At 42.0% G+C, this 929,070-nt stretch overlaps 65 protein-coding genes, 4 long non-coding RNA genes, 1 other non-coding gene and 3 pseudogenes across 119 annotated transcripts; 26 read left to right on the plus strand and 47 right to left on the minus strand.

Moving 5' to 3' along the window:
* The first annotated feature begins 2,006 nt into the window (after positions 1 to 2,006).
* Positions 2,007 to 174,893, plus strand: Dac (dachshund family transcription factor). 3 transcript variants are annotated; one of them, XM_070667189.1, is made up of 12 exons: positions 2,007 to 3,749; positions 70,729 to 70,874; positions 82,797 to 83,025; positions 85,550 to 85,612; positions 109,573 to 109,649; positions 111,083 to 111,253; positions 114,032 to 114,259; positions 132,093 to 132,176; positions 162,714 to 162,860; positions 164,186 to 164,443; positions 170,733 to 170,819; positions 172,166 to 174,893. In XM_070667189.1, exons 1-12 carry the CDS (start codon positions 2,971 to 2,973, stop codon positions 172,216 to 172,218), a joined length of 2,322 nt encoding a protein of 773 aa, XP_070523290.1. In that variant the 5' UTR covers positions 2,007 to 2,970; the 3' UTR covers positions 172,219 to 174,893. The 3 variants fall into 3 exon arrangements, with proteins under 3 accessions (XP_070523290.1, XP_070523292.1, XP_070523291.1); XM_070667190.1 differs by having other exon boundaries at positions 2,008 to 3,749; positions 70,735 to 70,874; XM_070667191.1 differs by lacking the exon at positions 164,186 to 164,443.
* Positions 174,894 to 241,900: 67,007 nt separating this feature from the next.
* Positions 241,901 to 244,122, plus strand: Jhamt (juvenile hormone acid methyltransferase). The gene is made up of 6 exons (XM_070667100.1): positions 241,901 to 242,226; positions 242,420 to 242,612; positions 242,680 to 242,851; positions 243,203 to 243,335; positions 243,393 to 243,543; positions 243,749 to 244,122. The coding sequence occupies exons 1-6, from the start codon at positions 242,083 to 242,085 to the stop codon at positions 243,940 to 243,942; spliced, it is 987 nt and encodes a 328-aa protein (XP_070523201.1). The 5' UTR covers positions 241,901 to 242,082; the 3' UTR covers positions 243,943 to 244,122.
* Positions 244,123 to 244,270: 148 nt separating this feature from the next.
* Positions 244,271 to 260,202, minus strand: Plc21c (Phospholipase C at 21C). 2 transcript variants are annotated; one of them, XM_070667094.1, is made up of 18 exons: positions 259,344 to 260,202; positions 258,909 to 259,055; positions 257,955 to 258,226; positions 257,778 to 257,862; positions 257,266 to 257,683; positions 257,055 to 257,175; positions 256,782 to 256,977; positions 256,378 to 256,696; positions 255,929 to 256,108; positions 255,625 to 255,834; positions 255,231 to 255,550; positions 254,824 to 255,138; positions 254,678 to 254,722; positions 254,383 to 254,587; positions 254,069 to 254,291; positions 253,691 to 254,009; positions 253,348 to 253,539; positions 244,271 to 253,272 (listed from the first exon to the last, which is right to left on the minus strand). In XM_070667094.1, the coding sequence occupies exons 1-18, from the start codon at positions 259,440 to 259,442 to the stop codon at positions 253,150 to 253,152; spliced, it is 3,789 nt and encodes a 1,262-aa protein (XP_070523195.1). In that variant the 5' UTR covers positions 259,443 to 260,202; the 3' UTR covers positions 244,271 to 253,149. The 2 variants fall into 2 exon arrangements, with proteins under 2 accessions (XP_070523195.1, XP_070523196.1); XM_070667095.1 differs by lacking the exon at positions 254,678 to 254,722.
* A 1,705-nt stretch (positions 260,203 to 261,907) lies between these two features.
* Positions 261,908 to 263,868, minus strand: Cnir (cornichon-like protein). Its single transcript, XM_070667102.1, has 4 exons — positions 263,526 to 263,868; positions 263,013 to 263,081; positions 262,568 to 262,821; positions 261,908 to 262,488 (listed from the first exon to the last, which is right to left on the minus strand). Exons 1-4 carry the CDS (start codon positions 263,604 to 263,606, stop codon positions 262,422 to 262,424), a joined length of 471 nt encoding a protein of 156 aa, XP_070523203.1. The 5' UTR covers positions 263,607 to 263,868; the 3' UTR covers positions 261,908 to 262,421.
* A 436-nt stretch (positions 263,869 to 264,304) lies between these two features.
* LOC139108638 (sorting nexin-14) lies at positions 264,305 to 268,189 on the minus strand. 2 transcript variants are annotated; one of them, XM_070667096.1, is made up of 10 exons: positions 268,110 to 268,189; positions 267,561 to 267,650; positions 267,249 to 267,492; positions 266,760 to 267,140; positions 266,310 to 266,625; positions 266,083 to 266,238; positions 265,891 to 266,015; positions 265,743 to 265,801; positions 264,831 to 265,684; positions 264,305 to 264,748 (listed from the first exon to the last, which is right to left on the minus strand). In XM_070667096.1, the coding sequence occupies exons 2-10, from the start codon at positions 267,641 to 267,643 to the stop codon at positions 264,342 to 264,344; spliced, it is 2,625 nt and encodes an 874-aa protein (XP_070523197.1). In that variant the 5' UTR covers positions 267,644 to 267,650; positions 268,110 to 268,189; the 3' UTR covers positions 264,305 to 264,341. The 2 variants fall into 2 exon arrangements, with proteins under 2 accessions (XP_070523197.1, XP_070523198.1); XM_070667097.1 differs by lacking the exon at positions 268,110 to 268,189 and having other exon boundaries at positions 264,831 to 265,672; positions 267,561 to 267,784.
* Positions 267,923 to 269,328, plus strand: LOC139108643 (guanine nucleotide-binding protein subunit beta-like protein 1). Its single transcript, XM_070667101.1, has 4 exons — positions 267,923 to 268,257; positions 268,373 to 268,551; positions 268,621 to 268,954; positions 269,023 to 269,328. The coding sequence occupies exons 1-4, from the start codon at positions 268,114 to 268,116 to the stop codon at positions 269,326 to 269,328; spliced, it is 963 nt and encodes a 320-aa protein (XP_070523202.1). The 5' UTR covers positions 267,923 to 268,113.
* A 32-nt stretch (positions 269,329 to 269,360) lies between these two features.
* Tyrrs-m (Tyrosine--tRNA ligase, mitochondrial) lies at positions 269,361 to 271,298 on the minus strand. Its single transcript, XM_070667099.1, has 3 exons — positions 270,833 to 271,298; positions 269,854 to 270,752; positions 269,361 to 269,782 (listed from the first exon to the last, which is right to left on the minus strand). The coding sequence occupies exons 1-3, from the start codon at positions 270,970 to 270,972 to the stop codon at positions 269,433 to 269,435; spliced, it is 1,389 nt and encodes a 462-aa protein (XP_070523200.1). The 5' UTR covers positions 270,973 to 271,298; the 3' UTR covers positions 269,361 to 269,432.
* A 21-nt stretch (positions 271,299 to 271,319) lies between these two features.
* Tum (Rac GTPase activating protein tumbleweed) lies at positions 271,320 to 274,267 on the minus strand. Its single transcript, XM_070667098.1, has 10 exons — positions 273,939 to 274,267; positions 273,665 to 273,867; positions 273,438 to 273,580; positions 272,967 to 273,375; positions 272,708 to 272,877; positions 272,512 to 272,638; positions 272,183 to 272,421; positions 271,822 to 272,113; positions 271,579 to 271,754; positions 271,320 to 271,506 (listed from the first exon to the last, which is right to left on the minus strand). Exons 1-10 carry the CDS (start codon positions 274,018 to 274,020, stop codon positions 271,443 to 271,445), a joined length of 1,905 nt encoding a protein of 634 aa, XP_070523199.1. The 5' UTR covers positions 274,021 to 274,267; the 3' UTR covers positions 271,320 to 271,442.
* Positions 274,268 to 274,529: 262 nt separating this feature from the next.
* Positions 274,530 to 277,563, plus strand: Ns2 (nucleostemin 2). Its single transcript, XM_070666919.1, has 2 exons — positions 274,530 to 274,742; positions 274,871 to 277,563. Exon 2 carries the CDS (start codon positions 274,876 to 274,878, stop codon positions 277,102 to 277,104), a length of 2,229 nt encoding a protein of 742 aa, XP_070523020.1. The 5' UTR covers positions 274,530 to 274,742; positions 274,871 to 274,875; the 3' UTR covers positions 277,105 to 277,563.
* LOC139108531 (uncharacterized) lies at positions 277,109 to 279,728 on the minus strand. The gene is made up of 2 exons (XM_070666925.1): positions 278,629 to 279,728; positions 277,109 to 278,136 (listed from the first exon to the last, which is right to left on the minus strand). The coding sequence occupies exons 1-2, from the start codon at positions 279,110 to 279,112 to the stop codon at positions 277,391 to 277,393; spliced, it is 1,230 nt and encodes a 409-aa protein (XP_070523026.1). The 5' UTR covers positions 279,113 to 279,728; the 3' UTR covers positions 277,109 to 277,390.
* A 99-nt stretch (positions 279,729 to 279,827) lies between these two features.
* On the minus strand, positions 279,828 to 287,858 carry Oscillin (glucosamine-6-phosphate isomerase Oscillin). Of its 7 annotated transcripts, XM_070666930.1 has the most exons (16): positions 287,657 to 287,858; positions 287,407 to 287,564; positions 286,661 to 287,155; positions 286,314 to 286,554; positions 285,351 to 285,522; positions 285,016 to 285,174; positions 283,932 to 283,989; positions 283,449 to 283,850; positions 282,961 to 283,376; positions 282,249 to 282,537; positions 282,077 to 282,155; positions 281,418 to 281,562; positions 280,983 to 281,267; positions 280,563 to 280,921; positions 280,364 to 280,445; positions 279,828 to 280,148 (listed from the first exon to the last, which is right to left on the minus strand). In XM_070666930.1, exons 12-15 carry the CDS (start codon positions 281,539 to 281,541, stop codon positions 280,368 to 280,370), a joined length of 846 nt encoding a protein of 281 aa, XP_070523031.1. In that variant the 5' UTR covers positions 281,542 to 281,562; positions 282,077 to 282,155; positions 282,249 to 282,537; positions 282,961 to 283,376; positions 283,449 to 283,850; positions 283,932 to 283,989; positions 285,016 to 285,174; positions 285,351 to 285,522; positions 286,314 to 286,554; positions 286,661 to 287,155; positions 287,407 to 287,564; positions 287,657 to 287,858; the 3' UTR covers positions 279,828 to 280,148; positions 280,364 to 280,367. The 7 variants fall into 7 exon arrangements, with proteins under 7 accessions (XP_070523031.1, XP_070523029.1, XP_070523028.1 ...); XM_070666928.1 differs by lacking the exons at positions 287,407 to 287,564; positions 287,657 to 287,858 and having other exon boundaries at positions 286,661 to 286,892; positions 287,033 to 287,155; XM_070666927.1 differs by lacking the exons at positions 287,407 to 287,564; positions 287,657 to 287,858 and having other exon boundaries at positions 283,485 to 283,850.
* Positions 287,836 to 295,753, plus strand: LOC139108523 (guanylate cyclase 32E). Of its 2 annotated transcripts, XM_070666910.1 has the most exons (22): positions 287,836 to 288,027; positions 288,575 to 288,772; positions 288,959 to 289,081; positions 289,175 to 289,373; positions 289,889 to 289,966; positions 290,080 to 290,324; positions 290,534 to 290,679; positions 291,269 to 291,407; positions 291,549 to 291,639; positions 291,809 to 292,017; positions 292,115 to 292,327; positions 292,442 to 292,546; positions 292,679 to 292,750; positions 292,939 to 293,104; positions 293,180 to 293,387; positions 293,471 to 293,605; positions 293,688 to 293,800; positions 293,871 to 294,022; positions 294,123 to 294,221; positions 294,344 to 294,488; positions 294,555 to 294,653; positions 294,769 to 295,753. In XM_070666910.1, the coding sequence occupies exons 1-22, from the start codon at positions 287,836 to 287,838 to the stop codon at positions 295,560 to 295,562; spliced, it is 3,921 nt and encodes a 1,306-aa protein (XP_070523011.1). In that variant the 3' UTR covers positions 295,563 to 295,753. The 2 variants fall into 2 exon arrangements, with proteins under 2 accessions (XP_070523011.1, XP_070523010.1); XM_070666909.1 differs by having other exon boundaries at positions 292,939 to 293,387.
* Positions 295,754 to 296,220: 467 nt separating this feature from the next.
* LOC139108533 (uncharacterized) lies at positions 296,221 to 297,521 on the minus strand. Its single transcript, XR_011546679.1, has 3 exons — positions 296,951 to 297,521; positions 296,576 to 296,834; positions 296,221 to 296,457 (listed from the first exon to the last, which is right to left on the minus strand). It is a non-coding gene; the product is annotated as an uncharacterized lncRNA (long non-coding RNA).
* Positions 297,522 to 297,608: 87 nt separating this feature from the next.
* Positions 297,609 to 302,249, plus strand: Rtel1 (Regulator of telomere elongation helicase 1). Its single transcript, XM_070666918.1, has 12 exons — positions 297,609 to 298,053; positions 298,229 to 298,652; positions 298,744 to 298,999; positions 299,063 to 299,320; positions 299,393 to 299,703; positions 299,772 to 299,978; positions 300,053 to 300,215; positions 300,293 to 300,550; positions 300,634 to 300,873; positions 300,939 to 301,397; positions 301,473 to 301,617; positions 301,718 to 302,249. The coding sequence occupies exons 1-12, from the start codon at positions 297,921 to 297,923 to the stop codon at positions 301,789 to 301,791; spliced, it is 2,928 nt and encodes a 975-aa protein (XP_070523019.1). The 5' UTR covers positions 297,609 to 297,920; the 3' UTR covers positions 301,792 to 302,249.
* A 109-nt stretch (positions 302,250 to 302,358) lies between these two features.
* Positions 302,359 to 305,947, minus strand: LOC139108530 (T-complex protein 11-like protein 1). 3 transcript variants are annotated; one of them, XM_070666922.1, is made up of 9 exons: positions 305,675 to 305,947; positions 305,466 to 305,608; positions 305,131 to 305,247; positions 304,619 to 304,732; positions 304,193 to 304,487; positions 303,592 to 304,110; positions 303,332 to 303,516; positions 303,027 to 303,193; positions 302,359 to 302,962 (listed from the first exon to the last, which is right to left on the minus strand). In XM_070666922.1, the coding sequence occupies exons 2-9, from the start codon at positions 305,474 to 305,476 to the stop codon at positions 302,715 to 302,717; spliced, it is 1,656 nt and encodes a 551-aa protein (XP_070523023.1). In that variant the 5' UTR covers positions 305,477 to 305,608; positions 305,675 to 305,947; the 3' UTR covers positions 302,359 to 302,714. The 3 variants fall into 3 exon arrangements, with proteins under 3 accessions (XP_070523023.1, XP_070523024.1, XP_070523025.1); XM_070666923.1 differs by lacking the exon at positions 305,131 to 305,247 and having other exon boundaries at positions 305,675 to 305,945; XM_070666924.1 differs by lacking the exons at positions 305,466 to 305,608; positions 305,675 to 305,947 and having other exon boundaries at positions 305,213 to 305,232.
* Positions 305,948 to 306,568: 621 nt separating this feature from the next.
* Positions 306,569 to 312,208, minus strand: Cat (catalase). Of its 2 annotated transcripts, none has more exons than XM_070666920.1 (8): positions 312,006 to 312,208; positions 309,453 to 309,627; positions 309,230 to 309,371; positions 308,513 to 308,663; positions 308,228 to 308,407; positions 307,956 to 308,147; positions 307,644 to 307,880; positions 306,569 to 307,494 (listed from the first exon to the last, which is right to left on the minus strand). In XM_070666920.1, the coding sequence occupies exons 1-8, from the start codon at positions 312,066 to 312,068 to the stop codon at positions 307,093 to 307,095; spliced, it is 1,542 nt and encodes a 513-aa protein (XP_070523021.1). In that variant the 5' UTR covers positions 312,069 to 312,208; the 3' UTR covers positions 306,569 to 307,092. The 2 variants fall into 2 exon arrangements, with proteins under 2 accessions (XP_070523021.1, XP_070523022.1); XM_070666921.1 differs by lacking the exon at positions 312,006 to 312,208 and adding an exon at positions 310,397 to 310,660.
* A 663-nt stretch (positions 312,209 to 312,871) lies between these two features.
* Positions 312,872 to 323,775, minus strand: Syd (JNK-interacting protein syd). Of its 4 annotated transcripts, XM_070666915.1 has the most exons (19): positions 322,975 to 323,775; positions 322,428 to 322,762; positions 322,160 to 322,334; positions 321,313 to 321,723; positions 321,036 to 321,236; positions 320,681 to 320,716; positions 320,487 to 320,504; positions 319,898 to 319,955; positions 319,764 to 319,820; positions 319,354 to 319,689; positions 319,083 to 319,262; positions 317,459 to 317,663; positions 316,403 to 317,304; positions 316,048 to 316,267; positions 315,662 to 315,947; positions 315,397 to 315,594; positions 315,215 to 315,304; positions 314,953 to 315,013; positions 314,360 to 314,497 (listed from the first exon to the last, which is right to left on the minus strand). In XM_070666915.1, the coding sequence occupies exons 2-19, from the start codon at positions 322,719 to 322,721 to the stop codon at positions 314,494 to 314,496; spliced, it is 3,732 nt and encodes a 1,243-aa protein (XP_070523016.1). In that variant the 5' UTR covers positions 322,722 to 322,762; positions 322,975 to 323,775; the 3' UTR covers positions 314,360 to 314,493. The 4 variants fall into 4 exon arrangements, with proteins under 4 accessions (XP_070523015.1, XP_070523012.1, XP_070523013.1 ...); XM_070666914.1 differs by lacking the exon at positions 314,953 to 315,013 and having other exon boundaries at positions 312,872 to 314,497; positions 322,214 to 322,334; XM_070666911.1 differs by lacking the exon at positions 314,953 to 315,013 and having other exon boundaries at positions 312,872 to 314,497.
* A 240-nt stretch (positions 323,776 to 324,015) lies between these two features.
* On the minus strand, positions 324,016 to 329,609 carry Mle (dosage compensation regulator mle). Of its 2 annotated transcripts, XM_070666916.1 has the most exons (9): positions 329,266 to 329,609; positions 328,704 to 329,199; positions 328,048 to 328,094; positions 327,740 to 327,975; positions 325,987 to 327,655; positions 325,511 to 325,878; positions 325,130 to 325,399; positions 324,818 to 325,063; positions 324,016 to 324,719 (listed from the first exon to the last, which is right to left on the minus strand). In XM_070666916.1, the coding sequence occupies exons 1-9, from the start codon at positions 329,342 to 329,344 to the stop codon at positions 324,372 to 324,374; spliced, it is 3,759 nt and encodes a 1,252-aa protein (XP_070523017.1). In that variant the 5' UTR covers positions 329,345 to 329,609; the 3' UTR covers positions 324,016 to 324,371. The 2 variants fall into 2 exon arrangements, with proteins under 2 accessions (XP_070523017.1, XP_070523018.1); XM_070666917.1 differs by lacking the exon at positions 329,266 to 329,609 and having other exon boundaries at positions 328,375 to 328,837.
* A 3,912-nt stretch (positions 329,610 to 333,521) lies between these two features.
* On the plus strand, positions 333,522 to 448,001 carry Mthl1 (methuselah-like 1). Its single transcript, XM_070667176.1, has 7 exons — positions 333,522 to 335,015; positions 335,323 to 335,595; positions 338,912 to 339,147; positions 378,162 to 378,240; positions 423,983 to 424,167; positions 434,289 to 434,427; positions 441,020 to 448,001. Exons 1-7 carry the CDS (start codon positions 334,495 to 334,497, stop codon positions 441,351 to 441,353), a joined length of 1,767 nt encoding a protein of 588 aa, XP_070523277.1. The 5' UTR covers positions 333,522 to 334,494; the 3' UTR covers positions 441,354 to 448,001.
* Positions 448,002 to 448,655: 654 nt separating this feature from the next.
* On the plus strand, positions 448,656 to 460,875 carry LOC139108469 (uro-adherence factor A). Of its 6 annotated transcripts, none has more exons than XM_070666808.1 (12): positions 448,656 to 449,246; positions 449,391 to 449,590; positions 449,662 to 451,383; positions 451,461 to 451,695; positions 451,773 to 452,224; positions 452,314 to 452,531; positions 452,593 to 454,002; positions 454,277 to 454,446; positions 454,668 to 454,834; positions 454,933 to 458,662; positions 459,874 to 459,956; positions 460,031 to 460,875. In XM_070666808.1, the coding sequence occupies exons 2-12, from the start codon at positions 449,489 to 449,491 to the stop codon at positions 460,745 to 460,747; spliced, it is 9,006 nt and encodes a 3,001-aa protein (XP_070522909.1). In that variant the 5' UTR covers positions 448,656 to 449,246; positions 449,391 to 449,488; the 3' UTR covers positions 460,748 to 460,875. The 6 variants fall into 6 exon arrangements, with proteins under 6 accessions (XP_070522909.1, XP_070522910.1, XP_070522907.1 ...); XM_070666809.1 differs by having other exon boundaries at positions 451,494 to 451,695; positions 454,647 to 454,834; XM_070666806.1 differs by having other exon boundaries at positions 448,657 to 449,246; positions 454,647 to 454,834.
* Positions 460,876 to 460,964: 89 nt separating this feature from the next.
* Positions 460,965 to 466,676, minus strand: LOC139108478 (uncharacterized). Its single transcript, XM_070666828.1, has 7 exons — positions 466,149 to 466,676; positions 465,398 to 465,637; positions 465,061 to 465,253; positions 464,887 to 464,987; positions 464,673 to 464,809; positions 464,253 to 464,594; positions 460,965 to 464,096 (listed from the first exon to the last, which is right to left on the minus strand). Exons 2-7 carry the CDS (start codon positions 465,443 to 465,445, stop codon positions 463,781 to 463,783), a joined length of 1,137 nt encoding a protein of 378 aa, XP_070522929.1. The 5' UTR covers positions 465,446 to 465,637; positions 466,149 to 466,676; the 3' UTR covers positions 460,965 to 463,780.
* Positions 466,677 to 466,946: 270 nt separating this feature from the next.
* Positions 466,947 to 470,959, plus strand: LOC139108473 (uncharacterized). 5 transcript variants are annotated; one of them, XM_070666819.1, is made up of 10 exons: positions 466,947 to 467,412; positions 467,828 to 468,109; positions 468,183 to 468,959; positions 469,035 to 469,251; positions 469,352 to 469,551; positions 469,621 to 469,863; positions 469,978 to 470,150; positions 470,247 to 470,397; positions 470,483 to 470,652; positions 470,726 to 470,959. In XM_070666819.1, the coding sequence occupies exons 1-10, from the start codon at positions 467,308 to 467,310 to the stop codon at positions 470,829 to 470,831; spliced, it is 2,424 nt and encodes an 807-aa protein (XP_070522920.1). In that variant the 5' UTR covers positions 466,947 to 467,307; the 3' UTR covers positions 470,832 to 470,959. The 5 variants fall into 5 exon arrangements, 4 of the variants coding, with proteins under 4 accessions (XP_070522920.1, XP_070522921.1, XP_070522923.1 ...); XM_070666820.1 differs by having other exon boundaries at positions 466,948 to 467,412; positions 470,047 to 470,150; XM_070666822.1 differs by having other exon boundaries at positions 466,950 to 467,412; positions 467,977 to 468,109; positions 468,197 to 468,959.
* A 243-nt stretch (positions 470,960 to 471,202) lies between these two features.
* Positions 471,203 to 471,941, plus strand: LOC139108483 (mitochondrial ribosome and complex I assembly factor AltMIEF1-like). 2 transcript variants are annotated; one of them, XM_070666835.1, is made up of 2 exons: positions 471,203 to 471,520; positions 471,803 to 471,941. In XM_070666835.1, the coding sequence occupies exons 1-2, from the start codon at positions 471,362 to 471,364 to the stop codon at positions 471,836 to 471,838; spliced, it is 195 nt and encodes a 64-aa protein (XP_070522936.1). In that variant the 5' UTR covers positions 471,203 to 471,361; the 3' UTR covers positions 471,839 to 471,941. The 2 variants fall into 2 exon arrangements, with proteins under 2 accessions (XP_070522936.1, XP_070522935.1); XM_070666834.1 differs by having other exon boundaries at positions 471,800 to 471,938.
* LOC139108481 (mitochondrial translation release factor in rescue) lies at positions 471,862 to 472,710 on the plus strand. Its single transcript, XM_070666831.1, has one exon. The coding sequence runs from the start codon at positions 471,862 to 471,864 to the stop codon at positions 472,315 to 472,317; it is 456 nt and encodes a 151-aa protein (XP_070522932.1). The 3' UTR covers positions 472,318 to 472,710.
* Positions 472,696 to 482,969, minus strand: LOC139108471 (uncharacterized). 3 transcript variants are annotated; one of them, XM_070666812.1, is made up of 7 exons: positions 482,841 to 482,969; positions 481,999 to 482,111; positions 478,259 to 478,498; positions 477,839 to 478,083; positions 477,567 to 477,738; positions 477,213 to 477,454; positions 472,696 to 477,056 (listed from the first exon to the last, which is right to left on the minus strand). In XM_070666812.1, the coding sequence occupies exons 1-7, from the start codon at positions 482,947 to 482,949 to the stop codon at positions 473,435 to 473,437; spliced, it is 4,743 nt and encodes a 1,580-aa protein (XP_070522913.1). In that variant the 5' UTR covers positions 482,950 to 482,969; the 3' UTR covers positions 472,696 to 473,434. The 3 variants fall into 3 exon arrangements, with proteins under 3 accessions (XP_070522913.1, XP_070522916.1, XP_070522914.1); XM_070666815.1 differs by lacking the exon at positions 481,999 to 482,111 and having other exon boundaries at positions 482,841 to 482,930; XM_070666813.1 differs by lacking the exons at positions 481,999 to 482,111; positions 482,841 to 482,969 and adding an exon at positions 478,644 to 479,008.
* A 591-nt stretch (positions 482,970 to 483,560) lies between these two features.
* Park (E3 ubiquitin-protein ligase parkin) lies at positions 483,561 to 486,511 on the plus strand. The gene is made up of 9 exons (XM_070666825.1): positions 483,561 to 483,988; positions 484,060 to 484,346; positions 484,421 to 484,628; positions 484,712 to 485,072; positions 485,165 to 485,366; positions 485,465 to 485,614; positions 485,744 to 485,866; positions 486,002 to 486,086; positions 486,172 to 486,511. Exons 2-9 carry the CDS (start codon positions 484,089 to 484,091, stop codon positions 486,279 to 486,281), a joined length of 1,497 nt encoding a protein of 498 aa, XP_070522926.1. The 5' UTR covers positions 483,561 to 483,988; positions 484,060 to 484,088; the 3' UTR covers positions 486,282 to 486,511.
* Positions 486,512 to 486,580: 69 nt separating this feature from the next.
* On the plus strand, positions 486,581 to 488,293 carry LOC139108480 (uncharacterized protein C1orf131 homolog). 2 transcript variants are annotated; one of them, XR_011546667.1, is made up of 3 exons: positions 486,582 to 487,014; positions 487,264 to 487,855; positions 487,947 to 488,293. XR_011546667.1 is itself a non-coding variant. In XM_070666830.1 (2 exons), exon 2 carries the CDS (start codon positions 487,276 to 487,278, stop codon positions 487,771 to 487,773), a length of 498 nt encoding a protein of 165 aa, XP_070522931.1. In that variant the 5' UTR covers positions 486,581 to 487,014; positions 487,264 to 487,275; the 3' UTR covers positions 487,774 to 488,293. The 2 variants fall into 2 exon arrangements, 1 of the variants encoding a protein (XP_070522931.1); XM_070666830.1 differs by having other exon boundaries at positions 486,581 to 487,014; positions 487,264 to 488,293.
* On the minus strand, positions 488,030 to 503,153 carry LOC139108474 (b(0,+)-type amino acid transporter 1). Of its 2 annotated transcripts, none has more exons than XM_070666824.1 (5): positions 502,666 to 503,153; positions 489,716 to 490,833; positions 489,413 to 489,626; positions 488,725 to 489,030; positions 488,030 to 488,446 (listed from the first exon to the last, which is right to left on the minus strand). In XM_070666824.1, the coding sequence occupies exons 1-5, from the start codon at positions 502,688 to 502,690 to the stop codon at positions 488,382 to 488,384; spliced, it is 1,728 nt and encodes a 575-aa protein (XP_070522925.1). In that variant the 5' UTR covers positions 502,691 to 503,153; the 3' UTR covers positions 488,030 to 488,381. The 2 variants fall into 2 exon arrangements, with proteins under 2 accessions (XP_070522925.1, XP_070522924.1); XM_070666823.1 differs by lacking the exon at positions 502,666 to 503,153 and adding an exon at positions 491,381 to 491,509.
* Positions 503,154 to 503,923: 770 nt separating this feature from the next.
* On the minus strand, positions 503,924 to 505,845 carry Cyt-b5 (Cytochrome b5). 2 transcript variants are annotated; one of them, XM_070666832.1, is made up of 4 exons: positions 505,699 to 505,845; positions 505,399 to 505,527; positions 505,187 to 505,257; positions 503,924 to 504,369 (listed from the first exon to the last, which is right to left on the minus strand). In XM_070666832.1, the coding sequence occupies exons 1-4, from the start codon at positions 505,843 to 505,845 to the stop codon at positions 504,288 to 504,290; spliced, it is 429 nt and encodes a 142-aa protein (XP_070522933.1). In that variant the 3' UTR covers positions 503,924 to 504,287. The 2 variants fall into 2 exon arrangements, with proteins under 2 accessions (XP_070522933.1, XP_070522934.1); XM_070666833.1 differs by having other exon boundaries at positions 503,924 to 504,407.
* Positions 505,846 to 506,009: 164 nt separating this feature from the next.
* On the plus strand, positions 506,010 to 507,954 carry LOC139108479 (torsin-1A). Its single transcript, XM_070666829.1, has 4 exons — positions 506,010 to 506,141; positions 506,576 to 506,881; positions 506,951 to 507,216; positions 507,302 to 507,954. Exons 2-4 carry the CDS (start codon positions 506,695 to 506,697, stop codon positions 507,893 to 507,895), a joined length of 1,047 nt encoding a protein of 348 aa, XP_070522930.1. The 5' UTR covers positions 506,010 to 506,141; positions 506,576 to 506,694; the 3' UTR covers positions 507,896 to 507,954.
* A 6-nt stretch (positions 507,955 to 507,960) lies between these two features.
* Positions 507,961 to 571,693, minus strand: Vav (Vav guanine nucleotide exchange factor). 3 transcript variants are annotated; one of them, XM_070666818.1, is made up of 12 exons: positions 571,523 to 571,693; positions 571,227 to 571,269; positions 515,764 to 516,027; positions 514,496 to 515,636; positions 513,726 to 514,240; positions 513,540 to 513,608; positions 513,103 to 513,229; positions 511,510 to 511,872; positions 511,119 to 511,439; positions 510,601 to 511,005; positions 510,250 to 510,521; positions 507,961 to 510,111 (listed from the first exon to the last, which is right to left on the minus strand). In XM_070666818.1, exons 5-12 carry the CDS (start codon positions 514,196 to 514,198, stop codon positions 509,754 to 509,756), a joined length of 2,388 nt encoding a protein of 795 aa, XP_070522919.1. In that variant the 5' UTR covers positions 514,199 to 514,240; positions 514,496 to 515,636; positions 515,764 to 516,027; positions 571,227 to 571,269; positions 571,523 to 571,693; the 3' UTR covers positions 507,961 to 509,753. The 3 variants fall into 3 exon arrangements, with proteins under 3 accessions (XP_070522919.1, XP_070522918.1, XP_070522917.1); XM_070666817.1 differs by lacking the exon at positions 513,103 to 513,229 and adding an exon at positions 512,205 to 512,394 and having other exon boundaries at positions 514,645 to 515,636; positions 571,523 to 571,690; XM_070666816.1 differs by lacking the exon at positions 513,103 to 513,229 and adding an exon at positions 512,205 to 512,394 and having other exon boundaries at positions 571,523 to 571,690.
* On the plus strand, positions 515,947 to 519,195 carry Dnaseii (deoxyribonuclease II). Its single transcript, XM_070666826.1, has 8 exons — positions 515,947 to 516,082; positions 516,578 to 516,954; positions 517,022 to 517,199; positions 517,440 to 517,619; positions 517,825 to 518,149; positions 518,321 to 518,423; positions 518,507 to 518,645; positions 518,871 to 519,195. Exons 2-8 carry the CDS (start codon positions 516,863 to 516,865, stop codon positions 519,009 to 519,011), a joined length of 1,158 nt encoding a protein of 385 aa, XP_070522927.1. The 5' UTR covers positions 515,947 to 516,082; positions 516,578 to 516,862; the 3' UTR covers positions 519,012 to 519,195.
* A 13,362-nt stretch (positions 571,694 to 585,055) lies between the features above and the next one.
* Positions 585,056 to 664,421, minus strand: LOC139108686 (uncharacterized). Its single transcript, XM_070667175.1, has 3 exons — positions 664,122 to 664,421; positions 658,602 to 659,030; positions 585,056 to 594,172 (listed from the first exon to the last, which is right to left on the minus strand). The coding sequence occupies exons 2-3, from the start codon at positions 658,851 to 658,853 to the stop codon at positions 594,092 to 594,094; spliced, it is 333 nt and encodes a 110-aa protein (XP_070523276.1). The 5' UTR covers positions 658,854 to 659,030; positions 664,122 to 664,421; the 3' UTR covers positions 585,056 to 594,091.
* Positions 633,593 to 633,665, plus strand: Trnav-aac (transfer RNA valine (anticodon AAC)). The gene has a single exon. It is a non-coding gene; the product is annotated as a tRNA-Val (tRNA).
* Positions 664,422 to 679,711: 15,290 nt separating the features above from the next.
* Positions 679,712 to 681,281, plus strand: LOC139108412 (nucleoside diphosphate kinase 6). The gene is made up of 4 exons (XM_070666661.1): positions 679,712 to 679,876; positions 679,973 to 680,566; positions 680,676 to 680,979; positions 681,071 to 681,281. The coding sequence occupies exons 2-4, from the start codon at positions 680,489 to 680,491 to the stop codon at positions 681,244 to 681,246; spliced, it is 558 nt and encodes a 185-aa protein (XP_070522762.1). The 5' UTR covers positions 679,712 to 679,876; positions 679,973 to 680,488; the 3' UTR covers positions 681,247 to 681,281.
* Positions 681,282 to 681,395: 114 nt separating this feature from the next.
* LOC139108406 (uncharacterized) lies at positions 681,396 to 683,530 on the minus strand. Its single transcript, XM_070666650.1, has 5 exons — positions 683,281 to 683,530; positions 682,586 to 683,126; positions 682,141 to 682,428; positions 681,905 to 682,041; positions 681,396 to 681,801 (listed from the first exon to the last, which is right to left on the minus strand). The coding sequence occupies exons 1-5, from the start codon at positions 683,318 to 683,320 to the stop codon at positions 681,641 to 681,643; spliced, it is 1,167 nt and encodes a 388-aa protein (XP_070522751.1). The 5' UTR covers positions 683,321 to 683,530; the 3' UTR covers positions 681,396 to 681,640.
* A 1,118-nt stretch (positions 683,531 to 684,648) lies between these two features.
* On the minus strand, positions 684,649 to 687,196 carry LOC139108542 (uncharacterized). The gene is made up of 9 exons (XM_070666945.1): positions 686,583 to 687,196; positions 686,402 to 686,515; positions 686,097 to 686,258; positions 685,767 to 686,047; positions 685,549 to 685,677; positions 685,358 to 685,448; positions 685,097 to 685,222; positions 684,798 to 684,995; positions 684,649 to 684,699 (listed from the first exon to the last, which is right to left on the minus strand). The coding sequence occupies exons 1-9, from the start codon at positions 686,742 to 686,744 to the stop codon at positions 684,649 to 684,651; spliced, it is 1,314 nt and encodes a 437-aa protein (XP_070523046.1). The 5' UTR covers positions 686,745 to 687,196.
* Positions 687,197 to 687,689: 493 nt separating this feature from the next.
* LOC139108543 (odorant receptor 43a-like) lies at positions 687,690 to 688,605 on the minus strand. Its single transcript, XM_070666946.1, has 5 exons — positions 688,508 to 688,605; positions 688,350 to 688,440; positions 688,127 to 688,260; positions 687,815 to 687,947; positions 687,690 to 687,746 (listed from the first exon to the last, which is right to left on the minus strand). Exons 1-5 carry the CDS (start codon positions 688,603 to 688,605, stop codon positions 687,690 to 687,692), a joined length of 513 nt encoding a protein of 170 aa, XP_070523047.1.
* A 1,693-nt stretch (positions 688,606 to 690,298) lies between these two features.
* Positions 690,299 to 695,004, minus strand: LOC139108410 (uncharacterized). Its single transcript, XM_070666659.1, has 4 exons — positions 694,346 to 695,004; positions 691,602 to 691,721; positions 691,364 to 691,481; positions 690,299 to 691,291 (listed from the first exon to the last, which is right to left on the minus strand). The coding sequence occupies exons 1-4, from the start codon at positions 694,565 to 694,567 to the stop codon at positions 691,017 to 691,019; spliced, it is 735 nt and encodes a 244-aa protein (XP_070522760.1). The 5' UTR covers positions 694,568 to 695,004; the 3' UTR covers positions 690,299 to 691,016.
* Positions 695,005 to 695,026: 22 nt separating this feature from the next.
* On the minus strand, positions 695,027 to 697,315 carry LOC139108544 (odorant receptor Or2-like). Its single transcript, XM_070666947.1, has 9 exons — positions 697,047 to 697,315; positions 696,796 to 696,915; positions 696,600 to 696,717; positions 696,239 to 696,503; positions 696,018 to 696,134; positions 695,840 to 695,930; positions 695,513 to 695,649; positions 695,207 to 695,339; positions 695,027 to 695,083 (listed from the first exon to the last, which is right to left on the minus strand). Exons 1-9 carry the CDS (start codon positions 697,185 to 697,187, stop codon positions 695,027 to 695,029), a joined length of 1,179 nt encoding a protein of 392 aa, XP_070523048.1. The 5' UTR covers positions 697,188 to 697,315.
* On the minus strand, positions 697,307 to 699,937 carry LOC139108415 (uncharacterized; annotated as a pseudogene).
* Positions 699,938 to 700,508: 571 nt separating this feature from the next.
* On the minus strand, positions 700,509 to 702,524 carry LOC139108416 (uncharacterized). The gene is made up of 8 exons (XM_070666665.1): positions 702,314 to 702,524; positions 702,060 to 702,179; positions 701,834 to 701,951; positions 701,475 to 701,751; positions 701,267 to 701,383; positions 701,095 to 701,185; positions 700,895 to 701,040; positions 700,509 to 700,818 (listed from the first exon to the last, which is right to left on the minus strand). The coding sequence occupies exons 1-8, from the start codon at positions 702,452 to 702,454 to the stop codon at positions 700,536 to 700,538; spliced, it is 1,293 nt and encodes a 430-aa protein (XP_070522766.1). The 5' UTR covers positions 702,455 to 702,524; the 3' UTR covers positions 700,509 to 700,535.
* LOC139108545 (uncharacterized) lies at positions 702,522 to 705,094 on the minus strand. Its single transcript, XM_070666948.1, has 7 exons — positions 704,900 to 705,094; positions 704,655 to 704,774; positions 704,408 to 704,544; positions 704,071 to 704,376; positions 703,881 to 703,997; positions 703,414 to 703,820; positions 702,522 to 703,259 (listed from the first exon to the last, which is right to left on the minus strand). Exons 1-6 carry the CDS (start codon positions 705,041 to 705,043, stop codon positions 703,700 to 703,702), a joined length of 945 nt encoding a protein of 314 aa, XP_070523049.1. The 5' UTR covers positions 705,044 to 705,094; the 3' UTR covers positions 702,522 to 703,259; positions 703,414 to 703,699.
* A 709-nt stretch (positions 705,095 to 705,803) lies between these two features.
* On the minus strand, positions 705,804 to 707,728 carry LOC139108546 (uncharacterized). The gene is made up of 7 exons (XM_070666949.1): positions 707,487 to 707,728; positions 707,391 to 707,396; positions 707,120 to 707,348; positions 706,818 to 707,089; positions 706,591 to 706,717; positions 706,182 to 706,345; positions 705,804 to 705,963 (listed from the first exon to the last, which is right to left on the minus strand). Exons 1-7 carry the CDS (start codon positions 707,726 to 707,728, stop codon positions 705,804 to 705,806), a joined length of 1,200 nt encoding a protein of 399 aa, XP_070523050.1.
* A 747-nt stretch (positions 707,729 to 708,475) lies between these two features.
* LOC139108547 (odorant receptor 9a-like) lies at positions 708,476 to 710,317 on the minus strand (the record flags this gene model as incomplete). The annotated part of the gene is made up of 7 exons (XM_070666950.1): positions 708,476 to 708,757; positions 708,831 to 708,963; positions 709,111 to 709,253; positions 709,411 to 709,540; positions 709,606 to 709,722; positions 709,839 to 710,100; positions 710,194 to 710,317. Coding segments are annotated over 7 exons (957 nt in total), but the record flags the coding sequence as incomplete, so codon positions are not given.
* A 1,158-nt stretch (positions 710,318 to 711,475) lies between these two features.
* On the minus strand, positions 711,476 to 713,527 carry LOC139108548 (uncharacterized). Its single transcript, XM_070666951.1, has 9 exons — positions 713,387 to 713,527; positions 713,174 to 713,293; positions 712,937 to 713,060; positions 712,529 to 712,790; positions 712,218 to 712,361; positions 712,094 to 712,131; positions 711,862 to 712,012; positions 711,612 to 711,744; positions 711,476 to 711,526 (listed from the first exon to the last, which is right to left on the minus strand). Exons 1-9 carry the CDS (start codon positions 713,525 to 713,527, stop codon positions 711,476 to 711,478), a joined length of 1,164 nt encoding a protein of 387 aa, XP_070523052.1.
* A 581-nt stretch (positions 713,528 to 714,108) lies between these two features.
* On the minus strand, positions 714,109 to 716,533 carry LOC139108549 (uncharacterized). The gene is made up of 8 exons (XM_070666952.1): positions 716,390 to 716,533; positions 716,095 to 716,214; positions 715,854 to 715,971; positions 715,451 to 715,772; positions 715,184 to 715,300; positions 715,031 to 715,121; positions 714,549 to 714,685; positions 714,109 to 714,395 (listed from the first exon to the last, which is right to left on the minus strand). The coding sequence occupies exons 1-8, from the start codon at positions 716,531 to 716,533 to the stop codon at positions 714,245 to 714,247; spliced, it is 1,200 nt and encodes a 399-aa protein (XP_070523053.1). The 3' UTR covers positions 714,109 to 714,244.
* A 732-nt stretch (positions 716,534 to 717,265) lies between these two features.
* On the minus strand, positions 717,266 to 719,214 carry LOC139108550 (uncharacterized; annotated as a pseudogene).
* Positions 719,215 to 719,649: 435 nt separating this feature from the next.
* LOC139108551 (uncharacterized) lies at positions 719,650 to 721,962 on the minus strand. Its single transcript, XM_070666953.1, has 8 exons — positions 721,905 to 721,962; positions 721,561 to 721,712; positions 721,343 to 721,460; positions 720,995 to 721,259; positions 720,802 to 720,918; positions 720,640 to 720,730; positions 720,321 to 720,466; positions 719,650 to 720,181 (listed from the first exon to the last, which is right to left on the minus strand). Exons 1-8 carry the CDS (start codon positions 721,960 to 721,962, stop codon positions 720,013 to 720,015), a joined length of 1,116 nt encoding a protein of 371 aa, XP_070523054.1. The 3' UTR covers positions 719,650 to 720,012.
* A 597-nt stretch (positions 721,963 to 722,559) lies between these two features.
* LOC139108414 (odorant receptor 13a-like) lies at positions 722,560 to 724,826 on the minus strand. Its single transcript, XM_070666663.1, has 9 exons — positions 724,589 to 724,826; positions 724,333 to 724,452; positions 724,075 to 724,192; positions 723,743 to 724,001; positions 723,410 to 723,526; positions 723,246 to 723,336; positions 723,019 to 723,152; positions 722,729 to 722,861; positions 722,560 to 722,650 (listed from the first exon to the last, which is right to left on the minus strand). Exons 1-9 carry the CDS (start codon positions 724,730 to 724,732, stop codon positions 722,597 to 722,599), a joined length of 1,170 nt encoding a protein of 389 aa, XP_070522764.1. The 5' UTR covers positions 724,733 to 724,826; the 3' UTR covers positions 722,560 to 722,596.
* A 501-nt stretch (positions 724,827 to 725,327) lies between these two features.
* LOC139108552 (uncharacterized) lies at positions 725,328 to 727,240 on the minus strand. The gene is made up of 7 exons (XM_070666954.1): positions 727,214 to 727,240; positions 726,853 to 726,970; positions 726,461 to 726,760; positions 726,215 to 726,221; positions 726,026 to 726,136; positions 725,765 to 725,825; positions 725,328 to 725,704 (listed from the first exon to the last, which is right to left on the minus strand). Exons 1-7 carry the CDS (start codon positions 727,238 to 727,240, stop codon positions 725,510 to 725,512), a joined length of 819 nt encoding a protein of 272 aa, XP_070523055.1. The 3' UTR covers positions 725,328 to 725,509.
* Positions 727,241 to 727,566: 326 nt separating this feature from the next.
* Positions 727,567 to 730,129, minus strand: LOC139108554 (uncharacterized; annotated as a pseudogene).
* A 704-nt stretch (positions 730,130 to 730,833) lies between these two features.
* On the minus strand, positions 730,834 to 733,459 carry LOC139108555 (odorant receptor 94a-like). Its single transcript, XM_070666955.1, has 7 exons — positions 732,667 to 733,459; positions 732,170 to 732,325; positions 731,784 to 732,124; positions 731,531 to 731,665; positions 731,380 to 731,470; positions 731,162 to 731,307; positions 730,834 to 730,984 (listed from the first exon to the last, which is right to left on the minus strand). Exons 1-7 carry the CDS (start codon positions 732,808 to 732,810, stop codon positions 730,834 to 730,836), a joined length of 1,164 nt encoding a protein of 387 aa, XP_070523056.1. The 5' UTR covers positions 732,811 to 733,459.
* A 1,010-nt stretch (positions 733,460 to 734,469) lies between these two features.
* Positions 734,470 to 738,368, minus strand: Caf1-55 (chromatin assembly factor 1 p55 subunit). 2 transcript variants are annotated; one of them, XM_070666645.1, is made up of 5 exons: positions 738,209 to 738,368; positions 736,306 to 736,804; positions 735,963 to 736,220; positions 735,309 to 735,636; positions 734,470 to 735,206 (listed from the first exon to the last, which is right to left on the minus strand). In XM_070666645.1, exons 1-5 carry the CDS (start codon positions 738,228 to 738,230, stop codon positions 735,027 to 735,029), a joined length of 1,287 nt encoding a protein of 428 aa, XP_070522746.1. In that variant the 5' UTR covers positions 738,231 to 738,368; the 3' UTR covers positions 734,470 to 735,026. The 2 variants fall into 2 exon arrangements, with proteins under 2 accessions (XP_070522746.1, XP_070522745.1); XM_070666644.1 differs by lacking the exon at positions 738,209 to 738,368 and adding an exon at positions 737,147 to 737,596.
* Positions 738,369 to 738,618: 250 nt separating this feature from the next.
* On the minus strand, positions 738,619 to 740,255 carry LOC139108408 (iron-sulfur cluster transfer protein NUBPL-like). 2 transcript variants are annotated; one of them, XM_070666652.1, is made up of 4 exons: positions 739,869 to 740,255; positions 739,363 to 739,694; positions 738,917 to 739,290; positions 738,619 to 738,795 (listed from the first exon to the last, which is right to left on the minus strand). In XM_070666652.1, exons 1-4 carry the CDS (start codon positions 739,938 to 739,940, stop codon positions 738,626 to 738,628), a joined length of 948 nt encoding a protein of 315 aa, XP_070522753.1. In that variant the 5' UTR covers positions 739,941 to 740,255; the 3' UTR covers positions 738,619 to 738,625. The 2 variants fall into 2 exon arrangements, with proteins under 2 accessions (XP_070522753.1, XP_070522754.1); XM_070666653.1 differs by having other exon boundaries at positions 739,954 to 740,197.
* A 221-nt stretch (positions 740,256 to 740,476) lies between these two features.
* Agps (alkyldihydroxyacetonephosphate synthase) lies at positions 740,477 to 747,347 on the plus strand. Of its 2 annotated transcripts, none has more exons than XM_070666640.1 (6): positions 740,477 to 740,676; positions 741,673 to 741,762; positions 743,049 to 743,329; positions 744,503 to 744,791; positions 745,670 to 745,979; positions 746,168 to 747,347. In XM_070666640.1, the coding sequence occupies exons 1-6, from the start codon at positions 740,594 to 740,596 to the stop codon at positions 746,939 to 746,941; spliced, it is 1,827 nt and encodes a 608-aa protein (XP_070522741.1). In that variant the 5' UTR covers positions 740,477 to 740,593; the 3' UTR covers positions 746,942 to 747,347. The 2 variants fall into 2 exon arrangements, with proteins under 2 accessions (XP_070522741.1, XP_070522742.1); XM_070666641.1 differs by lacking the exon at positions 740,477 to 740,676 and adding an exon at positions 741,377 to 741,592.
* Positions 745,111 to 756,500, minus strand: Hel89b (histone acetyltransferase 1). 2 transcript variants are annotated; one of them, XM_070666630.1, is made up of 15 exons: positions 756,304 to 756,500; positions 755,730 to 755,780; positions 755,290 to 755,537; positions 754,826 to 755,175; positions 753,930 to 754,278; positions 753,223 to 753,845; positions 752,369 to 753,141; positions 751,721 to 752,282; positions 751,276 to 751,570; positions 750,708 to 751,003; positions 750,325 to 750,638; positions 749,146 to 749,896; positions 748,809 to 749,075; positions 748,002 to 748,640; positions 745,111 to 747,924 (listed from the first exon to the last, which is right to left on the minus strand). In XM_070666630.1, exons 2-15 carry the CDS (start codon positions 755,738 to 755,740, stop codon positions 747,721 to 747,723), a joined length of 5,682 nt encoding a protein of 1,893 aa, XP_070522731.1. In that variant the 5' UTR covers positions 755,741 to 755,780; positions 756,304 to 756,500; the 3' UTR covers positions 745,111 to 747,720. The 2 variants fall into 2 exon arrangements, with proteins under 2 accessions (XP_070522731.1, XP_070522732.1); XM_070666631.1 differs by lacking the exon at positions 756,304 to 756,500 and adding an exon at positions 755,988 to 756,273.
* Positions 756,501 to 757,770: 1,270 nt separating this feature from the next.
* Atpsynf (ATP synthase, subunit F) lies at positions 757,771 to 758,643 on the minus strand. Its single transcript, XM_070666662.1, has 4 exons — positions 758,459 to 758,643; positions 758,270 to 758,368; positions 758,027 to 758,143; positions 757,771 to 757,941 (listed from the first exon to the last, which is right to left on the minus strand). The coding sequence occupies exons 1-4, from the start codon at positions 758,547 to 758,549 to the stop codon at positions 757,913 to 757,915; spliced, it is 336 nt and encodes a 111-aa protein (XP_070522763.1). The 5' UTR covers positions 758,550 to 758,643; the 3' UTR covers positions 757,771 to 757,912.
* A 543-nt stretch (positions 758,644 to 759,186) lies between these two features.
* Aln (divergent protein kinase domain 1C) lies at positions 759,187 to 763,693 on the minus strand. Its single transcript, XM_070666646.1, has 4 exons — positions 763,544 to 763,693; positions 761,094 to 761,254; positions 760,072 to 760,759; positions 759,187 to 759,939 (listed from the first exon to the last, which is right to left on the minus strand). Exons 1-4 carry the CDS (start codon positions 763,691 to 763,693, stop codon positions 759,712 to 759,714), a joined length of 1,227 nt encoding a protein of 408 aa, XP_070522747.1. The 3' UTR covers positions 759,187 to 759,711.
* On the plus strand, positions 760,649 to 763,310 carry LOC139108420 (uncharacterized). 2 transcript variants are annotated; one of them, XR_011546654.1, is made up of 4 exons: positions 760,649 to 760,770; positions 762,724 to 762,859; positions 762,947 to 763,005; positions 763,098 to 763,310. It is a non-coding gene; the product is annotated as an uncharacterized lncRNA (long non-coding RNA). The 2 variants fall into 2 exon arrangements; XR_011546653.1 differs by having other exon boundaries at positions 762,947 to 763,310.
* Positions 763,618 to 790,633, plus strand: Gbs-76a (Glycogen binding subunit 76A). 3 transcript variants are annotated; one of them, XM_070666636.1, is made up of 2 exons: positions 763,618 to 763,733; positions 782,629 to 790,633. In XM_070666636.1, exons 1-2 carry the CDS (start codon positions 763,665 to 763,667, stop codon positions 785,059 to 785,061), a joined length of 2,502 nt encoding a protein of 833 aa, XP_070522737.1. In that variant the 5' UTR covers positions 763,618 to 763,664; the 3' UTR covers positions 785,062 to 790,633. The 3 variants fall into 3 exon arrangements, with proteins under 3 accessions (XP_070522737.1, XP_070522739.1, XP_070522738.1); XM_070666638.1 differs by lacking the exon at positions 763,618 to 763,733 and adding an exon at positions 765,006 to 765,127; XM_070666637.1 differs by lacking the exon at positions 763,618 to 763,733 and adding an exon at positions 770,051 to 771,345.
* A 463-nt stretch (positions 790,634 to 791,096) lies between these two features.
* Pip (heparan sulfate 2-O-sulfotransferase pipe) lies at positions 791,097 to 830,995 on the minus strand. Of its 2 annotated transcripts, XM_070666649.1 has the most exons (9): positions 830,534 to 830,995; positions 830,134 to 830,407; positions 808,747 to 808,895; positions 795,338 to 795,411; positions 793,541 to 793,747; positions 792,813 to 792,892; positions 792,452 to 792,733; positions 792,163 to 792,317; positions 791,097 to 792,026 (listed from the first exon to the last, which is right to left on the minus strand). In XM_070666649.1, coding segments are annotated over exons 2-9 (1,125 nt in total). In that variant the 5' UTR covers positions 830,136 to 830,407; positions 830,534 to 830,995; the 3' UTR covers positions 791,097 to 791,850. The 2 variants fall into 2 exon arrangements, with proteins under 2 accessions (XP_070522750.1, XP_070522748.1); XM_070666647.1 differs by lacking the exons at positions 830,134 to 830,407; positions 830,534 to 830,995 and adding an exon at positions 816,331 to 816,585.
* On the plus strand, positions 821,153 to 824,537 carry LOC139108430 (protein artichoke). Its single transcript, XM_070666695.1, has 2 exons — positions 821,153 to 821,476; positions 822,462 to 824,537. Exon 2 carries the CDS (start codon positions 822,465 to 822,467, stop codon positions 824,367 to 824,369), a length of 1,905 nt encoding a protein of 634 aa, XP_070522796.1. The 5' UTR covers positions 821,153 to 821,476; positions 822,462 to 822,464; the 3' UTR covers positions 824,370 to 824,537.
* A 143-nt stretch (positions 830,996 to 831,138) lies between the features above and the next one.
* Positions 831,139 to 849,563, minus strand: LOC139108399 (uncharacterized). Its single transcript, XM_070666639.1, has 9 exons — positions 849,308 to 849,563; positions 843,371 to 843,619; positions 834,409 to 834,636; positions 834,076 to 834,254; positions 833,693 to 833,990; positions 833,157 to 833,594; positions 832,675 to 832,902; positions 832,269 to 832,530; positions 831,139 to 832,099 (listed from the first exon to the last, which is right to left on the minus strand). Exons 1-9 carry the CDS (start codon positions 849,422 to 849,424, stop codon positions 832,005 to 832,007), a joined length of 2,094 nt encoding a protein of 697 aa, XP_070522740.1. The 5' UTR covers positions 849,425 to 849,563; the 3' UTR covers positions 831,139 to 832,004.
* A 754-nt stretch (positions 849,564 to 850,317) lies between these two features.
* On the minus strand, positions 850,318 to 853,416 carry LOC139108418 (uncharacterized). The gene is made up of 4 exons (XR_011546652.1): positions 853,235 to 853,416; positions 852,866 to 853,097; positions 852,178 to 852,410; positions 850,318 to 852,091 (listed from the first exon to the last, which is right to left on the minus strand). It is a non-coding gene; the product is annotated as an uncharacterized lncRNA (long non-coding RNA).
* Positions 853,417 to 853,680: 264 nt separating this feature from the next.
* Positions 853,681 to 857,306, plus strand: Ero1l (endoplasmic reticulum oxidoreductin-1-like protein). 2 transcript variants are annotated; one of them, XM_070666642.1, is made up of 8 exons: positions 853,681 to 854,213; positions 854,451 to 854,654; positions 854,729 to 854,886; positions 854,951 to 855,136; positions 855,218 to 855,318; positions 855,528 to 855,876; positions 855,949 to 856,242; positions 856,321 to 857,306. In XM_070666642.1, the coding sequence occupies exons 1-8, from the start codon at positions 854,088 to 854,090 to the stop codon at positions 856,370 to 856,372; spliced, it is 1,470 nt and encodes a 489-aa protein (XP_070522743.1). In that variant the 5' UTR covers positions 853,681 to 854,087; the 3' UTR covers positions 856,373 to 857,306. The 2 variants fall into 2 exon arrangements, with proteins under 2 accessions (XP_070522743.1, XP_070522744.1); XM_070666643.1 differs by having other exon boundaries at positions 853,686 to 854,213; positions 855,218 to 855,264.
* A 713-nt stretch (positions 857,307 to 858,019) lies between these two features.
* Positions 858,020 to 860,311, plus strand: Ric (Ras-related protein interacting with calmodulin). Its single transcript, XM_070666660.1, has 5 exons — positions 858,020 to 858,428; positions 858,531 to 858,587; positions 858,731 to 858,804; positions 858,913 to 859,104; positions 859,230 to 860,311. Exons 1-5 carry the CDS (start codon positions 858,302 to 858,304, stop codon positions 859,461 to 859,463), a joined length of 684 nt encoding a protein of 227 aa, XP_070522761.1. The 5' UTR covers positions 858,020 to 858,301; the 3' UTR covers positions 859,464 to 860,311.
* Positions 860,312 to 861,816: 1,505 nt separating this feature from the next.
* LOC139108409 (hyaluronan mediated motility receptor) lies at positions 861,817 to 868,842 on the minus strand. 5 transcript variants are annotated; one of them, XM_070666655.1, is made up of 8 exons: positions 867,823 to 868,842; positions 867,675 to 867,732; positions 866,129 to 866,362; positions 865,403 to 865,703; positions 865,242 to 865,320; positions 864,662 to 864,835; positions 863,446 to 863,547; positions 861,817 to 863,237 (listed from the first exon to the last, which is right to left on the minus strand). In XM_070666655.1, exons 3-8 carry the CDS (start codon positions 866,293 to 866,295, stop codon positions 863,122 to 863,124), a joined length of 939 nt encoding a protein of 312 aa, XP_070522756.1. In that variant the 5' UTR covers positions 866,296 to 866,362; positions 867,675 to 867,732; positions 867,823 to 868,842; the 3' UTR covers positions 861,817 to 863,121. The 5 variants fall into 5 exon arrangements, with proteins under 5 accessions (XP_070522756.1, XP_070522757.1, XP_070522758.1 ...); XM_070666656.1 differs by having other exon boundaries at positions 866,129 to 866,325; positions 867,811 to 868,842; XM_070666657.1 differs by having other exon boundaries at positions 864,755 to 864,835; positions 867,811 to 868,842.
* On the plus strand, positions 867,662 to 869,490 carry LOC139108417 (uncharacterized). The gene is made up of 3 exons (XR_011546651.1): positions 867,662 to 867,789; positions 868,919 to 869,111; positions 869,227 to 869,490. It is a non-coding gene; the product is annotated as an uncharacterized lncRNA (long non-coding RNA).
* A 3,645-nt stretch (positions 869,491 to 873,135) lies between these two features.
* Positions 873,136 to 880,595, minus strand: Hcf (Host cell factor). 2 transcript variants are annotated; one of them, XM_070666632.1, is made up of 9 exons: positions 880,073 to 880,595; positions 878,333 to 879,040; positions 878,013 to 878,158; positions 876,441 to 877,928; positions 876,135 to 876,312; positions 874,758 to 876,052; positions 874,391 to 874,618; positions 873,625 to 874,003; positions 873,136 to 873,541 (listed from the first exon to the last, which is right to left on the minus strand). In XM_070666632.1, the coding sequence occupies exons 1-9, from the start codon at positions 880,230 to 880,232 to the stop codon at positions 873,414 to 873,416; spliced, it is 4,710 nt and encodes a 1,569-aa protein (XP_070522733.1). In that variant the 5' UTR covers positions 880,233 to 880,595; the 3' UTR covers positions 873,136 to 873,413. The 2 variants fall into 2 exon arrangements, with proteins under 2 accessions (XP_070522733.1, XP_070522734.1); XM_070666633.1 differs by having other exon boundaries at positions 873,136 to 873,538; positions 880,073 to 880,591.
* A 1,087-nt stretch (positions 880,596 to 881,682) lies between these two features.
* Positions 881,683 to 889,161, minus strand: Alphacop (coatomer subunit alpha). The gene is made up of 6 exons (XM_070666634.1): positions 888,953 to 889,161; positions 885,672 to 886,087; positions 884,723 to 885,531; positions 883,656 to 884,603; positions 882,393 to 883,559; positions 881,683 to 882,305 (listed from the first exon to the last, which is right to left on the minus strand). Exons 1-6 carry the CDS (start codon positions 889,030 to 889,032, stop codon positions 882,102 to 882,104), a joined length of 3,624 nt encoding a protein of 1,207 aa, XP_070522735.1. The 5' UTR covers positions 889,033 to 889,161; the 3' UTR covers positions 881,683 to 882,101.
* On the plus strand, positions 887,067 to 888,404 carry LOC139108407 (uncharacterized). Its single transcript, XM_070666651.1, has 2 exons — positions 887,067 to 887,192; positions 887,381 to 888,404. Exons 1-2 carry the CDS (start codon positions 887,160 to 887,162, stop codon positions 888,347 to 888,349), a joined length of 1,002 nt encoding a protein of 333 aa, XP_070522752.1. The 5' UTR covers positions 887,067 to 887,159; the 3' UTR covers positions 888,350 to 888,404.
* Positions 889,162 to 889,401: 240 nt separating the features above from the next.
* On the plus strand, positions 889,402 to 892,974 carry Creld (Cysteine rich with EGF like domains). The gene is made up of 4 exons (XM_070666629.1): positions 889,402 to 889,773; positions 889,952 to 890,609; positions 890,693 to 890,788; positions 890,872 to 892,974. The coding sequence occupies exons 1-4, from the start codon at positions 889,612 to 889,614 to the stop codon at positions 891,090 to 891,092; spliced, it is 1,137 nt and encodes a 378-aa protein (XP_070522730.1). The 5' UTR covers positions 889,402 to 889,611; the 3' UTR covers positions 891,093 to 892,974.
* The last annotated feature ends 36,096 nt before the right edge of the window (positions 892,975 to 929,070 follow it).

The raw sequence follows: 929,070 nt of genomic DNA on the forward strand, positions 1-929,070 counted from the left end.
ACAAACGGTCGGGTTCGCGCGCGGTCAGTGAGGAACCAGAGGACGGTGGCGAGGTTCCCGCTTTGTTTAGGGCTCGGTAAGGCGGCGAGAGATCAGCTGTTTCGAGTAAACGCATTGCGGACCGTGGAATCTGTACGAAGACGGCTGTGTGTGCGAGTGCGTACGGTCGGCATGAACACATACGACGGTGCCTCGTATCGCGAAGGGTCTCCCTAGCAAATCTGGGTCACCGGGCCGATGAGGGGTTGGCCGGCCGAAAGCGAGAAGAGTACGCCAGACTCTTTTCCCTTCCGATCGCTGCCAGCCACGGAGCGTCTATGACGAGATAATCGGAGATCGCCCTCGAGTCCCCGCGGTACTTTTTGCCCCCTACTTGAGCGCGGCTAGAAAACGCAACCAACAAGACGCATTACATTTCTTTGTAAAGAGCAAAATAGCTTCTCTCCGGTAACATTTAAGACGAAAAACGTGTAACATTGAGTTCGATTAGCGTATGAATATACATATGATTATTTTCTCTTTTCGGCAGAGCACCTATCGACAATGCATTTCCTCTCTCGATGTGCCTCTCTTGTTACATTCGCTCGCGTAATTATTCGTATCCGCGTACACGGCCACGGTTTTCGTCTCTGCCTCGCGCGACTCGAGGCACTCGATCGCGGCAAAGTTCACCTCCAGGAACTGTCGGCGGATACGGGCGCCTTGGGTATGGCACAAAGATATTAAGCACCCATACCCTAACCGTGTCGAGCTACGGAGAGCGTAGACTATCCCGCCGGACTGGTGGGGGGGACGGAGAGGCGGAGGAAGCGCGGCAAGGAAAGGGGCAGGTGGACCAAGGGTGGGCTGAAGGCGCGAGGGGGGAAGGTGCGGGAGAGCGACGGGGCGGCGGAGGAGAGATCGCAAGGAAAGCGGAGTTACCTGCAGAAGAAATAAGTGCGCGCGTGTAATGCTGATGGCGAATATGGTAGAGGAGATCTGAGGGAAGAGCAGAGAGAGAAAGAGGGTGGCGGAGGTTGAGGAGGAAGAGGAGGTGGCGAGGGAAAAGCGGGGCGCGGGGGCAGACAAGAGGAGTGGGCTCACGGACGGCGGAAGGGTGAAGAAGGGAGGCAGAGCGCGCGCGAAAGCGAGCGATCGATTCGAACGTTGGCGACATTCTTCGTCGTAGGGACAGGGAACGGCGGGAGAGGAAGAGAGACGGAGGCGCGGGCAGTGCATGTGTGCGCACGTGACGCAGAAGGGGATGACGAAAGAAGGAGATAAAGCGAGAACACAGCCGGAGAGGGCTGGTCACACGAGAGAGCGTGAACTCGGAGTACGCGCGGCAGAGGGGACGACGGAGGAGGGGCGGAAAATGAGAATAGCATCGGAAAGACAGGGAAGAGCGAGAAAAAAGTGAGAACGGAGAGATCGAGAGCGAAAAGACGGCGGCGATATGAAATTCATGAAAAATATAAAAAGATAAAGAAACGCTGGACGAAAAGGAAACGTGGATAAGGTACCGAGGGGGTTGCGAAGTTAGTTCAACGATTGGAAGAATATGAACAGTCGAAGAAAAAGAGAGAAAGAAAGAGAGGCGGGACTCGAGAGGATCGTCGAAACGCTCGAGAAAGGAACAGTACGCGAAGAGAGAGAGAGAGAGATAGACGAGAGCGAAAGAATCAAAAGTTGGAAGGCGGGGAGGCGCGGCGGGAAAGAGAACGTAAGAGCCGCAACGAAAGAAGATAAACCCGACGAGGTAAAAGAAGAAACCCCCCCCTCCCTCCCTCCGTCCGCCGGTACGTTCCAGTCGTACTGTCCTCAGGCTCTCTGTGCGTCTGCGTCTGGTTGTCCCTCTGTGTTGGTAGCCCCCGGAACCGTCCTCACATCGGCGTTAGTCGTCGTTGCCACGTCGGTGCTAGCGGTTAGCAAATAGTGGGGGAGGTGAAGGGCGGGTGGCCGAATTGGAGGAAGGTTCGAAAGGCGTAGACAACGTGAACCTGGCGTCCAATCGCGAGAACAGCCGCCCCGGTTGCTCCGCCAACCGGATAGTCGGTTGTGCGCACAGAACGCCCATCCTCCCCGGTTGTCGGGCTCCCACTGATGTTTTTATTTATTACATCTGTGACTGGGTAGGGAAATACTCCCGACTCGACCGAGAGAGCGTTTGCTACTTTGAGAACGAGCGACGCGCGTCCCTGCGAGTTACCGCGGCAGCCGCCTCCGTTGTCATCGTCGCCCTCGCCGCCGCCAACCGCTGTCGTCGCCGTCGCCGTCGCCGTCCTCGCTGTCATCTCGCCGCTCTGACATCGTCGCAGTCGTATACACGTTGCGGTTCTCTCGTGCCCACGCGTTTCTCGTTCAAAGTATAGTCACGGTTACAGTATCGCGATCTCGTTTTCTTTGACACGAAGAATGGTCGCCGGCAAGTGAGCGAGTTGCCGACCAGCTCGGCGCGAAAGCCTCCGTCAGCGTGTGCGTCAGTCACTTTAGAGATATCTTGTGCCGCGCCGTCAAGTTGAATCGTCCCCGCGATGGATCGGTGAAAATGAAATGCGCGACGAGAGTGGACTAAAAGTGTGACCACAAGTGGGACCGAAAGTGGGACTGAAAGTTATGGACACTGAAATCCACGTGCGTGTTAAAACTGAGCAAGTCGTGCGGTCTGATCTGTGCCGAGACGCACGATACGTAGTGACAAACTACACATTTGAAGAGTGTTAATTTGAGAAATCAAACATTGTGCGCCGCCCGGATCGTCAAAGGAAGCTCGCGAGGAGGATCGAGCAGCCGGCTTGAACATGCATTGAAAAAGATCCGCGTTCGATAATCCGTGCCGTACCGAAACTCGCCAGCGCGAGCGAACGCAGGGAGGTGAGCGACCGTCCCAGAGGATTACGGGCGCATAGCTGATAACAGAAGCGCGCCGGAGCGCCCGGTGTCGTCTCAACGAATTGCCCGGATAAGAGGGACGCGCGTTTTCGACCTCCCATGGACCACGGAGCGATGGACAGCTCTTCCGACCACAGCAGCCGTGCCAGTCCCGTAACCGGCAGTCCGAAGCATCCCCACAGCCCGTCGACGCAACAGAGCCAGCAGCAGCAGCTCCACGGCAGCCAGCACCAGCCGCCGCCGTCTCATCAGCAATCGCACGGGCGCGATCAAATTCGCGAGCATCAGCAGGGCCAACACCGCGGCGTGCCGACTCCAGGCTCGCCCACGAGAGGCTCGCCACCTCAGGGCCTTCCTCTGAGTCCGCCACCGTTATCGGCCGGGGGCGGCCCCGGGGCACCGCCGGGTATGGTGCCTCGCATGCCGGGACTACCGCCGCCGGGGCTGGGGCTGCTGGGCCAGCTCGGCGGTATGCTCAGCGGCCACCACGGCTCGCCGCTCGAGCTTATGGCGGCACATCACGCGGTTTTGCCGCCGCGATCGTACAACAGTCCGCCGCCGATCAGTACCAGCGATCCCACCGCCAACGAGTGCAAACTGGTCGACTACCGCGGTCAAAAAGTCGCCGCGTTCATCATCGCCGGCGACACGATGCTCTGTTTGCCCCAGGCCTTCGAGCTGTTTCTCAAGCACCTCGTGGGCGGCCTTCACACAGTCTACACGAAGCTCAAGCGGTTGGATATCGTGCCGTTGGTGTGTAACGTCGAGCAGGTGAGAATTCTACGTGGTCTCGGAGCCATCCAGCCAGGCGTCAATCGGTGCAAGCTGCTCAGCTGCAAGGACTTCGACATTCTTTACAGGGACTGCACCACGGCCAGGTAAGTTTACTCCAGCGGGCCTCACCGTAGGTCATTGCGATTTGCGAGTAAACGCCAATAAATCGAGAAAATCTTTATTTGAACGCGCGATTTAATCTTCTCTCTCGTGTCAGCTGACGATTAATATGCGGAATCTACGGAACGGTAGGCTTTCTAAGACCGTGACTTTGTAATTTTGGCGAAGCCAATTTCGCTGGACATTGCCTCGTGGCGATCGTGCCATTATTATCCTTTAAATGTTGTTCGAAAAAAATTTTGCGTAATAGCGACGAGTGGCAGATGTCTGTCGGCCACTGTTCATAATTAACATTGGTTGTTTCAAAGGGGGAAAAAAAATAAAAAATAAAAAAAAATAAAATAAAAACGAAACTGAGGAGGATTCCGGAAATAGCGCTCGCGCATTCGGCAGCCGGGCGCGCTTTCTTGGCCACCGTTAGTGCGAACGGAAGCTACGATCTTCGCATACATTAATAACGCGTGGTGTCGCCGGCGGGCAGCACTTTATCTTCGCCCCGTACCTCGGCTACCAGCCCGCCAAAAAGTACTTTAATTGTGCACCACCTACCGCTCCTTAAGACTTGATCATCGTCGGGAACGGCTCCCGGTGACCCTCGGGCCCTTTTCGCATAGGCAGTTTACGGGTGATCTTCGTTCGTCGTGAAATTACTCGGCGAAATTGCGTTTCGCGAGTCTAGAAGGGAATGCCATTTCGTGCACGGGCTCATTTACATTTCGAATCTTTTTGTTGAGGAGAGGAAGGCCCGACTTGTTAAACAGCGCGATAAAAAGAACGCGTGCGCGCGACAACGAAACGTTGAAATAGCCCCGGGTGTAGTGCGGTAGCGCGGCACGTGCTCCTCGTTTCTAGGATTGTCACAGAGCTCCCGCGCCAACAGGTGTCCCTTTCACGGTAGTTTCTCTGAATGAATCGTCCCCGAGCGGGGAGAGAAAGAGAGGCTGCCGGGCGGGAGGAAGCGAGCCCGGTTGTACAAGCTCTCCCACCCACGAGGTAGACGACAGACGAAACGGAATGGTATACGGAACGAGGGGATTTAAGGTCGTCGGGGAAAGTGTTGTCCTCACGAGGCCCTCAGTTTTAGCCCTCCCGTGTCGTACGAGATCATTTCGCCGATCGGCGTTTCGCGCCGGTCGCTCGGCTTAGCTAATCTCCCTCGATTCGCTTTCAGTCACACAATCTGTTTGTCATTCGATTGTCGCGACGCGGCCGAAATCTCTTGGTGCTCGTGGCGGTTCGGTAAATAGGCAATACTTGTTCGGCGCGCGATGCGCAGCGGCAGTCGCAACGGAAACGGATTCAGCGCGACACGGAGAGAGGGACCGAGCGAGAGGCAGTCGAGGGATATCCCGAGGGACGGTGCGAAAGAGACCGGAGAGATCGTTCAGAAAGAGAGAGAGAGCGAGAAGGAGGAAGCTCGTAGGGATTGCGGGGATCTAAATAATCCGGAGTCGCAGTCGCAGAACAGAGTTTCGCGAGCCGTCGGCTCGCGCGGGTCTTGCTTTACCCGAGCGCGTTTCGTTTCCGGGCTATTTAACGCTAGACGTAAAAAAAAATCGCCAGTTACCACGATATTCTGTCACCCATAATTTCCATTAGACAATTTAGATCTCTGCCTCGTTAGAAAATAAGATTTCGCGATATTAAAAGACAAGAGATCACCGTTGTTCTTCAATTCTCTGTCCGACGGTTTAGCAATTTACTTCCATAGTTATCGCATTTCCCATCTAATATCAAAAACACCTCGTGACTCATTATCATATTAATGATTACACGCTTAGAAATATTCGTTACGCTTATCGCGATGATCTCGGCGATAACGAGACAAGCAGAGCGCGGCTTCTGGTTCTTCGGGATTCCGTCCTCTCGCGCGGGAGGTTTCCACGATTTTGTTCGCGGAGGCGAAAAACGGGATGATCGAAAGGCTGCGACGCGGCCGTTCTGTGCGGTCTTGGTCGCGTGTACCGTTGACGGTCGTTACATTCTGATAATACACGGCGGCCGCATATCCACGCCGGTGCAACACGCGCGCGCATTGCACTTGCACACCTACGCGGCGGCGGTGGCGGCGGCTGCACGTCGGCCCGGCCGTTCTCCTATCGGGCCGATGCAACAGCATGCGCCCGGAACCGCACCAATAATTCAGGGGGGATTTTTCTTGCGGTTTGCTGCAGCGCGGCGCCGGGTGCGCCGTTCCGTTCGAGCGGCCCGCAGATACAGGGCCGATTGCGCCGGACGGCGCCGTATTTCGTGCTCGCGGCCGGTAATAGCGTTAAAAAGCGACGTATGCGAGCGACAACAGCCTAGCGAGCGCGGAATTACAATGCGGAGGGAGAACGGTCGCGGGGGACACGCGTGTCGGAGCGTCCCGCGTAACGAGCGCACGATGCGTGAATCGTTCCTAGCGCGCGGTGTATTTTTAAACGCCGCGTTTATTCCTTATCGCGGGACTTCCTCCCGCAGGTAGGCGAAAGGCAAGCCCCGAAGACGCGAGCCGAGGTCTCCTCGCTATCTGATCGCGGGCAATGTTAGGTACACTCATTACGAGCGAGTCAAAAAAAAAAAAAGTAATCGGTCGCGATAATTGTGTACCGTATGCGCAAAGTCGTTGCGGGTCCTATGATAATCGGTGGGGAAACAATAACGCGCGGCTAACGAGACGGGTCAATTATATTAATTAATTTGCCTAACTCGGTTGACGAGCGATCCGGCTTCTCGCAAACTAGCCCCGGCCTTTTCAGAATCGAGCGTTTAATTGGGAATTGACGAAAAGAGGTCGGAGCGCGGAGGAGATAAAGCAGTAAAAGAAGGGAAAAAAAAAAGAATGCGGAGGAGAGTACACGACGAACGGAGAGGAAAGGACGCGTGCTTTTTCCTCGCTCTTCCTTCTTCCTATCGAGCGCGCGCGGCGCTTAGCTTACCTGGTTATAACAACAGCCAGTTGGAGGTACGTGGGAGTGCGCGCGGCCCTGGACTATAATTCTATGCGCTATTAGCCGTTTAATTATAAAATTGTGCATAGATTAATTGGCTCCCGTAATGGCCCTAACAATGCACAGACATATTGTGAGAGAGCGAGAGACACGGGGGAGAGAGAAAGGAGGGGGGTTACGCGGAGAGAATAGAACCGGCGAGGAGCGAGGAGAGGCAGCGCGAGAGCTCGACAGACGAAGAGAGAGCGAACAGAGAGAGCCCGAGAGAGAAAGGGAGAGAGAGAAAGAGAGAGAGAGAGAGATGCAGCAGAAAGCCGTTATTAATATTTATTTCCTCTGCTCGCTCCTCCCAGCTCCTGGTTGTTGCCGTGCGCCGATGCGTGGTTATAGGCTACGTAAGCTTTTAATATCTATGCGCTCGTGTTAACTGCACGAATACACAAATAGGGCTCGGTAAAGTCCTCGTGTGAGCGCGCGTTGTGCTTTCTCCGCGGCTATGCGCGCTCTCGGGAGGCAGCGTCGCGATATTATTCGACGGATGGACGTCTCGAAAAAGGGACCGCTCGATTCTTTTGCCGGGCCGAGTGGAGAGCGATCGTCTACCTCCCCTTTTCCTCTCGCTCGTCTCTCTTTCTCTTTTTCACCGTACCTTTTCCACTTCTCTCCGCGTACAAACACGTATCTATCTGGTAATTGTATCGTTTACAGCAGCTGGCAGGCCTCTCCGGCCTTTTTTTTTTTTTTCCCCTGTTACGTATCCTGCGCGGGGAATTGGGCCGCCAGCGTGATATTATAAAGGCTCGCATGACCCCATTGTTAGCATTACTTTTCATCGAGATATACGCGCACGCTGCCGCCGTCGTTCTCTGCGTACGCGCGTTCATAGATGCACCCACGGCGCGAGCGAGTGAATGCGTGCGTGCGTGCGTGTCTCTCCATTAAATCCGCGCTGGCCGATTAATCCCGTAACCGAAAACGAAGTCCGCCGCCGCGCGCGCGCGTATCTCGGTATCGTGAGAATAATTCAGGCAACTCGAATCGATGAGAAACCGCGGGGGCGGATAAGCCTTGAACTTTATAATGTGCACGGTAACGAAAACGCGGTCCCGCGCTCCAGACTTTTATTGATAAATGTTTCGCCTCGATTGGAAAACCGTGCGGGGTCATCGCAGCGCATCCATTACTGACCGTTTCAAAGCTCGCGGACGATCCGTGTAACGACACCGGTGTTAACATTTATTCACGCGTTTAATTGTTGACGATGCGGGGCGCGAGCGGTTTATCGAGTTGTTTAATTACTCGGCGATCCACTCCGGGGAAATCGGAGCGCGGCCTTCTCTGTTTATAGAATTCCCGGCCAGCGGTCACTAATCTTTCCTTACAATCGTTCTTAATTTACGGAAATTAATTGAAAACACAAATCTGAGAGGGGTGCCTTTCTTCCCAGCATCCACCCGCCGGCTTCCCCGCCGCCCGCTTCTGCTCCGCCATCCAGCCTACTCCCGCGCCTCGCCCGTAATTCTCGGTAATTAATAATCTGCAACAAGTAATAATAAAGCCAGTAATCCGGGCGCGCGCGCGGTGCCGCGGCCAAGCGGCGTTCTTAATTCTGGATAATTAATGCAAAGACAAACAAGAAGGATTAAAGCCCGCCTCCGCTTTTTCTCCTGTTCTTTCTCCGCACTTTTCCCCTTTTTAACGCTCTTATTCGCTTGCAAAGATGGCCGACCCCGTCGCGGCGACCGAAATATCCGGCGTTTTCTACTTCCTCTTCTTTAGAAAAAAAAAATTATTAAGCTCGCAGTACGCATAATTACGTCTCCTCCGCTCTTGCGAGAACCTTCGATCTTACTCTGTTAATTTAATACCTCCCCGAGGTTGAACAATCGGAACGTCGCGTATTCTAATTGCACGGGCAGAAAACAATTAAGGAGAGCCTTAATTTGCATCCGACGAAGAAGGGGGAAGGGAGTACGTGTTGGCTGCGCCGTGCAACGATAAAGTCACAATATTATTATCGCGATCTCTGGCATCGTCTGCCGACCGTCTGCGTGCGGCAAGACGAGATCGTTTCTCGAGGACGATGGGAACCCGCGCGCGATACGTCCAGAGAGGCGAGGAGGGCCGGGAAGAAGGGGCAGGATGCGAGAAGCCGGGGCCCCATGGCTATAATCACGAAGCCTCTTGATGGCGAGATACAAATGCAAGTCATCAGGACCCCGCATTGTATCGCAATGGCGCCAGGCTCCCGTTCCGCGTTTCCCTTTCGGCGTTCCCCGAACGCGCTCGCTCCAACATCGTACCGTGTGCTCCGGACAGAACCCGAGAAAGGCTCCCAATTTGGAGCGTTAAATACGCGGCCGTTGCGCCGATACGCCGCGGTATTTTGTGCTTCCTGCCGCGTCGTTAACGCGCGTTTTCGCCAATCACGATGGGCTCGATCAAGCCGCCAGGTAATTTCTCTCGTCGTTTCTCCTACCATCCGTGAGACAAATCGATCCTCTCGGGATCCACAATTTCGGCAGTATTTATTTCACGTCACATTTATTAAATCGGAAGGACATATCAGTTTTATTTGATCAAGCAGATTTAATTACTTTCTTTTATTTTATTCTGGGATCAAATGTCAACTTTGCATTCAATTATTACGAGCTTCGAAAGTCCGTGATTTTAATGGCAAATCGAGATCGATTAAGTATAGCGAGATCGTTGAGGTCAGCCGACGCGTCGGCCGCGCTGCGTTACTTTTGACATCGGCTCCCTTTCCGCGCGTCGCATCCCAGAATCGATTGTTTCGACGCGAGCCAGTGACCTACATGAAAACAGCTGATTGCGGCTGTGGTACCCACGAGTCCCATTTTGTCTCTCTCCCCTCGCTGCGACGCCGCCACCCTCGTAAAGAACTATCCCCAAGAGCGCGTCTTCCTCGCACGCCCGGCTGGTGAAACCCGGCAACGGCTCGTCGGGCGAAACAAGGGTCCTTAATCCTTCTCCGTTTTTATCGCTACCCCAGATTGGAGTCGTCCCCGGCGCGCCGGCACGAATATTCATTACACGTAGCAATAATACGGCACACATAAATTTGCAAATGTAATAAAAATTCATGCGACAGATTGATTAATCGACCGATCGACAAATCGCCTGAGAATCTCCTCTCTCCGTATCGGCCGAGCGATCGTGTCTCGTTACGAGCGACAGGACGGGAGACTTCAAGGGGCTCGCGCAAAGTAATAAATATCCAGATCGCGATAAAGCATCTCCTTCCTGCGGTCGATATTGTCTTATGGATTCCTCGCGGCGTCGTGCTCTGTATTACGGAAAACACTCGGCCGCCGCCTCCCTCGGGAGACACGCTTAAGAATCCCGCGTTTGTGCATGCAATCGCGTGTTCACGTCGAGTAAGCCGCGCCTCGATAGCTCTCGTCGTGGACGTGTCGTGCGGGCCCGCAAATCCTTTGCGGCAACAATTTTATGCGGCCGCGGATTCAGCGGAATCGATCCGAGAGCCAAGACGAATTCCGGCTTTCTTATTACCGTGATCGCTTATATTCGATAGAGCGGGGATCCGCATTAGGCGATTAGTTTCTTTTTTTTTTTTTTTTTTTTTTTTTGCTTTCCGTCGTACCTACACCCCCGTGTCCCTTTGCCTACTCGGACCGAGTTATTACCTTCACGACATCTTCGCTCGCGACGTCACTCGCGAAAAGGTGAACCGCTTGTCCGTCTTTCTTTCCCAGATCGCCTCAGCCGCATTCGTGTGTCGTAAGTCCGATCGCGTTTACTTCAGTCCGCCTCGCGCGATATAAAATATCCGGCGCACACATGTAATTTACCAATGATCGATCGGCCGGAAGTGATAGGAGAAGCATTCCGACGGGATACGCTTGATCGTCGAATTATTGCCGGCCGCGGTGATTGGTTTCAGCCGAGTAAGTTGCTATGTATTTGCCGATATACGAAGTTTCTGGCGAGTGCGGAGTTGCGGAGAGACACGGCCGTAGGAACGCTTCTTAATCTGTGAAAAATGTCGCCGCGTTGATCGTTGCGTAATTGCCACAATTACGCGTTACCCGGCAATATCGCGGTGGCATTATAATCGTCGTCGACTCGTGTCGGAATGCCGGAGCGAGTTTCAAGTTTTCGTCGGGCGAGCGAGTGGCACGAAAGCCAGCCCTCGCCGTCTTACCGCGGGGCGGCCTGTCACAACGATACTCGGTAATTTCGAGTGATTCGTGGACGACGTCAGCGAGCATATCGCACCCCTTTCGCTGGCAAAGAAGGGTTGAGGGGGCGGCGGCGTTCGTGCACACGCTAGCCACTCCAACTCGTTACGTACGGTAATTAAACGACGCACGAGACCACCCGAGAAGCCAGGTGGCAGTTAGAACTTGGACGTTTAAGAGAAATCAAGTCGTTGTTAGAACCCAAGCGCACTCGTCCGGCGTGCTTATTCCGGATCGATTGCGCAAACGTCGCGATTGCATCGCCGGCGGCCTGTAATTAGCGAGATTTACTTTCTTCGTTTGCCACCCGATCGCGGATAAGGGCGGAGGGGGATATTCGCGAGCGATATTCAGAGACGGCTTCGAAATACGTCGCGGCGAAATCGGCGCCGATCGCGGATCGGCGAAAGGGGGTTCGAACTGAGCCGTCTGTTCGGCTCGCGTGCCGTCGAGTTTGGCGCAACGTCGCGCGTCAATCAAAATCGGCCTCTCGGGTAGCTGCTCCTATAGTAATGATCCCCGCACTCGATGTCGAGTCGATCTTACGTACATGGACGCCTGATAGCCCCTGTGATATACCCTTGAAGGGTGCCCAGGCCGCGAGTCTCTCTCTCGTCAGCTCCCAGTCAGCCCAGTCAGCCAACTCGACCGGCGTTCGCCGGGCGAGGAGGCCATCTTTACACGCGTGCGGTCCGCTTGCGTGATGCACGCATGCCGCCTCTCCGCCTTGGTATTCCGCTCTTTCTTCCTCCGCGGGGCCCGTCATTTCTTGTTCTCTTTTCCTCACCTCCCTCTTTCTCTCTCTCTCTCTCTCTTTTCGTGTCTATACACATGTATATCTCTCTCTCTTTCGTTTTCATGCACGTCTTCCGGCGATAGCGGATACCTCGGCTTTACGCGCGACCGTTTACGCGCTTTTCCCTTTCGCACACGAATGTAGGCTTACGGGATAAATGCCGCGTGACTGGGAGATATCGATCGAACAAGTTTACGCGAGAATCCGCCGAGTTAATGCCTCTAGGTTCTTCTCGACGGTCTTCGTCAGCCGCCGACGATCCGCGCGGAGAGAGCGAGACGCGGGTGGCAGGTGTGATAACCGCCGATAACTACTATCGATCGCTACGCACGGACTCGAACTGCTCGGTGATCTATTTACCTAAACCGCGCGAGATTCGCTCACGGGTCCGCTCACGCTTTCGCTTCGTCGAAAAATCAGCTTTCGGGGAGAGGAAAAACTGGTGCTCGCGTGTCGTTCGAAAATTTCTAGCGGTAATATACGCGATCGTAATCTCGCGTTACTGAATTGCGGCGCGCCTCGCGTTCGCTCGGCATCGCGCGGGCAAGAATATTTGTTCTAAATTAACGAGTTCGCCGGGCAGTTAAGCTCGCCCTCGGAAGAGAGGTATGCATTCGACAGCCGCGACTCGGGTCCAAATCATTTTTCGGGATCAGTCGGAAATTGCCCTTTCATTAACACGGCATCGCGATCCCGGGGCGCCCGCCGAGGGAAACCGGCTTCAGATCGGCACGCCATTTCTACCGTAATCTCGCGGAGTGAATCATTCGATTCCATCTTCCTTCCTCCCTGCGCAATCTAGGCGATCTCGACGAGATCGACGAAAGGGGAGGGGCGCCCTCCCGTGCATATCACTCCCGAACCCGGGCGTAACAGCATGCAAATAACACGAGCGGATTCGGTCTACGACCTCTCCGACGACCACCAAAAATGAAAGGAGGAAAAAAACCGTCCACTCCAATCTCGGGGTCTTATTTTTTCGTCATTCAAGCGCAATCGAATCTCTTTCGTCAAAGTACCGGTTAACGGATCGTCTCTCTCCTTTCACGTTGACTTTAATTTTCGATCAGAGTTCACGAAAACGTTAGATTTCTCGCGAGGTTTCATTTGATACGTTCGATGAAAAAGTTTTAGCTTCAATTTGCATTTTTCCAACTTTTGTGAATTTTTTCCTTGGTCGATCGCCGCCCGATTCTTTAATTCGTTGCGCACGTCGCGCGCACTTCGGACGAGTAATATGTAATTATATCATTGTTGGGAATTGGCTGCCAGTCGTTGCACACAGTTCGGGGGCCCGCGAACGAGCGGCCGAGGTGTTATTAGCGCTTGACATTGATACATCCGACCACGTCGTGTTCGCAGTGGCGTGGATAACGCGTTATCCGCTCCGGCGTATCCGATCGGCGAGCCGATCGCATCGGCGACGATTCCGCAGGCAGATGTTCGTCGTGTTTGTCGTTTCGACAAGGGGCCAGGGCGATAACGAATCGTGCGAGTTAATTAGGCCGACCTGATCGCACCGGCGAGTGACGCAAAATTAAGAAAAATTTTTAATAACTCCGCTTGACAGTGAGAAGACATTATTGCATCATCATCCCGAGAGAAAATGTAGTTATTTTTAGATCCAATCATGATTTTATGAGCATTTCTCACGATAAACATGGTTGAATTAATTATAAATATTTAGGGTGTTATAAAAATTCAATAAAATGTGGATTCATTGGCGAAAGGTATCGGCAAGTTTATCAAGCAAATGCATCGGTGTTCTGCAGTCTTTTTAGAGCCGCGCGTTCGTTTTCTTTGTTACATGTTCTTTCTTCGACGGCTTTTTAGTTAAGACCAAACGACTTTTCGCGAAAGCGGTTATTCGCCGAGTCCCGTCATTCTCACGATCGTTATTATATACCGCGTCGATCGCACAGGTTGCAAAATAAACAAAAACAAAATATAATTGAACCAGTCATTTATTCATATCATTATTCGTACATCAATTAATTGAATAAGTTATACTTGACTCAATCATCGAAAAGAAACTGCATTCTTCCCTCGGTATTCGTTCATTTCCAATGTAGATGAACTTTAGTCTCTGTTATCTCGCTTCTATCTTTTCCCAAGAATGAGATTTTTAGAATTATTCAAGTATTACGTAAATCCGTGCGCTGGCAAAAAAAAAAAGAAATTGATTAATTTCAAATCGTCGTTAATTCATAGAGGTTAGCGTATTAAGAATTGATGTTAATATCTCAGGGAATGATCGGGGATAATTCGCGATCGAGATGGAATCGAACAAAACGATGCGCTCGGCGCTGAGAGTCCCGACCGTTGCGAGTATCCACGAGCGGGCATAGGCATGTAATTACGCGGGATTCTGGCTCTCGAAAGCGTTCGCTATTTATCAACGTCGCTCGTTATGGCGTCTTCCCGGGGCCGAGTTATCCAGGCAAAAGCAGGAAAAAAAAAAAAAAAAAATAGTCGCGTTCGGTCGATTTAATTGTTAAAATCCCTTGAACGAGAGGTATCGAAACGCGAAATATCGGAACGCTACTTGCGCCTTCGTCGATCGGCGAAAAACTCGAATCCATTAAACGATTTAATATCCAGCGTTACGGTAGTAGGTATACAATACATGTACGTACCACGACGCGTCGGTCTTGGGGATAGATCGGGCTGCATCGCGCGCCGCGAATAAATTATAGGATGATTGTGCACGATCGTGACGTTTCGCGAGAAAAGTTATGGGGCCGCGGCTCGGTTGAAATTGCTTCAATTACCAACTTTACGTTTTCCGACGTGCCTCGCGATCGCGGCGCTTGATAACCGTTGCGCCGCCAATTTCTTTTTAATTCCGCTGACGATTCGAAAACGTTCGAGCGCTTCTTCGCGCGCTCGCACGTACACACGGACGCGATAACGCATACAAAACCGCGAGAAGACGGCGGGGGCGGCGGATCCTCGCGCGGTGTTTCGGACGATTATTATCGCCTGACACCGGCCATAAAGTACATTTTAATTCGCGCACACTGCGCGAGATAAGGCCTAGACCAGCCAACCGCCGTGCGTGCCTCGAATGTGTATCCAAGGCGGGAGAGGGTGCGCGATCCGCCTGGCGACCGTGGGACAATCAGACTTGCAAAAACGGGACTTAATTGGGCCTTTAATCGCGGCGAAAATGATGATTAATCGCGGAAGAGTCTCGGGCGTAATCTGGAGTGCTCGAGAAAGCGGGGCCGCAAGATAAATCGCGGGCGTCTCCGTGGCCCGGCTACATGCACGGCCAGAAAACGGTCGTAACTTACAACACCTGCGAAAGGAGGGGGGGAGGGAGACCCCCGCGTGTAATATATCTCGCTGAATTATTTATCTATCGACAGACGATGGATACCCAAACTCCCGCGAGAAGAACCGTACGGCGATCAAGTCGACTCGCGCGCGAGCGCGATCTTAAACGCATCCGAGGATGTTGCCGTTAACTTAATACGCGGTTTCATCCGCAGCCACATGTACAATATATGAACGCCGACTCCTCGTTGACTCGATCGTATATCTCACGCCGCCGGCGGAGTTTAGACAACCGTTGCCCGCGGAAATATCAGCATTGTATAAACTCGATCCCGCGGAGGGAAAAGGGGGGAGGGCATTCTATGCACGCGATGTATCACGGGAATCTTCCGCACGGCCAATTTCGGATATGAGAGCGAGCTAAAGAAAACGGACTCAGAAATAGGAGAGCGGCAGGAATTCCGTTCCGTCGCCGCTCTAGAGAGAGAGAGAGAGAACGGGGAACAGTTTCGTCGGCGCGGTTATTTCGCCGTTTACTCTCATTCTTCGCTCCTCTCCCTCTTGACCGCGGCGGGCCCAGCCATCTGCCCCTTTTTCCCGCGTTCGTTGCCCTTTTTTCCCCGTTTCCATTTCCCGTCGCGCGGATATCTTCTTTCGCGCATCGCGCGGCTTTTTTTTTAATTTTTTTTTTCTTATTAATTCAGCACCTGACGATTTGCTAATCGGCGAAAGTTTCTGTTTCAAGAGGAGATTCAGAGATTGTCCGATGGTTACCGCTTTTCCAGCGATGCCGATTGATCCGCGTTTAACTCACTTGTTAGTTCCGCGATTTAATTTCACGAGATCTTGTAATCTTGATTCGAAACGAGAAACCGGCGTTTTGCGCGTCCCGAGAGGCTTTCAAAGTGGCTCTCGGTTGCCGTTGATTTTTCAAGCGAGGCCGGTTGATCTCGCGATCGACTTCTCGCCCGGTGGACCCGCGGTGACGCGTATTCCGGCTCTCAAGGAGACCTCGAAAACGAACCGTCGTTAATGAGGCGATATTTCAGTTTTTGAATAACTGACCTAGCCCGGGAGAAAGAGAGAGTCCGGAATACACGTCGAACCGGTTCCGAGGGCAGTCTCGGCCGCGTCTACCCGTGGAAACATATGTCTCGACGACGCGGCCCCCTTTCCTCTTCTCCCCCCCTCGTTCATCGGGCCTTTGTCCGACGCATTGTACGCGCGACCGCTCGCGCGCTCGTTCCCGATTTTATCGGCCCCGGCGCTCATAATTCGCGCGTTGCATGCGTATCTGCTCATCTGGGAGTCTTCCGCGCACCTATGCGCCGGCCTCTCCCCCCCCGTTTTTCGCCTTTATCGGCCGCGCGGACGTACACGCGCATACATCATCCGGTCGATTCGGTACCTAATGGCCGTTTCAGTCTCGGACGTGTACCCTGCGCCTCGATCGTCTCCTCCCTGGAGCCCCGCGTGGCTTTTCACGTCAAATTCTCGTTTTCCCCGGCGGTGTAACGAGAGCGCGCGCACGAGTGCTTGCGGTTTACCGTTCCCGTCACGTTTCGGACGCGAAGCGATTCTTTCTTTTTTTTTATTCCGTGCTCGCCGCGTCTTCGCGATCGCGAGATCGATCTCGAGATCGACGAGAGCGAAGGCGAGGACACGCATCTCCTCGTTCCGAATCGTTCCCTCGTGTTGATAGACGTTTCATCGCCCGGACGAGGCCGAGAGGCTGTTTCTCGCGACGAAAGAAATGGAGGGCGGCGGGAAGGAGGGACGGAGGTGCCAGGTCGATCGAACGAGACTGCTTCGGGCGAACAAGAAGCCGTTGTGGCTGCCGTTTGGTGTATACGCAACATAGTAGCGTGGAGAATGAAAAAAATCGCGCCGGGCATCGAACGAGAGAGACAGGAAAGAGAAAGAGAGAGAGAGAGGGACACGGGTGAGAGAGATTCGCTGCCGATCAGATATCGACGAATCGAAATGAAAACCAAACAAGCCCACCTCCCGCCAATCCGATCCCACCCGTCCTCACGCGCCGCGCTCCATCGATAATTGATAGAATAAATTAAATCATTTGTCTTGGCAGGAAATTAAAAAGGTAATTTATATACGGATAGCCGGGGCGTACCTGCGGCCGGGCTGCGATCCGGAGAAAAAGAGAAAGAGCGAGAGGGAGACGAGCTACACCTACACACGTGGACCCGTTGTTTCCTCGTAGCGCGCTAGACGCAGGAAACCGTCTCGAGACGCGTCGTTTCGGAATTACCGTGCGGACTACGCGCGAAGCTGGACGCGGAGAGCAGGTATGCGCGAAGTCGGTGCGGGACGGTCGGGATGAGAAAAAAGCGGGAACTGCACATCGTTTTGTTTTTTGGCTCCCTCGTCTTTCGATTTATTCCCCGCTGATGAATCAGGTGCGTGGCTTTTTCTCTTTCTCTCCCGACCGAAGGGCGAGATTACTTTTGTGGGCGGGTCGCTTTCTGTCAGTGCCTCCGAGGTTACATCCAGGTATACCTGGCGCGCGAGGGCGAGGAGGGAAAGAGAGAATCCCGCGCGCCCATCTCGCCGCGCAATCCTCGCGCTCTCGAGTTCTTTTCTCTCTCTCTCTCCTCCGGCTTGTCTTCCTGATTTGATGTAAATTGGAACACGGGAGTAGTGATGGTGCCGCGTGATACCTTCTTCGCGCGAGCGATCAGATCCTCCGCTCGCTCGCATCAATCTCTAACATTGTACTCTCGCGTCGCGAATGTAATCTCGGGCGAAGGTATCGGCTGCTCGTAACGTCGATTTGTCGCAAGACGAGGGATATCGCGTTACCATTCCCCCGACTAGTCGCGCGGCGTTATCGCCGCGAAGAAGAGTCCCTTATCACTCGGAGTGGCGGGACTCGACGCGGTGGTGCGGGGACGGTCGGAGGGGTTAACGAGAGGTCGAGCTAACTTCTCCAGGGTTCGCGATGCGGATCGCCCATTGAGAAGGAATAAATCTACGGTTCAACGAGGTCGTAAAACGCCCGGCTGCTACGGGAAAGAGAGACGGCGCGCTCACAGAGGAGGCGGTCCCGGCGCGAGTTCACGTGTTTGGAATTACAATAAATATCGGGCGCCAATTAGCGCGGATGTTTTCACAGATGATACGCGCGCCTAATATACGCCGGCCGCGTGTATCTACGCGCCGCGGTATCCCGTCAGAAGGGGCCGGGGGGAAAAGAGGGAAGAAATCGTACCGCGATCGTCGTCATTTTCGGTGGACCGTGCAGCATCGGGCGCGGCGCCTCTGATGATATTGGTTTAGGCGCATCACTCCTCGTGATTGCTAATAAATAACGAGAGGAACTCGCTAAGACGGCCGGCGAGGGACGAGGAAGGGAGAGAGCGAAGCGATCTCTCGGCTCCGAGGAAGGGAAGGAAGGGCTCCGCGGCGGGTCCGGGATACGTGCAGGGAAGAGAACGAGGAGGGCCCTACTTTGACGGGCCGACGGTCGGCCATGGTCCGGCCGTCTGTTTTCTCAGGCAACAACAGAAAACGAAATATATGCGCGCGAAACGCAACACGCTCTCCTCCTCGCTCTCTCCCCTCGCGTCTCGCGTCTCTTCCTGCTTTGCTTCGTTCTGCGCTCGCCCTGTCTATCCGCCACGTCGCCGTCTCGTCTTCTCGTCTTGCCCTGCCCGCCGCTCTATTGGGATGCAAAGCGCGAACAGTGCCCGGTCGTTAAATTTGTTTTCGCCCGGGAAACGGGCTCGCGGCCGCCGCTCGTCGTGGAATTGCACTTCGCGTGACGCTTAATAGCGACATTATTGAATAGCAAACACGTCTCAATAACGCGAGAATGCGGGACTAATCCGATAGCGACGAATTAATATAGTTAACACGTGCGATAATTAACAGGCGCGACCCGCGATTCTCGGTTGGAAGACTCGTAGCGCCTGATATATGCGGACGATGACACGTGGACAGGTGAGAAGTGCTGGTGAAAGGTTCACGATGACTCGGCGCGAGCGAGAGAGAGAAAGAGAGAGAGAGAAAGAGCGATATATATCGCACGGAAAGCCGAAGGGCCCCGGCAGTAGGAAAAACAAAGCCCAGACTCGAGAAGCAGCAGCGAAGGGACGATTTGTTCGCGCCGCGGGAGTTCGGCTTAACGAAAATAAGCTAACTTCTCACATAATTCACTGGAGACTCGGTCCCGGGGCCTTCTCCTCCTCTTCTTCCTCACGAAACGAGCGAAACGGACGAATACAAATAGAAATCATTAATGGTTTTGTTTCGGGTCCGAACCGGGAACGATAATGACTCGTTAATGATTGCTTTTGCCCACAACGTCGCCACGAGACTCGATTCCCTTCTCCGCAAGGCGAAGACGACTTAGCTCCGTCTGCCGCGATACGTCCCGGTCGACGGAACGATCGGGATTTCACGCGAATCGAGTTCGGTGCTCGTCGCACAACAGGCGTGAAAATAAAGAAGCAGGCAGGTACCGGGGCGTCGTACATCATCCCAGCTTTTCAGCACGAATGTTCGAAAGTGTTTCGAGCCGCGCGTGTTGAGCGAGCCACCTCCGGCCTTCGCGATAATTTCCCCGCAAACAGATCCGTCCTCGTTTATCGCGGCCTCAATTTATCGCGTCCTCGAGGTCCCTCGGCCGTGCGGCAGTTGAAGTTCGAACTTGGGCGAACGCCGCGACTCGTAAGAAGGCTCTCCCGGAGTTTCGTCCGACGTTTGACGGTTTTCCGTCCTCGGCGTCTCTCGAATCCAAAAATAATCGCCGTGGATATTCGACATACGGCTCCGTTCGTTGGGGTACGCGGTTAGGACGCGCGTGAAAAGCGTCTCTTCCCAGCAGCCAGTCGGAAGGCGAAGCGCTCCGCTCGTCATATCGATCAATGACAAAAATGTTTCGAACAATACGACCCCGTTTCTTTATTACAGTCATCAGTCATTCGGTATAAATATTAAATTCGCTAAAAAACTCGCCTCGACGGCTGCGGGGAGGTGGGGTCGAAATTGCACCGTCAGCCTGCGGCACAAAGAATACACGGGAGAGCAGCTGACCGGTATCGTCGATCGGGGTGGGGCGCGCTGATCACCGTGGATTCTGCGCGATCCGAAATCGACTTCGTCGATCGCTGTCCGATAAAAAGGGGATTGCGTAGTCACGACGATGGAAACTCCGTAAACTCGACTCTTCCGACGACTTCTTCGACATACTTGCTGAGTAATTCGGGATTAAATTACAAAGATCGCGTTTAGCCACCGTTCGTCGAGAGCGCGCATTTTTTATTGTTTCTCTTTTTTTTTTTTTTTTTTTACGTTATTAGACGAAGCGTGCTCGCTGAATGTTCCGAAGGGTACGTTCGTGCCCTTCGGTTAATGCCTCATTGTCGCCTGTAATTGCACTCGCGTGTAACCAGCTCGCGCGAGTACGCCAATTACCGGCCACGGGCGAATCCCGGTGGCGAAGGAGGCCCCCGTAAATATCCAGAAGCAACAGTCGCGTTTCCTTCGCGTCGAGTCCTCTCGAGGCCGGGGGAATCATTGTGGCCCGGCAGGAACAAAAGGAATTTCGAAAGAAGTAGCCGGGGCGGTGGCCCATTGTCGTGGGAAGCGGCCGTTTAGCGCTCGATAATGAAGAACATCTGAGGCGGAGAAACCGGAGGCGCGGAGAGTGGCCACGGGAGGAAACAACGAGCGCGTTCCGGGGCCGCAACCAAACGCTCGAGCACCGACGAGAAGAGCACTTCGGCGCCCGGGAAGGATACCGGCTGTTCTCGACTAGACAATGCGTCCGATCCTCGTGATAGTTTTATAATTATGAGTGCGACAGAATGGACCGCGCGCGTCGGGGCGGGAGAGCTTCCCTCCTCACAATCGGCTTTGTTGGACGCGTCCTCGCCGCGAAACCCCTTCAACTGATTTCTACCGTTTGCTCTTTAACGCGGAGAGGCAATCTCGACGAGCGAGGCGAACTCGCTACGGCCTATCTCGTAAGAAACGTACCCGTGCGAATTAAGACTTCTGCGGTCCGCTCGGATCGCGAAGAAATCTCTCGCGACGCGCGATCTCTGGTGTCCGCGATAACCGGGATTTCACGGTGGCCGATGACGGCGGGAACACATTGAACCGACCTCGCACGAGAAACGGCGCGGCGTAATCGTAGAAAACAGGAAGCGCGCGAGCGTGTTGATCGACGAGCGAGCGAGCTGGTATCTAGCGCTAGGCAGCGCGCTAAATAATCACTTCTGTAGGCATAAGCGAGCACAATGGTACTCGGCATTAATTAACGTACAAATTAGCATCGCCGGGGTTAGCGAACAGTGATTACGTTTTAATGATACCAACCGACGGCGGTGGCGGCGATGGCTGCGATTCCTCGGGTTGTTAGCAGCATGTTCAGCCGGATTACTCGAGCGCTTCATTCTTTTCTACGTATCCAACGTAACTGCGATTGTCTCTCTTTCTTTCTCTCTCTTTGCTTCTAACGTGCACATTTTTCCTCATTTCGCGGCGCGAGAAACGGCGACGGCAAACTGAGGCTGTCGAATCGATACCTTAAAAACGGCTGGATACATTAAATTTTTTTTTAAAAACGTCGAGCGTACTGTGAGCGGTTTCCCTACAGCTGTTTTCTCGCACTCTTTATTATTCTCCCGCAGATATTTTATACAGTTGTCGCGTCTACCTATTTATGTGTACTTTTTATATGAGATTGCGTCATTTTTTTTTAAAGGAAGAAAAAAAAGCTAATTTTCTTCTTTTTTATTTTCTATGGAAACGAGTTTGTATTTCTGTGTCAGTCAACGAATTTTTTTTTTCCTCTCTTTCTTATGGTTGAGAAATATCGCGGAAACATACCTGTTTCGGTTTCACTGTGGACGCCGTCGACGTGAACGCTAATTGCGCTAATTCGCATGTAGCGCAATCGTAACGTCGGTGAACGCACTCGTCGCGACTTATTTTCGTTCTTTTTCCTTTTGCACCAATGTCGTTGCGCAATTTCTAAACTTTTCCGCGAGACCATGCGGAAGCGCTGCGCCCGGCCTTCGCTACGGATCCCGTTCATGCGCGAACGTTACATTGCAGTCCAACAATAACGCCCGCGTCCCGGGTCGTTCCTTCAGTCACGCTCTCGCGCGCGTATAAACATACCGACGCACTCGCGTCACGTAGTGCACGCAAGACGTCGCGACTCACCAGAGGTACGACCGAGCGCACGCGATCGACGCGAGACAAAAGGTCGACCTGCTGCAAATGACTTAAAGCGTTTAATTTAATGAGGAAAAAAAAAGGAAAAAAAAAAGGGATAAAAGAAAAATATTGCGAAGTCGAATATACATATATGCTGGCAAGACGTAACTGTGCATTCTGATCCGTCAATGAGAGAGGAAGCGATTTACGAAGCGAATGACTTTTAGTCGTCAAATTTTCTTCGGGAATTTTTTTTGCCGCTTGTCGACTTTTATGACGACACTGAATCGATCTTAGAAGCGTTATCTCCCAGACGTTTCGCCGCCGCGCGATGATTTTCATGACGCGTTATGCCAATTCATTTGCAGGCCGTTGTAGATTTGTAATAAAGCCATCGCGCGCATAATGACTTCACGCTAGCGCCGTTGATAATCGCGCTGGCGTGTGAGTAACGTTAAATTTTCTTGCATTTAATACTCGTTTAACTGATAACGTGCGCCGCTACCGTGCGAGCAGGCTCTCTTCTTTCCGGAATCACCGCGTTTCTAATTAGTTTCCTCGCCCTCGACATTGTAATGCGCCTGGCGAGGTCGTTAATACGCGAATCGTTAATACGGCCAGTCCGGAGCGCATTAGCGTTACGCGTGCACTCTTTAAGCTTTCGTGCGTTCAGGCATTAGCATACGTTCACGTACAACGGACGATGCATCCTGCAAATGAATGACGGCACGGGCGACGTGAGGCGAGATGAGGGGAAAAAAGAAAAATGAAATTAAGCCTTATCAGATATTGTTCTTCCGCGCTGTTATTCATTCCTCGGCGTTTCCTGGCGTTTCATTTGCGGGACACGGGGCGCATTGTCGCGATTGTCGAATGCGCGGTAATGGCACGAAATGCCGCGTCGGAACTTTACCTTTACCGAAATATCGATCCGAGAGCCCTTCGGCGAACGCCGCGCGGAGAACTTCCGTTTTTACTGACCGAACGTCCAACGGCGGGCGGTCTGCGCCGCGTACGAGGCACCTTAATTATTAAAGAACTCGATCCTAGATGCTGGGAATCGCAAGGCGTTACGCGACGTGCCTCCCCCTCACCTCTTTCTCCTCTTGGCCCTTGCCTCTCGCGCACCGAACTCGTTTCCTCCTCTCGTTCTTGACGCGGACAGCTCCGTACGGCCTCGCGTTCGTCTACCGCGATCTCTCCGCCTTTTACGTCCGAGAGAATCCCCCGCGCACGATAATTAACGGTCACATTATTTCTCGTCCCAGGCTCCTTCTCGGCTCTACGGCTTTCAGCGACGCGATTCCTTCGCGAGAGCGGAGAATCTGATCGTCGGCGGGACAGCGGAAACGCGGGATAGCGGAATAGACTGTGTCAACGGTATCGTATTACGTGTACGCTACGCGTATTAAGATAATGGACGAAGACGCGTCGTCGACATCTAATATACGCGCGATTTATTCCGTTATTTTTTTTTTTTTGTCTTTTTTTTCCGTTTTATTTTTATCATTACGTTGATTAAACGCACCATTTTTTTATAATTATTTTAATATAATATTTGAATAGCGTATTTTGGAAACGAGAACTTTTTACTTTAAGGTCTTTAAAATCCCTACCCTTGTAACGTATTATTGATTTTCGCGAACAGATGACATCGGTGTTAGCCGCTCAGCTGATTTTGGCTTTCACCTTATACTTTACACTCATTAGGAGAATAATAGAAATTATATGACTTTAAATATATCGAAAACAATGGATTCATTATTATTAAATTTGATTAACTTGACTTGTTGGAAATCATACGCAATTGCACAGTTTATAAATATTTAAACGTTATGTAACAATTAATTAATGCATATGAATATTTCCTTGGTCAAAATAACGTAAAGTTTTCACTTCGTATAAATTTTATTTAATTTTAGATGGTAATAATCAATTTATTTTACAGTTTCTAATATAGAATATAAAATTTGATATTTATGTCAGATGTGTGTTATTTCGTGGCGATAACGAATTGAAACTGACAGTATATATGTAGTTTATAACGCGATACCGTCGATCATACTTCACCGTGTAGTCAATTCTCTTTCTCATTTCTATTGCTTCTCTAATTAATTAAGATACATTAAAAGTGTCTCTTTTCTTACGTAAATTGTTACTACCAAAATTGTCAATTATTAATCAACCAAAAATACGCTATTTTAAATTATATTATATTGCATTATAAGTAAAAAAAAAAAAAAAATTAAAATTCTCAAAAAATACAATGTTAACAAGCCTAATAAAGTACCTAAGAAATTAGCGGTGGAAAAATTTGCGTTACTAACGATTAGCCATGTAATTTCATTAACCCGACGGAGAGGAAAGCGGCCGAGTTCGCGGATAAATCCCGTACCGCGTGCAGCTTTTTCCGCTTGCGTCTGGCCGCGCGCGTACGTGCCTCTCGGAATCCTGAGCGCGACGTGGCCTGGGAGTTATGGTAACCGTAAATAATCCCACGGGCACGGTAATGGCAATACCTGAGCGCACCGAACACCGTGATTGCGCGCGACGCGCGGTTATTTGCCCGCCGCGCCGGGAGACGGCCCGGGGATTTCAGACGTACGCTATGTTATTACAGAACGGTCCTTATCGGCGACGCATTTTTCCTCGGGGAATACGTCGTCGCGGTTACCGCGTTAATAATCGCACGGCCCCTTCGATTCCGCGCGCCTCTCGATCGCAACGCTCGCCCCGTAGAAATTGGAGTCGTCTTTTCTTGTTAAACGCTACACTCGGGCTAAACGTGAGTCCGTCGAACTTGTCGTAAATTCGAGAACGAAATTGCCGCGCGAGTTTCCTCTTTTTTATCCTCGGGGCCGTTTAATGTTCTTCCCGGTTTTCCGCCAGGTCGACCGCGACGTGCGACCTACATTAAGCTAATGGGGCCTCCACGTCTGATATTAGAATGTACGTACGTCGCTTGTCCCAATGGGACGAGGGCGCGACGTTTTGTTCCGGTTAACGCGCCGCGTAAGGCTACTCTCGGTTGCAGCCCGGGGTTTCGGATTCGGATCGAGGTGCTCGCCCCGTCGCAATATCTCACACGCCGCAGTCCCGGTACGCTTGACCGTGTCTGAAAGGGCGCCGCGCTCTATTTTCAGCTCCTGCCGTCGCATAATCGCCCCGCGGGTGTCACCTCGCGTTTAAAGAGGTGCCCGATTTCACGCCCCCGTCGATCGCCACGGGTGGCCGACATTCGGTTGCGCGACCGTCCCCGGGCCCGGCTAAATGCACTCCGCCGAACGCGCTCTAAAGCCTCTTCGGGCCGCTTTTGGAAATGGAAAGAGCGTCCGAGAAAGGGAGAGAGACGAAGGGGAGGCTGACACAGGCAAAGATCCACATCTCGTTGTCTCTATCGTTGCTCCATCTGCCCTCCCTCCCGTCTCCCCTTTGCCGATCTCTCTTTCTCTTGCAAATATCGCTTACGCTCTGTTTATCGTGGTAAATAGCAGGATTTACGCATCCCCAGAATTATCTCGGGAAAAGAAGACGTCGGTAGGAGGGGAGGGAGGAGGGTGGCTACCGGGTGCGAGAACGTCGCCTCGGCTACCGCTACTTATTGGCGTGTTGACACTGATTTTCCTTTCACTCGCACGACGCACAAAGACGGAAATCATAAAACCACGGAAAACGTAAACGTACTCTCTCGTACAATATTTTATGCTGAATATTAAAAATATTATAATATTATGCTTGGCTCCGTATTAACTGGTCTCAGAGTGCCTGCGAAATCGCGCCGCGGTGTACCTCTCGCCGACAAATTGCCCTTAGCGTTATCTCGTCGCGGCTTCCGGTAACGGCGAGACTTCCAGTGCTCCCCGCGCGCGTCTATCGCGTGCCGCGGGCGGGGGCGCGACGGAAAAAGAAGGCGCGGGAGAAAGAATCGTCGGTGCACGCGTGTTTGTCCGAGATTAGCTCAATAAATAATAGGCGACGTGATGCGGCGGCCTGCGTTCCGCCTCCTCACTTTATTATCTTGAGACGCGAGGGCGTACCATCGATCGCGCGGTTTCTTCGCTCTCGCGACGCAGAAGATCGATACGAATGTCAAGAGTCGGGATTCAAAGTCCCACGCTCCTCTGCCTCGTGAATACCGTCCCGTCATCTCGATTAGATTGTCATCTGCTGCGTCTACATTCGGTTTGCAGCGAGTCCTCGGGTCCGCGGGAGATGATCCCTAAAATCTTCGCGCCGGTCGAAATTATTTTCGTGGCGTGACGCGCGTCGCCGACGTACGCTGCGACGGCAGCTAACGAACGTGACTTCAGCGTCGTGTGCGTCGAGTTTTACATGTACCACATGTAATACCGCGCCGGCCGGATTGCCGATGACTGATTTCTCCTCGTTCTCTCATCTCCTGCCTCTGCCGCCTAGAATTACGTACGCTAGCCGCTGTCGCCGCAGAAAACGCCAGATCTGTCCTTCGGTTTACATCACGTTCGTTTTTTTTTTTTTTTTTTTTTTTTTTCTCCCTGAGGGTCTGTCCGAGAACTTGGCGCAATAATCGCGTTTAAAACGCATTCGTTTCAATCTCGGCTCGGCGCCCAGTCGCTCGCGCGAGTTTCCACTCCTCGCTCGGCTGGGCGAGAGATGAAATAGAAATGCAATAAAAAGTTGTAATCGAGAGTCGGCGCCGGGTATACTCGGGGGATCAGGCCGAGCCGGATGAAAGCTGGCGCTCGCAGATAGGCTGCCTCTCCCTTTTTCCCTGTCTCTCCCCGCGGGAGAAAGTGAAAACGCATTCGACACGGAATAACGCCGGAGCTTTATTATTTCGACGCGAGCCGTGCCGCGTTTAAAGAGGTCCAATTTCGCGGAGTTAATCCTTGCAAATGGATCCCGACTCGCCAGCGAACCCCTGCTCTCTTCATTCCCGAACTTTTATTGTCATTAAAAAAAAATAAAAAAATAAAGAAATAAAAAATGGGGGATCGCTCCTGCCTTCGAATCTCACTTTTCAACTTTCTGGACGGCGAGTATCCTCACGGGAATATTTTTTTCTTAGAAAATCGAAGCGTTTTGGAAGAGTAATCGAACCAGGTATACATATACGGGAGCCAAGTAGCTTCGGGCATTGATTTCGTTTGCTCGCTTCTTCAATTTGTCTCCGTCGGGGCAAATCGTCTCATTCGCGTGGCGGAAAGAGAAGCGGACCTTCCGGATGACCTCGGCGTTCCGTTCGATTCAATTTGCCGAGCTGAGGGGGATCGGTTCGGTCGCGGTGGGCGCGGAATTGAAACATCCGACGACGAAACATCTCGCGCGGATATTGGGAAATAAAATACCTCGCATATTCCGTACACGGACGCAGCGCGGGCCACACGTACATGCGCGGGCCGAGAGGTCGTGGACGTTTCCTCGGCCGAGAATGCAAAAGGTCCCCCTTGCGCTTCCTTCGACCGTCGCTTTTCCCGAACGCGGCCGCGGACGCGGGGGGGGAACGGCGCTGCGGAATTACGGCGCGGCCGGCGCGCAAACGAGTTGGCGTTTTCGGTTGTAATTTATTCGAGGCCAGCCCGTAATTAGCGGGACGACCCAGCGGGCATACTATTCCCACTCCCGTCGCGTTCCCCGGATTCCATTTATCACAAATCAGCAGCTGCTTCGGATACCCGTGGCCCCGCTTGCGGTACGCGCTGTCACGGTGTCGGACATGACATTCTGATAAAGCTCATATGCGAAATTAGAGAGTACGTTTTGTTTCTCGCGTTTTCGACATTTTCGCTCGCTAATTGGAGGCGGCCGTCTCCACGCCCCGGCTTCTCGGGTATCTGTTGTCTCGACGCGTTTTCGAGCGCGCGCAAAAATCACGGACGAGAGCGAGATGATGCTATCTTCGACTGCGTGCGCGCGAAATAATCACGCAAAATCGTACGGGGAAAGGGAGGAGGGATGGGGGGGAGGAGAGGAAAACAATACGGGAGGGGCCTTGCAACTAAAATGCAGCTTTATATATAACGCCCGCGCGTTTTAATTTAATTACACGTACGAAATTATGAAACAGCAGCACATAATTAAACGAAGAGCGCACGCTCTGCCTCGCGCCAACCTGTAGAATCGTATTCTCACCGGCGCGATAAAACCTAAGCGGAGTGATATACGATACGGAGTCGCGCCGGAATGAGTTTTCGCGGAGAATCCGCGAACGGCGGACGACGCCTGTTGTTTACGGCGTCACGCTCACCAGCGTTCGTGTCGAGCTTGTCGAGGGCTTAGGTTGAGGGTGCACCAGCGACGAGGAATCGGAACGGGAGTGCTTCCAATTTTCTCCCCTACCCTCCTCCCCCATTCTCTGGCGTCTCGCTCGCGAGATCTCCCGTTTCCGCGTTTCTCTCTTTGTCGTTGACGCGCGGAGAGCAACAGCAACAGGTGTCCGCGGGGACATTCGCAGAAACTGCGAGGGATGCGAGAGGGTGGAAACGTCGAGGGCGACCAGCCGCTTCGAGAGAGCAAGGGCGAATTCCTCCTCTTTATTTATGAGCTTTTTATTCGACTTGTTGAGCTCTCGCTTTCTGCCCATTTCTCTCTCTTTCTCACTTTGTGATCCCGGTCCTCGTCCTCCCGACGTACGCGAGAGTACAAATCCAGAGAGGAAAAAAAGACGGAGAGAATTGGGGAAAAAGGGCGGAAAGTACCGCACTCCTTCTCGCCCGAGAGGGTGCCGGAAATCTCTCGTTTGCCGAGGGCGGGATAAAGAAAAAAAAACTGCGACATTTTTCCGCGCAGCCGGCGGCAGGGTCGCGTTTTCCCCGATTTTATTCCCGCGTAGGAGGACAGCGTGACGAAGTCGCTGACTTAAAGCCGAATGTAAATCTATTCGTCGAGCGCGGTGCATTAATTTTTATCGAGAACCGTGCGTCAGTTGTCTCGAAGTAACGGTTCTAATTGTCTTTTCATTTGTCTCATTACTTATTCATTAGAAAAATCTGCTATCAAACGAATATATAAATCACGGAATAAAAAATTGAACACTTTCGAAAATCAAGCGAAGCCTTCGCGGTCGCGCCGCGCGATTGGCCCAATTTTCCAAATTCCACTGTGCGTCTCTAAAGCGTCTTTATGGCTCTCCAGCGGGACGGAGATAATGAAATAGTCGATCTTTGCACAATATTCGCCAACAATCCGCGCATAATAAACGTCGGCGAAGGGAGCCTTCACAGGCGGGAGAGATTAAATCCGCCTGTAAACGAAGCGCGGATCTTTTAACGATCTCCCTCTCTCTCTCTTCTTTCCTCGATCTCGCTATCGCGCGCAGGTGTAATAAAATTTTCAGCTCCGTTATCCGGAATCGCCGCGTGCATCTTGGAAGGAATCGAGCGATTCGCGCGTCGATTCGTGTTCGCGGCAGCCACGATGCTGCGTCCGGGAGTCGGGAACCCGGCAGATCGTGACAACGATACCGATCCAAACGCCACCAACAAAAGCCACTCCGCCGGGAGAAGGGCGAGGGGAGTTGGTGAACGCCTTGGAATCTCGTCGGTTACCTCGAAGAATACTTTCCCGCACGGTAGTAAGCGAGGCTCTCCTCTCCCCCTCGCTCTGGTGGGTTTTTCTGCTTCTCCTGCGCCCGGTAAGTCCGCCGGGGTTTCAGGTATTATAACACTTAGCCCCGGGTCCCTCCGCAGCGAGATCCTCAGGTATACGCGGCGATTTCTCTCGGCGGGGACGCGAGAGAAGATAGATACGATTTAGGCGTAATCCGTCAAAGAGTTCTTTCAACGTCCGCCAGAACGTTTTATCTACGATCTCCATTAAAGTTCAGTTAACGCCCTCTTGGCCCTCTTTCGCTTTCCGTTCGGACCCCCTTCTCCTTCATTCGTGTCTTCCCTCGCAAGCACCGCTCCTCGCGAGAACGAATTTCGAGTGGAAGAGCATCGCTCTCCTCTAGACGATTCTTTACAGAAACGCGTGTTTAACATTTACGCCGCAGTTGTATTATCGTCCTGTTTCGGAAACCGGCGGCTTCGCAATGCGTGACCGTTCTATTTCTCTTTGTATCCTCGCTTCTTTCTCGCACCGATTCAGAACTGCGCGATAAGCGCAGAATTTATAAAAAGTATTTTTTTTTCTTTTTTTTTTTCCCCGCCGCACGTAGCGAGATATTAAATTTATTACGACGGACGGAAGTTCGTGGAGAGATACAATCCAAGCGGCCGGACAATTAGCTAACTGCGGCTGTGCGTTTTGACGTCGGCAGGCTCGCGCTTTAGGTATACCGATTTTTATCCTACACTTTTGTACGCACTGTTGCTGCGAGTCCTCGCTTTGCTCTACTCGCGAGAGGCGTTAACGACGAGCATCAGATAGACGCGCGCTTCTCGCCGGGATTGCTGTTCGGCTTCTCCAAGTGTTTCGAAGCAGAGCGTGGAGCGATATTCGGCCGCCGATGCCGAGGCATTGTAATTAAAACCTTCTGAATAAAGCAAACGCAATCTCGCGCGAGCGCGGAGGCGCGTCGTTTAATTTCACGTTCATTACGTCGCGAATGCGTGGCGTGAGCGTGTGTGGGTTTCTCGGGGCTGGAGCCCGCATCTCTCCGCGCAACCCTTTCCTTCTTAGACGCGTAGCCCCCCTCAAAAGTCCCGACTCGCTTTGCCATACCGTACCTCGCAGCTCCACTCGCGATCCCCTTCCCGCCACTCGAAAACGTATCGGGTTACATCCGATATAATTCCGTTAATTATGATTTCGTGGCGCGGTCTTCTGCCGACTCGAACGGGAGGCGCAGCCATCCTTGGGAGAATTATTATTCAACGCTCCTTGTAACTCGTCGCTGTGTAATACAAGTAGAACGAAACGCGCGTCGGTACGTCATTCTCGTCTTCCCCACAGTTGTTTCGTATCTCATCTCCCGCATTATTTCCGGAAATTGTTTTAAACAAGCGCGAAGAAAAATTAAAATTATTAATAATAACACAGTGAATTTATTTAAGTGTATATATTTTTGCTTCTTTACATTTTTTTGTGCAAAATATTTGTACAATTAATATTTGTACAATTATTTAATCATTGTATTTTTTTTTTTTTTTTCTTTTAATTATAATTTGTGTTGTCTTCGACATCTTAAATTACTCGTCTTAGTGACGAAGGCGATATGAAAAGCTCAAAAGCTGCTCGGGACAGGCGACGGTAGGTGGTACCAATTTAAACCTCATAAATGCAAAATCGCGTGATGATTGCGTTCATAAAGGTCTTCGCTAGTCCGCGCGGCATCTTGACGACCTCCTTCCGCGAGTCGCCTCTTGCCGGGACAATTTACATTGATATTTATGCCGTGTCATAACCGAACCCACGCCGGCGGGGGTTGCGGAACGGATTCGTACGGCTAATCCCCGCCTTGCCGGGGGGTTGTTTTAATTGAAATCTTACTCGGTTCCTCGAATTCGCGAGCTAGGGTGGAAGACGATGCACTCCAGCGAAAGGGGTTAACGAGGGAGCGTTACGCGTGCCGAGGTCGCTGGTTTACTTTACTCTCGGATACGAGCCTGGCAAATCTAATTTCGCATTAACCGAGGACATATTTGGCTGCAAATATTGAGGATGTTTAAAAATAACGTTAGGTATATAACTCTGATTTAAAATCCGTCCCAATTTCGTACTTAAACGTCTTCTCTAATGCCCCATTGTCTTTTGAATGCCGTAAATGTCGTTCAATAATTACATTAACAGAACGCCAGAGCCGCCCTTTGATAATTCGACGAGGCGGCGTGCGGTACATGAGTAATTCAGGATGCTCTCGGCGAATATCCGCGGGTCGGCGCGTTCACTTTTTCTCGGAACGACGAAAGTTGAGCAATTCCGCGAGATCATGCCGCACACCGAAATGTCAACCGCGAGACCACTAAAGCGAGAGAAACTTTTAATTCGTTCATTTCGTCGGGCTCAAAGGGTCGGCGAATGAGACTTATTAAAATTTATACGATACCTTTCTTCTCCCCCCCGCGTACAAGCAGCCTATTCCCTTCTCTCTCAATCGGTACCATCTACCGCTTCGCACAAATCTCCGGAAAACTCTCTTATTTCAGAGTGCCGAGAGTCAGAGACGAGGTGACCGAAAGTTTATTCGTAAAAAAAAAAGATTTGGGGATAAAGTTTGTCGGGAAAATTGTCGCCTCTTTTAAATTGAAATTTCATGTTTATTACGTCTGTTTTTTAATGTAAAGTGCGTATAAAATTGCGTCAGATATCCCTAAAAATATTTCTTTATACGTAAGCCAGCGATTTGTAGAACGGAAACGACCGAATACGGGGGATTAAGCCGCGCTTCTTTTTTCTTTGATGCGGTGGAGTATAATGTCGGGCATAAAGGAGAAAGAGGTTGGAAAGTAAGACATAAAAGCGGTTTTCGTCCTCGAGAAATTACACTTTTACTTTAATCCGCGAGACAATACTACGGGCGGCTGTGGCCGGGAGCAAAGGGTTGCGCTCGCACCGATCTCTCGCCCTTTCGCCTCCTCCCCCCCGTTCGCCTGGACTTTCTCTTTCTTTCGCTGACGATCTCTCTTCCCGACCGCGCTAATACTTTTCAAGGGGTTAAAATCTAATTCCTGCAACACAGCCCTTAACGGCGGCCCCTCTCTGCGATATTTCGCGGCGCGTTTCTCCGCCTTCCTTCTCTCTTCTTTTTCTTTTCTTCTTTTTTTTTTTTCTCTCGTGTATCGTCGATGGCGAGAAGGCGTTTCGCTCCCAATAGACATAATAAAAACGCCATCTGAAATATGCATCCCTTAATAAAACTGTCCAATTAGCCGGGAATGGAATTAAGTATTTAAGGGGTGTCGGGGAAGACTCTCGCTCGGTTCTCAGGTGCTTTCGCGAAAACCCTTTCGCGAAAAGATTAGGTTTCCCTTCTGACCGCCGCGCGAGCGGAGGTGAGCGGGGGAAAAGAAACGAAGGGAACGCGAGGGAAACTACATTTCGTCCCGGGTCATAAATAATTCTTTTCCTGGACAGGGACTGAATTATTTACGACATTGGGATTCCTTTTTCTTTTGCGTCGACGGCTCGTGTTATCGAGACTCTCAATCGGATTGATAATTTTCTCGTGTTTCCACGTGCCGATTAATTGCAATTAATTTTCCGTGACGAAGCTGAAGAGCTGAACGACGACGGAGAGATTGTTTTTTTTTTTTTTTTTTATTTCTCCACGTGTGTCGCCCAGCCGTTCTTTCACGTCCCTTCGCGAAACGCAGAAGGCAGGGCGCACGGCGAAGCCGGAGTGATCGATCGAGCAAGGATCGTCAGTGAGGCAGGGACAGGATGGTCATTTATAAAATTAAATCCCTGGAATATTTCAGTCGTACAAATCCCACCCCCGCGGCGGCGCGGGGCGGTCGGTCAGGCAATCGTAAAAATTCCACGGGGTCTGGATGCATTGGAAATCCACGTAATTAACCGAAGGAATTTCAGAGTGTACGCCGGGGAGTCGATTAAAAACGCGAGCAACGCCTACAGTTAAACGGCAGGGAGATTTTTCGCGCACTCTCCCTCGCTCTTTTCCTCCCTCCCTCCCCCGGCCCGTCCTTTTGCAGTTTCACCCTCGGTCCGTCCGCGTTTCTCGCTCTTTTTTTTTTCCCTCCCCCGACCTCTCGCGTAGTCTCTGCTTCTGCACTACACCGCCGTGTACATTTTTTCGGCTCCGATTAAAAATACTTCGGACCAATTATTCCGCAACACCCATCCGCCGGCCTTTCGCGCCACCGCTTGTTCGCGCTTTTCTCTGCTTTTATTGCAACTTACACTTTTTTCTCCCTCCCCCCTTCGCGCCCCCTTCATGTTTCCCGCGCCGCGTCGTTTTGCCGTCCCCGTGAAATCGCGCCGCTTTTAACGTACGCTGCGTTTTTCGGCTGATTTTCTTCCGGCGAAATTGACGAATGGCGATCGGCTGACGCGCGAGAGAAGGTCAATTATGTAAAAATCGGTCGGCTTATTTGTACACGCCCGCGCGGTGTACCGACGTCATTAATCGTCGAGTATTTCGCGCGGTGACTGTAATTAATACAAATCGTCGCTGTACAGCGTGCTCGAGAGACGCGGGAGTGGCGGTGGAAGAAATGAAAGCAGCGAGCGAGAGAGACCGACGGGGGCGGTTCGAGAAACGTGTACCGGAGACCGAGAATCCGACGTCATTCGAAGTAAATTTATACGACTAATACACCGCCGGCGGAGGTCTTAATATCCAGCGGGGCGCGCGATGAAAGCAGGCTGAGTTTAAAAAGTGCAATATCACGGAATACATAAATACGAGATGAGGCGATTTGAATGAGGAACAAATAAATTCCGCCGAGCCGGGCTCCCGGCGCCCCCGCCGCATCGTGTATCCAATTTCGTTTTCACGCCGGTTTCATTTATTTTCGCGGCCGCGCGTTTCCGTCGTCCGCTTCGGATTTATCACGTAATTACGTCGGCGCGCCGTGCAATTATAATCCGCGGACACCGCCGCGACTGCGCGACTCGATCGTTTCTTCCGCGATCGTTACGAGATGCAAGGCAAAGCGTGTGCGTTTTTGCGGTGTCCCCGGCACTACCGTCTGGCCGACCGGAAGTAGCTAGTCGATCAGCCGATCAAATGTCGCGCGACGTTTTCTAACGCGCGCGTGCGAATCGCGGGTTGCCGTTATTACAACGGAGAACCCCACGAAGAGAGCGTGCTACTTTCGATGGATGCTCACTCGATACGCCGCGATACAGGGTATTCCGGGGATCGAGATAAAAGAATCGAGTGGGCAGGACGTGACGAGACAATGGATCGCCGATCCACTAGCCGTAATACAATCGCATCAGCATCTCGCCGTATTGTTTGCCTCGCTTTGATATCAGCCCCTGGAGCTCTCGATTCTTTTCCTCGCTGGGCCCGCGGTTCTTTCTTTCCCAAAGATCATCTCCGGCTTCCCCTCCCTCTCTTTTCTCTCTCTTTCTCTTCGCGTCTGTCTCCCTCCTCGCTCTCCGTAGAACGCCGCGGGCGGAATCCTCCTCGTAATTAACCTCGCAAAAGTAACGTTAATTACGGCCGAGTTCTACTTATCTCGCCTCGCGTCAACCGCGTCGTGCTCGCGCGAGTTTTTCTCCTTCTCCCTCATCTTTCGTGGCTTTATTAGCCGGAGAGGAAAAACCCTGGAAACCGAGGAGGAACGATAATGATACATTTGGTGTATCTTTTATATCGCGTGTAGTACATTCGTCGATGCGCGCACGCAAAACGAGCGGTGCGAGGCCGGAATTTTTTTCACGAACAGATAACACGCGTATCATTGACGTGGATAGATAAAGACGGCGCTTTTAAGTGAGGAAAGAGTAAAGCGGACGAGCCCGGGGTGATCGATGATCCGTGAGAGAGACAGAGACGGGAAGGAAGGGCGCAAGCGAGCATGAGCTCCAGTGAGTTCGTATAGATAATAAGGCGCGATAAATTCGCGGCATTACCACATGAATATCTCCGACGTAGGCGGAGTAGGCCTCGCCACTGGCACAGAAACGGCGGAACGCGGCAATTAAAAAACTCGGGTGCGATCGCGAGCTTCTCTACGAGTCTAATTCGCGCACTCTCACGCATTCTTCCAACGTTTCGAAGAGACACGCCGATCGAAGAGCTCCGAATGATCCAAATAAAAATTTTACGTCGCGGCCTCTTTTCCCCCCTCGATGTCAATTAAAACGCCCGCGAGAAGTCGGTCGCCTCGCAGAATTAATTGCGCGATTTATTTTTTTCCCCGGTTCGGCGTCGGGTTTAACGCGAGACGAAGTTGCCCTCGACTGGAAAGTCGGTAGTTCTCCGAGGAGAAGATCGGAGATCGATGATCTCGAGGATGAAAACCAGCAAACCCATTTCATTCACGGTAGACTGAATCAAGCATTCCGCCGTGAGCCCGAAGGTGAGGAGAGACGCGTCTTAGGATATCGTACGTACCCGACCGTCTCTCGCGCTCTCCGTGGAGGAGGGAAGACCGGAAAGAGAGCGATCTTGGAGATTAAACGATCGGATTCCGTTTTCTCCCTCGACGCCGGCGGATCCGCGAAGCACCCTCCACCGGGGCCAACAAATTAGTACAATTAGAATCCCTTCAAAGAAAATTGATAAATTCCACCGGAACAATTTCGCGACTCATTTCATCGGGGCGCCCTTTGTTGCGCGACTATCGGGGAAGGCGACGTAGAGCGGAAGCATCCAACGCCGGCGGAGACCCATTGCGACAAATGGCCGCGAAATTAGCGGCAAATTGAGAGCTCATTTTTATCTCGGGGCCCCGGCGTTGTTTTCCTTCGGATCCGTTTTCTCACCCGGAAGATATATAACTCGAATAGTTGCCCGAAATCGCGTCGGTGGCGAGCGAACAAAGCGCCGCGTCGTTCCGAGCGGCTTACGTTCGCTCGGAAGACGCTAATGCCCCCGAGAAGCGGAAATATACGTGTCTCTGTTGAACTATTTATCTTGCCGAGGTGTCCGAGACGGCGCGTTCTCGCGCATTCTTTACGGAGTGATCGCAACACTGTTTCCATGAGCGTGCGAAATAACGAGTTTGCCTTACCGTGCGAATGCGCGGCGATGCACGGGTGCTCTCTTATCTGAGCGAGATCGTCGGCGCGGCCACGCAGGAAAAGAAATTAAAAGACTCGGCCGACAATCGGACGGACGGACGGGCCCCGCGTGCACACGGGCGTTCTTTTAATTGTATGCACGTAGGAGGCCGCTAATTCCAGCCTGCTCGCCTAACGTCCGCGATAGTCATTAATTCGAGGAAACGAACTACATCGATCGCCGGCTATGTGTTCATTCCCGACGACGGCCGCCTAATTTTTTACGCCACGAGAGCGAGATGGGTATCCCGGGACGTTGTCGGAATCCGGAGTGCTTCGCGACCGAAGAAACGGGCGGGGGCTTCAACCCTTCGTGTTCCACCCTTCGCGTCCTTCCGCCTTGGCCTCTTCTTCGCCCCCTCCCCTGAATTTCTCCTTCGCCACGCTTCACCGCCGCTTCCGCGCGCACAGCAAACATTAAGAGCCTCTAGATTTATTTATAACTACATTTACGCGCATACCAGCCACCCCCGGCAACTCCTTCTCTCCACGACCCCTTTGCTAGCCGCCGCTTCGAATTATTGCGTTTATGCGAACGCGAGGGCGCGTTTCTCCGCCTGCGAACGCGGCGCACTTTATCGCGAGGGTGCCGTCTCTCAGAGAAATTTGCAAAGTTCCAATAAGATTCGCGGCTTTTACCGAGTTGAACGATGTCGCCCCGACGTCGACATTCGCATTAATCCCTTAATTACGGAAAGTTTCGCGAGGGACAAAAAGTAACGCGCGAAGAAGAAAACCGCGCGGCCGGGCGATAGGTCTTTTAAAGAAGAGGCGACCACGCGTGATACCGGCCTGATTTATCTCACCGCCGGTGTCATGTAAGCGCGATGTAACGGCCGAAAGGCGATTCGCTTTATTTCTACGCTCTTTATTAACTCGACGGAGTAATCAAGATCAATGTGAGGGAGATAACTACATATACGGTAACACGACAAGAACCGACTCTCAACGTTTCTATCCTCGCGAGAACTTTTCTCGGTGACGGCTCGCCGCTGATGTTGATATATATCGCCGGTTATATGAGCTCTTTCTGCCTAACGCCCCCTTTTCCCTCGGTGGACTCGGGGATTCCCCTGACGGCTTGTACTTACATCGCGCCACCTCACCTCGCGGAGAATTATTTGGGCTTTATATCAAGCCTTACGACGCCGCTCAACCGAAGGAATCTAATTTGAATAATACACGACTCCGCGGAGAATACTAACTCGCGCAATGCGCGTGTACGCTCCACGGAAGCGGATACACAACTGCTGCTTTTTCATCCGGATCGTTATGTAATGATTATGGCACCCGACATTTCTTGAACCTCGGAGGAGTCGAGTTAACAATTCCGTTATTTCATTTATTTATTAATTTACGGCTTACTTAAGCAACATGATGTTACTTATTAATTATTTTAGAGGGAAGGAAAGGTAATCTTCTGTAATCTCGCGACTGTCTAAGAATCACGAAGAAAGATTAATTGTATTGGTAAAAATAATTACATCAGTGCCAGCGAGATTTTTTTTTAACAGGTAATATCTGCCAAGCATTTGAGATCCGTTGCTTGATCTTTCTTTCCGTCGAAAGCCGAACGCGTACTTTGATCGGCGGGTCACTTCTATAGAATGGAACTACGTGTTCACGCGGTTATCTCGCATTTTAGGGTCTAAGATATCGTCAGACGTCGCTCATCGATTACCCCGCGCGTATCGCGGAGCTTCACGGTCGAGAGGCGCATCTCGCGCAGCCCCGCTCTCTTCGCGCAGTCTAGAAGACACAGCCGAATCGAATTTGCAAACTTGCAGATTGGATTCCAACTTGCCTATTACAGGGTGCGTCTGTTCCGGTTAAAAGCTGGGGGCAAGGGAATTAATGTCGATACACCGTGGAAGGCTGGAGGATTACTCCAAAGGCCCGTATCTCATTGTCTTAGATGTTCGACCTCTCTCGCCGCCCTTTCGGCCCTCGCCTGCCTCCCTCGTGCGCGCAAGTAGAACCCGATAAACGCACGTCGCCGTTAAATATTAACCGTCCACGCGGACCGATTATTAATCTTACTTCGGATTCCAAGAAAACTTTTCACCTGTGCGACTACCCTTTTACTCCACTCGCATCTCTCCTCGCTACCTCGTCTCTCTCTATCTCTCGCGGAAACTTTGTAATGCATTTTACTTATTCACAAAGGCAAATACTCATTTACCGCGGAGACACGACCGCGTCCGGCGAAGTCGCCGCACGAGAGTACACACTCGCAGTCACTTTATCCCCGGCGAGGAACGCGGGGGCGCGAAGGGCAGGGAAAGGGCCCTTGGCGGGCCGAAAGCAATGCCACAATTCCTTTGACGGAGTTTCTGTAAATGGAGCCGAGTGTCCGTGCGCTCTGCCACTTTCTTCTCGCTCGCCTTACACGGGAATTTTTAATTTCCGAGGATTACGTCCGCCGGCCGGAGCGAGAAGGCTGGGAAAGGGCGACGTGAATCTCTCTCGCGAATAGCGCCGCTTTTTCATACGAAGATACGCCCGCGCTTTTTTCCCTCCCCGAAGTCTGTTTGCCGGCTGGCTAATACCTCCAACAAAAGCGCCCGTCTTCTCCGTGCGTTTATCTCGAGCGGGCTTTGCTCTCGATGAAAAATTAATTAATCAGTTAATAATTGATCTCGCAGTTTCTTCCGTCGCGCCTCGCGCCTTTCACGGTCAACTACGCGTGATCGATTCGCTCGCGCTCGTTGCCTCTCTCTCGCCCTCTCGGAGAACCACTGGCTCCGTCCCAGCGGTAGCCTTTCATCAAGTCTTCATTAGGTCGCGGTAAATGTATTATGACTTCTGATTGAGTGCTGTCGAGCGTTATATCTACGTGTCTATATATAGCGGACCACTACGCTCCGGCATTATACCGAGTGGCACTCTCCGCCGTCCGATGTCTCGTTTCCCCTTCTGGTCGTCGCGCTCGCAACGATCCGTCCGAATTTCCTCGCTATTTCCTGCACCCGTTGACTCGCGTTGCTCTAACCTATTAGAATAAAAAAAAGAAAAAAAAAAAAAAGGAAATTGATAAAAGCGAGATTTATCGTTTGGCTAATATGATCCAGAACTTGAATCGCTGGTTGAAAAAGTAGGAAACGGAATGATAAAATTCGTAGCTTCGACAGTTTTGTAAATCGCGATTGAGCTCGGCCGACGGTTTCTTGGAGACGCACCGCGGTTCCGGCGGAGATCCGCCGCGTCACTTCCGCCGCCGACTGTGACGGCGTATCGTTGACACACGTCGCTGTACGCACGTACAATAATTAATGGTACCCGCGTAGGTGTGGTCCGCACACACGTATCGAGTCGGAGCGGCGGCGGCGGCGTATATCTGCGCGGCGGCGGCGCGCGGGCAAAGATGTGTAATTGCGTTACCTATCGAATTCAGTTATACGGGCATGGCGAGTCTGATGCATAAAATGACGGGGCCAAATTCAGTTATAGTTCGCTTCACAAAGCGAACACGGCCGCGCGTCGTTAATATCGCGCGCCGTTGCGAAACGCCGGTGTCACATTGTTACGACGGAATTTTCCGGGGCTGGAAAGTAGTCATCCGCCGGCGAGGAGGAGCGAGCGGGGGAGAGAAAGGGCCGAGGGGGAGAGCGAGGGCAAGGGGGAGACGACCAGATTGGCGCTGCGATGACCTTCTTGACACGCAAAACCGGACGAACAGTCGATCTCACTTCTGTCGGTCGTCGTGTCAATCTCGCGAAGACGAGCACTTTCATTGGCACTTTAATTAGTTAATTTAGCGTAAAATAAAAATAAGTACTAAAATCGTAATTTATTAATTATTTTTTTATTTATTTATCTTGAAAATTATCCGTTTAAAAAAGCGGACGAACGAGTTAAAGATCGGAGGATCGGGTTACACCCGCGCGTTGAATGATGAGTTCGAGAACGACTGATAGAGTCCGTCTTTGAAAAACATCTCCAGTTCATATTTCTTTCTCTTCTTTACGCGCGATCTCTCCGTTTTTCTTTATCAGCAGGGCAGAACAGAGGAGGATGAGCGCGGTGTAAAAAGGAAAAAAAAAATCGAAGAAAGGGAGGGAGAAAGAGCGAGTCCTATCCGCGCTCTGCTTCTTATTTTTCCTCGAAGCTCGCGACTTAATTAATCGCATAACACAGGGCCTAATGAAATCAGAACTCCCGTTCCACCTCCGTTTCTATATTCGCCCCTATCGTGCCGGCCGTGCTGCGTAAAAACGGAAATATTCCCGGGGAATACTTTTCCACCACCGCCGTCCTTTCCTCCCCCTGCCCCTTGCTTCTCCGGCGAAAGCCGAGGGTCGGCGGATAGCTAGCGAGAAATTAATTCGGAAATCGATAAATTCATTTCGATGAATTTCTCGTCGTATTACACGCCGCCGACGTGAAAAAATGAATTACCGCGGCGCGGCGCGTATTAGCGTAAGATAATCGGCGATTTCTAAATTCCGTGCCGCGTGCGCGAGCGCCGTTAAAATCGAATCGGTCCACGTCGGCACATAATTCACCCAGAGTGTATAAATTTCAGTCGGAATCCGATTTCTCCGATACCGCCGCCGGCAGCGATTTCGTCTCATTGTCTTTCTTCACGTTGCAGCGCGATCTCCCCGTTGATTAATGGCAAGATTGAGATTGAGAGCTGGAACTTTTCACTTTTCACCGCAGATCGGTTCGCGTCGGACTTCTCAGGGCGTGCTTTTTTCTCCCCGATGTTACGAGCGCGGTTTCGATCACGACGGTGTAAAGGCGCGATCGTCTTCTCGAGACGAAGGACGGATTCGCGAGGAACTCGAGGAATGCCGGGTACTCGATGAAGCGTGTACGAAGCAAACGGGATACGTTCCTTCGGGACTCGAGGGTTCGTTTGCCGATTGCTCCTGCGGTGGGATCGAGGGTAAAGTAATTTCTTTGCCGAGAATCGGTCGCGCGCATGAGAGTCGATTCCCTCCCCAGCCTCCCCATTTCTTCTCGCGGGAATTAATTAAAATCTTGAACGTGCCGCCGATTAATCAACAGCTCGATGCGCCTCGCAACCTCGTAATGACGATTAAAAATGCATCGCATGGCTCACTCGTCGAGAACAAAAGTTTGTTCCGCCGTTCGCCGGTTTCTTCAACCTCGTTCGCGTAGTTCGCTCGACCTCGGCTCAGAATCAAGAAGGTGCTCGCCACCGCCGGAAGTGATGGGCGACGTTCTTACCGCGTCCGTAGGAAATCGTTGGAAATCAAGGCCGTTACCACCGAAACCGCCTAATCACGTAATTCATTAGAGACGCGAGAACGAAAGGGACGCGGGCGACTTGGCGCGCAACGGGTGCGTCACTTCGTAACGCGCTCAGCGGACACCTGATCCGTTCACACGGCGCATTTAGCGGCGGGTATTAATTTAACACCTAACCGACAAGCGTCCGGCGCTTCTGAAATAACAAGCGGCGAAATAGCCTGGAAACCCTTTGGGAAACGCCGAATGTCGCCGCTCAGTTTTCGCGCTCGCAATTAAGACTCTCATTCGATTTAATTGCTCATTCTGCGCCGCGCCGTGGTATCTTCCGTTCCCGTGACGACGAGGAATCACCCGTCGGCGACGAAATAAGAAATTGACGCGGCAAGGTTCGGCAATAATTAGCCGGCGCGCGATATATAATTGATCGCCGCGTGTCGTTTATAGAGTGTATCAATTATGACTGGGTTACCGCTATTCAGTCTTGCGGTCCGGAGTGGTAACAATTATATATTGCGCCATGTACACACCGTTAATAATTCATGATTATCACGAGATTAAATACGTAACCGCGGGCGATTGTTATTGCTACCGTTGTGCGCTACGCAAACCAGCCGGTTATATTGAGAGCCTTCATAGCGCGACGTTGTATCTTTGACATTCTTTTCTCTTTTTTTTTTTTTTCTTTCTCCCTCTCGGCCCACTCTGTGTGTACTCGTCCAATTTCGCCGGCAACGCTCGCCTATTTCGCCGTGGTTCATTAACTGTAACATTTCGTTACGGTTAATGAGCATTTAATCTTGCCATTTCGGCTCGCTGGGCTAACACTCGATAACGAGCGCTCGCGAGTGTTTGTTCTGAAACCGTTTGTCGAGGGCGATTGATTCGGATCGGGCGGGCGACCGGCGATAAACCCGGCGGGGAGCCCGCTCGCACCTGGACAGGTTCACACTGGTTTCTTTTACTTGCCGGACAATTTGATATGATATTATGTTTGCTCGCGCTTCGCGCCGTGTTATTAATTCTCGCCCTTTGAGAGCCGCGTCACTCAAGCCGCTCTCTCAACTGCGAATAACAGCGTTACGAGTATTATATTTTTTATCGATCTCTCCCGTGCGCTCGATAGATTTTATTAAAGATTTTTCGAGGGTCGAGGGGATAAATCGCGATCGGCGAAATCGATTCGATCTTCTTGCCAATCCGGCCGGCCGCGAACGGTTGTAACGAGAAGCCGCGATATCGCCGCTACGTGAGGCTCGTTACGGGAACGCGCTTCCATCTCTCGGTACGCACCGCACGCGTACGTGCCCGTCCGAGATATGCAGACGCGTCCGGAGTGCCGCAGCTGCGTCTGGCGTTTGTACGGCGCAGACTACGCCGGCTGACGGCGGCTCGTTCCTTGGCGGGACATAATTTTTATCGGGGGCATATTCTGGGGCCCCAGATGCCGCGGCGTCGCGGCAAATGGAGGCGGCCAATTGACACGCGCGCGTTCAGAAATAATGCATGCCCGCTAAAAGCATTCGGCCGACTTCTGTCCCGCGCCTCGCGCCTTGCTTCTCTCCTCGCTCGATTAAGAAACAGCGTCGGAGTTTTTCAACTTTGCGCTCGTGGCTAATAAAAAGTATCTCCATCGTATTAATACTAAAAAACAAAGGGGGAGAAAAAAAAAAATTAGTAACATTAATTTGGAATTGAAACGAGGCGATTTAAATTAGCGGCTCGCTCGGCGAATAGATATTTACGCACGTGTCCGTGCAAACAGTTGCGCGTGCACGCGTGCGTGGCCGGTCGTTAACGGCGGCTCGCACCGGTACGCAAAGACGGGAGTGACATTTCGGTGCGTTGCACGCGCGCCTTCCGCGGTAATCGCACCTGCCGTTGTGCCTGGGTCGCGATTCCCCACGTGTGCGTGCGTTGCGCGCGTGTATCGGTGGCGGAAAACGATCTTCGGGTCGAAGAGGTAAAGTCAAGAGAGAAGGGCGTGGGGGGGAGGGAACGAATGTTGGAGGATACAGTGAAGGGAGTAAAGATGGAAGAGTCGGCGGGAGGTGGAGGATCGATAGCTTGCACCTCGCATTGCCTCGTGCCTGCAGGCTCGCCCGATAATTTCTGCATCTCGACTGACCGGTAACTCTTCGCGCAGCATCCGCGACTAAGTCCCGAGGACTTGGCAAAAATCGCGAAAAAGACGAGCGCGAAACAGATTTTATTTTTTATGTTTTATTTTTTTTTTTAATTTAGAGAACAGAGCGCGTTCTTTTTGTGCCGTTCGATCCAAGCGGCGAGTGAGCGGTACCGAGAATCTCTCCCGGTTCTGCCACTTAACAACTCCGGGAAATGGACTCGATCGAACGATTTTCATCGCGACCCGGGGGAATTACGGGGGGGTGGGCGCGTTAATCCGGCACGCTGACAGCGGCCCGCGGAACCTTTTCCCGCGCCGACAGAATGATCGTTCGAATTCAATGCGCGGTGGCATTTGGCAGTTGGCAGTTTGGGGCGGGCACGGGGGGAATAAGCTGTCAGAGAGTTGCGGAGCCGATGAAAAGTCTCTGTCAGGGAGAAAACGCTCCGTCGGGCTTTCGCCATTATTTTCTCTCTTTCTCTCTGTTTGCCTCTTTCACTCCGTTCTCTCGCGCCTCGTTTCAAGCGCCGCTCCGGCGATAGGGACATCGAGGAGTTTGCGGGGAATAATCAGCGGAAATTTGACGGGAACGTGCGGATATGCTCGTCGAATCGCGCGATACGTTCCGACGTGTTTGACTATCGCCTTCGGAAGACACGTCTCAAGACGACGGAGCGCATTATCGATAAACCCCGATATGTAATTAACCGAAGGGTTTCCTCTCTTTCTTCGTCCCGTCTATTTCGCCCTTTCGCCGGGACTTTTTACTTGACCGAAGACCATCAACGTTTGTTTGTGTATATCTTAACGGCTACGGGAATCGCATAAAAGACCGATGTTCGCCTAACGCCTCGTCAACTTCGCTCGCGTCCACGACGAGCGGTCGCCGTGAAATCCTTTCGCGCCGCGAACGGACCGTCTCGAAAAACCCGTCGTCGCCTCGGCCGTGAATATCCGTGCCTAGGAGGAGAAGAAAGGGAGGTAAAGAAAAACGCGTAAGTGAACCCGCGATTATCAAGGAGCGAGAGGGACGGGGAATCGCCGGACATCGAAGTCACCGGAGTACTTTAATCACCGCACTTGAGTAAAGTAATTACAATCAGACGCCCTTTTACGGGATCGCGGGATGGACGGGAGTCGCGGGAGCGTCGGCGGGTAGGGAAAGAGGAGTCTCGGGTGCCAAGGGGTCCGGCGTGTCTGTGGTCTATGATTAGCCGGAGGTGACCGGCGGCGGAACCGAGCAGCAACCCCACCGTGGCTCTCGGCCGCTTGCGGAGGCAGGCCCGGTCGGTGTCCAGGAGGACCCTTTCAATTAATTATCCGCCGTCGCGTTAGTTAACTGGAGATTCATCGAGAGAACTGCGCGCGAAGAACCCGATAGTTACCCCGGAGATTCGGTGAAGGGGGTTGTGATTAGCGCGAGGGACCGCCGCGCGCCGGCGACACGATAATCGGAGACGTCCGGCACCGGCAATCTCTCGTTACGCGATCCCGTCGCGCGAATTCTTAGCAAGAGGAGAACCGTTGATTACGATCGATGCGCGCGTAGAACGTGACTCTCGCGTTGTGTCCGTTGTAGACATCTCGTTGATTTTTTTTTCTTATTTTTTTCTAATTCGGCAAGAGGAAACTCGGGAAGAGAGAAAACTGCTCAGCTCCCGTAAAACGTATGAACTTTAACCGCGTGCTGATTGAAAACGAGTTACGACGCGGTCTCGGCTGCGACCGACAAGGTGTTCCTCTTTATGGTCGACTAATTAGATAAAGAGGTTTCCGTTGGAATATGTGCAATTTGTTGTTTACGTCCGCTTCGAGCAGCTCCGCGCAAGTTGCCTCGCGGAGAGCTTCATAGCTGCGAAAATAAAAAAAAATAAAAAAATTTACCGGGAAAACGATGGAAGCGACAGAGCGCGGGCGTTCGAGTGACATATTAAAATTTCCACCGTGCTTTAATTATACCGATTTTATTGTTGACCAGGCAAAATTTTCGCAATTACCGCCGTTTTGTCATCGCTCGCGCGACGTGTAATTGTAAAAAAAAAATAAAAAAATTTCCGAGATTAATGAATGAGCCGCGCCGTGTTGTTTCCTGTCTCTTCCCTCGCTGCCGATGTACCGAGAGGCAATTATTATCCAGCGGAAGAGGCGCGGGAGGTGCATATCAGTGCGGGAGTGCGGATCTGGTGGATGGAAAACCGCTATCACCGCCGGCGCCTTCTCTCGCATTGTTTTTCCGCAATTATTCTCCGATTATCGTGGCGCGACGGCTCGCGTTCGCATCAGGCGACGAGGTCCCGGCGATAAAGTCGTCGCCGTTATATTATTATTACCGTAAAACGGCGCGGGCTCGCAGGTAATTTAAATCCCATCCGGGGAAGCAAAGGCTCGGGCGCGCCACGTCCGTACGTACGTACGTACGATCAGATTACCTGGCGGAGCGAGGCTGTATTTGCATAAGTCAGGTTGTCAGTCAGCCCGCGTGGCAACTGCACGACCCCCCCTTGCCCTCACCCGGCCCCGGAACAACCCCGTGAACCGAGCGCAGGCCGACGTGCCGAGGAAACGGTTCGGCGCCTTGAAACGCTTCGCGCCGCCGAGACCTTCGAATTCATTCCGCTTCTTCCTTCTCTTCTCGCGCCTCTTTCGCCCGGCGAAATTACCTGCGAGATCGTGCCCGGGATAGCCGCGCACGCTCGATCCGAATCCGTTTCGGTGCCCCGCGAGATACAAGATACGTTTTTAGAAGCACGCTCTATTACGCGATGTATCGCGCGAAGATCGCTCGGCAAACGACCGACGTGCTTTCTCCAATCGCATCTGGTTACCGAGAGTGCTTCGTGGGGTCCCGATTAGAGAAGAGGGACCTGCGTTGACGTTTGGTTACTCGAGGCGCGCATACTCGTTTGTCGGCGACGTCGGTCGCATTAATTTTCGGCGTATTGGCCGAGACCGCAAGGACACCCGGTGTGCCGGAGGTTTCGTGGTCGGCCGTCTCGTGCGCGAGCGACCCAGCCGAGGGACGAACTACGAAAGAAAGAACGAACGAAAAGGAAGAGAACGAGAGTCGAGCACGGCCGATTAATCATACTTTCGTAGGAATTACCCTGCTGTACACGTTGGCGTTTGCGAGGTCGAAGGGCAGTCGCTTCCTTCTCCCCGGCGACTCGTACTCCGATCGCCTCTTTCTTTTCTTTCCCTTGGCCCTCTCAGTCCCCTCTCTCTTTCTCTCTCTCTCTCCCTCTCTCTCTTGCACGCGAACGCTCAACAGACACGTGAATTACGTAAGGGTTCCGCGGGCATGTAAAGTCCGGAGATTACGATATTCTCTGATTGGAGTGCCCTGTCACGAGTTCAAGGGGCAGCCGTGAAGCCTCGGCCCGTCCGATAGGGCAGCCGCCGCGTCGGACGCGCAAAACCGAGTTCGGATAGAGCGCGTTTCATTAAGCCTCCCTTTACCCCGGCGAAGCCTCGGACGCGAGTCGCGGAGGATCAACGTAACGGGAAGGCCGCTCGCGGTTACCAAGCGCGAGTCTCTTCGGGCGATCTTACGCACGGCGTCCGTCAATCGCTCGTTGAGAGCGAGAAACGACGCGCGGCCGGTTCGATTCGCCGTCGCCGCCTCGTAAACGTCCCGCGAGGAGACGTCGGTTGTCCGAGAAGGCAAATATTAGACGTCCGCCGCGGGGGAGGTAGCTGCGCCTCGCGGAAGGCTATCGCTGGACGGAAAGGCTGGGAAGAGATCTGACATGCGAGCGCCGTTCACGAAACAACGTTAACACGAGCTCCGAGTGCCGTTGCCTCCTCGCGATTCTCAGGCCACGCTTCGCGGTAGGCGCGGAACGATTGTACGTACAACGTACCGCTTTTATGACCGACGACCGGGATGTGGACACGTCGCGGGTTTCTTTTGGTTCTTTGGCCCCGCGGATAATCTTGCCGGGAAATTGCGAATGCGCGTAAATCAATACTCAGCGCAATCAGCACGAGGCGCGCGGTATTTTATCGGCGAGCACAGTTTCTTCTTTATGAGCTTGACCCAGCAACTGTTTTATCAATATAGTTTTGGGAAGGTATAAATAATGTACTCGCGATGGAATTTCTGCATCCTGACGTTTTCTCATTCTTAATTTTTTATACAAATTTTTTTTTCGCGAGTTAGTACGATGCGATGAAGTTGCACTGTGCAGGGAAACTCTAAGCGAGACGAGTATAATCCCACCGGTTTCCGCGGTGTTTGAACATGAAATGGACAACATATGTAACGGCTATTCATGAACGATTGTAACGTGCACGGACTAGGGAACCTAATCTAAAAGAGACAAGGCAATTTGCCGACGAGAAAGAAATGATTTAGCCTCGCGATGAACAGAGAGAGAAGAATGAGGAGGACGTGACGGAAGAAAAGTACCAGTAAGACAGAGAGGACGAGGTTATTTGCCGAGCCATTCGCGCGATCGCCAACCCGGCAAAGCTTCATCGTGTCCCTTTTCTCTTCTAAATACATTCTCTTCCGCGAGACTCGATTTCGCGCGCGTCTCTTCCAATTTTCTTCTCGTGGAAAAAAAAATTTATATAAAAAAAAAAAAAAAAAACTGACGTAGAAACGTGGCATTGACCTCGGAATACAATTTCGCATTCGCGAACATAAAAAATGATAAAATTCAAACCGATGTACATTTATTCGCAACTTCTTTTTTATTTTATTTTATTTTTTTTTAATAAATTTTTTCATTTTTTAATCTTTCGCGCTACGTTGAGTTTTCAGAAAGCGAAAAAGTATTAAGTCGCGAGATACATCAGCAATTATTGCCATTGACGACTAGGCGGAAAATAGCGGTTCCGAGTGGACCATCTCACGGCTTAAGTAACCGTCCGGCTACGTCGTCTCTTTACGTCCACCTTGCGTGTGGTCAATTTCCGCGAGCCCTAAATTTCAGACTTCATCCGGGTAGACACTTACACGGGAGGCTGCGCGAGGGAGATGAAACCGAGAAGGGGAACGAAGACGAGAGCGCGAGATTCGGCCGCTTCGAGATATGACGCCAATAACAAAAATCATAAACACTCGGATCGTTGATTAAGTCCCTTCGCGAGAATCTCCAAGGCACTTCGGCCCCGCCGTGATGAGGATCGTATCGCGAGACGAGCGGAATCCCGTGTCCCCTTTCCCTGCGCCACGTAATACTCCCGGGACGCGAGTCGGCGCGTGCACGCACACCCGCATACGTCATCGGCAGTGTGTGGCGTGTACGTCCATCTCGAGTTTATGCCGCTTCGATTGCCGTCTGTAATTCCGGCGGTATGAGCGCGATCGTGTTAACGCCGCTTGTTACTCGCTCGCCTTTCCCTCGGCCCATATCGATCGCCCGGAAGAAACCATGACGGACGTGATTTGCTTGTCCAACCATAAATAAGCGCGCACTTAAGTGGATCGTCGGCCGGGTAACGAGTGACTCGAGATCGGCTGAGAGGGGCCACGGAAATAAAATTCTATATTTCTTCAAAGAAACTTTTAAACAGATAAGCCTGCGTCTTCCTCGTTTTCTCCTCGTTTCTATGCGCGTTTCTCCAGAGCGGACTATTATGTAGAATTATTCGCCACCGGAAGGAGGTCCCCGCGCGGCCAGCAGATCCTAGTCTCGCGTAAGTCCCGACAATCTCAATACCCCGGGAGATGTACGGGAGAAAACGTACACGTTCTCGTGCGTGCGGTCGATCGACTTTCCGAGAAGTTACCCTCCGTGGCGGCTCTCGTGTAAGGCGAGCCGGTGCGTGGCGCGCGGCTCGGCAGCTCTTCTGCATGCGTGTACGCACTCGAGGCTCCCTCGAGGAGGGCCACAAGAGCCCCGGAGAGAAAAAGGAAGAGAGAAAGAGAGAAGTGCGTGCACACGACACGCGGAAACAACGCGGCGCATTGTCGCACGACGAGCGTGTATTATGCCCGACACGGACGCGCGCTCGCGCGCGTCGTTTCCCGTATTCGGTTCTCATGTCGCGGCGGTTCTGTCGGCCGTGACGAGATGCGATACTTGTCGAACAAACTCGGAAATATTTGCGACACCCTGCACGCGCAGGTATTCCCGGCGTAACCGCGTAATAAACGCATGTGCATAACGAATGCGAGGCGTACGGTACAGCGTGTACGGGAGGATAATTACATCGGTCGAAAGAATGATACGGAATTACGTGCGAGCCGATGGCAGCGGGAGATTGCGCTGGCGATGCATTTTTTTTCTCTCCTCTACTCCCGCGAGGGAGAAATTATCGTGCGAAACTGCTTACACGGCGGAGGGAAGGTTCTCGGGCGCCGCGAAGCGGCACGGCATCGCTTGTCTTTCTGGATTTTTGCGTTTCTCGCGCGGCCCCCCGCCTCTCCCCGTGCGCCAATTAATTATTACGGTATTAAAATATACGTTCAACACTTCGCTTTAATTCCTCGCCTTGTGTTATTCCCATCAGATATCAGGCTAGGAGCTCGGGCGCGGCCTCTGCTTCTTCCCCTCGCCTTGCCAAGGCGCTCGCGAGATTAGAAAGGTATACAAGATCGAGATGAGGTCTTGAATAAATTCCGTATTTCCGACCGCGGCGGATTCTTTCAAGGGGCCCCTTATCGCCGAGGCTCATGCTGCTTCGAAGCCCCCAGTGACAGTCCTCGCCGTTGTCTCGAGTGGCGCCGACTTGATTCCGAATTGATACGCGCGCCAGAAAGGATCGCGTTCCTCCCCTTTCGACGGGGACGAAAAGCAGACGCGACATCCCGGGGCTCTGTACACGGCACTTCAGAAGGATACATTAATAGAACGTACCGGTTCCACGCGTGCTGCAGTGTAACGTGGCACTCGAGTGCCTTTTTTTTTTTTTTTTTGTCAATCCTTTAACCGCCGGGTTCAGTCACGTGAAGTAGACTACCGAGTTACATTTTAAAGAATTTCGTTCGACGACGCAAGTTCTTTCCCAGTTCCTTTATTCTCTCGGCGAGAAGAAATCTTCGTTCTTTCTCGCCGTTAAAATTCTACGAGGACTTTCGCGCGATCCTTGCTCGCATAGTCGTCGAAATCAGTAACGAGTATCGGGATATGCGTGATGCGAGGAGAGCCAAAGGACTCTCGGAGTGCGTGCGACTTGCGTGCGCGCCACGCGTGTGCGTCTACTTCGCCAGACTACAAAGCGATCCCTCACACAATACTGGGAGGCTCAGTGCCGCGCGATATCCCGAGTTAGTTTCCGTTCAAATAGAGCGCGTTCTCAAGCCGCAGGTGTCAACTCTCGTCGGCGCTTCCGGGCGCGAGATCTGTGTCATTACCGCCGCGAACGAGCCAGGTATCCGACAGGTGCGAGGCATCCCTCGCGATAACGAGTTATCCGGCCCTCCTCCGCTCGATAAGACGATTTATGCGACGCGACCAAACGGTGATGCGGAACTCGATTGCTCGGGCTGCAATTACGGGATAATTCGGTATTTCGCAGATTTATGGGAGCGATGCAATGTCGATGAACGCGGTAAAAGGCGGACGACTTTAATAGCGCAAAGACGTTATGTATCCCGGCAAAAAGTGGCCGTCGTTAAAAATAGCGGCGTAACTTCTTGATAAAAAAAAAAAAAAAATTAACTTGGTGTAATCTTTTTTACGCGCTCGAGTGTCTGTTGTAACGAAAGAAAAGAGAAATAACGAAAAAGGAGATATGTGATGAGGGAGAGCGTAAACTCGACTGTTGCGGAGGGATCTTCTTCCCCACGCGACAAAGAACAAAACCGACAATTAGCCGTCGACGGGAGTTAATAAGCGGCCTCGCGAAGTATCAACGTTCATGTACTCGGGTAATTTGATACGTTCGTGCGAAGACGGATACCGAGAAATCACGGGGAGCAACCAACCGAGCTGTGTCGCGTTAATTAATAACGTTAATTCAATCGTTATTAAGACGAATTCAACCGTCCATTTCCGGCTAATTTCGCGAGGAACGTGACACTTATTTACGTGAATTATTTCTATGATAACGAATCACGTGTTACTGTTCTTGCAAAATTTAAGTCCTCAACAATAATGTATTGTTATACATTTTTATCATTTTTTAATTTTATTTTATATTATTTCATTTACGTCGTATTTATATTAATTATATAATATAATACTTTTCTTTATATACTTTATCTTTCTTTATTCGTTAACTTTTAGCTCCTCGAGTCATTTGATAAACGGACGAGAGATGGCAAATGAAAAGCGCGCGATGATCTCTTCCCCGATATTTATGAGAGGTTGACGAACCTTTTTTTTTTTTGTTTGCCCCTTAGGAACATCGATCGGTCGTCGTAACAGGGACGATCGCTGACGAGACTTACTCGCATAAGTATTTACCGTCGCAGTGTCAATAGTATCGTCGAGTGTTAACACCCGTGCTTTAACCCCTGGCACGGTGAGGACCGACTAGATTGCTGATCTAGCGTTTACGATTCATAACTTACGAATGCGAGGCGGATATGAGACGCGAGGAGCGGGCAGGATCAGTCTCAGGACCCGGCGCGTAAACCGTTTATTTATATGTCCCATTTAACGTTTGTCCGTGCGTCATCCCACGGGACTCATTCATTATATCGTCTTTCGCGCAGAGATATTGAACGATCAAACGTCGGCGCTTTCTTTCTCCCTTTCGCAGAATCACATATCTGGGATTTTACAGCCGCGCACTCGTAAAACATCGAGATCAGAAGAAATAGTCGAGAAAACCTTAAGGGAGAGATGTTAAGAAGCCGATCGTTAAGGACGTCGCGAGGCGCGATAGGAATATCAACGCCCGAAAGGAATAGGCCGACGAAAATCGCCGGGTGTCCTTTTTTTTTTAGTTTCCTCCGGCTTCTCTTCGGCGAGCTCGCTCCCGGCGGCGCGTCGTGCGATTCAATTTCTACGCGATTGATCAATTTTGCGAGCGGAACGGCGCGGGAGAATAATGCCGCGACGTCACGCCACTCTCGTATAACGAAACAAACGAACGCAATTTCATCGGGCGGCCCGCGCTCCGTTCGTCCGTCCGTCCGCAGTATTACGCAATGAAATCTAGTTGTCCGGTCAATGGATCCGCATCCTCCGCGCAGACGGGCGCAGATTCACATACCGTTCGTAGCCAGCGCGGCTGCTGATGATTCGATGTAACCGTTCGCTCGGTCTGCGCCACCGGCGGTCTCCTCCTGGCCTAACGACGTCCACTTAACGTTAATAATTATTTTCATTGGGGGGCTCCGCGCGTACACGGGGGTCCCCCCATTCTACACATAGCCAACTTCCTGCACGAACGGATATAAAAATAGAGCTCTGCACATCGGGATGGTTACGGACCGACCCGACCAGTTGAAATACTTTTCCTCTGTGGATCCGCTGCGATCAGCAATCGCCCGCTGCAGCGGCGACGTGAGTCAGAAGTCGGAAGTGGCGTTTAAATCGAATGATTCGCGCGGACTCTTGACTGTCGATCGTCCGTCCCTCGCGCCCGTGGCCGCTCCGACTTTTCGATTCCGGCGGAATTCAGTCTGCGTGGCGGACAGTTTCGCGCGCTCGGCGTCGCAGCTCACTCGGATTACGCCACGCACATCTCGGAGGGGGTGGACCGGGGCTAGGATCGTAACTCTCCGCGAGAATACCCGGGAAGACGATATAACTCGCCGGGACGATTTCCGCAAATCTACCGGGCGTGGACCGCGACGCGGGGCGAAAGGGGGCGAGACGCGAGGGACGGCGCGCTCGTAAATTATTTAGGACCGTGGTCCGAGGTGTCGGGGCACGGCGTCTCGATTGGCCCTCGCTGCCCAATCCGGGAGAAAATTAAATAACAACAAAACGATAAAAGACAATTGTTTCTAAGTTTTATGGCCGCCGCCCCCGGCCGAGGCTCTGACGAGGCCGAAGGGAGTTTTATTGCCCGCCGGTGCCGCTTTGGCCGCCACCGGCCGCCCCTGATCCACGGGTTACTTTATTTAGGAGGCGGCAAGGGCGGCGATTTCACGACACCGCGCGTCGCTATTCTTCGCCGTCGTTAACCCCGATTCGCCGCTCGTTTTGAATACACGCGTGTGCGTTCCCTCGTAACGCTCTTCATGAAACGAATTCGTGATCGAGTCAATCTCGCGCGGACGCGCCGTCGTTTGCGCGCGATGAGGGCAATTTTGAGGGAAGAGGGCTGCCGTGCAATGCGAAAGAGGTCCGGTCACGTGCGTCGCAAAGCTCGGCGAGATTTATGCTGATTATCGGCCGGTTCGCGGGACGGCCGTGACGAAAGGTGCGCGAGGACGACGCTTTATTTCGCGAAAGTTTGCCGATAAAAAGAGTGAGAAAAAGGTAAGAGAGAGAGAGAATCTCTTGATGAAAAGGACGCGCCGAGACGCACATACGATCGACGTTGCCGTTCCACGGCGTCGGACACCTCCGCCAAGGTTCTCGCTCGATTCCCTCTTTCTCACCCGTCTCCTTACCCCTCGTTCTTCCTCCTTCTCTTCTGCGTCGCGTACCTCGACGCGAAGTTTGCGCGGCCGAGTCTCTCTATCATCACTGCCGTGGCAATAACAGAGGGCTTACGGTTCTCGCCATATATTGCGGCCACATTTTTATTTTGACACTAATAGCCACGTGGTATCGGCCACGAGCATGACTCGAGTCCGTCCGATCGTGCTAATCCCGCCCCGATATTGCCCGTATAAATCCCCGAGTATCGCGAAGGGAAAAAGAGAGGACGAGAGTGCAGTGGCGAGAGAGAACGGAATAGCTAGAGAGAAAAGTGAGAGAGAGAGAGAGCGAGAAAAGGTGTGCGAGATGGCGGGAGGGGGTGCGAGAGAAGATCGTGGATCCAATATGAAGTGGCGCCTAATGCTTTCCTGATTTATCGATCCAACGCGCACAGGCGGCGGCTTCGTTCGCCGCTCGTATCGCGACCGCTAGACACATTGCGGAGGGAAAAGATTGCGGTCTACAAATCAACCTCGCCGCGCGGCCTTTGTCTCCTGACTCCCGAATTATCTTCGTGCTCGCGATCAATTCGATCGAACCACCCGTGGTCCCCCTTACACCCCCGCGACTCCCGGCCGCGAAAAAGGCGCCGCTAATTACTGATTACTCCAATCCATTTCACCGATAGACGCAAAAAATTAATGCATCTTTTTTTTTTGTTTCCAGGTATGTAACGGATTGGATTCATTTCTCTGCTGCATGCGGGACCGACGTGCCGAGAGCGAGGTGAATGAGAAACGTGAGGATTATGATACCGCTATAAATTACGCGGGATTCAACGTTTTTTAATCGCCGCCCCGGGTAAGACGCGCCGCTGCCGACGCATTTTCGCGCGGCAATCTTACACGGACTGTGCTTCTACGCTCGGGGGAAAGCCGGACAATGCGCGCGAGTTGTCGCTACGAAGCGACGGGGATGGCCCTCGTCGTAAAACGCGGTTCGTCCCTTCGCGCAATCATCTAAATTATTCCATAAGACGGGTGTAGCTACCGAACGGCGCGAGTATAAAGGAATCTGGCTTGCGAGCCGGAAGCGAGCGACGCTTACGCGAAAGAGACGGTGGGGCGACGGAATGGGACGCCGGGACAAGAGGGGCATGCGTTTACTGCTTCATAACTTGGCCCGAGCATGGACAATCGGCCGTTATGATTTCGGATGCTATTTTGAATGCTCTACTCGCCGCGCCGTGGGTGGCCCGAGCGGGCGCGGAGCGGCACCAGAAATATGCTACCTCGTAAAAGCGGGGAGGCCCTTTATCCCGACACGCTGCTACTAACCGCCGCGCGCGTTTGTTACATCTCTATCAGATGTTTACGCGTATCATCCTCCCCAGCCCCCTTCCGAGATTCTATCGAGTCGGAATCGCGAGATTGGTCATAGCGTTCGAGCGAAGCGAGCCGCGTTCTTCTTCAAACGACGACGGCACAAAAACACGTCTACTTCGCGCGATTTAAATTTTAGAAAATTAAAAAAAAAAAGAAAGAAAAAGGAAAGAAAGAATTGAAGACAGGAGGATTAAGTCGATCGATTTTTAATCTTCTACAGAGCGTTCGGGCTTATGCGCGCGATGCTACGATCTTTCCATCACATTATCATCTCTTTCCGTTATTTTTTTATTATTATTATTTTTCGATATTTTCCTCTTCCCTTCATGCATAAACATCGCGCTAGGAGACGATAGACGGCGAGGAACACTTTTAATTTCGCCCGTACTCGTCGCGCTAAGGAGCGCGTCGTAATATCGAGGTTTTAACACGACTGTCAATATCGCGGAATAACGCTCCGCAGTAAACGACATTAAAATCGCCTCGCCTCGGGCGACGGTCTTCAGATCCGCGCGCGTACACATGGCGCCGGTAAATCACCGGTTAACGTTTCCTCGTAATGCCGCGACAAGAGCCGGGGACACGCCTCGCCCATAAAAGACGACCCACGGATACTCTGTAGTCCGAGAGGCCACCGGCCACCAAGGGTACCGCGTTCGCGACACTTTGTTCGCGGTTTAATGACGGTCGGCGCGATCAAAATCACCGTACGATCTCAGCCGTCGAATCGCGCGAATTCAGATTCGCTCTAGCCGCGCTGAGAGAATATCATATCTAGTTCTTTTAACCGCGGCTATAATTTTTTATTTCCAACCACAAATACAGGGAGTTGATCCAGTTGATTTTGGCCTCAATTTAATTTTTTTATAATTTTTACCGCAAATATAGTTTTAATCGCAATTGCAGTTAACTCAAAATTTATTTGTGGCTAGAAATGGTATGAAATTTTAGTCGAGACCAAAAGAACCTATATTTTTTTCAACGCGAGTCTATCGGGCCGCGAATAATCCGCCGGTCACTCGTGATTCTTTCGCCTCGCTTTCCGGGAATCGTTAAAATCGTGAATAATTTGAATCGCGAAATTTTCACGAAAATTACTTTTCGTACACAATATATAGAATTAATTTGACGCAGTTTAAACGGCATCATCGCTCGATCCGCCGCGCCCCGGTGCGACTCGTCGCGATCGCTCGCTCGCAAATATCGAAATCACATATATCGGGATTACACGCGCGTAATGTAAATATCGTTACAACCGCGCGTTATTCCGATACGTTCTTGAATTTCGTTCCGCGGCGCGCAAAGTGACGCGTGAAAATATCCGCGTGCATTAATAATAATTTGTGTACTTTGCGAATTGCATTTGAATAACTTATGGCCCGCTTGGATAATTCAATGCCGCAAGAGACACGTCTCGCGCCAAATTCGACGCAAAATATAATTCGCCGAACAAAACGCGCGCCCGCACGCTCGCCCCGCCGTTTCGTATTTAACAACAACCGCGTTTAATCGAACGGTTTATTTTATTACGAGTAATTATCGCCCTTATTTGTTCCGCGTGTTAATATCGCGCGGCATATTGAACCGCGTATAATTCGCACACGCGGATAATTTCGAGACCTCGTAGCGCCGGGGCTCGATTCCCGGCGTTTTTTGTTTTTTTTTTCTCGCGGGACCGCGGTCTCTCCGCCTTGAACGACGTCGTTACGCGAAATCGGCCGCTGGAGACGGCGCGGAGTCGCGACCTGGGTTCTCAAGAAGATAACGGAATGAGGGGCGGGGGGAGGGAGGAGGGAAGGAGTGATATTAACATAAGCTTTATCTAAATGTTAATACGCCGTCGTAATCGATCCGCAGGCAAATATTTCGGGAACAGCGCTCGGCCCTCGCGGCGAAGAGAACACGGCGGATCGTTTCTCTTTATTCATTTTCGCGAATCCCCGCGTACATCTATCTTCCCCGGGCGGAGGGCGGAGGGAGAGACGAGAAAAAGGGCCGTTTGGGGTGGATAAGCTCTCGAGCCCGCGGGCTCGGAAGCGAGCGCTTAAAAATGTAATAGCGAGGAGCCCCGGACGCGTTGGACGCGGAACCGTCGGCGGCGGCCCGGGCCTCTTTATTTTCCCCATTATTCAAATATAAATGTAAATGTTGATACAAACGGATAGGTAAATGGAAAGAGAGAATTCAATTGTTCGCCGCCGTCCGTCCCGGGGAGGCGGGAAATTAGTTTATAAGGAAGCGGCGCGGGTGAAAAGAGAAAAAGACACGGGTGGCAGAGGGGCGAGCAAAGCGGGAGGAAAAACGAGCGACAGAGGCGCTCGGAAACGGGTCGGCGAAGCGGAACGAAGAGTGAATTCCGCGTCAAAAATAGCTCCTCGCTGTCTCATTCGCGGTAAATGACGTTTTCGAATCGTCCCTTCGGTTTCCGCTCGACTCCTCGCGTTTCCGGAAATCAACGACTTTCCCGTGCGTGCGATGCCGGCCGTATTTCACGGCCGCGAAAAGTCTCCGGACTCGAGAAGGGTCGAGCAATATCATCCGATATGTGTATTCTCGTGTTTCCCCACGTTGGCGCATTGTTCTCGCCCTTCTCGGCCGGGTATTGTGACGAAGGGCATGCCTCACGGCGCCGGGTACGCGGCAGAGGCGGAGGGCTGCAGTGGCCGATGCCAGAGTGCATATGCGCTGATAGCCCCGTAATGCCATCTCTAATTCCGTGCGCGCGAGCTGATTCGATTTCGGTATTAAGATAAAGCGACTCTCTCCTAGGCCGTCCCTCTCGCCCGGTCCCCGCTCCTCGAAATGACGCCGGGGAATCGAAACGCTATGGCAATAACTGCAGTAACAGCATTACGGGTCTTGAACCCTTCGGGACCCAGCGTGCGCGATACATATACACTTTGACGAGAAGCCGCGATGAACGAAAACCCTCAGAGAGACAGATATACTTATGCGATATAACGCGTTTATTCCATGCAAACGAAATTAAAGTGGTATTAAACAAAAAAAAAATTATATTTTAAATAAGAAAATAAAAATTAATAAATGATTTATTACTAGAGAAGAACCGCGACTTGATCTTTAAATTAGCTAATTATTCGACGTTACTTCACGCGGCGATCTTTCCGGCGATCTTAATTCTCTTCGAAGTCTGCGTGGGCAACGTTAACGTCCGATTTGAGATCGAATCTGACTAAATCGGCACAGCCGAGCGAATCGACGCGGGGGACTCGCTGAATAGGTGGCAGGAAATTTCGGCCGTTTTATCCGGATGACTCGGCCGCGCGATGGATGACGGCGACGATTATTCATGTAACGAGACTGACGAATCGCCCGGCTAATCTCTCGCGACTGACCGCCTCTCGGCAGGGCGCGAGGCTCATAGCTCTTTATTAAATGATCGGTTCACGCTCGGCTTTTTCGCGAAATTGCGCGTTCTTCGTATAATAACTCACACGTCGCGTTGCAATTAATTCTAAATATATTATTTTTATTGATTACTTTATTTTAATTTTCTGATATTTTTCTTCAATTTATAAATTTCTTTTTTATTAATTATTTTATATACTTTTGCGTCAAAATAACAAATGTTCCCGTCGTTGCGAAATCAACACAACCGCGATTTAACGCGCGTGAACACGCTCGGGCGGAACACGTGGCGATCGCCGTGACATTTCCGCTCGCGCAGACGTCAATTTAATTCCCCGACGGAGTGAAATCGGTCGTAGTCACCGGTAATGCCTCCTCCAAAATCTTACGTCGCGTACGCGCGAGCGAATTTTAATATCGCGATAATTAGCTCGAGTATCGTTTATAATTCTCTTTTTACCGTCGGCCGCGTCGATAAGCGAAGTACCTCGGTGTGGATTCTTTCCGCTCGTTAAGACGCAGGCTCGGCGGTGACAGTTCGAGAAGCATTTACATTTTAACGCGAGTTTATCCGCGGGCGATCTCTGCGCGGCCGACACCTGCACGCTCAACGCCAGATAAGCAAGGCGGACAATGCCCTCGGCCACGCGCGGTTAGCCCGGGGAATCTGCTTACACGTGTTCACGGCGACATTGGGACATCTTCTACGGCGCGAGACCCCACCGTAGGGTTCTTAGACCTCGCGCGGACATTGTTACGGGTCCTGCGGTAGCCCCGGGTGTGTCGGCGCGGTCGCGACCGCAGAGGTATCGACGTGCGGTGCCGCATGGGTCGACCGCAAACCGACAGCCGTCCACGCGCACGTTTATCTCTGTCTCTCTCTCTCTTTATCTCTGTCTCTTTCGGTTCCTCCGGTTGTCGCGTGTAACAAACCGGCCTTCATGAACGCCCACTCTGTCGCTGTAAATCACGAATCCTCTCGCGACGGACGCGCGCTAATAGGAGAGGGGAACGTCTTTCTGATTAATGCGAGATACGTTCTTTATTTGTAATGAAACTGGGTGCTACGTAGTAACATCGTTTTAATTGCATTAATTGGGTCGGGAGTCCCTTTCCCGCGACGTACCACCTTACTGGCAATAATTTCTCTTCCCGTGGAAAGATATCTGGCGACCGATCCCAGATATCGGGCACGAAATTTATCGTCCGGGCGCGCTTCCCTTTGGAAACGGGCGATTACTAATGCGCGGAGTCGGCGGGAAAAGGAAGCGCGTGCAGGTGCGGCGCGGTAATTGCAAACGTTTGATATTTAATTACAATTTGTCGGGCGCGTGCTGCCGGCGAAGCCTCTCGACGCGGTTCCGTCCGATGGGATCTCCCTTTGGAAACAAAATATAATTCCCCAATTACTCCGGCGGCCCGCGAGCGCGACGTCCTTTGAGTTATGGGGGCCCCCCGACTTAATTACGTTATTAATTATCGCGCTCGAACGCGGAAGACCGCGCGAGTCCTCGGGAATTCCGCGCGCGGCCGGTTAAGCGGACTCGCGAGCGGACTCGATTCCGTTTCAAGCCTCTTAGGGGCGGTTTCCCGTCGTAAAACGGATGCTCGCGAGTGCACTTTACCGCGCCGTAAAATCAATTGCGTTACTCGATAACGCGCGGTGTAACTCACTCGACGTCCGCGCGTACGTATCGATGGTTACCGCTATCGAGGGATCTTCTTCCGGAAGAGCAGTTTTGCGCAGTTTTCTCTTTTGCGCGGATATCGACTCGACGAAGGGCTACCGGCTACCGAGACGTGCTTAATAGACGCGCCGTCCGTCGTTAATTGATGGTAATCGCTGGCTATCTCGCGCGACGACTAGCGCTCGCGCGTGGAATGTTACCGGGTGTCGGCGACGATCCCGCGATTTAACGACTTAATAAAGCTGCACGAATAACGGGATGAAAGGAGGAGGAAGACCCGGAGGCGGGGGAGAGGACCGGGCCTCTTCGACGGAGTGGTGCGCGTCTCCCATAAGTCGGCGTGAGTTTATGCGTCACGCATACGCTCACACTTGCGTAGAATATGCCCCTTTTCTTCCTCTTCTCGCTGGCGGCTAGCCCCCGTTCGCTTATTTTTCGATCTGACATTCGGACGTATTCGCGGCGGTCATAAAAGTCAGACTAGAGCGACGAAGGACCCTCGCAGGGCCCAGAAATCGTCGAGGGCGCAAGGTGTATCGACTCGCCGCGTTGGTGTGCGTTCGGGGCCCGTTTTATTATTTATTCCGTCGCGACTCGTAAAAAAAGCCCGGGACGCGGATTTATCGTGGATTTATCGTGGAAATATTGAAATGAGAGATACCCGAGCAGCCAAGTCCCACAGCAAGAGCGAGAGAAAGACCGTGGTCCCTTTCCCTTTTACCCCTCGCTTATACACACATGCACACGAGTCGCTCACCCCTCGATCCAGCGCGCGTCCGCCGCCCGACGAAAAGCTGACCACCGCAGTCGCTTTACGAGCCGATATATTTTATTCGAAGTAAGCACCGTCCTCTCCTGGCACTTACACCTTCCTCCCGTCCCTATTTCTCTCTGTCTCTCTCTTTCTCTCTTTCTTGTTTCGTCCGCACTTGCTTTTTCTTCGTCATTCTAAGCCTTCGCGTTCTTCGAGCGACTTAAAAAATATCGCGCGGTTTCCCACTGGAGCTTTAATTCGCACGTCGGGATTGTCCTCGCGAATTGTCTGAAATCGTCGGGAAGCACGGTCTTCGGATTTCGGTTGTTTATTGCGTCGAAGTCGAGTTGAAGTTTCGCAGCAGCGCAAACGCGGGCGCATTGTTGCCCTCTTTCCCCGGGGGGATAATCCGCGGTCCAAATTGGCAGGATTACTTTCGCAGGAAGACTGGGCCACGTCCTCGAGATTGCCGGGATTACGCGGCCGTAACGCACATCGCGCGGGTAATGTCTGTCGCGCTCGCTACGTGCAAATACAGGTATTATCGGGAATTACGTCGAGTACGTGTCGGGTGCGTGAAGGAATAACATCGTCGTCGTCGTCGTCGTCATCTCGTGAAGCGCGCCGAATGGATTTGCTACCGAAATCGTTCTCGGAGAGGACGATTATAGTCTCCCGCGCTGGTATCAAATGCGAAATGTTACACACTACGACGAACAATTCGGAGCAAAAGTTATTTGCTCAGGATTAGAAACTGCGCTTCGATCAACGTGCTATTTATTTTAATAATGGGAGATATCCGCGGTCTATTCACAAAAATTGAAATAACGCTTTGTTATAATCCGAGCTTCCGAAGACGGAGGCTCAAGTTAAAACAGCTTCTAGGTTCGCTGTTTTTTTTTTTATTTCTTTATCATCGCGTGTTTTCTGAAGGAAAAACATAATAGCGTATCTGTCGGTCAGTAATAGAAATATTTCATCTACGCGAGGGTCCCCGAAATTGAAATTGGCTCGCGAGTCAGGCGTGGTTCTCGCAAACGAATGTATCGTCGTACTCGTCTCAATTAATGTCGACGTCAACACGTCGATGGTGGTCTCACGCCGCATTCGTGGTTTCCCACAATTTTTTAATCTCCACATCACACGTGCGTGTTAATCAAGTCCCACCGAACGAACGCTTGCGCCTCGAGTCTAAACACGAGAGGTCCAGATGGCCAAAAGAGGCCGTAAAAAATAATGAAAAGCGAAAGTTTCAAATAATTCATTAATTTTTATTTATTACTTGGTGCCGTTTTCTTTTTTTTTTTTTTTTTTTTTTTTAACATAACCATTTTTATTCAACGCGGAATACGAAAACGCGGGCATTATCTCCGCGATTCACGCCACGTGGCTGCTTACCAGAAATACAGCCGGCGAAGCATCCGCGAGGTCTTAAAACGCAAATAAGTAGGCCGTGTCGGAATCATAATGTTCCCCATCGCGGCGCGACATAAAAATTAAAATTAGAGCTCGGGCAGATAGAGAGAGAAAGAAAGAAAAAAAAGAGAAGAAGAAAGAGAGAGAAGGCAACTGCGCACCCCAACGAGTATTATGCAAAGCTACTAGCAATAAAAATAACATATTGCGGCCGAGAGAGGCATAAGTTTTAATCCAATATTACTAAGATAAGTCTCGAGGCCCCTCACGGCCGCGAGAAAAAGATTTCTTTTGTGTAACGCACCCCAGCGCTACATTGTGGTTATTAGAAAGCGCTTTTTTTTTCCCCCCTCTTATTTCATCCCGCGCAAGGGGGAGGGAGGGAGGGAGGGTGGGTTTCCTTCGCCGTTTCTTTTCCGCGTAACGGCATGAGGATGTGCAAAATAATTCGCCGTATCATACGCGAACGCCGCCTCATTTCCACTTGTCTTTCCAGCCGCCTGGGAAACTCGGGGATTTGAATGCTCACGCCAGCTCGCATGGTAATTGCCGAGCGTGGAGGATTGATAGCGGTATATTTCATTACACGTTATCTGACCGCGATCGCGAGCGGGGCCAGCTTGCAAACGAGTCTTCGTTAATATTGTTCTGCCGTATCCGCGACCGATCGATCTTCCTCTGATGCCGCGTTCATTATCGGCGTCGCGCGGAAACGCGCGGAAAAGTACATACCCTCCGCTTCTCGGAGTTCTCCGGGGATTTCCTTTTTTTTTCTCTTTTTTTTTTTCTCTTTGGTTCGCTGAGCAGAATTGGACGAATCTAATCTGAGACGGGGGAATAGCGAGAAGGGACAAAACGCGAAGATGCGGAATCGAAGGGCGAGCGTTGCGTGCGGCACTCGTAAAAATTTATAATTTGGAAAATATCGCGCTGCCGATTTTCATTCCGCGCGGCGGGTTTATAAAGCGGCAAATCGAAGGACTAGACCGTGAGAGGTGTCGGCGGGGAGGAAAGGGAGGTGAAGGGAGGCACGACGGCGACGACGATAACGGCGAAAGACTTTTGACGAAAATTGAAGTCGTTGTTATGACGGGAATTGCGCGCGACGAGGCTTTACGAGGGGACGCTCTCTCGCCGGCGCTCCGGCAAGTTCCGAAAAAAAGACAGAGCACGAGAGGAGGGAGAGGAAGGGCGACAGCGAGGGAGGAGATCCGTGGGGGAGCGGAGACGAGGACGGCGACACGCGGAAGAGAGCCGGAGAGCGCTCGCAAAAGACGATAATTCGGAAACAGGACGGTCGCGCCCAGTTATCGCGATATCGACATATCAGGGGTTCTCAAAGTTATGATCACTCCGGAGACTACATCTCTCTTAATCTAGAACTACATGAAAGTATTAAAAATATTAATAATATTAATAAAAATATTCCAAGTTTTTTGTTATCTCGCGCTGTGAATTTTAATACTTTATTTGTTCGACTGCCGGATTATTTATAATTCATATTTCGTAAATCGCTCTTAATATCCGACGACTACGTCGATCCAGATGTAAGGTCGCGCGAAACCTGACTCCGCAATATAGTTCAAATACGGGGAACTGTGTATACGGAAAAAGCGGGGTGGAACTCCATGAGCCATGACCAAATCGGGCGCTTTTGTAAGTCGTGAGGTCACGTGTCGAGGCGTAAAGGAAGTGAGACGGGTGGTCTCATCGATCCTCCGCTCATAGCTTTTTCGTCTCGGTGATCCTACCTCGGTCGCGGTCGCACGTTCGCCGAGATTCGACCAGACTTAGGGCCTAACAAAGATCTCCTCGGAGACACGACGGGGCATTCCGGAGTCCTCGAGAGCAGTTTGCTCGGGTTATTTTCCCATAACCCGGCGCGGATGGCCCCTGTTTTCAGGGTGCTACGGAGTATTTGGACGGCGCAAGACGGTAGCGGTAGGACGCGATAAGGCTACGGCGCCGTAACTCAAAGATAGCGTCGTGTTTGACTTCGGTATAATGGCTCCTTTGTAGCTTTGTAACCGGCCTCGCAAGAGACAAGGCGCGATATTTGCGCTCCGGCTGGAAACCGGAAACCGGCGGCGGAGACGCGTTGGACGGGGCGTAGTTTCGTAAAATCGCGTGCCCTCGCGTGGAAAGCTTAGAAGTTCACGAAGAGAGAAAGAAATACTCTTCTACTTTTAAATATTTTTTTAAAGGACCATAGACGTTACAGGTGTTGTAAAAAAATTATTAAAAAACCGCAAAATTTAAAAGATAATAAATTTTAATGTGATAAAAAAAAGTATACATAGAGCTCGATCGTTCTACAAATTATCCTAGAAAAAAAAGAAAAAAAGAAAAAAAAAAATATAGCGTAGAAGTAATCTCGTTCCCGCGGTTCTCCATGGAGAACCGACATCGCGTCGTCCTCGACACATCCCGTGCGCGCTTTGGATGTGGACGTCAGACGTGTATGAGAAACGGCGGTGCAACCGGCTGCCGTTGCAGCAACATCAGAGAGCATTTAATCCAGAATACCGAATGTGAGAGCATACCGCTGGCCCCCGAGCGATAGATTTGGGCAACGCGCGCGAACGGGGTTGCAACCCTCGCCGGCACGAAGTGCACCCTATCCCTCGGCGGGCCATTAATAATATACCCATATTGGACACAATTCACCTTGAAATTAACCGGCAGCCGATTGGTAAGCCTGGCCAAATTGACTTCGAAATTGACAATTTACGATCTCGCGTCCGAGCGCTATTCGCCCCGCTCGCTCGCTCTCTCCCGTTTTGCTCGTTCCGACTTTTCTCGCGAGCACCAGGCCACCCGTGACCGACGTGGAATCCATCAAAATGCCATCGCGTTCTCGATCAAGGCTCGTCACGCCAAGAAACGCCTTTATTAAATCATAACGCCATTAACTTTCCGCGATAAACGTGCTAAACAAAATTGCACATCTCACGATTTTTCCAAAAATATTTCCCTTATATATTATTTAAAAAAAAAAAGAAAGAAAAGATAAAAATACCATATTTAATCATTTCCAAAACGTTCGCAAAAACGCAAGTCTCTCTTTCGCGTCAGGGGTGCTTTTTTTCTCGGGCTTGTTGGATAATCGCGCGGGCGCCTTGTTACGTTGACAAGACACATTGACAGGAGGACGTCGTGAAGAATTGCGCGATGTGTACTGATTTAATGCGGCGTACACGTAGGCAGGTAGGTTCAGGCACGCACGCGATATCGCTCGCACGACACGCAGCGGCGCCCCGCGTCTTCTCTTCTTTCTTTCTGCTCGGCACGCTTCCGCCGCTCGTCATTTCCATCCGTCGCCACGAACGCGAAACGTGAGTGGTAAATATTTGCGATACAATGTAATCATCGTTCTGCCAATAACGAGAGTTAGCTCGGCAGCGAAAGGAAATGCATGGCGCGGGTGGCAAAAAAGAAAAAGCGCACACAAAAAATAGCGGAACCCGATAACATCGGCGGTAACGCGATTCGAGAAAACTAATTAACGTCGCGTCCGACGGCGTCCAATTTGTCGCGGCGGCGAAATGAATTTACGAGTGAAGGATGCAGGTCGTTTTCTAACGGCGCTGCCTTACTTCCTCCTCCTCGCGGCGCGATATAAATTAATAGCGGGTATGGGAGAAACGATATTCGTATCCGTTCCATTTGTTTCCGCGCGAAGGAAGTTTTGGGCGACGCACAATAGAAACAGGGGGGAGGAGGGGGACCCCGCCGCGTCGATTTTAATGGGGGAATCACGGCCGGTTTATCGCCGGAGTTTATCGTAATGGGGCGCAGGAGCTGTCAAGCGCGGTAGGAATCGCGAGAAAACGCTCACGTTAAATTACATCGAGGTCGATTGCGCGCGGCGGCGAGCGCTTTCCACGGAAGCGGCTGCCGCATAATTAAGACAATTAAGGTACCCGCGCTATAAATCACAGCCGCGCTCATCTACTTAAGGCTAATATCAGATCGGCGATCTAAGCGAGTACCACTTCCACGTACGGTTAAATGCATGCTCGATCTACCCGCTTCCACTGCGGGGCCGCGGCGTTCCTTTTCCGCTCGATTTCGTGGATTCCGCACGGCCGAGTCGCCCCGCGCGGACAAATTCGTGCAATTCCACCTGCGGTCCCTTCACCTCGACGCCCGACGCCTTTTCGGTGCATTCGAATCGTCGGATCCGATCGGGCCGATTCGATTCGATTCGATCGGCTCGCCGCGTTTCGCCGCGTCGGCGTTTTTTGCCGCGCGGCGCGACTGTGCGCGCCGGATACAGCCGGAGCGAGCTAAAGACTCTTCGAACTTGGATAGATCGTTAAACGCCCCATCGCTTACGAAAGCCGTGTAATTCCCCCCGCGAGTCGCGCGATAGATCTCCATCGCCCGGTTTTTTATTCCCCTCGCCCTCATTTATTTCTTCGCGTCGCCCTTTTCCCTTGCTTTCTCGCGCCGTTTCTTGGATCCTTCTTTTTTCCGTTCGTTTCGCCGCCGATCCGTTTGTCCTTTTCTTCGCGAGACGATCCGACTTCTCCACCGGTGGTGCAGCGATCATTAGGGCGGGGAACGATCGGGATATCGGGGGGCTTTGCAGCACCTGGCCCGATCATCGGCAGTTCTTAATGCCCACACGCAATTCCCGAATGAGAAACCCGGCCGAGTATCAATGCAGACGTGTGCGCGGCCGGATCTAATCGATCGATCGCGCCGCGAATAACATACAAAACGATCGCACGGGCGATAATTTCCAGCCGTCTAACCGTTTCGCCCGCTCGGGAGCCGTATTTCACGCGACTGGCTTGCGAATTAAGTGCGGCGAACGTCCGTCTTGCTCCGGCCGCGTGTAAATCACGCGACCGGAGCCGGACGAACGACTCGCGAAACCGTCTTCGAACTCCGATCGCTCGTTACGATTGCGCCGCTCTAATTGCGGCCCGCTCGTGTGTACATAATTCGCGCGAGACACGCTGGTGCTCGTATATACCTCGCCCTTCCCCCCCGTTTTCGCGACATCTCCGGCGGGACGGTCTCGAGGATGGGGCCTCTGCAATTATCCGGCCTTCTGGCGAAGTTAAATTTCAGCCACTTTGTTAATAATCACTTACGGATCAAGGGCAGGCCCGTGCGAACTGGTCGCGCGCGTTTCCCGAAAAGAAACCTCTCATAAATTCCTCCGCGCTGCTCACGTGCCGGTTTCCCCGACGCTACGATTATCTCGTGATAAAAGTGAATTCACGCTGTCGTAACGTACGCGCGTGGCATTAATGCGGCCGATCCCCGTTTGTCTCTCGCGAGGGACGAATCGGCTTCCCCCCGATGCGAGATCGAGCCGTTGCCGCAACGCGCGATTACTCGCGATCTCTTGAACTCTTGGCCAACGGTCTGGTCCACGCCCGCCCCGTTATTGTTTTACCGCATAATGCGGGAGATGTTGCAGAAATATCTCGCCGGAGAACTCGCCGAAGGGAAATGAATATCGCGGTAGATACGCGTTCGAATCGCTTTCAGTTTGCATCAGCGAGCATTGCTGCAGCTCGAGTAAGTTTTTTTTTTTTCTTGTCTTTTTTTTTTCCGCGAGTACGACATCGGGGGATAAATCAGAGGATAAATATATCGTTTCAGTCCGATTTTTGACCGAGGAGGAAGGTTTCTCTGCTCGCGCCGGCCGGCGCCTCGTCTTATTTTGCTGATCGCGCGGCACGCAAACAAATGCGCATTATGCGGGGTCTAAGCGCTCAGAAAGTGCGCTCGTGTTTTCGGTGTAACCTGAAGCTAAGCGGTTTAAGAGATCAACGCCGTATAAACCGGCCGTCTGAGAATCGTCTGGGGATCCCGCGTGCGTGAGAGGCGGCGGTGAAAAAGGGATAGGGCGAGAGACAAGTAGCAAGGCGAAAAAGAACGCCTTCATGCCGGAGTGCGAGAGCGAGCGAAAGAAGGAGAGGAGGAGGGAAAAGAACGGCCGAAAAGGAAGAGCGCAGGAGTGAGACACCGAGGTGGAGATGAGAATTCCGGGCAACGGAGAGACGAGGTGAGAGGGCGAGGCAGAAGGACGGGATGAAAAATTAGATTTACAAATCTGTCTTGACTACTATGAGATTGCTCGCTTACCGGTTAGCGGTGCTCAGTCGCCGCCTCGTTATTTCTTAACGAACGCACGCTGTAAACGACGTACATCGCGAAGAAGATCGTGATTAAGAAGATGTCTCCAGAAACGCGGCTCGATCACTCCCGTTGTTCTCCTCGATCGAAGGCGAGTCAAAATTTAATTCATCCTTTTGCGTAAAATGGTTGAGAACATCCGCGGACAGTTAGGTGTTGCGTGAACGTTACCGAGAATAAAGAAAGGTAACGAGTTCCGGACATTCCCCCGTTGGAACAGAAGGCGAGTAACACCCGTGTATTTCACGCGTAATGCTGTGGTGTTGGTGTGGATGCATGCGTCACATGTGTGTGCGAGAGCGCCTCTCTGGCGCCTATCGCATATGAAAAATGAACCTCCCTCTCTCGCGCCGGTATCATCGCCACTATCGTACAGATTGTTTCAACGGAGATCTTCCTCGTCTGCCTCGGACGCCGACAAAGCTCGAAAGGTGCCAGTGATGCTCATCAAAAGAAAATGCCGGCCACTCAGATCGAAAGTCAATCTACTCCGAGGACTTATAGTTGAGGATCTCGAGATCTTTTACGAGATCTATTTTTAAGTTGCAATATAAATATTTTATAATTTACTTTTTATTTGCTCGATTAATTGTACTTAGTAATTAAATCATATTATGCGCATTTTGACATATGCAATAAAAAAAAAAAAAAATTTCCACATATGCAAAAAAAAGTGTTTGATATTTTATTTACTCTATCATTTTATTTTTTCGATTCAAAAACAACGCGTGAAATGTAACTCTGCGAAACTCTTTGTCAGCCGATGATGTATCCAAAGTGAAAGCCATGTGTTATTTTCACGGGTGATTTTCGTTTTCCCTTAGTCACGTAAGAGTCCGCTCTCGAAGCGTTCGCACGGCCTGCGTAGATTAGCCATCAAGGTTTCAAATTGGGTTTCTCGACTAGTGAGCCGGGTGTGCCTTTAATGGTCCGTGCGGCGCTTTTTCTGGGACGGCCTCTCGAAGGCAATCTCGAAATCACAACTCGAGGATCCGCGCCCGTGGTACTGCAAATAAGACACTTTATTCCGCCGAAGAAAGATCGGCAGGCGGTCGTTAAAGCCGGCTCGTTTCCACGTGTCGTGCCGCGCGGCAGTTTCCAGTCTCGCGGCCTCGAAAGTCGATTCGTAATCACTGATAATTCGCACTTGCGGATATTCCCATTTCTCGCGATACTCAATCGGCCCCGGACGATCTCGATCGCGCTAATGAATCCGGGAGGCCTCGCTTCCTTGCTGCGCGCGCGAGGCCTGACATTTCCTCCTTAATCCTTTCAGCAGATAATCGGTCGCGATGAATATCGCGGCCACGACGATCGGGGTAAGACATTACCTCGATGACAGGTGTCTCTAACCGCAGTAACTCTCTCTCACTGTACAGCTCCAGGCCAGGAAGACCCCCAAAGCGCGCTTCCGTTGGGCTGAGCCTTGCAGCGAGCCACCTAGCAGCGGCCGGCCATCATCCGCAGCATTCTTTAAAGAAGCACAGAATGGACAACGGCGATTATTACGAGAACGGACACCTCGGTAAGTGCCTATCATTACTTTCTTCATTTATTTCTATTAAAAAGAATAGAGATGTAGAACTTTTCCGCGATACCGATTGCTTCTCTCGTGTGATTTAAAAAGAAAAAAAAGAGCTGAAAAAAGAATATATATCTTTCCACCTATTTTTTTAATCAAAGATATTTATAATCTGTGGCGTTATTTTCTCCCTCAGTTTTTTTTTCTTCTTTTTTTTGCCTTTGGTAAACTTTTTACGCGCGATAGAGATATACAAATTCTCGTTCTGATTTTCCATCGAGGTTTCTGGTGGAAAGTATCGCGGACGGCCGAGCGTAATGCCAAATAGAGCACGTACGTGCAAATAGACGCGCATAGCGAGGGCCACGCGTTTGATTACTGCCATCCGTATATACGCTCTGGCATACGGTGACCCTACCGATCAATTAATTAGGGGAATCAAACACACTTGGAGTGAGCAAATTAACTGCGACTGCACCGTTGTGTTGCGGCCTGCGGTAGCGGTCACCGTTGCCCGTGATACGATCCCTTTACGCGCGCAAATGGTACTCGCGCTGTCTTTGCACTCCCCACCGTCGGATTCCGATCCAGGAAGTCTCTCCTCGGGGTTTCGCGAATTACCTTGCCGCGTCGCATTGCGCCCGATTATTTGTCGACCGCCGGATTCCGCCATTCGCCGATATTCGGCGTTATCGATAACGCAAGCTGTCAGATTGATATCGTAATCTCGCGGCGTTCACGTACGATTCTTGCCCGACGTGATCCGCCGCGGACATCCGGAAGATCGATAAGCGCGCATACAATATTCATTGGTTTATTTGCGCGGACTCTCTTTGTCCTCCTCGATAGCGCTTTGAAGGGTGTCCGCCGGGACGCGCTTATTTCGCAGAGATATATTATCACGGGGGACGCACAGAGAGAGGGAGAGGGAAAAACGGGGACGTTATTGCCGTCAATGGCGAGAGAAGGAAATCGTTAAATCACGTCATACGGCGGCGGCGTCGATCGACGTATTCGGAAATTGTTTAAGCAAATAATCGCGAACACGCCGGCCGATCAATTTTACGGGCAAATACGTTTCACGGTGCAACGTTAATGAATTAATGCCGCGGCGCGTTCGCGCGGGTCCGCGCCTGCAGCCGGCCGCGCTCGTTCGCTCGCGCGGCTCGTCGGGGTAAACGTTGAAACGGCCGGCAATTAATTACGGCCGCGCGGTAATTGTATAATTGTTTTACGATTGGATCCCACCGCCCCGCTCGCCGTCGCGACCGTATATCCCGGCTGCACCCGATCTGCCTCGCTTAAAACGTACACGCGATCGGCGTATTACGCATTAATCGTCCGAGAAACGAATTAAGGACGCCGAAAGAGCGCGCGGAAAACGAGACCGGGGAAAGGTGTATTAAAGAAAGTTTTTCTTTTTTAATTTTAATTTTTTTTTTTTTCTTAATTTAATTTTTTTTTACTTTGTTATTTTGCTCCGGCGAGAGACGTGTTTTTTTTCCATAATGCAATTAATAAACTCGACGAGCGAGATCCTGTCGCGACAGCTAGCCGGCGTGAAACACGGAGCGCACATTGAGCTCGAGCACGGATGAGTGCGTGACACGTGCGCGAAGCGTCGCCGGAGCCTCGCTAGTCTCTGCGAGATTAAGAGCGGTCGAGTGAAAAAGGAGGATATCTCGCGAGGATTCGGAATCCGCGATTCCCGGATACCGCTGCTCCGCACATCGATCGCGGATGTGCCCCGCTAATCAGATTGACCCGGCGTAATTTATATTATGCGACCTAATGCATATCGAATTGTTTATTAGCGCGCGGGCTAAGTTAATTACCCGGCTGGCTCGGGCGTTTGAGCGACCGTGACGGGGACCAGTTCGAGTGCGGAGGGAGGTTTTACTGCCGGTGTATTTTTCGCCTTTCTTCGGACATGACGGCGCCGTCAATGTCCGCGCGATCAACTCGATTCATCGGCGACGCTCGGCGCGTTATAACTAATACATTACGTCGGCGGGCGTGATCGCTCGATCGTTCAACGAGCGGAGGTATCTCGTCGGTGGCAGCGGATATTTCGGCCGTTCCAGGAGTATGCGACACACATACTACGCGAAAAAGAGAGAAAGAGAGGAAAAGAGAGGGAGAGGGAGGAAAAGGGAAGCGTGTCGCCCTCGCCGGGTGGCTGGTCGGAGGTCGGGTGGGCTTCGAACGGACCGCGGCTCGAAACGATGGTGTACTGCCAAGCGAATGCTCATAAAAGCATTGATTAACTGTTGGCGGTCGTAGGTCAGCCGGCACACGGCTGGCCCGTGTACCAATAAAACCCGGCTAATAGTGGCTCGACATCGCTCCAATATCATGCGCCGACCATCTCGCGCGCGCGCGTGCTTTTTCTCTCTCTCTCTCTCTTTCTCTCACTCTTTTTGTCACAGGCCTAGCGGTTTTCACGCTCGAAAACGGCGTTCGTAAAAATCGCGACCGTCCGCTGGAGTTACGACTTATAATTTTTTTTTTATCTTTAACATCCGTTTTAAATGCTGTCATTTAAAATTTTTCGGAGTTAATCAATGAGATAGAAACATTTTGTTGATTAGAGAGAGATGGGAGGTAAAGGTTTAACGATATTCAAGAAATACGTGCATCCATCACTTCCGCTGTGTGCTAGGAGAAACGGGTTCGTGAACGTAGAATTGCTTTATGCATTTCCGGGAGTCGCGCATATTCAAGACTTTAATTGCTACCGGCGCGCATGAGTACTTAATGAGCAGTTATGTTTTGTTGATGGCTCGATAGGGAGAATAGATAATTATGAACGGATATCTCTCTTTTGACGACGTTACTTGTGTATTCATAATTAGATGTTATCAATGAACGGAGGACTTAATAACTGGCGTTATTGCTAATTTGCTTAGTAATTACGAGTGATATTTAAAACAGTTGTTACGTAATTAAAATAGGTCTCGTTTTTTTTATATCGTATTATTGTTCAACGGCAATTTTTTAATTAAATTTACCTTCGCAAAAAAAACAGTTGTGTGCAAAAAGATTAAAATTGTTACATGTAAATAAGAGAATATTAATAAAAGATGCTTCTCTGCCGTGTAAAATATATTGCAAAATTTTGTTATTAAAAATACTAAATACATCAAATTATTAAGTTTAACATTGTGGATTTACGATCGTTGACGGAAATATCAAATGTGTAATTTCGTGCTTGTGTATATCCAGTCCTTCTGACCGCGGACCGTCGCAACTCACCAAGTTGTGGTCGATGATTGCAAACCGGACCAGGTAGCTTCGCAAGGTAATTAATGAATCGGGGAAACGACGAGCGCGAGATGCAAATGCGTGCATTTCATTGACGATTTCCGTCGACCGTTCGTATTAAAGGAATAATTGGAGCGTAAGAATCGTCGAAGCATTTCTATTTCGTTTAGAATTAACTTTTATTCTGCCACCCGGAAATTATTTTTGTGTCAAAAGTGAGTCGACTGTAAAATAATCATTAGCCCGAGAGGCATAATTAATTATGTCAATCAGATAGACTACAATTATGCCTGATATTTAAATATTATAAAAATGTAATTGCATGGTTAAACTGATAGAAATGACAGATTATAGCTGTCAATAAATTTTTGTTGTCTTAAACGCTTTTTTTTCTTTTCTTTTTTTTTTTTTTCTCTTTCTCTTCCCGAATATTAAGAAGTTAATTCGAGAGCGAGTTGGCGAGGCAAAATAAAGGTTGACTGAGTTCTGGAATACAATCTCGACCGTGAATCTATCATTTTTTGCCGTTGTCAGAAACGTTTCGGTCGATTTTCTACCCCTCATCAGTTACAATCAAGGTTTACAGTGTGTAGTTTTTTTTTTTTTCAATTTTTTTTTTCTCTGGTAGCCGGCACGGTGTGGCCGCGCTTGATTATTTTTTACGAGAGGAAACAAGCGGGCGAGGTGCCGCGCGTAAGCGCGACGAAAAAGCGGCCGCGTTCCCGCGGAGGCTGCGAGGAGAAACGCAAGGAGGCGCCGGGTTATAATCGGAGTAACAAAAGCAGCGGTCGTATTAAGCCTCCTCAATTTCGTAACGCCTTTATACGCCCGCCGCGTGACCGTGAATCAATCGCGTCGAGAATTTTCGCGTTTCATCGCTTTTTGCGTAACGGGGAAAGAGCCTCGCGCATGGCGCCGTAAATGAAGACGTCAACGAGAGGAGACAAAAAATCGAGGATTGTGCACGCGCGCATGGAAGACAGACAAGAGGGGAGGGAGAGAAGAAAAAAGAGCGTGAGATTATATTAACGAAAAAAATTAACAATTAATTAATACAATATATTATTCATATTCCGGGATACCACGGCTGCATTTCGCGTATTAGAAGAAAGAAAAAAAAAGAAAAAAAAAACGAAGTGAACGCTAAAGAACGTGTTTCATCGACAGTTATTTGCGATTATGAAGTCTTGCTCGCTTTATTGCGCGAGGATTGCGGCATGTGCAGAAACGCGGGAAACGCGTTTGCGGCGACGTTTTCGCAGGACTCGGCCAGGCCCCGCGCGAGGAAAATAAAGGAGCGAGGCGAACACGAGCGGCCGTAAAATCCGCGCCGCTTCTCGCGAGAAGCATGACGGAATTTTAGTACGACTTAATTACGAGACGGTCCTCGCGCTCGGCGTCGTCGTTCTTTTTATTCCGGGGGCACGTTTACGACGCTCCGACGGATCCGCCCATCCACTGCAGGATCTAGGATCCTTGGCCGCTCGAGAACCGTCGCTATTATCTTTATCCCGCAAAATCATGTCTTAAGCTGTTCGCGTTGATTCATCGAGCAGTTTTGTCTTCCCTCTGAAGAATCTTTCTCCTCGCACGAAAAGATTAAAGAAATATTCCGCTGCGTTCGCTCAACGTACAACTCGATGCTTCCGGAAAATGTTGATTGCGTTAGACTTTTAATGCGATTCGTGAACGGGACGGCCGGTTTCGATTTAGGTTCAAACGCCGGTAACCGCGGAGTCCAACAGAGGAGATCAGCGCGAGAGCGAAGCGCTTTTTTGGGCAAAGTGACGGCAATTTCCTGCGATTAAAATCGCGGCTAATTGGCTCAAAAATCTGTACAATTTCCGCCCCTCCGTAGCGGATGGCAACGGCGGCGGCAGCGGCGGCTGGCGGTGGTAGTCAACAATTTACTCGTTAGCAGCCCGACGAGTGTGCCGCGCCGCTCAATTAACTTGCGAATCAACGGGGCCGGGCCGCTGCTTTGTCCACGCGCGAATATTTCTGTGTAATTCGTACGCGCGGCCCTCGTGACCAACAAACGCGCGCTACGCGGAAAATAAAAAAATAAAAAAAAAAAAACTGGCAAGCACCCCCCCGCCGAGGCAATCACGCGGTGTGGCAGGGCTAACAGAAAAATAACGAAACGGGCAAATGGAAATCGACGCCGGCCCGTTGTTGTTTCCCGGCCGTAAAAGGTACGGCCGCGGCGGGGGAGACGAAATGTCTTTCGAGAGCGATCAAAAAATGATGGGCTCGTTTGTGCGCTGCAACTGGTGCTACGCGCGTGAAAACAGCTATCCTCGCAAATTGGTCCCGGTTCCCCTCGCGCTTGGAAACGCCGAACATTCGCGCCGATCCTTGGGAGAAGCGAGCGCCGAGATTCCGGATACCGTTTCCCCGCCCGAGCAGGGTTCCGGGGTTTTAACAGCGCGCGGTTTAATCTTCATTTTAACAATCGCATAAAATGATAAACAGCGTCCGCGGACGCGGCCGCGGAGTTTAAAGTGCCCGACAATTGGACTCACGTGGCGCATGTCAAAGGACGTAAACCCGGCCGCCGTAAAAACCCCGTTCGCGGTTTTACTACGACCGCGTACACGTGATTCCGTAATATTGCCTCGGCTGTAACATACCGCGTCGAATTTTCTCGGCATCCGAAATTGATTTTTTACTTGAGCAACCGTTGATAATCATTGATTAAAAATATTATACCATATATTACATTAAAAAAAAAGAAAAAAAAAGAAGAAAAAAAAAAAAAAAAGAATTAAAGTAAATATACACATAATTAACGATTGTACATAATAAGATTACAAACGGTACAATTCTTCCGTCTGCGAGCCCGATGATATTTCGAGACTAGATCGCGAATAATGAAAATACCCAATGGGTATCGCCGCGATCGGAGGAAACCGGTACTCCGCGCTCTCTGTCTCTCCGGTGCCGCTCTCTCCGTCCAACTACCTCATCTCCGCTTCTCTCCTCGCTCGTCGGTAGACAAAAGTGGCCCCATACCAGCTTGCGAGTCCATCCAGTCAGAAAATATTAATAACAAAATATGATATAATGGGAGCATCCCCTGCGCGAAACACAATACAATGTTTATGCAGAGGATTAAGCGGCGTTGCGAGATCACGTGAAAAAGTATCGACCCCGGCGGGTCCGTGCGAGCGTTCGCCACGTGGACGGCCGGCCCGGACTATTGCTACGCCGGCCAGTGGAGGCAGATGGTACGGGCCCCGGAGTTTGATCCTCGGTCTCGATTAGCCCGCGGGCGAGATTTACTCTCGAGATTAGGCCCAGATACGATTTTTCGTGACGGCTCGAACGATTTTCGAAACGCAATTGTCTCCCGCGTGGTATCTCCGTCGTCGAACGAAATTGTTGCACTTCTCTCGCCGGACGGTTTTGTTCAATCTCGTCTTCCGGTAAGACTCCAATCGTTGATTGCGGCGAATAACGCGTTCTCGAATGTCGAGACAAACGAAATCATGCGATCGACGTGGAAGTTTCAGGGCAGTCTACTCAACCCGGCGAGTCTCGAATAAAAATATGTGCCGATTTATAATCGCCGAATCTCTTTCTTTCGCGAGGCGCGCTTTTAGACGCGAGACCTGAAATTCGGCCCCGCGGGTATGTTCGAAAAGAAAAGAGAAGCTAACAATAAGAGGTCGTCGGGGATAGATAATTTCGCGAGAGACGCGACCGCGATCGTGCCTAATTTTATAAATTCGGAGTACGCTGATCGAAGGGCTCCGGCCCTCCTTCCCGGAGGAGAAGATAAACGAGGCAAAGGAGGATCGCGGAGGAACGGTGGGGGCAGATAGAACAGGAACAAAAGGGAATTCGAGATCCTCAACGGCCTCTCCGGGTTGGCACTGCTATATTATGCGGAGCGCCCGAAGACAAAGCGACAGGATACGTCGAGGAAACCGTTAAAAAGTTTTACCGGACGAAAGCCCGGGAGATCAAGACGAAGGGCGAAGGGCCAGGAGGACGGAGATGACGTTAGCTTCGGCTCGGCCGGCGAAGAGGGGTGGAAGAGGGCGCGGAGGAGGCGATGGAAACGAGAGGAACGAAAGAAGAGAAGGACCTACGAGAAAGACGATCGTCTACGAAGCACGAGGAGTGTAAATAATACTAAGGCTGATTGTGGGCGTGGCTGACAGAACTCTAAAAACCTTCGACTATATATCAAAGGGTTTACTGCCTTCGGATGATTCTCTCTTTCTCGTGGCGAGGAAGAAGAGACGCTGGAAGAACAAATACTGGACTCGCGCGCGCGAGGAGTGGGAAGCGGCCGTGGTAACTTCTCCGCGCGCCCGGAGAAGATCGAGAGGAAAGAGGAAAGATCCCGAGGATGCGGCGCGAGGACTCGGCGTAGTCTCGAAAAGGAAAGTTTTCCCTCGCGCGTTACCGCGCCGTTACCGGCACAGCCGAGGCTCGCCGCCTCTCGCGCCTCACTTTTCGTCCCGCACCGTAACCCTTTCCGCAAACTTCTATTTATCGTCCATAAGGTGCTCCACGTCTCAATACTCTCGCGTCATTTCCCCACGGCGTGAAGGTAGAAATACAAGGAAGTTGTAGAAATAAAATTACAAGAGAATTATGATCGTACGGGGATACGAGGAGGCACCGGCTGCGTCTTCGATCAGCGTCGGCGTTATTAATCTATTGGAAAAATCGCGCGAGCATCGGTCGCGTGGTATTTTAGTCGCCGGCGACTAATAAGACGCGAGGCTTCATCAGTCGCGGGATACCTGCGTCTCAATACATCCCACGTAGTCTGATCGATCGATTAAGTTGAACGGCGGAGGAGGAAAACGGGGGAAAGAGGAACACGGCGAGGCGGAGGAGGAGCAAGGAGGTGTGGATACCCATGGCATCTACTCTCTCCTCTGTTCTTTCCAGACACGACGGACGTTCGAAGCTACCTCGATGGCTGCCCGCCTGCCTACTCGCGGACCCCGAGATGCTCGCCCGGTAAGAAGCTGGCTGGTTGGTTGGCCGCTTCGGCTCTCGATTACTTGAAAAACCGGATTCCTCCTGCGCGAAACTGTGTTTCCCGTCTTGCGTTTATGTACCAACACACGCTTGGCGAGCAATATTGGTTATTTTGCTGCATACGTGCACGCCGGGCGATCGCGCCTCTCCCCGTTATACCTCGTTTTATCCTCAGTCGGCCCAGATTCCTGCGCTTAGATAAACGTCGCGATCGTTTACGTGCCGTACTCCCACTGCGGAGGCAAAGCGAGAACTGCGAGCCCGAGTTTCGTGCGGAAGAGAGCGGTGCTCGACGGATCGCGATGTCATCGGCCGCTGCAGCCGGAGGGGTCGGTGTTCGAGGGTTAAATCCAAGGGTTTTCGAGGGAGTCAAGGGTAAACGTATACGTGCCCGAGCACAAACACGCCCGGTACAAGTATAAACTGGCGCTCATGACGGGGCAGGACGCGCGCCGGACTTGGTCGTTTGGTAAGAACAATGGCGATGAAATTCACGGATATGCCGGCGGGACGGAGTTTAGGCCACAAAGGGCATATCTTCCGAATAATTTCACATGGCCCTTGGTCCGCTTAGTCGACCGAGAGGAGCAGCGCGCGGTCCTTCACTTGAAAGAAACGAAAAAGAACCGCACAGCGACGAGTCGAAATCCTCGCAGCGCGAAGCCTCCGGGGGAAAAAAATATTTTCGAAGATCAAACACGAAACTGGCCGCGCGGTTCCCGCACAGCAATTTCTATTGCCGCGGATGAAATTTATTCCAATTCAGTTCCCGCCCGATGAATTTCTATCGCGCGAATAAATTGCCTGCGGTCCAATATCAATGTTAATTCCGCGGTACATAATTTTCTTTTAAATAAAATACGTCTTCAAAAATTATACCATCGATTCGCGGCGATTATTGAACGAAAAACGGTCGAGTCTCGCGACGCCCAATAAATTCCATTTGCCGCGCACACGTTTGCGGCGCGGCTTTCATTCATCCGGTCGCGGCGGCGAGTCGCGGGGACGAAAAGAAGAGACGTGACGAGCCCGACGAGAGATACCGGCCGCTCATTTACCCCGGCAATTTATTCTCGCGTTTTGTAATTAACACCAGGAAAGAAGTAGCAGAAGTTATTCTTCTCCTACGGGCACGGCACGGGTGGAAGCCGACTACTCTGGTCAGGCCTGTCTCCTCCCTTCGTCATTTCGCCTCGCTCCACCTTCGGACTCTTCCCTACGCGAAGGAAACGTACATATCACTATTAAGCGTCAGGGCGGTTGAGGCCCGGAACCTCCTGGACCAGCTCGAAAATAAGAAACAGAAGACGAAGGGAGAAAACGTCGGAGGAGCCGCGCGGGGCGGGGGGAGGGGAGGGAGGAAGACGCGGGAAAAAGGGACGGAGAAGAATCGGAGAGAAGGAAATGCGGGTGGGAGGTAAGAGATGAGGCGACTGCGGGGCGAGAGCGAGAAAGAACGGTGGAGGATGATGGAGGCCTCTCTTCTGCATGCCACCGCAGTCAGCTCCAGACAGAAAGCGGTCTGTATAATTATGGGTTGTCACCTCATCAGCTCCGAGGGGGGAAGCACCGGTGGGAGGGGTCGGGGGAGAGCGAGGTGGAGGGCGCTCATCGTGCGCGCGGGGGCACGGGACGGGAGGTTATAGGAGTGCAGTCTTTAGCTCAAATTGTGTTTTATCGTCTTTCGCATTTGGGGTCTCGGAGGGTGATTGAGCCGCCCGGGGCGGCTCCCTCCGCCTGGCCCTTTTCCTCGCCTAGTGTCTTCACGAGCGGTGTCCATTTCTGCTAAAATGTAACGCGTTGTCGATTCTCGGGTATAATTGCGTGTCGCATGTCCGCTCGCGAACAGCTGTTCTGTTCGTTTATCGTAAACGGAGATAATGAAGAACTCGAACGTTTGTTTGAAAAGAATGCGCGCAAATTTTTTTTTTTTTTTTTTTTGTCTCTCGTTCCGAAAGAGATGAGCAAAAGTCGCGAGTAGCATCGCGTCAAGGACCTCGGAACGTCTTCATCGATTGCGGGGCGCCGACGCCGCATCGGTAAATACGTATTGTCGAGGTTGTAAAATCGAAACGCGCCCTTTTGCGCACCGGTCCGCGCGAGAGCGCGCATATGAAAAGGGACGCGAGAAGGTACTGAGGCTAAGTGGCGAGTTTAGAGGGATTTCATTAAATCATATGGATTGGAGATAATGTATGTTATTGAGCGGAGCGTTCAAATCGCGCTCTATAAGTTGTAATAAGTCCAATTTTAGGGCCGGTCATGGGCCGGCTTCGCGCAGTGGTTGCCGAGCAGGCTGGTCGCCGCGCCGGGCCCTTTGACCGCTCGAAAAAATTAGCCGGAGGTTCGGCCGCGGAATGACAGCCACTGGGACCGGCGAACCCGCCACTTACTCGTCAAACGGCCAGCCGGTCCGCCGAAATCACTGCCATTTAGATAATTTGTAATGAATAGGCACCACTCATTTCGTTTCCCCGTCCCCCCGTCCCGCTCGTGCGCGATCTCCGAGCTCCAAGAGTGTGCACAGGTCAGCCCGGCAATGACAACCGCGCGCTTTATCCCAATATTTCATAGGTCGGACGCGCGGATGACGGTTCCGAGAAAGGCGTAATAAATCGCGATGGAGAGAGCCGCGAGCCCTTCGAAATCGGCGAGTTTACCCGGGCCACTTAGGATGGAATTCGAGATTTCATCCTCGCCCGAGCGGCACGGCCTCGACGTGCTTTAAATCAGTGTGCATTGACTCGCGCCGTGGGCATGCGCGTACCGCGATTGTTAGATACAAGATTGCGTCGTCGCCGTCAGCGTTGTGATCGCAAGATCGCGTGTGCGTGAGATCGCGTTGGCCGTCGAGACGCACTTTTGACGGAAGTACATCGATATCGAGCCACTGGCCGTGACAAATACCGGGACGCAACGTCGAAGGTACGTCGTATCGATCAAAAAACGTGACTGTGCATACATTATCGCGTCGCATCGTAGATTAACGAGAGAACGAAAAACGGGTAAGGAAGGCGTCGGATATTTGTCTTGAAAAATCGAGGATTTGGAAGGATCGCGAATAATATAAGCGCGTTTTCGTTATCGGGCATGTAGGAAACGATCTGAGGAGGAGCGCGGCGAGAGACGGGGAAGAAACGTCGATGAAACTCCGCCGGTTTAACCTCGAAGGCCCCACGAATCCGCGAGCGTATTTATCACGGAGGGGCCAGCTAAGGCGTCGCGCAAACACGCGGGTCTAAACAGCGGCCGCGCGAATCAACGTGCAGATTATATGCAGAGGCTACGCGCCGCCGCCTGTTGTGATTGATATTTGGTTAAGCGGCACGGCGATCCATCAAGCCCGCAAAAGCGCTCTTTATCCTTGGCTCGCCAGGAGCTACACGTCTCGCCTGATTCCGGTGAAATCCGGATACATGGCTGCCCCCACGTTCTCCCTTCGCTTCTATCCCAGCCAGCTCTCTCTTTCTCTCTCGCGTTTCACGGGGGCCTTCTTCCCGCTTCCTCCGGCCACGAAAGGCGAAGGTTGATCGATAATTGAATTTCACGCAGTTTCCTCGCGGCGGGGCGGGAAGAAGAATCCGCGGCGCGTCACGTTGCTGTTTAAATCGCGGTAAATAACGGGAGTTTAAACGCGTTTCGTATTTCTGCTTGCAGATGTACCGAGGATGGAGAAATCACCGCTCCTGGCGAACGGCTACAATCACCCGCCCACACACCTGAGTCACATGCAGTTCATGCAGCTCAGCGGGCACCCAGGTGCCGGACACACCGCCATCCTGTCACCGGCCAGCCTGCCGCACCACCTGCAGGCACAGGCGCAAGCACGGGCCGAGCAGGGTCTCAAGGTCAACCCGAATATGACCAACATGGAGGCCCTCGCGAGGTAAGTCCTTCCCGGCTTATTTCCGCGCTCCGACGAGAGGACCGCGGGAGCGCCCTCCTCCCGAGCGACAATATTCCGGAAGCGGCGCCTCCGCACAGCGGGAAACATTTTCATTAACTTCCCTCCCCCGGGAGTTTACGAGCCGCGGAGACGAGTCGGCGAGAAGCAGAGCTCCTCGCACGGTGCTTCTCGGAAAAGTCACAGGCCCTTCCCGACTCGAGTTTCGCACCTGCTCGCGCGCTAATCGTCGACTTACTCGGAAATTGGATTTACCTGTTTTGAGCGCCTCACGGCGATCTTTCTGACTGGCGAGGCCAAAAGAATACGACTTTAAGAGGATTGAAAGAGACGGCGAAGCCGTGGAAATCCGAGGGGGTCTTGACACCGCTTGATCTCTTCCTGTCCCTCGCGCTAGCTTTCTCGAGCGCCCCGGACCCACCCGCTTTTGTCTTACTTCGATTTCGCCTCCTCGGACGTTCGTTTAGTCAGCTTGAATTACGTTCCACGACGCGCGCCGATGATTAATCTCATTTCCTAGATGCGCCTAACAGCCGAACGAGAATCTCGCAAATTTATCGTATTTTAATTAATCGCGCGATACAGTTTGATTGCGAGCAGCAAATTATTGTTTTTCAAAAATAACTGAGTGAGATAATTTTAATTCAACGTGCCACGGAAACGTGGGGAGCTTGAGATGTCTGAAGACGCTCTTCGTGCGCTATTATTTATGATTTGGATCGACCTTGAGATACTGCTGGCGTTAGATTTACCCTCCTGCGGCGTAAGGCCATCTTTGAAGACGCGAAGGCCTTCTCGGAGTAAATCCTTCCCGCGTTAGGCGCGGTCCCAAGACGAATATCGCGGCTTATTCGGCTTCACGGAGTGTCGAGAGCCGCAAAGAGCGAGGAGGCACGAGAGAAAGAGAGACAGAGATGGAGAAAGGAGCACCAAAGGAGCGGCGTTCTCGTCCTCGCTCAAGGGGGCAGACGGGAGGCTAATCCCGGCATTTGTTAACGCGTTTCTAATAGATGCTCTCGGTACACTCGCTCCCGTAGCCGGTCGAAGCTTTCGAGGATACGGAGACTCGCCTTAATTTTCGATTACATCCGCCCCGTGTAATTAGCCCCGTCCTACCAGCTCCCGTTCACTCGAGCATTCGCTTTGGGCGGCGCGCGCCCGGAAAATCGGGGTTTAGCGGCGGGTAGGAGGATCGGATCGTTTCCTCCTTTTCATCGGTTTCGCAGTCGAGCCGAACAATTCGTCGTCGCGTATCAGTCGGGTGAAACACCGCGCGATAATCAACTAAGATAAACGAAGACCGAGGTACGAAGAAGAATGTACGAACGCGCTGAAGAGGCATCTCGCGTCGTCGGCTCCGGTCGAGATTCCATCTCGCTTTCACGCGGAAACATGAGTACGGCGCCGGACGTCGGCGCTCCGGATTTTTAACGCGTCTCAATCTTTCTCGACGTCGCAACGTGCGCGAGTAAGCACCGGCGTGTGCGAACGTGCACGCATACGCGCACGCGGGTGTGTATAATGACACGGCGAAGGCGGCGCCGCACGTTTCGCATTATGATTTCAGCGCTTTGCTTTTAATTAAAATGCAAATCTATCGCGGCGGAGGAGCGAGCGAGATCGGGAGGTAAGACGGATTACGTCTGGGGGCGCCACGACAAACACCGGAATATGATTAATTCAACGCAACCCCATCCTGGGGTACACCGACGCCACCGCCGTCACCACGTCCACCCGTCGTCCCCCCTCTCGATCCCACCTTGTCGCCACCCCCTAACTTGCCGCGTATCCTTCTTCCCTTCGTTCAACTTCCTCGTCCCGAATATGCGTGACCTTTCCTGGTTTCCACCGGCGACACGTACGACTCTCTTCTGCGTGTCCTGCTCGCCTTTCTTTCCCCTGTTCTTCCCCGCGCTTTCCCTCCGCTTTTCCCGCCTTCCTGTCGGCCCCAGGATCCGTTTCCTGCCGTGTAAATACAGCGAAATGCAAACGTAAAAACCGTGTCAGGCGTATTGACACTAGGCCCCGGAACTTCTTTTTAAAGCTTGTACTTGAATAGATGACGTTTTCAGAACGCGCGGCGATGCTTGATTTTCATTTAGTTTTTATATTGCCCGAACGAAGGTTCCCCTTGATTAATTTATCCGTTTCTCCTGACTTTTTTTATTTTTTTCTTTTTCGCGTCGCAATCCTAGGTCGCAAATTAACTCTGCTCCCGTACCGAAGTCTCTTTTTTTAATCAGCAACATCAAAGGCCCTTCATTCCCGGTGCGTTTGGCAACGGTCGGGAACTGCGCTGCGAAAGAAACGAGGGCAGCGCGGAACAAGGACTCTTAATCAAACGTGTCCTCTCGCAAGGAAACGTCTCGCGACTTTCGCTTACGACGTCGCGGAAACGGCGCGCGTGTCTCCTTTCGTTTCTTTTTTTGTTCCGATCGCCGCGGCTTAAGCCTTTCTTTTCTAATTTTTCCCGTGTCGTAACCGCCTTTTGTTTTGTGCTCCACAGGTCCGGAACGGTTTGGGAAAACTGCCGAGCTGCCTACGAAGATATTGTCAAACATCTCGAAAGGTAGGACATCCAAATCGTACTAAAAAAAAAAAAATTTTTTTAAATAAAAATTTTTCGTGGTCGTCGCACTTTCAAAAAATTCGAGAGCGCGAGCTCTCCGAATGCTGGGAAGGGGGTGGTTCGCGCAACGCCGTTCATCCGTGAACCCGTAATTCTCGATTAGCCGGAAAAATCGCGGCGCATCACGGGGCAAAAATACAGAGCGCTCGATGACGCCCAGCGGCCTAGGCTGCCGCGGCGCTTCCGATAAATCAGCATTACCGGGGCGGCGGTATCGGAGTTTCCGGTCGCGCGACAAGTTGAGTCCAGGCCTGACGCAGTAATGCCGACATGATTTGTATGGTGCGAGAGCACGTAACCCCTGCCCCGATCTCCCTTCCATCCGCCGCAAAATCCGACCGACCGACGGCCTCCGTTTCATCCGACACCAACACAGCCGCCGCGGCTGCAGCGCGGGCCACCGAGGTTTCCGCGTGATCCTAACCACTTGTCACTTCACGGCACGCAGATCATCGTCGCGACGTGCCCGTCCATCATTCGGGGATTAAATCATTCGAGTGCCTACGAAATACTCGCGCCCGCCGAGGCCACCGTTGCTGCGAAAGGGTTGATTTCGGAAAGGGAGCTTTGCGCGCCCCCCGACCTCGGCGAAAAGGGTGCCGCTCTCTATCTTTCTCCCGCGAATCCGTTGCGAAGACGAAAGGCCGTGGGACGGAAAAAAAGACGAGGAAACGCGTCGGACGTTATCTCAAAAATCCTTCTCTCACCGAGAGAAGTCGGTGGACTGCGAAAGGACGAAGCGGGAGGAGAACAGCTCCTCGCACCTCCGCGCCGCGAGCCGTTAATACGGGAGGGGTGAAAATCGACACTTGGCCGTTCGAAACGTAATTTCCAATTCAAAGGCAATGACCACTGGTCGGAGGCCGACCGCTCTCACTCGGCGTCCCGCACGCGCTCACCCTTTCTCCTTCTCTCTCCCGTTCTATTTGCTTTACCGTCGACCCCACCGTCGACTTCGTCAACCGGACAAACGCGTATTGTGATTTCAGCCTTTGACTGGTGGCCGTTCGATGGATATCGCAGGGGGTGGTAAATGGGCACGAGGCCACGGGGAAGCGGGATGCTGGGCGCGAGAGGGCGGTCGAGGGAGGGAAAGGGAAAAGGGACGAGGGGCCGCGGGAAGCGGACCGGAGCAGCGAGAGCGACGGGGGTGGTTTGCCGCGGAAGGGCGGCGGACCGGCGAGCGCGCCGTGAATATTCATGGCGAGAACCCTAGACGAATTCGGACTTGTTGCGACTGACACTGATGTAAACCTTTGTTTATCCTGCGTGGCCCGCCCGTTCCCCCGAGATACGCGCCGGCAGCCGCGCAGCCGAGGGCGATTCTCGAGTATTTAACTGCGAGTTAAATTCTGATTAATCGACGGCGCCGGCTTTATTAATTGTTTGTCCTTTTGATTTTACAACGGTCGCAGAACGCGGCCGAAAGCTGCGTCGCTCCTTCCGCCGTCTGCTCCGTTCTTCCTCGTTTCTCCAACGCTGCCATTAATCCCGATGATTTGTTCCCGCTAATCCATTTGATCTACTCGCTCGGAGGAAAACTGCGATTTTCTCCCTTAAGTCTACTCCGCCGGCTTAGTCAATTAAATCTCATTAATCCCGCGTCGCGGCGAGTTCGCTCGGGTGGTCCACGCCGCTGCTTCGAATGTGAACTGAGATTCGTCAAAACTTTTTTTTTTTTTTTTAATTTAATTAATTTATTTTTTTCTTATTATCTAATTAAATAACGTGAAGAATTGTTAACTGTACATTGCAATTTTCACGTCAAACATCGTCACCCGCCGGTCGTTTTTCTCTTTCGCCGCGACTTGATATCCACGGAATCGAATTTCGGATAAATATGACTGGCGGATAAGCAGTCGTTACAGGCGGAAGGCGGAGTCGCGGGAGACGCGCAGCTCCATCGCGCCCCCGTCGACCCTCTGCGCGCCGCGGCGGGCCGCGCGTTATGAAGTAAGTAATATTAATGGTTCCCCGCAGTCAGAATGTTCGGTATCAATGCGCTAATGTCGGCTTCCTGGCTTTAAAACCACCCAGTCATTCCGGCATAATTCAGCCGCGTTGTCTGTCGCTGTCCGACCACCATCCGCCGTTTCTCGCTGCCTTCCTACGGGTTCCTTATCGCCAGGCGTCCCCCTTACGCGTCTCTGTGCCCTCGTCCCTTGTTCCCTCCCCCGGTTCGTTGTCTCTCTTCGACCCGAGTCGGGCCGCCCTCCCCGTTGCGCTCGCGATGTCATTAATTACGACGACGACGGCGACGACGTCCTATCGTCCAGGACATCTGCTGGAAAATAATATTCATAAAGTTGAGCCTCATCGTTACGATCGACTCTTTCTGCTTCCTTTCTTCTTCCTTTGCCCGCCCGCTTCCTCCGCTTCTCCCGGTCTTATTCTCCCCATGCCGGCGGAGATGACGTCGCCCATTTACGGTCGTGGTTTCGTGGCTGCCGGGACCGCGTTCGTAAAAGAAGCGCACCGACGCCGGGCGTAAAACGTCGAGAGATATTTCGCTTCTTGCCGGACTTGATAACCGCGCGCGAATCGCTGCCGCGTCTCGGCAACGCACCGAGATTATCCCACTCGTACCGCAGTGTAACACTTATCGTTAGCTTAATACGGGCGATTCGTCGCAGTTCGGTGCGCGCGCTAACGTTTCATCCGATCTGATTAGTAAAAAGACCGAGAATAAATACGTAAATTCCCGCCGGACGTAAAATGTAAATTGATTTTAACAAGCTCTTGTTCGAGCGTAGAAACTTCCTCGTTTTTTCTCTCATTTTTTTTTTTTTTTTTTACGTAGATGAGTGGGGTAATATCGTCCATCACCGTTCATTAATAAATCGCATCTTAGTATTCTGATTTATCATGTCCGGCTGACCATTGTATGAGACCGCCGTCGAGAGCCTGTAACTAGCTCTGCGATAAGAAACTCGATAATGGAATATACTGCACGTTGTTTCGCGCGATTGGTGCAGGGAGAAGGCGGTGATCGCGCAATCATGTGTACCGGCGCAAAATCGGTGACAGCTGTTAAACGATCGAGGCAGAGTCCCGTAGTTTACGCGAAGAGTCCGGCAAAACGGTTAATTCGGCTCGACGATCGGTCTTGCTTGTCGCGAGCGGCTGGTTAATTGCGTTTAAACGAATTGTCAGCGCGCGGATGTTGCCCGACACTTGCACTGATAAAAAAAGTATGATTACTTTCGGACTCAACTGTAATTTTATGATATTTTAAATGAGAAGTGCGATCGACTCAATCATATTTATCATTAGAAATATGAAATTATGGTTGTGCCACAATGTTATTCGCCTCGGCGAGGTTGCTTCGTCTTAAATTCATTTCCGATTGTTCTCGTCACAGTCGTATCCTCTTACCTTTTCGCCGTCGCGACCGATTACCACGATTACTATTAATACAGTCGCGAGGTATCATTACCTTGCATTACCATGATGATCGCCCCGCCAATTATGCCGTCTTTCGTTTATGAATAATCCGCGCGTGCGGATCGCCGGAGCGCCGAGAGGCCCGCGTCTCGTCTGCACGCACGGAGGATTTTATCCGGGCAGGATCGCGCGATGGCAAATTGCGACAAAGTAAAGTAAATTATGCGCGAGAATCGCCGCGTGATTATCCCCGGCGCTGACAAAGCGCGCGTTAGTCACGCTATCACTTTCGTTCCTTGCGTCCTCCTCTCGGGCGCGTTGCTCCGCATCGTTCCTCAATTCCTTCGCTATGCCCGCCCGGCAATTTTCCGACATAATTTCTCGCCATGTAATCGTCGGCGCGCGGGCGCGACCGGCCGATCGCTCGAATATTCAGAGAAATGCGATCTGCACTCCAGCGGAAGGAAAGGAGAAGGGAAAGGGAGAGAAGGACGACCGTTCGACTCCGAGGTCGCCCTAATTCGGAGAGCAGGTACCAAATCCGTCGCTCACGTAGTCCGCCGGTCACCTTCGATCGCTTCTCGTCGATCACGCCCGACGTTCCCGCGATTTAATCCTCGCAGCGACAATTAGCTCGGTAATTTTTTTTTCTTTTTTCTTTTTGCGCGACGCGCCGGTACTCTCGTCGTCAGGACGACTTGCGTGATTCGAGGGAAGATCCCGCACGAAAATCAACGCCTGGCACGGACCGGCCAAGAGACAATCGGTCCGCGACAGCCGCGTTCGGCGAACTTGATCGATCGGCGGGCTCTTCTTCGAAACCGATTATCGGCCGCTTATCGACGAACGGGGCGATCGGGTTACGTCACAAGGCTGTCGTGACCGGGCGGTCGTGAAGTGGGTCTCTACGCATCCTCCAGGCCGATGATAATGAATCGGTTATCCCTCGGCGCCGTCAGGTCCCGATTCATCGCATGAAGGGAATCGTAAAAGTCGCGCGGTGACGTCGATCGAGTACGCCAAAAGAGCGAAACGGCACGGGGCGGATTAATGGGGACGCGCGTAATGAAAAGCGATATAAAAGCGGATCTTCCGGTAGCCGGGATTGAGAACGAAGACTGGTCCGTGCGAGTTGGAACGAAGGAACAGGCTAAACGCGCTTGTTACATCAACGGTAAATCTCCCGACTCGTAAACTTCTCGGCTCGGAAGGCAGTTCGCCTTCTCGAGGAAAGACGACAGGTCGCTACGGAGGGTGAACGGAACGAGGAGGGCGACGGGAAACGCCCGGGTGACATTTATTTTATTAACTCGAGTAAATTATTTATCGACCGGACGTCGCCGAGAGTGCCGTGACGTCGTGTGCCCGAAATGATAATTAATCCCCTGACGCTCGGCGAACGACAGCGGGTCACTTTTGTATGCAAATACTTTGCTAATATTATGCGGCATTTTTGCCGGGAAGTAAAGGAATTCTGATGGATGCAATAAATAATAGAGGCAGATTATTTTTCGCGGAATAATACCACGGGGCGATCTTTCCTCGGCGGCGATCGCTTTTTCGCGGCCGCTCGCGGCTTTGATGCCGGGCGCGTCGCGCGAGGAATGGCAGGATCGAAGGGAATCGTCCGGCGGAAGGGCGGGTGTCACATTGCGCCAGCGTGCATTATTAGAACGCACGTCATCAGCCGGTAACGAGCCGGACCGAACAAACTTTGGGACGCGAGCGTCGGCGACTTCAACGCGCCGCTCTGCGAAATGATGATTAATTAAAAACATAATTATAGCCGCGCCGTCCGCAAACATGTCCCCCGGGATACTCCTACCGGACACTAATGTACCGTGAAATTGTCATCCTCCTTGGTTCTCCTCGGTATTTTTTTTCCCGCTCCTCGCCCTCGTCTCGTTAAGCCGCCGTCTTTCGTCAGATATTTTCTCAGCGAGGCGCTCGCGCGCGTTATTCGTGTCGCGGCATTGGTAACGCCGACTAACGAGCTTGCGATCGTCGCCACGTCACGGGTTTTTTTTTTCTTTAATTTGCCTTAGAACGCACCCGCCTAGATGAGACCACCGGCGACGCGCTCGCAGTCTGTTGTCGCGAAATTTAAGAAACATTTAAGAAAGAGATAATAAATTGACTCACCTGGCTAATTAAAAGTGTAATTTAATTCAAGTCGCTTGCGCCAAGCACAGGTTTCTATTTTATTGCGTTTTTTTTTCTTTAACTTCATCTAACTTTGAGTTGAAATTTAAATAAGATATTCGATTGTTATTTGTCATTTTTTTTTAATTTTAATTAGAAGCTAAAATTAAATAATTCTGGCGTTACGAGATCCAGTTTCTCACCTTCTTTTATTTCGGCGAACGCGTATTTCTCCCGGCTAAGATATATTGTTATTAAATGGTTCCCCTTCGGCGCTATACATGTCAGTATATTACGTGGCGCAGGGCTTCGGACACGGCCGAGTGAGGGGTTACACGTGCGCTGATGTGCTCTTATTTATACTCCCGCGACATGCGATTTCTCGCTGCACTTCCAGCGAGGGTGTTTCCTCCGCGCGCTCTTATACCGCAAGGTTTTTTTTCCTTACTCTTGATTCGACATAACTCCATTTACGTGAAATTTGCTTTTACGTCAAACTTGCTATTACTTTCATAAATCCGCCTGGGAATCAATATTCCGAATATACGTTACCGAAGAACGGCCGACGCAAATAAGAAGAGAATTAAGGAGATCGAGCGCGGAAAAACTAATTCGAAAGAGCAGTCGGTGAGGCTCCTGTAAAGCTGGCACCGTGTTTCCAAAACTTTAATGATTTTTTTACAGCACCATCGCACCGCGATGCTCTCGCGGATGCTCAGAGTGCTGCGAAGAAAATCTTTGAAAATTTGGAAAACGAGGTGCCAACTTTACAGGGGCGTTAGTGGGAGGGGGGATGGGAGGGTACGCGGGAGCGGCGGGCGGTTAATTGAAAAGCGGCCGGAAGGGCGTCGTTAAATAAACCGCGGACGAACGTTCCTGCGGTTCCGCGGTGCTACCCATTCGCAGCCTCGGTTTCACCGGCACTTTTGGTAATGAACTAATATTTGCAGTGTCCGTCCCGCGCGGCCGCGCGTTTCCGTTCGCGCGTGTGCGCGTCCCTTACGTGCGTGCGTAAGGGCGCGCGCGCGTACCGGACACGGAGGTGGAGGTGTGTGGACACAATCGTCGGCGTGTTATCAGCGACCCTTCCGTAAATACGCGCTTGGCCCCGCGGGGTCGAACCCATACCATTCTCGCTTTCTCTCGTCTCCCTCTCTCTCTATCTCTTTTCCTCTCGCTCTTCGACTTTGTCTTTCTCTATCTCGCGAACGGCGGTGCACATGCATGCGTCGATGCATGCGCTCTCCGCCCGGAGAGCGCGAGAGCGAGAGCTGTTACGATATGCATACAGATCAAATAGCTCCGTGTGTGCTTTGCATTCCCGACGATTGCGCCCCCGAAATCAGATTCTTCTGCCTTCGTCGTCCACGTTCTCCCCTTCCTTGGGGGCGACGCTTTGATCACCGCGACGTTTTGCATGCGCAAAACGCGCGACGCGTTCTTTTGAGATCTTTAGGATAGCGCCGGATAATCCCCTCGTGAGGCAAAGGGACTCGTCTGAAATTAAAGTCCGGTCGATATCTGAGATGATCATTTTCGTTGCCGAACGAGCGTGAGTTTCGACTGGTGTTGAGACTCCTGTCAGAAATTAAAACATTTTTTTCTTTCTTTAAAAGATAAAGTTTACGTTTTGTATTGTAGATCGATCAGTTTTATTTTAATCATAAAAGAGCAAATTTTTGGAAAATTTTTAAAAGCAATTTTAAATAAAAGAAAAAGCGACAGAAACTCAGATGAAGAAGAGAATGCGGGACGTGGTGTGTAAATCTCACTTCTGCTCGCCGGTACTTCCTGCGCGTGACAGCGCGCGACGAGAGGAGAAACGGAGTTCTCCGCCTCGATGACAAACGAGCCGAAGTGGCAGCCACGGTCACTCGACAAGAGTAATCGTTTTCCAATTGAAATCCAATAGCAACTTGGCGTGTGACTGCTGCGGCGGCGTCCCTCGCTTACGTTCTCGCGCCCCCTCGTCCACCCCCCCACATTGATCAACGCCTCTAAAATGTTTTTGACATCGATTATGCGGAAGATTACCGCCGTTGGAACACTTTCGCCGCCGGCTCTTCGGAGAGCCGCGATCGCTCTCGGCGGTTCCGGCCGCCACTCGGTGCCAGGAAAAGTTCGCAAAAAGCGGACTTTTCGGGAATTTAAATAATATCCTTTTACATTTTCTGTCGCGCGCGGGCCCACGCAAGTGAGGACGGAGCGAGAGGGCATCGCGCTCCATACGTTTGCTCGTACGTCGGCCGTCATAAATCCACCCGGGCACCATGGGAAGAGAGGAAATCTACAATTCTAAAGCTTTCCATAAAACACTCGACAAAACGCTTCGCCCGCACTTTTCGAGTGGCCACCGAGCCCTCCATCGTCGCCTCCCTTCCGCCCGCTATCCTCCTTGTCCTCCGCCGCCTCTTCCGCCTCGCTCTCCTCCCCGCGTCTCCTCTCGCCCCGCCGCGTATCTGTTGAAATATGTAAAACCGTGTAACCTCTTCAATTTACATAGCCGCGTATGCGGAGTGGCCGCCGCTCGTCGCGCTAATTGATAATTCCGCGCGCTGCGCTCTCCCTCGCGAGATTTCTGTCGCCCTCTACCTCCCTACGCCTCCCCGCGGTCTAGAAAATTGCGCGAGAGCGCTGTTGGCGGCTAAAGCAAACAGTGGCCGGAATCCGCTTGGAATCGCTCGAGCGTCTATCGTTTGCGGTCGACAGGCCCGAGACTTTCTCTCGCGTTTCTCGAGGCTTCCCATTACGTCGGATCCAAAGGCAGATCTATTGATTTCCGATGTTAACTCTCGCGTACGTGCCGATTATATCATGCTAGGGAAAATTACCCGATTGCCCGAAACGCTCGCCGTACAAGGCGCTTCCTTTCGCCGCGAGGCCAAGTCTCCTTTCTTAATTCCCGTCGGAAGCTGCTCTTTGCGGGCTGGCGAGAAAAATTCGTTGTCAGAGAAATCGTTTCGGTAGCAACTGACGGACGCGGCCAGCAAGAAAGCTCAAAAGCGAGCTCGGAAGAAAGCTCAGGGACGAAGAGAAAAAAAAACGCGGGGGAGAGGATGATGAGGCGAGCTCTTCGGACGTTGTCTCACGTGATAGACGTCCATCATCGAGCGCGACGAAAGCCCAACATCGCGCGGCGACATATAAATATATATGTGCGCCTGCCGAGCGCGCCGTGTTGATGCAACTATCATTTTTTCTCCGCTCGTAATCGCGGTTGCTCGCTCCGTTTTCGCTTCCCTCTTCCGCCGCTATCTCCTCCTCTTCCTTCTCGTTTTTTTCTTTTTTTTTTTTTTGTGCTCACGCACAGCACCGCGCGTGATCCACTGCGACGGCACGCCGCTGCCACTGGTATTTCGGAGCTCGCTGAACAAACAAGCACCGATAAAAGTACCGGGGGTATACAGTACATCTGGAAGTAGGGATCATCAGTCACGGCGCATCTGCGAGGCACTCTAGTTCCCTCCTCCCCCGCTTCTCCGTCCCCCCTCGCGTCTCGGAGAGCGCCCGTTCACCCATCGCGAGCTCTAAAAACCATTTGTCATCGCTGGCGTAAATATGCTCCCGAGCGAAACGTGCGTTCGACTTGCCTCGTCTCGCGAGAAATCGGAGGATTATTCTGGTAGTTTGACGCCGCCGGCGTGAAATGTGATTTTACCAGCCTGTGGAATTCACCGCGGGAGAAAAAGGAGCTAATCTCGTTTCACGAAAATTTCTTTTCTTTTTTTTTTTTCTTTATTATCATTGTCTATCGAGGTTGCCGATTGTCGCGATAAAACACGCGGACGAATCGATTCGTTTGTCGGCTCGCACCAGCGAGAAGGCGAAATGAAATTACGGGATACGCGGCGGGAGGGAAACTGCGGGGAAGAACGAGGCGCGGGGAGCTTATCTTTATTTAGTGTAACCGCGCCGTCCGCGCTCGGGGGAGTACCTTAAAAAGTTCGTCTAATAAAACTCCACGGCCATTTGTCAACGGGGGTCGCGCAACGCCTCGGGGGCTGCTCAAATGTATGTAAAACACATCCAGCCGACGTCGCGGCCTCGTGAGGCCGTAACCGCCCGCGTCTGATGGGCCGACATCTAAAATAATAAAAGTTACCTCCGTCATTTGTCAACGCTTCCTTTAAGAAGCGCCCCGCCGCCGCTGCCGCCTCGTAATTTCGCGATGTCGCAGCTGCGGACGCGCCTTCTGCCTCCCCCGCGAAAGACGCGCTACGATTTCTCCCTTAATTTTGCCAAGAGTCGTCTCCCTCCGTTTCCTCTCCCACGGGGAAGGTTTCCCCTGCTGTTCTCGTTACCCCTCGCGGAATAAGAATTCGGAGCGAGCCCGATGTAATGCGATAACGGGCGCGACGCGACGACGTGAGCGTCGTAAAAAGCGCGGCGAGCATTTGTCTTTGCTCGAAATCGTGGCGATATTCCGACTACATTTTTCTTTTTACACGCTCACCTACGGGCACACGTGCGCGTATGCATTGTGCGGCTCGTCTCCCGAGTTTTTCTCCCGACTATAATTATCCGCCGCTTTGAATTATATCGGACAATCGCGCGCGCTCGCGTTAAAGATTATTTACGGTCGAACGCGCGTACAACATACATGCGCGCCGACGGCGTGCACCGATCGAAACTTTGTATACCCGCGTTTTACGATACGTAGACGTTGGGTTGGCTTAATTAAACCGCGCGCATGAACGGTTCCCGAGGAGGCCGGGAGCGGCTCCGTGAGGAGCGCCTCTCTCGCTCTCCCTTTTTCTCTCGTCGAGTATCGGCGTGCCCCGTAGTATCCGCGGGGATTCCAAGGTGATGCAAAACGAGGCGTTTCCGTACTTTATGCTCGTCCGCCTTAATCCCTTGGCGACGCGGGGCGGCAAGGGAGACACGGCCTTAAAGTGAAATAATAAATAAAATAATATATCCCGCGTCCCGGTGCCGACTCCGCGGGCCGGAGCAATAATCTAGGAGAACGAATGTGCCAGACGACTTTTATGAAACGATCCGAAGGGGCCCTCCTCCGCCCTTTTACGCGCGCGTGTAGCTGAAAAATAAAATCCTAACCCTTTGCTCCTTCCCGGGGAACCGAGAGACGTGCGGAAGGGACGAGGCAACAGAGGCGGAATAAAACGTTAAACGCGGCCGCTGAACACCGGGGGCCGGCAATAAAATTGTCGTAATTCGCGGGTGTAATGCACCCGGCCGTCGTTTTGCGCCATTGTTTCGTCCAATATCCACCGACTTGTTACCGATTGCGAGTGTACATGCCTGCGAAACAAGCTATTTCGAACATTTCGCGCATTTAAAAATAATCGTATTTCACGCGCAATTTAAATTTGTACCTGTACGTATTATATTATAGATGTAATTCGCGATACGACACGTCGTCTCTCGTTACGCGTAATTTCCATAAAAATAACTCGCGCGACTCGATCGAAAAAAAAAAAAGATACGCGGATCGCGCTTTTTTCCCTCGCGGAATTAAGAGAGAAAAAGGGCCGCGTTTGTTCGGGAACAGAGATCGGCAGATCGTTCCCCGTTTTCCATCGCGGATAAAGCGCGCCTCGTGGAAAATCTCGGGCTGTCCATAAAGTCGGCCTCACCCCTCGGCGGCATGTCGTTTCCGCATTGAAAGAATGATCGAGTGCCCGAAAGGGCGAGAGCGCGCTAGCATCAACCGGTGGCGGCGTTTGAGTGTAACCGTGCGCGGGCACTCGCTTATTCCAGTTTATTTTCGAGTAACCCTTCACATTGCGCTAATGTATTTCTTTTAAGCCGCCATTCACGCCGCCCGACATTTCAATCCGGTCCATTCAGCGCGCAGCCCGCGCCCGCCTCGTCTTTCCGTGAAACACACGGCTGATCGATCTAACCAACGCCGCGCGTCAATATTCACACGACTTAATCCATTCCGGCGAGTGACTCGTCATCTTTTTTTTTTTCTTCTCTTTTTTTTCCCCCCTCCTCCCCCGCCCAGCCGCCTTTCCCTCGCTCTTCTTTACATATTTCCCATGCGTAGTCATTTTGCGAGCCGCTTTCTTCGTTGATTAACCGCCGACAACGAGAATTAATAGACGGAACAGAAGAGTCGCTCGTTTCGCGAAGTAGGCGGTTAGGTAATTTACGGTAGTCGAACAATAAACTAGGACTTTGTGCATTAGTTACTTGATGAAGATTTTGTTTATGCGACTCCTCGGGCAAGCGGCAATTTTACAAATGCACCACCGCGAAATACTTGGAATAGCGAAGAAGGGGAGGAGGGAAAAAGAGAGCGGTACTTATGTAGGGAGAGAGGGTTTGATCGCGAGATAAAAGTCCATTGCTGCGTTCGACGTTATAATAATCCAAACGTGTACGACACGCGATGGAAAAGGGGTTACAACGCATTCCTGTTCGTTTCGATGTCTATAACGTGCCGACAAAGGGGTCCACCAATCGCGCGGCGGGTGCGTTTCGACCCTGTGGATCGCTAAATATTTCATTTCGCATCCCTCGAAACGTTTAATCTCGATTCAGGTATCGCGCGTATGTAGCTTCCGCGCGGGCCACGCAGGTGACTACTTGTCGATTGCTGCCGGATCTCGATTTGCTTTACGGTTCGTGCCTTGCTCAAGACACGCCGATCAAACTGATCAATCAAAAATTTATTTAACTAGACACGGGAATAAATGTTTATCTATTATTAATCTTAATTGTGAATTCTTTTCTTTCGCTAGTTATCTTTTCTTAAATTAATTAAATTAAATTTTTGGAGTCTTGTATTTTATAAAGTTTTTCTTGCTGTATAAAAACTCAGATATAAATTATCATATCTCGATGACACGTACATTAATGATATTTAATATTTAATGCGAGAATTTTTATTCCGCCGTGAATTCTGAATTAATTAAAATTTCTCACCGTGCGATAAAAGATTTATTTAACGCACGGCCAATAAAATAACGCAGCGGACAAGCGTAGACACAGAAACGCGGTCATATTCCCGACTCCGATCGGACATCGAGGAGTTTCATTATTCGGGGCTGCGGTAGCTCCGTCTCTCTCATTCCATCGCCCTATCTTCGTTTACATTTATGATTTAATATGATCGTCCATTGTTACGTCCCCTTCGGCTATACCGCGCGCGCGCGTCTCCCTTTCTTCCCGTACAAATATCTCGCTTTCTATCCTCGTTACCTATGTAATTTGAACGGGCTTTATTGTTGCTTCTTGCCAGAAGAATGTTCCGTTTCCCCCGTTTTGGTTTCATCTCTACCTTTCGTCTTTGTAACTCGTTATCTAGTATTTCCTTCTACTCTTTTTTTCTTTTTTTTTTTTTTTTCCTTCTTTGCAATCACTCGCTCAATTTCATTGCAGACGCTCTCGGGTTAAATAACACGTTATTCTTAGCGAGAGGAAAAACTCTGGCAATGGCCCGGCGTGGAAATTCGAAATAACCAGTGTCAGCTACAGTCAAAGGAGCGTAAATCGCAGTTAAATCGGTTGGCACGCGGCGGAATGACAGCGGCGTAACAAAGGCGGCAACAAAGGGACGGTCGTGCGCGGCATATTAAATTCACGCAGAATTCGACGAACTTTTCACCGGGGCATTACGGGTCGGCTATCTGGATGATGTAGCACCGAAGTTGGGAAGACTTTTCCGAGCGAAGAGAGCGCTCTTCCCCCTTTCTCTCGCTCTTTCTCTTCTTCCGCCGGTCATATCTTTTCTCTTATCTCTTTCTCTTTCTCTCTCACGCGCGCGAGCACTTTTCCAGCTCCCCCTCTCTGCAGACGCAGCTTCCAGGGTAGCAATCTTTTATTATTAGCGCAGGCTTTACCAGACAATGAAACGAAAGGAACGGAATATGATATTGTAGTACAGAGGCCCGTCGGAAAGGGAAGCTATTGTCGGTCTCTTTGAATTTTAAAGTCAACGATCGATACGGCTCGGGGGATGCGCCTTTAGCCATGTAGCCATATAAACCGCTTCAGTCCTCCCCCGTCTCACCCTCCCTGTACCACCTACCCGTCGTGTGCTCGTCCTTCGAAGTCCCTTCGCCACCGCTGGCGGCTTAGTTCCGGCTCTGTTTACTCGGGATCACCAAGTACGCGACGACGATTCCGAAAAACCGCTTCTCGATTTGCCAGATTTTTCACTACGCGATTCTGAAGCGTGTTGCTTACTTCTCTTCGATCGCCAGTAAGCAAAAAAAAAATCTATAATGACAGCTTGTCCGCTACTTGTGATAATCCGATGAAAGAAGTTTGCGCAACAAGTTGATGCAAATCGATGCAAATTAATAGTGCGATATCAATATCCCGACCTACGCGGAAAGTAAGCGAGTCTGAGAAAGGATACGCGAATGTGTCGGATAGCTCGCGTCCCTTCGCGCCCTACGAGAGACCGCCGTCACCAAATTGTCGGCGGCCTAATGATAAATTGCGCCCCCGGCTCTACGGAAACGTTCTCCCCATTCCTCCGTGCGAGCGCGCGGGGAATCAAATTGCAATTTGTTATTTGTAATTCCGAGTGTCGCTTAATATACTCCCGGCGCGCCCGCCTGCCCTTCGCTCACTCGGCTGGCGAAAGGGTTAGAAATTAACCGTGGCTTGATGAGAAGGCGCGAAGGTGCGAGGCATGGAGGGTGCGAGTGTCATCTTGGTTTGCGCTAATAAACGGTGATTAAACGCGCATCCACCGCACTTTTATCGCGAGTCACGGACGTCGGAAGCTGCGACGCGTAAACAGAAGCTGTTGCTCCCCGATTGTCTCCGACGGCGATTCCAATCTCGTTCTCCGCCGCTATCTCTCCCCGCGCTCTTGAAACGATTTCTATCGAGGAATTGACATAGGGAGAGAATCGCCGGTTGAGTAGGCAAATATTCGATTTTGTCTATTCAATTTTCCAGAAAAATGACGCGGCCGCCATCCCAGAGCGCCGCCTCCCCCTTTCAGGCCAAATATTATCGCTGGGACTCGAATGTGTGGCAGGCGCGGGGGTTACGTAGGAAAAGAATAAGTTCGATCAGTCAGAGGGTGGCAGTTACCGTTTCGGTTATGGCTTTCGGAAGCGCCGTCGAATCCTATTCTTGCGCAAACCCGATAAGAGCCCTTTTACGCGTATATTTTCGCACACGCGTTTGCCCGCGGCCTACGCGCGCATCGAGCGAGATGAAAATGCTGCGGCTCGCGTATCGGTCGCTCGCATCAATCAGTTTCGCTTCGAAAATTTCTTTTGCAAATTACACAGAGATCTTTATAATAAATTTGATTGAATTAAAAATCTAATCGCGGAAAGAAAAATGAAACCGGCGATTATTTCAATGCATATTGTTATAAAAAATCGTCATGTGATTGATATTGAAAAATGATCTCGCAGGAAGATATCGGTTTCAGTGTTTGAAAAAGGGTTTTCGGTATCGGCAAGAACACTCTCTCCCTTTCCACATGCCTATCTCGCGGGGGACGAAAAAAAGTTCGTCGCGCGCGATCATCCCCATGACTCTCCATTTCTTTCTCACGATATATTTTTCTTGAATATACCGCGCGGGGAGCGAGGAGGCAAGCTGGCTGGCGGCGTTGGCGGTTGTTGCGGCGAAGGGGGGGTCGGTATCCGCGGAGTTTATTTGCGTTTTGCCTGCCGGCTGAGCACCGAGGCGTTCAGGGATGCCGGGGAGCGATCGAACGCGGAGACTTATCGCCGCCGAGCGGAGAATCGCGCGCTACGACAATCCCCGCGTCTCGCTCTCCGGGGTTTCGCCCGGGCCTCAGGGCGACGGTACGAAAAGGGGTAAATCGGAATGGAATTATTTATGTGCGTGCACGCGGTGCCCCACCTAATCGATAGCGTGTCGAAAGAGAATCGGCGTCCTCGTTCCCTCGATTTTCATCTTTTGGAATTAATAATTTAGTTTTATTTTATTTTATTTTTATTTTAGTTTAATTTTTTTTTTGTTGCATTTTGCGTAAATGTTGGGCGGATATTGGACTCTTCTCGAAATAAGAAAAATATATATTGTAACTAATACATCAACGCGGCGAATCTTATCAGCTCGAATCTTCTGTATATTGAAATGACGTAAGGCCGATGCCATTTCGTACAACGTAAATCCGAATAGCGGATAAGGCTTGGGGATATACAAGCTTTCGGACGCGCAGTACTTTGCGAAGGGTATCTAACTTTTTTTTTTTTCTTCCTTTTTTTTCCGCGCTGCGAGCAGAGTCCTCCCGTTACTTTCGCGCGAAAGTGGCACGAAAGCGGGTTGGGGCACGTAAAAAAAAACTTCACGAGGGACGGGAATTGGGGTAAAAACGCCCCGGCGATTCGGCGTGAAACCCCCACAGATTGACTCTATCCGAAACCGCGATAAGCCCCATCGCGCTCTATCTCCTTTTCTCTCTGCCTTTTCCCCGACCTGTCGTCTATACGTATCTTTTTTTTTTTTGCGACGAGAAGGAGTCCCGTAACGACCATCGATAGCCCGTAATCGAACGATCCGCCACGGTTCTTCCATTGCTGGAAAGTGATTTTTATTTTCCACTGATTCTAATTTATATCAGCCGTTACAGGCGACGTCGGCGGGACGCGTCGCGACGCGTACGCGGCCAAGATCTGCAGGCTCGCATATTGCACGCGTGTCGTGGTCGGGTTCAGAGGGGTTGGTCCGCGGTTATCTCTCCGTTACGCGTTGGCAGGCATATGCCCTCGATGCCGCCCGCCAACAGAGCGGGGGATGCGGCCGGGCGGGGTGCGTGGGTCATAATTTTCAGATTTATGTACAAATGTTTCTCGCGCGCGCTTTTCTCATGGGGCAGATGCCTATCGTAAAGTCTCGCAGAGAATTGAAAAATGTTCTCGAGGCTTTCTTCACGCGGGCGATGATGGAGCGCGGGGTGGATCAGCCGCCGCGAAAAGAGCCGCCCTTTCATATCCGCAGAACGGCGGAAGGGCAGATGAGGAGAGAAAAAAAAAAGGACGAAGCGATCGGCTCCTCGACGTCGCCGGTGGCTGCGCGTCTTTTTCCCCGAGCGACGCGGGTAGAGAAACGAACGAATCGGGTAACGATCGTAGTTTCGCGATTGGCGTTCTCTCATTTCCACGGCTAGTATTTTACGAGAGATCATAAAAGCGGCGAAGTATAAAAAGCGGTTCGTTAAAATACAAATTGGCCATGTTGCGCGTTGCTTAAGCCACTCGTACGTACACAGACGCGTGCGCGCACACACATACGTCCGGCGGCGAACAACGAGGTACATTCCTCGAGAATCGGGCGGGTCCGTTTCATAATTCAGACCCTTTCTAGGCACCCCTACTTCGCGTACCCCCCCTGAACGTCATTTCTGATGTATGACGCATAGTACCGGTGCACTCAAAGTGCTATCTGTTAACGAGCTCCTCTACTCGGGGCTTGTCTTACGCATTACACTTTATTACGGAAACCTAATATCTTCTCCGCTGACGCTATCGCTCTGTCCAGTCGTTTGTACAGTACATTAAATATTAACAGGAGATAATGTTACGTAAGAATACCATTCCGTTGTTTCGACTGCCTTCGTCGTCGGCCTCTTTCGCAACCAACAAACGCAGCCGAGTCCTCGTGATTCTTTCGCTCTTCTAGAATTTTATGCATTTTGCAAAAAATCACAATTAATCTCCATGCGTGCGGTGCGCCGCATATACGCGCGATATCGCTGATCTTTCCAGCGGCAAGTTTATGAAGCCTGATTATAGATTTTCGAATACACGCCAGTCGTTTTGTTGCTGCCTGACACCGGCCGGGCTCCTTATCTCGCGTGTAGGAGCACGTGTAAACGACCGCTGGGTGCGTACACGCGAGGACGAGTGGCCCCGCGAAGCTTGCGTGGGTCACGTTTAACGAAAGAGATAACATCGTCTCGCGCCCCATCGTCCCCATCCCTCCATTTTCATTTTGACTGCTGGCGTTTCGACACTCGCGAACACCCTTCGAATTCTCCGTGGACCAACGGCAGGAGAGATCGTTTACGAAAATAATCACCCTTTGCATTTTTTTGTGACAGCAAGTATCAGTCAGGTTCCCAACATTCTCGCGCTCAGTTTATACTTGCGTATGTAACGCGAAACGAACGAGCGTACCCACGAGGGAGCGTCGCGGTCGTTAGGTCCTTTCGGCAGAATAGTCTTCCACGGAGCGAATTAACAAGACTCCCGAAATCCGAGGCGAAACGGTCCGAGAGCCGTTTGGCTAAACAGCCGGTTATCTCGTCGCTTAATCAGCATTGTCTCCTTAGCACCCCCCGGAACGCACGGGTCGGACGTTCTCCGGCGTCGGCCGGGAAAGCGCGCCGAAGACGGTGCATGCCCCCGAGGAAACAATTTAGCTCAATCAACATTTCCAAGCGAATCTCAGGCGCCGTCTAATTAAACCGCTGTCCCGCGCGAGGATAAAGTCGGAGGTTATCGCCGCCGTCGTATCTGATCCTCCCCTTCGGCTTAATCCAACTGCGTTTCCCAGCTCGAGGTCGCGCGAAGGGATGGCGGGGGGTTACGCGTATATCGCGGGGGAGGAGGGGGGAAGGGGGGGTGTCGCTCGCGTGAACGTGAACGTATCTTTCTGCGTATATACGCGCACCCGAGACGAATGGAGGAACTCGGGGAGAGTCTCATTTCCTGTCCGCGGGGGTCTCGCAAGGGATACATAATTAGCCCGGAACGAAAGGAGGGAGCCGCCGCCAATCTTCCTCTCCTTCCTTTCACTGCGAGATGCTGCGCTCATCGATTTCTCGAAATAACGCCGACTCTTGGCGGAAACGTACCCCGGGCCTTGTACGTCGTCGGCAATCAATTGTCGCGAGGCTTGAGCTGCTCATTGTTACTTCGTCCCGAGCGACCGCGCCTATTTTGGCGATCGGAAGATCGACCCGTGGACCCCCTCAGCTGTGAGAACGCCGTGATTTCCGGCGTGCAAACCGGCGCGGGATTGCGCGTCAAAGTCAATCGCGAGACGCGCGCCGGTAAATTAATCTCAATCGTCGGCGGGCTCCGTGTCATTTATCATGACTCGTTACGAGCGCGAAGGCGCGAGGGCGAATACACGCGGATTGATATGGAGTTGGCCACGGTAGCCTGTGTACGATTGCGTCGTGGCCGCCGCTCGGGTCTATCAGTCAAAACGACGAGGGTCTCGAGGGCTAATTTAAAAAGAGTGCGGAGGGGCGCACTCGAAATGAGCGACGTGCAAAAATGTGCCGAGTGTCGTGCGTCATTTTTTCCCTCATTTTTTTTTTTTTTTTTTTAATCTCGGGATTAAAAGAGACGTTCTCGTATTTCTACAATCGGCGTACAGTTCCTACACATTCTCGGAAGTGCAACGGGAGTAACTTGATGCAGCCGTATCCGACGCGAAAATGCCGATATGATGTTTATGGATTTTGCAGCCCGCTCTTGTTGCCGAATACCGGCGATTATTTTCCGATAGACAAATTCCGCAGCGGGAAGTGTTTATTAGAGATGCATTCGGCGTTTATTCAATACCGCTGGCGTGCTACATGAATATCGTACGGATGCTACTGTTGAGGTACGGACGGCCTGTTCGCAGGGAGGGGGAGGGAGGAGAAAAAAAAAATTTTTTTTTCCCTGTTTCGGGTCAAGGAATCCGCTGAAACTTTTTGATGAATACGTAAAGCGTTGTTTACGAACGAGATGAATATTGATCGTGTATTTGCGTGAAATTAACGGCCGCGCGATTACGTGCCGCGACGACGACTCCGTATTTGATTCCGAAATAGAGCCAAAGAAAGCTAAAGATCGACGGAGGAGGATCAAACGTTTTATTTCGCCCTATTGACGTTCGAAGAATGTCGAGCATCCGCTGATTGAATCCGAGGAAAAAGGGCTTTCCACGGACTACGCATGGGTTTGATAAATGTTGTCCGTCTCTTGCGATATGCCGGATAATATCTGTAAGGATCCGGCGGGGAACACGGAGGCCGCCCTTTTCGTCCGGCGCACAAGCGTCGTTTGTAATTCGAGTCCGCTCGCCCTTCGCGCGAAGGAAACTTCGGCGCTTGTATCACGTTGACGGGAAATCTCCCGAAATAATTTATGACGCCGCTGCATTCTCGAATTAAGTATTTCATTTTTTATTTTTTTTTTATTTTTTCCCCGTTCCTACGTTCGGTCGAATTAGATCGCGTTCCTCGTCGAACCGACACGCGCTGTGGGCTCAAGGTGTTTTCTCTGACTTCCAGCGGAATATTTAACAGGGTTAAATTTTTACATTCTCAAATAAAGTATTAATTTTTATATATTAAATAAGTATTAATTTGGAATACTAAATTTTTTTTTCTTTTTTAAATTATTTTAATTTTAATTTATTAATTTTCTTACGTTAATTTTATCTGCATTGCGTTTTCATGAAATCAATGAGCGTCTTGACGCTCGAGATACTCTTAACCGCAGGACAACAAAATTCAGATTTCAGCGTCTAATTGTAATTTGCACAATTACTAATGTGGCACTTGAGATAGAACCTGGCGAATGCAGCGAGCGAGAGAAAGTCCTTTCGAGCTCGCGTTGCGTCTGCAACGAGGACACTCGTTACGAGAGTCGCGGCACCCCTTTCGCCTCAAATGTCACGACACTAAGGGCGGAATTTTCGCTCCCAGACTCCGGCAGAAGCAGCGCGTACTCTGGATCGCGTTACGACCCTCCTCGCGGATCCGGGTCGTTTGTTATTTCGACTCGCTCGAGACGTCCGCGAGAAGGCGACCCTTGCAGACGCGCGCGGTTCTCTTCGAAGTATTAATTTCACATGCGGGATTAATGAACAGCGAAGCGTCACGTTTTTTTTTCTTTTTTTTTTTTTTTAATCCGAGCCAACTGTTTAAACTCCGACACTTCGTTACCGAATTACTTCATCGCATCTCCTGAGAATTTATCGCATGTAAAGTAGCCTGGAATTTTTTTGTTCACCGGAGCGATTAAAATTTTCATTTCAATCAGCGGCCCTAAAATATTTTCGTCTCGCTCGTCAGGTAGTTATGAATGTAATAGTGCGCCCCGATCGGGATTACGACGTTCGGGGTTACCCCGTTACTCGATAACGGGATAAACACGCGGATAATTGGGGATTCGCGATTTAGGGTAGAGAATAAAAAAAAAAAAAAAAAAAACACGGGGAGAAAAAAATGTTTACACGCCGCGACATGCGACGCGGCGCGTCGCGATAAAAATTCATCGGCGTATGTGAATGCTGGAACGCCGATGGCACGTGCATCGTTTATTAAAAAAGCTGTTGGACAGCCGCCGCGGATCGAAGAGCGCGGGGACATACCGCCGCCATTTTATAGAGGCCCTTTGTCGTGTCGAAATTACAATTGCTATCGTCATTATCGGATGCGTTATGCGCACGATGCGTTTGGTGGACGCGGAAATCCCACCCCCATTGTTTGTCGCGCGTCCCGTTTTGATCGAAAACGTCAAAGCGCCCGAAAAAACATACGTCTCCCCGGAATGCCGATCGGAAAAATATAACGGAGAGGCTGGGGTTTCCGGGGGGGGGGGAGGAAAAAGGGTGACGAAAGAGGGAAGGGACGCTAACAGAAAACAGAGGATGCATTATCGAACTGCACAGCTTCCGCTGTGAGGATTAGCGAAGATCCGACCTTGCGACACGATCCAGAATTCTTTAATCCGTCTCTCGGCCTTAGAAAACCTCGCCGCCCCCTAATGAACTCCCCGCTGCTGCGGCGGTCGTTTGCGAGCGAGGATCCCCGCGGAGTCCGTCATTACTGACTCAAAATTACAGACGTAGAAGAAAGGCGCTTTCGTTTTCGGCGCGGCCTGACGGCCGCGTCGGCGCGCGATCGTAATTGTTTATCGATGAATTAATAATCGTAACGACACGCGGCCGAATTTAATATGAACGCGCGGTCGAGCTCTTTCCTGGTTATTGAAGCTGTAATTTCGACTAGCGGATACGGCTGGTCGTTATTCGCCGTCGAGAAAACGGCTGTTCGCGAGGCAGAGCCGAGGTAGGGCCGCGATCACTAATTATTCGCGTATCGTGGAGATCCGTGAGAGCACGGGGGCCGTATTACGCGCGCATAATGAAACCCGTATTAACGTATTCGTGAGCGTGCGGGCGTACGGGCGAATACGCACAGTGTCGTAACCGTAGACGTGTAGACGCGAGGAGCGCCGCGACGCTGGGCGTAATATTCGACTAATTACAAATTTAATAACCCCGAGTTCGCGCTGCCGGTTATTGCAGGGCCCGCGACGCCGAGATAAATCGACTCCGCGTTCTCGCGCGTCTCCTTCACCCTTTTTCCAACTCCCCCTCCCTCCCGGTCTTTACTTGCCTTTGCAAATTATCGACAACTCTGTCGAAAGGGACGCGCGGATCGCGAAGGAGCGAGGCCGAGTTATGCCAACGGTCGTCTCCGCGTCTTAATGGACTCGTATTACCAATTAAAATTTAATTATCATCGAAATTAATTCGTTACAATGCTCGAACGTCCGACGGCGATGTCTCGAGCCTACTATTGTGCCCGATGGAAGCCCTTTTTTCTCTCCCCGCCGTTTCAGGTACATCGCGATTTTAATATTCGCGCTAGCCATTTCGATCGCGAGGACCGAAGATAACTCGGGGTCTCCTTCCAGTCGGAGAATCTTTACATTCTGCGGCTTGTGAGGTGCGCATAAAGGCGCTCTCCGTTTCCCTTAACGCCGCCGTAACTTATCGCCCGTAGACACAGTATTTCTCTCCGGCTCTTTGAAAGCATTTTCTCATTAAAAAATTAAGGGTGGAGAGGAGACTCGAGGCGGAGGACGAAAGGAACGGTTGCAAAGGGATGAGCGAGAGCGAGGGGGGCACCGAGTCCGCGGTGTAGAAACGTGGGTTCTGAGACAGGAGGGTTTTGCGGCGACGAGCGGGGGAGGGAGAAAATCGGGTGGACGGAGGGGTCGGTAAGTGCTCTGCGGCTCCCAGATGCGCCCAATATTATGTTTAATGATATTAACTTCTTACTTAATGGTCCGCGGTTCGATTCGAGGTGCGAAAGAGTCGCCCTAGTCTCCCCTCCTCTCCCGCGAACCGCAACTTCGAACCGGAAAAAGTATACCTCGGGGAATAATTTGGCGAGAGGAGTGGAAAAAAAAAATGGAAAAGTTGAGATAAATGTACACTAAGAGAAAAGTACAGTTACTTTTGGACTTGGCTATAATTTTACAATATTTCTAACGATAAATGTAATCGACATTATTACATTTATAATTAACTCAACCGCGTTTATCGTCATAAAATTATGGTTGGAACTACGTAACTGTATTTTTCTCTCGGTATAAAAAAAAAAAGAGAGAGGAGAAGTGGATGTGGCGTGATGAAAGTATCTAATCACTTGAGGAACAAGTTCTCTCGCATTTTTAATATCTTCCGCGTCTTTCTCAAGTCCTCCCGAAATAAATCCACAGCTACGATGACCACCGCCATAAACTCCATGATAAAAGTCACGGCATCGGCGAGCGCGGTCCCCCTTTTTTGCGGCAACGCCGGCGAGGGTCGTTCTCGCCCTCAACTCTTTACGCGCGATTAAAGAATCTGTCCCCCGGCCGAAGTGCTTGTACCGCGAAGCTTTTGCCGCGCGAGTTTATTTTCACTCTTTGTCGGATAATGTTGTAGAAAATGTTCAACTGCAAACTCTTTCATTTCCATGTATTCGTTTTAGACGTAAGAAATTTTACGCGATAAATTTTTATTTCTATTCGCTTTACGCGGCCCGGCGATTAGATGACGGCGGCATCGGGTCCAAAATCTTAACGATTTCGGATAAGCCGTGATGGAACCCGAGGGCACGAGTGCCAAACAATATAAAGCTAAGATTAAAAGTTTCTCTTGGCGCGGGAACGAAAAACTGCGGCGCTGCATTTACGAGCCTCGTAAACTGAGATCCTCGGGTGGGGAAAAAAAAAAAAAAATTAAAATTAAATGTGAAAATGGAGTCTTACATTTCCTAATCTAGGAATTTGATTTTTATTTGCTTTATAATTTTTTTTTTTTTCTCTCTTTACAAGGAAATGTCTAACAAATTTGATTAAATTTTACGAGAAATGGTCTTGCGAGTTTGATTAAATTTATTACTGCCGGCGAGAGGCGCGTGACTCTTCCTCGGCGGTGGGTTAAACAAATGCGAGATGCGTGTCGCGACGGACAAGGCGATTAAGGACGATAATGCGCGGTGTACAGTGATACGACCGTCGCGGTGTGAGACCGGTACTTATCTTCCTACGCGGATCCCTTGCCCAGCGACTAGAATAATTATTTAATTAATACCCTGCGTCCACCTCCGCGAGCCCGGCCGATTTAAATCCCCCAGATTAATACGAAACCTTTCTTTTCTCTCTTCTTCTTTGTTGCAGGCTTCGCGAGGAGAGAGGCGATGCCGAGAGAGCGCTGGCTTTGGACCACAAACCCAGGGACCTCAGCTCGCACAATGGTAAGGCTACACAAATGCGTATGACTCCCTTACCTCCAATGCAATCATACGTTAAAAGATTAAAAAACCCTACGATAAACTATCGATAAAAATAACGCGTTGTTCGTTAATGTAATTTCAATCGTCAACTTAATAAAATAATTGCTTGGTACTTTTACATTAAATATTAACCAATCAATTAATCTACATATAAAATAAATTAGTAAAAAAATTCTTGTTCGATTTTAAAAGAGATTCTTCATTCTCGCGGGAACGCCGTGAGTCTTGGTTATTACTAGTTTCTAATGCCGTTTCTTGTATTCTCGGGCGCTGTAGCGGCCGTCACGTGGATTAAGTATGTAACGCGAGATCCTTAATCGCTAGGGTTCCCTCGGGGGAACACGGCCGATCGGCGCTCGAAGTCAAGCGGCGCAGAAAGATTTTTAACCGCGACACGACGCGGCGGCCCAAGAGTCCCGGGCGTACTCGTTCTTTTCTGTATTTCTACCTTTTCGTTCCCGCCGTCCAGAGGAACGGACGTTTAGGATCCCGGAGATTAAGCCCGATATCGGGTTACGTCCCAACCGCGGCCCTACATCTTCCTCTGATTCCCTATAATATTATAATCCGTCTGATGGGGGCCTTTATCCTCCGCGACGGGCCCACCGTCGCATTTCGACTTCCACCTTTCTACCTTTTTCGCATTTTTCGACCTGTCGAACGTGGATCGATCGCGTACTTAATTCGCGGCCGCAATTACAACCGCGTGACGCCGAGGGAGGCCTGCCGACCGTTGTGGAGCTCGGCCGGCGTTCCCAGCCACGGGCGTGGAGGTCAATTTAAACGTAAAAGACGTGCGATTCATTAGGTCGAGCCGGGGAAGAGCCGAGGAAACCGCGACCCTTTCCCTTCCAAGCGAGCTACACGACGCGTACGTGTGTGAAACGACCGAGACGCGGCTCCCTATCGTCCGCGCGCGAGGAGCTCCGCACCGAACACTCGTGAGATCACGAGTGGCCCGGAGCAATGCGTCAGCGCCGACGACCGTTGCCCAAACAGTATCTATCTATGTCAGGATTAAAATACTGGGATATCAAATACGCGCGCTCGCGCGCCTGGCCGGCCGGGGCGAGGAAAAAGGGAAAGAGGCGTCCAAGGGGGAAGGGAGGGAGAGGGGGGCGAGGGCGGACGGTCCGCTTGTTCTCGTCTAAACGGGGGATGCACGGGCGGTAAATAAAATCCATCAACTTGTCAGCCCGGTCAATGGACGGCGCTTCTCGTTCTTCGTAACCGAACCGTGCCGCGGGAAAGATTGACGCCGTTCGCCGGCGTTATCCGCGCCGAGTGGTACACGACTGCGATATCAATCCGACCCCCGATATACATCACGCGCGCATGGAGATGCGGTTTGCGCCTCCCGGATGGATCGCGTCTTTAATCGATTGCGTTTTCAGGCTCCTCTAACGGCCACAGCCCCGTGCTTAACCTTTCGAAGACGGCGGGAAGCGGAAGCGTCGGCGAACAGTCCGGAAGCGAGGCCGGCGCGTCGCACCGTTCGCAAGACGACGAAGAGGAGGATGACAATCTGTCGGAGGACCTCGAGGACGACAATGAGAAGGACGAAGGTACGTGATGCGCGATGACGGCACGACAGCTCGCGTATCTCCGATCCAGCGATCGTCCCTCGAAAGGGATCGTTCGTGCGTGGCGATCAATTAAAAGCGAGCGATAAAGCGCGTTCCTTTAACATTCGTCGAATATGTCGAAAGGATGATTTTGATTCGGAGACGAGGGAACGGAGAAAAAAAGATTCGTGAAATAATTATATCGATTTTGCCGGACACGCCGCGTTTAAAGACGAGTTCTTCTAGACGACTGGCGGGTCAGGGCCTCTCATCCATCATCTCTACCGAGAGAGCGCGAGGGACGCTTCGGGGATTTGTCTTCCATCGCGCTCTGAGAAGCGAGTCGCAGCGGTTGCCAAGTCGCGATGCACCTTTAAATATATTTAACCATCTCGTGCCAAGAGAAATTAATAAAAAATGTACAATTGTTGCCTTTTAATTTTTTATAATTTAATTAATTTATCGAACGTGTCGCGCGTTCCGAGACGTCGAAGTCTCGCCTTTTGTCGACGAATTTCCGAAACGTGCGTCGTCCAGCGCAAGAAGCGTCACTGTCGGAGCAAAGCGCGATCATTAGACTTGTATCTTCAGTATTTAGTTTCATTTTTCTAATGAAAGATGGATCGAGAGATCGAATCGCCGTCTGATCTTCGCGCCGCCGTCCTGCCCGACCTTGTTCCGGCGTTCCGGACTCATCGGAGCGTCATAATCGTTTCTGATTTCTAATCTTCCCGACCATTGTCACGCCGGCACGTTAATTGGCCCGGCCAATTAATGAGGCTCGCAGGCCCGCTCGTGAAATCGCGTCCACGCAGAGATCGGTTTTGCGTTACGAATGCGTTTCTCACGAAAAAGAGAAAGGACGCTGCGCTCGATCATCGCGCGTTGTCTCAATTAATTTCGTCTCTTTTGGCCTCCGCGATTCAATGCACCAGGGGTCCGAGAGAGCTGCGCGAAGGGAAGCGTCACGGGAAGCCGCACGAGTGATTTACGGGCGATCTCGACCCGGGCGACGACCGAGTCCTAAGAATTCGTGGAAATTGCAAAATTATCGCACCGGCACGGGCTGGTTGGAAAAAACGCCGAGGACCGCAAGTTTCGGAGGCCCCCGCATGTACCCATCAATTAGTATGGCCCGTAAATCTGACGGGGTGCACGAGTTAGACATATAAATTCCGGATACGCGGGGAGAGATTCAAATCCGTGGTCTCGCAGCGTGTCGTATGCAGGTACACTTCGCTCACGATGCACACGGGTGATCGAAGTAGAACCGCCGATTTCGTGGGAGTGTACACGCTCGTGGAATGCAGTTCTGATTTAATGAGACGCGCCGCTATCTTCTCATCTCTTTCTCGGAATCGGATTTGCTGCGATCCGCGGTCAATTTCGCGCCGAACGGTTCCCGCGAAGTTCATTTCGATCGTTCTTAACTATCGCGCTTACTCGCCTCGTCGGAAGATTTTTTTTTTTAAGTCTAAATTACGCCTACTGTAAATGTACGCATTTTTCTGTAGAGACTCGAGAAGTCGCGGAACGAGCTCGCGTGGTCTCTCGCGGGCAAGGAGATTTGAAGTGAACGGCGACTCATTCCGATAATTGTAATGGCCTCACGGTGGAAAGATATAAGCGAACGGCGGAAAGAAAGAAGAGTCGGAATTTTAGGCGAGCGCGAGGTGGCCGGAGAAAACGAAGGGCGATATGTGTTCTCTCTATCAAAAGGTGCCGGTACCGGAGGTGCGCCAGGCACTAAATCGGCCAATGGCAATAAGTAACCGATTGCTCGTAGTGGCCGTTGTAGGTGCGCGCAGATAATTAAAAGACGATACAATAAACCACGTATCGCTGGCCGTAAAGCAGCTCGGGCCCCGCGGTGTGGGCCGGGTACCGCGAGCGATCACTTAAGCCTGGAACCCACGCAGACATCTTGTCTCACCGCCACTCTCCGAGGCCCCGCGGCAATAACCATAAGGCATCCTTTATTCCGGCGATCCGACCGGATTCCTCCCGCCGATCTTCGGGGGGGACCCGGCGACCACGTGGTCGCCGGGTCCCTCCGCAGCACGACGGAATATCACGCGTGTCAATACGTTTCGGGCGGAACGCGCTTCCAAGAAGTGTCAGCTCGGGGTGGTCCACTCGACTCGTCTTCTCGATTATCGAAGAGACGAACGGCGCACCATTGGCGATTTAGCGTTGCGAGCTCAAGAGATTGATTTCGAACACTTTCAGCGAGATTATTTTATTTTATTTTTTTTTCGACAGATACGCAATTCGTTCGTTAAAAATATCAATGTTACGAGCGGCGAGAATTATTATTCCTAGGCCGTCGATGTGTTCGTGTCCAGCCGTGTACTTGACGGCAAGATGACGAACAGCCGGGCGGCCGAGACGCGGCTAATCGTCCAGGAACGCCGTGTAGCGTTTAATTCGTAGAATTTAATTCGCCGGCGTTGACATTAAATTAAAAAGTGGCGAAGGGTAACAAGTAGTCGTCGCAAGATTACGACTGCGAGACACGCACGCACGTTGTATGAATCCCGTTCGCCTCTCGTATACTTCGGACGTTGTTCGACGTTCGTTCCCGCGAATTTATCATTGACATTATGCTTTTGACAACGGCGGCGTGGCCAAAAAAACGTCTCGATGTAAAATCAGCGTATTGCAAAATAAACGGCGCGTTTAATTATCTTCTGACTTTACGTTTCTCTTTGTCTGTCTTTATTCTTTTCGTCGCGAGAGATTTCTCGAGCGAGAAAGTAACGTGAAAACTGCTTTCAGATATGTCGGACGTGCCGGAAAATTTGCCGATGCCGGCGCCGGGCTCGGAGAGTCCTCCGCAGGCCCTCAACTACTCGCAAATAGCCTCGGCGGCGGTCGCTGTGTCTCAGAGCGCCCAGGATCCCTCGGTCTCGAGTACGGAGACCCTGCTGAGGAATATCCAGGGCCTACTCAAGGTCGCGGCCGACAACGCGAGGCAGCAGGAGAGGCAAATCAACTACGAGAAAGGTCAGTGGCGGGGCTTTCTTAAGACACTTGAGGGCGCTCTCCACAATTTCATTATCTCCCAGCTCTCCCGGAGCCACATTAAGAGGCATTAGTCCCTGTCCCGGTCGACGAGACCCCGGCTACTCCTCCCCCGTGCCCTCATCTTTCCTCTCGCTCTCTATCGAGCCTCATCTACTCGCCTCCTCCTCGCCGCCTCAATCTTCGCGCTCGGCTTACCTGCGCCGCGTTAAGACCGCGGATACGCGAAATGAGAATGAGAATAGTCGGGGAGAGCTGGACATCCGCGAGCACGAGACTTGTGGAGTGAAGGGCACGATGGGCGCCGCGTACAAATAGCGCGCATCTCGTTTTTTATCCCGACGTTAATTTCAGAGCGCACCTCGCCGACGTTTTTCCCCACGCTTTCAATTTCCATGCGCTAAGCCGAGGCGCAACAGCGAGTGTTTACAGCGTATTATCATCGGGAGGATTTTCTTATCGATGCCGTGCCGCGCCGAGCGAGCTGGCGTCGCGTAAGACGCGTGAAATATTTCGCGCAAGAAGCAGCGCGATCCTCGCCGGCGTGAAATATCGTTCGCAAAAACGCTGTCCGCCGACGTGTTGGGACAAGATTTAAGTGTCGCCGTGGCCGTAGATAGAGTTTGCACCGTGGATTGGTCCGCGATGAATGTAGCCGTGGCCCATTAAGAACGAGTCGGCGCGCCTCGAGATGACGTGCAGCATACGACTTCTTTCTCATTAACGCGCGTGATAAATCGGCCGGCGTTATTATTAAATATGCTCGTCGCCAGATCTCAGAACGCCGGGGAAAAAGGGGGTGAAAGGGAGGAGGGTCGGTGTATACGAAATCGTTTCTCACGGTGTCGAAGTCGGGATCGGGATGGACTTAATTTACCAGACGACGTGAGTCGTTAGAGATTTTATTAAAAGCTAGACATTGCAACGCTTCACGCGCGTTATTCACTCCTACTTCTTTTACGTTAAAGAAAAACCGTTTTACATTTTAATAATTTTTGGCGAAAAGGATGTGCGTATCTCGCACGATATTTTAAGCGCCTCTTGTTCGTTCGAACGTAATTTAAATGTACGCTGGAATATTATTTGTATTAATTTTTTTATTTTTTAATGATTACGGAAACTGTAAGCAATTTATTAAATCGACGAATACCGTCAAGTATTTACGCGCGAAAAAATAACAGTAATTAAATTTTACAAATTAATAAAAATTAAGCTGTTATTTACTTTCCCAGCACAAAGTAAACCAAACGAAAGAATTAAATCGGCGAAGCGAAAAACAGTAGCGATCGGGCAACAATGAAATGTCTACATCTCCTTTTTAAATGGGGACTAGAAGAAACCATGCGTGCACTATTTTTTAAGGAACCGCAATTACGAACTACGATAAAAAAAATCATGCGACTTACCAATCTGCATGAGCTTCAGCGGAGTTGTAAAGTTCTGCCGGTGACTGTAACATAAAAAGGAAAATATTAATGTAGACATGCCAATTAGTTAATAAAATTAATTTAAAAAAAATTAAAGGTTTTCTTTTAATAAGATTTTATTAAAGAAATTAATGCTTACCTAAAAGTTGCTCCGCCGATGCAGGATGCCCGTCCCGGGCCTGCTCCTCCTCTCAGTTTGTGTGTCGAGTCATCCTTCCGCGCACAAGTCACTCGCGAACACCCCGATCGTGATTTTACAATCGCGAAAATTATTGATTACTTCCGCGCGTTCCTGTCCGGCACTCGCGTTTAGAAGAAAGCCAAAAAAATACGTCCGAACTTTGCGGAACTCCCGGAACGACCGACGAACCGGCTGCGGTTCGTATAATTAATAATATCGGCGGTGACGACACTTTCATTAACAGCAATGAATGTAGCTGCGTTGATCTGTAACAAAAAAAAATATATAATTTAATAAACGGCAACAATAGCTAATCCATGCGTAACACCGATTTTTTTAATAGGGATCTGTCGAGTGTCGTCATGATTTGATTGATATACAGGTTGATTTCAGCCAAACGATCGCAATTCTTCGGTGTAATATTGGAAAATCAAGTAATAAAATAAAAAATAAAAAAAGAAATAAATAAAAAAATACTCTCATACAAAATCCAGTTCTTAAAGCAATCATCCAATTTTGCTCGTAAATTATTGTCGATCGACTGTATCCGCTTCTGTTATAACAACATGCCACCATCGATTATTATCGAGGTCTCACATTCGCGTCGCTCGATACCGATTTACTCCTCGCTCACACACACACTCAGTTGAAATCCTGAATATAAACCGTTTAAAGTATAATATAAATTGAGCATTGCAGGAAATTTATTAAATATTTCTCTTCGAGTATGCATTTTATTTTTTTGAAATTATAATTATACGAATTAAAACGGCAACATTTTACGAGCGAAAAAGTTATGCTAGTAAGATGTTATGATATTTATGCGGGATTATTAGTAGCCGCCGTGTGCAGATCAGTTTTAAGATTCCCAAATCGGGTCGCAAGGGTCTGACGGAGACGCGCCGTGTCCTCGGTGAGACCAAGGGCTCTCTATTCCTCTCTTTCTCGGTGTACGAGCGTCCCTTATCTGCGTTTTCGCGGGTTTTAAGTGGCGGATCCCCATAAACGCGCCGCGATCCGATATCCAGCCGCGTTCGAGTGCCGGCGTCGCGCGTTCTCTCGGGCGGCGCGTTTAATAAATTCCGAACGAAACGTAGCTCCGGGACTTTAATTACCCATTAGGCGATACAAAGTGTCATTTTCAGGGCCGTTAACTAATGCGTTTTGCCGGCCCTAACGTTAGGAATGTCGGGCACCGCGGCGGCGGCAACGACGACGGCGGTGCTTAAGCGACTCTTCGCGATCGCATGCAACTCGCCGGAGATGGTTCGATTCTCGAAGCCGGGAGAGGTCCTGCAAAAAGAAAGCGACGACGCTTCCCATGGTCGATGCCTCTCCCTCGCCGCCACCCTCGCGACACGGCAACTTAACGAATGGTTCCCCACGACCGTGCCTACCTCGCGCACGAGCACGATCCACTTGCATAATTCGTACTTTCCTTTCAGTGCGCTCCTCTCGAGCGCGTCCCCGCTTAACGATATCGTCCGGCGTGAGTTTCCGTTAACGCGAGCGAGCAATATCGAAATATGTCGGACTAACGAAATAAAAGTATATTTTTATTTTTTTTTTATTATTCTAATAATGTTAATAAATTATTATACTAGTGAGTATTAACGTCGCCTCGATAAAGGCTGCTCTGATTCTTTTCATATATTTCACCCGAGTAGTCCGTAGTTCATTCATCGAGCACCGGCAACGATCGGTATCGCAGCCGAGAGGTCGGTTTCCTTTCAGTTTCGCAATTCCTTCATCGGACCGGCGGTCTCGCGGATTTTAATAAGAAGCGACGCGTTCGGTCGAGCGGCCGAGGTGCCGCCAACTCGCAAGCGTCTCGCGCGTGAATGTTAACGAGTTCATTTGGCGCGCGTTGCGACGTTAAGCTCAAAATACGCGGCGTGGCAGTTATTGCCGGGTCGGCTTAGCGGATTCTGGGCGCGCGAAGATCTCCATGCGAGGCGATCGACAGGCCAGGAAAAACGAAAGAAGAAGGTGGAGGATAAAGGGCGCTGCGGTATAGGGAAAGGAAAGGAAAAAAAAGAGAGAAAAAAAAAATAGAGAGTGGCGGCAGTCAACGACAACGACGACGAGCACCACGACTACGGCGACGAGAGGGACGGGAGCGTGAAGGAAGTAGTCGGAAAGAGAGTAAGAGAGGCCCGATTTAATACTCGAGCGAGCCAGCAGCTCGTTTTACACCAGATGGTTTTACATACGGCCGCTATCGTGTTACGAGCCCTTCCAGCTCCGGGTGCATCCGTATCTTCGCCGTCGGCGCGAGATCCGTGCGCCTTGGCGCACACGCACACGCGTGCACCGCGTTCTCGGTTTTAAGCCAATCCGCCCGGGACGCCCTCGACGCGGAATATTATCGATATTATTCGTCTTTGTCAGACGAGACTCTAGCGCGACCGGCACTGAGGGCTGCCTCGAACCTGCAGAACTCGAGGCTCGTCGCCACTGCAGCCCTAAAAAGAGAGCGAGAGCCGGCACAAAGATCAGCCGGCTTTATTTCTTTATTTACTCCTCGGCATCGCGGCTCGAGTTTCATAAACGCGTCAATAGGTCGTAAGATGTATCGTGGATTATTACGGCAAGTGCAAGTCTTTCGAGAGCGCGATTTATCGTTAAGAGAAAGTCTCAGGCGAAAGAAATAATTTTAATAGTCTCACTTTTATTTAACAAAAATATTCTTAATTATCGTCAGCAAACATTTGCTAATTACGCATGTGAATAGGCGTGCACGCATCCTCGAGAAAGCAGCATTTCGGTAAAAAAAAAAAAAAAAAAAAAAAAACACCACCTATCTTTTCCGTCTGTCTTTCTTTACTCTCTCATTATCGCCGGTAAGTAACGTGCCGCACGAAGGACAATATGAACCCGAGAGATCCTGGCCGACGAGGAGCCAGCGAGCGCGCAACGGCGAGGCTGCTATCTCCGATTCTTGGCGAGATAAGGGGAGCGTAGGAGCCGCCACGGCGAGGGACAACGGCGAGGATTATGCGCGGTGCACCGTGGTGTCTGGCGTGCGGGCCTCACGAGGCCCGCCCGGCTAGAGGCTCCTCGGGCGCGGAATATAAAGAGGGGATTGAGTTGTAGCCGCGAGTGGAGGATCTTATGTAGATTCCTTGTAGATCGTGCACCCGATTCGATCGCGATCGGCCCTGTGTGCCCGGTACCGGGTTAATTAAAATTGTAGGAGCCCCAACGTCTCTTTCATTCCTCCGTCCCTCCTCCCTCCTCACCTCTCCGTGAAACTCTCCTGCTCTCCGTCTCTCCCCCTTTCTCTCTTTTTCTCTCTCTTTGTTCGCTCTACTCTCCGCCACTTTCCTTAACGCCGCGAGCAACGTATCTCCGCTTTCTTTGTATCTCGCGGCGTCTTCTTTTTCTCTTCTCTTACCCGCCCTTCTTGCCCCTTATTGCAGTCGCCCGGCAACGCGGCGACCGCATCCCGCTACGTAAACTCCTGCGATTTTCGGAGGCGCTGCTTGGGAGGCTGCTCACGCGAAATCCCATTACCGCGCGCGACGATGCGGCACGACGAGGGAGCGAAGCGTGGTACTCGCGGCTCGTCGAAGTAGGTGTTTCGCGTTGCGAATGAAACGCGAATCATCGCCGCCGCTGTCCGCTGATACATAGAGATACAAACGAGACGAGATCGTTTCCCGCGCTGATCGCCAAGGCGTGGAATCGCGATTGGCACCCATTACAGTCACGCAAGCGGTGTCGTCGATCACGAGTCTCCCGATCATCGGTGTCGCTTCGAAGGTTGCCGGTGGTGCACTCGCGGTAACTTTAAGTTAAAACATCGGGATGCTGCGGGGAAACGCGTCTTGCGCTTTCGAAACCGCGAATACGTGTCGGATAAAACGTCATTTGCGAAGGACCTCTCTTTCTCTCTATCTTCTTCTTTCCGACTGGCGTAAATATTTCGCAGGGCAAACAGAAACCCTGATACAAACGTCGCGAGCGTCGTCCACCTACCGTGGAAGTTCCAATACGCCGATGGTGGTTGCCTGCTCTCCGCTTGCGGTTGAATGCAGACTGATTGATTTATGCTTAACCCTGCCAACCGGCGACCCTCCTCGTCTTCTTCCGCGCGCGCGGTGAGATAGGCTAGCTTGACCGAGGCTATCTCTATATCGCCCGGCGAGCAGCCATTATCGCGCAAACTATGTACGCACACGTGTATCGGCGGCAACGCTTATTTTTTATTTTTTTTCTCCTCCCTTCTTCGTGTACCCTCTTTATTTTCCACCTTCTCGTTCTCCGCCTTATCTCACGCGTAAATCGATAAGCGATCGGGCACTCGTTCGCCCTTGCTTTTGTACTCTGCGAAATTAATTAATTAATTAATTAATTAAATTTGAATCTTTTTCTCATCTATTCCGCGTGACTGTTGCGCGAAATAGCTGTACGATAAACCCAAAAATCTTCATTTCGCGTCTCGGCGGCTTTTTATTGCCCCCGACTGTTTGCTTTAATTAGCGACAGCCGAAAGAGAGAGGGAGGAAGGAGGAGGTATTGTCTTAGATTTAATTAAGAATGGAATCGGTTTATTGACCTCCGGACCGGTCAAACGACGATGCGTCTCCGGGAATCGTTATGTGGTGGCGCTTGGCAATAAATAGCTGGCACTTTTATTGCCTCGCGAAGAGGGCGAAAGGAGCTCGGGCGTTCTTCTCGCAGGTAGAAGGTGGAACAAAAGAGGCGCACGCCGCACGGTAAACAGTTTAGTTTTCAAATTTTAAACGCCACGACGGAGCGCAGGAGATGCTCCCGAAAGAGAGGCCGAGAGGAGCAGGACGGAGGAACGACGGAAGAAGGCAAAAGCCGGGCCTCTCTACGCCATTAAATATTTTCCACACGATGTATGTACAATATTACGTGTAACATAGGTGTATGTTTACACGCATATCCGAGAGGAGCGCACGGTGCCAGACCAGAACAACTTCCTCTGCATACATCAATTACGCCTCTCGCGGTTCCCATTATTAGCCGCCTATAATTTATTACTTTCCACCTTAATAAGCATAATAATTCCCATACTGTTCTTCGTGCCGCCTCGTATAGCCGGCACGATGATGATGGCGGTCGCTCACTCTTTTTCTCCCTCTTTCTCCTCCTCCCCTCACATTGTACGTGTACGTGTGCATCCTATTTGCGAGAGGAGGCTGCGAGTGTGTTCGCGCGGCGCATCTACGCCGGGCCCGACCTCTGACCCAGAAACAATCGTTAAGGTAGCGCATTGGGGCTGGCATGCCCGGACCACAGATATTTAATTACCTTTGGAGCGGAACCGAGCCCGGAGATCCTTACCGGGACGACCGCGGCCGCTGAACGGTCGTCCGACTGGGGAAAACGATAATTGCAAAAAACTGCCTGGCGGAATCGCAACTTTCGGTGCCTCGTATCTGCGTTCTGCATGCGCTTTACTGGCTTACGTGATAACGGAAGGACACGGGCTTCTTGTCACATCCGAGCGACTTATTCGTGTACGTTCTTTAGGTACGCCTTCTTCCTTTTTTTTCTGTCCGAGAACTATCAGCGTAATCACCCTTTCAGAACAAGCGACACAGCCTCTGCATCTGTGCTTATTATATCTTGAAAATTCAGCCTTAGCATTTTTTTTTTTTTTTTTTTAATAAACCGTCGAGAAATGCTTTATTTTTAATTGTAAAATATATTATGAAATTCTTGTTCTTTTTGTTTTGTATTAATATTTTACTTATCGCAATTTTGTTTTACGAAATTATCTATATTTTTACGATTTTTTTTTTGTGATCACGCTTTTACGGAAAGTAATTGTCTTTAACATGAAACTCTTCCTGGTGACTTTCAATGCTTCGACTTTTTCGCGACTTCGAGCGCCGTCCGAGCAGCATCCAGAAAGGAGGGGCATCTCTAATGAGACCTCTCGGGCCGTTGTTCTCGTTTGCGAGGAAACGCGTAGCCGGACGCGCGCTCGCATAATATCCGCAGGATGCGTGAGAAGCGTACGCGAAGGACGTACGGAGGTAAAGAACTTTAAAAATCGCCAAGACAATACGATGTCGTCGCGAACATCTCTCCCACCTGGGCTAGCCGAGGAACACCGGTGGATTGTCAATTAAAGAAAGCACCAACGGGAGGAAGCCTGTATTCCCAGCATAAGGCACCAGGGCAAAAGAGAAAAAAAAAAAAAAAAAAATCGAGGAAGAATGAAAAGGGCGAGAGGGAAAAACAAACGGCCTGCGGTTTGCGAGAGAGATGCGCCGCGAGCGAGCACCAAACGAGCATCGGGAGAGATGCGGAAGGTTTCGGAGAGAGAGATGGTGAAGAAACGAGCGAAAAGAATTTCACGAGAAAGGGGCCCTCGCGGTGTCGAGAAGGCTAATAAATTATGCCTAACACGGGAAACAACTGGTTGATTATTTATTTAACAATAAAAGAAGCCCGCGGCTGCTTCTTCCCGCTGGCGTGCAAATAAGCCTCGCGTCGTCTGCAATCGTTTCGCCACAAATCTGTTTCTTCAAAAGAGAAGTACCGTTTTAAATCGTATTCTTTCCGGAGTGAAGACAGTCCATGATGAAGTAACAATAAATTTTAATATTTTCGCGTGAGTCCAAGCGCTTTTACGAAAAGTCACCGGGCGTTTTCTCGATTCTCTTCGATCTCGGAACGAGATTTTGAGATAAAAATTGCTTTGCGCAATAAAAAAAAATAAAAAATAAATAACTAAAAGAATTTGTGGTACGCAACGATAAACTTCACGACGTTCTCACTCGGCGGGCGGTGTCGCTTAAATCCCGGACTTAACGATCGCGAAGAGACATCGATCTCGGCACTCGTCGGCCACCTCGTACCGCGCGAACGCTTCGGAATTAAGCAACAAAATGATCGTTCGTGCACGGAAAGCGGCTGAGAGAAGATTTTTCGCGGAGAGAGATCTCTGTCCCGGGTGATTTCGCATCGACGACGATTATAAACTGAAAATTTACGGCACTTTGCGATCCGCGAAGAGAACTAACGCGTCAGAGTTCCCTTACTTTGTAGCTTATTCGCGACTCCGTTTCACTGTAACTTTATTGCCCTCGCTCTGTACAAGTGTCATCGGGAGAGCGAAAAAAAGAAAGAGACAAAAAGAGCAGCCCGGTTCGCCCTCACGCGCCTGCTCTTCTCCGAAATCGCCCTGATAGCGCGTGATAATGATCGAAATTAATTACGCTCCCGGCGTAATTTCAGCGTAATTCCGGCGTCGCGCGGACGCACGCACGCACGCATCGCGTATTATCGCAATTTTTGTACGTATTTCCGTACACGATTGAAGGACGCTGATGTCGCCACGGGATTCACCGCGATGATGCAAATTAACCCAACCGCGTTTTCCGCGGAATTAAATTAAAACCACTTCCGGATTGGGCTCGCGCCGATGATAAGATCGCCGTCGACGGGCGGAAGGAAAAGGGATATTAATTACGAAGGAAACGACGTCGCGGTATCGAATCGAAATAAAACGCGAGAAGGAAGCGGGCTCGAGCGGAATAAAAAAAAATGAGGAGCCTGACCTACCGCAGCTTTAACTACCGTTCAATTATACAGTTTGCTTTCGAGTCGTCGCGCGGGCGAATAAAGCGTGTAATTTACCGGCAATAAAAGGGCAGTAGTGACGGCCGCGCGCGAGAGAAACGCGACGGGGTGGGGAAGGTACGCCGCGTGTGTCGTTAACGACGTCGTTTATTGCCGCGGATATTTTGTTGCGACTCGACGAAGCGACAAAGCGTCTCGATTCGCGGCGGAATCGCGCCTAGAGAAAAGCGAGGCGGCTCGGACGCGCGTTTTACTGCTCCGCCGGGTTTCGATAAAGGTACAATATAAGGGAACCGAAGAAGAGGGAAGAAGCGGAGAAGAAGAGGGACGAGGAGAGAACGAGCTCTCGGGCTAAACTTCGTTTTAACGCTATCGCGAGAATGTCGCCGCTTGCTTTTTCTTTTTTTTTTTCCCCTGCGCTCTGTGACGCGATAATTGGATTTCGAAATGACGCCCCGGCGCCCTCTCGTCAGGTAATGCGTATAATCGTGGATAATGCGCGCGATAATCCGCACCTACGACGCTAATTTTCTTGCGTGACATCGGCGGTAGGATTAGACGAAGAGGCGCGGACTTAAGTGCGACGAGCGCGCAACGGGGAGCGATCGCTCGCGTGCACCAGCTCGCGCCGTCTTCCTCTTCTTGCCTAATCTCGCTTTATCGCCGCGTCGATCTACGTGTTTAATTATTAATTTGCTAATTGAGCGGTTGCGCTTCACGTTAGGCGAGCTGTATCGGTATCATCTCTTCAGTGAAGTCGAGCGCCGTTTACTCGAATCGTCACGCGGTGCGCAGCTCACATATGTGTTGATACATCGGGAGAAGAAAGAAAGAAAAGAAAAAAAAAAAAGAGGAAGTGCACACAACTTCCGACAGTGTCGTGTTCATAAAGATGGTATCGGCGCGTAGGTGCCGAGCCACACGGTGATGTCTTATTACATTGGGCGGTTATTTACGATCGCACCGCGGAAAGAGAGGTAAGGCGCGGAACGAGACGAAAAAAGTGCCGGCTGTCGAGAGTCGAATCGCTCTGACGCTCTCGGCACGCGATGTCTTTCTATTTGAAAAGGAGACGTGGTGATTTCATTGTTTTTTGATTGCTACCGCTATTCCGCGATGTCAATTAATTTTTTTTTATTATTTGGACCCCACTTTATGCCGTGAGAGTTAATGTCCAGCTTGACTTTTATTTATTCATTTTTTTTTTGTGAATTTTAATTACTGCTATTTTTCCGCATCGTTATACCTACGAGTAGTTTCCGTAATTATTTTGAAGAAGTTACAATAATATAATATAAAATATTATAAAATAAAATAAAAAGAAAAAGAGAAAGGAAGAGCAAGGAGGCGTGTTTTTATTCGGATACTATTTAAAAACGACTGAACGTACTTCCGGTCAATCTTCGATTTTCCGAGGCTTTCTAAACCGCGATTGCATTTATAACAAAAATAAATGATGAAGAAATACGGGCCGCAGCTAAATGTCACCGATGTAATTGGCGAACGCGATGGAATTAATAACGCGCGCGCGGGGTCGCAATATAATTTCAAATTACACCTGCGCGTACGGGGGCAGACCCGGCGCCACGTGGTGAGTCCACGGCTTTTTATTAACGCGTTTGGAGAACGCAGCGGCCTTTCCGACGTTTGTTTTTCTTCCGAGCAGTCCGTAACGAGCCGCCTCCTCCGGCGCGGCGACAATCTCAATGATAATTTTATACTCGGAATTATTACCCGGTCGTAATAAGCGGACGCTCGATTACAGCCGCGCCTCGCAGCGTGTCACCGGCATCGTCCAACGTCATATTCGCGCACGCTTGTGTGTGTCGCGTAGATAAAGATAGCCCGAGTAAATTCATTAGAACGATTTTTAATTACGGCCCCGAGTGACACGCGAATTGATTGGTCAGAAAACGGAAGGGAGAGCGACAGCTGTTTCTGTCTCTCAGAACGAAGAAGGTGGAAACGGGCTTCGTTTTTTACGACTCGCGCCGTTTTCGGCGCACGCGACACGAACGTTTAGATTAATAAACCAGAAGGATCGAGTGGAAGAAGCGTGTCCTGCCGCGCGCCGATTTGGGGCTTTATTCAAAAATCTTAGCTTATTAAGAGAGAGAGAGAGAGAGATAGAGAGAGAGAGAAAGGTGAAGGGGAGCTTGCCGAATAAATCGACGATCTGATTAAATTGTATATCGCACGGTAATTAAGCAGTGGCTGGGAAGCGAAAGAAGACGGCGCGCGTCCTCGTTAAGAGACGCGTTTCCTTCTTTATCTCGCGCGCTTTCTGCCTTTCTCTTTCTTTCTCACTCTCTGTGGGTCGTTAAAGAATTATATTATTATTCGATAAACTACGGAGAGAAAAAGGGAGAATCCTCGCCGCTGATTTTACGATCGCGAACCATTAATGTCCGTGCGCATACAGTCGTAATGATGATAAAGATCCGTAGTACGTCGACAGTCCCTCGTTACTGAAAAAAGACGAAGGAAACGCAGGCTTCGGTTCCCGTTTGAACGTTTATCTCGACTGCTATTTTCGGTCTTATCAAACTCACAATTTTAAATAAGGTAATATTATTTTTATTATCTTAAAAAATTATTATCTCTCCTATCTGTGTTCTGGTTATTTATTTCCGATTTCTAAGCACAAGTCACAAGGATGTTGTGTTGAAAGACTCAAGAAACTCGATTGTTTCAGTTCCTGATTAAATGCTCTCTCTGTCGATTTAATATTAACTCCCCTGGATCGATAAAGTTTGAAGTTCTCTTCACGTGTAACTCGAATGTGCAATAATTCCATCGGATATCCCGCAGGATCTATGCGCGAAGGTGAGGGCGAGAATGGGATTATCTCGAAACGCGAAAATGCTCTTCGGCATATCTTACCGCGCAAGACTTTGGAACGGAGAGAACTTCAGCGCTGAAATATGCCGCGCGAGATATCATCGTTGTATGTGAATGTTATACGATCGGCTCGCGAAACTCAAAAGACATCGTTCTAACGTTTTTTACTCGTAAGAATCTTGCGTTAATTAAATTATCTTAACATATAAAATTGGTTGACTTGAATCGAATAAATTTTTTTTAAATTTTTTATTTAAATTACTAATATTTAAGAAAAAGAAAGACATGCGACTCACCGAGCGATGCGCAGCAGCGGAGTTGACGGTACAGCAATGATAATCTGTAACAAATAAATATAAAATATTAATACAGAGATAATAAAAGATTTTACTGTTAAAAAAAATTTTTATATACACCTCTAAGTAATTTAGCAATTAAAAAAATTAAAATATTGAGCCTGACCACCGCAACGAGATCGTACCCGTGAAGCGAATTACTTTGCAATTAAAAATGCGTACTCGACCACCAGTCGATTCGTCGTCTGACGTTAATTCGGTATCCGTGCGAAAGTAATCAGCGCGCGGAAGAGACAGCCCTCGACGCGACAAGAACCTTCGATAATCTGCCAATGAAGCTGCGGAGCAAGAAACCTGACGCGCTCGCCTACGTGCGCCAGCAGTTTTAGCGCGTACCGAAGACCTAGCCGCCGCGATCTAATCCTATTTTCGTCAGATCCGTTAATGGTTAATGGGAGGCAAAGTGGTCAGCGACCGGAACAAGGGCTAAGTCCGTCTTAAATCCCGGCGGAGGAGGGAAACCCTTGTAGCCCTTATCCCAAGGACCGTAATCCGCATGGGATAACTATTGGCTGCGCCGCTACCCCGCCAAGTCAAACTGTGCCGAGTGCGCGGGAAAGTTTTAATTATTATCGACAGCCTGGCGTTCTGTAAATTCCACGCGACGGGATGCGCTTATTTCGCGGAAGCGCAGGGATTGAATAACCGCGCGTGGTTTAATGCGAGCGTAATTCGAGCGGTGGCGTTTCGCCGACTAAAAACGCATTTACGCGGGCACGGGAAAATTTTAGCGGCTGATAATTTTTGCGGTTATAACGATCCGAGTCTCGGTTACCGCGGAGCGTCCTACTTGGCGGACCGCACGGAGGCTGCGTCGACGGCCGACAATTGAAATTCAGCGGAGGGTACATCGCCCACGAAGGACCCGTGCCCGGAGGACAAAACTAACTTACCGGGGTATATACTTAATCATTATTCGGCTGTAATATGCAGGGGTAGAAACAACAATATTCCCAGCAGCCCGGTGCCCCCGCAGCGGCCGCCGTCTTGCGGCGGATCTTCTCGCAAGCAAATAGTGCAATCGGGATTAACGAGGATTAGGGTGCGAAATTTATGAAATTCGAGTTCGCTCTTCGGCCGGCGGTCTTTGAGAAACATGAAACGCTATCGCGAAAACCACTGAGATCTCGAGAGCTCGAATGTATGCAATTAATACGTACGCTCGCCGAAAGGAGGATGTAGTTGCTTCTTGACCTGAACCATAATTTTCTGATACTTTTAAGGACACATATAATCGAGTCAATTATAAATATAATGAAGCAATTATTTATTGTTGGAAATACCATAAAATTATAGTCAGGTTTAAGAGCTTTTGCACCCGACTATAATTTTATAATATTTCTAATAATAAATATGATCGAATAAATTAATTACATATAACTCAATCTATCACGTTTATTGTTGGAATTAATTATTATAAAATTACAATCAAGTCTGGGAGCAACTTATACTTTTGTCTCAATGTTGAGAGAGACATCGCAACGCGAGGGAAACTTTCCGAGGGTAGGAAAACTTGCCAAGAATCGCGGGAGATACGCTGAAGATACCGTCGCTGATCTGACGATGCAAATAAGAGAATGCCAGACGCGCGCGATCCCCGGGGCCGTAAATTACCGAAATAATCCGGCGGTTAATTCCCGCCCGCGCTTTATTACCGCTCTTGATCCGTTAAAATTGAATTCATAAATACCCGGCAATCTCGCCCGTGGAAGTCTTCCGTTCGCTTTTCGATAACGTCGCGACGGATCCCCGATGTTCGTACGTCTCCGCACGGGTCGCGGAAAGAAAAGACCGGTTGTTTTGCGGGCGTCGGGTCTCGTGCGTGAGAGGGAGCGAAGTTGTAACACGAAAACCACATTATACTATTCAAACGATTGCGGGCCGCGCGCCGGCAAGTTGACATTGTTGTTTCTGAGGGTTGCCTTAGGGCCCGGCGAATATCTTAGCGTGTCGACTCTGCACGCCCGGAGAGATATATGCACCACTCGTCGGAAGTACGCGTGTACGTGTATATTTATATGTATTATGCACACACATAACGTCCGCGAATATGCGTGTGCTTGTGTGTACACCGCGTCGTGGGTACAAGCCCTCGGGGGTTGTGAACGCCACGCCGCAGCCTCTCTCTCTCTCGCTCCCGTCTTCCTGCGACCGTATATACTAATCAATAACCATGAATCGCTCCGGTAACAGTGCCATGCACGTTCCGTTGCACCGTTATTGTTACTACGCGAGTGCTCGCGCCACCGTGAAAATTATTATCGCCGGCGATCCTAGGCTCCGCTCGAGCCCGCGCGCGATATCGCTCGCCCGTCCGAAGCGAGAAGCTCGTAAATCGCAATGAACGCGCGCCTCTCGAAAATGCTACCGCCACCGACGCTGGCGAGCTTCGTTGCTGAGGATCGCATGCTAATGCGTGCACGTGAGCGGCAAAAAGAGAACTTGGCCGTTTGAGGCGGAAAGCCGTTTGAGGTGACATCAAAATAATTTCGTTAAATATTAATTATTCATATTTTTGATATGATAATTAACATGGACTATTATATTATTATATTTAGCAATATTAATGTGAAGTATACCAAAATGTTAATTAAATGGAATTCATTTATCTCTCCGTCAGACTTGGCAATGAAGCTGACCGATGGGCGACTGCTACTCGTCGTTAATTACCATTTATCTGTCGCGATTAAAGCACGAAGAAAGCACGCGCGGGCCAGAATCCCGTTCCACCGAGCACCGGAACACGACCGGTAAAATTAAAGATATAATTCTCGGTTTATGAGCCGGGTCGCGATTAGGGCTCGTCTAATTGACATAAGAATGATAGAACGGCCCGGGCTTTTATAACGGAACGGGGGGCGGTGGAATCGTTTCCTTACGAAGCGAGCGAGTAAAGCGCTTTTCACCACGGCTAATATTAATCCCTGCAATTTTAATGCTTACGACCCCGCAGCCCAATTTCAATAAGGTCGCTCCTCCCCCGCCGCCGACGAGCGCCAGGTTCGCATAATTGATTTCCAGCTTTTTTTTTCCTTCTCCCATCGCGACAAACTTTCGTCCCTCGACGAGACTCGCGCGCCGCGAATTTTTCTCTTTTTTTTTTCTCGCGCCGTAAAAAGAAATGGAAGCTCTTTCTAAAAAAAAATAGTGTTTTGCATGTAGCATCTGGTTCTAAGCGAGAAGTAATTCGGACGACGCGGTGCAGCGACGTCGAACCGGCCGTAATATCACGCGCATCAATCGCGGGACATTTTCGCGAAAAAGATAATTTCTCGCGCACGAGAGTGGAGCCACTTCGCGGAGTGCAAACACGCGACGAAACGGGAGCCGCGATGCTCACCCGAGATACACCCGTCGCGGCATAGATTCGAGAGGCGTTTTCGCGAGCGAGAGGGGCAGATAAGCGGAGCGGGCGGGAGTAATCGTTAAAGCATCTCGGAATCAAGTCGATCCGGAGTGAGCCTCGGGGTTGGATGCAAGGGCTGGTGTTTCGTCGACGACGATCTCTAATAAAGTTCAATTATCCCCGGAAACGTTCGGGCGAAAGAGAGAGAAAGCGGGAGGCGGAGGGGAAGCAGAATGTAGAAGATGCGGGAAAGGGGGAGGGCGAGATGGAAGGCACCCAGGGCCGCCGAGAGAAAGAGAAACCGGGAGAGATGATAATCTAAACGATCGCAAAGTGGGCTGCAGAAACGCGCCGAAATTGGCAATAACAGGGTGGCGAGGGGATCACGGGGGGACAGAAGGGGGAGAGGGAACAGCGCGCGGCGTATATACCATGGGGCCCCGGCGCGAACTTCCTATTCTGGTTAGCATTCAAATTGAATCTTCGTGGCGGCCGGTCGTGAAGAGTTACCGCCGTTAATGGACCTCGCAAACGCTCTCAAATTGCTGGCAGACTGCTGAGACGACGCGGCCCTACCTAATCTACCGGCTTGATTCTCTGTCAGGCTTCGTCTCTTTCTCTCCCGCCCTCTTTCCCTCCTGCTCCTCCTGCCGTTGCGCGTCGGTCCGCGCGTATGTCGCGAAAACTTTTTGGATTCTCCACGAGAGCCCGGGTCGAGAAATAATTGCTGCTAATGTAACGGTAGCGTATACACGAGCCTGCAAAGGAGTCTTTTTAAAAGCTCGCGAAACGCGGTAAGCGGATTAAACGTTGTTTCAAATTTTATTAAACTTTCGATAAGGCACAAAAACGCCACTTACGGAAAAATACAAATTGAAATAAATAAATTGATAAATAAATTTTCAAAAAATTATCTAATTTTATTTTGTAGAGTACAATTTCTTGTTAATTAAATTTTTTGTTAATTAAAAAAAAATTTGTCTAATTTTAGTCCGTAGAGTACAATTTCTTGTTAACGGTGAAAAATCTGCAAATCGACTGGCGAGCTGAAGTGCGTTGCGAGCTACGTGGCTCATTGCACACCGATGTAATTCGAGAGGCGAGCGAGTCGGAGGAAAGAAGGAGAGAGAGCTTCTTCCGCCGCCTTACTTTTCCGTTAAATCGAATTAGTTCGCCTGAGTTAGAGCCCAGAAACGTTTTATCGCGTTACCGGTGTCTTGAAGCTGATTTCGCGATCCTTCACCTCCAGCGGGGTGAAATTTTTCCGCGTGCGCTCGCTCGCTCGCAATTCGAGGCCGTTGTTTGCGCGCTCTTTAATTTTCTCATTTATATGCTCGCGCTCACCTCGGCACGTCACGTTGCGAGAGTGACTGAAAACTGGTCACCGTGTGGCGGGTTTCTTGGTGCCGTTCAACGAGTTTCTGGACTCGTCCTAACGACCCTCTAGCAGAGATTCGAAATGGCTAATTTAGCGCGGTGGCTCCCACGGGAACGGGGGAGTTCCGCAAGTCGGAGACGGCCGCGGGAAGTCGTATATGAGACGAGGAACACGGGCTGGACGGGATCGGGGAGAACAGACGGGGACTCCATGTCTTAATATAATTCTATTAGAGGTAACTATGCGAGCTCTGGTCTGCCCATCGCCATTGGATTTAATCACGAACTCAGCCAACCGTGCGATATCCTCCCTGCAGCACCTCTCGGACGACGGCAGGTGGATAGACCGGGGAAAAGGGAGGAAAAGAGGGACGGATGGGTGGCAGACACTCTTATTGTCAAATTAACCGCTGACTACGGTCGGCGTTCAAAATCCGCCGCGTTTTCAGAATTTACGGCCGGAGGCTCGGCGCGACCTCCACGACGAGGTCGTCTTCCCGGGTAGATGAGACCATTTCTAGTAATTATTCATGGAGGACGGAGACACCCGGCTGTCTTAAGCGTCTTAGCGCGAGCTAGCTAACCGTGCAATTAAAACTAACGGTAGGGGGAAAATCTTAAGAGCCAAGCGAATGAAGAACCGCCCTTCGGCGGGACGGTTCGCGCTGTCTCTCGGTGAACGTATGTTTAAAATAAATTTCCCGTTTTGCGTGTGTTGCAGCCGAGCTCAAAATGGACGTTCTCCGAGAGCGGGAGGTCAAGGACAGTCTGGAGCGACAGCTACAGGATGAGCAGAAGGTGCGAGGTGAGTAAAAGTTTGCGAAATCTTACTTGATTACGACGGAAAATGCGTTCCTGCGAAATATCGAATCGAGACGATTTATGCAAAGATGGCACTTTCTCAATACCTTCGTTCCGTTGAGAAAATCAGCTCGGCAGCGTATTGACGGAGGCCGAGAACGCGATCTGCGACACACGGCGATCTCGCCCCGAGCGGGCTCTCGAAGCCGAGGCCTTAACTCGCCGATAAATCAAGAAGCCGTAGAGGCATCGCGCTGTAAAATCTCGGCTCGCATCCGTCCATCGATTCTCGCGTATCGTATTATTCCACGCTGGAGGTCTACTCGGCCGAGCCCTCCGTAATATTCCCTTCGCCAACTTCGAAGTCACCCCCTTCGGTATCTTCTAGGTGGGTTATGCGTCTGACGAAAAGCGGCCGGATATCACGATCGTCCGGCCCGTATCAGATGTCCAATGGTAATGGAAGAGTTCTGCGTACGCTCGTTATCCGTTTCTCTTTCACGATCGCGCAGTTTGCCCTCGGAGTCCTTTCGTTGCAATTATCTATCGCGATTTGGTCATTAATTTCGACGCAATCCTGCGTGATTTCGGATGCGCGCGTCAACGAAAACGAAAACCTCGGCGAGTGCCATTTATTACAAAAGCGTGCTGCTGGCCGCGATGAAATATCGAACGGACAGGCGGGAGGGGCACGTGGATAACTCTCAATTTGCGCGATTAATGCGTTACCTGTAACCCGCCGTGTAAATTTAAATCCGCGTAAATCAACGGCTGACATAAGATGAGCGCGCGTATTGTATCGCGAGATTGCTGTCGCTCTGATCGAAAATTTTGATCACTCGTTTTTCATTTTCTCCTCTTGCCCCTGGAATTTTTTTTCCGCGCGTTAGACGCGTATGGATATTCAACGCGACTTCGCGTGATACGCGAGCCGAGGGGAGAAAAGAGAGGCGCCCACCGTGCCGTAGCCAGGATCAGAACTGGATCTTCGGTTCCAGCTTACAGACACAATATCGCGGATTTTCGAGGCTCGACAATGTCGACGTCTCCGGTCTGACGTGACAACAATGCGGGGCTCGATAAATATGTAAAAGTCCGGAGAAACCGCCGTTCGCGGCTTCACGAGGCGCGACGTGCTATTCTATTCAGGAGGCAGCGAGCGAAATAGTCTCCCGCTAACTGCAGGTGGAGGCGCGCAATTAGAATATTGCCCAGTGAAACGCGCGCGGCGTGAAATCTCATTCTAGGAGGCCTCCGCGGCCGGGAATTACCATATTTGACGCGCGATTTCTGCGCGCGAGGTGACTCACGAGGCCGAAGTCTCGATAAACACCGAGACGACGAATGTTGTAGACGCGAATGCGTTTCGGTCGATTCTCGGGAAAAACGACTCGGCGAGGCCGGGCCCTCGCGGTAACACGAGCCTGTGACAACAGCAGTCCATTAGTCAACCAGCTCGGTGTCAATACATGAATATGACAGCCAGTCTCACGGAATATCCCATCCACCCTGTGTCTCTCGCCCCTTCTCGCCCCCGTCGCGTCATCTTCCGTTCCCCGCCTCGTCCTTCCGACCGCGACGTCAGGCGAGACCATTACTCGCCCTGCGATATCGCGAATATAGTAAATAGTCCGCCCGCATTGTGCGGCCTATCGATAACTTTATCCGCGCCGGCGATGTATGCGTTTCGCGCGCGCGCGACATTACGTTATCACGTAAATGGCAACGCGGTCCCCGTATCATTGATTTATATTCGAGCAACAACGTGAGATGGAACTCTCCATCGGTTTCAAAAAATACACATTTCGTTCGTTTTGCTACGATGAGTGCCTTTCCAGAACGCAGCTTCGCGCCGTGGTTGCATCGCGACACCTCGAGAGAGAGAAAGAAAGAGAGAGGAAAAAGAAGAAATAGAACGAGAAAGACGGAGATGTTCCTCCCGTAAAAAATAACAGTTCGTTAAGAGGGGGTCTTGTATAATTTCGTCCCTTCGTTGTCGGGGCGGGTCGCGAAGCGTAAGGCGATATACGTAATTTCGTGCGGCTCGCGAGATTCTAAGATGATTGATGACCGGCCAGTCCCACAGATATTTACGCAGGCACTTCGTAAGACTTCCTCCTCTCATTCGACTAATGACCGCCTTGTAAGAGATACCGTGTCAACCTTTACCGCCGCCGCCGCCGCCGCCGCCGTCGACGACGACGACGACGACGACGACAACGACGACGACCTCGGGGCGCTTTAACGAGGGCGTATCTCGTCGGCAGGTTTTCCGTTCGAGTACTCCGACATTGCACACCCCTTTTTCCCGCAGAACGGGATGCACACGTGCGCAAAGCCTTCTCTTGAACCACCCGGGGTTTAAAATACCAAGATAGCGGCCCACTCGTTCTCTGTTGCCGGGAAAACTTTCTCAGCGGTAAAAACGCGTAACGGAGTTAAAAATACGCGACGAGCTGCCGGCGGTATTTTGGAGTCAATCGGGTCGCCGGTTTTCAGGACCGAGAGTGTCCTTCGCCGATAGTGCCCTTCGACTCTGTAACGAAGGGCCGAGTGTCAACGGGGAAAGCCGCGCGTAATTCTACGGGCAATTTGTGCAACAGAATCGAAATCGTATCGCGACACACGGCTTGTCGAAGGGGGAGAAAGCGACGTTATTAGCCCGTTTAAAGCCCCCGTTTGGCATTTCGGTAAAGGTCGAAATCTTCCACCCCCCGCTGAGTGGGTGGGTCGTATTATCTTAGCGGGGGTTGCAAGAGATCCGGGTTCCTTCGATAGCATCGCGAGGGGTTGCTGGCTCGATGCGCGACTCCGGCGAACAATAAGATGACCTTTCGCAACCGGTGAATGCGCGGAGTCTCGTAATCCGAAGCGGAGTGCACGAAGAGCAACGACCTCCATCGTTCTAATCGCTACTTCTCTTTGAAAAAAATTGTAATTGAAAAATTTATCATCGTTATTTCTATGTTTGAGCACCTAATAAAGTATGATTTATCGAATATTAAACTTTTTATTTGTATTTATTGAAATTTATTAAAGTTTCTCGCGACGTTGATTCACGAAAGCGTTAATACACAAATGCTTCATTTTTTTATTCATTGTACGTAAAAGACGTATAATTATAAAACGCGGTAATAGAGTCATTGTTTAATTTTTTAATTTCTTTTTTTTTTTTTTTTCTTTGACGCAACTGGAACCAGAAACTTTAAATATTTGTCCCACGTTTTTCTATCGCTGACGCAAACGCGGAAGATGACGTTTCTGATTTTGCATTCGGATTCTTACGAAATCAGGTTGTACTTATCCGACTGCGTTAATATTAATATTAGCGTTTGAAACGCGCGAACGGACGGAAGAATAATAAACGCGGCGACAAGAAGCGCGCGGCGCCTGGATCCGATCGGCTGGCGGATATTCTGGCCGCGTATCGCGTCATCAGATTAACGAGCAACGACATTTTCGCGCAAAAGCAAAAAGCTCACGACACGCGTAAACCTTCGAACCGCGGTGGCCTGGGAACCGACAGCTGCCTTTGCCGCCGGTTTACACGGCGCTGCGGCCTCTCTGTAATTAGCCGAGCCGTTTGTCGCGCGACCCGTCGAGAGGAACACCCCTTTCAAGCCCTCCACCCGCATCCCCTCTTCTCGGCGGCAATCTACGAGAAGCGTTGTTAACTACCTTAAGTTGCCGTGAGATTTTCCGCGCAAAGAAAAGCCTCCGCGCGATTGTTGTTCCATCAATCACCGTCGCGTTACCGGGCGCGCTTATCGATTCGCTCGCCTTTTGCGCCTCGCGAGTGAACACGGGGGAAAAGAAAAGTAAGCGCGGTAGAAAATCGCGCCGCGATGTTATTTATTTCCGTAAACGGAAACGTCCTCGCGGTAATTCCGCCGCGAAGTAGTTATCTCTAATGGCAAACATCACGCTCGATCGTATATCCGGTTACAGTCACAGGACACGCTCGATCGAGGCCCAGGCGACGGCCCTCTGATGCGAAATTAATCTCCCCGGTGAAAAAGTAACTGTAACGACCTGCCCGGCGCGTTATCTCCGGCGTCGCCGGGTGGCGGCATCGACAAACGGAATTGAAACTGCACAATCAACCCGCCGAGATTTATATACGACTCTCCCTCGAATTAGCCGGGCTGTAATGCCGGGATCGGGTGTCGGTGTAATTGGGACCCGAGGGACTTTCCCGCGTTTCAACCCCTCGCCGGCATCTCGTCGCGCCGTCCCCAGTACGCCTCCGATACCCGTTTGTTCGCTTGTTCCTCCGGCGTCGTCACGATGGACAGCATCAAGCCGGCCATAAGAGAGAGAAAGAGAGAGAGAGAGAGAGAAGTAAGAATTATTTTACGCCAGCATGGCGTTAACTACGAAATATCGGAGCACGAGAGCTGTAAAAAGTGGGTCGCCGCGCGGTCGATTGGCTTTCATCGCAAATAAAATTACGAAAACGTCAGGTCGACGGCTGACAATTTCTTGCATTTTCATGGAGGTGCTTTAATTATTTTTGACGCCAAAAAATAGCAATAATCTTTTTCTCACCCAGCGAGCCGCGCTCGCTGCTTTCCGCGTCGAAAATTGCCTCTCACGAGAATCGACGGTGTTGACGACGACGTCCTCGTGCGTAACGGCGATCAGTTTGCCGCTTTGAAGAGAATGTTTATAGCGACTGGCGGACACCCTCTATTGTGCTGCACCTACGTAAACTAGGGTGGAGGAGCTGCGGAGGCAACGTTCATCCCCGCCGATTGCGATGCAGGCTCGTGCACGCGGAAACGTGCCGATGACCGGCACCCTCGTTTTCGCGTGCGGAGGAACGGCCGCGCGTCTTTTACGTCAAGTATTCTGATTCACTGAGTTCTGCGAGAACGCGCTCAGGTCCTAGGCTGTGCAATCAGGTCCACCGCAGTGGACAAACATCGGTAAAACTCAGGCGCGTATACCGGAAGCTGGGAGGGACGCGCTGGCTCGCCGAGTGGAACGGGCGCGTTGTGCCATTGTCGGCAAAATGAGCACGAGGAATATGTTAAGCGGCGATCAGGGGGATGCGAAACGGACGAGCTCTGCCGCTCGAAAAAGGTGGAACTTTCGCGCGGCTCGGCCGGGACCAAAAATAACGACGCCGATAGCGGCGAGGAGGAGGTGCTCGTCGCGCTCCCGAATCGCGCGCGCGCGGGCGTTTTTGTCGCATAATTCTCTGTGTACTCCCGTTTCAAATAATGACACGGCAAGAGCGTATCTAATGCACTGTGACAAAGAATTCAAAGAGAGTGCAGAGGAAAGGTACCACCCCGGGCCGGTCGTCGTTGATGACGAAAGAGAGATAGAGACGCGCGAGGGGGAGGAAGGCGGCGAGAGAGAAATCGCGCGCGAGAGGCGCACAGAGGGAAGAGAGAGAGAGGGAGAGAGAAAGACCGGGCAAAGGGTTCGACCGCGCTCATCGGCTTACCCCCTTTGTGGCAGTTTAGCGTTTCATGTCGTATTCCGACTCATTGGAAATTGAGGAATACAGAAGAGGCGCAAAAGGGATACGGCTTTGAGATAAAAAGAACGTTGGGCGGCGACGGTGCGCCCCGGCAGCGAGCGCTGTGTACCGCCACCCCGCGAAAATAAACCCTTCCCTTGCCCGGTGCCCCTGCTCGCCGATCCACCCCCCGTGAGGCGCGGGGGCGACCGGGGCTGCGTCAAAGGTGTCGCCGTACCGAGCCGCCTCCGTGTCCACTGTCGCAGACTCGGCGAAGCGATCATCGGAAAGAATCTAGAAAAGAGGAGAGACTTTTCGCCAGCGTGTCAATTTGTCAATCGAACGAGCTCACTTCGTCGGAACCGTGAGGCTTCGGTCGTGTCGCAGTTGAGCTACCTTCCCCCCTTCCCTCCCCCCGACTACAATATTTCATTCCGGATTCTTAGCTCGCGAAAACTGTATTCCGAGCGGCGATTGGCCCACCGGTCGTAGTGACCATACTCTCGAGGACCGTTCTCACTTCTCGCAAAACTCGCCGAGGTTACCACCGCGTGTCCCAGGACCACCGACCTGCGCCGGAGTCGAGGAGTTGATGGCGGCGGCTGCAGGCGGAGGTGGGTAGGTAGGTGCCGCGGTCACTTTGTGAACTAACCTGGCTTTGCCCGCTGTTTAATTAAGTCTCGCCTAGACTACTCGCCCTCCCCGCGCCCGCCGGCCCTCCGCGCCCACCGTCCACCGCATCGGTAGGAAAGAGGAGAGACACCCCTTGAATTCGCTCTCTCGACTCGCCCCCCTTGGCTCCGGCCGGCCACGACACTCGCTTTGCCCGGCCACGACCTCGTGAATATGACACTGGTCTCTCGGACACGTCCGCCCGGGGAGAAAGAGAGGGAGAAAAAAAAAAAAAAAATTAAATCACACCCACTGTTACGACGCGACCAAAGGGTAACCAAAGCCGCCCTTCCGTCGTCTTCCTTTCGGCCCTTTTCTCGCGACAGCGCGCGGACAAAGCCGGGGATTCGTTAATAACTACGAATGCGAGAGATGAAAGCGACTCGTAAGCGGTAAGTTAATGAAATTCCGCGTGGCGGAAAAGCCGCGGTTCAAGTTGACCGTCGTCCTTCCGAGGACTCTGCGCATCGATCTCTCGAGATTTCGCCGCGATCGAGCCTTCGAAGCCCCGGTGCACCGCGGAGAGAAGTCCGTAACGTAGTCGCCACCCTCCGCTCGCAGCGTGCGTTTTTTTTCCCTGCGCAAGCCGGGGAGAGGAAAGCCCGGAGGCACGCGCGTATGAATTCGCTCGCGCGTAACAGTGAGCTTCCGTAATATAATTGTTAATGCGCTGATGGACCTCGGGCGGCGTTTATGCATTGCGCACGGCCGGCAACACGGACGCGTCCGTCGTCATGGGTGCCAGCCCTTCTTACCGTAAAAATAGACGCACGGCATCAGCATTAGCGGCGGCGGCGGCGGCGGCGGTGGCGACGGCGGCGGCGGCCATTACGACACGCCTCGTTCGCTACCTCGCATTACGGATGATCACTGATCGCGTAGTGGAGAGAACGCCTCTTTAAAGAAGTACATACGGGTGCGCGCTCTCGTCTCATCTCGCGCGACACAAAGGGGCTGCTACCTCGCGAATCGCCGTGTTTGCGTCAGACTTTTTCCTCTTTCATCCCGAGATATCTTCGCGCTGTACTAAAGATAACGCACCGATAGCGGCGCGTACCCGCGCGTCAGAAATACGCCGGCAAAGGGGGTGAGCGCCGCTCTCCCGCGCGCTCTTGCGAGCGGCCCCCTGTTCCCCTCGGGCGCTCGCCTTTCCGCATCCCTCGTCGCGTTTTCACGGGGTTAATCTCGATTGCTGGAAGCGGCACGAAAATCCGCATTCGACGCATCCTCGTTTGTTTTTCCTCGACTCGTCGCCGTCGCTTTTCAATAACGCTGCCGCGTCGCAGGGAGGAAATTCGGTTGGGTTAAATTCTGAGTGCTTCCGAGCGGAAGCCGGCCGATGATACTTAGTCGGCGAAGGGGCGAGGCTGACACGCCGGAGGGGCGAATTTCTCGGTTACCTGGGCAAGTGTGCGCGATGCGTAATATTCTCGGCACGGTGGCTGGGGGAAAATATACCGCGAGCAACGACGAAAGAAAAGAACAAAACGGGAGAGAGCTTATTTACACGAGGGAGGGTGGAGGTGCTTCGCCGGGAAATAGGCGTCGGCTCTGGCGCTTTTCTCGCGGATTTGTGTACGTACGCGTATCTTCTCGCGTATATACGGCCGCCTTTTCACCCCCGAGACGCGGGCACGCGATTTTCTGTTACGAGCGCGGAAACGATTCGCCGCGCGGAGATGAAACCGTGCGATTGCTCAGCTCGCGTGAACGTCACGGCGGCGAAAAGTTGGAAAGCCGCGCGGAGATGGCAGATAACATCGCGTTAATGGCACGCATGAATTTCGCAAATTAATTGTGAACAAAGCGCTACGATTTTTAACACCTCGGCATCGCGACGTTCGTACTCCATTGTTAGTTTTGCGAATCGTCAGAGATAGCTGATTATTTTTTTGCAGACTTTAAAACGACGACGGTATACCTTTCGTCGTGGACGGGAGCCGTGATCCGAAAACGCCGGCTCGTCGGTGATTTAAATGCCCCGGCGCGGTACGACCCGCGGGCTCGAAGTACCGAGAGTTCGACAAGTGCGTGAATTAGTATTCACGGGGAGGGAGGAGGGAGAAAGAGGGTGCTGTACTGTGTCTCGCACATGATAAGCATTCCCGCGGATATTTACGCGGTGGCATTTAGAACGCCGGTCGCTCGCGCACAAAGGCTCGAATGTCTAGGATGCCTGGAATCGCCGTCGCGCGAAAAGTCGCCGAGGGATAGAGGCAAAACGAAAGACAAAGAGAAAGGGAGATAGAAAGGAAAGACACGCAGATAGGGAGAGAGAGAGAGAATGCCGAGATACAGAGACAAATAAAGATAACGACAGAGAGAAAGATAAAGAACCTGCGGCGCGTTTAATCATATTTCTTAATAACGCGCCTACAAGCTACAATGAACGGAGCATAAGAAACGTAGCCGTGTGCCTAGGTGCGCGCCACACACGGTGCGGAAAGCGCGGGTACACCCGGGTGCTCGCATAAATTCGCGCACATGCATACACCCTCGCACACACACGGTTGAAAGCAAACGGCGCATTTGTACGGGGAGGCGCGTTTACATAGGGCCTCTTGCTCGTGCGAGGAGACGGCGGCGCGAGAAATTTCGTCGCTACGGAATTTAGATGAAATTGCGCGAATTACTTGGGAGCCCGGGCGTGCACATATTTATGCTTGCGCACACGCCCGTCGCGGGGAAGATACGCGCCGGTTATCGCGCGCGAGAGACACGGAACACGTGTGCGCGATGCTCCGTGTATATGCCCCGCATCCCGTTGCACGGGAATCCTGAGCGTTCTAAAGCTCCGCGTCTTGTCGTAGTGCTGCTCCGAGGAATGCGCGGACGAAAGGAAAGAAAGGAAGCGGTGTTCCGTGACGACGGCAACGACAACGGCTGTCGTGGCGGCCGCGCGCCTGCTGATTTTTACCAATTCGAAGGAACGTGGCACACCGTCGATCGGAAACGGATTTTTCTCTTCCGCCCGCGACGAGAATTATCGGTTTTCCATCGGTTTTCCTTCGCTGCGCGCGCGAGACCCCGATGAAAAAAACGCGCACGAATATTAGTACGAAAAAATCTATCTTACGGGGCGTGTGTAACGAGTAAGATCATTATGTGCAATATAGCGGCGGCTTTGAATCTCTAATGCGACCCGTAACGAGATGTATGCACAGAGAAAATAATGTAACGCTTGCCCGCTCGCTCTCGCTCTCGCTCTCTCTCTCTCTCTCTCTCTCTCTTTTTTTTTTATCCCGTCGCGTACGTAACCGACTTTGGCTCGCTCGCCGACCGTGCGACCGTTAATGGAGATGTAATATTTAAATGCGCGACCGGCCGGCGTTGCGTAATGAAATTATTAATAATAACGATCGCGCGCGCTGCGGTTCTCGTAGTTTCAACTGGTTATTAGATTTTAATCGTGCTCTCTCGCGCCGCGCTGGCGAGAGAGGAAGTGCCGAAGCCAGGATTCCCCAGCAATTTTTTCCGGGTGCTGGGACGGAGAGCGGCGAACCGGCTATTTAAAAGTGATTTTCCCCCATGAGAACGGAACCTCGAATTATGTGAAATTACCCGCTGGAAGGTGTAAATAAATAAACGTCCGCGCGCGTAACTAGTAACCCGTTATTACGTGTCGCCCGGCGATATCCCAACGCCCTGGACCATCGCTCCCCATACCCCTCGTGTCATCATCGGGAGGCGCTCCCTCTCACGCCGGTGGATGGATATGTCAACGCGGGGAATCGCGCTAAGCTCAATTCCGGGCATTATCATTCTCGCGCCGATACGCGGCCTAGCCCGCCCGATGGGTCCATTAACAACTACATTTATCGCGATGGCGCGCGAATACGAGAGAGTCCCTCGTGGCGTCGCATCGAAAGCGTGGTTGCATGGCTATTTCGTTCGACGAGCGATATCTCCGATACGTCGTAAACTTGGTAAATTTCGGCTCTCGGCACCGCGAAAAATGTATACCCGCGTGACATTCGGAATCTCGGAGGACCAGAAAGCATCCACACCGGCTAAAGACCGACGTGTGCGGCGGGAGGAAAAGGCTGAAAGGGGAAAGGGGGGGAGCTCTCTCGCGTATGAAAGACGGCGAATCCGCAACCCTCGTAATGCGAGTCGTCGTAAAGTAGCATTCTCTTGTAAGTCCTTCTGTCGGTCGGCCGGGCCGCCATCTACGGCTTTCTATTATGCATGCGTCCCTTATTGGCAGTAAACGCGCCCTCACCCTCCTTCGTCCACGCCACCGTCGTCGTTCTGTCCCCTCCCCTCTTCCCCCCCGTTCTCCAGTATTCGGAATTACGGTCGTAAGCATATTTCTAATTATAACATCGCAAGGAGAGAGCACCGCGGACAGACGGAGAATTCTATAAATTATGCAGGAGCCGAGGCTAACGCCTGAGCATTTTGCACGGCTGTAAGAACAACCCTACTTTCTTGCGCGAAGGGACGACGCTGATGAACGAGGGCTGGGCGCTTCGCGACGCGGAAGTACGGCCCTTTTAAAGCGATTTATCGGCAGTCGCCGCGCGTAACGCCGCCGCCAATAGTTAACAGCACTTCCGCAAAAGCCCGGGAGTAGCGGGGGAGGAAAAAAAAAAGAGGGGGGAGGGATTAAACGTTTCGGAGTAAAGATTAAAAAGTAACGCGGTCGGTAACCGACATATCTCACACGGGCTATCTTGTAAAAGCGGATTTAATTAAAAAAGTACAAGCGGATTTAATTAAAAAGAAACGTTGTTGAACAAACGGGAGGAAAAATCGCCGGGCCCGGGTGAAAGCCACGGGGTATGTAAGCAGCGTAATAAACGAAAAAACCGTGAATTGAAAACCGCGCCGGGTGCGTGTATTCATGGCGACGTTAAATGAACATTGTGCCGCGCGATCGGCCGGAAAGTTGATTCGAGTGGCGTTATTAATGCCGCAGCACGCTCCGCGCGCTCGCGCTTAATTCGATAACGTGCGGCGCCTTTAAATTTTGATTTGTCATAACGAGAATTAACGTCCGCGCTAAATGCGTTCGTCATCGCGCCGCTCGCGTCAATTCGCGGCGGTTTGCGCGATCCGCTCCATTCGGCTACCAATTTGGCACCGAGAATGGTCCATAGTCATTAATGGGTCGTGCGCGTTAACGATTATGTTTTCAGCTGTAATCATCGGATCGATTGTACCGATCGTCCGAGTAATAAAGCGTGATAGGAAAAGAGAAAGAGAGAGAGAGAGAGAAAGGGAGGGAACGCTTTGGGATAACCGGGCATGCCGATGACAATGGTGATGGCACGATCATAATTGCTGGAAGCCGTAACTTCTGCGGTCATCGATGATCCCGTTCAATAGTCACGTTTCCGGCGACCATCATTTTCGATGAAACTCGGCTCAATCCCGTCGCTATGCCGCCGCGTTTTACAACAGATACACGAGCACTTTTCTCATATTTACGGCTCACGGCGCGGTTTAGCGGTTTTATTTACGTGACGTATTAATTTATTAACGTGATAAAGATATCGCGGTGGACTTTTATCGCTCGACGGTCTTCCTGACGACACTGTAAACCAGAGACTTGATTTCAGTAATTAATGGCATCCTGGGTGCTCTGATCTCGCGATCTATTTGGAATTTCGGCGATAGGCTTCTTCGAGAGTCCCTCGATTCCGCGATCACGGCATTTGAGCGATTCGCGTGCGGGGTAGAGAGAGGACGAGACGAGGGGAAAATCGGGGGCGGTTAAGACGAAGGGGGATCGAGACGGCGGAGCTAAGACGTTCGCGGTTTCGCGCAAGAGGCCGGCGGAGGTCCTTCGCTGTAATTACGTTAACCACAACCGCCAAACGCCCGGTACTACCGGTACGAGGGGGTCCCGAAGTGCCCTAACCCACGGCCTGAACCCACCACTTCGTTTACCCTCACGGCCGTTCACCGTTCGAATTAGAGACGCATGCACAGGCCGTTAGCCTAGTCGTCGGTCTATTTATCGGTCTCGCGGATTAACTTCAATTCGCTCCGCGGCTTTCTACATTAAAATATCGCGCTTTTCTCGTTGTTATTTCTTTGAAATGCACAAGCTGCGGATGCGGAGGGTTAACATTTGCCCGCAATAACGGGCAGCCGGAAGAACGCAAGCCCGTATCCACGAACGTCGGTCTATTGACTATTCTGGGAGGGTTGAGACCCGTGAACGAAACCTCCCCAGCTCGCCGGAAACACATCTCTACGCGTACATTGAATTAGTAATGGAGGAGGTCTTAGAGCCGAAGGGACTTGTAAGCTGTAATTGCATTAATCGCGGTGATATTTTGGGCTCAGGTGCCTTCGCGCCCGCCACGGCTCGTTAATAGCTGCCATTATCGTTCCTGCTTCTGACGCAGGACGAACTGCCGCGCTTGCACCCGAAACTCCGCCTGTCCCGAACTTTCGCGATGAACGCCCGTGAATCGCTCCGACAGTTAGGCTTCTCTTCGCCGCGGCCTGACCCCTCCGTCGCAAAGTAGTTTTCGTCGATGTACGAGGTTCGGCTCTAACATTCGAGGCGGAAATTATTATAACATTTTAACCGATGGTGAAAACGCAGCAACGTCTCGCGCGGCCGCCGATATCGAGATAATTTATGTCCGCCGAAATTTACACGATCGCCGATTACCCGGGTGTTAGGAGGGAAGGTTCATCGAACCCCTCGACCGATGGAGCGCGGGATCGAATCGGCGGTGTTCCTCGTCCCGGCGAGAGAGCGGAAGAGAAGCGCTTTCGTGCCGCGAATCGCGAAACGACATTATCTCGCCCTCGATCGCCGACGACGTGTCCACTCGCGCTCGGGCGACGAAATCGCTACGAGAAACGAGGGAGGCGAGAGAGAAAGAGAGAGGAAGAGCAGAGGAGAATACGCTTCGCGCGCACGCGAGCGTAGAACAGAGAGGACAGGTTACGTCGAAACATTAATCTCTCGCGGTGGCAATATCGGGCCGATGATATTCGAGGCACGAGTATTATACGAGGCGGTGTCATTAGTTGGCGGGGTGTGCGTGCGGCCGAAAGCGAAAGATCGGAAAGGGCCGGGAGAGAGAGACGGAGGGCGCGCCGGGCTGTGAAGGTGCTGTGCTTGCACATGTGTGCAAGTGCGTACAGGCGGTATCGGACGGTAGTATCGATATGCAGGACCGTGATAATCGATCGCCGCATTCCTCGAGACGGAGCGACGTCGCGCGCTTTGAATACGGCCGGAAGGGCCTTCCGATCGCGCACGACGCATACGAAACGGGCTGCAGATACGCCTCTGTCATATCCCGCGCTTTTGCTATCGCATCCCCTACGGTCTCACTTTCTCTCTTTTCCTTTACCTTTCACACGTGTGAGCGGTCCAGCGCGCCCACGCGGTACACCGTTCGCGAGATGCTCTTCAAGCTGCGCCTCCTCCTCTTTCTCCTCGCCCGAGGCCGATCTCGAAAATTGCTTTTTTATCCCGCCGTTCGCGAATTCGTCACGAGCCCACTCGATATCCCGGCGATATCAGCGGAGATATCAGCGCGATCGGATACAGGCCCTACCGAATTTTTTTTTTTTGCTTTTTTTCTGAGCGCGCGTTCTGGTAGTCGCCAATCTCGCGAGGGTCCGCGTCATTATTGCGCAGTTGTTAAATCGCTTACAATATTGCTTTTCTCGCTCGATCCGCGCGATGACGCGAAAGATGCGACGGCCGTACGATGATGACGCGTCATTGCGTGCATTCAGTCAACAGCTGTCATTTCGCGATCGCCGCGGCAAGGGTCCTGCGCTTCTCTCTTCTCTCTTCTCTCGCTTCTCTCTTCTCTCTCGGTGCTCGCTCGCCGTCCTATAACGCCCTACACCCTTGCGCGTCTCCCTCTCTCTCTCTCACGGCTCGGTTATTGTTCACGTTAATTGATGCGTTATGTTTGATGCCGTTGTGATAGCCATTGTACGCGGGGTGTCCACTGATAACTGAGTTACCGACTGCGGCGGCCGGAGTGCACTCAAACCTAATTATCTCGGCCCAACTGCGACTGCCGCATTGCGTTGCAGCCGCTCGTCCCCGGAGTCATGCGCGAGCGTTTCCCCGAACGTCGATGATTCGCCCGCGCCGAAAGTCTTGCATTAACGCACTTTTGCCGCGTCGCCGAGCTCGGTCGGAAGCCGCGGACCCGATCGAACAATTTATCCCGCATTCAGAGAAGAATATTACTATTATACTTTACGACTTAACCATAATTTTATTTTTTTTTTTTTATCGATAAGTGTGACTGACTCAATTATACATATAATCAAGTGTCGATCATAATTATCGTTAGAAAGATCAGAAAGTTATGGGTGAATCCAAAAGTAACTCAATTTTTCTTTTAACGCGGCGGAAAATTGAAAAAACGAAACCGATGAATGCTGAATATTGTTGAGAGGACTTATCGTCGAGCTTAATTAGGTGTGCGAATATTCTCGGTGATCAATACCGCGGAATTTTGGAAGAACGGACGGGGTGTTTCTTGCACCGGAAGCTGGACTATAAATAGTGCGTGGGACGGACCGAGGCGTTTGCCCGAGACGGCGAACAAAGTCTCTTCCTTTTCACGGCATGATTAGACGGACCTGCCAATTAACTGGTCGTAGGCGCTTTTTGGACGCGACCCCGTCGTAAACTCGGCTTCTTTACGCGCGCGAACGGAAGCTCGCCACGATAAATTCCGAAAATCAATTCCGCAGCGAAGGAGCCTGGCTCTTTCGAGTCCCCTTCCGTGGGAGGGCCGAAAATGGAGGTAAACGCCATTTTTGTAGTCCCCGACGAATTAAAAAAAACAATAAGTTCTCTGGCGCGGTCGTTGCGTCGTCGAGCGGACGTCAGAAGTCAGCGGCGCGTCTTGGCGCGGCGTTTTTTTTTTTTTTTTTGAGCGGCCCCTTTAACGAAGAATATCCCCGTGCGTCTTTTTATTGTATAGGAAAATTTATGATCGACATCGAGAGTCGCGAGGACTCCGCAATAACTCGGTAGTCGTGGACGCACGATGGGCGTCCGGCGAGTCTTAAAAAAAAAAGGAAAAAAAAAAATCAGTGGCGTTAAGCGCCTTGCGGGTTGCTTCGTTTAACTCCCAAATCGCGAAACGATCGGGCTCCAGTGGAAACCGCCGCGAAACGGCGCAAAATATTTATCGAGGAAATAGCCAATCTCTCGTTACAACCCTCCTCCATTCCTGCGACAATACTTTTTCTACACGCGCGTTTCGTGCTCCTTCTTTCTCGTCCTCCGCCAATTCTTGCGCCACTCTTTCCCTCTCTCTCTCCGCCGTTTCTCGGCCCCCGTCGTCGCGTTCGCACACATATCGCAGAAAATTACATTTTGTCGGTTGTAAAAGGAACGTCGTAAAAATCGTAACGCTGGGCGACGCTGACTGCGGTGCACGCCGGGCAAAATTGCACCGGCCCTCCGCCTATCTGTTGGCCATCAACATTGCTCCGTGCTTGATAGACCCTTTGTAAAACGTCATTCTACGGGGCTTTTATACTCCCGCTCCTAGGCGGACGGCGCGGGTCTCGAGCAATTCTCATCTATTCTCATTTCTGGCGCTAGGACTCGCACAACTACCGTTGTTTCTCCCGTGCAAAATGCGAGCAACGTAAAAAAAAAAAAAAAAAAATTATATAAATAGAAATAACTTTACGCGATCTTCTTCTGTGACTAAATAATGCGGTAAGATGTATTCCCACCTATAATCGTACTCGTTAATTTTCTTTTTAGTCCGCGCATTAACAAAACAAACGAGATAAAAAAAAGAACGAAAATTGTCGCTTTAAATTGAAGCTTTAAAAAGATTGCTTATCCGCGTCGTGACGCAGTTTAAAGAGCGATCGCCATCCTAGTTGCGTATTGCTCGGTCCATCCGTGTGTCCGTGTAGCCGGCAAAGCCCCGGTAATTAAACTCGAGCAACGTCTTAGATGCAGAATGTACTTAGCACAGACGAGGGCTCGCTCGCCCTGCCGACCGTTGCGCAAAGGGAATCTGCCTGGTCGGCGGGAAAGGAGCGGGAGAAGAAGAGCAGTTCCAGGCGGAAAGGGATCGAGGCGCTTCCCGCTGTCTTCGTCGTCGCGTTGATGGGCTTTCCGATCCCCGTCCTCCAAACTTGGTTGCTCGAACCTGGCCAGTTTCGACTTGAACCACGGATCTAGTTTCTAACGCCCGGCGCGGAGGGATGAAGGGAGAAGAAGAAAGGGAGAGCGAGAGAAAGAGACGAATGGGAGTAGATAGGGTTGAAAGACCGAGAGAGATGGAGAGGAAGTCGAAACTGGCTTCTATCTACAACGCAGTCTCTTCGGGATTTCCTCAAGTTGGAGGCCTCGCTACTATCAGACAATATCGTTGTTTCCAAAGAAGAGAGATCTCTCTATACTATATTCGATATGTAGAATATGAGAGAATGGATTTGAAAGCGATATTAAAAAAAGAAGCGTTGTAAATCTTTTGTACAAAATATATTTTTTTTATGTGTTTCGATCAAACGCTCAAGACATTCTGCATCTTTTTTTCATCACCAGATAGCTCGTCTACTCCGAACCGCGTTTGCTTTTATCTCACATATTTTATAATGACAATTAGTGATAGCGGTAACGAACTATACACGCGGTCTGTCCGTCTTAACGATATTTCGGAAATCGCTGTAAAATATTTCTACATATAAATTCCTGCATATTTTTAAATTATATTTAGCTTTTAATTAATGTGAGATGCAGTTAAAGATATTATTTAATTTTTTTTTTCTTTTTTACATGACTATCTTTATTAATGCTTAAATTTTGTTCTAAACCAATATAGAACGTTTTTTATTTGACGAAAAGGTTCTTAAATGATATATCATGACAGAGTATAATTGCGTGCGGGCTCCGTTACCGAAAAATTCGGAAAAGGTGGGACGGAAGACGAATGGAACGCTACGGCGCGGCGGTTTCGTGGTCGATTTAACGAGGATTTAGAATATCAGGTGCGAGGGCTATCGCAGGGCTTAGGGCCTAATAGAGACATATTCGACGGAAGGAGTGAGTACCCGGGGATCCGCCCTAAGTTGTTGCCGCGGCGAGCGTTATCGGAGTGTGCTCACGGGATTGATTCGTCGAGCCACCCCGACGAGAAAACCTCTCGAGGAAGAGCGAGAAAAAGAACCGAGCGGCGAAGAGAAAAGAGGGAGAGCGACGAGGAGTAATAAAGTAATGGCCGCGTCTTCTTGCGCCGCGCCGCGGCTCGCCTTCTTTCCGGCGCGGAGGATAGACCGAGGCCCGCAAAATAACGGCCAGGTAGGAGAGACGGTGCTCATTCAGGACTCATGGCGACGCGACGGTTTCACGTTCCAAAGCGAGACACCTTTGCCGCTCACGTTCCAATGGAGATTCACCTCTCGCCTCCTCGTCTCCCGCCTCGGCCTCGCGTGTCAGACTCTCCGACGTTCCTCCGTAAGTGTCTGCGTCCGCTTTTCGAAAGCGCCATGGCGGTGGGCTTTTAGGTGCGAGGCCCTCTCGACGCGGCGGCGGCGACACCTCCGCCGATCGCCGTTTCACAAACGAACTCGGCCTCTCGCTCCTCTTTGAATTCGAGACACCCGTCGCGCGTATACAAAGTTGGCTACCGCTGATTGTAATTACTCAGCCCTCTCGGTTAACGAGACATCGGCTCGCCGCCGCCGCCGTCCGACGCGGTATGATGGATCGCTCGCTATGCGAGCACGGTGACGAAAATCGTCTCTCCGCCGCTTCCGTCGAGAGTCTCTCCCTTGTTTTCGCACCGAAGGGCGCGTCGGGCGAACGGAAAAAGGAGGCAGGAAAATTAATTAAGTCCGAATTCCGCAATTTCACATTTCTGTCTCTTTTATCGACGAAGAAATTAAAACGTTGGTGTTGTTTATCAATTAGACAACCGATCGCGCCGGTTATTTACGGCGAAAAGAGCGCGATTAACGTCCCCGGGACACGACGGCCAATCAATTCTCCAGACGTGTCTTGACGGCGTCGCGACGCTAAAGGGGTAGGCCGTTCAGTAATTGTCGGCAAATATTAACAACTACTGGAAGGGTACGCGCGGATTCAAAGCGAGCGGAGAAGAGCGGCGTCGCGGCGGAGATGCCTTCGGCCTCGCGAGGGTGAACCCGTCGAACAGGTTACACTCGAGAGCAAATACATAATGCCTCGATGATTTTCTCGCCGGAGGAAAAAGCCGACTGTGATTGAATTTTCGAAACTCGCTTCGATACAATTATCCAGAACAAATATCATTCTATTCACGAAAACGCGCTCCTTGCCTCGACGGAGAAGTCGATTCATCTTTCGCGAAGAATCCCGCGGCAAATTCGCGCGTTGTTCGCGATCGCCCGGATCGACACGATGACAGCTGTCGAACGTCCGGCGATCGATACCCGCGTGCAAGGGGTAAATCGACCTCGGTCCCGCACGAAATTCCGTGGAACTCGTTATGAAGGGAAGCCCCGAAAATGCGTATCATAAGAAGCCCTTCTCCTCGCCCTCGAAAGAGCCCGGACTTATTCATCGCCGATCATCGGCGTCGCAAACGAAACAAGGCGACGTTAGTCACATCCGTTGTCTACTCGGGTCTCGCGTTCTCCGCGATCGCTGGTCTGAACCCTGGAATATCTCACTCGGCGAGCGAGACGATAATTACTTCGCTGCTACATCCGGTAAAACAAACGTTCGGGACGATAAATCGAGGTCGATCACGAAGCTAGATCGGCGCGGCTACTTCGCCGTAATTCAATTTAATGATACCAGAAGAAACCATGCGCGCGGTATTTTTTAAGAGACCGCAAATTACGAAGTACGAAAAATAAATCATGCGACTTACCAATCTGCATGAGCTCCAGCGGAGTTGTAAAGTTCTGCCGGTGACTGTAACATAAAAAAAAATATTAATGTAGACATGCCAATTAGTTAATAAAATTAATTAAAAAAAAAGTAAAGGTTTTTTTTTTTAGTGAAAATTTTATTAAAGAAATTAATGCTTACCTAAAAGTTGCTCCGCCGATGCAGGATGCCCGTCCCGGGCCTGCTCCTCCTCTCAGTTTGCGTGTCGAGTCATCCTTCCGCGCACAAGTCACTCGCGAACACCCCGACCGTGATTTTACAATCGCGAAAATTACTGATCACTTTCGCGCGTCCCATATTCGGCACTCGCGTTTGAAAGAAAGTCGTATTTAAAATAAATCCGCCCGAATACTATGCGAAACTCCCGGAACGACCGACGAACCGGCTGCGGTTCGTACAATTATTAATCGGCGGTGACGGCACTTTCGTTGACAGCAGTGGATGCAGCTGCGTAAATCTGTAACAAAAAAAATATATATAATTTAATAAACGGCAACAATAGAATCAATCAGCTAATTCATGCGTAACGCATCAATTTTTTATAAAGAGGATTCCTCCTGTAATGCGACCGCAGACGTTTACGATCGCTGCTATCCGTTAATACCTAAGATACTGTTACGCGGAGATGTTTCAGGCGTACGCGGATCCTTATCAATCCGCGTGTCCGTCGATTTAGCGAGCTGTCCGCGCCCCGCGTCGCCCGTGCACCGCGACGATACGTATCTCGTAAGACGCGAACAATGTACCCGCGGCAATACTATCCGGGCAGATTGTACCGAGGGCCGCGAATGTAAAATGATTCGTTTCCTTCGATCTACGCCACGCATGTAACGCGACACCGTCTGGTGGACGACGGCGTCTCGAGATGCCGATCGCCAGGGAGGTCGCTCGTCTTCCACCTGCCATAATTTCGTAGACGCTCCTCCTCCGGTCTCGTCTCCAATTTGAGTATCGCTCGAATATCGAAAGACGCCATTTTCGGGATAGAGAAAGCAGCCGAGAAGAACGTCGAAGGGAACCAGACGTCAAATTCCGATCGCGCGGTGGCGGAATGGCGAGGAATAATAAACGGTGAATAAAAATGACGGACGTCAATTGCTCTCGGTCGAATCGAGCGGCCGAACGAATTTGGACAAGGCTGGGCGCAAATAGCGAGGGAGATAGAATGGAAATGGACCGTGAGCTTTCCTTTCTCGCGCGAGCGAAGCGGAAAAGCGAGAAAGCAGGAAAGAGCGAGAGAAAGAGAGACGGGGAAAAGAGTGCGAATGGAAATCCTTTCAGTCGTGAATCGCGGTGGCGTCGCGCAAGGGTTGAAATTCCCTTTGCTGGATGTTTAATGCGGCAATCTAGGGGCGTGATAAAGTGCCAAACAAATGCCGAAAGGGAATCGCCAAGTGAGCGCCTAACCTCACGGCACGGTCGGCACCGCTGCTAAACGCTGGCACAATGCTGGCACAAGCTATTACATTGTATAAACACGGCGCCCGCCGGAAGAGTGGCGGGCAAGCCACTTCAGAAATTGAAACGTAGGAAGAGAGAACTGTAGTTGCACTCGACAATTGAAACCGCTTCCACCCACCCTTCCACTTCCGCCCTCCGGCCGCGAATACTTTTTTTTTTTTTTTTATTATTTCTCTCTCTGTCCCTCCGCCTCCCTTCCGTTTTCTTTTTCCTCCTTTTTCCCAACGGGAAGACCACAAAGATTTCGTTCCCTTTGCCGCAGCACTTGAAAGAACTCCTCGTAATCTTTCGGCTTTCTTTTTGGCCCGCTCGTTCGCTAGCGCAATAGACGGGCTCCTCGCCGCGAAAAAGTCACGCAACGAAAGCCCATTCGCTCTTTTTAACAATTAGTTCAAGAAGAAACACGAGGCGCGTGTCTGCGCCCGGCCCACGTTTGAGTTATACCGCGCTCACCGGATTTCTCAGAAAATTGCCGAACTTTGGTCGTCGGAAATTCATGCGAGAGAGCGGCCCGCGAGCCGTTGGAGAAATAATAATGTAAATTTTTCAAGTCCCGCGTCTCGCGGGCGACCCGGGCCGTTCCTCGGGCACCTATTTTCCCGCTTTTTTTGAATCCGCGCCTCGACCGGGGGAAGAATAACGTTCCTTGCATACTGCTGGATTAAAAGGCAAACAGTCCTCCGCCAGCGGTATGAGAATATACGTATACCCGTTGAAAGGAAATTTATGGGAATTAATATTGGCTCCCCAGGGGGCGTAGGGGAGTAGGCGCGGGGGGCGGCATGGCTCTGGATGTCTCGGGGACTCGCGGAATGCGACTTTCCGGCATACGTCGGAGGGAACTTTAAGAATTTAATTCCTACGCGCGTCGTGCCTCTTTCTCATCTCGTTCGCTCGTCCGCCCTCTTTCTCTCCACCGCGCTCCGTTTCTACGCGAGGAAGAGACACACGGGGCTCTCAGCATCTTACATGCTCGCCGAAACGATACTCGAGCGAGCTCCACGGCATAATTTCATTCGCCGCGCGATCTCAACCGCCCTTTGTTCTCCTTCGCCTTATCCCGCGAGACAAAAGAGTTACTTTTATCTTAACTTTCGCCAGCAGATAGAATTCGTATTGTTCCGCGAGTCGCGACGACCAGCCGCTCGGAAAGCATTAAAATGCAAGAATGAGAGAAGGTAAAAATCTTTTTTTTTTCTTCGACAAACGCCGTTTTTATTTTCGTATTCTCAAAACTGAGCGAAATTAGAAGTTTAGCAGAAGGGGATAAAGTTGTCCGAGGAAAACTTCGCGGCTCTGACTGCCGTGACGCGGCGAAAAAATTCGTTGTATCTCCAAAAGAAATGCGTATCGCGTGACGTCGCCCGTATTGGTATCGTCGAAGCAAGAACGAGCGCGCGTGGCGACAAAAAATCACCATTAAGCCGCCGTACGTCTCCCCGGGGATGGACCCTACATCATATAGGTGGCGGAGGAAGAGGTATTAAACGTACAAACGCGATAAGCTAAAACACTTCTCGTCGATGCGCGCCACGGGGTCTTTTTCCCTACGTTTCCCCTCGAAGTCTCTGCGCTTTCCTATTCCTCTCTTACTCCCTTTTTTTTTTAGGCATTTAGGGAAAAGCGAAACATCATCGTGGGTTACGTGTCACGCTCGCGAGGAGGGGTAACAGCGGGGAGTGCATCGCGCGAATCGTGAGAGAAGTTCTCTCCTCGACGCGGGAGAAGAAAAAAAAATAAAAAAACACGCCGCGGCTTTTAGTTGAATAAACATGTCGCAGATATCGCGTAATCTGTGCGCGTATCTGTCCGGGAATCAATATCAATTAAACCGAGGCTGTATCGAGATTCGTATCTCCCGCACCTCTTCATGTTAACAAAAGATTCCCGTCATTTTTTTTTTTTTTGTAATTTTATAACACGGACGTGCAATTGCGAAGGATTAAAATTGCGGGAAATAGAAACACCGTTGGGTGTATAACGCACGAAACCTCCCGCGTATATAAACACGTCCATTTGATGGCCGTTTAAAGAATGCCCGGGGATTAGAAGTCGCCGCGGTGATCTCGCTTTATCGACCCGGGCCGCGATTACGGCGATAACTATCTGACCAGTGTTTTTCGGACTCCGCATCGCCAGGCATCACCGCCGCCACGCCGTGGCAAACGTGATCCGTTTGATTCGACTATCATCCTTGTGTCTGCCCGGCCCTTTCGTCGCCCGCTCTCCCCTCGCTCAGCGTTTCCGTGCCGCTTATTTTCTGCCAGAAAGCAATATCCGTTATGGCCAATAAACGCAACCGTATCGAAGTAACTGGCGATCATTCGTCTGTCCACGAACGTCGAATGTCCAGGGAACTGCGCGCCCTTTAAGGAAGAAGCCTTATCCTATCTTTATCACTTAAAAGAAAACTGAATTGCACTATCGTGACGTATTTTATTTTTTATTTTATTTTATTTTTTTTAATCCACGCAGATTTTAGTATTTAATTAGCAAAATATGATTTTGTCACGACTGTTTTACAAATGTTATAATATATTAAATTATATATTTACGCATAATGCGAAAAATACCGCTGTTGCAAAAATATTATATAATCTAATTTTGCAATTTCTAAAATCTTGTAATTTTTTTTTTAATCCCTGACAACCGATTTTCATTGACTTGATTTTCGGGTCTTAATTATTGCCGTCTCGCGGCCGCGAGGCGAGCGAAAAAGGGAAGCCCGGCGAGATTTGCGGAGGTGTAGATTCGCGCGTAATGTTTTTGCCCTTCGTCGAGGGGTTGGCACCCTCGCGCGCGCTTTACCCCACGTATCGGCCACACTCTCGGCGCTCCTTGCAGTCTTACCCGCGACGGAGCACATAATCCTGATATCTGTCGGTTTTCGGGCAATAAAACACGCGTCCCATACAGACGGAATCCCTGGGAATCACTACTGCTTCCGGCTGATAAAGAAACGCGCGGCGAGATATCTGTAATCGACCCTCTGTCCCCCGCGTGTCATCGGCTTTCGGTATTTTCTGAAAATCGTCAGGCGAAGGGAACAACGTATACGAAGCCCCTCCGACTTCCAGACTCGGGAAATCCCTTAAAAAACTCCGTAGCTGCGAGTGAAATTAAAAGACGAGTATTATTACCGAGGAAGTATAGTGATCGTGGAGGAGTGCGTTGTTTGCGACGTTTTAGATCGTTATCCGCGCGGCTATCATTGAATATTACGCTTATCGCGGTCGGCGAGTGCCCACCTCTCGACCGAGGCTCGGTCGCGCTAACACGTTCGCACGTCGCAAAATAGCCGGGATAAATCCGCAATGGGGCGCGCGTCTTTATTTCACGACATTACGGTATTCAGAATTATCGAGCGGCCTACCTAAGACCTCCCTCCACGGTCCGTCAACACTTATCGGGATCGGATCGGGCCGCTCAAAAGATCCGCTCGGTGGCCGCGAGGCAAAACGCCCGGTCCATTCGGCTATTACGTTTCTGCGTGCGGGAGAAGAGGAGCCCGGTAACCAGATCGGGTGGTCTCGAATGACCCGCGCGCTCGTCCGGCGAGTAAATATTTTCATATTATTTTACCCGTGTAATTCAAGCGTCGCGAACTCAGCGCCGATCGCCGGAGTTTCGGGCCCTCGAGCCTCTCTCCGAGAGATTCTCACGTCGCGGGACCGCGGTTTATTTTCCGTCTCCTATCGCCAGCAAACTCCGGTAATCCTCGGCTCGCGAATGGTATCCGCTATTCGCGCAGCCTCTTTCTCAACGCCCTCGGCTCGGACCGTTATAAACACGCGGCAAACAAAATCGCAGCGCGCCACTAGTCGGACGAGGCTCGCGGATGAAATACACGGCGGATGTTAATAGGATAAATTAGTTTATCTCGTGGAAACATCCCGGCGAGATGAAACAGATCCGCCACGGTCGCCAATAGATTTGGCCCCTCGAGCGAGTCTATTCGAGACAGCGGATATCGCCGGATACCGCTACCCTCATTTCAGATCGGATAAAAGAATAATACGCAAAAGCGAAAAAGCTTTCGACTTTACGACGGTTTATGCGACGCGGTGAACGGTGGGCCCGGGGTCGAAGGGACGCCGGGGGATCGAGAAAGGGAAGAGCCGGATAAGACGGCTGACCCTCTCGGGATGTTTCCACTCGCAAACTGGATTTCGATGACCGATCTCCATTTCCATATGGGTCGCGGCGAGCAGAAGGGTGGCGAGCGCCGCCGAGAAGTTGTCACCGGGAAATTGATATTTGAACGAGGCAGCAGCCTCCCCCCTCGGTCGGTCGGGAAAAGTCCCGGTTCGCGTCGGTTATTCCAACTCGCCGAAATTCCGCATCCTGTAATCGATCGATCGAGGGAGAAGCGTTTTTCTCCGCCGGCAATTTTACGCCGTCAACCTCGGAGATTTCTTTCGCCGCGAGCCGAGCCGCAGCACGCGTCGTAATTCTTCTCCTGACTTAGTCCCGAGAGGGGCACCCTCCGAAATTAGCATTCGCACAGGATGCACGGTCTAACTACTACTATCGACGTTGCCTCCAACTATAATCGTCCGAGCGGGTACGGTCTAAGTGTAATATTATTCAACACACAGCTCGCAGCGTGGATATCGAGAGCCGTAGAGCGCAGATGCCGTCGGTCGGAGGAGAGCGCACGGCTTTTCTAGTAGGTGCCTAAGAACCGTTCTGCCACCCTCCCCGTCGCGGATAACGGGTGTTTCGGTTGGTTTCGGGGCCACGCATCTCGCGGAGATTACGAGCCCGTCCAGACGCCGGTCTGTCCGCCTCCATGAATCGTAATTACGCGTTTACCGTGTACACCGTCTTGCCCTATCCCGCAAATCGGATCTCCTCGAGGGGTAGCGGCCTGTCGTCTTGCCACTTGCGCGATTAATTCGCGGATAATTTACGCGCGACCGCGCCCAGAACGAGCGAGTTTGACGAACAGAAATAAAAATTAATAAAAATCTGTCATTGAGACGGAAAAATCGCTAGGCTTCATTAACGTTGACATCCCGAAGGGCGAGACATTCGGACGGCAGCGCCCGGGAAAGTAATTATAAAACTGCGATTTATTGCGCGTGAGATGGAGTTGTCGCAAAAAAAAAAAGAAATTAATAAATAAATAAAAATAAATAAAAGTCGGTCGCAGTAGCTGGTATTACCGCGGGAACGGAATGGTGATCGATTTTAACGAACCCGAAGGCGAACCATTATTAATTTTTCCGGCGCGGAGCCGGTCATTCTTGGCGCAGCCCGGGGGCCACGAAGGAGAGCGAGTGCTGCAGGTGGCGAGAATGGTCAATATAACCACAAAATGTAAATCATATTGCTATTCCCGGAGGGCCCCTTGCTCTTCCTCCCCGTCCCCGTCCGTCCGCTTCCCGCTCGGCTCCGGGTATTAAGCACAGTCCGGGTATAAGACGCCCCGGCTCTATATTAGTTTCCACGGGTTGCTTGATTGGATTCGGCTATTACGTTTCCTGACCCCGCGCTGATTGTTTGCGCCCGTCAGGCGCGATCACGAAGCATCGCTCGCAATCGAGCGCGACGACGCTTCGCGCCGTTGACGTGGAAAACTCGCGTCGCCCGACGAAGAGGCTTCTACAACTCGATTACTAAATAAAACTTTCTCGATCAATTTCGGATCGAAGTTACATTATTATTTCTACCCAGGCACGCGTCGCATCGGAATTGACGCGGTAGCGTGCTCCGAAAGTGAATCGACCTAGGAATATGTGCGCACACCTCGGTACAAGTCAATCAATGCTGCCTCCACGGTTAAAGTTAAGTAGCCGCCGCATTCTCGTACGGAACTCGGCGATTTCTGACCTATGCCGCGGAACTCGATATCGCCGATCGAGATCTATCGTGTCCTGTCGGTTAGGACTTGGCCGGGCGAGCGTTAAGCGCACGGCGAACCCGGGGAAGAGGGAGAGACGGAGAGTCGCCGGGCAACGAGTCTTCGACGTGGGGAGTCCACGCCGAGAGCGGTCAGAGGATTTCTGAGCGAGCGCACAGTGGTAGCTGATGTATTTTGACGTGCCCGATGAGAGAGGCCGCTCTCTCTGTTGACTGCATTATCTAATGGACCACTCTCCCTGCCTTCGTTCCCCCTCGATCATCCGTCTCTCTCTCTCTCTCTTTCCCCCCGCGCGTCGCGGCCTTTCTCGTTCGGTGCACAACGCCGTTTCAGCTATCTACGATCTACCGCATCGGGAGACGACCGTTCGGCGAGTTGCATGTACCTCGGCTCTGGTTTCATAATCGACCGCGAATTTCTTTCCTTCTCCGTTACGCGCCTTACGCAATCATCGATGTCATCGCGCGCGCACGCACGCAGCAGTCGATCCCGACGCGCGCCAAACTTTGCAGAAGGCGAATAAATTTTGTCCAAGTTTTTCATGATTAACAAGTAAATTTCAGCGACCTAAAAGTATTCAATTACATACGCTCGGGGATAATTAAGATTGCGCGGGATACGCAAGCAGAGAAAAGGACACGGGGCGATAGCGATCGAATAGCGCGACATTTTTCCCTCGGGTAGGAATGCGGGGAAGAAGCGGCAGCCGAGGCCACATTAAAATCCCGGGACGATGTTGCCCCGATACAGAGTTTTACCGAGTTACCAGCCCGGAGATCCGAGCGTGCTCGATTCGGTCGGGAAAGAAGTTACGTTGCAGTTACATCCGAGGCGAGGTAACGCGCAAAAAGCCCGAGTATCTCCGCGAGAGAGAAAGAGAGAGAGAGGAAGGGAGAGAAAAGGATAGAGGAAACGAGGAGAGGCGAGCCCGTAGAGCGGAGTTTTTCGCGGCCGGCAAAAGTATTGTCCGACGTCGTACTCGAGTCCCGAGAGCGAGATCGTGCGACCGTGACTCTGGAATCATCCCTGAGACCTTAGACCCCCGCAACGTCCGCGCCCAGCTAACACCGACCCGTGCAATTTCTCTCTTTCTCCTTGTCTTCGGTATCCGCCAACGTCAAATTACCAGTTCCTCCGCGATCTACGACCTGTTGTCGTCGACGTCGATTGGTACCCTCCGAGCGACGCGTCTTCCCTATCAAGTTTGATCACGGATCGACGCGATCAAACCCGATCATTCCTATCCCCGTTGATGCGAATTTCATCTTTACGACGGTGCCCTTTCGTGCTATGACGGCAAAATAAAAACGAAAAATACGTATTCGTGTAAAAAAAAAAATAAAAAAATATTTCCAGCTGGACTGGACAAGGCTCAAAAAAAAAATCGAGACAATGTAGTTCAACGCGCAAAGGGCTCCCGTCTGAGCTCGCGATCACGGAGATCGGCCTGCACGCGATTGCCTAACAAAGTATCACGGAAGAAGGATGGTTCGTCCTTCGTCGCACGTCAGCGGGCGCGCGGATTTCGGATAGCATTCCTCATCCGCCGCGGACAACGTCGCCGGATCCGCGGCAGCCCCCATTCCGGGGCAATTCTTTGCCGTTTTGCGTGTATCCTTAGTATGCAACGTATGCAGTCGGTTGTTACCGAAGGAGTGGTTTGCCGAGCGGCCAATGGCGAGTGCTCGAGCTAATTCTAGGGTGCCGCCGCCGCGCCATCTTTGCATCATAATGCCGTGTCCCCCCCGTACCCCGGCGCTCGCTCGCTCCCTCTCTACCCCCCCGATTCCTCTCCGCCGCCTACCTCCCGTCACCGCAAGAAGTCTGCCTCCCCTCGCCTTCCTCTCCCTCCGCCGCTGCCGTCCCTCTGCCCTCCGCGTTCTCCCGTCCGCCCCCACCCTCTCCCACTTTCTCTCCACCCTTGTTTCGTTTCGCGCAACGAAGAAAAAGAGAGGGCGAAGAAGACGAAAACGCCGGGCCGGGAGAGAGAAAGAGAGAAGGGCAGCGAGGAGAAACGTCTTGAAGGCGCGTTATGCCAAAGTGGATAAGAAGAAGAGCGCACGAGAAGGAAACGGCGAGGTGTGTGGAAGAAAGAGGAGGGGCACCCGACCATGGCGAGGAGGTAGAAGAGACGAAGGGGTTGTCTGCGCCTTGTCTGCCGGGAATCAATCACGTATCAGTGATGCTCAACCGGTGGCCACCTGCGAGACGCGATCGATGGGATCGCGATACCCGGTCGCGATAGCTCGTCGATGATGTCCGCCGTTGCTTCGAACTAAAGCCCCGTTCTATTTCGACCCGTAGCGGCGATGGGAATGTCGCTGCCACGACGCTGATCGCACACTCTTGGCGAGATTGAAAAGAAAAATCCTTGATAGTTGACGCCCGGGTGTGTGGCCGAATGAGAAATACATTTGCATCTAAAGTGGATGGATGCCTCCGCGTCGACGAATTACTTCCACGCCGGCAATGCGATCCTCTGATTACCGTTTGAGAAACGACGCGAGAGTGGAGAACGATTAAAAGCCGCGTGCCCTAATCTCTGCGGCGCACCGGCGTGAAGGCAAGGCAATGTCGTCGTGCTCGAGTACGCCCAAGGCGACGTGGTACCTACGCCTCGCGCTACCGTCTTACCTGTCAAGCCAGGGTAACGTTAAATCGAGAGAACGAGCGGGAGCTACCGTCTTCCGCTGAGGCTAACGTCCCGGGAATCGCGACAGATCCATTTTGCCAACCGACTCCGAAGCTTCGCGAACGCATATTTTAATATGCGATAATTTCATTAAAAAAAAAAAAAAGATATGCAGAAATCTGAACGCTACTTTTCCGCTTCACGCTTTGCAATCTCTAGTTATAAATTCTTAACGCCGAAAGAGAAGATAATAATTCAATGTACCTTTCTTTTTATTAATTAAAATTTTTATTAAAAAAATAAACGTGCATATTACTGCTATCCTCGATTATTGTGAAGATTGAGAAAATAAAATCAACCCATGCGTCAATCGCCTTTCGCCTCGCGGTATATTTTTTCGCCGGATTCGGGCGCGAGAACCGGTCAGCGTCTCTGGACGCGCCATTATTCGCTGCCCGGGGAGCGGATCGAGGTGGAATCGTCGTCGAACAAAGCCGGAGTTCGCGAGAGAGATCGAGGCAGAAGTGTCGAGGGCTGGAGAAGATACAATGGCCGGACGCGCCGGTTCACAATGACGGAAAATAATTAAAGCGGGAGGGGGAGAGGGGAAGAAGAGGCTCGTTCAAAGACGCCGACGGCGAAGGTCTCAAACCGATGAAGCCGATCGGTCTCCGCGAGTCTACTTGCACATCCCGTCGCGGTGTGACGAATTCGCGCCCTCCTACACGTGTATCTAACGCCGAGGGCATCACGGTGGATTGATTTCACGTACAAGCGACAAGGCACGCAGGAATCCGGAAAAGAAGGAAACCGGAATGAGTCCGACACGAAAGAGCGGGCAGGCCTACCCGCATTGTTGCAATACTTGCGGTCGGCGAGTTGCCTCGGAATGCCGCGTGACACAATTTTAAAACAAGCGCAAAGAGAAACCTCGCGATAGGCCGAACCACCGTTCGCGCCTCGGCCGGATCGCGTTTTAAACTCGGCGCTAATTTTATAACTAAGATTTTTTTATTTAACAGAATAAATATGTTTGTTATGTAACTGATTTTTACCGCATAATTTATCCCGAGTTGTGAATTAAAAAAGTAAGTTGAGAAACGGATAAAGCGGCATGCGGATAAACGCAGTTGTTTTATACGAGTTTGCGTGTGCTCGTGTTAGCTCGACGCTCGTAGGTGTATTACGTAAACGCGGGAGTCTGATGCGGCTCTTGGTATCTTTTTAACGGCCGTGACTCGCTGTGAGAAATCGATAAACGATTCGTCTCGGGCGTTCGACTCGGCCGGCTACCGTCGGATCCGCGCACGGTAGCTGACGAGACGATCGGACCCCCGCTTGGACATGTACTTTGAGTTTTGGGGCCCGCCGCGTCCGACGCGAAACCCCCCGCTGTAGAATGATACGCCAGGATAATTCCATCGGACTCTGGCCGCGCCGGGGTTCCGCCACCCGGGGAACGAGGACGACTAGCGCGCATATGACGCGTCTTCTCATCGCCATTTACTTTAAAACGCGCGCCGACGCTTCACAAAAATTTGCCGGTCACATTATAAATAATCGTCGTTTTGTTCTGTATTTTTTTTACAGTCGTCTACCAGAAGCGATTAAAGAAGGAACGGAGAGCGAGAAAGCGGCTGCAGGAACAGCTAGATCTGGAGGTTAAGAGGCGCACACAACTGGAGGAGGCTCTGAAAGCCACGGGCGCGTCTTCGGAGCAAGTCAGAGCGATTACCGGTACGTACGAGTCTACCTTCTTTAGGAACACGTTTCTGCGCGAACAAATTTGCATCACCGAAAATGAAAAGTATCATTGATCAGAGAAGCTTGTATTCATACGAAAAAAATTTTGTACTAGGAATTACTACGGTGTCACAATAATTAAAATTATCTTAAACCCGTATTAATTAAAACTTAATTTTAAATAATTATTTTTATATTATATTTTATATCATATTATATTATTTTAAATAATTATTTTAAATTAAAGTTTAAATTTTACGCACGACTAGTATAGATAAATTAAATCCTAACATAATAATTTAATTTAATGATTCCAAGATGGTCCACAATTATTGTTACACTATAATAATTAATATTAAAATAGAGAATAAAATGTACGTCGTTCAGATAACTCAACAAGTGCTTTACACATTTCTCGCTCTTTGAAATCTTCGCTAATATCTGCTGCGCGTCACCGTGGCAAAAAAAAAAAAAAAAAAAATTAAGAAATATATAAAAAGGGAACTGTGTCGAATTTCGCGTGGATCAAACGCCGAGAGGCGCAGACTATCGCTGGAAATGGACGGGTTTTCTTAGGATTTCGCGAGCTCGTCGTCAGTCTCTCCGTTAAGAGCCCCGGGGGCCAGCGGTGATCTCGGAATAAATTAATTAATACGCCGAGGCAGAGCAAACAGCCTGACACCAGGCAGAATATGATTCCTTACTTATCCCCCTGCCGGCGGTGCAATCCCTCTCCGTCGTCGGCTGGCTGATGGCAGCCTGTTTCCCCCCTGTTACCTCCCGCCTCCTCCCGGCACCTTGACTAGGCCCGCGCGTCTCGCCCCATGATCCTCCCGGCAAGTAGAAGTAGCAGCAACAAGCGGCACACCACCCTTCCCTTCCTGTCACTACCAAAACTCAAACGCGAAACCCTTTAAGTGAAATCTCTTATTCCGATATAATGTTTCGTCCTAGCCTCCTTCGCCTACTCCCAACCGTATCCTTCATCGTTTTCGCGTTACCTCCCTCCCCCTCGGTTGCCACCGTCGACTCCGTCGTTGCCGCCGTCGCCGCCGCTGCTCCTGCTGCTGCCGTCGCCGGTACCGCTGATTAATTCTGTCAAATCCAGAGAGTCGCGATACTAATTTCAAATCAAAAGGCACGCCACTCCGCCGTCCGGGCGTCGAGTGCGTCGACGGAACGGGTCACGATACGCTCACGAGTCGTTCTACAGTTGCCGTGAGCGCGGAGAAAAGATTTAGAAACGGATTTCCTTCTTCTTTTATTTTTTTTTTTTAACACCGCGATAATCGGGCGATTGCTATCTTTCTATGACACAGAGAACGTAACGGCGGAGGCGCGCACGAGTTCGGAGCCGCCGGAGGCTAGCCCGGTACACTCTCAGTCGCAGCAGCAATCGTCGCAACAGCAGCCGCCGCAGCAACCCCTTCAGCAGCAACAGGCGGCGGCCCAGCAGTACCGGGAGGCGCAGGTGCCGCGTCCTTCCCAGCAGCCGTCGACGCCGGAGAAGCCCGCATGGGGATACGGGTTGGATCTCATCGGTAGCCAGGCCTCGGCCTTCTGGCAAAACTACCAAGGTCAGTTCTCTCGGCGGCACGCCACTTCCACCCTCAAGCCGTGATACCCCGTTACGTTCGGCACCGCCGTCCGAGTCGCGGCCCCCGGGTCGGCGTTCCCACGGAGCCGCGCGGAAAAATAAACAGGGAGCTACTTAAGCCCACTTATCGTCCACGGAGGATCGCGATCGCCGTGTCGTTCCCGCCTCCGCTTCTCCCTCCCTCTCCCGGCTCTTTATCCGATATCTGGAAACATCCCGATCGTCCCCGTCGGTGATGGCCCCTCGCGTTTCGCCTAATTACATCACCCCGGCGAGATATTTCGAAAGGAGTTTCAGCGTTGCCTGACAGGAGCGGATAAAATCGCCTAAGAAAGCTGGCCCGCCGTCTACATTGTAAAGTTTACGGTAATTCGAGAAAGTAGCAGTCGCGTGTTAGGAACTCGAGGTTGAGGGAAGAGAGGGAAGAGGGGAGGCGAGCCGAAGATCCAGGCCCAGCGGCGGGATCCGCTAATTCGGATAATCGCATTCCCGTATTAGGATCCACTCAATTTTTCTGATCTTCCGGCCGAGTGCTTTCGATCCTCGATTACCCTGACAAAAAAAGGGAGGCTGAAAAAGAAGGAACGAGAGAGGAGGAGGGAGAGGCGATTGACCCCGAGGGCGAGAGAGACGGCGGTAGTGTGTCGTGGTGGTATCGTGCAAAGTAAATTATTCGAAAGATCTCGAGCGAGAGCAATCACGCCGCCGGCAATAACAACCCCGTGCACGAAGAGGGTAGGAGGAGGGAGAGCGAGCGAGGGAGAGGAAGAGGGACCGGGTTGGTCCTGACGAGGAAACACGAGGTATTTGAATAGGGTCCCACAGCCACCCGGGCATCATGATGCGGAATCCATTTGCAATAAACAACGGAGATTTCGACGGGGATGACGCGGGAGCGGAGAGACAACGAGACGAGTCGAGCGGTAGCGCCAAAACGGTGGGAAGGAAGGAGGCGAGAGAAAGATAGAGAGAGAGAAGAAGAGAAGGCGACCATATCTAGAGGCGCGGGGAAAGAGGTACTTTCGACGTAACGTCGTCTGAGGTGGGTACTTACGTCGCCGAGGGGACCTCGGAGGCCGTCACCGCGTCTTCGAATCATGCATTCTATACGAGCGATGGCTCTCATTCCCGTTCGCATTGTCGAGGAAATTTCGCCGGTGACCAAGTCTTAATTTTCAATTGAAAAATTTCTCCGCGAAATCGCCGTTTCCAAAAAGTACCTGACGCGCTAATTCCGCGGAACGTTTGCGTCGACTCTTCCCGGATTCCTACGCGAAGATGCACCTGGTGCTAGGCTGAGTCGCGTCCCCGACCTTTCCCCGCGATCGCACGATTATCCGAGCGTGCGTTGTCGCGGGGCTCGCTCACATGAGCGCCACTGGCTGTAATGCAGAGTTTATGCACATCTCTCGCAAGTAAGGAAGGAGCCGTAATTTCCCCGGCGGCCAACGCGGCTCTCGGTGGCGTTACCTGTCCTCCCTTCCTTCTTCCACACGCTCGTTCCCTCCGCGCTTCCCTTAAGTCTCCAGCCCCCTGCGCTACCTCCCCTCGCTACCTCCCTCTCTGTCTCTCGGCCGCGCGTGAGAGGGTGTGCGTGCATGTAGCGTACGTGCGCGAGTATGCACGACGCGCGATTCCTCCACGTCGTCCACCATCCGCAGAGTACGACGAAGCACTCCGCCACGCTTTAATATTCAGACTATATGCAATAATTTCGCAGCAACCATAACCCCCTTCCCCCTACCCTTGTCCTCCCCCCCTTGCCCCACCCTGCCGCCCGATTCGCAGCACTCTTGCTTTCTCCGTCTCCCTCGCCTTTTCCATCTTCCTCCTCGAGCCACCATCTTCAGCTTCGCCGTCTCTATCGTTTATTCCTTCCCCCTTGTCTCCCCCGTCTCTGCCCGTCCCGCCCGGCCGTGTTTCTTCCAGCGCACGAAGAGACGTGGCACGTACGAACACACCCACACCGAAGACTTGCGAGATTGCTCCACGGCCCCGGTACCCCCCAGCCCCTCCACCCTGCGACCGCAATCACTCTAAATCGCCGCGCGGGCATTAATATTTGATGGACGGAGTCCTCGGGAATTATTCGAAATGGAAATAATCGCGATCAAAAAGCACCGCGACGTGCCTGTATCATTTTTCATCGACGTTTCGCGACGATCGGCGCTGAGCGTCGTTAAACGCTGAACCCTTTTAGTCTTTACACACCGCGCTCGGGTGCTTCCACGAATGAATTAACCTTGAATGTCGGGGCGGAAAAAGGGAGAAAAATGAGGGCCGAGCGCGTAGCGGAGAAGTAAAAAGTTTTAAGCCTCAGTCCCGCAAATCAAGCGTGTCGCCTCGGAAGGAAAAATGACGATGACGACGGACCGCCGAGCGGATTATTCTCGGCTCTCCCGCCGCCCACGCGGCCGGGAAAAATGCGAGCGTCGCACCTGCACGCGCGTACACGTGCGTAGACCATTACGCGGAAAGACAATAACCCTGCGGAAGAGTGATAAAGCGTGACGCGCGTGCACGGGCGATATAAAGACCGAAGGAAGCCGACGTGGGAGGGAAACGGCCCTGAATATATCCAGGGGGCACGACGACGTGGTTTTCCGGCGAACAAGCCGGGACAGAAATCGGACGGGACAGAGAAGGGGCGAAGGGCCGCGGGGGCAGAAGGCGAGGGTGGCGGAAAGGTAGAGCTTCGATGGTAGCCCGTGCGGTTACAAGCTGACGGTGAGGTGTTGTCGGGAATATTGGGGTTGTTTCGAGACAGACCTCCCCGTCACGACCTGGCGTTTTCTTACGTATCTTGGAGAACGATGAATAACGAACCGGCAAAGATGATATCGCGGATGTTTTGGACGTGCGTTTTTCTAGATTGCTGCATGCGAGATTTGAATATTCACGTCGAAAAGGCGATTTGACAATAGCCAATTTTCGAAGATTATTAGCTTCGCTGCGAGCGCGCGTGCGAGGGAAAGAGAAGTCTGTCCCCGACTTGTGATTTTGCGTCGCCGCGGGCGCCGATTGGCAAGGCGTGCGGATTGCGAGGGGATTAAATTCGTTACCGGAGAGCCTCGACGCAAGCGGCATACGGAAGAGAGATTTTTCCGCGGCCAGGAGGAACAACAATTACCGAGCGAGATTCATCGATCGTCCTCCCGTCGCCTGCTCCTTTTGTTGTCAAAAAATGTTCATGACGAGCGAGCGGACCTTGTCGGCCGAGTTGCAACTGTGATAGCAAACTAGCGGTGCTTATATCTTTCCGACCTGACTTTCGCAATCGGTACAATTTCGCGATACGTATAAAAAAAAGAAAAAAAAAGTAAAAACTATAATGCAGATGAAAAGAAAAAGTCGAGCGCAGAAAACGGTGGACGGTCGGCGGAAATTTGAAAATGTAAAATTCGCGCGACGCGGAGAACGAGTGGCATCGGAGATTCATCCTCGTTTTTTTCCCTCCCGCATCCCATCTCCCGGTTCTTCCGCTTTTTGTGTCTCCGTCGCTGCTCCACGCGGCTCCTTGATTCATACAATTTCATGGTCGGCTTGGCGCTCAAGCGCCTAACCCCGCCGCCCCCTCCTCATTCGCATCCGCCGTTCGCGCCCTTCACCCCTCGGTATCTCGCTTTCCGTCCCTCAGTTTTCTGTTTCGCCGCTGCTCCTCTCGCCGCCTTTCGAACCTCGTTCGCTTTACATAAAGATCAGAGCATTAAAAACGCGATGCTACACGAAATCAACCCTCCAGATGCTCCCGCCGCGCCCTACATCCTTTTTTTTTTTTCTACTCGCGAGCGCCTCCTAACCCCTCAGCTTCTCGAGATGCTCGAGCGAGCAAGAGCGTTCAGCCAATTACCGTCGTTTCGATGCGATACTTAAATTGCTTTTTTCGCCATTCGCGCAAGAACGAAACGTGTCGAGGGCACTCGTCGCGTTGACGATTATATCCCGATATCCGGCGCCGCCGCGGCAAATCCGGTTAAATCCCGTGGAAGGAGGCCTCTTCGGCCGGGTAATCGCGAAAAAAAGTCCCGTCGACGTAAAGCGCGCGAGCGTCTGGCGAGAGTGCTTATCAATCGCGCGAGTTATTGGCCTCCGTGCTTCGTGGAATCCATCTCGTCGGGCCGGCTTCTTGAGGAGGGAACGCAATAACGAAGCCCGCGTACGAGAGCGAGGCGCACATTCTCGATCCCGGTGGCGAACAATGCGCGCGAGTTTTTCCAGTTCTTGCGAGACTCGCGGCCGCGCCCTCCCTCCCGCCCCGCTTCCCCTCGAGGTATTCTCGCCCGTGGGTTTCGATTCGGTTCGTTTTCTTTTTCTGTCGGTGAGGCAAGGTGGCCTCCTCTCTCTCCGCGGCCGGCATTGTGCCGGAGTTAATTACGTGCGGATAAATGCGGAGTCATAGCGTGAGGGGGCGAACCCCCGGTCCCTCTTCTTTTTCACCGGACATCTTTTTTAGACGGGGGGGCCCCTCTCTCCCCCCCTCCGAAAAGCAGGAGCGATATGGCGATGCGACGGCGTACAATACCAACCGTTTAGGGCCCTCGTACCACGGCCTGAAATTGTTTTCATTGTCCGAACGATTTGTCAGGGTGTGTAAGACGGTAGCGAAACTATTAGCGGTTTATTCTTCCCCGGCTCTCGGCCCGGTGAATTCCACGGGAATCGAGCGGCGAGCTCGTTTTCTTTCTTCATTCGACACGCCGCGCACGCAGCGATACCCGCGAGAAATCGCGAATCTGGATCTTCGAGTCTCGTCGCGCGCATCACTTTTTTTACGCCGGACGGACAATAACGGCGGTAGCGAATGTCCGCCGAGTTATTAGAATGGGAAGAAAAAAAAAAAAAAGAAAAAGGGCGAGAGAGTCCCCATCAAAGAAAGAAGTGCGCGCGCAATCAATCAAATCGCTTTTTCGTGCTCTTTATCTCGACTTGGGGCAACAAAGGGATGTATTGCCGAGCCGAGCGCGGCAAGAAAATTTCCTCGAATCGGCCCTTCGCCCCTAAGGCTCGCCCTGGCTTTCGTGCTCCGGCGAGAACGTGCGGTGGTTGTATCTGGAGCAGTTAAATTGTCATTTGGATATCAAAGGGACGACGACACCCCGCGCGCGGATAAGGGCGCGAGAGGTAATTTGGCTCAGCGAAACGCAAACATTGCTCGCCGCGCGGCCCCAAAGTCGTGGAATATAACGGTCCCGGCGAACGCACGAGTTCACACCCACGCGCCGCGAAACAGCCCTCAGCTATTGTTGCTCAAAGCATAATGGAATCTCGGTCCCGCCGTCGCCAGCCCCGACGACGACGAAGACGAAGGACGCGGGGCAAAGGGTGCGCCGCCGATGCCGACTTCTCTCGCACGTCCGCTGGTTAACCGGGACTTAATGGCTTCGCAATTGGATTTTACCATTGCTCTTTGCTCGAGGAGGTCCTATTTCACGCTTACCGATCAGACTCGCGCGAGCGCTCTCCCCCGATCTCACTATACGTTCTCTACTCGAACGACTTTTATTTCCAGTCAATGCATAAAGACACAATTATAACAATCGAAGCACGGCCGGATATTGTCGCGTTTCAATTTCTTTTCGAGTTTTTTTTTTTCTTTTTCTTCTTAACAATCTTAATCATAAAAATTAAAAGTTCTAATTTGTTTCCGAAGAAAATCACGCAACGGAATATCAGAATCAGTCGGAAGGGCAACAGCTCGACGCGGTTAATTCGGCGCGATATCATTAAAGGGACATTTTCCAGTTTTCGCCCTAATCCTTGCGAAATTCAGTGAGCAAACCCGCGGCCTTTTCACGCCTGCCTTCGCCTGTTGTCCCGCCCGTTCCCCGTTTTCCCCCTTTCGCGCGCCGCTGCCGGTAGCTGCCGGTTTTGCACTAATTACCGCTTCGTTTCATCCTTCGCGCGCGTGGTTCACGCCTCGTCGAATCCGCGCGCCGTTCCCGCCGTCTCCGTGCGCGCCGCAAGCCGGCGCGCGGCGGACCGCTCTCCTCGAGGCGATTCCTTCGACGCCGCCGAGGCAGCGAAGCGCGTTATCCGAACGCCGATATTAATCTTAAGCCAAGAACGCTAGTGAGACTACATTATGCGCGTTGATTACACAGCGGAACAGCATTGTATTATGTAGGCTATATTATAAATACCATATCATAAATGTTTTACCGCGCGCGCGCATATAGACACGCATACATTCATCGCCCCGCGCGCGCACAAGCCCGTCGTTTTGTTACTTGGTTGTCTGTCAATTTTATGCTTTTTTTTTTTTGTCGCAGAATCGCTGGTACAGGAACTCGAGCTGGAGAGAAAATCGCGGCAACATCAGGCGGCCGAGAGGGACCAAGTCAAGTCTCCTCTTCAAGGTGCGTTGATCGAAAACCCGAGATTGTCTCCGTAGTACGTTAAATCGCGCTTCGTCACGTATCACCGTCCTTTATCGTCGCGGTAATCGGCGCCTCGCGAGCTCGAAACGTTTCTCCCTCAAGCTCCCCCGCATTCGGAGAACGGTTCTCGTACGTATAGCAATTTCTTGCTATACGGAATAAAGTTTGGATCTTTAATTAGAAACTCTTCAGGGGCGGTCGCGTCCCGAAGGAGGTTGCACGGGGGTGGTTCTTGCAAAGGCGTCAGCGGCACAGCCCCGGCATATTCCAAACTTGGCCTCGCTCTACCGTCGTGGAAACTTGTCCGACGGAAGTTTCCAACTCGCGCAAAAACTATATCCGCAGCGCGATTTCGATGCTCCAAGGCCCCCGACCGGCGTGACGTTGCACGTAAATAATCGTTTTTCGCCTCCCTCCCCTCCCCCGAAAGGAATTAACAAGTCTGCTCTTAATTGGCAACGTCCTTGCAAAATCAACTCCCACATCTTGATAGCGAGGCTTTTTATTGGCGATAATACCGCTCCGCGAATCTAATGCAAGTTGAACGAAAGCGGCCGATATTTTTGTAAAAGCGCTCCAAGTTTTGTTTCCTTTCTTACGTTAACAAAGTTAATGATTTAATTTGTCGCAAGAAGAGATTCAAATGGATCCTTTTTTGCCGAGCCGAACGAAGTAGCGAGTTTCGAGAGGGGCGGTCGACAAGGGTGTGAGGGACGAAGTAAACCGAATCGCGCCGACTATTAACGTACAGTGATTTTCAATCATAAGCGACAGTTGGATAAAAAGTGGAGTGGCGGCTCGATCACAAAGGCCGGACTCGGGCCGATGACTCGCCGGACTCGTGCTTGCGAGCGTGTGCGATAGGGTCCGACTCTCTCCCTCACCTCGCCCTTTTCTCAGTTCGTCCATCTCTTCATTCGCGTCCCTCCCGCGGGTTCATCTGCGTCTCGAGAGCCAGCGATAATTAGTGAGCGGCGCCTTCTTCCCGGCGAGCGATCACCGAATGACCCGGCTGGTCCACCTTCGCGCCGCAACGAAGGTACCGCCGAATCCTCCGTCTTGCAGCGGAATTACGCCCACGACCATTCATCTCCCCGTGCATCTTCATCCGCGAGACGTTCGCGTCTCTCTCTCTCTCTCGCGTTCCCATTAGGAGACGCGTACACGCCTAACGCTGCAGCGGCATTACGAGGTCCAACGTTAACCGCGCGATATGTCTCGCCCTTCGTTACGTTGTTACGCCCAGAGCGCGTCTCATGCATGCGATAAGGCTCATCGATCGCGAAGGCATCTCTAGAGCGCACCTGCGATCGCTTCTGTTTCAGAGTCGCGGACGGGTTACTACAAGAACTCCGTACTGTTCACGAGCGCGACCTAGAAGAGGCCGGAAGACGGCAGGCGGGGGCAGCAGGCGGATCGCACAGCGAGCAGCCGAAGCGAATGACCGACCCGACGTAGGAAGCGCAGTCCGAATTCACGAGAGCGGACCCACCCTACGGAATGCTGCGAGCCGGGAGCGGACTCGTGATGGTCGCAGGACGAGACGTACAAATACGATGAGCAAGAACGAAGCTACGAACGACGATCTCGCGCGCAAGTGGTCCGCGGGGACTTGTGTACAGTTCGGCGAACAGTGGGCGAGCGCGCGAAAATGCCGAACTCTGCAAGAGTGTCTCGTCAGGTTCGTAAGTCTCGGGACGGTGTCAAGGCGGGCCGGATTTTGTCGACGAGCGAGCAAGAGCGAGCCAGCTGCGCGCAGCCTTTTCGCGCGTTTGTACAGGGCCGCGTTTTCTCGACGACGAAGGAGCTGGCCAGGTAAGCGGGACTTCCGAATCCGAGATCGGTCTGGCCGGAGCTCGTGACCGATACGACACACATATCAACGACGCGATATTCGCCGATCTCCCGATTCGCGTTCACGGGGGTCGCGCGTCGTTCGTTCGACAACGGCGGCACCCCGCGGGGTGATTATTTCTCTAAATGTGCGCACCATCGATTATACCCATGACGGATGATGAGACGGAGCACTGCGTGACGTTTCGCGATACCGAGACGATCGCTGCCACCGACGATAAACGGAAATCGGGAGCGTGAGGACGAAGGGATGAGAGACGTGGGTGACGTAAGAGAGGCATATTTCTAAAGACTGCTGGCGAGTGCGTGCGTGAGTGCATGCGTTCCTAGAGGTACCTATCTCCTAATTATCGAGCGAATTCATTAGATAATCGTTTTTAAGGGATTCCAGGCGATCGGTCACGCCACGCCGTTGTCGCGCGTATCGTCAGGCGCGCCGATTTCGAGTATTATTATCATTATTAATATTATTGCTATACACGTCACCGCGCGGCGGCGCGGGGCATAATCCGATCGCCACTGCGAAACGAACGTTGAGTCGCGGGCCCTCTCGTTGCGGCCGGCCCGTTCGACGTCCCGGAATCGGCGTTTTCGGCGACGCCGACCTCGGCGTCGCGAAAATCTCTCGAAAAGGTAGTCGCGATGCCGAGAAACGCGCTTGACTTTTTGTAAAATGCGCGCGAGAGCATGGACATTGGCGAGTAAATCTCCTCCGAAGTCGACGTGGAACGAGATTAGCCGCGACTCGAGTGTTGTATCATAAAAAAATCGAGAGAGAGGGAGAGAAAGCGAGAGAAAAAGAAAAAGAGAGAGAGAGAGCGAGAAAGAGAGAGAAAGAAAAAGATAAAGAGCGACAATTACACGGTGAAAAAAATTAGCGAGCGAAAGAAAGAACGAACGACAAATACGTACGACAAGAAAAAGAAAGAAAAAAAAAGAGATTGCGGGACAGAAAAAAAAATGTGAGAAAATGAGAGTGGAAGTGACAGAGAGAGAATCTTACGAATATATGCGTATGCGTGCGCGTGCATGTGTGTTAAAAACGGAAACAACGGAGGGTTCCCTCCTAGCGTCTTAAATCGTAACACCTTATTTATATAAATAACTTAGTTACTACCGAAACAAGTAAGTCTAATCCATATTGCGTGTGTCCCGCGTTTGCGTTGACCGCCCGAAGTTCGGAGAAGTATCCCTTGGCGTGCGCTGAAAGAGCTAACAGATCGAAATGTACGCAAGTAGGAAAGCAGGAAAAACGTTGACAATTTCGCGAAATGCGCCATGCACGCCGAGATATAATACAGAGGGACGCCAGGGATACTTCTTCGGGGGCCGGTCCCCGTATTTAAGATCCATGTACAAAGTCTTTTGCCGTAAGGTTCTTGTGTTGTAAAGTTCACATAATCATAGTGTCTAGTATCGTACCAGCTAAAGCCCGTTAAGACGATGCTAAACGTAGAGAAACGAAAATTTAACCACCGATAGCTGATTCGTATTTGCCATCGCCGCTACCGATCGACCCGAGGGGGCAAAGAGAAACGAGGAGGAACTTGAGATATGGACCGACGCGCCGCGTAGCATTCGCGTAACGTTTTTCGCGATCGAGAACCGTAAGGACGAACCTAAAACCGACCACGCCGATCGCAGAAGGACGACTTTGGCCGACGCCAAACAGTACAAATTAAATCTCGAAGGTGGAGATCGACCGATCGAACCGATTTCTTACGCGGGACGAGCAACATTGATGGCTATCGATTACGCACAAATTTTCTCACCGTAGACCCAAGAAAAATAGCAAATATATATATATATATATATATATATATATATATATATATATATATATATATATAATTAATATAATAAATCGTTTAGTTTCCGGTACAGCAAAGTGAATGCTGAAATGATCGCCGAACGTGCACCACATGCGGTTCTCGGTCGAGAAAAACGATACCCCGGACCGGCGGAGAACGGGGGTGACGTCAAGTATGCGAAAATGAAAAGGTGTAAGACGCATGCAGGAAGGAGTTGAAAGAGGGGGGACGGGGGAAAATAATTTTATCGTCGCCACACTGTGAGTCACGGCGACGGTGACTAGTAACGCCGATTTTACGACCGGACTTATACAATCTAGTATCGAGGCAAGAAGTGTATTCATTGTAATTCAGCATTATTACCTATAAATAAATAGTTGTTATTGTACCTGAGACTTGTTTCATTCGACTCATACACGATCCTATCCCGACGTCTTTGATCCATTCACGCCGACTTGGCGCAGCGGTATTACCTAAGACCGGTCTTAGGAAGTGCAAGTCCTTAGATCTGACAGCAGAGTTTCCCGTAGGTAATGAACCGACCGTTTTTCAGCTCGTCGAAGCGCGTAAAGCGTACACGCGTTTTCCATACGAATCACACGCATACGAGATCTGTAGCAGGAAATAGGCAAATTGCCGAAGAGAACGCTGAAAATGGACGACGACGAGAACGGCGCGATAAGACGATCGCCTAGGGTGCGAATAAAAGTGTACTCCGCGTCCGACATCTTCGCCCGAAGAAGCGGGAAGGGGCTAATGAAGGGCCGAAGGGTACGGGCGATGTATTCTTATCAATTTGCAGGTCCCGTAACGACCCGAGACACGCGACGCGAGCCCATTGGTCGAGCCAGGCTCCACCCTTTCGGTGCAAGGAATATATTTTAATAGTAAATATAGCGATAATATACCGCACGCTCCGGCGAGCCCTGCCAGGCGCGCGGGGGGCTTCTTAATTGAATCAGTCATACTGCGAGACCGCCGCGTCGATGTCTTAATTGCCCGTTCCCCGCGCGTTAATTAGACGTTTTCATTTCATTGTCGATGCCGGTGCAGTGCCCATAGAATCGAGGCGAGTCGCGCCGGGGCTAAACCGCCAGGCTAATTGCTGGGAATGTCCAATTAGAGGCGGTAATTAATACTCTGATCGATTAATTAGTCCGAATGCGAGGTGACTCCCAGACTCGCGCCAGCCTCTCGTTACTTTCCGTTCCTAGAGGTAACTGGGACGGAAAATGTAGCGTTGAAAAATTCGTGCGCCTTCTCATCCTTGCGCGCATCTTCTTTCTCTCTTTTTCGCGTAATGTAATAATTAATTTAATTGGGCATACACAGCGACGTGCAAAAACCCGTTAGTACAAGCGCGTACTTGGCCACCGCCGAAATGACAACGCCGATCGCGAACGCGATCGTCGCGGGAGAAGGCGAAGCCGGAGGGCCGTGTTTCGATGCAAATGAAGGGCTTGACTCTTGTCGTCGAGGATTGACGAGCCTTTACCTCTCCCTCTCGGATTTCTGGCCGCGTTTCTCGTCTCCTTCGCCGCCCTACAGACCGACCGCCTCGAAATCATAAAGATAACCGAATTGCTCCGGCCCGGCACTTTTATTCCGAGGACATATTGCCCGACAATCATTCCGGCATTTGCATAATTATCGAATAAAACCGCGCGAGGGCCGAGAGCCCGGGGCGCGTCTAACGCTCGTCTCTGCCGCGAGTACGACTAATTTCGTGCCCTCGAACTTTTTTTTTCCCAAAAGGGTCGCGCGTCCCTCGGTCGCTTCTTCGTGCAGTGTTTCGACGACTTTATCTTCGACCCCTCTACTACGCGAGAAACGCGCTATCTCCCCGTCGCGATTAGGCCTAATTCGTTGGCAGAAACGGCGATCCTCTAATTAGAGTCCCTTCGCGATTCGCGTTGTTCCGCTCGTATACGATTATTTCTTTTTTTTATACTAAAAAGAATGGAATAACGATAATTAAACCGCTCCCTTACTTTATTACCTTTTAAGCAGGAAAATGAGCGAATCGCACAAATTAATAGAATAAAAAATAAAACTAGTAAAGTTAATTAGTAAAAAAGTTTATTGACGGGGAAGGCTAAGGCCTGTCATCGGATTCATTGTCCGCGACTTTGAAATCGGAGGAGTAATACTTTCCAGCAACATGGCTGAATGTTAATTTTAATTAGAGCCCCGCCCGCGCGAAAAATACGAAATTCCCCGCGGAATTCTTTGGCTGTTGTCGTCTTTCTTATTTTCCCCAGCCTTTCGTCAAGATGTCACCGCGTCTAACGAGGCGAGTTAAGCGGAGCAAAACAGGGCATTTTTGTCGGCGGTAAGAGAGTGAGCGGCCTGAGACCCGCTCGCAGCGTCCTCGAATTATGCTAAACGCTCTTACCTCGAAGAGACGTTCGTACCTCACGGACCAATGGAGACGTCGACAAAAAAAAAAAAAAAAAAATAAACCGAAGCTGAAATTTGCGGGAGGCGCCAAAGCCCGTAAAACGAGCGCGGGTTTTTTTCCCGTCGGCGTCAAAAATCGTCCTCGATAAATTTTTCTTCAAAAATAAACCTGCGAGCGAGATCGGTAAAGTGCATCTTTGTGAATAATCGCGAGATCCGCGAGCGTTTCCGGACGTATTCCCGATGAGATTGTCCAAAATCCAAGCACGGGATGGGAATTTTCAAGAATAACACTTTGACGGGCGGATCGGAGATGACGCGCGGCGCACAATAGAGATAAAACGCATACGCGCGCTTCGCAACGTCAGGCGGTGAAGGGCGTCGAAACAGCGTTGTTACCGCGGCATTGCGCAAGGAGCCCTTCTCGCCCTAAGTACCGTATCTAAGTGAGAGGCGAACAAAAAAATCTCAAAGGAGTTAATTTACGCTTCCGCGAAGAGAGTTAATGCAAAAGCGGTGCCGGGGAAACGCGCGTAACGGGGCGCAGCGACGACCGGGGGTTCGATGCTTTCGCACGAGCTTGAAACCAGTAATCAGGGTGTCCGGACGGGACGAGATGAATCGTCCCGTGTGCGCGCGAACCCCGGTACTGAACTTTTACGAGGGAGCGAGGGAAGGGAGGGACAGCGTGACTTCGGGCGTTCGAGTCCGCGACCGGAGATAAATCCTCCGGTAATTCGACCCCTCGGCGCATCGCTCGCGCTTCCGCGCCCCCTCCCTGTTATCTCAAGACGCGTCCGCGCGATGTCCGGATGAAAGCTTAAGGCGAAAAAACGCGAAGGAATAGAGGATCAAAGGTTATTCATCGAGCACCCCGTTGTCGACAAATTTAATTAAAAATAAAAAAATATATATATATATAAAATAAGCGGATTTTTTCGCTTCGCGGTATTTTGGTCGCAATTCAAGAAGAAGCAAGACCCTCGTAAGGGAGAACTCAGTGCCGAAAACGAAGACATCTACCGAAAGATCGAGGGCTCTACGAGCGTCTTCGAAGGGCCTTTCGCGATTGGCTTGGACCCACGAACGCATAATTACACCCTTGTGTGAGAGCGAGCGAGAGATCGAGAGGGAAAAGGATGCCGAGAGGAGCGCAGCATCGCCCGATGTTCAACACTTCCCGACACGGCGCGCGAGCAGACACGAGGAATTTCGTAGTTTGATTTACAGCTGGCCGGATCCCGCCGTCGTCCATCGAGAAGTCCGTTTTGATTGCGCTTCCCTCTAATGGAGGGTAAACGCTAGGACGTTCATGAATTTGTATTAGAGAATTGGTTCCGAGAGCCGATTCTGGCACGGGAACGATCCTCTTATGCCCGGCGTAGTTTCGCCGAAACTTCGTGCGCTAGTAACCGCGGCGGACCTTGACGGCGAAATCGTTGAAGGGCCAAAGGGAGAAGTACTTCCCGACGGCGTCAATTCGGTACCTGACTCTCTCGGATAATTAGTCGTCGCGCTTATCCTTTTTTTTTACGGTCTCGACGTTTTACTTGCGTCCCGATTGCCTCGAAATTGCTGCAGTTTGCGATTCTGCGATTGAAAAGTTACGACGAAAAAGGGGAAAAAGAAAAACAATAGGCTCTTCCCTTATTAAAAAGTATTGCATTAAGTATAAGAAGCGATAATCAATAGTAAGAAATTTAATAAATAATATTTCAACAATAAAAATAATTTTTTTAAATATATAAATATATGTAAACTAAATAAATCAAAGCTTTATAAATAATATTATTAACTTCTAATCTATGCTGTTTGTGAATTTTATTTGCGCTTGTTATACTGAACGTCGCGTAGATCCGGGAAGACATTTGACAAGGATATTTGGACGGCGAGACTCCAAGAAGGATTAATTTTCTGGAACGAGGACTGCATCGGAAACACATAAGATGCTCTCCCGGGACCGTCGTATCGCTAATCTGTTTAAATAACGAAACATCCCTCCTCTAGGGGGGTGTTCACGGGTAGAAGGGACCCGCCGGGACGACGAGGCGGCGACGGGAACGGGAGAGGCGGGTAAACGAAAATCAATGCATCCGACACCGAGCGAGGAACGTCGTTTCGCCTACCTAATGAAACGTACAACGTACTCGAGACTCAAGTTTCTCCGCCTCGGATATATTCCACCCCCGAGGAACTTTCCGCGCGATCTTTACCCACTCCGATTCTTCGTCAAGTCAACGAAGAATTCTGGTATCAAATATTCATTTCTCAAGCAAAGGCACTTTCGCAACGAAGAAAAAAGATTTTAAAAACAGAAAAAAAAGGCCAACCAAAAAAAAAATAGAATTCCCCTCTTTTTTTTTTTTTACGTGATAGACGAACGGTAGGGTCGCGTTACGGGACGCAGAGTCACTCCACGACGATGAAATAAAATCCTACCTACCCTTTCTCGTAGTAAGACCGCGAAGACGTACAGAAACGGCACGTACGCGCGGCGAAAGCGAGTCTTACGCTAGAAGAACGTTCGCTAAACTAACCCGCTTGGAATGCGGCACGAGGGCGGGATGGCAATGCAAATTTATTCAAAACTCGAAAGAGCCCTCGGCTCGATCCGCATCCCTTACCTCTCACCGACTCCCGGCCTTTCTCTACCACAGTCGCCCTTTCTTCCCCGCCGTCGTCGCCCCCCGTTCCGGAGAGAAGACGCCCGCGGTTATCGGGACGCTCGGGTTCACCGCGAAAAACGGCCGATTATGTAGCAGAAAATTCGGGGCTCCGACAATTCGTTCCGTTTCGACCGTTAAGATCCCGTCGCCGCGCGATAGCGAGAGGATCGTGCGAGCGTCAGCAAGGGAAAAAAAAATAACGCGACGACAAATGATCGGCAATCTGACGTAATTCGCTTCCGCGTGCGATCGTTCGATCACGAACTGCCGTTATTTTTATTATTTTTTTTATCGCGAATTTTAAATGCGGGGATCGATATTTAAAAATTCACATTGCGTGAATAAAATGTCAGGTTATACTTATGCATATATATGGTTAGTACATCTAATAATTAAAATACTTTTCTTAAAACCAATTGCTGAACGTATTTTAATTACACGCGATTAATTATACACGCAAAACGTGCGCAAAACTTTTTTTTATTAATAATATTTTATGACTTTACGTTATACGCGCGGTGTGAGACTTTAAAATGAAATTATTAAATAATTAATTATTTTTTATAACCAGGGTAGATTCCACCAAAAGTTAGTATTATAAAAAAATCGTGTGACTCACCAACTGATGCGCAGCAGCGAAGTTACAGCTACGATAATCCTGCAACACACAAATATAAAAATATAATTGTAGAGATGTTGAAATTAATATCTGATGTTAAAGAAAAAAAAATAGTACGCGTCTCTAATTAGTTTTTTAATTCGACAAATAAAAACAAAGTTATTTATCATCCGAATAAGATTTCGAGCAGGCGATTAAACCTCTTCTAAAATCCAAAACGTCTTCCTCTACTAATTATTAAACTTTTATTTTTAATTGACGCCAAAACGACATAACGATCACGATAAGTAACTAAAAACTTTTAACTTTACTTAAATAAAAATAATTCTTACCTCAGGGTTGCTTCGCTGAAGCAGGATGCCTTTCCGAGGCCTCCTCCTCCTCTCAGAACGTCCAGAATCTCGGGCTGAATCTCACAAAGCACTCGCGAAAAACGCGGATCTTAAATAAAATCGCGCGATCTTACTACACGGCACTCGCGAAAAAAAAAACCGACGAACCGGCTGCGGTTCGTTTATTAAATCCCGGCGACGAGAGCACGTTCAGCTTCTCCTTTGGATCTTTATCTGAAACAACAAGAGATTTGGTTGGTTATTAAGAAGCAGAGTATCAATACACATTAAACATATATAAGAATGCAAGTATTTCGGTGCGCATAGAGACTCGCTCGCGGTGATAAGTACGTGGTCGGTCATTATGTGCAACGCGATCGCGTAAATACCGCAAGGTGAACATACATATACACCGCCCGTGTCGCTGACCTCTACACGTGGCTCGCCCGCTACACGGCAGCTCCGCGCTATGTAAAATAATTCCGTGGCCGGCACAAACGCTGTCGGTAGCATTAAGATTAATCGTCAATCAGCTACCTTGGTGCTCGATCGACGTAGAACTGAACCGATCATTCCGCGGTTACGCGAACGACGCAGAAAAGTCAACATGAATCACGTATAGATTTACTTTAGAGAGAGAACAATTGGACTCGAGTGCTTACCGGAAAGAGAGCATTGATAATTTGCGCTAGGATTGCATCATCGTCTGTTAAACTTGCGTAAAACTTCCGGCACGAAGAGACGGCTTCCGCACACGTGTTTCGTGATCAGCGGACGACGGGGGAATGGAAGGGGGACGGTCGTAGCGCTGCGCGACACTCCAACAAGCATGCGCCATTCGCGGCTGCAAGTACTTAAATGCCACGAAATTCAACGCGTTAAAAAAAAGATAAAGTAATTATACGCCAAATATCTACGCGCTTCGTAACATATAACGTTATCATATGTAAATGTTATATGTAAATGATATGTCCGATCACGATTATCTTTCTTTTCCACCCTTCTTTGTACGGTTCGTTGGTCGAAAGAGCGAAAATTGGAGCAGGAAACGTGCTGAGGTGAGACTCGGTGGCGTTACATTCAGTTCGCAACAGAAAAGTAATAGGCGCACGCATACTAAGTCGTATGAAAATCGGGCCGCGAATGTATGTTATTATCCGCGAGTATCCCGTGCGATAAATGGAATTAATTTCTGAAAAAGCGGAAAATAATTAAGCGGGGCGAAACGCAGTGCGCGCGCGAGGTAAGTAAATGTAGCATGGCGATATAATCTAGGCCCGCGAAGCCACCAGCGGATCGTGAGACTTGTCCGACGTCTTAATTGTGGTGTAATACTCGTTGTGCGTTAATGGTGTGAATGAACAGAATATTTCAATTACCAAGGAGACGAAAGGAAGCAGCGATCCGCTCTGCCTCTTTCTCTCTCCTTCCTCCCACCCAGCCGGTTGTCGTGATCCACGTTAATCAGAGGAATGATTAAAGTCCCTCGCCTCGCGAGTGAAAATTCCACGCGGAGCTCGGATTCGTGCGAGCTTTGCATGCGCTCTACGATTCGACGGGTTTTTGGTCCACGCTGGAACTCGCGAACTAAGCGGACGCGGCGCACCGGACTGCGAAAATAATTGGAATACTAATGAAAAGCGGACGTTACAATTTATCCACCCGCGACGCACGCGGGTGCCTTCTCGCGATAATTAGATGCATTACCTTTTCACGCACACGGCTCGTGAGAGAACGCGGATCGACGCTACGCACTGAGAGAAAAGTATAGTTATCTTTTGGACCCAGCTACAATTTTAGATATCTAACGATAATTACGATTGACTCGAGCACATTTATTGTTAGAAATATTATAAAATTGTGGTTGAATCCAAAAGTAAACTGTATTTTATTCTCAAGTGCGGCTTTAGCTGGCAGAAAAAGAGCCGCGGGAATTAACGAGAGGAGCACAGAGCGCGGATAAGTTTCTCTTTATTTTTATTTATTTAATTTTTCTTTTTTTTTTTGTCCTCTCCTTTTTCCGTGTGAGCGATGCGCGTGTAAGAGACGCTAAACGACTGTCGATCGCTTATTACGTGATGTACGTCTCCTGGACGACAACCGGATCGCCACCGCGCCGTTTTTTCCCGTCGGTGGCGCCCGGGAGACCTTGACAAGGCGGGCGCCTCTTCTTGCGCTTCTTCCTCGGCATCTCGGACCGGGTCGTGTTTCAAAGTGCACGCAAGAATGCGGCGCGATCGGGTAAAGTGGCGGCGCGCCTCATAACGATCGCCGGATGTGGTCGGCGCTTAATCGGGGGTAGACGGAAAAATCTCTTCCGTGAGAAAATACACCTCCGCTCTTGTCTTATTCCTCGCAGATATCGCGCAAAGCTTGTACGACAATTTCGTGACCGACACCTTAAAAAGGCCGCATTGCGCGAAGGTTAACACTTTGATAGTCATGCCCTTGATTTCGCGAACTCATCGGAAGCCAGCCGCTGTCTCGTAAACGTCGTTTCGTGAATTTAAAATTCAATAATGAATACTCAATAAAAAAAAATTGTTTAAGCATTCAATAAAATACACTTTAATTATGTGTAAGGTTTGAATTATTACTATTATGTACCAGGATCGAGTGACAGCCAGTGCTCAAAATTAATGACCATCAAAGTGTTAATGATCGTCAAGAAAGAAACCACATAGAAACGCAACGATCGTGGCGACGGTCATCCCTCGCGTATGTCTATATACGTTTGCCCGGTCAGACGTACCCGACGAAGGGGGGCGGGGGAGAAGGGCAGCCCAGGTGATCTACGAGAGAGTTATACGGTAATGGAATAACCACAGGGACGACGAGTAATTGTAAGAATTAACTAATAACACGGCAGCGAAGTAGGGTCGTGCGAACCCGGCATCCCCGGGGCCCCGTAACCTGTCATTCCTCGATCCCTCCTCCGCCATCGAGAGGGATCTATCAATTACTTCGCCTAAGTGGAGATCCTAGATCGGACAATAGAATTGGGGCCCCGTCGACGGGTCCTCCGCGACCGGCGCCCGCGATCGGTTCCACTGGCCCTGCTGGACCCTTTCCCCTCTTCCCTCATCTTGCCCCCAGATTTGCATGTGTAATTAAAGCTACGTTCCGTCGTTCGCGAGGTTACAAGCAAGCCCAAACGCAGGACGTTCCACTTGAATCGCGTGGGAAGCCGGGAACCCTCCTCTTCATCTCAAAATCGTTCTCACGTCCGTGAAACGTAACGACAAACAAACTCCCGATCGTCGGAATAATTCAATTGCCTTCACTACCGGATTCATTATTTTTCCTAATTTCGGTTTGATTTGGTTCTAACGACGTAACGTTGTTTCGTGTTTTTTTTCCAACAAGTTTCCTTCTTTCTTTTTCCTTTTCTCTTCTCTTTCTATTTTTTTTTTTTTTTTTTTTAATTAGCGACATTGGCCGCGCGCGAGAATGTGCCTTTTACTCAAATACTACGTGCGCGCGGTGTCGCATGCGTGGAGCAAAAAGTAGCGGCGGGAATGCTCGCAGTACAAAGCCAAAAAGTGACTTACCGGCGGAACGTGGAAATTCCATTCGCGCGGCTATCGCTGCGGGCTTTTCGCGCTCCAACGTTTTTAAGCCGACAATTCGCCCTCCGCGCGCGCGCGTCGCCATACGACGTGTCATTTAATTTCCGCAATAACGCTTTTGTTACCGATTAAAAAACAGAAAGAGGTACGAGGCACGTCGAGAAAGAGACCGCGGGGGAGGGAGGCGCGAGGCGAATGTGAGAGAAGGAGAAAAAAAATCGAGTTCGACGAAGAGACACGGGAGACGGAGAGGAAAAAGCGAGCGAGCATTGTTTCGCGCGTCCATCCGCCGCAGCCGTCGCGGCTAAATGCCGTGAAATTGTCATCCTACAGTCACAAAGGGAATTCACTCGCGCAACCGGTGAAATATAAACGCGTTTTTCCAGCCGGCCGTTTTTCCACTCCGATTGTTTTTTAGGCCGGATTATTGTTCTCTGTCGCCCGCGGCCGCGCAACCTTGCCAACTATTATTTCCTCTAACAACGACGATCGCTCGTTGTTATTAGCGCGGAGGTATTCGAGGAAAGGGGGAGGAGGAGGGAAGCCTGGACCAATTTCTATTCGAGCCTCTCGGTGGCGAAACGGAGCCTCGCGCGAAGGTACGATTTACGATCGAGCGGGAGATCGATCTCGCCGGGTTTGCAGAATAATTTTTTTATCTCGCACTAAAACCGAAGAACGCAGCGAGGAAGGTGGGGTGCGGAATGAACGAGCGTTGCCAGCACGGCAATTTCGGGTCGCGAGATCGATCGCGACGACGTGCAGATAATTCTTTTCTAGACTGCCTGTGGAAAAATTCGCGGCCACGGAACGTGCCGTTCCCGAAGCGAATTAAAAGATTATCCGTGTGGCTGCGGGCGAGCCGCTTGAAATTGCTCCTTCATTTCTGGAGCAATGCACGCGAACCTTTCAATCTCGATTCGAGAGGGCGGGAAAGGGAGAGAAAGAGAGAGAGAGAGCTCACGATCGATTAGGGAATTTCGAAGCCCGAGACGACGTGTCCCTCGGGTCCGCTTAACCCCTACTCGTCGAGCCCCCTTCCGCCCCGTCGTTCTCCGCGCCCGCGCCGCCGTTTCCCCCGACTCGGAAATTCAACCGTGCGTGATCCGATGGAGTCTCTCTCCTCGTCCTTCGCTCCCCGACGTTGATGTAATATTGGAAAATAATGCACTGCCGTATACGAGCCGGACCAGACGCGGCTGGAACGGAATCGGTACCCTCGGCCGATCCGAGTTCCCCCGCACCTACATCATCTCCAATCGAACGAACGAGAACGAAGAGCGAAAATATTTTCCGCGACTGTCTTTTCCGCGTTTCCACCGAGCTTTCTAGCGAATGAGTAGAGATTGGCATACACGGGATACGCGTTAAGACGATATCTTGGCTTGTATACGCACGGACGATGAAAAGCCAAGGGCAATTAAAGGAGGAGCTTAACAAGCCGGAATCACTATCGTTTCCTCTGCATCTAACCGCCGCACGGAGGATCCAGCGCGTAATAAGGTATGCCAGGTACATACGCTCGGCGTTCGCCACCGCGTACTTAAAGTGCATACTTAGGCGGCGTAATACGTGTGCGATATCGCCGTCAATTAGGTCGTTCCTTTCGGACCGTCCTCGGCGCGCGAACCGTCGACGCCTATTTAAATGCGAGAAACGACGGCCTTCCTACCGCCGAGAATCAATTTAGTATTTTGCAAAAATGCGCACCGGCGCGAGACTCAATTATACATATCGTAAAAAAAAATCTCCGCGAATACGGTAAAATTGCAAATTACCGACGAATCGTTCCTAACTGAAATGCACGTTTCTCCGATCGGTTCTCTTCATGATTGTGCAGCGAGGGGCGAGTGATACAGACGTTACAATCCGTCCTCGATATCGCGAATGCATCGGAGCGTGATATGTAAAGTGGCCGAAGGGAAGAAAAAGAAAAAAGGAGAATCGCGAGAGAACGAAGGAATCGCGGCTGGATCTCGTTTGTCCATCGTTCTCGCACGGTTGTGAGGCTAGTCAACGCGAATCCGACAATCCCAATTTCCTGCCACGGTAATCAAACAGCCGCGGATAAGTGAGCGAGGTTCTCTCTCCCTTTTTCTCTCTCTACGCGTTCGGCTGGCAGCTAGTTACCTTGCCGAGTAGTTATCTCGCATCTTTCCCACTGGCATCGTTAGCGCCTTCTCTTCTCTCGCCGGTACCGGGGACGAGGTGAAGCCGGTCGTAACCCGTGGACACGTAAAAGTCTCGCTAGACAGCGGCGTTCCGTCGTAATATACGTTTGTTTACCGGCCGAAGATCCGAAGATGCGAGACGCATCGCCGTGCCATCGCATAACTGTCCCGGGTCTTTTACTGCCGTCGTATGATTTAAGATGGAATTATCATTAATAACGCCGTTCGGTGATCGAGGCGCGCGAGATTCCCCGGTCGCAAATTAATATTTTCAAATTTCCCGACCAATTATTCCGGACGTCTCTTAATAATGTCTCTTAGCACGAGCGATAAATCGCCAGATTTTATCGCCGCCGCGGACTTTATCGGACAATGGGGTTCGGGGATTTATGAATTGTGAATTAACGCAGAAATCGCGACGAGCCTCGACGTGGTCGTCGACACCTTCCACCGGTCGCAGACGCGAAATTCCGGCGTATACGGCTGCGGGGCAGAAACAGGAGAGGTGCAGGGGAATAAAGGAGGGTAAAGGAGAGCAGAAACGATTGAGTAGGCGCTGGGCAGCTGTCGAAAGATTAAGATAACCCTGAAGTTAAGTGAGCGCGGGGTGTGCCTGGGCTGTGGATTTAAGGTGATTAAAGGCACCTGATATTGAGAATTATTATACCGTATATTTCGTAGTTGGCGAGAGGAGACCATATTCTGACGGCTGCATAAATTCCGCCTCGATAGCCAATAGTTAAGGACGGCCCGGCGCTCTCGGGGCGTCGAAAACGCGTCTCGAGGAAATCGGTTAGGCGCTACGGAGGCATCGCAGATCGACCAGCGGTCGTTCACGTTAGCCGAACAGCTTTTTGAGTTTCGATAACGAGAAAAAAACGAACGGTCTCACCCGGAAGATTTTCCTGAGACCCTGAAAGTCCGATAGTTAATTGGGGTGAGATCGCATAATCGCGCCGCGGGCTTTTGTCACGAGCGGTCGTGTGCAGGCGCACACACGCGGAGGAGGCCCTAGGGAGGAAAGGGGGCAACGGAGTGACTGGCGACCCCGTGGCGAGCGTGGAGCGTGACTCCGCGAGAGGTAGGAATCGGCAAGCCGGTCCCCGCCCGATCAGATGATCCCGGACGACTTCGTGACTCCGTATTTGCTCAGCCATTTCAGCCGGCTAGCGAGAGGCCGACTATCCGCCCCGCCGATCGGCGTATACCTCCTCCAGGATACATAATTATATTATAATAAACTGTAACGATACACGAGCCCGGCCTATCCTCGCTGCCCTTCTGGCTCGCCTTACGGCCTCGTCGTTTCTACGGGCCTACCTCGTTCTCATCGGGGTCGCCTGCGACCGACCGCGGGCAGCCTCCTAGCTTTTTCTCGACGCAAGAGATTCCCGTTGGTGCGAGCTGGCGGATCACCAGCCGAGAAGAGAAAGAGAGAGACGCTAATTCCTCGTAGAGCTATTCTCCCGAGAGAGGGACCTCCGTGTCAGAGGGTCGAGTTTATCACTGTCATCTCTTGACGCCGCGGCTCTGCCGTCTTAATAGGTTTAATGCCCGCCGTTCGCTCGGGGTCTGACTCTCGACGGCTGTAACCACTGACACGTACGCGCACGACGCCGATCCCGCGCGATTTTCCAGTCCCTCAGCTTCCGGGAGTATCGTCATTTAATCGGCACCAAGAGGCTAGATCGCAACTGTGAAGGAAAGTCGCTTCGTCCCGGAATTATCATCCTTTCGTCAATTTTTGTAAAAAAAAAAAAAAAAACTTAATAAATAAAAGAAAACGAGAGAAAAAAAAATCGTCCACGTAAATTACTTCCAAAAAACTCTGTTCTTTCTCCCGGGTGAAAATTTTCTCGTGAAATCGCGAGTACTCCCCCGACACGTTACATTGTTGGTTAAATCAAGGCGCTGCGCCTGGGTGTGCGCCTTATCTCTCACGATGTTTACTCGGAGAGAAGCTACGCTCTACGAGGCACTGCAAATATCGCAGAATGCGGACATTGTCGAGGCACGTATATTGGCACGGAGAGCTCGGCGGCCTCCGGGTCGAGAGACGGATGGATCTTCATCTTCCCTCCTCTCCTCTTCGTTTCTTTCACGACCTCTTATTTTTCTTCGCATTACCGCGCGCTCTGGCTGCGAGAAACAACGGCTATCGATCGATATGTTTCTTTGAGTGGAACAACCCGAGGAAACGCCGCGCTATACTCATCTTTTTTGCTTGCCGACGTCGCGATACTTTCTACGCATATCTTAAGCCAAAAAACAACTGATCAAATAAAAATTAATAAAAATTGACGTCGATCAAGAGTTAAATATTAAATATTATCAAATTGTAAAGAGAATCGCGGATAGATTCGCAGAGTAGTTCGAGGTGTTGAGTGGCGATTGTACGGCGATTGGATGGCGGAGAGGCATTTCGAGCGTGTCGCCCGAAAACGAATAAAAAGAAAGGTAATGAGGCGACGAGGGTCGGGAGTCGTTGACAAAACGGATTACCCTAAGACGCCGAGAGCGGCGCGTAGGCAGAGGCGTCGCGACGCGTCGCGAGGTCGAAGGGCCGAAGAATGAAACGGCCCGGGATCCCGAGACGTTGTCTAAACAACCCTTTTCCTTAATCATTTAAGTGATTTGGTAAGCACTCGTCTTTCCCCCGTCCGCCCACCGAATCGCCGGTAACTCCTGCGTAAACTCGGCCCTTTTCTTACGGAAAAGTCCCCCGCGGCCGTCCGTCCCCTTCGTCCGATAATGATAATACCGCTTCGCTCAACTGGAAAGGGAAATAATGCTTCGATCGTGCCCTCCTTCCCTCCCCCCCTCCCTTCCCACGTCTAACGCGAAGTCGCATGAATAATAACTAAAAATAGAGCCTGCAAAAACAAGGGATTTCTCGGACGAGCTTTGCACATCCGCATATTCTTCGTTCCAAACAACCTCTTAGATAAAAATATAACTCTAATACTATGATAAAGAATAATACGACGAAATATAATTAATTAATCTAATTAAAAAAAAATTTTGATTTAAGAATTAAATTTAATAATTTACTTAATAAAAACGGGAAAAACAGAATTAAATCAAGGTCTTACTTTACGTTTTCACGACGATCGCGACTTCTCATTGCGAAGAATAAGCACAGTTCCCTTAGCTAGATAGATTTTATATTCGAATTGGCACCTCGATAAGCGGAAGTTCACGACGCGGCAGAAGCCGAAGCGACGGGCCGACGTCGAGTTCGATTAATTTTCCGGTCATTATTTTTTACGACTCCTTATCGCCGTCTCAGCTTCCCGTCTCCCGCCCGCGCCGTCGATGAGCCCCGCTGCAACCTGACGCAAGGGTCCGGTCGCCCCCGGGACAGAGGGATTCGATTTATTCGCGTCACGATTATCGAACCGGCGTCGTCAGGACGTCGGATCGCGCTCGGCTCGCTTTACATAAACGTCCTCGCGAGTCGCGGCGGCCCCTAAAGATGTCCTCGAGATAAGCCCGTGATCGCATTGAAATTACGACGTCCGGGGGAACGGAAAAAGAAGCGAGCGACCGTTCGTAACGTGCAGAACGAATGAGAGATCGCCATTCCGTTCACGGGGGGAATACGGCGCATATTAACGTCTCCTTCCAGCGGGGCCGCAGAAATTGGCGGGGGCCCTCGGTGGGGCGGCGATATTAAGTTGGCACGCGGTAATTATCGGGCGATAGAAGCCCGCGATAAGTCGGCGAAAAAAAATTCAATATTTCCGTACGATGTATCGACGTTATTTACGCGATGTCTCTCGCGACGTCGAGCCGTTATTACGATAACGATTAATTACGCGCGCACGAATATTAATTTCGCCTCGATAACCGCGATCGGCGGGTTTTACGACGCCGGGAGTGAACGGCACTCGAAGAGGCATCGCATCTCGATAACGACAAGCTCGGACGGAAGCGCGAGTGGCGCGACTTCAACGAACGATTCCTCGCGGACGTCGTCTCCGTCGGTTCTGCCGATTGACGGTTTCGACCGCGCTCCACTCGGGGTACAAGGAGGGGCCCCGGAGTCGGCCTGGGCGGGGCCTCGGGCTCGCAAAACACCGACTCGAGTTCGCGGCACTCCGGCTACTATTAATTATTTATGCTGCAAGTGCCGGGCCGCCACCAACCCCCGGCCGCCGTGGCCGCACACGTGAAGAGCTACATTGTGAAATGGACGAAGGGGGCCCGGGCCGCGGCGCCGGGCATCGGCATTATAGCCCGGGCACCGCGAACCGGGGACCGGTCGAATCGAGCCAATCCTATCGAGAGCCGCAATCGATTCGCCCGGAATAATAATCATGATTGGATTCTCTCGGGTTTTGGGGGCAGGACTTTTCGGTTCCCTCGAGATCGCCGTGTTAAAAGCGCAAGGCCGCGCCACTTGGACCATCTTTGCGTTCGCCGACCATCGAGTTCGGTGGTACCGACGAAGAGACCCCCGATGATTGATGGTCGAGCCGAAAAGTAATGCGTTTATCAGAAACGATCCGGAGAAATGAGAAGCGCGAATAATCGCGCTCGGTCATCGACTAAATCGTACAAGGCAGTGTTGTCCGACAATTATCTCGACGTCTAGCAAAGATTATTTGAAATAACGATATCCTGATTCAAGAAAGATGGGGTTGATTTTTCCTGTCGCACCTGGAGATTAACGCAATGTGCCCCCGAACGCGATCGAGAATCTTTTCGAGGAGGACAGAGCGAAAGCGGAGGAAACGTGAAAAAAAAAAGATTTAAAAAGCGGAGGAAACGACGGTAGAAAAGACGAGATGGACCGGGCGAAGACGACGATGAAAAGAAAGGACGAGGGACGAGAAGGGAGAGGTGACGCAAAAGGAAATAAAAGATGCGTCCGGCGAAGAGCATTTTTCTTTGGACCGTGGTGGAGCAGCCACCGTGTGATTACCCGGGACGAGGAGGCATATATGAGTAATTTGTATTCAGCCCGATCATCCGTATCGAAATTCGAATCTACTTAGTTCTGAGAAGCGCCGGTGCCTCCTCCTCCTCCGTAGCTTCGATCTTCTCTCTTCTTCGGTTCCCGTCCCCCGCTTCCTTCCTCGGACCCGGTCCACTATTCCACCCTCTCGGGGCTCCGACTACAGCTTAATATAATATTATTCGCCGGTTTAGTTTAATGGTGCCGGGCGATTATTACGTGGAGTCCGACCGACTGGCTTCTTCGGCCTCGGGTACTCGTCCCTGTCCCCTTGCGTCCCCCCTCCGCCCTCTGCGCTCTTCTTTCCGCGACGCTGCTTCTTTCGTTCCTTCGCGCGGGCCCGAATATACGCGATACGTTTTACCAACCCGCACCCATACATGCACCTGCGCGACACAGGCATTCGCGCTTACATACTCACGCCAGCAACTGCCCGCGTCCCTCGGCGACGCAAAAGGGAGGGAGGGAGGGAGTGGGATCATCTCCGAACAAAAAGCCCGAAAACAAAACGCCATTATGATTAGTTCGAAGGATGGGTGGTCCAAATTACCGCATATTCGCGTTCCCGAGAACGGAGCGGTGTAACGCACTCGAAAGTGAGTGCATCCTCGGTTCGCGCCGCTGGACACGCCGCGAAATTAGTTTTACGCGTCGATCGGAAATTGGCGTATACGGAAACAGCTGATGGAACCGATCCACGGGACCGTGGAACAATTCGTAAGGCGCGCACGGGCACGCACCGCACACACGCACGCACACATCTCGCTCTCGCGATATCCCGACACATCGGGCGAATTCACGGAGGATAATCTCGCTTAAGCGAGCGCTCTGCCTAATGAATCGCCGCGGAATTTGCATTGTGAAAAGGGCGCGTTTATAATACATTGCTCGGCGCGTCTCGAACTCGTTACGGCCGCGCGTAAGAGTCATTAAGAGCCGAATAATTACTCGTATCGTTCCGGACTTGATAGATCGTCCGATCCGTGGCCGGCCTGACCCGCGACACGGAATGAAGAACAACGGGGCTCGGAGGCTGCGCGCCCACGAACCGATTATAAGCGGTGCAAACGAGCGCACGTGGATAAGCTCCACGATCGCACCCTGATTCAACTTGAGCAACAATCTTAAATACAAAAATGAATTACGAATACCGACCTTGAACGCGCATACTTGGACACCTACGAGTCTAACTTTCTGAAGAAAATCGAAGGATTTCAAGGCCCCCGAGGAGGGTTCCGCGAAGAGGATTGCGTTTTTCCCCCGTCTACGAATCTCATTTATCCGCGCGGGAACGACAATGTGACGAGTGACAAGCTGGCCCGGCTTACAATCTACGTCCCGGGATCGATTAAATGGTGGCAAGAAGTCGGGTAATGCATGCGGCCTCCACCTCGTGGTGGCGGGTGGTTGTGGCCGGTAGGATATTAATGAAGATATTCAAATGAGACAAAAATGAGGGGGAGAGCTGGCCTTTGTCGGGCGCAAAGGCTCCACCGGTGACTCGGCCTATGTAGATTACTCCTCGCCCTCCTTCTCGAGGCTCTTTTTCTTTCTCTTTCTCTCTCTCTCTCTTTCATTCTCGCCCGTCGTCCCGCTTCCTCCCGCGTTTCTCGTCGCCTCTTCTTAAACTCTTCATCCTCGATCCGCCTTAACCTCTCCACCTACCGATCGTTTACCTCCCAGAGATTCGATCGTGCACCGTCGGAGCGAACGTCCTTTTCACTCGTAACGCAGATTCCCATACCCTCACCGACGTGAGACGAGAATAAACCTCGGCAACTTTCTGTGCACCCGCGAAGTAGTCGATTATATTCGTTTTACTCGTTATCCGCTGGACTTTTTTTTTTAATATTCCGCAATTTTCTTTAAATACTATTTTTTAATTACTCAAGTATAAGACGTGCGTTTCCAATGAAGATCTCAAAGCGAGGAAAATTCATCGCGCGAAGAAAAAAAGGCACGCGACGGGCGAATTCTTTGCCGGCGGATTATTAAAACGGATTAACGTCGCGAGAACGCATAAATTGCCGGAATATCGTTACACACGGAAGGACGGAAAGGGCGGTGGGCGCCTCGCTTCCGTGAACCCGATCTGTCATTAGCGGGCTGCTTAATTCACTTGTTTCTTCAGTTTCCACTGAGATGAAATTAGAGCCGCGTCGCGCCAGCCCAGTGGATGTCATTAAGAGCCTTTTAAATCGCCCTTAAGACCCGCCAGGCCATTAGAGGCCCGGCGCGGGAGAAAAGGGCCAACCCTTGTACATATCTTTTTTCCCTCCCGCCAGCAGCCGCCTTTCGAGTTCGTGGCGTGGTTCCTAACATTAACGGTATTTCCCCGCGACGCTCCTCGCAATACGCTCGGCTTACGTGCCTCGTCAGGACTCGGTCTCCTATGCGCGTACACTTTGCGCTTTATCCAGTTAGTTGCGACTAATGTGATTACGCGTCTTCGAGCGCGTAGCGAGCGTGGAAGAAGCCGCTTCCATCGCCGCTTATTTTCTCGCGCGCAGACCTCGATCTCGTAGCTTAATGGGTCAAATTGGTTTCCCGGCTCTTCTTAAAACGTCGACTAAACCGAGAAGCCGAAGGTGAAAAGAAATAGGAAGTTATTTCGATTCGATCCCGCCACATGCCGCGCGGACGTAAAACGGTAGCCGCCTTCTCTTTCCCATTTCACAATGCGTTTCTCAGCGTTTCCAATGAGAGACACAAAGAGCGGACGCCGCGTCGGCCCAATTTTAATTGATATTTCGCCCGGTGACGGCGGCTTCTATTGTTTCCCCGTCTCCCCCCGTGATCGGTGCACCTTTTTGTGTTTCGCCGGCGCGATGCGAAACGTCATTTTCGCCGGCGTACCTCGGGTCGATGATCCTATTTGTCAAGTCATTTCAGGACGCGTATACCTGCGCCGCCGGAATTTCAACTGTTCGCCGACTGGAACGATCTGCCTCGTGAGGCGTGCAACGCGGCAAAAATGCATATTGTAAAGCGATGCCACGGAGATGGACCGCGATACGGGATAAAGTTACCGGCAAATGAACGCCCGTATCGTCGTTCCTTGTTCCCCTCGCGTCCTGGTAGCGAATAATGAGTTTCGCGACACGCTTGAGATTGCGACGACGCGGCGTTTAAATGTTTTTTCTTTTTTTTTTTCTTGTAAATTTATTTTTATATTATTAATATTAGAGGAACATATCCGTATTATTTCCTCGAGCCGCGCAGTACTTTCTTACGTTATTGCGTTCGAGGTGAACTTTTCATCGCGGCCGCGCGACGGAAAATATTTTCCGCAAAACTCCCGGAACCAGGAAGCGGCCCGTGAAGTAACTCGACCGCTAAATGGCAGATATATGGCGAGTGATTAGCGCACGCGAGCAAATAGGTGGGATTCGCGATAACACGAGCCAGTTTCGCGGGGAGAAGGTTAAGCCGCGATACTCCCGATAACCCTATCTGCCGAGGCTACGGTAAATCATAGCCCTAGCTTATGGTTGGCGGAGTCGGTGTTTACGATACAGGCATAAAAAATAGCGCCGAAGGCAACCGGTGAGCGTCGCACCGTCGGCGACCGGTCTAACGGTTCGCAGAAGGACACGCGGTTTTTTAATTAAACTTCACCGTTAACTAGACAACTCTATTATTCCCACCGTGGACAACGGGAAAGAAAAGAAAAAAAAAAAAAAAAAGAAAGGATGGAAGGAAGGAAGGAAGGAAGAAAGAAAAAAAAAAGAGAGCGGTCTATCGACCGTTGGGCCGGACGATCTCTCGAATAAGGATCACCTCTGGAATCCGGGCGATCTCGCGCGTTTCCGAGGTCGATGTCAACGTCGAGCAGGGATTCCATCGCGGTCTAGGGACGCGTAACTCGAAGAGAGAAAGGAAAAGAAGGAGAAAGAGAACCCTGTCCGTTATCTAGGAGTTGGTTCCTTCGCGTAGAGCGAAGAAGAAGTCGCCATTAGTCACGGGGGAGAAAAGGGAGGTCCAAGCGCCCCGAGCCGCGCAATTACCGCGCGCATTAATCTGCCCGCGATGCCGATTATTACGGCGACGACAATAAGAATAAAGCCGGGGCCCGCGTAGATCGCCCTAGGTAGCTCCGCTTAATTGTTGCACTCTATATGCTAAACGCGATCGCGCGGCGCGTCGACGCCGGTAGCCACCGCGTGTGCGATATCGCGGCGGCCCCGAGTTATGGCGCGGTCGCCGCCTTCGTCATGCGAGCCGTCGAATCGCTTATCTCGTCCGCCGGCGAGAGCGGTCGCTTGGCGAATTAATTAATCTCCCCGCGCCCGTAAAGAATAACAGTGTCACGAAGACTCGCGTTCGCAAATACGGCTAGGCTATCATTACGCTCTGAGAGAGCGACGCGTTTGGTAAACGTTCGGAGCTCGCGATTTACGGTTTGCAACATCGGTTTCTCCCGCAAATCACGTCGATCTCGCAATTGACGTTCGAATCAGTAAAATCCCATCGAGTGAAAGAACAAGATTCCGCTCGGCGTTACTCAATATTCCGGCAGGCCGGTCTTTTGTTTCGCGATGCGGGCGGCACAGGTGGTGCCTGGGGGACAAGCCCCTTGCAACAAAGAGAAGACGGGTCCGGAATATCCGACGACAGCGCGCGATCGGCTGCCATAAGGGTAGTATCGTGTGTCTCATTGTGCGATCGGTAAATCGCCGCGGCCGTTTCGGTAGGTATCTCGTAAAGATCAACGAACGCCAGGAATCGCGAGATTGAATCAATCGTCGAAGCCGCGCGACGACAGTCGCCTTTTGCGTCTCAATTTCGCAGCGATTCGCGACGTATCATTAGCCGATCACGCTTTCGCGGTAATTACAGACGCGAGCGATTGTTCTCATTAATATTTCAATCCACGATTTCCACCATCTGGGAGACTCTGACGGACGACCGGTCGCGCGGCGATAAAATCGAAGATCCCCGTGACGACCGGGGATATCGAGCGAGGACGGGAAGCGGGCCAGCGCTCGCCGGGGTGACGATAATTGCGATCAGAGCCGCCCGATGAAATCCTAATATTACGGGATACGCATCGAATATGAGCATCTAGGTAAGCCGTCGCGCCACTAGTCGCGCTGGACGACGCGAAGCGAGTTGGAAGGAGCGCGATGAAGCGAGGGTGGGCGCCCGAGGGTTGCGGGGGGGGGGGGCAGCGCGAGAGGGAGGCTCGACGCGGCCGAGCAGGTATAACCTATTGTAATCAATATTAATTACTCGAGACAATGGAATCTCATTGGACTCGATCGTTGGAGCGGCCTCACGCGGAGGGGCACCGATGACGGCCGGCGGGAAGAAGGGGGAAGGGCGCACTGTACAAGGGCAGGCGGGGGCGCAGGCGGACACAGGCGGGAAAGGGTTTCAGGGAGAGGAGGTCGTGTTTGGCTCCGACGGACGGACACGTAGTGTAACGCGGCGCGTTTATCCACGCGAGTGCGAACGCCCGCTCACCCGCCCGCTCGCTCGCCCCGCTTGCTGTTCTACGTTAGAGCATTATCTATTGTAGTTGACGTTATGCGTTGTGCACGCGCGCAGGCCGCTACAGCTGATGATCGCTGCGGACGATGTTGTCGCCGGACGTTGTCGGCGGTGGCGCGGCGGGCCCCCGCCGCCGTTCGCCGTCAACCACCGGTCCTTCCCCGCGACACAGACTCCGGGGGGCGGGTGGAGAAACGACAGCAACAACAACAAGCACAGCGGCCGGCGGCGTTGGACAACGGCCGTCCAATGCGATGCCGTCGGACGATCGTCGTCGTGCTGCCGGCCGCATATCGGCCGATATGTTGGGTGGGCACCCACACACGCAACTTACGTTCTCGTTACGCGGAGCCTGCCGCGTTCCACGGCGCGATCGCTCGACCATCCCGTCATCCTGGCGACGCGTTGTTATTAGAAATTAGACGGCGTATCTGCTGGTACCAATCGACCCGCCCGCTCGCCCACGGATTACCGCGGGAGAAAAGCGCCTCACGTCCCCGCCGACGGATTTCGCGACTCGTTCATTACGTCCTCGGGTTATCATTACGGGGACGATCGCTAATTATCGACCATTAATTAATTAGCCGCGCGACAAAGTGCTCTTCCGGCTGCTTGACGGAGGCCGCGCTGGCGATGACGGTCGCTTTTTACGCGACCGGTCGCGCTGCCGTGGAAATTACTTCCCAGAAGGGATCGGTTTCGCGTGTCCACCCCTCATCACGACCCCGATGCGTGCCGCGACGTTATATCTACCGCTGACGGATTTCCTCGCGAGGGAAACTACTCGAAGATCTTACCGCGAAGATAGAGCCAAAAATTTGGCGGATCCAAAATATTTTAGATACGCCTATCAGGGTGAAGCGTACTACGCTGACAATGAAATTCACTCGGCGTATCGCAACGTTAAAGTTAAACACTTATCTCGCGGAAAAACCCAGCGATGGGTATCTCGGCGAGTGTTATTTTCTCGCATTCCTTTCTTAAAAAAAACATGGAGATCTACCTCAGCCCCCGCGGATGCGAAACGAGATATATTCCAAGATAATTTTAAAACAAACGCGCGAGTTGATCGAGATCGCGCTCACGCACCGAGGGCGTCCCCGCTCGCAAGAAGGCCGATGAAAACTCTAACCCTTCTGCTCGCCTTCGAGTGTCGAGTCGTTACAACTTTTTTAAAAGTAGTCGCGGTACGTCTCGAAGGAGATTCTTTTTCCTGGATTTTCCAAGTGATATCGCTTCCGTTTTAAAAGCACGGCGCTGTGTACAAGGGTCGCTCGATAGAATCGCGATATGCGTCCTCGCAATTACGTGCTAATTAACGCGGAATGCTAAATGAAAGGAAAAGAGGATGATAATGCTCGCGATACAGCGGCGAGATAGGAATACACGGGGTACAAATTACAACGGACGTTATAATTGAGAGCGATACGCCAAGTTAAGTATTTTCAGGAAACTATTTTTTTATTATTATTTTTTATTATGGAATATATATATATATATATTTTTTTTTTTTTTTCTTGGAAATCGGGAGCGATCTTCGCGCACGCGTTAGTCCATTAGAAACCGGTAGCAGCCGGTGTAAAATAAACGCGGCATTCTGTCAAAGCGTATAACCGGGGTAGCGCAAGGTGGCAGGTGCCAAAGGCTTTCGATTATTCCGGCTTTGATCGGAAAAAGAGGAGGAGATGGCCTGCGCGGCGTAATGGGGTTTCGCCACCTCCACGGTTACCATATGCCCGATCTAATTTTTATGGCGTCGATGGGCCCCGTGGACGATGGAAGGGTGTACGACGACCTCGGGCAACCTCGCTAGAATTTATGGCTTTTCAACGGATTTTACGGGAGCACCGCCTCGCTAAGTTTCCGCGAGCGAAAGCGGAATTCATTTCTTCAAACGTAAGACGTAAATCATTGAAATCAACGCTTCCACGATAGAATGATTTGTGATACACGTATTATACATAGACATAAACACGTTTGAAGTAAGAAATAGTATTGTGCAAATTAAAATTTGATTACGCGATTTGGCGAATATAAGAGTAATTGACGTAAAAAAATAATTATATATATTATTATTATTAATAGCGCACAAAATTCTAGCTTTGACCACAGAGTTTTTTTTAATTATTAAAACTCGATATAAAGAAAAAAGTAAAAGTTACCATTTAATTATATACATTTGCAAAATGCAACCGGTGTGAAATAATTAAATTTCGAAACATCGGGGGGTCGCTAAACTTCAATTAAACGTGCGTAACCCGCAAGAGTACAATTTCTCGGTCTCGTAGAAACGTGCAAGGCTGGAATATTGAATGCTAATTTAATGGCTATCAGGTTGCTGCGTGCCGTGCGGAGTAATTACGTTCGCGGGAAAACGGAAAAGGCACACGCGACTGTTTCACTGGATACCGTGCCGTCCACTTCCGCCTAATTGACTAACTGCAGGATCTGATTTCGGCCGTAATCGTATTAAGCTCCAACATGCCAGCGAATCGTCTCCACTTTTCGCGCCGCGATTCCCGCGCGGAACGACGCCCGTTTCGCCGCCAATTTTCTCCCGCGTGCGCCGGTTGCCATTTTCATAGATTGCGATCATTGTGTTGAGGTCGCATTATCGCTACGCAAGCCCGTAATTAAACAAAAATTGCGCGCACGCTCGCCTGTCCCGCGACAGTGAATTTTACGCGTGACTTCCGCGGGTGGAAGGATGCCAAGAGGCATCGATAAGGGCTATCAGCCGTTGCGACGCAGCCGATACCGGTTGTCGTCGCCGTCGTAAAGCACCGGCGTACGTCGGGCATAAAACACTAACGCGAAAACGTCGCGGTCTTATCGGTCGATGTTGCGTTCGACGCTGCGGAGTTAGCACGGATGGGGGGGAGTGAAAACGCGATATCGATGTCGCGATAACAGATACAGCCTTCCTTCCATCCACCTGCGGTCTAATCTCGCCAAGTGGGTGAAGCGACCCGCGGTATCTCGGCTACCACGGCGCGGACTTAAATCAGCCCTCGCGGAGGGAGAAGGGGGGAAAGGGCAACGCGCTCTTCCGGGCTTGAAAACTATTAGAGGCAGAACTGCAGAGGGAAGATACGAGTAGTTAATGTACTTACCGCGGGGCGAGATAACGCGACGCGGCCTGAAGTACGGGAGAAATGGATGCAGACAGGCGCGCGCGATGTAGATGCAGGTGGATGCGCCGGCAGCAGATTCGATTCGCGCAGACTCCGGGCAGACGAAGTAATCGAATGCCCGCTTTATCCGGAACTGAGGTGATAGCATAACCGGCTGCCGTAAAAGCCGGCGTCTTTTTCCTTCCCGATATAAACGGGCTGTTCCTCCCCCTTTTCTTTTTCCTTTTTTTTTTTTTTCTTTTTCCTATTCGCGGGGCGAATATTTATAGGTACTTTCATCGCGGCATAATTCCATAATAATCGCGCGCAAAATGTGAATATGCATTCTTATCGCGGAGCTGTTTTATTGGGCGGCGAGCACGGGCGGCCGGGCGTATGCGCGAGATCGAGTCATTGGACCGAGCATACCTACGGATCACGGATTTACGTGTACACGCACACGCGGCTTGCCGGCAACAAGCCCCGAGGGGGCTCCGGAGGACGGGGCAATAATTAGAAAATCGTCCCGCCACCGAATAACCGGACCCTGTCCCTTGTCGAGGCACAGCCTCGACACGTCGCTCCCATCCATATACCGGCGCCTGTGGCGCGAAGAAGCGAATTTCCATAGGGTCGGGTAATCTACGAAAATATTCTCTCGCGTGTAATCGTCGTGTTTCGCAGGAAAAATCCGTCGGGGCGAGGAGAAGAGAAGAACGACAGACGTGTTGCGGTCGACACGTCATAAATTTGGAATTGTTCGGTTGTTTGATACGCATTTTCTATTTAAAAAAAAATTAAAATAATGAAATAAAAAGAAAAGAAAAAGAAGGAACGACTTTATCGTTTAAGAAATGTATTGCCTGAGAAGGATATACATTTTTATTTTTGTTATTTAGAATTTAGTATTATACTTATTTCTTTTTTCTCGAATTCTTTTTATATTTTTTTTTTATAAGTACATTAACCGGGTCTTTGACAGGTGATACAGTTTGGAAGGAAATAACCAGCGCAGGGCACGGCAAAGTTGCCGGCCGATTATGACTCTGAAATATCCATGGCACGTCGGCTACTCGCTTCCTAAACGTCGTAGAAGCTGCGAATATTCCGCTAAAGTGATCCTCGCGCAAACGACTCGCAAGATTATTTCAATACATGGCAAAAAGTTATTCCTCATACGTTTATATGCCTCCGGAAATTCTTTTTCTTTTTTTTTTTCACCGTATAAAAAATATATTTTACAGAATTCTTTTACAAAATTTTTTTAATAACAGGACGTAATTTCTGTCGCGTCGAAGAATCGGATTAAGAGCCAATCTCGAGGGACCCGAATTGTTGTCACACGAGAACGCCTTTCCGCGCGACTTCCTTCGCGTATGAATCGCGAATAGGCAGACGGGATATAAGGTGCAGGCAGGGCGGAGGGCCGGGTCCGGGTTCCTTCATAATGAGGTTCGGTTTTGATTAGCACGGAGACTGTTTAACGGTTTGATACCTCGCCGGTAATCGAATCCGGACCTAATCTCTCAAGTTATAACCAGATTATTGCCTCCTCCATGCACTTGCTCTCTGCAACGCGCTCTCTCCACGCCCCATTCCGTACAGTCAGCTAGTAACATCGCCCTCTCTCCCCCCCCCGTGCACCCTGTTTTCCTCTTCCTTCACCTTTGCTGCCGCTCGCAAAGACCCTGCACCCCGTCAGCTAAAGCTCGACTACTTTGCTCGTCTTCCTCTCGTCGCCACGATTCGCGTCGCAAGGTCACGTCGCGAGAATTCGCCGGACGAAACAGGGTAATTGTCGATTTCGATAATTTTATGGAAGAACATTTCGCTGGCTCGCAGCGGGCAAAAGAAATCGCTAATACCAGCTGATAACCAGGGGCAAATTAAAACCGGAAGTTGACCAGTTCGAACCGGGGGACTTCGGTCTAGCGCTCGCCGCGGCTCGCGGGCCGCACATTCCCAACGTCGTCCAATTTATATACGGTTACCATCTTGGATCGATAGTAGTCGTACAACGCCGCGCGTATATAACGCGCCCGGCATCGCATCGCATCGCATCGTATCGCGGTGCAGGTAGTCGTGTTAGGTTACAGTTTTTAAACGCGGCCAAATTATACGGTTCGCGCGCAAGGCATCGCCCGCGCACGTTTAAAATATTCCGACGTCGAGTGGCGCGAGAAAGGGCAAAATAAATGTTACGGCATTACGATGGACAGCGTGTGCTCGCTTACGTTATAACGCGGGGGGGGAGTCAGGGAGACGGAGGGTGGCGGGTGCCCCCCCGTTTAAGACCGCCGCCCCTCTCCTCCGGGAGTCCCCCCTTTTAGCCTCAACCGGCACGTCTTCCTCCACCGTTTCCCTCGCCTCTTTCCATATCGTCGTATCCTTCTCGTCCTTCTGAAACCTTTACCGACAACAGCCAGTAGCACTGTCGACGTGCGCGTGTCTGCGTGAGTACCGCTCGCGTGCTCGCGGACGACCGTGTGCGTGAATACGTACGTACACCGCCGGGCAACGTTCGCTGGCAACGTGAAAGAAGAAAGAAGGACGAGGAGAAGAAACCGAAGCGGCGCAGGGAGAAGCGGAGAACGAGGGGAAAGGAGGAAAAAAAATATAAGAGAAAAAGTAGCCGACTCGATTGGTGGAAATGAATTCAAAATGGCCGACCGCGGTTTGGTCCCCGGCTGATATGGCGTCACAGCGTTAATAACAGCCGGCTACCGTGCGCGAGCGTGACGTTTCTATTCGCGATACCTCTCGCCAAGTCCTCGACGCGTGATATCCTGCCGACAGCGATAAAAGAAAAAAAAAACCCAAATTTAATTTTCCGATCCTCTCGGCGGTGCGTGCCGAGTAACACGGACGATTTGCAGACGGAATTTTACGCGAGTCCGATGAGTTACGATTGCTGGCCGCTCAGCAATAAAAAAAAAATAATCTGAGAGATCCCGAAAAGTCAGCAAAAATTAGCCGGCACGGTTATCTGCGACGCAGCCGATCGACGAGTCTTGTTTCTCGCGCTGGAACGTAATTCGCGTTTGAAGGGCCCGGTTGTGAGTTTATTCGCGGGCCTAGCTCGATCGTTGATCGACAACGCTCGAAAGGGTGTCCCGAGGTTTTGAAAAACAAAGAGAAAGGGCGAGAGCAACCCTCCTCGCCCTCAAGGCACGTCTCTCGTTCTTCTTTCCTCTCTCTCGTCCATCTCTTTCCGTCTGTTTCGAGCGTCGATTCCCCCGCGTTGCCCTTTCTTTCCTACTCCACCCCGACCCTCCGTTTCACCTCGCCACAGCACGGATTCTTAATCGGGCCCATTATCTCCGCGCGATCATCATGCCCGAAAACTAATTCGTATTTTTTACTACGAAACCGAAAACTCATAAATCAAAGCTCGCGCGCTCGCCGGAACACCGATTTCTGGCTCCCTTAAAAAAGTTGCGCGTCGGGGGCCGGGGGGGGAAGGCGCCCCCATGTGGACGCGCGTGTAGACAATGGACGCGCGATCCATTTAAGGGATTCGAATGGACGCAATTTTCTATGGAACTTTGTAATTATGGGTAGTTTGTTGGCGCGGTTTGGTCGGACCAAAAGCTCTCCTAGCTCCGAGCCTCTCTTTGTGCCCCGGTTTGACCATAAAAATTTTCGAATTAAATTAAAAAACGGCGCGCACATAACGCGCCCGGTCCCGGCCGGCGATAATTTGCCGCGATGACGAGACGCCGTTTAGAAATCCGGCGGAAAAAAAAAAAGTATCGATACGCACCGACCTATTCACAAACGTCGATAAAACTTTAATCGCCGTCAACCGGCGTGAGTTCAATTATTTAGCTCGTTTACGCTTGCACGAACGTCATGTCGTTCTTTTTTTTTTTTTTTTTCTGTGTACACGCGCGACACTGAACGTCGAGAAATTAGCGAGGAATTAATACATTCGCCTGAATCGCTCGTAGGAAATCACCGAATAATGGCATTGGTATTTACAAAAGGGATTGCACATCACGGTGCAACGCGTTTCTTCTTTATATTACTTGATCGATAAAAGCTACGTACGCGACCTCTCCATAATTAATTCCCGTTTGTCGTGTCGGATGAAAAGAGCCGTGCGAAAGCAAATAAAAAAGAAAAAAAAAATTCGATCTCGACTCTCGGGTCCTTCATGTGCCGCGATATTCCGACGCGCGACGGCGCGAATTAACCGAGACGTGAAGATTGTTTTTTAGTATTTCAAAAACGATCAACATCAACTCGCGATTTAATTGTAGTTCGACGACTTCATGCCAGTCACAGCGAAACGCAATTAACGAGATGGGATTTAAAGAGAGCGATAAAGAAAACAGAGACGCTAAAGAAAATTCAAAGATCCACGGGATAAAAAACAGATATCGTTCAGTTTATGAAAATTCGTCAAATATTATTTGTTTCGGCGCATTGCTATGACGTTGCAAAATTACATAAAAATAAAGGGAAAGCCGTCGGCCCATATTTAACCCTCTTTCAGTACTCTGTCAGGGAGTTTTCAACGAGAGCGCCGAATCGATCGCCCGAAAGGCGTCCTCGCGCCGTCAAGATTTATACCTCGTAATGAGAAATCATTAGCCGCGAGGTGTATTAGATAATCTTGGTAATTGCCAAAAATTGGCCGGTCGTTTCCGAGTCGCGAGGCTAGTCGATCGTATACATATACGGCCTTTCGGTACCTGCCGGGATTTAGGAGGGCACCGTAGCCCGAGGCCCGCCGATTTTCGAGCCCTCGTCATGACGGGCCCGAGAAAAGGGCCAGCGATTCCGAATTAAACGAAATTGGAATACGCACCGCAGAAACCTAAATCACGATCGGGTATACGCGAGCGACCGAGATCGGCATCTCGCGCGCATTATATCCGCTTCATTAGAGAGCTCATCCCAAAATTCATTCGAATACGAGCAAAAGGAGTATCTCAATCCCAAGAGCCGACGTTCTTGATTGCAAAAATTAGATATAAAAGTCTAATACGATCCTCCGAAGTTTCGATTTAATCGCGTGGGACGTGCAGACGTTCGTTTGAAATGATTCCGATGCGAGGAGTATCGCCGCGACGGCGAGGGTGTCGGAAATCTATTCGGTTACTCGACACGTCCGGGTGCCGCGGAACGATCAAACAATGGGATCGCGGACAGATATTAAAAGAGAGACGGACGCTCGGCAACACATGTACCCACCGCCGTTTCTCAGGAGCGAGGCACGGCGTCGGAATCAATCACGTTAGATGACAACCCGATGACGACGTAGGAAACCCATAATGTATTCCGTCGACAGAAAAAAAAGAAAAAAAAAAAACAGAAACGCAAAAATATAAAGAAATTCCCAGAAATTCTATCGAACGAATAGCCGTTTTCCTCGAGCTTATTTCTCGCTTATTTTCTCGCAATAATATCTTTAGCGTGTCCCGCGCAAAGCGTACATTGGCAACATTAAATCGCGACTTTGTTATCGCGGCAGAAGCGAAGGCGCGCCGTAATTCATTAGGAGGATCGGAGTGGCGTCCTTTCGCGAAAATCGGGAAGATTAAAAGGATACGCCGGGGGGAGGAAGGAAATGAAGATCCAACTGGGACGGGGAGACAGGGGTCGCCTCACTCAAATCGGGAGAACACGATCGGGAGGCAGTAACAGCGTCCGAAATTAAAGCCGCGTCCGATAATATCGCCGCGGCAGAATCTGCATATCATACTAGGCGTTCCCAATCAAGTAATTAACAAAAAACCGCGGAGAACGTGCCATTAATCATCCACTCGGAGCCGCTACTCGGAAACGGGCGCGTACCGAGGTATCAGATTAGCTAACCCCTTCGAATGCGAAGCGTCGACGAGACGGAGAGCCCTCGCGGTACCACTAATTTCCGAGTGGACCCCTCGGTTTCCTCTGGCGCACGTTCCTTCCACCGCCCGGTCCCTTCGAGATAGCGATTCGCGGTGCTTGCAGATCGTCGTTTTCACCGGCACTCGGAGGATCCCGCGCGAGCAGGTCGCGACGATTCCGGATTCTCGAGGGGGCGGCCGCTGTGACGAGGTTCATATATGCGCATACATGGCGCGGAATAAAAAAAAATGTGTCCATTCCGCTGTCGCGGCGTCGCATGCACCGGAATAAATTCGCAGACTCTCCAAGATGTCTGCCGCATGCCGTTGCATAAGTTTCGCGTGGAATTGCACTCCCCGGCACTCATTGTCTCGCAATCTCGGCGTTTTCCCGTCCTTTCCGCGTTTCGTTCTCTTCTCATGTCGCGCCACCGCCGGGCTTCTTTAATTTCGCCGTCCCTACTTGTCACCGTATCACCCGGTCCTCCTCCCTTCGGTGGTTCGCGTCGCGCCCGAAAGGTCGATACATCTGCCTCCTTTTCCCCAATCCCCCTCCCTCTTCCTTTTCCCTCGTCCACGCGAGCATTCGGAGATCATTGCGCGCTGCAACGTCCAATTATTCCAATGCAAGCCGAGTTCAAAGAGGTTAATTCCGGGGCTAATGTATTCACCCCTTTTTACTTGAACCCACGCAGATTTCGTATGTATTGCCAATTTTGCATTTATACCCCCGCACTAACCCGCGCTTCCCCGCCCGACCCCGCTGCCGCCTATGAATAAATTCATCCCTCGGTTTCGCTTTCGATCGCCTTTCCTCCCGCCCCCCTCTCGCGGCCGTTTCTTTTCCTCTCTTCTACCTTCTGGTATCTTTCTAATTTTATTACTAGCGGATTTATGCGCGACGGTGAACGCCCAGCGTTTTCGCCCAGGTGAAAATCCCTCTTTTTCACGGCCGGCGCTCGGGAGATGCGGAGTAATTACCTCGCGGCGCAACTATCGGATGACGCGATACATTAATTCCCGGCGCTTATGATTGCGCGCTGTTAATTGCATTCGAGATTTCCGGCGCGAGAGAGGGAGAAAGAGAGACAGAGGGAACGAGGAGAGAGATAATGGCGCGCGACCGAGTGCGACGAAGAGAACGGACGCGTATCAATCAGTGCGGTGTCTTGCCCACGCAGCCCTCCAGCCCCTGTACACGCGAAAACCACCCCGCGGCTCTCCGCTAGGACTCTCACGCTGCCTGTCAACCTCGATCCCCGGCCCGCCCTTCCCTCCCCCTCGCGGAGGACAGAGGTGCGTGCCATTTATCACTGGTGGAGAAAAAGCGCGCGTCATCGCCCGAACTCAGATGACTTCGTGAGACGCCTGTCAACAATATCGCCCCCTTTCCGCGACAACAAGAGGAAGCGGCCGCACCGATTTCGCAACGAAACGAGATCAGCGCTCCCTTTCTCGGCGACCCCGGCGACTCCCGTTCAGATTAAACTTGACAGCGCTAGAGGAACGATGTACTGAAGAACTGGCAAAGCAATTTTTTTTTTTTTTTTTTGCGAGACGTCTAGAGATATGTATTACACGACGAACTAAAGTATTTACTGCATATATATATATATACGTGTTTACGATGCACACTAAAGAAAGAAACTTAATTTTTATAACGCAAAGTTAAAAGCTGTCGCAGCGCGAATAAGAGATCGCGGAAAGTTCGCCGCGTTTTCGTGTATGAAGCGATCCACTCGCTTCCGCAGACCCGGACGATCCACTCCCGCGGACAAATAGCTTAAGACCTATTATGGTATAAGAAAGAGGCACGCCTCGATATCGGCTGGCAGATATCAACCTGTCGAAACTCCGCCGCAGAAACTTAGTCAATCTACTGCGCCCGACCCATCCTTATTCCGCCCCAATCGACCCTTAAAGCCTCGGCGACCGAGCGCCCCGCCGGGTGCTAGTCGGTAGGGCGTCCTCGCGAAGGTAGCGGATCGTATTTCGAAAACTCACCCCCCTTTCTGTCGGAAGAACTCGAGAAACAAAGGGGACAGCCAGGTATTCGTGCGAGTTTCCTCGCAAAGTGTCAAAAGCTTCACGAACGACGAACGAGAGGCGAGAGGAAGCGAGATCGATGACTGCACGTCGCCGCGGAACGTTATAAAGAGATGTCCTCGCGCGTGGATTCAGGATCATATAGCGGGAATTTAACGAAAGTTTGGAAACGCAATTCTTTCCTCTTTTTATTTTATAATAAGTACACCGAAAAAAAAAATATTTTAAAAATAAAAAGTTTTATTTATTAATGATTTTTGTGTTTAAAAAAACAAAATGTTCAAATTAATAGATAATAATACATATTTATAGAAAGTAGTATTTGACCATGGAAAATGTATAGATAAAAAATAATTTACTTAATACAATATAAGAAATGAATAATTCTTCTCATTAAATGCAAAAATTTAAAAACATTAAATTTACTTTATTAAAAAAATTTTTTTTTCTCTCGATATAAGACACGATATACTTGAATAATGATTAAAAGCCTAGTACGATGCGATCAGTTATAGATTTAACCCGACTAACAATAAAATTTTCTGCCGTTCTTTTCTCCTCTCGAAATGCACATTTCTCGTTGAGCGAATCTTTCCGTCCTAAGAATCACAATTCCACGTCACGTAGAACGCGTAAGTTGCAGCGGCACGTAGGTGGAACATCGCGACGCCCCGGGCGAGCGAGAAGACGCATACCTGTGTGTAAACCGTCAGGTACCGCAGCATAGTTCTCATCCGAAGCGCATTTTTCGCGCCCCTAACCCTGTGGCACTTGACCCCGTAGGGTCGCCGGGAACGGGAGGGAAAACGGCGAGGAGGCGAGCGCCGCAGATGCGGGTCGGACCGCCGCGAAAGGACCGAGGATGCCTTCCGGAACTCAAAGACATTCTCGTCTTAGGGACCGCGAAGTTTCAGCCATCCCCGATGACGGCAACGGAATCTCTGACCGCACGATATCCCGGGGGCGCGCTCACCTCGCTCGCTCGCCTTAAACATCCCCTGTATCGCTGGGACTTTCGCCGCCACCGCAGATTCGGGAACGTGCCCCGCGGCCGCATCGGCGCCGAAGAGAGATATTTTATTAGCGGCCTAATGGATCGGAAGAAGGAAAAAAAAAAAAAAAAAAAAAAAAAAGCGACTGAGCATCATGGCGCGTTGCGCCGGACCGGCCGAAACGTGAGACGCGAGCGCGGAACTTTCAACCCGCGTGTAATAATTGATTTGCATAATTATGCATGTGCATAATTATGAATTTAAAGCGTCCGCCCGCGCCGTATCTGATACGCTTTGGCGGTAACAGCAATAAGTTCGTGCCGGACTTGCTGCTGAACGTCCATGACGCTCGCGCCGCGCGCCTATCGATCGCGTAACGCATTTACGGCGTATCGAAATATAATACCGCCGCGCTCATCGGCAACTCGAAACATTTAGCGAAGCCCGGAGTTGCTCCAGGAGAGCCTCGGTCCGAGCCGTCGCTCCGCCGGCGACCCGGCGCGTTGTACCTACGTAAGGCTGCGATAAATAGTACACGTTTCCCACCGCGCGAGCCCCATTTGCGAGGGCCTGGCCGGATAACGAAAGGCATCAACTTGGACGCGATATCCGCCTTCGCATATTTGCCGATCGACTTTTCAACGTAATTACGGCCGCGATATTGGGCGCGCGCGCGCGAATACAACCGGATCTTTCAGGTATTGAGAGGTAACGAGACACGAGCACACAATACGCCCTTCATCCTTGAGTCGTAATTCGTTCGACGAAGCCTCGGAAAATATTTGCTCTTCCCGCGCGACATGTAGATCAACCGCTGGGAAATAACGTTGCCATTACGGCATTAAGGGGCCGAAAGCGAAGTTCAAGGAAAGCCTATAGACGTGGCGAAATGGAAACCGGGAGAGTTCAGTTCCCGCGGCGCGTAAGTCGTGCGAGAGGGGGCGGGAGAACAGCCGAGAAGAGAGGCAACGGGGAGAAAGAGCCGTAAAGACCAAGTTATGGCTTTTCGCAAGATTCTCCCGCCGCCGCCCCCGGTAATGGATAAAACGATCATAAATTCGGCCGGGAAGCTCCTCGGCCTCTTTAGGAAATATTAATTAAAATGTAATTGTTCCGTACGGAGCAGTCGAGTGCGGATAGGGTTGGCTGTTCCTCCTCCTCCTCCCCTTGCATCTCGCGAGCCTCTTTGTCCTCGCAGCTCAGCCGCGCGCTGTCCTCCTCACAGTCGATTTAGACATCGATTTTAAACGAGAAACCAAGTCGCGCTGTTTGAAAAGTCCGCTTTGCACGGCGCCGCGAAATCTACTCTCGGTTTTTATTATCGTCTATTAACGGGCGGATCGAGTGGACAACGACGACGAGGGTGATCATAAATGCGTGGCGCATCGGTTGGTACCGGAATAATCGATCGCGACCACCGACGACCACCAAGTACTTCCGTCGATTGACGCCCGTCGGGAGATCGCGGCGCAAATTCGCAAAGAGCGGCCGGGGGCGCAGCCGATCGCGGGTCGAGACGGTCGTGTGTTATCGGCTCGAAAGTAATTCCGTCCGGTGCACGGTGTTTCCCCGAAAACTCGTGTTTTCGGCATATCGTCCGCTGTACCCGGGTGCACGTTTTCTCTCTCTCCTTCTCTCTTCCTCTCTCTCTCTCGATTCAAGCTTACGGGGTGAGACGAGTGGGCGGAGGATAGGGGGCACACGTCGTCTCTCTGTGAAGTCTCGGCTCGGCACATCAAAGAGAGGGCAAACAAACGGACGGGGGGAAGGGTGGGGCTGGGTAAGGGTCCTACCGATGCGATGCAATTCGGACATGGGACACAAAGTGATGACGTCACCAACCGGCCGAAAGCCCTGTTCGTCGTCGGCCATTGTATGCTCAGTCGCTGGTTTACAAGTTCATTGCACACTATCACTTTATACTGACACACCGGCCCGGCCGGCCACCCCCTTCCGCGACACCCCGCGCCCCGGTACGATGCTCCTGTCTGGAGCTGACTATCTACCACTCTACCTTGTTGTTCGCCTACACCCCTCCCACCCCCTCCTTTCTACAAAGTCGATAAGATCGGGTATGAAATCGAGTGTAAAAAAAATCGGGATTCCTAGTCACGACGCCAGGTGTTAATTAGCTTCAGAGCCTCAAAAACAATCAGACGTTGCCGTTCGCGCAGCGACATAATCGCTACGAATTCTTAATAAAACTTTTGATCTTACGAATAAACAGGAAAATGTTTTTCGCGGAGTTAATTTTGTAACGCGGCAACGGGAACAGTCGAAACAATAAATTTTTTAATGTACTGCTGTCGGGATAAAGTTTCCTCGTGGTCGAGGAACCGAGGCGTTTTAATTACGATTGGGGACGAGTGCGAAGTTCGAATCCAAGACGCCGCATGTTTCGTGCCGACAATTCTGGCCAAATTTGCGCCATTTTGAAAGCGGGGTCGTCGGTCGTTCATTCTGTCGGAAGTCTGTCGTGGCGCGCCGCAGCTGCCACGGAACTCTCATATCCGACAATCGATCTCGGCGCGTGCTGAACTCGCCATTTTGAGTAGACAGGGGGGCCCGGAGGGAGAGGGTTTCGTTCCCCGTCGCCATTTTCTCTCTTTACGCACGAATATCGGTCTCGGTCACGAATGTCCGCGGCCCGGTAGTCGGCGATCGGCACGCACCTACCTCGCGGCCCGTCCAGAAATAATCGTCCCCTGTAACGCGACAACTATTTCCGGCGCGCCCGCCGCGTGAATTCGCCGCTCGATAAGCGCTATCGATAACGCCGCGAGCCTCGGGAAAGGCAGCCGCTATCGGAGAATCATTAAAATCCGCGATTACGATCGCCCACCCGGCCAAAATCGCGTGCTCGCGGCACATTTAACAGGAACTGAACACTCCGACTCTAATTACTTTATATAGAAAATTTTATTAATAACAACAATGACGCGAACATAATATAGTATATATATATATATATATATTTTTTTTTTTTTTTTTAACATGACTAATTGGCATTCAAGATTAATCAGCAGACGGAAAGAGTGCGGCGCGAAAACAGGATTCTGTACCACTCGGCGGAAATTCGATCTCGCGGCGATCAGTGAGTATCAGAGACTTTCCACAGCGGCACGAGTAACGACTTAACGCGAGTTCGGTGCCGATATTGCGAAATCCGTCGATTGGCGCGTCGCTGGTTGTACACGGTACCAAGGGGGAGGGAGGAAGGGGAGGGCAGCAGGGGTGAGGAACGACGAGGGACAGAATGAGAAAGAGAGCGAGAGAGAGAGAGGTAACGCAAAGAGGGACGGTGCGGAAGACAGAGAGGGGGAGAGAGTGGACAACGCCGAGCCGAGCGTACCACCCAATTACACTGCAGTTCAAACACATGCAAATCCGGAGAATAAGCTTTATTTGTTGTGCAAATTAGCCGCATATTGGCGCACCGAACGAACGGGTTTTGTTACCACGAGAGCGAGAGACGGAGGAGGCGAGAGAGGGTGGACCTGAAGGGCGCGGAGGCGCGGTACCAGCCGGAGGGTAGCAGGGAGGATGACGGGTGAGAGAGAAAGAGGGAGGGAGAGTATCGTGGGTCAATTGCTTATTTTGAATCGGGCCGGTGGTGCGCCCACCGTCCTGTAAATACCGCATACTGCCGCACGCACACTGCCGGCCGCGAAAAATATGTGTACAGGAGGCGCGATCGAAAAATTGCGATAACGATAGCGGAGACCAATCTCCGCCGCCAAATTGTGCCGCGGACCGAAGGGTGGGTCGCAGCAAGGTAATTCGCGCGACGCAGAGAAACTCAACTAAATCCGGAACCGCATCTGGCGCAATTTCGCGAAGCAGGGCCATTTCGATAGAGGCTGGATTTCGTCGTGCGCGCCCGAACTTCGCAGCCGATCGATCGTCTCGAGAAAAGGAGATAGTCCCACGCGTTTACGTGAGCATCGCAAGGAATTGGCTCGTAATCGGAATCAATAAAAATACAGACTTGTCCCGCGCCCCCGATGGGGAGACGCGCCCGGGGGCTTCTTGCCATGACTGACGAGGGGGTCTCGAGGGCTCGATCTATCCTTGAGGGACGGGAAAACCGGGGCGAGAGAAGATGAGGAACTCCACGATAGCCCCTGACCCACGGCTATCCTTCACGGGCATCGAACTCGCGCGCATCCCCGCGGGATCTCTTAGTCAAGACGCGGGCGTTCTCCTATATCGAGCCCGCCGAGTCGAAACACTCGCGGCGGCGCTCGTCAAGGTATATCTCGCAGATAAGGAAAAGTAAACGCGTTATATAATTCAGAGTTACGACACGTGAATCCCGAAGAGTCGAAAGGATCGGGTGGACTTTTCTGGACCGCGAATTGCGCAAATTGGCTATCGCGAGCTTAGCCCCGTTTATCGCGATTTTTTTTTAATCCTCGCGCAAACGCGTTGACAAAGGACCTTTGTCGAGCCCTTTAAGGATGACTTTGGGATTCTTTCTTTTTGCAAAATTTCCATAAAATCCGCGGACGAAGAGAGGAATGGATTTCGGCCGGATTTCGGTGATACACACAAAAAGAGCCGCGCGTGGACGAATGTCGACAGTCATCGCTCGAATTAAAAACTGCGACCCTCGTCGACTTTTGTCCTTTATCGCTCCTCCCGTCCTTGCGAAGCGACGTATAAAATCAAAATAGAGCTGCGCGTTTTAACGATTCCCGGTCGTTTATCCAGTGACTTGCAACCTATTGTTATCCCCATTTTCCCGTTCTGCTCTGCCATTCTCTGCCGCCGTCTACTTCTCTCTCTCTCTCTCTTTCTCTCTCCCTTTTTTTTAAATCCGCGCCGATTTCGTCCGTGCCGGGTTGAATTTGAATCGACGGCGCAAAACCGTGGAGTCACCAGGGCTTCATATGTTAGCCGCTGGCACGCGGCGGTAGAAGGGTGCGCGCCCTTTCTCAACTCGGCAACGAGAGCCGTCCGGCGCAGGAGTGCGCGAGCCACGCCGTGGAACGCTTTTTCCGACCCACTTCTCGCGGCAAGATGCTCCTGTCATCCGCCAACACGCGTGCGACCCCGAAGAGGCGAATGCCCGAATAACGCGATTAAGGAAAAAATTGTGACACCCGGCAGTTGAATATTTTCGCTCGATATTTAATTTAACATTATATCTAGCATTACATTACGTGGTTCGATCACAGCTTTATGCAAATTGTAGAATTACGATTATTATAATAAGCCTAGAATAAATTTGAATCTCCGTGAATTCGAGTCGCCTTTCTCCTTTCCTTCTTCTCGCAATCTGTCGGCGAGGCATTTTTCCGTTTACAATCCAGAACGTATCTGGAATCTCGGCGCGAGAGCGAAATATACGCGCGTTGATTATAGCTTATAACTTGGAAACGTCAAATGATGCAAATTGCGCCGGCAACGAACGAGAGGGAAAACGATGCTTCGTAAAAACGGGACTGCGCGCGGATTGCAGCAAATCGTGATTTACCGCGCTCGCTCGCGGGGAAAAAAGGAAAAAAAAAAGAAAAAAAAAAAAGAGTAGAAACGCGCGCGTAGCCAACGGGGCCTGGACTCACGAGTTGTAGAAATACCATTGAATTTCCCGTGCATTTCCATAAATCACGTAACCGTGACAACAAGATTGCGATACGCCGTCACCGCGACGGCGCTCGCTCGCGGCATCCCGCGTGCCCGTTAAAGAAAAGGGAGCTATAAACTGGCGGTGACGTAATAATCACCGACAATGAGTCGCGACCAGTGGGAATCACGATCAGTTCGATTCGACTGAGCTCTCAAAGTCGCGATTGGGAACTGACAGTGGCTTGAGATCGGAAAGATCGAAACGACAACGCGTCTCATCGGCGACGGGGAAGACGAAGGTAAGGGTGGCATCGGACGAGCGCAGGCGTCACGGGAAAAGAGGCCAGTGAGTCGAGAGTGTCGTGGCGACACGTTCACTTCAATCAATATGCAAATATGACTGACACTAATTATACGGAAGCTCCGCGCCCTCTTTGATGTCACCCGGCCGGCCGCGTCTACGAGCGGCGAGTAGGTGAGTCCTCTCGGTCGTTCGGCGGTATTACTACCAGGACCGGGGAAAGTGAACTCGTAACGAGTTACTCCAAACTACGAATAAATCAACCCGCCACGAGTTCGCTTTCGTTACATTCACGCAGCCTCCGCGTCGACACGATGACGGCTTAACTACCGGCCTTGTTTTTTAATCGATCTTTATTCCCGCGATTATTTGCCGTATTTGAGCATCGAATTCGCGAAGCTAATTATTTAATAATTATTTTAATTTTTCGTGTGCGAGGAACGATTAAACAAATCCAATGACGAATGGGTATGCTCAATAATCGAACGCGAAATATATTTTTAACTGCGACGTAAAGTCGCACGGATTGCGACATTTAACAAGACAGTATTCGCGACGTTTCCCTCATAACTTGACGCTTTCCGTGCAATAGTCGCGAACAAACGGAGACGAGAAGTGGAAAAGCAAGAAGGAGACGGTCACAGATCCTATTAAGGCCGAAACAATTCAAGTGCAGGGAAAATGCATCTGCGCTATGCACGCAAGAGAACAAGGCGTGGTTGTGGAAAAGGAAAAGGGGCCGGAAAAAACTAGAACGAATAACGTCGATAAAAATGACAGCGGATGTACGAGAGCTGTTCTCTCGTTGCTATTGTCGCGAGGCTAACACAACCCAATAAAAAAAAAAAAAAATGAGCGTAATGGTCAACGAATTAAATGCGAAGCGTTCCACGTAAAATAAATTTGCGAGAAGCTCCAAACGCGAATAAAAAAAAATATATAAAAAAATAAAAAATAATAATAATAACGAGCATAATAACCGACAAATTATTCGTGAATTTACGTCAAATAATCGTTGAGTGGCTTTGACCGACGAATTAAACGGTCTTCCGCATCTTCGTTGGAAAATCGCGAGAAGGCTTGTTTTCCACGGCGGTCTGGCTACGAATAAATATAGCCCCCGCATAATATACACCGAGAGAGGTATAGGTGTGTATATCGGTTAGGTACACTCGGCGGTGCGTCAACGCGCGAAATAATACCGCTTTATATGCATACGCGATTTGACGCGTAAAGCCATGATTTTTCCACGGGGGTTGTCCTCTCCCCCGGGCGCGCATATGCGCGCGAGGAAGAGAAAAGAATAGAGGCAAGAACGAGACGGGGAACGGACGCAGGGAGAGTACGGCTGGCGCGTTACTACTTTACGGTTATTACACCGGGAGGACTAAAGCTCTCTTCGAAAGCCGCCATTCTTCGACTCGCCTCGGGAATCTAATCGCATCGCTGACGAGAAGCGCCGTCCCGAGCGAAACGACGCGTATAGAAATAAGTAATCGCACGCGACGATAGTTACAACTAGGAGATTTATGTCAAGTGCATCTTGGAAAGCCCGCAATATCCCCGGCAAATCGATAAACGTAAAGCAATTCACGGTTATTAAAAAGAGAAATTTTTTTTTTTACCCGTCTATTGATTTTATATGCCGCGCAAAAAGTTTTATAAGTGAGAAAACAAAAAAAATATGCACGTGTCATGCAAATTCTGTACTATACGCTTTGCTCGTTCGCTGTTTAATTAAACTCCGTTAAACAATCCTTCGACGGCGGTATCAAGGATTAAGTATAATGTATTCCCACCCTATCTGTGGCATCTGCAGCCTGTTAGTATTTTGTAAAAAATTATTTGGACTCACCGTTCGATGCGCAGCAGTGGAATTTAACAACGGTGTCCTGTAACAAATAAATTAATTAATTAAATTGTAGACATTTCAATATTTTGCATATTGTTAGAAAAAAAAAAGTTGTTTGCGATTCTAATTAATTTTTAAATTTAATAATTAAAAAATGAAATAAACTGTAATCTAAACAAGCTAGTAATTTGTAAAGAATAAATGATGCTTACCTTAAGGGTTGTTCCACTGAAGCACGATGCCCTTCCTGAGCCTCCTCCTCCTCTCAGAGTGTCCTCAGACTGTCCTGTCCAGAGATGATAAGCTGATTCTCCTTCCACGAAAGTGCACTAGTTCTCTTCCGGATGTAAACCTTAAAAAAATGTATATAGTTAGTACATTTAGAATATTAAGTTTCAAGTAATTGTACTTATGCTGTGCGAAGTATTCGCTTCTCAAATATTCTACGTTAATAAATCACCGATTGCGAAAGCGAGTTTACATCATCTAATATTTTTTTTAATATTTTATTCGACGCGTGCCCGGCTGCCGGCAGGCCGGCACATTTCAGGATGAACGTGTAAATAACGTATACTGTCCGCGCGACCGACCTTTCCTCTCGCCCGCTACACAACAGTAACATTGTACGGCCAACGAATATATCGCAATTCTCGTCAATCACGACCCACTTCCCCCGAGCTCCGACTGTACTTATCGACGAGCACCTTCGTCGCCCGCGTCCCGCGCGTATTGCCTACGTTGCACAGTAGCGATTTCGACGAATAGCAAGGAAAATTATAACTTTGAAATAAATTGAAATTGAAATAAAACTGATGCTTACCATGATTATTTTACCAAGACTCGATTCTGTCCTTCCTGTGCGTCCTTCTTCCGCAAAAAGCACTCCCAAAAATTGCGACCGGATGAATCTATTCACGAGAATTATTATCACTCAATATTTTACGGCAAGAGAGATTGTACGACACTCGCGTATCTAAATTTCGAGAGCAAAATACGACCGATTTACTGTACGACACTCGCGAGAAGCGACCGACGAACTTGCTGCAGTTCGTATATCAATTGCAACGGCGGAGGGGTTATGTCGATTGCTCCAGATTTTGATCTAAGCAGACAGAACAAGAATTACCGAAATGTACAATTGAGAGCTCACCCATCGCGATAATGTTGGAAGTACTTCATTTGTGTGCCAAGTACGTACCCTCCGCGTGACGAATATCGATCGTAGAAGTTAATTCGCGTTGGCCGACAACTTGGTTGATCGCGTAGAATTATTTTCGATCCCGTAACCGCGTTAACTGCGAAGTTGGCTGCGCGGGGCAAACACAAGAAGACTGCGCGCTTCGATCATCCGCGTCTTCTACGCAGCTAGCGGTACCAACCGCATTATATACTAATGAATTCACACCGAACATATCACGAATCTGTAATTATCGAATATATCACGATGCTCCTCAATCGAGCCTCATTCCGATCGAGCCTTACTCCGATCGAGCTCTGACCTTAGGCTGTGACCGAGCCAGCCGACGAATTATTTTTTATAGCACAAACGATACTTTCCGCTGCAGCGTATGGAAATTTTTACGGCCGGCAGAAACACTGTTAGCAGCGTTAAACATTTATCTTCGATCAGCTTTCCCGAAGCTTGATCGAGGAAGGCCTGCTTCGATTGAGTAATTAAGATAATCGCCCCAGAAAAATTAATGGAATTAGCAGGCAAATACCGATGTAACTTACTTCAAAGTGTCGATGACTGTTCAGAAATGCTGTCCGCACACAGAGGATTCGCCGGAGAAGTGAATTTGCACCGGATTACACCTTAGTTCGTCGATTATGCGTATAACTTCCGGTGCGCCACGTGCTGCATGCTCGACTGCTAGAGAGAGACAGCGGGGGAACCTAGCTCGCGCTCGCTCGCTCCCACTTTCATCCCCTCCCTTGCCACTCTCTCGCGTTCTTTAAGCATGATAAAACAATTTATACGTACAAATACGAATATAATATATTCATTTTAATGTACCACGAATTTGTAATCGGCGAATATATATCACGATATTTGACGATTAATAAAACAATTTTTTTTAACTTTATAAAAAAAAAAAACAAGAGTAATTAACACGCGCTCTGTAATATCTAATAAATTTAATCCCTCAAAATGTATTTCTCGGGAGATGTTCTCAATCTATTGCTCGTACGTAATCATAAAAATATGCACGCTATCTCGTATCTATTTTCTGCCACAAACGAGAGTTAAAGAAAGTCTTTAAATATATGATCGTACTTACAAAACCTGCGACATGCATCGATAGCTTTCTCCAGCTCGCGCGACCGACGCGAGATAATGAATGGACGATTGATAAATGCGATCGTCGAATGCATAGCTGGTGCAACGCGCGGAAGTTGCCAGGACGCGCCCCGAACGCTCCCGCCGCGAAGTTCCGCGAACTCTGGCGCGGACCCACGTCAAGGCATCCAAGGCGAAGACGGGGACTTTAATCTCGGTAGCCTTAGACAAGGAAACGCGTATACACGGGCGGGCGGGTGCACGTGCAGGGAGTCGACACTAGCCCCTGGCACGACAATCCGCCGTCCTCCGCCCCCTTCTTATCTCGGGCGAAGAACCGAGTTTCCTCGGACAGTTTGCCGGCGCTAATGAGCTGGCAAGATAATTAGCATTATGTTAATGCGTGACGCGTGGGGGCGGCTGTACCCGGCGGTGGCCCCCGACGAGGTAACCTAACGTTACCCGACCGCTTTCTCTTCCTCTTTCTCTCTTGGGGTAAGAACTTCCGGTCCGACCCGCTTCCTCCCGTTCCCGTCCCTCCCCCTTCGAACTACTCCGACGGTGTTTGTGCCTTATGTTTGGACTATCGCAAGTTCTAAGCAACATCCAAGCAGCCATCCAGCGGCAGCAGCCCTCATCCCTCTCCCCTCTCACTCCTTTCGCCGTGAACACCGGTGGTTACCAAGAGTTACGAATCTGAGGGAGAAACTTGAATTATACAACTTCATAGATGCGAGACGTCTCAATGTGCAATTAAAGGTCCTCCTCGTAGAAATAATCGCGAGGAAATATAATTGCCTCGCGATCTCGCATATTTATTACCGTGGGAAAAATCTTACTTTTATTCTGTCTTTAATTTTTCTTTCTTTTTTTTTTTAGAAATATCTGTTGAAATTTTTGTTAATAAGAGGCTTTTAAAAAATACTAGAACGAACCTTGCGTATAATATTTAGAAATGATACTTACCACAGCGTTGTAAGCTGCGTCCGTCGAAGTAAAATTTGTCTCTCAAATAATAATTATCTCGAGCTGACACATTTCCATCCGCGGTCAAGACTTTCTTTCTTTCCACCATATGCTTACAGATTGAAGTACTGGCCAGAGCCTTTTGAATCGCTTTGTCCTCTGAGCTTTCATGATCCAGATCGCATTCTCTGAAAAAAATTCGAATTAGTAGGTTATATTTAAAGCTGGCTCGAACAGAAGTTTCATAACGATGACGGTCTGAGAACTCGAAAGTGCGACAAATCTTGAAATACACGAATAAAACTCTTCGTACTTTTTCTTTTACAAGAAGACGTCTCGAGCTCGCCGAATGCATAAAAAACAAACCTTAAATAGATTTACTCGGCGTTGAGCTCATTACTTCTGAGAAATTTGGTCGAGCTCGGCGCTTCCGAGAACTGCGCGAGAGAAAGTCGAACTATTGCCGTCTCACTTTTTTTTACGCGGTGTTGTCTTTCTATCTAAGTGCCGAAATCTTCTATGGTCAGTCTAGTTGCGGAGCCACGGGCGCGAGGACGTATTGCCGATCGCTTTGCAATTACGCGTATTTTCGATCGCGGACAGGATTATCTCGCACGCGAATAAGTGTCGACGTCGTCGACTCGGTAACGAACGATCATTCTCTGTGCTTCTTTTATTCCAATCGTCGTTCCACGCTTTGTTTCGCGCTTTGAAAAAGTGCATCGGAAGGAATTGGTTATGTCGCGGACAAAGTGCTCGAAACGTCCGACGAGTTACTCTGCTTCGGACATCTCCGATGCTTCCGGCTGCCATTAAAATTTTTTTCGGCAGGTTCCGGAAACTGTCATCATTCGAGCGGGAGACCTGCACCTCGCCCGTCTTCTTCGTCGCGGCTGTGATTCTCGTCTCGTCTCGAGGAAGTGCATTTGGAAGAACGTGGGACAGATAAAGTGCGCGAGGAACATTTCGCGGCCCGTCTCGTTCGCCGCTTAGCGCTAAATCTCGACGTCGTTCATTTCGCCGAAGAATCGATTGGACAAAAGGTGACTCTCAGACCTCGCTTATACGTGCATCGCAGACAGTTTCTTGTGCCGGGATCGAGGACGATACGAGTGAGGACCTGGCGAAAGTGACGAACGCTACGGATATCGAAACTACAAATTTATACATCATATGATCGTTCGTCGCGCTTCTTAGTTTTAATCGTAGAAATCGCCGCGATAATCCTCACCCCTTCGGTCGTTTGTCTCTCGTGTGATCAGTGATAGTGATTGTTAAAAAAAAGCAGAGCAGTGTAATACAGTGTCGAGTGATGTGAAGTGCTGCAACATGTCAGGATATTTCAGAAACTGCCACAGAAGGAAGGAAGGAAGGAAGGAAGGATGGAAGGATGTAAAATAGCCATCTACTCTAACCTAATCGAAAACAACAAATGTAAGTGAACCGGCGACACGCCGTTGACCGTACATTGCTCAATTCTAATTATTACATGTATAGAAATTATCATAAACAATCAATGTCCCCAATTTTAATGACGCGCGCGAACTGAGATTAAAAAAAAAAAAAAAAACTGTGCGTGCATAGTTTCTTCCGGTTAAAAAAAAAAAAGAAAAAAAAAGGGCTCAGATCTGATCTCGAGAACCGTCCGCGAATCAGTATCAAAGTTTTATTCGCCGGGGACTCAGCCCGCGAGTTGACCCTTCGAGTCCGTCTCGACTTTTTGAGGCAAGAAACGAAGTATACTCCACGAATGCTTGACGAGAGCACTCTTCGCGGGTATCTAGAGTAAACGTCCGGGATCTTGCGGGATCGAGCGGTCCCGGCCGGCGGATACGCGTTTAGGCTGACATTGGGAAAGTTAACGTCCAAAGGGTTGGTCATTCAGAGTTATATTTGCCGAACGATAGGATCGCCGAGATAAGATTGTGCGCCTGGCCATCTCGTCCTGCGCACTTGTATACCGGCGATAACGGCCGGCCGTCAACTCCGTCGCTATGTTTGTCCGGTCTATATTTCATGGGACTACTTGGTGATGGTCCCTCCCCCTCCTTCTCCCCCTCGCGATTCACAGAATAATGCGATACGGCTCGAGGAGCACGAACGTCGCGAACGCGGCGATAACGCCTCAGCCGATTAAAGTTCTTTAACATAAATATGTATTTTCGCGAATCTTTAAAAAAACGAATTATTTTATTATATTTTAATGAAAAAAAAAAATTTTTTTTTTTTTGATAAAAAAAAAATATATAAAAATTACTGTCTTTGCTTTTTTAAGTAATAAGATACCCGAGTGGAAATTGATTCCCACCGTTATCAAGACTGTCCAGCAATGAGCTAGAAATGTAACGCTCGAATCGTCAAAGTATCAGACAATTATTTCTAATTAATGACGAGCTAGAAAAGCTGGATATCTAAACGTTTTTCGCCTCGTACTAGTGTATTGCGCATTCCGATCTATTTTACGTGTGTTTGACTGCCGGATTCACCGGCCAGCCGATTCCAGTTGCCCGCTGCGGTAGTGTGAGTACGTTCGTGTGTTTACATCTGGCCGGCAAGCCTTCGCGTTCCAAGAATCCAAGTTCGCAAGGTGGTGGACGCGCGGGCAGCGGACGGCGAGAACTGGTTTACCCGGCGAATTCGGCAGTCGAGCGAGATCTGCGTTAGGTCAGTTCAAAACAGTAAACAAGTACGCGACAAAAAAACGTTCAGATATCTATTTAGAGACACGGTCCGCGCTGGACAGTGAACATACGACCGAATAGACAGATTTTATTTTATTTCTTTTCAATGACAACTTTATTTTTTTAAGATAGTTAAGAAATATATTTAATCTGCGCGATCTAATCATCAGCTGTAAAATTACATTAACTACATAAATTTCCACTCGGGTTGTTTCCACTTTTCAAGATTCTAATAAAAATTTAATAAAAAATATTAACATACCGCTTAATTTTTGAAACTCGATTCTGTAAATTCGCGCAGCCCGTCGCGATTCTTAAATCGCCGTGCACTTCGTCGTTGTCGAGTTGAGGAAGAAAGCAAAGAGTGATCATCGATCCAGCGGCTTTTCAATAACGGTTGAGCAAAGCATCCGCTTTATACATATACCTACGTATATCGCAAAGCTATGCGTACCACCGTCCTCGCCGTCCTAACTGGCCCGGGCTAATTAATTAATCATGCGCTCCTTCCCTCCCACCTCTCCCCCCCCTCTCTCACCCCCGGGTAACTTATCCGGAGGCCTCGCCGGGCCAAGTTTACCGTCAAGTTGCGTATCTTCGGTATTGTTGGCAGCGGTTCGGAGGTGTCGAATGTCTCGTCCAGGCGGTGCTGCTTCTTCTTCCTCCTTCTTCGTCTTCGTGCCGTCACCCTCAACCCCCCCTTCTCGCTATTCCCACCGTTCACCCTCCCTATCTCTGCCACCCACTTGTCGGTCCCCGTTCCTTACGTACTAGTGCTTCACGGCTTGACTCGGTGGCACTCATTATCTTGATTAATTGACCGATGGCCTCCTCCCCGTCGCCATCGAGTCCACCCCTTATCTCCCCGGCGCCTCCCGCTCGTGCTCTCCTTCTTCTGCTCTATTTTTCTTATGTCATCTATCAACTGTTTTTTGTCTATTTTCCCGTGACGTTTCCGATAATTCTTTGGGAGAGAGAGAGAGAAAGAGATAGAGAACGACGGACAAGGGGCGAGGGAGATATCGCGTTTCTGCTTACGAAAAATTCAACTCCACATGACGCAATGGAATCTAATGGATTAATATGCACGCGCGGGTGAAGTTTCAGTGGACTCTATTAGAATATCGATCTGACCGAAGGACGTAGAGCAAAGGAAGGTCCAAGTACTGCGAGACGTCGTCGCGATTCCCTAACGATAGATTCCGTAGGAATCGATGGCGAGGAGGAACGCGACAACTCGTTACCGCGCGGGGTCGTTATTTTATTATTAACGTTCTCGCGAGACAAAAGCGCGAGAAAACTTCGGTCCCTTCGTCTTCTTCGACGTGCCCTCGGCTTCCCTCCTCTTTCCTCTCTTCTCGTGGATGATCAGCCCCCGCATTGGTTGGTCGCGGCAACAAAGAGGCAACCAGGTATCGGACGAGTCTTAATTTAAAGTTAAAATTAATTTCTCTTTGGATATCTCTCTCTCTCTCTCTCTTTCTCTCACTCTTTCTCTTTCCTTCTCTTTTCGTCTTTCTGTCTTTCTTGCGCTCTATCTTTTTCTCTTTCTTCCAGTTCGCGATAAAGAAAGTGGTCTGCCGGCCTCTCCTCATGCGATTTCCGCTCCTCCGTGGTATATGAAACTAGCTGTCCGATAAGAACGCTGGTGTATGATAAATCTAAGAAATTTCTCGCGAAAGCGTAATTTTGGTATCGGAAGCACGTTATCTCTCGCGATTCTGGTAAAGTACGGCGCATCGCGTGGCACGATAATAAATAGATTGCACGTCATCTAAGATAACTGATTAAAAGAAATCCTTGATTAGCGAGGTAACTCGTCTCGAAAATATTTAGGTCCGTGACCGGAAAAAGGGCGCGTGTGGGCGAAAGAAAAAGAGAGGGATAGATAGAGAAAAAGAGGGAGAAAAGCCTCACCCAAATTAAGAGACTCAAAGGAACTCGACATAATTAAATCGCGATAATGACGCAAAGAATATCACCGAGCTACAGAACTCGTCTCCCTTCTATTCGCGAGCTGACAAACCCTTCGGCCGTTCGTCTCGGCTCTGGCTCGTTGATTATTTCGCCGAGTGCTTTGATATTCAAGAAACCAGGAGACCGTCAAGTTTCTATAATTATCAAGGGCGTCTTTAAGGTGTCTTTTTCCTCTTCGACGCCGCGCCATAAACGACATCCTCCTTTTCCCGTTCCGTCTCACCTAAACGGCTATATACATTCAGCTGTACCTGTCCGCGCGCCCCGCATAAATTAGCTTTATCAGTCTCGACGGCAACGAATAATTAATTCTTTATTTTTGCAAATTTAAAAAAAAAAAGAAAAAAAAAAGAAAAAAGATTTCACGCACAAATATTTACGCCGGAGGCAATTTCTCGGTCGAGATATATTCATTACGCAGTCGGGACTGTTTTATTCCTCGAGTGTCAATTTACGAGGAACGATTGCCGAATGGTTAGCAGCCGCGGGAAGCGCGACGTCGTCGATCAAGCGGATGCCATTCGATTTTACCCCGAGTCAGACGTTAAACGTTCGCCACGCGAAGCGTCTAAGTGAGTTCCGACGAAAGTGAGCGAGACGGGGGGAAAATCGAGAGCGAGAGAAAGTACAAAACTCCATGCATACAAATGGTATGCTAACAAGATACATTTGTCTACGGTGGTGTTGTACCCCGCCGTTAGCAAGTGCGTAAGCACGGGGAGGCGGCGATGGCGGCGCGCCCCCGTTTCCCTTTCCTTCCCCCCCATCACCCCCCTTTTCTGCGCGAGTCGTGACGTTAGCTCCCCGGATTCTTTCCTCCCAGTAAGCAGATTTATAGATCGATTATAGACTTCGCTTATGATTGGAACCATTTGCATGATGTCGGTATATACAGCCGGTAGCTCCTCCGCGATTCTCCTCGCCCCGCGTCTCGTCCCCTTCGCTCGCTCAGTCCCTTCGCCTCCTTTCTCTCTGTCGCCGGTGCTCTTCAGCCACCATGAATCATCTGTGCCAACTGCTCTCTTATGGCCTCGTGCGATAAACGTTTGATGCGCGGTGAGCGATGCGTGTAACGCAGCGCTGTTTGCATATTCTTCGTTTCGCTCGCCGCCTTATCCTTGCACGCAGAACGTCGGCATCGACGGGAGCACCTCCCGTGCCGGCCCCCGTCCGCCACCCCGTCCTCGTCCCGGCGCGGCCTCAACTGTCTTATTGATAGGGATATGTAAATCCCACGCCCCGGAGTAGAGCTCGGCTTCACTCTCACGCTTGTCAGGCGCAAATTAGAATCTTCGAATTTATCCGCGCTCTACTTAATGCAAGAGAGACCGTGTACAGATTATCGTAATCTCAATTTTTTTTAATGGCTGCAAAGAAAAAAAAAAAATATTAGAAAGCAGAAATGTAATTTTGGCACTATATTTTACAGTTAAATAAAAAATGGAAATTAATGTTAAGACAAGATAAAAAAAACCGTCAAATATAATATATTTTCTAACTATCATAGATCTGTAATTTAATTAAAATTTTTTTTTTAATAACAAAGAGAGAATTGCTGTTATCTGCAATTATTTTTCTTACTTACGAATTCAACGAGCGGATTAAGTCGGAAAATTTCTTGCAACCGTTCCTCCGAATAGGGCTTCACGAAAGAGAGAATCGGAATTTGCAAGTGGTGCTCGTCGAGCAAACCTGTAAGAAGGGCTGGCATCGGAAAGGAGCAACCAACGGCGATGGAAAAGACGAAATCCCGTCTTGGAGTCCCTCATTCGTGATTGATTAACTGCCTCCTTTTTTTCCCTTTTCTCAACGACGACGAGAAACGTAATTATAATTTTTATTCATTACCAAGCCGCGGTGGGTGACGTCAACGCCGGCCGGAGATCGCTCCGTTTGATTCCTTTCTATTTAAGGGCACTCGCTTGCGGTTTCGAGATACGATTCTTTCCGGCGCGGCGGACCATCTCACCAGCGGTGATCAATATTCATTTACAGGCCGCGGAGGGTGTCGCTATCGGGGATTATCTGTCTACGAGACGCGCTAATCAGCGCGATATCGCGTGTCCTTTCTTTTAAGTTCCCTCCGCTCGATCGAGGAATAAATTAAAAGAACGTCACGCGTGCCGGGCGAAGAGAAGAAAGATGAGCGTAGATGTCGAACAATAAACGCGAAATAAATTACAGCTTTGACTCGAAGACGTTAATTACCTGCCGGCGCTTTAAAGCGACGAATCAAATCGGCACGAATTAATTTTCAAAGCGACTTCGGTGAATCGATCGACTAACTAACGCCAATGATTAGAAACGCTAAGCGACGATACCGTCCTGTCTATCCAGCCAGCCATTGATCACCATTGAAGGAGCTTCTCGTCCCTTCCGCCTTGCCCAGTTTTTCCACCCGCCCTTTCTTGTCTTGCGTAGACTCTCGACGCGGTCGTCCATTTATCTTGTAATTAGTTTCGATCGTCTTGCTCTCCCTTACGCCGTGCACGCGCGCGTGGTTTCGCGAAGGCGCTGCTCGCGGTGCCCGGCTTCTCGTAAATTTAAATCGTTTTCTTTAGCCACGCGGACCGACGTGCCGTCGGCAACGATTCGCTGACGACGATGATTTCGGTCGACGCGCGGGCAATAACTTTAAACCGAATCGAACCCCCGAGACATCCGGGAGTGGCTTATTTGCATACCGACCTGAAAATCCCGCACCCTCTGCCATTCGAAGTCACTCACTCGACATAAGGTGGCCCCCGATCTCGCACACGCGCACACATACGTACGTGACACGCGTACGACCCGGGCCGCACATTGTTCATCCCCCTCGCCGATCGTTTAGCACTTCGGCGTAATTTTTTTTTCCACCGCCCCCGTCGTTATTTGCATAGCCGCGAGAGCAGCCCCCGGTCGCGGGAAGAAGCCGCCGAGGGCGATAAAAATCGATGTCGCCTAATCGAACCAAAACACTCGGCCCTCATTATTTTTGTATTCCGAGCTCCGTCTGCCCGTGGCGCAGGGAGCTCGCCGAACTTGTCGAATTCGACGGGAGAGCTCGATGTCACTCGAGGAAACACGTAGGCAAAGTAATCGCGAATTACACCGTAAATATCGAGCTGAGTAAAGTCAAATCTTTGTTATTCTTGGCAAATTGAAAAAGAACTTTAGCAAATTTCGCGTTCTTCGCCGGCGTTTCTTACAGAAAAATACATCATTCATATTGTAGAAAATTTTTTTCGAACGGGAATTAAAACCATGTGCGTCTTGAACGAGGACAATAAAAAATAACGAGGAGGAAGGATTAACGAATTCTACGGAATAAACGGCGCAGCCCGGATATTTTTCTCGCGGAGAAGAGGCGCGAAGAGGCGCGAAAAAGTGCACGGCGTGTAAGTCACGGTAATGCAAGGTCTATCCGCCTCTTCCCTCCGGCCGTGAGAGGTACACACGGAGCCTCGGAAGAAGGTGCTCGCCTCCAGTATCGATAGGGTATCCCCGGGGCTCCCGTGGTTTACTGCGGGCATTACTTCGAGGATAACACCCCGGAATAAAAACCTTTATGACCTTACTTCACTTTCCATCCATTTTATTCCCCCCGCGCCGTCCATTCCGTACGTATATAATAACGGCGTTACCGCAACCGCGGGTATCTCCGTACCCCCTGCCTCCCTTGCCCCTTTCCTCGTGTCTTGTCTCTTTTTGCGAAATAATTTACGGCAGGAAGGGCGAATTATGGGACACGATCGCCGCGATTTCCTCGCGCTCGATTTCCATTTACGGCTCGAATGTAACATCGCAGGGCGCCGCAAGATCTTTTTTCTTTTCTTTTAATTAGCAAGGTTGCTCAATCTTTAAATTAAACTTGTGGATACTTGAATAAACGTCGACGTGGAGCTTGTTTCGATGGAAGCGTTTTTTAAATTGCGTAAATGAGAAGTTGTATAAATGAAAATATAAATGGGGGTCGAGTAATTTCTCTTGAATATTTGGGGAAGGATGAGGGACCATTGATATGTAATTGCCCAACCGACCGCAGCTTCGATTTCATTAAAAATAATTGAAAACAATATGTATCGTATAAATGTGTGAAAATCTTCTATCTTGTACGTGGAGGCATCTGGAGAGGAATGACGTAAAGCGACCAAATGAAACTCGGTCGATACGCAATAAAATAATTGTGAAAACTTGACTATGTGAATCTAATATAAAACTTTTACATTATTCTTATTAATAAAAATTTATTATATATAATATTAACTCATAAATTTATCTGCATTAACATTTTTTTAAATTTAATTTATAAATCCCACGTGAACGTATCAAATGAGAATTACTAAATGACAAATTCTACTAAAATCTAAATAAAAATACAACAAAAAAAAATCGAATGCTTCGTATCCACCTGCTATTTGCAATTCCACGCAAACCTTTCGCCGAAATACTTTAAGAAGCATTTATCGCGAAGAAATTGACTTTAACTTGCCAATCTTTTGCGCGCGATATCAAATTTCTTGGAGCGAATAACTGATGTTCCTCATTCACCGGATGACAACCCGGAGGTCGGAGAGGAGGAACGAGTCCGAGTTTCGCCTGAAGCGAGAAGACAGCCTCTCGTATGAACGTAGGGTGTCCCCCAAGTGGAATAGGGCGCGACACGTCGTGGTCTTTTAAAAAAATAAAGACACACGCGGCGTTTATACCCCGAGATACGAGCGCGTCCCGAAACCGGGTGCGACGCGGAAAAAGTCGAGGAAAAAGAAAGTGACGAGACGATTCTCCCTCCCCCTCCGCCCCCCCTGTCCCTTCCTTTTGCAGGTTCCGGAGAGACGGCGAGGAGACCGAAAGGGGTAACGGTTGCCGCTCGATGGTGCAAAGGCAGACGCCTTCCCTGGGTTTCATTAACCCCACGCATTCATAATCTCGAGTGTGTTGGACGTGCGAATATAGATTGAGATGGGAATGAGACCGTTTTTGTCCCAGTGGAATATTTGAGGTGCGCGAGGCGAGAGAGACCTCAAAGGGGAGAAGCTTGAAAAAGGAGAAAGGGGCTATCGTTTGCGTCACGCGCGCTTGTTATTTGGCGGGTAAATAGGCAGTCGATTGAGGAAGATCAGGAGGGAAGGGGGCGAATTCTGTCTCTTGGCGAGCAGCCGCTTTTCGACCCCGTCGAGTGGTCCGGCGGGGCGATAGACTCTCGAGCGCCTATCCGGCGATCTAAGCGAATTCTGCCGGACTGGATGTGCATCTAATCGAGGGGGCACGGACATTCGAGGACCCCTCGATCGCGGAGCTTTCGTTTCGGAGCGAGCGAACCTCGGATATACATTCAGCTTGCATGTAGTTTCTTAGAATACCGTTTCTTGACGAACGAATCTTAGATACACACGGTATAAAACGTATATTACATTATATAAATTTATCCTACTAATAGATATTATCTACCTAACTGAACAATCCGATTGATAGTGTTCCGAATATTAAAGTAAATTAAAATAAATTAAAATATCATGAACTTGAAGCGAAGTCTAGGACGACGTGTAAAGAGGAAAAGGCGCGCGTGACGGTGAATCGAGTCGAAATTCCGACGCGCCGGCAACTGGAGCACAAAGTTCACGACACGTCGGTCGTCGGAAAAGAGCACACATGCACGCGGATGAAAGGTCGGGGGGAAAAAGGAAGGACGGGAAAGTATTGATACTGAAAAAGAAAGAAGAGCGGACACAGGGGGTGAGGACGGAGAGGCGGCTGTGCGTAAAGCGAGAAAGCTCGCGGGAGATGAGAAAATAAAGAAAAAAGGCGACGGGGGGAGAGAGAGGAGAGACGTGAGAAGAACGTACGGTCACTCTCTCCATTTCCGTCCTCTCCTCGACTTGCTGGTTGCATTTGCCATTGGGTGGCTCTCGTTCGCGACACGAGAGGCGGACACGTCGCCGGGCGGCGGGGGGTGGCCACCCCGACGACGAGGGGTCGGTGACGGAGGTGAGGCAGGAAAGCTACGACGAGGTAGGTGGGTGGTTGACAGAGAGAGCGAGCCAGCCAGGCGGGAAGGGATGGCGGTCGAACGACGCCGACGACGACGGTAGGCAACGCCGGTGGTTGTCGCGAGAGGACCGACGCCACTCGGAGTAGCACCGAGAAAGCGAACGGAATGGAAAGCGGCAAGAGAGAATGCGGGAGGAGGACCGGGAGGAGGAGGTGGATAAAGCGAGAACTCCAGCGAGGAAACGAAAGAGCGAGAGCAAGGAGCAACGGTGGAGAGCGACGCGCACACGGAAGAGACGCGGCCAAAGGGAGCGAGAGAGAAAGAAAGAGAGAGAGACCGAAAGCGAGGGAAGGAAAAGAGAGCGCGAGGAGGAAGCAAGAGGGTAAGAGAGGGACCTCGGCTTGGGGTGTGCTCTGTGTGTAGCCCGGTCGATTCAGCCCCGGGCACTCGACTCCAAGCTACCTCTATCTGCCGTATTCCCTCTATTCTCTCTCTCCGCAAGCATCGCCACGGTGTTACCCGCCGACCCGTCCTCCTCCTCCACCCCTCCCGTCACCCCCCCGGCCTCTTCCCGCTTTTCCCGCAGAGAGGTCCATCCCGCTGCTGCCGCTGCTGGTGCTGCTGGTGCTGCTGGTGGTGCTACCACCGTCGCTGCTGCTGCGGTCGTGACACTAGGTCCCCGATACAACTTTCCCAACGACCACATTATTCTACCGTACGTCCGTACGCGCGCTACTATCGGCGTTACCAGGCTTTCGCAACCACGGACGGAGTTAGAGAGGTCGGGGATAACGAGTTAAGAATTCACTTTTGCGTAGCGCGACCGCACTAAAATCAACCCTCCTCGCCGCCCGCGATCTTAAAAAAAAAAATTTAATCAAATTCAACTCTCTTTTGTAACATTCTCGATCGCTCTTAATCAGAACGGTTTAAATTCATAATTGAGTTTAGAAATCGAACATGGTATCGGGCATTTATTCTTAAAACGTAGAAGAGCCTGAATGAAAGGTTCTTTTACGAACCACTTGGAATTGTCTTTAGCTGCCGGGTTATCGTCTGACGATTGGGGTAACTCGCGACAAAAGCCACCACCCCTGCCGCGCGGGTCGCCATCTTGGGAGATTCGACGATTTCTGGCGGAGATTCGCGGGTTCCCGTGAAAGAGAGAGAGAGACCCCGAGGGGGAAGGGGGACGTAAGAACTACCCTAGAAGTTCTAGACTCTCTCGGGGGCAACGAGCAATGGCAGTCGCCTGCAGTCAGGCGGGACCAGAGACCCAGTGTCTCCCCCCGCGAAAGAGAGCGCGAGAAGCGGAGAAGGGCGGGTTCTCCAGACGAGGGCGTACGACGGCGGCGGTGTTATTTGTACGCAGACGTAAAGCAACCACCTGGGCCCGCCACCGTGGCGCGCATTGCCTTTCTACGACTGTGCCGTTTGTCTGTACGTCTGATGACGTCGGCCGGCAGGCTCCACCCAAGGTGGCGGTTGAACCCCCAACCGCGCGGCCACCTATCCTACCTACCTCGATCTCCGCGGCGGACGGGCGCGAGCTCGAAGAGAGGGTGGTCGTCGCAGTCGCGGGGGGCGCTTGCGCGAAATCGCCGGATCGTTTATTTGTATCTGTCATTGCCGGCTGAGGTGGTGGTGGAGGGAGGATACCTCTCTCGGAAGAGAATCTCCCCCGTCCCTCCACGGTCCTTATCGCCGTCGCTTACTTTCTTTTCGCGTCTTTTCTCCGCGGCTTTCCTCTCTCTTTTCACCCCGTCGTTTTCTTTACCGTCGTCGCATCGCGAAGAATTCGCGAGCACCGATCACGCAAGTTGAATTATTAAACGACTGCTGATTTTATGATTATTCGAAGGGAGGGTCCTTTTGTCTTTGTTAAATTTTATTTTTAAGGAACAGAGAGATATGTTGATCGGGCACCATTGATTCCTAGTATTCTGTAATGCTTCTTATGCAGTAATATCAAACAAATTAACTGGGTCGATAATCGGGGGCTCGCGTTTTGCAATGCAAATCGCGCGGCGTCGCGCGAAAATCTTGGAGAACGTGAACCGTCCGCACGAAGCCCCGTTTCGTTAAAACGTTGAAAAACAGTTCGCCGCGACGGGGGTCCGGTCCCACTTGCGGTCCAGACTAAAGGGTTTTAACCCGCATTTTCTTGTCCTCGCTCTTTCTCGGCCTTTTTATATCACAGCTGCCTCGAACGTGTCGTTGCAGTAACGCTTAGAAATTTCAAGAAAACCTGAAATAAAAAAAAAAAGTCAAATAAGACGAACGTTTCCGCGATTTTAAATCCTTTCATACGTCCTCACGATGCACCGTAAACGCGTTATCAATTTTTCTAAATACAGCAGGCTAGCTTTTTGAAGACGAAAGGAAATGTTCGCGGAAGAGGAAAGTTAAGAAGAGCCATCGATCGAAAAAAAAAAAAAATGGAAACCTTCTCTCTAATTTTTGCGCTGCAAAAATATTTCCGTAGAAAATAGCATGAAAGTGGAATCGACTGGCCGTGGTGGTGCCCTGACACCCCTTGCGACCCGACGGCGGGCGCTTTGATGAAACCAATTAGCTCGTTTTTAACGACGCGTCGTACGAGCGTCCCGCGGTTATGGGAGCACGAGTAAAATGTCAACGCCAAACGGGCTCGTCTCGGTAATCTTGCTCTCTCTCTCTCTTTTTCTCTCTTTCTTTTTCTTTCTCTCTATTTTTCTTTCTCTCTCTCTCTCTCTCTCTCTCTCTTGATGTCCCCGCGTTTCTCAGCGGCCGAGAAGCGCCGCTGGTTGTCGTCGAGTAATCGTGCACAGGTGTGTCACGGTAACCTTGACTTATAAAAATAAACGGACCATCGCGTCGATTGACCGTAACGGACGTTTTAATTGCGACCGAGGAGGCAGAGCCCCGTCGGCGCCGCGCCATTAAAGAACGCGCGCCCGCGTCGTCGCCGCCACGTATAACTCCGATAATTTAATAACGATTATCTGTGATGCGGCAGCGCCGCCGTAATTCGATTAAATCGTCGCTCCACCCGAGTGTCAATGCGCAACGTCCTATCGACTGCTCGCGTTGCAAGCGCGTCTCTCGACCATCGGCAGCATCCAACCAGGCTGAAATGAGAGAGAAAGAGAGAGAAGAGAGAGAGACTGGCTTCGGACCAGTTACCAAAATCGAGTTCCACCTGGGAGACGCGAATATGCTTCCGTTTGAAATATAATACTCGTCAAAAGGACGCTATTAATAAGCCAAAAGTAACAAGTTATTAATAAAATTTGAAAAAATATGTCCTTTAAACGAGCGTAAGGAAAAAATTTATAAAGCCTCGACGAATAAAAAAGACAAATCGATACTTAGGAAAATAATAAAAATTATCTTGAATCGTCAGACTGTTGTTACGCCGGGCGCCGGGCAACTGATTAAAGATACGTCTCTCGAGCTCGAGCTGCGAAAAGTTAACTGCACGAGTGCGCCTCCGCGCGCGCATCGTCGTTACCTCTGCCTCGCAAGAAAAACGAAATTTCTTTCCCGACGCTTCGGTCGGAGCACTCTCCGAAAGAGGCGAGGTAAAAAGTGACCGCTCTCCGTGAGGGAAATATCGTGCTTCGTGCCGAGCTTTTTCCCCAACCCACCTCCTCCGACCTTCTATACCGGACCACTCGTCCCTCCGGCTGGCAGTCTACCCCGGCCCTCGGCGATCCTCCTCGGATTCCGTCTTCCTCTCTCTCGCTTTTTCTCCTTCTATCTGCGCGTCGTTCTTCGCCGCGTTTCACGAGGCACAGCATCTGCCGGCAGTAACAAAAAAATCCTCCAACCACCTTCGACGATCCTCGGGCAGCCTTAGCTTCGCGCTTCTACTTCTGGGATGGGTTTCTCTCCGCGAGGGCAGGAAGAGAGACTCGCGGAGAACGGCAGTGCGGAGAGAGAATGGTAGCGGAGGGCGGGAGGGAGAAAGGGAGAAAGAGGAGCAATATATATCGGGGTGCAAGGCGCGCGGGGGTTAGAGTGGGCGAAATAGAGAGACGAAACGACCGAGCGAGGGGTGGGCGGGTAAGGTGGGTCGGATCGGAGATTCGCGATGGCAGGGCGGCGAGGGCCCGGGAGGGAGGGAGGACGCGGAGGGTTTAAGTGCCGCCGAGTGTCTACCTCCTTGTGGGATCGAACCCAGGACTCTCCGAGTCTGTCTGCGTCTCTTTCTCGGATCGAAGCAAGGCGTCCTCTCCCCGAACCTCCCCCGCGCTTTCTCTACCTTCTCCTCTCGCTCGCTCCTCCGCGACCTTCTCTTACTTTCTCTCTTTCTCCTTTCCTCGCTCTGACGCTACATAGCTCGAAGCTGCACGCGCATATATATGTATACGTACGAACGCGCTTCGCCGACATAGAGAGAGGGAGAAATCCCATCCCTCTTTCCCTCACGGATGCGGAGGCACGGTCGTTGCCGGAGGAAAGAGAACGCAGACAGACGCGCGGAGACGCCGAGAGATCCCGCTTGCGAAATTCGCCGTCTCTTTCCGCCGGGATTTATCCGTTCCCTCCCGTCCTCCCTTGTTCCCTCTTCCGCTTTATCTCTCTCCGTCCCTACCACCACGCATCCGTTCGCGTAATATACGTGCACGTCGCGCGGGGCGTAACCAACCCCCCTGGCAGACCACACAGCGACATCGACAGTCGGCATTTCGCCGTGCCATTGGCCCCAGACGACATCCAGAAACCCAATGGAAAGCGCAAATACGACCCGGACTTCCGGTCTGTAGAAACGAATTCGGGAAACTCCTAGGTAGATCGCGCAGGACCGCTCTCGCTTTCCGCCACCCTGGTGCCCGCGCCGCTCGCCCCCGCCCTTCGTCCTTCGCCCCGCAAGCTGCCTCCACCTGCCGCATGCCGCAGTCACATCCGAATCGTGGAAACTCGACGATTGGTCGTGATAACTGCCGAAACGGGATTGGTCGCACTCGGTTTTCCACCTTTCCGCGAAAAACGGACCGAGCCTCGATAGGTCGAGAGCCACCCCCGAGCGAGATCTTAGCGCGGGGTGGAACTCTGATCTGTTTCTGCATTGCAATAAACGGAAAAATCTCTCATAATCTTGTCTATATATCTTTTACTTTACCCCTTTATCTTTTTACTCTAATCATTACGTTTGCGAACTTACGAATAATGGCAGATGTCTCAAGGATAGCAGCTCTCTCGATTCCGCAGGAATTAATAGAATTTCCTCAAATCGGGGATGAAAGCCTCGTTGGAAGTATATGAAGCACTCTTGCGGCCGAATGCGAGGGATCAATGGCAAGGCACTGTGTAGCTTTCGCGAAGACGGAGATCCTGCCAGGAGGTTATCGAGTTCGGGATTAACGTACGGGCGTGATCCTGAAGGACCGCCGCGAGAACGGTGGGCCATTAATCCCAAGTTATATCGGGAGTAAAGCTCGAGGTTGCCGCGCGGCTGCACCGTCTTCCTTCGGAATCTGTTTCGGCTGGTTTCGCGTGTCCTTCCTCAGACGTCGTGAGAATATCGGGAGCGGAGATAACGAGTTTCGAATAATTCAGACACGCGAGACGCGCGTCGATATCGCGACACGGGAATGACGTATCCTCGGCGACGATCGATTCTTCGAACGAGATTACACCGCGGGACGAAAAACGTTGAAAGTGTTGTACGCGATTGCGTTTCCTATCGATCCCGAAAACAGAACCTTCTTAAAGAGATGGAGCATTACCTTCACCCGCGATGTAATCCGCTAAAATATTGCTAAAATAGAAATTTTATTATCATTTAGATATAGATGTTATACTTGAAACATTAATTTTCGTCGAGCAATCATAATTAATAACGCAATTAGGTGGGATTTAAATTCAAAGCGTCGAAGTTTGAGAATCATACTCCGATCGTCCTGAATCAGGTCGGTCGAGTATTTCACATCGCGTAATTGCGCGGGGCGAGTGACGGGGGGACGTTTACGGGTGTCTCGCGCGGGAGTTACGTTAAGGGTTAAATATCGCCCCGGCGGCGTTCTACGCGAGAGAGCATACGGCACGGGAGGGTGGCGGGCGGGCGACTCCTTTTCATCCTCGCGCTGCCTTCTTTCTCGCGAATTCTTGCGGAGAAACGGGCGACGAGCCACGCCATTGGATAATACTGGCGGCCCCGGGTTCTCCGAGGGAACCATCCATTTAAAATGTCTCCCTTAAATCTCCAACACCACCGGCAACCACCGCCACCACCATCTCTACCTCCGCTGCCACCGTCGACTTTCAGTAGTCGTCCCCCCTTCTCTCCCCCGTTCCCCGTTTCACCCTCCCCCGCCTGGACCGAAGTAGGTGCCACCCTAGCGCGCGCCACCGTCGGTTTCTTCTTCTACCCCTCCACTTTTATATCCACCTAAATCCATCTATTTTAAATGACGGATATTTTCTCCACGCGACTGTATGGATTTTCATATTTTGCGCGCGCGGGTCGCTTTCTCTCTTTCCTTTCCTCTTGTCCGCGCTGCCTGTCTTTCTCTTTTTCTCGCCCTCGCCGGCATTTTAATAAAAATGGAAAGAGAGAAAGAAAACGACGGGGATTGGGGGCTCCGCGAGAAGCTACGAGGAGATAAATCCCCTTCGCTCCGTCATCACGTTCACCTCGCGTTTCGCGTTTCCGGCACGTACCTCCCGAATCCCAAAGCGAACCCTCGATCGAACTCTGTTCGCCATCGAGGAAGCATCATTGCGAAAGAAGGAACGTACGACTTTGAGTCCTATCTTTTAATGGTATCTGCAAGAAAAAAAAAAAAAAAAAGAAAAAAAACCCGCGAAAGTATCTAATTTATGTTTCTTTCCATATAAATGAGACTCTTAGTCTCCTCACAGAGCGTACTTCGCCGGCGAGAAGTTCAGCCCGCTCTATCTGCGGCGTCATCGATTCGCTCGGTACGGTAAAATCAGTCGTATTCTTGGAGCTTAAAAGCACGGCGGGAGGAAGGAGGAATCGGTCATCGTAAAAGGAGGAAAGAAAAAGTGGGAGAAAGAGAGAGAAAGAAAAAGAAAGAGGACGAGCCGAGAAAGGTGGAGGAAGAGAGCGAGAGGGTAAGAGAGGTTACTTGCGTCAGAGCCAGTTATAAGCTTCGGAGATCATGGAAGACAACGAAAGGGGGCAAGAGGTGGAGCGAGCAGACGACATGTATTATTGATGTGCCTGTGTCGCCGGCAAGCCTCTGCCTCTTCTCTTCTCTGCCTCTTCTCTTCTCTGCTCTTCTCTTCTCTTCTCTTCTCGCCGCTCGTCACTTCTCTCTTACTCATCTCTGCCACTCCGCTCTTCCGAGTATCTGCGCTTCCGCCCTCTCTTCCCCCCTCCCCTTTTCAGCCCCTTTCCACCCGCCCCCTCCGTTCATCCCCCGCGCCGCGCTCTCCTTCCAAACCTTCGCAGTCCTTCCCTCCGCGCCCCTTTCCTCCCTTGAAAACAGCCGTGCGAGTCTTCTAGTTTCCGATACATTCCGTTAGGAATCCCGGCCGCCGCCGCCGTCTTCGTCACTCGATATCTCTCGCGTACACGCACACGCGCGGGTAACGCTCGGCGAGATCCTACCCGGGTCCTGAAGGACGGGAATTTAATTTTATATTCTCATTACGCAATTAGATCTCCTTCCTATCCTCCCCCGCACTTTACACATGTGAGAACGGTTGAACTAATCGATTACATTTTTTATCTCTTAATGTTACTCGTTATTTTATTTTACTTTATTTTACTTTTAACAAGAATGTTCGAAACGCAACGATTTTATGTTCATTTATTTTTGTTTTAATTTAATTAACGCAAAATTACGTTTAAACTCGCTATTGTTTGATAAGAACGATCTTTTTTTTTATTTTTCTACAAAGGCGGGTTGAACCGCGGGTTAGAATCGCGGTCAGGCCTCGAATAAAGCACGTCCGATTGCGTCCTTCTACTTTCCTCCTTGTCTTTCTCTCTCTCCCTCTCTCTTTCTCTCTCTCGAGGGTACGTGGAGATCGAAACCGACCGGGAACGGATCCGCAATAATTGCAAGTCGAGTGCATTATGCACGGTCGGGCGAATGCGGAAAGAACATCATGCCCGTCCGCTCGTGAGAAAGAGAGTTGGGGAGCGAAGGGAAAGAGTGGAGCGACGACGCCCGCCTTCTTCCATTAATCTCGCCGCAATCGAAATTAGCATAATTGACGGAGCGAAGAATAGCGGGCTGTCCGACTCCGAAACGCCATCTCGCATAATCTTTCCATATATCTCACTCAGTGTTTTCCGATAAAGCACGCGTCCGCGAGAAGGACCGTCTCCCGAAGATGTCCGGAGATGCGGCGCGATGCAAATGGTTTCGAAAAGCAACGCGGCCCGTAATTCGCGATTCGCTAAAAAGCGCGAGCATCCTCGCGGGCTGAAAAAAAAAAAAATATACATGCGCGTCGTTTGTATTCACGGTGCGCGCGGCGACGGGCGAAACTTAAATTGCCGCGATTAAACTCGACACCGCGCGAGCGCGCGCGCACGCGACGGGAGATTAATGAATTTTCGGAAGCGTAAAATCTCTCGATACTCCACGCGGCAATGTTTCCACTCCGCGCGGATCGATCTGCGAATTTCGCGGTGCACCGTTCGACCAGTTTTAATAAACGAGCGCGCGAAGGGAATGCAGATCGCGCGGGAGATATATAGAACGGCTACATCTCGGTGGACCGCGGGAACGAACCGGCGGCTTTTTCTCGCCCTCGTCCGTCCCTTTTCCCCGTCCCCCCCATTCTCTTCCTCTTCCGTCGTCGTCGTCTCTCTTTCCCGCTCTTTCGCTTCCTCTCGCGCGCGCATCTCCTTGAGCAAGACGTATCGACGCGGATTTTTTTCCGCGTCAGTCATTTATCAAAGCCCTTCGCTCTCGCGCACCCTACTTACTCGATACCCGCGGCCCGGAGGATTTCGGTGGAGGCCAGACGGAGGTGGAAAAGGAAAGGGGTGGCAGTGGGCGAAGGGAATGTTGCCCTTCCTCGGACTACATCCGGCAGAGTCGGACCGAGACACCGCGGGATCTCCGGATCCTCTTACGTTGCCGTCTGTTATTAGCTGCTCGGCAAGGATTCACGTGCATTCGCGCTTCATCCGCCCTTTTTCGTAAAAAATACAGACGAACGTATCGAGAAGATGCGACGTGATCGCGAACGCGATAATTAAGGCCGTGGTATTAATCCTGGAAAAAAAGAAAAAAACTTGACGCGCTGCAATTTTTGTCACGTCCTCTCACGCAATCTCTCCCGCGAGAAGAACCTCCACTTCCCGGTCTGTCACCCCTTTCCTATTTTCTCCCTGCACGAAAGCTCGATCGAGTATCGGATGCTTGCGGTTTCGGCCCGAATGCGAGCGGAGAAAATCGATCTTCGGTCGGCGAGATCTTCCTCTAATTCGATGACCTGCGCTCGCGACTCACACTCGCGCCTCATTTCTAGTAGACACGTGCGTCGCGAAATCTTGCGAGATGAAGATTTTGACGGTATTAGAAGCAGCATCGTTTTTGCGAGATTAATATTTCGCGAATTTTAATCTCGAACGCAAGCGGGTTCAATAAAATCAATGGGAGTTACACGGTTGTAAATTAAAAATGCCACGCGGCGACGAACCGCTTTGCCGTCTCCCACTCTATTTCCTCGTATAGGTTTTATGCTTCCGAGCTTCTATAAACTCCGAATAGTAGTGCGTAAATGCGGACGCGAGCGCTACACGACCTTTTGTTATCTCCTTTGAAAGAGACGCGAATGCATATTGCATTACCTCGCGTAGAGCGCAAAGAAAATGGAGATAGACGGGCAGGGAGAAAAGACAGCGGGAGAGGAAGGCGGAAGGGAGACGAGGATGGCTGCAGCGTTGGAGGAGAGCGGGTCAACCTGCCGAGTTTCATAAATATTTTCCGTACAGGCGACACCAAACTGATTTATGGTAGCTAAAATATACGGGACGCAACGTAACGCAGCGTAACGAGACTCGAGATGCGTTACGTCTTATTGCGTCAATCGTTCGGGAAAAATTTATCAAGTGCCCGAGAAAGTCGATACGACGAAACACCGAAAAACCAAGTCGGCGGCTGACTTTCCACGAAAACTTTCAGCTTAACACTTATATGTTACTTATTATTAAATGTATGGCTTATTTTACACTTAAGTTCGCCGTAAATTCTGAAAAATTTCAAAATTACACGCTAGACAATTTTAGCAGGAACAACGACATTACTCGCATCGCGAATTATTTTATTCTTAATTAAATACTTGTTGTTTTAATTACGACAAATAAATTAAAGCGAGCCAGTCGATCTCGAGAATCCGACGAGATAATTTCTTACAACATTATACACAATTTGATGTACAGAATTATATTTATGTAAATTCACAGAAGTTTTTTTTTTAAGAAGCTTTTTAATTGCGTTAATTAAATCGCGCAAGTTTTGAAAAATTTGCTAAACGGTCGACCTTACGGTAAAATTACGCAATTGAAGTGAGATTTAAGGTGAAGATGAAGAATGCCGGTCCCGTGAAATACGAGTGTTTGATTAGGAACAAGCCGTGCAAATTATTCACGGGCGTGTATGGAGTGTGCCCGCGCATATACATATGCAAATACACGAGGCGCTGTCCGAAAGGCAAATACATGCAGCCGTAAGATAAGACGGGTTCAAGGGCTGCGGGATATCCCCGGCTGAGGATACTCCGGAAGGACTCTCGCAGTCCCGATCGAACCGCGGATTATTAGCGATAAGCCCTTTCACGCCTGGGCACGGTAAAACTCGCTCTCTCGTACTTTCCTTCCAACGCTCTCGCCCGCATATACTTTATATTAAATTTCAACTCGCGCCGCACTTCTGACTTCGTTAAAGATCGACTTAATTAAGCGCGGCGGCGCTTAATGAAAAAATATAAATTGAGCGGGAATCAAAAAGTTGTTTGCAAAAGAGATTTCAGCACGCTCCCAACGCGAATGTGCGATTTCGACGTCTGATAATTTTCACAACGCTGAATAGAAATAGTAATAACCATAATGTTGTTTGTGAGATTAGATAGACTTTTATAGAACCGGATGCGGAGAGCAGCTATTTAAAAATAGCCTATGGTTTTCATCTGTTTTAAGAACCTCGGTGCCCTCCGAATACGTTATCTGGTGACGCGTCTAAATATGTTTGTCATACGTTTTCCATACATGTGAATCCTATGCTTTGTATTTTTCATCATTAGATGTTTGTGTAAATTCTTTTCTTTGATTCATTATTGTGTTGTATATGAATTTCAAGCATTACTCGCCTTTACAATTTACTGCTATATATAAATTTAATTTTTACTAAATTATACGAATTCTTTATAAGACAAATTAATTTTTTTTTTTTTATTTATCGAGCTCTTTTGTGTCTAAGCGATCGATGTTCTTAAAAAATTGTTTTTTATGTTTAAATAAAGTATCGTACTTTTTCATTTCAAGGAGTCTAAACAATTAGACAAATAACGTTTAATATTATTGTATTATTGTCGTAACCTTATCTTTCCCTCCTTCACCCTTTTTTTATCTATCTATTTATTCATTTGTCAATATCATTAAATATCAAGCGCGACCTACACATTGCGGTAGGACGCGACGAAACGACCGGATACACATAGATTATTCAATTTCCGTTAAGCGAAATAATAGCAGCGGAGTAGCCCAGGAAAGAATTTGGATGTTGAGGTAGGCACATTCGGCGATGAAGAACGGAATGGTAGGGAGCCGAGCATAAAATGAGAGAACGGAGGAAGAGCAGGTCATATGTACGAGACGCCGAATATAAATACCAAAGACGAAGTTAAAAAGTCAGTCGTAGAGAAGCGGGTCCAGCGTGCTGTCGCAGCAACTTCAATATCCTACCAACATCGAGACTCACCATTAAAGCTGAACGAAACCATCGACAAAGTACGTAAATAGCAAAATTAATTAAATTATTTAATTTGCTTTTCCCCATTCACCAGTCGATATATAAAATTTTTTTGTGTCGATTTATAGACAGCGCGATATCGAAACGTATATAAGAATATATGTACAATAACGCGTGATATCCGGCTTGTATATACTTTTTACATTTACCGAAACACTGTGCGAACCGCAGATCGTCATGGAGGTCGAGAATTACATGGGTGGTGGAAGCGACATGCAGCACCGCGATGCCTTAGACGTTGTACAGGAATTCAGTTACGAGCTGTCGAAGATGAGCGGGAAATGCCTGGACATCGGTTCGGGTCCCGGAGACATTACTAAGGACATGCTGTTACCGATGCTGGGGGAAAATGCGGAGATAGTAGGTAGGCATTTCGTGAAAGACGCGTCGTTGACAAAGAACAAAAAAAGAATCTCGGGTTACCGTTGCAGGTGCAGACGTATCGCAGGCTATGGTGAACTACGCTCGCAAGAATTACTGCGACAGCAAGCGATTGTCTTACATGGTGCTGAACATCGAGACATCGGAATTGCCGGCTGATCAGATCGGAAAATACGACAACGCATTGTCTTTTTATTGCTTGCATTGGTGCAACGACTTACGGTACTTTCAAAGCGATAGTTGAAGAGATACAACCGATCACTAAGCGCACAGTGAATTTTTATTACAATTGGTTTGTGCATTTAGATTAAAAAAAAAATTTGTGATCGATTGTACCTCCTGAATGCACTTAATGACTTTGTTCAGCGGCAGTTTGCAGCTGTTGTAACAAAATTACGAGTCTGACTGGCATGTGGCTTCTAATTTTAATTAAATTTAAAAGCTTGCACTAATAAGAATCAGAAATTTTACAATGGTCGCGAAAGTAATTCTTCCGCTGGACGCAGCCATTGTAAATTAAACAATTAACAATTAAATAAAAAAAACCCTTTTTAATTTAATTGTCGTATTTAGGCGTGCTTTTGAGAATATTTACAAGCTCCTGCGACCGAATGGAAAAGCACTTACGATGTTTATAGGACGTCATGGTGGATTCAATGCGTATACCGAACTCCAGCAGGTTCCAAAGTATCGGTCTTATCTCCAGGTAATAACTAAAATAATTGTATTAATTATATTGGAATAAAACACGGTTTAATTGCAGGATGCGCACCTCTACGTGCCGTATTTTCAACGACGTTTGTGCACCGACATCCGAGGGAGTTTGCGGGAGATGTTAGCAGACATCGGCTTTGAAATTCTCCACTGTAGCACGAGAGAGAAAAGTTACAAGTACAGTCAGCAGAGTCTCAAAGGTGAGATACTTTTTGAGTGTCCAGGCAAATTATATTATATATATATATATATATATATATATATATATATATATATATATATTACATTGTTATCTATTGAATACTAAAACAAAAATGAGCAAAGTACTGTAGTGTAAATTAATCCTCGCGAATAAACTCGACAGCTTTTATTCTCTGAATAACGACATATTTTTACCTTTTGCAGATCACATACTTGCTATTAATCCTTTTCTCAAGCGAATCCCGGAGGACATGAAAAGCGACTTCATAAACCATCTGGTGTACAAAGTAATAAATAAAAATGCTTTAATCCCGTTTAAGAAAAACGTCAACGACCACGTAATACTTAGGTACGATCTCTTAATAGCATACGTACAGAAACCACTTCTGACTGTTTGAAACCACGCATTTTTGCGTATATTCAAATGTAATTTTCTTTTTTAAGTTATTCTAATTTAGATTTTACAAGCGTTTCATCATACGTAAAAAAAAAAATTTAGCAAAATCGAACTTTAATTAATCTTTTAATCAAACAAGTTTACTATAAGACTATCATCCATGTAAAGTTTTTTTATAAATAAAAAAAATAAATTTATAAATATAAGAAATTAAAAAAAAGCCCATTAATATGATTAATTAATTGTTCCATCACTTTGCCGAATAGAATTTCACGGTTTTCTTAACGCTCCTGTAAAAGTAACGAAATGGGGAAAGAACAAACGCGCCGTTACTTTCGACAGCTTGCCTCCTACGACACTAAACTTTATGTATACATATTGTACGCTATATCTTTGATTTTACAATAGTACAGCCATTTATAGAATATCGTTAATATAACTTACGGATCGTGTCACGTACGTACAGATACAAGAGTAGGCGTTACGGTATCGATATTCGCATAGCGGGTAACATTACTTCTAGCTCTGTTCTCTACAAAATACATCCATGCTTACAAGTGATAGTTGGAAAACCCCTGACGCCGATCGTTCCCGACATCCGGTGCGCGTCTCTCTCCCTCCGACGTGAAACGACAGAGGTGCGAATGACTCCGTGTTATTTTAATTAATCGCTCGTAACGGTAATTAATTCGTCGCAAGACCCATTGAAATTGAATCGTTTTAAAAAGCGGACGTAACCGCGCTCGAAGCAACGACGATCCGTCGAGGCTGAAAGCCTGTTCGAGTCGTCATTGTGGCCACGAAATATCTTCCATTCGGAATTCCATCGCATTCCGTCGCCGCAAGCCGTTCTCCAGCCGCGACCCTTGACTCCCGCATAATTCATAAATCGTCGCGTGAAAGAAAATTCGGGCAGAGATAACCGGCGCAAGTGGGTTCTCGGCACGAATTTTATCACGCCAGCGGGGCTTTCGATACTTAAATCAAGTACCGACGTCGCAGCTAATTGCCGCGAATGGTGTATTTTAAACCCGCTGTGTGCAGCGTATTCAGTCTTACGCACCCGTGAACGCAATCGATAACGCGGAGACTTTTTTTTTCACTTTTAGCTGCCGAGAACGCAAATATCTGCCCGCTCGCTGCGTCGCGACGAGGATGTTACTTGCCACGACAGCTTTTCTAGGATCCGCCGGACGCGATGTCGGATTATAGTACGGGGCATGTGACGAATGCACTCTCGCGTTCTAATAGCTAGTGTTCTTTGGAATTGTTTGTTTGGAATACTTAATTGCGAGAACTATAAAGCATCGGATTCGACAAATGTAAATCTCGCCGATTCAACCGTTCGACCTTTAATAAGATGTCACTAATTAAAAAAAAAAATAAAAAGTTTACAAGATCGTTAACACGCGTTTTGGCTTGATTCGCAAAGCGCAAACGGTAATCAGAAAAAAAAAATAGTAAAATTTTAATATTTATAAGCGGTCGGAGTGGTCGCGAGCGAGTTTTGCGAGCGTCTGAAATCCGAATGCTTTGCAATTAGATTAATTTGTTTAATTATTTAGCACTGGATGTCTTGAGAATGTCAAAATTCGTAGGAGTTGTTCGGTATACATTTATCGATTACGGACTGACTCCGTAAATGATAAAACGGAAGCGAGTAAGTAACGCTTGCTTAATGTATCGGTTCGCTCGGTAGTCACTCTTAACTCGTAGAAAGGACATCGAACATCAAATATACGATATTGTTATTTAGAAAAGAGGGATTACACCTGGATATACAGAACAGCGAAGGATGATCGAGGGCAAGGCACAAGTGAGTCAGAAAGAGGAGAAATTATCATTGGATGAAATTAATGCTCTACACCCTAATCGGTTTTTTTTTTTTCTTTTCTTTTTTTTTCTTTTTTTTCTCTATCGTGGACTCGTCGCGATTAAGATCGGTACATCGTGAGATATACACGTACACACACGCACACACGTATATATGTATATGTATCAGATACCATCGACGTTAATTAATCGACAACTATTGCTAGTAGCTAGTGCGACAAATATCTTATTTCTATCGATACTCCCTCGCCCGGGCTTATCTCTCAGAAATCACGATTAATAATGTATTTTTTATTTTTTAGTTTTTTTTTTTTCTACGCTATTCAATTCTCGAAATAAAAACGTCAGATAAAGCGCGTTGTGCACGAACTATCGCTGAAAAGAATAATAATTTGGAAGACACAAAAGTACAACGTAAAAAAGTGTTACAGAAAATACTGTGAGATCTCTGTCTACGTATTTTGTTCGAAAATAGATATATGAAGTATGCAAGAAAGCTACGAATTCTAAACTCTGCGAAACGAGGAAGACTAATATTGCACATTTTACCTAAAACGTTGGAGATTTACAGAAGACAAATTTTTTTTTTTTTTTTAATGAAAGTAAAATTGAGTTATTAAATAAAGAATTAATGAATAAGTATTTGACAAATAAGTTATAAGACTTTAATTAATTTATAGAACAAAAGAATCAAATATGAATAATTTTTTTCACGGAGAGTTTGCAAAAGATTTGTAAAATTCATCAAACAAAAAGGCTCTACAAAGCTTTCGATTTAACGGTCTGTAGAGGAATATTATATATGCAAGTACCCATAGAAATGAGATCTCCGTTTGAAATGTAATTGCTTTTGGGAACTTTACCATACTAACATTTTATTAGGGCTATCACACACACAAAAAAAAAAAAAAAAAAAACATCCGCGCAGTCAAAATGCGAAGAGGAAAATTCATCAAATTAAACTCGCAAACACAAATGAGAAGCACGGGAAAAACAGTTGAAAACAAGTAATTTCGCGTCCGCCAGAAATCATCATTATGCATCATCAGATCACGCTGCCTAATTACGTTTAACGCGGCACTGCTGTATACCCTAAATAATTTCGCACCGGATTAATGCTAACAGTTGCACGGGCGATTCCGTAAGTAATTCATATGTAACTGCAGCTAGTTCATGTGTAATTCACACTGTTATAAATGTACACTCTGGCCAATATCTACCCGAATGAATCGTGAATGGAGAAATGAGACGGTGGAAAAAAATCTGGAAATAAAATGCAAGCTCAAAAAAAATTATGAACACAACAAATCTTTATAATCTAACGTCGCTGCTTACAAAAAAAAAAATCTGAAAGTATGACCGAATAAAATTAATCGTCGGTTAAATACCTAATGGACCACCCGCAGGACTGATGCGAAATCATATTTTACCCATGACGAAGTTCTCACTTATACACAGTGGAGCTGTCCGGCATACGTATTATTTTATTATATATTATAAGTTTTTTTAATAAAAAACAATTTATAATATAATAAAAAAAAATACTATCAATTATTTTCAATAATTGTAATTTGCACAAGTTTATATTATACATACACACGAAACATTTCAGCGGGAAAATAATATTAATAGCACCCACGATGTTTGTGAGAAAGTTAACAAAGTAAATTTTGACATTTTTAAACTTCTAAACTTGAAAGCCTGGCGGTTTACAAAATAATCCTGGGTGCCAGCCAACTCGGCATCCGTCGTGCGAGGGTCAAAGAAACGAGAGGTACGAAACCAAAGAATATGTTTAAAAAAAAATCACGCAGTGGTGAGAGGATCGATCTTGAACAAAAAATGATTGAACGCAAGCACGTCGTCGCTTCTCCGTGCCAGCGCTAAGTATAACGAGATTCGGCGCGGCGTGTCGTCGCCGCGACTAAAGCTAAGAAGGGAAGACGAAATCATTGTTCCTTTTACACGGGACGCGACTACTCTCGCTACGAAGTACTACAAAGTAACGAACGTATACGTTTGTACATGCCGTGTTCCGCTACAGAGCAACACCGTCTCGCGCTGCTATCGATCCACATTACAATCATCGACGAGTTGCTCTGTACCTTTCGCTTTCCTTCGTCTTTTTTTCCATCTCGCTCAGGGTGGAGTTTCGTTAATTCGGACCAGTAAAGCGGACTCTACAGAATATCATCGTTGCACCATATTTACACATACGTCGAATTTATTCTATTTCATTGTCGAAGAATTGGCGATAGCGTCGCTGCTGAAATTGATAGGTGATCCAAAAACGCGACCAAGCAGCAGTATATCTTAATATCATCATAGTATCGGTGCAGCCTAATCGACCGTGAGAATATTTTACCTCTCGCGAGCGCTTGAGATAACAGATTTTGTATATCTAGATATATATATATGTGTGTATATACGCTTTCTTCGTAGACAATCCGTCAAAAGATTTTTCGCTGTCTTCGATACAAGAGGATCGAAGAGGGACGCAACGATCGAGGACAGTAGTACGGTCAGGTACGAAGAATCGTTGTCAAGGAGATTCTTATTACACGGTGAGCACGAGGGACTGGCGCGACGGATGGGACGTGATAAACACAGATTAAAAGTAGGCGAAAGACCTCGCGGATAATCTTATTGCGGATCTAAGAGCGTATCAAAGTCTTTCTAGAAATAATCTGAAGTACTTTTTTTTTCCTCTTTGCTTTTAATGAAAGAAAGAGAAAAGGGAAATTCTTCAATCATTTGTAGAAAGAGTTTGACTGTACCCTATGTTTCGCGACAGCGGCGGACGTTTGAGCGCGCCAGTTTGATTCTCGGGACTGAAGCGGCAAGTGCAATACCTTTCAAAAGAACGCAAGAACGATACAGTGTAATAAGCTGAGCCAAGTCACTACAATCGTTTGTAGGCCGTTTCAACCACGCATATCTTATGTATAATGTACATTTGCGAAACCATCGCGGTTACTCTAGAACGACAGACACGTCCGTTGCGGAAAACCTCAGCCCGACATGTTCTACAAATATTTGGCAAACCTTACAGGCGGTACTTCGAGAAGCATCGCCACTATGTCGACCACTTTGACATCAAGCACTTCGACGTTGAGACAGAGTTTCCAGGGTTGATAATAAAAGCGGTTCCCAAATCGAAAATTTGTCGGATGGAGGCAACGTCCAGAAAATATAACTAATGCCAAAGTGGTAAGACAGATAAGATCGATACAAATTGATAATATCGCGACGCACGCGTTAATTGATGTTGCGATTAATTAACCATTTATCCGCGAACGTGTTCGTCGCAGCGTAGAGAATTATTATTTTGTTGTTTCCTGTAATTTTATATTAACAACGATTACGCTAGCACTACCAGTTTTCTTTTTATATAACTATCCTACGTTTAACAACATCAACAACAACAACACATATAATATATCAACATGAATACACATATATATACATATGTTATATAATATATATATATATATATGTAATTAATATCTATATCTTATAAGATTTAAACTTATTTTATATACACACGCATGGGTATGTAACGCGGTACAATACGCGGGAAAAAACCTTTGACGAAACGCACACAGCATCTTGATTTGATCTAACATAAGGACATAAATGCATAGGTAGATCACACTAAACACGAAGCGATCGCAAATCGAAGAATTATTAGGTATAACGGCGCAATTACACTGCGCCGTGATAAAAGCAAGCCTATAATTTATAGTAATTTAAACTTAATTGGAAAAGAAATAGTAATAAACGAATATTATCTGTAGAATATTTCGATACAACGCAGAAGTGCAACAATAGTTGGATGTAACGTACAATTACATCTAATAACGACGTGAATTCAATTTGTAATTCCTCGATAAATAACAAGGCAAAAAAAATTTTTTTTTAATATCGTCGGAACGCACAGAAAACTTATAAAATTAAAAATATACATTCCGCTTACTCACTCTTATCGCTTATATTCCAATTTCCTCACGTGTATCTCGATATCGCCATCAATCTTATCGCGATGATATAATGTAATTAATGAAAATATATTCCAAAAGATTGTACAATTCAAGACCACGATATAAGAAAAATTAAATTACTTTTATATACATATATATATGTATATATTAATATCGCAAACTCGAGAACAATAATTACGTTCGCAAACTCTTGTGCAAAAATCTGCGTTATAAAAAGACAAAATAGCGGAATAACTTATCAACATAATAAACCAACCCGTTCGGGATAAAAAAAAAATGTCCTGAACTAAATAGTGAAAACGCTGAAAAAATATCAATGTGCGACAAGAATTCGGTGTAACATAAATTGTAAAGTTTACGCGTCGCATTACACACTTAATTAATTCTTTCCCATCGTCACGGGACGCTCGGAACCCTGTATGCTTTATCTGACGTAGTATCCGCTAAACTTTCGCAGATTCGATGTTCACGTATAATGATCTTTTCACGCACAATCCGAGCGTGTCGGACAATAATGTTACATGTCTTAAACGTATATCATCTGCATTATTTTTATTACAATTATCTACCATCACTTGTATCAAGATAAAGTCAGTCGCATACGTTACGATGTAAACTACAACCTTGTGAATTGGTAACTCAAAAAAAAAAAATGCTATCACGATGAATGTCGACTAAGAGATGGTAACTTTGCGTATTTTTAAAGATAAAGATATATATATATATATATATATATATATATATATATATATATATATATATATATATATATATATATCTTTATTTTATATATGTATATATATCATTGCCACTGCCATTTTTTTCATTCTTCCTTCCGCGAAAGATGCCGTAGCGACTGTTCAAAAACTGAACTAAATGCCGTATTTTTTTATATCTATCGCAAACAAAGTATTATTAAATTCGAGAAGCGTATAGAGCACAACTTTAAAGTTCTTAAGTTTATAATGTTTACAGGATACACAATCGCTTGCAATAATAAATGCTGCATGTCTTAATTGTCTTTTTAACTTTTCCTTGCTTGTTACAACTCGTGTTCTTCAATTTTATTTCTCTCGACTTCAACAATGCTTGCGAAAAACAATGCACAAAGAGAGCAGAGTTACATAACACAATGATAACAAATTGCTATTATTATTGCACGCGATGATGTGATTATAATAAACAGAATATATTAAATATAATCTATACAATTGCATAACATAATTATAAAATTTTGATTTAAAAAAATATAATTTTTTGTATTACATTAAAATGTACTTTTGAAACATTGAATATGTTAAATTAAAAATCATAAGCTCGACAAAATTGTTAAATACAAATAACAAAAATTAAAGATGTATATGTTTAATTGATATGAATATATATCCTTTGTGCTTTAAGAAACTTAATGTAAAATATAATTCGTATCGAGATTCATTCAAGTTCGCAAGTAATTATACTTTCATACCTGTGCGTACACAGTCTTAATTGAAAACTATTACAATCAATTAGATCAAAATGTAGTACTTTCGATGTAAGTACGCGCAATGAAAGAATGTATTTGAATTCGTGCAACGCGCAAAAAAAGAACTGAATTTTGAAAGCACTAAACACCATGAGATCGTTTATACAGTATACTCGTATAAATAAATCGTAACAATTTTTTCACATAATTATATTAATTGTTTAACAACAGATAAATTTATAAATATATATGTAAAACATATGACACACGTTCTCCTTTTAAAACGTCATCCCTTTTCCTTTCTCTCTTTAATTCGATCATTATTATCGCCAAGCAGATTACGATACACTCCGCGTACTTCTGCCTTTTCTAAATCAACACGTAAATAACGAATTTACATGACGTAGACTCGTGGCGAGATAAGTTTTAATCTTAAATTCGTTATTACTATGAAGAATCTCCTCTCAAATACCTGTATATCGTAGCGCGTAGCCTAAAATATCGTACAATTAGAAACAACAAGGACAATGTTACGTTGTAACATTTTTGATTGTCTTCCTCAAAGAGATCTGCCCGACCGGAATCGCTTTGCATAATGGGATACATATACTAAGACACTCTCGTACCACCGGTAGAACAGTGTCTCGGTATTTTCGCGGTGCGAGCATCTCCGGAAAAGAAAAGAGTTATTTAATACGGAGTACTTTCAGTCAAAAATATATCAGATCACTTACATTCGCGTCAACCTCTCTCTCTCTCTCTCTTTCTCTCAACATTTCTTCAATACCTCTCTTCTCTAGGCCAAAGAGATTTCGCCCTCGTGACATACTTCATTTCATTATTCTGACTGGAATCCCTTGAGATCTGATCTTTTGGTAATCGAAGACCAATCTAAACGGAGCATTTTGGAACGCGATTAGACTTAGTTTATGGAGTCAATTGAATAACGATACCTTATGCATATAACAACAATATTAAACGTTAGCACTTAGGAAAGTTTGTTGTATTATTTTTCTTTCTCTTATTTAGAATTATATATATATATATATATATATATATAAAATTATATATATAATTTATATAATTCTATATATATATATATGTATATATACTTATCTCGTGCATATTTCTTGCAAACGATTTTAACGCTTCATTAAGATCATGCACATGTATAATAGACTATCACGTCAGCGACTATCGTGGATTCCTCGCAAATTGTTTAATACTGTGTGCATACAACGCAAGACTCGTGTTCTTCGTCGCAATCCGCTGACATTATTCCTTTCTCTCTCTTTCTTACTAAGCATATTTATCATAAAGAGATCAAGACGTAGGCGTTCTCACGCAAGACGATCAATTGAGGTATCGATCGCCGTACACGATCAACGCTTATCAATCGAATAATGATCATTGCGGTAAAAGATACAGTTTTGAAGTAATAGAAAATTACCTCGACTCACATTATTCGACATCTAATTATCTTGAAGTATTAAATGATAAAAGATCAGTATATATATACAATTATATCGTACATAATAGACGTTGACTCGTACCTCGTGCAGCATCGAGCTGCCTGAATCACGCCATCTCTTGCGTAGCGTACACCGGTCACGGTGCCCGCGTTTCCAGCGAGACAGCAAAAACATTTTATAGTCGCCGAGCAGCTGCAGATAAGCGTCATTCCGTTAGTCGTTATTGATTCGTTTCCTCGTACGAGTGTCGGGAAAGTATTGCGTCTGAATATATCTATTTCTTTCTCTCTCATTTCTTCTTGCAGGACTCATGTCCGGAGCACTAAACTGCGTAACTGGATGCTTCAGACGACACGTGTAGTGGTGTGAGACACAAACATCCGTGGGTCGATGTTGTGCCCTTAATTAACGCACAGCTAGATAATTTGATTCACGAATCAATACATATTCTCGCTAAGCGATTCCGGCAAGCTGGCTCCGCCAGATGGTGACAGAGGCAGCTCACCGCTTTCGTACTTGCTGTAGCGACTGCTGTACTCCGCCAACAAGTTAGCTTTCACCTGCCGCATTAAAACACATTTAAAAACTTTATCGCAAATAAAATGGGATATTATTTGTTAGATTAAGACGCGAACCTTCGCTCGCTCCTCGTCCAACCTCTGTCGCACTTCCTCATGCTGTCTCTCCAATTCCGCTCTCTTTTTATCGTAAATCTTTGTTAAGCGCGTGCACTCATTTACAGCTTTCTCCACCGTCGATTTTGCGACTTCTCGTTTTATGCGTTCCAGCTCAGCCTTGTCTTTGTGCACTTTGGCCAACTGTTTGACCTAAAAAAGTAAAATATATCCAACGATCAATTTTATTTTAGACGCATATTGTATTACAATTCCACATATTAATTATTTAGAATATATTACAATAATAAATTTTCTGCTAATTAATTTCCTTGTGTAGAAAAGCTTTGTGATAAGTAAATACCTCGCCTTGTCTCGTAGCCTGCAACTTTCGTTTAACGTCCGCAGTTTCTCTGTCCAGCAGCACTTGGAGTGTTTTTAATTGATTGGACTGCGATGTCCTCATCACTTTTTCGACAGTAACGAAGAGATTCTCGTAATACTTCTCTTGAAGCTCACGTTCCTGTTGAACGTGCGCTTTGCACACGGCTAAGAATCGTTCACTTTGACTTCTAGGCAAGCCCCTGGTTCCCTCATTTCCCTCACGGTTCTCTGCATTCTCCGGACACTCGGAAGTCTCTGGCATGGCCAAGGTGCTCAAGCCTACTTCGCTCGAAAAGCTACTGTAAAATGACACGACTGAATATTGCAGAAATTTTCATCAATGAGTTAATATACTTACATATTTTTGCTGGACAGCCGCTTCACCAGTCTATTGCTCATATAAAACTTCGATCTGTGCTTTTCACCATCAAACGAAGCTTTTTGCGATTGCAGTCTCATTTTTTCCTTTTCATGTTTCTTTCTCAAAGACTCGAGTTTCTTTTCCAGTTCCATTTTTTTTTCCTTGACTAGCTTATTTTCCATAAGCTTTTCAAAACTCTCAGCTACTATTTCGTCACTTACTACAATAGAAAAAAATTGCCGATAGTATAAAGTAAAAAAAAAAAAGTTTTTAATAATTATATATGTATGTATGTATATAAAAGCACTTACTACTGCTAGCATTGAGTGGGCTTTTACTTATAGATGTATCGACTGGTTGAACTGCAGTACAAGAAGTATCTCCGTCATCTACATCAACTGTATCTGAACTGCCTAAGCCGCCAATGGATGGTCTACCGTGTAAGCTGCTAGAAGTTGGCAAAAGACCTGGCAATTCACCCACGGATTGTAATCGTTTAGCTTTCACAACTTCCTCCTACAAAAATAATAATTATTATAATAATATTGTGGCAGTAATGCATTATTCAGTTATGACGATAAATATCAAACAATGCAAAAAACTTACAGCTGGTTTAGCAACACTAGGAGTGTCGCCGACTTTAACTTTATCCTACAAAATGTTAGTAATGTTAGTTAGAATATTAAAAACATTAAATTGTTATTAAGAAAAAGGATTACTAGTCACTTATACAGTAATATTTTTAACCGTACCTCGATCTCTTCCGGTTCTTCTAAGCAATCGGTGAGGACCAACAATTGATTCTCCCTCTTTTCTACTTCGCTTTGATATTTAATAGGGTTTGCTAAAGCTTCGGCGAGCTCGCTTAAACCGTCGGGAACGTAATCTTTCACGATAACGTGTAAAAACAGACTCGCTAATGGTAATGGTTGACCACATTCTGTTCTTAATGCTACGTGTCTGTATCCTGGACATAATCCAACTACGGGAAGTACCCTGTGACCAATTAAACGTCCAGATTCTTCGTATGCTGCTATTCTTATGGAAGCAAGTTCTGGCAAAACTACCTGAAAAATGCGTAAAAAACACATTATACCCACATTTATACTTTATTTTATTAAACTTTAATTAGAAATTTATGCGAATACTATCTTGTTACCTTTTTGAATACAAACGGCTCTTCATCATATATGGGATTAATGCCATTGTTCGGTACAATTTTTGTACGAAATTTCTTTCTTACAGTATCCGCTGGTAACCCGTACATATCGACTTCTACATAGGTTCCAACTCTTTTATCGGTTAAAAATTGTGCGGATATCACGTGAATGTGAACTGTGCCAGCTATAATACCATCAACGGTAGATTCTGCGAAGGGATCTAATCGTCGATCTTTCCGTCTCATAAATTCTGGTTTTAATAGATAACCACACCGTTGATTATATTCAAATATTCCCAGATTCAACTGCATCGCCAGATCTGTTATAAATAACATCGAGTTTATCTCAACAATAAATAATAGATAAGATAATACGTCAGATAGTTTTATTTACCGAGCGTTTGATAATTCAGCGCAACCAGCTGACATCCAGCGTTCCAAAATACTTGCGGCATGAAATTGCTCGAATCAAATCTCGTTCCCGCCGGATAAACCCTGGATAGTTGGTGCTTATTGTAATTCACAAATTCTAATGGCTTCTCTTTCAAAAGAGTCGTAGCTTGCTTCTCATCAAAAGACGACATTTCGTACGTGCGATTCTTTTCTATAAAATGTAAGCGACATAAAGAAAAATTGATCATCTGTACAACATAAAAAAAATACATTAATAGTAATTTCGTTAAGAAAACTTCACGCACTTTCAGCCGATTCGAAACTGCTGAAATGTACGGGCTGTACGTAATTAACTAGAGCTGAAATTTCTGCACCCGCCTCTGTCTCTTTGGCCGCCGATTTATCTCCAGCCTTGTCGCCTATTCTCAGTTTTATATCTTCCACGTTGGACTCATCTTCCTCAGTACTCGATTCATCTTCTTCATCTAAAAGAAAAGGACAACTTATCAAATATGCAGTCCCTTTTATTATTGCGTTAAGTGCCACGGCGATTTTGCCTCACTTTCCGCTCGCGTCACTTGATAGCATCAAGTGGTGAGAGACGTTCAATGCGTGAGCTAAACTAGCATGAATAAACGATAAAGGTGAGTAGGGAAACGCTCAAGGAACGGCGTCAATTAAACGAAAAGTTAAGGCTTGGACAGGCGCGGCACTTAACATGTTAATATATTTATAGCCTTTAATTTCTACTGACCTTCGTCATCTTGACCGCTGTCTTTACTGCCTTGCCTTTGTTGCAACATTGGATGAGAAATGTCACCATTTCCAATCTGCTCATTTTCGCCATCATCAGCCATTTCATTCTGAGGTATAATATCCGGCGGCGGACCGTCTTCTACCGCAGCATTCGCCGTTCCATTAGTTTCGCTCTCCGGAGTGCCTTCAGCAGCTTCTAAAGCTTGCTGTTGCTTTTTCTGATGCTTTTTATGATGATGATGATGCTTCTTTTTATTTTTTATTATTATTTTGCGCTTTAATAGTGACGGCGGTGGGAGCTCTTGACCTGGCTCTAACTAAAAATAGAATGTATCATTTAATTACAATTATAATTTCTGCACGCGGTTAACAGTCTCCTCATTAAGTAACGTCTAAAAATACCTTATGCGATTCAAGTGGTGCATCAAGCAACATTTCCCCGAAAAGGTCTCTGCAATATTGAGCGATTTTGGCTTGTTGCCTTGGATTGCAGTGATTTTCGAAACTAAGAATGACTGGATAGTCTGACGTTTTAAAAGCAGTTTCAGCAATTGCCTCTATCACATCCCGGGCACATATTTCAGGTACGAATGTATATCTTAAAAAAAAATTTTTTTATTAAAAAATACGTTAAATGCTTTTATTACATAAATACCCAATAATTAGTGTTCGTACCCATGAACAATAACGGGCTCGTCAAACTTTCCATTCCAAAAATCTAATTCAACGCATCGACAACCAGATAAAAGACATTGACGATAAATTTCCACAGAACTCTTTCCGGTAAGTTGATGCCCTAAAGAGAGAAAGCATTTTAGAAGTGCTCAAGTCAAATGTGTTATTTTAAAAATTGTTAAAAATTATGACGTTTAGTCGTTATAATAACCTGTTAAATACGTGTTATGACTAGAATTTATAAAATAATGCGGAAGCGGTTGATCCATATCGTCGGATAATTCGAATTTCGTGACGGCAACGATCGGGTTGTCTTCGCTCATAAGATATCTCAAGAATCCGTCAAAACTGAGCTGCCCTTTATTTGCGTTAGATTTGTTGGGTTCGTACTGATTTATAATATCTTTTGCCCTCGCTTCGTTCGCATACGGATACAGAATCTCGTTGAGGCGCGGGTCTCTCTGCGACTTATTCAAGAAGTCCACAAATTGCGAGACGGACATCAACTTGCGTTTGTTATTGCCGATAATTCCTTCAAACACCTTTTCCACATCTGATCTTTGAGTAAGAGACTTGTAAAAGTTGAAGAAGTCTTCGAATTGAAATTTCGACAACGGTACGACGTCGCTCTGAGAAACAATGTGATCGTGATAAATAAATGTGCATTATTATGTATTTTATATTAAAATCTTTCGAAACCGTACAACGTAATATTAAACTCACTTTGCCAGATGGAAAACCGGAAATATCGAGTGCTTTCTCAACGCGCTTGCGATCATCTTTGCTTTGTGCAAACATTTTTATTATACTGCAAAGAAAGATTCGAATGTAGACCTCGTGTTAGAAAACAATCTTATGGACGACATTAAGATTGTATTTGTATTATAAAACAGTACTCACTTTTTCACTGGTATTTTTTCATTTTTGTCAGCGGTAAGTGCAAGCTTGGTGTGTGCTTTCAGCAAGAACATAGTTGTGCTAGTGTTTAATTGAATCAGATTGTACGCCATTTGAAAAAGTTGTTCCGCCCAATGTTGTGCTATTTCTGCACGCGTTGTGCAAAAGTTAATAAAGTTCATATTGACAAAGTCTGAGCCATAACAAATTGTTACGGTTTTATCCTCCAAAGAGTCTTGAGAACCCATTGTCACGAGAGATTTCAACTTTGGATCCTACAGAGGAGAAATTTTAATTCAAAAGCAATAAAATTTTGTTACATTGTCTGGCATAAAGTTCAAGGTATATAAATAAATGAGATTCCTGGTATGCTCCTGTCGCGTCTCGGCGAGTAACAAGCAAAAAGTTTCCTACAATGAGTTAAATGCACACAATGAGCGCATGCAGAAGTATGTCAGTTCATTCAAAGTTTTGCTTATTGATTTATGGGAAAACTGATCTAGCCGGGCGTGTTATTTCAATGAATACGGAACTGGTCTTCATCTGCCATTGGTGCAGGTGATAGTAGGTGTGATAAAAAAAGCAAACTATGTATGGGACGCAAAGTAGGTAATGAATCTATTTATAAATTAGTCAATAATTATTATGTGATGATGCTCTGTGCGTCATTGATGTAATTATGGGAAAATCGGAACTCTCTTTGATTACTCATATTTGTGGAAATTTGTAATGCAACATTTGCTATATGTATATGTATTACCACCAGCAGCACAGTTGTGATTTAATTACTGAATATGTCAGTAAGAAATATATAATTTAACAGAGCCACTTTGCACATTTAATAAAATTAATATTTAGTAAAATGTTTGTTAATAAAATTTGAAATAAAGCTTTCTGAAATGTTTGCTAATACATGAGATAATAAAGCATTATTAAAAAGAGTACTAAACTAAATACCTTTGGTATTTTTGCATATTTCCCTGTGCGAGTGTCTCTTATGACTGCCACATCCAGCATGTCCATCTCATTATTTTGATCCACCCAGTGCAAGTAAAAACCGTATTTATCCACTTTTAAAGTCACCGGCGTTGCCACTCCGGAATCCTATGATCACATAGCATTTGGCATTGTAAATGATTTATTTTTACCGTATGGCTGTTTACTACAATTACTATACAATTCTCTAAATATGCTGCAAGTCTAGGCTTGTGCCTCAGAATAAGAATGCAATATGCAGATTGATCAAATTATATTTCCCCCCTTTTTTTTCTAAATTTGTTAAACCAGGCCGTGTTTTTTTATGCCTAAAATGACCTTTCACATTTATACTTTTACCAGTGCCCGACAGTAAAATCGCCGAACGCCAAGCTGTAACATTAAAAATACACAAACCTCATCCCACTTGATAAATTTCTCGCCGTCTTGCAGATGCAGGGAAACTTCCACGGGCTTTACATGCATGGTGATGCCTGTGCTCTTATTGCTCGCCATCCTGGCTCCCGATCACCACAAAATCCTGGTGTCAAATTCCTTTTCTATGAACGCAGGGACACAGCGGCTAGCGATGTGGTGAACGGCGGTAGCGAGTTCGCGGACGTTGACCACAAGGACGACGACGGTGGGAACGACGGCGGCGGCGACGACGGCGACGATGACGACGACGACGACGGCGGCGACGGTTCCGATTCCAACAACGGCGGTGGCGACAAGAGCAACAACCACGGCGACACCGACGGTTCCGACGGCGACGGCTCCGACGGCGGCGACATAAGTCTCATCGAGATTTCCAGCATTTAAGAGTCAGGTGTGCCCGGGTTCACCGTGCGACTGACTGTCGCCGTCGTCGTCGTCGCGCTGGGCGCACCTCGCGCGTAGAAATGCACACGTATATACTTGAAGACGCGTGTCTCCGAGGAGGCCCGGTCGTTCTCGCGGAGCAAGTTCAGCCGGGTCGCGACTGGACGTTGCTCGGTCGCGGAGACATCTCGCTGAGGAGACAATGATCGTCCGGGGCGCGAATCAGATGTCCTTAACCGAGAGAGAAAGAGAGAGAAAGAGGGAGAGAGAGAAAGAGAAAGAGAGAGCACGCGCGCACGCAGCAAAACCCGCCGCGCAAAGGAAGAGAACGGACAATGATGGAATACTGGTCCTTCCGCCACGCGAATGGAGCGCACACCGTTTCAGCTGGTCGCTCGCTCGTCGGTACTTTGACACGACCGCTCGCTCGGAAGCTGCGGCAGCCGTGCCGTCATCCTCCTTTTCCGCGCCGAAGGTGTCGCGCCCAGTCGCGCCGCGCGCCGAAGACAAGCGCTAACATGACAGGTACGGCGGCCGTCCACACACCGCCGATGCTAGAGGACGCTACTTACGCGCCGCTCGCGCTTTATAATTCGCTGTGAAATCTGTGGTTCTAACTGTGCAATACATTTTTATTAATTAATAATTATTATTTGATGTATTTTTTTAATTGTGGTTTTTACTTGTATATTTCAGACTATCATCGTGCTATGGCATTATCGTTGCCCGACTTCACTGCATCTAACGTGAGTGGTTTTTTTTTTCTTTTTATGAAGACCACGAATCCGCAATAAAATATCATTCTTTAATTCGTATATAAAATCGAAATAAATGTTGTAGCAAAATCGTAATAAATTTATTCTCGCAAGAAAAAAATTAACCCACACAAAAAAGTTATTATTATAACTCACAATTTATATAATAACAACATTTATTCTCGCGATATGAAACGAGAACCGAAAGAACGAATCTGCATCGCGAAAAGGCGATTTTAAATTCTCTTTTTTTTTTCCTTCTTTCTTTTTTTTTCTATTTTTATCTCAAACTATATTAAAAAGATCGAGCTCTTGCGTTTAGAGGGAAGAAAGCCTCGCCCTTTACTTTCGTGCTTCGGAATTGTTGATCTTTCTCTTGCGGAAGAGGCGCGGTTGCGACATAGCTCTCTCGTTTTCTCTTCCGTTTTTCACGCGTGAAAAAGCGACTCATGGAGGAAAGACCGTAAAAGGCTATTATGCACGCGAGAGAGGTGAAAAGATTGCAGCCAAACGAGCGTTAACGAGGGCGCGAACGGGGCGTTGAGTTAACGGAGGTCGCGCGACCCTCTTCGATCATTATCCCCCTTGGATACACACGCACAGGAATCGATTTGCGGTCTGCTGTGTCGGAAATTCCGGGATCTCGCCCGTACGTACACCGCGGCGCATCGATGTTCCATTAGTTCCGAGCAATTTATGCGACAATGCAGCGACGAAAATGAAACGAGCGCCTCGACCTAGCTCGAGAAATTCACAGAAATTTTTGGAGAACGTGATACAAAAAAATCGCAGCGATAACATACATAATTTTTGACTTATACAAGTTATATACAACGCTAATCATAATTGGCGTACATTGAATTCGATCTAAAAATAAGTGTGCCCTCTTCTACGACAAAGGGAGGCTAGACTAATCACCTTCACCGCGCCCATTAAATCGATCCAATCTTATCCCCGACCTGCTATTAAACCTGAATCAACTTGACACGGTAAACACGCGGAATAGAACATTGACGACGCCTCGTGTTCCCCGTGTGTACTCTCCTTCGCGCCTGCGATAACACCTCTTATCAGCGACTCGGGGTTCAAACGGCCGATAAAAAGCGTATGTAACGCAATCGAAAAATCACAAGTCACGACTCACGGTCCTTAAAAATTATTTGTTAGAGAGGGCAGAATGGGATTAACCTGTAGCCCTCTTTACATTAATACTATCAATAAAAAAAATACTCGTTGCAGATCATCTCTGACTTTCTCTCAACTTACATATAAATTTTTCGCCTTTTACTCGTTACAAATTATCGCATTTGAGAACACTCGAATCCAAAATCTTTCGAGCGGGAAGGATACTTTTTGTTTAGGAAATGCATCCGCACATTTCTTGGATTAAGATTCAATAAAATATAATATTAAAATATGACGATTCTATTGCTGCTTTTAAACACGCAATCCCTGCTATGATACAAACTTTCGTTTTTACATAATTTATACGACTAGAACCTTACGATTGCTCGTATGCGTTACGCGCAAGCGGCATGGACACGATGATACATTTGGTATTCGCCTGTCTACACTCTACACGGTTCCTATTTATTTCGTTAAATCTGAACGTGAATATTCAAGGCCTTCATCAAATTAAAGGAGCTGTCTATTAAATTGTTATCTCCTTCGAAATAAATAGAAACCGTAAACGACGTTTAAATCACTTGAGAAAAATGTATTCGGTGAAATACTTAAAACATGAATGTGATAAAACAAAATCCTTTGAAAATACTTACAGTTTAACAAAACGTGATGTGTGATATAGACAGTGAAATTAAAATATCCTTACGTATATTATTCTAATGTAGAGTAACATAAATGTAATTATATAAAACAGGGGTTTTCCGCCATTTTCCAAATTTGTTCTATTTCTTTTTTATAATTCTATAATAGTGTCGTCGTTTCGATTGATAGGATCTCCCTTGAGCAATGCTACAATCATGCTATAAAAAAAAAAGTTTAAATACAATTATTTCCTTTTTCTTTTACCAAAAAAAATAAATATGTGTTAACAATACTTACCAATAAAGATAAATGAAAAAGAACACAAGGCAATACCCGAGATGAATCATCGAGTCGCGTGTGTATCTCTTCAGCTGACTGCGATTGTGAATTTCTGTGGGGTCATAAACTCCCATATTGCCGCTGGGAACGCTAAAATACTCGTAAAACAACCAGATAGTCATCGGTATGTTCGCCAACGTTAATATTAACTGTCCATGGATTAACAGAAGAAGCACAGGAATCGTGTGTAGTATTAACTTTGGCATAACCCCCTGCAAATAAAATATTGTAAAATTAGTAATTCTGATTGATATGTGGTTTTAAATTCAAACGAAATTAAGAGCATGCATTAATTATATCCATGATTTTACAACATTTGTAAATATAGCACTTCTGCTGAACTCAATATGATTGGGAACATTATTTTATTCATGTAACAAGTAATATGCAACTTATATCATACCATATTCAGCTTGGAACAGCACTCCTGTGCGTTGAGATAATCACATTCAAGATCTGACAGTGTTATGATCTTCACATCTCGGTTAAGAAAAATCCAAATTTATTCATAACAAATTAATCAATAATACTTCAATCAGATTGCCCCAGCATGACTTTAGTTTCAATCAAAATATGTACTTATTCATTAAGAAAAAAAAAAAAAAATGAAAACATGACATCATAAAAAACGAAATATAAAATATCTATTTAAGTCTTGCTTAGAGCTAAAATAATATTGCAGCTGGGCTTTAAATGCTGTTTTCCATTTATATAAAAATAATTTAAATTAATGCAATTGTTCACAATTATTTATCTCTCAAAAAAAAGAAATTTGAACGTAACGCCGCTGCATGACTACCAATTCCCAGCTAACCTTCTTGACGAAGAAAGTCCCTCGTCCGCGTCGAGGCACCTCGACGACCCGGTTCGACGCACTGTTGATCGATAGCACGCGGCCGGAAGACACAAAGGATACATAATAGACAAGAAGAAAAAGTACGCAGCCTGTATCTAGCAGCGCGATTGCGTAGAGAAGCGGGTCTGAGATTAGAACCATGATGCTGCTGCTTGATAATCACGTCCGATTACATGAAACTCACGACACGCTGGTGCTTGTCGACCTCCTCCGTAGTTTTTTTTCACGTGCGATCACTCGTGCCGATCACCGATGCAGCCTCTTCCCATAGACGATCAAAACTTCGCCGTGCTCCGCTGATTGTTGATTGAATTCGCTGAAACACATCTCACGATGCTGCCAACTACTCCGGAACAGTCCAGGCCGTCCAGGGTGAGCGCACTCCCACCATTTTACTGGGGACGGAAGTTTCAAGTTCCAATACAGCAGGGATAGCAGCACTATCAACCGCCATACTGATTTTAACTCATGGAGGTAAAAAATCGTGAATACAAATATAAAAATTACATAAATAACAAATAAATTAAATTAATATTCAGCACATATAAATATTCATACATAATCGTTAACATAAAATTCACGGATGAAAGATCTGCTAGGTTTTTACATTATTGCTATCTAGTAAAAATTGATAAGAAAAATTCAAAGTAATATATTAATAAACAAGTTTACAAAAGAAAACGATATTATTATCTACCAATGTATTGAAATATGATATTAATTTTACCTAGCAAGCATCACATAATAAAAAAGCACGCGGCTTACCTATACGAATTATTCATCATAATGGATTTTACTTATGCAAGTTAATTTATAGATTTAACGTCATACATTATATATACAATTATTAATTTTTATAGTCGTCAATGAAAGATATTATACAGTCACTTCTGGGAAAAGATTTACTAGGAGGTAATCTAGCAAAATATATGCTAAATGCTTATTGAATGGACCATTTTGTAAAGGATCTAAAAGAGAATCCATTAGATTGTTCCAAGACTTGGAAAATCCCATCAACCACCACAAGGAATGTAATCCCTCCTTCGCCGTCTCGTAATAATTTCGACACTTTCCTTGTGAGGGAAAATCTTTCATATAATTTTTACCAACTATTTTTGCGTGTAAAAGCTTGACGACGATAGAAGCACGGCCACCACTCAGAAGCTTAACTAAAGTGTTGTAAAACACCGCATTCACGAGAGGATCTAATCTTTTACGCGATAAAAAGCCAAACATCCAGAAAAGTCGTGAAATAATCGGAGGTATACTTAACAGACTGTCAACTGCAACATAAAACATTATTAATAACAATCGTCATTAATAATTACGCAAATGCATATATAAAAAGTATAATTTTAAACTTACAAGCTTCAATGATGCATAAACTTGCACCTTTCATATGATCACGCTGCGGTAGACTGCACGGCAGATTTTGGAAAGTAACTGGTAGATTCAAGTTATCACCGAATACCTCGTCTATCAACTTTCTGCTTTTGTTTTCAGTTTCACCGAGATGTTCGCTTGACGGTTCGACACCCATATCCATGTGTTCGTATTTCATATTTGTAGATGCCAAAAAAGTACTCATAAATTTATCAAGATGTTGTCCCTTCTCTTTTCGTAATTTATAAGTCATACTCTGATAAAGAATGCCAATATCAGGCGTGCTATAGTTCGCAAAATATGGTTTTAAGTTCGGCGTCGTAAGGAACGTGTAAAGAAGCTCGCTACTTCTCAGCATCGGTTTGGCCAACAGTTTCTGTAGAAACTCTTCGTAACGTTGACGATTAGCCGCAAGGGGTAAATGCGGGTTTTTGCGCGACGGTAACGGCGAATCGTTCAATTCCTTGTCACCGTGGAACTCGGCAAGTCGCGTTCGTAGCGTATAGAAATCTTGATCTTGCCGTAAAACCGTCCACGATTTAGCTTCTGCTACGCTATGAACAGCAATCATGTACACGGGTTGCGCACCACCGCCGTCCACGTGTGGAACGGCAACTCGCCACGTTGTTAAATCGCGTTGATTCTTATCGCTGAAGTCTTTGATTTCGTTATACGCTCGAGCTGTACAATCCACTTCTTCGACTGGATAAGCGTCTTGCAGTTGAAATGGAGCACCGTCTATTGTAGGCGTACGTAAAACACCATCGACTTTTCCCAATGGATTGTTGGGTCGTATAGAAGTAGATGTACTTCCACTTGCACTACTGTAAGCGAATCTATACGTTTATACAATTGTTACAATTATGAAAACTTTATATGCGTATTTTTATTTACCTAGCTGTCGCTGTAACTTTCGTTTGTTCGGATAAATGACCACACAAGAGTTTATATAACTGAAATACCGAAATAAAAGTTACTAATAAAATTATGTTAAATATCATAATATAAATAAAATAAATATAAATCATAAAATTTTTTTTACTTGGTAACTATGATGAAATGATGGTAGACAAGTACTTTCAAGGAGTGCATGCGCTTCTTGATGAGCTTGATAAAAAGGCCGAGATGTCCGTAACTCTTGAATTTTTTCTGGCCCGCCTTCTAATACTGAAAACAAATATATATTTATATCCGCATATTTAAAACTAAAATAATTTACTTGCATATTATTTACTTTGTCGTATGCCTTTCGATATATGCAATGGTAAATATAAATATTCCGGACCATCGGGATCAAGATATACCGTGTGCATATTTTGAACATCTACATATAAGCTTTTTTCAGCACTAGCCGACATTTCCGGATTTAACATGCGTTTACTAAGATCATCTAAAACCAATAATATGAATTATAAATATTGCAAAAATTATATTAAATAGTATCACAAGATTTTTATGTACCAATATCTAAACAAAATTGAAGGAGATTCATGGGTCCTGATTCTTTGATGTGCTGCATAAACATGTATAACAGCTCAGGATCATTCAAAATTTCATTTAAAGATGGCTTAAAGCAACTTTGTGTGATATGTGAATGCATAATTGGAGCTGTCACCCATGATTGCAATATTGGTACAGTAACAGTTTCTGTAACATTAGATAGAATGGTGTCATGATGAGTGGACAATGTCACCAGCATATTTATATTTTCCGGATCCGCGAGCGCATCAATCGCTGGCAATAGCACCCAATTTGCTAAAATTTCACGAAGCATCACCTAAAAATACATCTAAATTAATAAAAATTTATGAGATGTTATATAATTGTTTATTTATGTAATAAATATTTTAAATTTAAAATATGCATTATGTATATAAAGTAAAAGTAAATTTTAAAAGAATAAAATATTACTTTATTATTTGTTGACACATGTATGGCAGGTAATAAATGTGGTAATAGTGCAGTGACTAGTCCCCTTAAATAATTTAACTCAGCTTCCCTTGAATAAGCAGCTGGATGAATTTTAGAACTCAAACAACTCCCAATATAATTTTGAGATGTCTCATCTGCCTTGGACATTTTGTGCAGTGCATTCCAATCTTGAGCATGCTGAATGGCCAAAGGAATCAGACCGTCAAAAGTGAGGGTTGACACATCTGCGCGTAATAATCGAATGGCAATATTCTTTGCTGCTGTTGTTATAGCTAAACGTAACTGCTGTATGAAAGCCTCATTTGCTGAGAAATCTGAATACCATGTACAGACGTAAATTTGGAGTACTTCTTCCAGAAGCTAAAAAGTAATACATTTGTATATTTTTTGCTAACAAATAAAAAATGAAATAAATATATAAATGCACAGAATATATGACAATCAAAATATATGTATATAATTAATTACTTGTTCCAAGGCATGGTCAAAGTCCTTTGGCACTTTAACCTTTGTTGAATGTGGGAGTAATTTGTGCCTTTTACAGGTGTTTTTGCTGCAGACACTGCACGAAACCTTGATTTCATGTCTCGTGATAAATCTATTGTTTATTATATTGAATCTGACCAGTAAACTGTCAACACACTGTGCAAGTTGAACAGCGTAAAAACTGGCGATCACGAAAATACTGGCCACAATAAACACCCATACAATGCTGCAAAACGGATAACAGAATAATTTTACACATGGCTCATAAATAATATCGATAAGCATGTTATTTACCTGTTAAACACAACCACAATAAATACAATAAATAAAATTACGATCGCCGATATCGTGGCACTAAAAATATATAGATCCTGCATCTTGTCGCTATCGAATAAGAAACGATGTCAAAAAATAAAAAAAATAGCTTTTGTTTAATCAAACATTTTTGTAATTATCACAGAGTTAGTTTTAATCGAACGAGATGCCCTTTCGGAGCACTGAACACTCAAAGACATGTCATCTTTTTTTTTATTGAATTTGGCAGTTTCAAGTGGCGACTCTACAGCGCTCTGACAAGTATGATAAAAAGTTTTAACTACTTATAGCAAACATTGGCGAAACAAAAAGCAATTTAGAAAAATTAATTTTATTTTATTTCCGTACGATATGATTCAAAAGTGAATTGAGAAACATGACATTACTGAAACCTAATGGCAACATAACCTTTATATGTATATAATCTTATTATCGAGATATACATATAATATATTATATATTTTGCTATTTTATGCATTGTACTTAGTTTCGAATTTTATATTTGAATGGAAAAAAAAACGACAGTACAATAATGTCAAGACCACCAGATCCAAAGTTTCTGCTGCGCGGCGACATGGATGAAAATATTCACAGTTTGTTATTTTCCATTAATTCGGATAATGAACATCTCTATGCTGGCGACGGAAAGGGCACAGTTCATATTTGGGATTTAAAAGTATTAATTTTTTTTTTTTTTAAGTAGATTGTAGTGGTATAATTAAATTAAATAAAAAAAAATATATTTAATGTTAGAAAAAAATATCTAAAATTAAAAAAAAATTATGTTTTAGACAAACAGAATAAAATATCAATTATCAGATGGACATAGTCCTTGTTTCAATTTACATACGACAAATGAGGCTGATTTAATAGTACAAAGAAGACATGGAATTATCGATGTGTACAGGATAAGTGAATCAGACTGGATACTAGATAAGAGCATTAATTATGAATATTGCAGTTTTTGCAGGTATATTAACTAATAAGTATGTTGTAAATATATTAACAAGCTTATTAAAATCAATATTTTGTATCACAGGTCTCAATTGTTAGTTGAAAAAAATGCAATATTAGTTCCACTTGATTGTTCTGCAATAGGAGTCTTGTCACTGAAAACATTTGAAATGGAAATGAAATTAGATCCATCCAAGTTATCTTATAATAATAAATTAGGTACAGTAATGGCATTGAAACCACTGGTAAATACACCAAGCCTGGTTCTAGTTGCTTATGAGGGTGGACAATTATTATTGTGGGATATGAGAAAGAATGCTGTTCTCAATTCTCTCACTGTGGAACAATATCCGATGACTTTCGATTTTGACGCCTCTTTGATGCAAGGCATTCTTGGTAGCGCGTCAGAAAAAATAGAGGTAACTTTACTGTTTAAAAAAAAAAATAAATATTATTTTATTGGTAAGCTGTAATTGTAAATTTTTAGATTTTTGAAATGTCAGCAAATCATACTTTATCTCATAAATCTACTAAACTATTGGAACATGTTTCTGGCGTATCTGTTCTCTCTATAAGACCGGACAAAAAAATTGTCGCGGTCGGCTGCTGGGATGGACGTATGATGTTGTTCTCTTGGAAAAAATTACGACCACTTGCAATATTAAAAGAACATAGAACAAATATATACGATATTGTATATTCGCCGTGTAAAGTCGAAGCTTATGATACTAAGTGTTTAATGGCAGCGACTGGTAAAGATGGTTACATATCTATATGGGATATATATAATTAGAAATCATAAATGTTGACGTACGTTTGAATGTATTAAGTTAAAAAATATATTATATTATTTTTTAGTATTAAAATATTTTATTTTACATTTGTATAAATTATTTATTATTGCCATCGAACTATGTGATACGTTTTTTTACCAACTCTAAGCAGCGATGTATTGTTACTTAATATATGAATACCTGGTACAATTACCTCATTTAAATTAGTAATTTTTTGATGGTTTACATAAAAACCACCCGCTGTTATAATTCGTTCAGCATCGTTATCGGATTTAAAACAATTTACCTTTTTTGCTAATTCATACACAGTAATTCCCGGATGACCTAAAACGTCTACTATTGTCGCTCCTTCAAATACATCTACTAATTCCGATGCATTTAATTTTACAAATGATTCAATTGATTTATCAAACAATGCAGCAGAAGCACGCCTTGCAGATAATAATCCATCCTCTAAAAAATTATGGAAATTAATATGTGGAAAATAATAATAAAAAAATATAAATAAATTTTATAAAACTTACCTCCATGTACTAAGAGTGTAACTTGCTCAGCTAACAGTTTTTGTGCCCTTCTTATTTCTGGACAATTCTTATGACTGGCCATAATTTCATTAATTTTATTGAGTGGTAAAAATGTGAATAATTTCAAAAATTTTTCGACGTCAGAATCTTTAGTTCTAACAAAATATTGATATAGCTGAAAGCTTGAAGATTTCGTTGAAGACAGCCATACTGCATTTAATAAAGATTTTCCAAATTTCTTCCCACCTTCAGCTGTTATAAGTGGCAATGTTAAGCCATAAACGTCTTTTTTTGTACTTTTCGTGATCAAGTCATATCCTGACATAATATTACCCATCTGATCGCTACCGCCAATTTGAAAACGGCATTCGTAATTTTTCATTAAATGAAGCCAATCATATGCTTGAAATACTTGATACGTAAATTCAGTGAAACTCATTCCATCATCAGAATTTAACCGTGACTGAACAGAAGACCTACCCAGCATTGTGCCCATTCGAAAATACTTTCCAATATTTCTGATGAATTCAATAACATTTACATTGGTATACCAGTCTAAATTGTTTAGTATCATTATAGGCTTCAACTTTACTTCTTTATTTTTCCAAAAATATTTCTCATGATTATTAAATATTGTTTCTATATTGGTTGTGATGGATTTGAGGTTCTCTTCAATTAAATATCTTTCCATCTCGACACGTTCAGACTTTCTATGACTAGGATCACCTATTAAGCCTGTAGCACCTCCTACTAGGGCTATAACTTGATGCCCTGCTTTTTGCCAATGCAAGAGATTCATTAAAACGAGTAAATTACCAACGTGTAAACTGTCTGCTGTTGGATCAAAGCCAGCATAGACACATTGAGGTGAACTTTTTAATAAATCTACTATTTTATTTCTGCAATAAAAAAATCGAAGTATTATAACAATTTTCATAAAATTAAATTACCATAATGTGAGATAATTTTATGTACTTACGTATTAGTATCGGGAAAAATATCCTCATACATGCCTCTTTCACGAAGTTTTAATACACTTTTGCTACAGTAAAATCTGCGTTTTTCAAAATTAACATTTCTGATAGTGGAGCATAACCTTAATAAAATACGCACGTTCATATTGCAGTATTTTTAACTTTAAAAATAATCCTAATAATTATTTTTAATTTTTAAAAATTAGATTTAGTTTTAAACTTGCTGTTTAAAAATATGTGAATATAAATACGTATAATCATTAATTCAAATCTAAGAATTATATCATTGGTAGACTTAACCTTAAATGCGGCATTTGCTCCACCACGGCAGAGATTGTGTACGTACATACATACATATACGATCACATACATGCTCAGTATTTAAATATAATACAAACTTTTAACTAAAAATCTTAAATAAATTTTGTCGTAAATAATTTAATAATTAATGATGATTTAAAATAATATTAAAAAAAAAAGTTTGAGTCAAAATGCTTATTATATGTATGTATATTTACAAAAAAAATACATATAAGCATATCAAATATTATACCAAACATTTCTGCATATAATTATAAGTTGTTATTATAAGTACGACAAATATAAATTTGCTTATTAATATCCTATTCTAGAAGGAGGTGTAGCAAAATATTTCTTGTTTTTCCTTGCAAGTGAACGGCTGTAAATAAAAATAAAATAAGAAAAATATGTGTAAAATATAAAAATGTGTTACAATATATGCATTAATCACCTGGAAGTAAGAGGAGTGTTAAAGAAACCACGAGAAATACTGCGTTTGAAAAGTGATTCTGTGGATGGAGTATGTTTTAATTCTCCAGTTTTCGGAGTACTAATGCCGTTCGAGTGTGTAGGGTTTACATAAGTTGCCCAATAATCAGACGGGATTTGCAGTAAGTTTTCTACGATCTGAAACATAAAATATATTACGTTATTTTCTATATTAGCTATAATGTATTAATTAAAGTTTTCTTACCGCAACTTGATCTTTAATTTCCTTCAGCATGACAGATGGTTCTTGAGAACTGTAACTGACTACTGTTGGTCCAAATACTTTGGCGAGATTGCTGATAGGCATCTTACATTCAGCGCTACTCGATACTCTTTGTAAATGTAACATCAAGAAAGCCAGAGTATCTCGATTTGGTTGTGGTAGTTCCGATATCGCTTGATAAAGAGCGGCATGAACATCCTGCTCGTCTCTTAGTTGTGTCGCGCGTACAAAATCTCCCAATTTACCAACGGTGATCAGCGGTTCACGTAATGATCTATAAAATACAAATTTAAATAAAAACATATAATAAATTATTTATATACAATGTATATTTTAGATGTACCTGAAGAAATCTTTCAAAGTAGAGCAGATGGTCGTAATATTTTCGTCAGAAAGATTCGGAGCGCCTTTGCCTTCTAGGAATTTCTTTTTAAGACGACTGACATCTTTAACTGCTCCGCTTTCTCTGTACAATCCTTGCTCATTCATTCCGCGTAATTCAACTTCGTTAATGCAATGCACAACTATAGAAGGCACCATAGGTGGTACTATCGGTGTATAATCAGCTATAGTACCCTGTATCTGTGAAAATAATATTTAATAAAATTGCAGTGGTATGAAAATGTTTTATTAACATAAAAAGTGTAACGATATGATATCAATGATACTCACGACTCTGCCGCGTAACGTAGGCGTATTTCCTGTTGGGACACATGGTAACGGCACTAAATCTTTACATTCGGTATGAGCTGTAGCTCTACAATCTCTGCACTTTTGAATAACTTTTCCAAATCGAATTCTGTTAATAAGTTAAAAAACATTGTAATTACAAATTTTTATATATTTACGTAATAAAAAACAAAATTACTTTTTCCCGCAAGGTGTACATATTTCCGGCTTGATAAGAGTTTTGCCTACAAAATGATGACGCCTAGATAATCTAGTATTCATGGTGTAGCCACCAATATTTGGACTTGGTTTAAAGACATCTTCCGAGTCTGACGTCGATGTAAGAATCTCAGCTTTTGGTGCTGATGGCTAAAAAGAAAAATTGCATTTATAAAATTTTACATATATATTTTAACTGTAAAATAATTTTAAAATAATTGATTTGCATAGTTACATACCGCTATATCAATTGGTATTTCGTTTGTATCTTTATGGGATAATTTTGATTTATTGTATTCTGTACTACTTTTACGTCGTTTGCGTGAATTATGTAAGGAAATTTGAGGGTCTGCGTTTTCATCCCGAGGTATAGCCTCAATTGTGGATGACGCCGTAATTGCCCCATCTTTTGGCATAACTACAGTTGTAGTTGCCACTATTTTATCAGAGGAATTTAATTCTGTAGATTTGTGCAATGTATTACGATTTTTTTTTGAGTATTCAGTACTGGGACGATGCTCTTTCCAATCTCGATTTTTATGACTTTGCAAAATATGACTGGTTTCTATGTCATCTTCTGATCTTGATAAACAGTTTAGGTCACTCAATAATGAACCAGTAGAATTTAATTCTTCTATTGTATTTAGCCTAAAAAATGTAACATAACTCAATAGTTATTAATTTTTTAACATTAAAATGCTGAAACTTACTTCTGAAAAGGCACATCTTGATGTGTATTACTTGGACGAAATGAAGTATTGTTAAGGAATTGCAATTTCTCTTTAGTTTCATCATTTACATTTTTTCCTCTGTCATTAAATAAAAAATCTCTGGCTGTAATAATTTGTTTTTCCTAAAAGAAGATAAATGTAAGCATTTCAAATTAATTAACAAACTTAAAATACATTAAAAAAAAAAAAAAAAATGTAACCAATACCAAATAATCTCTTTGTTCCTCGGCAGCGCGACGCTTGCGATTTTCTTCTTCCAAGTTTCTTCTTGCATGACGTAGCTTCCTATCAAAATCTGCAATCTCGTTATGAGCCTTATCCAAAGCCGAGTGAAGTCGTTGGCATTCTTGTTCTGAGGCTAGCCATTTTTGTCTCATCTCTTCTTGGCTCGAAGCAAATTTAAAGAATTCTGCACAAAAAAATATTGCAGTATGTTAAGTCTTATTTTTTATTTAGTTTTATGTATAAAAATTAACGAACCTTCTTCGCAGGATCCATTTACCAAAACGTTCATACATCTCACCAGATCGTCGTAGGTAGCTAAAAGTGACAACGATGTCATTTTCGTGCTTATTTGATTGTTCTCTCCGTGAAATACTGGACTGGTGATATGTAATTGGACTGCAACACTTCACAAACGACTCGTTAACCGAGAACAGCACTGAACAGCACGCAAAAAACGGTTCAATGAAACGTTATATTCGTACAGGGGTAACCGTACACATCGGCTTTGAAAGTTGCCCCTTTTCTGACCGTTAAAAATTGATGGAGATGACACCTAGTCGAGAAAACGCGAACCACTAAGAATCAGAGAAGGGCGTCAAGCAGTGATGGGAGTTTTAGCTCCGAGCAGAGAGCCCAACTCGGAATCGCGGCTTCCACGCATACAGATGTAGAGGCTCGTCCGTGAGAAGCCAGCGCTTCGGCTGCTGAAGCGCTGGCTTCACACGGACGAGCCTCTGGTCAGTACGCGTAGAAGCCGCGATTCTGAGTTGGGCTCTCTGGCTCCGAGCAACATCGATGTTGCTGGAGTGGGGGACCACGCACACACGCCTCTCTCGGCTTGCAGAAGAGGACAAAAATATATATGTTCTGTCTTCTTTGCACCGAGGCAGCTACGAGTAGTAGCCTACGTCGGCCTCATAAAATGGCACATCGACAGCACGTTGGTGCAATTTTAATTTAACACGTGGACTGTTGTAAATTGATTGGTGTTATATTTGTTGTATATTGTTTTAGTGATAAGTTTTGATTATTCACGCTTGCTGTAATATTACATTTCCGGTGAGTATATTATTAATTATAATCAATCATATTTGTATCGTATAATTTAATTTAATAAAACCGTATAGGTTATGCGGTAGAAAATCTGTAAACATTTTATTATTTTCTGCATAATGTTCTTTTTTTAGATATAATGGCTAAAACACACACAACTAATAAAGCCCCTCGAACGCAGGGCTTTAAGCGTTCAGGGCACAGCATGAATCCCGAACGGCCTACTGAAGGGCTGAAAGGAGTAGCTAAGGTACGCACTAAAGCAACTATTAAAAGATTGCAGATGTATCGAAATCAAAAACCAAAACGTAATCGTGCTGGAAAAATTATCAGTCCCGCGCCGTTTCAAGGATGGAACACATCTGGTACTATGTCGCGTGTAGAACCATCTCAAAGATGGTTTGGTAATTCGAGAGTTATCTCACAAAATGCTCTGCAGAAATTTCAGAATGAATTAGGAACCGCTCTGAAAGATCCCTATAAAGTTGTCATGAAACCCACTCAATTGCCTATTACTTTACTACAGCAGAAAGCTGCAAATTCAAGAGTACACCTGCTAGATACAGAGAGTTTTGAAAGCGTTTTTGGCCCGAAAAAAATTAGGAAAAAACCGAATTTAGCAATAACCTCATATGATGAATTGAAGAAAGTAGCTGAGAATAAGGAAGATGTTTACAACAAGGAAAAAGACTCGAAAGATTACGATCTCGTTCGCGAAGATACCGGCGTAAAGGATGCACAGAGAGACTGGGTTATGGCAGCTGGACAAAGCAGAAGAATATGGAATGAACTGTACAAAGTTATTGACTCTTCTGATGTTATTTTACAAATATTAGATGCAAGAGATCCAATGGGGACTAGATCTCCACCTGTAGAGAGATATTTAAAAACAGAAAAACCTTACAAGCATCTAATATTTATTTTAAATAAAGTAGATTTAGTCCCAACATGGGTGACACAGAGATGGGTAGCAATTCTGAGCAAAGAATATCCAACAGTTGCTTTTCATGCTTCTTTGACACATCCCTTTGGCAAAGGTTCCTTGATAAATCTATTGAGACAATTTGCAAAATTACACGTTGACAAGAAACAGATTAGTGTTGGTTTTATAGGATATCCGAATACAGGAAAAAGTTCCATTATAAATACTTTGCGCTCTAAAAAAGTCTGCAAAGTGGCACCTATAGCTGGAGAAACGAAAGTATGGCAATATATAACTCTTATGCGTCGTATTTATTTAATCGATTGCCCAGGCGTCGTTTATCCGTCGACGGAAACTGACACGGAAAAGGTATTAAAAGGAGTGGTAAGAGTGGAGCTTGTTCAAAATCCAGAAGATTATATTGCTGCGGTCCTAGAAAGAGTAAAACCCGAATATATTCGTAAAACTTATAAAATAAATGTGTGGATAAATCATATCGATTTTTTGGAAAAATTAGCACGGCGAAGTGGCAAGCTTCTAAAAAAAGGAGAACCTGATATTGCGATCGTAGCACGTATGGTACTCAACGATTGGCAACGGGGTAAATTACCTTTTTATGTTCCACCTGCAGGCTTTGAAGAATCATTATCTACTCAAACAGTTAGTGCAAATGAAACAATTATCACGCAAGATAATACTTCAAAAATCACCAATAATAAAGAAATTTTAGAGACTAATAACTTATCTTCTAAAGAGATAGTAAAGAGTCAATTATCAGTAACACAAGATTTTAGAAAAATACGTGTTGGCTTGCCTTATTCCGGTGACGATATTAAGAATTTAGAGCAAAATAAATCTTTCAGCGAAAGTATCGCAGAAAATGATGGTAGTATAGAAACTGAATCGGAATTGGAAGATTTGGAATCGGAAGATTTGGAATCGGAAGATGAAAAAATAAAAAATAAATCGTGTACGGTAAACGATAAATCTAACGATTTACAAAAAGCAGAAAAATTGCATAATCGAAGCATTAAGTATTCCTCAAACAATGATGATAATGTTATCAAAAATGCAGATAAAGTGCAGATAAATTATACAAATAAGAAAGAGTCTGAAACCGAAAAAAATGATGAGTATTCAGATTCAGAAGTACTTTTACCTATTGAACAAGATACGCTGAAACAGAGTGTATTTGATACAATAGATAATGATGAATATGATTCTAGCGATACTGAAATGTTTCCTTCTAAAACAGTCGCAAATAGTGATATACGAAGTGTTTCATCAATATCTCGTAAAAAAACGAACGAAAAGTTGACGAGCAAACAACGAAGAGCTATAGATCGCGCTAATAAAAGGAAAAAGATTGGAAGCAATTTCTACGAAGTTACGAATGTAAAAAATAGGAATAAAAATAGAAAAGTTCCCAAAGTTAAGAGAAACTAATAAATTCTATGGTAAACTATATCGACTTTATTAAAATATTTTTTAATCATACGAAAAAATAAAGTGTTGTAAAATATATATTTTATACTTTTCAAACTTACTAAATTGTATTTTTTTCTGTAACTAGATTCTTTTTTTTACCATTCTGTAATATACAGAAAATAAAATCAGAACATAGTTAAGCTATGTAACATTGCATTAATTGCGTTGCATTACTATGAATATGCAATACTAAATATATTCACGTTGACATTCTAGGTAGATTTTTCTTTTCTCGTAGCATTGTTTAAATCCAATTCCGTTTAATAAAATAGAAAACAATTTTGCGCAATCGTTGTATAAACATTTGATTACCTTGATAGTGTTTTATAAATTCCTGCATATTGTCATGTTTTAAATCAGTTTCCTGTACGTCTACTGTAAGAATTTTAAGCATGAAAAATAAATGTAGAAATTCGAGTTTGGCGTCAGTAAATAGCTTGGCATCGAATTTTTCTCTGGCGAATTGCTCCGTATCACAATCCATTCGCTTTAGTATGGATACAAAAGTTTCATAGTAGAGATTTATCAATTCCTCGACACTATCTTCATCCATTTCCGTGCTAGAGAAAATGAAAAAAACCAACTCGCGCAACGGATTCAAAAATAAATAATTCTGAAAATCCACGAATTTGATATCGTCTACCCGGCCATTTTCATCGCGATGAAACATGAAGTTATTCACCCAGAAGTCCGCGTGAATAATAGTAGACCATGGCTCATCAGGTATTGCAGTCCATAAACCACGATCAATTGATACGGGTATGACTAATTTGCATCGGTCAATGTAAACGGCTAATTGTGGATCGTTCGCTATTCTGTCCAGCATGTCTGTACTAAAATGCTCAAATTCATCCATATTCAACTTCAAGCATTTGCTGCGTTCTTTTAATACTTCGAAGTATTCCGGTCGTTTGTATTTAGACACCATCCCTAGAGCGTGAAATCTTGCCATTGCTCGTATCGCAACTTTCGAGTGCTCAAGATCGCATCCTACAATTTAAACAAAAAAAAGATATTTTACTTTTATATTATATATAAAAAGATATTATAATATCAAAAGATTTACTTTTTATATTATAACGAATGTTGACTTAAAAACGTATTTCACAACTTGTGGCAATCTTAACTTTATAATTTCTGATCTTAAAATCTTAAGTTTTATCTGAAGTATACGAGATATTACCACATAGTATCACTGATTACGTAATCAGTGAAAACGTAAAATAATGCAATTATGTGAAAAATTTTTCAATTGATCTTATAGATATCATTATGACGCAATCAATGACTCAATATATTTTATGAGTGATAAATATAAAAACAAAATTAAAATTATTAAAAAAAGACTGAATATTGTTCTTCATAGCCGTAGAAATAAAAAGGCCTTGATATAAAATATTAAATCAAATACTTAAGCTCACAAAATATAACACTAATGTATTGCAAATAAATAATCGTAATAGATATGATATTTAACATTACCTTTAACCCGATCGCTAGTGTAATATCCGAGTACCTTCAAGTTCTCCATTAGAATAACGGCGTTATTATCAAAATCAATATCTGGATTCAGCGATAATCGAGACTTATAATATTTTGGCAATATATTAAACACTTCATTTTCTTTCAAGCCCATTTCTCTTTCCAGTTCTTGATAATGAGGTATGATGTTTTCATACATGAAAATTTCTTTTTTAAATGTATATGGACTGTCGAAGATTTTCTGTTGAAATTCCGTCGGCGGTGGCATCTTTGCAACGAGATGAAGATCCTCCTCTTCTGCCTTATCGTTACGCTTTATCACAACGTCAACTTTTAAAATGGTACTACCGTAATTCTCGCCAGGTTGCAACAAGTTTTCGGCCGTATAATTAATCACAATCAATTGATCGCCAAATGTGCGAGTCAATATTGGTTGCAACTCTCGTAGCTCAATTATCTTCACTTCTTGCTGATCGTTATTCATGATTATTGCACAGAGACAGTACCAAAGAGACGCTACGTGTCTACGTCAACTAACGTTTTGTGTCAGATTGATATTAAACTAGCCGAGATATTACGTATATGAGAAGTGCACACAGGTCTCTTTGAAGTGTCCCACACTATGCGAATAATCATTTCATTTACAAACCACTGATGCTGCTGAAGTTACCGCTGCCACCACCACCACTCTCTCTTCCTCTTCCATCACCTGAGCATGCACCGCCTCCTTCCTAACTGCTCGAGTGCCAATCTTTTTGTAATCGTTGCGTAGTTTACGATTATTTAATCACTTGAGGCTTGTGTGTGTGCCGGATGAGATTAATTTCCGCAGACATAGTATCGTCACTCGCACACAGAAAGTTTCGTCAAACGTTGATTTTTCATGCGAGGAAAATCAACAATCTCTCCTGCCAACGATTACCAATTGTATTTCTCACACTCAATCCTTCGACGCCTATCAGTTTGTCTCCATTTGTCCTTGAACGACCTGTGATCACTGTGACTCACACATAATCTGTGTTCCACTTGTCACTGCAATGATTGCACTGCGTCGTATATTTTTTTGAAAATGTTATACTTGCGAACGTTTATTTACCTATTCATTGGAGTTAAACATAATTACTACAAAAAAAATTTTTTTATTAGAATGAAAGATTAATTAATCTCTGATGACAATCACTAAAAACGTTTCTGTGATATCATAGTACAAAGAATAAATTTATTTCTGAAATAACAGAGAATGATATAAAAATATATTATTCTGGCACTCGCATGGCAGTCGTGTATAAGATAGTTACGTAATTAAAATTTTTGTACGTAAAATACGATTAAATTAAAAACGTAAAATACATATTGCATTATGTAATATCCGATCACTTTAATGATAATTTTCGTTCATGTATTAAAGTCGTTTGTACCTTTCTTATAAATTTGTTACGTTCTTTTTTTGCAAATTATTGGCAATTTTATTTTGGCCGGATTTCTTGATCGATTAATTTGCTATGAATATCCCATAGATTCTGCAAATAAAATATAATAAATTATAAATATTATTATCTAAAAATATAATTATTTTTGTAGTAAATGAAAATGAGTAAATACAGAATATTTAATTTTTTTTTTTTTTTTTGCGAAAAAATGCATGTTTTTTTACAGAAAGGAAAATGGATATGTATTACTCGAATAATTTAGAGAAGTTTGACTTTTTTTTAATATAAAAATCAAAGATAACTACCGCTTTAATTGTTTTGCATTATGCGACGAGGGATTGCATTTCCATCTTCCTCAATCAATTTGCGATGTACGTCACTGAGTGCCTAAATAGCATACAAATGAAATACGAAATGCAACTTAATTACTGAAACTTAACACATACTTCTACTTTACGATAAAACAAAGTGCCACGCGTGTAATGAAGTATATTAAAGTATTACCTTGAAATATTTAACCGTTTTTACGCGTAATTCCAGAGTGGCGTCTTCATCACAAATTATGAGTGTGCGAGGATGTTGTTGAAACGCGGATACTGTCCACATGTGGTTAACACCTTCTTCTATGGCCTTGTAAAGTGCAAAAGCTTTGTGAGATCCCGTTATAAGGATCATCACTTCCTTAGCGTCCATTACAGTACCGACGCCTACAGTCAATGCTTGTTTCGGCACTTTGTTAATATCATTTTCGAAAAATCTTGCATTGGCCTCCAAAGTGTCTTGGGCAAGAGTTTTCACTCTTGTACGAGAAGCTAACGACGAACCAGGTTCGTTAAAAGCTATATGTCCGTCTGGCCCAATACCTATAATTTTAGGAATTATTTATTACGTCTAAAAATCTTTTGTATATATAATAAAATTTACCTCCGATAAATAATTCTACTCCACCAGCCTCTTTGATCATTTTTTCAAAATTATCGCACTCTTTTTCGAGATCCGTTGCATTTCCATCAAGTATGTGCACATTTTCTGGATCAATATCTATATGTTTGAAGAAATTGTTGTACATATAATAGTGGTAAGATTCAGGATGATCTCTTGGTAAGTCAACATACTCGTCCATATTAAATGTCTTAACGTACTTGAAGGAAATTTTGCCTTGCTGATAATATTGTATAAGCTTTTTATACATTCCTAATGGTGTCCCTCCTAAGTAAAAAAAAAAATTTTTTTCTAATATAAAAAAACATAATTATTAACCATAAATAAATTTAATAATTAATTATTGCCTTTTTAATTAAAATATAAAGTTTGGTATTAAACTACATGGTATATTCTTTTATCTATAATATTATGTACCTGTAGGGAGACCAAGAATGAAATATTTGTTCTCATTGGGATTAAAGTCGTTGATTTTCTTCAGAACATACTTTGCAGACCACTCTGCCACGTCGTCTACGTTCTCGCAAATTATCAGACGCATAATAAATATATTAATTGCACACTGCAACATGAATAAATACACAGTTAGATATATCATGCTAAAATTCCGATTTAATTTTATTCTATAACTATTAAGATAAATAGTTCATAACTTGTATTAATAAACAGAAAAAAATTTTTTACTTAAAAAATACTGTAAGATATTTAATGCACCTTATAAGAACAAGCTCTTATCTACAGCAAGAGTTATTTGTGCATTCATATCTTTAAGATAAACTTACAAGTCAAGGCTTTATTTCATACCTATAAACAAATTAAAATAATTGCATGTGTACTATAGGTTTATAAAATAGTATGCTCATACAAATTAAATATATTAATCTATACATTTAATATAAATTTGTCTTTACATTTACTTTCTACATTTTCTTTCCAAAATTAATCAGAAACCAATCTCCAATAAAAACTGCAAGTAATACTTTTGAATGGTCTAATTAAAATTGCGAAAGAACTATATAGATTCAAAATTCTTATCAATAGATATTTACGTTATTTCGTAAGCATTTGCTTATCACCTTTCGACCTGATTGAGTCCCCTTTTCTCTCTTGTTCTTCGGAATAGGCGATCAGAGGTTGTTGACCGTGTGTGAATTACTGAAGCAAACAAAAAAAAAAAAAAGACAGGTCTATTATTCAACTCGTGTAGTGACAAAGGACGATCGCTCTTCGATACTGGAAAAAACGAACCTGCTGGGTGAATCGTTGGACAAGTGAACCACCCACCGATCGGTCACCGGATCAGATGGTTAACCTGAACCACCGCGTCTTGCTCAATCTTCTTTCGAGAATGTGGCGGCCCGCCTGATCTCCTTCTCGGTCAGCTCATCGCCTCACGCGAGTCCTTATCACAGCTGTTGCAGATAAGAGCACAATTCGGGTCTTTCGTAGCGTCGCGCCGCAAATCCGCAATTTTTTCATTTACGCCTCTGCCTTATCGCTCGTGAAAGTCGTGAGCGCGAGGTGCGAAAGTACTGAACTATTGACACGGAATAATCCGCTGGGTGCAGTAGTGGATCACTTTATCGACTTAATCACGAATTCAAGCAAAATTTAAATGTCTCTGATTATTTCATTTTTAATTTGTAATTTTACAATTTCGTATCATCGGCAATTAGCTATTTCCGTCGAGTCGCTTTTATTTGTCGTCAAATAAAAGGTTTAATTGAAATTTAACTAATTAAGCGTAAGATCGAAGATCATAATTAAGCGTACGCGCAAAACTCACACGCGATATTCGTCAGAAAGAAGCTCGATTTCTCAAAATTAATATGTGACCTAAATATTAATATACAAGAAACTTGTTCCCACGGCGAACACAAACTTATCAAATAATAAAAAAGATAAATAATTTTCTTGTTTTTTTTCTTTTTTTTTTAAGAATAAAAATAGATGATATTACCTGTGGTTATCGAGCATCCGCTTCGTGCTCTTCTTCCTCGGAAAAATGTCAATCTCAAGAGACCCTCAAATTCGTGAAGCGACGTAGCCCTCCGATTTGTCCCTCTCTATATTTGTCGTTCTCCAAAGCAAGTCACGTGCGAATTCCGCGAGTTCTTACGAACTTGCGTAACGCTTAATCGCCCGGCGTTACGGGAAAAAGAGGCTTACACGATCACAACGTTGCACGTCGATTCATCGATGCGAAGAATGTATCGCGATTCGTTCTTTCAGTCTCAATTTTCTTTTAGTCGCTTTGGTACGAAATGTAGCGTGACAAATGGCCTGCACTTTGGCAATTTTGCATGCCTTCTTCACGTTGGTTTTACATTTTCCGCGATACTCGCCGTCGCCTGGAAAAGGTTTCTTATCTGAAAACTATCAATACGATGCTGTGTTTTAAAATTCACACACTTTGTGAAAACTGAAATACATACTAAAATATCATACTTATCGTTCTTTTATTCTCTCTTATATAACTCTTACTTTATCTAAGAGATCCAAGAGATCATTGAGATAAATCACTCCAGCTGTCTCCATGATGCTGTCACCATGGTTCACTATCTTCGTCCTATCATTCCGTTCATGTGTGAACACGCTCTTTCGCAACAAAAGAGGTGCCGCACGTTACAAGCTAAAATGGAGCAAAATAATCCCGCGGGCCATCCTTCCTAGGCCACTATGGAAGGCGCTCATGCGCCTCAACAGCGATTTCGGAAGTGTGTGAATGGGAGACGACGAAACGGCGACGGCGACGATGGTCGATGTGCGAAGCGTGAAGGAAAGAGGACGAACCGAGAGGACTCAGTCTCACCGCGCGCGTCTACGACCGCTGTCGATCGTTCCTGGTGGCTGTAACAAAACGTTAAAACTCGATTAAACTTCTAGGAGAAATTTATCACTTTGTTTTTCTATAGAACTATTATTATCTACCTTCGTTCTGAATTTCAAAATCGATATTAATTACAACCAGCCAGTCTGTTAATCGTACCTGGAATTTAAAAAATATAAAAAATTAAAAAACGAAGTTGGAACGTAAGGAACGTAAATGTTAAATGCAAATGATAAAAAAATTCAGTTGATGTGGATTTTACAATCGTTTCGATTACTTGGGCATTTATAAAGACTTCAAAGATAGTAAAACGAAAGACGTGCATAAACAACGAGGCGCGAATTTCGAAATAAAGCCGATTCCTTTCTGTATACTCATAAAATTTGATCGCAAAAGGATACGACGAAAGACAGGTAAGTAATCTGCAGAAAAAAATTAATTATAGAGTACTGAATAAACCCTTTCATTTGTGCAGTGATAATATTTGTCTTAATTCTTTCGTTTTTTTTATTTTTTTTATTTTCACGTTAGATTATCAATTAAAATTTTTAATTTTTTCGTCGAATGTATCTGATTGTGAGAACAAATCAATCACCCCGATGGTAAACGAAGTGAAACGCGCCCGTTCACGTTTACCTAATCCACTTTCCGGAAAAGCTGGGAATACACTTTACGATCCGCCCAGAAACATTAAAATAGTTCAAAGATCTAGAGGCGTGAGGGCTCGATGTCGCGCGAGAACGAGAGAGAGACAATTGGTCCGGTAAGTGCCAAGATGCCGAAAACGATATCGAGGATCGCGCGAGATTAAACAATACAGAGTTCGAAAGTTTCGTAAATGATTTTTGAAAGGTAGTAATTACGTAAGTTCAACATATTAATTTCTAGTTCAACTATCAACTAAGTAAATTATTTGTTTCATAAAATAAAACACTTGTTTCATGCTCTTGCGACAAATCACGCATTATCGAAGTTATTCCCGCGGCGATCAGCCTCGATATCATTAACAATGGCGTTAATTTATCGTTTAGTCGGTAGATCAGCGACGTGCGATTAGAAAATCTGAATGCCAAGTTAAGATCGAAAGCTCAAACCACGAGGAACGTACGCGACGTTGACGCAACGTACAGAGGCGTGCCTAAAATCCTCTATGTAACATTCTATGTGACACAGATTCGAGATCACCTTTCTCGAAAGCCGATATGAGTCAGCGTACTGTCGTTGTCTGACAACCATCATTCGTTTCCTATAACAATCAGCATTATGCGATCATCTGGTATTGTCTCTGAGAACTTTTCCCTCCGTCTGCCGAAGTTCCATTGATTAACTCGTTTTTCAGTCTAGCTGCAAATATACCACAAGAATTAGACAAGGCGTACAAAAACAATACGTTTGTATTGATATGCAATTCTTATGTTATGGCCTTCGCAAATTTCTCAATATTTGTACGTGAAGGAGTGACTTTATTCTCTTGCGTAAGACGTAATCGAGTGGCCATCGAGTTTGATGGCTGTACTTACGAAAAGTCTTCTACCGCCAAAGGAAAATGTATATCTGCGGATTTCATTTCGGCAAATTCTCTCCCACGATTTAGAGTTCGACAAAATACAACGACGAGGCACCTGAAGGAAAACAAATGTTTCACTTTCCTCAGCAAGATCTGCACGATTCCTTCTAGTAACGCGATAAGATCTGAAACAGACAAGTAGCGTAAGTTTCTCTTTGCGTCCTGCATATCTTCCCACAAGGGCCATAAATTTTTATCGTTTGAAGGCGTACTAAGTGCGTTGCATGCCGAGGCATCCTTCAAATGTAAATCAACGTCGTAACGTAAAGTCTAACATCGCATAATTCACGTTCCCTTTTATACGCTTTTCTTTTCTATGTGCACATGTTTTTCCACTTCGCAAATAATAGCTTGCAATTTATTTTGGTGGCATTACGTGAATTTATATTTATGAATTTATATTAACGTGAAGTTATATTTATCAGAAACGCGATACGTTTACTATGTGATAAGCTCAAGAATAGGAAGAATGTTATTTGCAATTCTATAGTTGTAATCGCGGGAAATTTATTTAGGTCAGGCGGAAATGACCGATTTGAATATCGCACTTGTTACAAGTACTTATTACGAATTTGCGCTTACGTTAACGAACATAATTAGTTCTCTCAAATTTCGATGATTCTAAAATATGTATATGCTATTAATATTATCTGTATACTAATATAATTATACATTTTTACAAAAAAATTTAAAATAAAGATTTTAAGATTAAAGCAAATAATTAATGTTGCAAATAGCATGTTCAAGTTTTTGGCTTTTTATAATAAATTCTTAATTTAATTTAATTTTCAATCACATGTTAGCAAATTTTAATAGTTTGTTGTGAAGATTTGCTTATCGGTTTAAAATTTCATTTCTTACTGGCCAATAAAAAGTTGAAAATCTCAATGTCTTATCCGCCGTCTTCTTTACACACCTTTTGGTCATTTAATCGTCCCTTTCTGCTTTAATGAGCGGTTCATTAGCTGTGTGCAAGGCGGCTTTAAATTGCCGGCATAGCGTGCAGATCACTTGTGGATCCATAAAGATTAATTCCGCTTGATGCGCTGTCAAATCAAAGAGATAAATGACATCGACGATTGTAATGAATGCACCTTTTGCAGCTTTTAATATAAATTTGTTAACGATTTTGACATACTTTTCAGATTTCTCTTCCACTGAAAAAAAAACACAAAAAAAGTAGCGTCATATAAACTAATCACGATCATTTTCATTGTATATTTATTCAGAAATTCGTGTTTTGTTATAATTATTAATACTTACATACTTAAACATTCACAGTTCAATCTTCTTTTTCTTTTTCCCATCTTTCGCTTCTTCTCAGGCCTTTCAGAATATAATGTATGTCATGCGGGATAAAAGAGGGGAAAAAAAAAAAACGCTCGCAGGCCAGATTAGTCAACCGTAATTAGCGTCACGAGTTTTGCTGACGGGCTCGCTGTCAAAATGTTCCCGCAGGGGACGCCCAGACGCAATTGCTAACGGATCATGAGCTCTTGGTTCCGCAATAAAATGTAAAACAGAGCCGAAGTTATTTCACCATTTGATCACCCACCGGGCAATTTTCTCTGTCTCGTCGATGTGGCCTAGAGTGCATTCGTGACTTAATGTGTAAATTTTTTCGAGAACACTTACAAGCCTTCACGACCGGCAATAAACTTTGGATTACTTAATTTATTACAGCTTTTCATCGTCGTTTAAAAAATGCGATTGTACGCTAAAGATTAAACGATAAAACGATGATTGAACAATTAAACGCTGCAAAAATACAAAAGTATATATTAAACTTATAAAAATAATCCTTTGCAATCTTTATCTCTGGAACAAAACAAAAATTATGTTTTTTCTATAATTAATGTTTTTTCTATATAAAAAAAAATTTACCTCTGTTTGATTCAGTTTATATATATAAAAATAATAACTAAAGTTGCTAAGGAAAAAAGTTTGCATTCTCACAATCAGATAAAAGCATAGCGAAAATATCGGCAAAAACGAAGTTAAGTACATACACCATGGGAGATTGATGGGCTTTACTGGATTCCTGTGGAGCTTACTAGTTTCATCCATTACCCATACTATGCACACCCACCTGCAAACTTACATCAGTCTCCCTTTGACGAAATCTCGTCGACAAAAAAAAAACAAACAATGTTTCTATATAGTTATCCTGCAAACAAAATTGAAAGGAGCAATATTACATTCATAATTTTATAAATTAAATAACAAATTAAAACCGAATGTATGTAATTTTAAAATTACCTTACTTTAAGACAACCTACATATCACTGTTCATAACAAATTATTTTACTCTGTAAGATTATCCCAACATAAAAATCAAATTCTTTCGCAATTTAATTATCGCATTAGTTTAAAACAAAGTAGAAATTATATGATATTATTACATATGTTGTCGTACATTATTACCAAAACAGCTGAGTATGCTATTGGCGAATACGGAAAGGTTATGTCTACTCATGACGGTGATCCATGTTCTGGTTGGTGATAAGTACGTTTGCGCAGAAATCTTTACTCTGGGTTATATCACCGGTTCTAAACGACGATCGGGAGATTTTGAATATCAACGGCCTGGCTATCGGATATCTGGCGCTATCACTCTTGCTGTGGAGGAGGCGAGTAATCTTCCCTTTTGTCCTGTCTTAACTCAATTATAATTATCGCAGAAGCAAATAACCAAGTTCAACATTTTTAATAATAGCATAAACATACGATTACTTGTCTTAATTAAACGTCATGTTTTCACATAAAATTGGAACGACTTGACGTTGCGAAATAGCATCGCCAGGTATATTGTTATCAAAGGCTTTCGCCTGACTGACTTTATGACGAAAGTAAAAAAAGGAGGTTTGACAGCGCCCAAACGACAAGTTATCATTATTGAATTCAGTTATCTCGATGCGTGAAGATTAATTAGTCGAAAGGAAAAGTAAACTGCTGACGCAACAAACGCGAAGAGTATTTTGCAAGGTCCAATAGGTTAAATTTGAAAAACCTTTTGAAATTTAGAAGAAAGGATCCTGAAAAATGATTTGTGCAGAATTTCACTACTAGAAGAATTATAAAAAAAAATATTGCAACAGAATTTAATAAGAATTAGATTAAGTTAGATACTTCCTAAAAATTTGTAATTTAATTGTTACAATTTTATTTGGTACACAGGTGAATGCTGGTGAACTTGGTAAAAGAGGGCACAAGCTTGATTTTCTTGTTGCCGAAACTTTTGGTGAGGAGGAAACCAGTATTATCATGACCGCGGATTTATGGAAAAGAAACGTTAGTGCATACATAGGTCCACAAGAGACTTGCATTCATGAAGGCAGAATGGCAGCTGCATTCAACATTCCAATGATATCATATGTTTGTAACATAAATTATCATTAATAAAATATTAACATAATGCATTTGGACATGATTAGTTCGTATTTTATTTGCTAGTTATGTGTAAAAGAAAAAAAGTTAGAGAAAAGTGTAACAATTAATTCAGGTTTTATTTTTCATGCACTTGGCCGAAAAAATTAATGCTTTTACTGTTGTATTTTCTAGTTTTGCACACATAACGAAACTTCGAATAAAAAGGAATTCCCGACGTTTGCGAGAACACGACCACCCGACACGCAAATCTCAAAGTCTGTTGTCTCAGTGTTACTAGCATTTAACTGGACCAAAGTGAGTACTTGTAGTACATTTAAAACAATATATTTTTTATGTGAAACTAGACATCGGACAGATTTGTATATTTTTACAAATGTTTAATTTTAGGTAACATTTATGCATATAAATTCAACAATATTCGAGTTTAACAAAATGTCCACGGTTGCGACAACGATTCTGGCGTCTTTCGAAGCGGCTGGAATTATTGTAAATCACCGTCGTTCGTGGAACGAGCCTTACTATGGTGCAACACATATGAAAAATCCTTTCTATGAACATGTTAGAGAAACGTACCAAGATACGCGAAGTGAGTAAAAAAAGTATTTATTTTTAAAAAATTCCTTGCGTATTATTGCTATTTTTTTAAATAAAATTGTGGCTAGCTTATTTTACAATTTTTGACAATTTATTTTGAAAGACATAGATTTTTAATATAAGTTTCTTTTTATGCTTTTGTTTTTTCTTGGGAAGATTTAATTCCATTGACAATGCGCGTATTTTTTCCCTCAATTTGCATACGTTCGATTCAAAATAAATTACCCGCATTTCGATACCTTTACATCGCAGTGGGAAATGAAACCTGCACAGGAAATAACCCGTATATTACAGGAACAAGTGTCCCGGACTTATGAATAAGAACTACACGTTAGTCGTCTCATTAGTCATGCATCTATTTAAACGTATTAAGAGACCAAGTTCTAAAAATAGACACCTGAACGTGATTGGTTTTAGAAATCACGATTCGACAAAGTGAACACGACTGACAGACGAAAGAAGGGTTTCAACAGGACTTTTAATGCAAATGACGTACATATGTTTCAGTTTATGTGATACTCGGACATTATTACGAGCACATCGGTCTGTTAATGGCTCTGAACGAGATGAATCTCTTGGATAAAGGTATAATTTTTGTTTTGTAAAATTTTATGTAGCTCAATCAAGGAATAATTATTAGTTGTATCGTTTATATTTATTTTGCTCAATTGAGATAATTTATCTATTTTACGTTGCAGGCGAATATTGGGTTGTCGGCGTTGACATTGAGGAGTATGATCAGCAGCATCCCGACAAATATCTTCGCGGATTATTAGAAAAGGAGACAAACGTGTCCATCGTGAACGCGTACCGCAGTTATTTCAGTATCGTTGCGTCTGCCCCGATTAATCTAATGAATTTTACGAGACTGGTTAACGAATATCGCCAAAAACCACCATTTAATTTTACGAATCCATTGGCGAAAGTCGGAGGAATTGTTCGGGTGACTAAATTAACTACTATAGTTAATTTAAAGATCGAAATTTTAATTAAAATAAATTTAATTAATATGATTACTAGAAAATCTTTTAATTTCAATTATATGAGTTAATTATAAGTTAAAATGTAATTAAATTGGAAGACTCGATTGGCTTTTCTATCGCGATTGCTTTTACTTCCAAAGCGTAATCGTTATTTCATGTTACAAGGCAGATTGTCCCGGAGACAGCGTATCTATACGACGCGGTGCACCTTTATGAGAGATTGCTGCTACGTGCCCTCGATGAAAATCGAAATCCTCGTAACGGCCGAGAGATGATGTCGGCATTGCACAATATTTATTATCGGAGCGCAATGGGGTACGTATGTGCGAAAACATGAAATAAAATCGCGAGCATAATCGTTTGTCGTGCACCGTGACGTTTTACGATGCAAATCAAGCGCCTTTTAAGGGGAATGTCATCTGGTAGCTTCTCAAAAAAAGCCGATCAGAAAAGATAGAAAGAGAAACGCATGCATATGTTCGCGTGACATATTTTTGGCGAGATAATTACGGTTTGCATGTTGTAACGGGGTCGTCGAAGTCGGAAGTTAAACGATTCATCATTCGCGATCGCTGCGCTAAGATTTGTGATTCAGTAATTAAGGCGGAACGATTGTACGTACATTCTCTTTGACAAGCAGAAGGAATAAAGATTCATCCGGTTAAAAACAAATGTTCGCCTTGTGAAGATAATCTAAAGACAGTCGTTTCGAGAAACAGTTTAATCGTTTAAGTTTACGAAACTTCGTTTGCATTAGTACTTTGAAGTTACATTTTGAATGCTTTGTGCAATGAATTTAATGCAATACACTGTATAATGATATATTTTATAATTAATGAAATCAAATTGTTACTAAAATAAGAATCGCGGAATTTATATATTATGTGAATAAACAATTCTGTAGGTACATGGTGTACATGGACGAAAATGGCGATGCTGAGGGTAATTACACATTAATTGCGTTGGATTATCAACCTACTAAGGGCTACGGACTCTACCCGATTGGGTATTTCAGTGGAAAAAACCAAAGAACGAATTTACCAGTAAGAACACTATCGTTTTTTCTATATACATTATTATTACTTTCTTTTATTTTTATATTATTTTGACGATCAAATAATTATACTCTAAGTTAACAGCATTTTAAATAATCTTGTTACTAAATTTCCTATAACAATTATTAGAAGCTTCAGTTAATTAAGAAAATATCGTGGATCGGAGATGGACCGCCGATTGCCGAGCCTTATTGCGGATATAGTGGTGAAAAGTGTAATTGTGAGTAATAATCATAAAACTTAGAAATTTATTCGATTATTAATTAAGCTATGCGTCAACCATATAACTATTAATATATGTATATTATTTTTTTTATAAATAAAAATACTATACTTGTATTTTTTAAATAATGTGCTGAATAATAATATTAAGTAATATCTAATTACAGTTCATACTGGTGAAATTGTGGGCGGCATTGCTGGTACATTACTGCTCATTATCGCAGCTGTTGTTTTGATACTTTATAGAAATTGGAAATATGAGCAAGAATTAGACAGTTTGTTGTGGAAAATCAATTACAAAGATATCCAAATCAAAGAACAGAAGAATGAATCGACGAGAGTTAGCAAAACGCCTGCTGAGTGCAATTCTAATAAGGTGTTCTCTATTATATTACTACTGCTGTATAAAATCATATTAATATGAAACAAATGTTTTATTACAAATAATCTTTTAATTAATTTCTTTTTTGTAGTTTTCGTCTTTTATTTTTTCTCTGCCGTCGTCAACAATGGAACCTATAGTACGAACTAGTCAAGTGTCGCTGAGTTCTAATCCGGACTCGGATTTCCGATATTCTACAATTTACACGCAAATCGGAGTGTACAAAGGACGAATTTTTGCCGTTAAAAAAGTCAGAAAAAAATCGATTGAGATTACACGAGAAATGAAAAAAGAATTAAAAATGGTGACGTTAGCAGAATTGATCATTTTTACTTAATTTATTATTGTTGTATAACATGTCATTATTACTCATCTACAGTAAAACCTTGTTTGTTATTAATATGATATATTTTTTCAGATGCGTGATTTAAGGCACGATAACCTAAATTCGTTTATCGGTGCATGTACGGATCCTCCAAACATATGTGTTATCGTCGAATATTGTGCACGTGGTAGTCTGAAGGTTAATAACTTTTAAACTTAAAGCAATTAGCGTTATTCATCATATATAAATATCAATTACTGTAATCTTCGAATACTGATATTATGTTAATTTCTAATTTTCAATAATATATTTGAAATGTTTCTTTTTCAGGATATATTAGAGAATGAAGATATAAAACTTGATAATATGTTCATGGCGTCTCTCGTCGGAGATATCATTAGGGTAAGTGTCAGAAAATTGTATATTTTATATTAATTACAATATTCTCAAAGTTTCTTTCATTAAAGTAAAGCACATTTTATATTTTTTTTTAAATTCTATTGCGCGGTATCATATATATTGTTCGATGAAATGTTAATTGTATAATTACATTTTCGAGAAACCTACTGAATTTTTTACTGCTTTTTTAGGGTATGATTTATCTTCACGAGTCAGTCATGAAATACCATGGATCTCTTAGCACATCAAACTGTCTCGTAGATTCGCGATGGGTCGTAAAACTAGCAGATTTCGGCCTTCATGAATTTAAGAGAGATGCGGAGTGCGATCCTTCAGAGGTTGTCAAAAAATATCACGGTAAGTTAGAAATAATAACGATTTTTACAATTGTTAACTCGTTCTTTTTCTACAATTTTTTAATTTCTGTACAAGGATTACTATACAAAGCGCCTGAATTATTGCGCTCTGTTCGTCTCGGGGAGCCAACTGCTCGTGACTTTCAAAGAGCAGACGTATACTCCTTCGGCATTGTACTATACGAACTTCAAGGACGACATGGACCTTTCGGTATTACAGAATTGTCAGAGGCCGAAATATTAAAAAAAGTGATTGCAAGAGACTCTGGAATATCGCCATTTAGGTAAATTTCTTAACTGTGAGACATGTAGTGCAATTTACATTAAAAAATTTTTAATCCCTTATTTTCTCTTTGCAAAATAATAGACCACCACTCGATCAGTTAGAAAACACGTTTGATTTTATTCGTGACTGTTTGCTGGAGTGCTGGACGGAAAGTCCAGAATTACGGCCGGATTTTAAAATGATAAGAAATAAATTACGACCACTGCAAAAGGGCATGTGAGTTTCTTGCAATATCGTCAAAAATTTTGATTAAATTCTATTTTTCGTTAAATCGTTATTATTTACGTTTTTATTATAGGAAAGCAAATATCTTTGACAATATGATGGCGATGATGGAAAAATATGCGAATAATCTTGAAGCGCTTGTCGATGAGCGAACAAACCAGTTAATCGAAGAGAAAAAGAAAACAGGTCGGTTAATCGGTCAAAATAAAAATTAATGAATTACAATAATTATAATTATTCACTTTCTTTCTTTTAGATGCGTTGCTATATGAAATGCTACCGCGTTATGTAGCCGAGCAATTGAAAAAGGGAAATAAAATAGAGGCCGAAAGTTTCGATTGCGTCACCATTTATTTTAGCGACATAGTTGGCTTCACGTCTATGTCCGCGGAAAGCACGCCGTTGGAAGTGAGAGTTTTTATATAATAAACGCGTTATAAATTGTCTCAACGCGATTTATCGTATCCCGTATAACTATATTCGCGTATATAATGCAGCTTTGTTCCAGGTGGTCAATTTTTTAAACGATCTCTATACGTGCTTTGACTCGACGATAGAAAATTATGATGTTTATAAAGTGGAGACCATTGGAGACGCCTACATGGTTGTATGTATTGTGAAATCAAAATTGTTTGAAAAATTATTTAAATATTTAAATTGCCGTAAAAAAACTATCAAATAATTTTTTTTTCTTTTATTCTTATTTATTACAACCTAATTTTGTCTTAGGTGAGCGGTCTGCCGATCAGAAACGGTATTCAGCATGCCGGTGAAGTAGCAAGTATGTCACTGTGCATTCTAGACGCTATTAAACAATTTACTATTCGTCACAGGCCATTTGACAAGCTACAACTCCGAATAGGAATACATTCAGGTATTTTTTGAAATGGAATAAAATATTTTTATAAAATAAAATAAGCATTGACGACTTTTCTGGTAGGTCCAGTTTGCGCCGGCATTGTTGGTTTGAAAATGCCAAGGTATTGTTTATTTGGCGACACCGTGAATACTGCCTCTCGAATGGAATCAACGGGTTTACGTGAGTATCAATTAAAATTATTTTTGAATGTGTATGTAGATATCAAAGTAATCATTTAATAAAAACACGTTATCACGTCTCTTAACATAAAACTAATTTTCTTGCATTTTTCTAGCGCTAAAAATTCACTGTAGCAGCGAGACGAAGCAATTGTTGGACCATCTAAAAGGATTCAACCTTGTCGAGCGCGGAATGGTTTCTATGAAGGGCAAGGGCGAGCGTCTAACGTACTGGCTAATTGGAGAGGATCCAATTTTACATAGGAAACGAAGTAAAGAAAGAGCGAGCAAGCGAAGCAACGATAACAAGAAAATCAGTATGCCAGATCCTTTGGCTCCTCGAAGTTCTCTAAAGAATAAATCCCTCGTCAGATCGAGCGCGAGTGCATTTATGAGATGTTCTAGCGAGTCTCCGAAACGCCTGCGATTTGCTAGTTCAGATCAGCTTGACCAAAAATGTTCTACAGTGAGTCAATTGGAATCGATAGTTGACAACAATCCATGCAAGACGAAAGTTTCATGCATTCTGCGATCGTCTTGTATGGAGAGTTGGCGGTCTTCCAGTAACTCATGCCCATGTGTCGAAAAGCTTTACGATCAGGAAACTCAGCCAGAACTAATGGAACACGAATCGCCATTAGATACCAAGAAAGTGCCATTACTTCGCACGAATTTACTTTTTGGGAACGACTCTTGTCTTATGCGACCTGGAGCTAAAAGTTTCCGCTTTGGTACACCCGGAATACTTCAGATTACTTGCTGCAAATCAGCGCCCACCAGCCCTAAACATAGCACGGCAATGCTAAACGCCCAGAAAAGATCGGCACAGTCGAGCGAAGAAATCGACGGGTGGAGCACGATGATGCCGTTAATTTATTATCCAAGTGATCGCTTGAACTCGAAAATTTAAATGATATTGAACGCAGTAGTGAAATTTATAAGAATTAATTTATAGATCGTTTATATATAGGTTAATTTATATACGCACGTATTATATTAAATAAATATACATATGTATAGAAATATTTATGTGGTTAACTTGATCAAGATTTTGCAAAATATAAATCTACCGAATTTCGATTCACCATTTACTAATCGTAACTTTATTCCAATTTCTATGTTCTTTTAAAGGAATTTCTTATTTGCAATACACGAAGTACTAAAGCGCACTGTATACTGATTAATTGAGCAATGGTTTTCTTATATTTTACTAGAACAAACCATGCGTACGCTTCGAATGCGCTATTTTTCGAAAAGTCCCAATTCGTGCGCGTTATTATAATTGGGGATATTATATAATTTTTATATTTCTATATGATGATTACAATTGCGAGACTATAATCTATGGTCGATGGAGTGTCGCCAGTTCAAGAGATGCAATTATAAATTATGAAAGAAAAATGATACATCTTACCAATCTGCATACAGCGGAGTTGAAGAATTCTGCCGGTGACTGTAACATAAAGAAAAATATTAATGTAGACATGCTAGTTGGTTTATAAGTTTAACAAAAAAAAAGTAAAAGTATTTTTTTTTAATTTAATTTAAAAAATGTATATTTACCTAAGAGTTGCTCCGCCGATGCAGGATGCCCCCCGGGCCTGCTCCTCCTCTCAGATGGGACGTGACGAGCCATCCTTCCGCGCACAGGAAACTCACGAACGCGCCCGTGACTTTACATTCGCGATAATTATTGATGACTTGCGCGCGATATTTTTCGGCACTGCTGTAAAGAGAAAATCCTGAAAACAAGTTACTGACTTACCCAATCTGCATACAGCGGAGTTGTGGAATTCTGCCGGTGGCTGTAACATAAAGAGGAAAAAATTAATGTAGACGTGCCAGAAAATTAATAAGATAAATAAAAAAAAAGGTAGAAATTTTTTTTTTAATAAAGATTTAATTTTAAAAATTTATGCTTACCTATAAGTTGCTCCGCCGATGCATGATGCCTCCTGGTGGGCCTGCTCATCCTCTCAGATGGGACGTGACGAGCCATCCTTCCGCGGCACTGGAAACTCGCGTACGCACTTCCGTAAAAAAAAATATACGTAAGAAAACGTCCGCATACTTTTCGGCACTCCCGGAACGCCCGACGAACCGGCTGCGGTTCGTGTATTTATTAATATCGGCGAGCGGCACTTTTTTTTTTTCACTGCACTACAGCGGAGGTCCTCTTGATCTGTAACAGAAAATATAAAAAATTATGTTGCAGATATTAAATTAATTAAATAAAAAAAATTTAAAAACGTTTTCAAAAATCTGAAGACTTAATTCGGAACAAAAATTGATAATTACCCTGGGGTTGCTCCGCTGGTGCAGGATACCCTTCCTGGGCCTCCTCCTCCTCTCAGATGGGATGAATCAAGTCGTCCTTTCGCGCACTGGATACTCGCGGGATTGTCTATCTTTTGAGCCTCCGGTTGACTCTCGTCGGCGGAACAAACGACACCGAAAACGTCCTCTAAGCGGCGAATGAGACGAGTCGCGATATAAAGTGTTCCCCGCACACTGTACACTAGCGGGATAGTCCACGACACTCCCGAACCGTCTCAAATCCTTGAATTCGACACGAGAAACGGGCTACGACGCACGGATGCCTCGGCATTTTCGTGTCGAACTCGACCGCGTGCTCGCCGTGACCTCTAGTAATACGCAGTTGTTGTCGAGTTATTCTCTCGCGCACTGGACATTCGTGAGATAGTCCACGACACTCCCGACCGTCTCAAATCCTCGAGTTCGACACGAGAAACGGGCTACGACGCACGGATGCCTCGACATTTTCGTTTCGAACTCGAACCGCGTGCTCGCCGTGTCCTCTAGTAGTACGCAGTAGCACGAGTCACATAATCTGTTACCAACTCGCGATCGATGGAGCGCTCTGATTGGTCGACGCCTAGTTTTTCCTAGCGCGCATCGAACAATCACAGCGTTTCACTAGATACAGGTACACGATGATAAACCGTGAGAGAACACACGCAGATACCTCGACGTCTTCGTCTCGAAACCGATTTTATTTTACTTCAAATTTTTAATTATTCAATTATAGAATGGTCGATTCGATAATCGGCACGTCATACTACTTGTACGACGTGTTGATGGGAATATATTTAGTAGTGTATATTAGTTTTATACCCACAGGTTGACAGGTATTGAACTTAGGTAAAATTTCTCATTCTGGCGGGAACTATTGCGGAAAGTCTAGAAGTAACTTGGAGTGACGCAGAGTTTTGTTCGTGGTCTACGTTTTTCATATGAAATTTTCGAGATGCCTGATATCACGATTAACGATATCATTGTCAGCTTTCCCTTTAAGCCATATCCTGTGCAGGAAGAGTACATGAAAAAAGTGATAGAGTGTCTGCAAAATGGTCAACACGGTGTTTTAGAATCGCCTACAGGTACACTTGTGCACGATTGACAAAGAAAAGAAAAAATAAAAACAGACATTTGAGAAAAATTAAATTATTTTAAAAAATTTAGAAACTTTTAAACTGATACATTTTATTTAGTTGCTATTTAATAAAATTCATGTTATTAATTGTGCGAATATGTAATTAAATAAATATTTTACAGGTACTGGAAAGACTTTGAGCCTTTTATGTTCTTCTTTAAGTTGGCTGTTAATGAAGAAAGCTCAATTACAAGCACAAGTGATAGCAGGTGCAATAGAAAAGAAAGATTTTGGTGGACAATTTTTTAAACATTTGACCAGTGGACTTGAAAAGGCAGCAGGAGCACCAGACAATGTTCAAAGTTTTGGCTGGGCTATGCCCAAAATTATTTATGCATCTCGAACTCATTCTCAATTGTCTCAGGCAATGCATGAACTGAAAAGAACATCATACAAACATGTGTCTACTGCTGTATTAGGATCTCGAGATCAGCTATGCATTCATCCAGAGGTTTCTAAAGAAACTAGTGCTTTTAATAAGATACATATGTGTCATTCTAAAGTAAAATCTAGAACTTGTTTTTATTTTAATAATGTGGAAGCTAGGTAAAAATAATATTTTTTTTTATTTGAAGCAAAAGAAACAAGTAGTGTATGTATATTATATCAATTTTAACGTTTTTTCTTTTTTTTTTAGGAAAGATGATCCTGTCTTTAAACAAGAGGTGCTAGACATAGAGGACTTAGTTAAAGTTGGACAAAAGCACAAATGTTGCCCATACTTTTTGGCAAAGGAATTAAAACAGAATGCAGACATTGTATTCATGCCTTACAATTATTTGTTAGATCCTAAAACACGAAAATCCCAAGGTATAGATTTACAAAATACCATAGTTTTGTTAGATGAAGCTCATAACGTTGAAAAAGTTTGTGAGGAAGCTGCATCATTACAGGTATAAAAATTAGTTCTTTTTAAATTAATCTTTTACATATTATAATTAAATTTTGTTTTGTAGATAAGCAGTACAGATGTTGCAATGTGTATAGATGAAGTAACTGCAGTAATGAAAGATGTGGCTAAGGAATCGGATCAGCAAAATGACTTTTTATCGGAAGTTAATGTTCAGAAAGATTTTACAGCAGAAGATCTGTGTATTTTGAAAGCAATGTTTTTGGAATTGGAAAAAGCAATTGACTCTATTGAAATAAAAAATCGTAATGAGGGAGACACTTACCCTGGTGGTTTTATTTTTGAACTACTTGAGAAAATTGAAGTAGGATATTTTTAAACTCAAATTTATTATAATAATATAGATATTTGTAACTATTGTAATTTTTTGTCACAGCTAACACATGGTAAAGAGCACATTGTGATAGAGAAACTAGATAAGATTATTCTATATCTGACAACTACCAGCACTTCACCATTTGCAAGAAAAGGAAATGCGCTGCAAAAGTTTAGTGATTTACTTAAGACTGCTTTCAACAGCGGTGCTTCTATCGTACGTCACAAGGAAAAAGTGAAACGTTGCTACAAAGTTCACATACAAATGGAAGAGCAAAAAAAAAATTACAAAAATGATGTCTGGGAAAGCAAAAAGACAATTAAAACAGATGGAAAACTTATTAGTTATTGGTGTTTCAGTCCTGGTTTTGGGTATAATTTGCTTAACGAAGAATTATATTGTATTATTTTATGTAAATATTATATTAGACATTTTACAGAATGGAGCAGATGGTAGAACAAGGAATACGTTCGGTAGTGCTAACAAGCGGCACTTTATCTCCATTAAAACCATTTATATCGGAACTTGGTATACCAATCGCGGTTCAGTTGGAAAATCCGCATATAGTAACGAAAGAGCAAGTATGTGTTGGCGTTCTTAGCCAAGGACCAGATAATCATCCGCTTAATTCTTCTTACAATACAAGGTAAATATTACTGAATATTGACGATGAAATAAAATAATACTTGAAATGAGTTTTTCTATTATATATGTTTATAGAAATGATCCGAAGTATATTGCGTCTCTTGGAAGAACAGTGTACAACTTTAGCTGCATTGTTCCCCATGGGTTGTTAATATTTTTTCCTTCGTATCCAATAATGAGAAAATGCAGGGATGAATGGCAAAATATGGGTTTATGGACACAGATTACCGAGCGCAAGGTAAGAAATATTTAATATATTTATCGCGAAGTAATATATTTTATTATGTATATATCAATTTATTTACTGGATAATAGCCAATTTATGTAGAGCCCAATTCTAAAGATGGATTTGTTAACGTAATGAATGAGTATTATCAAAAAATTAAAGACCCATCTTGTAAAGGAGCTGTTTTTATGGCTGTGTGCAGAGGAAAAGTTAGCGAAGGTTTAGATTTTGCTAATGCAAACGGTAGGGCTGTATTAATTATTGGCCTACCATTTCCACCTTTGAAAGATCCGCGAGTTATGCTAAAGCAAAAATATTTAGAGGAGATAAGAACTACAGAAAAACAAGTATGAATTTTTTGTTACTAAAAATAATAACAGTATAATAGTTATACCTAATTAATGAAATAAATAATGAACTTAATATTCAGAGTTTAACTGGACAAGAATGGTATCAACTTGAAGCATCTCGAGCTGTTAATCAAGCTATTGGTAGAATAATAAGACACAAAAACGATTATGGTGCTGTGGTGTTATGTGATTGTAGATTTGAAAACCCAAATTTTAAAAAACAGTTATCTGCTTGGCTTAGACCATATGTAAAAAAGTTTACAAATTTTGGGATGATTACGAAAGAGTTGCGAGAGTTTTTCAAGAACGCGGAAAGTACAGTAAGTTTTTATTTTAATAATTATTAAAATATAATAAATAAATTTTAAATTATAAATAATTTTAGTTGCCACAACCTAGTATTACTTATGCACAATATGGAAACATTAATGATATATCATTACCTGCTGTGGGTGCTACCTTTGGAACAGCAACATCACGTCCTCTTATGCAAAAAATGCAGAATAATTTTACGACAGAAGCATCAACTAAAGATAGTTTTAATATAAATATGTACCTAGATGAAAGCGCGAATGACAATCAAATGAAACAATTAGTAAAACCACAATGCGTCAATTTTAGTGTTTGTAAATTAAAAAATAATCAAAGTACATGTGATTTAGCAAAGCAATCTGAAGAACCAGTTGCTAAAAAAAGAAAAATTAATATCACAGCGCCTGGAATCGATTCATATTTTTCTGCTCCTTCAACCTCTTCTGCAACAGTTGGAAATAATTTCACGCAAAGTGACAAAGATACAAATAAAGATGACAAAAAAGCATTAGGAAAACAATATTTAAAGGATGTAAGTACAGTAAAAGTTATAATTTATATATATTTGTGTAAAAAATTATATTATTAAAACGAAAATAACTTGCAGGTAAAACGAGCGTTATCAGCAAGTGATTATAAAATATTTGCAATTATGATACAAAGCTATACACAAACTGGTGATTATGACGAATTGTTGAAGACTTTGTTGAGTTTATTTCCACCGACTGGGCAGCTACAACATTTATTTGTTGGTAAGTCTTATGTATTTTCCGTTAATTAAAAAAATAAAACAATAAAAGCAGTATGTTTGACTTAAGAGTTAACATATATTTAAAAATATAATTCTTTTAGGATTTCAAAGTTTTCTGAAGAAACAACATCTTGCTATCTTTGAAAATTATGTGAAGAATTTAAAGCAGTCTTAATACTGTATCAATTTAGAATACTAAAAAGTAATAAATATAATTGTACACCGAGGAGCAGATGTGACGTTTTCTGCGGCGACAGCGGCTAGCGTACGTAACCCTAGGCGATAGAGACAAGGGATGAGAGAACGGGGGGAAAATCAGTCATCGGCAACCGGCCGGCGCGGTACATATATGCGGCACATGTGAAACTCGACGCACGCGACTTTAATGTTACGTTCGCTAGCTGCCGTCGCCGCAGCAAACGCCATATCTACTTTTTAGTGTACATATGTATAATATTATTTTGCTTTATTTAAATTTATATATCAAGTTTTTAATACAGTTAAATAAAAAGCTAAATTTAATAGCCTAATAATAGTCCAATAACTAAATAAAGGAAAAAGTATTTTTTAATTTGTAAGATTAGATTTTTATGCTGAATGTAAAATGATGCAGGCATCAATAAAAAAAATATAAAAAATAAAAAAGGATACTCTTTCTGGACCTTCTCTCTCCTCTCCTCCTCTCAGGATTACCTATTTCTTATAAATTACATAGTAAAAAGAAAAAAACCCTCTGTTAATATTGAGTGTTACAGATTATAATTGTCACAATCGTGAATGATAATACAGTGAATAAAAAATACAGACATTTTCTAGCTTGTTAATTGTGTTTTATACAATTCGTGAATCGCCCATTATATAATTAAATGGACAAATATGAAAAATTATATACACTCGCACCTCGATATATCATATATTTCCATTCCGTGGTCGAAAAAATTGTATTGTATTAAAAAAGATTTATAGCAATCAATTTATATTTTATTAAAAACTCAATTGTTTGATGCAATCAAATAATACCGATGTAATGTAACATACTTACGTCTCGAAAATGTGCATAGCGAGATTCGGGTGTATCAACATTATTTATTTCTTTTTTTACAATTCCATACTATGTGTTTCATGTACGTCTTTATTATTGTCAACGTCGCTCTTTGCAAGCGCGTTTGCAACAATATCTTGATAATATTCGCAAAATACGCTGCGATTATGTGACACAAGTATTACAAATCGGGCAGCGATGGCCGTTAATTCCTCTTGTAGCGAGGACAGGCCTGGCGGTACTTGTTGAGGTGCAGTAGATTGCGACTGAATAATTTTTTGTAGAAACTGTCTAATACGTAGACCTAAAACAATATTTTATAGTCAAAATTATTATTCCAAGATAATTAAAATTATTTTTATACTCACTGACGAGATATCTGATCTTATGTTTTGTATCTATAAGATCAGTTATTTGTCCTTCCAATAGCGTTTCTAATTCCGGTGACATTTCAGGAGCGTTGACTTCTCGTAAAGTTGTCTTCACATCTGTTTTTACTTGTAATATAATGTTCGGCATTACCGCTTCCAGATCTCTATAGTAAAAAATATTAAAAACTTGAATATGATATAAATTAATTCCATGTATTGTGTATAAATATAAAAAATTATATCCACGTTATTAATTTAACAAATAATTAATACATTAAAAATTTCAATTATAAATTACTTACTTGTTCGAATGTACGGTATCCAATAACGCATTTAAATGTTCCTTAATATTTTTTTTAAAACTCGAGATCCCATGAATTGGTGCACCAATCGTATTGTTAACCAGTAATATCACAGAACCAACAACACTCAATCTACTGGTTATATCACGCAACTCTAAAAGTCTTCCTTGATCCAACATTAATGTCTAAATAAAAATAATTATATCTATAATAAATTTCGAGTATATAAAAGTCTACATTCTGATAAAATATTATTCTACCTCAGCGTCCGGATTGAAATCCCACTCTAGAAGATCCAAATATGCCTCTGTCAACAAAGAATGAGTGATCTGTCTTACATTATTACCAGCACTTGATGAGCTCGGCACTTTCTTTGGATCGAAATGTCTTAGTAACCATTTTTCTGTGTGTTGCAAACCGTTCGAATTAATCTTTAAAAATTCTGCAAACTTTGCTTTTTCATATTCGATACTCGAAGCAATGATATTTGGCCTCATCATTGTAATAGTGAAATTTGCCAAATCCAATCTCATTAATTGTAACAACTCCATGACGCCCTTGAACGTTTCGACGACATCTACTTGCTGCGACAGCTCTCGGATTTTTTCATCTCTAACTGGCGCACATATTTTACCCATAACAGAGATTATATATTGCGCGTAATGGTGAAAATCTAATACGCCTTTCTCTGCTTGCTGCTTGATCAAATCTAAATCAAGTACTTCTCTAATATTTTCTTTAATCCTCGAATTATGTGGTGGTACGAGTTCATCCAGTGACTAAAAAAAAAGAGAAAAACTGTGTTATTATATATTGTTCGACATTTTTTTCTATTGCCACAGAACAAAAAAAAAATATTACCTCTTTAATTTCTTTCATTAAAACCAGTGCATGCGAATAATCTGGTGGATCTTCGGCCAACTGTTCCGCTAACAGATTCCAAAAAGCTTTATGCATTATTTCTTTTACTCGTCTATGAAAACTACCGTCTTCCGGCTCCAATTTTTGTAACTGAAAATTTTTATCTACCGCAATTTCGTGTGCTAAGGCCATGTTTTTCATTCCATTGGCAGCTTTTACAATTTCGTCAAAGGACACGAACTTGGGAGGTGATGCTCCTGTCAAGCCACCCATCATAAAGTTTGGTGTTGGCTGCCTAAACGTTGACGAAACACATTTGTATATGAAATAAACTATGTATAACATAACAATATTTGCACCACATGAATTATGGTGCTTTAGAATGGTAAAATATTGCTTTTATTGTTGTAAATTTTAACTACATACCTATTTTGAACTTCATTTTGCGTATTTGTATGTATATTAGTATCACAGTTCATTGATGTACCGGCATCACTTGTGTTATGCTTCTGCTCATCCTCATTTTCCATTTTTTGATTACTGCAGCATCATAACGTTTTATATTAATAACAAAATAAAACTTGAACAGAAAGATAACTTAAATTGCATTTACAATCACTGAGAGGATTTTACATTATTAATAACATTTTTCTTAAGATGATATAACAAGTTAATCATTATATTTAGTTATATGTAATTGATTACCATATTTAATCAAATAATAAAACCAATATCAACAAAATTGTAAGTATATTACTTATAAAATAAAAATCAAGAAGATAAAATAATTTGATCCAAGTAAAAAAATGTTAAAAAATTAAAGTACAGTTATTGTGTTTAGTTGAATGCTACAGAGAGTAATATTCAAAATTTCTTTTGTGATTAACAACAACAAGACTGTGGCACACTGAATCGTTATCAGACAGAGATAAACTGACCGATGTAACATAGCAGGGATGAAATTTAACAATGTTGTGGGTCTTAACTTGCGACTAAATAAAAGACAGCAAAGGGTCACACCCCATATTACTCCAGCGCCAACTAGAACCTTGTTCCTGGCAAAAACATGATCAAATCACATGTATTTTCCCTTACTTCCTCCAAATAAAAAAGTATAACAAGACTGAACCAGTCACTAATACTAACACCAATGACCGAGGGTATTATTACATTAGAACTTCTCCTTTAAAAGAAGTACTGGAAACTTGCAAGACTGTTCCTGGGACAAAGGAGAGGAGTTAGATTAGGTAAACAAAGTTCAGAAGCAACGTACCTGTCTGGCATGATGCTAAATATCGACGTCTACGTATGTGTGAGTGTGTATGTGTTAATTAAACAGCTGTAGCATGATCCACACGTAGGTCTGCGGGTTCGACGTTAAGCGCACTTGGAGGCGAGAAGTAGGTCAGCCTGCAACTATAAAAAGAACGTCCGTGATGCGAGGAAGTTCGCGCAAAATCAGTGTTTCGGATGTGTTCCTACCTTAGGAATTGCGGTTACGTAGGTTAATCGAACGCGCGTGACGCCGTTGACAGCCACCGCAGGAGAGGCTCTGTCGCTCGCCCTTTGACAGCCCTCGGGGCTCAGATCCGCCGGCACATCGGATCGGTCTGCGAGCACGCGTGCCCGCCAGTAATCATGTCGTGATTCACAAATGAATTTGGAAACAGCTGCGGAAGACTCCGCGAGCACCTACAACATTTCAGAGTGTCAGATTCGTACCGGAAGTGTCGTGCCGCGAGGCTTCGTCTGCTCTCGCAGGTGCACACTGAGATTTGCGACCTGTTCGCGTCAGATCCGCACTTTTCCTGCAAACGAAATGAATGTATTGTTAAAATCAAGGAAACGTACGAAAGATAAGAGATAAGAGTAACAAAGACGAGATGCAATGCAAACAATTAAAGAGGCCGAGAAGGGAACTGCATTTAAATTGCTGTAATTGCATTAAAAAAATATTAATTACGTAATTAATACGATTAAAAAAAAAATACAAAAAAATTAAAATTTGCATTACCACAAATAAAAAATTAAAGTCATATACAGTTTTTTAATAAGGAGGTTACAAATTGTTAGAAATTTTGCTTTAATAAAATATATCATTATTTTTTCGTCGATCTATATCATATGTTTAAATTTTAAAAGGGCAAAATTCTGTACGACATACCTTTTGTAAATTAAACGAAACGCTCTACTTGGCTCTTGAACAACGGATAAAAGCGAACGCGCTTTGTATGCAGTTTAAATGGAATCGAAGTGTCTTTGTCGTACAAGTTACCCTAATTGGTAGAATGACTCACTGCTGTCTACCTTGAATTCGCACCAAGGTAAGATCAAGTTTATTTTATCTTTTTGTGCGAATAAAATAAATGCCGGAAATGACAAAGAAACTTCTCAGTATATTACACTCGCTTGACAATTTCCAATTTTACTTACACTATATTTATATTTATTATATTTATTAAATCCCAACACACATTCTGTTTTAAAAAACCCATAAAGTTTAAAGACATTCACGCATCGCATTAATATTTACTACAGTAAAATCCATTTTAAAAGATATTATTGCTTGATTTTTCTCAAACAATATATAAAATTGGTATTTAAAAAGGCACTATTCATAACTTTATACCTACACCTTCGTAAAACAGTAATATAAAACTACAGCTCTTTAAAATTAAGTATTAATCATTGAAAGCTGTATGAAAATTTTATCGGTAAAAATTTGATAAACATTTTAATTAATACAAAGTGTTATATATCGAAATTACATATTTAACATTTAGGCTAGCCGTATACCAGCACGATTTATATCGCGAGCAATGCGTATGCGGTTAACCGTAGTATTAATTCGTTGTGATAAGTATACAATACAAAACAACATAGATACAAATACATTTTCTTTAGAGATTAGCCGATTTTCCCAAAGCGTTGATGTGTAATCCATGTTTGCGCAAGCCGTCCGTCAATCTTTGAGCGAGCTCGACATCCACTCGAGCAAAGTTTCGCACAGCTCGTTCGACGATAAATGTCGACGCATTACTCAGACTGCCAACCATGTTTTGTACCAATCTTTCTCTAGCTGGCTCGTCGAGAGTCTTTTTCCAGAAGGTAGTTGCTTGACCAAAATCATCCTCATCTACGGGATCGTAGCGATCTACATCTCCGTTAACCGAAAACGCTGGTGAACGAGCGGCTGGACATTCTTTTGGTCCAGAAAAGCTGTTTGGATAATAATTCGGTGCGCCACCATGATTGTGTATTGGCATGAAACCATCCCGTTGGTAGTGCATAGCAGAAATCGCCTATTTCATAAAGTTTAAATTAGTCTTTGAAAACATAAAAATTTTTATCACAGTTAAAAAAAATATTAAATTAAAATAATTTATTGAAAAATTTTTGGCATTATAAAATGTTTCAAAGTTTTTAAAAATTAAACGTTGCAAAATGTTACCTTATACGGACAATTCACTGGTAATTGGAGATGATTCGGACCCAGGCGATGCCTGTGAGTATCACCATAGGCAAAAAGTCGACCTTGTAACATTTTGTCGGGACTTGGCTCGATACCAGGTACCATATGCGCCGGATCAAAAGCCGCTTGTTCCACGTCCGCAAAGTAATTCTCAGGATTGCGATCTAGTACCAATTTGCCTACCGGTATCAACGGATATTCTTTATGTGGCCATATCTATAACAAAAATTTGTAGTTAAAAAAAAAACACCTGCTGAGTTATTAATATCTAATAAATTAGAGACTAATTACTTTTGTCAGGTCAAAGGGATTCCACTCGAAGGTCTTTGCTTGTTCAGCTGTCATTACTTGAATATAAAGTGTCCATGACGGAAATTGGCCCGTAGCAATAGCATTATAAAGATCTCTAATTGAATAATCAGGATCGGAAGCGCTAAGTTCGGCAGCCTTCTCCGCCGGAATATTTTTAATCCCTTGATTAGTCTAAAATCATAAAATATTTATTGTCAAAAAATTATAAATAGATCGAGCAACATTTTTACCGATTTTGAAATAAGACAAACCTTGTAGTGGAATTTACAATAAACCATTTCATTTTTACTATTCACGAGTTTGAATGTATGCGAACCATAGCCATTCATATGACGATATCCATCGGGAATACCTCGATCGCCAAAGAGAAACATAACTTGATGTGTTGTCTCAGGTCTAAGAGAGATGAAGTCCCAGAACATATCAGCATCCTAAAAAAAATTTATTAATACAAAATTTGCAATATGCAAAATGTTATATTAACAAAACCCACATAAATTGTATTTTACAAATAATAATTATAAATTCGGTCAAACCTTCAGATGAGTTGCTGGATTTCTCTTTTGCGTGTGTATGAAACTCGGGAAGAAAAGAGGGTCTTTAATGAAGAAGATCGGTGTATTGTTACCTACGAGATCCCAAATACCCTCCTCGGTGTAGAATTTTACGGCAAATCCACGGGGATCTCTAAAAAAAAAAAAACAATAAAATATAACAAGCAGATTAATGGCAATCAAATAGAATGTGCAAGAATATTTGCGTTCTTTTTTATTATACATGTTTCATCGCTCAAATTAGTTGCATTAGCTGAATTAAGCGTAATTTTAAAACAAGACAATTTTTATTCATTATATTCTTGACTACATTACAATGAATAATAGAAAATGACTTTGCAATTGCAAAAAGCATTGAAATGCAATAAATATGTTGTAAATAGGCACACGTAACTAGGACACTCATAGATGAGTCATGCATGTAGTCTCTATTAAGAAGGTGCATTTATAGTAAATATTACAAAATTTATTTCACTATATTCACAATTATTAATATAATTGTAAAAATATAATTGGAAATGTTATTTATATTACAACATAGAATGTATTTTATATTTTTTAATTTATGCAGAAAAACTTAATTGACATACATTTGATGTACGAAAGGCAAATGAGAAACGCAGTTACTTTTTCCGACGTCATTGAATTTGCATCAGAGTTAAATAATATTCTACTATAAAATATTGAAACTTTATTTACCTGACAGTGTCGGCAGAGCCGCTTTCACCACCGACGGTGGAGCATCTTATAGCGATGGGAGTCCTCTTTCCAATGCTGGAAAATACTTTGGCTTTAGAATACTTGCTTATATCATGGGTGACTTCGAAATATCCAAACGCACCTAATAAAACATATAAATATGTTATAAATTCTGTTCTATGGTGTGTATCGCTGTTTAAATAATGCAAAATGAAAAACATACCGGCTCCTTTTGCGTGGACAACTCGTTCGGGAATTCTTTCCCTATTAAAATGCGACATTTCATCCAGATAAACGAAGTCCTGTAGCAATAGAGGCCCACGGGGACCAACCGTGAGGCTGGCCTTCTTCTCGGCGATGGGTGCTCCATTAGCAGTTAATAATACGGACGGCTCACCCTACAAAAAATTAATTAAAAATTATAAATGATCCGAGCACGTCTAATATTAATTGTCATAAATTTGTTTGCAATGCAATTTTTATAAATTTTATTAATTCCGACAAATGCAATCTGCGAAGGAGTGTCAAAGTTTTTTGTACGATAAACATCGCGAACAACACAATATGATAAAATCTTAACGATAATTTTACGATAGAACTAATCTCACTTGTCCATCGTACTTTCGAAATCCTATCAATTAACAACCGACGACCCACTTCGTCGCCTCTTCTCAGCAATTATCGTTCGCTAAAGTACCAGCAGTGATACAATCACTGCACTGTAATACTCGCAACGTTATCATTTCTCCTTTTTTTTTTCTTTCTTATTTCTTTAGTTTTAAAACATAAGTCTTGGCAAGCAATCGGCGTAAGCTACTCATTGAAAGTCAATAGATAATTCATTGTGAAACTAGAATATGTTAAGCGAAAGGTGTATCTTAAGCTATGCAGATATTACATTATATAATGCTTCGAGAATGATGTTTTTAGAACGATTTATCTTTACAATATACATATATATAAATCCTCCTTTACGATAAATACTTCTGATAATCATCAAAATATTTATTATACAAAAAGATTTACGTATATCAAATCGTCGCAAAGGGATATCGTTTTTTCACATCGCACAGTTTAACAGTTAGACTTTAACATTTGATTAAGACATTTAACATTGATAATTAATCAACTTAACAGTTAACAAAACGTTGTGAAATATATAACTACCATTGTTCTTTCCACGAATGCCTCGTATGCGATTTCTCGATCTGAAATTGACGGACTACCAGCCAGAGTATCGCAATACCTTGGAATTGCTTTTCAGTGTGACGCTAGCTATTGTTTTTAAATCATTGTTGCCGCCTCGATGCACTAGGCATGACTGTTTATCAGCTTTTTCAGAATATAAGTTATAAGCGCTTTTTTTTTTTTCTCAAACGATGGGAGAACTTCGCTCATGCGTTACAAGGTGTGGTCGCACGCCGACACTGCCAATGTCGAGATAAAATAATTTTACAATCTTTAACTTCTTTCGTCTACCTTATTTGTCTAATCTGATAGTTGTAATAAAAAGAAAAATAAAATGAAAAAGAAAACGTCGTTTGTCTAAGCAATATTTACCTAATCCGTATCTACACTTCACGCCACGGTGACGAAGCTAAAACTATTTTTTTTTTAAGCAATATCAATTATATCTGATTAAAACGTTTAATTAGTTCTAATTTCTTTCGCGAGATAAATCGTTCTAAACGGAAGAGAAAAATTCACCGACGTTTCTTAATAGTATATCTGTGAACATGATAATAACGCTTAGTTTTTTTTAATAATTAAGCGTTTGAAGGTGCACGACGAAGGTCGTTAATTGTAGAAAAAAAAGTTAAAAAAAAAGAAAGAAAGAAAGGAAAGCTTTAAATGCGCCGTATAATGATTAATTACGATTACGTGCGAATATAAAGACTTTAAATGGCTAGAAACGGAATTCTTGCTATTTCCTTCGGATTTCAACAGCGTAGCTTTTATTTCTTTTTTTTCTTGTTATTCTCCCTGCACTCAAATCTTTAAAAAAAAATAATATGTGAAATTTCTGAGTAATTTAAATTGAACTCCAATTCCATATTGATAATAAAAGTTTTCGTGCGACCTCGCGCTGCAAATGCACATCGTAAAATTCATCTGCAAGTATAATTGAACTTGGAACGTTATAAGCAAATATATTCTTGCGTAATCTGGAAAATATCATTAATCACGATCGTACAATTTATAGCTGTACGTACATAAAAGTTTCGAAATTTTAAAATATAATTTTATAAATATATATTTTTAAACAATTGTGTAACAAGTCATGTAAATTTTCTTAGCAGGGAGGAGAGTAATAACTTATTTTTTAATATATTCCATCAAAAACAAATTATCGCTGAGATTTTGATATAATCGATAATGTAAACTTCGGTTTATCGTTCTTATCATAATAAATACAGATTACAGAAATGAACTACAAATTAACGGAAATGTCCGTTGCGTTAGAATCAGATATCCAGTTTGCTAAATAATTTATTGTTCGCAAACGGAACGTATTCGTTTTACCTTAAAAAGAAAAATAAAAGATAATATGCCTGTGTGGGCAGGAAGTGGCAGAGTCATTCTCGGTTGCTTTGATAACCGTCGATTAACTTACAAATGTGTGGTGAATAATTAAAGATAAAAATACTGAAGTAAACGCGCTATGAAACGATCAAGCTTGTTTTCGTAATCTACGAATAGTGACGATTAATCTCTTTGCGGCACGGCGAGAATTGAGCACCACTGCCAGTTATGCTGCGTCAAAAGATTTCCTTACCTTCAGCTTTCTACGGTAATCGTTCAGCTGTTCTGAAGCGGGGTCCCTTTTCGGGTTGGCCATTTCGCCGGTCGATTTTTCGCAGCTACTGTAAAAACGTCCAGTGGAAAGTGTACGGGACACGGATTCGTATATAACACGGCTTACGAACAAGTGCCCAAGTGTTTTGCAACGACTGACCGGCGGCAGTGACGACGAGCTTTTATCACGTCCGTCAGAAAATGCGGCGGTTAAATGCGATAGGTGGGAGTGCAGGCGTCTCGCGGCAACGTCAGGTCGGAAAAGTGGCGGGATCATTCGAAGTAGTCGAACCGGACCCGAATGCCTCCTTAGCATACTTCGGCTCGATCCGCCGTGCAATTTAGGGCGCGATTCACAGCTCTATTTCAAATATCTTTTCAAACGTACCTGGACGAAAAATCCAAATCTGTATAAAATTATTTTAACGTATTACTTTTTATTATAATTTAAATAAAGCAGAGAAATGTAACTAGTTATGAAGGTTAAGTAACGCAGAAATACACATTTGTACACAAGATAAATATTATAACAAAATGATAAAAAAATATACCTTAAAATACGCACATGCCGATCTAATTATCACTGTCCGCCCAGAGTATCATTAAAGATAAGAAAATTATTTATGCGTGCAACGTATGCAAGCAAACAGTTTGACAGTTTGCTGCGCTTACTAGATTGCATTTTGTTTGGTAAAAATACAATATAATTTTATGCTCATCGCAAAACTTCATACCGCTTTTCTTTGTAACTTGAAAACAGTTCAAATGTAACAAATTTTTAGGACAATGTTCGCATGCAATAATTCGCTAATCAAAATTACGGAGAAAGTCGGTGGCAAGTATAAGTTAAGTTCCATAACTTCGTTTATTAATGCCGTTACAACGCCACCTGAGCCAGGTACAATTCCGAGCTCGACATTAAAAGCCGGCTCGCATGATAATGCGCAGCCCTCTTATCGCACGTATCTAAAAATTGCCGTCTAAATTGCGTCGTCTCATTGTGGGAATTTACAAAATTTCTTTTTAGTCCGGATATTATAGTTGGCTCGGCCGAGAGCTAAAAAGAACAAAGAGCAAAATATTCCTCTCCGAAGCATAATCCTCGTTGTAAATTATACAATGTAACATTATCGGATTGCCGTTTCGCTTCTTTGGTTGCGTACCGAGGGTCGGCTAAAGTATTCAAGAATAGAGAACAAGTCTTACGTATTTATAAAATAATTTTGCTCATCCGCAAAAAGAAATTAAATAACAGATCTATATAACGACGCTATTATAAACATCTTATTGTTATTTACATCATTGGCGAGTTGTTCCTCATAATCGTGTAAACTGCTACATTTTGCCACGATCTAACGATGCTTGACCGTGGACAGAGAAAAGAGGAATATATATATATATATATATATATATATATTTTTTTTTTTTTTAAATAATTATATGTATATATTATTATCATTATACTCGACACGACGTACGCGAATAAAATCGATTAGGTCTGGAAAGTAATACTCTCCGACGGAAAATTAACATTACACCTAGGAATCTGCCTGAGTTTGTACGCGTTTTTACATCTTTTGCGTACTGCATGTATAACAGCGACTGTCGTGAAAAATATTCTCACGACAGGTACGCAAAGTATTTTGAATAAACGTTTTTTTTTTTTATTGTAGCAATGTGGCAACGGCAGCTTCGAAACTCATCCCATTACGCGTTATAATGTCATTATCGCATTATCACAATGATTAGTTAAAATAACACTACCTCTCTGCCATTCGTAAAATGTGATATTCTAAAAATGAACACTCGTCGTAAGAAATCTTCCGGCACATGTCACTTAAACAGTTTTATCCTACGTACGCAGGCTTAAGTTAAGGAATGCGCGGCACAACGAGAAAGTGAGATATGATTAAGTTCGGATTAAAAATAATTCTAATGATCTGTATTAATAGTTTGTGAGTTTTGCGAAAATTCTGCTCGTATGCATGCAAGAAACGTCACATGTTAAATATATCTTTGTTATGGAAGAATACTGCGACACATGATCCACGATTCGCAAGAATTTATGACCTGATACCTTCGTCTTCGCTTTGCTAATATGAAAAATCGTGATAATTATTTTGGAAACTAACTTTGCTACGATCATTATATTAGTATACCTCTAAGTGTAGATAGCACACAGTAGTTCACAGCGACTAAGATCGCTCGCTCGAATATCAGTGATTCATAATCCATAATCCATAAATTGATAATTCGTGATCTGGTAATCATTCAACGACATATGTAACGCGTTGTAAATTAAATCATCCAGTAAATCGCGTCCGTCCATTTCGTCCATAGGCTAGCCATTCATTGGCATTAGTAAGGGACATTGCACTTGCCATACAATCAGGTGACTCTGTTCACCATGTTCTTCATTGCTGACCGCAGTATTCGATCGGTCCATGGTTTCCTCCGTATCCTCTCCATCACCTGGTGATTAAAAAAAACAGTAAAAATATAAATGATATATATATATATATATCTCCAATGAGAAAAACAGGTACAAGTCGCGTTTTCTACAAGACAATGCATGATAGATGGGAAAGCCCAACCCCCAGAGAATAAAATATGATCGCTTTTAAGAAGTTAAAATATTAAATACTTTTTATAAATTAATCCTTCCTGAATTGCACATGTGTGATAAACATACAAGCAATCTGTAGAAATTCGAAGTATCCCACAATTATATGTAGTACATATATATTTAATATGCAAAGATTTTAGGAATAATATTGTTAGTCAAACTTTATTCTATCGTGCAGCAGTAGAAAATTTTGTTAGTAAAGGATGCACCAATTGACAGTGATATTCGTCAGGATAGAGAAATATTCATTGAAATTAAAATAGAAATTAATCACGCTTCTTGCTTCTCTCTGGGGGCATACCTGACCATCTGCCACACAATTAGGTGTGTTGCCACATCACTCTCGTCTTCAGCTTCATCTGCTAAAATTGCAATAGTTCATTAAATTGGATTTAAACCGCCACTTATAAATTTTAAATAATTTTTCGTATAATAAAAAATAATAGTAAAAGTTTATTTAAAAATTAATTTTCTTTTAAAATAATGACATTTTTCAAATTTTAGGATTTATAATTAAGACGACATACCTCGTAAATTATTGAAAATTTTTTTAATTTGCTTACCAACTCTGAAATCGATGTAGCCTTCACCACCCGAAAGTACGAGCATCGCAGGTTGCGTTCCATCTGTCACTGCGCTCTGACCACCATGACCTAAAAATAATTTAATTTAAAGTTATTTCTCTAAAAACAATTCTAATGTAAAAAAAATAATTGACATAAATATTAATTCCTTTGAAACTTACCAGGTACAGCGACAAACATCTTTACGGCATCTCTGTGTCCGTGAAAACTAAGTTGCGCATGAGCCATACTGCAATAAGGTATGAAACTTCCTGGTGTGACACCCCGTTCTGACGCAAAGACCCTGACGCCGACTCCTGGCGCATCGCTTTTATTATTACTTGTCTGTACTCTAGATACTGTCATCGAACCACCCGCGCCTGTAACGTAATGACGTAAAAAATTTTCGAACGTTGATGCAGGAAGACGCGCAATTTCTTTACTTACTCTCTGATAAAGGTACCGAAATTATCACTCCATTACCAGTACCAATCCACAACCTGTTTGAAGAAATGAGCAGGGCGGTAATACGCACGAAGGAGAATCCAAGTTTTCCCGTGCCAAGCATCTTGCTAACGTACGGCTCTATGTCGACGTCTTGAAGATGCTGATAGGTGTGAGCATGATAGAGTCTTAACGTCGAATCGAGTCTGATACTAACCCACACACCGTCACCTAGCCACGCCAATTGCCGCACTTGAGATTCTCTGCGAGGATGTGCGTCTACCGTGCACTGTAAAATAGAAATATTAATTTTATCAATTTATTAGTATTATTTTTATTTTTTAGTATATCCTTCTATACATATAATTATAAAATTATAAATTTTATACCTCAAGCGTCATAGAAATAGGATCGATTACGTGAATCTTGTTTCTGTATCCACACCACACCATTTTTCCGCTAACTGCGGTCATGCATCTAATGGAATGTTGAGGGCTGCCGAGTGTAATCACATGATATTGAGACAAATCCCACTGCCCATCTACGCCTCTGCGGAATATGGTTACGGTTCCATCTGCTAAGGCGACCAGTACTCGTCCTTGCACGTGTCTAATTAAAAGAAAAATTTATATCACCATTAAAATCTTTCAAATAGCATCATAGTAATAAAAATTCTTACTTAAATTTTAAGTTAAGTTTTTGATTTGTTTGCTAAAATTTTTACTATTAATAAAAGTTACGTACACGATAGCTAATGCTGCATCTCTCAGCTTCACAGAATGTAGGCATACCGACCATTTAGCAACGGCCGAGTGAACAAAAACTGCACCATTTTGAGCTCCAAGCCACATAGTCGGTTGTATAGACGACATCTTTTCAATGGATGTCTCTTCAACGACTTCTTCTTTTGCTTCTTCGTTCGCGGCATCTTTGTCATTCGATCGTGGAGGATGCACTTCGGCACTACATCGTACAAAGTTTACTTTTCCCAAGTTTGCGGTCTCACTATCTATACTTTCCAGACTTTGTGGTTCATTTGTGGAATTTTGATCCGTTTCGGCGAACTTTTCGGTATTTTCATTAACTTGATCTTCCGACTGATTATCAGATTCACTTTTATTTTTATCGGCAGAAGTTTCGGCGTCTTGATGATTTCTCTGACTGTTTTGTTCTTCGTTCTCATTTGCATTCGTAACATCGTCGCAGACACCATTATTATTCTCGCTATCGTTCGCTGCGCCGTTTGCTGAATTGCGAAATGAATTTTCGTTCGAAGATTGCGTGTAATCACTTTCTTTGGCACCGGGCACGCTTGCAATGCAGAGCAAATGTCCCTGGCAAACGTTGAATACTTCCAGAACGTCTGCCGGATTATTTGCATCTATCACTGTAACTTTAGACATTTTCTGCGTTGAGGTACAGATCCAAACGAGTGAGCTGAGCTGTTGTTCCCATCGTTCTGCTTCAAGTCGTCGATTCTCGTTTTCTTGAAGCTCCTTATCTAAATGTTCAACGGCATCTTCAGCCTCCGCCTTCGCGTTGTTTGTTTCTTGAGCTTCAGCCGCGTAGAACACGCTTCCACCGACCATGCATCCGCCATCACGTGTTTTACCGCTGCTTAAATTTACACCAGCACCGCACCAAATCTGAAAAATTAATGATAAGCTCATTAATCCATTTTTTTTTTTCATAAAAAAATTAAATTCATAATAAATAAAATAATAAATAAAATAATAAATAACAAATAAATAAAAAAAAATTAAATTCATAAAAAAAATAAAATCATGCAAAATCATGTACCTTCATGCCTGGCTCGGTTTCTTGTAAGGGTCGACAGTATACCGGAACTGGGACAGGAGGCTGCCTGACAGGAGCACTTGGCTTCCCTGGTAAACTCCATCCGTATGCTTGCAAACGGCCGTCTTCTTTTTTAACGTGCGCCCGCACTTGACGATATTGTTCTCTTCGCTCGCTTGCGCGTCTCGCTACAAGCTTCTCAGACGATCTGTAAAGATGACACAAATAATTACGTTAATTATTGAACGCTCATTCGAGTTTAGAGCAAGAAGGGAAAAGACCATTGCAATTTTTCCGAATTATAAAATGACAAACTGTGACTGTTTCCGTTCGACCACTTCACCACACACACATCCTCCGATCATTTTGGTTCCATCTCCACCGATTCTTACAGTCGACAATAGTCTCATTCTTGTAAATTTACTGACATATAGGGTATGTTAGATGCGGATATATCTATATGGACTCTCTATCGTACTTTTTAGAATCTGATGTTGAAGCGGAAAGTTAAAAGTAAAGCGGAACAGATTTACCTGCTGATCAATAAGAACCCCACCCGAAGCCAGAAAAACCAGGTATCTCTTGACAACGCCACGAGGGAGAGGCAAGGATGAAACCCGAACAACAAAAAGACCAAAAGCGCAGTAACAAGAGTGAAATAAAGGCCAAGTTTATAACGTAATCAAAACTTCATTTATTTCTTTCGATCAATAATGATCGCATTATTATTTTTCCAGAAATTGTACAAATTCGTATTTACAAAATTATGTATTTCTTTCTTTCTTTCTTTTTTTTTTTTTTTTGTTTAGATATTTTACTGTGAAAAATTTATCTAATAATTTAATTAAGTGCAATTCTTGCACTTTTATGAGCAACGTATACAACATTGTAATATACTAACCATGCTAAAACTTGATGATAAAACTTGACGAACGGGTAATTTGGTAAAAAAATTTAAAAAGTGGAATTAAATATATAATAATTGAAACAAAACATGGGAAGAATAATCTTGATGCGTCACAACGTTATGTTGTTTTATTTCAATGATATGCCCTGGATTGAATAGAATTTTTTGTTTTTAGATACTTGTCAAAGGCCGATAAAGCAAAAATTGGTTAAGACATGTGCGCGCAAACTCGCCAGTAAACAGACTAAGATAATTCAGAAAAGACTCACGTCTTTTAGTGCATTGAGACTAATATCGTGAATCGTGACAAAAGATTATGGATCCCAATTGACCAAAGAGGATTCTAATCTGTAAAGATTGATGAACAATTCAGAGAGTTGTCCTACATTTTTTTCAAATAATTCAATCCCACATTGACTATAAAATATCATTACCTTTTTTTTTATTTTGATAATATATTTTGATGATAAGAAGTACCTGAATTATTGAATTGCAGCCTGTAATTATTACTACATTTTCGCGAGAAACACGTTCCTTGTAAGAGGAAAAGAAAATTAACTCAAGATCGTTAAATAATGATCAGATAATTAGGAAAAAAAAGATATAAAATGATAAAGAAAATGAAGATAAAATCCAACTAACAGATCAAAATTAGGTGGGTTTCGATGTATAAAGTCCACATATCTACGTGCATGTAGTAAAATTTGATTGATTTCTCACATGGTGTCTCCTTGGTCGAGAAAGTCTTGGCGACTTTTCAACGTACGTCTACGCATGGCATCCAGAGGAGGAGCTGGGACGACCTGGTTCGCCGGTGCACTGTACCGTACGTGTGGCAGCGTGTGTGCGGTACGCACTAAAGTCCCTCGATCGGCCGGGCCTGTGAAGAGATTGCTAAAACTAAAACGAAAAAAAATATATATATATTAATTTTATTTTGATTTATTTTCTCTTTCGTCTTTGTTCAATAAACATATCGCTAGAAACATACAATTTCCACACTGAACCCTTTCCACCTGAGATACTGGAAGGATCGGTCTTGCTGGCTCTTATCATTTCCGTCCATCTGACAGCTTCTTGGAGTTCCATAAATCGTTCCTTATATTGATTTCGTTCCATAAGCACTCTTGCCATCTCCACACGTGTAAAACGCTTCCTCTGAGAAAGAGGCACATCTTCTTCATCGTCGCTTTTCGTTGCTTTAGCCGCTGCTTCTGCTTCTTCCTTGACCTTCTTCAGTTCATCCTCGAGAGCGGCAATTCGCTGTCGCAATCGTTCACGCGTCTGCTGTAATCCTCGAACCTCTTCACGTAATATTTCTTGTTCGCTAGAATATTAAAGTTTAATAACATCTAAAAGTTATATTAATTTTTCAATAAATAGAATTCATTAAAGCCTTACCTTGTTAATTCATCCACTTTAACAATTAGATCGTCCTTGACAACATTAAGCGCGTTCCTATAAAAAAATGTTTAATGTTAGACTATTAAAGTATATGATAAAAATATTAATTTATTAATAAAATTCAAACTTACTTTGTTGCTAACAATTCATTATTTTCCATAATCAAATTTTCTACTTCTTTTCCCATACCTGTAATAAAAATAACATATAAGTATATAACAAAGCAGTTTTTCCTATAAATTAATTTCCTATTAATAAAGACGAAATATGCTATATTAAAAATTTTGTTTTTAATTACAATATTACACGCGTGATAGATAATTAAGAAAAATAAGAAGCGATGTATATTTGTTGAAAGTAGAACTTGATTTTTTATTTGTAACTAATTATATAAAAGCATGTTCGATATTGTCTTGTCAATAGATATTTGAGGTTAATTATTTATAAAAATATATATCGTACTTCGTGTATTGTATGTATGTATGTACATTGAGAGGCAGATAATGCATTTGCCGCAGCGACGGCGGTTAGCGTATGATACTATCGTAATGTGCGTCGATCCTCACAATGAATCCATAGTTAATATACCACGAAGCGCCGGCCGCTGAAGACCACCGAGAATTGAGGGAGAGAACAGTCCCGCTACACCCCTCCCCCCGTCTCTCCTCCCCTGTCTCTCAGTGTACATACATACGAAAAAATATTAATAGCATATCTTACCGAAGAAGTTGTCATTGACTGCATGGTAAATTAGTGTCATGCAATCGCGTGTTGGAAGTGCGACACGAGCCAGCATGGAATGCAGTAGCAAATAATGAAACACAATCCAGAAATAATACCAGTTAAGAAAATTGTTAATTAAAAAAATGAGTAAATAAATGTATAGACGTATGTCACAAAAATCGTATGCGTACCTGATGAAGCATATTCTCCAGGATGTACTAAACTTCCTAAAATTAATTAAATAGATCGATTTAGATGTTTTAAAAAGACAGAAAAATTAGCTTTAATTATTTGCGCTGAAAAAAAAAAATGTACCACGTACATACATACGTTAAGATGTTTTTGAGTTTGATTCGTTTTAAAAGATACCTTACAAAATTAGTATTCATATATGATAAAGTTTTTTGTGTAAGACTTTATCGAGCCTTTCCGTTTCAAGTGATACTTTACGGTGAGTTACAACGAAGTTTTACACACGCGTCAATTAATTCGTTACCAGCGCAAGTGGTTAATATTTCCAAGCTATATATAATACAAATATATTACCAGTGATATCTGCGCCTTCGTCCATTTCGCCTAGCGCGTCGGCGTCTTGGAAACTTAATTCTTGATATAATGTGTTGCCGCTTCGTTGCTCTCTTTCGGTTCTGCTTCTACCTCCAGGCGTAGTTGCTAATTTATCTATGCTCGCGGTCGGTGTCGTTGGCGTTATTAAAGTTGGCGGTATTTCCGTTTCCGGACTTTCGTCTGCAAAAAGTACATTATTAATTAGAATCTCGCATTGTAGCGAAAAATTAACAAAATCCCGTCAAACGTAACATACGTCTAGATATAGCTGTAGTCTTATTCTCTTGCACCGGTTGATCAGTGAGCTGGCTTTTGTCAGACGTTTCGATAGCGGCTTCGCTGCTGCTATCTAACATTTCGGTTCTCAAATTAACAACGTTTGTTACGATATCTTCTTGAACATCTTCGGCGTTTATACTAGCTTCCAAGCTCTGAAAACCATAACTGAGCGGTCCGGAACTACGCGACATATGAGCAAGTCCAAGGGAAGGTAACCGTGATGGTGCACGGCTGGCAGGCACGCTGCTCTCCAGTCTTTCTGTGCTACCAACCAACATTTTGGTCCTTTCCATGTAATCGACATGAGTTTTAAATAATTCCGTATATCTATCGTGCAGCCGGGAATATTCGCGTTTTAATTCAGCTTCCTTTTCTTCGAGTCGGCCAACTAAAGAACAGGAATGTTTGTTATTTAATAATGTACTTAATTTTTATACAAAATAATTTTGGACACATAAAACAATGCTCTACATTTGTAAAACAGTACACGTGATTTAACATAAGCAAAAAGAAATTAAATTTAAATATCATTATTTTAATAAAGTAACAAATATTAATCATAAAACAGAAAATAAATAAAAGCAAAAGTAAACCACCATTATAAAACATTAAAAGACAAATGTATAATAGCATTATAAATAGAATACTATATGAAATAATAAATTAACGAATGAGAAAATAACAAGTAAACAAAGACTAATAAGATATGCATAATAAACCTACACCTTATATTCCATGAATAAGCTCTATCACAGAATAATATACAAAAAAAAAAAAATAAATATAAATAACATAAAAAAAAAAAGCAAAATCTTCTACTCTACTGTAAAGGGTAGAACTGTGAATGGGTAGACTGGAAGCGCCAATGGCATTTGTACCGTGATCGTGAGAGTTCTTAGTCTTCAGTTCCAGCATTCTTACAATAGATTCCAAACTATCAATCTTGGAAAGAAGTTCCTTCCTTTCATCCTCGGAAACATCTTCCAGTTCAAGAAGTTTCTGTTATAAACAGATTTACAGCATAATTGTGTCAATGTTCTATGTATTAAAAACTTATAAATTTAAAATAGTATATTTAAAAAAAAAATTTACCTGATCTGATGCCTTTCTCAATTGCTTTTCCCTTTCATACTGTGTGACAAGCTGCTCATTATCTTCTCTTAATAGCTCTAATTCAACTTCACGTTCTTGATTCTCAGTATATGATATATCCAGACATTCTAATACATTGACTAGCAGAGGCATTAAGTCTTTCACTACATCCTCATCGTATCTTGCTATCATTTTTTCAAACTCCTGATAGATGCTGCCTGCCAGAGACTGCACTTTCTCTGACATGACAACATGGCTATCCTCGTGCGTGCCGTAGACCGTTTCTTGATCCATTTTGACCAGTGTTTTGTATATCTATCTATCTATCTATATACCTACAATCATAAAAAAAACCTTGCTAAATATAATCGTTTAATAACATATTCGTGTAAGGTTAAAGAACTAAGTTTATCATTATTGATTCCACATGCCGATAAGATTAATACATTTTGTTTTTATGATAAAAGCGTGACACCTTGTAACATCTGGTCACGAAAAAATACGAAATAAAAAGATATATTAGTGTGTTGATGTCGTGTTACTCAACTCTTTGGACTCGATACAGTTACGTTGCACGTTTCACAGCCAGTTAAACACGGATCCCGGGCCACAGGCCGTCGTCGAGGGCGTTGAAGAGCACAAGGGGTGTACGCGTCTGCGAACGTGGACCATCAGACGCGTCGGCCGACGCGACGTCCATTCGCCGGACCTGCGGGAGGTGACACGGCGGCGGTCCACCGCGATCGACGCTCGTCGGGACGGACGTCAAGGCGCATAACTTCGTTTATAACCTCCTGCGTGCGATGCCGCGGTCCGTGGTGTTGCGCGGTGAACGCAGGTGGACGCGCTCAAGTGGCCTTGTGTCGTTTCAGTGCGCGAAGATCGGCGAACGAGTCACTCGACGCGCGGTGTTTCATCGCATCATCTGCGCGTCGTCGCCGACTTCTCTCCCTCCCGTGACGTTTCTTTCTTCCACCTCGTGCCACTCGCGAGCCGCACGCGCGGACGGACGTACGAACGGACGGGACCGATCGGCAATGACCACGCGTGACGTTTCGCAACCACCGTCGTGCGAAATCACGCTTGTTGTTCGGTCGAGATGAATCTTTCGCGCACTCGCTTGCTCACTCCGTCTGCTCGTCTGGTCCACTTGTCTCTCTGTCTCTCTCTCTCTTTCCGCGGAACTGGAACTCACTCGGAGCGCAACTGTCAAACGACACAGTTTTTTTTTCTTTTTTTTTTTTCACACCGTGCGGACACCTCTGGCCCTTTTACGCCAGCCAACAATCCGCAACGATCCCTCTCGACCCCGATTGCAACGTGTTCGGAAATAGATACGCGACATCCCCATCCAGTCCATCCACGACGACGTTACCTTCGCCTACTCTCGGTTCACTTCCGTTAGGTGGCTGTTGTGTCATCTGACGGCTGATAGTGCGCTTATCATCGACCGACTGCGATCCTACGTGGCGCAATTGGCCACAGCCACGATACGCCGACGCATTGAAATCCCGCATCGATTAAAAATCTCGTCCTTTATGTTTTTTTTTTAATAGGTATAAGGGAGAATAAAAGGAAAAAGAATTAATTTTTGAATTTTTTAAATGAACGAATGTGATGTATAATTTAGTTGCGATCACATTGTGTGCAATAATTTAAACAGCTCTTTGTATAACAAAGAAAAAATAAACAAATGTCTCACAATTATCGCATACAATTGTTCAGAAAACACGAAAATATAATTTACACATCGTATGATTCTATATCTTATTACGTATATGCAATTACGTAGCGTTATTATAATAACATAATATTAATTGATCTATATAACTTATACGTACATGACTGCTTAATTCTTGCAACTTAAAATTCACATTTTAGACTGCTGTCAGTAATTGTAATTAATATAGATTAAATATTAATTAATATTATTATAGATTAATATTAGTAACGTCCACGAAATCTACCACCGCCGTTCCAGTTACCACCTCGACCTCGTGGAGCGTTCATGCCGTAACCCTTGTTACCATAGCCTCCTCTGTATCCGCTACTATGATTACCATTATAACCACCACCACCACTACTACTACTACTACCTCCATCTCCACCATAGGACTCATTATTAGAAATCGGGCCACGGTAACCACCGCCTCCGCGCATTAGTTTTGGAGGTGTGTTGTGACTCATGCGATGTCCCCATGAGCTTCGAGGATGGAAACCACTGCTAGTTATCTGCTCCAGCTCATGACGACAAGCGTTCATACTGCACAATGCCCTAATCACGCTTAACACCTGAGAAAGAACAATTTTTTTATAATTAGCATTTCTCACAAGATATTATATGTAAAAGGTTACTTTATAAAAAAAAAAATTATAAATTTTATTTATACTTTTTCTTCAGTTGGACTTAATTCTAAGATTGCTTCTGGATCCTTGGATGCTCGAACTACTAGACTTTCCAAAGCAGGCCGAAGAGCGACTATAGCCGCTGCATGTTGTGGATTCATGTCCAAATTAATCCAGTTGTCTAGTCTAATCACGCCGTCCACGTATTCCACTTTACGTGATCCAAATAGTAATAGATGTATAGGAGACACCATAGTCATTTGCTTGCAAGATACGGCTCTCGTGCGGATCTAATAAAATTAAAAAAAAAATTAATTATAAAGGGAAAAAAAAAGAAAAAAAAAAAAAAAAATTACCTTTTCACCAAATACGAAGAATGGGAACGGAAAGTTTTGTTCGAAATTGCTGCAATTCACTGATGTTTTATGAATCAATGCAGCTTTCGATTCCGTAGTCAGAACCTTTCGCTTTTCTTTATGATAGCACACATTAGGATACAGACCCATGCATAGCAATGCAGTGATGGTATCGAGACGTGGATCCGCAACTGCCTGATAATTTAATAAAGTCGGGCACAAAGTCTCTTCAGGAAAACCTGCACTTTGCAGAAGTGATTGCAGTTGATTCTATACATAAAATAAAATAGAAATATTATTATATACATAAAAAAAATAAGATAATTTAAAGTAAATTTATCAATGTAATTTCATATAACAGTATATCGCGATTTTACTGACCTTGGCCTCCCAAGTTATTCGTAAAGTTGGCAAACTCAGATTTTTTGATTCGCAAAACATTTGTTCTGCCCATTCACCATTGGCCTTCGCTTCTTCCCACGCTTGAAAAGCGTGAAACATTGCGACGTGATCGCTGTATCTCGCACCAGCGAACCACTTTTGCTGATTAGTAAGCCTTCTCATATCTGGACCCATATTATACACTTCAGGGAAAGTGGTGCTGTTTGCAGCCATCGTTGAGAGCGCGTCGCCAACGCGGAACATGCATCCAAGAATCATCATTTTGCCCAGCCTTGGTTCTATGGGTAAACGCGCAAGAATCTTGCCAAGAGGCGTCAATTCATCGTTTTTATCCAAGCACTTCATTTCTGCGACACATATATAAATGTAAATTCTTATAGAATTTTTATAAATTAATTAACTAAAATAATAAACTAAAATAATTAATTAATTAATTAATTAAAAAAAGCACATACCTCTTAAAACAACTTCCGCTTCGATCACAGCATCGATGGGAGGTGGTTCAATTGCTTTCGATAAAAATTGACCGATATTACCTAGTCTTAGCAATTTAATACTCAAAGCCAGCTCATGTAAAGGCGTTCTAAACATTTCTGGTGTCATGTGCTCGTCCATTTTATTAAACCGAGCTTTTGAGCACAAATGAAAACAAAAGCCCGGTCTAACGCGACCCGCTCGCCCTTTGCGTTGCTCCAGATTTGTTCTACTAGCCCAAACAGTCGCATAATTAGTCATATTATTATGCGAAGTAAATAATTTCATTTTGGCTTTACAAGAATCTATAACGTAGACAACATCATTGATCGTAATGGACGTTTCCGCAATATTCGTAGACAAGATAATCTTTGTTACGTATGGAGGAACAGGATCAAAAACTTTGCGTTGATCTTCTCTTGGTAGTTGCGAGTGTAGCGGGATAATGAGATACGACGATCCACCAAAGACAGAATGTTGCTGAAAATGTTTCATCAACGCGAATATTAAGTTCCAGCCAGGAAGAAAAATAAGCACAGCACCTGGGGCATCCTGTTTTTTAATATACATAAGTAGCGCTTCTATTAATTCAAAACTTATTTCTTTTTCCGTAAGCTGCGCCATAGCGTTCTTCGTTTCGATAGAATAATTATTGCCGATAACTTTATTCAGATTTTCCTCGGGCTCTCCATCCGTTGGCAAATCATCTGTATCTTTAGATTTACGTTTTCCAGAACTTGTAGGAGGGACAAAATTCGTTAGTTCTATACAGTCTTCTAAGAAATATTGCTGAACGGGATAAGATCTGCCGGGAATTTCCACTACAGGACAATTATTGAAGTATTCGCTGAACAGTGTTGTATCAATTGTAGCCGACATGAGAATGATCCTGAGATCGGGATACAGATGAATCATGTCTCTCAGCACCACCATAATAAAGTCCGAATTGACATCACGCTCATGGATCTCGTCGACTATAACATGCGACACGCCGCGAAGGCCACCCTCTAACTTTCTCAATAGTACACCCACGGTGCAAAACATTATACTGGCGTAAGGTCTCGGCAAGTATGATTCAAATCGAACGGAATATCCAATTGACTGTCCCAGAGATTCTGTTCTTTCGATCGCGACTCGGTCGGCCACAGACACAGCCGAAATTCTTCTTGGTTGAGTGACGACTATATTGCAATATGCCCCCTGACCGGATGCAATATAATCGTCTAGAATAAATTGGCAAACTTGCGTGGTTTTGCCACATCCCGTATTTCCGCGTATGATAACGATCGGATTTTCATTAATTGCGTTCATAATCTCATTTTTTTTAGCAAACACAGGCAGAGTTGATCTTTCCTTAATAGTAGCCTGTAAATTCGAATCTTGTTGCAATTTTTCGCGTTGTTCTTTCATCAAATCTTCCGACAACTCATCCAAAGATATAGTTGCTAATGGTCCCTCATCTATATTGCATCCAGTCCATGGGTTCCAATTTGGTTGAGGTGGTGACCAGCTTACAAAACCGGCAGGTTGCGGTACAGAAGATATAAAATCATCCAAAACTTGATTTGTCAATAAAGATACACCCGTAGTTGACGTGCTACTGTCATTCTTTATCGGAGATGCATTAATTTCTTTTTTTGGCACAAGTGGCTATATTTTAAATAAATATTTTACTTTTTATTAGAAATCTAATTAAATAAATCGATACATTAAAATAGTTAACAATAATATTACCTCTTCAATATTAACTGGTTTTATGTCCAAACTTATTAAAACGTCACGGATTTGATTGTCTAGCTCTGGTGATATTTTTACAGGATAAGGTTTCATTTGTTCAGCATCTTTATTCTTTTTTAATGTGCCACTAAATGCTTCAATAACACCAAGATGGTATAATTGGCGAACAATAGACAAAGCACAACTTTTTGAAGCTGTTTGTTTATTCGATCCAGTTTCGCGACCAGTAATACCTAGAACATATTAATATATTAAAACATTATTCTAATTACATATTTAATATATTTAAATAGAAATTAGCATACTTCGTTTAAGTTGTTTGATATAAAGCGTCATCTCTGCCATAAAACTCCTATAAAAATCAATTTTGTTTATAGATATTATAAAAATTTGTGTTTATTATAAATGCAATTCATAATTAAGGGAACAATGTGAAAGAAAAACATATCAAACGATATAAATTAAATAAAAAAGAGAATAAATAATAAAATAAAAATATTTTATTATAATTTATTACAAAATTTATTAATATGTTTAAAATAATTAATTTTTCTTGAGATAAGCTTTTATTTCAAAATTAAATTTCTCCACTTATTCCCTCAATTAGTAATCAATCATTAATAACCACTTACCACTTGAAGATATCACAGACGACCACAATGGAGTACATTGAAGAAATTTTCTTTGTGCAGTTGTACCAAAACCATTATTAAATCATTTTAATAAAAGTTTTGGTTTAATGCTATCGTTGCTTGTGCACAAGAGAGTAGAACAACCACTCTCTTGCACCACTTTTAGACATGAATAAACAATATACTCCAAAATGGTTCTGTTAAATCTCAAATGGCAACAACAATTGGGGAGTAATTGTTCAAAAGGGCAAAATCATTATAAATTAAACTATTCACTGCATTGCAATGCCAATCCAATGTTCTACAAAATCCATTGCAAGACTTCATACCTCGTATGATCCGGACCAACCGGAGTATATTTGTAATCAGCATTAATTTTGTTAGTTTGCATAAACTGGTGAAGCTTGGATTTGGCATTTTCTATTGTCCAATTCCCATGTATCCCAGAATTTACATCAACATCCTCAGCATCTTCCACTTTCTTTTGATCGGCTAGTCTGTCTATGTACGTGTAATTACTTTGGCCGCGTTCATTGTACGGCCTATATGCTTGCCCGATGTCGTTTGGCCCCATGCCTGCTTGAAACACCGATCTTGTCGGTGCCAAGGCTTCGTTCTGGACACTGTCCTGCGGTGCCGCTGGTAGTGTCATACTATCTTTTGGAACGTCGTTTGGATTTACGCGATCTGTACGTACTAAATAGTTGACATAATCCTTCGCAGCGTTTCCTTGCGCGTCCTTTTTGTTAGTCGAGTTTCCCGCTCCGACATAATCAAATCCAGGTACTCGCAATTCACAAAGGAAACGTTGCCTGTGCTTAGGGCCTGTGAAAATCCACGTCATTCACATCGTCAAAATTAAGCGAAACAATTCTGAGAATGAGTATTTACCTGTTGGTCTAACATCAAATTGCGGTTCTTTTCCGTTCTTTGCACACCACTGGTGAAAGAAGGATTTTATATCACCCATTTTCGAATCTTTTCCTTAAACGTCAACGTTTCTACGATACCCCAAGAAATTAGGAACAATGACAAAGCAAGCACTCACGTTTATATCTCCATTATAATTAGGTAGACGAACATTACAAATGATGCAGAAGCTCATCGATCATTGAATAAAAAAGTACAAGGAAGGAGTATCCCGACTAATCCGGAGGCTTCAGCCAGAGTGCTCCGGAGTATCGGACGGTATCGGAAAAGAGCGGGTGCAACAAACGTGACGTAATGTAGAGTGCACCTAAAGCGATTATCGATATCTCACAAGTTGGTAGCAGCGCTACCTGGTAGATGTTACGAGAACGCGATCACAACCGAATTCAAAATGTACGCACCGATGGCGTTACAACAACTAATCGCTAATAACGATAATGAGAATCGAGGTAAGTGCACGTAATATGTAAGGTCTTGTGTTAGGTCTTTGTCAAAACGATTTATAATCTAAAAACAATGTTTCAAGAGTTTTAATTATGCATGATAATTAACGAATCAAGCTGTGAGACACAAAACAGGTACACTGGAAGCAGATGCAGCGTTTGCTTTGGCGACGGTGGCTAGCGTGGTGTGCGTCGAGTCTTACACAAAGTACGTACATACATATGTCGCGGAGCGCCGGCCGCTGAAAACAGCCGAGAATCATCAAAAACCCGTTTTTCGGCTGTTCTCTGACGGCCGGCGCTCCGCGGTACATGTACAGTGCACTTTGGCGAGACTCGACACACACAACGCCATGGTCACATATACTAGCCGCCGTCGTCGAAGCAAATGTTACATCTGACTTCCAGTGTACAGGTGAGTCGAAAATAAAAAAGCAAACAAAAATTTGACCATTTTGTCAAGGCCCTTAGAGTTCAGTAAAAAGGCCTCAAATGAAGCTAATCCGCATTCTCAATCAGGGTACCGAGGGAGAAGGGCGCTATTCATTAAAAGATACCTGTGAATGACGCCATTCACACGTTAATTCTCTCTTTCTTGTGCCATATTTTCCCTCCCCCTCTACTTCTCTTTTCTTTTCTCTCCCCTACCTCGTCTTTGTCTGAATGCAGCTGGAAGCCCTTTCACGCATCCCGATTTTGTCGTTCGGTTGAAAGAAAGGCCCTCGAGCTTCGCTCTTGAACTTCGACGATAAAAGAAAACGGATTTTTAACAATCATCCGGTTCTAATTTCGTCGAATAAAACAAGGTATATAATTATAATAGCTATAAATTTTTGAGAGAAGATATTCTAATATAAAATAATGTAATTAATGTTTCTTGTCGCAACGTTATTTTATCTTCGTGGTTAATGTTGCATATATTTATAGAATTTATTTTTAAGCATATACTGCATAATATAATATATACTGAGCGTACTTGAGATTTTCACTTTAACGAAAAAATAAATAAATAAATAAAACAAAGGCAGGTATTGCCTTGCGTTCTCTGTAACATGATTTGCAACTAGGTTTACATTTCAGGAACATTCTCTGAACGAACTTCGCTTCCCGGATTACAGCACTCAGCATTCTCGGTAACCGTGTAACATTGGCCTGCAGCTGCGGCTTATGAGGCTTTCTCGGTAACGTTATCACCTGCCGTACATCCCGGTAAACATATAATACAACTATTACAATATAGAAGTAATGTAACTGATGTTCTTTCTTTTTGATGTCGAGATTATGTGGTTCTCTTTCAGATACTGGGAATAATGCTGATGCCAATGTCATCAATTTCTTTACTGGGAGGAACGAGCGTCACGAAGTGTCGCTTATCGGCGTCATTTAATCGGAAGAGAGGTGAGTTTCACGCGTGCAATAATACGTTGAATGACGCGGCAGTCTCGCAGGACAATCGTTCACAGGGCTGTGGGGTGTCGAAATGCAATTCATTATGTTGCAGGCAGAAATAGAAAGAGAAGGAGAGCAATGTAGGAAATGTCAGTATCAGCGGTGGACGGGGGCACTGCGGACCCTCCAGAGCTTTTCGGAGCCCTTGCACGCACTCGACGCATCAATCTTCTTCACCAACAATGTTCGTGTAAATTACCCTCATCGATATCAAAGTGACGAAGGTGGCACCCAGCAACGAGGAGCCGATGAAGCTTGCGTAAGAGATCGGCGCTTTTATCTCGCGTTGGAAAATTGAGTTTACAGAGAGACCCTCGCGAGATTCACCCACCGAAAGAAGAAAAGAGTCGAACTCTTTTCTTCTTCTCGTCATTCGCATATGACGAACCAATTGTTATCTACCCTTTATTATTGTTAAGTTTTAATTAGAAAGAAAGAAAAGAGCTGCACGTAGAAAAGATAAAACTAGATTAATAGCATATGCGATATTTTTGCACTGATATGGATTTTGGTACAAAGAAGGCGAGTTGTAAATTCAAATATGTAGCGACACCCCGGCCGTGCCATAAATTATTAGTATAGCAGTACGCCCCGAGCATACCCACGATATGTACACGGCAGAATTTGTAATGCGACCTTAAATCTTCTTCAGGCGTCTTCGGCAATCGGAGAGGGGGTTAGGGGGAGCTACAGAGAGAAGCTGCGGGTAGACGAGGGATTATACCGTAAAAGTTTCGACCGAATCAGCGACGGCGTTAGCGCGCCAACGATAGCGAGCTTAATGTACCGTTATGATCTTTATGGCCACCGTTTATAGGCCATTATGATTGAGTTTTCGCGTGAAAGTAGACTCGGGACGCGCTACGCAGGAAATCTTACAGGATCGCGCAATCCTCGTCATAAATGTCTTCAGAAATGGCTGAAGCGAGAAGTCAGCGTTTCAGAGAAAATTATTTTTTAAGTACCAAGTTTCCGCGTAAAGCTCTTATCTTTATTCGCGACAATCCGGTCCAAGATTTTCTTGGACAACTTAGTTTTCAGAGGGAATAGGTAACTTCCTTTTATACGGATAAAAGTGCGCTATACTAAGCGCTGTTCTTTATCATTCGTTGATGTACCTACGTGTCTTTTCTTAGTTCGTCACATTAATTCGTATAACATATAATAAGGAAATCCGTCTCTCGACAATCTCGACAATAATTTAATATTTAAATAATCGGGCGTCATTTAAAAAACATTACGTCAGGTAGTTTGTTCTTAATTGGATGCTTCCTAACGAAATTGTCTTTGATCCGCGCGCTAATTGCATTAATTTTAAAATCTTTTCCATCTCATATCGCCTATTAATCAGTGAGTTCTGATCAAAAGCTTTCCGCGTTTCCTCGTCCCCTAACATGCAGCCGTCTCAATCAAAATGAAGGGTGGCGAGCGAGCCCGTCGAGATACCATCTTCAATTGCTCGACGGCGTTGTGTATTGGCGTACGGCGGTATCAGTGCGATCTCCCACGATAAACTCGATAGAGCAAATTACGATTAGAAAAACGCGCTTGTCGTAACGTGCCGTAACTCCGTTATGCGTTTAAATGCACGCAACAGAATGCATAATGCGAACGAAGTCACGGCAGGTCGACGAGCTCGTACGCGACTCGCCCGAGACGGTTTACAGGCGAGATTATCCGAAGCGGCGTCGAAGCCCGTTCTTTCGAGAGAAAGGCGTGTTATAATCTGTTGAAACTTGAGACTTCCCTGTTCGTATGATCGACTATGTACCTCCCGCGGGAGGCTGGGAGTTGTAGTCGCGAGGTTTGAGATTAGCTCCGAGATCCGCAATCTCCTTTATGCCTCCCGCACGGGGTGGAGACTGAATCTCACTCCCAGCATCGCGCAAAATCGAAAAGCCTTATCGCTCAACGGGAGCGGTTCTTACGGTTTATCGACATTTTACGATGTTCGCGCGACAACTTTAGCTTGCATTATTTATTATCCGTCCGCTCGTACTCGTCACGAGTTCGGATCGGTATCTTCGTGCATAACATTTTTGTCTCTTTATCTTAATTTTATAAGCGTGCTGATAGAAACGAAGTTAAGCTACATGATGTGTAGAAGTATAATCGAGACTTCTTGATTCGCGTTCATGATGTATTCAGTCGGTATCGTACGACTCGCCGTGCTGCAAACGGGATAGCGTCACGCGCGTTACCGTTGCATTTCCGGCCGCGGTGCAGGCAAGCACGTGGTCGCGAATTCTCGCCCCCTTCGTCGCAACGACGCGAACGAAGGTCGCCGTTGAGGAAAGGAGGAGGTACGTGGTGGTTGAACGAGGTTGGACAAGGAGGACCGGGAGCGTGGCACGCGACTGCGCGCGCATTGCAAAGTCACGCTGCCGGCACACACAGTGATATGAAATAGTTGCATTCAGTAGAAAAAGTTGCTTGAAAATTTATAAATCCAATCGCTGTACGCTAGATTAAATTGAAATTAAAGGCCTACACCAGATTCATGATTCTTGCAACGGCTGCGAAGCAGCTCTTTCCGCTGAACACAGCTAATGAGAAACCGATTCCAAAATTGCTTAGAATTTTAATATTCATTTGATTTTAATTATTTTCTGTTTGAACTGAGGTTTATTTTATTTCAGATAATGCCCGTTTCGAATTAGATCTCGATTTAAGAAAAAGGACTCAGTTTGAGAGCCTTCCACGAATTTGGCTGAAATTGAGTTGGCCTCAATGAAGAACATGAAAATCGGGTAAGATTTAAGGGCTCCCAGGCAAGTTTGAAACTTGTTTTGCCCTTTGGGCGCCGGTGGGTTGGAGTCGGACCGCGTGGTCTCGACCAGGTGCACAACTTTCAGACCACGGTGATCATGAAGTAGGGGAAATTCATGCGCATGCGCCGGTTACGTCCATGTGCGTTGCACTGAGTTGGAAACCGTGCGGCGTGAAATACCGCCAGTAACGCCGAAACCTTCGAACGGACGGATTGTGCTCGACGAGCGCCTAGCGATCGCGACTTGTTTACTCGTGCTTCATTCTTTTCGTGTTCTCGTTCGATTTATTTCCGAATTTCGCCTCACGATTAATTCGGTTCGCGTCGCGAGACGATGAGAATCTAGCTGATCGGACTTAGTGAATTGTGTTTGAAAACCGGGAACGTCTCGTTCACGGCCGTCAAAGACTCGAATCTCGCTGATAGCCGGTGAGCTCTCGAAAAATCGTGACGAGTGCTAACACCGCAAACGTATCTGCGGATTTCGCGGACCGACGCGAACGTAGTCGCGGATCTCGCGGAGGCATTATGGCGCGCGCGAGTCTCTGCGCGTTCGCACTTCTCGTCGCGACGATTGCAACGGTCGTCTTCTCGGAGCCTAACGACCCGGCGAATTCGCAGCTGACGATCCTGAAGTGCTGTCGACACGATGAGGAACTACGCCGGCCGGACGGCGACGCGCTGCCGCGCTGCGAGCCGACGCCGAACAAGTGGAAGCCGTTAATCTTTTCGCCGATGCACGGGACGCTCGACGAGGAGATGCCCGCCAATTGGCACGTCGTCGATGGCCAGCGACCGGAATGCGACGACCGTTCGGAGCTGATCCACGTACCGTTCCGGAAGGCCAACCCGTTCATCTTACTCGACGACGGTAACGCGGTGCTCGAGATCAGCAACGCCGACTCCTTCCCCGCCAGCCGTTACTGCGCTGATTCTAACGCCTTGCTCGTATGCATGCCGAAGAAATCGGCGGGCAATCATGCAGCCGCGACCATGAGACCGCGGGTACGACGTTGCTGCGGCGACAACGCCAGCTTTCACGAACGCGGGTAAGTCTCTCAATTTCTTTAACGCGTTACATTTATTTGGTTATCGGTTTCGTCAGTTCAAAGTGATAGAGGTTAGATTAGATCAGAGGATACAGAGAATTACAGGTAGCTATACGTAAAGGGAAGCTTCTTAAAATTACTCTTATCTTAGACTCTTTATGTAGAGAGAAAATAAGCCTGAACCGACTTTTATCATGTTGTAGTAGCGCTCAATTATTAATATTTTAGTCTGCGAGAAATCTTAAGTAATTATTTCTAAGCGTCTTATTTTTTACTTGATGAGTAATATTTTTTGTCGTGTCAACAGGAATACCTGCGTGTTTATAAATGAAACTGCGGACGCACCGCCTTTGCTACCGAACGCTTCTTCTGCTGTCGAGATTGTCGCTGGGTTTCCGACCTGTCCGAAATCCGACAGTTTCACTATCGTCGGCAACGCGCTGGATGCCGCGCTGCAGCCCGACGGCAGCTTGGAGGTTAACGGAATCGTTTTACCTAGCAGCCAATTTTGCGTCGAAAGGATTAAGGAACTCAATCAAGTCTCTAAGGTGTTCGCCTGCCCGGAGCACGCACCACAAAGGTCGGTGCGATTAGCGATTCATAGATCAACTTATTTTTTTTTTTTAATCGCGCCGTGTTACAAAATCCGATCTGTAAACGTAGATAATAATTGTTTCTGCTGTGTAAGATAATATTTTGATGTTGCCAGTCAACCGGTTATCTAGAATGAAACTTGTAGAGACAAAAGACGTTCGAATAGAAGCCCGATTGATAATTAGAGAATCTCTATTATCCATTATTCCTCGGTTATAATGGACAGATATGGAAATTACTGCTGGCGTTCAATTTCCTGCCATAATCGTTTGTTTTAATATTAATCGTTTATAAATATACCGACGCTATCAGAAAATAATTAGCTTATCGAAGTTCAGTATACCATTTTACTCTTTAATTAATTACAAAATGCATCGCGAATTAAGGAAATAACCGTAAATTTTTGTTTCATATTTCTTTTCCTTATCGAGCATTAGTCTCTGTCCCCGTGATACCTTGGATTAATTCAATGCGTTACTTTATAATATTCTCTCGATTATTATTAATCTAATATATTCCACGAGCGTGCCGCTCGGGACCGATAACTTGATATCAGACGCACGCGTAAATCGCAGGAAGCTGAATATCGATCCCTCAATTATGTAAAGCTAATCCCCCGCTCTTCTTATTCACTCGATCATCGCTCATTCGTCTCGCGTAATGAAGAATGAAGTAGACTCGCGGTCGGTTCCGGCGGTCAAGTCGTCCGACCCACTTTGAGACGCTCCAAGCACGATCCGACTTTTTTTGCCATCATCGAGTATCGCCTACTCCAATCTGAATTTATCACACGGCTTAATAGCGCGCTCGACGTTACGCGGAATGAGGGATAAACGGTGCCGTTTGAACGCGCGTCGTACGTCGAGGCAACGTCCGAGGAGCCGTCTCACTTTCGTTGCTCCTCGGCCAGGTATTTTCTGGGCCGTGCGAGATCCCACGTCATCCGAGATTCCATTAAAGTGTTCTCACAATTCTCGCTGGATACCGTATTTCCGCGCGCGCCAAAGCGATGAGCGGAGCGTAAACGCCTTCGGTTTGTAAGCGTTGCGCAAGAAAAATAGCATTGTCACATTCGCGCGAGGTTTCCTCCTCTCGTCTCGTTATTTCTCAGTTTTAGTATAATTGAAACAATTTTAATCATTTCTTTTGATAAGAGTTACGACATTAGAAGTATGATCTCGTATTGAATGCGGATACAAGAAAAAGCTGTTTGTACATGTAGTTAGAAGCGATGTTACTTCAAAATTGTCACGAGCTCGTGCAAAGGCACGTCGTTTAAACGTAACACCAAAACGGCTGATATTTTTACTTCGTGTGGCAATTCAACATGCTAAACGTCAGGCGAATCACGGTATACTAGTATCTTGTACGTCACGTAACGTAAGATAGGGTTAGAAGATCTCATTTGCCGCGACACATGCGTCTCGCTAAGACGAAGGACGTACGCCGTAATGGATTGACAAGCAGACATGCAGGACATCGCTGATAGTAAGAGCTCTCATTCGGTACAGACGTAGTGTCATGTAGCGTCGCGTGGTATACACGTACAGCGAGAATTCCTGGCCGGGTGTCGCCGTCGGGGATGGCTCACCCCGACGAACCGTGTTTATCTCTCGAATCCGAAGTGTCGCCGACGCGGTGTTTAGCGAAAATTGCCGGGGAAATTTACAGCAAAAGTTTAATCGTCGTTAGGTGCATAAAGTAACATCGAAATTGTAATTAGCGCCCGCGCGTTTGCGCCCGGGGCGGGACCGATTTCGCGGAAAGTTACTCGGTTCGTATTCCATTCGGGGATTGCACGTGCACACGGGTCAGCTGCCACACAGCATTTTGTTTTCCGTGAAAAATTTACTCGCCAACTACTTCAACGAACGGCGGCAATCAGTGGAACAAAACGCGGTCGGACGTGTTGGATTTTTTTTTTTTTTTTTTTTTTTTTTCCTCCCATTGTGAACGTTTCACAGATAGAATCGGTAGGTTATCGCGACTTTTCTCGAAATGGGATAAAATCTATATTTGACGGCACGCATGTTGGAGATGCAATATGTGCAAATAAAGTCACGATTTCAAAGCAGAAATTGTCATTTCGCTTGACAAAATTAGATATTAAGAGACAGGAGGAGTGACGTTAATTGACGTTTATGACATAGATTATTTTTATCATGCAACTGTTTCCAGTAAACGCTAACGATGAGTCAAATCTAAAGAATCTTGGGAGTACTTTCCCCGGAGACTTTCACTCGGCCCGTGTGTGCGAGTGATCGATGCGAGTTAAAGCCAGCTTTTCTATGAAAACGAGATTTTGTTTATCCTGAATCCGCATCGTGATATTATTAATCGCGATGGAAAATTGTTCCAGTCAAATCTTCCAGGAATCTTAATTAAAAACGGACATAACGATTGCCGATAACGCGATATATTTTCCGTTATAATCGATCGGATATCTGGCTCACTGCCCAGCTGGCAGTAAGCCAATTGGTCAAATGCCGATGTGACGCCGATAAAATTGCCCGAATTTAATTAATCCGCCAGCGTGAGAAATAACGAGAAATCGCACCGTAAATCGCCCTTTTCTTTCGCGACTTTTTGCCCATAGGTGGAAAATATCAACAGAATCGATATCAGAATTTGCATGTTAAATGTATGCTAACTTTCCTTTCCGCTATCATATAAAAAAAAAAGTTCAAAGTAGAGGAAAAAGGAATTTATGGTAAAAATACGTTCCTGCACATTATCATCTTTTTTTCTAAAATTACTGTTACCGTATTGCTTAATAAATTAAAAAATAATTTATCGATAATTGTTGCAGTTATAAATCATGTGCTTATTTAGGCCATTAATGTGTGAGCATATCATATGGACCATAATATTATAGTAACTTGAATTAAATGACTGATATTTAATACGTATGCCATCGATCCGCTGATTTACAGTTAGAAATTATACATTCATGTAATGGAGACTGACTCTGCCAATAAATATTTAAAATTTAAAACGCAGAAAGGAAACATGGCAAAATAGAATATATTTCGATCTTTTTTTTAAATATCTTTGCACAGCTTGAGTTTATTAATCTCACACGCTCTGGATTTAATGAGCGGATTTTCTCGTTAATCCTGATATTCGTTTTTGTTCGATTATTTCACGGTATTGGAAGGCTTGAATTCGAATTATTTAATTTATCTATGGTAATTTTGAAATGTAACTTTCAGATATGTGTACTTTTCACCCTGAATAGATTTAGATGAAGACTGATGTCAGAAATGATATCCTAATCCGCTCGAATTTCTTTTTTTTTTCAGACCTGCGGTAAAAGCGACGGACATCAGATTCACCCTGTATCCCATATGCTTCATCATTAGCGCCGTTTTCCTGGCTGCCACCTTGGCGGCCGGTTGGTTACTACCGGCCTCTCATCACGTCCTACACTGGCGTTGTCAGACTTACCATGTCGCCTGCCTAATGATGGGCGATATTCTCATGGCCATCATTCAGCTCGCTGGGGATTCTCTCCATGGTGCAAGTTGCAAGGCGCTCGGTGAGTCTTTATTATTGTCTTATTAATTTTTTCGCCGCCGCTTTTTGCTTCTCGGAAGGGCTCGCAGAAAGTAGTGTACTTATCGTAATTTTACGGTAGGTCTTGATATTGCGAGTACGATGAATAAAGTATTGCGAGTATGATGAACAGGCGAGCTATTCGCAATTTTTTTCTGTTTCGATATTCGAACGTACGAAGGTGTAGGCGTATGATAAAAGAGGAAATCTTGGCCGTGGATAAAAATGTGTTAGGCCGAAATAATTATTTGGGAGGGCGAACTGATAACGCTAATTAGAATCCACGAGGTAGAGTCCCGCTCTTCCGAGAGCGAATCTTTTTATTCGGTCTCTCGCTGTCCCCGCTTTTTTTACTGCAGGCCAATAAGTTTAATCGCTAATTTGTTAGACGATTCCTAACGAACGTGGCTCGTGTGACTCGATCACTCTTCGAGATAAATTCTGTTTATACGTAGGCGTTTAACTCATCGAGAACGCGTAGCGATGTCAAATAATAATACTGTATACAAGGTGTATACATGTTATCTTGGTCTTTCTTTGTCTCGAGTTCGGTCCCAATATAAAAAATTTAGTTTAGTTCCTAATTTTCCGTTGGTTATTTTTGATTGAGAGAGTATATGAAACTAACAGGATTTCTAATGCAGTTCGACAAGCTTGAGTTTTATATTTCTCGTATCGTAAAAAATGTGTATGCTATCCGCGTGTTTAATATAAAAACTTATTAACATTATTGTTGCACACGCAAGTTCCGTTTTTATACGCCGCTTCATCCGGTAGCGATCTTTCAGAAGATAGTGCGGGCGTTCGGGACATTGTTGGAATTCTCCACAATAAACCATATCTAATAGCCGCGTAAACGGAAAAAACGAACAATTCGCCATTTATCGGAGCGTGGCGATCAGCCAATTCGCTTCTTTTATTAACGTCCATTGCTATGAAACGGAAAAGCGACGCGACTCGGATTAAACGAAATTGGAAGTTAACCGGATCTTCGCGTTGAATGAGCGTTGGCATATCAAAAAGTTACGAGAATGATAATTTCGTGAAATTTGAAGTTTTAGTACAAACTGATGTCTATTTTATTTTTTTTATATAACTCAATATTTTACTATTTACTAAAAGAAACCATGCGTGCGTTATGCGCGCGTTATTTTTTAAGACTCCAATTACAAACAACGAAAAAAAAAAATTATGAGACTTACCAACCTGCCCAGCTTCAGCGGAGTTGAAGATCTCTGCCGGTGACTGTAATATAAAAAAGAAAATATTAATTTGTGCTAGTAAATTAATAAGATTAATAAAAAAAACGGTAAACATTTTTTTTAAATAAAGATTTAATTAAAAAAAAATTCATGCTTACTTAAAAGTTGCTCCGCCGATGTATGATGCCCCCCGGGCCTGCTCCTCCTCTCAGATGGGACGTGACGAGCCATCCTTCCGCGCACAGGAAACTCACGAACGCGCCCGTGATTTTACATTCGCGATAATTATTGATAACTTGCGCGCGATATTTTTCGGCACTGCTGTAAAGAGAAAAACCTGAAAACAAGTTACTGACTTACCCAATCTGCATACAGCGGAGTTGTGGAATTCTGCCGGTGGCTGTAACATAAAGAGGAAAAAATTAATGTAGACGTGCCAGAAAATTAATAAGATAAATAAAAAAAAAGGTAGAATTTTTTTTTTTTTAATAAAGATTTAATTAAAAAAAATTGATGCTCACCTAAAAGTTGCTCCGCCGATGCCTGATGCCTCCTAAGCCTGCTCATCCTCTCAGATGGGACGTGACGAGCCATCCTTCCGCGCTGGATATTCGCGAACGCACTCCCGTATAAAAATCTAATCGTAAAAGAAACGCCCGCACAATATTCGGAACTCCCGAGGCGACCGACGAACCGGAGGCGGTTCGTATTTTTTACAATTACGGCGTTCGGCCCCTTTTCCCGCTAAACGCTACGCAGCAGCGGAGGTCCTCTTGTTCTGGAACAATTAAATGACAAAATTATATTGTAGATGTAATTCGGAATGTAACTCATAAGGAAAATTGATGCTGCTTACCCCTGGGTTGCTCCGCTGGTGCAGGATACCCTTCCTGGGCCTCCTCCTCCTCTCAGGTAGCACGTGTCGAGTCCCCCTTTCGCGCACTGGACACTCGCGTACATCCCGACCGTAATTTTCCAATCGCGACGATTGTTCATTACTTCCACGTGTTACTGTCCGGCACTCGCGGTCAGAATGAAGCCGAAAAAGTCTGCCCGAACACCTCGCGAGACTCCCGGAACGACCGAGAACCGGCTGCGACACGTGCTCTTTTTACATCGAGTATCGCGCGTACTCTCCTCACGCGGACAATAGAGAGAAGACGATAAGTTCTCGTGCCGGGCGGTATTCGTTAAACGGAAGCACTGTCCGGCACTCGCGGTCAGAATGAAGCCGAAAAAGTCTGCCCGAACACCTCGCGAGACTCCCGGAACGACCGAGAACCGGCTGCGACACGTGCTCTTTTTACATCGAGTATCGCGCGTACTCTCCTCACGCGGACATTAGAGAGAAGACGATAAGTTCTCGTGCCGGGCGGTATTCGTTAAACGGAAGCACTGTCCGGCACTCGCGGTCAGAATGAAGCCGAAAAAGTCTGCCCGAACACCTCGCGAGACTCCCGGAACGACCGAGAACCGGCTGCGACACGTGCTCTTTTTACATCGAGTATCGCGCGTACTCTCCTCACGCGGAAAATAGAGAGGAGACGATAAGTTCTCGCGCCGGGCGGTTTCGTTAAACGGAAGCACGTATTAATTTCGGCACGAGCACGCGGTTCCTGTACAGTGTGTAGTACGTGTGTGCTTCGCGCGACCGCTGGAGAAGGACAAAGCGAGAGTGGGAGTGGTGGGGGAATATACCTAGCGCGCGGCACGTAGGCTCGCGCTCGCTCTCACCCCGTCCTCCTCCCGCCTCCCCCGCCCCCCGCGCCTATCTATTCGTTACTCTCGTTCGGATTAATTGTAATATTTAATTTGTATGTCCAGACAAAGACGGTACTTCACCCAGATCGTCCTCGATCTTGAAAATCGCGAAGACCGTCTTTGCCTGGACATATTAATTAAATATTAAAATTAAATCGAACCTCAAAATCGTCAATTTGATAGTTGAACTAAATAGGATTTTTTGTGAGCTACATTTAGAAGCGTTTAAATTGAGAGGAACCGTGCGTTAAAAAGTGGCAGTGTCTGTTATGCGACGTGAAAAAAATCGGATCTCAATAATTATTTAGAAAAAGAATAAAAATTTTTTGCGCCTCTAATTTTTTAACTAAATACCACAAAATTGAGTTTTAAAAACGGCAGAGATAAAAAAAAATTGATCCTTATCAGCGGGTTGCTCCGCCGGTGCTTGATGCCTTTCCTAGATTTTTTAAGATAGAATTGTTTCGCTGTATTTCATTTTCTGTTTACTCATTTATCCGACCGATATTAGTTGATGGCGCTTTCAACTTACGCGATGTTAATTGTTCTCACAAACATCAGCCGGCATAACCGGATGCACAGATAGAATACGAATTTAGCCGACGATCGAGGTCGGCTTTATTTGCCGCCCCGTCCCCGAAGCTCAGAGGGTAATTATTCGGATAATCGTAGTAATCCCTCGCAAAGCTCCGCTTCTCTCGTCTCGTTCCGATCGCGGGGATCGATTAGTACGCGTTGTAATGGCGCGCAGCGGCTCTCATTTGCATGAAGAATCGATTACGCAGATTCCACCGGAGCACGGGATGTTTTTTCTATCAGATCTGCGTTTAACCATTCGTTCTTACGAATTAGCACGGCTAACCGTGTAGCTGTAGGCCGGAGATCATTGCCATTCGTGTTTCACTCGTGTCCTTTCATATACATTTAGATAAAAAACTACTTAAGGAATGTTAAATGTATTTATATAAAATTAATTGAAACTCTAAACCCTTTTGGAGAACAAATTATTTAATAAATTTGTGTCCGATGTATAAAATTATTATTATTAATATTAGCCAATATAGAAAGATAATTTTCGAACGAGGGATTTTTTATAGATATTTTATGATGTACCTATCGCGAACGAAAAACAGGGTGGGTATTTTTTTTTAATTGACTGAGAAGTAGAATGATTTTTAAAATCTCTGTTAAAACAATTACCGAAACCGGTTAAGAGGTCGTGGACCTTCCGTCTACGAAAACCGAAGACAGGAGAAAGTGGAACGTGGCGGCGAGTATTGCTGACCTACAATCTCTCTCGTTCGATATTCTCGGGTTTTTTTTTCTTTTCCTCAATTCGAGGAGTGTTACCGTGAGTGCTCTTCTATCGGGATATTATTTGCTGACATATTTAATCGTATCAACTCTTTTATCAACTTCCCTTTACAAGCTCTTATCTTTTGGAATCCAATGCTTCATATGCAACGATTAAATTAAATAATTTTACGCGAAAACCTTTACACTTTAAGAGATTTTTTACGAAATAGAACAACGATTTTAAAGCAAATATTAATTCTACTCTCTAAATTTTTCTTCAAATTTCACTTGAAAAAATTTAGAGAGTACGTACGTTTGTCTACTTAAGCGACTGAAATACATTCCGATCTGAGAAACCTATTTTATTTTCAGTAAAATATTTTTCTCTGTTAAACGCTACACAACTTTTTTTTAATTAAAAAGCTGTACTTGTTTTTTTTCTAAACGACGTATAAGATATTATTTTTAATTACTATGGTGGAGAATGATAAAAATTGAGACATAATGTTGAAATGTAAAACGCATAATACACGTAATACAAGGCTAGCAATTAACGATAATTACTTGAAGAAGAAAAAAAGAATTGAGAAAAAGCTAGATTTTTATCGCGTCGTTGACGTCGACATTCTTCCGATCGATCCCGTCAGTTGAATTATTCATTGCAGAACTAAAACAATTATATCTACGTCGAATCAACAAGGTGGCACTTTTTGCTGTTAGGTTGCGAGATCCCGTGAGGAATCGGCATCCTCTTCCTTAATCCTTGCGTGTTCGCGGCATTTTTAATTCGCAGACGCGCGCATTGCGTATCCCATTACGGTGACGCGGATGTATCGCGATGCGCGAAGTCACGTCGCGTATAATGATAGGAATTCCAGCGGCGATGGTAACGGTAAACTGAATTCTTTTTATTGCGAAGCGGCATTTCCCGGCGCGCCTATTGTCTCGCGGAAAACGCGCGAGAACCGCTCGCCGATGTGTTTCGCGACGCATGTTCATCGCTCGCGGCGGCCTTTAACTTCGAATAAAAATCATTGAAACATAAAACGTGGTGCAATGTCGAGACGAGCCAAATTTTCGCAGCGAGTTTACGACGAACCAGGTCGCTCGCACTTGTAGCGTTCGCTGCGATGCAAATATGCGATAAACGCGGAATGTTTCGCGTGTTCGGTTACATATTTCTTTTGGTTTTTTTTCCTGGATTTTTTTTTTTTTTTTAATTTGTGACATTGAAACAGTTTGATACAATTATGATAATTTAAAATATTGACTTTGCATTATGTGTATAACGTTTTAAAAATTAAATTGGGGCTGCTGGTACGTGAATTATAAAATAGCGATGGGAAATTTTATGATATCGTAAAACCGTCGAAACGTATCAGTTGCTTTTATTAATAATTACATGAAAATGATTATGAAACATTTCACGTTCTACTTGTTGTAACGCGAAATTTATTATTCTGATCAGTGTTAATAGTTCGAATGAAATTACGAACCGTAACTTCTGCATATCTCAGCGTTTGACGATACGGAATTCTTTTTCTATTTTGGGGAAAAAAAAAAGAAGAAAAAAAAACAATATTTGCTTAATACTCGTAATATTCTGTTATCATAACACGTTTGCTCTGGTATCGTAGATTTAACGCCCAAGTCCAAACGATTCAATTGCATTCCACGGTGCTGAATAACATTTCAAATAATACGGTAATCTGCATGTTACATTGTGGATACTACGCAAAGCGCGTTTCTCACGACGATATCGCATGTTATGATCTCACAGAACGCGTTTAGATAGAATTGCATCGCGAACGCGATGTAACACGACCTTCAAATAATAAACTACGAGCACGTTGGCCGCGGCTCCTTTCCAATCCGTCTGCCAGCGTATATCAGTCCGGTTGTTCAACGGGATCACATATTACGCGCATGATCGGTTTTGTTCTCGTTGCTCGAGCGATCCGTGCGGCGAAAGGGACGACGTAAGAGAGCCTCAGTGTATTTATCTCGAACCTTTTTCCTCGACTTTCGGTGCCGCGGTGTCTCTCGCGAAAAACATCAAGGAAACCCCTCGCCGTGACTTTGACTTTGACCGCGAACTCTAATGTCGCCGAGACGTTGGACGCCCATTTAAGGAGAAAACGCGCTGCCGTAACGTCTCGAATGAGGGACGGGAGAGTAAATCAAAGCCTCGTTGCCTTTTCAAGACGCCGTGTACCGCCGTTGTATGCCGATCCGAGAGACGGGAACGTGAAAGAGGATTTTACTTGATTGGCAGGAAATTCCCGCTTTGCGGAAAATCTGCTATTTACGCAGGACCGTTTTAGATGGAGCGATATTACCGCGTAACAGCGGTACAATAAATTCTGTTTCGTATTTTATTAAAAGTTTTAATTATTTGTTTGTTATCGGCACAGCGTAGGTATATGATCGCGCGATTAATTAAAAATTTAGTTAGCGAAGTAAAATGTCTCTTGTCTCGTTTCGCGATTGCGTAGCTTTTAAGACTCTTGATATTGTCGTATTTCACCAAGTGACTCGAGGAACCCGCCCGTCCCGTTTTTACGTTCGTCGCGCGCGAATGCAACATCCATAATCTCCGGCGCGGCGGCGACATTAAAAAAAGAGAAAAAAAAAAAGAAAGCGTCGCTGTGATATCTTCGATATTAATGACGGCAAAAACCAACGCGCGCCTCGACGTCACGAAAAGTCACGAACTTTTGCTCCCGAAATGGGGAGGCATGTCAAGATCGTCCCCCTATTTGGAGAATCTTTCTTTCATCGGAGAAAAGATGTTTGTGTTTGCCAGATGCCTGTTAGACAGATACGGGAACTTTTTTTTTTAAAGATCCATATAGGATCCTGGAATAACATACTCATAAAGAATTTATTCACGTAAGAATTCAGAATTTGCAACATTCAGATAATCTGAAACTGTCTGTTTCTTAAAAGTCGACGCGTTTATTCGTTTTGAGAAATAAACAACAGAATATTGTATTTTCGTTATCACGTTAACTTTAACTAATTAAAAATTTAATTCAAGCTGTGCGAATTACATAATTTACTTACGTCAATTTTTTTTTTTTTTTTTCCACAAATTTAAACTTTGAAGAGAATTTTTTTTTATATTTATGAAAGGCGATTAAACCCGGATGATTGTATTTTTTGACAAGCCCCCTGCTGCAGGCTTTGTGAGGTATATTGTAACGTTCTACACGCCGTCGTCCATTAACAATGAACTCTTTATAACTATTAACCGTTACGAAATGTCCAAACGTGCAGAAGTGGTGCACTTCCTAAATAAGCGAATCATTGTTTCATTTTTTTTTCCTCAAACGTGACCGATTACAGCAGTATACTTACGTTTTAGAAGCGTGGAAAGCTGAATTGATGACTAACAGCGGATAACACGATTGATATTACAGAGATCTTGTAATCTACTGATAAAGTCCGGAAAATTTGAAATTATTTTTTATTGGTAAAACTAATATTTATTCGAAGTCGCTTCATAGAGTTAAATCTTGCGCTATCTTCGAAACTTTTGTCTGATGAAGAGAAAGAACGATAGAGAAACAGAAAAGCATAGTATTAGGTCTAGAAGCGCCGTAATCTTTGCCCTGCTTTTATCTCGTAAAACCGAAAGATAACTTCCGTTCAATTCGGGACACACCGAGGGTAGTCTGAACTAATCAGTTACGGTCTGTTATTGAAATTTACGATAACCGCTTTAAGGTACTCGTCACATCGTCGTGTACGAAGTAAAAAAGTGGAAATTGTTTTTTTTTTTTTTAATTGTTTTCATTAACGTCAAATAAATCCGTAATTATTTTATATTTTACTGGCCGTTAAGTGTTTTATACAAAAAGTTTCACTTATGACTCGGGGGGGAAATTAATGTACTTTTCCGTCGAATATACTTGGCTATGAACAGAAAGGGAGAACTGCCCGTAAAAAGCCACCGAATTTGTTCTATCTCGTTCTTTCTGCGCGAATATGCGCTCCCTTTCTTTTTCCCATCGCCTCTCTTTGTCTTACGTGCGTGTTTACACGTACACACGCATTCCGCACGCTCGCACGTCGCTTCAATATAGCCGTGCTTTGGCTCCCCGATATCCATATGCGGCTAATGGCAACTGGCAGAATCTCTTTTTGCGCGGCAGTCTGTATCGATAGCGCCGGTGCAATTCGCCTCTTTATGCGGGACGTATTTTAACGGGGATTTTTTCATTACGCGTTCTTACGAATCCCGCGGAAATGCGAGGCGGTTTAGGACGGCAGTATTTGCCTGCTGCATATGAAATATCTCATTTCCGCAGTTTGAAGTTTGCGAAAGGTTTTATGAAACATCGGGATGGATTATTTATTTTTTATTTTATTTCTTTTTTTTTTTTTTACCGGAATGCGTAAGTTTTTTTTTTTTCTCAGAGAAGTTTCTTGAGGAATCTCTTCGATAAAAGAAAAACCGAGAGGTGCGACTTGAATTCATATATCGCGATTCTTGAAGATAAAAGTTTCGTTTCACGTGTATCAGTTTCTCGATAATCATTCGCGATGTCGCACGTGCGTTATTTAATATCGTTGAAATGTATTCGGTTTGCTTGCTATATTTTACCGAAACGTTTAATGTACACAAAGGCAGATATGGCATTTTCTGCGACGAGCGGCGACGGCGGCTAGCGTACGTGACTTCCCTTTTTCGCCCACCGGGGAGGTGTAGTAAGCCGCGTTCCCCCTTAGTCCTTTGTTACCGATGCTCCGCAACACATCTACGCGCGCGTTTCGTGTAAAATTTGACGCACACGATGCCAAGATCACGTACGCTAGCCGCCGTCACAGCACAACAAACGCCATTCTTGACGATGAGTGTACAACGTTAAAACAGATTTTTTTTTCGTTCGAAAATTATTTTCTTACGTTTCACAGTTATCAGAGAATATACGTAACCGCTATAAAAAAAAAAAACTTAAGATTTTAATGGCGCGTTTAATGGCAAAATTACATGGAGCCGAGTTTAATACCAGCGATTCTCGTACAAAAGACTACATTATAGTTATTGTTGCGATTTGATGCGCCGTTCTTGCGCGCATCTTTATGAATGCCCTTTTCGGGGGCGCCTCGTAAAGCTTCTCGTTTTTGCGCCGTCGTTCGCAAACTCGCACGACGCCAGGACCGTTTTGTCTCGGCCCGCGCAACAAATCGCGGCGCGCCGTTTTTATTTGCCGAGGACCCGCGCGGTGATTAAAGAGCGGCGCGATAGTGGCAGGAAATAATCCCTTTGTAAAAAGAGGACGTGTCCGCGTGCATTGTACGCCGTACGCTGTACATACGTGGGTACAAAGTAATTACGCGGGAGACGCAATCTGGAACGCGCGTAAGGGAACACGCGGCCTTTTTTTATCGCGTTCCATGCAAGTTTCAGTCGCGAGATGCCGGTCCGATTAAATCAGAGAGAGAGAGAAAGAGAGAAGAGAAAGAGGACATTGATAAAGTACGCGAGCGTTAAAAGAAACGGTGGAAAAACGCAGAGTAAAAGGATTATCTCTTACGTTACGTTCAAATTAATTTAAATTGGTTAGCTCGAGAGCTCACTTAGAACGCGAAGAGTTTATTTAGATTGTCGGGAAATATACACGTGCTTGTCTTTGCGGAAGTATTATCTGTTTGCGAAATACGTGGCAACTAAATTTAAGGAGCCATTCGAATCCCTGGTCCATTCGACCGTAGTCGGTCTCTTTAAATAAACGATACCACACCTATGCGCGTGTATCTCTGTGTGTGCGCGCGTACCTGCACGGTGGATCAACACATTAAGATTGCGATTGTGATTTCGTCCGCTAGCCTCGCGTAATTGGTAGCGGTAAAGCCGCCCATCGCTGCACCGGTTATCTCGAGATGAACGAGCCGTTGAACATCTATCACATTTGCGGAACGACAAAGCTGTAATCAGATTGTCGACGGGGCACCACCATCGTGTCGTGACTTCGTCGAGTGCAAGGAGGGGGGGAAAGACCGGGTTCCCATGGCGCCATGGGACTCTATCAGACAGTTTTCTCCCTCGCTCTTTCTCTCTCATCATTGCGCCTCATTTCTTTCGACGACGACGTGATACGTCCCGGTCACGTAGCCCTAAATTGCTCAATTATTTTCCAATCGTTGTCGCGACCGATCACGTTCGCGGCGGCCCCCGGAAGCATCCGTATCGATTCCGGAAACCTACGTCAGACATTACGTCTGGCATCTTTACAAATCGAGCCGGCCGGAAAATACGCGCGGCTGCTCTCTTCGAGAGGTCTCCACAATAGACAATTTTGCCCGGGAGATATTGCGATACAATCTCTGTAGGTACAATCGTATCTCTTTCGTGTTTGTATATTAGCCTCCGTCGGGGAGTAATAGTGGAAGGGCGTATACCTTTAGGCGAAACGAGCCAGATACATAGCTTCATGCCGCGCTACAATTTTCTGCAATTCCACGCTGCCTCTTCTCCATCTGTTCTAGACCGCCGTGCTTCCGAATGATTGTCGTATACACTTCCGAGATGCACCGTAAACGTACAGTACCCGTCTCTCTGTGTGGCTTACGTTTCTTCGGTGAATTTATCCATGTGCAAGGCAAGTAGCCCCGGATCCGGGGCTGCTCTGAGCGTTGAATTGCGAATACTTGCCGGGGGAATTTTCCGGGATGCTTGATTTAGGCGCGGATCGTCAAGGGAGACATTATGCGGCTGCGGCGTAACTTCGTAGGACCGGTTTTTCACGGTACGTTAGACCGAAATGGAAATAAATAACAAGCGGCGGCAACGGTGGCGACGATTACCGCCGCAAGCACGGGCAATCAGTTTTTCCGGGTTTTCCGGCCGCCCTGGTGGAAAAGCAAAGTGTACTCAGAGCAGGCGGAAGGCACCTTCGCGCCGGAGGGAAGAATTATTTCTCTTCGTTCCATCGCTTCCTAACTTCGTTACAGAGTGGAAAGAAAGCTCTTGGCGCGCTCAAGTTTTGGCCGGTGACCGGAAGCGCGCCGGCGAGGACAAACACGCGATCGTTTTCGTCCCCCTCGTTCTTTCCGAATTTTTTTTTTTGCCCGGCGCGCCATGTCCTTTTTCCAGCGAAACGGGCTCGCTGGATAGAAAAACTCAGTCGCACACCCTATTCCACGCGGTGACATCTCTCTCCTCGTATTTCCGATTCGTCCCGCCGTATGACGGTATCGCCTAACGAAGCGTTTTCTCGCGTCGTCGTGGTGCGCCAACTATATCGAGTAACTCTATCGCGCTGCGATATAGAAAATCGATCCGTCGCGCGGAAGTTCCGCGGGATTCACGTGCCTCCGTAGTTTCACTCGGTAGTTTATCCACTTTTAGATTATTTAAAAAGAAAAAAAAAAAATTAATACAACATTTATTCAATTTGTCAAATCAATAAATTAGGCCGAATTTTTTTATAAAGTAATTTAAAATTAATAGACTCGTATCTCAATTATGAACGCACTTAGCTCGGCCTCGAAATGTTGTCTCGCTTGAAAAGTCCAATATTTGAAAATTCAATATTGTACGATAAAACCCATCGGTAGGTTCCACGGGGTACGTAACGCGTGTACTCCCGGATATTGCTCGATATTAGAAAAAGCAGACTGGGTCGAAGACTGGGGAAACGATCCGCTGAAGGATCCGCGAGGGTAGCGTACGTCGGTTTCGACCTTGCTTATGTCGCAAACGCGAGGGTCGAAAAGTAGACTGGCGGTCCACTTCGTTTTCTCTTCGTCGGACGCACGCGTCTTTTTCGTATCTCCCGTATAAATACGAAGGGTAATACGGAGGGATGATAGAGCACCGGGAAAAAACTCGACTACACCCACTCTCGTTTCTCTCAGCTGACTTTTCGATGCGCGAATATAAGGCGTGCTCTACCCTCTTCACTCTCCCTTGATTTTCTCCGGTGACACCTATCCCTTTCTTTAGCTTACTTTTTCGCGTCGTTTACTCGAGTCATCTACGTATTTTTGCCTGGGCCGCCCTTCTTGCCGGCTGCGAACTGTAATCCTTTTTTGACTGACGTGAAATCGCGATGAGACGTAAAAAGGTGAAGAGGGCGCGTAGCCTACTACTTCTTTCGAGGCGTTCTAATCAATCTCTCGGAATCCTCACGTCTCTCAGGTTCAAAGTTACAACATACTTTTTTTTTTTTTTTTCTTTAACGTTTTAAGCCACTTTTCTCGTTATACGATCCCGAATCGATAACTTTTGGCACCTCAATCCTAATCGCCTTAGCGTGTTCGTTTCTTTGAGTGTTCGCGCGAGATAATAAGCTCTGCACCCTCACGACTTCCTCCGAAGTTTCCAAGAAGATTCTCACCCAGCATTCATTACCATCATCCAAATACACATTTTATATTTTACGGAATTATGCTGGATGAAATTACGTATTTCCTGAAAATTAATAATTCTATTTAATCGATAATATATAAATAGAATTACATTAATTGCATTGTATGGAGATAATTATTGATTAAATTATTACCGGAGTTAATTATTATGCATACTTTATCTGATAAATAGCTATTAATATGATTTTGTCCAGTGACCAAAATTATGATATTATCTAATACTAGCTAGCACATTATTAAATATTTTAGCAGTTTCTGAAATATTCTAATAATAAAAGAACACACGTAATATGGCATCAATTTTTGTAACATAAAAAGAAAAAAAATTGGATTTCTTTTCGAATTTCTTATTTTAATTTCTTGGCTTTTTAAATCGAAGTATTTAGAACAAGTAATAAATGTTTATTCTTGCGATTGAATGCCTCCTATAATTCAAGCCTACTTCCCAGTTCGTAAGTTTTACGACAAAGAGCCTCGCAGAGAGCACTGAAAGAGATGGGACGGGAGGGAAGGACGCGCGCGGAGCAGCTGGGGTTAATTTAAGTCACGTTGTACAGAGTCGAAGGAAGTAGTACTGCGGCAGCGCTTACGTGTACGACCCTATGGCGCCAGCAGGGGCGAGTGTCAAGGGTTGAAACACCAACCAGTTAAGGGCGCCTCGATTTGCATGGAGGGAGGAATTAGATTGCGCGGGTTGACCCGTTTATCTTTTTCTTTCCCAGAGAGTACATCTAATTGCCCTGAGGGATGACATCCCCTTGTTGAGCACGTGCGCGCTAACGCTATTGCTACGCCGTACTGTGTCAACGGTAACGTAATATGAAAGAGTAACCGTGTATTTATTTCAATTTCAAAGCTCGCTTATAATTAAATGCCGATTTAATACGAGGAGCCTGAAAATTTGCTCGTGTTTTATTTCCCAACGAAAATAAATTGGTGACCTGCCTCGGGTTCTGAATAACGGTGGGTTTCGCTTGATCAGGCTCGATAAGATAAATATTATATACGAATGTAATCTGTGCATTTATTTTAAATTTTTATCGCGCGCGGCACTTTTATCAATGGGCAGTTTTTCTCCGTTAAATCTATACCGCGCGAAGAGAAAAATGTTAATGCGTCGGTGTGTCCCGCGACCGTAGCATCGGTCATTTAAGTTGAACGCGATAAAACAACATCGTCGCTCGAAGTAATTGGATCGCAGTGGGTTTATTACGCCGCCTTGATTTTAACTGATATCGGGACTCTACGCGCGTTGACTCTCCCCAGCTTTTCGGTAGGACCCACAGCACTACGTGCTTAATGAATTACGAAAGTTGGTGACAGTCTCGTGGGGCGAGCGATCGGTCAACAAGGAAACTAACTGCGGAAAACCTCGTGCTTTAGCTTTCCCACAAAACATTGGCTGGCGGCTACGAAACAGCGCTACAAAAGCCAAAGAAATTTAACCGAAAAGTGTAACATATTGATATTATTAAAAAAATTATATCGTACAAATTACTTCTTACTTCGAGCCGATTAGAGAAAAGATTCTTACCATTTATCGGAGTCACTGAAAACTAATCGGTCGACATAAAATTTTATTATTACATAATTTTTATACCGCTTGTTTTATTATTCGCAGCAATACTTTTGTTGAAGCTAACGATTCCTTTAATTTACGAGCCAATTGTATCGCCGTTATTTTACGGCGGATTGCCGGGTCAGAAGCCGGCGACGATGGGCGAAAGGCTGATAAATAGTCATCGAAAATTGCGGGAGGGTCTGGGTAGCGAGACGCGGACGCGACGAACGAGAGCGAAAAGGGGGAAATTTAGAATGTATGTATGCGTATGATCTATGATACGCGATATCGGCCCAGTCGATTCGTTACAACATTAATAATTATCGTCATTTCGGCCGCTTGCAACCGCGACCCCGACTATCGCGCACAATACGACATGTATAAAATGCGACCGGCGGAATAACTACCATTTCGAAATATCGCGTGATCGTGGATCGTCGTGCTAAGCACAGCATCCATACGTAAAGCAATTTAATCAAGCACGCAATAAAAACCGACGTATCGCGAACGCGCGTCCCCGGATTCGGAAATGCATAGCTGGCATAAATCCGACAGGGCGAGTACAAAATGCGACTGTTCGCATACGCGTTGGAAAAAAATAGCGCGTTTAATTGCAATTAGACTTTTACGAGCGGGTGACGTGATTACGATGTCTGTAAATGATGCAGAAAAAATAAAAAAGGAAAAAAAAAACATTCGCTAAAACAACAGCGACATGCTGATTTAATTACTTTTGGAAGAAGCATGGAAATAATAATATTGCATATTAAATAATCTAAAAGGCGTTTCTAATCAATGAAACACGCTGATAAAGAGTAGTTTTTCAACGTCGGTGAATTGCGTACCGCGTGTAACGCAACGTTCTTTGTGATCGCAATTTGATCAACCTGTCCTACTTTTTTTTTTTTTTCTTTTTTTTTCCTTTCGCGCCGAGATCGAACGAAAAACAAAGTGACTGCTATCTCCGCCGTCAGCGAAACGCGACGCAGGTTGTTGCGACGTCCCAAGAAATGCGCTTCGAACGTACGGGCAGAATGCACGCGTTCCGTGCGACTGCGGCGAAAACAAACGGCAGTTCTATACACACGTGGTATTTGTACACCTCGACTCGCCCTAATTTACAAGGAGAACAGGCAAGGAGAATTCGCTTTCGCTCGCAAGCAGCTCGCCCGCGTGTTACGACAGCCGCGAAGATAACCGGACAATAAAGGTGGCGATGGGCCGTGCTTTTCCGCTTGAAACGCCCGTCAGCCACGCCGCATTGTTAGTCAATCGTCGCTCGCGAGATGGAGATACGCAAATGTCGGTTAATTTTGGTTCCCGTCGATGCGTGGTGATGTTTAACTTCCACAAGCCTCGGTAGACACGTTCGTGCAATCGCGTCCGACTCGAGCGAAATAACAAATAGATTTATTGTTTCCTTATCTTGAAAACAATTTAATCTCAAGTAATCTCGATATCGATCCTGAATGTCTTTTTTTTTTATAAAAAAAAAATTTTTTTTTTACCTGGGCACGATTCGATTCTAAAATTATAATTTTTCCTCGAGTATTAATTAAAACCTTGACTTAATTATCGCGTGTAAAATTTATTGACCGTATTCTCCATTACGCGGTCCATTTTCCGTGAGTGTCCTCGGGGTCTCGATCCGCGCGGAGTAGACGACGCTCGCGTGTAACGCTAATGAAACCCGACGGTGAATCAGCTCTGGTAGCGCGTTTAAATATATCCCGACTGTCCCCGCGTGTCGCGCTTCCGTGGAACGTGGGACACGCGTGTATAATAAGACCGCCCAGTACGAATTCGCGGCACAACGGCTCTCGACTCGACAAATCGGCCGTCGGCGGTGAAGTAGACATTTTTATTCCCGTCCGCAGGGAGATCGTAACGGTTTAAGCAAATTACTCTGCACAGATTGGCGGATTAAGAGCGTGTCTAAAAATGGAAAGTTCCTTGCGCGCGCTACGTCCCCCGGTTGCGCTTATTAAAATACTTTTCCATCCGCGATTCTTTCATCTCGCTCTAGTTCTGTTCAAAATCAGTCATTCGTTTCTCCGAGTTCCTCGTCGCCGCGTTCGTCGTCATCGCATCGAAACTTTCGTCGTCTTTTTCGCTTCCGCGCGCGAGTACAATCGGAAGACGAATTCAGTAATATTTTGATGTAACGAGCGGAGGCCAATTAGAGAAGCGTGGCGGTGAAGCGAAAGAGAGGTAATGAACGCGAGTACGAATCGACGAAGGGAGACCTCGTGGTCGCCGCTCTTGAGGCGTCTCCACTTATACGGCGTCTCGTCTGAACGTTGCGCGGTGCACGAGGACCCGCAATGTGTCTCGAGTGTTGCCGAAATTGCTGGCGAATGACGTCGCCGGAGTTGGCTGGCGACTGGAGTAGCCCGCGACCGAGCCTCAAATCTCTCGCTAAACAAAGGGCCGCGTGACGAATTACCCGGAAAATAACCACCCGACCGTTTCCTCCTCCTCCCTCGACGGACAGACGTTCCGTTAATTAATTTTCAGAACGCCGAGAATTTTGTTGCTCCTGCTGTTTTTTTTTCCTCTCGCGCGAGATCGCAACGAGGTATGTAGATCGGGCTTCCCGCGAGCCGCTCGAAACTAACAGACGCCACCGGTTTCATTGACGTTGACACGAACCCGTTGTTGCGGAAAGAAAAGGGTGAACAAACGAGACGGTGGCTCCCGTGACGTCAATTAGCGCGAGTCCTAAAAAATTCATTTCGGGAACTTACTGCGTCTGGGGGTCGAAACTTGCGAAGTACCGCGTCGGAATTACGGATTGCGAAAGGAAGATTAAAACACGGGGGAATTGCGGTTGAGTAGGTGCGCGTGATTTTTTAATGCACGCGTTAAACAAATGCTTCTTTTTTTTTTCTTTCTTAATTATCGCAACAGAGAGAAAAGAGATAACAAAGACGCGAAATATAAAAATGTGCAACGAGCGATCGATCGGCGAGTCCGTCGGAGGAAGTAACAGCTGACCGGAGAAAGTGCGTTTAACACGCTCGTATTTAAACTAAGAACTGCGGGGAGTCGTACGACAAAACGATAAGTTTGCTGCGAGGGGCACTGCCAACTCCGGGAACATTCCGCGGATGGAGGAAACGTCGAGCGGAAGGAAAGTGCAAGCGCTTCGCGGAAGCGGAAGGGGGGAACAAAAGGGTCGCAACGAGCGAAACGGCGAAGAATACGTATCGTATTGAAAGACTTGTCGCGCGATTGCACAATGCCGGTAGCGTAACCGCTGGTCCCAGGATCGTCGTTCTGGCGCTACGCCAGGAGGCCGGTCGGCTGAAGTTTGAATTTTCCGGCGGCACCGAGATATAATAACACGTCGGCCGTCTGGCATGCGAATTCCAGCGGCTTTCCGGAGATATGTACAAGTGGCGTCATCAAACCCTTCTCTCCCTCTCTGTACATGCGCGTGCACCGACGATGCGACATATACGCGCGTCGAGTTGGCGGTCGATCGCCCCAAGTCGAGGGTCCTCAAGGGTTAAGCCGCTTTCCAATGTTGCACGCTCGTACACGCGTACGTGTATCCGGGACTATTAACCGGCGAGTTTCGCTCCCGTCTCTGACGGTCTCGTGAAAAAAAAATTCCCGCCGGAATTCCGGGCGTACGTGGAAAACGCGGCGGTGCGCGGCTGGCGTCGGCCGGATTTCGAAGATTATCGTACGCTACGGAACGCGGAGATCGACCCGCTGCATAATAGCTGGTTGTTCGAAGAGGCGTGCTACATCTGTAAATCATACGTCGTTGCAATAAAACCGCTAGGAGATTATCCGAGAGTATCTTGATCGACCAAGAGTGGCGCTTGGCAGTTTTACAGAGCGTGGAATCGTAACATTTGTCAATTTTATGCGGTTCGGCGCGTCGACGCAGCTGTCTCGCATTAATATCGGGATGAAAAGTCCTTTTGATGGATGACGTATCCGCGGGACGGTCGCGCGACCGCGTTTGCGGGCGGCATTGTTATTTGAAAAGTTTGTAAACGCGCGGGCTTAAAATTTAATAACGTCTGCGCGAGAACGCAACGAGTTAAAAAAGAAACGCATACGCTGAGTTATTTATCAAGCTGCGCGATGCCGGGAGGGGAGGGGGAAAACAGCCCCGTATAATTCCTCCGGTCGAGTAATTAACGCAAAAATCTTAAGTTCGGCTCGAGCATCCAACGATAGCACTTTAGCTGGGAAATCTTTTAATTTAGTGACCGAGGCGGGCTACCTACACCAACTAATGCTCCAGCGTTGTTCCGGAAGAATGCCTTGAGCGAGGGATTAAGATCCCTCCGCGGATAAATTAGACACCCACACTGGCAGAAAGTCATCTCGGAGAATAGCCGAACATTGTTTGACGATTCGTAACAATAAAATCTAAAGTTTAGGAACTTTCGAAGGTAAACAGAAATTTAGCGTCGCTGAACTAATTCGGGAACTGCCATAAATTTAACCGTAAATTGACTCTGAAAAGCTTTTATTTTATTTTATTTTTCGAGTCGTGTGGTAGTCGATGACATAAATCAGGAGCGTTATTAAAAAAAAAAAAAAAAGAAAAAGAAAAAGAAAAAAACAATTAAAGTTTATGTGCTCATCAATGCCTCGTTAACATTGCAAATTAGGCTGAATAAATAATTGGATCAATTTATCATCCTTCTCTGGGCAAAATCCCGCGCAACGTTCCGACGATGTACGATACTACGAAAGACGGAAGACCGACTTCTTCGAATCGCTCGTTTCGCATGTTGAAACGTAATCTTCCCGCTTAGAAACTGCGAGGGACTCGCGAGATAGATTGGAAACTCAGCCGGCGGAAAAGTAATAATCGCGGATGCGCGTGTGCATGCGGTCAAAGCACGCATCCATGCGAACGGCAGGAGTCGTTCCGGAACAACGCTTCGGCCGAGAGTGCGTTATTTCGGATAGAATGCGAGACGCGTTCGGTCAGCGGACATGCTACGAATGTAAACCGAAACCCCGTCCCCGGGTTTCATCCGGATGGATAGCCGGACCGGCGGCTGACGTAGGGGGAGAGGTTGGGGACCTCGGGGGAAGGACGAGCAAGGGGCGCGGAGGACTCCCGATGGTGCTTTTCGTTGGCACCCGGTGTTTGCGCGCCCGCAGAAATGTCCCGGTTATAGGCTCTATCTCTCTCTCCTCTCCTCACGCGGGGAGAACTCGCGCGATTACGCAATTTCCGCTTCGGTTTGATTCAATTTTGGAGATCGTTCGATTTCCTACTGGATGCTCCTGCCAGATATACGATTGCATATTATTTTAGCCCCTACGATCGAAATCAAGGAGGATCGATTCGGTTGAATCCGAGCGACGAGAAACTAATAGAAACGGAGAGAATTTCAACGTGATAATTTGCGTAAAGGAGACGTCACGCGATACGTGAAAGTCGCGAGACGTATCGCGGATTCCCGGAACCTGACGAGGTTGAAAGTTTTATTATGTCCTTTTCAGATATTGGTTTATAATTTATTCTATTAAATTGTTTTTTAAAAAAATTTGAAGACAAGCAGACGATATTAAATATTTTTACGAAGTATTAAAATCTAAATGTGTTTGCGTAAATCAGAGAGAAAGAGAGAGAGAGAGAGAAAGCGTAGAAAATGGAAGAATTATGACACCTTAAGTGAATTTCGTAGTTTTATCGCGGTCTGTGATGGTTATTTAACTTTCTAAATAAAATGTTTGCGCATTTTCTATCGGCATTCTGTCAACGTTAATTCCATTACGGTGAAAGAGCCACGTTAGAGGTGCATGTAAAACTCGCATGCCAATAAGAATTGCACTTTTTATTGGCTGAGTTCCATCGCGATAACGAAACGTGCTAAAAGTCTTATTGACGGCTACAATACGAAGATATAGTGACATAATATAATATCCTGTTTACATGTTTTATAGAGAGGTACGTCGTATAAATATTTTGCCGCAAAATATTACTTATTTCGACTTAACAATAATTTCATATCTACTACTATATTACAGTTTTTTTTTTAACATTATTTTTTACAATTTTTAATAATAACTTTTATTTATTTAATACATTTATTTCGATTTGAAAGCGTTATGTTAATTTTTGACTAGCATCGGAGAAGTAGAGGGAAGCTTGTTTCACATATTCTGAATATCGGGTCGCGTGGCTGCTCGGAACAGACGCGACATGCCCGTGTCGGTCCCGCAGTTAATTCGTTCAAGCCTGAAAGTCATTAGCCAAGCCCGTAATCGAAATCATCGACGGCGGAGCTATCGATTATACGTCGCCGCGGGCTGTCGTGTTTCACGATGATGCAGACGCAGCGAGTCCGCTGCATACGGCGCGTTTGCGAATGCACCTTGGCGCTTTCCACGTGAGCGGAAACTCATTTTTGGGGGGAGACGATGCGGAGCCGGAGAACCGGCCGACCGCTTGTTCATTCCGCATTTCTGACGGATACGTGAGAGCGAGCGTCCGAAACCACGGCTAATTGGGCACAATAATTAACAGGGTCGCCACCGGATTGCGCGCGTCGCCGTCCGTTCGTGTCCCACAATCCAGACTGATTTATTCCACTCGACATTATCGCGTGATCCGCGATGCCGTTCGTCGCGCTAATTGCGACCGATGCACTGATCGGCGAAGCGATATAAAAATTTAAAATAATCGCCGACGTTATCAGTTTTATAATTATCCCGTCGTGCGGAATGTCAGTAATATTTATCGACACATTGGCTTGACTTCATAAATAAATGTTTATTTATCTTTATCGATTTACGTACATATCGGCGAAACGTTGTGGAAAAAATACGAAGTACTTCTCTCGGTGACATCGCGAATGAAGATTTATAATTGGCGTAGTTTATATCAATAGTTTGAAAATTTTTTACGTCGACGCGTTGTTAACTGAAAAAAAAAGTATGTTGCCAATATTCCATAAAAAATAGAAAATAACTTATTTAAAAAGTATTTTGATAAAAAAAATTGATACGATTATTATTTCGGTTACTGTCGGCGTTATCTGTGTGCCGTGTGTCGAAATTAAAATATTGATTTTAACGACAGTCATCTGCCGAAATGAACACGCTTTCGCACAGGCGGCCAGAAAATACATTATTCGGCCAAAAAAAAAAACAAAAAAACAAAAAAACTGCAACTAGTTATAAATCTTAATTTGCGACGTTGCTGAAAGAATGAATTCGTCATATTTTTCCATAACGCTTCACCGATGTAACATGCGAGCGGATAAAGATAAAATAAATAGCAATACGAGGTAAAACAACGGGCGTACGATACGGTATTTCAGAAAACAAATTTACGGTCGCGTGCGCGATGAGCTATCGACGTCGAACTTTTTCGCGGGACAACGAGAATGTCCGATAAAAGAATGTAAATTTACTTTTTTCTACGTATCCAAACCGTAAATAACATTCATGGACCCGTTTGCGCAGACCTTTGTTACCCGTTACGGAAAACGAGATAGAATATTTCGTAAAATCGAAAAATACCGACGTATATTAAACTCGTGAATGGCTAGGGAGAGAGGATCAAGTATGTTAAAAATAAAAAAAAAAAAAAAAAAAAAAAATTCGACGGATTTCCTCAAATAGGCAACATTTTTTCGAAAAAGCACGAAAAACGTCGCGTCTATCAAACGCGCGGAGAATGCGCGCGCGCGCGGAATCGATTTCGTGTTTCGTTTTTTGCATCTCGCGGGGCTTCGGCGTGTAAACCCGTTTCGATTTTACACGATTTCGCAGGTGGATGTGACTCGCCGGACATCGGCTTCGGCCAGTCGCGCGTACATGCACGCACGTGCCAAAACGATTCCTCGTGAAAAAATTTTTTTCTTTTTTTTTTTTGTCGGCGTTCACGCGCCATCCGCGCGCGCCGTTTCTTTCGCATTGTTTTGCCTCGAAGAGTCGGCGCTCGCGCGAGAACGCGCGCGGAAGCGGACGGTACCGATATGACGTCGCATATTTACACAGGTACGCGCGAAAAGCGTTTCGGCGGGCCATCAGCATACCGCACTGATGGAAACCGTGCCGGCGCTCCCATTATCCGGAGACTAAATTATCGGTTATGTCCGGCTGTAATCGAATTATAAGCGCGTACGGTAATGGCATTACGCGCGTTATTGTCATAGAGGGACGCGCCTCTTCTCCGTTGACTTTCCGAGTGGTCCCCGGTACGTGCCGGGCAGGTAGATTGCGCCTATTAGTGCCAGCCGCCGTGATATTTACCTACTTCGAGCGTGAGAGACAGAAGCGACGATGTCTCTGTTCCTCTAACAGCACGCTGTCAAGTTCGCCGGGTTACGTTCAATTTCGAATTATGGCTGTATTTGAGCTGAGCTAGCTACGTGCCGAGTAGAAGCATCGGCGACCACGCGAGAAGTTAAAAATGTGAGATGTAAGAGCGGCAAAAGTGCTTCTACGCTCCAGCCTCGGCTCAAAGACGCGTTTCATCGCGACGTTTCCGTCTCTCCCGATGTTTCCTTGATTCGAGGAGCAAAATACCGTGTCCGCATCCTTTTAGAGCGACTCGCGTTTCCCGGAACGCTCCGGCGGTGATGCGGCGCACTTTTCGCGAAGTTAACAAACCTTTCACGGACGTACCTCGCCCAGAGAGATGCAGCGGGACGAGAAAATTTCCCGAGTAGCAGGGAACTCTCGCTGACGGAAGAAAATAAGCGGTCGTAATACCGTAGAAAAGAGAGAGGCTCTCTCGCTCTCTCAGGCGCCGCTCTTTCGGCGTCTAAGAACGCGGATCGCGAAGCACTTCGGGGCTTTACTGCGAAAACCAATCCGCTCGTTCGCTTTAACGGTTGGAGTTTAAAACTCTTTTACGAGTTCCGCGGAAGGAGACGAATCTTGCGAGAAGTCCTTTCCCTTGCTGTTGCTCTTTGTTGTAGAATTTTCATCCTGACATGATCCCATCGCGCACTCGAGATCAAAGTTAATCAGAGCGTTTGGCGACGGTTGATCGATGTACGAGTTTGAGTAGAGGGAGGGAGGCACTCGGTTATTATAATGTAAAACGGAGAATGCTTGAGAACAATTCGATTAATATACAGAGTAAATGCAAACGTTTAGTGTCTTCAATATCGCGATTAATTCTTTTTATTTAAAATTGCAAATAAACCCTCTGGAAAAGAATCAAGGTAAATTTAAAAAAAAAAAAAAGGGAATTGGCAAATAGTTATTAAGTCTCCGTCTTAATTTTCTCGGGGCTTAAATTGAGTTGAATTGAAATCGTACCGTGTATCCCTGTCCGTTCAGTTCGCCTTCCATTGTTGCGTCCCGCGCGTCAATCGCACCGAGTGCTAAAGTGACGTAACAGTTCCCTGTGAAAGCTTAATAGCAAAGGGTTGATACTGAATAGTCGTTGCGCAATACTGTCGAACGCTATCGATCTTCAAGGCTGCGCCCGCCACGACGAACGTACGAATCGCGCCTGATACTCGGTCGCCTAGCAATTTTGATCGCCGGATTTCGAATCGCCGTCGCGTCGATCCTTATCGGCTTGATCAGCCGCACGTGGAGCGGAGATGGTAGATTGAATTTCAAGCGACTCTTTCTCTCTCTTTCTCTTTCTCACCGTCGGTGTTTCTCTTCCCTTCTCCTTCTCTCTTCCTCTCTCGTTACACGAGCTTTGCTCTTGGGGGACCGGACCAACACGCAGCGCGCAGCTCGGCCAATTATTCGAGCAAACATGCGGGTATGCATACCTGGTGCCGCGAACCCCAGGTGAGTAATCAAGGTGAGAGCGATACACAAGAGAGAGAAAACGAGAGGGAAAGCTCCGCGTCGGATTTGGCGCGAGTTAACGTTGGGCGCGCGTTGGGGATGATCCGTCGCCAGGGGAGATACTCGATTATCTCCGTTATTTCGAGCATCGCGGAGAAGTGTTTCCAATAAAAATCCAGATGGCTTCCAGTGGATACTTGAATACAACGCGCGGAGCGAATTTGATCCCCGCCCCTTGTTAACGTTATCTAGCGGCGATACGGAGGCGAATTGAATCAAAGGAAAAATTCCGCGCGCCGCGAGGAGCTTCGGCGTGCGCCGCGGATACATTGGAAGCAGACCGAGTTTTTAGATCGGTTTCGTATTGACTTTCCATCGGTGAAGGCTTAAGCGAACTCCATTATCGATTCGATCCGTATGTTTCGTGCTTCTTTCAGTTTTTTTTTTACGCCCGAGCCTTTGGGCAACAAAGCCGCAACCATAAATTGAATTTGTATAATTGAATTACAGCAACGGTATTAATTTACGAAGGTCATTAATGTTCGCGCATTATTAAGAGGTGTCTCGAGTGCTATTTGTGACATTTTCCATACACAAAGCATTATTATGTACTCGCGATTTAATGATTCTGGGCGGAAGTGTGCGCATGTGTGTGCGGTCGCTTTCAAACAGTAGAATAAACGGGGCACCTGTGCACACGGAAGCCGCACGAGTAGGTACGGCGAAAGAATTTCATTTTTGATTTGCACAGCGCGCAACGAAGGGTTGCCAAACGGGGTGCATCCAATTGGAAAGTATGCAAAGGGGCACGAAACGGGCCGGAAAAGAATCGGCGGGGGGCGAGAGGGAATGAAAGTAAATAAACCTCGGTGGGCGTTGAAGGGTTCGTCCGCAGCGCGCGCGAGTAGCACAAAAAAAAATCGCATTTTATCGCGATACATACGAGGAGAGGGTCTGCCATTATCGAAAAAGGCGAGGATTTAATAAAAAATTCGAGTCAGGCTTCGCGAGACTTCGCGGACCGGCAGACCGGGACCCGAGGGAGACGAGAGGGAGTCGGGGAGCCGCAGTCAGTCGATTTGAGAGGAAGTGAGGGAGGACGTCTTCCTCCGCGCGCGGAATATCGAGTAATCCTCTTGGCTAGCAGCGCAAAATCCTTGCACGACAATAAACGCGTTCCCACAGGACTCGGGAGCGCGCCAGAAGACTGCCCGCGTATGATTACACTGATTGTGAAGTTGACAAGGTGCACATTGTTATACGCGGATCAATCGAGGCGTTTTTTTCCCCTTCATTTAACTGGCATGGTTTATCTCTTTCTTCACAACGTAAGCAAAGGTATCTAAAAAATAAAATAAAATAAAATAAAAAGTTACACGTACAAAAAGTCTGCTTTCGGAGTTTCTTTTTTGCTGTATGCGAGGTTAACTTAATCGGTGTCAGTTATAGAAATCAATAATCATGCCACCCTTCCGAGGCGCGCCGTGTTGAGATTGCAGTAAATTTGCATCGCAGATTGTATACCGATTAGACCGACCTCGGTCGAGTCAGGAGTAATTGCAGTCCTAACAGCAGGAGGAGGGCGGGCGGGGGCAGTGAGAAATTAACCGTGGCAGCTGGACGAGTGCCGAACGCGCTCGACAGCTGCCAAATCAGTGTTGTCGATATCCCGCCGAATTCTGAGCGCACTATTCTCTAAATCCGAGTGAAAAGTCTGGACGCCATCTGTCTGACATGTGTAGTTAACACGCGTTACACGTTGTCGTAGACAATACGTTTGGGCGAATCATCCATTTCGCTCGTCCGTCTTACGTTTACAAATCGTGCCTCTGCTCGACAAATATAAAATCTCTCTCCGAAAACCGCTGATATGTTTGTTTCGCAGAACACGGACAAGTTATCGGCTAATCGTATACATCTTCGTTTACAACGCGATCGTGATTGAAGTCAGAACATAACATTTGCGATTGATAAGTGCATCGTCGAGATTTGTTACGAGAAATCCTAATAAAACAAAAATAAAAATAAAAAAAAAAAAAAGAACAGGAAATCCTCGAGTAACGTTGTCACGGCGAGTAGAAAGAGACTTTTCTCTCCGGCAGTAGATTATGCCAGTTCATCTGAACGTTCACGAGCGGAAAAGCTTTACGAGAAACGTTCGGGGCTTGTTAGGGTCCGGGGGAAAATAATGCCGACGAAGATCGCTCGTAGAATTCTACTATGCGCCGGCCCGGGCTTTCTAAATGGAGACTACCGGAGTCATCCCCTTGAACCATTCTCATCTTGAAAATGCCCCGCAGCAGTCGCTTCAACATAAATTGCTTAATATTTTAATGCATTCTCAGCTTCTCTTTATAAATCCGAGAACGATAATGCATAGGCAATGCTTTCTCGCTTTTTCTTTTTTATGTCACACCCGCGAGAATTATGCATAAAAGAAAACCGTCGTGGAAAGAGGGGAAAGTCTACTGATAAAGATATTAAGCGATAATTTAAAATCCTAAAGAACTCAAAGAGATGCAGGGTATAGAAGATATCGCTTGCGTATTTTTCTCTTTTTTAATGCTCGGATCTCTTCCAGAGGCGTGCGCGCATTAATCGGGGAACTCTCAGGTCTCGGCTGATATTAATTTCCCAAAGTGGTCAGACGGTGTTGGAGACTAATGGACTCTTATTAGAACGAAGCACCGCGAGTCATGATCTTCAGCTTTTTTTTTTTTTCTTTTTTTACACAGTGATGATCATATTTCTCGTATACTCAGAAGCGCTACCTACTTTAAAGTGAAAATTTAGCTGCGCCTTAATAAATGTCATTAAAAATTTCTACGTGATGTAAACGGATGAAAATTATGCAAAACAATTATATCTATAGATAAGGGATATAAAATTTAATTTTTTACGCATATAAATTCTTTAAAAATATAAATACTTAAAATTTTTTAATAAAAAATTATAACTGAAAATATGTGGATACATAAAATAATATTGTTGGTTAATCGATACGTTTCCTGTTGTCGGGTATTTAAAAGATCCAAGTCCGCGAACCGAACTTCTTTTTATGTCAACGTCGGTTTCGCGAACTAATCGCCCTTTTCCTGTTGATATCCGATACCGATTGTGGCACGTTAATCCGACTAACCGCGAACGATAGCAGCGAGCTGCAACATGGACTACAGAATCGTGAATCGCTGTTGGAGCGAATATCGCGCTCCACTGAAGTTTCCGTTCTTTTTTTGTATTAAATTTTTTTTTTTTTTTTTACCACGAGGTGAGAGGGAACAGTTCACGCAACGCCAGAATAGGAAATACCAGCTAGATTTATCGCGCAACGACTTTTTAGACGTACGAAGGTTTATTTGTAGAATTAAATTAATTTTTTTACTTCGATGATGCGCGGAGCTCATGATCGACTACTGGGGTTCGCTTTCCTCATAAATTTTATAATCCGCTTGCATTTGCGTTCTACGGAGGTTTCAATAACGTTACGTTGAATTCGCCAGAGACCTGGCAGTGAACCGGAGACGGTCGTCGCACAAATTTCTGGGTCTTCGTTAGTCGCATGAATCTTGTATCGATTCCTGAACGCAGACGGCTCGATCGGAGACTGTCCGCGAGCGTGATTAACGAGCCGAATGAGCTGCGCGCGGTGCGTGATCGTGACGCGAGATTGTCAAAGCGAGTACCTGGATTTTTATCTAAATCATGCGCGAGGACGAACTCGTTCGTGTAAACGAACGGTCATCGCGACGACGAGCACGCGACATCGGCACGAAATCGTTCGCGCGGGCTTACTCATTTGTGAACCATCGTGCAAGAATGAAGCATCAACGGCACGAAGCGCGGATTGCACCGCGGACTCCAAGTCGCTGGATGAGCACGTTATTAATCGAAGCGTCGTTAAAGTACGTGGCGAAGGTAAATATTTAAATACGAGAGTCTCCAACAGAAACGCACGAGATGGCTTAGTTTCGTAATTGACTGCGTGTTGGTGCAAGTGTTCAAGATCGAATTGCATCGCATGCGGAATCACATACGTGACTTTGCGTACGGTTACCAGCGAACACGTACGGGAAATAGTTGACTTAAGAATCGACGGGATAATTATAATATATAGGAACATATATAAGAAAAGGTGTTTTAATTAAATTAGACGCTTAGACTTTTTCGTCATTTCTAGTTCTCGAGTTTTATTTTCCTCGCTGTTTACACTTATTAGTCTTACGAGCAACTGCTCGTTACATTCTCGATGAGGCTTTTTATTTGAATCGAGGGGACCTTGAGTCCCGCTAGGCGAGCAGGTCGATGAACGCATATCGTATACAATTTGGTGGCGATCTGCTTAATTCTGAATACACAAGAACGCGTACTTGTTCGTTAACGGTTACGTATATTACAATTTATTCTAATCGATGATAATTAGATTCGTACGCATATAAATTTTTTTAAGCGGGAAAAAATAGCTTGCGCGATGGCACAAAAGCGAATTATTGGCAACAAGAAATTTACGCGCTCGTACGCCTATCTCGTTTATCGCACGTCGCGCTTTCGGAAGCAATAAAGTCAGACGCGGTATCATTTCACCGGAAGTGCTCGGCTAGGCAAACAGAGGACTCGTCAAAGGGACGCACTTGGCTACGAAACGTCCGGCGCGCATACGATTTCGCTCGGACGGGCGTGCATTCTTAATGCCTGGCGTTTTCTGTCCGACTCCACGCTCACCCATTCGCCCGCTTCATGCTCTACTTCGCGAGAACCGGAGTTCTCCGCTGCCTTCTCCCGCTGCGAGGAGCCTTTGTTGCGCGTTCCAGTTTACGGCCGCGGCCGGTTCGTGTAATCCGAGATCGGCCGCGGAAACTCGCGGTAATCTTTGGCGGAGGTTCAACGTCGCTCCTTTTGTTTAATGCCAAACCGGAATGTTGCTGTGACACCATTATTCGACGAGCGGCAAGCGTTCGTTGCCGCTACGTCGGGCAGTGTATAAAAAAGAAAATTAAAAAAGTTAAAAAAAAAAAAAATACTTTGCGAGCAAGGCTACGATCGTCCGAAGCCGCGAGAGAACGCGAGAGTAAATTGAAGCGGATTGCGGCATCGCACAAGAACAGCTCTGTGTTTATTTAGCTCGATGCGCCGGATTCGATAAAAACGATCCGCGAAGGAAAGTGCGTGACTCTCGGGATGTTCCGGAGTAATCCGTTCGTCGCATCTGGCATACTTCGAACGCGAAAGCGGCGCGATGACTAACGTCTTCTTCCATGAGCACCTCGGACATCCCTCAAAGCGGCCGCGTTCTCCGTGTTATCACGGTCGCTTCGCGTCGTAACAAAGCGCACCTGGCAGCGAAACGTTTCGAAATGTACGGAAAGCGGGGCTCCGGCTTATCGACCGTGTCCACCGTTTTTTCCCGGTCCCTTTTTTTTTATTTTTTTTTTTTTTGATACTGCCGCCCGGAAAATTCTATATTCTACGTTAAGCGCTTTCGGTGTGATCGGCTAACCGCACTCGCGGGAAAAAGTCTGGTGGCGATGCTGTTAAAACGTCCGCTCGACCTCCATTCGATTCAATAGCCCGGATTAAACGTACGTTGCTTTCGCGCGTGAAGTCAACTTGCCGCTCATTAATTAGAATTATTGCGAATACAAAGCACGAAATCTCGATCGCGTTCAGTACATGGATAACGGTAAATGATTAATTTCCTAAATTTATTTGCGGAGTTGCGGATAATTGCGTTCGCAAATTCAATTTATTCCTCGCGTAGTTAATAACAACGCTGAACATGTTTCGTAAATTAAATCTGTTTTGCGGATATTTCTTTATATATTTTCCGCTGTTTACGAAGATGTATTTGCCCGCGCGTTTTAATTATATTATTTATCTCGTCTCATTTATCGGCCTCGTAGGCGTGTGGAATTATATCTTTTCAATTTTACTTACGATTTTAATTAATATTTCAATGCGATGTGGTCCGCGCGTTTCAATTTGAATTATAATCGCTCCTCGTTGATTAAAAAAAAAATTAATTAGGGATAAGAAGCAGGTTTCCTGTTGCAGTGAAATAAAACAATTATTCAATTTCCTCGAATCTGGTACGGTTCCGGGAAAACACAGTCGCGATCATGAGTCTATTTAAACCCGTTTGCCGCGTGTCAATCCCATTGTTTTCCCAAATTGATCGGCCGACTGATCGAGCGAGCACCCGCGTGGCATTTTCAGACCTCGTCCCAGTTACAGTCGTAACAATCTCGGATGCCGTTGTGCGTTTATGCGTTCGATTTGCACGATTAATTCGAGACCCTAAGACGCCAGATGATCGACAAATTTATATATAAAAATATATTAAAAAATAACAATAATACACGACGCGTATTTTTTTTTACGCAATTTTTCCACGAGGGTTCACGTCGTTAATCCCTATCGTAGCCGAGTCCCCATTCAAAGAAAGCTTCGCGGGAGAGAGAAAAAGCGAACGCCATTCCGCGTGAATGTCACGTAAGACGTATTACAAATTTCGTCAATGCGCTAAATGGGGAATGCTGGAACATAAAGAGCTCGTAGACGATAGCCACCGTGAAACGCGATACATCACTGCCAAATGGGGCAACCATATGGCGTTTCACCGTAGCCGCGGGGCTTCGTTGCACGTAGCAACACCTGGCGTATCTCTTTTTCGTCCACCGGAGACGATCGGCGGACGGCGTCCCGCGGTATTCTAGACACGTAGCACAGCTCCACGGTGGGCTGCGCGAAAATCGCGCGAGAAGGAAATAATGAGGTGGCGATGGGAAATGGTAATGCCGGCTGAATCTCGCGAACCTCCGGCCTCGCCATTTACACCTTATGGATTTCAATTTCCTCGCCGCCGACACGCGATTCCCGTTCTTGACGACTCCCGGGTTCCGGACCGCCCGGGAGCGCAACGTGCACCCGGTTCTCCTGCTTGTTGTCTGGCCGTTAACGTTTCCGGTTATGTGAACGAGTGGCGTGCACCTTCAAGCCGACGCGGCGCGGGATCGAATTTAGTGATGATATTTCGTACCGCCGACGTTTAATATTTGCTAAACAGCCGTGCGTTTAAACCGCCGCGCGTAATTCGCGTGTCAATTAACCGAACGGTACGCAATAAGCTAATGATTGAAATATACATGAATTTGCAACGATACGTTGATGCAACGTTTTACGATTTAATGTAGATATAATTTAGCTTCTATTTGGTAGCGGAAACTTTCGATCTGTACGAAGAGGAAACGGCGGAGGGCAATCTGTTTGGAAAGAAACTGGTTAGCGATTTGTTTCTCGCAGTAGCCGAGATTTCGCAGTTTCTCGTAAACGTTCTGTAAGAGCGTCTCTATAAAAATACGCCGGCTCTCCGCTTGTTCCGGCGATGGTAAAACCGGGGAAAATCCGTAATTCCATTACTGTCGACGTTGCGCCAGACGCATCCCATCGAATCGGCGGAGGAGAGCAATGATTCTCAACGAAGGCGTCCTTCGCGAGAAGCTGAGGGGAAGAGGATAAGTGTACGGGCGAGTGCTCTCGCGGCAATTCGAGGACACTCGTGCTCGGCCAAAAACACGTAAATAAAGCCACGCGGAAGTGCATCGCGGCTAGGACGAGGCAGGGGAAAACGTGAAAGAGAAGAGGAGCCGCGAAGAGCGGCTCGCCGGAGAGAAAAGCGGGGCGAAAGGGGAAGAAACCGGAAGAGGGCGAGAAAGGGAAAGTCCGGAGCTATCCGAGCGCGCGTCGCAAAAAAAGGGAAAAGCTCGACGCCGCGGGTTCGGATCTCGTGCCAAGGAGAGTTCCGACGCCGCTTTTCAGACGCGGAAAAAAAAAAAAAAAACCTTGCCGCGCGCGGCTTCTCGTCCAAGATTTTTGCGCGCCAACATAAAGACGACTCTTTTTGCGGCGCGCCAAACGGCGCGTTTTCGCACCGGCGACGGTAAGGAGCGGTTGGTTTCGCGAAAGGAAGCGGATTTTTCTATCGCGGATAAACTTTCCTCGCAATAAAATCGCTGTGCGAAAATTCCCAAGTAAATTTGAACCGCGCGTGCGGCAAAGGCAGAGGAAAAACCGCGCGCTGGCCGCGCGGCAAGGACAAATATTAAATATCGATTGCTGCGAACCGGCGTGTGCTTTTTTGTCCGTCGCCGCCAAAAGCGCGGGTGCACTTTGTATGCGGCTCCGTTCGGGAAATACTTTCGCGGTACGTATTATGAGAAAACTTTCGGGCCGCTAGAATTTCTATAAAGGAAAAAGGTGAATTTGGAGGACATCCGATTTCACTAACTTTTTAGATGAGTCTGTAATCATTAATGCTACATCGAGACCCTAAAATCCCATTAAATTAATATTTACCGATCAAATTATGCAATTTGAAACGAGTATTTTATGCACACGTATGTACACACATACATGAATGTGTTGTATTAATTATTATAATTATCAATTGATTATTATTAATTGATCATTAATAAGTATTAATTAATTATGTGATTGTTTCCATAATTCATATTAATGTCAATGCATGTTCTAATCCAATTATGACAAATGTTTATCAAAGATCCCCCAATGTTACAAATTAAGTAAGTTTATATAATTTTCTATATTATTTTCAAGATAAAAAAAGAAATAAGGCAGAGATAATCAATTTAACCTTTCGGTTTGACGAACCGTCACAATTACGTCAAAAGGAGACGTGCATTTTGTTTTTCTTACGCTTGTGGGTAAAAAGATTGCGAAATGAGATAATCTCGCCGCATCGCGTGACAATCTGTCATATGAAATTACGAAAATTCCGCGCGGGATTACCTTCCGCTTAGACCGCAGTCAACCGGAGTTTAGTTTAAAGCGACTTATCGCGCAATAAGTACCGTGGCCCACCGACTACTACGGCGGAGAGATTATAGATAAGTATGCGCCGAAGTGAAAGTACGAAATTACCGAGCTTACTCCACACTCCTAGATTTTCCGCCGGCGGTTACTCGTCGGTGCGCGCGCGCCCGCGCGCAATCGCTGAATATGCATTAAACGGGATATTACTGGCGGCGGATCAGGGGGACGACACTATTTCTCATAGTGTAATGCTGTTGCGAGCGTCGCACCGGCTACCGCGGGTCGCTAACTTCGGTTCCGGCGCGGTGAATAAATTTCGCCGAGGGTCCACCGGGCGCGGTTTCACCCCCGCCTTTTTATCCCGCGCCTCTCCGGCTCGCCCTCGAGACGAACCGGAGAGACGACGCCAGCCCCGATACTCGAGAACGCCGCTGAACTCGCAACGAACTGGAATCTCATCCTCCGCCGCGTGACGGATAATTGAAGAGCCTCGCATCTCGAAAGGAGAAACAATCTCTTGAAAATCGCGCGCTGTGTAAAGAACCGGTCCCGTTCATCCTCGGCGAGCTTGTTGCTGCTGCATCAGTCGACGAGGCAGAATTTTTAAAAAAATTTACATCATACATATTGCTGCTCAGTATCTCGCGCGTTCGTAAAGTGCTCGAGTTACTCTTTTTTTCTTTTTTTTTTTTTTTTATTTGCCCGTACATGCGAAACTCTCGCGCGATTTTAATTTATTAATTAATACAGGCACCCTGTATCAAGATAGATCTTCGTTACTGAAAACGCTCTTTTATTCACGGTAAATATTTAATGTTTAAGATCACCCGGGAAAAATAAATTGCCTTACCGATCAAACATGCATACATTTTCTTAACAAATTATGTCATTGCATTGTAAAGTTTTTTAAGGGAAAATTTTCTATTTCTGAAAAATAATTAGAGCTTTAACGAACGTAATATATTACTCATATTACAGCTGCTCCGGTGTCGCCAGATGCCTCTTGTAAGCCGCCTCTTAGCTTTCCGCCGTTCTCGCAGAATGCAACAATCTCGCCCTCAGTCTTTGTTTCGAAATTAAATACGGCCGTGAAAATATTCGCTGAAAAAAGTATACGGGAGAAAGAATACGTCGCGCCTCGGGCGTTTGTGATTTGTTTACGCGCGTTAAAAACAAGATCGCTAGCGAGAGTCGGCCGCGTTCCCCCACCACTCGCATTTCGTCGCTAGTCTTTTGGTAGCCGTCGCAGCTAGTACCGAGGTACTGGGCGTCGTGCGGTAATTCTCGGCGATTCTTCGCGTGATTTTCTGCGACAAGACCACCGAGATCGCCGGTCCACCTCGTTCATAATTCACCCGCGCGGTCGAGTGCTCGCGAGCGCCACGTGACGAAGTGAAGCCGTCCGCGACAATTTCACACGGGACGCTCGGTGGAAGACAGCATGGCTGCCGGCGACGGAAGGTTGTAGTTCGCGTTCCCTCGCGATGTGCATTACGAGGTAATTATTTCTCTCGAGAATCGTCGGCGGTGCCTCGTCGCAGCGCGGACAAGATACGAGCATCGCGTTGGGCTCGGAATTTGTTACCGATTCGGGATATCATGCGGAACGTTGAGAGCCGGCGGTTGTGGTAAGTCGCGAATAAATCTCGTAAAGGGAAACTGACGCAGCCACCAATTGTGTCTTCTTCGCGGTCCTCGCGGTCCTCGCGGTCTTTCACAGTCATTGCGAATTGAACGATCTTCTCGGCGAGTAGCACGCGGTCAAACGTAGTCGGGCATGCATTCGCGAGTGGTGCGTCGTGCGTGCGCGTTGCGTGTGTGCATGTGTGTGTGCGACAACGGAGGCTGAGGAGGAGGAGGCCTCGGAGGCATCGGGCGTTGGCAGGATAACCCGGAAGTGAGTTTAACAATTATAAAATTACTTTACTCCAACCACTCGTATTCATATTTTTGTAATTTATTAAATTTATTAATTCTTTTCTCAAAAATAGCAAATTATATTTTAATAAATTTTCTATTGTAATAATATTACAATTTTTTAAGAACATTTTATTTATAATATTTTTTTATAATTATTGCAAGTGGCCGTTATAAATGATATAAATACGATGTGTGGAGGTGCGTGTTTTAATACGCGCCAAATTTTTGCGCGTCAGCTTCATCTCTATTTCACCGACAATTACAAATTGACGCCAATTTTTTAAATCTTCCACACGGAAGGGTACGCGCACTTGATTCTCTTTTTTTTTATGAATAAATTTAAAATTTTATATATATGTATATATAACGTCACGCGAATTGTTTTAATTTTACGAAATGAGACGTAGCCACGAAAGGACGAAGTAGGGGGAAGGGAGAACATTTTTCCCTCGTGCAGAATCTCGCGTGACGTCACGATGATAAATCGAGCGCGAGAATGACGTTGGGATGCCGGACCGCCCTAGTGAGACACAATCTTTTCCTATTAGCTACGTTGGGGGGGCCTTAAAAACGTTGCCCGAAAAGAGCGACGGAAAAACGGCCGGGAAAGCAGCGACAAAGAGAGGGGGAGAGGAAAAAACGCGGCCGCGTGAATTATTGCCGCGTCGCTGTCACGCGAGTTTAATCGGACATATTGCCGCGAAAAATGTTTCGCAGCTCCCCATTTCCGGATGCAGCTGTACCCGCGCATGTCGTAAGAGACGCTATTAATATTAGCATGTTTCAACACGCGGCGAATGGATTTCATTAAGCCTGCAAATCACTCGGAATGAAACTGAACGTCACGTTATTTCATTCGCGCATACTTTAATAATTAAACTCGCGTGCGCATTGAGATAACTCGCTCGGTCAGTCATGTGTGCCTTCCGCGTAGTCATCTCATTTCTGCCGCTTTTGCTCAATTTATTTTATTCGCGATTTACGCGCGTCTGCAAAACCTGGCACGCTATTTGTAGAATTAAAAAAAAAATAAATAAAAATAAATAAATAAATAATAGAAATATTTATTGATTATTAGAATTGAAAATTAATCTAGCAATTTATTAATAAAAGCGTCATTATTGATTATTATTATTATTGCGTAACTAGTACTGTTGTTGGCTTTCTGTACTTTTTAACATGATCTTGTTCAGAGCGTAACGGTGAATTTTGCTCGGGTATAACTTTTCTCGACTTCCAAGATGTGTTACTCTTCTCGGCAAAAATAATACGCTCTCGACACGCGACGTAAAGAACCACTTTTCTAAGACCCCCCGAGTATCCTCCCAATTCGCCTCTCCGCGTTGCTCGATGCGACCGCCAGCGTAAGATCGTGTTTTTATCTCGTTGAGTCTATCCCTTTTACATCGCTGTTCGCGACTCGTGTAAATCATGATGAATGAGAAAGCGAGCAGCGCGCGTCGTACTTGAAACCGTGCGATATCCCCATCTTTCCCGCTCTCTTTCTAATTCCAACAAAAAGACCGCTACCGCACACGGCTGAATTCTACCGGGCGTGGAAAATGGAAAACATACCGCGCAAACACGATCCGCCTCCGCCGTCCGGAGCACGTTGCCACGTGGATTTTGTCGATGAAGGGTGCCCAGTTGCCATGGGGTGAGGCACCGGAACGGTTCGCCCCTATTTCGAGCCCCTCCCCGCGAGCTCCCCGGAGCTGGGAGACGAGGGTGGATGATAGTGTGGCGATTCACGGGTGAATATCGCTCGAGTTATAATTGCAACGGGTCGTAATTAGTTTTAGAAATTTAATTATTTCTCGGCCGCGCGATAAATGCCCGAAAACCTGCCGGGAGGAGTTATTTGACGATTTCGTCGCTGCGTAGCACACGCGTTAATCTCACTTCGCCTTCGGACGTTGGGACAGGGGTGGTAACTGGGTACTGGAAATCGTTAGTTCGCGTTTAGCTAAATGGACACGGTGCGTTTTACTTACACCTGCTATCCGCGGCGAAAGTAATTTCTTTAGAATTAAATACAAATTTATCACTTTCCGCGAAAACATGTGTCTTTATCGAACGAATGCTCTCTTTCTCTCTCTCTTTCTTTCTCACTTGATAAATTTTTCTTTTTCTAACATATCCGTAAATTATTGTAAACATTTTTTTTTTTTTTAATCGCGACTGTAATCCGTAAATTTATGGAAAATATGCTTGACAAATTAAATTGTATAATACGCACATTTTTTTATTTTTTTTTTTTATTTCGCTTAACATTAAATGCGTGACGTTTTCATTTAGCTAGGTAAATAATCAAAGCCGCCAGTCTCGGCACCGTAAATCGTCGGAACGAATTCGCTGATCGATCTTTAAAATCGCGATTCTGCAACATTGCCCGAAGGCCGCTCCATTAGCAATATGAATTTTCGCGTTATACGCGCGCCGCCCCGTGTCGGCGTGCACGTACAAAGTAAAAGTTAATTGAACCCGCGGCACGCAGTTGGACATGTTTACACCGTTATTTATATTCTCATCGTTCGCTGAATTTTTGCCATTTCCGTTAGGATAATTGCGGCTGAATAGAGACTCGATTAAAACGATAGTCACGCGATGAGTCACTCGCTGCCGTTATTCATATTTTTACGCACGGCGACTTCTAATCGTACACTTGTTCCGAGGTGTGAACAAGGTATAGTACACGCGACGGAGTGAATGCAAAGGCCCCGATCCGCTGTGCATTATGCCTACGTACAAGCCTCAAGTACCGTGCATTACGTTTGCAATGCACGCGCATTGCGAAATAGAAAGTGTCGATAAATCTCGATATTAGTTGGCGTTTTATCGCAGGGAGTTTTAAAGTGTGAAAACGGCTCGGCTTTTCTTATCGATCGTTCGTCGACGGTTTTATAATCAGCTGATTATACAAATCGCAAAGTTAAATTCGTGCGTGGCAAATATCCAGGGAGAAAAAAAAAAATTAAAAGAAAAAAAAAAGCAATTGCGCAATTAACGGTGCACGCTTATATCCGTGCGCGGTTTCGAAATTTTATTTCGCAGAGCAAGCGAAGTACTTAAAAACGTTCGCGTGCGCGCGCGTTCTTTTATATTTCATTATAGCCGATTTTGTTACAAATATTTTATATTACATGAAATGCTCTCTTGTATAATTAAACTTTAAAAGATTAAACGGTAACATTTCGAACGTTAATGAACGGCAAGGTACAATCAGCGATTGACGTCGTTTTAATTACAACGTGCATTTCCCTGCCGCGCGGACAGCGTGTACTCGATCGCGCTTATTAAAAATGAAGTGCTTATTTGCAAAGAAATGTTTGACAAGCATTGGCATATGCGTTATTGTCGCCGTTATGCATGGCTGTCGATTGCGTTTTTAGAAATTAATACACGCGTTCTCTCGCGGCTTGCGCGCTCATTGTTTTGGCGCTCTAAGGGTCAAGCATGCACACATGACACTGTTCAAAATTTTTCAATACGTGAATCACGAAAATATCGACGCGCTGTTTCTTCTGCAATTATATTTTTCACGCTTTCGAAATTTAACATCTTGGAAAAAAAATAAGTAATTATAATAAAAGTTGAAAAGCGACTTAAAAGAAAAAAAAAAAAGAAATAAAATAAATGGACAGATGTTGCTTCTGTGCGTCTTTTTAATTTTCATAAAGCATGCTGGATTAAACTGGCGAAATAGCGCCTTAATACGACGTAGATTATCATACCGTATAATTCTCGTCTTCATTAGAAGCAGACGAAATACTGAGAATGAATGCGGGCGACGTTCTCAAAAATTTATAAGACACCACCCGTCGCACCCTCACGGTGCAACTTTCCAAGCAAATCCTTACAAAAGCTGTCTCTTTCCCAAGTTTTTGTCTGGCCCTTTACTTGCGTGTCACACCCTCGCAACGCACCCTTCTTCGTGCCCGCAGTTTATGAATCTTTTAACAACGCATTGAGGCACTGAAAAGCGACGGCGTTCTTGTTCGACGGGCTTGTTTACAAAATGTTTGTAATGCATTAAAAGCATGATAAATTATTATCAAACTCGCGTACATGCAGATGTAAATGTAAGATAAATAATTTGCCGTTCGACTTGCGAATGTGAAATATTTTATTGCGATGAATAAAATAAATTCGATTGCAAAAGGATCGAAAAAGATGTTTAATGTCTTTCAATATTCGAAAAAGAAAAAGATGTTTAATGTCTTTCAATATTCGAAAAAGAAAAAGATGTTTCATGTCTTTCAATATTCGTAAAACTAACAAGATATTTTTTTTATGTTTCAGCGATCATGGCGCACTTCTTCTTCCTCGCTGCTTTCTTCTGGCTGAACACGATGTGCTTCAACATCTGGTGGACGTTTAGGTAAGTCGAGATTTATTTCCCGTCATTGCTACGTTTTTAGCAGATAAGGTCTTTCAAGCCCCAAAGTGCATAACTCCCGATGCATTTGCGCGCAATCCGTTATTTAGTAACAAGTATACAAAGCGTAGCTGCTAAAGGTAGTCGGGCAAGGCATCCTCGTATCACGAATATCTGAAACTTTGAAACTGATAATGCTCGATAATTGGAAGGCTCTTAAGATCGCGTCGCTGTCTTTGTAAAACAACCGGAACTTATGGCATGCCATTATACTGGCAGTATCATCGATGAAAATATTTAAAGATAATACGGGAGGGAAAAGAAAAAAAATACTTTGCAGTACGGACATTCTAGATAATGAACAATATTATTTTTACGAAAGAAATTAGGAATTTTTTTCGAACGAGTAAATTGCAAGGAAAAGTGAAATAGTTACCGTAAACGAACAAAATTGTTGCGAGTTGGTTGGATAATACTTTTATTTTTAAAGAAACATAAAATATTCAGCGCCGACAAATATCGATGCGCGATAATCGCGGAATAAATTCTAATTAACGTGTCGCTTCATTACGGGTTGAAATAATTATGCAATGCGAATAAATCGTCCGTAGGCAAGCGAGCGATTATAATAATTGAACTAAATTTCAGGAGAATTCTATATGTTTCTTGCCTACGGCTCGTTGTGGCTAATTAAAGACCATTCATCCATACGTAATTATAAAAAATAGTAGATTCCGCGAGAGAACGTACAAATCACAAACACAATTGTGCTCTCGTTTATAATCGCATCGCTCGTATAATCTGAAATTAAAGCACTACACAGGCTACATAAAATCGTTTCACATGATCCACATAATGGTATTCTTTGGCTGGAATTTCTACAGCATATTTTTGAACGAAAATATATTACTTTCGTGGCCCACTGACCTGTTGTTAAAAAAAATAAAAATAAATTACACGTGCAAGATTAAAGAAAAACAAAAGAAAAAAAAAAAAAAAAGAAAGAAAAAATTTAAATGAGCTTAGTAATTTTTATTCCAAATGTTCTATCTTGTAATAAACTTCAAACGAGTGGATTAAGAATGTAATTATACATCGTGATCTATAACCGAGAGACACATAAATACTTCGATAACTAGCAAGTAGATTGTTATCGCGATGAGAGCTTTGCTCGCTAGGGGAGCCGAATGCACGAAAGATTGGATCAGGATCACTCGGTCGACTGGTTAATGCAATGCAACACGGTCACTATAACGGGTCTTTACCTCGTCTCGTTCCCGGTACTCGTGGCTCCACTCTCTTCTCCGTTTTTGTCATTTTTTTTTTTTTTTCCTCTACTGCTCCGTTTCTCGTCGTGTTTCTTTATGCGTTATTTTCATCGAGTCTTCTTGAGAAAAACTTATCCACCGTCTGCATCTTGCTACGCGTAATTATCTACGCTCGCAATTAGACGCGCCGATTTATGACACTCGGTACAAAGTAAATCGATAACAACCTCGGCTGTTGACAAGAGTGTTAAAAAAAAAAAAGGGAAAAAATTCACGCGATTGATTTTTGTATAAATTCTCTTTCTCTCTTCTGTTTTATGCGATTAAGCGAAATTAATGAAGCCGGTTTTATATTAATTATTTAATTTTCTATTAATATTCGGGATAATATATTTAATCAAATTTGAAATATATTTAAAAAATTCAACATTTTTTATACAATTTATTTCTGAAAAAGGAAATTATTTTTACATATATTTTCGTCGATAGAGTGTGAAAAATTGAAAAGTAGAAATAATTAAAAAAAAAAACAAAATATATATTTAACTTTATATCTCAGATATGAAATTTTTCCTGAATTATTTAACGAGGTATTGCGACACCAAGCATCTTCTCTAACATCGTATCGTTTTACCGAGCTTCCAAGAGAATAACACGAGTCAGCGGTAAGAAAATAAAGCGGTGCTGCGCCGTAACTCGTCGCGCGAGACACGCGGCACTGTTCCCCGACCCTGTGCTCGAAACGACAAAAAGCCGTGGCTGCAATTTAATACTGATCACCGTAATACATTGTTATTTCGCGTTATTACAATGCACGGAGTTGAGTGGACCAAGGGGGGGCAGCGTCATTCCGCGTGACTGTATCGCGCAATTGTGTTATGCAAATGGCGCATTACGTAGTCGCGACACGGTCCGGATGAGGAGCAACGCTCCTCTTGAGATGTACCTGATTCGGTTCGAAGGAAATCGGCCATGGTGTCCTGGTGGACCTCGCCACGCCGTGATTCATTCCCATCCTGTTCGCCCCCTCGCGCGATCACGGCTCGCGGTACAGAATTTCATCACGCTCTGGGAGGAGGAAAAGAGAGGGAGGAGGGGTTTGTCGATCATGGTAATGGGGCTTGGCTTCATTTCGTGGAAAATATCTTTCATGCAGCCACGTACCGCGGAGGTCAAAAATACGCGGGGCAGAACGATGGAGTTTCGTTCTCGTGCGCAAAGAGCCTCGGCGTGAGTTGTAGAGGCTTCGCGTGATTCATTCGAACTGTTCTGGCCGCGCGAATCGGTACTCATCGTGTATATATATGTAACACGAGGCGAGAGAGGACGGGAGGGTAAGAGGAGGCGAAATGTACCGCGGTAGCTAACGAGGCAAGTTGGAAACCTCGTTTGGTATATCTCAATACTTGGCGATATGTACAGAGATTTAATGCGAAATCCAACGGCAATAAATGTTTCAATTCCTCTATAATTATATACGTCCGTAGGAACTCGCGTCGCGTTATTATTTTCAACGAGATATCTGTCGGGGGTACGGTGTAGTAAGTTATTGGTCTTATTAAGGGTCTCTCGGTGTAAAGTAATCACGCCGTCATGCGAGCCGCGGAGGTAGTAAATAATCGGCGGGGCGTTATTCGGCGCTCGATCGAGATCTTGAAAGTGGAAAATAGCAATTTCCTCCGGCGAGGAGAAATAGATTTCTCAAGATGCCGCCTCACTAATTCCGAGATATTCGATACGGTCAGTTGCGCGAGAGCTCGAATCAAAGGGGTCCGCGGGTACGGGCGCATCCGGAACAAATCGAATTTGAACAGGGAGCTCACAATACGCGGAAGTCCGAAGCGCCCAGACTCCTAAAAATGCGGATAAAAGCGGAATACGGCCGGAGGTAGCGTGCGCACTGAATTTTCAAGCTCGCGCGATTCATTCGGTCGGTTTGCTGCCAGCGGTCCCGCGGGAAACGCATTCATGACACCACCTACGGTCGTATAATAGACTGCGGGATGGAAGCTGTGTCGGTGTGCGCAACGACGATCCGTCTATCTTTACACGAGCGGGTCGTTGACTAGAAGATCAGTCGAGGCCTTTGGCTTTTAGAGCCGGTAGTCACGTTACGTTAACGCAATTTGCATGCATTATCTAACGTGTAACGAGCAGCGCCGCGCGCGAAGAACAGAAGGTGGGATATTAAAGTCATTAACCCGCTCCAGAAAGACGAAGCGTAGCGTTTTTTTTTTTTTTTTTTCTTCTCCCTTGCGTAACGCGGAACTTCCTCGCGTACGACTGTGTGTAGTAATCAATTTGGAGATTAACTCGACGACTCTTAGCCTAGAAATATCCGAGAACCTACATTTCGGCCTCGACGTGTTTATAAATATATTTCACGTGCGTAATTGCGTATATTTTTTTATCGAACGCTTTCGCGGAATAAAAATTAATTTCAAAGCTAAAGTTAATTCTAAATTCTATAAAAGTGATGCCCTGCCACTTGTGAGTTTAATGATTGCTGTTGTAAAAGGGAAAGCTTATCGTCGAAGTAGGACAGTCGCCGAAATGATCTCCAGTCATTCGGAATCGAATACCTGTACGCGCAATTTCGCTTTGCCGCTTAATCTCGCTGGATTCGATAGGTCTCGAGGTAAGTCGGGGCTACTTCGCCGTCCCCGGCCCTAAATTAGCTTAACCGCTTGACTTCGTACTTCGAAACTCGACCTGGCAGGAACTTCTTCGTCGAATCCTCGTGGCTGCGGCCGCCGCCGTCGCAACAAGATATCTCGCTGACCGTCGCGTTTGCGGTCGTGGCCGTCGGTTTGCCATGGTTCCCGCATTTGCCTGTGACTGCACCGGCCACACGGATCTCTCGCGAGTATCCCGCCGCACTCGAGGCAGAGCTCGCTATATCCCGGACGAGCGAATCCACTCTTAGGTTTGTTGATTTTCGAGCACCGACCCGTGGAATCTCAAATACTGTCCGCGCAGCACTCGACGGCGTCTGCTGACGACGACCGCTCATTATTTGAGTAATATGGCAATTAGACACTTCGATTCGGTACACTCGGTAATAAATAGAAATGAAGCTGCTATTTCATGCGAAGCGATAAAACGACTCCTGCTCTCTTAACGTTTTATGTTTTTTTTATATACATATTTACTTAGAAATTGTGCTGCGAGTACAAATGGCCCTCGAGGGAAATTATTCGTGCAATGAGAAGACCAATGATTCGCGACAAGATCGAATTACGTGAGATGTAATTTCGCGCGGACGTGATCGATGTTGAGAGAGGAGGCTCTTTTCTGGGGTAGACGAAATACATTAGATTCATCGGCGCCGCAAGCGGGCCATTGTGCCTTGCGAAATTCGACGAGTATTTTCTCACGCAGGCCTAGTTTCGGATATTTGGGTCACCCTCCTTTTGGCAACGGCGCTAACGTTCGACCGAACTGTCGATAGGCGAGGATCAAACTATTTTTAACCGCGGGAATCACACGCGTACCTTACGAAACGATAAAAGAAATTAACGAAATTGAAATTGTCAACGAGCAGGAATTATATAAATCCGATCGTGAGGATTTAAAATATTCGGCGATGCGGGAATTTGTCCGGAACTCATCAATGCGAAATTCGGAAGTGAATTAGTGGGAGAACCAAGGGGGAAGTAAAAAAAAATTCAGCGTCTTTGAAGAACCGGGGAAGGAAGATAACGAGCTACTCTCGAAAGCAGAGAAAGGAGATTAATAGACTATCATTATGACACGGTCGCTATAAGTCCGGTATGCTTAATCACGGTATACTTAATCTCGTCGTAGCCTCTTAGTAGATTAAGCGCCTTTTTAATTTTAGCGTTTCGCGGCTGATAAGATGATAAATGGGGGTATTAACAAATTACGCTGTCACTTAGAAAACGAGGTGTAGTTTCTCGGAAGAAAATATTTCGATTAAGCAGATCGAGTTACTTAGGTGTACTTTGTTAAAGTGCCAAATTCTACGCGCGCATATATTTATTCTTGAAACTCTCGTCAAGAAACATTCATTAGCGCGCATAACGACGTCGTTTGTCAGGAAATCACGTCAAAATTCCTTTTAATCATTCGCGTACACTTTCTAACACACGGCCGAAGAAATCGAGGCGGCCAGTTATCGAGCGCGAGATAATCGGAGCTAATGAACTAGTCCTTCGGGAGAACAGAGGCGACTTCAGCGAACCGTCCTTTAATACAAGACACACAACGAACACGCGATTTCTTTATGTAGGATGATACACGCCGGCTTTGTTTTACGTTTCGCGGATCTGACTCGATTATTGTTTCCGCGGAGGCTTAGAAATTAATCTCCTCGTTGCTTATTAGAGATGAATTCGTTCTTTCGAGTGGATCATAAAATTACTAAGTTGGATAGTTTTAATAATTAAAGTATTAATTCTCGATTATTATTCTTCGAAATTTTTTTTTTTTTCTTCCGACGAATTGTTACCCGTGAATTTTTCCTTCGTTTCCTTCGTTTTCTTTGATTTGTGAGAATACTTTAATTGTTACAAAGAATGTATTGTATTTATTACTGCACTTCCACATTACGTAAGCGCGCTGGCGGATTTTTTTTTTTATCTGGAAACGAACGGTAGGGATTTATCGAACGCGAATTGGGCCGGCGGATATCGGCTGCGATCAAAATGCAAATTCGCGTGGAGACGAAGGAAGCTGAATGTGCGCGTCGAGGTCAAGTATGTGCGTATCGACGGCACTCCAGTTGGAGCGGCCGTGGGAAGCTGCGCTTGGATGTTAGGTAATTGAACAATTTCTCAGAAAATAGTGGCGCGAGAGGGTATCGAGATCACGGGAAAGAGAACGAGGGAGGGCGGGAAAAGGCGGAAAGCGTCAGGCGCGGGAAAACGCACGACGCAGTCTTCGCGTGCAATTAAATGTAACGGTGATGGCATCGGGTTTCCATTGGTGGTGCAATGTCGCGGGCTCTGCTAATTGGCGCAACAGGAGGTGGCGTCGAACGCCCTTCGGTCGTTTCTGTCACGGAAGCCCGAACACAAGAAAATTACACGGATCGGCCGGGTGAATTCGATTTACCGCGCCTGACATTGTCCCCGACGACGCACTTGTAGGCGAATATCATTGAATGTATAACGCAAACGATAGGGCGTGTTCATTAGGGACGGATCTCTCTATGGAGCGCTTCCACTTGATACAATTAAATCATTTAACTGTCTGGGTACTGCTAGTTGGCGTCCTCGAATACCGTTCCACTCGACTACGATGAAAATATCTAAGAAGCAAGTTAGAGATTATCAAACGCAAGTAACAGTTTGAAAAATATTTTTACCGAAAAAAATGTACATGGAAAATTTTTTTTTTTTTAATCCTAGAGCGATTGGTTAGCACTCGGTTATTTGTTCCTTTTCGTCCTGATAAAAATTTTACTCGTTTGGTACGTACGATGGTATTGTTCTCGTTACTAGTTGGTCATATGTACAGCGTGGTTTTCGTCCGAAAATTCGAGAGGGTTAGCGGCACTCGCTTTGTTGAACAATAACGTCTATGGCACAACGCGTTAATTCGGCGATGAGCGAAGCGATAGACAGACATCGCCGGCGGTCGACAGAGCGTAAGAAAAAAAAGGAAAAAAAAAAAAAAAAGGGAAAAAAGAGATCGTCCGCGATGCAGCGGTGGTAGTTGGTGCAACGGCCGTGTAGAAACTCGCGCGCGCGCACATGCAGCCGCAAATGACATCAGGATAATTTTCCAGCTCGAAAATCACGGGACATACGGAGCAGCCACCGTGAACGCGCAACGTGCCGCTGACACTTCAACAAGTGGATACACGCGCACGTGTCGCCGACAGTTTTGACATGTATGCGTGTGCATGCGTGTACGTGCACGCGCGCGCAATCAGGAAAGAGAGAGAGAGAGAGAGAGGAGGCGCGGGAGAAAAAAAAATGTAAACGACGCGAGAGCGCAAGTTCATCGAACCGCATTGGTCATGAAAAGTCAGTCGTTGATACGAATGCTCACCGCGGCTTACCACGCGTGTTTAAATATTTTTAGTTGACACCCACGCCACCGATCCGCGAGAAGCCAGGAATACGGTCGGCGTTCGCTCTGCTAGTTAGCATTTAACGGTGTGTCGTTAGCGCACGAGTTTATCTTCGTTACAATTAAGAGCGACGCGAGTTGAAACGATTACGCCGCACGTGTTCATAAAATAGGATAAGCCCGGAAATGCGATGTACGGAAAGTAATTTCTAAAGAGGGACGCGTCACGTTAACATACTTTTTATCGTGTCGCTTCTTTATTCAATTATCCCGGCCTGCGGGGTAATTCAACACGGCTCCTTACTGCAAGCAGCTCGTACAGAACGTGTTGAATTTCATAAATCATCGGCACTCGTCATGGGCCAACAATGAGGAGCCTTCGCGAACGTACGCGAGAACAAAAGTTGCTTTGGCGTGGGTGTGCCTTCAAACACCACTATATCAAGAACGGGTTCCGTGAACAGACCAAGTAAATCATGAACGGTCGTTAGAATTCAGTGCCTGGTTCTCCCGAGACCGGAACCGGGAGAGAGGAGAATCTTAGCGAGCGGTGCCAAAGATTCGTTCCGCGGCGTGTACTTCTTGTTACTTTTTCTTTCTCTCCCGTTCGACTTTTTTCCTTTTCGTCTGCATATCTCACTCTCTTCTATTTTGATTTTACTTTATGCAAGCATAATCCTTCCTTTAATTTAAAAAAAAAAATAGGCAAACGCGTAGCGGTAAAATTCCGTACACGCTGTTATCGGATTTCGTCGAAGAAACCACTGTTTAATCCTGTTAATTGATTTAACGATATCGGTTTTCAACGGGTTTAATATTTTATCCAACATCTCTCGGCAATTAAACTATTATTGTAGCAAAGACGTGTAAAATGTAAAAAAAAAAAAAAGAAAAGATAAAAAGCTACGTTATTGCATGCTTTTATCACGCAATTTGAAAGGACCTTTCCGCTCGGTGCAATCTTCGTGCGTTCTTAGATTATTCCTCGTTTGCCGATTTTCAGGAATTCTCGTTATGCCGCAGCGTAATCTCACGTTCCATCGTACTTTTTCCACGTGCTTTCGTAATCACGTTAAAATTCCTCCTCGCGGACCTGCCGCCCTCCGGATCCTCCGAAGCGTTCGCTTCGTTAGCATACGTTAATTTGTTGATAATTAATACGACGGCAATTACTTGGCGTTTCTTCGCTTTGTACACGAGGCCGGGGAGATCAACAGAGCTAAATTTCTCGTCATTATCTCTCGCGCATTCTCTTCGTTATGTGGCGGCGTGTACCCCGGGTCGAGCGGCACGCATGTGCGAGCATGCGTTGCCGGGCCCGTGCCAAGTTACACGACAATCTTTCCCCGCATCGCCGTTTTCCATTTTGCTGTTTCGCCGTATTCCTACGATAATATTATGCAACGGCGAGACACATAAATTTAGAGCCACCCGGACGCGCGGTTACTCGTGACATAATTCGACAATAAACCGCAAACGCTTTTACAAGCGGTATTTATCGCGCGCCCGCGATCGGGAGAGAAAATCCGTGCGGCTCGCTAAAAAAAACATTCGTTGATTTTAAGTCCTCGTCTTAATTTCCTTGCGGGTAACCGTGCGAGCTGAAGTTTTAACTTCCTTCCAAAGCCCGACTCTGTTAATTAAAACCCGCGTAAGATTCAGCCGGTCTTTTCGCCCTTTCCCCGAGAAACAAAGCCGGAAAGTCAGGAAGTGGATCGATCAAATTTCAGTCAAGTTCAACCAACAGTCGGGAGGCGAAATCAGTTTTCCCGACGAAGTTGACGTGCCTTTTTCTTCTTTTTTTTTTCTTTTTCTTTTTGGCTCGACAAGTTCTCGTGTACATCGGCCGTAGCGCTGCCTTGGATTGCGTTCGCTTATGCAGGACAAAAATTTCAATTACGCGACGGAACGAGATCGGGAGCGGCGAAATAAACGGCCGGGGCGGAAAACTCGAAGCGAAACGTGACACGACAGTTTGAAGTTGTCCTCGCGGGCTGCTCGTGCGAGTCGCGGACATTTCGTATCCGTATTTATGAACAGGCTTACGGGACGGAAATCAAGCGAGGAAGGTATTGCACCGATGCACGAAACGACGCGGCCCGACGAGTCTCCGGCGAGCCCTCGGAAGCGTGACATTGTCAGGGATCGCATTGCACGATACGCTCATCTTCCATGACCGTGGCTCGTAGTGATTGCATGCTTAGTCAGTCAGGGTTGGCTGAATTTAAACCGGTACGGTGCAGTGGCAGATACAATCAGCGGTTCACCTCAGACCGCCGATCGAGCGATTTTTCAATTTGAAACGCAATATAATTCCTTCAAGCATTACTTTCCGCGTGTTGCTCGTCCATAAAATGCATATTTAACAAGAAATGATATTTAAGTACACATACCGCTGTGTAGTTCTGATTTTTAATCGACGGCCCTTTCGTTCGTTGGGTAACAACGTACTTTTCTTAGCTTTCGTACAGATATATAATCACTCGGTTGAATCTTGAAAAATATATTTAGGAAAGAATTTCGAGTCGCGCAAAGAACACGTTTACCGCTCGCATTTCGCTGAAGTTTCATCCTGTTCCTCCGCAAAATGAGATCGTTTTTGCGAGAGCCGGTCAAGCCACGCGTGGTGTAGAGAGCTCGCGGAATGACGGCCGGCGACGGAGGAGGAAGCGAAAGGCAAGACCGAGACGGACGCACGACGGAGGAGAGTGCTGGGAAGAGTCGTCGACCTCCGTGGCCGCAGGTTGCACCTGCATCACCTGCGCCCAAGTCGGGCCTCGCCTTCGCACCTTCGCGGCTCTCGGCCGCTTGATCTCGCAGAAAAAGCCGCCGGTCCCGGCATCCACGGCGGGATCCGGCGCGAAACATCGCGCACGTGAAATTCTCGAAAAATCCGCGAGTCCCCCTCCTTTCTCGCGTCTTTGAAAGATGCGGCGGCGCGGTCGGATGCAACCGTGCGAGGCAAGAAGCTCCTCGGGTATGCCGTGCAGGTTGTTCGTTTCCCGGTCGAACGCGCCGATAGGAGAAATTCGCGGCTCGAATTCCGTCCGTAGATAGGCGTCGTAAAATCCCCGTGATTTGCACGGGATGCACTCTTGCGGTTCTTTCCATCGACGGAATTGTTAAAGCGATACGAGGTAAATTTCCTGCCGAACACGTGTTTTTTTTTTTCTTTTATCATCAGGTATTCTTGTGCGATTATTTTAAACATAATTTTCATTCATTTCGGTTTAAAGAAAAGATTTAAGTCTTTTTATTTAATTTTAATTGACCATCTTGTGCTGATTGTTAACGTTACATTTATGACTGGGTTCTTATTGTTTATTTCTCTTTTTTTTTTGTTTTTTTATTGCTGCTTTAATATTTTTATGTAAAAAGAACATCTGGAATTGAAAAGCGACGAAATCAATGCAGTTTCCTCGCAAGATTTTTTTGCCTTCTCGTAGAATAGAGTTCTGGCTTTGCAGCATGTGCAACATGTGCGCTTTTGTGCGTTGTAAAGAGGAAATGCACAACGCGTTACATAAATTCACATGGACTATACTCGAGGAGTTCTTCCCCGCTGTTTTGTATTCGACTGCACGAGGGAAGAACGTCGTTCGAAGCCGAGCATCTGTAACGTAAAACGTAAAACGTGTGCGACGTAAAATTTTAAGGTGAACTCACGTCAAACACATCCTGGAGGAATAGGAAATATTTGAAAATATTTATTCAGAATCGTGTTATCGTAAGTCACAATTATTACATAATTTTTTAAATTTTTTGATACAATTTTTTATCTTAAATCGTCTTTATTAAAAAAAAAAACATAGATTTTCTTTATATAAATATTACGAACAAACTTATTACAATATTCGAAAGCCTGCAAATTCAACGATACTCGAGTCGTAATTGTTACGTTTCTCGGATGTATTTTAAACTCCACAAAAGACAGCAATATTCGCAGTGAAAACGTCATGTTACTTATGGTGGTTTCAAATGCGCAAAAGGCAAACGTCATATGAAATTTTCCGCGGTGCACTTCGCCTCTCTGGGATAGGTGGAACGCGTGAAAGAGGTCGCGTAACAGCGCGGCGCGAACATCCCGCGCCTAGCGTGTTTCTTTTCCGTCCCTTTGAAAGCGTGGAAATACAAATCCGGCGTTGTGAATTTCGAAAACCGGGTTTTCTCGTCCGGCGTCAAGCGGCGTCTGCGAGACGCCAGCGCGTTTTACTCGCGGCTCCCATCGCCGATGATATTTTCGTACTTGAATTATTTCGTAATACTTTTGTAAGGGCATGGCTAAATGTAGTTCAGAGAGTTTCTGTCAGTTTCTTATTGCCGTTGGCTTCGTGCCACCTAAATGGGGGCTCCCGCGCTTCTCTCTGTCTCTCGCTCTCTCGCTCTTTTTCTCTACTACGCCCGTTAGAACACAGCTTCGAAAATACTTATAGAGAAAACGTCGTCGGTGCGTGTTTATTCGCGTTTTTACACCGGTTTGTATCGCTTACACGGTGACACGGTGATGTAAAACCGACGTCAAGAATACGCCAGGAAAATAACTGATATTCGAGATGGGCGATACGTTCGACGTTATACAATGCCCACGCAGATAACGATCCTTAACTCGGCGCCCGAGTGCGTTTTATCTGCAGCTTGGAATGCCCCCTGCGCCTTGTTGCGCGTTAAACCAAAGTTCACACCGCTTATCGGTGATTGTTGAAATAATTGCTCTTGCCGCGCGGTGACGATAACGGTAACGCGACACGCAATTCTCATTCTCAGTTTCTAGACCGAGAATACTATTGTCGTAGATGCTATCGAGCCTGTGCATTCATTGTGCTCTTGAATAAGCTCATTGTCGGATTAGTTAATACCGAGGAGGGTTACGGGGTCAAAGCGGACATGGCGAGTGATAACGGTGCGTTCGACTTTTCTGCGCGCGAGAGTAAAACTGTTACATCCCGATGCACTTTACTGTTTGACATATTTTATTATCATTGAAAAGATATTTGCAACTTTTTTTTTTTTTTATTTTTCTTTGCATTAAAAGCGTCAATCTTCGACGGTGAAAAGAGTCGAGCGACAACGCGTGAGCTAGGGCTTCGAGTGCGAAGATCTATTCGCGTCGCGGCGGAAAACTCTACCGGGACTTTTCTACGCGGGCACTTTTCACGAGGTGCCCCCGGTCGGCTGCGAGAAATTACACGCTTCGAGCGACGCACCGCCTAATTGTCGATCCGGCAGAGCGAGGTCATCGCGATCTCACGTTTAACCGCTCTCCCATTTCCGCGAGGAAATGAGAAAGGGCGCCGCGCGCTTTCCAAGAGGCCCCGAACGAGGCAGCGCGACTAGCCAGCCGATCGGAAGATTGGCGGCGGGTGGGTTCACTACGTTAATTAACCCTGATAATTGGCTACGTGCCAGCCGAGTGCTTGCCTCGTACGAAACTTTTTAACTTCCCTCTAATCTGGACTGCGACATGCAGCACATATATACATTATACATTTCGCAAAGTCTAAAATTTCTGTTCGACGGGAATTCGTTCTCGCTGGAGCGACTGTCGGAACAATCGCGAGCCTGCACGCCGGGTGTTCTCGTGAATTTTTATTTTTCATAAAATTTGAAGCGATCGCGCGCACCCCGCCCGCCGTCAAAGTATCGGCGGATCAGTCGAAAGAACGACGAGATATTTTATACGGGCGTTTCGTCGCGCGTCGCGGCACCGCCGCTGGAATATTCTCGGTGTAATAACGAAGGTATGCCCGCCCCCTCCCGCCGCGGAAAATTGTTGGAGGTCTCGTTCGAAGGGACCAAAGCGACGGAATTTTCACGAGGAGAAGCACATTCACGAGGACGTACATTCCGCACACGTAGATGCACTTCGTATGCAAGTTTCGTCGCCGGCTCTGGACCGCCGCGTCCGGCCTCTTTATTTCAAAAATTACGCGTTTCTCGCCGCGAGTAATGACCCGGCCGTTTATCCGCGGACATCTTGCGGTATGTGCGAGCTCTGAAGGAAAGCGCGTTCCTTTCGTCGGCGAACGACGAGAGCGTCGCGGATATTGCATTCTTTATTAACGCAAACGAAAACGTTTTTAATCAAATGAGAGTACGCTTTGAAAACTTTCTCGTTCTGTAACTTTTCATAATCTTTCTACGGGAAACTCGAGAATCAATATCAGTTCGCATTGTCTTTCATTAATATTTTATTAAAAAAAAATACTGCGGTCTAGTACAAGTCTGTAATTGGTTGCATATTTCATAGATATAATTGCAAAAAAAAAAAGAGAAAAGAAAAAAATTACCGTAGCTTGTATTATGGATGCATTACAGCTGTCAATATTGATTTGCGAGAAGATACCCGCGGAAAGTAGTGGTTTGAGAACTCTGTACGTGAGAATCGATCGAAGAATGAGATTGAGCGTTAATTGGCCGTTCTAGACGTCGTTGAAGTACGTCGTCATCGTCGTCGATTGGGGTGATCGTTGACCCATTGTCGTTCTCTATTAAATTAAAGGGTATACAGTGCACGATATCAATCAGCGGTGCTCAGAGAAGGAGTGCAACGACACCGGGAGCGTTTCTCAGAAAATCTCGTCTCGCGAGCGTCGGCTTCGCGATAAAGCTGCAAGTGCCATCGCTTCGCGGAATTCGCCGCATCGTAGTATTTACCGTTAAAGTAACCATCCGCCATCTCGCCCTCGTTCCGAAATAATTGAATAATTCAGACAACCTTGAGGACTCGCGGCGGTTCACCGTCGTGTCAAGCGCGGTCGCGTTCCAGCCATTCCAAGGGTTCTCTTTGACGATTTCGAGGCGAAAAATGCAGCGCTTAATTAGCAGTTTTAATCTTGGGGGAAAAAAAAGAAAAATAAAAAATAATTTTTAATCTCATCAACGATTTATTTTACATTTTAAAATATTGTTATATCTAAACGTTTAAATTCGATCGGTATTTAGCAGCCGAAAATAATAGATTCTAAATAAGCCGACCGCGAATCCACCCTCCAACGATCTGTCAGCGATCTTTTCTTCTCCTCTCTCTCTCTCTTTCTCCCCTTCGCCTTTTGCACAATGCCTCTCGAAAGCACGCGTTCGCCTCTCGTGCGTAGAGCGAGCGGCGCGCGATCTTCACCCGGCCCTAGCGCGCACAAATCAGATTTTCACCGTTTAATGCGCCGTCAGATCTCGCCTCGCCAGCGCGTCGCACGCGCTTCGGGAATCGCGTCGACGTCCGTCAGGCCGGTTTATTGCGTTTCCCGGCAAGGTTTCATCTCGTTTTCACGGTTTGTTTCGTTTCCCCTTTTGCCGTTCCTCGACGGCAAGGGGTAGTAGATCGTACCGACCCCGCGATTTTCACGGCGCGTCGGCGACGTTTCTTCTTCTTCTTCTTCCATCCTCGGCCGCTCGCGTCTGGCCCGTCTCGTCGCCGGCACAAGAGACGAGATATTCTCACAACTTTTGACACTTCTCTCGTCGAGTCTCGGCTCTCACAATATCACCCTGTCCTCTGCCGCTGTTCCGTTCTTCCTTCCTTCCGTCCTTCCTTCTTCCTCTCCCTTTCGCTGCTTCCTTCCGTCGACTCCGCTACAAAGAGTGTCTCTTCACGACCTCTCTCTCACAGTCGAGCCGACTTTTTCCACCGCGCCCGTCGCGCTAAATCGAATCAATTTACGTGCACGCTTCAAGAAAATTCCCAGTCATAATCCTGTCATGAGAACTCGCCCGTGGTTGATTTCTTACTTATGTTTTATGAAACTGAAAAGATTGCGCGCGTCAATATAAATATACTAACCCTTATCTGTCTGAAATATATAAGATCCATTAATTTTTTTTTACGCTCTATAATTCGTGGTTAGTTAACTGATGAATTTTTTTAAACATATTCTTTTTCGTTGTGACAATTTTAATCGCTTCAAATGTAATTTTTAACAAAAAAAGCTGCGATAATTTACGAGCTTTATTAAATAATTTAATCTCGTTATTAGCAGTTGTCGATTCGATATAAATTAGATATCGCGAGCTAAAGCTCACGGCAGAAATCTAATAAAGCATGAAAATAATATTAGCGGCACAGTTTCCAATGGCACCAAATTGGATTCGCGATATATATTTCCGTCTCTTCCTCTCTTTTTTTTTTTTTTCCCCGCCATGTCGGATTCGTCGCGGCATCATCCCTCGTGAACTTGAGCAGCCACCCGCTCCCTCGTTTCCTCGCCCGTATACCGAATCGAATCACCCCGCACGCGGCTGACATTCGACGCCTCGATTTGAGTTCTTCCTCTTATGGGAGATCCACCAACCGCGTATGGGAAATGTCCTCAATCCCACCGCGACGCGACTGGATCTTTTTACGTCAATATAAATACGTCATATATTCTCGGACGAGAGATTGCTTTATGCCAATCAATACGCCGTCTAGGTCCGGAGATATCCGGTGATCTTTTATGGAAATCGACAATGTAGCGCTAAAAAAAAGAAAAAAAAAACGCGCGCCTGGGTTTCTTCGAGACGTCGAGCGCACTCGAAACTCATGCGATCTTGTTTGGGGAAACTCGTCGAATCTCGCCCGCAACTTCGAATGTTCCTCTCCGACGAGTCCGCGTCTTAAGAGCGAATCAGTTCTCTTTGATTCGACCGGGAACAGTCTCCCGTTTATTTGAAATTAGAGATTGTCCGCGTCGGGTCCTTTACAAGGAAACTCAAAGGCGTTATTCGAGCCCCTCGCGCATAAGGGTCCTTGCCCTTGCAGGTTGATGAGCAAACATGCGGGATTATTAAACCACCGTTGAAGCGTTTCGTCATTGATTGGTTCGACGTAATGAGAATTCTCCTTCAATTTCAATCGCAACGTTCCATTTCGTTTTCAATAATTACACCAGCGTGGCTGTTGTATAAATTTATACATATACAATTTATTTCCGCTGTGTCTTAATTTTATTATTTCCGTCCTCCTGTACGCGGAACGAAGAAATAAATATAATAAATAAATAAATAACGAAATGCAAAGGAAGATGAAAGCCACCTGAATTATTAAATGAGACGGTAACTGCATCTCGCGGAACGGAAAATTAAAAAAAAAAAAAAAGAGAAAAAAAAGGAGCGAGTCTAGTTATGCACGTATACTCGAGCCTTCGTAGTTCTCGGGGATTACTCTCGGGAACCGATACTCTCGTTTCATTTCATCTCACATTGACGGCGCGCCGTTGCTCCTTTTTGCAGCGGCGTTTCCCGCTGGCGCGACGGTGCGCGTAGCTAGGGATAATCTTTGTCGTAGGTAGCGCGCGAGACGACGAGCCAGGAGGAATGTTATTCGCCGCGGGGGTCGCGCGATCGTTTCGCCGGGACAGATTTATGTAGCAAATATTTGCAAGACGAGCCGCCACGTCGGTTCCGCCCCTAATGGATTGGACGACTCGCCATGCGTCGCGTCGTTGACTTCGTTTCTCATTTTTCGTCGGCGGCGCGTATCGCCACGCGGCGGAGCCAGTCGTTTCAATCCTCCTGAAAGCCCCCTGGCTTTGTCTCCACGGAGGGGAATCGCGTCTACTGCCGACGTGCGCATTGATTCCGCACGGTCTTCGCGTCGCGAAATGGAATTCGATCGGGGAACTCGACGCGATCGAGCCGGACGTGTTTGCGCCCTGACCATGTCGATGGAGACGTTAACGATCGCCCGCGGGGGGCGATCCGCGATAGGAAAAATCGCTCGCGTGGCGATCTCAAAAGAGTGCCGGGCGTGTGCCGCCTCGGCGCGGTTTTTTGGACGCGATAGGTAATTGGCAATCAGCGCGGCCTGGCCGTTTCCGTCTCGCCGTCGGGCGCGGAGTTCGCGCGCTCGCAAGCGGGAAATTAATTCGGAACGTCACGTCACCGCCGTCGCTACCGGAGCGGAAAAAAAAGGAGGAATCGGTTGAACGAACAGACAGATGATGCGCGTAATTACGAGCGAAACAAATTCGCCTCTGCTCCGCAAAAATCGCTTGTCGCCGGCGCCTCGCACCGGCAATTACCCGCCGTTTTGTAGTCGTTACGAACGTCAAACCGGCCCATTGCACCGTGGCGTGGCTCGTCCGGGCTTCGCTCGCGTATACCTCTTAACAGCAAGAGACTTGTTAACCGGAAATTGAAGGTCGGGGCAGAGACAGCGGGCCGGCGCTTGTGCCTGGCGGTGCGTCGCAAGCGAAGGGTCGGGATAAACGAGTTAAATCGGGGAAAGGGAACCTCCGCCAGGCGCCGTGTCTGTCCAGATTGCGCGCCGAAGAAACGGAAGAAACGGAAGAAGGAAACGCGAATCACGCCACGATAACGCGTTCGGCGCACCGAGTACGATTTAATTGCGCGCCGTCGACTCGCGCGGGTCTTCGTCTTAACCTCGTCATCAGCGAACGAATTCGAAAGCTCTTCAGGAGAACGGCTCGTTTATCTTAGTGGAAATATTTAAAATTGAAGACTTCGGCAAATTTAATATATATTTTAGAAATTTAACTTTGACAAACAGACGGCGGGATCGTATCTGGACGACTCGAAGAGATTTACTGTTAATAATGATTTAATTAGATCGCAATCGATCTTAATTTAAGCACATCGTTCCTTCTCTCTTCTGTCCTACGCGCGTCAGTGGGTGCAAATTCTTTTTCCGTTCCTTTATATTTTAGAATCTAATTTACAGCCCGGTTCTGATAGCATTTTTTCAGGCTCGCGTGAGAACACACTTTCGTCCCGGCTAAGCTGAGAATAATAAGAGCGCATTACCGCTCTTTCTTGTCACGGTTAATCCAATTTTAAGCGTGAAAGCTCTTTACCGAGACGTGTTGCGCGAAAGGAACACGGAACTAAAAAACGCTTCTCGAGCGTTCGCTTCCTCGGCGATATAATAAGCCGGCGTTGTCGCAAGAAGTAAATTCGCGTAAAACACGTTGCGTCGTTACGATAAGACGAGCGTTATTAACCGTCCGCCGCGACAAACCTTCGGTGCTCCTCGTACGCGATATTTCGCGAGCTTGAACCTCTCCCTTCCTTCTTCTTCCCCCCCCCCGCTCATGATTCGTGCAATAAAAGTTTTTCTGCGCCCCCGCCCGCGCGATTGTTTAATCCCTTCCCGCACCTTCCGGCCTCCTCGGAAGGAAATCGTACAGTAGTACGCGTGGGTGTCACAAAAAGGGCTAATTTGCACGCGTTGCATATTCCAGTAAGCGGCTCGAGGTGCCGGGGGTTTTTGCCTCCGGCGACGGCGGGCGCCCTAATCTGATTCCGAGCGAGGGAAAAAGAAAAGATCGCGTCCTCCGCGCGCAACCAACCACTTAGGGACGACGCGCGTGGCATTTCCCTGAGCTGCCCCGACGGATACCTCGCGTGCCTTGCAATACGCATTCTTCATCGCCATTTCGGCCGCCGCCACGCATTCCGCTTAGTCGACCGATTAATTACGTGCCCGCCGTGTCTCTCTCCCCGTTTGCAGATTGCACGAGTCGCTGACGCGGCGCGTAAATGCGAAAACTTCGATCCGCCCTTACCCAATTCATTCGCCTCGCGCGGCGTCGCCTTTTAACCTTCGGACTCGTCGGCGAGCACGCGAACGGTCTTTTAACCCAGGCGACCACGATTCTGGTAACGAAAAAAGCTCGCCGCAGTGAGCCAGCTGATTCAAGCAGTTTTCTTTTTGCCAAGCGAAGCGCGTGTCATAGAGAGAAACAGAGAGATAGAGAGAACAGAGAGACGCTTATAGCATATCTTAACGTATCTTTAACGCTTCAGTTCACCGCGGAATCACGAGCAGGTGTTTTGCGTGATTGCGCGATATTATTACGAAAGTAAATGGGGAAAGAAGAAAAAAAAAAAAGCAGCGAAGCAGCAAAATCGAGTACACGAAAATAACGCGTGCATTGCAGGTCGTAGCACTGACGGGAAGAGTTTGTTTCATCATATTTGCAATATCAGTAAAAATCATATTTGGAAAGTGACAGCGAAATTTCTTCGAATTTCACGCTAAATTATTCCATCTTTTTAATATTCAATTACTTCGCAAGGTAATTTATAACGCAATCAGACCTCGGTACGAGCAAATAATAAATTATATTCGAGGAAAGGATTTGTCGTCGTGATTTTATTTTCTACATCTGGATGCGGTTCACGTCGTGCGGGCTACCGATCATCGAAAAGAAAGGAAGAGGTGTGCGAAAAAAATAAAAAAAAATAAAAAAAGATGATGCGTTCTCGTCGCGCGGAACTTTATCGATATATCAAAAACAATGGACTCTGCCGTAAAGCAAACAGGATCGCCGGCGCGCCACGGTATCTCCGGATGCGCGTCGCCCGCTATCTCGGTGCTGGCATTGAATTACGACGAGGTGTCCCAAGTAGGAAGTATCTCGCGTGCGACGAATCGTAAGAAAACACACACGACGTGTTTACGCTTCGCGTAGAAACGAAGAGACGAACGCCTATTGTTTGCAAGACAAGGCTTGGTCCAGCTGGGAGTTGCGCGTCGGGGGAACGGTGCCGCTACTTTCGGGAGGGACTCGGGAGTATAAACCGCAGAGGATTAATTACGTATCTTCCGTTATTAGATTAACGCTTGTGTACACCCGGAGTGAATCCCGCTGTTTGCGTTCAATATTTGCGCCGTTGCGCCGTGGCGATCGATTCGTAATATAGCGATTACGATATAGTATATATATATATTAATATATATATATATATATATATATATATATATATATATGCGTTATATTGCATCGGGATTACATCAATATTTACGCGGCACGTGAGACATTGCAGCGGTTTCCGCGAAGCGGGCGCTGCTCCGATATTTTATGTCTCGCTTGGCTGGCTTTCACGTCGCTGTGCAGCTTTCCCATCGCGGATCCATCGAAACGTCCGTGAAAACGTTTAACTCAAAGATCCGCGATTGATTGCCGTCGAGAGCGGTCCGCAACGTTTGCATCAATATTTGCATTAGTGTCGCGCAGAGACCGATCTGTTCGAGTTACACAACTTCTCGCAGCGCAAAATCGTTTTTCCTCCGGTTGACGTAATCGAAAAAAAAAATTGTGGAAAAAAATGTGTGTCTGCTTAGGCTTCGGATTTTTTCGAGCTGCCGACTTCACGCGCTTAAAGGAATTTATTTAAAGCATTTTTTAATAAAATTGTGAGCCGAGGAAAAATTTGAGGAACTCGAACTATCTCGTACATTCTTACATCGCGATAGAATCGCCTCGGCTACCGCACGCGCGGTATCGTTCCCTTCTAGAGCATGTTTAACTCGAGAGATTCTAATCTCTATCGTGCAGCCGTGCGGCTCGTGCCATTTCGCGAGGATTACGTCAATATTTACACGGCAGGCGAAATTCCAGCGGATTTTCCGACCGCGCCGACGGTCCGCGTACCTTTTCCCGCGGACGGATCGCGAATTCAAACGGGAAGTTGTTAACTCCGAAAAGGATCGATCGCGCGACGCGCTTTCGCAATACGAAATCACATATCCGTCGTGCTCCGGAAACGAGGAAGAAGACGCCGCTTCCTTTCTTCCTTGACAAATCGCCGATCATATCGGGATGAAATATCGTGTCTACGAAGACGCGCAAGGCGTAATAAAGACTTACCCGAGTATGTCAAAAATTTTTTAACGCGAAATATTGTCTTCGAAGTCTTCCAGCCGAAATTTCAAGCATTAAAAAAATTAAATTTTTTGACGATAAACCGTAAAAAAAAAAAATCTCTACCTCTAAAAAATTATTTTGTTGCAAATTCGAATATCGATATTCACGACAACCAGTTCCATCGGTTTTGTATCGTTTCTTGAAGTTAATTTCCAGATCATCATCCATAAGTCATAGACTTATTTTTTTTCTCGGTTAATTAAAAAAAAAAAAAAAAGAAAAGAAAAAAAAATCGTTTATCAGGGGAAGAAAGTTAGTAAGAGTAGATCAAAACCACATCTGATGACAGATGCCTCCCCGCATAAAGAACGAATCCGTTCGCGCGGCAAACTCGCCCTCGCCTGGGTTTATACAAAGCCACGTACGTAGCTATATCCACCGGTTACTAATTCGCTGACCGAAGGCGGGTGATTAACCGACGACTACTTTGATGTGGGATGAACAAACACCGCCAGTTTGATCACCGCGACGTATTGGTACGGCCGTTGCCGCCTGCGACTAATAAACATACGGGCAGGCGACTCCTTCCTTTTGCCATCGAGATACCTATGCGCATACGTTAATTAAACGTTATAGAGCCAGGAGGAAATCGCTCGTGCGAAGACGGATCGATACCGCTGCGGCATTAATCGAATTCCGACGGTCTACCGTGCGTGACGTGCGCTAACTTGGTCTTCTGACGTACATTGGCGCGAACTTAGTTAAATATATATATATATATATATATATATATATATATATATACATGTACCTTTTGTCTCATAATAATTTGTCTGCCATCGACAGGCTGCTTTAATGTTAATAATATTAATAATCGTTCTTCAACTCCGTCGCTGATTGACTCGGCGAGACGATAAGGTCCGCGGATTTTTCATTAGCGAATCAATCAACGAATAACATTCTTAATTACGACAAGTGATTGTTCGAGGGCGATTAACTCAAAAATTTTTCACACGTTCGAGAGAAAGCTAAGGTGATACGTCGACGACGGCGGCGGGAATTAGCACGATGATTTATGATACCTTTCTTGGCGATCTACGAATTAACGATAGTCCGCCGACGAGCGGCGTTCCCAAGCCATGCCTCTTATCCAATTATTCGACGGCTATTCATCGGACGTTGACGCTTTATCGAGCGAGAAAAATTTACAGCGCGTTTTCACGGTACATTGGGGCACGGGGGTTGAAAGCCTCGAGTAGTAAAACAGTGGCGGGACGCGGACGGAGAAAAGGATAATTACCTCAACGGCCGTGCCGAAGACGGGGGCGATGTCGGGAAATTGCTCGGTCGCCGGGAAAGAACGTCGCCGCGACGTTTAACTCATTTCATGAATGAACAAAAGCTCGGGGCCCTGAATTCGGGGTCCCGACGAAGAGCAAGTAGCGCGTGGCAGTCCCGTCGACACTCCGCAGACCCGAGCCGACGTTTTAATTAATTCGCCATATTTCCTTCATCGATCCGCGCGCGACGGGAGTTAATTGCAATCCGGAATAGTTTATAATTAATGAGAGGATTAACTGCAGGCGAGAGAGGCGGCAGCCCGCCGACAGGCTGGCCCGGCGCGCCGGCGATTCTTTCGCGTTTAACCCATTTTGTCGTGCGCTTGATTAATGCCCGGCGATTAAGATGCGCCGGCGGGGGGCGGCCGGGGAAACCGTGTTTTTGACGGTAGACGCGATACCCGCTCGACGCCGCGCGTCGTGTTGTTAATTAATTATCTATGCAGCTTCGGCTTCTTGCTCGCGCTGCAGTCTGAAACTGCGCAATGTCCTCATTAATGGCTTGTACAAAGACGCGCGGTTGAAAATCGTGATTTAACGTTACAACTTTTTGACGAAGTAATTGAAATTCTAAATGAAGTATTTCGTGAATCGAGGTACACGTCAAAATATGTCACTTTATGAAATTAGGTGTACTTCCTTTTAAAGTAAAGAAAGAAAAGTTTACTCTTTTATACGATACAAATTGAAGAATACATTGCTTTACTCTTTCGAAAAGAAAGACCCGCCGACCACCATTCGCAGACAAGGGTGAAAAAGTGGCTGTGATGATGTTTAAAAGCCCTGTCGCTCGGCTAGCAATTATTCGCCTTAATTAGTGGCAAAGGCAGGACGGGCAACCGCGTGACATATCCTTCTCGTGAATATTCGTCGTCGGGGCCGACCACCGCTACAATTTGACGCCAGCTGCCAACCGGAAGCGGTCTCGGAACCCGGGCTCTGCAGTAAACAGTTAGACGAGATCCGTTAACAGGAAACGCGCTTGTCCATTGTGAAATTTTGGAGCAAAGTTCCGCGTCACGCTTCCCGGCACTGACACAAAAATCTTCAAGTTATATTATGAATTAATTGCCGCGTGGATGCTTTTGATATAAAAGACTTGTTTCTTTTTCGAAATTATTATTTTATTAAGGAAAAAAAAAATTTATCTTTGTTTATAATTAAAAAAAAAAAAAAAAGAAAGAAAAAAGAATAGAAAAGACGTTTTATATTAGAAGCAACAATCGAATATACTTTTCACAATTAAAAAATTCCAACTTTTGCAAATATTTTATTTTGCCTTAAAAAGAAACAATTTTGTTAAACTAAATTATTATATTTATTCTGCCAAAAGGGCAACAAATGAACGCGATGAACGTTCGTGTTTTCTGTCCTCGCGATAAAATACGTTCGAGATGCGGCAAACTCGGTGTGGCGAGCGGCGTTTCCGGGTGCCGCGGTGAAATGAAAACCGCGGACAATTGCTTAATTGCGCCAGTAACGTTCCGTGTAATCAGGATGCCGTCGTTTGGACGCATTTACGACGCACCTACGCTAATCCGCTCGTCGACACATCACCCACACTCCACGGCCTTTCCGTTTTCTTTTTGTTCGTGTCGCGCGTGCACCGGCGAAAGATCGTTTCTACGAACGGTCGATTTGAAAGGGCATCAACGATGCGACAAAGGACCCGCACTGTTTGTAATTCGTGGAGCATCGTACGAAACGTCTTCACAAAAGGGCCTGATGATGAAGATGAATCGCGGAGGTTCTTTAGCTTTGATTTGTACGCGCCGCGTGGTTCGGCTCACAAAAATCGCTGCTTCATTTTTATGTAAATATTCAGTTTCATCGGCAATAAATTTCACCGCGTGCGATTAAAATGCCAACGGGAGCGGCGCACGTATTCCGAGTTATTAGCTCGGAAAATAATGATTCGTTAACGTTTTAATCAATGTTTCGCGGCGAAATTTCTGCTATTATCAGATTTTAAAGTTCGCCCTTTATCCCGCTCTTGCACCGCCTCTTTATTTTTCTTTTTGCGGCGGCGTGGAGAAGAGCCGGTTTAAATAATCATGGAAAAGTCGAAGCTGATAAAACGAACCGCGGTGACGAAAATATTGCGCGCCGTTGATTTACATCGCGTCATGGGCGGTAAATAATATTCTCCGCCGCGACGAGTAACAGCGGGGCCCGTGCGTTAAAAGTCAATATACACGTCGGATTTCGTCCCGCGAAAATATAACGCCGCGACGCAACGACGGGACGTATTTCACCCGAGGTATTTGCCGGTGGGCTGATTTTACGATAGACGACTAGAATAGTTCCCCTTAGATTCCACGCCCCGGGGCACGAAAGCGGCGACAATGTAAAGAATTCTACGAACGGCGCGGACCGAAGACAAAGACATTTTTCTTTACGCGCGAGCTTATTTTGGGAGCCGCGTTTCAACATCCGCGGGATAATTATATCTATTAATGTCTACCTATCACTGTGCTTTTGTATTTGAAACAAAGTAGTTCACGAGCATGGTTTGTTGACTTTACAATTTTCTAGTTTTTCTTTTTCCTTTTTCTTTTTCTTTTCTATTTTTATTCCCGTTAATAATTGTCAAACCGGTTGTATGTCTTGTCCGTTTACACATAAATTATAAATCTAAACCGCGCCGTCCGTGGTATAAAAAAAATTGCGTTGACAGCTGCGTGACCGTTTGCGAAATTGAGGTTTAAGTCATGGCGTCGTAAAAGCGTCACGCGATGACTTGCGTTAATTTGTTTCAGGCGAGTTAAATACTTTCGACGTTTTACTTTATACCTTTGCGGCAACACGATTGTAATCTGCGTGTATTCAGAGCCTTTTATAATTAATTTTACTTTGTCGATAATTCCTGAATTTTTTAAAAATCGCGAAATAAATTATTTAAAAATACTACGCAAAATTATAAATTGCAGAAAAAAAAGAATACTCGAAAATCTGGTAATAACTGAAATTTTCCCGGCAAATGTGTTGATTAAAGCGTTAGCGATTTATTATTTTCGGAGTTAATAACTCGGAATACGCTTCCTCTCACGCTGCATTTAATCGCACGCGATGGGATTTATCGTTTATGAGAATATATTTGGAGTAGATATTATCTAGTAGTATTCTTGAAAAAATACAGGAGAAAAATATTTTTTCGCCAAGTGTGAAGACAGAGATAAGAGATTATCTTTTTCTTTCGTCTCCGCTTTTTCGCCTTCTCTATTTGTCTCTCACTCTCCCTTTCTCTCCCGAGTACAAAGGGATTCCATTACCGAGCACCAGGTACCTCGTGACGCAAGCGTCTCGTACTTCGATTAATAAATCTCGGGGGACTAATCGATCGCCCTATGTCGCAATTTCCTGCAGGACTCCGGCCAACGTCAGCCGCAATTTGCCAAAATCGGGACGACGTGTCGCGCAATCGACAGACCAATCGCTCGTTCGCTCTAATGGATTTATGATTTCAGTCACTCGTGTGAAAATGCGTTTCGCTGTTGCGCGCGCGCGCTTACCCACCCCGCGACGTTATCTCTTGCACATCCGCGCTCGTGTAATGCGCTAAATATGTCGGAAAATTTATTTCCGGAATGAAATGTAAATACGTATCGTCGCTAATGTACATTCTACGCTCGGCAGCGATCGGCGTCGCCGCGTTTAAATAATTCATCAAGTCAAAACGAAACTAAAAGCTTTGCCATTTAAATTGCATAATCCTTTTTTCGAATCCATCATGTCAGCTGCAGTTACATCTTATATATGCTAATTCGCGTCGAGCCTCCCCCCCCTCCCCCGGGTATTATCAAAAACGCTTTTCCCGCCAATCGCTCGCATTTATTTCGCGTTCGGTTCGTTTTATTCCTTCGTCCCTCGGCAGCTAATCGTACCAAACATCACCGATAAATTGAAAGATAACTCGATGGGATACAGCTGCGGTTGCAAAATTGCATTGCCTCCGCGCTTCGGAAAGAAGATTCCTCGGAGAAACAGTTTTTCCGTTTTCGCAGATCAACAAAAGATGCCGGAAATGATAGGTAACATAGTTTTGTTGGCGCCAGGCAGTAACTTCCTGTCGAGGCCAGGCTTGAGAAAACGAGCCAATATCTTGCGCCGACAGCTCGGACCCGAGACTGGTCCAATTGCTTCGACGTCGGAAGTCGCAGACTTCTTTCTCGCGCGAGTCGCGCCCTTCAACTTTCGAGTTCCGATAACGCAATCGTGACTGCGTGCAAGAAAGCGGACAATATTTGCTCCGCGAGATAAAATTTCCGAAAATATTATTCAATCTGAATTAAATGTGAGATCCTCGCGTTTCTTTTTTCTTTTTCTTTTTTTCTTTTTTTTTTTTCTAAGGAATTTTGTCAAAGTGATGAACGCGCGTGTTAAAAAAACACAGCGACGTGCTCGTTCGCGATGTGTTCTTAGCGAACCGCGCGATCTCACGGTAGGGTGTAAACGGGGAAAGTTATGCAAACGATACTGAAACGTGGTATCGCATACACACGCATCTCTCTTTCTCTCTTCCTACCTCCCCGCGCGTCCACATATAATTCGCGTCGCTCGGTCGATTCGCGCGGAATTATGCAATTTGCACACGGGACGTATGGAAATACACATTTCCCGTGCGCAGTCACGAAATTGCAGACTCGTGTATTCCATTCTTCATCGTCCTTCGATGATTCAGCTGTCACGGCGGGGGCCAGACGTCGCTTTGGCCCCCCCCGCCCCCTCGGCTACGTCACACGTCGAATTACGGCAAAGCGTAAATATAAAACGTAGCCCGCGCAGATTGTAAAACAATACGACGTGGCTGCGATCACGTTCGCGTGACATCTTTCGCTACGAGCACACGTCGCAAATTACATATACAAATTGCGACAATTTTTTTTCTTTTTCCTCCACCGACGCGATTAGCCCGCGTTCGCGCGTTTGAATCTATTATCCCCGGGTCTGTGCCGGCAATTAGAACCTTCGCTCATTACGCTCGCACGCTTATCTCGCTGAATAAACATATACACGTCGTAAATAAGACTGGTTTCCTGCGAGCCGGTCGTGTGACGCAAATCGACGAGATAAATAGATCGCGCGGTTACACAAGGCTCCGTAGCGGTCCTCTCGTAGAAAAATATATTTCGCATCGATTATCGCTCGCGAGCGCCGGCCGAGAACGCGGTGAGTCTCCTCGGACGTGGCTTTTCTAACGGGTTACCTCGCGATGCCCCGCGGACCGTAACGCGATACCTTTGCGAAACCTCGAGCTGTAACGTCCGGCCCGTGTCGTGCGTGGCGCAAACGAGTGCCTTCGGCCGGCACATATATTCAGGACGACACGTCGCCTCCTTTTCATCTCTCCCTTTCCTTCCCCCCCTTCTTTCCTTTCCCCTGCCTTCCCCTGTAATTTCTGTCCCGTGGTTTTCTGTGAAACGGCAATTACGGCCGCTGAAAGGCGTATCGATTTCGTTCTCGCGGGAAGCCCGCAGCACCGCTCGCGATATCGCGGGCTCTGGTTTTCAACCGGAAACTACTCGAGAAATTTACAATCGACGCCCGTCGCGTAGACGCGAGGCCGGAACGTAACGATGAGCGACGCGCGAATTACATTTTCGCTTGGCAAACGACACGCAACGAGGTTCGATTATACGCGGCGTCCATTAACTCGGCGTCCAATTATCGTCCGCGTTGCCGTGCGACGCTGCGTGAAACGAACCGTCGATTTATCACACCTCGCATTCAATTTTCCTCGAGATAAGAAACGGTTTGTACGAGGCTGTTAAAAACGCGTAAAAGAGCAGTTCATGAGCTGCGAACAGTCGCGATTTACATAAATGATCGAGCTGGAGAACGCTGAAAGAGTTCCGTGGAGATGTAAATGTATTTTTAACAATTTAGAAATGATTTTAATTCCCGTCAACTTCTTCCCTCGATTTTTTTTTTACAATTATTCAAGCTACTTGTAGCTCGTGATTAATTCTGCTTCGCTCCAAGTAAAAAAAAAAAAAAAAAAAAAAAAACGGTGACGATGCATGCGAGATGCGAGATAGAGGATCGCGAAATTGCGTACCGCGAGAAATAACGTTGCCAGTAATGCTCGTTCGAACTGCCGTGCGGATCTCGATCTCGAATGCTTGTCGAAACCAAAAAGGAATACCGATGACGTCAGCAGCGGCAGGAATGCGATAGCCGTTGCTTACTGTCTGCCCACCTGAAGACCGGCGCGGGAGATATGGGAATCTTCTCGGTAAAGGCAGGCTCGCGGCATCCAGGCGAAGCCGGTAGTTGACGGGCGCAGGCGAGGAAGGAGGGAGGGAACCGTGATTTTTTTTTTTTTCCCTCGTGCCTCGAATCGACCTTTAAGGGGCAATGCAATTTACATCGCGCGGTTGGTTGCACGCCGGCGGATTCGCAATGAGGGGTCGCGTCGCGTTATTAATGCGCGTAATTATGCCTGAAAACGAGCGTGTCATAGATTACGGACGATCGCGCGCATAAACGTTATGCATGGGCTCGGGTTCCTTTCACGGGGAATAAAAAGCGACGGCGGCGGCGGCGGCGTTCGTGCATCGCGCGCAGTTCATATAGTGTTAATAATGCCGTGCGTAATGTCGCAACGACGCGCAAGAAATAAACGTTCGACTTGTCCGGCTAATTGATTCAATGCAGCCTTCGGCCGTTGTCGTATTCGCCGTTGGAAAATCTCGCCGCAAGAAATCGCGGCGGGCTGCGTTTCTTGCCGGCGGCGAGCCTTCACACACGGGGGTCGTCGACACGTTGCGAGGGAAATGAGAGAGACAGGGTGAGGCGAGGTGGCGAGGAAGAGAGAAAAACACCGCGGCAGAGGCTGCAGTCGCAATTGGCTAGCTCGAGAACCCCGTAGGTCGACGTAGGTTGATTATGGCCTTCGCGTGGGTCGTGTTTCTTTTCGCGTGGTGCATCGTACCACTCCGCTGGCGAACACCCCCGCCTGCAAGAATAATGACAGCGCACGTGACGGCGCCTCGCGATTATCATTATCCTCCGCAACGCCGATGGAGGTTCGCGTAGGGAGTGTACATAATCGATTTTCATACCGATATTTCATATGCCGACGCCGCTCCGATCCCGGCCGGATATCGTCTCCGGCATCGCCGTTTTATTTCGTATCCGAGGTACTCGCAATTTAAATAAGACTCTTAATCGATTCGTGCAATTATCGCGCCGAGTTTCTTCGAGCGAAAACAGGTAAACGGCTTGGTCGCGCGAGATGAGTTATTAGACAACGGCCCAGACAGGGGTCAGTCTCGTTTCCTTCTCTCAATATCCGTTGCAAAATATTCCAATTTCGATGAATAACTCGGTTTCGCTCGATCGAGTTCTGACGGACGGGTGCTCTGGGTGGAGGAGCCCGATCTCGGGCGCGGCGCGGTAAAAAGGGGGCTTCGCCAGCGCGACGAACGTTCGCGCGGCCGACAATATTTCGATTTTCATTTAAACACGACGCGCGCCGACACTTCCGAGCGAAACAGGAGTTTTAATTAAAGCCACGATGCCCGCGGATCCCCTCCGATATTCAAATCAGCAATCCGCGTCTCGCGCCGCGCGGCGGCTTCCGTCGCCGGCGCCGGCGACAGATGGCCGGACTTCGTCACACGTCGAGAAAAAGGTGTCTACGTTTCGCCGTCGGGCGGCGTCGCGGACCGCAAAACGCTTCGCAACTGCGGAAAGTTTCGCGGCGTTAATCGCCGAAAGGATTACCGCGACGGTGCGCAAGAATCGGGGCGTCATCTTGTCACAACAGGGATCCCGGAAACTCTGATCCTTAATTCAATCTCGCTTTGTTACTCCGAGAGATAAACGTGATCTCGCTGCGATATTAGACAGCGATAACAATTCCCAGCTTAAATCGCTAATGGGACGATGAAGAATAAATAACGGTATTTCGCGAACTCTTCGTTAAAACTTCCATCAGACAAGACTGATTAGCCGAGCCGTAGACTGGAAAGTATTTGATGGCTGTATCGTCGTAATGAAATCGCCCGGTTCCCTCGGTGGGTGATAGCTCATAAATCATCCCGGTAACGTCTGCGATCGACGGCATTTGTGTTGGACAGGTAGAACCCGGGTTTATGGCAGTAGAATAGATAACATCACGAAGGGAGAGTGATAGAATGTATTGTACTCCACTCAAATCATCTTTTATAATTCATAATGTGAATTAAAGAAATTTCGCAGACGGGAAGAGAGAGGGGTGTCTAGTGGGCGAAAATAAAAATGAAATAAGCACGCAAAATTTTGCAAATAAAATATTAATTTTTTTTTATTTAATTAAAAAAAAATCATACAGTTGCGCTTTACGAGAATACGAGCGGTATTTTTTAATATTTAATTTAGCTCTCATCAGAGGCGAAGAAATTAAAGTCTCTGAATAAAAGGTTTATTGATAAAAGTACTTCCGCCACGGAGCGCTAAGAACGTGTTAAACTGCGAACAGCGAGCGCTTCCTTCAAGCCGAGAACGGGTACTTGAGAACAATCACGTTTTCAATCGTGCAAGCTGGTTTAACTTCCGCGCGCAAACTTCGTCCCTCAACGTAACTTCATCACCAGGCTGGTAGGAGCCTTGTTGAAGTAAATGAGCGAAAAAAGCGGGGAAATGGGGGAGAACAAAGAAAAAAAAAAAGTCATTCACGTTACAGGAAAAAGGGAGAAAGGCTGATCGAATTCGCTAGGAAGAATGCTAAACGATCGAATGAGAATTTATCGACAAAAATTAATCGCGGCGCGCGAGAGGAAGAGAAGAGGGACACGCGACGATAGTGGAAGATCTTAAGAACATCGTTTTCCACCGTTTCCCTTATTGATGCTGGTGTCGTGGGTGAGTTACCCACGTCTACTTCGCTCGCCGCTCACATGTCGCCCACGTGTTCAACTTCTTCCTGACCGCCGTCGGTTTCTTCCTTCCTGTTGAACGGCACGAACTTCGTTTCGCCGGCCGGTGATTCTTTGGGGATCCTTGTCGAACCGGGCGATTCGACTGACGTTTCCATCGAAGGCGGTGATATCCTTTGAAAACGTCTGCAACCGATAAAATCCATTTTTTTTTTTTTTTTTTTCCCCGAGAAAACCGACGTTATTAGTTTATGAGAAGTAGATTTCCCGCGGACTTTGCAGACAAATTACGCAAAGTACGCGTAACAAAACAGATTTGTAGGAATGATGAGTTTCCAAAGGCTTAAAAGATTCTTAAGCAAAGACTTCGTGACTTAAAAAAAAAAAAACCCCTTTAATCTTGCGCGATGACGCTTTATTTATTTTTTCTTTTTTTCGGCGATCGTGATGTCCAGTCGTCCGCGTTCATATCCGCGCCGCTTCGCATGCACGGTCCGCGTCGTCCGCACTTTCCATAATTAAATAACGCGTTCGTTCAATTACTAGTTAATTCCATTACTTGGGCGACTAATTCGTTATTGCCTTTCGATTTCCGCTCACGCGTCGCCCACGTGCGCTCGATTTCTCGTATCTTCCCGCCCTCTCGGCTCCGCCGAGCACGTCGCCCAGGCTCCGTCGCGTTGTCCCGACGACGATAGATCGCCCCGCCGGTACGTTCGCCCTCGATAAATTTAATAATCCCGGCCTTTCATCGGCGATTTTTATCCGCGCTGAAGAATCGATCTGTTTTGTCTTCTTACAAAAGCGCAACCCTTGACAAATGGCCGCCGTAATGCACTGCCGACACTCTCAGTTATCCGTACGACTTTATTTAACAAACGACTGGACGCTGCGAGCTAATACATCATTTCTCTTGTTATTTCGCGCGCAGTTTCGTTTCCGCCGTTTCGCCCCCGCTCCGGGCCGATCCCCGAAGACCGTGGCGTTTCTCTCTTTGCCTTGTCGCTCTGCCTCTTCGCGTCGGGAAAGCGAGCGGTATTTTTATTTCACCGCTATTCCTTTTTTACTTTTGCAACGAAGAAAAGAGATATACCATCCGAGGGTTTAAAAGCGCGCCGCGCTTCGCGCGCTCTTATTTCGTCTAGAGAAATAAAAAGAATGGAAGCAACGTTTCTCGAAATAGTGAAGACGAGACGTGCGAACGAGACAAAGCAAACTCCAATTCCGTGCAATTTTTTTTTCTTTTTTTTTTCTCGCCGATTGGCCTGATCGGTTACTGCCTGTTAATGCGCCCGCCTCACTTTTAAGATATTTTAAAGTAACTTCGAGACGAGACCGCGAGGAACCGTTCGCGACTTTCGCTTCGGTTTCCGCTCCGACTAGATAAGAGAAATTCTCGGAAGGACGTGCACTCTCGGGATCATCGTTCGATGGACCGCTTAAATGCGTCGCAAACATCGCGAGACAGTCGCCGACGTCCGCTTCGCTCGTTGGAGCCAATCGAGCGGCAAAATGCGTAACGGGTCCGACAGAATCGCCCTGCCACAGTTCTTCCTAGCGTAGGTACTTTTCCGCGCGAGCTTTTTCTCGAGTGCATCGGGAAAAAGGCAAGACCTGCGTCTCTCGCTTCCCGAGGAACATTATTCCAGAGAGACAATAATAATAAAAATCTATTTGTATCGACGAGGATTTTTTTTTTTTTATAGTCGGAAATCGTGCGTATGTTACTTTTTCGTAAATTTCTTCGAGTCTTTCGAATACCTTTCGCAGTCGCTGCTTTCGTTAGAATAAGACCGAGTTGAAAAACGCCGAGTTTTTCAATCGCACTAATCTGCAAACGCGTGGAGGATATATGCGAAAGAATACAGACGGGGCACTCTTCTCGGAGTAAAGATTCTCGGGAGTTTCCCTCGGAGAGACGTCTCGCGGGGCGCTCCCCCGAGAAGAACTTGGTCGAATCCGAACACCGGATTATAACGTCATGAATGCGTAACCGGGAGCGCCTCGGCGGTGCGGCTTTATACGGAATATAATTCCCCCGATAAATAATTCCCGCGGTCGCGATGCCTCGGGTAACCCTCTCGTCTTCAGCAGCTGTGCAGACGGTGCCACCCCTCTCTCTTCTCCGTCGAAATCGGGACACTCGGAGAAGTCGCTACCTAAGCCGGATTCGGGCCTAATGGCGCGCGCAATTATTCCGCTCTAAAGGGAGGGCCGATCAGACAGAACCGTGCCATTCTATCTTGGCGCGACGCGTCGGTTTCTCATCCGGCCCGACGTTTCGTTAATGGCGAGCAAACTGCGCCGAAGTTGCGGCGTTAAGTGCGGAGCCCGAAGAGGCGCGCTCGTAATCTCTTTCCGCGTGGCGGACGTGCCGCTCGTAAAGACGAATCGGATCTGGGTCTCGGGGTGGGTCCTCCACTCTTCCTTTCGCCCGCGGGACCACCGTGACGGACGCTGACACGTCTGAACTTCCGAGCGACCCGCCGCCTCCCTTAAGAGAGAAAGGCTTGGCTCCAGAAATAAGAATATTAATTAATATTGAATTATTCCGAGGGACTTGAATCCGAGTCTGAAAACTGACCGCAGATTTTTCTCAAATTTTTCTACCATTTTATTTACATTTAAATATAACATTGGGGGAGGGAGAGAGGTTTTCCGTTACGTCTTGCACTATTTTATGCGACACTTAATATCGATTTGTAATTTGCAGCCGTTTATCCGATTTCGTTTGATATTTGCGATTTAAATTCTTAACGGTTCGCCGACTTCCAAATGTTTTCGCGGTGACCGTATGGCGCGTGGTGCCGCTGGAATGCGTTTCGATTGAAATGCAAAACGAAAGGATAGGGGGATCGATACCTCGCGGTGCCATCGCAGCGTCATTTATTGAAAGTCACTCGGGCTAATGCGTTTCTTCCGCGTATTTCTTACGGTGCAATTTGAATGCGCGGCGAATTGTGTTAATGCTAATCAATATTTGCTGCACGCTGCACCGAATTACAACAGCCTTCCCCCCCGCGGAACTTTCACTGGACCGGTATGCCCGCAATTTTGAGGAGCGAGCTATTACTGAATACTTCGAAAAAACTTTTTCCATCTCCATGTTTATCTCCGGCCCGGCCGACGGTCTTTCTTCGCCGCGGATAGCCCGTTGCGGCGAGAGGAACGCTCGCGTCGGGAAACGCCTCTTGCGTTTGATTAGCATCCGCGAGTCTGCCAAATGAAAATGCCGTGCTGCTGGACGCGTTTAAGCGAATATCTATGCAATCTCGCGGCGCACTTTCGGGAACCGCAGGCGGCCGAGTCATCGCTCCGACTTCCGTCTCCCTGTCATCGTTTTGCGGCGAATGATTTGCAGCTGCGGCGGCGCAGCCCAGACAAAAAGCGAGGAAGGCAGCGGGGAGCCACCGACTCGATTCCGTCCTTGGTTTTATCGCTCGTAAAGCCGGGTCCGACGGCGCGGCGGCCGACACGGCTCGTATAAACCCCCGCTCCGACACCCTTCTCGTTCGCGCTCGTAACTCTTCTCGATCTTCCTTAGCCGCCCACACGCGCTACCATCAACGATATACGGAAGCCCAACCGGAACGGAAGTTCGAAACGGGCAAGTACTCGTTAATACGCGGCTGCGACGCCCTTGCGTCCCCGCAAACTGCGCGCAAGCCAAAACAGTTTAAAGCTGCGAAAGTGGCCGCAACGCGTTATTCGCGGAATATAATCGCGATGATAAATTAATATCTTTATATGTATGTACCCTTGCCGTTTGAGCATCCGAGATGGAAAAGTGAGAAAATACGTGGTTCGTACTACGCGGAAAATAATCTTGCACGATTGTAAGAAAAGATGTAGAGTAACTCGAATGTTTTACAATAGTTGCATATGAAGAAAATTGAGACACAGTTTTTTTAATTTAAAAAAAAGAAAAATAAAACTAGAATTACATTTATATATAATTCCTAATACGCTGACAGGAAGAAAGACGCGCGAAAGGTATTCTTTATTAGATCGTCTCTCGGTTATCAGTCTAATTTGGGAGAAATGGTCCGGCATTGATGCTGACCGCAAATCCGCAGGAGCAACGTGGCTCGATCGACTGGATGTCGAAGGAGGGACCCTTTGATGAGGCACCATGCGCGCTCGGCGGGACCATTCAACTCGGACACCCACCCTTTGACCAGCCATTTACACCGGCGGGGTAGTGTCAATGTAAATGGCCATTAGACTGCCATGCTAGCCCGCAAAACCGACATATGCGCGCGCGCGCGCGTCGATTGACCGGAAGCCGGTTTTCCTTGACGATTATCGCCGGCGAGATCGTCGCCGTCGCGTCTGCAATGTCGGCGATAAATCCATAACGCCTGGTCATGCTAATCAATCACGAGTCTGGATGCCTCCATCCTGACAGGCATTCCAGTGTTTGCGCACGGGGTTTTCTTTTTTTTTTTTTCGGAAAACCGATGGAAAAGCTTTCTCGACCGTGGTAGATAAAAGATCCGTCGCGTTACGAGTATCGCAGAAATTTATTAGGATTTACACCGAGTCTTCAGGAATGACGCCAGATTTATTGGGCCATTGTTCACTGGTATCCGCGCGATTTCCCGATCCCGACGCGCAGTTTCGAAAACTTTTTTCTGCTCAGAACAATCTTCGATTCCTTCGTGTGCGCATTTTTCATTTGCACTTTCAACGTGCAGTCTTGAAACCGATAGATCTGTAATATTTAACGCGATATAAGCGCGTGAAGATTTAATTTAACGTACCTACATTATCATCGATGAATTCGCGAAACGTTCCCAGTTTTTTTTTCCTCGTATTTTTGTCTTTAAAATATTTCTTTGTAACACGATTGCCTAGATTCTGTTACGGATGGGTATCATTAATTCGTATCATATCTCCCGGCTTGTAACAGAATCTAAACGAGACTGAAATAATTATCCCTTTAACCAGAGAGCGAGGCGAAACTATTGCGCCGTTAGAATTTTGGAACACTATATTCCCGTGGTATAAGCATTAGTAGGAAGCAGCATTAAACGCGTGATACACTTACTGCCGGGATAAACTGGCGGGGAAGAAAGAAGCGAAAAATACCGCGCTATTTTTCAGGATTTTTATCCGAGGAAGGAAACTGCGCTTGCCTGCGAGAAAGATAGCAGACTCTAGACGAGGCAACTCCGGGGAAAAAAGATCGTTTGAGGGCAATAATTTCGCGGCTATGATTGAATTATACGCGAACAAACTACCCTCGCCGTTTCGTGTCGCCCTCCTCGTTGATCGTTCGATCTTCTTCCTCCCTCTCGCTCTCTTCCTCTCCAACCTCCGGTCGTCCTGCTTTCGCTCGTTATAAACTTCGACGCGCTTCGCTATTACTCTTGGCCGCCACCGCACTCTCCACTGTTCTGTATTTGCGACCCTTCATTTGCAGATAACCACTCGTGGAACCGCCGAACAATCAGCCTTGCTCTAGAATGCATCTCTCCGTCCGTTTCCTCTTGTCGTTCCTTCCGTTCTGCTTCTCTCCGCTTTCCTTCGCGTTTCGTTTCCCGCTGCCTTTTCTCGCACCTTCTTTTCTCCTTTGAGCGAAAGTTGTCCCGCGAAACAAAATTAGCAGGAAACGTAGGTATTACGTAGGTAGTTATTCAATGACTTTTGAATATCGAGGCGTTGAAGGAGAGTCATAAAAAGGGTGCTTTGTAACAAAATAATGATGAAATTAGAGGAACAAAATATTACGGCGAAAGCTGAAAAAGTGTAAGGAGAAAATTACAAGTCTGGATAAAGAATAACGTCGGGGGATGTGCCTTACTGAAACACATGGCCAAGTTCAGGGTTACACAAGAAACTGTCTGTGTTGCGTGTCATTACCAGACACGCAGGGATAGACACGGAGGTTGTTACGATAAGACTTAGGGTCTGTTTCGTGTTGAAACTTTTTATAATACGGCTAGTTATTCAGCGTTTGATTAACTCTCGTTTACATAAAGATTAAAACCCTCGCTGAAAAGTTTAATTTTTTTCAAGACGATATGGATTTAATTTCTTATATTTTTTTTTAATTAAAAAAAAAAAAAATAGAAAACTCGTTAAACAAAACACATTCTAATAATTGTGCCTACGTGCATTCTCTTAAATAAAATTCTTAATTACATTTCTCGCTGTAGAGAAATTCCCTCGAAATTTTTACGTACCTCACGTATCTATTAATATTCAAGAAACTTTACGAAATGCGCCAAACATAATTTGCCGTGAGAAAGACGCGATCTACCAGAGAACGATGCACTCTCGACGGCCGTGAATCTTAAGTCGTAAAAGCGCGGCCGTAAATTCGCGAGCCGTAGCTCCAAGCGTTACTCGTATAGAGTTATATGCCGGTTGCCCCGAACGATTTTACATCTCTGATAAGAGGAAGGGAAGCCGTTGTTCTCGAAGATCGATGTTCCGAGCGCACGTCCCGAGACGAGAGAATGACACCGCATAAATTCTCACCCTCGTCCCGTATAACGCGGGATGACGTTTCGGGATTTCCCGCTCCCGCAAACCAGCTGCACTCGAATCGAGACCACGATGAGCTATGCCTTTCATTTCCTTTCCCCTAGAGCCCCCCTCCCGCGGAGTTTGCTTCTCTCTATCTGCACGCTAAATGGACGGAAGGGGCTTGATCGCGCCCGCGAAGACTATCTTCGACATCATACATCTTACGTCAATCGGCAGGAAATCTATAACGTTCAGTGACCCATGAAAAAAACGATTGCCAGCGAACTGCATTAATCTTCTTAAAACAGATCGTAATCCGGATTTCCCATTCTTGAATGCAGCGAAAAATTAACGGCATAGAAGTAATGGAAGTCTTAACATTTTAAAAATAATTTCGAAAGCCTTTGTTCCGATCGAATCGCGTCGCCGGTGGCGCGTAACGCAAGAAAGCCCACTCGACTGTAATTTGCAGGAGTTCTAATAATATTTTTCGCCGAGCATTTACAATATTGACAGTCCATCTTACGCGGAAGTCACTTGAGCGCGTACCGCACGTGGCGGTGCAAAGACGGGCTCGGCACCCTGTTTTTCGGACGTCAACGCTCCGGCAACGGGACAATTGCCGTCGGTGAGGGTGCTCGTCGTCGCTCCGGTAACTCCCGGCGTTTGTTTTCCTTCTGGTCCCTCCTGTTTTTCCTCCATTAACGACTTTACCACCCCTGCTGTATGTCTTTCCTCACGGACCCTTGTCTCGCCCCCCCCCCTCCCCTCCCCTCGCGGCCCCGCCGTCTTCGTCGTTTTCCTCGGTTACCCCACGTCAACAAACACCTGACAACTTCCCGTGACTATCGTCGAAACGACTTCTCAAGTTGCCTCGTAGACAGCGTGCCACCCTCCGCTGCTTCCCCCTCGATTTGCTCGCGTATAAAATCCGCATATCGAGTGCGGAATCGCCTCCTACCTTCTGTCATAATACCACGGCGTATCAGGTAGTCTCTTTCTTCCGATGGCTATCTATACTTTCAAAGATGAGAAGGCAGCATGTGTTCAACAATAGCTCGCGGGTAGCTAAAATATCCAGCACGCACTCCAAACGCCGCAAACTATCTCATTCTTTTTTTATGCATTTGAAATAACTCTCCCTCTCCCCCTCCCCCCCGCTCCCCCGTTTTTACTCGTGCTTCAGAATTTAATTTTTATTCCATCGCTTCGATATTGATTTATCGCGACTCGAAAGAGCAACGCGACGTCAATTACGTGAATTAATAGGAAATTACTGTTAAATATATTTTATATATATATCGTTTTCAAATTATATTTATCCGTATTTTGAAGAGGTAAAAAAAGATCGGCTCTTATGTACGGTATTTTTAGTTAAATCGCCACGTAGGCAGTAGGACGGTCTATTATTGTAAACGACGCATTCCTCGGATTTTTAAATCCACGCTGTTTTCACTTGATAAAAATATACGCCCGCGATCGTTCGATTTGTCGTTTGATCGAGTGGGTACACACTCGATAGTTTTACGAATTCCGCGCGTAATTTTTATTTTTAACATATTTCTCTTTTTTTTTTACTCTTTCTATTTCTCTATGCAACTACGCCTACCAAGGCTGCCACGCGTATCATCTTTCCTTTATCTTTGTTTGCGATACACATCGAAATCGGAGAGACCCAGCTAAAGGAAATCAGACTTCCTGCTTCTGCCTTTGATTATGCAATAAAATTCCTCGCTGAACCAGTTACGCCAAGGACGCATACCACTTGCGAACGTGCCAGGTATCGCTAGACCGTATCTGAAAGAATACGATCCCCGCGAGTGAAAGGCGCGACAAGTCGTCCTGAAATATCGAGGAACAGGAGAACGCTATTTAACGTCTGTTTATACTCCGTCGTCTTGCAGTCGCAAACAAGGAGGGCTGCCTTCGTTTCCGAGCGTTTACCCGGCCCAGTTTGACGCGAGAGATCCTTACGGAAACCTTCGTTGCTTGTAATTGGCGAACGGAAATTCTCCGAAGATGCATTATTCTTCTTTGAAACGCGCGAAGGCTGCAATTCGAGCGTTTCGTTGCAACAGGCGATTCGAGGGCTCGGTCGCGTCGCGTTTCCGGATAGCGTTTCTCGATTCTTTCGCTCATCTCCGCACTTACTTGGCGGTAGCGGCTCGCAGCGACGATTCCGCTCGCTTCTTCGTGTCTCACGGAAGTCGAGGGTACCACGAGATCGCGAAATAGGCCCCGGCGCCGCCCTCTTCTTGCACGGCTTGTCGCTGATCAACTTGCACTGGTGCAACAAAGAAAAAAAAAAAAGAGAAAAAAGGACCGGCGGAAGCAGGAAAGTTCGCCGTGTTCGTGCCGCACGCGATAAGTAGCAACAATACGCGATAGCCGCAGATAATCACCGCGATGCTGCGATACGGTCGGAATTGACCGCAGCTTCGATTCCGCCACGTTGCTCCAGCGCGAGAGAACGCGGAACGAATTCTCTCACCTTTCATTCGCGAGACATGCGTATAATACGGCGATGAGCTGTCTGCATCCGTTTTGAAAGAATGCTTATTGGCTAAGCTAATGACATCGAGACTGCAGGAATGGCATTACAATGAGCTGTTGCTCTTCGTCACGACTTATGAACGGCAAATCAATTGAGCGAATGATAATGAATGCGATATTAACATACAATACGGTGAAACGTCCTTAGAGTCCTTATTACCAGAGAATCAGTTCCCGTAATTATTATTATCTTGCTGAACTTTACGCTGTTTTTTTTCTTTTTCTTTTTTTCTTTTTTCTTTTGTCTAGCGATTTATCCGCGCGTTCATGAAGCACGTTCCGTGCGGAATTTATCCGTCGGACATATATATTTAAGAATATGAAAAATTCCTCGCGCGGCCCTTTTCTTGCGGGAATTCCTGGTATCTTCTTCTCAAATTATTATCGCGGCTTATTGGTAACGGGGATGGTATTCGCGACCGATGATGCGAATAAGTAGCAGAAGTTGCGTGGCGAAAGGAAAAGCGGGGAGAGTACGAACGAGAAGATGCGCATCTGAATATTTCGCAGTGAGAATAGTATACCGTTCTATCATTTTCCATCTCGTCGGCCTTTATAGTTACATTGCCGTAAAATTACGATTTAATCTAAAAACATTATACATTTGATTATTTTATAGCGAACCTTATTCATAATTTAAATACCTACAAAATTATTATCGGCGTCCGTAACATGAAGCGTAAAAACGTTTCTCTCTTTAATGCGCGCGATGTCAATTTTAAACGACGGTAATAACAAATATTCGCTAAGAGTTTCGTAATCGTCACGTTTGTCGATTATCGTTAATTAAGGCCGCGGCTCTTAGACCGTTTTCGTTCGCTTATCCGTTCTAATCGTCCTAATGTATTACCGTGTTGCGCCACCTCGCTCCCGCCGGAGAATCAGAGGCGACGTTAATCAGCGACAAGGGTGTCTCCGATCTTCGATCACCCGTGAATGCCAGGTGACCCGTAAAACGCTCGCGTAATATTCTTCGTGAGAAGATCTTAATTACGCGCGCGACCGCGTATGCAGTAGCATACGTAAGTGACGTAATCAAGAAATTAGTTACGTATCCGGTGTCTCTAATTAGAGATCGCGATACCGGGATAGCGCCTAATTGCGGTGGAATTTCTATGAAGGAGCGTCGCTCTCAATTAATTGTTCCATTGAATCGCGCGCGGCGCGTAAAATTTATATATCGCGAGGTAATGCGTTGCAACCTGGCTCAGATATAGATCGGATACGTTTACTGCGAATTCGCATAGATTTGCATGAATTACGCCGTTGGGTAATTCCCACAAGCCGTTGCACCTTATAGTTCTATCGCGCCGTATCGCGCTCCGATCGAGACGACCTCGTTTGGCATCGCGAAGACTGATTGATAGTTAGATTACGCAGAAGGAGAGATCGATCGCTCATCAGATTCCGAAGAGCGCGTAAACAGATCGGGGACAATGCCGGGGGAGGAGAGGGGAACCTCGGCAGAGAGACAAAAGATAGATGGCCACCCTCCGATCGACGATGAATGAAGGGTGAAGGAGCCGTCGAGCTGAACATTTTCGCGTCTCAACGAGAAGTTTCCGCGCGCTCGAGAGGCCTCGAAACTTTTCAATAAAGTGTAAACTTACTTTCCATACGTCTCGAATGACAAAGTTCGTTCCGCCGCTATCGTTTTCCGTCGGAATTTAGGGGCGCCCGAGAGCCGCTCTCGAGGGCGCTGTCGATAATCATTTTTGATCCGCTCGGCCGAAGTTTTGTCCCGCTCCGCTTGTGACAGACGCCTGTTCGCTACGTGGACATAGAAGTCATTTAGTCGAACGCATTGGACAAGTGTCGAAGGAAGACTAAAATAGTTTTACATTTACTCAAAAAAAAAAAAAAATTAAAAAAAAGAGAGAACTGCGAGCAACGTTTACACTTATTTGAAAGTCTGAAGTCGTATAAACGGCATCGTTTCAACGTTAATTTTATATATCGCCTGCAATTTAACGCAATTACGGAGAATATTCTTCTATAGAAATCCCGCGGTAATTAAATGTTATCCTTCCTACCGCGAGTCCAATGCGCACTTTAACATTTTCCGTAATAAAACGCACGTTTAACGCCCGCCCGAAAACCGCAGGCGGAGGGGGCAAGACTTGCAACGCGGAGAATGTCGGCGTAATAAATAATATCTTTGTGTCCATCTTGTTTCTATGTAACGAGCTCACCCCTCTCCCTCCCCAGCTAGTTATACGTTATTCTATGCGAGACGGTGCCTCCTCCGGCGAGTTCGGCGCTCTAACGGCCGACACCGCCGCTAATTGCCGTCCGTATAATTACCATATCGGAGAGATAAATACAGAGCTCTTACCTTCCACGGCCAACGAGACAGTGCGCCGACATTACGTCCGCGCCGTTTAAAGTCCCGGAAAGATAGCGCCTGTTGGGGGTGGAAGCGGTGAAATATGAGCTTCGAACACACGAAGATTCCAACGAAGCGATACACTCGTCGGCGAATCGCCGTGTTTACATATCAATAAATATCTCGATCCCGCGTTCTGTAATATCGCCTGAACGATTTGTCCGTCAAACCGCTTGAGACGCAAAAAAAGAAAAATAAAAAAAAGTAAAAATAAAAAAAAAAAAGAGAAAAGAAAGAGCTTAAAATCTCCGGCAAGGAAGGGAGAAAAATTTGCGGAAAAAGAATCGTAGATTCGGATCTACGATGGCATGTGCGTGATTTATGCGGCTGTTAGTCATGTACGTGTCTTCGAGTTACTATTTCTTGGATTTTCCGAGGCTCAAATGTCATTTCGAAATAAATCTTGAATACGCGGTCGCAATGCGCGACGTTAGCGATATGACAACCCGCACGAGGAAAGCGTTATTATATTGCGGCTGTCGTCCGCTCCGTATTGCACGGGGGGGAAGTAATATTCAAGAAGAAAAAAAGGCCGTAACAAGATGTGGAGTCCACAATGGCTGTTACGGAGGATCAAAAGATTAACAATGGCCACCTGACGTCTATTTAATAACCGACTTCGTTATCTCGGCTTTGCAACCTCCGTGCATACACTCCTCGCCCTCCTCTTTACCGGAAGTCTTTCACTAGTTGAGCACGAGACACAATTACGCAATAAGCGTGTCTGAGAGTACGTTTTCCGTTTAAATGAGGCCTTTCTCTCGGAGAGTTTCGCGTATCGCAAAAATAGCTCGCGTACGAGTGCGCTTTCGTATCAAAGGTAAAGAGGAAAAAAAAAAAAGAAAAAAAAAATGTCGCGCGGATGCCTCGTCGTTATAGATAACGACGTGCACGTGCCGTTGTCGTATTGTTCGCACAATCGTCCTTGCGACGGGAGTCGGCCCACGCTCGGTTTCGCACCGAAAATACCTTGCGACAGAGGCACCCACGCGTACCGTCCGGCAGGTAGCACGCCGCGTTTCCCGCGGCGACACTCGGCGCCCGATGGAGCTGTTTCTCTCTGGCTCGATCTCCAGGAACCCAGTCGGTGAATTATCGTGGCGCCGACGTCGGGCGAGATGTCACGATTGCTCGCGCGCGAATGTTTTATCATCTCTCTTCTGGCTCCTCGAGTCTGTTCTCTCGCTCTCTTCTCTCGAGACGAAGACAGAAACGAGAAAGAGAGAGAGATGTAGAGACAGACCGGGAGAGGCACGGCGCATACCGGCGATGGCGACGCCTAATTAGCGACGCCGGAAATGAGGCGTGGGCATCGCGAAATTAGTATCTCGGGCTATCCACTCGCGCCCATCTATCCGCAGCCCTCTCTCCTCTCGTTCCCTGGCGGAATGCGTTCGCCAAATCTCCCGGACATCTTCACCACGTCGGAACGCGTCCTAGAAGGAGAACATCGAGCGGACGAAGTTCCGAGATAGTTGCCCCGACAGGTGCTTTGTGTAACTTAATCAAGGAAGGTATCCGCGAGAGAACTATCGTCCTTTCATCTCGTAGCTGGATCTCGCTGGATTTTTCTTAACGAAAACTTAAATGGGTACTACGTCTTCTGCCTTTCAATATTAAACAGAGCAGCCATAATTGCATCTGGAGTTTAGCTCCCGCTGAAGTAATCTCTCGCATTACAAAAGCATTTCGAGATTATTTTTTAGTCGAGAAGAGAGCAATTTGAGCCGATTAAAGAATTTATATGGGCGAGGGATAAGGCGGGCATGCGAGGGACGTCTTTAATCTAGAATGCGCTTTCTGAAGAAAAATGTATGCCACGCGCGCACAATGTAACGCGCTATAATCATAAATTGCATATTCGGACCTTCGTGAATATTTATAACAACTGTTAGAGATTATTGCGATATCTTTTCGTGTAATTATAAACTTTATTACACAATGTTGCATGGTAACAGCATTGTGCATTTGCTAAACAAATAAATATGAAATATAATAATGTGCCATACTGCGATTATAGCGCGCGCAGATATTTTATTATTTATGACCCGCAAAATTATATTTGACGTGCAAAAAAAAAAAAAAAATTGTAACCGAGATTGCCCGGAAATTGTTTAAATTTTTAGCATTCAATGACACGCTCATTACGACACACATGGCTTCTATCTCCCTTTTTTCCCTTCTCCCTTTTCTATATACATATATATATATATTTTAATGAATGTGTGCTCGGATTAATTTCAGTAAAAATTTATATAATGGGTTGATTCAGAGGCCGGATATACAAAGAGAATATTTAAATGAAAATGTCTGTCTGCACCAACTCGTGTCACTTAGTTAGAAAGCTCTCGCCGATGTCACTGTACTTTTATTCTCTACATGAATCGTACGAATTATACAAAATTATCTGCATTAAAAGAAATTACACTAACAAGAGGGTACATTATAAAATGAGTTTACTACAGAGAAGCGTCGTGTATTTTCGGAAGAATGCAAATATTGCAGGATATACAATTTTCTAAATCTTTGCGTTTTAATTTTCTAAATGTTTCGCTTTCCAGATACAACGTTGAATTAATTTAATTTTTAATAATTATTAATGTAGGTACATTAAAAACGTGAAAATGTTTATTAAGCCCAAGAGATAAGAATCTTTTTACACGTTTATTTTTATTTGTTGCTATTGCTAACTTTTCGATACGATAGCCTAGACATTAGTATTAGGGTGCGCTTTGCGGATAACAATCCCCTCGTGTGTTAAGCCCCAACGTTCATCTCCCTGCCGCGAGTGTCATTATGGCGACATTAAACAGCCGGACAATGACAAAGCTTTACGATTTGGTACGTTACGAGCAAGCGTGCCACATTCTCACGCAGTTTTGTTTTAATAACCACAAGATGGATCGATGACAGCGATAATCTACACCTTTGTTTGCATTACTGTGCCATGTTTAACGAAAAGAAGCCGTTTATCTCCTTATGAAATATAATTATTCTCGAAGCTATTACCTTTATGCCGTGGTCGGAGGCAAAAAAAAAAAAAAGGGTCGTGTTTCCGAATGGCTTTTTCGCTCTCCATTCATGCGTTGTAGTCGAGAGGAAAAGCGGAATGGAGACGGAACGGATATACCTACCCTTAGCTTCGATATTTTATTTTCCTACGTTTCTCACAATGCCAGGCGTTCTCCACGCGATCGTTACGCTCTTCGCCGACTGAGCCCTCGCTTTTTGTTGCTTTCAGGGATTTGCGACCAGTCAGCCTGGAGAAAGGTCAGGAGACCCTTAGGCTCAGAGTTTATGCCTGCTATGCCTGGGGTGGGCCCTTCCTTGTCGCCGGTCTGGCCGCGCTTCTAGACCATCTACCACCTCAACCGCAGTACACATTTCTGAGGCCCCGCTTCGGCGAGAAGATGTGTTGGTTCTACGGTAAGTTCTTACCCGCTACTCCGGCATCCCTCGTCACTTCTGCGTGAACTATCTTGAAGACGCGTGAGCTCACCCCCATCCACCGTTGCCCTTCTGGCTCCTGCCGTGCCAAACTCTCAGAATTTCATAAGATTTGCATCCCCTGACATAATAAGGCGCGACTACGGGCGTCTAGTCTCAACGGAAAACATTGAGAGAAGATTAACAACTTGAGCTTTCAAATAGCGATTGGTTCTAAAATCAATTTTAGTAAAAAAAAAAAAAAAAAGAATAGTATTGATTGCGTTAGAACGAGGGAAAACAAATTAGCCCGATTTCGTTTGTAGAATCGCGGGAAAACGTTAACAGTAAAAACAGGATTGGCGTTGCGAAGCCTATCATTTCAATCCTCACGGTAATACGGCGACGGTGACCCTAACCGACTCTGTACGGTCCGATCGCTTTTATCGGGGGTGATTTTCGCCCCCTCGCAGCCAACCGATCCCAATGACTCTTCCAACCCCATAACTACGGATGCAATCTGCCAGAAACAGACTTCCACGAGGATTCCTCCCGTAGCCACTTATCGAGAGGCAGCCGCGCGCGTTCACAAACAAATCCATAAATAACATGCTCGACGAAAAAAAAAAGCTCCAAGTAGCGACGCGTCCGGCGCCCTTAGCGCAGGATATTAAATTGCGCCTGGCCCAGTGAAATCTCTCTCGGATACTTCCGCGGAAGGAAAGTTCCGACAAAAATTTAAAGCGAGTTCACGCGTCGAATTGATCGGTCACGGGCATTGAGAGACTCAACTTTTTTCCCCCTTTTTTTCCTCTTTTTTTTTTTTCTTTTTTTTTTTTCAAGCGGATCGCCGCCCGATAGATTCGCTACAGAAATAAAGTGTTGGATCAATGACCCGAGAAATTCCTATCGCAAAAGCTGTACGTATATAAAGACCGCGAGTAGTCATCAATATCAACGCGATATCCTATATTTTTCAGGAGGTCCGTTGAAAAATTCAGGCGCGAATATTTGTCAAGCAGCTTGGCACGCTCGCGAGATTAAATCTAATGTGATTTAAACGGTGCGGATGAGCTTTTCGTTACTTCGCGTTTGATATTTTAAAGAATGCCTGAGAGTTACGTGACGATGTTCTCTTAAAAATAATCTTCGGCTAGTTCCGACGTGCATACAAAATACATTCTTCTATCGTTTCGCTCGTTTAAGTATTTAAGCATCGGTAGAATTGATAATGATCCGAATCAAACAAACACCGACCCTTGAATTAATTACTTTTAAATTGAATTAATTGTCCTCGATTTTTATTTCGATGAAGAATATATTTCCTCAACAATTTTTTAATCGGTTTTATATGAATAAAAAATATAAAAATTTATTTGCAAATTTATATTATTATATTTAACATCTGCAATCATTTTATAATATTTTTTAACATAATTTATCTGAAAGTGACGAGCGTGACAATTAATTTCTTGTTAGGCAAGTAAAAATTAATTTCTACACGTCGAGAAAGCTGTCCGCGAATTTCGTTTCAAAGCTGCGCATATGAAATGCGATATGAATAGATGATACACATGTAAAATAATACAATGTTGCTTTTAAACATGTGTGAGCGCGTCCGGCCGACGAACTTTAAACGCTTGACGATCCGATAAAATTACACGTTGAACGTATTTATTGAATTAATTGAAATATCAATAAATAATTTCAATGTTTTTCTTACTGCGTTTGTTACAGCATTTTTAGACGAAACAAATGCAAAAACGCGAGCACCGTGCCACTTCAGTGAATACAAACAACGGTCGTAATAAAATACGACGGCGTGGCTTATATCGGATGCAACGAAATGAAATAAACGTTAAAATTACGGTGAGATAGCGAATTGCGGTGAAACCGAACGAGCGAACATACAGATTTGCGTTGTTCGGGGCGCACACGTTGCTCAAGCTCCGTAACTTTTTATTGGCAATCATTGGTCGTTCCGTAAGCGAGCGCGTATAACCTGCAAAGCCGGAATATATCCAAACGCAAAACTCTGAAATATTCTGACATTCCATTGATATTTGCAGTGCACACTTTCCCCGATATGGCCGTTGCTTTATTTTATTGCGAGATTAAAAAAGTTTGTTTGCCTTGCCATTATCAATCGGTCGGAGGCGCCCCGTGAAGCTCCGATCAAACGCGGAGTTTAAATAAATAAAAATAATTAAAAATTAATAATGATAACTTTGTTCAGAGCAATAAGAGTCGCCGCGAAGCATTTTTAAACGAGACAATTATACGCGAACGCGTGGGCCGGGTGGTAACTTTAATAAATACAAACAACGGTCGTAATAAAATACGATGCGTGGCTTATGTGGACGTAATGAAATGAAACAAACGCGGAAATTACGAGCAGGTAGAGAATTGCGGCGAAACCGAATGAGGGAATACAGATTGCCGAGGTTCAGAAAACACGGCGCGTTACTCAAGCTTTATAATACAGCTTCTCAGTAAAAAGAATAAAAAAAAAAAAAAAAATTTTAAAAATACCACCTCGGCGAGAAGGGACATTTTAATTAAAAATACTTAGTGCTGCTTTAAAAACGTATATTTAAAATTTTATAATAATGACTGTTATCACGTGCGCTTACGTGATTTATATCTGGCTCGGGATACCAGTTATCAAGTTTCGAGTTTTAATTTGAATCGAAGCCTCTTCGATCGCGAAGATCGGCTCCGGTTGTTGCGGATAATCAACCCTCCGCTAATTGTTACACAATTCTCGGAGGCTGCGGCCCGCCGGCCGGAATAATCAGAGTTTTTACCCTCCCCACGGTGGTCGGGAAACCGGCGCTTTCCGCGAGAGCTCAACGTCAAACTTTGGCGGCTCGTCACTAAACTTTCAGAACATCGTGTAGCGGGTCCTGTTCAGATAACCGAGCTAACTTGCATCCCGATGTCCGCCGGGAAGGCGTGGAATATTAAACGAATGCAGAGAAGCGAACTTGTATTCCGCGAGAGCTTCTCCTTCACGGGGCTCTTTCTCTCGCCCCGGCTGCTCATCAAGGAGCCGTCTCAAAATGCAACGTACAGCCGCGCGACGGGCGCGCCGAAATTTCCTAATTTTATTCAAGCCGGTCCCGCAACGGGACTTCCGCCTCGCTACACGTTGTCTGACATCGGCCAAGTTTTTCCATCAGACATGCCGGACTTGGCGCGAACTACGATAAACACCGCGTAAGAACGTTGTCGCGGCCGGGAAACAAGAAGTCAAGTTTCGGGCTTTATAAGAGAAACAAAATTGCATTATATTTCGTCGCATATGCCGCCAACCTATTGACGCGAAAATGCACCGCAAGTTTACGGGATTCTGGAAAGGAAACGTAAGCTCCGCGATACTTCAAGGAAGAGAAAAATTTTCTCGGAATACGACGGGATCGTCTTAAGTAATACGTACGTACGGGGAAAAAGTCTGGTTGCCTTTTTTTTTTTCTTTTTTTTTTTCTCTCTCGAAAGCTTAACAGCCAATAAAAGATTTATTCTCGACGTCGAGCTGCATTCGCTCGGCTCGAGTGATCGGCGCGTAAAAACCAGCTCGGGCTGCAGCTTCAGAACGCGCGTCTCGCTCAAGACTGCGCATAAGAATACGCGAGGACGCGCCGTAAAAGCGGAGATAAAGGCGTTACGAGCAAAAAGAGGGATAAACCGCGGCGGGACCAGCTTTCGAATCTTACGGCCGCGAGAGATCGCCGTCTATATTTGCCGGATCTGGCAGGCCGCCAACAATGGCTGTTTCGCCCGAGTTATATCTCACTCCCATGGCAACCCGTAACAAACATAAATGAATTATGTCCACGCGTGCCGTTCGATACTTCACGAGCGGCACCTCCGGCCACGGTCAAATCCGATTAGCTCGTCGCCGAAAGCGTTCGCGCCAAATCAATCGCGAGAAACGGCGCCGCGGAACTTCGCGCCTCTTCGCTTTCGTTTCTCCGCCACCCGACGTTTACCGCTTTCCCGTTGTATTCGCGTCCGATTTTATGTACGACGCGCCGTTAATCACGGCTTTTCGAATGTAACCGGAGCGTTTGTCCCGGCGGTGCATGTAATAACTCGCAAGACGCGGCGGGAACTCCGTTTCTTTTATTACAGTTAAATATATTCCGCGCACATGGATTTCCAATTCACGGGAAGTAATAAACGAAATCGCGCGATAAATAAAGCGGGATTTGAGGTTTGTAAGAGGCGCCCCTTGCACCTCTTTAACATCCGATAATTCCCTTTGCATTTCATTACCATTCCGATTATTCTAATCGCCATCACGCTTATCCCTCTTCCGCATCTCGACCACCGTTTACTAATCGCGTTAAAGAAGCATAACAAAATGTGTGTTTAATCGATCTTATGAATATATAGTGCTAATGCGATCCGCATGCAGCATCCGGAATAATTTTCCAATTTACAATATCCTAACTATGACTTATATACATATTTTTTTTTTTTTTTTTTGCTAATCATAATAATTATACATGCATGATTAATATTATATGTATATGAAATTAAAATATTAATAAAAAAATAAAAACTTATATTAGATTTTTTTTTTATTCTTTTTTTAAGTGCTACAGCTAGTCTGTTGATAGAAACGTTTAAAAAGTCGTCGATATGTGCTCTTTCATATAAGTATATTTATATGTATATTTGCGGGGAAAGCGAGGGGAATTTCATGAATTTCACATGATAATTTTGCTTTGCTTGCGACCAGGTTATCAGACCAACCCTGAATTCTCAGGCGGCATAGTTGTACATCAAACTGATAATACACACGGTAATAATAATAATACACCCGCCGGTATGCCGCTACTTATTCTAATTTCGTGAAAGTGATTTCAGAGTCGTAAATCAGTAAATGCGCAACGTTCAAATAACATAAGACCTCCCCTTATAATATTTTACGCTACTCGCACTTAGTCCCTCTAATCCATTTAAATTACCATCCGCAAGAACAGAAACATTACGCACTGAATTAAATTACGCGGTAAATCACGACAAAATTATTTCGCGACGTGCGTCACCAGCAAGAAAGGATATCTAGGGATTTGTCTCATCAGATATGGAACTTCTTACGTCCCTTAGCTTCAACTGCTAATTGCTTCTCACTCATTAGACTTTTCCTACATTTTTATCGAAAGAAAAGATCGAGGCGAGACGACTCTATATACGCTTTTTTTTTTTAATTACTTATCGATTACACATAAAGGCGTTATTGCCGTTCGCTTCGAGCTAAATATAAGTTCAGGAACAAGGGGCATAAACGTGAAATAGGGTACAATCTCGAGGCTCATTTAAACGCGCATACACGCATTCCTATTAATACGGTAGGCCGTATAGTCGGGTTCCAGAAGGGAATGAGGGCTCCGGCCGTTTCGCACAACGGGGTTGGACTAGCTGGCGCCGGGATTATCTCTCTACCCTATCGCACCGGCCTACGGAGTGCCGTTATAGCACAGCCGACGGGGGAAAAGGTCTGCTTGTGGCGCAAGCGGTGCCCCCTCGTCTTCTGCAAGAGCATTGTGTCAGGGGGAGCAACATCGCGATGCCCCGACGTAGTTTCCCATGAGATACTATTATCCCGATTTCGAGCGGGTGGCTATGTCTACCGTGCGTTAGCGCTATTGTGCGCGCCCAGGTATCCCCGGTGGAAGAAAGGTGAGGTCGCAACGTTGAAGAAAGATAAAAATTTGAAGCGTGAGAATAAAATATTACTTTACCTACTTTCCTTTCTTCGTTTCGAAGGCACGACGGTTCGATAGGATTGAAGTCGAATTAGTACGATCGCACAATTCGGCCCGCGCCCGCCACGCGATCCGCAAGAGAATCGTCCTTTGCAAAGCGCATTAACGCTTCGATGCGTCATATTACGATTGTGCCTGGCCGTTTAACAATTCGTTTCCCCACGCAATCCGCGTCCTAATGCTCGCCGGGTAGACGTGGCGTGTCGTGAGCACGCCGCTTGCCGCCGGTGTATTAATTACGCCACGCTACGATCCGTGCTGCACGCATCTCGCCGATTAAACGGTCACTTTTTATCTGCCGAATGCATGGAGCCCTCGTCGCGGCCAGGTATTACAGTCGCAAACAACCCTCTTTCGTCGACAGCAATCGCGAATCTCTCTGAGCCCCCGGTTTATTCCTCGCCAAAAGCAAACGCGTAAATTTTCCGATATTTTTGGTAGTTATTTATTCGTAAAAATTAGGAACGTGCGCCGAAATTTTGTAAAACGACAATGCTTTCAACGAGAGAAAAAAGAAGAGAAAAAAAAGTCTTTAAGAGTCTCTCTTTCTGATTGCACGAACGCAACAGTGATTCGAGATGTGATTTTATTTTTTAAGGCTGGTCGCATCGGTGCTGAATGACGGCACTTTATTAGGAATTAATTCGACACGACTGATCGATTAACAAAACCAATTTAATCGGCACTGCGAGAGCGCGGATAACCAGTTCTATTAATTGGCGGAATAATCGGATCACAAGGGATTGTCGGATAACGATCTGCTCGCAACGTATTACTTTCGATAATAAGCTCCATTATTATCTGTCAAATCGATATCTTATTACTGTGACTTTAGCTTCCGGCGCAGTTTTCACATACGTATGATAATTAAATTAAAAATTTATAAAATTGTGGCCCAGCAAAAAGAAAAAAAAAAACGCGCTAAAATTTTCGCAGATCGAAGCTTTTATCGACTTTCAGTTCCGCGCGCTGTCTACTTTTTGTTTAAACATTTCGAACGAATAACTCGATTAACGTAAGCCGCATCTGTACGAATAAACCGAGTCGAGCGAAGTAAAATAAAGCAGCGATATCGGCCGCCACAATAACGTTAAGCTGATTTTAATAAATTGACTGATAAGCGATCTCGCGCCGAATTTAATATCTGCCCGTAATTACAGCAAGATGATAAATTAATTCATAAAGATAAGGCACATTCCGCCGTTGATATTAATCGCCAAGCGGGTGATCGATTATTCGGCTCGCGAGTGTTTGAATCATTTATCGGCGGCGAGAATGGTAAAGGCTTTCCACCCCGCCGGGGCCTGAAGGGAAACGAAATGTATCGCAGTTATTAATTACGCAGACGCGGTAAATAATTCTCATTGCGCCGGTCGATCGTTTTCAATTGCAAGAACGGCGTGTTTTGCGGCGTAATAATTACCGCATTATCGTAGACGCGGCATTATCGAGAGGGAGCCCAGATTATGCACGCAGACGCACGTTACCGAGTTTAATTAGAGCAATGATCATCTAGTCCGAGCCGTCATCCTCCGACAAGCGATTCGTCCCCAATTGTATCGTTGCACTAGCCGTACCAGGCATTGTTCTATTTAATCGAGACGTATTTATACGGCAACCGTCTGTTCCGCGTCGCGTACCGGTGAGACTTTCTGATCCTTTATTAGAATACCTTTTATTAGAAATCGATTTTTCCGCTTCTGAACTTTGCATTGACCCAATCTGTCCGTCACTGAATTTTTAGACTTACCCAGCACGCCTTTTGGAATCAATCGCTATTTCCGACATTGATATTCGATATTTTTCGCGTGTTAATTGCGCGTGATATTGATTGAACGAATCAATTTGTTTTAATAATTTTGCATTACGTTATACAAAGAGAAAGACAGATGGAAAAAAAAGAAAAAAAATGCTGCCGTTATATATGTATCATATATAAACTGAAAAGCACAATACCAATATGTAAATTAATCTCACTCCGTGCGCAACATATTCATATAAACTCAATTATAAAGTCACGTGTAATTGTACATATTTTCCACGTGTTGTTTACACATTTTGTCACAGAATAATGCAATCAAATAACATAATACACATTCAAAATGTAATATAATCAAATTGCTGAATTTCAGAAATATTTCACCTCCGCGCTACACGCCCGCGTATAGAAATAAAATATTATTTTATTATCCTTTTGTGCTTTCCGCGTGAAATCAAAATTCTTTTTTTCCCCAGCCGGATAAAACTAATCTCGCTTTAATCTCGCGCGTACTTGAGCTCTCGCGTCGCAAACGCGGGGCAAATCAAAATTTTAGATATCCGCGCGAACGGCGAACGCGAGGCGACGCGATATATCGCGAATATCCGCGGCGGCTGGATTTAGCGGACGGTTTTAACAATACGGGATGATACGAGCGTCTTCTTCGACTCGGAATCCAAGTCTGCGTACCACCGCGTGCACATCTCGGGGGAGGGTGAGTTTCGGAGGCTACGTGCGCCCTCGCACCGATCCGATCCCGATCCGATTTCAGATTGGACGAGCGCACGCCCACCGTGATTTACCATGATTTCGGCCAAACACGTATCGCCCTTTTTCCCGCGCGAACGCAATTTCACCGGGCTCACGTGACCGCCACCGAACACCCTTACATTGTAATCTCGTGAATTTACCGCGCAGCGCCGCCGCCCCCGCCTTCTTTCGAATCCGATTTTCAGTCAGGTTCACCGTGTGAAATGTAACGCGAACGATCCCGGCAGGACTCGAATGATTTCGCGAAGTACGCAAGGAATTTATATAAATGCAAAATAATAATAACTGTTCTGGTGCGGCGAAACCAAATACCGTTTTCGAAATGTCACAGTACTGTCTTTCAGCGATATTAAATTGAATATTTTTGTCGCGTTTCCGCTGTTTTAATTCGAAACTGTATAGAAAAAAGACAAAGCGCGTGTACGTTTATATTTATTCCGCGTAAATTTTTTTCTCTCTTTTTTTTTTTTAATTAAAAACCAAGCTGATCGAGAGGGTTAATCTCGCGGGCTGGTTGCGGACAAAATAATTACGTCCTTTTTGGAGATGGCGCGCATACGAGAGGAGCGAAGAATTTAATTGCTCGAGATACACGCGCGTTAACAGAGCGCGTGAGACAAATGTGCAATGACGGCGTAGCGAAGTTCGGTTATTGAACGTTATTGGATAACAGGAAACAAAGTGCGTCTCGCCAGCGTTGGTTATTATCGTTCGGCGATCGCGAGCTGCAATTCTCCGGGCGGCGCCATAAATAATTAAGAATAAATGAGAGCGACGCGCCGCACGTTCGTACGCTCGCCCGACTTCCGGCGGGCGCGGACACCCCTATTTGCCTTCCGCCGTAACGCACCGCCCGTCGATACCAGCAAGAAAATAAACCGCGCACCCGCGGCAGGTCGACACCGATTTATTTGCTTGTCATAAATCGCCCCCGTCTATTTCCGGCCGCGTGCATTACGTGCCTTCCGCATTCCGCGAGATGCGCCTTTCCCGTGCAATCTAAATCGGGGGAAATCGATAGACGAAACGTCGATGGATCAGAAATAATTTCGCAACTCCGCGAAAGGGCCGAAGGTCGGCGCGAGTTCTAATTAATCATCGGCGGATCGTAGATAAACTTTCTGCTTCCGGTATGCAAAAATCGCCGGGCCACCGCGTGGCGCTTTTTTTCCCGACCGACTTCCGAACGGATGCCTCGAATTGCCGGAGACACACGTGCCGACGTCGAGCGCCGCGAGGAAATAAACCTACCGGCCGTTCAGCCGATAATCGCGTGGGTTTATTATTCAATCCGTGAACAAGCAGCCGCTCGAAATCTGGAGTATCGACCTGGCTTCACCGAGGTCGTCCCGCGGGGGCGAGAAACCGTCGCGATTAATCCAGGTGCGAAAACCGTTTTCGCGTTGGGGCAAAGCCGTTTCGCGATGACCAAAATAGAAATCGGCCCCGGCGGAACACGGTTTATAGGGAGCTCGTTACCGCCGTTCCGATCGCATAAACGTCGTCAGCGTTATTATTACTTTGCTAGAGTCGCAGGCTGCGTTTACGTTTACGTGCGAAACTGGACGTGGGAAAGTAATATTATTTTCGTTATTCTCGAATAGAGTTGGAAAGGCATCGCGATATACATAGCTGCATTTTAAAGTAAATACATTTGGATATACATAACTAAAGAAAAAAAAATTAAAATAAAAAAAAAATAGATCATTTGTTACAATACGACTGCGAGCGAAAGACTCGCATCGCGAAAAATCGTGACTCACAGTTTTTCCAGCTTTCACGGAAATTTTAAATCCGCTCTGTCCGTGTTGCAGGTGACATGGAAATCCTGGCGTACTTCTTTGGCCCGATCGGAGTACTGCTGGCTATAAATCTCATGTTTTTCGCCGTAACTGCTCGCGAATTGACGTGCGGTCTCTGGAAAGGCGAATTCGTGAAAAGCACCACCGAGAGGTAAGTAAACATTCTCTTCTCAATTAAAAGAAAAAGAAAACCGAATAACATACATTATATTTCGCTCGATTTTCCATGCCGTTTCCCGTCAGCGATGTTTTTGTAATATTTTAACTGTTTCAAATGAACGCGATACTCATTTACGTATCTCTATTTAAATAACAAACTTGGCCGGAGAAACTGGAATAACAATGGTTTTTATTTCTTCTTTTATATTAATCTATTTTTCGCACCACAAAAAAGCTTTTATTCTCTAATAAATATATTTTTCTACGATGCAAAGTTCTGCAATATGATAATAATAATAATCAAGCGTACATATGATACGCTTGAATGCAATAATTACATTTTTTTACCCTTCGTAATGATATTAGTCGAGCAAAATTAATTATAATTAAAAAAAAAAAAAAAGCAGGCGAAAAATACGGCGTTAATCGTAATAAGTATTTGAGCGGAAAGTGGGAAACGATCAGAGAGGCGCGTAAATTTAATTATATTCCGCCACTGTATCTCCGGAGAATCCGTGTACGAACATGCGAGATCGGCCCGATTTATCGGTGGATTAGCAAAGGATCATGCTGCAATTCAACGGGATTAGCCGTGACAGCGGCGGCTCGTGGTCGGGCCAGCTGATGGTCCTCCTAAATTCAGCGGAAACGCCGGCGACGCCAGCCGGTCCAGAGCCAGGCGGCTGCGGCATTCCGCGGCGAAAAGTAATATTCCTCCGGCGGCGCAGCATCCTCCCGAAAGAAATTTGTAGACACACATGTCGCGCGCCCGTCACGCGAGACGTCGGGCCGAACCAGTTCCCTCTGTTTGCGTTTCACGCGAACGTTTTACCTTATTTCTGACCCTGAGACTTGACGAATTCCTTCGTGTTTTTCAGCGTCTTCTCGGGGAAACGGCGGTTCGCGATGAAAGTCGAAAGGCTTGGGCGACCTTGCTTAGCGCACGCGAGGCAAGATCAACTCGTTCGCGCGAGCAAACGCCGGGAATCCGCTTATCGCGCCCAGCCCGCCTCGCTCCGCGGAGTCCCGCTAATCGATTCAATTGTTCGATCAATTTGCACGGTCTATTTAAAGATCGAAGGTGACGCGATACATAGACAGAAGGCAACATCTCGTCGCGCGAAAATCGCCGATCGCGTTGAGGAATTCGAGCCGAAACGGGCGACGAGAATCTCCCACGTAACTCCGGGTTCAAGTAGGCGAGGAGCGTAAGCACGCGAGGTTGTTAAAAAAAAAAAAAAAACCCGTGGTGTATTGAGTCAGAGACCCATTATAAGCTCGTTATATTGGAAACAGTCGACGTTGAGTCGTTACGAGTTATTCCGAGCGAATTATTTCGCGGAAAACGGAGCGCGCCGCATCGATTTGTCCTTCCCGAAAAGACGGGCGGGACGTGTCGATAACGCGTAACGCAAACGCGGCAATATCAATGCCCCGTGATATCTCTAGGAATATCCCGGAATTGTGCCAGCAGCCGCGTTTACAGGCTCGTTTCCGACGCGCCTTGATGCAACGATAATAAACGCGATGGTGCGCGCTGCCGAAAAGCAGGAACGTTTCGGCGGCGACGGCGACTGCGAAACGACACTCTTACTTCGGAAACGAGCAAGTTTTATTAGCTCGAGCGAAACGTCCGGTCTCCGAATTTTTCCGCGAGAACGCGGGGGCTTTATTTTGGACGCCGAAGGACGGCGCCCGATGTTCTTGTTGAACATCAAGGATAACTGGCTGCGCGAAACGGCGGTAAAAGCCGGAGGAAATCCTCGGAAGAAAAAGCGGTTGAGGGCTGCCTGCTCCGAAGTAACATGCGAACAATAGCTCGTAATACCGTAAATCTCACTTTTTGCGTTGCAACGGCGAGAAAAAAAAATTATGATTGACTCAATCGTATCTCATCATTCGGGAGTATCATGAAATTATGGCTGCGTCCGAGAGTAACTGCATTTTTCTTTCGGTATAAAAGCGTCAAAATATTTCTCAGTTCCTTTTTACGGCGAGAAAGGATATTTGACGCCTCGTACTTTCCGATTTGCACGGGCGAAATTTTTTTTCCTCCACGGAGCGCAGACTTGGCGCGCGCAGGGGAGGGGGAGGATTTATTTTATTATCTTCCAGCCGATATCAGGCAATCGTTACTTTCGCTCGACGTCCCTTCGATCCGCTTACCACCCCCCTCGTTCGCTCCGGGATTGATATTGACGATCCCAATTCGCGATTTCGACGACGCTATTTGCCCACCGTTGATGTATGTACACGAACACAATACGACCATTGTTGGCAAAGGAAACGTAATAGCATATGCAGATTTCTCCTCATGCCGAGCTCGAACCATACCTTCGACAAGAACGGATTTCGTTCATCACGTACGTTTGCACAGTTTCTAAAACACCCCGACGTGGATAGATTGCCTTGCGAAAATCCGCGGGCATCATACGTCGACGAGAATAACAATGTTACCTTTCTCTCTTTTTTTTTTTTTTTTTTTTTTTCAACGTCATGTTTACAGCGACATGCATTGGCTTCATAATTACAACAACCACGTGGAAATTGATTTTGTAAAAGTTACGTATAAAATCACTCGGCTTTACATTCACGAAATTGATTGTAAAATTCTCACGGCATCGTTTGCGCAAATCTATCGAGGTTTTTTTTATAGCGGCATTTTTACAACTATCGTCGGGAGTAATTTACATATAACTTTTTGACATCTGAATAAATACGGATTCAAAAAAAGAAACGGTAAAGAGACACCCTGACATTTTAAAACGTCCCACGCCTACCCACGCGGCGAGACTTTCGGTGCGGCGCCAAATAACGCGCGGACGTCACGTCCGATTTGACGTACGCCGGGGAAAAGGTGGGGCTCGAATTATCCTCTGACAAAAGGTGACACGGCGATGGCCGCGGGACATAAACGCGATATGAAACACCTCGCGGTCGGGCTCTCGGAGGATGGGGGCGCCGTCCGGACACGCGGGATCCAGTTCGCCAGATCCAGAGTCCGATGCACTCTCGCGTCTCCGCCGTCAACCGCTACCCTTTTTCCCTCTCGCGGTCGCGCAAAGTGGAGATCTGTGTTCTCCCGGCTGGCTCGCCTTGAAGCCGAGATAGCGGATTTTCACGGGCAAAAAAAATATTTTATACCGACACCCTCCGCGTGCGCGCCGTCTGAGAGCGTATTTTTCCGGCCGCGACCGCGTTGCGCGAGAACGATCTCCGCGTGGAAAGCGGCAACGAGGAGAAGAGAACCGTATAAATATACGTACATAGATAGAGTGTCTCCGCGATACCTGTATCCTCCGCCCGTGAGCCGCCACTTCGTGGCTTCGCGGTTGAGTCGCGGAAAGACGGGACTCTCTCTCTCTCTCTCGCGTTACACCGTACCTCCGCGTTTTCCCCGCGACGTGAATCTCTCGGTGGGATCGCGAGAGCGGGATCTACAAGTGCGGACACGCCCGCTCGGCGAGACGTTTTATCACGCCGCACACTTTTATATCGCAATTGCAGCCGGTGCACTTCCTCGGTAACTCGTTCACATTTATCTGTCCCACGTCTCCCCGTCGTCTTTTATCATTCCCGCGCGTTTCTGGCCGCGAGCGGTTTACGCCGCTGGAAGGAAAGGACACGTCCATGACCCTCCGAGACGAGCACGGACGACGATTGCATTCTAACAGCGCTACAGCGAATTATGCGTTGATTGCGAGGCCGGGCCGTCGTGCCTAAAAATAGCGTACACCGCGCGGCTTATGAATGATTAACTGCGCGAGCGTCAGGAAACTTTGAAAGCCGCCGGACGGCGAGTAAACACGCGGTGCGACGATGGTTAAAATTTTATTCGGAGTCGTCGACCCGCTCTAGCCTCCGGCATCGAGCCATATTCGACGTTTCCCCAAGTCATCGTCGCGGCCTCGCGAATTTCTCCCGGCTACTCGTGTCAATTAACTCCGTCGTCGGGTTCGCGAACCTTCCGCCGTTCTTGCCGTCCGCGAGGATTGACATTTATTCGCAGCCGCGTATAAATGCCCGCATAAATTCTGTCCGCTACTGTCTATTTCGGATTGCTTCTCGCCGCCGACGTTGTCCCTTTCATCCTTTGAGCCCGGCCGACTCCGTCCGATATCGTTTTCGCCCCGTCGGATTAAACGAGACGATCACTCCGCGACTTCCGCGCCTCCTCGATGTCGCGGATACGCGAAAATCCCCCGGCGACTTCTCTAGACTTCGAAAATAGACGTTTGCTCGCGCGGCTCACAGATGCGTCTTGTAACGGGCTCGTCCGGTTTGTTTGCTCGGCGACGGAAAGGGAGGAAAGCCGCAACAAGACGATCGCTTCGGCCGTTTTACTTCACCCGCTTTCGCGATCCTCGATAATGGACATCCTCCTTCGAGGTCTTTTGTGCCGGGGCCATTGCCTCCCGAAACTCCGGCGTTTCTCCTCCGCGCGCTCTTTCATTTGCTCTCCCGCTCGTTCTCCTTATTGTCTCGCGTTACACGGCCCGGGTCCGCGGGATTCAATATTTACGGAGCTTTCACGTGGACCATTCCACCTCGTTCGCCAGCCCTCCTCTCTATCCCTCTCTCGTTCCCGCAGGAATTCTCTCCGGTTATTGTGTCGTGCGTCCGCGATATTGAACCTCACGCAAATTATATCGTACTTTTCCGCATCCACACGCTCGCAGCCGATACATCCCACTTCCGGTCGCGCTTTGTTCGACGCGCGACAGCTGTCACGGTCGATCGTGTTGCATTCACTCGGCGATCCCGAATACCTTCCACGCGCGCTTGTCCGCTCGTGATTCGGCCGAAATTTTCGGCGCGAATACGCCAAAGGTAATATTATATCGCGCGGATGCCTCTGCGGAACGGAAGCGTCGACGGAAGCGTAATATTATCTCGTTTAAAACCGGGACTCCCCGCGTCCGCGTCGCGCGGCTCCCGCGGGTTGTAATTATTTTACACTTAAGCCCTCGCCGCGGATGTGGAGACTTATATTTCGTAATTATGCCCTTTTCCGCGGGAGAACAAATAAAAATTTGTTCCGCGCGGTTAGCGCTGAAAAATAAGAGGAAGTATAGCGGCGAGCGCAGAATAATTGTTTTTTTTTTTTTTAAATCCCTAAGAGTTCTCTGGGCTTCACCTTTCTTTTTTTTTTTTACATCAACGTAACAACAGCGTGGATAATATTTAAAAGCGAAGCGAAAAGAGGGACTTAAGCTACTCCACACGTTTCTCTGCCCACCTGCGCGAAAAGGCAGAGAGGTCGCGGGAGAGGGGAAGAGCGTTTAGATCCCCTTGAAGATTAACTCTTTTCAACGCTCGTGTACGATAACGTCGCCTTACACTGCCAAACGCGATAAGACTCGTAATTGAAACGACATATCACGCGTTCTCCGCGGCTTTATCTCAATTCCTGCTCGCGTTCCCCGGCGACTCGTGTTACCGAACCGCCCTCGGGGAGGACAACTCCCCGGCCCGGTCTCTATCGACGGATCGGGTTCTTGACGGCGTTCGCCGCGTCCGTTTCTTTCGACGTTGCTTTCGACGCCCGCCGGTTTCCGCGTCGTCGGCTTCGTCGACGCATAACTATGGCACGCGGTGCGTTGATAATAATTAGGCGACGCCGCCGGCGAAAATAGAATTCTCAGCGACCGCGACCGACGTGTGCCGGCCGGCCGGCCGCGCGGAACGACGTTACGATGTCCCATAATTCTGCGACCTGCCGCCCGCGAACATTCTGACGGGCCGCATTAATAACGCTTTGACTTTGGAGCCCTCCTTCCTCCCCCCTGCGACGGCACGCATACATTATCCAGGATGCGGAGCGCATCGAATCGATGCTGTCCAATGCGCGAGTGCTCCGCTCGCGTGGATCTCGCGCGGACTCGTTTGATAACGGATAACGGCGACGCGAACGAAATTTTCTAGCGGCCGTACGGAGGAATTCCTTCCACATGGTTGATCGGAGCTGCGTGGCATTTTGCGCGGAAAAAGCGGTAGAAACGCGAACGAAAGAAGAGCCGATATAGCCGGGGCCGCCGAGTGAGGCGAGCGTCCGTTTACAATCGTCCCGTTATTTGATCGCCTATTATTTATTATTTACCGCGAAACGAAGCGCGGCCCCCGCATATCGAGTGAACAATGTCAATTAATCGTGTACCATTTACATTCATTACCGCGCGTCGTGTGTGCAGCCGCTCGACGAGGCGCGCGATTGCTTTATTGACCGTCGGAGAGAGAGTCTCGCGGCGCGATAAATAATTTCTTGTATTTGTAGCACATTCAGCAACGTCGCTGGCACAATGAGAGTAATGTTAACAATAGCGAAACGTCAGCTGGGCTGTTACAATCAATTCCGCTGGCGATCTTTCGCGCTCGCGGCCGCGGCAATTCGCACGTGCAGACCGGCCGATAGCCCGGATGAAATTACAGACGTGACTTCCTCCCGTGGACCTTTCAGCATTTTTACTTCTCGCCCGTCAGTTGTCTCGTCGCGCCGCGCCGTTCCTCCTTGAAATTTCGAGCGAACGCTTCTCGTCGTTTATCCTCGACGGACTCCGAAAATGTATCTCGCATTCTGTTTTCAGGGCGACGCTGGGCCGCATATGCATGAAGCTCGTGATCGTGATGGGCATCACCTGGGTGGCCGACGTCGTCTCATGGGCCGTCGGCGGGCCGCAGTACATCTGGTACTTCACCGATCTGATAAACGCCTTCCAGGGTGTGCTAATCTTCGCGGTGGTGGGCTGCCAGCCGCAGGTGCGGGCGGCGCTCAAGAGATTCTTCAGCAGGAACCCGCAAACCAACGCCGGCAGGCAGGGTAACGGCCACAGCACGACCAGCCACGGGATGCCCAGTATGGGCGACAGCGTGACGCAGAATCCGAGCACCAAAACCGCGCCCTTGGAAACCATCTGTTAAAAAACGTTCGCCGTCTTCGATACTCGCTGGTGCACGAGAAGGCATCGCGGTGGTCGGTTATCGCGAAAGTCGAGCGCACTCGGTTGCCAATGAGCGCGACGAGGGCAATCCGACTCGAATCGCGATCGGGGCCACCGTGAGAGGAGATCGAACTCCGCGACTGCAATTCGGTTCCCGCTGCGGGCACGAGAAGCGAAAGGGTATCGGTCGTAAGGGATCTCTTGGAGATCCATGAGATTGTTCATTATTGAGCCGGCAGTTACACTTTACCCGAAGACCTATTCGCTGTCGTAAATTAATACCGTTTCTCTTAAGCGTTTTATTTTTACTTACTTAGTTTTTACTTAGTTATTTATTTTACTTTTTAAGAACGAAATATCGTTAACAAATTTCGCGCAGGGTGTAATTCGCTGTATAAAAACGTCGACCCGTGGTGTGATATTTCCTTTCGCAGGATCGATTCGGTAAGAGGTCCCTTGTTAGGTTTATCGACTCGGAAAGGCCGATAGACCTCGCTGAAAATGTGGTTCTTGTTGACATTTCCCAGACAATACGCGAGTTCGAGAGTGGAAAATGTCTGGAGAATCACCCGAAATTGTTTAGGTCGCCTTCCGAACGCAGCTCAGGTACGCTTTGTACTTTCTCTGGTTGCACGAGCTCTCGCGATAGCGCAATTTCGCGCACCAGTATAGAGAAATAATTTACACTCTCTTTTCCATCTAGCCGTAAATTTTTCAACGAAAATTCGAATTTCCGCTAGAAGAAAAGAAACGTCCGTTTAAACGCGTACAAAGTAGCTCGTGTAACTTCGTCTACTGCGATGGAACAGCCATTAACGTCGCGTCGCAACTTCTATTGAGCGAAACGTAATCGAGAAATCAACAAGCGCGTGTACGACTCCTTGAAATCTCGATAGCGCAGCTTCCGGACCGTTTTCGTTCGCCCGGGAGCGTTCGCCGCCAACAATCTATCAGATTGCGCGAAGCGGGCGGCGAACGCGGTCCGTCCCGGTCAATCTGAGAGTTGAACACACTCGCGCCGACAAAGATAGATCGCGAAATCTCGCTGGCGAAAGAACGGGAACGCTAATTGTCCGTTCCTGTTTTGGTACTGCCGGACTTACCACCGCGCGATCCATCTTCCCTGACACAAGCAATTACTCGCCGCGCACAATTAACAGGAACTCTTTGCTACGATATTTCGAACTCGCATTTTAGAGCATTTTTGTGCCGGTCTTTTTTCTTTTTTTTTTCTTCTTTTTATTTCATTTTTTTTTTCTATTTTATATGCGGTGTACATATCATCAGAAGCTGACGTGAGAATTTAATAATCCGGACGTCGTTTTACTCCGAAATTTTTCAATCGCGATATTTTAGTCCGAATTCGACGCTTTCGCACTCGAGGCACTTCGGCTGGTAAGACATTGTACAGATGTCTGTAAACGTTCAACGTATCTATCGCGAGCGCGACGTGAGAAGAAGTGCAGAGCGTTCGACGGGGCGGGTGTTAATCCGGGCAGCGCAAATGTTTAAAAGGCACGTGCCTGTTTCGATCTTCTCTGCCTTTTAATTTCTTGCACCGGAGAGGATTTACCCGGCACCCGTGACAAAGCCCATTCGAGGGGATTTTCGGGAAGCGAGCTGTCGCTCGAAATTGCCGACGCAACGGATCCGTTACCATCGTAGAAGCGAATAGGAAGCGACACGCGGGGCGCACTTGGTCGTCGAATCGATAGTCTTGAAAAGGAAAAAAAAAAAAAAAAAAATTGTTTTTTAATTTTTAATCCGTCGGAAAAAAGTGGGGCGAGCTCACTTTCAATCGGCGGATTAGGAACGCCGAGAGCGTGTCTTCGTGCGAACCTGTTCGGACGCGCGTCGTTCATAAATCAGAATTTGTAATGGCTCTACGCCGCTAAAACAGACAATGACGCGTACTCTCCGAGCCTCGGGAGCGGGCAGAAACAATGCGTGATTTATGATCGAGGCGAGTTAATACTCCTTTTCTTTTCCCCAGCGGACAACGATATTCATTGATATTAATAATATCGGGTCGCGACGAGCGGCAAGTATCTCCCTCCCTCCCCCTCCCCCCGCCCGAGATTAATCACTTTTAACAATGGAGAGCGCGTCGTAGCTGCTACCGCGCGGCGTTTTGCGTTCTAATCTAAAAATTCTAAAACGACACCGCCGCAAGCGCGATTTTTCGCCGGCCAGTCTTTGACGAGATAACGATTTCAACGATTCGTTACGACTGTTCCGTATAATCCTAATATAATCCCTGCTATTTATTAAGTATTTCGAGATTTTTACGGGTAGTCTTTCGACTGAAACGAACAGGAAAGTGTCGCGCTACGTCCATCGCGACGCGGTGAAGTATTAACGCATTAACGCTCAACGAGACCAGTTTCTTTGAGCCTAATGATATATGAATAACTGTGCTCTCTCGAGATACGAGTCGAAAACGAAGCTGCGAATAGCCTCGCCTCACTTCGCTTTCGTTACGTCTCGTGTTATCAAAGGGTGATCGAGGGTTCGTCGCGAATTTCCTTCCGAGTCCTCCTTCCTTCGTTTATTCATCGGATGTTATCGAATTTAGGAGCAATCGTTTTTCCGTTTCTCTTAGCATAAATCTGCATCGACGTCGTTAACCGGGTCCGGCCGGGGCGGCATTAAACATGCAACATCGTGGCTGCCGAGGCCACAATTTATCGTTGATCAGCCCGAACGGTCCTGTTTCGGTTTGAAGCACGTGGAAAAAAAAAAAAGGGAGCTCCGCCGCGCGTACAGCATGTAAAAACCTTCCGCACGCAATTCGCGTACGCGCAATTTGTCGGCGTGTGCGCTGTTCCGCGCGTGACGATCCGTTTGTGCGATCGTTTGAGTGTAGATCAATCCCTTTTTACGCAACGTTCCTCCGTCCGGTGATTTTTCTGAAAAGCAGTCGAACGTCGACGTAAACCCGGCCGTTTGGAAATCGCATTTTTTTGCTCAACACCGTAAATGCGAAAATGGAAATTATTTATTTATTACATCGTATTTCCGCGCGATGAGCATATCTTCTCTAGTTGCAAGCGAGCATGCATATTTCACCGCAAAACGGGAAAATATTTTCTTTTCTCTGAGGAAGACTTGGGGGAGGGAAAAATTTGCTTCGACTTTGCAAACAGCGACAATTCAATATTCCCCGCGTTATAAATGCTCTTCGTTGAGTTTTACTTCCGCGGGGGTAGCCGAGACAGATCGAGGAAGGACTTCGCGGAAGGGAATTTTAGAGGAACGCCCGCGAAGCCCTATATATGTATACTTAGAGGTACCGTAATCGAATATACGTGACTAATCAGGAAGTACTAACCGCGCAACTGCCACTAAAGAAATGTTCCCTTTTTCTTAGTATTATGAAAGTATTATGACTTTACGTAGTCGCTCGATAGAGTACAACGAATCGCGAACCGTCGGCCTCCGCTTTACGATTTTTCGAGTGATTCTAACGCGATGAGGCCGCGTTCTCTTTGCCGGGGGCAACGATCCGCGCTCGATCCGGGCGTTGCGAATTCTGGTTCTTTCTCTCGGAGGCAAAGCGGGACGCGGATCTCGCGCCGGAGGTCACGATCGCAAGGCGGCACGTAAACCGCACGTGCGTAGGTCAAGGCATACAATCGACGTCAACTCGTGACAATACACACTAGGAATTCAATGCCTTCTGAAATGCCTTCCAAACGCGGCGTTCGGCACGCTGAAATGTGTATTACAAAAAGAAGCCCAGACGAAGCTCTGGACCGCTTCCTCGGGTTCGAATCTTCAGCCGCGATAAACAGGTGCGACTCTTTTTTAACGCACCGTATTCATTTGCTTTTCTTTTCCCTCCTTTTTCTTTTCTTTTTCTTTTAATTTCTTTTTTTTTTTTTTTATTGAAACAGAAACAAGAGAAAGTATCGCATTAATAAGAGAACGCCCCGACTTCTTATTTTTATCTTTTTCTTTTATTTGCTCTCTCGCCGTGTAATCTTTAATATTTAACGAGACATGCGATAAGTAAAAGAAAGCCATCCTTACTTATCGTGAATCGACGTTCGCATTCGAAGCAATAACAATTGGGAATGCAACTTTCAGTTTCGTTCATTGCGTTTTACATATCCGGTTGAACGTATCATCCGCGCAAAGAGTATATTCGGGGTCGTTTTGCATCGTTATCAAAACGTAGCGTTTCGTTTCGCGACGCGATGCGTGGCGTAAAACAGCAGCGGCGCTTTTTAATCGCACGAAATTGTGATTTCTGATCAGAAACCGATATACTTAGAGATAGGGACTAACTGTAAGTTTCACGTACGTAGAATTAAAAATGAAACCTCGCTCGAGTAATCGAGCCCCGAACATACGAACGTTTGTTTCATGGCAAAATTTTAGAGGTAGAGATTAGGAGATTCGGTTTGTATTTAAGAAGAGACTGAAACGCGTCCCTGTTAGCCGTCGAGATCTACCTGGGATCGCCTGATCCTCCGAATGAGAGACATTTACATTTCGATACGGAATAGATGAGCCTTTGCTGTTGATTAGTATTTCTAAAAAAATTAAATTATTCCCGCAATTATCTTTCATACAAAATTTATTTAATTTTCAAAAGGCGGGTATTAAATCGCAGCTGAAAATTGTTCTGTAATGAGGACAAATCTGCTTGTCTGTTTTTGAATATCTTTCAAATTACTCGCGAACAGAGAATCAGACCGTCCCGGAAGATCTCGTTAGTTTCCTCCCCCTTTTCGTATACGACCGCGATGTAACGTCGCGGCTTTCTTTCTTGCGACCTTTGTATAAAAGGAAGCCGACGCGGTTGATTGATAAACCGTCTCGCGAGGAATTGATCCTCCCCAATTTTACGTCGGGAAAGAACGAGAGATTGAAACCTTGTCAACTGTTTGTTAGATTGTGTGCATTTGTCGCGATTGTGCGTGTGTGAATGTGAAAATGCGTGTGTAGTTTAGCGACGAGCATCAGCGTTGCTAGGAAAAAAAAAAAAGAAAAAAAAAAAAAAGAAAGAAAGAAATATTAACTATCATCTCGACTAGTTATGATCGAGAAAATGGTAGGGTATGTCACCGTACACAACGATTTAAAAAGTACTGCCACGAGTGGAGTCACTCCTCTCTTATGTCGCGTCCGACACGCAATAATTTAAGGAACTGCTATTTATCGATTTGTAAAAGCGTGTATTCATAAGCAAAAGTCAGTGTCACACGGCGGCATTCGTAGCTTATCACCTGTCGTCACACATTCTTGTAGATAACATCGTCTCTGGTGAGAAATAATTGCTTGGATATTGATTTCGGCTCGACGTCGATTACACATCTCCTCGGCCAGTATTTCTCACCAGATTATCATTATTATTATTGCACTGTATTATTATCACGCTACTGATACCATCGTTATTTTCTTATTGTTATTATTATTAATATTATTGACGTCACTGGCATCGCTTTTTTTTTTTTTATCCCGAGCGATAGTGTTTCAGAAAAAGTATGAAATATGATAACCGACGACGAAGGGAGTAGCCTTAAGGTAATTTATTTACGGTAGTTTGTTGGCGTTAAAGGTTTAGACACACAGCAACACGTACACGTAGCCTGCTAGCATTAAGAGATTGTCAACTTTGGATTTCTCACGGCTCCGGTCTTTCGTGCGATCGAGACTCGAAGCAACAAGTACCGTTGACCAGTGCTTACTTTCGATGTAAATCAATTTTAATCCCGATTTAAATTATTATTACATTTTTAGGATTTTAATTTGGATAAGATTGTAAGTTTCACACCGGGATTAAAGTCGATCTACATGGATAAAAGCGAGCATAAGTCGGCGTGAAATGTATCGCGAGCCAAGAAGTATAAAAAAAAAAGACTGCACACAAATGTGTTCTGTTAAATTCGACATTGTAGCATTGTTTTATAATTTGCACTAAGAAAGAAATCAAATATGTAATGAGAAAGTAATAAATCCACAATGATGTGGTTATATTAATTAGCGGATAATTATTATTTCGTCGTGGCGGTTCTGTAATAGTAAATACCGACAATCATACATCATCGTGCGTACATCGGACTCGTTTTAATTTGCAAAACAAATGTCGAATTTAACATGGGCGTATTTTTACGGCGTATACCCAACTCGAGCGGAAGCAGACCTGCTCGACGTTTTGATACTCTCTTTTTACATTTCGCATTCAGCACAAGATTTTACTGCCATGGAATAAAAGAAAAAAAAAAAAAAAATATAGAAAGAAAAAATAGCGTCGCGCTTGTGCGTCGTAAATACGAATTTAATAATCGACTGATATTCGCAAGTAAAAAATTTTGTTATTAAAAAGAAAAAAAAAAATTGTACGTGCAAAAATAATTTTTTGAGAAAACGGAGGCTATACAACGTAGACAATAGTGTTAATAAGTCTTGCGTATTTCAGCGATAACATGATTAATTGTAGAATATATATAGATATTATTATTAATATATATATATATATATATATATAGAGCGAGCGAAGAAACATTTATACAAATGATCGTGTCGTCACCGATCGAACACCATTCCTATACAATGTATTGTAACAGTATTTGCTATTATATTAACAATAATACACAAAATAAAACCCAGTAGTACAAAATTGCATTGCATTTACTGACTTTTGTTCTCAAATTTAATAATTGTTAAAAAATAAAACGACCGTAAAAGTTTAATTTCATATACATATATATATATTATACAGTATAAGATAAACCCAATATCAGAGATATAAATTATTTGAAATAGATGCAGAAGATAAAAATATAGAACGTGAAATGCTTATTTTGCATATTGCATTTAAAACTTATTTCAGAAATTATTTTATATTTTTTTTTGAATGACTTCATTACCTAGGGTCTATCTTAAGCGCTTTTTTTGATACATAATTAATCAAAGTACTAACCTTTAAACACCACATGGATTACGGAAACAGATCTATACCGTAAAACTAATATCACTCTTGTCGACTCGTATTACTTTTGCTACCTTTTTACTTGCGGAATGTCCGAAGTCCCGAACCTCTCGAACTACGTCCACATATTGAAGACTGTGGCGATTCGTAGCGGATTTCGTCAGAATTATAATCGTGAAAATGACCAGTGGTACAAAATCCATTGGTAAGTCGTCTGATTTATCAGAAGTGTACATAAACCAAACTAGTTTAGTTTCAACTAAAGCCCGTTACGAGCCGCCACCGTTTTTACCTCACAGGTGAGCTTTCGCGTTCGATTGTAGTGTTCTCACGAGCTCGACTGCTCGACGTCGAAAACGGAGCGTGGCTTACGTGACCGGCGAGCCAGGATTATGCGGTCGCATGCGTTTTCTCGGCTTTCGCGGGCTCGCATCGTCGACGTCGATCGCGCGCGTGTACTCGCCGCTCGTTGCCATGCTTAATCGTGATCGGCCGATCAACTCGCGTGTCTGCCGCGCGTATCACGTGACCGCGGTTTACAAACGGCCGTTGTGACAAGCTGGCTCGAGCTCGCGCGCGCGCGAGACCTCGTAAGCACGCATACACGCGGCGCACGTACGTGGGAATCGTGGAATTCACACGCAAGAGAAGAAAGGGCCGAAGGGACGCCTCCGGAACGGTCGACGCGGTTCTTTAAAACACGGTGCCGTAAATGCCCGCGCGCACCTGCGCTTGTACGCGTGTGTGTGGCCCGTGCGTACTCCTGGATGTGTGTAACATTACCGTTTTCTGGAGATGTCACGTTCGAGAGACCGCCTTCGCCGCCGGATTTACTTGCACTGGATCGAGGAAGAAGTAGTTCGTCGATATCTTAATTAGGTTCGGCCCTTTCTCGATCATAATACATGCTTGCGAGCCTAGGACCGTGAACTGGTAAGAGATAAACCACGGGACGTGTTTGTTGTATAGCGGTCGCGGTTTGCCAGTCTTCAGATTGTTTAATTAAACGTAAAGGTGTATTTTATATGACTGAGAAGCTAACTCTCGTCTAATATCGATTTATATCTTTGTCTTTAGATCTTACTACATTCCACTGTAATTATCTGTACATTCATAAACATGAATGACAATATGGATAGTAATTTTATAGGACGTTATCTGCATAGTTTAGGAATATGAAGAGTAGCGACCAGAAAGAGGGATCCGGCGATAAAAAGAAATATGTTTTTTTCTCGGACCCAGATGTTATTGCTAAACGTGCAGAGACCTCTGCTGTTGTGAGTAATTTTTTTCTTTATCTTTTTACTTACGGCAAGTACAATTGTCCTTATGAATTTTTTTGTTGCAGGCAGCACAGATTACTCGAGAACTTGAGGCGCAACAGAAGATTTTCAAAGAACAATCAGGCGACGCACGAGTGCCTGCAATAAAAAGTTTAGAAAATTTGCTATCTTATTATCCTGTACAGCCATATCCCTTTACATTTATAAGCGCAGTGAAACAAAAACTCGCTTTAGAAGACATTGGCACCAAAGCACATGACTTAAGCTCCCAAACAAGGAACAGCCTAACTTCTTCAATATTAAAAACGGCTAGTGCACAGAGTCAAATTGTTCAAAAAATGGATTACATCAAACCTCTGAAAGTACCTGATTTGAAAATATCTCCGAAAACATTGGACTTTTCTAGCAGGGAAAGTTCTATTTCGAAAGAGCTACCTTTGGCAAAGTCGGAAATAGCTGGAAAGGAATTTGTACACGATAGATCTGACAAAAGTCTAAGAACTGGTGAGAGAGTGCAAAGGAAATTAGATTTCTCCTCAGATGGATCGTCATTTATTAATTGCGAAAGTATAGAACACATAGGAGCATTGAAGGCACCAAATGTCTCCATAGCGTCTAATTTAAGTAAAAAAAAAGAACATGCCAGAGACAACTCTAGAGAAAAAGAAAACCGGTCTAAACGGATGAAAAAGGATGACTCTTTGTGTCCAAAAAGGGACGAATCTGTGCAAGATCAAGTAAAACGCAGTAGAAGTCCGAGACGCGTCTCTAGAAAGGATGTCGGCGACGTGAGCAATGTAAAATTATCGAAGAATGAAAGACCATTTCTTCCTACAAAAAGTAATGAGTTTTCATCCGTAAAATCGAAAGATAAAAACTTGGCAACGTCTACTGCTAAAAAAGATGACAAAAGACAGAGGTCCTTTAACACAGAATCGATGGAACTAATAAAAAACAATCCTCTGGAATCCAAGATACGAATATCTAGCAATGAATCATCAATTTTTCCGGCCTGGAAAGCGTTAGATAAAGTTACACTTAGAGATAATATGAGCGTTTTATCAAGTACTGAAAATAAATCTAAAGACATAAGTCACTATTTTTTAAAACAAAAGTCTGACACAGAAGACTCGAAACATAAATCTGATTCAGATAATAGACAATTAAAGCAAAACAAGTTAAATACTACCTATAAAGAGCAAACAAAAAGAACGTCTGATAAAAATAAAATGCCGATAAGTAAGGGCGAAGATAAACTGCACAGCATTGATTCGAAGCCATCGGAAGATGGCGAGTTTATGTCCGAAACAAATAGTTCCAAGAGTCGTGCGGGTGTTTATTCTACAAATTCTACACAGTCGTTAAAAAGCAAGGATTTTGAAACGACTACGGAAAGCAAACAGAATATTAATTCCGTCAGATCAACTAAAACTTCAGATAATTCTAAATATACAGAACATTCCACGTCACAATCCGCAAGTACAAGCATTAACAAAAATGAGGAGCTGTGTTCTCAAAATATTACAACTAAAGAAACTACTACTAACGATGATTCAAATGATGTAGATGACGGTACACTTCCAGAAGTATTGTTCGATCCTAGGAGAATTTCCATTAGAGAAATGTATTCTCAACCAGAATTTCATAATTTAATGACACCCGACAAAATGAATCTAATATTCAAATCTAAACAACGGAAACACTTAACGCAGAGTAGTGATTCGGAAATAGATGGGAGATGCCCAAAGTACAAGCCGACAGTAAAATCTGAAGAGGAGATGCAATTGGTAGGTACAAACGCATTGTCACATTTTATTTAATTATAATATATTTTTAATAAAGTGAAAGTACATTGGAATTTCAGATACATCCAACCGCTTTGCATATGCAATTTCAGGCAGAACTGCATCTTTACGATTCTTACAACGAGTCTCTTCGACAAGTGATGGATGTTGAAAAGTGTTTGTACAACACTAAATGCGAAATGCAAGAACAGACTCCGCAGAAAATCGACGAAAAAGATAACGAGGAAGAGATCGTGGAAATTGCCGAAGATTGTACAGTTACTACTGCAAATGATAGCAATGATATGGAGAAAAGTACAGATTTTTCCATTATTAATAAAATTACAGTAGTATAAATACATTACACAAATTATTTAAAATATTTTTTACAGAAACTACATGGAATCCAGTTGATTATGTAAAAAAAGACATTGCCGAATCTCGAAAATCGACTGATGAAACGACCTATGGATTTAATTACGGAAAATTTAATAAAGCGGTCAAAGTGGCGGAAGTACAAACACAAACAGTGAACGATATAGCGACTCAAACGGACATGTCCGCAGATGAACGAACCATGCAAAACAGATTGTCAAAAATCCATGAAAAAGCGTACGAATCATTTTCAAGGGAAAATGAAATTCCTCAACTATCTTTAGATTCGGCTGAACAGCTCGAAGATTTAGACCAAATAGAAGAAATATCATTACCTAGCAGAATAAGGACTATGTCGGAGATTAGTTTGCACGAAACTACCTCATCGATAAAAACAGAAACTGGGACCGAGATCAGTATCTCGACTCGAGGTGTAACATGCTCGTTTAATCAATACATAGGTTCAGAAGTAAGTATATTTTATTATACACACAGACACATATAAAGCGCTTATACTTGTAATTAACATGTAACATAAAATATTTTTTTGCACTTTAGATAGCACGACTTTTGAGAGACGAGAATCAACGAAGTTATCAAATCGAAGAATTATTCAAGTTTCGAGAAAAAACGCTAAATGACAAAACAAAAAAATTGGCACAACTAGAAGAGCAAAAACGTGCATTGAAAGATACTGGGCAAGATAGCCGTTCCGTAAAGAAAAAACAGAGAGCTTTGCTTCTAAAACTACAACAAGAGAAGGATGAAATTCAACGGTAAGCGACATTTGTATAACTATTTTATACTTTCGATTTATAATACATTTGTTGTTTGTAGATTAAAATTATTGTACGAGATTACAAGTCAAGAACGAAAGCGTATGTTACAAAAACAAAGGGATATGTTTAATCCACAAATGTCAACCAAGAATATCTTAACGAAATTAAAGAGAACTGCAGATAGTCAATCTCCGAGGAGATTATCGGGTCCAATGAAGGGTTACGATATACGCAGTAATAGTTCCATGAGTTCCCTGATCGATTCAGATAAATCACAGCATGATCGGTCTCAAATTGACACCCGTCTTCAAGCATCCGAGAGCGACGCATCTAAACTTGACTGGTTAAAATCCAATTTATTAATAAGCTTAACCGAAGAAAATAATACTTCTGCGGCAAGACTCGACGAGAGCAAAGAAGAAGAAAAAAGTCCTATGCAGTTGCAAAAGAAAAAAGATATATCGAAATACGAGATACGGTCTCGAAAGTATGAAGAAAAAATGCCTAGGGCCGATATTTTGCGGCAAAAGCAAAATCAACTGGATATGGAGTCCAAATTAATGGGACCTCTGCAGGGCCATCCCATGAAAATAAATATTCGACTCTTAGAAAATCAAGATCAAATTAGATTGTCGCAGTCGCCGAGACAAGAAGTAGATGCACCGATACCTGATCATATAAAATCTGAATCTGACACATTAGTGGAAGAATTATCTAAGAAATCAAGAACGTCGCAAGTAACAGATCCTTCCATACAAACCGCGACAATTGCAAAAGAGAAAGATTTAACTTCTAACGCTGTAACAGCCAATAGTGAATCTATAGAAGAAGAAATAACTCAAGTTTCAAAGACACAGTCACAAACTTCTGAAATATCGCAGACGAATATAAGTAAGAATTCTAAAAAGATTGATAAATCGACTACGAGCGACAGAGACATATCTAAAAAGTTACAACATAATGTTGATTCGAAAACCAGCTCCAAACGTAAAAATTCCAAATATCAGAAAACGAAATCGTCCTCCAGTATATCAACTGAGAATATATTACGGTCCAAATCAAGCTCTCATATATCAGAAGAGCTTATTAAGCATCACGATAAACGAACAAAAATGGAAAACGAATTGCCTTTGTTGTATAATAGCAAAGAAAGTTTGATTTTGGGTGAATTAGATCTTGACGAGAATCAAACTTCGTTTCAAGCATTTGTTAAACATTCGAAAACCAAAGATAAAAATTCGAAGTTGTTAAGCGAAATGGCAAACGAGAATAAAGAGAATGGGTCCGCTCCAACTTCAAGCAGAAAATTTGAGAACGGTCGAAGTCTTTCCAGGACCGAGCAGGATATTCAAAACACGTCCATGTCTCAAATTAGCACTTTCGCGGTTTCTCATCACAGTTCTGAAGAGAGCGAGAAAAATCTTTCGAGATCAATAGTCGTTAGGTCGGAAGACAGAAAATTTGAACAGTAAGTACACATATATTCATTTATAACGTTATTCCTTTTTGCTTTAATAATTGCAAACGTTCGGACTATGCTGTGCAATACGACACGCGTGTGCTCTACTAATAAAATCCTGACTCGCTAAAATTGTACGCTGGGAAATCTAATAATAAACCTGTGTGCATCTCCACGCCACATCAAGCGAAACATTGTAAAAATAGATTCTCTGCAGAAGCAATCCGCATAACGTGCATGTGCGTATTTTCTGAAGTTCTACATTTTCTTTCATTCTCTTTAGAATTTTGAATGCACGAGAAACGGCACTTGCATCGCGCAGAAACTGCGTTGAAGACTGGATGGCGTGGCACGCAAGATTAAGAGCAGAAGAGGACCGTGTTACTCGTATGGAGCAAGCAGCATTTAAACTCGTTGCAGCAGCGTCTAACGTTTTGTGTCAGCAAGGAGGGGGTAACATAAATGCATTTATATACGTATATTAAAAAATCAGTGAACATATATTAATAATGTGTGATGTGTCCTTTAAATTAAATTAAGCTGTATTTTATACGAGCTCCAAAAATATCTGTGAATATCGTTGTGCCAAATTGTTGTTATAATATTAAATTAATGTAGTTTTTTGCATAATTTCAAACTCTGATCACGATCAGAGAGACTATGTTCTTTTATAGATACCACTGTGTCATCCGATACGAGCGACGTCGAAGGAAGAATAGGACTTCTTACTGAAAAATTAGCGGAACGACGTCTCGAAATGGCGCGTCTAAAGAAAGAAGCGAAAAAACAAGCGAAGAAACAACTACGTGCTTTGGAAGCAAATTTGCTGAATCAAATTAAGGTAAGTTAACACACGGATAATTATTTTAATTATTATTAATTATATTATTATTTGTGTGCTGTATATTATATGATTATATTTTTTTTTATACTGGGTAGAAATATGACACGACCATCCATGAAATGCGTAAAAAGTTGGAATCGAAGAAAGCTATTAAAGAAACTGATAAGTTGGCTATAGAACCAAGATCGTTAGCCGACTTTAAAGTACCTGAAATACCTCTTAAAAGAATACAGGATATCTACAAGAGCAGTGATTTATTGAGATCTAGATCGGAATCGGATCTTTTATTAACGAAAAATCAACAAAAAGATTTACCGAAAGTCCTAACGTCTGTTACATATGATAAGTATGAGAAAGAGAGCCCTCAAAAATTTATAAAATCCGCAGATGTCAAGGGTGTAAAAGTATTAAAAGGCACTACGGATAATGATCGAACCATTTTTGACGACTATACATTGACAGAAGTGTACGATAAAATTCAGACAGTTCCTTCGGTATCATCAATTTCCAACGATGCACATTCTGAAAAATATGTTCTTTCTACTGAAAGACAAATAGGAGAATCTACTACTGCTGACGTCAAACAAGTTAAAACAGATCCTACAGTACAATCAGAATTGGAAGTGCAAACAATATCGGATGCAAGGTTTGAAGACCATAGTACTGTTAACACTGAATCCGCAGATGAAACTCTAATTGCTAGTGGCGAGCAATCTCAATTAAAAACTTCCACAATTCTGTCCGAGATTCCAGAAATGACAAATGTTGAATATTCCAAGTCTATTTCAATTAAATCCGAGTGTTCTCCGAAAAATGTTGCACGTGTTACCGATTCTAGTATACTTACTTATTCGAAAAAGTTAGACTTTTTGCAGTTAAATAACAAGAATTTAAGCGAAGACATAAGTTCTATTGAGAAAGACATTAAGGCACTTTCAGAGATAATGTCACGCCTAAGTAACGAATCAAATGAGAAATCCAGAGTAGATAATGATGAAAAGAATACATCGCAGGATATTTCAGAAATAATATCTAAATCAGTTTTTAGTGAACAAATAATTGATATTGAAAATGAAGAACAGGTAGCAGTGTTATCGAAGAAAATAGTTGATATCGAATCGCTTTCCAGATCAGTAAACAATAAAAAATCAGAATCATCCAATACTTTCAGTCATAATGAATACGTATCGGACAAAACGAGTAGTGAAATATCGGCGATGATTCCAAAAGATGCTTCTACGATCTCCAATTTGCCTCAAGAAATTGATTACGAAGCCAAAAGCAGAGAGATGATGAATGAAATAGAGAAATCTGTACTATCGCAACACAATAAGATTACAAGTGAGGATAATCAATCGTCAATATTAAATCCTGAAAACGACGAAATGTTAAATGATTTGGTTTCCGAGCTTGATATAAAATCAATATCCGAAATTCTTTCAAAAGTTTCAGAAAGTAAAAAAAGTCTTGATCTTACGAAAGACACAACATCTCAGATTATCGCTGATTCGGAGAAAAATAAAATCAAACAAAGCGATTTAAGTGAAGTGATATTTGAGAAGGATCTTATACAAGCTGGAGCGAAAGAACCGCATTCCATGAAACATTTAAGTACAACATCAATGCAGTCTCCAATTATTGCTGGTCACCGTCCAAAAGGAATCACATCGCAAGATGATTCACGAAGTACGCGTAGCTCAATTTCAAGTCATCACAGCTTACACCATCTCGTCGACAAAAATTCTAAATCACCGAGAGGTATTCTTGAGACGGAAACTAAAATTGATCCTTTTAATAATGCGGCGAAGGATCTCGATGATGTTATTCATGCAGATAGTACCATAAAATCAATGACATCTGCATCTCGTACAGACAAAAATCGATCGCGTACAATTATAGCGGAAAATATTTCTCAGGATAAAGATGACTGGACGACGTCCGATTCGTTTGAAATACCGCAAGATGAGATTAGCATCGGAGCGTGTGAACTCGAGAATTTAAAAAATTCAGACTTGGACGATACTTCAATTAATCTCTCGGAAAAGAATAAATCACACGTCCATGACGTGACAAATCAAGAGACTGAAAGTAAATTAATGAGCCCAACTGATATGTCGATCTTTCTTCCTAAAGGAGAATCTACCAACGTCGTAGTGGAAGACATTAAATTTAACAACATGTTAGAACAATCTCACGTACTTAAAAGTAACGACGAACTTGACGACGTATTAGATATAATTGCTAGAGAAAATGATGAAGAAAAAGATATTTCTGAAAACGAAAAATCTGATAATGTAATCTCTGATTCCATGGCCGAATTATTGGACAGGGTTAAGGATGTCGAAAGCGACGAAAAAATTGTGAATAGCTATTTTAAAGGACTCTTATGTGATATAGATATCAGTATAGATAATCAAAGTGAAGCAGTTTTAAAGGCCTCAAAATTAAATAACGAACTGCAAAGTGAAACAAACGTAGAAGATAAAAGCGAAAGTAATGTAAGTTTTGTGAGTATTTGCAAAGATAACGAAGTTAATGATCGTGAGCAAATAATAGATACTTCGTTACAAGCCGTTGACCATAAATCAGCCATAAATGCAAATTTAAATATGGAAATCTATAAGGATCAAGGCCCATACGAAGAAATATCGAAAGTACAAGAAGTTATAATAACGGAACTGAATTCAAGTAGCGCTGAGGATAACGTGCTATCTGAACTCGAAATTGATGTCAAAATTGAGCTGCCAGAAGAAGAAGATGAATCTGTCACATGCAATGTAAATGAGAACAAGAGTAAATGCGCTGTGAAAGAAAACGAAGGCGCACCAGTGCCGATTGAGATACAGGAATGCTTGGAATCGATCTCGGAACAAGATAGTTCGGATGGCGAACAGCTGGATAATTTAGTGGAAGTTGCTGTGAGCGGATTAGATACTGTAGAAAGGATTGTTGTATCGCCATGTGATTCTCCTAAGTCAGTGATGGACGAAGCGGCGTCTACGACTATTAAACAAGCTAAGAAAGAGACGACGAACATAGCAGCAAACGCACAAGTAGCTGAAAACATTAACAAAACGTTTGACGTTCTGAAAGATCCGGAGTACGAGGATATATCTGAGGAAAGTCTTGAGGTGTCTGAAATTCTAGATAAAGATGAACTTCCGAAATCGAAGAGGCCCGCTAACTTGCCCGAGAGGTATCAAACCACCCAGAAATCGGAGGACGTACTGAGAATACTGGACGAAATCTCGCAGAAGTCGTCCTTTGATTCTGCAAGCAATTCGCAAAACAACGAAAAGAGTGCTCGAAGCGCGTCGAGCGCAACCGAGGAAATCAGCGAGGCCTTAGGCGCAGAGGTTTCTGCGGAGGACGATGGCTCGTCTTTTGAGATGAATAAACCGAGAAAACTCGAGGAAGAGCATTACGAAGTGGATGAAGCAACCAAGAATCGGTTCTTAGAAGAAGTGAAATCGCAAGATAGATCGGTGGATGCTAACAATGTGGACGTTTTGTCCGAAAGGAAAGTTCCTCTCGATGAGGAGGACAAATCCTCTCGGATACTTTACGAACTGCGCAAGAGAGTTTCGCAGCTACAGGAACAGAACGGCTCGTCTGAATCTAGCGAGGCCGGCGATACTCCAAAGGGCGTGTCCGAGATTGAGATGGACTCGCCGAGAGATTTCAATGATTCGAGGCTGGACATTGACATTTTGGACGACGATCTCCTGAGCGGCAGTAAAGCGACGAGCCAGGGTATCGACATGGAGGCCAATTTCCACTCCACATCCTTCAAGGACATTGAGAATATGATTTACGAGTTAAAAGGTACTTTCATTATCCTATTTTTATTTTAATTGAAGCAATATATTATTATATATAAAATTAAAAATACAGTAGATAATATACGAAGTCACAACTAAATTCTGCTATATATTAATAAGCTCTATATTTAATGTATGAATCAGAGTATCGATCCTATATTATAGTATTCAACCATCCGACTGTACATACTTTTTCAAACTTGAAACATTATGTGTGTCATAAAATTTATATAAATATTGTAACCCAGTCGACATTTAATATCGAATGGATGTCTGGTCTCGTGTGCAGAATAATTTAATCGTGGTGCAAAGATATATCGTTGCTGAAAGATGCTATTCGAGCGATTAACTTTCAAGAATCGAATAACATATTTCAAAGCAAGCCTACCTGTATATGTTCAGAGATAGTAATTTTTTTTTTTTTTTTTTTTAACAAATTACTGTTGTCATTCTCGACCGAAATCATGCGATGCAATTTTATATGTGGGCTGACCATCTCAGAGACACTCGATACATACACATCTCGATCTAAACATATATAGTACAGAAACACCTTTTGTTTTTTATAATGGCTGTGTGCTCTCCTGTGCAAAAGCATTGCCTGGTATAGCCGTGTGTTGTTTATTTTCAGACAAATAGCAAAGTCGAGATTATATTTGTCTAAAGGTAATACACGAAGCTACGAATGATACGAACATTGACTTGTTTTATCTTTGTACAAATCAGTGTCGCATGAAATGCTTGATCCTCTCATTACTGACCCGTATACGCACAAAAAAAAAAAAAAAAAAAAACGGCCTGTAAATATAATGCATCACACACAATTATTCATCGATTATTATCTACCTTTCTCTTTCCTTCAAACCTGTCAGGAGAGGTTTACTATTGTATACAGGTGTTATATGGTATGTCCAGCCTTGTCACAGCTTTGTACTTTTTCTCATATATATACGTATGTATGTGTATATATATATGAAAGTGCATTGCAAATGCATTAACATATACATATATATGCATTAGAACTTTTTTTTTTTTTTATATACTGTATATCTTAATTTTTTACCCGTTCCTTTTCCTTAGAGCACTTTTAATTTAAATATATAAATTGTGGACCCCCGATGTAATGTTACGGCTCGTGTTGCTTTACCCAAGAAACTTATCTCTGCCTGCTTGTTATATTTATCGATATGTACATTTTTCGTTTACTCCGTACAGCTTCGCTGGCGCAACCTGGTCAGGACATCGCCGAGTTCAAAGCTAAACTGCTCCGAATCGAACAGTTGCAGATCGAGTTGGAGGTACGTGTCTCATGTTTGATTCTGTCAATTGCATGCATAAAAATTTGATCCATATGTTCATAATTATTTTTTAGATCAAGAAGTTAGAAGCGGAGGAAGAGTCTTACTACGTTCGAGAAATACCAAACAAGCCGCCACCTCCGTATACTCCGCCTGGAGATGGCCGATTGTCGACTTCGCTTGGCTCACCTTCGTTGGTCGCCGCTGTCATTCCGTCGAATGTTGAAGAGCTAACGTCGTTCACCGAGAAAGCCACTACCCTGATATACAACGCCAAGCTTGCCGGCGAGGATGTCGCGAGTCTGGAAACGCCTTCCGAGATCTACGAACTGAACAAGGACAAAGGTGAAAAGAGAGATAGGAGGATATACAACACATTCCTCTTCGATCTCTGTAAAGAAACCATCGTAGAAGTCTACCGGTCGGAGTATGAAAAACCCGGTCCGAGTTGGACTAAGCCAAACGTGAAGATAAAGCCCACAGTAAAGATCCCGAAGAACGTCGAAGAGCTGATCGAGTACGTCAACAAGGAAGTCGCCACGCTATTCGGTTTTAAGACGAAATTACAGCGCGAAAACATGGTGATGCGTTGGAGCCGGAAGCGCAGAGACAGAGTCGACGAGTTGCTAGCGAGAGAAGCTCAGGCCGAAGAGGACGAATGGACGAAATTTCATCACGACGAACTGGCGGTAAAAAATGGACTTACAGTAGCTATATTAGATACTCTCGTAATGGAAACGGCGAGCGTGATGAAAATAGCGTATGGTAAAAAAAGGAGACTGATGGCGTAACGGTTGTTAAATTTTCGCAACTGAATAGAGGCACTATTTTGCAATTCATTGTTAATTGAAACGAGCAAAAGCGAAAAATATCCTCTCAGTCAATGTTTCCTCAGGACTGCGTTTCGGATACCGCGTTATTATCATTCGCACTTTTTGTCCACTAGTATTTTAAGTGTAACATATAGGCTGGTTCCTATTTATTTGTTAACTATGCAATTTGTTGCTCTTCTCTCTTTCTTTTTTTTTTTTACATTAATCAAGCTGACGCGTGTGAATGTTCAAATATAAGTAGGCAAGCCATAATAAGATGAAATATGTAAATGACAGAGAGAACGAGAGAGCGAAAGAGAGAAATATAATTAACATTAGCCATTTACAATTCGATAATCAAATGCCCTAGATCAGTTTTAAAATTTATTTCTTGTTAACAACGAGTTTGACGAGTTTCTAGCATTTAATGATAATATACATATGTACGGGCTATTTAGAACAAATAATATAAGACAGCGGTACCCTATGTTTCTATGAAAATGACAAACACTAATCATCGAATATTGCGGAGCGTTTTGTTCAATTTAATTTGCATGAAATTATTAGATTAATAGCCGAAAGTGAAGTTTCTCGTTATGCAAATCTTGTTTTTTTACTATGTCATAAAACTGCTTACGCCGTAGTTTATCGAAATTATATTATCCCAAAAATTACACGCGCGATATTTGTTTCATATCGCAAATAATTGAACGAAACGTTTCCTATATAAATGTATTTTAGTAGAATATAAGTAGTGAGTTTCAATAAGTCACGTTGGACAGCAGTCACATGCTCAATTACTTGTAATGAAATTAACAAAATTCGAACGGAAAGACTGACATTTCGGGGCCATTTTGATCGAAATTATCAAACCGTTGAATGAAATACGTAGATGGAGATTGTAGTAAACGTCGGCTAAACAGGGTGAGGCGCATAAACACTTTATCTAAGAGATTATTTTTCTTCTCTCTGTTATTAATACTTCCAAGCATGTTAAACTAAGTCTTATGTGCTTCTCTCCTGACTTATTGGTTTTCGTGAGAAATAATTTACCTTTTCAATAAAACCATCCGCGTATACAGGCCCTGTAATCATTTAGAATACAGTCAAGATTGAGTCCTATATACAGTCATTACATTTACTCTTATTATCGACAAAACTACCTGTAATTTGTTGATGGACTGATACTCGATCAATATGCGTTTTCTAAGTTCAGTCGCGTCCGATTGTCGCGATTTTATTTCACTTATATAATTTTACGTTGGTTGTGATGTAAACGTTAAGACTTGCGGGAATGCAACGGTGACATATATAAACGTAATTCGTGATCTTAATGTTCAGGGTTTACGTGTCAATTGTGTGCGCCGTTTTGAATTCCTGTATTGCTGAATAATGAAAATGTAAATATTACAGCGCTCAAGCGCGATGTCTGGCGTTGTTCCTTTATACGCGGATAACACGCGCTTCTGTAATTTTAATTAGAATGTAAACTCTTACTAAACCTCCCACGTGCGAACCGCCCTGAAGAGCCTTTCTCCGTTTGCAGGGTACTCTCATAAAGTTGTTCACATTTCTCTTTACGTTTAGCAATTATCAGTCGCGTCTGTAGTTGTTACGGAGATTGAACGTATGTAGTGTTAAATATGTACTTAACTAAGGTATATTTTATAATAAACATTTTCTGAAAAGAGATAGAACTTCCTTCCTTATCCTGTAAACATAAGTTAATAAATTTGAAAATTTATCGTATCGTTAAAAAGCCGATGTCGATTGACATAGAATAAAATAATTTAATTGTACAAGATTGGGTTTTCAGAAAAATTAAATTATATATATGATTGTTATGATATTATATTTTTTTGATAATTCATCCATTCATAAGCGTACAAGATTTTTACGTAGTTATAAAGTATACTTTTGTATTATAATCCGATTAATGTGGCAAATTTTTCTTCATTCTACAAGATATTTGCAAATCGATCTAAAATTAATAAATTTAATAATGCTACATACATTTTGTTATTTTTAAAGGAATCAGAGAAGGAACTACGAATATTATTTTTACTCAATATAGACGAGTCCATTAATCTTCCAATGTTTCGCATGGGAAGACATCGAGAAAATTGATTAAAAAGAAAAGAATAAAATAAATTAAATGCAATAAAATTGTGCACAATTAAAAAAATTCCAATAATAAGGATATAAATTCCGTAAAATCAACAACTCATATAATTTAATTTTACTTCAATGAAATGTGATTAAATATAAAAACATAAAATTAATAAAAGATACATGCATGCGTGTGTGCACATACACACTCTGTATATGTACACATACACCCACATATTTAAATGTATATCTGTATTATGTATTATATATTTATATATGTATAATGTTAAATCGTTCAACGATTTGTCGTTTCAATAGAATATGTGAAAATGACTAGATTTGACTCTCAGAAGCCATTTGTTACTGCTTCATTATCGATTAAAGGTTTAATACACGTACACACATGCATCGACAGCATATTGGATTATTGCACGTATATTAAGTTGAAGTCTGAAGTTTACGAGCATCAGCCGAAAAGCTAACACTTATAGTGAGCTCTTGGTCGTATCTTCTCTCGCGCTGTAGGGAGGAAAAAATTTTTTTCTCATCTAACAAAAAGTCTTTCGCTAAACACTCTGCTGATTATCGTTAATCTACAAAGCGCAAACTCCTATATCTTTTTATGGCAGCCTATAACGAGTAAAATTAGCATACAGACTAGATTGTTCCATCGAAAATCGTACAGTTTATATCCATTCGTCGTCGCTATCCTATTACATGCTACATATGCGTCGAGACTGTCGTGCTCGATCAGCACCAATGAAGAAAACATTGATCACTCGTTACCGATAAAAGTCTTATAGCTGGTATAGTATCGAAAGTTTCAAAATCTCAATGCGTTCCAAATGACTAAAATTTACTAGATCGCACAATCATGTCGCATTAGCAACATTTTTTTGCGATCTAATGTCTTCGCGGATTATCCGCATCTTTCGATCCCTCACCAGTATCGTTCATGTCTCTCGAGTGATCCTTGGAATTTCTGTCTTTGAATTCGCGAGAATGGTAATAATGATTACTGTCTCTTCGCGATGCCTGACCCCTGTACTTCCGATTACTACCGTCACGACCATAATTCCGATATTCGCGCGATCGATAAGAAGGCGATTCAAAACTAGCTGCTTCCGCCGATTTCACGCTACCGTTTTGGAGTTGCGGTAAAACGGTCGAGTCTGTATCTGCCTGGTGATCTTGTTTCTCATGTCGATTAGCGCTGTATCTGTAACAATTGATAATAACAGCATAATTTTTATTATAATTTTTAATGTCTTGTAATAACTGCTTAAAGTAAAAAAAATGTTTCTTGATAATAAGTTGTATAATAATTTTATAATTATTCACAAGTTTATAAATGCTAAAGTTTTATAAGCTGTACCTCGGAGATCTACGATGCCAATAGCTTGGTATTGGTAACGGTGGAAATTTGCGAGAATTTTGTTCTTGCGTTGTACCCGTAGGCGAACCACGATTGTAGTGGGCGTTATTACCATCGCGAGAACGTCCACCTCTGCTAGTACCAGCATTGTTCGATGAAGAAGCCGCCTTTAACGAGGCTATTTCCTTCTTTTGATCCATGTTTTCCTTGTGTAACCGTTTTACCATCGCGTACGATTCTTCTAAAAGCACAACCAAGCTCGCTTGCATGGGATCCCCGACTTGAATTCCTACGTCCACCACTTGAGTTTTGTTTTTCTGATCTTCTGTTATATCTAATCTTCTGTAGAATATAAAAAAGAAAAAAAAACATTAGCTGTCACAACATCTATACGATATACTTTTGTATAAAATAACTGACTTTTTTTGTTGCTCTATAATATTCGATAAGTACTGGTTATGTGTTTTCGCCTCTTGTAACGACACTTTAATGTCTTGCAAGTCTTTCTCCAGAAGCTCCACTTGCAGTGGTGTTACATTCACACATATTGGGCTACCCTGTAAATTTAAAATTCAAAATTTAAGCCTATGTATCGAAATATTCCTCGAAAAAATGTATTATCAATTAATGTTACCTTTGATTTCGCAAACCCATTTCCGTTATCTTCGGGCGAAGAAGGACTACTAGCCGCACCATAGTGCGCCTTTTTCGAAAATACTAATTGAAATTGCAGATCTGTAAATATTAGAAAAAAACATATTAGAGGGGCAAAATATTAAAAAAAAGACAATATAATTAATTTTGTTACCTCTATTTCTCTGACGCAAACATTCTATTTCCTGATGTAAAGCGACCAAAGTAGCCTGATGCTGTTCCTGTAGAAACTTCATGTTTTGCTCCAGCTGCATCACTCTGTCCACATTTAAACTCTGGTGTCTAACATGTGCAAAGCCATCGCTTCTTTCAGTCAAGGAGACCAAGTCGGGTGGTGCTTTCTTTCCCTATAAAATATACATAATAAAATCTTAAAAATTAAAGATGTTTTAAAAATTTGTGTCATCTTAATTAATTACAAACACTTTATGCAACATAATAAATTCGGCGCTTTAGTTTAAAATTTAATGAATAAATAAATATGTACTCACTTGAGGAAAGGGCACTGTTGGTAGTTTCATTAGCACTTTAGATGTCATCTTGAATTTGTCGACTGGTGTCAGAAGTTATTTTTCAGCACCTCAGTAGCTTAACTCTTGTCTACTTTCGATGGTGTTTGCTGTCACTATTAGCAATCTGAAAAATTTCACGCGCACTAAAGCCGTACGTCAACGCAATCCAGCTGCTGAAGCCTGCAGCGCGAATAAAGCTTCCTCAAGTGTTCCAGTAGCCTAAAAAAAAATCACAATTTTACAATCATCACAATATATGACTTAACGATCGAGTTTAACTTATAAAAAAAAAAAAAAAAAACAACAGAGCATTTAATTCACACTTGATCGTAGGAATGAATATTTAAATGCTTTGTCGTCAAGGAACGTCAATTTAAAAGCCGTTTTATCGTTTGTTTTACTCTCGCGAAGGTAAAGCGGAGATACGCAATAGCGTCCATTAATCCGACCGTCACCGTGGATTTATCTCGCGCCTACAAACGTGCCGCAAAATCGATGCGAATCGTCAAGATATATTTTCTTTATCATTACTGTTGAAGAAAAGGATATGGGCGATTCGTCGAGGGTTTTGAACAACTTGGGACTCCGCAAACGCCATGCGAGGAGCAGTCTATGGTGTTCGGTCGAGGGACCGATCGCGGGAGAACAATTAGCCGACACGCGGAGCTCGCCATTGGACTCGCGATCAAGAAAATTAATTATAATCGTACGTCGATCGACGCCGACTTACCGAGTGCACTCGAGGCTTGCGAGAGGAGTTCGCAGGACGAGAAGCGGATGATCGCAGCGAGGCGCCGAGGCTGAAGGGTTGAATGAGAACGTCCTGCGCACGCAGTGCTAAGTCACCGCGTCGGTGATTGGCCGGTCTGGAGCCGCGGCCCTCGAACCATCCTCGAACCACCGGTGCGACGAGTGTCCGCACCCAGCAAACGTTGTGGGTATGAAAGATCGGCGAGATCAACTAGCCGGTCTCGTTGATTCTATCCTTTGAGCCACCGAAACAAACCGCGATGCCGATTTAGCCAGCGATTTTCGCGACTGTCGTTCAAATCGCGTGCGTTTTTTATAATCCTCCCTCACAGTGGCGCTCCGCCGTTCTCTTACATCACGCTTTCATTTCGCGAGCTTCACAGCTGCCGCAGAAACTTTTTCTGGTCAACGATGAGTAAGACGCACGGACAAAATCGACGAGATTATAAATCAACTGCGGGATGCGCGATCGTTGGAAGGAATGCGTCGACCCGGCGTGGGTGCAACCGACAGAGAACACGGCCGACGGAATACGCGTTGAGCATCACTGACGCGTACACCCAGCTTGTATTGATCGCGGCGTTTGGCCGCGCCCACGCGTCTTTTGCAATTGTATCTCGCGTAGCCGGTGCCGGCGGGAATTCAGAGTCCTTCACCGGCTCTCGACTGTTTTACTATAAATTAAAAAAAAAATCTTAATCCTTTTTTAAGCCGCTCTCCATCGCGCTCTTGATCCTGCGATCGATCCGATCGATATAATTTCAAGCCGGGAATTCAGACTACAATCCCTTCGTTCCCCCCTCTGCCCTTTGAGGGATTCCATGGGGGAATTGATCGGAGTATTGTTGCAACGGCCTTGAACCACCGCTGCCACCGCCCCCCTCTTGAAGCATTCTGGGCTTTGGGGAGGAGATATCGATTTATCGTGTCGCGTCAACTTCAACCTGGAATACCGTGGGTCCCAAGGAAGCCTCGTATATTCCCAGAAGCCGTCCTCCGCGTTCCCATGCGAAGAACTGCGCAACGACGCTCTGTTCTTCCAGACAGTACTCTCCTTCCCTCTTGACAGCCGGAGTTTATGGCACGGCCGAGGGGACGCAAATGAGCGCACCCGATCTCGGACATAACCAAAAGAAAGGATGTCGCTCCTCTTGAATCCCACGGGAGCCGTCTATCTGAACGACGACGCGGCAGACGAGGATCCGTACTTTTCCGGAAATGAAAACGATGACTATAACTTTAAGGTAGATTCCGCGGGATCTCGGGACAATATCGGTTGCGTCCGACTAGACAAGAGAACGCTAAGAGCTTTCGCAGATGTCAGTGGAATGTTGCAGCAAATTTGCCAATTGGCGTTGACTGAGGTCGACTGCATCTGCGATAAACTTACGTTTTGCAAAGTCTAGTATAGGATCGGCGACGGGAAACTTCCACAAATTTGTAATTTTTTAATAATGTTCTATAAATGATTGCTATAGATTTTATTCTTGTTTATAAAAATTTTCTATTACATTTCTACTGACATTATATTCAGATTTGTAACACTTTACTGAGTTTTGCTAAGTTTATCTTTGATTTAATAAGTTTTTTTTTTTTTTCATTATTTTATTGTGAGTTTTAATCACAAAATAAGATTTATCTTATTTTTTTCTGTTGAAGTATGTGCCTACAAATCGTTTCAAATACATAATAAAGGATGTACGCAGACAAAGATGTCGAGAGGAAGAAGAGAATGCATGGGTGGCTTTTGTCAGGCAACAGGAATTAAATGGCTATGACAAATCTGGGATTCACTCATCTGTTCACAGTATCAAACAGTTGCTGGATGAAGGCATGAGAAAGGCAGATAGAGAACTTAAACAATTGGAGACAAATATCTTTCTGGATGGAATAAAAAAGGATTGTGGTACAAATGAAGATAATAAAAAAAGAAAGCCAAAGGTAAACAAGTGTTTTACAAAAATTATACCTTGAAATAACGTTGATTACATCGCTAAAGCTCACATAATAATAGGTAAATAATATCAGGGATCTGACTCTGAAGAAAGTGCCAATCATGAAAGACAATGGGACAGGTAGCACCAATTTACTGCTCACAATTCCTGAGGAAGATAATTCAACTTACGAGAGAAAGCAGGAGTCTGATAAGTTCAAGTCGTATGCCAGAAAATCTCGTTCCAGTCACACAATATCGCGAAAGGGTCAATCTTCAAGGCAGCTACATCACGCGACTAACGGCGCCGAGTACAACTCCAGTCCTGAAAGCGTGCGCTGCGACGGTTTCAGGGATGGAGTTATTTATGTACGACCGGATCCATTCACTATGCGTAAAATTTTAACGATGCAGAGAAAAGTCTGTGAACTACTGGATGAAATTACGTTTAGACTGGGAAACATTTCGCCGCCGGATGGAATCAAAGACTTGCAAAAGCGACAGCAATGCGTTGCCGAATTTGTCGTGCGATTCTCTAGAAACTATCTGTATGATCTCAATAGATATGTCAAGGATATTCAAAGGCATATGTGTATTATTTCACCACGCGCGATAATAAAACCAAATCACAGAAATTTGGGACTTCACATGCATGCCATTGAGCATAAACTTGTTGCTGCTCATCAATTACTGCTTCAAGCATTGGTTGCCTATTGCAAACATATTCCCAGTTCTATTCCTAAGGGACACCCAGGAAAACTTAGAGAAATGTTGCAAGTAGTTCTTGATCTGAAAACTATGTGTGATAGACTCCACTTAAACTATTTTGATTCAGGGGATACTGAAGTTTTGTCACTGGTAATGCTTTTTATTATTAATATAAATTTGTAATAATTAATAATTTATTAATTACAGAAATTTTTTTATTTACAGGGAAAGGAGATTGAAAGCAATTGTAATGTTGTTTTATCAAAATTAAAGGTTCAAACAAATAATGATTTTGTCGATTCGAATAAAACTTCTTCTATGACGTCTGTCACTCCAAATTTGACAAATAAAAAACGACTCAAAAGCAAGCAATTATCTAATCGGTTGAGCATGTATAATATGGACACCAAAGTTTCCAAAAATATTTCCAAACCCAAGACAAGTATGTAAAGTCAATTTATATCATTTTATATTAATTATTAAATTCGATATATATTATTGCAATACTTTAATTCGTGTACTATGTGCAATTATTTTTTCAGGCTATCATCAAAAGAATAAAAAATATAATACAACAGATGTTAAAAAAATTTCTAACGAGCTGACATCAGATCAGCCATATTCTAGTCTTGCAACACCATCTAAAGACGCGGATCAGGACAAAATTAAAAAACATAGAATGTTCGCAAAGAACGACGATATAAAAACCATGATGGATATATTACCTATAGATTCAGATAACGTAAAATATTAATTACGATATAAAATAAATTTATTGTAACATAAAAGTTAAAATATTTTCATCTTTCAGGGCAGCAATTTCGAAATGCAACGCAAACATAATAATGCTATGCTCACTAGAAGAATATCTAAAGTGCCAAAAAAATGGTCTGACAAGAATCAAAAGCAATCCGAGAGTATAGAAAATATTGTTAAGAACACTTTCACTAATAACGATGACGAATCTGTGAAAAGAGAGACAGCGATTACAGAAGAACATTTATCTAATTTAGTGCCGATTATAGCAGACTTTATGTCTTTTATTTCTAATAAGGTAATTACAACAATGTTATTTTTGTTTGCATTTTTTATAACTTTAAAAAAATGAGTCACTTACCTTAAATTTGATAATTTAATTCTGTGTTAAAAATTGCAAATTTACGTGCAGCAAAGTGAATCGGAAGCTAGGCCATTTTATTCTGAAACTGTTACAAAATCATTAATGAAATTCATACAGAAACATCATCTACCTAAAAGCATGAATGCAAAAATCAATACAACAACGAACTGTGATAAATGCTACTCGAGTGGTAGCGAATGTGATTGCCTTAAAACAAACAGGTATATTACAAATAAGCTTATTAATAAAATTTTTATTTTATTTTCGATAGTTAAAAAAAATAAGATTTAATTTATAATATTAATTTGCTTTTAAAGAACTTTGAGAGAAATGCAGAAAAATGGCAAAAACATGCAATTGATCTGTGTATCGTCTACAGAAAATGCATCAAAAGCACCTCGTTATTGTGACGTGTCGTGTCAAGCAGATTACGACAGCCTGACTGATTTGCCAGATTTTGAGGCAAAGGTAAATTACAGATAAACAGAATAATAATAAAAAATAGTCTGAGAATTATATATAAAATTATATACTGATTACACGAATGTTATAGATAAGGGAAGGAAAACTTATGACAGACTCGTTAAATAATATCGAGCTTGTCGTTTCTGAGGAAGCGGAAATAAATTTTTTGAAATATAAGCACGACTACGAACAGTTAATGCAATCGGTTCCAATGTACTCCAGCAATACACATAATAAACCATGGGACATTGTTGCTTGGTAAATATAAAAATTTTATTTCTTATCTTAAAAATTCTGTAAATGCATTTTTAACACATAATATTGTATGCAGGATATCTGATAAGCTTGTAGACGAGTTGACAACAGAAATTGCAAAGGAGCTGCAAATAGATGACGTTATACAGAAGCTTTTCGAACTAGAATTTCAAGAATTCTAATACTACGGTACTTGGAATTACATATATGTCAATTAGAAAAACCTGGGACACACGCACACGGGTTTTTTTTGTAAAATTGAAGTATTTTATATTATACTGTAATTTGCTAATTTTGGAGAAATATAATACTGTAACTTTTAAAACTAGCTCTTGTTTTTTATCGAGTAACAAAATAAGAAACAAATTATTTTTTATTTACTGAAATATGAACGTAAGCTAAGAAATCGTGTATCGAGTGGTTAGCGAATTTAGACTTAAACCTTTCTCGTACTCTCGCCTTGGCGTCCTACATAGCTAAAGAACGCGCGATACTTCTATCAGCTGATTTATTACAAAGAGAGAAAAAGAAAAAAAAAACCGTCAGTGTCGCTGCAGCGCATGCTTTCCAATTATCGTGTGGCGTGAAGAACCGCAGACCTCCAACGTTATGCAACTCTACGATGTTACAAAATGCGACAATAATTTTATATGATACATCGTACGGATTGTACATACGTGACGTTTAATTCGGTCGATTCCAATAAGTCGCGATGAGCCGACAAGCTATCCTGAAATTGTACAAAGACGCCCTGAGGTACGGCGAAACGTTGAAGTTTACGGATAAAAAGTATTTTCGCTACAGAATTCGGACGTCTTTTAGGAATAACAAGGAGCTGTCCGACGAAGCGGAAATAGACTTTCACTTTAAGGTAACCACACTGCGTGCCGAGACACGAATATGAACGTATTGTTTATAACCTCTCGTTCTAACCTACAAATTATGATTTCAATGCTTATCCTAAAGTACAGAGAAGATTTTGTGCCATATATCTCTTGATGGATGCACATTAATTAATAAAAAAAAAAAAAAATTTAATGCTTATGTTAAACACTTGTACTCAATGTTGAATAATTTTCACGTGATTTTATAAAAATACAAAAACTCTGTTTGATTATTTAAAATAAATTAATATAATTTCTCTTTTCAGAAGGGTTTAAAACTTTTGGAAGCCAAGAGAGTAGTTTAAATTTTTTTGCGGTATCTGGACGTATGAGAATAATAAAAATCATGCTAGCAAGGTTTATGTTGACGCGTCTACAAGTCCATAGTGGCGTTTGTATGCTGATTAATCGCGGCAAGTCATTCAAGCGTTACCTCGATTATTCAAGTGTTCCTACGTTGGACGAGACCGATCTTGAGGAGCAGTTCATCCGTGGTAGTGGTCCAGGCGGCCAGGCGACAAACAAGACGAACAATGCCGTCTTGTTGAAACACAAGCCCACTGGACTTATCGTTAAATGCCACGAAAGCAGAAGTCAGTCAGAAAATAGGATACGCGCCCGTGAAATACTGGTGACGAAGCTTGACAACTTGCTGAACAAGGAGCGCTCCATTGAGGCCCAGATACATGTTCTTGAAGAGAAACATAAAAACCGAAAAGATTATAAAAAGAAAAAACTAAACGAAATGAAACAAGCATTTCGTGAACGAGAAGGCTTGACGTGACGCAATTTGTTACACGGACATTATTTCTAGACCATAAAACATCAGATTTAAAAATAAAGAAAATTATACACGAGACGGGCGTAAAATTTATTAGCACTAATTGTCATTAACTGAATCTATTAAAAGTCAATTAATTTATGTCGTGAGCCATTTGATTTTTGTTTGTAAAAATAAAAAGATTTAGTTTTATCTTCGGATTAATTGAGCAGTTAATTACGTTAAGCATTGTTATTAACTATTTAAGTTATCTTTCGTGAATCGTAATTATGGCAAAAAAAAAAAAAAGTAAATCTACAATTATAATTGATTAAACTTATTGATGTAATTTAAGTTGAAGACGGGAGGCTTATATCTGGAATCATAAAAAGGTACAATAAAATTTGTAATGGAAAATTTGCATTTTTTTAATAATAATTTCTCTTTCTGAACTCATGAGCGACTTACAGCAATTTAGTTTGAAATAACGTATTTGGATATACTGGGGAATCAAAAATATAGATTACCTTTAATAATATACATAATGTAACGGACATGTATGGATCTTTGTATGCATGTGTATGTGTAGTATGTTGTAATTACACTGTTATAAAGCTGTATGCAGTCTTGCGTACTCTAAAATGTAACATAATCTAAATAGAAATAATTCTTAATGATCTGAATGAAACAAGTGTTCCAAATAATACACAACTTTCGTTTAAAGTGACAAAAAAAGAAAAGGAAATAGAAAATAAGGAACGACGTTGGTACTAGTAAAAAAAGGAGTACACTGTTCTGTTTTCGAGAACACAACGACCGCATCTAAAGAATGTACATCGTGGGATACATCGGGTGGGGAGTGTTAAAACTAACCACCTGAAAGAACGTTACTAAGTAAAATGGTATCACTAAAGAGAGAGAGAGAGAAAGATATATATATATATATTTATATATATATATATATATGTATATATAATACTATGCGATGTTAAATATTATTCTACGTACACAAATAATATTTTTATACACAATGTACACTGCGGCGGGATGAAATACCGGATCGCGAGATCGATAAACGATCACCGTCGAAATCTAAGCCGAAGTACACCCTCTTTTTTTTGTGTTTCCATTCTCCAGATCTTCAGCTGTTTTTCAGCCATCGGCCAAAGTGCCCGCGGCTGGATTTAACGCGCTTTTTCGGCGGCTTGGGATTCGATCGCGACGAACCACCGGAACTTCTCAACCGCCTGTTGCTGGCCACTGTTACCGTCGACAATATACTGTGATCCATATCCACCTGATCGTCGAGCTTCATCATCCGCACAACTGGCTGAAATTCGATACTCGAACGACGCTGCTCAAGTTCGCTGGACGATATAATTGACGGGCTCACGCGTTCCGACAATGCGCACTGATCAACCGTTGGATCGGAAGTCTCCTGGATGTTATCCGACGATGAGATGGCCTCACTTTTGCGTTTCACACTGCCGCGCACTCCAGAGTCTTGCGATTGTTTTTTGTTACACGATGTAATACTCAAGTAGGCGTCTTTTTTACAATTCTCGTCCTCGTATATCATTCCGACACGATCAGGCGACGATAGATTGGCATTATTGCGGGTAACGGCCGTTCTCGATTGACGTCTTCTAGAGTAGATACGTTTTCGCGAACCTATTCGACCGCGTTTCGTCGTGGCGAACATGATACCGTGACGACGTTTCAATAATTCCGTCGTGTTGGGCGAGTTCTCCTCACAATTGCCGCCGCGCAGCTGTCGCTTCGATAACTCGGAACTGGAATTATGGTGTTTCTTAGGAACTATACCGGTCTCCTCCTTTCTGCACTGCAACTGTAGATTGTCCTGATTCTCGATCTCCGTGTCCCCAGTCTCAGCACTGGTGACGGGAACGTGCTCGCGCTGTCGTTGCTTTCTGATGGACGACTTCGGGACCAAATTCTCGGCGATCGCGTTGACATCTTTTCTGCCAAATAAATTTTTTCGATTCTCGTGATTCTCATCGTTACCCGAGTCGTTCTCCAAGATTTCCGCAATTTCCGACAAATCTTTTCTACATGGATAATCTTTGTTTGACAAATAGGTCTTGTTTGTCCCATCATCGCACGCATTTTCCGAAACAGATTCCACGCAATTATCTGTACACATTGATAGGCCCGTGTTGTCATTGCTAACAGCTTCTGAGCTTCTGTTTCTTTCCGTAAGCGTTTCGTGATATGGTTTATGAGATGTGGCACAGGGGTCTAACAAAGCGTTGTCGGTGCTTTTCTGACTAACACTCAGTCGTTCTGCAGCCGTTGGTAATATCATGTTCGACGCGCGAGGATCAGCTCCCTCCGAAAATCTTCTTGTATTCAGCGTATGACGTCTGGCAAAACCACCACCACCAGTATAGAGAGATCTTTTTTCCACCAATGATTCCCGGTCACAGTCTGTCAAGATCTTGTTCGCTTGTATTTTTTTCTTCATCTTGTTTCCAACTGGCCAACCGGTTCGATTTTTTCTTCGTTTTCGGCGTTTCAACGGAATGTCTACGTTCGTCTCGCCGCATTCCGAGCTCGCACATGATGAATTGTTTTCAAGGCAGTTGGTGACGTCCTGATAGTTGTCGAGCAACTCCAGCAGGTTCGGTGGCGCGCCTTTCGGTAAGGGTGTCTCACAAAAACCGTCCGTTTGTGCTAAATCTGCATCGAACTCGAACGACTCGTCTAACTCGGTCATACCTTTTGCACTCAACATCTCGTCGATCGTCCTAGCAATCTCTTTTATTTCCTCGTCCACGTCCAATTTGAGATCTGGCTTTTGTTCAAGCTTGGGTGTGTTCACGCGTGATTTAACGACCGGCGATTCCTCTATTACAGGTAGAGTCGTCTGCTGTTCCCGTTTGCGAATTATGGTGGACATAATAGCTAATGTAGATGCATGGCAACGAGGACTTTTCCTTGGCGAGCGTCCCATGCATCCTGCACCGCGACCGCGACCTCTTCTTCTACCGCTTTCGAATCTACTCTGATTCTTCATCAATGTCTCGTGGAAGTTCTCGATTTCGTATGGTAGAAGAAACGGTTTCATCGCATCGCACTCACTAAAACAATGCCAAAATTCAGCACCCGTGTCCTGACGCTGATATGTTTGATACCACGGCTCAGACATAGGTACCGATTCGAAGGAGAACTGCATTTTCTCGATTTGTGCAGACGGTTTGGACGGATAAAATTTATCGACAACGTTGTTGGCTTGCAGCTTACCATCTTCTGATTCATTCGCCGATTTCTTCGTTCCATGTTCTTTACCGCCATCCATAATAGCGTCTTTGATACCGGTTAACGGAGCCTGATACCTTAGCCTGCTGCCAGGTGTCTCGAACTTGTAATACTCTGTATTGTCTTTGATGAACGCTTCGGCCTGTGTACGTCTTCTCTTCCTTGCTCTTCCCAAATGCACAGAATCCTGCGATTCCTCTTCGATAATTTCCTGCTTAATAGGACTGGAACTTAACGAGGAATTTGGTAAAATAGATGAATTGACATTTTCGTTGGCCTCGCTTTCCGTGTCTTTTGGCAGGATACTACTTTGTTCACCATCGCTGGTTTGTTCACTGGAATCGTCTCGTTTTGGCTCGCCGAACATGAAAGATTCCGCTTCATCACTCAACAACGATAATTCTGATTTTCTCACACGTTTAAACCGCACTACTACTGGTTTCTCGTTCGATGGCAACTCCTTCTTCTCCTCCTCGTCCTCGCCATCTCTCGATACCGCGAGTTGCGAATTACCGCTTGGTGTCGCGCTCGATCGCAGCTTATTACCTAATACTTCTACTTTGTAATACGCACGATTGTCCTCTATTAAACGTTCTTCCACCGATAGTCGATGTCGATATCGACCTCTGATACTTCTGCCGCCCCTTCGATTCACGCGCGGATACTTGGGTTTCAAGTACCGAGTATTCTCTCCTTGCGACGCTTTCGAGTCCCTTTGTTCGCTCTTGTCGTTATGCCCGTTATAAACGATCTCCTTTGCATCGTTCAACAAACATTTTCTCACATCTACAGTCACCTTTTCCGTCTGCAACGCGCAATTGTCTCTCTGAAATGGATTATTTTTGCAACTTTCCACAATATAATTATCGACTACACTGACGTCTTTTATGGTACACTCTAAAACATTCACGTTTTCGTGACCATTACATTCGTTTTTACTATTGGGATAATCTGGATCCTCCGTTATACGACGCGAATTTATAATACCGTTTTGCGCATTTCTATGTACAATCATCGACTGCAATTTTGGTGGATCCAGATTATTCTTATTATTTATATTATCGTCCTTACTGTTGTAAAACTCGATATTGTTCGAGAATGGTTTAATTTTGTAGTCTTCCTGTTTGGGTTCCTTCAGGATATTTTCCGTATATTTATCGTCCTCTTCGATCCAAATAGTACCTTTCGAACGCTTCTTGATGGTATAACCCTCTAATTTGTCATACAATTTTTCACTTTTATCCACCTCGTGCCACGGACTGCCTTTCGATCTGAGAAGATGCCCACTTTCATGTTTCGTGCGAGTACGTAAATTATGCGGCGGACTTAACTTTAGATTAAGGTTCCTGCGCGCACCATTCACCATTTTTATTCCGTCAACACTAAAGCTATTTAAAGTCTTGGTGTTTTTGTTAACTTTTTCTTCGGGCAATACTACATTGTGAAGATTGCCGTCTCCATTGGGGAATAAGCCACAGTCTTTTCTATAAAATAACAAAAAATAAATGTAATTGGCGATTAAAAAAATATAACTTTTTTTTTACAAAAAATATATTAAACAAATTATTTTTATATTTAACAGATGTATAAAATATCATTAAAATTATAAAAGTTAAATGAATTTATTTGCAAATACTCACTCAATATCCTTTGTTCTATTTAATTTTAAGAAAGCTTCCACGTTAGCGCCAGCATTAATTAATGTATCCAGTGACAAAAAATTGTCATCGTTTCCCACGAAATTCAGATGCTGCTCACTTTGCACGTGCTTCGACAAATCATCATAATGAATACGACAAATTTCGCAATAGCCAGCAACGAGCTGTTCCGTTCTGCGGGCACGTGCAGCGGTGGCACGGGGTCTCCGAGTCATTTCTTTGTCCTATCCATACAAAAAAAAAAATTGCTCGTAATCTTTTCAACGTAGAAATTTAACAAAATAACTTTACCAGTTTATCGATATTTTATATTTTATATAATAACGAATAACGTACCTCCGCTTTATTTATAGATTCGATATCCCTTTTATTCTCCTTGACCTCTTTATTTATTAAATTGCTCTCTCGTCTTTCCTGCTTCTTTGCGTCGAAAGGACACGAACCAGGATCACCGTCGAAATTTAACGTGGGCCACGACGATAATTCCAGAAATACTGGTCTAGTAGCTCTATAAATAGAAACGTAACGTGGGAGATCATTTCTTGCAAGTGAAAAGACCGATGTATTTAAAAATTAGAATCGTACACGATCTCATTAACCATGATTACCTGTGAATAGAGTCAAATTTGACGTAAGGTTTTTTCAAGTGCTTGACTTTCGCTGAGCTATGTTGACTGGCTTGTTTCACGTTCGCGGTATTCTTGATAGATTCATAGATCTTGTCAAGCCAAACCTGGAACTTATTCGTCGTCCAGATAGGGATTCCCCAATTGTGGGCGTTGCTTAGAGGATCCACGGAACACTGTTGTGGCTGTGTCAGAGCACGTTCCAACATTGCATCCACCCGCGATTTCTATTAAATTGGGAGCATAAAATAGTCAGTGCACCAATTTTTTAATTTAATAACGAGCAACTTTACGTAGCATAGAAATAATAGCATTAATTTCTTGTGAAATTAACAAAATTAAATACAGCTGTTCTACATAAAAAAAATTTAATATAACTTATATTTTTCTCTTTCTACTTACAGATCTTTGGGTAGGTTGACCCCGTAGAGTAGAATTGGACGAGGGACATTCAGAGCTCAGTAGCGGCGTCGAGGCAGGTGTAGGCGTTGGGACTTCGACGCTTCTCAAGGAGCGGGGTCCTCCACTGCCACCACTGACACTGCAGGCCCATCTATGGCCCTCGAAATTCGTGTGGCCTGCCTTATCCACTCTATCACTGGCTACAAGATTCACACTGCGCACTAGAAACAATTCGACCGCCTAAAAAACAAAAAGACAGCAAAGTTAAAAGAACAGTTTAAAATGAGACGTAGCGAATAAGAGATGCAGAGCTGGCAAAAGCGGATAGCGCGCGCACACAGCACACAAGCGTATAATGCAAACGACGTCCAGATAATCAACTAACACATCACATTTCTTTCTCCAGGCAGAAAACGGAGCTTCCTCCGAGGTCTCTCTCGAGTGCTTCCCAGGTGGACAAAGGAAACCTTCGCGAGCGGAATTTGTGCGGTCAAGTTGTCCCTCCGGGCGTCTCGCAAACGTACTCGCTCGCTCGATCGCGCACGACAGAGACAGTCCGACTTTCGAGGAAGTTTATCGTTTGCGCAACGAGCAAAACGACGTCGAGCGCGCACAATGCAACACGTACGTGCGCGCGTACGTGTGCAGAGCGTGATGCGCGAGCGGGCCCGACGGCAGCCAAGGGGGACACGCTCACATCGTGTTACGCTGACGTCAAGTGATTTCACGGCTTTCCTCGAGCGGCGGCGGCGACGGCGACGGCGACAACGGGGGTCTACCGTTACGCCGAGGAGCGCGACTCGGTCGGGCGGACGCGTGTGTGCCGCCACGGCTGGTCTTCACGTAGCGGACGCCGCGGCTCGCCGCCCGCCACCGGTCGCATAGCGTTGTTCTAATAATACGACGCGACGTGCCGACCGCCAGCTGTCCCGCGTCCAAGGTACCGGGGGACGAAGTCGGCAAGGAGACGACACGTGGTGCGGCAATTCTCGGCGGCGCGAGGCCTCGCGATCCCAACGGGCGGCGACGGCGCATTCGACGCGGCCGCGAGTCCGAGGCGAGGTCGCGCGTCCCCGAAGAGTCCGCGTCGTTCGCCGCCTGTCAAACGCCGAGTCGAGAACTCAAGCGTTCCGGCTCCGGCGGCGGCGACCTCGCGGATTCTCGCGATCCGCGCCAGGCACGTTGACGAGGCAGGACCAAGCGGTTGCACTGGTGGACGAGACGTTTGAAACACACGTAAACGGTGCCGATGGGCGGACGAAATGTGACGCGACGCTACTCCACTCGCGCTCGCTGCTGCCCGCGGCGGACAACTGTCACGCACAAAATGGCTATTCGCCGTTAGCAGCTTGGCACAGGGGCCTGGAGACGGCGCGCGCGTCCACTCCACTCGCGACCGACGACGTCGACGGCGAGGACACGCGCGCGACTCCCGTCCGCTCTCGCGTCGTCGGGGCGCGTCGCGTTGCGCTGCGTCGGTACGTCTTTCTCCTCTCTGTCTCTCGACCTTCCGCTTTCTCCTCCGCCCCTCGCCCAGACTTGACTTTTCAAAATTTTCGCGCACACCCGCACACCGTACGCGGAGGAGGCGCCGCACGGCCACCCAGGTAGCGCTCGCGTCGCGCGCCGGTCTCTTTCTATCTTTCGCGATTTGTTTATCAACAGATAAACGGCGATTAACTTTCGCGGATCTTTGACAGTTCGGAAGCTGGCTTTGACAACCGATCTAATAATAGGCGGTTGCAAGGCGACCTCGTCTTCTCGCGCCTTACTATGCCGCGACAAGTTCGTTTGTCCGTCTCCTTAAATTGGAAGTTAAGGCGATAAAGAAAACAAAAATAAAGGGAGGTAAAAAAATCGATTTGGAACGACATAGTGGACGTTATCGTACACACCAGGTATGACTGTGTCCGTCAAAAATGCGTTTTTAGACCGCGTCATGTCGGCCGGGGCTTCCGCTTTTGCGTCAATTCTCCGAGCCGTAAATTTTTCATCTCGATCCCGGAATAACCGGCCCGAAACACAGAAACGTACCCGTCACTCGCAACGCAAATTCATCGCCAGCCGGTTTTTCCTGCTTCCCACCCGCGCCCTCTCGCCATAACCCGGCCTGTTTCCGAAGTCGCGGACATCGCTCTGAAGATGGCGCGGGTCGCGAAGTTCGCCGCGGGAATTATTTGTCAACAGGAAAATCGTTCGTCGGGGTCGTGTTCAACGAATACGCGGGCCGACGTCGCGTCGTCGTCGTCGTCGCCGTCGTCACTAAAGCGGCGCGTTGCCGAGTACTGCTCGAATTTAGGGCGTAGCCCCCGCGCGGCGCAGCGAGGAGAGGAGAGGAGAGAAGAGACGGCCGGCGCGGACGCACGGAAACCCGCTTCCTCGCGCGCAACGCTCGGCCACGTCCGCGAGAACCGTCTCTCCTTTATTTCAACGAGGATTTATTCGAGTGGGACGAATATCGCATGCGAAAAGAAAAGGAGACTCGCGATCGCAGACAATTTCACGGCGCACCTTGAACGAATCATATGACCGGCCCGCGACGGGCTGCCTTTGCGAGGCGGATTAAAATAATCCGGATTAAAATAATCTGTGACAGATAAATTCTTCAAAGGACAATCAAAGCAAAAAATATAAATCTATCTAAAGTCATGGATCACTTTGATCCTCGTTGCGAAAGCAGCCTAAACTAAGTTTACGTAAAACGTTTCCAGGATGCACGCTGTTCATGGAACCGAGTCTGGCGCAGCACGTGTTAAAAACGGTTCGCTCGACCTGGAGAATTACCGCGAGAACCGCGAGGAATTAATCGAATGTGTCAAACTGCAGCTAAACTGTAAACGCAGCTTCGGCATAGCGGGCGAAGGTATCTCTTTTTTTTTATCCCCCTATCGGAGATTGCGTATTGGTTCGCGACCTAGTTACAAAACAGAAGTTTAAAGCGCAATTACCTCTAGAGGCAAAAATAAAACAGCACTGCTATCAATTTATTTCAATGTAAGTATTTGTAGAGGAAGCAGTTGTGTTATCTGTACTAATATTTGCTCTACTACTATGCAGGTACAACGGAGTCGTGAAACGATCGGAATCCTTTCAATTATCGACGGTGACACCGCAATCTCGATTTTTTTTTTTTTTTATTAGCACGAGAAGATAATTTAATCGGAGAGAAACCAACTTCTCGGGAAAGAGTCGCGCGGTGGCTGACGAGTGACCCGGTAAGGTCGGCGCGCGCGGAATTTTTCAGGAACGAGTTTGCCGTGTTCCGGCAGTTCGATAATCACGCGCGTACTCAGTAATATCGCGTGGCAACGAGGTCGGTTTGAATGGCCGGAGAGCGCATCGGGCGCGAGAGATGGAGATTCGAATTTTTCCCTTTTCGCGCGCGCATGTGTACGTTCAACGTATGCATGTATGTGCACGCGCGTTACGCTCTCTGTAGGGAAGCGAGCGGGCGTTACATCGAAGCGGCCGTAGGCATAGTGATCGAAAATGGCGGGAAGAGACGAACAGGGGAGAGAGAGGGCGAGCAAGCGAGGAGAGAAGGGAGAAAGAGGCAGGTAGAGAAAGTGAGAAAGAGAAAGAAAGAGAGGCCGCGGGAGGGAGGCTCGCACACTCGTCCGAAATACACCAAACGCTCTGACAAATCGATAAGCGGCGAGAAACGAGGCGGGAAACGCGGACCATGGGCCACTCCACGGACAGCAGCATCGCGCAAAGTAAAGAGATGAAGTGTAACTCACGCCGCCCAACTCCCTGATCTGCGCCTCTAGCTTGGTCGCGACGGCATGGTTCTTTATGTCCAAATAGAACGACTTCTTTTCCAAAGGATGCGGGCCCCTTCGTATACAAATATCTACAAAAGAAGTTGGAAAAAAAAATCTTACTCATCATTTTTGCCCCAGGATTCGGTTTTGTCGCACCTTCGAGCGCGACGAGGTGAGACAAAACGTATGCGTTTGTCGATCCGGAGTGGATCGACCGCAAGGAAATGTGACAAAGCATCGGAAGGAACGTATTTCCGTGAACTTCATTTTCAAAGAATGCGTCAGAGGAGAAGGAAGTATCAGCAGGTCTCGTATCTCGTTTCCTATCTTGCATTCCTACCAACCGCTGTACAAATCATATGATACAGACAATTGGCGTGGTAATACTAATAGTCTCGTTACATTCGTAGACAACGTACGAGGTGGAACGTAGAAAAGAAATCGTCATTAGTGTCCGTTGCGTGTGAGCAAGGATCCTGGTGATCATTCGGAGCATTGGCTCAGCCTCGGCGAGGATCTCGCTATTCGCGCGCAGCATCCAAGCTGACACAAGCTCGGTGGGCATCTTGACTCTCTAAAAAACAACTCTAGTTGCTTAGTGACAGGACATAAAGCATGTAACAATCTCTTCGCCGAAGGTATTCCAAGTACTCTTATAGATCACTGATCAGTCTCTCTGTATACGTTCTGTATATGTGTCTGTCTGCATGTGTGTTGTACAGGCATTCGTGTCAAACGCAAACGTCTCTCCGTGGCGACGTTTATTAACAACCGGCGCGGTATTATGCAACGCGGAATTACGACGCTTTGAGGCTCACCTGATGTTCGTCGCGGGCCGAGCTTGTTTTCTCTCGACGGCTGTCTGGGTCGCTGCTGCTGCTGCTGTTGTTGCTGCTGATGGTATTGGTGCTTGGACGGCGATACCATTCCTAAGCGATAATGATGCAGCACTGCACGACGTACCGCAACGACGTTATCCCTGACTTACTTTCGTCCCTCGTCCTCGTCGTCGTCAGCGGCGCACTTCCCATCCTCGTCGACACGCCGAGTAATGTCGCAGAGGCGCGGTCGCATGCTCCGTCCCTCGCTCGTTTGCACTTCTCTCTTTCTCTTTCCTTCTCTCGCTCTCCTCTCGGTCTTCTTTCTCTTTCTCTACCTCGCTGTCTCTCTCGATCTCGTTTGCGGGAATGCGCGCGTCACACAACCATACATCTAAGCCAAAAGCACGCTCTGTCGCGGCCACCAATCGGTAATCTGCATGTCATCAAGCGTACGTGATCAGATCTCATCTTCCAACGCGAAATCCAGAAGTCCGAATCGCTCGTACCGTTAACTCAGTCCTCAGACTCTGACGCACTGTGAAATCACACTGAAGTTAGCAACGAGAATTTCTTCTTCCTCTTATTCCCTTTATGGCTCCAGATCCCCACACGGGTTCGATACGGTCAAGCTTGAATCGTCGTAGATGGCGTACAAAAGCAGGCTTGTTCTTGTTTAGTCTCAATAGCCCTCTAAGCGGGTTTTTCAAATTAATTATAATAATTCAGATACATATTCCATTACAGTTCGATGCCAGTAGATTTAAGGAAAGCGAGGATGAGTCTGCATAATCTGGGAGAGGAATCGGAGAGAATACGAAGTATGTCGTGATTGTTTTCAGGAAATTTATTATCAATGTGTCCGGGAAGGCGAGAAGCCTTTCCACACCTGCAGTTCGAAAACTCGTGAATAAAAAATTAGCAACGAACTGTAAGAGACCTCTTTACTCTTCAACGATCGCAGATCGTATCTCTTGACGTCGGTTGACAACTATAACTACCTCGATTGACTTGATCTGCCGATGGCGGTCGGTTGTCCCGTCAGTACCTCAAAATTTCGTCGACAATGTTACACGATTTCTAACCTTAGTCTTTGAATACCTGGTGTTGACAATTAAAATTTAAGAAAAAATTTCGAAGTCACTGCTGTAAGTAATTTCAAATATTTAAAGAGTAATTAAAATTTATTTTTATTAATTCAAACTCTCACTTTTTTTAGTATTTAGTCACATTTCAAACCGATAAGACATGAGCCTCTGGTTTGACTTGATAATAAACACATTTCTCGGAATGTTACGCTTGTTCTGGTTCGGCAAGCGACAAATATCTAACTCTTTAAGCATATATATCAAAACAAACACGGGTAACACACTTTCTGTCAAGTTAGATCCTAAGTGTGACATTAAAAACTTGAAGGAAATGGTTGCTCCTAGAATGGGAATACCACCAGAAGATGTAAAGATCATATTTGCTGGTAAAGAATTGCACAATTCAACCATAATAGAGGTAAGTGTTGCCATGTGCAAGAAAAACTAATATAGCTGCAATATATTTGTATATTTATGCCTAAAAAATTATAGGAATGTGACTTGGGACAACAGAGCATTTTGCATGCAGTACAAACACCTCCACGTAAGATACTGAACAAAAGGAAAGATGCCACTGTGAATTCCATTGAAGAATCTACTTCAGAGACTTCTCTAAATGACAGTGGCAGCAAACCTATGAATGAAACTCTTATGGACTTGCCCTTGGATGAACTGAATAAAGAAGATTTAGCCTTACAAGGTACTCTGAAATTTAAGCTAATAAAATTTAATAATTCTATATGTAATCAAAAATTAATTGTTTATCTCATCTCTTATTGACAGTGCAGGAATCAAACAAAGCACATTTTTATGTCTACTGCTCAACTCCTTGCAAGGATGTGACAGCAGGTAATCTGAGGGTTAAATGTGCCAGCTGTAACAGTGGTGCTGTAACAGTGGACAGAGATCCTCAGTGCTGGCCAGATGTCTTACAGCCTAGGCGAATAACTGTGCATTGTGAAAATGATTTCTGTCTTGTGTCCTCAAGTAAGTCCAATGAAATGGACAACCAAGTGACTTATGCTCATTTTTATTTCAAGTGTGCCAGGCATCCTAGATTAGGAGAGGATGATGAGGCTGTGCCACTTTATCTTATAAAGCCAAACTTGAAAAATATCCCTTGTCTTGCTTGTACAGATATTAGGTACTTAATAGTATTTTGCATAATTATTAGACATATAAAGTACTGAGTTTGGATGATACATGAATAATAATTAAAAATTCTGATATATGCAGGGAAACTGTATTGGTGTTTCCTTGTGAAGCTGGTCACGTAACGTGTCTTGATTGCTTCTGCGAATACTGCACAATTCGTTTGCACGAACGACAGTTTGAATTTGATTCATCTGAAGGATATTATACCCTGCCTTGTCCCGCTGGGTGCCCCAATTCTTTTATCCGTGAGGTTCATCATTTCCATCTTCTTAAAACAGAGCAGGTAAACATATAATGGCATTAAATAGTTTTGTACGTGCTTGTAAACTTTAGTTTTACTTTAGACATTGTACAATGTTATTTGTTACATTTAATTCATAGTATGAAAGATATCAGAGATTTAGTACTGAGGAGTATGTCTTACGTGCGGGTGGTATTTTGTGTCCAAGGCCGAACTGTGGGATGGGTATTATACCACCTTCTGCAGATGACCCTGAATGTCGAAAGATTCAGTGTATTGGTGGTTGTGGCGTAAGTGTTTTTATTTTATTATATTTTATTAATTTTTTTTTTATATAAAATTTTTTTACGATGGTTTTTAAAGGTATATATAATGTGCTGTAATTTTTAAATATCTCAGATTTTTCCTTTTTTTTTTAGTATGTCTTTTGCAGAAATTGTTTGCAAGGGTATCACGTAGGAGAATGCGAATCACAGACTTCAGAAACGTCTACGAGTACTTTATCTAGAAATTATTCTGTAGATCCCACAAGAGCTAGTGAGGTCAGTTAATCTTCGAATAAGCAAGACAATAATAAAAAAATTGATCAAATTATTTATATTAATTAATAATAATTTTAAAAATAATAATTAATGATAATTTATATAAAATAATAATTTAATTAATTATTTTTTTAGGCAAAATGGGAAGAAGCCAGCAAAAAGACGATACAAATTTCCACAAAACCTTGTCCTAAATGTAGAACTCCTACAGAAAGAGATGGTACATCCATAAAAATATAACTTTTTATTAACACATTGCAATTGAGATTTAAACCTAATTTATTTATTCATTTATTTATTCACAGGAGGCTGTATGCACATGGTGTGCACAAGAGGAGGATGTGGTTATCACTGGTGCTGGGTGTGTCAAACGGAGTGGACTAGAGAATGCATGGGTAATCACTGGTTTGGATAATAAGTTTAAAAAAAAAAAGAAGAAGAGCTCCATCAATTTTTGTACGCGTATGATCACTTTCAAAATGTATATATGATAGGAATTTTGTTACTACAACGAAATAATGCTCATCGAGTATATCTACCATATTGTAAATATTCGAAATCTTGAGTTACGAATTTATTTTTCCTAGGCTTTGTAAAAATACTTGTTAATTTAATATTATATATAATAATATAGCAAGAAAAATATTTTAAGGAGATTTATTTAATTTATCGTTTAGTTATATTACTGAAATTACCGGCGTCTGACCATATACGATAGCGCGTCATAAAGGTAAGAATATCTGGACATCAGGAAGGAGTCGTATGTATGCTCGCCGTCAGGAAAGGCGTTCGTGGTGCTGCGACGCCTGCTGGCGTACGTGATCTTGGCGTAGTGTGCGTCGAATCTCACACGAAGCGCGCGCGTAAATGTATTGCGGAGCATCGGTCACAGAGGATTGAGGGGGAACGCGGGGCTTACTACACCTCCGTACTCGGCGGCCGAGAGAGAAATAAGTCACGTACGCTAGCCGCCGTCGCCGCAGCAAACGCCATATCTTGGTCCTTTATTTCCATCATTGTAGACTTCATTCCTCTTGCATTTTTGGTTTCACCTTCGCAACACTATGTTTCCTCCATGCTCCATGCTCCATGCTCCAATCTAAATTTTGACGGACTAGTCAGACCGCGGTGTAATACATTTAAGTGATGTAAGTAGAATATTCATAATTAATGGTACAATTACATATAATTACAATTTATTATTCACTTTTGAAATATTTAAAGCTGCTTCATTTTGTAATTCTTAATTTCGAAGTTGTGAAAGGTTTTAATATGCAAATTGTTAATAGAGGTTAGGTTGAGAATATAAATAAAGCACTTTTCACGTGAATATAAAATAATGTAGACTTAATTTTTTTTTTAAATTTAATTTTTTTCTAACATTTATTCCTTTTTAGTGCGAGGAAAAGATGGAAGATTTTGTACCAACGCGTGGGTCCCAAGTTAAGCAAGCTGCTACAAGTAGTTATGTTTCTGTAAATTATAAGGCGCCAAAGAAAAAATTAAAATACACAGAAAATTCGGATAATAATGAGGATATATCTACGGTGAAAAAGACGCAAGTTGAGCAGAGGCAAGAACAGGAAAAAGAGATGAAGAAATTGCGGTATGAGATTATCAAATTTGGTATGTCTGGTTTTGAGAAACCAAAGGCAAGGAAAGCAAAGGTCGAGCTTGCTATTAGTTTAGGTGCAAAACCACCGAAAAATAAGAGAATAAATTACAAATCGTTAAAGACACGACAGAAAATAGAAAAGGAGAAGGCAAAAGAAAAGGAGGAAAATAAATCTGGACTTACCAGTAGTTTAGTCAAATCCAAATCAAAGAAAACTCGCAAGAAGGACAGTGGTATTTTACACATTTATGGAAAGGTGCCGAAAGATGTTTTACTGAAGCAGAAAAGCTGAATTTATCAACATATATTTGAGATGTAAAAATTTGTTAATTTTAACGGCATTCAAAGAAAATATATACGGAATAAAATATCTAGTAAGAACTGTTGATTAAAATAAAAACTATTTGTTAATAATTTTGTAAAATAAATGTCTAATTATTAAATGTCTTGGAAATTTTTAATTAGGTTAAATAAATAAGGAAAAATGATATGCAACAGCTTGATCGATGAAGAAAAGAACGAGAAGGATGTACGAAGAAAGAGACAAATTTATAACTGCAAACATTTAAAATATTTTCTGTTGATTCATCGCTTTTTCATTACAACATCAACTGTCTATTATCTAACAATAATATCTCTTTTGCATGTTGTATACTATGTATGAAGAATAACAAGTAATAAAATAATATATTTTTATATAATATATATGCTTTTTTTTTTCTTTATATGGATTAATTTTTTGGGCCAGCCTTGAGCTTTGTAATATGTAGGATATAACGCTCTCGTCTGCATGTATTTAAAATAGGGTATATTCAGGTATGCGTACAGTTCACTCAATGCCACAATGGAATGATTCGGCATTCTGGAGAACTGTACTACATTGATCTTTTGAAATAAAAATCAGTCGAAGGCAGCCGCCGTTGGAGCCACCTCTAGTAACATCTGCAGGAAGGCATTGACACCTTCTGTAATCGATAAATAAAAAGCTTCAAAACTTAATATTAGACTTCTGCAATTTAAATTTATAATAATTTAATTTTTAGTAAAAAATTAGTTTTATTTTTTGCTTTTATTTTTTATTAGCCAGATCTTTATTTTTTTTTTAATTTAGAAACGACAATATATATTTCACACTATATTACTATTAACAACTGGTACAAGGCGCCATCAAATTTCAACGTAATCGTTAGATTGACAAGTAGATCTTTATCTTGGCAGAGTAGAGGTATACATATATACTTACCCATGAATTTGGGCACATATCCAAATTTTACAAAGGGGAGGTAGACGAGCATGCCCGCACCGATAAAGCCAGCCGCGTACAGGTACTCGATCTGAGGCTTGTCGATAATCGGTGCTACTATCAGATACGCGGAAATGATGAGCACAAGCACAGGTATCACCAGCGGGCATTTGTACGGTCGCGGATGGTTGGGCCTGGTCCTCCGCATCACCAGTAAAGCGAGCATCGAACCGCCATAGAATATCCATGCGGTGAACGAAAAGAAGTCGATCAACGAGTCGATGTTACCGGAAAGAACCATCGCGCCTGTGAAATCAGTAATTTGGCTTACAACACATTTAGACACCTTGAAGTCGACATGATCCATATAGCAACGGTCTCGCCTTGGAACTAAAACGACATATGTTATATAAAACAAAATCTCAAACAGACCGGAAAATACAACTCTAAATTTAAACCTCTTAAAGAATAAAAAAAAAAAAAAAAAAAGTTAAAAAATTTTAGAGTAATTTTGCAAGATAAAATTTCAAGTAAATTAATACAAAAATAAATGTAAGACGAATACGAACAAACATGAATAAACGAAAACGAATAATTGGAGTCCACTGAACGTGAATAATTTGTCGAAATAAATTGCGCGATTGCATTTATACGAATTTGTTCACCCTGTTTCGATTTGGCTTTATACCTGCTACAAGGGAATGGAAAATGAGGCCTGGGGCAGGAGTAAAACGTCGCACGTGCACATAGCTCAAGCAGTCGAGAAGATGACCCTCTCGCGACGCAGCAAAGCAGAGCCTACCCGCGGCAAACAAAGTTCCATTAGCAGATCCGAATGTGCTGATTGCTACGGAAAGTGGCATCAACCATGCCATCACGCCCAGTATTCGATTGCCGAATGTCTGCAAATAAATATTATATTAGATATTTGAATGTAGAAAATAATCTGAGCAAAATAGCGATTATAAATTTTAGTTAATTATATGCTCACCACTGCTACGGCTTCGCTCTCAATCATTTCTGACGGTGACATTACCGCCAGGTAAGATACGTTGATAAGCGCGTAACAGAGCGTAACGAGCGGTATGCCGATCATGATAGATCTGGGCAGATTTTTGGAAGGGTTTTTAATCTCCTCGGTCACGTAATTAAGATTGTTCCAGCCGTCGTATGCCCAGAGCCCGGTGTAAAAGGCGGTGGCGAGGCGACCAATGTTGATGGTGGTGCCGTCGATGGTGTCGAACGCCGTTTGGAGATGTTGCGTATTACCCTGTATCAATTTGTACGACCCGCCGACTATCACCACAAGTATAGCCATCAGCTTGGCGGCCGTAAAGGCGTTCTGCACGCCAGTAGCCAGGTTGACGCTGTAACAGTTGATTAGAAGTATCAGAACGATCGCCAGCAAAGCGACGATCTTGACCACCTGGTCGGGCGGCTCGCAGTCGACAGTGAACGCCTCGACGGTGTACTGGGCGAACGACAGGCAGATGATCGCCATCTGCGACGGCTTGAGCACCAGGGTGGACACCCAGGAGAAAAGGAAGGCAGGCGGGGCGCCAAACGCGTCCATGAAGTACGCGTACTCGGCGCCGCTGCTCGTGTTCATGGTACCCAGCTCGGCGTACGCAAGAGCGCCGCAGAGGCTTAGAAGACCGCACGCGGTCCATACAGCAAAACTGATGCCGACGCTGCCGGTACGCGTCAGCAGACCCGACGGCGACACGAAGATCCCGGAGCCGATCATCGTGCCGACGATTAGAGCCACCCCACTGACGAGTCCCACCCGTCTCTTGAGGTGAACAGGGTCGTTCGTCTCTGCGTCCGTCCCCTCCAGCCCTCCGCTCCCTCCACCCCCGTCTTCGTCATCCCCCACACCCCCAGATTGGCCTTGTTGTTGTTGCTGCTGTTGCTGCTGACGTTGCTGTTGTTGAGGATGGTGTAACGACGATTTGCCGTTGCTGCTGCCGTTGACCAGTTTGCCAGCTCGGCAGACCAGTCCGCTGCTAGTGTCGCCAACACCTCCTCCCACCCAGCCCCCTTGCAATTGCTGCTGTTGCACTTGTAGCTGACTGCCATTGCTCGTTTGCGGATCATGTCCCACGGTAACTGCAAAAGATAAGAAATGTCTTAATATTTTATAGACCTTTGATTATCCAGTCAGGTAAAACGATCCTTTCAATTTTCTGTAACCTGTTGCAACAGAAATAACTGTCGCGTGCTTCGACTCACTGCGCTTCGCATATTCGGAAAGGGAAAAAAAAGTGAAAAAAGACTTGATTATATTTTGATTTCGTGCCGGGTCCTAAGTTTAGAAGTCACCCGGCGACGACCGGACCACGTGGTCTGCCCTAGTCGCGCAATCTCCTCTTTCGTGGACGCGCCGGGCTCGAAATAATTCTGGATTTTGCCTCCTTACATAAACGTGTATAAATTGTTACGAGAGAGCCGCTTCCAGTTTCGATCTTCCTTCCACGATCGGCCCGAGGTTTTCTTTTCTTTTTTTTCTTTCTTTTTTTCACGGCAATAAAATAACGCAAAATAATTTCGCGATCAGCCTCGCGTCCACCGCGCCCGATTGCCGATTAAAACAATCAACCTGAAAAAATTAACAATTATAATTCACTGACGAAGTGACGTTTGGGATAGCACATACCGGATGTTGGGAGTGAACAGATCGCCGGGCACGGATAATTATTCGAGGGCGCGACGAGACAACCGACCGGCCCGTACCGCATCCCTTTTGCTTACTGCTTAGCTGGCGGGCCGTCGCCGGTGACCACGCGACCTGATCCCCGTGCGCTCCCGCGCCACGTGACGGCGATTATCATATTATTATCACGGTGGTCGCGGCGTCCGCGACCGTAATAGTTCGCGTGGCGGCGCGCCAAGGAAGACACGGCCGTCCACCGGCTCCTTTTTCGCGGCGATAAATAATCGGTCGAGGAGCGCGCGAAATCCACCGGCCCCGGCAACGCGGGAATTTCGAACTGCGCGTAAGTGGAGGCGGCTGCGCCGTTCCCCTTTCTCAAGGTGACTTCTTGCTCCGCGCTATCGATTTCATCGGATGCGCACCTAGCGTGCCTTCCGCCGTCGCTCCGTTTCGACGTCGCTCGCGAAAATCGAAACTGCATCGGCGAGCGAGAAGCAAGGTAACGTCCGATCTTCGGAAGATGCAGGTCTACTGGGTACCCTGGCTCGCGAACAAATTGCCAACCCGGCCCGACAGAGTCCGATAAAAGCTGCGGTTTTTTTTTTTATTTTGATTACCGTTTATGCGAAAAAGGCACCACCGGTCGTTCCAGTGGTCAAAACAATTGGTATTACAAAGGCGGAGTTGAAAGTAAATTTTATCTACCCGCATAAACAACGATGCGCCGTCAAAATTGTTTTCGACGCGCGAAGATCGTAAAATCTCTATTTTGACCCCGCGCCGTGTATTTCTGAATAGTCGGCACGGCGGTTTGCTCACGTACCGTCTCTCCTCTCGTTAACTCGATTATCTCGTATGACAGCTGCGCGTTTCAATAGCACGGCCAAAAAAACGCGGAAGCGGAGGGCGGCCACTTATGCCAGCAAAACAATTGTTTACGATTTTACCACGCGGACGTGTCCACGAAGCGAACATCCGAATTCACGAGAATAATTGCGCGATGTCGCGAAATGTGCGTAATCGCTGACCGTAAAATCAATAATCTGCGACGTAACGTCGTTCATCCTGCTATTAAACCGGGCTTATCGTAATTGACCGCATGGACAGTTCCGTGGGAAATTAAACGCAAATTCGATGAGGTATCGAGGCCCTCTCATCTGCTGAAGTTTAACGTTGAAGAGCGTTTCCCCATTCAACCTCATTAGATTTCAAATATCTGAAAATTATCGAATGTAGATTGTACGAAACCCTCTCGTAATTTTAAATGAAGAATAAACGTTTAAAATCTTACAGCTAGCTCTCTCTTTCTCTCTTTTCGAGAAACAGACGCTCTACGTATACGTATAGCAAGTCTTCTAAATACCAAACAATTACATTTATCGATCTTCATAAATTAGTTGTCTTAAACAAAAAAAAGTAGATCGAATAAAATGGCAATGTTCTCTTTATTACAACGTGGCGGCAGAACGTAGTAGACTAACGTATAGATAAAGAAATATTGGGAAAAGCCACAGTGTCTTACTGAAAGAAGATCTTGGGTATGTGCATCAAGTTAAATCGAATAATGTCATTGTACAGAAAAATTCGCGAAGGTAAAAGAAAAAGAATTTTATTTCGCAATAACGGCGGCAGTAATAAATTTGCGTAATTATAGCGAAGTTCATTACAGCGCGTTAAATAAATCAATAAAAAAAAAAATATATATATATATATTTCTTTTGCAATTAAGTAACGTCAATATTTTGTATTACGTTGAGGAAAATAAATTGTGATGAGGAAGTAGGATTACCTTAATGCATCTCATACAATTTTTAACTGCCATGAGCTTCGGATAATGAATTAATTAAAGAAGAGAGGAAATTTCAATTATTTAATAAACGGAATTTTTTAAGCAGTTAATCGATGGAGGCATCTATTAATTTTAATTAGCTCGTCATTGGAACATGATCGTCACGGAGCTGATTCAGATTCCTGACATTCTCAGAAAACTTTAATGTGACAAATCGCGCGCCTAAAAGAATGATTGCACGTTACGAAACAAATCCACGTTTACAGGCGAATTGCGAGCTTGTGTGCGCCACTGTTACGTGCGCATGTGAATGTATATCATTTTTAATAACCGAGCTGGCTAATTGGCTTATTTTTGCGGAGAGAAAATATAAAAATTATTTCAGAGGCGCGAGATTGAAGCGTTCACTCCCCTATTCATGACCCGAGGGATTAAGTAGTAGCGACGAAAATTAGTCTGACAAAACGGTTTTAATTTATATCATTAATATGAATATATTAAAAACGTTATTAAATTCCCTTACAGAGATCGTCCATTATGTCCTCATACGTATCTATAATCCCCTTTCTAACCGGCTTTGCACAGAATGCGAGAGTGTTGCGTCAAGTAATTTGTTAATATGCTAAAAATGTTATAACGCTAACGACACCACGTGATTTTGCAGAACATTATCACGATTGTAAATTATTCTTTAAGTTGACTTTTAACGTTTCGCACTTTCGGCAATATATTTCTTCGCTGGCGCAAAACGAAACCGACCCATTAGTCGGATCGTCGTAATTCATTCACGCGCGTCGTTGCATCAGTCGTCGAAACTTTGTTAATATTATTGTGACAACTGCCAGCTCGTGACAACGATGCTTTTGCATACAAAATGAGGGAGTAATGTATGACAATGCAAACACATAAATAGTAAATATAATGAGAGGCCGGGACGCGGTGGTAAAATTGGTACCAGCGGGATACATTTTATGCAGCGGCATTCGAATTATTTATAACTTATTTACTGAATTATACTATATATAAAAAAAAATTGCGTTTAATTAAAAAGATAAGCTGAGAAAAAATTTTGTTAAACAAATCAAACCTTCTTTCGGTTAAACCCAGATTTAGTTAATACAACAAAATTATTATTTAACCAAATAAATTGTTATCCATATAGACCACAATTTATTTTAATTTATTAAAAATTTTTTCGTATTAATTAAATCTGGATTAGCCGAAAGGTTTATTCAACAAATATCTTTTTCTCAGTGATAGATAAGCTTATCGATTCGAACTAGATACCCTATGTTTTAAAAGGACTTATTTTTAAATTAGCGGTTTAGAAAAGCTTTCGTGTGCAAATAGCACATTAAGAGACAAGCGGCTATCGGATCTCTATTAAACCGATTAAGCTTGCAATCAGTGACGCGGGCAATTTTTATCTTTACGAGATTTATCGCGCGAGATTCATCGCGAGCGCGAAATAGAGTCCGGTCTCATTTAAAACTGATCGCGGCCGATATTCCGGCGACGTGTCGCTTAACGATGTAATTGCCGATGACGCCAAGGCACGGCGTTTATCGCACGCGTCGCTTCTAATGATTCGAGAGACGGCAAAGACGACGATGAAAACGAAGACGACAAAACGAGCAGCGCGAAGCAAACCGGAGTGTCATGATTCCCCCTCGGGTCTTAGTCTTTTAGCGCCGCGAATTAGGTTGGGTTAAATTACAAAATTCCGCGAAATGTTCGTACAACGACGAGGCTGGCCAATCGAATAGCATTCATCAGCACATATCAAAGTTGATACACGCCGCGTTAACGTGCGTTGGATGCCGCGAAAGAGTCTCAAATAAAAAGGAAAGAAAATAAAGGCTTAAATTCTAGACTTTGTAAATTGGAGTGATTTTAAAAGATAGAGAAAAAAAAAAAGGGAGACAAATTACATGAAATGTTTTAGAATATTTGAGGCAATAATATGTGAATGAATAATAAAATATATTTACGGTCCGACTTGCGAATGTTTAATTTTTACTCGGCTCCGTGTCCACAGAGAAGATTTCTAATTTCAAACTGAAGCGTTTATTTTTTTTTTTATTAACAAACCTGTCCCGGCCGACAGGCAGGCTTGACTGATTGAAAAAATCTGTTGTTTGCGTTCCGTCAACTGTGCATTAGCTTTCGCTGTGTCCGTTTTTATTCATAGATCCCACGTGTTTGAATTGTTTCAGATAGATTTGATTAGGACGCGGATCGATTTTTTACTCGGGTGGAGAACGTCGTGTACGCGTTTTATCGCGCATTTCGTCGTGCATCTCGAGAGAAACGGCGCGGTGGGAGATCAAAACGTGATGCATTTTGCAATGTTAACGTCGCGGGTCAAATCGCATTAATAACCGTAATCGCTCACCGTGAAACGTCGCAACGATCCAATTGCGTCTGACTCGAGATGCGTGAGAAACGGGAGCGTTTTCGATCCGCGGAAGTGCCGGAAAGCGAATTAACGTTACTGCGTTTCACGGACAAGGCCGCGTCGATCACAAGAATCCCATCGAGCTCGTTGTCGGAGTTGTAATTGCGCGTCTATTCTTTCGTTCGTTTCCTACGTCGAAACTAGAAACTGCACAGTGAATTCATTTGAAGAAATCTATTTTGATTACGATACATTTTATAAAAAATATTACTGTAATTTAAATGTTATTTTACGTAAATTAAAAAGAGGTTTTAATGAACGTATTTAATTTCTAAGTTTTTAATATGTATGCCTGAGAGAAAATTGAGGACACTACTGGGACACCTCGTGTGTAGGCAGGATAAGTCATTTCCAGCTTTAATTCTCGGTGGGGTTTTTTTATTTTTTTTTATCTCGAGCCACGAGATCTCGCGATTTTAGAGGTCAGTTCCTATGTGGGTCGCTTTTTCTAATGCGTTTTGTTCGACAATTTGTCTACGATGGGGTAACGAACAAAAAAAGATTGGAATGATTGTAATAACGTTATAGCCCGTGTGCAAACCGCGTACAACTTTGCGTCGATAAAACTGCGATGAAACTGGAAAATTCTAACGCAAATGAAAAAGGTTTGACGTAACGCTCAGATTTAGAAAAGGGAGATTAAACAAACGCATTCATGCATCGATGTTCTATTTCATTTTTCTTCGCTACCGCTTTGCTTATTAAGCTGAAGCGTTAATTTTCTCCTTTGAAAGAAATTGAAAAACAAATTCTGCCGCTTTGTGGGATCGGTTTGGCCTCGAGGAAACGCTTCTTGCATCAAAAATTATGCTTGTGCGAAAAGCAAAACTCGTTTGAGTGCTCGAGGTAATTGCTGTCAAATTATGATTATCATAATTTATCCATTAACAGCCTATTACACGCGTGTCGCGTTTTCAACCCCGTTCAATTATGCTTTTAATCTTGCCAAGACGTACGTGTCTCGCGGCATACAAATATTGTCTCTCGAAAAGACTTGGCGTGAAATCTGCTCGAACAGTTATTCCAGTGTGTACTTAGTAAAAATATTTACCGCGTAATTATGCATTATCCTTTCTTTTTTCCTCATAATTCTAAAAGCGTGTGTATAATTTCGTACAATAAGTCCCGAATCGTACAACCATGCCGTAATTTAATTCGTAAAATTGATATCTTATAAAAATATAAAACTACATATTTATATTAAAATGTCACCTGTGATTTGTAATTATATTATTTATAAATATTTCACATTGCTTGTAAAGAATCTAAATATCTCGAGTCTCAAAAATAGATAGCTTTGCCAATTGCACTCTTAGTTAAACGTACTTCAATATTGAACGAGTGTTACGTTAACTGGGCAAATATTCGATCGTGAAGTTATTGACAGAAAAGAATTTTATCAAATAGAAATGGAAGAACGCGTATGTGGGCGAGCTGAAACGCTGGCAACCTTTATCGCGACGCGATAGCGTCAGGATATCATTCCGATATTCAAGCTATTTACTAAACAATGATTTGGGAATGCAATTTCAGGCTCGACTTCGATTTGATGCACTATTTTAATAAAGCGGCGACTACAAGTGTTGATTGCATTTTTCGGCTTTACGTTATTCGTATCGCGTTATATCGATCGACACGAGCGCGCGATCGTATAATTCGCACTTGAGAATTTCTCATCGACGAGTTTGTGTTGCGCGACGTAAAAAAAAAAGAAAAGAAGTCGTGGCCCTACAAAAAAATCGAACTCGAAGGACTCACGAGGGATTCTTCGTTATAAGATCACGATGGCATTTTGATAAGCGAGTTTCCTCGAGCGAACAGAGACCGGGATGGCATAATCCCTTGAGAAGCTTCAATTCAATTTTGCATTAGTCAATTAGTGAATATACGTCGAACGGGAAAGGCCCGTGAATTTTCATAATCTTTTAAATTTCAAATTTTTCCATGGGAACAATTAAAGCCCGTACAACTGAAAGTCTTATTCGCTTGGAAACGAGACAATTATTTATACTAACAGACATAATAACTATTGTGATATTAATTAATAATAAGATACAAATAAAATTAAAAGTCCAATTCAAAGATTTGAATATTACGTAAAGAGCCCGGAGCGAAGTTAATCAGATGTAATTCCCGGAATTCAATAATATTATTTGGCATTAATACTCTTCTTCGGTCGTAAAATTATAAATAATTCCGCGAACGGTTATTAAATTTGCCAGAAGTAGCAAAAATTAGAGACTTAATTCACATTACGCATTATATGCCGTAATATTTTATCTGAATGATCAGATTCGTGGTTCATTAAAATTCCTACTCTCTAGCATTATTAAGATACCATATATATATCACTTTTGTCACGTTTTGATCCTTACGGCGATTTGCATAATGCAAGACTAACGGCAGAGGAGTTGCTATGTCGAGTTGCGTCATCTCGTGTAACCAGAGAAACGCCAGGGAAAGAGAGGAGAAGAAGAGATTCTGGAGCACGCGATGCCTTCCGTCCGACCAAAACGCGATTCGCTTCAAAAATATCCACGCACCGTTGCATGTGTCAGTAACATTGAGCGCGAACGAGGTGAAATCGATTTACTTGATCCTTCGTCGCTCGCGAGATTACCCGAACACTATCGTTGCGTTAACGCGGTAATCGAAATACAATAGCTACCGAGCCAACAATTGCACGAAGATACGCATAGCAAGTGCACGCATTTTAATATCTAATTTCATTGCCCGGCGTTTACTTTATTAAAATTTTTCTTCCGCGATAATTAATTATCGAGAGCGTCCGGTGTTTCGTTGCTCTGCTCGACTCTTACGTTAAAGCTTGATTTATGCGAAGTAGCGTAAACAATATTGAGCTGGCAAATAACGGAGGCATCGCGTCTTCAAAATTAAACGTTAAATTGGACATGATTCTCATCTGGCAAATCACATGAATAAAATTCACGTGATTAGCGCGGCCTGGCTCTGTTAAATAGAATTGCGACAATGCGAACTAATAGCTTCTCCGGTATATAACTCACGCGTGTTCGTGAGGAAAAAAAAAAGAATAAAGAAAAAGAAAAAGACGTATGCAGGAAAGGAAATATCTTCGTGCATTCGTTATTGTTTCTCGGCCCCAAAATTAATTCGACAATACGAGCTGAATTTCGCCCACGTGGACGCAATAACGAGATTATTTTTAACGATTTCGAATGGACACGCAGCGTGCTAAAGTGGCCATAAATAGACGGACACGAGAAATAGACAGACTTCTCAACGAGCTTGAATCGACGAGAGACGCGAGGGAGAAAGAGAAAGAGGAAACGACAACAAGAGGAGCCGCGACGTTTTATTTAAGCCAATCATTTTCTGCATGCAAACTCATATACGAGCCGCTTTTCATCAATGAAATCCGATGAAGTAGTACGAGTGCGACAGCACTCGCGCGCTGGAAGAAGAACTGACGTAAAGAGGACTTGGCCATTATGGATACAGTTGGAAGTGAAAACATCTTACGAGGTGCTAAAAAGTTAAGTCACCGTAACACCGAGCACCGTGTACTTTTGTATTACCTACACCGATAATAAATTCTAGCCTCACGCAAGTAAACTAACGAGTGAAAATTACGCTTCGAATTTAATCACGCTTCGTAGAAATATGTTTTAATAACGTCAGATATTTTACTTATTTTTAACGTAGAATAAAATTTATTTTTAAAAGATTTTATCAGAGTTAAGTGAAAGAGGTTGTTTTTTTTTTTTTTTTTTTTGAGCATGTAGAACATAAATTCTCCTCTGCTTCTTAATTGGTTTATCCGCGTAAAATGTGAAAAAAGTTTTTCTCGTACAATCTAACGCAATAGAAGAATAAATTCTGGGATCAGTTCGTTTAGCGTTTTATCTCTTCAGCGCAAACACGAATTGAACATTGTCACTGCTAATAAAACACGTGGATCGTCCGTCAGCGGTTAAATAATGCTCGCGTTAATCTGCCGAGATTGAAACGTACTGTAGCGAAAGATGTAGGTGGAAAAGTACATTAACGTTATCGGAAAAGCACTTGTTTCAACATGGGGAAAGGAGAGCGCTGCGGCATCGCAAATCTATTCCTGGTGCGTAAGAGGTCACACGGATAAAACCAGTTTTTACGCCGAAGTAGAATAAACTTAGAGCGACTAACAACGCCGATGTCTCTATTGTCTATTATTTTTATCCACTTTCACCGATTAAAAAAGAACAGTGCGTACAAGAAACGGAAATAAAAATAAAATATATAAAAAAAAAAAAAAAAAAAAAAAAAGACACGACGGAAAAGGAGAAGCGATTGATCACTGATAGTTCATTAAGTGGCTCACGATGAATCATTAATCAAAGTAAGAAGAGTCTCGTCGAAATGATTATCAACTGTGGCTTCGACGCCTCTTCGACGTTATTCGGACTTTATCACGCGACTTGTTTTCTTAGAGTTACTTAAGAGTAAAAGATGAAAGAAAAACGGAGCGCACTAAGTATGAATGAATGAAATTCGATGGCATCGCAAGCGCTTCATTGGCGATTAATTATTAGTGGCGCTCGCCGTCTCCTCGATTCAAGTGGAGGCGAGCTGGACTTTATCGCGTTAAGCATTTGTAACAATTATGTGCCAATAGTCGTGAGAAAGCGGTTAATAAAGCGCGATGATCGTTATTGAGTGTACCCCGCTAATATTTTCGTAGTAGTGGCTCGCGTACGATCCCGAGCTATCGCAGAATCGATCGCGTTCCCAGCCTGATTTAGCTCGTCTGACCATAACGGGCTGACTCCACTTAAGGATAATTGTTGCTTTTGATTTATAAATCATTAATACATTCCTAATATTATTACGTACAGAAATTGCTATACCGAACGTAGATCTTTTCGCTTTAATAACAATTCTATGAGGCTCGCATTATTCCTTGAACTAAAAGGAAAAATCAATTGCTATCAAAAGAAGCAAAAAAAAAAAAAAATTAATCGACTTTCGCTATTAGTAAACTTTCGTTCAGTATTTTTATTTCATGCAAATTATCGCGATTGTTATAAATTCATTAAATACGTTTTTGCCCGATCGTGTCCTCGACTAATTGCGAGATTCAAGACTGCGATTACGCAATGACAGTTTAACGCAGCGTCGCGCCTAAAAGTGATGAACAGCCACGAGGCTCGCACCTAGCAAAACCCGTTTTTCATTGACAAAGGGAATAAAAGACTCGGCGGCGAGACGTTTATAATTAGCAAACATCTCGAGACTTGAGCGATAGCAAGAGTAACTACTGGACACGTCTTGGCAGCCTGAGCTCGACCACGAGGACGCACGCGACCAACAGGTTTTTCGTTAGCGCACCCTGGGTGCACTAGTGACGTAAAGCACACGGCTGCTTTATTTCAATCGCTGTTGCACCGAGTGCTCCGAAATTATTTATTATTCCGCCGCGAACCTAAAGAAAGACTTTCTGCCTACCGCCGTCGTAAATTCGTAATAGTCTCTACAGGGAGTCCCCCCGCCGGCGGTCCTTTTGCGCAAGATAAATATTAATATTAAGCCGCGAATGTTTTCCTACGAGAAAGCAAGTAGTAATTCAAGCCCTCGCAAGACAGCCGCCTATTGTAATCGTAAATGTTCCTCACTTTTAATAAGTGCACCCGTTCGCGCTGCGTTTTCTCATCGATCACGCACAGAAAAAGAATGTCTTCGCAGTCCACGTGTTGTCTTGCCGGCCTTCAACTACTCCTCATGTTTCATAATTAATAAGAACACGCCCCTAATGCCCTAATGTTAACTGCAGCTAAAGAACGTCATCGATACTCAATATCGACATCAGTAGGCGTTGAGGGAAGGAACTCTTTGCCTCGCATTCGAGATGAACTCGCAAGAAAATGTTGGATAATCTCTCAAACGGCGGAGATCCTGGTTTCTAATTAATTTTTTTTTCTTTTTTTTTTCCCCTCTCACCTCGTAAATCCCCAAGGAGTGCAGACGCACTTTTCCCTCCCCTAACTCGCTCGATTGTGCTAACAAGCTAGATTGCATTCGCGGAATAACGCCGATCGGATGCACGAAGTTCAGGACAATATTGTTTTCACCGAGATAATTCCCCGAGATATTCTTGACCTGATAAAATATTCTTGTAAGGATATTTTCATTTTCCGTGCGTTATTTTTAGCTTGAGGAAGAGAAACTCCGTCTCTCGGTTATTATCGACTTATAAATCACAGGCTTGTTGGTTTTATTTCTTTTGTATCTCGTTTGTTAAACTTTATCGGTGAGAAGCGTTACGATTTATTTTAAAACAAAGTTGTTCCAAGTTTTTTTTTTTTTCTTTTGTTTAAAGAACAAAAAAATATAAATGAGGAGGGTTGATCAAGTCTTTTGTTTTTTTTTGTTTTCTTTGCGTAAACCGTCGGTTAAAAATTTGTAAGAGTTAATAAATTAAAACACGCAATTATAACGCGCTATTTAGTTAAATTCCATTGCTTCTAAATGCCCTGGCGACTCTTTCTCCGGTTAACGCGATTACGTAGTCGAAAAGCGTGCCGGCTGATCCGTTACAACCAAACAAACGTAAACGTAGGCGTATCGCGTGCACCCCGGCGTGATGCAAGCCCATTAATCGCGAGGTCTCGCGGCGAAATGATCTAATCTCCAAGAATTTGCAAGAGCCTACTGATTAATTCAATTTTATTTTCACGGATCGTCTTTATCCCGAGACTCTCAAGCCTGCCACTCATCGTCGGACCAAAGACAAATATAAAAGAACAAATATAATTATTCAACAGACCTAAGGATCTACTTTTTGTTTACACAACGGGTAATGTCCAGTCGCATCAAAGTCTCGTCTACGAAAATAGGCATTCACCTTTAAAAGCCTTTTTCAGAGGAGCTTGTTAATTATCCACATGACCTGGGCCGACTCTATCGTAGTGTAGCGAAATTACAGAGTCCAGTTAAACCGACCGATTACAACCAGATGCGACCGGCGTCCCTGTTATCAAACTCTGTTGCGTAGGAGAAGGATTGCTCCGGCGTTTGGACACTTACCTCGTTTGAGGGGCGCGACATGCATGACTCTTGGAGGGACCGATAAGAAGGGCGGACCGTGAGACCGCCTCTCATGACACCACGCCGCTACTTTTCAGTGCCAACCACCGTCGTTCGCGCCTTACGCAGCTACTGTCCTCGCCGTCCTTTGTCGTCCACTCGCGCAGCCCTTCCTCGCGCCGGCCCGGTCGACCTCTGCCCTTTCCACTTCCGGGACCGGTTACCGTTGTATCTTCTCCGCCGTCCTTCGCAGCGTGCGCCTCTACTTTCGCTGGATCTCCCTTCGTCTCAGCGCCTACCCTTGCGACTCGGTTCGCTGGATTTATCCGTTCGCGACGTGCCCCCTCGAGAAGTCTCTTCTCTCAGTGTCCCTTCGGATGTTTCTTTTTTTCTTTTCTTTTTTTCTTTTATCGCTTGCCGCTGTGACGCCTCGAAGTCAGTGTTAGCCTACGATGCTCCCTCAGCGAGCTTTCGCGCTTTACTGGGCGCGTTCGTCGGCAGGCGAGGTCTATCATAGCCACCGCGAGGGAGTGAGGAGAGGCGCAAGGGTGGAGAGACGCGAGGGAGAACAGGCGCGGCGCGGCGCGGCGTGGCGTGGCGTCGGGAGTTTCGCTCGATACCGACGACGCCGCCGTGGAATCCTTACTCCGGTACGGCGCGAAGCATCCATTGGCCATTCCGCGGTCATCACGCGGCTCCTGCATGCAGCGGGACGCAGAGATGTCCGGACACCGGTCCACGCTCGATTTCAACGTCGTTCACTCGGTCGAGCCGCTTTCGGATGAATGCTTATACGTGTGACGTTCGCAATAGAATTTGTATTTATGAATGTATGAGTATGTATAATGAGATCCTGCACAGAGACGAAAAGCGATAGAAATTAATAGTGACAGTGATGACAATAAATACATATGTAATACTAACAAGTCTATTGTACATATACACAGAAATATATTTTTATAAAAAATAAAAAAAAAATTATGTATACGTAAACGTGTACAATCTTATAAGGTTTATATAAATTTTATAAGATTTTACACGTTCCTTTTTAAAACAGACAATCTTATGATCTTTAATACTAATGCATTTTCTTTTTACTATCTAAGATTAATGACATGAGGTCTTAAATAATTTCTTAACATCCTAAATAATGTCTTAAAGTGCTAATGTAACTTCGTAGCTGGAACTTACTTTTAACTTAAGATTTATGCGTAAAGGATTTCATGACAGGTTTTATGTTTTTGCTTCGTGGGAAGTCTTCTTTCTAGGGAATTCATTAGAGTAATTTATTTCTCTCCTTTCGGAAAATGACGTCGCGTATAAACGCTACATGTACATATGCATATATTATACCGTGTGTGTGTGTACAAATGTATACATATAAACATATAAATGCGCGTTAATCTTTTATCGTTATATAATACAAGTTGTCAATTTTCCTCTTTAATCTTTCTTTCGATTAAAGATCCTAGGCCAGGTGTCGTATTTGATTCATAAAAAATAACAGTGTGCAATATATATTCAGGAAAAATGTACAACAATTGAATCAATCGATACATGTGTATACACATACATATGTATAGTTATTAACAAATAACATGAGAATAAGAGCTCGGAATGTTTCAATGTCCGTTGATAAAGTTGCGATAGACCATAGTTGCGAGCACCCCGAGGGTGATTGGAATCAACCAGGACCACCAAGAACTGCAATTGCCAATCATCACATCACGATGCAGCATCGACTATTTACATATAATGATTCTTAAAAAAATAAATTCTACTAATATTCAATAAATATAGACAGTATGAATACGTTCACACTTGATTGTATTCGTGCGGCGTTAAAGCTCGTCAAATTTATTAAAGCTGATACTTTGTTCACACATTTAATTTGATTAAAACAAATTAAATTAAAATAAAAAGTTAGTAATATTATTTATCTATATAAAAAATGTCCGATAAAAAGCTAACATACTACGTCTAAAAAAAAAACATTTTAGATGCAAAAGTCTTTTAAATGTTAATCTAGATTTTCTAACATTGTATTAATATCAGCATTGCAAAATACGGTATTAACATTGCTAAAGCTACTTTCAAAGCATAAATTTCTGAATTAATTAAAAAATTTATTGTTGGAATTATATAATAAATAAACTAATCATTTAGGCTTCTACAAATAAAAATACTTAAAATATTCATTTTTAATAATCACACATCTGCAAATATCAGATAACGTCAGATAAAGTGTTATTGGTGACATCACTCTCATTAAAATACAAGCCTCCGTATTCATACTATCTTTTTGAACTAATTTAAAATTGAGGAAAGTAAGGAAGGAGTCCTTTATGTTAATAGGAAATGAAAAAATAGTTGGTTGGGAAACCAAAATTGCTTTGTCAAAGAATATCTTTCTGGAACAATAAAGTATAATTATTCTGAAATAATGAAATGTTAGATTTACAAAACAGTTAGAGTTAAGTTCCTAAAATACCGTAATAAGAAAATAGGAAGGAGATCATACCTAGAGCTATCTTCTGAATTTTTACCAGACCAATCCTTACGCTCCTTACTGTTGTCTTTCGTCCTATCTGCCTGAAATACATATAAATTAAGCCATTAATAAAAGAAAATTTATAAGTAATGTAATAATATGTACTCAGAACAAACCTAATTAATATAATAGATTAGATATTAGATATAATATACTTTGAACAGAGTAAAATTAACTCTTACTTCAACCAGCTCTCCCATTTTGTATTTATCCATCATTTGCCTTGCATCAGTCGAATGTCCAATATCCTCGAAAGGTTCTGTGGCATCACGTCCATTTTGTTCTAGAAGCACTTCCTCACCGCCCGGATGCTGTTGAAAACAATGTATTAGATTAATTCTAATAAAAGAAAGCATTGATCAAACATATATCTCGAACGAGCAAGTCCGAAAACGTTTAATTTTAATCAAAATTCCACTTTAAACTAAAATACTAGTTCGATTTAAGCTTATTTATAAGGAAAGAAAAAAAAAAGTTGCAACCTCCATGAGAAAAGGAGTGACATCGTAGACGTTGTTATGAATGATAATCCACGTATTCCCTGAATACTCGGAGTGCTTCGCCAGTTCTTCCCGAGTGAAAAGCCTGCCGGTAGAAGTAGCTGCGGCGGACTCGTCTTTGGTTGCCATTCTTCTTCTTTTTTAGTCAGTTTTTTCCACGGCTCGTTCGATCTCTCACAACTGATCGAACTCGAGGAACGATGTTCTTTATAGCAAGAGGCGGATGCACGATTGACTCAGCGTTTTTGTTTCGCTTTCGTCACAGACGAGCGCGTCGGGCGTCTACGACTAACCGTCAACTAGCCAGTAACAATGAACAGTGACGTTCGCGGGAGAGATGAACTTTGACCATACGCTTAGCCTTTCCGATCGGCGTTGACGATCTAGCGTTATTATCGGCGTTACGGCTTCGCGCTCGAGCTTAGGTGAGCTTCTAAAAATATACGAAAATTGTTACGATAATTTTTCAATGAGATGCTATGCGAACAATTGCATCGCCTCGATTTCGTACAAGTGGCGGCTCGTAGCAGATTTTCGCGGTACTAAAAACAAAATTATTTGATCTTGCTTCCGGTTTTCTCAACCGAAAGTCAAATGAAATTCTTTCTAGTTCCGAGAAGATTGGTTATGGGACGCCACCGTCACTGACGCCATTATGACCAAGTAGTTTAAGTCAACCGCGGCAAGTTGAACGTTCTACGTTTCAGTAGTACATTGCCGAATATAAGAACGAGGACAATGCGGATAAACCGGTTTTAATCCGTCTGTCATCTTGAATCTTCGCTTTGAATGATCCATGTCTCAACTTGCTACAACGACGCCGACGAAAAGAATTACTTTGAGTTTTTTTTTTTTTTAGTGATTCGTTGGCTCGCGACACAAACTTAGCGGCATGTTCTGCCATGTGTGCATTGTTGACTTATGAAGAAGAAATCAGAGAACGTACAATACTGATATTGTCTAATTGAGTGGATAAATATGAATCTCACCGATAGCGTTCTGGTACCTCTACTTATTTTCACATTTCTTTCGTCCGTGCAATGCGAGTTGTTGACGTTCGGAATAGTTGGATTGGCAGGCAGTTTAGGTTATTACGTGTACGACAGGTACAAGTGCGACTACAATGAGTGTTGCATACACGAATACATTCCAGCTGACTTGGACAGTGAGTGTAAACATGTAAACATATTTATTTTTGAGATAAAAATTAAGATAAAGAATTATTTATTTGTAGGACTGGAAACCATGCTCAGTACAAAGTTATTTGGGCAACAAATTGCTCGTGAAACAATCATTAATGCACTGAAAGACCACAGAGGAAATCATGATTCACCTAAAGCATTAGTTATGAGCTTTCATGGGACTCCAGGAACTGGCAAAAACTATGTAGTGCAAATGATTGCCCAGGCCTATTACAAAAATGGTGTACAGAGCAAGTATTTCCACTTCTTTAATGGTCGTAATACTTTTCCTCTGCAAAGAAAAGTAGATGAGTACAAGGTATATTCAAATATATATTAAATATAATATGATTGTTTTAAAAAATGTAAAAATTAATAGCAAAATACTTTTTTTTTTTTTCTAGGAAGAGTTGCAGAAAATTATTACTGCTAGTTTAATAGAGTGTAAAGAATCAATCTTTGTATTTGATGAAGTGGACAAAATGCCAGAAGGTTTACTAAATGTACTGGTTCCTTTTCTTGATTATAATACTTACCACAAATCTAGTAAGGGTGAAATTGTACATCAAAACAAATCTATTTTTATATTTCTTTCAAACACTGGCAGCTCTCAAATAGTACAAACTCTCACAAATTTATGGGAAAGAGGCAAGAAACGAGATGACATGCGATTGCAGGATTTTGAGAAATTGATAGCTGATGGAGCATTTAATGAAAAAGGTGGTTTTTATCATAGCGATACCATACAGACTAGTGTGATTGATCATTATGTACCTTTTCTGCCTCTTGAGGAAAGGCATGTTAAAAAATGTTTAGCAAGAGCTTTTACCGAACGAGGTTCTGTTCCAAATCAAGAAATGATAGAAGAAGCATTATCACACTTAACTTTTGGACCTGAACCATATAATTTGTACTCTATGGCGGGCTGTAAGAGGATAGAACAGAAAGTTGCCATGATTTTATATCGTAAGCAATCTGAATTGAAAGCTAATGATTAAAATTTAAAATATTTGTATTGTTAATTAAAATAATTTAATAAAATATTGTCATATAAGCATTCGTATAACATCTCGATAAGACCCTTTATTGATAGAATTTCTTATTGGCACACTCAGAAAAATATGTCTAACAATTAAAAAAATAGTAAAATTAATTTTTTATACTTACAATAATATATATATATATAGAAGAGATAAATATATTTGCTATATATATATTTTTGTATTTATAGTTGTTCGATAACCAGTAACAACTGTAATAATTAAAAAAGAGAATAATTTCTCAATTTTCCATAATTTATCATTTTTATTGCTTGGAATAACGATATGTCAAAATTTTGCAGGCCGTTAATACGATAATTTGGTATACTTTTCTTCTGTATTTTTAAACTTAGTATCTAAATATTATTATTCTCATTACTTGAATAGAGTTTTGATTGGCATTTATTAAGTTTATAAAAATTAAAAATGTTTAGGCAGCTTTATTTCCGTATCTTTATAGTTTGTTACTCCAAGCAAAAATAGAAGTTTATATACAATTGCATTTTATATTTTAAAATGTGAAATAGAAATTTCAATTATTGGCTACCAACAATTGAGATTAATAATTATAAAACTATGTTCTCAAGAATCATAACTTATCAAATAAACGATAATTCTTGAAGACAAATTAACAATTAACAATATAATTTTTTTTTTGTAAAATAAATATAATTTATGCAAATATAAATTTAATGATCTTATTCCTAACTTGTATAATGTTGATGAGAAATTATTTTCTTTATTTTCCAATTATCGAACACCCTGTATACAATTTGTGTACTCATTTGTTCGCAATTAAAATATAACTAGAATCTCTCTTATTAATTGTACGGATAGGATTATGTACAATTAATATCTGGCAATTGACTCTGAAATTTAATCATAAAGAAAAAAGTTGTTAGTAATAGATATACATATATGTATAAAATACCATATATACAGTATGCCTATAGAAAGAAAAAAAATCGGCAGATGCATCTTTTAGACGACAAATTAATTTTTTATTAAAGTTTAATTAGGGAACCACGCATTTATAAAATTATTAGTGTCGATTCTTTGGTATAATTTTTCTCTTTTAATTTTCTTTAAGAAAACTTTAATTCTCAAAGAAAAATTAAGTTCCCATTTATTCATTTTTATCTTTTCAAAGATATTTTATGCATATTTTTTTAGATTTGCATTTTTAAACAAACAACTTTAATCTTTACGATTGCCTAATAACAATTAGGAATGCTGCATCGCAATAAAAAAAATATGTGTATATATATATGTATATATACGCAATTATCTTAATTCTATACACGTGGCTAAAAATATTCATCTAAATTACCTAAGTGCAGCGTAATGCCTCGAAATGACGCTACACTTTGTATCTCGTCAAATATAAAAGAATAGTAGCGTCAAAGTTATGTATACGACGCACAAATTGTGCGTACAATTACCTATATTTTTTTATACAACGCAAAAATGCCTCGTGAATAAACGCATCTCCTTATTTTTTTCTACTGAGGTATGCGTCAATAGAATTATCGTAATTGCACCGTAAGATGATCATAACGGCGTTTATTGGCCATCGAGAAGTCAGAAAAATATTATCGTTACATATGAGATGTCGAGTTTACAATTTTATTAAAAAGAAATGTGTTGTAAGGTTAAGGCAATTTTACATTATTATGTAGTTTCATAACATGCAGTTTTGTACAAGAATTTTTTGTTACAATATATAATAGTTAATTATCAAAAGATAATTAATCGGAAATTTGGAAACTCGAAATATTATATGCAACGATATAACAACTGTTCGTCTTCAATAGACCTACTCTTCCTCCACATATTCTTTTGGAAAAAATCCTACTTGATCGCCTATCTTACCTTTCCACCATCCTTTAGCATCACCTTCTTTACTCAGCACCACGACTCGACAACCCTGTCGTAAGCTTAGCTGATTGCGTTCACAACCACGGTAGTCGAACAGTGCTTTAGCCAGGACACGTCGGTATGGCCATAATAGACGTTGGTCCAGTTTTTCAAAGTTTTCCGAAAGCGATGCGCGTTCGTAGTATTCAACCAGTTCAACAATGCTCTTAAAAAATCGAGACTCGCTAAGATAGTACAAATCCGCGCCGTCCACATCACGTTTAAATACTCGAATATGTTTAACTGCTCCGTCTGCCCTAAAAAAGAAAAAAAAATTTTATTTAATAAAAGAAAATTTAAATTTATCGACATAACGGAATAATTAAAATATTTTTCTTTAATATGGAATAGATCAAATCAAATAGGTTTCAAAATAAGGACGTTTTTGTTCTTACTTAATACTGAGAGCGTAATTGGTTTCATGTTTGAGACGTGGTTGTCCAGCAGGACGGACACGTAGCATGTAAGTGCCATCTTCGCGGGATTCCAATTTGTTAGAAGCTGCATCTCTACCCATTTCTCCAACAAACCACAGCTTCATAGTGAGCGCGCGTTCACAAGGTAACGGCGGTGGTGGTGTTGGCGATGGTGGTGTTGGCATGCAGCGACCCGAATGTGCGATGCATTGTTTGTGCACGGCAAGATGACATACTTCGCATCTATAACCCTACACACACGATACTTGATAAAAAAAATTGTAATTTAAATTTCTTAACATTTTAGAAGTCCTTGGGGTAATTGCTTACTTGAAATATGCAACCTTTAAGGAATTTTCCACATCGTTGACAGCTCCTAGGAGTGTCAAACGTTGTTAATTTGAACTTATGATTGGTATTTCGACAAGCTGCAGGATTAACATTATCCATTGCATCCTGTAAAGCCTTTATCCACATCTGCTTTTGCTCTTCTGTTCTCGCGTATAAAGTATATGCCGTGTACGCCTGTTTATGTACAAGTAACCATTGATAAGACCAACGTGAATCTCTGCCCAAAGTACGTCGTCCTGTGTGATCTTCCAGTCTATAGTCGTCTAATCGTAGAGTTTCCCGATAACAGTACTGATCTCCTCTACCAGCTTTGCAAATTAGCACCACTTGTTCGAACACAAATGCATAACGAGCCTTGATCCGCTGATCGCCATGAGCTTTTACCTAGAGAAAAACTAAATTAGTCATAGTTCAATTCTACCAAGATAACTTTAAAGTATTACAGATTTTTATAAAATAATTAAATATATTTTATGCGAGAAAATAAAAAAGTAAACCTTGAGTTCGCCGTCACGAAGTAATCGACCGAAATCTTTTAACTGCGTATCTTCAGGCACATCCCAGTCAATTATCGATGCTTGAATATCTTTTATAATATCCAGTGTGTCAGAATCTCGTTTTACTTCATTTATATACTGAGCAACATCGACCATTACTTCCCTCGCCTTCGTCAACGCGCGGCAATCTTCTATCCACTCGCGAGGAGTTTCCTCTACTAACTTCTCCAGTAGCAAGTGATATTTCAGCACCCTTTGCATTGGCACAGACAATATATCACGCAGCTTAAATTTACCATTGTTAGCTTCTTGTTGGCACCTCTGTAACAAATATCAATGTTAAAGTGATATTAAAAATATATAGTAATTATTCACGATTTGTAAAACTTACGATAACTTCTTGATTGACTAATTCATTACGCGAGCAGGCTTCCTGCAGAGTATTTTGTGCTAGAGTAAGATTTGCGCAGTAATCGCCGTAAATGAGGAACTTCTCCCGCCAGTCCAGGAAGACTTGAGCGAGCGCGGCACCATTTCGCGCCTTCCGTAGTTGACTGTGAAAGCCCACGTGGATTTCTGAAAGCTCCTTCATACCGAAGAAGATGCGGGCGGAATCTTCAGGCCGAAGTAAGGAGGACAACGGTCGTGCAAAGTGTCTAAGAAGACTACTGAGAACTTCTGTATAATTTCGTTCCGTCTCCACGAGTTCCTGGATCACATAATCTCTCTTCTCACCTCCGGAAATGGCACTACTCTGTTGCACGAAGATTATCTCGATAAAGAAAAACGTTTATAATAATTTTAAATTAGTATGTAAAGTGTAAAGCACAGCGCGTGGTGGATAATAAAATTAATCGTACATAAATACGCTAATGATAAATAAAAGTTCCCTCAATTTAAATATATCTTTAACGATAAGATTAAACATTTAGTACATTCATGCAATCTTTCTGTATTTAAATAAACAGTTATTTAACTGGCTTCTTTAAAAAATTTTTGTAAAATAGACATTATACTCATATAGTTATAAAATTATAACATAAAAATTTATAAATTAAATAAAAAGAAGGACACAAGAATGATGACCTGCGCAATTGACGGAGGAGATGGTAAATGCAGGCTACAGAGGTCCTGGTAGATCTCCTCGCTTTGCGCGTGACTGCAAAAAGCTCCATACCCGTCCTCCTCGCCAACTGGGTCTTCATTATCCCTCCCGCCACCTGTTTCGTCACCCTCCCGTCGCCTAAATCTCCTGCGGCGACCCTCATCTTCGCGGCTTTAGCATAAAAACACGAAAAAAACACGGCCATGCACTATGACATGCATACTGACGGAAATTGCTAAGTTCTCGGCGAAACTTAAATTATAATATAGCACAATTATAAAGTCTGCCACTGATGATAACTGCGATCAATATGTATCTTCAGCATGAAAAGTGAAACAGTGCCATCATTGTATCATATATACTACATATAATTTATACATCAATGTGTAAGTTAATATATATTACATAATGTAGACGGTACATATAATTTAATTCATTAACACACACTTTAAGAATACATTTATGTTTGTATACGAATCAGTTACATATACAATGCATATACATATATGTATGTATATATTTGTCTTTAAAGAAAAAATATTATATCACAATTTTTTTTAAAGCATACATAATATCACATAAAAACATGAAATAGAGCTTCTTTCACACAGAAATATTTATATAAAATTGTACCATGCATAATGTAAAAACTTTTAATATTTTTGTATATAACAATTTTTTTTTAATAATGAATTTATTTTATACAAGTTGAAATAAAAATTTGACGTATGCAAAATTGTTTGAATTCATGCTTTGACTCGTTTATTATTTATAGAATAAAGAGGTATAAACCGAATTGGTAAAATTAGGATACAATGATGGCTTTTATTCTTCGAGCAAAATGTTTTTAAAATTGTTAAGCCGTAAAATGACGTATACCTTCTCCACGGAAGGCCAGTTACGTTGAGAATTGCTTGTGAAGCAGAGCAATTCGTGATAAACCCGAGACTCATCTACGTCCGCAGCCCTAGTTTTTATGGTAAACGCCACCAATCCATGTGTGGCGCTAAACCAATTAATATAAAATTACTAAACTGTGCTATTACGTTTAAAAGACAATTTGCAATTATTTTTACTGATCGTTATTTATAAAAATATGCATGTCTGTACAACAGAACTAACAATAGAAAGTAATAGTTTTATAAATTTTTTTAATCAAAATCTAATATATGTATCTCAAATATGTTTTTTAATATTAAATAAATCGTTACATAGACATATACATACAAGTGAACATAGTATTCATGTATGTTATATGTATATGTATGTGCTTGTATTTATTATTGAAAATTATCATTTTAGTAATTGATTCTTACCCTGCACCAGCACTTTGTAAATCCTTATAAATGTCTTCTTGGGATCTTCCATGACCAACAGAGAATCCACTATAATCAAAATAAAATATATTTCTTTGTTCCTTTCTATTCATTTTATGTAACCATTAACTTCTTATAATTGTGACAAATTTCAATAAAGAAAAATTAAATCAATGGGTTACTTACGGGATACCCTTTCGCCTCAGTCTGGGACAATTGGAAAAGGCAGAAAGTGTGCAGAGAACGCGATGGAAGTTAGACAAGTCAAACAGCATAAATGGCTCAAAGAGTTCCGAATCGGAGAGACCAAAAACAGTCGAGCACACTGATAAGAACACTTTTATATTACGTAAACACAAAAACTGTGCCATCTGTGGTTTCTGATTTACATCTTTCATGTCTATACATCCAGGGTCCACAATATTCAGTAAATTACACAACAGCACACCATCTCGCAATGTATATGCCAGATCAAATGCAGTTGCCTGTGGCCAATTGGCCTTATGATCCACTCGCAATGCACCACATCTGGTCAACCAGCTGGCACATTCACGCCAGCCCTTACTAGAATCTTCACCTTCTGCTCTATTCATTTTGATACTTCCTTGTTCAGTAGTTAGATCACTGAAGGCACATTTACAGTTTTTCAGATTCTTCATGTATTAGATTCCAAAATTCCATTTACTTCATCAAACTGTTACCTGTTAAACATAAATGTAATTATTACAAAAAAAGGCACATAATAAAATTTTGATTGTTTAAGTACATGATAATTTGTAATACTTTTAAAATAAAATTTTAGATAAGTGCTAATGCATTATGTCGTGAGAAACACTGAATATTACAATTTAAAAAAAAAAAAAAAAAAAAAAAAACCACGTAAAACATTTTTTAAATAAATATTCTTTCTTCTCGTAAGAAAAAGCACACGTTAACGTTTACAATCTTACTCTTACCACAAAAAAAAAATGCAGTTCACATCACGTTCGCGAGTAAACAGAGTCTAAAAAAAAACAGGTCGCTGTTGGTGAGATCAGTTTGCGACGTTAAATCGCGTGCGTGATCCTTATCGTCTCAATCTCCGCTATTGCACGAGTGAACTGACCGACAAATCCAAGTGGAGCATCTCTTCGTGCGAGGAAGGGCCGCTTCGTTGCACCGCGAGGACGGACGTCATCGCCGTAGCTCGTGGCTTACTTTCGATGCAATTCTGTGGCAATACAACGACGCTCGTGGACTCGTTTGGCGGACAGTGTCAGTCGGAGGACGATTATCACGGCATTTTTTTCCTTGTCGCGAGACGGGGAGAAAGACCACACGCATACACGGACGCCAAGTGGATGGAGGAAAGGCGGACACGCACGACGGGGTAAGCGAGACAGCGAGACGAGTCACTTGCTCGGCCTCGTGCCGAGTGCCACGCGTTGTCGGTCGGTCATCGTCGCCGCGGCACCTCTTCCCGCGACGTATGCACCGCGTTGTCTTCGCACGGCAAGCTGGTCGTCGTCCGCCATTTACCACTCCACACGAATCGAACGACTGGCCGAGTCGGCCGACAAGTACCGCCGCTCCGGCACTGATCTGTGCGCTGCTGAATGTTCCGCAGGATTGGCCGCAGACGCTCGAGCGCCTCACGCGAGCACCGGATGTCCCCGACCGGATGCGAGTGCTCACGGCGATATTTTCGCCCGACGAAACACGAAAACGGATCAGCTGCGAATATACAGAGGAGATGTAAAACGTCCCACCTTCGACTTGACGAGATCTCGATAGTCTCTGACTCGGACTTACGTCGTGTTTTTTAAATATCTCTCTGGATTCGGGATTATTCTCCTGAGGATTCGTTGGAGGAGTCTTTAAGTTCGTCAACGTTAATTTCCTTATACTTTCAACAATGTGCAGTATCGTCCTGCCGCTTGAAAGCTGCTTGCGGTGGATGAGCGATCTCTCGAGCTCTTCGGATCGATCACAGCGCGTTATCAAGTTTAAAATAATTGACAGGTTAAATCTTCTTTTGATATTTGATGAACGTATTAACAACTCTTAGTTGTTCTTTGTGTATTATTTTTGCCGGCTTTGATTTCCTCGCGTGGCTCGCTTTGGAAAAAAAAAAACAAAAAAACAACCAAGTGTATTATAATGTAATTAACACGCTCGACAACGCATGCATTATTATAGCAATTGAATATAAAGTTTTACGTGCCGCGGTGCACGACGCGCGTACCTAGACTTCCTTAACTGTTCGCCGTGAGTTTGTAATTATTACAATCGCTTTACGCTTCCGTTTCTCGCGATGAAGATTTCGGCCCCCGCAGGAATGCAACGCGCCGTCCGGATGCACCGCTCGCGTGGAAGGGACCGCGTGACGTCATCGGCAGCCTTTACGGCCGCTTTTCTTTCTCGTGCACTCGCGTCTGGATTCTGGACGCAACCGGCAGCTGATCGGCGCGGCCAGTCTTCGTTGCATTTATGTCGCTGGTGCTCGTCCCTGCAACAGAGTGTGTATCGTCAGTCGAAGAGGCAGATCGAAGGGGAAGCCGCAGGTAAGCTTGCCTTAGGTAAACTCACCCAGGTGCACGCGTCTCTTATCGAGTTTTGATTCCGCGTCAATCTGATTTCCACGCCGTGCTTTTTGTACGATTGAAGGCCATTGTATGGAGATAGACGCGGGTGGCGCGCGGAGGCGGCGCGCAACGCGGCTTACTTCAGACGTTATCTACATGCGCGGGCGGCGGTATCATTATTTTCTTTAAACTCGCCAGCGGCGTATCTTCTCTCTATCAAAGCACCCTAAGCTCGGTACATTTAAAATTCTTTTTATTATTTAATATCACTGCTTTAGCGGGAAACAGTTTTTTTTAATATTATTTTTTTATTATGCGTCGCGCGTACACTTTTATGCGACGTGTATATTTTTACTGTTGCGCAAATACGCGGGATGATACTGATAAAGACTACAAAAGGGGACATTATTTTCATGGCAAACTTCGAATATTGTTGTAGCTGCAAATTTACATATAAATTCGCACGTGTTTCAGAAAGTGTTGCCGACTGGCATGCACGACGTCCGCTTCAATGAGCCGAAAATAATGCAGACTGAACGGCATTTGTCGGCGCGATTCCAGCTTTCGCTTTGTAATTTCTTACAATGATGTAACCGCAAGTATTAACGACACAACGACAAAGGAAATATGCTATCGATGTATTTTGAGTAACGGTGTTATATATCGTAAATTCTCACCGACTCAGATAGTAGCTCGTTATCTCTTAAGCGCGCGAACGTCTCACGGATTTTCGCTGATCTTGAATATCGTGACTCGAGAATGTTATCACTACTTTGTCTCAGTATTTTATTACTATCCGCTCAAGCAGCGAATCCTCGATGCAAAGACGAAAACAATCGAAATGTCGATTGGTAAGTTTGATGGTTATTGTTTTGTAGCGCTAACTTTCAATAATAATTACCGCAATGTAATTTCTAGGTACGTACTTTACAAATTGCCGAAGGTGTCGGAAAGTAGCAACCCTGTGATCAGAAGTGGATTAGGGTACTTATACATGACCAGTAACACCGTTGGCAAGGGATGGCAATTGTCCTCGAAGAAAATCAGCGCAAAGGATTCTATTCCAGGGAACACTTTAGCACCTTTTTATAATGACGTAAGAGCGAATAATGAATGCAAATTTATTTGTTCAAGTGCATTCAGCGTATAAATTATTATTTAAGCTGGGATTAACTGCTAGCTCCCTCAGCTCGATGCGCAATAAATAAATAAAAATTTAATATCTTTTTCTGTACAATCGTCGATTTATCAGAATTAATTTTTAAATTAAATTTTTATATTAATTTTTTTATTTGTTGAAGTGTGTAATATTTTTTTTATACGATTGTGTATTTAGTCAGAGGCGTCAAAGGCTCTTTGGTTTTTGTACAACGATGATCCGCCTAATAGACCTATTAATGGGAAATACGGTCATGCGAAAGGTGCTGTATGGGCGAACAAACAGCAAGGTTTCTGGTTAATACACAGCGTTCCGAATTATCCACCCCTACCCAACAGCGGTAACGATACGAGACGGGTACGTAGCGTTTCGACTTTTTCATATTTTTTTTCAATAATTTTATTATCAATGCAAGCAAACTCACGTAATAAATAAATAAATAAATATTATTTTAACGTTTTAATTTAATGATTACAAGTAATATTTTTTACTAAAGCAGTTTAATAATTATTTATTACGACCTTTCAAGATATCTATTGGTATATGAAATTTACAATTTCAGGGACAAGTGAATGAAAATCCTGAAACTCCGCAAAACCGATCCGAATATGATTACCCGACGTCTGGAATGAATTACGGACAGAGTTTCCTATGCATCTCTGTGGACAGCGATCAATTCGATTCAATCGGCCAGCAGTTGATGTACAATCAAATAATAGTGTATAGGAGAAGCATTCCCGCTACGTTCGCCACAGCGTTTCCGGTACTGACGGACGCGGCTAATCAGAAACGTGTCAGACAAGCACCCTTCACCAACAAAGCGTTGTTAAAATCGTCCGGTGGCGTTGAATTTGTATCGTTTGCTAAGAGCGATAAGTGGCAGAAAGGTAAGCACCTCTGGCATTTTTGTGAATATTGACGCGCTGTATAAAATAACTGATAATGATGTTTTTGTAATTAAATTCGAAATATTTTATCTTTATTGCAACATATGTTACTTCAGAGTGAATTTTGAAAATTATATTTTATAAATAATTAACGTGTTCTTTAATCTATAGACTTGTACGATGAGTTCGTTGCACCGACATTGAGTAGCGATTTATTTGCCGAAACGTGGTTGAACGGACGGGGCAGATTACCATCGGACTGCGCACAAGTGAAGTAATATTACATCTCTTTTCGTTTTAATCATTTAGTAAATTTTAATTAAACTCATATCTCATTTAATTAAATTTTTGTTTTAGAGTGTATAACGTCATATCCATTAATTTCGAGAAGTTTGAGATCGATTTTAAGAGCAGTCGTGATCATTCCAAGTGGGCGGTGGCCGTTGAAGATAAATCTAACAAAACGTGGACATGCATTGGTGATATTAATCGAGCGGTAAGTGTATCTGTTGAAATTAAATGTAAAATAAAGTTACGAAATTAGTTGAGGTCAATAAAAATAATTATTAAAAGAGAATTTTTTAAACAGCACATTAAAAAATTAAATAGATTATTATAATTTTTTTTTTTTTATAACAGACATGTTTAACTTTTTTACACATTCAAAGTTGACTCAGGTTAATAGAAGAGCCGTAATATTTGAGATTTCATTATCTTGCAGGATACCCAATATATACGAGGCGGTGGAACTGTCTGCTTAAATAATCGGACAGTTTGGGAGAAGTATCGGAAACTAATAAATGATGTGGAACCATGTCCCAAGATGTACTATAAAACGCACAGTGTAACGAAAGTGCCATGATTTTGGATCAGAAAATGTTAACGAATAATTATATAACCGATATACTCATATACACATAAATCATGTGAATTTTAGAAATAATTTACAAAAACATATGGCATAAAAGTAGTGCAATTGCGTAGATTTTTTTTTGCTTTATACGTTTAAACTGGCAAAAATATATATATATTATTTTATTTCGTTATTTTGCATTTTATTAATGAATCCTAATAGTTCATTGATCCTTGACGAAACACATTACCGACGTGAAACTCCGCAAGCTGTCGATGCGGGATTATTACATTTCACATACAGAGGTCTCGTCACTGCCGTATACCATTGTAACGTAGGAAAAATAAAAAATTAGTATATTAGGTATAGCATTATTTTTAAGACTTAACATTATAGTTATTTGAAGAAAATATTACACAAAAGAATTTTTTCATTACTTTTAGTTAAATTAATAAGCGCAAAAATATAGTTATGCATGTTTTTATTATGCATTAACTGCAGTCTTGAAAAAAAAGATGTTTCGTTGGTTCTTCACTACTTTAAAAAATGAGAACAAACAACGGGAAGGGGATCGGGGTAGTACTTAAATTGGATTTTATGAAAAGCCGAGGCAAGTGGAAGGTAGGAGCGATGCTCCACCTCATCCTCGTACATTTTTCTTTTCACAGCTGTGCTTATTGTCTAGTCGAAGGAAATTGTCGAGTAGTCCGAGACGCGGCCGTTAATGAGAGAGAAAAAGGAGGCGAGAAGCGCGACGGGGAGGGTAAGGTACGATTCGCTCACTAATGAAAACTGCAGGAAATCGAGCGAACTTCGGCTGCCGCTACTTATCGTCCGACAACTTCGGGGTTTCATCCCTGCGATCGGCAGAAATTTTTCCGTCCGAAGTTACCGCGCGGACTTTATCCCGCGGCAAGATGGATTTTTACCTCTAAGCGCTTTACGACTTTCTTCGACTTTAGCCGAAAGCTCCGCCCGTTCCTCCCCGCGCCTTTCGATTCCTGTTGCACGATGGCACGGGTGGTCCAAGTTATAAGATGTATTCGATCGACGTGGAAAATTTACGGTTTCGCCGTCGAATCTCGTTATAAGGAATATTCGAATAAAGTTGATTCGAGCTTCTTTAAACGTAGAGCTGGATGGTTTGCTTTTCGTACTCTATTTTTTTTATACAAAGAAAGAAAAAAAAAAGCTTACGCTCAAAAATTATTAATATTTTAAAAACGTATTTATAAACGTATTAATTTCGCTGATAAATTTTCAATCATTTCCGCGGCAAGGGGCCGACTGTAATTCGTATTTTTCTTTTCCGAGCCACGTAGGCGCACGTGATTCGCAAAATACCGGCAATAACGGACGATAAATCATGACAGCGGCGGCGGATTCTCTTTCTCGGCTCGTCGAACCCGACGTGCTGTTTGAATACTGCGACTATGGACCAGCCCCATTCCGAGGAATTGGCCGGGGCGTTCGTTTGCCAGCTGCCGGCTCAGAACCCTCTTAATCCCCTTATCCCGACGACAGCCAGCTTGTTTTTCCGAGTACTAACTAGGAGCTTCCAGATGCCCTCGAAACTTCCTTTCCGCCTGCTTTCCACTCCGGCGACTCGTTGTTTTACCGTTCGGCTAACACTCAAACTCGATGTGTTTACCTTCCTCCCTCGTTTAAGTAGACATCGATTAGGCACGTAAGATATTCAACTACCCCGCTGCTGATCTCCTCCCCCGCCCGGGCAACCCGCATCAACCTGCTCCACTTAATATTGCAGCTTCGTAACTGAATTATTTGACGAACACCCCACTCTCGGGGGAGAATAATAGTTGTACAATGTTAAAATCCTGACAGTTTTCTATTATTTACTTAACAATTGTGGCTGCGATTCTATGCGCACAACCCAGGTAGTATTTGAATGTGCGGTTAAGGGTTTTGTGCACCCGGGTCCCAAAATATCGCGCGGCAAGACGACGGGAACGACGATGACGGGGCAACATTGCGACGTTCTAGCGATATTTCAGCATTAAAGGCCGGTCTGCTCCGCATGCTAAAACCCTCGGCTGTGCACCGGCCAAATGTACGCGCCGGCATTATATGCATGAACCCATCGTTTCGCGCGCGTATGTGTGCTTAAGTATTCGCCCAACGTGCTCGCATATCGCTGGATGTTTTATTTCGAACACGTTATTTTCTGACGACAGACCCTTCATTTCTTCCAGCGAATGTTGAAGTGAGATAATAGCACAAAAATTGAATAAATAATAATAGGTGCACGTACATTATTTTCCAAATATATATTTTTCAGATATTCGGCTCGGAAATTTAATTCAAATTAATTGGAATGAAAGTGCGTTTCTTTAACACCGAGGCTTTTTTTTTTCCTCTCTACGTGCTAAAAATGTGACGTGAATAGGGTACGCGGCAAGGGGAAAACGATCCTGTATGGTCAGCCTCGCGCGTACTACAGTGTACACGTATATCCTCCTATCCACTTGTACGCTTCGTTGAGGCAGAAAGAATATATGTATAGCGGTGGATAGCCCTATGCTGAAGCTTAATATTGCCTTATACGTATTCATACCGTGCGCCAGAGGGCCCGGGTCCTTTTAGGTGGAAACGAGCTTATGTTCCGCGTCTCACGAATGTAAACGGAATACGCGAACTCCCCCCCGATGGAAAATTGCGAACAGCTTGACAGATTGGAAAGCCGATGTAAACGAAGGCAACGCATACGGCACGGCTGTGTCGTCGCAACTCAGATTTGTTTGCCCGCCGATCGCAAAGCGCCGTAACCGGCCGATCCGCGTTAATTCCGCGACACGAATTTCAGCCCGGAAAATATAATATGACTGTCTACAGGACAAAATTTTATTCGTATGCATGCAGCGCCGGGCTGAATTAAAAGGGCGCGCGCACGTTTCTCGTCCTATCAGGTGTCCTCGCACAAAATCCTGGCGGCGTGTGTGTATATACTCGCGTTAAAAATTCGAAATCGAATACTTCGAATAAAATATTCAGCGCACGCGATAACTAAATCGCCATGAAGTCATTAGCAGCGTATCTCTGGATAATAATCCCGCGGCAATCCGCCGCATGTTAAAACAACAATCGTTTTTTCCACGTCGAAGTTAACAGGATAATTTTCTCAATCTGGGGCTCGGAGCTGGAGAGGAGTGTCCGGTGCGACGCAAACGGATCATCCGCAGCGTTGCGGAGAAATTATGCGTAGGACGAAGGACGCAGACGCGTTTAACTTTCGCCCGACCCCTTTTCGGGCGAACGTTTCTGGGCAGATGGATGCTTATTATGTAAATTATATGCAACGCGAATGTATGGGCGACGCAAAGTTACGGCGGCGGCTGCATTTCCTCGTGTTTAGGATGAGCAAGCCCGCGTATGCGTGTGCGGCTTCGTTATGACGCATTATGGCGTTCCGGCGGCAACTTTAGTGCAGCCTTATACGTATTCATACCGCGTCACACCGACGAGCCGTCGTCCGCGAGCGTCCGGGATGCATCCCTCTTCGTCGGCGCGCCCGCGCCGACAGGCTGCGTTTGCGAACGGGATAAAATGAGCTGCCAAACTTACTCCCCCGCAGCCCATTTTCGTGCAAACCTCGTTTTCCCCGATACAGGAATAAACGGAGCGGGCGTGGAATTCGTACCCAGATCCCCGAGCCCGGCGCAGCTGAACAGCGAACGGCGAACTGATAGAACGCGGCGATGACCGAGAGGAATTAATGCTTCACGAGGCACGTCGAGTTAATAAAATAAGAACTACGACGTTTAAAGCGAGAAGAAAGTATTAACACAGTCTACTTTTCTTTTCTTTTTTTTTTTTTTTTTTTTTTTTTGGGAATAATTGTACTTCAAAAAAAAGAAGAATTAAATTAGCTCGAGGATATAATTACGTCGTTCTCGCGAAGCTCAGGATTCGCCAGAGGTGTTTTTTCGGCCTCGAGATGAAAGAGGCACGTGTCTCGATGTTGTCGGGGAACAGGGAGGCGTCGGGAAAGCAGTCGTTTATTAATATGGTACTCGTGGTAAGATGGTATCGGTTTTCTCGACCGAGGACGCCGAAAGTGAGACGTTGAACGCACCACTCTCGGCTGAAGTTACGTAAACGGAACGGAACGGCGCGAAGCCCACCGCCGGGCAAAGTTTGATATTCATGCCGCACTGGATAACGCCCTAATCGGGCCTTTGCGTCGTGCTTTGGGGTCAACGGGCGAAGTCCGACGTGGTAACGACGACAAAATCGCCCCGTGTGCGCGCCGTCGTCCAGAGGAACTTCCGGGAACGGGACGCCGAGAGCAGAGCTTCGATTAACAGCGAAGACTATTACCGCGAGCAAGTTTAAGACTGAGTTTAGTTAAGCTCAGATTACGTGAAAGGACGAAGATATATATGCACACACAAGAGTCCCTTTACGAGGATTAAAGTGATTCTCGGCGGTTCCGTTTCCCGCGTTCCGCGGCAACTGTCGTCGACGTACGGTTACGGACAGTTTCATTGATAACTTATCTTTGTCTCTCTCCCTGTCTCAACGTCCTTCCGAACGGATTTAGCATGCAGCGTTTGATATTTAATTTATTTCTCACGTACATTGTCGAATGTATTATTCACCCGAGAGGTAACGGTCCGAGGTTGATATTATTTTTTTTTTTTTTTCTTTATATTTTTCCACCGGACGAATTAAGTCTTTCTTTTATACTTCGAAACGTTATTACGGCTTTTCCCGTGTAGACGTTGTCCATTTTACAATGTGTCACCCATTGCAAAATGGATTACACATTCCGTGTAATCTTGACTGACGCGCCTGACTTGACGCGATGCGAACGCTGAAGTTGCGGCAGCTGGAGGCTGATCTCGGTGTTTCGTTGAAAGAGAGGTGGTACGAGAGGAGACAAGGGGAGAGGATCTGCGCCGTTCTCAAAGTAAATACAGAACCTGGCCAACACTAACGAGGTTACATGGCTGATGACGCGCGGTCGGGAGCGAATTGAAAGTTTCCGGTATCTGTCGGTGGGCGATTCGTTCGCGCGTTGTAATCACACGGGGGGTGAGCCAGGATAACCACCATGGCGAATCCCGTTGTCAGTTATCGCCCCGGAGCCAATTACGCCGAGTTCCGTCACTCAACGGCAACTCGTCCGTGCATTCATCTTCCGGTTTGCGCGCGCGTTAAATCCCCTTCTTTAAACAAGACTACTAGGGGCAGTAACGACGTCGGAGAGAAGAAATTTAATCTGGAAATATTTCCTCAAGAGGAAAGGAAATAAGTGAAGCTTCGAGAATATGTAGTTTGCAAAAAAAAAAACAGAGAAAAAAAAAATTGCGTAAGAGATCTCGTTATTGTACGTAATGTGAATGATACTTGCAGCAGTAGTCTTGTTACGTTTCTTTTTTTTTTTTTTTCATTAAGAATAAATTTTTAATTTACGTACGCTTATCAAGTACATGGTAGATCCGAGATAATGGTCTTCAAAAGCCAATGGAGATTTTATATCTTTCAAACGAGTCCCTCGTAATCAACGAAAAGACGCGGACTCGACAGGACCGCGCGTTTTACGAGTAATCTCTATAAAATCGTGTCTACGTCGTATTATCGTCGTTTACTTTGACCCAGATTTACGTTCACGAGGGGATGAAACGGTGCGCGCGGGTACTCGGAAAGTTTTTGGGCATCAGCTCGCTGCCTCGCAACTAGCGGCGGTGCGATGAAGAGTTACGGCGCCCTTTTAATGGCGCGCTCGTGACTCACATCCTCCAGGAGTTTTCCCTCCCCTCCATCCTGCAGTCTCCAAGCGGGAGATTTCGCCTGACCGGAAGTTACGGGAAGTCTCTCTTAAACGGCGACGCGGCTGCATTTAGATTGTAAGTAGCGCAGCCCGCCGCGCGAAGGCGGCAGACTGCGTCATTGTCCCCGACGAAAGTCGACGGAAGTTAACTTCGACTTCAGCGAGCGATGGAGATGAGGCAGATTTCTGCAGCGTGACGCGCAAAGATGACGGTGTCTGCGAGATGTCGCAAGTATTCAGCGACGAGTTATGAAATTCATGAAAACGATGAAGTCCAGTGGACACGGAAAATGAAGATCAAGGTTGCACGGACGGAGGAGAGAGTAAAAAGTGTTAAAATAGAACAAAGTTTAAATTTGACTGCGTTTGCATTATTAATACATTAATGAAATTAATAAATTTTTATCAATGACGTTAAGCTTATATAGCGAATTTCAACTTTTATCAAATTAATGTTCTTAATTCGTTAATAATTGAAATCCTTTAAACTCGAGCTTAATTGTATTTAATTCGAGTCTTCTTTGGAATTAGATTAAATTAGATTAGATTAAATTGAATTAAATTAAATGGGTTTTTTTTTTTTTTTTCGTTTTTCTCCGTAATGCGATTGGCGCATTCCAAATAACCGCTTCAAGATTATTGAACTTAAGCCTGAACGTCGGACCAGGGCTCTTCATCGTAAACTTATCGGTTGGCGGAAGAAGAGAGTCGTTGACTCATAACTACCCATTCCGCTACTTCTACATTTCCGGTTCTCGGAAATTCCCTAAGGCTAATGGCGGTTTAATTCGTCTTGCGACGAGTGAACCGTCGCGCTTTAAAGACGGAGCATCATTCCGGATAATTGAGAGAGCAAGAAGAGATATCCATCCCCGAGCTTTCCGACTAAAGAAGGAACAAAGGAGAGCAGTATTCATCATCTGCAAATAGCTCTTATCGCGATCTTATTAATGTTGCCTGATGTTTCCGGAAAACGCACTTATTGCATTCAAATATCTGATGCGTTCGTCATTTAATTATCTCGCATTGAAATTTACAAGAATTATAATTTTAAATATATCAAAACATTATTAAAAAAAAAGTTGATTAAATTTTTTTACATTATTGTTTTCGCAATTGTTCACCGTTATTCGAAAATTATTACACTGTTAACTTATAATTATTCGTCCCTTTAATTGTGTTAAAAAGTAATTCAAGCGATTAGCAGAAACGATAATAAACTACAAATAGCGTTTATTGAAAAGACTTTTAAACAAACGAAACTGGAACTGAAGATAACGAGCTAGGCGAGAAGACGCAACTTTGCAATCTATTTGAATGTTACAGCTTATCAAATGTTACCGGAGAAAGGGGGAAAGCAAGGGAGAACAACGATGCAGGTCATCGGAACGTCGCAACAATTACCGTTTTGCAGTCGCAGTAGTAGAGATGCGGTTATAGCCCCACGCGACTATACAATGGGTCGCATTGATGGTACCAATGTGTGCGCACTTATCACGTACTATCACCCTCTCCAGACTTTGGCGTTGTCATTATCGGTTCATATTCATGCATACGAATAATAGCTGTCGAAACCCCGTCATTAATTTCACAATCATTAATTAAAAAAAAAAAACATTTAAAAAAGTAAAAAAAAAAAGAAATATGCTGCGAAATATTTCCTAATATAATATAATGTAAATTAAATGAACCAATTTTTTAACGCTGTAAATTTCATTTCTACCGCGGTGAGCATAAACAGTGTTTCTAACTCGAGTATATGGCCAAGGGTAGGGAAGAGACAAAGAAGACAAAGGGGTCGGGAGGGTTGGGAGAAAGTTATAGGGTTGAAGTTGAGACGCGAGCGTTGGCGGAGGGCGAGGCTACTTCGCCTTAGACAAAGCCTAACGAAGCTCCTATTCACGGTGATAGTAGGCCGCGCGTGTTTCCGCCACTTTACTTCCATTATATTTACTCGCGGCGTGAGTGAACTTCACCCATCAATGCGAAATTCCAGGGTAAGCAACCTCTCGATAGCCGCCCGGTTCTTGAAGAGTCGTCTCTCCTCCAGCCCTCGCCATTCACCGGCGAATGGATGCTTCGTTTTTTTTTTCTTTTCTTTTTTTTATTTATCTATTTGTTCTTTCTTCCAAGCGACGTCCCCTTTGTGTTTTGCCCTCGCGGAAAGCGCGCTCCTCGCGCGTCGGTAGCTTCCTTGCAACGGCTTCTATCGCGACGACATTCTTCTGTGTATAAATCGTCTCTGTTTGCGTGTGCCTCTTTCTAACGCCGGCGGTTTACTCAACGCAACGAGCCGGGCTGGGGAGAAAGAAACGTGAGAACTAACTAGACTTTTGCGGGCGCGAGGTTTTTGAGAGATTTCGAAGTAACTTAGTAATAATAATGAGATTAAAAAAGAAATGCGCTAATTCAGCAAAAATGCCGGCTCAGACGAGATTTAAAATATAATTACGGGACGTGAAGACGAGTATACTTGCGTGTTATTTAATTAATTTTATAGTAATTATATTTATTATACACATTAATATGTGAGCGTAATTTTTTGTTTTTTTTTTTTGTTTTTTTTTTTTTTACACGTACATCGGCGTCGCTCGGACACAACTTTTGTCTCGCCAGATGGTCCTTTTTCCCCGCAGGATTCTTCAAGTTTTTCTTGCTCTTAAATCTATCGATGGTCGATGGCGCTCGAGAAGAACGAGGAAGCTGGGAAAGCGGGACGGGGATATGTTAGCGCGGATCTGCGGTCGAGATAAGCGTGTCCCCGACGTAATAAAACTCCCGAGGGAGGAGCAGCCAGCGGCTTCGTAGTCGAAACTTTTCTACAAAGAAGAAGAATCAATCGGGCAGTAGCGACCGGGTTCTCCGATCTCTCTCCTGTCCCTCCCTCCCCGCCCCACGCGTTGCGGTTACGCGGAAAACTTGCAGACGGACGAGCCCGCAACGAAGTTTGTTTTTCCGCCGAGCGGAAACTTACACATTTATCTACTTCCCGATGGCGAGATCCTTCGTAAAATCGCGCCTTTACAAAAGAATATTTTGCGATACGACACCGCAGCGTTTTGCCAATATACGTGTATTCGAGTGTGCTGGAAAAGATTAGACCGATAACGGGAAGTGCAGGGAAAGCTAGCGGTGCGCTCGGCTGCCGCTATCGCGTTCCGCGATTTTACAGCGAAATCAGGTCGTGCGATTTGACGATTTAACGAATTGCGCTACGTGAATCGTGGGTTATTCGCCGTCGGCGTGTTTTACAGAACGATACTCCCCTCCGTGGTTTTTGTCTGCGACGTAGCGGGAGCGGGAACGGGATATTGAGACGCGATCAGGTCAGTCACGAAACTCCAGCTTCGACTTCTTGCTTCTAGGAAACTCGCACGTCCTCTCGCTTCCGGCTTTATCTACTGCTCTCGATTCTCCGTCTCCCTTTCGACCGACGAAGAGAGCCACGGCAGGAAGTCGAGCTGTGTGACCGGAATCGTAATATTTCGAGACGTTGCTTCGACGTTTTCCACGAGGTTGACCCCGAACTCACGTCCCCTTTCCTCCTCCTTAACACATTGTTGTTACGGGCTTCCACCTTGTATAGACTTTGCAGCCTCTCTTTTTCCCCATTCTCGCAGTACTTTTATTCTTTCCCCTCGAGTGCCTCGGAACTTCGTAGTTGGGAAAATGAGAGAGTGCCGCGGACTGGAATAGAGGTAAGGGTGCACGGCGGAAGGAAGATATTGTCGACAAATTCGAAAGTCGATCCGACCGGGACACATGTAAAAGTTGCGAATTTCGATCCGCTTTGTCGTTGCCGTTACATCCGCCGTCCGCTTTCATCCCCGTTCCCTTGTTCCCAGGAAGTTCACCTCGCGAAGAAGCGGGCTCGCTTCGTGAAATTCTCGAAGGGAAGGGAGCGAGAACACGGCCGAACGAGGTAATGTCATTTCGTCACGAAGCTCGAGCTCAAAACTAAATCAGGTACCAGAATTACACGTATCGATATCACGTTGAATATCGCGTAAATAATTTCCAATCGCGTACCATTTCGGGCAAGCGTCTATTTTAAAAATAATACAAAATCCGATTGTGGGACGTACGGTCTGAATTAGCCGCGAAACGGGAACAAATATTTTGAAGGGCCAAACGCTAAACGAGATTTTAAGTTTTCTAAAATTAACGTCGGATAACGCAAATACAAGAAATGGACGTAACGTATCTATTTTAATGAGATTTTCGATAAAAAGTAAACGAAATGTAGAAAAGAAAAATAAAAAAAGATTCTAATATTTTATTTATACATTTTTTAAGATACTGAAAATTTAAAATAACGTTTCCTAATCTGTTGTAGAGAAAACAAAAAAAAAAAAAAGACATAAGGTTTTATCTTACATGTTTCTGTCAAAGATTCGGACATTATGCACAAACTTGGTCGTTGATTAACGTTGGAATTTTGTCGGATCAAGTTTGCTTGTAAAACGTGATGCAGATAATAACCGAGCGGGTGCTGGGGCTACTTGCCAACATCAATCAAAAATTTAGCGTCGCCCGAAGTAATCAGAAGCTAATGCTTTACTTTGTCAATTAGCCTGCTTAAGTATGCGAGGAATTCCTATCTCGAGCCAGTAATAAATCGTTCGGAGAGCGTTAAACTTCCCTAAGGTCCCGGCGAACGTCGAATTACAGCACTCTTTCGCTTCTCGCAAAGCAGAATCAGAAGGAATTTTCACAATAGCTTTTATAATTTTTCCCTGCGATAAAAAAAAAAGGGACGTTATGACAAAGTAAGTAAAAATAGATTTCTATTTTTACAGACAAGTATAAAAAAATCTTAATTTCCAGTTATTACAATTGCATTTTGTTCAGTTTCATAAGAAAAAAAATATTTTAACCTTCTTTAGCATTATTAAATAATAAAAAATTGGTGGCAACGAAAGGTTAGACTGTCGATTTAATTTCTCGATATAAAATTAAAACGAGATCTTTTGAAAAACAGCGCGCGCACGGTTTGTTCTACTGCACTTAAACAAATGTAAATGTCGAAGATGCGTTTAAAATTAGCCGAAACCAAAATTATGAAACAACAGCATTATCAATTGGGTTGAGTACGCCAAGCCACTAGCTAAATAGACTTGCCGCATTATGCGACACGTTAAAAGTTAAATGATCCGAGAAACGATGTTACGTACGTGCCTAATACGCTTGTTATAATTAGCGACTGTAAACCGACCATTATTTAGCTTTACGTGGCGCTAAATAAACCGCGTGCGCGAGCATGAGTGCGCTCTACTATCGATAATAAATACCCGGCGATAAACGGCGGGGCAACGGGAAGCGCAGTCGGCGGAACCCTTTGTGTCATCCAAGTGCGCGTGGTAAACGCGCCGAGCTAATTAACAGCTCGTTAAACGAAAAGAGATTAAATTCGCCGGCGCCGCTGGGACCTTCTTCCTGCATAAGAACGCGAGAGACGATAACGGCCCTCGCGCAAAGACGAATTAATAGTAACGATAAATTTATCGGGCGTCAAATTAGTTCACTTAAATTAAATAGCATTAAACTAATATCCTTCCCGTAACCAATTCGCAATTTCTTGCGGAGAGCCGAGGCTCGATAACGCCGATCAACAACGCCGGGGAAGAGAAATCTCCGCGTCTCTTGGCAATTTCCTTGGGGAGCGAGGGAAAATTGATAATAAGGAACGTTGCCATTAAGCAGCGCGGAAACTACGTTTCGAGCTCGATGGGATTGATTCGTGAGTGTTCCGAGAAATGGGTCCGGCTGTTGCTGAGGAACGGCCGAAAGGAGAAGAGCGTCGTGAAAAGAAAAGGAGACGGGCAGCGGGCTGACAAATGCAAGGGAATGGCTCTGTCCCCGAGAGTGTCTGGCGAGCTCTAGTCCCGAGTAATCGAGCGCGTGATCAATGGGCTTAAGTCCTTCTCGGTGGTGGTGCGAGTTGAAAAGCGGACCGGGCGAACGGGCGGAAAGGCGACGGCAAGTGGAAAATCAGGGTAAAACGAGACGGGCGGGTGACGGGGAAGGGAGGGAACACGGAGGGGCCGGAGGTGTTTCTTATCGGCAAGTTTCCTTCGTCTATCGCCGACAAGATCGTCCAGAATTATTGCGACTACAGGAAATTGATTTACAGCTACATCGAACGTGGAATTGCGCTCGCGACTCGAAAGTAATAAAAAAAAAAAAAAAAGAAACAAACAAAAAAAAGAAGCAGTTTGACATCGCGAAGCACGCGGTCCGCCTCGATGTGGCTTTTACGTTTGCAACGTGATTTCAACGTTATATCATCGCGGGATTTGTGATTTTGCACGGTAAACACGCAGACCGCTTGCAGTGAGTACGCAGCGGTGTGCGCGAAAAGAGATACGGCGACAAATATTGCCTTGGAAGGGCAGCGCTTGGTGTTGGTCCCTTTTCCATGACACGAAAACAAATATTGCGATTGGTGCCCCTCTATGTGTGTCACTATTACATTTCGAAGTTAGATTAAAACAACGACTAGTCAATTAATTAACGCAAAACTCACAGAAATAAGATACATTCAGGAATTCGTAATTATCGCTAGACAAATCATTGTCGCTTGCAAATAAATGTGCTAAAGTATTTTATAATTTTAACTTGCTTTTTTCTTTTTCAATTTTCAAAGTAAAGCAAACGGAATATTTTCACTACGATAAAAACCGCCGATGAATTTACATATTCCAATAGTGGAAATTAATTTATTGGTACGCGGCTAATTGCGGGTTGAAAGTAGTTCTGCTTTTGAATAATACAGTGACACGAGGAGCGTTTTATCTGATGTGTCGAATCACGACAAAAATGATAATAAAGACATGTGCCGTTGCGTGCAAAGCCGTGCCATATCGAGCGATATCAAGACCGCATGTTGGCCCCACATTGTACAAAATATTTAACATTATTTTTAAAAAATAGCTTTGACAAAATATTCCGCTATTTTTTGAAATAATTTCAGTAAGTAAATTGTCATATACATATTGCGATTTATTTTGCGGATTTAGTATCGCTTAAAATACCGATTAACTCCATTTGATTGGAAGTGTTTTAAAATTGCAATATTATTAATTAAATGAACAAAAGATTTTGGCTTCTGATGTTCGTACAAATGATATTTTTACGCAAATTATTATTTTTTCGTTCCTTTTGTTTTTAATAGGGATGCGCCCATGAATATATGCTTTAATATCGCGTTTTGTATGCTGCCTTGCAATGTTGATAATTCGTCGTGAAACGCCACACGGTTTAATTAAGTGTGCACACAAAAAAGCGGGTCGTCGTAAAACTTTCATGTTTGTCGAGTTATTCTTTTGTCGGGTCGAATTCCGTGAATAATACACCCTCGGCTAGGATTAATAGGCTATCCACGGGAATAGAACAATTCCATACAATATATTTTTTTTTTTTTTAATCGTAATCGCTCATGTAAAATTCTCTTATCAAAATCTGTTTTTAAAACATCGAGTTTTGCCTTGAATAGCGCGGGTTGATTTGTGTGAGAAGAACCACATGTTTCTGATATATTATTTGAACGAGCATGGCGAAATGTGTGAATTGAAATTTGAACAATAAAAGAGTTAAGTACATAAAGAGAGAGCCGCTACTATTGAAAGTTCTTCCCTACCCCGCGGTGGTACCAGAGAAATGGCCCAATTACACCCAGCAAATAAATCTACGAGGCTTTTCGGGACGGTGTATGACTGTTGCGAAACGGAGGCGGAACCAGAATTGCGAGCGAGAGGCAAAGAGATATGGCATAAAGCGAAAGAACGACCAAAAAGAGAGGGAAACAAAGAGACAGACGTAGGTTGCGGCATGAAAGGCGGGGAGGGGAGGGGAAAATAAGAGGGTGATGGGGCGTGCAAGGGTTGGCGGTCTCCATTGTGCGCCTCGGCAAATTTTGTTGGACAATGGAAAGGGTTGATTTGGCACTCGTGAATGTATATTACATTAGCACCCACTACACTTTGGGACTTGAGCTAACAAGATTTCGCCACCCTCTCTACCCATCTTTTCTTTCCTCCTGCACGCATGTGTGGACGTGCACCCGCACGGACGTTTTCCCGTTCCGTAGATGTAAACGGATTTCGCGGCCGTAGTTTTCGAAACATGACGAGCAGTAATATCGATCGCTTCCGAGCTAAAATGTATAATTAAAGTTTTACGAAGATGCATTATCCTTGTTATCGTGTATATTATACTGGTAGTGCATTATTGATTACAGCTCTATTTTCAGCGAACGTAATAATAGGTACTAGTCGGATTAAAGTTGCATAGTATAATAAAAAATAATTAAAGTTTGAGCAGATCAATTTGTCGTGGTTAATAAAACATGACTCTTAAAAGAAAAAAAAAAAAAAATTAAGTAAAGTAAAATAAAATAATTAATTTACTTTTCTTTTCTTTTTCGTTCGAGAAAGAAAAAAGGTTTATCTTAATCAATTTAGAAAAGTAATCACGCAGTATATAAAAATCAATGAGAAAAAAATCTCAAGTGCGTCGCGCATTGTTGAATCGCTTGAAAAACGCGGCAGTGATGCGTTTAGCATTCCAACGAATGAAACGAACAGCGATTGTTGGCATTCATTCGCGGGTGCTTTGGAGTCTAATTGTCTCAAGCGCTTTTAACCTTAATCAGCGTCTCGAATTGAACGGTTCGAGAAGCCGCCGCTGCTGGCAAGCCGTGAAAGTGGAAACAGACGACAGACACAAGTACGTAGATGCGCACGATACTACGGGATGATGGTGGTAGAATGTATACTCACCGCCGCACTCCGGTCGGTATTTACAAGAGGAATCTGGAGCAGGCAAACTCGAATCACTTCGTTCCCGCTCCCGTCTTTCTCTCTTTCGACGAGCGGATATACATGAAGGAGGAGGAAGGAGACGAGGAGCTTTTGTACGGCGTTTGCGGGGAAGATGGAAGCGTTGAGGGATGCATTAGCGGCCGGGAAAGGACTTGGGAAGAGAAAGAGGGTGGGGCCGCGACGAAGGAACCCTACGAAGTAAGATGGTATAGTAATAAGGTTGTAGAAAAGAGAGAAAAATATCTGCGAAAACTGAATTAATGATAATGATGTTAATGATCGTGGACTAAAAAACGATTAAGTATTTATAAGATACTTTTTTCTTTTTTTTTTCTTTACATAAAAATTTTTGCAAGAAGGGTATTAAATTTTTATGGAGTCTTCGGAATAATATTTTGCATAGAAATATGTTATTTTTAATTATTGTTAATTATTAATCATATCTTATTGAATACTTATTTAAAAAATATATATTAATATAGAAAGCCAGCAATGCAGGAGATATCCGTTTGACAGACAAAACGCAAATTGAATCTCGGGGTTGTGGAAAAAGTGAGGGAGAGGAAAAAGGAGGAGAGAAGACCGAGAGAGACCAGAGACAACTTAATGCATCGTGATGGTTTCATCTGTGCCACCGCAGGCAATCGGCAAGCAACGGTACAAACCACTTACTGGTTTTAAGTGGTGGTTCCGCCCTACGAGTCTTCGCTGTCTGCCCGAGAGAAGAAGAGGACGTGAAAGGGAAGAAGAAGAGGAGGGTTGGCACGCGGAAACGAGCGCGCAGCGCAAGAAGAACCCGAGCGATTGCTGGATGGAGCGAAACAAAAACAATCGCAAACGCAGTGAATGCAGTTCGACTGCAGTCAGACTCGCCGTCGTGTAAATGGCGCTCGACTACTCGTCGAGCTAGTCCTTGCTCGAGAACGCGAATGGGCGTTAATGGGTGGATAAGTTTCGCTCCATTGGAATCCCGGTAATCGACACTCGTGCGATTTTGATAGAATTGTCTCTTATTTGTCGTAATTATTGTACCATCGCGTAACTCAAAAGGAATTTAATGCAGCTGAGAGTAATTCTACAGCGACGGCGCAACGAAGTGACCACACGCTTAGAAGAATTAACAATGTGCTCTTTAAAGTGAATTTTTAACGTCAAAGATAACTAAAAATGTATCGGAAGAATCTGAATAAAATTAAAGTAAAGTTTTACATTTAGATAAGTTTTGTAGAGAAATAACCTCGATCACTAAAATTGCATTTTCGTCGCGCTAAAAAATTGAAAAGCTTTTCAAAATGTTTGAGACGATAATATTCGATTATTTCGCTATAATATTATATAAGATAACGTAACACCGCTTGTTCTAAAATATTATTAAGCATTATAAAAAATTTATTTTGAATACCCGAATAAAACTTTCATTCCGCCTTTATTTTTTGTCATGTGTTCAATCATAGTACGTCATTTCTTTGGAACGAGAAGAACCAATCTCATTCTGTGGTTTGAAAGTAGAAGAAAGGAAATGTTATATATATATATATATATATATATATATATATATATATATACACATACATACACACAATGTATGAGATATTCTTCCTTTTATCTTCAAGTTGCAGGATTACATTGGCTTTTCTTGTTCCAAAGTATCGAATAGGTTGCACTAGCTAGAAGTAAATATCTTAAGATGTAATTTCAAAAGCAATCTAAAACCTTATGCATATTGTATACCATAAATATGAATGTATACCATCGATTTTAAATGCAGACATTATTTTCCATAATTTCCCAATTTATACGAGGCGGAAGAAGTGGCAAGATATTATTTTGAAACTTCGGTTAAAACTTCTTATAAATTTACGATAATTTAGAAATATATTTTTCAATAATTATTAAAGACGTTTGTACTGTACGTTACTTGATCTTATATAACTTTTTTTTTTTTTACATTGCCGGAATGAAGATGTACATACGTAAAGTCTTTCTATTCTCCTTGCATTTTGATTTTGATCATATTCTTCTGACGTTCGGTGTCTGTCTGGTTAAACCCCTTCTTGTTCGGTGGTTTGTTCGCTCCGGGCAATGTCCTGTCTACAGGGAGATGTCGACAGAAGAGTGAGGGCCGTGGCATGACGGCCGGAGAAATGTAAGATAGATACATGTACAGCGGAAAGCCGGAAGGAAAAGAGGTCCAGAGGTCCGCGAGGGCCGAGAATATGTAGGCGGGGATAACCCAGGAGGATTTAGTAGCATGATATCATAACCAACAGTGATTTCCCGCTAAAGCCGGGGCGATGCTATTCCAAAGGACCCTGGGGAAAAGCGCCGGCCTTCCGCTCGTGCTCCGCTATTACGACCGGTTATGTATGAAACGCGGGATTACGTGTTTCTCATTCCCGACTTTCGTCCCTTAATTCGCTGATAACAGCTTTTACACAGTGATAATGTTACCCGCAGTCGTCGTCCGCGCGATTCGACGAAGTGTTCAAGCTTCTCTAACGAAGTTACGTCTAGAGGAGTATTTCCATTTCATTTTAACGTGCATTTGTATCTGCACGTCTGTAGATTATTAAAGATTTAGCGAGAGGTTTTAATAAAATTTTCAACGTACTTTATGATATTATTTAATATGTTTGAAGTAATAACTTTAATGCATATTTTAAACAGGCTTTTAATATATTCAGGATCACTTTAATTTGGAATTATTTTTTCACGGAATAAAGGAAGCCGAGTGTAACAACGTGTAAGAGGTACCTTCCGATCTTCCAAGCTTTTCTATGGAAGGCCACAGTCCGTTCCAGTTTTTCAGATGAAAATTAACTGTGCATTTCGAAACATTCCCGTGTAGAAATTCATTTAATTATTCTGATATTGCAGTTAGTAATTAATTCGCGCAGATTAGATATATTACTTAATTTGTAAGAAAGTATTTATTATTCAGTTTATTATTCTAGCTGTCTAATCGTTCCTGTATAAGATTTAAAAACTAAAATTGTCATTAAAAAAAAAAAAAAAAAAAAAATTATCTGTCGAGTATCATTTAGCTTCTATCCAGTGCGAGCCGTGTAGCGAGACAATTATTACTGGCTAATAACGAGCTAGAAAAGATAGATATCTAAACGTTTTTCGCCGCGTACTTTCGAGCGTTACATTTCTGGCTCAGTGCTGAACAATTTTGCTAGACAGAAGATGAACCACGGATTTGCCGGCTAGTCATTAGATAACGGTTAAGATTTTCTATTTTTACTCGGATTTAAATGGAATAAATAATCAGATTATTTCACGCAAATTTTTGTTTATACCTCAAACTTTTGTGCGAAAAATTCTCTCGCGACTAATCTTCAGATTCATCTCAAATATATTTCACGCGTTGGAGATTCCACTTATTTTCTTTGTCTTCCCCCAGCCCCTTTCTTTTTCTCTCGTTCTACTTCTCGTTCTGTATGAAAAGTCGGTCGCACGTATGATCGAGTGTGTCGCGTGCTTCTCTGTTAACAACTGTCGTCGAGTCCGTCTGGCCGAGCTCCATAGGCTCCATAGACGGGGCAAGACCCCGACGTACGTGCCGGATGGAGGATCCTTGACTTCGAGTGGGTCTCTCTTCAGCGTCTCCAGTACAAGCAAACCAGTCTCTTGTAAAAGGGGTTGACGAACCTTCGACCGACCGCCTTGCATCCTCCGCGAAACGTCTAGACTCAGATTTACATGCGAGCCACAGAAAAGCCGCTAATCTTAAAATCTCCCGTTGTTAAACCGGTATTCACTTAACATTATTTTCTTTCGCGTTATTTCGAAAATACTATATTTAGTTAATCAAACTCTTTTCTTCCTTGGAGCGTAATTAAAATTTAATTAATTAAATAAAATTAAAAAAATTAAAAATTAATTAAAATAACAAAAATGAAAATATATTCGAATCCGTGCAGCGAGTCTTACAAATATTCCGGTTAAAAAAAAACTACGGAAATGCTTCGGTTTGCCAGAGAAGATTACAGAATTATAATTTTTTAATTCAATATTTCGTCGAATCAATGATTCAGTGTTTTCAAGTTTTAATATTAATTCCTATACTATTTTAATATTTTGATCTTTAAATTTAATATTAAATCACGGTGCTTTATTCATCGCGGTTTGACGTACTTAATAGACATATTTTTTTTTCGCGAAGTATCTCAAGGTTTACGCTAGCGTTTTATTCAGTTATGAGCGATACTTTTCTGCCCACTTAAATGTCGGCGGGATAACGGCGAGAGGAAAATAACGATGCGGGTCTCGCTCCAAAATCAGTCGTTCGATAAATCCCGTTTTCGGGATTTACTCGCGATTCGGCTGGCCACCGATACATCCAAAATGCTCCATTTGCAGCACTGTAAATTCTGTGTAGAGCGATTTTTTTCTTTCTTTCTTTTTTTTTTTTTTTTTTTTTTTTTATTCCACTCGCCCGTATCTCGTCGTCTCTCTTTTACGCCACCGCATACCGGCCGCACTCTCGCTGCAGTATTTAATCCGTGCAGTTTATCAGCAAACCGCAGCGAGAGGAGGGCCTCGATACACCCTGGAATTAATTCGCGAGATTCTCCCCTCCGTCGTCCCCCCATCTCACCCTTTCGTTCTCTTTTGCCGGTCTTTTTTTTTTTTATTTTTTATTTTTTTTATCCTCGCGGTAGCACAATGGCGTGTCGATCGGCTGGCGCTCGTCGATCATTTGGGATTAATGGACGCGTGTGGCGCGCGATTTTTTCCTTGCGCTTTTCGTTGGTATCGCGCATCGTGTTGAATGCAAGAAAAATCGCTTGCCGTGAAATCGCAAGGATCGACGAGCTGAAAATCTCGCGGGCGAACAGATTACTTACTGCTCGGAAAGAATTTTACTTTGTGATAAATTGGATTAGAAATTATGTTTCCGACGCGTGATAACGACGATATAAATAATAATATATGTCTGCATTACTCGTCATTTATAGAATTTTCAAACAAGTTAATAAATTAATTTTCTCTTAATAAAACTCTAATGTTTTTATAATATTATGTTTCAAATGTTTTTAATAAATCTCCAATTACGATCTCATTAAAACTTACTGAAAATAATTATTCATTATTTGTATCGAATTTTATACTTATTAAAAGGCGCTTGTTAGTCCCGTTTAAAAGATTCAGGTCTTTGTTAGACCGGGCTCATTTCGTGAAGCAATGCTCAATTATTCATTTTATTTTTTTAATTTTGTACAAGACTCGACGATATTTCGCGTCGGTATGCGACCCTGGAGAACCGCAAGAGGAACGTAAAACACGATCCTCATTGCGATGTCTCCCTAGTTGGGCAAGGTTGCTGAGAAAAAAGAATTTTAGAAGCGGAAGAGTTAGTGGAACGAGAGAAGGTCAGATGAAAACGAGATCTGGGACTAGATTTTTTTTTCTTCCTTTTTTTTGTAGATTCTGGTAACGAAACACTTCGTTAATAACCTGATATTATTTTTTAGAAATAAAATAGTAAATAGTGACAGGTCAGTCTAAACTAATTAAATTAAAGAGATTAATTGAAACTCTTGTGCATGTAATAGTTACTAAGAATACTGGTAACGAGCGAGTATTTCAAAGATGTTATCTTGCTTCGATTTTGCGAGTTTAAGTTGCGTGTGTCCCCGGCGCCGCGGCATTGAATTGATTCATCAACGTCTCGCGTAGTTCGTACTTCGTACTTCTGCGTTCTAGGTCTCTCGTGCAGGTAGTTTGGCGGCAAGACCCGCCAACAAGTGATACAAGCAGTTCTGTGGTCGGACACTGTGTACATGGCCATGCAACTACGCCGTAAAGCGCGGGTCCTGTGATTACCGTCGACAAGAGCTTGTGGCTTACTCGCAAGACCTTCGCATATCAAACATTTGCAATAGAATCGTGGCAACGTTCTCTCGAAATTGACTCTTACGCGTCTCGCCCGTATAGTGAAATCAATAAAATACTTATTGGATTCGCTCCGAAAGAAATAATCCTCGCCGGCAATTTTGAGGCCCAGTTTGAAAAAATATCGATAACGAATTAATAAAAATACATTTATTCCAGATTTCATCTGCGTTCGTTATTTCAAGTTTATCTGTTTTTATTATTTCTCCCGTTAATATTTTTTTCTTTCTTTTTTTTTTTATTAAAAAAATGTAAATTAAGAGTAAATATTAATTTCATAATTTGTCATTGAAATACAGGACGTATATTAGTATCGCGAGTTAAATTGCATTATTTATTTTAAGGTCTTCAGAGTTTTCGGCAGAGATAGATTTCTAATTTTGCGAGTTTCCAATGAGTGTCAGCGCATCTTCTTCCCGAGTCTCGCGCGGCTATCTTTATTAATTATATCACGACTTCGTCGGCAGATTTGCGTTTAATTGAATTCGTGTTTGGTCACGACAAAGTCTCCCAAGTTCCTTCAAAGCAACGCGTATCCCTTCCAATATAGCGGACTTCTAATGAGCGTATGAAGGCGCCGGCGACGCGACTCCCCAAGAAGATTTCCTTACCGGCGCACGTAAACCGCTTGCAAACGGAGACGGCATAAAGTTCAAAGGATTTGTCGAAGTCCGATCCGGGGTGGAAAGGAAGTTCTTCACTTTGTCGCGGCCTCGTTATGTCTCGGAACTCCCCCCAGCTAACCAAGAATTCAGCCGCGTCCGTCAGAGTCTATGGTTACGCTCTTTGTCTACGAATATTATCGTATACCGATGTATTGGATGTCATCCCGTCCCTATCTCCCGTTTACGCTTTCAGAATGTCCTCTTAAAATTTCCGAAATGTTCAAAGTCTATCTATTCTTGGAAAGAAGAAAAGGTAAAAATTTTGTACGCGATTTCAAGCGCCTCTCGTCGTACAAAACATTTTTTAATATTAAATCCGATTTGTCAATTAAAAAAAAAAATATATATATATATATAAATAAATATAATAATGATAGAAGAATGATAGAATACTATCTGTTGTTCTATTAATTTTTAGAAATGGAAACATTTTTTTCTTATATTATTTTTTGCAAGGAATTCTATGCATCTATGTGCACGCAAGATAACACGCGTGTACGCGGATATGTATCTGTGCGTGCATTTAAGAATTAAGTTTTTGCGAAGCTTAACGATCTGCAATTCAAGTAATGTAACAGAAATCCACTTACTGGAGATGAACTTGCGTCAATCCTGTGCTAGCATCGAAAATTAAGCGACATTGTTTCGTGATTGCGCTCGTAAATACTACAACCGTGATTATTTCGCGTGTGTTCAGCAAGTATTACCGACAACAAGTTAAAATTTCGCTTAATGTTCTCGGAACAATCGTCTTACGATTCTCGAGCTTTCAAGCTTACATGTAAATTACTCGCGAGATACGAATTGTCGCGAACTTTAAAGTAATCTCTCGAAACTCAATCCTTTATGTCCTCCTTTTAGGCTTCGTACTTAGAAAATTACAAATCAAACTCGAGAATCCTCGCTGTTTTATAATTAATTTTTTCATTTATGATTCAAAATAAATTTTTGTTTATCAGGCTTGGTAAAATAATTTTTTTTTTTATATATTTAAATAAAAAATAAAGATTAGTTGTCGTTTATCAATAGTTGATGTAGGACTTTTTAAATCCCGTCAACTGTTTAAAATTTTGTTTGTTACAATTACATATCGCCAGGCAAAAATACTTCAAACAGTGAATCAACATTGCACGCGAGCACGTTTGCGTCAAATTCGCGCAGCTTTCCTGCGAGGAGAGCTTGCAGCAGCCAGCTGGAAAAAGGGACATTCGGCCGACTTTCGGTAAAAGCCCTCGATCATTCGTGCGTGAAAGCTCACCGTCGGCGCTCTTCTTTCTTCGAACGCTTTCAGCGGATCTCTCGATTTTACCTTATTTTTTTTAAAGCGCGCGCAGTATAGGAATAAACGTTCTTTTAAAATTCCGCATAAATTTCGAATAAAGCGTCGATTTACCGGACACTGACGAAAGTTGAAGCTTAAACAAGAATACAAAAGTTTTGCGCCGTAAATGATATCTATATTCTTCTTGTTTTTCTGCGTTTAAAAATTAAGTCTAATTTTATTAAAACTGAATTCTCAGATGATTATTTGTGAAATAAGCGGGTTAATGTCAGTTTTCATTTTACGCGTTTGCTCGGTTTCGGAACGTCCTTTAGTGATGCGCTCCGAATGGAGACTTGATGCGCTTATCGCAAATCTCCGGAGGTGCATCTCGCTGTGCACCGTAGAGAGAAGTGACAAGGGGGACCCTTCTTTCATTCGAGGAGGATTTTCTGAAGACAATATGTGGGGTCACGAGTGGCAAAACAATGGACCTTGAATACCAATGGGAGACAAAGTGCACTCTCGAAGGTTTAAACAGCTTTGCGTTATTTTTTGTTACTATAAGCCGTGCTTTTCTATACAGCTGGACGTGAAAACAGTGTACGTCGCGTTGGACCATATATTTGTTATAAATTAGTGAATTATAAACGCTAAGCACCTTTATCTATACATAACAAATGGAGCGCCGTTCGTAAGTCTGTAAGGTTTTTCCGTAAATAAATTTCAATCACCGTGACGATCCTACTCGCGAAAAAAAAGTTGTATAAAGCGTATCGCATCGACGCCACGATTTAACCCTGCTTTAGATGTAAATAAAAATATCACTGATTAAATTTATGATACCTACTCGCGAATTATAATAGATAATTTTGCGAAGCGAAACACTGACCTTTTTCGGTAGCGGATAGCGGGGACAAAATTGCGCATATCTAGAACTAATGCACGTTATTGTATTACTTTCACTCGTGTGGCATTGTGATGTTTCAGAATGCAATTATGCCACAGGCGAGACACGCGCGGCATATCCCGCGAAATAAATTACGTTTCGCAAAATAGATTTCACTACATTTACGGATAAATTCGACGAATTAATCGTATTGTTCTCGCAGTAGTGATTACAATAAGGACGCTTTTCTTTCTAATAAAATTACGGAAATGAATAAGTTGCAGGAGGTAAAGCGGCAATTTTAAGCTGTTACAATAATTATTAGCGAAAGGAGTTATTTTCTTCCGTAATACGACGTGTCGCAAGAATATAAAATACGATATTACAATAAATATTTCAGCCAGCAATGTGTTCACGAATTTACGTAATTTATGGTTCTATGCATCTTGTTAATGCTTTTGTTTCAGCTTCGATATGGATATTATACCGTAATGATGATAAATATTCTGCGGATACCGTCTGCGAATATATATTTCGCGCGAGAATCCTATTCAACCCTGCATATCCGCGTAATCCGTATTCAACCTTGATATCGCGAATAGCAAAACGGGCTCTGCCTTGCACGAAACTTCCTCGTCCTTAAAACCCATCGCCTCGCGATTCCACGAGCGATACCGGAAGTCGTCCGGCGCTATTATGCAGCTTTTTAATCTTATTACAGCGGTTAATTACCGTCTGGTGGCCGTTAGCGAGGCACGGACAAAAAAGGACGAAGTTGACACCTTTCTGTAAGAGTATCATTTGTTTCCTCTTCCTTTTAAAGCCGCGACCTTTTATCTTTCGGCGAGACAAAAAGTGTGCGTCTAATTAACGACCACCTTTTGCTCATTTTTCGGCGTACGCAGAAAAAGCTCAAGTTAAAAGCGTAAAATCCAAAAACAATCCTCTGGAGCTCTGTACAACATGTTTCAGAAGTTGAAGACTTGAGAGAAATATACAGAAAAAAAAAAAAGAAAAGAAAAGAGCACCGTTTAATCTTTACGTTAAGTTACGTCTCATTTATTGTTCCGTAAAAATCTTTTTGTAAAAGAAGATGTTATATTGCTTTTTATTTTAAAAAATTCCATTATATTCGGTGCAATTAGGTTCTACATCATCGTAAAATTATTTGCGATACTATTATTTTTTTTTTTTGTTTTTTTATTCTGAAAAATAGAAGTTTTCTCTCTACGAATAGAAAAATACGGAATACCATCATAGATATTATCGAACCTGTACAAAAAAATGAATGCAGCTTTGTTGGTGTATATACTCGTATACTTTAAAAAACACTACAGGTCCAATCGGATTGTTTGAGCTGTTAGTAGTATCCCACAGAATAGCAAAGATAATAAATTGATGGAAATAAAAAAAAAAAAAACAATTCTATACTTTTCCATTTGCGTTACAGTAAATTTCGATCCACGAAATGTCGAGGGGAAAAGTAGGTCGGAGCGAAAATCCTTTCATGCGCACGACAGGATTACGAATCTTACCTTCGCAGCGCAAAGTGCACGAGAGAATAGATACCGCCGTGTAATCCCTCGAAATTAAAATTTTAAGACGCGTCAGTGCTTCGCGCCCCCGTCCCCGTTTTCTCGCGGCTCCCTTTTTTCCCCGATTTTAATCTCTGACTGAGTTCGTACCCTCGTCTAAGACGCACACTCGTTAGAAGATGTTTCCGACATCTCCTTCTTTTCTTCGTTCCCTTAATGTCAGTCTCCCATACCATTCAACGAGCGACTCCCGGCACACCTTTTCCCGACACTTTCGCGATATTCTGCTTATCTTCTTCAACAACTCATCGAAAAGAAGCGTTTTCGGCGCCGTTTTATCGCAATTCAGTTTGAGAATTCTTCTCTTCTTGGTTACTTACAAAACGATTAGTTTAATCGCGCTTTTGTATCTAAAAGCATCTTTTTAAATATACTAGAACAAACCATGCGCGTGCGTTATTTAAATAAAATAATTTCGGGATTCGAACCCGGTCCACCCCCGCGGTCCTCCGCACACTAGGCGAGTACCATAGGCACTCGACTAATTAGCCTTTATAATTATATTATATATTTTAAGGTATTTAAATTTTACTTTTTTCTTTTTAATATTAAAATTTAATTAAAAATAAATTTTATTAATAGAATTGTTTATCGATTTGCAGATATCTAACGTTTAATATTTTTCGATAGTCGTTTTTAAAATAAAAATTTAATAAAATATAAAGAAAGTATTTTTTGCTTGCTTTTATATTTTAAAAATATAATCCCATATCGCCCTGTTTCCTAGCGGTTTTTCTCTAAAAAAAATAAACGGTTCCCTTTTTTTTTTAGATATGAAGAAAAATAATTGGTTTGAAGGTTCAATATTCATCCGTAATTCTGTCGAATCGGCTCGGGAGAGAATACGTGGAATCTGCAAACGCATAATTGCAGATAAACCGACGAACGTGTTCGCGCAACTTTACGTTATGGGGCTCCAACGGCATGAAGAAGCGCCTGGTTTGCTTCTAGCTGAGCAGGAGCAAGCGAAAGAGACGGGCATGCCTAAAGTGCATAGGCAAACGAACAGCGATCCCGGGGGAAGTTTGAGGTGGTCGGCACTCGAGGGAATGGATTATGGGTCAAGATAGGGCGGAAGAGAAGATTGCTGGCACACAGCGGCAGAGCCAAGTGATTGTGTAAATCAAGAAGGCACTTAGAGCGCCTGAAATTCTGCTCTACAGAGCTTCTGGTTCAATCAGCCGCCAAGGATTACGCAAATATTCTCGACGGTCTCTCGAGCACTTGTTTTCAAAAGTGAACTCTTACATAATCAGATTTTACTCTAACAAACGTCAAATAAAGAAAAAAGTAGGCCGTTTCCAAGATTATTATTATACTTGCGTGACGTACATTTATTATCGCCCTTTATTTTTTTGCTCTTACATAAAAATCCTTCCGCAAATCTTTTTTATCTGCCTTGTTTTCTTTATTTTTCTTTTTCTTTCTTTCTTTTTTTTTTTTGTCCCCAACGGGCGAGTGGGCGTTTCTATTGCGAACCGAGTCATGTACAAACAGTTTCCTCGCGAAATTCCATCGCTTTTCGCACGCCGCACGAACACAATTGCACGCGCAAAGTTTTCCATGGGGACCCCTTCGGCTTTTTCCATTTGTTCATATCAGATAAGTCCCTCACTCGCGCGATAACTTTGTTCCTTGCGAAGTTTCATCCGGCGCGTGCAACTGCCGGTTCTTCTCCGCTCTTTCGCTCGCTATCGCCTCCGTGCGATTAGATTTTTAACTGCCGCCGCGGAATGTGGACAACGACTGCCAATTAACGCCTAGTATTTATTATAATACCGGAATCGTTATCGCGAATGTCGATCCTGCAGAATGAGGCACAATTCCTCAACTGTCTTAACGAAAGAAACGGCAAAGAGAAAACATTCTATGCGGAATCCGCGTTTCTTTCGCAGATAAAACGGAAATCGAATATGTCGTTCGCACGCGCGCACACACACCGCACGTATACCTGGCACGAATGATCTTTGATATATGCTCGATTTGAAGAATCTATTCGCGTGCTCGATTAAACGAATTGTGCTTGTTCGAGGGACCCAGAAGATGAAAACGTTATTAGGTTGAATAATAACCGAATTATGGAACGGCATAAACAAGAAAAAAAGCGTCGACGTCTAAAAAAGTATAAAGTATTAAAAAAAAAATTTTCTAATTATAATCAAATTAAAAATTTGCAATTTTAAAGAAAAAAAATCTGAATAATAATCGTTTTAAAATATGACACTTTAAAATAAAAAAATAGTCGTTAAATCTTCGATTTTTTAGGCTGAAGTTTAAGCTTTCGTCGAAGCCTTCAGTATTTATTTATTTGTCTTATCTCTACGACGCCGTGCTTGATAATATCACGTAAATTTCTCGGTTCGGAAATTCGATTTGTATCGCTTAATGAAACAGCATGTACGCGCGTATGTACGACTGTGTAGATGTGTACACGCGTACTGTACATTCCCGACATTGTGTTCCGTGTTAGCTACGCTTAGTGCACGAGAGTAGGCATGCACGCACGCACGCACGCACGCACGCACGCTGTAGGTTTACACCTACGATCACACGACGATTGTCTTGACGAGTCTCTCAGTAAATTACCTGTTTGACATTATGTGTTTTACCGTGAATGCATATTGTGCATTGCAAAGATAAATTACCGCTGACTGTCGCATTTTTGGGTAAGTTTTAAGACAGAGCTCGGATATCAAAAGCATTTTACTTATTAATTTGTTTTAGAAAATCAAGACAATTGCGGTAATGCGACTTTGCACACGTCACTGGCAAACGAGACTGTATTAAACTCGAAATTAATATTTCTGGCATTTAGTTGCGAAAATTGCTCAAATAAAGTAGGAATTTCGAAAGTCATTATTGGAAAATTAATACTCATCAGTCTGTATTACCGTTTCTGTAAATGAAGCCGAATGCGATACGCTTGATTAAATGACACGCGAAATGCGATACAATATGAGAAAGCGGAGATTAATTTGCGAGTTTTTTTTTTTCTTTTATCATTTGGTAATAAGATCGCTTCGAATATCATAAAAGAAATAACACACGCTGCTGTATTCTGCTGTTTTCCGCCACTCTTTCTTCCAATTATTTTATATAATTGTACCACAGATTATTTAAAAATTGTACAACTCAACGTAAAGATTATAAATTAATTTGAATAAAAAGAGCTGGATTTTTTTCCCCTCCTAAATAATTTGTATGCTACAAGTGATATTATGTAACGAGTATCGCAATGACTTCGATAAGTGGGAAAGCCCCGTAATTCCGCCTACTGTTTGATCTCGTCTCAGATTCTGCCAAGTCGCTCGGTAAAGCCGAGTCCTGGACCAGTTCGCACGTTCTCCGTCCGTAAATACCTGTCCTGCCGCGGGCGCATCCCAGCAGCATCCTGCCGGGATGCCTCCCCTTTTACTTACAGAACCTCGACTTCGCACACTCTCGCTCTTGTCAGGTATCGTGCCGGAGAGTTGCTCGGGCTAAGCAATTTGTTAATGGCGATAATTTAGCAAAGCGGATTAAAGCAGCGCCGCCTCGGCGCGACATTAATCAATGTTAAGTCTCATCCGTAAACCGACGATGCGAGCTTATGCCGAACGATCGACTGCAGCTTAATAGACATGACTGCACTCGAGATATTGGCGAAAAACGCGTGCACTTTCAAAGAAGAGATTAACCGGACACGTCAATCGTGTCTTTAACTTTTATTATTATTTTTTAATAATAATAAATTTAATAAATCTTTTTTTTCTCATCGTAGGAAGTTGAACGGAGGCGAAGGTTCTTTAATGTTAATTTTATTAATGTAATTTTTATGCGAATATTTTTGACAATATTATTAACGTGAAATATAAAAATGTCTACTATCATGACAATTTCTTAAAGATTGTAATTTATAATTTAAGATCACGTAATTAGTAAAAATTTTAATTTAAAAAAAGTGATTTTATCTGTCATCGAATCTTTTTATTTTGCATTATAATGGACCGTCGACAATGAATGAAAAACGTGAAAGCCAATGTAACCGCATTGTGAATATCTGTGTAACCGCCAATTACTGTGCTAAAATTAATATATAATTTCACTTTGACGTGCTTTGTGTATAACTTTCAGAATATGGGAGCCCAGAACAATGCTAATTATCGCTCAGCACTGCAAGAAATATTAATCAACGTATCCCAGTTAGGATATAACGAGCACACAGCGTGCAAAAACCTTCATTTTTATTCATTATGCTACGACGAAAATATGCATATACATTTATTTTGATAAATATCAAACGAGATACCTGTCCGTTCTTTATTATTCTTTTTTATTACGAAATTAACCGTAAACGTATTGAAATATTCATCGTCCAGTACAATCTACGTAATTTCAGCGACACGCTCGCGTGCCTATAATTATGACACAGCATTTTTATATTCTGTTTTGTAATAATAAAATTAAAATTTCTTTGCGTTGATTGGAAAACGTTGATTGGAAAAGATCTTCTATTATACGCACGCAAGATAATTTATCTTTAAAAAAGAAAAAAAAAGAACTTTGTTGCGACTAAAAATATTTTAACTTCTCGATATAACTTTAAAAGACAGGAGTTTTTGTGTTGGAATTAAAGTGACGCGACTTTGAAAAGTTTTAGACGGTTTTTTTTGAGAGACGCGACCTATCTTTATATTTGCTTTTTTAGCGACGTCCTAAGTCGTATAAAAATGCTTGGGGTGATAAAACGTTATGCGAACTGTTCGATATAGCCGTCGATTTGCGTTGAACGTCTAGAAATATAACAGCGCGCGAAGAAAAGAATACGAAATATTACGTATTTGATATTTTCGCTATGAGATTTTTGTCGGTGACATCGGCGGGCGGATGGCCGGATTTTGGGCGTAAATTTCGAAGGGATGCGCCGTACTTGCAAAAACGGGAGAATGGCACGAAACGGTCGAAGGGGATGAGAGGCATTTTAGTGGCTGTCGCCTACAAATACCGCGATCTTCTCAGCGAAATCTGCATCTCGAAGAGCTGTGACAGCCCGCCCCAGCACGCGCTACCACTTTCGCTCCCCTTATCTCGTCTCTTTCATCGCCATTCTTTGACTCTGTCATTTTTCTCGGCGCCTCGTATCGCCGTATTTTTCTTTCGTCGCTGTTTTTTTTTTCTTTTTTTTTTTGAGCGCACCGCTTCTTCCTTTCTTTTTTCTTTCCACCCTCGCAGTATATATCCAGAGATATTTTAGTGCACCTGCGCTCCCGTCCTGATACGCGGAGAATGTGGAATAAATAAAGCAGCATCTAGTGGAAAAACGATAAATCCCGAGAGGCGCGCCAGCAATTTGTTGAATGGCGAGAGAAAGGAGGTAAGAGAAAGAGGGAAAGGTCCGGTGAAAAACGGGTTCAAGTAGGGGGAAGGGCGACGTGAGAAAAGCGAAAGGCGGGTCAAGAGTAGCCGAGACGGGCACGTTCGAAATCTTGGCGTGTAATTTACGAGAGCAGGCATTACGTAATCTGAGCGATAAATAATGTTATCATAGCACTCTGACCCGCGATTTATCACGGCAATCGCGATCTTTTGTTTGTTCACTCGAGGTTTACTTAGCCCGTGCTTTATCTACGTTTCGATATGAAGAGAATTCAAGATCCCATTATATTGCGCATCTTGTAAATTTATTGCATCGCGCGAAACGATTTATACATGGATTGTATTCCTGGTTCTGGACATCGCTGTAGGAGATAATGCGTTCAAATTCACTGATAAAAGTCGCGTCACATTAATGTAATGCAATCGGGAATTAATATTCATATCGTAATTACGCATCAACGGAATATATTAAATATACCGTTCTTATCTGCCCGTAATTACGTTTACGCAATGCAGTTCTTAGAATAAGCAAGCATATATCGCGTGCCCAGCTTCTTCCTAAGCCGAGGATTAAAACTCGCGAAAGTTTAATCGAGTCACGTGTATATTCACTTTTATCCGAAGCAGACGGGGTTATCTTTGAAAATTAAATGTAAACGTTTAGTTTCTATAATATCCGCTGAGTAACCCGAGATAGCTTCCTCGTGTTAAAAGTTTATTTAAACAAGCTGCGAAGAAAATAATGAGCTTAAGTCAACAGCCTGGCGTATAATTGAAAAAAACTTAGATTTTGTTTATAAAATAACTTGGAAACTAATAGAACGGGTAGACTGTCCATTAGCAAAATAAAATTGTACAAGCGTAACTTATAATAAAATAGAACCCATCATATTATAGTAGGATTAATCTTTTCTTTTTTTTTTTTCTCCATGATCTGTTTTAAAGAAAAGTTATCGCTCATTTTATGCAACATACCAAATTTTACGTTCCTGTTTTATGATATTCCCTATATACTCTGTATTTGAAATTTATAACATGAACATTAGCATAGCGACCTAAATAGATGCATCATTCGGTCCCTCGCGACACATTCTAGTTTTACTAACGTCAAACGCGATTAACAAATCGCACTCACGATTTACAGCTTATGTAATAAATCGCAAATAATTACGCGAGGTTTCGGACCGCCGGGGAAATATCTGCCGGTTATTAATATTGATGCGAATATGACGCTCGCGCTCGGACGAAAATGAGACCGTGCGGTATTCAAAAAATGCAACGTATCTGTAATTGGGCCGTCCTTGCAGAATTAATAACCCTAATTAATACCGCTTAATTTTTCGCAAATTAATTCCCACATTTACCAAAGTTAATCTGCAATTTTGCTAATTAGTTCAATAGTCATTTATTCGATTTTTACCATTTGAACGAAATAACTTCTACATATTAAAAAAAGAAAAAAAAAGAAAAAAAAAAATATATATATATATTTATACAATAAGAATGCGTTACTCATTCATGCATACGCAACGGCATTTTTCATATACCCTACGATATGGTGTAATAGTCTCGCGAAAGTGGCTTCTTTCCATCGCGTTCCTACGACAACGATGCCCTTAAACGAAATTTCGCGGGCATAATCGAAGCTACGAGGATAGCAGCAAAATAGCCGTGCACCATTTACGAGTATACTTCTACTAAGAAATAATCCGAAGTCTGCTCGTAAAGGAGCTATTACCGCTGTCGCTTGTCGCATGCTTGTCGGACATTACGTCGACTATTACTACTTCGGCCATTTATGACCATCACTTATGGATATAAGTGGTCCCGTCGTAGCGGCTTAACCACCGCCACTTTTCTTTACTTGCTTATGAATGTTTCACCGAGTTTTGCTGTATGCCAGGTAAAACCCTTTCCCCTCCCCCCTCCCCTCCCTTAAAATAAAATTCTAATACTCAAATCACTTTAAAATTTAAACGACAATTTGCTACGGAGAAAAACTGATACGGAAAAAGTCACGGGTGTATACGCGGCGCGATAATATATCTTTCATCGTGTTTGCAAGCTGTCGGTGCTTGAATTTGCGAAAAGAATGCTAATGTCTCCCATGGGTGCCCGTTCTTACGGCGATTACTTCACGAAGTGCATACGTTATGCATATACGAGTACTTGGACGGGCGAATACAAACGAAAGTGTACTTAAAAAAAATGTTACGCTAATGTTGCCAGATTACTGCGAATTCACTAAGGAGTCGATGCATAATTAATAAATCCCTTTGTCGATCCAATGAAATTTTTGTTTAGCTTAATCCTGCAGGCGTTTCAAGTCTACCGTTATAAAGCACTCTATAAACGATTCGGGAACTTAAAATAAGATACGAGAAAACGTATTACGCTAGCAAGTAGAGAGTTCTGTCTCGACGAATTTTTTTTTATTCGCCTTGAAAAAAGTTGTAATGACGTTTTGACCGGAGTAGTCTGTCTTCCTCGCCGTTCCCTCCGTACGTCACCGGTTGCGCAAGGCAGTTTTCCCAGACAGGTATAAGTTCGTTTTAGCAGGCTGCGCACGTGTGCGCGGTCGTGTGCACTTCTCGTGACACGCCAGCCACGTACAACGGACCGCTACGACGGTGCCTGCACGACGTTGCAGGCTAAACGAATAACTTATGCGTTCTGAATAAGAGACCGGCGCCGTCTGGCTCAATGCCCTACGTCACTACTTTCGCGAAACGTGGGGTCCGTATAGGCCATCTCCGAAAATATCTCGTTCGAAGCGCACGCGAAAAATGTCCGGAAATATTATAAAAAGCGTATAATTGTATTCCGAGAAATTTGAAAATAATTTCGACTCTTTATTCGGCTCGGGAATTAAATATCAAACCGCCACGAAGTGTCGGGAAGGAGGTAAAAAAAAAAAAAATCTTATATTCTCTCCGGTGTTCGATTTGCCGAGCGTGTCTGAGATCACGATTGTTCCGGAGCTACGTGAAAAATGCGCCGGAAAAACGCAAACGCCGGTATCACGGCGGATTTCACGGGAATATTGGCAAGAGTAAATCAAACCACTTTGGGAGCGATAAATTTCTAGCAACAAGCAAATACGAGCTGTCTGTGGAAAGTTGCGCGTTACTATTTCGTCCAATATTATTCGACGCTGCCGCTGCAAAGTCGTCGCCGATGATAACGACAGCGCGAAATTGGAGAAACCGCAATTAGCGAATTAACGGGGTGCAATTATCACGGAGGATTCTATTAATTCCTCTCTGTAGAATTTCTGGTAGTGAAATTTCACGTGCATTAGTAATAATTGAACGTGACTGAACTCTAAATATTTTTGTTAATTACAATGCCGGCGGATCTTACTTGTTTGAATTGCGCAGATCAATTTTTCAAATAAATATAACAAACAAATAATATTAAACTTAAGTATCGGTTTTACCAGAAAAATGTATTATATTTAATTAATATATTAATTAATAGAAAATAAAATAATAAAGTAAATTATTGCTGAATCACGTGTAGGGTTTTTATTTCAAGCACTCGATAAACATAATTAACGTCAATTACTAGTATTAATTAAATAATTTTCTTTCTTATTTTTTTTTATAAAAAGTAATTAGTTACCCGATCGTTTGTACGATGCATCATATACGATAGAAGGCATTTCTACGTCGCATCCGTCGGTCATTATTTATATGCCAGCTTGTAACAATAATTCATCTGATATCGTACGTGGTAATCAAATAGATCAGATAACGGAGTAACATTTACGCTGCTAAGGCCACTTATCCGTTCTAATGAGTGGTTAATCGAATTGGCCAATCCAATAGGTAGTAGCCCAGGTGGTGGTCAGAGCTGCATGTCCGGTGGTCCATGCCAGTATTAGCCGATCCGTTCATCTGACGTCACATCGATCATCCGAGCTCTACGACCGGGATGGGGTCCCTGCATGTATACACGTTCGTCGGCTAAACACGTACATTTGTAGCTACGGGCGATACGCGTCGCCCGGTATAATACATGTGACAGCTTCTTTGTTGGCCATTGTCAAACTGATTCGACTGCGATTGAATCGACAGCGGGCCCTCTGTCGCAATTTCGTAGATGAGCAATGCCGGAGCTATTGACCGATCACAACTCCGTCGTTTCGCGGATTCCAAAATGGACTCGCTGAACGATATAAATGTCTATCAAACCGCCGAGCGGATGCGACGATAAATTGGATGAATTGGGACCGATTCATCATCAGTCACTTAGCCTTCTCTGTTTCCCCCTTCCCCTGTCTCTCTCTTTCTCTTTAGACCTCCACCGCACTCCTCGGCGTAAATTTCTCATCGTTGCAATCATTTGTCGCAAGTAGAACTTTGTTCTATTGTAATCAAGACGTGAAATTTACTGCACACATCGTAGATAACGTTTCAAAATTCTTTGTGACGATTTTACTCAATTTCTTATCGATGGAAAGATTTTCTTAAGCTTTTAATTATTTTTTCACGAGTGACAATTAAAATTTACTTAATTTGTTTTAACAGAAAAATTAATCTACTTTTTCGAAAAATCTAGTTGCGCGTGAGTGTTTTTTTTTTTATTAACTTTACGTGTGAGTATAAACTTTTTTTTTCGAATTTATATGGAAATGGACTACCAAGTCAAATGGATCTATCCATCCATCACATCTGAATGCATTTTACAATTGGCATATTTTTTGTTAAAGGGAAAGCAAAAATAAATAGGCATCTTCGCCCTATATGCAAAAGAGCATTGAATACGCTATGCATTATTTCAGAGTGGCAGATGTAATAAATCCGATTATCCTCGAAGCAACGAGATCCTCCTGTCTAGCTTAGTATTGATATTTGAAGGACTCGGATATTGCGGAAGGCGTTATCCGTCGTGGTATAATCCTCAGTTCCACCACAAAATAATCCATAACTGTTTACCGCAAAATATTTATCTCTGAATAATACTATTAAAAACAGTCATCGTGCTAATTGATATTCAACACGATCGTTATATTAAAAGTAATTGAACACGAAAAATGCAATAACTTCATCATTATTACAGAATGCTAAATAAATCAACTAGCGATCCTTAAATATGAAAACTCGTGTTTCAATTAATTTCAGCTAATATTTTTTTATTTATAACATTCGTTATCTTAGAATAACCCATTTGCAAAGCGGATTTCCTGCTGCATTTAAAATTTAGTGCATTAAATATATCCGGCGAGAGAGATAATTTTGACCGGCCGACGACGACGACGAAGGCGACGAGAACCCGACGTTCGCCGTTCAAAGGTCAAGAAGCAAGTAACGAGATTCGAACTTCCGGTACACGACTGCGACTGACAAATGAGAGGCGAAGTAATGGCCCGACACTACCTGCATAAATAATCGGACCGACCAATGCGGCGCCGCAACCACTTCCAGGAACAGTTCCACATCGCCGCCCGCCTGGTGGTTTATCGACCTACGATACCGTTGACCTACACTACTACTACTCGCGTAAGCGAATTCACGCGGCTCTACGTGCGATATTTTATTTTGTTGCACTACCAAACCGCATCCCATTGGCAACTAACATTCACAATGCTTTTTGGAAAAAAAAAAAAATGAAAACTGTAATTAATCCTTCTAATAATAATTTTCATAAAAATTTAATCTACGCTCTTATACATTCATTTTGCGCTTCAACGAAAATGCTGTGTCATAAATGTTGGTAAAATATATTATTTAATCAACGTTCCATTGAGCATCCCTGTAACTCTTTTAAACTATTAAATAAAAAAAAAAATTTTATCTAAAAGTTTCTATATAAACGAAAAATTACTTCTTTTGAGTATATACACTAAAGCCTCGTTAAGAGCAATTTAAAAGGAATCACAACCGGTGCTTCGCAAGCGAGTTCATTCATTTTTGTTCGGGGCTCTCTTTTGATTCAATTATGTGAAGTTTACATTAATGAATATTTGATTTAGTATTACATATATCAAATAATTTAAACGTAAAAAAAATTGCTACAATTAATTATACAATAATTATCAAACTGCTGAATAATATTGCGGAATAATATTGATAATTGCAATTTAGTAATTATTGTAATAAAAATTCCATTTAAATTTAATGCATACAATTATTTTGCAAATTAAACGAAAATCAAGCGACGACGCGGAACGGGATAAAATGTGACTGCTGCAAAATAATGTTATAAATAACGCGATAAAGGCGATAAATCACGAAAAGTGTCAGCGACATGTAAAACTCAAAGTTCTCCCGCGATGTTCAAGTGTTGCGGCTTCATTAGAATTTCCGTCGTCTCATTAATCAGAAGCGTTGCCGCCGGCCGTGTCAAAGTGAATGACGCCAAGATCTACACTACGTTCCCAACGTGAAGCTTTCTTCCGTGACGTATCGTCTCTTTGCCACGGGTAACTTTATTCCTATTTGCTTCAGAAAGTTCTGCGAGCCGTATCGCGTCGCTATTGATTTTTTTTTAGATCGCCCCGGAACTCTAAACGTTTCGCATTTCCTTCCGAAATCAAAATAATTGCATTCCGTACCGCGATAGAAAGATATATTGACAATATCGCGAAAGTTAAATGAGAATTCGAAAAGAAGTTTTAATTTAGTGCACTTGAAATGTTTATCGGGGACCGTAATTCTCAATCTCTTTTGTGCTGCGCAAGTTTGATGAAATTTCAGATATCTAGCCACGGTAGATAGTAATGAAATAAAATTTATAAATTTTACTTTATTATTTTAACAATCTATTTTATAATTTAATTAAAATACCTACTGTTGATGGATACAATTTATTAATAAATAGATTAAAAGCGTTCAAAAAAAAAAAAAAAAAAAAAAAAAATAGCAAAGGGTTGCAGTAAGTAAACATTAATTAAAAATCAGGGTAAAGTTTCTATCGTTATGCCTTTCTTCGCGAAGAAAACGAAGGAAACGCTTTTATATCAGATTAGGCTGACATGATTAAGCTTCTTTGTACAGGGAGTGTCTTTCAAGGAGGACTTTTGCAAAGAGCAAAGGGTCAACTGGATCGGTCAGATAAGGTGCGGTAAAGCTTCTTAAAAAATGAAACATTACCCGTGTACATTATCATATAAAACACTCAGTTGAAATTTCTGTCGCACCGTAACGGCGTGAAAAGTGGACGTGACCGTGCGCGGTTAGCGTAAGGGCGAAAGAATTTCACGCGACATCCCGCCACAAATCTGCCTATCTAAATAAGGATACACGTCCAAGTCTCGGGGAAACGCTTTTCGGGTGGCGTCGCGATAAGTCACATTTTAAAATATGAATTATATGTGAAATATAGCCAGCGCCGAATATGAAACGAGTACGCGTAAAAACTTCGAGCAACAAAGATTCGGTGCATTTGCAAATAAATTAATGAATAAAATAAAATGAGAGATTACTTTTTTAATTTAACCCTGCACGTAATTTTTTAATTAAATATAGCTGATGCGGATTATCGTGCGCACACATTTTGATTCTCTATAATTCTTTCTACTTAAAAAAGATGTAAAATGTAATTGCAATAAATATCAATGAAAAGTGATCGCGGGAGAAAATTATAGTAGCGTGTGAGAATTTAAAAGCCTCTCTCTTTCTTTTACTTTCAAGAAAGTTCGATTTTTCGGTGACATTTTCTAATAAGAAGATGTTACGTTACGATGACATGCTGCAAGACGCGTTTGTAACGAGTTCTTGCTGACAGGAAAGTCATCCCAGGAAGATCGAGACGATAAGAAAGCGTAAAGTCGAAGAACGAGAACTTCGCGAGCTACTCGAAGAAAGAGAGAAAGAGACACGGTTGATTTCTTCGCGCGATAAACGGAAATCGAACGGAGAAAAGCGAATACTCATCGACGCATGTATAACGAGTGTGTATTCAAGGTAAAAAACATCTCGTCGGGAAGGACTTTTTAACAGAATTGTTGAGGTGGAAGAAATGGCCGTACGGCGTATTAGAGAGGCGGGGAAGAAGCACGAATAAGCTTCTTAGACAAAGAAAACTGATTTCCACTCGAGAATTGTGTTACGAAAAACGCATCACGTTTCTGGTGCTTCGAGCGTAAGGAATAAAGCGACGTATTAAAGTAAAACGACACAGAGGTGGAAAAACAAAGTGAAAAGAGAAAAAAAAAAGACACTGTTCAAAGAATTTGAAGAAGAATAAATATTATAAGAGCGACGAGGTGCAAAATATAAGAATTATTAAAAAGGAAAAAAGAAAAGATTGATAATTAATGAAAGAGAGAGAGAGAAAAAAAAAAGACAAAAATTTAACTCAAAAAAAGATAGAATAAAAATAGAACAAAATAAAAAAATAAAAAAAAAATGAAGAAAATTAAACTTCCACTGACCCATACGTGCAGGGAAAAACCTCAAAAGAAAATGAAAGTGACGACGGAAAAACGGAAGTAAAACTTGGAGGTAACACAAATGTAAGAAAAATACAGACTCATAAAAGCGTGAACATAAAAAATAAAAAGAACTGGCACGTAATAAGATACGACGCGAGATACGGCGGGGCTAGATGGAAGTAGAAGATAGAGCGAAGTCGAAGAAAAGAAAAAGAAGGAGGTAGAGAAGGCGAAAGAGATTCGTAGAAAGATAGACTTGACGCGGAAACGACGCGAAAGCAAGAGCTCAAAAGAAAACTTCACAGCAAACTCGTTGGTTTCGCAGACGCCCGAGTAAGCACACAATCGTATTACGCCGAAAAGCGAAGCTCATTAGGCTACGTGACGTTGCGTTGCACAAAGAAAGGGACGTCAGATAAGGGCCGGGTCAAGTTTTTGCTTCCGCCTTTTCTTCATTATCGGGCGAACGTGGAACGCACGCGGACGCGGATGGGAAACGTCGTAACGGACGTTATCTCGCGGCGAGTACTTTGCGCGACGAGGTCAAACGGCCAGATAAGAAGGGCAGACGGCAGTAAGACTTGCGAAGGAACAATTTGGAAGGAAATTACCGCGCTAAAGAAATGAGTACGCGTGAGAAAAGCGAGCCGGAGGGTCGGGATATACATGGAGGATGCAACAATCTGTGATATTATTTCTATAAAGGTAAGAGCGAAAAGTGACGGATCACTTGCACGGACGCGAATTAATATTCGATGTACGTGAAATATTAAATATAATGCGGGAAATAATTCATGCTAATTACGCAAATGTGCATTGTAGCGTACGTGTAACATACGTGTGCCCGGGGTAAATTACGCTTTATGTTAAATCCTGCCAGTGATCCGTCATGCCTAGTCTACACGCGAAGCTTAAAATAGTAAACACATTTAGCATACGCGGCATAATTAAAACATTGCATCACGGAAAGGACTAGTCTATCGATGACGGCATACTGCTTAGTATTACATATGTATATGTATACGTGTATCTTTGAATTATCACGACACTGAATATTATCCGTGATTATTTAATATAGTATTGTTCTTCAACTTCGAATGCGAAATTAATCCCGCGTTTGAAATTATTTATATATTTATCTACAATTTATCGCATAAAATTATAAATATTATATTAAAATCTCGGGCTGAATAGTTTTCAGAAGTTAACGTCAAGTATTAAATACACCATCAAGCGCGCGATCAATTTTAATTATTTTAGTTAATAATTAGTTCAATATATTGAATCGTTAATTAATCTTATCCGGTAGTACGTGATCGGCATATTTAATATTAAAAAAAAAAAAAGTTGCGGCAGAGATTATGACATCTCATTTAATCTTCGCCAACGTGGGCTTCAAACTCTTCGAAGGAAACTTCGTTAAAAATCAACGTAGCGATCGTGAAACATTCTGTACAAAGTCAGGATGAGAGGAGATGCTGCCGGGCAGGAAGAAAAGGTAAAACCGGAGGTGGAACAGCTCAGAAGTTCTTTCTTTCTGATCTTCGGTAGGTGATGGTTGTAAAAAGGTGCCGTAAGCGAGAGTAAAGGGTGACGCGTTCGCGATGGTCTATGGTTACTGGAAGCTCCGATAATCCTAGCTTTTTCCCACCCCTGTTTCGTCTCTCTTTCTCGTTCCCCTTTGAACACGAATGGTCGTGTACACGGACGCGGTACACTTAGAAATGCGATGAAAAAGCACACTGACGAGTCCCTGACAAGTTGGTTAAGACAAAGGTTCTCAATACGTGCAACGTAGGCTCTTTAAATACTACCTTTATTTATATTTCGAAAAGACAAACGTTAATTTATGCAAACTTATTTTTCTTTTTTTTTTTCTTTTTTTTTCTATTTTAAATATTCTCACAAGCTTCCCTTTTCTTTAATTAATAGTGGTTATAAAGAAGACAAAAGTATAGATAAACAGAAGCTCGGAGGAATATCGCGAAAAGAGATTGAGGAACACTGGATTAAGGCCACGAACAACAGTGGCGCGGCTTTCTGTCTCTGCGTAATTCCCAGTGTCAAATCTAGTAACGAGCTTCGTGAGTGTAGACAGGTTTAATCCACGCGGCTTACGCCGATAAAAATGGTACTGCTGTTGGACGTACGTCGTTTCATTTTTATGTCTTCGAGTGCCAAACCAATACACTTAGAAAGATACAGGGGGTGTGAGATATAAGTACCAAATTTTTCATCGACGGCCGAGATTGTTTTGTCTCATTTTAATAAAAGCACATGCTTTGTATATCTATATATGTATAAATGCAAGAAGCTTATTACCATTTCTTTCATTATTGTACGGGAAATCGTTATAAGAAATAATAAATAAAATTTATCAATCTCTTACCGCTTTTTTCAATTTATGAGGGATTTTAAGCTCGTAATCTCGGGGCAAATGAGTAGGAAATAAGAGACGCGTGTTTCCTTCGGTGACGGCGGCGGCGGATGTACGTAATGAATTCCGAACGAAAGAAACTTAAGCCCGAAATTAACCCGAAGAATTTAATTACCACCCAGTGAAATTAAACTTTGCCTTTTGATGCATATTCATGGTGAAGCCGCCCGTGGGCTTTCTTCTAAAAAAAAAAAAAAGGAAGGACGAAACGTTGCAGACCGAGAATAGTCAGGCTCGTCGTCCTGTCTCGTAATGAGGTGCATTGTGTCGCGATATAAAGGCCAAGTAATAATCTCGATTAAGGAATACGATAACTGCTCCGGGCGGGTTTTTCTATCTCGGGCTACGCGCCGTATTAAAAATATCATAGGAAACGTCCGTTATCTCTGGTTACGTCATTAAATTAAAAATAATTACGAGAGACGTCGAGATGGTAATTATGATTAAATTGACAATCGTCCGGGGATCGACACCCGCGACATTTACTGTACCTATAATTCTTTCGATTTCAAGGCCACTATCTATTTCACCCACTTAAACGTTCGTCGCACGAATAGGCAAACCCTCCTTTTTCGCGTTCGTCTTTTTATTCATGAAATTCGCTCTGAAGAGATTTCGCGAGCCCGCATGAGGAAAAAAACGGCAGCGCATTATCGAGGTTTAAAAGCGTCGTTCGTCAAGTCATACTAAGCGGATTTTACCCCTTGTGTGGGTGAAAGGGAAGAGGGAAAAGCGAAAGAGACCGAACGAAAAAGAAAAAAAAAAAGAGCGGTTACGTTTCCAACTATAACTTTGAAACGCGCTCGTTTGATAATCTTTGACGGTAGGAGACAAATGTGTTTCTATTCTGACGTAATCAAAGTTTGGCAATAATTATAAAAATAATTTATCTGTTAAATACTTTTTTTAAAAAACAAAAAGTGCACTAAAGATTTTTAAAAAAAAAAAAAAAACAAAATAATTCAAGCGATAAATAATTCTTTGATATTACAACAGCAACGTGATAATAGGTTGTAACGTGACGTGCTTGAAACGTAAGCATGCTTGAGTTTGAAGATTCAACAAGCAAAAACTCGGATATGTTTTACAACCCTTGAAAAAGCCAGTTGATTCTTCGTGTTGTTTTTTACCTTTGCTTTTCCTAGCGAGTGCAATATTATTTTGCAATAACGAGTTTATCGATGGCAATCAAGTGTTTTTAATCATCTTATAAATTTATAATCTTTTTCTTTTCAATTTTAATAATATTATTGCAATATTATTTCATTATATAAAAGTTACATAAATCAAAAGAGAGCACGAAAAATGACTATTAATATTGAAAGGTTGCGAGAATAAATGGGCCAACTTCATAATTTATAAGCGCCACTTTACATATGATTTCATTGCCTAAAGAGGTTTATAAATTATGCACTCGATCTATTTTTGCTCTAAATGGCCCAAAAAGGTTCTTTCAACTACACTATCCTTATCTACCCATTTATATTAATATTTCATTAATTATCATGGTTAATGAGATTTAAAAATTACAAATTTATGTAACTCGGATCTACCATTATTATTAAAATATGTATAATTCAATGGCCTATATTTCGCAATATATTTTCATAATATTGAGAGGCTAAGAAATAGTGGTATCAAATATACGAGTCGAATGTAAAGTTTTACATTTTATTCCGCGCTCTTATATAAAAATTATTCGGATAAGTAATATTTCCCTTTCAACTGAAAACCGGGCAGGTTCCCTTTAAATTGTTTTAAACATCTTTGTAACACTCCGACTTGAGCTACTTGCTCCTCGTTAACGTCACCTTTTTTCCAATCTCCCGTCGACCGTTTGCCGATTGCTATTGTCGAGAGGTTGTCGCGAGGAAACTCAGAACCGCCCTTATAATGTAAACGGACCGAGCGGATCCGCTTTTACCTTTCACGGGAACCGGATCGTTTCCGCATCGCGGCGGACCGTGTACCCTCGCCTCGGCCTTCATCTATCTCCAGATCCAGTCGTTCATGTATGAGGATAGTATCCTCTCTCTCCGTACCCTATCGCAATTTCATCTCTCCCGCAAAATCTCGCGAAGGCGGCGGAAATTCGAACTCGAAGCTCGTAACTCGAAGGAAGAGATCTAAAAGTGCCACTGACGATGAAGGAAAATATCTGAAATGATTTTGTACGCGCATCCATCCTTTTTCCAATCCGCGAAATTTATATTACACACGCCACAAACTTTGCCGAGAGAGTTTCTCTTGCCACGTACTTACGGCCGAGTAAAAAAGCAACATCGATATCGTAAATAAAATTGTGAATATTGATTAAATTATGAGATCTACGCGCGATTACTTTATTCGAATAATAATGGTATGAAAATCGAGATAGCGGGCTTAACTTTCGGAATATTGCTCCCGCGCCAGTGCGACTTCCTCGCGCAAGATAAATCGTCAGATTGATACGAGATAATCAGGTTAATTGCGAGCGGTGCAACTCGGACTCGGTCTATTCCGGCGATTAGGTAGCGTAGGAACTACGGAATTAACTACCCTCATTATATGCGCTGTCGTAAGTTCCGCTTGACCCGCGCGAGATCGATGCTCGGCTTACGTGACGTGAGAGAAATTGGAATTGGACGAATCGCTTACGGACTTGTCTCTCTTTGCAATTTTTATTTAAAAAAAATCGCGCTTCAACGAAAAGACGCAATTGCCATTTCTGGAACTCGAATCAACGGGCAGTGAACAACGAACAGAAAACTAGCGAAAGAACGCGCGTGAATGAACATGAACTGTGAACGCGTCGAGAGTCGAGAACAAAGAGTGGAGTTTATTTTCTCGCGAATTTTTCCCGGAAAGGAAAACTTGCGCGAAATGTAACGAACGCCACCCTCGATCACCATTGTACCTAACTGCCTTTTCGACGATTTTCGTCTTTGGGGCGTGTAATTCCGCGTCTACACGAATCGCGAAAGTCGTCGTTTAAGTATTTGTTGATTCAATAAAAAAAAAAAGGAAAAAAAAAACAAATTAATTTCTCGTAAAAAAAGTTTTTAATTGATTTCTCGGACGTTATATTTAACATACAATTAAAAGAAAAAATGCAATCTAATAAAATATTTTTTTCTATCGGCGAGAATGAAGTGTTAAGAGAGAAAGAAATATAAAAAAAATTCGCTACAGAAGAGTTAGCACAGTACGGGCAGCCGGCCAACAAAGTAGCGAATGTCGGAAGTTCCGTTCCAGACAAAATTCCCATTCAAATCGGCCGACTCCCTTCGTCGCGATGCTGGCCTGACGTTCAACTACCACCCCTATTTAAATTTCACACAGCAGGGACAGAAATCCAAGCTAAAAGCGCGGAATTCTTGCTCGACAAGACGCCGAAGAAATTTGAGGGTGAAGAGACGAGAAGAAAAATGCGAGGTAGAGCGAGAGGAGAAAGAGGAGGCAGCGTGCCAAACTAACACCGAGCCCTTCATCGATCGCCGCACACCTACCCTTATTCAGGAGCTGCTTCACGTCACTCTTTCTCTCTTCCACTCTCAAATTTTTCCCTTCCCTCGAACTTTAACCGTATCGCTTGGTCTCTCTTCCTCGGTGCTTTGCACTTTGTCGTCTCGTTTCAGCTTTCTAATTTTTCAATGCGTTTCCTATTTCTTTCCCTATTCCGCCGCCGCGCTTCGCCATCTCGCTCTTTCAATTCACTAATGTGTTGATCTTCTCGCTCTCTCCGTTTTCCCACCCTTCGTTTCACCCTCGACATTCTGCTCACCCGTGTGCTCGTACGTTATCCTCCTCCCTCTGTGTGTTCTCCAACTGCATCCTTAGGCAACACAGCCGAGGGCGGGCAACGTGCCAGCACACACTGATGTAATTAACACCCCGGCCTGACTCTGACTACCCGCTCCTTTTCGTCTCTATCCGAGAGTGCCTACTCTTTCGACTCTCGAAAAAAAAAAAAAAAAAAAAAAAAAATGGGAAGGACTACTAAGTAGGCCGAAGTGTTTTCTATTCTCTCTTCCTTTTATCTGCCGCGGTTTTCCCTATTTTGCATATTCTTCATAATAATTTGCTTATATAACGCGCGATGAGAATTATACCTCGTCGTTGAAAGTACTAATTTCTTCTGCGGTAATTAACGAACAAGAGAAGAAAGAGGGAGAAAGAGAAAGATAGAGCCGCGTGTGTATTAGTCTCTTTCTGCATGAATCATAATGTGCAACGTCGCTATGACGTTGCAATTATGCGGCTGCAACTCCGAGGCGTGTTTTAATTATACATATAACGTGGCATCACGATGAAACAGTAATGTTATATCACGAATTTTAACACGCCCGATGATGCGCGCCAGTTCTTTTTGAGTTTAATTTGAACTTCGTTATTTATAAAGCTGCGATTGCATAGATGAATTGAAACACTTGGGCGGAGATTAGTTACGTAAATAGTCGCTTATTCATTTTAGAATAATGTTACGTTGTAAAGTGTAATTAAATATTGCTATTTATTATAATAATGAAAATACTCGACTTTCTGAAGTCTTAAACGGTCTCGGGCAGCTCTTTAGATTTTTGATAAAATTTATAAAAATTTAATTACGTCATCAGAACATCGTATCTATTTAGCTACGGCTCAGCAGGCAAAATTGCTTATACTTTTCCCCGTTTCTGTGTTACACGCGATATTTGCAGCATGATAAATCAAGGCAAAGATTGTATCTCGCTGGTTGCCTCAAATAGAATTTTGAAGAATTCCCGTGCAATAAAATTCCAGCTTTCATACGGATGATACGTTGTTGCTGCTGGATAGAATAATCAACGTACTGGCATGATTCCGTTTACCGCGCGCGTTTTGCGGCTTCCGCGTCCGCGAATCGTTGGCAAGAAAGTTGGATATATTTACAGTCTCGTTCTTAAAGATAGGAAAATATTGCAGAGAACGAAGCGACGAAATCACATTTCCTGATCTCTCTCTTTCTCTCTCTTATTCTTCTTTTTTTTTCTTTCTTTGATAAAAGTTGCAATATAATACAATTGTTGAATTTGAAATAATAGTATCTTGTACGTACTATATTACTAACGATACATTTTTTTTAAATTAATCTCATAAGTAAAAAGCTCTGAACTTGATAAAAATATGGGTGATTGATCGACCGGACCGCTCCGTTTCGGTATTGGGATTTTTAGAAAAACGTGTACGTATCAGATAGGAAAAGGATTGATGAGTGGCTCGAATAGAGTATTTCACCCATCTTTTTGCCGTCCCTCTCGCTCTTTCTCTCTTTTGTTTAAACATGCGGCACTGACACCACGCTAAACCAGTCAACCCGTTCTCCGAGTATCTATGAATCATGGACAAAGTCTGTCAGGTAGCTCTTCGCTTCAACGAGCGTTGAGATAGACCAGTACACGTAGCGGAGAAATTGAATTTGTAGCACCGAAATTAGAAAATAGATCTTAAGGCTGACTGAGGAAAACTGCTTTAAACTACCGAAACGCGTGACCTTTTGAAAATTTAAATTGTTGAATACTTAAATTAATTAATTAATTTGTTTGCATCTTAGGAAAGTTTATACTGCTGACATAAATATCACAAGTAGTCTACGATTCAAAATAACAAATTAAAATTTTTTTAAGTTCGCGATATCATTTCAAGTAAAACGTAATGTACAAATAATATTATCTAAAACACGAATGCTTTGTCTTCGTACTATTTACCCGAGCATTGTTCATTAGTCTAATTACTGCTTATCTGCAAATTGGTCTAATTTGAAACTGTATACGTTTTGATGACTAGCTCTAATTATCGTATCGCGCATTCAACGTGAGCCATCGTGTCGCATAATTAATTCTAATGCCATAGTTACACTACCGAGTTTGTGTAAAGCAAGCTTTTATGATAATCAAAACTGTGAACACGTATGTTAAAAAAAAAAAATTGTTTAAATATCTATTTAACGTTTCAATTAAAATTATTAATTCTCGCAATACTCGGACGATATTAAAAAAATTACGTCCGACGTAAGACCGCTTTTATGTATAACACAGCTACTTTTAATTCCTCATTTTAATTGTAAAACATTTTTACGTCTTAAAAAAATAGAAAACCTTGCAAAATAAAATTGTTCCGAAATTCGCACTATCTCGTATATTTTCTGAGGCCGCGCGATTAAGAAAATTAAAAACAAACGTGGCATTTTAGAATCAATGAAGAGCAAGTGGTGAATTAATACATCGGAGTTGTCGTCTTGACGCGAAAGTGCCTCAGGCCGTTTTGTTCCGCAAAGAAGCACGTGTTCTCATTTGCGGAGTGGTGGTGCACGCCAGCAAAAGTACTCGAGAGCGTAAGGGTGACGGCAATGTACGATTGGAAGTGCCACTCTGTGCCAGTCGCTCGTTTAATTCGACAGGTGAGATAGCTCGTAAAAGAACGACGCTACGTAAAAAGAAAGTGCCGTCGCAATTGTATCCGAGATTTCATTGAACTTTAGTGGTCGTTTCACTATGATTAAGATGTCACTTTAACTTATTTCTTCTCGAAGCGAACGTTAATGTCTGAGCGGTATAAAAAAGACATATTAATTTACTAAATAGTAGCTGGCTAATTAGTAAGTAACGGTGGGAATCAATTTCCACTCGGGCAGTTTCAGTAATGAGTCTCCTTTAATTCATACAGAATCCAATGCAATTGCACTTCTCTTTACACGTACCGGCAATATATATAACGTATATGCGTTGGATTAAAATGTTTTCATAAATAAAATGATATACTCGATATTAAATTTCGAAAAATGAGTGGTTTAATTTTTTTTTTTTCTTTTTTACGTCCGTCAAAGTAAGACTTAAAATTGTCAGACGAGAGACATCGCAAAGTCTGCGGAGGGTTAATGTTACGAGGTTGACTCCGGGAGAACAGCTCGGTCATTTAATCCAGAGACGTACCCGAGAAAGAAATGGCCGGGCGAGTGTTTAATTCGGCAAGAAGCCATCGGCGCGAACACGGTCGAGTAATTGTTGGAAGCGAGAATTGGCCCCGCGACGATCCGTCTCGTTGTTCTCTTGTACCGTGTCTCTATCTTTTATCTCTTTCCCTTTCCCACTAATACTCGTTCTTAGAATTAATTATCACGGCTAACAATCTGCGGCCTCCTAGTTTTCGATTTGTTCATTCTTAATTACTTTCCAGCGGATATCTATCTTATCGGTAAGAAAAAAGCTCGTTACTCTCATTCTATTCGAGTGTCTCAGCTAGTAATTCTCTAGATAAATATATCGTAAAAAAATATTGTTGATAAATTCTACCATTAAAATTTAATTAAGTTTCGATCTATTAAATGTAATTTTTATTCGATTGAATACGTTTATCGCGTTAAATTCGTACTTATTAGAGAACAAGAGGGATAGAGGGGAGGTCGTACCTACGGGAGGAGTATAATTAATTTTGTTAATCAAGTTTCTATAGGAAAGGAGGTCGGTGAACGTACGTAGTTATCTATCGAGTTATCGCCACGGATTAATATATGCCTAGTGATGGTATCTGCGATCTTAAGGTTCTAGAGAGGGATAAGCGAAGTTAATACCTCGGGGATGCACGTGGTATATATATCCTAAGATTTTATTCAAGAGGTTACTGGTCCCCGTTGTCTTCTGGTCGAGACGTCGCCGCAAACGAGCAACGACCAACCAGCTAGAACTCCTGCCGGGTTTACGAAGTCCCGCAACTACCGCCGCTCGTTTTATATATGCCGGATGAGAGTGAATAAGCGATCATTATCCGACAGATATTACCGATTAATTATTGTAACGTTATATTGACCGAAGTAATATGAAGCTGGGTCAACCGGATAGTTCGAAGAAATTAGAAATGCCGACATTAATTATTTTGCGAATTTATGCACTTGGAAAGCCGTCCCCGCTTTAATAGACGTTAATATCACGCGAGATACGCGGTCTAAGATTTTATTCACGACCTTTTCGGTGACCTGGCGCGGGAACCGAGCTGGTCATCGCCAACAAGCAAGAATACGTGCCAGTAGCTATGAGTCTTCCAATTCCCCGAGCAAACCGCTGCCGTCTCCGAGGGGTTGGTCGGGGTGGCATCAGAAACGAGCGCAAGGTGGAGGTCGAGCGAGATAGTAGAAGCGCAACCGGGGGCCAGTAACCACTAAACTAGGCGTCTAATAGCTCCTCTCGTCCACCCACGAACAATAGCCCGTGGCGAACGCCATCAGCTCCCTACGAGTCCGGGAGGAATAATACCGTACTCTGCGGACAGTCGGTACACGTACCGCACCGCGCATAAATTCGCTTAGCCCTGTTCACCGGAATGCAATTCAGTTTTCATACCAACTCTTAGATTACTGGGTTTTGATTTGTCGCATAAAGTAGTACGTGTCTCTCTGAATCGCTTCACATATTACGTTTATTCCGAGACGTTAAAGTTTGTCATTAAATAAACGTAGTTTGTCATAAATAATAAAAAAAATAAAAACAAAACGAGGTTTTAGCTGTAATGGATACTAATAAGCGAAAGAAAATATAAAAATAATCCAAGGAACTAGAAATATGATTTTTCCGAAATTATATTTACTTATTTAGAAGTATTTTATTTTTAACGAAGCCACGCGTGCCGAATCATTGCGATTCTGTGAGCGGAATAAAAATAATTTCGATGAGTTGTCGCGATGAAAAGTCAGTGCCTTATGCGACGCATTCCGTATAGGGAAGAGATAACCATCCGTGATATTTCATCGTGTGTCACGTAGCGCTTTAAACGGTTTTCGAAATATCGCAGGACGTTTCCTGAATATATACGGCGTGCATGCGCAAGCACGGATGCACTATCTGCTCAATAGTTCGAATGCATTACACTTCTATCGGAAGAATATTAAGCTTTCTTCAATTCTATAGGTACCATCAGAGACAGAATATTTCATTTCAATCTATCGCGCGTTTGTGCGCGATAAAATTTTATGTTAGGATTTTACATAAATAAATATTAAATATTACGCCGCTAAGAATGCATTAATTATCGCCGTAATCAGGTACTTGTTTCTTATCGCGTTTAGAATTCAATTAAATAGCGACGTTAATTAACTGAAGCCTGCAAGTACTAACGTTACATTTAATATCAAGATGAATATCAAGTGTCATCTCGTATTCCGTAGGAATGACGCGTAACTATGCCAATTACAAAACACAATTTGCAACAATTACGGAATGTTTGTTATACCGTTTAGAGATCAAAATACCGCGCTATATGTAATACGTACGTATATTAATCAAATTAGAAATGTCACCGCCTTTATAAGGAAATAATATCGGATAAAGCGTTAAATTAGAATGCTACAAATTCACCTACAAATACGCCGCTAAATAGGAGCATGAATATCAAGTATCGATTCAATGTCGGTGACAATAAGGCGTAATTACGCCAATTACACGTGTCAATTTCCGTCGTAATTCGCGAAATACGTTCGTCTCAATGTGCTCGTCGCCGTGACGACACACTGTGCCTCGCAAAAGGTGCAGCCGCGAACGAGAGATGCGGAACTCCGCCGGTTCATTGCTGCTGAGCTGATGCACGCTTTGTTGGGCGCGTGTCTGTCTCTTCCCGCAGTAAATACTAACTAGCTAACTAACTGCGTCTCCGTTCCTACATCTTGGCTACGCTCTCTAGTCTCGTCTGCTCTTTTGCCCTTTACGTATTTTCGGCACATACGTGTGCTTCTCGGCTGTCTATTTTCTATACCGATCAAGCGAATTTCGCCGAAGATTCCCTCCCGTGCCAAATTGCCGTACAAATAAGCTGTGTCACCAGAAATCAAGAAGTATTCTATCGAAACAAAACGCGGAAGCAAAATTGTTTCGTATGCTTTGTATTTATCATTTGTAAATTTTTTTTTTATATTAGTTAAAAGTAGATTATAATCCTGATAATTTTTTTTTTTTTTTATTAAATTTTAACTAATAAAAGAAAATCAATGTTAAACACTCTTAATGCTCTACGACTGAAAGAAATATTCTATAAGTCTGAGTTACGTATGCTTTTTCGCAAGTACTAACGTTGCTGGAAATATTGAAGAACGTTATTGCTTTACTCTGCACGCAAAAGGATTAAAAAGCTAAAATCCAGAGCTGGAAAAGTTAAGATCGGCAAAAATGCAACGTGTGCATCCGTCTCTCTTTCTTCCTCTCTTTCTCTGTGTCTCTGTGTTCTTTCTTTTTCTTGTTTGCAGTCATATATATCTGCACAACTCCCTGCTAGTTCTTGTGTTGCTCAGAAGGTAAAATTCCGGAGCACGACACATTTCACGGTATGAAAAGCCTCACTTAAGTTTCGCGTGGAACTTTTTGTCGAGTCGGAGTTTAATTAAATTAAATTGCGCGTCCTGTCCTGAGGAATGACTGCGAGAGAGCTAGAGTTGCGCGTTTCTCTTTTTAAATTTACTATCTGGTTTCGTATAATACTACTGCCAGTGTCCCGTTTCTAGTATAGATAGTAACCAAACAATCAGAGAACTACTTCCACTTAATTCGGTTTGGATAAAGCGTTCCTTGTCGTATTCGAAGAGGCTAGCGGTACCTCACTAATTCACTAAAGTCGGATAAAATTAGCCCAGAACGTTTAATTATCCCAAATGTAATGACCGTGCTTCAGTTTTTCTATTCCTTCTTGTCTTTTCCTTAGCGGGGCATTTGCACCTCGTACATTTAAATTCGATTTGCAACGTTTGCACGCCCGAACCACGAGCAAGGTAAAACTGTTCGGGTGTCTTCGAAATTCCGTGATTTAATAAATTATCCTACGTTGAAAAGAAATAGAAGAGAGAAAGAATTTTTTTTTTTTTTTCTATTGATTATATTGCAGCTTGCAAAACCGGAACTAAAGTTTTAAAAGATTTTATTAAAGACTTTCATTGTTATATTTTATTATTATTAAAAGTATATTTTTAAAAAGTTAAAATCTGATGCTGGTTTAAAATTCTTTTAACGGGGGTTTTTTTTTTTTACGCGTGTTTTTTTAGCGCGATGTATATTCATAGTCAACATTATATTTAATTATACAAATTTTTTTTAATTTTATTTTTAGACGTAAGTAGAGATTAGTTGTCATGCTAATAAATAATATTTCTTACTTGTCATTTCGATGCGCAGCGGTGGAGATCAGTTGTGATAACGCTGTAACATACAAAAAGAAAATATAAATTGTAGAATGAGTCAAAATATTTTACGCTTATAATTTCACATCTCAAATTAATTTTTTTTTAAACAGATACAAATAAAATCTATTATCTAAATAAAATCTCTAGTACATTAAACTACTCTAAAATGTAGAGTTTATGTTTTTTTTTACTTATTATTATCAAAAATAAAATATCTCAATAAATATTAATAGAGAAATATTAATTTCGTGTAAATGAAAAAGGCTCACCTTAAAGTTGCTCCACCGAAGCAGGATGTCCTTCCTGAACCTCCTCCTCCTCTCAGAACATCGTGGTTGTACCGTCCTTCCGCACACAGGACACTCGCGAAACCGCATACCGATAAACTACAATCGCGCGTTAATGTACGACATTCCCGGTTTTAAAAATATACAAACGCGCGATACTTGACCGATATTCGCGAAACGGCCGACGAATCGCCGGCGATTCGTTTATTCAATATCGGCGACGAAAAATGATGACACTGTAACAAATAAATATAAAATTTATATTATTGAGATTAAGATTTACACAAAAAGACATACGTATAAATTCACACAAAAATATTCCTTCAAAAATGCTTTTTTTTTTCTTTTACAAAAGTTTTTCTATGCACTTATGTATATTTCGTATTTTTTTAATTAAAAAATGGCATTAAATAATGAAGTGCCTACGAAAAGAAATTTTCTATTGCTTGTAATTTACGAAACAAATATACGACAAAAAGAATCGACTAAGATTCTTTTGTTTTCTTTATATCGCCGATAAAAGTATGTAGTTTCTGCTTCGGATTGAATATAATAAAAGATATAAAATTTTTTTTTTATATTTAATGCATGGAGGAATTGTGGGAAAGCAGTTAACCACGTTAGCTGACTGAGCTTTTGAAAGAAAAAGCAAGATAAGAAAGAAAAGGGTTGAAGGGGCAAGTGGCCGGAGGGTGACTCACTTAGGAATTGAGACATGTTACAACGGCGCGCGGAGGCGTGGAAATGAAAGTATTACCAGCAGGAAGCAATTAGGAGAAGGTAGTAGGTGCCTAGGGATTAATTCTGAAAAAGCCCTGGGAACAAGCCGGTAAAATGAGGACAGGAAAAAAAGGTAGACGGTAGTTTGGATGGAAAAATGGCGAAAATAGTTGCACGTAGTCCGAACCGTTGTTGAGATAGTGGAAAAGCCATTCTTTTAATATACTTTGCAAACTGCAGCATTGGGAATAAAAATTAAGACTACCGATAGTTACAAATTGGGCAATAAAATTATTAATATTATTTCTTTTCGTGTGCACGTATGTATAGTCGAAATAAAACGTAGTACATATAAAAAAAAAGATATTTAATTATAACGAGATAGAAATAAGGTGATACTCCAGAACACCAGAAAGCAGACTTGTATAAAAAGATTTAGAGTCAAAAGAGAGTCAGAAATCAAAGCAGATCGGAAAAGACATCTCGACAACAATAAAGTAGAGCTTCAATGAATTCCCTCACATCTCGAGGCGGCTTAATCCTGTCGGAGAGCTAAGATGTTAGCGCCTGTAAGTCTGTTTCAGAGGTTTTATCCCGTTGGAACGTGGCCAAAACTTTCCTCTGCCTGCCTACCCTGACGACGACAACGATCGTTACAACCTGGGCAAAGTCTTCGTAGGTAGCGAGCGACATTTGCCCGCTTTAAAGCCGCTGACATTTGTTTTCGGGTCAAGAGAGAAAGAGAGAGAGAGAGCTCGAGGGCTTCCTTCTACTTTTAAAGTACATTTCGTCTTGCATTCTTAATTACGGTCTTTTCTCGACGCCTGTCCGTTGTCATCTTACTGCAGAGTACATGTGAAACTGACATAAAGTAAGTCTTTCAAATAATATAAGTGACATCTCGAAAATCTTGTTAACTTGTTGACAATTTTTTATTTTAAAAGTTAAAAGATTTTAATAATTTGCTCGAAATATTAAAATAACCATGTTTGTACTTGCTAATTTTGTGAACTTAATGTATCAAATTTTTTACTCTATTATTTTTAAGTTAAAAATAACAGTGTTACGAAATAAACATTTTGGAATCGTAAAGTTTCAAGACTATTGTAGACTGTAAAAGTACAGCGAGTGTATAATGTAACTTTCTTTTACATCTTAATTCTTGCCAGTATTTAAAATGTAAAATTAAGATACTATTTTTAATTCATGTTTTAGAATTAATAATAAAAATGGAATTAAAGAAAAAAAAAGATAATTTAGTATCTAGAACACGTATGAAAACTGTGACAAGTAGAATGCACCTCGAAAAGTAAGGTCTAAAGCATGTTTGCGAGCAGAAAGATTGAAGCCGAGAAAGAATACTGCTTGAAGAAGAGACAAACGATAAATACTTCCCTCAAAGTTTTGTTCTAGCGCACGATTCACTCACTCGTGAAACTTTGTCGACTCGCCTAGCATTCACCGTGAATTATTGTGCATGAATTTATTTAAAAGTCTTACATCTCTCGTAATAATATGTTCATTTTCTATTAATTATCAGATTTTGAAACTTCTTAGCTTAAGCTTACTACCTTTACGAGAAATATTATATATTATCAGAGATAAATGGTAACGATTAATTGGAAATCCAGCACGTTCGTAAATCACTGCTTCTCTTCGTCATTGTCTCTTCCTTCCCTCTCTCTTTTCTTCCACTTTCACCTTTGCTCCTTTATCTTATGCCCTTCAACCTATGCGATACCTAAGAAACCCATCAGCGATTCAACCCTCGTGCCATTTAATCCACGCGAGTATGGATGTCGAGCAATTAATTAAGGAGAAACACGACGAGGCCCTTGTCTAAGATCTTTCAAATCTAAGCACGAAGATAATGATGCCGATAAAGGTAATGGATGTTTCATAAGATTGGCGATAGAGGGGAAATATCTTTAAAAAAGTAATTAACTTGTTAAAACAATTATCCGTGCCGTTTCTTCCAAATCAATAATTAAAATTTTTACACGTTGGTTTATGGTCTGAAACGTTTGTTTGCACTTCTCGAATGAAAGTGGAGAACAAAATTTCAAAGCTTCAAATTTCTCGCATTAATTATATCGGCTGCATTCTGCAAAGAAAATAATGGGGGAAAAAAAAAATTGTAGAACGTAATAGCGAAACGGAAATGAGAATAAGGTGGAACTTAATCAACTGAGAGAGTTCGTTATTCTTGAGAACGAGGCATGCCAGTAGCATGATGGAAAAATGTGCAAGAGAGCATATTTCCGAGGTCGTTCCACTTTCGGTCTTTAAAAAAGGAGTAAAGTGCCCGCCGGCTCGCGAGAAATGCTCCAAGATGTTGAAGAAATTTGAACGGAGCTACCGGAGAAGTGGAAGGATCTTTGTTAATGGTCGAGAGGTAAAGAGCTCCTCTCTGACACACACACCTCTCTCTCTTTCTCTCTTTCCTCGGGGACTAATTACGTTAATAGCATTCACTATGGATCCTATTGCGGGAACGAAAACGGAAGAAATCTTCGAGACTTTTATCCAGAAACGTCGGCAGCTGGATTTGTCGCTTATAAAAGAAGCTTACAAAAGATATGAGATAACGGCATAACAAATGTTGGTGGAATACCGAAAGCGAAAAGAACGTCCAAGAGAAGGGGAACATAGAAAAGAGAATATTATAGAAATAGGAGAGAAGCTCATCGGATTACAATGTCGAGAATGTTCAATTTCGTTAAACATTCTTCTTTATTCAACTGATTTTGATCTTTAATTTCAAGACGATTAGTTGAAACGAAAAAAAAAGAAGTGAGTAAATACCGAGGAAAGCGTAATGCTACAGACGAGGTAAAAGCACGACAAAAAGAAACAAGCTGAATTACTGATCAAACTTCTCGCTCCATTTTCGCAAATCGAGACTCTATTTAAGGAAAATGAAATAAGAATCCATCATGGTAAAACTCCGGAAGTAAGTAGACGGTCTCTGCGGCGCGCATTCCCGGAATCAAAAATTAATTATCTGTCGAGGACAAATGGAGAAAAGGGTCGCGAGAGTCTTTCCACGGTGGATTGCAACTGGAAAAATGTATGTGACGGAGGGGGAAAAGAAAAAAAAAAAAAAAAAGAAGAGCAGAAAGAACGAAAAAGAGAGAAAAGGAGAAATAAGACACTGTAAATGCCGTGGATATTTTCCTTCCTTACCGCGGATAAAAATAATTTTAAGCTCGGCAGAAGCAGAGCGCGGGCTAGGAGGCGAGAAGGAAGTGATTCTCGAGGGACAACGATGGCCAGAGGCGCATCAGGCAGGCAAGACCGGCAAAAAATCCCATTCCCTTTTTTTCAGGGATTTAAGCGCTCTTGCCACCGTTACCAGGCGCAGCTGCGCTTTTCTCAAGCCGGTGGACGCCTCGATCTTTCTTCTCGCCCGTCCGACTATTTTAACTGAAACCTGCGAGCGAATTTCCTTGCCAGCGACCGGTCTCGCAACGTGGACTCATCTGTTTTTGTTTGTTCTCGCGGCGCGAATATATACACTACAGAAAGTGCATGTGTTGCGCTGTACTCTAAAAGTATAGTCATTTTTAGGTGGAATGCGAGGATTCGCGGCTTTTCGAAGTAAGTTATCACCGAACCAGACCGATATTTTATACTGTAAGAGTCGTCAGTTATAAATATTTCTTTATAGATTCCTTTTTATCAATGTTTCTTTTCTCGGTCGTGGTTTTAATAAATTTATTATTGGATTCTTTTTGGAGGACAATTGCGATCGAGAGTATGAATAAGAAGTTTGGAATCCGCTCATATGTCCGAGATCGTATTTTTCCTTTTGTTCCGTAGATTCGAACGGCACACTAAAACTTTCAATGGAAGATACGCGGCTGGCCGCAATAGATGCTAGTGCGCGTCCGAACGAATCTTCTGTCGGTTTTACTCGTTCGAGTTTACTGCATCGGGTGGATCTAAGCCTTTGAAAATCTTGCGAGAAATCTTGAACGCATTTTTGCTGACTGCCGATCTTTCTGCTACTTGAAAAATCTTGCCCGTAAATTGTATCTGTATTTCTTTATTTCAGCTTATAAATTCTTAACTACGTTTCTAATCAATTTACAATTTTTTGAAACAGTATACTTTTTAGAAAAAAACATATAAATACCGTAATTAAAATGTTCTACTATAAAAAAATAACTTTACAATACTTAGATATAATTTAATATGTTCCTTTTGCTCTGCAATGTATGTAATTGTATTATGAAAAATTCAAGAAAAGATAAATTTTAATTAAATTTTTTAATATTAAAAATTAAAGTGTAATAGTAATCTTTGTTGTTTACTGTTAATTAGTTATATTTTTCCTATTGTAATTATTTTTAAATTAAACGAAAAAACATTCTAAAATTTTTTTAATAGAAACAACGATATAAGTACTATAATGAGAAATTAAATAAATTCCTGTTTAAATTATAATTTCACGGCAATTGATTTCTCAAATATAAGATATCTGCTGAATACTAGAAAGAAACTACTCGCGTCTGCAATGGCAGGGAAAGTACTCAGCGACGGTAGTTTCAAAGTTACGAGGTTGTGCCGGTGTAAAGAAGGGAGATATGTCTAGACTTGCCTTCGTCGCGATTTCCTAATCGAGTTTCTTAGCAGGCTGACAAAGAAAGTGGAAAGTTATGGTTGCGAATCGTAACTTTTGCGTATCGAAACGTTCGTAACGGCCTGATACGCGGCTTGACGAACCATTCCGCCACTTAACGCCGTCAAACCAACTTTTTCGACGAAAACGACGAAGTAGACAAAATAGCGGCATGAGAAAATTGTGACAGAAACGAGAAAAAGAAAACGAGGAGAAAACGGGGAAAGGTGGAAAAGGAGAGGAAGAGAAAACGAGATAAGAAACTGACGAAAGGATGAACGAGATGAAACGAAGGGAAGTTTTCCTTCCAGTCACTATATCGTGCCAACGAAAAGCTTCGAACTACTGAAAATTTTCAGAGCTACCTGGGTGCAAAAGCACACGGTCAATTAAGTTAGTTTACAATTTTCTGGCTGTCGTCAACGATTTGCCCCTTCGATGAAAACGGGTTTATCTTCCTTTGTCTTTGGAAGTTACCGAAAGAAATTCAATTGAGAGAGGATTCAAGAGCGAAATGTTATCTACTTTTTAGATTTGAGCGTTTCTAATAATATATAAAACTATTTTGTAACTTTATCATTCATGAAACATAACTTTTTAAATTAATCATACATTTATATTGTCAACTTAACGTTGGTATTTCAGTTTAAAGGAGAAAGAGTGAAATCTTTAGATACGCTGTCTCGTACGATAAATTCGCAATAGTTTACTTATGGATTGTATAAAGCACACGTTGTATAATAACGTGTTTACCAACACAGAAGGAAAATGAGCGGTGAAATTCTGTTTGCATGCTGCGTAATTAGTGGAAATTTTGCAAAAGTTCCTACTACCTGAACCTACGTCGTCTGCCTAGATTAAAAGATAAAACACAAAGGTAATAAACATACATAAACGGTCGCCCACGCGTAATCCGCTGTCGTTCAACAGTTCGGTGAACACTATTCACAAAAGCAGATTAAATAGCAGCCCTGAGCTACGTCATAAAGCAAAATGAAACAAAACGGCGTTTGTGGAAACGCCGGTTCAAAATAGGCGGACCAAATAATTATTACATTGTAAACATTTCTCGCCGTTTCGCTTGAAATGGCAAAGTAACGCATGGGTCAGGTGCAAATGTTTGTTCCTTTCATTCCTTTCGAACGTGTCTCCCTCCTATATTTATTTTTAATTTCAATTAAACCATTTAACTGAGCTCTATATTTTTTTTTTAAACAGATTTTCACATATAAGTAAGTAAAAAAAAATGATATTACCGAGCGAATATCACTTTTCACTGAATAATTGCTCGCTCAATTTATAACAAATGCATTCGCTTCTCTTGAATATTTCCCCCTTCTTTTTTCCTAAACCTAGCCAATGTTCAAAATAGGAGTTTGAAATTTATTATATCGCACAATTAACGGGGAAAATCGCGATAAATTCGGATCTTTTATTAATTTACGAGGACTTTTTGTTGAAAATCGCATTTACTGCAACGCGACGACGCCAGATTGTCTCGCAAATAAATGACTCCACTCGTGGCAAATATCACAGATGAAAATTTACTCACCGACTAGCGACGCCGCTGCCGTCCCGATTGCCTCTACATCCTGGACTCTGCACCCTGCTCCCTGCGTCCTTCGTCCTGCATCCTGCATTCCGCATTCCTGGCTTCCGGCCGATACTATGTTCCATTCGCATATACAAGCACATCCTGTCGATCGAAAGCACGCTGTTAATTATGATCTCGCACACCAATTAGCGATATCGTCCGTCCGTCGCTTTGTTGCGCACATAACGCGTCCCTCCTCGCCCTGCCCCGATTAAATAACGAGACATGTGAAAACGACACCCGGTAGCCCCGTCGATTTCGCATTCGAACCCGACTCCCGGTCGCTGGCGACGCGTAACGATGTTACAGTAACATTTTACGCGATAACAACACGACGCGCGCGCTTGATTCCGGTCTTTCGCCTTTCAACGATGCGATTTACGCGCACTGATCAACGCCCGGAATTGTTCTCGATTTGCTACGCGCACCGATGGTCATTAAAAGTTGGCGGAAAAAAAAAAAAAAGAGGCACTGAACGACTCCTCGGCGGAGCCATGCAGATTCGCGACAGTTTTGACCGCGACCGATATTTCCCCGCTCAGATCGACGCTTCGCGTGTTTTTTTCGGTTTCTCGCCCGATCTCAAAATGTATATCATGGCGTCGTTGCTAAAGAACGAGCACCGAGGTTATGCGGATCAGCGGATGGACGCGGTGTTCGAGGGCCGGGGGAAATTTGAATCGCAGATAAAGAAACAAATCCAAGCTTATTTTCGATCGCGACCATGCGTGCTGCTAGCTAATATCGGTAGTAATCGCGATTTATCTTTGCATTCGGTATATACAGGTTTAGAACTCAAAAAAAGATTAAATTTCTTACCAAGTACGCAGCGACCGACCGCTTGGAATGGGCACGAAATGTCGAGAGAAAGTGCCACTACAAGAGCAGCCGGAAGGTTAAGCAGTACTACCAATTTTAAGCACGCCGATCGACATCTGGTGTGATAAGTAAGCGACATCGAGCGCGACGTTGCGTTGAAATAAAATAGCTGATATACATGTATGTATATCGCTGTTTCGTGTGTATATTACGTGTGTACACTCACTGTTAGGAATGGCATACGTGGTGCTGCGAGGTCGGCTAGAGTACGTCATCCTGGCGTGGGGTGCGTCGAATTTCACATGAAGCACGCGCGTTGATGTGTTGCGTAGCAAGGGTCACAGAGGAGTGAAGGAGAACGCGGCCTGCTACACCTCCCCGCACTCGACTGCCGAGAGTGGGGGAAGTCACATACGCCAGCCACCGTCGCCGCTCGTCGCAGCAAATGCCATATCTGCTTAGCAGTGTACGTACGTTGGAACATGGTATTCAAAACTAATTAATTGTTATTAATTATTAAGATTGAAGCAAAGACGCGTCCTAATCCTAATCGCGATGCTATAACTAATTTATTTGCGTATTAAATTATATCACTCGTTCAAACGGAGAACTTTAAATGTAGTAAGTTTTCGAACTGATTTACAAAGTGAAATAAATTCACCTTTCGTTTAAAAGTTTCTAGAAGAATTTCTCTTTTACGTTAATAATTCTGAGTTTTTCTTGCAAAATCGCGACACTTGTTTTTAAGTCTGTAATTAATTTTATAAGAAGCTCTTTCGTAAAATCTTTTTTAGACTGCCGTACAGGATATCTTTTAAGTTTGCATTCGAATAAATTACAAAGAACTATAAAACAATTTATTATAATAAGAATTAACATTTGTAACGATTTATTTTATACTTACAATAATTTTCCGTTCGAAGGTGACGCTGCGGATCGCAATTTATGCAATCGACATTTGCCGCGTGATGTAATTCGCCAATCAGGGTGCAGCTTGCGAAAGCGAACGTGATTGATTTGCTGCTTGGGCCGGATCTGCATGTGGGTGGAAAAAAGGGACTGAAAGTACGTCTTATTGTTCGTAGTTTCTGGCGTGTCGAGCGTGTTGGATGGATTATGCGGAAGAGGAATCAGTGTCGATCACGTCCTCGTGAGAGTAGCTTATTTTAACCCGCGCATAGTGAGAATTATCGAAGGCATCATGTACATTAAAAAATAGTTACGATATTTGCTTCGATAACGGCAGCTAACGTACGAGGCCTTAGTGTGGTATTCGTCAAGTCACACGAAGTGTCGCAGTACATTCATCGAGGAGTGTCAGGTGAAGATTGAGGGACTGAACTGAGGAACGCGCCCCACTACTCTCATACTCGCTGACCGTGAGGGAGACGAGAGGGAGAAGTTACGTACGCCAGCCGTCATCGCCGCAGTGAACACCATATCTGCTTTTCAATGTGTGCAAAGGTAAGGCGATGCTTCGAGTTTTGCGACGAGCTTGGTTTCGGAAGCTTTTACAGTAAACCGAGTGGGGGAAGGGGCGAGGGGACAGTACTACGTCACAAAACTAGACTCGTCCGCGATCGGAGGCTGGGTGGCGTGATTACGTTTCTACTCCGGGCATTTCCACAACGTTACGAGCGGGGAGAGGGGCGAGGGGACAGTGCTACGTCATAATGAACTCGTTCGCGATCGGCGGCTGAGTGACGTGATTTTCGTTTCGACTTTGGGCATTTCCACGGCGGCGCGAGTGGGGGAAGGGTCGAGGGGACAGTGCTACGTCGCAAAAATGGACTCGTCCGCGATCGGAGGCTGGGTGGCGTGATTACGTTTCTACTCCGGGCATTTCCACAACGTTACGAGCGGGGAGAGGGGCGAGGGGACAGTGCTACGTCATAATGAACTCGTTCGCGATCGGCGGCTGAGTGACGTGATTTTCGTTTCGACTTTGGGCATTTCCACGGCGGCGCGAGTGGGGGAAGGGTCGAGGGGACAGTGCTACGTCGCAAAAATGGACTCGTCCGCGATCGGAGGCTGGGTGGCGTGATTACGTTTCTACTCCGGGCATTTCCACAACGTTACGAGCGGGGAGAGGGGCGAGGGGACAGTGCTACGTCATAATGAACTCGTTCGCGATCGGCGGCTGAGTGACGTGATTTTCGTTTCGACTTTGGGCATTTCCACGGCGGCGCGAGTGGGGGAAGGGTCGAGGGGACAGTGCTACGTCGCAAAAATGGACTCGTCCGCGATCAGGAGCTGGGTGACGTGATTTTCGTTTTCACTCCGGGCATTTCCACAACGTCACGAGCGGGGAGAGGGTCGAGGGGACAGTGCTACGTCGCAAAAATGGACTCGTCCGCGATCGGCGGCTGGGTGACGTGATTTTCGTTTTCACTCCGGGCATTTCCACAACGACACGAGTGGGGGAAGGGTCGAGGGGACAGTGCTACGTCGCAAAAATGGACTCGTCCGCGATCAGGAGCTGGGTGGCGTGACTTTCATTTCCACTCCGGGCATTTCCACAACGGCGCGAGCGGGGGAAGGGTCGAGGGGCCAGTGCTACGTCGCAAAAATGGACTCGTCCGCGATCGGCGGCTGGGTGGCGTGACTTTCATTTCCACTCCGGGCATTTCCACAACGGCGCGAGCGGGGGAAGGGTCGAGAGGACATTGCTACGTCGCAAAAATGGACTCGCCCGCGATCAGGAGCTGGGTGGCGTGACTTTCATTTCTACTCCGGGCATTTCCACAACGGCGCGAGCGGGGGAAGGGTCGAGAGGACATTGCTACGTCGCAAAAATGGACTCGCCCGCGATCAGGAGCTGGGTGGCGTGACTTTCGTTTCCACTCCGGGCATATCCACAACGGCACGAGTGAGGGTAGGGTCGAGAGGACATTGCTACGTCGCAAAAATGGACTCACCCGCGATCGGCGGCTGGGTGGCGTGACTTTCATTTCTACTCCGGGCATTTTCACAACGGCGCGAGCGGGGGAAGGATCGAGGGGCCAGTGCTACGTCGCAAAAATGGACTCGCCCTCGACTGAACGAGTAACTGTCGCGGTCTTCTTGGTGAAAGCGTCGAAAGTGATATATCGCGTAAGCTGATCAACTTTCAAGATCGAGATTGGGATAGAATCACCGTCGACTTAAAATTAGTACGTATACATGTATAATTAGCTGCGCCCGGTAATTAGTATTTACCGTTTGATACAGCAAAACGATTGCAATTAACAACGGCGAGATAATTGCGGCATAGCGTTATTGTTCTTTATGAGTATAATGTGTATATTTGGTATTAATTATTTATTGCTTTATATTAAATGGATGATCGGGCTAAGTCTTTATCGGTGACGATCGAAATCGATACGCTTCTGCTAAACCGCGATTTGATTTGTATAAGAACATGATTTATTTATTAACGAATGAGAATTTTTAATGTGTATAAATATGATTTCAACGAAATTATGCAGATGATAAATTATATAATTCGTTGGAGGAATATACGCTGGGTTTTATTTGTTGAAAAAGGAGATGCTTTACATTTAACCTGCAACCTGTAATTGATGCTAGTAACACTTATGTTCTTTGAGAAAGTTACAAAAATTATTTCAATTGCACAGTCTTTTTACATATGAAGCAGTTAAATGTAAGCATTTTTACTTAACATAAAATATAATTGTAGTAGAATACAAAATAAATAAATTATCTTTTAACTATACATATATTCAATAAAAATCATTGATTTATTTTACTATCTATTCATAACATTTTATTTCTTTTTGTTTAGAAAGCAAAATTCTAATTGGAACAAAGAAAAATCACGAGAGTACCACAACGGTAACAGGAAAGGAATAGGAGCGACAAAATTGTACCAGGATAAGAAAGTGGAAGCGGTACATACAATTGTAACAGGAAAGAAACGCAGAGACTGTCATTGTTCAGTGAGTAAATTTATTTATTACATTTGCATGAATAATTATTCATTTATTCACGCAACGATATATTCGGTATTATCGCATTTCAACTGGATAATCGTCTTTGTATATGCATCTTTATTTAACCAATTATTTTCTATGGAATTTATAAGAATCAATAGTTACTCTAATTCCATTTTATGTATGTATGTTTATTGTTTATTGATAATTTGCCAGAAAGAGCTATGTAATTAATTAATAAAGTTTTAAAAAAATTTTATTAAAATGAGTACGTTAACGAGCAAATTTATATAAGCGCGTCGAATTTCATAATTTATAACTTTACATAAATATCTTTAACATAATTATGCTGGAATTTATTTCGAACATTTCTTAATTTAACGTGAGAGATTTTAAGCGCAATAATTATTAGCATAATTATTAGCTTTCTTTTTAGCATTAATTATACACATCTTTTTTTATAAAAAGATATATTTTAAGAATGATATCGTTATGCACACAGCTCTTTCTCTGTAATATTTTATTGTGATCAAATATTTGAAGTTTGATAAATAATTATATAAGAACATATATAAGAATAGATGGCAAAAATTTTAAAAGTATTTTTGCTCTGCAAAAAAATAGCCAACAATAATAAATCAACAGCATATTTTAATTATCTTTATAAATAAAATCTGTACGAATGCAAAATCAGGAAACGTTTACTCGCAGGATTTTAATGGAGGGAAAAAAAAACCAGAATCACTCCACTCGTGCGAGATGAATTTTTCAAAGTCCGCTCTGTTGCATTTCCGTCGTTCAGGGGTTTTTTTTTTTTTTCTATTTTTGATCGCGGCACGCGGCATTTGGCTGCAGGGATCGGGATGATTTATCGCGCGTAGATCGCTGTGCAGAATCCGATTCGTGCGAGCGAGAATAAAATAAATAGCTACGCGCTAGCGATGAAAATTTTCGTCGGGAGCGAAATTCCAGTCGAATCCAAATCGAGCCGAACGTGACGCGTCGTCTCCCTTTTGTTCCTGGCCGTTGTTGAGCACAAAACGCGAGGAAGGTCCTGCGTGTGACGATTTATCGTCCCGCTGCGTATCCATTTTACTTCCGCGCCACTCGGCGAGATGCCTATATAGAGAGGAAAAACTATATCCTGCGGGATTTCCCGGGCAGCCACCGATGTTCGGGAAACGCGAAACGATCTCGACGTTTAGTCAAACCGCTTCGACTCGCAAATGGATTTCGCGTATAATTGAATGTCTCTTTCCTCCCTCTTCCTGTTTGAATATTACAGTCGCGATCTGGTCGATTTTATTAAAGCTATTGTGCGGAACAGAGGTAAAAAATCGAAATTTTTTTTTTCCTGTTGAGAACCAAAAAGCCTCGCAAAGGCGAAGTGTACCGTAAAGAATACACAGAAGTTGCTGAGGTAAATTTTAAAACATGATGAATTTCAGCAAAGTATACATAAAAACTGATGGGTTGCTTTGACGAGAACGTTTGGTTTATCCATTTCTGCTTTATTGTTCATGAATATTTTAAAAGATATGTAGAGTTACTATTTAAAATCAGTTTTGATAATAATATTTTATTATATATTTTCATGTTACTGTTACTTTGTGCAACAATTTGTGCACAACTTGATTTAACCATAATTTACAGGTAGAAGAAATATTTTATTATATTTTTAAAAAGAATATTTAAGGAGACCTGCTTTTCCGTTCTAGATATATGATAAGCAAATCAATTTAAAATTTAATTTATTCTGCTATTTGCAACACAAATATATACTTACCGAGCGAATATATCTTGACAATTTTTCACAGCATCAAAAAGTGTATTAATTTATGGAAAAAAAATGGAAATGACTTGAGTATGGATTTGGTTTAATAACTGAATTTCTGTTTTCACACTTATATGTTTGATATGCAACTTGCTACGCATTTTTATGGTATTCGAAATACGTGTAAATGATTATGATAAAAACAGGAAAAATATTTTTTTTTTTTTTTTTGAAAACACTCGTGGAATTCTATGAATATGGAAATGCTGTGACTTGATCACGCATTTGCAATTTAAAGTAATACTTATTTGAATACTTTTAGGGTGGGTATGTGGCAATAAACAGGCCATCTGTAAAAAACGAAAAACTTCTTTTTATTACATTCGTTGTGTCATGAAATTTTGTGGTGTCGTCGTCACGTCTTTTGTCTACGGGGACTCGCTCCAAAAGTAATCCCCTCAATTTCTCACTTTCGCTTTCGATACATTGTATACAGTCGATTCAGCTCGTGGCAAAATCGAATGAGGGAAAATTTATAGATCACCGTTTGCTTTATTTTTATACGCTTTATCGTGCCGAATATAGATACCGCCGGAAGCAACATGTAGAAAAAATCGAAAAATACTTAAGTAACATCGTAAGATTGGCAATTACGAGAAAATTCATATCTATATATATTTGATTTATGCGTTACGAGAAAAATATATCTTTGACAAGTATTATATGCAAATAATATTGAACGGCATATTAAACGTTTATAATAATTTCGAGTTAAAAATTATGCAAGTGTTCTCTTTCAAAAAATTTAGTGTTGTAATATATTTTTTTTAAATATATAATTTATTCTTATGTATAACGTAACACTTGGGTTCCTAATCACTTAAGTAATAACTGAATAGAGCGAAGAAAGTTTTGGGAGACTTATATAAAATTTAAAAAAAAAAAAAAGGAAGGAAATTTATTCTCGGAACTGCCAATCTGTCTTTATTGAAAATTCTTTAAAAGTATAAAATCGAAGTATCGATTACACAAATCTCGATGTAAATGCGATGTGAAATACCCTTATCTGTAAATCACTTCGACGATAACGGCAGTTAGCGAGAGAGAAATGCACGGCGACGCAGCAGCGCACGTTTGCATATCTTTTAATATCGTGAAGTCATATAACTTCGATATTGCCTCGATCTTTCGTTTGGTGTGTCCCTTTTGCTTCCTCCACTTTTGCATTGTTCTCGTTGACTTCTGAAGCAATATTCCCGGTTTTTCTCTCTCCGCTCCCTTCGGTCTTATATGCGATATGTACCAACGGATAGTTACAACTTATTCGCGTAGGTTATTTATATAATATGTATATAATATATATATACATATATATACGTATTTTTTTTTTTATATTTCTCCACCAGAGTTTGTTCATTTCCGCTTTTCTACGTATTATACATATACACGCGTTATACACATATGTATATTTTTATACATATCGAGTATCCCAAGTATACACCATTCTGTGTGTTTTTTTATTTTTTTTTTTATGACTTTGATAATTTTCGTAATAAATTTGATTTGATTTTTTTTAAAGACAATTTGATGAAATCGTCAAAGTTTGAAAGTTTTAACTTTTTAACATTTATTATCTTAATATTGATATGAAATGTTTCACAAAAAATTCACTAATATGCAGCAATAATGAATTTACAAGTGCTTTAAGTTTAACTTTGTCCAAAAAATCTGCTTTTAAAAAGTAAGATAATGAACTTGGCACACTCTGTATAAATATACGTGCTGCGCGCATGATCTCATCATCTGGATAATTTCTGATCTCGCGTATTCCCTTACACCGATAATAGTAATAATTAGATCTAGATAAATCTGAGCCGAAAGTTTCGACGAAAACCAGTATAACCGCAGCCGCAGACTTTCGCTGGAGTTCATCTCGGTATATCGATAACCATGTATGTATGTACGTACGTGAGGTTCGGCAGGATCCGTCTGATTTACAAACTTTCAGTATACGTTTTCAAGGAATCGAGAATCTTTTGAATAGAAATATGTTTTAAAAAAAATCTTTGCTTGCGCGCGAGTCGCTAAATTGGTGCGGCTCGTTTGTGTCGTTGTACTCTTATTGTTTTCCGGGCCGGCGGATATTCGAAAGAAACGCATCTCTCTTCCACCCCCCGTTTGCATCCTGTCAGAATGAAATTCCGAAGATGTTCCGCGTGAACGTTTCGCAGAAATGTCACCGCGCCCTGATCAAATACATCGCGTTCGCATTCGCGCCCGGAGAAATGCTGACATTCACATCCGGCCGATTGGAATTTTCTCGGCGCATTCCGACATTCGTCCGTACCTTACGCAGCACTTTAAGCGCGATGTCTCGAACCCCTTATCGATCAAATTCTATATTAATGGAATTAACGACAGTAAAGAAATTACAACTTTCCACGCGCTATTTTCAAAATTATATATTTCGCAGTGCGCCAGAGGCTGCTGCAATTTTAATATTACAAATTTGACTGCTACCTTTCTCTTGACTGTAGTTAGAAATGACGATATAAATGAATGCAATTTTCTTTACACGTCTTTTAGTTTCAAGAATGAGGTTTTCTTTCCCGATTTTTGCGTATTCGCAGATGTCGCGAAATTCACAATTCAGACCTGGGTGGATTCTCGACACGCGATAGCACACTCGAGACGACGGCGATATGGATTTTCCCAGCGTAGTCAACGTCGCACCTGCGGGCGCATCCCGCGCGAGCAATTTAATCAGATCCTTCTGATCCTTAACCCAGCTGCGCGCGGTTAGCCTCTGTGCGAATAAGAGAAAAAGGTCGGGGGACAGGCCAGCTCGTTGCAACGAGCTCGTTGCGGACTATAGGGCGAACGAGGGGGAGGAAAAAAAAAAAAAAGTATGACAAGGGACGGCGGGGAAAGAGAGGCATATTACCGGGAGCAGCTGGGTTTTGTGAGCAAGACTTACTCGCTAATCGTGAATTTAAAGTTACCTTAACGTTACTTCCTTTTAACGGTAAATTACATCTATCGATTGTGAAACTTAGCGGCTAGTGCGTAGTTTACGTAATAATAGTTCGATTAGACATTTCGATCGCTTTGACTATCGTTGCTTCTTTCTTCACATGTGTCCAGATGTATATAGAGCTTCTTCTCGCTTCTCATATTTAACGAATAAAATATTTGGTTGTGTACGTACGCATAAAAACTTGCGATTAGAATTAATACTTAACGATACAAATAATTTATTTCGAGACACTATATACATTTGAGTCTATTTGTGTCATTGTGCATTGGTCTCATAGGCCAGAAGCGAAGGATGTCGGTCCCTATATTAATAGCAATAATAATCGTAATAATTATAAACGCATAGACAGTTGTTGGGGAAACGACTTTTAGGATTCTCTCGAGACTCTTTTTTTTTTATTATTATGTATTTTCTTCAAATTCCACTGTAAGAATAAATTAATCTGTCTTTCAAGTATTAGATTCAACGCAATATTTGTAACATTCGATTATCACGAGTCGTACATTATAAATTATTGTTAAAATTGGTTAGTACTTTCGTGCGTTCCTTAATTACATTCGAAGTGTTTAGGAATTGCGAATTTCTTAAGAATCAAGTTTTAACTTGTGAAACGGTACGATAAGATCAGATAATTCTCTTCTGTTTATTCGATTTAGCAACAGTCGGAATGAACAAAGAACTGTCGCCGTGGCAAACCCTTCGAAGGGTTGAGGCAACCGATTATTCGTATTCGACGAGCAGCAAAAACGCGAGAGAGGGAAGTTAACGTGCCTTTAATTAATTCCGTGAAACTTTCTGATCGGCGGATAAAAAGGTCGGCTCAAGTTCGAAGCGCGAAGAAAGGCGCTGAAGATTGAATTTCAGTCAGATATTCCGGGAGGGTTGAGGTTCCGAGTGTCGGAATATGTTACTGTTTCGCATTCTGTAAACGGGTCTAACGTTATTGCAATAGGAAGTAACTCTTATCATAAAACAACGTGTGGAGATCGGCAGCTTCTTGCGATCGGCCGTGCGCGGCGAGCGGGATCTTGGCGTTGAACAAGCGAGATCAATCGAGCGACGATTGATCCAGCAATCGATAATTGATCGCGAGAGGTGGCCATCGGAAGGGTGAGCGCGAGGTAGAAGGTGAGACACGTCTGCGAGGCGCTCCGGAGAGTTAGTTGATTCGGGACGTGCGGGGAGCACGAAGATCATATATATTGTATATGACTTCCTTAACAAAGCTTAATTTGGAACTAGCGACCCGGTGTCTTATTTAGTGCCCTATCAGTTGTTACCCAACGATAGAGATTTTTTTACGTACTTTAGCAATAATTTGATGATGTTTCTTGTATGATATTTCAAACATTTTGTTTTTTTTTTTTGTACATAATTTGTATATTCAATCAGTATTGAACATTTTGCGTATCTGCGGTCGTGACAAGAATAATTCTGCGCGTAATTCAGCTTTGCGATAAATTCGTAGCCGTGGCCGTGCTTGACGGACCATAAATATAGAAAGCCTTAATGATATTGAGTATCGTGGCTGATCGGTTAACCACCTTTACCGTTCGTGGTCATCCACATAGAGCGGAAGCCACGTTGCGCGCGAGTAATGCGCGAAATTTCCGCGCAATTGTTTCCTCGCCGCATTTGCGGCTATTTCGAGATTCCAACGCACGCGTCCTACTTTTAACTTCGAAACTACGAGCGATAACAATGGGGGGGAAAAAAAATTCTTGAAAATGAAAAATTGTAATTGACTACAAAGTTACTGCGTTACACATACTTGCGTTAACACAGGCGTATCCTTTTACCATTCGTAAAAGCCGCACGAAGAATATTAATCAAATGCATTCAGAATTGTTAGCAAGTTTCAGTGTGTGATACTTATTATTCTAAATTATGTTTCAATGAAGGAGAATCGATTATCTAAACTATTTAGATTAAAGCCAATAACGAAAACAAACATTGCATTATTTTTGTAGATTTTGCGTTTAATACAATTGAAACGGTTGTTTCAATTTAAAATATACTTTAAGAAATAATTAGCTAATTGTATACGTATAGGTCTATCGTTTTTTGCGACTTTAACGTGAACATATGCGAGATTCGATCAGCGAGAAATATAGAACACTCGTATCGTCGGTACACAAAGACTTCTTTTTTTTTTTTACGTGTCCCGTGAATTTCGCGCGCGTTTCCAACGTGTCTATAATCCGCAGTTGAATTGGTAGCATGTGGTCGATACGGAAGCATTAATAATGCAGGTTGTTGCGGCCGACCGGATAAATACAGTTACTACTGGCCGCAGCGAGACTGCTGCACGCAACCGACTAGCATTCAGACTTCGATTCTCGGGTTGTTTTGCGTTTCAAAATGTACTGAGTTTACTTTGTCAGCGGAAAAAGCGGCGCGAGCGGACGGAGTAACGAACTGGAGTCCGCGAAGGTTTCTCTGCTTTCATTGCAAACATTTATTCGTATCGGCATTATTTATAGGATCCGTTATGACAAAAGTTAAAGCACCGACTACGCGATACCGCATTGCCGGTGAAATCATTTCGCGGAATCACGTATTTCTCAAATTACCATTAATTTCCGGCTGGATATCTCGTGATTACAGCAGGTATTAAATAATTACGACTCGCCATTTTTTTTTCGGAGCATAATTTTTATAAATCTGCTGTGCTACACAAAGTTTGCGTAAAAAAACTTGATTAAAGTTTTTTTTTTTTTTTTTTTTTTTTTAATGTGAATAATACAGCTAATTGTTTGATTAGCAATGATATTAATAATGCGCTAATTTCTATTCGCATTTCCATACTATATTGTCTTGTTTGCAACAATGTTCCAATACTGATTGGATTTATTTACGTTAATATATTTATACGTGTTGGATACGTACGAAATTTTGATTTAACTAAAGCACGGTGATACATTGACAATATGAGAATATTGATTTCGAAATGTAATTCACATTATACTCTATTCCACTCTATTATCGGAAACGGTGCGGCGCATTATTACGCCAAAACATAGCTTTGTTAGGCTACATTTAATTTCATTACGAATTAATCATTAAAGTCATTTTATATAGAAGTTATTCATGGTAATCGTGAATTTATGGAAAGTATATTGTTATATTTCCGGTTCTGATTTAAATGAATAAATGTATTAATTAATACTTGTGAAACAGTTACTCCGAATAATTGAATGCGGAACAGATACTCTGCATAGAGGAAAAAAAAAAAAAAAAAATTATGCATTTATAGCAAATAATAATTACTTGAAACGTTATCGAAATTTTTTAATTAAATGCATATGATAAATGAGCTCAATCAATAATATATATAGAAATATATTTTGCAATTATTAGAATGTTAGGCAGTCGAATAGCGAGCTTTATTAAGTGTTCTTATTTGCGTTAAAATGTCTGCTGGGTTTGCGTTTCTATTTTTCTATTGAGAGAAAAATCGAACTTTCAGATAGAGAAAAAGAGCGTTCTGTCACTGCCAGTTCCCACGTTGTCCTTTCATCGAGAATTTAATCGAAACTCGATCAGTTCTACTTCGTGATGCTCTGTTTCGTAAAATATTCTGTGGTATAATGGTGTTATTCGATACTTGGCGAAAAGTAGAAAATAAATAACAGTTGCATTATAGCAAATATATATTCCATATATATCTTATCAGAATTAATTAATACTGTTATTTAGCTTTTCACGTAAAATGTAATTTGTGAAATGTAAATGAAAGCGTTAATTTATAATGTTAAATTGAACGATTAGGAAAAGGAATTTAAGAAATTGAATTTATTGTTATTGAGATCTTTTTTTTTTCTGGCCACTTCTCGAAACATCGAGTTTTATTAATGTTCTGAGTAAAATTTTTATCTTTTAGCTAAGGTTGTAATATATTCTTTTTAAAAACTCAATGCCTTATCGTGGCAATTTGTTAGAAGTCACAGTTCGTGATTTTATCTGCAAGCCAGACGGAATAATTTTAATACTTTTGTATTTTTGTGGTTACGACCATTTCTACGCGCGCAAAAACTTTAAGAGGCATTATGAAACAGGCTTATCGTGTTACGAAGTCAATATAGTAATAATGATTGACTACGGCGTGATTAATTATGATGAATGAGTTACCTGAGTAATAATACGATTCCGTTACGTCACTGATTTCTGCGTCATAGTGATATTTGTGGAGTACAGAAGAAAATGTAATCTGTTATAATAGACTGAATAATTACGTAGTAAATTTTAGTTTTCTGAAAACGTCTCTGAAATGCTAAAAGTATTAATTAAAATAAAAAGCGCAGGTTTATATATTTGTTTTTTTGCAACTTTGAACCTTTAGAAATTTCTTCTGTGCAGAATGTGCTTGCGTACCTTTCTGCTTTTGACGCCACGAAAAGCTTTGAGATCTGTCGAAGTCACTGATGAAATAAATGTATCATGCAAATACTTCGCATATATACTATCGTGGTTTTTAGAACATTTCGGCAGGTAGATCTAAATATTTCACGCTCCGCTCGCGGTTAGGTAATCGTGAATATCGATATTCATCGCGCGTTCGGGCCTCGATATATCTTTCATAGTGTGAATATTCATGCTTCCATATATGTACACGTAACGTCTGTAACGGCGTCAATTTATAGATCTCGCCGTACAAGATTCAATATATGGAGCGCGAAATAGTTATGCATCCTTTACCGTAAATATCGCAATCATCCGTGAACATCGAATCTCTCTGCAATGAAAATTAAATGCCGGGTAAAAAGTTCCGATTTAAAATATTAAAAAAAATTGTTATATTTTCCTTTCTTTTTTTTGGATTTCTGTTATATCCGTTATTTGTTGTTCTACAAATTAATGCCGTTACTACAAATACTAATTGTTCTCGATTCGAATCCTAATTTTTAAGACCCTTATTTCTTATGCCAAACGGCTCGTAATTTCGGCGCGGCTCTCTTTTCGTTCGCTATGTATGCTGTCACCATTTCCGTGCCATTATCGCGCCCGTTTTCACAGCGTGGCTCTCTTTTCGCTTTTTCCAGTACCCGTAAGTACCCCCTTTCCCTACTAGCCGTTTCCCTAACTCTCCCCGGGTTGGCATGGTTTTTCCGCGCTTATCTACGCGGCACTTATTTGCCGAGGCTATCTGGAAATTTAACGCCCGCGCCCTCACCGGGAAGATCACCGCCATTCCAGCACCCACCCACAGTGCTTTCGAAACTATCTCTCACATTTCCCGGCCTCTCCGTGCACCCATACAACCACGCACGCGGCACCCGTCCACGCACCCGTCGCTTTTTCGACAAGAGAAAACTCCGACCGAACATTATCCTCCGCCCACCTCTCCGCTCGTGGACCTCGTTACCCGATGTCGTAGATACACGCATACGAGTGTCAGCTATCACCTAGTTATATATGTATAATTCTATTACAAGGAAATTCCTACGAAATTGATTTGCATTTGCGGTATAAAATCGTCACATTCTCTTCTCTCAAAGTCGCTCAGAGCTGCCGATTACACGCTGAATTATTATCACAGATTTTAAACAAGTCTTTTTCTTGACGAGACGAAAACTTATCGCGTGCTTTCAGGTGAAAACAGCCAACAGAATTTTATGAATCCGCTTGTGCTTAATCGTGCCGGTATAAGAATGGGAATTGTTGTTCTGTACAAGTAAATTTCAGAGGGTAGTATCGAAGTGGAGGCTAAAATAAATTTCTTTGAAAAATAGCGCGACGTAAAGAGTCTCGAGAGAACCACCTCGTTTTACGTGTAGTCTCGTGAAAATCACGTTTGGCTGTAGCAATTTTTGTCTGTAACATTTTTATACGTTCCACTGTCATCGTGCCGCAGCATCGTCCGCGCGAAAAAAGTGAATGAGCTTAAGTCTAAAGTAGACGCTGCCTCGGAACGTGTTTTTAAAGCTTATAGATTAGCTCAAAAATCATTTAGAACGCGCCGCACGCGTTGGATCATTTCGCTTATCCGATGATACCTTTGTTCTTCCTTTCGTTGACCTGCTAGAGCATTACGTATTATAGAGCGCACTACTAGCAGTCGTCTTGAGTCGAAGATGATTGTAAAAGTGCTGCCACTCGTTCCGAAAAATCGCCCGAAGCTGCACCCGAACACTGCAAGCAAAAAGACATCGATACGTTAATATTAATTTATTATCTTAATCAATTAGATTTAATATATACAACATAATTTTTTTATTTATTTGTTACAGATTAAAAAGAAAAACTTCACTGCTTCGCATCGTTTAATGAGACATTATAGTGCCGCTAGTTATCGGGCGTGTTCTTTTACGATTTTTTGGGATATTTTTACGGGAGTGCCGAAAATTAACGCGCGGAAGTATTCAGTAATTTTCGCGATAGATTAATTCGGGCGCGTTCGCGAGTGACTTGTGCGCGGAAGGATGGCTCGTCACGTCCCATCTGAGAGGAGGAGCAGGCTCGGGACGGGCATCCTGTATCAGCGGAGCAACTTTTAAGTAAGCATACATTTTTTTAATAAAATTTTTATCAAAAAGAAACCTTTACATTTTTTTTTTTTATTAATCTTATACTAGCATGTCTACATTAATAATATTTTTTTATGTTACAGTCATCAGCAGAACTCATCAACTCCGCTGGTTGCTGATTGGTAAGTGACATAATTCTTTTTTGTAGTTTTTTATTGATCTCTCGAACCGTCAACACGTCGTCGACTTAAATAACTCAATGCGTAATGCGTAATTATCGTAGAAATTTATATAATTAATTTATGCCCCAAATTATAATAACCACAAATTAGGACCTTCCGACAAATAGCGCGAAGCGTACGCATAGTTTCTTTTAGTATATAAAAATTTCATTAGCTGGCTAAAATTACTTTTTAAACGTTGTTGAAATTGATGAGTGTCTAGCATTAAAAAATTAAAGGTCCGGTAAAAAAGTTATCTTTTTCAGTCTCTATACGTCGTTCTTCCTCTCGCTCCTTTTTTTTTTTATCTATCTGTCTATCTATCTTTCCGCCTGTCTTTCTTTTGGTGTAGCGGCACTGTCGTCAATGAAAACTTGAAAAGTTTTCGCTCTCCTTCGCGAGATCGCTGAAAGCGCAGACGATGTTGATTTCCCAACGGAATGTCGCCCGTCTATAAATCTACACCCATGGTTTGTTTAGTTGGTCTGTGTGCGCCGCGAGCGGTTACTCGCCGTCGTGTATTTTTGAGTGACGCGAGAGGATATCCCGCCAAGCGGAAGTTTTGCGTCGTTGAGTTTAAACGCGGGTTACGCTTACGATCGAGAAATGGGAAACAGCGGTCGTTTATTCGGTTCACGGGTCGTTTCTCGCGACGCGACCACCATTTTTACACTGCGGGAACCACCTCGGCAATTATGCGACGCACCGCGACATTTATTTCAGGATCGTGTCGTGGACTTTAAAATTACGTCTGCGTGCGGTTTTTCACCCTTTCGTTGTTTTCTTCTTTTTTTATTTTTTTTTTTTTCACGCAGACGCTATATGTATAGAGGCAAAGGGATAATAAATTATTTTCTCTTTTAATGTCTTGCTGTTGTGCGTATATGCGAAAGAATATCATGAATATTGACATTTTAATGCCGACAAAAATTATTGAAATAAATTCATTTTGCGAGAAATAAATTTATTAATGAGAAAATAGAAGCTCGTATCCGCGGCTGGTGCAAAAATTTTCAGGCAAATTGACAAAAAGCTTAAAGCGAGGGGCGACGAGCCATGAAAATACACGAGAACTCTCGAAAGCGTGAATTCCGCAGGAATTTGTGGGAGGACACTGTGGTCTCGGTGCTTAAACAAATATCCTTAGGGACCCTTTTGGCTAACGAGCGCGGTTGGTCGTAACAAAAGTGATAACTTAAGGACTTCGATATAATCACGAAGTAGATCTGTGATTTGTAATGGCTATTTTCAACATAAAGTTACGCGGAAAAGAGATTTTGTGAATTATGGGCTTATCCTGTTCCTGCACAGAGAATTTTTCACTTTGTCCAGTAAAGCTCAAAAAGCTGGAAGTCCGATTTGCCAGGTTGCGGAGTAGATTCTTATCCCTTCGGGCTACTCTCCTTTTCCACGCACTCATCCACCCTGATCTTTTTATGCCGCTTTGCCACGTTTTCTCGCAATTTCTCGGTGTAGATTTTTTTCCACTCCCTTTTTTTTTTTTTTTTTTAGGTAGGATCTCCCCTTCCGGTCCTTTTTTTTTCTCTCTCAATCTCTCGTTTTATTTCTCTTCCGTCGCTTTTTTATCTTTTACTTTTTCTTATTTAACCTCGGCGAGATAAACTGAAACTTAGCGGGATGGCCGCTGCGTGAAATATCATTGGTTTCGCGTAAGTATGATATTACGATGGCAATGAGAATAAAATGAAAACGGCCGGAGCAATTTTCCGGTGCTATCAAGAAACGTACTATGAAAATTTCCAATTCCTACCTCTATAATGAACCGTTCTTCTACCTGATTTACAATACGATAGCTTCAGCGATTAACACGCGGTACGTCGAGTGGAAAAATGTTTCCCGACGACTACTACTTAAGGGGGGAAAAAAAATTACAATCGAAAGTGGATGGCGATGATTAGGAAACGTTTTGCGTAGCGTATCATTATTATAGCTGCTCGGATCGTAAACATCAGGGAAAATGTACACAATAGGTGACCACAGGCGCCGAGCGCCGCACGTTCGCGCGACTACAAATATCACAGGTCTGAAATATCAGCGCGGAAGTGCTGCAAAGTAATAACGGTTAAATAGGCTGTATTGATTTTAGGCGCTCAACGGTAAATTCTGGCCGCGAAGTAGTAACAGTAAATTCAATCTAACTCTATTTGCCGGCCGACTGTTTCATTAGATAACGATTACCGTTGGCAAACGTGCGTTTGTAGGTAAAGCAAACGATACTCGAACGTTATATCCGGGGCCTCTCGGTTTATGTACGCGCAATTATTATGCAGGCCGCGCTCGCACTGTATGCAGCCCATTACGCATCGCATGCGTATCACACAATTAATTTATGTAGATACGCGCGTGTCGTAATCGTGCACGCATACCGCTGTTACCGCTACTGCGGGATATCGCGTTGCTCGTCGCGCCTTTTCTCTCTCTTGTCATCACTTTCCCTCGTATAAAGTACCGCTTCTGTAATTGAATTAATTAATATGTATTTTCGGGCGAGCGCAACATAATTGCGAAACGTAGTTCCGCAAAGTTCGCGAGAAGTTCCTAGAGCTGCTCATTGTTTTTGCTTAAGCGCGAGTTGAATCGCAAGTTTACGGGAAAGAACGACGGGGGAAAAATATAAATCGGTAAACGGCAAGAAAATGAACGAGTTATTTAAATTATTTTACTTTTATTTAACCCGCGAAGCAGCCTGTGCGCGTTTCAATGCACCCTGTCCGCAGCTGGACGTATTAATTACTGAGTAGGGAAGTTTTGGAAAAATTTACAAACTATGTAAAATATGCTTTTTCTCTCGAAAATTATCTGAAACTGCTGAAAATTTACTGGTACGCTTGTATGTCTTTTTAGTAATTGCAGTAGCTGCAATAACAACGTCACAGTTTTAACAAAGCGCACCGGCAAACCATGACATTAATCATATTACGATTAATTGTAAACTTGACAAATGACGAACGTATATGTACGCACACACGTGGCTGTCGGTTAAGCAAAGGGTAATTGATATGAGTATCTCGTATCGATGCAACACGTGTGAGAGGTATAATTGCATCATACCACTGTTACGAAAAGTGTAATTTGATGACAGTGAAATGCTAATTATACCAGTAAACCGGTTTAACGTTATTTCAGCGTAATAAATATACGCATTACGATACACTCGGCACACATTGCGTTATGTCTGTTGATGAGCAATGAAAGATATAAAAGGAAATAAAATGTGAAAATTAAGGCTTGCATAATATATTGCATTTAAAAGTGAATAACGTTTAAGCAATTAATACGTAAAAGAAAACGCAAGCAAACATCTCTGTGTGTCACTGCATGAGTTTTATTGTAGCGCAATTATATTAAAATGTTAATTTTTCCATTGCGAATAATTTTTACACAATCGATAAATTTTAAAGTATTTTAAATACTATTTTTTTTCTGTTTTTTTTTTCGAATTTAATGTAAGTCTTTAAATTTAAAAATACAAAATATATTTATACGTGATATTTTTTTTTTTATTTATATCCGCGCAAAAATTAAATTTGTAAACGTTCTTAAAATAAAATATTTTAATGTCGGATCCGCGCGTCTATTATATGTATATAACATTTTCTTTTGGATAAAAATCCGATTTAAAGGATCGGTTTCAGTAACTCGAATAAAGAACGTTGCATACATTTGGGAGGGAAAAAGGAGAGAGAACGGTCCCGTCGCGACCGATCGGTCGGTTTCTACCGAATTCTCTATTCTCCTCTGACGATTCTTCTATCCTTTTGAATGGTCTCGCGATTGTCCCACATATGCGAGCACGCTTCTTCTATTATGCTGATTTTCATATATCGCGGATATCTCGTTATTGTCTTTAAAAGAAATCTACGATATATTATAAAATATTTAACGAAATAATATTCAATAACCGCTTAAAATGTCTTTTTTCGTTTTTTTTTTTTAAATAAACAAATACACAACTGGATTATCATTATCAAACAATGTCACAATTATGCTTTTGTCCGTAAGTTCTCTTTTGTGAAATTTTTAGCAGTTCATTGTTCACTCGTAAAATTAATTTACAGTCAATTTTATATTAATTTTTACTTTTACTTTCTTTTAAATCGATTGAGATTACGTTAAACTAAATGAAGAAACAAAGGTGAGAAGAAATTGGAAAAGACTGTTCGCGAAAGAGATTTGTACGAAGTGAGTGCCGAAAAGTCATTACGAGTATAAGGAGAAACTGATCGACTGGAATAAAAAAAAAAAAAAATAAGAAAAAGAAAAAAAAAAGAGAGAACTTTGGGCAAAGCTCTTCGGTTCCGGTGCAAATATTTGCTCGATATAATCCAAGTTATATCCGACAGAAAATAATATCTTGCCGGGAAAATAATCATTCTGTTGTGTTTCATAACGTTGTTAAGAAAACAACTGATCTCTTGAGAGAACTTCGCTTATTTTTCCATCGCTCGTGAAAGTGCGCAGGTGGACGCGAAAGTATACTTTTTATTCCTTCGATTAACTTTCGATTAACTTTATTAAGGAAAGGAACGGACGGCGGGTTCATGAGTACTAATTTTTTCTTATTATCAATTTTCTCAATTTTTAATCTTCAAGAGTAACATGGAAACGTAAAAAAAATAAAATAAAATATTATTTAAAAAAAATAAATTTAATATTTTACTGCAATTATTATTTATAATATATAGAATTGTTTAAGAAATAATTCTGTTTTTATTGTTGAATTTTTATTTAAGTAATAGATCTAGTTACTTAATTATGGATAGCATAGTTATCTTGACAGAATCCTGCCTCCGTCGGATTGATAAATACATGCTTCTCGCGTGTAGAAATTTGTTATCTTTTGGCTCAAAGTATGTAACATCGAGACGTGAGGGTTAAAGGTATTTCATCAACCTGCTAAATGAATCGACCTAAAATACATCGCACATTGCCTATAATCCACAACATGGTTAAGGCGTAACTGATACCAATTAAATCGTGAATAGTTGCGTTGGTTAGCTGTACCGTATATATATCTTACATGCTCGCGGCGGGATCGGTTACGTTGTATTTCGTGCTTGTAACGCGAGAATATACGATGAACCCTCTAAGCATCTCCACACAAGTGCAGCAACGGCCAGGCTTCCGGGTGTCCCAGAATATTGCGGCCAGTATTTTGCTATTAATATATCGCAAAACTATCGGGGCCGTTTACTCGATAAGTCCGCGTGCATGTTTTGAATGAACAAATTATTTCCCACAAGTATTTCAGCAAGTATTTAAAACACATACTTTATATTAATCAGTAAATATATTTAAAATCGATAAATACTTTTTTATCATTATTATTATTTTTAAAAATAATTATTGCTGAATTTCTAAAGCTTCCGGATGGGTAATTTAGTCGTTCGTGAATTATGTCCGACGTAGCGTGTCTCTTTTTTTTGTTGCGCGACATTATTCTCATCTCTGTCCAGCATCTTTGCAATCTAGATGCACGCATACGGTTGATCTCGCAGATGTTTCGTGCCGGTTTTTGCAGTTTGCGAAATGGCGCTCTCGCTACCCTTGTTTTGCGCGGATAACTTCGGCTTTCGGTTCTTATCGGCTGAATATTTATCCATGCAGGAATATATATTTTTTTATTGAGATAAAATTATATTTGAGTTCATCCGGTTTATAATCGGCTTTATCATAAATTCGCGTTTTATAACGCGTTATTATTAATTTTTATGCGACTCAGAAATACGATAAGAGACATACATTTTGTTTATAAATTATTAATCAATTTAATTAAAAATTTAGAGCTTTAAGTTAAAAGCAAGAAGATTTTCTGCCGAGAGAAAAAAAGATTTTAAGATTTTGTACTATATTATTAATCGCGCGTTTAAGATTTTATGGTTTTAGAATTTTTCTCTTAGTTTCTAGTACGTCATTTTCTGTGCGAACAGTTGTTTCTATATCTATTTTAAGTCTACGAGTCGTTGCAATCCATATTTACGCGGAAGTGAAGTGAAAGACTTGATGAAAAGAGAGTAGAAAAAGCAAGATACATGCTTGAGACATGCAAAATCTTCTTGGCAGTGCTCTTCCCTCGCGCGCTCACATATTTCGTAGGAGCTTTCGCAATAGAAAATATTTCACATTTTACAAAAACGTAAGACAGATCGTCATTTTTACATCTTACTATTTACTTAACCGAAAATTTCTAGTCCTTTGCTAAGCTTGACGTGTAAAATTCTTTTTTTTTTTTTTTCTTTTAATATTGCAAACAAATGTTGCCTTTCCATTCCTAAATAATTTTGTTCCTTTAATTAAATTTTCTGCGAGACTGCAATTTTTGTTCTCGGTAATGTAAGTTGCTTTATTAACGCGCGTCATTAAGAAACAATATTCGAAGCAGCGTCTTTTCATATTCAATTTATAACACTCGGACATTATGCAACACGCGGATCTGAAGAACTCCATTAAGCTCGATTAAAACGCAATGCGGACGCCTGCTACGGGGAAGAAATTACGGGTCCGTCGTTAATCAGCGTTAGGAAGCACCTCAGGGTGCTACTCTATTTCTTTGAACTTTCCCGGACGGAGAGAACGGCCGTTCAATTATTCGTCAGAAGACGTGCATAGAAAATATGCAAGAACCCCCCCCCCCCTTTTCTCTCTCCGATCCGGATGATCGAGAAATAAAACTTGTTCCGGTCCGAATCACTGGGGAATCCGCTCCATTTCCACTGTAATTATTTATGGAAAGCAGCGCGGCAGGATTTAAACATCCCCGGTGCATACTCTGGCTATTATCATTTAAACCGAAGTCTAAGAAGGCCAAGAGAGATTGCCCCGGGGCAAATAGACTCCGTTCGATAGATCATTTATGAAGAAGAGGCGAATATAAAAGAAGGGTGGGAGAATCTTCGCTCGCGAGAACGATTAAATGGGAGAAATCGAAGGGAATTAATTTGCAGAATAAATGCGCGCGAAAGATGTACATAGAAAAACAGTATGCACTATGAATAAGCACATCCGGGGGGCTGACGTCGTTCTTTTCGCAAAATCAGTAGGAGCCGCGGGAGAAAAAGGTGGAAGACGGAGGTGAATGCGACACGGTGGTAGTTGATGGGGTTTTCGCGGAAATCGCGTTGCCAACAAGGGGGGCGTAGACGCCGAGCGGGGGTATAGAGGAGTATAAGGTCGTGTACTCAACCGGAATTCGATTTCTCGATCTAAGGGGGACAGACACAGTCGGAATGCTCAAGCGAAATCTTCCGTCGCGCCAACAGGGCGGAGTTAAACTTGCTATTCGACGTATGTACGATCTGGTGTGTGATTGTGGACGCGCCTCGTCAATTTTCCTGATATATCCCTTGATCACCCGACCCCTCGCCCGGAACCTTTATCATCGCGGTGGATGACGCAAGCGTGATACTTTTCACTTAAAATATGTATATCCGTAGCTATACATAGTGTAGTGCACTCGGGATAAAGCTTTATTCGATTCCATGCTCTGCACAATATTTTTATATTTGCACATATAGCGATATTAAGTATGCTGATGATAAATTTAGCAAACGTACAGTCCTTAACGTTATTTAATTAATTAATACCGTTTTATTTTATATTTTTTAATATACATCAAAAATTATACAAAACCGAACACTAGAGAGCTCAGTTACAAAAATTTTTTAACTACATTCTTTTATGTATATATAATTTTTTTATATGCGCTTAGACTTTGTGCGGTATTAATGAGCAAAATCCAATAGCAAAGTTCCATTCATTTTGTTACTGTTTTAATTCAAGTTGAGTTTTTTTAAATTCGTGCCAAATTAAACCGAAGCTGAAGTCGAAGCAGAGACAGAGAAAGGGAAGGTATGGACTTTTCAAAGCGCGCGGGACAGTTTTAATTGACGCGAGAAAAAAAAAGAATTTACCCAACGCATCGATCCCCGCAGACAAGCACCAGCGGCGAAATTTAATTGGAATCCGAAGAAGAGTCGATCCGAAAATTCGTCAGTTCCGAATTCACGAAGCACAAAGCCTGTAATTTAATTAGTAGTGTATTTTTTGGTCCGAACCGCAGTTTTCTGATAAAAAGACCAGCGTGAAGGTCCAATGAAAGACAGGTACGCGATAAGCTATATCGTCTTTTACATCAATCAGTAGCTTTCTCTGAAAAGTAATTATTGAAATATGTTTTTCGGTATTATTTAATTTTTAATTTTTTTTTTTAAAGAAAAAAGAAAGATAATACGAATTTCAGAAACTGTCCGGAAAGATTTTAAATATTTTAGCAGTATTTTTCGATACATACGCGTTACATTTCGCAAAGATACGAGCAGGTTAATGCACCATCTGGCCTATACGACGGTGCACCGGCCAGCAAACCGATATGGAGATAAGCTCTGTTGTTGTAATCGGCTGAAAACCCATCGCTACAGCGTCCGAAGACCGCTGGAGCAATTGAATTAATTTCGGTAACAAGAAGCCGCCGAGGGCCGCTAACGATAATTGCTCCACCTCTCACTTCCATCTCTGTTGTCATTTCGACGAGTGTCCAAATTAAATTTCGATATCTGTGTCACAATTTGTCAAACAGAATCATAAGCAGCTCAACTTGTAAAATTTTTTTTTTTTTTTAAAGCTTGAACAAATTGCGACGCGCTCGGAATATTTTTTACACGAGATCTCTTTGATTTATTCGAAAATAAAGTTACTGGAAAAAGTAACTATTGAAGTCTTAATATAAAAAATTAATAATAGATGATAGAGTTTTATTGGATCGACCGTAAAAATAAGCTTTAATAAATTTACTCGCGCAGGAAAGTTTTTATAACAATAAATCGCGCTTTGCCTCTTCTTTTTCACGCAATTGTTTTCAACTCCGTGGGAGAATCTTTGACCCGAGAATTCCAATTAAAATAATAAAGTTTGAATGAGGTTCGAAGATTAGCTGCACTATTGTTAAAGATCCCAAGGGCTATTCTCATTCTCGTTTTAGAGGCGGTTATCGAATCGGAGGGATTTCTTGATCAGAGAGCTATCGTAAAAAAGTATCTTATAATTGGAGAATTATCTTTATATTTAATTTCGCAAAATCTTAATCATTAAACCTTTTGACAAATTTACGTTGTTATCAGGTAGTTGACCCTTTAATTTATAAAAATATAATCTTCGCCTCTTAATATCGAATCGATTTCTTAATTAACAAGGGATATAATATTGAGTAATACCGCAAATTATGAAAATGAATTTCTTGCGCCGTGCGGTAACGCGTTTGGTGCGATTTTAATCATCTCTAAAAGTATAATCTTATCTGTAGCACATGATTACGACGTTGTTGAATATCGTCCGCATACCCGTCTCCCCGAAGACACGTTCCCAACGGCACGTCGATTATCGTAATATTCATTTAGAAGAGAGCCAAGTTTCGCGCGAGTTTCGGCGATTTTCCCAAGTTCAGATTCTTGGGTGGGAAATGCAAATTCTGACTACACTCCGCCATTAGCTTGTCGTACTTTCGCAGGCTGTATTTCCGTCTCCGTTTAACACTACAACGCAATTACGTTTTCCTTACACGCGACTCCCGGGCGAACATCTTTCGCGGAGTGCATCGACCGCTCTTGGGAGGGCAGTTGAGGAAACGACGCGTTGTTCCGCGTGAAATTACTGCGTCGTCGCGTACGATCATCTTATCGGGAACGGATTGGTGTAATGCACGTCGCCGGACTCGGCGAAATAAACCGGTTTTTAAAAAATCATGCGGGGGTCATTCCCGAGGGATAAACTGTCTGATATTCTTGGTTGGTAATAACGAGCGGGGGGGAAAAGAAGGTAAAGAAATGAGGAGGGACGTAGTCATAGCGAGCCAGACTACGGGATAGGAGAACGATCCGAAGTATCTTGGTGCAGCCTCGACGAAAATTACGAGGTCAGTCTCGTACTTCCGACCATTCGGAAACCTTCCTTCTTGTCCCGCTTACTTTTTGTTCACAAGGCAGACCTTGCGACGTATAAAAATAGTGCCACGCTTTGAGGACAGCGGCAAAATTCTCCCTTCGGAATTTGTTCGAAAGACTGGGGGATGCCCCGGGGCATGCGGGGGCGGAGAGGCACAATAATAAAACGGCAATAGAATATCGCGCGCCAATACATATTGCATGGACCAAACGAAACCGATCTCTTTGCCTTCGATTTCTTCGCGGGGAGTTTCCTAACCGATAAGATGTATACAGTCAATCTTTCAGATCCCGCATTTGCTTTCCTTTCGATATTTCTGTAGATTATTCTCTAAGCGGAAAAATATTTTTGCAATTTATTTATACGCGGTATTTGTGTAGAATCTTTCGAAATTAATTAAGAAAGAAAGGAACTGTATATAATATTTTTTTTTTTGTAGGAGTTACTTAAGACGTCTGCGTTAAATTAATTTTTATTTTGAGTACACTGATTACTGATTAATATTTTTAAATATATTTTGAGTAAAGCAAAATTAAAAAATTTTTTTTTTTTTTTTTTTAATACATAATGTCGGTAAGAATACGATTTCAACGAACTTCTCTATTGTATATAGCGCTCATGTGCAATATCGCACCAGGAAAGCTTATGATGATCACGAGGTGTCCAATTTTCATGTAAATTTATATATGCATAGTGTTTTGCATATGATGGAGGGTTGCAAGGTTTACTTTTCTCGGAAGTTTGCATCCTTCAATCATATGCAGTGCTCCCCATCTACACACAAATTTTCGCGAGAGTCGAGCATTTTGTGGTAACACTTTTATTTATTTTCTTTTTTTTTTTTTTCTCTCTCTCGAAAACGACTTTATGTAAATTACACGTGAAAAATCATACAAATGCGATTTAAATCGCCACTCTTGGGCGATATCGGATAATATTTCGGTGGGAGCTAGGAAACGTGATAGACGGGGCTTAGATAGAAGCGGCGCAAGAACGAGATAGTTCCATTGTCTCGAAGTGCTTTTCTTTTCGTCGGAAATTCAGGGACGTTCAGGGGAGCCAAAAAATGGATAGGAAAGCACGATGAGATATTTGCGATATATACAACCGATATTTCTGCCGCGCTAGAGTGAATTGCTTCTACTATCCTCACCCCCGGATCTCCCGCGTCTGTGTACCGCCAGTACATCCACAGAGGTCTGTTATAGCCCGATTTCAAACTACCCCCGAAGAAATACTGAGACAAACCGGCAACGACCCACGGACTCTGCGATAAATGAGACTTTCCCGCTGCTTCCTGACCCGGCTACTGCCCTCCCCTTCTCCGCCCTTACCCGAATTGAGTCTTGCTTTCAACCTGGCGGAATGAACAGGATGAACTTGTCGGGAATGTATCGTATATACGATTCGAGTGTCAGGCTTATAGAATCTTCCGCAAAAAATTATAGACGAACGTATCGAGGGCTGAATATTCTTTAGAGAACTCCGCGCGAGAAGAACAACGATCAATTAATAATCGACTGTTTTTCTTTTTTTTTTTACGCGGTTTTTTTTTCCTCCAAGGGCCGAAATTATTTAATTGGAATTATCTTAAATTATTCTAAAGAAATGAATATAATTAATTAATATTTGAATCTGAATGAATTAATAGAATAACATTAGAAATTAATAAATTTCGAGATAAATTTATTACGTCTTGAGGAAAATTAAGCGTATCAATTTTCTATTAAAGAGGTAATTGAATTTTTTTATATCCTTTGATTTAAAAATTGAAATGCATCGTGTTACGAGAAAGATGAATGGTCTGGAAAGTTAGTGCGATATTGAATCTTTATCAAACCGGGACGGAACATCCCATAAAATTCTGAGAAAGCTTTCGTTATTTCTCCATCTGAATGTCAGTTTTCGCCTAGAAAGTTACGCCACTAAGGCATTTGAAATCGATATCCCGTCTGTCCTCTTTTCTGTCTCTCTTTTTCTTTCCCTATTTTTCTTTCGCAACGAGTAGATACACGATCCTACTTGGCTGTTGCTTCTATTTTGCAAGAAAGCAAGGTGTCTCCCAGTTCACCTTCTATCCCCTTTTTGCCCACTCATATCGCCTATTCTTGGCTTTCCAACCCTTCTTTCTCGTGGCTACGAACGATACTCTTGAATTATGTATGGCCGACGGTAAAAGTTCGACTGTTTCTCGTCGCTGTTAGCCGTAAGGATAGCCAGGATTTCGAAAACGTCGATATGAAGCCGTCGGTTCGCGAAGATCCTGAAAAGATCTGAAAACGTATCGGAGATCGTGAAGTAAATTTATATTTGCTTTAATATTAACAAAATAAAAAATTAAAAAAAAAAAAAGAAATCGGTAATCTTCCAATTTTCATCGCGTCTTATTTTCGTTTGTCAAATTTATTCCTCCGCGCATAGTGATCAATGAATCGATATCCAAGTTATTAATTCACTGTAGCACTTGCATTATCTTTAAAAAGATGTTTTATGTATGATATGCAAAAGCTTTACTGTCTGAATTTTTTATTGAAAGGAATATTGGGATTTGAAAACTTGGCCGGTTATCTTTAGCTCTTTTAAAGTTTAATTTTGGGAAACAAATATTGATCGCGCGTTTTTGGCCAAGAGAGTAAGGACCCGTACGAGGCGGGGAGGGAGAGGGGAAGGGGGTAGAGAAAAGTAAGGAAAAAAATATTGATGAACAAAGAGTAGATGGAGCAAAGCGGTAGAAAGCGAAGCGGAAGAATTGCGCCCGCGGGTACATAATGAGAGCACGCGATAGAAGAACAAAGGTGGGGAGGGATCGTTCGACGAAGCCAAAAAGAAAGGACAGAGCTTTTGCCGTCGGAAGCCGAACAGATTCTGAAAATTATTCATCACCGTCGAGCATCTGCTGTAACTTTTAACTAAAGCGGTCGATATGGCCAACAATGCCCGAGCGCGATTCTCTCTCGCACATTATTTCAACGTGTTGAAAGCATCATCCTTTCGCGGGAACGAGACTTTCAGCAAACATTGCCAAAATTGAAAACGATATGGCTAAAAGGAAAATACAGTTTCAATAAGAAATAAGATATTTCTTTTTTTATACGGAAAATTTTATACTCTATTCAATGCGATAAATTGAGCCAAGCCAAGCGCGAAATATTTGTGTATTAAAAAAAAAAACATAAAAATTATTTTTATCGAATAAAAATTTTACCGAGAGAGGTTAATGAACCCCTTAGAATTTCTTCGTGATTGTTTTGCGCCGACGTAGGAAAAGTACGACGCGAACGACTTCGCCGTCATTCACATTAGCGATGGATCAGTCGATCGGTATAAATTGATGCCGTCCGGATATTCCTAAGCGAAAATCGCGTCAAGACCGTTCGATTGGAATGACATTCGGCTGTTAGGTGCGGCATGCATCGTCGCGACGCAACGCCTGATTTCCATAATTACGCGAGTCAATTTGAAGCCACTGTCGATTATAATTTACGCGACCCTTCGCTTGATTGACGAATCCGTCGCTCGATCAACTGCGCTGAAAAGTCCTACAATCGATGTCAGCTTCCTCTCGTGCCGATGTTATTAATTGACTGATAACATAGACAGTCGTTAAGTCTTTTTACCAAAATAACTCAAATATATATTTTTAACGACGCTTTTTTTTTTTTAATATCAATTTTTACAAACACATTTTCAGCTATTTTTTTATATTTTTTATATATATTTTTTTATTTAATTTAGAAACTTGCAAAAGAGTTAAAATATCTTTATAGCAAATAAAAATTTATATATCTGATGTAGCTCTCGCATACGCACGCACGTAACATAATATTGTTTCAAATAACATTGCCTAAAGGAAAGGAAGAATTCTTGTTCTTGTTTTTCGTCGGGTTTTTTCGATAAAGAAAACCTTTGCTTGTTCTGGAATATAGTCTCTCTTATCGGTGGCCGCATCTTAAATTAAATATCCCCAAGATTTAATCTGAAGAAGCGCTGAGAATCTCGAGGATCTTCCAAGTCGAAGAACCTTTTTTTTTCTTCCCAGGCCTAACTCGATATCTTTCCCTTTGGTACTTAGGAGATAGGCCAATAATAAATTTCTCAGTCGAGCTAAAGGGTGAGGGTCGAAGGTCGGGGTAAGTCCTCAATATCGCGGATAGATAGATAACGTAATCCCGGGGGGTTATAATTTGGCTCCATTATCCGAGATACGCGTACAGCATAAGTAATCAGCGAGCAGAGCGCGATCGGAACTGAAAAAGGGACAAGATGGCGTCGAGGAGGTCTCAAAGATTCCGGTCGCGTTCCTCCGTGGCTGCGTCTGTCTTCGCTTGTCTTTGAAACAATCGATACCCTTTCGTCGATACTTGCATCTAAATTCTATAGACAAAATGAGAGATATATGTATGCGGGAAAGGCGACGTTCCAGAACAATTTTTTTTTCCTTTTTCATATTAAATTAATATTTGTTAATAATTATTTAAGCGTAATAATTGTTAAATACATTTCTATTATTTTTAAATAAAATCACTCACGAGCTTCGAATGTGTATTAGCGTTGCATTAAACTTTTACGCATTATCAATTAATTAAAAGATACTTGATTGTGTTAGAAAGCTCCAATAAAAATTACATCAGAGAGCTTTGCGATGCAGAACATTTGCGATCGGTGCTCGTGTTGGTCGATGTTATTTGGAGGGGAGAGGGAGGAATACTGAAGTTGTTTAATAAAAAAGTTTAGGCGATACATCGCCGTTTGTTTCATCGTCCTCTCATAAATTCACGGCCTTGCAGTTCGGTGCAAATTAAAATTGCGTTGTAGAGCGTTGTATCGAAGGACCCGTGCTACAGTTATAACTACAATATTAATAAAAAAATTTACTGCCGCGTTAAAAAAAAAAGAAATAATTTATTTCACATAAAACAATAAGTTACGTAGCACTGTATTTTTATCAAGTAAGAGTCGTATAAAATTTTATTTGCATTTTCTGGATACTTTCGATACTAGGAACGTTTCTAAAGGGCCGGGGAATCAGGAAGTCGCTAGATACGCGTTCAGGATGTCTGATGCTACCAGCGTGTTATTCTTTTTTGATCCTCGTGCTTGCTCTTTCCCTTCGTACGTCTTGTCGCCCGGGACAATGCCCGCTCTTCTCCTTTCAGCTGGCTGTCCTCGTGCCCGTGCAATCGCCAACTCGCGACACAATGCGCATTCAACCTCATCGCTTTACTGTACTCCTCTTTCTCTCTGCCTTTCCCAGTTTGTTTTTCTCTCTTCCTTCATTTCGTTCTTTGAAGATTAGGCAGTCAGAGGGACGAGACGAGAGAACACGGTATAGGAAACTTTTGGATGATACGGGAATGCGGGAGGCGATGCTTTCGATAGGTGCAAGGGAATGGTGCGAAGAGTTGGAAAGGGTCGAAGGGAATTCGGCAATAAAACTTTATACCAGTGGTCAACCGCGGCGCTTCGTGGCTTGACCGGCGGGTTAAAGTGAGACCTCTTTCAACTTCTCTTTTACGTCCGCGTTCTCTCTTTTATTCATCCCCCTCTCTTTTTGTCGATCACACGCTTTATAATTTTAAAAAAGCGAGACAACGCCGTCGAGTTTTAAGTTTGAAAAATATAAAAACGACAGGGTAGAGGCACTTTTCAGTGAGCCGACATTATTTTGGCGCGACGGAACCGTCAAGGTAATATTAAAGTAACGCTCTTCGCGATGTGGTAAATGCGGATTCCGCTCTTTGGAAGAAGACATTATTAGACTCTTCCCAAGCCAATCTGCTTACGGTATTTAGTTAGACTTAATTCGTAGCAACTCATCTTGAAATTTACGTTATCGCCAAGCGCGCCCGCGCACGCACGTCGCGGAGTCGCACATTCCGCGAGCTTCCACGGCTTAAAGCCGGTTGAATGGAATGTAATTATGCGGGTAACTCCCGACGGTACTATAACCGTATTCTATACCCGCTGTATTATTATTCCAAGGAATATCGTGTTTCCGCGTAGCGCGAGTGCTCTTAACTTACTATAGTCAAAAATTAAATTCTTCTGCAGAAGTACGAAGGAGCATATCGTGAAATTCTAATAACTCTAAGGTGAAATATCGTTTTAATATATTTCCGGTACTTTTTAATAACGCGGTATAAATACATTGCAAACACCCACGGCGGCGCGCGGAGCCCGCGGCGCGTAACTGACACCGCGAGATTTTTTTCTTTTTTTTTTTTTTCTGAACCACGTGGAGGCGCAGAGCCGCGTCTTTCTTTATGTGGAGTACTCGTAGGTTTAAGTAAATAAGTCAAGTTTCACCGCTAATCCGATCTAGTCTGCAATCCTGTTTGCCCGGCGTGTAAATTTGTCGTTGGGCTGCAAGAAACATAACATAAGCGTAGCCTCTTAAAACCAGAAGTTAAAGGCCGTGTCTCCGCAAAGCCAGTTCTGCTCGCGCGAATTTACGAACAGGGTACGGTCGCGTGTATGTGTGTACGGGCGTGTGTTTCATGTACATATTCCTACAAATGCGCGTGGCGTATGTGTGAGGAAGCCGGAAGTGCCTAGGAAACGTACGTCCACAAAATTTCGTCTGGTGAACGGCCGCTGTAAAGTGTTTCCCTTCGAGCGTGACAAAGGGATGGATTTAGGGAGGGAAAAGAAAAAAAAAAGAAGCAATAGAAAACGAGAAGCGACGAGGGTGGATAGCGCGCCGGTTCGCTACCGGAGAAATTGGCTCGGTATCTCTCACTCTTTCTCTCTCGCTCTTTCGGATTCACCGGGATACGACGGTAAAATAGAGGGAATTGCAAATCACTCATTACTTATTCGACATGTGCGTCATGAATTATCGGATTTTTCAGACCAATTTTCCGCGTGGCAAAAAATTTTTGAGATATTCGATAATAAGGGCTGGCCCTTTTTAACTCGGCCTTTCGCACGGGTGAACAGTTGCCGCAGGAGCCGGTGCCAATTTTAATATCTTAATCTTTCCCCCATTAGTTACGACGATATTTAACGGTGTAATTAAAAAAGTTACGAAATTCTTAGCGGGGTGGAGCTCGGCACTCCTCATTAAACTTTAATGCAACGGGAATACGACAACCCCTGTAGTTTGTTCCGATAACGTTAAAATGCATGTATTTAAGAGTTAACGAGGTACATAGCTCATAAGAATATGTCACTTCGTGCAGCGCGTAATACACGAAGGAGTTATCCGGCGTGTGCAGAAGGGCTCGACTTGTTGGAACATGTCGGCGCGGTAAAAAAATCGTGGGATTTAATGTGACTATCCACGCGATGCGGGATAGAGGGGCGATGTTAAAGGGCGGGTTTCTTTTTTTTTCTCTCTTTTTTTTTGTCACGTAAAATCTCGTAATGCAGTTAGCAGCGTGGGTTTACGACGACGTGAGCTTGCGAAAGCGCCCTTCGCGCGAGGGAAACTTGCCTCGCTACGCGACGTCCCTCCTGAAATCCGTTTTTTGCAAAGGATCGCTCGCGTTTCGTGAAAAGATAAGGATGCTCTTTTATTTGCCGCCTCTTCCCGTATCGCCACGCACGCGAATTCAAGAAATGACGGCCTGATGTCGCCGAATAAACGAGTTACATTTTTCGGCATTTCTTTTCATCTCGCTTTACATTCGTATTTAATTTGAAGAATATTTAAATTTTAGAAATTGCGTTTATGGCGAATCGCGAGAAGTATATAGTGTATATATATGTATATTTTGTGCAACACGATTTTATTTACAAAGAAAAAAAAAAATTATAAAATGAAGAAAATTAAATTTTAAGAAGAAGAACTTAATTTTGACTACAAAATTTGATTTTCGCAGAACTCGACGTTTTTACCGTAGGAACATAATTAAGTATCTTAATGAAAAATACATAAAACTTAATTGTTAGGACTTTTATCGCAAAAAGGGTTTTCGAATCTATCTAGTATTGCTCCTTTTAGTATTGCCCTCGCGAGATTCTGTGTACTTTACCTCCTTATGCGGCAAATAGCACCGTACTTCGTACAAGTGGAAAAGGCTTTTAGTCTCAGAGACATAGCTGAGGAGATCGGAGCATCGTAAGACAAGAAAACCGCGGAAGATTCGAGAGTCGTCAGACTTGCAGTGATTCTCGCTTAGATAGGGGAGGAAGAGCAGAATAGAAGGTGAAATCCTTTTTATAGCTAGTGCGTGATCGTTCTTTCGAAATGCGAAGAGGGCGGTTATGCTCCGTTCTTAACGTCTCTTTTGTGTCATCGTGAAATTTTGATACTAACTTGGAACGACAATTTCTTTAAACTACCCGGACTTATTAAAAAAAAAAAAAAAAGGAATTATTATTAAACTGCGATAAACTACGCGAATCGTCAAAATATATTGACAATTTTTTACGTAAACTTATTAAACGTAATTCAGGTAATCACAAGCTGATAAATGTTTTTCTAGAAATAAAATAAAAAATTTTTGAATAAGTGATATTACTCTCTTTGCATACGGTGACATTTTTATTGCAATTAATGTCAGGTTATTACAAGGAATTGTCACAGCCACTTTGGAAATATCAAAATGAGTTCATGAGATAATCCGTTGTTTAATAATAGGAAAAATGGTGGGATCTCGTTAATGATGCACCGCGGCAATGCGACATTTAAAGTTTGTATTTCTGGAACGACTGATGGCTGTCGGCCTCAAAAACCGTGCGGGCGAATTTATCGAGCTTATTTCCCGTTTGCACATTAAATGGAGGCGGCTTTTGATACTGAAACGACGTTCTCGTCTTTACACGACAATGGCGGCCAGGATCCTGTGGATTCCACACGAGCTTCGGTCTCCGTCTTATTCGCGAAAGTCGTTCGCCTCGAGCTATAAAAAGGCCATATAACCGCGGAAAGAATATCGCGGGAACAATACATCGCGATACACGGCTCGTCCTGTATACGGGGTGTCCGCGAGATACGCGGGGTATTGGATTTTACTTTTAGTACAATAAAATAGTACAATGGAGAGTGGATAAAGAAGAAACCACACATTCGTACGAATGTCTGTGTATAAATCGTTTTCTAAAATATTTTAATAATTTAAAAACTGGAAAAATGCTGATCAAAGATAGAGAGAGAGTTACAATAGTATGTTAATCTTTATTAAAAAAAAAATTGAGATTTGTATTAATTTATATACATATAATATTGTAATTGTCGCGAATATTAACATGACTGTACATACATTTACAAATATTCTTCTCTTTTATACTGCGCTTCAAATTATGTACATAATGCTCTCTAAAGTGCACGGCGATCAATGTTAATTTCTCCTATTTTTACGTAGAAAAATATTTGTCATTCAGCATAATTAAATTTTTTGAGATTTTTGATCGGAGTAGAGCACTCCTTGTAGCGACGTAATAACACGCGTTTTCTTGTCGTTCGGCTCTGTAAAAGACTCGAAACGATACGGATTGAACCACGCGAGGAGAACATTACGGAAACACGCATCTGCCGTTCTTTATTTAACTCTCGGCAGTCGCCGAGGGAGTGCGAGAAAAACGGGAGGGAAGGAAAAAGGATGCCGCTATAAAATCGCGAAACGATCGTGTTCGCGAAAGCTGCGCCCGTTAAGATCGATCCGTTTTATCGCGTGCGCGTGCATAAGATATTCGCATATCGTTGCATGACACGGTAAACATCGGGAATCGCGCGACTTCCTTCTCGCGCTCTTATTTATTCCCATGTTCGCCACCCTCGTTTACACCTTCGCGCGCTCACCCTCGCCTCTCGTTATAATCTCCGGAATTTCGAGATAAAGCTTGTCGTCGATACACGCGACGCAAGCTGCGCTCATTTTATTTTCATAGTATGAACGATTATAAAAATTATTATTATTCCTCTTGATTCGCGTGTATCTATACTTCAAAGAGGGAAAGAAGAACAGCTGTCGATGTCATAAAACTTGAAATTAGGATGAAACTTTAGGGAGGGAAGAAGGAAAGCTCTCGTTAAATAAAAAGACGCGATTATGAACGAAAAAGGAACTTTTTTTTCTTGCGAGGAAATATTTTTTTTTTTTAACCAAGTATGAGGGAGTAAACGATATTAACAATGCGGGAGAGATAGGACGCGAGCAGTCAGATAGAAGGATTTCAAAGTGGTTTCCTTGGAGAAGCAAAGGGCTGTAAGTGGTCTAAATCCGCCAACCGCCTCCATTAGAGTTTCGGAGACTACCCTTTCGTTCGCCCTTCGCCAACGGTGGCGAGAGCAGTCCTCCTAATGTACCGAGTGCTTTAATCCCTTTTCCACGGATGAGATAGTTATTCGAAACGGCCAAACATTATCGCGAGATAGGGCCCTTATTACGGCGCGAAGTTTAATGTAAAATTACGCCGAGGCGCCCGACGTAACGTCGGTTAACATCCCGAGGTTAACGATTCTTCAGGTCGATGCAATTATCGTGACGTGGTTGCGCCTCGAGTCGAAAGGAGGTTTCTTGCTTTGTTCTCGTTTGCGTCGGGAATCGAATTTCGAAGCCTCGCTTAAATATTCATCGTGTCGCGGATTGTATTACAGCCCGGTCTTACGCGTTTGTAATTCACTGGAAGGGGAGGAGGATCGCCGCGAACGTAGTGGAAACGCTCGGAAGAAAAGACCGCCGTGGCCGAGGAAGGAAGGCCGGGAGATATATTAACTTCCTTAGCCGAGATATATAAGCTTTTATGGCGCGAAGGCGCATTCCGTGGTGTATGAGCCATTAATGCCAATGGCGCTCGACATTTATATTAATTAGCGCGTCATGAAAGAGCCGACCTGTCTTGTTTGATAATTTTCAAGAAGTACCGCAGAGGTAAAATGGAAGGTTTAGCCTAATAATCGCTTTAAAGTTACACGTCAATTTAATTTTATTCTTATTTTGCAAAATATGTACACCGGTTGATCAAGATAATATTAATTAATTGTGCGACAAATTACTTATCGCGGGTGCAACGGTGCGGGATAATTTTTCATTCGCGAACGATGGAAGACTGGGTAATGCGCCTAACGGAAGGGGAGGGCCACAATTAACGTCCGTCGAAGCGCATCGGTGACTTATAATTAAAACCTAATCGAGACGAATCGCAGAACTAGCGAGCCAGACTTACGATATCGACGCGTTAATTCATGGCGCATTAGGATATTTTATGTGTTCCGTCGGTGAATTTAATGGATCTCGATTTTTGGAGAGAAAGACCTACTTTTCTCTCCACTGTTCGCTTTTTTAATCGCATTTACCCCTTTCGTGCTTTGAGCGGACGCAGCGCGGAACAATCAGGGGTCCTGCGGCAGATTTCGCGTAATCGAGCGAGCAGTTGTAATCAGCCGCTCTGCTGTATGGCGTTGCGAAGTAATAACCGCCCGGAGAGAACAGAATACCGATGAAACGCATTAATTCAGGCAGCGCGTCGCAGCGGACGACGAGGCGGCGATATTGGGCTCAAAGCGTCTGAGATGATTAAGTAGAGCGTGAAGTTGCGATACCGCGTCGGTCATTTGCTCGTTAGTCCGTAGGGTTCAACCGTAATCTCGCGTATAGGGCAAACGTTATCGTGGGAATGTACGAGTGGAAACAAGGAGATACTCCCCCGCGATAGAAGCTCGGCGGCGATCTTCTGCGGATTACAGAAATATGAATTGACCCCGCGTTGCTAATTGATTTCATAAATTCGCGAGAGCGCGCGCGTACTGCCTGCCGACGACAGATCTCGTTCCGCGATTTAATAGAATCTCAAAAGTTTAAGGGATATTCTCCTCGGCGCGCGCTCCTCTTTCTCGCGCGTCAACCATATCTGAGGCAGACAAGCGAATAGTCAGCAGATATACGAGCCCGGGTGTCTTCTTCTCCGCGAAGAAAGAGGAACGGATAGAAGAAGTAGAAGGCGGGCCCCGGTAGGTGGAGAAATCACGCATTTATTTTCGGGGACAGGGAATCTCGCCGTCGTTCTCTGAATGGAACTCGTGAAAGAGAGAGGATTGCTACGACCCGCTGGAAAATATACGTCTTTTCGCGAGGAGGTGTAGGCTGGATCCTGCTAAATCTACTGGAATTAAACGCCGCTGGGCACTTAAGGAAAGGGAAACTCGAGGGCCGATTTATTCCCGCAGCTTTTCAGACCGCCTGCGCCGCGATTATTTACTTCGCGCGTATCTTCCATCCGATCGCGACTGACGTCTTATGCTTCTCGCTGCGTAAGATTAGCACCGATCTTACGTAAAGAATGACATTTTAGGTTGAAACGTTCATCGGAAAATTTCACGCTAAAGATACGACGATTAGAAAAGAAAAAAAAAAAAAAGAAAGTTTGATAACACTGCGAGTTTTAAAAAAGTTCTAAAGCATTGCGAGCAGAGACTATTGAATTAAGGGTGAAAATTCATTAACAGGCATTTTGAAAATTCTATTGCATCGATTACGGGATTATCCGATTTCAGTTAACCTGATTTTCCGGCTCGTATTTCGATGTGAAAATTTGGAAACAGAATTGTTTCAAATACCGATGCGCTTTAAGGTACAATCGCGACAATGTATTTGGAAAATAATTTATATAAATTTCACATAGTCGCGTTAACGTTTTTGTTTCACAATCGTATTTATCAGATACTCAATTTTGACGATTTGTCGGAATCATCGACAGGCCGGGGCGCGTCGGAAAGATGTCGAAAACGGATACACGTAATTAGAAAATAGAGTTGGAGTCGCGTCTCATCGCATTAGCATAAGATGTCATTATGAAAACCGATTAATTATGCTACACCGTCATCTCGCTGACGCGACGCGAGGACAAACGAGATATGCATTCGGTGCAGAGTTCTGAGCTTGACGGCTGTTATGCAGGTGCCTGTCTTTGTCTCGCAGCTTTTGCTCCGATTCCGTGTATTCGCGAGGAAGGAAACTTCCGTGCGTGGACGTCTTTGTGTGAGCACGCCTCTATGTATGTCTGTATGAGCGCGTCTGCGTCTCTGTGTGCGCGAGGGTGTGTGGGTGTGCATGTGCGCGTCGGTTTGTTGCCTGAAGGAACCTCATTGTCAGGCAGATTCAGTTTGCGGATTTGCTCTGTCCGTACGAAACGCGGCCGTTTGTATGCACCGCGCGCAGTAGATTTCTCCGATTTGACGAGCCGAACGTCGGCAACTTCATCCTAGCATTGATTTTAACTTTGTTACGGGCATGGGGAGTCGTTACGGTTAATGAAAGGTGTTCCTCGACGATTTCCAACGTGTGTTCATACACGTTGAACGTTACAACAGACAGCGAGATTACGTTGCTGACGCACTTCATTGTTTCAGCGCTCGTTGGAAGAAAAGCGCATTACGTAAAATGTATAAACTTTCTAAATGCATATTTAAGTTTTGTCTTTGAATTAATTCGCAATTTTCCATTGTGTGCACATTTAAGTTATTTACGCGACTATTTTAACAAAAAAAATAAAAAATAATAATAAAAACAAAAAATTCCTCGCGTAACTTTCTGTGTAACGCTTCTGCCTACCGATTGATAATCACAAAAATGCAATAATCTCGCTGCCTATATCGTCTCTCTAGAAACGATGAAACAGTTTCCATATATCGGGAATCGCATGCAATAAGCGGACTTTGAAGCGACCAAATTGTTCTATCTAGAAAACGTTTTTGGGTGGTTAAAGCTTACAATAGGAATATCATACATCGATATTGCTTTTTTTTTTTACCTATACTGCAGGTGCGTTCATCCTGCATTTATTGTTCAAAAATTGCAGTTGCACTTTTTGTCTCTATATGCGTTTCTAAATATTTTAAAAATCAATTTTAGGTATTGTAGACGATAAGTCAAAATTATTATTGACGTGTAGAAATTGATCTAAATTATATTTGAAAAGAAAAAAAAGAAAAAACTTATGAATCCATTATTAGACTTAGAAAAATATTTGTTACTGACTGAAAAATTTTGCTGCTGGTATATCGAGATGCGAATCAACGCCCTGAGGGACGTTGAGATACTTCTCTCGCTATGCCAGTTCCGAGGGTGATGTTTCCGGCCTTTGAAATGTAGATGAGAACGCCGAAAGCAGGAAAGTTCTGTTACTTATTTACATCAAGTAGTTTTTTCTTTTTTTTTTTTTTTTTTTTTTTTCCATTGAAAACTTGAATCGAAGTTTGAGTCGTGTGAACAAACCGTACGTGCTGCTGATACATTGACATCGAATTAAAAAAAGAAATTATTGATTTTCACATTAGAAATCTTTTTTAAACAACTATATATAGAAAAGAATTTTCAGTCAGAAATTTAATCAGAATAAAAATTTCACGAGACAATACGCGATGTATAAATTACAAATTGAAGGTATAATGTGAGAAAGAGAGATTATATTTAGAGAAAAAGGGTCATGGAAAAAACGCGCGCTAATTAGATTCGCCGGCGTGGAGAATAAAATTTTGGTCCGCATCTTTAAATGTAATTTTTGGCGGTGCGTTTGATGGTGCGGTCGGCTGCGAGGGTTAAAGAGCTATGCCACCGACCGTAAAATAAATATTTGCGGTGAAACGCGAGGCGCCGGAGGCGCAAACTCTACCGTAAAAATACGCGGCCGACCGCGCGGATGTTGGGGGCCTCTTTCGCGCGGTCGTGTATAACCTACCCCACCGATATTTTCGCACTGCCCGTCCCGAAAATACCGACCGTCATCATTGTCGCCCGTGGCCAACATCAATTTTCCCCTTTTATCGTTCTCTCTGTGATCTTTATCACGCTTTTTTATGCCCCTATGTTTCTCAGGGATAAGTTAAGAAACTTAGACATTTCAGAGAAATGTGATTCGTCTCTCTTGAAGCTAAATATAATTTACGTATATATTAATATAACTAAAAAAAAAAAAAGTGTTTTATTATTTTGTTTGTTAGCAAATAAAATTTTAATTCGAGAAGTTTTATTATAAGAAAAGAGTAGTTATGCTTTTCGGTGAAAATTTTTAGTGAATGAGCCAAAGTAAGGCACGTTGCATCTAGCTGTTATGATTGATATCAAAATCTATTTTAGTTGTTCCGCGCTTCGCGTAAATAATTACGCCACAGTAATTACTTTACTCTTAATTTCACGGCTCAAGTCCTTAGTCAATGAAGCCCGCAAGTTGTCTCGCAGCGTGAAAACGTTCGAGGAGAAATCAGTTTCATAAATTAGACATTAAACTAAAGGGACAGACTCGTAGACGGCAATTTCCTGAGAGCGAAGTATCTTGTGAGAAGTTTAATTAAATTCGTAGCCTTGCCATGTCACGATCATACACCCGCGTTTTGTTTAAAAGGACAACATTACTCCAGCCGACTGTTCGCGGAATAATGATGGTGACTGCAATAAAATAATTTCCGCGGTATGAAATTAATATTTGACTGAAAGGTGTCTTGATGATATTTGATTTAGATTTTAAATAAAACCATGGCATAAATCGCTGTCTGTTTTATATTTGTTTGCAAAGAGAGGACAAATTTTAAAACATTTTATCACCGAAAATTTTTAACTTAGAACCGTAAGTGGAGAGAGAAATATAGGGAAGAGGGGAGGGTAATATTCGCACGATGCTATTTTATTCCGTTGGAAAATTCAGATGTCTAACGAAGTTCCATCAGATAAGGAAAAAGTGGCGGGTAGCGGCGATGTCAATTTCCCGTGGAAAATGGATGTCGGTCCGTACGTACGACACGCAGCCGCAAGTTTATGTCTCGCTCCATAAATCTTCCGCGACCGAGGGGAGGCGAAAGGCGCGTCGGTCATTACTTAAGGTTAGTGTAGTTTTAATGGCAAACCATCAGAATGGCCGCGTTTCGTATGTACACACATTGCGTGTAACGTGGCTTGGTCTAATTAATATTTACTGATTTTTCTTTCAATCATTAGCATACTTTTTAAATGGAGAGAAAAAGCGAAGGCATTAAATTAAAATTAATTCGTTTTATTAAAAAAACGAAAAAAAAAAAAGATTTTATTTTAGGGACACAAAATTGTATTCGCCATATCACAATACGTTAATCTATCTTATCCGCGTGTCCTTTTACAATAAAATAAAATATGTTGAAATGATTTTAAAACATATAACAGATACGAATATATATTTAACATTATTTTTTGACACAATTCTGTTAAAACCCGATGGAAATTTTAATTTACTGAGAGAATGAAATATTGCGACTAATTGGTATTATCGACTCTCGTTTCCTGCGAATGTAGCCATTTTCTTTCGAATGTCAATTCATTCGATTTGCATTTTCCAACAGCGGCGCGTCGTTTTTAGCAAACGTTCTTTTTTCTTCGCCGCTGTCAATTATTTTCTGAACTTATTACGCGGTTCAAGTAGTTCTATTGTAATAATATTAGTAGCTGAAATTATTACGACGCGGACGAATCGTGTAATTAATGACGGATTATTGACGACGCGACTGGATGGATTTTCGGATAATGCGACGCGAAAATTTGCAAGTCTATTTGGCGACTTCGCGTTACTGGGCGAAATTTCGGGCGCCTCTCGAGACCACATTAATTCAAGAGTAACGGCCTTCTAAAGGGTTTGAGTGCTTTATAACTGGATAAAATATGTGGTTCTCCAGCGAGTGACCATATCTCGGTCGTATAATGACAGTCGAAAATGGTAGTGACCGTTTTGCCGCGCGCTCTCCAAGCAATTCGATAAGCTTCAGGAAGCGATAAGTGCTTCGTAACGCCATTAAATTTTGTGGTTGCCTGTTGGTTGGTCGACATTTCACGACGGTATCGAAGGGATATCGAAAGCATCCTATGTATATGTATACTATACGTATATCGAGTGGTACAGATAAAATTTTAAAAGAAACTTTAACTAATTAAAGATTTTATTGCCGGGAAAAAGATGGATGGAGAAAGTGAGGCGCCGCTTGACGTTTTCACATTTAATGAAATCCTGGCGAGTCTTTCCGAAGTTAATGCGAGACGGTATTCTGCGTCGGCGGAATCTATAATTTATCACTGATCAACGGCGTCACTTGTAATTATTGAGTGTCGCAAAACAAAGTTAAGCGCTATAATTGATTTATGGAAAGCGCCGTGAAACTTTTCTTCTCGAATATTTAACGATAACGCCAAAATGGCGTGAACGTAAATTGATGACTATAAGCCGTTGTGGAGAAGTCGGAACTTTACCGAATTTTCCTTCTCTCGTCGGTTTTCCAGCCTTACTTTTCAATATGCGTTCGTCAGAAAGTTGCCTGTCAAGAAAATTAATTATAGTCGACTAAGTAATTTCCGAGTAAACTTATTTACCAAGTCTTTTCTCTCTTTCGAATGCCTCCTTTAAGAACGCGTCGCGGCCAATTAACTAAAACTTGTCGCGGATACTTCGCCCGTTTACAATGTCAGATATCCCTTTGATGTCTTGTCTTTGCCCGAAGCTGTGGCACAAAGGACATATCAAGTTTCGAATATTTGCCCCTTTGTCCAGCTCGGGTAGTTTCCCTCTTATATCAAATTCCCTTTGGCTGGTTTCATATTTCAACGAAAAAGGAAAATTTTCCGTAAGAAATAATTTTTCCTTTGTACGCATCTTCTTTTCTGCTGTTTTACAACATAGGTCGTTATAAAAAAAAGGAAAGAAAAAAAAAAAGAACCACAACGTTTTACTAAAGATACGTAGACGCTTTATTCAAAATATTCCGGACTCGTATATTTTCGTCGCGACATTCCGCCCGCGAAAAGCACATCCCATTGTTTTGCTATACCATAATTCTTGAAGAAGTATTAGAATTTTGGAACTTCTTGGGTAGTTTCTTCTTTACGATGGAATTTCATCAAGCAACCGTTTAATTAACACCCTTTTTCGAGAGGGATGCACTTTCCGTGGCGCCACGTCGATGACATCGCGGTATCTCGGGCCTCTTTATTGCGAGCACGGGGAAACGAAATTCCTGGAGAAATCGGATAGTAATTAGTCTTCCCGCTTTCCCTTCAATCCCCTGTCGGATCGTCAATTAAGGCCAATGGCGCGGCTCCTCTCGATTATGAGGGTAGCGCGTTCGAGAGGTGCTATAATACTCGACTTCCCGCTGGTAGAAAGGGAGCTTTCTAATCGAAAGGGGTATTAACGCATCAGCCGCAAATTATGCGTGCCAAAATATATTAGGTTAAACGAGAAAATAGTGAAAACTTTTAAAGAGCGAATTATTCCAAAGAACTTCGGAGACGTCTAAATAACTCGGAGTCTTGGAAAATCCCTCGGTTTTTCAGGGCCATCAGCGATTCATTGATACGAAATGTCTTGGATCGCTAATTGCTCTTAGAAGATTATTGCTATAACCTTCGTTTGATTAACTTTTGTACGAAAAAAAAGTGTGCGCAAATATTTATGACAATTGAACGATAACGAATAACTGCGTTGTCGAGACTTTTGTACCTTTATTATTTTATTTTTCTGCTATTACATATTTCTGCAACAGTTCTTTTACGTCTCATTAAGACAAAATTAATTTGAAGCATTTTACACAATTTATTGCATTGTAAATACAATTAATTAAGAACCTTTTAAATTAAAAATTGGTGTAAATTTTTTTTTTTTATGTTCGCAAAGCGAGTAGCGAAAAGTAAATTTTGTCTCATATATATTTATTGATTTTTATTGAAACTATATGGCTCTTGGATATTCTCCATGTAAAAAAAATGGAATTGTGAAAAAAAAAAGCTCGCTTGCTATCTTTAATTCCGGGGCTTCGTTTCTGTTCAGGCCAAAGTAATGACGTTAAATACTTTCATCGACAGGCTTCTACTCTTACTCGTTTTTAATCAATAGTCGTTTGATCTTCCGATAACATTAAATTATCGTATATCGGATTTTTCCAGGCAGTGTCATGCTATTATTGCCTTCTCAACTTCTCCGCGGCCGGACTTCAAAATGAATAAGTAAATTGTTCTACTTTATTCATTGTACAATATTCGCGATATAAACTTCATTAATTTTTCCATTATAAATAAAATTTATTGCGAAGAAAAAGAAGGAAAGAAAAAATTGAAATAAAATTTAACGAAGACGGACAAGTCTTTTCAGTCTGTGGAAAGAGTAAAGATGGGAAGTTATCGTAAAAATTCAAAGATTCGCCAAATTGTAGAGGTATTTATGCTCTTCATTTTGCGAAATTCCAAAATTCCTCCGAAAATGTTTGCCGAGCCGACTGTCTGGAATTCAAGGCGCGCTCGTGCTACTGCTGCCTGGAAAAACAAGAATCGCGAACGGAGTAACGCGTAACGAGGAAATAACGGTGCCACGAGCGCGTTGCATCGTTGCATCAACGACGGGTTGGTTTATACGTATACACACGTAGGCGAGAGATAGTGCGGCAATGCGGGTTGCGCTGTGAATTACCCGCGTTGTCCTACTCCACACGAACATGGCCGCTATCGAGTATTTCAGTTAATTAATGTCAATTTTTTTTATAAATATTGTTTTTACGTAAAAAATGTTATTTATATAAATTTTGTACAGATTGCGATAAACGTGAATATTACACTTTATTCGTATTTTCATACAATACGATTAAAAATATTTCAGAAATTAATATTTTTTTATAGAATTAATGCTGCAAAACTCGTGCTTTTTTCACATTTTTAAGCGCTTTTACGATGTTTTATATACCGAATGTAATTTAATGTCACAAAATTCCTCTATTTAATTAACATTGTTTTTTTTTTTTTTTTTTAATTGTTTCCATATTTCATTGAAAATAAAACGAGATGTATTACATATAAAACGTTTACGTTTTGTTAAAATTAATGTGTTATTGCAGAAAAAAAAAAAAATCGTATCCACTTTTATATCTAACATAAATCGCTCTTATTAAAAATTTCTCAGGAAATTATCGCGTTCCGATTATCTTACCGTAACGTGCTGTGCTTCTTAAGACACGCATAACCGAAAGTTTATCCACTTAAGCGATCATTTTCTTTGAGCAATTTGCTCGTGGAGTAAATCGGGAGATAATAACGCGTCAATTTGGTCGAACAGGAACCGTTACATAATTTCGCAACATAATATCAAAGTGTGCTCCAGATATTAAAACGTCGCTCTTCTAATCCCTTTAGCTCCTTCCTTACACAGTTCCGCAGTTAAAGCGCGTAAGGCCGAAGCCAACGGAGTAAGAGTAGTCGCCGCAACAGCTAACTCTCCCGCTCGTCCTCCGCTCCCCCGGTTCTCCGTTTCGTTCCCAGCCTCACACCCCGGTACGCGGTATACGAATTTCCTGATCTGCATAATGCCCGGCGCGGTCCGCTTTTACCGTGTCAATAACAAACTTTGCACTCGTGCAACCGCTGGCATATAAGCCCCGCCGCCTTTCCGAGCGGGGTGACCCGGCGAATCCCGCGACAGGAAACACAGGCCACTTAATCCTGGAGTAACGACCCGCGAGGGATATTACGGGGCAGGAAGTGGGTCGCCGGTGAATGAAGACGCGAACCGCCGGACTTCTCGTCGTTAAGGCGCATTTTGCACCTACCGATCTGCGCGAACGAATCGCTGCGGGAAAAGTAAATTACAATGCATATTCCCCACGAGAAGCCTGCTAATCAATTCCCGTCGCTCACTTCTCGCGGACTTTTTCCGCGAAAGATAAAACGAAAAAGCGGTAACTTTCTTTCGCCGAGATAGAGAGAGAGAGAGAGCTTACAGAGAATAGGAAGATACATTGACGTATTACGAAACTTTCTGTCGAATTGTTTTATTCAAACGTTAAGATTTATTATCGATTTAATATACATAAACCGGTACCTTTTACGTGACTGATTCGGAACGAGCACTAAAAAGAAAAAAAAAAAGAGAGAGAGACAGAGAAAGAGAGAACAACATTTATGTCGCGTTATCATAAAATAATGAAAAAGCAATCGTCCTAATGCAAGATACAGTGCGCGGGAAGTGAGATAGGGCATCCCCGTGTTTCAAGGAATACATTTTTATTATAGCGCTGCCAGGCCGTTGCATAAGTAATATTTTCCCGGGGACTTGTAAGGAGAGATATATCAGCTTATGTCAAATAGCCGCGGCATTAAAGGGAATAGGGTGGAAGCGTAAAGAGGATTACACGTATTGTGCATGGTGTCAGAGATAAATGACAACGAATGCTCGGCGCGTGTCGGGAATTATACCGGCGAGTCTGCGTCTGGCATCCATATAGATGGGCTACGTGGAAATTTGAAAAAAAAAAAAAAAAAAAAAAAAAAACAGACGTAAAATAAAATATAACATCGGCGCGTCGCAACCGGCTTACCCTGTATGTTTCGAAATATATGCGCGACAACGTTTCGGACGCTAATAACGAAAAATACGACGGTGTCGCGCTCGCAGGTGATCCCGACATTTATACCGTTATTCGTCGTATCATTACTCGTTAAATGAAACGCATTGATAAGCGCGAGGGTCGCGAAGATGATAAATCTTGCGCGTTAAAAGCCGGTGCAGGCCAAACGGTGAATTCGACACACCGAATAAACGATAAAATAAATAATGTCGAGAGTTAACGGTGCATAAAGGTGTATAAAGTGTGTTCGATAGCCGTTTCGTGTGTCATGCACAAGCTCATGCCAGTTAAGTTGAATTATGATGGAGCTTTCCGCCTGATTGCTGTTTGTTGATGGGAGGAAATAGCTGTTTCAATTTTGAAATAATGCCCTGCGAATGTGGCAAGAGAGAGACGGAGAGAGAGAAAGATTTGGAAAAACGCTGGGATTCGTGAATTTTGAATCTCGTCGGGCAGTATCTGCGTGCTCTGTAGATGATCCTTCGTTAACGGGTTAGTGCCAGGATTCGTTGGCGCGATTACGGCTGTGTAACGCTCGGAGGAAGGACATTCTTAACTCGGTTAGGGAAAGCCGATAACTCGTTTATCTAACGAGAGCCTCATCCGCGAGGTTTTCATTGGACGCTTCAGAATTGATCGTGAAAATTCATGTGCTTTTCGCAGCCACTTTTCTTTTTGAGCCTCGCGTCTCATTAATGTTGTTTCGTTTGTATTTTACGAGACGTAGCCGTTCCTCGGATTCTTTGTTGAAAAGCGATTCCCGCTCTCGCGAGTTTAAGAGAAATCTTCAGGAATAAAGGTAACTGTAACACGGAATGAGTTAATTAAAATTTCCCGCGTAATTCCGATGATAAATTCGCCTTCCTTCGGGCGCGCGTCCGAACGATGGCCTAGATATAAATTTCGATTTGAGGAACATCGTGGGGTTTAATAACGGGCGATTCGTGAGCGCCGCGAACTTTCTTAATTACTCTCGACCGGGCTGTTCTGTCTGGACCGATCTTTCCACTTTCTTTCTCGTTCTTTTTCTACTCCTTAACCCTTTTGAATCGGAAAGAAGACACCAGAAAGACGTACGTTTCATATCGCGCTGCGAATTTTTATTCGTTTCCAACTCTTCCTTTTTTTTTTTTTTTTTTTGATAATTTAACGTGATACGCAGAACATAATATTAAAGTACTTTTTAATTACATACTTATTTATTAAAATAAATAAATAAATAAATTTATGCACCAAGTTTGTCAATGTTTGGAATAAATTTACATTTTATACAGCGATGATATGAAATGCTTTAAGAAGTCTTAAAAGAAATCAAAAGGACTTTGTAAGGAGAAAAACCAGAAGCCCGTTCGTCTTCGAAGGGCGAAGACGAACGACGACGGTGTTCATTTATTTACCCGCGGCCCGGAACTCCACCTGCACGGTGCGATGTGGAAACGGAAAATAGCGAGTTCCTGAAACTTTTACTCGTCCTGCGACCGCCGTACCATCCCAACCCCACCTCCGTGTGCTCGTGGCGCGCGCGTGTGTGCGTTTGTCCAGGCCGGCAAGTAGTTACGCTCAGTCACTCGCAGACAAAGTAGTATAAACCGATCCGCCGGGTCATCCCAAACTTTCCACTCTTAAAGCACGGTGATAGATTGTCGGAATGGAAAACAAATTTTCCTCGATAATTCATTATCTTGATTGTACAGAATGTATCCGAGGCGTCTACACGAAAATTAATGAGCGCGTGTATTAGAAGCTATAATGGCCGCATCGATCAACCCTCTCGAGTGTTTGCGCGAAAGGGAAACCTGAAATTTCGTCCGTGTCCGACCGCGATTGAAATTTCAAAATCTAGCATACGCTATAATTAATTATAAGTCGAGCTCAAATAAAGATAATGGGAGGACCTTTTGAGGATCGATAACATCGTCAGCGAAGAAATTTCTGCGGATGTAATCGATACGCTCGTGTGACCCTTTATTAAAGTCGAAGCTTTGACCGTTGTAATGAAGCATTCGTTAATACTATCATTGTCCGGTTACTATACTTGTTACGTAGCTTCTCTCGTTTTGTTACATTTTTACTTTCTTTCTCCACGCTGACCGTAAGTAAAATGTAAATGCTCTCGTTATGCTCTGGTAATCGCAAATGGCCATTAGCTGCGCCCCGACAAAAAGGCCGCATTTTATTTTCTCATTATTGTACCGCATTTGGTTTGTAGAACAGTTCTCAGACTCTGGATTTGAATTTTTTACGAATTAAATAATAATAAAATCCCGGCAACGTCGAATCGCTAATTAAATAAAATACATAAAACGAAGAACGTGTAATAAATAACTATCGTTAATACTTGCGCGTAGAAGTTGACTCTTAAAAAAAAAAAAAAAAATGACGAAAAAGTTTTGCCTTTATTTCGCAAAATATTTTATCTTTAGAAGAAGAAGAAAGGAACAAAAAAAATTACAATCCGTGTATATCTCGTGAATATTACTCAAAATTTAACGTCTCTTTTACAAAATAATTATACGATCTTTTTTCTTTAATATAAAATAGCGTTTTGATTACACGATCGTTTTTGATAATATTTTAGCAGTACCAAATATTTAGCAGTTTTAAGCGTCGCGAAAAGTACTGCTTTTCAAAAACAGCTCGATGCCCTGCATTGCAAACGTGCCATATGACGGATGAATTAATGCAACGTATCATCATGAATTATGCACTCGTTGTGCAACAGCATGTTGCGCGCATGAGTATTCTCCTTGTGCAACGTAACAACATGATGTCAGTAGCGAGAGAACACAATACGTTGCGTTGTTTCCCTCGAGCCAATTCAAGCATTTCCTTCTAAAACACGCTTGCAACAATATCACGCAAAAACTTTCTCCTTCCCACTTTATTTCGGACGTCGAAACGTCTAAAATGAAGATGGTTATCTATTAAATCGTGTACTACACGGCAAATCGCTATGGTTATACCTATCTTAATTTCGTTTACGACAGACGTGTTTCGTAATTATCCTATAACTCGGCCGATTAATTTTATCCGAGCCCCTCAAACAATTCCGCATCATCGTACGTCCTTTTTACGGCTTTGAGAAAATTAATTTAAAGCACCTTTTAACCTGCCAGCAGCTACGCTTGAGATTTTAACATCAGATTTTAGCTCCAAGAGCTATCCTTTAACAACTTTGAAGTTTTTTCTTTGCAAATTATTAAAAGCAAAGTATAAAAGAAGTAAATAGAAGTTAATAATTTTTTAAATAATGCAACCCTTTTTTTTTTCAAAGATAATGCATGCGCCGCTCTAAAAGTAACAGCGAAAAATACGTAAAATAAAAGCGACGTAAAAGAATTAAAATAAATGTTGCGTGTAAAATTTTGCGCGGCTTTCAAGGATTTCTTTTAAGTCTCTTTGTCTATTTCGTCTTCGTCTGCAGTTTATGTGCAGTCGATGGACACGTATTCGCGTCTCGGAGCAAGTCATTTAGTTGCCGCATACCTCCGTGAAACTTGGGTAAGCTCGATAGACTCGCAGATTCATATTTGCGCAACGCAGACGTTTAACGGGATCCGAATCTCAACGTATGCTCTCTCCCTTTGAAGCTTCCTGTAGACGGTGGTCTCGTGCCGCGCAATGGCATCGGGAAACGAGATCGCGAAGCAAATACTGTATTCGTGCAAACATAGCCCGGCGTCTATCGGGCTTGCCCATGTCCGCTCTGATGCACCACTGGCGGTTCCGTATCGAAGGCTGACTCGGATACATGTCCCAGATACTCCTTTCGCGCGCGTTTCATCGACCGCGCGTGGATACGCCGCCTCGAGAAATCTTCTGGCGGATGGCAAACAATTTGCGATTCCGTTAGCTATCGATCTGTGTTTTTCTTTTCTTTTTTTTTTTCGATACGCCCGGCAGACAAATAACGACCGGGAATAAAAATCTAAGGCGAAGCTGAAACTTGTTACGTATATGTATAGTGAGGATAAAGGCGAATTGAAAAGTGATAGTGATAAAGGAATCTTTTACAGTACGAATTTATCGTTAGATGTTGTTTACAAAGCTGTGAGTTTTCTCGATACCCCTTTTTATTTCTTTTTACTTTTGCGAACCGAGCGTCTTCTAATTAAATTCCATTAACCGTGCGATGAGGTTTTCTTCCTTTTTTTTTTTTAATTATATTGGTTGCAATTTTATTGTTTGAAATTAACGGGGGGTGGGAGGAGGACGTGCGATCATTTAAAAGGGCTGGAAGTTTAAAATATACAGGTTCATGAAATTGTGGAAAAACTTGCGGTTACAGATTGTAACGAGTCGTTAATTGCGCGGCGTCATTTCGCGGATGCATCTACGTGGCTTCGTTTTGGTCGGCTAGAGTTCAAGCTGGCGTATTTCCTGAGGGATGTGCAGCAACCAGTCGACGGTGTAGAAATCCCGCTACGAGATTCTCGCCTCCGTGCACGGAGGATCGATTGATAGCAATCGATGTATGTGCATCTGACGTATGCAACCGAGCGCGCGACTGCAATCGGTCTCTCTCTCTCTCTCTGTCTCTGTCTCTTTCTCTGTATCTGTCTGTCTATCTCACTCTCCTTCCTTCCCTTCTCTCTTTTTCTCGCTGGCTCATTTTCGTTTCCCCGCATCCTGCAGCTTCTTTCCGCAACCGCATCAATCAGTGCACGATATTCGTTGGCGCGTGCATACGATATACACATAACTTGTTTCGCTTGTCAATAATGTCAAAAATTCATTAACGCGAATGCATCGCAAAATAACTTTATGCCGATCGGTACTAGCTAGAGGAAAATTAGGTATTCGTAAACGTCGAAAATACAGATATTTAATCGCTACGATCCCGCCGAGTAAAACGAGGGCGCGGATCGCTCGGCGGTGAGATTTTTCTAGTGAGAATGTAAGATCTTCGTATACAGGGGCGATTGTGGAAACGAGGGCGGAAGTTAAACAGTAGATAGTAAGAAAAGAAACGACGGTGAGGAAAAGTACGGGAGAGCGAACGCCGTTAGTAATCGATATCAAGTGGAGAAGCTTTTCACGAAGGAGCCGGTCTTCTTCGAAAGGCAAAGAGTACGCCTGAAAAACAGCTAACCGTTCTAAATTTCGAAGGGAGATGCTCGAGAACGGAGAAAGGGATGTCGATTCTAGTGACGGTTTGATTAAATCCCCGGGCTTACGCTGAATGGCAAGTACGATCGCGTGTAGCGCGCTACGCGAAAGAACTCCGCGATATACAGATACGTTTTCATTTTACGTCGCGGCAAAGAACTCATTAATATATCCCGGTCATCGTCATAAAACTGTGAAATGATATAAAAACCTCATGCGGTATTATTCATTATTCCTCCCCCCTTTCTCGTTTACATATTAATAAATCTTTTTCAAATATATCCCGGCTGATGTCTTGTTACTTCATCGTATCCGTTTACGTAAATCTGCGCGCACGCTTTAATGGACTTTTCATTAATATTATGTAAAAAGAATATCGGAGGGTTTTTTTCCCGATCGCGAGACATGAAAGTGACGCGCCCGCGAAATATTTTATCAATACGTGCCGGCGAGACATTTCCAACCTATTGAATATTAACGGGACCGTTTGCCTCGATTAGCGGAACATCGGCCGGGCGACAATGCGACCGGCTGCCTTCGCGTCGTTTTCGCCTCTTGCACATCCCTCGCACGGTTGCGCTTTGCACTTTTCGACGTTGAAATATCATCAATCTAGTCCCCCGACCTTCGTAATTGTCTCGCCGCTCTTTCTCGATCAATCTCTCGCCCTACAACGCCGGTATTTCAATTAAGCACCTCGACGACCGCGTTCTTTCGTAATTACACACAACGGCGGCGTGCAGGTAAAAAGACGGTGAAATATTCGCCGGTGACGTAGCCTCACAATTTTTCCCGGCAATATATCCCCAGATCGCGGCGCGCACACGTGTACGTTTGAATGAGGAACTTTGTCACCCTTTCGAGAAATGGGAATTACTATTTAATCTTAATGATTTACGGGGTTTTTCGAACGCCGTCATTTGTTAAATTCGCCACGCGTGGCTTGGCGCGTTGTTGCCCGGCACCCTTCATTTATAAGATGCGTCAGCGAATTTTCTCCGAGCTCACCTCGCGCGGCGACAGCAGATCGATTATAATAGCGTGTGCAGAATGTGCCAATATCGCCAAATAAGTATTATTATATTGCCGATGGCAATAATGGTTCACGTTTGATTGTCGCTACAAAAGCTGTAAATTAAATTATAGTATTTTATATTATAATAAAAGGCACACCTGCATCAATCTGTATTACGAAGACAACGAAAGGTTTTTTTTTTTCTTTGTTTCGTTTTAAAATTAAATTAAACCGCAATAAAATGACGCGAGTGCAAAGTAATACGAACAGCCCTGTTTTGCCACATAAAACATTTAACGACAAGGTACTTTTGCCGCGCGACAGGTAAAAAGCAGGTAAAGCTCATTAATATTACACGAGAATCGTAAGTAACGTGACGAGGGCTTTTTGAAGTCAGCTCGCGCACGAACGAAGGAGCAACTAATTTTTTTTTTCCCTCGTAATAAATCGTTCCGTCGTCCATCGCTCTTACTTTTTTTTTCTTCCCCTTCCCCTTGCCTCCCCGCAGCTTTGCGGCGCTCTCGCGTCATTGTTTTCCGAAAATTCTCATCCTCGCTCCCTTTCGAGGGCAATAATCATTGTAAAGACATTTTCTCGCACGTCGGAGTAAACCGTAAATTTTCGCTGTTTTCTTTCTCGACAGCGCGATGGTGTTGTGTGCTATTTTCTCCGCAACTGCATCACCGCCGACCCTTCCGCAGTTTCCTAACGCGAATCTGTTTTACAGCCGGGTAAACGGTCTTCTTTGTTGTCTTTTCATCGTTTCACTTGCACGTAGGAGAAAAAAAAAAAAAAATTACAGATTTAAAAAAAGATTAACAGATCTTTCGTATGTAACAGAAATCAGCGTGGATTTCGCGCCGCGTTTGCGGTTTACATAAAATATTACGGCACAATCTCGTTCCTCCCTTACGCTCTTCTATAGTTTGAAGAGCGTTCCTCATTCGCATCATTTGCACGACGTCGTCGCTGTACTCTCGAGACGGAACTCGCATGCTCGCGGGAGAATTCGTCCGCGACGACAGCCAATCCACGAGAGCAGGATTGCCTCGATAAGATGGAAGTTTAGATTAAATCGTGAATATTTAAAGCTCGACCCTCGAGGGATGCGTGTTCCCTCTCACGCGTGCTTTCAGTAACGAAGGGTTTGCTAAAAGGCACTCGGATACGCGACACCCGATAAGAGAGGAAGATTATACGACTTGCTTTTGGAGATTAACTCTTATCCGCGAAATCGGCTTTTACTGCGTCGGAGAAAGAAACCACCTTTCCTTAGATTAATTATCCGATAGAAAAATTTCGCGATAAAAACTCTCTAATTGATGCTGAACGTTTATTATTAACGATCGATCGTAAACTGCGATAAAAATTTCACCGAGTTTTAATTGAACTTGATTTTTATATAAATTTCGTGACGCGGACATATATTTTGAAAATAATTTACGTCGGATAATTACATTCCCGATTACCGTATCCGAGTAAAAGTACTCGCAACATGTTTCTGTGGTGTAGTGGTTATCACATCCGCCTAACACGCGGAAGGTCCCCGGTTCGATCCCGGGCGGAAACATTTACTTTTGCCGTTTGGAAATGATAATGGAAATAATACAGACGTAAAATTAAGCGACAGATATCGAACGACTACGTCAGAGCAAACTGTAAAGAAAAAACTTTATTTTTTTTTAACGCAAAAATTATTTTAAAGATTTTTATTTTAACTCGGCCGCAGCTTGTCTTCATTAAACGGTTAATGAAGTAGCAGCTGCCTTTATTATCATTTTGCAAATTAAGGTGGGAGAGCCCCCCGGATACATTTTTCTCAAAACTGGCTTTCCGCCAAAGTTCCCGTGACTCCTTTCGCAGACACTGTCTTAATTGCTGAGCATTATGTAAAATGAGGATTTACGAAATAGCCGCATAGAGCCGACATAATTTATGATACTCCGTGCAACATGGCGCACGCAGGCCGATACATAATTTACTAATTACATCTGCGGCTGTAATTAGCATAATCGATGCCGTTCACGTAGCGGCTCGTAATATGTGTGTAGAACATTTCCGCGGTGCAATAGTTATCATATCCGCTGGTGTGAAAGGTCTCCGGGTTAATTTCGAGCGAAGCGTAATCTTTCGGCAAACTTTAGGCTTGTAAAAGTGCGACGTTCGTTGCACTTATCTCTCAAGTATGAAGAAAATATGATAATTCGTGATATTGTAATCGGTACATTGATAAGACGATTAGAATACGATCGGAAATAAAACATTAAAGAGTTGGCACAGATTTTTCCATCGGCAGAGAAATATGGCGTTTTAAATTATTTCCATTGAAATATAAATCGTATAAATTTTCATTAAACTCAAAATTCTCGTTTTTCTGGCACAGTTGAGTTACGTTGATAAAATGTGTGCGGATTGTAATTAAATTTACTCGTCCCGAGGAATTATGATTGCCGTTTTCACTTTGACGCTCGCGACAATCAATAATCTCCAAAGACAATGCGATATTCCGTCTGAGTGTGCGTATTACTCTCGAGAGAGAGCACTCGAGGAGATGAAATTATCGAACAATGGCGTGAGGAGCAAAGCTGCGTCTCAACAGAAACAATGGCAGTCGATTAACGGTAAACTGCCGATTAGAGTGCACGAAAGTACATGCATTATGCATGACACTCGTGTAACGATCGTGTTAACCCGCGAATCGAGTATGCGGGAGTCAGCGGGCCGCGCTTGTGAAAGTTTAATTCGAGCGATGTGAACTATCGGCGCCATTAGTAAATCTACGCAACGGCGGCCTGCACCTCTTTCATTTCCCTCGCAAAACTAGTCGAATCGGATTTAACTCTCATTTTTTTTCTGATTACGAGTGAGATTATCTCGTTCGCTCACTCTCTCGATATTAAAAGTTTTACGCGTTAGTTCTGGTAGTAATGTAAAAAAAGAAAAGGAAGAAAAAGAGAATAAATAAAAAATTTGCAGCTATTAATGGAAATCAATATCAGGAATTTTGATAAGATTTACCTGCGCGGCTGGCGAAATGCGGCGTTTTGCGTGAGTCTTTTGCGGAAGATATACATGTATATTCCCGCGCGGTATACGTAGCGCAATCACAAAGTCCTCGACTCCAAAGGATTGACCCAGAAGAACGTCAGATTCACGACGCGAAAGTGGGAGCCGCCCGGCTTTCACGGAGTTCTCAAGCTTGCAAGTTATAATACTTTGTCTCAGAATAGGAAAATGCGGTCTAGACTCCTCCCGACGTATCCCCCCCCTCTCCTTCCCCTCGCTTTTTGTTTCGTCTTTCTCGATCCCAGGCTTTCCCCGCGGTTCTTTTTATTCCGCGCCGATCTCGGATACGTACAAGTTTTATGAGTACCGTCGCTATCCTACTGCCCTTAAATCCCGATCTCGTTTTTCGTCTTCTTTCCCTTTTTGCGACCCCTCTCCCCTTTTTCCCAATAAAGTTTCCAGCCACTGATGCGTCCCCGAAATACAATCATACGCATGAAATAAGATGTAACGAAACGTAAGCGGTAAAATATATTCTGCAAAATTCAAGTCAATACATTTTTTTTTTTTTATTATTTTTGAATTTTATATCATTCGATTGACTTTACAAGAAGGGAAGCAAAGAAAAAAGAAAAAAAAAATACAGAGACATGTCCAATTTCTTACTCACATTTCAAGTAATCCGTTTTCTCTTATGTGCAACGCACACAAATAACGTTTACCTTTGCACGAGCGAGAAATTTCTGAAAAATTGTAGCTTTCCGATATAGCTTTTCTCTCATGTCGTTTCACGTAGTCGATGCACACGATGTAACTTGCACGCGATCGCGCGACGGCGATCGTGCGTGCGAGGTAATTTAATTACAAGTTGTAAAAGCCGACATTATTGTCCGTCGTAGTTTCGCGAACTCAATCCTATCTAACTTTCGGCTCACCAATGTTTGCGCTCCGCTTTGTCGCACGCGTGCCCTGCTACTGCACAATTTATGCGGGATTCGACGTTGAGATGCGTCGGATATCCGGTATTATGAGCGGGTAACAGTATTTTTAACGATCAAGCGAAAGGAAATCGGTGTTGGAAAAAAAAAATCAACATTATAACTAAGAAAGAAATTGTTGAATTTTTATTATCAAATATAATATAAAATATAGTTTTCCTGTTGAATATAAAATTTAACATAATTGCGTTTCGATGCTGCGAGACGAGCTGTGATAAATAATTAAAAAAATATGATCGCGGAGAATATGGTATTACGGGGACGGATTTGACGAAAGGGGGAAATAATGTTGGGAGTAATTATGGCGCGGCGAGACAATCGCGGAATGAAATAGCCGTCGTCTGACCTGGTCTAACGGCTTTCCACTATATCGTTGCGGTGGATATTTCACGTGGCGTCGATCTAGCAGCTGCAGCTGCAATTTGGCACTTGCGTGGCGTAAACTGGTATCTCGAGAGATATTACGCGATTACCATACGCGCGTGTGTGTGTAGGTGTGGGTGTGTGGACGCAGGGAGACGGCGCGGGCAAATTGCGCTATCAACAAAATTGCGAACACCGTCAGCTCGCACAATGTTGGTTTACCGTTATTTTAGTTGCGTTGCGTTGAGTAGATAATCTACGACGTTGATATCTATATTTTTATAACGGCGCACACTTTAAAGCGTTAATTACTAAATGCATTAAGCTCGTCAAAATACAGCCTCCGATTCGGTTAATTGGAATTGATAATTATTTATAATCGAAATTGACTTCAAAGAAAAACAAAAAAAAAAAAGAAATTGATTAGTTATCTTGGGGAAATACATTATCGAACAAAGATCGAACGAGCAACTATTCTTGCGGTCTATTTTTCTAGCGGGTGCAAGGAGGAGAAGTGTAGAGCTGGTAGTTAGCCAGGACCCCATAGGATGTTCGGCACGTACCGCGATATCGGGTCGTCGAGGATCAAAACTTTAACTTTTCTCAAGCGAGATTTTTCCCCGTAGCTTTAACGTGGTTGCTAGAACGAGGGACTTGAGGTTCGTACCTGACAAATCCTTCGTGTCCCGCGTGACTCATAATTTTTCGATATTATTCTCGATTGAATAGCACCAGGCACGAATGACGTTATAATCCAACGGCGATCGTCGTCGCAAGGTCCCAAAAATTCTAAAAGGTGATAAAATTTTAATCGTTCATTAATTAACTCGTTACTTTTTTAGCAGTTTTTATTTCTTATTATTTTATTGCATTTTTATATTACGGTATTTTAAAAATAATTACGTCGTCATACATTACGTAGTTTTTTTTTCTTTTTCTTTTTTTTTTATTTCCAATAATTCGTAGTTATCTTTATTGACTTACACATATTTTATAGTTTCGAATTATCTTCATTTCTCAGAATACGTTAATGGCACTATTTTCTAGCGTTAGCTTTCAAAGACGAGTTTTATTTCCCGCGGAAAATGAATTTATTCCATTGCTATCTTATCCCACGTGTTATTCGCTTTTCGCGAATGAACTTAAACATTCATTTGCCGCTGTTAAATGTCACTTTTTTGGCATTTTTCCTTGTTTCGTTGCCTCATTTTTCTAACTTGCTTTCTTTTACGCCCACGGCACGACATTGCAATAGCTGAGCGGGATTATCCTGAAATCCTGCTGACGAGAGAACGGGGGAGTCATGCAGGATATTCCGGATGCGGTGGTAATGTCTCGTCGAGACGAGTAGAGCCGAAGACGAATGATCCGCGGAATATCAAATTTTCGCGAAGAAACTCCGCGTGAAGGGATTATTATTTTTTTTTTTTTTTTTTTTTTTTTTGCCAACGCGCGGCGACTCGTCCTCCACGTGAAACACCTTCGGGACAATTTCCCGGGGCAGGGCGCCGCCGAGGAAATGGTGGTGAGATCATATCAAACACCATCGTCACGAGTAGATGGCGGTCCTTTCAGCTGTCTAATCTATTCCGATAAAAGCTTCCGCGGAAACGGGTTATAACTTCGCACATAAGAGACCACACGGGAGAGAATTCTTTGTGTACTCGGTCCATTTGCGGATATCTCTGAAGTACCTTGAGATACTGGAATACGTAGAGGTCAACTCCGTTCACCTTGCCCAGTCGGAAAAGAATACATGGAAGTACTTAATGGTCAGTGTTGACTCGTATTTTATTAATCCACTTCGCGAGCGAGTTTCTCAAATAACTTAAAGAGAAAGAAAGAGAGAGAGAGAGAGAAAAGAAAAGTAAAATAAAAAATAAAATCGTCGCAAAAAAATTTTATACACAGTCGCTGTAAAACTATAAAAGCGGCGCAAAGAAAGAAGCGGGGTTGACAAGATTCAGAGATAGAAAAAAAAAAATCTTGCGCTATCATAGTTTCCAGGCCGGTGAAAATCAGTGCCGCCGTCTCCACCTCAATAAAAATAGGCCGGTAACAGATACGACGTCGGTTTACGATCTCGCCGTGGAAAGAAATCATCTTGACACGAGCGAATGGTTTATTCTCCTTTGATTATCCGCGCCCGAGACGAGCGAAAAGTTTTTTTTTTTTTTAGTATGTGCGCCGTTGGACGATTCATCCGTGAATAATAAACGGTGAAATTTACGGCGCGGCGCGTAACGAGAAACGTGTTTCACTGAAAAGGGAAGGAAAAGGGTGAATAAAAAAAAATTATTCACATGCAGTTAAAAACTTTGGACGGAATTAGGTCATACGTCCGATCTTCGATATCTTGACGTCTGATTTTACCTCTGTATATTAAATCGTTCAATTTCAATCAGGTTTTTTTTTTTCAATTTTTAGTTGTCCTATGCAATAACACTAGATATCAGAATTTGATTTGTCGGTTCGTGCTTCATTTGCTCTTGTTTTTAATCCTTGATATAAAGAGATTTAAGGTATTAACCTCTGTTCACCGCAGATCCTCATTAAGAAGTTATTTTAACAAACATCATACTTTTTTTATGAGGGAAATGTGGAAGCTGCTTTCTGTGAAAAGAGGCATTATAATAAATATAGTAGAGCAGATATACAAAGTTTGTTTTTAGCAGTTGCAAGCACAATTCGTGATTATATGATTATTATCTTATGTTATAATCCTTGCTGGAACAACTTTGCGTAAATTTTAAGGGTTTTATCCTAATTTTCCCGGCGTGGTAAGGCGCACATACTTTTAAACATCGCTCCGAAGGATTAACTCCCTCGCGCTACTTCTTTGATGTTTGCCTTTAGGCTCAATGGCTTGAATTAATATTTCCGACCCTCCTTGGACATTTAAGAGTCTTTTAGAAACAAATATCGACACAGGTGTTATGAAAGAGTGCCTGAATTTATGTCTCAATTCAATTTTTTTTTTTTTTTTTATAACGGAGGTCGTCACCTCCGATAATTTCTGTCGTCTAGTATAATTAATTCACAATATAAAACACAAAAAATTCTAAAGTTAACTTCGCAAGGTAACCTTTGCTCGCAAAGTGCTTAAAAAGCTTAAAAAGAGCATCGTGAAAAATTGAACGGGGAAATAAATATTCCGAGACCGTCGGAGAGAGATGCGTCAGCGGTGATCTTTTATCATAAACTGAAAAACTATGCGTGATAGGAAAGATCGGGAGAAAAGGAGAGTCTCGTTTAAACGCGCTTAACGCACCATTATCGTATTATGTAGCAAAAGTGGCGACGTGGGGGGCATTAACGGTGGTACGCGGACTGCCGAAGGTGGGTTTCGCCGAGGGGATGAGACCGATATTATGTCTTGAATAACGGTGCGGATGAAAAGAAGACCACCCCCTTTAAACGAAATGCTCCTTTTTCACGACGCTTCTTTCTTCTCGCAACTCCTCCCCTGTCGCAAATTCGTCGTACGTGCGAACGGTTTATTCGCGAAAAGAGGACAGGGGGCTTTTGACGGACGGCGAATTACCCTCCCTTATACCGTAGAAAAGTAGCGCAGTTGCAAAGTATACGCGTGGGGACATGTCCGGAAATTCCTCGGCTTTGCGAACTTTGCGCCGGTCCACCCTTCCGTTTCTCGCTCCGTTGGCTTGCTCTTTTTACCGCTTTCAGTGGAGAGGTATAAGGAAGACCGTGCCGAAGAATATTTTATAATTAAAGTTATTTAATGAAAGTTTAAGTTGCACCCGATAAATGAGATTCGAATCCAATTTTTATTCAACGATTTAATTTAATTTCTGCATTAGTTATAATAAAGGAAGCACTATGATAAATTATAATTTCCTCGGTAAAGAAATATCGTTCGGCGTTTGCGTTTAGTATTTTACGTTATTTTAAACTTTTACGGCACGAGGCGGAAGCCTTATTTTTCCGAAACAAAATTCCCGCGGCTTGAAAGGGATAGTAGTACATCAGGGATGGACTTGGGAGCGGCACTTTATTCTCAGTTCGAGTTCCGAATACCAATCATCGTCTCGTCCATCAATGTCGATGAGAACAGGTTGGATGCTCCTTTTTCTACGTCGCGGGAAAGACACGCGAGTTTTGTAACAGTCACGACCGCGGCTCTCGCACGAATTCACAAGGTGGACCATAATTTATCCGCCGGTTAGATCGGCCAGCTGATTAATTTCAACGGGAATTAAAGTATCGCTCGCGTGGGGCTCTCTATTGTTACACTGCAGCGTCGTTGCAATATAATTTCAACCGCGACGTTAACACATTCCTCGCACGTAGCTCAAATCGTACGTTAATTTATCGTTATTGATTAATTTCGTGAGGTATGCAGCTAATTATAAATGCAGCACAAATTACATTGCGTGTCAAAATTATTTTTACATTCGTGAAATTATTAATCGATACCTCGAGGAATATCGGATATTTTCTGAAATCGATGCGCTAATAACGGCTCAGACGTTGAATCGCGAAGAGATGCCGGCGAATTAATTTTTCGGGGAGACTTTGGGCGGGTTAATAATAAAAGTATTTCACGAGATATTTTCACTGAAAAACATTTTATTTTTTTTTTTTTTATTTGAAGCTCAGAATATGCCCGTGTGTACAAATTGCACGACATCGTGCAAATAGTCGCGCGATAGCCGTAGCCAATTCAGTGGCACGGAACGATGCTGAAGCACCTGTGTCCCGGGGCTTTGAATGCTATTGCGCAGGTATCCCCGAAGTGTTTGCGGTCACGCAACGGGTCGGATTGGTGGAATTGGTCTGCTGCACCTTCTTCGTTATCAAAATGCACGTAAATAGACCGCGCACATACGAATTCCGGAATACGCTTTGCGCCATCGCGAAATTCATTCAAATGGGTTCATCTCGCATGAGCAAACCCTTTGAAGGTGTTAGGAAAAAAAAAAAAAAAAAATAGTAATGCTGGTCGTCGCGTGAACTAACTTTTCTTACGAACTTGATACAATTATCTGGCATGAAATCGTATAAATATTCCGACGCTAGGTAAACTTACAAATATTTCTACAATAGGAAAAAACTTCTATGAAAGTTATACTGTCCAAATATGTACGTATAAAAAAATGGTACAGCTAGAATTAAAAAAAAAAATGAATTCAAAGTTATTTATTGCGAAACGCAACGTCCTCGTACGTGGTGCCGTTGAACAAATATTTTGTAATGAAGGTGTAACGATAGAAGTTACAGTTCCCTGTAACACGATCGCGAAGCTTAGACGCAAGCTCGAGGCAATTTAAGAAGCAATCAATGTTTATCGAGGGGCGTAAAACCCGTCTGAAGTTTTCAGGAGGGTGAGAGAAGGTCCGACGCGACGGTCGGTCTTCGTTTCGGTACAAGGGAAGGCCGATAAAGCACGATACAGCGGCTGTCCCTTTTTATCTGCCATTTATCTTGTACGTTGGTACGTCGTGCAGCATCTGTGACGGCAGAAAACGAGCTCGACAACCGAATCGGCTGCTCGTCGTGATTAAAGATACATCTCTTTACCAGAGGACGACGTCCTCCGGTTTCTTTTTTTTTTTTCTTCTTTTTTTTTCTCTCTTTCCTCGTTCGAACGTTATTTCGTATCCTTTATCTCGCGGACGATCGCGGCGCTTTAAGCGGAACGAGATTGCATCGGATTATCTCGCGAATGTAACGCAATTAAATCCCCGCGGGAATGCACTTGAAAGTTAAATGGTCTCTTAGGTTCAATTAGTTTAAGCGATCGCGGAAATAACATTTACGTGCCTTATACACTTAATAAATATCTAAACGCATGAAAGATAAAGTAATCTGGTTGTTACGTGTCGCGGTGGCATTTTGAACGCGATTCACGTCGGAATGATTTGCATCCCATTTGTACCGGCGCCTTGTGCGACGCGTATTATCGGGGTCAGCTAAACGCCATCGGAAGAATAATTTCCGCACCTCTGCCGGACGAGAGCTGCTCGAAAGAAATCCACTTCGACTAAACTCGCATCAGCGGCGCGAGCACTCAGATGTAGTGTAATTATTGTATAATAGGTAATTACCGCGGCGTAGAACCGCCGCGGCGAAGTGCGCGAATCGACCCTATATGACTATTGCGTGACTAGAACTACTTGCGGGATCTTAATGCGCTCTTATTAAACCCGTATCGCCCGGTGGAAACCGCGAATAACTTGGAAACTCGCCCGTTTGCCTTTTCGTAATCAAGCTGCATGGTAAAAATGATAGTTGTATTTAACAACAAAATAATTGGGCGCGATATTGTAGTTATTTTTTAATAGATTGTCTATTTAAAAAAAAAAGAATAAAAAAATACGTTTTTTAACGGAGGCTTTTGTAAATGAAGTCATCGACGAATGAGTGACGCAAAGTTTTATGTACTATTATTTTAATCCTGCAAATCGAGCTCTGATTTTTAGCTCGACTCTCGATTTGACAAACGTATTGTGTCGCATTTAAAAAAATTTGCTTCTCGAATTTTTGTGAATCCGCGGGGCGATTCTCTTCCCTTCCTCCTCCTCTCCCATTTTTTTTTTTTTTTTTTTTTTGTCAATATGTAAGTCCGACAGAGAAAAAAGCAAAATCGAAATCGACAACGCGATTTGTGCGCGCGATGCGACGAGCGCGCATGTAAATATTGAAAACGACGGCACGGGCGGATGACGTAACGGTTTTTTCTCTAGAAAAGCAATTACCTGAAAAACAGACATTGCAGCGATTTTTTTCGCGTGCGTACTGCGACAAAAAATTTTATCCATAAATATCTCGTATTGTATTGTGCGTGTGTTGCATGTGCTATTTCTCTTCGATAGCAACTTTTTACGATTTCGGATCCTTCTATCTACACGTGAATCAAATCAACATTGTAATATATATATAGCTTTTTCTAAAAATCTTTTTGCAACCGACTGCATCGCGATATGAATCGATCCGAAACGTTATTTATTTGCAATGCAAACAAATAATGAAAGTAAATGCGAGCTATCGCAAAACTGTAGGTGCCTTTTGAAACTGACGCTTAAATGAGATAGATTAGTTAAAGTTATTTATACAAATTAAGATTGACATATATCGGTCAAAAAAAACTATTGCAATATTAAATTTTCACATCAGATATGTAATTAAAAGAAAAAGAAAAAATTTAAAGTGTCAGATTTTTTTAAATTCTCGATATTTAATAGACGTCAGAAATTTAGATCGGAGATGAAAATCTTTAATCGCGAAACATATTGAATCATTCGAATGTGGAGCTTTTCGGAATCTATCTGGGGCTATCTAGAAATATCTTCGGCAATTAAGATTCTGTCATTTTATATCCGTTTTTGCGGAGTAGCGGATGACGTTATTCGTTTTATTTTGAAGATTGGTTTTCGCGCGCGGTAATTGCATTTGTAATTATTTGCCGTTGTTTCCCGTCGACGCCAAAACATCCGGTAAACTATAGCGCAAAACGATTTTCCCATTCGGTCCGCTGAAATCAAATCAACGTCACGATACGTCCATACATCCTGTTGACCACGCTCACTACGCTGAAGCTTTCCTCTTCACCCTTTGAATCTTTCTCTTTTTTTTTTTTTTCTCTCTTCCTCTCTCTTTATTTGTCTTGCTGCATGGTGTGCATAAACATGCGTCGATGCACGCGACTGGTAACTTTATATACTCCGCATATGGGTGGTGTTGTAACACACGAAACCTGCAGCAAGCGCCGAATGAATTTTAGATTTCATCCGCATACATACTCCTCCTGTGTTTCTCAAACTCTTTTTCTTGCGAGCGAGTATTTCTTTTCTTTTTTTTTTTTTTTTTTCTTTTATTTTACTTGCTATTTATTAAGAATATTCGTCGAAATACGCAGAATAATTAATTCGTACAAAATTAAAAGGCAGAAATCAAGAAATCGCCCTCGCTCTGTATGGATTTAATAACGAAAAACAACTCTGCAATCGGTATTTCAATTTACTGCACTTTTCGGTTTTAGGTAGAAAATTAGATTTTATAAATTTAAGTTTGCTGTCGACGCCGCGTAATGTTCAATTTTTTCCGGGTTGGGTTTTTTTTTTTTTTTTTTTTTTCCAGTATGGAAACACGCGGTATAAATTACATTTACGTAGTGTTGATCTTACTTTTTTGGAGCTTCTAATGCATATGCACGGCTTTAAACAAATGTGTGCGCCTGAGTGTATTTCGATGCCGAACAGTTGTATCGACTTCGACGACTTGTCTCGTATTTCATCGAGATATGGATATGGTGCATAGACCGCAGCATCCCCATTTCGCGTCCTTTATCCCGCTGTTCTTGCACGTTTCCGCAGCTTCTGCATTCACGAGCGTATGAAACAATATCTCGAAAAGGGATTTGAAGTAATGCTTCTAAATTCATTATTCGGATATGTCATTTACGTTCGTCATCTTTAGCTTTCAAATCTTTGCCGGCTGTGTTTGCGATTTATGTCACTGTCCGTAAAATATGTGCTCGTTCGATGCGTGTCTATCGTGTCAGAAACACGATATCCACGAATTTACGTGAATTTACGGTTGTCAATTCGAGCCAGGGAAAAAAAATTAAAAAAAAAAGGAAAAAAAAGCTTTTTAAATTAATTCTTGCGCAGTATTTGAATAACATTATTATCGAGCGTGCTATTTGGACTCTCCTATATTATTAATTTTTGCGATAACTATTGTACTGGCTAAGTAAAAACTGTTTCGAAGTTCTACTTTATTTATAAAATGCCAGACGAGTGCGTGTATGTCGTATTTTGTGTGAGAAATCACATCAAATCGGGATATTAAAAAAAAAAATTAATACACGTCTCTCTCGGGGTTCACAAATTTTCTCTCAATATGCGCCAGAAATGGGTAAGAGAATCAAGCTGCTGTAATGTGCATCCGCAGCGCAGGATGTATTGCAGTGGTTCGCGTTTCGCAAAGCAGTGCCGCATTCGAGAACGCCGTTTATCGGCTGTTATCATCCCTGCGGCATTAGCCGTATTACGTGCACGATTATGGGATTATTTGTTATTGACAATGAATTGATCACTTCATGGTCGCCGATGTCCGATTTATTCGCGTCGAAATGCGCGCCCGTGACTCGCGGTACCGTGAAACGCGATCTTCTCGTCGGAGCGGCACGGCAAATGGATGAATCGGCCGCGCCGCGAAACTTATGCCGGTGAATTAATCGCCGGTTATGCGGTTATGTTTCTGAAATTGCGTGAGGCAACAGTTGTGCGAGGGTATAATCGGAGGATTGAGGCGCACGGTAGCATGGTAACTCGAAATCCCAGGAATATTACCACGAGGAAAGCATCGTGAAAAGTCCCGTTGATCCCTAACGACGTCTGATATTTCGTTTGCCCCGCGAGGTTTCATTTTTCGAGTTTAAAATTTAAAAAAAAAAAAAAAAAATTGGGCACGATTGTTATTAGCGGGCAGATAATTTAAGGATCGTATACCGAGGCGGTTGTCGTTTATTGCTCGAATCCGCTTTAACGCAATCGCACGCGATTACGCGACCGGGGGTATAGCGATGTTTAAGAATTTTCCTTGTGCGTGATTTATTGCGTGAAATCCGCGAGAAACGCCCTGGTTGGGAAATAATGTTACGACTGTGTGGTACGGTGGACGTATCCACCTCTGGACAGTGCTATAAATCGTTCCGCACCCATAAAAGACTAACTCCTCGTTTATCATGCGCTTTTCTGTCTGGTATCTCCGGCCGCCCGCGGAGAAATATCTCCCGCTACGAGAATACGGGAGCGGTACGAAGGGAATCTGAAATTGTAAGATCCGCGTCATTCTTACGGCACACCGACAAATCCCGATGTACGTGTAGGCCACTTCCTCTACCGGGGTACTCTATATTCTCCCCTTATGTACAAACTGCTCGACCATTAGTATCGAGGATTGATGGTTTCATTATGGAGCCGCGGGATCCAAAACCGCGCCCGCGTGGATCGCAAACTGCTTTTATTAATATCGCTATAAAATAAAAATTTACCTTGTGATTAAGTATATAAAACATATAAAGCCCGGCACTATTTTTTTTTATTTAATCCGCGTTATTGATCCGACGACAGAGCGATGTTGAAAGAGCTAATCAAGTCGCTGAATTAGGGTGGGACATTAAATCGTACGAACCACGTACTTCGCGATCTATACTGTATTTATATCGTAAAAAAAAAAAAAATATGTTTGAGCGAAAATTACGAAGATTTTCTTCCTGGCGGATCACATGGCTATAGCCATAATAATGTAAAACCATGGGAATTACGATGCCGCCGGAAATTACACTGTCACGTAGAAAGAATTACGATCCCCGTAAAATTATTGTCGTTCACCGGTGCTGAGACTCGTGTAAACATCTGAGGTAATTCAACGACAACGGCTATATAAATGAAAGCTTCAATGATGCATGAAATAGTCGGCGGACTGAAACGGGATTAAAATTACGTTCCATACCGGGAGATTAATTCACGCGCCGGCATAACAATTAAATATTTCTACATTGTTATTTTGAAAATTTGCTATTTTTTTATTTTTTTTTTTTTATATTTTTTTTTATATACCTCAGCTCGTTTCGAAGCATTCTGAATAAACTGAAAATAAATTAAAGCCGAATTAACTGAATTAACATTCTCAGGAAAACGCGTAAAAGAGAGCGCGGAGCAAAATTTTATTAATACCAGATGAAATTATTCATACTGGAAATTATGCGTATAAGAGAAGCGGGCGAACTTCCATACAATAATTCTGAATTTATCTAAATTTTAGTTAATAAGTACATTATAAAGCAAATATATACATAATTCGCGAAATGAAGCAAAGCACGTAACCGATAACGTTCAAACATTATCCGTGCGACTTGAATGTTGCGCCGGCTGAAATAAAATTCATTTGAAATTGCCCGAAAAATAGGATCTCGTTATCTATTTATGTTATTGAAGCTCTTTTGTAGCGAAAATGCCGGGTTCCTCCCTACATCTTCCGCGGCACACATTTCGCAGAAAAATGGCTGTGCGAAAACGCGGGCGCCGGCACATGTACGCACCAACCATAAATCGTGCGACACACGTAAATGCTGTTCACTTCATTTTTCATGTACCCGCAGTCTCTGGAGCGAAGCGAATAAACACAGACGCATCGCCGTGAGGCTAACTCTCATAGGCAGGGCTGCATGAAATGTTATAAAAAAAAAAAATAAAAAAAAATGTATTCTGAACGAGAAATCTAAATATAAACTGCAGAATAGTTTCCGAGAACGTGTTACGGATACAAAATGCGAGGCGACGGATAAGTTTGGAGCTTAGACGAAATTTATTTCACAAAATCTTTGACCTGTCGTTCCGTTACGTAATCCTCATTTTAGACGGCAAAAAATTTTATAAGATAACTTTAAATAATTTTCCTCGCACAGATGTGCATCCGTCGAACGCGTAAACATTTCCTTCGATTATGTTAACCAGTCTTCCGTAAAGCCTGTTGAATACGAGCTCTTTGATCGGCGTGCCTACCCAAGTTCGTTAAGTTTGTGCGTAATTTACATACGTGATTAAAATCGGTCTGATTACGAGACGCTGCCAGCTCGTTTCCGCGGGCTAACTAGTCCCTTTGTGACGTCTCATAAATGTAATTCAACGGTGCCCCATCGAGAGCGACTCGGAATATAAATTTTTTGCCGGGCCAATGTAAATTGCCTCATTAGTTATTATCACCCCGCTGATTAGATTAGGGCGTTATAATTTGTGAATTTACCTTTTGAATGAGCAAAACGATACCAGGTGTACGAATTATGCAAACCACGGAAACATACCAAATATTGCGTGCCACGTTTCAATCATAGTTTTGATAACAAACGCGTCTCTATTTTCACGCGTTTGTTAACGTTTTATGGAAATGAGTTTAACGTAGATAGTAAAAAAAAAAATAATAAATAAAAATCACTTCTTGATTTCAAGTTAACTTTCACCTTTCTCTCATTCTCTCTAGTCAACAATTTTTTTTTTTTTTACAAAACAAAAATCTCTACAGTTTTTGCGAGTCGTCACTAATTACAATCACTGGAATTTGAAATATATTTAATTTTTAAATATTTGTTAATATAATTGCTCTCGCTAGTTCGTCACGAACCCGCTAATTTTTTGGTCCCCAAAGTGTCGTATATTAACGCAGAATGAATTAAAGGAACACGCGCGTGAATTAGATGAGTGTGTGGTGTACCGATACGATAACGTTTCCAGTGGATGCGCGAGCCCATCCCCAAGCTGGCGTGTGTAATTTACATGCATAATTGAAGCGGGAGAGGGTGAGGGGGGAGGCTTCGTTACGAAACCGCCGCCGTCGCCCCTCCTACGCAGCCTGTTGATTACTCCGCGATTCTCTCGCACTCGTCGCCCCTAATTAGTAGTCGAAATAACGCCCCGGCTGGTGCCCGTGACTGACTCGTGTTTGTAGCCTTGGGGTGTTACCCATATCCGTTAATTATCCCTGCTGCTCGTCCAGCACGTTCGCTATCGCATCTATGGGGGAGTGGATACATTAACCATCCCCATTGTCGCACACTTTTTCCTTGCGAGCGGAGTTTCACAATAATTGATTGCTAGATTGATTATTAATTGCGCAGCAAATACTCCGCTTTTCCCGTCGATTGATAAGGGTAATATTAAAAAAGTTTTGTTACAACAAAGATCCTTGAGAGTCACTAAAATTTTTGCACGATCCTTTGAAAGTCGCAAAAGGACCGTACAATCTGCGGTTCGTTACCGCAGATGTTATCATTCAATTACGAAATTCAAGTTCCATACAGCGGAGAACTAGATATAAAGTATAGAATGAACAATGGGAAATAAAACGGCAGGCAAATTTTTTTTTCCCCCGCGCGCTCTTTTGTCTTTCATCTCTGATTAATAAAAAATTACATAGATAATTTTGTGATATTTGAAAATGTAAAGTGAAATCGCGAAGCAGAAGCAAATGGAAAAAGAGAGGTTTTTTTTATTTTTATTATTTTTTAATTTTTTTTTTTTATTATTAAGAAAACCTGGCGAGAGAAGGTCTTTAAACTTGATTTATAATTATAGCATTAAGAACATATCGTTATTAAATTTTTGTTAAATTTAAAACGAACATCTCTTAAAGCAAAATCGATACGAAATTACCCCAAAAATACAGAGCGCTTTCATTTGATAATATTTTTATTCGCCGGCGGAGTTTCGCATGTACCTACATCTCATGTTAACGACCGCCGTAATGTATGCGTTTTATCCTAAACATTTTTCAAACGCAAACAAGATGAACGAGATATCATGGCCGGTTAGTTAAAGTACACAGGCCGTAAGTGATAATCTCTCCCTCCTTTCCACTTTTGCGTTGCGCAGCTATGCGGTAACCTCATCACTCATGGCAAGGTATATACGGGTCCGCTGTGAGACAATATCGCGTAACTTCAGCCATTAACGATATAAACAGTTATGCGACATTAAAGGAAATGACTTCGTGCATGCAGATAGGTGAATGCGTTTGCGTACGCGTGCGATAGTTATGCGGCAGAATGACTGATAACGCCGCGTAACGTATACGTTCGTGCGGAATCATGCATGCCGAAACGAGGCAATCTCGCGTGTAATTAAGCCGTGAGTATTCGCGATACGAGGGCGGTGCTCACGCAAAAAATTATGCTCCTTCTCGCGCGACGATTACGAATTCTGGTAACCCTCCGTCTCCACCGGTGAGAGCTGATACCAAGAAAGCTACGCTTCGTTCTGGAATAAACTGATCTCGCGAGAAGTAAAGAGAAAAATTTAATTGCTTAATTTCAAGTTTTCTTTTCTTTTTTTTTTTTTTTTTTTAATCAAAACTTTCAAGATAATATGCAAAGAAAAATCTGAAAAAAGTTAAACTCTATGGCTTTTCGAAATATAAATACATCCGGCCTCGCCTGGTTGGTTTAAAAATCTTCCAGGCGATTCGAATAATTCCTTGAACGAAAGTCTGTATTTCTTGTAGAATTTTCAACTACTTTCTCTCTCTCTCTCAAAAAAAAAATAATAATAAAAAAAATCGCTTACGTCGTTTCTACAGCGTTCAATTGTAAAAACAGGGGAACGTAGATCGCAAACACGTCGCGTAGAACGATAATCCGGAAATGCTCTCTGGGGTCCGGGTGCCGAAGCGCGACCAGGGTTATTTCCGTCGGTTTAGCCGCGAAACCAAACAAGGGAAGTAGATGGTCGGAACGAGTCGGTGAACGGCAAACATCATCCCGATCGTCGGGGACCGTAGGTCAGAGTCGCGTGTGACCGAACCATCGCATTTCCAAAAAGGCTATTTGCGCTGCTCTCCTACTCTTTATCGCCCAAGGTCCCGTTCCGCTGGGCTCTCTCGCTTCCCCGGGCTCTTATCTTTTAGCTTCCGTCGGCGAAAGGAGGTTTTTCGAGATGTTTGTTTAAAAGGCACCCTCTCCACTCGCCTGGGCGCCGCGGCGAGGCTCATGCTAATGCAATATTCGGGAGTATATAGCCGCGGGTTATCCTAATTAAAATCTCCAGCTATTCAACCCCTTTTGCCGGTGTCTGCTCCAACAGCGGGGAGGAAGGGGGGGAGTCTATCCCTGGATCTTGTTCATATACATGTTCCCTCGTACGCGGTTTTATGATTAACTAGACGAAAGCGCGCAGTCTCGAAACATTAATCGGAAGTCTTATTGAAAATACCCGAAAATACCGAAAAGCTGATTAACGTTATCGATCTTTCATTCGCGCGGCCGCGACTCCCGCTATTCGTTCGTAATTTTTGTTTTAATATTTATCGTTCTAATAGCAGTTGTCGATACCGTTAACGCGCATTTACTATGCATGTCATGTAAAGTACCCCGGGTATCGGTTTGCTTAAAATCGCGAATGCAGTTTATGCGCTCTCTCGACGATATCGATGATATTTATAACACAATAGCGCTCTACGTACGTAATTTTCAAAGGGTAAGACCGCCGCGGCTTTCAATAGAGACGAGTTATTCATTCTCGATAGCGCTCCCCTTATTTTCCTCGGCGTTTTCCTCACTTGTTGCTACAGAATATTTTGTTTGCGATCTGCATCAATTCGTTACAAAGTACCGCGATTATATGTATACGAAATGGTTTATTTTAAAGGATTTTAGAGATCCTTTTTTTTTTTTTTTTTCTATCCACGAGATTGCCATGTACTGCAGTAAAATAAAACGTGCATAATTTTGTTTGGCTTTTTTTATTAGACAAAGGAAATTTTAATTTTTAAAAGATATTGCATAGTCATTAAAGAAAAAAAATGTGTAGTCAAGACACGCCGGAAAAATAGGCGTAAAATAATAGACGCATTTCTCATCTTCATATTATCGCGACCAGATAGCGATCATCTTCGTGTCCCTAGTCGGAGATTACGCTCCCTGTGACCTCATGTCGGGTTTCAATTCTCGGTAAATACGCCTTTAACCCAGGAATGGAAACGCGATCTGTATGGTCAGGCATCAGTAGGTACAATCCATTGTAAACCGCCGCGCAACGGCACTCGGCTCGTATATATTGTGTACATTGTGCGGAATCGTGAATAGTTGCGTTTTCTACCACGAATAAAAAAAAAGGAAAGAAAAAAGAGGCTAGTTTTTTCCCTCCGAGAGTTGTTAACGTTTGAGAACGAATGCTTCTTTATCCCCCATTAAATATATTCAACATTCTTTTAAAGACTTGCGTCTCTGGTCGATTATTCCGAGTATATGTCTTTGTACAGAGCCCGATGTTGAAAAGCTCGCGCTCGGGACATTTTACATTCGCGAAATTATTTACCGTATATATCGGATTAATTAATATCCCAATATTAATTGCGAGACCCGCGGAGCTACGTGGTCGATGCCAAACTGCGAATGCACCGGGACGACTGAAATCGCACGTGCGCGATACGTCACGCGATGTAAATAATCGCGCAGAGCGTACCGCCGTCACGCGCGTCAACGCAAATAATTGCGATTGTTACAAAACGGACGCGCCGCTGAGTGAAAATGTAATTTCGCAATTTGCGACGAAGGGAATCACTGTTGTTATTCACGAGGCGTCACTTTCTATTTCCGTTCTTTTCCTTGCTTTTTTTTTTTTTTATTTATTTCTGAACCGCTTTGATTAATTTATCGTCAATTTTTTCTTGGAAAAAAAATACAAAAAAAAAAAAAAAATTGATTAGACTTTAGTCTCTAAAAATATAAGAGTATTAAAAATAGCTGAAATTTTTTAGTCTAGTTCTCTCGATTCTATCTCTGCTTCTCGATTCTATCTGCCTCTTTCTCCTCCCGATTAATATCATTTTTTGATTATACGAAAGTATGAGAATATAAAGTTTCATTTTCCGATCCTTTTTCTTTCGATGAAAGCGACTGGGGAGTAAACAACTCCGTTTAATCCCGAGACGGGATTCTTATCGCTTCTTTTATGCATACTTTGTAGACCTCGTTAGCGTTCTCTGCGCTCTACGTACTTTTTCAACTACTTACTATTTAACGGGGCATTTTTTAATTTAGCGAGCGCATACGGAACCGTCCGCGGATGAAACACTCCGCGTAGATATTAAAATTCCTTCGAGATTCTTTCCAACTTTACAGCTCTTTCTCCAAGAAAGGAGCTTCGTTGAGAAGTAGTTTAACATTCTTCGATAGAAAGCGGCGACTATCTATACATGTTTATTGACTGTATACGTATTCCCTTTGCACTCGTTTGCATAAATAATTCTTGCAACGGCTAGGAAACATCACCTCGCGAGGGTCTATCGACTTTGCAATCTTCATTTAGCTTATCTTTAATTTTTTTCTCACTCTTAGAGCTAAAAGCAGAATCCTGTATATCTAAAAGAAATTAGCGTTACGCGTTAATTAACTGTTAATTGTTGCCGCTTTCTCGCGATGTTGATTGATTTTTTCGCTTGGCTCGCTTCGTGTCGAACAAAAGTAAATCTCAGTTGTCAAAAAAGAAAAAAAAGTATAAGAAACAAAAGAAAACATATCCAGATCGTTAGATTATTTTTGAGGCTTGCCCGAGCAGGAGTTTTATAACGACGACGATGTGGGAGCTCGAAAGTGGCGGTTGTTCTCGGAATCGTTAAAAAACGCCTTGTATTTTGTTTTGGGGGGAAGGGGGAAGAAGAGCTCGAGCTCGAGCTCGTCGAGCGCATGAAAAAACGTAAACAGATCAACTCTGAGTCGAGCTGGCCGCTTTCGAGAACTCCGCGCGAGAAGGACAGCGTTCTGTTGACGATCGAACCTAAGGGAAGGTGCGGGAGGGAGCGGGTGGGTGAAGGAGACATGGAAAACGATGGACATCAACCGATCCTTTAATTTTTCGGCTCGTGGTCGAAAGTTTGGCAGTCGCGAATTCGCGTCGTTGATCTTTTCCGAGAGTTTACTGGGACTCGGTCTTCCATCTTTGCAAGACGAGGAGCAACCAATCAGCGGTCGAGTTGCATCGGCTGTCTCACTTTCTTACGCGGTTTTCTCTTTCTCTCAAACGGTCAGTCTAGTCGCGGAGCCTCGGGCGCGCGGACGTGTCGGTAATCGCTCCGCGATTTCGCGTATTTTCGACCGCGGATAGGAAGTCTCGGGTACGAATAAGTGCCGACGTCGTCGACTCGGGAACGAGCGATTCGTTTTCTGCGCTCTCAAGTCATTCCGCTCGTCGTTCCGTGCTTCGTTTCGGGCATCGAAACGGTGCTTCGGCGGGAAACGGTTAGGCCGCGGAGTCGCGAGCGCAGCGCGCTCGTAGCGTCCGGTGTGAATTGCGTCGCGTATTACTCGGGCATTTCCGACTCGCTCGCTTCCATCATTATTTTCTTCGACAGGTTCCGGAGATCGCCATCATCGGTGTGAGAGAGCTTTGTCAACGGCAGTCACACGTCGCCCGTCATCTTCGTCGCGGCCGAGGCTCTCGTCCCGTATCGAGTGACTTTTGAAGAACTTGAGGAAGACGAAGTGCGCGGAATATTTCGTATCGCGGCCCGTTTCGTTCGCCGCTCAACGCGAGTCTTCAGCGCCGTTCGTCTCGCTGATGGGAATCGATCGAAGAATCAGAATTGACGGCTGGACCTCGCTCGACATTGCGGCCGGTTACTTGTCTCAAGATCGAGGACGACTCGGCTGAAAACCCGGCGGAAGTAAGCAACGCTACGGATATCGCGAGTGGAAATTCGTACAGACAGTTGATCGTCGCGCTTCTTAATTTTGATCGTGAAAATTCGCCGCGATAATCCACCGTCAATCTTCCGGTCGTTCGTCTCTCGAGTGAGTGTTAATGATTAGTGAGAGTGATTATAAAAAAAGCAGAGCAGTGTGAGATAGCGTGTAGTGATTTTGCGTGCTACAACAGGATACATAGAGAGTGGTACATCAGGATACATCGGGAGTGGTACATCAGAATGATCCGGAATACCGCCACAAAAGAAGGAAGGAAGGAAGGAAGGAAGGAAGGATGGAAGGATGTCAATCGCCGTCGACAGACAGGATAACTCAATTGTAAGTATTCTACAGAATTTATTATAATTAACTAACATCCGAAATTAATACGCGAAGCGCGCGCTCTTTAATCTCTAGTAAAAAAAAATTAATTAAATCGGGATTAAAATTCATCCGCATTGATGCAGTAAAGAATTGTCACATATCGTGCGTTGAAAAACGATGTACGTACAAATGTGAAGTACACCGCTACTTCACGTTTAGAGCCGCACGGTTTTTTTTTTTCTTTTTTTTTCCTCTCGGTTTTCTTTTTTTTTTTTTTTTTTTTGCGAAAAACAGGCAGAGTAATCGACTAAATCAAAAGCTTCTCTGAATGGGAAAGAAACGGATCTGTGCGTATTCACGCAAACTCGTACATGTAAAAGTGAGAGGAACGTGACGGGAACAGCGGTGGCGGGAAAGTGCAGGAAATCGTGCTGTTTCGATGCCATTTCCATGGAAATTGAGTACCTCGAGAGGGACCGCCGGGCTCTCCGGTTGCTTTTCGACGTCTCGATCCGCGGCGCGCTATAGAACACGGGAAAAAAAAAGGAGAGAGAGAGAGAGAGAGAGAAAGCAAATTATCAGACTTTGATAGAGAGAAAGAGTAGCTGAGAAATCGGTTCATTATTTCGAGGCGAGCTAGGAAATTAAAATAGACAATACTAAAATACTAGCACCTGTACTTATTTTTCTCTGATTACTACGATTTTCAAATTACAACTTTTCCTTAACTATTTTATTAATTTACACGATTAATTATTTTCTAATACTGGATTAAACTTTTAACTTCGATCATCTTGCTTGACAAGCGTAAAAGAGTTAGGGAAACGTATTTGACATTACTCGGGGGAGAAAAAAAAAAAAGAACTAAACAAACATAGCGACAATCAGGAACAAACACGCGACGAGAAAACAAAACGAAGATACTGAAGCGTAAATTGAAACATATGCAGCTGCGGCCGTTTTGAAATAATTACGAGCAACGCCAACGGCGTTTATTTTAAACAAAAAACGCAACGTGTAGCATTTTTTTTTTTTTTTTTTTTTTTTCGTGTTTGTTATTCAAAATTCGAAATATTTAGTTTTTGTAACCAATCATTTCTGTTGAATTTCCAATAGCGATATGCGTAAAATATCACGGTCAACCACTGGTCATTTTATAATGTATTGGTTTCGTTACGAAAAATAGATCTTTCAATTCTTGATCCGCTTCATATTTCTGTATCTTTCAGAATTTAGATACATGCATCTAGGCTCATTCATTAATTCAAATTGATATAATTTTTTTTTTTTTTAATACTGATGCAATACCGCGAGCTGCAAAATTTCTTAAAAATCGTATCGCTGGCAATAAGCGTCTGATTCGAAAAAGGCCGCTTCAAAAGTATCGCAGGGTATCGAGCGATGAAATACACTTCGAATTCGACGAGGCCAGGGAAAAATGATTTTGCCGATCAATCGCCGTTCCACAGACGCGCGGGAAAATATGTGTGTGCATTTTCAATGGATCGCATGTGATAGCTCTCTTTGAACTTGCAATCTCTTTCATTTAGGCCGTTTTGCCGGTCCCGATATTTTTTCAGTTCTTTTAACGGTGATATTCCTTTGGCGCGATTTTCCGCGATTGCGCATCGATATTATTGAAATTTGTCGGAGGGGAAGAGAGGGAGAGAAAGAGAGAGAAAGAAAAGAAAGAACACGATCGAAGTGAGCAACGAAACCACTTCTCGATCGAGAGTCATTGATAAATCGCGAAAGAAACGTGATATTTAAAATTCGAATCATTTACTTGTTGATCTCGCACAAACACGTTCGAACGACACGAGCCATTTAACGAGTCCTTATTATAATTCAACCGCGTTTAATTTTTCTGTTCCAAGTTGTCATTAAAAAAAAAAATAAAATAAAATTGTCTAGTATCGATCGTCTGGTCACTGTCCAGCGCGGACCATGTTTGTAAATACCAGACACCTAAACGTTTTTTTCGCCGCGTACTTGTTCACTGTTGCGATCTGACCTGACGCAAATCTTGCTCGACTGCCGAATTCGCCGGGCAAACCGGTTCTCGCTGTCCGCGCGTCTTCCACCTTGCGAACTTGGTACGCCAAGGCTGCCGGCCAGATGTCAACACACGTACGTACTCACACTACCGCGGCGGTCGGTAATCTCAGCAGTCGAACGCGCGTTAACTCACGCAACGCTCGCTCGACTGCCGAATTCGCCGGGCGAACCGGTTCCTCGCCGTTCGCCGCCCGCGCGTCCTCCACCTCGCGAACTTGGATTCTTGGAACGCGAAGGCTGCCGGCCAGACGTAAACACACGCACGTACTCACACTACCGCGGCGGTCAGCGGGCCCTGCGACCAGCGATTTCGGCAGTCGAGCACGTATTGGATAGGTCAAGACGCGCGGTAGACTTAGCACGCGACGAAAAACGTTTAGATATCCAGCTTATCTATGTTACATTTCTGGCCACGGTGCTGGACAGTTTCGCTAGACAGCCACGAGATGAACCACAAATTGACTAGGTAATTATCAGGTAACGGTGGGAATTAATTTCAACTCGGGTACGCTCGCAGTTTCATTTTATAGAGAACTGAGTACCGCACGGACGTTACGATCTTTTACTCCGAGCGTTTGCTTTCGCACCGCTTTATTATAACAGACGGAATTCTTTCTCTTTTCCCGACGTGGTGGACCGTCGCGGCGGTCGAAGGGAGGAAATCGCGAGGCATGCAGAAACGGCTGCGACCAATCGGCTTTTATCCCGCGAAAACGCTTATCCGATAACTATTGTTTGCACGCTTCCATTTACGAGGTGAATTTTCCATGCCGCGGTCCCCGTGCCATTTATCGGCCGTAACCGTCGCCGGTGCCGTCTAATAAATATCACTGGCCGAGCGATTTTATTTTAGTACCTTTAACGCGCTCTCTGCCTCTTCTTCAACGTGATCGGCGTTATCGACCATGCCAGCATGATGACCGCCGCGAGCTTAATTGGCCAACTTTTCAAAATCAGCGAAACACAAATGACGCGATCAACTTTTTTTTATATTTTATTGCTTGGCAATTTTGTTTAAACTCGCGAGACTTTAAAGAGAAATTTTAATTAAAAAAGAAAAAAAAAGAAATTGGATTGTTTTTTTTTGTGTTAACGGAGATGAAATATCTTTTTCTGCGATGAGAAAACACAATGCGTCGGCCGGATCGTGAATATTTGTTAGACGGTCAAAGCCGTTGACACGTGTTCTCTGCGGCGCGGAAAAGATATGCAACGGGATCGTCGTAAGAAAACAGAGGGTGCATAATACAGGGAGAGAAGCAAGAAAATTTTCACACCAAGAAGGAAGCTTTATATTTCCCTCGTATGTAAACGAATGTGAAAATTCGTTCGAGAAAATTGAAATTCGGCCCTTCCCCCTTTCGCCGCAAAGAACATCGCGGGTTTGAAAACTGGCAGGAGTATTCCGTTCACAGCTTTCTTCACGTGTTTCTAAATTTATTCTTTTTCAAAAAAAAAAAAGAAAAAAAAATATCCATTAAAAAAAAAAGAAAATAAATTCATAGATTCTCTTAGGATTATTCGTATTGTTAAAACGATAAATGTAGATACTGACTGTTCGCCTCAGCACGGTCCTAACGGTCTCCACGTCCTGTCGTGTCGGCCAACGGGCGTAGACAACACCACTGAGCAGAAGGACGAACACTCCGATCCAGATAGTCCACGCCAGGACGTTGCGCGTTCTGGCGAGCAGTTTACGCGCCGCCCTCGTCGATATCACCTCCTGAGTCGGTATCTCCAACTTCTGCGCCCGCCTCAATATGTCTTGTAGTCGCTTCTTGGCCTGCTCCACGTCCGGCACCCCCATCGTCCTCGGCCTTATCTTTATCCACTCGTTCTCACCACGTTGATCCCGAATCCCGTGGGGCCGCGTCCTCGCCCGTCGAGCAGCCGCCGAAGACTCACGATGGAGACATTAAGACCCGACGGGTTCGCAGAGTTGTCTCATATAAAGCCCTCCTCCTCCTCGTAATTGCGCGATTTTCTGCAAAAATCACACTCGTGATCTTTTTATACTCCGTGGTCGCTCCGTTGTTTCTTAAAACGCGCGAAAAAGCGTACGTAACCTCGCTCGCCCGCCAAGTCTCTCTTGGCGCGTAAATTTTCCGCCGCGCGATACCTTTCGTTTTAACGCTCGCCCAACGTAACATTCGTTAAAATTAAAAGAAGGTCGCACCCCGATGATATTTGCTCGCTAATTACGAGCCGCGTGATCTCCCCAAGCGAACCAGGCAGCAGATTTAATATTGAACGAACTGCTCGGTAGCCCTTTACGAAGAAATAATTTCTAACTGACCCCACCTTCGTGGCGTCTTTCGCTTCTCCGTTTTCCCCGAGTCCGGCGTAATCGATTCTGGAATTATTCCCGCACCGCGATAATTACCTAATAATTTCAGGATCGATTCCTCTTTCCCTCTCCCCCTTCTATCCCGACAGGAATGATGCACGCGGAAACTCGTCCCTAATTTCCTGCCGCGTGAAAGTTCGACCTAGTTTTGCTCTCAACCTCCAAGGATTATAAAGCCTCGGCGCACGTGTCAGGCACGCTAACGATTTGACGCGCATCACAAACAATACGGTTTCTTCAACAAGTTTAGTTTTTAATAATTATATAGCCGTTTGACGTCTAAGAATATAATTAGTCACGTGTTACATATCGAGTGCCAGAAATTTTCTCAATGTCTAAATCAAACTTGAAGATTATTTCATACATAAAGCTCAATCGAACGGATTAACTTTGTTATAAATAACTTTGTAAAATAATCTTGTTTTTTTCTATTATTTAAATCAAAATCAATTCATTTCAAACTGTTGTAGGACGCAATTTATTTGGAATAAAAATATTGCATTTGCTTACGTTAAAAAAAAAAAAAAAAAATACGCAAAAAAAAAAAAAAGTTTTTAAAAACATCCGGCTCGTTTTCTGCCGCTGTTGTTTCATTCCGCGCATTACTGTCATTTAACGTTATACTCCTATTTCTCCCAGGCTTAATTTCTCTATTGTTTGGCGAGGTCTATCATCAAGAATTCTATCTCTTCATTAAGCCCCGTAACTTTTCCTTCTTTGAATTATAATTCAGGCTCTGTTTTACGATTGAATGAGATCTCTTTTCGGGTATCTCGAGAGTTTCCGGTCGGCGGGGCTTCTTCGTTAGTTTCTTATAAATTTCTCGAACGGCACTTCGCTGGCCCCGTCCGTCGGATTACGTGGTCAAAAAATCTTTTGTGAATCTTCGAGCGAAACTTTTCGCGTGCCCCCCTTCCTCCGGCCGCGCCCCGCGGGGACGACGTTGGCGGCTGAATGGGAGCGGTTTATCTTCTAAAAGAAGTTTCCGCGTGTATGAGGGGAGGAAATACCCCTTCGATCAAACCACGACGAGCCGCGAGAAGAGCACCGGGCCAGTGATTCTCCATCATCTTCCTCTTCGCCAAGACGTCGATCATTTATCACACGCGCGTTCAACATTAATCAGCCGCTTTTGTACTAGCGGCGGAATCCCTAGAATTCATGATACTAATAAAGGAATTCGACTCGAAATTAACCGGAGCGCACGGAATTACGACTTTTTCATGATTACAAATGTGGCTGGCAAACGTAGCGACGAATTTATCGATAACGTTCCTGGAAAAAAAAAAGATTCATAAATATAATCGTCGAGGCTTCCTTATTTTTTTTTTTTTTTTTTAATTTATTATTTCGAAGCTTCTTTTCGACGTCTTTTCGTATGTGCGTTATTGTTATTGTATATTCCTTAACTATTTCTGTAATGCTTCAGAGAAGCGTTGTTTCGGGAAGTTCAATAGTACCGCTATCCCATTCTAAATGCAATTACAATATACAGGCTTGCAATACTAGCGATAGTATCCTGTTTCGAACCATAGAATTGATGTTTTCGATACTCTGTCCAAATTCCCTCTTTGCAGCGCAATGCAGAGCACTTGCGTTTGCGAACAACAAACTGTGTTACTTGCTAAAATTGTCTCGTCTTCTTTTTACGTTTATCTCCTTTCTTTTCTTTTTTTTTTTTTTTTTTTTTTTTTTCTTTTCTATTTGGACTTTCTCGAGTTCACTTCGGTCTCACTTGACTTTTAAACGATTGGGAATGAAGCCGCTCCTTTAAAAATTACCAACTGCAAGAGATACCCCGTAAAACATTATTATTTCCAAACGAACAAAGAATCGTAATAACTTGCGCACACCGAGATATGGCTTTGTTCAAGTCGGGCTTTCGGTATAACTAACGGCTGATCGGAAAGTGGCGCCGCGCAAATAGCGGTCGATTAATCTTTCGTTCGCGGAGAAACTGCGCCGGCCAGTTGACTGGAGTATAAAATCGTTAGTAGCGGACAATTTTAATGCGTCGCTTATTCTCGCGCTAAGCCCCCCCCCCCTTCTTCTCCCGACGGCCGGAGGAGGGTAATGTAAAATACAGAGAATTTATACGTACGTACACGGCGGGGTAGTAATACCCGCTGTAGTAAGCAGCGAATCCGTTTTGTGCTCTCGCGCGGAATAACTCATTTGACGTTAGCTAAACACGATGAACTAGATTCCGAGTGAGACGCCGCGCCGGGATATCGCCAGCTAACGTCTACGAGTCCGAGATTGTCTCGGCAAACACGCTTGCTAATTCATAATCTCTCCGGAGACCGTTCTGAAGATGGAGATGCGCCACACTCGATTACACCCGAGAATCCCCGTCGCAGGGAAATCGCGTTCCGAGGAAATTACAGAAATCTTCCGCGATGAATGGGGAAAACGTGTTAATTAAGCTCCTCGCCGTTCGGCATCAACAATTTCGCGAGCGGCGTTTTAAAGAAAGCGAACGCTGAGGGCGCAACAGATGTTAACCCTATCGTCGAACGGGTCGAGCGGATTGGGAAATTTTAAAGAATTTTTTTTCGTTTCTTTTTTCTTTTTTTTTTTTCTTTTTTTATTTATTTTTAAAAAGTCGTTTAATTTTATTTTTCGCGTAACAATGTAGCATTTATTGATGCGCGCGTCGCAACGGTGAATATAATCAAACGTATTTGATATAAACATTAATCACTTTACGCAAAATCGATCGTGGATATTAATTAATTCAGATGTGTTTTTATCGTTCGCGTTTACAAGCGTTTGTCGTGTTCTCTCTTTCTCTCTCTTTTTTTTTTTTATTTATTTTTTTTTTTTTTTACTGTTTTAATTACAACGCGAATAATAAGGTTACAAAGTATCGGAGCAAGTCGAGTGTAATCACGTCGGGATTTGTCGGAAATTATGCGGTAATGATATCGCGTTTCTGAAGTTCAGAGGGCAATCATATATGATTGCGTTTGAAGTACGTCGTCCGATATCAAACCCTCGTGCCTAATTGCAGTGCTCTTGATTCAAAGACACAAATCATTCGAGCGAAAGCTATCCTTCTCCGCCGAACAACGAAAATCATTAAACGGAGATAGAGCATTCGCGTTTTATAATTATCACGGCAAACGTATTGATCCCGTGTTTATTTATGAAAGAAATTATGGTAAAAATAGGATTAATTATTTTTAGTGGGAGATAAATTTTACTCGTAATCCACACATACATATATTTTACCCATTAATAATTAAATCACGATTGATTAATTAAATATTGTAAATTTTAATTAAAATTCTCATAACGCAGTGTATGTTTAATACATTAACAATTAATATCATAATATTATTTCTACCAAGCATTGCGGGAATACATTGCACTTCGAGCAAATTATTTTTTTTTTTTTCTTTAATCGTTACATAAACTTTGCGCGTCCGATTATTTCGATTTGTATTAAAAATGTAACTCAAGGTCCAATTTAAATAACCAAATTGCTCGAAGTTTATTCTTCTTAATAAGTTTATCAATTCTTTACATAGTTTACATCTACGTCGTTTTATCGCTGCGAATTTGGTATCAGATCATTAGCACCATTCTTCTTTTTCTTTAATTTGCTCTTTTTCTTTTCAACGCAAGTTACAATCGACTATAAGAACATTTATCGCGTTTCGTCCGACTAATGTCTTAGGACTAATGTCTCAGAGCGAATCGAGAAACCGGTTAAACTGCAGTTAACTCTAATAAACTTACGAAAGTAGTTTGTACCGTAATATTATACGTCTCGACTCGGCTATCGGAATGCACAATTGGAAAGTAGAGCGTAAGCATTTTCGCTTTAGGCGATCGCGATGTCTCGTTACCGTCGATGACATTTATTCGCCGCGTCATATCGTCGGCGTAAAGAGCTCCGCGATGATTGTCGTAACGTTTTGACCGGCGCGTTATTTCCGACGCCCGCAAGAAGTGCACATCCTGTCGATTTTACTCAATTTCATCTACGCGGGCCGTCCAAGCTCCCGTGACGTTTGAAAAATATAATCGGGACTTCGCCCGGTCAACGCTCGCAGTATAAAACAATTAAATTTGTTCGCATTCCGCTCGCTCGTCGAGTAACTTCGCTCGCACGTCGAGCGCGGATCTCTCGTGCTATATTGCCCTTCGTGCCGCCGACAAGCGAATTGGCAAGTGATTGCCATAGGATTTTGCTAGTACCCCGGCCAAACGTATCCCGTCGAGTAACATGTGACGATTAAATCGCCGCGCATTCCACTTGCGTTAGCGAACGTCATCGCCATCAATATGCAATCGCTTGATATTGCTACGTGTCGCCGCAGTTATTTGGTCGACGTTGTCGAACGGTACGCGATTACGTGCGTTACACGATGTTACTGGTACCGAGCTACTTCGTCTCCGCGATCGGTCATCTCGCCGTCGGGGGAAAATAATTAGTGAGCTGCCGAATGATGAGACTGCCGGTGTCGAATCAATTAGCCGGCGGTCGCTACGCGAGCGAATCTTGTCGTCCAGGTTGCTCGGCATCGCCGATGCGGAGCAATCGGGCCGACACACACACTCGATCCGCATTAGCCAGTTCTCTCGTTGACGCGGTGGACGGCGTATGTGGCTCTCTATCGTGTGCAATATCGCACTCCTACCGAAATCTCTATCTCTCGCGAGGCGACGTCTTAGAGCGAGCGAGGTTACGGCCCGGCTGCGTTTCTTTGGGATCCTTACTGTGTGTCGTCGCTCCTCCCTCGGCGAGAACACTTTTACCCATCAGTGACTTCAGCGAGACGATACACAATCCTCGACTGGCGTTACGACACCCCGTGGCGTACTCGCGCGCACGTGTTTTCCGGGCTTTACGTCCCCGTATGGGCGAGGTTTTTAGACTACGGTCGGCATCGGGGCGCTCGTCTACCGCCGGCGAGAACGGCTCTCGCGTCCGTGGCGCTTGTCAGAGGGACGCAAACCGGAGCGAAGACGGAAAATCCGAACCCACCTCGCGAACGGTGTCGCGATTCCCCGGACGGGCAAGAACTGACCGGCCTCGCTGAGGGTAGCTACCCTTATAGATATACGACGACGGGGGTGCGCGCATGTGCATGCACCAGCGACGATGCCGCGCCACGCTGCGGATCCGGCCGGCGCGCTAAAGGGTCGCGCCGATTGGTCCGGTCGCGAGGGGGTGAACGAGTAGCTACCACCAGGGGTGAAAGTCGGTCGCTCGGCCGGAAAGTGACAGTGATAAGAACCCGTGCATGTGTGCCGGACGCGAAGGCGAGAAGCGCATAGATCTTCCGACGTCGCGAAGATGTTGATCGACGTATCATGCGAATTTATTCCACGCGAGATTTATTATCCTCGATGAAAGAGAGGGGTAGAAAGAACTAACACGACGATGATAATTGACGGCAAAATCGATTGAATTAATTAGATGTTTGATTAAAATTAAAACACAATTTCTTTTTTTTTTTTTTTTTTTAACGAGGAATTAATTTAAGCACGTAAAGTTTGTAAACGGATCTTAGTTATGAAATTTATTTGCAATTGTTTATTTATTAATTGCTGAATATTTATTTAGAATATCTCCGTTCTTCTGCAGTGCCTGCGAGAAATATGAATTAAGTAAATATAACTTATTATTTTAAAAGAACAATACATAATTCTCACGCGCGTTTAAATATGCGTACACATGACCTGGCAGTAAAGTTATTGCGGAATATATCTAATATCTATGGCGGAGCTACGTCGTGCAAGTTTCGACTTGTAGATAAGCCACATAACTTCGCAGCGATATGTTTTGTATTATAACATTTTTATGCATAAATTAAGAAGAAAAAAAATAAGTTATTAAAAGAGTAATTTATGAGGAAACAAAAAACGTTAACATTAACGTTTAAAATACGTAAGGAAAATAACACTCTTTTGAAATTAATTGATATTTTATTGCAATTTAAATTTTTATCACAGGCCGAATTATGTCGAATTAGTACACAAAGCGGTAAAAAAATGGAAGTAACGTATAAAACTTGTGACGCTCATAAAGGTACGTGTTCGCACAATACCGTTTCTGCAAAAGAATTTCGCAACAAGATTTGTTATAAAACTTCTATAGAATCACTGATTACTCACCTTTTTTCGCCATATTACGCGCTCTCTCTTTCTGCAGAGAGTGTAGAGTCTAGGCAGCGAAACAAAAAAAAAAAAGAAAAAGAAAGAAGGAAAAGAAAAAAAAAACAGCGAAAACTCGCACGCTCGGCAGATCAAAGAAAAGGAGGTAACCGAAGTGGCGCGCGGAAACGAAGTTTTTAATTTACGTCGCTGAAAGTAATATGTCGTCGACGACGAAAATGCGCGAAACGTGGAATTCGGTGGGAAATATTCTCCGGGGCCGAGCAGTTCTCATTTCGCCCCCGTTCAAATATGTGCCCTACCACGCGTCCTGCGCGCATACTTCGAGTCGCACTGCTCGTGCCGCTAAAACTCCCGTAATTGCAAGAATCCTTCAGCGACTTCCCGCCACGTTTTTCTCCGCTCTTCTCTCTTTGCTCCGCGGCGCGCTTTTTATTGCCCGAACGGTTAGCAAATTCGTGCGAAAATGTTCCCGCGAACTATTTCAAATCGCCGACCCGCGCAAATCCGTTGGAAAATGAAAAGAATTTTCGATGGGATATAATCATTCTTAGCATAGTATTTAGCTACTGACTCTATAACGCACGTTCCCACTTAATATTTGGCGTCCACTCGACAATTCTATCTGATTTTACTGGTACGAAAAAAGAAATTGAATATTAGTGTCGACTATTTTTATACGCGTACTTTTTTCATCCGCCTAACTTTCGGCGAAGTAAGTTACGCTTGTTGTTAGTTTTGCCGAAATTCATAAATTTAAAGCGCGGAAAGCGAAGAGAGAAAGTGAGAAGTATGCAAATTCAGCTCAAAAGCTGTTCATGAATATCAGCAGTCGTACTGTTTTTCTCGCTGACAAAACCGCCGCCACGTGCTCGCGTGCGTTTGCAATTCGCTCGCATGTTCAGCGTCGATAAGCGCTATCAGAAGCGTTCCGGCTCATTCGACGCGCGACCAATTACTTTTGCTCCGGGGCACTTAACGGAGACAATGAGAGCACGTCGAAGGCGGAAAATCAAGTGGCGGGAAAACGTCGGGGCCTGTCACGTTTACTGTACAAATGTCGCGTGCAATCGTCCGCGAAGATAACGAGATCGTTAATTAGCGGTCGCGAAAAAATCGCGCGGGGTGAAATAAACAGATCACTCTCGCACAAAAAAAAAACGCGCCCGGCGCAAGAAATAAATGATTTTCTTTAAAACGTCGATCAAAACTTTTTCTTATTTTTTTCTTTTTTTAATTTGTTTTTTTTACAAGAAACGCAAACGTTGTTAATCTGTGATCGCTGCCGCGTAAAATTATCCTGAATATGAGAAATCGATTGGTATCGCACGCGTTTAGCTCGCGGAAAATGTGAAATTTTGTTCTTTGACTGATTCCCGAATAAATCAAGCTCGACTTGTTACGCTCGTTACAAAAGACACACTTTGTATCAATCGTGAATAGTTTCATTGTTTAATTCGGTAGGGTTTAATTTAATTCATAATTAAATAATATTGTATAAAGCACTTTCGAAATTTAATACAAAATATAATCACGAACAATTGGCACCCGGAGATTTAGCAAACAAATGTCGAATTTATGAGTAAATTTATAACAAAGTTTGTCACTTATTTATGAAAAGATATCGCATTACATGTTATTTATAATTCAAGAACTATCGAGTACGCTTATATTCAAACATTCTTGTTATGCGCGACTGTGCAACTTGTTTTAAAACATCGTGTGCATTATTAATTGCATTATATCATTTATTATTCATAAAGGAAACAAAGGAAGTAAAAAATTATATATTCCTTCGTTTTGTACTTTCTCATTTGCAAACCATGCACCAAATTAATAGCGATAAAGAACCAGAGGGTGAGAAAGAAAGAAAAAAAGAAAAAAACTAAATGACAAAAGTCGAACGAGAGATGAGAAAATCGATTATTAAATTCGAATTTTTGCATATTAATTCGGAATCAAATAAAATATAACCCACGTAAGGATTAAAGCGAGAAAATAGCGGTGAAACTTCATTTGATCACAATTGCCACTATATTGAAAATGCATCGACATATTTTGACGTAAAAGCTCGCCGGCTCAGTGCGAATAGAAGAGGGAGGGGGGAGGAACCGCAGCGTCTCGTTACGCGAAGTTCCAGCAAAACGAAAACGTTGTAATAACATCGTCGCGGGCTTGTCGATAAAACCGCGCAGAAACGAGAGATAAAAGAATATTTAATCAGCGCGCATGAAGTGGCGCGGAGATGGATAACAAAAAGTAGAAATTGTCCCCCAAACGGAAGAGGCCCCTCGAGTACGAGATAGAGAGGGCGAGATAAACGCGCGGTTAATTAGTATGCAAAGTTTGGGAATACCGTTGACGAGTTAACAGCGAGAGCGTCACCTCCGGACGATGTTACGCGAAGGCTCGCGCAAATAAATTGCGAGGGAATTATTAGGTCGCGATTCGCGCAACGCGATAGATAAAGCGCAAAATGATATAAATTACAATTTAAATAATTTGTTTAAATAAACTGCCTCTGATACTCGCGACGCGTACGATTGAAAACTCGCGCGATATTTTCATCGTTGTTGTTGTTATTATTATTTTGTTTATTTAATTTTTTTTTTTACGCAATCGTTTAACGCGACTGGACATTTTGTTGCGACGGTCCAGCGTCGTTAAAGCATTTATCAGCTTCGAATTGATGCTCGAGAAGCCCGATACTGCTTAGTCATTTGATAAAGCATCAAATGCGAGATGATGCTCTCTCTTCGAGGGAGATAAGGATCGATTGAGGGGTAGCGAAGAGATGGACACTAAGTGGATGAGAGAGTATTTGGAGAGTGATATCGACTGGCGAAACCTCGATGAAACAGGGATAGTGATCTAACGGAGAAGTCTCGAGAAATCTGGGGGTGGAAATCAAGAGACAGAAAGAGAGAGAGAGAGAGGCGATAGCAGAAACAGGTTACTACTATCAAACTACTCGATACTATCCAGAAGAGAATAAATGCTCGAGGAATGGATATCGAAAATCGAACGATACGCATCTGCCTATGTGATTTGAAATGCGCAGTATTGGTTTACAAATCGCGAGAACGACTGTTTAGAAAACGCCAGGGTGGAGTAATAAAAACAGCTGATTTGTAACTTGTATTGAAATATTAATTGAACGTTATATACGAATAAGATATATTTCAATGGTCTTGTAGGAAACGAAAGAAAGAAAGAAAGAGAAAAAGAAAAAAAAAAAAGACAAATAAGTTTGCGAAGAACAGAATAATATAATTTGCAGAAAAATGAAGGATAGGAATTATAATATGAATTAAGACAAATGTGTAATTAAGGTGAACTGCGCTGAAAGCTCGTGCGACGTTAAGGTATCGCGGGAATTCTTTTTTAGAGAGCGAAATATCATGCCGGGAATTACTTCGTCGCGAGTGAGCGCGATACGGCACGCGAATAAAACAAAGTATCCGCGGACGTCATCGTGATGAAGAGAAATCGGGAATCGTCGTCGGGGATCATTTGTCAAGTAGCTGCACTCGAGTGCTTTTGCGCTGATCCGTTTATTATTTGAAATCGCTGAAAAGACTGAAGGAAAGTGATCGAGCAGTTGGATGAGCGCAATTCGAATGGCGCAAAAAACCAGATTACGGTACAAAACTGACGAGAATCGTAGTTATTAAAACGTTTTTCGCGTGCGAAGGCAGGAGAAATAATTTTATTTTTTCTTTAATAAAAATTTTAATTAAAAGGAACGTAAATTAATGTTTTTTTTTTTTAATTTTTTTTTTTTAATACGTATACTTAAGAAGAGAAGAAAGTTTTAAAATATTTTAAAAGCGTTCTAGTCCGTTTTTCAAAATTTCACGTTTAAATCTGAGTATTCGAGTGACTGAATGCCAGGACACTGGGCGTACAAAGTCGAATATGCGGAGGAACATTCAAAGTGAAATGGTAGACGAGCGATCCGGCTGCAATCTTGACGAAGATCAGCGCTCGAGCACCGAATCGTTTGTCAGAGGGACACCGTAAAGATCCTTGCGAGTCGAATTCGCTCTTTATGCGCTCTAGACAGTCGTTTATTACCCTCGAAGGGTCGAGGAGTTGAATACGGTTAAGGGTAGTTCATCGCAGACCGTCTGAAGATGCCTATCATTCCAGAAAAGCATCGTTTCCTTCCCTCCTCGTCTTTCCTACTTTGTCACCAACTTATTTTGCTCCCGATCGCCGATTCCCCTTTCTCCCGATCCCCGACAACGGCATTATTGATTGGAATACTATTCCACGGCGCGTGAATGAGGAAAAACTGTTATATTAAAAGTGTTCAACATGCCTTCATGAAAAGGGATTGTAAAAGCCCCCCTCCCTTGCACTCGCGTTACCTCAGAATTTTCATAAACATTTCTAAGTCTTTTGGCAAACATTTTGCATAAAATACCGCCCGAAAGATTAATCTTAAATCCGAGAAAACTGGATTTTAAATTAAATTAAATTATACCTCTCTGTGTTTGCAAAATTAAATTTTTCAAACGTTTCGCTAAAGTAAATTAAGTCATTTATAGTGGCACTTTCTATTTATCTTGTTTACGAAAAGATTGCGGATTCTGTTTTTTGGGAAAATGCGCCCGGAATATTATTTCGCGTGCGTTTGGCGGGACGTATGCATTTCTCGGAGGGAAAATTTTTCTTCGCCGGCGTCTTCGTCGGCGCATCTTCTTTGCCGTCAACGCGATTATCTTCCCCATTGAGATGCGCTGCTCGCGGCAGGTTTGGCGAACCGTTTCTCTCGGGGATGACCGATCTTCGGGCGGGCTAAACGCGCGAAATGCGTAATTCACGTGCAGACGAGCTCGCAGAACCGCTTTTGCGGCAAAAGGGCCGCGCGTTCCATCACACCGGTACGGGCTTAAGGCGGAGATCGCGGTCGCGATACGTCAGGGATTTAATTGCCGGCTCGACGAGCTCAACCAGCTGCTCTCGGCGCGCGAGGCGTATTAGCCCTTCCGCCGCCGCCTCCTAATTTCAATTATTATCCCATCCGTTATTGCCACTCGGAAACGCCTCTTTTCAGCTCTCGGCTCCGCAACGAGCGAATAAATCGCGCACACCGTCCGTTTACCGCCGATTTATTCCCTGGCCTCCTCTCTGCCGTTACGATGAGCTCGTTCATAAACCATATTGCTAGGTGCCGCTCTTATTGATCGATCGGGTCTACCTCGTTCTCTGCAAGCACATCGGCAAAGAATAGACCTCTTCCGCGGTTACGCGGTTCAAAGGGATTCGGATGATAAAATTGGGCACAAATTGATATACGATAAAAATGTATGTATAATTTAATGTAATTATTAGACTTGCTTACAAAGTTGCTCTTACGGGTCTTCAATGCCTCTCAAAGCTGCTTTTCGTCTTAGCTTCTGTAATCTAGATTACGTTCTCCTGACAGCGTACCGTAAAAATATGGTAATTTTTTTTTAAGAAAAAGGTTACTTTAAACTATGACTGTAAATATGCGATGGTTGAAATAATCATTTCTCGTTCACGCGATCAGCGAGAACGCTAATTCAAACATCTTGATAACAAAAGAGATAAATGTATTTTACGAATTTTTCTTTTTTTTTTATAGTTGTAATACTTTTAATGATTTCCTTACGTGTTACAACAAGCATTTATTATAGTTTGCAATAACGAAGTATAATTATTGGAATTTCATTATGCAGTATATCAAAATGCAAAACGTTAGTAATATTAGTTAATTATGTACATTGATAGGCAGATATGGCATTTGCTGCGGCGAGCGGGGACGGCGGCTGGCGTACGTGACTTCTCTCTCTCTCTCGGCCGCCTGTGCGGGGAGGTGCAGTAGGCCGCGTTCCCTCTCAGTCCTCTGTGATCGGTGCTCCGCAACACATCTACGCGCGCGCTTCATGTGAGATTCGACGCACCCCACGCCGACGTCACGTACGCTAGCCGCCGTCGCAGCACCACGAACGCCATTCCTGACGGTGAGCGTACATACAGCTGCGGCGTTTCAGTAGTTGTAAAAACCGATAAATTTTACTAATTTCGCATTGTTAATTTTAATAATTATCGCATTCATTATTGCTCCTGATTCAATTTTGCCGGACAAACAAATAAATTACACGCTATTTTATCCGCTTGGAAATTTGGTATATTATGTGTCGTAATTAGTTCATTAACAAATTTATTGTCTTAATTAATAACATCATAACGCGCGTATTACTTCCGGTTTACTAGCGTTTTCAATTGGCGCGCCGGTATAATGTGCACCGTGGGAAAGATAAGCAATATAAATACCGATTGAAATAAAATCAAACACGATCGCACGCGTTATTAAAATATACGTTATTGTGATAATTGTACGAAAGTAATGATTATTATAGTGCTCTAGTTGCTCATCGCGTGAATATTAATAAGCGTATATTATATCAGCGTATTTAATCCGCGTGCACTTCTTTTTTTTTTTAATTACTGCCGCATTCGATCGCTCACGTATTGATATATTAGCGCCGTGATTTCGTTCGAAGGCCAAAGATAACGAAGGAAAGCGTCCGCAGACCGTAAACGATCGACATACTTCGCCGTTCATTCCCGCATTCGATATTCTTTAGTTGAAACGAATGGTTGCGAGGTCTGGGACGGCCTATAATGTCGATGGGTAGAAGAAGAACAAATTGCGCAACTTTCCTTAAGCTGCGCGGGAAGAAATGGTAGGGGAGAGAAAGGAGCAAAACGAAGGAATAACGAGTGGCAGACGGGGGTGGACGCGGTTGACAGAGGAAAGTGCGAAGAAAATTTTTCGCGGGATGAAGAGACGCGTGACGCATTTGTTTCTTTTTTTTTTTTCTTTTCTTTTTTTTTTTTTTCTTTGCTCAGAGCAACTTATTCGTCTTCGCTGGCTCTCCCTTTCCGTACCATTTTTTGTCCCGTGCTGCTGTTGGTGGCTTTATGCTTGTCCCGTTCGCCACGGTGCAGTAAGAATTTTATACTTAACTTCACTGAGACCGTTTTTATGGCTTTTCGCAACCCCACGCGAAATATTATATCAAAGGCTCAAGATAGAAGGAAATATAAACATAAGCAGATTTAAAAACGATGGGGGATGCCGAGTCTACCTGAGACATAATATATCAGAAGGTGTGGGAAAATACTATAACGTCGTTAAGATAAATTTGCAATTTCCGCTTTTCGTTTTTTTATAAGCCTCGAATTTTTCAACCGACACGGCGGAAAAGAAAGGGACTAAGATCGTCATGTGGTGACAGTAATTAACAAAAATATGTATTTAAATGATAAATTTGAAAATACGAGATGAGAAAAGGTATTATATGGAAATCAGTCATAAAAAATTTTATGAGTTTTTTTATTCCAATTTTATGCTAGGTTATTGCAAAAGAAATTTTGTCGAAAGAAAAGAAAGAAAAAAAAAATAGAATCTGAAGGAAAAATAAGAATTTTTTACATCCTTCAATGCTCTAGTATCAAAGAATTCATCTCGCTTAACGCCTTTTGCCGGTTCTGTTTACACTTGCAGGACCACGTTCCCTAGCCTAAGGGATGGAAAACTCGCTTTATCCCCGTAGACTTACCGGTTGGCGGCGTCGCCCGCGGGGGCGAAAAATATTAAAAACGATAAAGAACTCGGGCCGCGCTGTTTCTTCGTGCCTTCCTCGATGATAGATCGTCGTCGTGCGAGCATCGTTTTATCGCCCTTACACGGGAATCAGTGCCCTTCGCGCGCGCGTATAACCCAAGGCGTGTTAAGCAATAGCAGCCCTCGAGAAAGCGCAAACCGGGAAGCGGTTATAAATTTTTTGTAATGAAATTGCACCTTCGCACGCGTGATTTACGCGCTAATAGAGGACGCACATGTACGCCGCGCAGGATATCCCACCAACTGCTGTTCTTTTATCTTTTTTTTTTATCTTTAGTTAGGAAGTTCTTAGATAGCTCGGAGTCAATTTTTGCGGAACGGAAAGTATTGAGATGGGAACAGTTCCCCGAGCCATAAAATGAAGATGAAGAAGTTCCGAAAATCTTAATAGAGCCCGAATCCGTTTATTACGTTCACAGACGATTTAGCTTGATTATTTTAAGTCTCTTATTCTAATAATTGTAATACGCTCGCGGAGATATCCAGCGGTGATAAAAAGTCAAACAACTTACGGAACACGCTGGCATACATTTTATAAAGAAATTTGACCTCGTATTGACGGCCGTAATCTCGATTACATCTGTCGCGTGTTTCGTAAGGTTTCTATCAAACTTCAGAACGGCTTCTCTCCCGATGAATACGCCGGGCATTTTTCTCCAGAGAAAGTTTAATTGGACGACCTGCTTTTCGAGAACTTCGTAATTTTCAATATTAGACATCTTGTAGCGAATGTCTTTCCTGTCTTCGAACACTTCTTGTTCTTTTGAATACGATTTATTTATTATACATTCGTGCGTTAATTATATTCTTTCCTTTCTATAAATGTAAAAATGATTAATTAATATAATCAAGCCAGTTCGTCGCCCGTTCTTTCCGAAAGTGCCGTTAAAATTATCGCGCGATTTATGTTTGCTCTTCGTTCTTTTTTAATTCGCTTAATGATACGCGATAGCACGTGAGACATAAATCCTATGTGCGTTGCGTTCGATTTGCACGTGAGGAATATATTATCATCTAACGTCAATCTTATCGACTCTATCGTAATGTGTTTTTCGTCTCTTTTTTTTTTTTTTTTTTTTTTTTCCTCTCGTATTATTAAACCATCGTACGACAAGGATTTTTGCTGCCATCGTTTTTCGAAAGGACCCTTGAGGCGTTTAAAGGTCCCTCTTTTGAATACCAGGTGTCTTTCTGTGACCCTTGACGGTTTCGCTTTCCTGTCACGTCAAGCCGCAAGTTCCTCCCCAAGGGACGGCTACTTTTATTCGATCAGTCAAGGATTTTTCAGTTCTCACCCCCTCCCCCCTTCCCTCCTGCCTACCTTCGTCCGGTCATTCACCTGTCTTCGCGTCTTTTATCCTACTCCTTATGAGTAAACGAATTTTGTTCCGAAGGGGGTTCAAAGAGAAACGTCCGCGTCGAAGGGAAAAGCGCAAGGACGAAATTTAATTCGCCGGCAACGCGCACGAGAGGTAGGATAGAATCTTGAGGATCGTCTGAAGCTTTACGAAGGCCGGATTAACCTTAGCTCAAAGAAAGCAAGAAATAGTGTCAGCGCCGAAAAAAAAAAATAAGAAATTGAAACGAGGCTGAAAACAGAGCGCGATGGGAAACGAGATTATTAGGATAATATTGGACACTTTATATGCAATTGGAAAATTCTTTTGAAACGTATAAAAATTCGGGTAATTATTAATACGACAGATTTATTTTTTTTTTAATTGGAAAATGTATTACAATTATATTTAACATTATTTATTAATTTCTAAAATAAAAGATATTTTTTTTTTATTTTATATTTTTTATGTTGCTCGCGAAATGTGTTTTAAGAATAAAACTTGACAAACCTCATGTTCGTTGCTAAATATCTGAGTAGCAGAGGTAGATGATTTAGATTAGCTGCATTTCTGAAGGTCTCTACACCTTCGTAGTAAGAGGTAGGAAAATGTGGAGGAAACTAATGAACGGTAGTGAGGATCGGAGTAAAGTGACCTCAAAGGAAGGGAATGAGTAAGTGGCGTTCTCAGGCTAGGGAGATGCGCCCTTCGTGAGCGAGAATTCGGGAAAGGATGGAATCTTCGGAGGCGAATCCGGCCCCCGGAGTCGTTCAGATTTAGCGGCGTGTCGGGCGGCGAATTAAGTTTCCTCGGTTTGCTCGTCGCCTCTGATTTCCGGCCACCCTCTTTACGACAACCGGCGCAACTTAGCACCCTATTGCGAGAGCTGCTGTAATGTCTACCACTAATATTAACTACTGAAATTAAGTGCCCGGAAAGGGACGCGTTGATGCGTAATAAACAGAATTAATTTAGGAATCTGAAAGAGTCATTTTACCTTCTCAATGTGAAGGAAAAAGAAAAAAAAAAGATTTTTTTTAATATGCAGAACGCAATATAATTTGACAAGAGAAATTTAGTGAAATGAATTTCAAAGCAATATTTCCGCAAATAATGAAAAACGCGCGCCGCAAAGTTTTATTTAAAAAAATAATTTTATTCTGATTGCCGGTAATTCGGCGAACTATTCAAAAACGCTTCGGGAACGATTCTTCGCAGCTGCGAGAAAACATTCCGGCGTAAGTTCGCGGGTAAAGTTACTGAGAAAGATTCGCCCATAGCGAATAAACTTCCTAAGGAGATCTACCTTTTAACTTTTGACTCCTCGACCGCTTTCTTCGGCGTAATAAATATTTGCGCGCATATTTGATGTAAAATCAAACTCTATTCCGCATATAAATATTCCGCGCGGGGAAATATATATTTTCGTGGATTTAGATGGCATTTCGAGCTAGGAGAATTGCAATTTACACATGCGATTCCTTGTAAACCCATTTAATCTAACCCAGATTCCGACGAACCTCTCCTATCGCCACTTATACACTTTGAGCTCGCTCTTCAAGCTCGTATATTTCATCGATTTCGTACTTATCCTCTGTATTCATTTCGAGCCGTTTTTCCCCCCGCATTCGCCGCGCTTTATTCCGCCAGCATCGAGGGGGCTCTTCGTTTTTTCCCTTCGGCAAGTTCTACTTTTCGGCTAACAAGCGCCAAACCGTGCAGGGCGGTGGCGATTAAAGTTGTTTTTTCGAGAGGCTGAAAGAAGTCGTCGTTTGTTGTCGTTCGCCGGCGTGTAGCCACAGAAAGGGAGTAGAGAATAAGATAAAGCCGAATAGAAGCTGGGTGAAGAGAGAGAGAGAAAAAAAAGGGTACCGAAGCGTCCCCAGAATTGGTTTAGGGCAAGAGAAAAAGGGCTAGGAAAACACGAAACACGATTCGCCGTTTTTACGGGCAATCCGCTCGTAAAACTTGCGCCGAAATTCGATTTGAAACTTTCCGCGATCTCATTTGTATTCTTTTATTCAATGAATCCGTTTGCCACCATAGCCCGGCGCGGTCAACGAGCCGGATAATCCGATGATACGTCGTGAGCATCGTTGATAACCGCGGCGATAACGTGACGAACGATTTCGTTTAAGTCTGGCCGGGTACTTTTTACGTTCCATTTGGAAATTTGCATCTAACAATAAGACTTATTAAAACGTATTGGATTCCTCGAGCCGATTAATTCTAATGCGAGATTAAAGCGGAAATCCTACTGTAACGTTTAAAAATTATTCTCCATTCGCGCAACATTTATCATCGTGATTTTTTTTTTTTTTTTTTTTTCTTCTTTTCTTTCTTTTTTCGGCTTAACGAGATTTCGTACTTTGATCGACGTTTCAGAAGAGGGCTTATAAGGGAATTAAACGTAGACGACACGATAAAACTTTTACTAATTGAAATAATCGACTCGAAAAGGTATTATCTCGCCACATCTTTGACGGCAGTCAGTTTTAATGAAAGCGATACGCTCCTCGACAGGGGGAGGGGTTAAAAAAAAGGGAAATCCAACGAGGAATGCGCGTGTTGCTTTTGTTGGTATAATTAGTGCGCAGTTGCTGTTACTGCAATTTGAGATTGACGCAGCTTACGAACGGGTAATTAATACGAACGGCAGCGCAATTATATACGCCGGTACATTAATTCGGCGTAACACTCGCGCCGACAAACCGACGGTGTAACCGGGCGAATCAATATTTTATTCGTAATTTGTCACTCGTTCGCTCATTCTCGTTACATTCGCTCGCTGTATACCCATGTACAAACACACGCGGACGTGTGCGCGATTTAACGACGAGACCGACCGCGGAGTGGGTGCAATACGCGATTACCATTCAGGCAGGAATTAGTTGCAATAAATCAATCCGAAAGGTGCGAGATTTTTCCCGATAGAACGCACAACAGCGCCCATATTTTATCGCAAAATAAAAATATAAATAAATAAATAAATAAAAAGAAGAATCGAATCGCGGGAATTTATAGATACCGAAAATCCCGAGTTTTGTCCCTACGTTATTTTTTTTATCTTAAAACTCGTGAAATTTAACCGAATTTTTTTTTTCCTTTTTTTTAATAAAACTGTAAAGACTTTTGAAAGGATATATTCAACGGACATAAAAGGTTTTGTAAATTTACACGAATAACACTTGTGAGAATTTCATTACTAATTCGGTGAATGTATAAAAGACTCATGAAATTTCGCAGGAATCACGCGTAGAGTTGCATGATTTACATAGGTGATACTTTTTCATCGGTGCAACCGACGTGACAATGACACGAGTTCGAATACGCGGTCTCGAATATATAGAAATCGTATCGCGATTTCTATATCGCGGTCGCTCAATTAAGCTCTTTCTCTCTCTGTCCCTCTCTCTCTCTCTCTTTTTCCCCTTCTCGCGAGTGGCGGCTTTGTATAAAGGGCGAATCCAGCGGGATCTAATGCTAGCGTTTCCAGGGGTAATTTATAGCCAGCCATTGTACTTCGAACGGCTCTCACTCCCCGGTATCACCGGGAATACCGGGGAACGGAAAGGCGAGAAAGAGACGGGAAGACGGAGGAGGGTGGCAACGGGATGAGCAACAGGAGGGTGAGAGGGAGGGCAGGATCGACCGTTGCAGATACACGTCTGAAGGGCTGCGGGGGCACGTGAGGACCGACGGGAGGGAAGTACGGTGGAGGGATGGGAGAACAGTGGCTGGCTTGGCTTCTACTACTAGTTCCTCGGCGGCGTTGCGTATTGTTTCTCATTCTACTTGCCTTGCCTCCTCGCTTCTTTTCCCTTTACTTCGTTTTACTTGCACGAGCGCGCACGAATGTGCATATTTGCGTACATCCGTGTACTCCTTCCGCCCACCGCGGAGTCGAGTCTTAGGTAGAAAGGAAACACAGAGCATCTCGAAGCCCTTTCGGTCGTAACGTCAGCGCGAGTTGCTTTCCTTAATTCTATTCCTCGCATCCCCGTGAAATTTACGATCGATCTAATCAAGGTAGATAGACGACGGCCGTTCGCTCGCAGCGTAAAATTGACGTAAATTTGCACGGCGTCCGAATTATAAGAAATCCTATCTAATTTACGGGTCACGCTAATTTTTTAAGGTAGGAGGATCAGTTCTCTCTCGCTTGGTTTGCTTCACGGCCAAGCGAGAGACAACGTCGGCTGGTGAAACCGGCGATTTTAAGGTTGGATTTAATTTTAATATTTCATTAATATATCGAGGCAAAGACGGTCTTCGCGATTTTCGAGATCGAGAACGACCTGGCGGAAGTACCGTTTTTGTCTGGATATACTAATTAAATATTACAATTAATTCGAACGAGAATGACGAATAGATAGGCGCGGGGTGGAGGCGGGGGAGACGGGGTGAGAGCGAGCGCGAGCCTACGTGCCGCGCGCAAGTATATTCCCCCACTACTCCCACTCTCGCTTTGTCCTTCTCCAGCGGTCGCGCGAGCACACACGTACGCCTTACGCAGCGACCGCGTGCTCGTATCGAAATTAACTAATACGTATTCGCGTTTAACGAAAACCTCGCGATACAAGAACGATCTTCTCCTCTCCATTCTTTGCGTGAGGAGAGCACGTGTGATACTCCGCGTGAGGAGAGCACGTGTGATTCTCCGTGTGAGGAGAGCACGTGTGATTCTCCGTGTGAGGAGAGCACGTGTGATTACGTCTCCTTTCCTTAAAGTGAGTAATATCCTTACGCGTGTTGCGTAAACTCGCGCAGTTTTGACTAATTATCTGGGTTTTTTGTTTGCAGGGCGAGGACGGAGTTCAGTGGGTCTGAGAGGAAGCACTCTGACGGGAAGCCTGAAGTTCTGAGAGGAGGAGGAGGCCTCGGAAAGGCATCGTGCATCGACGGAGCAACCCCGGAGGTAAGAAAAATTTTATTTTTAATTATTAATTTGATATATACCGTGTAGAAGCGCGTGCGTTCTTTTCTAAAGACTAAATAATTGTAGCATCTCTAAAATTAAATTTTATATTTCTTTTTGTTACAGATCGACGCAGCTGCATCCGCCGGTCATTAAACGAGTGTCGTCACCGCCGGTATTAATTATTTTACGAACCGTAGCCGGTTCGTCGGCCGATTCGGGAGTGCCGCTAGTTATCGCGCGCTTTTTTTACGATAATTTTTTACGGGGGTGCCGAAAAATAACGCGCGATAGTGTTCGGTAAATTTCGCGACAGTAAAATCACGGTCGGGGTATTCGCGAGTGACTTGTGCGCGGAAGGATGGCTCGTCACGTCCCATCTGAGAGGAGGAGCAGGCCCGGGACGGGCATCCTGCATCGGCGGAGCAACTTTTAAGTAAGTATAAATTTTTTAATTAAAATATTTTTTTTTTATTAATCTAATTAATTTAACTGACATGTCTAAATTAATATTTTCTTTTCTATGTTACAGGCACCGGCAGAATTCCACAACTCCGCTGATGCTCATGCAGATTGGTGAGTAGTATAACTTTTTTCTTTTCAAAACTTCGGGTGGAAAAAATTTTTTTTTAGATGGAAAAATAACATTTTACAAAATTATAAAATTTTATTTAAACGTTTAGGCGAAATATTAAATAAAAGTATTTTGCAAATAATAAAATCTAATTAACTGCCGGAATTAAATCAATGCTAGATTACTAGGATTAATTATCGCGTAATAAAATTATTAACTACGTTACCTCAATGAGTCTCTTTTTCTTTTCCTAATATAAAAACTTTGGGTGGGAAAAATGAAATGCCTGACTTGCCGCCGGTCAATTCGTACTACTAGTTCGAATCATATCGTCGATTGTGGTTCGTGGCGGACTTCAATGAAACTAAAAACTGCGAAACTAACCTCGTTAAATATGTTTATACTACACGTGCACGTGGTAACGTCGGCGACGCGTGTCTTTTTGGATTCGTAGGCGAGCTGGAAGATGTTGACATGCAGTCGAAAAGCTCTCTTCAGTTAACGCTAGCGATACTCAAGCCGCATGTCGTCAAGTCCCCGTTCGTTCTTCAGGTACAAAACTAGTCCCCGCTTTACGCGCCGCGAATTGTATAACCAGCTTTCGCGACGTGCGAACGGTATCCTCACGGTTCAATGACTAAAGTTCGCCCTGATTTTTCAGAAGATTCGCGATTTAATAATCGACAATAATTTCAAAGTCGTCAGGTCGCGCAGGGCGACGTTATCTCGCGCGGAGGCCGAGCTCTTTTACAAAGAGCACGAGAGTAAGTTCTTTTACAACCGTCTGTTGACGTTTATGTGCAGCGGCCCATCCGATATTCACGTTTTAACGCGTCACGACGCCGTAGCCAAGTGGCGGCAATTGATGGGCCCCACTAAAGTTTATCAGGCTCAATACAATGCGCAGGATACTATCAGGGGAATGTTCGGCCTTTCAGACACTAGAAACGCCACCCACGGATCTGGTAATCACTCGCAATATCGAACGTACTTTGACAGAAATTTATGTTAAAAGAAAAACTAATGACACTAAAGACACTAAATTATTCGCTCCAGATTCCAAAGAATCCGCAGAGAGGGAAATTGCGATACTCTTTAAAGACTTTAATATAAAAGAGTGGTATGAGAGCGAAGAGATATTTTACAACTTGGGAAAATTGCATTTCGATCCGGTGTCTTTTGTCCACACTGCTGATAAGACTTATATAAAAAATGAACAAGTTACAAAATAACCGTGTACCATGCTAATTTGTTAAATAAAATATTTATTATTTTTTTAATAGGAAAGTTTTCCTATTAAATCTACATACTTGCTAGCAAAATTCAGACTGTGCTTGTATGAAAATAGTTCAATGTCTATTTTTTTTTGCTTTTAGGATCCTTCTTTCTTTCGTTTTTTTTTTTTTTCTATTTTTTCTTTTATGCTAGATGTCAATCAAATCAGACAAATCAATTTTTTGTGTGTAAGTAAAATTGACTGATCCGATATGAGAAATATGTACAGTTAGTTTTGATCATTTTGCAACGACGAAATAAGATTGCATTTGTCACGTTAAATATTTTAGATTGAAACGCTGACGGACATCAATTTTTCTAAGCGTGTATACTTCCGTTTTAGTCTAAGATTTATGCATTTATCTTTACAAATACTTTTGGACGTGAAAACACTTTAATTCCTTCTTCCAACTTGTTCAGTTGCTTCTCTATTTCGATCTTACGCCTCTGCGCCCTGAGAGTATCAGTTTTTATTGGCATCATATTTAATTCTTTAACGTAATCCTGATAATCTACATTCCAGAAACACACAAGAAAAATTAAATAGTTAAATACGATTTAAAACAAATAATTTGCAGTTATTGTTAAGTGTCATTAAATTTATCAGATACACACTTTTTTTTAATAACCGTAACGTCTCCTTGCGTTCGTGGTCAGGTAAAGCCATGTGGCCATCTGGGCAATCAGACTGCAATGCTTCTATTTTAGCCTTCTGCTCCTTTTCTTGTGCTTCCTTTCTTTCTCGAAGATACCTATTGAAAATATTAAAAGAATTAATTAAACTTTTCGTATATATCTAAAAATATCTTTTAAAAAAAATAACATAGTTTGAGTTTAGTTTAGTAGCATACTTAGGCACAACTCCCATGCGATAATTCGAAGGTGGCACACCGTTATTAAGTTGCGTCATTAATTTGTTGGCAACAGAAGTGCGTTCTTTATTCAATTTGATAAAATCTATTTCTTCTTTAATCGGCGATGCGGATTCTCGTAAATTGTCCTTCCCCAAGTCTTCAGGACTATGCATGTCACCTCTGTCTGTAGGAGAATCAGCTTGTTTTTTTGAAACTTTTTTCTCTTGCTCATTTAAATCACCATTGTTCGCTACTTTATTCTGTATTATGCTTTTCGATGGATACCTATCAATGTGTTACACTTGTTAAAAGAAACAAATAAGTAAATTCTAATTTTATAAAAAAAAAAATTCTTGAACAAAATAATAAGCGAATAAAAGTAAATTAAATAACACGTGTTATTAGTATTTCTTATTTTGAATCTAATATCAAATATACTTACCGAATTATACCCTCGGAATATATACTTTCCAGTTTATCTGTATCTAAAGTCTGGATCCCCAAGCTTTTGTACTTGACAGTGCTTTGTGAGTCTAAACCTGTTACAGTATTATCGAACTTATGTATAACATTCGGATCTGATAAAATCTTTGGCTGCAATTTCTGTTGTCTCTTATGCTTGCCAGTTTTCTTTTGCTCATTTGATATATCATTATTCATTCCTAGTCCAGTAATCTTTTTCATAGCAGCAACTTGCTTTCTGTTGCACTCAAATGCATCAGTTCTATTTTGATTCTGTTCTTCGATTTCTATTTTGTCAATTGGCACTTGGTTAGTATTATTGCTCTCTTGTTTCCTTCTGTCTCGGAAACTTGTGACTACTTTTGCAGGTATGTTTTGATACTTGTCCGTACTTTTACTCAGACGCTTGCTCAGCTGCAACTTTTGCATCTCGTCCACCTCTTTGTTAGCTTGAAAGCACTGCTCCATTCGTCGGAGACTTCGCACGTTCTCCTGAATAAAATTCTTCCTTCTAATCGGCTCTGACAAACAAGCAAATAAAATATTCAGTGTAGTTATCTCTCATGCACACCAAATGTAATTATTATTATTTTTTGTGGCGCGTATAAAAAATATAATTTATTCACTTGGACGCTCGAACGATTGTTTAATAAAAGATGTAATAATGTTACTTACTGGGGTCGGGAAAAATGCCTTTCAACGTCGTTACCTTCATCTTCCCGGTGCGAGCGATATCTGCCAATGTAATATGCTCTGCTACATTTATAATTTACATTGCGGGAGAAAGACAACGTTACGAGACATTTGATTAAATGTCTCCTTACCGCATAATTTTCGGTTCGCGCACACGTCGCTTTCCTACCGCGTTACCACATAAACAATTTTGTTTACATGTCGGATGATAGTTACGCATAACCTCTCTGTCAAACACACCAGTGTAGCCAACATTCAACGTAAGATAACGAAATTATTTTTATCAGCAGACGATCGCGGCAAGTAACTTTGTTTTTTAATTATATTATTTATGGTTTTTTTTTTAATTTCTCTTCTGCTACAATTATTTTAATTTATTAAAAAAAAAATTGTTTTATGTCCAATCTGTGTTTCTACAAACATTTTACGTTGACTGCCGGCTAGTTAATATTTATTTTATAATTAATTGTAAAATTTGTAGTTAAATAAGTGATAAAGTTAGAAACTCTGGAAAAGATTATTTACCATAATAATTAACATTGAAAAATGAAAAAAAAGATATTTAACTACGATTTTTATTTTCCGTAAAATTCCCACGAAGTGGTTTTAGAAACAAAACACGCGCAAGCGTGGTCTTTATAGTTACCTTTTTCCGGTCCCACACTTTTACATGCCTCAGTTTCGCTCGCACGCTCGTCGGAGGCGTTTGTTACTTGAGAGGAAATAATCGATAGGTCCGAAGTATTGACACTCGAGCCACTGAAACTTTTACTAGTAAAGGTACACAACAGATTCTACCTAAACACTATTTTAATTTAACAAAAGACTTCAATTTTTATACGACATATTACTGAACGCACTTTATACATATTTTCACTTTTGATGTTTCGTAACTTTTTTTAAAGCAAAAGTCACCCTGACACTTTTTTTTTTTCTATCTCGTAATATTTCAAATGCTGTCGTACGTGTGTAGAAATTTAAAAGAAATTACGTAGGTGTATTTTTTATTTTTATTTGCAAATTTAACTATTTAGTTTAATTTTAATTAAGAAAATGAAAAAAGAAGCAGATGATCAGATATATATTTTGCGATTACTAATTTATTTATTAACTTCAGGCCACATCTACACCAATTAATTATTTTTTTTTATATATTATTACAAACTCAATCGTTGCTTAATTTACGTAATACCATGTATCGTATTTCTCAACTCGACAATCTTCAGAATTTATTTCTACTCGTTCAATCCAAAAATTATGCCTCTGTGATTGCAACGGTGATACTACGTCTTTATAATTAATTACCATACGTTATTTTCGTAATAGTTTTATATAACGTATTTTGTATCACTAATTTATAGATCGAAGAACTACGCAATATGATATCGCGGTACTGAGCACCTGTAACAGACAGGCCGTTTTACTTTTTTCTAAAATATTTCCACATTATGTTTAATCCGTAAATATAAAATATATGAATATATGGATATGATTTTTACCATAGCTGCGTTTTCTATCGATCCGGTGATTAATCCTCCGCAAAAACTCACAGAGAACGTCTTATTGCTCCTTAGCATAATGAAAACTATCATTTTCTGTATTTGCAACGGTGCCATGTACCATTGAATGTCGTACCTGCGTCGAAACAGAAAGACAAAGAAATTAACGTTACTTCTTACGACATACGCATTTGTTTTTCAATTAAACAGCAATGCTTAGTATTATAATATTATTATTCCGTAGAACGGATATGTAAAATCTTGTTATCTGAATGCCTTTCGTACGTTGTGACGTATACGTCATTATTGTGGTTTACAACTTCTTCCGAAATCCAGTTGCATACTAATGTATATATGATTACTGTCAAAGTAAACAATACTGTTAAGATAATCTCCAAAACACTTTTAAATTCAAACGATACTAACTAAAAATAAAAAAAACACACACACACATTTGAATTAAAAAAAATAATTGACGAAGCCTATCTATAGTAACGTAATAGTAAATTGCTCTCATTATTTATAATTGTTTCTAGAAACAGAAATCAGTCCGTACTTACGCGAAATAAATTCAGACTTATAAAAAGTATTCCTGCAGTTACCAGAAATAAATACATTACTCCGAAACCTGATGCCATCAAGTTAAAATACCTTTAATAAAGTAAAGGAAAAGTGTTTTACATATATATTTGTCACCGGCGTTATATGTCAATTATCGCAAATTGCATAAATACGAACTCCACGGCTTTACACTGCATGTCCAAAGCATAACTTAGCCCCTTGCAAATCAAATCCACATTCCGCAAGTTTTCCTTTTGCTGGCCCGAGATTCTCGAGAGCATTGTTACTCGTGTGAAGCGATAACTGCAAGCAGATTCTTCTATTATAATTATACATAGATTAATTAATTAATTTTTTTTTCTTTTTTTTTTTTAATATTTACACGTATTTCGGTGTGTGGCCTCTCACCTAGCAATTTTGAACATTCCGCATACACATTGTAGATACATGATCAGGAATGTTCCAAGTCCTACTAGTGCGCAATATCCTATGAAGATGCATGCGTTCATATGGAACAATATCAAATAGTCGTATTTTTCCTGATCGACGAAGTATACGATACTAAATGGTATCGTAAGACGTGACCGAGTACCGTTTCCGATGAAGACGATATCAAAAATGTTCGGCCAAAATGAATAGAAAAATATAACGAGTATTCCAATTATGCTTATCGCTGAGGAACGTTTAAAAGATTATATATGATAAGTAAATTTGTTATAAATTTGGTAATTTGCTCACGAACGTAACGTGGAGTTTGTGCGATATCAAAATAATTGCCTTACACGTTAACGTAATAGTGTAAAGTTTCGCGTAACTACCGTATCGTTTTATAATACTAATTTCATTCTTGTCAGTTAGCTCGTTGTACAAATGCTGCACTTTCTCCAACATATATTTCACCTGTTGTTTTAACAAGAGTTCATGGCGTTGCTCGAAAGAAATTATATTTATATTGTATTGAAATCTATTGTGGAAATATTCGCTCACATGTATGAATAAAATATTTAATAACGATAGGTAATAATAATCTGTTTTTTACTTACGGGCTTATTATTAACGATAAATGCAACAAGTTTAATTGAAAATAAAATATACATTAATATCGAAGAGAACAAATTGATGAGAGCATCCACAGAGCATTTTAAAATCATCAAAAGCTGCATGAAGTATTATAACGAATTTGATTAAAATCCCTGTTTGTTTTATTAAAATTAATTTATTTACCTGAAGTACAATAAAAGTGGCCATAATTCCAACACATAATATTAAATAAAGTTTAGTGAGTTTAGACTGTTGATAAGGCCACAGACCGATCGCAAGTAATATAAATCGGTTCAATCTGATCTGCAAACAGTCTACGCAGATCATTTCTTCTTTGTTGTGCATTGAAATGCAATGGGCGAAGAAGAAATTAATTTACTCGGGTTTCTTTCTTCCTTCAGTTAAATTTTCTCGTAATTCTTTTTTTAGTTTCTTATTTTTATGCAATTTGCCTAATTCGACATACGTTTGAAAAATAACTAAAATAATGCCGTAGGATCAAAACACTTGACAAAACTGCCAATTTACGCTGGCTATTTGCACTTTTATCAGAAATTGCACGCTCCAATCGATCGATTTGAATGTGCTAATAATAAAAGAAAGAACACAGATGCTTTTTTCCCCATGGAGTAATACTTTGTAAAAGAGTTAGAAACATAATACACTGCGCAGGTGTCGTTTGATATTTTTTTTCGTAATAATGTTACGTTCCTTAGTTTAGTGCTTCTCGTGTCACGTTGGATTTCGTTTCAATTGTATCACAAAGATACAACTTTTGTAACGTGAAATTCTACGTGATCAATATATCGCTGGTAAACATATTTTTTTTTTTTTATAATTTTTATTTAAGTACTTATATTCCTGAACGGCGTTTTATTTTTTGTTTTATTTGCCGATTCTGCAGTTTTATTTCTCATTTTGTTTGACTTTAGCAAGTAAATCGTATGTTAAGTCTATTTTAATAACTTCTCTTTTAAACTCAAAATAGTATAACGTGGAAGAAAACAAAAAATGTTTTTATTAATGATTTTTTTTTAGTGATAATTAATTTTAATAACAAATTGTGTGGTGTATTTTTTTTTATTTTTCTAGAGTATTAACATACACATATATTATTAGTAATACACAAAATTAAAAAGTGATTACATCGCATATAATACTGTTAATAATTTTTTATTTTACATTTAACTTTGTTAATTCAATTATATTTTTCTTTTATCTTAATTTTTTTATTATAAAAAACTAAAATTAATAGTTACATGTAAAGTTTGATTTAATTAATGTTGGTTATTAATTTTGACTTACGGCATAAAGAAAGAGAAAGTAAGATACTGAAGAACTTATAAACTGTAACAAAATAGCATTAAAAAATTTTTTGTTTAATACGATTCATGTGGAGCGTAATATATTTTTACCATAGCAATTGTTTCTAAAGTTCCATGTATCAAACCGTAAAAATTCACAACATAATCTTTAGTACCTCTTTGCAACAGAAACAGTAACGTTTTTTGTATACGGAGGGGTGCTAAATACCAAGGAACGTAATATCTATAAAATAAAAAGATAACGAGTAAAGTAACATACGAGACACTTATACAAATTTTTTTATGTATATTACTTATGGTCATTTTTTGTTTTGATATTTAGTTGAAGTTCAAGTAAGATCTCTAAAAACAGAAAAAAAAAATTAATTTTATATTATAATATTGTAAAAAAATATATCTTACACAGTAGTAAATATATGATTATTATGATCTTTAATTTCGGTTGCCAAGTGGCCATTTAATATCATCACAAAATACATAATAAACACCAATATAAAGGAAACAAGCTTTTCGCCAATACTATCAGAAATGGCAATCTAAAAAGGAAATAACGGCACGTATAGCATAGATACAAAATTCTAAAAAAAAAACTTTTGAAGAAAGTTTAACGAAAATTACATCTTACTTTAACAAGACTAGCACTTAAGGAAAATATACCACCAAATATTATAACCAGGAAATGTTTTTGCATAGCTTTTAATATAAATTCACTGACTCTTTAGGAATAAAAAAAATATATAATATTATTTTAAGTAGATATTTCAGATTTATATACATACTAACCCTACAGCTTTTCGATGAATATCAACTGCACATATTATTCCTTCACAAATTCTATTTAATTTTTCTTTGCTGATATTTTGTTGTATATTTATCGCCATTGCGTTTTCAATGCGGTAACTGTGAAAAAAATTGTTGATGATTTTTCAGCCTTTTTAATTTAATCTGATTTATTACATTTTATATGTAAAATAAACGCTTTTATTTAATTATACCTAGCGATGCTAAGCATTCCACATATATATTTTACAGTCATTATTATTATCGTGGAAAACGTTAATATTATCATTAATGATACACATAGAGATACATAAGTATGTAAAAGAATTAAATAGAAATAGTTGTCCTGATTAATGAAATATTCTGTTTCAATTGGTATTATTTGGTATAATCGGGAACTGTTTATTGGTGAAAATATACCAACAATACGCGGCCACATCGGCAATATGCATATAACAGAAAAGCCACACATAATTAATGCTGATAAAAATGTATAGAAATATTAATGTGATTTGTCAAATTGGAATAACACTTTTTAAAACGATATCTTACTTGTAAAAATAGTCATATAGAATTTCGCTTTATTGCAGTATTTCTCTATGATAGCAATTTCGTCTGGGTTTTTTAATTCATCACAAATACGTTCAAGTGTGTCTATTAATGTTTTTATCTGTTGCAAAATAATATTTCATATTATCTGATTTTATAAAATAGTAAAGTACAAGTTCTGTAAAAAAAAAATGTTATATCGACGCAATGTCTAGAAGAAAATTAAACAAACTTCCAACTTACGTTATCGGTATTCAACCAGAACGCATTATATGCAATTAAAATGCAAATAAATATGCATGCAGAAGATACAACTTTGATAATGAAATCCATTGTGCAGTCTCTCGTCAATAATGTTGTAAACTGGAAGCAATGCGTTTATTTAAATAAATATTAAAAGATTCGTTAAAACGTTATTTCTTAAAACTATGTATAAACTATAATTTGTACTTAACTGTTGTGAAACTACAAATTTTAATTTTCAAATATTTTATAATACGTTCGTTAGTTATTGTTTAATTATATTTTTTTATACAATTCAAGTAGTAATGTAATTTTTTTTTTAAGTTTTATATACGGAAAATTTTATTTATTATTTTTCTTTTATATATATTTTTTTATGAAGAAACAAAATACGTTAAAAAATGTTGAACACTTAAAAGTGTTTTTGTCGACGGTTTTTAAAAAATAATAATTTTAATCATAAATCTGATTTTGATTGTTAACTTTATTTATAGTACTAATATTTATATTACTAATAATACATTTAAAACTATGAAGTATTGACATTTTGTGAGGCATCGTTAACAATTCTTAATCTTATTTTTAGTTTTATTAATTATATTGTGTTACTTTTTTTTCAATTCTAATTGTTTCTTTATGAAAAACTGCAAGTTTGATAGATACATTTAAACTTTTTGTTACAATAATGACAGTCACCAATATTGCCGTGTGGAATAAAGAAAGGTAAAGTAAGATACCGAAGTATATATTAGCTGTAATAAATTTGCATTAAAATTATTTTTTTGTTTTTACACGATCCATGTTAAATCTCATATACAATTTTTACCGTAGCAACAGTTTGTAAAGATCCTTGAACCAAACCGCATATATTTATAAAATACTCTTTGGTACCTCTTTGCAACAGAAACAGTAACATTTTTTGTATGTGTAAGGGTGCTAAATACCAAGAAACGTCATATCTATAAAATGCAAAGATAACGATGAAATTAATATACGAAATACTTTTATACAAATAATCATTTTTTGTTTTTATATTTATTTGAACTTTATGTAAGATCTCTAAAAACAGAAAAAAAAATTAATTTTATATTATAATATTGTAAAAAAATATATCTTACACAGTAGTAAATATATGATTATTATGATCTTTAATTTCGGTTCCCAAGTAGCCATTTAATATCAACGCAAAATACATAATAAACACCAATATAAAGGAAACAAGCCTTTCGCCAATACTATCTGAAAAGGCAATCTAAAAAGGAAAAAACGGCACGTATAGCATAGATACAAATTTGTTCGTTAATTTTAATGTTCTAAAAATACAAATTTGGAAAAAAAGTTTCACGAAAGTTACAACTTACTTTTGCAAGACTGGTGCTTAAGGAAATCATACCAAAAAATAACAGACATAAACTAGATTTTTGCAAAAATTTTACAAAAAAATCACAGGATCTTTAAAAATAAAAACAATTATTAATATTATTTTAAGTAGATATTTCAGATTTATGCACATACTAACTCAATAGCTTTGCGATGAATATCAATTGCACATATTATTCCTTTACGAATTCTAATTAATTTTTCTTTGCTGACATTTTTTTGTATATTTATCGCCATTGCGTTTTCAATGCGGTAACTGTGAAAAAATTGTTGATGATTTCTCAGCCTTTCTAATTTAATCTGATTTATTACATTCTATATGTAAAATAAACGTTTTTATTTAATTATACCTAGCGATGCTAAGCATTCCACATGTATATTTCATAATCATTATTGTTATCGCGCATAACGCTACCATTGTCATTCCTGCCATACATATAGACGCATTTGCATGTAAAAGAATTAAATAGAAATAGTTGTCCTGATTAATGAAATATTCTGTTTCGATTGGTATTATTTGGTATGATTGGGAACTGTTTATTGGTAAAAATACACCGACAATACGCGGCAACATCGGCAACATGCATATGACAAATATGCCACATCCAGTTAATGCTGATAAAAATGTATAGAAATGTTAATGTGACTTGTCAAATTGGAATAACACTTTTTAAAACGATGTCTTACTTGTAAAAATGGTCGTAAAGAATTTCGCTTTATTGCTGTATTTGTCTATGATAGCAATTTCGTCCAAGTTTTTTAGTTGGTCATAAGATTGTTGAAATGAATTTATTAACGATCTCATCTGTTGCAAAATAATATTTAACGTCAATTGATTTTATGAAATAGTAAAGTGTAAGTTTTGTAAAAAAATTTTCTTATCGATACAGTGCCTGAAAGAAAGTGAAACACACTTTCAACTTACATTGTCGGCATTAAACCAAAAGGCATTATATGGAATTAAAATGGAACTAAGTACGCATGCAGAAGATATAACCTTGATAACGAAATCCGTTGTGCAATCTTTCATTAATAACGTTGTTAACTGGAAGTAATGCGTTTATTTTACGTTAACTGGAAGTAATACGTTTATTATACGATGTATAAACTTTCATTTGTACCTATTTGTTATGAAACTATATATTTTAATTTTCAAAATTTAATACGTCTTAAAGTAGTGTTGTAATTCTTTTTTTTTTTAGTTTTGTATGTAAAATTTTAATTTAATTGTTATTATTTTTTTATACTTTTCTATAAAAAGAATATATGTTTTAAATTATTGAACACATAAAAAACATTTTTGTTGACGCTTCTTCGAAAATAATAATTTTAATCATAAATTTTTTTGTAGATGCATTTTTGGAAAGTGACAATATCAAGAAAAAATTTTGTTATTTAGTTTTATTAACTTTTTTATTAACTTATTTCACTAATATTTATATTCCCAATAATTCACACAAAACTATGAAGTACTGGCATTACGTATAACATTGCTAATTATTTTTTATTTTACTTTTAATTTTATTAATTATATTACATGACGTATTTTTCCTTCGATCCTAATTTTTTTTTTTATGAAACTGCAGGTTTGATAAATGCACGTTAACTTTTGGTTACATTAATATCGGTTGTTAATTTTGCCGTGTGGCACGAAGAAAGGTAAAGTAAGATATTGAAGTACTTATGAGCTGTAACAAAATAGCATTAAAAATTTTTTTGTTTGGCACAATTTACGTGGAATGTAATAAATGTTTTTACCGTAGCGGCATTTTCGAAAGATCCTTCAATCAAACCGTACAGAGTTAAACTAAAAATTTTAGTACCTCTTTGCAACAGAAACAGTACCGTTTTTTGTATGCGTAGAGGTGCTAAGTACCAAGGTACGGTATATCTATAAAATTATAAATAATGACTAAATTAATATATGAGATACTTTTATATAAATTTATAATTTAGTCATATTTTATTATAATTTTTTGTTTTGATATTTCTTTCAACTTCAAGTAAGATTTTTCAGAATAATAAAAAAGGAAAAGTGATTCTTTTATTATTACATTGTTGAAAAATGTATCTTACACAGTAATAAATATGCGATTATTCTCATCTGTAATTTCTTGTGCCAAGCTATTACCTAAAAGTATGGCTGCGTATATACCAAACACTAATATAATATGAGTACATTGTTCTTCAATATTATCACTAATAACAATCTAAAGAGGAAAAAATGGCACATACAGCATAAATACAGATTTGTCTGTTAATTTTTGAAGTTATAAAAAGCACGTTTTGAAACATATTTATCGAAAGCCACTTACTTTAGTAAGACTGGTGATTAAGGAAATCATACCAAACATAATTAAAACGAGCGTTGGTATTTCTATACTTTTAAGAATGTTTAGAATGTTCCTTTAAAAATAAAAAAAAAATTAATAATATTTTAAGTAGATAATTTATATGTACATACTAACTCTATAGCTGTGCAATGAATATTAACCGCACATATTATCTCTTTATGAATTTTAATAATTTTTGTTTTGCTGATATTTTGTTGTATATTTCTCGATATTGCGTTTTCAATGCGATAACTATAAATAAAATTAATAATGATGTCTCAGTCTATTTAGATTTAATTTGATAGATATACTGCATTTTATATGTAAGATAAACGCTTTTATTTAATTATACCTGGCGATATTAAACATTCCGCATGTATATTTCAAAATCTTAATTATCATCGCGGATATCGCGATTACTATAATGTCTGCCACACCCATAGACACATTTGAATGTAACAGAATAATATAGAAATATTTATCTGGATTAATAAAATATTCTGTTTCGATTACTAGGTGTCGTCGGGAACTGTTTATTGGTAAAAATATATTTACAACCTGAGGCCATATCGGGAATATCCACACGAAAAATAGGCCACACACGGCACATGCTGATAAAAATATATAGAAATGTTAATGTGATTTGTCAAATTGGAATGATACTTTTTAATCATTGTCTTACTTGTAAATATATTTATATACGTATTTGCTGTATTGCTATATTTTTCTATGATAGCAATTTCGTCTGGGTTTTTTAGTTGGTCATAAGTATGTTGAAGTGTGTTCATTAACGATCTTATCTGTTGCAAAATAATGTTTTACATCGTCTGATTTTATGAAATAGTAAAATGTAAGTTTTGTAAAAAAAATTTTATTATCGATACAGTGTCTAGAAGTGAAAGGCAAACTTTTTAACTTACATTATCGGTTTGCAACCATGTAACACAATATATACTTAAAACGGCAATAAATAAACATGCATCAGATACAATCTTAATAATGAAGTCTATTGTACAATCTCTCGTCAGTAATGTTGTAAACTAAAAGTCATGCGTTTATTAAAAAAAAATAAAAAAAATAACAAAAAGAAATTTGTTATTTTTTAATGTGATTTATAAACTCGGATTTCTACTTATTTTTAGTTGTTTTAAAAATTAAAATAAATAGTTTCACCTCTTTATAACATATTTGTAATTTAATTATATTTTTTCTGATTTCAAATTACAATGTAATTATAAAAAATTAAACTTGGTTAAACGCAACGCATTTAATAAGAACATTTTTACTTTTCTGTTATTATTTTAATTGCATAATAAGAATAATTATGAGAACGTACCTGAAATATAATGTAACTTAATATAATGCTAAATATTGTTATAACTTGAACTTGAGAAAATTTTGAATTTTGATAAGGCCATATACCAATCGCGAGCATTATATATCGATTGAATTTAAAATATCGTGAGATGATAGAGACCATCTCTGCCAGAGCGAAGGTATACTTTATAGTAAGAAAAAAGGAATAGCCGTTTATATTGATCTCTTGATTTAGAAACATTAAGTTCTTAATAAAAACAATTTTCTAACTAAATACGAAATAGAACCAAATAGCATCCTACTAAAATATTTATGCTATAACATCGTTCTTTAGATGATAACGCGTACGCGGACTATCGATTTCATATCGGAAAGAAATTTAGAAGACATTAGTATTTCGCAGAGAGATATTTACGTGCAAAGACTTTTATTAAAAGTCGCGCAGACGTACTTGACGTAGGAACGCATTGTAAATTTCAGTCGGGCACACGATTTCATTAAGAACGTTTGTATCCTTAGAATTTTTACCCAATAGAATATATTAGATGTAAGTAATTTTATTAATAATACTTTTTTTATTTATGGAAATTGTACTTACGGGATTATTATTTTATTTTATTTTATTTTTTATTTTTTCTTTCCTTTTCATTTTATACGTAAATATTTTACTGAATTTACTATCACAATATTTTTTTGCTTTCTAATTCTGCCACGTGGAATAAAGAACAGTAAAGTAGGATATAGAAGTGCCCATCAACTATAATGAAACATGTACTTTTTTTGGTACAGTATGTATGTAAAAGAAAAATTTATTTCGAATCAAGAACCAATGAAGATAATCAATAGTATTTTAATACATTATAAAATACTGTATACTTACTGAAGCTGCACTTTCCATAGACGCAATGAATATTCCTCCGAGAACTAAATGAAAAGCCTTAGTGCCTTTTTGTAATATGAACAACATCATTTTTTGTATTTGTAACGGGGCGACGTACCACAAAACGTTGTAACTGCGAAACAATATGACTAACATAAAAAACTCAGGCAAATAAATTTTATTGTTAATTATTGTCGATATGCGAGTACGCTTAAAAAATATTAACTTTCACTACAATACTTATAATACAAAATTAATTTTTAATCTGATACTTAAGTACGATCATACGATACACATGTTTCTTACACTGTTGCGAATACGTATTCATTATGATCTGTAATTTCTTGTGCGGTATAATTAGATAAAAACATATATACGTAAAGGACCATTACGAACGTTAACGATAATATGAATTGTTTTAAAGTATTGACGTACAAAGCGATCTGTAACATATAAAATGACCATACCGTAATTAAATAATTTTTCCGAGCTTCTTTGCAACAAATAATTAAGTACACGCTGCATAATTTTTTTCTTTTTTTTAATTGGTAACGAAAATGTTGCTTTAAAAATATATATACGTAATAATGAAATTAATAAATGGAAAAGAAAAAAATAATCAACAATATATACCTGGACAAGATTGTTGCTCAAGCATATCATACCAGCCGCTATTAAAAAAAAGAACGATCCCTGAAAACTCTTAATGAAAACTTGGGAAAACCTGTAGAGATAAATTAACTAATAACCCTCATTAAGTTAATGAGGGTAAACCAATAGCATTCGCAATGTTGCATCGAGATATACTAACTCTATAGCTTTTCGATGAATATCTACTGCGCATACTATTCCTCTATAACATATAATCATTTTTTCATGATCAATGTCTTGTTGCACATTAATTGTCATTGCTTCCTTAATGCGGTAACTGTAAATGCATTTTTTTTTTTTTTTTTTGTAACTTTTTGAACCTCCATATATTTGATAGAATAGATAAGATTTTATTTATGAAATTAATACTTCTAATTTTACCTGGCAATAGTAAGCATGCCGCAGATATATTTGAGATACGCTATCATCATCGTGCCTGTCGCTACCATTGCAGTTGCCCCTATGAATAACGCTGCATTCCCGTGCAATACAATCAAATAAAAATACTTTTCTTGATCAATAAAATATTCTGTTTTGAGTACCATCACGATGCGTGACTGAGAGTTGTTCACGGAGAAAACTATGTTAAAAGCATATGGCCCTAATGTCAGTAAAAGAAAAGAACATAGGCTCATCGCGCCAAACACTGAAAAAAAAAAAAGATACAAGTAAAATAAAAATTTAAGCTAGAGATGATTTATCTGTTATTTTTATCATTTTGCTTAACTTTATAATATCTTACTTGTGATTGCAATTGTTTGAATTTTTCCTATACGGCTATATTTCTCTATGATAGCAATTTCGTCTTCATTTTTTAATTCATTACAAGTATGCTGAAGTTTCTCGAGCGATAATCGCATCTATTACATCGATAATGTTTGGCGTATAATATTTAAAAATATTTACTTTAACATAAATATAATAATGGATTAACTTACAGTATCGGCATTAATCCAAAACGAATTGTATTTAATCGCCAAGCAAATGAAGAAAAAGGTGGAAGACAGAATGTTGACAATGAGGTCAACGGTGCACCTCGAAGTCAGCAACGACGTAAACTGCAAATAATAATTTTGCTGACGAATTGACAATAAAAAAAAAAACTTATTAAAATGACTAATTAACTTTGAATTTTACTTCCTTAATTTTTTTCTTTCTTTTTTTTTTATTTTAATTTATAAAAGCGTACCTGAAATATAATAAAAGTTATCAAGATAGAAAACAAAATGATAAATTGCACTTGAGCAAACTTTGATCTTTTAAGAGGCCACAGGCCAATCGCGAGCAAAAGAAATCGATTAAGTCTGAAATGTGTATCGAGACAATTCATCTCGCACGGATACGAAAATACATTTGATCATGAAAAATGAGATATGGTTTATTTATTCTCTTTTTTTTTTTTAATTCACGGTTGGCTAACTATTTTAATATAAATTACTTAATGCACGGGTGATAGCCCGGAATAATATGTCGCAAAATTACAGAAATTGTAGCTACCACTGTTTTGTGAGCGAAACGCGTCATTAAATAATCGATATGAAAAAGCAATGTAATAAGCGTCTATATTTCATGGGGAAAAAAAAAATATTCGCGTAAACCTAATATTTATAATTGAGGATCGCGCAGACGCACTCACGTTCCTGTAACGCATATGCGCGTTTTATTTTAGTTTTTACTTTCGCACGGTGAAGAACGTTTGAGAAGTGTTGGTTATTTAATCTTACGTCCATTACGAATTTATTAGTAAAGTACTGATGTTTATTTTCTTATTTTGTTTTAAAATCAAATTTAAATTAATATTATTAATTAATTTTTTTTTTTTTTTTTAATTCTTTGTAGAATAAAGAACGGTGAAATAAGATATTGAAGTACTCATCAGCTGCAATAAAAAGATAAAAGATTAAACGATTGAGGACGATATAAATATCTGTTACCAATTAAATAATATTTATGAATATAATTTACTGCAACGTAGAGTTTATATTTCTTACCGTGGCGGCACTTTCCATAGACGCCACAAATATTCCACCGAGAATCATGTGAAAAGCTTTAGTCCCTCTTTGCAAAAGAAACAACATCATTTTTTGAATATGTATTGGTGCCACGTACCATTGAACGTTGTATCTACAAAATAAAAAATTAATAATTTCGTTAATAAGAAAACCATTTCACGCAAACGCGTACATTTGCTTCGTAATTAAAAAGAAAACTAATAAATACGAATATTAGGATTATTTCCATAACGTTTTCAAGAGATTTATATTATCAGAATCAAAGCAAGTAACGAAATGATTAAAGTATCTCTTACACCGTGGCGAATACGTATTCATTGTGATCTGTTATGTCCTGCGCGGTATGATTGGACAGGAATAAGTACACGTAGAGAATGATTATAAATAAAATAGGTAGGATAAGTTGCTCAATATTATCCATATTAGACGAAGCCTGGCAAAAAATTCGATAATGCTATACAATTTTATACATATATCATAATATGCCAACGGAGATCAGAATAGAACAGGCTCACCCGAAAGAGATTAAGGCTGAGACAAGTTACGCCGATTACTATTAAAAAGAAGAACGATCCCTCAAAATTAGATATTAGAAAGTCGGTAATCCTTTAAATAAAAAATTTATAATAGTACGTTAGCATTGAACGATTCTTGTCGAACATACACATACTAACTCCATAGCTCTGCGATGGATATCTACGGCATAAGTAATCATCTTACAGATATCCTTTTTATTGCTATGAAAATCAACGGCGTAAGATATGTCCTTGTAAATTTGCTTATTACTTTTTAAAATATCGTTTTGCAACATATTAATCGCCTGCTCGATACGATAACTGCAAATAATTTTATTTTTATAATTAACGTCGACTCAAACTTTTTCTCTTTTTTTCTTTTTTAACTAAGTATTACTCGCAATTAATCATTTTGTCGTTTATTAATTTACCTGGCGATACTGAACATTCCACAGGTATGTTGAAGATATGCAATGAGCATCGTACCAGTCGCTACCATTGCGATAGATCCTATATAAGAAGCTATTAGCGTATGCACCAGAATTAAAAAGAAATATTTTTCTTGATCAATAAAGTATTCTTTTACAATATACGTTGAAGGATTTAGTCCGGACTCGTTGTTATGTAGAACTTTATATTTTATATATGGCCATAATTCTATGAAAGTTATGACACCTTCACCCATTATGGCAAACACTAAAAAAATTTAACAAGATTAATCGTGCAAATTGAATATTAGTTCTTTTTAAAGTGCTTTCTATTAGGAAAAAGGTTTTTTTTTTCTTTTCTTTTGAAAAATTACGTTTATCTAGTTTACTTAGTAATTATTCAATTTTAATAAATTTAATTTTGAAACATAGAAGACTTGACTACCATTGTCTTACGTATAATTATATTCGTATACTGATTCCCCTTTTTCCCGTATTTTTTTATAATAGCGACTTCGTTTTCGTCTTTTAGCCCATTACACACATCTTGTAGTTGTTCCAGCAAACTTTTTATCTATCATTAATGTTGTATATCAATTTTATTATAAAACAGAGCAGAGATAACTGAATTTACTCAATCTTAATTAATTAAAAAAAAAGAAACCCGAAAGTTGATAGTTTTGTATTTAATAAACGACTTCACTAATATACTATATTTTAATATAACTGATAACGCTCTTACAATATTGTTGTTAACCCAAAACGAATTGTATTTGATCGCAAGACACATGTAAAAGAATGTAGTAGAGAAAACCTTGAGGATGTGATCTGAAGTACACTTTAACGTAATAAATGTTGTAAACTGGAAGAAATAAATTTTAGCAGTCGTATTAATTACATTGAAAAACAAGCGATACCTAATTTGCTCGACGAGGAAGCTGTGAATTTTTCTAGAACAATAAAATGAAAATTTCAACGTACTTGAAATGTAATGAAAGATATCAGAGTACCAAATAATAAGATTAATTGAAGTCGAATAATTAATGATCGTTTGTAAGGCCATAAACCGATAATGAGTAACAGAGTGCGATTGACTTTGAAATGCCGTGTTTCGAGACAGATCATCTCTTCGCGGGCACAGAAATAAGTTTGACGAAAAGGCAACCGACGGATTATCTATCTCCTTTTCTTTTTTTTCATTAATCGAGACTCTTTTTTAGACGTGCGCATTTTTCTTTTTTAGTAAATTTCTTTAAAGCAATATAAATTATGACTAAAGGACAGATGCATTTTTCTTGAGAGGAAGTTCGTGAATAAATAATCGATTTTCACACCGAAAGCAATTTAGCAGATGTTCCTTTCTCACCAAGTAACGCACGTTGAATTATCTTTTGTTGCAAAAGTCACGCAACTGCAACTGTTACTTTTTTCGAGTGCCACATGTTCTATATATTTTAATTGTCTGTTTGCACATTTATAAGGTACGTTCTTCTAAGCGGTTGTATTAGCGTTGTTAATAAATCACGTGATATTGAAAGTAGTTTTAATACATATACTAACTTAAACTTTTAAACACGTATATATAAATATTAAAGAATTTTTTTTAATAAATTTATTTAAAAAAAATTCTTTAATATTTATGTTATTTGACGCCAAAACAGATTACGTTTAGTTTTAAAGCTTTATATTTATTTATATATATATTTTTTTTTTTTAATGTCTATTATACAACACTACAGACCGTAATAACATTATTGATTCGCATAATAAATAAATGTGAAGTAAGACATCGATGCACTGGCCAGCTGCAATAATAGATTTCTTTAAATGTTTGAAATATTTGGAATCGAATGAATTTAAATGTAACGTTTACCGTGGCGAAACCTTCTAAGGATCCCATAAACAGTCCACCGATATATATATGTACAGCTTTAGTGCCTCTTTGTAGCAGGAACAAGATTAATTTCTGTATATGCAAGGGGGCTAAATACCACTTAACGTTGTATCTATGAAATGACGATTAAACATTCTAACTTGAACAAAAATTTGAACTTCAGCATATCGCATTAAAATATTTCTTACACTGCGACGAATACGTCATTGTTGTGATCCATAATTTTTTGCACCATATCGTTTGCGAGAAACGTATACATGTAATAGTAATTTAACATTATAAAGGATTGTATCATTTTCTCACCAATATGTCCTGTTAATAATTCTTGAAATATCTGTAAGCGCGAACTGTTTATTTAACAAATTTATAAGTAAAGGGTAATACTTACAAGATAAAGATGGAGACTCGCGTAAAACAAACCGTCCAATATTAAAATCAAAAATGTTATATTGAATGCGGAGATAAAAACTTTGATGGTCCTGTGCGGAAAAATACTATTAACAGTTGCGCAATATTTCGATAAAATTTTTAGAGGAGCATATATCTTAAGAATGTCATACTTTAAAGCTTTGCGATGCATATCCACGGCATAGAATATACTTTTGTGGATCAAACTCGCACCTTTAGCGGTACTCATTTGTTTGATACCAATCGCCATAATCTGGTCTATACGATAACTGAAAACGAAGGATAATAATTCGCGCAATATACGATCGGTATCGCAAATTAAAAAAAATTATTTAATATTCTTATTAATAATTTTCTTACCTGGCAATCTTTAACATTCCGCAGACATGTTGCATGTATACTATTAACAGTGTTCCCGTCCCTATTGATACAAGTATTCCTATGCAGAATGATACATTCGCATGCAATACAATTAAATAGAAATATTTCTTCTGATCGAAGAAGAAATATTCTGTGACGATTTCTAACGATGGACGTAACTGTGACTCATTAACAGTATTGATAGGGAACACAATATCGATAACGTATGGCAAATACGGCGAAAGGATGAAAGAAGTCACACAGAATATACCGATACCTGATCAGTAAAATCAATTTGTATTTAAATATAATTTTTGCATATTTTCTATAAATGATAAAAACTGAAATTATTGTCTTACACGTTAGTCCTTGGGTATAAAATTTCCCGATTTTCCAATATTTTTCTATAATAGCGATCTCTCCTTCGTCCCTCAGCTCGTCATGAGTGCATTGAATTAGTTCTAATAAATATTTTACCTGTCATTACAGTGATTTTCCATGCTATTTGTTACTTGGAAGATTTAGAATGTTGTATCACGTAATACAAGCTTATTTAAATGAATAGAAATGATTCTTATTACTTACAATGTCTATGTTAAGAAGGAACGTGGTTAACGTTATTATAAAATTACTAAAAAATGACGTGCTGGAGAGAATCTCAATAATTAAATGCAGATCGTATTCCGAGGTCGTGAATGCTGTGAGCTGGGAGAAATAATTTGATTAAGTTATTTAGGAAACGACGTTGTATCTCGTCGTCAAATAGAAGTATTTTAGTTACTTATATTAATAATTTATATAAAATTATATTAATTGATAATACGTTGCTACTGACTCACCTGAAACATGATAAAGCTTCCCAAAATTCCATAATACACTGTTGATTGAAATTGAACAAGTTTCGATTTTGTATAAGGCCACATGCCGATCGCGAGCAAGAGAATTCGATTCAGACTGAAACGACTCTTTAAATCAATCATTTTTTTTGAGCGCCGAAACACGTATGACGGCTAGAAAGTCGGGAAAATTTCCTTCACCCTTTCGTATCGACTGGTTAACTCAAGTCTTTTTTTTTTCTTTTTCTTTACATAAAAATTTTATCACGCAACTAACATTATAGAACATTATTCTCAAATTGAGACACTTTGTGACTTTTGCCTCGAAAAAGCTTACGATTAAGCGATCGATACGACACGTAAGCAATTTTAACAAGTGTCTTTTTCTCACAGAAATGAGGAAGAACAACTTCCTTGAAGGGAATATTCGCATGAAAGTCACGCTGGCACATTCGGTTATTCTCGAAGCCATAACTTTGTAAAAGACATTTTTCGAATTAAACAATTTTATTTTCCACGAATTACAAATTTTGTAAGTAAGCTTCATACTCAAAAGTAAAGGTCCTTAAATTTTTTAATAACGATATACATAGTAGTACATTTATTTTATTATTACATATATCATGGTTTCTAATTGAATTAATATCTTCAGTCTTTTTTATTGCTATCTATTTTATCGAATATATAACAGCAAAGTAAGATACCGAAACCTTTACTAGCTGAAAAATTACATTATTGTATACTGTCTAAGGTAAATTATCACACGCGACATTTTATTATTGGTTATTTTATTTTATTTTATTTTATTTTTCTTACCATAGCGAAACATTCGAACGATCCGATAAATATTCCTTTGAGATTCAAAGTAAAATTTTTAGTTCTTCTTTGTAATAAAAAGAGTATCACTTTTTGTATGTATATAGGAGTCCTGTACCATTGGACGTTATATCTGCGAAATTAAACGAACGAAAAATCAATAATTTGAAAAGGAGAGCAGTATGCCAAATGTATGGCATACTGCTCTCCTCGTACGTGCCTCAATAAGGTGTTTGCTTTAATTTCTAATATAAACGTGCAGAATAATAATCTAAAATAAAGCTTACGCAGTTACGAAAATGTTCGTAGTGTGATCAATTACGTTCTGTCCAGTATAATTGGCTAGAAACATATATAAAACACAAATTACTACGAAGATAAAGAGAATAAATAATTCTTTTATATTGGATGCTGACATTGATGGACCAATCTGAGAAATCTAAAATACATTTGTTATATGAAACTGGGAGAAGTGCCAGGTAGCGTGATAAAACATTAATAAAATGTTCTGCCTGCTTTATCATTTTTACATGGTGAGTTATCTTATCGTAACGATAATAACAGCCCATTAGATTAAAAAACTAAAAAAATAAAAAAACTTACTTGAAAGAGGTTTAGGCTTACAGACGCAACTCCGAATAATATTAGAAAAAACATTGTTATCTCAAATTTTGACATAAACATATTAGATAATCTTTAAATAGAAATAAATATTATAATATTTAATTTCTAAATATAACTTTTGCAGACTAACCTCATAGCTTGCCGATGCATGTCTACAGCATAAATTATTCCTTTGAACATCACTTTTTCATTCTTAATTTTCACGTTTTCTAGTATACTAATATTTATCGCGCGTTTAATACGGTAACTGTAAATAATGAAATAATTTTCTGTTCGTCGCGATAACGTATGTACAAGTATTTCTCAACTAATTTAGTTACCTGGAAATTTTAAACATCCCACATGTAAGTTGAAAATAAACGAAGAACATTGTTCCTGATGCTATCAGTGCAAATAACCCTAGGCAAAATGCTACATTTATATGTATAAGAATTAAGGTAATATATTTTTCTTGATCGACGAAGTATTCCATCGTGTACTGTATTCGCCGCGTTTGGGAATTATTAATCGGCAAAATGCCAGAGGGCATCATAAAAAAATCAACAGCAATAGGAATAAACGTGCTGAAAACGCCAAATACTAAAGAATATTCAAAGGTGGCTGTATAATTTTCAGCTGTACAACATCTTAAACTCATATGATGAAATTCAAATTAAAAATATTATGTTAATTTTACTTATAAGTGCAACTGTATAACGTTTCCCAGTATAGCCATACTTATCCATGATAGCTTTTTCATATCTGTCTTGTAGTCTGTCGTGCACATGCTGGAGTTGAATCAATAACTTTTTCACCTGTCAATTAATGACTTTTTATGCTAACTTAATGCATCAAAAAAACATATCTTTGAGTATAAAAATTTGTTACAGTTATTAATCGCGCGTCGTAAACTGTTATAACTTACATTTTCCATATTAAGAGCAAATGAAACGTATTTTGTAATAATAATATTATAAGAAAACATCGTAGACAGAATCTTGACAACGAGATCCGAGGTACATTTCAAAGTTAAAAACGCGGTGAGCTAAAGACAATAATTTTAACAGCTTTAAAATTATACATGTTAACAAAAGGTGTTTTAACTTGTTTTGAAGTAAAAACATTAAGGCGATAATTGTAAAAAAAAAAAAAATTATAATTTTGTCTTACTTGAAATAAAACAAAAGTTATGAGAATAGTCAAAAAGAAAATTAATCGAAATTGAACAAGTTTCGTTCGTTGATAAGGCCACAAGCCCACAGCGAATAAGAGAATCTTGTTGAAACTAAAATATTGGACTTCGATAGAAATCATTTCTTTGCAATCTCCAAAATATAACTAAGAAGATATTAAAGGCACGACCATAATTTTCTTTTTTTTTTTTCTTTTTTTTTTGCATTCATCAAACGAATTATTCTATCGCTATTTTTCCAATAAAAATTTCAACGCAATTTATCTAATGTCGTTCGCATGCAAGACGACAGAAGGGTACTGTGAAAAAAACATTCACATTGTAATAACGTTACTCTATTATTAAGCGATCGATTTAATACCGGTGAGGTTCAGCAAATGTCCTCGTTCGCACGAAAGAATTTACTTGATGATACTAATTTTTGCAAGAGTGATACAAAGCTTGCGCAAGCGTATCTACACTTAAAATTTATGCTCTTAACAATTTTATTCTTACTCGAGCACTCGTGGAAGATACATAATGGAACATTGTTTCTTGAGCTTTAAATGACAAGTTTCAAGTTTTTATCCAGTATGTAATTAAGATTTTTTTATTACACATTACATGCGTCATTTGTTTAATTACATTTGCAATATTTTGTACTTTACAGATATTTTTAATTTATCCGCCAAACTCAAATTTAGATAATTTTAATTTTATCAAATATATAAAATAAAAGTTTGAACATTTTTTGAAAATTATTTTATGTTTATTATATTCTTGCTTATCAGCTTTTATTTTTAACTTATTACTGTATAGAATTCATAACGGTAAAATAAGATACCGAAGCTTTCACTAGCTGTAACGAATGATATTATTAACATTGTATTTATTATATTAAGTTTAATGTGTCGTGTAATATTTTCTTACTGTTGCAAAACACTCTATCGATCCATCAAATAATCCACCAACGCTTAAACAAAAATTTTTATTGCCTCTTTGCAGCAGAAATAATATAACTTTTTGTATATGTAAGGGCGTTAGGTACCACTGAAGATTGTATCTATAACAATTAAACAAATGTAATATATCCTATTCTATCTAAAAAAAGAAAACCGCGTTAGATCGAGTTAAATTTATTATTCTCATTTTTTTTTTTTTTTGCAATGCTAATTTATCTCCTTGCTTAGCTCACTTCGTGCCGCGAGAGCTTTGACTTTTATTACTCTCAATATTTATTTCATTATTTTGTTATAAATTTTAATTATATCTTTTACTTACGCTGTAAGGAATACATGATTATTGTGATCCATAACTTTTTGTCCGGTATAATTAGATACGAACATGTATATAATACTAGTTGCTGTGAATAAGAAGGATATAAAATATTTGTCGATATTACTACTTTCCAATTTGCTAATCTGAAAATTATAATACGCGAGTTTTTAAATATGGATCAGAAAAATAATCCTAGTATGAACTAACTGGTGAATCAATAAAACATTATGTTATATATTTTTACTTGAAAGAGGTTGAGGCTCAAAGATATCACTCCAAAGATTATTAAGAAGAAGAGCATTATCTCAAATTTTGCTACTAATAATTTAGATAATCTTCAAACATAAATATAAAATATGAAATATACGCGCACGCGAATTTGTGTTTGTAACTATACATTAAATTATGGATATATTGACTTTAAAGCTTGCCGATGCATGTCGATGGCATATATTATTTCTTTAACTTCAGTAAAATTTTTGTGTCGTAAAGTAACACTTTGCGGCATATTTAATTTTATCACACGTTTAATACGATAGCTGTAAAGAATATTTTATAAAATTCAATCGTATCTTTAAATTTTCTCGAAGCTATTGGAAAATTTTGTTCAAAATAGCTTTTTAACTTTATTTTTCATACCTGGAGATTTCAAACATTCCGCATGTGTGTTGGAGATATGCTACCATCATTGATCCCGTCGCTATTAATGTAGAAATTCCTATAATTATAGCAACGTATGGATACAAAATAATTAAGTAAAAATATTTTTCTTGGTCGATAAAGTATTCCATTGTAATTATCAGATAACGAGACATAGACACGTTTCTTGACAAGCTGACGTCGAAAATATAACTTAACCAGAATTTGCTGATCAAAGTAATTATATTACATAGGCCAAAAACTGTAAAAAAAAAAAAAAAAAATTACCGTATAACTTTTGCTAATAGAAACTTTTTAATTGCCTTTGTAATATACGTATCCATATGTAAAAGTAATAGTGATGTAAAATAAAAAAAATGTATCTTACGTGCAAGTATAACTGTGGTACGCTTAGCAATGTAGGTATATTTTTCTACAATAGTGATTTCATACTTATCCTTCAAATTATTGTACGTTTGTTGAAGTTGGGTCAGTAAATACTTCATCTGATACAATTCAGTAACTTTTTGTATTTATTATCAGAGGTGTGATTTTAGTCGAGTTAATTTTAACTTACAGCTTCGAAATTAAAACCAAAAAAGGTGTATTTTATCACAAACGTAGTAAAGAAAGATGCCGTTGACAGAACATTCATGAAAAGGGACGAACTAGGATCGGAAGTTATAAATGCGGTGAGCTACAAGCAATAGTTTTATTAAAACGTATATTAAAAATAATTTTGGATTAAAAAGTAAGCGATATTGTACTTGAAATAAAATTGCAGTCGTAAGAATACTCAGAAAGACAATAAATTGAAATTGGATAAGTTTTGTTCGTTGATAAGGCCACAAGCCTACAGTAAGTAAAAGAATCTTATTAAAATTAAAGCATTGCTTCTCGATGCAGATCATTTTTCTCTAATCTCCGACATATGATTACGATGAAATTAAAGAGTCAGTCAACTTCTTTTAGTTGCAATATTAAAATCTTATTATAATATTATTATCTCATTTGAAATAAAAATAATTGTTTGCTAAAGTGCCGAGAAAAATGAAAAATAAAACGTAGACGGATGTGTATTGATTACTGATAGGGTCAACGTTTTTTTTTGAGCAAGATCTTTTGAAACGGGAATGTTGAGTTACAATACCGACCATTTCTCAGCGAACTCTAAAGCATTACTGCGGAAATTTTTCCCTTCCTTTTTTTTTTTAGTAATCGATTAAATAATAACGTCATCGTTTCTTCCCTGGTATAAATTACAATAATGGTAATGTAATTTGCTATAACGCGCAGTTATAGACAGATAGACGTAGTCTATCAAAATATTATAAATAATTTTGCAAGTAATTTGCCTCTCTGAACGATTTGTCGGATGTCTCTCTCGTGAAATCTATTTGCAGAAAATTGGCGCAGGCATATTTTTATTTCTTTTTTTTTCTACATCACAACTTTATTTCAGTATGTACACCCATAAAATAAACTTGCTTTTTTGAATGAATATTCCGTAAATGTCGATATTGAAACTACCTTAAACTATTCAGTGTTGCAAAAACAAAAGAAAAAGAAATGTGGTAACACGTGATTTAAATTAATTTTTTGTTTTTCTAAATTCTTTCAACAATTTTAAATTTTTATACTGCATTGTACTACATTTCTCTAAAATTTACATTTGTAATACATTTCTAATATATCTTCTAATTTTAATAAATACTATTACTTTTTTGTTTCTTACTTTAGATAAATTTTTTTTACGGAAAGATCTATGCGTTTATGTTATTGCATGTTTCAAGAATAAATCCATTAATTTTTTAAACATAAATTTATTTTAACTATGACTAATAAACTATGCCTTCGTTTGCGATCTCACTGATTCATATATGTTTACACGATTATGTAGAACATATAACAGTAAAATAAGATACTGAGGCTTTTACTAGCTGCAATTATAAACATTTTTGTTTTTACTTGATTTATTATAAGTCGCCATTAAAATATTCTATAAAACAGTACCGTCGCAAAATTTTGGATAGATGCGTCATATACTCCACCGACATTCAAAGCAAACTCTTTAGACCTTCTTTGCAACAAAAATAATATCATTTTTTGTACATGCACGGGAGTTTTGAACCAGTCAACGTTGTAGCTAAGAGGACAAACGTTAATGTATTACTCTAACTTAAACTATAGACTGTTATTAATTTCTACATTTATAATTAATTTCAATGTTTATTACACTATTACTGTGAAGAAATCACTTTCGTACGTTCAATATTATAAAAATATTTCTTACGCAGTATCGAATACTTGATTATTATGATCAATTACGATCTGTCCCATAAGATTGGCTAAATACATATATATAACACATACTAATGTACGTGTAAATGGCATGACAAGTTTTTTCACGTCTTTCTCAAATGCTAACTGAAAGGAATAAGAATTGAATTGCGAAAATTATTAATTTCCTTACCGTTGAATTAAAAATTATTTCTTTATTTATTTTTAAAGCTAGGCTCGATAAACTTGTCAGCAAAAATTCGACCGATTTGTATTGAATTATTAAACGATATTGTTAATAATTTCAGAGTGCTGTTTCACTGCATAAATACGCAATATGCAAATAACTTACTTGAAACATATTGAGGCTTAAGCAAGCCACAGCACATGCTATTAAACAGAACATCATTTTCTCCAATACTGACATAAAGTTCTTGTTTAATCTTTAAAGAAAGAAAATAGTTTATTGTGAGTATTGCGTTAATAGTAAAATGTAATAGACACGAACTTTATAGCTTGCCGGTGCATATCGACAGCACATATTATCCCCTGGGCCATGAAAATCGCACTGTTTGGTATCATATTCCGTCGAATGTTGAAATTTACTGCATGTTCAATTCGATATCTGTAAATTTACGCGAAAAACATTAAATATTATTTTTTTTTTTTTTTTTTTTTTTTACTGAAAAACTCGACTTTAAACAAATTTTTTTTTAAATCTGTGTTATTTTTATATCGTACTTAGCAACTCTAAACATCCCACAAGTATGATGAATGTACATGATCATCATTGTACCAGTTGCTACCATAAGAATCGTTCCAAAGTAAACAGCAACGTGACTATGCAACATAATTAAATAATAGTATTTTTGTTGATCGATGAAGTACTCCATCGTGAAAAGAAAATAATTTGTTCGAGACTTATTTGCCGATAAATCGACGTTAGATAGGTTTAACCAAATTTGCGCTATAACAGTAGCAAGTATTCCGAAAATTCCAAGTACTAAAGATGAGCACAGAGAAATTATTATTTGAATTGATTGTAATCAGGTTTTTTTTTTTTTTTTTCCTTTAAAATCTATAAAAGTCAGCTTACTCGTAAGTCCAATCGTATAACGTCCTGATATCGAGTCATACTTTTTGAAAATAGCGACTTCATTCTTATCCATTAATTTGTTACGCGAATGCTGAAGCTGCGCTAATAAATCCTTTACCTGTCGTTTTAATAATTTTTATACACATCGCAGTGCACACAAATTTATGTATGTCGGTTTAGAAATTAGCTAATTGAAGAAGGCTATCTTGTTTAACGATTATTTCATAGGCGGGTCACTTACGTTTTTGATGTTAAAACAAAATGAGTTATACACTATTATAAACATACTGAAGAAAGTCGTGGAAGACAAATTTTTTGTGACGAAGTCCAAAGTACATTTAATCGTTATGAACGGTGTTAGCTATTAATGGATAGTTAATTTAATTTTACAAATTCCAATACTAATAGGTAGAACATAAATGTATATTTAATACAAATAATATTGCAGCGTATAGAATAAATTAAATAACAAGTTTTGGTGGAAATCTTGCACATTTAAACGATTTTATAATATTAAAATAATAAATTTTTTTTCTGTTTTACCTGAAATATAATAAACGCTGACAATAATACAGAAATAAAAATGTGCTGAAATTTAGTAAAACTGGATTGTTGATAAGGCCACAAACCAACGAAAAGTAACAGAAATTTAATTATGTTCAAATACTGAACGTCTTTTTTCATCATACTTTTATGAAGTTTGAAACACGAATAACGGTGAAAAGGCTTAAAAAGAATGCACGCTTATTTTCTCCTCTCCCTTTTTTTTCCTCCCTCATCGATCGACTGAACATTTCTTCTTTCAGTGTAAATTACAGTGTAAATACCGTAATTCGTATAATCGACGATTACGTCATTATGTTATCGTCAATTTAGTTATATTTTAAAATTTGTATCTTTGAACGATATCTATATTAAGCTATTGATTTGATGTTTGACGAAATTAATACATTTTTACCTTGTGAAAGAGAAATAAAATTTCCTTTAAAAGTTGAATATTATGCTACAAGCACATTTTCTCTTCTTTTTTTTCGTATATTTATTCTTACGATATATTTAGTAACTGAAACGTGCATTCTCTGCCTTAACACTTTCTTGACCACACTCATTAAACAAAACTTAAGAATAATCTGTGTTTAATGTACTAACAAACAAATTCTTTACGGGGAAAAAAAAATCCCACGAAAAGGAAACGAAAAATATTTAAACGTACGTAATTTTCTAAGCGTAATAATTATTATTTATTTGACTATGCTCTCACTGTAATGTTACTTGTATTAATTCACCGTGTAGAATGCATAACGGTAAAATATGTTACAGAAGCTTTTACTAACTGCAAAAATAGACATGTTCTTTTTTTCATAAAAATGGTATTTATTTGTAAGTAATTGTTTTAAAATATAAAAAAAAAATATTACCGTAGAGAAACCTTCCATAGATGCATCAAATAATCCGCCGATATTAAGGGAAAAGTCTTTGGTTCGTCTTTGTAATATAAATAATATCATCTTCTGCATATGTAACGGAGTTTTAAACCACTGAGCATTATATCTAGAACATTAAATATATAAATTATTAATCTAAAGTATTTCTTTTTTTCTTTTTATTAGTATACATTTTTTTAAAACTGACGTATGTATATCTGACGTATAAGGAACAATTTCTTACGCAGTAGTGTATACGTTGTTATTATGATCTATTACAATCTGTCCCATGAGATTGGCTAAAAACATGTATACAGTACATGCTGATGAAATCATGAATGATAAGTAAAATTTGCCGATGTCATTTTTAGACGATACTAACTGAAATAGTGTATTTTATCAAAATCTTCCATAGCGATGCTTTTAGAATTAGTATACGTATACACGTAATTATACGGTGGGTGGGTGTAACTTACTTGAAACAGATTGACGCTTAAGCAGATCACACCACATGCTATTAAACAGAACATTATTACCTCCGATATCGACATGAAAAGCTTGTTCAATCTTTAAAAAAGAAAATTTTATTGTGAATATTACGTAAATGTTGTCATTAAAAACACAAACTTTATAGCTTGCCGGTGAATGTTAATACCACAAATTATGCCCTCCGTCATCCAAATCTTACTTTTCGACGTGATTCTCTTTTGTATATTGAAATTTATTGCATTCTTGATACGATAACTGTAAACATGTGTTATAATTATCGACAAACTAATTGACATAATGTTTTACAAGCTCAAAAATTTTCTTGATTAGAAAAAAAGAAAAAGATTTTTCTGCATTGTTATTTAAATGACAAATTTTAATTACTATTTAATATATAATTATTTCTATATCTACCGTCATACCTAGCAATTGTAAACATTCCACAGGTAAAATGTATATATGCAATCATCATTGCACCAATTGCCATCAATACAAACGGTCCAACGCAAACCGCAGCACACACGTGCAGCGTAATTAAATAAATATACTTTCTTTTATCAATAAAGTACTCCATCTCGAAGGGCAGATGATCGAATCGAGAAACATTCGCCGGCAATAAATTAATATGAAATATGTACAACCAAAATTGCATGATATTAACTCCACATATTGAGCAAGTTGCCACTACTTCAGAACGATTACAATAAAATTATTGTTCATGTTTTTATATATGCATAATGCTGTAATTGTTTCTTTTTTTTTTTTTTTTTTTGTAAGTAGTAGCTGACGAATATTTAAAATGTTATTATATTTAGATTAAATAAATGTTGTCTTACTTGTAAGCCCCACCGTAAAGCGTCTCGAAATACAATCATATTTTTTTATAATAGCTATTTCATTTTTATCTTTTAGTTCGTTTTGTACGTAGAAAGCAAGCATAAGTAAATTCTTCACCTATTTGTTTTAGTAATTCTTATTTAAACAAGTATTTTAATTCGAAAATTTATCTAATTAGAAAGAAATGTCGTATCATAAGTAATTAGTATATTTTGAAACGATTGACTTACACTCTTGAGGCGAAAATAAAACAAGTTATATTTTATTAATATAACGACGAAGAAAGATACGGGGCAGAAAACCTTTAGGAAAAGTTCCAGAGTGCATTTTAATGTTAAAAATGTTGTCAGCTGTTAATAGACAATGTTATTAAACTGCATTCATAATTTTAAAAATACAACGAATTGCTACATATTAAAAAAAAAGAAATTAATTTTTCTTACCTGGCATGCAACAAAGCTTATCAATATAGTAGAGATAAAAATATATTGAAACGTCGTAAACAACGATTGTTGGTAAGGCCATAAACCGACGATGAGCAGGAGAGTTTTATTTAGTCGAAAATACTGATCCTTTTTGTTCATTCTTTCATGAAATTCAAATCGTGAGTAACACTAGAGAAGCGTTGGGAGTGCGTTTAGCCCCTCTTTCTTTTTTCCATCGATCGACCGGGCATTTCTTTTTCCCGTGTAACTCACAGTGTAAATACCGTAATTCACATAATCGGCGATTACTTTATTATATTACATTACGAACGTATAATGATATTTTAGAACTATTTTTTTTTATCTGTAACGACAGTATTTTTCTAACATCGAAAAAAAAAAGAGAGAGAAACTCGTGGGTTTTATGAGCAATCAAAAGTCGTACAGGCTTTATCATCTGCGTAACTGTAAGTCTAAAGTAAATATCATTTTGTTATACATGCAGTATGCAGTGCATTAGTAATATATGTGTAATAAAATTATAGAAAGCCAATGAAAAATGCATAAATATTTATACACTGTCTATATTTGAATTGCAACTAGTACAAATATTAAACTTCGATTTCTTGCGGAAACCTGAAATATTTTGATTTCAAAATTGAATTATAAAAAAAAAATTTTGTTTTTTCTATGTTACGAGAATAATTAATTTTTTTTTAAATCACATTCTTACCGTCTTGTTATTAAATTTATATCAAGTTCATTGTCGTGAAGAATATATGACGGTGCAGTAAGATATCGCGGCTTTCGCCAGCTGCAACAATAAGCATTCTTTTTTAATTGTATCTTACGTTACCGTTATAATGTATTCTAAAATCATATATAATACATTACCGTCGCAAAACCGTCCAAGGACGCATCAAATACTCCACCGACATTTAATGAAAAATCTTTAGCATTTCTCTGCAGTAGGAATAATATCATTCTTTGTACATTTAAAGGACTCTTGTACCACTGAACGTTGTATCTGCAAAATTAAATACGAATTGCTAACACAAAGCGCAAGATTTTTCATTAGAACTCTTAGAATAAATTTTTTTTCAACATAACTTTTACAATTAATTTCATATTAATATTAAAGGAAGAACGTAGGCTTTCGGATCATAAGTATGTTTCTTACGCGATAGTGAATACGTGACCGTTGTGATCGGTTACGATCTGCCCCATGACGTTAGATAAAAACATGTGTGTGAGACATACTGACACGCACATAAACGGTATTAATAGATTTTTAATTTCAATTTCAGACGACGCTATCTGAAAAAGGAGAGGAAAAATACATTTATTTTGAAATTATACATATATTTTCACGTATGTATGCTGAAAGGCAGATATGGCGACGACAGCTAGCAGAACGTGACTTTATTATAGCGTCGTGTGCGTCGAGTTTCACATGTACCGCATGTATGTACCGCGCCGGCCGGTTTGCCGATGACTGATTTTTTCCCCGTTTTCTCATCTTTTGCCTCTGCCGCTTAGGATTACGTAGGCTAGCCGCTGTCGCCGCAGAAAACGCAATATCTGCTCTTCGATATACACGTTGCTTTTTGATATTCGTGCTAGGCAATATTTTTATAAACTTTGATATAACAGATAACTCACTTGAAACAAGTTGAGACTCAAGGCAGCTACGCAACACATTATTAAACAAAAAAACATCGTCTCCAATACTGACATTAAGTTTTTGTTTAGTCTTGAAAAATGAAAAATTATTATTGTAAAATTTCCGTGAATATCATTACAGCGGATACGAACTTTATAGCTTGCCGGTGTATGTCGACAGCGCAAATTGTACCCTCTGTCATCAAAGTTTTCCTCTCCAGGGTAAAAGTTTTATTAATATTCCTATTTATTGCGCGCTCTATACGATAACTGTGAATATTACGTGGTAATTATTACAGCGACTCGTTAAATAATGCAGCTCGCCAATTAAAAAGATTGTTGAACACATTGTTTTTTTTTTTTTAACATGTATACTCAAGAGTGTAAAAGTTTTAATTTTATATTAATCTTATTTTGTACCTAGCAATTTTAAACATTCCACAAGTATGCTGAATGTATGTGATGAACATTGTACCGGTTGCTATCATTATAATCATTCCAATACAGAGAGCTGCATTAATGTGTAATATGTACAAATAATAGTATTTTTCTTGATCGATAAAATACTCCATTGTGAACATAAAATAATATTTTCGGGACCCATTAATCGGCGAATTAATATTAGTTACATTCATCGAATATTGAAACAGAATACCGAGAGGTATGGTACAAACTCCAAATACTAAACATGTGAAAAAGGTTATTAAATAATTAAAGTTTAAAAAAAAAGAAAGTAGAATTATGAAATTTTATGTACATCGCTCGAGCATTGTGCAACTATATTTATTGTACTAATCCGCAAAAGTCGATAAAATTGTCTTACGTGTCAATACAACGGTATAACATTTCGCAATGTAATCATATCTGTTTATTATAGCAATTTCATTTTTATCCTGTATTTTATTATACACACCCTGGAGTTGCATCAGTAAATCCTTTACCTGTTATGCCAGCAACTTTTTTTTTTATACAATCAAAGCAAAAGTATCGGCTCGTAAGAAAAAAAAATTGATAGGTACATTATATCGTTTAACAAATGTATGCTTTGCGAGTAATTGACTTACACCTTCGATATTAAAACGGAACAATATATACTTTATTATAAACATGGCGAAGAAAAATGTTGAAGATAAAATCTTTATGAGAAGATCCGAGGTGCAACTTAGCGTCACGAACGTTGTCATCTGTTAATAAACAGTCATTTAACATCACTCTCATAACTAATAATAATTGGAACAACTGCAGGAATATATTTAATTAATAAAAAAAAAAAAATAAAATATTGCAGAACGCGGAATAAAATAAATAGAAGTGTCACGCGGTACAAATAATTTGCAGTAGTAAGATTATATTTTTTACCTGAAATATTATAAACGCAACAAGTATAGCACAGATAAGGATATATTGAAGTTTAGTTACGCTGGATTGCTGATAAGGCCATAAGCCGACAGTGAGCAGTAAAACTCTGTTTAATCTGAAATATTGGTCTACCTTCCGAATCATACTTTTATGAGACGTGAAACGTATATGATTATACAGAAACACATGACGTACATTTATCCCTTCTTCTTTTTATCGATCGACACTAGATGCCTTTTAAAGTAAATGTTGGTGCAAATGTCACAAATTGCATAATAGGCCAACACATTATTATGTTATTAGAGGTATTGTAGAATTATATTATTAAGTAAATTTGCTGTATATTTTTCGTTAAAAAGAAGGAAGTCTTATTTGAAAAACTGGAAGTCACGCAAGTGCGTCATTTTATTTTCATTCACGCATTCGTGTTATACATTTGTGTAATTTTTTTACCAGAGGTACAATCGCCATCTGTAGTGCTTTTGATGTCGAATTTATTTGGTAAAACTTATCTTTCAAAAATGATACGATTAATAATTAATTTATAAATGCGCAATATTTTTTTTTTAATTAACCTACCTATTTAATATTTTTAAGTAATATTAGTTACATATATTTGTCATTTATTAAACTTGTATACTTTCTCTGAAGAAACAATTGTTTATCCTGTTTGTCGAATCTTGATAAAGCACATACTACTTAAGAATGATAATGTTGTTTGCTACCAATATTGTTTTTTTAATGACAAGTTATTTAATTTTTTTTTTAATTATTAATTTTTATATTATTATTCTATGTTATGTATTACAGAAAAAATTTAACACTTAATTACTTTTATGTAAATTATAGATAAAATATAAATTACGTAAGTAATAATTACTGTGTGGAATGTATGACAGTAAAATAGGATATTGAAGCCTTCACTAGCTGCAATTGTAAATAATTTTTATTACCTTTATAATGAGTCCAATTAGTCCAAAATATTTTCAAAAATTACCGTGGCGAAACCTTCTATAGATGCCGAAAACACCCCGCCGATATCTAGATAATATTTCTTAGTTCCTATTTGCAACATAAATAATATCATTTTTTGTATATGTAAAGGAGTTCTGTACCATTGAACGTTATATCTGTAAAATTATTATAACTGTGAACTGATTAATTCGAGGTATGATTTTTTATTCACTTAACTTTACAACGCTTTTTTTTACAATAAATAAGCTTTTAATGTAATATTTCTTACGTGGTGATGAATACGTGATTGTTGTGATCACTTACAAACTGTCCCATAAGATTGGCTAAAAACATGTACATTACACATACACACGCATACCCAAATGGCATTAGCACGTCTTTGATGTTAGTTTTAGATAATGCAATCTGTAAAAAAAAAAAAAATTAAATTAAATTAAATTAAATTTAAAAAATATGAAAATAAATGAATGTAATAACACTAACAATTTCGAAATAAAAGTTATAATTTTATAATTTATATGTATATAACGTACTTGAAACAAGTTAAGGCTTAAGCAAATCACTAGACATATTATTAGCCAATAATTCATTTTCTTTAACACCAACATTAAATATTTGGATAATCTTAAAAAATTGAAAAAGTCTTATAATGTGAATATTGCATGAATATTGTCATTATACATAGGCACAAACCTTACACCTTGTCGTTGAATATCGACGGCATAGGCTATACCCTTCGTCATGAAAATTATATTCCTTAGCGAAATATTTCGTTCAATATTTATGTTAATTGCATGTTCGACACGGTAACTATAAATATTTGTAATTACACAGCAATTTATTAAGCAATAGAATTTTTTTTTTTTATTAAAAACGTCACATAAGCATTTTATAACACGTAATACGGAGATATAAATATTCGCATCTAGTTATACGTTATGTCTTTTATGTTATTATTTTTTTGTAATTGTACCTAGCGATCTTAAACAACCCGCAAATGTACAGTAAGACCATTATGATCGTTGTACCACTTCCTATTATTATAAACGCTGCTAAGCAATAAGCTGTGTTAATGTGCAACGTAATTAAATAAAAATAGTTCTGCTCGTCAATAAAGTATTCCATGTTACAGGAGAAATAATACGATCGAGATTCATTTATCGATAAAGCAACATCTGCCATATTTATCCAATATTGAAATAACATATGAACAATAATGGTACAAATTCCATACACTAAAACATATACATGTAACAAAATTTTAATACTTCATAAAAATTTATTTATTAATTCTTTTATTGATAACTTACGCACTCTATTAGCAATGCGATTATATTCAACATCAACAAAAGTTTTCTTACTTATCAATGCAATCGTGTAACGTTTCGCAGTGTAGTCATATTTCCTCATAATGTCGATTTCATTTTTATCTTCTAGTTTGTTATATATGTCTTGAAGGTGCATTAATAAGTTTTTTATCTGTCAACCCAACTTTTATTTATATTAAAGCAGTTTTTTTAATTTAAAATGCTTGCAAAGAAAATTTACTTTTTTTTTTAATTTTATAAGCTGTTTACTTACGTTTTTGCGATTAAAATGAAACACGTTATATTTTATCACGCAAAGGATGAACAAAGATACGGAAGACAGGATCTTCAAGAGAAGATTCAAAGTACACTTCGACGTCAAAAACATCGTTAGCTGTTAATAGATAATTTAATTAGTTTTACCGCGTAACACAGAGCGAAGCAGAGAAAAACGTGATTAGATCTCGCGGCTTGAATGATTTATACGTAATGATATGGTTATTATTTTCATTATCTTACCTGAAACGTAATAAACGCTATCATTACACCGTACACAAAAATATATTGAAACGTAGTAAAGTTGGATTGTTGGTAGGGCCATAAACCGATGATAATTAATAGAATTCTAATTAAATTAAGACACTCCTGTTTATTTTTGATCATATCTTTATGAAACTCTATGCGCGAATAATAGTGAAGTACCTCGCGAGCTTGAGGGCGAGTTTTATCTCTCCCTCTTTCCAATATTTTATTGATCGACTGGACTTCTCTCTTCTGGTGTACATTACAGCGCAAATGTTGATCGATAATTACATTATTATGTAATTATTATCAATTCAAGCTATACCGTTACTTTCGAACGTGTCTGAAGTAAAACCATTTGTCTGATATTCGAGACAATTTATTTTATAACCTTCGATAAAGAGGGTCTACGTAAAAAAAAAAAAAAACTAAGATAAAAAATATATAGCTGGAAAGCAAGCATTATTTCTTTTATCTTTCTTTGTTTTTTTTTTTTTTACATTTATGGTATTTAAAGTTATGAAAGTTGGAAAAAATGTAATCAATATTTTAAAGCGAATAATTTCACTTTCTTGTCTTTTTTAATATTAAAACATCTAAGTTATCTACATAGTTTAGTAATAGAACTTTCTACATGTAAAGAATGCTGCTCATTCCTCTTGCAGCGTATCTTTTTACTCGTTTTGTTTGTTCATATTCGTTATGCCACGGACAACATGACAGTAAAGTAGGATACTGAAGCTTTTATTAACTGAAATCAGGGTAACGTTTTTATTTATTAATTATTGTAATGCTTGTATTAATAAGTTATGCTTATATTTAAAAAAGGATTATATTTAAAACAAATCTTATTACCGAAGCAAAGCATTCTATGGATGAAACAAAAATCCCACCTATGACTACAGTAAAATCTTTTGCGCCTTTCAACAATAAAAAGAGTATCATTTTTTGAATATGCAAAGGAGCTAGATACCACTGAACGTTGTATCTATGAATTTTTAAGGACAAAATCATTAATTAAAGTTTAAAAAAACCCATATTTTACGATTAATTTTTAACTTATTTAATGCAATAATTACTGTAGCGTTAATACATAAATTATTAATATTTTGCAAAGAAAATCTTACGCAGTAGCGAATACGTGATTATTGTAATCTATGATATTTTGTCCGCATAAGTTGCATACGAACAAGTAAACAATATTGAATATTGCAAATATGACGGGGAAGAAAATCTCATTAATAGTTTTTTTAGATGTCGCGATCTGAAAAATCTACCAAACATAAAAGTACAATTAATAATCATTCCTCCAGCAATTCTTATTTTATTGTGCAGTCTTATTTGTCTACAAAAAAGTGGAATTTATTTAATTATAAAAAATAATTGTTGATTAAAATTAAAAAAAAAAAACATATTTAATAAATACATAAATGAATTAAAGCTTACCCGAAAAAAATTGAAGCACAAGGAAATAATAAAAATCCCGGCTAAACTTATGAACATTGTTTCGAAGCTAAATATCAAATATTTGGATAATCTTTAAAAGTATAAAATTATGAAAGTAACTGTTAAATTAATATAATTCTATATAAATTAATATTATTTAACCTCATTGCTTCCCGATGAATAACCACAGCGTGTATTAAACTTTCAGATTTTAAACTTCTATTTTTAACAGTAACATCTTGTGGAATATAGATCTTTATAGCGCGTTCGATACGATAGCTACAAATAATTAATATATTTTTGTCTCTTCACAATGCGACTGTCCGTGATCACTTAATACGTATTTATTTCATACCTAGAAATTTTGAACATTCCAAGAATAAGCTGGAGACACCCAATGAGCAATGTTCCTGTTGCTAGTATTACAGCTGTTCCTATGCAAAATGCTACGTTTATATGTAATAAAATGAAGAACAAGTAATTTTCTTGATTAACGAAATACTCTGTTATTACGAATTCCATTCGACGTGTTCGAGTTATATTTATTGATAATACAACGTCGAATATCTTTGTCCAACATTGAATGATAAGAAAGAAAGACACTAAGCAAAGTGTAATTCCTAAAAAAAAAAGAACGTAACGCAATTGTTATTTAAATTTAATACGTGAAATTTAAACACAAGAAAAAACAATTGTGCTCCACCCGTAAGTACAACTGTAGCCCGTTTCGCATTGTAGCCGTACTTTCTTATGATCGCAAGTTCTTCTTCGTCTTTCAGTTCGTCATATACATGTTGAAGTTGCGTCAATAGATTTTTTACCTATTATTTCAACAATATTTTTATATTTTACGCACTTCAGCGAGCAATATAATTAGTAAAGGAGTTCGTTTTATATCCCCGTCATGTAATTACAACTTACATTTTTTATTTTAACACAAAATGAATTGTATTGTATCAGATAAACGGTAAAAAACAATGCGGAAGACACAACCTTAATTACGAGATCGAAGGTGCATTTTAAAGTTATAAATGATGTCAGCTGTAAAGAGTCATTTTGTCTTAATTTTATTTCTAAATAAGTGCAATGTATTCAATATTAAAGTTAAATTTAAATATATGTAGATTGATATCAACTTTATTGAAAACTGATAATAAAGTATTATTAGAATTCTTTAACCTGAAATATAATACTCGTTGACAAGATTCCAGAAATTAAGATAGACTGAAAAAAAGTGAGCTTAGATCGCTTATTAGGCCACAAACCGATAGCCAATAATAAATGTTTATTAAAATTAAAATACTGAACTTCCAAGCGAATCATCTTTCTATATGCTCGAAAACATTACTGATTGTAAGAAGACGTCGATAACGCGAGAACGTGCTTGTCCCTTTTTTTTTCCGCTAATCGGTTAAATTATTCTATATCCTCTTTTATTCTTACATAAATTTCGCCGGAAATTCCTCAATCTACTATAGTGCACAGTTGAATAAATTTACAGTAAAATATTTTTTTTTTTTTAGTAATTCCTATCCCGCGCTCTACGTTATAATTTATGCAAAGCGATTCGTCGCTAAAAGCAATTTGACGAATGTGTTTTTCCCACAAAAACTAAACTATATCCGAGAAAGCTATGCAGTCTCTATGCATTTTCTCCCTTTCAGTTCTGAACTTTTTTTTCAACGAACATCACATTAATACAGTCTAGTGAAGGAGTAATATAGTAATAAATTAAATTTGATATTATTGTTGGGATTTATTTCTGAGAATATACTGTACATCTTTATACTTATCATTAACTACGGGAGGCAATCTTGTCTAGCATAGAAATTCTTTTCTAATAATTTGTATCTGATATATTTTTATTTAATTTTAATTTTATTTCTAACTTACTGTATCATTATATTTTTTTTAATTACATTACTCTTATCATACTATTGTTAAATTTGTGTCAGCGTCATTGTCGCGTAGAATATATAACAGTAAAATAAGATATTGACGCCTTGAAGAGCTGTACAATTAAAAAAATTTCATTCTTAACGACATTAATGTTTAATATAATATTTCGAGTAAATATTTTCTATCTTACCGTTGCGAAACATTCTATAGATGCGTTAAACAGTCCACCAACGTTTAAAGTAACTTCTTTCGTTTCTTTTTGTAACAGGAATAATATCATTTTTTGTACGTGTAGGGGAGCTCTGTACCATTGCACGTTGTATCTACAAAATTGTACACGTACAGATTATCAGATAAATATAGAAACTCTTTTATCGGCTTACTTTCGGTACTTGCATCAACTTATTCTACACTAATAATTTTCAACAATGCAGGTTTTAAAAGACAACCTTTATCATATGGTATTTTATGAAATCTTACACGGTAGAAAATACATGTTTATTATGATCTATTATATTCTGCCCGATATAGTTGGATATGAACATGTATAAGACAGTTATGTTCACGAAGACAAACGGGAAAAATAATTCCTTTATATTAGTTTTAGATGCTATCTGAAAAATTTATCGCATTTATTTGACAGAGTTGTTAATGCGCGTAATTTTGAGATCTTTCTATTATCAATATATTAAATGTGAAAAATATACTTGGAACAGGTTGATGCTCACGGAAACTACTCCGCATATTATTAAACCGAACATCATGATCTCGAATATCGTCATTAGTTGCTTAGACATCCTTTGAAATAAAAAGACAAAAGATATTACTAAATAATAAAAATTATTATTGGCATCTACGTAAATACAAATACTTTATAGCTTGTCGGTGAATCTTAACCGCACAAATTATGCTCTTGGTCATTAGAATTTTATTTTTTGACGTAATATTTTTTAAAACGTTGATATTCATCGCACGATCGATACGATAGCTGCAAATGTTATTAATTTTTATTTTAATTTATTATTTGGTAACTACGTAGCAATTTTTTAAATAATACTTATGACTTTTTAGTTAAAAGCGAGCTTTTACTAAAAAAGAATTTTTTTTGTATGTTATATTATTTTATTAAAGATAAAACTCGTACAAAAATTCCAATTATGAGTTGGTGCTCGGAATACGCTCATTCTAATATTTATATTCTTACCTAGCTACACTAAACATTCCGCAGATATATTGGAGGTACGTAATGAGTATTGTACCTGTTGCTACCAATGTAAATCCTCCTATGCAAAGGAATACATACGTGTGTAACATATATAAACTGAAATACTTTTCTTGGTCGACGAAATATTCCATTTTAATAGGTAAACGTATTTGAGACACATTTATCGATGGATCAACATTAATTAAATTAAACCAAACTTGAATTATAAAGCCAATAAATAATGTAACTACTGCAAATACTAAAAAGCATTAAAGATTATTTAAATTCAACGCAATTTGTCACATGCAAAAATGAACGAACATTTTTCTTACGTGAAAGCGCAATAGTATAACGATTTGCGATACAACTATATTTGCTTATGATAGCAATTTCGTTTTCATCTTTCAATTTGTCAAGTTTATATTGAAGTTCCACTAGTATAATTTTTACCTGCCATTTTATTATTTTTTTTTTTTTTATTGATACTATTGTGGTATATGTATATTATAAAATAACATTTTTTTTGCTATAAAAGTTCATATTACAAACGAATTAAACCTATTTATGTAATTTTTAATTTATCAACTTACAACTTTAAACTTTAAAAAGAATGCGTTATATTTTATCAGAGGCATTGCAAAAAATAACACGGAAGACAACGATTTAGTAATAAAATCCATAGAAAATTTTAATTTTATCACTGGTGTTGCCTACAAGTGTATTATTAACCGTTTTATTAAATGTACTTTTAGTTTTTAATAAGTTAAAAATTAATTTTTAAACAGAGTAAGAAAAGTTGTCAAACAACATTTAATTCTAAGATAATGCTGTCATAATTATTTTTACCTGTAATATAACACTTGTTGATAAGATAATAGAAAACAAAATGCGCTGGAATCGAGAAAATTTGGATTGCTGATCGGGCCATAAACCAATAGGAAGTAATAAAAGTTTGTTAAGACGGTAATATCGAGTTTCTAGATGTGCCATTTCTTCGCGAGTGTCCGAGTATTACTGAAGACATCAATATATGAAACTTAGTTTCCGCCTTCTTTCTCACTGGTTGAATATTTCACATTTTATTTTTTATTTTTTTTTTTTCCGATAAACTATCAACGCAAATTCCATAATTTATATCGCTTAATTGTATAACGGTTTGCCACAAGATCCAAATGTCTTTAATTCAACTATTTTTTATCAAATTGCGGATAATGATATCGATTTACTTTAACTTCCTTTTTTTCTAACGACAGATGTATGTTTCTCATGAAATTGAGCTCTTCACCCTATCGCGGAAAATTTATTTCGGCGCGCACACTTGGAAGATACACATCACTTTTAAAAAAGACTTCGTTTTAATTTCTTTCAATATTAAAGGTCGGTGTATAATTGTGTATAACAGTGTATAATATAATTGTCTACATCATCTAATTTTTTTTCTTTTTATTTAAAAAATTACAGACCAAATAATTGTATAATTTTAATACATCGCAGAAACTCGATACGTTAACATCTAGTTTTAAACAATTTTAATCTTTTATTTATTTTTTTTTTTCTAAGTACTTAAACTACATTTTTGAAAAATATATATTTATATTTTGTAAGTGCAACTGTTGCCTTTTCATTAATTCTATTCTTAACTGTTATAAATTAATATTCAATCCGTCATCGAGTAGAATATATGACAGTAAAGTAAGATACCGACGTTTTAACCAGCTGCAATTAAAAGTTTTTTTTATTTTATACATATGTCAATTTTAATATATTCTATCTTACCATAGCGAAACATTCCATAGATGCATTAAACAATCCACCAACATTTAAAGTGAACTCTTTGATTCCTTTTTGTAATAAAAACAGTATCATTTTTTGTATTTGTAATGGACTTTCATACCACTGAGCTGTGTACCTATCGATATGCACGTAAACGCATTTAATTAAAAACTTTTGCTTAATTATTTTCTGTATTTATATTAACTGTTCTTTTATTATATTTTATATGTCTTACGCAGTGTGAAAAACGTCATTATTATGATCTATAATATTCTGTCCAATATAATTAGATATAAACATATATATAATACTAATAGCCACATTCACCACCGGCAAGATAAATTTTTCCATATTAATTTCAGATGACATCATCTCAAAAAGCTATAAATTAAAATTTTACAGGAAACATAAATCTTTTGCATATATTATTTTGTTATTAATTTATAACAGACTTGGGCATCAATTTATCAATTTTGATCATAAGCAAATCACACGTATAATTTTACGCACTATAAAAATAGAAGACTTACTTCAAAGAGATTTAGGGCTAAGCAAATTACGCCAAACACTATTAAAAGAAATATCATTGTTTCAAATATAGACATGATGTGTGTAGTCAATCTTTAAAAATTTAAAAAAATATATATATTATTCAGCATTAGATAATATTTAACGGATATTATGATTGTGAGTACAAACTTCATAGCTTGTAGGTGAATCTCAACAGCATATTTTATGTCTTCGACGATCAAGTTTTTCCTTTTCGTCGTAACATTTCGCTGTATGTTGCAGTTTAATGCACGTTTAATACGGTAACTGTAAATGTTTACGTCCATAATCATTCTCACATTAAATGACAGGATTTTTTAAAGTTTTTTTTTTTTAATTACACTACACCAAATATTTTAACAATTATATTATTTAATGATAATACATTTTAATTACTGTTTATATTACTGTGATTTTTTCTGTATTCGTACCAAGTAATTTTAAACATTCCACACGTGAATATAAAATATGTAATAAGCATCGTTCCTATTGATAATATTGAAACCAAAGCGATGCAAAATGTTACATTGACGTGTAACAAAATCAAATTGAAATACTTCTCCTGATCGATGAAATACTCCATCTTTATTGGCACATGACGTGATTGGGATACGTTTTTCGACAAAACAGGGAAGATGAGAATAGATGGAAAATATTGTAGGGTAATAAAAACAAACGTGAAAAAAGCGCAAAGTACTAAAAAAGAAAAAAAAAAGAGTTTAAAACTTTTTAATTTTTACGTTAAGTAAGTAAAAGTCGTGAACAATGATCTAAGAATAATATTTTACTTGTAAGTCCAATCGAATATTGTCTTGCGTTGTACGTGTATTCGTCTATGATAGCAACTTCGTTTTTATCTTTCAATTGATTACGTACATGCTCGAGTTGTATCAGTATATCTTTTATCTGTTATTTTAATAATTTTTTATATGCTCTTAGAAAAAATATATATATTATAATATTTTTTAATACATAATAATACTTTAACAGAAAACTATTATATTACTGAAAGTACAATCTGGAAGTCGTCAACTTACGGCTCCGGTGTTAATACAGAATGAGTTGTATTTTGCTAGGCTAACAATAAAAAAAGATACGGAAGAAAAAACCTCGCAGATAAGATTCGCAGTACATTTTGATGTTATTAACCTTGTTAACTATCAGTAATAATTTCATTTATGATTATGGGCTTGTAAACAGAAATAGTTACAATTTTATATAATTATAAAATAGTATGCACAGGTAAAACTTTTTTTCATAATAAAACAGAAATAATTATATTCTTACTTGAAATATTATACTCGATGTCAAGATGGTAAAGCAGCAAATACATTGAAATCGTGTGAATTTGGTTCGTTGATAGGGCCACAAGCCGATAACAAGCAAGAGAATTCGGTTGAAACTAAAACTCTGCATTATTAAATGAATGATTTTCTCATAACAATCAGAATGCGACTGGTCATATAAAAGTTAACAACGATTGTCCCCTCTTCTTTTCTATTGATCCGCTGGAGTATCTCTTTTATGGAAATTTCGTTCAAATACCGTAATTTGTGTAATATAAGACTATAGACTACGAAATTACCATCGTAGGTTCAAATAATCATTCATTATTACGGGTGACGTTTTTTTTTCTTTTTTTTTAATAATACTTGCAATAAAGTGATAGTAACTTCAATAAAAAAAAATTAATAAAAAGAAAGAACTGTATGACAGAAGTCACGCAAGCGCAATTTTTTTTGACGCAACATTATTTTTACGTGCACTCTTGCGAGATACGTTTCATTCCTTTAATACGAATTTGAATTAACAAAGCCGATGTAATTTTTATTGTGGTAATTAATTTACTAATATTACTTTTCTACTTTATACAATGACACAGTCGAAAATAGAGTTTCTTATTTTCTAAATATGAAAAGTACTATTTTATTAAAAATTTCTCTTTAAACAGATTCTTTTCGTATGTCTACTTCATTTGTATTTAATATTTCATTGCTGTATAGCAAATACAACAGTGAAATAAGATACTGATGCTTTTACTAACTGCAATGAAGAACATTTTTTTTTTCTTTTTAATCCATTTAGAACAAAACATTATTTGATACTTACCAAGGCAAAGCACTCTAAAGATGAAATAAATAATCCGCCGATATTAAGAGTAAAATTTTTGGCGCCTTTTATTAACAAGAAGAGCATCGTTCTTTGCATTTGTAAAGGAGTTTTGTACCATTCGACATTATATCTAAAAAAAAATTGTAAAATAGGTTTGAGAAAAAATTAAGATCTATAATTTTCATTAATTTACGTTAGTTATTGTAATATTTGTTAAGCGTATTAAGTGTTCCTTTAATTTTTGTTAAAAAAATTTTTTTTAATACATTTTCTGCAATTATATTTTATATTAAAGCGCGTACACAGTATTAAATACATCGTTATTGTAATCCGTCATATTTTGTCCTAACAAGTTCGCTACGAAAAGATATATGATATTAACACATGCTATTAAAAACGACAATACTGCTTCCTTAAATGTTTTGTGAGCTAATATGGTCTGAGAAATCTGAAACACATAATTCACTACAATCGGTGCTTTGCATTATAATTATTTATTTTATTTTATTTAAACTCACTTGAAGAAAGTTGAAACTCAGCGAAAATACAAATAGCCCGGCTAAGAAAAAAAACATCATCTCAAATTTATCTAGAAAGGTTGCGGTTAAACTTAAAAAAAAAATTGTTATTTTATTACACTGCACAATGTATGTACTGTTGTAAAATAGATATACTGACTTCAAGACTTGTCGATGAATATTTACAGCACATATTAATTCCTCGGATTTACAAATTTTATTTTTTAGCGCGACATTTTGTAAGATATTAATTTTCACTGCGCGTTCAATACGATAACTGTAAATAATATGATTAATTAGGTTAATTTTTGTGCATTTTATCTTTACATTAATTTAACGTAATTTTACAATAAAAATTTATTTTGACATTATAAAGGTTGCTTTGTACCTGGAAATTTGGAACATTCCGCAGAAGATCTTAAAGCATGCATTAAAGATTGCTGCAGTTGCTACCATTGTAATTGTACTTATACTTAATGCCATGTCCATATGTAATAAAATGAAAAACATATAATTATTCTCATTAATAAAATATTCGGTTTGAAATAGCAAGTGATGCAATGAAGTTACGTTCTTCAATAAAGCATTGTCATACATAATGTACATTTGAGTATAGAACAAAAAACTAGCTGCGGAAACAGCAATTCCTAAAAAAAATATATTTATTATTAATAAACACAAAGATATGAAAAAGATTTTTAACCTTAATTTGTCAAAGTCGATTTCTTCGTAAAATTTTAACAACGCATTATTTAAAGTTAACATAAATATGCATGGAAAATGTAAAAGTATTACCTATAAATGCTACGGTATAACATTTTGCAGTGTAACCATATTTTTCTATGATAGCAATTTCATTTTTATCTCTCAGCTCGTCACACATATGCTGAAGGTCTAGCAGCATTTGTTTTACCTGTTATTTTATTAATTTCATATGGCATCTTTATACGTATTTACAGCTTACAAGATATACATAGATATTCTCTTTCGTAAAAATTTAACAACTGTCTTATAAGTAGCTTATAAACTCACAACTTCAACGTTGATATAGAATGTGTAATATTTTAACAGACAAATAATTAAAAAAGATGTGGAAGACAAAACTTTGATAATAAGATATGAAGTATATTTCGTCATCGTTAAGAATGTTGTCAACTGTAATTATTATTTATTAAAAAATTTTAACGTAGTTGTCTGAATTTTATTTTATTATTAACAAGTGTGCTAGGTAATTTAAACATCGATAACTAATCGTGCAATAATGTTATTACGTGTCACGTTTTTTCTCACCTGAAATATAATACCTGTTAATATAATAAAAAACAAAGAAAAAAATTGAAACTGAGTGAGCCTAGATTGCTGGTGTGGCCATAAGCCAATTGTAAGCAGTAAAATTCTATTAATATTGAAATACTGACTCTCTATACAAATCATAACTTAGCTAAGTCTGCGACATGAATGGTCGTTAGTGCCAATGCACGAGCGCACGTTTATTCCTCCCTCTTTTTTACTTTATTGATCAAACAGATGTTACATGACTTTCCGAGCGTGAAATTTAGTTCGAATACCGTAATTTGTGTAATACAGTAAGTGTAAGATTAAACAAAATTACCATCGTAACTTCAAAAAGTTATTTATATTTCAACAGTTTTTCTTTCTTTTCTATTTTTTTTCCTTTTTTTAATTTTAAATTATAGTTGCATTTAAGTGAACTGACGTTAAAGTAATTTTAATAAAAAAAAAAAGAAAAAAGAAAGAAACTTATAACAAAACTCACACTAGCGCGTTCTTTTTTTTTCCCTTGTAATAGTATCATTTCCACGTGTATTCTCGCAAGATATGTTTTATTTTTTCAATATCAGTTTGAATTAACAGAGTCGATGATATTTTTAAATATGGTAATTATACCAATAATATTACTTTTTTTTATCTTATAAAATAACATTGACAAAAATAGAACTTTGTATCTTCTAAATATGAAAAATACTGTTTTACCTTTTCAAACAGATTTTTCTTACGTGTCTACTTGATTTATATTTATCATCTCATCACTGCGTAGATAATATGACAGTGAAGTAAGATACTGATGCTTTTACTAACTGCAATCAAGAGCTCTTTTTTTTTTCTTTTTTAATCCACTTAGAACACGTTACTTACCGTAGCAAAGCACTCTAAAGATGGAACAAATAGTCCGCCGACGTTCATAGTAAAATTTTTTGCGCCTTTTAGCAACAAGAATAGCATCATTCTTTGAATTTGTAAAGGAGTTTCGTACCAATTAACTCTGTATCTGCGAGAATTATTAAAAGTAGATTTTAAAGAAAATCGTAATCTACACTTTATTATCTATTATATTAATTAATATAATATTTGTTAAACGCGTTAAGTGTTTATTAACGTTTTACGAAAAAAAAAAAGTTTTAAAATAAATCTCGTTGCAAATTATATTTCGTGAGAAAATTCTTACACGGTATTAAATACATAATTATTGTGATCCGTTATATTCTGCCCAAGAAAATTCGATATGAAAAGATATAAGATATTACCAACTATAAACACGAAGGACATTATGCTTTCCTTAAAACTCATTTGATCTACGAAGATCTGGAAAATCTAAAATACAATTCTTACTACTAATACTTACTATAATTTTTTGTATTTTTATTTGATTTTGTTTAAACTTACTTGAACAAAATTGAAGCATAGCGAAACTACAAAGATCTGTGCTAAGAGGAAGAACATTATCTCAAATTTAGCTAGAAAGTTTTTGGATAAACTTAAAAGAAAAAAAAAAATAATAATCGTTACTTTATTACACTTCACATGTATGTATTGCTATAAAATAGGTACTGACGTAATGACCTGCCGATGAATATTTATAGCAAGTATTAACTCCTCGGATTTCGAAATTTTATTTTTTAGCGCGACATTTTGTAGGATGTTAATTTTCACTGCGCGTTCAATACGATAACTGCAAACAATACGATTATTGAGGTATATTTTTTTTATTCCTGCACTCTGCCTTTATATTCGTTCAACGCAATTTTGCAATAAAAATTTATCTTGATATTTTAAAGTTTACTTTATACCAGGAAATTTTAAACATCCCGCAGAAAATTGTAAAGCATGTAATAAGGATTGTTCCAGTTGATATCATTGCAGCTACACCTATACATATTGCTACGTCCATATGTAATAAAATGATAAAGAAATAACTGTTCAGATTAACAAAATATTCGGTTTCAAACGGCAAGCGATGTCGTGTAGTTACGTTCTTCAGTAAAATATTCTCATACGTAATGTAAAATTGAGCGGTAAAAATGACACATGTTGCGAAAATCCCAATTACTAATAAAAATAAAAAAATATATATATATTTATTAATTATCTTTAAATGAAAAGATATGAAAATAATTTTTAATGATAATCTCTCGAAGTCGATTTCTTCGTAAAATTTCAACAACGCATTATTTTAAGTTAACATAATTATGCACGAAAATGTGAAAGTATTACCTATAAGTGCTACGGTATAATTTTTCGCAATGTAGCCATATTTTTCCATGATAGCAATTTCATTTTTATCTTTTAATTCGTCACATATACACTGAAGGTCTAGCAACAACTTCTTTACCTGTTATTTCAAGATAAAAACAGATATTCTCATTTGTAAAAATTTAATAACTGTCTTGTAAGTAGCTTATAAACTCACAACTTCAACGTTGACATAGAATGTGTAATATTTTATTAGACAAATAATGAAAAAAGATGAGGAAGCCAAAACTTTGGTGATGAGATATGAAGTATATTTTGCCGTTGTCATTAATGTTGTCAGCTGTAATTATTTATTTATAATATTTAACACAAATGTGTGAATTTTATTTTAATATTTATAAAAGTGTCAGGTAATTTAAATATTGATAACTAAATTGTGCAATAATGTTTTTACGTGTCACGTAATTATTTTTTTTTTACCTGAAATATAATACCTGTTAATAAAATAACAAACAGGAAAATAAATTGAAATCGAGTGATTCTAGATTGCTGGTGTGGCCATAATCCGATGCAAAGCAATAAAATTCTATTAAGACTGAAAAACTGAGTCTCTATACAAATCATCACTTAGCTAAGTCTGCGATATAAATGATTGTTAGAGTCACTTCACGAGAGTACGCTTATCCCCTCTTTTTTTTCATTGATCGAACAAATGTCATAGCTTTCCAGCTAGGCGTAAATTTTAACGCATTATGTAATTTCGTTGAATATAAAATAATACTCAACGCCATCGTGAAATAATAACATTCGTAATTTGAAGAGGCAGAATAGGAATGGAAACTTTACACATATTTTTGTCTCTCAGTTTTCACACATAAGTGAAACTTGTGATATAGCAACAGCGAAGTCGTATGCATACGGTATTGTAATTTTTTAGTAATACAACTTTATATATAAAAAATTTTATAATTATCTACTTTAAGAAAAAAAGCCCCCAAAAAAAGAAAAAAAAAAAAAAGAAACAGCAGAAGATTCTGAGACAGTGCAGTTTTATAATTCAAATGTACTTATTACTTTTATCTCTTTTATCACTTCATGAAGGCCGTGATTAAAACAATCAGTCTTTATTTTACCAATTGCATGACTCGTGATTCCCTAATAGGAAAGGTGTGCCGTTCCTAATTATTGCCTTTCCTAAATTATCATGTCGCGTTGTCGCAACCTGCGCAACGCGAACAGGTGTCCTGACGGTAGGAGGGTGATTTTATCAGGATAACATCCCCCACGAACGGCTTTCTCGCTTGGGGATGCAGACGCGTAAGCGACCTGTCGGCCCCTATGCATCCTTGATCCGGAAATATGCTTCGCGTTTGAGGCAATTACGGGCATTAGCGTGGGTGCCGCTGCGGCTTTAATTTCACTCGCGTCTGGTCTCACTTCGGCGCTTTTGAACATCCCGAACGCAATTACGCGCAATGCTCCTTTTATCACAACAATGCAATTCTCCTCTCCCTGTTGTTGTGCAACACGTGCGCGCATGCATTTAATATTAAATGTGAGAGATATCGTGTAATGAATTAGTACCTCTATTAATTTTTAAATAAACGTAGTCGAGATATTATTTATATTTTAAATTAACAAAGGGTAGAATTTTTTGAGGAATAAATGATGGAAATAATTGTTGCATGTGAAGTTTTTTAATGTTCGATAAATATATTCAGAGAAAGTTAGACATATTTTAATATAAAGTGAATGTGAAGGATAGCTCATTTGATTTTCGCTTAGGAATAAAATCTTTCTATTTTATTATTCTTGCTTATCCTTGCTTGTTTTTATTTTTTTTTCTTTTAGTATTAACGTTTTGCAGTTTACTCAGAACCGGTAATGGAGTTTAGTTTATTCCACTTGAATCGAATTATTCAGAGAGGACGGCATTTAATTAAAGCAAAAGTTTGCTTTGTTGCACCACTCGCAAAAATCGGAAATAAATTACGGAATAATGCAAAGAACAGAAATAAATTCAGTTCTAGATTATTACGGCGATGAACTGGAATTATGCGACCGCGACAATTTTTATCTCTTATCGCATTTACAGTGGAATCAGCACTAAAATTATTTTTCTAGTTACTAGTATTACTTCAGAAAACATGACAATCCCTCATTTTTTATAGGACTTAAAAATTATCTTTAAATTTGTAATTATTGTTTTAAATTGTAAAAATTAAAATTTAAAAATCACAAAAATAATAAATCTGGGAATAGGAAAATTAAATTAAACATCACTCAAGTTTACATCTTTTCTTTATTCACGCTTAAAACGAAGTAGAAAAAGTACTTGGCATCCCCTAGTCTCATTTGAGCTCTCTTCCGCTGTGACAGAGAAATAATGCCTTCATACAAAGATGCTCATAACGGGTGTAACTAGCTATTACTTTGTTACAGATATCCATACATTAATTTTATTTGTTGTTGATATAGGTAATTTATCAACGTAAAATAATAATACTCGCCATTTTTTCAGTATCTGGAGTTACTTATTCTTTTAGCATTAAAGACATCAATGCGTTTAGTCAAACCTTATAAAACAACATAACTTTAATAAACTTTTGAAAACGTGAAGTAATTTTTCATTTTTTTTTGTTTTTTTTTTTTATGTACGTTTTTCATACAATTTATCTGATTGAACGATTAAAAGCAAAAATTATTATTGGTGAAAAGGAATGTCTTAAAGCTCGTTACACCAAGATGTTCAATAACATGGCGCAACTAGGGCTGCGCTTATACTCCTCAGTCGGGGGGGCGGCGATAGCTCAGAACAATTCGATGAATTAAATTTTGCGTTATGACCCGCCAGTTTCAATCTCGCTCCCGGGTGTTTCAGGTTCTTCATCATTATAAATATTCTCCGCCATTTGCCACACTTGCATTATGTTATCCTCTGATACCGAGCATATGACCCACGGTTCATTCGGATTCCACGAGAAATCACTAATTTTTGCGGTATGACCACCATGTATAAACTGTAAAAAAATTAAAATTTTTTTTAATTATTATAAAGAGAATTTTTTTAATGTAATTATTCTAAATAAAATTCGTGAAATAAGTTTGCCAGAAGTAATAACCAGAAGTTCAGGCGGTCCGTCTTCGGCATCTTCACTAGACTGTTCCTCGCCAATCTTGCTAAGATCCCAGACATGTAATCGTCTATCTGTGCCACTGCTTGCTAATATTGTTTCATTATGTGGTGACCACTGAACTTGGAATATCTCATCCTTGTGTGATTCAAATGAATGCAACTTCAATTTCAGATTTCGCAAATCCCAAAGCGCTACCGTCTTGTCCGCACTGCCAGTGGCCAGTATGAATTCAGAATATGGATTAAAACTCAAACAATTTACCTCGGCGGTGTGAGCGTCAACAGTATGACTTGGTTTACTAGTATTGTTGCATCTGCAAATATAAAATGTTAATAATATATAATCAATATTGCAATACCTTTCACGATCCTGCATTGAACAATTGTATAAACTTTAGTGATGTTGTACGAAGTTTTATAAATACATGGTGTTTCGTTTCATATTATGTACCTTTTAGGGATATAAAACAAAACATCGTGTATATCGAAAAATCTCACTTTTCCCTAAATTTTCTAAATTTATGAATTAAAACTAAGTTTACATAAACACTTATATCTTAAGATTAAATGTTTATCTTAAACAATTTTTAAAATATAATCTATTCAAAAATACTTAATAATAAAGTTATTAATAAATCACCTAGTGTCCCAGATCATAAGTTTTTGATCATCAGCGACGGAACCAAATAATGACTCATGGAGTAAATGCCAAGCGACATCTTCGACCACAGCGGTATGTCCTGTAAAGATAGTTTTTGCGTCAATAACGCGATTTTCTTTTGGCGTAGCATTAATATCCCACAAGCAGATCGTATGGTCATCAGACGCGCTAAGCAAATATCCATTGAGATTCGGATTCCATGAAAGCCCATAGCCTTCCTTTTGATGTCCTCGCAATCTACAATATTTAAATAAACAATGATTATACTGATGTACATAATTTGATATGCTCCATCTCTTGGTTTGATTAACTGCACAAATACCTTAAATCTGGATGGCATTCGCCATTAGGATCCGGTTTACTTGGATGCTTAGTATAATCAAATACAAGCACGTCGCTTGAAGGGGTCTTTGTCGCGATCACACAAGGATTTTGCGGCATGAAACGTGCTCTATTGACTTCCCCTTCATGATTAATCTTGATCTCAATCTCAATTTTACCACTCACAGATCCGAAACCTCCAAATTCACCTTTTTCGTTGTCATAGTGAGAAGCGTCAAATTGCGCGTCTTCATTCGGTAACTGTACGCTAGCAATGAGCAAATGATTTTGTTCGTCCGATGTGTGAGTGCCCAAAATTAGCCTATGGATCGAATAATCTTTTCCCTCTGGTCTGGTGACATCAGGCAACCATTGAGCTGTTAAAGATGGCCATTCCAAAGCATGTGTCATTACAAGATCATATAGAAATGGTGTGTTCTTCTTCCATATTTTATACTCCTCATTGATAATACGTTCCTCCACTGCATCATCAAAACCCTCTGAAACATATTAAATAGATTAAAACATGAAAATATAATACTAGTAAAATAATGAAAAATGTTTTTTGAAGTTCTTCAAAACCAGCATAAGAAATCATGTCATTGGTCTCTTCATCTAGTTGCACAGTTTTAAGGAATGCAATTTTAAGTATTATAAAAACTTTTACCATACCAATGTTAAATTATTATAGATTATTATTGTATAATAGCCTAACTTAAATCACTTGCTGTGCATGATTTTCTTGCCAGCCATCTTACATCATTACATGTTTTGTGAGAAATATTGTCTTTATTTCTTTGAAACTAAAATTAAGTGTCATCTATTAAAAATTTCAGTCTTACTCTGATTAATCCACTTCAACTTTCTTTTGTTTATAGACCTTTTACTTATATTTGATTCTTCTTTTGCATTCACTTCCACTTTTGCAATTTTAATTGGTACAGAAGTATCATTTGAATTTAATTCTATAGATTTTTTAATATTTGCAAGAGCATTTGTATATGACATGCGACGATGACGTGCTTCCATTTTAAAAGAAAAGTAGAAACTAATCAACAAAAATAATGCCAGTTACACAGAGAGACAGACATAAACTTCAAACTTGCTCTCAAGAAGAATATAAACAAACATTGCTAACAGTAGGACTATAATTGATGTCGGTCTAACATCCAAAATTGCTTTTCTTCAAAATGTGCAACCTAGTGAAAATTATAAGATCTGCTTGGATAATACCTTTCACACTATTTGTATCATGATTTATCAATGTTGTACATTCTCTTGTGTATAAATTTTAATTATTACTAAATGCAATTGCTACTTTAAAATTAAAAGACAAATGTAAATGTGTATATTAATATTAAAATTTCAATATTCCAACAGGTACCTTTTATAAAAATGCTTTAAGGCTAAATTTAAAAAATACTATTAGTTCAGTTGTTTTTTTTTTTTTAAATAATGTGATAGCATTCTACATATTTATTGTCGTGAGTTATATCGATATACATATACACACACATTTATCTATACGTCTATATATATATATATATATATATATATATATATATATACACATTAGCAATATATATATATATATATATTGCCAATTATAACCATATATCGTATTCAACGAAACGGTTCCGAGAGAAGACGCGAAATTGCCGCGACTGTCTGCGTCGCGGACACAATCAGATTATTGTTACACATTGTTCGAATTTTTTTTTCCTCTCACGCTATCAGCCACGCGACGAGAAGCGAGCTGAGGCCCGGTGAGAAGGCGGCAGCGTGTCGGCACGTCGAAGGCGTCCCTCCGAAACCGCCGACCGGCCTGCTGTTCGTTCGCACCTTCGCAGGAAAGTGACGCGTACACAATCGAAACCGTTGTCGAAAAACATAGGCATCCTTACCGCCGTCCTTGTCCGCCATCATTTATTCTTCGTAAATTCGTTAATTCGTGAGATAATTCGAGGAGCGAAGCACACTAGTCGCGCGAGATCCGGCCCGCCAAAATCGAGGAGTCAGCAGAGTGCCGACACCAAATGAGAGACGCTCGCAAGTCCGATTGCAGCGACAAGTAAAAAAGGCCCGTTTGCAACGTGGCGACACTCGCGAAACGGCGGAACATTTAATTTTCCACAGCTCCCCTTTAGTTTCTCAATGAGACGTCCAACGTCCGTAAAGTTACGCCAATGCCGTTTGTTGAATCGTTTAGATAATTATTATGTACGATCAAAGACGTAAAATATTTAAAATAGTATAATTTTTTTAATTACATTGCAGGAAACTAAAAGGAGATATTTGTTAACAAATGCGGTCGTTCTTTATTACTCTTTATTAATCTCTTGTTTATTTAAAAATGTAACAACATGTTCGGCTAATTCTTTGTAGGCTTCCGCTTGTCTACTTTTTGGTGCCGCCAGAACAACTGGTTTACCATTGTCCGAACTATCCGCGATACTTTCGTGCATCGGTATCTTCTGTAAAATATTCACATCTGCAACAAAAAATTAAAAAAAGACATTAATACATCTTCTAAACATTTACAGAAATACTTCGAATATTAGTTTAGTCGTATCTTATTAATAATTATAAAATAATTGACAGTAATTTATTACCGAGTTCTTTAGCCATAGAAAGCGTGGCATTGCCAAAAATGGACACTTCTGTCATACATTTCGGACACGTTACAGTACTCATGTTTTCCACAATTCCAGCAACGGGAATATTCATCTTCTTAAACATATTCGCGCCTCTCCTGGTCACTTCTAATGCTACTTTTTGTGGCGTTGTCACCAGCAACGCGCCGGTAATAAAAAGAGTTTGAATCAGAGAGAGATGTGTGTCCCCTGTTCCTGGAGGAGTGTCGATGACAAGGTAATCAAGCGGTCCCCATGCTACTTGATTCACCAGCTTATCCAGGGCACTCATTACCATCAGTCCCCTCCATACAACTGGCGACTTCTCGTCGATTAAAAACCCCATAGACATACTGCAAAATATTTATAAAGTTACAAAGTTCAAGCTCGTTTGCCTGACTGTTTGCGACCTGACGATTAATCACCATTTCACACCATAATTTACAAGAGGCTCCATAAGATTATCTCGATTCAGCATGGGTGATTCATGTATGTTCATCATTAGAGGTATAGAGGGTCCAAAAACGTCAGCATCCAATAACCCAATAGATTTTCTTGGCTCAATAATTTTCAGGGCGGTTGTTAAATTAACAGCAGTGGTCGATTTTCCGACACCGCCTTTGCCAGAGGCAATAAGAAAAATCTGCTTAACACCTCGTATGTGCTTGCGTTTTGGTAAGCCGCGTGCCATGATTTCCTTCTGTCTAGCTTCCAAATTCTCTTGCTTAGTCTTGGTTGAATCAACCGTTGTACCATTCTGAAATAAGAAAAGACGCAAATAACAAACGGTCATCAATAAAGTATAATTAATAATATATTTTATAATAATTTAAGAATTATTTTTGCCAGAAACAAATGCAATTTCTTTAAAATTTTGCATTATTCAATTGAGAGTTAAAAAAAAATTAAAGGGTTGAAATTGCGTACTTACTTGACGCTGCCACAAATAACGTGAGAGCTTTAAATATCCGCTGAAGTGCGATTTAGTGATAACGCTCGACATTTTTTTAACGTACCTAACCTACCAGCGTTCAAAACATCTGGTCGCAAATTATACTTTAGGAAACACTGGAAACAAAGCCTGGAAACAACTCTCGAAATCTTGTCCTTCCATTTTTCTGCCGATATGAACAATCATTTCACAGAACTAATCATTTTTATTTTTTTTTTAATCTCTGCCGCCAAATAAATAAATCGCTGCGCCGCGATGGTTACACCTACGCTCGCGAAGTGTAAGCTCTATGTTCTAATGGTGGAACAGACGATGTGTCAAGTCTGTTACGCAATACGAAGTAGAAGAACGCTTTGAATCGCGCAGGGTGTCGACCATATTTTTAATACGCTGTTACAATTAATTAATTTAATTACAATCTCCAGTATACGCTTTATGATACCGACTTTACGCACTTGCGATTGCATTGAATTCATTAAGGCACACCGCGTTTGAACGTTCACGCGATTGGTCGGCGGTGACAGTTGCGTGATTGGCGCGCGGATGGGTGGTCGGGTGGAGACTCTATCGATTTAAATTTGGTTTGCCGGTGCGGGTATCAATAGTAGACGCGGAGTCGTCGCCGCGCGTTTGAGGGTTATTGTCTCGGGTTTATTTCTCCGTCCGATATAAGCGTACGATAGGCGGCTTTTACCGCGGTAGATATGTCCGAGCAGGAAAAGTGCAGAGCGGAAACGGCGAGGGCGAACGAGCCGATTGAGTTCGACAGCGCCGTGCCGAAAATCAGGTCAGTCTTGCTCAACTTGCGGCTACGTCGCCTCGCCTATATTCTGTCCGGCATGGATTCGCGACGTACAAGTACGCTCTATGCACGCGCGTGTGCACGTATGCCAGTTCTGCCGCACGTGTGACCTAACTCCACATTCACGTGCGTGCATTTGATCATGCAAGCCGGCCACACCTCTTGCAATTACCTTACATTGTGTACATTTCGCGTATGTATAAATTCGTGACTCACCGGCGACGTTGACACTCTCGCGTCTCGAATGACATCTTCACGGCTGTGTGTAATCGTAATGTCGATCGATAAGAAAAGTTCTCATTCTTAAGACCGTCCCCCGGCCGCTACACTTTTTCCCGTCTTTTTTTATTTTTTTATTAAAAAGAAATTTTTTTTTTTTTATTTTTTAAGCGGACACCAATTTTTTTAATTGCCGTTAATTCTGTCGTAAAGAAAAATCAGCTAATTCGCGCGATATAATTTTTTTTTCACCGCAACGGTCATTTTGATGATTCAGCAAGAAAGTTTAACAATTGACGAAAAAATGCAAAAATCACGTGTTCAGCGTACAATGCATTTTTAATATTAATACGCTTTTATTGAGACAAAAATAATCACCTTTGAACGTAATTATAGTTTTATATTTCTAAACTAAATAAATATGATAAATCTAATTACATTTATAATTATAACTCGATTGACAATTTATTGTTATAAATATTATTGAATTGTGGCTCGGTCCAAAAGCAATTATATTTTTTTTAGTGTAGGCAGCATCGACTGCCACATAAAAGAAGAAGAAAAAATACGCGGCTCGACCGAATATTCAGTCACGTGAAAAAAAAAAAAATGCCCACTACACGTCCGCACAATTTGAAATGAGAATTTGAAATAAGAAATAAATAAAATTTCGAGACCGCCGGTACGTCACGGGATATAATTACATTCGGCTTTCAGTCTTTCGAGACATTCACGCCTACGATTACTGTTTTGGTGTTTAAGGCAGCAGTTATTAAAATGGAACGGCTGGGGCTACAAGGATTCTGGATTTTGTGTGAATGACAAGAGCGTGATAGAGTTTACTGGTAATAGGTGAGTTTTCTCTTGAAAAAGATCTTACTACGATGCTTTAAAAAGTTTGATTAACATTATATTATACACATAGGATTGAGCACAATTGCTGTCGAGCGAATAAAAGACGCAAAGTAAAGAGATACTTATATAATTGTAGCATAAAATTAGAAAAAAAATTCTTTGACCTCTTACCAATCGTTTAAATTGTCATTTAAATTAACTATTTAAATTAAAATGTACGGACCATTTTATCATCTTTTTAAATTGTGTAATAACGATTCGCCAAATTAATTGTATGTTATTGCTTTATTAAAAGACCAATTTCCAACTCTTGACTGGCCAATATACTGATTGTTTATATTCAATGTAAGTTATATATACCGACAAATGGCATAACTAGATAGGAAGTCATTAAATGATTTTTATATAAATTTCATTAAATATTCATTGCGTTCAAAGTAGCTAAGCGTAAAATATTACCTAGTCAATTATATTTATCTATGTCAAGTGTATATCGTCAGGGACTGGTTTTATGGCATATATGCAGTTTTTACTAACACTTCTCAAGTGATTACGTAGTTAATTGATTTACTAAAAAAAAATGTTACATTTTACAAATATAAAAAAGAAAATAATAAGAGACAAAACCCACATAAAAATAAGTCAAAACGTATTTAAACGTCTTAGTTTTTTTTTTTTTTTATTATTATTAAATCCAGATTTCGTAAAAGTGACAATTTTTTAAAACGATAACGAATTGTAGATTGTAATCGTATGATAACATAGTAGTACGTGTGATAAGAATTATCAGAGTTGTTTAGTTTGCATAAGATACAGCTACGTTTTGATATAAACTATATTTTAAGCCAAAATTGCAATGCAAAAAATTAAGTTTGTTAAACTAATAACTTTAAGTAACTAATGTAAGAAGTTAAGCCAAAAAAAAAAGTTAAGCCAAAGCGATATGGATAATTTTTTTTCTTTTAGAATAATTATTAGTATTTCTGAACCACTTAGATAGTTCTTACGTAGTAGTAGTTTTCACGTCAATAACTGTAATGATAAGAAATAATGAATACATGTTTTAAACATTGCCTTTAAAGATGCGAATTTAAAACTGTATTAGAATTCAATGTTGTGTGATACTTTTTAATAGAAGATATATTTTCTTAAGTCGTTACACGCGTTGTGATTAAATAAAAATCTTTGTGTGTAATTTCTTTAAGAGATCAGTCAATATATTCATTTGCTACATTGATAATGACGGAAAGCAATATTAATGTTTTTCTTTTTTTTATTTTTAGGTATCCCATTGCAAACCGAGAGCTTCCATATTTTACAAAATGGTGCGAGACGACTTTCGATATAACGTGGGACATGAAGAACACTTCTCAAAACGTACCGAGGCACTACCCGGAACCAATTCTCTCTGCGGAATTATTAGACGCAATCAAGGAATCGGCGATCGAGCATTCAATAGACGGTATCGATCGCTTGTTTCGAGCACACGGTCACACGCTGCGAGAAATTTATTTGTTAAAGTTCAGTTCCTTTGAAAGGATACCGGACATTGTTCTGTGGCCGAGTAAGTTGATATACAAATTTAATCATTATCGTAATATTTGCTTTGCTTGTATTATAGTACACAGAAAATTTTCTTTCGTATGTCAATCATTGTTTCTGCAAGTCTGTAATTGTTCTCATGCTATCATTACTCCGCCTACTTATTGTTAGTAATTGCATAATGCAATTGTGCCACTGACGATTCTTTACCATCTCGGATTAGAGGTATACGATTGATATATGTTTTATTTTACTGAACAAAAAAAAAAAGACAACGAATCTATCATTAGTTTATTTTATAAAATTTAGAGTATAATGATAAATTTTATTATTACTTTTTAAATCAAAATTTTGATTTTAAAATTATTTTTTTTTATGTAAATTTCTTTAACAATCTTGTAGTAGTATATAAAAATTTAACTTATTTGGTTTTAAACAGTTAGCTTGCTTTCATCGATTTTGTTTTTTAGTATTGCGTTCGTTACATAGTCGTTTATATGTAACTTTATTGAACATTTTACTTATCGATGAATATTTTTGAGAAATTATTGAAGAAGCAAACAATCTTCTCAATGTCGTAACTAAACTTTTAGCAGGTATTACTGCGTTAAAAATAAATCGTCAAAATACCGCGTAATATGAGTGAAGGATCTTCCGTGGAAATAAATCAATATTTTACGTGACATGCAGGCTGTAACAAGAAAAATAAATATGAATTTCTATTCAAGTGTACAAGGTTGGGCTTCGGTGCACCATTCGTGTAATATCCATGACTTTTCTTTTCACTTCATATGTAGGTGAATATTGTACGGGATTTAAAAAGTAAATAACAGACGTTAAATGAATGATAATCATGAATTAATAAAAAAAATAAGAAAAAGTATTTATATCAAGATAAAGTACAAAAGTATAATTTTGAAAAATAGCAACCGCTTCCGATAAAGAGATTCCATTTTATTTAAAACACCTGCAATTTTAAAGCAGTAAAAAAAAAAAAAGTACCGCTAGCAATCACTTTTGAATTCCAAACATTTCTGACAGCTTCTGAGAAGATAACATACCGTGTCTTTCCCAATCTCTATAACTGCATTTACTTGTGTACATTTTCTATTGCGTATGAGTGAAAATGTGTATTTTGTCTTGCGTGGGAAAATCTTCCCTGTCAAGTGTTCTCCATTAATATTCATATCTGCAGAGTGCCACGAGGATGTCGTCAAGATTGTCAATATGTGCGCACACTACGGAGCCGTTTGCATACCTTTTGGTGGTGGAACCAGCGTCAGCCGTGCAGCGTGTTGCCCTCCGGATGAACGGCGAACGATTATTTCCTTAGACACATCACAAATGAATCGGATATTATGGATAGATAGGGATAATTTATTGATCTGTTGCGAATCGGGCATTATTGGCCAAGATCTTGAGCGGCTGCTCCGCTCTGAAGGATTCACATGTGGCCACGAACCGGATTCTTACGAATTTTCGAGGTATGGTGAATTTAATTTCCGATTAAAATACATATAAAATTAAATTAAAAAATTAAATTTTCGCGAAAGTGCACGATATCTTGAAATATATATTAAAATAAATTCGGTAGAACAAAGCTTGATTAATTTGGTTGATTTAATTTTAATTTCTTCGTATTATTAATTTTATTAGTAATATGCTTTTAAATTATTAACTTTCATATATAAGTATATACTTATTTTATATTATTTTTCTTATAATTTAAATAAAAAATCGAAACTTTTTATTATAAAAACGCAAAATTTCTCTTATTATCATTTGTAAAATAAATTAGCGTGATACGTATAAAATTAATTTTATTTATCAAGTTACATAATATAATAAAAGTAGGTAGAATAAACATTTTGAAAAAAGGTGGTGCAAAACACACATTTAGCTATGATTACATATTCTTCTATATTTAAAATCACATAAATAAAAAAAAGCTCTTCACATTATATGCGATGAATAATATTCCATTAGTGGTGTTTTGTTGAATAATAAGTATATTTTAAATAGTTATTACTTATATATTTGAATATATACGTAATAATAATATGTGTGCAGCGAAATATTTTCCTACCGAATTCAATATTGATCTTTCAATTCAGAATACGGTTTTTTTTTTAAAAGTATAGCATAAGAAATAAACAAGATTCGTTTCTTTACATTGGAATTTTTATGAAACGTATCTCTCGCGTATACGATAAAGTGCTAATTATTTTAAAATATTTATAAATAGGTTTGATAAATCCCGAAAACCCGAGTGTAGAATTTGAGGGTTGAAAATTAAGATGTGAGAAACGAAATTTTGAAGGAATCTTTGAAGGGTGAACTGAAAATAGCTTATCTTAAATAGTTTAGGTGGCTGGGTGGCGACTAGGGCGAGTGGCATGAAAAAGAATACGTACGGCAACATAGAGGACTTGGTCGTGCGAATACGAATGGTCACCGGAAGAACAGAGGATCCTGTTATTACTTTGGAAAGGAGCAGTTTAGTGCCTCGTGCATCTTGCGGCCCGGATTTTGATCACATGATACTCGGCAGTGAAGGGACCCTAGGTGTTATCACGGAGATTGTACTGAAGATAAGACCGCTACCGCATGTAGTAAAATACGGCAGTATCGTGTTCCCACATTTTCTTAGTGGTGTTAATGCGTTACGAGAAGTGCGTATTCTTTACGTTAACTTTTTTTTTTTTTTTACTAAATTAACCAATAGAGTCCTTGCTAACTTGGTCATATAAATATTATGATAAAAAAAAACTGATGGCAGTGATTTTATTAACAATTTTAAAAAATATGACCTATCTCAGATAAATTCGACAAAAATTATAATCTTATTATCCACATATAGATCGCAAAGGAACGATGCCAGCCCGCCAGCATACGCTTAATGGACAACGAACAGTTCCAAATGGGGCAGACTCTACGTCCGGAATCTGGATGGGGTGGTTTGATTCTGCAAGGACTGAAGCACATGTACATCACTAGAATAAAGGGTTTCCGATGGGATCAAATATGCGTGGCCACGCTGTTGATGGAGGGCGACGTGGAAGCCGACGTCGCGGCTCAGGAACGAAAAATTTATAAGATAGCCGATAAATATGGTGGCATACCGGCGGGTGAGGCAAACGGCGAGCGTGGTTACATGCTGACATTCGTGATAGCGTACATTCGTGACCTTGGACTCGAGTTTAACGTGTTAGCAGAATCATTCGAGACATCAGTTTCTTGGAATCGCACATTATCACTGTGCAGAAATGTAAAATCTCGCGTAGTCAGAGATTGTAAAGCGCATGGTGTTCGTAAATATTTTATTTCCTGTCGCGTCACACAGACATACGACGCAGGCTGTTGCGTGTATTTTTACTTGGCGATCAGCTATAAAGACATGGAGAATCCCGTGGAGGTTTACGAGGCCATCGAGCATGCGGCGCGGGAGGAGATACTCGCCAACGGAGGATCAATCTCCCATCACCATGGAGTAGGTAAAATACGAGCGTCGTTTTATCCCGAAGCCGTTGGAGAATTAGGCGTTTCTCTTTACCAAGCGACTAAGGCGCATCTGGATCCACACAATATATTCGCAGCGGGCAATATGATTCCAAGAAATAAATCAAAATTGTGAATTAAAAGCCGTACGCGCGTGGAGTCTGTAGTTATTTTTTACTCCGTTAGTGCCGATATCTTGAATCATTAAAAGATTTAACTGCAGCAAATTAATGTGATCTCGTACGCTTTTTTGAAAAAGCTACGTTATCGCATCAACTTACCATTAAAATTGTTCCATGTGATGTTCTTTAATGGAGAATTCGAGTTTTTCATAGCGGCGAGTGCACGTAGATAACAAATACGAAGCGACTGGTATTGTTGTGTTTGCTGACTCGTAACGATAGAGAGAGAAAAAAAAAAAAAAAAAAAAAAAGACTAGTATAATATATATTATAAATAATTATGCACCATGGCGTCGTTTGGTACAAATGCGGAATTATAATTGTATCGGCATTTTTATAAATTATTATAACTAAACAAAACACACGTTTACCTTACGTTTAGATACCTTAATCTATCTTTGCTTATCATATGGGTTACTTGAGTTTTAGGTACGATGATAATGTCATTTTCCTTATTATTAAGACTTAATAGCTTGTGTTTTAACAGGGCTATATTGTTAACTCTTAATCAGGCGTATTTATTATTACGTAAATTACGTAAGTGATCGCTTTTGGCCATAAGGAATATGCTACAATTACTGAACTATACGCAACCAAGAGTTAACAAATGGATGTAATTTTTACAATATTTCCCTTTCTTTTTTATTTAATATTGTGTTTCAGCTTTGAGTTACGCGAAGAACTTGCCGAGCGCTAAACCTACGCTGAATGATTTTTCGAGGTACTGGTAAGCTTACTGGCTATCAGCCTTCAGAGTGGACAAAAATGAGTCGAGATCGTATTCATCGTCGTATTGCTGCTGTTCCCAGAGATCGGGTAGAATATCTAGTACAGAACGGCTAATTCCCGGTAGGCCAGGAAGTTTTGATGAAACGGTGTCTTCTTGGTAGTCCGTCTTCTTTTCCTTTCCGTTGTCCAATGAAAATAGATCTAACAACTAAGGAAAATACATTAATTATACACGTAAGTTTTAGTAATGGAATTCAGTATTAATTATATTAATTATTTATTTACTTGATCAGTAGCCATGGTTTCCAGAGAAGCGTTCTCCGTTGATATTATTGTATTAGCAGTGAGAAGTTTAAATTTCTGTAATCCCATGATTTTCTCTTCCACCGTCGATCTAGTAATCAAGCGGTACACGTTGACCACTTTCTTTTGACCTATGCGATGCGCGCGGTCCATCGCCTGAAGATCTTTCATAGGATTCCAATCATGTTCCACGAATATGACGGTATCCGCCCCCGTTAAATTTAACCCAAGCCCACCGACTTGAGTAGTCAGCAGAAGAACATCTATCGATGGATCAGCGTTAAAACGTGCCACAACAGAATGCCTTTGCGCCGCCGGTACACTGCCATCCAGACGAAGATATGTCACTGTCGGTAAATGCGTGCGAAGTAAATCTTCTTCCACGATATCTAGCATCGCTTTCAACTGGCAGAAAATTAGAGCGCGATGCTGACTAACTAATTGCTGTTCCTGAGAATGAGCGCTTTCCGTAGTGAGATTTACGGCGACAGAGTTGCGAGTTTGCTGCTGTTGCTGCTGTCCGATGCCACAATCTAAGAGTAGTTGCTTCAATGCAAGTAATTTAGCGCCGTGTTCGATTTCTGCCAAAGTACTTTGCTGCTGCTTTAACATGTCGCATACCTGGAAACATTAAAAAATTTTATATTGCATGGCAATAAAAATTATAATTGAATAGATTTTTGGAAACTTTAAACAATGGAAAAATGGAGACGTGTGAATTTATAAGATTATAATAAATAATTTTTTTTTTTTTTTTTTTTTTTTTTAATATAATTTTTAAATACGTACTGTTCGATATAATGGATGCCCTTGACTTAGCACCAATTTGGGATGATTGCACACATTACGCAGATATCGTAAAGCCTTGAACACGTGGCTATTTTGAGAATCATTCGAAGACGAGGAGCTATTAGTGAGAGCTGAATGACGAGTGCGAAAATCTTCGTAAAGTATACGTTGTAAGGGCGATAAATCGCAGTAATAATCTTGGGTGATCTTGGGTGGTAAATCTTGCAGCACGTCTTCCTTATTTCGTCTTAATAAGAACGGCAGCACCTGTAATCAATTTCGGATTATCGTAACGATAATCGTAACGATCACTTGAATAACGAGATGCGCAAATTACCTGTCTATGTAGAGCCTCCATCGCCAAAGCTCCAGCTTCTTGCTCCTTCGGTCCTGCTTTAGGTTCTCTACAGGCCAAAATGGGACGAGAATATTTAGCGGCAAACTGTTTCTCACTGCCGAGAAAACCCGGCATCAAAAAGTCAAATAGAGACCACAACTCGAGCACGTCGTTCTGTACAGGTGTGCCGGATAAAATAAGCCTATGATTCGCGTGCAGTCGTTTTGTAGCTTTGGCACTTTTCGTTTTACCATTTTTTATTACGTGACCTTCGTCGAGAACGCAGTAATTCCACTGGTGCGTTTCGAAGAATTCAATATCTTTTCGTACAATATCATAGCTTGCAACTACGAGTTTGTAATGCGGCACGCGGGGACGTAACTTCTCGCGATCTTGTGGCGTACCAGCATATTGAATAACTGACAGATCTTTGGCTTTGAAGAATTTTTCAGCTTCGTATACCCAATGACCAGTTAAAGTTGGCGGACACATTACGAGACTTGACGGAGCTTGTGGATTGCGATGATGATCCAGCGCCAGAATGCAAAGCGTCTGTAATGTTTTTCCGAGACCCATATCGTCGCATAGAACTCCGTGAAGGTGATATCGATTCAGAAAATTGAGCCAATTCAAGCCCTGTCGTTGATATGAACGTAATTCCGCAGCTACTGAAATCGGTAGCTCCGTATCGGGAATATTACGGGGATTCAAAAGTTGATCCAGAAACTTTCTTTCTTGTGCCTTTTCCTGCCTGTAATATAAATTTTATGTAAGTATTTAAATTCGAGTGCTATGTGACTTTGCAATAATATATATGACTTTGCAATAATATACAATTGATGAATAAAATGATGTACCTTGTTAGAATATTTTTAAATATTTATTAAATTAAAATTAAGTAAATTTTGAAAATGATGACATAATATTCGTGTTATACTCGCGACAGTATCAGCAAGATAAATTATTGATATATTTATTATGCTGCTGATAATATTTTTATTTGTTTTATCGATTATATACTTTTATTTTAATGATTTATCAAACCAATATTTTTGCAATACCCTCTTTGTGATTACTTCTTATTCAAGTTGAAATATTTTACAAGGTATTTCGTTGTATACATCAAATGTAATTATTATCGATCATAATCTTGCATCATATTCTACATGAATGACGTACACTAAATCTGGTGGATCTGCAATCGCGCCAGGATCCAGTGGCAATAGCTGTACAAGTGTAGCGAATGTTGCGCTACAAATTAATCTTACAGATTGATTTTGATCGCTCATACGTCCCAATAGCGGTACCATAAAGAGTACTGCATATGGTACCACGTGTACGCCTAAACTCTCGACGATGCAAGTTAAAGCCTCTGCAGCTCCTTGGCGTACAGAATCAACTTTATTCGGTGCCACTATACCTGAAGAACATTTTTTCTCAATACCAGTAGTTTCCAAGAGTGGTATAACGCTGCGTATTATGTGCACCATGGTCTAAAATAAACCAATCTTAGTTATTTTTTTTTTTTGTTAATATACATTTAATAAGGCTTAAAATGTTACCTTCTCCGTATTCAAAGTAGCTAAGGTTGCTATACATCGCGAGGCCATATGTCTGACGGCTTTATACGGATGTGCTAATAGATTGCATAAACGTGGTAGACATTCTAATGCAGGCGGTAACAGAGACTTAGCCAAACTTGGCGCCATGATTTCTAATACTTGTAAACCGAAAATTAATTGATTTCCTTCCTCCTCTTGTACAGTATCTTGCTTGGTCGTGTCTTTTAGCGTATTTGGCAAGATTAAATCCCATAATTGAGGTACACGAGCAGGTAATTGACCACCAAACAGAGTAGCTTTAAAAATATCGAAATATTTAAATATATAGCTTATTCAGGGTGTCTGACATTTTTATTGCCTACCCGTAGCTATTTAGAGGGACACCTTACGCCCCGTACACGTGTATCATTATACTAAATCGTGCTTATAAAAATTAATTACGTATAATTAATTGAAATTTAAACAATTCTGTTTTTTTTTTTTAATAAACTTAGAAAAATATAATAACTTATTAATAATTTGGACTAATATATAATATTAAGTCTTTTAAAGGATTTTAAAAACGTACCTAAAGCTGTTAATGCCAATGTAGCTCCACGACGGCGTGTTCTAGCGGCTTTTGCTTCCGGTTCTTCACAGGCAAGTAATTCCTCTATGGGAATCTCAGTTGTTGGTGGTCTGCCAGGACCTCTACCGCTGCCGAGTCCACTACCCGCCCCTCGATTGTATGCTATTCTTTCAGCATGTTTTTGTCTGTTATTTAAAGTGAGTATTCCGTCAAAAATTTCAGCATCACCTGCGCAAGACACTCGTGGCGTAAACTCAATATCAGAACACAGGAATGTACATAAATTGGTAGAAATCTGCAACAAATAATTATTTTAAAACGTTATTAATAACGTTAATAATATTAATTAAAAAACGTTATTTATGAAATTTTTTAATAAATATAAGAAATATTTTATGTCAATTTGTTTTTACTCTTTATGTTCTTAGATATTTTGTAAGCCAACCTTTGCGTTTGGAGATGGTTTTCTATCGACACAAAGTTCGACTAGATGTGACAAATGTTTAGCAGCCAATTTTTGCAGTTCTTCGTTTTCTTCTCGTTTTATAGCTTCCATTAACGGCTTTACTAACGGATTTAGTGGCTGTGGAGATTCAGGAAGAATATGTAACATCGTAGCAGCACCAGCAAGTGCAGCCATTGACATGACATGCAACGATTGTTGTTGCGCTGCCGTCGTAGCGGCCCCAATATCCAGCGCTCGCCTCCTCTCTTCTAAACTTTCCATTAATTTAGGTTTCAATTTAATAGCTATCGGACTACCGCCGATATTTGCACTGCCACTTGCGTTTGTTCCTACAGCGCAGAGACTTGGAATTGTTTTCCCAGCAAGTGCAGTGATTTGATCGAGAGTCATCACACCAGATGAATCTACTTCAACTGGTACCATTAATTTATAATGTTTCAAAGTAGCGATATAATCACGGCTTTCATGTAACAGTCGAGTAAAGGAAGCCGCAATTTCATCATAGTACATACATTCGTTTAGACAAGCCAATAATCGTTCACTATAAAAAAAAAAAAAAATTTTTATCGTTAATTTATACAATACATAATGTATCTTTCGCCTTTATAGAAATTGTATATTTCATACCTGAGTATATCTGGTATAGTGGGTATCTTTAGTGGATCTACAGTTGCCCAATGAGACATTGTAAGCCCTACAATGGTACGTTGCAATGCTGATCGTGAATTTAAATGTGCTAATAGTACCTTAGCATAACAAAGCGCTGGACTAGGCACATCTGGAGGATAAATGACGCCCGGTGCAGGCTGCACAACATAATATGACAGCAATCCTAACATACGAGACGCTCTACAACGAGCTTGCACCACGTTTGCTTTTCGTATATTTAATGCCACCGTTTCGATTCCGCCAATATACATTTTCAGTTCAGATAATGATTTCGCGCTTGCATTAATGTTACTGTTTCCGCCATTAGTATCTGATTGGCCGTCGCAGTAAGCGACTGTTTGATTATTTTTCGTACCTTTAACAGTACTAGCGACTGTCATTAACATATTTGGATTGAATGGCACATGTTCTGGTTGCATGGCGAGACAAAGCCACGTACTGACATGAGGACACGCCGCGTGTAATAATAATTCGAGATCACTCTGCACGACTAGATTCTCCCAGACACGTTCAGCCACGTCTTGTATCACGCTAATATGTTCGATTAGCACACATTGAAACACATGCCTTAACGCTTCCTGCAAAACTAATCCGCCACCTTCGCCCCATCGTTCTTTCTTATCTATGTTGCAATTGCTATCGTTTCCAGTTAAAGTTTGCATCGTCTGTAACGTGGCTTTACGTACACTTGAGCTTGAATGGCTGAGAAATGGCCATAAACGTGGTAATACCTAAGTAAAGTAATTCAATCGTTATTAAAAAATATTTAAGCAATCTCGAAATATTAAAAAGTTAAATTGTTGCTACATTACCTGCGATAGTGGTTGAGGTGTTAAGCAAGCATGTGCCGCCGGTAATGAAAGTATCGCAGCTAGAAGGCCCATAAAGGTGTTACAAGCTGCAGCCAAATCATCTTGTTCTTTTAATAATTGCCATAGGCGTGTTACAATAATTTCCAGTTTTGCCGATTCTAATAATCGTGGAAGAGCGTGTGCCACTGGGATAAGTGCACTCGCAGCAGCTGCACCTACGTCATCGGCAGGATCGGACAGTCCTTGCATAATAGCGGGAAACACTTTTAGCAATACTTCGTCCAACAAATCATCTCGCACGGCCAATAAATATTTTAAAGCGAGAAATGCGCCATGTCTTGCTTCCCATTCGTTGGACTCTAATAGTTTTAAAACTACAGAAAGTATTCCAGAAAAAACACCATTTGTATCTTTGGCATTTGAACCACCGGGTACTAATAGAAGAAGCGATCCTAGCGCTTGAGCGCATGTTTCACGTACTGGCGCAACAACTTGGTCAGATATAAAATCTCCAAACCGATCAAGTCCTAATACACACAGCAGTCGTAAGGCAGCATCAATTACCCATTCATAATGGCTTTCTTGCATTTCTTCCAAGGTTTGATCCCTAGATTTTCCTGCTCCTATATATTCAATGTTACTTAGCACATTTAATATTACTCAAAAAAATATTATTTAAAAAATTGATAATTACAAATTTTACACACCTTTGCCGTGAAGTCTTATGAGTTCACGTAAAGCCGTTGCTGCTCCATGACGCACTTCCCATTTTTGACTAAATAAATCCTGGCAAAGACTTTCGGCGAAAGATTTCAAAGGCCAGTCTACAATAGAATCCGGCCAACATCCAGTACTATCCGGCACTCCGCTTATTTGTTCATTCGATATGCCACATTTTGATCCAGTATCCGAGATTGTGTCTTCTAATATTAATTTTTTGGTCGGTGGTTCACAAATGTTATTCACTGGAGATTGAACACTCATTGAATTTGAATGGTCATCATTCGCACGGTCATCCGGTTCACGCGATCGTTGTTTCGTCACTGACTGACGCGCCTATTTTAGCAACATATAAATAATTCAAATAGTTAAATTGATTTCGATTTAACGATGTAAATATATGCATTGACTATTTCAACAGAAGTTACATTTTAAGACCGACAAAGTTTTAGTGCGTCGTTTATTAAAGATAATTAAAAAAAAAATTAAAGTTTAACTCTGGTCACAAACGTTTTTTTTTCTCTAATTACTTGTTTCAATTAACTTTATTAATAACTAATAGTTTTGTTGTAAAACATGCAAATAAAATGTACAAAGCACGTGAAATAATTAAGAATATAAAAAAAAATTAACGTTTGCTTGTATAATAAATAAAGAAAAAAAGAAAAAAAAAAACAAAAAAACAAAGAAAAAAGTAAATTATACAAGGTTTTTCATAGTGAACTAACACTTTTTTAGAAGTAGATAGAATTTATTGAGATAAAAAGTCATACACTTTTACATTTTTCGGCATAAGACCTTTTTTATCTCAATAAGTTCTATTTACTCCCGAAAGTTTATTATAGGACATTTTGTATGTAAAAGCTTGAAAATGCTGTAATACTTTGCGTTTCGCTCTATTCATTTCTCTTCTGCTCAATCCTCCTGGTTGCTTCAAAGTTTCATCGACAGGTACAGTAGTAGTTTGCGTCACACATGATGTCTGTACTGGCGTAAGGTCCTCGGCAGTAAATAAATCATCAACGCCTATTAAACGTGGATGAAGGCCCAATTTGGCAGCTAATTTTTCTTGCTGACTGGGAAGCGACAATTGATCTCCCTCTGATATAGTTAGGTCGTACTCACTACCTTCAGATCCAGTAAGATGTGAACTACGAGCTAAAACTTTGCTCATATCAAAAGATTCTAAATTTAATCTGGGGGTGGAAGTCTTACATTTGGCCTCTGACCCATCTGTTAATTTAAAACAACAATTAAATTAAAACATATATATATAATATAATTAAATTTTCTAAAAAGTTTTTCTTTAAAATATATGAAGTTTAATCAACAAGATATTAATATTACCTGTAGAAACTTCTTTTTTAATTGGTTGTGGATCCCAAGGTGGAACTTGAGCAAGTATAGCTTGCACAGCATGAGCTGCTGATATTCGAGTGTCCCATTGTGAAGATTTTAGTAAGGTTGAAACTCTTGCTAATAAGTGGTGCAAATCATGAGGATGTAATCTCTGTGCTTCTCCTAACTGTTGTGCAGCTGCCCTTTTGGTAACTGCATTTGTTCCAGTTTCCAGCAGTATAAATAGTCTGTCCAATCTAAAAAAAAAAATTATATGCAATATGATAATTATTTAGAGATAAAAAACTGTAACAATTATTTATCCTTTTACAATTATAAATTATTCACGAGTTTATTTATTAATATCTATGTACTAAAATTATTAATTTAATATTCAGCATATATGCAAGAGAAAAAATGGAAAAGGTGTTACATATTCCTATAATTACCTTGACGTCATGATGATAAATTATATTGCTTAATAGTTGACTTGTAAATACCTTAAATGAAAAAAAACACAAAAATTACACTTTGCTCGATTAAAAAAAATTTGTTACGTGATTAAAAAGTATCTTATAAAAATTTAATGATGCTTTAACGCTTAATATTGATGCAATGTAAATGAATAGCATTAGTGTTGCTGGATCTTAAGAGAGTCAACAGCGGGCGAACTCCCCCTTGACATTCCGGCGGTGGTCATCACTAACCGGAAGAGGAGAATTCTAGCAGTCGTATAAACTATTATCGGTGGTTGCGAGCAGCGAGATGAGCGGGGCATCGCGCACGGGGGTCGGAGGAGAGACGGGGAACAGGAGGGCAGGGTAACGCGAACAGGGTGGCGATGACGAGGCGAGGACGCGGACGGTGCTGCGAACCGTACCAGCGGTGCTCCGCGCGGATCCCTGGTCGCGAGGAAGACGCGAGGAATATCGTCGGCGCGTCGACGCGAATGCAATATGGACATAGCGAGTCGGTTGGACGGCCGTGGGACGGCGGACGTCCGACGACGGGGTCGCCGCGTACCTGCTTCCTCGAAAGCCGTCCCGACTGTCGTGCTGCGGCTTCAATTGGTCCGCACAGCCGTCTGCGCATCGCCGGACAGGCGAAAGTCACATTACGCCGCGCGTAACGTGAATCTACGCTTACGCTTGTTAAATTTCTCGGAGAGAAACTCATGTTACAGGCATCAAATTTATACTGACAGCCATATTGCGGGGGGACCTGAGTTTTGTCCCCTGCTTTTGCTCCCATTGGCCGTCGGGCTCGCCGGTGCGCTTGTCGCCCGCTGACCGGCCAATTGCCGCTCGCCCCGTTCAATAATCGTCCGAGTGCTAGGCGAAGGCACGCGTATTCCTTCCTTTCCGCACCGCTATTTGCGCAGCTTTGCGCTTCGTATTTTGCGCAGCGTGCGCTCGCTGGGGCTGTCGGCCTCCGACGGGTTAACGGTGATCGCTGATCACGAACCTGATAACGCTCGCTTTCATCTACAAGTCGTTTTGCTGCATATATATATATATAAATATTTTACCTGCATTCTAGTAAGAATTAAATCTTTTTACGTATAGTATATTAATGTGTTGAATCGTTAATAATTAAAATTATTATAATTATGAAATTAATTAAAACTGTTGAAAAGTAGCAATTATTAATTTTTGCTTTAATATATTGAAGTAATTAAAAAATAGAGTGGCAGAATATTAATTTAAAAATTAAAATAATATGACCGAATGTATACAGATATTTTTTGGAAAAGCTGAAATTGAGAAAACTGAAATTTATTAATTATTTATTAATTATTAGGTCATCAAGAATTAATGGGAGTGTTATATGTTAAGAATAGAGGAGAGAAAAAATTCCATTGCTAATCTAAGTTGACCTTGCAAACGAATATAGGTAACTATGTGCTATGTACATATATATAACAATTATGATATAAACTATCATATTATCACAAGTTTTTTTTTTTTTTCGTTCTTGGATACTTTACACATGTCATATCAACTCTTAAATACTTCGCACGTATCATATCTTCATGTTGAAGTATCTATTAACACATTTAAAAAGCATGCACCTACTTTACATACATTATACAATATATATATTTTTTAAACTTATACACGAGTTGTCTTAAAATATGAACAGAAATGTAATTTTTCTTATGAAAGTAAGGATAACAAATATAAATTTAAAATACTCAAAATTATAATTACATATCAGATATTTATCATTGATTGTTGATTGCTAATTAAAGAAATATATCACATTATTGATTTTTATAAAAATTTTCTCGAGAGTTATTAAAGTCATTTATTTTACAACTGATTCTTTATATGTTGTTTTAGATGTTATATTTTTTAATAACAAATACATTTTTATAATTTTTAAGAAGTGGAATTAGTTTCAGTAAATTTTCTTATTAATTTCTGACAGTTTTAAATTAATATTTTATATTAGATAGGAATTAATGATAACTTTTACACATATACAATATTTATTTTTTAAACATGCTAGAATATTTATTTAATTGCATCCTAAACAGTTGAACATTTCTCATAAATAACTGATGCACATGAGTTACTTGTATTTGTCCATGTAATAATCAAAACATAGACACTTCATTGCTAGAATACAATTAGTGGTATTTGTAATTCTTATGATGGCCTAAAACACAAAAAAAAGTAATAAAACATTAAATTGATACTTGCACTAAAAATAAAATTTATTAAAGATATTGTTGAATACTCACTTAGCTTTTTATAATTTATTACATAAAACAGAATCATAGAGGCTCCAATGATTTGAAAGAAGGGTGCTACACCACCTTTTCTAGGATGCACATAATTATGCTGCCAACGCCAGAAAGCTGCAACAAAACAGAATATTATTATAATACAAGGTTTTTACATTTGAGCACATATTGTTTATTACTCGACATGCTAATGTTATGCAATTTCACACTGATAAAATGGCTCTTCTTATCAGCAAATACCTCGTGAAAACAATCCTGCAAACGCCTGTGGGCTTTTCTGACGTCTTGAGAACCAGCTCGGGATTTCATTGAGTTTCAAATCGAGGAACGGAGTATCAGCTGCATAAAGTAAGAATTATTATATAATGTCAGTGTCCGAAAATGAGAGAAAAAAAAAAAGATGCACACGTTAAAAGTGTACGAACTTACGTTTTCCGTAATAGCGTGCAGGATCGTACGGTCCGTGTCTCGCAGGATCATATTCCCGAGGATAACCACCAAACGGCAATTGTTTCGCCATAGCAAACTATCAGGTTCTTATAGAATTTTACGATATTGTCGAGCGAAATGTGTACGAAGATTGTGGCCGATGACACAGCCACGGAGAATGAAGAGTATAGATTGAACCTTCATCGTCTTAATCGTAGGTGGCGTCTTTATAACTCCGTCAAAGTGCAGCAACCAATCGGTGTCGAAACTAGAGTCGCTTCCATTTTGGTTTGGATCAGCTTGCTGATGGATGCACGAGAAGTGACTTTCCGAACTCTGTATCAGCTTTATCCCAAGACGGCAAGAGCTATCAACGGACTTTTTCAAAGAAGAGTAAGGAGACGAAAAGATTTACGCGAGGACTTACAAAAGCAGTTGGTAAGATAATTATCAAATTTAATTCAATACATTTAATTGTTAATAATAAAATATGAACTGAAATTAAATTGGAAAGAGAAACAAGGAGATTATTATACTCTGAATTTCTTTTCTCGTTCGCATGAAGTGGGAGAAAAGAAATTTAACATATAAAATATTAAGTATGATATGCAGGGTGTCCCGAGCAACAGGCCGGTTCCGAAAGCTGTGGATAGGAAATTCGAATCTCCTCCTCATCTCCGAATCATCTCCTCCTCATCTCTGAATCATCTCCTTATCTCCTAATTAAGCGCATTGGTAAGTTGATTAAATCGTAATCTAATTTTTTTTTTTTTCGTAATTTTAATATTCAACTATTATCACAAACTCGCTCATACAATTACTGATAAGTACAACAATTGTTATATTGCATTCAACAATTAACAAATCTGTATATAATTTCTTTCGCTACAAAAGTATTAAATTATTAAAATTAATTTTAATTTATGAAATAATTAAATTAAATTATTAAATGAGTATATTCATTTTCACTGCTGTTATTCGCTTCTGTTAGATTCTGGTCATTATGTTGTAATGTAAAATAAATGTATGCACTTTTCTTTTAAGACTATCCACACAATACGTAAGATTAAAGTGCATGTATTAATTTTTACTTTAAGTAAACGATACAGTTTTTAAATTATTGCATACGGCTTTTGAACAGAAATACTTCTAGACTTCTATTCGCATAAATTTACGGTCTTATCGCCAAATGGGCGACACTTTCGTAGAGTTTTTTTAATAAATTAATTTGTACGTTAATACTAATTTCTTTTTTATACAAATTTGGAGTATTCTTGTTCCATCTCGTTTAACATGTTGTGAAGTCGTTTCTGTAAACTGCCCGGCGCTGCAGCACGCGGTAATGTCGTACTGTCGTCTGGATTAGCACATTGTCTCAAAAACACTGCCATTGTACTAGTAGTATGCTCAGACATGAGCAGCCCAGGAATAATGATTGTGCCTGAGAGCGTCGAGCCAAGAAAGATCTTCTCGCAAATAATCTACAAACAAACATAATTTATGCATCAAAAATTTCTAATAAAATTAAAATTACCTTAGAGTTAATAATCATATAACGAAAAATTAATTAAATATATATATATATATATATATAAATATGCAATTTCAGCTACCTGTAAATTATTATTGAGTACTGGAGATTCGCAGCGCTTATTCTTGGAGCACGCTGACCGACAGTCAAAGTAATCACAGTCTTCGTGCTTTTCGCAACTTCGACCGTCACTAGTGATGCGATCGACTATAGTTCTGGGGAAGACTGCATCCAGATCTAAGAATTTCAGCTTTTGCCCGCCCAGGGGTAAGCCGAAGTGATTGATCTTCACGTCACAGAGATAAAGCGGCTCGGGAAAGTTCGTCTCCATTTCCTCGAGCAAATTGAGGATCATTACGGCGAGCTTCAGCCTTTTAGCCCATTCGGGTTTCGAGTCGGACAGAGCTAGCACCGTCGTAGGTGTCTCGATCGGTCGGACGTACTCGACTGCGTAAAACGTTCCGCACGTACCGATCGGCTGCGGAAACACATCCCTATCTTCGTATAAAATCGTCATTAAATACTCGTTCTCTTGCAGCAGCGGCCAGAGATTCTCCATCTCCAGCTGACGCTTCGCGACGTCGGTCTCCGTGCGGTGGGTGCGTAATCGGGCGAGCCTTTCCAGCTGATGTTGCGAGAGGGTCACGTTCAGCTTATTGAAGACCAAGTCCTTGATCATGCCGACGAAATCTTCCTCGGACGGAAAATGCCGTGAACCACTTGCATCTATCCAGTACAGAGACTCAAATTGCTCTGAGGATGTTTTGGTCCTGAATTCAAGGTATGTAGGATTCACAAAATAATTGAATTGTCAATTATTACCCGAGAAAAACAGAAAGTCAAGAAAATATTAGTTTGACGTCATGTATTAATCAAGATATTTTTTTTTTAAACGATAAAAAATGATACAAATTTGTTATAACTTAGTCAATATATATTACTTTGACTTTTTGTTTTTGCTTTTTTGACATACATTATTATAAAATTGTCAAATATTTGTAAAATACGGAAATACGGAAATAAGTGAAAAAAGAAAGAAAGACAAGAAAAGTGCGCTTTTAAATTATATTATACAAAATAAGGTTAAAAATAATGAAAATGTACCTCGAAGCTTTGAATACGAGTCGCGTCGCTTCCCAATGCGCGGAAAAAACAGCTTCTTTCCCCGCATGAAGAGTTTCACATGCTAGAGAGTGTATCCTTCTCTCAGTGCACAGCGGTTCGCAGAGAATTCCCATCGCGGTACCATCTCGATGCTGGCTACACTGAAATGGAAATTACATAATATTTTTCAAAATTGTAAGGTTGTTGTAAGGTTCTTTTCGAGACTACATACAAGAAAAAAATCCTTTATAGTCAAGAAAAACTCGTTGAAAATCAGAACATTTTTTATGAGGTATTTATGTACAATATATTGCCAGTATCTCGAAGCAGCAAGAAAGCAAGCTTTCTTTCTGATTGTGAGATAAAATAAAGTTTTAAACCCAGTCATAATTTCATGATATTTCTAACAATAAATGTGACAATGTCAATTACATTTATAATTGACCCAATCATGTTCATTATTAAAAATATAAAATTGTGGCTGGGTCTAAAAGTGACTACTCCTCTCAGTGCTTGCGTGCGTGGGCGCACATATGTACGATCTACGTTGCACGAGTGCATGTAGCATGATGTATCCATATAGTGCGACATCATAACGTTGCACGAGCTCGTTGTCCGTGTGATATTTTTAGTCGTCCCAATCGGCCAGCACGAGGGAACGATCTTGAGAGGGGACAGCGGACGCGACTTCGCGGCTCCTGTACAGGCGCGTCATGCCTGCATATTCTGCGCAACCGAGGTGGTACTTATCAAAAACGCGTTCAAGGGTGGGCTTATCTCTTATTACATATTGCCAGTAACTTGCGAGTAACTATTTATGCAAAAATACACGTATATACGATTTTTTTTTGGTTCATATGTAATAAGCGTTACTTGTTCTTTGACCTCATTCTCTGATTTCTCAATAGATAAAATAATAAGCTGCACATCTTTACTTTCTTTCTTTCTTTCTTTTTTTCTTTTCTTCTCATTCTTTCTGTATCGTTTATTTCACAAATACAATAGAAATGTATTTGAAATAACTATAAAATTTTTTATAAAGTTTAATAACATTTGATTTTTTTCGGAAAATGCTTAACGAGCGTATATAGTGAAGCTAGAAGAAAAAAGTTGAATGTTATATGTTATCACTCTTGTCCCACGCCGGTCTTGCGTGTGTCGGTCGTGTATTACGTAAACGATTTTCTTCTTAATTCTGCACTGTGACAGTACTGTTAGAATGTAATGACTAGTGACATAGGATTTGAGTCATGTAAGACTTCGTCGACATCAGACTTGATTAGATATCTGCAGTTTAAAATATGAATTACTATAATTTATAACAGAAAAAATTATTTAATATTATGGCATAAATTTATATCAATGTAATATTTCCCTTTCTTTATAACTTAATAATCACACGCGCATGTGACTCGTAAGCTTCTAAAATTATAATTTATTTGAAAATTGTTTCTTATTTTACTTATTAATAGTTTCAATGAATTTAATTCGTATACAATTAAAGTCTCAAGTAAATTATATAATTTTAATATATAATTATTTATTATCTGTTAATTAAATAAATTAGTTTAAAATTTTAACAATTCTGTTAAGTATTTCAATGTTTTAAAGATTTTTTATTTTTAAACAGCCGCATTCAAGCTTTGGATCAATCTCAACAAAATTAGGAATATTTTATGGAGATCGATATTTGGAGTACTATATTTGGGTTACTAGAACGTGGTTGTATCCCGCGAGATTATCAGTGCAGCGATCTGAATTTACAAGTAAGTTCTCGATAAAACATTCAAATGCTTATCGGTATTCAGAGCAAAGCTACGTAACACGTTTTAACTTGAATTTTTTTTTTCCAGATAAGCTATCTTTTCGTCAGTTTTTCACGAAAAACTCAACTGTTCAATTTCGGGTCAGGGTAAGTGCACTCGACTTCTTTTTCCTACAACAAATTTATATGTGAATCGCGTGTGTAATGTACAATTTTTCTCATAGCAATTCTTTTTGTAGGTGATCTCCGTGGACACAAATTACGCTTCGATCGGCCTGTGTACTTTCGTTCGACAGCAGCTTTAAATCTCTATCAAGCCTGACATCTCCCTCGCGTTCAGATTTATCGCGGCGATTGTTGCACCCGTCGCGGAAAGTGATACGTTTTATGTAAACGTAATTACGTTGCACGTGAATTGAAAATTCGCCGCCCGGATGGCGAACCGATCGGCATGCCTCTCTCGTTCCTCCGGAAGCTGCACCAGAGTACGCGTGCGTCGCTCTTTCGGTCTCTCTCTTTCTCCCTTTCTCACCCCTTTTCGCCGGCGCGGGTTCACACTTGCACGTCCTCACCATCTGGTTTTCACCCTGACCCGTGCCAATCCTCGCCCTCCGCGCGATCCATGTCGAAGATGCGATATCACCGCGACGGACGGAATAAGCCGCCAACACTCAGTGAAACTCACCACGCTGGATACGTGACGCCAGGCCTCGAGGTTCGTGCACATTATGCCCCAATGTAAGAGCAGGTAGACGACGAGGAGCAGACTGGACGTCAGGAGGACCGTCGCGAGTTTGTGATGGTACATGAAGCCGGGCAATCGACGGATATTCATGATTACACTGCCGTTCGTCAAATTCCTGACGGAGATCAGGGTAAGCGAGTTTGTTTGTTTTTTTATTTTTCTTTTTTTTTAATTTAATTTTCCTTTTTTTTTTGCTTATTTCGCTTTCGCTTCTTTAATCTCATTTACGATTTGGCCCCGATACTTTCGTCGTTTTCCGCGACGAAACTGTTTCGCGTCAACATTTCGTCTCGTGTTTCGTCACCGCCGTTACCGCTGCCGGCCCTCAGGTCGCGTCGATGACGAGCGTTTGCGGCAATGCGGCATAATCTGCAGCAGCAAGAGAGCAAGGAAGGCGAGCGTCGCGACGCTGCGCCTCTCGTGGCGAATCTCGTGTCTCGGTCAGGACCGTATTCTGGTCGAACATCACCCTTTAAAATGAAACTCAGCCGAATATGTCAGTGATTACACATATTTATATATTTATTCGTAGTGTAAATGTATGTTTAAAGATGAACTATGCTTTCCCGAGCAGCTTAGGGTGCGTTGTATGGTAGATACGATCTTAGGGTGAGTCAAATTTCGACCCTTTTTTAGGATATACTATCTCTGGGGATTAGGTTGTTAACCTCGGAAACTACTAGCCTGGTTTTCATTTTCGTCATAGTTACCGCATAGGAGATTTAGATTATTTGGTGCTTTTCATTCACACCGAAACTGAGCTAATTCTCACTTATAACATCATATTATTCTTTATGACGTTAAAATCATTAACAAAAGCTGATAGAACTGTAAAAAAAAAAAAAACTTTAATTTTAATATATTAAGTACTCCAGCTGAAGAGCTTCGTGAAATTACTGCGTGAAATATTTTATTCTTTGTTTTTTTATTATTTTTTTATTTTTTATTACGAGAATAAATTGAGGATAATTTATTTTCTCGTTTTTTTTTCCTCGAGTTCTTTTTTTTTTAAGCGGTGCATGTTTGTTCTCTCGCGCTAGTCTTGACGATAAATAAAATAACGACGCCACCGGCGCGCAGCATCGCGACGCGCGTCCAGCGCCCAACCGAATCGCGCGCGTTACCAGACGCGCGAAAGAGCAAGCGGGAGGAAGACAGAGAAAGAGAGATGGAGACGCACCTGCGTAGCGCGACGCGCAGCTGCGACCTTCGACGCCCTTGTACCGCCGACAGTCGTGCCGACGGGAGAGAACGTCGTCGTCATTTTTACACGAGACGCCGCACGTCGCACGTAGAAATCTACGCCGAGCTTCGTGCCGCCGTCGTCGACGTCGTCGCCGTCGTTCGTTCGGTACGGGTCCTCCGAAAGTCCGGCCTCACCTTCGCCGAAGTCGAGGACCGGAAGCGCGGAAGTGTTCCACCGAGCGGACGTGCGAGCGAACGCGAGTGCGATTCACCGTCGTGCGATCACGGTCTATCGACACAAAAAGGATTAAAAGGGAAAGGACGCCTTCCGGGGAGCCGGTGAGTGCAGCACGATTTACTTTTTTCCCTTTCGAACGAACGACGGTACTTAAATATTATACGAGAAACGCAGTAAGATCGCTACGAAGGGTGTCAGGTATAAGTGACGACCTCGTCTGACGCAATCCAGATTGAAAAGAATTAGCGTTTGTAGTTAGTTTAATATTCATTTAGGTCTTGAAAATGTTAGAGGTATATACGTTGGTTTGTAAGTTCTCTCAAGATTGTGGGCGTATTAAAGTTTCTGAAAATTGAATCTTATAATTGAATGTTTTCAGATTAAAGCAAACATTTTTTTTTCCTTTTTTTTTAAATATTTTCGATAATTCTGATTAGACAAAAGAATCGTGTTTTATCTCTTCTCGTTGTCTCGTTTTTTTTTTTTTCGGAGCCATTAACCCCTCGGTTGGGGGTGAACGTAATGTATAAGGTTTATGTAGATCGACGTAACGATATGATTCGCTCTGTGGGGAGTTTGCTTCTTAAGCGTTCATTCTGACGATTTGCTTGATTATATATCTGGTTTTATTCGTCCGGCATGGTTGCATCGCGATACCAATGCTCCGGTTTTAACATCAGCAATATCGCACGATGACATTGTCAGAAACTTATTTCAAAGATTCGAATTGCTTTCAAACGTCAGAATAAAAATAAAAATAGACGTTTAAAATATTATGACCGGTTAATTAAATTTTCGTAGAATTTAATTTCAAGATTAACTTTCCTCTCTCGCCAATAATACCTAATCGAGGGAAGAAAAGACAGCTTCGTTACATCGAGAGAAAAATATAGTTTACTTTAGATCCGATTATAATTTTATGATTTTTCTACCGATAGATATGACAAACCCATTTAGTTATTGCTAATAGAAATAGCATAAAATTATTGTCGGTTCCAAAAGCAGCTATATTTTTCTTATTGTAGATCGAGAAAGAAAAGTGCGAGCGGTCTCTTTAATTAATGATAGAATGAGCGAGAGCTTGACGCAGAAAGTTCACCGATTAGACAAGTTATCGCAAACTGGCGGTCCGACAAACCGTTCGCCAATCGCGAATCCCGTTGAGATGGGTTTCATCTTCGTTTCTTTCTCGCTCTTTGTCTTTCTCTTAACGCGAAAAAAAAAAAAAAAGAAAAGAAAAAAATGTTTAACAGTGTTAACACGAGACCTTCAATATGTGCGCATATCTGGTAGAAGATTACAATTGCTCCCACACCAGCTCCCACCCATCGGACGAAAATAAACGCAATACTGTTTTACGGGCAGGTTGAAGCGATTTTGTGGCTGATCCATCTCGCGCGAACGGAAATATGCGTTGCACCAAACTCGTTTGCAATAAAATTGCGAACGAATAGATTTATACAGACGTCGCGTAAAACACTCGCAAAATAGGAATTCGATTCTTTCCGCGCGAAGCTTAAATTAAACTCTTAAAAATAATTAGAATATCAACTGAAGAATACTTGGATCTTTAAAAATAAAATAACATCATTAACTATCATTACATTAACTATCATCTTAAAATTTGATCGGGCTTTTTTTTCGGGTGAGATCAACTGAATTGTGCGGCCGAGTATTTAACGAGTAAAATTGATGATCGCCAGAAGAATGCCTTCTCGGCTAATCTTGTTGACAAAGAAAGAACGAGTTTAGTCTTTAATCTCCGAGTCATCGAGGTAATCGTTCGTTTTTTGACCTTTCACCTTCTTCTTTCTCTCCTTTCTCTCCTTTTCCTCGTTTACCTGCACACGCCGTTTAAATTTCGCGTTGCATTATTTGTTACTTCGAGTTGGAAGCGCGAATCAGCCGCGATCGAGCTTCACGTACCGTCGATCGCGCAATCGACCGATTAATCGCCCGCAGACGTCCGCCAGACTGTAGATCGCGATTGAGATCTCCCACCCGATAAAGGTCGTGGTTTGCCATTGCTATCGCGTTGACCGTGATCTTGAACCGTACTATCGAATGTATATGTGTATATTTTTTTTTTTTTTTTTTTTTTTTGTGACAATGAGTCGCGTCGCATGGCCGGTCCTCTCACGTAAAAGTCGTTTTTCTTTGTGAAAGATCCTATCACCCAAGAGATTGTTTCCTTTCCTCAAAATCCTCTCGACATTTGACGAACTTTATCTCGAGAAGACATTCTGTTTTGAGATTAAATTCACACCTTAATTTAATGCTTAATTCGCAGACATAATTATCGCGGTATCAACGCAGGTGGCATGTTAAAAAATTATTACAAAGCGCTTATAAAGCATTTCTTATTTAATTATGGCACTCGTCTATCACTGAAAGGTTGATTAGGTGGCTCGTCTCTACAAAGAAATTAAAAAAAAAATTTAACTTCTATTACACGATCGTTCACGATTAGCTTTGCAGTCTGGAGAATAAAATTTTCTGATTTATGATCGGTTTAAACCGATTAGATTCAACAGGCGTTTTTGCTCACTGACACCTTATCATTCGTGATTTAATTTCGTTCTCCGGAAAAAAAAAAAGATCTTGTAGCTGCAACAAAAATTGTCTGCGCGTGAAAGATTAACTGAGGCAAATAAAAGATTAGCAAGTATTGTGACGCCGGATATGTTTTGCATTCAATTAATCTAGATGTCAGATACGAAATTTATAATTTTAATTTATACCGTTACAAATTTTATACCAAGACAATGCAGTTATTTTTTTACAACGACAGGAAATTGTAATTGTAACGATCAAAAATATGTAAAATAGTTTTCCAAATTCTCTTATTAATTTTCAGAATTTATTTAACCTGCATTATGATATCGATGATAGCGGTAGTTAATGGTTCTGAAACATCTCGTGGATATGTATACACAAAGTTTTTTTATTATTTTCTTTTTAATAAGTAGTCAAATACTTTTACGCAAGTTAAATATTTATTACTACTTACAGTGTTAAACTAACACTCGTATTATGGAAGATGAGTGACTTGGCAAACTTAAGCAAATTTCAAATTGCACGTAATACATATATACAAATGTTTGATATAAAAGTCGTGCATCGTCCTTCCTTAAAGAGCAGATTTCTTTTTTTTTTTTTTTCGGTTATTCGTTATTGGAATACTTGCAAATATATCTGGGATAGATTTTTGGACTTTCAATTTTAAAACTATCGACATGATTGCATATTAACTCGTTCTATATATTTTCAAATTGGTTTTTCAAAATTCTTTCACATTAATTATAGTACTTTAATTGCGGTACATTAATTTATAATTAAAGTATGTACATAAGCGATTTGGGAATCGTCTCTTTTTCCTGCTTCATTCTCGCCGTGGAACTGATCGATCGATTTAGCATCCCCTTGAAAACTGTTATGCGTCGATTTTCGAAGCGCCGGAAGCTCGTGCATCCGCAAAGAAATAAGAACGAGTCTTTTGCGTCGATTGCGTCGATCGTGCGTGACGATTCCACGGTAGGTCGGCCGCGTTCTTGCGGCCGGCAAACGTCCGACAGAACCGGGTAGGGAGTGGTTACACAGTCGTTGAGAAGAAAAAAAAAAAGACGAGACGAGACGGGTGACGGGGTAGAAGAGAAGGGGAGACGAAGGTGGAGGGTCGATTCTGTCTCGCGGTGCATCGTCGAGTGCAATGGCCAATCGGCCGAGCACATTTTCATCCTTCCGGCACGGCGGCACGCCGACGATAACGACGTCATTTGCTCGTTATTAACGCGGTTTCAAATCAGCGATTATTTCGTTACGCGCAGCTTCGCTATTTCACACCGAGTGGCGAGTAAAAGGGAAACAAAGGGAAGGAAAAAAAAAAAAAGAAAAAGAAGACAGAAAATGCGTTTCTCTTAGAACGCACTATCGCGCTATACTTAGTAATATTTATATTTAGAAAAAAAAAAAAGCGTAAAAAATGAGAAATAAGATTTATTTGCTTTTAAAAATAAATTTCTTAGAATATTTATAATAATAGCCAGAAAATTTAGTTGCAAAGCGAAGTTGATTATAAAGTCGACGTAGCTCGAATACAGTTACATCCGGAAGTGTCGACACGTGGGCGTTTTCATCTGTCGCGATGTAAATTGACGAAAGCGCGAGGTGAGATGAACAGAAAGAGAGAGAGAGATCGATGCCGCGGCGAGAAGGAAAGTCGGATAATTTAATTTAATAATATTACGTCGACCTCTCTTCTTTTCTTGCCTCCTCGCTGCCGATTGCTGACTTACAATCATTTTCGTACCGCGTAATATCGAAAGATGTACACGCGGGAAACTTCTCTTTCTTTTTCTTTTTTTTTTTCTTTTCTTTTTTTTTCGTTGCGACATTTTATCGCGCCGGATATGTAACGAGTGTACATCGTGTTATCTTGTTTTGTTTTCCGCGTGCATGCTGTACAAAAATAGTCGTTACTGACAGTACGATACGCACCGCCTCTCTCACGAACCAAGTTTAAAATTGAAGCTTTATCGCTTCGATTTATGACCTGTGCGTCTCTTCAGATGTGGGCGATCTCGGGCGTGCAACGAAAATGATCGCGCCATTTCTCGAGCACTCACGTCAGCAATTCGTACACGCCAATTTGCCGCCCGAACGGCACGAAAATAAATTTATCTTGAAGCTGCATCTCGGAGTTTCATTTTTGACTCTATTTTCACGAACAGTTAAAAAAAAAAAAAAAAAAAAAAAAAAAAAAGAAATATTCTGGTTTTTCAACGAGTCTCTCTCTCGATTCTAAAGCTCGTAGGTTCGCTATCGCTTGCGAATCGACAAACATACTTCGCAGCACCGTAACGCGATTGTTAATTTGTCAACCTCGATGGTTTTTATCATATCGTGACATTTAATTTCCTTTAACACGCATATGAATTAAGTGCCGGAGTTGGGAAACCTTCTATTTTTTTCAATTCAAGCTTTAGATTGCACTTCGAAACCAACGACATGCAAAGTCCAGCTCTTTTATTCGCGCGTCCGGTACGGTTCAGTACGATATTTCCGACCAGTCCGACAGATTGGTCAAAGTTTCCTTGCATCTGCAAGCGATTGACTCTCTTGTCTACTTCTTTTTCTTTCTCCTCCCCTCCCCCTCTTTTTTTTTTTTTTACTCAAGTATATGTACATGTACATGTGCAACAACATCGTACGTCGTGTTTGGTGAGATCCGTCGATGCTTGACGAGCAGTTATCAGTCGCCTTACAAGCGGTTGCTATGCGATATGGTAGGGGTTCCCGGAGTCACCTACTAGCTCGACCAGTCCGAAGTCAGTGTGCGTAAGAGCCGGCCGGCCGTGCCGGCTCCTTTTTCTGTCTCTGCTCTCGCGCACGTACGTTCTTCTCGCGGCGCCTTCTCGCAACTCCGTCGTTCCAAAAAAAAAGTTTTTGCACATCTCGCTCGCACGGGCTCCGATCTGCGTAACGATCGCGCGAATTGATTCTGTCGCGAAACCGCGCGGAAAGAAAGAAAAAAAAAAAAGAAATCCGTCACTATTCGCACTTCGTTCTCCAAATCGAACATCGATTACCCGAATCCCGTTAAGCTCGGAAGAATTCGCGCTGAAAAGACTCGCGCGTGCCGGCGACGAGGCTGCCTTCGAGAGACATGGTCCCTCGCCTCCGATGGGAGATGGAGAACCCGACGCTTTCGAGTTTGCGGTAGCGACACGTTCGATTTAAATCTCCGCGACACGGCCGGCGCGGAATACGCAGAGGGGCAAAACAAACGGAGCGGGCCGGTTCCGATAAAGAGAGAGAGAGAGTTTCCTTAAAACGGAGTCACGGGCGACAAAAAAAAAAAAAAAAGAAAAATGTGCGGGAATAACACGGCCCTTTGAAATTGTATTGTGTTGTGCGTCGGCTTTGCCGTGTGAGGTCACCGTCGTATGGCAGAACGTCGCGAGCGTCGTGACACCTCAGCCAGCGTCACGAATTCGCGTGCGAGGTCGCGGAAATGGATAACACTTTTGGAAATAAATCCGGTCCCCTGGTCGCACTCACGCACTGATAATGATCCTCGATACCCGGCTAGTCGCAGACACCCTGGGTGGACCGCACGGAATCTCGTGATCGACGGTGTTACGGTTAACACGTGATAACGCCGCTTGCCCCGCAAGTATCCATCACGCATATTTTTTGGATGAGAGAACGTCGTTCGGTACACGATACTCGACTCGGTTCCTCGCGGAGATAGGCGATCATGACACTGATGGGAGTTCAGGATGAATCCAAGACGTCTGCGGAACAGGCTAAATCAATGGTAAATAAGAAAAGCATATCGCGCTTAAGCCGTTTGTAACGACTGTAAAATATTATCTACCTAAGCGTAGAAAAAATTTCCTTGAAAATGGATCACTCAAAGTTATAGTCTTATAATTCTTTGATGATTCACATTTACTGTAGCGTTCTAATTATTTTTAGTATAAAACTTTGTCCATGTACAGAAAATTAATTTTAGTTCTTTTTTTTATATATATTTTCTGCTCGTTTCAATTCTGTCAAGGCTCGTACGAAAATTGTATACAAATTTCTAGCACTTCGCGGAAAGGTTTAACGAGTGTTCATTATGCAATTTGTTGCATTGCGTGCGATGCATTCTGCGAGTGAACTATTTTCGCAGCCGCGTTTCGCGCCTGGGAGACTTTCCGAGGGCTGATGGCAACTTATAAGGTTATTCCCCTCGAGGCGATACACGACATGAATGAATTAAGATTCCACGGTAATGCGAAGGTCAGCTCCGATAGCGAAGGGCCTCCTTGTGCACCTTGACCGAATACGTGCTCGTCGTGGGCTGCATTCGGCCGTGTTGAATCTACATTATCGTAATCCGCCGACGAAACCGATAAGAAACCGTCGCGATATGCAGACGCGAATCGTTTCGGCGACCTCCGACGAGTCGCGGTCCTTTATTTGTTTTGATAAGAGCACTTCGCCACAAAACGCCTGTGAGTCGCATTTTTCATGCGACTGCTCTGAGAGAAAAAAAAAAAAAAAAAAAGGGTATTGTTACTTTTGAACCCAATAATAATTTTGCGATATTTTTAGCAATAAATATGATTGACTTGATTTTAATTAACTCAATTATATTTGTCGTTGAAAATATTATAAAGTTATGGCTGAGCCTAATTTTTCTCTTTTATGCTCCGCGAGATTTTTGCGCGCGTTATATCTGTCCTGTTGCAACAAGGATCGAGACACAAAAATTTTCTTGCTGTAAAAATTTCCATACGCGAGAATGACGTTGGTTCTTTAAAGGCAGCTTGATCCTTGGACCAAACGTTACTGCAAAAATGTCACGTATCGCTATGTCGAGTCTTTTATTTATTACGGTCACGTTATGCTTGCGATCTTTTATTATAAAATGTTTTATTTCGAGCGGGTAATTATTATACATACGAATTACGTATTTCTTAATGATCAGAAATTAATCTCGCTGGCAATACTTTTGCGGTATAAAAGCTTAATCGCTTAACTAATTAAACGATCGCGATAATCGCGGATGAGAGGAATTATGCGATAATCCTTGAAAATAACGCCGGCGTTCGAAATAATAGAACGTTCTATGCACGATTTAGTCGTTGTAACGACGTTGAATGAATGAATTCTTCCTCTTTTCGAGTGCAGACACTTTGTGGAAGACAGATAACGGATTTATTGCCGCGCGCATGCAAAAACGACGATAACCGCGATAATTGCCCTTTCCATGGCGCTCGAGACAATGTTGCTAAAGTTTTATTAATGATATAACAAATATATATGTATTAAGATGAAACTCTCGTGCGGTTTCTTATCGTGAAACTTTAATCGTTTTCGTTTCCGTCCCTTTGCATCTTTTTTTCCCTCGGCTATCTAGAGCATTCGAGTATATTTTCGCGACATGAAAATGTTAATTGCTACGCAATTTGTTTTATAAATTGCAATATTGCTTTCGTTATTATTTTATTAAACTAATTGTCTTAATAAATTAAAAGGTTTACATACATCACAAGAAACGTGTTATACGTTGTAATTTAATACTTTAATTTATTTTTTTTTAATGCATTGTTAATTTTAATTGTGTATAAAATTATTTTCTTTATTTTAATTTTTTTTTTATTAATTTGTAAGATTATCTTTTAGTGCGGTAGAAAGAGAGAGAATAATATGTATATTGCAATGACATTTCTTGCACAAGTCTTACCATATTAATGTTAATGTGATAACCTTGCTTTGTTGTCTGACTTTTCCAACCAATAAATGATAATATTATTAATAGTTGGATGATTTTTTAGGAAAATGCAGCTTGCATTATGAAACGCTTCTATTAATTTTGTAACTGTTTTATATGTGTCTATTTCAAAATTATTTCAACAATATATTAATAAATATTTTTAAGAATTTTCCAAAAATAAAAAAAAAAAATAATTTTTAATCGCGTTACGATAAAAATTTTGTTAGCCATTTTACAGCATAATTATTTAAAATACATATTTGAGACAATTAGTTTAATAATAATTATTAATTAAATTGTTATAAAGATTAAAGAAAGTCATAATAAAGATATAATTATTTATAAAACAGCAAATTATTGATAATAAAGTTGAGAACTGTCAGCTTCCTTTTAATAAGTAGCATACAACTTGCTTTTAAAATACGATCGCGATTATTTTTTCGTTTGACAGACGAAACAGACAACGGTTACTTTATCAAAAATATATCGAGAAGTTCAAGGTTCGTTTTGTAGTATACTGAAGGCGAAGCGTCAATTTATCAATATTTATAGCTGCTATAAATATGTCAACGCTAATCGGTTCCATCACCGATTGCAGACAAGCTTGCACTCGCTCATGATTCGTATGTAATCGTGCTTACATGGGGAGGGAATGGATTGGCATGTTGCACTAATTACATAAACATACCTATTTTTACAACGGTTGCATTATTAAAAAAAAAAATATAAGTTTGTCGTTACATATATACGTCTGTATTGAACTTGATAATTGTTGGTAATATACGTTTGATAAAAGCGAGTATCGGAAAATTACGTAGATTTTTTTTCCAATCGATGTTATTGTTGAACAGATTATTTCGTCACTTCCATATTTTCTTTTTTTTACAAAAATTTATAATGAATTCTGAGTTATGTTTCTAAGGAAAATTTTTAAGAAACGTAAAGAAATCTTATTCATTGCAATTATGTTTATGCAATAAAATTAAAAATTCTTTTATGATCGAAGATTTTGCTGCCAGCGATAGAAAGTGAAAGAAATAATTAATTTAAATTTAATTGCAAGAATTCTGAAATGTTAACGCGTTAAAGGAAACGGAAATGTATTTGTATTTTTAATTTAATTTGAAATTAAAACATAATTAATAACAAATTATGATTTTCCTCAGCTTTATAAGGCATTTTTCTTTTTTATGCATTTGATATACGTCGTCTTTTAAACGCTCCGTTATCGATAGTTCACGTGCACTTTTATAATGAGATAGGAATGTCATTCTTTTTATATTACATTGCAGTATTTCTCTCGCCATTCAAACATCGCGATCATAAAATTTATCTATTGCGTATTTTCAAACTTTAATTTAATCTCGATTCAATCTTAGAAGCATTACGAAATCTATCTTTAAATCTCATATCTTTTATAAAAGATAATTATAATTATTATTTCTATATAAATTTGATAAGTCATAATACTATAGTATTTTTTAATTGTGTGCAATATGCATAAATTTTTTTTATAAGAGTTATACTTTTTATTTTTTTTTTTAATAAATATAAAATGCACATTATTCTCACAAAAATATGACGATTAAAAAATTATTTAATTACAATTTTTATAAACATGTTATTTTATTTATTTAAATTTGATGCGACGCATAGAAATACAGATTAATATCCCGTTGCCTCCACAATGCAATTACGTTTCGCATGTGCGATTATCCGTTCGTTCACCGTCGCGACACGCGATAAAGTCCGCCATACGAATGTATCTACATTCTAATTACATTATACATGAAAATTTTACACCGCGCAAACGTTATAAGGCCCGTGCCTGGAATACAGTTTGTCGTCTTACTTCTCTTCTTTTCACTTTCACTAACGAAGAAGTTTAATAAATTTTCTTGGACACGTTATCATTTCAGAATTCATAAGCAGAGTGTGCTCTGAATGGTCACGGTCATCAAATGATATCTGCTCTGCGATAATTAACGTGCAAATTTTGATTTATTTTTTTGGCTGTCTGCGGCTTGATAATCGAAGAGACAGACATACTTGCTTCATTTACAGCTATTTTTGGCTCATTATTATTATTGCAATAATTCATTTTCTTTTTTGTCATTTATTGATGTTTAATTGATTAACCATTTATTTATGAAAAGATAAGATTCAAAGGAGCTAAATATACTGTTCTTAAGATTATATTTTGAACAAAAACAACAAATCTGTCGTTAAAATGTTAATTATAAGGCAGCCAATGTCGCTTTACCGCTCACAAAGTCCAGTTAGAGCCACTGAAGCTTACGTTATTCGTACCTGCTAGTTAGCGTTTCACTACAAGCTTTGTGATTTAAATAATTCACGTCTGATGATATGTAAACTTCGTATATACATATAATCACTTACGTTCTCACACGTTGAATAAAGATGATTTATCATTTCGATTCCGTTACACTGCGACGCAATTGCTGAGTATGTACGTACGTTAGCAGCCGATAGTGTTAACATAAATTTTTTTCAATATTTTTTCTTTTACTGCATACTTTGCTGCAGTTGTGTAATTTATTTTTTATTATGTAATACGTTTTATAGGACAGTGGTTGCACTATAATTAGCTATATTAGAAAAATCTGATAGGTTTTTTTTTTATTAAAAAATTTAATTAAATTTAGAAAAAAAAAAGAGGGCACTGGCATCTAATACGATTGATTTCCGGGCATGAACGAATCACGCAGACCACCCAACGTTAAATATATCACATTACACGGTCTGTTATCGCGCGGTACTAACTTGATAACATCAAACGGCGAGTAATAATGTACGATTGTTGAATTGACATTTATTGTATGAGATAATGACCTTTCTTATCGGCACGATACTCGATGCGATTACTTTGATGCGAACATTACTCACGTAATGATATTTAGAATTGAGTAAAAGCTCACGCGTTTTATACATTTGTGCGCAGCTGTGAAAAAAGCTCTATAATAATACGAATAAAGAATACAACTGTATTCTTAAATAATAATTATATTGATATAATTATATCGACACAATAATTGAATAATAATTGTATTAATATAATTATGTTATTGGTTTCTTGAAGCGTCTGTCGGAGGCGTGAATTACTGCACCCTGAATTACAGATTTAAAAGCTGAGTTACGTAAATTTTTGTAGCGTGGATTATTTTCCTCTTACGTTTAACGTTGAGGATGCGACGGTATGCAGATGTATATCGCGCTTAATCCACGGGAGGAAGGCGATAAGAAAATATATTCGAACTACCGCGTAGGGGATAAATCTTCCTCCGGTAACAAATTCTGGTAGACTAATCGCAGTAGATAGAGTTAGATTAACGACGCGTGCTTTCGGTTCACAGAATGTTTTCTCGTGGCAGCGCGTAGAGCCGGGTAAAGTGAAACTTGCAAGTAGGAAACGCTTATTTTGCCGGAAAAAAAAATTGGGATTTTTGTTTCACCGGGGCAGAATGCCGGCTCGGCTCAAGTTACGCCGTTTTATTCGTTTAACGGGAAAGCCACTTTTAGCACGAATGCATGGTGGGAGAATTTGACATTTGTGATTTGATGTTCGAAAAGGTACGCGGGCGTCAAAGTGTTTACTCGTCAATTTCTCACTGTTTAAAAAAAAATAAAGAAATAAAAATCTAGTTTTTTTTTATGGGTTTCTTTTGATTCTAAAAATTTTTTTTTTTTTTTTTTTTTCTTGTAAATATAAACGGCAATCTTATTTTTAGCTTTTGTATTAATATATTATTATATCAGTGATACATATATTGCGTATCGAATGCGAGTCAATATTCGTTTCAAATGTGCGTTTTCGAAAACTTCTTAACTTTATTCATGATTTTATCACACTTTAAACTCCTTTCCTCACAGTTCTTTATCATTTACGGATAAGCATATCTCACAGCGACGTAATGTAATGGTCAGAGGAATTTGTCACTTATAAATAGAATTTTTTTGGGGAAGGTGTTATTTTTATAAATTTTCTCAATTTATTTTACTGTGATTTTTGGACGTTCTGCCGGGCGCTGACTACGCAAGAGATGCATTTCGAGACGTGGTGTGATATATGCCGATGAGTAACGTCCATTCACGAGGTATGCGCATGCCTGCGTACGATACTTGCCAAAGGATACTTAGTTATGTATGTTAAAGCACTGTATGTCGTTCTCTTTTTATCCTGCGATTTCACAGCCTGTCAATAAAAAGTTAATTCGCGTGCCTGACAGTCGTAGATCATTGGAGCTCTCGAATCGCATACAAACGTACTCATCCGCCAAGTTACTCCAAGCTATTAATGAATGTCTATTGATAATGATACATTTGACCTTGCTTTGTCAAATTTAATCGTAATGATTGGAATCGTTGTTATAAAACATAGTAATTAAATTTAAAAAATGTATTTTCTGGTTAATTAGATCTATTTCGAAGAAGTTATCAGGATCAAATTTTTACTGTAAGTGGAACTTGAGACGTTTGAACATTTAAAGCGAAAGAGAGTTTTAAAAGATTGAGAAAATTTATAATTATAAATTTTAAGTTAAATGGTGAAGTAACATAGTATATAGCGGTGCGTTAATTGCTGTACGGATAATTAATTGAGCTCATCTCTTATCTGTAAATTCCGCAATTGTTTGCGCATATACATATTGAAGGGTGGACTGTCATATGTTATAAAATCATTAATTTTATTCGAACTACATACCCACGACGCGACTCATTGTCCAGACGCGCAAAAAGTGAATTTCCGGACGAGGTTCTCGGGCGTATCTCCTATTGATTTCTTCATTAGAAAAATCCTAAATCATCTTCTCGAAAGCCGGCACCAGCTTTCGCAGATTTCCATTCCGGCTAAATATAAACTACGACTTTATTTACTCTTGGCAAGAAGACGATTCTCGTCGGCCTCGGACTCGTCGTATGGCGTTTGCGTGCAAATGCATCGATGAATTATTAATTAGCATTTCGTTCGCGACCTCTATTTAATTTTTTACGATTTTCCTTGGATTACGACAGGCGGCTAAAACTCGAGGCCTGCCGAATTAAGGAAGTACGAAAAATTACACTGTTCTGCAGTTGTGTAAACAATTCTTCTTAACATTTTCTGCATAATGTTCAGTTTTTTATTCGTAATACTGAGCAAAATGCCAAGCAACGAGACTCGATTAAATTCACACGATAATTCAAACGTTTGAAAGAAATTTTAATCCGCTTAGCGGCAACTTTGTTTTGAGATAAAAAAAAAAAAATTATTTCGAAAAGTTTTCCGCGCAATGACCCGATAATGCGGTTTATCGTTTATGAATAGAGGCGTGCTAATTCAATTAGAGCAAAATTTGAGTAAGCAGTGCCCGTATAATTGCTCGTCAAAGTGATAAGAAGAACATATGCGAAGTCAAGATCTGTTTCTTTATCAAGCTATTAACGGCACAAAGTCCATCAATTCATCATTGATTAGTAGACGAATTAATGTAGCAATTCGAGCATGTGATCGTCATTCGATTTTTTGTAATTTAGTCAATATTGTTCGATAAGACAATGCCTGAATTAAACAGCAAATAAAATTCATAATTAAATATAACTTTTTTTTTGTAGATGCCATTTTTAATAATAGAATTTTTTTTAATATTATATATATATTTTTTTTTTTTTAATTATATTTTTTACTCTTTGAAAAATTCTTATTTAATTCTTAAACTACAATTTTATCTTGTAATAATTATTCAATAAGATTCTTAATGTTTTAAATTGCAATTTATGTGCGAAAGAGCAATTGGTTCAAAGACCTGGCCTTGTGTATTACGAGAGCTTTAATTCTTTCGACAGCGAATTGGAGGTTCTTACGATGCGAGTAACGTGATTCATCTCCCCGCATAATTTGTTACTAATCAATTAGGGAGCGGGATCTCGATGATGATTGGGCAATCTTCTTGCGGACCGCGAAAGAGAACGATAAATCTGTCGCGATAAATTGCGACTGTGCCCTAGCTACGGGTCAAGTAGTTACGATTTAAATTGTGCCGGTGAACGATCGCACGGAAATAAAACGTAACCTCTTGCCTCCCGCTCTTTTTCACTCGGTCTCCTTCTCTTTCGTACTACGAAACGAGAATAGATCCGCTGGAAATACAATCTGTGTCTTTTGTTGTATGCCTCGTGCCAAGAACGTCTTCCAGTTTTTAAAATGCGAAAGTTAAATTAGAAAATCAGCGCGAGTATCGTTGAACGAAATAACTGCAGCGCATCGTATGTACGAATTGTTTAAAATTATATTTGATAAGACGTAAGGCGTTAATTGTTCGACACCTCGATAGCCGCACATTTTGCTCATTGACAGTTATCTAACTGACGCTGGTATAATTTTTCGTGATTTTTCACGTGATTTTAATTTTACTATCCGCACAATACGTGCAACGATACTACTACTGATATGATATGCGCACAAAAAATTCAGCGATACATCTAATCTGTTAAATTGACGTCATCGGCTAAATCCCTCGCGAAGGTCGCGGCGTGTTTTATTGCAATAATCAATCAATCAATCAATTGAGAATCGCACCTCGTCTTCTGGGTAGACCCATCAGCAAAGTGCGTGATATTGCGCAGGAAAAAAAAAAAAAATACTAGAGATTGTTATTAGTTCTACGTGTGAGTTTTTATCGCATTTAGGTTCAATTCGATTTGGACACGACGAGGTGCAACGTTTGTGAGCATTTCATGCGTCCCCTTATCGCAGATAAGACAGGAGGTTCAATAATGAGTCTCGCGAGCCTATAATCAAACTTTTCTCTACGTTCTTCCATCGGTTAATTTAATTCATTTCGATTAAATTTAATATCTATAATAAACGCCTCGTCCAGAAACAAGCTGTTGGCCGCGAATAATTTAGAGCGATTAAAGTATTGTTCGTAAAAATATTCAAGGTACGAGGTACCGAATTTTATTGCAGGTAACGTACGCTGAGAGAAGAATACAGTTGCTTTTGGACTCTGTCATAATTTTGTGATATTTACAACGATAAATACGATCGTGTAAATTATATATTCGTTGCAAGTGTCGAACTACGATTGAATCGAAAAGTAATTATATATTTTTCGTTCGACGCGAGAATTACAAGCTCCGTTTGGTCGCGTTTCGTGCCCGTTACCGAGGCCAACAGCCTTAAAGCCTACGTCGAGCCTCGTCTTACGTAATGATTATCTATTGAGACTGCCTAGACTTCCGATAGACGCTATTAAACGCGGCGCGCGTGAACGCGTTTGAGGCACGACCGTGACGAGGCGCGCGACTGGAAAAACGGAGAAACCTGTCTGTCACTTCGGAGCCGCCTCAAATTTAACCCTTTTACACCCGCCGTCTTTTCCCCGGCGGGCGTGTCGCGGTCGCAAAACCGGTTTGATATCAACTTGATATTCGCGTCTAACGTTAAACGTGCAGCTTTACACATTGCTGGCGGCGTTACTATTCCTGGACCGTATTCAGACGTCAATCGATGATGTGAACCCTTTATACCTCGAGGAAGCTATTACTAGTGCGATATTCTTCTTGTATTCTTTTTTTTTTTTTTATTATTTAATGATTGTTGCGGACAGTGTTGGCTATCATATTTTAACTTTATTTTCAGCTGCGCGAAACAGATGTACTGTTTTTTTTCCCCTGTAGTAGTAGTTTTTCTCTAAGAGTCCTAAGATTTTAAAGCCACGATTGTCTACGTATCCCTTTCTCAATTTCGATGTAAGAGATTGAAAAGATGTCTTTCCGTGTTAGAATTAAATATAAAAAGCTCAGCTTGAAGCGATCTCGCGCGACGAGCACGGGATAATCGTCTCGCAAGCGCCGGTTACGTAAATCAAAGCGGGTTAATTTTTTCACCCGGCCTTTAAAATAATTTGGCGTCTTCGAAATTAAGATAAATGTCGATGCACGTCCAATGCTCGCCGAATGTTCGCTCGCAACTTGCGGTAAGAGTACGCGCAGGATTCGCGCACGCTCGCGAGCGAAGTGTCACCTTAGCGCGCGCGTGCAAGAACCGAAGAATTGATTCGCGGCCAATTGAGCGTGTATTTATATCGTTCCAATTTTCTCACTGCGGCGTGCACGCGATTTTGCCGAGCGCACTCTCAGATCTGCCGCGAGCAGCATCACGCAACGACCTGCAGCGAATCCAGTCCCCTCATTACGTAATTTCGTCGCGTATTTTTTTCTTCTTTTCCTTGTTTCTATTTCTTTTTTTTCTTTTTAAATTCAGAACTGTCATTGTGCGAAACGACGGTGACTCTCTATCTTTTTTTTTCATATATTTGAGTGAAAAATCATCTGTTCTCGTTTCCTAGGTTTGTGAGTTCTAATGAATGATCGCGGGATTAGGCGATGCGTGATTTAAAACCCGTGATGATCCGAATAGCGATTGCGTTGTGCCTTTTTCGCTTGTCCTCTGTCGACAGTTGATTGCAGCTTTACTCGATGCCAAAAGTAGTTTGACGGGCGCAGTGAGAGCGCCGAAGGAAGTCTATTCTTTCCCCTTTTGTTTTATAAATAGTGCAACGTCGATATTGGAATATTTCAAAATTTGGATCGCGAGCGGCGGTCCCGAAGAGATGCTGGCCTCGATTACGCGCCATTCGGATATTCTTGTCGACGGTGTAATGTAACGTGATTATAAATATCTCACGAATCTTTGAACTTTTTGGATGCGCGTTTAAGGTATAGCTTGTGTCTTTTACGAGGAGTCAAAAGCTGATGCGGAAGCCGAACTTGTGCGTCAGAATGCTCTGCACGTGGGTTGTAATGATTGATCATTTTGTACTTCCTGCGGCGCTGGTTCGATAGGCGCAACATTGTGGCCGTGAGCCAACGCTGCGACTCTCGTTACTATTAATGACGAGCCATGCCGTTAATGCGTGATTCGTGTCAACTTTTTGCTCTTCTCCCCCTTTGTGTTTTCACCTGCGACTTTTTTCCTTTTGCGCTTCTACCGTTAACAAGCTATTAACGAGCCAACTTCAATTGTACATCGCGAGCTCCACTCGCGATCGATAAAGTAAAGATGATTAATTACGGGATCATAAATTCTCGGTAAAGAACCGGCGGGAACGTGGCGCTATTACATTTGACTAATAATCTCGATTGTTATCTTTGCGAGGAGAAAAGGGAGTAATTATCACTTCTAATATTTGACGACCCTGTGCAGCCTCGTCGTGAAAAATGCGTTTTACAGTTGTATTAATATTTAAATTAGATTTAACAGCCGGCGTAATCTCAAAATTGGAGTTAATTTCATTGTTATATTTTTTTCTTTTCTTTTTTTGATTTTAGAACGGCAACTCGGCGAGCGTGCCGGCAAGCCGAGGCAGCGACTCGACCTTGCCTACGCCCTTACCGTTGGAGGGCAGGCACCCCGAGGAACCGCCCGGCTCCGCCGTCCTCAAGATGGGCAGCACGGACTCGGCGGGCAATGCCCGTGGGCCCTCCTGCGGTTTGGTCAGCTCTCTTCTTCCCAGCAGCTGTCGGGGTAGCGCGGAGGCGTTCGCCCGATGTCTTCATCGACGGCTCACGTCATTGGGAAACGAGAACGGTTCGCCCGAACGGACTGTGGACGCGAAGCCGTGCGAGACCTCCTGGCTGCATCCGTCGTCGTCGAGCAACCGGCATGTAATCAACAACGCTATGTCCGTCAATAATCAGCATCCGATTCTTCAGCGTCAGCCGCGTCACAGTCCGGAATCGGATCTCTTTTACGACATCGAGGTCGAGGAGGCGGAAGTAGACGGGCCGGGATCACCTCCCGAGGAAGCGACCGCCGCCGAATTGGCGCACCTGCTGGTGAACCCGGAGATTCTAAAGGCCAGCCACCACGATGCCTGCCACTGCTCGCCCAGCGGTACCAAAATCACATCCGGCATGCATCAAGATCCTGAGTCCTGCGTGTTCGCGTCGCCGATAACTGGCACGCCGCCCGATAGCGATACTTCGGAGATGTTTTTCGACCCGGAGTCTTCGGACGCGGACAAATCGAAAGCCGAGGTGTATTTCGATCCTATCAGCACTTCGGACAGCACCTCGGAGGCTACGAATCTCTCCAGCACGCCTGTTCCTGCGAAGAGCAAGTTCGCCCTGAACGGACGCAAGCGGACGGATCCCGAGCGTTGCGAAGATACAACATCCGAGTCGAGCTGTTCCATAAAAAGAAACTTCGCGTCTTGCAAAAATGGTTGTCGACAAGAAGGACTTGTCTGCAGCTCGGAGGATTCTCTCGGTAGAAGCTCTCAAGAAACGACGTCACCCAGCCACGAATCTCTGTGGAGCACGTTCGACGACAGCACCGTGTCGCTGCAGGATGAGAGTCCACCGAAAACGATTCGAGACTCCGCTATTCCTCACATCGGTTTGCCCAAGTCGCATTCTGACTCTGAGCTACCAAGCAACGGTATCGGTGCAGTAGTATTTAATAAACTCGACAGACGGGACGAGGAAGACGAAGAAAATGAATGCGAGATCGACGAAGTAGATGCTACATTGAAGACTGTGACGCGCGATATCAGAAATGGTCTCTCCCTGTCGCAGGATGTCGAGAATGACAGTGATCTTACGATAAATAATTTCTTTAACGGTGACGAAGGCTTAATCAATATGATTGAAGATAAGAAACAAAGCACAACATCGGAATTGAAAGCAATGTCGCAATTAAAAGTGGAAGAAATTGCCAGTGACACTGACACCGACCTTTCATCTTACAGCAGTACCGCCGATATTCCAGATACGTTTACATCGGAGTGTTCGAGTAACGCCACAGAGACCGAGGCGATTTCGAGGAGCGAATTGAAGTTACAGCTCGAAGAGAACAATACGCTGAACGACAAAGACGACGAGAAACTGTGCCTATTGCTGAAGAAACTTGACGGAAGTTGTACTGCACCGGAAGAGAATTCCTCGTCGGAACAAGAGACCCAGAGTGAGACGGTGGAAGAAGAAGAAGACAGACCGCAGAGAGTTCGAAGATGTTCGTCGCTCAAGACCGGAAAAACGCCACCGGGTACGCCGCACAGAAAGAAAATTGTCAGATTCGCAGACAAACTTGGCCTCGACTTGGCCGACGTGAGAACGTTCTTAGACGAAATACCGAAAATACCTAACTCCGCGTACAACGACTTGATCTACGATGACATCTTTCGACCGCAAGACAGTAATTTCGACAGTGCAGCGTCCACCGGCGACGCCTGGTGCGATCGTTATCAGAACGATGCCAGACGCAGATCTACGTCAGCGATACCCAGAAAGATCGACCGAATGCTGGTGCCACTTTTCCAGCAGCCGGGTGGCATGCCGAACTTTTTGGATATAGTGCGCGAGCGAAAGGTATGCTTGGAGAACGTGGTGGTGCAAGACCCGGTAACGCTGGCGATCCAGGGCACCGTGCGCGTAATCAATCTCGACTTCCACAAGTCTGTACACGTGAGATATACTCTCAACTCTTGGCGGAACTTCAGCGACCTGCAAGCGATCTATGTGCCTAACTCGTGCGACGGCTTCAGCGATAAATTCTCCTTCATTTTATATTGCCACACGTTGCTGGTCGGTCAGAGGCTTGAATTCGCAGTTCGATTCCAATGCAAGGGCGCGCAGCATTGGGACAACAATGCCGGTGCCAATTACTGTTTTCAGTGTCTACCTGGTTCGTCTTCAACTGGATATATACCAATTACCGCTGACGAATGTCGCCGCAGTGGTAACTGGTCGCCGTTTTATTGATGGACGCTTAGAGCACGCGTTTGTCTAATTCGATGAGATTATGACGGCTTCGGGAACATAAACTGACTGAAGAGATTACTTGAAGAGGCTAATGATGCGAGGAAGAGGAAACATATGACGGTTTTACACGTTCCTAAATAAGTGCTTTGTAACGAAGTGCAAAACGGAATATTTAGAATCTATTGCATTGTTTCAAGGAGCTCTCGGAGGGTTTTCGAAATATACAAGCGTACAATGATTTTCATAAAGATATAAGGCGTCAAACAATACTGGAATAATATTTTGTAGACAGAAAAGATTATAGTAAAATATTTTTTTCTTTTTACTAGCGGCCAATTACAGAAGTAGTAACGAGTGAAAAATATTTGACTGTGGAGTATGGGAACAACGATTTTATTGCTATGATTAAAAAAAATTGTCTTTGCAATGAATACGTAGAGTTGCTCAATTATCAAGTTTTAATTTAATATTTTTCATTGAGTTTACTAATTGAGTTAGTATCTTAAATGCAAAAAGGTAGCATCAACGCATGCTTACGCTGCAGCTTGGCAATAAAACGTGATAAGTATCGTACTTTCAGACACACACAAGGCATTTAAGCCTGCTTCTCGGCCGACGAAATAATGCAAACTGATCCACTTTCAAAAAATATTAAAAATCTCTTTTTCACAAAATTACATTTCAAGGGATTCTACCGCGTAGGCTGTTTTAAAGCTTATTTATTAAGGGAAATTATAATTATTTAGGCGCTGAAATCTTTTCAACGAAACGGAAAACGAATACTCGTCTGAGAGTTCAGAGTTGTGAATCAGGTTGAGCGCAATCGGCAGGAATCGCTAAGAATAGATGGTTTAAACGTTCCTATGGGGTATCTTTGCAGGGAGATTATGTCAGAGTTACGAATGTTAGATGATTTATTCATTGTACGAAGGAACAGTCGCACGTGGTCGCGATTTTGTTAGCGTTATCTAGTACAACGACGATAGATGATAATAAAACGAACGCTGATGTAATGATATTAGTTCTCGTTAGCGGCATCATAAGAGTCCAGAGACCATTGTAGAAGACGTTCTATAATGTATTACGTGTAGGAACATTTATATTTCTTTTTTGAAATAATGTGTTCGGTATAATTAACTGGAAACGTTTTAATAAAACGTGCGATTTAAACATAATCGATGTCTCAACGATGCAACGATATTTTATTCGAATATTACAAATTCTTTAATTCTTAACAGTCATCTGTTGCACCCGGTCTATATTACTGCAGTAAGGTTTTAGCAGTAAGAAATTAATTAATCATATTATTCTCTTGTAGTTTTGATATAATTGATCACTTTCTTAAGGCTTAAAACTTACTATACCTAATATATACCGGGAATTATTTTTGCCAAATGAATTGATTCATCCTATAGAGAAAAATAGCTTTGTGTCAAAAAAGCAAGAAATTTATAAGAATGCAATAATGATATATGTACAAAAGTAAGATGGAATACAAATTAAATGTTATTTATATTCGTCTTTGTAAACGGCACATTTTTAGACTGATATTTTATCGTGGTAGCGAGACGCAATGTGTGGAGTTACTTGAAAGCATATATATTTCGCACATGTATTATATGTATATGCGTACGTGTGTACAGATAGCGTCAGTATTGGTGGCAGGCATGTGCTTGATTGACTTATTTTATTTCTTCAGCGTAACGTTCACACTGATAGAAAAATTTAGTTACTTTTACAATTATAATTTTATATTTCTAATAATAAATATGATAAACTTAATCTGTATATAATTAATTGAATTATATTTATTGTTAGAAAAATCATAAAATTATGACTGAGCTCCAAAGTAATAATTACGTTTGTCATTCACGTTAATTACATAATATTACAAAAATCGTTATTATTGTGTAGTCGTTACTTTTATTACTATCAAATTTTTATTGAGATAATCCCTGTACATATCATTATTAATTAGGATATCCTTTCACAGTAAAAATGTGTGCAGATTATGCGGGTGAATTTCGCGGATACTTTTTAAAATATAAATTCGTCGATGTATCTTTTTTAATTTTATATTCGAAGATTATTTTATTATACACTTGTATGTCATTTTTATATGCAATTGCATCTTTATTATTCATACGTAACTTCGATCCTTCATGCAGCCTTGCACCGGATTTGTGTAATCCCGAACAGGAGTAAAAATCTTTTTGCATCTTTATCAAATTTAATTGTTATATGCTCTTCAGATGTGTTTTCTTTTTCGTTTTAATATTAATTTAATATAATTAATTTATAAATTAATTTTTTTTTTTATTGTGCTTGAAAAGTATAAAATTATTGTTATCAATTTATTATACATTTTGTTATTTGTTTTACAGAAAATTAAGCTACATTAAAAAATAAAATTATTATTACTATTTTATTGTTATTATATTATTACGGTTTTACATGTACATATAAATATGTGAATATAAACGTGTTTTTCTTTTTTTTAGTATATCAGCGTATTCGTTGCTCTGTGAACCTTTTATGAATTTTTATCTTATCTATTTTTAACTTTCGATGATGTTTTTTCCTGTATAATTAATCTTGAAATTAATGACCTGTTGCATAAATTATATTTTTCTTATAACACCTACTTATACGATACAAGTTAGGTATCGGTTGAGGTATGACCACCATTATTGAGAAGTGCGATATGTACACACATGATGCAAACGAATAACTTTGTTTTAGACAATGTTGCCTTTAGAATATTTCGTCATCTGGTGTATTTATAAACTTAAGCTCTTTAGAGGAATATTCTACATATAATATACGTGAATACAAGGTAAAATAAGATAATTTGAAAAAAAAAGACTTTTTTTACAGTTAATAATTTAGTTATTAAATTCTGCATATCAATAAAATTTTATAAATTTATACGTATATATTTTCAATATTTATTATGTGTTAGCATATAGACACACGTAAAATTTTGTATTTTTTTTTTTTTACTGTTGTGCAGAGAAAAGGGTTTTAATTTTTAATATTGTCAAATTATCTTAGCTTATCCTGTATATAAAATATTATATGAGTGTGTTAATAATAATGTGCAAAGATGCTATATCGTATGGTGATAACTATCATTATTTGTAAAAGGTGGATGTTACTGTTACGGAAATAAGGTACTACAGATTTTTAAGGATTAACCGTAAGAAGATTGCACGCCAACATATGCTTCCAGTAAATAATTACGAGAAATGTTGCATAATTAAAAAATATTTTCCTAAAGATTGTTATCAACGATCCTTAAACACACACACACACACACACATACACACACTGTTATCACATGCAATAATACTATGTAACTGAGATTAATAGTAATTAAGTAATTGTTGAATTATAAAACTGTAAAAGGACTAATAATAAGAGAAGATAAAAATTTTGTAATGCTTCTCGATTGCCGAACTAATTTCGGAACAGTCCGTTTTTGCGCGAGGTGTATTGAAAAGAATAGACAGAATAGCAACGACAGCATGTATCGTAACATTAACATTTTATCTGGGTTTTTGTATTTTTATTTTGTATCACTTTAACGGGTTATAAGATTCACGATTACTGATGCATGAACTAATTGCTATCTTTTATTTTATTTATGTTATCTCAAGATATACTTATATTGTGAACTGTATTCCTTTGCGATTTGGAAGTAAAAGGGTACAATATGTATGCGTGCGAATGCATCCGCTTCCTTTTTTTTTTCAGATCGCCGGTTGTTCTCGTTTCGGGATAATGTTATCACGTTCGCTCGTTTTATCAGAATACTTACAATAATCTTCAATATGTACAATGTATCTACATCACCGAATAATAAATGGGCCTACAAGACACCATTGAATACCCAGCAAGCACAGAATGTTACAGCAATATTCTGCTTGCTGAGTAACGATAACTCTGAATATATATATATGTACTTTTATAATTTGTTATCAAACTATTTTATTGTTATCAAACGCGCGATTTATATCTGGATGAAGATTTCTATCGTTCGATCTTCGCGGCCATTTCAAACCGAACGCGTTGTTCATCACGCGAGGATGGATATCGCGGTAAGAAGTTGTACGCGAGATGCACAATTGTGATATACATATATATGCGATTAAAGCGCTTAACAGTACAATACATTCTATGACAAGTCTAGACGAAGAAATGAGGAAGGATACTTGGGAGATCTGGCATGCGGCCAGCGTATATGTGGAACGAACTATTTTTGTTAGTCCCCCGTTTATACGTGTACGTTATCTTAATCGCTTCGTAACTTTAAAGGCGCCGCTCTCGGATATGGAAGAAAAATCGGGGAATAGTTTTGCCAGCCTCCACTTGCGTTGTGAATATTACTTGTGGGTGCTTGCATATTTGGCAATCTGTCGAGGCAAAGGCTTCACGGATAGTAGAAAATGAATTTAAGACATAAGACAAGACATTGACAGCTTCGCGATTATATATAATACTGTAAAGTACAGACCGTAGAAATATTTTAAATTGAAAAACCTAGTCTTTCTTTTATTTGTAGTAGCACGGTCTGTTTAATTAATTTTATAATTGAAGCGAGACAGTCGTAGAAATTGTGCGAGTTATTCTTCTTTACGTGCGATTTTTATTTGAGTCGATTTATCGACTTCGGTACTTGCACATGGTCGAGTAGAAGATGCACGATGTTGATTAATTAATTAATATTAATTACTTTAAATAGAAATTGCAGAAGTCACAATTAGTTCTACATCTCTATGTCCTACTTGAAAATGACAGGCTTTTTAATATGAACGAGACACGAGAGAATATATGTCGGTACCGTCCAGATATCGTCCGTCCTACCTAAACACTTCTAGATCAATAATAATTAGTATTAACTTATGTAAAAAGAAAAAAATAAGAAACCATTCTAGACATCTAATTTTTATAGCAGACAACTGGCGTACATTGTATATTGATAAGAATGCATTGATGGACCGATGGAAAAAAACGTGCCTAACAGTCTAATCGTTGCTAATTGAATCGCGTTTCTTCGCAAGTGCTTCTATGTCCAAGGCGGCGCCGATTAGTGTTGTAGTCCAAGCCGTAATATATTTTTCTATGTAGACATAGCCGGGATGAGTCGAGCCACCGAATCTTTTGTATGTCGTCGTGAACGCGAATGTAATTTATGTTATTAACAGAAAAGATGGGTGTGACGATTGAAATAACTGCGTTAATGCGTCTAACACAGCGCCTATTTTATATTTATCACAAATTTTTCATACACTTTATTTGACGTACACCGAAGTACAATTACGTCGATCTTTCTACCACTGATAAATTTTCGCATAAATAAATTAATAAATATGTCTTAACAAACGTCAAACATGTGCGAATAAAGGCTGAATGTTGTGAAGGAGCAAACTATACATATATTATACATATGCGCAGGCACACATATTATATATATATATATGATATATCTGTATATATATCATTTGTTCTCCATACATTATTAAAATAATAAATAAAATCTGGATTCGTAGCTTCTTTTGTGCGCCACGTATTATCTCGTTTGCATCTTCGATCTTATTTATCCTAATATTTTAACTTACATAACTTAAGGCAATATCGTATTAGGTATCTAGATTACAATTATTAAATAAGATTTATATTAGTTACTTCGACAAAATAAAACGCGCACGCAGATGTTACGGTTCACGTGACAAGCGTGTTTATACAATCCCGTTTTAGATTCTAAAAATAAAGGTATCTCTATAGTCTTCAACTTTCGATTGTGTTGGCGGATGCGAAGGTGTGACTTGGCACGCACTCCTTGCATACAATTGCTACACATACATTTTCAACAATTCCAAGTTTTTCCATAAATATGAATATCAGAGAAATTAAGGTTTAAATAGACATTAATTGACAATTGGCCGCGGCATTTAATTACTCAATATGTCAACTTGATAATAACGGTAGCAAATAGTTAAACGGCGAGACAGATTCATAAAAAAAGGTGATCGTTCCTTTTTAAATGGCAACGTTTTATTTTAAATAATCGTACGTTGATAATATAAACGTATTTTTCTCTTACAAAACGATATATTCTAATCGTTACCCTGTACATTTCTCTCCGTGATAAAAACACCTCGTGATAAAAAAAAACATCGAGGTTTTATCAGTCTTTGCTTCGTGTATACGTCGCCGGCGAGAAAAATCTTTTTTTTTATTTTCTCTTTATGTGATGAGACGGTTTTTATTATACTAAAAAATTTGAATAACATAAGAGCCTGTTTTCTTTTATAATAAATTTATCAAGATTTTCTTAAATATAACTAAATCATCACAGTGATTACGAGAAGAATTAATTATTCTTTTTTTTTGTTATAGCTGTCATAAAATTGAAAATTTTATATCTTAATTGCAAAGAAATAATATATAACACTGCACTTTATTTTCAAATTATGAAATAGTTATTGTAATCAAATTTTTAATAGAACTCTTTTTTTTTTTTTAATTTTCTCGGTGGTTACTATTCGATGTCAATATTATAGAATAAACTATGCAAATAGTTCTTTAAGTTAATTGGATGTTAATCCAATAATCGTTATTACCTATTGTATAAAAAAATAATTATCTTTCTGTTAAACCATTTAATATCTAATTATTAAATTTTTTTATTTCACTAGCTTTCATTCCGTTGTAAATTTTTATCGCCATCATCAAAGTATTAATCAATGCAATCGTATTGAAATATAATTACCTAAATATCATAGATTATGGAACACCCGATTGCAGTTTGAGAGCTCTGTATTGTCTGTAAAGTCGCTGTTTGCAAAATTGATAGAATTCTACCTCACGGGTGAAATTATTACGTACTAAATTTTTCACTTCCTCGCTAACAGGCGGCTTAAAAAAGTTTCGATTAATCCTCGTGAAAGAATTAACTTGATCTGAAAAAAAAAAAAAGAAATTTAAAAGATTATTCAATTATATTTATAAAATATGTTATAAATAAATATAACTAATATAAAAATTTATTATTTGGCAGGAACTTCAAGATTGGTCAGCGAATGAATAATGGCTTACCATAATAAACGTCGGTAGCTCCCTGGAAGAATCGCGGTATATAGTTTTCTAATACCGTGAGAGTCGTATTTATGTCCTCCAAAACCCCAACTACTGCGTAATGCTTTTCAACCGCCAGCTTGGCTCGCTCCAGGGCGCCGACGGTGTTGAAAGGACTTTCAAAGAGCAAGAATACATTAAAACGTCGCGTTTTACTCAAAGTATAGACGTAAAGTATTTAACGCTACCGATTTATACGTTAATCTGCGAGAGCAACCGTTTCGATAATTTCCAAGCAAACTATACTTACGTGCATTTCTCGCTGTGCCCGCAGAAGAAGAGGGTTTGCCTGCGATGATCACCGATGCCCTCGTGAATCTCACCCTGCAGGTATCTGCACTCCCGATCGCCCTTTAATACGCACGACTCGAAATCCTTCTTGAGCCAGTTGGGATCGGGCAACGGTAGATCCGGGAAGATCTGCTTCCTCTCTACATAGTACCACGGCGCTCTTACATAATAATACCAGGATATGACCCTCTCGACGGGATCGCGCACTATGTTGATATAAATCGGCTCCGGTAGGTGGAATCTGATGAAGAAGACGCAGGAAAGTAGAAAATGGCGGTAGTAATCATTTAAATTGCTAAGGCTAATCCCGTGGCACTCACTCTGTGAAGTTGGTAAAGCAGACGTGCTTCACGTAAACAGACGGTTCCGAATAACTACTGACCATCCTGGCGAGATGCAGCTAAAAACATGAAGAAAGTTAAATGAAAATTATATACAATCTGCACGGCCCGCAATACTTTGAGAGGAATATTCCGAAAAGTGATTAATATCTTATTATTATTTTCCTTATTGTGAGCCCGCGTAATAAACCCCGCAGGCTGAAATAAGATTTTTTTTTTTTTTTTTTTTCTAAAGAGAATCGGTATTAACTTTAAACGTTCTTTTAAACTGGGCAGATTCCACTCCTTTTAAAGATAATATTTTATATTAATTTATAATATTAATTCAACGAACATAAAACGTTGCGGCAAATTTCTATCCTGTCTGCTGGGAAATTAAATTATAATAACGTGTGTATAGAATTAATATTGATTCGTAATATTTTACTTCTTGCTTCAACGGTATATCATTTTCTTCCTTTAAATGTGTCAAGATGAGAGATGTTTAAACGGAGAGAAAAATAAAAAAAAAAAAAAAAGAAACGTGGAAAAGATAAAATCATTAATGGTTTTAAGAATCATTCGATTGGTATCGTCGTTCTTTAATATCATCTTGTAGGGCTCAGCGGCTACGAGATTGTAAATTAAGCTGGTAATTACTACGCGAGCGGCTGCTATCGCGCGATTGACGGTAATTGATTGGGTTTTCTTGTTGGGGGTCGTCGTACCTGCTCGATCGGCGCGAGACGTATGGTTTCAACTCGCTGCACACGATCCCTGTTGAATGAGAATCCATTCTTTATCGACAGCCTCCTCAGCAGCTCCATGAAAGTCTGCGAGCCGACTTTTGGCACGCGGTTAAAAAATAAGACCTCCCGGTCGGACCTCCTCGTATTGTTGAGCGCGTCTATGTCCAGCGCTTCTCGATCCTCGTACTAAAGACCAAGAAAAAAGAAAAAAATTTGTTTTTTTTATAAATAGAAAATTTCCCTTAGCTGTTTTTTCTTTCTTAAAACCAGACAGAAGAGGGAAAATCCCTCAGAGACAACCATTAAAAACTAGAATATATATATTTTTTTTTTAAATTAATAGTAGCGCCCTCGTATCAATTGTAACGCTATCAAATCTTCGACTCGGATCGATACTCCAAAGTTAATTCCGTTTCTTTTCTTTTTCTCACATTCACCCGAAGATCAATCGGGATCAAACGTAAGCGTGGGCGTGACTTCTCCGTACACGTTTCTCCACATTTCTCCCCGAGGGAATCCACTCAATAATAGAGTAAAAGAGTGTCGGAGAATAATCAAGTACACGTGAAACATCTATAAGAAGCGTCAGGAGAATCAGAATACAGGGAACGCGGCGAAGTGCAATTTACGTACGACTTTACCCGCTCATTTTCGGCGCTCATCTGTCATTATCGGCGAGCTGCCAGTTTATCCCCCGCGAAAGAGAACATATTGTTCCACCCGGAACGTCCGATTCCCTCTCGTTGGATAACGATTCGTGTTATTAGCAAGTCATGCCTCGGCATAAGGCGAACGGAGCCCGGGACTTTTGCTGCAAGCGCAAGTGTAAGAGCGAAGAAGCGGCTGCTCCGCGAATTGCGATACCCAGCGGCGCGGTAATAAGCGGCCCGCGTTCGCATCTTCCGCGTGTATTTTTATCACCGGCCAGAGTTACATCAGCCGGGCGTTTCTTTACCTCTACGCGAGATCCACGTGTCGCATGCTAATTTAACCGATTGGCGCGTACGGTAGCAAAAAACGGTACCTACGCGCATACATATGCATGAGGAGAATTGAAATTGTACATCATTTCCGTTTTACAGCGCCGGGAAACGGGAATAAAAAGGCGCTATCTCACTTGGACTCGTTTTTTCCTTGTAGACTTTTCCTCTGCTCCGCGGCCGATACGCCTACGTCGAAGATCGATGAAAGCGCGCAGACAGATTTAGAATACCGCTTTCAGCGTTTACAATCTTAAGTGAGTAGTAAAGTGTAAATTGCGCGAATCGTTAAAGATCCTTTTAAACACGATTATCACTCTCTGTTTTCTCTTTTTTTTTTTTTTATCTAGCCAATTTTCAACCGGAGATATTGTGCAAAGAACGCGTAATGCAGCGGGTTGAATGATTCTTGAACAGTTTACCGGTTTGTGGAAGTAGACACGTGTAACGGGTAAGATTTTAAGGTCGTCTAACGATGTACAGTAATCGATTGCATAATATCGATCTTGATTCTAACAGTTCGTAAGAAAAAAAAAAGAAATGAAAAAAAAAGGCAAATATGATGCCAATAAAATTTTTTTTTTCATTAATATAATTAATTTGCTATCATATTTTATTATAAGTTGATTAAATATTAAAAATCTTTTAATTTTAAATTTTAATTCATATTAATTTATTTAAATTTAATTTAAACAATTATTTATAAATAATTATCTATCTTACAATTTTTTGCTTTTCTTAATTAAAACTAGTATTTATATTGCTCGATGTATATTATAATAAATACGTTAATTACCTGTCCTACGAGAACACGTTGTACGTTTGGGTAATGAACGATGCTATTCGTATCGGAGTCCGTTTGGATCCCATCTGAAAACACAAAAGAGAATAGATTTTAATCGAGAAGAGACTGCATTAAAACAATCTCTTGGAAAGCACTTTGCTCGCTGATTGGAAAAACAATAGCCGACTTGGGCTCGTAGCCGTTTACGCAAAATGTGACCGCAATTTTCCCTTCCTCCCCCGTGCTGTCGCGGAGAAAACCGCGACGGATTTGTGTCGTGTCATTCGGAAAAATCGCCGCCGGAAGAAGATAAACTTCGTTTAGCGTTTGATGGACGAGCCCGTCGCGCAAGTCAGCGAACGCCGAGATTCCTGCCTTCGCTGTCACGGTCACGGTGGAAAATTGCGTGCATGACGGCGGAATCGCCTACGAATATCTTTCGCTCGGGGGAAGTACTTTGTTTTTTCGTAGCTCCCGTAATTCGGCAAAAATTCTCCGATGCTTTTTCCCTGCCGAAGCGATCTCTTCCCGCGAGATCATCGAGGGGAAACCGGAATGCCGGAAGGTGAGAGGAACACATTTGTCTCCATATTCGCGTTATTGGAATATATGCGATTCGTTAGACGTCTTAATAATTCCACCGCGCTTGTTCGCCATCGTGATTCCTTTTATACCTCGGAATATTTGATAATACGAGACCGTAGCTCTGATAAATACTGTTAATTAAATAATTACCCCTCGCGTCTCTTAAGAGGAAAATGCTGCGATACTAATTGTTGATTCTAGGACAATTTCCCAGGCTCATTCTTACGGTTTTACAAACTCGCGGCTGCATCTCTGATGATGTATTCCGCGAATGTCGGCGGATTGTTCTCTGACGTGACGCGCGTGTAGATCTCTATCGCGTTTTTCCCAACCGCGTGCGTGCAGTCGGAATTCGGTGCGACGTGTAAAGCTGCGCCGGAAATACCGTAACGAGGTCCGCGCGATCCGTTACGGGCGTACGGAACGCGCGCGTCGAAAGTTATTTAGACTCGGGCGATTGTTCGCTTGAAACGCCGCGGACGTTGATGGATAAGTTCGAGGCTTGTCGGCTTGCCTTGAGATGCGGACAGTTTCGTGCTCGAGATTAGCATTCTGATTACGCAGACCCGGCACGCGCGGGACTGTTGCCGGGATCTATGGCGCAAGAAACGAAAAGCATGCGGCACGTTTCCTGGTAACGATTCAATTAACGAATTACGAACAAATTGTCCCGCGCTGATGCAGATCGAGAAAATCAGGAGCGCGATCGATCCGCCCGCGCAACATCGGCGGAATTCATTAAGAACGTTTAGAAAGTAAGTACGACCACTCCGGTTCTTTCGTACAAGCGATCGCGAACAAAACTCCATAAGAACGTAAGACTCGAGACGTGAAGAAGACGTAAAAAGACGTAGTACATCGTTCTTATAAATGGCAAATTTTTTTTCAAGCAATTTTTCAAATAAAAAAAAAAAAAAATCTTTGTTAAAGTATAAAAAGGACTATAATTAACTTTAGTATCTCACAGTTACAGGATATTTCTCTAAATTGCAATGTATCTTCTCGAGCCTTACATGTAACAGGAAAGTTGTTTAAAGTAAAAGAGAGGGCTATTATAAACTAGATTTCTTTTTTTTTTTTTTTTCCTTTTGATGTAGCTATCGATTGCACACAAGTCCCGCGCGTGTAACCAGAAAAACCGCGTATAAATTGGCGATCGCGATGATTAAGAGGTCGCCGCGGAACTCGGCCAAGATCAACGATCTGTGGAGGGACCGGAATCGAGGTCCCCCGTAGGCGACCGCTGGTCATCTCTAGAAAGTTACCGCTCCCCGTCGAGAGCGCATCTCTCATGCACGCGGAACGAACGCTCACGCTTGCGGAAAAAAAAAGCTGCAGCTCTCGCGTCTCCCGTTTATTTTCTTTTTTTTTTTTTTCTTCCACATATCTCTTTCTCTTAGTGTTCCTGGGTCGACGCAGCCAACTGGAAATGAGATCTTGTTCCGCGCGCGGCGATCGCTCCATATACTTTGTCTTCGATCGACGCGACTAATCTGATTCTTCCGCCCAATGAAACGCGGATTAACTCGTGCGAAACGCTTAATGCAAATCGCGAGGCGCTTCTGATACTCGACTCGCGCGTTTTCTCTGGAAGACCAATTACCGCTGCATCGCTCGAGCGTAGAGAAAAGGTGTAAAAATGTAAAGCGCTCGAGACGCTTTCTTCCGAAAGATCTTTCGATGTCGTCTCGTTCAAAGAAACAACGATATCGAACGCGTATAATTAAAAAAAAAAAAATAATAAAAAAAAATAAAACAACCCTCAGTTTCGGAGCTGAGACGTTACCTCGCGGAGGATCGAAAACTGACAAGTTATCAACTCTAACTACTCGACTGGGAGTGTGACAATCGGTCGAACGAGGAAGAAGCTCGCGTGGAAAATAAGGCAGCGGCGATTCAATCGGGATAGTACGGTAGATATAGACGTGCAAGCGGCTCCTCGCGATCGCGCGTACAATAGATGCGGTCATGCAGTTCGTGATCGGACTGACAATAGGCAGCCGTGGGCAGCTTCTTGTGACCTCACGCAACGCGAGGGAACTTAACGGAGAGACGATTATCGGCAGCACTTTTCTCTCTTCCTTTATTTCTCTTTCTTTGTTATTATCCGCACCACTTCGACTTTGCCTCTTTTTTTTTTTTTTTTTTTAATCCCTTAACTTCTTTTGCATAATCGTGCGAGTGGAAGTCGACTTATCGATAAATCTTTTTTTAAACGGACGGGTTCTTCAGGCGCGAACTTCCGATTGACGCGCAACTTCGCCGCGACTCCGCGCACAATGCCGATGAGTTATGCACAAGATTGGTTTGCGATAGCTCCGCGCAATAACGGTTTCCATCGGCATTGTGTTCCGGCCGTTTGTATATAAAACTACGTCTCCAGATAAAATCCAAGTCGTGGGTGCATACGCGATGGCTGTAATTAATTTTGTATTAGCTTGTTACCTATGTTATCATGATTATCGTTCTGCTATACTGCGCCGCATAATCGATAGCGATGATGAAGTACTCGTTATGCCTAATATTTTTCACTTCTCGCGCATTTTTGCGTAACTCTCGGAGCAGTTGTACAATAATGTAGAAAAATATAGATCGATCCGGTAATATCGGGAAGTAGGATCTTCATTTTTCATTTTAATATACAATAAATCAGCCTATAAAAGTAATATTAATACTACATTTGATTAATGTTCTTATAATATTTACTCTTAATTTATCAATTATAATTAATAATAGTTTATTAATAATAAATTAATTTAATTTTAATTAAACGTTAAATTAATCTTGTACAACATGTCTCACGTTTTCAAGTATCAAGGCAAACGGCAAAGGTTTTCTCCTCCAAAAAGAAAAAAAAAGTAGATTTAATTAAATAAAATAGCAAATTAAAATACGAATAAGGAGACGCTTCCGCAAAATATTCATCTCGACCGGCGCGAGCCCGCGGCACTTTCTGTGCAAGATCAGCCTCTCTCGACTCGGCGATGCGACGCGCTTCATCGATTGTAATGCATCGCGCAAATTGAAAATTGTTCGACGGCGTATAATTACGGCGGCGAATAATTATCGTGCCGGCGCACGCATCGGGGCGGCCCTTGACCGCACCCCGCGGTTCGCGATGACCGCGGGATACGGCGGCGGCTAATCGGCGACGGTCGACTTCGTGACCGATACAGATGCAAGTTTAATGGACTGACAAGACGCCGCACGTTCGCCAGGAGCATCGCCGCCGCGTGGGCGTAGGAGGCCTTATTCACGTCATTCACGGCTTAAGACATAGCCGGCGATCCGCGCGCAAAAAAAAAGAAAGAAAAAAAAAAACCATCCGCCGCATCTTCCGATCGTTGATCTTTGCCCGCTCCAACGTGAACGGCTCTTTATACCGCATCCTCGGCGCTCTGTTACGTGAAATGTAACCGGCATTGCCTGAGCTCCGCGTCCACGATCGCCTCCTTTTGCGAGACTGTCCTACAGAGAGAAAGAGAGAGAAAGAGAGAGAGTTAAAGATGAAATACGCGACAGTTCGGTTGGCGATCGTTCCCGTGGGTGTTGTCGATTTGCATTCAACGGAAACTTTTATTACGCTGTTTTGCAAATGAAGAAGAAATGAAGTAGAAAGCTGGGAGTTGCTGCATTATGAGACACGGAGTCTCTCTAGTTCTCTCTCTCTTTCGCGATGATAAATATTTTACAGCTCGACCGTTACGCGGTATATAATTTGAGACCTTAAAATATATGTAACTGTATATTGAAATGTGTAACTATATAAGTAAACAAGATTCCAATAACGCTGCCGTTACTATTTAATAACTGTTTCTACCTGTTCTTGCTAAGGAAAGAAATGTCACGTTGCGGTAAAGTTTTTATTCTTGTAGGATTTATTAATTATAATTATGTTGTAAGAAGTAACTGAAGGTCTGCGGGCGTATAATAAAAATGTGATACACATTTGAAGCTCAGCTTCTTTGTGTGAATATTATTTTTTCCACAGTCTAATTTTATATCTATCCGGCGGAACAACCTGATTTTCTCATAATTTGACGCTTCGTTTATTGAAAAAAAGAACTAATTTTACATCTCATAAACGATAATAATTGAAACTTTTATTTTTATACGATTTCTTTAATATAATATCTCGTTATAATGTCTTGGATATGATTTAATAAACATTTATAAATATTTATAGCTTATTAAAATGTGAGATTTAATTTTATATTATAACAAATAATTTAATTTATATTTTTAGATTATACTTTATTTTACATATTTTCAGAATATCGTAGACATTGCTTGGTAATCGATGCGTTTTTTTCAGTGCAAAATGCAACTAAAAAAAAAAAAAAAGTTTTATTTCAACGAATTTAAAACTGACTGCAATTTAAAAAAAAAGGAAGTGCTCATTGTTTCGGTGTCTGAAGGCGATAATAGAGTCTTTAAAGAGAAAACGCTTCAATACTGTGTTAATAATATACGATTACGTGTTTATGCATCGTTTTCCTTGCTCTGTTCGCAATAAAGATTAAATTACAAAAAGATATAAAAAGTTAAAAAAAAAAAAATAATAAATTAAGAAATAAAATAGCTTCTTTAAATTTTTTTATAGCATTAAACAAAATTGATTAATCCTGTTTCCCATTGAAAAATTGCTATCGAGTTATGCGGCGTTCTAGGAAGACAATTTTAATATTAAGAAGGTAGCTCCTTATTCAGACTTGGGGAAATTCACGCGTTCTCTTTTCTTCGTGGCCGAGATATTGTGCGTGTATCGCGAGGAAAAAAAAAAAAGAAAGAAAGAAATAAAGAAAAAAAAAAAAAAAGAAAGGATGTCAGCGGTCAGAACGGGTCAACGGTGTGAAAGATGCGACGCAATGTCCGGCGAAGTGGACAGACGACCTTTTACTCCCATTTCGGTCACGAGAACTCGTTGATCCAGAACTCGAGAAAGCCGCCAGAGATCAGCGGAAAGAAGAGGCGACGGAACGACGCTCGGCGTTGGTATCTTAGGCGATCTCGCAGGCTAATTATTCGTCACGCTCGGAAGAAGTAACTCGGTAACTTTCATCTTTGTCAAAAGTGGGGCTAACGCCTTTTTCCGCCTTTCCTTCGCCAAGGTTCCGAGCGTATCGACGGGTGTGTACCATGCCGCGCATCCGCGAAGTAATTCGAAGAGGATTTGAGAAGAAAAAAAAAAAGAAAGGTCGACGAGTAATTCCGTTCCGATTGGGCTTGGGCGCCGTGGGAATACGCTTACACGTACGAATAGTTGTAGACCGTAATGCGAACGGTTGATTGACCGTGACAGTGATCGACCGTGCAATTTCCTTAATCAACGATCCCGGAAATGAAGATCACGGATATACGTATCGGCTGATTACGATAAAACTTAAACTGTCTTCTTTACGTGTCACTTGTTATGTATGTGAAATTTATAGTCCAATACACCCAAAAAAAAAAAAAAAAGAAGATGACTATTGGTTCACGTTTCAGAGTCATCTTGTCTATTTTTAATACTTTTTTTAATTATATATTATCGCTGATGTAATAATATATTAATACAACGGCTAAATATAAGAATACTATTTATATTTCCTACCAAAATTAAATTTTATGCTAGTCCCTGACAAAGATTCTCCTGGCGAGTCAACTGGCGACATTAACCGGAAATTAATACATAATCTGAATAAGAGGTAGCCACTGAAAGTGAATAAACATGTCAGTGAAAGTCAATTGTACATTTTTAACCTACGTTGAACGTGTGATTAAACTAATGCTAATGATATGCAGCTCTATCGTCGCTAAAAAAAAAAACGCTTCAAGTCTATCTTAAGCCTGTGATGTCACGATTCGATGAGACGGCACGAAGAGTCAATAGTCGCGAGAAATTGTTTGAGTTCTGGGTGTCACATATCGTGAGGGAAGACGATGCATATAAAAGAGCATCGCATACTAGAAATTCGAAAGAGAGTCGCCTGACTACTTTCGCAAAGCGCGCGTCGTAAGAATAGGGAATGTGGGTCGCGATCGGGCCTTCAAAGTCATATCGATCGAGATCTTTTTACAATTTTTTTTTTTACGCTTAAGCGTAAGTAAATAATAAGAGAAATCCAGCTAAAAGAACAAAATTCTACGGGCCAACAAAAAATTATCTGAAAAAGAAGTCAGCCTACTTCTAATTTCAATGGCCGTGTTCAGCAAAAAAAAAGCTGCCTTACTTAACTGTCATAAAAATCATAAATGTGATTGACGTATGCCAATTTAACCTTAACTGAATCTAAAAACACACAATAAAAATCGGAAATTTTTTTAACAGTTATAAAAATGTAGCCGCTTCTGCTGAACGCGGTCATTGTTCAAGAAAATATCGGATTCATAGTTCTAATACTTTTATATTTTTACGTTTGATCGAGCAATTTACAAGCACTCGTTGCTGCAATCAATTTTTTTTTTTTCTCTTTCTCTCGGTGGTTGAAACTTTATGGCTCGTTAGTTTTAATTTTCCGAGAAGCAATTGATCTGTATATCAAGGCAATGCGCGCAAAGCTCCAAAAATGGAAGACAAGCCGGAGTGCTACATCTCTTTGCGGTATGACGTGGAATTATTCTAGTTGTAGAGAACTCGTTTCCAGAATGTCTACTAAGTACTGTGATCGTGACATACCGTCCGCGGGCGAAGAGAAGCGTTTACAAGATTCCGCGGTAATGGACTCGGCCGTAAAAGGTACAAAGGGCTTGGCCTAAAGTCCTGGGAAAAACGACTTGCCGGCTACTTTTACGATGACCACGAAAAAGTATGAATTCTTCCAGTTTCAAAGAATTCGAGAGATTCAAAGTTGCGAAGAGCTAGCGGTAAAAAAAGAAAAAAAATGTCGGCTCGGTATCGGCAATAGCTCGTAATAGCACGTTTCATGTCCAATTATTTGAAAAATGGGAAGCTACTGCAATGTTTCCGTGTCGTTATTATTTTTCTGGAATTCAATCTTGTTTCACTAAAAATTTATAATTAATATTGCTAGTTTAATAAAATTTATTTCAGACTTAAATGGTTATATTAATTATTGGAGCGTGTAACCGAGAGACTCACACACGCGCGAAAAAGATAACTAATTTAACTATCGTAACATTTGACTTAATGATACAGAGAGTTTCATATTTGCCAGGTAAAAATCATTAAGTAGATTTAACGTTTTATTCGCTGCCGTATTTTATTTTATATTAAAACGCACACCGTTTCAGCACTTATCTTTCAAGTATAAAAGCATTTATTGCAAAATAAATTTTATTTAATAATCCGTGTAGATATCTCTAGAAAGTTAAGTTTATCATCGGAAGAGCACTTCAATATTAATTTATAGATATTTCACGTATTAAAAGATTATCGCTCGATTATCAAACGAAAGTGCACCGTAAAAGTTTTCCGGCCTCGCACGCGGAATACTGTCACCGCATCCGTTTTAATGATAAATCCTACGGTCACGCTAGGAATTAATACTACTCCGATAGTAAAACCATGCGATGCGCAATATGATCAACAATTCTATTAAGTGAAACTGAAATTGCTAACTGTATGTTAAATAGATTTTCCATGGGGTCGGTTGAACACGTACAACAATCGTCTGTTTGTACAATTACTCGTTTGTATCATCTTTCCATGTGTTAATGATACAGTAAAATAGAAACGTCCACTTTCTTTTCCTTTTACAGCCTTATTATCACGTTAGATGATTATGTGGAACTTATTATACATTCCGCGGCACGGTCACGTTAAGTTGCAAATAACTTGGAATATTACGCGCATGCAAGATGAGTTATTTAACTAATTTATCTAATATTCGCGCAGTTACGATGCAATAAACGCAACGTGTTTTTAAATAACCGGCGATTGCTCATAGCCTCGAACCAGGAACTTATTAGGATTATAAATAAAAATCGCGGCATGGTAAATTGAGAAAAACCTAATTTCAAAAATCTTTCAGCGTACCTGTATCGTATATTTGTACATAAAAAAAAAAATTCTAATTTAAATTTACTCCTTCTTGATTCTAGATATTTTTTTAAATATAATTTTAAAAAGAAAATGTTATAACTTCAATAAATTTCTTTTTTTTTTTCTTTTCGTCAACCGTACGTATCGTGAATAGTACATTTAGATTATCCCGTTATTTTAAAAGATTATTTAAATTATTATAATAAAGTTTCATGTAGAGAGATTCACTCTTGATTACAACTTACGCTTTTACCGTTTTATATTAGATAAATTTATTAATTAAGAATGTACATACTTTACATAAGATTTTTTTTTTTTTTAAAGAACTTAAAGAGATTTGCTATTTACAAGTAAAATATTTCTTTTGCGTATAAAACATGATATTACAATATTCAATATAATATTAAATCTACTTTATGATTACTTAGAGACGTGACTTCACGCTTATTTCACTTCCGTTCTTTTTCATTTCCCTGCCTTATAATATCCCGACTGAGCTGCAGGAAAATTATAGCTTTTCGGTATAAGTTTACATGAAAGAGCCAGGCGCCTATAAAATTTAACCGTATATGGCACATCTTGGCAAATCTCTACGCAAGACCTGCTTACACATTATGTACGTGCGAGATGATCCAGCTCGTTGATGCGTTGCAAGAAGGAAATTACTCAAAGTGGGTTAGACGGACACTATTCGCATCACTTCCTTTGAATGTTTGACCCATAACATATCGTTACTGGCCCGTGCATACCGTTCGTAAGATTATTCCCGATCGGAAACATTTATAAAGAACATATTACACACGCCTGACACATTGCTCCATATAAAAATAAAAAAATCAAATTTTAATTTTGTCTACATTTTTTTAAAAGCTAGCTATTGGGAATTATAGATACTCGTGTATTTTTTTCAAATTGTTTGTCTGTTTGTTTCTTAAGTCCAATTTTTTTTCTTTTTTTTTTGTTATATCTAATTCAATTACGCGATTTACCGCAATATTAATCGAACTTACATTTAAACCCGTTCCTATTTATCTGAAAACTTTATCTGACCTACAGAAGTTTCGCTATCTGTTTTAGTCATCGTATATAACAGGTATTTCATTTAATTCATAGTAACCAAACGGCATAAACGTGTTATAATTAACAACAAATTCAGTTACAAGTTAACTTTTTTAAAAAATATTTCAAGTTAATAAATAGATATCTTTATTACTGAATAACGCTGATACTAATCGTACTCTTTAGGCGGACAATCTGACGTATTGTATATTATAAGCTCAACAATAAGGATCACTTCCTATTCTATTTTAACTCGGCCGGCTGATTACGGCCCGAACAATAGCGTCGCATGACAACAGTTAGAAAGAAAGTACCTGACGAACAAAGCGTCATTCTTGAATTTGAGTTTAATTTTCTGTAACTTTATATGTATGGCACTTCCTTTTGCAGTTCTTGTTTCATTTTTTTTCTTTAAATAAAAATACCGTTGCAATGTTAAACGCAGACGTTCGTGCCTTCATATTATTCCATTCTCTTCGCAAAAAATTTATCAACTCTCCAAATAATTATTTCAATTTAATTCAATTTAATTAAAAAATTATTTTAATTTAAAATAATAAAAATTGTTGTAATCGAAAGCTATAAGCGTGCGAGGGATGTATAAAAATGAAGTGACAAGCTACATACGGACGAAGATTATTCATGATCGCGTTGTAGTTTCGTATTTTTATTGAATTACGATCGTTTCCGCGAATGACGGCGCTCCATAGATCATCCTCGATCTCGATCTCGCGCGGAGAGGCCGGACATTGCACATTCCACGCGGACGTATTACGAGCTGTTGCGAGTTGTGATAACATCGGTCTGGGGTGCGCCACGGAGGTGCGAACGCATCCTTGCGAAGAAGTGGAAGGCACCTCGTTAATCCATTTCATTCTCGCGAGGTAACGAAGCTGCCGTTTCTTTCTTTTATCGCGATAATACCGGCGTGCAGCTTCTCGTTAACATTGAAATTCTGTAAGCCTAAGTCTCTTCGTTTAATTGTATTCTATATTATATTTTTGTCGCACAAGATAACTTTATTATAGTCGCTGTTGCAAGCTATTAACGAGAAACGTCATTTTTCGCGGACGGAAAACATTTTATCAAATAAATTTTGTTCTCTTTTTTTTTTTCTTTTTCTTTTAAACGTACATTCAAAAAGAAATAGTTCTCTCATATTATCTTTTCACCCTTTCCATCTTCATTGCGAGACGAGCTTATCTCACCAAGCAGGATAGCTCCTCGCGGTCCAGTATACGTACGTAAGTAATCGAACTTTCATTTCCATTCACATTGCCATTTATATCGCCGCGAGCGATTAATCCATTTCTCCTTTTAACTCGCGCGAGCGTTACTGTGCGCGTATGATTTATTTTCGCTCACGTTCGCCAACGTTTTTCCTTTCACCTCCCTTTGACGTGGCTACTCTCGACTAGCGCGGTCAATTCCGCCTCCGGGGAAGCATCCTTTATCTTTCACACGTACCCGGCTGCCTGTTCCTCTCGACTGGTGAACGTCTTTTGAGAGTATTGCACGGATTTCACGCGTTTCGTATTGCACGTCAGTGTCGGCTTACGATGATGATCGTAACTGGATTTTTTTTTGGAGTTAAATAAATTTGATACGTCTGCAGTATATTGATTTAAATAAATCACTGCGATACTTCAGTGAAAATTACGTAATAAGTAAATTTTTATTTTTTTTTTTTATTTTTATAAATATGTACATTTAACTTTTGCAACAATCATTCACGGAGATTTAATAGATATTACACGAATAGTTCACGGACGCGGTTTTCACGTTACATTTCCCGTCGCCTCTCGCTTATAAACGATCCTTTTTATCGAGGCTCTTTCGTCACGAGAATAAAATATTGCTCCTTTCGGTCGCAACGAACGTGTGTAAATTATTCAAATACTCCGACTTTCGCTTAACAAAAACGAAAGACCGATGTTTACTCTTTCAATTGTGAAATTTCTAGTAGAAAGTAATGCGACTAGTTATTATAATAATTGTGCGCTACGTTCGTAATACAATGTTAATCATTGTTCATGTGTTCTGAGGAGAGACGAATTTCTGTGAACATCACCACGTAGGCGGCGAATAACATTTTTAACTCACGCGCCCCATTGAAAGTAAAGGCCGTTTCGCACGGCTTCGCAAAGAATATTCACAAGCAGCCTGTTGATAACTGCATGGGATACCAAAAAGTATTTTCCATACACACGAAACTTAATTTCGTTGAAATCAAAAAGAGCTCGCTCTCTCTAAAGAATATTTACGGATTTACTTCTTAATGTTACGATTTTTTTACATTTAAATTTATTATAATGTTCTTTCTCTTTTTTTTTTTTTTTAATATTTAAAATTAATAAGTAAAACATGATAAATTCGAAAAATAATATCTGCTGCTAAAGACGAGGAAGTGCACGCGATCGTGCAGGCTTCTTTCCTACAATAATCGTATCATGTAAGTAAGTAATCGTTGAATTGGCAAAAAATTGAGTGCTGGGTATAAACCACGGGGTATTTTGCACTCTCGATCTCGTAAACGAGCACGATTCGCGTTCGCTTTGAGACAGCATGCCCGCGCCGGTTTAAATAATAAAGCGGCGCCGGACGTAATTGCAAGCCGTAACGTAATAAATAATACGGCGCGGCAAAGACGCGGATTACCACGTGTAAAGCGCCGCGATGGAAGGTGCGGGAATAATTAGTCTACGAGAGAGCCCAAGTTCCTCGCTACCGTTACGAATCCCGCGAAATGGATGTAGCATGGTATTGAAGCGATAGAGATCTCGCTCTCTTAACGTCCGGAGATTCGCATGTAATGCACGCGCATTTTAAGGGATAAAGATCACAATAAGAACGACTTCTTCAGGGAGATTGTCGTTGATTTTTCTCTCGCGGTAAAATAAAACATAACCCTCCCAAAAAAAAAAAAAAAAAAAAAATATTCCACTTGTAATTGGCAAGTTTTTCTTAACCAGTCTTCGAAGAAAATTAATCTTGCATAAAGTATGCACGTCTTTGATTAATTCGTATTTATCTATAAAGCAGCGAAAGCGTAAGCTATCATTCAGAGCAAACGCTTTTAAGCAAAACTTTATTATAATAATTCAAAGAGTTTTGTAAAATAAGAGGATATTCTAAATGTACTCGCGATACGTACGCTTGACCAATAAAAAAAATTTGCTAACAAAAGACACTTAAATAAAGAAAAATTTAATATACAAACGTCTAAAATAATGGGAAATAAATTTTAAAAATCGACAAACGATATTTTCTCTATTTGATCCGAGTGCCGTCCTGAAATTCGAATCGGAGGATGTAAAAGCGTGCTAACGATGAACGGACGTACGTGCGTTCTACAAGCGAGATACAACACAGGCATCTTTAACTCTCGTTGGATCGTATGCGCGTTCACTCTCTCACACCTTGACCTTCTTCAACCGGGAAGTTAACAACACCCTCGAGGAATATATACGGGCACGTAAAAGCGCATGTATAAACGTGTCTATTATGGCGCGATGCTCGACAAGAGCGTAATTCCAATGTAGTTCATTTTCAGAGGACAAGAAACTAACTCCTATTATCGCACGTTTGCGCAATTAAACAGATAATCTGCGCTTTCCAATTAACATTTCTAACGGTCCCGAATCGTGTCTTCACGTTAAGAAAAGGGCAGAATTGCATTTCAACTTTCTGCGCTATTACTTTTTATACTAATCTGCTCATTTGCGCGTGATTAATTTTTTTTATTAATCGCATTAAATTATTAAATTTTGCAAAAGATAGTTGATTACAGTACCTGATGAAAGTTGATTTGCCGAGAGCACGTCATCTTCCCCTGGTTGAAGGCGTACTTCCATTTTTTTCAGACGCGAGTGCAGATCCCTCGTGTGCAGGAAGAGAAAGAGTGTGCTGGATATCGCCATTAGAGCGACTAGCTCAATCGTCCTAAAAAAAGAAAAATAAAAAAAAAATTATAAATTAATACCATCGTTTAATTACATTATTTTAATTGTACTTTTTAATTAGCGTTTGTTTCTTAAATTAATTTTTGTTTAGCTTAGAACACTATTTCTTTTATTATTCGTGCCAAGCAATTTGTCCAATTTGCCAATGATAAACTTAAGGATTTCATTTACGACGGCTGTGGCGAAATTGCAACGCCGTGAGGTCCTTTCGCAAGTTAAACATTACGAACCGATCGTCATCTACGCCGGCAAAGTGAAGGAATCAGGGCACAGCCGAGCCATCCATCTCGTAATTGCTCGTCGCGTCTGGAAGATGATGTTTCTCCGTGTGACCTGGTTCTCGGAGAACACCCGTCGACCGTGAAGCCTGACGGTCGCTTCAATTTCGCGGGAGGGAACCGACGCAACAGGTGCATCGTTCACGAGTACTTCGCGTAAACGCGATCAAATTGAAACGCCCGAGACAACGACGTGTTAAAGCGCGCGAAGAAAAGAAGAGAGAGATAGAGAAAGAGAGAAATAGTTCCGAAGAATTCTTACTTTTCACAGACCCGGCAAAAGGCAAAATCGTCGAGAAAAAAAAAAAAAAAAAAAAAAAAAAGAAACTGTTCAAAAATCTAAACTATCAAGAATTTATATCGAACCTCTGACGAATTCTTTTAAACCCTATTGTGTCGCAAAGTGTCATATAAACTCCGCTAATTAATTGTAAATCGTAGAAAAAGATTGCGAGAGAAAGTACCGTAACGTACTATTAGTTGACGGCTTCTCTTAGCGCATTATTGCCCCGAAGCCCTTCCATTTAACGAGCTGTGTAATACACGCGGGCACCGGGAACGGCATCGCGAATCGTTCCGTGATAGCGGTCGTTATTCGTACGGTATATCATAAATAATGCAATAAGCGTTGCATTAACGCGATACGGGCGGCGCGACCGCTCGCGCGCGCGACTATTGTAATCGATTCTTTCCACGATTACGAGGCACCAAGATTGCGCGATGCATTGCATAGTAAATCGCGATGGCGCCTTTACATTATCGAGATCACCGGCGATGCTCGATCTGGCGAGTGGTGCACGGGCGAAGAAGAAATAATTGATTTTCCTCGCGCCGTTCACCGGCAATTAACCTGAGAAACTCATACCGGGGGTCATGATTAAACAACCGTAACGACAATTAGCACGGAGCGAAATCTGTGCTAATTGTCCCGATATTCCCCCTTCTCCCGTTATAACAAATGAACGTGTCGCTATGTAATCTGCGATCCGAGTAGTACTTTGTCCGATTTCACGCGGCTGTTCTACTTACGACTTCGGCTTCGAGTGTACGTTGCAAATTTTGCAATTTGATACAGACAACCATCTACATCGTGGCTGTTGCATGCACGATTCAGCCGCTTTGATCGCGTTCAAATCGTCGCGTGGGAAGCAACGATATTAGAATATTAAAGCTGTTAAAGTGCGATCGAATTAACAGAAGATCTGAACTATCGTTATTTTTATATACGTTGGTTAATAATACTTTTGTACACTTTGAGAAATACGATCGTAAGATCTCGACGGTCGTTCGTATCATATACCTTTTTATATAATCTTCTTTCTTTCGTGCTCAGTGCGAAATAATAAGATAAAATTGGGCATCGACTTTTTGAGGTTGCAGCATTCGAGACTTCACTTTTTAGTGTCATCGTTATATCCTCGTATTTCCCATCGCGATTCGATTTCGCGAGTAATTTGCACCTTGAAAGACGATTACGCCGTCGCCGACGCTTTATTATTATCACAATCACAGAAATCGAATAATTCGCCAGAAAGTATAAATTCTTCCGACGAAAAAGTTGACCCTAAATCCTAGTTTCTAAAGGAAAGTCATTGCGGTGTGTGAAAACCTAACCCGAGACAAGAAATAAATTGCATAATTTATATGAAATTATATAATTACGCAACTTAACGATTTCATACCGTTCACGCTGCATTCGTCAATGTCTTCTTCCAACGTCCAAGGTAAAGGTTTTATGCGCGATTTAACCGCGCTATCATTATGCCTACTTCGCTCCTGTCCTTGCACGGTTCCTTCATGTCCTGACAGTATCCCGTGAAAAAATAAAATATGATTTGCAAGTGCCTGAGAAGGTTGTCGACCTCTGATTTAAATGCTTAACGGAAAGTTAGTGTCCCTTGAATAATAAATGAATATGCGTCTGCTTTTAAATCATTACACGCTTAGCCATATATTTGCCGTTAAATTATATATAAATTTGCAGGCTACACTTATAATTCGCAGTGTATTTGGATAAAATTTTTTGGGCCTCATTTTAATTAAGCGTAAGAATAATTTACTTCGCGGTCTACTCGTCGAGATCTCGTCAGGAAGTGCTAAGCTAACCGTGCGAGAGCATTTGGTGGGAAAAATCCCAAAAATCTTCCGAGACAAAATGTAGGATCATGCTGAAATTGCTGGTATTAAAGTATGAAAGCAATCAGAGTTTCTCGCGGTTTCGTAATTGGTACTTGCGATTTAAAAAATGAAATTTTTCAAAGGAAAAAAAAGAAAAAGAAAAAAAAAAGGGCACGAAAAAAAATCTATTAAGTATTACTCTCAATTTGTCTTTTTAATATTCAAGTATAACATTTAAAAAGTTAATCGAATAAAATTAAAACGCCAGCTTTCCGTGGCGCGCTGCGAAATTTCTCACTGTCTCTCTCGAAGAGTGAAACGAGAGGTTATTTATATGCAAGTGTTGAACTTTTTCACGTGCGAGTTACAAGTATGTCCGTAATGCCTCGAATTATCCATAATTTGACGCCAGCCGTATGTATGCGCAAATCACTATCCTCCGCCGCGATTCGTCGCGCCGATGCCGCTAGTTTCCTCGAGGATATACAAGGACGTTCCTCGGTGCTCTGACACGGCTCTTCCGGGCTTATCGGCAAAATGTAAGCAGATCTACTCGAGGGAAAAGCGAGAAACGAACGGTATCGTTCTGGCGGACGCAGTGTCAACGACACACAGAGAGAAGGGAACCGTAAGCTCTTAGGAACGCGTTTTATATATACCGTAACGGGGTACATACGGAGGCACACATCGTGTACATACTCCTCGTGTACATAATGGCGTACGCGTATCTGGAAATCCGATTGTCCGGCGCGGCGGGAATATCGCGTGTAGGCATTCGGGCTCGCGAAATGTGCCGCCGGTCGCAAGAATGCGCGCGATATCGTTAAGGATTTCCATTCCGACCCGCGGAGTGCGTGCAGCCGGTTAAAGAGGTCTGCGGGTCAGATCGCGAGATACTATTGTGGCCCAATTTACAAAATCTTGGTTCACAGGGTGATCAACGAGCTGATAACCCACCGAGTGATAAACCGCCGCGACGTTCCGCTGATTCTGTCGGGGAAGCCGCGCCTCCGCGGAGGTGGAGGAATCTGTTTTCCATTATCGATATACGGCTTCACGCGGTTGCGAATTATTGTGAGAAATAATCGACACGGCGAGCTACAATTTTACCACTAAATATTCCGTTATAAAATATGTAAGTGTCCTTTATATGTAAAGAGGACACGTTTATGCGGTTAACGTCGTAAGATTTCTCGAAAGCACATTTCTCAGGCGCGATTCTGCATTCCGATACGCCGTGGAAAATGTTTACGATTATGGGAGAGGGATGATCCTGCGTTTTGTTTTAATCTTTCGTAATGGATCGTGGTAACATTGGCAGGCGCAACAAAGCCGCGAGAAGGCAGACGCGCGGATCCTTCCCGCTGAAATTGCAATGCAACTTTTGATTCGCGGTCGATGCACCGCCGACAATGCTGCTTCGTTGCAATACAACGACCACAATTGACTTTAACGAGCACGCGTATATGATAAATTATTGCAGCCACTACGGCCGTAGCCGTATTCCAATAAAGCTCCGCGAAGTGCACTTCGTTACTGGCTCTGCCAGAGAAAGAGAGAGAGAGAGGAAGAGAGACGTTTATTCGATCTGTAATTCAGATTATTTTACACATTTGTAAAACCTTGCCGTTAATTCCTTTTTCCTTTTTCTATTTCCCTCCGTATACTTAACGACGCAGAAACAGTTAAACATACGCGCGCGGAGTGGACGCCGCTCCATTTACGTCTACGATTTTCAATTAAATTTTTAATTCACGGGGCACGTTATCTCGATCCAGTTGGACGGGTTCTCCGCTGCATTTGTTGGCAAATACGTGCCGGATGTCCCGATCAACCGTGATATCTTTCAAACGCGGGGATTCCCTTGCCCGGCGAGCTAAAAAAAAAAAAAAGCCGTGCCTACCCATATATCCAACGTTAATAGGGAAGAAATTATACGCGCACGCATGTCCGACCCATGTTAATTCGCGACTTTTTCCACACTTAAGCAGACATGCCCTCTGACATCGTGCATAGTTTATTAAATCAGATTTTATGCCTGACGTGTACAGCCGGCTATCTGTTTGCTGATATGGGAGAGGTTGTTTCGCCGTAATGAAAATATGCTCAAATGGCGGGCAATCTTCCGCGCGGGCACTTAATGCGCGTTATCGTGGTCACTCTTAATTGCGTAGCGCTCGCTGAAAAGTACGCGCGTCTGGAGACAAGTCGCGGAGAGAAGTCGGAAGTGCGAGGAAGGCGGCTAACAATAAGTGTCCTCGGTCAATTACTTCGGTTTTAAATAAGTTCTAGATATCTATTTAAATCTAAATCGGTGAAAGAAAAAAAAAAAAAAAGACTGATTTAATCAGCGAGGTCTCACACGTCGATGGATTAATGGAATATAATTAAGCGCTGAATCAAACAGTGAAAGTGATCAGCACGGACAAAACATGACGGTGGCGATTTGTGCTACTAAATGGAAAGTACTCAATGATAGTTCTTTCTTCTACGCGAAGTCGTTTAGAACGACTCGTCTTACTCCATTTTATAAGGATACCTCTCCGCAACCCTTGTCCGTCGATACGTCGCTGCCTGCCTCATTTACGCAAACGGGCCCCATAACTTTTATTTATAGACGACGGGGATTCATTATCGCGAATGCGCGCGGTTTTCTCGCTCGGGCAGCGAAATTCATCACGCTGGACGAGCCGCAGAAACAACCAGACAAATGGACCTGCATTCTTGCAAACGTCACAACGGTTCATCACTCACACGGAATTCGTAATTATCAACTGTATTAACGCGAGATAAATGAGGGACGCGAAACGGCTACGTTTATCGCTTATAGATGTACCATAATTTCTCCAATGTGGATTACAAAACTCAAAATTTGCTGACAATCTTTTTTTTTTTTCTCTTTTTCATTATATTTATAAATAATCGTTAATTGCTTCAAGCAAAAATTAAAAGACTAAAAGATAAGATTTTCTCTAACGAAGAGTTATACGAGGAAGTTTAATATTTCTTTAATGGACGTCACTAAAAATGACACGCTGATATACAGATATGTAAAAAAAATATTAGATTTCTAATAAAAAGAAAGTTATCCATATGTAACTCAATAAAATATAATTACCCGTAATTTTCGATAAATATGTAACGAGATCTCGTTTTCTAATTAATTTTTCCAATTAACTTTTCCGATTCGCGCTTTATTTACAATTTCAAATTTACGTGTGTAACGTAATTGAATCTCCGCGGCGGAAATTAAATTCAGTTCATAATTATTAATTCATAATTCATAATTATAAAGCCTTTAATATGATATTGAAATTACGGCGGGCATGTAGGGTCGTTTCTAAATCGGGGGAAGTTCCATTTCCCGCATTCTGCATACGTTTCACGATGTAGACCACCAGCTTCGCTGGTGACTTATGACTTTGCGCGCGCTCGAAGGGGGGTCAATCTCGGAAAGAAAATGCGGACCGCGGGCATTTGCATAGGACACGAAGCACCAAGGAATGGACCACTCGACACGTACCCTCGCTCAAGTTCGCATTATTCCGCCGTGATGAATCGATTTGTCACGTGCGGCTCATCGCGCGAAAATCACCCTAAAGCCCGTGGCAAACTAAATATTCAGATCGAGGTTGAAGCGAAGTTGAATCGGAATAAGAACGACGTCTGATTTGATAAACTTTACTTTAATTCGACAAATTTTAATTTAATCACGATCTTAATTTCTACCCTGATAAACCTGATAAGAGCTTAAGAGACTTTTTGACTTATTACCGCGACCGCTGAGCCTCGGCGACGCGGCGTCTAAACGTGACGTTCGACACTTGTTCGTTTTTCGCCGTTAACTCTATACCCGTCCGAGAAGTAATGACATATTCATGAGGCAAAACAGGAAACCTTACGTAAAGTCACTTGGAGCATCCATCGTCCAGCAGTCGCACGCGCTCGTGTTCATATGTGGCTGATATAAGAACGTCGGAATAAAAGTATTTCTTCCCGTCTCCAACTTTCTCGCACTTTGTACGACATGTCGCGTGAGTTATCTAGGACGATCCGCGCGTATGTGGTATTGATAATTCGGACGTTGCTTGGATAACTTTAAGCTAAATAACTGTCCGATTTTTGCGTTCTTAAAATATGATGCTCAGTCTATTCTGGTTTTCAGATCATCGATTAAAATCAACGTACTTAGATAAAGTAAACAGTTAATAATAGTGATGTAATCATATTTCACATTACACAGATAAGACGGGAATGTGAAGCATTTATTACAAATGCGATTCGTATAATAAAATTGGCCATTTGCTTTCTTGCTGTGTCACGATCGTATCTTGTAAGATTTATATGCGATCCAGTGACATTTTTTTTTATAAGTCAAAATTACACGATCTACTATTTGAAATTTATGAATACGCTTTTACCCTTTCAATTTTTCTATTCTATTTGTTAAAGAATAATTTAAAATAATTTCTTTTAATTGTTAAATCCATACATAAGTAAAGCGGCAAGTTTTAAAATTATTTTTATATTTATTTTTGTATATTTATTATATTAATTTTTTTTTATTGAATATTTGTAATGTAAATTAATATTATAATTACAAAAAATTAATTAATTACTAAGTTATATGTATTATTAAAACCTTATATGCTTTTCTACTAAGGGATCGTAGAATACGGATGGAGATAAGCAGTTCTTCACTCTGATATATTTACGACACTTTCATATAACTCTGTCTAGTTAAACTTGAGTTTTACGGAAAGCGGGACAAAGTCATGGAACAACACCATCCGGCGAGGTGGATGATCGTTGGCTAAGATTGAGTCACCAGCGTGCTTAACGGTTAAATACCCCGGCTCGTTACAGAGGATACACCAGCGAGATACGGTATCCCTTCGTGCTCTCTCATGCTCTACGCGCAGATAAATATTGATGACATCGTACAAGATTTTAATCGCGGGCGCGTAATTAGGCGCCTTTAACGCCGCGGTTAATCGCGTCCCGAACCAACCTCCTTACCTCTTGGGAACGGGCACTCTTCTCTGCCGCCACATGCTCTCCTTCGGCATCCTGCCGCTCCTCTCAAAATCCGGCCTTCTTACCGAGAATCGTTCGCTTCACGGCGATCGGACAATGTCCCGCGAAACTGACCGAGAACTTTCCCGTGCGAGTCGTCACCGGGCACTCGTGTCTCTTCCGGCGAACGCTGCCGAGCTCCGGTCACTCGTAAAGTCCATTCACTGAATCACTTGCCGAGTGACGGCAACGGCAGGAAAAAAAAAAAAAAAAAAAAAAAAAATATATATTTATCAATCAGACGCTAACGTTCGCCAACAGCTGTGAGCGCCAGCCGTTGGATTCCCGCGAGCGATTTTCCCGTCGATCAGCAGCCGCTACCAGGTCAACATCCTCGACCGGCGAGCCGATCGGTTCTTTTCATCGCGCGACTCTACGACATCGCCGTCGACGCGGCTTACGATTCGGATCGACGTAGAGCTTAGGTCGGAAGCTGGTCCAGGTGCCGGGTATCGTGGCGCGCGTACGACGGCCGTCCCCGGGGAACCTTTTCAGTCATCGGACCTCTCGGCGGAGGCGCGCGCGAGGATACGAGGAGAGCTCGAGAAAGGCATCCGATCCTCCACCAGCCGATCCGCTGGTCGACACGCGACTGCCGCTCTTTCTTGAAGCACGGCGACACGCGATACGCTCTATTCCGCGTCCGCACTCCGTTACTCGGCGGCACGTAATGCCGTGATTCTACTCCACATTCGCCGTGCCATCCCAGAAGGCCCCCCCCCCTTTTATGTTCCGGAACCGCTTCCACCGTGCGCGCCGCACGGTGAAGGCAAGAAGACGTTCGTTTTCGAGATTAAACGAAGGTGGTCGGACTTTTAACCCTGATCCGCGGCGATGTCCCCTTTTCGTCAGCGCGAGCAATGTTAAAAATTCGCATTTTACGACGTTCGATGCGCGATGTGCTACGCGTATGCAAATATATACGTTTTCGTACTAAATATTGCGTGAGATACGATAAAGATAAGAGTTTATCTAGGAAAACTTAACATTTCAAACGAGCTTTAATTTTATGAGCTAAAAGTACGTTCAAATACTTTAAGTTTAAACAGTATAAAGCTTTTACTTTTTCTATAGTTCTTTTTTTTCTTTCTCGTTTTTGCAATAATTGAAACTTGAAAGTTCATGTTTAAAACATAAAAGAAATTAAACTCCAATCTCACACTTAACATATTTACTTTTGAATAATTTTTTGCTCCCGCTTGATTTCCCGTTTTCAATATTATTACAATGGCAGGAAGAGACTCAGGCCATTTAGAAATTGCATAGAATTTCGTATTCCGCCGATTAGCATGGCCGTATCAAATATCGAATGAGATTGCAATCAAAGAAAATCCCGAGACAATGGCACGCCGTTTCTTTACATTGCCAGGTGGCTAAGCAACAATGCAAGGCCGCCATTCGCATGTATGATATTATTACTTTGGTTCAATTGTACGTCGTTGCGTACAATTCAATTAGGTATTATGACTTGGCGCCTCATGCATAATTATTTCACCAATAATTGTTCGCCAGGAAGTGTTGAATGCAATCTCGCAGCTCGCAGACTTTGCGATAACGAACCGCGGAATAAAAAAAATAACTCCTCGCATATCTCTGTATTTTTCGAATCTCGAGTTCTCTCTCGTGTCTACAATATAAAAACTTCGCCGCTCGCCGAATGAGAATTTTATTCTGCCGAGGACGATTTTGTTATCGAAACGCGCCGTTTAATACAAAAGCCGACGAAGACGTGTCGACGATTTAATTACTGCACCCTAAGACCCGAGTATCCCTGTCGCAGCACGATCGGGATTAGAATCGCTAATTATTTGACAGGATTATAATGGAATAATTATTACCCCGTACCGGGAAAAATTCTTCCCGGCTTCTACTTCACCGTCCCGATTATTCTGGCAATATTAACGGGGAAGATCGCAGGGGATTTTTATACAGTGTACTCAATTTATTCAGCTGGAAGTGAGGTTTAACATAAATTTACATGTGGTTAATTAACACGTGGCAATTTGCGGGAGAATAAGCCTGACACCTGGGTTTCCTGATCCGTGGAATATTAATTTCGAAAGTTAAGGATACATTTTCCTTTTTGTAAGAATAAATCAGGAATAACATTCCGTTGTAATTATATACTGGATAATTAGTGTCGATAGAAACAATTTGAAAAATTGTATCAAAAGGAACGTGAGACAAATTGAAATCACGCAGCTTGTGCCTGAGAATACGAATTATTATTTTTTTCTGACTGGAACGATACCAAAAATCATTTCGAAGCTAAATTCGAATCGCGCGGAAACAAACAATCCTCCGGTCTTCCACTCTGTAATTGAAGCCGGTTTCAAAGTAATGGCGTACAGAGGAAGAAATATAATGCGTGATCGTTTAGTGAGATCGCGGTTACACCGGCAGATTAACGTATGCGAGATATCGTCTGAACCTTCGGCACTCTCGGTGCGTACACGTGTGCAACAAACTTAATTAACTGAACGCACGTGAGCCGTATCGGCCGGTTAGTTTTTTGTGAATGGAACCGTGAGAGAAGAACGAACCCGCCGACGTGAGCGGCGTATGCTCTTATACCCGCGTAATAACCACGCACTCGAAGAAAAATATAGCTACTTCTGTACCCGGCCATAATTTTATAACATTTGCGCTAACGATAAGTCCGATTGGGTTTATTACATTTATATCATAGAATTATCTCGAAGAAAACAGAAAATCAAAATAGCATCAAATTGATTGGCTCAATTGAAATTGATCATATATTATTATGACTTTCCATTTTCTTCAGATTGATCCCTAAGAAGAACAGAAAGTCAAAAATAACCTTGCGATAATTTTTCAACGTCACATTGACCGAATTGGGGACTCATAAAATTTTGTAAATTCGTTATAAATTAGTAAATGTAATATAAAATTAATATTAACTTCCCGTTTCAAATTGGGTTCGAAGGTGCAGCTATTTTTTTTTTCTCTCTCTCGGTATGATCCGACAAATCTGGGGAATCTCATAGCGGAAGGCGCGGACTCGGTTTCCGGAAGTACGACGACCTCTTGGTGGCAGGTCTGCGCCGCGAGAGGCAAAAGGGCCTCTCTTCGTCTCCGATCACGAACATCAGAAATTAGCGGCGCGCGCCTTCGTGCTCGACCAAGCAAGTGAATAAAATCTATCACGAGGAACGCGCGCTGTGGGAAATTACGACGTGTGGGAAATCGAACCGGTCGTGCTGATCGGAACTCACCCGACGTTGAGCTCTCCGAGCGTTCGCGCAAAATACCCCAAGAAGAAATGAAATAAAATTAAAATGATATCAATTCAGCGCCGTGTTGATTAATTTATGATCAAAATGAGTTAAATCTATCATTATTTAATTAAAAAGACAATGCAACGACAAATATATTATTATTTTAACTCGGTTTCCTTTCGATTCTCAAGATCGACATGCAGACATCGGCGTTTGATCAATCGGATAGCGTAGAGACTTTTTTTGCCAGGCACCGTCACGCCGTTAAGTATTCCCAAGAATGTTGCCATCGGAAACGAAATCTCTCACGTGATATGTGGCAATTTGAGCGCGGAAGCTTCATTCGTCTCTCAAGAGGAATGCCGCGTGCGCGTGCACAAGTATAGGGAAATGCGCGCATACGGACTTAGATAAATATATTATCTAACATTTCCGCCGAGAAAATATCGGTCTTACGCGTTTTACATGTGCACGCAACGGCGTGCTTCGATATTTCATAATCTTTTACGGTTCTACAATTTTAATTCTCGTGCGCCACGCAATATAAAATTTTTTTTTTATTAGAAAAAGGAAGAAAAGCGAGTATGGGGATTCAAATTAAAAGAATTCGGATCACACATCTTTAAGATTAAAAGAAAGCCGATGAAAACTATTATAGAACTTTTTCTCGGAGGATGTAACTAATATTATTTTTAATTAGAATATTCGTTAAATTACTGCTCATCATTAAACTATAATTATTACGTTTTATTTAATAAGCTAGATCAATTATATTTAAAGCGATTTATTGACTTCTTTTGTCAGTCGTGGTCCAGCAATCGGTCACGCATCATTAAACCTTCGATTAAGATCGTACGTCGACGTATTATCGCGTTCTAATTCTACAAAAAATTCCCACCCGACGTCCGAAATTATTATCGCCATTATTTTTAACTATCTTATGCATACACTATATTTATAACTTAATAAAATATGCCGATACAGAATTAAGTCGAATTATTATCGACACAAAATTAAAATAAAAAGATCCACACTTTCAAATAAAACAGCCACCATTATATCAAATATAATTAATGTACAGCTCGACCTTCGTTCCCACGTTAAACTGTTTGTCTGAATTCTCTGACTGACAAACAAACCTGACATCTTTCGTCGCGTCACAATCGAGTTCGCCCGAATGACGTAACGCGATGTTCTCGGTTTACGATTTACAGGAAAAAAAAAAAAAAAAAAGGAAAAATATTCCGAACGTCGACGGTTTCTCGAAAGGACAGACGATTAACTCAAGAAACTCGAGAAAGACGAACGTCCGTACCGTTCGCACTAGCGGTAGCGATTGAACCGCTCGTCAAATCGAACTCCAGTTCTTCTCGCAAAAAAAGCTAGATTAGCGCGAGACGAAGTAGTTTAATTCGAGGAAGGCTCGTGCCACTTATTTCTTTTATAATTTTTGGCGGTAGAAAAAAAAGAAAAAAAAAGAAAAAAAAAAGAAAAAAAGGAAAAAAGAAGAAGAAGAAGACAAGAATTCATTGTGGTGTCTGGGTGTCGACGGACTTAAAGAGGGAATCGCCGTGGGCAAGGATCCGCATAAGGATTCATCCTCCTTTTTCGACGTGCGACGCCTACCGAGCGCGGCCGCTTTTACATACGCATCTAGGAATCTGTACACGCATGAGATTCGACTATAAAGGCTTGCAAGACCTGTTTTCGTGATTACCTCGTCCCAAGGAATCTCGCGACGCGTTGTCCGCCAGGAATAGAAACGCAGTCAGTTCTTGTCTGTCTACGTCCGAAGGAAGGAGGGATCGCCAGCGATTTCCGTGGCTTTCTGCGGTTAGGCCGATTGATCGGTAAGTGGAACATGTTCTTACGCGAATGTAATGACGTGACTCGTGTTAACTGGAGTCCCCACAATGAATTACCCGCAAAAAGAACTGCTGCGACCGCCGCCCGCGGTACAAAAATAGAGTATTCTCAATTTATAGAGGCCACTTTGAAACGTGATTCAATAGAAATTGATCTTAAATACAACTTCCTTTTCATAATGAACTATTTTATAATAGAATTTAATTTATACACGCATAAACGTAAAAAAAACATTAGTGAATTTCAAACATTCGAAATAAATTTTTGCACAGCGTGGAATTTCCGTGTCTTTCGTTTCTCGATCGCCTCAATTCTTCAAACGTTATAACTTGAATGTGAATTTTGCATTGTAACTTTCTCGCGAAATAAATTGTTCATTAACTGTTCGGCGGTATTGTGGAAGTGCGTTTGCTTCCGGAAATTAGCGGAAGGTATCGCGAATTATGTAATTTGTGTATCCTTTTGAGTTGCCGCGCGCAACCGGTTTCTATAATATACGACATAACTTTCGGAGACTAATCTAAGGCGTCGTATATCAGAATTATTGTAATTATGACCGTACACGCGAGAGTCGACTATCATAAAGAGTGTCGCGAAATGAGCCCGAGCGTGGGATTCTTTGATGCGTCTACCACTATAGAATTCTCCCGCGCTATCGGCGTGGAATCAACATTCTGAACTTTCATACATGTAATTAATAGAATTAAAAAAAAAAAAAAACATTAAAGATAATATATTTAACGACGCATCTAATGACACATCGTACAGCTTTCGTTTACAATAGAAAAAATAAAATGTGTATAAATTACTGTTATTCTGTTCTATTAAATTAAATTAATAGTAATTAATTTTAGATACTTATTTTTAATGTATTTATAAATTATTGATATTGAAAATACGATTTAATATATTAAATCGAGGAAACTTGTATTCATAAACGAAAAAATTATTAATAATTTTCTTTTTCAGAAGATGACGATGCTGCCCCTCGTTATATGTTTGCTACCTTTAGTGGCGACTACGGTCATAGAATACAAACAAATTACTAAAGAGAAAATCTCGAAAGATTTGATAATTAGCATTGACAACGGCACCTTGAAAGACGTTCGATTTATTGAAAACTCCAATTTTTCGGAACTAAACTTATCAGATTTTCCGGATCTCCGTGCGCTTGAGAAAAATGCCTTCGACAACGTTCTCGACATAGAATCTCTAACGCTCGCTGACAATTCTTTGACTTCACTGCCAGACTTCGTGTTCTCCAATTTAACGAAACTGAAGACCCTGTCGTTGGCGAACAACCAAATATCGTCCGTTCGAAACCTATTCGTCGGCTTGGAAAATTTACAGTTGTTAGATATCTCTCGTAACCCCATCAGACACTTCGGAAGGGGTCACCTATTCGGCCTGACCAAGTCCGTCAGTATCCTCACCGAAAGGAATATTCTCTGGAGCATCAGCACCGGCGTGTTCGCCAATTCTTTCCTTAAAGACACCGAGGAGCTCAAGCGACTGGCAGCGATGCAGAGTCCGGGAAATTTGAAGAACAAAAAGAAGGAGCAGAGAGCCGAGAATACCGAAACGATCGCGGAGCTGCGAAATCGAAAGATCGTCGAAACTCTCGGCGAGAACAACGGGATAAAAATTTGCAAGGCTGATGGTATCGTGACGTTGCTGGAGATCTATCCGAAGAGCGAGAGGCTCGCTGAGGAATGCGCGCAAGTGCCGGTCGATATCGCGATGCAAGTGAGCCTCGCCGAGCAGAGTATCAGAGGTTTCCAGGAAGACTGGTATCGACTGGGATCTTTGCCGATCGCGTCGCTAGACCTGTCGAACAATGAGATCACCGAGATCACGAAAGAGACGTTGAATAACCTACCGTCGAACCTGACGTATGTAAACCTGCAGGGGAATAAAATACGCCAGATCTGGAGCCAGGTGATCGAAAACGAGCACCTGAGCGTGCTCAACTTGAGAAACAACTTGATCGAGGAGATCGAAGAAGGCGCGCTCGCGAAGACGAACCTGAGCGAATTGTACCTCGCCGGCAATCAGCTGAAAAGTTTGAACTTCGCCTCCAGTCTGCCGACCACGATGACCGCGCTTCTGGCGAACGGGAATCACATAATTTCTATCCAAGACGACACGTTCTCCAAACTCTCTCGCCTGAATTATCTGTATCTCGACGATAATAAAATCGAGGCCTTGCAGAAAAATGTTTTCCGAGGTCTGGCGGCCTTGTTAACGTTAACATTGGCGGGGAACGGTATAAAGACGATCGAGTCAGGCGCCTTCGGTGGCTTGACGGCGCTACAGACGCTCGATCTCCGCCGTAACTCGATACGCGATCTGCAAAAGGGTACCCTAGCCGACCTAACAGGCCTAAAGCAATTGAATCTCGCCAATAACAAAATCGTCAGAGCTACCTTCGCCGATTTGGCGCTATCTGTGGAATCTCTGCATCTCGATTACAACGAGATCGATATACTTGAAGAGGGCAGTTTCGTGAATACGCCGACGTCTATCTTATCTCTAACCGGAAACCGAATTTCCAACATAACACGCGGCGCCTTTAACCTGCCGACTCTGCGGGACTTGTATCTGAACAACAACACCTTGACGACCATCGAGGGCGACAGCTACGAAGGTCTAGGCCGCCTTAGGCGCCTCTGGCTTTCGGAAAATAAATTATCCGAGATACGCAAGGGTGCCTGCAAAAATCTGGCAAGTCTTTATATCATGGACATATCTAAAAACCCCTTTGAAAAACTAGAGAACGGCGCTCTTTACGGTCTCAACACCGCCTTCGGCACGAGTCTGTACGTCTACGAAAATAATTTGAAGCTGATACAAGGCGGCGTTTTCGACGATGTCTAAAACTTTCTCTTGAAAGTGACTGGAAACTTTTCTATATATCTCTTCTGCTGAATGTTTTTGAAGAAATAAAAATTATCGGTTATTAATTCACAAACATCGACAGAAAACTTAAATCACACAATGTGCGAACCATTGATTCGAAGTATACGTTTCATATAGAATTTGTAAGAGCGCATTTTTATTTACCTAAAAACATTCAACCTCTCCCGAAAAATTTTGTAGCTAAATGCTATAAAGTTTCCATTTAACAAAAACCGCAGAATTTTATTAGTTACGTTTGAACGTATTAAAATGTAAAGCTGCTGAGTTATTAAAAATAATTCCCGCGCGATTTAAAAGAAACACTCGTTGTCGCGAGGCATTCTTTGTGCGCGCAACTACTAGAACGAGCGATTGACACTTCATAAAGATCCCGTAAACGTTTTCTTCGAAAAACATTACTTTTGATTACTTTCACTTGTGTTTCTTCGAGTGTGTAATTATTTTACTACACGAATTCCGCCTGCTTTCGAGAGAACGAAACCATCACGAAGTGAAATTGCAAATTATCAATCAGGCATAATTTGTGCCATCATTATAAACGATTGCATGCCATTTCTCTTAATGTGTATCAATCGAGCGGCAGCTTCTTCGCGTGATCCCGCCACGGGACGTTTACAAATCGTCGCTTAACATTCGCCCGAGAAAGGCAAACGGACGGGGTAATTTTCGCTCAAAAGTGACCGGCGGAGATTCGCTTTCACCGAACGTACCCGCGAAACCCTGGGTAAAATTACGACAACAGTATTACTAATAATAATAATAAAATCTTGGTATCCGACAAGACGCGCGACTTGCAACCGGTTGGCCTTGACTTTCGCGCGAAACCTTTCAACTTCCAAGTCTACCGAGCTCTTCGAGATCCGCTTGAAGGTCGGCACGCTGCTAGACATTTTTTTTTCGTTGCTCTTTTTTCTTTCTTTTTACTTCGATCGAATAACGGTACACCGCGGCTACAGCGTTGTATAAGCAAATTGAGTAATCGACCATCGTGACTTGAAGTCGAAGACCGGAAGAAAGTCTCGTCTATTTAAATCGCTCGATATTAATAAAAGGGAGCTCGGTATGTTAATTATACAAGTCGAATCGTGTACGACTCCTGACAGTGCCAAATGTAACCCAGGTACCACAAAACGTTTACAAGATATTTCACAGCTACTTACAATTTTTTTTTTTCCCCCCGTTTCATTAAAAATTTCGTTAGTTGCACAATTGATCTTGCACAGGTCGGAAGAGCGATTAAGTTGGATTTCGCGCCGCGCGTACAATGACTTCTGTTATTTTGCGGCCAAATTGAGGTTTTAAACTGGTATAATATTAAACAAGCTCGAACGCCGTAATGCGCAACAATAATTCCGTCAGAACCGGATAATCTCGTTTCACGGCGCATCGATCGTGACAATTATGTGTGACAAAACAGACGGAGCTTCCACCGTAAACCGGAAGGCGCCGGTCTGCGCGCGTAATTACGTAACGCGTATTCCCCGGGTTTAATTAACTCGCGGATAAACCGCAGGCGCGCTCGTAAAGCGCGGCGATCTTCCCTTCCTCGAGCAGACGAAGCCTCTTCGTGCCCGGCGGTACGATCTGACGAGTCGATTTGTTTAATTGGATCTCGAGGGGGTACGGGTTAGATTCCCCGGCGAGATAGCACTCGCGCGTCTTTGTTGCGTTTCTCGACTGTGCGATCGCACGTTTACGACGATAACCGTGCACGGCTAATTGACGCGAGCTTAATGATTCCACGACTTTTTTTATTTTTTTTTTTTTTTCGCGCCAGTCGAAGGTTCGAAAGGCCCGAATCGGCGGGTAGAAAAAGACGCGGTTACGTCCGGTTTCCTGCACGAGCGAAGTGTCGGCTGCGATTTCACGGCGAGCCGACGGAGGTCCGCCGAAGAAGCGTTGGTTCTCACATACCGGGTGCTTTCCGTTCCGTAGCGAAGGTCCCGAGCAATTTTGTGGCATTGACACTGAATAACTCAGCGCTCGTTACTTCCGGTTTTGCCAACGGTACTTCGCGCTTATCGAACGTATAGGGGGCCCGGTGTTGATCGCGGAGTACCGAGGAATTCCGATTTTATAGTGTATCAAATTTTCCTCGCCGAGTCACGAATTTCGCAGACTAATTCGCGGATTATTTCGAATCGAATTGTATATACATATTAATAATATTATTACGCACGTGCTATATTATTATGCAATTAATATAACCTTAATGTATCATTAACAATTTAATTCCTTGCGTTAACTTTAATACAATTAATTATTTTTGCACGTTCACATGTGGGTCAACTTTTTATTCAACGCTCCGTGATTTAAAGACTCGAGCTTTAAGCTAAAAAAAATTTTCACGCAGAAAAGCGTAGACGTGCAAGTGCAACGATTAGGAAATAAGCGAGGAATGGAGAAGTGGAAGCTCTGATAAATGTCGGCCACTGGATCTTACGTCGACCGAATGAAAAAGGGGGTATCGTCAAATCTCTTGAGGTATGTCGTAAGTAGGGCGAAGGTACCTTGACTCCCGGGAGAAAGGTCCCGGTGTCTGCGGCTAAGGTTCGTTGGCCTTCGTACCCAGCTGATGGACAAAAGCCCGTAACAAGCACATGAAAGTGTGCACGTTGAATATATTGACTTTGCATTGTCTCAGATTGAATGGACAAAGCGGTGACTTAATGTTGCATCACGCATACGTCACTTTTCGTTTCAAAATCTCCGATTCCTTTCTTATTTCCAAACTAATTGAAAGGTTCTCAGCTTTCTAATCGATATCGATACCAGAATTATGTAATGCACATACTTAGTGCACAGTTTTAATTAATATCAGATTATTTCTTTATCTGTGAGCTTATGCCAATAATTGCTCGAACAATTTAATTGTAGCAGCCGATGTGGGTATTAAACATACAATTTTTTTTTTTTTTTTTATAAAAAGAGTAATAAGGCATAGATAAAGGTAACTACGTACGCTGGCTGTGTGGACAACTATAATTATTTGGCATGTAATTATTGCTTTCTAATCGCCACGAGGTGAAAGGGACGACCGTAAATGCGTGCGATATGGTATCGTGCCGTTAATTATTCGCGGTGTATCTGGAATCTATTATGTAAATCGTAGATAAGCAAAGCGATGTCGCGCGCGTGTTTTATACTTGCAAATTATAAAATCGAAAGCCCAGATCGTCCTAATGGCAATAAATGGTCAACGTAACAACATTGCAAATGATTAAAGCATTTCTCATGTCTTGTCTTTAACGAAGAAAAAGGCAGAAAAGTATTAGTTTCATCCTTAGCAGCGTTACATCAATTGTGTAATATTTAATATAAAAAAAAAAAAAAACCTAAAATTTATTTATTGTCTTTTTTTTTCTTATAATTAACTATCTCATAACTGTTGCAGTTTACGATCAGTCAATTTCACAGACGCATCTGCAAAATTTGTCTTTCCGTAGTTGCATAAATCCACAGATCGCAGAATATTTTACCGGCAATTAATAGAAAGCGGCAGGGAACTGTGGTAAAAGAAATCGTGCGTAATTACGTTCGAGGATCGCTCTGATACTTTTAACAGTCGCCGGCAGCGAGAGCCATTCCGCCGGGATAAAGGCGGAAAATTTTTAAGCGACTTGATTGCTTCCCGTGCCATCGCTTAATTCAACCAGCTGATTATATAATGCAGTCGCACGCGGATAAACTTGTTTGCAACGAAAATCGGTAGTTCATATTCGTTCGCGTACGCCGACGTTTTATCAGCGATATTTGTTAGATTGTTGTATATTATTTCAAACCCATTTGTAATCTTACAGCAAGTGGCACATTAATGTGCGAAACGTTAACAAATTGTATTACGAGGTTAAAACATTCATTCAGCGTGCTTTAATAGAGCAAGGTATTAACAGAACGGAACTAATTTTTTTCTTAGCGAGCTCTAATGCGTTTCATTTGCATATCTCAGGTCGGCATATTAAATTAATAATTATTGAAACTGCATTTCAACGATAACGAACTATATCTATGCAAATGCTATCAACTGTGAAATAAATAAAGCCAGTGGCTTTATAATAAAAAAAAATTCAATCTACTTTTCTGCTTTCTCAGATTACTCAGAATAACGAACGTTATTTTAAAACTTTTCTATATAATTTTCGTCACTGTCTGTTGCTAACCGATAATTAGATTCACGATTTTTCAACCAAACTGCAAATGTAATTACTTTCCTTAAACGCATTGCAAAAGATTAAAGTACCAAAGTCATGATGGACTCAATTAATAAACGGCAGCAAGGAGCGTTCAACTGACTGCAGCATTAATTCGTGACACGTCTAAGCTATTAGGAATCCACGGTTTCAATTTTATCGTTGATAAACGAACCTTACGTGAGAAGGAATCTCGCAATCACGTCCGAGGAACCATGAAAGCGACTTGTACAGCGGCCGTAAAGCTCAATTTCCATGGGAAATGTATGTAGATTCACGTTCGCTGGCCGGTTAGGGAAAAAAAAAAAATCCATTCGACGGGACGAACCGTTCGCATACATATGTATCAGTTACTCCGCCGGCGAGTACGTACTTTCTTTAATTGGCGACCTGAATCAGTTCGCTGACTTGATAATCATAGGGCTCGGAAGGAACGTTCGCGCGCGTGACACCGGCGAAGTTGAACCGAAGCGCCGCCGACCTAATCGCTAAAAATTAATAGCCGAAGCGATTTACCGTCCTCGCGATAAGCTCAATTAACGTCGCCATGCGTGGCCCGCTTTCCAAGATAATCGTTTAATAGCGCGCCCGCGCGAGGGATTGTTCATCCGCGACGTGCAATCGTTCGGGCAACTATGTATTATGCATGTGTATGGTAATCTGGTTTAATAAGAGGCGCGCTTATGTAATCTTCTCAATGAACATCTTGCGCCGGCCGCGAATTAACGGACGTCAGTCGTGCGCCGCAAAGCGTATTCTTCTTTGTGCGGAAAGGATACTTGTATTTTGTAACGGAATGCCGAATGTTAAAACGGGGGTCTCGCGCGCGTGTCGATTTTATTTGAGCGCAAGTATTATTGTCGGTACGCTGAAATCATTTTATATGTACAAATTGGACAGGTAACACTGGTTACCGTTTAGATTTCATAACGGATAAAGTGAAGGACTTGGTCACACGGTATTGCTTCTGTATTGCGGAAAAAAAAAAAAAAGCAACAGCACATTCTTCAGCTGTCGTAATTTATAACGGATAATATAATATTCTGAATTAATTGGAATTATATTTGTTGCAATTTGAAGCGTATTGTCGACTCTATTTTAATTTTTGTTTAACACTGACTTGTGTAATTTTATAAAAAGTTCTAATGTGTTATATTGAATTACCTGGATACGTGCGTGGCACGCTTGCGTTCCCGGGTTAAGGGCGACAAGAAATACTATTATTTCCGCATTCTACGTAAGTGCTGACAAAAACATGAAGTTTCACGGAACGCTTCATTAATACCGAAAGAAAAAAAAAGCTTGAGTATGTTGCTAACGCGTTTCTTCGGTGGTTAGAATGTTGTATGTATGTTACGACGTTGCGTTACACGAGCAAAAATTGTGGCAAGTCACAATCGCACAGGCAGAAGAAATACTTTTTTAATCCGCGCGCATTATATTTGGGGACGTTGGTTAAATTTCAATAATTTTTTTTATGATAATTACGATTTAGTAATTTACGAGCAACGGTGTGTTGTAAATTTACTTACATTTTGTAGCTTTCGATTAGAGTAGGGTAAGTTATTTGTCGTCGTCATCCTTCCTTCCTTCCTGCCTTCCCTCCTTCCTTCCTTCCTTCCTTCCGTGGCAGTTTCTGGATCATCCTGACGGTGTCCTGGACTTGAAACAAGCGACGAATGATACGGGTTCTCGCGCACTTTATCTTCTTCAAGTCTCTTGAAAATCACTATCGTAACGGAACGAGAATCTCGGCCGCGGCGAAAACGACGGACGAGGTGCAGATCTCATGCTCTCAAATTTTATCTGGAATTAAAGTTCGTATAAGATTTTGATCGCGAACGTTGCTAGTTGCAGCTTCGATGCTCGCGTATCATCGCCCGACTACAAGTGCGAGCCAAACATGGCGCAATACAAAACAAAACGACTCACCTTTACTTGCCCGGTCGAACGTCGGCTGATGGACGATGGCTGTGTCCTGTGTAACATTACGATTCATAGGGCTTCCAGAGCGAGGCGAGATATAAGTACACGACAATAAGCACTTAAGAAAATACACGCAGATGCCTCGATATCCGTTTCGAAAACCGACGCGCACTGCGTGGCCGGCGTATTTTCTCAACTGCGTAACAGCCGCGTAGGCTGATGATCAGGCGATCCGTGGAGCGCTGTGATTGGTCGGACCGTTTCGAGCGCCGACGATATGGGCCGAATATGATCGCAGACAGCTGCGGGGGTTGCGGGGAAGAGGAGAAGAAATTGCGACGAACACCTCTGCCTAGACATATTAACTGAATAAAGAAAATACGAGGAAATGTCAATTAAGTTTAATCAATATCGTATCACTTTATTACTTGTCATGAGAAAGAAAAAAAAAATGTGATACATCGAGAATATAAATCAATAAAACACATAAAGCTTAAATTAATTTTCGATCAGGCATTAACAATGTACAGGAATATATTTGCGTATAATTAGTTAAACTAAGGTGTTATTCAAGAATATCCTTAAAAAGGCTTTTTACGTGAAGAAATATATTTTTTTTTTTTTTTACTTTTATTTTTTTTCTTTCACTTTAAGAGACAGGGATATAATAAGGGAACAAACAGAAATACAGAGTTAATAACAGAGTGTAGAAAATTATTGTACAGAAATTTTAATTCTTAATTATCGTTGACCATGCGCGTCTGTGAGCCGCATTTGTCGGGAGCACGTTTTCACAGGGATTCATATAGGATAATCACAGATTCTAAGCTACCTTCGCATTCTTTCTCGCTATGAGAGAAAATATCATTACAATGTAGTCAATGAACTCGATTTGGAAAGTATCACTTGTGCCTATCAACAATTGTCTCAGCAACAATTTATAGATTATTGATATTTCAACAAATATAACTGTTAAAATCGGTGTTGATCTCATGCAGCCGGCCAATAAGAAAGAGTAGATACACTGAAATCAAGTGTGCATGTCGCCAAACCGACGTATTACTAATTCGATAAGCACACTTATTTTCACTACACTGTATATGCTTCGATTAATACTTTCATCGCGCGAGATAAAAGCATTGTCTTACAATTTCGGATAATAATAATAATACTTCATTGCAAATAAAATATGTTATAGTATATATCAATTCTTCGTTTTTTTAACAAACGCTTCTGCCAAACGAAGCTTCGAAATTGATCGGAAATAAAGTTTGAATATCATAGTTTGTTACAATAATATGACGATTGCAATATTGATAAAAAATATGTTTTTTCTCGGGTCTTGTTTCACTCGGCGAAACTCGTAGCGAACATTTAACCAAAGTGTACGTGGATGGCGTGCTCTTTTCGAACTTTAATTTCGAACGAATTCTTTTGACAATTCGTTCCGCCCAGTAAACGCAATCGACTGCATATTTTAGCACGCGCAATCACAAGCGCAACGACGTACGCGCTTCTCACGACGATGCAGGAAGACATCGTCCACGGAGCGCACGGAACGTGGCTGCACATCTGCAAACAGACGGATGTTAAATTTCAATTCCAATAGTAAAGTATTATTAAATTTTTCTTTTTTAATAATACTCAAATTATTCTAATATAGAGATATAATTAAAAATAAAAACCTGATAATTGCAAGTATGTAGAAATCAGAATTAATAATACATAAATTTTTACTTACAATGTGGACGAGATTCCTCCTCTTGCACGGATTGTTGTTGCTGCTGTTGTTGCTGCTGTTGTTGCTGCTGCTGCTGCTGTTGCTGCTGCTGCTGTTGAAGATTCATCATGTGTGTCTGTTCTTGTTCTCTATGCTCGGATTGTTGCTGTTGTTCAGTACTCTGATTATCAGTCACTTCAGCATGCGCTTCCACCGGCACCTCCATAGCCTTGACTGGTCTCAACGCAAATCTCGGAACTGGGAAAGCACGACCTTCTACGACCTAAAATATTAATCCTTTAAATAAACTTTATAATAGTATTTAAATTAATGATCTCAATTTTACACATCATTAATGTATTTAAATAAAATAGTAAAAAAATATATATAAAATATTTTTGGTAATTTATATTACGTTTCTTTTTACCTGATGAATTATATTACGAATTTCCATGGGAATTGGGAAATTTCTTTCCGCCTCATCACTTTCATCCTCTGAACCTGAGAAAGACTTCGCATCCTGCTGCTCTTCGCCTCCATCCGGACGTTGGCGACCTTCAATGTTTCCATGCTCAATCAAATTTCTCACTTCCACCGGAAGTGGGAATGGTCCTAATGGTATTGGTCGAGCGCCTTCCGGGAACGGCTTCAATTCCTGTTTGTATTACAATACGTATTTACGAACGTGACTAAACGCAATTTTAATAGTCATAGGCATACTATTGAAGGGCTGATAACCAAAGAAGGGCATTTTTTAAATTTTAAAGTTTTGGTATCATTTTTATATTAAAACTAATCGGTAACTTAATAAAAATATAATTATATGTTTGGAAAAAAAATTATGTATTTAAATGTAATATATATTTTTCAAATATGCTTTATAATTAACTGTAAGATAAATGAAGTTACCTCGCGACGTGCTCCTTCCGGTACTTGAACCGGGATCGCTCTGGCTTCACCAGTGATGTGCTGAATAATGTTCTTAATTTCCAACGGCACTTGTTGAATTATTCTTCTAATTTCTATGGGAATGCCTTGGAAGGGAGAACGCGGCTTTTCGGAAGCGACCTGAGGAGGAGCGGGTGGCCTTTGCTCGGTTTGCGGAATCATTATAGGTATCTGCTGTATTCTCGGATCATGCTCCTGCGCCTCGGCTTGCGGGGGAGGTGGCGGCATCATAGCTGGGCCTTGTTCGTGGCTGTAAGAATTGGGAACTTGCTCGCCTTGTTGCTGGTACATCATCGAAACCTGTTGCGGCTCTTGACGAGGCTCTTGAGCCATCGGTCGCATTCCTCTCGGGTCCATCGGGAAATGACGCAGTTCAATAGGAATATGGCGCATTTCGATCTGTACAATAAATATAATAATAGAAATAACAAATAAATTTGATTCACAACGACATTTAACATAAGTCGTTTACACTTGCAAGAGCAGACGAGACTTACTTGTGCTCCCATCGGGTTACCCTGGGGCGCCATTGCAGGTGTCTGCGGGCCCATTCGAGGTGGTCTCATCTCCATGGTCAACTGGGGAAGGTTACGGAGCTCGGGAGGAAGTGCGCCCGGCGGGATGTGATTCAATCCCCGTGGGTCGCTAAGAGGCAATTGTTGCATGTCGGGAACTTGATACTGGGTATGGATTTGGTACTGGTGATAGCCCGGATTAGGTTCCTGGGACTGAAGAGGAATTTGCACGGTGCCTAAGGGCACAATGATGGGAGTGAGCATCTCTTGCTCCTGTTGCCTACAAAAAATAAAGACGAAATTGTCACCGCTATATTTCACTGTTTCATTAATTATATATATTTTATTATTAAATATATACTTACTCCTGATTAGGACTGCCTGATTCGCAGAGAATGGCAACTCGCTCACCGCTCAGTCTTTGGAAACGTTGCGGATCGGTACTGTTATCTAAACCGTTGTCGCCAGTTCCGTCCATCACTTCGTCGGCTCGTCGTCTTTCAACCACACAGGAAACTCTGCTACGAGCTTGTTGAATTAACGTCTGGAATGTAGTTACAGTTTAAATATAATTTACCGGCAAATATTTTCATACGGCTAAAAATTATTTTTTTTTTTAATTTGTAAGACTTTCCTTTGACAATTATTGATATACTTAAGTAAAAAATCAATTTATGTATGTAAAATATTATATTTACGCCTGCAATGTCGTCGAGATCCAACTGAAGTGGAAGCTTAATGTGCACAGGAGGGAATTCATCATCATCGTAGTCGTCATCATCATCGTCGCGATCGCCATTCTCGTTATCGGATTTCGAGCTGTTCTCTCCTTCTCCTTGAGATTTTGCATCCTTAGTGTCAGGCTCCACTTCCTTCTTTACTGGCGCAGAAAGACTTTGTAAAGAATCTTTCGACTCGATAGGTTCCTGCAAAAATTAACCACGTCATTAATTAAAAAAAAAAAAAATGTTTATATAGTATTCTTAAAAGGAAATACAATTTCTTAATATGCATTTTGTGTTAATTTTACTATTTTACAGAAAATATAATATATTATTTAATTATTCTTTATATTAATATTAATTATTATTAAATTAATATTAAATTTAATTTTAACCTCCCAATTTTTTTGTTTTATAGGGGACAAAGACTTGTAAAACTCTGGTAAAAAAAAAAAACGAATATTCCTCGAGGCTTCGAAAGCTGGACAAATACCTTCGCAGCAATCCTCACTCGTTGATGCAACTTGTCTTCCTGCTCGCGACACCGTGGGTCACTAGTGAAAGTGAACTCGCATTTATATTATCGCAGTGTAATCTTGTCGATGGAAATTGCACGCGAATGAGAAAATATCCAAAGAAATAGCAAAACTAACTGTATTTCATATATTCTTGCGTTCCTTCTTATTTGATTAAGTTAAATTGCATTAAACAAAATTTTTTTTATTTTATTTTCCGTTTAATTCGCTATAAAATACTAATGTAACGAAGAAACATTCTGCTTCTTTCGAAGCAATTGGAGTCGACTTTCTCCTAACGCAAATTTAATAGAGATCATTTTTAGCATCCTCTGTAACGCAAACGTAAATTAAATTTCTATCAAAAGCAGAAGTTTTACAAATCGCATTGTTTAATAAGAAATTATGCGGCAATTACAGGTTTATATCGTACGGTAAAACGTGGATGCCTATTTTACCGTAGTTTAACGCATAGAAAGCGAAAAAAAAAAGTGGGAGCTCCAGTTTCGTAAAATGTGCATTCTTCTCGCTGGCCGCGTTTCTCGGTTTCATGCAATCACGATTTTGCACAGGAGACTCTTTCGACTGAAACGCGCCGTTTGTCGCTGTATCCGGCAAATTCTTACAAACATTGAATTATGGATTACCGCAAACGTAGCGTAAACATGTCGAAATGTTTTCCCCGGCAAATATCGACGCTGTTAAATGTCTTTCCCGCGGCTTCTTAACGCGTAAGCCGATTGCCAATGGATGATTACAATTTTGTGCAAGAAACGTATGTCGCAACGGCACAATTATGGATCGTAATGGTAAATTTACAGAGTATTACGCACGCAGTAGCGATTTATTGACTTCTGATATTTATTAACGCAATCAACAACATTGTCGCGACAAGCGATTATTATTCTTTAACGATCTTCACGCTACAATATATCGTTTAGAAAATGCAAAAAAAAATTATAAGCAGCTAAACGTTTCGAGAGAGAAATAAAAGATAAAATAATTAAAAAATCTGGAATTTAAGTCCCGCGACAAGATTAGCTTCGTAAAGATCAGTATTTCGAGCAGTTAAAATTCGACCGAGCGTTCGCCAAATCGCCGAGCGAAGAAACGCGAACGCGACTAAGCACTTTCCACTCGGGGAAATTGCCCAGGATGTAGAAAGGATCTCGCGATGGTTTGGACGAGCGACGGGCAACCTGCATGATCGTCAAACTAAAACGGAACGAGCCGAGATGAAACTCGCCAGGCCACGGGAACACGTGCAAATTGTGTCGGTAGAGATAGTGCCTTATATGCGCATCCTGCCAAGTAAATGCCGTTCGGCTATAATCATGGGAACCGCAAAGAAGACTGGTATAGCACGTTGCTCAGCATGATTTTACAAAGTGTATCGTGTACCTTTGAGTTAACAATTTCTCGAGTCGAAAATATTATTCCATTAATAATTGCGCTTTACATCAAAATCAAAGGGTTCCTTTATTTAAGTGTCTTTGACTGAAGAATATTCTTTTAATCCAAACTATAATTCATTTCTTTTTTTTTTTTGTTACTCTTTAATTTATTATCCATTTATCGTAGCGGTACTGACTTTCTATTGTAAAAAAAAATTCATTTAATTACATTCAGATGCAAGAAAGGAAAAGTTTGCGTTTTGAATAACATTTCCAGCAGACATAAAAATTTCACATCAAAACCGATACGATACATATCTTTATTACTTGCTGCGCATCTCGCGTCAGGTGAATATTTAAAATAATTGGACTGGATCGGATTGTCTGGTCAATTAAATTGCAGTTGCGTGTATCGTTGAATTTCTATGCATAATTCTTTTTTTTCTTTTTTTTTTCTATATGTGCGTACGCACACGCAACACGATAAATGATATATTGCGCGATCCGCGTCCCTTTTCGCCGACTCGCTACGTTATAGGGCAATTATTCCGCGTACTTCATCGCGACATTCCCGATGTGCAACTATCGCGACGTGCTGCATAAAAAAAAAAAAAAAAGAAGAAGAAGGGGAAAAAAAAGGAAACGAGAGTTATGTTTCCTCCCACTCGAGATTCGCGGAGCGTGCGACATGGAAGAAAACTGTCATTGCGATTTGCCGCAGCGATGACTTCGTCGTACGCCGTATGGCTTTCTTTAGAAAACGCGACGAGCCCCTTCAACCTATCAATTAGCGAGGCATTACGATCAATTACGGCCGTGCCTGTCGTTTTTAACGTGTACACGGTATTGGACACGATAGTGATAGCGTGCTAGCCGGACGATAATGCAACGCGATTTGTCGCAATTTCAAATGGCGTCGCTAAAGGCTCGCAAAGTTAAACATCACAATCGGCCAATGATGCGAAAACGAAAGTAGAGACGTGAGGTAATCTCTTCAAAATAAAATCGAACGATTAATTTCATTATGTTCATTATACTCATTATCCTCGATGAATTTCTTTTCGCTTGTATTACTTGCAGAATAAAATCCGCAAAAAGTTGAATTATCGGCGTTTCTAATTTACCGGCTTGGATTTTTTTTATTTATCCAAACTCGTAGATCTCTTCGTAATTAAAACAATCGCAGAACAAATATAAAATATAGCGAATTTTCTTAAACTAATTTCATTTAAAAACAAGGATTCTAATTATATAATACACGTCGTTACGTTGAATTAATTATTGAACGTATAATTACGTATTAAATATGTAATATGGCATTGTGTCTCGCAGGAGAAAATCGCATAATTATTCGAAATCATTCAGCTCGCGCGCAAAAACGCAGCATTATACAGTCGTCTCGCGTGCGGAGAGCTATAAATATATTCAATCCCGTTTTCCTTCGCGCGTTCATAATCATATGTATCATTTTATCTATTGCAGAACGGATGGGGAAAGGGGAGGGGGGGTCTCAATCAACAGAAAAGATTCCCGTTTCGATACATTCATTAGCATCGCCGATCGATCGTTCTCACGTATAAAAAAGGAAGAGTCGATCGCGGCGGCGTTACGCACATACAAGGCGTGAGTCAGGATTCTATTTTCCACCGATGACGTTTGACGAGTACATGCGAACGCGGTATCTCAAGTCGACTTGAAATTGTTAAACAACCGGTCATAATACAATACAGTCGCCGGGAGAAAATCTTTTTAGAGAACGTTCACCTCTTCGCGGTTGCCGCGCGACTGGCAACCCACTTTCGTCGTGGTACATTTTCCAAGTGTCTGATCGCGCCGAAGGCGATGGAAGAAAAAAGAATTAAAAAAAAAAAAAGGAGAAAAAAAATGCATTTCAGAAGAATATCTCGCGTCGTCGTAATTGTATGATACGGAGAATTATTTGTAGATATAGTAATTAAAACCTCGATTATATTTATAATTGACTCAATTAAATTTACTGTTAGAAATATCATAATCATAGTTCGATCCCAATAGTATACGCTTTTCTCTCAGTTTATCGTATATTAATTTGATATTATATGTATGTTAATTCAGTACTCCACGGTTGATTGTTAATTATTTCACGATTGTAGCATTCGTAAAAATTACTTTCGCGCCGGAAGACTTAACGATTCTACAGACGCGGCCTAATGCCGATGCAAATCACGATACTTTTATGGCCGATTTCGCCGGGTATCGTTGACCCCGAGACGACCGATTTTCACCTCTGCACATCCGTTACATGAGCCGGGCGCTCTTGGTTCAGTTTTACATTCGCACGGCGTGTAACTATACCGATCTTACTTTCTATCGGCCGCCATAAGCGGACCGGAAACGGCTGTTACATTCGCGCGCGATCAAACTTGATGACGTCCATCGGCTGGCGTTCGCCGCGAGGAATAATCGATCTACTGAATTTCACTGTCCGGGAAAAAAAGTACATTCTGTTTTTTCGTTCTGGACAATTACCCGTCGAGAATTATTCCGTAATCGTGATACTGACGACAAAAGTGTCAAAATTTCACGAGGACGCAAACTTGCTGAAGCAAATAACTTGGCCGTTAAATTAATTAAACCGAAAGATTTGAATAATTATCAATAAATTAGATATACGATAAATTTATCTTGCATTAGCAAATAATTAATTTAACATAAATAAATTGTTGACTTATTAAATTTTCCGCTGCGCCGAAATCTAGGATTTCGCAGACGCGCGTTATTACCGCGTAAACATGAATTAATTAGTAGAAATACCGCGGAAACAATCCAATTGAAGAGAGATAGTCTCTTATGAGGGAAATTGATTACCTAGAGAAGAGAAAACCTCGTTGCACGATTGAGCACGTCGCTTCCGCGATGCCTCGCGATTGTTTGATGAGCACCAGGAGGAATACCTTCGTACAACGGAAATCAAATGATGGGCGACGGACGGGCGCGTTTACGAGAGGTGCGAATAAAGCACGCAAACGTAACTTTTAATTTCAAGAAATAAAGGAATGCGTTTCGTAACAGATCGCGTAATCAGATACATTCGTAACAAGGCGAGCAAAGGGAATAAAAAAGAAAAATTGCGAAGTAAAAAAATTAAAGTACAACAAGGCAAACGAGTAGAAAATTATTTAATAAAGAAAATACTAGAACTGAAGTTATTTTATTTTTACCGAGAACAGCAATAATTCTAAATTAATTATATTTTTCAAATTAAATAATTTAGTAACCGGGATAAAATAATATATATCTTTTTGATAATTTTTTTAATCAATCAATTGTTCTTTATTCCGCTGAAAAAAAAAATAATAGCAGTTCCTAGCCGCGAGAAGCAGCGAATAGTTTTACAAGGACATTAACCCACGCGTTATTATCGGCTAATCGAGATTGCAATGCGATCGTTATGATTTTGCAAACACAACACCGGGCCCGTTCGTCGTGTACATTCACGATCGCACACATAGAACGCGGCTCGGATTACGTAATTCTCCCGTTTGCGGTTCTCCTTGAACGCGCGGCTCCTGGCACCGCGCGTTTCTTTGCGTTTCGTTTTCTGCACGTTTAATGCTCACGGACGAGCGGAGTGCGCCTCGTCGAAAGTCCGTTCTTCACAACGGAGCCTCGGTCTTTAACGCCGGAATTAATCGCCGTTGTCTACGTACCGGCACGTACCCGCCGCTTCTTTCCGCTCGCGGCGAGAGATCGCGTCGCCGCGGGATTTATGACGCGCGGGGAAAAAAAAAAATCCGCGCCTTTTTACGGGCGTCAGACGTCTCTTGTCGGCCGTCAGTCAGCTGGACGCTAAGGAAAGATAATCTTCAAAAGATTTACGGGCCAATTGTACGTGCTCATCTCAGCGAAAGTGTATTCTGGTTAGATCATGATTTAGAAAGAAAATGTAACGGCATATTGGGATAAAATCGCCGAGTTTCGAAAGTCGCTCGAGTCACGTATGTGAAAACGCAACAATATAGTAATTAATTTAATAGTAATGAATCTCCCGCAGGAATTTTCTCTCTATTTTTTTTTTTTTCTTTCTTTTTTGCCTCTTTTTCTTCTCACAAACGAAAATAAAAATAAAATAATTCGCATACATATGTAAACTGGTATAACTGTTGAACAAATCGTTGTTCGGTATCTTCTTGAATATGGGTTGGGTTGGAAACACGTTCGATTCTAACAATTGCTTTGTCTGAATGCAACCTTGGATCAAACCTTGAATCCGGTTCAAGCGAGAAGCAGAGATTAAATAAAGATTATAGAATCTTATTAGAGAGAAAAAGATAAAAAGAGAGAAAGATTTTTATTTTTTTCCTCTCTTTTAATATACTATGACGTAGTACCTGCTGGGTTTAAGTCTTTGATTTCGACGAAAACTGTGCCTGAAAAAATGTCTTGTCGAACTTTGCTGTCCCGTTGTCGACCGCCGTCGATTTAAATTCGAAGAACATTTTCTGCACGGCTGCGGCATTTAAATCTCCGAATATTCCTACAATATCGCGTCGCCGTTTTAATAAATAATTAAATGCATTTTATTATTCTAATGTCAATGAAATTAATTTGAATAAAAAAATTTAAATAAAATAATTGAATGCAATTAAGACGCCGGTCTTAAAATCCCGTGAAAGCAGACGAGCTAACTACCTTCCCTTGTGAAACTTTGGTCTCTTAATTGAAAGAAGAAACGACTTCAATTTCCTGGTTTTAAGCAAGCCGGGCTATTATATTCGCTTTACGTAAGGCGACACGTTCCCAATTTCTCTGAGACGAAGTGAGCCGATGCGGCGTCGCGCGAATATAATAAAATTCGACGATAATAATGCGACGGGCGGCTGGTGGTTTCTTATCGGGGTCTCGCCGTCTCGACCACAATGGGCGGCCAAGAAGTATTTCGCGGCGTGATACTTTCTCGTCGAGTTCGCGCGCGGGAATTTATTATATTTAGCAATTTGCCGACAATTGCAATTCGCGTGTCAATTCAAGCGCGCGCTTGCTCCCTTCACCCCTTCTCTCCCTCTTTCTCTCTCTGTTTTTTCTTTTAATTTTTTTCTTTTTTTTTTTTGTCGACGAAGAGTACGGTTGTAAATAACTCTACGCTTTCTAAATTTGCGATATCTTATGCCAGTTCATTCATTAGCATCCGACGACTATTGGCGATTTTCACAACGGATAAGACGCGTTCGGTTTTCTTCATCCGTCGCGTCGATTAAATACGCGCGGAGCAGCTGATTCGTTTCCCGTTGCTGCTATTGCATAAAGAAACGGCGAGAAACAATCGGAGAAACGGAAAACGCGATATTACGAGCGAGAAACAATTGCTCGGTGATTTTCCAAGAAATTTTATTTCACGCAAGCAGCTAAGAGAAACAGGAAAAACCACCGTTTTACTAGAAAATTAGCTTCCTACGTTTAATTGCATCGTATCCAGATATGATTCCGTTTGTAAACACGATTATTTTTTTACAAGAACTACTCGCTAATAAACAAATAATAAAATAAAAAATTAATAAATATTTTAATTAAAATTAATTTAAAAAATATAAAAATATTTGAATTATTAATAATTGTAAAATATATAAAAAGGCACATTTTAGCGCGAAGCGAATCACGGATAAGAAATTACACGAGTAATCGTCAATAATTACCTCAAGTAATTTTCATTTACATTACAAGGTATGTACAAGTACGATATTTTTGCAATTATTTCCTGACGATTCTGCATCGCAAATTATATCCGCTACGAGTACTTTATTATCGTGATGCAAGCTGACAATTTTTTTTTTTTTTGTTGACTTTTGAATTGAAACAATTTTCTCAAAGACGGACATTATAACAAAAAGACAAAGACCGCGTTTGAAAGAACATTCGAAGCGGAGATTTCAGTCACGATTTATTTGCTAACGTCACACATCGCGTTAGCGTTCTTTAGTCAGTTGCCAAAGCAAATTTGCGTTTTTGCCGGGAGATAAACGTTAATCACATTAGCGGCGACGCACTAACGTCTCCCTTTTTCACTTTCGATCGTAAAGAGCTAAGTCGCGAGTTTGCTCGAGGCGACCTATCGATTCCTTTTACGAGCGTCGCGACGACGTGGAAATTTAGAAATCTGTGGAAACCACCACCGTGAACGTAACAAGCTGAAAGCTGCGGCGTCGGCGCCTCAGCGCTGTTTTTATTTTTTTTCTTTTTCTTTTTCTTTTTTACATCGCGAGCAATAGAACTTAATTCGCTTAACAATTAAACGAGAAACTTAACGCGACCGATACAGCCGCAGCCACTTTCCCCGCTGCGAAAAATTAGCTGGACCGTCCACGCGATTTCTCCGTAAGTGCGGTAAGGACGGTCGTTATTCCGATAATCGTGCGTTTGCACGACTGCGTTTTTCGACGGCGACGGATAACGGCACCGAAAGCATTACGGTGAATCTGGTTTTATTATTACTCCTTCGTTTTTCTTTTTTTTGTTCTTTTTTTTTCACGATTACACTCGTTCCGCGGATTTACCTTGAGCTCCCCGCGATCGCCAATTAGATTGGCAGTTTAACGATAACGAGACAGAAGTCGATCTTTATTAGTTTATAAGAAACGTTCGCAAGAAAGGCAAGTGTTTTATAAAACACCTCGATGGCGTCGTAGCATATTCTATCTCCGCGAGATACATTAATTATATACTCCTCAAAGAAAAATAAAATAGAGAAAAAAAAAATACGTAAAAAAAAAAAGAATTAGAAAAATAAAAAAATATATAAAAAATAATAAAAATCTAGCTTTCAATAGCTCTCTCTTGGTGGAGATAATTTAGAGTAGAATATGTTCCTTTTTAGTCTTCGTATTACTCTATTAGCGATATATTACTAATTAGATTATCATATACGATCGCAGGCCCGAGTAGTTTTATTCGACTAGTTTTACTTTTGCGGACAATATAAATATATATATTTTACGATAAAACGTCTTCTTTTTCACGTTTTACTTCCCCATGTCTTTTTATACGTAAACTTACCTGCACCAGAGCCTCCGGCTGCAAATGCTTCAGGAACTCTCCTTGCGGCTGATACGACGCGGCCTGCTGTTGGAGTCTCAGCTCGGCCTGCATCGCCGCGATCGACTCCGGCGTGCAGGAAGCCCTGGCCTGGACCCAGGACGCCGCCAGAATGAAGCTGCCGAGCACGATGGACATCGTGATCATAGTGACAGCGGCGATCCTGGCGATCTGCACAGCCGTGCTCTTCATCGGTGGTCTCATGTACGCCTGCGAACAAAATTTTACTTGCCATAACATCCGAAGAAGACGAAAAGAATATCTTTGCAACAACAAGCAATTGAGTTTTCTATCAAACTCATTATGTCTAATATTAAAACAGTTTTGCAAAGCGACAATGGCGAGGAGAACGTCAAAGGAGAGCGTGAAACGACAAAAGGCCTCGACTCGGTTGGTTAACCAGCGTGAAATCCCAGTGTCAGTATGTGTGCGTGTCTGTCTGTTAAGAAAAAGTACCAGCACGTACGTGACAGGTGTGATATAGATACATGCATATACATATGAGTTCGTGCATGTTCCGTACTTAACATGAACATGAACACGGACAAATTTTACTTTACCGTAGATCCCCGCGCCGGTTACACCGATAAGAGGGGAAAAGGGAGATAGGTGATTATGTAAAGACTCATGCGTATGTTAATGCACCTCGTTGATTCACCGGAACTCTTGTCGGACACCGTGGAAACGCAGAGCGCGGTTTTCCTTGGCGACTGAATGAGTTCTCTTTGAGTTTCTTCTCAAGTGTCTCATTTTGCATTAGTCGCATATCCAGTCGCCTTGACTCGCATACTTTTCATATGGAATATATTAGTCGACATCACATGATTCATGCATTCTTATCAATTTGTTTTTATCAGTCGCAGAAAAAATTATGTATGTAAAAAAAAAAAAAAATGAGAACACGTCAAATATTTTAAATAGCAAACGCAATTAATAGTGATATATTTAACGTAATTAATCAAATAATTAATTATATTATTACAAATTAATAATAATGCGTAATTAAATAAATATTAATTTCCATAACGACGGTCCGTACACGTGCGTGTGTTTAACCGTCCGTTAACGACGTCTGTGCATCGCAATCGGGTGCATTAACAACAGCTGAAAATAAACCACCGTGTCGTCATTTAACTCCTTCAAGAGCCGCAGGAATAAGCGTGATAAAATACATCTGACGCGTGCTAACTGTACCTTGACACTATTATGGTGGCTTGGACCCGTTTTGACGCCCGGCGCTTTTGTAGATCAGACACTCGCTACTAATTTTATGCGAACTACCAGATTACGTTTAATCAACGCCTTATGCAATTACGCTACATCGCGCGTTCAAAGGATACGCCGAAAAGACCCCGACGCCCTCATCGCGGTATAAAAGCCGCGCTTCGGTTCCCCGTTCGTTTAATCGTCGAATTATTTTACATTTGAGCTGAAAATATTTCGAGCCTCGTGGTTTTTGGGTTGTAAATGTCTCTTTACGAGATGAGACTTGCACCACGGACTGTACTTGCACGTACAATTCGTAATGACCTCGATGTGGATGGACGACTCGGGTGAGAGGCTTCCAAGAGATAGTAGGCCATCCGAGGTTGGCTTTATGCTACGCGATCCTCCTGACAAAAGTAAACAGGTACTGTTGCCAGGCGCTCGAGACGAAAAAGATTATTATTTATTCCTTAAGACGAATTTCGTCGCTCATCACTCGCGAGTCATTGGCACGTGCTCGAAAAAAATGGTCTAAAATAATGATTTATCGTCGCGAATCAGTCCAAGAAGAGCTACTAGACGAGGCAGTCTCGAATTAAATTCCTTGATAACTTCAGAGTTATTTATATGAATTAAATTTATTATATGACGTTGTAAAGAAATAAGTGTGAATTAATTTGTAGATTAAAGTAAAACGTATGCGAGTGCGTTTCAAATTTATTTAATAATAAAAAAGGAAAAGGAAGATGAAAAAAAAATCAACGTTTTGAAAAATTCACGAAACACGTTTGACAATTATTTTCAAGCTGATTAATTCCAACATGTGATTTGAGACATCGATAACGCGCTTTGCACTTTCTCTGTAATATACATGTGTACTAATGTAGGATGGACGTTGCAGGGTTGGAATTAACGAATTAAAGCAACGTTTTTAACCACTATTAACCTCTTTAAATCGTTGAGTGGTTTTGAATATTTCTTTTGTTTTACATTCGATAAATATGAATATAATACAGTCAGATAAGAGAATTTCTGTACTGTACGTCGTTATTTAAATATTTCCATCAATATATCAATGTTATTTAATTTCAACTTTCCTACTCATAAAAAAAATTTTTTTTGGTCTATTTATAATACATCGATCTTTCGAAAAAATATGCTTTATCACTAAAAAAAAAATAATAAAAAAAAATACTTTATATAATTTTCTAAATTAAGTAAAAATTTCACTAACGCATCTCATTTTTTATTTAAAATTTTGACGCAATTTTCAGAAAGAAATAAAAATGAATACTTAAGCTGTTATTAGAAATAATGGATTGCGAAAAAATACCCAGTACGAATTTCGAAGTGTGTTTTGTTTTACGTAACAGCGGATTGTGTTTGCTCATTACTCATACACATGTGAGAATATAAACGACGTGCCAGAAAAGTAAAAACGCAAGAACGTTAAAAATAATAAATGTTCTGACCAAAATATTTCTTTTGCAAGTTCGATTGATAACCGAAAGATACATAAAATTAATTTCTAAATTATTATCCACTGCTTACAATGCGTTATAACATTTTGTAGAATTTAATTTGGAATATATTATTTAATTTAAAAAAAAAAAAAAAAAAGAAATCTTTCTCTCTCTTTCTCTTTATTCTCCCCTGCCGGCGATACGCGCGATGGAGCAATCATTGTTGCCGGCAATGTAGACGGAAATGGCCTTCTGTTTTATAAAATAGTTTTGAGCATTTGAATTCATAAAAAGTAAGGTGATATATTTTCCTTGTACTCCATTGCCGCATATTATATTAGTCGGCATTACGCATGCAATTATACCAGCGTATAGTTACTGACATTAATATTCCATGCCCAATGCGCGCGTTGAAATCTCCGGAAAGTTCAACACGTAGGTTATCTTACAAATGATTGCTCAACAAGCAAAATAGAACGTGAAACTTTTTAAGTATCACTTCAAAGGGTTATTTTTTTACGAAGAAATAAATTCTTTTTATTTTTATATTTATTTTAAATGTTAAATGTTAATTTTCTCGCGCATTCAAATTTTTATGTAATAACGTAATCATCATTAATAACGTATTATAATAAATAAATACTCTGAAGTAGTTATTTATTATAATACGTAATTACTAAATTGTTTTTAGAAATCCACAAATCTTGTTTCTTGCATTAATCAATTTTTTGTTTTATGCTCACGTCCTATTTCGTTAATGTGACGTTTCGTCTGTATGCCTAAGTGAGTGTGTATATGTACGTAGATTTGTAAAAGAGTGGCCGACTCGACATCGTCGAATTCGACGTTCAAGGCTCTCGAGTTCATAAGCATGACGTGAAGAGGATGCGCATCATTGAGTTTTTAAAACTTCATTTTATTCCGCGACTTTTTGCGAGATTTAATCATTCCCCTTTTTATGCATATTCAACACGGAATATTCGCAGTAAATCATTTTTCAACTATCGCAAGTAACTCTTTACGACAAATACGCAGAAAGTGATTTTCTCTATTTATGTATCGGTATCTGAAATTCACAACAGTATAATGTGTAAATGAGAAGTCGAATATTCCCAGAAAGGATGCGCGTCGCATTTGCAATTTTGAATGACACTTTTTCTTAAACTCTCTCGCTAGCCAATTAAGCGTCCATTTTTAATGACAACACGATCACGATTTTCACGGCGGAAATGTATATATCTCGTCGGATACTTTTCGCAGTAAATTATGTATTAAGAATCACACACTTGTCCATTGTAATTGCCGTAATTAAATCCCCGCTGTGTTTCTTATTTAATGAACGTGCTACAAAACTTTACGAATCTACGATCTTTAATACTTTTAAAGAATATATTTTTTTTCAAAATCTAAAAGTTATTTTTTTTTATTATTTATTACTAATTATTTGTTTTATAATTAGAAGTAAGCATTAATAATTAAAAAAATTCAAAAAAAAGGAATGTATGCAGGGTCACGAGAAAAGTACTGTTCATTAATGTGTCTTTTATGGTGACGAGAATAATGATAAGGTTACAGATTATTCGCTATTTTACGCCGCGTTAAGTCGCTTTTTTTTATTCCGAGATTATGTATTATGAATCATTAGCGCATTTTCTAGGAAAATCGCTTGATTTATCCAAACATGCCTTTCATTTATACCGATTTCCGTCCTTCGAAGATATTTCCATACGTCTTTTTACGAGGTATCGCCAATCGATTGAACCTTGTATACTATCTTTACACACTGAACAACCGGGGTTGAACGTATCTCTATAATGACAATTTTCCGACACTGATCCTATTTGTGAATAATCAAATTTTATTGGCTTCGAGTTAACCCACGTCTCAAAAGGCTCTGCAAATGTTACGTAATACCGGTTATATCAATTTGCGAAACGCTATATTTGCATTCCAATTGCTTGTATTCAATCCACCGACTCGTGAAATAGCAGCCGAAAAAAATTATGCGCGTCACGTAATGTTGTTTTACGGCGTCTTTTTGGCTTTAACCACGCTGCGTGCTGTTTACTTATGTAATTAATGAAAAAGAAATAGTAACATAACTGCAATAATTCCGTGTGTTTCATCATCTTACTTCCACATTTAATTCTTTGCGATACATTCAACGAATGCATATTTTGATCTCCAAACATGATAAATTTGTATCAAAAATTAAAACATTTGTGCAAACTTTTCAACAATTTGTGCGTCTGCTAAATTTTTTTTTAAATCTAAATTTACTAAAAATTCGAGTCTTTGTATACCGAGATTAAAAGATCAATTGTATTTACAGAAATGTAAATGAGAAATTAATCTATTCATTACTAGTGATAACGGTATGGGGATGTAATTATGCAGACGCGAGTAAAACTGTGTGGATCATCCGGCGAACAAAGAGTATCATGAGAAATCTACGGGCAATTTCTTTGTTGTAACTTTCTCATTATAGTAGCTGATGTTCAATTACGATAGAATGCCATTTTCCAAATCGCGATTACTTCTACAAGCCGCTCACCATTATGTGTTATTTCTCTACCCAGAAAATAATCGCACGTGTACAAAATTATCCGCCGTTCTAATCCTCGTAATTGCTTGATGAACGGCTTCACATGAAGTCAGACTCACATTTTATTTCAACGTTTTTTTTTTTTTTTACAAAGAAGCTATTATCTTTTTGTTTTTTTTTTAGTCAAAAAATGTTTGAAAAGAAAAACAGGTAAAAGCTGTTTATTATAATTACCTTTAAACATGAATAAAATTATATTTTAAGTATATGTAAAAACTTTCTAAAATCCTCTCGTTTTAAAAGCCCGTCGTTTTGCGAGTGAAGCAAGAAGAGGCGTCATTAAAATTACTTCTTTTTTATGTTCGTTTTTCTTAGCTCGCGGGGTATTAATATTTTATGAAGCTAATGAAATTTGCGCTGGAATAGAACCACAATCCGACATCCAAGTTTAGAAAAGTTTCAGGTAAAATCGACTCTCTTATTAGATATCCTATTGAATCAAACCTTCTATTAAATTAAGCGGAGTCTGATCAAAGTAGGGCTAAGAAAGCAAATTGATTCCCTGATTGATTGATTAAGAAGCAATTCCCCGAGCAGAGGAGGCTGAGGAAGGAACGGGAGATAACGGACAAACCGTTAAAGGAACATCTTCGGATCGTTTCAATTTTATATGCCGAGACTTACCGGTGGTGGCTCGGCGGTGGAGTAGACTTCACTTGGCGCATAGTGGCTGTGAGTCTGCGGCATCTTCTCCGAGACGACGGCGACAGTCGCCAGGGAGTCTGGCTGGTCCTTCTCCATCGTCTTTTCGGCTTAATCCGTGTAGCACAAAATGCACGGCAAAACGACCCCGGGACGTCAAAACTCTCTCTCTTTCTCTGCCTTTCTCTGGTTCGGTAACGACCCGGTCTCGATGGCTCGGCGGGTCGACGAGCAGTGAGTGTCGAGGAAGCGCTGACACCGCTAGCTTAGAGATGCCCCCACCTAAGCTATGCACTACCGTCAGCAAACGTTACCTTTTGGTACCAAGGCGTACCCTCCGCGCCGTCGACGGTGGTGTTCTCGTTGCCCGGACTTTCTAAACGCCGCGCGAGCGCGAAACACGCGCGAGTGAACGTGAGCGGTTCGCCGCTTCGCTGAAAGAAAAAATATAGTCACTTTTGGACCCAATTATAATTTCACGACGCTTCTAACGACAAATGTGATAAAGTCAATTATGAATATAATTATATTTATCGTTAGACGTATCATAAAATAATGACTGGGTCCGAAAGTAATTATAGGTTCCTTTCAGTGCGGATTGTTTAGTCCATGTAGAAAGCACAGTGATCGATGATTATTCTCATGGCAATATATATATTATATATAAATTTTTTATTTTCTTTATTGTCTTTTTTATGTTTTTTTTTTGGAATAAAAATCGTGAAATTACTGATGACCAAAAGCGCTGAGAAAAAATATAGTTACTTTCAAACCCAACCGTAATTTTATAATGCTTCCGATGATAAATGTGGTTGAGTCAATTATACATATAATATAGTTTATCACATTTATCATTAAAAGTGTCATAAAATTATGATTAGGTTTGAAAGTAACTGTATTTTCTTCCCAGCGCAGGCGAGGTGCAAAAAACTTGATACTATTATGCGCACACACGCGTATAATTTTTTATTCAATCGCTGCATTTTCTTTCTCGGAATCGAACACGTCGCATATTTGATTCTAATGATAGGAATCTTTAAAAACTGGTGTTATGCGCTGTCAAACGATTAACTGATCATCCGCACGCGAAAAATCTTACGGTTAGCATTTTTTTTTTAGCTGCTCGTTACTAAGGATTGCGTGCAAACTATAGAAACGACATTATCAGTCTCTGTAGTTTGCGAAGTGCAGGAAGTGACGGTCGGAGAAGGCAGAGGTTTGTGTTACAGCGATAGTCGAGACGAATCGTGTGTCTATACGTATATATATGCGAGAGAAACGACACCGAGAAAGCACCGAAGCTCCTTCCTTCGCGACAATAACCCTATCTAATTGCCATGGGAATGTTACCACAAAGAAGAAATAAAAATTTATGTAAAAAGGAAAAAAAAAGCCTTTTTCAAAAGCGTATACCGAGAGGAGAACATAGTTTCATCTGGATTCAACTATATAATTTTTAGATACTTCTAACAATTCATATAATTAAATTAATTACGCTTATAACTTCATTTAAACTAATCATAAAATTATGATTGGATCTAAAAACAAAACTTTCTTTTTAGTGTACAAATAGGCATTAAACGTAAATATAAATCGGCGTGCAAAAATTTCGCGAGATGACGTTTAGATGGTGCCTTTCGATCGCGCGAGTAGATCGATCGTCGCGAATAAATCCTCCTCGATTCACCGCGCTCGAGAAGCGCCATTGAACGAAAGGCCGACGTTTGTAAGTGGATTGGTAAATAAGTATACGTATGTACGAGCTGTATGACGAACGGATCGCGGAGAAAGTAGGAAATGTGCTCCCCCGAGTAGACGTGAGGCCGCAAATCGTCGCTCGCTCGCTCAAGTATGGTAACTTGCGAGAAATACAGAAGTAAAGAATGCTTATGCACGCCGCCTTTTAGCCAATTATAGATGTGACAGACATTCCCAAGGGTACAGCCATTAAAGAACCGACGCAGATCCAATTAAAAATGAATTTAAACCCGCCTTTCGTTGACGCCTTCGAGCACCGAGAAAAGATTATATTTATTTTTGTACCTAACTACAATTTTATGACATTTCCAACAATAAGAATAATCGAGTAAATTATTAATATAATTTATTCGATCATACTTATCATTAGAAATATCAAGATTGCAGTTGGATCCAAAAGTAACTATATTTTTCTTTCAAGAAAACGACTTCAATGCGTACTAAGAAGAAAGCTATCGAGTCCAACCAAAGTTTTATACTGCTTCTAAAAAAAAAAATCGGATCGATCACATTTATAGTTAAAAATATTATAAAAATATAACTAGATCTAGAAGCGAATAAATTTCTCTCTCGATTTGCGCGCTCATGATTTCGGGAATCACACGAGAACACCACGTGACGCTCCACTCGACTAATTATCCGCCGGAGAGAACGTGTAATTAAACGCATAGAAAAGCGACGGATTTAATCGCGAGGCAGCCGCACGCTTTCGCGATTATGCACACGCGATAATCGGCGACGAGGCCAATGGCACTTCGGACGGATCAACGTTTCGCACGCACGTTGAAGAGCCGTGTCTCGTCATAGAAAAACTTAATTCGTCCCGTTCGATAAATGTCGAATGATTTTTTGATACTTTTTTCTTTTTATAGACAAAGGAAAATTTCCTGTTTTTACGATACCTGTTAAACGTCTCGACGTCGTCATCATGATGAATGCAAACTTTCCTTTCGCCATCTCCCGCGGTTGTCGTCCACAACGCCGTCTTTTCGGTCCTTTTGACTATCACTGCAACATAATAAAGGATAAACAATTCCTAAATAGCGGTTATTTTACTCATTTTATCCTTATTAATGAAACGGGAGATAACGTACCGGTGCGATTACAGACTCTTGGAGAGACGCCGTTAAAAAAATATGTTTTCTCCGAGCGCGGGTGGGGACTCGCATGTCAGTACATAAAGCGCATAATCATGCTCGCTTAGAATCTTTTTGATCCTCTCCATGTATAGCATATCGTAAATGGATGGTCGCGTCACCATTCGCGGGTACTCGCTTTCTCCGGCAGTAATGTAGACTTTATTTCCACTTCATTTCCATCATGCCCCCTGCACAAGATTTACAAAATATAATTCAGTTCGAAATTGCATTCAGAAATTAGTCGAAACCCTTGCTACTTAAACAAATAAATTATTATGTTGCCAAAACTCTTCAAATTATGTAAAAAAAATAAAGTTGACATTTTTCAAACCGTAATATTTTATAAATTGATAGAAGGCAATTATATGATTAGAAACAATACAAATTGTTTCCCCTCTTAATTTTTATAAAATAAAATTGAAGCTAATGTATTTTAAGTTTACTTTAAGTACGTTAACGATGTACGTAGATGAATAAAATTATTAAAATTAATAAAGTAGCATAAATAAATATATAAAAGTTTCCACTAACTGAGATACTTTTTATTTTTATTACAATAAAAATTATAATTTAAAAAATAATAATATATTGAAATAGAAATTGTAATTCGGTGATAGTTCAATGTACTTTTAGTACTACGTACCTGAGTAGAGAAAACTGCTATCTGTTTCTCACGCAACATCTTGACGATGGATGATCTATATACGTTGTACTGACGATGTTCGTTGTCTATAAATCTTCATCCTTAATTCTTAATCAGATCGCAGCGAAGATATCCTATCTCAAAAAAGCCGTGTTGAATCAAACCAAATTCATTATCCCTGACTTTTCCGCGACGCTGCTTCGTTCTCTTGCTTGGTTTACTTCGTCGCAAGCTTTAACGTAAAAGAAACAAGAGTAAGCAGCGTACACTTTGTGCTGCCTAAAACTATTAAAAGATATGTCAACGATCAAACAAACATTATTCAATCCTCAATTACGATGAAAGAAAAATGGTAATTTAATCACATACCCATACAGATGACCGACTAATTAAAAATGAATAAAGGTGACGAAGTTGTCGATCCCAGGATTTCGCAGACGTCGAGTATCCGGAAACAGTTGAGAGGTATCAGGAATATAAAAAGATAAGATGGTGGTACCGTACGTGAGAGTTCCGTTTCTTCCTAAATCCCGTGGCCACGCCTTTTTTATAATGGTCGCTACGAAAATTGGCGCGAACAGCGCTCGCTAGTGATTGGCTCAAATGTACCAATCGAATAAAAATGTCTTTTGATTCCGAGAAAATCTGTCAGGAGCCACCACCGGCGCCGTCGACGATTTCAGGCAACGTCGGCAGAGACCTCAACTTTGGTCCGCGGTACATGGCAGCGTCGGGAGTGTCGGGACTGTCGCTGTCATATCTCGCGCGAATCAACCTATCCCACGTAGAGCGATCCATGCTCCGCGACCTCCACGTATCTTCCGTGCGCCATGCACGCGTGCGTACGTATGTATACGTGCAGATGTCACATTGCCCGCCGCAAGCGTGACGGGAGACGGCTGACAGCCCGAAATCTCGAAGCACTGCCGCGTCCACGGGAATAGGCTTGTTTCATTTCGCCCGCACATACCGCGAAAGTGTTTTTTAACGATTACCATATATCTCTCTCTCTCGATCGAGATTCACAATACGCGCGATCCCGCAAGATTGTTTTGCGTTGGACCGAGTCATCAGATGTTTACGCTTCGTTCAGCACGTATGCGCGTCGATGTAACTTGAGAAGTGGGCTACAGCCGTGCGATACGCGCTGTCACTTTATCACGGTCTGATTAATGTTGCAACCAGCACTAGTTGACAGCATTTGCGACTACTCCACGTTGAAATGAGTCCTGGGACCGGAGCAAGGTTGCTCTATCAGCTGCTCCTGTCGATCTCGCTCTTCCACCTACAAGCAGGAGGAAATTATTTTGGGACAAACTCCAGAAAAAATGATCAATGTTTCTGCGAGGTATCGGAAAATTATTCCTTTTCGTTGTTTCGTAAAATTTCTTAAGAACTTTCATCTAGTGATTTTGCTTTTACATATGTTTAGAATTCAGAGATTATATCGAATTTATTTATCTTTCTTTATAATAAAAAAAATTTATTAACAGCAAAAAAATTATGTCTTTGAAATTTTACATGATTAAAAATTATTATATTTATCTGAATGATTTATTAAATGAAGAATTAATTAATTTTACAGTTGAAAGGATCTGTGGATGACTGTGCTTGCAATGTTGACACTGTGGACCACTTTAATAATATGAGAATTTATCCAAGAATTCAAAGTCTTCTAGTCAGAGATTATTTTAGATTTTACAAAGTAAACTTGAAACAGGATTGTCCATTCTGGGCAGATGACAGCAAATGTGCTATACGCTACTGTCATGTTTTACCTTGCCAAGATGTAAGCATTTTTTTTTTACTGAATATTATTTTAAATAAATAAATATATTTTTTACCTTTTACAATTAATTGCAGGATGATATTCCTGAAGGTTTAAAGGGAGATCTTCAAAGAGATGTTCATGTTAATGAAAGCCCAGTAGATAAATATAGAGCCAATGCACAATTTAATGACTGTAGAAATAGTGCAAAGGATCATAATATAGAGCTTGGTTTCCTAAACACAACAATTAGGTAATTAGCAGGACGTTATTAATGCCAAGTTATATATTGAAAATAAATTATAAATTTATTACAGTTCTGAAAACTATAAGGAATTCGAACGATGGCAAGAGCATGATAATGCTCAAGATAATTTCTGCGTAAAAGAATCTAGTCCTGGAGAATACGTAGATCTTTTACTTAATCCCGAGCGATATACAGGATATAAGGGAACCAGTGCACATAGAATATGGCGAAGTATTTATATGGAAAATTGTTTCAGGTATATAACTGCAGTTATATCAAACGTTCTGTTTTCCATTTATTTCTTTCGAATCTATATAGCAAATTTTTTTTTTTATAGGCCTGAAAACTCACCTCACATTTTTATACAATCTTCTAAGATGAATGGTAAGTCCTGCACTGCATCAACTCCATTCTTCAACTTCATATACTCCTATGGAAGTAAATATACATATAATTTTTCATATCATGCATAGGTTTTTACAGTTGTTCATTTTTGTTATAGCAAAACACATATTTTCTTATTCGTTATATAAAATATAATTTTAATTTATTTTCACGGAAAATAAAAAGGAACAATTATAAATCTAATATTAAATCAAGTATTAATCCTTACTTTTATTTATAATGTAAATATAATATTGTTTTAGGAATGTGTTTAGAGAAACGAGTTTTTTACCGAGTTATATCCGGCTTGCATACCAGCATCAACATACATTTATGTTCAAAGTATTTGCTGGTCCCACAACATAGTTTACAAGTATCACCTGACAATCAGTGGGGCCCTAACTTGGATGAATTGCAAAAAAGATTTTCTCCTGAAATGACGGGTGGTGAAGGTCCAAATTGGTTAAAAAATTTATATTTTACTTATTTACTTCAATTACGAGCTCTAGTTAAAGCGGCTCCTTATTTAGAAAGAGAAGAATATTATACAGGCAGTGAAATAGACGATGAAGATACAAGATTAGCTATGAACGACATATTAAATGTTGCCAAGTAAGTATTCCACAATATTTGTTTCAATATGTATTAAATAATTATAAATTACTCACGTAATTTGTATTTTAGATCTTTTCCAGTACACTTTAATGAAACAGTTATGTTCACGGGTGGCGCAGAGGCTCAATTGCTGAAAGAAGAATTTAGACAACATTTTATAAATATTTCACGTATTATGGACTGTGTAGGATGTGACAAATGTAAGCTATGGGGTAAATTGCAAATCCATGGCTTGGGCACCGCATTAAAGATATTATTCTCAGGAAAGTTTGATAAATGGGAACCAACGCTTAATAACCTTAATCGAAAATCGTTCTTCTTAGAAAGAAGCGAAATTGTTGCTTTGGTGAACGCTTTTGGAAGGTAAATCGTCTATTTATAATTTTTATATATTAAAAGGTAAGATTTTTCATTTATTAAGAATGCTATGATTGTTTGCAGATTATCGGAAAGTATATTTGAATTAGACAGATTTCGCAGAATGATGAGATAACGTTCCATCGATTTGTAATTAGAGATTTACCAGTATCCACTACGAAACATCACGTAAAAACATCACGAATTTTTATCTTTTATTTTTCTTATTTATAAGCGTGAAAATTGCATCTGACCTAATTGAATTTTTATTGATTTTTGCATTAGAAATTCAATTACATATTAATATGTATGTATATACATTGTAGTTATATATATATATTATTAAAAATAGATTTGATTATATTTTATATGAAATTTTACACAAATAGAGCAAGAATGTGTTGGCTTTATTGAAATAGCATTTTGAAACTCTACACGTCAATTCGATTGTCAAATGCAATTAAGTTTGGACCTGAGCTCTTTGTAATTTCTTCCGATAACGTGGGAAAGTTGTACATACATGTGTACATATATACTAACTATATAATTATACAACAAAACGTAAAGACCGATTACACCAGTGTTTACTCATGCAAATCAATGTTTAAGTTTTCTTCCTATACTATATAACTATAATGTGAAAAGAAACTGAAAAATACTAATCAAGCTTAGAAAGAAATAATTATTTGTACGCAAACGATTATTATACGTCAAACGTAGTTAAATATATTTGTAAGACTGCGTCCGAAATAAAGTTTTCTTCCGATTTATATTATAGCTTTCGACTGTCTGTGATAAATATTTTATCTCTAAGGCAATTATTTAAATAACTTACATTTATGTACATTATGGTTTGAGTTAGAGTTTTGATCATATAGTACATATTTTTGTAATCGAAGTGACTCATGAAAATAATTTGTATTATTTATAAAATCATAAAATGTGTTAAAGAATCATTGTGTACAAATACATAATTACTTAAAATAATATAAAAATAATACAATTTGGGCATATATCGAAAATTGTATTTTATATCTATATAATATATAAATATGGTTTGTGCAATATAATCTGGATTTAATTTTTAAACCTTTGCTTGTGTGTATTTTATTCATATTATTAGAAGCTTGTGATGTGCTGTCAACATTGTATAGAATTGACGCAACATAGCCACGTACACCGAAAAGCAGATATGGTGTTTTCTGCGGCGACAGCGGCTAGCGTACGAAATTTTATGCGGCGGAGGCAGAAAATGGGAAAACGGGGGGGAAATCAGTCATCGGCAATCCGGCCGGCGCGGTACATACATGCACATGTGAAACTCGTCGCACACGACTCTAAAATAACATTCGCTAGCTGTCGTCGGCGCAGCAAATGGCATATCTGCCTTCCAGCGTACAAAAAAAAAATAAATAAATTTAGATAAGAAATTTAAAATATCCTCCAATATAATTTCTCTATTTTTTTTTCTATTTAAGTTTTGCGTCATTTAGAAATTTCGATCTAATTAAATTCGAGAACATATGGTCGCTACTTTTTACTTACCTGGATTTTAATGACAAATTAATTTGAACCATCCCAAATTGGCGCACGTGTCGTTAAACTTTTTTTTTCCCCCTTTTTTTTATTGTAGATTTTCAATTAGATAAAATTTTGCTGTTGAAAATCGAACATATACAATTAGACTCCGAGCAAGCAAAAGCCACGTCAAAACGCACGCGCGTGTTGTGGTCCAGCGGCTCACGTTCTCCGCAAACCTGTCAAGTTCGCGCAGCGATGATCAGTGCGCGTTCCGGCTGCCCGACGAGTCATGTTACGCGACGTCGCGTGAATCTGAATCTCTCAACGTACCTCTTCCGTGCGTTAAACATGAGTCACGAGGTGGTCCACGACGTCTGCCGCTCAACAGCCACCGGCAACCACACGGGTGTGTCCGTTGAATCGGTCGCGCTCCGACACGTCAAGTGTGCCAGTCGCCGCCTCGTCGTAGGATAAGTGTGTCGGTGCTCGTCGCGGGTGTCAGACGCGCACGCAGGCCGGTACGCAGGGCCGATCAGCCGCCACGATGACCGCGGCGACGACGGCGGCTGGCATCCCACGGGACAACGGCAAGAACGACCTACAGTCTACGAGGAGTAGACCCAGGGTGTACAAGATCGTGGTGCTGGGTGACGGTGGCGTTGGCAAATCAGGTATCTGTCATCTGCTTGACTTATTGGAGTACCTGACGTTTCATATGTTCAAGTGTGTACACTATTGTAATGCTAATTACAACTGTGTGCCTTACTTTTCAGCTGTTACTTTGCAGTTTGTCAGTCACAGGTTCCTGGACTATCATGATCCTACGATAGGTGAGCTATATTCTGTAAATTATTGCAGTACTAATACTGAAGGATACAGCATTTACATTTAAATCTTTGTGATTGACCCTGATATAATTAAATGGTTCTTTTTTTCGTTTTCTTTTTTTTTTCTTTTTTTTTGTTGTACATAGAGGATTCATATCAGACACAAGTTGTGATTGACGGTGAGGCAGCTCTCCTGGATATTTTGGATACAGCTGGACAGGTGTGGAAACAGTATTTAATAGTCAACGATATTATATGTATTATATGTTCTTCGTACATTTTCATTTTTCGTCTACAAATGGAAACTATTTTAATTCTGTGTGTGCAGGTGGAATTCACAGCAATGCGTGAGCAGTACATGAGATGCGGCGAAGGTTTCATGATTTGTTACTCGGTAACGGATAGGCATAGTTTCCAAGAGACAATGGAATATAGAAAACTAATATCACGTGTACGCGCTAACGAGAACATACCTCTGGTGTTAGTTGGCAACAAGTTTGACCTGCAGCATCATCGAAAGGTATATCAGATACTGCTTAGTTGTCCAGGATGTATTAAAAATCGTGAATACATCACGATACATATAGCGCAAGAGTATAATAAAATATTGATTTCTCGCATACATTGAATCCCGCGCACTTTTAGGTGACCACCGAGGAAGGCAAGGCATTAGCTGAAGAGCTCGGCTGTCCATTTTACGAGACATCCGCCGCTCTCAGACAATTCATAGACGACGCATTTTTCTCGTTGATCAGGCAAATTCGTGCTAAGGAAAGGTCCCGCAATTCACATCGCAAGCGCAGCCGTTGGTGGCGAATACGTTCGATATTCGCTTTTATTTTCCGCCGGAGGAGACATACTTCCAATCGTACTCCATAAAATTGGCTTTTAGAAATGAGTTTTTTTTTTTTATGGAAGAGATTATCGAATCAACATATGATAACAATAACGGGAGTAATATCATAGGCCACAACGAAATAGATATTACTCAGAATTTTTCTATAATTTACGCGATACATAGTTACCCTTGTTTAGAGACTGACATAATTCATTAACGATTTCACTGCCTTATTATTGACCCCAGTACATAGAGCAAAATGAAATTGTCAAACAGGCTGGAACGCACATTTTGTATTTATGACGTACAATCTGAAATCTCGAATCGGTCGTGCTGCTCAACTAAAGAAACCCTGAAGAACACGATACATAATAAATTCACGCTTTCTATAAAAAGTACAGTATATATTTGTGACTTCCAGTTTTTAGAATGACGATTTCTTCTGTGTTTATTTATCTCGAAGGCTGTTAATGTTCATTTAAGTTAGGTTTCACAAACTAAATGATGGCGATAAACTGATATAAACGGAACCTAAAGAGCATCTAACTTTAAATAATTAAATTAAATATTTTACAAGCTTCTAACGAATCATTTATTTGATAGTTATGAACAACATAAAAAGTTTTATTTATTATTGAATGACCAAAGAAAAATGAAGTGTTAATTTAAACCAAGAAATAATTTTTCGCAATACAAAGAAAATTGCAAGATATTATGTAAAAGCTTTATAATATAAATAATTTCAATTTTAAAAAGAATGCATAAAAATAACTTACTTATTTTATTTACTTTAATTCAATGTAAATATGTATCAAAGATTATGCTGCTAAAAATCGTGAATGAGAATTATATAAAAAGTTGCAGTAATATGCAAAGTTTAGAAATGTTATTTAGTATTATTAATTATTATTAATGTATGATCTCTGAAATATTTTAAAGACATTTTTCTATTAAAACACGAATAAGTCTATTACGGACATGAATAATTGAACTGGCAATAAAATTTAACGTACTGCATTATTTCTTTCTTTATACAAAAGCTCAGAAATAACTATTATGTAGATTTTAATCAGAGCTCATATATATGGTATAAATATTCTAAAAAATATTTATATATAGTTTAATATTTATATAATAAATATCCTATGCAGCTTGTCAAATGTATAATATTATATAATTTTTAAGATGTGATTTAATTAATCATTAATTTGATTATTAATTTTTAGTTTAACTTTTAGTCATGAATTATTGTGATGAGATAATAACTATGGTAAGGAAAAATCACAACATATATATACGTGCAACAGTAACAATCGTTTAAATGTAAATCCATATAGTAATAATCTAGTCGTTACTTAATTTTTCCTAGTCACATTTTGTATTTTGTTATGATATATTAATATATTATTTTAATTATAAATAACCGTTGATTAACGCAGTTTTATATAATAATTTTGAAAAATTACATATTACAATATTGTGTACATTTGCATATACCTGTGTGCATTACTATCTATAATATGTCTTTAAATAAGAAATACTAGCTTTTTATTGTAATATTTAATTTTATTTATTAATATTAATATTATATTTGTATTTTTGTGTTGTAATTTAATATTTTATATGTTGATTGGTAATTTTTGTGTAATTACACAATGGCCACGTTCAGCGAACAAAACTGTTTTGCAACTATTTTTTCTCGCTCAACGCGGTCAGTGTGTATATTAACTATATATTCAATACATTATGTTATTAATATGTAATTAATAATTTATTTTATAATAGTACAGCAAGTACGTAATTATTTGAATCAGTAAACATAAGTATTAGTGGCAGCATTTATGTGATAATGTAATATATAATGCATACAAAAAATGAACGTATCAATTAAGATAAATGTGTCAATATATAACTACATGTTTAGAAAAGCTTACATGATACGTGGCATTAAACCATAAAATATTTGGACGTTTATATCAATAAAAAATAATTATTAGAAGTAAAAATATAACAAATAGAAAATATCAATGAGCTAATGTCATCATATTTAATATGCTATCGTATGCCATCACATACATATAAAAGAAATTAATACGAATGACAATTGATACAATTAAAAATAAATAACATCCATTTCATACATTACGACACATTATCAATTTATCATTTAGGTGTCAAATACGAAGATCAAGCTTCACGTATAATACAAATAACGGATCTCGTGTAGCCGTATATATGATAAGAGAACATAATGAATAACGTAGGGACAAGCATAAATGTAGAGAACAATAACTTATAATTTTCGAGGACAATATTATAATCAACGATCACTTTGATGTTATATTTTTACTTTACATACAAATTTAATAACGTAAAAATATTGAGAAAAAAAAATTACAGACCAACGCATGTTATCTTTTATTCGATGCATAGTAATCTCAATGTTGTATTACATAATGTACAGCATGGTACAAATAAATATCACATAAGTATAAAATAGGAATTTTGCAATAAAATTACGAAATTTTATGTAAATTCAGCATATTTTAGATATGTACTGAAAGGATATACAGAACAGATATTTCACAACGCATGGACACAAAATAATTTTACAGTAAGATATGAAATATATAAAGAAATAAAACCGTAAAATAAGTAATCAATATAAGGCCTAACTTTTATTATTAAAATTTGTCACACTCTCTTTTTATTCTTAACAGGAATCGCAACAATATTTTCTCGTATCAAAATTTATTATCCATTTATCTACCTAAACTAAAACTGCAAGACGATTCTAGCAAGAAAAGCAGGAATTTTTATTTCATTAAAATATTTATCCCATTTTATACTTTTATGTAAAATAATTATATAGAAAATTATTGCATAGATTTACTTCTGTTAAACAAATGCAAGACATATTTCGTTAGAAAATGATTACGATATATCTTACGTCTAAAAATCGCTAATGTAATAATTATTGGCATTGATTTTAAGATTTTCCAATGATCACAGTATCCGCTTATTATATAAAGATTATAGAGTATACGTATGGCATCAAACGTGTGTATATGTATGAAATAAATTGACCAACTTATTTTGGCACATTTTAATATTTGTAGCTTTTTGCGATTGTATCTTCGGCAGTATAAAAAAATTATTTAAAAAAGTATATATTTTTAAAAATCGTAACGTATAAAAAATATATCGTAAACAATTAAGTATGTATGTAACGTGTATGTACACTCACCGTCAGGAATGCCGTTCGTGGTGCTGCGACGATGGTTAGCGTACGTGATCTTGGCGTGGTGTGCGTCGAATCTCACACGAAGCGCGCGCGTTGATGTGTTGCACAGCACCGGTCACAGAGGACTGAGGAGGAACGCGGCCTACTACACCCCACTCGCACTCGGCGGCCGAGAGAGGGGGAAGTCACGTACGCTAGCCGCCGTCGCCGCTCGCCGCAGCAAATGCCATATCTGCTTTTCGTGTACATTCGTATGCCTATGATATAATTGAGCATATTTTACACGATGCATCCATAGATTCCATAGTCAAAGTATCATTGTCCGCGATCGATCAGAGTATCATTTACACCTATCTATAACTATACATATTTTAAACTAAGTAACTCGCGTGTTGTAAGATTGTAATACTTATTGCAAAATTATATCATTTAGCTTTATATTATATTGCGTAATACTACATAATTTTGTCTCTAGATTTCTTCGTGGTATCTTGCATTTTATCTTCTTCATCATAATTATCTGGTAGTAACATGGTTTCCTCTGTGCTCTGTATGTCATCTCCATTGTTATCTACATAGTAATAAAACAATTAAATGAAATTACTTCCAGTTTTACTGTCTTTTTTTATACATTCCTTTAAAATCTGTTATTTCACACAGAATAATATACATATAAAGCAATAATAAAATAAAATAGTTCAAGTTTATAATTTGTCACACTTTGCCAAAATAAATATTAAATTAATGTAATATGTTATGTTTTGTAAAGTTTTAATTACCACGTGCACGATTTTCAGGATCTTCCAAGTCGCTGGCAATTGGAATATTTTGCTCTACGACATTATTCGATGTGCCATTGGTTTGTTTCGATTCCGTTTCAACTGAAAGTCATGTAAGCTAAATTATTATACTAAAATAAAAGATTTATAGGTAATTTTGAATATCATATATTTCTGAAAACTTGTAATTTTAATTATTATTTGTTAGAACAGAATATTATGCATAATGACAACTGTATAATGAAAGTCATTAGATACATGAGGTTAGTAATTAAGAATTATTAATGCAAATTCCATGCATGTTAATAAAATACATCTGTTAAAGTAATAAAGTTTTAAATAATTAGTTTTGGAAAAATGTTTAATATTCAACGATCTGCCACCAATACTTTGATTTAGCTTAGAAACACGAATGTTTTGTTGAAAGTGTTTTACTTTATACTTTTAGAAAGTTATTAAAAATATTATTATAGTTTATCACGTTTTTTATTGTTTAACATATCACTGTAATTACAAATTGAAATTTGTAACTTACATTAAATGCTTTCAATATTATTTAATCATAAAATTTTATTATAAATACAATACTGCAACAAGCTAAATAAATCGCAAAATATACTATACAAACTTAATAATTATCATAACTTAGTTATAAATACAATATAAACAATTTTGTTCTATTTCATTTCTACATAAAGATTTAATGTATATAAATTAATATTTTTTTAATTAGCCTATGAAAAAACAATGCATTGATTTTAAAACAATCAAAATAACAATTTAATATAATTCTTATAAAAAAATTAATTATTACATGGCATCTGTTAACGTAGAAATTGTGCCTATGTGATTCTGTGTATAAACTGTATAAACTATATAAATATTTTATACACAAACTTAGATTTTGTAACGTAAAACATAAAGTTAATTATTATGTTTTATTTTATAAAGACACAATTTTGTGTTACAATACTAAAACAGTCTTTTGTAGGAAAGTTTCAGCGTTTGTTATTAGAGAAATAATAGTTTGTATATTTAGAATAAACCCGAAGGGCCGTCCACATCTTAATCAGAAGCATGTAGTGGGTTTATTTTTAATAAAGCTTTAGTCACAAATATATGAAAATGTGAATTATGTACAAATCTACTATGAATTTTTAATTTCATGTTTGTGGCAGCATTCTCTCGCCTCGAGGACGGAGAAAGGTATCACTACCTTTCTTCAACATGGTCACTGAGAAACGAGGAGTTTGGCGCTCAGCACCAGGTGGATTTGTTGGTAGGATCGGAATTCCATAGAACTTCGTACCTCGCAGACCAGCTACGGATATTTTTACAGCAGACTCCGGTACAGGATGCAACTGAGACTTGTTAATGACCACTGTCGATGCTAGATCAGCAAATTCCGACAATATTTTATAATATTGAGTAAGTCAAAAATGTGCAAATGGAGGAATACGAGCTTGTAATCGCATTAATTCTTGCGTGAGCAGCCCAATCGGAGTTAATTAAAACTTAATGGAAATATTGATGAAATTCATAAAAAAAAAAAAAAATTGCAGGATATTATCTTCCTGCCATTGAAGCAGGGTGCAATTAGCAATTTAATATTAGTAAAAAATGTCTCCATTTTTATAATTATACTAATAATATAGTGCAGACATTTCCTGTATATTAAATAAACTAGATACAAAATTAATTTTGGTAAAAAATTGAATGTGCTTGTTATAATAAAAAAAATCGTAAATTTTGGAATGAAACAAAATACGTAAATAATAAAGGTATTTATAACTTACGTGGTTGGAGATTTGGAGTATCTTTCTTTTCAGCTGGTGAATTACAATTAAGCTTAAGTTGATCTATCTCTCCTATCAACTGTAAAATAATCGTAAACTTTTAAATCTTTTTCAAATCACACTTAATTTTACATAAATGCTATTAAATAAAAAGTTCATACTCTTTCCACTTCTTCTTGAAGTTTTTTATTTTCATCTCGTTTTACATCTAACTGAGTATTAAGAGTATCCTTGTCTAATCTCAATGTTTCTAATGTTGCAGTTTTTGTGGCATCTAGTTTGCTTAAAGAGTCTAGTTCACTTTTGCACATTGTCATTGACTCCTCAAGCTCCTCATTTTTCTTTTTGAAATCCGCTTGCTGCTCCAAACGGACATGTAAGGAAGCTATTTCATCTTCAGAATGTTTAAACCTTTTTTCCAAGGTGTCACGCAATGTTACACACTGATCCCTTTCTTCAGCACTAAAAAAAAAATTAAATTTTTTGTTAGATTACAATAAAAAAAATGTATTAAACATTTTATATATTATAAGTAATAATCCAAAAGCAAATTTAGCAATAGTAATGCTACAAGCATGCAAATAGGCCAAAACATTTAGAAAAAAAAAAGAAATTACATATATGTATGTTGCCTCACAAATTATACAACAATAATAAATCAAAAAGATAAAAAACTTAATGTTTCTGCAACAGTCTGACATCAATATTTCAAGCAGTTATCATCATAAACATTTATGGTACAGTGACATAACTCTTTGTAACCACAATGACTGTAATTATATACCCTAACAACTGTCATTTATCACAGAAACATTGTCTGACAAAATTTGGAGTGTGCAATAAAATTTTGCTCAATGTAGAGCTAAGTTGAGACATTGTAGGCCTACCTTATTTTCACCTGCTCGTTCAGTTCCTCAATCTGCCTGATGAGATCCAGATTTTCAGAGGACAGAGTCCACCAGCTGCAAACGAGCATTAGGCACACCAGGATGAGTCCGCCGACCAAGAGAGGTGGGCATCTGCCTCCGCCGAATCTCATACCATCGATCCCCATCACTCTTGCTTTTCCGTCAATTGTGCCGGGCTTCGTTTAATAGAACACACGCCACGTTATCGCCGAGCTGAGTTGTCCGTGCACATGCAAACAATCTATGTGTCACGCGTGCTCTTTGTGAAACGTGAGCCGCGCGTAACCTCACTCTGCGGAGTGCGATTCTCTCTGTACACAACGAGAATGTAAATGCCAGCCACGCTGATGCCGTCGATAACGCGTTACGATTTATCTATCCTAGGACGGCATTTCCGTAAAAGCTATTTAAAACATTAGGCACTTTTTAATCTATAGGCGTGCTTCAATACACTGCACGCCGGCACGATCAGGGTACGACCAGATATGACCAGATAACACGTTTCCCTGAGCCCTTTATCTACATACAGGGTGTTTCAAAATCGGCGCGTTATAAGCGTACGCAAAAATTTTCTGAGTCTTTTCTGGATTATGTCTTCTCTACGGGTACTCGGCTGTATAATACCGCCGATAACCTTGACGAAAATTGCACATGTAAATGGCGCGACTGTAAAAATTGAAAAGGCAAACTTGCGAAACCGACGGTACTGTCAAAACAATTAAAAGCCTGCTTCGCAGATGAATGAATTACGTGAGAGAAACGGAATATCTTGAATAACGAAAATAACGCTTGAAAAATCGTTTACAAGCCCGGACGCCATACCTCACGACTCTGGAAGTGAATTTCGCCGTGAATTTGGTTATCGATTTTGCGAGAGTACTTTCGATCGATTGGTACTTGACTTCGCTTCCATAACAATCTGACGGGTAGAAAAAACTTCGTGTAGCGCATTTTCTTTCACGCGAGTGACACAACCGACTTTTAGATCCTTGATGCGGATAGATTTATTTACGGTTCGGATGCACGACGATTTATTATCTTGTCTTCGCGAACGCTGAATCATCAAGCCATGAAAAATCCAAGAAAACGACCTTGCCACCTTTCCCTCTGCGACTCGTGAAACGTGTCGTATCCACCGACCTACCACCGTTTGCAATTTAAATGACTGGAATTTCACTAATATAGCACGTTAAATTCATTTGACGTGAGAGGAATTTTAATCTATAATAAAAAGTGCCGATTAAACACACGATAAGGTGAGCCGCCTTTTTGCTTCATACGCTTTTTCACGAATAATTAAAGTAACAATTATGTTTCTTGTGCATTTTCAGATAACCTAATAATATCGCTGGAAAGAATCAATTTTTTTATACTATCAATATTAATAGCAAATATATAACAAGAAGGTAGGCTAGGCTTTAATTTAAATGATGAGCTCAGGTCTTCATTTAAATATCACGTTTAAATGTTTTTTTTTTTTTTTTTAGTAAAAATCTTAAGCTAATTAATATTCTAATGTGAATACCTTGAAGTTACAGTGCGTCAGGCGAGGCAGGATACACTAGCAGAGCACTGGTGAACATCTACAAGCGACACATATATACAAAAACATCGTGTTTATTCTGCTCTTTTAATTATATGTACGTATAACATATATTTACTTAACGCTGTACCATTGAAGAAAAACTCATAGTCGAGTACGGCGAACAAAAGTATAATATGCTTTTAACGAGGAAGAAAAAGACGAATCAACGGATCGTACGACCGGATTTACGGCGCGCGGGCTCTTTCTAAACAGCTAATTAACACAGAGTTCAGGACAATCGATCGTATATCATCGGCCGCGAGCATTCCTGCCCGCGAACAGGATGAGACTGACGCGCGACTGGCCGTTTGTTCGTTTATTATCTCTCGGCGAACGCGGTCGCAACCAGTAACACCGGTCTGATAAAACGCATTCCCGCCGCTCGCGATGACCGCAGCGCGATCGAAAACTGTTCTAACGCTTATTTATCTAATAATAGACTCATTTGCTATTCATTTATACTATATTCTTTCTTATCGTGTCTAGTCACTTTTATCGACTTACTTTTTGATTTCGTAAAACCTTAGAAAAATGGAAATTCGACGTACATTCATAATTCTCTATCGATCACTTGACGCGGGGCAGATTCATATCGTTTATTATTATTAATCTGAGCCAATTGTATTTAATAATTGTAGGCTTGGTTTATATTTTCTATACTTTCGGTTATTAATGTTACTTAATTGCCATACGAAAGATATTCGAATTGATAAAAGAAAGCGCAACGTTCCCATCGATTTTATGACTTATTATTAATTTATTTATTCGTGTTTGATTTAATTTTTTTCCTTGTTCTATTTTTTGCTAATTTTACATCTTATATAATAATCAAAATTGTACATTTGAATAATATTGAATTAAATTATACAGTTTATATAAATCAAGTCGCAATCATTGTTAAAATTAATAAATGTATGAGGACGCAATTTATTATTTTCTTTCAAGCGGAAAACGATCACTTTCGGAACATCCGGCATTATTATTTTATTCCTAGCGATGCACTTTGTATCGATGCTTCGTAACGCGTCAAACTCGCGTTGAAGGCTGTTTCGAAAGTGAACAAATTGCATACGCATCGTTTTCTTTTATCGTCTTTTCACTTTTTACTTTACAATATACTCGGCTATATATTCGAAGAGAAATAAAATATATCGTAAATTTAATGGCTTTTCTAATCTTTTCAGCGTCATCGCGTGTCAAGTGCCAAACGCTGGAGTCGTTTATGGATCATTTATCGTGATCTGTTGATCAGTTCTCAAACTCGATCGCACCGATACTTCCGAGAATCATGAGCAGGTCGTTACATTATCCTTATTTATTTGCGAGGAAGAGATCGAGATTACCGAATTAAAATAATTACAATATGTAAATAGTTAGGTAAGTCAGACGGTAAAGATTTAAAGTACTTTAATTTAATCTTAATTTTGAAAATATGGTCTATCGTAGAAGACAAGCGATTTGATCCTTTTGACAAATTTAAATTTTCTTTCAGATGATTTATTGTCAGTGATCGGTAGCACTGATGCTACACATGTGATTGTGAAAATTACGACGCATTTGTAATGAGAGTGTGCACATTGCGGTATTAAATTCGTGCAATAAAAGCGACGGTGTTTTCTGCCTAGACTCTGAAGTTGGAAAATATTGCACTAATCAATTCCAAAATGAATCTGCCTAAAGCTGTCACGTTGGATGAAGAAGTAAATATTTGCTATCTCTTCCGTATAGATGTACAAATAACTCGTTAATGAAAAAGCCATTCGTTCTTAGGCTAATCATGCGTCTTAATTTTTCTGCTGTCAATCGCAGACCCTACTTAATAATATAATATTAATTAACTTATAACTCAACATACATTTTTAGGTAGTATGAATAATTTTTTTTTTTGACTCTTATATTAAGAAGATATAAAAAACGACGTAAAAAATATATCGGATATAGAGATTCTTTCTCTCTTCGAATGCTATCGATTTTCTACGTTATTGTTTTGCGTGTTTTCATTGTTATACAACGGAAAGATAGAAAGGCAAGCGTGGAACAGGTGCTTTATACAAATACAAGTCTTCAGTGTACAATTAGAGTGTTAATTAAAGATTTCCTTTTACATACGTATATCGGGTCTGCGATTAGGCACGCGAATTCCGTAAATACAACGATATCCGTGTATTATCTAACGTCATTCGAAGGACTTATTTACAGTGTGATTCAATGTAAATCCTTAGAAGATGTGTACGAGAGAGAAAGGACGTAATTTAAAATTACAATCTTCGCTTCGTTACTTTTAATTAATTACGTATATTTAATTTCATATACGCATTTTCAACACATCCTATTACAGTTCCTCTCGCATGCATCATTCCAATTTACACAGATGTATAGCTTATTATAAAATGGTATAGTTATATACTCATCATTACATATTGCGAAACTTTCGTCGTGTGTGATGTACCGTTATAAATTGATTAGATACACTCGGGAGTGTATTAATCTTGCCCGGCGACATGTGTACGTCGAACCGGGGATTCTTATCAAAAAATACAAATTCGCTTAATATCATTGTAGGTTTCATGCAGTGAAATATCATCCATTTAGCACACATCCATAACGCGCTAAATTGTATCCGTCATCGTGGAAATATCATTGCCGCCTCTTATTATTCTATTATATCGCGAATAAATCACTTTCACCATAATCTCTTCGTCAGTATTTTCTCGTACTAGTAATCTGCGGTATCTTTAAATATTACAATTTAAGTTTAGTATAGAAAAAGGATTTATAGGAAAAGCATGGTCCGAAGCTGACATTGGATCACTTTTGGTCTCTCGTACAGCGCACAGATTAGATTGAGAATCTTTTCACTCGATACATAAAACAAGCTACAGCGCATACATAAATTATGCATTGGTCTATCCTTCAATAAGTCATAAATGGCGACAATTTTGAAAGATTACTTTCACAAATATATTATTAATTTTAGAAGTAACATAATTTTCTAAGTTATTGATATCGGAAGTTAATGTCACGGTCGTTTCGTTCGATTGTAATAAAATTAAATGTATAATCATAATTAAATGAATATAATGTATGTTTTCGTTACTACCAAATAAGACATATTTTTGGGGAAGAAACATAAAATCTTTTGGAATCACTATTAATTTTTGTGATGCGTTTATCATATTATAAGTACTATATATTAAAAAAAAAAAAAATAAAGTACAAGTTTACGAAATTATGCAAATTTACAAACTATAAATACATAAGAAAAATAGAATTAAACAAAATTTGACGCTTTTAAAACATAATATACATACGACGTTTATATAAGAACAGAATAGTAAAATTTACATTTATAAAAGTACACTTTTAATTATGCTGTTGTATATGTATAGACAACAGAAAATTAATAAAGGTAAAGATTGTATATTATAAGAAATTTATCTATATTTATTTGCTCGTTATACTTCGGTGAAAAGTATAAATGCGGTGATAGCAGACAATTTACAAAGAAAAAAAAAAAAATACCGATGAGACTTGTGATAGTTGTGACAAGACTTATACACAAGGCATGTATAGACACACATATTAGTGGCATCTCCTGTTAACAAAATATACAAACAAAGTTAAATAGCTAATAATTCCTTGTTGATCACTAATATTAATTTCTTTATAGACGATCAGCAAGAAGAACCATTTTAAAACAATACATTTTAAAATATACTATTTAGATATCATACTTAGATTTTTATCTGCATATCCAGACAATACTTCCAAAGATGTCGAATAGAAAAACTCATATAAAAAGTAAACAATTGCAATTATACATTTAATGTAAAGTCATTGGTACTACAAGAATACTCTCGTGGTAGGAGATAATTTTTCTATAACATACAGATTTGTGAAGTAAACTTTATAAACGCAAAACTTTAATGTAACAGCTTAAGCGTTTGAAACGCCGTATGAATAGATGGTGTTTTACCTTGCTTATGTTACAAATGGATAAGCATACGAAAAACATATGAAATCTAATTTTAAAATTATGCTCTCGAATTATTAGTTTTAACATAGTCCCAAAGTCAAATAAGAAAAGCGAGACTGCCGACAGTTCTGTGACTTTTTCGATTGATTAAGTTTATTTAATAATTTGATAAAAATATATGTTATAATTATAATATTATATATATATATGTATAATCTACATACATATATATATTATGTTAAAAAAGTCTGGAAAGTTATTTTCATTAATATGATAACATATGTTTTTGTCTCTTACCTTTCTCTTTCGCATATTTATCTTCCAATTAATTGCTATTTATTTGTCTTAAAACTATAAAAGATTAGAATTTATGTTAAGGATGTACAGCCCTATCATTAATCAGATAAATCAATATTCAAACAAGTGTTTCGTTGCTGTCTAAAAATATCCTTAACTTCCTATAAAGGTTTTCTTTATTCACTAAAATATTAATAACCATTCTAGTGCCCGATCCTTAGAGATATTCATTAATTACATATATAGTAAAATTTTTAATATTATACAAAATATCTCTGTATCGTTGCAATTGTTTGACAAAAACATACAACTTAGTATTACACATGTTTAATATGTAATTTTACATTACGGATTGCTTTCTAATATGGATAACATATTCCTGTCGCATTTGGCAGTAACAAAAGTATTGGAATAGCACCGATTGTCGTGTTTAAAACTGGATCGATGAAAGAATAAAAACTTCCCTTACTATGTGAAACTCAAACATAAACGAACAGATTGAAAAAGGAAACTAATTAAGGTTAAACAATACATATATCTCCCAATTATTCTACCTTATCAAAAAGTATTTATTTTATTACCTTAGATTATGATAAACACATTTTTCTTAGTGCAAGAATTTTATGTACACTACATAACCTACATCTTAAAAGCGAATTTTCTCTGCATGTGATGGTGAATGCAAAAAGAATTGCAGATACTCCGACAATGATAAATATATTATAAAGAATTTAGATGTTTAAAATAGATCTTTGTCGATATATAATATATATATATATATATAATTGTTTAAACAAATATCGAATATGAATCCTGTTCGGTTATTCGTTCCCATACAACGTCTCATATATCAAATTTGTCAGATAACAAGAAAATTATGTAAACGTGACCATGTCAACTGCGATGAAAGTATGAACATTTAGAATGCGATATGTCGTACCGTCCGTCAGAGAGGGTTATAAACATGAAAAATTACTTAAGTCCAAAAAAAAATAACCACGTCGCCATTTATTAACGGTACTTATATCTTTACGAAGAAGATTCTCGCACACTCTCACGAAAAAATAGGATGACAGCGAGTAAGAAACGCGGTTTAGAGAAACGTTGACACACTTTCATACTGAACATTAAAAATAATTTTTTTTTTTTTTTTTTTATCAATTCTTATGCATAGATTACAACTATGAATGAGAATATGGATACCTCTTTTTGTTCCTTGTTTCTTCTTTCACTTTTCTCTCGTCGTTTCTTATCGCACATTTCTATCTTTCGTTTACTTGTATATCACGTCGTTTTAGCCGGTAATACATTGATGTCATTATCGTTGTTAGGCATATACAAATTAAATTAATGAGTAGCATTGCTCATGAAAGTTTCGGCTGTACGAGGCCAAAAAGAGAACAGGCTCACGAGAAATTATCACTAGCCGATTCCATTTTCATTTTCTTCTGAGGGGAAGTCGCTTGCGATCGTAGGTCTGTGTTAGCGGGTCTTTTCACTTGCGGATTACTTTTCACTGCAGTAGTTGGATCTGCTAATGATAATGTGTCAATTCATGTGTACTTGCAAAAAACAAAAAAAAAGAATTTTTTTAATCAGCTAAATTACGCCACTCACCTTGCAACCACCTAACTTGAGTAGCTGGTCCATATCCCTTGTCGTTTCGTGCTGCTATTCTAAAGATTATGGCCGGTTTCGTAGTGGTGTCCACGTGAGCGGCATTAAGGGCACTATTGTTCACCGAACAAGAATTACTCGAACCGCAATAAACTCTAATAAAAGCTAATTGATTTGGATTCGACACAACTGTTTTTGGTTCTCCGTCATTGTTTAACGCGGTACTTCGCACTGCCAGGTAGACGGAATACTCGAGAATGGGCCCAACGTTGCTAGGCGGTGGTTCCCACGAGATTTGTGCGCCGTCCACAGATTTGGATATCTTTATAGCACTCGGTGCACCCGGAAATCCCGGAAGACACGTTTTAAATGCCGCTACCTGTAAAAAAAAAGCAAAAATTTATTATTTTTAATATGTTAAACAATTTTTTTTTGTTATAAAAGATGTAAGATAATAAACGGACACTTTTTCGGTAGTAAATAGAAGTTTTACGCCGTTTTAGCCGTCTTTTTTCATCTCAATCGGTCACCCGATTTGTGCGTCGAGTAAAACACGCAACAAGATAAAAGCGGCGATGTATCGCCCAAAAGTATTAATATTTTTAATATTTATATTTCGACTACTATAGCAAAAAATGTAAAACGGCATAGAACTTCTTCTTGTCTCGAAAAGTTTTACCTACTCCCGAAAGTTTTTATTTTATTTTATTTTATTACTATAAAACATCCTATACAATATTGTAAAATAAAAAGTTTAATGTATTACCTCACTCCAATCACTTTGTCCACAACTATTCACAGCGGCAACTCTAAATTTGTAGGCAGTACCTGGTTCTAATGTTACTTTAACTCTTCCTTTAAAATCATCCATTGTCAAAGGCTGCGTTATATCTAACGGTTCGTCACCAGGAAGATAATAATGTTGAACAGTATAACTATTTCCTTTTATCACTCCCACATCGAACCACTCTGCTTCTTTTTTCTCCTCTTCAGTCTACAAAAATATCGATTAAAATAATACATATTTAAATTTTATCTACTTATGTCATCACTTAATTACTATTTTAGTTGTAATCAAAAATTTGATTGTAATAATTATCATTGTATCTAATATAAAAAAAAATATAATTTACCTGTTCGTTTTTAACTTTTATCGCTGGTTCTGCCGATCCTAAAGCAGCAGTAGCCAATGTTGTTAACGCTGTCGAATCGTCTCCAGTTTCTGACCTGGCATCGTTAATCTTTTCTTGTTTCTGATTTTCTTTTTTCGGAATAAGGTCATCTTTCACATCCATTTTCACAGGGGTATGCACTCTTTCTAATTCTTTTTCAACAGGTGCGGCCACCCCATTAATCGACGATATGGGTAAATCAGATAATTTATCCTGTTCCATTTTAGGTTCATCATTTGATTCCAATTTTATTGAAACATTTGAAGTAATAGCAGGAGATGTTACGTTATCTTCTGGAGTCGATGTATTATTATCAGTGATCATTGATTCATCGGCATCATTCGATTTTGTAACAGAACTCTCCGTTGGAAGATCAGTTTTTAGTTCTACAATTTCATCTTTTACCTTCTCAGTTTTTTGAATATCACTTTCGGGAGGATGCGATGTGTCAGTATCTTCGGGAAGTGAATCTTCAGAAACTAATGGTTTTTCATCCTCGGAAAGAAATTGATTTTTTACTTGGCTGTTTTCATCTTGCTCAGTTTCGTCAACCTCCATTGACAGATTTGCGACGTCGGTCGGTGGCGTTTGTTTATCCTCCGTAGACGATTGTAAAGGCAGCTCAGACTTTATTTCTTTTACTTCATTGACTACACTTGTATCTTTTATCTTTTTTTCATTTGGTAACTCTGCAACATCATCGTTAGTCTTCGTAGATATTTCATCATCGTCTGGTGGATTGGCAACTTCTTTCTTAATTTGACTGGAGGTAATAGATTCAGAAAGATCAGCTGTCGGTTCTTCATCATTTTTTATAGCAGGTTCTTCTTTTACAGTCGATTCTTGTGCCTGAATATTTTCGGATGTATTATCGTTTTGTTCCGTTACAGCTAATTCAGTACCAGTCGATTCGTTAGCATTTTCCGGAGTTGGCTCCTCATCTACATCCATTTTTTCTTCACCTTCCAGTAAAATATCGTCTATTGGACCATCTACTTGAGGAAGTACAAAGTTTCCATCGCCATCCACTTGCATTTGTTCTCCTGTACTCATCTGAGATACTAGAGCAGCTGCTGTGGTTGCCTCATTGCCGTTACAACTATCGTCCATTTTATCATCACCGCCAGTACTATCATCTGTAGTTACCATAAATGATAAACCACCAGATGGTTCTTGGATTGGATCTATCAGGCCAGCTTCTGCTGCTAATGCAGCTAATGCAGCATCAGTAGTAGCAGGACCGTCAGAAGTAGACGCTAAAATATTATTTTATCATGTAAGTTAATATCGTAAATAATTTTTATAATTTATATAAATATTAAAACAAAATTTAAGAACCTAAAGAGGCAGAAGGTTGTTTTTGCGAAGAAACAAACAGCATTTTGCTAGTATCTATTGAATCGGATGTGCTAGAAGTAGTTACTATAGAACTACTACTCGTCGGTAAAAGCGTAACTGTTTTTGCACTTATACCCGCGGGCATTTGCAAAGTCACTGGCTTTCCAGATACCGCTTCCTATAATTTTATAAAGTAAATTTAATAATTTTAACGTATATCTTGTAAAAAAAAAAAAAAAAAAAAAAAAATAGACAGGGCATTTACTATAGAACACCCTGTATAAATATGTTTTATTGTATACTTACAGACGTCTTTTGTATTTGCGGCATGGTAACAAGTTGATTTTTGCCAGTATTAAAAATAGTTGGTGCACCGCTCTTTGCAGAAATAGTTACCGTTTTCGGTACTCCTCCTTGACCAGGAACCGTGATAGTTAAAGGCTTGCCAGCAGTTCCACCGCCCATTGCTCCAGAGGAAACGACTATCATTTTGACACCTTGCTGATTTGTGACGTGATTGGTAGCTGACAACGGCAAGACATTCACAGGAGTAGCTACAGGACTAGCTCCCTGCCCTGCACCAGCTTGTGATGTCGTTACAGCTTGTACAGCTCTAAGACCAGAGCCCGTGGTGACAACGATAAATTGATTGGTTCTTCCGACCAATCCAGTGTTCCCTGGCGGCTTAGTAATCATTATGGTCGGTTTACCCGTAATATTCTGTCCTTTGCTCATTACTATGTTAGACGTTTTTACAGTTGTGAGGATTTTCGATCCCGCAACCGTGTTAGGATTTACCAATCGTAATATTGTTGGTCCTTGATTCGTGAGAGGTTTCGCACCGGTAGCTTGGACGCCTTTGCCGGGAATAATGCTCATCTTAGGTACAGTAGCTACCATGCCTTGTCCAGTTTTCACGAGATGTAAAATCTGACCAGGTATATTTTGGCCAGGTTTTTGCAGAATAATTTGCTTACTTTGTTGTGGCGATGCAGTGCGCAATACTGTCGCTCCAGGCGCGGCAAAACGTATCTGTTGACCTGGTTGAACATTTTTCATTCTGATAGTGTTTGTTGTGGTTGCTGTAGCGGTCTGTGGCATAATCGACACATTATTCATAGTAATCTTCGGAGTGGCTGCTGCTGCCGCAGCCAAAGCGGCGATTCCAGACATAGCAGCAGGCGTTTGACCAGCTGAAGCTGAAGTTGCAGTCGTAGTAGTAGCAGATGCAGTTGTTTGTTGCTGTTCAGTGGTAGCAACTACAACTGCTGTTGCTGTAGTAGTGACCAAAGGAGACCGGATACGTATAACGTTACCCGTCGCGACTCTGGGAGTCATAGGACTTGTCGGCTTTTGTACTGCCGGTACTGATTTTTGCACGGGATTTGCACTTTGAACTCGTAATGGAGTTGCCACGGATGAAACAGATATTGCCACGGATGTTCTAGCAGCAGCAACAGGCGATGTAGTTGGAGGAAGAGCAGCGATAGTAGTCACAGGTGGAGATGTGATAGGTATGGTCGTAGGAGTTGTTACCATTGCAGAAGTGGTGACAGCAACAGCAGCAGTACTGACAATAGGTGCAGTTGGTGTTGGTGTGCTTACCGAAGGGAAGGTAGCAGATGCCGCTACAGGTGGCATATCATATTTTTGAATTTGAAGAATGTAATATTGCGCGGACGGGCTTGCTGTCCAGCTGACTTCCAATGTTTGTGTGGAAGCCCTAACCAACTGAACTCTGGAAGGTGCCGCTGGCTTACTTACTTCGAGATACCATAAATCTTTACAACATACCTAAAATTAAAAAAAAAATTAAAATATTAATGCAATAATACGATTTTATTAAATAAAAATTTATTTTATAATTAATAATCTAACCTGGTTGTTCCAAGCTTTACGATATCCATCTCTACCCGACCATACATAAAGTCTGCTATGAACACCAACCGCACAATGGCCAGCTCGAGCACGAGGAACATTTTCCTCTAAAGAATCAACAGTTAATTGCTCCCAAGTCAGAGTTTCTAAAACAATTAAAAAAATAACTTACCAAAATTTATCGGATTAATGATTAAAATTAATTAATTTTGCAGTTTTATTAATTAAATTTTAATAACATAAAAATGACTTCCATCTATAACATTGTTAAAAAAAAAGAAAAAGAAAAAAAAAAAAAAAAAAAAAAGAAACCAACTTACCTAGATTCAAGCATGCTAACGTGCTTGTGCATTTCCACTCTTTCTCGTGAGTCGCAACTTTAACGTCATCGACAACTAATGGCACCCATCCCCCAAATACATACATTCGATGACCAATTAAAGTGGCAGTATGAAGCGATCTTGGTAGAGGAGTAGGACCGTGAACCACTGGCTTGTTCCAAGTCATTGAATCAACATCGAGAAACCATAAATCACCTAGACGGCATCCACTCATGCCACCATAAATTACCAACCAAGATTTGCCCGTGGTACGATCGGTGTATGCCACTCCGGTATGGGATTCTCTGGGAGGAGGTGCATGTCCGTGCGTTTGCGGCACATCCCAGGCAGTTTGGCCATTAGGAAGGAGTTCAAGCGTGTATAGATCGTTCAAATATCTCGGTATGTTACTTTTCGGATCATCACTTTCATTCGCCAGACCTCCAAAAAGGAAGACCCTATTACCGATGAGAGTAAAACTATGCCCTAATCGTGGGCACGGCGGTGGTTCATGTTTAGGTGGCTTTGGCCTCAAATGTTTCCATTCCCACCGACTCGCTTGTAATTCGTACAGTTCATTAGAATATTTTCCATATTCCACCATTCCGCCAAAAACGAAAATGCGAGTGCCGTCGACAACGAAACCATATGCTGCACATCCTGGCGGAACATCTCCCTTTGTAGATGGCACAAACCATTGATTTGTTGCTGCAAAAAAATATCTTACATGATTCTCTTGATGCAAGATTAGATTGCAATAATTATGTATTTATTAAATTTAAATAAAATATATATTAATTTAATAAAATTAATTATATAAATAGAATACTTATCCACGTAAAACATTTTTTTCAACGTTATCAGTGTTATAAATATCAATACAATGCAGTAATAAAAAAAGTTTAATAGTAAAAAATATAAAAATAAATAAATATATAAAAAAAAAAGAAATCTGACGAGCGTTATTTTTTTTTACGTGCCATCTTACACTTAAAAGAAAATTCGTTCGCGCAATGATAAAAAAGAGTGGAAAAAAGAAAAGCGAAAATTCGTAACAACGAAAAGCGCAGACCATATGCATTCCGCCTGTTACCATGGGGAGCTCGTGCGCGAAGACAAACATTTCGAAATCGGGCTTAAAATGCGCGCAGCGACGTGCGCCGGCGTACGTCGGGCATAGAGACGTAAAGCGCGAGAAGGACGATACTGCACGGCGCGGGGAGCGAACGAAGGGTGAAGAGGAGGAGCGGGAGCGAAGGGAAAAAGGAGAAAGACAAGGTGGAGAAGCGCGAACGTGGAACGACGGGAAACTCGGCGGCGCGTTGCATCGCGACGGAGGGGCCGCGGGACAAGGGACGAGCGCGCGGCGCGAGGGTGAAAGGGGAGGGGACGTTGGAGACAGCAATGGCCGCTCCCGCGCGTATAAACATGTAGGATGACAGACCGCGATGATTTCAGGGGTCCGTCGCGACTAAGCGACCGGTCGGCGGGCGCGAGGACGGCCCTTGACCGGGCCCGAGGGCGAACATCGGGTCCGGTCAGCGGTGGTGGCGTTCAGGATGCGGAATTAACGGGTACGGCCGCTGATCCGGCCGGTCGCGGTATTGTCAACGTATGCCGCCATATTGGTTCGCGGGAATCGCCAGGTACGGCGCGGCGCACGGGCAAGGGACGCAGCACGGCGGCGTAGACAAGAGAATACACTTGAAGGAGAGGGGGGAGGCGGGGGATCAAGCTCACCTGTATTGTACACATGTAGCTCGTCGACGATGCCCTCGTTACCGCCGCCGAAAACGACCATAAGATCCTTGATGGCGACCGCCCGGTGGCCATGCCTGGGTCGCGGCTGGGGCCCGGTCGGATTCGCGATCCGCTTCCACTTTAGCATGGGTGCCGCCATGATGACCGTCGATCACATCATTTTTTTATACCGCGCGATTGTACTATACCACCAGCACCACCGACGTCGTCTCCGTGGCTAATTCGGACGCCGTCGAGTCGAGTCTCGCGACGCTCGGCGGATTTCCCACGGGCGTCTCCTCCGTTATCACAGAAACCGTTACCGCGTAATCCGTCGTCAACGGGCCTTCAACGACGACGATAAATGCTCAAGAGTCTACGGACACTCGCGCGATATCACTCTCGGCGAGCCGCCCGAGCGGCGCCGTTCTCGAGACCCGTGCGTTCCGATTCTAACCTCTCCGGAGGCGCGGCGAAACGGCGCGAGCTCCTCCCGCGCGCGTCCGTATCCGCTTCAACTCCCGCGACGTTCTTACAGCCGGCGATCGGCGGTGGCGGCAGCAGCAGCAGCAGCAACAGCAGCAGCGATGGCTATACCGCTCGTACGCGCGCACACGTTGCTCGCACTATTTGCGAGGAAAGCCGCTGGTTCGAACTCTGAGGAGGGCGCCGAGACTTCGCCGCTACGAAAAGGGACTCCCAGCGGCGCGCAACACGTACACACGCACAGAGGAGGCGACGCGTACCGTGTGCGTGCACGTCCGTATTTACGTATACGCGGTGTTTACGGCCACCGGTAACGTGGACGATAGACCGCCAACTCAGCGGCGCGCCGCCACCCGGGCGGATACGTTCCCGCGATCGCGACGCCGTTCACACGATCGACTTTCCCGGGTTCGATAATTCTCGAGACGATTTCGCGGCGGCGACGACGACAAGACGGCGACGGCGTCGTTGATTTGGGGTGGAAGAGAAGAGTGGTTCCGTACGTACATGCGCGCGCGCGCGCGATTCTCGATCCTTTTCTCACCTTCTCACCTACGGTCGTCGACGTCGTACCCTCTCGCGGTGAAACCTGCGTCAAAACGAACGAAAAACGGCGCGGCAAGATATCACTGAGGCACGATCGCGTGGAGCTGGACGAAGCGTCGAGTATCCGCGGCCTGACGCTCGCTGCGAGCGAGACGCGACGACCAGCCGCTGGCGGTGAGCGATTCCGTCGTACTTATCGGGAAAACGGCCGAAATATTCCGTAGCTCGATGGCGCGCACGAGCGGTCTTTGCGGACCTCGTCCACCATTGCACACAACGCGTCGGTAACGAGCAGTAACAAACGCATTGCCAACCGACGCCGCTTCTCGATGCAGGAAATGCAACCCTCGGACGATTAATCGATTCACTTTTCGACTTTCATTTGGTCCAACATTTCAGGGCACTCTGGCGTTGAACATGAGAATTGCATAGTTGACTATATCATTACGTCCTCGAAGATTACTTATAATCAAAATAAAGAAAAATTAAATCCAGAATATTATTGTATTAATATTAATTTTGTCTTTTTTTACCCCAAAAATCGGCATCTTTATTTTATAACTCTTAACGAATGTTGGTATTGTTGCAATAGTATTATTTTATACAATCATGTTAAATCTTTTTACAATATAAATTTTTTGAAATAACACACATTACTTTAAATGTAATATTTTTAACAAAAATTTCTCGAGATTCGATTTTCATCGAATAAGTAAATCACCGTTTTGAGATACATTTACAATTCACTTGTATTTCGTAGACTGCTAAAGTATGATTACTTTAGTTAAAGGAATATATTTTGCTTATCCTAATTATATACCTCTAATACAAAATTATTTACAATATTAAAGTTTTAATCTGATATCTTAATAGTAATAGTATCAGATAATAAAAGAAATTGTATATTTCTTTTTTGTTTTTAAAGAAATATTCAGTTTTTCATTCTTTGAATAAAAATTCAATTTAAATTAATATAATATACGATGTAAATGTAATATTAATGCTCTTTACCAACCAAAGCGACTTCACATATTTTGCATATTGTATCTCTAAATTGTGGATTATAACTGGCACCGCATAAGGGGCACTTCACTTCTGGTTTTCCTTTATAAATAGGTGTAAATGTACTTGCACACAATGAGAATGGATTGTGCTCGTCATATGCTAATTTATGCTCATCAACAGGATTTTTGTCACAAGACTGAAAAAGAATAAAAATCAAATTTTAATCGTAAATATAAATTACTTATATAAATACACTAATTTACGATAAAAAAATTAATATTACCTGTAACAAAACTCGAATTTTTTGTGCGAGTTCTGGATTTGGTCCGAGCTCGAGTAATCTTCTCGCAAATGAAGCTGCGGTTTTGTAATTTTTTAACTTGTAAAACAAATTTACAGCTACTTGAAGAGTAAGAATCTGATGTACGGGTTGTAAATTACAATGCGTGAAATACGCTGCCATCTCACAAATTCTTTTTTGCTCTATTAACGTGGCTCTTGGTAAATTTTTGCGCTCAGTCTCCATTTTTAAACCTAAGATATACTCACGACAAATCTGAATTAGCTGTTGAGCTTCTGCAATATCTTGCTTGGTATCAACCACGAGTAACGGTACACTTAATAAGATACTTTGCAGCTTCTCTACAGCCTTGGCAAATTTGCCATTTGTTGTTAATTGATAGCATACTTGAAGACGTTGAACAAGCTCGGATAGATGCAATCCTACCGCAGGTAAACCCGTTTTCGGTGCATTTTCCTTCCAATTGGAATCTTTCCAATTTCTTTGAGGATATCCGTATAATGACGGCACAGAAGGTATACATGTAAAAGCTGTTCTGGAGCGTGCAAATGTACTTAAAAATACAGTTTGATAAGGACCAAATTCAACCACTCCGACTTGATTGTGCAATAATCTAAAAGCGGACTCAAAAGATCCAGCCAATATATGATCGACTACCAATTTTGAATTATTAACCCAATGCTGTGGTGGCGAAACTCCTTTAGTAGGTACTGATTCATAACTTTCATCGGAAGTTGCTGTAGCTTCGAGTTCCGGAGGAAGATCAACGTCCTCAACGTCCCATCCAGGATTCTCTTCACCTTCTGGTGCAACCTCCGCGTCTGCGCCTTCTTCCTCGTCAATACCGAGTTCCTCGTCATTGCCCCATCCTTCGGGTATCGCTTCACCATTGTCTTCCAAAGCCATAGCAGCTACTATTTGAGTTTTACTGCGAGACATCATCGCGCCTTCGAAAAAGCCTTTAGAAACGGTCAACAACGGCCAATTGTTCTCAGCTTGCTGAATAGGTACAGGTGGACGGAGATATGTAGCATTTTGTTCTAATGCAGTAAGTTCCTCGGTCATTGATTGATACCCGTTATCGTCGTCTTCGTTTGATATCCCGTGGACTTTTTCGGTAACGTATGCTAACGACGTTTGTCCAGAATTCTATAAATGGAAATTTATACGTTATTTTTATGCTATGTTATAATTTTTAAAAATTCTTTGTATGTATATACATATAAAATTAAATAAAAAATATACCCGCAAAAGTTTAGCTCGTTCATAAATGTCTCCAAGAAGTAAGCTTCCTTGATATTGTCCAGATACATCTTTCCGAATTTCCGCAATTTTTATCATTTTACGTAGCTTCTCTAAATTACCGGTTATTAGATAAAGGAAAGCCAATTTCTCAAAATTTTTAGTTCTTTGATAACACATTTCCACAACTTGATGATTGCCTTGTAGCAGAGCGGTTTGTGCTAAACTTTCCCAACACGATTTCTGATCAAGCGACCGCGCTGCTTCTAATGCAACTTCGATATTTCCACATTCGAGTGCAAGACCAAATCTGGTCTTTTCATCTTTTACAAAGTGAAGCGCCACTTCCGGATATCCTTTTTGTTGTAAATATGCTATAATTGATTGCCCAACGAGATTTGCGGTGCGAACCATATGTAAAACTTCCTCGTATTTTCTGTTAATTAATGCTAATTTAAATTTATATTCTGTCGGGTCTATTCGAAGGATTCTCGGCTTACATTCTCGATCCAAGCAATAAACTTGGTTTCCTTTTACTCTCGTGACATAGATAGGCAAATCTAGCGTGCGAATGATACCATAATCACCGTTGCTGATTGCATATTTAATGTGATTACTGGTCGTATAAATAAATACACCAGAATCATCCCAAGCGCCAGATTTTACTCTAGAGTTTTCAGATATGCAGCAGAGGGATTTTAACCGACGATTGCAAATGTTGACGGTATGTTTAGATAGCAGTGCAACATGAGACATGTCGCTAGACCATACGACATATTTACATTTTGCAATTTTTTCTTCTGCTAAAGTTCTCTTCTGTTGTACATCGAAAAGCGTCACTTGTTCTGGATCACGTAAAAGTAACATGCCAGTTCCAGCATAAAATATTTCGTCACAATTTGGAATTTGCACTTTCTTTGTAACTTCATTTTTCAGATTTTTTATAACCAACTAAAAAAGAAAATGTCTACTGTTAAAATATTTTTTAATTATAAAAACGTACAGTAATAAATTATTTATAGAAATATTTACGTAATTATTTATAAAATCTATCGTACATAATGACTTACCGAATATGCTCTATCCAATACGGCAAATCGATTTCTGGCAACCCAAATGGCAGTGACACCGGATGCTCGTTTTGTATCAGCGTCTGTGTTCGAATCTCCTTCGCGCGGTATCATATACAAATCGTAGGTACTATTCTCGATATTCGATGGTGATCTAGTACATATTAAAACGCTATTTTCTGCTTGATTGTACGACATGCTGTAAGGCGGGGTTTTTCCTCCACCGCGTATTTGCATTACAGATGTATCCTTTGAAGTAGTAAAATCCAACTTTCGAAGAAACCGGTCTTTTACGTAAAACAAAAGATTTCCGTAAACAGCAAACGCAGGACGTTCTCTTTCAAGTTTAAAAATTATCATTCCTGAATCGTGACCGGCGGCAAAAAGATTGAGCGTTGGATGAGCGGCAAGAACCCAGAATCTTTCATGTTCCCTTCTAAACGTGTGTAAGCACGTGCGTTTCGTCATGTCCCAGACTCGAATACTTTTATCTTCCGAATTGGAAAGAATGAGATCCTGTCTAGGATGAAACAATACGCAAGACACATTATTGTAATGACCGCGACACGCATCTACTTCCCACGCTTTGGCATCATTCATTCGCCACATTTTGATCTGCCGATCATCAGCTCCGGAGACAATAAGAGGCAACGTTCCGTGAAAACAGGCCCAATTTACGCCTCTGTCATGACCTTCTAAAACATACTTCACTACTGCATCGGCCTGGCCAAATAAATCTGTCGCCCCCGGATTCTTCAAATGATCTTCGAGGCCTCCGGGGCCAGGCGCTACGTTCTTCTTGCGCAATCCTACAATTGAATGCATTAATTATGTATATTCTTTTTAAAATAAATTTTTTAATAAAAATTTTAAGAAAACTTTAATTTTTTAATTTTAAGAAACACAATAATTTTTATTATTACATATAAAAATTAATTTTTGCACAAACCGGAAATATCCCAAACTCGAACTGTTTGATCTAATGACGCTGACACAATAATATCTTCTGTAGGATGAAATTGGGCACACATCACATAATGATTGTGCCCAGTCAATACAGAAATGCAAGTGCGGCTTTGCCAATTCCAAATTCGGATAGTTTGATCATCCGAAGCACTGAGAATCCAAGGATATTCATGATGAAACATCGTAGTCCTAATGTAATCCAGATGACCCAAGAGGGTGAAGATACATCTTCGTTGTTTGTAGTTCCAAACTTTAATCTTATAATCGTCTCCGCCAGAAACGAATAATGGCTGCTGATTGTGAAAACATATTCCTCGGACGGGTCCATCGTGTTCGTCGAATTTGTCGAGTAAGGCGCACATACGGTAATCCCATAATTGAATAACGCCATTATGCAAACTGTAATTTAATTATAAATGTAAAAAAATACAACGGGACATTTTTATAAAATTAAAATTATTTTACTCTACTTATTAGTTCACACGCCAAACGCGTGTTTATTACTCTTTTCAATTGCCGTATACCACATGAGAAGCTTTACATGTGACCTGGATTGCGAAAACAGGTAGTTTGTACGATTTTTTTTTGTCTGGGCGTACGATTACAAAATAAAGCATAAATATAAAGGTCATTGGGAAACTGGATTTCGGGCCTACGCCTTCATATAAGGTGTTACAATAATGCAACGAAGACAACGTGAATTTAAAATCAAAATTATTATACGTTTAAAGATCAATGTGCACAATTTTTAAAATCTTTAAACAGGTTTAAAATCTGATTTTAGTGATTATCAATTACAAAAATCAGTTTTTTAAGATGTTTCTGGATTAATGATCTCGATAATAAACGCGCAATTATTTTTAAGTCATTCGAACTCATCTTTTACCGATTTTTTTTTCCCCCGCATAAAAACAAATATAAAAAAATTTTCAGTGACAAACCTTACTCATTTATAAATATATATTAATATATATTTTTAATAATTTAATATTTATATAATTAATAACTTACACAATAAACAGATCTGAATTCATTATTAATAATTAATAATATAAAGAAATAGACATATTGTGTAATATATTAGTATATAATTTTAACATATTAATATATTTTTTAAAGATTGCATTAATATTCATGAGAAAAATAATTTTTTTCTTTCAAACTAGACGATATACCCTTTCAAATACAACGCACAATACATATTCATCAAGATGCCTATGATGAAGTTATCTAAAATTCGATCTACGTGCACTATATTATTTTGACGAATTCCACAACGATTGAGAGACAGACTCAATATATCCCCTCAGGACATTTTTACAGAATCAGGTCATCGAAGGCAAAAGTGTACACGTGAAAGAAGTGGGGATATCAAATGAACATTGGACGTATATAGAGATCACATCATTACGTTCTTGTCAGTCTACTTCTTAATTTCATTAGATTCACATCCTTTTGTTGAATTTCAACAATGACGATTTTTCGACTATTTACTACCACTGTTGTAAGTATGCAAAAAAAAATTTACATAGTGCATAAAAAAATTTACATTTTTTAAAATAAAATATCAGATATTTATTTATAATAATTCTAAATTCTTTAATAAAATTGTGAAATTTACTTGCTGTAATTTTATGTATATATTATTTTATAAATAAAGTTTATGTAAAATAAATAATATATTTTTTCCAGCTTTTATTAAGTGCAACATCAGTAAAAGTATACTCTGTTCCATATCAGGGTATTCGGCCAGCGTTTTCCATTACGCCAAAATTAATATATACGTCCGACCCTAATCCTGCTTTCAGTGGATATTCCTATACAACTCAAGATTTTAATGGTGGTGAAAGTAATGTCGTTTTTACAACTGGTGCCGATTCCATGAGCAAATTAAAAAGTGAAATAAACTTGATGAAAATATCAGAAGAATCTTCACAAACAGACGAAGATAAAAAAAATACATCTTTAAAGCAACAACTTAAATCCGAAAAATTTGACGAAAACAACAAGGAACAAGATCTTGATTCAAATGTTGAAGTTTTTAATGAGAAGAAAAAACTTTTAGAAAACTCCGAAACCGATAACAATTTTATCGAACGTGAAAAAAATTTTAAACAAGTCCCTCTACCTTATTCCGTGCTTAAAGAAAATGTATTAAATTTATATCCACTGTTTTCAAGATATTCAATATCATCAAACACGATACCGACTCAATATTATCCTCACGATCCATATGCTCGTTTAGAATTGCCCTTGCATAATTTTAATTTTTACAATCCTGTGCCATTATTTTATCAAGCAACAACAATCGTTTCTGATAGCAATTCTAGGCCAGTATCAACAGCTGTTGAAAATAAAAATGCATCTACAAAAAATATTGCTAAAAGCTTGCAAACAGATGCTATCAACTCTGAATCTAATTTGATAAAATCCAATATAGTAGAATCAACAACACACAGAAAAAAAGAAGAATTGCCTGCACCAAAATCTGCTAATTCTGATGAACTGAATAATATTGAATCAACCACAGTTGAAAAAATTAAGGAAGAAGGGATGACTAATAAAACTGCAGTAATATCTCAGAATTCCACTGAGCAGACCATAGATAATGAAGTAAGTAGTACTGAGCAAGGAAATGCAGAATCAAAAACCTTGCTTTAATAAAAAAATTCAGTACTGCAATGTTTAAAAAAATCTATAAAGTATATGAAGTATCTCCATTAAAATATAAATCCATAAGCCATACTCTTTTTTATATTATACTTAATAATAAGGCTTTTAATAAAGTGCAACAAAATCTGAAAATATAAATTTAATTGTACCATTTAATTATTCTATATTTTAATAATTATCATATCAATTATATTGATAATTTTTTTTTCCTAGTATAATAAAGATTAGTCATACTCATAAATAATACAGTCCTACAAGAAAAAAAGTACCCTGTGCTAGCGATCTGATTAAGCTAGTCTTACGATTTTTGACTCGCTGAATTCGAATTTAACTCAAGTACTATTTTTTTGTAGCCCTGTGTAATTAATGTCGTCGTACAACGATCAGTATCCGTATTATTAAAAGTACTGTGCATAAATAGGTTATGTTTTTTAATATGCAATCACAAATACTCAGCAGTAATTATTACATAATTTTCCAACGTAATAAATAATTATTGTAAAGCGGTTTGCTTTCAGAAATAAGTAGCGATCATATTAATAATATGTAAGCAAATGACGAAATAATTTTAAAGAACGTCTGCCAGTTTACCTTGCAAGCACCCAGGATCGTTTCGGATGGAAGGACAAGCCCTTCACTCGAGCAGACTTCGTCTCAAACTTCGTCAACATCTTATCGCAGCCAATTGTTCGAAACGTGGCTCAATTAATTAACAAACATCACCCTTTTGAAATTCTTCAAACTTTTAACACGATGGGAGATTCGGGAGACACGTCACTAAATAACCACGAACTGTAACGTTACCGATATGAACATAGACGCAGCTCGCACTGTATTTTTTCGCACTTCTCCCTCTGGGCTAATATTTTAGTTACAAATTATTTCTCTAGAGATTCCATTGCATTGCGCGGCGCCATTGGTCACCTACCGTCGCGTCACCGACCTTTTGAAGCTACTAGCCAAGGTATTTGAAACCGACGAGTTGCACGCGGTGCATTCCGATTGGTCGGTATCGCGGAAGACACGTTTTGTCGTCTGGTCGGCATAACCTTGAATGTCAATCTGTCAGACGTTTCGAATGAGATACCACCACGTAGCAATTATGATTTAGTCCAAGACAAGATAAACATTCGAGAGCCACTCGCCTCTCATTCTTCAAGAATAAAACGAACACTTCTCTCTGTGCTTCCCTTTTACAGTTCTTTTTTTTATAAATATATTGCAGTCGCGTCGACAGCCGGTGCGGTATAATGCGAGTGCCGACCAGCGTTGATTTTCTTAGCATTTTTGTGATCGTATCGACTTGCATGAATAGCATTCAATGCACGAAAGGAAAGGGCGATGAGAAGCATAAATCTCAAAAATTTCCGCCCTGCGCTGCGTGCAAAATACTTACCAGTAGCTTCAAAAAAGTAAATAATCTCCCCCTTTTTTTTTAACTTTATATAAAGATGTTATATTAAATCAGTTGTATTAGAACCATTATGTATTAAAATTATTAAAAAAATGCAATATTTTTGTATTGCTATTTACATAAGTAACTTTAAGTCATCTGAGAATAATATTTTTATTAATTGTGATTATTTACAGGGTATAGAAAAGACAAGCCGTGGAAAGTTTGAAGGTGGAGATAGTGCTTGGGAAGAGGATAAATTAGGCTCTTATTCCAGAAGTGAAATAAGGTTGATAGAGATACAAGAAAATTTATGTAAAGATGTAGAACGCGGTGAGGTTCAGTGCCAATCTCTAGCTGAAGAATTTGAAAGTCAGATTGAAGAATGGTGGTTTAAGTATCAAGATATTCATCCAGATATATATGATTATATTTGTATTGAAAAGACAGAGCGTTGCTGTCCAAAAGATCATTATGGTCCAAACTGTACACAGTGTCCAGGATATCCAGATAATATTTGCAGTAATAATGGCAAATGTAAAGGTGCAGGTACAAGAAAAGGAAATGGTAGCTGCTTTTGCGATAAAGGATATATTGGAGAAATTTGTTCAGAGTGTGCTTCAGGCTATTATGAATCTTATAAGGATGAAAAGACTTTGTTATGTTCTGCATGCCATGCATCATGTGATGGACCATGCAATGGTGGTGGGCCAAACAACTGCGAAAAATGTGCTGCTGGATGGCACATGATTGATGATAAAGGTTGTTTTGATGTTAACGAATGTTTAAAAAATGACGATATTTGTCCTGGCAATCAGTTCTGTGTCAATAAAGAAGGAAGCTATTCTTGCTTGGGTATGTATATATACATATACACATGTTATTAATTTTTTTTTAATTATACATATATTAAAACATAAAATTTGGAATTTTTTTAGCTTGTGATAAAGCTTGCAATGGTTGCACAGGTGATGGGCCAGATATGTGTGTTAAATGTATCGACGGTTATCATAAAAAAGAAAATCTATGCATAAGTAAATAGTTAAAATATACTATAGCACATTTAAATATATTTATATATATATATATATATTTATGCATAATTTGTTATTTTCAGATTCAGATCTTCTTGGCCGTAAGAAACAAGAAAATGTAGCAAGATATCTAACGTATTTTGGACTCTGTCTAGCGACATGTATCATTTTACAACGCAACGTTTATGTAGCAAGCTTTATTGGTTTGTTGGTTGCAGTATATATATCTGTCTCGGAATATATGATTGCACATAGCAATATTCAAGATACGACGGCAAATATGGATATTCTAGGACCAGTTTAAATAGGAATCTGATTTATAAAATTCTTTATAAAATTATTTCAACGTTATATTAAGATAACGAGTCATTATTCATATGTAAAATAGATCGTATTAGAGTATATTATTATTAATATTGTATAAATTGAAAATAGTCAGTTTTATTTATTAACGATAATTTTTGTTGTGATATATTTCAGAAATTTTTGATATACTTCTGATTTTATGTGTACACTCATTTATACTGTCTATATATTAATATTATATGTATTATTATAATTCTTTAAATATTAAAGTCTTTAATACATTATATTTTTTTCTTTTTTTTTAATAAAATTTAATAGAATTTTTTAATTAGAATTTAATAATATAATTCTTTGTCTATCGAAATTAATTTTGGTTTTTTGTACAATAGATTTATTATTGCATATATATCACATTATTGTAGAACTTACGATCTTAATATAGAAAGAATATGATAAGAACAGAAAACATTGATATAAAATAAATGCATTAGATATTCATAAAATGTGCTACATGTTATTTCGGCATTTTTTGTGTTCGTAAAAAATTATATACCTGCCTACAATTTGTAATAATCAAATTTTACGTTTCTACTTAAATATCTTTTATTTATTATTGGATTATCTTTCGTGTTTCTAATCATTTATTTGTACAATACAAAATCTTCGAATAAAAAAAAATTTTGTTCACGATTTAAAAAGGAGTTGAACGAATTCTTTAAATTTTATATATTTCTGTCCCTGATTCTTTTTCATCATCCGAATGAAAGAGTGAAAAAAAAAATCGAAAGCAGAATAAAGAAAGACGTCGCTCGCATACCCTCTTTTTTAACCCCCGGAGGCTGCGAACACCTGGACCTGAAACCCCGTTCACCCTTCCAACTTTTTAGAGTTCCCCCTTTCTCTACGCTATAGGCCCCTGATTCGAGGCTTCTACTCCCTGCACGAAGGGTTGTTTTAAATAATAATAATCCAACCCCGATCACATACAGGATGACGAGTTCGAGCTTCAGTATGCCACCAATGGACCTACGTGTTTTATCGCATCGTGCAATTTTATTTCGTTCCGTGTAACGTAAACGTTTGATTATTTATAAATAACGTGACAGTGAATATTAAATCGCACGCGCAAAGTTAAAACATGCAAGGATAGTTAAAGTTGTTTAATATTTGTACGATACATCTGTGAAAGATTCAAAACTTGGAATAACATATATACTCGTTCCTCGCAATATTCTTCACGAATCGGAACTTTAAAATAGATCCGATCGAGAAGACAAAGGCGGGGAAAGGCAGCCTTCCAAACAATCAAGAAGGGAAAAAAAAATTACTGTAATCGAAGCGTGAAATCGATAAAATCGGATTTCGTTTTGCACGCGGACGCTCTAATTTTTCTGTGGTTCCTAACGGTAGTTGGCGCTCGCCGTCACCGTTGTAAGAAAGTAATACGCAAGAAAGGTTCAAGAAACTTCGATATCGGCAAGTAATATCTGTAGTATTTATTCCATCAGCGAGAGTCGGACGAGTTTGCTCGAGCGTTGCTCGATGGAGAGAATCAATCGTGCACGCCGCCGTGTAAATCCGAGATCTCGGCGCTGAGAAGAGGAGGCGAGAAGAATCTTGCCGCGATCTTCGACTGATCTTAACCTCGCGATTTAGCCACGATCGAATAATTGGTTCCCCGCTTCGACCGATTTATAACTGGTAAGCAGTCCTATTTAATCCAAGTATTAGAAATTAAGTTTTAACTTTTGAGGAACACGCGAAATAAAGACGGCTGAAAAATTAATAAATACGCGTGACGTATGGAAATATCGGTACGTACGCGATCCTTTCTTTTTCACGCGACGAAATCAAATCGATTATCATGCACACGTCTAATTATTTGACGAAAAACTCCACTAGGTTTTCTTTTAGCAGAAGAAAAAAAAAAAAAAAAAAAAAACTTGAAAAATTCCCATGCCGAGAAGCCGAATTCACGGTCGCAATTCACGAGTCACGCCAACATGCATTTTGTAGTGGCAATTTTTACTCGACTCATTACCCAGATCGGCAAGGAGCCGGCGGCACGGCACATGTGTCGGCGGCATCGTACAAAAAAGCGACGTGTTAGATTCGAGAGAGAGAGAAAAAAAAGCGAGAAATAAAACAGCGGGTATCCCTCCGCGAGCACGCGAGCACGCGGCTGCGAAAAAGAGGGTTGGCTGGATTTTTAGGGGTAACCCGCTACCCCTAACCGTGTCATCCCCATTCAGGCTCAGGCCCCGGTCCCTCGAAATTGCTTGAACGTGAGTTTACGAAAAGGCGGAAATAATGCCGGAGTTGTAACGGCAAATCCGTTGGCTTCTTCTCAGTATCCGTATGTCGTCTCTAGATGATTAGTTCATCTGTTACATAATTAGACAGATGAGCGCGAAGAATGTTACTTTTTTTTTTTCCCCTCATAGAAACATTTATCCTGATCGAACTTTTCGAAAGGCGTACGATTTTTAAATTAAATTAAACTGATTTGGAATTGATTTTTAAGTTATTAAATTTTAATTTGATGTGCATTTGATTTGTATGTATTGATTGATGCGACAGAGCCGCTAGACTTTTCACGGGAATTTAGATTGAGCCGATCGCTTACGTAGAGCTAAAAGGTATTAATAGCGGTGTGGAAAACTTCATTGGCTATTAGATCAATCCCCACGTATCGGTATCAGCTTGCAGGCATTGTGTCTCATTTTCCACGAGCATATTGGCTTCCTTTTCTTTCTCCCGCACCGAACCGTGTCACGTTAAACCGTGGATTTTCAGATCTCCATTATTTTTCTCCGCACTGCTTTAGTATAGAGCGAGAGAAAAAAAAAAAATAATGTAGATCAAATCTAGTTACGCGATGCAACACAACGCTTACGTGTCGCCTGCTGCGACAGGAAATTATAATTGCTTCCAACAAATGGCAAACATACTCCTTGCGCACTGAATAAAATTACAAACAATTCTATTTCTAATATAATTCGATTCTATAATCAATTCAATATTATCTTTTAGAAAAATTAATATATTTTTAGTTCTCCGCGAGACCGATAAGAAATTTAATGTCGCTACGACAGTGATAAATTTTTCCCAAGCGCTTTTACTTTCCAACTATTTGTTAAATATCTTTTAATATTTGCACGAAGAGAAATTGATCGGTTCGTACGCCTTTTCTTACTCGCCCGATCGCGATTTCTTCCTCTGGCGTTCCATGAAGCTATATAAAGCATATTAAACCGTGTCTTGCTGTCGATCTCAACTTATTACAAACGATTATTCCGTTCTGGAATGTAGCCTCGGCACTTTTCTCATTGCAGATGACTGACTAATCCGCCTTGTCGGTTGTCTCGCCGCACTTTCTTCACTTTGTAATACACAAATTGCGCAGGATATGGATCAATAGGTTCGCTGTTTAGCCACGTACTAGCCGGCGGAAGTTAAATTCGAAGAAACGATGAAAAAAAAAAAAAACCCGGCTTCTGTGAGTATGAACAATGCACGGTATTTTTATTACGCTAAATGGAATTCTACGCTTTAATCCGTTTCGCGATGCATACACATATAAAAAGCAACGTTCTCTTTTTGTTAATCGGAATTATATTAAGCGCACAATGGGAAAAATACTGAGAACCCTCGCGGGGGAAAAAAAAAAAAAAACAAGCATAAACAAGTTACAAATTTGTATTGCGGGAATTTTAATGCAAAGAGCACATCTAGCCTTTTAAAATATTCACGTGGAAAGTTGAACGAATTTTAAAATATAGTTATTTGGAATATCAAAGAAATTAGGGATAAAAATTGTACGTGGTAAAACGTACGGTAGAATGCGCTTTTACTAATTAGGTTGTAACTGTTTCTTTTTTTTTTTTATGAACTGTACGAAATCGTTGCTTGGATGAACGTTTAGAGGTGTGGATACACTTTGCGAACGAAGAGCAAACGCGAACATTTTCACATGAATAAATCACGCGGAAAAATAACACGTCAGCGAACGTCATCAACAAATTTCCGCCTTCGCTGTATTCGCTCGCTAAGCGCGTACATACTTTAAGACCGAAATCATCTATGAAAAGTCGTAAAATGCGTCGTCTTTTTCTCAATAACTTTCAATAATTGTGTAGTTTAGTGTAATATTTGCTATTTGTGCGTCGTTGTGCGAATAGAATTGCGGTACAAAAGCGGGAGGGAAAAAATGTAGGTCGGTCGTAAAATTATGATTGCCGAAGATGCAACCGGGTAAAAGAGGAAGACAGGAACAGGAAAGAGATGAAAATAAGAAGAAAAGAAAAGAAAAAAAAAAAAAAAAGTAGTCATTGATCTGTGCGGGCGCCTATAATAGTGCTTTTAAGCTAGTCGAGCGTATAGAAAATAATTACGAGTAACTGCGAGCGAACGGCGCTTCGCTTTCTTTTTATCGGTCTTTGGGCCCGTAAAACTTTTTCCCGTGGTTGTGAAACGGTTTCTTGAAAATTGACTGCGGGGCTGTTGCCTTCCGGCAAGTCGTGAACCTTTCGCGCAAGGATCCCAGTCGGAAAACTTTTACAAAAGGTTTATTAAAACGGAGAAGTACAGCGGGAGAAGTATTGAATGGGAAATGGCAAGTTATGTCGCAGAAAATAAATTATTAATTTCGTGGCTTTGATACGATATAATTTTGAAGCGCTCTCGATACGACTTTAAATCCTATGGCGACGTCAATTTAACTTCATTAACAATATGTTGCGTAAACACGATCGCACGTTATGGACATTTCCACACGCCATTTTGGACGGCTAGTCGGATTCGGGCATTCTGACAATGAGCCGAAAGTAGTCAGGGGTAGAGTGTGGACAACATACTGGTCCATCCCGGCGGGGGATTTGACGGGGGTGCTCTGCGAGGGATCGCCCTTTACTCTCCCGATGGGCAAGCCCATTGGTCAGATCTGAGTATGTCTCTGGTCGGGACTATCGATTATTTGTTACTGATTTCTAGGGGCTACCTGCAACGTGACAGTTCCCGACTGTCCCCGTAGCGGGAGGTGTGGTCTTGCCCTTCGCAAGCGGCACTTACGTTAGGGCCTTTTAAAACCTGCTATGCAAATCGACCCACCGTCATCCTTTCCATATGATCCCGCCGCGAATCCCCAGCTGATCCCGCTAACGGCCGTTCTTTATTTTTTCCCTCCTCCTTTCATTAAATATAACTGTCCGCGGTCCTGTCGCGGCAGCAAACGGCATGTCGAAGAAGCGTTGATTATCGCGAAAATCATCGCTCTTCTATGGGAATCGAATCGTATGGATAACATTACTTCGCGCGGTTACGCGTTTCGTGATAATCGCAGAAAAATTTCGGAAGAGTTAATAATAATATTGCAATAAATAGGAAATATTATTTTACATTTGTAGGGAGGAGTTGGGAGGGGTGGGAGAGAAAAGTATGATTATTTCATTATTGGAAACGTAGAATGAAAAAAAAAAAAAAACTTGTCGCAATCTATATTTTCTTTTCATCCTCCTTTTATCGGTACGGCGTCAACTGGAGTAGAATGGGTGCGTGTGGGGCTGACAGGCGTTGCAATTAAAAATTGCGCGGTTCGGGAAAAAGCGGACAGTCGTACTGTCTATCTGAGAGAACGATAGATTCCTTTGTTCCACGCTGTGCTTTAGCGGACATCTTTTTATTTCTTCCCGTTACATGTTACAAAACGTTTTTCTGATACCATAACGGAGTAAAGGATTACTTTCGCGAATATAATGTCCCTGTAAATTTTAATTCCTTGTATAATGCAATTTAAAAAAAAAACATAGAGTAATATTAATGCGAAAAGATTTGCCGTAGTTCGTGCGCTGCTAAAAGATTTGAAAGATTAGGTTTTAATAGGATATTTTTAGATAAAGCCAAAAAAAGAAGAAAAAAATATATGAATAAATAAGAAGTAGGAGAACGTGCAAAAGCGGTAACAATTAAATTTTCACATCACCCTTTTAAAATAGAAAACTTAATGAACTTTTGTGTTATTTTAGAGTATCATATTTTTGTCGTCTTATTTTTATTTTTGCCTGTAAAATCATATATCAAATTTTTAACATTCACAGATTTCGTTTTACTATTCATTCGTCGAAATTGGAAATTAAGTCAGCGTTAAAATAGAATCATTTTAAACAATGAAGTTAGTTTCCAAAATCAACTTGCTGATAAAGGAGAGCTTCTGGCTTTCATAAACTAGATTAATTCCAGAAATAATTGATTATTTTTATTTCTCTTAAAGTATTATTAAATTGCATATTCAAGGATTATAATTGCTACACGGAAACGTGAATTTATAGTATATTTAAATATTAGATTAATTTACATTTACAAAATGTATTCTATCGTCCTCTCACATTTGTGACGCTGCTACTTTTTTAATTTATTTTACTCAAACATCTAAAGAAGAGCCGTCGAATATTTCATTATAATTCCCAGGAAAACTTTACGTTAAACTTTACATACGTTTCGTCGCGCGGAAAATAATCTCGTGATAAACAGCGGCGATTAAAATATGCAGTTCACGTAAGCCGTTACGGACGTTAATAAGTGCGTTATAACTTCGCGGATAAAAACTGACGAGTCTAGACGGAGGGAAATGAAGATGCAAGCTGTAACGGAGCGTATACAACGCCACGGAGTTGAGCGTTAAAAATCAATCGCGGGTCCACCGGCGCGGTAATGGAAACGCGTAATTCGGCGCGCGAATGACATTAATTTCCAGACGACCTGACACACCTGGCACGTCGCGGCTCGAAAATAATCGCGCGAGTAGACGCGAGCCGACCCCGTGCATCTATATTCCTCGTGGAAGACGCGGCACGACGACGCGCCGCAGCAAGTGGTCATTGCTCCGCGGCGGTCGCCATTTTGTGGCCGCGCTCGCGCGCTAACGTCGAAACGCGAGCCGTACGAAACCGTGCGCGAGTGTGCGAATGCCCTAGGAGTCCGCGTCTGCACGCGGGGGCGAAGTGCCTGTCCACATGATCCGCGGCACCGCTGCTTCCGGATTGGCTCGCCGCGGCGTACCCGGATGACGTAACGAAGCGACGACGCGCCGACTGCCTAGGCTAGCGATCGACGACAGCTGAACGAAAAACGTATCCACCCATCGTGCGAGGACTGCGTGCGTCCGTGTGTGCGTTCACGCGCGTGTGCGTGCGCCCGCGCGCGGGAAAGAGAGCAGTCGACGAAACGGGGTTGCGCGGCCGAGTGAATTTTCCCCGAATTCGCCGAATAACCGCGACGTTCGCGCGATTTATTCAGTATCGCCGATCGGAGCGACGGGGCCTTCCTCACCTTCGCGAAGAATGATCGACGTTTCGAAAGCAGGTATGATATGATATCGCTATATTCGTTTCCCTGCGGGTTACACGGCTTTCGCTTTACTCGCCGACGACGGCGAGACCTCGCGCACATTTTCGGAGAGGTTATTTCACCGAGTGTTCCTACCCGCGCGTCGTAGTGATCCCGTTGCTCGTTATGGCAAAATAGTAGCTTTGCGAAAACTGAGATTTTTATTTCCAATACTTTGTACGCGAATAACGCCGACATTTATGCATATACGTGGCATGACATATTTTATATTGATTTTTAAGGGAATGAATTTATACACGCGGGCGTGAATAATATAAAAACGATTGTTAATTAATAACGCTTGTGCGTTTTTCATTTGTAATTTTTTTTTCGCGACTTTGAACGCGCGATTCGCGATTAACAAACGCGGTTTCCGATTGCGTCCGAATCGTGCGTTAAAACAATCATTTTTGACGATAATGTATACGTAGAATTTAATTAATAATTATGCGGCCATTTTCTCACCTTTTGTTATTACAATAGTGGCAAGTGCGCATTATCTATTTCGCGGGATTAATTATTTCTCGTCATCGAAAAAAGTATGAGACGATATCGAGAACGGTATTAGTCACGGGTGTTACCTGAGAGTTATCGCTTTTTTTAAATTAAATAAAATATCCTCGCGACGATTCAACACTGTTCGTCATTATCGCGACTACCTACTTTCAACATCGACACTTTATTTATACGCTCGTGTCTTACGAAACTCCACGTGCCTTTCGGCAAAGAATATATTAATTCAAGCAAGAAAAAGCGTTGCACATAATATTAAATTTTGATTTAACATTATTCGCGACTATTACGTTTGCAACATTTCGAAATCAGAAAATAATCGCTGAAACATCGTGCGTTTAGGAAACATCCGACGTTATCAGCTCTTCACTCTTTATCCGATCAAAGTGCGAATCGCGTGTCGTTACAAAATAACGAATCCGAGCGAGTTCTCACGTGACATTTACAACTGCATTAGTGAAAACTTCGTTTTATTCGGGCAAGGCATTCGTTATTCAACTGGACGCTTGCTATTCTTCGCTCGCCGGTAAAATTCGATCTTAATAACAAGTATTGCAACCGCGAAATTTTATGGGAAATATTTCCGTGTCGGTTTCCAAAAGTTCGATAGGCCGTTCGCTTTTTTTTTTTTTTTTTTTAGCCTTATGTACAATTAAACAGTCAAAATTGCGCCGCTCAATCGGAGTATTCTTTACATCTTTGCAACTTCCGGGATTATCGCAATCGGTTTTTCGATCCCACCGCGTGCACGACACACGTGTTCCACACGAGACGCGTCCGAATCTCGATTTGCGGGATAACGAGCGCGTCGAAAAAATCGATGATCAAAAGGGAGAGAAAGAGAGAACGTTGTTGGGATTTGCAAAAAAAAAGGAAAAAAAAAAAAAAAAAAGTGCAAGGGTAAACCTCTTCTTGTAGTGGGGGTAACGAACCGGCACAGGAGAGAGATCGAGCACGAGTCCTCCTCCAGCATTCCGTCACGGGCGCTCGTGACCGGCGGATGTGCTTGCGTCGCCGTTAGGCGCGCCTCGGCGAAGAGAGAAACGCGGCATTTTTTTTCCGCGAGGACGCGACCAGCGAGCAGTGATGTGGAAAATTCGAGGGATGTCGTTTCGACCAATCTGCGAGGTATGCGCCGATCCACGGGGGCCCCCCCATTCGACTGCGAATAGCTGATTTGTACTCCGGCACCGACGAGATTTCCAGGTAAAATTCTACGTTATTATTATTATTATTACGATAAGCAATCAGAGCGTAAATTATTATCTCTAAAAATGTCAATGTTGCGTAGAATTTCTCGCAGCGCTCTCCCCCTCTCCCGGCGGCCGGATGATAAAAATTGTATTCGTATTGATAAAACTTGTTTAAATCCAGTAATGGCGAGAAAGGCTGAAATTGAAGATAGAACATTGCACTCGCCGCGATATATTAAATATAAATTCTTATTTTCTTTTCAACTGATATATCTTGATTAAATTATTTCAATAATGAAAGATTCGCGTGGATCAAATATTGATAATAATTAATCGAACGGCTAAATTCGCCACGTCCTAGGTGAATTAATAATTCACTTCGCGCGGACCGTTCCATTTCGAAAATCGAATTTATCGAGGCCTGGAAATCTCAACGACATCATTAGCGAGCGTTTCGCTCGATACCATTGTTTCCCGCTTCCGCGAATTATAAATATTTCCAATGCCGAGTATAATAAAGCGCACATGGTGCACAAATAACGCGTATCGATGCATATTTATGCAGTTTTAGCGATGCAACGGTTTACGGATAAATCGGGGAAAACGGACTCGTCAATAATTAATCGCCGAGCACTAAGTATTCATTGGATCGGTAAAGACTATTAGCGAATTTAAATTATATTTCCGCCGGGAGATAAAATTCAACACCGCCGGGTAAATATGAAAATAAGTTTCGTTATTCCCACGTCTTCAGAATTTCTCCGCCGAGCACCATTAATATTCCGAGAGCTTCAATTCCTTCATTCGTTCGTTCTTTCGCGAATGATGTCAACTGTTTTACGCCGACGCGGCGAACTTTGTTGGCTCAACTCTTTCGCGTCACAATGCGATTTCGGTTTCACGTTTCGTTTCAGGAAATAGTGTAACGTAAGCGATTTGGAGTCGAGCGTGTCATAAAAATTTACAATGGATCCGAGCGCGCCTCGTAATCCGGCCGTAATTCAAGCTTGTAATTGGCATTAACTATCTCTTTTTTTTTTTTTTCTCTCGCTCCGCATTTCGAGCCTTGAAAGTAGGAGATTTTCATAGATCGCGCGGGATGACCAAGCAATTCCGTCTTTTTAAATCGGCGCAGCGAACGACGTCGCTCGTCGGCCGAGTTGAATGACCCCGTCACGGCCGATGTATTATCATGTTATTATAATCGAGCCGCGCTTTCGGGCCACTAATTGAGAACGCGATTAATTAGGGACGGACTGGGTGCCGATTCGGGCGCTGCCTTCACCGAGATCGCGGCACCCGAGCGGGGGAGAAAGAGGAAGGGATAGGAAACGCGCGGATATACCATCTGATAGAACCGCGTGCGCGAGCACGTTGCTCTCTATCTAGCGAGATGTAATTAGTTTTTGTAATGGAAGACTCGCGAATGTTGATCTAAGCGGTCGATAACGGACGCAATTCCCGTTGTACGTGATTTTGCGTGCGCGATTGTTTTCGGGAGCCTGATGCCAATGATAAATCTCAAGCGGAATTTAGAAACGCAAATTAAAATATTGCAAAATTCAAGTAAATTAAAAATTAAAGTAACAAATATTTTCAACACCTTGAGAAATAGGCGATAGACATATATATTTCTCTGAATTAGTTTTACGGATCAAGAACTTTAGAACTCCATCAGCGACGCTGCGTAAATCCACTTTTGGTAATCTACTGCGAACGTTCCCACTCGCTCCTCCGTTTAACGCGCCTCTCCGACGTGTTTGCGTAGCATAAAAAGGTAGCCGAAGATAAATTTGCACGACGCGAGCTCGTGGCACGTACCCCACGTTGAATTTCGCGTAACGCGATACGTGTATCCGCGACCCGATTTCCGAAGCGCGAGCCGGCCGTCGAAGTCGAAGGGCGAAATGCGCATTTACGTGCAAGGAGAGCTTGCAAAAAAAAAAAAAAAAGCGGCAAGGTTACACGGAGCTGGCATTATTTTAAAGCAGTTTTTAACCTCGTTACGTGATTTTCATCTCGACTTCCTTCGTTACGCTTCGCCGTTCAATGTCTACGAGGATGTAAATTCGCGATGCGGATTTCTCTGCCGAAGGACCAAGCGGGAGACCGGACGTGCTTCGTTACATAATTCGTCAAACGGCTCGATATTCTATTGACGCGTTGGAAATATTTGTACGCTAACGAATACGCGCGGTAAACGTAGAACCGATGAAATAAAATCTCGAACAAATGTGCGTACGAGTAAAGGTGTGTATTACCGAAAGCGCATCGACCGAACGCAGCAACCGCGAACATTTGTGATGTGTTGTTGGTGCGTTATTTTCGTACTGATTGATTCGTTTGGGAATGCTCGTGGCTCGCTCTTCGCTCGGCGTTCGTTCACTAAGTATCTGCATACCTTTAACGTATGAGCGAGTGCAAACCTCCGGAAACGAAACGTAGTCCTTTTTTTATTTTTACGCGTGATTGATATTTTAGTATAAAATAATGCAGAATATTTTCAGTATGCTTTTACTTCCCTCGAGAGTAATTTTGACATTTAGGAATCAGTGGAATTAATTTTTTTACATTGAAGAATATAATTTTAATAAATAATAGGAGAAGGTATAATTCCTTCCGTCTGGTCTCGCTTACTTTTTAAGTGAGGGTACGGCATTAAGCGTTGCTTTCCCGGGACAGGCTTAGGGCGGAAGGGTAAAAAGCGCGTAACTTTCTTATTGATCACCGCGTCACGAAAAAGAGAAAAGCTATCAGCCGATACTTAACTTCGCGGAACTGCCGAGATTGTTGCAGTCAATAGAATGCATTCTAGTTGCCGCGATCCCGTGTTCATGCGTCACGTTACTCTCCTCGTTTTGCCCGGACGGCAATTTCTAGTTGAAAAGGATTTTATCCGATGGCTCGCCCATAATTTTCCCCCTTTTTAAACTCGCTCGTCACATATGATCTTCGATTCAATCCCTTGAGGGAGGGGAGAAAAAACCCGATTTTATCACAACACCTGGATCGCATCTCGAATTTTTCGGGGTGCGTTTTATTGGAAACGAATTGCATCCATCGCCTGAAAAGCTCTCGAATGTTGCGTGCTAATTGACATTAAAAAAAAAAATTATGCCGTTTACTTAACGGCAGTCAGCGAACACGAGCGCGAGCGCGATTGATGATCGAAATAAATTGCCGCCGGCGTCATCGTTCGTTGCTCGTAGCAAAGATGGTTCCTTCTCGGGAGGGGAAAAAAAAAAGGGCGCATTACTATTGCTTATCCCTATCCTGACCTATGGTTACCATGACGACCGTGGGACGCGCAGCCAAATCCCACCCTTTGCGTTAGGGGTGGACTCCGCTCTCTCTCCGAGATGCTCGAGAAAATTTCCTTTCCATCTGACCGAGAGAAAAATACGGTCAACCGCGTTTTCTCGCCGCTATCGATCTCATCGGGTATTTTCTCTGTTTATCGTGGCTCTTTCGAATAAAATAAAATTTATCAAAGTTCAAGCGGAGGGCATTTCGAAACCGGTATGAAACAATAAGCATCAAACGTTCACCATAGGCTATATAGTGTTTGCAATGTATGTACTTATACGCAATTGCTCGCAGGAACATTTGAGTGAAGAGGGAAGGTAGAAACTATAAACACCGATATTTGGTGCTGGAATATTATGAATAACTGCATACTGCACGACTGCTATGCTTCGCGAGTATCTTATTATTTCGCTGACCTGGATATTCCCGTTTTAACTTTGTTAAAACTAAACCTTAAAAAAAAAAAAAACAGATGTTTATTTTTTAAAAAAAACTTTCGAGTAATTGTGGTCCGGCCTAAAGTTTTATAATTATATTATTATTTTGATAGAACAACGATATGTAGAAAAAAATTATCACCGTCGAGTTTTATTAATTTATTACGAAACATTGCTTTTTATTCGATGGCGTTACGATTATTATATTGTGTAATACGAAATTCAGTGATAGAGTTAAAGTTTAAAATTTATATATATCTTAACGATATAATCAACGAATTAATTATCATACCGTAAACAGTTTAATGCGATATTCAGCGTTACATCGGAAATTACGCTAATAATATTCACCGTGCATCGAGTGTTCAGTATTTACGGTCAATTTACGCTTGCGCTCAGGTTTTAATTCGTCATACGCTACTTACGTCACTAATTACGATCCCGCGACGACTTTCCTGCTTTATCGCCGAATGCGACGCGCGTACTCCGCGCGGATTAACGACTGTGAGGTAACCTCGGGCGTTCGTAATTTTATCAATCAAGTCGTAACAACCGCCCTCGAAAATTCGGTATGCAGGACCCGTCGCGAGCCGAGTAACCATATTGCACTTCTCCGTGCACTTTCTAATTAGGACGGCAAACATTCCGTATGCGCGAGTCACTCGAAACTTATTAACTCTCCTTCCGGATTCGCGGTGCGCGCTTCATAGTTCGTGTATACCACTCCGTGATACCTCGGCACCGAGCGCGGACCGGTTGAACCGACTTGACATTGACGTGTACGCACGTGCATACACACGAGGGAGCACGTGTGTGATATCGGAGTATCGGAGTTTTGACTCGCCGCAGAATTGCCCTTCGCGCCGTCGACCACGTCGAAATATCCTGCCGAGCCGATACCTCGGCAATGCCTGCCGAATCGATACAAGACGAATAGATTGCTATTTCGCTACGATATGCCCGATAACGTGAAATTTATTTCAAGGGTATCCAAGGGATCTCGCTGCCGTTCTTCTTATCAATAGTTTAACCGCGCGGAGTAGTCTCACCATTAGCTGCAACGCTTCCGTTCACTGCCTAGACTAACTTAATTATTATATGATAATAATGAAAGGTTCTCCCTTTTTTTTTTTTTTTTTTTTTTTCTATATTGAAAATTATGTGTTTGTCAATGCTAAAATATAATTACAAATTCGTAAACACGAAGTTGGTGTTTATTCTCGAAATGTTTACGTTAGATTTTTTTTTTTTTTTAGTATTTTTAGCTAATTAAATTAATTCACTGACGTAATTAATTATACGAGCTTAGCGATGTTTCGTGTAATACGGCTGCCGAAAATATACTGGAACGAGGTGGATATTTGAACATCGTCCAGTATGAGGGCGAAACGATGTATTGAATATTTGGTGGCCGGGGGCATGGGATTAATGTAGGGACGATGATAGCTAGACCGATGGATTGTTCTCTGCTCATGGGATATAATTGAATTTTAAACTTTCCCTCTTTCCCTCCTTCTCTTTCTCTCTCTCTCTTTTTTTTTATCTTCATATATATATATTTTTTTTTTTTGATACGGACATATCTTTTCGTATTCCTATATCGTAATACTGTCAATTGAATTTTATTAGCAATTATTTAGTTCGTCTTAGTTTTCGAATTCAATATTTTTAGATATCACAGCTGATTGTGATCGCAACACAAGTGATTTGCTATACCATCGCCGATATTTATTATAATTAACAAATTAATATTCATTTCGACTATGCGCACGTGGTCACGCGAAATGAGAAACGCAAATTTCTACCGCGACGTTGAATCTGTGTAATTCTACTTCGCGGTCTTTCTACCTTTCTCTCTTCTTCCTTGCTTCTTATTTTCTTTTTGCCTGGCAATGTTGAAAGAGAAGCAAATAAACCTCTCTGACATATAAAGTGGACTAAGCGTTGTCTTCGCTCGGTCGTCAGGTGACACTTTATCTTCGAGACGCAGCGCGGAAGTGTTTGGCAGTTTCCTAATCGCGCGCTGTTCTTTTCTTTTTTTTTTTTTCCACCCCGATTAATTTGCATCCGGAGAGCGTGGTCGATCTTTTGTAAAAGTTCTGATAGGATCGTGAGATAGTAATTTTCTTCGGTTTAAGTGTGCATGCGTTTATTCTAAATAGACCTGGTTCTCTCTAGGACTGTAGCGGTTATCAATCGGAGTCAAGTATAGCGATACGATCGTGCTCGATTATTTTAATTCTTACTCGTATCTATAAAATTCCATGTAAGTGATTCATTCGCTATTTTTTTATTTATATTATTATTATTATTTTTTTAATTTCTTTTTTTTTTAGTAAAGTAAAAATTATTCGTAAAAATATAAAAATTTTAAATTATTAATATATTATATTTTTGTGACGCAGTCATTTAACTTCTATTATATCTTTTCGGAAATCTTATCGCGCGATACGACATCTGAAACGCAATCAGTTGACGTTGTCCTCAACGAGAGGATTAAGGACGAGTCTAACCGTAGGTGAGATTTTCTCGAGAACGTCCGCGAGGATGCGACCGGAGAACCTCTGCGAAGAATGCGCCCTTCGAGCATGACTCGTATTTACTCGAGGTGGTTTCTCTGCCACTGCCATAGATTCTTAACTCACTACGCGCGGGCCCTACGAGAGCCGTGCCACGTACATACACAATGTTCCCGATGCACGGCTGAGGGCAGCATAAAATTTCTATATTAACGTACCGGGCCTGCATCGCGGGGGGAGTCGCGCTGCCGATGCGCGCCTTCTCTTCGACGTTCCGGTGAACCGAGTTAATTACAAATTGGATTGCAATTAAGGCAAACCGCACGCCTGTGTAATCGATGAACGTGTGTATACGTGTGTGCAACTGAGCGTGGACTACGGTTGCTACGCCGTAGGCTAAATAAACTTCCCGTTTAACAACTGCACGAGACGACGATGGCGCAGTCACGGGATCGTTGAATTTTATCCAAGAATTCAGCTTCCAGGTGGAAATTTGCATAGCAGGTAACCCGGGTTTCAAAAACCGCGCCGGGAAGTACCCTCGCACTTAGCGGACCGAGTCCAATATTGTTTTTGCCTCAAAGATGTACCTCTGAATAAAAAATTGCGCGACGCTGACGTTTATTACGGAACTTTTCAGTTCTCTGTACTTTTACGAGTTACCGTCGGTTTTTAAATTGAAGGTATCGCGATTCGACAGAAGGGCTTAGTCGCAATCGTGGCGCGGCTTTATATATAAATTTTTGCAGAACGCCAGCCAATCTCGAACGTATCACAGCCGAACGCCATAACTTGTAAATGCTCTGCTCGCTGGAATTCGCACCTTACCGCACTTCGGTCGTGAAACTTGTTCTCCTCCTAGAGCGATGAACTTTGTATCGCTACAGGCCGCGGTATCGGACGTTCCACGTAACTATCTCTATTACTTAGTCGTCCCAATTCGATATGCGAATATCCTTCGGAAACCTCGGCGATAAGCTGCCGACGTTTAATGAAATATACATCGCGGAATAGAGTACCATGACCGTGCGTCGATTTAACGCGCCTTGAAAATATTTGCGCGGAAATGTGCTCCGAGTCGTACAACTGAAAACACGCCGCGCTAATGCAGTTATACGAGGGTCACGGTTTCACGGCGCAGACACGTATTAATGACGCTTAAAGTAATATAAATCAATAGCTCTCCACGCTGAACATAAACGCCGGGCTATCATTATTTGCTACGTCAGTTATATATTAATTAACTATATTTACGCGCTGATCTGGCTTCTTCACAGCCGTCGCGTTGTTTCATCTTTTTATCCCGCAGTTGACTAAGCAAAAATAACGTTAAAAATTTTATTTCACTTTTTGTCATCGCGGAACAATGTTTGCGTGAAATAGGTTGCGCGGAAACCTCTCGTTTCTGCGGTACATCTGGCTGGGAATTCTCGCGAGTATCCCAGGAGGAAGCTAAACGTTCCACGGCGCACAGAAAGCATCGCGTCGTATCGCATCTCCAGGCGATCCTTGCATTACGTTTATTGCTCGGCTCTCGGAGGCCAAGTTCTCGGTACCCGGCGTCGTTTCTAAGCGCATTTGCAACCCGGGCTCCTTGCTTCGAGATTCTCAAGGCTGACCGACAAACAGAGTCCGACGTTTTCCCTCCCGTTTCCCCCGCGATATTGCACGGGTAGCATTAAGCCGACGATGATGGAAACTGGAGCACGCTTCTCAGAAAAGTTGCACAGAGGCATTAGCTCCCTCGGATGACGGTTCGCAGCGAACATTAGCTCGTGCAGTGCGCCGTTTACGTTTTAATGAGAAACGGAAGCGGTACACGAAAGAGACTTTTTCTCTCGTTGAAAAAAGTATGGGCGAAGAAACTCCGACTTGGCTCTATTGTGAGTTCTATTTTATTAAAAAAAAAAAAAAAAATGTAGGAGAAACTTAAAATTTCTATAAAAAGGAATACTCGGGGCCGATAAAATTATCATCTTTATACGAAAGTAAATTTTAATGCGCGTGTACGTTAAAAGGATTCGCTCAGAAAAATTCTCCAGCTAATAGATCCCCGCGCGTAAGAGAATTAATACTACTTATTACATCCGGTATATAATTTACGCCTTTCGTTTGCCTCGCATCGCTATTTGAATTTTGATACGTCTAACCAGATGCAGAGATACATTTTGATTTATTCCCTCTTTATATACGATAAATTATGTTAACCGGCGTGTTTGCCCGACGATATGTTCTCGCGATCTCAGCTAAATGTCATCGAGCGACAGATATAATCTTGTACGATATTTAATTGGCGGAGCGCGTATTGGCCCGCGGGGGAAATAAACATCGAAACGCGCGGGCGTGCATCGACTTTGCCTCGATCACGAATACGTCACTCGAGGATTCTCACGGCGGCTATCACGGTGCCGTATTATCTTTACGATCGCTGATGACACGTGCTACGTGTTGCGCGAATGGTTTCCACGTAAAAATTATTACTCATTTCAACGGCAATCATCAGCAGTATATTGTTCACCGGCAAATGACAGAAAATTATCCGCGAAAGGAAATCCTTTCTGGAAAGGATCGGCACGGTCTACCTTTGCGGTGTCGCCTTTTGCCTTCGAGCATGAAAGGCATCGTTAAATCCGCCTCTTCGCAACTCGACGACGAGCTTAAGTTTCCTTATCTAATCGCGCGCGCTGACATCTGCCGTTTTTGCAAAAATAATATTAACGTTATTACATAATCTGTTTATAAAACTGTAGGATATCCGTTCGGTTCGTGCCATTTTCGCATCTCGCGCGTCACTGACCGTCGTGCAGAAATCGATCGCTGGTTAAAATATTAAATTGATATTTTATCGCTGGGAATTAAATATCAAGTAGCCGAGCCGTCGATTAACATTGCAGGTAAATCGCTTCTCTTTAGCCTCTCTTAAAGGCAACCCACTCGAAAGTATTTCCTGGTATGCAGAAAAAGATGCCCGACAAGTTGCTGCCCTCCCTCCCTCCCGCCCCGGGCAGCTTCTATATTTTTATACAATCGAGAACATTATAGCGTATCGCGGGAACTATGGGGTCTATCAGCTGTCGTGACTCGCCATATTATTCGTTCGAGAGGCTTTTCACCTGCATGCTACAATTACCTTGACTAACCAATTTTTCGTTTCTATTATATATAATTATTTTCGCTGTAATTTTGAGGTGTCGGCTTTGTTATTATCACGCTATTTAGAGACCATACCAATTAGAGACAATACCAATTAGAGTCAATACCAATACCCGCGATATTCCAGCCTATCAGAAACGGAAATATTCTTTTTTATTTGTAAAATCATGAGTGTACGCGATATTAGAATTTAGTACATTAACCCTATTTAAAAAGGAAAAGTTTACTCGTTTGAATCACTTCGTGTCGCGAGAATGTCGGCTCTTTTATTATTTTATAAATTTTAAATATCAACGCGCGCTTTGCGGTATCTATTTATTATAAAATTCGCATTAGAGGTTTAAGTGAAAACTTAAATATCGCAGAGTTGAAAGTAACTGGATGAGGAGGAGAGTAATCGAATTTTGTAACTTAATAACGGTTATAGAAAGTGACGAAACTTGAATGCCAAATATCGAGAGTTGATACGATTGACATCGTGAGATACGAGTCTACATTCACTACGTACTTTAAATGATTCGGTAACATTTGTGTCAATAGAAACGTGACAATTCCTTGAGGTCGCACAACCGTATTTGTCACGGCTGAGAGATTTTTGCGGTCACAGTTGAACATTCATTATTTACATGATAAAAGTGAAATCTGGGTGGTCCTGATCGGAGACTATTTTTTTTTTTTTTTCGTACACCAACGGAGCTCGCAATTATTTTTCTCATTTTTCGCTTATTGGCGGAGAGCGGTATCGCCAGTAATTGTTTCATCACGGATCGCTGGAAGCGCGTGTAATCATCGAGGCGCGAATTTCTCAAGGAACGCAGCGAAACACGAACAAACGAAGCAATGAACTTCTGACGAATCAGACCTTGCCACGATTATTCGCTGCACGCACATTTTTTTTTAAAGCTGCAACGTCTTACTGAAGGCGAGAATAATTTTAAAAATATATTAAAGAATAAATAATATTATACAGCTTCTTAATTAGGATGAATTAATGTCGTAATTTTTTATCAGTTTAACCGTTGTTAGAAATTTATGTTACACGTCAAAAAGCATTAAAAAATAATCCTATTAATTTGATACAGTAGAAAAGATTCAAGTTTTTATGTTAAAAAAAAAAAAATTAAAAAAAAATAAGAAAAAAAAAATTAGGATTACTTATCCGTCGCATGAATAAAGTCTTTATGCAGACCCGCGATTTTTTTTAAATACATATTTCATACGCATGTGAACGGATGGATTGTTCGGTAGACTCGCGAATTTTTATCGCGATATCGACGAATTGTTCTAGTTCGCTTCCTGTGCCGGGAGTCTCACGATCGTGATGTTCGATTTCTTACGGAGCTACTCCTCGCGGATCTTCTCGAATCCAATTCAGGCGTCTTCTAGCGAGAGAGAAGAGGTATCCGCGCGCAGGCGAAGATTTTTTCTCAAGGATAATAGAACCCGTCCTCTCTCGTTTTCTGCCACATCACCGTGTATAAGCGTAGCGCGTCTCTCCTTCTGCCTCCCTTTCTCGCGCGAGTGAGCGCGCACTACCTTGTAATAGCGCTTTAATGCTTCACGGTCTTGGTGGGCCCTACGGGGTCTCTTTTTATCCCGCCGTCGGTTTTCCTACCTCCGTTAACGACGCAACTTTTCTCGCTGTGCCGCGGAAGTATGATCAGAAGAAAGTTTTCAACCACGACGGCCGAGAAATTACGCGGCTCGCTCCGATTTTCAGCCGGCTGAAAGATGACTCGTATCAGTTATCTCTTAACATACGGACGGCAGTCTTCGGAATTAATACACGAGTATGTCGAATCGCTCGATAAATAACCGCCAAGTAATTTCATATCGCTGCGATATTAAGTATTAAATCTTTTTAATCCTGTCGAGTAAAAAAAAAGAAAAAAATAATAAAAAGAATTTTTGTTCTTTACTTATGCAATACCTCGGCATCGAAAGTTGAAAGTATGAAGAATGGCGTGTAAAAAAGATCGTGTCGCCTTGTAGAATTTATGGAAATTTAATATCTTGATAGAGATGCAAATCTGTTCCCGTTTACCTTATCTCAGACATTTTCACCTCGCTTAATTATTTACCATTTTCAAATGTCGGCGCGATGACTTGAGAGATTAAATTAAAGTGTTCGATGTGTAAATTATCCAATTTGCTTTAATCTCATGACTGATATCATGCACCGCGGTCCAACAAATTACCAGTTATCGATCGTTGCAGATTACACGGCGTGGCTTCTTGAATTACTGATGCGCGCACAAAATTCTTTTTACCATACGCCCAGTTTGCTTTCGTCCCTCTGTTAATGATCCAACTTCTCGCTGCTCGAAGAAGTAGGATGATGGCCAATTAAGAAAGTTAAATGAAGTTCTGCGCGATGTACCTATGCCATAAATTCCACCGCGAAAATTTATTGTAATAAAGCAATGGGAGGCTAAATTATTTTTTCTCATGAGTCACGGCTCGTTTTTCTTTTTTCTTTTTTTTTTTCTTTTTTTTCTTTTTTTTTTGTCAGCGATACTTTTAACATAATCTACATCGGTACGCAATTTTTACTCAATATGGTCCGAATACGATGAAATGTCGGTTTCTTGATTACGCGAGGATAATTCTATCTACAATGCATTTACATCCGAAGTGCGTCTATATCCGGTGCGTTTGATGTACGAGAGTTACTACAGCGCTTTTATTAATAGAAAGGTCGAAGTTGTTTGAAGAGTTTCAAACGATGAAAGGTACTCGAAACGTTACAGCTGCGCAAACAGCATCAGGTGAAGTTGCTCAGGGTGTACGTAGCTTTTTTATTTCCTAGTTTCCACGCCTGTTCCTACATTTTTCTCAATGCACGCGCGTTGATTTGTACACCTATTTTTCTCGGATATAGGAACGCGCGTTTGTAATACTTTCGGTGGCTATTCGCGATCACGAGCTTTTACATTTCTCGACGATTTTCGACGATAAACTTTTATCTGCCTGTAATTTGGCTTCGAACTTTTCAGGGATCGTTCGCTGATCGTCGATTTAATTAGTTTTTCTAGAACCTCGAAATAAGATACAGCATTTTGTTTTCGCTTGGCGCTAGCTCGCTAAAATATTTAATCTGATTTTATTACGTCACTGCTCAATGGCGATACGACTTAAATAGAATCACGTTGTACAGGCGGAACGTAACAGCTGCTTAAAGTTTATTCGAGGTGAGCATGATTTGCGTCTCAGGGCCGCCGTACAGTTTCAAGTTCAAACGCGCTCGCGCTACCTCCGCTCGCTCTCTACCGGCACGGGAACACCGGTGTTGGCAATTAAGGGCACTCGATGATGATGGAACTGTACGGTGCCGGGAACTCTAAGCTGCTTAGAACCGGGAACGAATCTGTCACTGTCAGTCGTCGCCTATTCACCGCCGCGGTCACATCCACTTGCCGATGAAATAAAATACTTAGCCGTGGCGCGATTAAAGTTACATTTCTCTCGCGGCGGGAGAAAGACACCGTTGCCTAGGACGAACGCGAATTCGGAGACACTTATAGGCGAATCTAAATAACGATGCCACTAATGATGCACGATAGTGATAAATTTGTCAACGTAACGTTGCGTAAGATACCTACGTAGATATAAATGTTCTCGCGGTACGCTTTAGAAAAATATGTACTTCGCGTTTAGAAGCGGCGCGCACGTGTATTCAAGTCGTACGTCTAATCACGTTAAAATGTTATATTAGACGAGATAATCTCAGCGAATCCTTCAAAGTTTTGCTCGAGAATTTAATTAAAATATATACCCACCCCAATCATCCTAATGGATCTTGCAAGGATTAATACAACGTGTGACGTACGTGTGTAAAACGCTATTGTTAAAGATATCAGACAATAAAATTTATAATTCTTTTCGTATGAAGCGGGCAATATGAACGATTAAGTTCTGCTTTTTTTTTCTTATTTATTATTATTATATATTTTTTTTTTTTTTTTTTACAAAGCTCTCAAGTGAATATTAAATTGCCAGGAATGATACTAGAAAACTTTCACGACGTTGCGTTAATACTCGGAAGAAATTTGTCGGGAGTTTCATAGGAGTTCGATCAGTCTTTTCACTCGATGCTATTCGTGAAATAAATTCACTTCGGGCACGTCGCGAATGTTACATTCGTTTAATTTTTTTTTTTTTCTTTCCCTCGCGTTTTTCTCCTCTCATTTTCTACCGTTCGTCTCCGTCGAGGACTCTCCTCCTCGAGTGTAGAGCCGAGCACGTGCGGAATTCTCAGCACCGTTGCTAGTCGATACGCCGGATTTTCGAGGGTAAAAAACTCGTGTCTCATCGCGGGGACAAATCTAAAAGCACTATACACACGGGATTGCGCGTCTGAAAAAGCAGGGTAGATTTTGTCATTGTATCCCCGGCTTGTCTCTCTAAGAACAAACATTTTCCCGTGCGATTCGTATTTGCCTCTTTCTAGACTATTTGCCTTTAGATTTATTTTTATTAACGCGAATTCTATGTATTACGGAAGAGAATAATTTTACTTAAAAAAATGTATTTTAAATTATAAAAAAATTGTTTAAACGTTCGATCTTTTAAAATAATTTTATTTTTATTTCATTAATATTTTAATAAATTATTATTTTGTTTGACGATTTTATTCTTGCGTATTTATATCGTATAAAGAGTATCCGGTCGATGTCAAGAACCTAACGCTTTCACGTAATACTTTGTGTTCCGCGGGGGCGAGTACATTCTCGTGAGGAACAAGGAAGAGGACGAATCGCCGAGACAAAGCTATTCGTCGTCATTACGGCCGCGTTGCATAACGTGTCATTGACCACGCCGGTTAGATTACTCACGATTCTTCCTTATGTGACCTTGGATCGCAATCTTCGATGCGCGCCCTTTGTAGAACCGACCGGCCGGGGAACCTGGACCCGGTCGTTGAGTAATCATTATCGACGGCGCAGGAAGGGCAATGCACCTAGTCGCAGCGAGTCGTTTGCGAGAGCGGACGACTGTTTGGAGAACAATAGCGCGCTAATAAACAATTCCGACCGGACTTTTATGCTTTCGTAGAAAAAGTAACGAGAATATGACACGAGTAATGACGACGCTTCGTCGAAACGGAGATAAATCTCCAGCGCAGAGTAGCGAGCTCGGCGAGATCGCGTGTTGGGATGCGTTCGAAGTCGCGGCTGCAATTGCGGAATGCGACGCGCAGGAGACGATACAATGGCACGATGATACTATTCGCCGGTCGCATTTTCAATTTTTTTTTTCTTTTTTTTTCTATCACGTTCCGGAAGATCCTCCGATCTGTGCGCGCGGTCGGCGTTTTAGATTTATAATCCCCGGCGATGCATGTTGGTGCACAGGTGGCTGTTGCTTGGCGGAATGATGTGATAGTTTCTGAATACAGCTGCGACGATGATATATCTTAACGCGTTTCTACGAGTAATGAATCTCGGCAGATATCCTTTAGCGAATCTGTCGAAATTAATTAATACGCGATTTTTTTTTTTTTTTTTTTGAGCCGGAGCGGTTATTAATTAAGAAAGTTAAGACGAGTTTGAAAAGGAATTATCGTACGGTTGTGAATTTATTATTTATATAATGTGGCAATAAAAATATTAATGTAACGTTTTCGTATTTTCGATTATGATTTTTATTTCGCGAAACTCACGAGGCGCGATTATTTTTCTGATTGCGCCGGAGCTAACCATCTTCCTCGAGCTGGTTATAGTATATCCCTGTACTTCAGTATCTAATTTTCTGCGGCGGATAATAGGAATCCGAGAGATCGTTGAACTTCGGCCGCGTCCCGGGAAGATTCGCGATCGGGTATTCACGGTGGAAAGAACGTAATCTAATGCGTGACATTTAATGCAAACGTGATGTCATGTAAATTTAAAAGACAGGCGGCACGAAGAAGAAGTTCTTATTAACGTCGTACTTAAAACCTGTCATATTTATATAAGACGTTTGCGATGTAACATACTATATTTTATTTCATATTTTAAAACGTGCAGCTTGCAGATATAAACGATATAAGAAGACATACATAATATCTATATACTAGGAGTTATGTGCGCGCTACGCTCACACAATTTTTGAAAGGCCCAAATTGCAAACTACGAAAGAAAAAAATCATGTGACTTACCAATCTGCATCAGCGGAGTTGTAAAGTTCTGCCGGTGACTGTAACATAAAAAGAAAAATATTAATGTAGACGTGCATGTAATCTAATAAGATTAATAAAAAAAAAAGGTAAAAATTTTTTTTTCAATAAAGATTTAATTTTAAAAAATTCATGCTTACTTAAAAGTTGCTCCGCCGATGTATGATGCCCATCCCGGGCCTGCTCCTCCTCTCAGATGGCACGTGTCGAGCCATCCTTCCGCGCACTGGACACTCGCGAACACCCCGACCGTGATTACAATCGCGAAAATAATATTGCACTCGCGTTTAAAATAAAGCCACGCCAAAAAATTACGTCCGAATACGGAACTCCCGAAACGACCGACACGGCACGAACATGTGGTCGCTGCGTAAGTAGTGCGTACTTTAAGGAAAGAAGACTTAATTACGCGTGCTCTTCTCACACGGAGAATAGAGAGAAGATAATTCTCGTATCGCGAGGCTTTCGTTGAACGCAAATTCGGCACGAACACGCGGTCGTTGCGTAGAGTGTACGTACGTGTGTGCCGCGCGACCGCTAGAGAAGGACAAAGCGAGAGTGGGAGTAGTGGGGGAATATGCCTAGCTCGCGGCACGTAGGCTCGCGCTCGCTCTCACCCCGTCCCCCCGCCTCCCCCGCCCTCCCGCGCTTATCTATTCTTTACTCTCGTTCGATTTAATTGTAATATTTAATTAGTATGTCTAGACAAAGACAGTACTCACATCCAGATCGTCTTCGATCTCGAAAATCGCGAAGACCGTCTTTGCCTGGAAATATTAAATAAATATTAAAATTAAATCGAACCACAAAATCGCCGATTTGATAGTTGAACTAAATAGGATTTTTTGTGAGCTAAATTTAAAAGCGTATAAATTGAGAGGAACCGTGCGTTAAAAATTGGCAGCGTCCGTCATGCGACGTGAGACATTCAGATCTCAATAATTATTTAGAAAAAAAAAAAAATTTTACGCGCCTCTAATTTTTTAACCACAAAATTGAGTTTTAGAAACGGCAAAGATAAAAAAAAATTGATCCTTAACAGTGAGTTGCTTCTCCGGTGCTTGATGCTTTTCCTAGTACATATATATTAAGATCGAGTCCGATATGAAATTGCATCTAAAAGGGTAGGATATAATTTGCAACTGCGACGTTCCGCGATTCCCGCGTATTGGAAACGTCTTCTCGGGAAGAACGAAGCAATCGACCGTTTTTGCAAAGTGGAGCACGTTACAAAAGCATCTTAATTAAATTCTCGAGATCGCAACATTATATGCAACGACGCTTTTTCCTATTTATAATCCTCGGTGCCGCGCTTCGCCGTCCAGATCGATCGAGCGATGTTGAATGTTTAACGCGCCGCTTCGCGTAACGCGCTTAATCCGACTTGCGACGCGATCGCGAATCCGAGGATCTTGCATAATGTAGCCGCGTCTTCCGTTTTCGAGCGGGCACTAATTAACGAAAGCGAATTAGTATCCGGCGCCGAGGATATCGCGCATCTACTACACATCCCCGCTGTGTTCGCGCGAATGCACTTTTCCCCCTCGACGTTGGAGAGATGAGCCGGCGTGAAAATTTCATTCGATCAAGCGACATCGAGCGATATCGAGCGCGAATGCCCGGAGTCTTTTGGTCCGAGTAGCAAACGCGAGACTTGACAAATGCGTTTGAACGACGTATGCGCGCATCCTAGAAACTCATTAAAATAAGAGGGAGATCGAGATCGCAGGACTCTCGATGGGACTTAATTTGCTTCTATGACGTTTTTATTGCCACTTGAAAGAAAAAAAGTAAACCGGTATAATTACGAGATTACCGACATGAACATTTGTATATCAATTAGCGTTTCGACCGGCAATCTGATTATTTGCATTTTCTTAATTCGTCGCCAGCTGACGTTTTGTTAATTTTTTTTTTTTTTTTCTAATGAGATGCTGCCTCAGAAAAGCAACGGCTTTTCAAATAATTGCGATCTGACAGATGCTTCATCTATCTGTCACAAATTGACATTTTTATGACAAATCTATTTTTTTTATTTATATTAGCAATGCTATATACATATTTTTTTTTTTTTTTTAATCTCGTCGTGTACGTATGTGAAATCGTTATTAAACAGATTGTGTGAATTACTTTTATTTCGAAGCACTCCACATACTTCTACGGAAGGTTTTGCGCGATAAATCAGGAATGTAATACTTTGCCGAGTTTCACTGAGAGAGAAATCTCATCTTTAGTAATACTTATCTCAGATGGTAGTTATTTACGTACCTGTTTCATATTTATGTAGCGTAATTAGCAATATTTCACGAATGCGTAATGCTATTAATTCAGCGCGGCTTAATAAGTCGGGAGTAATAACAACCGCAGGAAAGCAGATGCACGTTCTATCGAAGCGGGGATCAGTTTTTACTCTTTCGCGGAATGAATGGCACGAGAGAGAGTGTATCGCGGTGCGCGATAAGCAACGACGGCGCATTCACGGCTTACGAAATCTGGTACATTTTGAAAATGCAGGGCCGCCGCGGCCGTAAAGGAAGAATATACAGGTACAAAGTGCGAGAGATAACGGAAAGTATCACGTATGAAAAATATTCTTGGCGTTTACATCGATAACTCGATAATGCGCCTCACTCTAATCCGCGAGTACCTGTCGATGCAATCAATCTTCTCCTGAAAGCACTTTTTGGCGCTTATTTGCCGCGATGAGTTTTGAAAAGCGGCGCCGCGATTTCGCTTACTAATACCATTACCTCAGCGCTATTGAAAAAAAAAAAAAGTACCGGAAATCAGCTTGACAAAGTTAATTCTTTCGATCTGGCTTGCGCGCGCGGGTGCCGCGCGACTCGTTCGCTTACAACGTGCAAATTAAATATCCACGGAGATCGGCTTATCGAGCATCAACTTCGCATTAACGTCACAGCATTCTCGATACAGCCCGCGGCGGGCAACTATCATTCGTCAAAGTCAATTTTGCCTCGAAGCCAATGGCAGGAATTAAACTTCTGCGCGAGCGGCACTTCCGCAATAACATCGCGCTCGAGCTCGCGCTGGATGCTGCGAAATTAGAAGCGACCCGCGTATCGAGACGAGTTTCTCGTCAGGACGTCGAACCGCAGCTGGAAGTTATAAATTTTAAGTAATGAGTTGAAATAAAGGTCAGTTCCGAGGGAGAAAAAAAAAAAAAAGAAAAAATCTAAACGAGGATATGCAAATGAATCGGCAAAAGTTAGACGTTGATATATATTTAGAACGTAATATTTTTCAGGCTGACGGAGACGTCATTTCATCAATTTGACGTTACGCTTTTATACCGCAACGCTAACGATCCTTCATTACATTATATGATGTGTTTTTACGCGGTAATTTAAAATCCAATAAAATGTCACTAAATTCCATACTTTGGAAGCCGATTTAATTATGTATGTTCTTCCCGTGACGTTTAAAAAATCTATTTGGAGTGCGGCAAATTTATTCTATCTTTAGTTTCGAATCGAGAACTGCCAGAATCTTTCATTTTCCTATATTGCATAAATCCAGTTATATGCGTCAATGTCGCTCCGCGTCGTAATCGCGGATAACAAAGAGAAACTCGCAAATATACAAAACATTATTTCTGATAAAACAAAAAAAAAACCCATCTAAAAATCCGACGAAATGACTACTTTCTTACGTATTATATCTTCGACCGTGACCACGTCGAGAAAATGTCACGTCGAAGAAAAGGAGAAGAAAAAAAAAACCTCCGGTATCTTGCCTAATGCGATTAACTCCCTTGCAAAATACGTAGAGAGATCCTGCGACGGATCGACGGCGGTCTCGGCATGTGTGTATGTGTCGCCTAATTAATAAAATAAATCAGCCAGCGTGCTTCGTGCCGATCTCCGGAGTGCGACGACCCCGGCATTAAAACGCGCGCAAGCGACTGACTGACTAACTGGCTGACTGACGTGGCACCCGACGTCGGCCAATTGTCAAATTACAAGAGATCGGGAATACCTGATGGGGTACGTGTATATTTGACGGGGCGACGGGACCGGGAGTGCGGGGGAAGAGTGGAGACACGGCGGAGGGATCGCGCGGCGTCGCGACGCCGGCGTCGACGATCGCGCAGAATCCCTTGCTGCCCCCACCAGCCGTGGAGCACCGTCGATCCCTACCCTTTAGCCACCTGCAACCCTTCCGCGATGGTCCGACGTTACGTCATTCGAGTCCCGGACTTCGGCGGCGATCGTAGTCCTTCACTTCCGCTTCCGGCTCCCAGTCACGAGGTGCTGCGCGAAGGAGATCCAGTTCTGTTACCAGGTAAAGTGCACCGGTAGCTGACTGACACGTCGTCGTTTCGCTCACGGGCTACAGCCTCGCGTTCCCTCTTGCCCAACGTTCCTCTTTTGCCTCGTGGTTAAGCCAACGTTTCAGCCTTCGATCCGCACTCGCAGCTCCCATACATTTACAATCCTCGAGAAACTAGGCTTCGAGAAACCTGAACCACACCGCGTTTCCTAACATTAAATTGACGACTAACGCTTGTCTTGGAATTATTTAATTTCGCTTTATTTGAATAATATTTTTATCCACTCTTTATGCTGATCGTGATCCCGTATGTTTTAATTTTAAATCACTACTGATTCTTGACGCAATTGACATTTCTTAAGCTTTTTAAGTTTGAAAATCTCTCGATACGATCGGTCTTTGTAAATTACAATTTTTTTTTTTATGTTATTGAATATTCTTTTCTTCCCGCAATTATATTTATTTGTGTAAATGTACGTAATAAAATTAATTATTATTTAATATTCGAAGCACACGGGAGTGTTTTATCTCTGACAATACGTTCGTCTGGTTTCTCGTTTTCGAGTTGTTCTCATCGCACATTTTACTAACAATGGACCTTATTTCGATCGCATGCTTGCAGTTTATTGTTATTGTACTTATTGTTAGATGCAAATTGTGTAGCGCTTTTAGACGCAAAGCTAAATGAAATTGCACGCTGCGAATGCATGAAACGCTTATGTGATAAGAAAACGGACCGTTTTTCAAAACCATCGCGAGATGAAAGTGGAGAACTTGACAGTGGTAGATTGCAGAAAGCTGTAAGATACCTGTTGCATGTTGCGCATTGCTCTGGGGCAAACATGACCGACACATTCGCCCGCGGCAAGACGGCGTTTCTCCTCAAATAACTGTCTTATTCAAATATAATAGCGCTACTGCAATCACGTAAAATATTGTCTAATCTACATTCCACATCCACCCTAGTTTATCGGGATAAATTGTTTTTTTTTTTTTTTTTCCTACTCGAACGCGAACCGTATTCGAATTCTATCGCGGAAAATTCACTGAGATCCATCGGCCGGGAATTAATTAACTACCCGAGGGAATGTATTACCTATTATGCCAGGCGGATCGCTGATACAAGCACTTGGTATTGCCTCGTAAAGGTTCGCTGATAATCACAAAAAAACTGCAACCTCCGACAAATTTCAATCTTCCCCGTTCGAGCCTCGTCGAACTCTTGATCGCGCTGCACAATCGCGATGTTTTGCCATTTACATACCTCGCGTTACTTCCGATAGCTGACCCGCGGCTAAAACGAATATCGCCACGGAATTTGTTTTTCTTTTACAGATTTTTAAACAGTTTACTTTTATAATAATTAGAAGAAACCACGCGCGCTATTTTTTAAGAGACCCCAAAATTACGAACTACGAAGAAAAAAGAAATCACGCGAAAATGTAGCAATTTCGATCAGAGATACGCGAGGATGTTGTACGTGTATTCAACAAGGGGAAACCGCAAACGGACTAATATTGTGGCTCCCGCGGATCGCGCGGGCGTTTTCGCAATACCCGAAAGCTGTAATCGAGATAGAATTTTGCGTCGATGGAAAACTGATGCTTTCTACGCATTCGATACACACATGTCTCTATATCGGCGCACGTGCAACGTATAGCGGGCGTATAACGGTTCTCGTCCGACGAGATAATTCATCGATACACGAGAACGCTTTTGTCATTGTTCGGGGAAAGCGTTAAACAAACAGCCGGCCATTTCCCTAAACGTTTGCGATACCTCATGCGATCTCCTGTCAAATTGATTACAACGCTACGTTAGGATAGTTGTCGGTCATACGCGCTTATCCCATCAGACGTTATCGAATCGTGCAGAAACATTGAATTGTACGCCGCAACTCGATGCGTACAAATGACACGAGGCATAAATTGCATATTGAGTATTCTATCGCTCTTAACGTCCCGTTCTCTGCTTCGCCTTTGCTGTCTTTTTGCTAAGCCAGCGTCTTTCGCGCATAATGCTTCGTCGGAATCAAGCGATTTGTTAGAACATTATTGTGACACACAATGAATCACGATTGCAAATAATTTCTTTATCTAAAATATTGTTTGTTCTTTTCTTTTTTTTTTAGCCTATTGACCAGTTCTTTAAAAATAGTATGTCTTGCAATTTTATTAATAAATATTCGTCAAATAAAAAAAAAAAAGATTAAACGTTTGTGTCACATATACTATAATACATTTTATCTTATATTCATATTTACATTATCTCATATTTTCTTCTATACACTTGTATTTCTTTCAAATCTTAGAACGGTAAAAGCTGCGTTCCGGCTTCGGGGAAGCGAGAATCTCTTTTCCGAAAGATGAAAAATCAGGTAAGTGGAAATCTGCGGGGAAAAAAGTTCGGCAAAGTGGAAAAGGATTTACTTTTCAAGTGAAGCATCGATTTAAAATTGGACGTGAAACGTAGTTACCAATATTGCCTCTCGACCGGCTGAGAGATTGCGGTGGCAAAGGAGAGATAGAGAGGAGGAGAGGAAAAAAGATATCGCTGCCGGAGTTCCTCCTCATCTCGACGTCTGATACGTGCGATGTAATAAAATTATGATCGGCTAGCCCTACCATCCATTCGTCTCAATCATTTCCTCGCAAAGATTGACGAGCGCGCGGTATTCCAGCTACTTCCGATTCTCTCCTCTTCATTCGGCTGCTCGTTTTTGCCATCTTCTTCGTTTTTTTTTTTCTTTTTTCTTTTTTTTTTTTTCTACCGTCGGTGAAGCCTTTCATTGCCGCGTGATTGATTTTTAAGTTCTATTATAACTGACGCGATACTTACGCGAGCGATTTTGAAATTAATTTCGGTTTTGTTCGCGGACCGCCTCGCACCGAAATAAAGTTACTGCGAGGAACGGATAATAAAACGCAATTGACGTAATTGTTATCGTTAATCGAGGTGCGTTTTAATTACAGGACCCATCCGAGTTCTTTGCTGCAGTCGCTCTCTTCTGCGTTACAAATGTCCACGCTGGAGCTCTTTATGCTTTTGATTGTTGCTCAGAAAGCCTTGTTCACGAAATTGGCTTTCGGGCAATAATCATAATCACGGAAGAGCTGATTATCGTCACCTGCTGTCGTCGAGGTGCAACGAGAACTTATAGTTTTAGTCGAATTTTATAAATTTATGTAACTCATTTTTATTCGCTTGCGTATTGTAAAATTAAATACTGTATCAGTACGTAATATGTATTATATGTAAATTTATAAATATAAGCGTTGCGGAATATTAGAAAATGTAAAATATGCATATATGTTACATACTTGCGGGGATACTTTACAACTTTGTAAATTCATTTTTTATGCGTAGACATAAGTAATACATTACAATTATCTTGCAACAAATGTTGGAACTTCTTTTTTTTTTAACGATATGCATTTATAAAAATAATTTTATTAACACACCTAAATATTTTGTTACGTGCCAGTGATATTTCTCAGTACACTTTTCTTCGAGCTCAGTCATGTGTATCAATCTCGTCGTATCAAGGATCGCAGCGTGGGAACTTCTCAGCGAGGAAGTACACCATCCTAGACGGTTACGATCCCTTTAATTACAATTATTACGGCGCATTATAGGATACGACGTATGACTAATATTTCCGTAAGGACATTAAAAATAATTGCAATTGATGCTTATAGTCGTCTAGTGAAACGGGGTAATAAGCTAAGCGATGGAAAATGGATTGCTGCTGATAATAAATGGGATCGGTATGACAAGCAATCATACTCTTATTAATTAAAGCGGAGGCTTCCTCATTCGCGGCATACACTGTACTGTTTTCCGACCAACAAGCGTTTAATTTTTGTAACATTTATTTATTTTTATTTTTTTAATTTTTTATATTTATATTTACGAGTTATACAACAATTGGAAAGAAGGAATATTTTGTGTAATAAACAAAAATGTAAAGGTATATATAATTTTCATAAAAGGAGGATTTGTATTCTGTCAATATAAAAACCTTTGGTCGAATTACAACCTGAACGGAATATTTCGTTAACGTTGTAAATTAAAACTGGGTACAGTTGTTTATTATTAAATTATTTTTATTAAAACAATTATATATGTAGTTTGAAACGTAATCTCTTGGAAATGTTCAAAAAAGTCGTAAAATAAAAATAGCATAAACTTTTGTATAAAAAAAAAATATATATATAGTAACGAATTTTTAATAAAATATATATGGTATTTTAATTATAACTTTGATAGACGGAAAACAGGCAGTGAATGCTGGTTACGTAATTAGTTAAAAATTTAATCCAGGGGGAGCCATGAAAGGGAATTGTTTTCGCAGATTTTAATGGGTTTAACATTGCGTGAATGCAGTTCCAATATTACGTGTATCTAACTCCTGAGATTATAAATATGACTCTAGTCACAAATATATTAATAAATAAATTAAATTTATTTAGAATATGAAGTTTATCGTAATAAAAATAGTAATTATGCGAATTATCTGTTGCATTACAAATTAAAAATTTTATTTTACTTATATATCATTTATATCACGTTGAAAATGTTATTTTGATATTCTGCAAAACTTTGAAACATTATAATATATTAAGTATAATTTAAATTTAGGTATATGTGTATGTATACGTGTGTATAATATACCTATATGCATTTTTAAATTGTTTTCAAAAAAACAAATATAAAATTTTATTAGAAAAATCCACATTTTATCGCTTGTATGTACGTTTATACATGATACCAATAAATTTCCCAGTTCAAAGTTTTCCAATAAATGTCTTTTAAAATCTCGAATATTCATTATCGAAATATCATTAAAATACAATTTTATTTTTACTCCAACTATAATTTCAGGTAAATATCCTTTTTAAATTCTAAAGTTATACTTTAAAAGGTTTAAAAAGTAATCAGACAAAATGCGATATAACTGAAAATAAAATATGTGAATGCACCAATTACTTATTAATTTATCGCGCGATTGGTCAAACGATTTTTCTTTCGCTTGTGAATCTAGGTGCAATTTGTAAAACAGCTAGATAATTCAATTTAATAGTATCACGAATTATTGTGTCCAATTTATCTTAATGTTCGGGATCAGGAAAAATTAATTTCGAAGGCTGCATCAGCCCGTGTCAGATTGTTTGGCCGCAAACTTTCTTCAGTTTGTTTCGCATTTTCTCTGTGAAAATTACACAATTTCTGATGCCACGTCGATGTCGGTACCGACAGTGCTTTACCGAGAAGTGCCAAAAAGTCGGCGAAACGAGGGTCGACAGCCAGAAACGTGGTCCGAGCATCGTTCGTGATGGGATAACTGGCGGCGGGAGAAAGCGAACGACGGGTCCAGCAACAATGCATTATTTAAATTTTAAAAGCCCCTCAAAGTGTCGGCTTAATTCGCCAGTCTTTTACCCTATCTTCAGTTGTACGACAGAAAACGCGGGAAACCAACGAGAGATCTGTATATGTATTAACAGGTGTGTAAATGTGCATAATGTAATGCGATCGTATAGCTTATGGAGAACAAAAATACGAATATTAATTTATCTTTTACATAAATATGTTATTAAAAAAAAAAAAAAAATTATTAATAATTCAAAGAGTCATTATACATCGTGAGAGAAGAGTGATAATTAATTATCGCGTTTATGATGACATTTGAGACAAGAGTGGCGAATATTCATTAAATAAACGCGCGACAAATAATACGTATTATCTATAATACACTTATTTCGATGCTGGGATTTTAAGCAGATCGATCGTATCGTCTCTCTTTTCCAGTTACATTTTCATCTGGAACCTATTTCAAGCGTATATACGAATTTTCAATTGGAAACATTAAATAAGTATAAGAATAAGGATCGTTGACACCGCGGTGGCCTCTCGAATAGCCGCGAGGTGGACAAAGCGCGAAAACGATCCCGGGATATCGCGATTCACGGCTGACGGGCACGTTCGCGAGTGTGAAATCTGCATTTGTCGCCGAATCGATCTCATCTTTCAGTATAATTGCCAATATAACTAGACCGGGCGGAGGCGCGTCAATGTGCGTCTGTACGTGTCGAGTAGTCGAATGCGAGCACACATACGCGAACGCGGGATTCGCGGATACGTGGCAAGCTGGAAGCAGGTTGACAGATTGACGTTCGGTCGCGCCTCGTTCAACCCCGCATCCGAATGAATATTTCAGGTGCCCGGCTTCACCTGTCAGCCCGCGGGATGCCACGCGGCGCGGCGCGAAAGAGCAAAGGAGAAAGACGCGCGGTGGTAGTAGCAGCATCCAGGAGCAACATTCAGCGGGATCAAGCGACGGCGGGATCGGCAGCAGGAGGAGCGGTTTCTATGTATAGGGGTACCGTGCCCTGGCGAACTTTCGACCCGAAGTGACCCGAGAGAATCGAGGAAGATGCAGACTCCGCCGCCGCGGATGGATTTTCACCTTTTCTTACCCTCTCGCCCTCTCTTTTTCTTCTTCGCCGGCGTTCGCCATCGCGTCGATGATCAGTCTAATTTCAGGATACCGATCGATCGTCTATGAATATCAGAATTACGAATTTATCACCACGTGTCCCAGTTCGCGCGCCCACTGCCTGCTCCTTTCGGAGATGCCGAGGATGTAAAAGGGCGAAGAAAGCCGGCGAAGAGATGCGCCGATTTCTTATTTATCCCGGTGCTTATTATTCCCGTTGAAGCTTGGATATTTATATTGAATTAACGTTTAACGAACGCGGCGATTAATGAATTAATTTGTCTCGCGCATCTCGCTTACTTGGCTGCGATACGCGCAGCCCGATTTAATTCCGATCATTGAAAAATAAGAAAACTACTTTTTACAACGCTACGCCGAGCTATTAATTCGCGTACCGTCAGGCTTCGATATCGAAAACTTTTTATCGAGTTTTTATAAAAGTCTCCAGCGTTTCGAAAGCAATTTTTAAAATAAGTGCCTCGTGTTATATTCAAGATCCACTAGTACACCGCTCTGCATATTAATCTCACATTGATCCGTCGGGGTTCTATTATTAAAATCTGCTGAAGAATCGCACGTGGAACGATCTCAGCTTCGTTGATTATTCTTACTTGAGGGTGCATAACTATATTAGATATATTTGCCCAAGACGATGTATGTCGGATTAATTCGAATTATCGTGCAAGATTGATGACACGCCGCGGATCGCTCGCGCGACGTTACGTTCATTACGGAATCGTGTGTCTTACCTCGCCCGAGTGGAAATTTAATTTCCACCGTTACCTAATAATTAGCTGGCCAATTCGTGGTTCGTCCCGTGGCTGTCTAGCAAAACTGTCCAGCATTAAGCCAGAAATGTAACCCTCATTTAATAACGAGCTAATAACGAGCTAGAAAAGCTAGATATCTAAACGTTTTTCGCCGGGTACGAGTCTACTACTACGCGACTTGACCTATCCCTACGCGCGCTCGACTGTCCAGACCGCTGGTCGCCGGGCCCGCCGATCGCCGCGGTAGTGTAAGTGCGTGCGTGTGTTGACATCTGGCCGGCAGATTTCGCGTTCCAAGTTCGCAAAGGTGAAGAACGCGCGGGCGGCGGGCGGCAGGAACCGGTTTGCCCGGCGAATTCGGCAGTCGAGCGAGATTTACGTTAGGTCAGATCACAACAGTAAACAAGTACGCGGCATAAAAAGGTTTAAATATCTATTTAGAAACATGGTCCGCGCTGGACGGTGACTAGACGATCGATACTAGAGAGATTTTGTTTCTCTTATTTCAAATGACAACTTCATTTTTTAAAGAGAGTCACTAAATAATAAATACTTTCTTACAATTTATGGCTACGTACCAAGCTGGTCGCTGGTTAAGAAATATATTTAATCTGCGTGATCTAACTCTTAGCTGCGAAATCAGATTAGCTAGATAAATTTTTCACTCGGGTGATATTAAATTATCGCGACGACTTTGGGGTTTCGCGTGATCGCGACGTAAAAGTCGATGTACGGAAAGACCGTCGGGAATTTTCCCGCGCTAAATCACGCCGAGATGAGACGGGGCCTCTCTCGTAGGCCTCGTAGGTGCTTCTATTGTTCGGAGGCTGCGCGCGAGAAGGCGCGTGAGGAAAAATCTCGGGGAAACCGAGAATTGGCGGGCTGATTTATAGCCGGACTCCTCGCGTATCTTCTCCCTTCGCGTTTGTCTGCGCGTATGACATTTGGTGCCTCACGATGACCGACTGAAATATGAGCCTTCACGTCGCGAGCCGTCCGGTCCGGTCTGCGCGAACTGGAGGAACTGGATTTCGCTCATAGAGAGACGGTGCGCGCGTACAAAGTTGAAATTGGCACTTACGATGGACGCCCAATGCGGTTTTTGCTGAATATTCATGCGCCACGGCGAAGGGTTGTTGAACCGCGAGCCTGAACCTTGAATGAGCCAAGCGGCACGAAGATCGCGAGGGTTCGTCGATCGGAAAGGTGGCAGGAAAAAAAAGAAGAAGAAAAAAAAAAGAATTCGCCTCCGATATAATTACCCGGCTCTAAATAATAACGGCGCGTCAACCGGCGAACGTACCTCGCTAACATGTCGTCATAAATTATTTCTCGAACGACATATCGCACGCTAATTTACGTAGAATTATTATTAGAAATTACCAATTTCGAATTTCGCCCGTCACCCAGCTCGCTTGATAAAAGTTGTATAAATTTATATCATGTTTAAAGTATATACATTTCCCATTTCTATAATAACATCAATAGCAGTTTATTAATTAGCTAGATAACGGTGAAAATATATCGTCCAATGGGAAGTGGTAAATTAACGTGAATAATTCAAATAATTTAATTTAGACTCTTGCCTCCCCCTTTTTTCTTTTTCTTTCCTTTTTAATTTGACAGGCGCTGGCTCGAGTCGCAAAAAAGATTAAAAAAAGATTCAGTGGACGTCGCTGTATTATTTTGGTTTCGACGCTTTTTGACGTCGGCGTCCCGTGTCAATTTTTAATTAATCGCAAAATTATGCTTGCGG

Source organism: Cardiocondyla obscurior, linkage group LG15, assembly GCF_019399895.1.
Source record: "Cardiocondyla obscurior isolate alpha-2009 linkage group LG15, Cobs3.1, whole genome shotgun sequence".
In the NCBI taxonomy this organism is placed as follows: domain Eukaryota; kingdom Metazoa; phylum Arthropoda; class Insecta; order Hymenoptera; family Formicidae; genus Cardiocondyla; species Cardiocondyla obscurior.

Bases quoted from the DNA above. Each gene is read 5' to 3' on its own strand.
- Ns2 (XM_070666919.1), top strand. From the start codon at position 274,876: ATGGCTAAAACACACACAACTAATAAAGCCCCTCGAACGCAGGGCTTT.
- Dnaseii (XM_070666826.1), top strand. From the start codon at position 516,863: ATGTTATCACTACTTTGTCTCAGTATTTTATTACTATCCGCTCAAGCA. The intron at 517,620-517,824 runs GTACGTAGCGTT...TTACAATTTCAG, and splicing joins GCGGTAACGATACGAGACGG to GGACAAGTGAATGAAAATCC. The intron at 518,424-518,506 runs GTAATATTACAT...TTTTTGTTTTAG, and splicing joins TCGGACTGCGCACAAGTGAA to AGTGTATAACGTCATATCCA.
- Tyrrs-m (XM_070667099.1), bottom strand. From the start codon at position 270,972: ATGAACGTGCGTATTTTATTAAGGTTATGCTCCACTATCAGAAATGTT. The intron at 270,753-270,832 runs GTAAGTACATAA...TTTTTATTGCAG, and splicing joins ATTTTTCCCGATACTAATAC to AAATAAAATAGTAGATTTAT. The intron at 269,783-269,853 runs GTAAGTTTTATA...ATAATTTTTTAG, and splicing joins TACACTCTTAGTACATGGAG to AGGATGGATTATTATCTGCA.
- LOC139108479 (XM_070666829.1), top strand. From the start codon at position 506,695: ATGAATCTCACCGATAGCGTTCTGGTACCTCTACTTATTTTCACATTT. The intron at 506,882-506,950 runs GTGAGTGTAAAC...ATTTATTTGTAG, and splicing joins CATTCCAGCTGACTTGGACA to GACTGGAAACCATGCTCAGT. The intron at 507,217-507,301 runs GTATATTCAAAT...TTTTTTTTCTAG, and splicing joins GAAAAGTAGATGAGTACAAG to GAAGAGTTGCAGAAAATTAT.
- Alphacop (XM_070666634.1), bottom strand. From the start codon at position 889,032: ATGTTGACGAAGTTTGAGACGAAGTCTGCTCGAGTGAAGGGCTTGTCC. The intron at 886,088-888,952 runs GTAAACTGGCAG...ATTAAATTACAG, and splicing joins CGATCCTGGGTGCTTGCAAG to TTTGCATAATGGCGTTATTC. The intron at 884,604-884,722 runs GTAAGTCATTAT...TTTCTTTTTTAG, and splicing joins TATTGGATAGAGCATATTCG to TTGGTTATAAAAAATCTGAA.
- Vav (XM_070666817.1), bottom strand. From the start codon at position 514,198: ATGAAGAATCTGAAAAACTGTAAATGTGCCTTCAGTGATCTAACTACT. The intron at 513,609-513,725 runs GTAAGTAACCCA...TTTTGATTATAG, and splicing joins CTGAGGCGAAAGGGTATCCC to TGGATTCTCTGTTGGTCATG. The intron at 511,006-511,118 runs GTTTACTTTTTT...GTTTTTCTCTAG, and splicing joins TTCGTGACGGCGAACTCAAG to GTAAAAGCTCATGGCGATCA.
- Cyt-b5 (XM_070666832.1), bottom strand. From the start codon at position 505,845: ATGGCAACCAAAGACGAGTCCGCCGCAGCTACTTCTACCGGCAGGCTT. The intron at 505,528-505,698 runs GTTGCAACTTTT...TGTTTTCAACAG, and splicing joins TCACTCCTTTTCTCATGGAG to CATCCGGGCGGTGAGGAAGT. The intron at 504,370-505,186 runs GTATGATCTCCT...TGGCAATTGCAG, and splicing joins AATTCAGAAGATAGCTCTAG to TTCTTGGTGGTCCTGGTTGA.
- LOC139108471 (XM_070666812.1), bottom strand. From the start codon at position 482,949: ATGGTATCGCCGTCCAAGCACCAATACCATCAGCAGCAACAACAGCAG. The intron at 477,739-477,838 runs GTAATCATGGTT...TTCTATTTATAG, and splicing joins AAATTTGACTCTATTCACAG to AGCTACTAGACCAGTATTTC. The intron at 477,455-477,566 runs GTACGTTATTCG...TTGTATGGATAG, and splicing joins AATCTATAAATAAAGCGGAG to GACAAAGAAATGACTCGGAG.
- Caf1-55 (XM_070666644.1), bottom strand. From the start codon at position 737,333: ATGGAAGCACGTCATCGTCGCATGTCATATACAAATGCTCTTGCAAAT. The intron at 736,805-737,146 runs GTAAGACTGAAA...AATATGTTTCAG, and splicing joins GTTGAAGTGGATTAATCAGA to AGGGTTTTGATGATGCAGTG. The intron at 735,207-735,308 runs GTTATTACTTCT...ATTTTTTTACAG, and splicing joins ACGGACCGCCTGAACTTCTG to TTTATACATGGTGGTCATAC.
- LOC139108542 (XM_070666945.1), bottom strand. From the start codon at position 686,744: ATGCACAACAAAGAAGAAATGATCTGCGTAGACTGTTTGCAGATCAGA. The intron at 686,516-686,582 runs GTAAATAAATTA...TACTTCATGCAG, and splicing joins CCACTTTTATTGTACTTCAG to CTTTTGATGATTTTAAAATG. The intron at 686,259-686,401 runs GTAAGTAAAAAA...TTAAAACAACAG, and splicing joins TTATCGTTAATAATAAGCCC to GTGAAATATATGTTGGAGAA.
- Plc21c (XM_070667094.1), bottom strand. From the start codon at position 259,442: ATGGCGAGCAATAAGAGCACAGGCATCACCATGCATGTAAAGCCCGTG. The intron at 258,227-258,908 runs GTATTTAGTTTA...TCTCCTCTGTAG, and splicing joins AATATGCAAAAATACCAAAG to GATCCAAAGTTGAAATCTCT. The intron at 254,010-254,068 runs GTAAGTATATTA...GTCATTTTACAG, and splicing joins CGGCTGTCCAGCAAAAATAT to TAGCTTTTCGAGCGAAGTAG.
- LOC139108555 (XM_070666955.1), bottom strand. From the start codon at position 732,810: ATGATTTGTATAGAGACTCAGTTTTTCAGTCTTAATAGAATTTTATTG. The intron at 732,326-732,666 runs GTAAAAAAAAAA...TTGAAATAACAG, and splicing joins TAACAGGTATTATATTTCAG to GTAAAGAAGTTGTTGCTAGA. The intron at 731,666-731,783 runs GTATAAAGTAAA...TATTGTTTGCAG, and splicing joins GGGATGTTTAAAATTTCCTG to TTATCGTATTGAACGCGCAG.
- LOC139108469 (XM_070666806.1), top strand. From the start codon at position 449,489: ATGAAGAGTAGCGACCAGAAAGAGGGATCCGGCGATAAAAAGAAATAT. The intron at 451,384-451,460 runs GTAGGTACAAAC...TTGGAATTTCAG, and splicing joins CTGAAGAGGAGATGCAATTG to ATACATCCAACCGCTTTGCA. The intron at 452,225-452,313 runs GTAAGTATATTT...TTTGCACTTTAG, and splicing joins ATCAATACATAGGTTCAGAA to ATAGCACGACTTTTGAGAGA.
- LOC139108480 (XM_070666830.1), top strand. From the start codon at position 487,276: ATGGAAGATTTTGTACCAACGCGTGGGTCCCAAGTTAAGCAAGCTGCT.
- Jhamt (XM_070667100.1), top strand. From the start codon at position 242,083: ATGTACGAGACGCCGAATATAAATACCAAAGACGAAGTTAAAAAGTCA. The intron at 242,613-242,679 runs GTAGGCATTTCG...TTACCGTTGCAG, and splicing joins GGAAAATGCGGAGATAGTAG to GTGCAGACGTATCGCAGGCT. The intron at 243,336-243,392 runs GTAATAACTAAA...GTTTAATTGCAG, and splicing joins AGTATCGGTCTTATCTCCAG to GATGCGCACCTCTACGTGCC.
- LOC139108548 (XM_070666951.1), bottom strand. From the start codon at position 713,527: ATGAACAAAAAGGATCAGTATTTTCGACTAAATAAAACTCTCCTGCTC. The intron at 712,791-712,936 runs CAACATTTATTT...GTTCTGAAGTAG, and splicing joins GGTGGGGCTTACAAGTAAGA to TGGCAACTTGCTCAATATGT. The intron at 711,745-711,861 runs GTAAGAAATTGT...TTAATGTTCTAG, and splicing joins AACAACGTATACACTACTGC to ATATAATGCTCAGTGGTTTA.
- LOC139108406 (XM_070666650.1), bottom strand. From the start codon at position 683,320: ATGAAGGTAACGACGTTGAAAGGCATTTTTCCCGACCCCA. The intron at 682,429-682,585 runs GTAAGTATATTT...ACACATTGATAG, and splicing joins TATTCCGAGGGTATAATTCG to GTATCCATCGAAAAGCATAA. The intron at 682,042-682,140 runs GTATGCTACTAA...TATTTTCAATAG, and splicing joins CGCATGGGAGTTGTGCCTAA to GTATCTTCGAGAAAGAAAGG.
- LOC139108531 (XM_070666925.1), bottom strand. From the start codon at position 279,112: ATGAATAACGATCAGCAAGAAGTGAAGATAATTGAGCTACGAGAGTTG. The intron at 278,137-278,628 runs GTAATGTTAAAT...TTTAAATTGTAG, and splicing joins CACTAGCGATCGGGTTAAAG to GATGCGATCTTGAGCACTCG.
- Tum (XM_070667098.1), bottom strand. From the start codon at position 274,020: ATGACATCGTTGTCACTTTTAGCTACCTACGACGATCTGGTGAGATGT. The intron at 272,639-272,707 runs GTAATTTTGTTT...ACTTATTAACAG, and splicing joins TGTACACCTTGCGGGAAAAA to AATTCGATTTGGAAAAGTTA. The intron at 271,507-271,578 runs GTGATTAATGCA...TTTTATTTACAG, and splicing joins AACACTCCTCTTACTTCCAG to CCGTTCACTTGCAAGGAAAA.
- Mle (XM_070666916.1), bottom strand. From the start codon at position 329,344: ATGGGTGATATAAAATCCTTCTTTCACCAGTGGTGTGCAAAGAACGGA. The intron at 327,656-327,739 runs GTAATATTATTG...TTTAAAATATAG, and splicing joins AACCAGTTAATATTGAAGAG to CCACTTGTGCCAAAAAAAGA. The intron at 325,064-325,129 runs GTAATTTTTTTT...TAATTTTATTAG, and splicing joins TCTTCGTATTTGGTGAAAAG to ATCCGCACGAGAGCCGTATC.
- Agps (XM_070666640.1), top strand. From the start codon at position 740,594: ATGTCCGAGCAGGAAAAGTGCAGAGCGGAAACGGCGAGGGCGAACGAG. The intron at 740,677-741,672 runs GTCAGTCTTGCT...TTGGTGTTTAAG, and splicing joins AGCGCCGTGCCGAAAATCAG to GCAGCAGTTATTAAAATGGA. The intron at 741,763-743,048 runs GTGAGTTTTCTC...TTTTATTTTTAG, and splicing joins ATAGAGTTTACTGGTAATAG to GTATCCCATTGCAAACCGAG.
- Park (XM_070666825.1), top strand. From the start codon at position 484,089: ATGAGCCTCTGGTTTGACTTGATAATAAACACATTTCTCGGAATGTTA. The intron at 485,367-485,464 runs GTAAACATATAA...TTTAATTCATAG, and splicing joins ATCTTCTTAAAACAGAGCAG to TATGAAAGATATCAGAGATT. The intron at 486,087-486,171 runs GTACATCCATAA...ATTTATTCACAG, and splicing joins AACTCCTACAGAAAGAGATG to GAGGCTGTATGCACATGGTG.
- LOC139108412 (XM_070666661.1), top strand. From the start codon at position 680,489: ATGCAGTCGAAAAGCTCTCTTCAGTTAACGCTAGCGATACTCAAGCCG. The intron at 680,567-680,675 runs GTACAAAACTAG...CTGATTTTTCAG, and splicing joins AGTCCCCGTTCGTTCTTCAG to AAGATTCGCGATTTAATAAT. The intron at 680,980-681,070 runs GTAATCACTCGC...TATTCGCTCCAG, and splicing joins AAACGCCACCCACGGATCTG to ATTCCAAAGAATCCGCAGAG.
- Ero1l (XM_070666642.1), top strand. From the start codon at position 854,088: ATGAGTCCTGGGACCGGAGCAAGGTTGCTCTATCAGCTGCTCCTGTCG. The intron at 854,655-854,728 runs GTAAGCATTTTT...AATTAATTGCAG, and splicing joins ATGTTTTACCTTGCCAAGAT to GATGATATTCCTGAAGGTTT. The intron at 855,319-855,527 runs GTAAATATACAT...ATATTGTTTTAG, and splicing joins CTTCATATACTCCTATGGAA to GAATGTGTTTAGAGAAACGA.
- Ric (XM_070666660.1), top strand. From the start codon at position 858,302: ATGACCGCGGCGACGACGGCGGCTGGCATCCCACGGGACAACGGCAAG. The intron at 858,429-858,530 runs GTATCTGTCATC...CTTACTTTTCAG, and splicing joins CGGTGGCGTTGGCAAATCAG to CTGTTACTTTGCAGTTTGTC. The intron at 859,105-859,229 runs GTATATCAGATA...GCGCACTTTTAG, and splicing joins ACCTGCAGCATCATCGAAAG to GTGACCACCGAGGAAGGCAA.
- Pip (XM_070666647.1), bottom strand. From the start codon at position 816,380: ATGCCGAAGGAGAGCATGTGGCGGCAGAGAAGAGTGCCCGTTCCCAAG. The intron at 795,412-808,746 runs GTACTGTAATCA...TTGTGTTTTCAG, and splicing joins GGCAAATCAACTTTCATCAG to ATGGGATCCAAACGGACTCC. The intron at 792,734-792,812 runs GTGAGTGCCACG...CTTCTTCATCAG, and splicing joins TGCTTTACCAACTTCACAGA to ATTCCACCTACCGGAGCCGA.
- LOC139108474 (XM_070666823.1), bottom strand. From the start codon at position 491,462: ATGCGGTACGGGCCGGTCGGTTGTCTCGTCGCGCCCTCGAATAATTAT. The intron at 489,627-489,715 runs GTGAGCATATAA...ATTTATTTGCAG, and splicing joins AGAGCGAAGCCGTAGCAGTG to ACATTCGGCAATCGAATACT. The intron at 489,031-489,412 runs GTATAAAGCCAA...CTGATTTCACAG, and splicing joins TTTCCATTCCCTTGTAGCAG to GCGCGATGGTTCTTTCCGGT.
- Cnir (XM_070667102.1), bottom strand. From the start codon at position 263,606: ATGGTTCTAATCTCAGACCCGCTTCTCTACGCAATCGCGCTGCTAGAT. The intron at 262,822-263,012 runs GTATGATATAAG...TTTTATTTGCAG, and splicing joins GCTGTTCCAAGCTGAATATG to GGGGTTATGCCAAAGTTAAT. The intron at 262,489-262,567 runs GTAAGTATTGTT...TTTTTTTTATAG, and splicing joins TTTTTCATTTATCTTTATTG to CATGATTGTAGCATTGCTCA.
- LOC139108552 (XM_070666954.1), bottom strand. From the start codon at position 727,240: ATGAAATTATTACTGATAGTTAACAAG. The intron at 725,826-726,025 runs GTGCGTAAAATT...TGTGGCTATTAG, and splicing joins GTAAGTCTTCTATTTTTATA to TATTATATATATGTTTATAT. The intron at 725,705-725,764 runs GTTTTTCACACT...ATATAAATACAG, and splicing joins TTATAGATCATAATAATGAC to AAAATAATTAAGCAAAAGTT.
- LOC139108638 (XM_070667096.1), bottom strand. From the start codon at position 267,643: ATGCAGGATCTATATATTTTTAGTGCCACGATATCGGCGATCGTAATT. The intron at 266,239-266,309 runs GTACATAAAAAT...TATTGGTTTTAG, and splicing joins TCAATTTTGTTTAGATATTG to ATGATCTTAGTAAACGCATG. The intron at 264,749-264,830 runs GTAAGTTTAAAA...TTTATGTTGCAG, and splicing joins TTTATGCATCATTGAAGCTT to TTGACAGTCTGTTAAGTATA.
- Syd (XM_070666911.1), bottom strand. From the start codon at position 322,721: ATGGATCAAGAAACGGTCTACGGCACGCACGAGGATAGCCATGTTGTC. The intron at 321,724-322,159 runs GTAGAGTAGAAG...CCTGTTCTTTAG, and splicing joins TCACAGTTCTACCCTTTACA to TTGGCCGACTCGAAGAAAAG. The intron at 317,664-319,082 runs GTGAGAAATCAA...TCATCTTTACAG, and splicing joins CTCGACCAAGGAGACACCAT to ATCGTCTGAGAAGCTTGTAG.
- LOC139108473 (XM_070666819.1), top strand. From the start codon at position 467,308: ATGTCGCTCCTCTTGAATCCCACGGGAGCCGTCTATCTGAACGACGAC. The intron at 470,151-470,246 runs GTATATTACAAA...TTGCTTTTAAAG, and splicing joins GATTGCCTTAAAACAAACAG to AACTTTGAGAGAAATGCAGA. The intron at 470,398-470,482 runs GTAAATTACAGA...CGAATGTTATAG, and splicing joins TGCCAGATTTTGAGGCAAAG to ATAAGGGAAGGAAAACTTAT.
- LOC139108545 (XM_070666948.1), bottom strand. From the start codon at position 705,043: ATGATTTCTATCGAAGTCCAATATTTTAGTTTCAACAAGATTCTCTTA. The intron at 704,377-704,407 runs TTTAATTTGAAT...TATGAGTTTAAG, and splicing joins AGTAAAATTAACATAATATT to ATGTTGTACAGCTGAAAATT. The intron at 703,998-704,070 runs GTAACTAAATTA...CATTATTTACAG, and splicing joins GGGATGTTTAAAATTTCCAG to TTACCGTATTAAACGCGCGA.
- Hcf (XM_070666632.1), bottom strand. From the start codon at position 880,232: ATGGCGGCACCCATGCTAAAGTGGAAGCGGATCGCGAATCCGACCGGG. The intron at 878,159-878,332 runs GTAAGTTGGTTT...TAATTGTTTTAG, and splicing joins GTTAGCATGCTTGAATCTAG to AAACTCTGACTTGGGAGCAA. The intron at 874,619-874,757 runs GTAAATTATATT...ATATTTTTGTAG, and splicing joins TAAAAGTTAAAAACGAACAG to ACTGAAGAGGAGAAAAAAGA.
- LOC139108549 (XM_070666952.1), bottom strand. From the start codon at position 716,533: ATGATTCGGAAGGTAGACCAATATTTCAGATTAAACAGAGTTTTACTG. The intron at 715,301-715,450 runs GTACAAAATAAG...TAATATTCACAG, and splicing joins GGAATGTTTAAAATTGCTAG to TTATCGTATAGAGCGCGCAA. The intron at 714,396-714,548 runs GTAAGAAACATA...TTAATTTTGCAG, and splicing joins GGTCACGTATTCACTATCGC to ATACAACGTTCAGTGGTACA.
- Dac (XM_070667189.1), top strand. From the start codon at position 2,971: ATGGACCACGGAGCGATGGACAGCTCTTCCGACCACAGCAGCCGTGCC. The intron at 83,026-85,549 runs GTAAGTCCTTCC...TGTGCTCCACAG, and splicing joins AACATGGAGGCCCTCGCGAG to GTCCGGAACGGTTTGGGAAA. The intron at 85,613-109,572 runs GTAGGACATCCA...TCTTTGTTGCAG, and splicing joins ATTGTCAAACATCTCGAAAG to GCTTCGCGAGGAGAGAGGCG.
- Aln (XM_070666646.1), bottom strand. From the start codon at position 763,693: ATGAATATCCGTCGATTGCCCGGCTTCATGTACCATCACAAACTCGCG. The intron at 760,760-761,093 runs GTACATTTTCAT...CCTTGAATTCAG, and splicing joins CTCGTATTCAAAGCTTCGAG to GACCAAAACATCCTCAGAGC. The intron at 759,940-760,071 runs GTAGCTGAAATT...GTTTGTTTGTAG, and splicing joins TACTCAATAATAATTTACAG to ATTATTTGCGAGAAGATCTT.
- LOC139108643 (XM_070667101.1), top strand. From the start codon at position 268,114: ATGTCAAGACCACCAGATCCAAAGTTTCTGCTGCGCGGCGACATGGAT. The intron at 268,552-268,620 runs GTATATTAACTA...TTTGTATCACAG, and splicing joins GAATATTGCAGTTTTTGCAG to GTCTCAATTGTTAGTTGAAA. The intron at 268,955-269,022 runs GTAACTTTACTG...GTAAATTTTTAG, and splicing joins GCGCGTCAGAAAAAATAGAG to ATTTTTGAAATGTCAGCAAA.
- Atpsynf (XM_070666662.1), bottom strand. From the start codon at position 758,549: ATGGCGAAACAATTGCCGTTTGGTGGTTATCCTCGGGAATATGATCCT. The intron at 758,144-758,269 runs GTATTTGCTGAT...GTTTTGTTGCAG, and splicing joins TGCAGGATTGTTTTCACGAG to CTTTCTGGCGTTGGCAGCAT. The intron at 757,942-758,026 runs GTGAGTATTCAA...TTTGTGTTTTAG, and splicing joins AATAAATTATAAAAAGCTAA to GCCATCATAAGAATTACAAA.
- Creld (XM_070666629.1), top strand. From the start codon at position 889,612: ATGCGAGTGCCGACCAGCGTTGATTTTCTTAGCATTTTTGTGATCGTA. The intron at 889,774-889,951 runs GTAAATAATCTC...GATTATTTACAG, and splicing joins TTACCAGTAGCTTCAAAAAA to GGTATAGAAAAGACAAGCCG. The intron at 890,789-890,871 runs GTAAATAGTTAA...TGTTATTTTCAG, and splicing joins AAAAGAAAATCTATGCATAA to ATTCAGATCTTCTTGGCCGT.
- LOC139108686 (XM_070667175.1), bottom strand. From the start codon at position 658,853: ATGGGGGTGCCGGACGTGGAGCAGGCCAAGAAGCGACTACAAGACATA. The intron at 594,173-658,601 runs GTCAGTATCTAC...TTTTGCTTGCAG, and splicing joins GGACCGTGCTGAGGCGAACA to TGTTCGGGTGCAGCTTCGGG.
- Rtel1 (XM_070666918.1), top strand. From the start codon at position 297,921: ATGCCTGATATCACGATTAACGATATCATTGTCAGCTTTCCCTTTAAG. The intron at 298,653-298,743 runs GTAAAAATAATA...TTTTTTTTTTAG, and splicing joins TTTAATAATGTGGAAGCTAG to GAAAGATGATCCTGTCTTTA. The intron at 301,618-301,717 runs GTAAGTCTTATG...TAATTCTTTTAG, and splicing joins GCTACAACATTTATTTGTTG to GATTTCAAAGTTTTCTGAAG.
- Mthl1 (XM_070667176.1), top strand. From the start codon at position 334,495: ATGGCGCGCGCGAGTCTCTGCGCGTTCGCACTTCTCGTCGCGACGATT. The intron at 339,148-378,161 runs GTGAGTCTTTAT...TTTATGTTTCAG, and splicing joins TGCAAGTTGCAAGGCGCTCG to CGATCATGGCGCACTTCTTC. The intron at 424,168-434,288 runs GTAAGTTCTTAC...TCCGTGTTGCAG, and splicing joins GAAGATGTGTTGGTTCTACG to GTGACATGGAAATCCTGGCG.
- LOC139108523 (XM_070666909.1), top strand. From the start codon at position 287,836: ATGCTATTGGCGAATACGGAAAGGTTATGTCTACTCATGACGGTGATC. The intron at 289,967-290,079 runs GTATAATTTTTG...TTTACGTTGCAG, and splicing joins GATGAATCTCTTGGATAAAG to GCGAATATTGGGTTGTCGGC. The intron at 291,408-291,548 runs GTAAGAACACTA...AACAATTATTAG, and splicing joins ACCAAAGAACGAATTTACCA to AAGCTTCAGTTAATTAAGAA.
- LOC139108407 (XM_070666651.1), top strand. From the start codon at position 887,160: ATGACGATTTTTCGACTATTTACTACCACTGTT. The intron at 887,193-887,380 runs GTAAGTATGCAA...TATTTTTTCCAG, and splicing joins GACTATTTACTACCACTGTT to CTTTTATTAAGTGCAACATC.
- LOC139108408 (XM_070666652.1), bottom strand. From the start codon at position 739,940: ATGTCGAGCGTTATCACTAAATCGCACTTCAGCGGATATTTAAAGCTC. The intron at 739,695-739,868 runs GTAAGTACGCAA...TTCTTATTTCAG, and splicing joins GTTATTTGTGGCAGCGTCAA to AATGGTACAACGGTTGATTC. The intron at 738,796-738,916 runs GTAATAAATTAC...TTTTTGTTGCAG, and splicing joins TTCTATGGCTAAAGAACTCG to ATGTGAATATTTTACAGAAG.
- LOC139108478 (XM_070666828.1), bottom strand. From the start codon at position 465,445: ATGACATCTAAAGTGCTAATGAAACTACCAACAGTGCCCTTTCCTCAA. The intron at 464,988-465,060 runs GTAACAAAATTA...TAATATTTACAG, and splicing joins TTTGCGTCAGAGAAATAGAG to ATCTGCAATTTCAATTAGTA. The intron at 464,595-464,672 runs GTCAGTTATTTT...TATATTCTACAG, and splicing joins ATTATAGAGCAACAAAAAAA to AAGATTAGATATAACAGAAG.
- LOC139108551 (XM_070666953.1), bottom strand. From the start codon at position 721,962: ATGATTCGCTTGGAAGTTCAGTATTTTAATTTTAATAAACATTTATTA. The intron at 720,919-720,994 runs GTATGAAATAAA...AATTATTTGTAG, and splicing joins GGAATGTTCAAAATTTCTAG to CTATCGTATCGAACGCGCTA. The intron at 720,182-720,320 runs GTAAGATTTTCT...AAAAATTCATAG, and splicing joins AATCACGTATTCGCTACTGC to ATACAACGTTCAGTGGTATC.
- LOC139108546 (XM_070666949.1), bottom strand. From the start codon at position 707,728: ATGATCTGCATCGAGAAGCAATGCTTTAATTTTAATAAGATTCTTTTA. The intron at 706,346-706,590 runs TATCCATAATTT...ATCCATATTTAA, and splicing joins GGCAAGCTTTAAAGTCAATA to AAACTCGCGTATTATAATTT. The intron at 705,964-706,181 runs GTAAGTAAAAGA...TAATTGTTATAG, and splicing joins AATCATGTATTCCTTACAGC to ATACAATCTTCAGTGGTACC.
- LOC139108416 (XM_070666665.1), bottom strand. From the start codon at position 702,454: ATGATTGATTTAAAGAGTCGTTTCAGTCTGAATCGAATTCTCTTGCTC. The intron at 702,180-702,313 runs GTGAGTCAGTAG...TATTTCTCCCAG, and splicing joins GAAGCTTTATCATGTTTCAG to CTCACAGCATTCACGACCTC. The intron at 701,384-701,474 runs GTAAGAAAATTA...CTTCGTTTTCAG, and splicing joins GGAATGTTAAAGATTGCCAG to TTATCGTATAGACCAGATTA.
- Gbs-76a (XM_070666636.1), top strand. From the start codon at position 763,665: ATGAAGCCGGGCAATCGACGGATATTCATGATTACACTGCCGTTCGTC. The intron at 763,734-782,628 runs GTAAGCGAGTTT...TTTTGATTTTAG, and splicing joins AATTCCTGACGGAGATCAGG to AACGGCAACTCGGCGAGCGT.
- LOC139108543 (XM_070666946.1), bottom strand. From the start codon at position 688,605: ATGGCGATAAATATACAACAAAATATCAGCAAAGAAAAATTAAATAGA. The intron at 688,441-688,507 runs GTTAGTATGTAT...TTATTCCTAAAG, and splicing joins ATTCATCGAAAAGCTGTAGG to AGTCAGTGAATTTATATTAA. The intron at 688,261-688,349 runs GTAAGATGTAAT...TTTCCTTTTTAG, and splicing joins TAAGTGCTAGTCTTGTTAAA to ATTGCCATTTCTGATAGTAT.
- LOC139108410 (XM_070666659.1), bottom strand. From the start codon at position 694,567: ATGTTTCTAAATCAAGAGATCAATATAAACGGCTATTCCTTTTTTCTT. The intron at 691,482-691,601 runs GTAAGTTGAAAG...ATTTTGCAACAG, and splicing joins TTTGGTTTAATGCCGACAAT to ATGAGATCGTTAATAAATTC. The intron at 691,292-691,363 runs GTAAGACATCGT...CATTTTTATCAG, and splicing joins CTTTACGACCATTTTTACAA to CATTAACTGGATGTGGCATA.
- Hel89b (XM_070666630.1), bottom strand. The intron at 753,142-753,222 runs GTAATGTAGCAA...TACTTTACTTAG, and splicing joins CACCTCAACCACTATCGCAG to GTATTACCACGTTTATGGCC. The intron at 750,639-750,707 runs GTAACATTTTAA...GGTTTATTTTAG, and splicing joins CTACTTTGAATACGGAGAAG to ACCATGGTGCACATAATACG.
- LOC139108430 (XM_070666695.1), top strand. From the start codon at position 822,465: ATGACGATGCTGCCCCTCGTTATATGTTTGCTACCTTTAGTGGCGACT.
- Cat (XM_070666920.1), bottom strand. From the start codon at position 312,068: ATGGCCAACCCGAAAAGGGACCCCGCTTCAGAACAGCTGAACGATTAC. The intron at 308,408-308,512 runs GTTTGACCGAAT...AATTTTTTTTAG, and splicing joins ATCCAGCAACTCATCTGAAG to GATGCTGATATGTTCTGGGA. The intron at 307,881-307,955 runs GTAATTAGTCTC...TTTTTGTTATAG, and splicing joins ATCCCTTTGACCTGACAAAA to ATATGGCCACATAAAGAATA.
- LOC139108481 (XM_070666831.1), top strand. From the start codon at position 471,862: ATGAGAATAATAAAAATCATGCTAGCAAGGTTTATGTTGACGCGTCTA.
- LOC139108483 (XM_070666834.1), top strand. From the start codon at position 471,362: ATGAGCCGACAAGCTATCCTGAAATTGTACAAAGACGCCCTGAGGTAC. The intron at 471,521-471,799 runs GTAACCACACTG...TTCTCTTTTCAG, and splicing joins AAATAGACTTTCACTTTAAG to AAGGGTTTAAAACTTTTGGA.
- LOC139108409 (XM_070666655.1), bottom strand. From the start codon at position 866,295: ATGGGGATCGATGGTATGAGATTCGGCGGAGGCAGATGCCCACCTCTC. The intron at 864,836-865,241 runs GTAAGTTATAAA...TTGCTGATCTAG, and splicing joins TACTCCAAATCTCCAACCAC to CATCGACAGTGGTCATTAAC. The intron at 863,548-864,661 runs GTAGTGATACCT...CATGACTTTCAG, and splicing joins AGTGACCATGTTGAAGAAAG to TTGAAACGGAATCGAAACAA.
- LOC139108544 (XM_070666947.1), bottom strand. From the start codon at position 697,187: ATGAATTGTCTCGATACACATTTCAGACTTAATCGATTTCTTTTGCTC. The intron at 696,916-697,046 runs GTACGCTTTTAT...TATTATTTGCAG, and splicing joins TAACTTTTATTATATTTCAG to TTTACGTCGTTGCTGACTTC. The intron at 695,931-696,017 runs GTTAGTATATCT...TTATCTCTACAG, and splicing joins ATTCATCGAAAAGCTATAGA to GTTTTCCCAAGTTTTCATTA.
- Oscillin (XM_070666930.1), bottom strand. From the start codon at position 281,541: ATGCGTCTGATAATTTGCGAGAACGTAGACGACGTGGCAGAGTGGTCT. The intron at 280,922-280,982 runs GTAAATTTTATT...CTAAAATTATAG, and splicing joins AGTAGAATTATTTATCGGAG to GTATTGGGCCAGACGGACAT. The intron at 280,446-280,562 runs GTAATACTTTAA...TATGCTATTTAG, and splicing joins AAACGGTTAAATATTTCAAG to GCACTCAGTGACGTACATCG.
- LOC139108530 (XM_070666922.1), bottom strand. The intron at 304,733-305,130 runs GTCAGTTTATCT...ATGATGCTGCAG, and splicing joins ATCCCTGCTATGTTACATCG to TAATCAAAAAATGGAAAATG. The intron at 302,963-303,026 runs GTGAGTATAAAA...ATATTGTTTTAG, and splicing joins TAAGATCAGATATCTCGTCA to GTCTACGTATTAGACAGTTT.
- LOC139108414 (XM_070666663.1), bottom strand. From the start codon at position 724,732: ATGGCACATCTAGAAACTCGATATTACCGTCTTAACAAACTTTTATTA. The intron at 724,002-724,074 runs GTAAGAAAAATG...AATGCTTTTTAG, and splicing joins TTATACTATTGCGCTTTCAC to TATTTGCAGTAGTTACATTA. The intron at 722,862-723,018 runs GTAAGATTTCAT...ACAATTTTGTAG, and splicing joins AAACATGTATTTTCTACCGT to ATACAACGTGCAATGGTACA.
- LOC139108399 (XM_070666639.1), bottom strand. From the start codon at position 849,424: ATGGAGAAGGACCAGCCAGACTCCCTGGCGACTGTCGCCGTCGTCTCG. The intron at 843,620-849,307 runs GTAAGTCTCGGC...TTTTGTTCGCAG, and splicing joins CCACCGCCGAGCCACCACCG to GCGTACATGAGACCACCGAT. The intron at 832,531-832,674 runs GTAAAAAGAAAC...TTAATATTTTAG, and splicing joins TTCGTAATATAATTCATCAG to GTCGTAGAAGGTCGTGCTTT.